Below are 1,108,760 nucleotides of genomic sequence, written 5' to 3'. Positions count from 1 at the left end.
AGAGCATACTCCATCCTTCAGAATATGAGGTCAGTGTCACGACAATAATTACACTGCATCATTCGATTGGTTCCTACTGTACAAAGTGCAATGTGCATAACGTAACTTATAATTTAAGAAAAAAGTATCACTCTGTTCTTTTGCAGTGTCTAGGCTTAGACAATCACTGTACTCTCTACAGAGACCGGCTTGTGACTCCATGACAACGATCATGCTGCTATGCCGTTAGCATTCCCTTCAATCTGCCTACAATGAACAAATATATGCAAGCGTAAAGAGCGGAACAGCATAGGAGGAGCTATGTACATGAGTAAAACAAGATGTTATCGTGTACTGCGAACTTTTTAATCTTAACGAGAGGGAACAGGATCATAAAATACTGGAAAACATCTCCTCTTTGAATTAAGATTTTCCTGCGATGGTGCAAAACAATACAGTGGCTTTCTTCACATGTGAATAGTCACTGGGTTACTTCTACATTTAGGGAAACGAAACACAATATATCAATTTTTCCGAAACTATGGCTAGAATGAAAATATGATTACAGAAGTCTAAAAATAAAACTTGGTTTACACAAGGAATACAGATATCATGTGGCACAAAAAGGAGCCTGTATTTACTATCTAGGAACAGTTCTGATGTTAGAATTGTAATGCATTACAAAGAATACTGCAAAGTCTTGAAACAAATAATCCAGAAATCTAAGCAGCTTTATTAGTGTCAGTGTCGCCCTAACCGCCGTCTGCTTCACGTCTGCTGTGCAGCGAGCTACCTTAATTTAAGTATTATCTGTATTTTTCTTACTTGTCACTTCTTCTTCTGCGTGTTTTTGCTTTTAGGAAGCTTTAATAGTAGTGCTATTAAGTGTTCCATAGATTTCGTGTTAGTTTTGAATACAGTCAGAGAGTCCCTTTAGTCAGCCATAGTGCTCGTAGTGCTAGTGTTTGTTTTCAATACCGTCCAGAGACAGGTAGTGCTATTTTCCTTGTTTCTACAAGAAGTGGTTAGCAATCACAGTTTAGTCAATAATCAACCGCCTTTAGTGAATTAGCAGTCTAGTTAAAAGCTGATTAACACTCTATAGTAAATTGATTTCTTAGGATGGCTAGGATGTGTGGCTGCTGTGTACGGACGCAGGAGGAGCTGGCCACTCTTCGCGAACAGCTGAGCGTGTTGATGGCCGCGGTCAGCCGTCTTCAGGCTGCTGCCTCAGAGTGTAGCGGCAGTGGGGAGTCTGGTGCGTCGCATGGTGCACCCCAGGTGTTAGATGCTTCACCCACTGTCCCTGCTGTCGAGACATCTTCGCGGGTACCGGGCGCGGTTGGGCCACCCTCTCCCCAAGGGGAGTGGCGGGTTCAGCGGCGTTCGCGGCGCACGAGGCGGAGGGTCAATGTGGAGGCTGGCCGTGTGGCATCGCCCGCTCTGCCTGTGAGTGGACATGTGGCTGCTCCTTCAGCAAGGTCCGAGCAGGCACACGGGGGGAGGGGTTTATTAGTTATTGGGAGCTCCAACGTTAGGCGGGTGATGGAGCCCCTTAGGGAAATAGCGGAAAGGTCGGGGAAGAAGGCCAGTGTTCACTCTGTCTGCTTGCCGGGGGGTCTCATCCGAGATGTGGAGGAGGCCCTACCGGCGGCGATAGAGAGCACTGGGTGCACCCGACTGCAAATTGTTTCTCATGTCGGCACCAATGACTCTTGCCGTCTGGGTTCAGAGGTCATCCTCAGTTCGTACAGGCGGTTGGCGGAGTTGGTGAAGGTGGAAAGCCTCGCTCGCGGGGTGGAATCAGAGCTAACTATTTGTAGTATCGTTCCGAGAACCGATCGCGGTCCTCTGGTTTGGAGCCGAGTGGAAGGCTTAAACCAGAGGCTCAGACGATTCTGCAGAGAGCTGGGGTGCAAATTTCTCGACCTCCGCTATCGGGTGGAGAAATGTAGGGCCCCCTGAATAGGTCAGGCGTGCACTACACGCCGGAAGCGGCTACGAGGGTAGCGGAGTACGTGTGGAGTGCACATGGGGTTTTTTTAGGTTAGAGAATTCCCTCCCTAGGCCCGACAAGACGCCTCCTGAGACGCGGCAAGGCAGGAGTAGGCAAAATGCAACAAGGAATAACAATATTAATGTGCTAATAGTAAACTGCAGAAGCGTCTATAGAAAGGTCCCAGAACAGCTCTCATTAATAAACGGTCACGACGCCCATATAGTACTAGGAACAGAAAGTTGGCTGAAACCAGACGTAAACAGTAATGAAATCCTAAACTCTGATTGGAATGTATACCGCAGAGATAGGCTGGACAGTGAAGGGGGAGGCGTGTTTATAGCGATAAGAAGTGCAATAGTATCGAAGGAAATTGACGGAGATTCGAATTGTGAAATGATTTGGGTGAAGGTCACGGTTAAAGCAGGCTCAGACATGGTAATTGGATGTCTCTATAGGCCCCCGGGCTCAGCAGCTGTTGTGGCTCAGCACCTGAAGAATAATTTGGAAAATATTTCGAGTAGATTTCCCCACCATGTTATAGTTCTGGGTGGAGATTTTAATTTGCCGGATATAGACTGGGAGACTCAAACGTTCATAACGGGTGGCAGGGACAAAGAATCCAGTGAAATATTTTTAAGTGCTTTATCTGAAAACTACCTTGAGCAGTTAAACAGAAAACCGACTCGTGGCGATAATATATTAGACCTTCTGGTGACAAACAGACCCGAACTATTTGAATCAGTTAATGCAGAACAGGGAATCAGCGATCATAAAACGGTTACTGCGTCGATGATTTCAGCCGTAAATAGAAATATTAAAAAAGGTAGGAAGATTTTTCTGTTTAGCAAAAGTGACAAAAAACAGATTACAGAGTACCTGACGGCTCAACACAAAAGTTTTATCTCAAGTGCAGATAGTGTTGAGGATCAGTGGACAAAGTTCAAAACCATGGTACAATATGCGTTAGATGAGTATGTGCCAAGCAAGATCGTAAGAGATGGAAAAGAGCCACAGTGGTACAACAACCGAGTTAGAAAACTGCTGCGGAAGCAAAGGGAACTTCACAGCAAACATAAACATAGCCAAAGCCTTGCAGACAAACAAAAATTACGCGAAGCGAAATGTAGTGTGAGGAGGGCTATGCGAGAGGCTTTCAATGAATTCGAAAGTAACGTTTTATGTACTGACTTGGCAGAAAATCCTAAGAAATTTTGGTCCTATGTCAAAGCGGTAGGTGGATCAAAACAAAATGTCCAGACACTCTGTGACCAAAATGGTACTGAAACAGAGGATGACAGACTAAAGGCCGAATTACTAAATGTCTTCTTCCAAAGCTGTTTCACAGAGGAAGACTGCACTGTGCTTCCTTCTCTAGATTGTCGCACAGTTGACAAAATGGTAGATATCGAAGTAGACGACAGAGGGATAGAGAAACAATTAAAATCGCTCAAAAGAGGAAAGGCCGCTGGTCCTGATGGGATACCAGTTCGATTTTACACAGAGTACGCGAAGGAACTTGCCCCCCTTCTTGCAGCGGTGTACCGTAGGTCTCTAGAAGAGCGAAGCGTTCCAAGGGATTGGAAAAGGGCACAGGTCATCCCCGTTCTCAAGAAGGGACGTCGAACAGATGTGCAGAACTATAGACCTATATCTCTAACGTCGATCAGTTGTAGAATTTTGGAACACGTATTATGTTCGAGTATAATGTCTTTTCTGGAGACTAGAAATCTACTCTGTAGGAATCAGCATGGGTTTCGAAAAAGACGGTCGTGTGAAACCCAGCTCGCGCTATTCGTCCACGAGACTCAGAGGGCCTTAGACACGGGTTCACAGGTAGATGCCGTGTTTCTTGACTTCCGCAAGGCGTTTGACACAGTTCCCCACAGTCGTTTAATGAACAAAGTAAGAGCATACGGACTATCAGATCAATTGTGTGATTGGATAGAGGAGTTCTTAGATAACAGAACGCAGCATGTCATTCTCAATGGAGAGAAGTCTTCCGAAGTAAGAGTGATTTCAGGTGTGCCGCAGGGGAGTGTCATAGGACCGTTGCTATTCACAATATACATAAATGACCTGGTGGATGACATCGGAAGTTCACTGAGGCTTTTTGCAGATGATGCTGTGGTGTATCGAGAGGTTGCAACAATGGAAAATTGTACTGAAATGCAGGAGGATCTGCAGCGAATTGACGCATGGTGCACGGAATGGCAATTGAATCTCAATGTAGAGAAGTGTAATGTGATGCGAATACATAGAAAGATAGGTCCCTTATCATTTAGCTACAAAATAGCAGGTCAGCAACTGGAAGCAGTTAATTCCATAAATTATCTGGGAGTACGCATTAGGAGTGATTTAAAATGGAATGATCATATAAAGTTGATCGTCGGTAAAGCAGATGCCAGACTGAGATTCATTGGAAGAATCCTAAGGAAATGCAATCCGACAACAAAGGAAGTAGGTTACAGTACGCTTGTTCGCCCAATGCTTGAATACTGCTCAGCAGTGTGGGATCCGCACCAGGTAGGGTTGATAGAAGAGATAGAGAAGATCCAACGGAGAGCAGCGCGCTTCGTTACAGGATCATTTAGTAATTGCGATAGCGTTACGGAGATGATAGATAAACTCCAGTGGAAGACTCTGCAGGAGAGACGCTCAGTAGCTCGGTACGGGCTTTTGTTAAAGTTTCGAGAACATACCTTCACCGAAGAGTCAAGCAGTATATTGCTCCCTCCTACGTATATCTCGCGAAGAGACCATGAGGATAAAATCAGAGAGATTAGAGCCCACACAGAAGCATACCGACAATCCTTCTTTCCACGTACAATACGAGACTGGAATAGAAGGGAGAACCGATAGAGGTACTCAGGGTACCCTCCGCCACACACCGTCAGGTGGCTTGCGGAGTACGGATGTAGATGTAGATGTAGATTATGAAAAAAAGATGGAAAAGTGGAAATAAGCATATGGCATCGTTGGCCAGGAGGCCCCATTGGGGAAGTTTGGCCACAAAATGCAAGTCTTATTTCAGACAACGCCACATTGGGCGATTTGCGCGCCGGTGATGAGAATAATACGATGACGAGGACAACACAATACCCAGTCCTTGAGCAGAGAAAATCTCCAAGCTGGCTGGGAATCTAACCCAAGCCCAATTATGGGAGGCAAGCACATTAACATTGAGCTAAGCAGGCAGACATGAGAAAAAGATAATTACATCAGAAAACAAAATAAAGCTATATGGAATATAGCGAAGTCAGAGACAGGAGGGGCCAAGACGGAAGAAAAACGAGACAATGGTAACAAATGCATGTAGTATTGCAAACCTCTTAAACAAATACTTTGTTTCTGTTACTGATAGCTTGGGGTTACCAGGATCAATAAAGAGTGCAATGGAGTATGTGAGACCAATCTTTACAAATACAGTAAAATGAAAATGACACTCATGTCTCCTACAGAAGTAGCATCCATCATGAAATCCTTAAAATAAAAGCGTTCTATTGGTTATGATAGCATATCAGTGAAGTTAATCAAAGATTACTCAGGCGAGCTGAGTTCTGTCTTAAGCTACTTGTGTAATCAATCTCTTATTAGCAGAATGTTGCCAGACTGGCTACAATATGCTTAAGTTAAGCCTCTTTCAAAGAAGGAGGATAAAGAGACACCATCAAACTATCAACCAACTTCACTTTCGCTGGATTCTTCAAAAATACTTGAAAAGGTTATGTTTAGAGTCACCTTAAGTATATGACTGCAACTAATTAATTGCCCATGTCCTTAAGGGTTCTGATATATAGAAGGCAATTTACATGGCCAAGCCTAACATCTGCATGTGTGGCAAGGTATGTCGTCACATGTTCAACATTCCTCGTCCATTTTTGGGGTATTATCTGACATTTGAGATCTTACATGTCTTATATTAAATTACTTTTCTCAGCATCATTGACATTACTTCAGGGGATTCTAAACATTAATAAGAATCACTCCATATAATGTTTACAGCATAAGACCTATGTTGTGGTGTGAAATGCATCACTGCACGTTTTACACAAACTGGAGTTGTAGGAAGTCTCAGTGCTGTGAAGGCAAACTATCACCAATGTAATAATGTGATCAGGAAAATATAAACAGAGTATGCTTTTACTGTGAGTTTAGGAATTTCTTGTAGGCTTTTTCTCTAGACCTCCAAAAAGTGCTGATCTGTTTATAAAGGTGAATATCTTTCCTGATTTGTTACTATAAAAAGGACATTTATATGTACCGTAGCACAATTCACACTTCCACAGGTACTGAAAACTTGCAAATGCACTTCCCTACCACTGATCGTGCTATCCATATCGCCCATTTAGTTCTGTTTGATTTAGTTATTTCCATGTTACATGAAACATAAATGCAGTCTCTCACTTCGATGTTCAACGAATTCCTTTTAATTAATTTGTTTATTCAACCATCTTTAAGCATTTGCATGCAGTCGATGTTATCATGAGTAATGTAAAAGAGGTTTTATAAATTATGATTGACATGTTAAGAAAAATACTTAAATACTCTTAGGTGATACACTTAATTAAAGTATACATAATAAAACAACATACATGATAAAACAATGTAGTTGTTATATAAAGATTTCTCCACATGGTTAATAGTTAAACATGGAACTAAACATTATTAAATTACTTACTAAGTTCCACATAATAAAATAATAGTGGACACTCACAAAAATTTCCTAATGTGGTTAATAGTAAAACATGAGCTGAATATTATTTAGTCACTTTCATATTTATTATATACATGAGACAAGATACCAGACAGGACAAATAATCATAGAAAGAATGTACAAACAAACAGTATAATGAGTTATTTAGTAGATAAGGTCTAATTCTGAAGAGTTTTCAGATATTTTAAGAGTGCAAAAAAGCTTTCTCCTTCAGCAGTTTTTGTGTCTTATTTCTAAAGGTACTAAGAGAGGCAGCATGTGCCTGCAAAGGTAATGTGATGAAAAGCTTTATTCCTATGTATTCATAACTGCCTTGTGCTTTTTTAAGTTGAGTGGTAGGTATATCTATGTTTAATGCTTGGTGGGTATTATGATTATAAATTGGACACCTAAGGTTGTAACTGGTAAGGTTTTCTGCTATGTACAAATGGTAGCTTCATATAAAAAGATATGATACTACCATTATCTGTAACTGTTTGAAATAAAGTCTACATGATATGTTATTTTGTTTAATTTCAGAGGTGCTCCTGTTGGCTTTCTCCTGCCAAATAAAATTTTCCTGGCCCTTCAAGTACTACACCATAGATGAATGCCACAACTTAAATGGCAATGAAAGGAGGTGTGACAGGAGTAAATCAGTAGTTTTTCTAAACCAAATCTCAATCTTTTTTCAGCAGTAGGATAGCTCATGAACACTTTCGAGATATGTAGTCCATGTAAGTCTCCAAAGTTAATTTTATATCCAGGTATATGCCAAGGAGTTCAGTAGAAGTCTACTCCACATCAACTCTGGATAAGCTGAAATCTTTTCATAGTCAACAGCTATCTCATTGACTTCAAATCACATACTGGATAATCTGAGGATATCTTTACATCGTTCTTTCTGTTTCCTTTGACAGGTAAAGTACATTCACAATGAAAAAAGGAATATGCTGAACATTTATATGACTGTCTTAAGTTACCTTTGTTTCATACACAGGTTTGTACACCAATGAGCGAAAACACTACGACCAATACCCAAGAGCCCACTGTGAGATTGAATGCTGTCTGGTGGTGATGTGGGCACATGGTGTGCAAAGGAATGTTTTTAAGTGGAACAGAGCCAAAGGGAATGACACTAATATTCATATGGGACGCAAATTGGGAAATATATCGATATATAAAAAACCTGAGAAAGACAGATTGTTAATGCCTGGTACCTAAGAACAAGCACATCAGTAATGGTGAAGTCCACATGCTGGTGTGATCATCAATTGAAAGTGGTGAAAGATTAGGAAACAACAAATATGTTGCAAGGTTTTGGACAGCCATTCCTACAGTGATGTAAGGCCGGTATTACACTATCAAATTTCTTTGTCCAATATCTTCATCAAAGATATTTGCTAAGGAACTTTGACAAATGTCGTCCAATATTTGATCAAATCTAGGGCGAGGCCGTATATTTGATCAGAGAAATCGCCTGTCCTCTGTTCACTGCAATGCAATATGTTACCACATGGAGCGCCAGCATCGCTGGAGCGTTCTGTCATCTTTTGTATTTGTAAACATGGCTGCTAAATATAGTTATTGTGTGGCGTCTACCACAAAATTAATTGAAATTTATGAGGCGGATGAGGCGCTTTACAATGTGAGGCACCCTGATTACAAAAACAGATTACGAAGATTGGAGAGCTATAAAAATATAGCAGAGATCATTAGCCATGACATACAGCCTGGATGTACGGCCGAGGACATAAAGAGGAAGATAAATGGCCTCCGCACTAGCTACTTGTACGAGAAAGCAAAAGTAAGTATTGACATATTCATTATATTTATTTATGCAAATAAAGTTTACATAACATACAAATGATTAGCATTAATTTGTTCACTGCAGCGACTTGAAGCATACAATAATTTTTATGTAACCTACAAGTAGTTTAAATTATTTTCATTGCTAATATTGCAGATGCATAAAAGCAAAAGTGGAGCCAGTGCACAGGCGGCGTACACACCACAAGTGTACTGGTTTCAAATGCTCAAATTTCTCGACCAAGCAACCGCGGCAGACGAGAGTGTGTGTAATCTAAGAGAGCACGGAAAGTGAGAGTGAACGTGCCACACCGACGTTTGAGGAAATATTTGAGGTATGTACATTTGTTTACATTTTACGTTACTAAATGTGATTGTCTTGCCAGGGCACTTTCCCAGCGCCATTGTAAAATGTCTTAAAGTATTCCCTAACTGCTCTCTCGTGTACTGAACGTCCAGAAGCAGCTTGGCAAGCTATTCCTTCCATTCGCTGTAGGTCCTCAGTGCTTTGTGTCTCAAGATAAGTGCAGTCTCCTACTATGGCAGACACTGTTTCCTGACGAGTGTACAAGTGTTTTCTTCTCTCAGTTAACAAGTTGTGCAATGTGCAGGCAGCCAGTGTTATAGTGGTAACTTTTTCAGGAGGCAGATTAATGGTAGTAAGAAAAATCCTGAAACAACTTGCAAGTATGCCAAAACAGCTATCCACTACTCTTCTCCCTCATGACAGTCGGTAATTGAAAACCTTTTCTTCTTTTGTGATCCCTTTTAAGGGGTATGGCTTCATAATGTTATAACTGAGAGGAAAAGCGTCATCTGCCAGTACTACCATTGGAGTTGTAATGTTTGTGTTCCCAAGCTTCCTGCTTTCAGGAATGTTGAGCATAGATCGGTCAATGAGACACTCATGTAATTTGCTTTTTGAAAACACTCCAGCATCACCAACACGCCCATTAGTTCCTACATCTACATACAAAAATTTGTAGGAAGCATCTACCATGGCAAATAAAATGATACTGTTGAAGGATTTATAATTGAAAAAGTGAGATCCACTAGCTTGTGGACATTTGATACGAATGTGCTTTCTGTCCATTGCTCTGTAGTGTTATAACAGTTCGACTTCTTCTCGAAATCATCTGCAATTTGTTCCCACTCTCCTCTGCTTGTGGGTACCTGTAAATAAATAAGATTTATGTATGTGCAAGGAAGTACGTAACTAATGGCTTTTATCTTTTATTTATAGCATGAGATGCAAGAGCCTGTCGCATGTAGCGAGGCACTGCCACAGCCCCAGCGTCAAGAGCGGCCTCCCACTAAAAGAAGGAAAGTCACGCCAGACGTGGCAACAAACGTCATGGACGAGGCCAGCAGAACACTTAAGGCTATGGCTGATGCTGCCAGAACCATGCCTGTCCATGAAGACCGCTACAGCACCCTTGGCGCCCACATCGCAGCAGAACTGCGTGAAATGGAGAAAGTGGGCGGCAGGGAATACACCACTGTCACTATGCATGGTCTGGAGCCGACATTAATGGACAGGTGGGATTTTCTGCATGCGACAGCCCGTGCACAACCGTCTGTGGGGCGGCGAAGAAGTTGTCGAATGAGTTGTTTGAATGTTCATTTCACGTAACAGACTATTGCCGATGCAACATATGTGGGACGGCGAAGAAGTCGTTGTTTAATGTTGAATGAAAGTTGAACATTGCCACCTTAAATCACGCGAGCCTGGCAACTAATTTGGTGGCCAGTCAGAAAGCGAAGGGAAACTTACTGACCTTAGTTCCCAGTCTGCACGGCCACATTCCTGTACAGCCCAGCTAAACGAAAAATATCCATAGTTCTTCACGAGATTAGGGCTGCTTCAATAAAATTTAAAGTTCCAAACAAGATTTTATTATCTTAAAGGCTCACACAAATTACTCGAAACTTCTGAAAATGCTAAAGACATTAAATATTGTTAATTCAGCCAATCGTTTAATAGTTCAGAGGCGACTTCTACAGCAAGTTCCTCCCGAATAGTTCATTACTCTAACTAACGGTGCTCCATTAATAGTTCAAAAAAAAAAGATTAATGCTCGCCTTAAAAGTGGAGTTAGTCACCACTTGCCACGCGGAATTATACTTCACACGGACGGCACAATAACAGTTTGTTACCGAAGTCTAAACGATCCAGGACGGTGTACAGTCCTCGCGATTTTCAATGTCCGTTTACATTGCTAAGTACGCGCATGTCACAGCCCGCTATGACGTCACCCGAGGCGAGGCGCGATCGGACGTTAAGCTCGCGTGGACTAGGCGTTGGTCTAATGCGGAGTGAGCTTACTACTGCCTCTGCCGCTCTTTTTATATAGCTCCGGCGCGTACCGCCAAGAGAGCATCTGTTCTTTCCGTTCCTATGCACATGCCTGCAGCCTCCAAATGATCGCTATCTCAGGCACATAATCTTAAATATCACATTTAATAATAGCTTTACAAACTTCTCAATTTTTGTATACAGACATCTGAGCAGTACAGAAGCACGTAGAAAATCTCAGCCCGCTAAAATTAAAACTTTACTCTCTAGAATTTTTACAATGGAACTAACGGTAGATTGTTACCTCTGAACCATAGCTTTATCAAGACTTGTATCAGCTGTTAATTATGCTACAAGACTAAAACTTGGTGTAGCTTTGTTAATTGTCCTATCTGATCATTGGTCTTAAAGAATTTGTTTTATCATTAAAATTTAAAGTACTTAATCTATAATGCTTATGTACATTTTACTCACAAAAGTAGTTTTTACTAAATTACTAAAAAACTAGAAGAGGTAACTGATTGTGGTATTTCCATTATTATTATTAGGGTGAACTGAAGCATCCTACCAATTTTCAATATTGTAGCTCTATTATTTCGCGCCTCTGATTTTTCCGAAAAACGCGGATTCTGGAGTCAATTTTAGTTTTATGGTTTTGGAAACCAGCACCACTCATTAATGACTTCTTACTGCACCGTCTCACCAAATTTTGGCTTCCTAGCGTCATTATTTAGCGCCTCCTATTTTTCTTTCAAAACGTGAATTTTACGTAAACTACTAATTTTATAACATTAAGATTTGTTACCTGAAACATTATTACATAGAACTATACTTTAACAAAGTTTTACACACAAATCTTAATTTTTACTTTTGTGTTAAATGTGGTGCAATACTATATGCAGGCGCGTTACGATGACGTGACGCTACTAGCAGTGAACTAGGGTAAGTCCCGTGCACTCGCTCGCCTCTGTATCTTATACATGATACAGCGCTTGCTTTGCTTCATCACCCCCTTTTTAATTTTCGTGAAAATCTATTTTTGAACAAAATTAAATTTCTAAAAGAACAAACAAGCGATGGATTACTTTAGTATACCTCTTTCAACTTAAGTTGCTTCTTCTTAGGAAATTCCTTATTACTACATACACAAAATAACCATACTCATATACACATAGAAAACCTAGTACAGAAGACATTCACAAATTATTTACATACATTTACATGGAAATATAAATTTTTCAATGGTTACAAAATAGTTATTTTTTTTTTCTTTAAAATCAGTCTCTTCCTGAAAAAGAAAATACACACGACTTTTATCACTGCAACGCACTCACATTTTTCTTTTACTATAATACTCGGCACTGTGGTGGGTGTCCTATTGTAACACTCATTTAATTTCACTGATTGACAAAATTGTGGGAGGAAATTGTATTCACTGTGGTTTGCGTCTCTACTTCCAATCTCCCTACCGCTTGTTGTCAGTCATTCATGCAGCCTGCATGTCCCTGAGAAACAGACAATACAGTCTAAGTTTCTGTTTTCAACTTATATCTAAGGTAGGACAAAGTACAGAAACCAGCCAAAACTTTTAATACTGCAACTCTGAGTTGGAGGGTGCGTAGTTATTTTGGAAAGTCCGCACTCATCACAGAACACGAATGTATGAGGCTTTCCCACTGTGTAAAGTTGTATAGGTGACGATCTGTGGCAAATCAGACGACAGAGTTCATTGTTGGTGCAGGCACAATCGTTTTAGTTCTACACTGTTGAGCACACACTGTTGATAAACACGGGGCTTCATAGCAGATGTCTCCCACATGCTTCCAGATTGACCAAACAACATAGTCAATTACAGTTGCAGTGGGCACAGGCTCATCTAGATTCGACTGTGGACCTCATCAGATGAATTAAGTTTCTTTTTACACTAGTCAATGTAGTGTTCAGATATGCAATCATCCAGGTGAACAGCTGTCGAAACATGTACTGTACCTTGGATGCAGGCTGCTGGGGATAGTATTAAGCTCTGTCGAACATTCATCTGGGCTACCATGGGATCTTTGTTAGTAATCCAAGACATGACAGCTGTAGACTATGTGAACATTATTACAAACCACCTGGATCTCTTTGTACTTCGTGTCTTCCCCGTCGATGGTGGTGCCAGGATACCTATGTGTGTCACGATGTCAGAACTCACATTCATGTTTTGATCACAAAACTCGCCTATTCAGAACCCAATGCAACACCCCTGGGACTCTGTCAGGGCCAGCTCCTTGCCTGCAAATTACTGACTATATTTTGTGCGAATTATGTGGCCTGTGCATAGGTATTTGGTGTACACATATCTGGAAACCTATGAACGGCTTGTCAAATCCACGCCACACAGAATCGCCACCATATGGCATTCAGAAGGTGAACCAAAAAAGCTGGACCAAGTAGATGGGCACCATATTCTGACTCATTATTGTGCTTATCTATGTACAATCCTATTTTCTGAAACACACACACCAATACATATGCAGAAATTCTTCTGTGATCTTAAATGAGCTACAAAGTGGATAATTTTCAATGTAGGATCGAAGAAACTTAATTATGTATTACATTCTTAGCATCTTCGGGTATGTGACTGAACATTTTTTTGCTTGTATAGTGTGAGACATTTCTCCTTCTAGTGCAGTATTTATGAGTATTAGTGTTCTTTTCTATCTGTGATTGATATGTAGCAACAGCTTTCATAAAGGAGAAAGTTTATTGTGAGGCTGTTGTGAGTACACTCAGTTATTTAAGCAGGTGTTTGTAAGAGGTTCTAGAGTAAACACTACACATCTACATCTACATCCATCTATACTTTGCATATCACTGTGAAGTGCTTAACAGAGTGTACTTACCATTGTACAAGTTTTTATGCTTCTTCCCATTATATTCACGTATGGAAACAGGCAAGAACGTTTAAATGCCTCTGTGCAGACTGTAATTACTTCAATCTTGTCCTCATGATACCTTTGGCAGTGATACAAAAGGGATTTTAGTGCATTCCCAGTCATCATTTGCAGCTCGTTTTTGAACCTTTATGAGAAGGATTTCTTAGGATAGTTTGCGTTCATCTTCAGATGTCTGCAAATTCAGTTTGATTAACATCTCCCATCAGTCACACAAACCTGTGATCGTTAGCGCTGCTCTTCTCTGTACATGTTCAGTATCCTTCTTGAAGGCAAATGTGACATGTGCTTCCTTCCAACTACGGGGCATGGTTTTTGTATGTGGTGTCCACAGTAGATTATGGTTAAAAGAGGGGCTAACTCAACCAAAAATTCAATATAGAACCTGAAAGGAATTAGATTAGGTCCTGAAGCTTTGTTAGTTTTAGCGTTTTCATCTTTTCTATACACCATTGATACTAATGTATATGTCACTCACCTTTAGAGTGGTGTGAACATTAAACTGGGGCAATACTCCTGGATTTCCATTTGTAAAGGGGTATTTCAAAACTGAGTTAATTGCTTCTACCTTTGCTTTGCTACCCTCTGTTTCAGTCCCTATCCCATCAATGAGTGGCCAGATACTTACTGTGGTACAACTGACAGACTTTACATGCAGCCAGAATGTGTTTTGATTTTGTGAGTGCTCTTTCTATATAGAATGCTTTGGTAATCACTGAAGGCTAATGTATTGCTCTCTTGGCAGCCAAACATCTTTCACACAGCAGTTCCCTATCTACATATGTAAGCTATGTTTTACACCTATAATTCAGTAACGCATGTTTCTTTACATGTTTCTTTTAGTGACTGCAACACACACTGTTCTACTAGGTCCACATCTACCAAGTTCATGACCAACTATTCTTTGAATCCTGAGGCACACATCTTCCATATGCTGATCTCCAGAACTAAATGTTTTGAGTTCCTTACTGAAATACGATATTACTGCCTCTTCATCCAGATTGCTGAAAATATAAGTCCTTCTACTTATTTTAGTTGCCCTCTGTACTTTGGTAACAATTGTTGCTGTTATTACCACATGAACACTGATACCAGTTTCTATGGGGACATCCTCAAAGATATCAGGTTTGTTTGTTACAATTAAATCAAACACACTTCAACCAATCTCCTCAAGGTAGTTCTCATAGAATGCATTTAGCATTGTTGCACAGGGCTTCTCGTCATGCAAAGTACTTACTAAAGTGTAACATTCCCAATTGATTTTTGTATCATTTAAGTCTTCTCCAATGATGACAGCATGACTGGGGAACTTACTACTGAACTTAGATTTTCTCTAAAGCTTTCATTTACTATTGGAGGTGACTGTATGGTCAATAGAAGGATCCGATACCGAGTCTTTCCCAGACAGTATAGCATGAATTTTCAAGTTCTATCTCTGGTGACTTGAGTTTTTGTCTACTGTGACAAACACACCATCTTCTTTTAGCATTAGCCTGTCTTTTCGATATACAGTTAAAATTTCCTCAAAAACTCACTGCTACCAATTTTGGGTTTCAAGAAGCTCTCTGCACTTAATATCATGTGAGCACCACAGCTTTTTAGGAACGTTACGAACACTGGTCTTTTGTTGCGAATGTTTTGGTAGTTAACCACCAGGATTTTAATTCCCTCGCCTTGTAGGTGGGCACTTCGTTGGGTCTCATCCTGACGGTTCCAGATCACTTACAGCTATCATTATTTGGATTGAATGGAAAGTAGTATAATCTAAAAACTCCTTGTATGCATTCCACACACATTCAGCTAACTGGGTAGCAGCCTCCGATGTGTAATGCACAGCTGACCCCAAAGATAACAACCTTATGGGAAGTCCAGGAAGTTGCAGCCTTGCTTGTAACAGAATATTCAAAATCTGTTGTTCAGTCCTTCCACTATGCTCAGAATCAGGGTATCATAGTCAGTTCTAGGGACAGTGCTGCAAATTGTAAGCTTCATTGAAACTCTGTTTGCAACGCTGAACTTCTCAACTTTCTCTGCCAGACATGAAGTATGGCTTCAGAACCCAGATGACAGGCATCTTATGTCCCAATGAATTCCACAGTCTGCAGTTGGTTGCATCATGTTCCCTCAATGGCTGCCAGAATAACCTTTTCAAAGTGGTGTATGAGGTCCCCATAAAAACAAATTTAAATGCACCTGGTGTTCCCTCCCTGCCATTTCTGCCTTTTCCCTAAAGGGTACCATTAGTCACCACATGACTTAACTGCTAAGAGCCATTAAATACCTAGCCCTTTTCAGTTACCTCGTCTTGACTCGAGACACAGCATTTTTCCCAAAATGAGAAATGAGTCTCAATGAGTTTCAGTGACAGACAACACCTCGAATAAGTTTAGTTAGAGGGATTGATGTAGAACACCCTGTCTTCTCTCTGGTGCCTGTCTCCCCTGTACAGGGTGCCTAAAGCCACTGACACACAACTCTCTGTCAGACTGCAAACTGATGAGAGCAAAAGATGCTGTACCTCCAGCAGCGGAGACATGATCCATAGGGGAGGATAGTTCACTGAAGAGCCAAGGAAAATGGTACACCTGTCTAATATCGTGTAGGGCCCCTGTCAGCACGCAGATGTACCCCAAGACGACGTGGCATGAACTCGGCTAATGTCTGAAGTAGTGCTGGAGGGAGTTGACATCATGAATCCTGCAGGGCTATCTATAAACCCGTAAGAGTGCGAAAGGGTGGAGATCTCTTCTAAACAGCACGTTGCAAGGCATCCCAGATATGCCCAATAATCTTCATGCCTGGGGAGTTCCGTTACAAGCAGAAGTGTTTAAACTCAGAAGAGTATTTCTGGTGCCACTCTGTAGCAGTTCTGGACGTGTGGGATGTCGCATTGTCATGCTGCAACTGCCGAAATCTGTCGGAATGCATAATGGACAGGAATGGATGCAGGTGATCAGACAGGATGCTTATGTACGTGTCACCTATCGGAGCTATATCTAGACATATCATGGGACCCACATAACTGCAACAGCAGATGGCCTAGACCATTACAGAGCCTCCACCAGCTTGATCAGTCCCCTGCTAACATGTAGTGTCCATGGATTCATAAGGTTGTCCCCATAGCTGTACACGTCCATCAAAAAAATGGCTCTGAGCACTATGGGACTCAACTGCTGTGGTCATTAGTCCCCTAGAACTTAGAACTACTTAAACCTAACTAACCTAAGGACATCACACACATCCATGCCCGAGGCAGGATTCGAACCTGCGACCGCAGCAGTCGCACGGTACACGTCCACCAACTCGATACAATTTGAAACAAGACTCTTCCAACCAGGCAACATGTTTCCAGTCATCAACAGTCCAATGTCAGTGTTGGAGGGTCTAGGCGAGGCGTGAAGCTTCCTGTCATGCAGTCATCAAGGGTACACGAGTGGGCCTTGAGCTCTGAAAGCCCATATGGATGATGTTTCGTTGAATGGTTCCCACACTGACACTTGTTGGTGGTCCAGCACTGAAATCTGCAGCAATTTGCGGAAGAGTTGCACTTCTGTCGCACTGAACGAGTCTCTTCGGTCGTCATTGGTCCCATTCTTAAAGTATGCTTTGTTGGCCTCAGTGATGTCGGAGATTTGATGTTTTACCGGATTCCTAGTATTCACGACACACTCGTGAAATGATTGTACAGGAAAATCCCCACTTCATCGCTGCCTCAGAGATACTGTGTCCCATCGCTTGTGCGCTAACTATAGCACCACGTTCACATTCACTTAAATGTTTATAACCTGCCATTGTAGCAGCAGCGACCAGTCTAACAACTGCATCAGACACTTGTTGTCTTATATAGGTGTTGCCAACTGCAGCTCCATATGATGCCTATTTACATATCTCTGTATTTGAATATACATGCCTGCACTAGTTCCTATAGCTCTTCAATGTAATTAAAGTAACTTTTGTATTTCTGGTACATGACTGTAAGGGCTCACCCAACACACCCATTTATAGCATCTTCCAATCATAGGGCAGTAGTGGGGGATATTTCCAGCTTTTTATGAACGTGAACTAAGTCATCCCATGTTCAAGAACAGCAGTCTCAGTGGGGCTCTATAGTGGCTGGCGTAATGTTTTACAGCACAGTAATCTAATAACTTTAAAATAAGCCTGTCATATGCTTTTCAATGTCTGGATCTGATCAGCTAAAAGTATTACTAAGTCCTTTTAAGAACATTTAGTAACATAGGAGGGCACTTCCACGCACAGAGACGGAGCAGTAGGGAAGCATGGAGTCGATGAGTTCAGCGCATGTTTGGTGGCAGAGAGTGGGCAAACAAAGTCCATGTTGTGGAACAGTCTTGCTAGGACAATAGTCAGGTTCATTTGATTTTCGTACATCGTATTATTTATGAGGGGAATGAAACTGATTTCGAGCAATCATCTACATGGCAGAAATTTTACTTCACATTTTGACGTTGTCAAATGCTCCACAGCAATTGTCTGTTTGACGTCAGAAGAAGACTTCCAGCAAAATTTTTCTCAAAATAACGTTTGTCGAAGGGCAAGATCGTCGAAAATTGTTTGCAGTAATTGCCATTTAGTTTGATTTGGACTGTATTATAAGCAAAAATGTTATACACAACAAAATTAACTTCGAACTCAAACCGAAATCATTATGTTTGCTTGACAACTGCTTCTTGTCCACATATTTTTTAACGTTTATAATGCATGTGTGTAGATGTGTTTGACTGTAGCTCAATGTAAATCATTGTGCATAAAAAAATTACTTATAACAAGGACTAATGCATAAGACTGTCATAAAAATTATCAGTATGTTATATTTTTCAGCATCAAAAGGTATTATGGGTCTAAGCTAACTCGTTAGACATTACAGTGAGAGACTGCATTTATGATCCACTGAACAAGAAAGCAATTAACCATCTTTTGTGAATAACTTGTCGGAATGCTGTCTGATAACGCCGAAATCCAACAATATCTCGACAGGTAACCCTCCGTTTCATTTTAAGGCAGTTTCCAATTCATTCCTTGAAAATGGCAGAGGTTTATTTGTCGGAATATTGGAGTTTTGACGAATTTATCCAGCTGCGTAAAAGAACATATAACGCAATGGGAAAAGCATAACTTCTCATTGGGCAATGTGTTGAACATTATAGTGTGAATACTTCACAGACTACAAATTCCTGATCAATAAACTCTTAGGAAGTTTTCATATACTATGTATGCATTTGATATTTTGACAAGCACGTTTTTAAACCATGAGTCTTTAAAACCAAGAAATATTATTACGTAACTTTGTTCCAACGTCTACATCGTAATACTATCATCACTTCTATCTGAGTCTATATCTGAACCATCTGACTGTAAACTGAGGATAACAGTTTCAAGACTGATATCCAACTTCACCTCCCTATCAAAGTCTTCTTTCTGAAACTTTTCAGCATGCCACACACAGTATGCCCTAGCTGAAGGGCGATGCAGAAGCGTTCCAAAGTTTGTTATTTTTCATCTTTTATTCCCCCCCCCTCCCAAATTAATTCTATAGGTTTAAACTGACAACGATATGTGCGTAAATACAAAAGCATGTTCAAAAAAGTCAAATTTCTACATTCTGTCACATGAATGGTTTGAAACATCGAGCCGCAGAAGTTCGCCCCGAGTTTGGCCTGTACTGTGCAGTATATTTTTCAGTAAGAGAATAATATCCTCTTTCCTAGTGTTTGTACTTTGCGTTTTATATGTAACAGCTGAATGATAATTGGAATAGTACATTACAATGACCGAATTCAAAGCTAGGTATGGCAATAATTGTTCAGTGAACCACTTCTTTAAACTGACATCGTTAATTTGCGAATGGTAGTCACTGCTATTTTCCTTACATCTAAATACAAATTTACTTGGGGTTGTTTGTGGGAAGAGACCAAACTGCGAGGTCATCGGTCTCTTCGGATCAGGGAAGGACGGGGAAGGAAGTCGACCATGCCCATTCAGAGGAACAATCCCGGCATTTACCTGGGGCGATTTAGGGAAATCACGGAAAACCTAAATCAGGATGACCGGATGCGGGATTGAACCGTCGTCCTCCCGAATGCGAGTCCACTGTGCTAACCACTGCGCCACCTCGCTCAGTGCCTACAAATTTGCTCTCAGTAATAAATCAAACGAAGAGCCAGCATGCAGAAGAATTACCCAAGAACCTTTTCGCATAGGAACTTTGCAAGGTATTTATGGAATGATTCTGATTGGCCCACATTTCATCAAGGTAGAACTACCTCCTTCACATACATCGTGCATCTTTATAAGGGCTGTGCTTCGTGATGCAACTGTGTCACTTCTTTCAATTACGAACTCTCTTCTTAACACATTTTTAAATCTTTTGCATTGACGAAGAGGGTACCTTTGAAGCCAATTTGTTCTTGAATAATTGTAACAAGATTTTGTGATATTGGCTATTCCCTGCTTATATACATTTCAAACAAGCAGCGCTTTAAAATATAGTTGTCAAAACCATTTGTGTTACAGGTTTCTCGCGGTTTCGATGCTTTCCTGGTGACACAAAAAAAAAATTCCTGATGTTTTTACAGCTCTGACGCTTTCTGTCACTATTCTCTGTATAGTTCGCCTACCGACATGTGCTTCTGCAGTTCGCTCTTGAGTTTTCAAAATGTCAGATTCACATTGGAAAAACTTATAAATGCGGTATTATACGCGCAAACGAAGAGGACACTGGGCCCGGTGGCTGATGGGAGGGATTGTAAAGGCATTTCCCATTTACAGTCGCTCCTATCAGCCACCGCACTGAGTGACCACTTTGTTTGCTCGACAATACATAACCATCCTCACCTGCTTGTGACTTGTCTACACCTATAACTACATCCTCTGCAATTCACAATTAAGTGCATGGGGGAGGGTTTATTGGACTAACTACCTTCTACCTTCAAGCTACATTCCTACTGTTCCACTAGCAACGCCAAATACAGATAAAATATCTTCTGCACAACCCAAAATTTTTCGGCGTTTAATGTCTTTTGGTAACTTGTACTGAACTTCTTATTCTGAATATAAAAGCTTTATTATAGAAACTATAGTTAATATGTAATGGGAGTGAAGTGGGTATTACACGACGGTCAGTCGCGAACGGTACTGGTCTACCATGACAGCCATCTAGCGGTAGAATGGGTTAAACTACGAAGAGTAGCAGACACATTATCCGCGCTCCAGGATAGGGAGCAGTTCTAAACTGCCGTCAATCCGCGCATGCGCACTAGGTAGCGACTATTCGCGCATGTGCAGAAGAGGGTACCGCAGTGCTTTCTGCTTGTTACGAGGCTTGGAACTTAAATAGTAGCAACTATTTATTCACAACCGATACAAAAGAGTTACATATTTGCTCCTGTTACTGTCCTTCAAAGTAGTCACCAGCGTTGAATAGAACCCATTGCCAGCGATGTGGAAGGCGTAGTCTACCGTTAGCAGAGCGTGCTCTGTTGATGGTGTGAATGAAGCGGTCTACTGCATGCCGAATCTCTGGAACAGTTCTGAAGCGAATGCCACGAAGTGGTTCCTTCATCTTCGGTATCAAATCAATTCAGTACTTCCCAGTCCCATCGACCAAACAGACAGCCACATCTTGCGCTGTATACGCCCGCGCATTGTCGTGCAAAATGATGGGTGCGTTGCGCAGAAAGTGTCGCCGCTTCTTTGGCAAAGCTGGTCGCAGGTGATGGTGACTTTGATTTGATTCTGAAGATGAAGGAACCACTTTGTGGTATTCGCTTCAGAACTGTTCCAGAGAATCGACAGGCAGTAGACCACTCCATTTGCACGGTATGTTGGCAATCGTTTCTTTCTGATTAATAAGCATTTAACGTTACACAGTGATTTTCGACTTACATCGTGAATGAATGAATGATCGTATGGCACTATTGGCCGGGAGGCCCCATGTGGGAAAGTTCGACCGCCGAATTGATAGTTCTTTTTAGTTGACGCCACTTCGGCGACTTAGCGCGTCAATGACGATGAAATTATGATGAAGAATACACAAGACCCGGTCATCACTAGGTAGAAAAAATCCCTTACCCCGCCGGAAACCGAACCCGGGACCTCATGCGCAGGAAGCGAGAACGCTACCGCAAGACCACGAGCTGCAGACGATTTGTATCGTAATGCCTTAGCTTACGAACGTTCATGTTTGATATGTTTGCATCTCTTGCTTTATTTCAGCATGCCAGAAAAAAAACTGGCAGTGATGGCGAGATAGTAGCACATTGAACACTGCATTCCATTGACCGAAATGGAAAAATAACACAAGTGCACCTTTAAGTATAGCTCCTTTAAAGTGTTGCAAGTTGCAGTGGATACACCCACAACAGTGTTTGAAACGGTGGGCTTGGCTATTCTGCGGCTAAAAGACACTCTTAAAAGAGTCCCCAGTTGATAGGAAACGTAATGTTACAACCAGCCTGCAACATAACGGGGTATGTACTGGTATTTTATCAGTGATCTGGGCTGGTATGGTCACAAAACATACGAAAATATCAATTAATTCATACTTTCGAGAAGGTGAGGTAGCCACCCTCATGAATTCCATTTTTCATCACAGACAGCAGCTTTTCGAAACAGGTCATGTCCATCCTCACTAAGTTCCGAAATTCTTGCGGATCTATGGGCCTCAGTTCTTTCATAAGCAATATACGTCCATGCCTTTATTCCTTCTATGTAGCCTGGGTCGAACTCAACAACGTCTGGCTTTTCGTTTTCGTCTTCGTTCTGCCCTAATCCGAAGATTTACTGTCAATGCCAGGACAATAGCTCCAAAAACAGTGGGTCCTCCATGTGCAAAATGTAAATTTAGATATACGTATACCTGTATAACCAAGTGTAGTAATATAAAACTAACTGTTAACTCTGTAACTCAGGATAGTAGTAACCTGCGTTATAGAATAACAATTACTTAACAGATAATGATAAAAAACAATGTCTTTTTAAATAGGAACTTTGAGCTCACATAAAAAATTTGAATGAATGACGTTCCAATATGTCATACAGCTTCCCTTTTATTTTGTGGGGTAGAACGAACGACTTTACATGAGATAAAATGGTCCTATTTGCGATTCGCGTGCTATTACCGTCTCCTGCACATGTGCGTCAGGTATACCCCACGTGGATGGTGTAATGGTCTACGTGAATCAGCCTGTAGTTACAGATATGCACACTTGGGCCTGGTGCATAGGTGTACAGTTTATGTACATCGTGTAATAGGGGTTTAACAGGGTATTTGTTTCTGACTGTATATAATTGATTGTAATTATAATGTAAATATAGTCGATTGCTGGGTAATAGCCAAGGAAACTTTGCCCTACATCAACATCCATAATCAACAAGCCACCTGACAGTGCGAGGTGGAGGGTACTTTGAGCACCTCTATCGGTTCTCCATTCTATTCCAGTCTCGTATTGTTCGTGGAAAGAAAGATTGACGGTATGCTTCTATATGGGCTCTAATCTTTGTGATTTTATCCTCATGGCCTCTTTGCGAGATATACGTAGGAGGGATCAATATACTGCTTGACTCCTTCGTGAAGGTATGTACTTCAACAAAAGCCCGTACCGAGCTACTGAGCGTGTCTCTTGCAGAGTCTTCAACTGGAGTTTATTTATCATCACTGTAACGCTTTCGTAATTACTAGATGATTCTGTAACGAAGCGCGCTGCTCTCTATTGGATCGTCTCTATTCTTTCGCTTGTGCCTTGTCCCACAGCTACGCAGGGTAAGCATGGTTAATTGGATTTGGCAACGTTGGATTAAGGGGTGGCCAGATGCCCTTCCTGCCGCCACCCCGTACCCCCAGGACGGAATCAGTGTACCCCAACTGTCTGCGACTAGTGTAACCATGGAATAATGCAAAAGTGTTCAGATGTCTGCGAGCCATGTAACTAAGGAGGGACGTGGGGACCAGCCGAGTATTCACCTAGGGGATGTGGAAAACCGCCTAAAAACCACATCCAGGCTGGCTGGCACACCGACCATCGTCGTTAATCCGCCGGGCGGATTCGATCCGGGGTCAGCGTGCCTACCTGAGTCCACGAAGTAGCGCATTACCGCTCTTGGCTAACGTGGCGGGTCTCTGTTGGATCGTCTCTGTCTCTCCTATCAACCCTATCTGGTACAGATCCCACACCAGTGAGCAGTATTCAAGCAGAGGGCAAACAAGTGTACTGTAACCAACTTCCTTTGTTTTCACATTGCATTTCCTTAGGCTTCTTCCAATGAATCTGTCTGGCATCTGCTTTACCAACGAGTAGTGTTATGTGGTCATTCCTTTTTAAATCACTCCTAATGCCTACTTCCAGATAATTTATGGAATTAACTGTTCCAGTTGCTGACCTGCTATATTGTAGCTAAATTATAAAGGATCTTTCTTTCTATGTATTTGCAGCACTTTTCATTTCTCTACATTGAGATTCAATTGCCATTCCCTGCACCATGCGTCAATTCGTTGCAGATCCTCCTGCATTTCAGTACAATTTTCCATTGTTACAACCTCTCGATATACCACAGCATCATCCACAAAAAGCCTCAGTGAACTTCTGATGTTGTTCACAAGGTCATTTATATATATATTGTGAATAACAATTGTCCTACGACACTCCCCTGCGCCACACCTGAAATCACTCTTACTTCGGAAGACTTCTCTCCATTTAGAATGACATGCTGCGTTCTGTTATCTAGGAACTATTCAATCCAATCACACAATTGGTCGGATAGTGCATATGCTCTTACTTTGTTCATTAAACAACTGTGGGGAACTGTATCAAACACGGCATCTACCTGGGAATCCATGTCTATGGCCCTTTGAGTCTCGTGGACGATTAGCGCAAGCTGGGTTTCACACGATCGTCTTTTTCGAAACCCATGCTCGCCCCTACAGAGTATATTTCGAGTCTCCAGAAAAGTCATTATACTCGAAAATAATATGTGTTCCAAAATTCTACAACTGATCGACGTTAAAGATATAGGTCTATAGTTCTGCACATCTGTTCGACGTCCCTTCTTGAAAACGGGGATGACATGTGCCCTTTTCCAATCTTTTGGAACGCTAAGCTCTTCTAGAGACCTACAATACACCGCTGCAAGAAGGGGGCAAGTTCCTTCGCGTACTCTATGTAAAATCGAACTGGTATCCCATCAGGTCTAGCGGCCATTCCTCTTTTGAGCGACTTTAATTATTTTTCTATCACACTGTTATCTATTTCGATATCAACCATTTTGTCATCTGTGCAACAATCTAGAGAAGGAACTACAGTGCAGTCTTCCTCTGTGAAACAGCTTTGGAAAAACACATTTAGTATTTCGGCCTTTAGTCTGTCATACTCAGTTTTAGTACCACTTTGGTCACAGAGTGTCTGGACATTTTGTTTTGATCCACCTACCGATTTGAAATAAGACTAAAATTTCTTAGGATTTTTTGCCAAGTCAGTACATAGAACTTTACTTTCGAATTCATTGAACGCCTCTCGCATAGCCCTCTTCACATTACATTTCGCTTCGTGGAATTTTTGTTTGTCTTCAAGGCTTTGGCTATGTTTATGTTTGCTTTAAAGTTCCCTTTGCTTCCGTAACACTTTTCTAACTCGGTTTTTATACCACCGCGGCTCTTTTCCATCTCTTACGATCTTGCTTGGCAAATACTCATATAATGCATATTGTACAATGGATTTGAACTTTGTCCACTGATCCTCAACACTATCTGTACTTGAGACAAAAGTTTTGTGTTGAGCCGTCAAGTACTCTGAAATCTGCTTTTTATCAATCCTTGGTTCTGGAGACAACTCAAGGTTCTCAACCAGCCACAGCAGCAGTAGCGGTAGGTTTGCATTATTGTTGGCTACATTCTTCGTCGTGCACATAGCTATAACGTTGCAAGACTGTAAAGTGACAGATATAGTATCGTAGAGGCATTACCCACTGACGTTTCATTCACAAAGTATGACTAACTTGAATAACGATCTGCGACAGTCAAAACTTATAGGACACCTCTGTTGTCATTGGCCTCAGACATAATTACAAGCAGGGTCTCTTCCCTCTCTATGTCATCACCGAGTGTCGTTAGAGTATGAGAACTGATTAACTATTTACTACCTCAGAAAGATATTTTCACTCTGCAGCGGAGTGCGCTGATATGAAACTTCCTGGCAGATTAAAACTGTGTGCTGGACTGAGACCTTTGCCTTTCGCGGGTAAGTGCTCTACCAATTGAGCCACCCAAGCACGACTCACGCACCATCCTCACAGCTTTACTTCTGCCAGTACCTCTTCTCCTACCTTCCAGACTTAACAGAAGCTCTCCTGCTTTACCACCTGTTCTGTTCGTTTGGTAATGACAAGTTTCAGTCTAATTTTTCTGCTGCACTAACTATGCCCTCTTGTATTTCATAAAAGGGTTATAATTAATTTACAGTATTGAGTATTCCTTAATTTACTTAAAGTGACGTAAAATTTTAATGGGAAAACTAATAACTAAAAATACGGCACAAATTAAGAGTGTGTAATTTCATTTACTCTGTATTTAGCATAGTGAGTGACTTCTGTTGGCTTGGTATGTATTTTATTGTTATTCTTTTAAAAGTAAAAATTAGTTGCTCATTTGCTTAAAGTAAATTCAATTCAATCTTTCAATAACCAAAAGTTTGCCTTTTTCTAAGTTTTGCATTATGTTTTACAGATTTTAGTGAAAGTCACTTATTACATAACAAAGTTTTAGTTGCATTTATTTAACCAATACCTTCATTTAACTTCACTTTCAAAATTTAGTATTTCAGAATAAGTAAGGGCAAAGTCAGTGCTTTCCAATTCATTTATATTTGCATAAACTGTTGTGTTGTCGAAAGGAATGACAACCCTCTGTTGCTACAACAGTGATTATGTGATTATAGTTCTTTGCATTTACCTTTATTAAGATTCTGGAGATTATTGCCCAGTGGGCTGACGACCATTTAATTATCCCCTTTTTAGTTAATCAGAATTTTTTTATTATCAGTATTTTTTGTATTAACTATTACATGGTACCCTTTCACCCCCTGTGTGGTTCATGAGCCATTGCACTGTATCCTCCAATTTAAAAATTATCATCAGTGTTTAGATTAGGTTTAGAATAGAGTCTTCCTCCAAAAGGGTCTCTTTTGCACTTTCCTCTTTCTGACCAGTATTATTTTCCTTCGGCAGCGATATCATCATTCACTTTAAAATTTCATTAGGCATACGCGATTATGGTCAGTTGCACCACAGTCCAGTAGACGGATTAGGAAGGGGGAGGTTATGCACTCTAGTATACAGGAAAAACGAACAATCTGTTTTCTCCCTTTTTATTATAATGATTATTCCTTTCTATGTATGTGGGCTCCAACAAAATACACTCCTGGAAATGGAAAAAAGAACACATTGACACCGGTGTGTCAGACCCACCATACTTGCTCCGGACACTGCGAGAGGGCTGTACAAGCAATGATCACACGCACGGCACAGCGGACACACCAGGAACCGCGGTGTTGACCTTCGAATGGCGCTAGCTGCGCAGCATTTGTGCACCGTCGCCGTCAGTGCCAGCCAGTTTGCCGTGGCATACGGAGCTCCATCGCAGTCTTTAACACTGGTAGCATGCCGCGACAGCGTGGACGTGAACCGTATGTGCAGTTGGCGGACTTTGAGCGAGGGCGTATAGTGGGCATGCGGGAGGACGGGTGGACGTACGGCCGAATTGCTCAACACGTGGGGCGTGAGGTCTCCACAATACATCGATGTTGTCGCCAGTGGTCGGCGGAAGGTGCACGTGCCCGTCGACCTGGGACCGGACCGCAGCGACGCACGGATGCACGCCAAGACCGTAGGACCCTACGCAGTGCCGTAGGGAACCGCACCGCCACTTCCCAGCAAATTAGGGACACTGTTGCTCCTGGGGTATCAGCGAGGACCATTCGCAACCGTCTCCATGAAGCTGGGCTACGGTCCCGCACACCGTTAGGCCGTCTTCCGCTCACGCCCCAACATCGTGCAGCCCACCTCCAGTGGTGTCGCGACAGGCGTGAATGGAGGGACGAATGGAGACGTGTCGTCTTCAGCGATGAGAGTCGCTTCTGCCTTGGTGCCAATGACGGTCGTATGCGTGTTTGGCGCCGTGCAGGTGAGCGCCACAATCAGGACTGCATACGACCGAGGAACACAGGGCCAACACCCGGCATCATGGTGTGGGCAGCGATCTCCTACTCTGGCCATACACCTCTGGTGATCGTCGAGGGGACACTGAATAGTGCACGGTACATCCAAACCGTCATCGAACCCATCGTTCTACCATTGCTAGACCGGCAAGGGAACTTGCTGTTCCAACAGGACAATGCACGTCCGCATGTATCCCGTGCCACCCAACGTGCTCTAGAAGGTGTAAGTCAACTACCCTGGCCAGCAAGATCTCCGGATCTGTCCCCCATTGAGCATGTTTGGGACTGGATGAAGCGTCGTCTCACGCGGTCTGCACGTCCAGCACGAACGCTGGTCCAACTGAGGCGCCAGGTGGAAATGGCATGGCAAGCCGTTCCACAGGACTACATCCAGCATCTCTACGATCGTCTCCATGGGAGAATAGCAGCCTGCATTGCTGCGAAAGGTGGATATACACTGTACTAGTGCCGACATTGTGCATGCTGTGTTGCCTGTGTCTATGTGCCTGTGGTTCTGTCAGTGTGATCATGTGATGTATCTGACCCCAGGAATGTGTCAATAAAGTTTCCCCTTCCTGGGACAATGAATTCACGGTGTTCTTATTTCAATTTCCAGGAGTGTATTTTCAATCTCTGGGTAGAAAGTTGGTCATTGAAATTTCATGAGAAGAGCTTGCTGCAAAGAGAAACTCCTTTGTTTTTTTCACTGCCACCGTACTTCACGCATCATATGCGTCGCCCTCTTTCCCCTATTCAGTGATAATAAAAAACGAGTTGCCCTTCTTTGGACTTTGCTATGTCCTTCGTCAATCCTATCTGATGTGGTCCCACAAAACACAGCAGTAATCCAGAAGAGGGCAGAGAAGTGTAGGGTAAGCAGTCTCCTTAGTATACCTGTTGCATTTTCGAAGTGTTCTGCCAATAAATCGCTGTCTTTGGTTTGATTTCCCCACAACATTATCTATGTGATCGCTCCGATTTAAGGCATTCATAATTGTAATCCCTAAGTATTTACTTGAATTTACAGCCTTTAGATTTGTGTGTTACACTGTGTAGCCTAAATTCGTTTTAGCACTCATGTGGATGACTTCAAACTTTTCATTATTTTCGCACATGCAGATAGGTTATCTAAATCGCTTTGCAATTTCTTCTGATCATCATATTATTTTATAAGACGGCAAATCACAGCACCATCGGCAAACAGTCTATTAGAGCTGCTCAGATTGTCTCCTAAATCGTTTATCCATATCAGGAACAGCAGAGGCCCTATAACACTTCCTTGGGGAACGCCAGATATTAATTCTGTTTTACTTGATGATGTTCTGACGGTTACGACGTACTGTGACCTTCGACACAGGAAATCGAGAATCCAGTCACACGACTGAGACGATACCCACAGGCACATTTTTTGATTAGAGAGTCGATTGTGGGGCACTTTATGATTGTTACCTCACATGACCTATTTATTGGGATATTGCACTAAAACATTTACAGATACACGTTAACAGCTATACTGCCACAAGAAAGTAATATCCATCGGCATATGAATAAATAATTCGGTCGCTCTGTGAATGAAACTGCACTGTCTCGAAGTACGGCAATAACGCAGCATGCAGGATAGAGATTCTCGCAGTCTAGTTTGTAACTCGCGGCTAGCCGCTCAGAGACAGAATGAATCTTATTGGCTGCTAGCAGCTAATGCAGGGGGATGCGCAGAATCGTCAAAAAATCTGGCAACCTCCCTAAATACTGCAAAATCTAAAAGCACCATGAGGCTCCTCTTTAAGCAACAGAAAAACCAGAAATGAAAGTCATTAATTCCCTGAACATTTTTTTAAAGTTGTAGTCTCTAAAAAACACAAAATAGCTTTAATTTACAATAAATGCAAGTAATATACACTCCAACTGAAAGTGAAAACTAAATATGACATAATATGTTAGTTATAAGATATGCTACAGTAACTAAATCACTAACCCCAATATACTATGAAATAGGTTATGCACAACACTCATAAGTTCCAAATACGTTCAGATATGTACTTTTATCCACATTGATGTGTACTGTAATTCAGGGTGAATGACTCTTTGAACAATAATTGTACATCACAAACCCTGATTTCCTGGGAAATAAGATGCACAACTTTTCTACCTTATGAAAATTCTCATTACTATACATTTACAAATGTCAGAAAACTCTCGAAAATACACTTTTTCCATAATTATAGAATGAAAGTATGAAACAATTGGGTTTCTTATTTCTGAAGGTCTCTACGTTCATGTTTTGATAAAATTAAAAAAAAAAGTTTTAATATTATACAGGGCACTTTCGTAATTGTTTCCATTGACCATGTGAGAGATACCACTATGAACAGTTATTTCTATTTATTATGTACTAAATATTGTCTATTTATTGACTGGAGCCAAACATTTCTGTTGGACATAGGGCTTTTCTGAAATAAGTGAGAAATAAAAATCTTTAAACCCTTACATGAACCAAACAAACTGTTTAACGAATGTTTAAGTAAATGTTAAAGAAAATGTTTAAAGAATTCACAATAACTGTTAGTGAAAACAAACTCTTTATCAATATTGGAAATCACAAATGACACACCTTCTGTGTCTGGTGCTCCTCGAATTCTAGGATGGGTTTTCCCTGCACTGTGTAAGCAGCTGACATCTTTGTATCTATCATTTTTTGCATTGATAGGAATGTAGTCACCTGAATAGGCTCAAACAGCTGGGAAGTTGGCATTGGATTGAGAAACTTCTGGTAGTTCTAATCTTAATGTATGGGTTTTTAAACCAGTGATCGTGCTGCAGGCTGTTACTGTCCCAAATGCCTGATTACTGAAGACAAAATAATGACATGTTGAAATGCTGAAAGTTACTTTCAAGTTCCTTCATGATGTAATTGTCTCTAGTGAATGATTAGTTCTCTTACATAGTCTAATACACCTCGACTTGAAGTTAAATATTTCATCTATTGAGACTACCTTTACAGGGTATTGTCATCTTGCACTTGATGATATGATCAGTTTAGTGTAATCCAGAACAGTATACGCTCTGTTAATTCTTCCCAGTGATCTCTTGATTGTGCCACAAGCTCTATGAGACTGTAAGAAAGAGTGTCCCCTGACAGGAAAGAATACCAAGATTTTATGAAATTTTTCAGCATCCACGAAAGCTTGACACACTCTTATTAAACAATTATTTTTGTTTTACACTGAGCAGTTATCACAAAAGAGATGAATTATATCCCTGAGAGTGTACTTGGCGAGGCAGTGATACAAGAAAGTGCACACACTGTTAGGGCCTTTGTGGGCGAAACTTTCGTGATAAAGGTAATGAAATGCCATATTGTCTTTCAAATTATGATTGCCAAAAATATTTACCATCAGCTGCCAGAGATAAAACAGCTCTTGAACAGGTACTCTTGGTAGATGAAGATTCTGCATGAAATCAAAGGTCAGACTCAAAATATGTTTGTTTTCATTCCACAGGATTTCACTTAATTCAGAGTAGTATAATCGGCTTCGATTGGATTGGATTGTGTGGGGGAGGAGACCAGACAATGAGGTAATCGGTCTCATCGGATTAGGGAAGGAGAGGGAAGGAAGCCAGACATGCCCTTTCAAAGGAACCATCCCGGCATTTGCCTGGAGTGATTTAGGGAAATCACAGAAAACCTAAACCAGGATGACCGGACGCGGGATGGAACCGTCGTCCTTCTGAATGCGAGTCTAGTGTGCTAGCCACTGCGCTACCTTGCTCGGTGAAAATTGCTTGGCTCTTCTCTTTTGCACCATTTAATCACAAACTATGTCCGTCAAGATGCTTCATTCAAACTTTTGTTTTTAATTTTCACGATTAATTTCTCACATTCACACACACATCTACCTGTGGTCTGCTGAAATGAAGGTGGAAATCGTGGTTAAATATTTTGTATCCCGCCTGGAAGGCGGCGCGTGGGTCTGCTCCTGAAAACTGAAAGGTTGGCCGAATGAAGGAAGTGAGTAGGAGCAGGAAAGGGTAATACACGTCGGTACTGCAAGAAAGTAAAAGTGGTTTACTGGTGCATGAATATATACAAAACATACATAACATTGTAAGTAAGTGCAAAGCCATAGACCCAAAATAAGTAGAGCAAAGTATATGAAGCGAAACTCAAGCGAAGTGTCCTGGCCGTCTGCTCTTGATCAAGTGGGCAGAATCTAAAGCGGAGCTCGTAGAGCTCTCCCACTCCGGCTAGAGTGCGCTGTCGTCGGAGTCTGTCATAGTGCCAGCCTAGCAGAGCGAACCTACATTGTGGCATTGTAGCTATCGGTACCACAAAATATTTGCTGATAAAAGTCGTATTTGATAAGAGAAACAGGATTCACTTCGTTCTATTCAAGACGACATTTAAGTAAAGGTTCGCTTCACCATCATAATTAGACTCTTCCATTGGAAATGATGATACATGCTGATAAGCTTTGGCAGTTTCAAGTGCTGATATTGAATTGCTGCCCTTTGACTATTCTCATTCATCTTTAGAGCTTTTTCAAGGTGGAAGTAGCTGTTTTATTCTTCTCGCCCTTTTTTCGCCAACTGCAAACATGCTTGGAAATGCTTGCCTGAAAATTTGGTTATGATGATATCTGAAAGAATTTGCCTTTGGTCTTCTTCCTTCCCTTGGTTCATGTCATTTTACTTTTTCTGCATGTATTAGACTCTGGAGGTAACGATCTTGTCCAACTTTAGTATTAAGATCCATTAACTCTTTCATGGATAAATTTCATTTTTTACAGATTTTTAAAATGTTAAGGTGATAACGTTTTCATTTCAGTCCCATTATTATATTTTCAGCACCAAAATATTTTTTAAGTTCTCCATTTTTTCACAGCAGGAAGTGGGACACATATGTCTCATGAACCATTGCGAGATACCTTTTCTGCTGACTGACTGATTTTGTAATTTTGTTTTAGCCATAAACTGGATTTTGTGGAGAATAAAATAAGTAAAAATTATACATGCATGTAATCTTTTTATTTGTGTAGAGCCAGTGCAAAAAATATTCGCTACATTTTAGTTTTTATGATACATGACCAATACTTACAAAACTTTACATTCCATGCAACTTGAAAAACATTGTGTGGCACAAAGTGGTACACCACAAGCAGTGCAAACAACTTTTGTTCTCAGAATGAGATTTTCACTCTGCAGCGAAGTGTGCGCTGATATGAAACTTCCTGGCAGATTCAAACTGTGTGCCGGACCGAGACTCGAACTCAGGACCTTTGCCTTTCGTGGGCAAGTGCTCTACCAACTGAGCTACCCAAGCACGACTCACGCCCTATCCCCACAGCGTTACTTCTGACAGTATCTCGTCTCCTACCCTCCAAACTTTACAGAAGCTCTCCTGCGAACCTTGAAGAACTATCACTCCTGCCTTTGCAGTGTGGTCCCGATTATTTCTCAGGTTCAGTACAGTCATGCCTAGATGGCAGTACCGTGCAGAGCTGGGTAACATATATCCCGACACTCGAACTGGCGCTCAAAGTTAGTGGGACATATATGACCCATCAACCACGAAAGTGTTAATAAGTGAGAATTGATAACTGGTCATCCTGACTAGTGGATTCAAAACACATAGAACTGGATGTATAGGTTGTTTGACAGATTTTGCTGTTGTTGGCCTATCTTGATGGCTAGTTTGCTCCAGACCCTTTAGTTTTGCAGATTTTATTATATTACACTCTTACTGCTGAGGGTGATGAACACCTTTCTCCTCCTTTGCTTATGGATAGGTTAGACATCACAATCAGATTCACTCATAGTGACAGAATATAAGATATGAGGACACAGTATCACATCCTCCTGCTTGCTCTACAACAATGACTTTGAAACTAACTATAGATGCATTATTTATACCGCTCTCCAGCCTTTTCTGTCAATCACAGCACCTCACTAAAGTAGTTGGAGCTATTGTTAAGAATTGTTGAGAGCAAAAGCGCCCTATGTCCTGGAAATGGGGTTCTTTTGAAATCAATAACAATTTCTCTGCTTTATATTTTGGCTAAACATAAAATTGTATAGTCCTTTCTTTGGAAAAAATTGATGTCATGATTTGATTCTATGCAATGTAGTGTATCAGTCATTTAAATTTTTTGTCCCAATTGGAGGGAGACAAAAACTTACTGTATATATTTGGAATTTGTTTAAACATTTTTTAGAAATCTCAGTATGTGCAAAGGTTCTGTTTTATTTAAAATGTTTGTTTGTTGTTATGTAAACTGCTGATCCTCACTTAGGGTTCTTAGTTATCCTGTGTGTAAAACGTAGTGTGGTTCCCCTCGGGAATGGAACTTAGTAGCATGCGCAAATTGTGGTTGGCCTAGGTAGAAAAGGTGGAACGAGAGTCAGTCGGGGATGAGCTACCAAACTATGCACTGCCCATGTAAAAGTTGTATATTGTGTTGGTTCTGAGAGAGGCTTACCCTGCCGCTTACCAATGCCTTGGATAGGTGGACAAATAGCTGGAACTATTCTGGAATTGGTATCTATCATCACCACCAAGAAGGGACAGAGTCCAGCAATTCTGCCTACAAATCCACCTACGAACATGCAGTTGTCACCACATTGCGCAATCACTGTAATGGAATACTATAATATAGTACAGTGAAGGATCAGATTATTGAATGTGTTAGTGTGCTCAAATATAAGGTAACTTATAATTGAATTTATGTACCTACCTTGATTTTTTTTCCCTATCACAACACCTCTCAGGTTCCTCTTCATTTGAACTATGATTACCGAGTGTCCTAGTTTGTGGAAGAAATGAAAGCCTTGAAGCCATATAGTTAATTAAATAATGTTGTTTGATCTTTGGTAAGAAGGGAGTATTCAGATTTACTGTGGATTTAGTGAAATTTTCTGAGGTAGTAAATGTAGTCTTGTGAAAGCCTCCCAGTGATGGAAACAGTCCAATTTAAAGTTTTTTTGGAGTTTCAAAGTCACCTATTTAATCCTTTACTTGAACATAGAAGACTGTAGTGATAAAGACAATTTGCTGTTTCTTTTAAAAATTAAAAGCTCTTAGAACTGAGGCTTATAAAGTTTTGCTTAGTTAATGATCATAGTGCTGCCTGTAGTAAATTTTAAAAGGTGAGTCAGTTTCGTGTAAATTTGTCAACATTGTGTCTCACTGCAGTAAAAGTTACCTGTTAGTGAATTCCATTTAACTTTCATTCTAAATAGAATAGTATTTAGTTGAGAGATATTTAACCAGTGAGCAGTTCATAATTTTGCAGTGAACTACATTTATAATTTTATGTCAAGGGCCGCTGGGCCTGATCACGTAGTAGTAGTAGTAGTAGTAGTAGTAGTAGTGCTGTATCCTCTAGACGCCATTGGACTTAGCGATCTCATACAGACAAAAGCTACGTGATTTCTTGCGCATGCAGCGGTCAGCGGCGGTCGATATAAAAATATCCGATTATAAAAATTCAAGATGCTAACATAATCAACATAAAAAGAGCTATCCTGAAGTCATATTATTTTCTCTTGGAACATCTTTCGCCACAGTTTTTTCCTTAGCAACAACTTGACTACTAAAAGCAAGCACACTTCAAATGCTATCTGCTATATCCATATACAATTTTACATCACTCTCAATAGTAACTCTGATAAGAAATTCATCTGCTTTAATGTAAATATTGGGCTTTTTCGAATGAATAAATTTTTATAAATTTTTGTAAGTATACTGTACTACAGGAATTTCTATTGTTTCTCCATCAGTATATAATTTATTATTTCTTGAAGTAATGTTTGGAGTTAAAAAGGTTGTATAATAACCAACCAGTGCAACATTTCTAAAGCTGTCTTGTATAGGTACAGTTAATGTTTTTTTGGAACTGATAACTTACCAATTAATTGAAACAACCATCCATTTACTACTGAAAAACTTATTAATAAATGAGCAAAACTGATTGGGAGCCAACAATAAGACTTCCAGAGAAGAAGTCGAAAAACAAACATGGTAAGCTTTAACCAAATTCTGTTCAATATGCAATAATTAGACTGGGTGGATGTGGAAAGACTACATTCATGATCGACAATTATATTCTAGCTCCTGGTTGGTTGAACTAGAATAAAATTAAACATCTGAATGTTTCCTCTAAATGTTTAGATCAGCCAAAATATCAAGAATTTGTAAAAGGTGAGAAAAAATGCAGATAAGCATAATGAGAAAATAGCTACCTTTGTCGAGAATAACGATGACATTGTTCCATTGGATCAGTGTCAAGACAATTCAGTTGTTGTCTTCGATGACTTCATTCTTGAGAACCAAGATATCGTTAGAGAATATTTTACTAGAGTTAGACACAAAGGAATATATTGTTTTTACTTAGCTCTAACACACTCAAAAATACCGAAACAGTTAGTCAGAGACAAGCTAAATGTTTTAAATATCTTTAGACAGGCTGATACAAATTTAAAAAACATTTATCACGAGTTTGTTGGTGGTGATTTAAAGTTGGATGGTTTTAAAGAATGGTGTAGTAAATGTTGGAATGACCAGTTCGAATTTTTCACAATAGTCATGACTAGAAAACTGAATGATGGCAACTTATGAAATAAAATACAACATTTCATAACAACATAAACGTAAACATTAAACATAAACATAAACATCAAATATGAATGTAAACGTCATACATAAACATAAACATTCAACATAAACGTTAGAAATGTTTAATTAATATTTTTCTTCCCTAATAAATGTTTGCAAAATACGATCCAGAGGTAAGTGAAAAAGAAAGAAAGCAGAAGTACTGAAAGAACAATTCAAGCTTTGGGAAAGCAAACAAGAACAGTATATGAAAAATATGAAAAGGAAGATCAACCTCAAAAAAACAAAGGTGTCACAGTCTGGCAGTCGTCAGGATGAAGCTAAAAAGATAAATGTTAGTGAATGAATGTTAATGTATATTAATCATAGTGAACATAAAGTTTTTGTATTGATATGTGTTGGAGCATTTAAATATGTTGGCAAATATCCAGTAAACCTTGAGGGAGATCAATTAACAACTGGTGAGAAGACATATGAAGGAACTGATGAATTAATGAGTCTTTTAACTGGAAAACAAATCACTATAGATGATATGAATGAAAAGTTCAATGGTGTAGATTTATCAAATTATGCAAATATATTATACAATTCTGGATCATTGTACTCTGATAGTACTCCAAATAAAATAAAATCGAGTAGAGGTCATAAATATAAATATCTGACAAAGCTAACTGTTGATGACTATTTCCCAAACTTAAGAGGATCAACTATAGATTCTTCAGAACTAAGTTCACCTGAAAAAAGAGGTAAAGGCTTAATAAAGAAGTATACAGAAAAACCAGTTGAAAGATGTTCAGCAATTAATCGATAGATTAGCAGCAATCCATGGTGAAGAACTAGTGGGGAATAAAAATTATCATAATGAAAAAGTTGGAATAATGCATATGCTCATGAACAAATTTAGCGACTTTACCATTAACAATCCAAAAGGAATCCCATACTTGACTAGAATTTTGAACAATCTTCCACACACATTCTGGACAAGCGAGAAATATGGGAAAGGCCTCTTAAACACTCTTTTCAACAAATTACCACTTGAAATGCAACTTCCAGGCTACTCGTACTGTGGTCCGGGACCTAAACTAGATGAGCGACCAGTGAGTGGTGATCCAGGAATTAATCTACAGGACGAGGTTTGTAAGAACAATGATATTGCTTATCGTGATAATAAAGATTTAGAATCTAGACACCAAGCTGATAAAGAACTTCAGTTAGCTGCAAAAGAAGGAATGCATGCAAGTGATGCTTCTTTTGGAGAACAAGGTCGCAGCAACAGCAGTTAGAGGAATAATGTGCGGAACACGAAAATAAGGAATGGGCTTAGATCTTGACAAAAATGGCTGGGGAATAATGTATGGCAAATTAAAACTAGGAATGGGCTTAGATCTTGATGAAAATGGTTGGCGATTATGAAAATCTATATATTTTTAATCTATGTAAATGAACAATTTTACTAATGATTATAGTTTGTTACCTAGTGGCAAGACTGAACCAAAATCAATTAAATTAAAACTCAATAATGAACAATTAAATGTGATTGAACCATTTTTTACCGAAGCACAAAACGCAAGAAAGAGAACACTGGAGGAAATTTAGTTGTTACATTAGCTATTCCTGTTGTGAAAAAGATTATTGAAAGAAAGAAGGTGCCAGATTAACAAAAGACGAAGGTGGATTTTTACCATTACTTTTAGCTGCATTACTATATCTAGCAACTATTGGTTGACTTGATGGTGGATCTGCAGGAATCGCAAATGCAGTAATAAACCATAAGAAAGCTGATAAAGGATTCAAAGAACAGAAGAGACATAATCAAGCAATAGAGAAGAACACTGGTGCTGCACGCAGTCCTAAGTGTGCTTCAGCTGGAGCTGGAGAAAAAAAATCCAAAAAGTGAATGATAAATATCCTAATGTATTAAGAAATTTCGGTAAAGAAAAACTTGCTAAATAACTGAAAATGAAACGCCTCTTGGTGTATACATGGCTGATGAATTACCGAGTCATCCAAGAGAATACGAATGTGGAATAGTTAATTTAGATACATCTCATCATGTTGGTACTTATTGGATTTTGTTTTTAATTCATTTGGTGGTCATATACGAAAACAACTAGTTAACTGTTTGGGAAAAAATGAATTATTCTACAATACTGACAGAATACAAAATTTCGATGAAGAAATATGTGGTCATTTGTGACTATTTGTTTTAAAACTGTTATGCGTGAATTATAAATTGAATGATATTTTGAATCTAATAAATGGAAATTTTTGGGAATAAAATCAACACTGATGAGGAGCCACCATATGATTTAAGCTCATTGGAATCGAAAATTAACAGAGAATTAGGGCCATAAATAGAGTATTTAATCAAACAATTCCATACAGAATTAGGGGGCATTTTTAAAATAAGTGAAACTTTTATTGATTTTAGAGGCACACGATTAGTATATATAAAAGATCTAGTAAATTATTATTATACTGACACTAAACAGTACTTAGAGAAGGAATATGTTACAAAACCCGAAAACATAAGCATTCTAACACATTTCTATAACTATGTCACCACTACACAGTTTAATGAAAAAATTAATCAGATTCATCAAGATAACTACAGAACTATAAAGAATTTCTTTACAAAAAAACGAAGTAGAAAAAGCTTTTCGGATTATTTCTCAAAATCAGATTTAGCCCCATTTTTGGATGATTTAAATAATCTTAAAGATAAAGTAGATGAGAAACAAATCATTGATTTTTCTTTTATGACTGGAAACGAACAAAACCTTCATAATTTCGAGTACAGTTTTATTTTTTAAAAAGTTATGGTTATTGGCCAAAATGTAAATAAAGAATTATCATTTAATGATTTCAGTATTTTGGCAAGTGTTTATTATAATCTTTATGAAATAACTCCTTCTGATCAGTCTATAATAGTAAATAACTCAAGTTTTCTGACTGTAACATTGAAAGATACTGTTAAAACTGTTCCAGTTGGTGTAAAGTTAATTATATCTGGTGAAATTATTGAAGCCCTATTAACTATTTATTCTATATAAATGGATTATCAAACTTCACATTTAGTCCTTAAGGACGACCACATTTATTGTTTGAAGTGTATAAAATTTACTGAGGCACATAATCCACACAGAGTAACAGCAAAAAATGGAAGACAAAAAATCGAAGGTCTTTGTACAATACGTAAAATTTAAAAAAGTAAATTTGTTAAAAAATTTGTTGGCTGTGAGGTCTCCATAACATTCGAGAAGAAATAATTAATGAATTATGTAAATTGATGAGAAATTTTTTTAAGAGAAGACAGGTTGTCTCACAGGTTTATGGCAAGCTGATGAAATACAGATGGATTCAGGTAATATGAAAGGAATTTAAAAAATAAATCGAGGACACAAATATTTATTGACGGTTATCGATGTATTATCAAAATTTGCTGAGCTGTTTCTGTTGAAGAAAAACATTCAAGAATGTGGCTGATGCTCTCAAAAAAATTTTCAGCGTTAGACAGTAAAAAAATGTACAGACAGCTAATGGCAAAGAATTCTACAACAAAGAATTTCAAGAATTGATGAAGAAATACAGCATTAACCATTATTCAATTATTTCATAATTAAAAGCATCTGTTGTTCAACACTTTAACAGAATATTTAAAGAGAAGATGTGGAAGAAATTTGCCATACAAGGAAATTACAAATGGATCGAACTAGTTTCAAAATTATTTGATGAATACAATAACACAAAACATTCAACTGTAAAACTGATTCCAATAGAAGTTAATGAAAAGGACTATAGGATAGGCGTCATTGTGCCCAACAATAAGGCTAAATTTAGAAAAGGAGATAAAGTGAGAAGCAGTAAATTTAAAGGACTTTTTGAAAATGGACGCACTGCTAACTGGTCAACAGAAATTTTTGAAATTCAATGTGTGATTCATTCTAATCCAATCATATATAAGTTGAAGGCTGTAGATGCTAAAGAAGTGAGAGGAAAGTTTTATAAGCAAAAACTGCAGATGACAAAATATCCAGATATGTATCTCGTTGAAAAAGTTTTTAGAAAGAAAGGAGACAAAGTTTAGGTTAAATGGTTATTTTTCGATAATTCAAGGGTAACCGCAGCCATGGTCTCCGAGCTGATAGTCCATGCGGCTGCAAACGTTATCGAACTGTTTGTGCAGATGGTTGTTGTCTTGCAAACGTCCACATCTGTTGACTCAGGTATCGAGACGTGGCTGCACGATCCGCTACAGCCATGCTAGTGATTCGAGGCCATTGGGATCCAGCAAGGCGTTCCATATTACCCTTCTGAACCCATCGATTCCAACAGTCATGTCAGCACGTTGTACGTGTCGCCACTGGCGCCAACTTGTGTGAATGCTCTGAAAAGTTAATCATTTGCATATCACAGCATCATAAATTGATTGAATTTGGATTTTAATCCAGTCTTAACAGTTCTTCACAATTAGGATGTCGATCTTCAATTCTATATAGCTGTTCCTGTTAATTTATCCTCTGTGTTCTAATCAAATAATAATCATATTTACATTCATCATCGAACTATTTTAAAAGACCGAATGTTGATCTTAAATTTTCGTTAACTGTTTGAGGAACAACATGAGGTAATAAACTATTTATTTATTCATTTCTTTAATGTAAAATTTCTAGAGTTCTAGCATGTACTTCATCTTAGTTTTTTGTATAATATTCCTTAATTTTATTCAGTTCTTCTGAGTGATTTATTTTACTTTCATAAAGCTGTTTTACATAGATCTTTATCTTATATTCACAATGTTTTCGAAAGACTGGTAAAGCTTCTTTATAAACCCAATCTTGAAAATCTGTCTTTCATTCATAAATTTCGTTGAATTTTGTATATACTTAGGTAGTGGTGAAATGGCATTACCAACATTCTGGTATGTTTTACAGTATATTTGTTTAAGACAGTCTTTAATTGCATCACTAGATCGAATATATCCAAACAGATCAGCAACTTCATTTGCATAAAACCATAGGTTATTGTTTTCATTAGTAATCATAAACACTTGCTTATTGTTGTATGTAAGTGTGATGTTGAATAGATCTACAATCGACGCCAATTATTTCAAATAATTTTTTATTAGTTTTTGCAAAGAATAAACAGCAGCTGAAAATTTATTATCTTTGAGAAATTGCACGTAAAGCATCTTGATTTGTTTGTTTCCAGGGTCAAAAATTTGTCCTCTGGAATATGGGACAAATTGTCATAAATAAAGCTAAGAATGTTGTTAGTGATCATATAAATAAAAATATCATTTATTTCATTATATGTTAAGGGCGTCTCGCAAATGCTTCTTATATATTTGTAAATAAGCTTACCATCTTCATTGACATTTTTTCGAATTGCTTGTTTTGTATCACTGTATTCTAAAATTTCAGCTACATCTTTTACTTTAAACCATGGATTATTCTTTTTGTCAATAATGATAAACAGTTGCTTATTGTTGTATATAAGCTTGTTGTTAAATAGACCTACAATCGACTCCATTTAAGGTTTTCAAAAAGTAGTTGAAAATGGGTGGTTGAAAGTAATGTGAAGTCATATTATTACCTCTATGACTGTATCAGGTCTCCATTCTCTGACTATAAAATCAGTTTACTTTACTTTCAGGTATTTATTATTTCTTTACAATTCTAATAAAAATTAATTGTAATCAATGGCAGCGATCATTAGCACATCTTCAGTTGTCGCTAGTTCAGAAACACCCATGTTGAATACATTTGAATATATTCAAGACAAGAATTATCGACAGGATTTGGGTTTTTGGTTTAGAGATATCTGGGTTCCTTTATTCACAGAGAAAAACGCATTGATTACAAATGATACTTCAAATTCTTTGTATGGAATTCCAGGGCGGAGAATATTCTCCCTCTGCAAATCTTAAACAAAACAATAGATTTTATGTTGATTTCCTTAAAAGTAATAAGACACCATTCACAGAAATACAACATGATGATCATCAAGTTTTAGAATATGAATTTATTCAAAATAAAATAAATACTTTAAGACCAAACAACCTTGTTCAAAAGAAATGGATTGTGTTAACAGTTGAAAATTTTAAGGCGTTTGTAATGTCGTTCGACACAAAACAATGCAAACAAGTAAGAAAATATTGTATAACTCTCAAAAGAATATTTCTTGATTATTTAAAATATACAAAAAATATGAAACTACTCAAGGTCAACAACTAGCCATTGAATTTGAACAACAAAAACAGCAACTACAACAAAAAGTTAGAGAAATACAGCCACATGTAGTCCCACCAATTGAAGTTATTAATTCGAGGTATATGTTTGTTCTTTTAAAGTTGTTTGATATGTGTGATTTTGAATACTATATTATTAGAATACAAAGAAGAAATTTACAAAGACAGTTACATGGAATTATAGACAGAGATCCAAACTGTGAAGGACTCTTAAGCCTTGAGTACAACCCTAACTTTATACGTCTGTATCAACGAATGAAGGAAATTTGAGGATTGCCTGTCATCTCAACTATTTCAATATTTTGAACAACTCCCTAACTTTATACATCTGTATTAACGAATGAAGGAAATTTGAGGATTGTCTGTCATCTCAACTATTTCAATATTTTGAACAACTACACGCAAGAAGAATTGATTAAAGATATAAAGACTCTTGGCACAGACACAGTCTGATGATGATTAAGAGTTAAATTGTAAATGAAAATAACTTTATGGATTTACAGTAATTATGTTATTTAACTCTATATACATTAAGATACTTCTGCTGTTGCTGTTTATGAAAACAGTAGCAGTAGCTGCAGCTGAAGCAGCCTTAGGCCTGCAGCCTGATGAAAAGAACAAAGCAGCTAAATATTTTATTGATTTTACTTGGTTAGATACTCGATCAACAACTGAAATAACCCAAGTGAGTCATGAATTATTAAGAGAAACGTTAATGTTATTTCAACTAACACACAATCTTGAGGTTACTGCTGAATTAAGTGTAGAAACATTACGTTTTATGAACAGCCTTAAATGTGGTGTAAAAGATTCATTAAATAGTTATACAACTAGGATGTACAAATGGAATAAAAAGAATAGAAAATGGAATTATAAAGGAGCAAATAAAAGTATTGCAATTAGCAGATGCAGCTTTTAGTTTATGGCAGAAATATAGCGGTATTCAGTTTATTCATGATATCAAAAATCCCAATATACTAATTAAAGGTAAAAGATAAATACATGTAAATGAACTTACTGGTCAACGATGTCCAAAGGACTTTGATGGAAAAGGAAATGTGTCAGCTCATGCTTTTTCTTTAAATAGGAATAATGATACAGTAGAAATACATAGATGAAAAATGGTACTTGGAAATTGAAAAAAATATAGCAAAATATCAAACAAATCTATTTGAAGTTCTGGTTCATGAAATCGGTCATGCATTAGATTTAGAGCTCACAGATGTTTTTGGATCAATTATGTATTCTTATTACAATAGATCACTTTTAGATTTATCTCAAGATGACATTGATGCTATTCATAGTATATATGGTAAAACATCGATAAAACTAACAATACCAAAGGCAACACCAACAACTGTCCCTTCTAAACCAAGGGAAACAGTTAAATCATTATGTGAAATTGGTAAGCACTGTCGTCCTGAAGGACTGAATATGAAGGATAATTCCTTATTATTTGTGATTGGGGATTTATACATTTTTTTATCAAAAGTGAGTGTGGATAAATGAAATAGGACAACTGATCACAAACTGGAAACATTCTTACCTCAAGATTTACTAAAAATAGAAGAAATATATCAAAGACCAAATGGGGAAATTGTAATATTTGTTCACTTTATGTTTTGTATGGTAAATTTGCACACATTTTAATTAAATTCAGGATATCCAAAGTCAATAACTACTATGGGATTACGTATTTTTTTTTTAAATTGAATAGTGTAGTGAACACTTATTCAGGTATAACATATTTTATTCTTTAACGAATTTTTCCAAGTAGAATCAGATGAATGCAATTTCACACACAATCACGGGGAACTACAACTAAAGAATGTCCAGGATTTTCCCCAAAAAATGAATTCTCTATTTAGATACATAACTGGTTTGTTGCATTTTTTCAAGGATGATACATTCTATGAATACAGTGAAGTTACAAAAAAAGTAGTTAGAACTGATTTATCTTTATTTGGTATTGACTGTCATAAGACATCTGAATTGGTTCCTAAAGTAATAAATATATTGAAAGACACAGTACAAAAATTAGAGAATTTAACTTCTTCACAAATCTATTAATTTTTTTCCTCTGTAAATGGAGAGTGTACAGCAAACATCGCAGCAATCTCCAGAAGGCATCAAATCTAAGTTTTCTAAATACTGCAATACTGAGAAGTCTATTGATAATTTTACTTTACAGAAATACACAAAAGATGGCTACAGAATACTGTGTAGACTATGCATAAATAAATATCATGTAAAATCACAATGAATGTCTAATTCCTTGCATATGTGGAAAAAGTGTGGCTAAATACTATTACAAAGTACATTTACGCCGGATTCAGAGTGAAGAACATTCGAAAGTATTATTATCGATCAATAACAAAGAAGCTATCTCTGAACAAGCATCCACATCTACAAAGAAATGTAAAGGTTGTCAAGAGATTAAAGATTTAAGTTGTTTTTATATAAATCCTTCACATAAAGATAAACACAATAATAAATGTTAGAGTGTACTTTAGAATATATGAAGAACAAGAAATTAGCGACAGCTAAAGCAGGTTTAGACTACATCGGCGTCTGAAACATCTCGAACTTAATCAATATTAAATAAGAATCCTTTCCATCGATTTGTGAATCGTATCCATCGACTTTTGAAAAACTAATGTTTGCAAATCTAATGAATTTTATTTCCTCTAAATAGAGTTGCCTAATGGAGAAATTCACAGTTGCTCAACTTTGTGAATGTTGCATGAGACATAACTGGAGTGGCTACAGCAAATTGAACAAGGCTGATCTAATTAGATTTGTTGTAGCACATCGTCGGTCGACACAACATATAAGACGTCCTTCATGACGCAATCTTCGAAACAAATTACCATATTCTGAAATTGGAGGCGATGACGAGATTTTCGAAACTAAGACAGATAAAACATTGAAACAAATATTTCCATTTTCTACCGGTGTCTTTGCCAAAACTAAAGAAGATAAACCATTGAAAAGAGTATTTCCATTTTCTACCGATGTGTTTGCGAAGCAGAAAACTAGAGCCAATGAAAAAGCGTAATCCCCCTTTTAAACTGATTTATTTGAGAAACAGAAAAACAGTTAGAGATTATTTAGTTGATAAAGCATTTGCAAACAGATTACAAACTACAGATTTTGAAAAGAGTATAAACTCTGTTGAACCTGATCATTTCTTGTCTGCAGAGGAGACGAAAATTCCGAAAATTGTGAAAGACAACCTGAGAGTACATCGTGGTTTGAAGATAAATTTCAATTTATTTTGTGAGTACAAACTGCAGACGGATGATAAAGTTCAGAAATTTGGACATCAAACACAAAAATATACCATTATGACAGAGAAGTATTTTATAAGAAATTAGAGCGTGGAAAAAGTGATATTTTAGTGAAAATATCTAATTTTCAAGCACAAGGATCAGGACGAACATTAAAGAGAATTATTGGTTTACAGCTAGCATTTAACAGATATGTTCTGCTGAGGGGGTCAACCTACGTTGAGTTACCAGCAGCTATAAACAGCAAAAACGCTTGCCTCAACGTAAAAAATAATGATCAAAAATGTTTCCTGTGGGTTATAAAATTTGCATTGTATCCTGTAGATAAATATGCTGGAACATTAACGAAATACAAAAATGTTGGTCTTGATCTTGATCAGCAACTTGAAAATATTGAGTTTCCTTTAGTGGTTGATAATATTCCAAAAATAGAGAGTAGAATTACTGTATCTGTCAATGTCTATTCCTTTGATGAACAATATCGAGTGCATCCATTAAAAATTATGAAAAGTAAGAGAGAGAAACATGTAAATCTCCTTTATTTCAAGAATGAAAATAATTTGCATTATTGTACCACAAAAATTTATCTCGACTTGTCTCGAGTCAAATCAATAAACATGAAGAAGAAAAATTTATTAGTGATCTGTGCTTGCTTCACTTAAACAGCAACAAGAGGTTGGATGATCAAAAATCAACTTGTTTGACTGAGAAGTCATTAGAAGGAGAAATGCCAAAGGAAGGATCATATGTACATTTTAAAAATTATCAGCACACACAGAAAGATCCATTTGTTATTTATGCTGATTTTGAAAGTTACCTTTAAAGATGGACAACTGTCAGCCAAATCCTGAAAGCTTGTATACGATGAAATATCAAAAACGGGAGCCAAGTGGATTCTGCTACTACATCAAATACATGAATGGACACTATAAATACCCTGTCGTGTACAGAGGGCATGAAGCAAGAGGTTGAAGAGATTGGACGAATTTATTCTCAAAGTGAAGAAATGAAACAATTAACTCCTGAAGAACAATCAAAACATGTCAGATCAAAAGTTTTTACACTGTGTAGACATCATTACTCACAGAAAAATAAGAAGGATCATCATCATGATTATCCAAATGGAAAATACATTACCTCATTGTGAAATAACTATAATTTGCAACGAAAACATCCTAGCTTTGAACCTATTTATTTACATAATTTATCTGGATATGATTCTCAACTCTTTGTGAAAGAACTTGGCTACAGTGAGCAGGAGATAGACCTAATTCCACATAATGAATATAGATACATCAGTTTTTGGAAGACTATAAAAAGTATGAAAATGAGATTTATTGAACCATTTAAATTTATAGCTTCATCAAATCTGAAAAAGAATCAAATGACAAACATTAGGAAATTTTTCTCAGCAGAGTTGTTCCAGCTAGTGATAAGCAAAGGTGTATATCCATATGATTACATAAATTCTTGGAAGACATTTGAAGGTAGACAGATACCAGAAAAAGAAGAATTTTACAATAAACTGAATGACTGTGATGTAAGTGTGGAAGTTTACGAACATGGAAAAACAGTTTGGGAAAAATTCAATATAAAAACTCGTGGTGAATATCATGATCTGTATCTCAAAACTGATGTCTTGTTATTGTCTGATGTGTTTGAAAACTTTATAAAATCTTGTATTAAAGCTTATAATTTGGATCCATCTTGGTATTTTAAAGCACCAGGTTTATCTTGGGATGCAAGGTTGAAAATGGCTAAACAACTGCTTAATTTACTTCATGATTATGATGTGATTTTGAAAAGGGTATACAAGGAGGAATATCACAATGTTGCAAGAGCTATATCAAGGCAAACAACAAGTATCTGAGCGATTTTGATGCTTACAAGACGTCAAACTACCTGACATATTTAGATGCAAACAATCTCTATGGTTGGGCTATGAGTCAATATCTGCCTTATGTTGGATTCGAGTGGGATGATCCAAGAAACTTTGGCTCTGCAAAAGTAGTGAGATGTCAAACACTTCTCAAGATCTTGAGTATCCGAATAAACTGTATGATTTATACAGAGATTTTCCACTTGCACCTGAAAATAAGATTGTACCTGGCATTAAAGAATCAAGTTGTTGACTACACTGACTGACAAACATAAATATGTGATCCACAATAGAAATTTCGAACAGTAGCTCTCTCTTGGGATGAAGCTTACAAAAATACACAGAGTTTTAAAATTTAAACAATCTGATTTGCTGAAGAAATATATAGACTTGAACACAGAGATGACGACCAACACTACCAACGACTTTGAGGAAGACTTCTATAAGCTAATGAACAACTCAGCCTTTGGCAAGACGATGGAAAACATAAGAAAGAGAGCAGAAATGAAATTGGTTTCAGATGGAGAGAAATGTTATAAAATTATATCAGAGCCAAAGTTTAAGGATAAAACTATATTTAACGAAAATCTTGCTGATTTTCATATGAATAAGACAAAAATCACGTTTAATAAGCCTTTCTATGTTGGAATGAGCATACTCGATCTGTCTAAAGAGCTGATGTATGATTTTCACTATAGGACAATAAACCCAAAGTATGGGGAAAATATGGAGCTGTGCTACCAAGAAACAGTCAGCTACATATACAATATTCAGACTAAAGACTTCTACGAAGACATAAAATCGATGCTTGATTGCTTTGATATGAGCGACTATTTAAAGGACAACATCTAAGGCATTCATCAAGCATACAAGAAAGTTGTAGGAAAAATGAAGGATGAGTGCAATGGAAGAATAATGGAGGAGTTCTGTGGCCTAAGGGCGAAGATGTACGCCTACAAGGTTGGCAACAAGGTGATGAAGAAATCAAAAGGAGTTAAGAATTGTGTAATCAAAAATAGAATCAATTTGGAACATTATAAAGAGTGCCTGTTCAACGATAGAGAACCGTACAGAAGGTTTAATATGACACAAAGTGAAAGACACGAAATCTACACAGTTGAAATAAACAAGAAGGCGCTGAGCCCACATCACAACAAAAGACATGTCCTGGAAATCGAGTAGATACATTACCATATGGACATTACAAGTTATTAAAAAATTTAATAAAAATTTTTCTATGTAAATGGAGACTCTAATCAAGAAGGTCAACAATGTAAGTGTCTCGAAAGACATTAAAAAATAAGTGAGCTAGAGATGTTTTATATAATGTTACTGGCTGTGAACATTTAAATACTAGATATGGAGAAAAAATTTCTATGGAGCTTAATAATGATTTTAAGATTATTTTACCAGACAGATTTTCTAAACTAATTACTGTTTGGGATTTCAATTATTTGAAAGAAGGTTAAATAAAACTGAAAAACAAGGGGAATGAAGAAACTTAAAAATAAAAATAATGAATTTCATGATATAGAATTCAGTATGTGAAACTTTTTCTTGAGTGTGCTCAATGGGCCGACTTACTACTTCTGTACGATTTATGACCATCGAGGCAGGCTTAAGGCCTGTCTATGGATGGGATTACATATGAGTTAGACCTGAAAGTGCATGAAATCAGAGCTTAAAATTTTTTCATGTTGCTTTTTATATTCTTTAAATGGACAGCACTAAGCCACAGTTTAGGCAGTATAATGAATTAATGAATGTGTTGAAAGGTGGCTTTCATTTGTGACGTTCATTTCGCAGATTATTCTGCGTGTTTGATGTAAATAAACCCATATAATGGTTAATTAGTCTTCTACATCTACATCCATACTCCACAAGCTACCTGATGGTGTGTGGCGTTCATTTCGCAGATTATTCTGCATGTTTGAAGTAAATAAACCCATGTAATGGTTAATTAGTCTTATTAGGTGGATTAGAAAGAAAGATACATGATGGTTAAACACATGTCTGAAATAATACGGGCTTTGGTAATGATAATATTTAGTTGCATGCTGTAGGTGTAAGCAAAGTAAATTTGCCAGTGGAGGTGAGGAGTGGACGAGCGCAGCTGGGGAGGCGAAGGCCCGCGGCGCCAGAAGAGCATTGTGCAGGGGCTGGGGGTCCCAGGGGATGGGGCCACTCACCGGCAGGGCCAGGTAAGAAAGAGAGGGGAAATGTCGAGCAGACAGAGAGCGTCTTGTGCCGTGAAAGCGGATGGTCGCAAAGTTCGGTAGTTCTGAGATAGGGACTTAGATTCTGAATACTGTGCTGTGTATGATTTAGAGTCTGCAGCTACAGTAGGACATCAGCGTCCACGGTAGGCATTGCATTGACTACTAGTATAATTGCAGTTGATTCCGCCTTATAGGCTGGCAGTCACCATTGAACGTAGTCAACCGGTGCACAGAGCTATTATACTGGTATTGCACATTAGTACAATACACACTGGACTGTACCTTAAAGGTTGTTGAGCCAGTCTTGAAAGCGTTGTACAACATTTAGAGGAAATATAGGGCTTGTGGTATTAGTAGTTTCTGAATAGTTTATTCTGGTCAAGATATTTGAGAGACTTATCTTTGAATTCAGCGATTTCGCAGCTGAAGTCGTCGCCCCATCTGTATCGACAGAGCCAGCACACTGGTAGACGGTATTGTAAAACTTGCAGCAGCGGCAGTAAAGTTCAGAAATAGCTGTTGGATCGTGTTATTGCCATCCCCTGAGCATCTGCACAGTTTTTCTTACGATTTGTTATTGGTTATTTGTCTTTTTGCATGTTGTTTGGTTTGTTTCTTGGTGGTGGTGTCTGAAGTACGTATTATTTCAGACACAAAAGAAATTATACGAACACAGTCAGATCGCATTTACCATTTGCTTATCCAGGGGCATAATTAAATCCAACTTCACATCAACTTAACATTAAGACCTGAGAGCCAATCTTACCAGTATAGTATATCTACGAACGAATTGTTTAATTTGTTTTCATTCATGATTTGTTCAATATGATCTAATTTCTATCGTGAGATAATTTACAATAAACACAAGTTATTTACAATATCGCTTTTGATTCAGTAGTTAGTGGTAGTTAGCCATCACTATCACCTTATTATATTTTATTCATGTTTAACAACAGTCACTACCCCAATATAATGGCCTCCAGTGTGATTAAAAAAATATTGATGAATTTCATAAAAGTAAATATCGAACTGGTGGGTATCGGTATATATGTAAAGACTGTGTTGTGAGATACCAAAAAATTAGAGTTACATGCAAATGTGGTTGCACTGTAAATAGACATTACCTCAAAAGACATTTAAAAACGACTACTCACAAAAATCTTATGGCTGCCCAAGGAGAAAGCAAATAATAGCGTTCACCAAGGGAAATGAGTCATTTACTCTCGTTCACTGTTATTTTCTGACATTCACCAAATTTATTTTCTTATGTTCACCAAGATGAGAAAGTAGTGAGTTAGACCTGAACAGAGGGGGAAAGTAGAAGGATTCTGTAGGTTCTGGCTAAGTTTTGGAGTAATAGCGAGCGAACAGAGTGAGTGAGCTAGTGAGCCAAAGGTGAGCCAGAACCTACAGAATCATTCTAGTGATGATATTTATTGCTGGAAAAAAATTACTACATCTGGAAAGACGACGTCGACTTTGATCCGATGATGGCATATGCCACCTGGGGGAATGTAAATGTACTGATAATGGTTTCAACATTGTCCACCAATAGATAGCAGAGAGGCATATCCATCAGAGTGCAACCTGTGTCTACCATTTAATAGAGAATGCTCACTAGCAGAAAGCTCAGTGTGATGCTAATGTGTGGAGCAAGCAGCTAACCAGGCCACGGAGATGCACTCATGCTTCCTACAGCCTACTGAGTAAGTTTTACATGGATCAAATCAAGGCCTTCCAAGTGGCGTGATGGTCCCTTCGGAGAACTCTCACACAATTTGGACATGCTGCGTCAGTTTTGCATTGTTGTACTCTAAGGGAACAGTGGCAGTTAACACAGCACAAATAAGAGGACTTGTGAGCCTGAAACTGTCAACACAAACTGTTGCCAACCTGTTATTATCAGTGGGACTACAGGCGAAGACACTTCTAGCACAGCTTCCACTCACACTGTAGCACCAATATGCCCAGCTCGACTGTTACTGTCAGAGTATAACTTGGAAGATGGAATGGCACGTTGTGGTTTTCAGCGTTGATAGCAGATTCTGCATGCATGCAAGTGATGGTCGTTTGGGCGTACAACATAGACCTGGTGAGTGATGTCTCGTAGAGTGCATTCATCCAAGCCACACTACCCCACCCTAGGCCTTATGGTGTGAGGTGTGATAAGCTACAACTCTTGTTCACATTTGGTGCTTTCGGAGGGGATGTTAACCAGGGCTTGATATGTCCAGAATCTTGTTAGATCCGCTCTTTAGCCATTCTTGCAACAGAAAGGTGATGTGTTCTTCCTATCTTCAACAGGATAACGCTTGCCTTTACACTTGCCGTAAAAATCAATGTGCTCCTCAAGATGTTCAGCAACTTGCCTGGCCGGCACCATCTCTGGAGTTGTTTCCAATCGAATGTGTATGGTACAGATGGGACGAGAAGTGACTCATGCATTCATTAGCCAACAACTCTTATGGATCTATATGAAAAAATCGATATGCCCATCTGTTTTATCGACTGGATGTCAGAGTCAGTGCTATAATTGCCACCCATGATGACTACACAGGGTACTAATATGGGTGCATCAGCATGGGTCAACACCTGGTACTTCAGAAACAGTTGTGCTATTGCTGTGTAAATGTAATCACTACATGTACTCCTTATGCATTTTTACAGCGACAAATATTGAGAGAATTATAAACCTCTAAAAGGGTGTACTAATTTTTTTCCGGAAGAGTATGTATGTATGTATGGACTGTTAAAGGAATTCCTGTATTTTGGTCGGTTAACAATCTCGATCAAATGTAGTGAACGAGGGATAACCTAGCAAATGTGTCGCACTTGTAGGCATGATGTCGGGTTATCCTGTTTTTGAAGTCACTTTGGAAACAGGAAGGACGGAAATACATTTAGTCAGTTTAGAGGAAATTCCCATTAAGTTGAGCAGGTCTATATGTTGCCCAATGTTCTAATATGACACTGAACCCTGTGCAAGGAAGCAGTGGACGCGATTTGTGACACCTGCAAACGCCCTGGTCACACGGCATGGAACTGCACCAAATATGTCTGAACTGCCAGGAAAAGTAAGTGGCAAAGTAAAATTTCACTGAATCGAGTGGGGTAGACACGACTAACACCGTTCGTTTTTCCTCTCTTTCTTTTCTCTCTCTTTTCCATTATAAAAGTTCAATTAGTGTTTGAAGTCATATTTTCCATCGACGAGAGATCATTTTTCCTTACTGCAAGCATGCAAGCTGCTCTAACGCTAAAGGTAAGGTATAAATCCATATGGGCAGCCATGGCATATTTGAATGAGTCAAACTGTGAAAAATACATTAACAGGAAACATTACGCAGTTGTGATTTTGTGATATTTCATATGGGGACTAAACGTTGGGAACTTGCCATCACAAGTTCTTAAGAGAGTGAGCTGGGTTATGGGCATGGAGTCAGTCGAGACAGATGGAGGAGGAGAATTGCGAAAGCCCCCATTACGACCAAAGGCGGCCGGAGTCGCGCATAAAATTGCGCCAGCGCTGGGAGGATCGATACACAAAGCCTGAGAGCAAAGAAGAGTGCTGCATGGCACATGGTGCAGCAACGAAAGCGAGCACATGCACAATATTCCATCCTACCAAGATGGTATGATATGATGCTGGAGGACAATATTTTAGCGGACACAACTCGGTTAGGAGAAGAGAATGGAGCATGTTCGATGGACATGACATGGGACGATGATTTGGTCGTTTCTCTAGGTGATGTTACTGTGGGATGAATAAGAAAAGGACACATGGGACGTTCGTTCCGGCTCTCAGATCAAGCCCTAACCACATGTCGAGTCGTCGAAGACAGGGAGTCAGTTGGTTCCCACCAGACATCACATATAAACACGTCATAGAACTAGACCTATTTTTTTGTTCGTGGGCTAAAATTTTTTAGGGTTTAGGTTCACTAGTTTTGCTAGTATATGTATATAATAATGACATATAGTTAATATTACATTCGTTTTTTGTGACTTATTGTTAGCTAAGTATTTTTCCTTTGTTGTTGTTTGCATGACCGACAGTAAAGACCATCCTCAGTATGATGCTGTTAATAACTTTCATGAACGACTGGAGATATGCATGGGATGATTATCACTCACAATAACCGAGTTAATGTTACATGGGAGCATTACAATCTTATCCAAATGTGGGGAATTCAGATTGGGTTTATTGTGTGCAGAATCTTGGGCGGCGTTGAGTTACTGGTGACGTCGGAGAGGAGTGTGCCCTTTCGACTGCACTGGTCCAGATGCCACAGCGCCATGCTGGCAGATTCCATGAAATCCTCATTGCAATCCTTCCAGTTGAGAGGAAGCTGAGAACACCTTTGAAAGAGAGTACCCTGACCACCGCTATTGCCACCTGGGCCCAACTTTCCTGGAACCCAGTGCAAGCGGCCGCATCCAACTTCCCTGTCCTGTGCACCTCTCCCACACAGAATGTCTACCAACTGATCTTCGAAAATGTAGCAAATAACGTAAAATCAATCACCGAATTTCATTCAAGCAAGAAATAATCAAAGGCCTTGATACCCAATCATCTTTCAATCATCATACCCTGAGATGGCAATTAAAAAAAGTAAATGAGAGAGAACAAGACAAAACTTTTTGGTGTTTCTCGCAACCGCCCACTAACAACCGATTTTTTCTTCCAGTGAATGACTCATTCAGGATTGGGCTAGTGTGTCAGGAGCACGGGGAAATATCTGTACAATCTAGTATGCGAATATGACATCAAACATTAGAGTAAAGCAAGGGTAAAGGTGGGCTTCTTTCAACGATGCCAAATTCTTATTTTCATTAAAATTAATACATCTCACGCAGCACAGAAAAAAACTTAGGGATACCCCACAGTCACCGAAGAGTTTCTAACAAAATTTGACGAAAGTTGATCACAAGGTTAATGGCCATGCTGGAAGTCGCTGTTAATTTCAGTACGACCTCTTTGTCTGTGCAAACTTCTCAATCACCATTTAAAACTATCAAAAATTTACCAACAGCTGACCAACACAACCACATTCACACTACTCCATAAAGAAAGGAATTCTAATACAATTGTTTTCTCAAGGAATTAATCACTGACTGTCACATAAACTGTTGTGGTTGGCAGGAGAGCCAACACCGTGTTACTAAAGGTGGCCAAAATGCACGCATTTTAGCTCACGCAGGCTGGCGTGAGGTCTGGAACATGACAAGGGAATTAGAATTGAGAAAAACGTAGCTGGTGAAATACTTAACTTTAATCCATTAATGGAGAACGTAGCTCTTTATGGTACATGATTCACAATATCAATAGTATGGATACTGGCGCCTTGCTAGGTCGTAGCAAATAACATAGCTGAAGGCTATGCTAACTATCGTCTTGGCAAATGAGAGCGTAGAAGTCGGTGAACCATCGCCAGAAACGTCGGCTGTACAACTGGGGCGAGTGCTAGGAAGTCTCTCTAGACGTGCCGTGTGGCGGCGCTCGGTCTGCAATCACTGATAGTGGCGACACACGGATCCGAGGTATACTACAGGACCGCGACCGATTTAAAGGCTACCACCTAGCAAGTGTGGTGTCTGGCGGTGACACCACATAAACTGTACCCCTGATCAAAAGAAAGATCACCCATAATAAGCAAAATTACAGATGGTCCACTCAGCAAACATTCATCCTTTGACACATGATAATTACAACGTTCCTACTGCACTCATATATACACAGAACACATGAAGAATTTTTGGATCTGTGGTATAGTGTAACATCTTTTGAAATCGTTATATAAAAAACACAAAACTGTGTAATACATTTCAAACAAGAACAAGTGAATAAATACCGAGTAGGAAAAACGAAAATGTGAATGTAGATTTAAATTGTGATCACTGTAGCAATGTGTCAGTAAATACACGTAAATTTGAGTAATAGTGGAAATATGGACAATAATCTTGATATAGTTTGTGACAGTAGTGTGATAATGAGTGTGCAGTAATGTACGATTAGACATAAGACCCAAAGAAAAATATTGTTCATAATGTATGTGGCTTATCAGAATGCCAGCATCAAAGGGAAATGATAAAATTTTGATTTGTGTTCTACCACCAAGATTGTTCTTATAATAGCAATACAGAAAAATATATGTCACATTGACAAATTATATAGGGAAATTTTCGAAACTGCAACACGAGAATTATGATGAAATGGTTTGCATTCTTTGAATTCAGTAAGAAACCAAACAGCTGACAGAGAAAAATTAGGCATGGTGCACTGTCTTCAAAAGTATACTGTGATAATTATGGTCATCTCTCAAAAACATAGCTACTTATGACACTTTCAATAGAGTTAAGGTTTTGGTGGGAACTGATTGATTTGATCTGACTGACACTAAGTGTGCAGAAATGTGCCTAACAGTGCAGATGGATTTCTAGAGCATCAAATACTAGCATGGAGTATCTCACAAATAGTAATTGCACAAAGGATACCTCAAGTAGACTGCACTGATAGAGAAGTATGTTGGTGTCAGTCTTTTCACGTGAGTACTGAAATGACCGAGCCATGGCATGGGTGTTTCCGAGATGTGTACCACAAGACATGGCACCAGGAGGAATCTGCTGTGGGCAGCATCCAGCAACTGTCCATCATGGCAGTTGTGTGCATGACTGGACCTGGTGGCTCTCATGACTGGAATTTGGAAGGTTGCACTAGGACAGTTTGACATGGACATCTTGTTTGGCAGCCATAGAAAGAAACAATGGGGGCCCATTCTGGTGTATAGGTGCCGCTTCTATGCTGCACCATACCACTGTTGCCACTGTCTCAGGACCCTTTGTCAAATGCCCAAAGGCAGTGAGATTGGACTCACTCAAGGATGAGCAAAGAGTAGGGTAGTTATTAATGGAGTGGTACAGCTGGTTTGTTGTTGCTAACCAGAGGCTATGGAAGCTGACCAGCTGATCGAACTGCTCCTTCTAAGAGAGGAGAAAAACAATGAAACTTGGAGCCCAGAATTGTTCAGTAAGGGGCTGCAGTGCAGTTGCAGTCTGGCCGTTTGCCTGAATACATTTACTTGAAAGGGTATGTACTAATGCACTTGTCTTTGCATACCGGTAGAGATGGATTCGCCACAGACAAAGAACATGAAATTACCGGAAAAGAGCATCTTGTGTCCATCGTTATCTGTCACCATTATGGGGCATCTCCAGGTTGCACCCCCGTAGAGGCGCCAGGCAGTCTGCCCAGTGTGTGCTTGTAGTTCATCTATCTACTGGATCGGGATACTCTTTCCCCATCGGCAGCCTCTGTCACGTGGGCAGGTAGACAGAAGACAGAGGTGGCTGCCCTGCTTATGATCCCTCACTGAGCCATGTGCCATTGAGCCTCACTGGAATCTGCAGTGGCCCTCTGGCCACTCAGATGGTCTGCTTCTCGTCCTTGACTGCCAGCCTGGTCACATTACCTGTTGACGGCGAGCTCAGAAATTGGTTTCTGCACACTCTGCTGCACCCATTAATTCACCACCTGCCCATTACTAATGCGAGACCTGTCGTACCCAAAGCGCTGATTGGCATAACAAGTACTGAATAAGATTACAACAAAAATCATTATTACAAAGACATGCAGGTGTACTTACAAAAGTTGTGACATGGTAGTGGATTAAAACAGTGATCCACGAAGTTTAGAATGAACTTCTTTCATTTCGACCAATGACCACCACCTAAAATTACTGGTTCGGTCAGCAGTGACCATCTTCAGATCTGCAGCAAAACACTGGAAATTAAATACAATTAGTAAACAGATTACATCTTAGAACAAGATAATACACTAACAAATAATTATTACTTTCATGGATGTGAAAGCATGTACTTAAAATATGACAGGGCATACCTGTTTTATAACATGTCCTTATATAATATAGCTATGGTGGCATCATCACAATAAATACACAAAATCTGCTTAGCATCATCACACATATTTAAAATATGATATAAACTAGACCACTGTCTGTATCGCTATTATTCATAACAAACTACAGTACAGTAACAACATTTGTTTATGCTGCTAACTAGTTGGAAGTTGCTTCTGAAAATCTACATAAATTTGTATTTATAAAACTGTGCAGTATGCAATAAATGAAAATGCCTACAGCGTGCTTGCCAAATGTATAAGTTATTACAAATATAAAGTGTAATAATTAAAAACACTATTAAACTTAAAATTGTTAGAAGGTGGGGTTCAGTGATAATATATGATTCTGAGACACTCTTATGGTCATCTTACATAGAAATAATAAAATGCATAAGAACAAGCTTATGGAGTTAATAAAATACCATAAAGTTGATAGAATGGCTGGGGAAAGAAACTAAAAAGGATGAAAACAAAAGACTGAAGTATGTAATCAGTGACATCTGTTGGCATAGCCATCAGAATGCAGCAAAAGTGAGAAGTCAGAGGAACGTAACTGCCAGAGGGCCTCAACTACCCTGTGACACTCATTCCAAGAAAAGTGTAATAAAATATTGCTCCAGTCTTTTTCCTATATAAATTTCAAGCACTTCTAATAAACCGAGAACACAGCCTTTTTGCTCTCTGTGGAGAATATATATACATTTTTCAACAGTCCATATAGAATGGCCCGTTTCTCCTAAGTACAATCCAAAGACAGTTTCGTTACTTGGGTGCTAGATATTACAGTAAAAGGGCGGCGAGTTTGATTGCTATAATACTTATTACAATTACTACACTTGATCATGTACACACCACAGCCATCAAATGTGTCATGTGCACTTCTCAAATTATGTTTTACTCTAAGTTGTAGGGTATTCTTAATTTGAAAACTACATCTTACTTTAGATTTTTCAAAACATATTTCTATTATCTATTGTGAACTGCGTTTACTGCATTATGTACAACTTTATAATTGATGAATATGTGTAAAATTACAATGACGACATCTAATGGTCTTACAGCACAAATACATGTTGTGTCTACTGAACTGCAGTTTATTACGAACAGTAGCTATAGAGACAGTATGACTATGTCAGAACTGTGGCCTAGTTTATACCATATTTTAAATATGTGTGATGATGTATATTTTGCGACTACCCCATCAAGACTATATTTATTAGGACAAGTTATAAAACACATATTCGTCATTGTATTTTAATTGCATGTTTTCACATCCACAAAAGTAATAATTCTTCGTTATGGCTTATTATGTTGTTCTAAGACGTGATCTGTTCACTAATTGTATTCCAGTTCCCATATTTTGCAGTAGATCTGATGGTGGTCATTGCTGACTGAAAACAGTAATTTAAGGACCAAATGTTTTGCGATCACTGGCTGAAATAAAAGAATTTCATTCTTCCATACATTTAATCATATTTTGGGTGAGATTCGTCAATGAACTGTAAATTACATAAAGGGGTGAAACTATGAAGTAACATTAAAGACAGGACCAAATATATCATTTTTCATTCAGACATGCAAGTGCATAATAGGTAGAATGGCAGGTCCTGGAGGGTTGTGTGTCTCCACAACATTTTCCTCAAATCAAGTGAATAGTTTTCATCATGCCATCAGGCGCTCTTTCATGATAACAAATTATTTATAAATTGTTGTTGTTGTGGTCTTCAGTCCTGAGACTGGTTTGATGCAGCTCTCCATGCTACACTATACTGTGCAAGTATCTTCATCTCCCAGTACCTACTGCAACCTACATCCTTCTGAATCTGCTTAGTGTATTCATCGCTTGGTGTCCCTCTACGACTTTTACACTCCAAACTGCCCTCCAATACTAAATTGGTGATCCCTTGACGCCTCAGAGCATGTCCTACCAACCGATCCCTTCTTCTCGTCAAGTTGTGCCACAAACTTCTCTTCTCCCCAATCCTATTCAATACTTCCTCATTAGTTATGCGATCTACCCATCTAATCTTCAGCATCCTTCTGTAGCACCACATTTCGAAAGCTTCTATTCTCTTCTTGTCCAAACTATTCATCGTCCACGTTTCACTTCCATACATGGCTACACTCCATACAAATACTTCCTGACACTTAAATCTATAATAGATCTAAACAAATTTCTCTTCTTCAGAAACACTTTCCTTGACATTGCCAGTCTACATTTTATATCCTCTCTACTTCGACCATCATCAGTTATTTTGCTCCCCAAATAGCAAAACTCCTTTACTACTTTAAGTGTCTCATATCCTAATCTAAAACCCTCAGCATCAACCGACTTAATTCGACTACATTCCATTATCCTCGATTTGCTTTTGTTGATGTTCATCTTATATCCTCCTTTCAAGACACTGTCCATTCCATTCAACTGCTCTTCCAAGTCCTTTGCTGTCTCAGCCAGAATTACAATGTCATCGGTGAACCTCAAAGTTTTTATTTCTTCTCCATGGACTTTAATACCTACTCCGAATTTTTCTTATGTGTCCTTCACTGCTTGCTCAATATACATATTGAATAACATCAGGGAGAGGCTGCAACCCTGTCTCACTCCCTTCCCAACCACTGCTTCCCTTTCATGCCCCTCAACTCTTATAACTGCCATTTGGTTTCTGCACAAATTGTAAATAGCCTTTCGTTCCCTGTATTTTACCCCTACCACCTTCAGAATCTGACAGAGAGTATTCTAGTCAACATTGTGAAAAGCTTTCTCTAAGTCTACAAATGCTAGAAACGTAGGTTTTCCTTTCCTTAGTCTAGCTTCCAAGATAAGTCGTAGGGGCAGTATTCCCTCACGTGTTCCAATATTTCTACGGAATCCAAACTGATTTCCCCAAGGTCGGCTTCTACTAGTTTTTTCCATTCGTCTGTAGAGAATTCGCGTTAGTATTTTGCAGCTGTGAATTATTAAATTGATAGTTCGGTAATTTTCACATCTGTCAACACCTACCTTCTTTGGGATTGGAATTACTATATTCTTCTTGAAGTCTGAGGGTATTTCGCCTGTCTCATACATCTTGCTCACCAGGTGGTAGAGTTTTGTCAGGACTGGCTTTCCTAAAGCCGTCAGTAGTTCCAATGGAATATTGTCTACTCTGGGGGCCTTGTTTCGACTCAAGTCTTTCAGTGCTCTGTCAAACTCTTCACGCAATATTGTATGTCCCATTTCAACTTCATCTACATCCATTTCCATAATATTGTCCCCAAGTACATCGCCCTTGTATAGACCCTCTATATACTCCTTCCACCTTTCTGCTTTCCCTTCTTTGCTTAGAACTGGGTTTCCATCTGAGCTCTTGATGTTCATGCAAGTGGTTCTCTTTTCTCCAAAGGTCTCTTTAATTTTCCTGTATGCAGTATCTATCTTACCCCTAGTGGGAGAAGCCTCTACATCCTTTCATTTGTCCTCTAGCCATCCCTGCTTAGCCATTTTGCACTTCCTGTCGATCTCATTTCTTAGACGTTTGTATTCGTTTTTGCCTGCTTCATTTACTGCATTTTAATATTTTCTCCTTTCATCAATTAAATTCAATATTTCTTCTGTTACCCAAGGATTTCTACTAGCCCTCGTCTTTTCACCTACTTGATCGTCTGCTGCCTTCACTACTTCATCTCTCAGAGCTACCCATTCTTCTTCTACTGTATTTCTTTCCCACATTCATGTCTATTGGTCCCTTAGGCTCTCCCTGAAACTCTGTACAACCTCTGGTTCTTTCAGTTTATCCAGGTCCCATCTCCTTAAATTCCCACCTTTTTGCAGTTTCTTCAGTTTTAATCTACAGGTCATAACCAAGAGATTGTGGTCAGAGTCCACATCTGCCCCTGGAAATGTCTTACAATTTAAAACCTGGTTTATAAATCTCTGTCTTACCATTATATAATCTATCCGATACCTTTTAGTACCTCCAGGGTTCTTACATGTATACAACCTTCTTTTACGATTCTTGAACCAAATGTTAGCTATGATTAAGTTGTGCTCTGTGCAAAATTCTACCAGGCGGCTTCCTCTTTCATTTCTTAGCCCCAATCCATATTCACCTACTACGTTTCCTTCTCTCCTTTTTCCTACTACCGAATTCCAGTCACCCATGACTATTAAATTTTCATCGCCCTTCACCATCTGAATAATTTCTTTGATATTATCATACATTTCTTCAATTTCTTCGTCATCGTCAGAGCTAGTTGGCTTATAAACTTGTACTGCTGTAGTAGGTGTGGGCTTCGTATCTATCTTGGCCACAATAATGCGTTCACTATGCTGATTGTAGTAGCTTACCTGCATTCCTATTTTCCTGTTCATTATTAAACCTACTCCTGCATTACCCCTATTTTGTGTTTATAACCCTGCAGTCACCTGGCCAGAAGCCTTGTTCCTCCTGCCACCGAACTTCACTAATTCCCACTATATCTAACTTTAACCTATCCATTTCCTTTTTTAAATTTTCTAACCTACTTGCCCGATTAAGGGATCTGACATTCCACGCTCCGATCCGTAGAACACCAGTTTTCTTTCTCCTGATAACGGCATCCTCTTGAGTAGTCCCCACCCGGAGATTCAAATGGGGGACTGTTTTCCCACCAGAATATTTTACCCAAGAGGACGCCACCATCATTTAATCATACAGTAAAGCTGCATGCTCTCGAGAAAAATTACGGCCGTATTTATACATAACAAGAATAAAAAGAATAAGAGCAGCCCCAATATCATCACAGCAAAACATCTGTATATTTATTCCCCGCTATGAAAACGCCATTTCATTAGGTACATTTCTTGGATTTCATAATTGTACAGCAAGCATGCTTTTAGTAAGACAGGATAAAAATTCGAAAGCTTTTATTCTCTTCTTGTCCAAACTATTTATCGTCCATGTTTCACTTCCATACATGGCTACACTCCATACAAATACTTTCGGAAACGACTTCCTGACACTTAAATCTATACTCAATGTTAAAAGATTTCTCTTCTTCAGAAACGCTTTCCTTGCCATTGCCAGTCTGCATTTTATATCCTCTCTACTTCGAACATCATCAGTTATTTTGCTCCCCAAATATCAAAACTCCTTTACTACTTAAGTGTCTCATTTCCTAATCTAATTCCCTCAGCATCACCCCACTTAATTCGACTACATGCCATTATCCTCGATTTGCTTTTGTTGATGTTCATCTTATATCCTCCTTTCAAGACACTGTCCATTCCATTCAACTGCTCTTCCAAGTCCTTTGCTGTCTCTGCCAGAATTACAATGTCATCGGCGAACCTCAAAGTTTTTATTTCTTCTCCATGGACTTTAATACCTACTCCGAATTTTTCTTATGTGTCCTTCACTGCTTGCTCAATATACATATTGAATAACATCAGGGAGAGGCTGCAACCCTGTCTCACTCCCTTCCCAACCACTGCTTCCCTTTCATGCCCCTCAACTCTTATAACTGCCATTTGGTTTCTGCACAAATTGTAAATAGCCTTTCGTTCCCTGTATTTTACTCCTGCCACCTTCAGAATCTGACAGAGAGTATTCTAGTCAACATTGTGAAAAGCTTTCTCTAAGTCTACAAATGCTAGAAACGTAGGTTTTCCTTTCCTTAGTCTAGCTTCCAAGATAAGTCGTAGGGGCAGTATTCCCTCACGTGTTCCAATATTTCTACTGAATCCAAACTGAGCTTCCCCAAGGTCGGCTTCTACTAGTTTTTTCCATTCGTCTGTAGAGAATTCGCGTTAGTATTTTGCAGCTGTGAATTATTAAATTGATAGTTCGGTAATTTTCACATCTGTCAACACCTACCTTCTTTGGGATTGGAATTACTATATTCTTCTTGAAGTCTGAGGGTATTTCGCCTGTTTCATAAATCTTGCTCACCAGGTGGTAGAGTTTTGTCAGGACTGGCTCTCCTAAAGCCGTCAGTAATTCCAATGGAATATTGTCTACTCTGGGGGCCTTGTTTCGACTCAAGTCTTTCAGTGCTCTGTCAAACTCTTCGCGCAATATTGTATGTCCCATTTCAACTTCTTCTACATCCATTTCCATAATATTGTCCCCAAGTACATCGCCCTTGTATAGACCCTCTATATACTCCTTCCACCTTTCTGCTTTCCCTTCTTTGCTTAGAACTGGGTTTCCATCTGAGCTCTTGATATTCATATAAGTGGCTCTCTTTTCTTCAAAGGTGTCTTTAATTTTCCTGTAGGCTGTACCTATCTTACCCCTAGTGAGATAAGCCTCTACATCCTTACATTTGTTCTCTAGCCATCACTGCTTAGCCATTTAGCACTTCCTGTCGATCTCATTTTTTAGACGTTTGTATTCGTTTTTGCCTGTTTCATTTACTGCATTTTCATATTTTCTCCTGTCATCAATTAAATTCAATATTTCTTCTGTTACCCAAGGATTTCTACTATCCCTCGTCTTTTTACCTACTTGATCCCAGAAGAAGAAGACTAGGACACTCCTACCCAATAATATAGGAGTGATAATTGCAGGTCCATCCAACTGCAGCAAGACAAATGTTCTCATATCATTCTCATATCAATGCTAACATAGCCAGATGGAGTCTGCTTTGAGTATGCATGTGTATTTGCAAAAACGCTGTTTTAGCCCAAATGTCAGTTGCTGCAGGAGATACTGCGTTGTATCAATGGTGTAACAAACACAACATTCAGCCTGAGCAGTCAGATCCCTTCGGCAGAAAAAGTAAAGCCAAACACCATGCTCATATTTGAGAATGTTGCTATGGGAAACCAGGATCGAATTCTACAGTGTGTCTGTTTTGGTCACCGTATGGGTGTCGAGGTATTTTATTTGAGTCAAACATATTCCACAATCCCAAAATAGTTGGTGCAGAAAGACACAAATCTCATTATATTTTTCAAACAAGAGAATCTGATTTGTAAATAAATAACTATTTCTCTTGCTCCACTTTATTTTATTCTCCCACACGCGTTTCGCTTTTTTTTCGCTTTAAGGTGTCATCATTGGGATTTATAATGATACAGTTATGATACACTTTTGTTTGGACATGTATTATTCATAAATTATAAAACAGTTCACTTTTAGCTTTATAATCAACGAATAATACATATGAAAACAAAAGTGTGTCATAACTCTATCAGATGATGCCTTAAAGTGAGAAAAGGCGAAACACATCTGGGAGAATAAAATACAGTGCAGCAAGAGAAGGCGGTTTTTACTTACAAAACATATATTTCAGTGCTTGCTGATGAGGATGGCCATGCAAACAAACTCGTTAAGACAATTTTAATTTGAAACATATTTACCAGGTGCATGCAGTACCTGACATGTCATTCAATGATTTTGTAAAGATATTTGCAGATTGCTGGAATCACACACAGTACAGGTTTCTCATTATTGGTAAATCAGGAAAATTGTGGTAGGTATAGAGGGAAATCCAGGAGTTTCTTTGTATATGGTTATGAAAACATGATGAGTACATTAGTTTACATCGCACCAGGGACAAGCTCGCACGTATGTCAGGCATTCAGCCCGAGAGGGTAATTAAACATAATTGCAAAATTTCAACCTCTCATATATAAAGTTACGACATAGAGATGCATGCCCAGACCCTCCTGACACTGATCAACTACTTAGATGCTACTGTTAAAGAACTGGAGATGGTTCTCCCAGATCACCCTTAGAAAGACAGTGGACGACTTAGCTGTAAAGGTTGATGGAACTGAAACGAATGTATACAACTTAACTATAAAGGTTGATGGACGGAATTTATATAAGGTGCCCATTTGAAAGTAGTCAGTTAGCATATAACAAAATGTCAACCAAGTGTAAGGTCATCATGGCATAAATGGCTGTTGAGAAGTTACAGCTGCTAAAGTTAGGACATCTGAATCGAGAGCAGGCATTGAAGGTATCCTTTAAACCAGTTACTGAAACTCTCGATGAACTCTCAACAAAATTAAACATTGACGACAGTGTTGCTGATTTCATTAACCATCACACTGATGCTAGGATAGACGAAACATTCAATGTCAGTTTGAAAAACCATACACAGTACTGATAGGTGATAGGGAATTTCAAAGGACAACTGGCCTTACGAACCTCATTTTCCTAAATGCCACAAAAACTGTAAATTATTCCCTTAAATTATTCACTCCAAGATCTGGAGATATATGGTGAAGTTCTGCAACTCGCTGGTGTATATAGGAATATGGGAAATCGGTGCAGTCCAAGATACAGAACCATTACAAAATCTATATTTGATGCTTGATACAGCAATATTTACGAGGTGCATTCAAGTTCTAAGGCCTCTGATTTTTTTTCTCAGGACTGGAAAGAGATAGAAACATGCGTATTATTTTAAAATGAGGCCGCGTTCATTGTCAATACGTCCCAGAGATGGCAGCACTGTACCGCAGATGGAATTTTACCGCCAGCGGCTAGAATGAGAACTGTTTTAAATACTTAAAATGGCGACGTTTTCTTTACTTGAACAGCATGCAATCATTCGTTTTCTGAATTTGCGTGGTGTGAAACCAATTGAAATTCATCGACAGTTGAAGGAGACATGTGGTGATGGAGTTACGGATGTGTCGAAAGTGCGTTGGTGGGTGCGACAGCTTAATGAAGGCAGAACATCGTGTGACAATAAACCGAAACAACCTCGGGCTCCCACAAGCCGGTCTGACGACATGATCGAGAAAGTGGAGAGAATTGTTTTGGGGGATCGCCGAATGACTGTTGAACAGATCGCCTCCAGAATTGGCATTTCTGTGGGTTCTGTGCACACAATCCTGCATGACGACCTGAAAATGCGAAAAGTGTCATCCAGGTGGGTGCCACGAATGCTGACGGACGACCACACGGCTGCTTGTGTGGCATGTTGCCAAGCAATGTTGACGCTCGTGTATATAGGAATATGGGAAATCGGTGCAGTCCAAGATACAGAACCATTACAAAATCTATATTTGATGCTTGATACAGCAATATTTACGAGGTGCATTCAAGTTCTAAGGCCTCTGATTTTTTTCTCAGGACTGGAAAGAGATAGAAACATGCGTATTATTTTAAAATGAGGCCGCGTTCATTGTCAATACGTCCCAGAGATGGCAGCACTGTACCGCAGATGGAATTTTACCGCCAGCGGCTAGAATGAGAACTGTTTTAAATACTTAAAATGGCGACGTTTTCTTTACTTGAACAGCGTGCAATCATTCGTTTTCTGAATTTGCGTGGTGTGAAACCAATTGAAATTCATCGACAGTTGAAGGAGACATGTGGTGATGGAGTTATGGATGTGTCGAAAGTGCGTTGTGGGTGCGACAGCTTAATGAAGGCAGAACATCGTGTGACAATAAACCGAAACTACCTCAGGCTCCCACAAGCCGGTCTGACGACATGATCGAGAAAGTGGAGAGAATTGTTTTGGGGGATCGCCGAATGACTGTTGAACAGATCGCCTCCAGAATTGGCATTTCTGTGGGTTCTGTGCACACAATCCTGCATGACGACCTGAAAATGCGAAAAGTGTCATCCAGGTGGGTGCCACGAATGCTGACGGACGACCACACGGCTGCTTGTGTGGCATGTTGCCAAGCAATGTTGACGCTCAACGACAGCACGAATGGGACTTTCTTTTCGTCGGTTGTGATAATGGATGAGACGTGAATGCCATTTTTCAATCCAGAAACAAAGCGCCAGTCAGCTCAATGGAAGCACACAGATTCACCGCCACCAAAAAATTTCGGGTAACCGCCAGTGCTGAAAAAATGATGGTGTCCATGTTCTGGGACAGCGAGGGCGTAATCCTTACCCATTGCGTTCCAAAGGGCACTAAGGTAACAGGTGCATCGTACGAAAATGTTTTGAAGAACAAATTCCTTCCTGCACTGCAACAAACACGTCCGGGAAGGGCTGCGCGTGTACTGTTTCACCAAGACAACGCACCCGCACATCGAGCTAACGTTACGCAACAGTTTCTTCGTGATAACAACTTTGAAGTGATTCCTCATGCTCCCTACCCACCTGACGTGGCTCCTAGTGACTTTTGGCTTTTTCCAACAATGAAAGACACTCTCCGTGGCCGCACATTCACCAGCCGTGCTGCTATTGCCTCAGCGATTTTCCAGTGGTCAAAACAGACTCCTAAAGAAGCCTGGAATCATGACGTCAGCGTTGTGAAAAATGTGTACGTCTGCAGGGCGATTACGTCGAGAAGTAACGCCAGTTTCATCGATTTCGGGTGAGCAGTTAATTAGAAAAAAATCGGAGGCCTTAGAACTTGAATGCACCTCGTATATTATTGAAATCCAGCATAAAAGAGTCAGCAATCAACCCCTACAGTGTATATATATATATACTGCGACGATTCCACTGAGCTAACAGACTGACTGTGACCGCAAATGCCATCAGCAGCTGCTGGCAGTACTGCTCATTCGAACGAGACTGTTTCAGTAATCTCTGAGCTTAGAGACAGATGTATAATCGAATATATATGTAGACAGTAGTTAGGGAATTGTGCAAGGCAGCATACAAAACATATCTTTACAGGTGTGTTACGATTAAAGCTTTGGGTGCCTTATGGCAGATTGATCTTACAGAAATGTGAGAACATTCACATAAGAATAGTGAATTCAAATATATTTCAACGGTCATTGATATGTAATCCAAATTTTCCTGGATATCACCTGTTGAAACAAAAATGGAGAGAGATGTTGCAGGGTGTGTGAGCATTTGTTTCAGATAGGGAGGAATCGATGCCCAGACAACTTCTACACCGATTAGAGTGGAGAGCTTTGTAACAGTTATTTCAAGACTATGATGCAGTAGTATGGAACACATCATGGCTCAACATTCACCCACCTGAAGGCGAGAGTCAAGAAATGTCTGAACATAACAGTCAGAGGTCAAATGTGGATGCATTTTGATCTTCACTGTTCATATAAATGGACGGATATCCTCCCAGAAATAGCTGAGCAGTTTAATCGAACCTAACATAGCACAATAAAAATGAGACCAATCAATGTTCATGATAACACATAGATACGGTATACTATCGTATTAAAATGCTGGATCCGCATAAACAGATATTTAATGTTGGTGATTTGATACATATCTCAAAATTCAAGACAGCATTTGAGAAGTCATCCCTCCCAAACTGGTCGAGTGAGATATTCTCAGTTTCCAAAGCGTAAAGAACAAATCGCAGAACTTAAATCTTAAAGGATAGCAGTGGCACTGAATTTTCAGGACGCTGTTACACAGAGGAACCGCAGAAAATTTCAGAACCAGGTGTGTTTCTCATAATTGTGTCATAAGAAGACGAGGGAATAGAGCACTAGTTAAATCGCTTGGTTTTTCTGCAACAGAACAGCTGGACTAACGTTGACGATTTGCTATATAATAGGGTGCACAGAACACAGTCAGCACAGTAGCATAACGTGCATGGTAGGAGACACATTATAGGAGATGGTGGTATTCTCAAGAAACTTCCAAGTTCAGTTGAACATTCTGGAGTGCAGCTACTGAAGACCTGGAACTAAGCGTCGATAACATTTGGCTTGAGGTGATAAGGGGATGAACCTGCTTTGTGTTTGGAACAAAACATTGCATACATAAAACATAAACATTTCGCAGGACGTCACACTGCAGAAACAATTTTAGATGACAAAGCCAAGATATTAAGTGCAGGAAAGGATATAATTATAGGGCAGCACGTTACAGCTTATGTAGTTGACAAAACCATCCACTGTAAAATGTAGTTGGGCTTGAGTGTGAATTTCACGCAAGTTATGAACGCCACATGTCGTACTCTGAAGAAGAAGAGAATGATGAAGAAAAAGAAGAGGCAGCCAGATCAGGGATATTTAAAAAAACTGTATCCTGACAGCGATGTATGCAGCTAAAGGTGCCCTGAAACATAAAGGATCGTTTAAAACACCGAGGGTTCTGCCTATATCCAAGACATGAGGCGGACTTATCCCCTTCCTCATTTCTATCCTTGCAGGTTTTACTGGCTGGTGGTTCTGCGGCTATTGCGAGAGCAGGCAAAAAAGTGCAGAACTCCCAGGAACAACTAGAGGATGTAAGAAGACATAACCGCATGATGGAAGCAGCAGCCTTATGGAAGCAGCAGCCTTATCGGACAGATTGCTTGCAAATACAGATCCGATCAAGTTTGTCAGGAAAAAATTAAGAATTCCAAGATTCTGTGGTGTGCTTATGTGGGATACGTTACTGAAGACTATGTGGAAATATGGAGAACATGGAATTTTGAATTTAGATGTTGCTGGGGGACCAGGAAACCACTGGATGGCGTACGTTTAAAGAAATATAAATAACGTCTACTACTTCGACTCATTTGGAGACCTGCAGGCACCACAACAGTTACAACGATACTTCACTGACAGAAAACGTGTGTTCTACAATTTCCATCGCTACCAAGATTTTAACACTTGCTTGTGTGGGCATCTGTGCGTCATTTTCCTCCTAACGTTAACGAAGAACGTTATATGTGGAGGTGCATTAAACATCCACTCATCAATTGAGGTTCAGATACAATGTCATATACTCTGGCTTTAAAAGAACGATCGCCAGTATGGCGCGTGAATTCTTTCCCACTGATTGGTTTAAGCAACAGGAAGGGGTGGTTGGCACTGACTAAGCTGGAAACATGCAGTAGATTCCGAATATCACAGAGGCCAATAATAAACTTCAGCTGGAAGTGAAGAATGGTGGATAAGAAATTCCGGAAACAGAAGCTGGTGCATACAATATTGACGATTTAAACGTCTTTTTAAAGTGGGATGCGAAAGGGATTGTGCTACTTGCAAACATCAACACACCAAATTCTGAAATAAAGACATGAATGCAGCGATTGACACTAACCAGAAAGGTTCAATAGGATGGCTACTGTTTTTCATAAAAAGACACATCCTGAAGAAGGATCCTAGTAGATTTTACAAATCCGACCACTCCGTGGACATACTTCTTGTCAGTACAATACATGTTGAGTGTGACATTGCAACGAACTCTTATCTCAACAATAGATTGATTTACACATTTTAAGAATTCTTCCTATCAGTGGCAACAGGGCATGACACTGTTGAGACCCCTACCAATCCTGTTTACCTCCAAGTAACAGCTCAGGCATTGGAGTATCTGGAGCTGTATATTGTGGACCAGGGTAGCCAACTCATCGACTTTCCGGGCGAGGAAATCATTGTGCAGCTTCATCTAAAGCGGAACCATCAGTCACCTCGAATTTTCAATGACCTGAACGTGACTGCGACCTTCAGCCAGTCAGGCCCTGCAGTGGACACACCCCAATTTCTCAGCAAGAACAAAGACTAGCGTTGGTGCGAGACCAGAAGCGGTAGTAACGACTTTCAACTAACCCAGACTCATAGTAGCTTCGCACTGCCCTTGTGTTGTCAACTAAGGCTGGATGGGTGTACAGTATGAAACCAGCATTCACAACACGCAGTATGGCACCTCATACACGTATGAAATGAGGGCTGCCTTGCCTTCAGATAGCTACTTTCAACTACTTTTCAAGGTCATCCAACCACCCATCTCCCATACACATATTTTTGTACAAAATCTTTATTGCTGTCTACAAATACATTTACACACGAGAACAACTCTCTCTCTTATACCCAGCATCTTCTACAAGACCAGTCACTTACAACAATGTCATTGTGTGTGTGTGTGTGTGTGTGTGTGTGTGTGTGTGTGTGTGTATGTGCGTGTGTTTTGTGTGTGTGTGTTTACACTGAACATGTGGACACTAAAAAAGATTTTGTACAAGAATGCGTTTTTCTTCAGATTCTCTCTACCACTCCAAAAACCAAAAAATCCTATTTACAATGATTTACGTGTATGGGAGGTTGGTAGTTGGATGAGCTTGAAAAGTGCTTGAAACTAGGTAACTGAAGGCAAAGTAACCCTCGTTTCCTACTTATATGATATTGCAAACTTGTATTGAAGCTCTACGTGTTATGTCTGCAAAGTTAGCACTGGGTGTTTTTATATTATTAACCCACAGGTCCATCTACAACAGTGTCTCTGTGTATTATTCATACACGAAAAGCCTGTGATATCATTTACATGTCTGAATGGTTATGAACGGGTATCCGTGGTATAATTTGTGGGTTGGTGTTATCGTGGAGCAAAACCACATCACGTTGCGATTATAGTCACTGTTCTTGGACTGAGTCTGCAGGACGTCTCAGCTGTTGACAATGAAATCAGTAGTCATGGTTGTACATCTACATCTAAATCTACATGGATGCTCTGCAAATTACATTTAAGAGCCTGACAGAGGGTTCATCGAACCACTTTCACAATTCTCCATTATTCCAATCTCGTATAGCACGGGGAAAGAACGAACACCTATATCTTTCCATAAAAGCTCTGATTTCCCTTACTTTATCATACTGATCTTTCCTCCCTATGTGACCTATCTGACAGGAAATCAAGAAACCCAGTCACACAACTGAGACGATATTGCAGAGGCAAGCAATTTCACTAAAAGTTGCTTTTGTAGTACAGTGTCAAAAGCCTTCTGCAAATCCAGAAATACGGAATCAATCTGAAATCCCTTGCCAATAGCACTCAACACTTAGTGCACGTAAAGAGCTAGTTGTGTTTCACAATCCGTGTTGACTGTGTGTCAGTAGACCATTTTCTTCGAGGTAACTCATAATGTTCAAACACAATATATGATCCAAAACCTTTCTGCATATCGACGTTAATGATATGGGCCTTTAGTTTAGTGGATTACACCTACTATCTTTCTTAAATGTTGGTTTGATCTGTGCAACTTTTCAGTTTTTGGGTACGGATCTTTTGTCGAGTGAACAGTTGTATATGATGGTTAAGTATGGAGCTATTGCACCAGCATACTCTGAAAGGAACCTAATTGGTATAAAGTCTGGACCAGAAGATTTGCTTTCTTTAAGTGATTTAAGTTGCTTCAATATTCCAAGGCTATCTACTTCTACGCTACTCTTGCTGACAGCTGTCCTTGATTCGAATTCTAGAATATTTAGTTCATCTTCTTTGGTAACGGAATTTCGGAAGGCTGAGTTTAGTAACTCTGCGTTGGCAGCACTGTCTTCGATAGTATCTCCTTGCTGTTGCGCAGAAAAGACATTGATTATGTCTTACCGCTAGCATACTTCACATACCACGAGAATCTCTTTCGATTTTCTGCCAGTTTCTAGACAAAATTTCACTGTGGAGGCTACTCGTATTATAAGAAACTCGCACTGAAGTCCACGCTAAATTTCGGGCTTCTGTAAAAGATCGCCAATCTTGGAGATTTTACGTCTGTTTAAATTTGGCATGGTTACATCTGATAGAAGGAATTCGTCCTACACCACACCTTCACTGTTCCACCAGATTCACACATTATGTGTAATAGGGAGAGCATCTAATGGTTTCTAAGCTTTGAATCGATCTGTTAAATAGGCTGCGATAGTTAAATTGATATGATTTTTATTTTTCCTAAGTAAAAGGACATTATCGATTTCCTACATGCTTACTGTCAAGAAATTTCAACAAGTTGTATATCAATGCCGTTTCCATTTACGTCAACAGTGCTTGATTCCTACAGGAATCTAGCGGCTACGTTAGTTCACTTCTGCCTAGAGGCAATAATTTACAGTTGAGAACAACAGCGTCAATGAAAAATTTTTATGTCGCTCCTGGCTCTATTTTATAAATCTTTTACTGATATCAATAACCTTAACCATTAGAGACATATCAAAGTTACTTTCATGTAGGTTGAACATTCGATGTCGTGGATCGTGTTCCTGGCTTAGTAATGTACCAAATGTCTTTGAGATATGTATAAATCTCTCTGTTCCTCAACATCTGTCCTGCGTTCCGCTCAAGTGATGTCTCCTGATTCTTTGTACCCTGTATTTTATATCGCGTCCACACCGCATTGCTTAGTGCTCTTGCAGTTATGAGAACCGATCACTGCATGAGAGATTCGTGGTAAATGTGATATTTTTATGAACAAGAATCTGTGATGGAGTTTGCTAACACTCAGAGAAAAATTCGTGGCGAAATTCAGTACACAGCTGATGTTCACTATATATATATATATATATATATATATATATATATATATATATGTGTGTGTGTGTGTGTGTGTGTGTGTGTGTGTGTGTGTGTGTGTGTGTGTGTGTGTGTGTGTGTGTGTGTGTGTGTGTGGTAGAGAGAGAGAAATTCATAGCGCAAATTTCATTTTACAGTTTTACAACTCCACTATCGATAGCCCCAAATCACCATCGCCAACACCACAGATGGACAAGTTACCAAGATGGTATTTACCATCCAGTGAGGGGGAGAGTAATCATGGTGTTGAATTAATATGTGAAATAATTAAAATAGATTAAATAAATATGGTTTTATTTTTTCATGAAAAAAAGATGTTTCTGTGTCACCCTCTCTCTCTCTTATACCCAGCATCATCTTTATGTGAGAGGAACTGAAGACGTGTGGAAAAAGATGCTAATCCTGAAACGTAAAAACTTAGATATAAGTGTTGCAATCAGGTGCTGGGTATGGGAAATATCAAAATTGACACTGGTCTCACCTCTAAATATCACTGTCAATTTCGATAGTTTCCACTCCCAGCAACAGATGGCAACACTTATCTCAAATTTTTTTCATTTCACAATTAGCACGTTTTTTTCTCACGTCTTTAATTCTGGAGTAGTTTCTCGACCATCCAAAGACGTGCTGGAGTTCCATTTACCGGGTGCCCTGGAACAAAGCTGTTGTCACCAGCTCTAACGATATCTTGTTCTGAAGAGTCTGCAGGCGCATAGCTCTCATGGTATCTTTGTTCCACACATAAGCAGTTTCTGTGAACTGGACACACTTCATCACTGTCAAACAATCCTCCACATCAAAGCAAAACCACTGTCTCTTTGTTACCAGCAGCAACAAGCTACAACAGGGAAGTAGACCAGAGAAACCAGCATGAGGGTTAGAGGAAGGGAGAGGGAGGAAGATGGGATGTTGCTTGTCCCATCGCCCTCTGCCAGTCGAATTGTGAACTTAAATAGTTGGTCCTCTGACACCTAGGTGAACACTTGCAGCTGCCTCCACTGTTCCTAACGTAAATTTTTATTACAGTGATTTTTCGGAATTTTTGCGATGTTTTGGTCGATTTCAGTTATTTGCAATTTTGTAATGATCAGGAAGTAGGGGGAGCTTGTTTTTAACAGTTTGGAGGGTTGGTGATGGTTTCTCACGGCAGTTTAGAATGCTGATTGTATTAGATCTTCCTGCTGCATTTTCCATTATTTGTGGCACCGTGACATGTGTGTTTCGAGCACAAAGATCATTTGCGAGTTGAATTTTAAGATCCGAAATTTTAGAGCTTTTGGTAATGGATGAGGCTTCCGAAGGCTGAACTGTGAACTAATTCTCTGTGAGCCCTCTGGGATACTGGAATAGGATGAAGTCGCCAGAGACAATCGTTTAGAGAATTGTTGTTGTTGTTGTCTTCAGTCCTGAGACTGGTTTGATGCAGCTCTCCATGCTACTCTATCCTGTGCAAGCTGCTTCATCTCCCAGTACCTACTGCAACCTACATCCTTCTGAATCTGCTTAGTGTACTCATCTCTCGGTCTCCCTCTACGATTTTTACCCTCCACCCTGCCCTCCAATGCTAAATTTGTGATCCCTTGATGCCTCAAAACATGTCCTACCAACCGATCCCTTCTTCTAGTCAAGTTGTGCCACAAACTTCTCTTCTCCCCAATCCTATTCAATACCTCCTCATTAGTTACGTGATCTATCCACCTTATCTTCAGTATTCTTCTGTAGCACCACATTTCGAAACCTTCTATTCTCTTCTTGTCCAAACTAGTTATCGTCCATGTTTCACTTCCATACATGGCTACACTCCAAACAAATACTTTCAGAAACGACTTCCTGATACATAGATCTATATTCGATGTTAACAAATTTCTCTTCTTCAGAAACGCTTTCCTTGCCATTGCCAGTCTACATTTTATATCCTCTCTACTTCGACCATCATCAGTTATTTTACTTCCTAAATAGCAAAACTCCTTTACTACTTTAAGTGTCTCATTTCCTAATCTAATTCCCTCAGCATCATCCGATTTAATTGGACTACATTCCATTATCCTCGTTTTGCTTTTGTTGATGTTCATCTTATATCCTCCTTTCAAGACACTGTCCATTCCGTTCAACTACTCTTCCAAGTCCTTTGCCGTCTCTGACAGAATTACAATTACATCGGCGAACCTCAAAGTTTTTACTTCGTCTCCATGAATTTTAATACCTACTCCAAATTTTTCTTTTGTTTCCTTTACTGCTTGCTCAATATACAGATTGAATAACATCGGGGAGAGGCTACAACCCTGTCTCACTCCTTTCCCAACCACTGCTTCCCTTTCATGCCCCTCGACTCTTATTACTGCCATCTGGTTTCTGTACAAATTATAAATAGCCTTTCGCTCCCTGTAGTTTACCGCTACCACCTTTAGAATTTGAAAAAGAGTATTCCTGTCAACATTGTCAAAAGCTTTCTCTAAGTCTACAAATGCTAGAAACGTAGGTTTGCCTTTTCTTAATCTTTCTTCTAAAATAAGTCGTAAGGTCAGTATTGCCTCACGTGTTCCAACATTTCGACGGAATCCAAACTGATCCTCCCTGAGGTCTGCATCTACCAGTTTTTCCATTCGTCTGTAAGGAATTCGCGTTAGTATTTTGCAGCCGTGGCTTATTAAACTGATAGTTCGGTAATTTCCACATCTGTCAGCACCTGCTTTCTTTGGGATTGGAATTATTATATTCTTCTTGAAGTCTGAGGGTATTTCGCCTGTCTCATACATCTTGCTCACCAGCTGGTAGAGTTTTGTCATGACTGGCTCTCCCAAGGCCGTCAGTAGTTCTAATGGAATGTTGTCTACTCCGGGGGCCTTGTTTCGACTCATGTCTTTCAGTGCTCTGTCAAACTCTTCACGCAGTATCGTATCTCCCATTTCGTCTTCATCTACATTCTCTTCTATTTCCATAATATTGTCCTCAAGTACATCGCCCTTGTATAAACCTTCTATATACTCCTTCCACCTTTCTGCCTTCCCTTCTTTGCTTAGAACTGGGCTGCCATCTGAGCTCTTGATATTCATACACGTGGTTCTCTTCTCTCCAAAGGTCTCTTTAATTTTCCTGTAGGCAGTATCTATCTTACCCCTAGTGAGATAAGCTTCTACAACCTTACATTTGTCCTCTAGCCATCCCTGTTTAGCCATTTTGCACTTCCTGTCGATCTCATTTTTGAGACGTTTGTATTCCTTTTTGCCTGCTTCATTTACTGCATTTTTATATTTTCTCCTTTCATCAATTAAATTCAATATTTCTTCTGTTACCCAAGGATTTCTAGCAGCCCTCGTCTTTGTACCTACTTTATCCTCTGCTGCCTTCACTACTACATCCCTCAGAGCTACCCATTCTTCTTCTACTGTATTTCTTTCCCCTATTCCAGTCAATTGTTCCCTTATGCTCTCTCTGAAACTCTGTACAACCTCTGGTTCTTTCAGTTTATCCAGGTCCCATCTCCTTAAATTCCCACCTTTTTGCAGTTTCTTCAGTTTTAATCTACAGGTCATAACCAATAGATTGTGGTCAGAGTCCACATCTGCCCCTGGAAATGTCTTACAGCTTAAAACCTGGTTCCTAAATCTCTGTCTTACCATTATATAATCTATCTGATACCTTTTAGTATCTCCAGGGTTCTTCCACGTATACAACCTTCTTTCATGATTCTTAAACCAAGTGTTAGCTATGATTAAGTTGTGCTCTGTGCAAAATTCTACTAGGCGGCTTCCTCTTCCATTTCTTAGCCCCAATCCATATTCACCTACTATGTTTCCTTCTCTCCCTTTTCCTACACTCGAATTCCAGTCACCCATTACTATTAAATTTTCGTCTCCCTTCACTATCTGAATAATTTCTTTTATTTCATCGTACATTTCTTCAATTTCTTCATCATCTGCAGAGCTAGTTGGCATATAAACTTGTACTACTGTAGTAGGTGTGGGCTTCGTATCTATCTTGGCCACAATAATGCGTTCACTATGCTGTTTGTAGTAGCTTACCCGCATTCCTATTTTCCTATTCATTATTAAACCTACTCCTGCATTACCCCTATTTGATTTTGTGTTTATAACCCTGTAGTCACCTGACCAGAAGTCTTGTTCCTCCTGCCACCGAACTTCACTAATTCCCACTATACCTAACTTTAACCTATCCATTTCCCTTTTTAAATTTTCTAACCTACCTGCTCGATTAAGGGATCTGACATTCCACGCTCCGATCCGTAGAACGCCAGTTTTCTTTCTCCTGATAACGACATCCTCCTGAGTAGTCCCCGCCCGGAGATCCGAATGGGGGACTATTTTACCTCCAGAATATTTTACCCAAGAGGATGCCATCATCATTTAATCATACAGTAAAGCTGCATGTCCTCGGGAAAAATTACGGCTGTAGTTTCCCCTTGCTTTCAGCTGTTCGCAGTACCAGCACAGCAAGGCCGTTTTGGTTAATGTTGCAAGGCCAGATCAGTCAATCATCCAGACTGTTGCCCCTGCAACTACTGAAAAGGCTGCTGCCCCTCTTCAGGAACCACACGTTTGTCTGGCCTCTCAACAGATACCCCTCTGTTGTGATTGCACCTACGGTACGGCCATCTGTATCGCTGAGGCACGCAAGCCTCCCCACCAACGGCAAGGTCCATGGTTCATGGGGGGAGGTTTAGAGAATTAGGGCTGTAGAAAAGTTGATGGAATAAGTGGGTGGTAGTATTGGAGCAAGGGTGCTTCTGGCCCACACTACCAGCAGCAGAGGGCGCTCTTATCTGTGACGTAATCCAAGATGGTGGAGGGAAATGGCGGGAAACAGTGTATTAGCCACAAAATCTAGAGGCCAACTGACCTAGTACACAGTACTCCACCAAAGGGGCCTGTCGTCTGTTCCATGACATAATCCTAGATGGCGGTCTGGGATGGGGAAAATGGCGGGAAAAGGACTGTCTGTTCTGGACATGAGTCTTTATTTTGCAGGCAGTGTCTCCACCATGAGATCTGGAGTACAACTGACCCAGTACACAGTACTGCCACCAGAGGGTGTTGTGACATAATCCAAGATGGTGGTCTGGAGGGGGAAAATGGCGCGAAAATGGGTCAGCATGCGCTAGGCTGCTGGAGAGAGTAAGGACGGAGTGTTCTTTATTTATTTTGGAACAAATTATTTAGGGATGGAGTATATTTATCACACTGATACAAAACACATGCTTGGGGCCACAATACAGTCTGCAGACCTGTAAACTTCTCTTAAATGGCTCTGATCACTATGGGACTCAACTGCTGTGGTCATCAGTCCACTAGAACTTAGAACTACTTAAACCTAACTAACCTAAGGACATCACACACATCCATGCCCGAGGCAGGATTCGAACCTTCGACCGTAGCAGTCGCGCAGTTCCAGACTGCGCGCCTAGTACCGCGAGACCACCGAGGCCGGCTTACTCTTAAATAACGCTCTGTAGATACACAAACAACTCCTAACTTACTGAAATAATTTCAGTACATTCCTGTTCCTAAATAAAGCAGCACAGTGATGTATAGACACGCTCAGTACTCGTAAACTGTCCAAATAACACATAGCACAGCCTACAGACCCATTCATAAAATAATACAACAGACATGCGCAGACACCACCCACTGTCCACCGTCCATTGGACTGCACATGCTCTGAGAAGTCGGGATGCACCAACAGCCCCAAGAAGTGATGTGGCCATCAGCTGTCAAACCACACACAGGTACCCGTTTGGGTCCCACACGCATGAGGTGGCGGCATCCCTTTCATACTCAACACCTGAGAAATTCCTCTCGTAACACGTGTTCACGTAGGCGCCATTGATGATGCGATCAGACGGGAGCGAAAGCCTATATACAAAGTGCAGACGCTCCAAGGTGGTCCGCATGCGCATGTTCACCGCTGCTTGTGTGAACCCTTCCTCTACCTGCAGTCCGACGAGGAGATTATTGCCGAACGACACTGCATAAATCTGTTCCAGAATAGCAGAAGCTGCTTTCCCCCAAGTGATTGTAATGGACTATGTGTCACATGTGGCTGACACATCGCCACACGTAGCTACATACCATCGCAAGAGCATCTAGCAACTTTCTCAATGTTATACTGGAAGCCACTTTGCTATCTAAAATAATAACCAAGTCGAACTCTAGTAAATTGTATAGTGTCCTAGAAATACTTAACGTGCGCTTTTGTAGGAGTTTTCGTCATGTCTCAGCTTGTATGCGCGGAAATTCTTTCCCTAACAGAACCTGTTTACGAAAATAGCGCAGAATAACACAAATCCACTCTTCCCAGTGGTCCTAACGTGATACCCATCCTGCTACGCAAACATTCTCACCGCTATGTAGAGACTCCTATATCCCAGCACGAAGGATGTCTTGTGAATGAATCAAGCATTATGATTAGCCCTTATCGAAATTGCCCTCCAAATTACTGTTGCCGTCCGTATCGAAGCACCATCCACCTTTTCTTTCTTTCTCCAGACAGGACTTTCAGCAGTAAAATTATTTTCCACAGATTGCTAAATTGCATTGACAGTTAAACCTGTAAAGTTGTCTACAGATCATCAAATACATACCAGACTCACAAGAATATTGGAAGCCAGGGACATATTTATCAGTGTAACTACAATTAAATATTACTATTGTTGCTAAAGTCTGACACCGATCGATGTACAGGTAATGTCTCCTCTTGACGGCTGTGCTTCTGGAACGAATCTCAGTATCTATAGTACACATAATGTTCCGCATAAAAAATCAATCTCATACCCTCGTGGTTATTCATGTGCTGAATCTATATATCCATCACGATAGAATCTTCCCTAGTCTGATGGCTGCCGCGCACGTAAACACATACTGATGCTCATCGTAAAACTGTGTCACCTGCATAACGCGATGCCGGCCATCGTCCGCCGTTTGCCGTGAGACTGGCGCATCGCGCACTGAAACACACTAAATCACAATTTCGCACCATATTACCTAAATATAACCCCTTGTCCTCTACAATTCCTTCCTCGTACGAAAAGAATTCGGCCCTGAATTCAACCAAAAAGTCAAAACAACTACAGTTCACTTCACAAACACTACAAAATGCGATTGATTCACTATTGAACTGTGTTCATTCACTTCTATCCTCAGTCTAATCTTTGTTCCTAAAGATTTCTCAGTGTCCTGCTGCAGTGCCTCATAGCTGTTCAGTGATTTTGTCTGGGCCCTTAGGTTAAAGGTTGGAAGGGGTGGGATTTGGGCTACCTTCCTCTTGAGCCGATAGTACACTAATCCTACGACAAAGATAAAAATACAGGTGGCACTGGTTGATGATCCAATAACTAGTAAGCATTGCTTATGCTCATTACGGTACTCATGCATTCGTTGAAGAAGATAATCCATAGTTATATGTCCATCCTGAGCTGCTAGCATCCGGTCCAAAGAGGCGAGCAAAGTCAGGTCTAATGTGCTATTCAAAAGAGTGAGATTTTCTTTCGTGACGAATTGCACCAGTTGGTCGTGTACATAGAGCAATGTGTGTGTTATGTTCATGATTGTAGCTCCAGCAATCACGGCTGGTAAACGGAAAGTTGGCCCTGAAATGTCACACTGTGTGCCGTTAATTAACAGTCCCTGCCCCTGCAATTCTATTCTTTGCGTACCCCCTTGCTTACCCTGCTCGTAACAAACGCAAATAATGACTGTGTTTTCCATTACTGAAAATACCCAATGTGGACCCACTTGCTGAAAGAACTGCACCGTGCCTGCTATAATTTCCTTAGGGCACTCCGCAACTGGTTCTTGAGATCGGAATAGAGAATACTCACAAGATGTGTAACACTTTCGCGGGGCAGATGGTAACTAGACTTGTTCGACAACGCAGCAAGTCTTGTACAGTGAGGAACGCATGAGCTTGTCTGTTACGTGCCACTAACAGTATTTCCCACACAGTTAATTGTACGAATTTCTGCAAAATTTCTCACTTCACTGGATACCTATGCAAGGCATAACATTCAAATTTACAATCCTTACATGTTAATGGTAATATGATATGAATTTTCAGCAGGGTACCCGTCCGCTTACTGGTAACAGTGGCCATTTTTTAGTACAGAAATAAGTGTTCGCTGTTAATGTCGTCAGTAGCTCCAGGGATGCGGGCAATTCCGATTGAACTTTCAGTAATCCTCCCCAAAGTTGTTCCGAAGGTAACAGTACCGGTGTTAGGTGCCCGCACATTGTGTGCAACAAAGCCTCCTGTAGTTCTGTGGCTTCTATGCGTGCTTCCGTAATACTATCAGCAAGAAAACGGAGCAGCTTAGCGACTATCAGCTGTGAATAGATGTTATCCAACTGGTACTTGATTATACCCAAGTCGTGATTGGTTGTGTCGGCTGTGGCCTTAATGTGGGACATCAAGGTCGCGGCCTAAGCTAGCAATTGGCGCGTATTATTAACTACATCTTTCTCCAAACCCGCTAATTGGGTTGTGTGAAGATCTAGCATTCCCTGGTTGCTATTAACATTATCCTGTACCTGCTGTGGCGTTTGATTAATACTTTTAATATCTTCCGCGTCAGCGGTCCCAAAAACAGTTTTTAGGATACGGCCACCGTCGTCCAACCATCCTCTTTTCCTACTGACGTGCGGGATTAACCCTACAGTTTGCCGCAACTGAGCTTGTAAGCGTGCAAAAGCTGATCATAGTAGCTGATATTCCCCCTGTGTGTCATTAAACCTTGACTGATTAGCCACCACAGAATGAAGTTCATTAAATGTATCCTCTGATTTACATATTTCGTCTTCAACCGTCCAAATATTACAGTCCACCCTTAAGGTCCATTGATGTCCAGACATAATTACGTCCGCTTGTCGCGAGAACAAAACACCACTTGATATAGGTCGTACCTTCAAGGCTTCAGCTAAGTTGCAACAGCAAAACAGAATAACTATGCTGAGAGATAGTGCACACCTTCCCTCTTCCCTCTTCAGCGCAACCCATGACGCTGGAACTGCTGTTCTTACCAGAACATCACGCCTCCTGAGAAACAAAAGAAAAACAACTCACATTAGCTCTTCCTTTTACATGTGGCCTAAGAGCATAATAGCATATCTGATTGCGTCCACAATTAACTTGGTTCTCTTGTTCATCTACTCCTTTCTTATTCTTTTTCTTAGATTCATCTTTCTCTCCACTAGAAGTTACTGCAGACAATGAAGGAAGTTCCTCAAAATTCCCCTTGAAAGGCCTAGTTCGGCTCACATGCACAATAGTAGGGCGAGTTGGAAGCTGTAATTTGACTTTCACTGGCGATCTCATCTTGATCACCTGGAAAGGACCTTGATAACAGGATACAAATTTTTTCGTTTTACCTTTTGGCCTATACGAATTAGTCACCATCACCCATGGTCCTACATGATATTTGGGTAAAGCCGCCTTTCTATTGTGAACTTTATCCTGTCTCTCTAACGTTTAGTGTTCATTTTCTTCACCTGCCACCAGATTGTTTTCAACTTCGTGGATAAATCCTTAACAGCCGAAATATCTGTTCCAGGTGGAGTCGTGAGCAATTGAAATGGAGATGGCATCTTTCGACCGATCAGTACTTCATACGGAGACAAACATGTACTTTCATGCACTTTTGAGTTTTACGCTGCGGTTACAAATGGCAATAGGGTATCCCAATTGTTGTGTTGCGAATTTAAATAAAACTTAACATCTTAGCTATTGTATGATGCACTCTCTCCGTCCGACCATTAGCCTGCGGGTGTAACATGCTCGTTCTCAATTTCTTTACATGCAACAACTTACACAACTGTTTCATCAAATCGGACATAAAGTTTGACCATTGATCTGTAATTATAGTTTCAGGTGTTCCGAATTTCAATATCCATTGATGTACCATGGCGTGAGCCTCTGTTTTGGCTTGCTGGTCCGGAATAGCTGTCATAGACACATAGCACAAAAAATGGTCTATTATTGTTAAAACATAGCGATTACCCGCTGGTGTTTGCACAAACGGTCCTAAAACATCTACGCCAAGTAATTGGAGAGGTCTATCCGCATCTGGTAGTCGTTGCAACACAATTTTCTGATGACTCAGTTCTGCCCATTGAGCATACGGAATCCAATTCCTTATGTACTGATCGACATCTTGCCTATGCCTTGACCACCAATAACTCTGTGCTACCCTCCTTTCTGTTGCTCTTCGACCGGAATGACCAGAAAACATTGAATCATATGCTTGCCTTAAAATTTCGCTTCGCAATTTTTCTTGTACGACTATGCGTGAAACGTTCCTAGTTTTACGGTACAATATCCCGTCTTCCACGACTAACTGGCACTGCAAGGTAAACCGTTGTCAGTCTGTGTTGGCGGTTTGTGCCTCCACCCATTCGATCTCAATTATTCCTGTGCATTCCATGGCGCATGCTTTACGACTCAGACCATCTGCGTTTCCGTGGGATTTACCCGGTCAATGAATCACTTCAAAATCGTACTCACTAAGACTCAAAGTCCACTTAGTTAATCTACTCGTTGGGTCTTTAAGCTCTAACAACCACTTAAGTGCTGCATGGTCAGTAATCACTTTGAAACGTCGTCCATACAAAGAACGACAGAAAAAGGTTATTCCGAAAATTAATGCCAATAACTCCTTCTCGGTTGTTGAGTAATTTTTTTCTGCATTTTTTAGCTGTCTGGAAGTATATGCTATCGGGTGTTCCTGCCCATCTATTTCCTGAGATAATACAATGCCCTAAGCAAAATTGCTAGATTCACAAGATAATATAAACTAAAATCTGGAAAAGCCAAAACCGGACTAGATGTTAACAAATTTTTTAACATTCGCATTCTGCTGATCAGTGAAATTTTGCTCCCTTATTCAACAACTGCGTGAGGGGCCTTGCAATTTCCACAAATTTTGGAATATACCTCCTGTAAAAATAACTGCAACTCTTTTACTTTTGTAGGTGTCGGAAAATTAATTACCACCTCCACAAGTTTTGGATCCCTGCGGACACACTCCTGTCCTATAATATGACCTAAATAACGGACTTCTTGCAACAAAAAATGACATTTTTCCATATGAAGAGTTAACTGTGCTACTTTCAGATGATCGAAAACTTCGCGCAAACGGCACACATGTCCTTGCACGTCCTTTGAGAAAACAATTACGTCGTCCAAATATACCATACACTGATTAGGTTTCAGCTCTCATAACACGCTATCTAGTAACCGATGGAAGGTTACCAGAGCATTTTTGAGTCCGAAAAGCATTCGCTGATACTGAAAATGACCTGTAGGTGTTGAAAAAGCTGTCTTCGGTCGGTCTTCCGGGGTGACCTCCAACTGGTGGTACCAGCTTCGAAGATCCAAGGTCGTGAAGCACCGACACTGATCCAAATTATCCAGAGTCTCAGTGATATTAGGCATTGGGTATGCATCTGATACTGTTTTTTGATTCAGGATACGATAGCCGCAACAAAAACGATATTCCTGCCCCATCAGGTGATTTTTTACCCACTATTACGACAGGAGCAGACCAGGGACTACTACTGGTTTCTATTATCCCATCCCTAAGCTGCTGATTTATAAATTCTTCCATAACAGGCTGTAAACTTTTTGAAACACTATATGGACGTTTATACACCAGTGCTCCATTCCCAGTGGGGATGTAATGCTGAACTAACAGTGTGGCGGGCAGTGGACCATGAGAATTAAATAACTCTTTATGGAATTTCTTTTAACTGCTGTAATACTAGTAGACATAGGTGTAGCAGACATACACACACATATACAAACATTTAACTCATCTTCCCTGTGAACTTCATCTTCCAATAAATACCTGACAATATCATCAAAGAATGGTTTAATGTACCTTCTCCATAAGCTGAGTCCTCTGTATTGCATAGTGCAGACCACATAGGTTCATGACACATACACACTTTAAAGGAAATGTTAACTTCATTGTATCACCCCCAAAGATCCCATTCCATATCAATGAAATGCACCTTTGTTTCTTGCTGGACGTCCTCTATTTCCACTACGTCTTCGAAGTATATGTCAGATGCTAAACCAACATTAACATATCTCGAAACGTTTGTGGTCAGCTGACAAGTAGTGCTGAACAACATCACTCTGTAACAACATAACTGAGGTTTAATGAGTGGTGCAGGAGTTGAATATAGCAGAAAGTCAAGCTCTGTAAACAATTCCGTGTCCTGCTCTGATGTATAAGGTGCTGCATCAGAGATCTTGTCTGTATGAAACGGTTCTCCATGTTGACTTGATTTCCATTCCAGCATGTTGGTAGCTACATTAGGAAGCTTGACTGTGTGCTGACTTGATTTCTGCTGCTGATTTTACTGCTGCTGCTGCTCAAATGTACTTGATTTCTACTGCAATATGCTGGGAACTTCATCAGGGAGTGTATCTGCTTGTTGGTTTGATATATGCCGCTGCTGCTCATCTGTATCAGGTACCACATTGTCTACATCAAGAAGCTCTTGAACTTAGGGAGAAATAAAAGAAAATTATGAAAAAACACATACACACACACATAACAAATAATAATGATTGAGAGAGAGGGATGGTTTAATACTTAAAATACAGTGAGTTTCTCCTGACTGGTAGATCTCTGATGACACTCGATAATAATGATGACGTTTAATCTTTCATTGTGGAGTACAGAGCACAAGTGGTGTGTTTGCTTGATGGCTACCGTGCCTGTGCAGGGAGTAAATGGTGAGGATAGCTGAGCTCAGTTGCACAGGAATTGGAACAACTATTTTGGGCTGCATTCATATCCCCATGTTAGTCATCTTGGATTCTGACATCATTGAAGAATTCATCATTCGTCATCTTAGATTCTAAACTTAGAACCATGCAGGTTAGTCCCTGTAGGGAGACATAAGAGAAATAATGTTATCCTGCACAGTGGTTTACTGTGTTGGAATTTTAGATGTGAATAACATACTATAAATTCATAGCATAGACTTCATTCTTGGTGGTTAAGCCTGGACGCTGAAGGTGAGTAATGGATAGAAATCAGCTGCAAATAACAGATCTCCAATGCACAACTTAAAACATTATTTATGTGAGGAATCACTTAAAAATGCAATGACAGCTCAGACATTAGATCACACATGTTTATAGGAAGGATGGTTGGAGTTTAATGTTTTGTCTACCTCTATATCAAATTTCCATCACCTCAACGCATGTCCATGGTGAAATTGGTGTTAGTTGAAAAGATCTGCTGCCATCCATCAAAAGAGTGTATTGGTCGCTGTGTCACAGCTGGTTGAGAATCCTACAGTTAACCGCAAACCTATTGCAATTTGAATTCGCCATGGGGACTTCTGTTGGAATCTACTAAACCGGCTACTACTACTACCACTACATCTGCTACTACTACTACTACTGTTGCTTCTGCAGATGCTAATATGGTCCTATATCAAATGAGCCAAAGCAACCCACACATCTACAGAACTATTATATCTCATTTTCCTGTACAAGTACCATTATAGTTCGTAACAAATGAGAGATGTGTGTTGTGTATACTGTTAAGACTTGAATGCTGCTTCTGCTAAGGCTGAAACCTTATAAAGACGACGACATATATTCTGCAAGCCTGCATACAATATGTTGTGCAGAATACCTTGTATCACTGCTAGTCTAACGCTTTTGCTGTTTCACCTGGATATGGAGCAATGGAAGTTCGGATATGTGTTTCTGTCAAGTAACATGAAGTGTTCAGTTGTGATGAGCGTGTGCGGCTTGTACTCTGGGATGTATATCGCTACAGAGAGACTCAGTCTCTGTTGGACATATCTTAAACTCTTCGACTGTGTTGTCAAGTATAGCACGGGTGACTGTTTTTAGTGTTGAAATGTTGTGGATAAGAAGGGAACAGACTATTACTCCCTTAAGACTTCGCTGTTTAGTCACGCACCTTTGCCGTCGCTGACGACTACTTTATAGGAATTATGAGAACATATCATAATTTCTGAATCGTAATCGGACGAGAATTTCGTAAAAAGTAGATATTAGCCTATACACCTCCAGAATCTTACAGATGTCTCATATCAAACAGAATGAACGTTGTATTTGGTGTCCAAGGTAACAATTTCACCCTCTTAAAGTTTGAGACCATAGTGTATGGAACTTGCTAGCTGGAGTATGTTTAATGGCTGTTGGATAAAGTTCAGTCACCATCAGCATATTCGCATTGTGTGTGTTCTGCTCTCCCACATTGAGTGCATACGTATGATTCTCAAGAAAGACGGAAAATTGTCTACTGTTTCAAAAATTGCACTGCTCATCATATATATGTATGAAACGGTCAGCTTCTTATTTGTAATGGTTGAGGCCTGTGCTAGAAATGTGAATAATTTAATGTGATAATGCAATGGATAGTAATACCATTCGTCAGACTTCTGATACTTCTAAGTTACAGCAGAAATGTAAAATCTATTCTGTGAAGTATCATCAAGTTGTTGCACACAACCAAAAATCTACTCGCTAGTCGGCTATTCAGTTCTGGTAAAAGATGTTATGCACTTTCTAGGGACAGAGTAACAACATGTATTCCATCTCTTTCAATCTGTCAAGAGCTTCTCCAATCCATGTAATATAGAATAGCGACACCGTATGGGGTGTGAAAAGAGGTGATCCGACAAGGCAAAATTCAGTGTTGTCGGTACAATATTATTTTTAAAATCATAATTCGCACACCTGTAGAGTGAGTTTACACTTATTTAAGTGCAAAATTCGTTGATTTCAGCACTATATCCGCTATTCTAGGTGTAATATCCGTTTCAAAAGCATCTGGATCGGAAAGTTTACACTACTGTACGTACAAATTTTCAGTGATTTCCGTACATTAGTCGAAGCTTTCAAAATTGTTTTGTGTCGGTACAATACTCGTTGTAGCAAGAATAAAACCGCAGCCAGGGAGTGAGTTTACACTCACATAAGAGAAAATTAAATAGATTTCGGTACGATATTCGCTATTTTCACCATAAAAATGACGAAAAAATTCAGTGGTCAGCTGTACACATGTCAGTTGTCTCCATTTTTACAGACATCTGCATTACACACAGTAGCGAATACTGCATGCCTCAAACACTCAAGACCCTGAAATAGATGCACTGTGACGGTACTGTTGATACTGAGATGGGAATGCAAAGCATTGAGACACTCGCTGTGGTAGTCTGCAGCTCGCAACGGTCGTGGAGCAAAACTGGGCATAGTACAGCTCTTAAGTGGAATATAATGTAGCATTCTGTGCCAGCAGGAGACCGGTAAACATCAGTCTGCATTCTGAACTCTTTGACATGGAACAGGCTGCTGCAGACCTATCTCCTGCAGGAGAACGCGACGCTCTGCGGCATTCGGAAGACAGAGTATGTCAACAGTTTGATGAGGGGGATGTTGTGACACAAAGCGCGGTGTGGCCTTTCCTAACGCTGCCTGACACATTGATTGACTGACGAAAAGCTCAGCGGTTGCGATGACATGGGTCTAAATAAAGATGGAATTCTTACTGTCCTATTTTGTCATATACCCACCAGAATCGCAAGAAATGGTAAGTAACAGATACAGATAGTATGAGTGACTGAGGAAAGATAAAATACCAAGACTTTCCCATCCACATACTGGCACTGTCTCCAGAGTTGTCTAATGGAGCTGTCTGCAACACTGTGACTGTGGATCTGTCATGATGTGTCCACAGTCTGCTTGCATCGAATGCTCTTAGGTAGTTCGGTTTTTGAATCTCTGAGTGTTAATCTAATTTACTAGACACAGTTCTTGCGCTTTCGTCAGGGTCTACAGTAGAGTTCCGTAGCTCGAATCGATAGTCGTTTGTTCGTTTGTTTCGAAAGTCGTTGACCACTTGTTGCCATTAGTCAGCAAGTCAGGCAGCAGCAACCGGCTGAGATGAAAGCAGCCACAGGGAAGTAATTGATTTTGTGACTTTTACAAGTTCCTACTCAGGAACGAATTGTATAATTTCATCTGTATGCGTTGATAGTTTAGTTTCTTGAATTTCTTTGGGTTAATCTAATGGGTAATAGATACATTTCACGCGTTTTCGTTTCCAATGAAAGGTAAACCGATTTTGTGATATATCACAAGCTCCAAATCAGGAGCGAATTATTCAGACTCACCTGAGTGCTCTGGTAGTATGGTTTCTGAATCTCTGCATATTAATCAAATGGTTCAAATGGCTCTGAGCACTATGGGACCTAACTTCTGAGGTCATCAGTCCCCTAGAACTTAGAACTACTTAAACCTAACTAACCTAAAGACAGCACACACATCCATGGCCGAGGCAGGATTCGAACCTGCGACCGTAGCGGTCGCGCAGTTCCAGACTGTAGCACCTAGAACCGCTCGGCCACTCAGGCCGGCCTGCGTATTAATCTAATTTATTAGAGACAGTTCTTGAGTTTTCATCAGACTCTGTGCAGCATTTGTCGATAGACCATTTTTCTGAGTAGTGAAGTTTTCCTTGGTCTTAAATATGGATAGGGACTGTGACTGTTGTGTATGGATGCGAGACGAGTTCGTGACACTTCGCTCCCTGCTCCAGGCTGTGATGACTTCAGTTACACAGCCTGAAGCTGCAGTGAATGGGCGTCAGAGTTATGGGCTGGCTATGGGGATCCAATTGGCGTCCAGCACGTCCCAGGCCTTCGATCTCTCCTCACCAGTGGCCAGATCAGTTTCTGATGCACTGAGGTTCACCCCTCAGGTCGCCTCAGGGCGTGGCAGGTGGTGAAGGACTTCCTAGGGGGGCTGCACGTAAGGGACCCCTGGTTACTCTGATAAACACATTCCAGGTGCCGTCTATGGCTGACACTGTCTTTCAGCCAGATGCAGTCGCCTGTCCTGTTTCAGAGGAAATCTCTCAGCCTACAAGACCTTGGCAACCACAGAGGGCGGAATTATTGGTAGTTCGGTGCTCCAATGTTAGGTGGTCATGGGACCCCTTGGGATATGGCTGCCAAGAAGGGGAAGAAAGCCAATGTACACTCTGTTTTCATACTGGGTGGAGTCATTCCAGACATGGAATGGGTCATTCTGGATGCCATGAACAGCACAGAGCGCAGCCAACTGCAGGTGGTGGCTAACGTCAGTACTAATGATGTGTGTCGCATCAGATCAGAAGAGTTTGTCTCTGGTTTTGAGCAGCTAACAGGAGTGGTAAAGGCTACCAGTCTTGCCTGTGAGATGGAAGCAGGGCTCACCATTTGCGGCATAGTCGACAGGACCAATTGCGAACATCTGGTACAGAGACAAGTGGAGGGTCTGGATTAGAGGCTCAGACTGTTCCGAAACTGTGTATACTGCACATTCCTAACTAACCTAAGGACATCACACACATCCATGCCCAAAGCAGGATTCGAACCTGTGACCGTAGCGGTCGCCCGGCTCCAGACTGAAGCGCCTAGAACCGCTTGGCCACACCGGCCGGCAACTGAAGTCGTGTCAGGAAGTCGTTTCTGAAGTATTTGTGTGGAGTGTAGCCATGTACGGAAGTGAAACATGGACGATAAATAGTTTAGACAAGAAGAGAATAGAAGCTTTCGAAATGTGGAGCTACAGAAGAATGCTGAAGATTAGATGGGTAGACAACATAACTAATGAGGAGGTATTGAATAGAATTGGAGAGAAGAGGAATTTGTGGCACAACTTGACTAGAAGAAAGGAATGGTTGGTAGGACATGTGCTGGGGCATCAAGGGATCACCAATTTAGTATTGGAAGACAGCATGGAGGGTAAAAATAGTTGATGGAGACCAAGAGATGAATACACTAAGCAGATTCAGAAGGATGTAGGTTGCAGTAGGTACTGGGAGATGAAGAAGCTTGCACAGGTTAGAGTAGCATGGAGAGCTGCATCAAACCAGTCTCTGGACTGAAGACCACAACAACAACAACAACAACTACTACAAAAGATTATTGAATAGGACAGTACTGATAGGGAGTATGCTAGCAATCCCTTATTCATGTCAAAATGAGAGAAATATCTAACCAAAAAAGAGATTATGTATGCAACAATTTTCTTCAAGATTATAGTTCTCATGTTTACCATCGGCCAGCTGCTCTTCTTTTCTCTATTAAAGGATTGTAAGCAGCTACAATCTTATCTCGATAACTGGAATACTTGATCTTCACTTTCCACAAGCATGTGTGACTCCTATATATGTAGATAATTGAGGCATCTAGTTCATGCTGAATGAATTCCCAAACGGCTGAGGCTTATAAACTATTTTGGATTTTACTATGTATACAAGAAGGACGAACAAACAGCTGACTCATACACATTTTGGCTGCCAGTCATGAGGTGATCTCTTATCCACATGCTTCGATTTATCTGTGAAGATTTAATTTGCACTCACATATTTGAGCAGTTTTGCTCAAATCTCCAAATTTAACTTCGAGGTTTGTGCATATCTCACATCTGTCAGATTTCCTGGCTACACACTACTTTCTGTCTGTGTAGTAGTGATGTGCCTGGGCATTTGCACAAGCAGTTCGTTGCATGTGGACAACACACATGACCAATGGATGGCAGAGGTCTGCCAAAATATCATGGACTCCATCTGGAGATCAAGTGGGAGACGTTAGTTTCACTATAAGCTTACTGGGAAGTGATGTCAAAGTGAAGTTCACTTGTGCAGCAAATTTGTCGACTGCTAATGAGTTTCATGGTCACATCGATTTTTATGGAAGAGAAGTGGGTGGGTAAACCCCCAGAAATAATCAGATATTCGAAAAAAATATTGAATGTTTATGACAAGCAAGCATATAATTTAAGCTGTTCTCTTCGGTTACTGCCTAACCACCCCCCAGAAATCGCGACATGTTCGGAACAGCCAAATATTTGGGACAAACAAAAACACAAATGTCATTGCTGCACATTACAATGACAGAAATTTAATTTTTCGTTTTTTAATCAGAGTGGGGCCACAAAGTGAACAAACTTACTGTTAGAGAAAGTGCTCTTATATTCAACTAACATCAAATTCTACATTACATACTTTATCACATGTAAGGTTTCACAGACGGTGTCTTCATTAATTAAAACTTCTGGGCTGAATTGCCATGGTCCATATATAAAACTGCTTCTCCTTCCTGACTTTTCGTTGCCTACTGCGGGCAACATCTTCTGAGGTGAGTGTTTCATTACCTCTACTGGTTATTCTTGCTATAAATTGTGTGCCCGCATCTTTTGGTGGTGCGGTAGCGTTCTCGCTTCCCGCGCCCGAGATCCTGTGTTCGATTCCCGGCGGGGTCAGGGATTTTCTCTGCCTCGTGATGGCTAGGTGTTATGTGTTGTCCTTGGGTTAGTTAGGTTTAAGTAGTTCTAAGTTCTAGGGGACTGATAACCATAGACATTAAGTCCCATAGTGCTCAGAGCCATTTGAACCTTTTCTTTTTTTATAAATTGTGTAAGGAAGAGTTAGAGTATGTGATATGATGAGGGACTTGTGTATAAACATATATCACATTTGTCCTAAACATTTAAATTAAAATGTGCACTTAATGTTAGAGTACATCATTCTCTTTGTCTGGTTGTTTCACAAATAACTCAAAATCATTAGATGAAACCTATTATATCATGACTATTACTATGAACTTTCCATCAGTACTACAAGTTTCAAAATTCTAATCATTGCGAAATTGGAGGATGAAATGTAATTGTTATATTTGTATTACTTCTTAATCTTCTTCAAATGCACTTCTCAGAGTGGTATGTGGCTCCTGAATAAGTATAAATTCTAAAGTAAAGTTCGTATTCAGCGTCATCAAAGTGAAACGAATCAACGTGGTCAAAGTGAAACGAAACAAAACTACATAACTGTGCTTGATAAGTAGTCATACAAGTCGCAAGCAGGCAGCCCTAGTGCCACACATCACATGCAACTCATCAGATTTCATGAGAATCCAAAAGATCAGTGATCGGTAGCTGCTATCTGAGATTTTCCCAAACACATTGGACCTCAGGAGAAATAAATGTTACTCGAAGGTAACTGTGAAGTAACATCAAAATGACATGATTTCCGTAAAAATCGATGCAACTAGGACACTTGGTAACAGTTGGCAAATGAAGAATTTTGTTAAAAACCGTATTGAATTTCGTTGTTGTATTATAAGTTGTATGTTATGGCCCTATGACTTTTCAATGGATTGGCACATTGGATATTTATCAAAACATGTCACTCTTGGTACAGTTAGTTATAGTTAAATGTGAGTTAAAGATGCATTGGTGGTAAAAGTCTATGGCAGTCTATGGCAAATGATTACACTGACAAAGCAGTTAATTATTCTGGATAACGACAATGGTGTTGTCAAAGTTAATTTAGATCTTTCTAAGTTTTCAGTGTGGTTAGCCATGAACTCCTTTTAGGTAAATTGAGGATAAAAGGAACACAAAACAAGTGTGTTCAATCATGTTTGCAAAATAGCCTACAGGCTGTGGAACTCACATCAGCTCATGCTGGTCATAAAATCAGGTTATAATATGATGCAAGGAATGTGTTAGGCTGACTTCTGTTTCATTTTTATACACTCCTGGAAATTGAAATAAGAACACCGTGAATTCATTGTCCCAGGAAGGGGAAACTTTATTGACACATTCCTGGGGTCAGATACATCGCATGATCACACTGACAGAACCACAGGCACATAGACACAGGCAACAGAGCATGCACAATGTCGGCACTAGTACAGTGTATATCCACCTTTCGCAGCATTGCAGGCTGCTATTCTCCCATGGAGACGATCAAAGAGATGCTGGGTGTACTCCTGTGGAACGGCTTGCCATGCCATTTCCACCTGGCGCCTCAGTTGGACCGGCGTTCGTGCTGGACGTGCAGACCGCGTGAGACGACGCTTCATCCAATCCCAAACATGCTCAATGGGGGACAGATCCGGATATCTTGCTGGCCAGGGTAGTTGACTTACACCTTCTAGAGCACGTTGGGTGGCACGGGATACATGCGGACGTGCATTGTCCTGTTGGAACAACAAGTTCCGTTGCCGGTCTGGGAATGGTAGAACGATGGGTTCGATGACGGTTTGGATGTACCGTGCACTATTCAGTGTCCCCTCGACGATCACCAGAGGTGTACGGCCAGTGTAGGACATCGCTCCCCATAACATGATGCCAGGTGTTGGCCCTGTGTGCCTCGGTCGTATGCAGTCCTGATTGTGGCGCTCACCTGCACGGCGCCAAACACGCATACGACCATCATGGGCACCAAGGCAGAAGCGACTCTCATCGCTGAAGACGACACGTCTCCATTCGTCCCTCCATTCACGCCTGTTGCGACACCACTGGAGGCGGGCTGCACGATGTTGGGGCGTGAGCGGAAGACGGCCTAACGGTGTGCGGGACCGTAGCCCAGCTTCATGGAGACGGTTGCGAATGGTCCTCGCCGATACCCCAGGAGCAACAGTGTCCCTAATTTGCTGGGAAGTGGCAGTGCGGTCCCCTACGGCACTGCATAGGATCCTACGGTCTTGGCGTGCATCCGTGCGTCTCTGCGGTCCGGTCCCAGGTCGACGGGCACGTGCACCTTCCGCCGACCACTGGCGACAACATCGATGTACTATGGAGACCTCACGCCCCACGTGTTGAGCAATTCGGCGGTACGTCCACCCGACCTCCCGCATGCCCACTATACGCCCTCGCTCAAAGTCCGTCAACTGCACATACGGTTAACGTCCACGCTGTCGCAGCATGCTACCAGTGTTAAAGACTGCGATGGAGCTCCGTATGCCACGGCAAACTGGCTGACACTGACGGCGGCGGTGCACAAATGCTGCGCAGCTAGCGCCATTCGACGGCAAACATCGCGGTTCCTGGTGTGTCCGCTGTGCCGTGCGTGTGATCATTGCTTGTACAGCCCTCTCGCAGTGTCCGGAGCAAGTATGGTGGGTCTGACACACCGGTGTCAATGTGTTCTTTTTTCCATTTCCAGGAGTGTATAAAAGATGAACACACATCAGACACCACTGTCAGATCATGTTTCTGCGCCCATTACATCAGCACTATAACTTAAAATCTATACAGACGTATTGTAAGCACCTGCAAAAGAGCTGTGCACAAGCCTGGAATTTGGAGTTGGAATTGTAAAGCCTGTATTACACGATGATCCTTAGAGAACTCCACAAACAAGTGACGAATAGCAGCGATCCATCGCAAGCAGTATCGCTACGAACAGTCGTTCTGTTCGAGTAAGCCGCACGTGAGAGATCTGCCAAGCTGTTTCAACCAATATCAAGAGCGCTAATGTGTTGAGAAGATTTGCTATGGGAACTAAACTGAGTGATGTTTGGGCATCTCTGTCCACTACAGCTGATAAAGTCATTAAATTCTTGCAATCATGTATCGGTGCCAACAACCTGGTCCTAAATGTGAAGAAAACAACCTGTATAATACTTGGGAAAATGAGTCGAAACTTAAATCACTTTTTGGTGCTTGATGGAAATGAGAAAGGATATGATGCACAAAACTTTTTGGAATATACGTTAACTGGGACTTACATTGGAAAGACCACATTGCTAATCTCTCCTAGAAACTCAATAATGCATGTTTTGCTCTGAAAATTATTTTTAAGGTTTGCTCCCCAGATGGTGCTAGAATGGCTTACTTTGGTTACTTCCAGTCCCTTGTATCTTACGGAATAGTTTTCTTTGGCAAAATTAATAGCTGATTAAATGAAGTTTTTACATTACAGAAAAGGGCTATTCGAATATTGTCACAAAGTTTGGCTAGGACTCATTGCAGAGCCTCTATTTAAAAAGCAGTGTTTGCTTATTGTTCCCTTCTTGTTCACGTACACATATGTGTTTATGACAAGAGCTGGACTTCGTGACCAGCTAACCAACTCCAATTATCACTGGTATAATACGTGCAACTGTAGATCCTTCCATATAGAACAACTTAGAACAACCTGCACTCAAAGGCATGAGACCCACTGTGGTGCCATTCTTTTTAGTGCATTGCAAACATACATATAGAGGCTGGAATCGGAAACGGCCTTTAGAGCACAGTTAAAATCGCTTATGATTGAGAAGTGTTTCTATAATGTAAAAGAATTTGTTGGCTTAAAGGATTACAAGGTTCTCACTCATTTTTTTCTGAACTGATGTACCATCAGTTCTCTGTTTGTCTCTGCAAAGAATTTTCCTGCATTTGACTTTCTATTTCAGATGCAGTGCAACACACCTCTGCTGTGAAAGGATCTGTTGCTAATCTATTGGTGATGCTTATGGTGTCAACTGGTTCTCGTGTGTTGATGCGTTATACCGTTTAGCAGTGCTATATAATGTGCTATTGGGTTTAATTTTCTGAGAGGTGTTTTAAACCAAAGTTTTGGGTTTATCTACATCACTGGTTTTTTATGCATTTTGTACTATATAATTTGTTCATATATTGACATTTTTCTCATTAGTGTTTTTATTTTCAAAACTCCTTTTTCATTTATTTACTTACTGTGCATGTTGCACTCACAATGTAGATGCTGTATTTTACGATTCCTGTTTCAATCCTTCACCGAGCGAGATGGCTACTCCAGTCCTAATGTCCTGGAGTCACATTCAGGAGGATTGGAGTTTATTCCCCACTCGACTATCCTGACACGAGTTTTCCATGGTTCTCCCTTATCGCTAAAGTGAATGCTGGGACAGTTCCTTTTATTAGCTCAAAGCCGATTTCATGACCTATCTTCACCTTATCCTATTGTGTTTTGTTAATGTTTTATATGTGTATATTGTTTGTGTATGTTTCTGATATGTCTGATACTGTTGCACCAAAATGGTCTATGGACGAATAAATACATAAGTTCTCGAGAAAGGCGTTTCATAACATGGTTAATACATTATATTCCCCTCATATACCACTTATTTTTTGCAAGTATTCTTGGGGATACGGAGATCAACTGCCACTGCTGTTAATAACAGCAATTTATTTCACACAGTAAATCTTCTCGACATAGTAGCGCTCTTAATATTCGTTGAAACTGTTTGACAGATCTCTCATGTGCGGCGTGCTCGGAAAGAACGACTGTTTGCAGCGATATTGCTTCGATGAATCGCTGCTATTCTTAGCTCGTTTGTGGGGTTCTCTAAGGAGCATCGTGTAATACGGCCCTTAAACTTCCATCTCCTACTTTCGGGTCTGCATACATCTCACAGCTGCGCAAAATTCGGTTGCAGATGCTTACAATTTATCTGTGCAAATTTTAGGCTCTCCCGCAGATGTAATGGACGTAGATAGAGCGTGATGTATTAAATGGCCTTTATAGTTGCATACTATCCAGAAACTGTGAGCTCACTCTTTGAGCATTTATTGAACTCATGAGTTATTAGAGTCCTGATAGATTACCCAAGATTTGTATATCCAGTTATTCGTTGTTTGCCCAGATACGTTTATCCTCAAATCAACTATCGATACAGTTTTGTAGTTCCCCTCCGTTGTGGTTGTTTATAAATTCCTATTACTTGTCATTAATGCATGTTTTCTTGTTGGTTAGCTGGAAATGAAAGATTTAAGAGTCTGCATGTGTTTTAATTTTTCGTTGATAGTATTCCTTGGCGCAATTAATCAGCTTGGCAACACTGCATATACTGAACATGGGGAGTGAAGCGTTGGAGTAATGTCGGATATGTGTTGTCGTTAGATTCTGTTGTGTTCCTGACACTAGGGCCAGTTCGTTTTATTCTCCTTGGTGATATTTTTACGACATGGGAAGATCGAGAACACGAAGCAAATCACCGAAAAGGCGGCACAAAAGTAAACACTCTCGGAAAAGATCGAAGTCTCGTGACAGAAGCTCTCACAGCAAACACAGTGAAAAGACAAGGGAAAGGAGCAACAAATCAAGGTAACTTGTATTCTAGGCGTGTGTACTGTGCGATTACTAGAGAAATGCCAGAGACCTTTATATTATTTATCGTTGATTTTACTGATATGTTATAAATACAAAAGTTCTCCACGTTGTTGAAAACCGATGGCTGGACGAACAGCCATTCGCAATGTACAGTAACGCTCGTCTCACTAGCAGATTAAAATTTTGCCATTGTGCTGCGACATTAAAAAGAAGAATAGTTAATCACCGTTTTGTTTATGTAGAACTGACCAATACGCTTTTGAATCATCTCTCAGTTAAAAGGAAATGTAAACAAACTGTCTAATACGTGGACAGCACAAACGAATTTGGAGCAGTAACCCGTGCCGACTTTATTGCCGCGTATGAATTAATCTTCATACGAATTAGCAAGAGTATTGATAAGTCTTTATTTATTTATTCGCCCTTTGACTATTCGGTGCATCAGTGCAAGTCATGTTGGATACGTAACAGAAATAATATGTAAACATACGTACAGTAGTGCAGGAACTTTTATTGGTCTTATCAAATGTTTGACCATCACTTTAGCAACTTGAGAAATCAGGATGACCGGACAGGGTACCCTCGTCTTGAATGGGAGTCCACATTAACACTGCCATAGCCAACATGCTCAGTAAATGATTTGGACAGAAAACTCCACATACGTAGTCTACAAGGATCTTGCATCATGTGCAAGTAGTGGATTAGATGTACTTTTCATTCCAATGTATCCATAGTGAGGAGATCCCTAGAGTGTAGAAAATGTCAGAAAAAAAACAAGAATACACAGTAAATATTTACAATTAAGAGCAGATATGCTACTTTATCTTCCACAGATCCCAACTGAAATGTCCTTCATGGATGTGCAGTGCAATAAGTAAACAGTCTTGATCATATTTTTATTTAAAAGACAGTAAAGTCAGTAATACAACAAGAATACGAAATTTTGTTGTGTGCATCTGAAAATTACAAACATGCAAACACCTGTGAACACTACCTTTTTTATTGCAACTGGTTCCCTGTTTTGAGGAGAGATGTTGCACTGCATCTGAAGCAGGAAACCAACAACAGAAATAGTCTTGTGCAAAGACATACATAGGTAGTACACCTGATAATGGATTAAAAAATAGTGAACCAAGTTAAAAGAGGGTCTCGTAGTTCTGCAATTTAACATATTCTGTATATATATTGTTGAAACTCTTCTCCACAAAAACTGTTTTTAACTCTGCTCTAAATGCTGTATCCTTCTCCTGTGTATTATACAGATTGACACCAAGTGGCTCAAATGTCTGAGTGAGCTCTTGTAGAGCTGTGTCACACGATTCAGATAGCTCTTTTGTGTAATATAAAAATTTCATTTAATTGATTATTAGTTTCAGCCAAAAAAAAAAGCTTCATATTCTACAAGGGACAGGAAGTAAGCAGAGTAAGCCACTCTAGAATCTTCTGAAGCGCATACCTTTGTAATGATTCTCAGAGCAAAGCATGCCGAAGTGAAGTCTTTTGGAGAGTAGTTGTATGCTTTTTCAGTTTCTCGATCAACATGAGTAAGTAAAAGTTTTGTACACCAAAGTATTTCTTATTTATTTCTCCCTAGTACCAGATAGAGATATTGGTCTTGATTCATTTTTCCAAATTTAATGTAATTTTTTTTTTCCTCGTTAAGGAACAGTTTGTTGACTTAGAGCCATGAATTTGTGGACTTCAGGAATGATTAGTTGTTGTAGACAATGTGTCCTTAACATAGCTCACTATTAAAGAAAAATGTAATCTTATCTGCAATATCTGAGCACTGTATGTTTTTTATCTGACTTAGGATAGAAGGGGCCTAACGCACTGCCCTGTGACACACTTGCTTCAACTTTGCATCAGATTCTAATCTGATTTTGTGACTAGAATGAGCTCATTGGAGTTCCACAATCTGTGATGTATTTTGCAAATAAGCTACTTGCTTTCCATCTGTTTTAACCCCATTATTCCCAACTTATGTAAAAGAATTTCATGACTAATAGTACTGAAAGCTTGAAAAGGTTTAAATTAGCTTCTATGACACTGTTGTTTCCTAGGTTTCTTATTATATCATCTATGTAATCTGGTATTGCCGTTTTTTTGCTTCTAGCTGTTCGGAAGCATGTTGATTGCTAGTCAGGATCTTCTGCTCATTTAAGTACTTGTTGTCTTGTTTCACCAGTCTCAAATACTTTGGAGAATCTGATATGAGTGATATGGGTCAACAATTTTCAACTTTGTTTATTACCACTTATGAAGGAAGGTATCACGTTAAAAAAATTTTGTCAATGGGGTAACACTGTCCCAATGAATGATAAGATAGCGCCATGAGCCAAAGGTATTGTAGCTTCTGAATCAGCCTTTATAAGGTAACTGGTTATGTAATTTTGCAGGTTCCCCCCCTCCCCCATATATTGTTAGCAGCATTTGGAAGTGCGATTTCCTGCTCTTCATGTCCTTTCCCTATTTCACTTTTCACATTTACCCATGCGGATTTATATTTATTGCCAAACAGTTGTTATGATACTGTAACTTCTAAGCAGTTTTGTCTTAGCAATTACATGTCAATATATATTCTTATAAGTAATTACATATTTTATAAATTGGGGATCTTTCTATTTGAGAAAAGAGACCAATAAAAGTTTATTGGAGAATCCCCAGTTAACTGTATCTGTGGTGGTGCAAAAGTATTGATTATTTTAAAGAAGTCCCGTAAATATTTTAGTATCTCCAGGAATTGTCCCCACCAAAGAGAACAACTTTGACTTCTGGTTGTATTGTATCCATAAGCTTGGGGTGTAAAAAAGAGAAGTTGCAACTCCTTTTAATAATGTTATTTCTCACAGAACTCTGCTTTAATTTATAAATGGAAACATTTTTATGGCAAAGTCTTTGAGGTGTATGAGGTTTATAAAATTTGTAGTCCTGCCTCATTTGGGGATTCGTGAAAGCAATAGACACACAAGGTCCATAAGTTATACAACTTCTTTCCTTTCATTTATTGCTATTACTACTTGAAACATTTATACTTTTCTCTGTGGATATCATCTGAACCTTATTGTTTTTCAGAGCATGTGATAAGAGGACAAGGAAAAATTTTATTGGGTATTTCAATCTCATACAGTAGGTATCAATTTGCACCTTATTACCTATTTCAGTTGGTAATTTTCTTCGCAGTTGTTGTAAGTGAAGAAAGTTTTCATGAAACAAGAGGGTATTGAACTGAAGTTTGACATATTTTAGGTGTTACTTGCAGCCTTTGTTATCACTTCACTAACTCACAACCAGTCATCTTCCAGCTTAACCTTGAGCTTGGCCTATGAAACAGATCAGTATGCCTCAACAACTAAAATTTTGTATTCTCACTCAATGATTATGTTAAGTCACAGTCAAATGGTCACCTTTCAACCTAATATGGACTTAAGCTATGCTACAGATCAATCTGTCTGGCTATGGGTTGGATCAGTCTGTCCCAAAACCTACATTAAAAAAATAATATAATGTAAAACAAAAAGTTTTTGATATTTTCCTCTCTTTCTGTTTGTACACACATGACACATTGTCCAGACAGCAAAGGAAAATTAGGGGAATATATTCGTTTAGTCACAAAGTTTTGTGCAGTGGTAGGAGGATGGGATGCTGTGAACAATATAATAAAAATCCCCACTCATGATGTGTGAGCATGGGGAGGGATGGGTGTGGAGGTGTTTAAAGGTCAGTTTTTGGAGTTTTTATTGGACAACTCAAAAACTGCTGAATGTTTACCAGTAAAAAAATAATTAAGCTACATTATACTTCCTACAAAAAATGTCATCCTTTTTACTCTCTACAACTAATATTTTCCTTGTTGCTGGATATAGAAAAATCATGACTTACTAAAATGGTGTTTTAATTGTTTAAAATCAGTGTTTACTGTTAAATGAAGTGGGTTAAGAATAAATACCACATGCCTGTACAACATCTAAGCGCAGTAGCACTACATTAAGGGAAAAATTGTGTTCTGGTTGTGTAACAGGCAGGAGAACGAAGGCTATAAGCACAAGGGAAGGTACATTGACAGCTTGTGGTCATGCAGTTCCCTCCTGTATAGATCTGCTAACTGAAGAGCGAGCAGACGATTTCCCACACTTTTTACCCCGCCTAATGTCAAGAACCAACTACAGGCAATACCACAGAGTTACACCAACCCTTAGGAGTGTACCTTATAAATTTCTGGCAGACATAGCCGAGCATTTAGTTTTCACAGAGAGCTTTGAAACTGACTCATGTTTACTTAGTGGAGCTACTTTCAGTTTAGTTAATCAGTTGGTAAATATGGCACCTAGCTGCTGACTGTTGTTGACAACGTATTGTAAAACCATGTAATTGTGTTGTTGTCACTTGGTGAATTAACAAATGGCCAGAAAGTTAATGCACTTATCTCGCCATTAATTATGTTACTGGTAGACTGCATAAATTTCTTCCATTCAGGAACTGTTCGCAGTTGTAGAGTGGGCTGCACTGAGTGAAGCCATGTAACACACATCCACAGTATATCTTCCAAAGTGGTTGTGACTGTTGGATGGAGCAGGACTGATCATGTTCAAGTGCAGAGATATAGTTTACTGTACAGTTATGCATTTCTTGAATTCTGTTCCGTAATACCTAGGTGATAAAATTCTGTTGCAGAGGGAGACCATTTAAACTTCTTTCCCTCTTTAGATCTTGGGAGAGCCCCGGCTTGATACCCCTCATCCTGTGAAAAGTATTCCAGCCAGTGATAGTGGAGACAGTGAATTTAATATTGTCAAATCCATATTGGCAATATCACATTTTGGATAGATTTTTCAGTTTGGTAGGTAGTTGACAGGCCGTCTGGTGAACTTTTTTTACTTAATAGCTCACTACATTTGCCAGTAAGTACTCATTTCATAGTTAAAAATAACTCCACTGTATTAATGCACACTCAATGAAGTTATTTTGTCTGCTCAAATAAGAGAATTGGACAGTATATTCTGTGGAGATATAGTCTGTCCACAAAATGAAGAGGGAGTGGCACTCGTGGTGAGGGAAAGTGCCTCTCCTGAAAGAGCTCCACCACCCCTCACCCAGACGGAATACATTACCTAGGTGGACGCCCGAAATTGCCTTGGCCAGTAGAGATTAGAGGCGGGTCTCCAACGCCATGAGCGTCCATCAATGGAACACCTCATTACCTTTTAATGGCTCCGAACCCATGTCCACTACCTCATAAAACAACTGAAAGAAGAATGCTGATGGATGTGTGTTGCTACCATTGGACCTTCTACCCCTATGTCACTGATTTTTGTAGTGGCTGTCAATGATTTTGCTGCACCTTAGGGGTTTACAGTGTCACCCTCCCTAGAAGCTGATGGCTTCTGCATCTACTATTGCTCCTTAACTGTGGGAGTTGCTGAACTCTGACTGCAGGGTGCCATGCAAAATGTGAAGTCTTGGGCTCTCACCCATGGCTTCCAGGTTTGTTTCCTCCAAGATATATGTTGTACACTTCTGTCACTATCGTACTGTCCACCCAAACCAGAATTGGAGGGTGGCTTAGCATTGCGGATGCTGGACCCAATACACCATTGTGGGATCCAACTTGCGAGAGATGCCGTTTGAACCAGTCCTATGAACAGCCTACTCGTGGAGGGTGGTGTCTTACCCTTACAATTTAGGAGCCAGTAACTGCTACTAACTATACAAAACACTTTCGCTGTTCATCTTAGCATGTGAACTATGGTGTCCTTTTTCCTGCTACGGAGATCTACTTTCCACAACAGGCGAAGGGCTGGAATGACAATTGCCGTTCACGTGCTGAGTCTCCTCCCCCCCCCCCCTCCCCCTCCCCCAAGTCACACCATATTAGCGAAAAATCGTGTGTACCCCATTCTTGGATCTGCATAGATCTCTCCTTTGGATCAAAAGACTCAGTAGAACCTATGGTGTTTTCCCCACCTATTTCTGGACAGCTTTGACACATTTCTGGTCTCAGGCGTGCTATACACTGACAGCGCTATGATTGGTGGATGAACCAGTTTTGTGTACAAGATGCAGTGAACTACGCTCCCTGTTGAATGGATGCAAGCCAATTTTGTTCTTGGACTGTCGAGTCGTTCTTATTCGGCAGTGACTCCTCAATTAGTCTTCAGTCTGATTTGTTGTACTTATTCAGGATCTCCTTCATGATCTCCACCATGCTGGATGGTCTGTAGTTAATTGTATTGACTCTTGGTCACCTTGGGATCCCAGGGAATGAACATGATAACTGAAAATTCCTGGCAGATTAAAACTGTATGCCCGACCGAGACTCGAACTCGGGACCATTGCCTTTCGCGGGCAAGTGCTCTACCATCTGAGCTAACGAAGCACGACTCACGCCCGGTACTCACAGCTTTACTTCTACCAGTATCTCGTCTCCTACCTTCCAAACTTTACAAGATACTGGCAGAAGTAGAGCTGTGAGTATCGGGCGTGAGTCTTGCTTCGGTAGCTCAGTTGGTCAGAGCACTTGCCCACGAAAGGCAATGGTCCCGAGTTCGAGTGTTGGTTGGGCACACAGTTGTAATCTGCCAGGAAGTTTCATATCAGCGCACTCTCCGCTGCAGAGTGAAAATCTCATTCTGGAAACATGATAACTGGTTGGCCAAGTTGGCTACTTGGGTCCAAACTTTGGAAATGGGGTACTGGAACCGGACCTTTACTTGGCTGTACACCAACAATTGTTGGAGCCCTGGGATGCAGATGGGAGTGTCCTGGTTTCTCCAAGTAAACTGTGAATCATAAAAGAGCACAGTACCCTGTGACAGACTTCACTTCATGCTTCTAGCAGGGAATCTGCTGTCCTCTGTCGGCTTTGCATTGGCCACACTGGCTGATCCATGCCCACATCATCCAACATGGGGATCCATCCCACTGTCAATGTGGTGCCCGTCTCAAGATGACCTATACCCTTCGGGACTGCCGTAATTTGGCCACCTTTCTGTGAAACCTTAAACTTGCAGACATGCTCTTCTACTGCTAGCAGATACCGCTGTAGCATTTGATTTGGTTTTATGTTTTATCTGTGAAAGTGGTTTTTACTTCTCTCCATGATGTAGGGCACCTTAGCCTCATTGGCCGCTTGAGGGATTGTAGAGGTGATCCGTCATCTGCTCTGACTCAAGGGTCCCATTGGCTACCCTTGCAAGGTGGTCTGGTCTGGCTCCTGCCCTTTCCACCTTTTTAATTCAGTTTATTCGTTTACATCTGTCATTGGTTGACAGACTCACTGTTATTATCTTCTTTCCAGAGATTTTATCTTTTCCATTTAGCTAGTTTCTTGTGGCAACATAGGGTGTAGAAGCACTGGTCGGATGCAAAGGGTGTGTTTCCGGCTGCATAACATGTCTCGGGGGCCTCCAGTAGCTTTTGGAGTGGGACAGCTCTCCCGTCATCACCCTTTCACCCCCTCTCACTTCTGTTAGCTCATGTCGCATGGTTTTCTTGATTCTCATATACAATCGAGTCCATTGGGATTTGTCTTTTGTCCTCTGGGGACTGTTCCTGGCTTGACTTATAGGATTAAGGAACAGATGAACTCATAGTTTGGGCCTTTTAACCCCATCAATCCATCCGTTATTCCATGGAAGTTTGCTGTACACAATGACTAAGAATCAATGTCCCCCCTAGCAGTGTAGACTAGTGTGCAGAGATTAGCATAGATTCCATCCTATGCATTTTTTGCTTTAATATTATTAATTATTAATACCTGTATTCCGTGCAGCATTAACACACGTGATGGAATATAAATACCTCCAGGACATGTCTGCTCATGGCACCACCAACATAATGCATGCTGCAGAGGGTTGACATAACTTCCTGAAACAAGTTGTAGTAGCCTCTTGTGACATAGTTTTGTAGATAGAGTTGGAAACCACCTGCTTGCTCTTCAGTTTGCAGACTTATGAAATAGGAAATTACATGACCACAATGCTGCATCCTACCTTACCTAATGCTTGTACGCCTACCTTCCACATCTGGTCCCTCCACCATGTCACATCTCCTAGAACACAAGTTATCCCTAATCCACTGAGATGTGGTACACACTTTTAATGTTTGTTCGTAACCCACTTCATTTAACCTTAAACACTAATTCTACACCATTAAAAACTATTTTTACTAATGTGGGGACATTTCCATCCACTGCAACAAGGAAAGTGGCAAAGAAAAAGAGAATAGGGCGTTTTTTGTTAGAAATATAACAGAATTTGCTTATGTAATGGAAAACAGTTTTGAATAATTCGAGAAAAACATTAAAAAGTGACCTTTAAATGACGAATCCCACCCTCAAGTCAGTGGTGGAGATTTTTGTTGTTGTTCATAACATTCCCTCCTTCCACTGTACAAAAATTTTGTGGCTACATGAATATTTTTCCGTATTTGACCATTTGTGGTGATTTGACTGGACTAACAAAATAGTTTCATTGCTAGTCAATGCCAGTGTCTGGTATTGGTAGATTCAGTTGACATCATTGTAGTTAAATACTTGTAGGATATTTTATCTAAGATTTTCCATTAGCTTATACAGCTATTGTTAACATTTATTTGCTCAGAATTCTTTTTTTGTGGTAGTGTTATAGCGTTAACTTTTCTTTCAGGTTTCCAGGGTAATATGTTGTTATGTAACATACAAAAGACACACTTTCTTTTTTGAGCATAACAAGTTTGCTCATCTTCTTAATTCCATGACATTTTAAATTGTTTCAAAGTGGTCTGTGTGCCTGTCAGCTGCTTTCACACTTCTACAGTTCTACCAATAAAGAATTCCTCTTATGCAGGAATCATCTTTCCCATCGTTCAAGTAGTGATCAAGTAAACGTCAGCAAATGCTAGTGCACCTCATGACCACCATACACCCACAAGTGTGGGGAAAAGCAATGAACTACAGTGGAATTGCCCCCACTGCTCTTTCAGTGTCTTAGTCTGTTACACTAATCAGTAACACCGTACTCACATTTTATGTCACTATTACAAAGCTGAGGCATCACATAGAAAGATATTAGGTACCATCCGAAAAAAAAATATATATATATATCAGAAAAGTTACATTTTGTAATAATTAGCTATTTTTATTTGTGCTTGCCGTTAAGTTTCATATCCTGTGTAAAAACTGTTTATGTTGGGCACAGTTTTTTATACTCCTAGGAAACAGTATCGGTTTTCAAAGTTTGATGGATGTAGGAGAACTTTATGTTAATGATCATGTGGGAAAACCACAGAATGTCAAAAAGATTGAAGATACTTTAGGAACCCCAGCAACAAAACCTGTTCGTTTCATCAAGATTCTCATTTAGAGTGAAAAACATTGAATGCAGATGGACATCACCTTGAACAACATTCGAAAAATCCTCATTGAGTCTTAAAAAAATGCAAGGGTGTACATGCTTTTATTATTGCTGTTATAATGATTCATTTAATATGTTGTTGTTGTGGTCTTCTTTCCAAAGACTAGTTCGATGCAGCTCTCCATGCTACTCTGACCTGTGTGAGTCTCTTCATCTCCGAATAACTACTGGAACCTACATCCTTCTGATTCTGCTTACTGTATACATGTCTTGGTCTCCCTCTATGATTTTTACGTGCCACACTTTCCTCAAGTACTAAATTGGTTATTCCTTGATGTCTCAGAATGTGTCCTATCAGCTGACTACTTCTTTTGATCAAGTTGTGCCTCAAATTTCTTGTCTCCCCAATTATATTCAGTACTTCATATCCTCTATACTGCAGCAATCATCAGTCATTTTGCTGCCAAAATAGCAAAACTCATCTACTTCTTTAAGTGTCTCATTTCCTAATCTGTGTTCCTTAGCATCACCCAGTTTAATTAGGCTGCATTCCATTATCCATGTTTCCCATTTGTTGACATTCATTTTATATCCTCCTTTCAAAACACTGTCCGTTTCGTTCAACTGCTCTTCCAAGTACTTTACTGTCTGACAGAATTACAATGTTATCGGCAAACCTCTACGTTTTTATGTCTTCTCCATGGATTTTAATTCCTACTCCAAATTTTTCTTTGGTTTTCTATATTGCTTGCTTGATGTACATATTGAATAACAGGAGGGATAGGCTACATTCTGAACCACTGTTTTCCTTTCATATCCCCTGACTCTTATTACAGCCATCTGGTTTCTGTTCAAGTTGTAGGTAGCCTTCCGCTCCCTGTATTTTACCTCTGCTGTACCAGTATTTCAAAGAGAGTATTCAAGTCAATATTGTCAAAAGCTTTCTCTAAAGTCTACAACAAATGCTGTAAGGGTAGGTTTGCCTGTCCTTAACCCAACTTCTAAGATACATTGTAGGGTCAGTATTGCCTCATGTGTTCATGCATTTCTCTGTAATCCAAAGTGATCTTCTCCGATGTAGGCTTCTACCAGTTTTTCCATTCTTCTGTTAAGAATTTGTGTTAGTCTCTTGCAACTATAACCACTATGACTTACTAATTTTACACCTGTCAGCAGCTGCTTTCTTTGAAATTGGAAGTACCACATTCTGCTTGAAGCCTGAGGGTATTTCTCCTGTCTCATACATCTTACATACAAGGAGGAAATGTTTTGTCATGGCTAGCTCTCCCAGCACTATTGCACTTACTGTAAATTTCATTTTTTTATATGTTTGTATTCCCTTTCGCCTACTTCATTTGCTACATTTTTAAATTTCTGCCTTTCATCAGTTTAATATATGAAAATTAAAACTGAGTCCGACCATTTTTCTGTAACTTTTCTTAGCACAATTGTTCAAATTGAGCTACAGTTATAGGCTTGGGAGTGGAAGTAAAAGAACAAGGTAGTGTGCATATGTAATTGTTTTCTGTCTGTTTAATCACCCCCTGTACTCAATTTGGTACTGAATTTCAAAGAATTATGAGAAGATTTTATGTGCATCATGCAGAATGGCATTATGGGGTTTCTGGGTTCCTGAGAGAGAGAGAGAGAGAGAGAGAGAGAATATATCGTGAAATAGATTTGCTGTTATTTCCCAGAAGGCTTCAGGCAACGATTCTAAGCAAAAACCCCATTCTCTGCATAGTTATTAATTTTGTTTTTCTCTGTAATTTGTGTTATGCATCACATTGCATATTTCCTAAAGATAGAAGCACATTATCTTCATTGATCATAATTAAGCACCAATTTTATGTTTTCATTAACTTATCTTTCATGATGATTACTGTATAAGAGGGGGAAAATTTTGGCTTCATAGGCCTACACAATGCAGTTACAATGTGAAAAAGTAATAACATCAAATAGTTCTCAGTGAAAGCAGTTAATCAGGGTTTGAACCATTGTGTGTAATGTATTAAAATTATATAATTAGAATGTACTGGCAATAAAGAGTCTTCGTCAAGTCAAAACCCTCAAGAGAATGTGTAAATCACACTTTTAAGTCAAACAAGACATCACCTCCCTGCAAATCATCTGAGAGCTAGTCTAAAAAGACACTACTTTGAAGATACAGTATCAGATCTAATTGCATCTACATCCACATGATTACTTAACAGTTCAAACTTAAGTGCTGGGCAGAGGATTCTTAGTACACCTCTCAGAATATTTCTCTAGCTTTTCAATCTTGAATAGCAAGTGGTAACAATGAACACCTAAGTTTTTCCAGGCAAACTCTGATTTCTCATATTCTATCTTGGTGGTAATTTATTGCTGTGTAGGTGGGAGTCAGCAAAATGTTTAGCATTTGAAGGAAAACTTGGTAATTCAAATTACATGGGAAATAAAGAGCATACCAAGTGCAGTGACTAACTCTTTAAGCTGTTAACTGAGTGACCAATCTTTTTCTGCCAAGCAGTGATCATTGGCTGAACTCGAGAGGTTTAAATTATAATGTTACTGCACACTACCATACATTGTGTTCACGTGCACATTTCAACACTTAGTTGGCTTCTACACTGTTTTTTTCTTCTTCCCTGTAGAGTAAATAGGCTGAAATATGGAGAGTTCTGGCAGATTGTAAATTGATCAAGTTACCTTCCATTACGGATGTGGGTGCACTCAGTGACTGTGATGTGATTTATAAATTACAGAGCGCAGCATTCGGTCATCTTCTTTTTCTTTCTTTAATTTTTTTTTTCAGGTTTTATTTGGCACATTCATATTACTCAAAGAACTGTGACTGTTGCCCGAACAACAGGGAACTGACATGCGTTGAGACTAGAAAATAGTGCATTGACAATGGTTGGATTTGCCAAATAAAACCTGCATATAGGACGACTGATTGCTGTGCTCTGTAATTTATAAAAGAATGTAAATTATTTAGGGGTGAAGGTAACAACTCACTGAATAGTAGAAACATTAAAGTATCAACATGATTGTCAAAATGCACAAGACTGAAACCCCCCCTTCCCCTGCAGGTCCAGGGGTTAGGATAGGCCTATAGTATTCCTGCCTGTTGTAAGAAGCAACTAAAAGGAGTCTCACATTTTTCAGCCTTTATGTGATGGTCCCCTGTAGGGTTTGACCTCCATACTTCCAAATTTTTCCGAAGAGCAAACCAATTGGGGAAGGGTGTCTTACATGGTGCATCATGTCAGTCATGCATTGAGATCTTTAACCTGCTTTCTCGTCGCATTGCAGTCCCGCTCACTCTCCGTCTCTTGGGCAAGGATACATTCCTGGGTGCAGTTTCCGCCATCCACTATGCTGTGTTGCTTTCTGTGCCGACAACGACCATAGACTTCTTTGCACCTGATACCAGCATGGTAACCAGTCTGTTGTGGTGGGGTCGCCATGCACCCTGTTGGTTGTAGCCCCCCTGACAACACAGGGACCACTCTGCTGATGCCTGCATCATTAACTCCCCACGTATGCTAAGAAGTAGATGCCTGTATCCCTTAGGCATCGGGACTCCCGGCAATGGCCATCCTACCAGGTGGCCCTTGCTGCAGCTGGTTGGCGCCCATGGGGAATGCCCTTGGTTAGAGTGGGTGGCATCAGGGCGGATGACATGCAGTGAAGTGCGGCACATCTCTTGCTGGTGGCCAGCCGCCAGCAGTCTCTAAGCATTCCAGGGCTCAATTTAATGCAAGCACGTATGACCCCAAATAGTTTCCCTCTCTGGCCACACCATGAGTGGAACGAAAGGCTAAGAATGGCAGCGAAGCTTATTTGCCCCACTACCTAGTATGTATGAGAGTTGATGGGGAATCCTATATGTCCATGATGCCTCAGGTCTTTGTGGAGCATTTAGAGGATAAGTTTTGGGAGGTGGAGGGCTTGTCCAAAATGCTCTCTGGGTCAGTTTTTATCAAAACAGCATCCTCTGCCCAGTCACGGGCATTACTCGCTTGTGACAAGTTGTGGGATGTTTCATCACGCCCCATAAGAGTTTAAATATGGTACAGGGTATTATATTCCACAGGGACCTTCTTTTGCAGTCTGATAACGAACTCCGAGCCAGTCTAGAGCGGTTTCGTCCAGTTTGTCCACTGGGATCCATAGATAATCAGGTTGCCACCGATGTCTTCATCTTGGCCTTTGAGGGTGACACATTACCTGGTAAGGTAATGTGATGTTCTACTGCTGTGATGTCAAGCCCTATAATCCCTCCCCTGATGCGATGCATTAAGTGCTAGAAGTTTGCCATATGTCTTCCCACTCTACTTCCAGCCTTACATGTCAAGATTGCAGACGCCCATCACATCCCAATACTCCATGTGCTGCGCCTCCCATCTGTGTCAACTGTGGAGAACATCGTTCACCTTGCTCACCAGACTGCAGGATTTTACAGAAAGAGTGGAAAATCATGGAATATAAGACCCTGGACCGACTGACCTACACTGAGGCTAAGAGGAAATATGAATGTCTCCATCTTGTGCAAATGACTTCCTCTTATGCCACTGCTACGACAACAGTTTCCTATCAGTTCAGCGAATTCGTCGGCTCCCCTAGCTACAAGACTACACCTGCCCCCTTGACCATGGGGGCCACTACCCTTCCTGTTGCTCCTGCAAGACCCCCCCCCCCCCCCCCCTGCTCCACACTCACCCACCTACCCATCAGGGATGTCCGTCCCCATTTCTAAGCTGGAAGGGGTCCCTTGGGTTCCTCCCTTCCCAGGTTTCCACTAGTGGGAAGGATGATGCCCACCAGTGGTGTAAGTAACCACAAGCAGCTGGTTGTGGGGCTTCACAATCCTCCTCAGTCCCAGAGACTGAAGCAGTTAAGCCCTTCCAGCCAGTGAAACCCAAGGAGCAGCGAGAAAAGTCCAAGAATAAGGCCTCTAAGACCAAGGAACTTGTGGTGGTGCCCACACCACCGCAACCTACAAGCTCTGCGTCTGAGGGTGGGGTGGAGATTCTGGTGTCCACTGAAGACCTAGATCTCGCCGGACCCTTGGACACCATGGATGTCGATTGAATGGGTACTCAATCGGTGGCGCAGACAATGTCATCCTCCAGTGGAATTGCAGCGGTTTTTTCCACAACCTTGCTGAGCTCCGACAACTTCTCAGCCTTCACCCTATATTCTGCATTGCTCTCCAGGAAACTTGGTTTCCGATGATGCGAACCCCCACCCTCTGTGGCTGTTGGGGTTATTATAAGAATCGGGCAGTTCATGAGGGGGTATCTGGTGGAGTCTTTGTCTACATCCTTAACTCTCTTTACAGCGAGTGTGTCAGTCTTCAGACACGTTTAGAGGCTGTCGCTCAAACGCCTCTTGATGAACTGCCAGTGACACCTCCCTCGACTTTTCAACTGTATCTGGGTTGAGGGGAAGTTCCCCTCTCAATGGCGGGAAAGCATTATCATCCCAGTAATGAAGCTGGTAAGAACCCCCTGGAGATGGACAGCTAATGCCCCATTAGCCTCACCAATGTTCTGTGCAAGTTGTTCGAATGCATGGTGAGTCCATAAGGGCCGCACTGCCACCAATAATCTTGTCTGCCTCGAATCTGCCATCCGCACAGCATTTGCCCGCTGTCAGCGTCTGGTTGCCATCTTTTTTGACATGCGGAAGGCATACAATACAATGTGGCGACGTCACATCCTCACCATACTTCATGGGTGGTGTCTTATGGACCTGCTCCCACTTTTTATTCAAAATATTCTCTTGCTTCGTTCCTCCAGTGTGCAAATGGGTTTCTCCTGAGTCCAGGAGAATGGGGTCCAGCAAGGCTCTGTCTTGAGTGTCTGCCTCTTTTTAGTTGCTATCAACGGGCTAGCTGCAGCTGTGGGAATGTTCATATCAGCTTCTTTGTATGCTTATGAGTTTTGCCTGTACTATAGCTCCACTGGCATTGCGGTTGCTGAAAGGCAGCTACAGGGCGCTATCCGCAGTGCTCGGTCTTGGGCTGTCATGCACGGCTTCCAGTTCTCGGCTCCCAAGACTTGTCATGCATTTCTGCCAGTGTCACATTGTTTACCCTGAGCCATGGCTTTATCTTGACGGCGAACCTCTTGTCGTGGTGGAGACGCATTGGTTGTTGGGCTTGCTTTTTGATGCCTGGTTGTCCTGGCTCCCTCATATTCGGCAGCATAAACAGATGTTTTGGCGGCATCTTAATGTTCTTCGTTGCTGGAGTCAAACCAGCTGGGGTGCCAATCGGTTTACCCTTCTAATAGTGTATCAGGAGTTGATTCAGTGCCTTCTCGATTATGGGAGTCTGGCTTATGGTTTGGCATTGCCTTCCGCGTTGCAGTTGCTTGACTCTATGCTTCACTGTGGGATCCGACTCACCACCGGAGCTTGCCGCACATGCCCTGTAAACAGCCTACTTCTGAAGGCTGGTGTCGCTCCATTGCAGATCTGGTGCCAGTGACTATTGGCCCCTTATGCTGCATGTGTTTGTAGCTTGCCCGGGCATCCAAATTACTGTCTCCTGTTCCCCAACTCGGTCATCTATCTTCCAGAACGGCGGCCCTGGTCAGGGTGTATGATCCTGGTTCGTGTCCAGGCTCTTCTCTCTGGGCTAGAGTTTTTCCCTCTCCCACCTCTTTTTCTGGGCCCATATACATATACCCCGTGGTGTGTGCCCTGGCCATGCCTTCGGCTGGATTTGGCACAGGGCCCAAAGGACTCAATCCCTCCTGAGGCCCTCTGCTGCCACTTTCTTTCCATCCTTGCCGTGTTTCATGGCTCTGACATGGTCTGTATTAACAGTTCGATGGTTGCTGGTAGAGTTGGTTATGCTCTTACTCTTTGGGATCATTCTGAACAACGCTCATTGCTGGCTGGCTGCAGTGTTTTCACTGCTGAGCTGGTCGACATCTCTCGCGCCCTAGATTATATCTGCTACTGGTCAGGTGAGTCCTTCATTATCTGTAGAAACTCCCAGGGCGATTTACGAGCTATTGACCAGTGTTTTCCTCGCCTATGCAGGAGTCCGTCCGTACTCTTGCTCATTGCGGCCACTCCGTGGTTTTTATGTGGACCCTGGGTCATGTTGGCATCCCGGGTAATGAATGTGTTGACACGCTGGCCTAACAGGCTGTAGGTGCACCGGCTATGGAGACTGGCCTTTCGGAATGTGATCTCCATTCAGTTTTGTGGCAGAAGGTTGTTGGTACCTGGGGTGATGAATAGTGCACCTTGTCTTCACCCAACAAACTTCGGATTGTCAAGGAGACTCCGGTGTGTGGCACTCCTCCTTGCAGGCCTCTCGGAAGGACTCTGTTGTACTCTGCCGACTGCGCATTGGCCACACCTGGATGACGCATGGTAATTTATTGCGCTGCAAGGACCCACCTCTCTGTCACTGTAATTCAGCATTGACAGTAGTCCACATTTTGTTGGACTGTCCGTTTTTAACTCCGCTCAGGCAGACGTTTGCACTGCCTGATACACTCCCTGCACTTTTATCGTATGACTCTGCCATGGCAGGCTTAGTTTTGAGTTTTATTCGTGCAGGGGGCTTTTATCGCTCGATCTGAGTGTTTCTCTCTTTTTTTTTTGTGTTGAGACTGGCCTTTGGCCTACGGTTTTAGTTTGGGCATTTTAGTGTGTCTCTTGGCGGTTGGCTTTTCCTTTTTTTGTTTCCATGGTCAGCCAATCACTGTAACACTCAGTGTGTTTTTAATTCCTATTTACTGGTCATTGTCTATGTCTTTCTTGTTCTGCGTCATCCCTTGTCATCACCGTTGCTTGTTTTTGTTCCTTGTGGGAGTTTCATTGTCATGGAAAAAGCGACCAATGGCCTTTGTAGTCTGGTCCCTTCAACCAACCAACCCCCCCCCCCCCCCTCCTCTCCTCTCCTTCTCCTATATGGCTTACGTTGTGTTGGCTGAATGCTGTTCTGCAGGCAGACTGGGTGAGGGGGTACATTGGGTTGAGTAGATGAGGGGAGATGTGAGGCAGGAGGATGAGTTTGGGAAGGGTGGCTGATGGCTTGGAGAGGCAGCAGGTATATGGGGTGGGAATGTTGGAGGGTGAAGCAGTAGATGCATGAGTAGAAACATGACACACACATGATAATGATTTGGAGGATGGGGTTGGGAGGGCCTAACAAAACAGAGGACGTGGAGACATTGAGGGTCGGGGAGAAGCAAAGTTGGGGGTCCTGTGGCAGGGTGGAGGTGGCTCTGAGACCGGAGGTTAGCAGAGACTGAGGTCAAGAGTTTTACAGGAATTAAAGACGTGTTGCACCCACACCCTCTTTCATACAGACTCCCATTCTCTCCTGGGAACCCGCTCCCCGGCGTCTCTCAGGCCAGAAGACTGTTACCACCACGTGGCCACGATGCGCACCATCTGTGGTCCCCAAGGTTGTCTGCTCTCTTACTGTTCCCGATCTTGCAGACGCCTCTGTGTCCTGCCCTCCTCCATCTCAGAAAGAGAAGAAAAAGAAATATAAATCCCAAGACAGGGTGTCCCCGGTGGTGCCAACTCCCTTCTTGCAACCTGAATCAGACATCTTATTTATGGTTGTCACCCCATTCTTGTCGGTGACAACTACTGACAAAGTGACGTGACGTTGTTCTCAGCGCCTTCATGCCTACCTTGGACTGACGTCACGCAATCATCCAGTGTAACTGCAACGGCTACTATCGTCACCTATCAGAAATGCAATGTCTTGTCTCTTCTTATTCTGTGTTCTGTCTTGTTCTTCAAGAAACACATTTCTGTGACAACCACTCCCCCACTTTATGTGGTTATTGGGCATTCTGTTAGAACCGTGCTTGCTCTGGGATAGCATCTTGTGGGGTCTGCACTTTGATTCGCTTCGATGTCTTGGTGACTCGATCCCCCTACGTCCCCCTACATACCACCTTGGAAGTGATAGCGGTTAGAGTGCAAACGACTGCAGCAATCGCCATTTGCAATGTCTACCTCCCTCCAGGTAGACCACTTGCTTATACACTATCTACCTTAATGCAGCACCTCTTGCCCCCATTTCTCCTCCTTGGGAATTTCGATGCCCACCATACACTGTGGGGGTGTGTCACATCAACGGGTCGGGTATCCTAATTGAGCAACTTATCACAGACTTTGATTTGTGTCTCCTCAATGATGGTTCCCCTACCCACTTCAGTGCCACTCATGGCTCCTTCTCTGCTATCGATCTTGCGATCTCGTCCCCTGCCCTCGTTGTTTTCCTACATTGCTCATCCCATGATGATCTTTGTGACATTGACCACTTCCCAGTGACACTATCATTACCCTGCTGCCGCCTGGCAGACAGGCCCCCACGTTGGGCATTTGGCCGGGCCAATTGGCCTTTATACATGTCTGCTGTTCGCTTTGACACCTCTCTCTCAAATTCCATTGATGTTGTCGTGTAAGGCATCTCTGCTGCTCTTCTTGATGCTTCTGCCACTGCTGTCCCCCTATCCATAGGGCTCCCTCGTCATCGGCTGGTAGCGTGGGGGAGCAAGGATGTCTCATTCGCTATCCAGGACCGCCAACGGGCGCTGCAGTGATTTAAGTGACGCTGCTCACAGACCATCCTCCTCACTTTCAAGCATCTTCATGCTAAGGCTCGTTACATTATCAAGCGGAATAAGAAGGAATGCTGGGAGCACTGTTTTTCCTCTCTGGAGACATATACCTCTTTATGACAGGTTTGGTCGAAGGTCCGTTGCGTTCTGGGCTGCCAGAAACAGTCAACTGTCCAGGGTCAGAACATTCAAGGAGCTTTGTGCACTGATCCATTGGTCCTTGCAGAACACTTTGTGACACACTTTGTGATGGCATAGTCGGCCGCTTCTTACCCTCCTGTCTTTCTCCAGCAGAAATGTAGAGTTGAACAAGCCCCCCTCCATTTCATCCCACACCATGTTGAGCCCTAAAATGCTCCTTTCACTGAATGGGCATTGGTGCGGGCCCTTGTCTCTTCAAGAGACACAGCCACAGGGCCAGACTCCAGTCACAATCAGATGATTCAACACTTGGACATTCCCCAGAGGCAACATCTCCTCAGGGTCTTCAGTCACATCTGGCTCATGGGTGCTTTTTTGTCACAATGGTGAGACAGTATAGTTATCCCCATCCTTAAGCCCAGGAAAATCCCAATGTGTCTCAACAGCTACCACCCGATTAGCCTTGCAAAAGTGCTTCGTAAACTGCTTGAAAGGGTGGTCCTTCCTATTTTTATCTGCGAGTTTTTATTTTACTGGCTCTTCCGGATTCGAATTGGCACTTCACTCAGCACCCCTCATATTCAGGAGAAAGGTATCCCACAGGGCTCTGTGCTAAGTGTCACACACTTCCTCATTGCCATAAATGGGCTTGTGACCTCTGTTGGGCCTCTGGTTACCCCAGCATTGTACATTGACGATTTTTGCATCTGGTGCAGCTCCCACTCGATGGCATCTGGTGAGCACCAGCTCCAAGGTGCCATCCGACGGGCATCTACGTGTCTTCCAGATTTCCTCCTCCAAAATGCGGGTTATGCATTTTTTTGGCGACCCACAGTACACCCTGATCCAGAACTTTACTTAGGCTACCAGCTCCTTGATGTTGTAACCCAGTCCTGTTTCTTGGGCCTTATTTCTGATAACCAGTTGACATGGCTGCCCCACATTCGCCACCTAAAGCTACGTGCATGTGGAAGCTTAATACTCTCCACCTCCTGGCCCACACATCATGGGGTGCAGACCATTCCATTCTTCTCCATCTTTACCATGCTCTGGTTTTGTCCACCTCGATTATGTTAGTCAGGTTTATGGCTCAGCAGGTCCTTCCACTTTGAAACTCATTGACCCAGTCCATCATTGTGGGGTGACTTTCGCACTGGTCCTATTGATAGTCTCCTCACAGAAGCAAGGATTTCCCCCCCTTACACATCCGACAGAGCCAACTCCTTGTTTCTTGTGCAGTATCCATTCGCCAATTCCTTGACCATCCTGTATACTCTGTGCTCTTCACCAATGAGGGATGTTTCCCTCCTAACACCTGCCCACGGGTGGGGTTGCTGGTTGGCATGTGTCTCACTACCCTCTGCCAGGGTCCTAAGGTCTCTGTTGCTCCTATGGTGTACCGGTGTCTTGTATGTGCCATCCTTGCAGTTCCAGTGTGCCACTGTCTTTTATACTGATGGTTCTAAGACTACTGATAAGGTTGGAAACGTTTTCACGTCTCCTACCACCTTCGAGCACCATTTGTTGCCAGGATCATGTTGTGTATTTACAGCAGAGCTTCTATCCATGTACAGGGTCCTCCTTTTTGTTTCTCAGGCCTCCCTCCATAGTGTTTTAATTTGTTCCGACTCCATGAGCAGCCTTCAGGCTATTGGTCGATGCTACTCTCGTCACCCCTTGGTCCCTGCCATCCATGACCTTCTCTCTGCCCTTGAGCAGGCCGCCTGTTCAGTCATCTTCCTCTAGGTCCCGAGTCAATGTGGGAATCCCAGGGAATTAATTGGCTGACTGTTTGGCTAGAGAAGCAGATACATACCCCCTTTTCCTTTCATGATTCCAGCTGTGGATATGTGGATCTATGTCAGGTCTCTCATTGCCCAACAATGGAATGCAATCTGGAGCGCTACTGCTCATAGTAATAAACTCCACACAACGAAGGAGTCTACTGCAGTTTGCAGCACTTCTTTCCGCTCCTCTCGGAAAGAGTCCACTGTTTTATGTTGTTTACACATTGGCCATACCCGGCTCACCCATTGTTTCCTCCTACGTAAAGACGTGCTCCCGCAATGTGCTTGTGGTGCCAGACTGACGATATCACCAATATTGCTGGCATGTCCCCTTCTTTCGACCCTTCGTGCTAAGTATAATCTTCCTGCTTCCTTAAATTTATTATTAGCGGACGATCCACGGGTGGTTGACATGGTCCTCGGTTTCCTCCGTGAAAGTGGTTTTTATTACCAGATAAAGGTTCTCCTTTAGTCTTGGGGCAGGGGCAGGTTGGTTGTGATTGGGACTCCTTTCACAATCTTCACGATCTGTGACCCCATGACCACTCCCCCCCCCCCCTTTTTTTCCAGTATTTAGATTTGGTCTCACCTTTTATGCTTACACTGTGTGTGTGTAATGTTCATTCTTTTATAATTTGACTCCTCTGACTGAATCTTCATTTTCAGCAGACACTCTATCTTATGTAACCCCCTTCGGAATCGCGGGACTGACAACCTCGCCATTTGGTCCCATACTCTCTCAATTAGTCAATCAATCAATCGGCAATGAGTGGTTTGTTGTACAAGCAGTGACCACAGTTTGCACCTGTAAGTCTTTTGGCATTACAAGATGACCTAACAAGTGATCACAAACATTGACAGAGTGACTGTTTTGACAGAGAACCTTATTTGATTGGAGCTTCAGCTGTAGCAACACACACACACACACACACACACACACACACACACACACACACACACACACACACACACACACACACTGTTTATAGAAATTCTGTATCCAATCTCTTCTAAAGTTTGATTCATCTAAGCATAGTATCAAGGGTTTAAAGGTTTGAATTTGTTCTACATTGCTGTAAGAGCCCTGGATATATGCTGTTCTTTGAGAAGAGCGAGGAGTTGACAGACTTCGTACCTACAGCGAAAACTTGCAGGGTCAAATGCTTACTGCTGACTTTTGTCAACAACACTGTGAAGAATTGGTGATTGTCAGCCATCCACAGTCATGTGTTTGAAGGAAAAATGTGTCCACTTAAACACTTACAGATGCATTGAAGTGTTTTCATCCTGACATTGTGTTGTGGATATTTTTCATAATACAGATGATGATTATTGAATTTTTGTAGTGTAGGTTATAAATTAATTTCATTGCAGCAGGATTATTATTGGAGTAGACCTACATGATTACCAGCATACGTTTTGAAAAAATGACATTTTGTCCATGGTGAAAAATGATTTAAATGTTTTATACAATTTTTGTATAATACTTACACATCTGTTCCAATACGGACCATTTAGTCAGTGCAGCATCCAATGTAATACAGCCTTACAGTCAGTGCCCATTTAGAGGGTGCAGCAGAAAGAGTGGCCTATTTTAAACATTTCATTTGACCTTGAAGATATACAGCTGTACATTATTAGTGTGCACTGTTATAAAGAGCACTTCACACCTCTTTATTAGGCATGTCACTTTTTATAAATTATGTCCTTTAGGCATCCACCATTGTTGTTGGTGCAATTTTCAGAATGAACATACGAATTTTCCATAACCTTCCGAAGAGTGTCACTTTTTGTGGCCTTTATTTTTGCATGAATATTATTTTTTAAAGTCTTCGGTAGTTGTTGGCGTTTTAGCATGCCCTTTGGTTTTCAGAAATTCCCACAGAAAAGAAGGCGGGGGAGGTGAGGAAATGAATTGAATTTATGTCATTAAAGAAAGAAACGAGATGCTCTAGAAACATTCTGTGTAAGGCCGTCATGGATATTGTGGCTGTGAGTGTGGTTGCACTGTCCTGTTGGAACCAGGATAACTGTGTATGGATGTTCTTAAGAGGCATAGCCTGAATTACAGACTGTTGCTAGATAACAAATATCAATCTGATGTTACTATGGCAGTGCCACCTGCATCATTCTCAAAAAAGCACAGATCAGTAACACACTGCATAGACATTCCACACCAACAAGTAACTTCTGCACTATAAAATGGTCTTTCATGCATTTGAGGATTGGTTGCCATCCTGTAGCTTAAGTGTTTTTTTTGTTTTTTTTTTTCATGTAGCTTGATAAATGAAAATGCACCATGTTGGACATAATGAAATTCTTTAGAAAATACGGTGTAGTGCTGATTATCTCCAGAAGCTTTGTACAGAACTTGTGATGTGCTTGCTGATCTCAAGGCAATAACTGTTTCACCACTTGAAGCTTGTAGGGATGGAAATATATATGCAGATGCAACACCTGTCACACACTTGTGTCCAAGACCATGAGCACTTGCAATGATAAATGGACTGGTTGCAATGGACGTTGCTGAAACTCAGCTGTTATTGTTGGCCAGGATCTGGACCATGCATGGCCTACCAAGTGGTGACTTATTTGTTGGAGGTACTGTTGCTATTAACTGCTGAACCCATTTCATAATCGACTTCTGGGATTGAAACTGAAGATGACGACCAATGTCAAAATATTGCCAAAACAAACTGTGTCATATTGACACAGTCACCAAATTTGAAACACGTTTCAACTGTGAACACAAGATGTTCATTTAACCAATGATTCATGCTGATTGCCAATACTGTGAAGTGCAGTGTGCACTGGTACTAATATCAGCTCTCTAGGAAGGCATGTTCATCAATGGTGCACAACTTAAAATGCATCATTGTATCTACTGCACCCTGTACATGTGTACTCTACTGACAAAAAGGAAAGGGTGGGTACTGTAGCAGGCAGAGGCCTAATATGTGAATTGCAGAAAAGTGGCTATACAGTGTGTGTGTGGCAGTGGGTACTTCTACCAATGTTAGCCCCTTTTTGCTACAATACCTTTGCATATGAAGTAAGGAGAAAAATACGTGTCTCCATGCCTCTATCTGCATTCTTCAGCTGTGTCCACACCAGGGCAGAGAGGCACAAAATGAGCAGTGTTTGAAGGTGTTCAGAAATGTTCCAGTGTGCACTGCATGCATCAGTAAAGATTGAAAACAAGAAATACTGTCTAAATAGAGTGCTTATGAACAAACCATTTACTTTGCTGGTACCAACACTGCACAAAATTTGTTCATTGTAGCACAAAGTGGCACAGTTTGGCATTCACAACAGACGAGTGACGCTGTGTTGCCCTCTCGCCTAAGTTTTGCAGAGCACAGGTGGTGGGGCCAGTGTGGGAGCAGCTTTATACCTCATGGTCCCTAAGCAAGATGTACAATGGGGGCAGAAGAAGTAGTGCACAGTCTTCCTCAGACACAGATTCTTTAAATTTATCCATCAGTATAACAAGAACAATGTTTCCTTGCTTCAAAAGATTTGCACTGAGCATGATGGCACACTAGAATTGCATTCGGGAGGATTATGGTTCACATCCCCATCCAGCCATCCAGATGTGATTTCCCTAAATCGCTTAAGGCATGTGCCAGGATGATCCCTTTCGAATGGGCAGCATGATTTCCTTTTTCATCTTTGTGCAGTCTGAGCTTGTAGTCTATCTCTAATTACCTCATTATCAATGGGACACTAAATTCTTATCTTCCTTCATTCTTCCAGAGATTCCCATTTCAGTTATACTTTCATGTGAGATATAATGACCTCTTACAATGTCCCAATGCGGGTTCGGGGGTTAGAATAGGCCCGCGGTATTCCTGCCTGTCGTAAGAGGCGACTAAAAGGAGTCTCAAACTTTTCGGCCTTATGTTGGGTTTGACCTCCATCTCTCAAAATTTTCCGAAGAGTGAGCCGATTGGGGAAGGACGCCTTACTTGGTGCATTGTGTCCATCTTGAAATCAGACCTTTTGCCAGCTTATACACTGTTGAACTGCAGTCCTGTCCACTCTCCATCTCTTGGGCATGACTCTTTTTCTGCGTGCAGATAACACCTTGCACTGTGCAGCGCCTCTTTCTGCACCGACGGCGACCATGGACCACATGTTACCTAACATCCAGCACGGTAGCCAGTCCGTTGTGGTGGGGCCGCCATGTACCCTGTTGGTTGTAGCTCCCTGACAACACAGGGATCGCTCTACTGATGCCTGCGCCGTTGACTCCCCACATATGCCAAGGAGTAGATGCCTATCCTCCTGGGGTATCGGGACTCCCGGCAACGGTCATCCTGCCAGGTGGCTCTTGCCGTGGCTGGGTGGCGCCCGTGGGGAGGGCCCTTGGTCAGAGTAGGTGGCATCAGGGCGGATGACCCGCAATGAAGCGTGGTACATCGTCTCTCGCTGGTGGCCAGCCGCCAGCAGTCTCTAAGCATTCTCGGGCTCAGTTTAACGCTCAGAAGTACGATCCGAAAACGTTCCCCTGCCTGGCCACACCGTGGGAGGAACGTAAGTCTCAGGATGGCAGTAGCAGTTATTCGCCCTGCTTCTTAGTTTGTACGAGGGTTGATGGGGAGTCTCTACTCTCCACAAAGCCTCAGTTCTTCGTCGAGCATTTAGAGGACAAGTTTGGGGAGGTGGAGGGCTTGTCAAAAATGCGCTCTGAATCAGTCCTGATACAAACAGCATCCTCTGCCCAGTCACGATGGTTACTCGCATGTGACAAGTTGGGGGATGTTGCCGTTACGATCACACCCCATAAGAGTTCATATATGGTCCAGGGAGCTATTTACCATAGGGATCGTCTTTTGCAGTCTGATGTAGAGCTGCGCGCTAATTTAGAGCGCCGCGGTGTACATTTCGTCCGGCGCGTTCATCGGGGTTCGAAGGAAAATCAGATTGCTACCGGTGCCTTCATCTTGGCCTTCGAAGGGGATACATTACCGGAAAAAGTCAAGGTGATGGTCTACCGATGTGACGTTAAGCCCTATATCCCTCCCCCGATGCGGTGCTTTAAGTGCTGGAAGTTCAGCCATATGTCTTCTCGCTGCACTTCCAGCCTCACATGTCGAGATTGCGGACACCATCACATCCCAATACTCCATGTGCCCCGCCTCCCATCTGTGTCAACTGCGGGGAGCACCATTCACCTTGCTCGCCAGACTGCTGAATTTTCCAGAAAGAGCGTAAAATCATGGAATACAAGACTCTGGACTGACTAACCTATACTGAGGCCAAGAGGAAATACGACCGACTCCATCCTGTGAGAATGACATCTTTCTACGCTGCTGCTACAACACCTGTGCTAGCCCCCGTTTCTCCAATTGTGGCCGGATCGACGAATAGTACAACTCCTCCTGCCCCCTCGTCAGTGGGGGGCTCTACCCACCGGGTTGCTCCTGCGCCACCTACCTCAGGAGCAACACCATCCCACCCATCGGGGATGTCCGTCCCCACTTCTAAGCCGGAGAAGTGTCCAACTTCTTCGACTTCACGCTTGCAAGGGGTCCCTTGGGTCCCTCCCTTCCCAGGTTTCCGCCAGCGAGAAGCCTGACGACCGTCAATGGCGTAAGTGCCCGCAATCAGCTGGTCGTAGGGTTTCACGATTCTCCTCCATCCCGGAGACTGAATCGGTGAAGCCCTCCGAGCCGGTGCGACCCAAGGAACGGCGTGAGAAACCCAAGAAGAGCTCTCAGCCCAAGGAACTCACGTTGGCAGCCATCCCACCGCAACCTTCCAGCTCTGCGTCTGAGGATGCGGTGGAGATTCTTGCGTCCGCTGAGGACCTCCATCTCGCTGGTCCATCAGACGCCATGGAAAGCACTATCACAGGTGCTAAATCGGAGGCAGCAGGTGACCCAGCGGCGTAATCTCCCTTCCCAGTCCTGTCAAGCCTTTCTGAGCTATGGACAACACCATCCTCCAGTGGAACTGCAGCGGTTTCTTCCACCATGTAGCTGAGCTCCGCCAACTTATCAGCCTTCACCTTTCCTCTGCATTGCTCTGCAGGAAACTTGGTTTCTGGCAATGCGAACCCCCGCCCTCCGTGGCTATCGGGGTTAATATAAGAACCGGGCAGCTTCTGAAAGGGTGTCTGGTGGCGTCTGCATCTATGTCCTGAACTCTCTTCACAGCGAGTCTGTACCTTTCCACACACCTTTAGAGGCTGTCGCTGTTTGGGTGTGGACGCCACAGGCTGTTACCGTCTGCAGTCTTTACCTTCCACCGGATGGTGATGTCGTGCAGCATGTCCTGGCTGCTCTGATAGCTCAATTGCCTCCACCTTTCCTGTTACTGGGCGACTTTAACGCCCATAACCAAATGTGGGGTGGGTCAGTGGCAACAGGTCGACGCGCCATCGTTGAGCATTTATTGGCGCAGCTCGATCTCTCGATCTTAAATGATGGTGCCTTCACACACTTCAGTGTGGCGCATGGCACATACTCCGCCATTGACCTTTCCATCTGTAGCCCTAGCCTCTTACCGTCTGTCCAATGGAGAATGCATGACGACCTGTGTGGTAGTGACCACTTTCCGATCTTTCTGTCATTGCCACAGCTTCAATCTTCTGGGCGCCCTAGCAGATGGGCTATGAATCGGGCTGACTGGGACTTGTTCTCCTCCACTGCTGCTATTGAGCCTCTCTCTAACGATGCCATTGATGCAGTGGTTCAAACGGTCACCACCGGCATCGTTACTGACGCCGAATCTGCCATTGCCCATTCTTCTGGGTCCCTTCGGCGGCGGACTGTGCCTTGGTGGTCGCCTGAGATCGCTGAAGCGATTAAAGCTCACCGGCGGGCGCTTCAGTGTCACAAGCGACATCCCTCAATCGACCACCTTATCGCCTTCAAACGGCTGCGTGCGCGAGCCCGCTGCATTATCCGCCAATGCAAGCAGGAGTGCTGGGAGCGGTATGTGTCCACCATTGGCCTCCATGTCACTCCATCGCAGGTCTGGGCCAAGATTCGCCGCCTCTATGGCTATCGGACCCCTGTCAGTGTCCCTGCGCTCTCACTGAATGGAGCAGTTTGTACTGACTCCGACGTCATTGCAAACCGCTTGGCAGAGCACTTTGCTATGAATTCCGCTTCTGCCAACTATCCCTTGGGCTTCCGCTCCATTAAGGAGCGGATAGAACGTCGGAGTCTTTCTTTTCGCACTCACCATCCTGAATTGTACAATGTTCCATTCAGTGAGTGGGAATTTCGAAGTGCCCTCGCCGCTTGTCCTAATACCGCTCCTGGGCCAGATAGCATCCACTCTCAGATGCTGAAACACCTTTCAGTGGACTGCCAGCGATGCCTCCTCGATCTTTACAACCACATTTGGGTCGAGGGTGAGTTTCCGTCGCAATGGTGGGAAAGTCTCGTTGTCCCCATTCTGAAACTAGGAAAGAACCCTTTGGTGGTGGACAGCTACCGTCCCATTAGCCTCGCCAACGTTCTTTGCAAGTTGCTTGAACGGATGGTGAGCCGGCACTTGAATTGGGTACTGGAGTCGAGGCCTTCTGGCGCCGTCTCAGGGTGGGTTCCGTAAAGGCCGCTCCGCCACCGACAATCTGGTGAGCCTGGAGTCGGCCATCCGTACTGCCTTTGCCCGCCGTCAGCATGTGGTTGCTGTCTTTTTCGACATGCGGAAGGCGTATGATACGACATGGCGTCATCACATCCTTTCTACGCTTCATGGATGGGGTCTTCGGGGCCCTCTGCCGATCTATATCCGCAATTTTCTGTCGTATCGTACCTTCCGCGTGCACGTCGCGGCCTCATATAGTTCCTCCCAAGTCCAGGAGAACAGTGTGCCACAGGGTTCTGTTCTCAGTGTGTGTCTGTTTTTAATAGTTATTAACGGGCTTGCTGTGGCCGTCGGAAATACTGTCTCTGCTTCCCTGTATGCTGACGACTTCTGGCTTTACTACAGCTCTATTGGCATTGCAGCTGCTGAACGTCAGCTACAGGGCGCAAGGCGCAGTCTTGGGCTGTAGCGCATGGTTTTCAGTTTTCCGCAGCCAAGACCTGCATTATGCATTTCTGCTGGTGACGCACTGTTCACCCGGAGCCGCGGTTTTATTTTGACGGCGAGCTTCTTAAAGTGGTGGAGTCTCACAAGTTTTTGGGGATGGTTTTTGATGCCCGGTTGACTTGGCTGCCTCATATTCGGCAGCTTAAACAGGCGTGTTGGCGGCATCTAAATGCTATGCGATGCCTGAGCCACACCAGGTGGGGCGCCGACCAATCTACTCTCCTACGGCTTTACCAGGCGTTAATCCAGTCCCGTCGGGACTACGGGAGTCTGGCTTATGGCTCAGCATCCCCATCTGCGTTGCGGGTGCTGGACCCAATCCTCCACAGCGGGATACGCCTTGCCACTGGTGCCTTCCGAACCAGCCCTGTGGACAGCATACTTGTGGAGGCAGGTGTCCCTCCACTGCGGTTATGACGCCAACAATTACTGGCTGCTTATGCTGCCCATGTTTTTAGCTTGCCCGGGCATCTAAATTATCGTGTCCTCTTCCCGCAGTCAGTCGTTCATCTGCCAGAACGTCGGCCCCGGTTGGGTTGTCTGATCGCCGTACATGTCAAACAGCTTCTTTCCTGTCTTGGGTGTTTCCCTGTTCCACCTCCTTTCCGGGCCCCTCCGCATACACCCCCGTGGTGTGTGCCTCACCCTTGCCGTCGGCTCGACTTGGCACAGGGCCCGAAGGACTCAGTCCCTCCGGAGGCCTTCCGATGCCGCTTTTATTCCATCCTGGCCACGTATCAGGGCTCTGGCGTTGTCTACACCGATGGTTCGATGGTTGCTGGTCTAGTCGGTTATGCACTAACTCTAGGGGACCATTCTGAACAACATTCGTTGCCGGCTGGCTGCAGTGTTTACACTGCTGAGCTGGTCACCATCTTTCGTGCCCTAGAGTATATCCGCTTCTGCTCAGGTGAGTCCTTCGTTATCTGTAGCGATTCCCTGAGCGGTTTACGAGCTCTCGACCAGTGTTTCTTTCGTTCTTGTCTGGTGATGGCTATCAAGGAGTCCCTGCATACTCTCGCCCGTAGCGGCAGGTCTGTGGTCTTTGTTTGGACCCCAGGCCATGTTGGTATACCCAGCAATGAAACTGTTGACCGCCTGGCGAAAGAGGCCACCAGTGCGCCATCTATGGAGATTGGCCTCGTGGCGGCCGATTTGCAGGCAGTCTTACACCGCAAAGTTCTCTCGTTTTGGGATGCTGAATGGTGCGGTCTGACCACCCCTAACAAACTCCGTGCCGTCAAGGACACGACGACTGTGTGGCGCTCATCCATGCAAGCCAACCGCAGGGACTCAGTCGTCCTTTGTCGGCTCCGCATTGGCCACACCCGACTTACGCACAGTTATTTACTGTGTCGTGAGGATCCCCCTCTTTGTCATTGTGGGGCGTCCTTGACGGTGGTCCATATTCTGTAGGAGTGCGCCCTTTTAACCATGCTCAGGCAGACTTTTGCAATGCCTGACGCGCTCTCTGCTCTTTTATCAGATGACTCTGCCATGGTTTTATTCGGGCAGGGGGTTTTTATCCTTTAATCTGAGTGTTTTGTGTTGATTCTGGCTTTTAGCCTCTGATTTTAAACTGAGTTTTTAAAGTGTTCTTGGTGGTTGGCTTTTCCTCTTTTTCTCTACGGTCGGCCAACCACCGTCACACTGTGTGTTTTAATTTGTTTTTGTCTGGTCTCTGTCAGAGTATTTCATGTCCTAACCTAACCTAACCTAACCTTAGTTCGTTTTTTATTCTCTTCGGGTGGTTTTAGTTTTTATGGAACAAGGGACCGATGACCATAGTGCGCTACTAACTCTATATGATAAATGGTTTGTGTATCGAAAATAGTGAAACTTGTATTTCACTTCCCTGGAGCACACATGATAGTATATTCATTTTGGTGATAGTATATTCATTTTGGTGATAGTATATTCATTTTGGTGATAGTATATTCATTTTCCTGATAGTATATTCATTTTCCTGATAGTATATTCATTTTCCTGATAGTATATTCATTTTCTGTTGAGTGTTTGTTATCCAGGCTATCTCACTGTTGGCTGAATCAACTTGATCATGTACCAGAACAACTCCATACAAAAGTAGAGCACATATAACAATAAACCTTGAGCTTTTAAGATGAAATTGAAACCTGAAATTGACAGTAGCCACAATTCACTGACTCATAATATGAAAATTAAGCCTTTTCAGCCCCCTTATTTTTATAATCTTTTCTTATTATTCCTTGTGTTAGGAATCCAATCCATAAGTATTTGCTGTTGTTTTCAATAAACCCTTTGCAGTAAATATACAGGTATTAGGTAATGGAAGTGGACTTGATTTTTCTGGGAAAAGAATTAAATCTTCATGTTTTGTAGGGATGTGGTAGTTCTTGATTGGAATAGCTAGGATTATGGTCTTGTTCATGCAAATAAATAATCAGTAGTCAGACTTCTCTGAATTGTCTTCTTCGTCGTCTCCTTCTTCTTCTTCTTCTTCTTCTTCTTCTTCCCCCCCCCCCCCCCCCCCCCCCCTCCTCTCCAGTGTGTTACTTGTGAAGACTTTGGTCCCAATTTACTTGTTTCTTAATCTTGTATTCCTTCCTTCAGCTCCGTCTGTGCTTTCTTTTTATCCATTCTCAGAAGTTCTGCTCTTGTTTTACCTCATTCTAGTACATGGTCAGATTGTTTCCTCTTATTTTCACAACTTTGCCTCAAATAGGACCACCTCTGTATAGTTTCCATTGTCCTTTCTGCTTCAGAACAACTGTTGCCATAATAATCAATATTTATTAATTCTGCTTGCTTTTGGTTTTTGAAAATAGCTTGAACGGTGTTTAAATATTGAGCATGTATGTAGGTACATCATGTTCCGCCGTGGACCAAGTTAATGTAATCGCTGTTTTTTTTAAGTGTGGTTTATTGTTTTTTCTTGTACATTTTTCTGCCTTTCTTCAACTGAGTTCTGGATATCAAATCTTTAAAAGTCTCTGTGCTGTTGACATTAAAGTCCCCACACACGTACTTTCATGCAACTCAGTGCTTGGCTTACTTGTTGACTTTTCAGTATTGTGGGGACACATATATTGTTACCTTAATTCATCTGATGGAGGGTGTAACTGTTGTTACACTTCTTGACTTTTTTTAAATGGCATTATATAGACTTTCTGAGTTCTGTGTATTATACTGTACTTCATAATGCTAATGGCTCATTCTTTGCAATTTATTTTGAAGGAAAAGGTCACATTCTGGATCATCAAGCTGTAGTTCTGATGCTTCAGACGACGTACCAAGAACTGGTGGACACTCTAGGAAAAGAAGTTACCATGATCGGAAAATGGATGAAGTTGAAAGACTGGCGGAGATGGAAAGACAGAGGTGAACATATAATTCTAGCTCTACACAATAATTTATTTGTAATGCATTTTGTACTAAATGTATATTTACATGGATTTTTTTGCACTGTCTTAGCCATTATTTGCTTGCAGCTAAAAAAATAGTGATTTTGCTGGTATTTTTACTACAACCAGCTGTTCCTGACTTAACAGTTAGTTGTTTGAGTTGCTACTCAAAATTGGTCGTGGACAGTTGGCAACTAACGAAGGAAGTCAGAGAATTTTCTCAACTGGCGGCTTGTCGTGTCACACTGTTGCAGGGCACCCACAAGAGGCATGGATTTTGGGATTACATTAGGATATTTGTAGGAGGCTCATAGAACTCAAGGGTCTGAATAACACTTTATTGCATTGCAACAAAATTACTATACTGAAGGCTATTTTTAAGCATAAAAAAACAAAGGATTTGATTGTTGCCACAGTAGGATTCAGTGCTGGAGACAGAGGGGTTCAGGGCTAACGCAGCACCAATCATTGGCAGCAACATTAAGTACAAACATTTGAGCAACATTCCAAGTGAGAAACAGACTTGCCCAAGGCAGGCGTCAAATGATGCGGAGTTGGGGTCAAAACGTTCTGACTTAGGACTTGTCTGAATATGAAAATCTGGGGTTTTTATTGGATTGTGGTCTGTTTCTCCCTATGTGTAGTTGGCCTGCTAATCAACTGGCACTCCACAGGCATCAGCCCATCTGATCTGTGGATCTTTACTTCCATAGTGCCCCTGGCCAACCATGTTCAGGTCCTTTTCTTAACTCCTAGTCTGTAGATAGGGATGCTCCTGGCCTTTACACCAACTTTAAACTAATGAACTCATTTGGTGGCAGCCAAAAGCTAAACTTCACTGCACTTTGCTCCTTCCTAAGAAAGGAGATTTCTCCCTCAGGAATGGGGACTGCTGTTCCAGCAATTTTATTTGTGTCCCATCTCACTCTACACTGTGTGAATCCACTGACACTCTTGTTCTTAGGAATTAGGATCATGCTTGCTGAATATGCTCAGACATTTCTGTTTGCGACTAACATCAGCTGTGGCACATTACGACTGTATCTAGACAGTGTATGGAGTTACCAGTTAATTCTCTGAACAGGAACAACTGCCCTGAATGTCAGCCGTTCACAGGCTCTCCTTGTTAGTGCTTACCTCTTGTGTCCTAAACACTACCACATATGTCCACCACCTGCCTTATGTCTCAGGGTTCCAGTATTATAGTGCTCTAGCTGGCTTCCAGCAACATCAAGCTTAGCAATCGATAACTTAATAAGTCGTCAAGACTTGACACCTACCCCATTATATACATCGTTTGATTATCACTTTTGTTTTGTTTACATTTTGCACTTTGGTCCATTTTTCACTTTTAGATAAACATCAAAATTTATTATTTTTGAGTTTTGCAGTGTCTTGTGTTATCTTTGAACCCTGTGTAGAGCTGGCATTGGTAACAAGGGTATGTCCTCAATCTGTTAAAAAGTAATGCAGGTCTCATCACCTGATTGAGCAAATATACTTTTTACTACAAATGCTTTCCATCTCTAACCCTTTGCATGTGTTCACTATGGTCTTCCTCACACACACTCTTCTACATCTATCATCGCCCAAGCCTTACCAGTTAACTTAAAACAGCCCCTCCAATATTTTCAGTGTTTAAACAAACAACATAAAACACATTGGTGAGTGTAACTACTCCAGGGAACAGACAAATAATGATGTCAAGACATTTTTGAGAAACTATGTTGCTCTTGGAAAGCTGTTTCCTCCTTTGTCTCTGCTATTTTATGACCTGCTACTTTAAGGTACTTTTAAGGTATGTCCAGCTTTAGTTAAGAAATGTTCCTCGTTTCTGTGTTTATTATACAGTAATCAGTGTTCGTGTTTATAGCTGACATTAAGAACACCTCATAGGTCGCAATAGTTCTTATTATTTGTTTGAACTATATGAAAACCTGTGTTCCATATCCTTTACATTTGCATAAAATGTCATATGCTTGTACCTTCGACCAATGCATGCGTCCACTTGTTGTCATCACACAAAATTGTCTAGCCTCCATCTTTTGTAGCAACAAACAACTACTGGTCCTGACTTTGTGGGATTGTCATTTAGTTTTGCAACCTTCGTAATACTATCCTAGGTTATTTCTGTTACTAGTTGTAGCATCCCAGCTTCATACATTTCATGATCATACATGGACTTTTGCTTACAAATTTTCTGAATATGATCTAACTCTTTACACAACAATTTTTTGTTGCACAGTTTTGCGTAGTGCAGCTTTGATTTGTCAGGTAACAAATAATCTTTCTCTATATGTGCATGAATAAATTTTGATCTCCTTCAGTCTCAGAAAGTAGGGATAACATTCTGTATAAATTAAAACACCATTTGCCTCTAAGGAGCATTCAATACATAGCTCAGTTGTGCGACTGGATTCGTGATTTCCTGTCAGGAAGGTCGCAGTTCGTAGTAATAGACGGCAAATCATCGAGTAAAACTGAAGTGATATCAGGTGTTCCCCAGGGAAGTGTCCTGGGACCTCTACTGTTCCTGATCTATATAAATGACCTGGGTGACAATCTGATGATGCTGTAATTTACCGTCTAGTAAGGTCATCCGAAGACCAGTATCAGTTGCAAAGCGATTTAGAAAAGATTGCTGTATGGTGTGTCAGGTGGCAGTTGACGCTAAATAACGAAAAGTGTGAGATGATCCACATGAGTTCCAAAAGAAATCCGTTAGAATTCGATTACTCGATAAATAGTACAATTCTCAAGGCTGTCAATTCAACTAAGTACCTGGGTGTTAAAATTACGAACAACTTCGGTTGGAAGGACCACATAGATAATATTGTCGGGAAGGCGAGCCAAAGGTTGCGTTTCATTGGCAGGACACTTAGAAGATGCAACAAGTCCACTAAAAAGACAGCTTACACTGCACTCGTTCGTCCTGTGTTAGAATATTGCTGCGTGGTGTGGGATCCTTACCAGGTGGGATTGACGGAGGACATCGAAAGGGTGCAAAAAAGGGCAGCTCGTTTTGTATTATCACGTTATAGGGGAGAGAGTGTGGCAGATATGATACACGAGTTGGGATGGAAGTCATTACAGCATAGACGTTTTTCGTCGCGGCGAGACCTTTTTACGAAATTTCTGTCGCCAACTTTCTCTTCCGAATGCGAAAATATTTTGTTGAGCCCAACCTACATAGGTAGGAATGACCATCAAAATAAAATCAGAGCTCGAACAGAAAGGTTTAGGTGTTCGTTTTTCCCGCTCGCTGTTCGGGAGTGGAATAGTAGAGAGATAGTATGATTGTGGTTCGATGAACCCTCTGCCAAGCACTTAAATGTGAATTGCAGAGTAGTCATGTAGATGTAGATGTAGCTTACAGCTTCCGCTCCTTGCAATGCTTTCGTCATATAATAGAACTTGATCACTTATTTTAAATTCTTTTGGATTCTGATTTCTATCGCAGTATTCCGTATTCTGCTGTTTTTTATGATCCCCGACACATTGATGCATCTGTCTCATTTCTCTTTTGATTTGGTTAAATAATCAACATAAGTATCAGCTGTAGGCTTTCTTTGCAATTCACGCAGAATGTTACATTCTCTGCTGAAGTACAATTCGTGATAAATAATTTGTTGCATTATGAGGTGTGGTATTACACACAAATACTTCATATTAGAGCCATTAGTCCAATTTGATTGTGCCTAATTGATACAGCATCTCACTAATTCCATTATAGTTCAGTGTGCTCTCTCTAATGCTCTCTTTGACAGGGGATGGTAACAAGAAGTCTGTTGTATCAGTCTTTAATAATTTACACACTCTTTTTACTGTATTGCTAAAAAAAATTAATGCCATTGTCACTAAGTAGTACCAAAACCTAAATCTCAATTTCCACCAGGACACGAACCACTGAATCTCTGTCCTGTTTCTGTATTGGTTCTTCTACAGTGAACTTTGTTAGTGTGTCTTAGAGTGTTACTATATACTTACTATTTCTATTGGTTATTGTCAGTGGACCTACAGTACCAATATCCCACTTGTCAAACACCCCATCTGTGCACCCACCTGTGGTTGCATCATGGAATTGCTTCAAAATTTGCACTTTTTCTGGCTATTATTTCCTGCTATTCGTCTTCCATGGTTATTGGCTTTTCCATACTTTTACTTGCCTCAGTTTTCAGTTTTGATATCAGATGACTGTGCTTCCTTATTCTGAACATTGCATGAGACTCTAGATTGGTTTTGCGATTGTTTGTATAACACTACTCTAATTTCAGTCTGAACTTCATAAAATGTGAGGATGGAGCTCTAATTTTTCCAGCCCATTGTAGTCGCTTATAATCTACACTCTCTCTCTCTCTCTCTCTCTCTCTCTCTCTCTCTCCACTGTGCTATAATTTCTCTCTGCATTGTTCTAGATGTGTGAGCAACTGAAAGGTTTTTACACACATCTCCTCAGCTGAGAACAGCACCAGTCACTTCCTGGCTAGTGTAAGTTATTGTTATAAACTTTTTAGCAAAATCTGAGTACTGTGTTACTAGTGGGATTGAATAGCTTCTTTTCTAGCAGTTGGAATGTGGCAGCCCATTCATATTTAACACCTTTGTTGAGCAACGTATGTAGTGGTTTTGCCATTTTACTAATGTCTCTAAGAAAGCGTCTGTAGCACACATCTGACCCGAGAAAATTCTTTCATTGTGTTTGACTGGGGCATTCTGCTACTGCCTTTACCTTGTTTGAATCGGACTTCAGCCTGTTTTCAGTTACGTTCTAGATATGTTAATTCTTACCCTAGAAATTCACACTTATTCACCGGCATCTTCAAATTGTCTGTCTCACTCTTCTAGAGAACCTTGATTAATGGAAAATTGCTGGGCTTGTTGAAGGTACAGTTACATTGCCTTATAACATATGATTTATCTGCTTCTTTCTGTCTTCTGGTATTGTGTATGGATGAGAGCCAGTTACTCGAGCTTCTCCTTCGGGCGTCTATTTTATTTGATGCTGAACTGTATCTGTATACATCATTGCATCTCGTGTCAGATGAAATATATCATTGTATGCAGAAAATACTCTCCCATGCCCTGATTTTCTGTGGCATTTAAATGGTCTAACCATGAATTCTCTTGTAGCAGAATGATTCTTGATTCCTGCCTCCCCCAACTCAACTCAATACATTTTCTACGCTACACATAGTCTGCTTTGCACTTTTGCTAAATTGCAGAACTTCTTCCTCTTTAACACTATGAGACACTCAGTAGAAGTTGCCTCCTCTTGTGCATTTAACATACTAATTAAACAAGCTCTCTGAGACTGCAGGTGTGTGTGTGTGTGTGTGTGTGTGTGTGTGTGTGTGTGTGTGTGTGTGTGTGTGTGTGTGTGTGTGTGACTACTGCTGACAAAGGCCTTAATGGCCGAAAGCTATGATTGTGTGAATATTTTTATTGTGCCTATCGCGGATCAGCATCTCCGCTATATGGTGATTGTTACACTCCGTCCTGGATTTTCCATTGTTTTATTTAATGAAGGAAGAATTTCTTCATACTTTCACCAGTGCCTCTAGTAAGTACATGCCTCCGTGAAACTCCTGTTCCTCAACAGTGCCTTACCTTAGGCTAGTACCTGCAGCCTTTATCCTCAAAATTCTCTCCATATGAGGACCCAACTTTATTGTAGCCACCTAACCTGCCTTATTCTTGTAGCTTCCTTTCCTCATTGGTGATATGTCTGCTTTCTGGTACCTTGTTCAGTTCACCATTTCTTCAGCTTACTTTTGTTTCCTGGCTTCTCTGAGAGACTTAGAGAATTATGAATACTTACTGCAGTCACACATTGCAGTTCCAAAATCTGTTTGTGCATTTCTAAGCCATTGTGTACTTGAGCTTTGTTTTTCTGTCTCTGTGTGCAATTTAACGGGCTTGCCCCCTATCCACAGGGTTCCCTTTGTGTAATCAGTTACTACACCATGTTTTGTAAAGAAGCCTCTACAGCTTAGGGGATATCCAGTTCCCCTCCTAATAGATGAAATTTACATTCCACTCTTTAATTCCTGATCTATTCTAACACCCAAACCTCCAGATGTCAGACACCCAGATCGGTACCAAACCTTGTACATTGGTAGAGTATCAACCAAAACTGATTTAGTTCATATTATGTGCTGTAGTCCAGCAGAATGGGCATAAACATTAATTAAAAGTAACACCAGAACTGCGTAGAACATTAAAAGCATAACTGTGAGTCTGTAGCACTTTTTGCTTCTGTGGGGAAGTTGGTAGAGTGTTAAAACCTCGTACCATGGATCCTGGGTTCAAACCCTGACAAGGAAATATTTTTTTACTGTATTGTGTTTGAAAGTGTTATATGGGACGTGTTTATAACAATGAAAAGGGCTATTTGGGTTTTAAAGCAATGTTCTCTTGGCACTCTGCTTTCGCTTCGTTTCCTTGAAAGTAGTAACCCAATAGAGCACATTTGTAGTTTCACAGCATATACAATCAGAACATAAAAACAAAGGCAAAATTGCATCACATGTACAGAAGTAGTAGTAGTAGTAGTAGTAGTAGTAGTAGTAGTAGTAGTAGTAATAAATATTAAAAAAAATAATAAGATCAATAGTAAGTACTTTACATTCAACTGACAAAGCGAAAGCAGACTACAGAAAGAACATTGCTACGAACTCCAAAAAGTCTTTTTACATATCAGTAAACTCTACACATCCACATGAGAAATGCTTAATGATAACTTACCTCATTTTGCCATGATAATTGTTGTAACGAGATTATTTTTCTTTGGTAGACAACATTGCTGGTACTCCCTCAAATTAAACTCCATGGCCTCAGTGTGATTTTTTCATTCCCCTTGCACATGTAATTGTCTGTATGCACTCATCACAAAGTCTCTGAATGAATACTGCTGTACTTAATTTTACTAGTAGCGACAAAGATCCCACCAGTTCTAAAGCTGGCATTGCATGATGGACAGCCCCATAAAATTGGTGTTGAAGCCTTCGCTTCTCCCTTTGATTGCCCATAGGGAAAAGTCTTGCATCAAAGACTAATATGTGTTTACATGCATAATTTTTTAACAAAATATTTCTTACTACTTCCTAAATTGAAGATAATTCATGCATGAGGAATTTACTTCGTGCATTACCCTGCGTGTGGGTTTTTACAAATTTTAACAGTATTCGCTGGTCCACGTCACCACCTACTTCAAAAGCTATGTCCATATTATTTATAAATTCATGTAATGCAGACTTTGTAGCATCGGAAGTGTAAGGAATGGCTTTAGGGACATTGCTAAAACTAATGTTAGCTACTTCTTTACCCTCTGCAACTGCAGTGTTGGTTATGGTCATGGCATACTTTTTTGCTGACAACCTGTACATAGTTGAGTCGAGATTACGTCACCACAAGTCCACCTCACTACATGCCTGTAGTACCATTTGATACGGGACTGCACAGCTCCCATTGTGTCCTCAGTTGTGTTGTTTTTTGCTGGGTTGCATGCTTAGCGGCTTCTCATTGCCCACAGCCTACCTGGCTGCCACTGAGACACACCTTGCGTCCTCTGGCTCTGAACTGTGCTGCCCCTGTCATGTTGCCATTGAGTCATTGCCCTGACAGTTCTTTTTGGACAGAAACTGCTGCTCAGGCTTGTTGTCACTCGGCTGTTACTCACAACGCATTTTTGTTCAATCCTGAAGACAGCCAGGGCGGCTACAAAGTCTGCATTACATGAATTTATAAATAATATGGACATAGCTTTTGAAGTAGATGATCTGTCATCTAGCATCAGGCCGTGGACCTCTGCTTCTTTCTTCAGCTTTTCTTGCTCTGTCTGTTCTCACTGGAGTAAAAGTGCCGCTTATAAGAAATGTCAAAGCTGCCAGTCCAGCCATGACATCAGGCTGAGTATGTACGAAATACCTGTCTAATCTCAAAATCAGAAATAAACCTCACATCGGGCACCAGGAATTGTTTATTCATGTGGTGTCCTGGCATAGGACACAGGGAGCGTATGAGAACTTAATTTTGGTTCCAAGCAGTTAGGGGCAAATGCAGTAAGACAAACTCCCAGTGATGTCAGGCAGTTGGTTGGACAATGCCAAATACTATAACAGGATGCCTGCAAGAGATAAGGAATCAGTAAGAGTACTTGCAGGAGAGTCGAGGGACTCAATAACACTCAATTGTATTCAGACTAAATTACTGGACTGAGAGCTGTTTCTAAACATCAGAAAAATCAAAGGATTATACTGGTGGCACAACAGAAGTCAGTGTCTGAATCCGAGGGTTTAGAGGTAACAGAAGTAGCAATCACTAGCAACATCATTAAGTACAAAAATTTGAGCAGCATTTATCTGAGGCTGACATCTAGTAATAGGAAGTTGGCATCTGTATGGAGCTGGCATCCAAAAGTACTGACCGAATATGAAAATCAGGGATTTTTATAGGATTGTGGCAGTATACTGTTTCTTTCTATCCGTAGTCTCTGCAAATCCACTGGTACTTTTTAGGCATCAGCCAATCTGACGTGGCTCTGTCCCTCCACACTGCATCTGGCCAACCTCATTAAGGATCCAGGGTAATTATAAAGGATGGAAAAATCAAAATTTTTATGTCTTTATTAAAGTCTACAGTCTTTCCTGATTACATTGATATATTCATTATAGGGTTTCAAATGAAAAATGACCTATATATACCAAATTTTAAAGTTACTGTCATTTATGCCGCCCTTTATTTCTGTTACAGAAACCAGTATTATTTCGAAAAGAGCTGTGAGCTTTCTGTTTCCAGTTATTACACGTATGATACATTGTATCTACTGGTAACAGTGGAGGTTTCTAGTGTTTGTAAATGATTATCTTTGCTAGTATTTATTTTTGTTTTGCTGAAGCTGTTTGTTTACGTGTTACTGAATGTTTTTTGCCCAAGTGCTACATATATCTGTGGAAGTACATATCCTTTAGTGTGGAATAAATACGAACTATGCCATACATAAAGAAATTCAGTAAAAGGAATTTCTGTGATAACCAGTTCACAAACAAAGTAAACCATACTGTTGAAAGTAACCTATGTATCAGTTCTTCAGGGAAAAAACTCCAATATGGCCCACCTCCTGGTGATTCAAATTTTTGTGTTAACTCTTTGACGTCTGCGCATCTGGTACAAATTTATTCGCTTGGTGCCGGCAGCACTAATTTGGAGTACTCGACATATCGCCTGCCGTTCATGATATCATCACGAGATTATAAATTGTAATGCTTTACTTATCTCATTGTTAGTTCTCATAAGTTCTCAACCCTGCTTCCCTACTTTCATGAAAGTTCGAAGATATACATAGGTAAATAAATGCAAAATTTGTTAGTTTCATAAATTTGTTTATTTGCCTTGTCTTTGGTACTTAGAATTTCTCTTTCATATGATATGCAGCAAAAGAGTCTCAAAGATGTAACACATCTCCTCAAGACTTGCACATTAAGTTTGTTGTTCTTTTTTCGTTTTTGGAACATACATGGCAGTTTCTTCATTTTTGTTTATTCATTTCGGAAATACATGGGTCTTGGTGTTGCTTTATGTGATCGGAAAATCGGTCAACCGGATCATGATGAGACGTGCATGATGTAGTGGCAACCTCCAAGTTTTGCTCCGTATCGTCTCTTTAGACTGCCACGATGAAAGGGCACGAGTACTTATAAAAACAAAAAACTTTTTGACATGTATAACTTATGCTACCTAAACAAATCAGCAAAAGATATGGAAGTGCCCTGTCGCCGGTCATTGCATAATGAGCGATACTATGCCCATGCACCACTGTGGTGTTGCCGGCCATTGACCGTTATTTTGCACATGACGCCACTGCATTGTCAACGGACGGTGTAGTGTTAACAGTGAAACTGTTTGTAGTGGATTTGTTGTTGTTGTTGTTGTTGATGTGGGCATCTTCTTTGACAAAGGAAGTGGCGAAATGTGAACAATGTGATGCTGTAGGCTGTCTGGAAATAACTGAACAACAAAGTAGCATGAAGGGTTTAGTGTCAAAATTGGTTGTTCTGTGTGGATCCTGAAATAAATCTACCGCGAAAATGACTTTGAACATTGTGCATAATTCATATGATGTTAATTTGAAGTTAGTGTATGCAGTGTGTGCAATAGGAAAAGGAAAAAAGGCTGCTGAAACGTTTCATGGTTTGATGGTCCTTCCTCCTCCTCCCAGCAGGAGCTGCCTTGACAGTTGTGTCTAAAGCATCTATGAAACGTGCAGTAGAAGAAACTAGTACTGCCACACCTGCCATGGTAACACTGAAGAACATATTGAGCATAAGTGTTCTAAGAATTATGATGGTTACAGTGGAGGTATGGAGTGTGATGGAACTCTACAAATATTTCAGAAGTCGGTGCCTGTTTATAATGTTAGATATATGAAGTACCTAGGCGATGGGGACTCTAAAGCTTTCAGTACAATTAAGAGTTCAATGTTTATGGTGATACCTTGGTAACAAAACTGAAGTGTTGTGGACATGTGCAAAAGAGGATGGGTGCTAGATTGAGGAAGCTATGAAGAGAAATGGAAGGAAAATTGCTATCTGATGGAAAAATCTCTGTCTGGCTGGGGCAGATTGACAGAAACTGAAACAGACCTCCTTCAGAGTTAAAATGGACTGGCTATTAGACGAACTGCACCTCTGAATGATGTTACAGCAATGAGAAAATCTGTATGGGCCACCTATGTTCATAAGTTGTCCACAGATGACCACCCTGTTCATGGAATTTGCCCTAAAGCAGCAGATTTTTGGTGTGGTTACCAAAAAGCAAAGGAGAGTGGTGAAATATAACGTCATAAGTATTTTCTTCCTGAGCCTGTTATGAATGAAATAAAACCAATTTTTAGAGACCCGAGTGACCCTTTTTTGCTTAGTAACTGTCTTCATGGGGACACTCAGAGTGCAAATCAAAGTTTTAACCATTGTATATGGGAAAGATTACCCAAGAATGTTTTTGTAGGACTAAATACATTAAAAGTTGGTGTACTAGATGCAGTGATATGTTTCAGTGATGGAGTGATAGGAAGGTTGGAAGCCCTGAGAAATTTAGGCATAAAATGTGGCTCTAATATGGAAGATCAATTGCTTGTGTGTGACAGACAACGGGTGCATGAAGCTGAAAGATTCACTCATCAAGTTACCAAAGAAGCAAGAAGTGCTAAAAGGAATGCCAAGAGGAAGCTTGAAGATGAAGAAATGCTGCAGCGTGAAGAGTATGGTACAGGAATATTCTGAGGCACAGTTTAATTCCTGCAAGTTGTATTTTTCAGAATTCAGGTACAAATATTTCCTATAGTTTATAAAGCATTGCTCTGATTTTTTCTGTAACTTGCAATAATCCATACTTACGTAGTAGACCTAAGCTTTATTCCATAATCAACTAAATTATAGAAAAAATAACATTTTTATAAGGAAAAAATTTATAAAAATTAAATTGTAAGATGTGATATTTTTTTATCCTTGTAATATACATAGTAGGTGGAATTAAATAGTTCTAGTACCTCAGCCATCATTTCATGCATATCTGGTAAAAATTTGGTCTCCTTTAAATGTACAACATTGGATGAAATGGTACCTCAATTTTAGGAAGCATTTTGGCAATAAAATGCATCAATTTCTTTATAATTTTTTAATAACCCTAAGCAGGTTCAAAAATATTCAAAATACTTCTAATTTGTTTAGAAAGTGTGCTGCATTACCTAATATCAACAAAAAAATCTGTAAAACATGTAGCCTACATTATAAACAGTGCCTGAAAGAAATAGGTGTTGATTTTTACATAATATTGAGTTGGAAAAGTATCCTGTATCCTTAAGGTCCTTCCCCTTCCTGTTCTCTGTCTTCTCTTGTAAGTAGGGATGTCCCTGGTCTTCACACTAAAAAATTCCATGTTTGGTAGCAAAAGCGTTGCCAGAAGCTAAACATCTATGCCCTTCTTGGTATGGCTAGCACCTACAATGTTTTATCTCACTTCACTCCTCTGTAAGAGAGGAGACATCTCCATAGGGAGTGGGGACTGCTGTTCCAACAATTTTACCCCTTTTCCACTTCACTCTACAGTGTGCAAATCCATTGATGTTGCTGTTCCCAGGAACAAGGATCATGCTTGCTGCATATACTGAGACATGCTTTTTTGCAACTAACACCTACTGTGGCAGCTTACAATAGCGTCTACACAGTGTATGGAGTTACCAGTTAATTCTCTGACTTGAAATTTGTACGCCGGAACAACTGCCCTGAGCGTCTGAAATTCACAAGCTCCTCCCATTACTGTTTATCTCGTGTAACCTAAATGTTGCCATCTACGCTTGCCTTATGTCTCTCGTTTCCAGACTTGGAGTGCTCTAGCGGGCTTCCAACAGCCTCAAGCTTAACAATGGATAACTTGATAAGTCATCAATACATGAACACACACACACACACACACACACAAACCTGTTCTTCATTCAGTTTTCAATCAATTTGTTTTTTGCGTACTGTGCTCTTCGGCAATAGTACATCTGATGTTTTTATTAATCTTTGAATTTATCTTCATCTTCTAGCTAATGTAAGTGAAGCAAAATGCATTTGTATAGTAATAAGTTAAAACAACTACAGTCTTAGCTCAGGCACTGGCAGTATCCATTCTATTCTGCTATGCAGGTATTAGATCTTTCCAGTTGCACGAGGCACTGTGGGAAGGTGTGTCACCGTAGTTCACAGCCAGTTTAGTGCTCCACTCCTCTCTGTATCCAGCTATAATCACTTCTGAAAGTGGGATCCAATGACCGTCCTTCAATTTTATTAATCTCTGCACTCGGAAAGTGACTTGTGCCTTGAAGTCTGGAATGGATTTTAAAAATCTGTGTGTGAAATTGAATCACTGACTGCTGGATTGTGAGCTGTGAAGCAGGTGTCGTGTAGAGGCAGACAGTTTGGCTTTCACCTTACAGGCTGCTGCTCCTGTCTTGATTGTTGGAAGTGCAGTGCCAGCCAGGTAAAATTTTGTTACTCCCCAATTGTATAAATTTTAAGCAGAGATAGCCAATTAGTTGTCTATGACTTCCGTTGAGGGCATATTGAATTTTTGTGGGACATGTTGATTAATACTATGATAGACAAGTATATTCCCCGGGACAACCTCAGGGTTAGAGCAACGATTTCATTTTGCATGACACTTTGTACTGCTTAACTTCTGTAATATATTGTTTTACCATTGACTTTAAACTTAATGTTGGAACAAAGTTGTTGAGAAGTTAGAGCTTGTTCTGGAGTTGCTTGCTGGCAATTGAGTATAGGATAATGCACCATTGTTCTGTTCATTAGACTAACTCTTCCTTTTTGCTTATCTGTTGTAAAGGTGAAAATCTCAGATCTTCAGTTTCAGCTGCTTTTCTATGTACTATCGATTCAAGATTTCTGATGACTGAGGAAGTTCTTGTTCCACTTCCACAAATGTGCTCTCTTTGGCAACTATTACTCCAGTGTCAGCTTAGATATGTACCTAGTAGCATCATTGAGCATGTGCTGGTCATTTCAGTAAAGAGTGAGCACTGCGTAATGGTGAACTACATGTATTCTTTAATTTAATCACACATTTTTATGCCCATAAACTCAGTGTAGTACCTATTATTTTGGAGAAGATTTCTGATAACGCGTGGAAGCTTCACCAGCAATTTGTGGTGAGTGGTTAATGCTATTCTAATCTCTTTCTATCTCAGTATAATTTAGAATGTTGATCTGAGATGTGGTTTCCTTCTCAAGATATGGAAGTGATGGTGTGAGAAAAGAGTCAGCAATACACGTGTTGTTTTAATGGTAGCGTGTCTTAAGATTTTGTTTGGATAGAAAAAACAGTGAAATTGGTTGATAGTTTTTAGAATATTCAGTTTCTCTGTATGCAATAAATTATTTGATGTTATTAGTAACATATGTGTGTCAGTTCATTCTGCTGAGAACTTGTAGTAGAAGGAGTTGGCCTCAAATCGTTTATGCTCCCTGTAAACTGAACTTCATTAGTAGTTAAGCTTTTTTATTCTTTGTTACTGGCAAGTTATTGAAGATGTATGTTCATGAATAATGGATACCCTTCTGGATCGAAGTAAGTGACTATAATCTTTGTGAAGATTATTCTCATTTCTAGTATTTGCTCAATCAACTGCACTATTGGTTTTAAAAAAGAGAGGTGTATTTTAATTATTTTTATTTTTTATTTTGAGCTTTTCCTCATTACAGAGGTTTATCTCCAACATAATAATTTACTTGGAAATTACAATATAAACAATAACCGTTCTTAAACTATATTCTCAAAATATTTCTCCAGGTGTCTCGATCTTGTGTGTCTTCTTCCTCTGCACCCATTCTCCCCATTTTGGATCCAGGTGGTCATAGGGCGTCCTCTTCTTCTTCTCCCCTCCGGTTCCCACTCCAGTATCAATTTTGGTATTCTGGTTTTCTCCATCCGTTGTACATGCCCGTGCCACTGTAATTTCTTCCTATCCGTTACGTCATATATTCTTTCTTTTATTTCCATTCTCCTTATTACTTCGGCGTTCCTTATCTTTTCTATCCTGGAGATTCTTGCCGATCTTCTCCAAAAGTCCATCTCTAGAGCTTGTAATTTTTTAATGTGCTTCATGTTAATTGTCCAGGTCTGCGTTCCGTACAGAACCACACTCTCTTATATGGATTTGTATATTAATTTTTTAATTCTGCTCATTACATTCCTGCTCCATAAGACTGAGTTAAGCATCCCAATGACCCTCCTTTCGCTACTAATTCTTTTATTGATTTCTGATTCTGATTTTCCCTCGATTTCTAAAATGGACCCCAAATAACAGAAAGTGTTTATCTTTTTGATTTTCCTTCCTTCAATGTATAGCTCATCTGAATCATTAGTCAAGTATTCTGTTTTTTGGTAATTAATCTTCAAACCCCAAGTTTTGTATGCTATTGCTAGTTGATTGCACATATAGTTAGCATCCTCCCCATCTTGTGCTACGACTACTTGATCATCAGCAAATAATAAATGGTGTAGGTAAACTCCATCTCTTATTTCTAATCCCATACTATTACATTTACGAGACCATGTTCTATATCTATATAGATTTTATATCTATATCTATATAGATTTTAAATAATGATGGTGACATGGGACAGCCCTGTAAAAGGCCTTTGCTTGTTCTAAATTTCTGTGAAAGTTTATTACCAACTTTCACTTGCCAAATGTTATCTTAATACATCTGTTGTATTGTTTTAATCAAGGATCAAGGAAGGGTTTGTTTGCCATACGTAGTGCTTTCCAAAGTAATTTTCTTGGAACAGTATCATATGCTTTTTCTAGATCTATGAAAATTAATCCTATATTTTTTGATTTTTCCCTGTTTCTCCTAAATCTGTCGTAATGTGAAAGTATGGTCTACACATGATCTCCCAGCCGTGAATTCACATTGTTCTTCTTGGGTTCTAAAATCTTTTTCCAGTTTGTTTTTAATTACTTTTGCAAAAATTCTCATTAATGTGTTTGTAACACAAATTCCTCGATAGTTTGAACAAATTTTGCGATCCCCTTTCTTAAATATTGTGTAAATGTAACCTAGCTTCATCTCGTTGGGTATTGACTCTCCATGTATCATTTTGTTGAAGAGCTGTTTATCAGTTTCACAATTTTGTCACCACCATATTTCAGACACTCCAGATTGATATTGACTGGTCCCGGTGATACCATTCTTTCCTGTTCTCAACGCCTGAAGTACTTCACTTTCTAAAATCTGGATCTCATCATCTTCATGGCCTTTAACTTCCACTGTTCCTTTTTCTAGATATTCTTCTCTGTCCTCATTTAATAATTTTTGGAAATACTCTTCCCATTCCTTTTGTGTTATCAGTTGGAGATTAGTTTTGCTTTTTGTATCCTGTCGAAGCCCTTTCAGTACTGACCATGTATCCTGTCGAAGCCCTTTCAGTACTGACCATGCTTCTTTTGCTCTCCCAAATCCTAATTTGCTATTCACCTTGGCACATGCTCTTTCCCATGCTTCATTTTTTGCCATCCTTATTTTTTTCATCACTTCATTCTTATTTTCTTTGTATATTGATCTTGTTTCTTCTGATTTATCATTCAACCACTGAACGAACGCATTTCGTTTTTCTCTAACGAGGACCTCTAGTTCCTCTGACCACCACTCTGCTGCACGGTCGTGGTTGCTATCTTATTTACCCAACACCTCTGTTGCTATGATTTTCACATTAGCTTTTAAATAGTCATATATTTCCTCTGTACTTCCTTCAAATGATTCAACCAGTTTCCTTTCCATCCTGGCCGCGAAGAGCGTTTTGATACTTTCGTCTTGTAGGCTGTCAATATTAAAAGGCAAATTTTCATGTTTCTCAGTCTGGTCCATTTTATTTATGTTACTTGTACCACTCCTTGCATTCTTCCATGGCTAGAAAGACTTCATTTTAACTAGATAGTGGTCTGATCCACACTGGTCTCCTCTATAAGATCTGACGTCTACTGCTTTGAAACTACTTGTTTGCCTAATGATAATATAATCTATTATAGAACAAAGTTCTTTGGTGCTTTTTTGCCAAGTATATTTATGAATGTCCTTATGTTTGAAAAATGTGTTGGTAATTTTCAGATCAAATTGACTCAGAAAACTTTAGATGGGGTGATTAGTTACCCCAAAAAATAATCTCATGTGGCCTTATGGAAAGAAAGTAAACATAGTATGCTAGCTTTTTATTTTTATATTGCGAGCTGACGTCCCAAAGATTTTCGGGCTCAAATGCGGTTCCCCTTCATCGAAATGTGTTGGCTCAGACTCGTCGAGGGGTTGAACCCCACATCGCATTACATGCTCTTAATTAGACACTTGTGACTTTTGGTTAAATTGTCTGGATGATCGCAAGTTTGCGAAAAACAAAGTTAAGATAACATATAATAACCATAATAATAATAATAATAAATAATAATAATAATAATAATAATAATATCGGGAACTAGATGACGTAGGACACACAGTTGCGATATGGTTAGAGTAATGGTTATTCAGAAAACAAACAAATAGTGAAAGTGGTCGTATTTAGAGTGACTGTTACACAAAAGCGCATATCCATTTGACACAGTTCGATCATTCACAGTCTCATCACAAAACACAAGTCCGATACTCACCTCATCATTTACACACCGGGCGTGCGGCTGCTCACCACTCAGAGACTGTCTCACGATGCCACACAAAGTGAAATTTTCTAAGTCGTTTCACTTCCTAGGTACCTAAAGACTGACTGTCCGCTTTCATGTCTCAATCCGAACTGTCCCTCTCTGGTTGGTGTCTAGACCAGAACTGTCCACTTAGGTGCCCCCCCCCCCCTGAACTGCCTCTCTCTGCCTGTCCTTGGCCGTGTTTTCCCGCATGCCGAATATCCTCGCTCAACTGACTAGGGCAGTTCTTTCCTGAAGCCATCCATCTGATTGGCTACAGTTTATTCTACATTATGTTACATTTTAACATATTTAAATAATCAAAGCTTGACTGCTTTCACATCCTAAATAAAGTAACAATAATATCCATTACATAATAAAAGTTAAATTCGTTTTCATAAAACCAATACAATTTCCTCCTTGACTTTGAATGTCACGGCCAGTAGCCTTGCACCATTGTGCTTTCTAATAAATAAGTAAATAAATAAAGAGCAAAAATAACTATTATGCAATAAACTTTACAACAAATATTCTATTACCCAATGATTCAATAAGGTATTGTGCTGTCATTGTTCACTGTGTTTTGTGTGGAGGAAATGATGATCTGATGCTTAACTGAAAATATGGATTATTTTAATGTACTATATCTTTTAAACAAATAAAGTTACAATAGTACTTAAAACATTTGTCATTTTAATGATGCGCTTCTATATGAAATGTTAATCGTTACGATCGACCAAGGCCTTCAGATTTTAGCCTTCAGATCTTTGTTACAAAACTTGTTAATTTCACTTTAACAGTAAATCCTTAACTATTATAGATATGAACAATATTCAAGTTTTGTTGGGATTACCATGAAAATTTATGAAAGATTGTTGATTAAATTTACTGTGGCTTCATTCCCTGAATTAAATAGTGTTCATAAATGTACTGTGACGTAGGTTCTTGTCTGTCTCACTTGCACACTACAGCGTTTAGGCCTCATTCAACACAATAGACGGTTTCCCCATCTTGCGGTGAATCTGTGCTCTTTGTAGCACACGCTCCTGGGTGACAGTGTTCGCTTCAAATTCCTGAAGGCTAACTCTTTTGGCCGTATACTTAAATAAGAGCAAAATGCTTGTTAATTCACATCACCACCTTATGCCTGACAACATTCACATTGCAAATAGGTATTTCTTTATGTGCTTGTCGTATGCTCGTATGAATTTATTATCCAGCCGTAATCCCAAGAACTGAACACTGTCAACTTCTTTTAGCTGCTTGTTGTCATATTTGAGGTGTATACTGGCAGGAAACCTCTTAAGTTCTAAACTGCAAACAATGTGTGCTTTTTTGTGATACAGAATTGGCTAGGAACCATTTATTAATATCCATGAAAATTTCATGAATCAATCATTCTAAGACTATACTTCATTTGATATTTATCGCAATGTTTATATCATCTTCAAACAAAACAACAATGGTGTCTGGTAATTTCACAGATGAAAGGTGGTTGATATACATAAGAAAAAGTAAAAGCTGTTGGATGGAACCTTGTGGAACACAACATGTAATTGGTTCCCAGTTGGATGACACCTGATAGCTTATATTGAGTCTCTTTCCTATTGACACCCATTGTATCCAGTCAGAGACAAAGGAGTTAAACAGTTTTGAAGCCTTTCTTGCTGCACTGTAATATCCTCCTCCTCCTCCTCCTCCTTCTTCTCCTCCTCCTCCTCCTCCTCCTCCTCCTCCTGCCCTTGTCCTGCACCTACAGTGGGTTGGTATGGTTAGTTATGGATTTGGCATGGTTAATTTAACGGGGGGCCGGGTGTCCTCCTTGTCGCCACCCCATTACCTCCCCCACCCCTTCCCCCTGGGAAAGGTCATGTAAATACCAATTGTCTGCATTTAGTTTAATTTTTGTGAAAGTCTGCAAAAGTGTTCTAAATGTTTGCAAATTGTGTATCTGAGGTGGGACTTGGATACCAGCCCATTATTTACCTAGTCTGATGTGGGGAAATTGTGTGAAAACCACATCCAGGCTGGCAGGTGCACCAGTTCTCACTGTTAATCCACAGAGCAGTTTCTTTTCCGGAGCTGGTGGATTTTCCGTCCTGGAAGCAGTGCTTAAATGTGCACATCTATTTATTTAAAAGGATATTGTTTCGTATGTAGTCAGTTGCCTTTGACAGGTCACAAAATGTACCAGTAGCCAGTAATTAGTTGTTTGTACTTAATTCATTATTTTCTTGTTGTATGTATAGACACCCTTCCCAGTACCAGAACACTTTAGAAATCTGAACTGTTGCTATTAACAAGAATGACAACATTGCTAAGTTTTTAAGTCTGTTTTGAAAGTTAATTAGAACAATGCACGTGCACACACACACACACACACACACACACACACACACACACACACACACACACACACACACACACACACACACCTGCATGATATCGTTGTCTTGACCAACTGTATTGTCCTGGCGCTTAACGTAATCCAGCCGGTGAGTTCTTGTGGCTCACGAACTCAACAGCTCTGATGCCCGTGTGCCACATTTCTGTCCTTTTGAAGGAAGGGGAGACTATGGAGGCACTTATTATACTTCATATTGTATGTTCATAAAATTTCATGTTTGGTGCTCCACATGAAGTAATGATAGTGGTGCTACTATTCATTGTTTACTTTATTCACTGGCACCCGAGTTTTGGTAGTTGAATTTCAGTTAACATAAAGTCGGTTATTTTTGTAATGTGGTGAAGGAGCACTTATTTAAGAGACATGTTGGTTAATTATTGTGCTATCAAAGAAGTTACTTGTATTTCAGTCAAAAAAGTAACTGTAAGACAGCAGTTTACGTGACTCTCGGTCATTAAATTAACTGAAAGTAGCTTACTAGAGAGAGATGCAGTAATTTGGCAGTGACTGTTAGAAAAGGTTACATTAAAAACAGAAAGAAAAATAATTTGTTTTTCAAATTATAGAAATATAGTTTTACAAATTCAGAAAATTTTCTGAATTGAATTGTAATACTATGAAGTCAGAATATCAAGTAGGCAAGTTATGGATGGTATTGAAGTTATAATGTGCTTAATGATGCTATAACTTTGGAAGAATCACTTGATGCATTAAAGAGAGCCAAAGAGAAGGCATTCAGAATAATGCAGATATTCATTGTGATGTACTAAATAGTCTTGGTGCCTCAAGAAATGTTTCTATAACTCATTTGTGCTTGAAGCAATTCGTCGTCTGATACTCAAATCTGTTTTAGGTCAATTGCATTGTGTACATACATATCTGTTCATTATATTATCAGAATTGTCCCCATAAAAATACAAAGTCCCCTCAGCAGTCATTATACTGTGTGATCAATCATTCATGCAGCCGCTTTTGTGGCGTGCGGCTGGGCGATGTGGCTGCCTGTTGTGCAGGATGATAGGTGGTCTGCAGTAAGCACTGTACGGTTTTTTGAGTAAGCTTTATGTAACATATGAGACAAACACTTAAAAGAAATGCAAATGATTGACATTTATTAAGCAATGATGTGCTGGAACTGCTGCCCTTTGTTGTTCCAGCATTTCTGACAGCTGCTTAGAAAATTGCTTATTACACTCTGCAGTTCCCTCTGCGAAATGGCAACAATTTCTTGATGAATGTTAGTTTTAAGTTCCTTTTATTGCAAGCCCATCCACACTCCACCTCCATGCCCTCTGCCCCACCTTTCTAGAGATAAAAATTGCAAGAGGTTAAATCAAAAGAACAAGGAGGCCATTTGTGGCTCTATCATGAAATACGTCATGAATTTCCTGCAATGAGAAGAGGGCTGTATTATCTCTTTTAATCGGTCCAAAAAAGGCTGCAGAATGTTTTCCACATATCTCTTGCTGTTAATTGTTTCCTGGAAAAAAAATAATGGGCCTATTACCTCTCACCACATATTGCACTGCACTCCTATGTTTTGATCATGCAGTGGTGCCTTATGTATTACATTAGGCTTTTCATAACTCCCGTAGTGGTTGTTTCGTGAATCAACATATCCACTTAGGTGGAACTGTGATTTGTCTGAGGAAAAAGTTAGGTGAGGGTCAGTTCCTCTGTCGAACCCTATTCAAAATCCATTCACAAAACCAAAAACTTTTTACAGGATCATCAAATTTAAGTTCTTACACTGTAGTTATTTTATAGGGCGGTAACTTCAGTAAGTTTGTATCCATTTGAACAGAGCCATAGAAATTTCTCATTTTTTGAGGAAGACATCAAACTGATTTTCTAGCATACCTTTCCAGAGCACACCCATTATTATCGAGAGTTTCTTCTGAAAGTACTGCGTGCGGTTGTCTGTTTCACCTTCCATTTCAAGAAATTTATTGATCAATTATGAATTGTATTCTGATTAGGTTCTTGAACATCAGGAGATTCCTTTTGAGACAATACCCTTTACAGCATGTGCTGTTTCTGCACACTCTTATTGAATTGCACATGAATACTCTGTGACAAATAGAGTACTTGTATTTCACTTTAAACACTTTCACTCAGTACAGTGTATTCCACTGTCTAACAAACATGTGTTACCTCTGTAACAATTCTACACAACCAAAGACCTCACAGCAGAGGGGAAATTACTCCTCGTCAGCATTGCTGCCGGCTCGCTGCCAGTGGAACAGAAAAGTGCTCGCCAGACAGTTGTGTTAAGGACTGATCACTATGTACTATACAGTTCAGTATTTGTATAAAACATCCACATTGTGAACCCAAGATGACATTCAGGACAATTTAGATAATCTGTTGTCTGCCTCAGGCATACACCAGCACTGAGTCAACTTTTGGTTGAGTCCCTATTTGTCCACATTATTCTCTCAACATCCGATCTAATGCCCCTTAAAACCTTCTGAGATATTTTCAGGCTGTTGGCCATAAAACTTCTTTGTTCCCATAAAGCTGTGCTAAATAAGCTGAGTATCTGGCAGGCCAGTAGAACACATAAACTTCTTGTGAATTCCAGCCATTATAGGACAGGTTGTTGGCCATCTAACAAGTGATGAGCTTAGAAAATTGAATAAATTCATATGCAGACCATTTCATTATGTAAGAAACTGTCAGCAAGGGGTGTGTGTGTGTGTGTGTGTGTGTGTGTGTGTGTGTGTGTGTGTGTGTGTGTGTGTGTGTGTCAGAACAAATATTTCATGTTATTTTTCAGAAATTTATAGATTTCTATTTTGTAGGAGACAAAGGGAGCTAGAACAAAAGATGGTGGAGGAAGAAACTGCAAAACGAATTGAAGAGCAAGTGAAGAAGAGGGTTGAGGAGGAATTGGAAAAACGAAAAGAGGAAATTGAGGCAGAAGTACTCAGGAGAGTTGAGGAAGCTAAGAAAATAATGGAAAAGCAAATGATGGAAGAAATGGAAAGACGGCGAGAACTACAGTTGGAAGAGGAAAGGAGGAGAGAGGTAAGGTGGAGAGCATGTGCCGGAGTGGGCCGTACTGGGTGGGAAAGAAAATTTTGTGGGAGGGCATAAGGACAGATTAATGGGAACATTTGAAAGAGCTGAGTGATGCACTTGTTTGCATATAATATCTCTGCAGTCCCATTAATCTGCTCAGAAGTACAGTTGAAAATATTTCTTTTATTTAAACTGCTTCACTGTTCCAGTTTGTGATTGAAGAAGTGGTACGATGACAAGATTTTTCTGCTCTTGTTTCTCAGTATAATATGGACAAAGTTCCAGTGCCACAGACATGCAATTAAAAAAAAAAAAGAAAGAGACTGAAAAAGTATTTACACTTTTTGTGTTTTTCTTTTTGTAGTTTGCTTATATTTGGATATTTGAACTTCACTGAATTAAATATGAAATGGATTAAAAACATATAGTGTGCTTTTATTTTGAGACAACAGGCCTCATTGTATTGTCAATTTCCATTACTTGTTAAAAGCTTCAGCGTAGCAGTAATTGATCAGTTGCATGTAGAAATAGTTTGTTTTTATATGAGAATTGTTACTAATTTGGACAGAATTTAAGTTCTTATCCTTGTAAGTTCTCATCTTTTTTGTTTAACGTAAATGAACCATTATTTTTACCTCTGTAAAAAAAATAGGTCCTGTATGATTTTATATCCGTTGAAAAAAATCTTCTAACTTCCTTATCTTTAAACCCATTTGTAAACTATAGATTTCTTTCAATATTTTTCCCATAGTCTTGTCACTATACATGTAATTTACTGGGGAATCTAACAAACATTTTTCCGGGGGTCCAGAGACTGATTGTCAGTCCCTAAGTAAGGTTCATCATCTGTAAAAAGAAGACTGCATCATTAGTACTAAAGAATGAATTTGAGGCTGAGTTTACAGTTTGCAGAGGAAGAAGGCTTGGGCTGCGCCGCTACAAGGTATTATCTACCATTTTTTCATATTTATATGCCAATTTCTACATTTGTTTTACCAAGAGCATATGCAAGGTTGCCACTTGATACATATCTGATAAATTCATTCAGTATTTCTATTAGCTTGGTAAGTAACTAGACCAGTATGATGCACATGAAATTATCTTTGTTGATATTTTCTGCATCTGTTAATGAAATTAGTGTGTGGAAAGTGGCAGCCAAAAAATCTTTTTTGTGGCTTGTATAGTTATAGCATCTTGTAAAATTAAACTGAATGTATAATTAATTATGTTACATATAGTTCTTAATCATGGATTATATTTGTTTCACATTGTGCTCGTCATGGAATTGCTCCAACTTTTCAAAATTACAATAAAATTATTTACATTTTGAAACTCCATCATTCTGTTGAACATGTGTTCCATATCTGGATTGAATGAGGAGTTAGATTGTGCTTCTTGGTAAAATAATTGGAAATAAGTTCACAGCAGCTTAACATAAGTAATTAACATGCAGAGTAAAGTAATATATTTTTATTTGCAGTAATTTTTATCAGTTTTCATATAAATCGGTTCTAATTCTGTAAGGAAAGAGCACATATTATCTTGTCTGCACATTTGCCAAGTCACAAAGAGGCATATAAACTTCCAAAACTGTTTTTAAATGCTTGTAGTTGTGTGTGTGTTTGTGCACATTAAGTATAAACCAATGAGGACTCAATTCCTTGGAAATTACATTTCCTGATAAATATGTTTTCTAATTGAACCATTGACAATGTGTTAAAATACAACTCCAAACGAAACATGAATTATAAAAATGAACACAATAGGCAATCAGGAAAGCACATGGAATAAGCAAGAAATAAAGTAAAAAGAATCTCAAATTGTGGATTTAAAGAGTGAGTCAGAGGCAAATTCTTGCTATATATTAGCAAATACCCATCTGAGTAGTTCTCAGAAATGGATGCTTTAATAATGTGATTCAGTGGTTGAAAAAGTTATTGTAGTGGAAAACATGTTTTAAGATGAGTCAGCACACACCACTTACATTTGTAAGTAAGAAACTGACAGTGCCAACCAGGAAAATTAGTTGTTGTATGAATACAGAAATAACATCAGTGCTTCTACAGTTGAGATTGTGCAAAGTTAAAGAAAATCTATGGGAGGATATAGATAGTGAAATGCCATTTGACACACACTAGTGTATGAACAATGAAATGAGAAGAATGCAAAATGTGTAGTTGTACCTGTTTCGTGCATGGACGGGAAATGAACAGCTCTTCATTTGAGTTTAAGAAATGGCACAGCATCAGAAAGATTTACTTTTGAATTAATGCAGTGGTACATAAAGGTAACTTCAGTTGAGAGAAATGAGGCAGAATTGCTGTGCAGTACTTACCTTCAAGAGGTGAAATTTTTAGTTCTGTTGGAGGGACCCCCCCCCCCCCCCCCCACACACACAGTAAAAGTGATGACATTACCTTTCAGAGCTTTTAGTACTTTTCCTACAGTGTGGAGAAGGTGAAAAAGGAAAGTTGTTCACTCAGACCTCAGGACGGGAGGAACCTGCTTGTAGTGAGAACAAGGGTAAACCAAAGGAGAAGACAACCATTATCTCTACAGATATGAGTGATCTGCCTTTCCTTTTTAGCCTTCCCCACTCTGTCCTCCGCCCCTCCCTGACGAAGGAACTAATAGTTCCAAAAGGTAGGGTAATGTCATAATTTTTACGTGTTTTTTTTCTGCAGTTCTAAATGTTTCATGTGGTCAGCTATTCTGTCTTTTAATAATTAAAAGCTATACATATTATTGGTATGGCAATGCCCATGTACCATTTAAAATCAAAACTGTCTCAGATTTGTTTCTGTATGCAAAATAATGTATAGCCAAGATTGATGAAGAAAAATTTAAGTTTTGATGATACTAGTTTGCTGTCTCTCTCTTTCCTTAGATATATCATCCAGACTGTGCTTCTTCCATTAATGCAAGGAAAGAAAGTATTTGTTATCAAAGATACAACATTTCTTACAATGTAAAGAAATACTTAGTATGGAGGTCCTCCTTAAGGAGTTTATCTAGAGAACTTAAGTTAATTAAACAGTGGAAAATCCAGGATGGAATGTAACAAAATTAGGGAAAGGGTAATAGCTACTCACCATATAGCAGAGATGCTGAATCGCAGATATGCACAATCAGCCAGTAAGGCCTTTGTTCAAAATAGACCCCCCCCCCCCCCCCACACACACACACACACACACACACACACACACACACACAGTCTCTCTCTCTCTCTCTCTCTCTCTCTCTCTCTCTGTGTGTGTGTGTGTGTGTGTGTGTGTGTGTGTGTTTGTGTGTGTGTGTGTGTGTGTTTATTTTTGACAAAGGTCTTCTTGGCCAAAAGCTCACTTTCTGACAGTCTTTTTGTTGTGCATATCTGGAACTCAGCATCCTTGCTATATGGTGAGTAGCAACTATCCTTTTCATAACTAAGTTAACTGAAGTATAATTTCAGAAATTGCTGTTCACCTATTGCAAAAATGTAACAGACAAGTCCAAATACTTGTAGGGTTAATGTTTGCAGCTGTTTCTTGTCAAAGCATTATTTGTTTGGTGGGTTGGTGAAGGATAAGTGATCTGAAATATCAGAAAAACTAACTACAGGATGTCCAGCAAAGGAGTCCCTGATTTCAAAATTAAATATCACAAAAACTAAGATCGTTAGATAATTGCAACAAAAGATAAGTTTATGGTGAAAACTGTAAGTATATTATACAGAAGCTTTGAAATAGTTCAAAAACTTGCTAACACATTCTGCTGTATTCGGTGCAGCTTGTACAGAATCAGCATGCATATTTGAACTTGTTCTCTGCAAGCAGTCTTTGCAGTCATGTCTCAATCTTTTCGAAATTTTCACCCCTCATGGAAAGGAGATCTACATCTACATCCATACTCCGCAAGCCACCTGACGGTGTGTGGCGGAGGGTACCCTGAGTACCTCTATCGGTTCTCCCTTCTATTCCAGTCTCGTATTGTACGTGGAAAGAAGGATTGTCGGTATGCTTCTGTGTGGGCTCTAATCTCTCTGATTTTATCCTCATGGTGTCTTCGCGAGATATACGTAGAAGGGAGCAATATACTGCTTGATTCTTCGGTGAAGGTATGTTCACGAAACTTTAACAAAAGCCCGTACCGAGCTACTGAGCGTCTCTCCTGCAGAGTCTTCCACTGGAGTTTATCTATCATCTCCGTAACGCTTTCGCAATTACTAAATGATCCTGTAACGAATTGCGCTGCTCTCCATTGGATCTTCTCTATCTCTTCTATCAACCCTACCTGGTGCGGATCCCACACTGCTGAGCAGTATTCAAGCATTGGGCGAACAAGCGTACTGTAACCTACTTCCTTTGTTGTCGGATTGCATTTCCTTAGGATTCTTCCAATGAATCTCAGTCTGGCATCTGCTTTACCGACGATCAACTTTATATGATCATTCCATTTTAAATCGCTCCTAATGCGTACGCCCAGATAATTTATGGAATTAACTGCTTCCAGTTGCTGACCTGCTATTTTGTAGCTAAATGTTAAGGGACCTATCTTTCTATGTATTCGCATCACATTACACTTGTCTACATTGAGATTCAATTGCCATTCTGTGCACCATGCGTCAATTCGCTGCAGATCCTCCTGCATTTCAGTACAATTTTCCATTGTTGCAACCTCTCGATACACCACAGCATCATCTGCAAAAAGCCTCAGTAAACTTCCGATGTCATCCACCAGGTCATTTATGTATATTGTGAATAGCAACGGTCCTATGACACTCCCCTGCGGCACACCTGAAATCACTCTTACTTCGGAAGACTTCTCTCCATTGAGAATGACATGCTGCGTTCTGTTATCTAGGAACTTCTCAATCCAATCACACAATTGATCTGATAGTCCGTATGCTCTTACTTTGTTCATTAAACGACTGTGGGGAACTGTGTCAAACGCCTTGTGGAAGTCAAGAAACACGGCATCTACCTGTGAACCCGTGTCTAAGGCCCTCTGAGTCTCGTGGACGAATAGCGCGAGCTGGGTTTCACACGACCGTCTTTTTCGAAACCCATGCTGATTCCTACAGAGTAGATTTCTAGTCTCCAGAAAAGACATTATACTCGAACATAATACGTGTTCCAAAATTCTACAACTGATCGACGTTAGAGATATAGGTCTATAGTTCTGCCCATCTGTTCGACGTCCCTTCTTGAAAACGGGAATGACCTGTGCCCTTTTCCAATCCTTTGGAATGCTTCGCTCTTCTAGAGACCTAGGGTACACCGCTGCAAGAAGGGGGGCAAGTTCCTTTGTGTACTCTGTGTAAAATCGAACTGGTATCCCATCAGGACCAGCGACCTTTCCTCTTTTGAGCGATTTTAATTGTTTCTCTATCCCTCTGTCGTCTACTTCGATATCTACCATTTTGTCAACTGTGCGGCAATCTAGAGAAGGAACTACAGTGCAGTCTTCCTCTGTGAAACAGCTTTGGAAGAAGACATTTAGTAATTCGGCCTTTAGTCTGTCATCCTCTGTTTCAGTACCATTTTGGTCACAGAGTTTCTGGACATTTTGTTTTGATCCACCTACCGCTTTGACATAGGACGAAAATTTCTTAGGATTTTCTGCCAAGTCAGTACATAAAACTTTACTTTCGAATTCATTGAAAGCCTCTCGCATAGCCCTCCTCACACTGCATTTCGCTTCGCGTAATTTTTGTTTGTCTGCAAGGCTTTGGCTATGTTTATGTTTGCTGTGAAGTTCCCTTTGCTTCCGCAGCAGTTTTCTAACTCGGTTGTTGTACCACGGTGGCTCTTTCCCATCTCTTACGATCTTGCTTGGCACATACTCATCTAACATATATTGTACCATGGTTTTGAACTTTGTCCAATGATCCTCAACACTATCTGCACTGGAGAAAAACTTTTGTGTTGAGCCATCAGGTACTCTGTAATCTGTTTTTTGTCACTTTTGCTAAACAGAAAAATCTTCCTACCTTTTTTAATATTTCTATTTATGGCTGAAATCATCGATTCAGTAACCGCTTTATGATCGCTGATTCCCTGTTCTGCATTAACTGATTCAAATAGTTCGGGTCTGTTTGTCACCAGAAGGTCTAATATGTTATCGCCACGAGTCGGTTTTCTGTTTAACTGCCCAAGGTAGTTTTCAGATAAAGCACTTAAAAATATTTCACTGGATTCTTTGTCCCTGCCACCCGTTATGAACGTTTGAGTCTCCCAATCTATATCCGGCAAATTAAAATCTCCACCCAGAACTATAACATGGTGGGGAAATCTACTCGAAATATTTTCCAAATTATTCTTCAGGTGCTGAGCCACAACAGCTGCTGAGCCCGGGGGCCTATAGAGACATCCAATTACCATGTCTGAGCCTGCTTTAACTGTGACCTTCACCCAAATCATTTCACAATTCGAATCTCCGTCAATTTCCTTCGATACTATTGCACTTCTTATCGCTATAAACACGCCTCCCCCTTCACTGTCCAGCCTATCTCTGCGGTATACATTTCAATCCGAGTTTAGGATTTCATTACTGTTTACGTCTGGTTTCAGCCAACTTTCTGTTCCTAGTACTATATGGGCATTGTGACCATTTATTAATGAGAGCAGTTCTGGGACCTTTCTATAGACGCTCCTGCAGTTTACTATTAGCACATTAATATTGTTATTCCTTGTTGCATTTTGCCTACTCCTGCCTTGCCGCGTCTCAGGAGGCGTCTTTTCGGGCCTAGGGAGGGAATTCTCTAACCTAAAAAAAACCCATGTGCACTCCACACGTACTCCGCTACCCTCGTAGCCGCTTCCGGCGTGTAGTGCACGCCTGACCTATTCAGGGGGACCCTACATTTCTCCACCCGATAGCGGAGGTCAAGAAATTTGCACCCCAGCTCTCTGCAGAATCGTCTGAGCCTCTGGTTTAAGCCTTCCACTCGGCTCCAAACCAGAGGACCGCGATCGGTTCTGGGAACGATACTACAAATAGTTAGCTCTGATTCCACCCCGTGAGCGAGGCTTTCCGCCTTCACCAACTCCGCCAACCGCCTGTACGAACTGAGGATGACCTCTGAACCCAGATGGCAGGAGTCATTGGTGCCGACATGAGAAACAATTTGCAGTCGGGTGCACCCAGTGCTCTCTATCGCCGCCGGTAGGGCCTCCTCCACATCTCGGATGAGACTCCCTGGCAAGCAGACAGAGTGAACACCGGCCTTCTTCCCCGACCTTTCCGCTATTTCCCTACGGGGCTCCATCACCCGCCTAACGTTGGAGCTCCCAATAACTAATAAACCCCTCCCCCCGTGTGCCTGCTCGGACCTTGCTGAAGGAGCGGCCACATGTCCACTCACAGGCAGAGCGGGCGATGCCACACGGCCAGCCTCCACATTGACCCTCCGCCTCGTGCGCCGCGAACGCCGCTTAACCCGCCACTCCCCTTGGGGAGAGGGTGGCCCAACCGCGCCCGGTACCCGCGAAGATGTCTCGACAGCAGAGACAGTGGGTGAAGCATGTAACACCTGGGGTGTACCTTGCGGTGCACCAGACTCCCCACTGCCGCTACACTCAGAGGCAGCAGCCTGAAGATAGCTGACACAAACGAATAATGTCATTTGCCATCACAACCTGTAGTGTTTCAATGGAAATGGATTCAGATGCCATACAGATCATTCATTAAAGCTCATCCAGCATGGTGGGATGTCTTTCCATGTGCTCCACAAAAAGCTGTCACAAGGAGTCAGGTTGAGTAAGTACAGAGGCCAGTCCATCCCTACACCAGTAAATTTGCAAAAACCCAACCCAGTGACTTTATTCCTGAATTAATCATCAAACAAGTGAAACACGTGTTACAAGCAATGTGGTCTGGCTATATCTTGCATGAATCCTTCAGTGTTTACTGTTTCGCAACAAATTGTTCCAAAATTGCAACATAACATTCACTAGTGATCATTTCTCACGTGGAAAAAAGGGCAAGAGTGCCTCTGCTGTATACTGTAATCAGGCAGGAACTTCGGGAGAATACAGTGGTTTTGCTTCACACAAATGAAGATTTTGAGAACCCTAAAATCGCCAGTTTTGTTTGTTCACTACTCCGTAGAGGTGAAAGCATGCTTTATCTGTGAACAAGATGCAGACAACATGACACCCTTAATTATCAATCATTGTGAGAATCTGGTTCGCAGAGCCAGCCCTCTGTCTGACAGCTCATGCAGGTATGGTGTGGTGGTTTTGGAATTTGAATGGAAACTTGTAAGCGCTGTCTTGGTATTTTCTGCTGCAATTCATTGGGTGGATTTTCCTGAATAATTCCAGTGCCAGAAAAACAAACATGTTCAATGGAATACATCCAGCTCTTCTTTTGGTACGCTAATGTCTTTTCATGTTCCAAAGGTGGGACAGAGCACTCTGAGTTGTGATGCCCTATTTACAGGCATACACATTGCAATGACAGTGCCATCTGTTTGTAGATTTTCAAAATATTTCGAAACTTCTGTATAAAATTTTTACAGCTTTCACAGTAAACATAACATTTGCTGCAATCTTAGGTTTTGAGACATTCAAGTTTGAAATCAGCCAACTCCTTCACTGAACATCATGTACAAAGGACACAACACACTACTATTTAAGGGGAAGCAGTAACGCCTACCTTCAGTTTACACCTGATATACCATTAAGCTGTAAAAAGACTGACTGATGAGTATAAAGTTAAGATAAAATTCCAAACTAGGGAACAAACTCTTAAAGCGATGTGCCGTTCACATACATTTTGTATATTGGTGTAGCCGAAGATAACTGCAGTTTTCTATTTGAAGGGGGAAGGTCTTGGACGCAGTTAATTGATTTGGTTCATATTTGGCTGGTCACTTATGCAAAACTTCAAATGAAAGACTCTACATTATTTTGACTTAGTTCCCTCCCACCTCGCGTCTTTGGGAAAATCACCCCTAAAGTTTGTGATGCATATTCGACTAAAAAAATGACAGGGTCAATAGACAGTTGAAAATTGAGCATTATTTACCACCTTATGTGGCTCCGCAAATGCGAACAGTGACGACAAGGTAGGCAATTAAATTTCTCAAACAACTTGGATTAGTAAATAGTTAAACTTTTGATCCTGGTTCCTTTACAATGGCTCTTTCCCTCGCTCTGTCGTGTGTCCTCACTTCCCTTCAAACACTTTCAGTTATGGTACTTGTCATACAAATATTCGAAGCAAATATGCCTGCAGTGGCAAGGACATCCAATGAATGCAATCTTCGCACAACTACATCACTCCTTCTGAAAATTTGGTGAAAAACAGACATTCTTTATTGGGAATTAAAATTAATACATACCACACATACACTGTGTGACCAAAAGTATCTGGACATCCCCAAAACATAAGTTTTTCATATTAGGTGCATTGTGGTGCCACCTACGGTCAGGTACTCGATATCGGTGACCTCAGTAGTCATTAGACATCATGAGATATTAGAATGGGGCACCCCATGGAACTCGCGGGCTTCGAACATGGTCAAGTGATTGGGTGTCACTTGAGCTGTACACCTGTACACCAGATTTACATGCCCCTAAAGATCCCTAGGTCCACTGTTTCCGATGTGATATTGAAGTGGTAACATGAAGGGATATGTACAGCACAAAAGCGTACAAGCCAACCTCGTCTGTTGACTGACAGACTGTAGACAGTTAAAGAGGGTTGTAATGTGTAATAGGCAGACATCTATCCTGACCATCACACAGGGATTCCAGACTGCATCAGGATCCATTGCAAGTACTATGAAGTTAGGCGGGAGGTGAGAAAACTTGGATTTCACCATCAAGTGGCTGCTCACAAGCCACACATCACGCCTGTAAATGCCAAACGATGCCTCACTTGGTGTAAGGAGTGTAAACATTGGACGATTGAACAGTGGAAAAACATTGTGTGGAATGGCGAATCAAGGTACACAATGTGGCGATCCGATGGCAGGGTGTGGGTATAACCAATGCCCGATGAGCATCATACGCCAGCGTGTGTAGTGCCAACAGTAAAATTCAGAGGCGATGGTGTTATGGTGTGGTTGTGTTTTTCATGAAGGGGCTTGGAGCCCTTGTTGTTTTGCATGGCACTATCACAGCACAGGTATACATTGATGTTTTAAGCACCTTCTTGCTTCCCATTGTTGAAGAGCAATTCGGAGATGGCGTTTACATCTTTCAACACAATTGAGCGCCTGTTCATAATGCATGGGCTGTGGCAGAGTGGTTACACGACAATAACATCCCTGTAATGCACTGGCCTGCATAGAGTTCTGAACTGAATCGTGTAGAACATCTTTGGGATGTTTTGGAATGCCAACTTCGTGCTAGGCCTCACCGACCGACATCGATACCTCTCCTCAGTGCAGCACTCGGTGAAGATTAGGTTGTCATTCCCTGAAAACCTTCCAGCACCTGATTGAATGTATGCCTGCGAGAGTGGAAACTGTCATCAAGGCTAAGGGTGTGCCAACACCATATTGAATTCCAGCATTACTGATGATGAACTTGTAAGTCATTTTCGGACAGTTTTTCTGTATACTTTTGATCACATAGTTAATGATAAATTTGCCTGAAAAATCAGTGCTGAAAATTGATTGTGAAATAGGCTTTGAATCAGTATTGTGTCCACAAGGTTCTGCAATTCCCACTGGGTTTTTAGAAACACATTGCAATTTTAAAACCTCCAAATAAAGTTTTGCACCGTGTCTTTCTGTAAACTAGCATTGCATGGTCGGCCCTCTGTGGCTTCTCATGGTGAATTCGTAGCAGTATTACTAGGAATTATTTTGATGCAACGAGGCTTAAAATTTTAAATACTGTGATTTGTAAAGTTGTCTGAGAAATGTATTTGCCTGCTTTGTTATTGATTAACTTATTACTAACCCTTCTATTCTTACAAATTTCGACATGGAAAAAAAATCGGATTAAAAAAGAAAGAAAAAAGAAAACTGCAGCATGCATTTGAAAATCTTGGTCACTATACCAGCATCCTTTCATTGGACAGTGCTTATGTTATGGGTATGTGAGCAACAGTTTGTAATTGTTTTTTCTTCAGTTTCTGGAAATATATGCTTTTGCAGGCCCCATGTATGATGATGAAAAATTCTCAGTTTTCAGTTGTCTGTTGATGTCAGATTAGAGTCCATCATGTGTCTTAAACTTCAGGCATGCTTTTCTCTAAACTACATGGATATTGAGCCAAAATATCTTGGATTCTTTTATTTTAGGGTGTACACAGGCAAACTTGCTAATTTGAGCTGAATTGGTGGGCTGTGTTTGAAATCTTCCTCATGAGAGGGATCTAACATACAGTTTCAGTACACACTTCTAAAACCACCTTCAATGTCTGAGAGGATACCAAGAAAGGAAATGGAAAAAAAAAATACCATTATGAAATTAGAAAATAGTTTACTATTGTAGTGTTTTCCCACACGTGAAATAACTTGGATGTACGTAGTGTACAAACTGCAGCATGCATAGGTTATTATGTGTGCATTAGACACACATTATCACTTTTTATTAGGTGTTTCAGTGTCTGCCTCACACTTATGTATTGGTTTCTGTGTACATCAGTCCAGTGAGGGTTACTCAAGTGTTACAAAATAGTTGCAAGTGAAATAATGTCTGACATTTGTGACATGTTGTTTGCTGTGGCATAAACAGAGGGTTGAAGGCAGCAAAGGCAACTGGAAACTTTTATCATCATGTGTGGGATGAATACTATGTGACAAATTACGTTTGAAAAGGATTTCATTGTTTCAAGAAAGAGAATGGTTTCTCACATTCATAAAGTTTTGATAATTGACATATGTGGTGAATTGCAATCATTTAACCTTTGTGTGACATTTGCATTCAATAAGCAAGATTCAGAAGTGGTGCTTAAGAATATTTGCATACTGTCATTGCAAACAATGAAAATCAAAGTGGTAAGTGTATTTTTGCGAATGTCACACGCTGAGCATTCCTACACAACATTGTTACTGATGACAATTGTGATGTCTTTATGTAAACTTGTTGAGAAGAAATTGTAGGTTGAGCTGTGACTAAAGACATCTCCTTGAGTAAATGGCATTGCGTTCAGATAATATTGTGCATCTGGACGTAAAAACAGGGTGTCGTGCACTATGAACTGCTCCCAAGGGTTGTGCCATTACAGCTGGCATTCGCTGCCAACAGTTGAGATGCTCTTCAGTTGTAATGTAAGAAAAAGATAAACAAAACTGTCTCAAGTGTTACCACTGCTCACACAGTATCACCTGCTTGCACTCTGCTGATTTTTATACTAAAAGCTGTCTATGAGTTTGTTTGGGAAGTCATCCATCATGCATGCTTCTGATATTGCACCCTCAGATTTTGATCTTTCCCATTCATTATTGAACAATGATCAGAATTTTTTTCCAATGAAAGTACAGTTCATACCTAGCTTAACATCTTTAACTCCAAACCAGTAGATTTCTACAGATGTGGAATCTGTAAACTACCAGAACATTGTCAGACTGTCTTAGATAATGTGAGAGAATATATTGTTTATGATTAATTTCTGTCTTCTGTTTACTATTAAGTTTAATAAACTAATGCATTAAAACTATTAAAATATACACTTAACTAATACAAATTAACTACAACTTACCACAGTATCCTCTGACAGAAGTCTCTTTTTAATAAAATGTGAAGTATTCTCAAATAAGTTACATATTGCTCTGTTTAGATTACGGAATAGTCTTTTTGTATGTACTGCCCTGTGTCATACTCATCTAGTATGCAAATAAGGTATTCAGAACAGATGCATAAAGCCAGTTAATAAATTATTCAGTGTGACAATTTCATAAATAAAATTGATTTGTTTACAAAAATCAACAATTATGTTGGTGGAAGAAGAAAAGGCCATTGCCAAGTGAGCGATGTTATAAGCTTGTGCCCTTATACTGTGTGGCTGCTGAAAGTGGAATTAAAAATTATGATGGAGAGATTTTCTTAAACCTTCCTTATTGATTTTCAGTTTGGTTGCTTGTAGCACTGTCACAGAAAAGATGAAATATTTGCTTCCATCAAGATTGAAGTGAAGAGACAGGGTGACATAGATAACATATGGCTAGTGAACAACTGATTCATTCATCTGCCCTTTATTGGCCTAGTGGTGCCTGCAATGGATAAACTGCAGAGTGAAAGATGAGATTAGTTACATTGTTTGCACATTGAATGACATTCTCTGCTCTTGAACTCAAAACCATAGTTTGCTAACCTGACCTCACACCTTAAGGGGGTGGGGGGTAGGACATTGAAACTTCAAAAAATTCAGTTTTTCAAAAATGTAGCACACATTTTCCTTGAATAGTTTGACGTATAAAACATATATTTGAAACATTATAAGGCATGTTATTTGATCTTAAGTGTACCAAGATACAGCACCACACCCCTTTGCACAGCTTTCTTATGGTATAAGTAATTGTATTTCAATCTGAATAATTCAAATGTTTATATTTGTGCCGGAGATTGTCATACATGAAGCAAAGGACTCTTGATATCAATACTTTCTCTGCTGCTATCTTGCTTTGATTGCTGGTTTTGTTTGTTGTCTGTTTTGAAAGGCTTTCAGTGTGGTGTTGCAAATTTTGAAACAATTTTAATTTGGCTGTGTTGTTTGGTGTTCGATTGTGGCATATTATCATACAAGATGCCTAGAATTTGTTGCTTCAACCGTAAACATCACCAACAGGGTGACAGATACACAGTAAAGGGTGTTACAACAAATGTTACACCAGTGGCTCAAGACTGCAACTTCTCTGAGTCGGTAAACAAATCGCCGCAGAGTGCTTCAAGAAGGAAACTTGTTTTTGTTGCTAATGAAAATGGAGGCTGTGGATCTGAAGTTTCGTGTAATGTTATTGTTGATGTTAACGTTCTGTCACAGTTGGGTACTGAACAGTGTTATGTGCAAGCATTGCTTTGGTATACAGTATGTTTCTGTGGTCGAAAATGAGCTTGCCAGGATAGGCCTTGCTACGAACTTATCTGTGATAAGCAGCAAATGTATTGTTTGTGCATCTTGCTTGACATCTAAAATCGTAAGCAAAGATTATGATGTGAATTTGAGGGTAGCGTATTGCACGCGCTCTATCGGTAGGGTACAGAAGGCAGCACAAGGAACACTTTGTGCAGTGATGAATATTCCACCTCCTCCAGCAGAATTTGAGAGATATTATGGCTTATTGCGATATTATGGCTTATTGCTTGGGTCTGTAAAATAAGTTGCAGAATCGTCAATGAAAAATGCTGCGGAAGAATCTATTATCAAAACTGATGGTGACATGGACAGTGGCCACTTTTGATGGTACCTGGCAAAAAAAAAAGACACACTTCTTTGAATGGTGTTGTTACAACAACATCTGTTGACTCTGGCGAAGTACTGGATGTTGAAGTGAAGTGTTGAGCAAATTTTGTCTAAGTTGTGTGAAAGGGATTCCAAATCATGAATGTAATATGAACTATAAAGGCTCAGGTGGAGGTATGGAAGTGCAGGGAGTTGTCAGCTTGTTTACCAGATCTGTTGTCTCTTATGGCCTGCGATATGTGAAGTACCTTGATGGTGATAGTAAAGCTTTCCTTGAGGTTCAGAAATGTGCTCCATATGGAGCTGAGACTACTGTGCAGAAGTTAGAATGTGTGGTATATGTACAGAAAAGACTGGGCACTAGACCTAGAAGGCTGAGACAAAATTTGTCAGGAAAAAAATTATCTGATGGGAAGGGAATAAAAGTGAGACGGCAAGTGACAGATGCAGAATTTGACAAGCTGCCGATGTATTATGGCTTGTCAGAAAGAAGGAGCATGGGGGACTTGAAATATATGAAGTAAGCAGATTGGGCCTTACATTTTCACAAAATATCCACAGGCAATAACCCTATCCACAACTTGCACCCAAAAGGAAGTGAATCATGGTGTGACTACCAGAGATCTGTTGCTGGTGGTCAAGAATATCATCACAGGAATTCTCTACCGACTGCTGTAATGGAAGCCATCAAACCTATATTCAGGGCCCTTGCAAATGAAAACTGATTCAGAAAATGTTTTCATGGTGGTACCCAAAACCCAAATGAAAGTTTTAACCACAGTGTGTGGGAAAGATTGCCAAAACCATTTTTGTGGGAAGAAATGCACTTGTTATTGGTGTTTATGAGGCAGATTCATGTTTTAATGATGGCGTGCAAAGCAGGAAATATGTTTTAGAGAAAATGATAATTAAGTCTGGAGTGAACTGTATCAAAGCTTTGTCTGCAATAGACAGAGAGCATGTAGTGAAAGTAGATAAATCATTTTTGGATGTGATAAAATAAAGAAGAGTACATCATAGGAATGTGAAAAGGAAGAAAAATGATTTAGAAAATGAAAAAGAACCTGTTTATAGTGCAGGACAGTTATAAAAGAATACCACATACAAGCAGAAACTTTAGCAGCCATTTTCCACGAAACACAAACCTTTGTACTTAGGTACATGTTACATCCAAAATAAATAACCTATTACTTTCAGACTTGGTATACTTATTAAACACAAACTTCTTAATGAAAAACTCTAGAATTTTCCAAATCCTTTAAAGACTGGTAAAACTGAGATAATTAACAATAAAATTTGAGTTGTTCTACACATCAAGTTTAAAATGTAACAGCTCATTCATATTTTCCTAAATTAAAAAAATTCTAGGGTTTCATTCACCTGTAAGTATGGTTTGTATGCTGTGCCAAATTCATTGAAGAGTGTCTCTTACTTACAAAGAAAAATGTTCCTATAGCAACAAATGCAGCCAACAGTAAGTGTGAAAATGATGAAATTTCACACGAAAAAATAGTGTTTAAACTGTCACTGCTATGCATGTGAATCCTGAATCCTTCCTGGTCATGCTGACAAAGTTTTATAAATTTATTTGCAAAAGTATAGACAGTGGAAATTAAAATTTCATGTGGTGCCCCTCCTGCTCCAAGTCAGCCTGTTTGGCATCCTACACCCCCCTTCCCCTCCCCCTCCCCCCCTTAAGTGAAGGTGACTCAGACTATTCAGCAGAAATAACAAGTAAACACCAAGTAAATTTAGCAGAATAATTCTATACCATCCATGAAGTAACTCGATGGACATAGAGTTGTGAAACATATTCTGCACTGTAGCCAAGTTTCAGGTATACTACCAGCAGGAAGACTACATTTCCACAGCTGATGTGTTTCTTGAATGTGCTCAAAAGTGATCTAGTGTGTTTTATTCTAGTGTGTTTTATTCTCATTTCTCTAAGTTGAGGGACTAAAGCATAGTTAGTAATAATACTCAAAATCACACATTGAAAGTTAAATGTGATAAATCACTAACTGTTAAAATTATTTTTATGTCTAAGCATATTGAAAACTGCAAAGCTTATTCACCTGATGAAATTCACCGTTTTAGAGCATGATTATATTGTAAACATTACGGCTAGGCAGGATGTCTTTTGATTAGTATAGATTTAAAATGATTTTGCTTAGAAACATTGTCATTAATATTCTGTCCTCAAAACAGAGATACACAAATGAAAAGTCAACACTACACCATTGATTGCAAAACATGAACCAACCTCAGAGAAATTTCATAAGCTATGAATAACATAAATTTCCTAATCAAGAAAGCCTACTGTGCGAGGAAACCATAATTTATTTCCTGATGATGGTTACATACAAATGCTGCCTCTGGGCTACCATAAAATTCACACGAGAGTTGTCTGGATGTAATGTGATGGCACAGGAGGACTGATTGTTCTGAAATTTGCAGACAATATCCGGACGGTATTGATTTATGACACCAAACTACCACTACATGGATTATACTTGTGGCATTCTAGGCCTTAGCAGGGATTATGCTTTTGGCATTCTAGTCCTTGACAGTTGCATCTTAGAGATCCACCTTTCTGAGCCCAGAAATGCAGGAGCTGTAGAACCACATTCTTTCTGCCAGTAGTATAACTGAAACTAGGAAACAATGCAGAATAAGGATTGGCAACTCTGTGATCATCAAGTTGCATTGCTGGATGGCACAGATTTTTCTTACTAAATTCATTTCTGTTGAGTGATCTGAGTGATTTTCATTTAAAGTTTGATGTCAGGTTGTCAAATTATGATTTTGAGCTCAGGAAGGCCATTCCATGTAGAAACAGCAACTAAGCTTTTCTTTCACATTGTGATTTTTCTGTCATAGCCACAACTGGTGCAATAAGGAAAAGATGATTGCTGCAGTTGTTCTTTAGCTTTGAGGTAAAGGTGTTGCACTGCAAAGTGAAGCCACATTGACTATCTGTTCCAGTTTCGATTGAGGTCAGCATCTTACCTACAAAGCTGCAAGTAAGCAGATCAAAAATCAGTAAAGAAATAATAGAAAACCTTCTCCATCACAAGCCTTCTTGCCACTTTCAGTACCTCAACATCTAAGTGTGAAAAACATATGAATACTAGGTAATGCCTTTTTGTGCTTCGATCAGTATAATTGTTGGTTTTTGTGAATACACAATTTTATTTATGAACTTTTCACTGAATAATTTATTAACTGGTTTTTTTGTGTGTCTGCTCCTGCTGTCACATTTCCGTACTACTTCAGTATGACACAAGACACCACATAAACAAAGACCATTTCATAGTACAAAATGTGCAATATCCAATTAATTCATGTCAGTTAGTCACACTTGTGTAACAAGTAATTCACATTTTACTGAAACAAATTTGTCATAAAACTGTTGTGGTAAGTTGTAATTCATTTGTATTACTACAGTGCATATTTTAATAATGTTTTGCCATTAGTTTACTGAACACAACAATAAACATAAGTGATATATTAATCATCAACAATATATTCTGTCATATTATCTAAAACAATATAACTATGCTCAGGTAGTTTATCAATCCCACACCTGTAGAAATTTATTGTTTTGTAGTTAAATATGTCATCAAGCCAGGTATGGAGTGTATTTTATACACCGCAATTGAAAAGCATCTCAGTTGTTGACAACAAATGTCAGCTGCAATGGACGCATTCCTGGGGAGCAATATAAATATATAACACATGCAAAATATTGTTTGTTCACATTGCCCTTTGCTCAAGGTAATGTCTATAGTTAGGGCTCAGTTATTAATTACTTCTTAAGAAGTTAACGTAAAGGAATCATAACTCGTCACCAGTAACAGTATTGTATATGATTGCTCAATGAACGAACTGATGACGTTCAAGCAAGAATGCAGTAACAGCTACTGCATTTGTTGTTCTTGCTTTGAATTGGAGAATGAAATAATCCCACTCCCAAACTTTACTTATTGAAAACAAATGTTTTACAAAGGTAAAATGGTCCCGGTTCATCAGCTGTGTCAATTATCGAACAAATCTCAAAACAAGAAAAATCCTTTTTTGATGTGATTTGTCTGATAGCACTTATCCCATACACAGTAACAAATGTTTTTTGCTGCCTTCACCTCTCTGTGTAATCCAAAAGAGAATACTGCCGCAAATACTAGCCCTTACTCCACTTTCAGTTCTATTTTATAACACTTGAACAAGATTGAAATGTGCAAAAACCAGTAAGTAATCACAGGACAAATACTAGAACACCAAATAAAAAAAATATTTAATAAATACACTCATGGTAACCCATGCATGTTGTGTGAATGTTCTTTACTCACTAGATGTATCAAAATCATTTTGCACAGAAAATCAGACTACAATAATAAAAAATTTTATGCTCACCAATGTAATAGCAGAAACATGTTATGATCAGTGGTTGGACACCGACTGCCAGGTGGCTCGTGGTTGGTATTAGGTGGTCACTGTATGGCAAGGAAATTCTCCAGTGTAAACCGTCCTGATCTTTTGCAGAAATGTTTATGGAAGGTTTTAGAAAGTGAAGCTCATTATATTTGGATTTACACCAGACATACTTTTAACAATCACCCTAAATGAGTTTTTAAAAAATAAAGGAAGGATGCACTTGAATTTACGACTATACTTCTACATTATGCAGTGTTATCACTAGACCACAAGCATATACAGCACCACAACACCTTAAACTGAAGACAGCACTTCCTCCCAAGATTTTCACATGCTATGGTGTTTACAGATTGTGCAGGTGGCCAGACTTAAAATTCTGAGGGTCGGTCAGTCAGTTTTATTGGTTTGTTACATTAATGACTTAAACTAGGGTGTGTTTATGCTACCACCTTGCTGCTCACATTCCACCAGCATGGTGTGGCAGTGATAAAACAATCTCACTGAGTGTTACTGGAACGTTTAACCTGCACCATCATTGTTCACAGTGCTGCTAGTCATGATCCTCACCAAGCTAATGTATCAACCTGGATTAGGTTTGGAACAGTGACCATCACCATCTGTCTTGAAACTTGAGCTGTGATTGGCTGCTTTGAGGTCACTCTGGCAGTGCCACATTTGACTGTTCCTCATTTCAGTTTTTTGTACAACATGTATCTATTTCTGCTTCTACATCTCCATCTACAGTCATTACAAATTACCATGAAATGAATGACTTAGGAAGTTTCTCATTGTACCAGTTGTTAAGGTTCCCTCCTGCTTAGTTTGCATATTCAGTGCTAGAAAAATGATTTCTTAAATGTGTCCGTGCAAGCTGAAGTATAATCCTAGATTCATCACTTTTATTTCAGCCATTTTTCTGTTCCACCTAATTTATCATTTTCTTTCCTTCCTTCTTTTTTTCTTTCTTCACCCTTCCCCCAATTAGAATATCAGCACAAAAACCTGCAATTTGCAGATATAGTACATGGAGTAGGTGCAAATAAAAACTGACAAAACATTACCTCAGCATGGGTAGGTCTATGGATCGCTCTTCAACAGGAATTACGTTAATAGTTTCGGGTCAAGCCATCAGTTCTTAAGCTGTTCTGGTACTTAATGTAAAGAAGACTTGTTAAGTTGCAGACAGGCATAATTAAGACATTTACACAAAGCTTTCGGCCACAGCCTTCATGAGCAAACCCCTCTCTTGTGTGTCTTTTAATTGTGCCTCTCTGCAACTTATGTCCCTTCTTTATGGTAAGTAGCAATATGTCTTTTTCTACATTTTTTATATTCCTGCCCAGAGTTACTAAAAAAAACTAAAAAACTTATGTGATATTTGTAACTGTCCCAAAACAGTTCTGAATAAATTTTAAGCTGTTGTTAGAGCTGGTGATAGTATTTACAGTGTGAACAGTCTACTACTTCTTCTTCCTCATTGTCAGTAACTACATTTTTGGTGTTAACAAACTTGTATTAGTGTCATCAGATGATGCATAGAATGCAAGTTTTTGTTTCATACCTGCAAATAATCCACTCAACTAGTGATGCAAACATCTACAGGGTAAAAAGTATCTAGCGAGTTGTGTGGTGGTGTGCCAGCAGTGAGGCAGCAACATAAATGAAACAGGACTCCCAGCGAGATGTGATGTGTGAGCAGCGAGGTATCAGTTACGCGGGTGCAGCATAAACACACCTGTAGTCTTTGAGGCAACCAGCTGGCAGCCGTATATTACGTCAAAGACTGTACATTTGGCTTACTTCAGGATGATTGATTGATATTTTGTATCTGGTCCCCTTCATCAAACTGCTTAGTCAGCTTTTGTTCCAATATTGTATCATTTTTTGTCATGACTTTGAGTTTTCTTTGTAATAGGCAGTTTTCACAGTAGTTGCACATGTAACTCAATGGTAAATAGGGAAGCCTACATTTTTTAAATATTTGCTTAATCTTAAATTATATGTGGCAAATGACAGGATGTTTCCTTTGAACTGGCCGCATGGCCACATGGCCAATCTTCCAACCTTCACTTGCCTGTAATTTGTCTTCTGCTACATACCTACCAGCCTAATTGATGGCATTTTAAACCAAAACTTACTTACTTCCACTTCTGTACCTTAGATTACATGCAATTAATAGCTGTTTTGAGGATAAATCTCATCTGGAACATACAACATCGTACATGCAGTGTACCATCGGTTGAGGTTCCACGGAGTTAAAAAACACTTAAACTTACCAATGTGAACTACCCTGATCACACACACTAATAAACCTTCAAATAAACCTTCAAACATGATCTACAAAATAATATTTTGATGTTTGTTACACCATTTGAGTCTTGATGTAATACCCCCTAGTAAATAATTTTCAGGCTCTTATAGGATAAATAACTATCATAAATTTTCTGCTTCATGTAGTTCATTTGAATCTGTTGTAGAGCAGCTCTTCTTCAGTTTCCTTGCTTCTCTTCCTCCATGTTGTGATATGTTCCAGCTGTTGGCTTTCGAGTGATTCATCAGCCGTACCATGTAGCTTTATAGCAATTGCATCTTTCCGCTCCCTTTGCACTCTTATTTGACATTCTGGAGGATTGTCCCACAGCTCATAAAATTTCATACCTTGCTACACCTTTTTCCCTCACTCTGTAAAGTTAATGCAATGCCCACATCGTAATATATGGTTTGAGTGATGTTTTTTCACTTTCTGAACTTTTTATTTATTTTTTTATTTTGTGCTTTGCTGTTGTGTTATCCTTAAAGAATTATTTCTCCATCTCCTTTATGTCAAATGTATGTTGTGACTTGGATGTCTTAAGTAAGACAATTGCTATTTCATCTTTACTCCTGTATAAATAACTCTTTGTCACTTTACTGTGAAATTTTAACTGACAGAGAAAAATCATCCACATGACACAACAATATTTCTTCACAGGATACGTCATTAAGAACTTACGTTCAAATTTGTTACATGCTGGTTCATTCTCAAAGCGTTGTTACCTGTTGGCAGTGCAAAGTTCAGAAGAGACTGAAACACCTGTCTTCTCTCCTACTGAATTAGCCGATTTGATTCTGGATATCTAGGCTATATGGAGAACAGTTTTATCATGTTTTTGAAACTCTTGTGACTTGATTAAGATTTTTTGTATGGAATGCCAAGCCACACGCAGTAAGAATCTCCATATTTTCTCCTTAAAAATGTAACTCATTTTTTGAGAACTGTCTGTAGTATTCTTACTGATACGAGATAGTTTCCCCTATGATTGCTGTTTGCATTTGGAGAGGCATGGTATGAATACTGGCATATTTCTTACTTATGTTAGCTGTTTTATATAAGAAATGTAGATAAGTTTCACTTAAGACAATGATTGATTTAGTAAATCTTTTTAATTTACAATGTGATGAAGTGTTAAGATTAACTACTAGTTTTGAAATTATTTCTTGCATTCATAGACTTTTACCATATTTAATTTCCTCCATGGTACATCTTGATATGTTGGGTGGTTGTCTATTTAGTTTGCAGTTAGCTGCTCGAGTTAGAAAGTAAAATGTGTGTTGGTTTTACTACTATAAATGGTTGCTACTGTGTTGCACCCACATATCACTCACAACAAATTGCCAAGAAAAACTTGCCACTCAAAGTTTTGAATTTTGTTGTGTATCTCAGGGGAAAAGGTTTACAGAACCTGTAGGTTGAGCATAAACTCTTATATACAGCACTAAATTTGAACACAAGTACTGTGATTCGCTTATACAAAATATTTAAAATACTGATGTTGCCAATTCATCCTTAAACATCACATAGTGTCTGTGTGATACCATTACTACTGTAAAATTAAATAGCCTGAAGAGGGGAACAGCAAAAAACTTGAAGCTTTGTATATTTTAGGGTAAGATAACTTTCATTCATATTAGTTTTTGATTTTGGTAACTTAGTCTCACTATGGCTGATCAGTACTTATTGGAAGTTTTTTCATTTGGATCTAAAATATAGTTATTTGATTGGTTGCTTTGCCACATACCATATTGGATTTTTGGTTTACCAGGAGAATGTTATTTTTGGTTCCCCAGTTTACAATTTTCTGATAAAATCTTCTGTACAACAGTAGGTGCCATGCCACAACTTTTAAGAAGGAGCTAATACAATTGAAAATGCCTGGAGATACCTTTCTTCCATTTAATTTGCTGGTGTTTCATCCAGCACTGTGTAAGCAAAAAATAATTTAATCGTGTGAATATTAAAGAATCATTTACCTAAATGATATGAACATTACATTTAATGGGATATGAACATCACATTTAATGGGTTATAATTAGTAAATTGTGGAGTGGGATGGGGTAATGTACATAGGTAAAAGATGATATCATAGAGGTTTTTAATCTTTTTGTATAATCAATTCAGTGAATATTCTTGATTAAATCTTTGCAAAAATATGCAGTGTGCAGGCAGCAAATGATTTAATCGTGTGTATAGTACAGAATCATTTACCTGATTGATATGATGCTTGGTAGCATTTGCTCAAAGATTCGCAGTGCCACAGTATTTCATCACATAGTATTAATGTAACTACTCTTTCTTTTAGTTATCAGTTTGCATGTTTGCTCATATATAACCATCCAATATTGACATGAAAAATTACTTTGTAGGCTGAAGAAAGAAGGAAGCGTGAAGAGTTAGAACAGATTATGGCAGAAAATAATCGTAAAATTGAGGAAGCCCAGAAGAAACTGGTAAGATGTAACACTTATTGTCTATTTAAATGTTAGCAATTATTCTGGCAAAGTTCTGTGCTAATAATGTTTTGAGTCCATCAGTAGCACAAATACATTTATTTGTAATTTTGGTACTGGTTATCACTAACTAATGCCAAATTTAGTGATTTCAACAATGTTATAGTTGTTCCCCACACTGGGTTATATTTTATTAAAAATGTGTACTTTATTCCCAGTTATATAACAAAAAATATTGGTGCGTAGGTAACACAGTTTACTCTGATTATAACTGTTACAAGGGGATGCACTGTAAATCGTACTGACTGGGGTTTGCTGTACACTTAGATTTTCAGAAGTGGCTCTTTTCTGAATTTATGCCACTCTTCAGCTCCATGAGAAGAGTCAAGTTATTTAACAAAGCAGCTGTATTAGCTATAATGAACTACTATTTGTGAAGTATGTTCCTCAGAACTGATTTCACAAAATGTGCAAAATATGTGTATATAGTGAACTGGTGCAGATGAAGGAAACTGAATCAGGAAAGATGGTAGTGATAAAATTTGGGTTAGGTACCCAAGCAAACATATTCTATTGGAACAATTTTTAATGTTGTTGTTGGTAACTATGGGCATACTTTTTTGACAAACGAGACTGTAGTACTCTAATTGGTTGGTTTTGTAATAATACTGACACACATTTATGTGATGTGTCTGTTCTTGCATTCCAGAATGTGCCAGATGCTCTGGATTGGCCTACCATTTTGATTATCAGACAAACCTTTGGTTCTCTCATTTGCCAACTGTATATTCCCACATTGTCCTGTCAATTCACTGGGCAAAATGATGTGGCCTGTGTAAAATGTGCATGCTTCCTGTTGAATGCATTACACAGTGAATGAGATTCTATGTAGATAGTGTCATCTGCTGGAATCCAGACTGTGTTAAAGACAATTCAGGAAGTGGTTATATTTTATATCCAGTTCATTTTTTTATATATACTTTGGATATTGTAAATGAAAAATTGATTAAGATTTTAACTAAGCTAAAAACAACGTGTGGACCGAGCCATCAGTATCATATGGCATACTAGATGAAGTTACCAGCAAACATTGCATGCTGTAAGTACACCATAAATGATATTGCATTCAACTCAAATCTGCCATTGGCAGTGCTATCAGTTATCAAATGGAAAAATAACAGAATAGTGGCCAACAAAGTGACGTGAGTAAATTTCCTTTTCAACAATAATTTTAATAAAAATGTCCATTTTGTCTATAAATTGCACCTCATTGACTGCAAAAAAAGAGAAAATATGCCTTGGTGATAGCAGTAGATCCTACTTTATTTGCTACAAGGCAAATTCTTCCATGTCTTCTGCCTCTAGGATGGAGTCCTAGACTACCATCTTTGAAATACCCACTCAGTTTTCACGTGGTAACATTAAATCACACCTGCAATGCAGGATTTTAAAGCACCAACTAATTAAAATCATACCAGACTGCTTTGTGATATCATCTTGTTACTTTAAACAAGGAAGGAATTAGTGAGACCATTATGGTACCACTTTCCTAGAGAGGCTTGCAAACCAGAACATACAACTGTCAGTAGTAATTATCACCTCACCAGGATCAGCAGTGTTTGTGTCTGAGAAGCAGGTATTGTGGATGGACTGGCCAAGATGGTTTAATTGAACATCATTTACTATGACATTTTATTATTACAATTATTGTAAATTAATATAACTACACCGAACATTAAAGTGTAGTACAATTCTTGTGTTAACAGTGGCAAGTATGGAAGAGTTAAAAAATCAGGCAATAGTTTTAATTTAAACAGTAAAACAAATTCATACAAGGACCAGGAATTAGATAACTGTTTCCTGTTGATCAAAACTACCTTTACCTTCAAGACAAGGCCATAGATCAAAGTGAAAATATAAAATCGGGTGCCCGCCGAGCATCGAAACAAAATTACAGTAGTTACAGCAGTTGATACTCAAGCAAAAGTATAAGAAAGCAATAAAAGTTGATTACATAACTTAATATGGCCGCACTTAACAGTGCATCCACCTATGCAACGGACCTGCCACAGTGGGACAACAAACAGTCCAACTAGGACACCCACACAAACCCCTATCCAAAACAGCCACAAACCAAATTACAGTTGAACTCTCTAAAATACACAAATCACCAGTTAGTATCTATGTGGATGATAATAGGTATGAATCACTGCACAGATGAACGCATAACCAAGTGACACATCATAACCTGCATATACATAAGGTTAGCCAGCAAGAATGTATAGATCTCCACAAATAAGGAGAAAATTATTTTGAACTGCTGTGCTTGTAAGTAAATGATAACTTTCTTACACTTACTTTAAAACTATCAGTGAGAATAACAATAAATATGCACAAGTAACTTTCGACAGTAAAGAATAATTTAAAGGTCCTTGGAATAAGTGAGGAAAAATAACTATACAGCTCAGTGATTAAAACAAATTTCTGATCACAGTTCAACTAAAAATAGACTAGCCTATAATATAAAATATTTCCCCTAAATAAGCTAGGGTAGAGACCATGGTTTGATAACCATAACAACTTAAACTCAAACCATACAGAAGTGATTTAGCTTAATTGCTAATTGATTTCAGTCAGTCAGAACTGCAAAAGGCGGACATGGGCAGCAATGCAATGCCAATGTGCTGTTGTGGCTGGAAATGCTCAGCCAATATTCAGACTTACAGCTTTACTTCCATGAATGATAAGAGCAGAACACTTCGGATTGTGTTAGCAGTCACTGCTGAGTTGTGCAGAAATGTCTGCCCTCTAGCATAAGGCAGCCAACTAATACCACACAGCTGCAACTCGGTCCAGAAAGCCAGCAAGCTTCCACATGCATCACTTAACGGCCATCAACACAGTGTACCCCCCTGCGGGTCCGGGGTAAGAATAGGCCCGAGGTATTCCTGCCTGTCGTAAGAGGCGACTAAAAGGAGTTTCAACTGTTTCGGCCTTCCATGTGATGGTCCTCCTTGGGGTTTGACCTCCATTTTTAAAAATTCTACAGAAGTACGGGCCTTTTGGAGAAGGACGCCTTACGTGATGTGTCACTGGTCCTCAGTGCACTGAGACCTTGGCACTCAGCATTGTAACGGCGTTGTAACCGCATCCACTATTCCTCAAATTGGGCCTAAACGCCTGATGGGTTGCACAAGTTACGCCCATAGTGCGTCCCCATCTGCACCTACGATCATGATGGACTTTCCATGGCACCCGAAATCCAGCACGGTAGCCAGCCCGTTGTGGTGGGGTCGTTGTGTACCCTCCAGGTTGTAGCCCCCTGACAACACAGGGATCGTACTGCCGATACCTGAGCTGCACCCTCCCCACGTCGGCCAAGGAGTAGATGCCCGTCTCCTTTGGGCATCAGGACTACCAGCAACGGTCATCCTGCCAGGTGGCCCTTGCTGAGGCTGGGTGGCACCTGTGGGGAGAGCCCCTGGTCGGAGTGGGTGGTATCGGGGCGGACGTTTCGCAGATGAAATGTCAACATGTATCAGGTCGATCTGCGGCTTTTTAAAAAGAAAAGTACTGTCTCTGATTCTGGTTCTCCTGCCCTTTCCCCCTTGGCCACTCCATGGGAGGAAGGACAGGCCCGCCAGCTTGGGGTGAAGTACTTCCCCCGCTATTTAATCTGTTCTCGGACCAATGGGGGGATGTTTGCCACTTCCAAGCCAAAGTTCTTTGTCCAGCACGTCGAGGACATCTTCGGGGAAATCGAGGCTCTCAGTAAAATGCGTTCGGGGTCCGTTCTTATAAAGACCACCACAGCCACACAGTCGGCGGCGCTCCAGGCGTGTGACCAACTAGGGGACATCCCAGTGTCCATTAACCCCCTGCGTCCTATTCAGTGCCAGATGCGGGACATTTTTCTTCGGGACCTCCTGCTGCAATCTGATGAGGAGCTTAGGGTCAACCTGGAGCGCCGAGGTGTGCATTTTGTCCAGCGAGTCCAGTGCGGCCCCAAAGACCGTCACATCGACAACCAGGGCCTTTATCCTCGCCTTCGAGGGGGATGTTCTCCCGGAGAAGGTAAAGGTGATGTGCTACCGGTGCAATGTGCAACCTTACGTCCCGCCTCCTATGCGCTGCTTTCGGTGTTCGCGCTTCGGGCACATGTCGTCACGGTGTGAAGCTGAGCCCCTTTGTGGCGATTGTGGACGTCCTCTTTGTGAGGAACATACATGCACCCCACCACCTCAGTGCGTCAATTGTCCTGGCCTCCACTCGCCTAGATCTTTAAACTGCCCCGCGTAGCAGGAGGAGGAGAAGATTCAAGAATTAAAAACTTTGGACCGTCTCTCTTATTCTGAGGCCAGGAAGAAGTATGACCACCTCCATCCCGTGACATTGACAACTTTGTTTGCCTCAGTCGTGTCCACTCCTTCCACAGTATCCTCACTCCTATCCTGTCCCCCCTCCACCTCCTCACCCCATCCGGGGTCTATACCTCTGTCTCCCAAATCCCTCCCTTCCAAATCCTTTTCCCTCGCGGGCCCTGCCCCAGGGGCCACCCTTCTCCTCCTCCTCCCCATCCGCCGCCTGAGAAGCGATCCTCTTTTCAGGTGTCCATCGGGGAAACGTTCCGGACCCCGGCTTCTGAAGTCCGGCGTTCCAAAACAGACCCCGCGCGTGAGGACCTCCTTCGGGTCCAGCCCACCATCTCCGTGCCTCATCGTACTTCCGAGAAGTAGTTTTTATCCCCCTCTCCACCCCTGCGCGTTTCGTCTGATGCTCCATCCGTGAGTCACTGCTCCCGGCCGTCCTCAATTTCGGCGGGACGCACTGCTGCCAGGCGCTCAGCTGGCCTGTCGTCGGCGAATGATACTGCCCCTCCTACGCAACCCAGGAATGCGGCTGCGACGACTCGATGGAACAGGATCCACCTCCCGCCGGTTGTAGCGTTGTTCCCTCGAAACCTGGCCCTCCGCGGCCGTCGAGGTGACCAGCTCTTCACCCGTTTCATTCCCCCTTTTTTCTGACTAGCGATGGCTTTGTTACATTGGAACATAAGAGGTATTCAATCTAATCGGGAGGAATTACAACTGCTCCTCCGCCTGTACTGTCCACTCGTCCTTGGTCTCCAGGGAACCAAGTTGCACCCAATATGTCGGAGTGGTCTGACCTCACCCCTGTGGACGGTATTCCAGCTCATGGTGGGGTCATGTTGCTCGTTCGGGACGATGTCTATTACCATCCCATCCCATTGATCACTCCACTCCAAGCAATAGCTGTCCGTATTATTCTTTCTGCCTTTACTTTTCTGTTTGTACTGTCTACACTCCATAGTCATCCGCAGTTAGTCGGGCTGACATGATGCACCTGATTATTCAGCTTCCTCCATCATTTTTATTATTTGGTGACTTCAATGCCCATCATCCCCTTTGGGGCTCTCCTGCATCCTGTCAGAGAGGCTCCCTCTTGGTGGATGTCTTCAACCATCTCTATCTTGTCTGCCTCAATACTGGCGCCCCGACTTTCCTCTCGGACTCTACTCATACCTACTCCCACTTGGACCTCTCAATCTGTTCTACCACTCTTGCCTGTCGCTTCGAGTGGTATGTCCTTTCTGACACCTATTCAAGCGATCATTTCCCCTGTGTCGTTTGTCTCCTGCACCACACCCCATCCCCACGTCCTTCGAGCTGGAACATACCGAAAGCTGACTCGAGACTTTACTCCTCCCTGGCGACCTTTCCGGACCACGATTTTCTCAGTTGTGACAGTCAGGTCGAATACCTCACGGCTGTTATCATCAATGCTGCCGAACGTTCCATTCCTCGTACTACCTCTTCTTCACGTCTCGTTTCCATCCCCTGGTGGAATGAGGCTTGTAGAGACGCTATCCGTGCTCGACGACGTGCTTTACGCACCTTCGCCGCCATCGTTCGTTGGCGAATTGTATTGGATACAAACGACTCTGAGCGCAATGCCGTAGAGTCATCAAAGACAGCAACAAAAGCTTGTTGGGCCTCTTTCACCAGCGCCCCATTTCTCTTACAAGCTGTGTCTGTAAGGTGATGGAGCGCATGGTTAATGCTCGGTTAGTTTGGATTCTTGAATCTCGACGGCTACTTACAAATGTTCAATGCGGCTTTCGGCGCCGCCGCTCCGCTGTTGACCACCTTGTGACCTTGTCGACATTCATCATGACCAACTTTTTGCGAAAGTGCCAAACGGTAGCCGTGTTCTTAGATTTGGAGAAGGCTTGTGATACCTGTTGGAGAGGAGGTATGCTCCCCACTATGCACAGGTGGGGTCTACGCGGTCGCCTGCCCCTTTTTATTGATTCCTTTTTAACAGATCGAAAGTTTAGGGTACGTGTGGGTTCCGTATTGTCCTATGTCTACCTGCAGGAGAACGGAGTGCCTCAGGGCTCCGTCTTGAGCATAGCCCTTTTTGCCATAGCGATCAATCCAATTATGGATTGCATTCCACCTAATGTCTCAGGCTCTCTTTTTGTCGATGACTTCGCGATCTACTGCATTGCCCAGAGAACATGCCTCCTGGAGTGCTGCCTTCAGCGTTGTCTTGACAGCCTATACTCATGGAGTGTGGCTAATGGCTTCCGGTTCTCTGAAGAGAAGACAGTTTGCATCAACTTTTGGCGATATAAAGCGTTCCTTCCGCCATCCTTACATCTCGGTCCTGTTGTTCTCCCATTTGTGGAAACAACTAAGTTTCTAGGGCTCACACTGGACAGGAAACTTTGTTGGTCTCCGCACGTCTCTTATTTGGCTGCTCGTTGTACACGTTCCCTTAATGTCCTCAGAGTTGTTAGTGGTTCATCTTAGGGAGCGGATTGCACTGTCCTGCTTCGCTTGTATCGGTCCATAGTCCGATCAAAGCTGGATTATGGGAGCCTCGTCTGCTCGGCCATCCCTCTTACGCCGTCTCAACTCCATACACCATCGGGGGTTACGTCTTGCGACCGGAGCATTCTACACTAGTCCCGTCAAGAGTCTTTATGCTGAAGCTGCCGAATTACCATTGACCTACCGGCGCAGCGTACTGCTTTGTCGGTATGCCTGCCGGCTGTTGTCAATGCCCGACCACCCCCTCAGTCTGGGTTGTACGTGTCTGCCCTGCTGCCCCCTGGAGTCCGCTTTCGTCACCTGCTTTGACAATTGGATTTTGCCCTTCCTACCACCTTCAGAGAGGGTGAGAGCCCGACACCGCCTTGGCTCCAGGCTCCGGTTCATATTCATCTCGACCTCAGCTCACTCCCGAAGGAGGGTACTCCGGCTGCAGTGTATTGCTCACGGTTTGTCGAACTTCGTGCTCGACTCACCAGTCACACCTTTATTTACACTGATGGCTCCAAAACGGACGATGGTGTCGGCTGTGCCTTTGTCTTCGGGGCCGTCACCTTTAAATACCGGCTCCTCGACCAGTGTTCTAGCTTTACGGTTTAGCTTTTTGCTCTCCATCAGGCCGTTCAGTATGCCCGCCGCCACCGCCATTCATCGTATGTACTCTGCTCTGATTCACTCAGTGCTCTTCAGAGCCTTGGAGCTCCATATCCGGCCCATCCCTTGGTGCAACGGATCCAGCAGTCCCTCCATTCTTTTGCTGATGATGGCTCTCCTGTCAGCTTTCTGTGGGTTGCCGGCCATGTAGGAGTGTCTGGGAATGAGGCTGCTGATGCTGCAGCCAAGGCTGCAGTCCTCCTGCCTAGGCCAGCCTCCCATTGTGTCCCGTCATCTGACATTAGTGGGGTTGTTTGTAAGAGGCTTGTGTCATTGTGGTGGGATACTTGGTCATCACTTCAAGGAAACAAGCTCCGGGCTGTAAAACCGTTTCAAGCTGCTTGGACAACCTCCTCCCGACCATCTCGGCGAAAATAGGTCCTTCTGACCAGGTTGCGGATTGGGAGGTGCCGGCTTAGCCACCGCTACCTGCTCTCCGGTGACCCAGCCCCGCAGTGCCCTTGTGGTCATGCATTGACAGTGTGCCATGTTTTATTGTCGTGTCCCCGTTTTAGTCAATCTCGTGTTGCCCTGTCTCTGCCATCTACTTTACAGGATATTTTAGCTGATGATGCTCGAGCAGCTGCTCGTGTTCTTCATTTTATTACTTTGACTGGCTTGTCCAAAGACATCTAACTCTTTCACTTATATTATCTGCATCTTTGTAAGAACTTTCTGGTGTGTCGTCGTCGTCGTCCCCCCCCCCCCCCCCCCCCCCCCCCTTTTGAGTTTTGCTACTATGCTACTAGATTCTCTGTGCTCTTACAATTGTGACTGGGCGCTAATGATCTCAGTAAGGGGGGGGGGGGGCAGTGTAATCTTTACATGTTCACTTTCACAAACATGCTCACTGCCCACCGTCCAAGTGCTTGCTGCTCACTCCTTCCTTCACTGATTTCAAAACCAAAATCAGCCAAGTAGGCAAGATAGTGAAGATAGGACAACACCCAAGTAGGCAAGATAGTGAAGATAGGACAACACTAAAGAAATCAAAATAAGAATTGATTGTAACATGCATGCCCCATCAGTTCAATTAGTTTCTGTTATCTTTGCTTCAAGTATTTTGTTTGTTGTAATAGTAGTAGTAGTAGTAGTAGTAGTAGTAGTAGTAGTAGTAGTAGTAGTAGTAGTAGTAGTACATAGGCAAATCACAATACCTGCTAGTTTTGAATTTTTTATAAGTGTGCATGTAGTCTCACAGTCAAGAACTCTCTGTATGAAAGCTTCAAGTGAGGAATGACATTCGAAATTATAACAATGAAAAATAATCAATTTTGACAATATAATGTAATTGGATAGATTAAAAAATATACTCATTAAATGGCAGCAGGAGACTATTCATATAAAAAAAGGTATTACGTCTGCAAGCCTTCAAAGCCAGTAGCTCCTCCTTCCGGCACAAGGGTTGAAGGTGAAGGAAGAGAGGTGAAGGAAACGAACTGGAGAGGTTTAGGACAAGGGGTAGATCTCAGGTAAGTCACCTAGAACCTGTGGTCAGGGGAGACTTAATAGTCAGAACGAACAAGAGGCTTAGAATAGAAGTGGAACTGAAATTACCTCTGGTTGTACTACACAAGAAGATTCGGCATAGCCCCTGATGAAAGCAACTGAATTGATAGGTATCAAAATACATTGACCAATTCTGTTTTCCAGCCTCTAGAAGCTTAAGCTAGGGGACTGATGTAAATGTTCCTTTGTTGTAGGGAGGTAGGTAATATGGCAGAGATCGATTTTGTTGTACATAGCATGTATGTATCTAATAGAGACCATTTAATTCCCCACAATTCATGTGGTGCCAGGCCATAACTTATGAGCCACTGATACATCATTGTATTATGCACGTGTGTGCTCTTTAATTTGCAAACATGTTCTTGTGCACTTTCTGTTTTGAAATGGGGCTTTGTCAGATGATGTACAATACCAGTACCTGAAAATTGGTTAATTTTTTGATATTTATGTGCAGAAAATAACCTATCCCCACTAAAATCATTGGGATACAAATTGCTATGAAATAAATTTAGTATGTAATTTTGCATTTTAAGGCAGAATTTGCCTTCATTGCAAAAAGTTTCAGATCTCTTCCAATGGCGTAGATGGAAGCCAGCCATTGTTGTTCCCATAGTTACCACTGAGGTTTTTGTAATTTTCTTCCTCGAAAGTAAAGTAATTGCTATAAACAAGAAGTGTTAATTGAGAGTGCAAAGGGTATAGATTTAAAGTTATCTAGAAGCCTTAGTGCCCTGAATAAAGGATGATAGTTTGTGGACATTGGGTTCTAAGTCTCATCTAAGATCTTTTGTTTTTATTATTTTATTGGCATCTGAGTCTGCTGCAGCTAGCATTACTACATTGATAAGTAATAATGCCATCATACAAATAAATAAAAACTTGTATGAAATATTGTGTGAAATCGTTCACATTTTACTAGTACTGCCATATTAAAGGTGGGCATCAAAGTTGACTAAAAACATGTATGAGGTTCTGAGTATCTTGCACTCCGCCAATAAAGGCCATATTAGTTTAACTAGCAAGGAACGGCGAAGGTTTTTCGCATAAACAGTTGCTGATCTTTATTCCACAGTTCCCTAGTGAAAGCTCTGGGTCTTCATAGGAACTTGGTAACAGGGATTCTGCAATGACTAATTTCTCCATCATGAGAGGCCTCCTCATGTACCATTTAAATTCTCTTAGTTTCTTACTGTACCTTCATCCAGCTGGGACTGAGCTCCAGTTGATGATTGTTTAATAATGTTAGCAATTCTTCCATACTGTCTGCAACAGGAAGATTATTTCTTCGTATTTATAAATGCTTTCATAGTGAGCTGTTCTGTTACTTGATGGTAAGCATAAGGATGGCTGTCAGATATGTTATTAGAATAGTGATGTGCAGGAGAAGTATAAATTTTCCTCTGCTTCTGGTAATAGGATTCTTGTTAGCTTAGTAAGGTATCTATAATTGTGGGCCAGGCTGCCTTTGGTTGGGAAATAGTTTGCTGGACTACTGCAGATGTTTCAGGTCATAAAAACTGAGTCCTTTGTGAGACCTCATCTCAACCCTCTAAGGCCTACTTGATATAATTTCGTGTTGTTACGATAAGTAATCTGCCAGTGTGCTTGTACTAGCTGATTTAGAAAGTTGGCTGGAAATATGGTGCAGCCTCTGTGTTTTTTTCATTAAGAAAGGTAAGTGTGTACTGAAAAATGGAAAATCTGTGTGGAATAACAGCAATATTAAAAGGATGGATTGCTTCTCACCACAAAGAGGATGTGTTGAAAAATTGACATGCACATTGAAAAAGACTGCTGGATTTATTTAGCTATCAGACTAAATCCTATAGGCTATAGAAGACGTGTGGGGAAGGATAGTGCATATTATAGTGGGCCGCTAGGTACAGCATCAGGAGGCTGTGCTAAAGGGGATGAACAATGAAATAGAGAAATGGAAAGAACTGTGCAGGTGCAGTGACAGGCTAGAAGGTGTGTTTAGTGCTAGAGTGGGAGCAGGCAGGTAGAGGACAGAGACTAGCAAAGGTTGATGCCAGGGGGTTTATGGGAAAGAGGGATACTTTGCAGGAAGGGGCATCAGAAAAGCTGATGTTGGTGGGAAGGATCCAGATGACACAGACTTTGAAGCAGTCATGAGCAGCAGGCTCAGCAACTGGCTGTTTCAGCTCTTTTGGCCACTGTTTGACGTTGGCTGTTCATGTGGACAGACAGCTTTTTAGTGACCATGCCTGCATATGATGCGGCCAAGTGGCTGCAGCTAAGTTGGTGGACCATATGGCTACTTTCCCATGTGGCCCTGCCTTTGATGGTGTAAGATATACCTGTGACAGGATTAGAGGAGATGCTACTGGGAAGATGTATGGGACAGGTCTTGCATCTAGGTCTGTTGTAGGGATAATGGCAGTATTATGAAAAAGATAGATTGCGTCCCCCAGGCTGTGGCTAAGCCATGTCTCCGCAGTATCCTTTCTTTCAGGAGTGCTAATTCTGCAAGGTGTGCAGGAGAGCTTCTGTAAAGTTTGGAAGGCAGGAGACGAGATACTGGCAGAAGTAAATCTGTGAGTACCGGGCGTGAGTCGTGCTTCGGTAGCTCAGATGGGAGAGCACTTGCGCGCGAAAGGCAAAGGTCCCGAGTTCGAGTCTCGGTCGGGCACACAGTTTTAATCTTCCAGGAAGTTTCATATCAGTGCACACTCTGCTGCAGAGTGAAAATCTCATTCAGGATAGGTTATGCTTGTAACTGGTCTGGAGTATGTGGTGGTGGGAAGATATATGGGTCAGGTCATGCATCTCACTCTATTACATGGGTATGAGCCATGAGGCAAGTGGTTTGTTAGCAGGGGTTGTGTAGGGATGGACGAGGATACTGTGTAGGTTCAGTGGGTGGCAAAATAGCATTGTAGTAGGTGTGGGAAGGACAGTGGGTAGGACATTTCTCATTTCAGGCCACTACAAGAGGTAGTCGAAACCCTGGCAGAGAGTGTGATTCAGTTGCTCCAGTCCTTTGTGGTACTGAATTCTTCTCTGTGGCCCATGGAGGGACTCTAGGAGATTGAGGGTAAGTGGAGAGATAAGGCATGGGAGATCTGTTTCTATACAAAGTTGGGAGAGTAATTACAGGCTGTGAAGACCTCAGTGAGACCTTTGGTAGAACGTATTGTGGGGATATGAGACGGGGAACTGGGTTGGGAACAGGGGTGGAATAATGATGAATGAGGATATAGCATAGGTTGGGTGAATAGTGGAATATATCTGTGGGAAGGGCGGAAGGGTATTTATCATTTCAGGGTATGACAAGAGGTAGTAGAAACTCTAGCAGAGAACATATTTTGTTGCCTTAGTTGTGGGCGTTACCGAGTCACGAGGGGTGAAGTAGGTGGCAGCTGTTAAAGTGGACGTATCATTGTCAGGTGGTAGGTTTGATGTGGTCGGGGGTACTAGTAAATCCATCCTTGAGCTGGAGGTCATCATAGAGAAAGGTGGCCCACTGAGTCCATACAAATCCTTGGCTATCCTTATTACACAACTGTTGCTGACCCTTGCCACCTGGTGTATATTCTTACAGTAGACCTAGATACAATGCTTGTCCCATACATCTGCCCACTACCACCTACTCCATTCTTGTCAGACTTTTTGTGCCCCCATCAAAGACAGGTCCACCTGTGATAGCAGCCATGTGATCAACCAACTTAGCCTTCTGCGTGAGCATGACCACTAACAAGCTGTCTGTCTGCACGAGTGGTCACTGCCAAATTGTGGCCAAGACAGCTGGAGCATTCCAGCCAACACTACATGCTTGACTTCAAAGGTTGTTTCACAATGTGTTCCATGTGCATCTTTCCCACCAGCATAAGTTTTTCTGATTTGTGCGTATGGGAGCTTTCCCTACAATGTACCCTTAATTCTCATAACCCCCATCACCTCAACTTCTGCTATTGCTTTTTCTCCACCTGCCCATCCCATTCTCTGCTCTCACTCCAGCCTTCTGTGCTGCCACTGCACCTGCACAGTCCTTTCCCCTTCTCTACTTCCCTCTTCTCCTATTGTTCTCTCCACAGCCTCCTGATGCTGCACCTGTTATCCTTCCCTCGTATGTCTGCATGCTTCCCCTGACAGCCTTGGCATCTTTTTCAGCCCCTGTGCTGCTAGCCCTCCCCTCCCCTCCCCTCCCCCTTCTCCTGTCTTACGCGTCTTCTGTACTCCCAGCAATGTTCGCTGGTTGCTTCAGACAGAGTCAGGCATTAAAGCCCAGAGATGGCCTTGGCTGTGTGGGTGTTTTTTGTCTACATCTGATAAATATGTAGCAGTCTTCTTTCAGTGTGACTGTCTGCCACTTAATGCATACTTTTTGTGGTGAGTAGCAATCTATCGTTTTCATGTTTGTTGCGTTAATCGCTTAGGTGAACATTTGCAAGGTATCATTTGCGCTGACTCAGAAGTTGGATAGTGGTAATCAGTGATAACAAGAATATCATTTGTCCTGTATCCTTTTCCAAAACATAGCATGCTCCTGAGAGTTGTGATGTTCATACCAGTGCTCCTTATTGTGCAAATATACTTTGTAGTGTGTTTAGAATGTAGCTTAGCAATGTTATGGACAACTGTGAATACTGCCTAGTGATTGCCTCCTTCCCCACATACTCTCATTATTTTCTCCCCTTGAGCAGCCTCTTAATGTTTACCTTCACCTAATTATGGTTAATCCTGGGCCACATCGTGTCCACTATAGTGGAGAGCCGTTAATGGTCACATCTTTGGTGTTTTCAGTCAATCCTGAGACCGTAAATGCACACTGTCCATTGCAGCGAGCACTTCTTACTGGTGTCCCATGTGTATGCGTGTCGTTGCTATACATTTATCATGTATTCACTCTATGGAGCTGTGATCTTGTGTTTGAGGTGTCAATATCATGTGGAATGAGTCAGTTTATAGGCTGTGTAAACATAATTTGTGTATGTGCCTACAAAGGGGATAATTACAGAATACTAAATAGCATTGTGGCTTAAATGTAATAAAAATGAACATATTAGTCTGTGTCATTAGTCATGTGAAACACAGAGTTAACAACAAAGTAAACATTGCTTTCTTGTATGTTACACAAACAGCCAGTTATTAATTAAATGTTTGTCCTTGGAATAAAAGCTGTAATGAAGAAATGATGTAATTAGCCTTCAAATTTGTTTTGCAACATATCAGGTATTTTATCATATTAGGCAAATGATCAGATACTTTTTTCGTTTTTATTTACTGTAAATTATATTCTTGTTCTTGCCTATGATTTAACAATCACCTACAGCATGTTTTTGGAAGTTCTTTGCATTTTAAACCTGTCTTGTAAGTGCTGTTACTTTTTATACATTCCCTGTAGCCTCCCTCCGAATTTCCGAATCAGTATCCTTTCGGCCATCACTTGTGGGTATATACATGTTCTTCTTTATCATTGTGGAAGATTCCCATCCCCTCCCCCTCTCCCTCTCCCTCTCCCTTCTTTCCCAACAATGAAGGACCCAGGTCTTTTAACAAAATTGTGTGCGTGTGTGCGCCCACCCATCCGCGCTCCTGCGTGCAAATGTTGTTAGTGTTCGTTATAGATTTCAGATAGTATCTAAGAATTACTGTGAACAAATTAATGGTTCACATAGGAGCTTCCTTTAGATGGCAAAGCTTACCTTATAAAAGACCATTGTCTAACAAAATATGTTTGTGTATGTTAAATATATTTTGTAAAACTTTAACTCACAGGCAGAAGAGCGCTTGGCTATGGTTGAGGAACAGAGAAAGATGGAAGAGGAACGCCAAAGGCTGAGAAAAGAGCAAGAAAAACGAATCAAGGAAGAGCAGAAGAAAATTTTGGGAAAGAACAATTCACGACCCAAGTTGTCCTTTACATTGAAGCCAGCTGTATCGTGAACAGGTCCAACAAGTCCATCGTGTTTGCGTGTGTGTAATCATATTTCAAAAGAAATGTGTGTTTGCATGATCGAGGATTTCATTTTTCACTCCATGTGGGTGCTTAATGAGAACAGGAGTTGACTCAGGACTTAAATGTTCAGTTTTCAGGTAATAATGAGATATTCTTATTTTACCCTGTACTTGAAGTTTTTCAGTCTGTTTTACCCGGCGATATAATTTAAACATCAAGCTGTAAAAATTTAAAAGAAAATATATTTGCTGTGGCATTAGTGATGTTGAATCGGGAGTGGAAACTATTCATCTATGATAAAGGGCATGAATGCAAGCCCCTGAAAGACACAAAATGACAAAAGTTGCTGCCTGGAAATTTTGTACAGTTCTTGTCTGATATGCATATGACAATTTTAGATTTTTTTACAGCATTGCGGTATAGTCTTTTGTAATCTTGAAAGGGTAATGTCTGTACAGTAACAAGATATTGTGTAGCTTTCAGATTGTTATTCAGTATAACCAAACTAGTAATGCCTTTCAGTTCCACTGTGTGTTTTCATTTACTATTTCCATGAAAATTCATAAATTTTTCAGCTCTTGAGATTATCTTCTGTAGCAAATACTGATTTTTGCTATAACTATTACTGATTTTTTTTTTTCATTTTATGGGAATGTATCTAAAGGATACCATATTGAAATAATTGTAACATGATAAAAAAATTAACAGAATTGGGCAGATTCACACTTGACACCTCTCTCTCTCTCTCTCTCTCTCTCCCCCCCCCCCCCCCCCCTCTACTATGTTGTCATACAGTTTATATGATTCTGTTGTAAGAATGACGTGCCGTTTTATCATTAAGATTTCAGGTGAAGTGTTGGTTATTGATCTTAGGGTTTGGGTGTTTTTTCGGCTTATTTACTCATGGCACTTTCAGTAATTATATTACCGCAGGATGAATATTGGTAAAGATTGTTTTTTAGTGTGGAGAACCATACTGCCACATCACCTCTGCAGTTATCTTTCAATGAGCTATCCTTCACATATTGCCTGTACAGTTGTGTGTTTCCGTGAGTCATCCTTCAAGCAGGAGTTACCTTTTTGAAGCACGTCTGAGGGCTTTTGAAATTGTTAACAATTTAGCCATTGACGGACTTTCATGTTATGAGGTTCCCAGCCTTCAATGTGGGGCTTGTATTGAATTCACGTGAGCGCATATTTGCTCAACATTTGAGATGGTATTAATTATGTCCTGCCTTAGTTAAAAGGTGTAATTAATAATTTTGCATTACTGTGGTGATATTTATCACTTCTAAAGAGTGCTATTGCCTCTTGTTGTGCAGGTCAGTAGCAAAGCAGAAAACTGCTTAATTTTCAATTTTTTCTAACCTGGGTATTTTGTTGTCAAAGATGTGGTTGATTTACTAGTGATTATTGCTACATTACTATTTGCACACGACACATTTGTCCCCCTTCATTTTATGTAGCGAAATATTTGAAACTGGCTCCATTTTTGTTACTGCATTAGGGTTATTTTATAATTAACTGAGAAATATTCAGAGGAATGTTTCTAGAACCATCCACATACTCAGATTAAGACTGGGTATTTATTTGTACTACTAGGTAAAACCTCTTCAAAAGTTCTTGAAATATGTGGTCCAAGAAGTTGGTCTATAGTAAAATATTTGTTTTTGTCTTAATTATCCATTCTTATTTTTGCTTTTTAATATTTGAATCTTTCTTGGTTAAAAGAAAGGGACAAGATAAAATGCCAACTGTGCTTTGCCAAATCTTGTCTGTCTTTGGCAATAGTATGCCTACAGACTTCACCTCCATCCTTTGCTTTTCCTTTCCTTCAGTCCCCCCCCCCCCCCCTTTCCCTCTCCCCTGGTGACCCCTTGCTCTCTCCTAATCAAGTTTCAGAATGGTGTGCATTTTTCAGAGATAAGAGTTAATTTCTAAATGTTGTAGTTACTCATTTTGTACTGTTTCCGTCTCTGAAACATAGTAATATGTCACATTTTGATAAGTTTTCTTTGAATCTTAAGTTCAACATTATCAAGTGCAACAGTTAAAAACAAAATCAAACGTGTCGTAAATTCCCTCTTACTCAGCACAGGCAAATTGAAAACATTGCCCTATCAATGCTCATTCCATCTTTCCATCAACAGACTGCCTTCCTCAGCTGATGACATTTCTGTAATATGACAGATGTTAATTTATTTTGTTTTCGTCATGTTGACTATCCGAATATTTCTTTCATCAGTAGTTCTTTGTAATATTGTTATTTTGCTCAATGACTGCCTTGTGTGGAACATTCTATTTACTTTTTGTGAAATAATATATAATATCGTTCTGTTTTGTGGAATTGAAGACAGCTTTGAAATGATGAAGACAGGAGAAATACAGTTGTCCCTGTAATTAATCATTAATGTAAAAATTGTGAGGAAGGTATGCCTGTGATATTTTTCGTAAATGACCTATCAAGGAAAAAAGGGGAAATGTGAAAATGTAGTTATTTATAGTGTAGCTTGTGTTAAAAAAATGTGAAGATGAGATTTTTCTGATATGTTCAGCACATTAATAAAAAAGAATGAGACGTGCAAACTGGCATAATGCTTCAGTTATTTTCAGTGAAGTACACATTAAGTTCCCATTATTGCAGTATAAGAATGGAATTTTATATTTAAGTGTAATTCGCTATTTAATGAGAGGTGAAGAACATAAGAAAGGGTGGAAACACTTTTTGGAAAGGTTTCCTTGTGGCATTCAGAAGCTCCCAGTTAGTAAATACAGACACATTAAATATCAAGCTTATTACAGTTACATTCATACCACTTATTACTAGCATGTTCCCATGCCTTCTTACATAGAAACAAAGCAGCTCGAATTTGGATTTTAATAGGTGCCTTACATTTCAAGAAATGCTGCTTCTCTCTCTCTCTCTCTCTCTCTCTCTCTCTCTCTCTCTCTCTCTCTCTCTCACACACACACACACACACACACACACACACACACACACACACACACACACACACACACAGAGAGAGAGAGAGAGAGAGAGAGAGAGAGAGAGAGAGAGAGAGAACACTCAGAAGTAAAAGTAGATATTGCAGGATTCTCTGTAATGTAATGTTTAATTGATATAGGCACCAAAAGGTGTGTGCGTGTGTGTGTGTGCGTGCGTGCGTGCGTGCGTGTGTGTGTGTGTGTGTGTGTGTGTGTGTGTGTGTGTGTGTGTGTGGGCGCGCGCGCGTGTTCGTTCGTGTTCTAAAAAGTGCTGATCACATAGATTTTAGATTTCCAAAAGGACAAACAAGAGACATTGAGAAGTCATTTAGGTAATACTGGCAAATAATTTCATCAAAAACTTTAAAGTTGATGGATAATTAAGTTTGAAAGAGGTATATTTTAGGAAACCACCATATACTTGTTCTTATGTTAGGAGCTGTGCTGCTTTACTACTTTTTTCAGCATCTGTGTTAGCCTGTTGCCACACTGCATAGCTTGTGTACTGGGAGCATTATTCATCAATATTGTGTTAGCTAAGGGACTCGGTAGATTAGCTATTGGTTCATATCATTGAATCTGCCTAGTGTTTCTTCAGACTGGAAGTACAGTTATCTGTGAATGGTCTCCACTTTCATACAGATCTAGCAGTTCACAGCTAGAGTAATGAGCAATATGTTTAATTATGTTTTCATATGTGCTTGTTGAGAATTGTGCTATTGTCATTGTCACTGTTGCAAAGCTAGCGTATCTTTTTCTATGTGAGTACTGATCAGCAATATTTATATAATCCATTTAAAATATATTGTGTTTTGTATTATTGTAAATAAATGAAATAAAATCTTTAGTCTTTTACACTCTGTACAAAGAAATGTCTTAATGTCATAGTAGTAAGAAACAGCAAACTTAGTTTGAAAGTGGATATTCCAAGAATGGTCAGTTGAAGATTTTATTTTGTTTTATTTTTTTCAGTGTTCCTGTTTCTGAACTAGTTATTGTAAATATGTCTGAGGGGTAGTCTTGTGCCAAGGTTCAGGTTTAGATATTTTCAGGCCACATTTATTCTAATTGTGTAATGTTGAAACTAATAGCACAGAATTGGATTTTTGTTTTTATGTTGTGCTTCACCAGTACCATTCTTTCTTTGTAGAAATCATCCATTGAGTTTTTTTTTTTTTTTTGTATATATCTGAGTATTTTGTCCACATTTGTGTTTTTTTATTAATAATATGGGATGGCTGTTTTTTTGGTTAGTCCTCTCTGCATATCTTTCTTTTGATAAAAGTTATTGGTGACACTGTAAACCAGATTTGCTTAAAATTTTCCAGGATTGTGCGCTTGAGATTGTCAGTATTGTTTTTAGAAATCTCATGGAAAGATTTAAACTGTAAGTGCTTGTGTGGAATCATATGACATAGTTTCAGAATTCGTGTAAGTTGTGCATTTTTGTTGCTCAATAAATGATAACAGTGTTATTGAAGATTGATGTTCCTTTGGCTGTCATTCATGTAAATGTCAGAGTAGTGAATTGGCAAGATAAATTGTGAAGAATCTAAAGCTCACAATGACCTCCATTCAGGAAACTAAAATAATTATGGCAATTTTTAATGTTGGAAGATAACATTCAATCTTATATCCAGACCCTGCACAGATAATACTATAGACACATTATCTTCTGTTACAGGAAGTTAACTGCATTGATGGCTGTATAAGAGGGATTCTTGGCTCTATTCTTTGAGTATTATTATGCCAATTATAGCTATTAATAGTATAACAAGTATAGTAATGTGTTTGGTATCATTTTAATTATTTGTTGGTAAATTTCCAGTTGTTTCTCCACTTCGTTGTACAACAGTGATAAATTGATCAAAAATGTGAATTATTTCAGCCTCCGGCTAGGCTAGTGTAAATTTTCTTAATTATTTTAGGTTTACTGAAATTTTAGAGACCTAGTGCACAATGGTGTTTTCTTTTTTCGTGATATTTATCATATTTATCTTCTAATTCTTGGAGAACCTTCCATGCTGAGTATGCCCCAGTAAAAAGACAGTTTCCCAATTTTTGGGATGCTCTTCTTGAAGTACTTAGCTCACTCGCCCTATAACTCCTGCAAACTAGTGCGAAGGTAGACTGTTTACTGTCTACTTACACTAGATGGTGGTGGTGTTTTCCATATGTGGCATATAGCAGCAGCATGTGATTTGACTTGTGAGGAAAGTGGTGGACATGTAATTAGACAATCATGGGCAACAGTGGACAGTGTGGCTTCTCTAGAGGGCTGGAACAGCTGCTTCAGACCTTCACAAGAGGTTAGTCGCCGTATGTAGGAAACAGCACCAAGCCACAAACTCGTGGTTTTTTTTTTTTTCGGAGCTCAGAGATGGCAGGGTCTATGCTGAAAAAAGTAAATACACTGGGTATTCAGCAACTGCACGCAAACCAAACAATGTCCAGCATGTCAATGACTTGCTAATGGGGCACAGGTCAATTAAGTTTGATGAACTAAAGAAAGCAACAGATCTATCAATGAGAACCCTCCACACTATCATACATCAGGATTTGAAGATGAAGATGGTGTGTGCACAATGGTTGCCCCATTCCCTCACCATTGTGCCAAACAGAAGTGTGTGGAGATATCCTAACAGTTTGTGCAACAGTATAGTGCAAATGCAGTGGAGTCCTTCGAGTATTTGGTCACCATTGAATCAGATTTCTCCCATGGGTCTCCAGAAGAGAAGTGGAAGCATACTGGGAGCCCTTGTCCCAAGTAGTCACGGAACGAATGTTTGAACAGAATCAAATGTCGACTGTATTTTTCATAGAACTAGGGTTTGCTGTGCTGGCGCAGTCTCCATATTTGTGGGATCTGGCTCCTAGCGACTGTGCCCTATTTGATGCAATGAAAGAGGTCGTGGGGGGTAAGTAGTTCAGCAACAATGATGAACTTCATGCAGCTGTACACCCTTGGCACCAGGATACCCCCCCACCCTCCCCCCAAAAGAATGGTGTGCTATGTAAATACGGACGCTGCCAGAGTTGAGATATGTGAAGTGTAAGACAGCTTAATGGTGTCACATTGGCATCAAATTAGACTGCAGTTCTGTGCCACCATGGATGTCACACCACGGAAAGGTCGTCGTCCACTTCTTACTCACATTTCGCCCCCTTCTATTGACACTTTTGTTATGGATATAAGCAATGCCCTGGACTGAAATCCCATGGTTTTCTTATGGGCGGCTGAGGAAGGCAATGAAGAGACACACATTCAGAATTGATACAGAAGACTTCAGGGTACGGAATAAAGGACCTCAATGAAACCACAGCTTTCCTTGGAGCATTGATTCCCACACATTTCACAGTCGAAAATGGCATTTGACAATGTGATGAGGAACAGGAAGGCTTTCTTGACAACCATTGACGCTGCTGACACCTTCCAGACGATTCAAGTAAGGACATAATGAGCAACATCATTTAACGTGATCACATCCCTCTGGAGTACAGTGTAGTCGCAGCTTTACTCTAGTATACAGGGTAGAACCAGTGGGGACCATTCGAAATCAATCAGTGAAAGTTGAACATGATCCAAAGCAGCAATGGGTGGATCTATTTTTTCAGCCCTACTTCTTTCGCACCCTTGTGTGGCATAATCGAGGGAGAGGGATGTACATTGGCACAACAGTAAATAAAACAGCAAGGGGCCCCTCTAAGACCACATAGGATGGCAACATGCTCAGTTCCACCCAAACACCTTTGTTGACCACTTTAAAAATGTACCTGTTCAGAGGCAGTGTGTGACAAGGCCCTTGGCGCATGTAAGCAGACTGTGCTGCTGTGCAAGGCCCTGCTAGTAAGAATGCACAATCGGAGGGGTGTCATGGTGTAGTCTACGTGCAGTTACCTTGGATATCATCATGTTTTTCTCTGTACAAGTACATTTTTAAAGCGCTCAACAAAGATGTGAAGGTGACACTGAGGACATTGCTGAACTGGGAGATCTTGGGAGGAACCTTTCACTGTTTTATTCACACATGTATCAACGTCATACCCCCCCTCAAATAGTGTGGCATGTCCACAATGGCATTGGACAGAATTGTGGTGAAATTTGGTACCAATGTGACCTCATTAACGCACTTTACACTCTGCATAAAAGAAGACTTTTATCCATTGTGGATGTGGAACACTGCGACTGTGGTGTGAAAAGGTTTTCAGAAATTACTGCAACCAGTCGCCTTTTATGTAGATGTATTTTATTTAACCATGACCGGTTTCGAGCTGCCTAGCAACTCATCATCAGATGGTATATACATTTAGTGCTTTTTTGTACCCATTGTGTGGGTGGTTGAGTATCTGTGGCTAGACAGAAACAAGAACAAATAATCGCTGCATGTGGTACAGTAACACGAAATATTTACAGCATAATTTATGTTTAACGTATAAGAGCAAATAATCACTACATGTGGTACAGTTACACGAAATATTTACAGTTTAATTTACGTTTTGAGGTGTTACTTACAGATAAATCTTTCTGCAGGTATATATATCTCTTTTAGGACGTATTTTTGAAACCATTGTGTCTTGTTTTTCACAATTTCACAAGTTAAAACTTTCACTAGATGTATATTACTTTTATGAGGCACTGTTGGAAACATATATCTTGTTTTTCGTAAACATCGCTGAACACACTTAGCCACAGATACGAATACAGGATTTACACATTATAAACAAGCCAAAGATTGCAATATAACTACAGTATCAAAGATTTCAAGTTGACCAGAGGCATTATTAGTCATCACACACACTGACAAGAGATTTGTCTTTATTACATAGAAAATAAATGTAAATTAGCTTAAACTAGTAAAATGTTTATTTATAAATTAACTGTGCAATTTTAACAGGTATATAAAACTAGATTTTTTACATTATATTTCAGTTACATTTAAGATTATTGGTATTCAGAGTATTATGACAGCTAATTTCTTGCTCCTTCCATTGGCTGATCTTGGCATATGATGTCTGGGATGAGAGGTTGATGGTTAACTTGAAATAATAAGTAATGCTGGTACTTGAAAGGGTGTGGAAAAGGAGTTGGCGGTGGGGGGGTGGGGGGTGTATAGGAAAAAGGAGAGGGGGGGGTTGAGAGGGTGATGTGGAGAGAGAAGAGAGCTGAAGGGGGGGGGGCAGAAGTGGTACAAGCTTTTATGTGTGTGTGGGGGGGGGGGGCATTTTGTTTCTGAATGACTGTTTAGTTTTTTAAGTTCAAAGAATCCTTAAAATTCTGAAAGAAGGAGTTATTCGCCAATTCTGTCTGCTCATTTAAAATGGTATGTGGGGAATTATGTTTGTGGGTAAAAATCTCTAATTGTTCGAGAAGATCCATCTTGAATCCCTTGTCTACAGTGTGTAGGATTTGAAGGTTAGTTTTAATGTCTGTTATGGAATGTTTATTATCTGCTAGATGGGTAGCAAAAGTGGATCTATTTAAGTTGTTTAGGCGAAGTGCATCAGTGTGCTCTTTGTATCGGATCTCAAAATTTCTACCTGTTTGCCCTATGTAGTAGCAGGAGCAGCTGTCACATCTTAATTTATATATACCAGATTTTTGGTAGGGTGTGCTGGCTCTTTTGGTGTTGTGGACTATTTTGTTCTGTATTTTGTTGTTAGTGTGAAAACTTATTTTGACATTATGTGGTTTGAATAGCTTAGCAAGTTTGTATGAGATATTGCCGAGAAACGGCATACAAACGAATTTGGTTTCTTCTGCTACTGAGGTCTGGCTTGCTGGTTTTGCTTTGTTAGATATAATGTTTTTATCTAATTTTTCAATCATGCTTGGGTCATAAGCATTGTTTGATGCTATTGTTTTTAATACATTGATTTCATTAATTTTTGCAGTAGGATCAGCTTGAATCTTGTTGATACGGTTAAGTGCTGATTTGAAAAAAGCTAGTTTATGCTGATTTGGGTGGCATGATGTATTGTTTATTATGACATCTGAAGTGGTGGGTTTCCTATATATCTGAAATTTATGTTTGTTGTTGTGATGTGTTATGTTTAGGTTAAGAAAATAGATACCTTTTTGGGTTTGGTGTTCTACTGTGAACTGTATTTTGGGGTGAACATTATTAAGTTTACCAGCTAAGGCCTCAATTTCAGTGGCTGTCCCATCATATAACAACAGGGTGTCATCAACATATCGTTTATAATAAATGATTTTGTCTGTTTCTATTGGGTTTGCTTTAAAGAATTTAATTTCGAGATCATTAATGTAGATGTCAGCAAGAAGGCCAGCTAGACTACTGCCCATTGCTAGACCATCATGTTGAATATATATTTTGTTGTTGAAGGTGAAGTAATTGTGGGACAGCTCTAATTCAAGTAAATCCATCAGCTCACAGATTTCCATGTCACTTAACTTTTTATGTTGTAATAAGTTATTTTTTATTATTCGAAGTGTGTCTATTATAGGTATGTTTGTGTACAGGTTGACAATATCAAGGGATGCAAAGTTAGCTGCATTGGGAATGGAAATTTCTCTGATACTGTCAATCAAATCATAGGTGTTTTTTATGGAATAATTGGTTGGGAATGTATAATATTTCTTGAGTATTTCATGCAGTTTTTTAGTCACTTTGTACCCTGGGCTATTTATGGAATTCACAATCGGGCGTATCGGGTGTCCATCTTTATGAATTTTAGGTTGTGATCTAAGCTTTGGTGCTGTAGGGTTCATTATAACACATTGTTTGGCTTCAATGGATGTCAGCAGAAAGTTACAATTTTTTAACATGTCTTTTATTTTAGCTTGGTATTTGGGAGTGGGGTCAGATTTCAACTCAGTTATGTTGTTATTCTTGAAAAATTCTAGGGTTTTCTTAATGTAATCAGACTCGTACATTATCACGGCTGTGCTGCCTTTGTCAGATTTAACAACAAGGGCACTACTGTTTGTTAGCTTTTTGTTAATTTGTTTCAGTGTTGCAGATTCATCATGTTTATTACTATGGAGCCTTTGTGCATCTATGGTTTTCTTTATTATTTTGTTTGCATCATGGGCTAGAGCATTTTGATCATTCTGATCTAGTTTTGATGCTATACATGCTATTTTGGTGTTAGTTATTAGGTCTTTAACACTGTTGTAATCAAGTTTTGTGGCAATATTATGTTTAAGTCCCTTATTTAACAAATTTAATTCTGTGCTATTGAAATTAATGCTTGTTGTGTTAACTACTCTCTCAAAGAATTTATGTTGCACGGGAGGGCATTCATTTGGTGGAATGGGGGATTTTTTGGCAATCAGGAGTGAGAGCTTTTCTTTTTGTTTATGTGCAATTTTCAACATCTCTTTATCCACATTTAGTTGGGTTAGATCTAAGAAATTCGTGATTTGGCTTAGTTTTCACACTAACAACAAAATACAGAACAAAATAGTCCACAACACCAAAAGAGCCAGCACACCCTACCAAAAATCTGGTATATATAAATTAAGATGTGACAGCTGCTCCTGCTACTACATAGGGCAAACAGGTAGAAATTTTGAGATCCGATACAAAGAGCACACTGATGCACTTCGCCTAAACAACTTAAATAGATCCACTTTTGCTACCCATCTAGCAGATAATAAACATTCCATAACAGACATTAAAACTAACCTTCAAATCCTACACACTGTAGACAAGGGATTCAAGATGGATCTTCTCGAACAATTAGAGATTTTTACCCACAAACATAATTCCCCACATACCATTTTAAATGAGCAGACAGAATTGGCGAATAACTCCTTCTTTCAGAATTTTAAGGATTCTTTGAACTTAAAAAACTAAACAGTCATTCAGAAACAAAATGCCCCCCCCCCCCACACACACACACATAAAAGCTTGTACCACTTCTGCCCCCCCCCCCCTTCAGCTCTCTTCTCTCTCCACATCACCCTCTCAACCCCCCCCCCCTCTCCTTTTTCCTATACACCCCCCACCCCCCCACCGCCAACTCCTTTTCCACACCCTTTCAAGTACCAGCATTACTTATTATTTCAAGTTAACCATCAACCTCTCATCCCAGACATCATATGCCAAGATCAGCCAATGGAAGGAGCAAGAAATTAGCTGTCATAATACTCTGAATACCAATAATCTTAAATGTAACTGAAATATAATGTAAAAAATCTAGTTTTATATACCTGTTAAAATTGCACAGTTAATTTATAAATAAACATTTTACTAGTTTAAGCTAATTTACATTTATTTTCTATGTAATAAAGACAAATCTCTTGTCAGTGTGTGTGATGACTAATAATGCCTCTGGTCAACTTGAAATCTTTGATACTGTAGTTATATTGCAATCTTTGGCTTGTTTATAATGTGTAAATCCTGTATTCGTATCTGTGGCTAAGTGTGTTCAGCGATGTTTACGAAAAACAAGATATATGTTTCCAACAGTGCCTCATAAAAGTAATATACATCTAGTGAAAGTTTTAACTTGTGAAATTGTGAAAAACAAGACACAATGGTTTCAAAAATACGTCCTAAAAGAGATATATATACCTGCAGAAAGATTTATCTGTAACACCTCAAAACGTAAATTAAACTGTAAATATTTCGTGTAACTGTACCACATGTAGTGATTATTTGCTCTTATACGTTAAACATAAATTATGCTGTAAATATTTCGTGTTACTGTACCACATGCAGTGATTATTTGTTCTTGTTTCTGTCTAGCCACAGATACTCAACCACCCACACAATGGGTACAAAAAAGCACTAAATGTATATACCATCTGATGATGAGTTGCTAGGCAGCTCGAAACCGGTCATGGTTAAATAAAATACATCTACATAAAAGGCGACTGGTTGCAGTAATTTCTGAAAACCTCTGCATAAAAATCTGAGCTCTGGCCTCCCACCCCCCACCCCTCCTCACATGTGTCAACGCCTTGTAAAAGCCTTGCCTAGCCCAAGGATGATGTCGCAAGACACCTTGCTTCTGAATCATTACAGAAAAGGTTATAGGCACCTTTGAGCCAAATTTCAAGCTTCTCTGTTGCAGTGGGAAGGTAGTCATGGTGCTCCAAAAAAGTTACCCTGTAATTGTGCTGCACAGTGTAGTTGCATCTGATTTAGGCAAGTGCTTGCTTGGCTCTCAATCTCAGCCTCAGAAAAGCAGTCAAAATATGTAAACGCAGAGGACAGAGTTTACCCAATCCATAAATAGATTGTACACATGATTTTACTTCTGTCAAGTTAACAGATTTCTGTGGCAACAGAAAGGGTATCTATCCACAGGTAATTGATAAGTCATGATATAGTGTATCTTGCCACATACAGATAAATATTACATATCGAGGGAAAAAAGTGTGCGGAATTGTGAGATTCTAAAAGATTTTGTGTATTTCTGAGCAACTTTCTTGTAGTAGTTAGTATGTAGAAAAATATTTTTTCAGCTGAGTTCTGGTTTGATTCTTCATCTCTAGAACACCCGTTACATCCTTTGGAGGGGACACTAACAGCTTACTGGGCATCACCGAGGTCTTTCTTGAGGTTTGTTCACACCTGAGTGGCTTGGGCCTAGTCTGCATGCACCTGTTTTTGCCCCAGCCACAAGTAGAGGCATGGATGTAGGTGATTGCCTCTTACTCAACATGTACACACAAGTGATCCCATTCACACCAGATATCTGGCCGGGAGGCCCAACTGCTTGAAGATTTTTGCAGTGTAAAAAATGCTAGAAGGTGTTTTAGACCAGAACCACGTCAGTTTTTGAACTTATGTTTTCATCAAAAGCTTTACTTTCCTTGTGAAGAATTATAATGACTACTTTTAATTTTGTGCAATTTATTAGTTGCATAATGTTTCTAATCGATTCGTAATTTGTATTGGTCATTGTGCTATTACAGTATTTGTCACATACATGCACTTGACTTAGGAATCTTGTATTGAAGTGAGATAGTGTGTTGCGTACTGTTCGCTAAGTTTTAAACAATACACTACTTTGAGTGAAATATAGCTGAAAATACAAACGAGTTTTGAAATGGTGGTGAAACTGATATCTTTATTGTTTCATACGTAAAGGAGAGCTATTGAATGGCACCATTGCTTCCAGCTGATGGAGGCCGCATGGGTGTAACATATTGTCAATGATTGCAGGATAGAAAAATGAATTACTGGTGATCAGTTCAGGCCCAATATCAGACCCTCATGTGATTTTAATCATCCCTGTAATAAAAACTCCAAATATCAGGTCTGTTCCAAAATTCTGGAACTTCATCCACAAAATTTTTCTACATGTACGTTTTACTTATTGTGTTTGATCTCCTTCGAAATACTCTCTTCCACAATTCATACACCACTCCCAATGCCATTTCCGCAACCAGAAGCAGCATTCTTGGAGAGGTTTACTTGTGTATTCTACGGTGGCCTCTTCAATTGGCAGCCCCTCCAAAGCATCTTCAATTGGTGGCAGTGTGCAATAGTGCACTCCATCAGCAAGTATAGACGCCGGCACACTGTTCAGACTGTGCGCGCACACACACAGATAGCACCTATCTCACTTGACTCTGTACAAAGAGGCACTTCTCATTTGTGTGCTGTTTTTACAAAATCCATCTAAACCATATACGGTTTTCAGTATTTTGTTCACGGGGCTATCCTCCTTGCTCTGAAGAGCCTAATGGTGTAAGATGGCCTTGCACATGGAAATGTTATGAACCATCACAAAATATACCAAGAGAGTAATGAAAAATGTGGATTTCTGAAATTTCATATCTTCCAGTTGTAGATCTATCATAAAGAAACGATTATCTGTTTATTTCAAGCATAATTTTTCTTCTGTAGATTGGACCCCAAAACAGTGAAGACCAGAAAAATGTGTTGGATGCATAAATATTTGAAAATATTAGAGAAAGCTTTTGACAATGTTGACTGGAATACTCTCTTCCAAATTCTGAAGGTGGCAGGGGTAAAATACAGGGAGCGATAGGCTATTTACAATTTGTACAGAAACCAGATGGCAGTTATAAGAGTCAAAGGGCATGAAAGGGAGGCAGTGGTTGGGAAGGGAGTGAGACAGGGTTGAAGCCTATCCCCGGTGTTATTCAATCTGTATATTGAGCAAGCAGTGAAGGAAACAAAAGAAAAATTCAGAGTAGGTATTAAAATCCATGGAGAAGAAATAAAAACTTCAAGGTTCGCCGATGACAATGTAATTCTGTCAGAGACAGCAACGGACTTGGAAGAGCAGTTGAATGGAATGGACAGTGTCTTGAAAGGAGGGTATAAGATGAACATCAACAAAAGGATAATGGAATGTAGTCGAATTAAGTTGGGTGATGCTGATGGAATTAGATTAGGAAATGAGACACTGAAAGTTGTAAAGGAGTTTTGCTATTTGGTGAACAAAATAACTGATAATGGTCGAAGTAGGGAGGATATAAAATGTAGACTGGCAATGGCAAGGAAAGCGTTTCTAAAGAAGAGAAATTTGTTAACATCAAGTATAGATTTAAGTGTGAGAATGTGGTTTCTGAAAGTATTTGTATGGAGTGTAGGCATGTATGGAAATGAAACATGGACGACAAATACTTTGGACAAGAAGAGAATAGAAGCTTTCGAAATGGGGTGCTACAGAAGGATGCTGAAGATTAGATGGGTAGATCACATAACTAATGAGGAGGTTTTGAATACAGGATAGAATAGCATGGAGAGCTGTATCAAACCAGTCTCAGGACTGAAGACAACAACAACAACTGTTTTAATGTTTTCTGCCCTTTACTCTGGTGGCACAGCATCTCAACATTCAGCATCACTATCAACTCCATGTTCTTACTGTTAACCCCTCCTTTGAGGATGTCGTCTGTTCTTCACAGGAGTCTAGCTCCTTGAATGAAGATGTAGTCGTCGAATACCGTAACAAATGGGCCCCTTTCTTCCTATTGATCAGAAAGGTGAGACTGAAACCAACTGTCCATCGACTTTCCCAAGGGACTAAACCACCAGTGATGTTTGGGTAGTTAATGATCCCAGAGTTCCCAAGATGTAGGCTGGTTAACACACAGTCTTCTATGATCATAAACTCTGTACATGTTTCTGTGGGTGCCATGAGGAGTGCCATTGTAATTGTCTCTGTCTCAGAGTTGTTGGAACCGCAGGATAACACAAACTTGTGAAGGAAAATAAATCTCAATCTCGAGGTGTCGTGTGATGAGAGGATGGATTACTGTTTCAGTACGACAGTTGTTACTTGGTGACCTCTGGGAAACTCTTCTGTTTTATGAGGCTTTCACTGGTGTGTGAGGCTGTGGGTGGACTGCATAGCTCCCGGTGTATTCATTGGAAACTTATATGGAACCTCAAGAAAACAAATCTGTAAACAGTGTGGATGGGTTCTTAGAAATCAACAACAATACACACAATGAAGAGCACTTGACAGAATAGTACTCCTGGAATTACATTAGGAAAATCAAAGCTTTATAATTGTAATAGGGCACAATTCAGTGTCAGAATAAGTAGATAAGGATTGCGACAGAGAGATTGCTTTTAAGAAATTTAGTGGAATATAACTGGAACTGAAAAGTTCTCTAATGACTTCATCCTTAGTTGAAACTGCTCTATCTTGCCATGTGACCTCTCTTTTGTGCACTAAGAACTCCTGGTAGTTTAAAAGTGTGTGCTTGACTGGCACTAGAACCAGGAACCTTTACCTTTTTGGGACATATGCTCTACTGACTGAATTATCCAAGCAAGACAAAAGAGGTTCTCAGTTTTGAGTCCTGTTCAAGCACACAGTTTTTCTGCCAGCAAGTTTCAGATCAATGCATACTCCACTGGTGAAATTGATTCTGGAGACTAAGAATTATGGCCACTTCCCCATATCAGCAGAAAAATTAAAATACTCTTCAATTTCAGACATCATAGTCGTGGACACCACTGAACTGCAAATGAAGTAGGTAATGGAAGGTATGACAGATAAAATACAGCTAAGAAGCCTATGGAACATGGTAATCTTGTTCAGTGCCACACTTTTGCATATATTGCTCAAGTAATCACCCTGTTTGGACTGAGAATTGCTGTGTGTTTCTAGAAGAAAAGAAAATTAAAGTTATCAAAAGAAGTTTGTATTCTTGTCATTATCTTTAATCCAAAGATCAGTTTCATATAGCTCTCCTCACTGGTCTAATCTGTGCAAGTTTCTTCATGACAGCTGCACCCTACTTCCATTTCAACCTGCTTCTGGTAATCAAAACTTGATCTCCCTCTACAATTTTTATCCTTCATATTTCCTTCCCTTACCAATCTGACGGTTCCTTGATTCCACAGAATGTGTCCTGTCAGCTGGATCCCTTCTTTTAGTCGAGTTATGCCATAAATTTCTTTTTTCTCTAGTTTGATTCAGTACCTTTGTCATTTATTCAATTTACCCACCTAGTCCTCAGCATTTTTGTGAGCCATAACATTTCAGACAGTTCTGATTTCTTCTTAACTTTTATTGTTTATTTTACACGTTTCACTTTCATGTAAATCTACACTTCATATAAATGCTTTCAGAAAAGTCTTTCTGACACTTAAATTTTTATCTTTTTCTGACACTTTTCATTGTTTTGCCAGTCTGCATTTTATACCTTCTCTAGTTCGGTCATTGTCAGTTACCTTGCTGCCCAAATATCAAAACAACTTATTCCTTTCAGAACCACATTTCTTAATTAAATACTATCAGCATCATAATACTTAATTTTACTATACTTTTTTATTACAGAATTTGGCCAATTATAGACTGCTTAGAACCTAAGATAGAGGTACAATCTCTCTTTCTCTTTTTATCTTCCCAGAACATCTTTGTATGTTGGCTAATGGCCTGCCTCTTTTAATGTGACATCACACTCCTAGGTTGTGAATTTCATTGTTGGACAGGAAGTTTTGCAGTATTGATCAGTAGCCTGAAACATTCCCTGTCCTGTAAGGCGTATTCGGTGACGTTAACTTTTCTCTAGTCCTTAAAAGTCTCTTTCAGCCATCCCGTGGTGTTTTCTAATTTGGAAATGAGGTTAAAATTTTTCTTGTTAGCTGATTGTCATTCATTCTGCACATATATCGTAAAAACGAAACTTCCTGGCAGATTAAAACTGTGTGCCGGACTGAGAATCTTAACTCGGGACCTTTGCCTTAAGGCGCGCTTACTTTAGGGGGGAAAAAAGGACAGGTGTACACTCGCGCAAGTACACACACACACACACACACACACACACACACACACACACTGTGTGTGTGTGTGTGTGTGTGTGTGTGTGTGTGTGTGTGTGTGTGTACACCTGTCCTTTTTTCCCCCCTAAAGTAAGTCTTTCCGCTCCCGGGATTGGAATGACTCCTTACCCTCTCCCTTAAAACCCACATCCTTTCGTCTTTCCCTCTCCTTCCCTCTTTCCTGATGAAGCAACCGTTGGTTGCGAAAGCTTGAATTTTGTGTGTGTGTGTGTGTGTGTGTGTGTGTGTGTGTGTGTGTGTGTGTGTGTGTGTGTGTATAACATGCCTACGCTTTTGTTTGGTAAGTTACATCATCTTTGGGAAAGCGCCGGCAGACAGACACATGAACAAAACACACAAACACACACACAGAATTACGAGCTTTCGCAACTGGCAGTTGCTTCGTCAGGAAAGAGGGAAGGAGAGGGAAAAATGAAAGGATGTGGGTTTTAAGGGAGAGGGTAAGGAGTCATTCCAATCCCGGGAGCGGAAAGACTTCCCTTGGGGAAAAAAAGGACAGGTGTACACTTGCGCACACACACACACACACACACACACACACACACACACACACATATCCACCCGCACATACACAGACACAAGCAGACATATTAAAAGGCAAAGAGTTAAGGGCAGAGATGTCAGTCGAGGCGGAAGTACAGAGGCAAAGAAGTTGTTGAAAGACAGGTGAGGTATGAGCGGCGGCAACTTGAAATTAGCGGAGGTTGAGGCCTGGCGGATATCGAGAAGAGAGGATATACTGAAGGGCGAGTTCCCATCTCCGGAGTTCGGATAGGTTGGTGTTGGTGGGAAGTATCCAGATAACTCGGACGGTGTAACACTGTGCCAAGATGTGCTGGCCGTGCATCAAGGCATGTTTAGCCACAGGGTGATCCTCATTACCAACAAACACTGTCTGCCTGTGTCCATTCATGCGAATGGACAGTTTGTTGCTGGTCACTCCCACATAGAAAGCATCACAGTGCAGGCAGGTCAGTTGGTAAATCACGTGGGTGCTTTCACATGTGGCTCTCCCTTTGATCGTGTACACCTTCCGGGTTACAGGACTGGAGTAGGTGGTGGTGGGAGGGTGCATAGGACAGGTTTTACACCGGGGGCGGTTGCAAGGGTAGGAGCCAGAGGGTAGGGGAGGTGGTTTGGGGATTTCATAGGGATGAACCAAGAGGTTACGAAGGTTAGGTGGACGGCGGAAAGACACTCTTGGTGGAGTGGGGAGGATTTCATGAAGGATGGATCTCATTTCGGGGCAGGATTTTAGGAAGTCGTATCCCTGCTGGAGAGCCACATTCAAGGTCTGATCCAGTCCCGGGAAGTATTCTGTTACAAGTGGGGCACTTTTGGGGTTCTTCTGTGAGAGGTTCTGGGTTTGAGGGGATGAGGAAGTGGCTCTGGTTATCTGCTTCTGTACCAGGTCGGGAGGGTAGTTGCGGGATGCGAAAGCTGTTTTCAGGTTGTTGGTGTAATGGTCGAGGGATTCAGGACTGGAGCAGATTCGTTTGCCACGAAGGCCTAGGCTGTAGGGAAGGGACCGTTTGATATGGAATGGGTGGCAGCTGTCATAATGGAGGTACTGTTGCTTGTTGGTGGGTTTGATGTGGACGGATGTGTGCAGCTGGCCATTGGACAGATGGAGGTCAACATCTAGGAAAGTGGCATGGGATTTGGAGTAGGACCAGGTGAATCTGATGGAACCAAAGGAGTTGAGGTTGGAGAGGAAATTCTGGAGTTGTTCTTCACTGTGAGTCCAGATCATGAAGATGTCATCAATAAATCTGTACCAAACTTTGGGTTGGCAGGCTTGGGTAACCAAGAAGGCTTCCTCTAAGCGACCCATAAATAGGTTGGCATACGAGGGGGCCATCCTGGTACCCATGGCTGTTCCCTTTAATTGTTGGTATGTCTGGCCTTCAAAAGTGAAGAAGTTGTGGGTCAGGATGAAGCTGGCTAAGGTGACGAGGAAAGAGGTTTTAGGTAGGGTGGCAGGTGATCGGCGTGAAAGGAAGTGCTCCATTGCAGCGAGGCCCTGGACGTGCGGGATATTTGTGTATAGGGAAGTGGCATCAATGGTTACCAGGATGGTTTCTGGGGGTAACAGACTGGGTACGGATTCCAGGCGTTCGAGAAAGTGATTGGTGTCTTTGATGAAGGATGGGAGACTGCATGTAATGGGTTGAAGGTGTTGATCTACGTAGGCAGAGATACGTTCTGTGGGGGCTTGGTAACCAGCTACAATGGGGCGGCCAGGATGTTTGGGTTTGTGAATTTTAGGAAGTAGGTAGAAGGTAGGAGTGCGAGGTGACGGTGGGGTGAGGAGTTTGATGGAGTCAGGTGAAAGGTTTTGTAGGGGGCCTAAGGTTCTGAGGATTCCTTGAAGCTCCGCCTGGACATCAGGAATGGGATTACTTCGGCAAACTTTGTATGTAGAGTTGTCTGAAAGCTGACGCAGTCCCTCAGCCACATACTCTCGACGATCAAGTACCACAGTCGTGGAACCCTTGTCAGCCGGAAGAATGATGATGGATCGGTCAGCTTTCAGATCACGGATAGCCTGGGATTCGGCTGTGGTGATGTTGGGAGTAGGATTAAGGTTTTTCAAGAAAGATTGAGAGGCAAGGCTGGAAGTGAGAAATTCCTGGAAGGTTTGGAGAGGGTGATTTTGAGGAAGAGGAGGTGGGTCCCGCTGTGATGGAGGACGGAACTGTTGCAGGCAGGGTTCAATTTGGATAGTGTCTTGGGGAGTTGGATCATTAGGAGTGGGATCAGGATTGTTTTTCTTCGTGGTAAAGTGATATTTCCAGCAGAGACTACGAGTGTAGGACAGTAAATCCTTGACAAGGGCAGTTTGGTTGAACCTGGGAGTGGGGCTGAAGGTGAGGCCTTTGGATAGGACAGAGGTTTCGGATTGGGAGAGGGGTTTGGAGGAAAGGTTAACTACTGAATTGGGGTGTTGTGGTTCCAGATTGTGTTGACTAGAATTTTGAGGTGTTGGGGGGAGTGGAGCTGGAAGTGGGAGATTGAGTAGATGGGAGAGACTGGGTCTGTGTGCAATGAGAGGAGGTTGAGGTTTGTTGGAAAGGTTGTGGAGGGTGAGTGAGTTGCCTTTCCGGAGGTGGGAAACCAGGAGATTGGATAGTTTTTTGAGGTGGAGGGTGGCATGTTGTTCTAATTTGCAGTTGGCCTGTAGGAGGATGCTATGTACAGCCGGTGTGGATGTGGGAGAGGAAAGATTGAGGACTTTGATTTGGGGTGTGTTCATTGGCCGAGTCGATGTATAGCTGAAGGATTAGGCGGGTGAGGGCTATGGATTGTGCTGTTTGGAACTGGTATAAGGACTGATGGAAAGAAGGATTGCAGCCAGAGATGGGAACTTTAAGTGTGAGGCCTTTGGGAGTAATGCCAAATGTCAGACAAGCCTGAGTAAATAAAATATGGGAGCGTAATCTGGCTAGGGTGAAGGCATGTTTGCGGAGGGAATGTAAATAAAATTTAATGGGGTCGTTGTAGGGATGTTGTGAGGTTGACATGGTATTGGTAGGTGGAAAGGGTAATATGAGGTTAAAGTGAAAGTAAAGAGAGATTTATATAGGGAGAGATAAAGGTGTGAAAAAAGTCGAAAAAGTGTTGGTTTGAGATGAGCTATGTTGATCATGTGCTGAACTTAGGTTGGTGAACAACAATGGGTGCAAAGGTTGGGTAGTTATGTTGTCTCCAGATCACGTTAAAGGGTGGGGAAATTCAAGAAAATTTCGAGAAAAAAGTTTTTTCGAAAAAAGTTTCGAAAAAATAATTTGCGAAAAAAATTTTCGAATAAAATCTCGAAGAATATGTGTGTAAATGTATTCAAAGGACTGGTTATGTACTGGCAGGTTATGATAATGAGGCTAACAATTGTTTGATGAAGAAATAATAACGTGTAAACCTGTGGGAAGCTGCTAAAAAATGATCGGTTTTGTGGGAAAAACGGGAATGGAAATAAAACGAAAGTTGTTGGAAAAAAAAAAAACTGAGATGGTTGTGTAATGGGTGAAAGGAACTGAAGCTGTGAAATAGTATTCACGAGTTTACACGAAATGTTTGTAAACTTGGAACAATGGATTTTATAGCAGCGGTTATGTTGAAAGCGTTGAAAATTTTAGGTTATGGTTTGGAAGTAAATTACGTATTATTGAGTATAATTAGGCAGGATAAAATGTATGGTAGATTACGGAAAAATGGAAGATGAATACAAACTGGAACTTCTTGTACAAACGAAAAGAGAAAGTAAGACGATAGAGAAGATTTCGAAATGCAACAGAGACAATAACAAACGTAATTGTTGGGTTCAAATTAATGACGATGTAAATAAAACAGAAAGAGACTTCCACATGGGAAAAATATATTAAAAACAAAGATTCCAAGACTTACCAAGCGGGAAAGCGCCGGCAGACAGACACATGAACAAAACACACAAACACACACACAGAATTACGAGCTTTCGCAACTGGCAGTTGCTTCGTCAGGAAAGAGGGAAGGAGAGGGAAAAATGAAAGGATGTGGGTTTTAAGGGAGAGGGTAAGGAGTCATTCCAATCCCGGGAGCGGAAAGACTTCCCTTGGGGAAAAAAAGGACAGGTGTACACTTGCACACACACACACACACACACACACACACACACACACACACACACACACACACACACACACACACATATCCACCCGCACATACACAGACACAAGCAGACATATTAAAAGGCAAAGAGTTAAGGGCAGAGATGTCAGTCGAGGCGGAAGTACAGAGGCAAAGAAGTTGTTGAAAGACAGGTGAGGTATGAGCGGCGGCAACTTGAAATTAGCGGAGGTTGAGGCCTGGCGGATATCGAGAAGAGAGGATATACTGAAGGGCGAGTTCCCACTCGATATCCGCCAGGCCTCAACCTCCGCTAATTTCAAGTTGCCGCCGCTCATACCTCACCTGTCTTTCAACAACTTCTTTGCCTCTGTACTTCCGCCTAGACTGACATCTCTGCCCTTAACTCTTTGCCTTTTAATATGTCTGCTTGTGTCTGTGTATGTGCGGGTGGATATGTGTGTGTGTGTGTGTGTGTGTGTGCGCAAGTGTACACCTGTCCTTTTTTTCCCCAAGGGAAGTCTTTCCGCTCCCGGGATTGGAATGACTCCTTACCCTCTCCCTTAAAACCCACATCCTTTCATTTTTCCCTCTCCTTCCCTCTTTCCTGACGAAGCAACTGCCAGTTGCGAAAGCTCGTAATTCTGTGTGTGTTTTGTTCATGTGTCTGTCTGCCGGCGCTTTCCCGCTTGGTAAGTCTTGGAATCTTTGTTTTTAATATATATATATATATATATATATATTTTGTGAACCGTGCTTTGTACTCACCAGTTGATTGTGAAGGTGGGTTTTCCTTTCGAGGCAGTCTGAAAATTTGTTCCTCACAGTTTAGAATATTTTTGAAGTATTTTGCTAGTAAATCACAGTTGTCTTTGTCATTGGTAATCAGTTTGCCTATTGAATCTTTGAAGTGTAGACTCATCGGCTTCTAACTTGTTATTTCTTCTTTGGAAACTTTGTAGAAGTCCCTCCTGTTGTTCTGTCTGAATTTGTATCTGTTTCCTCTAAATTGTTTTTTGTCATTTCCGTTTCAAATTATTTTTTGTCATTTCCGTTTCAAAGTATTTTTGATAACTGTTTTCTGATCTCAGTGAATGTGTTCCAGCTTCTTTCCTTTTTACAGGAGTTCCTTTTTTTCCAAACACTTAGTCTATGCTCTATTGCTTTGTCACGTATCTAATTCATCCTCAGGCATTTTCCATCTTCTGCGTTGTTGATCTAGTTTTTTTACTACTTTTTCTGTCATTGCTTCTCTGATCTCATCTTTCTTGTGTGAAGCTTTTTAAAGAATTCATTCCTCTTCTCTCACAAATTTTATGTCAACTGTATGGACTTTATTAATTTTGGACTGTGGTCTTTTATGTTGAAATTTGGCTTTTATATCTGTTAAAAAGTGGTCTGAATCTTTGACTAGTACTCTTCGGACCCCTACATTTATGATTCCTCTATGATTTTGTTTGGTTATTGCTACAGGATGCACATTTAGGCTCATGTCAAGTGTATCAGGAGAACACCAGGTCTTCTTTCTCCATGGTAATTTCCTGAAAAAGGCTAACATCAGTTTTAAGTCAAATTGTCTGCAGAAGCTGATGAGCCTTTCTCTATTCTTATTAAAGTGTTTGTGTGCAGGAAAATTTCCTGCTATTACCTTGTGTTTCTCTTCTCTGCCGATCTGTGTGTTAAAGTCTCCTTACGAGTAGTTGTACGTGGTGCTTTGGTATTTTTGATGTCTCATTTTCTAGTGTCTCTCAAAATGGTTAGACTTTTTCTGGATTTATTTTTCAGTTGTCATTCTTTGGTAGGTGCATATGCATCTATGATGGTATAAGAGAAGTGGTATTCACTCCAGTGGGAAAGCAAAATTCGTTATGGGTACTGTTAGATTACGATTGACCACGACAGCTATTCCAAGCATAGTGACTTCCTGTTTATTGTTTGTGGCCAGATTTTCTTTATAGATCCTGTAACCCTCTGATTCAAATGTTTTCTCAATGCCGTATCTGCTTTCCTGAAGTGCTAATATGAGTATATTGTGTCTGTTTAATGTATCTGTCAATTGTTTAAGTTTCCCAGTCTTTTGCAAAGTGTTGTTCAGTGTGCCTAGCAGTAGGGGAACAGACACCTTTCGTAGCTGACCACTTTGGTAACAGACTACAGATTTTTGCAGTTGCCACCAATATTTAGAGAGATGCTGACCATGTAGCCACTTGTTGCAAGTCAGATGCAATGTGGATGTTTGTTCTCCTTGGTGGGTTGCCTCTTCCACTAGATATGCCGCTCTGAGGTCCTTCCTCTCCGCCTTTGCTAACATTGAGGTGTCACTGTCGGGAGAAAATGACTCATCCACCTTCTTTGCCGTTGAGATTTAATATCTTCGTTCGCCTCAGAAGTTGTTGATCTTCTTCATCTCAGCTCCCACATTGCTGACAAATTGGCTTCCTCTCTCCTCTTACTGAGCGACCAGCTATCAGAAATAGACTGTCCTGCATTGGTCATCTGGATCATTTAGTACTGTGCCCCCGCCAAGTCAAGGCTTAGGTCTTGGAGGGTTTACTATACTTTATTACCATTGTTTTACTTTTGTTGATATTTGTATTGTAACTTCTTTCCAAGAGGCTATCTATTCCATTCAGCTGCTCTTCCAAGCCTTCACAGAATATTATTTTCATCAGCAAATCTCAGAGTTTTTATTTTATCTCCATAACTTTAGTTCCATTCCCAAACTTCTATCATTTTCGTAATTGCTTGCTCAAGGTACGTGTGGAATAAATAACATAGAGTAGAGGCTACAAACCACTATCAATCCCTTCTCAATTACTGCACTTATCAATTACTGCACTTACCTTTTATGTGCCCCTCAACTTTTCTGTGGTCTTGCTTTTGTACAAGTTGTAAATAACCTTTCCCTCCCAGTAATGCTTTATCCATGTCACTTTCAGAATTTCAAAGAGTGTATTCCAGTCATCATTCTCATGCACCTAGACCAAAAACCTCCTGTTCCTTTGTAAAAGTCAGTGCTGAAATACAGGTAATAGATATTAACAAAACATATCTAATTGCAGGTATTGTTCTGTGTGCTTTCATACTATTTTCCAACAGGAATTGCAGAGAGAACCACCAATCACAAAACTAAATACAATAGTGCTGTCCTTTGTGAACAGCCTGCAATACAGTTAAAATCAAAATCCTTAGAAACACGCGTGAAGCTCTCAGGTAGTAAATCAGGAATAATGAGCATTCCTCTCTGTCGAACAGATGTCACTAAAAGGAAAGAAGGATAAGAAAATCATTCATGATCAATGGCTCCAGTACTGCAATGAGTGGTGAATGTTCATTATGCAAAGGACATAAACTTTTTAATACAAACCATGGGTTTGGCATAGTGTGGGGCTCATGGGCCTCAATGATATGGATAGTCATATCATAGGGGTAGCCACATCAGAGAGGTAAGTGTGGAGAGGTGAGACTTAACATACATGTCCTGAATAGAAGCAACACCCTTTCCAGTAGTGGCAGGGGCAATAGTCTTAGTGATTGACTGATCGGGCATTGTAACATTAGGCAACATTGCTTTGCTATGTAGGTACTAAGAGTGGGTGAAAGTAGCCTTTTCATTTCCCAAGGACATGCAGCTCCAGTACTGCTTAATGATGATGACATCCTCTTGGGTAAAATTTTTCAGGAAATAGTACTTAAGTTGGTCCTCTATTCAGGTACTACTTATGAGGATGATGTAACAGGAAAAAACTGGTCTGGCATACTATGGCTTGGAATTCAAAATTTTGGAGCCCTTACTCAAATAAATAAGTTAAGGAATTTGAATGCTAAATATATACGAAATTAGTGTAGTGTGATGTTAGGAAGAACAGGACTTCCAGGTAGGTGAGAGCAGTGTATCACAAAAGCAAATATGAGTAACGCAGGAGGAGGTCTAATAATGAATGAGAACACTAAGAACAAAGTAGCGGAAGCATTGTTGTATGCGAAATGGACACAAAGCCAAGGTGAATCTGACTGTGCATCATTTACGACGGCGGCCGAGTTTAGGTCCGTTCTGCACATCTGACATCACAAAACACAATCAGCCAATGAACAGAGAACGACGTTGCCAGAGCTTAACTGCAGTGCAGAGCATGGACGAGTGTCTTCAGTTTTAGAAACATTCAGTCAGTAAATAAAGTACTTGAACAAAAGCAATGTCTTGATAGCAGACTTTCTTTTATAGAAAGTTTGGAAAAAGCATTCTTTATACCAGTTGCTTCATATTCTATTAATTAATTAAACCAAACAAGCAATAAGCCTCCTAATTCAGGCAATAGCAAAGAAAGGTGTTTGTATCATTCTCACTAACTGTTTTTTCGCAATAAAGAACAGCGGTAATTGTTTCTTTCCCATTCTACTTCGACGAAACATGAGTAATTCATAGTCATACCAACAGTGTTTGTCGGTATTTTGGGTGCTATTTTAAAGTCCTTCGGAATGTCTATTGAATGACGGGCTGCGGTAGCGTAATGGTTAGTGTTTGGCTGCTAAACGAAACGTTCTGAGGTCAAACCCTGTTCGGTGCTTAATATCTTCTTTATTTAAAAACAATACCTGTCATATTTCATGAATTTTATTCCTTTGAATTTGAATGTAAATCTCGCGAAGAGACGATGAGGATAAAATCAGAGAGATTAGAGTCCACACAGGGGCATTCCGACAATCTTTCTTTCAACGAATAATACGTGACTGGAATAGAAGGGAGATCCGATAGAGGTACTCAAAGTACCCTCCGCCACACACCGTCAGGTGGCTTGCAGAGTTTGGATGTAGATGTAAATGCATAGAGACTGGAGAATTATACAGCTCACATCAGCACTCAAAAAGGAAATACAGGTAATGCAGTGAATTACAGACCCATATCCTTGACTGTGACTGCTGTGCAAAGAGGAATGTGGCGACAGGAGACCTTCTCAGTTCCTTCGCCACTTACAGAGCCTAGCACAGTCTGACACAGTACCGGACTCAATGTTTCCCACCACCTTGGTGTGAAGCCTCCTCACTCAGGTGCAGGTAGTAATAGCAGCATAGACAGAGCCCCACCACTGCCACCCAACGAAAGCCTTCAGTGCCTGTGAGAACCAGGATCGTAATCACACCAGTGAAGTGTGCATTCAGTGTGATGGAAATAGAGTTCTGTGGCCATTTAATCACCCCCAGTGGATTGACGCCAATCCCAGAGAAAGCACAAGCAATTCCAAACATGCCGCATCAATAGACCCACAAAGAATTATGCCTTTACCTCAGCATGTTGAACTTTATCGCCACCGTCTGCCTAACAGTGCTGCCATGGGAGAATCTATGACCAAGCCACTACACAGTCCCAACTCAAGGAAAACCACCTGTTAACTGGCTGGACGCACTGGAGCAGAGCTCCATGTAATCAAAACAACCTTGCAAAAGCAACGCTGCTGCTGCACCAAGCACACAATGTGGACTTAGCCATAATGGTGGACAGCAGCCGGGCTGCCATCAGTGCAGCACTAAGACAGCATGTTGGTGGGAGATGGCAGTCACTCAGTTTTTTCTCAAAGGAGCTACCTGACTTGCAATGTGCTTGGAGTGCATATGACCAGGAGTTGCTTACAGTATACGGAGCTTAGTAGTTCAAGGGGACTTTGAACCTACCTAGTATAGACTCGGATGTCCAGGAATTCATTGCGGGGGGTACAGACAGACAGTCATGTGAAATACTTTTGAACAGTTTTTCTGAAAACTGTCTTGAGCTACTAGCTTGGCAGCCCAAACACAATACAAATATCTTAGATCTTGTAGCTACAAATAGGCCGTGCCTTATCGATGGAGTCGGTATAGAATTGGGGATTAGCAATCATCATGTCATAGGAATTGTGGTTACGAAAGTTAATAAATAAATCAGTCGCGAAGGCTAGGAGAATGTTTGTGTCAGTGCAAATAAGTGAAGTGACATCACTTAATTTCAGTAAAATGGATATAGAGAAATTATGGGCAAAGTTAAGCAGATTGTAAATTGTGATCTGCCTAGTAACTGGATCAGGGATGTGAAAGACTCACAATGGTTTAATAACAAAATTCGTATGATGCTGAGGAAGCAGAGGCTGCTGCACTCATGGTTCAAAAGAGCGCACAAATAACAAGCAAAGGTGGGTAGAGCTTCGTGTGTGTGTTAAGACTTATGTGTGAAGCATACAACTACCACCATCATACCTCCACAAAAGATCTGAAAGAAAACCTGAGAAAATTCTGGTCACACGTTAATTGCTACATGGGTCTAAAGCTCTATTGTATCCGTTGTTGATGACTCCGGAGTGGCAGTTAAAGGTTACAAAATGAAAGCCGAAGTTTTAAATAGCATGTTCAAGAAGTTATTCACCCAGGAGAATCATACAAAATTACCATCATTTGACCATCGGTTGGACTCCTGTATGGACGACATACTAATAAGCATCCCTGACAGAGAGAAACAGCTGAAAGATTTGAAAGCAAATAATCATCTAGTCCAGTAGGAATACCAATTTGGTTTTACAAAGAGTACTCTATGGCATTGGCCCATTACCTAGCTTCCATTTATTGTGAAACTCTCGACCAGCACAAAGTTCCAAGCAACTGGAAACAAGCGCAGGTGCCTACTGCATGTAAAAAGGATAAAAGAACAGACCCACTAAATTACAGATGTATATCCTTAACTTCGGTTTGCTGCAGAATACTTGAACATATTCTCAGATCGAGCATAATAAACTTCTTTGAGATTGAAAAGCTTAGGTTCACGAATCAGCATGGTTCTAGAAAGCAACACTCGTGCAAAACTCAGCTTGCCCTTTTCTCACATGATATGCTATGAACTACGGATGAAGGGCAATGGGCTGATTTCATATTTCTAGATCTAAGGAAAGCATTTGACACAGTGTTGCATTGCAGGCTGTTAACAAAGGTGTGAGTGTACGGAATAAGTTCACAGATATGTTAGTGGCTCGAAGACTTCTTAAGTAATAGAACCCAGTACATTGTCCTCGACAGCGAGTGTTCATCGAAGACAAGGGTATCATCAGTAGTGACCCAGTAGTGATTTGGTGGACAGTAGGCAACAATCTATGGTTGTTTGTTGATGACTGTGTGGTGCACAGTAGGTTATCGAAGTTGAATGACTGTAGGAAGATACAAGAAGGCTTGGACAAAATTTGGAACAATGGAAGTGAATGCAGATGGGTAGGAAGAAGAAACCCCAAACATTCAGGTACAGTATTAGTAGTGCCCTGCTTGACACAATTAAGTCGTTTAAATACCTGTATGTAACATTGCAAATCAAAATGGAATTTAAAGAGCATAAGAGAACTGTGGTACGGTAGGTAAATGCTAAACTATGGCATATTGGGAGAATTTTAGGAAAGAGTGGTTCACAAGTTAAGGTGTCCGCATATAGGGTGCTGGTGCGACTTATTCTTGTGTGTTGCTCAAATTTTTCGGCTCCATGCCGGGTCGGATTGAAGGAAGAGATCGAAGCAATACAGATGATGGCTGCTACACTATGTGATCAAAAGTATCCAGACACCTCCAAAACATGTTTTTCATATTAGGTGAGTAGTGGGACTAAGTATGTGACACGCCACACTGTATTGTTGCCAAATTTATTCAAGATGGCGGCGATGACGTCATCCAAGATGGCGGATGTAGACTTGGCAACAGTGCATGACGACATCCAATATGGCGGCCTTTGGTGAGAAAATAGGCCAATTGCGCAATGTCCACTAACCTAACCTCAATAAAAAATAGCGTGATTTTGAATTTGGGTGGGAAAATAGCCTAATTGGGCTATATCCACTAACCTTAGCCACCAGAAGAAAAAATGGCGGGAAGTTTGAATCCAATAGGATAATGCATGCAAAAACCGTACTTGTCTTTATTATTATTGATTATCGTTTATTAACATTCATTATCATTTATTATGATTATTGACCTGCCTCCACTAGAAAATTCTATCCTAATTCAAATTACAATACGATAATGGCTGCAACGCCCCCATGAACCATGGACCTTGCCGTTGGTGGGGAGGCTTGCGTGCCTCAGTGATACAGATAGCCGTACCATAGGTGCAACCACAATGGAGGGGTATCTGTTGGGAGGCCAGAGAAACGTGTGGTTCCTGAAGAGGGGCAGCAGCCTTTTCGGTAATTGCAAGGGCAACAGTCTGGATTATTGACTGATCTGGCCTTGTAACAATAACCAAAATAGCGTTGCTGTGCTGGTACTGCGTACGGCTGAAAGCAAGGGGAAACTACGGTTGTAATTTTTGCCGGGGGCATGCAGCTTTACCGTATGGTTAAATGATGGCGTCCTCTTGGGTAAAATATTCCGGAGGTAAAATAGTCCCCCATTCGGATCTCTGGGCGGGGACTACTCAGGAGGACGTCGTCGTCAGGAGAAAGAAAACTGGAGTTCTACGGATCGAAGTGTGGAATGTCAGATCCCTTAATCGGGCAGGTAGGTTAGAAAATTTAAAAAGGGAAATGGATAGGTTAAAGTTAGATATAGTGGGAATTAGTGAAGTTCAGTGGCAGGAGGAACAAGACTTCTGGTCAGGTGACTACAGGGTTATAAACACAAAATCAAATAGGGCTAATGCAGGAGTAAGTTTAATAATGAATAAAAAAATAAAAGTTCGGGTAAGCTACTACAAACAACATATTGAAGGCATTATTGTGGCCAAGATAGACACGAAGCCCATGCCTACAACAGTAGTACAAGTTTATATGCCAACTAGCACTGCAGATGGCAAAGAAATTGAAGAAATGTATGATGAAATAAAAGAAATATATTCAGATAGTGAAGGGAGACGAAAATTTAATAGTCATGGGAGACTGGAATTTGAGTGTAGGAAAAGGGAGAGAAGGAAACGTAGTAGGTGGATATGGATTGGGGCTAAGAAATGAGAGGAAGCCGCCTGGTAGAATTTTGCACAGAGTACAACATAATCATATCCAACACTTGGTTTAAGAATCATGAAAGAAGGTTGTATACATGGAAGAACCCTGGAGATACTAAAAGGTGTCAGATTATGTAATAGTAAGACAGAGATTTAGGAACCAGGTTTTAAGTTGTAAGACATTTCCAGGGGCAGATGTGGACTCTGACCACAATCTATTGGTTACGACCTGTAGATTAAAACTGAAGAAACTGCAAAAAGGTGGAAATTTAAGGAGATGGGACCTGGATAAACTGAATGAACGAGAGGTTGTACAGAGTTTCAGGGATGGGGGAAAGAAGTACAGTAGAAGAAGAATGGGTAGCTTTGAGGGATGAAGTAGTGAAGGCAGCAGAGGATCAAGTAGGTAAAAAGAAGAGGACTAGTAGAAATCCTTGGGTAACAGAAGAAATATTGAATTTAATTCCTGAAAGGAGAAAATATAAAAATGCAGTAAATGAAGCAGGCAAAAATAATACAAACGTCTCAAAAATGAGATCGACAAGAAGTGCAAAATGGCTAAGCAGGGATGGATAGAGGACAAATGTAAGAATGTAGAGGCTTATCTCACTAGGGGTAAGATAGATACTGCCTACAGGAAAATTAAAGAGACTTTTGGAGAAAAGAGAACCACTTGTGTGAACATAAAGAGCTCAAATGGAAACCCAGTTCTAAGCAAAGAAGGGAAAGCAGAAAGGTGGAAGGAGTATATAGAGGGTCTATACAAGGGCGATGTACTTGAGGACAATATTATGGAACTGGAAGAGGAAATGGGAGATACGATACTGTGTGAAGAGTTTGACAGAGTACTGAAAGGCCTGGCAGAGCCAGTCCTGACAAAACTCTACCATCTGGTGAGCAAGATGTATGAGACAGTCGAAATACCCTCAGACTTCAAGAAAAATATAATAATTCCAATCCCAAAGAAAGCAGGTGTTGACAGATGTGAAAATTACCGAACCATCGGTTTAATAAGCCACAGCTGCTAAATACTAACGCAAATTCTTTATAGACGAATGGAAAAACTAGTAGAAGCCGACCTCGGGGAAGATCAGTTTGGATTCTGTAGAAATACAGGAACACTTGAGGCAATACTGACCTTACGACTTGTCTTAGAAGAAAGATTAAGGAAAGGCAAACCTACGTTTCTAGCATTTATAGACGTAGAAAAAGCTTTTGACAATGTTGACTGGAATACTCTCTTTCAAATTCTGAAGGTGGCAGGGGTAAAATACAGGGAGCGAAAGGATATTTACAATTTGTACAGAAACCAGATGGCAGTTATTAGAGTTGAGGGGCATGAAAGGGAAGCAGTGGTGGGGAAAGGAGTGAGACAGGGTTGTAGTCTCTCCCCGATGTTATTCAATCTGTATCTTGAGCAAGCAGTAAAGGAAACAAAAGAAAAATTCGGAGTAGGTATTAAAATCCACAGAGAAGAAATAAAAACTTAGAGGTTCGCCGATGACATTGTAATTCTGTCAGAGACAGCAAAGGACCTGGAAGAGCAGCTGAACGGAATGGACATGGTCTTGAAAGGAGGGTATAAGATGAACACCAACAAAAGCAAAAGGGGAATGATGGAATGTTGTCGAATTAAATCGGGTGATGCTGAGGGAATTAGATTAGGAAATGAGACACTTAAAGTAGTAAAGGAGTTTTGCTATTTGGGGAGCAAAATAACTGATGATGGTGAAGTAGAGAGGATATAAAATGTAGACTGGCAATGGCAAGAAGAGCATTTCTGAAGAAGAGAAATTTGTTAACATCGAGTTTAGATTTAAGTGTCAGGAAGTCATTTCTGAAAGTGTTTGTATGGAGTGTAGCCATGTATGGAAGTGAAACATGGACGATAAATAGTTTGGACAAGAAGAGAATAGAAGCTTTCGAAATGTGGTGCTATAGAAGAATGCTGAAGAATAGATGGTTAGATCACATAACTAAAGAGGAGGTATTGAATAGGATTGAGGAGAAGAGAAGTTTGTGGCACAACTTGACCAGAAGAAGGGATCGGTTGGTAGGACATGTTCTGAGGCATCAAGGGATTATCAATTTAGAATTATAGGGCAGTGTGGAGGGTAAAAATCGTAGAGGGAGACCAAGAGATGAAAACACTAAGCAGATTCAGAAGGATGTAGGTTGCAGTAGGTACTGGGAAAGGAAGAAGCTTGCACAGGATAGAGTAGCATGGAGAGCTGCATCAAACCAGTCTCAGGACTGAATACCACCACCACAACAACAACAACAACAACAACAACAACAACAATGGCTGCAAAACCTTACTTTTGTTTATTTTTGTTATTATTATAAATTATCATTTATTATTTTTTTATTTTATTATTATAGGTCTACCTCCTCTAGAAAATTGCGCCAAATTAAATTCCAACACGATAATATCTCGAAAACTGTACTTCTATTTATTATTATCATTTATCATTTATTCAAGAACTCCATTTTTCTCTGCAAGAAAGCCATTTTCCTTACATCCATAACAATAACCTATCACAAGTTCAAATCCCAACACCATAATTGATCACACGTACGAGCTTTCTCCATCACTTATTTTTTTCACTGGTAGCCTATTATAATCACGTCAGATAATAAACTGCACTTATAGTAACGTAACTTACGTCCTTTGATTTTGCAGGGGGGAATGGAATGAAGACTATTTCAAGCAGTACGTTCATCACTTGTTCTCCAACACAGTCAGCACACACATCTTTGATTTCACAGTGCTGTCACCACGAGGTCCGCGCTCCAACTGAATTAGTTCAAATCCTCTCCAACCCCTGGCCAGCGCGTGGAGACCAAGCCGACGCCTGTCACGTGAGGCGGCTGGCCACTCGCACTGGGGGCGAGCCCGGCGATCGCGCCCACGTTGTAAACATGTTTTCGCTGGAACTTGCCGAGTTCGACGTCACAGCGGTCCCTTGTCCACTCACCACGTGTATTCCTCGCCTCTGCACGTTTCCCGCCAAAATTGTTTGCCTCCGAGCTGAATCACACAACGGTCGGCTGTTCCCTGCCACTCTTCTGGCGCCAAAGTTGTTTTCTGGGTCACGTTCAAACCTGTCAATGCCGACCGCTCACCGTCCACCACGTGTCCCCGTGCGAGCGAGAACGCAGTTCTACACCTTTGGCGGCGAAGTTTGCTCGACAGTGGAATCTGCCATGACTATATAACAGCACGTTTGGTCCGTACAAGAACGCTCGCTAATTAACCCGCTCTCGTGCCCGCGTAATAAATGTACAATCGCTGCACCACCGCCCCGCTTACGTCATACACCCTCCATACACGCGACGGACATAGTGTTCTGTAGATACCTAAGTACTTAATTCCTTTTCGATTTTAATCATATTAAATAACTCAATTTTCTGTTTCATATACATATGCAAAGGTGTTCAACTACTTTTCGATGACCAGACAGCCACATCTTCCTAGGAACCAGTGCCGAGTTTTAATACTGGCAGTAAAGAAAGGACACTTGTACCAGCCTCCTAGGAACCAGCACCAAGGTTGAAATCTGTCAGTATACAAAGATCACTTGCACTCCCGCCACCAGCCTAAGAAAATTGTTGCAAACGGAGCACATCACCACTAAACTAAGCCACCAGCATGCAACCTCTTCCTACATGTTTTGGTAAAAGGACTCACCCTGCACTAGGCCCACGGATGGAGGAACCAATTTACTTTATATAAGAATGGAGTGTATGTTTCACACTGACATGTTCCACACCATACAGACCTGCAAAACACTACTACCTAATTCATTTATAATGCTCCAGACACACGATTGCTAATTGTAAACAGTTAAAAGTAACTCATAGCACAGCCTACAAACACGCGAACCGCTCGTAAATAATGCAATCCATTTACGTCCAAATAGCCAAACAACCGCTAATTTTCCGCAGTAATTTCAGTGCATAGGCTTATGGAAAGAGGAACGAGTGTGCTTTATTTATTTGCGACATATCTTTTTCAAACTTTTGCTTCTCATACGTTTCGATATGTAAGGCTGACACAAGGCAGTTTCTGAACTCCAGTAGTGCACTACACGTGGCAACACAACCACACCCACCAAGATATTCATTCCAATCCAGGCCTCCAACTCCTCTACAGATAAATTTGTCCAGTTATTTGTTGACTCACAGTCTGACCAGATTGCAGTTTTTGCGCAAAAACCACTCAGACGTACTGTGCTGCTCGGGGAAGTAAGGATGGGCTGCACTCTATTTATTTGGAGCCCTTTTATTTAGTCGTGGAGTATATTTGTCACAAAACACTCACACTGATCCGACTGTGGTCATCTGACACAGGCCACAAACACGTAAACAACGCTTAATTTCACCATACAATAGCAAACAGCTCTTAAATAATGCAGTACACAATATCAGCAGACGAGCTCTGTACTCTTAAACTCTCCAAATAATGCACCGCACAGTGCACAGACATGGTCGCAAAATAGTGCAACAGACGCGCCCAAACACCCTCAGCTGCCAAAACGACCGAAAGTCTCTGTATGAAAATGAGAACGAACTTGCTTATCTTCTGGTTCGCAGGGGGGAGGGGCATTTGTACATGGAGTCAAGTATGCGGCAACAAGAGGACTGCAGGTAAACGATGACATCGATTCGAGCTGAATAAGGAAGACAGTCAATTTTTTTTTTCTCGTTGAGTTCGTATTATAGTGTATGTCTACTGAGATAGCAGTGATATACGCGAGTTGATTACTGTATTTGATGCTTTTCATTAGGAGAGAGAATAATTCACGTCTAAACTTACATCTGTGTTAAATGATAACAGAGTGTGTATGCGATGATCGATTGAGACAGAGCTGCAACTAGATACGATTCAAACGTTGACTCATTTATTCTAGAGAAAAACAAGTTGCTGAAGGTAGAACTTTTTTCCCAGTATTCTATTTGGACGCTTTAGTCACGTGATATAGCCATCGTTCTAGTCGTATGAGGCTACGTGTTCGGTATGTGGTTAAAAGCACTGTCTACTTGCGATCGTTAACGGTGAACCCAACGGTCATCAGAGGACTTTCATCTCATGTGTGATGAGAGTTGACACATTCGTCTAAACACACAGTGATTTACGTAGTCCCCACCCTGTCGCATGCTTAGTGTAAAATCGAGACTTCAGCCTCATAAATAAATTAGCTGTGGGTATTTGTGAGGGGCTGTTATCATTGTGTACACACTTACCTGGCACCCGGGTGTTTACAGAGTTGGTGACAGGATGATTTGTAATTTTCACACGTTGGACGCTCCTGTTATGCGTATCTGTTTGCTTGTAGGATGTACCAGCTGCTAATAACTATATTTTTATATAGCTCTGATGGAGTAACAGTATTATTTCTGACTCATGATCTGCTGTGATCATTGGCCACTAGACGTGTCCGCAGGGCAATATTGGGCTCATTTCGTAGAAAGGAAAAGTTTTACGATTGGGGTAGAGATAGCACAGCGTAGGGTGACCAGGGAGAAGGATGTATGTCTGACAGGACGGAAAAGTAAGCGATCTATGTTTATTGCCAGTTTTTAATTGCTGAACGTTCTAGTCTTAGGAATGTGTGTTTATGTTCTCTCCCTCCCTCCCTCCTACCGGAACCTTTGCTGCATCGGTCATGGACTCTACAACAATACTTTACACATGATAGATTGGATGATTTACTTAGAAATCTATCCAACTACGTTGTGTATAAATATCGGTCCATACTTGTTCTTCGTAAGTGTATGCTATTAAATTAAGGCACTTTGAGATCTATTACTATAGGTCGATATGGTGTGCTAAGCTCCAAGACTTGGTTACCTTTCGAGAAATGTGGTGCACTTGGAGGGGTTAGGAACAGGAAAGCTCTATTCAGTCAAGAGAGGTGGAATGTAGCTGTATTTGTCTGCTCGGTTGAGGAATAATTGGGCAGCGATGTTGCAGGGTAGATTGGTTAATGCCGAGATGAGGATGGTCTTTTAACGTAAGAGGACTAGATAGCCCTGTGACCGCCATACGCATAGATTGATCAAGTGCTATGGGTGAGGTCTCAGAAATATGTGTAGTGTTGTCTGGTATAATTTGATAGTCTTTATGTGTTCGAGAATTAAGTGTGAATGGACATGCTGAGCAGTCATCTATGAATGTTCGCAATGATACTTGCAAAGTAGAGGAAGTGTGGTTTAGCTATGATACTGAAATTAAGAAAACAAGCTGTCACATGATTGCCCAGTGTTGGAATTACTGTAAAATTTTTCGCGATATCAGCTGTGATAGATAATATTACAGTAGATCGTTGGTGTCTTACCCATCGCATCTGTGCGTTGGGTACGACATAATGATTGACTGACAATGCTTGCTTGAGCTGGGGGACAAATTTTGGTTGATGGACCGCAACTTTTGGGGTTGCTACCATCGAAAATGGTGATTCCGTACTTGTGTGCAAAAATGACCAATCACTAGAAATGGAATGCAGAGTTATAAAATATTCGGTCACTGCGACATTGAGTTTAAATGTAGAGGTGGTCAATCACTTTCGAGGGAAGTCGCTACAACGCCAGCAGGCTCTTCTAGTTTCCATGTGTTGTGGCCGTCCTTTATTTAAAATCATTCAATGTTATGCTATTGACTGTAAGAATGTGATTTACAAGGTGCAAGGTATAATTGCCTGTGAGAGGCCGTGCATCAGTCTGTGTTGATATGTTTAGAATCAGACAATGACTTCAAAGTCGCGGCAGAAAGACGAAATGCTCGGCAGTGTGCAAAAGCGGGTTAGGAAACACTGCTTGAACAAGGGCCAGAGGCAGCTTCTCATTCGCTTAGAGTATGGGTGATCAAACTTTAAAGGGGTCTCTGCAACGTGTGTCTATTTAATATGATCTTGTTCATATAGGCATCTGTAGTTTGAGGTGTCGGACTTGGCGAGCTGTTAGAGTGCGACCGTCCAAGAATTCCTGAGTTATTCGGGGGAGTATTGTGAATTCCGTTTGTCCGCACTGGAGATGGATCACATTGGTGCCTTCGTGACTTTTTCACTGTTTGATGATAGAGGATAAAAATGATAGGATGTTGAGGATCTGTTGTACTTGTTCCTAGTTTGAGGCGTACAATATTGCGCGCATTTCCGGTGAATGGTCAAAACAAGGTCCTGTTGTAGTAACTGAGATCGTTCTGTTTATAGACAGGTTGTAGAAGGTAATAGATATGTCTTTCTCCGACTTAAATTGCAGAGATCAGATGGGGGAAGATAAATGCACACTCATTTATGCTTAGAAAGGGATAATGCTTTTTTTATTATTGAGTTTTGGCAGGAGTGAATATGGTTTAATATATGCGAATGGAAATTGTCAGCAAACGGTGAACGACGTCGGGTTCGCTGGCTGGGGGAAGACACTGTTTACATGTCCTGTTGGAGATGCAAGGGGGGGGGGGGGGGGGGGGGGGAGATAGAGATCTGCGCTATTCAGGAATCCATTTGTGTACTGTATGTCGTTAGACAATAGCTCGAGAGCAGGTATAAGGAGAGCCCTGGGTCTGAGTTGATGGCTGTTTAAATGGACAGCTATGTGGCTTTGACATGCCGCCGCCGGCGCTCAGACACTCGCTTTGTAAGGCGCTACGGGATTAGTTTGAGCATTTACTACTTGTTTCGGTGGTTATTGGATTAAGAACTGTAATATTGAAGGTCATGTCCTCAGAGGGGCCGTTGTGTAATTAAGTGTGTTTACGTATTTGAAGATATGGCTCGCGAATGGTGATGTTAAGTTGATGGCGGAGGTTAGCTACCACTGTAAAAAAAAAAAAAAAAATAATAATAATAATAATAATAATAAATATAGCTGTCTGCTGCTGAAAGAAAGAAAGAAAGGGGTGACCTTGCCCCCAGACCTGATGGACGAGTTATTAGATAAGAGCAAGTGATAGTTGAATGATGCTGTGTGTTCGGATATAGGAGTCTCTAAACGGCAGGGCAAGATTTTTTTTTTATGTGGGAATTTACGCAATCTATAGATAGCGATATTCGACCGCTGGTGACAACAGTTATGAGCGAAAAAACAGGTACAAATCGAGCGCGGGCAGAATGTTGCGGCAATGGTAATACTATTTAATTCAAGGTGGAGGTGGTAAATATGGACTAGGCTTTCAATATTGTCGTATGTGCTTGATGCTCTGTATAAAAGTTCGACTCTTTAATTGCGTTTTGTATTTCTGGGTGTGTGTAAAATTAATTTTACTGTTGAAAGTGCGAGAAAGATGAGATGATTGGTGTTTAGATAGAGGCTAGGTTTGTAATTCGAAAAGAGGGGATGAGAATGGTAAATTGATTGATAGGCATGGTTTGTGGGTGATATATGAGTGTCAAGATAGGATTGAGGACGTTTGCGTATGTTGAATGTGGGACGGGCGGGAGGTTAGATGTGGTGGGAGCTGTAAATTAGATCTTATTTTTTTAAAAAATGTTGTAAAGTAAGAATAATATTGAGAAGGTTTTAGATGGCTGGTCACGCGACGAGGCGAGAGCAGGGAAGTGTAGTTATGCTTAGTTAAAGGGCCGTGTAATGTCGTGTGAGGAGCAATGCACAGTGTGCTACACGGCCATCTGAGGTGAAAACATGTGCTGCTATGATGTGTCTAGCGTATGGAGGATCTGCTTTGATAATTATGCTACGTTGATATAAAGTTGACTTTCACCCGCGTTCGGTGGTAGCGGCTCGGGGTTGTGATGGATTGTGGTCCTGGATGGAAGTATGTGTGTGCTTTGACCGCTGATGAGCACGTTGACGGCACCAACTCACGCTTGCGGAAGCCGAGCAGGGGCTGTGTGAGGTCTGAAATCAGGCGGATGGGTGACTTCACGATCCTGTGGGCAGAGTGCGGACGTCTACTGAGTTATTTTGCGAGCGGATCTGCAGGTTCTGCTATGCGTTATATACATATGTGTGAGGAATTATTTAGTAGCAGTTTGCTTTAGTGTGTACTGAAATTATGATTGGGTGCGTGTCTGTGGGTTGTGCAACATGGCCCAGGGCACATCTGGGAACGGTGTTTTGTGACAGCGCGATCGATACACTGTATGATTAAATAAGTTGTTCGAAAAAAATAGAGTGTCCTCAGTGATTACACGTGCCTGCAGCGCAGATCAGAGTGATTGATTTTCCGTCACCATCTCGGTTCCATGCAAATAGTAAATGTTTTCCCGGCCGCGTTAATCGATTGTGTCAACGAGCTATTCTGACGATAAACGTGAAGGCAGGTCCAGACCTGAGACGTCGGCGGTATACATGAGAAGGACACTGCAGCTTTCACATGTATCGGCTGTCACGAGCGCTCGGAAGCTGAACTTGGCTGGAAACTCTGGAACCCCCTTTCCCGCCGACCGCACACGCGAGCGCGCGCGCGACGTACCTTGGAGCGTAATGTAAGGTGCATAGGCGATATCAGTTTCTCCTGTGTTGGGTGCGAATGCGAGGTGTTGAGGTCATGTTTGGGGGAGGCCGAGCAGAGACTTTCGGTCGGTTTGGCAGCTGAGGGTGTTTGGGCGCGTCTGTTGCACTATTTTGCGACCATGTCTGTGCACTGTGCGGTGCATTATTTGGAGAGTTTAAGAGTACAGAGCTCGTCTGCTGATATTGTGTACTGCATTATTTAAGAGCTGTTTGCTATTGTGTGGTGAAATTAGGCGTTGTTTACGTGTTTGTGGCCTGTGTCAGATGACCACAGTCGGATCAGTGTGAGTGTTTTGTGACAAATATACTCCACGACTAAATAAAAGGGCTCCAAATAAATAGAGTGCAGCCCATCCTTACTTCCCCGAGCAGCACAGTACGTCTGAGTGGTTTTTGCGCAAAAACTGCAATCTGGTCAGACTGTGAGTCAACAAATAACTGGACAAGTTTATCTGTAGAGGAGTTGGAGGCCTGGATTGGAATGAATATCTTGGTGGGTGTGGTTGTGTTGCCACGTGTAGTGCACTACTGGAGTTCAGAAACTGCCTTGTGTCAGCCTTACATATCGAAACGTATGAGAAGCAAAAGTTTGAAAAAGATATGTCGCAAATAAATAAAGCACACTCGTTCCTCTTTCCATAAGCCTATGCACTGAAATTACTGCGGAAAATTAGCGGTTGTTTGGCTATTTGGACGTAAATGGATTGCATTATTTACGAGCGGTTCGCGTGTTTGTAGGCTGTGCTATGAGTTACTTTTAACTGTTTACAATTAGCAATCGTGTGTCTGGAGCATTATAAATGAATTAGGTAGTAGTGTTTTGCAGGTCTGTATGGTGTGGAACATGTCAGTGTGAAACATACACTCCATTCTTATATAAAGTAAATTGGTTCCTCCATCCGTGGGCCTAGTGCAGGGTGAGTCCTTTTACCAAAACATGTAGGAAGAGGTTGCATGCTGGTGGCTTAGTTTAGTGGTGATGTGCTCCGTTTGCAACAATTTTCTTAGGCTGGTGGCGGGAGTGCAAGTGATCTTTGTATACTGACAGATTTCAACCTTGGTGCTGGTTCCTAGGAGGCTGGTACAAGTGTCCTTTCTTTACTGCCAGTATTAAAACTCGGCACTGGTTCCTAGGAAGATGTGGCTGTCTGGTCATCGAAAAGTAGTTGAACACCTTTGCATATGTATATGAAACAGAAAATTGAGTTATTTAATATGATTAAAATCGAAATGGAATTAAGTACTTAGGTATCTACAGAACACTATGTCCGTCGCGTGTATGGAGGGTGTATGACGTAAGCGGGGCGGTGGTGCAGCGATTGTACATTTATTACGCGGGCACGAGAGCGGGTTAATTAGCGAGCGTTCTTGTGCGGACCAAACGTGCTGTTATGTAGTCATGGCAGATTCCACTGTCGAGCAAACTTCGCCGCCAAAGGTGTAGAACTGCGTTCTCGCTCGCACGGGGACACGTGGTGGACGGTGAGCGGTCGGCATTGACAGGTTTGAACGTGACCCAGAAAACAACTTTGGCGCCAGAAGTGTGGCAGGGAACAGCCGACCGTTGTGTGATTCAGCTCGGAGGCAAACAATTTTGGAGGGAAACGTGCAGAGGCGAGGAATACACGTGGTGAGTGGACAAGGGACCGCTGTGACGTCGAACTCGGCAAGTTCCAGCGAAAACATGTTTACAATGTGGGAGCGATCGTTGGGCTCGCCCCCAGTGCGAGTGGCCAGCCGCCTCACGTGACAGGCGTCGGCTTGGTCTCCACGCGCTGGCCAGGGGTTGGAGAGGATTTGAACTAATTCAGTTGGAGCGCGGACCTCGTGGTGACAGCACTGTGAAATCAAAGATGTGTGTGCTGACTGTGTTGGAGAACAAGTGATGAACGTACTGCTTGAAATAGTCTTCATTCCATTTCCCCCTGCAAAATCAAAGGACGTGAGTTACGTTACTATAAGTGCAGTTTATTATCTGACGTGATTATAATAGGCTACCAGTGAAAAAAATAAGTGATGGAGAAAGCTCGCACGTGTGATCAATTATGGTGTTGGGATTTGAACTTGTGATAGATTATTGTTATGGATGTAAGGAAAATGGCTTTCTTGCAGAGAAAAATGGAGTTCTTGAATAAATAATAAATGGTAAATGGTAATAATAAATAGAAGTACAGTTTTCGAGATATTATCGTGTTGGAATTTAATTTGGCGCAATTTTGTAGTATAGGTATGGTGGTGGTGGTGGTGGTGGTGGTGGTGGTGATATGGATGATGATGATGATGATGGTGATATGGATGATGATGATGATGATGATGGTGATATGGATGATGATGATGGTGATATGGATGATGATGAATGAACTAAATGAGAAATAATGATTATGAATGTTAATAAACGATAATGAATAATAATAATAATAATAATAAACAAAAGTATGGTTTTGCAGCCATTGTCGTGTTGTAAATTGAATTTGGATCGAATGTTCTAGCGTAGGCAATTCAATAATAATAAATCATAATGAATGTTAATAAATTATAATGAATGTTAATAAATGATAATCAATAATAATAAAGACAAGTACGGTTTTTACGTGCATTATCCTGTTGGAATTCAAACTTCCCGCCATTTTTTCTTCTGGTGTCTAAGGTTAGTGGACATAGCCCAATTGGGCTATTTTCCGCCAAAATTCAAAATTGGCGCTATTTTTTATTGAGGTTAGGTTAGTGGACATAGCACAATTGGCCTATTTTCCCGCCAAAGGCCGCCATATTGGATGATGTCATGCATTGTTGCCAAGTCTACATGCCGCCATCTAGGATGAAGTCATTGCCGCCATCTTGAATAAATTTTGCAACAATGCAGTGTGACCTGGCACAAACTTAGTCCCACTACTTAGGTGCATTGCACTGCCACCTACTGCCAGGTACTCCATATCAGCGACCTCAGTAGTCATTAGACATTTTGAGAGAGAAGAATGGGGCATTTTGCAGAACACATGAACTTCAAACGTGGTCAGGTGATTGGGTGCCATTTGCGTCATATGTCTGTACACGAGATTTCCACACTCCTAAACATCATTAGGTCCACTGTTTCCGATGTAATAGTGAAGTGAGAACATGAAGGGACATGTACAGTACAAAAGTGTACAGTCCGACCCCGTCCGTTGACTGTTAGGGACCACCAACAGCTGAAGAGGGTCGAAATGTGTAATAGGCAGACATCTATCTAGACCATCACACAGGAATTCCAAACTGCATCCGGATCCACTGCAAGTAGTATGAGAGTTAGGCGGGAGGTGAGAAAACTTGGGGATTTCAACATCGAGTGGTTGCTCACAAACCACACATTGCGCCTGTAAATTCCAAACGATGCCTCACTTGGTGTAAGGAACATAAACATTGGATGATAGAACAGTGGAAAAACGTTGTGTGGGGTGACGAATCGCGGTACACAATGTGGTGGTCCGATGGCACGGTGTGAGTATGGTGAATGCCTGGTGAACGTGATCTGCCAGTGTTTGTGTAGTGCCAACAGTAAAATTCGGAGGTGGTGGTGTTATACTATGGTCGTGTTTTTCATGGAGGGGGCTTGCACTCTTTGTTGTTTTGCATGACACTATCACAGCACAGGCTTACACCGATGTTTTAAGCATCTTCTTGCTTTCTACTGCTGAAGTGCAATTTGGGGATGCTGATTGCATCTTTCAACACAATTGAACACATGTTCTTAATGCACGGCCTGTGGCAAGTGGTTATACGACAATTAACATCCCTGTAATGGACTGGTCTGCACAGAGTCCTGACCTGAATCCTATAGAATACCTTTGGGATGTTTTGGAATGCCGACTTCATGCCAGGCCCCACTGTCTGACTCGATTCCTCTTCTGAGTGCAGCACTCTGTGAAGAATGGGCTGCCATTCCCCAAGAAACTTTCCAGCACCTGACTGAACGTATGCCTGCGAGAGTAGAAGCTGTCATCAAGGCTAAGGGTGTGCCAACATCGTATTGAATTCCAGCTTTAACGGTGGATGGCGCCATGATCTTGTAAGTCATTTTCGGTCAGGTATCTGGATACTTTTGATCACATAGTGTATATTTGTGACCTGTAGGTTTGAACAACATGTGTTATGGAGATACTTTTGGAAACCAAATGGGAATCCCTGGAGCGAAGTAGACATTCTTTTCGAGGAATAGTATTGAGAAAATTTACAGAACTATTATTTGAAGCAGACGGCCGAACAGTTCTAATGCCGCCAACATACTTTGCATGTAAGGACCACGATGATAAGATATGAGATGTTAGGGCTTATACAGAGACATATAGACAGTTGTTTTTCCTTGCTCTATTTGCGAGTGCAACAAGGGAGGGAATGACTAGTAGTTGTACATGGTTCCCTCCACCTCACGCCATACAGTGGCTTGCAGAGTGTCTTTTTCGATGTAGATATAGGTGAAATACATCCACCCATCGGTATAACCCTGATAATTTGTCATTTTCATCGATCATAAACCGGTAACTCGGGTGTTTTGAAATAATCACTTCAAATGTTCACTGCGCCAACTCCAGCAATTACAATATGTATCACTATTTACGGCAGACATCCGCCATATTTCTTGGATGGACAATGTAGTCACTGATTGCATATCTCATGCATGTGCTCTTACCTCGCCCACTGTGAACTTTGATGACATCGCCCAAGTGCAGGAGAGTGATGGAGAACGGCACAATTTCCGTCACAGCACCTACAGTGGCCTGCAACTGAAGTTAGTGCCTGTCCCCAGCTCTACATGGATGATTTGGTGGGACATTTCCATCGGCAAACATTGATCGTTCCTTCCGGAGAAATTCTGGCACAGTGCCTTCGACAGAGTCCATCATGCACCAACACCATGGCGATGCTTATGGCTGCATGTTTCGTCTCTTTGGGGCTTTAGAAGGACTACCGTGAATGGGTACTCAGTTGCACTGCGTGCCAGCAATGCCAAAGTTGGGAGGCACACCCATGCACACATGGACACCTTTCCCAATGTTACACTGATTTGCACATGTTCACGTTGGCCTAGTTGGCTGGCTCCCTCTCTCCCACGGGAAGCAGTATCTACCAGCTATGGTGGACCACTTCACTCATTGGCTAAGACCATCACTACTGCCTTTGTCGACACCTGGGTGACATAATTCAGAAGCTCCAGGCAAGTGACAACAGAATGCAGCTGACAGTTTGACTGCGCATTGTTCACACACGTCACCAGACTGTGTGGCATCCGATTACATGGAACCTCAAGCTAACATCCAGTATCGAACGGCATGGTCGAACAGCTCCATAGGACTCTGAAACCCCTCTCACATGCCATGACACCATATGAATGGAGGCTCACCCACAGGTGCTGCCGGGCATGTGAGTAATGTCAAAGGAGGAGAGCGACGTGTCACCTGCCGACCTCATTCACGGGCAATCTCTCGCACTCCCAGGTGATGCCATGGCCCCCACGCTGGCAGAATGTCCGTACACTCACATGGCAAGCCTCCAAACACATGCACTGGGTAATTATTAATGCATGCCGAATTGTAGTGATGCACACACCTCAGGTTGTGTACCGATGCAGTACAGCCATCTCTCTGGCCATCGTGTGCCCGATCACCTGCAGAGAGAAAATGCTTGACATAGAGTGCAACAGGAAGCCACTTAGAGTCTCAATGGACCACATCTTGCTTGCTTCAGCAGCTATCCACTTCTCTGACCTGGCAGAAGATCTGACAACAGACGAACATTCCCTCCAGCAGCAGTGAGACAGAGCCTGCACCTGTAGACGCTGGCAATGCACAACTGCAACCAGCTGCCATCATGCCACCACGTGCACCACCCACCACCTTGCTCAGGTAGCTAGCACTGCCACCTGGACCCTACCCACCACAGGTGCATGAGTCACCCCCACAACAGCTGCCATTGGACTACAACACGTGCATTGACTGTAACATCTGCTTCAAATGCCTGTGCTGCACCATCGAAATGCCACATCATGCATAGCAGTGAGCATGTGCCCCAGCCTCCATATGTCATTAGAATCTGGTGTCCTCCCCATCTCTAGTTAGCTGTGCCTGCAGTTGGTATCTCTGGTTGAGCTCCATACGACACTTCCTGTGTCAACAGCTGCTTGCCCATCGTAGCTCCTGGACTTGCATTGAAGTCCCTGTGCCTCTGTCGCATCAGGTGTTGATGCTGGATCAGAATTCTTGTCGATTTTCGTACTGGTGTTACTGCTGAACTCCGGACATCGCCCACCATGCTGCCCAAATTGTCCGTCAGGGCTCCGAAAGCCACATTAAAGATGCGGCAACACCGTACTTGTGCAAGTTTATACGTAGTGTGCAATCTTCATATATCTCCTGTCTCGGCATTGAGGCCAGATCGTGAGCCACGCCATTCTTGGTGAACCTTGGATTTGTCAGTCTGAACAATTAAAATAGCGAACTTCTGCTATCACCACTAGTGAACAAGCCGGCCGCTGTGGCTGAGTGGTTCTAGGTGCTTCAGTCCGGAACCGCACTACTGCTACGGTTGCAGGTTCGAATCCTGTCTCGGGCATGGATGTGTGTGATGTCCTTAGGTTAGATAGGTTTAAGTAGTTCTAAGTCTAGAGGACTGATGATCTCAGATGTGAAGTCCCATAGTGCATCGAGCCATTTGAGCTAGTGAACACCCTGAGCCACTATTAAGGTATCAGTGCATCAGCCTTTGAGACAGTTTTCTGAATGATTCACTGCCGCGTGCCTATGTCACACACTGCTGCGAACAGTTCGTAGTCAGCACAAGCCGCCGCTGTTGTCACTACGTGACCGTACGAGGACATGCCAGTGCACGCTCGCCAGCCCCGCGTGGTGACGTCATGCACTGCTGCCCTTCCTCAGCTGACCGGCCTGCCCCCATCATGCTTACACTGACGTCACCAAGCAGTTTGCGAACTCTTAAACACACATATGCCACAGATTCGCCGACCCACGCGCGCAGATGTACCGTTACACAAAATTTTGGCATCGGTGCAGTGCACGCCGGCTCATAAAGACAAAGCAGCCATTTCGAGCTGGACAACGCAACGCAACGCGACACACGCTTCTCATCTTTCTCGCCGCAGACTACGTGGTCGAGTTAACGCGGCTCCCCACAAACGCGTACGCGACGTTTTTCTCATTCGTCCGTTTCGCGATATCTTTCATGTGTCCACGAAAGACTCGGCGCTCCCTTGGGTCGCACCAGAAATCGACCATTCGGAGTAGCGACCTTTGTTTTCCGCGGTTTACAAGGTCGCGCAACATGCTTATCACCGGAGTGTGTACCGCAAGGATTGGTGATCGAGCCATACCACGAGTGCAACGCGCCAGCAGGGACATTAAAAATAAGAGTTTTTTTGTGACTTGTAACGAGTTATGGCAAAATAAATATGTCATTGACAAAACAACTCTCGTCAATTCCCGTCACCAAGCCTCTTCCTTGGATGTAATGTTTAAAGCTTTCCCGGCGTACTGATTGTTCCATAAAAACACGGGAGAACTGCCGGATATCAGTAACTTCCTGCCACGATATTTCGACGCAGACTCTTCTGGCCATCTTCAGGTGAGTGCCACTGTAGTAGTACTGGCGAGTACGCGCTGAGTTCCGCTATTTAAAGCCTTCTGAGGTGACATTGCGCATGCGCTGCTCAGCGTGTTCGTTCATAACGGCTCCGTGCGCTGTGAAAGCCTGGCGTATCGGTGTCAGGTCGATTTCCATCTTTATGCAGATAACTACGTTGACTACGAAGTTTCTCTATGGAATCCTGTTATAGAGCTCAGCGCGCACTCGCCAGTACTACTACAGTGGCACTCACCTGAAGATGGCCAGAATGCTCTGCGCCGAAATATCGTGGCAAGAAGTCACTGTGTTTTTATGGAACTCTTCCTTGGACGTAGTGCATGGATGCAGCATAAAGCCGGTGCACTATTTGTCTAGGAGCTTAAGCGGCGATAACACATGTCTACGATTCTGTGTTGTAGCCCCTCTGTTGTTCTTAATCCTTGTAAACGATTTAGGAGACAATACGGGCAGCCTTATTAAACTGTTTGCCATATGATGCTGTCATTTACCATCTGGTAAAGTCATCAGATCATCAAAACGAGTTGCAGAATGACCTACATCAGACGCGATATCTGCGTGATGTGAAAACTGGTTGTTGACTAAGAATAAGGAAAAGTGAGGCCATCCACATGAGTACCAAAAGAAATCAGTTAAATTGCGGTTACTTGATAAATCGCACAAATCTTAAAATTACAACGAACTTAAATTGGAACTAGCACATAGATAATGTTGTGGGGAACACTGAGCTTTTTTACTAGAATACCACTTAGAAGATGCAAGAAGTCTATTATTAAAGAGACTGCCTACAACACTCTGTCCTCTGCTCGAGTATTGTCGTGCGGTACGGGATCCTTACCAGATAGGATTGAACGTAGAACATCGAAAAAAATATAAAGAAGTTCAGCTCGTTTTGTACTATCCCAAAATAGGGGGAGGGGGGAGGAGGGAGAGAGTGCCACTGATATGATAATTGTGGTGCCAATCATTAAAACAAACCCGGTTTTTTGTTGCGGTGAGATTTTTTCACGAAATTTTGGTCACCAACTTTCTGCTCTGAATACGAAAATAATTGATTGTTGCCGAAACACATAGGGAGAAATGATCATCGTAATAAAATACGAGAAGTAAGAGCTCGTGCGGAGAGATTTTAAGTGTTCAGTTTTCCCGCGCCCTGTTAGAAAGTGGAACGGTAGGGATATAGTCTGAAGCTGGTTCGAAAAACCCTCTGCTAGGCTCATAAGTGTGAATTGCAGATAAGTGATGTAGAAGGAGGCAGTGGGACTGAGCGGACAGAACCATAAGAAGATCGGTGTCCTCCCCGACGATAACAACTTAGTGCTGAGCAACGTCAGCAACAGTAGCTACAATATTACAAGCATCGATGTCATCGGCGGCTAGCTTTTTGAACTCCTCGTGTCCATGCTGTGCAGTCAGTAAGAAAAGGAGGCCCCGTTTATTTTATTAGTTCAAGATAAACTAATCTCTTGCCGTGGTTACTGATAATTCATTGAATGTAACCGTTTGCGTAGTTCCGTTGTGTCTGTGTGCAGCCGCTCAGCTTGCTCCTATCACGTGACACATCAGGATATCCGTAAAGCACAATCGTGACCTTTCTACCATACCAACGCTTGATGTAATCCACATACTGTGTAATTGTGGAAGAAAATAGTTCTTTTGCCTCGCATGTCGCTCTTCGCAGCAGATATCCTCCATCTACAACGAACACTGCTTGTTCTAAGTCAATTGGGTCTTTAAAAGGCATCAACATCTTGTAAAACACAGCTTTTTGTGTTTTCCACATACCTACGTCGTTAAAAATAGACGGGAAATATGGCGCCAGCTAGTATTCAAACTAGTGGTGAAGCTTTTCATTTGACTTCTTGTAGAACGGGAGGAAAAAACAAAAATCGTCGATAGGAATGACCTTCTCGTGCACTGTGATCTTAGATGTCGTACAGTTTGAGATAGGATTCGATTTCTTTTTTGAAATTCCACACTGTCAAAGCTACTGCCAATAATCTTTGAAACACGCAAATTGCCTAGTTCATCAGCTTTGTGGCAATTGATCTTTGTGTCTCTACCACAGTGCTAACGGACATTACACGCTCATGAACAGGAAAGGAATTGTGTGACAAAAACCAGTCGTGTAGCTTTCTGGCATCTGCTTCATCTATTCTTGCGATTCTGGCGTCCACATGTTGCTGAGTAGCTGCAAATGCAGCTCCACAAAACTGCTCGACTTGGTCAGTGATGTCCACTGCTGTAAGCATCGAAGCACTCCTGCCCAGAATGATATCTGCTAATCCTCTTCCATTTGTTAAGCCACCACTTCCCTACATTGTATGCATTTTATTGTTGAGTTGCCATGCCAGACCAAATTGCTGCCTATAAGTGTTCTTATCTTCGGATTGTGAACAACATCTTGCAAGTTCAAAAATCTCGTAATCTTGTCGAATAAGTTTCGTTTCCAGTTCAGTCATGTCTTATGAGTATAAATGACATGATTTTGCACAAAGGCATGGACACAGGGAAGGATATCCTTAATCAATTGCAAATGAAGTTGCCAGTCTCCACTTCTCTCAGCTCCCACAAATGTCTTTGCAATAGTTACAGTTTTGAAGCACTGCACCCACAGTCAGGCTGTATCTCTATTATTAGCAACTTCAACTTTTTGATAAAATCTTATGGTCACTCCTATAAACAAAGATGCATCCACATTCATACTGTAAGTGTCCCAGTCATTGAGAACAGGTTTCAGTGTTGAACGCTCTTCCTTTGTTTGACTGATCTTAGATAAAATGTTGTGGGCCTAACTCACGTACTATGTGAATGTGACTGTGTACATAATACTAAATAAATCCTGCAACACGTCTCCATCTATAACATATCCTATTACTCCCATGAAAGACATTAATAAGTAATAACCTCCAATGCAGGCAATGTTACAGCCCAGTTCAGTCATAGGATCAGAGGAAGCAAGAATGTCGTGAACCCTTATATAAAGTGGTATGTCAAATATGACGAAGCAGCTCTTCATATTATGTAACTTACATTTCTGTGCTGCAGACAAAAGTGCAATAAACACAGTATAATACATATGAGGAAGGATGCGAAATCATGAATGGCACACACAGCGTACGTGAAGTCGAGTAATCTCCATGCGAGTATGCTGCTTTCATAAATCCCTTCCAACTTGGAATGTTGGCCACTGTTTTCCATTTGCCATCCATAGCAACTCATCAATTGATAATTGCACTTACGTTGGTAGGTACTTGCTATTGAGGCCAAATATCAGTATTTTCCACATTCATCGGACTTTTCTTTGCAATTAAACTAGAGACATAGCTCAAAATTTTCCTAAGGCACTTGCAGTAGGAACTTTTGCTAATTTTGCGGTCGGCACCCTTGCACAAACTGCCGACTTTAGTGTAGCACATAAGGGCGGGCTGTTCGAGAGCTTGCTGTATACCCTTTTCAGCCACTGGGTTTTACATTTTATTTTTAATTCACATTTCTTTATATAATGCATTTCAGTGCACATTTCATGTTTATTATACATTTCAAACTTCCATGTTGGTATTCCAATTTCCATCATTCATTGTGGAACTTGTATATTAGTAATTTCCTCTCTTTATAATTTTGCATAGTACAATACTGGCAGAAGTGAAGCTGTGAGGGCGGGGCGTGAGTCGTGCTTCGGTAGCTCAGATGGTAGAGCACTGGCCCGCGAACGTCAAAGGTCCCGAGTTAGAGTCTCGGTCCGGCACACAGTTTTAATCTGCCAGGAAGTTTCATACCAGTGCACACTCCGCTGCAGAGTGAAAATCTCATTCTGGATACAATAGTATTACTTAAGAGCGATAGGAGTGTTGTGGGTTCACGTGACTTCTGGTGGAGGTAGTTCAGTTATAGGGTCATATTTACTATCAACAATTTGTTTCTAAATAGCTCATTGAGAGGGTCGTGTGTGTGTGTGTGTGTGTGTGTGTGTGTGTGTGTGTGTGTGTGTGTGTGTGTGTGTGTGTTGGTTGTCTGTTCTCTCGTCTAAGTGAGGGTGGATTGTGGCTGTGAGTGGTTCTAGGACTGGGGCTAGTTTTGGGTATGTATTTGCGGTGTTTAGGGCTGTTGTGTTGGAAGGGCTAATGTATTTGAATTTCCGGTTTCGTCGGGTTCTATGGTTGGTCTTCAGTGTCAGGCCTTTTCCGCGCTCCGAACCTATAGCGTTTCTTCCAGCAATAGTATCAACATTTACATCCACGTTGGCCAACAAGAAACGGATAGAAGGATTGGCTGGCGAGATTTCTACTGCTTTTTGCGTACTAGGTACTTCAAACTATCTGATACCGTTTTTGGAACTGCAGAATCCACAAGCTGCTAGCACAGCTGCAAGATACCTTGATTCATACACTCCTGGAAATTGAAATAAGAACACCGTGAATTCATTGTCCCAGGAAGGGGAAACTTTATTGACACATTCCTGGGGTCAGATGCATCACATGATCACACTGACAAAACCACAGGCAAATAGACACAGGCAACAGAGCATGCACAATGTCGGCACTAGTACAGTGTATATCCATCTTTCGCAGCAATGCAGGCTGCTATTCTACCATGGAGACGATCGTAGAGATGCTGGATGTAGTCCTGTGGAACGGCTTGCCATGTCATTTCCACCTGGCGCCTCAGTTGGACCAGCGTTCGTGCTGGACGTGCAGACCGCGTGAGACGACGCTGCATCCAGTCCCAAACATGCTCAATGGGGGACAGATCCGGAGATCTTGCTGGCCAGGGTAGTTGACTTACACCTTCTAGAGCACGTTGGGTGGCACGAGATACATGCGGACGTGCATTGTCCTGTTGGAACAACAAGTTCCCTTGCCGGTCTAGGAATGGTAGAACGATGGGTTCGATGACGGTTTGGATGTACCGTGCACTATTCAGTGTCCCCTCGACGATCACCAGAGGTGTACGGCCAGTGTAGGACATCGCTCCTCACACCATGATGCCGGGTGTTGGCCCTGTGTGCCTCGGTCGTATGCAGTCCTGATTGTGGCGCTCACCTGCGCGGCGCCAAACACGCATACGACCATCATTGGCACCAAGGCAGAAGCGACTCTCATCGCTGAAGACGACACGTCTCCATTCGTCCCTCCATTCACGCCTGTCGCGACACCACTGGAGGCGGGCTGCACGATGTTGGGGCGTGAGCGGAAGACGGCCTAACGGTGTGCGGGACCGTAGCCCAGCTTCATGGAGACGGTTGCGAATGGTCCTCGCCGATACCCCAGGAGCAACAGCGTCCCTAATTTGCTGGGAAGTGGCGGTGCGGTCCCCTACGGCACTGCGTAGGATTCTACGGTCTTGGCGTGCATCCGTGCGTCGCTGCGGTCCGGTCCCAAGTCGACGGGCACGTGCACCTTCCGCCGACCACTGGCGACAACATCGATGTACTGTGGAGACCTCACGCCCCACGTGTTGAGCAATTCGGCGGTACGTCCACCCGGCCTCCCGCATGCCCACTATACGCCCTCGCTCAAAGTCCTTCAACTGCACATACGGTTCACGTCCACGCTGTCGCGGCATGCTACCAGTGTTAAAGACTGCGATGGAGCTCCGTATGCCACGGCAAACTGGCTGACACTGACGGCGGCGGTGCACAAATGCTGCGCAACTAGCGCCATTCGACGGCTAACACCGCGGTTCCTGGTGTGTCCGCTGTGCCGTGCGTGTGATCATTGCTTGTACAGCCCTCTCGCAGTGTCCGGAGCAAGTATGGTGGGTCTGACACACCGGTGTCAATGTGTTCTTTTTTCCATTTCCAGGAGTGTATAATTTTATATACAATTTCCTCAGACCTAACTGTATATTAGAAACGAAGGATCTCGGCCTTGCAGCTGAAATAACTACATGTGCAAGGCAGCTGATTTTCGTCTTGAGCTTTGAGTGGTCTCCTTTCTTTTTTTCTTTTGACGATTGATCCTTGCAAGAAGTAGTTTCAATGATTCTGGATCGTCACTTCAACTTTATCCAAGAGCGTGACTGAAAGGATGAGGGGGAGGGGGGAGGTATGTCTCCACATCATTAACTCTTGATCCGATGTTGTTAAGACTTCGGCTGTTGCAGTTTCAACAATTCGGATGCTTTCTTCTTTTTGATCTTCCTTTGTAGCTTCGTACCACAAGTGTGATGTGATGGAATAGTCTATATTTTGAAAGCATACCATGGTTTTTCTTGTGCTGATTTATTTTTCCAACGTCTGTTCACAACTCCTTTCGAATAGCAGTTTCTGTACTGTTTCGATCTTTGGAACATATCCATTATAACTCTTCAGTATGTCTTTGAGTACGAACTGCCATTCATCTTCGTTTGCTTCCAAATGCTCAAAAATGAAATTCACCTGGGCTTAAATCTCATCATCTTTTGGTTGCCCAACAGAACTATGAACTGCATCAGATTTGAATAAGCTCTTCGTACAATTATCAAGGTACCTACCTTCACCTACCAGCAACAGGATCTCCAATGCGTCAGACTCAGAGTTGCCCAGGCACAATTTCCATTAACAATTTTTAAAAAGTCCTTGTCGCAAAGTCATGGTCAACATTTCTTTTTGAAATCTGTTTCTTCGTTTCTTTTTTCATGTAATCCTGTGATACGTCTTCACCACAAAATAAACTGTTTGTTTTAAAGTCAAATTTTTGAGTTGATGATCGATAAATGTAGGGCTCATTTTTCATTGCACCCATTGTAGCATATCTTTCCTTCGAAAAATATTTCCTGCACTTTCTATGAACGGTAACAGCCATACAGTTCGCCAAACCAACATGTTTACCATCCTTTCTCATCTTACTCGTCTCTGTAAACGTTCATGTTCTTTCTCCTTCACTGTGCCGACATATACCCCGTCCACATTACTTTCACCACAAATGAAACACTCAGTCATTGAAATGAGTTCCACTGACGAACACAAATAAAGGGGTGGTTTGAGAAATTTAAGAGAGCAGGCATCCACAGCATTGTGAGGCACGGCGAAGCAGCAAGCTCCGACACAAAGACAGCAGAGAACTTCATCAGCAACTTCAAGATGTTCGTAGATTCTGAAGGTTGTCTGCCGCAACAGGTTTTTTTTAATTGTGACGAGATTGGTCTATTCTGGAAGAAGATGCCAAAGCGTACCTTTATAACAGCAGGGGAGAAGGATTGCTTGGTCACAAGCCAATGAAAGACCATCTGACACTGCTATTCCGTGCCAATCCAAGTGGTGATTTGAAAATTAAACCGCTCATTTTTACCATTCAGAAACTCCACGAGCCTTCAAATAGTGTAAAGTCCAGAAGAGCAGGTTATGTAATGTGGAGGTCTAACAACACGGCTTGGGTGACACGTGGTCTTTTTTTGTGATTGGATCAATGAAGCGGTTGGTCCTTTGGTGAAAAAATATTTACATGAGAGAAATCTGCCACTCCATGTCTTGTCTTGTCTTGTATTCCACCAAACCCACCGCCGCCCCACAACGAACCCAGGGTTATTGTGGGGTTCGGCCCCCAATGAACCCCCTGGGAACGTCTCATTCCAGACGAGTGTAGCCCCAAATGTTATGGACAGTGCTCCTGCCCATTCTCCAGGCATACAAGACCACCTCCTCGAAGAATTTCAATTCATGGAGATCCAATATCTGCTTCCCAACACCACTCTGTTACTCCACCCTAGGGGCCAGCAGATTATTTCTGACTTTAAGAAGCTCTACCGTAAATCACTCTTCGAGCATTTGCTTTCGGTTGACTGAAGCTATCAATCATACTCTCAGAGAGTTTTGAAAATATCACTTAAATATTGTTGCCTTCGTCAAGATGATCGAAAAGGCGTGGGAAGGGCTTACCAATAGAAACCTCACTTCTGCGTGGAAGCAGCTTTGGTTGAGTGTGTTGTGGAATGTGCCTCTGAGGCATCTGAGTCAGTATCTGTGGAGTGTGTAGTCGACGAGATTGTATCTTTGGCCAAACAAAGGAACTAGAAGTGGATAACAATTATATTGACGAGCTTGTGGAAATCACAGCCAAGAAATGACCACCAAAGAGTTTATAGAGTTGCAGTGTGTTTCATACCAGGAACTGTGTAGAGGAGTTCTGGCACGATAAGGGAGATGCTGAAAGCATGGGAGACGGTTGCGTCTTACAATGAAAATCAGCACCCCAATAAAGCAGTTGATACGTGCGTTACAAATTTAATTGACGATAATGTGTGTCGCATTTTCGTCAAGTGCTGAAGCGTCGGCAGAAGGAAATGACAACAGATAGCTTCCCCCTAAAAAAGCATTAGTTACGTATCGTGAATAATGAAGTGCGTAATACTGTATGTATAATTTCCTTTGAATGAATGCCATGTATAAGATAAAACTTTTAGTACTTTATCTGCATGGAACTCATTATCGTATTTTACATTAATATATATATAGGATAAATTGTTTCGTTTAACGAGTGTTTTGCTCTGCGGGTAAGATTATGCGACGTTCACTGTATATGTTTCCGTCAATGATGGGGCAACAAGGTGCAGAGAATTAAATAAGTAATCGGAGAAGCGTGGCCACTGGAAGAAATCACTCAACTGAAAATTAAAAAAAGTTGTTTGTTAACCACGAGATGTACAGATAAATGGATAATGTCGACATTTACTTACCAGCTACGGTAGGTTTTTTGTCACTTCCTTTTACTTTTTGAAGTCACAACTTGATGCTCCGCAACTTTCCTCGTATACAATTTTGCATCAAACTGGCTGAAAGTTTTAAAGCGACGAAAAGTGTGTTTTTCGAAAAGTGTTAAAAAATTACCGTCTTTGTAGTAACGTTCCTACAGGGAAACATAAGCAAATAGCAGTTATGGTACTCAATAGATGCAGAATACTCATTTTTGGTAATCTTGGCTGTCTGGATTAAACGCTTAGTTTCGGAGGATTTTGAGAAAGTAAGTCTGAAATTATGGTGATTTTCTTTTCACCACAGCTGGAACTCCACTCAGAAATCGGGGCAAACGCAGATTATTTATACCGGAGGCCTACTTGAATGGTTTATACAATTTGCACAATTCCGTAATTTTTTTTGGAAAGCAGTCCCCTTTTTACAACTAATCGTATTGTAAGATTGCAGAAGCATACACAACTAGAGGAAAGATCTACATAAATACTGCCTGCAGAACAATTCTTTGGAGGAAGAAAACAGCTGTATGAACATTAAGAGCTCAAAAGTCAAGCAGTACTAAGCAAAGAAGGAAAAGTTGGAAGGAATATACAGAGCGTCTATGTGAGGCAAACACACTTACGGACAGTGTTATAGAAACAGAAGAAGATTTAGGTGAATATGTAATAGGAGATACGATATTGTGAGAAGAATTTGAAAGAGCTCTGAAAGACCTAAGTGGAAGCAAGACAAGGGACGACATTCATTCAAAATTATTCAGATGTTTAGTAGACCAGACATCCAGAGTGAAATATATGCGAGGTAGCGGAAATACCTTCAGACCTGAGGAAGAATGTAATAATTCCTGTTCCAAAGAAAGTAAGTGCTGACAAGCGTGAATTATACCGAACGATCAGCTCAATAAGTCATGATCGGAAAATGTTCAAAAAAATTACTTACAGGAGAGTGGAGAAACTAGGAGAAACTGACGTTGGCGAAGATTAGTTTTGGTTTTGGAGAAAAGTAGGACCACACGAGGCAATACTGACCCTATGACTTATCTTAGAAGATAGATTAAAAGATATCCAAACGTACCCTTACGCCATTCGTAGATTTAGAGAAAGCTTTTGATAATGTCGACTAGGATACTCTCTTTGGTATTATGAACGAACCAGGGATAAAATACAGCGAACAAAATGTTGTTTGCAACTTGCTCAGGAACCATTCTGCAGTTATAAGAGTCAAAGAACATAAAAGGAAACAGTGCTTGAGAAAGGAGTGAGACAGTGTTGTTGCCTGTCGCCGATGTTATGCAGTCTCTACACTGAGCAAGCAGTAAAGGAATCCAAGGACAAATTTAGAAATGGGAATAAGCTCAGGAAAGAGAAAAATACAGGTATGTCGATGACATTGTAATTTTGTCAGACACAGCAAATAAATCAGAACAGTAGTTGAATGGCATGGATTATTTCTTGAAAAGAGGTAATAAGATATCAACAAAAGAAAAACAAGGGCAACGGAGAGTTAAAAGTAACAGATGACTATTGTTATTTGGGCACCAATATAAATTGTGATAGCCAAAATAGAGAGGCTATAAAATATAGAGTGGCAGTAGTCATTACAGTGTCCCTCAAAAAAAGAGATATTTGACACTGAATATAAATTCAAGCATTACGAAGTCTTCTCTGAAATTATCTGTAGCGCCAATACCCAGCTTAGTAGTGAGAGAGCCGCAGTGAAGCACTGCATCAGTAGCTGTGGTCTAATAGCTGCCAGTGTGGCGACAAATGGGTCAGAACATCATACACATTAGGGGATTGCGGGAGAGAGCCAGCTACACTCAGAGGAATAGTGTACCACACAGCAGTAAAGTTCGTAGCAGGTGGGTCAATGTCATCACACCATGGCAAGTTTCGTGTTATGGGTGACATGACAAGCGGCCATGTTTTAGCGAAACAAATGCGCGTCCGACAATATAAATATGTCTGGACTTTGAGGTAAAGTCCAGCACCACCACCACGAAGCCAAGGGCCACGCTGGGTAGCGTGACAACTGGGCATCACCAGCATCAGCCATGGGTTCGAGACCGGGCTGCATCTGCCGCCATCAGCATTAAGTTCCTTATGGGACTCGATGCCACAATCCTGTCAGCCTGCTATCCATGACTGTTGCTGCCAGCACTAAGTTCCTATTTGGGCTCAGTTCCTCAGTGCCAGCTGCTTTCCGGTTCCTGCCAGAGGGCAGCAAGTTGAAACCCTTACTCAATCATTTCTATGCGCCGCCACACTAAATGTATGCGGGGCCAAGAGGCTGCCAGGACTCCATGTCACTGAGGGAAGTAGGACGGACGCCACCGACATTATGGCCATGAGGCCATGAGTCTGTGATGGGTCTTTGCGTACGCTGGGTGCCTACACAGCATCCAGGGTGGGAGCTGCTGCTAATACGCCACCCCTGGCCAGGAACAAACGAGTGAGGTGTTTTGCCTCGCTGAGCCATGACACATCATTTACTGCATTTAAATAAAGACATTTGTACTGTCAACAGTGACAGGCGTACGAGCCTGTCACCACCAATCATCACTCCCCTGGGCACAACTACACTCTTCAGAGTGGCCGTCACATCCGTACACTCTTCAGAGTTGAGTCAGTGATGCCGATGTCGCCACAATCAGCAGTGGACAGTGTTCCCCCAAATCCCCCAGCCCCCCCCCCCCCCCCAATTCCCGGCAACTAATATCTGAGAAACAGCTGACAGTATCGTTGTTTAGGGTGAGTGAAACCATTTTTGTTGTTGTGTGGTAACATTCACGGGGTCAAACCCTAGGGGACATGATTGTGGCAAGGGTGAGCTTTGTAAAACCTAAGGAACCAGTAGATTTGTAGCAGTTTAGGGCTAATGCTAGAGGTGAATGGTTGGTGCCCGCGCATTGTACACAATGTAAATTGCTTGGGCATTCTATCCCTCATGCTGATCAGTTAGAGTGATCTGATTTAAATGTACACACATGGAAAAAATGTTTTGTATCACCTTGATTCTGAGAGTTCTCGAACCTGTACAGAAAATTGGAATAAAGATCAACGTAAACATCATTTCCGCCATTTTTATTGCCCATGAAAACCACACATTGCATGTTTTACCACTATACAGTGAGACCTTCAGAGGTGGTGGTCCTGATTGCTGTACACACCGGTACCTCTAATACCCAGTAGCACATTCCTGCATTGATGCATGCCATGTGTCGTGGTATACTATTCACAAGTTCATCAAGGCACTGTTGGTCCAGATTGTCCCACTCGTCAATGCCGATTTGGCGTAGGTCCTCAGAGTGGTTGTTGGGTCACGTAGTCCATAAACAGCCCTTTTCAATCCGTCCCGCGCATGTTCGGTAGGGTTCGTGTCTGGAGAACAAGCTGGCCATTCTAGTCGAGCAATGTCGTTATCCTGAAGGAAGTCATTCACAAGATGTGCACGATTGTCGCCCAGGAAGACGAATGCCTCGACAATATGCTGCTGATATAATTGCACTATCGGTCAGAAGATGGCATTCACGTATTTCTACAGCCAGTATGGCGCCTTTGCATTCGCTGGACAGTGTGTCTAAGGCGTTCAGCCTGACTGGGTTGCCTCCAAACATATGCGACACTCATCGCTGAAGAGAACGTGATGCCAGTCCTGAGCGGTCCATTTGGCAAATTGTTGGGCCTATCTGTACCGCGCTGCATGGTGTCATGGTTGCAAAGATGGACCTCGCCATGGATGTCGGGAGTGAATTTGCACATCATGCAGCCTACTGCACACAGTTTGAGTCGTAACACGACGTCCTATGGCTCCACGAAAAGCATTATTCAACATGGTGGCTTTGCTGTCAGGGTTCCTCCGAGCCATAATCCATAGGTAGCAGTCATCCAATGCAGAAGTAGCCCATGGGAGGCCTGAGCAAGGCATATCATCGACAGTTCCGGTCTCTCTCTATCTCCTCCATGTCCGAACAACATCGCTTTGGTTCACTCAGAGACACCTGGACACTTCCCCTTGTTGAGAGCCCTTCCTGGCACAAAGTAACAATGTGAACACTCTCTAACTGCGATAATGACCGTCTAGGCATGGATGAACAACAGAAAACAAGAGCTGTATACCTCCTTCCTGGTGGAATGAGTGGAATTGATCGGCTGTCGGACCCCCTACGTCTAATAGGCGCTGCTCATGCATGGTTGTTTACATCTTTGGGTGGGTTTAGTGACATCTCTGAACAGTTAAAGGGACTGTGTCTGTGATAAAATATCCACAGTCAACGTCTGTGTTCAGGAGTTATGGGAACTGGGGCGATGCAAAACTTTTTTTGATGTGTGTATTATCATGTAACACGTTCAGTCATGGTCTTGGGTGTGTTTTAGGTCAGGAGGTTGATGGTTAGGAATGTCCTGTTGCTTTTGCATCGAGACTGTTGAATGGAGCAGAAAGTAATTACTCTGCAATGGAGAGAGAAATGCTTACCTTTGTATATGGAGTAACATACTTTCGCTGTTACCTCTGTGGTAGAAAGTTCAAGGTAGTGACGGCCCATTACCGCTTATAAGTGGTTACTAGGTTTGAAGGACCTATACAATAGACTGATGAGGTGAGCATTAAAAGTTGGTAAATTTGAGTACAAAGTAATCCACAAACCAGAGAGAAAACATGAAATACAGATGGGTTGAGCAGGAATATAGTGGTAATAAAACCACTAGGTCACGACCTTGAGGAATGTAAAGAACATGGCAACCAGCAATGGTTCAGTGTGCATGACAGATTGTGTATAGAGACTAAGTTAGGATCAGGGATATGCCAGCAGTATTGAAGGAGGAAGTACCATGTGAAATGCGTGATCATGTCTTGTTGGGCCATGGAGGATGCAGGGCAACGAATCGAAGAGTGGCAGGAGAATACTGGTGGAAAGAAAGGAAAAATGATGTTGATCTATGTGTTATAAATTGTGTGGAATGTGTGCAGCATGTGGATTTGAATCGAGAGCAGGTGCTGTTGCAGAGGTTCCCACAGCGATGGAACCATTTAATTTCATAGAGGGCAGGGGCATGTGTTAGGACCATTCATCCATAATAGAACACTTTTTTCATTACATGGAGGTGGTGTCGATACTGTTTCAATAGGCAGTCACAGTCACACAAGCCAGGTGAACAGGTGGATTCTGAAGTTTGGGCTGCCGGGGATAATAATTATCTACCAGGGGACAAACTTCATGTCAGACCTGATGAAAGAATTGTGTCCGTTATTAAGACCACAAAAAGAGAGAGAGAGAGAGAGAGAGAGAGAGAGAGAGAGAGAGAGAGAGAGAGAGAGAGAGAGAGAGAGAGAGAGAGTGTCCACTTAATTCTCAGCCCAACAGAAGGACTGAACGAGTTCATCGGACAATTGGGGAGATGCTTGGTTATTATGCGAACGTATACCATTCAGACTGGGAAACATATTTATCCTTCATAGTGAGCGCATATAAGAACACAAAAGCACACTATTCGAAGTGGTGTATGGGAAAAACACGGTTAGACAGAAAGGAGGCAGGGACAGTGAGGCAGTCTGAGAATTTGCAAGGAAAGTGAGAGAAATATGGAGGAAGGGCCAACGAGTGAATACTAAGGCGCTGAAGAGGCAAGACGATGCACTGAAGCGAGTGGGAATGTTGCCACAACACAAAGCAGGACAATGGGTGAAGTTGTGGAGTCCATATGCTCCAAAGAGGAAAACAAATAAGTTTGTATCATGACACCAGGGCCCACTCCAAGTGACTGAGACTACTTCACCAGTCAATGTAAAGCTACAGTTTCTAACCAGGTCAGCAGCTACGCATGCTGGGTGTCTACTGCCATTCAAGGATGTCCCAGAAACGATTCCACAGGAGATTGAAATGAAAGTGAGGAAGGAGCCAGAGGAGACGAAACGAGATGGTGAACAACAGGAGAGGTAGGTCCAGATACCTCATACTTGATAGGCTTTGTGGCAAAGAAAATAATCGATATGTATCGTGATTTTAGATATTTTTATCTTTTGTTTAGTACAGGCTGTTTATGTTTTAGGTAAGGTTGTATGTTTTGTTCTGGTAGGATTTATCTGTAGGGTATTTGGATGTGCCGTTGTAGACAGCGGGCTTCTGGGATGGGGGAAAGAGGTTAATGATCCTTATCCTCAGGTTCCCGTATGGAGAAAGGGCAAGAGATGAAGAGTGCTAGTTTTGATAGTGCTGTACCTCTTTCACAGAGGCGGAGTGGGGGCGCTGCAAAAACACCACCTGGACAGAGGATTTCTATTTTCCAGCCAACAAGATGGAGCGTTATCCAGTCACAGATAGTCATTGAGTTTACTGTTTAATGACTGAGAATTACGGAACGAGATATGGAAGCTTGAAGATGTACATTCACGGGAGTAACAGTGGATAGTAATGGTGTACTTAGAGAGGTCGATCAGAGCACATGCACGATTAAAAGATCGGATGCATGAGGTAATCAGAGTAGTGCAAACAGTCAGCGCAGCACACGTATGCAGGGGGGTAAAAAGGGAATGGATAGATGTGGGAGGTAGAATTCTGAATACCATGTTAGGGATAACAGACACAGCTACGTGAGCAAACTGTATGAAACAGCAGGAGCTGTTCATCAGGCACTTCACAGGCAAAAGGAGAGACGGGCAGCCAGAACTTGCCATTCTACTGCCGAAGTGGAACAATGGATGTGATGGCGGATAATGCACGGTTGTATGTATCCGTTAGGATACTGGTAGCCAGCGAGCATGTGTTACTCAGAAATTACATGGTGCACACGTATCCAGTGAAGTTAGTGCCAGCTGGAGGGTTTATGCATGTGAGAGAAGAAGGGTTGTTACTAGTGGCTGAAGGTGGGGACCGACACTTGGTAGTGACCAAGGGTGAGCTTCAGCAGTGCCAGAGTGAGAAGGTCACCATATGTTCACTGCATGAGATTGCAGTAGTTGGAAATACATTTATTATGAAATTGTTCAGAAGTAGAGCAGAGGGACTTCCGTGTCGGAAAGAGGTGACCAAACGAAAGCTGAATTTTCGTAGAGCATGTTTACATGTGATAAACTCAGCATATGACATCGTAGTTGTGGTACCTAGATGCCATGAGCAAGAATAACTCATGGGAACAAAGTATTTAGAGTTGAAAGATAGTGGGTTGTTGATCAGTGGATTAAGCGTGATCTCACAAGACCTATATTCCGTTTACCAGATACTAAGATGGAAGTTACTATGCTGAATGTAACAAAGGCACAGTTGTATTCGTCAGACAAAACCTCTGGAGAGGTTGCCCAGATAGAACCTCAACTTGCTTAACATCTGGGAACACAGCCTAGACCATTCATTGAGTCAGATGATAGCTGTTCAGAAGGAGCGAATGACAGTGGAACATTTTTGCACCATGTAAGAGAATGTCAGGATGCTAGACGTCAAGTAACTGTGACGTTGAGTGTCGCAATTCCTAGCTCCAAGTGACTTTGATTTTGCTTGATTTAGCCTTTATATATTTGAGATGACAAGCTTTTCAGAGACTGATACAGGGACGATAAGATTTCCTGTAGTTTCGATTCCCCAAGCAAGCGATGGAGAGTGGATTTTTAGCTTCGGGATTAATACAGTACTTGTGTACTAAGTACTTAGAAATAACCAGTCTAGTGCTAACTGTATTTGTTTATGGAAGAAATCTTAGCAAGAAACCTGGTCGAAGTAAGACTTGAGGGGTGTGGTCTTCTACATAGAGGAGGACAGTGCAACGTCTCTCCGCAGTTTTTAGCCGATATAATGAGGGATAGTGAGAAAACAGCCATCAAGCATTGCATTAACATCCGCAGGCTGGTAGCCATTAGGGTGGCGACGTAAGAAGGTTGCGAGACAAGGCTAGCCGCTCTTAGCAAAAAGCTGCACCACACAGCGGTAATGATCGCAGCAGGTGGGTCAATGTCACCATACCAGTGCAAGTCTCTTGTTATGGGCGACTGACTAGGGGCCAGGTTTAAGCGAAACAAATGCGGCTCAGGGTGACGTAAATATGTCTGAATTTTGAGGCCGAAGGTCGCCAGAGTCCAGTAGCAGCATCATCATGAAGCCAAGAGCCATGCTGGGAAGAGAGGTAACTGGTCATCACCATAATGAGCTATGTGTTTGAGACGGGACTGTACCAGTCGCCACCAGCAATAACTTCCTCATAGGCCCTTGTGCCACAGCCCTGCCAAACTGCCCTCTACGCTGGCTGCCACCAACACTGAGTTCTTAGTGGAACTTAGTGCCTCTGCACCATCTGCCGTCCGATTCCTGCCAGAGGACTGCAAGTCGAAGCCGGCACAATCCATCTCCACTTGCTGCCAGGGTTCCATGCCACCGAGGGAAGTAAGACGCCGCTGATGTCATAGCTATGGCCTCCAGAGATCACCGGCTGCCATGGACCTTCTTTCAGCATCGCAGGGCATTACGTAGCATCGATTGTGGAAGCCACTACCTACATGGCATTGCTGGCTAGGGATAACAGAGTTCTCCCCCCCCCCCCCCCCCCCCCCCCCCGAGCGCAAGTGCACCCTACAGTGTAGTCTTAAACGTCAGTGAAATGTGGTCAGTGAACAGTATAAACAAGAAGAGAAGCTTTTAAAATGTGCATTACGAAGAGTGCTGAAGTACTGTGGAGAAATGAAATTTGTTATGACACAGCCTGATTAACCCTTTGAGTACCAGTGGTATCTGTCTGAAAACACTATTTTTTTTCTCGTGAAGTCACCAATGTTATTGCAAGACAGAAAAATTTAGTGGTATTCTGAGATACTTCAACGAATGTAGTGAGTTGCTGCATTTTCTTACAACGTTCAAAGCATCAGTCAGCACGCAGACTGTGCTACATGATTGTAGGAGATGGTGACATGTGGATTTTTTAATAGTTTTTCTACTGAGTAAATCACTGAAGTCAAATTTGAGTATATCTAAAGTTGCTGTAACGTAAATCTGAGCTCGTATTCCTGTTTTAGGAGTGCTTTCGAGGTGAAACCATTGGGGCTGTATGTACTTTTGTTATAGATTTATTAAATTTTAGGTCCATTTTTGCTTGTAATTTAGGACCATGTGAGCTCACGGAAGTTTTGAGATGTGGGATTGTGTGTAGGAAAAAAGGCAAAAATGCTTTCAAAGACACTGAGGTGAAAAAGTCAGGGGGTAGCGATACATACAATATACAGTTGGAGGTAGTATCACTTAATGAAGGGATAAAAAGACGGTGCATTTGCGGAGCTGTCATTTTTACTCAGTGATTCATCTGAGAAGTTTTCCGACGTGATTAGGCCGCACGATGGAAATTAACTGACTTTGCACGTGGAATGGTAGTTGTCGCCAGATGCAAGGGACATTGCATTTCGGAAATCGTCAGGGAATTCAATAGTCCGTGATCCAGTGCCAAGAGTGTACCGAGAAATACCAAGTTTTGGACATTACCTCTCACCATGGAAAACGCAGAGGCCGACAGCCTTCACTTAACGACTGAAAGCAGCAGCGTTTGCGTAGAGTTGTCAGTGCTAACAGACAAGCAACACTGCTTGAAATAACCGCTGAAATCCACGTGGCACGCACGATGAACGTATCCGTTAAGACAGTGCGGCGAAATTGGGGGTTTATGGGCTTTGGCAGCAGAAGACTGACGCGAATGTCTTTTGCAAACAGCACGACTTCGCTTGCAGCGCCTCTTCTGCGCTCCTGACCATAGACGACTGGAAAACCGTGACGTGGTCAGATGAGTCCCAAATTAAGTAGGTAAGAGCTGGTGGGAGGGTTCGAGTGTGCCACAGACTCCACGAAGTTGTCAACAAGGCGCTGTGCAACGTGATGGTGGCTCCATAATGGTGCGGGCTGTGTTTACAGGGAATGGCTGGCTCCTCTGGTCCAACTGACTGGAAATGGTTATGTCTGCCCACTTGGAGACCATCTGCAGCCATTCATGGACTTCATTTTTATGGATGACAGTGTGCCTTGTCCCTTGGCCATTGTTCACAGTTGGTCTGAAGAGCATTCTGGACAATTCGAGCGAATAATCTGGCCACCCAGATTGCCCAACATGAGCCCCATCGAACATTTATGGAACATAATCGAGCAGTCACTTAGCGCACAAAACACTGCACCAGCAACACTTTCGCAATTATGGACGGCTATAGATGCAGCATGGCTCAACATATCGGCAGGGGGCTTCCTACGACTTGTTACGTCCATGCCACGTCGAATGCTGATCTAATCTGGGTAAAAGGAGGTCCGACATGATATCGGGTAGTATGCCATGACTTTCTCACTTCAGTGTACCTCTCAAATTATGACAGGTGGTAGTGGTGGTTGAAAACTGTATGTCGCTGTAGTTCCAGAGTGACCCCACCCCCTTAAAACAATTAATTGTTTACTTTTTTCTAATTTTTCTTGTATTCGTTGCTTACTATGATGATAAAGGTTAATGTCCGAAAAAATTTAAATTTATTTTTAAGTTAGTGGAATACAAAGGTAAAAGAAGGGATCGTCTGATAAGACACAATCTGAGACGTCAAGGAATCGTCATTTTGGCAGTGGAGGGAATGTGGAGTCCCTAATAATCCGTTTTTTTTAGTTCTTGTTCTAGTAAAAACTTTCCTTAATTTCAGAAGAATTTACATGCTAGGGAACCATAACGCGGCTGTTTGCATGGATATATTCCGGGTATTACAAAAAAGTATGGCCAAACTTTCAGGAAACATTCCTCACACACAAATAAAGAAAAGATGTTATGTGGACATGTGTCCGGAAACGCTTAATTTCCATGTTAGAAAAATTTACTATTAAAAATAGTCTTGATCACGATTTATTTATCAAGGTGACCGGTTGTTTCGACCACTACTGTGGTCATCTTCAGACCATTGAGTAGGAACCTCTTTCTGTTGGAGAATCAACAGAAAGAGGTTCCTACTCAATGGTCTGAAGATGACCACAGTAGTGGTCGAAACCGGTCACCTTGATAAGTGATCAAGACTGTTTTTAAAAGTAAATACACTCCTGGAAATGGAAAAAAGAACACATTGATACCGGTGTGTCAGACCCACCATACTTGCCCCGGACACTGCGAGAGGGCTGTACAAGCAATGATCACACGCACGGCACAGCGGACACACCAGGAACCGCGATGTTGGCCGTCGAATGGCGCTAGCTGCGCAGCATTTGTGCACCGCCACCGTCAGTGTCAGCCAGTTTGCCGTGGCATACGGAGCTCCATCGCAGTCTTTAACACTGGTAGCATGCCGCGACAGCGTGGACGTTAACCGTATGTGCAGTTGACGGACTTTGAGCGAGGGCGTATAGTGCGCATGCGGGAGGCCGGGTGGACAACCGCCGAATTGCTCAACACGTTGGGCGTGAGGTCTCCACAGTACATCGATGTTGTCGCCAGTGGTCAGGGGAAGGTGCACGTGCCCGTCGACCTGGGACCGGACCTCAGCGACGCACGGATGCACGCCAAGACCGTAGGATCCTACGCAGTGCCGTAGGGGACCGCACCGCCACTTCCCAGCAAATTAGGGACACTGTTGCTCCTGGGGTATCGGCGAGGACCATTCGCAACCGTCTCCATGAAGCTGGGCTACTGTCCCGCACACCGTTAGGCCGTCTTCCGCTCACGCCCCAACATTGTGCAGCCTGCCTCCAGTGGTGTCGCAACAGGCGTGAATGGAGGGACGAATGGAGACGTGTCGTCTTCAGCGATGAGAGTCGCTCCTGCCTTGGTGCCAAAGACGGTCGTATGCGTGTTTGGCGCCGTGCAGGTGAGCGCCACAATCAGGACTGCATACGACCGAGGCACACAGGGCCAACACCTGGCATCATGGTGTGGGGAGCGATCTCCTACACTGGCCGTACACCTCTGGTGATCGTCGAGGGGAAACTGAATAGTGCACGGTACACCCAAACTGTCATCGAACCCATCGTTCTACCATTCCTAGACCGGCAAGGGAACTTGCTATTCCAACAGGACAATGCACGTCCGCATGTATCCTGTGCCACCCAACGTGCTCTAGAAGGTGTAAGTCAACTACCCTGCCCAGCAAGATCTCCGGATCTGTCCCCCATTGAGCATGTTTGGGACTGGATGAAGCGTCGTCTCACGCGGTCTCCACGTTCAGCACGAACGCTGGTCCAACTGAGGCGCCAGGTGGAAATGGCATGGCAAGCCGTTCCACAGGACTACATCCAGCATCTCTACGATCGTCTCCATGGGAGAATAGCAGCCTGCATTGCTGCGAAAGGTGGATATACACTGTACTAGTGCCGACATTGTGCATGCTCTGTTGCCTGTGTCTATGTGCCTGTGGTTCTGTCAGTGTGATCATCTGATGTATCTGACCCCAGGAATGTGTCAATAAAGTTTCCCCTTCCTGGGACAATGAATTCACGTTGTTCTTATTTCAGTTTCCAGGAGTGTATTTGTAAGACATTTATCACTGACTTTCCTCTGTTGTTGTTGTCGTCTTCAGTCCTGAGACTGGTTTGATGCAGCTCTCCATGCTACTCTATCTGTGCAAGCTTCTTCATTTCCCAGTACCTACTGCAACCTACATCCTTCTGAATCTGCTTAGTGTATTCATCTCTTGGTCTCACTCTACGATTTTTACCCTCCACGCTGCCCTCCAATGCTAAATTTGTGATCCCTTGATGCCTCAGAACATGTCCTACCAACTGATCCCTTCTTCTGGTCAAGTTGTGCCACAAACTTCTCTTCTCCCCAATCCTATTCAATACCTCCTCATTAGTTACATGATCTATCCACCTTATCTTCAGCATTCTTCTGTAGCACCACATTTCGAAAGCTTCTATTCTATTCTCTTCTTGTTCAAACTAGTTATCGTCCATGTTTCACTTCCATACATGGCTACACTTCAAACAAATACTTTCAGAAACGACTTCCTGATACATAAATCTATACTCGATGTTAACAAATTTCTCTTCCTCAGAAACGCTTTTCTTGCCATTGCCAGTCTACATTTTATATCTTCTCTACTTCGACCATCATTAGTTATTTTACTTCCTAAATAGCAAAACTCCTTTACTACTTTAAGTGTCTCATTTCCTAATCTAATTCTCTCAGCATCACCCGACTTAATTCGACTAAATTCCATTATCCTCTTTTTGCTTTTGTTGATGTTCATCTTATATCCTCCTTTCAAGACACTGTCCATTCCGTTCAACTGCTGCTCCAAGTCCTTTGCCGTCTCTGACAGAATTACAATGTCATCGCCGAACCTCAAAATTTTATTCTTCTGCTCCATGAATTTTAATACCTACTCCGAATTTTTCTTTTGTTTCCTTTACAGCTTGCTCAATATATAGATTGAATAACATCGGGGAGAGGCTACAACCCCTCCTCACTCCCTTCCCAACCACTGCTTCCCTTTCATTCCCCTCGACTCTTGTAACTGCCATCTGGTTTCTGTACAAATTGTAAATAGCCTTTCGCTCCCTATATTTTGCCCATGCCACCTTCAGAATTTGAAAGAGAGTATTCTAGTCAACATTGTCAAAAGCTTTCTCTAAGTCTACAAATGCTAGAAACGTAGGTTTGCCATTTCTTAATCTTTCTTCTAATGTAAGTCGTAAGGTCAGTGTTCCAACATTTCTACGGAATCCAAACTGATCCTCCCCGAGGTCCGCATCTACAAGTTTTTTCATTCGTCTGTAAAGAATTCGCGTTAGTATTTTGCAGCTGTGACTTATTAAACTGATAGTTCGGTAATTTTCACATCTGTCAGCTCCTGCTTTCTTTGGGATTGGAATTATTATATTCTTCTTGAAGTCTGAGGGTATTTCGCCTGTCTCATACATCTTCCTCACCAGCTGGTAGAGTTTTGTCATGACTGGATATCCCAAGGCCGTCAGTAGTTCTAATGGAATGTTGTCTACTCCGGGGGCCTTGTTTCGACTCAGGTCTTTCAGTGCTCTGTCAAACTCTTCACGCAGTATCTTATCTCCCATTTTGTCTTCACCTACATCCTCTTCCATTTCCATAATATTGTCCTCAAGTACATCGCCCTTGTATAAACCTTCTATGTACTCCTTCCACCTTTCTGCTTTCCCTTCTTTGCTTAGAACTGGGTTTCCATCTGAGCTCTTGATATTCATACACGTGGTTCTCTTCTCTCCAAAGGTCTCTTTAATTTTCCTGTAGGCAGTATCTATCTTACCCCTAGTGAGATAAGCTTCTACATCCTTACATTTGTCCTCTAGCCATCCCTGCTTAGCCATTTTGCACTTCCTGTCGATCTCATTTTTGAGACGTTTGTATTCCTTTTTGCCTGCTTCATTTACTGCATTTTTATATTTTCTCCTTTCATCAATTAAATTCAATATTTCTTCTGTTACCCAAGGATTTCTAGCAGCCCTCGTCTTTTTACCTACTTTATCCTCTGCTGCCTTCACTACTTCATCCCTCAGAGCTACCCACTCTTCTTCTACTGTGTTTCTTTCCCCCATTCATGTCAATTGTTCCTTTATGCTCTCCTTGAAACTCTGTACAACCTCTGGTTGTTTCAGCTTATCCAGATCCCATGTCCTTAAATTCCCACCTTTTTGCAGTTTCTTCAGGTTTAATCTACATTTCATAACCAATAGATTGTGGCCAGAGTCCACATCTGCCCCTGGAAATGTCTTACAGTTTAAAACCTGGTTCCTAAATCTCTGTCTTACCATTATATAATCTTTCTGATACCTTCTAGTATCTCCAGGATTCTTCCATGTATACATCCTTCTTTTATGATTCTTGAACCAAGTGTTAGCTATGATTAAGTTATGCTCTGTGCAAAATTCTACCAGACGGCTTCCTCTGTCACTTCTCTCCCCCAGTCCATATTCACCCACTCCCACGACTATTAAATTTTCGTCTCCCTTCACTACCTGAATAATTTCTTTTATCTCATCATACATTTCATCAATTTCTTCATAATCTGCAGAGCTAGTTGGCATATAAACTTGTACTACTGTAGTAAGCATGGGCTTTGTGCCTGTCTTGGCCACGATAATGCGTTCACTATGCCGTTTGTAGTAGCTTACCCGCACTCCTATTTTTTATTCATTATTAAACCTACTCCTGCATTACCCCTATTTGATTTTGTATTTATAACCCTGTATTCACCTGACCAAAAGTCTTGTTCCTCCTGCCACTGAACTTCACTAATTCCCACTATATCTAACTTTAACCTATCCATTTCCCTTTTTTAATTTTCTAACCTACCTGCCCGATTAAGGGATCTGACATTCCACACTCCGATCCGTAGAACTCCAGTTTTCTTTCTCCTGACAACGACGTCCTCCTGAGTAGTCCCCGCCCAGAGATCCGAATGGGGGACTATTTTACCTCCGGAATATTTTACCCAAGAGGACGCCATCATTTTTTAACCATTCAGTAAAGCTTCATGCCCTCACGAAATATTACGGCTGTAGTTTCCCCTTGCTTTCAGCCGTTCGCAGTACCAGCACAGCAAGGCCGTTTTGGTTAATGTTGCAAGGCCAGATCAGTCAATCATCCAGACTGTTGCCCCTGCAACTACTGAAAAGGCTGCTGCCCCTCTTCAGGAACCACATGTTTGGCTGGCCTCTCAACAAATACCCCTCCGTTGTGGTTGCACCTACGGTACGGCCATCTGTATCGCTGAGGCACGCAAGCCTCCTCACCAACGGCAAGGTCCATGGTTCATGGGGAGGGAATTTCCCCTAATGTATTCAAAAGTTATTCCATGTTAAGGCTCATTTTAGTTTCATCCACCTACGCTCAATGGAGCAAGTTATCATGATTTCATACGGGATACTCTACCTGTGCTGCTAGAAAATGTGCCTTTACAAGTACTTCACAACTTGTGGTTCATGCACGATGGAGCTCCTACACATTTCAGTCGATGTGTTCGTATGCTTCTCAACAACAGTTTCGGTGACCGATGGATTGGTAGAGGTGGACCAATTCCATGGCCTCCATGCTCTCCTGACCTCAACCCTCTTGACTTTCATTTATGGGGGCATTTGAAAGCTCTTGTCTACGTAAGCCCGGTACCAAATGTAGAGACTCTTCGTGCTCATATTGTGGACGGCTGTGATACAATACGCCATTTTCCAGGGCTGCATCAGCGCATCAGGGATTCCATGCGACGGAGGGTGGATGCATGTATCCTCGCTAACGGAGGACATTTTGAACATTTCCTGTAACAAAGTGTTTGAAGTGACGCTGGTACGTTCTGTTGGTGTGTATTTCCATTCCATGATTAATGTGATTTGAAGAAAAGTAATAAATTGAGCTCTAAAATGGAAAGTAAGAGGTCTGGACACGTGTCCACGTAACATATTTTCTTTCTTTGTGTGTGAGGAATGTTTCCTGAAAGTTTGTCCGTACCTTTTTGTAATACCCTGTTTATAATAAATGCTCATGGTGATTAAACTGCTGACATCAATAGCGAGCTAACAGTTATAATTACTGAAGGTTTTATTTCATCATATTCCTTACGACACGTAAGTACCACATATGAACGTAAACGTCCCTACAATGCACTTTTGGAAAACGTTACGTCCGTCCGTGCGTCATTTCTACTCCAGAAGGTGATCGGTACGTGGGGTAGGCGTTGAGAGCAGTGTACAACAGCTTCTCATTCTCGTCGCCTCATGGCATCAAATACTCTCTCTCTTTCTTTCTGCTTGTCATGGGCAGTGCAGTAGCAGCCTCAAACCATTGTTGCGTAGCCTATTATGATTAGGCGTTATTGTCAGTCGTACCTCTTTCTGTTCACCTGCAGAAAGAGCGAGACGTATTTCCGATTCACTGATTTTCTTACGAGACCAGCTGGTGAGTACACATTCTCGTATTTTCACCGTCAGCATTAAACAAGGCATTTTACGAACCATTTTAAGATGGCTGTTTTAATGGTTTTAGAATGAGGTAACGTGGAACTGAGAACTGTATTGTTGAATCAAAGAAACTGCAGACTTATTTCGTAAGTGAAAAGATGACAATGGAACAATGTAATACTGCTTCAAGTGAATTGGCCTTAGTGTATCATGCAGTGAAACACCGCCAGAGTTTAGACTGCGGAAATAAGCTCGTTTCACCCGTTTTCGAAGATTCTGCGATGGCTTCAAAGATTTCTTGTGGATGAACAAAAGCGAAAATGTCGGTGAAAAATGTGCTGGCTCCTGAAAGTGTGAATAACTCTTTAGACACTTTAAGTAGCACAAAAAATTAATTTTGTTTTTATTGGCAACAGATGCATCAAATCAGGGCAACAGAAAGATATTTCGTGTTTGCTTTCGCTATTCTGATCAAGGAGCATACAAAAAACGTCCGAGTTTCATTGAAAATGCCGATGAAACGTCTTCTGTCGTGACTGATTTGCTACTGCGAAGTTTAGGTATCGACAAGGTTTCTTCATACAGTGCTGATAATGCAAGCGTTAATTTTGCCATGAATAAATGTTTTTCAGTTACTTCTCAATAAGAATAAAAATATTATAAAGCGAATAATGCTCTAATCATATACTCCTAAATGCAATTAAAAATGAGACTGGTAAGTTAGATATCGATTTGGAAAGCATAGTTCTAAAAATTTTTAATCATTTCGCGGTTTCTGCAAAAAGAACAGAGGAACTGAAATATTTTTTCCAGTTCGTGGAAGTAGAATGGACAGAGACACTGATACACGTTCCGACAAGATGGCTTTCTTTGTCTTCAGCTGTAAACAGGATTCTTCTGATCAGGGATGTCATCAAGAGCTATTTCCAAAGTACTGATGAGCGTCCAGAATTTTTTAAGTTAGTGTTTCTGAATGAAAAGCCTGGGCAAGATATCTTGCCCAAAACGTACCTCCATCTTGTGAGTAATGTTGCAGATCTGTTGAATGCACTTCACAAAACATTAGAAAGTTGTGATTGGAGTGTCTAGGAGAGCTTGAAACAAATGCATCTTCTACCTGATGAGCTTAAGCGGAGGCATAAGGATGGTTTAATGGCTGGAAGGCAATGGAGCTGTTGGATGGCTTATCTCCTTACTTACGAAAAAAAGGTTTCAGCATGTTTCCATGGCTTCCACTGTTTTTTACTTTACTATCTGAAGATAGAGATATAATCATCAATATGCAAGTTTAACTTGTTTTTTCTTGGAGAATGAAGTTGAATTTAAAGTCTTTGTAACTGTAGTGGAAATTCTGAACCTCGCAGATCTCGTTTGTATAGCTGGCTTGCATGAAGACTTCTCTGAATTCAAGACAAATTTGCTTGGAAGTATAAACAAGGACAGTAGTGATGTACCGAAGTGGTTACGTTTGTTTTCAGCTGTACCAGAAGGTGAAGTGCCAAATATGGGATTCTTGTTCAGTATATCAGTATCTAACTGTTACAAATATCTTCAGTCCTGTCTGCTTCAACAAATTACCTGAAAATGCCTACACAGTGCTAGCAAATAAATTTAAAACTAGTCTTTGAAGGTGGATGAAAAGTAAAGTAATTTACTATGCTCAAGAGATCCTTCGGTGTGTGACGAATGACCCACTTTCCTTATGAGAATAAACAATAAATTAACTGCAAACTATACATATGTCACACTGTGCAACTATTTTATTACTGTTTATGTACTTACTGTTAATTATCTGTTTGATTGTTTATTAGTTATTCACTGAACTATGTAGTTCATTTATCTTGTAAGTGATCTGTTAGGAAACTTTTTGTTGTTACTAATATCTGCATAAATATGTGTTGAATCCATCTTGAATTATTATATTATAGTTAATGACATTTGTCAAAGTTATTATTATTATTATTATTATTATTATTATTTCTTTCCTTTCTCAGACGTTATGTCTGGTTAAAAATTGAAAGTAACGCCGACCTTGATCACACGTGACTTCCTTTTAACTGTACGGTATATGTTACATAGCATTTAGGAACTTTCGGGTAATTGAACATGTATCAATAATTACAGATTTCTGTAGTTGTATATATACGTTTGGATGCACCTGTATTGCGTTGATGTACTGGTGGATATTGTGTGATATGACTTCTGTAGTTGATAGTATAAATGGTATGATGTCAGTTTTATCCTGATGCCACATGTCTTTGACTTCCTCAGCCAGTTGGAGTATTTTTCAATTTTTTTCTCCTGTTTTCTTCCCTATATTTGTTGCATTGGGTATGGATATTTCGATTAGTTGTGTTAATTTCTTCTTTTTATTGGTGAGTATGATGTCAGGTTTGTTGTGTGGTGTTGTTTTATCTGCTATAATGGTTCTGTTCCAGTATAATTTGTATTCATCATTCTCCAGTACTTTTTTTTGCATACCTGTATGTGGGAACGTGTTGTTTTATTAGTTTATGTTGTATGGCAAGTTGTTGATGTATTATTTTTGCTACATTGTCATGTCTTCTGGGGTATTCAGTATTTGCTAGTATTGTACATCCGCTTGTGATGTGATCTACTGTTTCTATTTGTTGTTTGAAAAGTCTGCATTTATCTGTTGTGGTGTTGGGATCTTTAATAATATGCTTGCTGTAATATCTGGTGTTTATTGTTTGATCCTGTAATGCAATCATGAATCCTTCCGTCTCACTGTATATATTGCCTTTCTTAGCCATGTGTTGGATGCGTCTTGATCGATGTATGGTTGTGTTAGATGATACGGGTGCTTGTCATGTAGTGTTTTCTTTTTCCAATTTACTTTCTTTGTATCTCTTGATATTATGTGATCTAAAGGGTTGTAGAAGTGGTTATGAAACTGCAGTGGTGTAGCCGATGTATTTATATGAGTGATTGCTTTGTGTATTTTGCTAGATTCTGCTCGTTCTATAAAGAATTTTCTTAAATTGTCTACCTGTCCATAATGTAGGTTTTTTATGTCGATAAATCCCCTTCCTCCTTTCTTTTTGCTTCATGTGAATCTTTCTGTTGCTGAATGTATGTGATGTATTCTATATTTGTGGCATTGTGATCATGTAAGTGTATTGAGTGCTTCTAGGTCTGTGTTACTCCACTTCACTACTCCAAATGAGTAGGTCAATATTGGTATAGCATTGGTATTTATAGCTTTTGTCTTGTTTCTTGATATCAATTCTGTTTTCAGCATTTTTGTTAGTCATTGTCTGTATTTTTCTTTTAGTTCTTCTTTAATATTTGTATTATCTATTCGTATTTTTTGTCTGTATCCTAGATATTTATAGGCATCTGTTTTTTCCATTGCTTCTATGCAGTCACTGTGGTTATCCAATATGTAATCTTCTTGTTTAGTGTGTTTTCCCTTAACTATGCTATTTTTCTTACATTTGTCTGTTCCAAAAGCCATATATATATCATTGCTGAATACTTCTGTTATCTTTAGTAATTTGTTGAGTTGTTGATTTGTTGCTGCCAGTAGTTTTAGATCATCCATGTGTATCAAATGTGTGATTTTGTGTTGGTATGTTCTAGTAATATTGTATCCATAATTTGTATTATTTAGCATGTTGGCTAGTGGGTTCAGAACAAGGCAGAACCAGAAAGGACTCAATGAGTCTCCTTGGTATATCCCACGTGTAATCTGTATTGGCTGTGTTGTGATATTATTTGAATTTGTTTGGATATTAAGTGTGGTTTTCCAATTTTTCATTAGTACGTTTAGGAACTGTATCAATTTAGGATCTACTTTGTATATTTCCAATACCTGTAGTAACCATGAGTGGGGTACGCTATCAAAAGCTTTTTAGTTATCAATGTATGTGTAGTGTAGCGACCATTGTTTAGTTTTAGCTTGATATGTCACCTCTGCATCTATTATCAGTTGCTCTTTACATCCTTGTGCTCCTTTGCAACAGCCTTTTTGTTCTTCATTTATAATTTTGTTCTGTGTTGTATGTGTCATTAATTTCTGTGTAATGACTGAAGTTAATGTTTTGTATATCGTTGGTAGGCATGTTATGGGGCGATATTTTGCTAGGTTTGCTGTGTCTGCTTGATCTTTAGGTTTCAGATAAGTTATTCCATGTGTAAGTGTGTCAGGGAATGTGTCTGGGTCTGCAATGTAACTGTTAAATAATTTAGTTAGATGTGAATGTGTTGAGGTGAACTTCTTTAGCCAGAAATTTGCTATGTTATCTTTTCCAGGGGCTTTCCAATTGTGCGTAGAATTAATTGCTCAGGTGACTTCATGTTGCAAAATTGTCACTTCGAGCATTTGTGGTATCATCTTGTATGTGTCTGTTTCTGCTTGTATCCACCGTGCATGTTTGTTATGTTGTACCGGGTTTGACCATATGTTGCTCCAGAAGTGTTCCATGTCTGTTATGTTTGGTGGATTGTCTATTTTAATGTTTGTGTTATCTATTGTCTGGTAAAATCTCTTTTGGTTTGTGTTGAATCTTTGGTTTTGTTTATTTTTATTTTCACTTTTTGGTATCTTCTAAGTCGTTTGGCCAATGGTTGTAATTTCTGCTTCTTTTCATCTAATTGCTCTATCGCTTCTTGTTGTGAGACTTTCCCTAACCGTTTTCGTTTTTTGTCTGATATTTCATTTCTTATAGATTGTGTTAGCTGTCCGATGTCTTTTCTCAGTTTTTCTATTCTGATCTGTAGCATGTGTTGCCATGCTGGTTTTGTAGGTTTCTTCTGTGTATTGGTTTGTTCTGATCTCTGCCTAGTGTGTATATTTAGTGTATTGAGTGCTCCTATATAAACCAGTAGTTGTAACTCTTCCATAGTTGTATTTCCATTTACTTTTTTGTGTATGATTGTGTTGATAGTTGTGGGTTATTTGGTGGTCTATGCAAGAATGGTCTAATGTCTGTATTTGTGTCTTTGTATTCTATATATATTAGCTGAAATTTTTCTTCTATATCTAACATGTGTGTCACTTCATGTTCTATTTGTGCTTGTTCTGGTGGCCATATTAAGATTTCGTTTTCCTCTGATTGTTTAATCGATGCGTGGTGTTCTTTGTTTGTTTGTCTGGGATGTTTGAGTCCATTACTGTATTTTCTTCTTCTTCTGATTGTACATTATTTTGTCCCAGTATTTCATCTACATCTAGATGACTACTCTGCAATTCACATTTAAGTGCTTGGCAGAGGGTTCATCGAACCACAATCATACTATCTCTCTACCATTCCATTCCCGAACACCGCGCGGGAAAAACGAACACCTAAACCTTTCTGTTCGAGCTCTGATTTCTCTTATTTTATTTTGATGATCATTCCTACCTATGTAGGCTGGGCTTAACAAAATATTTTCGCATTCGGAAGAGAAAGTTGGTGACTGAAATTTCGTAAATAGATCCCGCCGCGACGAAAAACGTCTTTGCTTTAATGACTTCCATCCCAATTTGTATCATATCTGCCACACTCTCTCCCCTATTACGTGATAATACAAAGCGAGCTGCCCTTTTTTGCACCCTTTCGATGTCCTCCATCAATCCCACCTGGTAAGGATCCCACACCGCGCAACAATATTCTAACAGAGGACGAGCGATTGTAGTGTAAGCTGTCTCTTTAGTGGACTTGTTGCATCTTCTAAGCGTCCTGCCAATGAAACGCAACCTTTGGCTCGCCTTCCCCACAATAGTATCTATGTGGTCTTTCCAACTGAAGTTGTTCGTAATTTTTACACCCAGGTACTTAGTTGAATTGACAGCCTTGAGAATTGTACTATTTATCGAGTAATCGAATTCCAACGGATTTCTTTTGGAACTCATGTGGATCACCTCACACTTTTCATTATTTAGCGTCAACTGCCACCTGCCACACCATACAGCAATCTTTTCTAAATCGCTTTGCAACTGATACTGGTCTTCGGATGACCTTACTAGAAGGTAAATTCCAACATCATGTGCGAACAACCTAAGAGAACTGCTCAAATTGTCACCCAGGTCATTTATATAGATCAGGAATAGCAGAGGTTCCAGAACGCTTCCCTGGGGAACACCTGATATCACTTCAGTTTTACTCGATGATTTGCCGTCTATGACTACCAACTGCGACCTTCCTGACAGGAAATCATGAACCCAGTCGCACAACTGAGACGATACCCCATAGGCCCCCAGCTTGATTAGAAGTCGCTTGTGAGGAATGGTGTCAAAAGCTTTCCGGAAATCTAGAAATACGGAATCAACTTGAAATCCCCTGCCGATAGCAGCCATTACTTCATATGAATAAAGAGCTAGCTGCGTTGTACAAGAACGATGTTTTCTGAAACCATGCTGATTACGTATCAACAGATCGTTTCCTTCGAGGTGAGTCATAATGTTTGAATACAGTATATGTTCCAAAACCCTACTGCAAACCGACGTCAATGATATAAGTCTGTAGTTCGATGGATTACTCCTACTACCCTTCTTAAACACTGGTGCGACCGGCGCAATTTTCTAATCTGTAGGTACAGATCTATCAGTGTGCGAGTGGTTGTATATGATTGATAAGTAGGGAGCTATTGTATCAGCGTAATCTGAAAGGAACCTAATCGGTATACAATCTGGACCTGAAGACTTGCCCGTATCAAGCGATTTTAGTTGCTTCGCAACCTCTAAGGTATCTACTTCTAAGAAACTCATGCTAGCAGATGTTCGTGTTTCAAATTCTGGAATATTCCATTCGTCTTCCCTGGTGAAGGAATTTCGGAAAACTGCGTTCAGTAACTCCGCTTTAGCGGCACAGTCGTCGGTAACAGTACCATCGGCACTGCGCAGTGAAGGTATTGACTGCGTCTTGCCGCTTGTGTACTTTACATACGACCAGAATTTCTTCGGATTTTCTACCAAATTTCGAGACAGTGTTTCGTTGTTGAACCTATTAAAGGCATCTCGCATTGAAGTCCGTGCCAAATTTCGCGCGTCTGTAAATTTTAGCCAATCTTCGGGATTTCGCGTTCTTCTGAACTTCGCATGCTTTTTCCGTAGCCTCTGCAAATGCGTTCGGACCTGTTTTGTGTACCACGGGGGATCCGTTCCATCTCTTACCAATTTATGAGGTATGAATTTCTCAATTGCTGTTGCTACTATATCTTTGAATTTTTGCCACATCTCGTCTACATTTGCATAGTCAGTTCGGAAGGAATGGAGATTGTCTCTCAGGGAGGCACTAGTGACACTTTATCCGCTTTTATAAATAAAATTATTTTGCGTTTGTTTCTGGTGGATTTGGAAGAAACGGTATTGAGCCTAGCTACAACGACCTTGTGATCACTAATCCCTGTATGAGTCATGATGCTCTCTATTAGCTCTGGATTGTTAGTGGCCAAGAGGTCAAGTGTGTTTTCGCAACCATTTACAATTCGCGTGGGTTCGTGGACTAACTGCTCGAAATAATTTTCGGAGAAAGCATTTAGGACAATCTCGGAAGATATTTTCTGCCTACCACCGGTTTTGAACAAGTAATTTTGCCAACATATCACGGATGGTAGAAGTCCCCACCAACTATAACCGTAGAGTGGGATATTTATTTCTTAAGAGACTCAAATTTTCTCTCAATTGTTCAGCAACAATATCATCGGAGTCTGGGGGTCGGTAGAAGGAGCCAATTATTAACTTAGTTCGGCTGTTAAGTATAACCTCCACCCGCGCACGGAGTATCCACTTCGACTTCACTACAAGATAAACCACCACTGACAGACACAAACACTCCACCACCATCTTTCCTCAACACCGTCTGCGACTTCGTAAAAATTTCTGCAGAACTTATTTCAGGCTTTAGCCAGCTTTCTGTACCTATAACCATTTCAGCTTCTGTGCTTTCTATTAGCGCTTGAAGCTCAGGGACTTTCCCAGCACAACTACAACAATTTACAACTACAATTCCGACTGTTCCTCGATTCAAGCACCTCCTGTATTTGTCGTGCACCCTTTGAGATTACAGCCTGCCCCGTACTTTCCCGAGGCCTTCTAACCTAAAAAACCGCCCAGTTGTGTTGGTTCTTAAGTTTGTTGCTTGGTAATAACAGAACATGAGGCGTCGGTTAACTTCATCTGACCATCTCATCCTCTGTTTTTGTTTTCCTTCTAGAGTGGTTGCAGGAAGCATATCCTGCAAAACACCACTATTTGGATTTAAATCATTTTCCATGTGTCTAACAATGTCGTTACCATTGTGGATGGGCATAGATAGAGTTCACGCGTCGTCCCTGACCATGACAGCGCCTGTCCGAGGCTTCTTTAGTTCTGTCCTGAACCAACTAATCACACTAAAAGGGGTGTTAGCCCTATCAGTGGTTTGTTCTTTTCGTCGCCTTTTGCGACTGGCAGAACATACCAGAGGCCTATTCTTTTCCCGGGCCTCCACGGGGTTTGTTATTATTATTATTATTTCTTTCCTTTCTCAGACATTATGTCTGGTTATTATTATTACTATTATTATTATTGCGTTTGGAATGAGACAAGAAATAGATGTAGTACAGAACTAACTGAGGCAGAGCTCCAAATTATGATGAATGTTAAACTGTCATGTAAAGAATTTTTGAATATCTAGAACAAGAGCTTGTACTATTAAAAGATGCGAAAACATCTACAAAATTCCAGTAAAAGTTATATGAATTTCTATAAATCTTTTTCATATTTGTTAATAAATATCATTATTATAATACGTGGAGACATTTAGTATGTACTCAGCTTTACCTCTCAAAAAATTTACGAAATTGGATAACGCTGCGGTTTTTTTCCTCCAAAAACGGAGTAGCTCCGAAAACGCTCCGTTGTTCACCTAAAAAAAATCTGGAAACCTTAATACAACGAGAGTTGCTATTGGCCAGTTGGGGGCTGCATATGAACTGTTATGCCCCAGTACAGTATCCCCAGAGGACACTGAAAATTCGTCCACGTTTTACCTTAGCAACTTCTGGAAGTGGAACCATGGGTGTCATTGATCGGTAGGCCCCCAGATAGGGGGAAATGCTGAGTGAGTCGTTACAGCAGACACAGAAACAGCTGCAACATGATGAATGACCGAGCACCCAAGTCTGCAAACGAAGCATAAAGACATCTTCAAAGCCGAGAGAAACCATCATACTAGTGACAAAGCAGAGTGCCGAGAGGAGGCCTAGGTACAGTGCAACAATAAGTAGTCAGGTGCCAAACCAGCAGAGAGGAGCCTCTGAAAGGTAAAGTTGCGAAACTCTGAAGTCACTAAGACAGATAACAGCAAGGGAGAGCGGACACGTGGTGTCACTGCCATTCCCACCAATGCAGAGTGCACAGAAAGTGTCAACATTAATATCCCTACTTTCTAACAAATGTTGGATTGCTGAGTGTGGATTGCCGTACTACCCAGTGCGTAGTCTCACCCCTTATGCCAGCTGTAGCTATCCAGTGAGAACGGGGTGGGGGGGGGGGGGTTGTTAGGTACAGAGGTCGACCTCCATTAACCCTACCTATCTTCGATTGTCTTTGGAGCCACGAGTCTGGCTGGAAAGACGCTGCTTATGCTGGCTGCACAGCCAACTTTCGAGGCAACACGATGGGGAGCAGAGTCCACCATCATCCTGCAGACCTGCTGAACGCTTGACCTGCATGACCAGAAGGCTGCCCGTCATCCGCCATTGAATGGGAGGCTGCCGGCTTCTGTCTCCTAAACAGGGGCTTAGAGCTGACCCCCCTGCGAGTCAGTGAGCACTGCAGGTTGACCTGGGGTCATGATTCCTGAATGCAAAACTTCTACATCGTTGAGAGTAGTTTGGAGATCGAAATATAGAGCTGGAGGCCGCCAGTGTTCATGGGTCGATGGCTGCCTCGTGACACAGCTACCGCCATCTGATACTCATTGCGCCTCTCCTACTGATGAGGCCATCGCTCTGGCAGTCCAGCTGTGGTGCAGTGTTTTGGAAGACAATCCAGTATTGCTACTTAATAAATGTGTTATTGTCAGTCATGTTTTTTGGTGCTCTCGAACTTAGCTAGATCCTCATCACTGCATCCCGTCCAGATCTCTCCTGACGACTGTCGGAGTCTAGGACCGGACTCCTATAGACCTATTAGCGGCGTGCGTTTTCCATTACAGTTGCTGGATCTCGGAATCGTAGTTGGATTGCTACATGCTTTTAATTATTGACGTTGATGTAGTGAGAAGTTTAATCCTCTCTCATGGGTCGAAGTGAGACTGGAGACTTTTATTTCGTATGATAGTGTACCAGAGCAAAGAATTAATCTAGGTCAGCCAATAAATGTTTACAATTAAATCTGCAGAGCACTATGCCGCATAATTTGTCTCGTTTGTTGCAAATCGCCTAGAGTACCTGGATTGAAGACACAAGTGGGACTTAACATGACGCCAAAGAAGCTCTGAGGCACAAAGGAAAGAGATTTTTCAAACTTTCTATTCTTGTATCTCCCATTTCCCGAACTTATGAATAAGGAGACAACTGAGGACCTTATTTTCCTTGGAGATCTCACAGCATATCATATCCAGTGGGGCTATACATGCACTTGTCCCAGAGTTATGTTAATGGAGAGATTCCTCTTGTCAAATGAAATGAAATGAAATGATCTTATGACATCACTGGGTAGGGACCGTATCTTGGGATGTTCGGCCACCTGCTGCGAGTCTTTTCTATTTGACTTGCGAATCGATGATGGTGATGATGAGATGAAATGATGAGAACAACTCAGACCCTGAGTGAAGAAAATCTCTAACCCACCTGGGAATCGTACCCAGGACCCTGTGGTCTAGAACAGCTATGGTAACAACTTCTTCCTTGTCGAATGATTTCTGTCTTCTCAAAACAGGGAAATTGAGACATTTATGCATTGCAAATGGCTCCTCCTCATCTGTTGACCTGACGTTTATCACTCTTGGGCTCACTGAAATTGTCCATTGAAAAATTGCGGAGGACTCAAGCAATTTCATTCCCATTTGGATCCACCTGTTTCACAGTGCCAGCCAGAAACATTAACGAAATCTATGTGTATTTGAGCATAAGTCCACCACCTAGGACAGGGTAGAACATACTATTAGCGTCATCTACAGGGCACTGAAACTTTCGTTACAGTCATCTGCTGATTACCTTATTGCGTTTCATATTGCTCAAGCAAAAATGCAGCATATTATCAGAGAACTAACAGTGGTCATGGCAAGAATTCTTAAATCTTTCTATCACCTTCACTGTCGCTTCTGTTGGTACTTTTCAACACTGAACAATCTAATAATACTAGTGGATGCAGTCATGCAAGAGGTCTGTTGCTCAGGTAGCACTTATGATTTTTTTTTCAGTCAAAGGGCCTTTGAGATCATGTGGTGATACAGTTTCATGCAACAGACGTATGAATGGGACTTTTGCAGTTTCCTGCCCATTATGGTGCGCTCTTTCTTTTCAGGGAGTTTTTATATTCGTAGTTGCAAGGTGCACTCTCAGTTTGACATATCCAGAAGCATTGTGCCCCACAGGGGACTGTCTTAAGCCTTAACCTTTTTGCAGTAACTGTTAACTATTCTGTTTTTATGGACGATTTTTCAGTCTTTTGCTCGTCTTCTAGACTCGAGGTGACTACTCGACAACTGTGCTAACATTAAGAAGGCTTGAATTATGGTCTTAAAAGACAGCCTTCAACTGTTCTGAAAAAATTTTGTGGCAATCTTAATCGTCTGTTTCATGTTTTTAATCAACCCAAACTGCGACTGGGAACACTATTCATAGTTTGAAGGCATGAGTAATGTCCCTGGACGTCATCTTCTATGAGAACCCCATCTGGTTGCTACACCTGAAGCACCGCAGGTAAGAGTTCTAAAGTTTGCAAACATCTTTAAGAGCCATAGTGTCCGGTACTAGGGAACAGACCATCCTCATCTTCTTCATGCAGTCTCCTCAGTGACTCGCTGTCATTATGGCTCGTCTTGTTTTTGACTTTGCGGATCTAAAAAGTTGTAGGGAGGTGCACCAGAATGCCCTCTCTCAGACTCTGCAGCCACGATGTTCGTCTTATTCCTGCTGATCTTTTCCCTACAAATTTTCCTTCCATTATCAGTCTTACAGTATTATATCTATCTCGCTCTTACTATATGGTAAGAGTATTCTAGTTTTCTGGTTTTGATTGTGTTTCCAATTCCTTATGCTTATTGATTAGCCTTAGAACGTCTTCATTGGTAATTCTTTGTGCCTAGAATATTTTAACATTCGTCGATAGAGCCACAGTTCGTATGCCTCGATCTTCCTGACTGTAGCCTTATTAATTGTCATTGGCTCTAGTCCATAAGAGAGTACTGGAACTGCATAACATTTAATCATTAAGAGTGTTAATTGCTAGTTTAAATTATGATTGGTAAAAAACGATCCCATCTTAATGAAGCTAGCCCTAGCTTGTTCAATTCTGCTATTGATTTCATGGATCTGATCTAAGTTTGTCACTGATCTGAGTAGTGAGATACACTGGTGACCAAAATTAAAGTAACAAACGGAAATTTTGCAAGGTTGCGTTTATTTTGATACAAAAGTTAGTTAAGTAGAAACAATGCAAAAAGCACAGATCATAAACAACTGTACCTTGCATAACAATAAACAAATATGTTCTTCATTTTCTCCAACTTAACGGATTTGGACACACATTCGGGCAGCTGATTAATGTGCTCAGGATGGGGTGTGATTACCTCTGGCAGCAATACAGGCCTGACAACGAGGGGTCAAGTTGTCAGTGACGTCATGGTCTCATATTGAGGCAATAACGCCCATTCTTCCTGCCGAGCTGCTCGTAAATCTCGGAGAGCGGTTGGTGCGACCTGTCTCCCGAGTGCAAACCAGACATGCTCTAGGGGATTCAAATCGGGAGAGCAAGCAGGCCACGCCATGCATGCAGTATCTTCCGTTTCCGAGAAATCATCAACCACTCATGCTCTATGAGGTGGAGCGTTATCGTCAACAATATGAGGTCTGGGCCCACGCCACTTAGCAACAGCCGCACATGAGATTCAAAGATCTCGTTGCGACGTCTGCTAGCAGTTGTACCTTGCCGATTCACCCGTACGATTTCATGAAGAGGTATTCGAGTAGTCAACGTAATCCCTGCCCACACCTCATAGATAGTCTCCTTCCACAATATTTCGATTTCGTAAACGTGTTCCACGTTCCCTCCAGATGCGAATGCGTCGAGAATCACTCTCCAGACCAAATCGCGACTCATCTGTAAAAAGGACTTGGCCCACTGTTCGACCTCTAGGTGGTATGTTGACGACTCCACTATAGAAGTTCCCTTCTGCGGAGACGCATCAGAGGTAGATATACAGGTGCCCAACAATAAAGGCTTCTCTGCCAAAGTCTTATGTACGCAACCTTTGCCTCGATACAACACGTATACTGGGAAGTCAGATGCCAGTTGCCGTGCTGCTAAGGCAGTGCCGTCGTGCCCTTAGGCCAAATAACGCCCTTCCCCTTTAAATATCACAGGTGCTCGGTCCTGGCCTGGTGTACACGATACCGTTTCGGTCTCTATAAATTGTCGCCACATTAGAGAAATGACAGAACGATTCACACTAAGTCTTCAGGCCACATCAGTATCCTGCTTCCATTCTTCTTTTGACCCTTTGCTGGCAGGTGTCTTCCTTGTGCCGTACTGCAACGTCTGTGACTGTATAGACAGCGACTGTGGATGTGGGACTACTCAGGAAACACTATCCAGTTTGATAGGTGCCCTGATGCCATAGTTGACGTGGTTGTCCATTGAGCAGAATGCCACCTTCCATGCAGAACTTCTGTTGACATTTTGTATGATTATACTGTGAATTAGACACAACACAGGGAAGTAGCGGTTTGTTGCTTTAATTTTGGACAGCAGTGTATTTATATATTTTGATACTCTTTCAACGGATATGATGTTAATATTAATACCTGGCGGGATCTTTGGAGTTTTGCTAATAATCATGTATTTGGTTTTGAGAAAATTCATTTTGGGGCCAGAATTGTTACCAACTGAACTGATTTCTACAAGCAGTTTCTGTAGCTGTGTTACATTTTTCTGCCATTAGTGGAATGTCGTCAGCACAGCATATGTTATTAATCACTTTTCCATTGGCTGTTAAACCTATTTCTGTGTTTGATATAGTTTGCCTGAAGACTGCATCCGAGTAACAGATAAACAGGAGCGGGGAAAGAACACAGGCTTGTCTTACTCCTCGTATTACCTTCATGTATTCTTGTGTTTCTCCATCCCAGATGATAACAGCAGTCTGTTGCCAGTATAAGTTTTAAATTATTCTAATATTTTGCCAGTCGATCTCATTTTCTTCCAACAGGTTCATGTACGCCCCCACGTCTTAATTTCTTGTTGTTCTGTCCTCGCGCTCGCAGCAGATAAGTACATTTAATATTCCGGGTTAGAAATGTGCCTTGTCATCAGGTTAGAGGATAAGCACCAGTCGATTGTGGTTATCGATGATGGCGATCAAACCGTAAAGTCACAAACTTGCTTATTTATTAACGTGAAGCACTCAATAACACAAACTTCCACATTCTAATATTTGGCATAAAGGCACCATAAATATTGTGGCCTCTGCCATTCATTTTTTAACGCAGGTGATACACTTAACAAGCGCACTGGTGCGCATATATCTTTGTGAATGATTTTCAGGAAAACTTTTGAAGTATACGGCAATAAGCTTGTTGTTTATGTTTGGAGTATTCTTTAGCATTAACTTTTTTGGTGTTATTAAAAAAGTAGATTTTAGCTATTCTGCTGGAATGCTTCAGCAAAACACATGTGTATAAATCGCAGAAGAGCGGCAAGACCATTTGGGATTACAGGAAGCGAGAAACTTGCAGAGCTCGAGATGCCAGACCTGAATGATTTAATGCGGGAACTCGGGGTTGCAGCAAGTGTAGTCCCTGATTAGTAGTGAGACCCAATCTGTTGTAAAATCTGACGACGTACAAGAAATCTTGTAAACCATATTTTATTTTTAAATAAACCTTTAACGAATATTTAGACGACCACCAAAATTTTACAGTTCTTCACACTAATGAGTCTAACAGAGCCATATTGGTGACTATTCACTCTCGTAGTGCCTTTACGATTCTATTCTAGATGGATTTACATTATCTGAGGCAGAGCTTGTGCGCGATTCTAAAGACAATGGAGCAGATGAGATGCAATTGACAGAATAATTGTCTGATCTGTTTTGGATTCGTTAGTGTCCTACAGACCTTTCTGTAAATGTACCAGCAAACTGAGTGGCACGAAATACACAAGGCAGACTTCACATACTGTAGTGACGAGGGAAAAAGTTGACACTGTAAAGCGTACCGGTCCATTTACATTCTGAAAAGATATACAGTATTTCTTTTCCTTCGGACGGTTTTGCTTATAATGTTTCTTTTGAGCAAATATGGTCGTTATATATTTTCATAAAATCATTTCGTTTTCACAGGAAATATTGAATTGGGCGCAAAAGCTTACTGTTCGTATTGTAATTTATAGTCGGCTTACACACAGATTACGTAATGTGACCTGGGATGCCAGCCAGCGATCTCCAGAAGATATATATATATATATATATATATATATATATATATATATATATATATATATATATATATATATATATGTGTGTGTGTGTGTGTGTGTGTGTGTGTGTGTGTGTGTACACCTGTATTACATACATATTGTATTGTAACTGTATTACGTGCGACATATATTATATGCTAAATTACAAATATATAAACACTTTCAATTTTTTTTGTAATAAATGCTTCTCATTCACGACGGAGCTCGAGGTCGGCAAAAGAACCAGCGAGATCTTCTGGAGATCGCTGGTTGGCACCACAGGTCACATCACGTAATCTGAACTGGACTGTCACGTAAGCTGTGACGCGAGCCGGTTCGGCATCTTTGTCCTCTACAACGAAGATTCTGCCGTCGACGTGTTGCATCGTTGTCGGACTCTACATAACACAGAAAATACAAACACATTTATGAAACACACATTGTATTAACATAAATAAACTCCTTTGAATTCACATTAAATAAATCTCATTTACAGCTAGTAAACTATTACAGTGTCATCTCACCTGTATTCGCTTAGCCGGGAAGTATAATATTGTGAAACTGCATTGTCTTGTCACACTACACTATCCCCATTGGGTGTTACGTTATGTCCAGCGAAGATCATAAATTTATCATACGTAGGGCTGCTCCCGGCGGGGTCAGGGATTTTCTCTGCCTCGTGATGGCTGGGTGTTGTGTGATGTCCTTAGGTTAGTTAGGTTTAAGTAGTTCTAAGTTCTAGGGGACTGATGACCATAGATGTTAAGTCCCATAGTGCTCAGAGCCATTTTGAACGTGGGGCTGCACTAATAATACTGGAGAATATGAGTTGATGGAGACAAAGGCGTAGTCGTCATCAGTGGACCAGAACGTGGCGGAAATAACATGTCGAGAAAGCTAAATTTGGAAGAAAGTGCTGCTATTCGCAACTTCAGTAGGAACTCACAGTTCGATTTAGAAATTCTAACGAATATGATAGAACTATTTCTTTCAGAGCAAGGTACAAATTTCAGATAAGCAATTCCTGTGAAGCAAAAACTTGCTGTTACTCCCCATTTTTTGGCAACACGAGATTCTTTTCGATGTCTTGCATGCTTATTCCACATTTCAAAGCCAGCGTTATATCTTAAATAGATGTTGCAGTTTGTGAAGCATTAGTTGAAGTGTTGTCTCAAGGCAATTCAATTATGTAAATAGCATTGACGGATTTGTTTGATTGTAAAGAAGTACTTATAATACAATAATGTACGGTATGTTCCATACTGCTTTGCTGGAAAAAGATTAAGTACACTTGCAAAGACGACGTCAGTTGTTGTTGTTGTTGTTCTGGTCTTCAGTCCTGAGACTGGTTTGATGCAGCTCTCCATGCTACTCTATCCTGTGCAAGCTTCTTCATCTCCCAGTACCTACTGCAACCTACATCCTTCTGAATCTGCTTAGTGTACTCATCTCTCGGTCTCCCTCTACGATTTTTACCCTCCACACTGCCCTCCAATGCTAAATTTGTGATCCCTTGATGCCTCAAAACATGTCCTACCAACCGATCCCTTCTTCTAGTCAAGTTGTGCCACAAACTTCTCTTCTCCCCAATCCTATTCAATACCTCCTCATTAGTTACGTGATCTATCCACCTTATCTTCAGTATTCTTTTGTAGCACCACATTTCGAAAGCTTCTATTCTCTTCTTGTCCAAACTAGTTATCGTCCATGTTTCACTTCCATACATGGCTACACTCCAAACAAATATTTTCAGAAATGACTTCCTGACACTTAAATCTATATTCGATGTTAACAAATTTCTCTTCTTCAGAAACGCTTTCCTTGCCATTGCCAGTCTACATTTTATATCCTCTCTACTTCGACCATCATCAGTTATTTTACTTCCTAAATAGCAAAACTCCTTTACTACTTTAAGTGTCTCATTTCCTAATCTAATTCCTTCAGCATCACCCGATTTAATTGGACTACATTCCATTATCCTCGTTTTGCTTTTGTTGATGTTCATCTTATATCCTCCTTTCAAGACACTGTCCATTCCATTCAACTGCTCTTCCAAGTCCTTTGCCGTCTCTGACAGAATTACAATGTCATCGGCGAACCTCAAAGTTTTTACTTCGTCTCCATGAATTTTAATACCTACTCCAAATTTTTCTTTTGTTTCCTTTACTGCTTGCTCAATATACAGATTGAATAACATCGGGGAGAGGCTACAACCCTGTCTCACTCCTTTCCCAACCACTGCTTCCCTTTCATGCCCCTCGACTCTTATGACTGCCATCTGGTTTCTGTACAAATTGTAAATAGCCTTTCGCTCCCTGTATTTTACCCCTGCCACCTTTAGAATTTGAAAAAGAGTATTCCAGTCAACATTGTCAAAAGCTTTCTCTAAGTCTACAAATGCTAGAAACGTAGGTTTCCCTTTTCTTAATCTTTCTTCTAAGATAAGTCGTAAGGTCAGTATTGCCTCACGTGTTCCAACATTTCGACGGAATCCAAACTGATCCTCCCCGAGGTCTGCATCTACCAGTTTTTCCATTCGTCTGTAAAGAATTCGCGTTAGTATTTTGCAGCTGTGACTTATTAAACTTATTGTTCGGTAATTTTCACATCTGTCAGCACCTGCTTTCTTTGGGATTGGAATTATTATATTCTTCTTGAAGTCTGAGGGTATTTCGCCTGTCTCATACATCTTGCTCACCAGCTGGTAGAGTTTTGTCATGACTGGCTCTCCCAAGGCCGTCAGTAGTTCTAATGGAATGTTGTCTACTCCGGGGGCCTTGTTTCGACTCAGTATCGATCGGATAATAGCGTATGCCACCTGTGGGATAATAGGCGAACTGCTAATGGTTTAAACGTCATCCACCAACAGATAGCGCAGTGGCGTAGCTACCAGTGCGCCATCTGTGCCTAGCCTTTAATGGGAAATGCACAGAGGGAGAAGGCTCTCTGTAATGCAAACGTGTGGAGCAAGCAAGCAAGCAACCATGCCACGAAAACGCACTCATTCTTCCTATAGCCAACTGAGCGTGTGTGAAAGAGGTCAAATTGTGGCCTTTCGAGTGGTGGTATGGTCCTTTCGGAGAATTGCCACACATGTTGGATGTGCTTTGTCAGTTGAGCAACGATGCTGGTTGCAATGGTCACGTGAACATACCCAGACCTGTAGAAGAGGTTCTGGATGTCCACGTAACACAGACCCCCGCCGAGATCGTCGTATTGTAATGGCAGCTGTGGCAGATCGTACAGCACCACAGCTCAGATTAGAGGGCTCGTGAGCCCAGACACGTCAACACGAGCTGTTGCGAACCAGTTATTAACAATGGAACTAAGGGCACGCACACCTCTTGTCGACACAAGTAATTGTTGTTTACATGTACAATGCAGGCCTGGTGAGCGCTGTCTCACGGAGTGCATTTATCCAAAACACACTGGTCCCACCTGGGGCCTTATGATTTGGGGTGCGATAAGCTACAACTCTCGTTCACCTTTGGTTTGGTGTGATGCTAAACAGTGCTCGGTATGTGCAGAATGTCGTTAGACTCGTTGTTTTGCTGTTTTTGCAACAGGAAAGTGATGTGTTGTTCCAACGAGATAATGTCACACACACACACACACACACACACACACACACACACACACACACTCTGCATGTGAAACTCAACGTGCTCTGCAAGATGGGGCAGCAACTTACCTGGCCAGCCCAGCCACCAGACTTGTCTCCAATTGGTCACATGTTGCTACACGGGGTAGCCGCGCGGTCTGGGGTGCCTTGTCACAGTCCTTGCGGCTCCCTTCGTCAGAGGTTCGAGACCTCCCTCGGGCATGGGTGTGTGTGTTGTCCATAGCGTAAGTTAGTTTAAGTTAGATTAAGTAGTGTGTAGGCTTAGGGGCTGAGGACCTCAGCAGTTTGGTCTCATAAGACCCTACCACAAATTTCCAAGCACATGATAGGACGAGGAGTGACTCGTGTGACCCATCAACCAATAACTCTTACAGGACTACATGAACAGGTGGAGCAGGTATGGAATAACGTATCTCACGACAGAATTCGCCATCTGTATAATCGACTGGATGCCAGAGTCAACAACTGCATTGCCACCCATGGAGGCTACACCATGGGTTGATACCTGGTACCTCAGAATCACTTGTGCTATTGATCTGTAAATGTAATCAGTGTACTTCAAATGCAACAACAAATCTTGAGTGAATTGGGTTTCTCTAAAAGGGTGTACTAATAAACAAATAGTCTTCATCATTAACACCTACCAAATCTTCTGCAGTACTCTTACAATCGATATTAACAAACTGATATACACACATTCACTGACGATTCTTCCGTTATCTTGCAATAATTCCTGTTCGTCTCAGAGAGAAAATGATACAGTTAGTCTGTACTCTTTTAGCAAAGACCTCAGTTTGTTTTCTGTGTCACTTTTGGCGACAAACACTCCAGCGATTTGCAGTTTGCACTTCGAAGTATGCAGAGGCTCTCTCCTGTCTCATAGCGTCATAAATTCAAATTCTGCTGTCATCAGTTCCACTATCAGGCAACACAATAACAGGGTGATCGAAAAGTCGCACACACCAGCTTCAAGAAGAGAAATAAACTACGTGAAACAATGTCTTCGTATACAATACTGTTAATTGTCATTCCAAAAGAAAATAAAAAGTATTCGATGACGCGATACTATACACCTCATTCCAGTTTTCTGAGAGGGCAAAGTGTTTTCATGAAAGACATGTGGATTTTCGGATGTCCAAATTTTGCATTTTGGGTATTCACATATATACTATGGTAAAACCACACCTTATTTGCGAAGAACATCCGGTTAAGTGCTGCAATCCTATGGAAATCAAGAAATAACCGAAAACGTGTAGAAAAGGCTAGATGGTTACCTTTATCTGGTGCCTTCAATTGCTGCACGCGACGAACAGGATACGCACGAAATTTCAGCTTCTACATCGCTTTCTGTGCTCTGCCGTACGAAATCTGAGGTTGGACAGACAGTTTTCGCAAAACCTTCTGAAGGCGAACGTACTATCTCATTCCTGACCTCCGCCGGTATCGCTTTCGTCAAAATGGACGGTCTCCTGATTCTCTTCTTGTCTACAACCGATCTGCAATCCCGGAAACTGGCGATTAATCTCCTTATTGTTCAATCGTTCGGCACTGCCGTACTGGGATATTTGCCTCGAAATGCATCAAGACATACATACGAACAACTGTCAAAATACTGATGAAAAAGAAAAAGTCGTTGCTCTCGGGAAAACGACTTGTTTACAACGAAAGTGCAGGGTGAAGAGATAATGCCGCACTTGGTGGGCGGCATGCGATTTCTCATCCCAGTTCAAGACAAAAGCTTAACTAGCAAACACAGACTGGGTGAATTTTGAAAAAAAACATTTATGAAAAGAAGGAGCTCGCATCACTGTCATATCTTACAGTGCATCAGAATGTGCAGAGAAATATTTGTCATTCCACACAACTGTATCAACCGTTGTAGCTCACTGAGTAGACTGTGGGACATCAAACCCACGTCCACATGGGGGTTCGAATCCTCACCAGATTCCTTTTATTTTTTAGACTTTCGTTCTCTAGTTCTCGTCGTTTAAATCAGAGAGATTAGAGCCCACACAGAGGCATACTGACAATCCTTCATTCCGCGAACAATACGAGACTGGAATAGAAGGAAGAACCGATAGAGGTATTCAAGGTACCCTCCGCTACACACCGTCAGGTGGCTTGCGGAGTATGGATGTATATGTAGATGCAGATGTAGATGTAAATATAGATTTAAATGTAGGACATCATTTTGTCACATTACAATAGCATGTCAGATGACAATAGTCTGTCAGCTCCATTAAACTGTGTCTACTAACCATGCAGTTGCCCGGTCCTGTTAAATTAATGCCGGGCGCCTTCCCTACGGAGTACACAAACGATAAATAAGTCGATATGGTTTTGATGCTGGGCGCTGTCGATGACCAAGCTGCTGCTTGTGCATGTGATGTGCGGTACTTTCAAAGGTTCCACCCTGGTAGGAATGTTTTTCGTCGCCTAGAGAAAGACCTTTGGAAAATGGGAAGTCTTCTTCCACAAATAATGGACAGAGGTCGTCTAAGGACTAGACGTACTCCACAAACAGTGAACGTGATTCTTGAAACCATTCACCAATCTCCTCCGCACAGTACTCATGATACAGCAAGGCAGTTTCAGGTATCTCAAAGAGTGGACGAAAAACCGCACCCAATCACTGCACCAGCGGCCAGAAGACCGCATTTGGAGAGTACAGTTCTGTTAATGGTGGAAGACAACGAACGTTTTACAAATAACATTACACGGACTGTCGAATCTAGCTTAACACGTGAAGGTGTTTTTAACCTGCACAACAGCCATTATTGGTCAGAACACAACCCACATGTTACCTCTGAATATGGCTTTCAGGTACACTTTGGCATACACCGGTGGGCTTGAATCGTGGGAGGAGTGCTTTTGGACCCTTACCTATTGCCAGACAAATTGTGTCACACGTTAGTTTGCCTGACACATTAGAAAACATTCGACGCCCACTGCGGTTTCAGCATGATGGAGCACCGCCACACTTTCAAATGCATCTGCATATCTATTTAAAGGAAGCATTCCCAGGGAAATGGATTGATAGTGTATTTCCAATGTTCTGACCTCTCTTTTCCCCATACCTTGATCCAGTAAATGTTTTTGTGGGGACACTTGAAGGAACAAGTTTGACCAGCAGGGTAGCCGAGAGCGCTAATGCACTGCTTCATGGACACCAGTAGGCACGCCGGCCCAGATCGAATCCGCCCAGTGGTTTAACAATGTAGGCCGGTATGCCGGCCAGCCTAGATGTTGTTTTTAGGCTGTTTTCCACATCCCGCTACGTGAATACCGGGCTGGTCCCCACGTTCCGCTTCAGTTACATGACTCACAGACATTTGAACACGTTCGCACTAATTCATGGATTACACTCGACGCAGGCAGCTGGGCTACATTACTTGCGTCCTGGGGGTTCGGGGTGGCGGCAGGAAGGGCATCCGGCCACCCTCTGCAACCAACACTGCCAAATTCTTAATGACACGGCGCGTGACGAGGCCAAAGAAAGAAAGAAAGAAACTTAAAGAAACAAGTTTATAATACTCCATCCATGCATGTGCCCAGCCTAATAGCTTGTGTGCATGCTGCTTCAGCAATGGTGGATGCAGGTGTGTTGTGTAGGGTCCAGAAAAGTATGATGCAATGATTGAGGAAGTGTTTGTCAATGCAAGGTGGTCGCTTTGAACATCTTCTGTAAATTGAATGTTCAAAATGGTTCAAATGGCTCTGAGCACTATGGGACTTAACAGCTGAGGTCATCGCTCCCCTAGAACTTAGAACTAGTTAAACCGAACTAACCTAAGGACATGACACACATCCATGACCAAGGCAGGAGTCGAACCTGCGACCGTAGCGGTCGTGCGGTTCCAGACTGAAGCGCCTACAACCGCTTGGCCACACCGGCCGGCAATTGAACGTTACTCATAAGTGTATGTACTGTCTCTGTGAAGATAAACCTAGACATCAAATATACTGACAGGAATCATTGTATAATGTGCTATCTAGTGTAGCCTATCTACTGTTTTTTTCATACCTCATTGCATAGAGACGATTCTGCTGTATCCACTATTATTTTATATCGGCCTACAGGTAACAATAACAGAAAGAAATATACACAATACCGCGCTGTGGAGGTATAAATTGGATACAATTTGATGTTCTAAACGAAAAAAAAGTTTGGCGTGAACGCGACTCTAACACTGACGAGTGAGCATATGCCACTGCTTTGTTTCACTGAGCTAATGAAACAGCTCTGCACAGCGCAGAATTTATGTATCTGTCCTTGGGCAAACTGCACTGAGTTATAGCGTTGCCAGAGCCTCGTTTTCTTAAACTGATTTTCTATTAAACCTATCGATGGGACTGGGTTTTTCTAGATATACTTTTGTCTTGAATTACGATGAGGAATCACAAGCCAACCAATAAGTGTGTCATTTTTTCTTCATTCTGTATTGGCGTCTTCGTTTGTTGTCAATAATACTTGTAGTGCTATCTTGCAGTGGCTCACCGAAGGAATGCAATCTAATTCCTGTTCACAGGCACATTTATTTTCATGTGCGCGACTTTTCATTAACACTGCACTGTACTCTGCCACACGAATATGTCGGAACATAAACATACGCTAGCGCTAAACCATGACATTTATTGTTACGGACTGTATAATTTGGCAGTCGGCCTCGTTTAAAAACAGACGAGAACGTCGATCATCAAAGGGGAGAGGTAGAGGTGTGGTGCCCACCCTCCTTCTCCCACGGCTGGTAGCCTATACGAATGTAATTCTGCGAAAGCAAAACTGCCACGAGGTGACGCAAGGGATCGCCGATCTCCTCTCGTGTTGTGAGAGCTGTACTGGAACCCCATAGTGGACCACAGTTTTGTCCTTACTAATTTGAATATAAGAAAACCATGACTAGTGCAGAACTCAAACCAAAGTGGAGTACATAAAGCATGTGGTAGAGGCTACCACGCAGTAGCTTGTTCAGATTAGCAGTGCCGTAAGTGTAGTAGTTGAGGCCCGACCTCTATCGGTATCTTAGGCAACCATAGTTCAACCCTCCTCCCTCATCCACACTTGATATTATCACATTAAAGTGTCTGCATAGCTCCCTCAGTAAGACAATGTATCCTTTGATCTGTACCGACTCAGTCGACGATAGCAGTTTTTTTTCCCAACATGTTGCAGACATCGATAGTCCAGCAACAACTGCAAACATTGTTGCCAAACATGTTTCTAACTGAGTGTAAATGCAGCTAAGAACATCTGAGTCAAGAAAACAACTGAATCAGCTTGCACCGAGCAAAGTTTCACTTGTGGTCATGAAATGGAATATGTAGATACCGGCATCATAGTACAATCAACGAATTTCTGGGACAATGTAGTAGTAGAAGGTTCTCAGCAACATCTGTTAAAAATGCCGCTGACCAAATGTCGCAGGTGCCTTTATTATGGGCACATATATAAGTTCCGTGATTCAGATAAGATAATATATGGGCATTGTGGGGAAATACACCATGAAAGACGTATTGTCCCATGAAAATCAGTCCAGCAGTTGGTGTACCACGCAAGAAATTGGGGAAAAGATACAAGGAAAAAGGGAGAGATTGTCTTATAATGCTATTTAAAAGACAAATTGGCCCTGCACTTGCTCAGCGAAAGACAGATTTTGTATGCCACCATGGAGACTGGTAAGTCATCTGAGACGACATCACCTTATGTCAACAGAGAGCAGATGCTGGGCGTTGACACCAAAAATGATAAACATTGTACTATTCCAGAAGTGTAAAACACCAATTGACGCACAACAGTTGTACATAAGCTATGCGGACAGGCTCTGGGTCTGTAGACTAGAGGAGTTTCTTACTCTAAACACAGCTCTGAGACATCTAGTGCACGTGGCACATCTCAATGGAAATTTAATTATCTTATAGTTCCCAAATTTGTAGACAAATTTCAGCTAAAAGCAGTTCACCAACCAACTTGTGCAGTCAAACTCACTGAATTAATTAAAAAGCTTCCAAAAGAAGAGAGGAATTTCGTTTAGAACCATTTTACAAACAATTCGTAGGAAAACATGGACATATGGCAGGTGATCATACAAAATCATGGCAACATTGTTACTTTCATACCCATCACCCACCACACAAGCATTACGAACAGCACAGATGAATACAGCGCAACATGAGTTGTGGAAGCTGTTATAAGAACAGAAATTCGATGTAATCTGTTTGTAAGAGCTGCACTCAGTGCAAGGAGGAATCCTTAATATGCCTACAACAGCGCAAGTCATAACGGAAAGAAAATTCCCAGTGAAAATGAAATGTCGTGTGGCCTTGTTCTGGTGATATGCGTATCCCTCTAACACATCGTCTCAGCAAGTTTCTGAAGAAACAGACTCACGAAAAGAAACAATTCGAGGGAGCAGAGCGTTATTCTTGAAATCATTCTCATGGAAAATGAAATATACTTTTCAACGGTGCAAGGGATGACTCTGACCTTATTACCCATGAAGCCGAAATCACAAGTGTTGAACGAGAAAATGGGTATGATACCAATTCAGATTGTTGATAAACGGGTATTTGGTGTGGTAGTTGGTAGTTTAAGTTGCATACATTGTGAGGCGCACTGCAGAACTTCATTATTGGATGACAGTAGTCTCTACACGGAGTTTCAGCTTCTCTGTCCAATGACAGCCCACAAATATGACAATCAACTGCCTACTTACACAAGGCATCATTTTCCTGTGACTCAGTCACTTGGACATTGTTGTTATAAATCACATCAACTTCCCATGCAAGTTTTTCAGCTGAGTGAGCAAACATCTCACAGGATTTCCCCTAACATATGATTCGAACTTGTTACGACTGCCGTCATACGAGCATACAACGCGATATGCTGCCATATATGGCATGTGCCACTCTGTGAAGATAGTATGAGAGGCAGAGGATTCACTTTCATAACATGTTACAGGAGCTAGAAGGCATTCAAAGTCGGCATAAATGATGAAAGGACTTCACTCTTGCTGGTGGGCGTTCTTAACTCATAAGAACTTTTTATACTCAGTAGACATTTCCACTCATACCACTTCGTGGTTTGAGGTGCCTTTCAAGATACTCATTTGTGGTAAAACGGTTGAGATGGCGATAACAAAAATGTCTTGTGCAATGTTTTCTACTCATTTGGGAGGAAAATAGTTGGTACATGCTTTTGACAGTGTTGCTGCTGGCTCTCGGAGATTAGCAAGAAATCCACATGTTTTGGCTGCTCAGTGACTAATTTTGAAAAGTAGAGGGTGCAGACTACTTTATGCTTTACTAATTTGTTCTGAATAGTGTGCTCATGGTCATCTTCCGACTTACTGTCACCTACATTCAGGATGTATACATGAACTGAATAGTCCAGATTCTGCTTATTGAATTTTGGTAGGTCCTGCAGTTTAATAGGGAATGAGATTCCTTGGAAATTGTAACGCCTGCAGACATCAGATATTTCTTATTTACTTGTACTCTCAGGTTGACCAGTATAATTTCTACAGCTAGCCAGAAGCGACCATGAAAAACAGTATAGTCGTCTCTTCAAGAATCTGGACATGATCTTTTTAGACGCAGTATCCCTCATAAGACTGATGTAGCTTGACCTCCCCCCACCCCACCCTCATTGAAATGATCAAAGATGTGCGAGTATATACTGAGTTTTAGTAGATGGCTGAGTGCTTTGCCAGACCCTCTTTCCTGCGTTTTGGGAAAATGACCCAGTATGACGCTGTTGGTAAAAGTTATGAACAACCCTGAGATTGACTTGCCCCCGACATCACATCGCCAGACCCTCAAATTTGGATGATTCTCTTTTCACCACCAGTATTACTGCCTCTTTTTTTTGGGGGGGGGGGGGGGCGTGCGTCAGTTTGCAGTACAGAACTGCTTTGCAATTAACGATGGGATGCTGCAGGTCATTACGTCTCTGACGACTTCCCTTTCGAGAACTACTTGACAAGCATTAAGGAAAGTAGGAAATCTCAGTAACCCACATTCGAGTCATCGATGCAGATAAGTGAGATGCTGCCCCCAAATGTGCCAGCAACCACAGAGTAGTCCAGTGTGGTCACAGGACTTACATGGTGATCCATAACAGCATGGGTGGGGTGCTGCTGCTGATAGACCCAAAGTGATTCATAGTGATTTCCAATCGTGATGATGTTCATGAGATGGTCCAGGGCACGGAGAGCATGGCCTATACCGTTACAAACAGGCTGGAGTCGTGGTGCTGTGCCCTGATGATGGACTGGCCTTGGGCGTCAATGGCATGGGCTGCATTGGAGATGGTTAATCAGGCTGCTGCATATCTGACCAATTACAGTTATCGAATACATGGAAATCCTTCATTACATTGCCCCCTCCTGTCTGCATGCAGCCCCAGAATAATGAATTGAGGCGTTTCTAGTTGATAAGATGCCTTAATTGACCAGTTATGTGTTCAAGTCGTTGGCAGAAATGGATACTCATATAGTTCCCATGAACAGAAACTTAATGGCAGCTGAACTCCAGAACTTAGCACACATAAAAGTTTCAAATAAGCCACATCTGATACGGTTGTATGTGGTGCTTTCCACATTAATTTATCCAAAATAATTTTATTTTCTGTTGCTTGTGATTTGTGAATGAACACATTATTATGCGTAACACTTCGAAAAAGAATCGGTCCCTGCTTGGCTTTCACGACAATTCACTATTATGAGGGTTTCCCAGAAAGTAATTTTTTTTCTTCAACAATTCTTTATTGAACATAATGAAAATTACACACACGAAAGATTTGTGTTTTATCCACACACACTATTTTTCCACGTAATCTCCATCCCGTTCTCTGGCCTTCCTCCAGTGCGAAACAAGAGCACGTATGCCCTGCCGGTACCAATCCTTGTCCTGCTGACAGAGGCAGTGCTTCACTGTGTGAGCCACCTCCTCATTGTCCTCAAAATGTCTTCCACGAATGGCGTCCTTTAATGGCCCAAACAAGTAGAAGTCCGAGGGCCAGGTCATGTGTGTCACGTGTGACAGTCGTGGATGATCTCCTCGACCGCTGCAAACCGTGGACTTCCGCCGAACCGACTTCTAACGACCTCACCCTCCGTGCCCAGCGACTAACTGTACTTCTGTCGACAGCAGATGCTCCTTAGGCTTTCCACAAGCGTTTGTGAACATTCCCCACAGTTCCTTTCTCTACAGTGAGAAATTCAATAAAAGCATGTTGCTTTTAACGTACATCACCTACAGATGCCATTTTGAAACTGTCCTGCAGCTATCTTTCGGAAGTGACGGAAACTTGGCGCGCTCACTCAGGAGACTTCAGATAACATATATGTAACTTTTTCCATTTGTATCATTGTTTTCGGCTGAGAAAAAAAGTGCGGTGCATTACTTTCTGGGCAGCCCTCGTATCTTCAAAGAACTTCATAAGCATTTTGTGAGAAATCCATATACTAAAGGCCGGCCGCGGTGGTCTCGCGGTTCTAGGCGCGCATGCCTCGGGCATGGATGTGTGTGATGTCCTTAGGTTAGTTAGGTTTAAGTAGTTCTAAGTTCTAGGGGACTAATGACCTCAGCAGTTGAGTCCCATAATGCTCAGAGCCATTTGAACCATATACTAAAGTGATTACTTATTTGATCTGTCAATGAACCATCCTGTGTTCTGCAGAATATTCGGGTTCGAGTTTGATGCAGATACGGTAGTTTCGAGTGTTGATATGATTCCAATGTTCCTTGTGTGGTCGACTTCAACAGCATTAAGTTCGTGTCATATTTCTTGAAACAGAAAGGCGAACGCGTAGAGCGTAAGTCGTGAAGTCCCTGCTGCAGTGCCTCTATCATTCTTCATAAATGTGCCTTCCAAGTACAGGAAACTGGTGCTCGTAATTATTAAATCATCTTGATGTCGAATCAGAATTCTTATCTCATCCTTATTACTGAAAATCGCTAAAGCAAAATGTTTATAGTAGGTATATTCCTAATGAGTAATTCGTTCATCATATTGGAGTGAAGTGTTATTTAGAGTGGCATCATTGTGAGATTTCAGTCTTATCGACTTAAGGAAGTGTAATTATACCATGCTATCGTCCTTTCCTTCCACTGCAGAGTGGCTTACTGATTGGGGTGTGGACTGGTTTTATACTTTATGCCCATAGTGCTGCTCCAAATGAATACGTAGCACGAGTATCTGTCCTCAAAAATCAACCAGATTCCCGTCCTAGTCAACAATGTTCCACTAGAGATGGTCCAATGTCTGAACAGTTAGTGGGAGATATTTTGGACTTGTGGACACCTCATCAAGTTTGAATTCTGGTCAAACTGTAGGGAAGAACCCATAGATGGTGTGTGTTAATCGACCATTGATGCCTGAATTTGTTGCAATATATTACTCACAAGGGGCATTCTAATGGGTAGAATATCGACTGGTTGATCCGACTCGTAAAGTTTCTCATTGTTATTAGCTTAAAACTAGACTCCTCAAGAAACTGAGTATTTATCCTATTGAGTCTTCCTTTGCCGTTTTTATCTCTGTTGTAGATGTATTAACATTTACGCGTAAGTCAAACTTTTGCAGATCTTTTTATGACTGCATTTAGATCGTCGATGTCGTATGAGCAAGGAGGAATCTCCACAACTTTTCCACCTTCTAAATGAAGTTTATTTTTCGCCTCCGTGATGTTTGCAATAGTGTTATAAGTTTCCAGACAGATCAATTCAATATTCCAATCACCCTTGCTTAGATCCATTGGGTGGAAGTAATTTGCACTTGATACAGACGAGTGTTTAAAGTTAGGTCATCGGTCCCTAGACTTACACACTAGTGAAACTAACTTAACGCTAAGGACAACACTCACACCCATGCCCGAGGGAGGGCTCGAACCTCCGGCGGGAGGGGCCGCACGTATACTGCTTATTTTTACACATTTATCAGGAGAAACATTTGACAAAAATTGCCACAGAGGTATGAATCGAAATCTTGGTAGCATTGAAAATTGTAGAACAGAAGGTTGTTGGCGAAGTAGCAGCGCAGTTCTCCCGTCGGGCGTAGATTTCCCTCCGAGTCAAAGTAGAGTGTGTTATTCTATTCTCTTTTAACATACGCAACCCAAAGCGTTACAGATCCTGTGACGTCTAAATTTATGTCCGGATCTTCATCGGCAAGGTATTCCACACAAACAAACCACAAAATCTTGGGAATTTGATTTGTTGAAGAATTTAAGTAGATCACAGTATTGGTAATTGGTCTTTCCAGTAGTATAGTTAGGGGACTCATTTTTAATAAACAGACGAAGTCCTTTCTTGTATGGATTTAAATATAGTCGTTTAGCGATAGCGACGGCGTCATTCATCCTGTTATGCCTTTTAGACTGCTGGTGGGCATTTTGTGCGTTCTTCATTGCCCAGACCATGGCAGCAGCTTCTACCATCAAAGACCCATGTGCTGGTAGCCCCGCTAATGCTGGAATTAGAAATGAGATAATTCCACCAGATGTCTTAAGTACTAGCAAGGCTCTAGGTGTTTAAAACACAACTTTTTCTTACTCCTTCCTACTCCTTCCTACTCCTTCTTCTTCTTCTTCAAGACGTCTTTTGCTGCTACCACCGTTGACTGGATACAGTTTTTTAAACACGCCCAAAGATTTCTTCATCTGTAGTGAACGAGCTGCATTCATAATTTGCTCGAGATGTATTCCAGCACCCGATTTAAATTCTGATACACATTGCTTTATCAACTGTGAATGCCACAATACTTTGTCCCACCCATACGTCCGTTCTTCGATGTATTTGCTTGGTCTCATGAGCTTTCTTCGCTCTTCAACATGACATTCTGTCAAATCTTTGTTTGCAGCATATACTAAATCATGTCACATGCAGGCTTCGTCAACTACATTAATCCCCTTATCACCATGGGCCTCATGCTTTTTCAGTTTCGTTAAAGGTCCTCAGGAACCGTATCTGTGAATATGAAGTTCAACTGGGAGTTTGTCGAGAATACCACCACAACTTCTGCACCCTGTTATATAGCAAATCACGAGCTTTCACACAACTGTTTTGTGATGCTGGAAAGCCAGATTATTTCAGTAAAGCACTACTCATACGACGCCTTATGACACACTCTGCAAGAAACACGCCCACTTTAGAACTTTTCTGTAATTCGTCTGTTTAAAAACTCCCCACAATTTCTTCACCATTGCTGTCCTTTAAGATGTAAGTTCTCGGGTTTGTCTTCTGTACTTTGGGCACTGCAAATATCTCCGTTTAGCATTTAGGGAAATACGCTTCAAATCACTTACGCTGAACTTCCGCTTGCGTAGATCCATCATCTTAATACAATTTTATACTGTATTTTGATGTTCACTGTTACGTATATCGATGGGTCTCATCTTAATTGTACGATATTCAGCTCGATTACACTCCCCACTAACTTGTAGAAGAATGTCTAGAGGTGTACATGAACCACGAAGATTAAATTGCATTCACATACGGGTTTTAACGGTCCTGTTCCAATGCTCCACAATACTGACTTCCATGTGGAAGAATATTTAGTAGTGATCTCCACATCTTTTCATTGCCAACTTGAAATACTCGTTGTAAAATTCACCTCTGTGGTTGGTTTGCGTGTTGTCTGGACACCGAGCCATTTCAGTCCGCAGCAGGTGTTTAGACCTTCACAGGAAGGCCCCAGGTGAATTTGAAATGTGTATCTATAATCATTAAAATATATTTGAACCCCTTATTCGATTGTGAATATTCTCTCCTATCCACGCGATTGGCCTGACATAAACCATTCAAACAACACATTATGACTTTGCTGTGTGGAAATGTTTTACAAGCAGGCCTGTGGAGCTCACCGACCACCGTCTCCATTATGATTCGATAACATTTCTCTCTCAAAACTCCGAAATGATTGATATATCGTTCGTGTGAGGTGTATTTCCCGCTTGACTGATGCGATCAGTAGTCATAGTCGGTCTATGATTTTGTTAGTATCATCATAGTGTATACCGTTCAACCGAATCAGCAGTTCACGCCTTTCTATTAGAAGCACTGATAGCATTAGACAACAAAAAACTTACCATGGGCATATTTTTAGATTTTTCAAAGGCATTTGACACCATAAATCATGACAAATTGCTACAAAAGCTAGAAAATCTTGGCATTAGGGGAACAGCTAACAACTGGCTCAGCTCTTATCTTAAGAACAGGGAACAATATGTGGAAATGGATCAGAAAAGGGATAATGTCATTAGGAAATATAATTCCAAGCTACTGACTATTAAATATGGAGTGCCACAAGGATCAGTAATGGGTCCTGTTCTGTTCTTACTCTATGTAAATGACCTAAACATAAGCAATGACAACAGAAAAATATTTCAATTTGCTGATGATACGAGTGTTCTAATTACAGGGAACTCAGAATAAACTCTTGTAAAAAACATAGGAGAAGCCACTGGCAGGCTAACATGTTACTTTGATGACAATGACTTAATAATAAACACTGGAAAAACTGTAGCTATGGATATACACACAGCACAAACAAAAAATCTGATATCACTCAATCTAGAGCTATATGGACAGACAATTGCCAAAACAGCCTGTACCAAATTTCTTGGACTTCATCTACAAGACAACTTGAAATGGAAAGCACATATTGAGCAAACGAACAAAAAATTAAGTACTTCTTGTTTTGTGTTACACACATTAAAAACTCTACCAGCTACAACACTCTTCAGTGTGTATATTATGCAGTTGTACACTCTTAGCTCCGGTATAGGATTATGTTCTGGGGAAATTCTGGAGATGCCATCAAAACATTCAAAATTTAAAAAAAATCTAATAGTAGTGGAAGCGATAGATAATCGCAAATCATGTAGACCATTGTCTCAAGAGAGGATGATCCTGCCACTTCCTTGCATAAATATACTTGAAAATGTTGTTGTTGTGGTCTTCAGTCCTGAGACTGGTTTGTTGCAGCTGTCCATGCTACTCTATCCTGTGCAAGCTTCTTCATCTTCCAGTACCTACTGCAACCTACATCCTTCTGAATCTGCTTAGTGTATTCATCTCTTCGTCTCCCTCTACGATTTTTACCCTCCACGCTGCCCTCCAATACTAAATTGGTGATCCCTTGATGCCTCAGAACATGTCCTACCAACCGATCCCTTCTTCTGGTCAAGTAGTGCCACAAACTTCTCTTCTCCCCAATCCTATTCAATATTTCCTCATTAGTTATGTGAACTACCCATTTAATCTTCAGCATTCTTCTGTAGCACCACATTTCGAAATCTTCTATTCTCTTCTTGTCCAAACTATTTATCGTCCATGTTTCACTTCCATACATGGCTACACTCCACACAAACACTTTCAGAAATGTCTTCCTGACATTTAAATCTATACTCGATGTTAACAAATTTCTCTTCTTCAGAAACGCTTTCCTTGCCATTGCCAGTCTACATTTTATATCCTCTCTAAAATATAATGTAATTAAAGCAAAACTTACATACAAAATCACACAATACACAGGTATGATACAAGACAAAAATTGGATGTACGTGTTCAAAGCGCCAACAAAAAGTCATTTCAAAACGGTCTTATCCATCTTAGTATCAAACTATACAATGCCTTACCAGAAACCATTAAACACATACAAAACATTGGCAACTTCAAGTCTAAATTGAAGTTGTACTTGGTTGATCACTGCTTTTACACAGAAAATGAATACCTAGAAAATCAAATTTTTCTATGTTAACCCAATGTAGTCTCACTCGGAAGAGCATTTGTATTTTATCTCTCTGTATATATCATAACAACATTTAAGTATTCATCATTAATTGATACATAAATGTTTGTTATTGTGTACAAAGGTATATTAAATGTAAAACTGTTAATATTAACATAAAAATCCAAATATCTCTTGCACATTGTGCAGCTGTAGATGAAAATGGATCAATAAATCAGTACACTCCAGAGGCAGTGTGTTCACCTTTTTATGCTGAACACCTTGGTCATCGCAGTGTTCACTACTTAAAAATGGTTTAATAATGTTAAAGTATTTCCTAGTCTGAGCTTTTTGATTGTGCTTCTGGAGTGTTGTCTCACCTGTCCACATTAGTCACACATGATACTTTAGCATATGAGCTCTTCTCTTTCAGCAAATACTTCCAAGCGTTCGAAATTTTTAGGAACATTAGCTCCATAAAACCAAGTGCCCGCGCAAACTCTCTGTCTCCAATGTGTTCAGTGTCCTTTGTTTAAGTGTGTAGGTAGCTTTCCCAGCTTATATGCCTGATCTCGACTGATCCCATATGTCGTATCTAATTCGGAAGCACTATGACAGTTGATGGAATCTTTTCCTTCTCTTCTGCCGTCCTCCACTACCACCGTGTGTGAGAGCTGTTTAATACTTAACTATTACGGCTCTAAATATTTCAGAAAGATATTGTTTGTATCCACCTGTCCCAGTTTTAAGAGTCATAGTTTCCGACGAATAGCGTTGATCTTTGGATTTGTCACTTCAACATATGACTGCATTCCATTGGTCATTCTGAAATTTCTTTCTTAGCTGCTGCCTTGATAATCTACCCAATTCCGTCAACCTTGTGTTGATTGCTTGCCTACTACACTGTATTCTATGATTGAGCTGAGTTTCATCTTTCACATCTGTTGCCTTGAATTGCTATCCAATTCCACTAATTTTGTATTGATTGTCTCGGTTTTTCTGTCGACGTATAAACTTATGTTTAGCTTGTGCTTCACCAAGTCAAAATGGGCATACTGCATACATGTGAATCTTGTCCACAGCTTACTGTGTAATGACACAGTTACGTTTTCGTACACTGCCTTTTATGCAGAATCTCATGGAAGTTTCGACTGTAAACACATACAAACTGCAAGGAATATGAACAGACTTATATACGATCGCAGTTTTCTGCCTATATCTAGCACACTTGGCTTATATATTTCTGCTTCCAAGCCGACACAACATGAATCATACATTGAGTGACAGTTTCATCCAATGGTCCGGAGTCTGGCATGCAGATTTCAACAGTTTACTCCACAATGTCTCACAGAATCGATAGTCGCACGACTGCATCCTTAGTCAACAGTTTGCAACATACTTCACAGAATAGATTCTGTTCATTACATTCTTAAACTATGTTCCTGCTGTGATGTGTACATTCTGTGCTCTTAAATATTTTAGTTGTTCCAGGGAAGTCTTATGCTGTGATGGTATGATCCCCCAGCATTACTGGCAGTGAATGTACACTGCTGCAGAACAAAATAGAAATATGCATTGACATATCACATAGTCAAAACCATTCATCCGTGAATAATATCAATTTAGCAGCACAAAATCGTGGATTTTAAAGTACAATCACTGGACAGACCTCCTGATCTGACATCAACCGACAGCGACGCATTTACACCCTGTGTTGCTTAAACTGTAGCTAATGTTAAACACCATAGTAATCACGTCATGTGGCTACTGCTTGTTCACCTCACCTACAATGCACCTCAACGTCTTAGCTCACTGCTGACTCACTCACGGCTGGATGACTGTTAATCGATCGCTTTTTTTTAATAAATTATTTGCTGTAGTGTATGCAAGTTTTTTTTTAAGAAAAATCGCCTTATAAAAGACGAATACTGTGGCCTCTACTGTCAGTTCATCGTCAGAATTAACATGGCTATGATCATTTGTGGAGCAACTGTTTTCCTCGTTAATATAGGTGGGGCAGTGAGTGTGTACTCCAGGTGCGGTCCCCAGAACTAGTAGAACAAAGTTGGTGTCACTCCACTTTACATGTTACCAAATTTATTCAAGATGGTGGATCGAAGATGGCGGCAGTAGATATGCCAACATCGCAATGACGTCATGGCGGGAAGTTCAAATTTCGGCGGGAAAATAGGTCAATTGGGCTATCTCCACTAACCTAATCCCCTCCCTTCTCCCATAAAATGGCGGGAAGTTCAAATTTTGGTAGAAAAAAGGTCTCTTTGGTTACCTCTACTAACCTAAGAAAATGGCGGGAAAAACGGTCACTTGGGAAGTTCAAATTCCAACAGGATAATGCATCACATCACGGCTATCTCTACTAACCCAAGAAAAACGCGGGAAGATAGGTCACTTGGGTTACCTGCACTAACCTAAGTCACCCCACTGCCACCTCCTCTTAGGAACTGGCACCAAGTCTGAACTTTGGCGGTAAGCAAAGGTCAATTCAAGTATCTCTACTAAACTAAGAAAATGGCGCGAAAGAAAGGTTGCCTCCATTAATCTAAGTCATCCAACCACCACCTCTTCCTCGGAATTGGTGGGGGAAGCACTCAGCCTGTGCTGGCATGCTGGACAGGATGGACATAAGTCTTTATTTTGCAAGCTATCTTTATTTAAACAATTTGAGGTAGTAGCTCCATCTCGTGTGTTCATCTGCTGATGAAAGGTCTCCATCTGCCTGTCCAGCAATCGAACTCCTCTAGAGCTATTCCTGTAACAGGACGAGACATAATTTTATTTATTTTAAATGTCGAGTTACACAGAAAGTTCCCACGTAAGTGTTATTGTTGGTTATCCACAGATGGACGCTGTTACGTCTAGTGTTGCTGCTGCTGTAGTAGAGAGTTGTTTTCAGCCCCCTGCTCTGCCTCCAGCTCAGTTTGAATTTGCATCAAGTGAGCTAGAGGAACAAATTAAAAGACGTACGAAATAATAAAATTTTGAATCGCTACTATACAAGAACAATTACAATGAAAATTATACTCATATGGAAATTGTGGCTGTGAATCGAACACAGGACGCTGGAATTCGAGAGTCTGCCACGGTCCAGCGCCCTCCTGTCTCTCCTCACACTCCAAGACAAAATCCTGGAGTTGTACTATAAGAAGAAGACGGATTAATAAGGCGAATTTAACATACACAAACAAAAATTTACACTCAAAATAGAAATTATTTACTCACTTGATAATCGTGTCTCCAGAACTCTAAGCCTCTTGCCGCTACACTCTGAAGCGTTGCTGCAGCTACCTATCTTCATCTTGCAGAGAGAAAAGAATAATTACACACACAGAGACGAGGAATGCACAACAAGGCGGACAGCAGCGGATTGAGGACAAAGGAGGTTAGTTGTGGGTTTATATATAGACTGAGGCGACAAATGAGAGAGCTTCATTTGAATGTCCAGCCAATGAGAAGCTTTTATAGAATGTCACTATTTCTGGAAGGCCTTGATGCGACCATCGTCTCTCTCGCTCTCTCTCCAAGTAACAAGATTGCTTTTATGATTAACTGCGTTTTCGCAAGCGTGTACATACATGAAGAAGGCTTTTAGCGGTAAGAAGTTTACCGTTTCTGAGACGTATGTTGAAAGCAGGATATTACGATTTCCGGGAAGGGTAACACGTGATGCCTCTTTAGGACCGTCAGGAATAATGTAATCGGTGTTATTTTGGGCTATTTTCGTTAACAGGTCCTGCTAGTACAGGAATTTCCATTTAGACGTCACGAAAGTTGCAACAAATGCGAGGGTTAACTATTTCTGGGAAAGTTTACCAATTCCTAGAAGGGTCTGATAAATAATGGACAGGCCGTCCTATTAGGATCGCGAGGGAGAAGGCAGTCGATGTTATTCTGGGAAGCACTGGAACACATTTCTATAGCATGACCTGTGATGTCAGTATCCACAGGTAGAGAGGTTTCACGCCAGCAACGGTAAACACACGTGCGCGGCTCAAAGTGTGACTTGCCTCTTATTTACATAGCCATAAGACATCAGTATAACATTACGAACCTTTTAGATGGAGAGTCGCTACCTGAACATTTCGTGGCGATGCGTCAGCCACATTAAACACGTGAGCAGCTAGACGCATTTGGCATGTCCCATTAGCATCGCTAGGAACAATGCACCCTGTGCTATTCTGAGAAGCATTGGAACACATTTCTATAGTGTGACTTGTATCATCAGTATCCACAGATAGAGATGTTTCATTCCAGCAACGGTAAACATGTGTGTGCAGCCCAGAGGGTGACTTGCCTCTTATTTATGTAGACATGTGACAGCAGTATAACACTCGAAGATCTCTAACTGTAGACGCGACTTTCATCTGCCACCGGCAGCGGCCTGAGAGCAAATAGCTCTCACCCCTATATTCATCTGTCTGGTGGTGGAACAGTTCATTATATGTCGTGGTTGAAGATAGTTCAAGAGGTTTTTTTACGTGCAATTAGTGTATGTGCAGTGCATTATTTTCGACTGTTTAAGCTTGTGAGCGTGTTTGCACAGCATTACACATGCATGATTTCGGTGATCTACGAGTAGTTTGCACATATGTTAAGTTGTGTACTCCATTATTTCGGTAATTTACGAGTTGTTTGCGCCTCTGCACATCAGTGTACTGCACTATTTACGAGTAGTTCGCAGATCTGTAGACTATTTACTGCGAACTCAACGACATCAGTGAGTCATGTGCTGCTCGCGTTGATGCCGTTCATATCTTGGCATCTTGTAATGGTGATAGTGGCATATCGTTTTCTTAGTGTGTCCACTGGCACCACTATGTTTGCTCGCCTTGTCTGTCCGTGAGTGGCAGCAGCAGCGTTTATCTATAGCATTTACTGTGGTACCATCTTTTCCAGTATTTCCAGGTCGTCGTGTGTCGAACTAGAGAGTTGGGACGCAGCAGCAGTGAGGCCCAGACAGCCAGTACCCGCCCGACCGCTGGCGACACACATGCACTGTCCCACGGTGGATGTGGTCGCGAGAGTGCACGACCACATCAAGGACCAGATTCAGCGGGTTTCAGTTGAATGGACTGTGATGTCTGAGTAGTGCAACTTTCACTTATGTATGTGCGTCTGCTCGTCGAAGTGACCTCATAAAAATAAGTTATCAGTTGACGATTTATACTGGGATCTTTCCCGTGCCTAACTTCAGTGGGGACGAGCGTTGGTTGGTCGTTCGGTTGATCGTCGCGGCGGACGACGTGCATTTGGTCTTACGACCGCTTCTGGCTTCTCTGTGTTTGTGCCGACTTATAATTCGTCCTCCTTGTTTCACAGTGATTAGTTTGAGTATTGTGAGTTATTGGTGAAATTGCTTTCCAGGATCTGGATGATGTGGTGATTTAGGATGAGCAGTTATTTTAATGCTGTCTGCGTACTGGATTTTGAGAGGGGATGCGAACAGACATTAGTTCGGTTGGGGTGCAGGAGCGAGCAGGTCCATGCAGCGCGAGGACAAGCTGGGGCCGTTGGCAGTGTGCTGCCACTGCTGGATCGAGGAGGGGTAGCTGCGAGAACGACGACTTCGTTGCACACCGAACCCTGGACGTTTAAACTGAGTGAAGAGTTAACTGCTAATGTAACCTTGACTATTCTGAGATCTCACCTTTGGTCCACAGGTTGTTGCTCCCAGAGCTGCTGAGCCTGGCAGCAACGAGTAAAATGTTTCGAGGCAGTGAAGTATTGCAGCCGTCTTTCTCTAATTGTCATTCATCATTCAATTTAGTATTATTCTTATTATGAAAGTGCAACCTGCGGTATTTTATGCCTCGTGGCCGCTAACGCCCCAGTTACCTGCCCTGGAAGTTAGCGTACTTTTCTGGCAGTGTACCTTTCCTCGTTGTGTTGATGCTGTCCAACACGGCATGTAGTTTGATAGCCTCTTGTATTGTACTGTGCATATTTTTGAGAGGTCTACCTTGGTTCTAGTGTTCCTTCGGCCTTGGGTATTTTCTGAAGATGTAGTCCTGTCTGTCTCTTCGCCCTTGCCTAAAAATATTCCATCATTGTACTAGTGATCGGACGTTAGGCGGATTGGTAAGTCGGTCGGTCGGCTCTTAAGCTGCCCCTAGTTTGAGTTGCCATCCTGTTACGTGAGTACGACTCTTTGTTGCCTGTCTCACCTTACCTTATGTTAGAGTTACCTCCCCAGGCTGACCTTTGGAACACTTACTGAGAAACGCTTGTCCTGATTCCTTAGATTGTGATGTTTGTCTTAAGGATATTTGTAATTTTCTTATTATTGTTGGTGTGGCCTTCAGCCGAGTAATAATCTCACTTCTTTCATGATGAGGCCTTCACCCATGTTACAGTAAGTTTTTTTAAGCAAACTTGATTTAAAAGCAAAAAGTATTTGTTGAAATGTGCGCTATTTGAAATTGTTCTTCTGACTTCTAATTTAGGCCTTAAGTCATTTGTTGTTTGAGGTTATTGTTGGTGGCCTTCAGCCACAAAATTGTGGAATTTTTTTTAGTGGTAAGGCCTTCAGCTATCATGCAGTCAATTGTGTTTTTTAAAGAGATTGTTTTAAAATTTTAATTTCTTTAAATAAAGTTTACATATTTGTCATGCAACCGAGAGTAACTGATTATAGCCCCAACCACAATCGTAACCTTATCCTGCCCTATCCTCAGAATCCAGCTCTCAATCAGAGTGAATGTTTTGCATCAGTGTAATAAATATACTATGTCAAGTCCGTCTCTAAATAAATTGTTCAGAAATAAATAAAGTACATTCTTTCCTCTCTCCAGCAGCCCAGAATAGGCTGAGTCCTTTCCGCGCCATTTTTGTCCTCCTGACCGCCATCTTGGGTTATGTCACAGGGGGATGACGGCGCTTTCTGGTGGCAGTACTGTGTACTAGGTCAGTTGGACTCTGGACCTTGTGGTGAACACACTGGATGGAGGTACTGCCTCAAATTCTTCAAATAAAGACTGCCTGCAAAATAAAGACTTATATCCATCCTATCCAGCACAAGCTGAGTCCTTTTTCCACCAATTGGTCGGATGACTTAGATTAGTGGAGGTAGCACAAGTGAGCTATTTTACCATCATTTTCTTAGGTTAGTGGAGGTAGCTGAGGTGTGTCACAATGAACTGCTGGAATTTGAACTTCCTGGCGTTTTCTGGGGGAGGGGTGAGAGGGTATGGGATTAGAGTAGTGGAGATAACCCAGTTGACCTAGTTACCCGCCAAAATTTGAACTTCCCGTCATGATGTCATTGCGACATTGCCATATCTATCGCCGCCATCTTGGATCCACCATCATGAATAAATCTGGCAACAATGGAGAGTGGGGGGACATCTTTGTTGCTCCACTACTGCTGTAGACTATTGTTACCTATACAGTTCATACCTTCACTAAGTGATTTCTACATCTACATTCTACATTTATACTCTGCAAGGCACTCAACGGTGTGGCGGAGGGCACTTTACATGCCACTGTCATTACCTCCGTTTTCTGTTCCAGTCGCGTATGGTTCGCGGGAAGAACGACTGCCGAAAAGCTTCCGTGCGCGCTCAAATCTATCTAATTTTACATTAGCGATCTTCTCGGAAGGTATAAGTAGGGAGAAGCAATATATTCGATACCTCATCCAGAGGCGCCTCTCTTGCAGAGTCAGCCACTTGAGTTTGCTAAACATCTCCGTAACGCTATCACGGTTACCAAATAACCCCGTGACGAAGCGCGCCGTTCTTCTTTGGATATTCTCTATCTCCTCTGTCAACCCGACCTGGTACGGATCCCACACTGATGAGCAATACTCAAGTATAGGTCGAACGAGTGTTTTGTAAGCCACATCCTTTGTTGATGGACTACATTTTCTAAGGACTCTCCCAATGAATCTCAACCTGGTACCCACCTTACCAACAATTAATTTTATATGATCATTTCACTTCAAATCGTTCTGTACGCATACTCCCAGATATTTTACAGGAGTAACTGCTACCAGTGTTTGTTCCGCTATCATATAATCATACAATAAAGGATCATTCTTTCTATGTATTCGCAGGACATTACATTTGTCTATGTTAAGGGTCAGTTGCCACTCCCTGCACCAAGTGCCTATCCACTGCAGATCTGCAGATATTTCACACAGATTAAAGCTACTGCCTCAAATGCTTAAAAACAATGTAATTGTCGCTATAAACATTACGATGTGAATGCATGATGTCAGATTAATGGGCTTCCTTCCACAAACTGTGATTGTGTTAGTTGTGATAAGGAAAATAATAAATGAATTTTTTTCCTGCTTGGTGTATTTAAAATAGATGTGTGTATGTGTGTGTGTGTGTGTGTGTGTGTGTGTGTGTGTGTGTGTGTGTGTGTGTGTGTGTGTACAGACATGGCAGTTTGGTAAATACATAAGGCTGTAGTGATTAAGCCACACCTTTTCATTAGCTTTTATTTCATACATCAATTAAATGTTTGAGTCTCAGTTGGATACTGAGATATGAGCCTTCATGGGTGAGTGGAGGCCGCTTGTTGGGCTCCCAGTGAGCCACGAGCCTTTGGCTAACTATCAACATGTCTGTATCAGACAGTCATTCACAAATGTTCAGCACTGGCAGCTACAGCACTGGGGGCAGCATCGGAGATAGGTATCAGGGTCAGCACCAACAGTAGTGGTTGTCGTGGCTGTGTAGCATGAGCACTCTGGTTCTTGCAAAGAAGCTATATATTTTTTATAGGTACTTGGACCGGACTTGGGGCGAATGAGAGGGTTTGTGTGTAAAATAAGCAACTAAGTACGAAACACATTGAGATTCAATGCTTTTTTTCGTACAGTGTGTACCTTCTGGGTCAAATTTAAAATCCACAAAATATTATATTGTGATAGAAAACCAATAGTTGCAAATGCATATGTGTGTAATGGACATACAGAGCATAAGAACAATGTAGCTCATAGCAACTGTTAAGAGCAACAACCAGTAGTCTCAATGCATGTATTGCAATGGTGCATGCATTTCTGCTGTGCTCTTACTAAGATCTTAGGTGTCTGTTGTTCACTGGAACAGGCAGTGAGTGATAAACAGTGTACACCTGGACCACCAAACAGACATATTGTACACAATTTATCTCATAGCATGTGCATTATGCGTCGACAGTATGCATCACATCAGTGCATTAACTGGTGCTGCATGTACATCACTAACCTGGTGTCAGTTGTCCATTGCATCAGACAGCTTGTGATGGGTCCATGGTGATGTGTGTTTGTGTGTGCAGTGTATGACGTGCAGTCAAATCCTGGATGTTACTCGTCATGAGGGTTGGCAGACAAGCATTTAATGTACAGAATGGTAGGATGTAGTGCCCGTCGAGCAGCACGAATGTGCAAACAACATTTTCCCAACAGACATAATCTTAACTGGAAGCAGTCTATGTCCCTGGATACAAGAGATAGGCTCGTTCACAGCACAGAGAGCCAGCCAAGGTTCGCACCAAAGACATGTCTGAACACTTCACTTTGAGGGGATGTGTTGGACCATGAAGCTGACCAACCATCAATAAGCACCTGTCGTCTTGCCCACGAAATGCACACTTTGTAGAGAGCACTGGTGGAACAGGTGTTACACCTCTATCATAAAGAACATGTGCAACCACTGCGACCAACGGATTTTGAGCCTGGCTTATACTTATGTCAAGGGTTATCCCCCACAGTGGTGTAGTGCACGAACTTCGTACAATCTGTATCGTTCACAGATGAGGCCTAATTTACCTATGATGGTGTTTCCAACATCTTCAACAGCCATTCCTGGAGTGAGGACAATTCCCACACCATCCACATAGGTGGCTTCCAGCAACGATTCTGTGTCAGCGTATGGGCGAGAATGGTCCAAGATCACCCCACAGGACCTTATTTGCTGCCTCCCCATTTCACTGGTCCACGTTACCTGGCGTTCCCGCAAGATGTGCTGTCACATTTCTTGGAGATTGTACTGTCTATGAAAGGATGTGGATTCAACATGATGGTGTACCAGTCCACTTCAGTGGTAATGTCCAAGTCCACGAGCAGCAGAACAGTATGTCGACTGTGTGAAGAAAGCAATTTTTGGAGATTTACCATGACCGAGAATTTGTAATCAAAAAAATGTTTAAAGAAAAACTGCATGAAGTAAATTAATATTGAGTAAACCCCACAAACCCGTTATACTTCAAAAACACAAATCTATATGAGAAGTTTACAAATACTGTTAAAATCCTGATAATAAAATCCTTTGATGGTGGAAAACAGTAAAACACTCTGAAGCTAATTTGACAAATAAAGACACAGTATACTATAATTTTGCTTACCAGTGACAGGTAAACCCAGATAAATTTGCATCTAAACCTGAATGAATAGTAATATGACATTATGTGGCATGTAAACAAAGATCGCGTACTTTGACAACTGACAGATTCAAAGTTCCCTCCAATACACTAACTTGAACCAATGGCGGATAAGCTACTGCTTTGTAATTGGTCAGTGTAAATAACTTCAATGGCAGATGCCTCAACTTACACGTTTGGTCACATTGCGCAGTGCAACACATGAATTGTCCTGTCTAAATTACTGTATGTACACATCGAAGCACACCCTTCCAAAAGACACATACAACGCATGCAACGACTAGTACAAATACACTGAAAAGGAAAAACAAATAAATGATGGCAATAACTACTGTTAGTGGTAGGGTCAACAATCACTTCTTTTATTTACAGAGAGAAACATGAAGTAGTAGTCTATATATTATCTACATCTACATGACTACTCTGCAATTCACATTTAACTGCTTGGCAGAGGGTTCATCGAACCACAATCATACTATCTCTCTACTATTCCACTCCCGAACAACGAGCGGGAAAAACGAACACCTAAACCTTTCTGTTCGAGCTCTGATTTCTCTTATTTTATTTTGATGATCATTCCTACCTATGTAGGTTGGGCTCAACAAAATATTTTCGCATTCGGAAGAGAAAGTTGGTGACTGAAATTTCGTAAAAGGTCTCGCCGCGACGAAAAACGTCTATGCTGTAATGACTTCCATCCCAACTCGTGTATCATATCTGCCACACTCTCTCCCCTACAACGTGCTAATACAAAACGAGCTGCCCTTTTTTGCACCCTTTCGATGTCCTCCATCAATCCCACCTAGTAAGGATCCCACACCACGCAGCAATATTCTAACAGAGGACGAACGAGCGTAATGTAAGCTGTCTCTTTAGTGGACTTGTTGCATCTTCTAAGTGTCCTTCCAATGAAACGCAACCTTTGGCTCGCCTTCCTGACAATATTATCTATGTGGTCCTTCCAACTGAAGTTGTTCGTAATTTTAACACCCAGGTACTTAGTTGAATTGACAGCCTTAAGAATTGTACTATTTATGGAGTAATCGAATTCTAACGGATTTCTTTTGGAACTCATGTGGATCATCTCACACTTTTCGTTATTTAGCGTCAACTGCCACCTGCCACATCATACAGCAATCTTTTCTAAATCGCTTTGCAACTGATACTGGTCTTCGGATGATTATGAAGCAAAAAAAAAAAAAAAGTTTACGATTGAGTTTCTCGAAGAGAAGAATGGTTTTGCCTTATTTGTTCTTGGTCGGTGCAATGTGGCGATGGCCGTTGTAGCACTTTGAAATTGCTGTTGTGAATCGTATAAGTTCATCCAGTCGTGTCTTTGGCATTAAAATATCCTCTTTCCTTATATTCTGTTTGGGTTGGCGGTGGTAATAAGTTGCGCAGCATCCATTTGTTGTAGGCTGGAACAAAATATTTGCTTATGCAGCACCTGAAGGTCGTAATAGTTGAACTGCATCGTGCACGCACGGTAGTTTGGCACAGACCACATCAAGTCTTTAAATTAACACTCCATTTGCTATATTTTGCCAATTGCGAAGCTAAACAGTCTGTCTGTTTTTAATTTTCGTGGTTCACAATAACACTGTACCCGCGAAAATACACTCCTGGAAATGGAAAAAAGAACACATTGACACCGGTGTGTCAGACCCACCATACTTGCTCCGGACACTGCGAGAGGGCTGTACAAGCAATGATCACACGCACGACACAGCGCACACACCAGGAACCGCGGTGTTGGCGTCGAATGGCGCTAGCTGCGCAGCATTTGTGCACCGCCGCCGTCAGTGTCAGCCAGTTTGCCGTGGCATAGGGAGCTCCATCGCAGTCTTTAACACTGGTAGCATGCCGCGACAGCGTGGACGTGAACCGTATGTGCACGGACTTTGAGCGAGGGCGTATAGTGGGCATGCGGGAGGCCGGGTGGACGTACCGCCGAATTGCTCAACACGTGGGGCGTGAGGTCTCCACAGTACACCGATGTTGTCGCCAGTGGTCGGCGGAAGGTGCACGTGTCCGTCGACCTGGGACCGGACCGCAGCGACGCACGGATGCACGCCAAGACAGTAGGATCCTACGCAGTGCCGTAGGGGACCGCACGGCCACTTCCCAGCAAATTAGGGACACTTGCTCCTGGGGTATCGGCGAGGACCATTCGCAACCGTCTCCATGAAGCTGGGCTACGGTCCCGCACACCGTTAGGCCGTCTTCCGCTCACGCCCCAACATCGTGCTGCCCGCCTCCAGTGGTGTCGCGACAGGCGTGAATGGAGGGACGAATGGAGACGTGTCGTCTTCAGCGATGAGAGTCGCTTCTGCCTTGGTGCCAATGATGGTCGTATGCGTGTTTGGCGCCGTGTAGGTGAGCGCCACAATCAGGACTGCATACGACCGAGGTACACAGGGCCAACACCCGGCATCATGGTGTGGGGAGCGATCTCCTATACTGGCCGTACACCTCTGGTGATCGTCGAGGGGACACTGAATAGTGCACGGTACATCAAAACCGTCATCGAACCCATCGTTCTACCATTCCTAGACCGGCAAGGGAACTTGCTGTTCTAACAGGACAATGCACGTCCGCATGTATCCCGTGCCACCCAACGTGCTCTAGAAGGTGTAAGTCAACTACTCTGGCCAGCAAGATCTCCGGATCTGTCCCCCATTGAGCATGTTCGGGACTGGATGAAGCGTCGTCTCACGCGGTCTGCACGTCCAGCACGAACGCTGGTCCAACTGAGGCGCCAGGTGGAAATGGCATGGCAAGCCGTTCCACAGGACTACATCCAGCATCTCTACGATCGTCTCCATGGGAGAATAGCAGCCTGCATTGCTGGGAAAGGTGGATATACACTGTACTAGTGCCGACATTGTGCATACTCTGTTGCCTGTGTCTATGTGCCTGTGGTTCTGTCAGTGTGATCATGTGATGTATCTGACCCCAGGAATGTGTCAATAAAGTTTCCCCTTCCTGGAACAATGAATTCACGGTGTTCTTATTTCAATTTCCAGGAGTGTAGTCACTTGTGTAGCAACACAGTTCACGGTATGATAACTTCAAATCTACTGAGCCGATTGGCATGATTCTTTGTTTCCGACGAAGCTAACTGAATTGTCTAGGAGTTGTACCACTTTTATTCCGATCCATGAACTATAAATATTTTTACTTGACCGACGAAGTCGAAAAATCGATGAAATAAACCCAATTTTTTCAAAAGGCCGCCATTTTGTTTCCTATGGTCCAAATAACTTAAGCGAGGTACAACTCCTAACTAATCTTATATACTTCCCTAAAGCCAGCTCAATTTTTATTTCAGACGAGCCAGCTGACCTGTAATATACCGCGCGTGGAGGTCTACATCGAAATTTTGTTTCGTTCCAACGACACTTCTGCCTTTTCTCTTCGACATTTCCGGTCGAAAAAATTCCAGTTTGTAGAGGAAATATCAATAAACATCTTGACCAAATTTGACACTGATATCTGTAACACATCCCGAGAAAACAATTCTGAAAGAACATGCGAAAATATTTTGTTGAGCCCAACCTACATAGGTAGGAATGATCATGAAAATAAACTAAGAGAAATCAGAGCTCGAACAGAAAGGTTTAGGTGTTCGTTTTTCTCGCTCGCTGTTCGGGAGTGGAATAGTAGATAGTATGTTTGTGGTTCGATGAACCCTCTGCCAAGCACTTAAATGTGAATTGCAGAGTAGTCATGTAGATGTAGATGCTTTTTCGGACCAAAGATAGTAAACCTCCCCTTAAGTATACACCTACCATAATTCCGTCACAATGTGCACACGTTCGAATTCATTTAGCTCCGATATAATGTACTCACAACTGCAGCGAACATAGTTTTGGCCACGACATTACAGAGGTGCCCTTCGTGGTCAAATACAAAGCGCAACCTGCAGGCTTGGCTAACATTTGCTTTTATGATCAAGCATACAGTTCTCGTCGTGTTTCTTTATTTTTGTCCAACCCCAATATTTGTACTAAGGTGTTGACAGTATAGTTCAATAAACTACAGCCAAATAAAAAGTAACCCGTTTCTAATGTATATACTTTCATCATCAGAAATATCTTTACCCAAGAATCTTCATTGCTTGAAAAACATACAATGTTTACATTACTGTAAGGACTTTGCGTGAATGGACCTTCGTAAATGCTTTCTATGCAATAGAAATTTTTGTGTTGCAGATAGTTCTGATGATAAATACATGTACACATATTTCTTTATTGTATCACTCCTTCGTTGCAAGAGGGCGAGGGTGGACTGGCAGCAGAACGGTACTCCACTCTTCAGCCAAAAGAGTTTAAATGACACAAAGATGGAATACATGTTTTTAATAGGATGCAATATATACAACCTTCTTCTAAAACACATTAAAAGACGCTATTCAGCCATGATGCTTAAAATAATATGTAAGAAATCGTTGTTTGACATTTAAAAACAGGGATAATAAGTTGTGAGTAAGTTAAAACAAGGACTGCAGTCGGTTACATTTGACTAACACGTGATGGGAAGGACCTATATTTAGGAGTAATGGGGTGAGGGAAGATGGATTGATACTTTGGAATTAGTTTATGGAGATACTTGGTTGAGATAGATATCAGATTGATGGGATGGATAGTAGTGTGGTAAGTAGGAAAAGACATAAATTGGGGTAAGATAGGTAAGATGGGGACCAGGCCACGGTCGAGGGAATGAGGCAAAAGAGGAAGGATGGGGTGGGAGTCCTAAAATTCGAAAGGGGTAGAGACAAGCTGGTCAGATTATAACCCTACCACTACTATAGTAATTTAGTATGCTTTTACCTAAACAACAAAAAAACCTGTCTCTATGTCGCCACGTATAAGCGTCTTACTAAATTTAGTTTATAGGAGGATAGTCCTGTTAATAGGAAAAGCTAATCAATAGGGTTATCCTTTCTACATGATTTGACAGAGTGTTGTGTCTAATGGATAAGTAAATCAGACTGTTCAATTGTTTTCCTAAGATCTTACCCAGCGGTTAGAAAGTAACGCAGTATGAATAGTATTATATTGAATCTAGAGCAACTTAGTTCCAAGTTCATTTAGTGGTTTAAAACACATACTAACGTTCGCGAGCCTATCCAGGAAATGAAACAGTGAAGTATAGGAAAAGCAGAAGTATGATATTTGCCTACTTTCTTGTTACTGTTTAAGTAGCTGTTTCAAATAGATATTACTCCACGTAAACTATGTTGGTGCAGACACTGGAATTTCTATTTTACCTCTACACGTTTCTACATTACGTTTTTAAAAGAGAAAAAGACCAGCAGATAACTTCAAGGAAGCTAAAAAAAGCCCTTTCTATAAGCCCTTTCGATAACCTACCAACTTAAATACTAAAATACTTAGATAATAAAGTACACACTTTTTATACTGAACACTTCACTTCAAGAAAACCTCTTTCTTACTGGAATTTACTTTCAAAAGTTATGTCTTTCATTATTTACACAAAAACAATTTAAATAGTGCCTCTTTATATTAAGTTGGTACTTCATAAGTCTATAAAACACGATACTCAGATTAATCAAACACCAGGAAGGAACCCTATATAGGTGCATGATTAGGATGAGATAACAGGGTGAACCAGTTTCTTTAAAGTTCAAGAATGATTATTCATTAATAAAACACAATTTAAATTAATGGTTCGCGCTGTACAAAAGTAGAATACAAAATAATCTTATCTGGTGGCTGTAAGCTTACGTGTGGCGGGCAATTATAGTGGCTACACTACCCACAGTACGGCCTGCAAATATCTTGCTGCATGTGCTCAATTTCTCTTCTTGGCGTCGTTCAATTTTACATACAGTAGCCCATCAACTCACAGATATGCCGTAAGCTGTTTGCAATCTTCATCCGAGGCATTTTTGTGCAAATTTCCAGGCAAAGCTTCTCCTGCTCCACAAGGGTGTTGCATCAACCACTGCTACCTACAGGCTGTGTGACACTTCCAGCGCTTGCTCTAGGTAGCGCACCAATTCGCCCTTGCCACTTTTTCCACTACCCAGAGCTACTTTCGTGTCAAAGACCATTTCTTACAATTGTCAAATTTACATCGACATGAAAAGTTTATACAAACAAATATTTTTAAATGCAAAATGTCATCAGAAAATTATTTAGACAATTATTTAACGAAATAAACAATTTACGTAGTATTTTACATACATTACTCAGATACAATGCAAAAAAACTTCAACCTCCAGTATAGGATACTTTACATATACAGAAAATACAGTACCAATATGCGAAAATTTTAAAGCAAAAAATTATATAAAATATAGATGAACCATTAACAAAAGAGTTATAAGATCTGATAGGAGGGATTTTGTGATAGTGGGGGACTTCATTGTCAGGTAGTCCGTTATCCCTAGATTACTAAACCTTTGTAAAATTTACGATTGCAGTGTGGTATAGAGTAGGATATTTTAGGCTTAATTTGGTATGTTACGTACCGTTGGAGATCTAGCAATGATAATTAACTAATGGATAACCTATAAATTACAAATTCCTTTGAATAAAATGTGGAGTAGTACACTTTACGATGGTTAATTACAATGCAACATTTCCCCTCCTTCAGTGTTCTAGGGCTGAAAATTGGCCAGGTGCGAGAATGACTCGCGTACTGAGTGTTCTGTACAAACTTAATTACGTATACAGACAATTTATCCGTAATCGAGGATACTGACGATTTGTGCTTGTTATTGACATTGATACTGGCAAGATACCGGTCCCAGGATTTCCAAACTTTCGAGAATGTTTTAATATAACAATTAACGAAAGACTTTTTTCGTGTGAGCTAATTACAAATTAACAATTTCGGACTTTTTCCTTCATTTGTATTGTCAAACTTTGCTACTCGCAAAATTTATTATTCGAAGCAAGCGGGTGCCGCAGTGGATACACCGGTTCCCGTCAGATCACAAAAGTTAAGCACTGTCGGGCGTGGCCGGCACTTGGATGGGTGACCATCCGGGCCGCCATTCGCTGTTGCCATTTTTCGGAGTGCACTCAGCCTCGTGATGCCAATTGAGGAGCTACTCGACCGAATAGTAGCGGCTCCGGTCAAAGAAAACCATCGTAACGACCGGGAGAGCGGTGTGCTGACCCCACGCCCCTCCTATCCGCAAGCTTATCTGAGGATGACACGGCGGTCGGATGGTCCCGATAGGCCACTTGTGACCTGAAGACGGAGTGCTATATAAGTAAGCGGGAATTACCCTATATGAAGGTTTTGATGAGCGAGTTTTCCAGTATCAAAATATGACACAAATGGCCGTATCTTTTGATTGCATCGACTTAGCAACAAGGAACCATGGACCTTAGTATGTTACATAGATATGAAGTTGATATGCTCAGCCGTTCCAGAGAAAAAACCTCAGGACAGACGGACAGGCAAACAGACAGAAGGTAAAAAATGAAAAGAAATATTTTTCGTGTTGTATAATTACAAATTAAGCATTTTCGGATTTTTTCCCCTTGCTTTCGCTGTGAAACTTTGCTTCTTGCCAAATTTCGCAACGCAAGGTCAACGGGAAGTATCCTATAGATTGTGATGAGTGAGTTTTCGGGTATCAAAACATGGGACATAAATTGCCCTATCTTTTGAGTGCATCGACTTACAAGCAAGGGATGACAGACCTTGAGACAGAAAGACAGACAGACGGAAGAACGGACAACAAAGTGATCCTATAAGGGTTCCGTTTTTACAGATAGAGGCACAGAACCCTAAAGGTGATTTGGGAGAGGATTCTGAGAACGTGTAAGGGTAGAGTGGGTGGGATATGTTGACACAGGCGCCGCAGCACATCAGGATTGATAATTAGGTTGGAAACAATAAGGTTTCTGGAGACTAGTTTACGGAAAGTAATGGATATACGGAGGTGTTCACTCTGAGCAAGAAAATGAGGAAAGGATATGAGTTGGTAAAGGATACATGCAAGGGAGGATAAGCGGATTCGGAAAGCAAGGCAAATCATGTGGCGTGAATGCACGTATCTTCCAAAAGCGTTAAATAAGTCCTTTTGCATTATGTACATCTACATCTACATTTATACTCCGCAAGCCACCCAGCGGTGTGTGGCGGAGGGCACTTTACGTGCCACTGTCATTGCCTCCCTTTCCTGTGCCAGTCGCGTATGGTTCGCGGGAAAAACGACTGCCGAAAAGCTTCCGTGCGCGCTCAAATCTATCTAATTTTACATTCTTGATCTCCTTGGGAGGTATAAGTAAGGGGAAGCAATATATTCGATACCTCATCCAGAAATGCACCCTCTCGAAACCTGGACAGCAAGATACACCGCGACGCAGAGCGCCTCTCTTGCAGAGTGTGCCACTTGAGTTTGCTAAACATCTCCGTAGCGCTATCACGCTTACCAAATAACCCTGTGACGAAACGCGCCGTTCTTCTTTGGATCTTTTCTATCTCCTCTGTCAACCCGACCTGGTACGGATCCCACAGTGATGAGCAATACTCAAGTATAGGTCGAACGAGTGTTTTGTAAGCCACTTCCTTTGCTGATGGACTACATTTTCTAAGGACTCTCTCAATTAATCTCAACCTGGCACCCGCCTTGCCAACAATTAATTTTATATGATCATTCCATTTCAAATCGTTCCGTACGTATACTCCCAGATATTTTACAGAAGTAGCTGCTGCCAGTGTTTGTTCCGTTATCATATAATCATACAATAAAGGATCCTTCTTTCTATGTACTCGCAATACATTACATTTGTCTATGTTTAGGGTCAGTTGCCACTCCCTGCACCAAGTGCCTATCCGCTGCAGATCTTCCTGCATTTCGCTGCAGTTTTATAATGCTGCAATTTTTCTGTATACTACAGCATCATCCGCGAAAATCCTCATGGAACTTCCGACGCTATCTACTAGGTCATTTATATATATTGTGAAAGGCAATGGTCTCATAACACTCCCCTGTGGCACGCCAGAGGTTACTTTAACGTCTGTAGACGTCTCTCCATTGAGAACAACATACTGTGTTCTGTTTTCGCTAAAAACTCTTCAGTCCAGCCACACAGCTGGTCTGATATTCCGTAGGCTCTTACTTTGTTTAATAGGCGACAGTGCGGAACTGTATCGAACGCCTTCCGGAAGTCAAGGAAAATGGCATCTACCTGGGAGCCTGATGTAATATTTTCTGGGTCTCACGAACAAGTAAAGCGAGTTGGGCCTCACACGATCGCTGTTTTCGGAATCCATGTTGATTCCTACAGAGTAGATTCTGAGTTTCCAGAAATGACGTGATACGCGAGCAGAAAACATGTTCTAAAGTACTACAGCAGATCGATGTCAGAGATATAGGCCTATAGTTTTGCGCATCTGCTCGACGACCCTTCTTGAAAACTGGGACTACCTGTGCTCTTTTCCAATCATTTGGAACTTTCCGTTCCTCTAGAGGTTTGCGGTACACGGCTGTTAGAAGGGGAGCAAGTTCTTTCGCGTACTCTGTGTAGAATTCAATTGGTATCCCGTCAGGTCCAGTGGATGTATGGTTAAGTTTGCTGCTACCATCAGAGTTTCATAAAGCGTATTAATCCTGAAGGTAGCAGGGGTAAAATAAAGAGAGTAAGTGGCTATTTGCAACTTGTACAGAAACCAGATGGCAGTTATAAGAGTCGCGGGGTATGTAAGGAAAGCAGTGGTTGAGAAGGGAGGAAGACAAGGTTGTAGCCTGTCCCCGTGTTATTCAGCCAGTACACTGAGCAAGTGGTAAGGACAACCAAATAAAAATTTGGAGTGGGAGTTAAAATCCAGGGAGGAGAAATAAAAACCTTGAGGTTTGCCCACGACTTTGTAATCCTGTCACAGATAGCAAAGGGCCTGGAAGAGCAGCTGAACTGAATGGACAGTGTCTTGAAAGGAGGATATAAGATGAATATCAACAAAAGCAAAATGAGGATAATGGAATGTAATCTAAATAGGTGATGCTGAGGGAATTAGAGTAGGAAACCAGACACTTAAAGCAGTAGCTGGGTTTTGCTATTTGGCAGCAAAATAACAAGATGGACGAAGTATAGTATATAAAATGTAGACTGGCAATGGCAAGAAAAGAATTTCTGAAGAAGAGAAACTTGTTAACATCAAATATAGACTTGAGTGTTTGGCAGTCGTTTCTGAAGGTATCTGTATGGAGTGTAGCCATGTGAAACAGGCATGATAAACAGTTTAGACAAGAAGAGAATAGAAGCTTTTGAAATTTGATGCTACATAAGGATTGGATCAGATCTTCAGATTAGATGGGTAGATCACGTAACTAATAAGGAGGTACTGAATAGGATTGAGGACACAAGAAATTTGCGGCGTAACTTGACTAAAAGATGGGATCGGTTGATAGGACACATTCTGAGACATCAAGAGTTCACCAGTTTAGTATTGAAGGGAAGTGTGCGAGGAAAAATTGTAGAGGGAGACCAAGAGATGAATATAGTAAGCACATTCAGAAGGATGTAGATTGCAGTAGTTATTCAGAGATGAAGAGGCTCGAGCAGGATAGAATAGCATGGCGAGATGCATCAAACCACTCTTCGGATTGAAGACCACAACAACAAGCTATCATTTGAACTTTCAAATAGAAACATCATTTAACGTAAATATACATGGGGGCGCAGATATAAGTAGCCCATATAAGTATACAGAAAATGCAGCCAAATTACAGGAACAAAGAGCTGAAATGGATTTATCATTTATTTACAGTGAAAAATACATTTGTAGAAGATGTTAAAAGTGACACCTTGCACAATCAATACACAGCTGTGCTCGTCTAAGCATGTTCAGATACATCCAGCGTATTTCCCGGATATCGTTGGCGGGAGCTTCACGGCTGATGTTGTCTTTCAGTTCCTGTATTGTCTATGGATCTTTTCATAGACCTTGCTCTTCAAGTGTCTCCACAAAAATTATATCTTCATCTACATCCATACTCCGCAATCCACCTGACGATGTGTGGCGCAGGGTACCTTGAGTATCTCTATCGGTTCTCCCTTCTATTCCAGTCTTGTATAGTTCGTGGAAAGAAGGATTGTCGGTATGCCACTGTGTGGGCTCTAATCTCTCTGATTTTATCCTCATGGTCTCTTCGCGAGATATGCGTAGGAGGGAGCAATATACTGATTGACTCCTCGGTGAAGGTATGTTCTCGAAACTTCAACAAAAGCCCGTACCGAGCTACTGAGCGTCTCTCCTGCAGAGTCTTCCACTGGAGTTTATCTATCATCTCCGTAATGCTTTCGCGATTACTAAATGATACTGTAACGAAGCGCGTTGCTCTCCGTTGGATCTTGCCTTTCTCTTCTATCAAACCTATCTGGCACGGATCCCACACTGCTGAGCAGTAGTCAAGCAGTGGTCTAACAAGTGTACTGTACCCTACTTCCTTTGTTTTCGGACTGCATTTCCTTAGGATTCTTCCAACGAATCTCAGTCTGGCATCTGCTTTACCGACGATCAACTTTATATGATCATTCCATTTTAAATCACTTCTACTGCGTATTCCCAGATAATTTATGGAATTAACTGCTTCCAGTTGCTGACCAGCTATATTGTAGCTAAATGATAAGGGATCTTTCTTTCATGCGTATTCGCAGCACATTACACTTGTCTACATTGAGATTCAGTTGCCATTCCCTGCACCATGCGTCAATTTGCTGCAGATCCTCCTGCATTTCAGTATAATTTTCCACAAGGTCATTTATGAAATATTGTGGATAGCAACGGTCCTACTACACTCCCCTGCGGCACACCTGAAATCACTCTTACTTCGGAAGACCTCTCTCCATTGAGAATGACATGCTCCATTCAGTTATCTAGGAACTCTTCAATCCAATCACACAATTGGTCTGAAAGTCCATATGCTCTTACTTTGTTCATTAAACGACTGTGGAGAAAACTATCGAACGCCTTGCGGAAGTCAAGAAACACGGCATCTACCTGGGAACACGTGTAACATATGTTGTTAGATGCGACGAACTCGGTGCTCATAAATGTGTGCTGACGGTTCGTTCCTCAGTGAAGACATCATGGACTCGTTTCAGAGATACCTCAGACGTGTGGTAAGTTGCTCCACCTAGCTGTAAGAAACAGTATTGCTTTTCACATTCAATGAGATGAACACACAATGTATCAAAAATTTCCATATATGCAATCGTGTTAAGGGTTGTCACAGAAAATATAGGCCCAATGATACGCGTTCCCGTTACACCGCACCAATCGCCGATTTTTTGCATCACAGAGTGGTTGCTGACACACAATGTTAGGGTTCTCTGTTGCACAGCACCTCGTGTTCTGTGAATTCACATGAACAGAAAACGAAACCATGCTTCATCACTCATAATGTAATGGAAAAGGTCAAAAAATCCATCGTTGATATTATTCAGAAGCCACGAGCAGTAATCTACACGTTTCTGACTGTCATCTTCTCCTAATTGCTACAGAACTGCCACACGATATGGCTTCAAGTTAAGAGCTTTCAGTATAACCTGGCAAATACTCTTACTTACACGCACCTGTTGGGCCAATTTATGTGCAGACTTCTTTGGGCTCTGAATTATTTTTCTGCGCATGTCTGCAGTAACTTCTAATGTGCGAACTCAAGGATTTTTTTTTTTTTCATTTTATATTTTGACCCGAGCCGTAGATGTGCCAGTTTTTAAACAGATTCTGTATCGCTCTCTTTTCTGATAGTCCTCTATCCGAATACTTGAACCGTGCGAGGTGGCGCAGCAGTTAGCACACTGTGAGAGGTGCCGGGGCTAGCAGTGTATTTATCACTAAATTCTTCTGGAATCTTCATATGGGAATGATGCTCTAAGCCCCCCCCCCCTTTTCTGTTGCACATGGATTAAGAAGAAACGCGAACTGACTGTAATCGACCCTGCAAGTGGAGTAGACGAAAGTTTGGCACCTGCAGTAATTTAATTTGATAGAAATTAATTAGATAAAGGAAAGTTTCATTAACGTAGTGAGAAATGAAAGGGTTGCTCTACCAATTAAGAAATGAAAGTTCTGTCCAAAATAACAATTTGATTTATTATGACTAAACTCAAAATAGTAAACAAACACATGAAACATTTACAATACATCAAATTGGATACTCAAATAAATGCTGTGAAGGTGAGGTCGTCCATGAACTAGATTGTAACATTTATGATCAAGTGGTATGTGGAGCCGATTCCTTGCAACTCAAATCTTAAGAGAAGCACCCAGCCAACCCAACATTAATTCCTGCTACAGTAGTGAGAACTCAGGCAATGAACATCCAAGACAGAATCACGTAAGAAAAGACGGGAAAGGCGCGCTCTGCTGAGCTTTGATTATCACAGAGAAAATTCCCTAATCTGCCGGTGCTGCGGACATACATTACCAAGCTGTCTTCTTAACTGCAAGGACACGATCTGGCGTACCGGAAGCGATGGCTGGTTGCTTCGACGTCCCGTCGTGGTGATGATAATGTCGCGAGTATAGCCCGAAACAATTTATCCTGCTCTGGTTGTTCCAGACTAAAGATTTCCTATCAATACCAATGCGCCTCTGAGGGAGACGAAGAAGGCTCGCCACACAATTACTGACAGTACAGTGATTGATTTTTAACAAGTAAAGTCACACAGTAACTCCGATACAGCCAACTTTAACCAAAACTGCTCAAGACGGACAACATAGGCCGCTTGTACGCAGGACGCTCAATTGCCAACTGTGCTCAGAAAGTTACGTTGAAGTCGAAACCTCAGCAACTTTGTCAAAGAGTTACAATTAAAAATGAAACTATATTAGACAGCCAACGGAAGGCAGGCTGTCCAGAGCAGCGAGAGCTCAGTCTTGAAACCTACCCCGACCGAAAGGCGAGAGCCGACTACCTCAAGAGCACCCGTACAAACCGAACACCGAACATTTCCGCCCCCACGACAGTGGCCGTGGTTAAACGTGCCAATCAGCAACTCGAAAACCGGCGGAAAATTCCACTCTATTGCCGAAGCACTACCATTCCACCAATGGAGATTCTTGGCGGCAATTTCTGCGCCGATTTTGCTACGTCACGGAGCTATGCCCTGAGCAAGCCAATCACAGTTACGATTTTGCAGAAAACGCGGGAATTTGCCCGCCATGACTGCCTGGGAACACAACTCATTCCCACGCCTCGCTGGTAGCCCGCCAGAAAGTGTTTTCACGAAGTTTCTGGGAAGTAACGGAATCTGTAGCCCAGCCGCTCCTTCAGGCCCGTGTGGACGTGTCGCTCCCACTCTTATGACAATGTCGGCGTCTGGAAAGCATCCACTCGACTCCCTCACACCCGTTGGCTTAACCCTTTCAAGCTCAGCAGAACCCGCCTGTCACCGGACCACGCGGGTGATGAGAGAAGCTGTGTGGGAAGTCCGCGTGTGAAGGAATAGCAACTTTTCACCGCATGCAATTAGAGAGAAAAATCGAATTACTCAGAGTACGATAGAAATATGAGAGGGGGCTCAAGCCACCTCCCAACTGGACTCGCATTTTGGAAGACGACGGTTCAAACCTTCGTCCAGCCATCCTGGTTTAGGTTTTTACAGGATGCACCTAAGTCGCTTCAGTCGAATGCTGGGATGGTTCCTTTGACAGGGCATTGCCGACTTCTTTTCCGTCCTTCCCTAATCCGATGGGACCAATGACCTCGCTGTTTGGTCCCCTCTCCCAAATCAATCAACCAACCAACATGATACTGGGCCTCTAAAATTTCGCGAGTTTCCTCAATCTAACCCGTTTTCAGACATGCGTCCAAAATTTCAGTTCGTTCTGCTGTACCTGCACAGGTGAAACATTGCACTTGACAGTTTGCATTGTTATGTCAAGTTAGGTCGGCTATTCTGCAATAGCGATGTTGCAACAGCAGCCTCTATACACGATGCAGACTATACGGATTTCCGTTCCATCTCATAAATATAAGCAACTTAGTAATGACAATTCGTTTTTGAGTTGTTGCCACAACGACAGCAAATAAACAACAACATAGTACTGTAGACACAAGTGTAGCAAAGCACACGCTTTCGATAACGGAGCGAAGAAAAATAGGAAATAAGTATCTGATGATGACTGATAACTAGAAAACAGTATGGAGCATGGTTTACTAAATAATAATCGAAGTAGTAACTTCTCGCTCTAGGTTTTCTTCTGACAGTAATGCAATTAATAACTAATATTCGTAGCTTTTTACTCGCCAATTTAAGGCGACATAGGCGCAATTCCATCCAGCTCTCCATCTTCACTGTTATCGGAATCAGCGCCGAAACCATCTCCATCGTCGTCATCATCGAGACAAATCATTAGCTGTTCATGGTCACTAATAATACACTACTGGCCATTAAAATTGCTACACCAAGAAGAAATGCAGAAGATAAACTGGTGTTCATTGGACAAATATATTATACTGGAACTGACATGCGATTCCATTTTCACGCAGTTTGGGTGCATAGATCCTGAGAAATCAGTACCCAGAACAACCACCTCTGGCCGTAATAGCGGCCTTGATACGCCTGGGCATTGAGTGAAACAGAGCTTGGATGGCGTGTACAGGTACAGATACCCATGCAGCATCAACCCGATGCCACAGTTCATCAAGACTAGTGACTGGCGTATTGTGGCGAGCCAGTTGCTCGGCCACCATTCACCAGACATTTTCAGTTGGTGAGAGATATGGAGAATGTGCTGGCCATGGCAGCAGTAGAACATTTTCTGTATCCAGATAGGCCCTTACAGGACCTGCAACATGCGGTCGTGCATTGTCGTGCTGAAATGTAGGGTTTCGCAGGGATCGAATGAAGGGTAAAGCCACGGGTTGTAACACATCTGAAATGTAACGTCCACTGTTCAAAGTGCCGTCAATGCGAACCAAAGGTGACCGAGACGTGTAACCAATGGCACTCCATACCATCACGCCAGGTGATATGCCAGTATGGCGATGACGAATACGCGCTTCCAATGTGCGTTCATCGCGATTTCGCCAAACACGGATGCGACCATCATGATGCTGTAAACATAACCTGGATTCATCTGAAAAATTGACGTATTGCCATTCGTGCACCCAGGTTGCTCATGGAGTACACCATCGCAGGTGCTCCTGTCTGTGATGCAGCGTCAAGGGTAACCGCAGCCATGGTCTCCAAGCTGATAGTCCATGCTGCTGCAAACGTCGTCGAGCTGTTCGTGCAGATGGTTGTTGTCTTGTAAACGTCCCCATCTGTTGACTCAGGGATCGAGACGTGGCTGCACGATCCATTACAGCCATGCGGATAAGATGCCTCTCATCTCGACTGCTAGTGATAGGTGGCCGTTGGGATCCAGCACGGCGTTCCGTATTACGCTCCGGAACCCACTGATTCCATATTCTGCCAACAGTCATCGGATCTCGACCAACGCGACGAGCAATGTCGCGATACGATAAACCGCAATCGCGGTAGACTACAATGCGACCTTTACCAAAGTCGGAAACGTGATGGTACGCATTTCTCCTCCTTACACGAGGCATCACATCAACGTTCCACTAGGCAACGCCGGTCAACTGCTGTTTGTGTATGAGAAATCGGTCCTCATGTCAGGACGTTATAGGTGTCGCCATCGGCGCCAACCTTGTGTGAATGCTCTGAAAAGCTTATCATTTCCAGAATGAGGTTTTCACTCTGCAGCGAAGTGTGCGCTGATATGAAACTTCCTGGCATTCTGGAAACATCCCCCAGGCTGTGGCAAAGCCATTTCTCCGCAATATCCTTCCTTTCAGGAGTGCTACTTCTGCAAGTTTCGCAGGAGAGCTTCTGTTAAGTTTGGAAGTTAGGAGATGAGGTACTGGCAGAAGTAAAGCTGTGAGGACGGAGCGTGAGTCGTGCTTGGGTAGCTCATTTGGTAGAGCACTTGCCCGCGAAAGGCAAAGGTCCCGAGTTCGAGTCTAGGTCCGGCCCACAGTTTTTAATCTGCTAGGAAGTTTCAGCTTATCATTTGCAAATCACAGCATCTTCTTCCTGTCGGTTAAATTTCGCGTCTGTAGCACGGGATCTTCGTAGTGTAGCAGTTTTAAAGGCCAGTAATGTAGAAAGTCATTTTGCAGACTGCAGAGAGAAACTTCTAATTTCACCAATGAAATAAACTGAAATGCTTGCAGAAGAATGATAAAAATCGATTACTGCATGCAACGGTGCATTGTTGTAGCTGTTTATTTCGGTGGTTGAAATACCGCATTCGTATTCAAAGGAGAGGCGGGTTACTGCCTAATGCGCCACCCTGTACATTAATTTGCAGAGGAATGTTGTAGTAGAATGTACTGAGGAGAGTACGAATAGCGCTTTATTTCGCCGGTGACCCGGTTGCTGCGCCCCTGGAAGTGACGGCGTCAGGCACGCGAGCACGTGTGCGCCAAGTGTCAGCCGGCGAGCGAGTTGGCGCGTCGGCCGCGGGCGGCGCTGGTGTGGCGCGGCGCGGCTCGGCGGCGCTCGCCTCGGCGCGGCTTGGCACACGGCCGTCAGCCCGCCCGCCGCCGCCACCGCCGCCGAAACTCGATCTCGCCCCGCCGCCCCGGGAGGCGTCTATTTTCACCGCGCGCCCCGCTCGCCTATTAATAGACATGGCTGATCTCATTCTCGAGCCAATTTGGAACTGGCTGTCGCAGCTATGGGGCAGTATGGCCGACCTCGCGGACAGAATCGACGACCTGATCTGTAGCTTCGAAGGCGGCGGCGATACGACCATGGATACGGTGGCGATGCTCATGTTCGGCTGGATGATCTTCGGCCTGTGCGTGCTGGCCATCGGCAGGTACGTGTACGGCCGCTTCCTGAGCGCGCCGGCCGGCGCCGCGGCCGATAAGCCGGCGGCCGCCGTCTCCGCCGCAGCTTCCGCCGTCGCCGCGAGCGACGAAGCCAAGGAAGCGCACCCCAAGCCGGTGGTGGTGCCGCCGCGCGCCGCCGCCGTGCCGCCCACGCCGCCCGTCCGCAAGAGGCTGTCCACCAAGAAGGGCTCTGGAGCCGCGACCGCCGGCCCGCTGCGGCCCTCCGTCGCCCCGCCGCCCATCGCCACCGGGCCCGACAGTGAGTGTGTGCAGTGGGTGAACGACATCTTCTACTGGCTCTACACCGACCTCGTCATCGTCAACGAAATCCTCAACGTCTGGATCCACTCGCTCAACGAGTTCTGTAAGAAGTCCGTCGCCGAGGTGAGTCGGCCTACCGCCTTCCGCTCAAGGTTGTCCCAGCGGCTCGCGTCAGCTGAGCGGCTTTGCAATGTTCATGTGTAGCCGGGGGGTGTTCCATATGTCTGTAGCTGGGAGCGTTCAGTGTGCGTTTTTTCTCGTGTGTGTGTGTGTACTTGTCCGTGTACGTGCACGCCTCTTGCGTGCGTAGCACGCGTGCGTTTGTGTGTGTGTGTGTGTGTGTGTGTGTGTGTGTGTGTGTGTGTGTACGAGCACGCCTCTTGCGTGCGTAGCAAGCGTGCGTGTGTGTGTGTGTGTGTACAGTAAATATCACCTATACCCTCTACTAATATGTAGAGGGGAAGCGTTGTTAGCAAAGATCTCGAAAAGTACTTGGCCGATTTACATCAAATTCTCACACTATCCTCAGACATCTGGACGGACATAAGCTATATATTTTTGTAAACAACAGTGTACAGGTTTCTGTCAAAACCGACTGCGAAATAGAAAATGTTGTGGTGTGCTGTGTAAATGAACGATTGCAGTTTCTGACAGTTTTTACTCAATAGAAGGGCATTTAAAGCATGAGACAAATTGTTTTCCCCGTGTGTATGTTGTATCTCCGTGTACATAAATATAAACAAATATTGGATACACAACAATGTGCTGTTATGCTTTCTTCCTCGCAGTCGCTTTTAATAGCTATCCTGTATATTGAGAAAGTCGTATTTATGGTTGACTGACTTATGTTTTTGAGTACTACAAACTCATACGAATCGTCCGGGTACCTAGCTGATTAAGACTATGCGAAATAATGTTGTTGAAGCTACTGTTCTCACATATTCGGCAGCTGGTCGGAGCTCGCTCATACCCATTATAGCACGGAACCCCACCGACATACGTATTCACTTTAAGCGAATCAAAGTTAGTCATTCACGTACGTTGTAATTTATTTACGATTAGTGTGTTTATTGCATAGTCAACTGTATGTTGGCCTTATATGACGAACTCGTAGTTCGAAAAAGCAGTTTATACTCTTACCACACAGTATGCAAAAAAGTAAATGTTGTCTATTCTGAAGTTTCGTAATTGCTTGCAAATGCTTTTAAAAAACTAAAACAATAAAACCCAAAAACGAAAATAAAGAAGTCTTTTTTATTCATATTTTGTATGATTTATTATAATTTCGAGTTCCACATCTTCAAAATGGGCGAAGTCTCAATGGGAGCTACAATTTTCGTCCTGACACAGTTCCAAGGGATACCAGGTTCGCTAATATGTGATAGAACATTACCTCTAAGTTCTGCGTGACTAAATGTAGACGGTGTAGGGTCTCTGGAATTGAGGAGAAGGTGACTTTCTCAGCGAGTGGGTCACTGTCGTTTCCTTTCTATTTTGTTGTAGTCATAACATCAGTTCTCCTGAATGAAGGCTACAGGAATTAAACTTCATTGGATGTCAGATCCACCTGTTTTGCAAACCACCCACATGCAAAGTCGGGTTTTATATACAACCAACTTCTTGTTTATATAAGCCCATATCAGGCAGACCTGAAATCCAACAGTTTTGACTGCAAACATGGCTACTAAAAGTGCTTCAAAACCAAATGAGGATTTAACCCCCTAAATACTGTTGAGAATAGTACGAAGCATCCTCAAATAGGACAGAAGCAGGTATATTACAGTAGTGGATACACATTTTATCTGATATTTAGTGGGAACCCACTTCCATTGCTCTAAAAGCTGAATGTTTTGTGTTAATACACATGAATTGTATTTCATCAACACTGTCTGACGAACTGCATTCTACAGTAGTTTACTTCTTAACTGAAATTGTTTCCATACTCAGTTTGAGCCAACTGGTCGGTGTTTCTGTGTGTCTAGAAAGGTATCAGCCTTGTCCATATAAACGTTATTATAATTTCGGTTTTTATCGACACTGTAGTGATAATGACTAAACATCTGCCATGAGAAGCGTGATCCAGATGAAACGAAGCAAATGTGACAACGCAAAATACACAACTGGCCGCTATGGTATTTACAATCGCTATTGCTTCTTCCGCTTCGGACTGTACGATCACCTCCTCTTAAAGTTGGGGGGGGGGGGGGGGGGGGACGGAAGTAAATTATACCACAGCCGATACATTTCCCATATGACGTACATTTAACCTCGAACTGAACAATCAAATGGCTCAGTGATGATAGCTGTGTTTTAAATGGCGAGTAAACAAATACTCAAGGGCTGAATGATGTGGCCTGCCTTTCATTCAGCTTTGTCTACTCATGAACGGTTGTGTAGTTCTTATTACGTGATATGTAAACAAACGTCTCATCAGTGATGCAGGACATAATACGTTCCATAGGGGGCGCACGTACGAAAGAAATCAGTATTCGTGCCCGCATGTGCCAAAGTGAACCAATTAGGAGTATGATTAAAGAACAACTGAGTTCAGAGAGCCGACGTTCTTGCCGTGTGGGGATAGATTGTGAACCTTAAGGGTAACGACGTTCTGGAATGATCTGGGGCCTAATATGTCCAGGCCGTATTTTCTCTTTACTCTTCCGTTATTTCTACAGAAGGAATAGTTCAGTCCACGAAAGATGCTTATTTTCATAGTATTTACTTTGCCCGAGCACAAAATAACTCTGCCTGTTTCCTTCCACCCTTTCCCCAAATTTCCCCGAGAAAAAGACAGGTGCAGTGAAGCCGCTACCGTTAGGCGTATGCTGCTCTTGGTCTGTATCTGTATCTGTCCCCCGCCAGCCACCTTACGGTGTCCAGTGGGGGATGAATAATACTGTTATTTTCTGTTCACTTATGTACACAGTGCTGCAAAGGGTTGTGGGCACAAGTACACTGAAAATAATAGAACCAGTGTCGAGCCAGGTATTCAGTAAAATGCTGTCTCACCAACGAACGGTGATCAGATTGCTGAAGACTAGCGCATTTATTCACCTTTATAAGATAAGTAGTACATCAATCATGAAACAGAATACTTCCAGGCCCAACAGAGTCGGGCAGTTATTCTTAAGAAAGGCTCATTGCTGGCTGGTTGAATACTTAGTGTCGGCAGCCTACGTCGCGTGCCGATGTTGATAACAACTCGCTTGTTGAACGATGAGAACGGAATACGACGAATCATGAGTCGGCTGTCGATGGCCAGTCAGAATGCTTGTTCATAATATCATATGGTACGTAAAGAAACTTAGCTGGTATTTTATTCTGTTACGTAAACCGTAACCACATTGTCGGAATTTTCGACAAACTCGGAAATAAGGCATACAAGAAGGTTATTTGCAATGACGAATGTATATCTCTAGCTACGCTAAACATCTATGTATAATGGCAATCGTATTTTCGTGTCGAGATTCGTTGGCTTCACCAACTCACAATCAGATTGTCGCACCCTAATCTAGCCCTAAGGATTCGCAACAGGTCAGTCTGTCAGTACATGTAGCAGTTTTTTTTTTTTTTTTTCAGTCAATAAGGAAACACGAAAATCAGTAATTCAGGAGCTCTCCAAAACGAAAACTAATATAATCAATTCGCATCTTCTGCCAAAAGAAATCATTTGATTCAGCGATCCTCACTGGCTACTGTATACTACCACCCTACTGGCTAAGATCAATCTAAACTGATTGCGAACAACGCCAGAGCAGCCAAAACCGTAGATTTTGTCAAGTTAATTGAGCATGCTTTCAATAAACTTTACATATGAATATCCGTATATCGAATCACCATAGGCAAGTGGGTCTTCTATAAAAATATCCCGTACATTTTCCCGCTGTACGTTCCGTCATCGAGCTCGCAGAAAAATTTACGCAGAATTTAGCATGTCACTGTCCACGTTTCTACTACTTTTGATCGCTTTAGTACTTGTTATGTTAACTTTACTCAAATGGTATCTAACACGAGGGTTGGAACTTTAATAGTGGCAACTATTTATTTACAGCTCGTACAAATTAGATAAGTGTTTCAAAGTTTTACTGACCTTCAGAGTAGTCACAAGCATTGTGTATAACTCGTTGCCAGTGATGTAGAAGTCGTAGGATACTCTTAGCAGTGCCAGTTGTGTTGACAGTTAGAGCGGCGCGGTCTATTGCCCGACGAATTTGTAGCAGTTATGAAGCGAATGGCGTGAAGTGTTTCCTTCAGAAACCGAGTTGAACTCACGAGAGCTTAAGTCAGGGGTGTAGGTGGTATAGCACTTAGCAGTCCCTTCGGTCAAACAAATGAGCAACAGCTTGCACTGTACGTGCTTGAGGATTGTCATGCAAAATGATGGCCAGGTCCTGCAGAGCCATCACTTTTGTCTCTAAGCTGGTCGTAGGTTGTGTTCCAAAAACGAACAGTTTAGAGACAGAAGTGATGACACTTTCTGCAGGACCTGACCATCATTTTGTAGGACAATGCTCAAGCATGTACAAAGCAAACTGTTACAGATTTGTTTGACTGATGGAGCTGCTAAGTGCTGTACCACCTGCTGAACTCTCCTGACTTAAGCCTTCGTGAGTTCAACTCGGTTTCTAAACTGAAGGAAACGCTTCACGGCATTCGCTTCAGAACTGCTACAAATCCGTGGGGCAATAGACCGCGCCGATCGAACTGTCAACACAACTGCCACTGCTAAGAGTATCCTAGATCAATGACCTTTCTAACCAACCTTAGCGATTACGAAGTTATTAATGTTATTTTAGTTGACTGATTTTCTTATTATTAGGAGTCAGTTACGCAACATTTTGCGAACGATTACGCTTTCGCCGTTTGAATGTTATTTTATTTCCATCATGATACACTATTGCAGTTTCGGCTTTATAGCCTTTGTCAGTTGACTCATTTTTGTCCTTTCAAAATTGGTTGCATTGTCACTAACATCCTACTACTTATTTAAATATACAAGGACACCTAGTCATGTTAGTGTCACTTTTATGGTATATTAGAATATGAAACGAATGTACTATTTGGGTTGCAACAGTTTTTGGTCCTGGTGACAAACAGTTGACAATGTACATGATACTTTCACTTGGTACTCTAATGTACCAAATTTGCCACATTGGGGTGAGTGTCCGTATAATGTCAAATAAGGAATATGATGACATCTTGGATATTCGGGAACCCAGCCGGATGTTCGCGTCATTCTCGCACGCTGTTGAAATAACGTGCGAGAACGACGCGAACATCCGGCTGGATTCCCGAATATCCAAGATGTCAACAGATCGCCGGGAAAGCATGAAGAATTACAAGGAATATGATGTTTTTGCCATTTACTATGACATGCAGTGTAACTAATTTCGAAAAGACATATCCACAAGAACATAAAATATGACAGATGGTGAAAGAATTCAAAAATGGTTCAAATGGCTCTGAGCACTATGGGTCTTAACTGCTGATGTCATCAGCCCCTAGAACTTAGAACTACTTAAACCTTAGGAACCTAAGGACATCACACACATCCATGCCCGAGGTAGGATTCGAACCTGCGACCCTAGCGTTCGCGCGGTTCCAGAATGTAGCATCTAGAACCGCTCGGCCACACCAGCCGGCGGTGAAAGGATTACCATTTAGACAGTTCGTTTGATTGTTTGCTACAAATTGTAAGTATAAACATGTAAGTGTAGGCTTCCGCGGCCGTTGTCACTGTCAGCAAAATTCTTCTGGTCTGTTGACCGCATTGTCAATTTATAAAATTGTCCGACGTTTCGGCCACTATTGCAAGTGGCCGAAATTTCGGACAATATTATATATTGACAATGCGGTCAACGAACCAGAAGAATTTTTTTGCCGTGTTTAAACATGTTCCCATCTTCAGGTACTAAACATGAAACTTAATGCAACTGGATAACTCGTAGAAGTGTATCTCCTCCGTATGCACAAAACAGTCTACTCAAATATAACATGTTAAGGTATCTAAGCTCTAGGAGTAATAAATGTCATAGGATGGCCAGATGTTGCTGTGCAGCAAACAGAGCAATGTGAATTTCAGTGTGCCTCGCTGGATGCGGGAGGACCATAAAATCAGCGCTGTCCTTACTATTTGCGTGATAGCTGACAGTCACTGACACACATCTGGGGCGAAGACACATCTTTACTTACTGCGCTAGGACGGTTTATGGCTGTTATATTATCAGGAAATGCGTTCAGTTTATTACCTTATAAAAATTTCACGGCTTTGGAAGTGATTTTTAGTATCAAATATGCGACATAACTCTATAGATTCAAGGTGGACTTTGGCATGCACTCCAGGTCCTTTGACAGCTGGATGACGAATATTGGTTGTTTGCACCACATAAAGGAATGATATTAGCGTAAGTTTATAGACGAGTTTGTCACAGGAACAGTGATCTTGCCTGAACGCAAGAAATTTCGTCTGTGATAAGAAAATTATTAAGTGACTCTCCCAGAAATATTTTTTGCTTCTGGCTAAATGACTTCCTGCCAAATAATAATAGCTAATTCACGCGAAGTAGTGGGGGGACGGAATTTTAAGGATTTCTCGTCCACCTTTTATCAGGTAGACTGCAGAGAGATTTTCTGGGGAGCTATTCTGCCGTCAATAGTTGCACGATAGTCCGCAGAGAGCAACGTACTTTGGCGGCCACGGTTCCGAGAAAGCTGCGACCTTCCCCTCCCGCATTCCTGCCTAACGTCCTTTGTGGAGCTTTGCTTTTGTTCCTCTCAGCTGCGGCTGCTTGAATGGATCTGCGACATACTAGAGGATCACCTGCCCCGGGAATTTGTCGGAAAACTCCACACGCGAGTAGGCGCTATACTGCGAAGGCTAGAGAATAAGGCCCAACTTTTGATAATGGTATTTACTCATAATTATTTCATGACTGATAAAAGCGAGGGGGAACTATTGTATATTGAGACTGATATTTGTGAATGTCCGTTTTTAACTCTATAGTAGAACGTAAAACCATCAATTAAGTTAACTCTAAAAGTCAAACTATTTACTGCATATGAAATTATGGTTGCAGGGATCTTTGCAAGTCTCAGACATTTATGATGTATATACGCAGACTGAAGCGGCGAATGAAAATTCGTACCGAGGCCGAAATTAGAATATGGCGGGAACCAAGTGAGGTGAGGCGTGAATGGGAATTTGGATTGAGGAGAGATCGTGCTGGGGTAGGCAGAGGTAGTGCGCAGAGGCACTATGCCAGGGTGGCGTAGTGGGTGTCGCATGTGATAATGAGCCCAAGACCCGGGTTCGAATCCCATCCTTGGTACCAATTTTCGTTTGTCACTTCAGTCTGCATATGTACATCATTTGCTGCATACTTCACGATGTTTAGCTTTCGTCTGTCTAATAAAACGTTCATTGGGAATATGTAAGTCTGCGGCCACAGACAAGGTTTATTTGAAAACCATTATGCTTTTCTAAACAACGTGAGGCTGAACATACTATGTCCTTGTCTTCCTCCAACCTGACCATAGACTAAGCCTAAAATTTATAACGTGACCTATTGTCTTATTGTGAAACACGAGTCACTATACAATTTGGCAGTTTTCACAAACACAAACACTGACTTGGGAGAAAGTCACATTTACAGAAAATTTCAGAACTTTACGGTGCGGAACTGAGGAAAAAAAGGCATAAAGAATACCATAAATAAGCCAGGAGGACTAGTCTCGCAACGTAAGCAGATAGAAGACGAGGTAGTGGCGGAAGTAAAGCTGTGAGGGCAGGTCTTGAGCTGGGTTGCCGGGTGTTCGGTCTTTTGCCGAACTGTTCGGTATTCCAGCCCCGTGTTCGATGCTGAATTATGGGGGGTTCGGTATGTTTAGAGTTCCATTCATTTTTAGAATTCCAGTCATATAACGAATTTATTTATTGATTTACAAAATTATCAAAAGGTTTATGGTGGCTTAATGAAGCAATGACTATGTGGAAATAATCTTCAGTCACAGGAATAATTTATGGTCTGATGGTGTGAACAAATTGAGTGTCGATATGGTAAAGGCAGAATTATGCATTCGTTGTAAATTGAAGTTTGCAACATGGCATTACTTTTACCAAAAAAATTAAAGGAATGAAATATTTGTTGAAAGCTGTAACAAGCAATAATAAATAATTTTGTAGTGTTTACTAAGCGTTTTATTGTGTTCACTCTCAGCTCAACAGATCCTTTCGTCAACCAACGGTCGGTAAATTTGTCGGTTTACTCTGGCAACCCCAGTCGTGAGTCGGGTCTGGAGAGCTTTATAAAATGTATGTATATGTGGTTCAGTCGCTAGAGCATTTATCCACGAAAGGCAAATGTTGCAGGTTAGGGCATGGTCCAGCACACTTTTTCAATTCTCCAGGCATTTTCAGTATAAATGTGCATAACAAACCGAAACTCATCTTCGCAAATGAAGCATGTCTTGAAGGTGGAAGAATCTGCCCGTCAAGGATGATGGAGCACGAGACATATGTCAGTATCGTGGAGTAAATCCCCAATATCTTCTGTGTCTCGTTGTGAAGCGAAGAAATGTGACAGTTGATAGACCACTGGGACGGTTGTCTTAGCTCTGCACCCTCCGTGACGCTGTTCTACAGAAACATGCACTTCCTCGCACCCTGTTTTAAGCTCTGTCATTCTTTTGTTCTAAACAACATTACGTTGCATCAATTAATCAGTCATGCAATAACGACGTTCCATCGGTCGATAAGAGAAAGATAAGAACACACCGTGCGATTTGTACTATTCTCAACGTTTATTCACAATACGTTTGAGTGAGATAGAACAACAAACGACCTGGACACTATTTATACCTTTGGTAGTCTCCTACGTAAGTGACACATAAGTTGAATCCGTAGTTCAAATTACACGTGGAAGTGCTGGTTTCCCTAATCACAGGCAGTGTGTGGCTTTTCTGTCGTCGTGGGATGATAAGGGGATACCACGTTTTGCCTACAGAAGTAGTGTGGTGTTCTGACAAACCTTTCAGTTTCTGACAACTTCGCTATGGCTGAAAATATGTATGCATGGGTGAATGGAAATGGCTATTGTAGCGATGCTTATGCCTGGCACGAAAATAACCCTCGATGAAATGAAGAAAGAACACCCACAGAAAAATATAATCAATAATTTGAAAATTTTTTCACTTCGAGAACAAAGCAAGATTTCTATGTCTGTAAATATTTAAAAAAAATTAAAGTTGAGTTCGGTAGAGAAATACGAAACTAAAATGTTCATGGCAAATAACTTGATTTATGTCTGCGGACGTAAATTTATTTTTCGCCATCTTTACATGTGAGGTGTTAGAATGTGATAAAATAATGGAAGAAATCGCAAAGTTTCCATATCGTTTTGCACGACACCAACAAGTATGGTTTTTCTTCCTTTCTGGGCTCTCTAGTATCTAGTTACTTTAAACCAGGAAGCTGATATACTCTTTAGCTCCATCTGGCCTAGATGCTAACACATTAAACGTGAATCATCCAGCGCCTACGGATAGGCAGATAAGCATCTGGTAAACCATTTGCTCCTTTGAAGCCGAGCCAAAGACAGCCACACTTCACATCATGCAGTTTAATTTTCTGTGAGAGAAGAACTCTTTTTCCGGTAGCAGTCATTAACGAGGAAAACACAGCTTTCAGTAAAGTTGCTCAAGTTGACGAGTAATTGCTCCTAACGACCGAGTGAAACGTTTCTAACTGCGTCGTTCAGAATCCACATGATCACAACAAATTGCACGAAAACCCTCATGTCTACGATGACACGCAGTGGGCGTAATGTAGACACAAATAACTTTATTTTACACCCTTCCAGAAGGATTACAACTTCCATACCGTTAAATTATGAAAAGAGTTGACACTCCATTGCTCCACGAACACACAATTACTTTTGATTTCACATAGGGAAGTATTCGTGTTTGCGCTTAAATCCGGTGACGGGAATGGCGAAAATAAAGCATGGTGGCGTAAATTGGGACTGTCAAACTGCAAGGCACCTAAATGCTTTAACTGTAAATATTTCCTCGTAACCATACAGTAAGTATGTTGTTGAGGAATGGGAGTGCGATACGTTCCAGAGATCAAGTTCACGGATCGAGGTAAGCGGACGCTTTGATAGGAAACTAAAATGTCGTTGACCGAGTTTTCAGCTAGACTGGCAGTTTAAACATAAAATCTTGGCACTAGATTCAGAGCGGTACTATTTCGATTCGCGGCCTTCAACTGCAAACAGACAGGTCCGGACACCAGTAACAACCAGTACATACAGAACAAATCGTAGCCGGCCGGTGTGACCGAGCGGTTCTAGGCGCTTTAGACTGGAACCGCGCGACCGCTACGGTCGCAGGTTAGAATCCTGCCTCGGGCATGGATGTGTGTGACGTCCTTAGGTTAGTTAGGTTTAAGTAGTTCTAAGTTCTAGGGGACTGGTGACCTCCGATGTTAAGTCCCATAGTGCTAAGAGCCATTTGAACCATTTTTTGAAGAACAAATCGTATCCATTGTTTGCTTTCAACGGAAAGCGTGATACCTCACTGATTATTTTGCTATGTATAATCGAAAAGAATAATTACCACAGTAGTTTTCTGTTTTTCCCATCCCAACAAATTTCTCCAGCAACAATGCCGTATTCATTAAGCCAAGACAGAAATGTTATTTATCCGGAGACACTTGGTAACGGCTGCAAAACGACTGTGATGACAACTTAACGTCCATGAATTAAGCAATATCGTAGTCTAACAAAAATTACAATTTACTGTACTGTACACTTTTTCTACATCAGATATAGTGAAGGCAGGACGTAAATTAAATTTGTGCCCCAATTAAGAATCATGACCTCATGTCGTGAACCGAACGAGACTACGTAGCTTCAGTCCTAACATTCGAGAGGTGTTTAGAATGGCATTCATTTTTCGATTTCTCACGAGTTGGCCGTGTATCATGTCGGAATTTCCCAAAAGTCACAGTAGCTATTCTCACGCAGTCTCAAACGAGTGCACATAACTTGAGGTCAGTTTTTTGAAGATCTGTCTCCACATTTCCATTCCAGTCAACTGTTTTTATTCCCTTCAAGTCATAAACGCTGAGGCTGCCCTAGCCCTCCTGGAGTTACCAATCCGACTTACATGCACCTAGAGGCGGTCTCTCACTTATGCATTGTAACCATGAGTTTGATTTGGAGAGTATTTTATTTCATGCATATCCCGTTTTAGACTATGCTTGAAATTTGTTGTGCAACATCTAAGTTTTCGTTACGCTTCTGTAAGAAAACATTTTTCGGACAAAATATATAGATACTGATTTAATGATAAGTTATGTTAGTTGATTTTGATGTCTGTATTGGTCTGAAAAATAATCTTCATTATTCTGTTAGGATTAATGTCTTGGTAGCCATTTGATTGGATCAGATTTTGTTTGCCCTTAACTCACGTATTTTTGGTTCAAGTTTTATCATAGGTTTTCATTGCTAAAAATACAGTAAAAGAATAAATGTAGAAAGACTATAGTCATTTACTACTTTTTTCACACGTCTCTCTTTAGTTTCCCGAACTGATAAATGTATTTTTTACGTCACAGACACATTTATGAAACACGAACATAAAATTACGGACTGTTACTCTTTCTTAAATCTTTTATTATATATTTCTGTCTCAGGTCATGCAAATAATGAAATTACCGTTTCAGCTTATTACCAGGTCGTCTTCAGATGATCTGTTGAAAGGGGAGAGAGAGAGAGAGAGAGAGAGAGAGAGAGAGAGAGAGAGAGAGAGAGAGAGAGACGTAGGATACTGTGATACTAAACTACAAATCGAACCAACTTCTACGTAAAGTTGAAGATGGAACAGGCAGATGCATCAGCGCTAGTGGGAAGACAACGAAACAAGTAATTTTCATATAAAACTAAACTTACAACCGAGTAATTTCTGTATAAAACTAAACGTATTTGAATACGTTACACAGTCAAGCGAAGAGGCCAAGAGCTGACTTCAGTGGAAGCCTCTCTGCTCTCAGACTAGGCACTCGGAGTAGTGATGAACGAAAACATGGCCGCAATTGAAGAGCTCGCGAAATAAAACAGGCGTATTAGCATAAACGACACAGCCACTGTTCTGAATATTAGTGACGGTTCACACAATGTTGTACATGAAGTGCTGCGATTCAGTAGTGTCCAAAATATGGTTGACTGCTGAGTTGGGCGATTGTCTCGCTGATGCCTCTAAGTAACACTTGCGTAGTTTTCAGGTCGAAGATAAAGGATATCTAGACAGATCTGATACAGGGGATGATCCTGTGTGCTCAGTCATTAGCCTGTAACGAGAATATCGGCTAACAAATGGTGCCTTGACACAAATTTCTGCAGGAAAAGTCGAGCTCACGCTCTTTTAGGGTGTTAAAAGGGGTGATTTTAGAGGACTGCAAGGAAAGTGACAGTAACCAGTAACTCATACTCAAATTTGCTACGGAATCATCTTCGCCCTACAATCAGGAGTAAAAGAATTACGAAATATTACAAAATTCGCGTTACCTCTGGCCATAGCTAGAGACTACATAATGACGCAGATTAATCTAAGGCGGGTAATATGAGTCCTTGCAGATACAGACAAGATCCGCTCGTCACTAACGAATAATGTAAAATTAATTACGGCCATTTTAAAAGCCCACTCGTTCTTAGTTTCTGGTAGAACACAGTCGTCCTGATACAAAGCTATTTGTATGCTATGCAGTATTAAAAAATCAGTGTTAAAATATAATGTCGTGTACCACATGGAATTCCACCCAGCTCAGAAATTGTCAATTTTGGAAGTGACGGTTTTAGCGAGACTTCAGACTAGTTACAGAGACATAATGTGTGGTGTATTAGACCTTATCTGGAACGGCAGTTACATGAGGCGAAAATTCAATGTTTATTTTAAATACGGCAAACGATAAACATGACACCTTATCTATTACTTCAGAAATTATCTTTTATTGCAAAAAATTCAAAATAATTAATTTTCCGTTCTGCCGTGCGCCACTAGATAGAGCAGGCGACCATAATATTATTTCTTTCGTTTATAGTGCGTATACCATGTTCTATAACTTCTGACTTTACAATGCTCATACCCCGTATTGCCCGTTCAGCGGTTGCTACAACACGGGATATGACATTTGAGTGTCTCGAACACTGACCCCTAATAACGTTCATAAGTTTGGACGGCTCAAAGAGCGCTGGGAGGTAAGCGTTTCAGAAGTCATGAAAAGTTAAAAGCCGCGGTGCGCTGGTGGCTGCATTCAGAACCAAGAGTCCCTCTCACGATGTATACATGCACTACCGAAGCTGTGAAATGCGTGCCTTGAACGTCATGGGCATTACGTGGATAAATGAAGTACACTCTAAGGCCAAAATAAAATTTCGCACCTCAACGGAATTATCCGAATGGGACGGAAATTGGTAGATGTGATGTACATGTACAGATAAAGAAATGATTACAATTTTACAAAACTTGGATGATTTTCTGAAGAGAAAGAGCTTCACAAACTGAGCAAGTTTATAACGCGTTGGTCACCTATGGCCCTTATGCAAGCAGTTATTTGGCTTCGCAATGGTTGGAAGAGTTGCTGAATGTCCTCCTCAGGGATATAGAGCCATATTCTGTCTAATTGGCCCGTTGGATTGTCAAAATCCTGAGGTGGTTGGAGAGCTCTGGCCATACTGCTCCAAACGTTCTCAATTGGGGAGAGACCCGGCGACGTTGTTGGTTAAGCCAGGGTTCGACAAGCACGAGGATAAGCAGTAGAAACTCTCACCGTGTGCTGGCGGGCGTTATCTTGCGGAAATGTTAGCCCAGAATGGCTTACCATGAAGGGCAACAAAACAGGGCATACAATATCGTCGACGTACCGCTGTTCACTGTGGTTGCTCGGCTGGCAATCAAAGGGACCCTATTATCAAAAGAAATAGCACCCCCCATAATCGCTCCTAGTTGTCGGGTCGTATGGCGGACTACGGTCAGGTTGGTATCCCACCACTGTTCGCGGCGTCTCCAGAGACACCTTCTGTGATCATTGGGCCTAATTCGAAGCGGGACTCACCACGAAAGACAGTTCTATTACGGTGAACGAGATTCCAGGCCGAAGACGTGTCTGGAGACGCCCCGTAGAGTGGTGAGGTACAATCCTGTCTGTCGCCCGACATACCACCCGACAACCAGCAGTGATGGTCTGGTGTACCATTTCCTTTGATAGCAGGGTTCCTTAGGTTGTTCTCTGCGACACCCACACAGCACAGCCTTACGTCCTGTTTTCAAATGGTTCAAATGGCTCTGAGCACTATGGGACTTAACATCTGAGGTCATCAGTCCCCTAGAACTTAGAACTACTTAAACCTAACTAACCTAAGGACATCACGCACATCCATGCGGGAGGCAGGATTCGAACCTGCGACCGTAGCACTCGCGCGGTTCCTGACTGAAGCGCCTAGAACCGCTCGGCCACTGCGGCCGGCCGTCCTGTTTTGTTGCATTTCCTGACAAGCCATCCTGGCCTTACACTTCAGCAAGATAATGTTCGCCCGCGCACGGTGAGAGTTTCTACAGTTTATCTTCGTGCTTGTCAAACCCTTTCCCTTCCTTGACCAGTAAGGTCGCCGGATCTCTCCACAGTTGAGAACGTTTGGAGCATTATAGGCAGGGCTCTCCAACCACCTCAGGATTTTGACAATCCAACGCGCCAGTTAGACAGAATTAAGCACGATATCCCTCGAAGAACATCCAACAACTCTGAAACTTCGTGGCAGATTAAAACTGTGTGCCGGATCGAGACTCGAACTCGGGACCTTTGCCTTTCGCGGGCAAGTGCTCTGCCATCTGAGCTACCCAAGCACGACTCACGCCTCGTCCTCACAGCTTTACTTCCACCAGTACCTCGCCTCCTACCTTCCAAACTTTACAGAAGCTCTCCTGCGAACCTTGCAGAACTAGCTCTCCTGAAAGCTGTGAGGACGGGGGCGTGAGGCGTGCTTGGGTAGCTCAGCTGGTAGAGCACTTACCCGCGAAAGGCAAAGGTCCCGAGTTCGACTCTCGGTCCGGCACACAGTTTTAATCTGCCAGGAAGTTTCATATCAGCGCACACTCCGCTGCAGAGTGAAACTCTCATTCTGGATCCAACAACTCTGTCAATCTATACCAAACCGAAGAACGGTTTGCATAAGGGTCAGAGATGGAACAACGCGTTCTTGATTTGCTCAGTTTGTGAAACTCTTTCTCTCGAAGAAATCACCCAATTTTTCTGAAATCATAATCATTTGTTTGTCTGCACATGTACATCGCAGATAGAGATTTACGTCCCATTCAGATAATTTCTTCCTGGTATGTCTTTTTTATTTAGTGTATCTGCAGTTTTTTCATAAGCAACCTCGTATAGTGGAAAAAAGGCATTTAATGCGTTGCGTCGATTTTATTAGCCCTGTTTGACGCTTGTAAGACGAGAGGCGAATGCGGCTCCTTGTCCCCCGCGCAGGTGCAGCTGCCGTGACTGTGGCGTGGTGCAAGAAACGCCTCCCCTCCCTGGCTGTGTGCAGCGCTCGGCTGACTGCTCGCCTTGAAACAGCACCACGACGCAAAGTTCCTGTGCCGGGTCGCCCGGCGTGGCCGTTCGCAGCGGCGATTAGTCAGTCCCCTCTCCGGAAGAAAGCCAGCACCGCGGCTTCTCAGTACGTCGCACTGATACACACCTGCTGCGCTGCAGATACGGCACGGTAGGCGAGCTATCTCTAACGGAATATTTCTTTGCGGAGTTGTCTTCCGTAGTCAGTCCCTACAGCTGCGTACATACTCTGCAAGCGACTGTGCGTTGCGTGACGGAAGGTACTTCGTGCCAGTAGTAGTGATGTCCGTCCTGACCAGTTCTCCTGTGCAGCAGGAGGGAAGAGAGGTTACCCGGGTAGTGATGAACAGTCACCTCGAAAAATCAAGCTGCAACCATGTCACTGATTCCGCGGCCTCTCCCTCCGGAGGTTCAAGTCCTCCCTCGACCATGTGTGTGTGTGTGTGTGTGTGTGTGTGTGTGTGTGTGTGTGTGTGTGTGTGTGTGTTGTTCTTAGCATAAGTTAAAGTAGTCTGTAAGTCTAGGGATCTATGACCTCAGCAGTTTGGTCCCTTAGGAATTCGCACACACACATGAAAGTCGTCTTTCTGGGGCTTACGTCTTCAGTATCGTGCGGTTAGTTTCACAAATATATATGACTGAATATGTACTGTTTGATTTAACCTCTTGCAGGTTACTTACTGTACTGCTTTAGCAGGAATTGACGACGACATTCTGAAATTTATTTTGCGGAGAAATCTAAAGTATAATTTCAGATCAAGCGGACTTTGTACGATTGTACTGTAGAAGTGTGTGAATAGTACATAGAAACGTATGCACCACCTACAGCATAACTATTCGAGATAATTCTGTACTAGAGAGCCTTTCCGCATACAGTTGAATTATCACAATTACACGGCCACGTAGTAATTGTACAATGGTACACACCAATACACACAACTAGCAACTTCATACTAACAACAGTAAGGGCAATACAATGCTTACGAATTACGTTTGGGTTCTTAAATTCAACTTTCTACAAATCTTAATTTATTTATTTTTTCTGAAAAGCCAAACAGGTTTCGATATCGATATTAATGTCTCGTCTTCCGTTAGCCTCAATTTCTCTCTGTAGAGAAAAAAGAGAAAAAAAAACTTTCCTTTGCATAAAGTTTTTGCAGAAAATTTAGATCCACAAACAGGAAGTGACACGTAGACGCCCAAACATCTTTGGGTAACGTTTTGCAGTAGGCGTAGTTAAAAGAAAAAAATTCGAGATCATGAAACTTAATGGTTTTACTCCTTCCTGCGTCATATTTTCCCCAATAATAGATTACTTGGGGGAGACTAAGTCTGCGTATTGTTTGTTTGGAAAGTGTGAGGGCAGTAAAATGAAAACTGAACACCTGCCACAACGGAACCCTGTAATGGGTCCGTTCAAAGGTAATCACTACACGATTTAAGATATTTATACCATTGGGAGACGTGACGATAAATTACTGTTACGTAGAACAATGTCCGCCGCTGACGGATCCACAATCGCACTCACCCTTGCACTTCCTCGTCCAGCTGAAACCGACGTCCACGCAGGTCTTTCTTCAGGTCACCAAAGATATGAAAATTACGCGGTGAAAGATCCGGGCGCTGCGGAGGTTTTTGCAGTGTTTCCCAACCTAATCGCCGGAGCGAAGCCTTCGTCCAATGGGCAGTGTGGACCGCTACGGTCGCAGGTTCGAATCCTGCCTCGGTCGTGGATGTTTGTGATGTCCTTAGGTTAGTTAGGTTTAAGTTGTTCTAAGCACTGGGGGACTGATGACCTCAGAAGTTAAGTCCCATAGTGCTCAGAGCCATTTGAACCCTACGAAGGCACTTTGCAGAAACTGCGACGCACCGTAAAGTCAAAACCCCCACGAATAGTGTCGGACGAAGCATTCCGTCCTCATACTGCCAATCGGATGATTCAGCGATTTCGCTGTAAAATAGTGCAAGGTCCTCAATACGGCCAGAATCTTTCACCGTGTGATTTTCACATTTTTTGCGATCTGAAGAAAGACCTGCGTAGACGTCGGTTTCGGCCGAACGAGGAAGTGTAAGGGTTGGTGTAGCTGTGGATGTGGATCCGTCAACAGTCTACTGCATCCAATGGAACAGTAATAGACGGTCTCGTCTTCCGATGGGATGAACGTCTTAAGGGGGGTAGGACGTCAAACGGGTCGACTTGGAGCAGGAGAGGCATCACAGGACATTTTAATTTGCAGTATCTATACTTTCACAAATAAATTCATAAGACTTTGTCAGCATCACCAGGAAGGATTCAGGATTCACACTCATTTCAGTGGAAGTTCGAAAACATAACAAAATATTTTCTTTTTACATGTGAAATTTCATCATTTTTTTTACTTACTTATGGCTGCCTTTGTTGCTGTGGGTACACTTTTCTTCATGAGTTAGAGATTCTTCGATGAATTTTGCACAGCATACATACCATACTTACAGGTGTATGAAACACGAGTAATGGTAACTGTCTATCCTACTCAGTTCTCAGATGGAGGGAGAGGAAAACTACATGTTTTGGTGCCCGCCTTGCTCGCTCTTATCTTACTGCCGCGGCCCACGTACGCGATATACTGTCGAGACAACACTTGTCTCAGCCTTCCTCGAATTTCTGTTTAAATTTACACAACAACCTTTAGCGAGAACGTCGCTTAGATTCTTATTGAACTGCCTTGAGCACTTCCACTGCAGCTGTGCTGTGCATTTGTCTTGAACCCTGAATGCGTTCGTTGTCTAAGACATTCTTCCTGGTAAGAACTGGAAACGAGGACTTTAAGAAAACTGTCCAATAGGTAACTATTTTATTTTTTCGTCGTCAACAAACTACGAGGGTAATCCCAAAAGTAAGGTTCAAATGGCTCTGAGCACTATGGGACTTAACTGCTTTGGTCATCAGTCCCCTAGAACTTAGAACTACTTAAACCTAACTAACATGCTCGAGGCAGGATTCGAACTTGCGACCGTAGTGGCCGCGCGGTTCCAGACTGTACCGCCTAGAACCGCTCGGCCACTCAGGCCGGCCCAAAAGTAAGGCCTCCTATTTTTTTTATAGGTACATAGACCTGTATATTACATCAGTTTACAGCGTGAACATTTAGCTATTTTTCGACATAATCACCATTTCTGTCGATGCAATTTTTGTAGACGCTGTGGCAGATTTTATATGCCCATGTCATACCAGCTCGCCGCCATGCTGCGAAGAAGGATGCCGCCACTGGCGCGGTCACAGGTGTAAAGTGGTATGCCCAGGTTTCATCACCCGTGACAATTGCGTTCAGAAAGTTGTCCTGTTCGGCTGCAAGGCAGTGAAGAAATGCGCGGGAAGCATCAACTCGTTGCCGAATGTGGTCCTCATTCAGCATGCGTGGCACCCATCTTGCACACACCTTCCGGTAGTTCAATATTTCCGTTAAAATTCTGTGAGAGGTGCTTTGGGAAACCCCAGGCGCCAACGTGCAGGGATCATCCAGGGTGATCAGCCGATCCTCACGCATGCTTTGCTCAACCTTCAACACGGTCTCCTCAGAAATTGGCTGTATCCCGCTCCTTTCTTCGTCGTGAATTTCGGTCCGACCAGCTGCAAACTCTCTACTCCACTTACGAACATTTTTGACATCCATGCACGACTCAACATACACTTCCGTCAATTGGCGATGGAACTCAGTCGACGCAGTGCCCTTTGCGTTCAAAAACCGAATAACTGTGCGCAATTCGCACTTGGCGGTAACATCGAACGGGAACTCCATTCTCAACGGCTGCCAAGAAAAGACTGAGCTCCTCAGCGCGGCCTGCCCGTGTTAACACACAGCGCGTGAAGCACTCTTCATAACAGAGTGACCAACTGCCACACAAACAGAGTTCTGTATTTATAAAAAGATAGGAGACCTTACTTTTGGGATTACCCTCGTAGCTTCACTTCTCTGTAGCTAATGAATCAGCATTTATGCAATTTTAAGTTTTTCAGCGTTCCCGTTAGATCCGTATCTTTGTCCCTGCAGATTTTTCGTGCTTTTTTTTTTTTACCATCATTTCTGTGGAATCTTAACAAAGGACGCGTTGGATGATAGACGTTGCAATTGATAAATTCATCATTCATTATATAAAAAGGATTAATATCAAAGAACATAAGACGGTCATATCCGCTACGCACACAACAGACGGACAGTAACTGATAACAGTACAGTAGCAGAAGCTATGTCGCCTGCACGCTCCACATTCCAAACAGTTTGAGGCGAAAGTGGCCGTCCTTCGGTTGCGGCTGCGGTCAGTCCCACGTGACCCAGGTCAAGTGGATGTCTCAACTACTTGACGTGCATCGTGCCTCCCTCCACACCACATTTCATACTTCACAGCAGCGTTGCGAAAACGCAAGACGTCATAATCTCCCAGTACGATTTGACGGAGATTTTTTTTTTCTAGTTCAAATGGTTGAAATGGCTCTGGGCACTATGGCACTTACCATCTGTAGTCATCAGTCCCCTAGAACTTAGAACTACTTAAACCTAAGGACATCACACAACACCCAGTCATTACGAGGCAGAGAAAATCCCTGACCCCGCCGGGAATCGAACCCGGGAACCCGGGCGTGGGAAGCGAGAACGCTACCGCACGACCACGGGCTGAGGACGTTTTTTTCTAGTTCTCTGGAATAAAGTGTTAATACTGCCATCAGTTTCTGTGGTGGATATTACGACACACATAACAAGGGAATGTCGCAAGCGGTATATTTGGCGTATACTGTTTCTTTCGACGCCTTAATAAACTCCACTGTTATCGTGGTTTCGTTAGAATACACTACATGAAGTAATATAAGCTAAAAACGTGCATTTAATTGCTATACTTTGAATACACGATGGAGAAAGATATATACGCTACTGGCCATTAAAATTGCTACACCAAGCAGAAATGCAGATGATGAACGGGTATTCATTGGAGAAATGTATTAGAACTGACATTTGATTACATTCTCACGCAATTTTGGTGCATAGATCCTGAGAAATCAGTACCCAGGACAACCACCTCTAGCCGTAATAACGTCCTTGATACTTCAACCGGTTCAAATGGCTCTGAGCAGTATGGGACTTAACATCTGTGGTCATCAGTCCCCTAGAACTTAGAACTACTTAAACCTAACTAACCTAAGGACATCACACACATCCATGCCCGAGGCAGGATTCCAACCTGCGACCGTAGCAGACTCAAGCGCCTAGAACCGCACGGCCACACCGGCCGGCGCCTTGATACTCCCGGGCATTGAGTCAAGGAGAGCTTGGATGGCGTGTACAGGTACAGCTGCCCATGCAGCTTCAACACGATACCACATTTCTAGAAGAGTAGTGCCTGGCATATTCTGATGAGCCAGTTGCTCGGCCATCATTGACCAGACGTTATCAGTTGGTGAGAGATCTGGAGAATGTGCTGGCCATGGCAGCAGTCGCTTATTTTCTGCGTCCAGAAAGGCCCGTACAGGACCTACAACATGCGGTCGTGCATTTCCTGCTGAAATGTAGGGTTTCGCCGGGATCGAATGAATGGTAAAGCCACGGGTCGTAACACATCTGAAATGTAACGTCCACTGTTCAAAGTGCCGTCAATGCGAACAAGAGGTGACAGAGACGTTTAACCAATGGCGCCCCATACCATCACGCCGTGTGATACGCCAGTATGGTGAAGACGACTACACGCTTCCAATTTGCGTTCACTGCGATGTCGCCAAATACGGATGCGACCATCATGATGCTGTAAACACAACGTGGACTTATCCGAAAAAAATGACGTTTTGTCATTCGTGCACCCAGGTTCGTCGTTGAGTACACCAACGCAGGCGCTCCAGTCTGTGACGCAGCGTCAAGGGTAACCAGAGCCATGGTCTCCGAGATGATAGTCCATGCTGCTGCAAAAGTCGTCGAACTGTTCGTGCATATGGTTCTTGTCTTGCAAACGTCCCCATCTGTTGACTCAGGGATCGAGAAGTGGCTGCACGATTCGTAACAGCCATGCGGATAAGATGCCTGTCATCTCGACTGCTAGTGATACGAGGCCGTTTGGATCCAGCACGGCGTTCCGTATTACCATCGTGAACCCACCGATTGCATATTCTGCTAACAGTCACTGGATCTCGGCCGACGCGAGCAGCAATGTCGCGATACGATAAATAGCAATCACGATAGGCTACAATCCGACCTTTATCAGAGTCGAAAATGTGATTGTACGCATTTCTCCTCCTTACGCGAGGAATCACAACAACGTTTCATCAAGCAACGCCGGTCAATTGCTGTTTGCGTGTCAGAAATCGGTGGGAAACTTTCCTCTTGTCAGCACGTTGTAGGTGTCGCCACTGGCAGCAACCTTGTGTGAATGCTCTGAAAAGCTAATCATTTACATATCACAGCATCTTCTTCCTGTAGGTGAAATTTTGCGTCTGTAGTACGTCATCTTCGTGGCGTAGCAATTTTAATGCCCAGTAGTGTAAATGTCTGCTTAACATGTATCAGAGGCGGGATGTGGGTCCCAGCCCGGTATTCTCCTAGTCGGATGTGGGAAACCGCCTAAAAACCACACTTAGGCTGGCCGGCACACCGGCCGTCGTCGTCAGTCTGCCGGGCGGCTTCTAACCGGGGCTGACGAGCTGCCCGTCCCGGAAGGGGATGCTTTAACACGCACAGCTACCCGTGTGGAGCCACAGAATGGAGGCGCAACAAACGGATGACTGTACGCTCTGACTGATTTGTGACGGATCGTGCGGACTGACGAAACGGTTGGCTGGCCGCTGCAGTGCGGTTTCGAGCCGTCGCCACCGCGCAGAGGTCGCGGTCGGCAGCTGTGTCCGGCCGGCGGTTCGACGACCGCAGCTGCGGTGCTGGGGTGCGGGGGCGGGCCAGGTGGCGGCTGCTGTGCCAGAGGCCCGGCACGCCGCCGGGCTGGTTCTGCCCTTTAGAGGTTCCGTCCGTCCTAGTTACACTGTAAGAGCAGTAGGAGAAAATTTAGTTACCGTTCCAGCACCTGTTCTTCTTCTCCGTCTTTTAAAAGGTTAAGCCTTGTCTCTGCAGTCACATGTTCCTCTCAACAGTCCTCTTCATGTCCTTGTTTGAAGAACTTCCTATCTTATTGATATGGCGACGGCCTTGTCACAGTGGATACACCGGTTCTTGTGAGATCACCAAAGTTAAGCGCTGTCGGGAGAGGCCGGCGCATGGATGGATGACCATCCAGGCCGCGATCTGCTGTTGCCATTTTTCGGGGTGCAGTCAGCCTCGTGATGCCAATTGAGGAGCTACTCGACCGAATAGTAGCGGCTCCGTTCAAAGAAACCGTCTTAACGACCGGGAGAGGGGTGTGCTCACCACACGTCCCTCCTATCCGCATCCTCATTGAGGATGACACGGCGGTCGGATGGTTCCGATGTGCCACTTGTGGCCTGAAGACGGAGTGCTACCTTATTGATGATATTTTTTTAAAAAAATTGGACGTTCTCGGTTGTCCCTTCGTTTTCCTCACTACGACCTTGCCTTCGAAAATGATTTGCACTAACTAAGTATCCAACGAGTTTAGTTTTGCATTTGGTTATAACGTCCAGTAGCACTTTCTTTTCTCCTATTTCCTGTAAATCCATGTTTGTTTTTGTATCAGTGCGGCTAGTTTTTGTATTTGCCACTCCAGAACCACCTTTTCGCCGTTTCGAGGCGAGCTTTCTCCAGCTTTGCTAATGTCCGCCGGTCGCTGTGGCCGAGCGGTTGTGGGCGCTTCAGTCTGGAAACGCCCTGCTGCTAAGATCGCAAGTTCGAATCCTGCCTCGGGCATGGATGTGTGTGATGTCCTTAGGTTAGTTAGGTTTATGTAGTTCTAAGTCTAGGGGACTGATGACCTTAGATGTTAAGTCCCGTAGTGCATACAGCCATTTGATTTTTTTGGTAAAGTCCAGATTCCACATCCACACGTCAGGACATTCCACACAAAGGTCTTTACAAGTATTTTCTCGGCGTGGAAGCTGATGTGCAAATTCAATACAAGTTTCTTCTTATTTTAGAAGCCGCTCTTGACCAGTGTTAGTCCCCTCTTGATTTCCTTGAGGAATATATCGTTTTTCTCCACAATACCAACAAGTTAGTGAAATTCGGTAGCTTCCTCGAGTTGTCCGCTGTCTACCTTAATGTCAGTCTAACGAGTCTAACCTCCACCTCCTCTCTTGTCTACAACCGTGACTTCTGTTCTCTTGGTACTTATTGTTAGATCTAAGGCGTTAAGTATTTTATTTAGTTATTTCTACGAGTTTTCCGCTATTGCAGTGCCATCGGAAAATTTGATGCAGTAAATGTGAACTAATTCGAAGCAAGAAATATACAAATCCAACTAAGGAAAGACAACACATTTAAAATCTTAATAGAAACGACCTGTTGGAAGACTGCATGAGAAGTCACTCCTACAAAAAAGTTTATTACATAAAGTGCCAACTTTGTCAGAAAGGGTCAAATAAGTTACCCAGGAGAGCGATTGTTTATATGCCCTCCAAACATCTCTTATCTTAAGAGTCCTATGTGTGGTGCAAGCACAATAGTCTTTCTTCAACCACAGGTTCTCTATATTTACCGAACAGGATAAATACATCGTTTTTCTTTCACTTTACGTACAGGATATACCAAGCTGTTGTGATCCTAGCAGCGCGAATTATTTAGATGCGTACTGTCACGTCTTTTTAATGACTCCAAACACTCTAACACTACCGTAGAATGGGTCGCACTTGCACCTTACATGCAGATGCATTGCATTTTCCCAGAACTCCTCTTTCGTATGTAAACACTTTCGTAATATCGTTTTTACGTGAACTACAGGTTTCATACCGATTTTTAGTGTTATCCTGAATATTTATTAAGATGATTGATACTATCCATGTAATCAGATACTATCAGTCTCTTTCTGTTCATGATAGGTACTATCTCACATTTGTCCACGGTTCCATGCGGAAGGCAGGTAGTAACTGTTACTGCCTGCCATCCGCGTGGAACACGCCTTTCTCACCACTGACTACTAGTGTTAGACACATACGGTTGTAAGTAGGCCGTTTAGGTTTTTTATATAGGTAACGCGACGTAGCGCTCTGAAAATCACTGGCTATGCTGTGTGCAGTCTGTGGCTAGTTTGCATTGTTGTCCGCCATTGTAATGTTGGGCAGCTGGATGTTAACAGCGCGTAGCGTTTCGCAGTTGGAGGTGAGCCGCCAGCAGTGGTGGATGTGGGGAGAGAGATGGCGGAGTTTTGAAATTTGTCTGGATGTCATGAACTGCTACATACATTATGACTTTTGAACACTATTGAGGTAAATACATTGTTTGTTCTCTATCAAAATCTTTAATTTCCTAACTATGCCTATCAGTAGTTAGTGCCTTCAGTAGTTTGAATCTTTTATTTAGCTGGCAGTAGTGACGCTCGCTGTATTGCAGTAGTTCGAGTAACGAAGATTTTTGTGAGGTAAGTGATTTGTGAAAGGTATAGGTTAATGTCAGTCAGGGCCATTCGTTTGTAGGGATTTTTGAAAGTCAGATTGCGTTGCGCTAAAAATATTGTTTGTTAGTTTAAGCACAGTTATGTATAATTTTTCCAAGGGGACGTTTCACGGTTGCTGTCAACAAGTATGGGCCTGAAGGTGATGTTGTAACAACATCGAAACTAGTCGCCAATAAAACCAACACCTTCATACAGCTGGTGGAATTTCGTCATTTTTAACTTATATCTGTGAATAACTGTACTGAAGATTTCGCCTGAGTGAGTTGGTAAAGTGTGAGGTGGGCGTACCAAAAGGTCTAGCTTTCAGACACCACTGATTACAGTTTTCCCAACTGTTTACACGTGGAGAATCCTTTCACATGCCAGGAAAATGTTCTCCCATGTAACAGTTTCACCTGTAAACAGTTAAAAAAAATTGTCATCAGCAAGGTTTGAACGGAGAACCTTTGATACGATGACCTCACGCTCTACCAGCTCACGCATGCCAGCTCTACCAACACAGTTTCTCACATATACGCTTTTCCTGTGCTCCGTAGTTCTGGTGTTACATTTAATTACGGTTTATGCATTTTCTACCGGACGACAGCACATAGCACGAACTAAATATGTGTTTTCGTTTATACTTTATTGACAGAACGTTTGGTACCGATCTGAATGTCTGACATCTGGAGGTTTGGGTGTAAGTGACTTCGAACGTGGACTACATATCGGATGTCACACAAGTAACAAATCCATCAGGATCATTTCAACTCTTGTAAAGCTGCCCAAGTCGACTGTTGGTGATCTGAATGTGAAATGTAAACGTGACTGAACAATCACAGCTAAACCAAGACCGGGTGGATCTCATGCACTTACGGACAGAACCCTAGAGCACTGCGAAGGGTGGTTGTAAAAAATCACATGAAATCACGGGAGAGGAACCACTCGTGCGTTCCAAAGTGGTACCAGCGGTCCGGCTAGAACAATGATAGTGAGAAGGGAGTTAAAAACAGACGGTGACAACGATCGAGGAGCTCTTCATAAGCCGCAGATTTCTATAGTCATTAGTAAGCGACGGTAGTAGTGGTCCAAACAGCGATGCCACTGGATAGTGGATGACTGGAAAGGAGTGACCCGGAGTGATGAATTACCTTGTACCCGATGGTAACCCGAAGGAAGGGTTTGGGTTTGGCGAATTCCTGGAGAATGTTACCTGCAAGTATAGTACCAACAGTGAAATACGAGCATGTTTGTCGTGTTTGAGGAATGTTTTTGTCAAGATCTTTGGTTCAAATGGATCTGAGCACAATGGGACTTAACTTCTGAGGTCATGAGTCCCCTAGAACTTAGAACTAGTTAAAGCTAACTAACCTAAGGACATCACACGCATCCATGCCTGAGGCAGGATTCGAACCTGCGACCGTAGCGGTCGCGCGGTTCCAGACTGTAGCGCCTAGAACCACTCGGCCACCTCGGCCGGCTGTCAAGATCTTTGTTACACGCAACAGTTTCATAGCACTTGCTGAATGCTGGCAAAGTTTCGCTATCACTGTATAAATGAATAAAGATTGTGTAAAAGTGTGCGAAGTTATATGTACCAACTGGCCATTAAAATGGAAGCAGAGAGATGGACAAAAAACGGTTCAAATGGCTCTGAGCACTATGGGACTTAACATTTATGGTCATCAGTCCCCTAGAACTTAGAACTACTTAAACCTAACTAACCTAAGGACATCACACACATCCATGCCCGAGGCAGGATTCGAACCTGCGACCGTAGCAGTCGCGCGGTTCCGGACTGACGCGCCTAGAACCGCATGACACAGATGGATACTGACGGAAAAAAGCCGCCCATACTGTTGCAAGCAAGCACCCACAGCATTATGCTAGAAATAGTGATGTAACTTCCGCAAAACCATCTGGAGGTGAACCTGAAAAGGTACGAAAGCCGGTTCATGGAAAAATAAATAATTGTTCAAAAATGTGAATGGTTTCAGTTTTATGTATTTACAGTGAGTTAACAGTCAAGGGTTCTAAACTATCCATAATGGATAAGCTTAACACTGATAATTATATTTTGTTTATTAATAATAAATGGGTCAAATGGCTCTAAGCACTATGGGACTTAACATCTGAGGTCCGCAGTTCCCTAGACTTAGAGCTACTTAAACGTAACTAACCTAAGGACAGCAGGATTCGAACCTGCGACCGTAGCAGCAGCGTGGTTTCGGACTGAAGCGCCTAGAACCGCTCGGTCACAGCGGCCGGCTAGTAATAAATACATAAATAAGGTTTTAGATTTTTTAATTGCATTGACTGAAAGACCTAAGGTTAACACTAATTAAAAAAAGGATAGTGTCCTTTTGTCAGCTTCAGAAAGGTGACATTACTAACGGTTGGAGTAATAATAGCAGTACTAGAAGATATAAATCGGCAGAGAGTATCGCGAAGGACTCGTAACGCCAGAACACACGTGAAAAGCGCGCCGCACGGAGCTGATAGCGAGCGCGCCCGTGCATGTGCGGGCTGGCTGTGTTGCAACACAGGAGGCGGTGTGCGGCAGAACAGCCGGGCCGTTGTGTGGCTGGCCGGCCTGGCGCGAGCCCAGCGCCCTCCCTGCTCCAACAGCGGACAGCATTGTGCGCCGCACAGCGCCCGCTGTCCACTCTCCCAGCTCTGCGATCCCTGAGGCTCCGCCTCTACGCGTGAGAACTTCGCCACTGTGGAGAGCTCAGGCTGAGAATTTTGGGATAAGTCACCACTGGACAATAGGTCCATCTCATTCAGTAAAGCCCGTCTCACACGGAGCAAGATTGGCTCTAAGTTTCCTTGCTGGCTCGCGCGACGGCTACCTTGCGGGCTCCGTCGTCTGCTAGCGGGCTACCTTGCTGGGAACCTTGTAAGATTTCCAGGATAGGTCCGGTGCTATTTTTCTTGTAAGGTTCCCTGTGTTGGCCAATCATGAGGCATTTCGTTTGTGACATCAGACGCGGAAAGCCTGGGAGGGAAGTCTTTGTTGATAGTCGCTTTTCTGCTGTTGTAAGATGCGGTAGGAAGTTCTTATAATTATTAAATAATGGCACCGCAGTGGTCCAAGGAAGCGATTGAAGCATTGATATGTACTTATGGGGAAGAACAGTGTCTGTACGTCGTGAAAAGCGCAAAGTATTACAATAAACACTTGCGTGCAGAAGCACTCGAAAGAGTTGCAAGTGCCGTGTGTCTTGTTCAACCATATACGACGAGCACGGAGTGCTGTAGCAAAATGCACAACTTACGTACTCCATTTAAAGTGGAGCACGCCGCAATTGCCTGACGCATCACCGTGTCTTTCTTCTGAATCAGAGGCGCAACCATACAAAGCAGTTCTTCAAATACCAATACATCCATTCGTATAAAATTTGCAAAGGATGTACGATCTTCTATCCTATAAAATAAAGTCGTATATAACAGTCATTACTTGTATATTTATAAAGTCAAACAGTAATGAAATGTTGATACTTTTCAAACAAAAGTAGGTGTTATGCGAACTAACCTCAACTATTTATGAAGCATGGAGAGCACACCTTTTCCAGCGTTTCTCCTCACAATCCAGTTTTTCGTCCATTCTTTCTTCTTGTCACATTAGCATGCATTTCTGCATCGTTTAACACCAAAACAGCTAATAACGCCAGTTTGCTCTGAACATCTGTACCTGAAGCAGCCATCTTCGTTCGATACAACATGCAGCCGATCACAAGTAGCTGCCGATCTTGCACCGTGGGAGAGCTTCAGCATGGACGATAGCCGGCTCCTTTCCCTGCAAGCAGGCAAGCATGCACGCCATCTCGCAAACTTGCGGCGAACCTCTCTCCGTGTGAGACGGGCTTAAGGGGAGTTCGGTGAGCAGTACGTCTGATGCGAGTGTTTGTAAACTGCCTAATACACCGGGTGATCAAAAAGTCAGTGTAAATTTGAAAACTGAATAAACCAAGGAATAATGTAGATAGAGAGGTACAAATTGGTACACATGCTTGGAATGACATAGGGTTTTATTAGAACCAAAAAAAGGAAAAAAAAACACAAAAGTTCAAAAAATGTCCGACAGATGGCGCTTCATCTGATCAGAATAGCAATAATTAGCATAACAAAGTAAGACAAAGCAAAGATGATGTTCTTTACAGGAAATGCTCAATATGTCCATCATTCCTCAACAATAGCTGTAGTCGAGGAATAATGTTGTGAACAGCACTGTAAAGCATGTCCGAAGTTGTGGTGGGGCATTGACTTCGGATGGTGTCTTTCAGCATCCCTAGAGATGTCGGTCGATCACGATACACTTGCGACTTCAGGTAACCCCAAAGCCAATAATCGCACGGACAGAGGTCTGGGGACCTGCGAGGCCAACCATGACGAAGGTGGCGACTGAGCACACGATCATCGACAAACGACGCGCGCAAGAGATCTTTCACGCGTCTAACAATATGAGGTGTTTTTTTTTTTGTTCTAATAAAACCTCATGTCATTCCAAGCATGTGTGTCAATTTTTACCTCTCAATCTACATTATTCCGTGGTTTATTAAGTTTTCAAATTTATACTGACTTTTTGATCACCCAGTATTTCATAATAATCATCTGCCTCCCACATCGATGACGGTGGCACTACCTCGAAAAAAAGCATACAATCATCTGCAATGTTTCCACGGTGGAGTTTTTCCACTGGTTGACGAAGATGGAGCATCTGTGGTTACCGACACTTCTAGATATGCATTTTACGCGTGGTGCAGTATGATGCCGAGAATGTCAAACGAATGTACAGGGAAAAGTTAGGCGTTATCCTAACTGAAAGAAGTATATCGTGCGTACTACTTTTCAGTATGTATGATTACCAGAGATGAGAATTACCCGAAATAAATTTATTTGAAATGGAAATACTAAATGCAAGAAACCTACTATTTTGCACTTGAGATACTTCTTTTACAAAAAGCAAATTATTTTTTTTTGAATACTTGTGTTGTTGTTATTGTAGTCCTCTTCACTCCAAAGAATGGACTGATGCAAGCCTCCATCCTACTCTATAATGTGCAAGCCTCTTCATCTCCGAATAACTACTACAACCTACATGTTTCTGAATCTGCTTTCTATATATTCATCTCTTCACCTCCCTCTAAGATTTTTGCCCCCTAAACTTCCCCCCATTACTAAATTTGTGGTCCTTTGATGTCTCAGAATGTGTCCTTTCAACCCATCATTTCTTGCCTTGTGCCACAAATTTCTTTTCTCCCCGGTTCTGTTCTCCTCCTCATTATTTACGTGATCTACCCATCTAATCTTCAGCATTCTTCTGTACCTCCAAATTTCAAAAGCTTAATCTATATTCCATGTTAACAGATTTCTTTTCTTCAGGAACGTTTTTCGTTCCTTTCCCAATCTACTTTTGGCTCTGAGCACTATGCGACTTTCCTTGCCCGAGGCAGGATTCGAACCTGAGACCGTAGCGGTCGCGCGGTTCCAGACCTTAGCGCCTAGAACCGCTCGGCCACATCGGCTGGCAAATCTACTATTCTCTCTGCTTCGGCTATCATCAGTTATTTCGCTGTCCAAATAGCAAAATTCATCTACTAATCTAAGTGTCTCGTATCCTAATCTGAGTCTCTCATTATCGCCTCATTCAGTTCGACTACATTCCTTTATCCTTGTTTTGCTGTTTTCTATGTTCATCTTATAGCCTCCTTTCAAGCCACTGTCCATTTCCGTTCAACTGCTCTTCCAAGTCCTTTGCTGTGTCTAACAGAATTAGTGTCATTGGGAAACCTCAAATTTTCTATTTCTGGTCCTTGAACTTTAATTCCTTCTACAATTTTTCTTTGCTTTCCTTTACTTTACTGCTTGCTCAATGTACAGTTTGAATAACATTGGAGATAGGCTACATCCCAGTCTCACTCCCTTCTCAACCACCAATATGTAAACTATGTATACATTGTGTATTTGTAAAATTCTAAATGCTTCTCTCGATTTTTTTTCATTTCATATTTCGTAGTTTTCATTTATTTACTGTACCGTCTATTTAGACAAAAATAGTGCTACGACGGATACAGATGGCACAATAAGTGCCGGAGGTATACCTGCCAAATTAATGCAACCATGACCCTCATTATGAAAAGCCAGTAAGACTTGAGCAAACTTTATACTATTATTATCTGTTCAGTGTAAAACGTACCGAAATCATCTGACAATGCCTAGTGATCTCAAAGGAAGTGAAGGAAGGAGCATCGTCGTCAATATCGCATTTTTATGTGATTACGAGTTTACTCACAGGCAACACTAAGACTCTTCAATCATTGCGATATTGACAGTTGTGTCTTTGTAAGCAGCGTCTACATCTACGGATTTCTCGGAAAACTGCTTTTTCTTTTCATTAGTAAGGTTAGTGTCGATAGCTTTTATCGGCCATTGATAATTTTAATAATGTTCTCGTGCTAACGATGTTTACCCAACACTACATTATAAGCGCAGACAACAATATGCCGGTGCTACCATGTCACCTATATCAGTTGTAGAAAATGAAATCCTTTAAGGCTCTTATTGAACATACACAGCAGTTATCTGTTCCACTAAAAGTTATATGCTAGAAAACATATAACAAAAAATTTGCACAGAATGTGTAGAGAATACGTAAAGTGCTTTGAAAAAGGTTAATTTTTTTATGCACCACTCCTGATATTCGGTCATCGTCCAAGAGAAGCTATCTGGATATAACGGCTCATTGGACTGACCGTGAAACATTTGAGCAAAAAATTTTAGTTGTCTCTTGCAGGAGGTTTAAGGGCACACACACACACACACACACACACACACACACACACACACACACACACACTTACGATCAAGTAATTGAACAATCGTGGAAAATCATTCTGAATTTGAGTTAAGGTGATAAAAATTGTAAAAACTATTAACAACAACAGATCAAATATGGTCAAAGCTTTTAAAATATATGGAAACGATTCGAATACAGGAACAAGTGAAAGAGATTCGGCTAATTCACAATACTCAATTTGCCCATCATGATGATGATTTGTAAAGCCTAAGAAAACTTCCGGATATATCTGATGACTTTTGAAGAGCTGCAAAGCTGCAACTGCCTAATCATGAGAGCTGCGCGCAAGTTGTCCTAAAGCATCTGAACCATGTTTAGAACCAACTGAAAACCCCCCTACTTACCCATGTCTAACACGATAGGATTCATACTATAATTCTATTCAATATCTACTCACAATCAAGGCCACTCTAAATGAAACTTCAAGGAAACTCGAATTAGCAGTTCTCAAAGGAATGAAACTATCTTAATGAATACGTAAGTTGTTCAGGACTTATTGTTAACGGCATCAGTAGTTTAGAATTGGACGGAAATACCAACTGTTGATGTCTTCTGCCGGAACTAATGATCGTATGAAGAAGTCTAAACACATTGCAAATGGATAACTCTACGTACTGTGGTGTGCTTATAGAAGTTATTAAATAAAGTCTTAATCGGCATTTCGAGACATTCCATAAATTAGGGAAACAAATAGCAAAGGATGGCATATTAGAATCCATATCTTATCCTTTTTCCAAAATGAAACGGGGTACCGAAGGCTAGCAGAGAATAGCTTATAGAATTGTTTATTTCAGAAGCGCGGAAGGTGAAGCAAGAAGAAGAAGAAGATGGGAAGATTCTCATAAAAAAGGTTGAGTACTATTATATATTTTTTTAGGACTTTGATTATTCTGTAGCCAGTGATAGTGCTCAGACTACAAAAGGTCTGGAAACGGGACACTATTGAAAAGGTAATGATAACAGTTTAGATTCCTTGAACAAATATCAGATGGTTCTGAGCACTATGGGACTTACTTCTGAGGTCATCAGTCCCCTAGAACTTAGAACTACTTAAACCTGACTAACCTAAGGACGTCATACACACACCCATGCCCGAGGCAGGATTCGAATCCGCGACCGTAGCGAACGAATATCCAACCGTAAAGAAACTGTTCCTTAAATATAATACTTGTTTAGCAAGTTCTGCTTCTGTTGAAAGACAAATTTTCCTTTGGTGGAATGACAATGAGGCCACATAGATGGAGCAAGAAAGATGAAAGATTTGAACGATCGTTGGTGTTAAAATCAGCGAAATAAATGACGTATAAAATGTTCACCAATTACAGGTGTTTTATTTGATTAAAGATATTTTGAAGACACGTATTTTGTATTTAAATATTTTTATTTAAAACCATTTTGCACTTACTTTTGAAATAGAAAAAATAAACAAGTATATACATTTTGAATTCAAATAGTTTTTTGAATTCTTGTGAAACGGATATCCATGCAGCATATGCATGCAATAGAATGGGTGGGATCAAGATTTTGTGCTTATGGACGACAGTGGGGAGGTGTGTCGGCAAGTTTGACCACTTATTAGTTTAAGTTTGTTGTGGGTTTATCTGTGGTTGTCAGTTCGACATATACGGAAGCTGCGTGCACCATCTCGCGACCTCATTAAAAAACGAGATTGATTTAGGTTTGATTACTCCCTAAATACATTCCGGCAGCATAACAGCTGCTAGAAGAACAAATTTTACATCTTTCTATTGCAACACTTACACGGAAACAGTCGTATTATGGTGCTTTTATCTGTATTTAGTAACTTCAGTGGCATCAGATTTTAGGAACAATTGTTCCTGTAAAGAATTGAGCATTCTTGGTTTTTTTTTCTAAACTCTCGCCAGCATCATTGTTGTGTCTCAGACTTCTAGGACAACGTGGCTCGAGGCTATACACCCTTAGCTGTAATTAGCAGTGATGTTGCCGGAACGTTGACTACTAAATTCACGGAGTTCCGTCACTAATGGCTGCTGCGACATCGCTGACTGACTGCTGGGTTGGTTAGTGCCCAGACAATTAAATTGCTTTTAATTGTGAGGCGGAGTCGCAGCGTTGGCTCGCCGTCTACCGTCTGTCAGAGTAATTATCTCGGGCTTTGCTAGCCTCCTTCGGTCGTCTTAATCCATTCCCTCCGCGCCAAGCTCTTCGCACTGGCAGCCAAGAAAGCATTCTGCCGCGTTCTCACTGTGACTGAGAAAAAAAAGTCCCATGTGTGGCTCCTTTTGGAGCACGCTCTGTACGTAATGTCTGGCGACCTCTGTTGTATTTACAGGTTGAAAAGTATTTAAACCGACAAACTCTGGGAGGTTGTAGGGGACATCAAAACAAATATTTTTCCCTAATGTCATTTTTTGCTATGAGGAGTATTAAAACCGGTAGAGGAAGATTTCTCTGGCGGCAAATTAATTAAACCAACAACCACTTTGCCATTTTTCTGTAACCAAGAGGTAACACATTAACACAACCCAATTTAAATTACAGTAGATTTTCAAAAATGCCTTCATTGGCACGTAAACAAAGGTTACACCGCCGAATCATGTTCTGTCTGACACTGGCAAATACCCCAAGATTAACCTGAAGTGTTCCCGCTGCTGGTACTATCCGGCCAACCAGGTTCTCTTCTGATGCAACAGGAGTTGCGTAAACACGGTTGCGCGTTTCTCCCCACGCAAAAAAGTCCAGAGGGGACATATCTGGGGATCGAGCAGGCCTGGTACAAATGGCTCTGAGCACTATGGGACTTAACATCTATGGTCATCAGTCCCCTAGAACTTAGAACTACTTAAACCTAACTAACCTAAGGACAACACACAACACCCAGCCATCACGAGGCAGAGAAAATACCTGACCCCGCCGGGAATCGAACCCGGGACAAGCCTGGTACAAGACCACCTGCCACTCCACGTTTCTGAGGACCGTCGGCCCAGGAATCGACGCACACGATGACTGAAATGTGCCGGCGCCCCGTCATGCTGGAACAACATGCGTTGTCTTCCAGGGAGCAGGACGTCTTTGAGCAATTCTGGCAATGCTCTGGCGAGAAAATTGTAATAGTGCCTGCCATTTAATGGCCTAGGTTGCAGATACGGCCCAATTAAACAGTCCCCAACAACACCGACCCACACATTAACGAAGAACAGCATTTGATGAGCACTAGTAACTGTGGCGTGTGGGTTATCCTCACTCCAAACATGCGAATTGTGCATGTTGAAGACTCCATCTCGCCCGAACGTTGCTTCATCGATAAACAACACAGAGGAAGTAAATGTAGGATGCATTTCACACTGTTCCAGGTTCCACTGCGAAAACTGTGCTCTGGGTGGATAATCAACTGGTTACAGGTTGTGGACACGCTGTAAGTGAAATGGACGTAACAATTTCTCTCGAATGACTGTTCCTCTGATTCGTCCCATGTCACGTGCAATTCAACGAGTGTTGATTGAAGGATACCGCTCTACATGCAGCAAGACTGCTTCCTTAAATTGCAGCGTTCTTACCGTGCGACGGCGTCCCTGTCCAGGTAATCTGCTAAATGAGCCGGTCTCACGCAGACGTTTGTACACAGCAGCAAAGGTCGTATGATGCGGGATACGTCGATTAGGATATTGTTGTTGATAAAACCGCTGCGCAGTTCGTTCATTGTGTTGCGCTACGTAGTACGCGCCAACCATTCAGTGTACTCACTCCAGGTCTATCGCTCCATTAGTAAACAGAGGCAATGCACTACTACACTGGTGGACAGCAGTTGCCTACAACTGAAGAGCGTAATACGCTCTCTAACAATTGATGTTCGTAATACGGTCTCTGACAACTGAAGAGCGTAATACGTCCTCCACTCGCTTAAATAATCATCACAGGAAAAATTGACATTAGGGGAAAATATTTGTTTTGATGTCCCCTACAACCTCCCAGAGTTTGTCGGTTTAAATACTTTCCACCCTGTATATCGTTACAGTATTACGGAATTTCGGTGACAGAAGTCGCTTGCTCTATCTCTAGTGCAACATTTTGACACTCATTTACAAGAAGTAAGAACATACCAGGGTATAAGATATACCGTCCAGGTTGTCATGCAACTGTATAATTCGACTCCTAAATCTCCGCGAAATAAGGCTGAATTCTGTCCGCCAGGTCCTAGTATGAAATATGAAGAAACTGTTTTTTACTCTCGTAATAACCGACAACTGCTGCTGAAAGAGAACAGGTGGCAACAGTGAGCACAAAGTGGACCGAAAGGAGTTTTGACAGACCAACTGGCGGCCTTACGACCTCTAGGTTCGTGGCTGGCACTTTGCCCAGACCAGCTGGCACCACTATTGCTTCCATCACGGAAGTTCGCACCGGTTCCACAGAAACAACCAATCTACAAAAGTCGAGTGTAGCACTGAAGTGTTAATTAGAAATATATTAAATTACTTTCGATAGATTTCTGCCGACCTTGTTGAGCAGTTAGGGATATTAAGAACAGCACAGCACTTTTACTTTTCTACATCTACATGGCTACTCTACAAATCACATTTAAGTGCCTGGCAGAGGGTTCATCGAACCACCTTCACAATTCTCTATTATTCCAATCTCTTATAGCGCGCGGGAAGAAAGAAACCCCTATATCTTTCCGTACGAGCCTGATTTCCCTTATTTTATCTTGGTGATCGTTCCTCCCAATATAAGTCGGTGTCAACAAAATATTTTCGCATTCGGAGGAGAAAGTTGGTGATCGGAATTTCGTGAGAAGATTCTGTCGCAACGAGAACGCCTTTCTTTTAAAGATGTCCATCCCAAATGCTATATCATTTCCGTGACACTCTCTCCCATATTTCGCGATAATACAAAACGTGCTGCCTTTCTTTAAACTTTTTCGATGTACTCAGTCAGTCCTATCTGGTAAGGATCCCACACCGCGCAACAGTATCCTAAAAGTGGACTGACAAGCGTAGTGTAGGTCGTCTCCTTAGTAGGTCTGTTACATTTTCTAAGTGTCCTGCCAATAAAACGCAGTCTTTGGTTAGCCTTACCCACAACATTTTCTGTGTGTTCCTGCCAATTTAAACTGTTCGTAATTGTAATACCTAGGTATTTAGTTGAATTTACGGCTTTTAGGTTAGACTGATTTATCGGGTAACCGAAGTTTAACGCGTTCCTTTTAGCACTCATGTGGATGAGGTCACACTTTTAGTTATTTAGGGTCAACTGCCACTTTTCGCACCGTTCCGATATTTCTTGTAAATCGTTTTGCAGTTTGTTTTGATCTTCTGATGACTTTATTAGTCGATAAACGACAGCGTCATCTGCAAACAACCGAAGACGGCTGCTCAGATTGTCTCCCAAATCTTTTATACAGATAAGGAACAGCAAAGGGCTTATAACACTACATAGGGGAACGCCAGAAATCACTTCCGTTTTTCTCGATGATTTTCCGTCAATTACAACGAACTGTGACCTCTCTGACAGGAAATCACAGATCAGTCTTTCGATGCAATTGACTGTAAATAGCAGTACGATTCGACGATGTAGCAGAAATCGTAAGTAACTGTAAAATGATTAAACAGTGTAGCACAATTTACCTCCGCTACTCTGCATTAAATACAGTGACTACTGAAGATGTCCTTAGCCGAAAGATTAGAAATACAAAGTACACGCACTGTACTACGACTCTGCCTTTAACACCGAAAACAGTTGCCTTATACAGCTGGACAAATTTGCACCAGATAAACATCGTATTTCCAACATTTACACTGCCCATAATCTCATCCTCTCGCATTTCTATGGGCAAAGAAAACAACGGAGATTATTATAAACCGACACAACAGCCTCCACTTAGACAGTCCCTGGAATCTCGTCGTTTCATACCTTTGCTCTCGCACGAATTGTTTTCCAAGTCTTCTACTGCCGGCCTCCAATTTGAACGATGAACCACCTGGATCATCAATGTGAATCTGCGACATCTCGAGCGGCTATATGTATCTTTATCTTCGGCGGTTGCAACGCCTTAACACGCGCTTGGTTCTCCTGTGCAGCACATTGATCTGAAGCGTACGGAATATCAGACCACCTTTGTGACCGGATTGAAGAATTCCTAGAAAAGAGAACAACACCTGCCATTTTTAACGGAGAGAAATTTTGTGACGTAAAAGTAAATTCAGGCGTATCGCTAGGGATTGTTATACGATCGTTTTATTGACAAGTACAGGAGGACCTGTAAAAGATCGCCCCTTGTTGTAGGGAATGACAGTTGGCCCTCAACATAAAGCACGAGTAACCTATTGCACACAGATGAACGAAAAGGCGCCTTATTATTTGATTACACGATTGCTCGACGATCAGTGGAAGCAGTCATACCCATTAAAAACCTGGGAGTGAGCATACGGAGTGATTTAAAGTGGAATGACGACAAAAATTCTTCCAATCCATCTGCGGCATGAATCAACAAACCAGTGTTCAATAGTATTAGTTGAAAACAGTCTTGGCTGCAATTTTAGTTTTTTTATTTATCAACTACGCGTTTCACCATATGTAGGCATCTTCAGGCAGATCTTAAATTTGGTATTTCTTAGGACGATCCTTTAGACAGTGTAGCTAAAGAACATCGTGGAGTACATCAGGACAACATCGCCTTCGTTAAACTTAGTAAATAGTTTCTAGATGGGCATGAGTGACTCCAAGACCTGCATAACGCGTACACGTTCACAGGAGCAAATAACAGAACAAGATGGGGCTTAAGGAGTCAGCTACCTCCATTCAACAGACGGTAAACCTATTCATGGTCTGTGCCCTCTAGAAAGCGATTCACGGGGCTGATGCAACATAGCACAAAAAAATGGCTAGATCTATTCACAAACCTTTTGCCACAGTGGTGGTCTTCAAAGATTTGTCACATGTGAGAGTAGAAGAAATGTCTTCATGGACGCACCCAGAATCCTAATAACTCCATCAAAAGCATAATCTGGGCCATAATTCCCAAGACAGTGTTTGTGTCAATTAGTACACTGCACTTTGATGTCTTTGATGCAGTGGCAACTTTCCATGAATGACGTGTTGCTAGATGTGAAGTACTGAAAAGACCTTTACAAACTGTTGGCCGTTTCAGAGCGAAATAAATGTTACATTTAGATTAAGAAAGACTTGGGGCATCAGGAAGAGGTGTTAGAGACCTTTAAAGAAGGGCAAGACGGAGCAGATGAGCAAAAAATGGTTCAAATGGCTCTGAAGACTATGGGACTTAACATCTGAGATCATCAGTCCGCTAGAACTTAGAACTAGTTAAACCTAACTAACCTAAGGACATCACACACACACACCCATGCCCGCGGTTCCAGACTGAAGCGCCTAGAACCGCTCTGCCACACAGGCCGGCAACAGACGAGCCTACAGTCTGGAACCGTGCGACCGCTACGGTCGCACATTCGAAACCTGCCTCGGGCATGGATGTGTGTGCTGTCATTAGGTTAGTTAGGTTTAAGTAGTTTTAAGGTCTAGGGGACTGATGACCTCAGATGTTAAGTCCCATAGTGCTCAGAGCCATTTGAACCATTTTGAACAGACGAGCAGGAAAAAGGTTCAAATGGCTCTGAGCACTATGGGACTCAACTTCTGGGGTCATCAGTCCCCTAGAACTACTTAAACCTAACTAACCTAACGACATCACACACATCCATGCCCGAGGCAGGATTCGAACCTGCGACCGTAGCGGTCCCGCGGTTCCAGACTGTAGCGCCTAGAACCGCACGGCCACTCCGGCCGGCGCAGGAAAAAGGAAATTGCAAGATGAGATGGAAGGGGACCCAGGTAATCCATCATACAGTGATAGGATGCAAGCACAACTTACTGACTGTTTCCCCGTAACTTTTATTTTTTAAGAATAAAGTTTACTTTTCTAAATTTCTGCTTCCAGAATTTGTTCAAAATTACATGGTATACTCACTGGAGTATTGGGCATATTTTAACAAAGAGGTTTTATTTCTTTTTATGTCCACTTTTTACAAATTCAATGACCTTAAAACTAATCACTATTCTAGAAATGCTTCTGTTAGTGTTTAGGTATGTGTAACCTACAAGTCCTGTTTTTTCAAATTTTTATTTTCATTAGTTTCTGACAAAAGCTACCTTTTATATGGTTAAATTTTACATTGCTTAGGATAGGAGTTTTTCAACCTTAAAATGTAAAATGTATCTCTGTGTAAACTGACATCTGTGAAGCACGTCTAACAAAATCCACGACATAGGTTTATATCTCGGTTCTGGAGTCTGACGACTGGGAGCTTCTCATCCGAAATATCTGAAGAGGAAGTAACGATGTGCCAGATGCACGCTCGAAAAATGCTAGAATATTCTGTCTGCTGGGAGAAACGGAGTAACGTGTGATGACTTCATTCGTTGCATTAGGATGCAAACTGGAGGCGGGCGTCCGGACGTAAGCAGCAGCTGGAAGGCGCGTCGGATGGCGTGCTTTCCAGCCCCGCCGGGTGGGAGGGGTAGACTCAGTCGACACCTACATGTGGTGTGGTGTGGTGTGGTGTGGTGTGGTGTGCTGCGCTGCGCAGGCGGAAGCGGCGACGCTGGCCGCATGCGGAAGTCTGCCGCAGCTGCGTACGTGTCCTGGCCCTCCGGCGCGCCTCGTACTCACTTACCTAAAGCCGTCGGCACACGGACCGTGCATCCGAACGTTGAGCGTTGAGCGTGCCGAGTTTCTGACGCCATAGCGTGGAACAGCACGTTCGGGAGTCTTTCCGAACGTGCAGAGCAATATCTGGCATGTCAGATATTCTGAGCGTTGACCAATGAGATGGCACAACGCCACCTACGTCACACGCACGCCGTCTCCCTCCAGTACAGAGCTGTGAGGCGCCATATTGGCGTTCATTTCAAGCTTATACGCATACAGGGTGTTACAAAAAGGTACGGCAAAACTTCCAGGAAACATTCCTCACACACAAAGAAAGAAAATATTTTATGTGGACATGTGTCGGGAAACGCTTACTTTCCATGTCAGAGCTCATTTTAGTTTCGTCAGTATGCATATGCCGTTTCTGAGCACCAGCAAATTGAGAAACACTGGAGAACCCGTTCTTAACTGTGTGAATCATTCCAATAAAATAATGAGAAACATCATATTCGTGGCAAAAGAATTATTGTAACTTGCGTATTATGAGAGTAGGCTATTTGAAGGCAGCCACACACTGAAGATCCACCCAAAACGGATTGTTCTTGGTACAATTTGTTATAATTAAATTTCAATTAGTAACATAGCCACGATTAAGTTTTCCAGCAGGGTAAGATAATATGATTAGTTTCTAAGCGTCTGATGTTCGTTTGGCGTAGTGAGCAGAGTCACTGTCCCTTAATAAAATCATTGTTGGGGCGCTGGTTCGCGCCTTGACATTGTCAGTTTTTTCCTAACATTGGTGTTTTTATTAGGTACTGATGCTTTATTATTGGTATAATGTAAGTATTTACTACAATATTTGATGTTATGTAAATATAAGTTGACCTCTTTTTGAAGGGTGACTTTGATCAATTGACTTAATTTAAAGGACAGCTTTTGCTATTTGTATAAAGATGTTTTGCTCCTTTCTCTTTTACGCTTCGTATTTCACATGTTGCAAAGATTCTGCTACTGGGCAGGAACAGTGATCAAGTAAGACTGACCTTGGGGTTTTACTAAAATGTGGGAATGATGAAATAATGATTATCTTATGCGGAGAAGTATTCCAAATTTGTACCGCCCTGTTTGTAATGGAACTTTTATGAGCCTGTGCTTATTGATTGGACATAGTACTTTCCTTTTCGTGGGCGATGGAGGAAATGTGCGTTTTAATAGAGATAACGTTGGAATCTTACGCTCGCCCATTGAGTAAACAGTGTGATTTACGAACTAGGAACATCCCTCAACTGCCGCTGGAGTGTGTTGCGATCGCGTATACTACGTTGGGTTCAAATGACTCTGAGCACTATGGGACTTAACTTCTGTGGTCATAAATCCCCTAGAATATAGAACTACTTAAACCTAACTAACCTAAGGACATCACACACATCCATGCCCGAGGCAGGATTCGAACCTGCGACCGTAGCAGTCGCGCAGCTCCGGACTGAGCGCCTTAACCGCGAAACCACCGCGGCCGGCATACTACGTTGGGGCCCACGTACCGTATGCACAGGTCGCATCGTTCCTGAGCGTTCAGCAGCACATTGAACTTGGCTCGCTCAACGTTAACGTTCGACAGCACGGTCCGTGTGCCGACGGCTTAAAGCCTCCCTCGCAGAGAATGCGAAAGTGAACGTGGATGTGGAACTGGGTGGGTCGCGGCCCGTGAGAAATACGGGCCCCACAAAGAACTTGTGACGTCACACTTGTCGGCTTGTCCACCACACACACATCGTGGACGCTCGGCTCCGTGCAGGGTCCAGGGGAAATCAATATGTAACTGAAAAGGTGCCCACTAAAGGTCTTACCTTCGTCGTGTGCTGGCGAAAGCTTACATGCATTTAAACGCGGTCAAGAATTGTTAAACTCCTCTGCAGACTGCTGCTGGAACTCATAAGACCTGCAGTGTTATGTGGCGTGACATACGCGCCACGGCCTGTCTTTCCCGTGGGCCGTTGAGACCTCACTACGTAGAATTTCACGTTGCAGAGCATTGCCAACTCAGATTTTTGTAGACTGGCCAATGAGATGCAAGACTGCTTTCTACGTCACCCCATATGGGCTACCTCTTTCGCAGCTGAAGCTCATTTATGGTGGTCTTTATCTTATGTGTGCTATGAATTATACTGTTTCAGATCATCAGCACATTGAAGATCACTTGTAAACGCCTTATTTGTTGTCCGATTTGTTGTAATAAATTGACAGAAACGATACATTGTTGTTAAATGTGTTTAGTGCTTACCGAATTATACTTTGCGTGCTGTTTAAGGTGTCCACCTCTGTAGCGGCGGGTCGCCGGCACGGTACCTCAGCGTGTTCGGTCAGAGGGTTAGGTGCCCTGAGTAATAAAAAAAACTGAGTTATTCGGTCAATGATGAACTTGAACAAGCATCATGGGACGTCCGCCCCGAACAAATAGAATTAACGAAAACGAACAAAATGAGATTACAAAAAGAAAAGAAAAATGGTTAGCGCAGTTGACTCCCATCTGGAGGAATCCAGGTTCGATTTCGGTACTGCCAGGAATTTTTCCTCGGGGGGGGGGGGGGGGAGGAGGAATGGAACGGATACCTCGCGATGCCAATTGACAATGACCGGGCTGCTAACCCTAACCCCCTCATTACCACATGCAATGACGCCACTGCCAGAGGATGACAAGGCGATCGGTAGTTACCGATGGGCCGGCCAGCGCCTGTGGTCGAAGTTATATGCTCACATATCTGAAGGCCCAGGGACATTAAAGATTCGCCGAGCGGTGTAAGGCGCTGCAGTCATGGACTGTGCGGCTGGTCCCGGCGGAGGTTCGAGTCCTCCATCGGGCATGGATGTGTGTGTCTGTCCTTAGGATAATTTAGGTTAAGTAGCGTGTAAGCTTAAGGACTGATGACCTTAGCAGTTAAGTCCCATAAGATTTCACACACATTTGAACTTTTTTTATTTTTTTATTTTTTATTTCTTACATTAAAGATTCATCAAAAACACACGCTGTCTTTGATACGATTTGTTATTCTTAGACGTCAGCTTCTGACACATTGGCGGTTAAAGGCGTCATGACATTGCAAGATAAAAGACAGACACAAATACCATCCATCAATTGTAGTGTATTGGATAGCGCTGTCAGTTGAAAGGTTGATCGTTCCCAGCTTGCTTTCTGCAAATTTAGGGTTTTTGTTACAAAATTATGTCTCTTCAGTTTCTAGTGCAGCGGCCACAACTCGTGCGAGCAGATATTCCTTCGTCTCTATGAGAGTCTCTTAAATTGAACTTTGCGTATGAGCCCACAAGTAGTAGTCTATAGGAGTTAAATAAGGCGATCGCGGCGGCCAAACGGTTGGAGACTACCTCAGTCTACCCATGTGTCAGAAGCTGACGTCTAATAATAACAAATCGTATCAAAGACAGCGTGTTTTTGGTGAATCTTTAATGTCAAATAAATGTTCAAATTTGTGTGATATCTTAAGAGACTTAACTGCTAAGGTCATCAGTCCCTAAGCTTACACACTACTTCATCTAAATTACAGACACACACACACACCCATGCCCGAGGGAGGACTCGAACCTCCGCCGGGATCAGCCGCACAGTCCATCACTGCAGCGCCTTAGACCACTCGACTAATCCTGGGCGGCTTCAAATTTCTATTTCCAGTTTACCCATATTTCACTATATCGTCTGTTCAGGTGTCTCCGAACCACACATGAGAATTGAGGTGATGCACCATCGTGGTGAAAGGCAGATGGTAAGTGACATCAGGTGACTGTCTCACGTGTACACGTCGTCCTGTCTACCCTCTCGCGTACCAGGACAAGGAACTCTGCGACTTTCCTTCTTTTCCCCAGATGTCGTCTCGTTGCAAATCTGAATTGAAACTGTCGTAGAACGGAGATGGTACTCCTAGAAGTTTGTAAAGGGAATTTCCGAACACCCTGTATGTTGTAGTCACTTCCACGGAGAGTGGAGAGTACTCTCCGTTTAGGTGTGAGTGTGTGTGTGTGTGTGTGTGTGTGTGTGTGTGTGTGTGTATGTGTGTGTGTGTGTGTGTGTTGCGGGCTTTCAAATAACTACGCACCCTCTGACTCAGAGTTGCAATATTAAAAGTTTCGGCTGGTTTCGTTGTCTAGGGGCTGGGATACGTAGTTGCCGCATTACAGGCCAAATACTGCTGAGTCTACAGTATACAATATGAATAGACACATGAATCGAATGGTCGAAGGTTTCTATCACTCGGAAATTGCGAATTTTGAATGTAATACAGACATTTTTAAATGAAAGATTGCAATTAAATAAAATCTACAGGTCCTATCTTAACGACTTTTAAATGAGTACAATAGTAGAAGTACTTTTGAGAATGCGATATATTTCTGCCAAATACTTATTGGTGTCTACGGTCCAGCAATTAAATAAAATGTAAGTTGAATAACAGGGAAACAATAGATTCCTACGGCACGTTATTAGTTATGAACGACAACATAGCTCGTGAGTTATTCACTTCTAAACATACACTGCGTCTTCACTGTAGAAGCCACCGAAATCTCACAAGTGCACAAGTCGGCACTCTGAACTATATCCACCTGCCGCGACCACGCGCAAACCGCTCCACTCATAAAGTCCTTCCCGCGACTGTGCGTCCGTCGCGTCCAGCACTTCCCGTGGCCCGTCAGGTACCCCCAGAACTCTCCACCCGAACTCGATTCCATCCAGTCTTCCCATTCACGAGCGCTGTGTTTGGCTAGAGCGCACGCGCCGTGTCTTCATGCCAATGTACCCACACAAACATAATGAAACACTTTCGAAATACTGGATTTACATTTAATTAAATAACTTTAAAATACATATATTCCTACGGCTGGACCATAAACACGCCCTAACACAAATTAAATAAACATATGTCAAAGGAATAGAACAAAAGGTAGGCCAGTAGCCTAATGTCTCTGTGCCTTCTAAAACACAATAAATATTTAACCGATCTCTTCATGAAGAGTATATATCGAATCTAAACAAAGACAGACGAATAAATATATTTACAAGCATGCTGCTACCGTTTTTTCTTGTAACTGTGGAGTACTTATGGCCTGACGCGATCGATAGTAATCGGCCACTTTGGCCTCCAATAACTCACGTACTATTCAAGTTACATGCCTGTAAATCATACCAATTTAGATTTACACTAATAGCTTTCTATATACACGTAGATCGACGAAATAGAATGAACCGTTTAGATTTTGGAAATTCGTTGCTATGTGTTACTTGTATAATTCGCCGTCAGACACTAAACTTTATACTAATGAAGATATTGAAAATCTGTTTACACCATCAGAACCGTCGTTCAAACAATAGTAATGTACATGTTTTATCTGGGTATTATTAACTTCTATACGAACTGTGAAATGTCTGCCATGATGGTTTCACAAAGACCGCCATCTTTGGCATTCTCGGCGTACAAGTCTCTTTCATTGACACAGCGTCACCCTGGAATTCCCAGCCACGCGGCTGGACCATGCGCTGGGGCTACCCCTCTCGTCCGCCTAACGTTCGCCACCACGTGTTCGCTGTTGGGCCCCGACTGACCGAGAGGCCCCTGCGGCAACGCCAACTTAAGAATATTTTCAGGGTGCCACAATTCACCCGTTACCTCACGGTGCGTGTGTGTTTGTGTGTGTGTGTGTGTTTGTGTGTGTGTGTGTGTGTGTGTGTGTGTGTGTGCGCGTGCGCGCGGGGGGGGGGGGGGGGGGGGTGTTTGTGTATGTGTATTCGACTTTGTGAACTGCAGGATGGCTGTTTACATCACTAGCTGATACCTCGCAACTCAGTATACCGTATAGTGCAAACTCAACAACATGGCTATCATGTAGACAAGAGAGCAGATGTGCATTTGATACAGTGAAAGAGGAGAGGTTTTCGTACAAAATTGAAACTAACAATTACAACACTGAAATTTGCCGAGCTGGGCACTTTCCATGGTGTTTGAAAACTTAAACTTCGTTAGACCAGACTTAATGATTCCAAAAGAATACCAAAGCAATTTTGTTTAAAATATGTGTAACAATTCTTTTTTCAATTAATCGACGTGTTCACAGCTCCGCGAGTTTGCCTACTCATCCTCGACGACCACAGACATAACTAAAGTAGCTGTTTTACGCGCATTCATTTCCGTAAACAAACTTTGTTTTGTGCACCCGCTATAATCCAACAACTGCTTTTGGAGGGCGCTGTGGTCGGAAATTACGTTTAAATAACTGGAACATTATTGACAGTCGAAAGAAATAGTTTGGTTTTCTTTGCCAATTGAAGGTCGATATTTTGTCTTTAATATACGTGTTACGATGTTTCAAACACTTCGATATTTAGGATATATCGATTATCATCGAACATCCCTAACTGGAATCTCCTTTCTGTGGGCCCGAGCTAGAGCTGCGCTCTACCAAAATAACGGTTCGGTAGTTTTGGTACACTACGTAAGTAGCGCAGTAAATGGTAGGATTACCGGTATTGGTACCATTGGTAGGGAAAGAAACATAAATGAATATCTAAAAGATAAACTGGAACCCAACGTCTTCTGTTTGTTTTGCACACAATGAGAACCGCACATCCTTCAGTGTTAGTCTATTGTGTATTTTACATCATTACAGAATGGGTAAAATGGCTCTAAGCACTATGGGACTTAACATCTTAGGTCATCAGTCCCCTAGATTTAGAACTACTGAAACCTAACTAACCTAAGGACATCACACACATTCACACATGACACACATTCACACATCACACACATTCGAACCTTCGACCGTAACAGCAGCGCGGTTCCAGACTGGAGTGCTTAGAACCACTCGGCCACAGTGGCCGGCCATTACAGAATACAAATGGCATTTTATAAGTAATAAAAATAGATGATCGTGTAAGTTACGCGGTTTTATGTAACCAAAACAACTATTTCTGATGCAAGTACAGTTTACATGTACATATATGTCGTTGTTTTGTACTCTTTAGAACGTTCTTTGTCATGATCAAAGGCAAGAGTTTCCTGCTATTATGAATAAATGCGAAAGTTGTTTATGAATAGCATAAACATGTTCTATGTAAGTTTGTCGAAGTATTGAAGCGATGTTTGGTATATTGTTGTTTTGTAATTTCCTTTTGTTTTACCCTTCTGTCGAAGAAATTGCCTTTTCTAGCACTACAAGACAAATCTGTATTGTTTCCCTTATTTTTACTACAACATCTCTCTGTTTGACATAACAAATCAACAATTTTCGAATAAAACCTGCCGGCCGGAGTGGCCGAGCGGTTCTAGGCGCTACAAGCTGGAGCCGCACGACAGCTACGGTCGCAGGTTCGAATCCTGCCTCGGGCATGGATGTGTGTGATGTCCTTATGTTAGGTTTAAATAGTTCTAAGTTCTAGGAGACTGATGACCTCAGGAGTTAAGTCCCATAGTGCTCACAGCCATTTGAACATTTTGAATAAAACCTGAATTGAACACCGACCATTTCAATTTTGCTATAAATACGTTTTTATTTTTAAGTAACAGACACGAGGATCACTATTTAGAATAAAAATGTTCCGCATGCTATCCAGCCCTTCAGATATCCTCACTCAGTTTCTAGACAATTTACCACTTCTGAATTTTAAAGGATTCTCTAGTAAGACACTAATCGCGTATATTAAGAAAGCTATCGATATGAGGTAACGCCCGACTGGTATGCAACACACCGAACGTACAGGTAACGCTGGTACGACCTTAACTGCGCAAACAAAACTAAACTCCGTCCGAGCAGGCCATGACGCCAAACGGAACTGTTCAAATGTGTGTTAAATTTTATGGGACTTAACTGTTAAGGTCATCAGTCCCTAAGCTTACACAGTACTTAACGTAAATTATCCTAAGGACAAACACACACACCCATGCCCGAGGGAGGACTCGAACCTCCGCCGGGCCCAACTGCACAGTCCATGACTGCAGCGCCTTAGATTGCTGGGTCCCAACGGTACTGACCGACCGCCGTGTCATCCTCAACCTACAGGCGTCAATGGATGCGGATAAGGAGGGGCATGTGGTCAGCACACACTTCTCCCGACCGTATGGTAGTTTACGAGAGCGGAGCCGCTACTCCTCAATCCAGAAGCTCCTTAGTTTGCCTCGCAAGATGTGAGTGCACTCCGCTTGCCAACAGCGCTCGGCAGACCAGATGGTCGCCCATCCAAGTGCTAGCCCAGCCCGACAGCGCTGAGCTTCGCTGATCTGACGGCAACAGGTGTTACCACTGCGTCAAGGCCATTGGTTAACTGACCAAAGCTACCGTAGCATGTCATTCTCAATGGAGAGAAGTCTTCCGAAGTAAGAGTGATTTCAGGTATGCCGCAGGGGAGTGTCGTAGGACCGTTGCTATTGACAATATACATAAATGACCTTGTGGATGACATCGGAAGTTCACTGATGCTTTTTGCGGATGATGATGTGGTATATCGAGAGGTTGTAACAATGGAAAATTGTACTGAAATGCAGGAGGATCTGCAACGAATTGACGCATGGTGCAGGGAATGGCAATTGAATCTCAATGTAGACAAGTGTAATGTGCTGCGAATACATAGAAAGATAGATTCCTTGTCATTTAGCTAGAATATAGCAGATCAGCAACTGGAAGCAGTTAATTCCATAAATTATCTGGGAGTACGCATTAGGAGTGATTTAAAATGGAATGATCATATACAATTAATCGTCGGTAAAGCAGATGCCAGACTGAGATTGATTGGAAGAATCGTAAATAAATGCAGTCCGTAAACAAAGGAAGTAGGTTACAGTACGCTTGTTCGCCCAATGCTTGAATACTGCTCAGCAGTGTGGGATCCGTACCAGATAGCGTTGATAAAAGAGATAGAGAAGATCCAACGGAGAGCAGCGCGCTTCGTTATAGGCTCATTTAGTAATCGCGAAAGCGTTACGGAGATGATAGACAGACTCCAGTGGAAGACGCTGCAAGAGAGACGCTCTGTAGCTCGGTACGAGCTTGTGTTGAAGTTTCGAGAACATACCTTCACCGAGGAGTCAAGCAGCATATTGCTCCCTCCTACGCATATCTCGCGAAGAGACCATGAGGATAAAATCAGAGAGATTAGAGCCCCCACAGAGGCATACCGACAATCCTTCTTTCCACGAACAATACGAGACTGGAATAGAAGGGATAACCAATAGAGGTACTCAAGGTACCCTCCGCCACACACCGTCATATGGCTTGCGGAGTGTGGATGTAGATGTAGCACTCCAGTTCCAGCTCATTTTGGATTGTTTTACAATGCGAAGGTCGACCAACTAGAAGAGGAGGTGAGTGTTACTGGATCTACAGTGAAAGGATGGTACACTATCCTCCAAAATAAGATATCGCTACTCGTGTTGCGCATGCACCCAGGGCACTTTCGTCTCGTGCATCTTTCCCTTTTGACAGCGAACGGCTCGCACCCCTACCTCGGACTGCTGACGTTGCGCGAGCCAGTGTGGCTGCTCGGAGGAGACCTGGTGTTGTTCGCCGCCTCCGCCTGCAGCCGGTTGCGCAACAGCTGCGGGCCGCGTCCGCGGTGCCCTTCCGCACGTGAGCGCTAATTCTGCCGCCTGCCGCCTGCTGCCTGCCCTGGCTGGCCCAGGCCCGCGCTGTCGCAACGCCAGCGTCCCGGCGCGCTGCATTTGACGTTAGTGACAGGTGCCGCCGACTCGGGGGTGCACGCGGGACGCTAGCAACACCGACTCAAAGGAAGGCCTCGGCGCTTGTTCGTGACGTCACGTCAGCTAGGAACGGCGAGCGCCAGGTCTGTTGCAGGCATACTCACAATCGTGGTGTCTCTCTGACACAGGAAAATGTGAAACTATTGGCGGTAGTCGACCAACACACATTGATCTGAGAGATTTCTGCAATCAATTAATTGTGCAATTCATTACACTTCTTAACAAATAGTGTACTCCTGACATTAAATTTCCACCTGTTTTAAGGATTGACATACAAAAACAACTTCATGGTCCAGCAGCAACAGAATTCGTGCTTCTTTACCTTATTTGTAAATCTGAGGAAGTTGCGTTTGTACTGGGCTGCTTTTACAAGAAACTATGAACATATTGGTGCTCTTCTGTAGGTATCTTGGTTGACTATGGGGTGAGAAGCACTGAATGTTAATGAAATATCTTGCGATTGTACACATTGAGGGAGAGGGTGGGGGGGGGGGGGGCATAAGAAGAGGCAAAAGAGAGATACTTGCCTTATCAAATCAATTTTTTTTTCTTATTAAGTTTCTCCTTTCGGTTGCAAAAGGGGAATATTTATCTTTTCTAATGTTCATGTGTAAAAAATTTTAAGTTCAGCAGTATTTTCGATGTATGAAGTTATTTTGTTTTCTTTTTAGAATTCCTTTCGTTGAAAACGACTGTAATCTAATGACTGGCAACAGTTGGACATTTACACATGTAAATTAGTTCACATTTTCAGTGACGATGTCAAACGAAAATAAATAAATAAAAGAAACGAGTTAATTGTAAGGGGGTTGGGATAAGTTTCGATAACAAAATGGATCAAGTAAATATAGTTACTTGAATGTAAAATTTCCGCAGCTTGCAATGGGGCGAAGCATCTTCTCATATTGATCTACGTTTGTTTCGACAGGATTCAGTAATACAGAACTATCATCTTCATTTGTAGCTTCACGATAGGAAGAAAATGTTTCATCTAAATAAAACTGCAGAATCCAAAACAGTACCAAACGTTTTGTCCAAAAAATAAAAGATTTATAGTCATAATCTCGCCCAGGCGTTTCTGCCTGCAACAGACGTGGCGTTCTCTGTGTCTAGCTGACGTGACGTCACCAACAAGCGCCGAGCCCTTCCTTTGAGTCGGTGTTGACCCTAGAGCGGCCAGAGCCGAACTGCCACGCTAAACGTGTAATTTTTTCGTACGCCTTGTTGCTAACCCACGATAGTTCTTATTTCACTAGCCTACACAAACTGTCTGAATGCAATAATATACCAGGGTCATTCAATAATAGTTGTTGTTGTGGTCTTCAATCCAGAGACTGGTTTGATGCAGCTCTCCATGCTACTCTATCCTGTGCAAGCTTCTTCATCTCCCAGTACCTACTGCAACCTACATCCTTCTGAATCTGTTTAGTGTATACATCTCTTGATCTCCCTCTACGATTTTTACCCACCACGCTGCGCCCTCCAATACCAAATTTGTGATCCCTTGCTGCCTCAGAACATGTCCTACCAACCGGTCCCTTCTTCTTGTCAAGTTGTGCCACAAACTCCTCTTCTCCCCCAATTCTATTCAATACCTCCTCATTAGTTATGTGATCTACCCATCTAATCTTCAGCATCCTTCTGTAACACCACATTTCGAAAGCTTCTATTCTCTTCTTGTCTGCCGACCGGAGTGGCCGAGCGGTTCTAGGCGCTTCAGTCTGGAATCTCGTGACCGCTACGGTGGCAGGTTCGAATCCTGCCCCGGGCATGGATGTGTGTGATGTCCTTAGGTTAGTTAGGCTGAAGCAGTTCTAAGTTCTAAGGGACTGATGACCTCAGATGTTAAGGCCCATAGTGCTCAGAGCCATTTGAACCATTTTTCTTCTTGTCTAAACTATTTATCGTCCACGTTTCACTTCCATACATAGCTATACTCCATACAAATACTTTCAGAAACGACTTCCTGACACTTAAATCTATACTCAATGTTAACAAATTTCTTTCCTTCAGAAACGCATTCCTTGCCATTGCCAGTCTACATTTTATATCCTCTCTACTTCGACCATCAGTTATTTTGCTCCCCAAATAGCAAAACTCCTTTACTATTTCAAGTGTCTCATTCCCTAATCTAATTCCCTCAGCATCAACCGATTTAAATCGACTACATTCCATTATTCTCGTTTTGCTTTTGTTGATGTTCATCTTATATCCTCCCTTCAAAACATTGTCCATTCCATTCAACTGCTCTTCCAAGTCCTTTGCTGTCTCTGACAGAATTACAATGTCATCGGCGAACCTCAATGTTTTTATTTCTTTTCCGTGGGTTTTAATACCTACTCCGAACTTTTCTTTTGTTACCTTTACCGCTTGCTCAATATACAGATTGAATAGCATTGGGGAGAGACTACAACCCTGTCTCACTCCGTTCCCAACCACTGCTTCCCTTTCATGTCCCTCGATTCTTATAAGTGCCACCAGGTTTCTGTACAAATTGTAAATAGCCTTTCGCTCCCTGTATTTTAACCCTGCCACCTTTAGAATTTGAAAAAGAGTTTCCCAGCCAACATTGTCATAAGCTTTCTCTAAGTCTGCAAATGCTAGAAACGTAGGTTTGCCTTTCCTTAATCTATTTTCTAAGATATGTCGTAGGGCCAGTATCGCTTCACGTGTTCCAACATTTCTGTGGAATCCAAACTGATTTTCCCCGAGGTCAGCTTCTACTAGTTTTTCCATCCGCCTGTAAAGAATTCGTGTTAGTATTTCGCAGCCATGGCTTATTAAACTGATAGTTCGGTAATTTTGACATCTGTCAACATCTGCTTTCTTTGGGACTTCAATTATTATATTCTTCTTGAATATTCAGTAATTAAAGAGAAAATTGGTCTGGGGAAAAGCTGTTAGTATGGTAAGTTTGACACTTTCATGGCTTTTAGTTGGCATCACTGGGATGAGCCCTCGTCAGCTGATGTATCAATATTCTTTTGTTTATAACCTCAAAAATATATTTCAAGACGGCGAGTCCGCTTAAAACGTTCACATTAGTCGAACAACGTTCTGTTATTCATTCTTTACTTGTTGAAGACGGAAAACCAATAAATATATATTGTAGAATGTCTAAAGTTTATGGTGAAGGTTGTATGAATCGTGCAAATTTTTACAAGTGTGTAGACCAGTTCAAAAATGGTCGCGACTCAGTGACTGACGAACACCGTTCTGGCCGACCAGTTGCAGATTCAAGTCCCTCAATTGAAAGTCGAATTGACGACATTATTCGTGCCTACCGTAGTGTGACTGTGGAAATAATAGTTGATAAGGTTCAAGCTAGTGCTGGTGCATAACACCGTGTGTAACAAGCTGAAGTACCACAAAACGTGTGCAAGATGGGTCCCAAAGAAGTTGACGCTGCGAAGCAAGGAAACAAGGTTGAGAGTGTGCACAGAGCTAAAGGAACGTTATGAAAGAGAAAGTGAGCACTTCCTCAACAAAATTTGAACTTACGATGAAACTTGGGTTCATTATTCTGAGCCAAACTCAAAAAGACAAAGCATGGAGTGGAAGCACATCAACTCACCTGTCAAGAAGCAATTGAAAAGCCTAGCGTCAGCAGAAAATGTCATGTTGACGATATTTTGGGATGCTGAAGGTCCAGTTTTTTGTGATTATCTCGAAGTGAAGCGCACAATGAACAGCTAATACTACTCATATTTGATTTTAAGCAAGGCGAAGCCTGCCATGAAAGAGAGACGTCATGGATCTCAGAGGAGAGGTGCTATTCTCCAGCAAGACAACGCACGTCCTCATATTGCCCAACTAAACCGTGAAACTATCTACAAAACGGGCTGGGAAGTACTGTCTCATTCCCCTTACAGTCCTGATTTAGCAACTTGTGATTTCCATTTGTTTGGAGCACAGAAAGAGGCATTACGTGGGAAGAAGTTCTTGGACAACGAGGATGTTTATGGGAAATTGGTTCAAACACCAAGATAAAGAGCTCTTTGTAGCCAGAATAAAAAAGCTTGTAGCACATTGGAACAAGTGCATAAATGTTTATGGGGATTGTGTCGAAAAGAAGAAACAGTATTGTTTTGTAAAAATAAACACTTTTTTCTCCAGACCAATTTGTCTCTTTAATTATTGAATGACCCTCGTATTTTTTTTTTCTTGTATATAGCGGTAAATAAGGAAATGTTGAATAATATCCAGATGGCATAGATATTTTCCTCTTTGTGTGCTATCATTTCCATAAATCTCGTTTTGACATGTTTAATTGTTTCTGAGGTACGCTGGATGTTACGAATAGTATCGTTAGAGTTGCAAAACTGTCATAGGCTACCGTAGACTATCGTAAGTAAGCGTCGTTTACTGCAGTTTTCCAAGTAGCTTTGTTTAAGATCGTACCCGCATTACCCATACAATAGGTGTGTTGCATACCTATCGGGTGTAGCCTCATAACGAGCGCTCTCATAACGTATGCGATCAGTGTCTTATTACACATCCAGAAGCGGTGAACTGTGTAGAAACTGAGTGAAGCTATCTAAAGGGTCTGGTTACGTCTGGAACATTCTTGTTCTACGTATTTATCCTCCTGTCTGTTACTTAAAAGTACGCAGGATTTACAACAAAATTGAAACTGACAATATTTAATTTAGGTTTTATTCGAAAGTCGTTGATTTTTTAAACAACCTGACACAGAGGGATGTTATAGTAAGAATAAAGACAGCATTGCAGATTTATCATGTAGTGCTAGAAAACGCAAATTTCTCAACAAAAAGATAAAATAAAATAAAAACGCGAAACTAAACATCTCTTAAATTCTTTAGCGAACATGTTTGTTATTTATAAACAACTCCCGCATTTATTAGTAATCGCAGGAAACTCTAGCCTTTGATCACGATAAAGAAGGTTGGATTGAGTGGAAAATAGCAACACTCATTCGTGCAAATAAACTGTACTGTCATTACTTAAAACCATAGAAGTTAAACAGTAATTCTTATTACTAATAAATTAAATTTATATTCTGTAAGGATATAAAACACACAGTTTACTACATCATTTCTGTAGTGTACCAAAACCACCAAACTATAGTTTAGGTAGAGCACAACACTAGTTATACCTGCATTGTTTTCAAGTAGAGACAGATGTGAGTGCGCTGTATAGATTCCATTTTTTTTAATTATTTTTTTCCGAAATTGGAGATGTAGGTCTCCCGAGTTTCAAGAAAAATTCATATTTTAACTACATGATGAACGAGGTAACTTGCACCAAACATAAACTCACAGAGACTCATGTTTTTCATTGCAAACTTTTCGAATTTCGTACAGTGGCTTTCTTAATTTTGAAATATCACAATAACTATGGCCATTAACAAAATGATTGGAAGTTTGCTGCTGCTAAACTTTTGGGGGTATGAGGCCGTGGTTCATGAAACTCTTCTGTTCCTAATGTTTTGTCCAGAACCGCTCTGGACATCTTCAGAGGCGTTGCTCCATCTTTGAGTCTTGCCGACTGATGCGTCGGACTCTGTGAGAGTGACATATACACAGTAGGAAAAGGGGCGTGGCCGGAGTTACACGTGGTAAGCGGACATGATCTTTGTCAAAATTAAAATTTAACTATCGGTTGTCGTCTTGTCAAAGGTAAATAGCAGTTTAGCGATTCTGCGCAGCTAATGTCCATACGTCGCTAAGTTTCAAGGTCTCTCCTCTCCCATTAAAATTATCCCTAAGTTTATATATTTGGATGGCTTGTCTATAAACAGTGGATAATAGTTCGTCGTCGTAGATGAAATTTTTTTTCAGAAAACTTCACTTCCTGACTTGCTAGCTGAAGAGCATGTTCTGCTACAGCCGATTTGTCTATTTTCTCTATCGGCAAAGACTTTTGTGTTTCTTTATCCGTGTATTCACGCTTCTCTTGGTCGTTCCAATACAAACTTTACCACACGCACACTAGAATTCATATACGCCACATGCTGACAGAGGAGGGCGTTTACCCTTCACAAATCGGAGTGCTTGACCTATTTTCTATGTTGGTCTAGGAACCGGTCTAATGACATGTTTCTGTAAAATCTTTCCAATCTGATCTGACACTGTTTTAATGAAAGAGAGAGAAACTGTATTCTTCCATCATTGTTTTTCATGCTTGTCCTTCGGCTTTCCATTATTTGGTCGTAGAATTCTGTTTACTTCCTTCGCCGAGTAGCCATTTTTATCGAAAGCCTGCTTTAGATGTTTTTTTATTTCGGCGTCCAGGAACAGAAGTCTTCCATGAACCACGACCTTATACCCCGAAAAGCTTACCAGCAGCAATGTCATCCGGTTGTGAAAGCCTTCATTCTATCAGTGATTGGAAGTTTATCAGAAAACTGATAAATGAGGCTGTAAGATTTGAAATAATCAGATTTTTGTACCATATAGGCTCTTTAAAATCGTGTGCGAAAGAACTAAGAGCAGCTAGCGTGCACGCACTGACGTCCCTGTAGTATAGAGAGACCGCCACATACCACGCCGAAGCGGGCAAATAATGTTTTGTTCATTCCGGCAGCTAGGTAGGAGGCGCCTGTCCGCCGATGTCTGTACTGCCACTGCGTGCTGTCCCATTAACTACCACGTGGGTATACTTCACTGCCTCACATTGGCCTCCAGTACGCAGGTAACTTGCTTCCCTTGTGTGCGCACTCTTTACAAAGCTACACAGCCAACCTGACCGTCACTGCTGTCTGCTCTATTCAGCCGTCAATAAAATCCCTTTATGTACTATACTTCACATTGTGCAAGTAGGTATCTGACTCACAGTTAGACAGAATCTACTTGGGAACTAGGTCTGATTTATGTGACGCTGAATATTACTACAACCTACAACAGATATACCGATACGTCTTCTAATAGTTTTGATCACGGCACTGCTTTACTGGGCATGGACCTGTTGGAAGTGGCAGCCGTTTCCTTCTTCCTAGTCTGAATTTACCTTCCGCAGCCAGATATAGTGGGCTTTGCTCTTTAGTGTATAGTCCGAACCACAGCGCAGCTCGGCATATTTCACAACGATAAAGATGCGATATAATACTGCTTTCTTGTGATGGTATGACGTGCTATCAATTTTTGCGTTAGTCATATAAGCCGTCCAGTCACAACGCGCACCAAAATATGACGTTCCAGCACATTTGGGTGATGGTAGCCTGTTCTTCGTTCTCTTCTGATTAGGTACGGCCCAGAATAAAATCATTTTACCGGATCACGATTGATCTGAGAAATCAAGATTACTGTAGTAGGTACAAAACACTGTATTCAACACAGCATTGCAATCTGGCCCAGCGGCGTGTGGACTCATTGGAATGTATGTATCACTTGGCCCTCCAAACACACAGTTAGAATAATGCGAAATGGTTTTGGGAGAAATAGCGATACTTGGGTATACCAATGTTCACGATTTGCGGTCCAGTTGTTTATCGTCATTTGGAATCGCACGCTGATGACCTCAATGTTGAGCGCCCAACAAACCAACATCATAATTATCATCATTTGGAATATCTATCAATCTTCTCTGTCTGCTGTTCGGCTTCGAGAATGCAAACGAACAACTCTACTTCTAATAACAAAACTTCATTCAGTCACGGAATAACTTATCGCCTCTCCCACCGGACTTGCGAAGATAATGACACTCGTACTTTGGCCCAACTACGGAGGGCCTACGTAAATAATGCAACATATATTTTCTGAAAGCAGGTTGATTTCTTTCAGCATTCCTATACGCCATATTATTCCCCACAATTTTGGCTGTTTTTCAACACAATACGACGGTTTAAAGCCACGTTATTGGGCGGGCGCCGGCCGTTGTGGTCGAGCGGTACTAGGCGCTTCAGTCTGGAACCGCGCGACCGCTACGGTCGCAGGTTCGAATCCTGCGACGGGCTTGGATGTGTGTGATGTCCTTAGGTTAGTTAGGTTTAAGTAGTTCTAAGTTGTAGGGGACTGATGACCTCAGATGTTAAGTCCCATAGTGCTGAGAGCCATTTGAACCATTGGGCGGGCCTGTATGCCTACATGGTACCACTCTACTGGTCGGCGCCAGAGACGCCGTCTTGCTGCATCAGTAACCTTCCCATCATCCACGTTCTGCATCCCAAAGACTGCATCCGTCATTGAACCAAACAGATGAACTCGGAGACGGGTTGTAGGGTGGACGAGTATGAACACTGCAATGACGTTTTGTGAGCTTCTCTCGAGTGCACAGGTTTGTGTGAGTCCTTCCATTGTCCTGGACAAGGAGAAGTTCGTTTCCATTTTTGTGGCGACAAACACGCTGAAGTCTATTCTTCAGTTTCCTGAAAGTAGGACAGTACGCTTTAGAGTTGATCGTTACACCATAAGGGAGGAGATCAAACAGAGTAACCCCTTGAGAGTTCCAGCAGACCGTCGCCCTGACTTCTCCGGCTGAGTGTGCGGCTTTGAACGTTTTCTTAGAGGGAGAGATGGTGTGGCGCCACTTCATGGCTCGACGTTTTGTTTCCGGTTCGAAGTGATGAACCCATTTTTCATCGCCTGTGATGATAATCGACAAAGAAATGTCACGATCAGCCTCGTAACCCGCAAGCAATCCCTCACAGATGGTCCTACGTTACTCTTTAGAGTCTTCTGGTAGGCGGTGAGGAACCGAGCGTGCACACACCTTAGAGTACCACAACTGATGGATCAGTGTTTCAGTACTACCAACAGAGACGTCTAGTAGAGCAGCGAGGCGTCTGATAGTGATCCGTCGATCACCTCGAACGAGAGTGTCCGCACAGCCCAACACTGCTGTCGGTCGGTCGGTCGGTCGGTCGGTCGGTCGGTCGGTCGGTCGGTCGGTCGGTCGGTCGGCACGAGGGAGATCGGACGCGTTTGGGCGACCTCGTTGCTATGATGACAGACGCCTCGCCCATCGACTCACCGTGCTTTTCTTCACTTCCAGGTCACCACAGACATTCTGTAAGAGCCTACGAATATCTGCGATGTGCTTTCCATGAAAAGGAATTCAGTGACAGTTCCCTGCTTGGAACGCACCTCTGTTACAGACTATTTTCGAAGCCACCTATCGGAACTTCATGACTATAGCGGCTGAAGCGGGAATATTCCACGATGTCCGACATCAAATTCTGCATTTTTTGAAACGAAATAGACCAAGACTTATTAAACACCCTTCTGGTGTGCCTTCAAGAGGATTTATCGCTTCTCAAAGCGATACCATATGGCATCTCATCTTGCTGTCCACCTATCCGAGCCGTCCTTCGGCGCGTTGACTGACGGAAGCGACCGCGGAGTTTGCCATTTATGAAATGATGAATAAATCAAGACCCTAAGCTGTCGACAGGCGTTGGTATAAATCAACGGAGACGTTGAAAATGTGTGCCCCGACCGGGACTCTAACCCGGGATCTCCTGTTTACATGGCAGACGCTCTATCCATCTGAGCCCACCGACGGCACAGAGGATATTACGACGCCCCCCCTCCCCGTGAGACCCACATTCCCAACTTAATGTCCACACACTACATTCGTAGTTCCCCTGCCCATTACACTCATTACTCGCAGCAGACAATCTTACCGAGTCCCGTAAGAGTTCGGGCAATGCGACGCTTAAAGTCCTGCGGATTCTTCCTGAACACTTCACATGATTTCGTTTTTGGTCAAGCGTGAGCAATCACGGAACCCATCATGCGAATAGCTTTCTCATGTCCAAATGTTTCTGCAAAATATTATGTAACCATTCATCCGAGATTCCCACAGCACTAGCAGTCTCATGCACCTTAACTCTTCTGTCATCCATCATCATATCACGGATTTTATCAATGATTTCTAGAGTCGTAACCTCCACAGGGCGTCCAGAACGTTCAGCATCACTTGTGCCCATATGGCAATCGAAAGTGCAGAGTCACCGTAATGTTTATCAAGGTTCTATTTAGTCTCCTGAGTCGTTTTGCCTTTCATAAAGTAATGTTTAAATACCACACGAAATTCTTTTTGTTCATTTTTTGACAATCACTCGACTTCCTTGATTCACACGAATGCCAAACACACAGAAATAGACCAATATGGCTGAAACTTGGTTTGCGTTCTTTCCACAGAGTAAAGATGTCTGGAGTGAGCATTCACATGCCAGAACAGATTTTTGTGTGGTCAACATATATTGACGGCCTGGTCACGTGTTCTCGGGACGTCTTGTGTTTGCCCTTATAGCGCCCTGTATATTTAGAATGTCACTACATCCCTAGTGCAGACGGATTCTTTTCGTACATGTCGTGGATTGTTTATATATGTTGCACAGACATTTTAACAGTATCCGTTTGATACCGGGAATAAACCAGCTACGTAACTTTTAATGACAAGTGATATTGCATTCTGCTTCTTTGCGATAGGTGTCACAGTTCAGATGGACTCGATTTTTGGTAGCTTTCGGTATGATACGGCACTTAATGGTAGTACAGAGCCTGACGTACATTTTTGCACTGACAGTCTTAGAAAAAAAACTTGACAGTACGCTAGTACTTTTGCAAGTGTCCGAAAAACACCGCATTTGTCACACATTAGCGATTATATCCCTGCTAATTTGTTCTTTTTTCCTGCTATTTGTGCGTATTTATTTTCCCGTTTATGCGACCTAAGGCACAATTTTTCTTACTGGTGACACTTTGAAGTATTTATTTAACGCATTTTAGTTACTTGCTCCCAGTTTATTAAATAAATAGTAGACAGAGTGATCTATATACTTAATCGACAAGTCACTGATAATTGCATGGAGTATAGTATTTGCTGAAACAACTAATCATTTCTTTTTCTGTTCCACTAGCAAATTTACGAGAGGAAGCGATTGTTTGTAAGCTTTTGTACGAGCTGTAATATCTATTATATGATCATAAAATCGTAGAAAATAGGTCTACAGAATCAAGCCTTAATTATAATGCGTCTCGAAATTTTTAACATATACAGTTTCTCTTACTAATATGATGACTATAATTAGAGCTACATGATATGAACCTATGAAAAGTTACTATCCCTCCTTTCACATATTTTTCTTTGCATCCATAGCAACAACAGTAAGTCACCATAGCTATTACACTATCAACAAACAGTAAAACACAACAAAAACTCTTGATATTATAAACTTCAAACACTCGGGAAAGCACACACGCATAGCGAGGTCGCGAGAACACGTGACAATCCTGGTTTAATGTTGACATTTTGTGCAGAACGCAATGCTCACTTCAGAGATATTTACTCTATGGTTCTTTCCAAAGATGCTACTAACTAAACATGACCTCGATATGCGCCGGTGGTGCCATCTCTCGAACTATGCACGGACTTTTCAAACGCCCCTCGTATAACTTCACGCTAAAATGAAGACAGCTGTGGAAATCTCGTAGCGACAGTGAGTCAGTCTGTGACCCCCGTTGTCACCGCGGACGCCCTCTGCCCTATGGCACGGCAAGCTCAGCCGTGGCTCGGCTCGGTTCGACGCGACGCCGTAAACTGGTGAGCCATTAGCCGCGTCGCGAGCCCCACTTCCGCACGCTATTGCTCGTTCCGGAGCTGACGTAACCGCAAGCGCGGTAGAAGGCCAGCGATAAAGAAACCCACCGCGCAGTGCTCGGACCTGAATGCCACTATCCTACGTCGTGCAGGACACATTGCTGGGCATTAAAACTGGAAAACCGGGAAGGATAATCCGTTAACGAAATTACACAGTGTAGCAGGAAGAATACACGATTAAACCTGTGTGCGATTTGGTATACACGGCAAGAATTTTATATGCAGAGCCACCATCTCTGGCAACAACAACGGCTCTAAACCGGCAGAGCAGTAATTCGAACTAAGTTTGGGTGAGATACAGACTGAGGTGAACATAGGATTCCTTCAAATATCGTGTCGGTCCTCCTTTCGCCCGGCATAGCGCAACATCAAGACTTAACAAGTCATTGGAAGTGCCCTGCAGAAATACTGTGCCATACTGCCTACATAACCGTCGACACCTGCGAAAGTGTTGCTGGTGATGGATTTTGTGCACGAATTGACCTCTCGCTTACGTCCCATACATGCCCGATGTTATTCATATCGTGTGGTGTGGGTGGCCAAATTATTATTATTGTTGTTGTTGTTGTGGTCTTCAGTCCTGCAACTGGTTTGATGCAGCTCTCCATGCTACTCTATCCTGTGCAAGCTTCTTCATCTCCCAGTACCTACTGCAACCTACATCCTTCTGAATCTGCGTAGTGTATTCGTCTCTCGGTCTCCCTCTGCGATTTTTATCCTCCACGCTGCCCTCCAATACCAATTTGGTGATCCCTTGATGCCTCAGAAAATGTCCTACCAGCCAACCCCTTCTTCTAGTCAAGATGTGCCACAAACTCCTCTTCTCCCCAATGCTATTCAATAACTCCTCATTAGTTATGTGACCTACCCATCTAATTTTCAGAATTCTTCTGTAGCACCACATTTTGAAACCCTCTATTCTCTTCTTGTCCAAACTATTTATCGTCCACGTTTCACTTCCATACATGGCTACACTCCATACAAATACTTTCCGAAACGACTTCCTCACACTTAAATCTATACTCGATGTTAACAAATTTCTCTTCTTCAGAAACGCTTTCCTTGCCATTGCCAGTCTACATTTTATATCCTCTCTACTTCGACCATCATCAGTTATTTTACTCCCCAAATAGCAAAACTCCTTTACTACTTTAAGTGTCGCATTTCCTAATCTAATTCCCTCAGCATCACCCGACTTAATTCGACTGCATTCCATTATCCTAGTTTTGCTTTTGTTGACGTTCATCTTATATCCTCCTTTCAAGACACTGTACATTCCGTTCAACTGCTGTTCCAAGTCCTTTGCTGTCTCTGACAGAATTACAATGTCATCGGCGAACCTCAAAGTTTTTGTGATTCTTCAGTTTCTCCTGGTGTATTTGTTGCTCGAACAGTCCACGGATATACTGCCGGTTCATTGTGTCCAACGGGCACAATATTTCGGCGATCGCCATCGTCAGGTGCGCTGACGAACTGAGCTCCTGAGAGCGGGTGGCCGATTTAAATCCCCTCCCCACGCGGGCCGCTCTCTTCGCAGTCCGCGCCCTCGTATGTGGCCGCGAAGACGTGGGCATCGAAATCTGTCGTAGCGTCGTGCTTGCTACTTCTGCCCTGGTCGCCAGTCCGTACTTCTTGCTGAGAGTCTTCTTAATTACCTGGCTTGGGACCCGGCACTGAATGTAATTAAGAAACCTCTCAGCAAGAACTACGGACTGGCAGCAATCACATCGACATCCCTTCAAATGGAGTGGTTGGTGTATAGAGGTTAATGGTAGTCAGCGCAAGATGTGTTGCGAGCTTAGCCATCTTTCTGTGAACCGCCTGCTAATGGTCCTTGCGGTGGTCGAAGAACCAGTTGGAAGTCGGATCGAAGAGCTGATGATCCGGATTTCTGAATGCCTCTCTGACGAATGCTCTGTCCTCATGTTGTACCGTATCTCTAGATCGACCGCTTACTTCTTGACTCTGTGTTCGGCCATGGTTCACCTATTCCCGCCAACATTGTCGAACAGTGGTTTCACTCCTGTTCAAGTGTCGAGCCATTCGCCGATTACTGTAATCGACTTCTACGAGCCCAGCTACACTTACTCTCTCAAATGCTGACATCTGCGTATGTTGTTCACGCTCCTGTCTACGAGGAACAGTTTCTGTCCAACTGAGTGCACGGAATGAAATTCGCAGAGACTTTATGCCTTGGTATGGACATATCCCCTGTTTACAATCCATCCCAGCTGCGCGGTGAAATTGCGCTGCGGTGTCACACATTAATCCATCGGCCGTCAAAGTTTACTACTTTACATTTTCCGTCGACACCAGTATGAATATAAATTTGTGACCTGCACTACTGGCCATTAAAATTGAAACACCACGAAGATGACTTGCTACAGACGCGAAATATAACCGACAGGAAGAAGATGCTGTGATATGCAAATGAGTAGCTTTTCAGAGCATTCACACAAGGTTGCGCCGGTGGCGACACCTACAACGTGCTGACATCAGGAAAGTTTCCAACCGATTTTTCATACACAAACAGCAGTTGACCGGCGTTGCCCGCTGAAACGTTGGTTGTGATGCCTCGTGTAAGGAGGAGAAGTGCGTACCATCACGTTTCCGACTCCGTTGCTCGGATTGTAGCCTATCGCGATTGCGGTTTATCGTATCATGACATTTCTGCTCGCGTTGGTCGAAATCCAATGACTCTTACCGGGCTATTGAATCGGTTCAGGCGGGTAATACGGGACGCCGAACCGGATCCTAACGGCCTCGTACCACTAGCAGTCGAGATGACAGGTATCTTATCCGCATGGCTGTAACGGATCGTGCAGCCACGTCTCGATCCCTGAGACAACAGATGGGGACGTTTGCAAGACAACAACCATCTGCACGAACAGTTCGACGAAGTTTGCGGCAGCATGGACTATCAGCTCGGAGACCATGGCTGCAGTTACCCTTGACGCTGCATCACAGACAGGAGCGCCAGCGATGGTGCACTGAACGACGAACATGGGTGCACGAATGGGAAAACGTCATTTTTTCTGATGAATCTAGGTTCTGTTTACAGCATCATGATGGTGGCACCCGTGTTTGTCGACATCGCGGTGAACGCACAGTGGAAGCGTGTATTCGTCATCTCCATACTGGCGTATCACTCAGCGTAATGGTATGGGGTGCCATTGGTTACACGTGTCGGTCACCTCTTGTTCGCATTGACGGCACTTTGAACAGTGGACGTTACATTTCAGATGTGTTACGACCCGTGGCTCTACCCTTCACTCGATCCCTGCGAAAGCTTGCATTTCAGCAGGATAATGCACGACCGCATGTTGCAAGTCCTGTGCGGGCCTTTCTGGGTACAGAAAATGTTCGACTGCTGCCCTGGCCAGCACATTCTCCAGATCTCTCACCAATTGAAAACGTCTGGTCAATGGTGGCCGAGCAACTGGCTCGTCCCAATAGGCCAGTCACTACTCTTGATGAACTGCGGTATCGTGTTGAAGCGGCATGGGCAGCTGTACCTGTACACGCCATCCAAGCTCTGACTTAATGCCCAGGCGTATCAAGGTCGTTATTACGGCCAGAGGTGGATGTTCTAGGTAGTGATTTCTCAGGGTCTATGCACTCAAATTGCGTGAAAATGTAATCACATGTCAATTCTAGTATAATATATTTGTCCAATGAATACGCGTTTATCGTCTGCATTTCTTTTTGGTGTAGCAATTTTAATGGCCAGTAGCGTACTTCCAAAACTCCATCACGGTGTGTCGTTTTTTTATTTTTTAGAGTGTATTTTATCCCATTTGTCTTTTCTTTCTAGTAGTGCACTTACCCAACTTTTCCCTTTAATCGATGAGGGCGTCTTGTCCGTAGACTGCAGTGCTTTGAAAGCAGAACCTTCTCGTGAACAAACGACAGTCGCACTCCCAGAGTGGGAGGTTCTTCCGCGAGTGGGCAGTCGTCAGTCGGCAGTCAGCTGCAGTGCCATTACCTGGCCAGAATGCAGCAAATTGCCGTAATTGAGGGCACTGCGAGCAGCTTTTCAGCTACGGCTTAGTGAGCCCTCTTGCATACTGCTAAAAGAATTAAGGTGGATTGTGCGACGGCAGAGGAGCTGCGGTAATCAAAGGGGTCGTCCCGTCCTACGAGAGAGATTCACGAATGCTCATGCGATGTTCTACGGGCAGCGCTGTAAAACTCAGCACGACCGTGAAGCATTAAAACGCAGAGGCGCTCAGCGCTTCAATAGCCGAAGTACTGTGAAAGCGTGGCTGGGGCCAGCAGAAGTACTGTCCGCTGCCGAGAACAATATGCTCGACATGAATGGCAACATTCTGTCAAGCGTACATTGCGATGCACTCCACAGAAGAAAATGACGAGCCCTTTTAAAACATTTTCGTGGATGAAATTAATTCAAAATTGTAACTTTGACTGCTTAGTGAGATTCCAGCGCTGTAAATACAGAGGGGCACCAAAAATGTATCCACTGTTTAAAAGTCCATAACTTGCAAACTAACTGACGGAGTTGTCTCATTTTTGGTGAAAGTGTAGTTCAAAGTCCAACTTAAAGATATCACTGTAGGTTTTCGAAATGGTCGCCATTAACATCCACACACAAACGATGCCGCCGAACTGCGCTCAGTTGGATATTTGCACATGAATGTACGATGGATTCTCGAAGTTCATCCAATGTGCGTGGCTTTTGCCGATAAACGACGTCCATTAGTGCTCCCCACAGTTAAAAGTCCAGAGGAGTTAGGTCTGGGAAACGTGGTGGATACTCCACAGCACCTCTACGGCCTATCCATCTTCCTGGTAGATTTTCGTCGAGATACGCCCTAACACGGTTTTGGTAGTGGGCTGGGGCACCATCTTGTTGAAAGTAAATTCTTCCGTCTCCATACAAGTCACCGATGACAGGTAAAATGGACGTCGGAAGCTTCTGAAGGTACACCTCACCGGTAACTGTGCCGTCAAAGAAGAATGGCCCAATCTAGCCCCGGTAAGATAACCCACACCACACATTTACTCCTGGCAAGTTCACGACTTTGTCTACATGGACGTTTGGAGATTCGGCGGCCCAGTAGATGCAATTGTTGCGATTTACTGTACCATTGAGTTTGAACTGTGCCTCATCAGACCACACAATCATCTCTGCAAACTATTCATCGTTGCGCACCATGTTAGTAAACCACTCGCAGTACTCCATTCTACGATCTGGGTCGTCCTCGTTCATTGCGTGTAGCAATCGTGAGATGTAGCACTTCCACTTTGCTGTCTTCAAAATACGCTGAACACTTGAGAGACTCACTCCAGTTTCACGGGCACACTGTCTCAGAAACTTCTGTGGTGAGCGAGTGAATTGCTGTAACACCCGACGGGAGTTAGCTGGACTTGTTACTGTTACAGGTCATCCAGATCGTTGTTTGTGTACATCTTTAACACAGCCTTCGGCTGCAAATTTGTCTCGAATGCGACGAATCGTCTAACGTGTCGGTGGCTCTGTTTGATACTCATTTCGCCATTGCCGTTGAACCTCATTAATGTTTTCGAACTTAGAATACCACTCCAAAACTGACTTCCTTTCATAGAATGTAAGCCTTGCGCCAGCCATGTTTACTTGAGTAACTAGGTGCAACTAAGAACAAAACACTGACTATCTGGCGACTGTCATCTGACAAAACAAAACAACGCAATACAACGCTTGTGTGGCGATTGCAGGAACTACAAACTGTTACACTACCAAAGATCAGACAACTCCGTCAGTTAGTTCGCCAGTTGTGGACTTTTAAACAGTGGATAAAATTTTTGGGCCCCTCTGTATATTAAACAGTCTCATCTTTTCAGTATAGTGATACTTCCGGAATAATGTCGGTCAAATTTGTTTGTTTATGATACCAGTAAGTCGTGTATAAATAGATAGTAATATTGATGCTGTGTCTGCATCTACAGGAATACCTTTTATGTCAAGATAAACGTTTTGCTTTATACTGTTAAAAACACCGCCAGTTGTAACGATTCCGCAGCCATACAATGGGGATGTGATGTCGACAAGCAGGTTTCACTAGAATTTTCCTACCCGTTGCTGCTGGTACTGTAGATGAGAAATAAAACTAGAGACCGTGCACGACGTACAACGAAACGCATCAAGTTGACAATGAAGTTAGTTGGTAAATCAAAAGGAAACTACTGTCATCTGCTGCACACCTCACCGCTCGCAGGAATTCTCCTGTACAGTGTTTTCAACCAACACGTCGTGAGCTTCGTTTCCCTGATAATTATTGTGGATTGACGTAATCGGAATACGGTACACTTACCTTAAGCCTGAACATATTTAGATCATTTCTATTTATCCTGTCGGGTTGAGAACTCTTTGGCTGTGATTGTATCATTGTGTAAAACACATTTTTATGAGTAGTTGAGCATAGAAACATACTGCTCTACATAAACCCTTAAAACGACTCAACTGGAGTCAACCATAATCATGACTGTATTAGTAGCCACAATGAATACAAGATATACAATGCAAACGATATATCCACACATTGCCCTCGTCTGTCAATATACCACAACATGATTTTTTTATATTTTACACTAATTAATACCGTGAGGCTAGAGCCTCCCGTCAGGTAGACCGTTCGCCTGGTGCAAGTCTTTCGAGTTGACGCCAATTCGGCGACTTGTGTGTCGATGGTGATGAAATGATAAGGACAACACAACACCCAGTCTCTGACTGAAGCGGGTGCTAAGTGCTATACGACCTACCACACTTCCCTGACTTAAGCCCTCGTGAGTTCAACTCGATTTCTAAACTGAAGGAAACACTTCACGGCATTCGCTTCAGAACTGCTACAAATTCGTTGGTCAATAGACCGCGCCGCTCCAAATTTCAGCACAACTGGTACTGCTAAGAGTATTCTATGAGTTCCACATCGCTGGAAACGGATTATACACAATGCTGGAGACTACTTTGAAGGTCAGTAAAACTTTGAAACGCGTATCTATTTTGTGCGAGCTGTAAATAAGTATTTGCCACTGTTAAAATTCCAACCCTCGTATTTAGGGTTTCTCCTTTCTTTTAGTGTATGCTTTTAGTATTTACCCAATGACGACGGCACAGCTAAGGCAGCCTGTAAAATTTTACCCAGTATCTCCACATCTCCGGAAAAGTGCAGGAAAATAGCCTTTGGTAAGTGGACGCTACACTGTTGTAAGTAGGCTGTTTAGGTTTTTATATTGGTAACGCCACGTAGCGCTCTGTATGAAAATCACTGGCTGTGCTGTGTGCAGTCTGTGGCTGGTTGGTATTGTTGTTAATAGTCACTATTGTAGTGTTGGGCAGTTGGATGTGAACAGCGCGTAGCGTTGGGTAGTTGGAGGTGAGCTGCCAGCAGTGGTGGACGTGGGGAGAGAGATGGCGGAGTTTTGAGAGCGGATGATCTGGACGGGTGTCCATCAGAGACAGTAAATTTGTAAGACTGGATGTCATGAACTGATATATATTATGACTTTTGAACATTATTAAGGTAAATACATTGTTTGTTCTTTATCAAAATCTTTCATTTGCTAACTATGCCAATCAGTAGTTAGTGCCTTCAGTAGTTAGAATCTTTTATTTAGCTGGCAGTATTGGCCCTCGCTGAATTGCAGCAGTTTGAGTAACGAAGATTTTTGTGAGGTAAGTGATTCATGGAAGATATAGGTTATTGTTAGTCAGGGCCATTCTTTTGTAGGGATTATTAAAAGTCAGATTGCGTTGCGCTAAAAATATTGTGTGTCAGTTTAAGCACAGTCATTTATAATTTTTCTAAGGGGACGTTTCACTGTCTTGGGACAGCGCTCAGCCATCCAGAACCCCAGTGCAATCCGGAAGAACAGGCCAGCAGACGGATCCAAACGTCGTGTATGGAAGAAGTTGGAAGAGGAATACGACGCGGCCTAGCAACTCAGAAGATTTTACCGGCAAATCGTACAGACGATAGTAAAGTAGTACGCCGATCGTAATGTGAGAGATTTTATGTTTGTTACGCCACCAACAGAATGGTCGAAAATGATGTAGGTAGCAGAGCATAGTGCTTCTCGCGCTGGAATCCCCAGATGTTTGCAGATGGCTGTGCAAACACGGGAACAGGCGGGCCCGCGGCCCATGCTGTACAGCTCGTTAGCGGGCCAACCCACACCCCGCTCTGCCTGCCTGCCTGCCTGCGCTATACATACTTTCAGGCGCCACTTACTGCTGAGAGTCGGCACTTGGCTGTACTGCGACCACGGGAGGCGAACGCTGTCTCGCGAGGGAGGAGGATCGAAGACGAATACGAGCTGGATGGAACTTGATTTTGCTTAATAGCTCCTCTCCAGTAAGGTCGTCAGACATTGCCAACAACGAACACGACGATCCTCGCCGGCTAGCGGCCTACGTACCTAAAGAGCTTTTTACAAGGTGCATCTGAAAAGTTCGGTGTATGGTCAGAAAATAAAGGAAAAATACCTTTACTCGTATTCAAAGTAATCACCACTTAGAGAATAAGTTCTTCAAAGGAAAACATAAACTTGTTCAAAAAATTGTGTATTACAAGAGATATGTAGATGACACACTACTATTATTTGATGGCACTAAAGATGAACTTGAAGAATTCCTCACAGCATTCAACTCACTCTACAATAAAATAAAGTTCACAATAGAACATGAAACAAATCAATTCATAAATTTCTTAGACCTCACAATTGTGAATGAACAACAAGAACATAACTTGTACATTTACCGAAAACCAACCTACACTGACATCACAATACATGACTCTTCATACCACCCTAACACACATAAGTATGCTGCATTTAGATCAATGTTGAACAGGGCACATACATTACCTTTAAAACCCAAAGCACTAACATAAGAAATAAATACTATCAAAACAATTGCAGTAAATAATGGTTACTCTGTAAAATCAATTGATAAACTATCTAGAAAAATTCAGACCAACATCACTCAAAAAAAACACTGAAAAGAAAACTACCGACACAAAACAAATCTTCACAAGCATTCCATACTTAGAAACAGTATCACAAAAAATAGCAAACTTCTTAATGTATATATATATATAATCTCCATAAACAGCAAACTTGGATACCACTTACCTGACACAGTGAACACAAACAAGCCAATAACACAACACAGTGGAATATATAAATTACAACGTAACAGTTGCCCTGCATTTTACATAGAAAAAACTGGAAGAACCTTCCACACACGGTGTAAAGAACACACCGACGCCTTTCGACGAAACCATTTTAAAAAATCTACAATAGCTAACCACATGCATATTAATAAACACAGACTTGACGACATCCACAACAGCCTAACTGTACTTCACACAGAACCCAACAATAAAAAACTTTATCTACTAGAACAGTTAGAAATAAGGCTATACAAAGAAAAATATTCCGAAAACTTGTTGAATGAACAAACAGAGTTTAACAGCCACAGTTTTTTTCTAGACATTTAAAAGTTTATTTTTTCCTGAGGAATCAAATCTATAATAGTACAAACAGCTGACAACCTACAACATGGTGCCAAATAATTATTTTAATAATACCTGTGTACTAGTAATACTATATCATATCTTCTGTGAAACAAGAAAATCGATTATATTTATAAATAGAACATCTGTATGAACGAGAATCTTTGGCATGATTACGTTCTGCTACTACAATGTGCGAAAAAGTGTGTGACTATGTATATATCCCAGTATGTATTGCAAAATTAAAGATGTGTATTGTGTATACCAACTGCACAACAGAAAGTACTTCTTGTAGAATCACTCGGAGCATCGTGGTCACACGTTGTTAGATACCCCCTTGATTACCGGAGCTGAGACTTGATGCTGCCAACACGATCCGGAGATGAAGCGACAGTCAATGAAATGGCATTCATCGGCTGCTCCGCTTCCCTCGGGCGCAATTTCACGATTGATCAAGGCCTTGCTGTCGATAAGGACGATCAACATCATCTTAACCGTAGCTTTCGCCAGCCCACTTTTTTTACATGCTATTTTCTGTCGCTTCGTCGGCGGATTGTTTTGGTAGCGTCAGATGTCATCTCTAATGATGCGGATATCCAGCAACGCGTGGCAGCAATGCTTCGAGCGATTCCACAGGAAATGTTTGCTGACAGTTTTCAGCAGCTTTCCAACCGATGTTAGATGTGTGTTGTAGCTGATGGTGACTACTTTAAAGACTATTAAAGGTATTTGGTTTTTAACTTTTGTTTCCTTTAGTTTTCTAAGACCATTCAGCGACCTTTTCGGATAGCTCTGAGCACTATGGGACTTAAACATCTGAGGTCATCAGTCCCCTAGAACTTAGAACTACTTAAACCTAACTACCTAAGGACATCCGTGCCTCCCCAGGTTCGATTCCCGGCGGGGTCAGGGATTTTCTCTGCCTCGTATGACTGGGTGTTGTGTGATGTCCTTAGGTTAGTTAGGTTTAAGTAGTTCTAAGTTCTAGGGGACTGATGACCATAGATGTTAAGTCTCATAGTACTCGGAGCCATTTGACCGTTTTTGAACACATCCGTGCCCGAGGCAGGATTCGAACCTGCGACCGTAGCGGTCGCGCGGTTCTAGACTGAAGCACCTAGAACCGCTCGGTCACAACGGCCGGCGAACTTATCAGACGCACCGCCTGTTCACTTATTCGAATCGGAAATTCATTGCGCTCTAAAAATTAACAAAAAAATTAATATCGGCGAAATAACAACAGTTAAAGAAGCTGTATCGAATCTCATGAAAGCTAATAATCTCTTCCGCTTTCCAAAAAATGTCGGCTGACAGTCTATACACTCGCAATGCAACTTCCCTTTACAAAAATTGTTCTTCCTTGAGGAAATTGAAGCTCTTACCCAGATAAATTCAAGATATGTAGGAAACGGATATATACATGTTGCACAGTACAAGTAACTCCAGACTAGCGTAATTACGTAGAGAGGCAGTACTGCATTTGCAGCTATGTGTAACCCTGTCACAGATGGTGTCTTACGACAGCTACCAAATATTTTCATAGAATTTTTTCGTTGTGATTTCGAACTTATAGCTCCATGCGCTATATTATTTGTTTTTGGCGATATTAATCTGTGAGTCGAGCTTTGGTGACCTCATAAGATGAAATCACCACCTACTGAACTGACAACAGACTTAAAGACGCACGACAGCATTGAGGACGTCATCTCTATAGACCTGTACAGTCTCGGTTTCGTGAGGAAAGAAGTGGAAGTTTGTCCGCCTAAGCCACACACAGCGGCCCTTCCGGAGGCATCCCCTCACTGATGTTTGGTGAACGATAGTGCGTCCTGGCCGCTCGCCAAGTCAACACGTCTGCTCTCCCTGCCAGCTAAACCAGCAGAGTTTCGTAAAGTGGAAAGTACTTCGTTGAGCTGTAGTCTCTTGCAACATGGTGACGTGGTCACAGCAAAAGATGCATCTTCACGTGAGCAGTACACATGTGGCTGGTCACTACGTATGTACTTCATTAGGTTGGCTGTAATTAGTACTTAAAAGGAACCTTATCGTTTGATTCCACTAACTACGTTGTTTGTAATTTCGGTTCAGTAGCATGAGGGTAAGGGTTGCCCCTAGAATTCAAAAACGGAAATCTAGGGAAGAAAATGAAAGCCATCCTCCACCTTCACAAAATGTTACTTCTACATCACAAATTCATTCATACAACTGAATGTGTTATTGTTTCACAGATCGCAATTTACGTGACGGATCAGAACCCCCGCGTGATGCAGACAGAGGAGATAGTGGTTTTGGTACAGTACATAAATTACATAGTAAATGGTAGAATTACCTGTAGTATTGGTAGAATTGACAGAGAAAGAAGCATAAATGAATGTGGAAGAGAGGAAATGAGAGACGACGACTTTTCGTTGTTTTTTTGTTAGTTTGGATTTTTGTTTTGCATATTATTTGAACAGCAGATCATTCATTTCATAAGTACTAAAAATTAGTTGATCGCATAATTTCTTAGCTTTTATGCAAACAAAGCAATTACTTCTGATGCAAATATAGTTTACATGCAGAAACATTTACAAATATATATAATTATTGTCGTTATTTTGTTCTCAGTGGAACGTTCTTGATCATGATCAAAGGCAAAAGTTTTCTTTTATAATGAATAATGCGAAACTTGTTTATAAACTACAGAAACTTATTTACAAAAGGTCAACGAAGTGTTGAAGCGACGTTTGATACAGTTTTGTTTTGCAGTTTGTTTTATTTTGCCTTTTCGTTGAGAAAATTGCGTTTTCTAGCGCTGTATGATAAATCTGTATTTTTTCTTCATTTTTACTACAACATGCCTCTGTTTCATGTTACAAATCGATTATTTCTGTATAAAACCTGATTTGAACATTGTCAGTATCAGTGTTGCTCTAAATAATGTTCATTCTTGAGTAACATATTGGAGGATAACTATATAGAACAAAAATATTCTGTCAGTTGCCCGGCCCTTTGTACATAATCACTCAGTTTCTAGGCGGTTCACTGCTTCCGAATTTTAGGGGAATGTAGCAAGACACTGACCGCAAACATAAAGAAAGCGATCATCATGAGGTGACGATCGACAAGTTTGGAACACATCCAACGTACAGGTATCGTGGTTACGGCCTTAACTGACCAATGATACTTGGAAAACTACCGTAGTCTGCGCTAGCCTACGGTAGTCTACAACACTAAGAGGAAATAAGGAATGAGATCAGCCGTTTCTTGCTATGTGCACATCTGCACCAACTCAGTCGTCTCCTGTTTCTGAGGGAAGGCAGCAGGCGTAGCAAACACAACGTTTTCTTCCTCATTTCATTTTCGGGGGAAATTTTGATTCCGCGTGTTTTACTGTTATGAAATAACTGGAATCGAAGAGCCATTTGTTAAACGAAACTCATTCGTTTCGCTTTATAAGTGGTGGCTTCAATAATTTTACAGTTCATCAAAATACCGCATTAACTGTACTGTTCTTGGTGTAACACCCTCTCCTGGAGTAGCTTTGCGTGCTCCTTGTGCTGTCTATTTTTCAAGAGCAATAGCAAAATGCATTTATTGTGTGATAAATTTTTTCATTAATGAATAAAATTATGACTACAAAAAACTGAATTTGTGATATTTGTGTTTTCCTTGTCAGTGCGTTTGTCGAGGCGTGCTTCTGTGCCCCTGCAACCAAAACATTAGAATTTCGATTTGAACAATCGTTAAAAATATTGTAAATATGAGATTGTTGTTGCAGTACAGGCATCGAGTGCATGTAATAACGCACTTCGCAGCACCTCAGGAATTGGTCGTCTGGGTCAGGCGCCGAAATATCTTGCATGAAATGGAATCAACAATTCGGCTGAAATAACACCAAAAAGCACACAATCAATTACTCGTGTGGTTTCACAAAAAATAAAATTCTTGTATGGTACTTCTACTAGACTCTGTCGCCTTGGGCCAGCCTCGGTGGCCGAGCGGTTCTAGGCGCTTCAGTCCGGAACCGCGCGACTGCTACGGTCGCAGGTTCGAACCCTGCCTCGGGCACGGATGTGTGTGATGTCCTCCTAAGTTCTAGGGGACTGATGACCTACGATGTTAAGTCCCATAGGGCTCAGAGCCATCTGAACCCTTTTTTTTTCGCCTTGGTGTACTTTGATCTCAATTTTTCTAAGTCAAACGTGAAAACGGTCAACCCATTCAATCGTGACGCAGAGCCAGAAGACATAAATATTAAAAGGATTCAAGGAGGACAAACAAATATCAGAAATTAATAGCATTAAGATTGAAAACTGTTTTAATAAAACCATTTAACAGGTTTGACGTGAATGACGCATCCATTAAAACATATCTTCACATGATCGTGAAAATGATTTCGTCAGAGCACTACGCCTCGTTGACAGACAGAAATTTATAAATGATTCAGCAGAGAGGCGTCAAGTTCATAGGGGGCTAAAAAGAACTAGAATGGAATTCATTTATCAGCTTCCGCCATTAGCGTAGTGGAACTATTTACGGAAAAAGAGAACCAGAAGCAATATGCGCTTCAGTTTGTGTCTGAGTATCGCCACGAGTTTCTAGGGCGCAAAGAAGACTTTATGAAAGAACAAGGATTTTTCAAACAAATTTTCGCGCCGTATTGACCTGACGAATGTTGCAAATTTTAGTGTTGCAGATTCTATTCATAAATTTTACACAGTGTAATTAACTAGCGGAGAACCCGGCGTCGCCCAGGTATTTATTTATAGCTGTCCGTCCACGCCCGTACCACGCAGCGTCCGGCCTTGTACATAATGTTTATGACGTCACATCTCCTGAACTCTGATACAATATTGTAGATAAATTCTGGTGCGTATGTGGATACTGTCTCCGAAATTTATTGCGGACAGAGTAGCAAAGAAGTAAAACAAATGAACATATTGCATGTTGCGGCAGTTCTTCACGCATCTTATTGTTAATGACGTCATTCCTCCTGAACTATGTTGCGTACCATGATATAATTCTGCACTTACATTCAGTGGTATATGTGCATATTGTCTGTAAAACGTGTTGCGAAAACAGTCGCCGTCCGGGGTGGCCAAGCGGTTCTAGGCGCTACGGCCTAGAACCGCGCGACCGCTACGGTCGCAGGTTCGAATCCTGCCTCGGGCATCGACCTGTGTGATGTCCTTAGGTTAGTTAGGATTAAGCAGTTCTAAGTTCTAGGGGAATGATGACCTCAGAAGTTAAGTCCCATTGTGCTCAGAGCCATTTGAACCATTTTTGAAAACAGTCAGTAGGAAATAAGTAATAAACTATTTCACGCCTCATGCGGTACTTTTATTGCACGAACAGCGGAAGAGTAATAAGTGATAAACAGATTTCCTCTCATCATTTGGCAGTGGTTGTCAGTGAGAGAAAAATTAATAAAAATGGTCCAAATGGCTCTGAGCACTATGGGACTTAACATCTATGGTCATCAGTCCCCTAAAACTTAGAACTACTTAAACCTAACTAACCTAAGGACAGCACACAACACCCAGTCATCACGAGGCAGAGAAAATCCTTGACCCCGCCGGGAATCGAACCCGGAAACCCGGGCGCGGAAAGCGAGAACGCTACCGCACGACCACGAGCTGCGGACAAAATTAATAAAGATTTTAAAATACGTGTGAAGTTTGTTTCAGGTCACTAAGTGCTGTCAACTTCAAAAATAAGAGACGTCCTAATGCCATATTTGTGAAGCCGCTTCTGTACTGTTTCCTACAATAACCTACTGTGGTTGTTAAAGGAAATTCAGAGAAGAACTGGGATGGAACGCATTCCTATTCCTGTTTAATGTGCGTTACATGAAGTTCCGGCCAGTAGCGCGCGTCATATCCCTTTATCGTTGTTGGCTGATTCCGTTAGTATAAACTCCGCTGGTTTTTATAGCAGTCTCCTTCGTTGTTCGATAAAAAGACAATAAAGGATGACAGTTTCTCTTGGCTAGTGGCGCACTGTCGTAAACTGTGTATGACATCGCCGTTGTGAATAATACTGCAGCGGACGCTCTAGCGGCCTTAAATGCATTTGTTTCAGTTAACGACACTCGTCCAATCTGTCCTCCTTGAAAGTAGAGAAAACTTGCACTTTGTCTTACTTATGACCAACTTAGAAGCTAATGCGCAGTATACCACCTCATTTTTGCAGACTCGCTTCCCTCACTGCAATAACATTCGAGGCGCACGCTGATCAATGTTGCCCACCACAAAAAGAAAAAAAAAAATCTGCGTTACAGAATATAAGTCCTTCCTTTACTTTTGAAACCTGTTTATGGATTTTCTATTTACTCAAAGAATTGCGGTGCCGCACAGCTTTGTCCATTCGCTTGAGTTTTTTAGGTTTAAGTAGTACTAAGTTCTAGGGGACTGATGACGTCAGATGTTAAGTCCCATAGAGCTCAGAGCCATTTGAACCATTTAAAGTAGCGAGTTATATGTATAAATCAGGTGGGAACAACACAGTTACCCAAACAATATGAAATAAGTCCCCCTTAATCTGGACGAACATAACATGAGTTCTAGAGCTAAGAGACAACCGCACAGACAGATCGGTCAAGACAAAAGAATGTTGTGTACCATATGTTTCGGTGACGTTTTATCATCCTGCGCGGTTTGTCTTTACTCAGTGTAGTCTTCTAACAGATTTACCCAGCGCTGCGATAGGAACTTTCTTGTATCACTCGATCTGATTTATAGTTTTCAACATTGGCTACGAGTTGATGGTGAGAATTCCACATTATTCTTCTCGTAAATTTAAAATAGTTCAGCTCCTAGAGTCTAAGTAAACTGAAGTGTTTACTTCTGATGTCACAGTACAATGATAGCTAGCTCCAGTTAGCTCACAACAAGCATTTTTACCTTGATTTCCGAAGAGCAAGAGCATCGCCTACGATGAACGTCAATGGTGCGGGTACTGTCTGCGAAATATTCACAGTAGAAGTTACGAACACGTGTTAAATAACATTCCTGAAATCACTGCTAAGATTTGAGATTCCTCCTTTACCGTTACCGTTTATCAGGCACTGGTGCGGCATGGGAATCCAGTATAATTAAGCTCTTTATTAGTAACTCAAAGCTGGAAGACCTTTTCCTGTTATTCAACAAGAGTATCACTTTTGAAAATCATTATAGTGTGTAAAATACCAAATTCTGCTGCTGTTCTAACTGCGCATACATATTTTATCGTCCATGGTTGTGGATTAAATTTCTTGTAAAAATATACCAACCATCGACTGTTGTATATGGGTTTATTTACGCTAGGAAGCATTTCACCGATACTGGCATGTAACATTTGTGCCTTCATCATAATTACGTTTTTGCGAACTGGAAATGGAACGTTGCTGCTGGCTTTTATGCAATAAGCTGTAGCTCCTCGTTTCGCCTGTGTACACTGAAATAACAAAAGCCATCTTAATATCGTGTCGAACCTGCTTTTGCCCGGCGTAGATCATCATCTCGATTTGGAATGGACTCAACAAACCGTTGGAAGTCTCCCTGCAGAAATCCTGAGTCACGAGACTTCTACAGCTATCTGCTGTGGACGAACCGGTTTCTCTATTATGCCCGGTAAATGTTCAAAAATGGTTCAAATGGCTCTGAGCACTATGGGACTTAACATCTGAGGTCATCAGTCCCCTAGAACTTGGAATTGCTTAAACCTAACTAACCTAAGGATATCACACACATCCATGCCCGTGGCAGGATGCGAACTTGCAGACTGAAGCACCTAGAACCGCTCGGTCACTCCGGCCGGCTGGTAGATGTTCGATAGCGTTCATGTCAGGAGATTTGGGCTACCAAATCATTCGTTCGAAGTGTGCAAAACGTCTTCAACCCAATAGTGAACAATCGTGGCCTGGTGACATGACATCGTTGTTTGCGAACATAGATTCCAAGAGCGGCTGCAAATGATCTCCAAGAAGCCTAACATAGCCATTTACAGTAATTGATGAGTTCAATTGGACCAGAGGACCCAGTCCATTCTATGTAAATACACTCCACATCATTATGGAGCCGCCACTGCTTGCACAGTGTGTTGTTGACAACTTCGGTCCATTGTTACGTCGGGTCTGCACAACACACGCACCCTACCATCGACTCTTACCAACTGAAATCGGGACTCATCTGACCAGGCCACGGTTTTCCAGCCGTCTAGGGTCCAACCGATGGTCACGAACCCAGGGGAGGCGTTACAGGCGATGTGCTGTTAACAAAGGCACTCACGCCGGTCGTCTGCTGCTATAGCCCATTAACACCACATTTCTCCACGCTGCCCTAACGGATACGTTCGTCGTACCTCCCACATTGAGTTCTGTGGTTATTTCATGCAGTGTTGCTTGTCTGTTAGCACTGACAACTCCATACAGAAGTCGCTGATCTCTGTCGTTACGTCAAGGCCGTCGGCTACAGTTCATAGTGAGAGGTAATGCCTGAAATATGGTATTTCCGGCACAGTCATGGCACTGTGGGTCTCGGGATATTGAATACCCTAACGATTTCCTAACCAGAATGTCCCACATGTTTAGTTATAACCACTATTTCGAGTTAAAAATCTGTTAATTCAAGGTGTGCGGCCATAATCGCGTAGTAAACCTTATGAATAACCTGGGTACAAATGACAACTCTGCCAATGCACTGGCCTTTTATACCTTTTGTACTAACGCCATCCGTAAATGTGCATATCGCTATTCCATGACTTTTTGTGACCTCATTGTGTGTACATATCTCTCTCTCTCTGTCTCTCGCGTGCGCGACGCTGGACTTTTGTGCCATTTCATGCATATAAATGTGAAACAAGGAACTACTAGTTACAGAATAAAAGGCAAACTCAGTGTTCAAATTGCAGTCGACAGAAATGTTGCACTGATGAACGTATAAACGCCTTATACCTACTGAAGGTTGGTGAAAAGACGATGCGTGTCTTGGGATAATTGAAGGTATGTGAATAGTCTTTCCATTTTTATGTACGGACCCCAGCCACTGCAAAATTTCTTGAAGAAAGTCTTTTGCTGCGTAAGTAGTTTTATTTTGAAATAAACATTTTACACGTTATTTAGCTATTAGCTGATTTCCTCCATCTCACCATCCTCCCGTCCCACCGTTGGGCATTGTGAAGCTACACCACAGTGCAAAACTGTTATGCTTATGTTATAGTCCACATATGAATGTGTGAACTATAATAAGACTTCCGCACAACCATAATTTTTTTAATAGGCATTAGCACAGCTATCCCAGATGTGAAGCTGAAATATAAAACGGAGGAAGCTCAACCATTACGCGAGTTATGTCAGCATACATAACTCTGTCATTGAACATACATAAAGGCTGAACTTTTTCCGGTTTCCGGTTTACGTTTAGACTTCACATTTGAGATAGCAGTGGCTGTACCTGTCAAAAAATAGTATGGTTGTGGAACTCTCGTGAGGGTTGCCAACACATGTTGCATTTTCCCCTCAATGATGTGCAGAATATAACATGATGTGAAACTTCCTGGCAGATTAAAACTGTGTGCTCTACCAAGAGCACTTGCCCGCGAAAGGCAATGGTCTCGAGTTCGAGTCTCTGTCGGGCACACAGTTTTAATCTGCCAGGAACTTTCAAATCAGCGCACACTCCGCTGCATATTGGAAATTCTAATTCTGGAGAATATAACATGCCGTAAGGATAACAAATTTGTATTGTAATGTAGCGTAGCAATGCCCAAGAAAGCGAAATTAAGTACTGGTAAATAATAGAACAGAGTGTATATTTCAAAATAAAACAACGGTATACACAGGAAAATTACGTCATCCAAGACATGTAAAAAGTGGCTGGTTGTTGGCTATTTTGTCCTAGCAGTGACCAAATGAAGAGTGGAAACGCCAGACGTGGAAAAAGCCAGATTCGACATATATTAAGAGAATAAAAAAACGATGCATATCTGTTGGTACATGATTGATTTTTATCCAAAAAATGTCAAGGTATTTAGATACCACACAATTACGCTGCTCACCGCATCACCACAAGAAACAGACAAACGCGGATATATATACTTTCTTTATAAAGTCCTAAGTGCCATACCAGGAAACTGAGAGGTTGTAAGTGCCTGTGATAGAATTTTTTCATGCTCATTCTTGCATAGACGAAAACAGCAACCATCCACAGTTGATAACGCTACTTAGTACACACATAGCGCCTATACAGGTTTCGAACCGACAGGTCTGTCTTCAGATGGCTGTTCACGTTTCTGTTACGCTTGGTGTTGTATCCGTTAGTGGTTAGCTGTTTTTTCCCCAAGTAGTAATGTAGACAACAAACAATGTTATGCAAACGTGAATAGGCGTCTGCAGATGAGCCTGTCGGTTCGAAACCGGTAAAGCCGCTATTTGTGTAAATGTGTAACATTATTAACAGAAGATGGTTGCTGTTTCTTCTTTGCAAGAATCAACTTGAATTTTGTGCAAAGCCACGCTCTCAAAAAAGTCTGTTTTCGGCCAAATAGTAAGAAGAGTTTTTTGATCCACGTGTTATTAATACTGAGACACTATGTTTTATTTGTGATAATACACATACAGAATTATACTGAGGTGACAAAAGTCGTGGGATAGCAATATGCACAGATATAGATGGCGGTAGTACCGCGTACACAAGGTAAAAATGAGCAGTACACTGGCGTAGCTGACACTTGTGCTCAGGTAATTCACACGAAAAGGTTTACGACGCGATTATGGCTGCGCGACGGTAATTAACAGACTCTGAACGCGTAATGGTAGTTGGAGCTAGACGCATGGGACGTTCCGTTTCGGAAATCATCACGGAAATCAATATCCCGAGATCCACAGCGTCAAGAGTGTGCCTCTTAGCACAAACAACGCAGTGGTTACTTAACGACCGAGAGCAGCGGCGTTTGCGCAGTCGACAGTGCTAATAGACAAGCAACACTGCGTGAAACAACCGCAGAAATCAACGTGGGACGTGCGACCAATGTATCCGTGAGTATAGCGCGGCGAAATGTGGTGTTAATGGGCCACGGGAGCAGAAGACTGATGCGAGTGCCTTTGCTAATAGCGCGGCATAGCCTGCAGCGCCTCGACTGGGTATCGGTTAAAAAGCAGACGACTGGGAAACCGTGACCTGGTCAGATGAGTCACGATTTCACTTGGTAGTGTTAGAGTGTGGCACGGACCTCACGAAACCATGGACCCAAGCTGTCAACAAGGCACTGTGCAAACTGGTGGTGTGAAGTGTGTTTACATGGAATGGAATGGACTGGACTGGGTCCTCTGGTCCAACTGAATGTCTTAGAGACCATTTGCCGCCGTTCATGGACATCATGTTGGCAAACAAAGATGGAATTTTTATAGATGACAGTGCGCCATATCAATGGGCCACAATTGATCGCGATTGGTTTGAGGAACATTCTGGGCAATTCGAGCGAATTATTTAGCCACCCATATCGTCCGACATGTATCCGATCGAACATTTATGGGACATATTCGAGAGGTCAGTCCGTGTACAAAATCCTGCACAGGCAACACTTTCGCAATGATGAACGACTGTAGAGGTAGCATAAGTCAATATTTCTGCAGGGGACTTCAAACGACTTGTTGAGTCGATGCCACGTTGAGTTGTTGCATTAAGCCGGACAAAAGGAGGTCCGACACGATATTGTGACGTACCCCATGAGTTTTGTCACTTCAGTGTAGGTTTTTAAGTAGCAGAACTGTAGCCAACAAGAACCACTTCTCATATCTTTTAAATTTTGCGACTTCAGAGGAGTACAGCTTGACAACACAAAGATCTCAGGCCACCTACTCATGCATATTCGAAAGACTTTATCCATGGTTTGCCACCTGGATCAAGTTTCTCCCTCTCCATTTCTACTCTACAAAAGTTGGTATTTTATGAGGTCATGCATAAATCGTCATTTTCACAAATGCCTTCTACGCTGCTGGCTGAAATGTTAAGATAGTTTACGCCTTCATACTTGCGGAAGTCTGTGCTGCACGTTTCCGAGTAACACATTTGTGACTACTATGACGGCTCATCGGCTGGCGGGCGTGCAGCTGGCGACGTGTCCTGGTGGATAAGCCGCACCGGCGGTCGCGGCTGTGACACGCCCACGCGCCTGGGTGTCGGGTGCAGATGCGAACCGCGGGGGCGGTGCGTAGGTGGCAGGCTCCACCTCGAGACAAGGGTGCCTCCCTGGGGGCATCTGCCCACTTAGGCCTGCATTGCTGCATCAACTATACGCCGATCACATGATCGTTTATCTTCCAACAGAGACGTGCGAAAGACACTGGGAAGACGTCAATGCAGTCCTTTTTGATGGGGAGGGGGGGGGGGGGGAGGGGGGAGGAATCCTGTTTTATTGACCATCGCATAAGTATGACTTCTCAAGTCTGCTCGAAGAGGCAGAGTCTGGGGACATACTGTGAGACTTTCAGAAAAACATCATTCACACAATCCCGAAAACAGTAAGATCATCTAAGTGCTGGAACTATATCTCACAATCAGCTTAACGGCACATGCCTCCATGTGTGCGGTAGAATAGATAAGAAAGGTCTATTAGATGTTAAGTAATAGAACCCACTATGTTGTCCCGACTCTTCTTGGAATATATGCTGTCGGAATTTCAACAGTAAATCTCCCCATGATGCTCAAAGCCTCTCTTGTATCTTTTGGTACTGCAGACTGCTTAGCAAATACGTAACGCCCTCGTGCCTAGTAAACGATTCCGTGATGAAACACGACGCTCTTCATTGGATCTCTACCTATTGTATTAAACGAACCTGATAACGGTCTAAACACTGACGAGAAATAAAGAATCTGCTGAACAAAAATATTGTTAAGTCACTTCTTTCGTGGATGAATGATATTTCTTTAAGATTCTGCCAATTAATCTCCGCATTGCCTTCTCCTAACATCAGTTTGTGTGGTGATCCCACTTCACGGCGCTCCTGATAGTTTTAGGTATTTTCCGGTGGTTACAGTTCCCGGCAACTTATCGTCAAGAGTGTTATCGAACAGCAGTAGGTCTGTTCACTTAATTATGCACAATACGTTTATTTATGTTGAGTATCAACTGACGTTCGTGCACCGATCGTCGATCCTCTGAAAGTCATATTGCAATTTGCTACGGCGTTCTAGAGTTTCAGCTTTCCCATCGACATCTGTAACATCCACGAATGGTCTCTGAGTCTGCTACACTATTCACCAGATCGTTAATATAAATTGCAAATAGTAACGTCTGAATAATTGGGTGAAAAATTGTGAAGAGCATTATTCTTCTTGGCGGCCTAATATTCGATAGTATGAAATCAGGTCTACAGGAAATGTGCATCAATGTGGGATCATATAAACAGCAACCTACACTGAGGGAACAAAAGTCGTGAGGTAGCAATATGGACACGTACAGATAGCGGTAGTATCGCATGCACGAGGTATAAAAGACCAGTGCATTTTCGGAGTTGTCATTTGTACTTAGGTGATTCATGAAAAATGATTTTCGACATGACTGTGGCTGCAAGACGGGAATGAACACTCCATGAATGTCGGTAGGAGTTGGAACGAGACACATGGAATATTCCATTCGGTAACAGTCAGGGAATTCAGTATCGCAAGATCCACTGTGTCAACAGCATGTAGAGAAGGCCAAATTTCAGGCATTATCTCTCACCACGGACAACGCAATGGCCGACAGCCTTCATTTAACGACCGAGAGCAGTGGCGTTTGCATAGTCGTCAAAAAAGTTAGTTTTCGGCCAAATAGTAAGAAGAGTTTTTTGATCCACGTGTTATTAATACTGAGACACTATGTTTTATTTGTGATAATACACACACAGGATTATACTGAGGTGACAAAAGTCGTGGGATAGCAATATGCACAGATACAGATGGCGGTAGTACCGCGTACACAAGGTAAAAATGAGCAGTACACTGGCGTAGCTGACACTTGTTCTCAGGTAATTCACATGAAAAGGTTTCCGACGCGATTATGGCTGCGCGACGGGAATTAACAGACTCTGAACGCGTAATGGTAGTTGGAGCTAGACGCATGGGACGTTCCGTTTCGGAAACCATCACGGAAATCAATATCCCGAGATCCACAGCGTCAAGAGTGTGCCTCTTAGCACAAACAACGCAGTGGCGACAGCCTTTACCTAACGACCGAGAGCAGCGGCGTTTGCGCAGTCGACAGTGCTAATAGACAAGCAACACTGGGTGAAACAACCGCAGAAATCAACGTGGGACGTGCGACAAGCAACCATGGCACGAAACATCGCTGAAATCACTGTGGGATGTACGACAAATGTATCAGTTAGGACAGTGCTGCGAAATGCGGTGTTAATGGGCTGCAGCAACAGAGAACTGATGCGAGTGCCTTAGCTAACAGCACGACATCGTCGGCAGGGCTTTTCCTGGGGTCGTAACCATATCTGTTAGACCGTAGAAAACAGTGACCTGGTCAGATGAGTCCCGATTTCATTTGATAGGTTTAGAGTGTGGCGCAGCCGGCCGTTGTGGCCGAGCGGTTCTAGGTGCTACAGTCTGGAACCGCGCGACCATGCCTCGGGCATGGATGTGTGTGATGTTTTTAGGTTAGTTAGGTTTAAGTAGTTCTAAGTCCTAGGGGACTGATGACCGCAGATGTTAAGTCCCATAGTGCTCAGAGCCATATTTAGAGTGTGGCGCAGACCCCACGAAGTCAAGGACCCAAGTTGTCAACTGGGCACTGTGCAAGCTGATGATGGCACCATAATGGTGTGGGCTATATTAACATGGAATGTACTGGATCCTCTGGCCCAAGCTAACCGATCGTTGACTGTAAATAGTAAATGGTTATGTTCGCCAACTTGGAGACTATTTCCAGCCAGTCATAGACTTCATGTTGTCAAACAACGTTGAAATTTTTATAGATGACAATGCACCAAGTCACCAGGCCACAATTGTCGCAATTGGTTTGAAGAACATTATGGACAATCTGAGCAAATGGCTTGGTCGCCCAGATCGCCCGACATGAATCCCGTTGAGCTTAATCGAGAGGTCAGATCGTGCACAGAATCCTGCACCAATAACACTTCCGTGATTACGGACAGCTATGGAGGTAGCGTGGCTTAATTTTTCAACAGGAGACTCGAACGACTTCTTGAGTCATGCCACGTCGATTTGCTGCACTATGCCGACACAAGGAGGTTCGACACGATACGAAAAGGTAACGCATGACTTTTGTCACCTCGGTGTATAGAACAGCACAGGAAACGAGCGCTTGGCAATGTTCATAAATGGGCTCGTTTTGAGAGTGGTTTCGAGAACAGTCTTCGCAACAGCAGTGTTAACGGGCGGCGGTGCTAGCGGAACGGCTGTGAGAGTCACAGAAGCGAGACCTGTCAGACCACAGTGGCAAGAAAACCACGTGGGAGAAGAGGAGAGCCGAGGCGAGGTGTGGTGTCGGCTCCGCTACAGCGATTAGCAGAACCGTTAACCGTCAGACTGCGCCCACGCCGCGTCGCGCTCCAGGGCGCCCACCTTACAGCCGCTCTTCTAGAGCACTGCTGCACACCGTCAACAAGCCTGTCTCTGTCACTTGTCAGGCCATTTACCAAATCTACAGGCGGTCCGATCAAAAACAGCTCAGCTGGATGCAACGCACCATTTTCATTCTGACTGTGGTGAGGATCGAGTAACTTCGAGCGTGTATCAGTGGAACAGGCTACTATAAGGCTGAATGTGGGGATTACACCTACACACACACAGACACACACACACACACACACTTCACAACAAAACGTATCAATTTTCCGATCCATCTCTCCTCTCACACTGAACACAATCGGATACTCTACACTTTCTGCAAAATTGACACAAACTAGGCTATTGTTTCATCCCTCTTATACTCTGTACCGCCTACACCAACACATCCTTCCAACTCACACACTCCCCACATTCAATTCCAACGAAACTTTTACAACCTCCCACTACGTAAACCTGAAATTCTCCTGGAAACATATCTATCTTCCCAGATTTAATTAAATACACCTGTCCTCTCCATTTCAGCACATCCCACTCTCATCCTTTCCTTCTAAAACCTCGGTTCTGGGTCCTCTTCCTCCTGTTTTCCAACCCACATAATTCCAAAATAATCTCCCGCTAGAAGCTTCATCATCTGCTATGTCCTTCTACCTCAAATCAATAAATCAAATTTTTCATCATCCCTACAGTCTAACAGTATCATGTTCTGCCCCACCATCAGTACCAAAATGGCCAATCACCAGGCGAAAAGATTACTTTTATTTATTTTAGCGTAAAAACCAGATTTTATCCTTTAAGACATTTAAAAGAAATCAAACGTTTTAACTTACAATCTATTTGTAATTTAACACTTTTCCATAATGAAGTAACGAATAACATCGTGTCAGACTTCCTTTGCCCAACGTACTCCAGCAACTCGAAGTAGCATGGACTCAATAAGTCGTTGGCAGTCCCATGCAGAAAGGTGTTGACTCATGGTGCCTCTATGCCTCTACAGCCGTCCATAATTGCGTAAGTGTTGGCGGTGCAGGATACTGTGCACGAACTGACCTCTCGATTATGTCCCACAAATATTCAATGGGGCTCATGTCGGGCGATCTCGGTGGCCAGATGAATCTCTCGAATTGTCCAGAATGTTCTTCACACCAATCGCTGATAATTGCAAACATAACCAAAAAAATGGTTCAAATGGCTCTGAGCACTATGGAACTTAACATCTTAGGCCATCATTCCCATATAACTTAGAACTACTTAAACCTAACTAACCTAAGGATATCACACACAACCATGCCCGAGGCAGGATTCGAACCTGCGACCGTAGCGGTCGAGCGGTTCCAGACTGAAGCGCCTACAACCGCTAGGCCACCGCGGCCGGCTCAAACATAATCATTTCCAGTCAATGATCAGTTCAGTTGGAGCAGATGGGCCAGTCAAACCATGTAAACACAGCTCAGTCCCCGGCCGGAGTGAGCGAGTGTTCTAGGCGCTTCAGTCTGGAACCGCGCGACCGCTACGGTCGCAGATACGAGTCCTGCCTAGGGCATACATGCGTGTGATGTCCTTAGGTTAGTTAGGTTTAAGTAGTTCTAAGTTATAGGGGACTGATGACCTCAGAAGTTAAGTCCCCTAATGCTCAGAGCCATTTGAACCATTTTTAAGAAGTTCATAACAACACTTTCTAATGTCAGTCACCGTAAATAAAGGCATACTTAGCATGTCAAAAGTGAAGTTAAGTTATTGCGGATGTTTGGTCCTTGACAATAAAACTGAACAAACTTGGGAAAGTACACAGAGCGGTTCTCGTGGCTCTCACGTGTTTGTCAAAACTAGACATATTCATCATTAGGGAGTGTCCGTGATCCTTATTATGCAAAGCTGTCCAACTGTCTCTAGTTCACTTCTCTTTATTTTCAAATAACCGGTTTCGGGCCACGTGTTCTTCTTCATATTATTCCTTGCAGCTATGTAGTAACCTGTCGATACGGAACTGTTTAATTATGAAAGGAACTTCCAGTTCCGTACTGACACATTACTCCGCAACGTCAACAAACTATCTGAAAATCGGCAACTGGCCCGAAACTGGTTATTTGAAAATAAGAAGAAGAGATCTGCAGATTAAAATCGGACAATTTTGCACTCATATGTGGTAGTAGGTTAAAGAAAATCTCATCTGGCGCTAGCTGCTATGGCTCCTTAATGGACTATTGACTTCACACAAATTTGTTACTTACTTCGTTGTATTATTAAAGCAAACTACATTCACAGGAAAAATAATGTTATTTGCAAGTAAATTGACTATCTTCCTATTTTTATTATAATTTGTAAAACGGTATCGACTACATGCACTAAAGCTTCGAAATTTAGTAAACAGTTTCTTTGAGAAAAAATGTACCACAAATAAAGAAATGAAATTTGGCGATAAAATACCCCACTGATGTAGATGGGCTGTTGGTGACCAAAGGGTAGGGGATTCTGGCGATCAATATCCGAAGATGGTGATAGGATCGATCACTGAAACATACTAATCTTTGGGCACCAACAGCCTATGTATATCCGTAGATGATTTTGTTATCAAATTCTCTGTAAGAACCTGAAAACTCACATAAAATTTGTTGTTTTTGCTCATATGCCTAAATCGTTTCAGCTATGCTATTGGCAGTGAGAGAAGCGAGGACTAATTATAAATACTAGCGTCGCCGATAAATTCTCCGAAATCGTGTTTTCTGTTGCACTGAGGCATGATACTTTTACGAGTCCGGCGCCCTAAACACGGCCTCTGCCGTAACGGAGGAAGTGAGCTGTCGGCGCCCCCAATAGCGCTGTGGAATGGCGTCACCGCATTGTCTGTCCGACCTTTTGTCCCGAACGGGACGCTCGGAAACAAGCGCGTTTCGAAATTCTTTTGTCGCTTTTGTCAGTGCCAATTAGCTCAAATAGAACTCGTAATGCAATAGCCGCACAACGAATTTGTGGATCCGTTATTCTTTGATAGTCAATGAGTATGGAGCTGGGGTTGCATTATTCGGGTAGGCTTACTGTACTGTATCTGGTTTTTAGAAAATGTAGCGTGGATATTATAAAATAGCTCCATATGTGTTAGGAAGTATGTGAAAACTTCAAAAATGGCTCTGAACACTATGGGACTCAACTTCTGAGGTCATCAGTCCCCTAGAACTTAGAACTACTTAAACTTAACTAACATAAAGACATCACACACATCCATGCCCGAGGCAGGATTCGAACCTGCGGCCGTAGCAGTCGCGCGGTTCCCGGACTGAAGCGCTTAGAACCGCTCGACAGTGGGTCAGAGACCATAGGGAAGTCTTATGTATTCTTATCTTACAGGGAAAGTCCGCCTGGTTAAAGGGGAAGAAAAAAACTATTAAACATGAAACAACATAACTGATTGTGGTTTAAGACTTACCTATGCCGCGCTTCAGACAAAATCGTAAAATTATGTTGGCATTTTGGCGTCAGAGTGCAAAACAGTTACGATTATTAGCTGATGTAATGATACTGCGTGTAAAAAAAAAATTCTTTCGAAAAGTACGAATAGCGATCCTGCTTTGATTCTGAACAGTGGAGGCTACTCCGGTCTCTCTCTCTCTCTCTCTCTCTCTCTCTCTCTCTCTCTTTCGTAACGTTTATCCTGTCTCAATTTGAAAACTGTTCTCTTTTTTAAGCCTGTCGTCGGCCCTCGACCGTGTCGCAACCGTCCTGAATTAACATGAGGCAAGGAAATGGTGCGCGTTTCGTCTGTGAATCGTGTGAATATTGTTCCGTCGGCTATCTTATTTTAACTATTTTCTGAGGCGATATGGGGACCATCCCACCATTTCACTAAGCGAGATGAAAAAGCACTTTAAAATCACACTCTGGAAAAGGATGATAACAGAGAGAAGGCCGGAATACTGAATTCGGACTTCCGAAATTGCTTCACCACGGAAGATAGTAACACGGTCCAACCTTTCAATCATTGTACGAACGCCGAAACAACAAATATTGAGAGAAGCGATTGCGGAACAGAGAAACAGCTATAATCGCTTAGTAGTGAAAAGGCATCAAAATAAGATGAGCCAACTATAAAAGACGCACGTAGTTACATGTCTGTACCATGGACGTGAATTCATTGTAGAAGTGTGGAACATATTTTATGTTTTAGAATTAAGAAGTTTTTGGAGAACGAAAATCTCCTTTATAGAAATCAACATGGATTCCGCAAACAATCTTGTGAAACACAGTTCCCTCCATTTCTCCATGAGGTCCACAGCGCTGTAGACTACGGCGCTTAGGTTGATGCCGCGTTCCTCGAGTTCAGGAAGGCTTTTGACACCGTCTCGCACTGCCATTTAGTGCAAAAAATACGAGTTCACCAAGTATCGGAGTACGACAAGGAAGACGGATCGGAACATTACTGTTTGGTTCAAATGGCTCTAAGCACTATGGGACTTAACATCTGAGGTCATGAGTAGCCTAGACTTAGAACTACTTAAACCTAACTAACCTAAGGACATCGCACACATCCATGCCCGAGGCAGGATTCGAACCTGCGACCGTAGCAGTAGCGCAATTCCTGACTCAAGCGCCTAGAACCGCTCGGCCACGGCGGCCGGCATTACTGTTTGTAATGCATATAAATGATCTAGTAGAAAGCGTCAGAAGCTCTTTAAGACTCTTCGCGGATGGTACGGTTGTCTATGAGAAAGCAGCAACCCCAGAAAACAGTATCGATTTGCAGAATGACGTGCAGAGGATTGACAAATGGTGCAGTTTCTGGGCCGGCCGCTGTGGTCGAGCGGTTCTAGGCGCTTCAGTCCGGAACCACGCGACTGTTACGGTCGCAAGTTCGAATTCTGCCTCGGGCATTGATGTGTGAGATCTTCTTAGGTTAGTTAGGTTTAAGTAGTTCTAAGTCTAGGGGACTGATGATCTCAGACCTTAAGTCCCTTAGTGCTTAGAGCCATTTGAACTTTTTTGCTGTTTCTGGCAGTCGAACGTAAATAAATGTAGCTTACTGCCGGCACACAGGAAAAGAAATCCACTACTGTACAACTACACTACCGATGACAAATTGCTGGAACCAATATCCATCGTAAAATATCTAGGAGTAACTATCCAGAGCGACCTTAACTGGAATCACCACATAAAACAAATAAGGTAAGCAGACGCAAGGCTTAGATTCATAGAAAGAATCCATGAAGGAAGTGTCTTACAAGGCGGTTGTTGGATCTATTTTTGAGTGTTGCTCATCAATATAGGACTCTTACTAGCAGGCCTGATAGGAGAGGAACGATCCAACGAAGAGCGGCGCGTTTCGTAACAACATCGTTCAGTCCCTAGAGCATTACCGAGATGCTCAGCAAACTCCAGTGGCAGACTCTAAAAGAGAAGCGTTGTGAATCACAGAGAGGTTTACTATTGAAATGTCGAGGGAGCACTTTCCGGGAAGAGCCGGGCAACAAATTATTTCCTCCATATTCATTTCGTGAAGTGACCACGACAAGAAAAGCACCATTCGCGAATGGGACAGGGAAGGGTAGATCATTTAGTGGTACATTTGCATCTACATTCATACTCCGAAACCCATCGTGTGGTGCGCGGCAGAGGGTATCCTGTACCACTACTAATCAGTTCCTTTCCTGTTCCACTCGGAGACAGGGTGGGGGATTAATTGTGGTATGTATGCCTACGTACGAGCAGTAGCCTTTCTGATCTTATCTTCATTGTCCTTGCGCGACATGTATCTTGGGGGCAGTAGAATCGTTCTGCAGTCATTCACCAACAGCGGTAACGTAAACCTGCATAATATGCAGTATTGGGCATCGGAAAATCCACGATGGCTACGACAAGTTGAACATCAGCGACCTTGGCGGGTTAATGTATGGCGCGGTATTATGGGAGGAAGGATAATTGGCCCCCATTTTATCGATGGCAATCTAAATGGGGCAATGGATGCTGATTTCTTACGTAATGTTCTACCGATGTTATTACAACATGTTTCACTGCATGACAGAATGGCCATGTACTTCCAACATGATGGATGTCCGGCACATAGCTCGTGTGCGGTTGAAGCGGTATTAAATAGTATATTTCATGACAATGGTCGTCGAAGCACCATACCACGGCCCGCACGTTCACGGGATTGACGTCCCCTGATTTCTTTCTGTGGGGAAAGTTGAAGGATATTTGCTATCGTGATCCACCGACAACGCCTGACAACATGCGTCAGCGCATTGTCAATGCATGTGCGAGCATTACGGAAGGCGAACTACTCGCTGTTGAGAGGAATGTCCTTACACGTATTGCCAAATGCATTGAGGTTGACGGACATCATTTTGAGCATTATTGCATTAATGTGGTATTTACAGGTAATCGCGCTGTAACAGCATGCGTTCTCAGAAATGATAAGTTCACAAAGGTACATGTGGGATCCGTACCAGATCGGGTTGACGGAGGGAATAGTGAAGATCCAAAGAAGAAAAAAAATGGCTCTGAGCACTATGGCACGTAACATCTATGGCCATCAGTCCCCTAGAACTTAGAATACTTAAACTTAACCAACCTAAGGACATCACACAACACCCAGTCATCCAAAGAAGAGCGGCGCGTTTCGTCACAGGGTTATTTGGTAACCGTGATAGCGTTACGGAGATGTTTAGCAAACTCAAGTGGCAGACCCTGCAAGAGAGGCGCTCTGCATCGCGGTGTAGCTTGCTCTCCAGGTTTCGAGAGGGTGCGTTTCTGGACGAAGTATCGAATATATTGTTTCCCCTTACTTATACCTCCCGAGGAGATCACGAATGTAAAATTAGAGAGATTCGAGCGCGCACGGAGGCTTTCAGACAGTCGTTCTTCCCGCGACTGGGACAGAAAAGGGAGGTAATGACAGTGGCACGTAAAGTGCCCTCCACTACACACTATTGGGTGGCTTGCGGAGTATAAATGTAAATGTAGATGTATCACATTGAATCAACCGAAATAAAATGTGCAAACGTACCTACGTTCTGTAGTTTAATTTAAAAAACCTACCTGTTACCAACTGTTCGTCTAAAATTGTGAGCCATATGTTTGTGACTATTACAGCACCATCTATCACAAAGCGAAGAAAGTGGTCCAAGTAAAACATTCATATTTCTTTATGTACTATGCGAATATGTAATAAAAAATGGGGGTTCCTATGTGAAAAAAACGCAGTTGATATCCGTTTGACCCATGGCAGCGTCATATAGCGGGCCAACCATAGCGGCATCTGGTTCCCCCCTTCAAGCTAGACAACTTTTATTCTTTGTAGTTTTTTCGTTTGACGCTTATTTTGTGAGATATTTGGCCCGGTCACGATCAATGGACAGCCCTGTATACTGCCCCCTTCCGAATTAGGGTTTCCTTCTCTCCTATTGTATTCCAGCGTCTTTCAGCTTCACTTCCGCTATGCCTATTTGCCATCAATTTGCGTTGTAAGCGTTTGGCTTAACGCTGATCTCAGATGACTGCGTTATTTGTACACTTAAGACATCCCACGTACTTTCTGCGAAGCCGAGCAGTCAGCGGCCGGCACGAAAGCCGCAGTGCGGCAATTGCGAAGTGGTTGGAAATAGCCGGTGGTAAGAAGGGGTAAAGGGCAGGCGGGCGGGGCAGGTCGGAGGGCGTGGCCAGCGGCGACAAGTGCTCGCGTGACGCCGCTATCGCCTGGAACGGCCCTCTTTTTAACGCTGGAATTCTCTCCAGAGCAAAGCAGTGAACGTGAGCCAAACTTCCTTTGCGTAACCAACTATGAAGCTCTCAACACGTATTTCATATAGTGGCGGAAGAGAGCGGAAGACATAGAGTAGATGACCTGCTCGTACAGCGTAACGCGCAGAGTGCTAGCATGCGAGACAGAGAGGCGAGCCACATCCGGATCGAATCAGTGTAGTGGATTAACGGTCGCTGACATCTTCATCTAACTGCATAGAAATATGGTACGGATGCACTCGATGTTGATGCAGCATTCTCAACGCCGACGTCCCGATTGTCGCGCACTTTGTCTGCTACTGATGTGCGGATTAGCCGCGACAGCAGCTAAAAATCTACTTAGGCATCATCATTTGTTGCAGGTCTTGGTTGACGTTTCACATGTGGCTGAACACTGTTTCCTTAAATGACGTAACGATCCGGCGAACGGTCCGCACACTTGGATGATGTCGTCCAGGATACCGAGCAGCATACATAGCGCACGCCCGTTTGGGCATTTTGATCACAATAGCCACACATCAACACGATACCGATCTTTTCTGGAATTGGTAAACGGACCATTTTAACACGGGTAATGTATCACGAAGCAAATACCGTCCGCACTGGCGGAATGTCACGTGATACGACGTACTTATACGTCTCTGACTATTACAGCGCCATCTGCGACAAAAAAAAATCCCCCCCCATCCCCCCCCCCCCCCCCCTGCAAATCGCACACTGGTTCTAGGGGACTGATGACCTCAGAAGTTAAATCCCATAGTGCTCAGCCATTTCAACAGTTTGAACATTACGGAAGGCGATCTGCTCACTGTTGAGAGGAATGTCGCTACACGTACTGCCAAATGCATTGAGGTTGACCGATATCATTTTGAGCATTTATTGCATTAATGTGGTATTTACAGGTAATCACGCTGTAACAGCATGCGTTCTCAGAAATGATAAGTTCACAAAGGTACATGTATCACATTGGAACAACCAAAATAAAATGTTGAAACGTACCTACGTTCTGTATTTTAATTTAAAAAACCTACCTGTTACCAACTGTTCGCCTAAAACTGCGAGCCATATGTTTGTGACTATTACAGCGCCATCAATAACAAAGCGAAAAAAGTGGTCCAACCAAAACACTGAAATCCTGTGGGTCACCCTCGTATGCCCTGAGTGGGCATTCCTGCACGATGTGTTTGACCGTCTGTCTCTCAGCGCCACAATCGCAAGCGGCCGAATGAAGTTTACCCCACCTGTGTAAGGAGTCGGCGCATCTCCCACAGCTGGTTCTGATGCGAATAAAGAGTTGACCAAACTTTGCGAGGGAAATAAATTCCTTTTGGTTTACTAAAGATGCATGGCATACTGTGGCAGTTTACTGCTGTTCTGCTCTCCCATTCCTCTTTCCATCGGTCATTAATTTTGAAGTTGGTTTGGTGTAGAGCCTGTGCGGGCTTTGTCTAGACCGAAGTCGGTTTCCTTTGATGTCGTGAGTATCTTCGTGGATTTGTAATTGAGGGTTGGTCTTGATTGTTTTGCACCCTGGGTAACGCTAAATTAACTAACACAACTGGCGGCAGACCGAACGAAGAATTCCTGCCCCATATCACAGTAAAACACTGATATTTCTTTACGTACTACACGAATATGTAATAAAAATGGGAGTTTGTATTTAAAAAAACGCAGTTGGTATCCGTTTGACCTATGGCAGCGCCATCTAGCGGGCCAATTATAGCGCCATCTGGTTTCCACCTTCAAGTTAGACAAGTTTCGTTCTTTGTAGTTTTTTGGTTTGACGCTTATTTCGTGAGATATTTAGCCCGGTCACGATCAGTGGACCACCCTGTACAGAAGAATAGAAAGAAAACTGAGAATGTGTTAGTTCCATCAGGATTGATGATCACGAAGTGTATTACGTTAAGGAGATCAGCTATGTAGGCAGCAAAATAGCCCACGAAGGCCGGACAGGGGCCCCTGCTTGTCGCCGGAAGCTGCCCCGGCTCGCGGCATCGCTCGCATTGCGCCGCTGGCCACACACAATGGCCGTGCGTGCCCGGCCAGCGCTGCTGATCCACGCGACGGCGCTGCCCGCTCGCGCATAGCGGCGGACTCGCGGCTGCCGGCGTCCGGCTGGCGAAAGCTGCCAGCCGCGGCCGCTGCCAATAGCCGAGCATTACCTCATGCTGCCGTCACCGTGGTGACGTCACCTGCCGACACTCACCGCCGCACCTTGCGTCACCACCCGGCCATACGCGTTCGACCTTTCCGGAAGGTTTGCTCAGTCTGGACGCGGTCACCGGGCGCTTGTATCACGGCTGGATTTAAAGCGCCGCGCACGCAGCTCGTGAACGGAGGTGTTTTGCAAGAATTGGGCTCGTATGCAACTTTCCCATCGAGACCACATCCGATTCGTAGCTAACGACGGGTCTCGTATCTACTCGGCACACTTCGTTGGTAGTCGTCAAAATGTATTACTGGAATACAGACTGCATTTGACGATGACGATGGATATAACCAAAGATTCCGTTCCATGTAGACAATGTAACTCAGCTGCACACCAAAGGAATCTACATCCATACTCCGAAAGCCACGTGACGGTGTGTAGCGGAAGGTACCTTCAGTACCTCTATCGGTTCTCCGTTCTATTCCAGTCTCGTATTGTTCGTGGAAAGAAGGATTGTCGGTATGCCTCTGTGTGGGCTCTGTTCTCTCTCATTTTATCCTCATGGTCTCTTCGCGAGATATGCTTAGAAGGGAGCAATATAGTGCTTGACTCCTCGGTGAAGGTATGTTCTCGAAACTTCAACAAAAGCCCGTACCGAGCCACTGAGCGTCTCTCGTGCAGAGTCTTCCACTGGAGTTTATCTATCATCTTCGTAATGCTTTCGCGATTACTAAATGATACTGTAACGAAGCGCGCTGCTCTCCGTTGGATATTCTCTATCTCTTCTATCAACCCTATCTGGTACGGATCCCACACTGCTGGGCAGTATTCAAGCATTGGAAGAACAAGCTACTGTAACCTACTTCCTTTGTTTTCGGACTGCATTTCCTTAGGTTTCCTCCAATGAATGTAAGTCTGGCATCTGCTTTACCGACGATCAACTTTATATGATCATTCCATTTTAAATCACTCCTAATGCGTACTCCCAGGTAATTTATGGAATTAACTGCTTCCAGTTGCTGACCTGCTATTTTGTAGCTAAATGGTAAGAGATCTATCTTTCTATGTATTCGCAGTTCATTACACTTTTATACATTAAGATTCAATTGCCATTCGCTGCACCATGCGTCAATTCGCTGCAGATCCTCCTGCATTTCAGTACAGTTTTCCAATGTTACAACCTCTCGATATACCACAGCATCATCCGCAAAAAGCCTCAGTGAAATCCGATTTTATCCACAAGGTCATTTATGTATATTGTGAATAGTAACGGTCCTACGACACTCCCCTGCGGCACACCTGAAATCACTCTTACTTCGGAAGACTTTGCTCCATTGAGAATGACATGCTGCGTTCTGTTATCTAGGAACTCTTCAATCCAATCACACAATTGGTCTGATACTCCGTATGCTCTTACTTTGTTCATTAAACGACTGTGAGGAACTGTATCGAACGCCTTGCGGAAGTCAAGCAACACGGCATCTACCTGGGAACCCGTGTCTGTGGCCCTCTGAGCCTCGTGGACGAATAGCGCGAGCTGGGTTTCACACGACCGTCTATTTCGAAACCCATGCTGATTCCTACAGAGTAGATTTCTAGTCACCAGAAAAGTCATTATACTCTAACATAATACGTGTTCCAAAATTCTACAACTGGTCGACGTTAGAGATATAGGTCTATAGTTCTGCACATCTGTTCGACGTCCCTTCTTGAAAACGGGGATGGCCTGTGCTCTTTTCCAATCCTTTGGAACGCTACGCTCTTCTAGACACCTGCGGTACACCGCTGCAAGAAGTGGGGCAAGTTCCTTCGCGTACTCTGTGTAAAATCGAACTGGTATCCCGTCAGGTCCAGCGGCCTTTCCTCTTTTGAGTGATTTTAATTGTTTCTCTATCCCTCTGTCGTCTATTTCGATATCTACCATTTTGTCATCTGTGCGACAGTCTAGAGAAGGAATTACAGTACAGTCTTCTTCCTCTGTGAAATGAAAACTTGTTGCCGGATTTGGCCTATAGAAATTTGTAACTACGAGGGTCACTCTAACAGAAATGCACACTATTTGTGTAAAAATACAGTTTTCATTCTGCATGTGTGAAAGTTTTACAGTGTGTAGATATACCCTTCCCGCTTGTTTTCAAACTTAGTTCAACCTGTTCCCGTGAGTGGCGCCGTCACAGCATGTCTTCAAGATGACTGCTACATTAGACGTTCGTCAGAAGCAACGTGCTGTCGTCGAATTCCTGTGCTGTGAAAACGAGGCAGTGGGAAACATCCACAAGAGGTTGAAAAAGGTGTATGGAGATGCTGCTGTCGATCGCAGTACAGTTGGGCGGTGGGCAAGCAGCTTACGTGATGAAAGCGGGCACGACAATATTGAAGATTGTCCTCGCAGCAGCAGGCCTCGTACTGCACACACTCCAGACAATGTGCAGAGACTTAACGAATTGGTGACTGCTGACAGACACATCACAGTGAACGAATTGTCATCCTACGCTGGGATAGGGGAAGGAAGAGTTTGCAGAATACTGAAAGTTTTGGCGTTAAAAGAGGTTTCTGCCAGGTGGGTTCCCAGGATGTTGACAGTGGCTCGCAAAGAAACAAGAAAAACGGTACGCAGCGAACTTTTGGAATAGTACGAGAATGGTGGAGATGAATTTCTTGGAAGAATTGTGAAAGGTGATGAAACATGGCTCCATCATTTTTCACCAGAGACGAAGAGGCAATTCACCTAAGAAAAAAAATTCAAAACCACACCTTCTGCTGGAAAAGTTATGGCTACTGTGTTTTCGATTTCGAAGGACTCTTGCTTGTGGACGTCATGCCAAGTGGAACCACCATAAATTCTGATGCATATGTGACGGCACTGAAGAAACTTCAAGCTCGACTGAGTCGTGTTCGACCACATCGGCAAAAGCAGGATGTTTTGCTGCTGCATGACAATGCACAGCCACATGTCAGTCAAAAAACCATGGAAGCGATCACAAAACTCGGATGGACAACACTGAAAAACACCCGCCTTACAGTCCTGACCAGGCTCCATGTGACTATCATCTCTTTGGGAAACTGGAAGGCTCTCTTCATGGAACAAGGTTTGAAGATGATGACTCCCTTGTGCACGCTGCCAAACAGTGGCTCCAACAGGTTGGTCCAGAATTCAACCGTGCGCGTATGCAGGTGCTGATTCCAAGATGGCGTAAAGCAATTGAGGGATGGAAATTATGTGGAGAAATGAAAATATCGTTAGTAAAGGATGTATCTACACACTCTTAAACTTTCAAACATATAGAATAAATAGTGGATTTAAAAAAATAGTGTGCATATCTTTTGGAGTGACCCTCATTCTAGAATTTTGCGTACACGAAGTTCGTGTCTTTGTCCCACGCTCTTCGGTATTTTAAACAAGCGGTTACTACTGTTATGCTACAATTCCTTCATATTATTGTCCAGCTTCTTGAGTTCTACGTGTTATTTTCTTGACTACTCGGCTGTTAAGAGGAGACAGCAACGAAAAGCTGTAGCCTCAGCACCCTTCAAAGTCTGTGCGCTGTACACTGCCCATTCCTCAGTGCAGCGGGTCCAGGAAAACTGTCACTTGCTCAATCTTGGTGGAGCCACTGTGATGTTTCTGTACGTTCCTGGTCATGTCGGTCTGCCAGGAAACGACGCTGCTGCCAAGGCAGCGCCGGATGGGGATGAAATGATGATAACGACAACACAACACGCAGTCGCTGAGCGGAGAAAATCTCCGACCCAGCTGGGAATCGAACCCGGGCCCGTAGGACGGCAATCCAACACGCTGACCACTCAGCTATCGGGGCAGACTGTTCCCTCCATTGATCTCTGGGTTGCCGTCTGTCGGGATTGGTGTTACTACTGCATCGCCATTGGTCCTCCCTTCATGGCAATAAGCTCCGGATTATTAAATCCTCTCCCAGCGGCTTGGATGACCCCCTCTCGCCCCTACCGCCGCGAGGAGGTCATTTTAACTAGGTTGCGTATTGGCCACTGCTTTTTTAGCCATATTCATTTGTTAAGTGGCGCTTCCCCAACACTTTGTACTCATTGAACCCAAGTTTTAACTGTCCACCACGTTCTGACGGAATGGCCATTTTTTAACCGTTTACGTTCCCGCTTGGGTTTGCCGTCCGAGTTACTGGCCATTTTAGGAAAAGACGCGCGGGCGGTCGACCGCGTTTTACTTTTTATCCGTCGTAGCAATATGGCGAAGGCCACTTAACTTTTAGTTCTGAACCTCCGTTGCTGTATGGTGTCTTTTGTAGCCCTTTATCCACGTCCCTGTTTTTAGCAGTCTCCTCTTACATCAATTGGGATTGATGTATAGTCGTTTTTTTTTTAACTTCTCTCTGTCTTCCCGTTCTATAGATCTGACTTGGGCGCGTATGATCCCAGTTGTTTTTGCGCCCTAAAAAAACAAACAAACAAGCAAACAGACAGAAAAGCTGTACTCTAAAATTGGCAACAGTACATTTGTTTCTCAAATACCAACTTCGGGCCACTGTATCACAGAAGGGATGTGCTGAACAACTTTGGACGTCTTTTGAAAAAAGGAGCGTTAACGAGCGAATTAATGTAAAGTTATACAGCACTATAATAAAAAGCATTTGTAGTTGATCTTATTGGTTTTCACAGCGTGATTGATTATATGAACTGGTCAGAAGGTTACGAAATAAGAAAGAAGGGAATAGATAAACTAATGTCCACAGGACGAAATGCTGTGGGCTCTAGACTATATGAGAAGTAAATAAATCAGAAAAGTTATAAGGTAACATCTTAGAAACTATTGTGAAGAAGGGATTACTGTTGTATGGGTATTTGCAAATGGTTCAAATGACTCTGAGCACTATGGGACTTAACATCTGAGGTCATCAGTCCCCTAGAACGTAGAACTACTTAAACCTAACTAACCTAAGGACATCACACAATCCATGCCCGAGGCAGGATTCGAATCTGCAACCGCAGCGGTCGCGCGGTTCCAGAGTGAATCGCCTAGAGCCGCTCGGCCACACCGGCCGGCGATTTAGGATCTTATTAGGCCTAGCCCAATACCACGCTGAACTTAACCATTACACTACCTAATACTTCCACAAAAATACTTTTCCTACCCTGTTAGTTCTGTTACCACTAGTCAAGTAATGTGACTGCTGGGAAACGTAGTAGCAGCTCAGTTTAAGGCAGAGGTTCATCTTCAGCTGTGAGCAGTAAATCCCTGTCTATGGACTATCAGTAGGTGTGGGATATTTCGTCTGTGCTGTCACTTTATTGTTGCGTGCCTCTGTAGTATCTAGTATATCCTTCTCCCCCGTAAACAACTCGCTCGAATCAACATAGACACAACTATATTGAGTACAATACCACACTATTTGACCCTTCGTTGTGCCCTTGTGCAAAGACTATTACATGTTTAAAGAAAATCACACGTTTTAATCCTATTTGTAATTTATTGGAAGATATGCTTCATTTTTTGCCCATTCGAAGAATTCATACCCATCAGTATACGTAGATCACTTCCAAACTTTGATGCCTCTCAGCGGCCAAATCATGTATTCATGGCAGTGGTTCCGCCTAGAAAACGAATCAGTTTTCCGTCCTTTCTACTAGAACTAAACACTAAAAGTATTCGGCGTTGTTTTGATGCAGCTGCCTATCATGGATACTCCTCAAACCGTCTAATTCATCGAAATAAGGTTCCTGATAAACTGTGTTGAATAGAGATGAAAGCATTTTTTTGTTTGTTTAATATTCTTAGCTTTTGAACCCACCGTAGTACTGTCGCAACCATAATTTTTGCTCTCCTTTTATTTAATGATGTGCTTTCTGAACGCTCGTGAGAAGAATAGAAAGATAATATGATACGATTTACACATTAAGTGTTCGTCAATATAGTTTCGAAGTCTATTGATGTACCACAATTTCACGCATGTTTTCATGTAAAAGTACAATAACGTGGCTGAAGACATGCTTGCTGGCAGGTTTCGTCCTCACAGTTAACATACTTGAAGGTTTATTTTTACGAAAAGTCTGAGTGCCAACATCGACATGCATCACTGTAGTTTATTACTCAAGAACTATGGAACGCCGTTGTAAAGCAGAGAGACTCATTTTAAAAGAACTGCAGTTAATTAATTTTCTCAGTAAATTAAGGATACCGCATTTCGTTATCTTGAACCATTTATCAAATGTTGTATGTGTCGACTTACGTAGGACACTGTGTAGTGTAATAAATTCCCATGTTATGTTTATGTCTTCATCTAATCACAAACGTAGTGCTTTCTTTCGTTTGTTTTTCAACTAGTCTTATTCATGGAAAGTACAATATGTGATTAGGATGCGTCGTTTTCCTGTAATATTTAAACAAACTCGGAGTTCCGACACTTCTGCTAAAACATTTTACTGGGGTCTCCTGATTTCCGTAACCGTCGGATCACTGTCGAAATGTAACGTCACGGTCACAAATGAAAAGGTGTTCGCCTGTACTTTTTTCTGAAGAAGTAGAAATACTGAATAAAATTTCGCAGGCTGCCTTTGGTAGCCTGGTTGATGAGATCTTTGCCGCTCTCTGTGACAGACTCTGGGAACAGCGGACACCATCCGCGAGGAGTAAGAGATACCGCACTCCAGAAGGCTGCCTGTTGCTGGCGGTATCGGCGATGACGTCACTGACCGACTTTCGCCTGCCCGCCGCGGTATACGCAGGCAGCCGGTGTGCGCTGAATGAAGCCCGATTTGCTGCCGTACGGGGCTTCGCAGTTACATAAAAACGTGTGTGCCCTTGTGCTACCTTCTGTGCAACAAGACCATGTTTTATCCCTGCTGCAATATACTCGTTATGGTTCCATCATAGCAATTACTCCAAATGAAATGGCGACGATCTGGGGTAACACGTCAAACAGTGGGAAAGTTTTCGGCATGCAAAGAGGTTAATAAGACTCATTTGTAGTGTAGATTCAAGAAACATCATGTAGAAACCTGTTCAAGGAACTTTATATTTAATCCCTGCTTCTCAGTATATTTATTCCTTAATGAAATTTGTTGCAAGTAACAAGTCTCTATTTCCAATCAATAGCTCAGTACATAGTATCAATACTAGAAATAAGAATAATCTACATAAAGAACTAAAATTACTTACCTTGGTTGAAAAAGGGGTTCAATATTCAGGAACACACATTTTCAATAAATTGCCAGCAACCATTAAAAACTTGGTTTCAGATAAAATACAGTTTAGACAGAGTCTGAAAGACTTTTTGATAGACAATTCCTTACTCTATAGATGAATGTCTTAACAAGGACTGTTAGACTATCATGAAAATATATGTTAGATTTGGTTTTGACAGCACTTGGATCAACAGTCAAGATTAGGTATTTTGTGTATGATAAATTTATTAACAGTGCCTAATTATGTTTCATTCTGAGAGTGTATTAATTCTGGAAATATTAGCAGCTCCAGTTTATTGTAATGTATTCACCTATTTAGAGAATCTCCTGAAAAATGATCCGGGTAGTTATATTGAAATGTTTTATATTTTTTGTCTTATACTTTCTGACTTGTTCCACACCCACGATAATCAACTCAACTCATTCTAGGGTCTATGGAACGAAAACAGAACCTAATCTACCTGCTCTTAACCATTTCTATGAATATTGCACTTACACACATTTTAACATTCGGTTCCAGTAGCCTATCGAGCCCCAGTAGGAATTACTCTGTTGTTCAATTATGGATCATTTCTCAAATGTTTCCACCGATCTCACTTGCAGGATTTGTACTGGTGATCTGACGACGTGATAGGTGGCTAGTGTGAACCGTAGTATTTCGCGCGTGTAGACTGTGTAAAAACCCTTGACTGAATAATAGCTAATTTTCATGTATAACATGTCACGTCAGTCTAATGAGCGTTGTGCTTACTCTTAACATGTACTAATAACAAATTCAATAATAATGTTTTTGCATCGATGCAGTCTTGGCTTTTAACGTTCTAGAAACCCATAAAATACTCTGAAATAGTTGCATCCAATACAGGCCAAAGGCAGAGAGAAAAGTTGAACACATGAAATGAAGACTGCGTGCCTCTGCTGTAGGGAAAGAAATGAATCTGTAAACGAAGCATACTGTCTGTAGTTCCAGATTCTCCGCACTACGGCCTTGTTCCTGTGTGATATCTGTGCAGTGGTACCGATGATAGTGCCACTAAAGCGGAGTTACTAAATACAGTTACCCGAAATTCCTTCACGAAAGAAGACGAAGTAAATATTCCAGGATTCGAAACCAGAACAGCCGTTAGCATGAGTGACATAAAAATAGATATCTTAGGTGTTGCGAAACAACTCAAATCACTTAAGAAAGGCAAGTCTTCCGGTCCAGATGGTATATCAATCAGGTTCCTTTCAGAGTACGCAGACACAATAGCGCCTTTCTTAGGAATCATATACAACCGCTCATTTGACGAAAGGTCTGTTCCTAAAGACTGGAAAGCAGCACAGGTCACACCAATAGTCAAGAAAGGAAACAGGAGTAACCCACTGAATTACAGACCCATATCACTGACCTCAATTTGCAGTAGGAGTTTGGAGCGTACACTGTACTCGAACGTCATGAATCACCTTGAAGAAGGAAATATCGTTCTAGCTCTTTATTCCCATGAAGTAATGAGTGCTGTGGACAAGGGATCTCAGATCGATTCCATATTCCTAGATTTCCATATATTCGTCACAAGCGACTATTAATCAAATTGCGTACATATGGAGTATCGTCTCAGTTGTGTGACTGGATTCGTGATTTCCTCTCAGAGAGGTCACAGTTCGTAGTGATCTACAGTAAATCATCGAGTAGAAAAGAAGTGAAATCTGGCGTTCCGTAAGATAGTGTCATAGGCCCTCTGCTCTTGTTGATTTACATAAATGATCTAGGTGATAATCTGAGCAGCCCCCTTAGGTTGTTTGCAGATTACGCTGTAATGTACTGTCTAGTAAAATCATCAGCCGATCAATTCCAATTACAAAATGATCTAGAGAGAATTTCTGTATGCTGCGAAAAGTGGCAATTGGCACTAAACAAAGAAAAGTGCGAGGTTATCCACATGGGTACAAAAAGAAATACGATAAATTTTGGGTGTACGATAAATCGCACAAGTCTAAGGGCTGTCAATTAATACCTAGGAATTACAATTACGAGCAACTTAAATTGTAAAGAGCACATAGACAATGTTGTGGGGAAGGCGAAACAAAGACTGCGCTTTGTTGGCAGAACACTTAGAAGATGCGACAAACCCTCTAAAGAGACAGGCTACATTAGACTTGCCCGTCCTCTACTGGAATATTGATGCGTGTTATGGGATCCTTACCGGGTGGTATTGACGGAAGACATCGAGGGGGTGCAAAGAAGGGCGGCTCGTTTCGTGTTATCGCGCAATATGGGTGAGAGTGTCACTGATATGATTCGCGAGTTGGGGTGGAAACAAAGGCAGTTCTGTTTTGCGGCGAGATCTGTTTACGAAATTTCATCATCAACTTTCTCTTCCGAATGAGAAAATATTTTCTTGACATTAACCTACGTAGGGAGAAATGATTATAATAAAATAAGAGAAATCAGAGCTCGAATGGAAGGATTTAGGTGTTCCTTTTTCCGACGCGCCATTCGAGAATGGAATGGTAGAGACGAAGTATGAACCCTCTGCCAGGCACTTACATGTGAGTTGCAGATAACCATTTAGATGTAGATGTAGATGGTAGCTGAAGCACTTCAGCTAACGCAGTTAACACCATGAATAACGGGAACAGATCGTTTAACTTACGCTCCAGAAATTCACAACAATTTAAAGTGAAAAAAAGCACGTTGTCCTGCACGTCGAGACACGGGTATCCTCAAGAGTGCCCCAGGAAAGAGTGATAGACCCGCCCCTGTCCCCCATACACACAAACGATCTGACAGGCAGACAGGGCGAGCAGCAGCCTGTGACTGCTTGCTGTTGTGGCTGTGGTGAACAGGAAGGAGTCGTCGTTGGGCGACTGTTAGAGGCTCCACGAGGACTTTGACAGAATTGCTAATTGGTGTGATGAACGGCAGTTTGCACTAAACGTAGAAGAATTTATGCCAATACAGATGAGTAGGAAAAACAATTCTGCAAAGTTCGAATACAGTAGTGGTGTGGTGCTTGACACAGTCGTGTAAATGAAATATCTGGGCCTAACATTGCGAAGCGACATGAAATGGAATGGGCACCTAAGACCGGTTGTAGAGAAGGCGAATATTCGACAAGGTTTATGGGGAACATTCTGGGAAAATGTAGCTCATCTATAAAAGAGATCGTGTACGGAAGAGTTATGCGACCCATTCTTGAGTACTGCCAGCGTGTTTTTAATCTCCGCCGGTCCAGATTAAATGAAGACAACGAAGCAATTCAGAGGCAGGCTGCTAGATTTGTTACCGGTAGGTTTGAGTGTCATGGAAATTCTCAGTGAAGCTCTGGAATAATTCTTTTCTAGAAGCGCTATTGTAATAGATATTGCATAAAAGCTTCGACACGTGGCGGTCATATTCTGCTCCTATACTAAAATTTTCGTGTTGACCACAAGTATTTGTTTCATTTATCTCGTCTGTACGCTTTTAGACATTACTCCATTTTCAAAACAACAACTTAAGTGCATTAAACATAAATGGAAACTTAAGAGCACTTACGCTTAACGGTTTAAGTGGGACACGATACTTCGTGTCAACAGGATTTTGTTCCTTTCGAAATAGCATAATGGTGAAACGCGTAATGATGAAAGAAATAAAATACACTGTTCAAAAGAATTAGCGAGACCTGATTTCAGGTGGTTGCCATATTCCATTGAGCAATCATTAAGTACCGTGTATGTTACCAAATTATACACGCAACGAAATCAGAGTGTAATAATATTCATCCAGTTATACTGAGTGCTTTTCATTGGACTTCCAGAGCTGCAGTAACGAATATGCCCACCTCGAGCGTTTGTCAGTGCCTGAAACCTACGTAATTTGCGTGTGTGCGTGTGTGCGTGTGTGCGTGTGTGCGTGTGTGCGTGTGTGCGTGTGTGCGCGTGTGCGTGTGCGTGTATTCCTAAGGGCCAAACTGCTGATGTCATCGGTCCCTACACTTAAACATTACTTAAACTAACTTATGCTAAGAACAACACACACAGCCTTGCCCGAGGGAGACTCGAACCTCTGGCGGGAGGCTATGTGACTTGCTCCGTATGGTGGAACAGAACGCCACAAACATATGTGGCAAGCACGTGCCACACGATGGGAACTCACCACCCACCATTCACTTACTTCAATGTTTAGGCTTTGCAAGCCGTCCCTGCTGATTCTAGCCACATAGGCTATGGCATTAGGAGTAATGCAGGGTCACCACCGTGTGTAGCGGGCACCACATAGTCCAACAGGATCTGTTCGATGTAGCCGGCCGCAGTGGTCGAGCGGTTCTAGGCGCTTCAGTATGGAACCGCGCGACCGCTACGGTCGCAGGTTCGAATCCTGCCTCGGGCATAGATGTGTGTGATGTCCTTAGGTTTAAGTAGTTCTAAGTTCTAGGGGACTGATGACTTCAGATGTTAAGTCCCATACTGCTCAGAGCTATTTGAACCATTCTTTTGTTCGATGTACTGCCTGGCGGTAAGGCAACTATGGACAACGACAAGATGCATATGATTTTATCCGTTTTGGTTGGAGAACACAGTAGCTGTTTTCGAAAATTACACTGTGGGTACTGCAATCAGCCACTTGTGGTTGGTTGCAGTACTTCCTACGGTGTAAGATCGGTATGGCTGTCAACAATGGAGCTTCCCATCATCTCAGAAACTTGGAAATCAGTCGATTTCCTGGATAACATTTGACAAATACTCCTCATCACGGGTCTCCGCACACGAACACGGCCATCATCTTGCGTCAGAAGCATCTGACTCATGTATCAACAACACGTTTCGCCAGTGACGAAGTTGGTACTGGACGTGGGAACGGCGGAGCTGAAAACGAGATGCAAGATGGTGTCGTGTCAAGTGGGTTAGTAGAAAAGGACTTCTGGATTGTAAGGTCCTTCCTCGCAACCTGTTCATTACACTCTGATTGGACACAGTGGCTACAGTGGCCCTTCTGGAACCTTCTTGCAATGCTCTGGAGGTATCTGTGCGACGCCTCAACACAGAGATAGCCAGATATCGATTTCACGTGGGATTGTATTGTGTCTATGACCTTGTCCAATTCGTCTTGTATACCGATCTGTCTCACTGCAGCGTGGCCACGTCTTAAGGATGACACATGGACAGGCATTGGTGTTTGCAGCAAAACGACATAAAGTCCATCCTTTGTGGATCACAGAGACCGCCCTTGCAACTTGCACTGCATTATGACGTCGCATTGCATGTGCTTGGTCGAACGCAACGTCCACAAATGCCGTCTGTGTACCTCTAGAGAACACTGGGACACCGGTACTCACTTACTTCTGAGGTTCTGCATAGATGGCGAATGATTTTAATTGTTGCCTACATTGAAAGCGAAGATCTCAAGCCATGGAACAATACTAGAGGTACCACCTGTATTATAATATTTAACATACCGAACGTTGATACACGCCTCCTCTTAATTCTTTTGAATAGTAAATACTTCCGCTCAAGATAAGAGTTTTATTGTGACCATTAACAGTGGTACAAGGTACCCTCCGCCATGCACACTATGGCAGCTGGGGGGGAGGGGGAGTGTGTAGGAGGTTGCTTCTGTGTTGGCAGCGCTGTATAGCGCTTTGCATTGGATCTCTGACTGCGCTTTCTTTGTAAGAGACTCTGTGGCTGGTCGGACTCGTTGTTGGAAGTTAATCGCCAGTAGTTTTGCACAGCTGGAAGCTCGTCGCCAGCAGTGATGGAAGTACTGTTGGGCAGGAGGTGAACAGCCAGCAGTGATGGATGTTAGACGTGAGAAGTTGGCATTGATGGAAGGTATAGGTCTGAAGTGTTAGCGTAGGCTAACGATCTGTACATGTTCGACTTGGAGATTGAAAATTATTAAAGATTACAATTTATATTCGTGTTTGAATTGTATGTCACATGATTAAGGTAAAAAATACAAATGGCTCTGAACACTATGGGATTTAACTTATAAGCTCATCAGTCCCCTAGAACTTAGAACTACTTAAACCTAACTAACCTAAGGACATCATACACATCCATGCCCGAGGCAGGATTCGAGCCTGCGACCGTAGCAGTCGCGCGGTTCCAGACTGTAGCGCCTAGAACCGCTCGGCCACCTCGGTCATCAAAAAATACATTATTTGGTTTACAACAAAATCTTTCCTTTGCTAACCACATGCCTATTAGTAGTTAGTGGCTTTAGTAGTTAGAATCTTTTATTTAGCTGGCAGTACTGACGCTCGCTGTATTCAAGTGGTTCAAATGGCTCGGAGCACTATGGGACTTAACGTCTGAGGTCATCAGTCCCCTAGAACTTAGAACTACTTAAACCTAACTAGCCTAAGGACATCACACACATCCATGCCCGAGGCAGGATTCGAACCTGCGACCGTAGTGGTCGCGCGGTCTCGCTGTATTGCAGTAGTTACCGTAATGAAGATTTTTGGGAGATAAGTGCTTAATGAAATGTATAGGTTATTGTTAAGATTTCTTTTTAGTCAGGGCCATTCTTTTGAATTAATTTGGTAGCAGTCAGATCGCGTTACCGTTGTATATTGAGAGTAATTAATGAATACGAAAAGTTTGAGTTCTGTTTGCCAGGGCAAATTCGGTAGGTCGTGTTGTAAGGATAGACTAGCAAAGTGAAACTTGCATTCAATTTCACTCAGCAGTTTAAGCAAATATTTTATAAATAAGTTTTGTGTGTTATGATATGGATGTAGACGTAATGTTTCAGAATGGGTCTGTCTTGAACAAAGAGTGGGGGAAATATGTACATATTATGTGATCATAAGTGTAACAGAATTTGGTTACAATGTGTTCGAACGGGTAGGAAAAGTCATATATAGTGGCCAGTCTGGTCTTGGAACGTTTGCATAAGAGTAAGTATGTGTTAAAGGGCAGTGAGTCGAGACGTGTCAGCAGCGATGAGTAATCGCCTTCGTGGCACCCGCAATGTTTACAGGCTGCTCTACGGATACACACGGGCAGTGAGCTGCTGTAAACACGGACCTACCGCCTCTTTCAGCTGACCCCGCCGGACGTGTTGGCGGCTACAGAAGGCACTACTTACTGGAAACACACTGTGAACACCGCGCGGAAATCGCCCGCACTCCCCCTCTCTCACTCTCAGTAAATAGACAGGTAGAAAATGCACTCTCTCGACTCCGGAGCCACTTGCTTTTTTAAGTAACGTTTTTACATCCTCTTCTTATCGTCGACGGGACGTTAAACCATAACGCTCCTTCATCGGTCCTTTTTTTTATACATTTCATTTTCTGAATAATAGTGTTTCTATTAGGCAGGCATCTTTAATTAATGCGTTTCTCTGGAAGAAAGACTGGGAAATTTAATAATAATGTACGTAGGGGCAGATGTTGAGTGTGAGTATTCCCAATTGCCGCTCTAAAGAACTTACTTATCAACAAAAATCGTCATTGATATGCGGAGACAGTAAGAGCTTCAACATGTTTGCATGAAGAGTTCTCTGTAGCAAAAACGTTAATAAGAATCAGTATGGAAACATACCTAGTCATTAAATTATCGAATAGTGGTAAATTCGCTATGCGAACTTTTTAAATTCAATTGTGCAGCTTTCAACATCAGTAGTATTGGAAGATTTCTGACAAGTGGACGTTAATAAATAACGATATTTTAGCGCTTGACGTAATAGAATTTACATAATAATACTATAGGACTTAGCTTCTGAGGTCATCAGTCCCCTAGAACTTAGAACTACTTAAACCTAACTAACCTAAGGACATCACACACATCCATGCCCGAGGCAGGACGACCGTAGCGGTCGCGCGGTTCCAGACTGTAGCGCCTAGAACTGCTCGGCCACTCTGGTAGGCATTTTAAAATCTACTAGGTTAACAGCTTTCCCATTTCAGTATGCATATTTTTATTATGATCTTTGGTATTTTCGCGTCCTTGAGGTACACCAGATGCGACAGTCGGTTTTAAAATAAAATGATGAGACGAAATAGCTTAAAAGTGTGTTGGTCCACTTTTAATCTTCAATACATTTGCGATTAAATGTGGCATGGGGTGAACAACTCCTTTTTCCGGAAGTATGTTACACCAGATGTCTGCGCTCAGGTGACACAACTGCCGTAAAATTACTGATCGATAACGACCCATATGTGTTTCATCATGTTCATACCAGGCATATTAGGTGACGAAGACATCACAGTCACTTCACTATCAAACTACTGTGGCGCGATTCTGGCCATGTCTCACGTACAGTTATCCTGTGGAAGATGCCATTGCCGTCTCGGAAGACATCAGGTTTGAAGGACTGCAGTGATCCGTATAATGTTCATATAATCGATAGGTGTGATGTTGCCTTGCCTTCCATTGCTATGAAAGGACCCAGGAGAATGTCCATCACAGCGTAGTACTGCCCGCACCACCTTGTGACTGTGATGCGGTGCATGTTTTGAGTAGCTGTTCATCTGGCAGACAGAGTATCCAGATACCATCATTGGCCTGGCGTATAAACAAACGTGATGCATCCGACTAGGTACATATTTCCATTGATCCACGGTCCAATCTCGACGATCGCGTACCGAATGCAATTCGAATTGATGACGGCGTTGGGTTAACATGGGAACATGTAGAGGTCGTCTGCTGCGTAACTCCAACAATGTGTGCTCAGAAACATATGTGGTTACACAAGTATTTTACTCTGTCAGATCTGCCACGATCGCTGCCTATTCTGTTTCACAGTGCGGACAAGTTTCCTCGTTCTGTGATGTGGCGTGGACGTCCAGTACTTTGTCGGCTACTCGTTGTTTTCGCTGTCTTTCGCCATTTTCCATAGATGCTCATGACAGTAGCACGCGAACAGGGCCATAAAAATCTGTCCTTTGTCAAAGTCGCTTACTGACAGTGAATTTCCCTTCTCGTCTCTGCTCCGCTTACATACTTTCATAATACGTCACGTGACCGTAACGTCCACCAGGTGTCATCTGATGTCGCGGTTGGGAGTGGTCGTGATGCTTTGTCTCAACAGTGTATCTCGCCATTCAGAAAGACGAAGCGAGTTCTACCAACTGCGCCATGGGCGCGTATACAAACAGTGATCCAATACTGTCAAATGTTTTTTATTCCAGTCTTTGATCACAATGTGAATTCTTTAGCCGATGACCGATTTCAGTCCGTAATGACCATCCTCATATCTTATCGCTTTAGGATACGGTGTAAAAAAGATCTGAGGATGGTCAATACGGACTGAAACCGGTCATTGTCTAAAGAATTCATGTTGTGATCAAAGACTGGAACAAAAAACATTTGAACCGAGTGCTGCTTGCTACAGACTCTTCGCTGTCGTATATGGAATTACACTCTGTAAGCAAGTACAGGGTGATTCAAAAAGGAAGAACAGATTTCAGTTGTTTATTACAGACGAACTGTGAAAGGTAGAAACACACCGCGCGCGTCACTGGACAGAGAAAGGTTCAGATTTTTATGTTCACTCAGATAATATACCATAAGCCCAACATGAGTACCACGCAGTGCTCGAGAAACATCGAAACGGTAGTGTATTTCATTCCACACAAGAATCAACAGGTCCCTGTTTATTGAATCGACAGCTTCAACAATTCGATTTCTCAGATCTTGAAGAGTGCAATAGGTGGGATGAAGACTGTCTTTTATGAGTCCCTCAGAAAAAAAAAAATCGCAAGGTGTGAGATCTATCCACCTGGGAGGCCAAAATCTGTGAGCAAGATCTTGTCTTCGACCTCTTTCAACTCACGTTGTGGGTTGGTGTTGTTAAGGTAACGCCGTAAAAAAAATGGCTCTGAGCACTATGGGACTTAACGTCTGAGGTCATCAGTCCCCTAGAACTTAGAACTACTTGAACCTAACTAACCTTAGGACAGCACACACACCCATTGCGAGGCAGGTTTCGAACCTGCGACCGTAGCGGTCGCACGGTTCCAGATTGAATCGCCTAGATCCGCTCGGTGACTCCGGCCAACCAACCTTCGCAACTCAAGGTGAAAGTGAGGCAGGCCACCGTCTTCCGTAAAAAGGAAATCATTGGAATCTTCTTGAAGTTGAGGAAATAGCCAATTTCGCAGCATGTCCAGTATGACATTCCTGTTGCATTGTCCCCCGCAAAGAAAGAAATGTCCATAAGCTTTGTGAACAGAAATAGCACAAAACACTATCAGTTTCGGTGAGTCTCTTTCACGTTCGATGACGACGTCTGTATTTTATGACCTCCAAATTCTTACACTATGGGGGTTTAATTTACCCGATAGATGGAATGTCGATTCTTCGAAAAGATGAGTGGTTCGCAAAAGAGTCTCTTGCGATATCGTGGAGAACTGAAATGCAAAATTCGTACATTCTGTTATGGTCGCCAGTACACAATCCGTGCAGTAACTGAAACTTGTAAGGCTTCGTACGCAGAAATCGTTTCAAAACGAGACAGATTGTTGTTTCAGGAAGTTGAAGTTCCTGGCTTCGTCATCTTGGGGACTTTCGAGGGCTCCGTGTGAACGTATCTCCGATACGCACGGCATTACCATCAAACGTGTGTGTCCGACCAGTAGTCTTCCATTTGCATATTCAAACAACTTCCAAGAATTTTTTATGTCAGTCATATATACACTACTGGCCATTAAAATTGGTACACCAATTCATTGGACAAATATATTGTACTAGAACTGACATGTGATTACATTTCCACGCAATTTGGGTGCATAGACCCTGAGAAATCAATAGCCAGAACAACCACCTCTGGCCGTAATAATGGCCTTGATACGGCTGGGCATTGAGTCAAACAGAGCTTGGATGGAGCGTACAGGTACAGCTGTCCATGCAGCTTCAACACGATACCACAGTTCGTCAAGAATAGTGACTGGCGTATTGTGACGAGCCAGTTGCTCGGCCACCATTCTCCAGACGTTTTCAATTGGTGAGAGATCTGGAGAATGTGCTGGCCAGGGCAGCAGTCGAACATTTTCTGTATCCAGAAAGGCCGTTACAGGACCTGCAACATGCGGTAGTGCAATATCCTGCTGAAATGTAGGATTTCGCAGTGATCGAAGGAAGGGTAGAGCGACGGGTCGTAACACATCTGAAATGTAACGTCCACTGTTCAAAGTGCCGTCAATGCGAACAAGAGGTGACCGAGACGTGTAACCAATTGCACCCCATACCATCACGCCGGGTGATACGCCAGTATGGCGATGAAGATTACACGCGATGTCGCCAAACACGGATGCGACCATGATGATGCTGTAAACAGAACCTGGATTCAGTCGAAAAAATGACGGTTTGCCATTCGTGCATCCAGGTTCGTCGTTGAGTACACCATCGCAGGCGCTCGTGTCTTTGATGCAGCGTCAAGGGTAACCGCAGCCATGGTCTCCGAGCTGATAGTCCATGCTGCCGCAAACGTCGCCGAACTGTTCGTGCAGATGGTTGTCGTCTTGCAAACGTCCCCATCTGTCGTCTCAGGGATCGAGACGTGGCTGCACGATCCATTACAGCCATGCTGAAAAGATGCCTGTCATCTCGACTGCTAGTGGTACGGGGCCGTTGGGATCCAGCTCGGCGTTCCGTATTACCCGCCTGAACCGATTCCATATCCCGCTATGAGTCATTGGATTTCGACCAACGCGAGCAGAAATGTCATGATACGATAAACCGCAATCGCGATAGGCTACAATCCGACCATTATCAAAGTCGGAAACGTGATGGTACGCATTTCTCCTCCTTACACGAGGCATCACAACCAACGTTTCAGCAGGCAACGGCGGTTAACTGCTGTTTTGTATGAGAAATCGGTTGGAAACTTTCCTCATGTCAGCACGTTGTAGGTGTCACCACCGGCGCCAACCTAGAGTGAAGGCTCTGAAAAGCTAATCATTTGAATATTACAGCTTCTTCTTCCTGTCGGTTAAATTTCGCGTCTCTAGCACGTCATCTTCGTGGTGTAGCAATTTTAATGGTCAGTAGTGTATGTTTGTGCCGAGGCGATTTCTTGCTGAATCGATGGCAAAATGCGCGTTGCACTTTGGTAATGAACTGACTTTGACCAAATTTCAACCCCGAAAAGGTCTCTGTTGTGGCTTAGTCGCCATTTTGCTACGAACAAACAACAACGCAGCTGTGTCAAAACCTTTTTGTATCCAGTGAGATGCGCAATGTGCTTCAACCGTTTATAATTTATCTGTAATAAAGAAATGAGAGCTGTTGTTTCTTTTTGAATCACGGCCGTATTTTATTCACTGCACGAACCTCTATCAGAGACTTTTAGGAAGTCGACCACAACGCCACGTTCATAGCATACGGGAAGTTGCAGATAGCGGGGAGGCTGTTGGTGGACGATGTACCGGTGACAGACAGAGCGGCACGGTTTCCAGGAGAAAGCGCGAGGAGCACTGGCAGTGTGTGTGTTTTTGCGAAGCGTGTGCCGTGCTGGCAGGGCTTCTGCTGGAGGTGACGGCGGAGGCGGCAGCGGCAACCGTCGGGTTTCGCGCCGCACGCTGGGATTAGTGAAGGTGAGGTGCTTTGCTTTCTCTCGCGCGGCACGTAGCGGCAGCAGGGATCGCACACCGCATCGGCCAGCGCCCATGCGGGCAGGTTCCGGTTGCGTCACATCGCGTCCTTCCTGCCGCTCTCCTTGGCACAGAAACTGCAAGGTCTCCTCCCGTTCCGCAATGGAACCAACGACCGCTTACATCACACCGTCACGCACGAATACAGAGGGTTCATTACGTGTTAAAGTTCCTATTTTGCCATGTCGGTCAATGTATGGGCTAAGACAGACACGTGATGTTAATGCTCACAGAGAGCGCGCAGCCTATCGCGACTGCTAAATAAGGCAGGGAGTAGTAGACATATAACTCTACTGGTCAACATGAAGACTGCCTGTAACGGATATTAAATTGGCCGTAAGTGTACTACATGCGTGAATATGCAATATTAGCATTTCAGTGCACCCGCACAAGGGCGGTCGCAGTAACGTCATCTTCATTCTGTGTATAGGGTGATTCAGCTGCCCCTACCGATGTCGTTTTATGCAGCCCGCAATATTATATGTCACTCAAAAACCACGGGCGTGATTTTCACATCCTCTCGCCCTCTATGCATAAACTATTAATCCTACAGGGAAAAAATGGAGAAGACATTTTGGGATATGTTTTCACTAGAGGCCACGGTCGTCGGGTACAAAAGTGACTTTCAAACGCACCTGCAATCCCCATCAGTCAGAATTTCTACTACGATGTTCGTGCCCTCCTACCACTATGCAAAAATTTCCGACTACACGAACCTTTTTTGGTCTCTCTTGATTGTGCTGTTACTCAACCAGCATAGCCGGCTATTTCGTTAACATTATTAATTTAAATGTTCCCGTGAAGATAATGAAAGAAAAACGACTTCCACAAATGTTACGCTAAAACTAATTACGTTGACGTTTCGATTTTAAAAAATGTTTAAATGTGTGTGAAATCTTATGGGACTTAACTGCTAAGGTCATCAGTCCCCAAGCTTACACACTACTTAAACTAAATTATCGTAAGGACAAACACAGACACCCATGCCCGAGGGAGGACTCGAACCTCCGCCGGGACCAGCCACACAGTCCATGACTGCAGCACCTAGACCGCTCGGCTAATCCCGCGCGGCAATTCGATTCAAACTTAACCCTTAAAAGCACAGTAGTTTCATAGTGAGAACGCCTGACGAAGACAACGGCATAATTGTTTAGCTTATGCTGTTAAAATTTACAAAAATATTACGTAAAATTTAAACAAACGTCAATTTTACAATTTGCAAGTACTCCACTAAGCCGGTGGCGTGATAAGGCCAACCAGTGAAGACCTAAAGGTGGAATGTGTGAAATAATTCGTACAGTGGAAAATTTTTGTGCAATGCTAGAAGGGAGTGCCATGGACAACATAGTACAACTGCTGATCGGTGAAGGCTGAATATGGAAGTTGGGGTGCGTTTGAAGGTCACTTTTGTACGTTTTTCTTGAAAACTACGGCTCTTAGGGGAAACGTATCCCAGTATAAAATTTAAATACATTAAATTTTCTACAGATAGGTCCTGTTCATTTTTTCCTTAGGACTAATAATTTGTGCATAATGAGCGGGAGAATATAAAAATTTTGAGCATGGTTTTTGAAGGCCAGATATAACATTGCGGGCTGCATCGATGGGGGTACTGGAATCGCTCTGTATAGGAAAATTACGTAGCCCATCTCTCACAGGGGAAGTGCGTGATCTCGAAAGCTCAGAACTGCACGAAAATGTGTTTAAAATATAAATCGCTCATCTCGAAAACAATGGTATGAGCCATTCGCATGCACAACTCTTCGTCTTACCGCAAGAAATGAGTGAATTATCACTTATTCAAGGTCTAACAGAGAAAGTTAGGCAACACAAAAAAGCAAAATGTCGATGTAACAGGACCAGAAGCACACCGAAGATAACAAAATATTGGCAGCCATCTGGTGCGTACTTCTTTACAGAATATAAGATCTACGTGAGAAGTTTGTTGATTTTGTAAGACTACAATTTGAAAAGCCACAGCAACATATCATCATCAGAATTCACTCCGTGTTATACAGTCAACTTTCTGCATCGAAGTGCAAGCCTAGTTAGAATATTATTGACAAAAGAAGCATTATGACGGTGACATAGCAATACCATCGTTTGCTAATGTAATGAGTGTTGCGTTTGATTTGGACTGCTCGATTGTAGAATTGATATTGACTGTGAAAAAATGGTTGAAATGGCTCTGAGCACTATGGGACGTAACATCTGAGGTCATCAGTCCCCTAGAATTTAGAACTACTTAAACCCAGATAGCCTAAGGAAATCACACACATTTATGACCGAGGCAGGACTCGTATCTGCGACCGTAGCGGTCGCGCGGTTCCAGTCTGAAGCGCCTAGAACCGCTTGGCCACACCGGCCGGCGATTGTGAAAAAGTGGCTTTAGTGATATGAGCATATTGTTCTGTTCTACTTTGCTTTGGTCTGTTCGTTGAACTACAACAGTTCGTTGAACTACAACACTTGCACTCTGATTACTGAACAGTTACGTAACACTACCAGGTCATTATAAAATTTTGTTGTTGAGATAGCATTATTATTTTAAGCACAGGGAAACATATTAATAAGTCACGACATTAAAATTGTGTGTTTTTGGTCTTATTTTGTTCCTTGGCGTTACAAATGTTCTCTCTTACACTGTGATCATTCAAATGTCTCTCGATGTAAGAGGCGCAGTTTCGCGGCCAATATCTCACACCACTGTTTTTGGGATGAGCGCTTTATATTCTAAGCACATTTTCCTACGGTTCTGAGCGTTCGAGTCATGTATGTTCCTTGTCAGTCAGATTTCGCATTAAGATATTGGTTATTGGTATGAAGACCATGTGCCGCCAGCGGTTAAGGAGACGGAAACGACTATCAGAATGTGTCGGAATTAGCGGCAGGATAGTGGTCTATTGAATAGTTTATGGTTCAGCGATATTTATGCTCGGATATCACGACTGCCACGCGAATATTGGTTCAGGGGAGGCATGCTTAACTTCATGCGTGATCTCAAAGGTTCCACGCGGCTAGAGTCTGGAAGGATCAACATACTGATCGGTAGGCACTGCTGGATAGTACAGCTACATCACTACATCACATACTTTGAGCCAGAAAATGGGATTGTTTGCAGCGAGACAGGTACGATTGCATCTGGAGCACAACGATTAGTCTGACCATGTTTGCGGCTTCCCTTGACGCAACAGCAGAGAGGCGCGCCAACACCGCTGCATCCAACAATGGCATCGGATTCAAGATTGGCACCACACCGTCTTTTCAGATGCGTTCCGATTCTGCGTATAGCATCACTATGGACGTACCCATGTGTGGAGGTTGCAAGAAAAATGAACGTTGACGGATCATCGGCTTATGGACCCATCGCTTGTCCAATGTTATGGAGCGCCATTGGGTGCATGACACGATCACCTCTGGTTCGTGTACAGAGTAATTTTGACAGCAGCCGTATATTTCTGATGTGCTAATTCCGGTGGCTATGACGTATCTCCAAGGTCTCCGTGACGTAGTTTCTCAATAAGGTAAAACAAGACAGCGTGCTACCCGTGCTGTTCTGGTCTAGCTACTGGCCCTGCTTTTGGTATTTCGTGCAGATCAATAGTCAACAAAAGCTATTCGACACCCGACTAATAAAAATTTTCTATATTGTGAATGAACGCAGTAAATTTTATAGAGAACTGGTACATAAATGTAAAAAAAATATATATAGATTTGTTCGAGAATGTTCTTAAAACTCTTATTTTCCCAAGACACTAAAAGATGCAAGCTTCACCAAGTCATCCGAAGGTACAAGCGGTATGTCAGGAGAACTGTCTTTCCATGCCAAAGTCAGATTCATTAAAGGATACTGCGGGCCATTTTTCATCCTAGTGTTAAGACTTGTGAGCATCTCAAATGGATTATTGATAACAGTTGTGATAAGTGAGTAATTGAACTGTGAGGCTGTTATTATCATTAATAGATGCTTAAAGAGAGACCTGAAAGATGTATGTTTGTTAACTCCATCCCTATCTCTAATTACCCTACTCTCTTTTGGTTAATGAATACTTTTGGCTAGGAGAGGAACTGCCCCAGAATATTATCGTACAAGACGTCAGTGAATGAAAATACGCAAAATGTGTTTACTTACTGACATGTGTACTCCAAAGTTGATAATTGTTTCATGGCAAAAGTAGCTGAATCCAAACCCTATGATTTTCCAATTTAATTTTTCGTCAGTACGCACACCTACGAACTTCGACCTTTCTAGTCTGTTCGTTATTTCATGTTGGTATGCTAGGCTAATGGGATGTGACAATTTTGTTTGTACAGAAGGAATTGAAATGTGCTTTTTCGAGGTTTATAGGTGGCCCATCTATATTACTTAGTATATCCCGGGACCCGGAAATTTTTTTCGCTGACAGCTCCAACAAAACGATGAAAGGAAGAAAGTTCATTGCCTACTATACTTCGCTGTTCAAGCAGTGAAACTTCGGCACTAAATATAACGTTTTAGTTTATTAGTTCTTTACTAACGAATCTGTTCGCAACACGGTTTGCAGAGAGTATCCACATACACCACCGAACGTACCTTCAAAAATTGTATCATTGTGCAATACTGATTTAGGAGATATAACGTCACAAACAATGAATGCATGAAAAACTTGCTTTTGCTTAGAACTGAGCGCACATTACTCAGACTATTTTCATCTGTTTCTTAATGAGAGACTTTAGCGACTGCCAACAAACTTGAAGGATAATTTTAAACCTTTTCTAAACTTTTTATCGCTTACATGTTTAACGCCAAATAATTAATTTACAAAGTAATCAGACGTCTGAAGCTCTTTTATACGCGGGAGTTCGATTACTGAAAGAATCACGGTTCATGGGTTTGCACTAAACCACTACAAACATCATTTATTATATTCTATGTTGCTGCTTCTTCGCTCGGCTTCACAACACTGCCTATAGCATCTGCAGACAGGACTGTTTCTGCTTCCTGATTTTAATAAAATGACACATCGCAAAGATAACGCAACAAAAGTAACGAACCACTAAGCGAATACTTTTGTACCCCCGCTGTAACTTCTCGCCATGCAGACTACGTAGGGTTCGTCTTTGTATTACTGTAGAATCTGAGGGTAAATTTCTGCATTCTGTTTCCTCAAATATAAACTAAACCAGACATGGGCTGAACTACGTGTCCCATAAAAACTTAACTTTTCGAATTGCATATTATAATTTAGGTACACAATCAAATGTCTTCGATAAGTCACAGAGGATCACAAATGGTGAAGTTTTGTCGCTTAAAGCCTGTACTATGGGCGTAGTAAAAGTACGAGTAGTTGACTCAGCACAGCTCATCCCGATGTCAAAGAAAGGCTCCCTGGTAGCGGATAACATACAAAATAGCATTTAACGGTCGCAACTGCACTATTTTCGCTGTACCCCGAGTTGTTTGGTAGCGAGGTTAGTTACCAACATTTGATGTTCAAAAAATGACGTTCGCTGTAATTCTTTTGTTTAGAAATCTTTTTCCCTCTAGAAAGTAGTAGACTAGAAGTGAGCTGCACAAACAAAGGATATATTCGCTACAAAAATACTGCCTTGCTGTTGTATAGAGCGATAAACGCGCGGTTTCAGCTTAGCGAGAAAGAGGCTTTAGATAGTCGGCCATGTGTGAAACGATTCGAGCGGGTGTGCTGATGAGGGATGAATGGAGCTGAGGGGGGAGTGGAAGGGGGAGGAGCAATGAAACGGATATTACGAGCTGTCCTGGAAACGTCAGTACGTCGTGACGTGCTGTGGGCTGAGTCAGGGGGGAAAGGGGAGAGGGGCGCTCCGGTGGCCGGCGCAAGTAACAAAACCACAGGCCCTCAGCAGTTCATCGCCACGTCGAAAGTTGCTGTTTCTGCAGCTTAACTTTCGCTCTCTGTGCGATAAGACGCGGATCTGAATATTAAATAAAATATTTTAGACTCGGACGACATACTTCTTGATCATATATGACTCTCCAATCATGTGCGCTTACGTAACAGTGTCGGACGGAACCTCGAATCCACATTTCGCATGCCTTCGAGATGTGTGTTCCGAAACTTAATTAATTTTCCATAGCGCAGATCACTATACAAGGTGTTCTATTTATCTTGACTGCCCTAAATAACTTTTTGTCCAGAAAAGGAATTTTAAAAAGTCTCAAACAAATGTTGTTTAGCTTCCAGGGGAACATTAATAAGCATGACTACCATTCTTGCAACTTCTCCCGTTGCAAAAATACGAACAGTAGTGAGTTTTTTTTTCAATAGCATCCCATACTTTTGTACATAATTTATGGTTCAAATGGCTCTGAGCACTATGGGACTCAACTGCTGTGGTCATTAGTCCCCTAGAACTTAGAACTACTTAAACCTAACTAACCTAAGGACATCACACACATCCATGCCCGAGGCAGGATTCGAACCTGCGACCGTAGCAGTCGCACGGTTCCGGACTGCGCGCCTAGAACCGCGAGACCACCGCGGCCGGCGTACATAATTGATTGTGATACAGTAAAACAGGTGTTTAAAAGATAAAAATTAATAAAACTCCAATAGTACATTGTAGCCGTATTTATTTAAATCGGTTAGAGGTCCACGCAATCTGTTTCGCAACTTTTAAGTTCTTCCTACTGGTATACGTAATGCTATGTCATATGGCGTACAGAGTTATTACAGAATACTACAAGGTATCAGTTTGTAACGAAGCAAGTTATTACGAGATGAAATTCGTTGCAGTAAGACACGCAGCCGTTTTGTACGGTGGCTGCAGGATGGCTACGTTTTCTTTCGCTTTGCTCACAGCGCATCTGACGCTGCCTGCCGTGATAACTGCATAGAGTAACATTCAGTCGGTACGAAAATTCATACCCTCAACGGATCTAAATAATCCATATTAGTTATTATTTGATTTTGTTCAAATTTGGTACACAGCATTTTGTTATTAATGGAATGATGCTGTCAACATTTCAGATTTTTATTTATTATAGTTCCGGAGATAATGAAAATTACTTGAAAGTCTTAAAACCGACTCTTATGTTTTAAAACCCAGTTAGGAACAAGAACAAGTTGACTTTCGTTATGATATGAAGCTATTACAAAGTTATTAGTGCATAAAATCAATTAATTAGAATATTATTTTCAAAACTTTACTTACTTTATATTAAGTAATACAAAAATCGCTCAGAATTATTATTTGCTTACAATTTTGCTGTATGAGTGCATGAGAATGATTGAGAGATTGTAGGTGGGACATACGTTAAAACTTAATATGTCATTTTATGTAAAACCTTGTACAAACGAACCTTGGGAAAGTTATGGTGCAACCACGATTCAGATGACATATTTCGGGGTGAGCTTGCTTTTGTATAAAAGAGGGCAGAATGAAAGTTAGAGGCGGAATAAGTTTATTTATTAATTTTGAGAATAATTCGTACTTCGTTTATTTTGGTTAAACAATATACTAGAAATTGAAGTTTTAATTACGTCAATTACTATCAGATTATTGATTGGATAAGGCAAGTTTTACCGCGAGAATGATCTGGAAGAAACATTCTGATTGATCGTTTAGATCAACAGCCAATCAGAATTAAGCTGTTCCCCCACGAATATAAGCGGAATGGGCTGTGAGTAGAATAGTTCGAGAGAGTCACTTGCTTACCAGCCCACGCATAACACCATGTTAGATAACTCCGTAAAAATAGTCTGTAAGATGAAGAACTAGTGAGTTCAGTTTGGTTAAAACGTGTCGTGACTGAAGCTAGTGGAGTTTGGTGTTTATAAATTAAATAGTTGGAGATTTATGTGCGTGTGAACTTTCTGGTCGTAGTAACAATTCCACGTGGCATATTTCGTGCGCTGTATGGAATAATTTGGCGAGCACTTCTTACTAAGAAGACCACTGTGAAACGACCGAATGTTTAACTCGCGAAGAGCGTTAGATCGTGAAAATTAGTCGGGTCCGACTTGCAAAAATTCTGGCTGCTTTCCGAGTGAAAATATGATGTATAGACAGTGAATTTTGAAGGATTAAGTTTGCCATATTAAATACGGACTTGATAGCCATTTCATGTGTTTCCATATGAATAAAAAGCAGATTCAATCCAATTTTAAATGCTTTCTGCAAGTAGACTGCATCCTCCGAACGCCCAGTTTTTTAAATATGAATTTTCAGGAACTGACGTGGCCTCTGTGTGGTAGGTGCTAGGTAGTGGTTTCATCACCGCTGCTTTACACTGTCTAGCACTTATCTGCTACTACAGAGTGAAGGGACGTCGGAAAGAAGGAATATCGAGGTAGGTGGACTTTCGATAGCCCATCTTCTTTTCTCTAACTTCTCCTTCCTTCTGCTTCTTCATTTCGTTGTTGTATTTATAACGACTTCCTGACAAAATAGTTGCAGTATTTACTCTTTGAATTTCCATCAGTTGTACCATTTGAAGCCTACTTTGCTTCAGCAGCTGACAGGTCCCTGAAAATCCCGTCATATATCAATATCCATGGAGCTACGAAATTGCTGCAGACCGTCCGCTGTGGAAACTGTTAGCTGCTCTAGATGTGGGTGGCCCCGTAACCTCTGGTCCGCTCTCTTGTTGTCGAATGGAACTCGCCGCGTCTCTGCAGGCGCTTTCACTCTGCTCTCATTGCTGCCCAGAAGATTTGACTATCGCAATACATGACCGGTTCTAGACGTCGATTCCAATAAGCAGGTTCGGGCTGTCATCTTGTCTTGTACGAACGGCAAATTTCTGTTGCTGGCAGTTACTTTCATATTCCAATAACTGTTTGATGATGGATCGTAATGATCTGGAACGAGTCATTTTACATTTAAATAACAAATTAATTTGTAAGTTTGGTTACATGGTGACCAATTTTAAGTTTTTGTATGTTATTTTTGTAATATGTGCGTACTGATCACCTTAACACATTACAACAATAGAGCCGGCCGCTGTGACCGAGCGGTTGTAGGCGCTTCAGTCCGGAACCGCGCTACTGCTACGGTCGCAGGATCGAATCCTGCCTCGGGCATTGATGTGTGTGATGTCCTTAGGTTAGTTAGGTTTAAGTAGTTCTAAGTCTAGGGGACTGATGACCTCAGATGTTCAGTCCCATAGTCCTTAGAGCCATTTCAACCATTTTTGCAACAATAGAAGTTCTTCTGCGGAATGTAAAGAGTTCTCATCCATATTGGATGATGAAAACAGGTCGCTAAATGAATGCCTGTAAGTTTCCACTAAACCTACTGCAATACTTTTCTTCACTAGCATATCAATAATGCTCATCTTCTGATTTAACTACTGTACTTCGAAATTGCAAGTATAAAAAGTTTAATTATAAAAATAACTGGTCAATATACAGGATTTTTATAAATGAATATCGGGGTTTTAACGCTTTGTAATGTTTATTACATTAAACTTACAGTTATAAATGATATGTCAAATGAAAGAGCAACTCAAACAGTATTACCAAAAAGCTTATAAATGTTCCATGTGAGCACCATTTGTCACACGGCACACACTAAATCTATAGCCCAAGCGCTGGGTAGGGAGCAAGGGGCCCAATGACAGGGCTTGCTTTGCATGGCCTCCACGTTCGCCCGACCTAACGCCATGCGATTCTTTCCTCTGGGGCTTCATCAAGGATCGTGTGTACGTGCCTCCGCTACCAGCAGACCTCACTGAATTAAGAAACCGGATTGAAGCAGCTGTTGCTACAATCACTGAAGACACACTTATCAACGTTTGGGAAGAACTCGGCTATAGACTTGTTGTGTGCCGTCTGACAATAGGTGCTCACATTGAACACTTATAATGTTCTTGGTAAAACTGTTTGAGTTGCTCTTTCATTTGACATACCATATATAACTGTAAGTTTAATGTAATAAATATTATAAAGCATTAAAACCCAGATATTCATTTATAAACGCCCTGCACTTGTCCATCTTGATATATGTATATACACTCCTGGAAATTGAAATAAGAACACCGTGAATTCATTGTCCCAGGAAGGGGAAACTTTATTGACACATTCCTGGGGTCAGATACATCACATGATCACACTGACAGAACCACAGGCCCATAGACACAGGCAACAGAGCATGCACAATGTCGGCACTAGTACAGTGTATATCCACCTTTCGCAGCAATGCAGGCTGATATTCTCCCATGGAGACGATCGTAGAGATGCTGGATTTGGTCCTGTGGAACGGCTTGCCATGCCATTTCCACCTGGCTCCTCAGTTGGACCAGCGTTCGTGCTGGACGTGCAGACCGCGTGAGACGACGCTTCATCCAGTCCCAAACATGCTCAATAGGGGACAGATCCGGATATCTTGCTGGCCAGGGTAGTTGACTTACACCTTCTAGAGCACGTTGGGTGGCACGGGATACATGCGGACGTGCATTGTCCTGTTGGAACAGCAAGTTCCCTTGCCGGTCTAGGAATGGTAGAACGATGGGTTCGATGACGGTTTGGATGTACCGTGCACTATTCAGTTTCCCCTCGACGATCACCAGAGGTGTACGGCCAGTGTAGGAGATCGCTCCCCACACCATGATGCCGGGTGTTGGCCCTGTGTGCCTCGGTCGTATGAAGTCCTGATTGTGGCGCTCACCTGCACGGCGCCAAACACGCATACGACCATCATTGGCACCAAGGCAGAAGCGGCTCTCATCGCTGAAGACGACACGTCTCCATTCGTCCCTCCATTCACGCCTGTCGCGACACCACTGGTGGCGGGCAGCACGATGTTGGGGCGTGAGCGGAAGACGGCCTAACGGTGTGCGGGACCGTAGCCCAGCTTCATGGAGACGGTTGCGAATGGTCCTCGCCGATACCCCAGGAGCAACAGTGTCCCTAATTTGCTGGGAAGTGGCGGTGCGGTCCCCTACGGCACTGCGTAGGATCCTACGGTCTTGGCGTGCATCCGTGCGTCGCTGCGGTCCGGTCCCAGGTCGACGGGCACGTGCACCTTCCGCCGACCACTGGCGACAACATCGATGTACTGTGGAGACCTCACGCCCCACGTGTTGAGCAATTCGGCGGTACGTCCACCCGGCCTCCCGCATGCCCACTATACGCCCTCGCTCAAAGTCCGTCAACTGCACATACGGTTCACGTCCACGCTGTCACGGCATGCTACCAGTGTTAAAGACTGCGATGGAGCTCCGTATGCCACGGCAAACTGGCTGACACTGACGGCGGCGGTGCACAAATGCTGCGCAGCTAGCGCCATTCGACGGCCAACACCGCGGTTCCTGGTGTGTCCGCTGTGCCGTGCGTGTGATCATTGCTTGTACAGCCCTCTCGCAGTGTCCGGAGCAAGTATGGTGGGTCTGACACACCGATGTCAATGTGTTCTTTTTTCCATTTCCAGGAGTGTATCTTAACACATTTCAACCACAGCCATCATCAGAATCTGTCAAATAAAAACAAAAGAAATGAGATGTAATATTTCTACGATAAATGTAATATTACATTGTATAGAAAAAAAACGTAGACATATCACATCTAAAACCTCGATACAATCTGTCTCGTCAATTCATCTGTAACTTGCACGGTGACTAGTGCTGTTCAGTGAGGCAGTCTATCATACATAACAATCTATGGCCATTAGATGGCGTTACATGCAATTGGACTTGCCAAGTAAAATTCAGATTAACGCCAAAAAAAAAAGCATACAGACATTTCAAAAAATAATCTGTCATTTAACGCCATCTAACGCCCACAGATATGTAAGGAGTGTTGCCTCACTAAACAGTACTATTCGTAGTACATCTGTAGAGGTGACTCGACGAGATACGGTGTATCGAGGTTTTAGATGTGATATATCTTCTTCTCCTATGCAGTTTAATATTGTATTTCCGGTATAAATATCAGTTCTCATTTGTTCTGTTCATCCAACAGATTTTGGTGACGGCTGTGGCAGAAACGCCTTAAGGTGTATATTTTAAAAGAATAAATAGCTGAAAGTTATATTGACCAATGATAATTGTCACAGACTCGTGCAATAATTTTATATCATTTATAGAAAAACATAACTGTTAGAGGGAGGGACGAAGATATATATATATATATATATATATATATAAGAGAGAGAGAGAGAGGGGGGGGGGGAGGGGGGAGGAAGCTGCATTTGAACTCATCAGCAAGATCACTTGCTGCCACTGATCTTACTCTCAAAAATGGTTCAAATGGCTCTGAGCACTATGGGACTTAACTTCTGAGGTCATCAGTCCCCTAGAACTTAGAACTAATTAAACCTAACTAACCTAAGGACATCACACACATCCATGCCCGAGGCAGAATTCGAACCTGCGACCGTAGCGGTCGCGCGGTTCCAGACTGAAGCGCCTAGAACCGCTCGGCCACACGAGCCGGTTGATCTTACTCTCATCAGCCATTGTAGCTACTGGTGATTGGCTTCGTGGAACACTCATAATTCACTGACCACTTTCCAACCTGTTGTCCACATGCGTATGTAGCAGCATCTGAACGTAAAGTAGCAAAATGTGTACCTGGAGCCGGCCGCGGTAGTCTAGCGGTTCAGGCGCTCTGTTCGGAACCGCGCGACTGCTACGGCCGCAGGTTCGAATCCTGCCTCGGGCATGGATGTGTGTGATGTCCTTAGGTTAGTTATGTTTAAATAGTTCTAAGTTCTAGGGGACTGATGACCTCAGAAGTTAAGTCCCATAGTGCTCAGAGCCATTCGAACCATTTTTGAAAATCTGAAATCTTAACAGCATCATTCCATTAATAACAAAATGCTGTGTACCAAATTTGAACAAAATCGAATAATAACTAATATGGATTATTTGGATCCGTTGAGGGTATGAATTTTCGTACCGATTGAATGTTACTCTATGCAGTTACCACGGCAAGCAGCGTGAGATGCGCTGTGAGCAAAGCGAAAGAAAACGTAGCCATCCTGCAGCCACCGTACAAAACGGCTGCGTGTCTTACTGCAACGAATTCCATCTCGTAATAACTGGAAAATGCTGCAAAGCCTCCGTATGAGATCAGGTCTCTCTAATTTTATCTTCATGGTCTTTTCACGAGACATAAACGGGAGTAAGCAATATGTTCGCTCCAGAAAATTTAACAATAAACACCTTCCACATGATCACAAAGCCCCTGGCCGGCCGTTGTGGCCGAGCGGTTGTAGGCGCTTCAGTCCGTAACCGCACCGGTGCTACGGTCCCAGGTTCGAATCCTGCCTCGGGCGTGTGTGTGCTGTCCTTAGGTTAGTTAGGTTTTAGTAGTTCTAAGTCTAGGGGACTGATGACCTCAGATATTAAGTCCCATGGTGCTTAGAGCCATTTGAAACATTTTTTAACATCCACTTCTCTTTGAGGAACTGAATTAAGCTTTAGGCAGTACAATTATTAGGTAACAACTGGAAAAGAAACATAACCGAACGTCCATTTATCACTTAAGCACAGTTGTTTGTATTAACGCTACAACATTATGTGTTTATTCCAATACAGAAAGGAACCCAGCATAGTGTACGCACAGAACAGCGCTGATACACTACAACAGCGAAGGGAGAGTGTGTAGGTTTGGCACACACGCAGGCGGCTGCAGAAGCTATGTTAGCTGCTCCAGATGTGGGTGGCCCCGTGACCTCTTGGTTGGCTATCTTGTGAGTGGAACTCGACCGCCGACTCTACTGGCTCTTCTACTCTGCTCTCTCTCCTGGCCGACTGATATTATTGTCACAATTAATGCACAATATTAAATATTGTAACCAATGACCAGCTTCTAGTCTTGAAAGAGCGGTATATTTATTTGCTGAGTCTCGGGTACGGCTGTTAATAAAAACACACCATTCTTTTAAATAGAGGCTGACGTGTCCTCGCGTTCACTGACGCCGACACACTTAGTGACATAGTCGTAAACTGTGACGACAAAAACTCCGCGTTTATTAAGCGATGGCCAAGGGGCGACAGAAAAAGTTTTATGTTAGCCCTTTCATTTGTCGTTTTTGTAAGGTCTTTAAAGATGAATAATTAAACCGTACTGTATAAAAAGAAGCGCTTAGTCTTCGTCCTGCACGAAAATAATTCTGACTTTGAAACTTCCTGCCAGATTAAAACTGTGTGCTGGACCGAGACTCGAACTCAGGACGAGGCGTGATTCGTGGTTGGGACGCTCAGTTGGTAGAACATTTACCCGCGAAAGGCAACGGTTCTGAGTTCGAGTCTCGGTCCGGCAAACAGTTTTAATGTGCCAGGAAGTTTCATATCCGCGCATACTCCGCTGCAGGGTGAAAATCTCATACTGGGAATCCTGACTTTGGCGTACAGTGACTGAGTGAAAAATGCAAAACATTAACAGGGAAATTTGAATTTCGAGCGTTACAGGTAGCAGGTCATGCTACTGTCACAGTTTTGTCCGAGTTGTTAGTGTGCAGCTTCGAAGAGTTGTTATTTAACTCAACAAATATGAAGCAGGCACCGCTTAAAACACAGAAGCAGATTATTCAGAACAATATGGACAGAGGGATCCGCCTAGATATCAACGGATATCCACAGTTATAATTACTTTGTTGTTAAAAGTTAAGAGACGGTATTAATTTTAAGGATTTTGTCTATTTATATTACATACAATGCCTGAAGTTATCATTACCTATTTGGGGCAAAGTGCCACTTCGTTGGTTGAAGTGCCCAGTGTCTTAGAGAGGGAAAATGATCTCTTGTCGATGTTTGACAGTGATGGCGACATGCTCTCCTACTTGCTTTTTTGCACGTTGCACGTCATCCTATCTCTGTCCTACCATAGCTGTGTTATGGTCTGAGTCTGTCTTGTATCCTTTGCAATAAAAGCCACCGCGCCTTTTTCGATGCCACTTCATTGTTTGGAATCTTCGCTCCATATTATGAATCCTGTTCGCCGGTATGAAATCAGCGAATCTCGCAACATTTCTCTTAACATATGTAAAGTTATAGGGTATAGACAGAAACCTCTTACGATAGTGAGTACTGTAGCAGATTAATATGTTTTCAAGTTGTGGTTAATTTACGTACATTTGACAAGACGCAATGTGTGACAACTGGTAAAGACTTCATTTGACTGCCCAGCACTGCGGAAATTTAGAGCACAAGAAATCATAATATCGGCCAGAAAAAACTGTATTTCAAGAATGCCAGATTCTATGTTGTATTTAAATGTGGTCATAACTGGTATTTGGGTTGTTATTCAAGTGAACGTAAATTACGAAATCCGGCTTCAGCTACTAATATTAATAAAATTTCTACGGAAGAAGTCGTCGTCTTCGTCTTCTTCTTCTTCTTCTTCTTCACTTCAAGTAACAGGCAAATAGCCTGTGTCGTCTTCGCAAAAGCCACGTTTTCTTTGTCTTCCTGTATCCCTCTTTCCTTTAGGTCTCTAGCCTGTTACATGGCTGACTGTCGTTTCTGCCCCCATTCTTCCAATATGCGACTTCCATTTTAGTAGTCCGTATTCTATTTTAATTAGTGCGAATTATATTTAAATCTTTTCTTATTTTAGAACTATGTATTTGATCTCTATTTGATCTCTCAGAGTACATCTTTTACTTTCCTTAAAAATTTCATTTTAGCTGACTGTGTTCTTCTTTGGTCTTTCTTAGTTGTTTTCCAGGTCTCACTTTCCCATGTCAGGATAGGTGTTTCATTACTTAATAGAATTTCGTCTATAATTTGCAACTTGTTTAACTTAGTGGAGACGTCATTGTCATATTCATAACTTAATCATCCTAATAGCTGAAAATGAGACTGATTTTCCATGTAGCATTAACCTAGAATGTTCTCAGTACTTTCCCTTAGAAGCCAAAACTGTGATTTACTTTTGACTTTTTCGAATTACAATGTAGAGCTAATTATAAATCACCTTCTGTCTTTGGTAATACTATTTGGCCTGCAGTAGAGAGTAAAATATTTAAATGTGTGTTTCTAGGAATTAATTTTAGTCCTTGGTCAACTTCTTGTTTCCATTGTATGACAGTGTCGTCAGTGATTGAGAGACTGTACGAAATATGAGTCTCCAGATTATGCTGCCGTCTCATTTATCTGCCGCACTGTTGTAGTATTCTCTATGCATCATAGTCCTTTTCTAAAATCGTTTTGTTCCTCCACTAAGAGGGCGTCAGTTATTCTTTTCAGTCTTTTATAAATTAATCGTGAATATAAGTTACAACCGTCTTCAACAGACTTCTTCCCGTGTAATTTTCACAAGCATTTTCAGGCTGCTCCTCTTTTAGGAGTTATATACTTCTGCCATCCTGCAAGAGTCTGGAATCATCTTCCATTTCCAACATTCATTTAATAACTGCGACAACTCGGTTCTAACATTAATATTCCACATTTGATAAGCACTGCTTTAATATTATCGGGTCCTGTTGCTTCTCTATTCTTCATCTGCTTTAATGCTTTGGAACAAGTCTTAACCTTACAACTTTTTGACACTGTAGTCTTTTCAGCAGAAGCTTTATGAAAAGTCTTTACGGTACGACCAAAGCCAAGTTCCTGGCGACGTTGCTCAACCACTGTGCAGGGATCAGATTCAGGCTACCAATCCTCCACTAATAGCAATCTACAGGGCGAGCACAAAGTCTTGCCCTGATTATAACAATTGATTACAGAATAACCGTTTGACTTAATAATTTACATTTGATGCCGTCACATAGGTTAGTGTTACTATTTTTTCATTTTTTTAAAGACCACTTACGTTAGTAAACCTCAACATGTGCTCCCTTGGTAGCTCGGAGAATGTCGAGGCGGTGTTCCAGTTCCCGCCTGGTGTTTCGTAACATGTGTGCTGTCAAAGTACCCACAGCAGCTTGTATCCTAGCCTTCAGTTCTGCGACGTCAGCAACTGGTGTGACGAAGACTCTGTCCTTGATATAGCCCCAGAAAAAGAAGTCAAAGGGCTTAATGACTGGAGAGCGGGGTGGCCAGGGCGTTGGACAGTTCCTTCCAATCCACACATTCGCAAATGTTTCATCGAGGAAATCACGCTCTTTCAAAGCCCATTGGGGGGGGGGGGAATTCTCCATCTTGCTGATATTCTTCTAACTGTGGGGCTTTGCCGTGGATTGGAAGGAACTGTCCAACTCCCTGGCCACCCCACTCTCCAGACATTACGCCCCTTGACTTCTTTTGGAATACCGCCTCGACATTCTCCAAGCTGCCAAGGGAGCACACGTTGAGGTTTACTAACGTAAGTGGCCTTAAAAAAACTAGTAATACTAACCTATGTAACGACATCAATAGTAAATTATTACGTCAAACGGTTATTCTGTAATAAATTGTTATAATCAAATTGTTCAAATGGCTCTAAGCACTATGGAACGTAACATCTGGGGTCATCAGTCTTCGAACTACTTAAACCTAACTAAACTAAGGACACCACACACATCCATGCTCGAGGCAGGATTCGAACCCGTGATCATGGCAGCAGCACGGTTCCGGACTAAAGCGCCTAGAACCGCTCGCCCACAGCGACCGGCTCACACAACTAGCCCTGGATGATGTGAGCAGCGTGACCGGCTGTTATAATCAGGGCAGGACTTGGTGCTCACCCTGTATTTCATGCTTGCTCTGCTTTTGAAAGGAATACAGCCATTGTGATAAGGAACTGCTAGAGGAGACATGGGCAGCGACGATCATACATGCCATTACGTGGTGTTACAATAAAAGGTCGGTCGGAGCAGCAAAGTCTATAAGAAATCCAGTTACCGGTAAAGAGAGAGCAGCGATGGTAAGCTGCTGATGACGCAGCGCCACAAGTGGTGATGCGCAGAACTGAGAAGCCATCTACACCTACGACATAGTAGCTCTGGTGTTGCCACCAGGGCCTGATTCACACAGCCTGCACGGAACGGAGGTCTACCTTTGTTTCCTCATTCTGGAGCCCTTCTCGGTATCTACCAGTCATGACGGACAGTTCCAAACTGAGCGTACACCTCACCCGGCAGGCGTGTCACGCCATTAAGAGCTACCTACAACCAAGGGCAGGCATGTCGGATCCGACCCTTACTATCTTTTGATTGGGGCGTAATGCGAGGTGATATCCAGAAGTTCCCGAAATACGATTTTAGCGTGCAGATGGTCACGGGTAAAGTGAAATACCGCTATGTGTCTTCTGCGTGCATTGTTGTTGAATCGGTGTGGCAAGTGACTACGAGGTGTGAGAACTGTCGAGTTGTTGGTGAACATGTTCCACTGTCGTGTTTAGGGGGTTTGCGATTATGCGATGTTTGATCTAAAAGAGCAGCGTGTGAGTGTTACGTTTTAAACGTGGAAAAACCACTGCAGGAACGCTTTTGGCTGTATACAGACCTACGATTGGTATAAGCGTTCATCGACTGATGACGACGACCGTTCCGTTTAGCCGACAACAACCGTCGCACCAGAAAAAATTCGGAAAGTGAGCGATCTGATTTTGCAAGATCGCAGACACACCATCCAAGACCTCCGACACTTTTGGAATATGATATGGCATATTTAAAGATATTCTGTCAAAATAACTGAATGTGATAAGGGCGAAGTTTGTGCCACGGCGGCTTCAAGATGATAAGCAGCGACATTGCGTGGAAATTGCAGGGGATTTAAACAGCTGTTTTAGAAGTTACAGACTTTTTTTTATAAAACTAATTTGGCGACAAGTAGAATTTGGGGAATAAAAAAAAATTAACTACCTTCTTTAAGAAAAATCTTTTCTCTCTCTCTGGAAAAGTACGAAAGCAGTTTTCCGAGTACGAATTACAGTAAAATAACTCCAACAAAAGAAAAAAAATAGCGGCAGCAGTGATAATTTGTTTGTTAAAGTACAAAAGAATTCCTAAAATTATTGTTCATCCTTTATTTTACAAAAATTATGTAGAATTTCTTACTAATGCATTATGTTATAAAAAGTGAAATAACAGATTATTTTCATTGAATATGAATTGGTTTCATGTAATACTTCTCATCTTTGAGTCAGAACCACGAATTAGGAAACGTTGCCTACACGTTATTTGCTGCGATCTTCATCCTGAATTCGTAAGTTAGGTATTTAGTTAAATATTCGATACAGTTCTTTATCGAAATGATGTGAAACTTGTCGGTTTACAGGATGTGTATGCATGATTAGTTTCGGTGGATGGCTACGTGCTGACCATTTACAAGTTCCTAAACGGCACAGTGGCCGAAATTTGGTAATAATGAACATACTATTTTTCACGCTTATTCAAATAACAGCACTTAAAAAATTGTTTCTTTTTACAGGCTATCATTTCTTAGATTAGAAAATCCGTCTGTGGAATAGAACCTCAGAAGAATCCATTTTAGGTTAGATTTAAAACTTTCTTTACTACTGTCAAATATTTTTTTGTTGCTAGGCAAAGGGTAAAAATTTTTTGTTGATGTATATTGAACTACTGTCTCAGCCATTTACTCTTTTATAACGAGTAATAGAAGTAGTTTTTTTTTCTTCTACTGTTGTAGGTATGCTCATCAATGTCTGACATAACGAATGGTTCATATTCTTTATGCACTTGGTCTTGAAACAAGTGAACTGATAGTGACGCGCAGTAACTTTAGTGCGAAGAAATAGTGCTGGCGTTTGCAGAATTCGTTAAACTGGCGAGACGGGGTCTGCAAAAGTTACTGTCGCCCTTTAAAATAGCTCCTGAATCGACACGCTCTCTGCCTCTACATTAGCAACTGAGTCACACCGTGCTCACTGTTGCTGATTATTATAGACGGTTTGGTGCCCTGCATTACACGTACAGCCCCACACCTGTTGTTCCCTTCTTGCAAAAATATTCCTTCTGAACCGGGAGAGCCGACAGGCAGCAGACAGAAAGCAGACGTCGTTGGTAATTAGAATTTGGATAGTTCTTTGTTTATACAAGCAGCGTCCGAAAGGTAAGATTTTTGTTTTTTACTGGAAATTTAAATTAGCCTAACACTCGTAAAAGTCACATCGTTCGATTATACAGAAAATTTATCGTTTTTTGGAGCCATTGTTTTCGCAAACAAAGTTCTGTAATTGGTAGAGTCCGCTCTTCTGCTCCAGTTACAAAGCTTTAAATTTGCCGTCTCTCTCTCTCTCTCTCTCTCTCTCTCTCTCTGTGTGTCTGTGTGTGTGTGTGTGTGTGTGTGTGTGTGTGTGTGTGTGTGTGTGTGTTTCTCTATGCAAAATGTCAGGTCAGCAATGCGCCCGGTATCTGGGACGACTAGCTGCGCTAAATAAATTTGATTATGGCTGTGCGCACACGGCGCGGAATATTGGCAAAAGCTATAACTCATTTTGACAACACGCAATACCCAGCACTGATTTTCTAGTTACATATTCTGTGGTACACGAAACAATTCTCTTTACAGCAGGACGTAAATTTCTAATCAGTTAACCCTTTAACGAACTCATATTGTTCCTAGTACTAGCACATAGTAGTCAATTGTGTGTATACACTGAGATGGCAGAAGTCACGGTACAGCCATATGCACATATACAGATGGCGGTAATGTCGCGTACTCGAAGTGTCAAAGGGCACTGCATTCACGAAGTTGTTATTTCTACGCAGGTGATTCATATCAAAGGGTTTCCGACGTTATTGCGGCCGCACGACGGGATTTAACAGACTTTGAATGCGGAATGGTAGTTTGTCCTAGACATTCCATTTCGGAAAGCGTTAGGGAAATCAATATTGCGAGATCCACAGTGTCAAGAGAGCGCCGAGAAAAGCCATTTCACGCATTACCTCTCACCACCGACAGCACAGTGGCCGACGGTCTTCACTTAACGACCGAGAGAAGCGGCATGTCAATTTCAGTGCAAAAAGACAAACAGCGCTGCACGAAATCAAACTGGGACATACGAAGAACGTATCCATTAGGACAGTGCGTCGAAAGTTGGCGTTAATGGCAATGGCAGCAGATGACCAATTCGAGTGTCTTTGCTAACAGCACGACATCACCCTCTCAGTGCCTCTCCTGTCTCGTGACCGTATCGGTTGGACACTAGAAGCACTGGAAAAGCGAGGCCTGGTCAGATGAGACCCGATTTCAGTGGGTAAGAGCTGATGGTAGGATTCGCGTGTGACGCAGACCCCCACGAAGCACGGAACCAGGTTGTCAATAAGGCACTGTACAGACTGGTGGTGGGTCTGTAATGATGTGGGCTGTGTTAACATGGAATGTACTGGATCCTCTGATCCAAATGAACCGATTATTGACTGGAAATGGTTATGTTCGGCTGCTTGAAGACCATTTGCAGCCATTCATGGACTTCATGTTCCCAAATAACGATGTCACGTCACCAGGTCACAATTGTTCATTAATTGATGGGGGGAGGGGAGGGGGGGGAAGAACATTCTTGACAATTCGAGGAAATGATTTGGCCACCCAGATCGTTCGGCATGAATTCCGTCGAACATTTATGGGATAGTGTGGAGAGGTTAGCTCGTGCACAAAATCCTGTACCGGCAACATATTCGTAATTATGGACAGCTATAATGGCAGCATGGCTCAATATTTGTGCAGGGGATCTCCAACGACTTCTTGTTGAGTCTCTGCCACTTCGACTTGTCTATTCCACTTCGATTCTTCGATTTGCTGCACTACGCCTGGTGGAGGTGGTCCGACATGATATTATGAGGTATCTCATGACATTTGTCGCCTCTCTCTCTCTCTCTCTCACTCTCTCTCTCTCTCTCTCTCTCTCTCTATATATATATATATATATATATATATATATATATATATATATATATATATATATACGAAATTTAATACGTTACAACTTACGATGGCCAATGAAATGAATTTCCTAAATTTTAAATTAGTAAAGTGGTAGCTCTGACATGTCGACATTCGATAGAGAAATTGTCTTATTACCATGAACGTCGCATTGTACACAAATTTCGTTATGAGAGTAGACTCTAGCAGTAAGCAACTTAGTCCAGTATTGTTAGTACCCACTAATTCATTGAGAAGCGGCAGCTCACTTACCGGAAATTTTACGGGGCTGCAGCTGGTCGTGGGATCTAAGGGGCGTGTTCTGTCTCGACACTTACCGTAGCACTTATTCAGGACACAGGGACAGCTCAGATTTATGAAATGCACAGTAACACTAACACGTACCGACTACTGCCACTTCATCTGGCTAACTTTCACGAAGACTGTAGCTTAGACAAAGAATGTCAATGCTTGGCTTGCGCTATTACTAAAGAGGTAGTGAAGTAATTAATATTTAACACAGGCACTAACACGCAAGCCTTCACTAATTCCATAGAAATTAAAATTTCCGTAAACTGCTTTGAAAAGTCTTAATGGCTGCTCTATCGAATGTGCTACCTGATCTGAGCGGTTTTACATTGCGAATAAAGTCTACTAAATTTTTCCTTTTGTGGTTTCAGAGTCTATAATGACTTTATTTACGGAGCAAACCCGGGCCGATATTCGCCGAAAATGGTATGGAAATGACGAAAACTTAAGAACCCCGGACGGAATTTTTAACGATTGTTCTGTTGGTTGAAACCTTCTTTGACCGGCAAATGGCGCATTTTTTTTCTTTCTCTGAAACTGAGGAATGATAATGTTAAAAGATCCATAATTAATACGAGTTTTTTCCTTGCTTTGTTTTCCTGTATCATTCACGAGTTCCCACCATGCGAGGTAGCGCAAATGTTGGCATATTCGCCCGTACCGGTGAGTGACAGCGGTTAAAATACACATTACTCTCTCCCGACTTAATAACTTCTTACATCTCATTTTTTACTGCGCTAGTGCAATCTAATTAGGTCTTCCATAAAGGACATTTTCGTCGTACATAAACGTATATTATGGATTTACATATAACGTAGTTTTCGTTTATTATTTCCAGCTAATACCTGTACGGCTTTTGAAATTTGGATGGTGGATTTCTATCCAAACCTATCTTTGCACACGAGACGTAATGTTTTTTTAATGTCATCGATGTATATGGAACACCTACTTACCTACACGTGCCGACATTGATACCTTTCGTGAGGTGATTGCTTACCCCTCACTTTCAGGTGTTTTTCTTTTGTGAACATTTAAGTTGAAGACCAGTGTCTTGATAAGGAATTTTGGCTAAGAAAATAGATGGACATCCACAGAAAACGGTCAGGCGCTTGCAAAGAACGCGTAGTGTTCCATTACCTGGAGATAAGCTTCTTGGTTGAGTGGATAAATGAGAAGCAGGTTCAGTTTGTCTCAGTGTAGGAGCGATGTAATCCTCTTACTGTGCAGTAAGCAATAGTAGGTAGGGCTGTCGCTGCAGGTCTCGCGTTAGAGCTCTTTCCTTAACACCCTTTCACAACCACCTGCTACTGCTTTGAGGAGGCCCAAGCGTTAAGTTTCTTTGGCAGCTGAGAGAAGAGCATAGCCTTTGTAAACTTATGGGGAAATGCTTATTAAATTGTTTGCGTCTTTCTACTATGTAAAATGAAGACAGTATGAGTAAATTCATCACAAAATACATAATTTTTATACACTACTGGCCATTAAAATTGCGACACCAAGAAGAAATGCAGATGAAAAACAGGTATTCATTTGACAAACATATTATGCTATAACTGACGTGTAACTACATTTTTCACGCAATTTGAGTGCACAGATCCTGATAAATTAGTACCCAGAACAACCACCTCCGACCGTAATAACGGCCTTGATACGCCTGGGCATTGAGTCAAACAGAGCTTGGATGGCGTGTACAGGTACAGCTGCCCATGCAACTTCAACACGATACCACAGTTCATCAAGAGTAGTGACTGGCGTATTGTGACGAGCCAGTTGCTCTGCCACCAATGACCAGACATTTTAAATTGGTGAGAGATCTGGAGAATGTGCTGGACAGGGCAGCAGTCTAACATTTTCTGTATGCTAAAAGACCCGTACAGGATCTGCAACATGCGGTAGTGCATTATCCTGCTAAAATGTAGGGTTTCGCAGTGATCGAATGAAGGGTAGAACGACGGGTCGTAACACATCTGAAATGTAACGTCCACTGTTCAAAGTGCCGTCAATGCGCACAAGAGGTGACAGAGACGTGTAACCAATTGCACCCCATACCACCGCGCCGGGTGATACGCCAGTATGGCGATGAAGATTATACGCGATGTCGCCAGACACGGATGCGACCATGATGATGCTGTAAACAGAACCTGGATTCAGTCGAAAAAATGACGGTTTGCCATTCGTGCATCCAGGTTGGTCGTTGAGTACACCATCGCAGGCGCTCCTGTCTGTAATGCAGCGTCAAGGGTAACAGCAGCCATGGTCTCTGAGTTGATAGTCCATGCTGCTGCAAACGTCGTCGAACTGTTCGTGCAGATGGTTGTTGTCTTGCAAACGTCCCCACCTGTTGACTCACGGATCGAGACGTGGCTGCACGATCCGTTACAGTCATGCGTATAAGATGCCTGTCATCTCTACTGCTGGTGATACGAGGCCGTTGGGATCCAGCACGGCGTTCCGTATTATCCTCCTGAACCCACCGTTTCAATATTCTCTCGACCAACGAGAGCAGCAAGGTCGCGATACGATAAACCGCAATCGTGATAGGCTACAATCCGACCTTTGTCAGAGCCGGAAACGTGATGGTACGCAATTCTCCTCCTTAGACGAGGCATCACAACAACGTTTCACCAGGCAACGCCGGTCAACTGCTGTTTTTGTATGAGAAATCGGTGGGAAATTTTCCTCATGTCAGCACGTGTCACCACCGGCACCAACCTTGTGTGAACGCTCTGGAAAGCTAATCATTTGTATATCACGAAATCTTCTTCCTGTCGGTTAAACTTCGCGTCATCTTCGTGGTGTAGCAATTTTAATGGCCATTAGTATATTACTTTATCCATTACATTACATATGTTTGCAGCGGTATCGGTTACTCTTGGAACACTACGAAAGGAAATAGTTCAAAATGGTTCAAATGGCTCTGAGCACTATGGGAATTAACATCTGTGGTCATCAGTCCCCTAGAACTTAGAACTACTTAAACCTAACTAACCTAAGGACATCACACACATCCATGCCCGAGGCAGGATTCGAACCTGCGACCGTTGCGGTCGCGCGGTTCCAGACTGTAGCGCCTAGAACTGCTTGGCCACTCCGGCCGGCTCGCCCTTACGTTACGAATTGTTTTGAGTAAACGCTAATTGGCACTGTTGTGACTGAAGACTAAATTGTAGTTGTACGAACATTCTGCAACATTTCTGTACCAGTGGTGGTCACGACTGCCGAATGCCGAGCTGGCAACTCGCATAATGACTGATTGCTTCCTTTCACAGATTCAACAGCTTTGTCATGGCTTGAAAAGAACATGTTATGTTATGTAGTACAATATCGGTGGAGTGAGGTTTCGCATGGGAGTTGTCTAGGTATGGGGTTATTTTATAAAAGCATTTAACAATATAATTTTTTCCAAATCAAACTACATGGTTCCAGAGGCCTTCCAAGTGTAAACATCCGTGGTGCATCTGTGCAGACTGAAGCGACGGCTGAAAATTCGTACCAAGGCCAAGATTATATGGGTTTCAAATCCCGCCGACATCGAGACCATTTGACAACCAGGATTCGAACCCGGATCTCCTAGGTTGATGCGCTAACCACTAAGCCACCTTGTTGGCACAGTGGCTTTGCACAACTGCACAAACTATTCTAGCACGCCTCCCTCCTCACTCGAAATTGCCATTCACGCCTGGGTGCTGTAATCATATGAAACTCTATGGTGGCAGAGAACTTTTCAAGTTTTACGGTTCCAGAGACCTTTTGAAGACTCAAACATCTGTGATGTACATATGCAGACTAAAGCGATGAATGGAAATTTGTCAGCCGCGCGGTTCTAGGCGCTACAGTCTGGAACCGAGTGACCGCTCCTGTCGCAGGTTCGAATCCTGCCTCGGGCATGGATGTGTGTGATGTCCTTAGTTTAGTTAGGTTTAAGTAGTTCTAAGTTCTAGGGGACTAATTACCTCAGATGTTGAGTCCCATAGTGCTCAGAGCCATTTGAACAATTTTTTTCATCTCCCAGTACCTGCTGCAGCCTAAATCCTTCTGAATATGCTTCGTGTATTCATCACTTGGTCTCCTTCTACGATTTTTACCCTCCACGCTGCCCTCCAGTACCAAATTGGTGATCCCTTGATGCCTCAGAACGTGTCCTATCAACCAATCCCTTCTTCTCGTCAAATTGTGCCACAAACTCCTCTTCTCCCCAATTCTATTCAATACCTCCTCATTAGTTATATGATCTACCCATCTAATCTTCAGCATTCTTCTGTAGCACCACGTTTCGAAAGCTTCTATTGTCTTCTTGTCTAAGCTGACACTTAAATCTATGCTCGATGTTAACAAATTTCTCTCCTTCAGAAACGCTTTCCTTGCCATTGCCAGTCCACATTTTATGTCCTCTCTACTACGACCATAATCAGCTATTTTGCTCCCGAAATAGCAAAACTCCTTTACTACTTTAAGTGTCTCATTTCCTCATCTAATTCCCTCAGCATCACCCGATTTCATTCGACTACATTCCATTATCCTCGTTTTGCTTTTGTTGATGTTCATCTTATATCCTCCTTTCAAGACACTGTCCATTCCGTTCAACTGCTCTTCCAAGTCCTTTGCTGTCTCTGACAGAATTACAATGTCATCGGCGAACCTCATACTTTTTATTTCTTCTCCGTGGATTTTAATACCTACTCCTAATTTTTCTTTTGTTTCCTTTACTGCTTGCTCAATATACAGATTGAATAACATCGGGGAGAGGCTATAACTCTGTCTCACTCCCTTCCCAACCACTGCTTCCCTTTCATGCCCCTCGACTCTCATAACTGCCATCTGGTTTCAGTACAAATTGTAAATAGCCTTTCGCTCCCTGTATTTTACCCCTGCCACCTTCAGAATTTGAAAGAGAGTATTCCAGTCAAAAGCTTTCTCTAAGTCTACAAATGCGAGAAACGTAGGTTTGTCTTTCTTTAATCTAGCTTTTAAGGTAAGTCGTAGGGTCAGTATTGCCTCACGTGTTCCAACATTTCTATGGAATCCAAACTGATGTTCCCAGAGGTCGGCTTCTATCAGTTTTTCTAGAACTTAGACCTACTTAAACCTAATTAACCTAAGGATATCACACACATCCATGCCCGAGACAGGATTCGAACCTGCAACTGCAGCGGTCGCGCGTTTCCAGATGGAAGCGCCTAGAACCGCTCGGCCACAGCGGCCGGCTGTATGGTGAAGAGTTTGGACGCGAATGGCCTTCCACCCTACTTTGTATCAAGGCTAAATGCACTATTAGGTAAAGGAAATTAAAAGTCCCAAGAATCGCGGACTTCAAGATGGAGCTGTAGTTAGTCTTGATTAAAGATGAAGTGGGAAGCAGGAACTGATCTCATTATGGGAATTACCTCGAGATTGGCCTAATAATATAGGAAAAAACCTAGATCACGGTCGCAGGGCTGTGGCCTGAATAGTGCTCCTCTGAATACACGGATTCCCAGCAGCCCTACGAGCCGCTTGCTTCAAGGCACGCTCGCGGGACTGCCGTCGCTGCCGCCCCCGTGCCGCTATGCGGCAGGCAGGTGGAGGCGGTCGGGCAGCGGTGGCTGTTTGTGCCGGGCGGCCGGAGCGGGCCAGCCCGCCGTATCGACCGCCCACGCACTGTACAGCACAGCACAGCACAGCACAGCGCCGCAGCGCACACCAGCGCTCTGGCTCTGGGTCAGACCCCGCCGCCGCCTCTGCCGCTGCCTGCCTACGCCTCCCTCCCACACACCACACCACACCACACCACACCACACCTCAGCGCCGAGCCTCGTTTTGTAACGTAGCACTTCCGGTTAAAAGGCTGGAATACCGAGATTCTAAAACTCTAAACTCCGTCCGAACAGGCCTCGGAAGACTCAACGGCACCGACCAACCATCATGCCATCCTCATACAATGGGCGTCACTGGAGGCAGCTATGGCCGGTATTACACTATCAAATGACTTTGTCAAAGATTTGGTCAAAGACGTGATCAAATATTTGTCAAATATATTTGACAAAGATCTTTGATGTGACGCTAAAAAGCGGTATTACCACAGTCTAACATAATAGTCGCGACCAACGACCTATATAAACAACATAGACTGGCTATGGCACCGCCATCTTTGAAGAAACTTGAAAACTGAGCCGCCATGTCTTGTAACGGCAAGGTGCAGCCTAAACATCGTCTGCTAATACTGAATGTTGTTATTGTTTACCACGGTTGGCGTAAAAAAAGCCAATCTACGCTGACAATCTGATTTCTCTACTGTAAAACATATAGTGATGAAGGCTAAAAGAAATGAAACACACTTCTGACATCGATTAATTGAAAAGTTTGTTTCGAAATGTTGCAGTTCATTTCGCTGCAATGCCATATAGATTAGGTCAAAAACAATTTTAAATAGTTCAGTAGGTCCAAAAACGATCAATTGACAGCTGCGGACCTTTCATTGTCCCTTAAACAATATAGGCCTAAGTTTGTATATATTTGCCGAATATGTTTCCCTCTTTCTTCCATTGGCCTGGTTTTTGCACAAATGGTGTAACCTACAATTAAAATACTATTTTAACAGCATCCTGACTAGAAAAGAGTAATGTGACTCTTCTCCAAATTCAGCTGGTACCATTAGATGGTCAAAATCTACATCTACATCTACATGACTACTCTGCAATTCACATTTAAGTGCTTGGCAGAGGGTTCATCGAATCACAATCATACTATCTCTTTACCATTCCACTCCCGAACAGCGCGGGGCAAACACGAACACCTAAACCTTACTGTTCGAGCTCTGATTTCTCGTATTTTATTTTGATGATCATTCCTACCTATGTAGGTTGGGCTCAACAAAATATTTTCGTATTCGGAAGAGAAAGTTGGTGACTGAAATTTCGTAAATAGATCTCACCGCGACGAAAAACGTCTTTGCTTTAATGACTTCTATCCCAACTCGTGTATCATATCTGCCACACTCTCTCCCCTATTACATGATAATACAAAACTAGCTGCCCTTTTTTGCTCCCTTTCGATGTCCTCCGTCAGTCCCACCTGGTAAGGATCCCACACCGCGCAGCAATATTCTAACAGAGGATGAACGAGTGTATTGTAAGCTGTCTCTTTAGTGGACTTGTTGCATCTTCTAAGTGTACTGCCATTGAAACGCAACCTTTGGCTCGCTTTCCCCACAATATTATCTATGTGGTCTTTACAACTGAAGTTGTTCGTAATTTTAACACCCAGGTACTTAGTTAAATTGACAGCCTTGAGAATTATACTATTTATCGAGTAATCGAATTCCAAAGGGTTTCCTTTGGAACTCATGTGGATTGCCTCACACTATTCGTTATTTAACGTCAACTGCCACCTGCCACACCATACAGCAATCTTTTCTAAATCGCTTTGCAACTGATACTGGTCTTCGGATGACCTTACTAGACGGTAAATTACAGCATCATCTGCGAACAGTCTAAGAGAACTGCTCAGATTGTCACCCAGGTCATTTATATAGATCAGGAACAGTAGAGGTCCCAGGACGCTTCCCTGGGGAACACCTGATATCACTTCAGTTTTACTCGATGATTTGCCGTCTATTACTACGAACTGCGACCTTCCTGACAGGAAATCGAGTAAATAAATTCCGCATGTCGCCCAACATTCTGAACAATTCCACACACAACTACAGAAGGAAGTTCTTTTTCCATATTAAGGTTTGACAGTCACTGAGAACCCTTTCTGCCATTGTTAACAATTTGAATACACCCTTTGGAGCAGTATAAAAACTATTTTTGATGCATTTTATTGGAATGAAACCTGTTTTCCATCAGTTTCCTCCAATTTACGGAGGTATTGCTGCAGTAAATTAAGTTTCACACTTGCTGTTAAACCATTAAGGAAACAATAGCCAACAGGAATTTTCCAACTCCTATTAATTCCAGTGACCATAAACACTAGTGCCTCTTTTGCTATTTGGCTATCATCAGTTTCCTCACATCCTTGCCCTAAGTCAACATAACCGCAGACCTTATTACCATCCCATATTAAGTCGTTTTTAAGAGCCACCTCATCGAACATAAGTGCAACTAAAATAGGTCCTGAACTACGTTGAAGCTCATCCGCTAATTTTTTTAAGCTTTCTTCTGTAAATCCAGGACTGCCATTTACTGTAGTTGCACCTGCGGAGTGTTTTAGGATGGGGTAATTTAACAAACTTCCTCAAATAATTATAAGCTTTGGATGAGTAAAAATTGAGCGTAAAGGCAAACTGTGTTATTTCTTTAGTACACTCCTGGAAATGGAAAAAAGAACACATTGACACCGGTGTGTCAGACGCACCATACTTGCTCCGGACACTGCGAAAGGGCTGTACAAGCAATGATCACACGCACGGCACACCGGACACACAAGGAACCGCGGTGTTGGTCGTCGAATGGCGCTAGCTGCGCAGCATTTGTGCACCGCCGCCGTCAGTGTCAGCCAGTTTGCCGTGGCATACGGAGCTCCATCGCAGTCTTTAACACTGGTAGCATGCCGCGACAGCGTGGACGTGAACCGTATGTGCAGTTGACGGACTTTGAGCGAGGGCGTATAGTGAGCATGCGGGAGGCCGGGTGGACGTACCGCCGAATTGCTCAACACGTGGGGCGTGAGGTCTCCACAGTACATCGATGTTGCGCCAGTGGTCGGCGGAAGGTGCACGTGCCCGTCGACCTGGGACCGGACCGCAGCGACGCACGGATGCACGCCAAGACCGTAGGATCCTACGCAGTGCCGTAGGGGACCGCACCGCCACTTCCCAGCAAATTAGGAACACTGTTGCTCCTGGGGTATCGGCGAGGACCATTCGCAACAGTCTCCATGAAGCTGGGCTACGGTCCCGCACACCGTTAGGCCGTCTTCCGCTCACGCCCCAACATCGTGCAGCCCGCCTCCAGTGGTGTCGCGACAGGCGTGAATGGAGGGACGAATGGAGACGTGTCGTCTTCAGCGATGAGAGTCGCTTCTGCCTTGGTGCCAATGATGGTCATATGCGTGTTTGGCGCCGTGCAGGTGAGCGCCACAATCAGGACTGCATACGACCGAGGCACACAGGGCCAACACCCGGCATCATGGTGTGGGGAGCGATCTCCTACACTGGCCGTACACCTCTGGTGATCGTCGAGGGGACACTGAATAGTGCACGGTACATCCAAACCGTCATCGAACCCATCGTTCTACCATTCCTAGACCGGCAAGGGAAATTGCTGTTCCAACAGGACAATGCACGTCCGCATGTATCCCGTGCCACCCAACGTGCTCTGGAAGGTGTAAGTCAACTACCCTGACCAGCAAGATCTCCGGATCTGTCCCCCATTGAGCATGTTTGGGACTGGATGAAGCGTCGTCTCACGCGGTCTGCACGTCCAGCACGAACGCTGGTCCAACTGAGGCGCCAGGTGGAAATGGCATGGCAAGCCGTTCCACAGGACTACATCCAGCATCTCTACGATCGTCTCCATGGGAGAATAGCAGCCTGCATTGCTGCGAAAGGTGGATATACACTGTACTAGTGCCGACATTGTGCATGCTCTGTTGCCTGTGTCTATGTGCCTGTGGTTCTGTCAGTGTGATCATGTGATGTATCTGACCCCAGGAATGTGTCAATAAAGTTTCCCCTTCCTGGGACAATGAATTCACGGTGTTCTTATTTCAATTTCCAGGAGTGTATATTCAGGAATTCAACATTTGTTTTGCATTGCAAAAAGCGCTTCAGAATATCACTATTTTTGTCACATCCTATCACTTCAGAAGCACAGTCTTGAAGTCTCTTATTTAGGCCTACAACCACTGTTTTATATGTCACAATTTGTTTCTTCTTTCTTGAAACACGTTGTCTTGCATGTTTCGCTTGCTTCCTCAGCTTCTCGGTCCTTTTCTGTAGTGCCTCATGATTCTGTTTAAATTTTTTGGGACTAGGCAAACAATAAGAATGATATGTATGATCATTCTGATTCACTCTTTCACCTACAAAAATCAAGTGTTATCATTAAGCTTTATTTTTCTTTAAACATACATTGCTTAATAGTAAAATTCACACATAACTCATATAGAAAATAAATAACAGGAAAATTATTTTACCTGGTTCATTTGATAAGGAAGCTGATTCTTCACTGACAAGTCGTTTCCTTGGTTGTCTCTATACCATAGTTGTTTTCTACAGATGGTCAGGAAACGTAAATATTGTCGGTACTGCGTTTGCCAGAAGTCGCCTTTTCTCGTTTGTAGTATACATGTATCTCTCTCGAAAGTGAAATGAGCATATGTAGCTATATTCAGTTGGCTGCCACTTATCTCGCCTCATATTGGCTACCCACCGACTTAACAGCTCTTTCTTTTTCAGAGGAAATCTAAAAATAAAGAGACCTGTATACAGTAGCTTATTTACATTTTGTAGACAGCTTAAAGACGAAAATGACACACAAGTCGCTAAGTAAAAAACGCATTTAGATACTCACCTGAAATATGATATTCCAGTTGTTTTATCACTTCTATTAGCGCAATTGTACGCTGCACATACACTAGGCATGATTCGTGATCGGTCAATAAGACTATTAAAACAAATTACAACCGGAAAACAGTGCTTTTCTAACGCCAGTACTATATACCAAATGTAAATATACTGACATGTAGACGTTTCCAAAAAAGGTGCCCGGTGTTGCTTTTTGCTGCCCCTGGGAGCGCTGTTACCTCACAGGTGGCCACTCTATGTAGTTCATATACCTCCTTGGTCGCAACACTTCGCCTCGATTTTGTTTCCTACCGCGCCAGCAGCAATCCAAGCGGCAAGTAACTTAAACTGAGAGATCGGCGCGATTGTGAAAGCGAATGGTGGTTGTTTATTTTGATTTCTACCATGGTTTTTACTAGCGAGAGCGTTTGTAGCGCAATAAATTGCAGCAACAACAGGAAGAAGACACCACAGCTGTCTTTTTTTAGGTTTCCTAAGGATCCTGAGAGGTATATACCATTATGTTACTAAACTGTATCGTCAGGATTCACTTGCAAACTACATGTGTATTAATGATTAATGTTTCGTTTTAGGAGCAGAAAATGGCTAGTTAATAGCAGACGAGAAGACCTTATGAAAAAAGACCCAGTTTAAATGTATAATAATATTAGGTTTTGTTCGCTTCATTTCGAACAAAACCAGTTCATGCACGCAGGTAATAATAAACTCGTGTGGAATGCAGTACCCACACTGTTTGACATCCCAAATAAACCACCTCAATTGACGATGAAGAGGAAACTACCACAAAGATTCGACAATCCATCTAAAGCTGTAAAACAGTCCTATGACACAGAGGCAGCCAGTTCAGCTGTCCATCTATCAGTGCCAGATTCGTGTGAATCGTCAACACAGACCTGCTTTGACGATGAAGTGGCCAGATTAAGTGCTGTTATTCGTGTCTTACAAAATAGTAATGTTTGGTACGTATTTCATTCACTTCTGTTATCAGTAACTTAATTATCCTTGCCTCCTTTGTGTGATGACATTATTTTGTTAGCACCTTGTTCACTGACAGATTGTTTGCAAACTATTCAAATATTTGTTTTTGCGTGACATGTAATACAATCAGCTCATTATAATGTTTTCATGTTTCACCCATTATTGGCAGTTGCTTGTCCCACTTAGAATAATATAAAGATGAAGGTCGTACTTGAGGCAACAGGCGACAGTCACAAACACAGTAGGCCTACAGAACGATAAATGAGCTGGCGATCGCGTTTGCAAGAAGAGGTACATGTCTGTGCTTCTTACGCGTGAATCAGTGTATTTATATTCTTCTGATATCAACGAGGTAAGCTGCAATTCTATCCAACCTAACAAGAGTTTCTTCACGAATGTGTTGTAGCTTGCCACTCGATTCATGGTTTTTGTCCATACTTGCGCTTATTTCAGAATCATTTTTAGAAACATATATGCCTTCTGATACTACACAAACCCTTAGAGGCAAGAAAATAACTCAAATATTGCGTAAATTACGTAGGAAATGGATGCTAAACAAACATGCTTACGATGCGTCTGATGTTCACCTTACTCGCCGCTTGGAGCGCTAGTGTCGCTCCATCTGTCACACGATAACAACTTTTACAGCAGTGAGTGTCGCGACTGTTATGTTGGACTGTGGTATTACACTGTCATCACATTTTTCGTCAAAGTTCAAGATGGCTGACAACAACAACTTGTAATTAACCGCAGCAGTTGGATGTACGACAATTGCACTGTGTGCACACGCGGAAGAGAAGCGGGGGAAAAAAAAGGAAACGTACCTGGGTAAAGCCGTGGGGTTTATGACGACACGATAAAAGCATTCAACAAAACTTGTTACGTGAGCGTGTTCTGGAGGACGTCAAGTCGTACATAAATTACTTAAGAATGGATGAGCATACATTTCAGTATTTCCCCAGTGAAGTTTATCCTCACATCACAAAGCACAATACTCACCTGAGAACTGCTATACCTGCAGAAGACAGGCTAACTGTAACACTCCGATTCCTTGGTACAGGAGAGGGTTAGGTTAGGTTAGGTTAGGTCTCCAATCTTCTTATCTATTTTTGTATTCGGGGTGCCTCACGTTGTAAAGCACCTCATCAGCTTCATACATCTCTATTAATTTTGTAGTTGTCGGTACATACCAATTGTATTTACAGGCAGTGTTAATAAAAACACTACAGACGACAGAACGCTCCACGTGGTAACATGCCACATAGCAGTGAACAGAAGACAAGCGACTTCTTTGATCAAATCTACTGCGAGGCCCTAGATTTGATCAAATATTTGACGACATTTGACAAAGCTCCCTATTACACCATCGAATTTCTTTGACAAGGATATTGGACAAAGAAACTTGATAGTGTAATGCCGGCTTATGGAGGGGCATGTGGTCAGCACACCGCTCTCCCGGCCACTCTCAATTTCTGTGGCCGGAACCGTTACTTCTTAGTCAAGTAGCTCCTCAGCATGGCTGAACACAAGACCGTTAGTCAGTTAATCGTTAATTAACAAAGTTAAGTTTCGGGTAACGGATTAACTTTTAAGTTGTTTTTTAAAAAAAGTTTACGGGCTCTTTAACTTCTGTTACCCGCGAGTCCGTTATTCGTGAGTTTCATACTTGATATTTATGACAAAAATGACATCTTGCTACCCGCGGAAATAATTTTCTGACAAGTTAGGGACATTTAGGTGTATGGCTAAGCCGCGATGCGCGCTGTTGATGCAAACACTCGAGTGCGAGAGAGAACAGCAAGGTGTTGCCTGTTTATTGTTGTTTCTATACGGAGTTCGTGTTAGGACTACTTTGTTAGTGGACTGACAGTGGAAACTAAATCATGGAATCGGGTTCTAACTCTACAACTGGTGAAAATCTGAGGCCGCATTTAAGCGACTACGTTAATTTTGCATCTAGATCAGGAGAACAAATATGTTTCTATTGTACTGTGCTTGCCTGAAAAATGACCAATTAGGGCTCACACTTTGAGCCTCAACAATTTGAATAAAACACATAATGAGCCACAAGGAAGACAGGGTCCGATCGAGGACAGCGATAAAGAAAAATCAATCCTAGGCGTTCAGATATCGACAGCTCAGCAAGTAGCAGTAATCCGATTAAAAGAATATCGTATAAAGCACTGGAGGGCCTTCTGACATTGCAGCAATTGGCAGCAGTGGACACTGCGTAATAAACTTTCTTGTTACGAAAATGAGTCCTAACATGTCGCCGAATCGAAGCCGTTTGAGGAACTGATAAAAAAAAAAACTTTAAACACCTGTATGCTCGAGTGCTGCACTCGAACGACTTTTTTCTGCGGGGAAAAATGATTTTGCCTCCTAAATGAGCCTCGCTCTCGGACAAAAACTTCTAGCATGTTGATGTTCATGAAGTTTGTCAGATACTATCTGATTCTCCTATACTTTGATGCTGCCGTGATTTAACATTGATAATTAAATAATTATAAAACTATATGATTAAACTCTTTATTTTATTTGTCTTCGATGTCCTACCTAAACTTCCCCAACCAAAATATTTTTATTTTAGCAACGGTAATACGATTGGTTCACTTGCTGTTTTCACTATAGCTACAACATGACGTTAACGACTAATGATCTTCTGATCAATCTCTTGTAAAGGAAAGCTTTAACGTTTAACGAAGTTAACTCTTTTAGTAACGGATTAACAATTAAGAAAATTAACTTTTTCATTAACGTTGTCCTCTGTGGTCCTAAATTGGCCTCAGAATGGCTGAGTGCACCATGCTCGCCAACAGCACTCAGTAGAGCTTGACTGTCACGCATCCATATGCTAGACAAGCCCGATTATCTGATGGAAACCGATGTTACCACTGCGACAAGGCCGTTGGCTTTCGAATTCTGGTTGAGAGTAATGAAAGCAAATGTGAGAATAGTTATTAGATCTGGAATAAAGAAACACAGAAATGGGGAAGGCACTATAAAAACAGTGAAAGACTTTGTTGTCCACGGAAATTTTTTTTTAATGATTCGCACTGAACTGAGGCTGAAGTTACGATAAGAGGACAGTCATAAAGTTTGATTGTCATCTCGAAAAATCATAAAGTTTCGTAAGGTTTTGCTTGTTTGCATGTACATGTCTGCAGACCTTTGTAAAAATTGAAATCCTCCGCACCACAGTCCCGTTGCTTGTCACTAAAGCAGCCAAGAAACAAAATGGCGCAACCAACTGATACAGTGAGGAATCGTGAGGCAATTAGTTTTCTTCGTTTGCAGGGGAACAACGTTGCAAAAATCCACGCTGAGATGTTGGGGCTGTACGGCAAGAATGTTTCGTCACACGACACAGTGTTTAAAGGCTATAGACGCTTCCAATGTAGTCAAACAAATCTGTATGACAAGAAGAAAGCGACAGACCTCTCTTTGCGAGGAACCTGGAATCACAAGAGGAGTCGTTGGTACTCGGAGACTGGCATATAACAATTCATTTCTTCCTTTTTCTTTTTCCTGGCCTTTATCCCGTGTCGTCACGGATCAGCATGTTAATTTTTGCAGTTTGCAATGTTAGTGGTAGAGGGTGGAAGTTCTTCCTGTCGCCACCCTGTCTCCCTCTACTGTTACACAATGTGAAAGTGTCGGCACACGTGTCCTCATCGTTAATCGTCCGGGCGGCTTTGATCTGGGGTCGGCTTTCCTTCCCGGCAGGTCCGTATCAAAGTTGATCGGATAGTGGAAAAAGTGGAAATCAGTCATGGATCAGTTTTCAGCGTCTTACATGACCTTTTTAACACGACAAAGGAGTCCGCTCGCTGAGTTCCAAGACTGCTCACACCCATTCGAAACGCTCTCCGAATCGAGGCAGCAGCGGAAACGTTGCAGATGTGTCAGGCCAATACAGATGACACCTCTCGCCACCTAGTTACCCTGGACGAGAGTTCGGAGTATCTTTGTAATCCCGAGACTTATGAGCAATACAAGTAGTGGAAACACGTGGATTCATCACCACAGAAAAAGGCGAACACCCAACCATCACAGGGCAAAGTGGAACTGCGTGGGACTGCAGTGAAGTGATGCTAACAGATTTTGCTCCTAAGGGGCAAACCATCACAGGAGCATACATCCGAAATCTGACGACGAGACTGTCATGATGGAGCCTCGCGATGTTTTTGTTCCACGGCAGCGCCCTTACTGATTTTGCGCTGTACTTGGTCACAAATGCTGTTTCTTTCGTCTATCAAATTTTACAACACCCCTGTATTTTCCTCACATCGCAAGCATGGCTCTGAGCACTATGGGACTTGTGAGGTCATCAGTCCCCTAGAACTTAGAACTACTTAAACCTAACTAACCTAAGGACATCACACACATCCATGCCCGAGGCAGGATTCGAACCTGCTACCGTAGCGGTCGCGCGGTTCCAGACTGTAGCGCCTAGAACCGCTAGGCCACTCCGGCCGGCTCGCAAGCATTCACCTCTTCCTCTTTGAAATTAGAATTATATTAATACCTTGAGCTGCTGACGGGCGGTGATATATATCAACGGGGACAGGTGAAAATGTGTGCCCCGACCAAGACTCGAAACCGGGATCTCCTGCTTCCAAGGCAGACGATCTCTCCATCTGAGCCACTGAGAGCACAGAGGATAGTGCGACTGCAGGGACTATCTCGCGCACGCCTCCCGCGAGACTTACATTTTCACCTGTCCCCGTTGATATATATCAATGCCCGTCACCAGCTGAAGGTATTAATATAATTCTAATTTCGTTCTAGACGGCTGCAAGTCATCAATGATGTCTGTCTTTAGGACATGTCCGAAGGAACAGAGACCATATACGTATATCTTCCTGTTTGCTAGGGTGAAGAAATCATTGCGCGGCAGGCCTTTCCAGAATGACGACGCGGTGAATTTCGATGTGGAATGTTTCGTGAATAACCAAAATGCAGACCATCAGCACCAACGTTACTGGCCACAGATTCATTTTCTTTTTTCTTCGAGCTGATGATTAAAACTTCGGCTACTACTCGTACAGTACATCAGGACCAAATTGTTACGCAGAGCAGAAATGTCGACTTTTGACCAAAAAAAAAGAAGGAACTTCCAGAAAATTTACTTACACACTTAAAGGTTTTAAGGAGAGTGTTGCAGTTTTTGTGAACGAGCACGTGCTCCACAAGAAGAGGCCTTGTGCCAAACCGTGAAGCCACTAGCTGGCTGAAGCAAGTTTTCAGTAAAAATGGCAGATCAGGTGAAGTTTAACGGAAGCTAATAAATTGCATTTATTTCCCTGGAAATATGGTGTTTTGTGTGATTCGTTGACTTTGAACGGTTATCCCGTCTTGCCTTTGTGGACATCATCCACGTAAATTGTTAACGATCAGCTGGAGAAGATATACGAACCGTTAGCGGTGGAAGAGTCCACTAGTCGGGTCTCGGAATCTTGCTGTATGCAGATAGAAACCTACAGGGCATTAATTATGGATGTTAGAATAGTGACACATTTAAAAATCTCTCGCTGTTCAAACCGAGGCTTTCGACCCATTCCAGCGTGGTTTTTAATAGTGTAGCAAATTGACCTGTGCCTGTCAACAAACGTCTCCCAGTTGATCTTCGGAGCTGTCAGTCGCTGTATTAGTGTCGTGCACCAAGAGCATATTAGATTGCGGCCGCCGACCACGAGCAGGACTCCACGAGACCACTGATGGTCCGAGAACTTTGCAGCATTTCAGATGAATAATCTACGATGAATACCTGTAGCACAAATACGTACTACCCTGTTGTATGTAGTACTAAGATTACACAACCAATTGGAAGATTGAGTTTTCGTTGCAGAAATGCGTGTGTGAGGTGTGAAAAGTAGTGTTTCCTCCGCTTCACTACCGTTCAAATGGTTCAAATGGCTCTAAGCACTATAGGACTTAACAAATACTTCAAATGGCTCTGAGCACTAAGGGACTTAACTTCTGAGGTCATCAGTCCCTTAGAACTACTTAAACCTAACTAAGCTAAGGACATCACACACATCCATGCCCAAGGCAGGATTCGAACCTGCGACCGTAGCTTTCGCGTGGTTCCAAACTGCAGCGCCTAGAACCGCTCGGCCACCCCGGCCGGCACACAGACTCTGGTCATCAATAATATATTCTCCTTCACTGTTTACCTCTGCCATCGCTGGGGTAACTTTTCGAATTCGCGACTGTAGAAGTCACGAGGCAGTCGTCGAACCATGTCCGGAGAGCGTTTTCTTGCGGAAAGGAAGTTCCTTGAAGGTTGTTCGATAGAGCGCCGAAAAGGTGAAAATCTGAGGGCGCAAGTTCAAGTGAATGCGGCTGGCGCGGAATGACTTCCCAACCGAATTTCTGCATAGGGTTTTTGTGTCAGTCTAGCGCCGGCCGCGGTGGTCTCGCGGTTCTAGGCGCGCAGTCCGGAACCGTGCGACTGCTACGGTCGCAGGTTCGAATCCTGCCTCGGGCATGGATGTGTGTGATGTCCTTAGGTTAGTTAGGTTTAAGTAGTTCTAAGTTCTAGGAGACTGGTGACCACAGCTGTTAAGTCCCATAGTGCTCAGAGCCATTTGAACTTACGGGCGGACGATGTCGTGGAGTAGCATGACTTCACGCGGTCTTCCTCGTCGTTGATCTTGGACTGCGTCTGCGAGACATCTCGTTGACAATGGATGTCAGTAGTGATGGTTACACCTCGAGAAGCAATTCAGTACACCACACCGCTGCTGTTCCACCAGATGTGCTCTGGTTTTTGTACGGGGAGTTACTGCTTTGTTTGGGCTCAGTCACTCCTTTTTTCTTAGGCTCGTATAAAGACACCATTTTATATCACCAGTAACGATACAGAGTAGGAATGGTAGCTGTTGTTCACGAGCCAATTGTTGATGATCAAGCAGAGATACACATATAGTCACTCGCTGATTTTTGTGATTTTGGCTTAGAGCATGCGGTACCCACACACCCGGTTTTTGAACCTTCCCCGTTGGACGCAAATGTGGCACGGTGGTGGAATGATCGCAGTTCATCACATCTGCCAATTCTGGAGCATACTGGCGTGGATCATTGTGTTTTCCTGAACGTGGGGAATCACTAATGTCAAAACGATCCTCCTTAAAACGAGAAATCATTTTCTTGTCGTACTCTGCCCAATTGCATTATCCCAATACAGGGCGCAAACGTTTCTGGCTGCCTCCTCTGCTGTCACCTCTCTGAGGAACTCACAGAAGATGTCCATTTTCTGACGTCCACAGTTCGCCTATCTTTCTTTTCTTTTGCTTGTGCCGGTTTTTCCCACAGATACGCAGCCGCGCGGGATTAGTCGAGGGGTCTTGGGCGCTGCAGTCATGGACTGGGCGACTGATCCCGGCGGAGGTTCGAGTCCTCCCTCGGGCATGGGTGTGTGTGTTTGGCCTTAGGATAATTTAGGTTAAGTAGTGTGTAAGCTTAGGGACGGATGACCTTAGCAGTTAGGATACACAGGGTCGGCGTGGTTGATCGGATGTGGCAACGTTAGTTGAAGGGGTGGCCGGATGCCCTTCCTGCCGCCACCCCGTACTCCCTGGGAAGGAATTAGTGTACCCTAACTGTCTGCGACTAGTGTAATCCATGGAATAGTGCGAAGGTGGTCAGATGTCTGCGAGTCGTGTATCTGAGGCGGGACGTGGGGACCAGCCCGGTATTTGCCTAGGGGGATGAGGAAAACCGCCTAAAAACCACATCCAGGCTGGCCGGCACACTGGCCCTCGTCGGTAATCCGCCGGGCGGATTCGATCCGGGGCCGGCACGCCTACCCGAGTCCAGGAAGCAGCGCGTTAGTACGCTCGGCTAACCTGGCAGGTCACAGTTCGCCTATCTCTAGATGACAAAATCCTAACGTCAGAACTCAAACAGCGACGGTGAACTAAATAATAAAATATGACGATCAATAAATGAATCCATGGCAGTCTGAATACCAACACGCATGACAAAAACGCTTCGAAGTTATACACCATCCTATTTCAGGTGAATTGCAGAGCGCCTAATTCGGGACAGCCGGACAAGGATTTGAAACGTGCTTCTTTCGAGTAAGAACTCAGCACTTTAATTCTGCGGGCCGGCGGCAGATCACACCCTCCCACGCCACACGTGACGCACGGCCGTTGCTGAGCGGCAAGTGTCGGCTGTCTGCGGCAGCCGGCGCGGGTGTGAAGCGTATTGATTGACGCTGTCACCGCCAGCCGCTCAGCCGCCGGCTCACAGCACTTGGCGCAGTGGACCCTACTCTATCGCAGCGGCACTGGGCAACGCATCTCCATCGAGCTAGGGCGGCTACGTTTGCGCAGATGCCATTGAGCCCCTTTGTTAACGGCATGCACCATCACATCTTAACGCCATTATCCAACGGAAGAGGCGACTGTACGAACTGTCTCTCACCGATGTGATTCATATTGACAGGGAGTGTAGATTACAACTGGGACCTCAATATGTGTAAACAGAAAGACACAGCACACAACAGTTTTTCAAAAAATTAAGTCTGAAAGTTATAGGTGTATTTTTTTCTGTACGCTTTGCAGGGCCGTTAACGTTCAAGGCGTCCGCAGCCGAGCGAGTAAGCACGAGGTGTGTGGATCGAATCTTGCTGCCAGTAGCTTTTTTTCATCTTCACGTAATTGTAACAACAGATTTACTATGACCGTGAATAGTATAAGTAGTATCAGTATTTAATTATTCAAGAAAAAGGAGGAAAAGATTTTTGTCATGAGGAGATTTGAGATGGAAGAAAGAATATACGGGGACAAATTGTTTTAAATAGCTCTGAGCACTATGGAACTTAACATCTGAGATCATCAGTCCCCTAGAACGTAGAACTACTTAAACCTAACTAACTTAAGGACGTCATACACATCCATGCCCGAGGCAGGATTCGAACTTACGACCGTAGCGGTCGCGTGGTTCCAGACTGAGGAAAAACCAGCCAAAGTTTCAAATTTCACTTTTTTTATTAACTCGATGATTAGTTTGGACCGGGACGCATTTTCAAATCGTAACATAATCAATAATGATATTTCCGAAAATACAAAAACCATGTTAAAAACGAGCAAACGAACACTTACAGCGCATACAGTTTTATGTATGCGCTGTAACTGTTCGTCACCTGTATGCGCTGTAACTGTTCGTTTGCACATTTCTGACATAGTTCTTACATTTTCGAAAATAGCGTAATAGACTATGTTACAGCGATCTGAAAATGGATCCTGGCCCGAAACTAGTCAGAGAGTGAAAATAAAAAAATTGCGATTTGCAACTTTTCCTGATTTTCCGTTGTACTGATTTACGGAAGTTGCTGACCTACAATTATTCCAGCTTGCTTATTTATGCTAATGTTGCATTTACATTTGTGACAATTATAATGTGTAACTTGCAACACTGGACGATTCAGGAGGCTAATGACTGTAGAAACACGTAAAGCAATAATTATCGCGACATACGGCATATTTAATGAACGCGCGAATTTTTGCATGTCCGCGATTTTTGTCAATCGTGTCCTTAAAAAAAAAAAAATAGGGCTTGCTTTACATTCATAAACGGTTCTCGGTCGTCGCACAATTTTACTGCGTACCACGAATATCGAAGCATAGCGTTGAACATTGTTGCAAATAACTCACAAAAAAGTAGTACCGGCAGGGAGATTCGATCAAGAGACCTCGCGATTATGAAACCAAAGGTTTACACGCTCGTCTGCGAACTCGTTGCATATGAGCGACCATTCAAAGTATATGAGCACGCTTAAAATTTTCTAGCTCAATTTTCTCGAAAACGGCTGAGAGTTGCGTCTTCTTATTTGTCGATGCTCAAGTCCTAGGTGTGCTTTACACGCCCTATCAGTACGAACCAATTCGGCGAGGGACAGTTCGTACGGTCCTCTTGTGAGCTTGAGCTTGTCTGTCATACTGCGAGTTTTTACAACACAGTGAAAAAAAATTCTGCGGCACAAATCATTCTATTGTTTTCAAAATTTTTGTGTTTAAAATTTATGCATTCCAACAAATTCCTGTCAGAGCGTCAACGTCCATTGCTGGCGGTGGGCCGCGAGCTCGACTTTTGTCTACCACCAACAGTGGAGGGTGAAGCTTTGACAACGCCAACCACTCGTGCTGGCGAAACGTCAGAAAAATCATCAGACTTCGGCCTAACAACCCGAGACACAAGCCAACAGCCAATTTGTCAACAAGTGGCCAAGAAAACCTTAACAATATTATATCCGTTGTACTGTTTTCTCTCCCGAATAACCATTTGTTTGGCGTGACAGTTGTTGTAGTAGTGATTAAGAAGAATGTGATATTTTCTGTTGAGTCCCTTGATTTAATCAATGCCATATTCTAAACAAATGATGTACAATTCAGCATTAACCGTTCTTCGATAATCTAAAACAATGGTCGTGATGTGTCCATTGTGGTGAAAGCAATAAACGATTATTTTCTTTAAAGTGCTTTACAAACTCACGACTTTTTTTTTATTTCGGTTAATCTTCGGACACGCAGTCGATTGCTCCTTAGCTTCCGGCACCTACGAGTACATCAAACGTTCGTCTGCTTTAAATTGAGCGGAATCCATTGGGATGGATCGTTTCAAGGCTAGATGTTCATGTAAAAGTGAATGTACTGAAATCTTCGATATGTCGAACAGTGCCGCAGTCTGACAATAACTCCACAGCGATCCTCGCGCAGTATCACGTTCCTTTGATCAATAATCGATTTCGATCAATCGACTTAAATTCATTGTTTATGGAAGCACTAACGCGTCGAAATGCTGCAAATGAATGGTAAACAGACATTTCTTAAGGTGATCGATTACCGAATGTTGAACGAATCGATTCGGGTCAAACTTCCATTTTTGATCGTGCAAACGCTCGCTGTAAATAACGTTCTCGGCCAATTTTTGAGATGAAAAGTTTTAAAAAAGTTGCAGCGCCACTTCTACTTGTCCTTTCTTTGTAAAATCATAAAAGGCGCTCCTCCCACTGACGGACAGAAATTAATAGGATAACTGCCAAAGTCACTTGACATAAAAGTTTTATGGGTATCGTAGTGCGCCGTATTGCAAAAAAACTATCTCTGGATTTCTTGTTACCGTAGCGAGTCATATGGTAAAAAACTATCACTGGTGGCCGAATTCTTCTTTTACAATATGACGTGGTACCAAAAGCAGAACATTTTTACGTCAAGTTAGAAGCGAGTTACATCCTTCCTCGTCTCAAGGCAGCGTCAAAATATGTTGAGGGTTACCATCCGTTTGTGGCTGCTGCCAGCAGATTAGTGATATGGGCCCCACGCAGAATAGTTTATGGAGTGTTGAGAATGACTGGTAAGTCAAAACCAGTTAAGTCACTAAAATATTTTATGCAAGTGTATGACCGCGGAATACATCGTCGAGTTAGACCTTCGTGACCAACGATCTATATTGCAGTGAGGCCATAAACACGTTATTGACCACCACTACTTACTTTAATTGACGAGGAGGAAAAGATAAACGTAACCAATTACTTAACATCTCCTCTTTAACGAAGCATTACGCGTTGCATATCAGCGGACTGTAAATTGTAACTTTTTACTTTCGTTTCGGAAAATTTGCAGGCACTTCTACATTACCCTCTCTCCGCCGGAGGTTCAAGTCCTCCCTCGGGCATGGGTGTGTGTGTGTCTGTGTTGTTCTTAGCATAAGTTACTTTAAATTAGTTTAAGTAGTGTGTAAGTTTAGGGACCGATAACCTAAGCAGTTTGATACCTTAGAAATCCGCATCCAACTTCTGTATTACTGTTTACATCCATGTCTTCTACGTGTACTCTTTAATCCACATTGAAGATGTTACTATTTGGCATATTCACGATACTTCACAAACTATTAATTCATCCCGCATTGATAATATGGTGCTCCACGATGTGAAATGAATGTTGCAAAATCTATAAGAACACATGTAAAGTGGGATTCTCGCTATTATGATTTGACTATCTCACGAAATTTCGAAATATTAAATTGGAAAAGAAACACGGTTACTTTCGAAACTCACCTCAGTGTCATGTCAGTAAGTTGAATTAACCCCCCTGCAAATGGCGCAAGCTCTCGGAACTGGTCACGGGTGTCATTAAAAATTGTATGATAGCCCCACAGATAGCTACTACGTCTGCAGCTATTTCGTGTTACGTCAGATGCCTGCTAATTTCTGTCCAGATTCTCCTAGGCAGTACACATTTACCATTTTGCTCGTGCTTACAGCTTGAACTTTAGTCACTTGAACTATCCCGATAAGATACTCTAAGGAAGGAAGAATACTGTTTAATGTCCTATCAACATCGAGGTCATTAGAGATGGATCACAAGCTCTGAATGTTTCAAGAATGGGGAAGGAAATCGGCCGTGCCCTTTCACAGGAACCATCTCGGTATTTGCCTGGAAATCACGGAAAACCTAAATCTGGATGGCCGGACGTGGATTTGAACCGTCGTCCTCCCGAATGCGATTCATGCTAACCACTGTCCCACCTCGCTCAGTTATAAATTGTTGAGTATGTTCGGAGGTGATGGCAGAACGATCACTTAATTTTTCCAGTGAAACTGAACAGAGGCGCACAAAAAACTTCCTCGAACAGTGAACAGTGCTTGAAAATATATTGAACTCTGCTGTAAAAAGGAGCTAATGTATTTTTTGCTTTAGGATTGATATGTTACTCACTTGTTTCGTAAGTTTTATCTATTTTTCAATACATGATACTACAGCCGTGAGAATGTAGCTAATTGCTAACTGATTTTCTTTTATAAAATATCTATCTGGCATTGAGAGTATGAGTTGCGAATACAGAAAAACCTCAAGGAGGGGGCGCTAAAGATAGCTTCAGCTATCTTTACTTTCACCGTAATAAAAAAAAATCAAGTCACATGCAGAGTTTAAGAAAGTTTTATTTAAACTGATATACACATATACAAGACAATGCCATCTTATGATATAAAAAGAGTCACAGTTGTGGTTCTCTTCCGTAAATAATGAATTCTGTGCTCCTATTCTTCCTGGCAAATTGGTTAATTAAATCGTCAATAGAACCATCAATGTCAGGGTGAGTTTCAACAGAGCTAAGCCATTAAGCACTTGCTACAACTAGGACTTTTTACTTAGTTGTTATTCAGTCTTAATATTTCTGCTCCTGAATGTAAACGAGCTTCCTATTCGGCGAATAGTCCGTATTTATAACGCAACGTATCGAAGGTTCTCTGTACAAGAAAACAGTAGAATATTCGCGACTTTTCTCGAACAAATGCCAGTCAGAATAACGTATCGAGATGACTAGCATGGCCGCGACTTTTCTCGTAGGTATGTGTTGGCTACCTATGTGCCAGACAGAAACGTATAATATACGTAGACACTTACGCGCGTGCTACATAGGAAAGTACAACTACTCGATAACTCGATTCAGTCGAGTCGACTGACGAAAGAAAAGAAAGAATAGCGCGCGAGCTGGCTGGCAGGGGCGGCGCCGGAAGCAATGTGGGCGGCGCAAGGGGGCGGCGCCTCCCCCCCCCCCCATTTATATCCACCAGTGGTTAGAATATACTGTATGTGCAATCAACAACAAAATGTCTGTGTAACGATCTAGTGAACTGGATTGGCCCGCTTATACTCTATCGGAAACAAAAAAGTATCTGGACAACTTTGTTATGCGGAAATGAGCACTAGATGCCAGGACAGGACGACTCGCCAGTATAAAAGGAGGTAGTTAAGTACTGGGTTGTCAGAAGAGAAGCAGGAAGAGTAGGATGAGTCAGCGAGGAGAGCTCAGTGACATCGAACGTGGACTAGTCACTGGTCGGCCGCTGTGACAGAGCGGTTCTAGGCCCTTCAGTCCGGAACCGCGCTGCTGCTGCGGCCGCAGCAAATCCTGCCTCGGTCATGGACATGTGTGATGTCCTTAGGTTAGTTAGGTTCTAAGTTCTAGGGGACTGATGACCTCAGATGTTAAGTCCCATAGTGCTCAGTCATTGGATGTCACTTGAGTAACAGATCAGGGACGTTTCAGTCGTTCTAAAGCTGCCAAAATGGAGTGTTGACATGATTGCGAAGCGTAAAATCAAGAGCAGGCAGACCTCACGTACTGACAGACAGAGACCATTGAACATTGCAGAGAGTAGTTGTAAAAAATCGCATAAATTAAGCGGAAGGAATCACCTAAAGTGTTACCAGCTGGCTGGATACTACATTGACTGTGGACATGGAGTTTTAAAAAAATGGGGTTGCAGAGGTTCGAGCAGCTGCTTATAAGCCATACAGCTCTTTAGTCAGTGCTAAGTGACGCTTGACGTGGTGTAAAAAGCGAGGGGTTGGAGTGGTGAATCACGCTATATCCTGTAGGAATCCTATTGAAGCAGTTGGTTTGGCGTATGCCTGGAGAATGTTACCTGCCATCACGTGTAGTGACAACAGTGAAGTATGGAGGAGGTGGTGCCAGGGTATAGCGTGTTTTTCGTGGTTGGGGAGGCTCCGCTTCTTGCGCTTAAGAATACGCTGCATCCGGAAGGGTATGGACACACGTCACAGCATTGTGTATTTTCATATGTTGAGTAACACCTCAAAGGAGGTGATTATACCAGCATGACAGTTCTTCCCGTCATAAAGCAGGAAACAGTTTGGCACAATAACATTCCTGAAATGGACTATTCTCACCAAAGTCCTGTCCTGCGTCCAATGGAACACCTATGGGTTGATTTAGTGAGTTGGAAGATAGCCTTCGCACCAGGCCCAAGCGTCCAGCATCATTGCCTTCTTAGGCTTTGGTTCTTGAGGAAGAACAGGCTGCTATTCCTTCACAGACTTCTAGACACCTCACTAAAAGTGCCCCCAGCCGTCATAAAGGCGAAGGATGGATTGTAATTCGCCTTCTCCTCGTTTTTTAATATTTCTAATTATTTCCTCGGACGGCGCAGTAATTTGGAAAGTGGGTTTAATTATAAAGTCGCTTAATTCCCGCCGTGAAGCAGCGCTGCGACAATACCAGTATGCACAAGTGGAAGTTATGCCACAGAACATTAATAAAATGTAAGTAATATTTAACACCAGACTGGCTGCAGCAACGACAAAAGGTGCTTTCATTCGCGAGCGAGTGGGCTGTCTAATGACTGTTGCATTTGGGGATGATGGTAAGAAATTGTAAAAGTTGCTCACATATGACGAATATACGGGAGAGGTAGACGCACGTATTTGTTTTAAGATTTACCTTTCCTTGCGGCCTGGGTGCAAAGAATATCGGTTTTGGTGGAAATATAATCAGATGAAAATTATAACAAAAGGAATCGGACTTCATTAGAAAAAGAGAAATGATGAAAATTGCAGATAACAGTGTCGCGGCAAATGACCAAATTAAAAAAATTAAAATGGCGGCCACAAAGGAAGAAAATGGCATGTGCACCTACCTCAGTTTTTGTACTGCGCCGTCGTGAAAACCGCCGCTGCTATATGTATCCATCTCGTGTAAATAATACCAGTATTGGTCCAGTAAAAAGTGTAAGTAGGCTGTTTAGTTGTTTTTTATTGATAACGCCGCCGCCACGTAGCGCTCCGTATAAAAATCACTGGCTGTGCCGTGTGCAGTCTGTGGCTGGTTTGCATTGTTGTCTGCCATTGTAGTGTTGGGCAGCGGCAGCTGGATACTAACAGCGTGTAGCGTTGCGCAGTTGGAGGTGAGCCGCCAGCAGTGGTGGACGTGGGGAGAGAGATGGCGGAGTTTTGAAATTTGTAAGAATTGGTGTCATGAACTGATATATATATTATGACTATAAAGGTAAATACATTGTTTGTTCTCTATTAAAATCTTTCATTTGCTAACTGTGCCTATCAGTAGTTAGTGACTTCCGTAGTTTGAATCTTTTAGTTAGCTGGCAGTAGTGGCGCTCGCTGTATTGCAGTAGCTTGAGTAACGAAGATTTTTGTGAGGTAAGTGACTTGTGAAACATATAGGTTAATGTTAGTCAGGGCCATTCTCTTGTAGGGATTATTGAAAGTCAAATTGCGTTGCGCTAAAAACTATTGTGTGCCAGTTTAAGCACAGTCTTGTATAAATTTTTCTAAGGGGACGTTTCAAAAGTTTTATTAGACTTCCATAAATAATGATAAAAAATGTTCAAATGTGTGTGAAATCTTATGAGACTTAATTGCTAAGGTCATCAGTCCCTAAGCTTACACACTACTGAAAGTAAATAATCCTATGGGCAAACACACACACACACCCACGCTCAAGGCAGGACTCGAACCTCCACCGGGACCAGCCGTACAGTCCATGACTGTAGCGCTTAGACCGCTCGGAAATAATGATACACGCGGAGATTCAGTGCTCTTACTTATCCTTGACTGGCCGATCGGTATCTGGCAAATATTTTACATTTTTGTTTATGAAGATATATTGGAAAAGTATCTCCCCAAGGTACAACCCAGATTAATGTCCACTAATAGATGTATAAAGCCATTCATCATACGTATGATAAGTTCCGAAGACATGGTTTTTGGCGTTGATATTCGACATGTTTAATGGCAATACCTTGCGAATCAACATTTTTAAACTTCCTGTGTTCATTTAATGCCAATGTTCTCTCTCGTATTCTAACATGAAAGAGGTTACTTTCGGAAGCGTGTTTACCTCATTCTTCCGCACGACAAGAAAGCTATTAGTGATATGGCCTTTCAATGTACGAAGAGATCCTTTAAGGGCCAATATACATACTTTTTGGTCATTTCAATGCGACGCCAACAGTATCATCTAAGCCCGTTTGGAACATAGAACAAGCTTTTGTAAAAGTGTTTGCATACACATACACTTCAGTCAGTGATTTCAGCTAGTCCTGAACGGTATTTTAAGGAACACACATTTCCGAAACATTGGGAAGCCAGCAACATCAACGACAGAAAACGATTATTTATTTGTTCCGAGAACAGGTGGTGGTGACTCGTACTCCTTGAGCAGTATAGGTAGTGGTGTGCGCGCGCACATTGTCATGCATCATTTCCAGAGGTCAAGTTTTCTTTTCTTTCCTGAGTAGCACTTCTGTCTCCAAAGTGTTTTACACAACATGGGAGATAAAACTGATTTCCGATCCAAAGTTCAGCAAAAGCATACACTCAAAATACAATTGTCATGACTTGTGTGTTTTTATTTTTTTATGTTTTTGTTTTCGAGAACTTGGACGACGCCATCGCATCGATCTCTGTCTACATTCCACACTGATATACCGGTCAGGATGCGACGATACCCTATGTCACCGGTATTAAACTCACGGTGCTACTGCTTGTCTCTCAGCTTTTTAGCCCACTGTCGTTTAAGATGAAATAGTTACTGTAAGAAGATAGCTGACTTTTATTTTTAGTTCCTGTTGTCCGTTCTCCCAGAAATAAAGGGAATGTAGTTCCCCCCACGAACCATGGACCTTGCCGTTGGTGGGGAGGCTTGCGTGCCTCAGCGATACAGATGGCCGTACCGTAGGTGCAACCACAACGGAGGGGTATCTGTTGAGAGGCCAGACAAACGTGTGGTTCCTGAAGAGGGGCAGCAGCCTTTTCAGTAGTTGCAGGGGCAATAGTCTGGATGATTGACTGATCTGGCCTTGCAACTTTAACCAAAACGGCCTTGCTGTGCTGGTACTGCGAACGGCTGAAAGCAAGGGGAAACTACAGCCGTAATTTTTCCCGAGGACATGCAGCTTTACTGTATGATTAAATGATGATGGCATCCTCTTGGGTAAAATATTCCGGAGGTAAAATAGTCCCCCATTCGGATCTCCGGGCGGGGACTACTCAGGAGGATGTCGTTATCAGGAGAAAGAAAACTGGCGTTCTACGGATCGGAGCGTGGAATGTCAGATCCCTTAATCGGGCAGGTAGGTTAGAAAATTTAAAAAGGGAAATGGATAGGTTAAAGTTAGATATAGTGGGAATTAGTGAAGTTCGGTGGCAGGAGGAACAAGACTTCTGGTCAGGTGGCTACAGGGTTATAAACACAAAATCAAATAGGGGTAATGCAGGAGTAGGTTTAATAATGAATAGGAAAATAGGAATGCGGGTAAGCTACTACAAACAGCATAGTGAACGCATTATTGTGGCCAAGATAGATAAGAAGCCCACACCTACTACAGTAGTACAAGTTTATATGCCAACTAGCTCTGCAGATGATGAAGAAATTGAAGAAATGTGCGATGAAATAAAAGAAATTATTCAGATAGTGAAGGGAGACGAAAATTTAATAGTAATGGGTGACTGGAATTCGAGTGTAGGAAAAGGGAGAGAAGGAAACATAGTAGGTGAATATGGATTGGGGCTAAGAAATGAAAGAGGAAGCCGCCTAGTAGAATTTTGCACAGAGCACAACTTGATCATAGCTAACACTTGGTTTAAGAATCATGAAAGAAGGTTGTATACCTGGAAGAACCCTGGAGATACTAAAAGGTATCAGATAGATTATATAATGGTAAGACAGAGATTTAGGAACCAGGTTTTAAATTGTAAGACATTTCCAGGGGCAGATGTGGACTCTGACCACAATCTATTGGTTATGACCTGTAGATTAAAACTGAAGAAACTGCAAAAATGTGGGAAATTAAGGAGATAGGACCTGGATAAACTGAAAGAACCAGAGGTTGTACAGAGTTTCAGGGAGAGCATAAGGGAACAATTGACAGGAATAGGGGAAAGAAATACAGTAGAAGAAGAATGGGTAGCTCTGAGGGATGTAGTAGTGAAGGCAGCAGAGGATAAAGTAGGTACAAAGACGAGGGCTGCTAGAAATCCTTGGGTAACAGAAGAAATATTGAATTTAATTGATGAAAGGAGAAAATATAAAAATGCAGTAAATGAAGCAGGCAAAAAGGAATACAAACGTCTCAAAAATGAGATCGACAGGAAGTGCAAAATGGCTAAACAGGGATGGCTAGAGGACAAATGTAAGGATGTAGAAGCTTATCTCACTAGGGGTAAGATAGATACTGCCTACAGGAAAATTAGAGAGACCTTTGGAGAAAAGAGAACCACGTGTATGAATATCAAGAGCTCAGATGGCAGACCAGTTCTAAGCAAAGAAGGGAAGGCAGAAAGGTGGAAGGAGTATATAGAAGGTTTATACAAGGGCGATGTACTTGAGGACAATATTATGGAAATGGAAGAGGATGTAGATGAAGACGAAATGGGAGATACGATACTGCGTGAAGAGTTTGACAGAGCACTGAAAGACCTGAGTCGAAACAAGGCCCCCGGAGTAGACAACATTCCATTAGAACTACTGACGGCCTTGGGACAACCAGTCCTGACAAAACTCTACCAGCTGGTGAGCAAGATGTATGAGGCAGGGCGAAATACCCTCAGAATTCAAGAAGAATATAATAATTCCAATCCCAAAGAAAGCAGGTGCTGACAGATGTGAAAATTACCGAACTATCAGTTTAATAAGCCACGGCTGCAAAATACTAACTCGAATTCTTTACAGACGAATGGAAAAACTAGTAGAAGCCGACCTCGGGGAAGATCAGTTCGGATTCCGTAGAAACACTGGAACACGTGAAGCAATACTGACCTTACGACTTATCTTAGAAGAAAGATTAAGAAAAGGCAAACCTACGTTTCTAGCATTTGTAGACTTAGAGAAAGCTTTTGACAATGTTGACTGGAATACTCTTTTTCAAATTCTAAAGGTGGCAGGGGTAAAATACAGGGAGCGAAAGGCTATTTATAATTTGTACAGAAACCAGATGGCAGTAATAAGAGTCGAGGGGCATGAAAGGGAAGCAGTGGTTGGGAAAGGAGTGAGACAGGGTTGTAGCCTCTCCCCGATGTTATTCAATCTGTATATTGAGCAAGCAGTAAAGGAAACAAAAGAAAAATTTGGAGTAGGTATTAAAATTCATGGAGACGAAGTAAAAACTTTGAGGTTCGCCGATGACATTGTAATTCTGTCAGAGACGGCAAAGGACTTGGAAGAGCAGTTGAACGGAATGGACAATGTCTTGAAAGGAGGATATAAGATGAACATTAACAAAAGCAAAACGAGGATAATGGAATGTAGTCAAATTAAATCGGGTGATGGTGAGGGAATTAGATTAGGAAATGAGACACTTAAAGTAGTAAAGGAGTTTTGCTATTTAGGAAGTAAAATAACTGATGATGGTCGAAGTAGAGAGGATATAAAATGTAGACTGGCAATGGCAAGGAAAGCGTTTCTGAAGAAGAGAAATTTGTTAACATCGAATATAGATTTATGCATCAGGAAGTCGTTTCTGAAAGTATTTGTTTGGAGTGTAGCCATGTATGGAAGTGAAACATGGACGATAACTAGTTTGGACAAGAAGAGAATAGAAGCTTTCGAAATGTGGTGCTACAGAAGAATACTGAAGATAAGGTGGATAGACCACGTAACTAATGAGGAGGTATTGAATAGGATTGGGGAGAAGAGAAGTTTGTGGCACAACTTGACTAGAAGAAGGGATCGGTTGGTAGGACATGTTTTGAGGCATCAAGGGATCACAAATTTAGCATTGGAGGGTAAAAATCGTAGAGGGAGACCGAGAGATGAGTACACTAAGCAGATTCAGAAGGATGTAGGTTGCAGTAGGTACTGGGAGATGAAGCAGCTTGCACAGGATAGAGTATCATGGAGAGCTGCATCAAACCAGTCTCAGGACTGAAGACAAAACAACAGTTCCAGTCCTGTTCACAACTAATGTTACAGGTAGGTTTCGATTAGTTATCATGGGAATGCGTAACATATAAAACTCTTTGGCACACTCTCTGTTGACTAGAACATGGATGAGAAGAACCGTTCTACAATGGGCCACATCTCTAACTCCCCACACCGATGACTGCTAGGGAATGAACAGTTACTATAAAGACATGGGGACGATCTGAACCGAGGCAGCCGACAGTTCAGGTTCTAACAAAAGTTTTTCTTGAATGTAATTTCAGCGGCGGCACTGGCAGTCACAGTCATACTTCCATCTCATTACAATGTGGCTGCATGAATACAATCTTTACAACGAACAGTGAGTTCATATCGTCCGCATTTCCTAGACCGGCAACAAATAAATCAAGTTTTTAAAAAAGTCTGGATTCTCCGCACAGAGGAACCGTGCACGCCGATATTACTGCCGCCGTCAGTAACATTGCCAGTACAGTCGACAGTTATACGAGGGTGAGTCAAATGAAAACTTAAATTTGTAATAACAAATCGAAATTTCGCGCCGTTGTGCTCTAAGTTGGTGAGCGTGCTACAAACAGCGTGCAGAATGCCCTGTAGGTGGCAGCATAGTGCAGATGCACACATACCGTCGCAGTATCCGTATAAAGATGGCCGCCCCACTTGTGAGTTGCACCAGGGAAGAACAGCGTTCTGTTATTCGGTTTTTGCGTAGTGAAGGTGTGAAACCTATTGAAATTCATCGACGAATGAAGGTTCAGTACGGTGATGCATGTTTGTCACAGCAGCGAGTCTACAAATGGAGTAGGAAGTTCGCAAATGGTGTGACTTCAGTTGATGATGCTCCTCGTCCAGGTCAGGCACAATGAGCTGTGACTCCACAGAACACTGCAACAGTTGAAGCCATAGTGAAGGAAAACCACAGAGTGACACTGAATGACATTGCAGCATGTTTACAGCTTAGTCATGGGTCAGCACACCACATTGTGCATGATGTGCTCCAGTTTCACAAAGTGTCTGCAAGTTGGGTGCCACGGCAGCTGACTCCTGAAATGAGAGAATAACGTGTTGATGCTTGTGAAGAACATCTTCGGCGCTTTGAACGAGAAGGTGAAGGCTTCCTTGCAAGAATCGTTACTGGGGACGAAACCTGGGTTCACTTCCACCAACCGGAAACGAGAAGAGCGAGCAAGGAACGGCGCCATTCTTCAGCACCAAAGAAGTTTCGAATAGAACCATCAGCAGGGAAAGTTATGCTGACTCTCTTTTGGGACGAAAAAGGCGTCATTTTGGAGCATTACATGCCTAGAGGGACCACTGTCACCAGTGTATCATACACAGATTTAAAAAATCATCTACGGCCTGCAATCAGATCAAAGCGACGTGGATTGCTGTCAGCAGGTGCCCTTTTGCAACATGACAATGCAAGGCCCCACACTGCCCGTACAACAGTTGCAACAATCACAGAGCTGCATTTTGAGTGTCTTCCTCATCTACTATACACACCAGACCTCGCCCCAAGTGATTTCCATATGTTTGGACCACTCAAAGACGCAATGGGAGGAAAGACGTTCTGTTCTGATGAAGAGGTACGCCACGCGGAGCATGAGAGGTTGCGCGGACTACCAAAATAATTTTTTTCTAAAGGTATTTATGCACTTTGTAAGCGCTGGTGGAGATTATGTTGAACAGTGATACAGCTTTCTGACACTTTTGCAGAATAAATATTATTTACAAAAATATCTAAGGTTTTCATTTGACTCACCCTCGTATTATTTGATACGGTACGTCCCGAGTGTCTGCCCACAAAGTAGCCGAACTCGGTGACCTCGCCATGTTATTCGCTCTCGCCTGTAGGCTGGACCGGCCGCAGAGTGCCGTATGCCTCGCTCGCACGTGGCCGGGCTATCCTGCCTGGGTCACCGTGGAAACAGACGGGTCACGCGGCCCCCGGCCCACGTGCCACCGGCACTCAAAATACACACTCCGGTCCACCGCCAGCGCGCCGTCTGCCTCGGCGATGCACAGTTACCACAAGGCTTTCGTTCCACGTGCCTTAACTCAGGAGCAAAATTTGTGTCGTCCAAGTCTTCACCGGACGAAAACTCAGACTTCCATCAATATATGATTGACATCACTATGTTTGAAAGCGATAATTCCCGGGGAAAAATTCTTCAGAGGACCGAGAGGTTGTAATAGAATGAATTTTACTTTCTCGTCCTACTCAGAACAGAATATGCCAAAAGAATTTTTTTCATTGCACAAGAAATTAATAGACACATACGAAACATAACTAAGATCTTCACACATTTATATAATTTTCTAGACGTATGTTGCAAGGTATTTGGACTTATAGGAAAAAATCAAATAGAACTACCTCGGTGATAGCAGCGTTGCACGAAGAATAGTGACACCCTTGAGTCATGTAGAACTGTTCTAGGAATAAGTGCAACGAGCTTTATGAAAACGTACCGCACCATAAATAAAGTCTGAGGGGCTATATGAGGAAGCTGCGAGGGTCGAAGGAATTAATTCATTAAAAGTATGGCAAGTCTGTACGGTACACAGAGCGTTCTGCATGCAACAAGCAAACCGTAATATAATGTTTCCAATTTTACGTGGTCACACCTGACACCTGATAAATATGCAGTATCTCCAAGTAAGGTTGCCAGTAAGAGAAGTAAAATGTATAGTTTATACCTGCAATTTATCCATCAAGACACAAAGGAACTTACGCTTATTTAAATACAAGTTTGAATGATGAATTTGTAAGAGCATTGGAAAGCTTAAAATAGAGCTAGTATAGTTGCATAATACCTGTAAACGCTTTGTGAAGCATTTGGCAGAAAATCGCTGGTAAATGCGTCAAATTTATGGTTGACAATTCCAGTATAACTCAGTTTCACCTAAATTGCCAAGTTAACGTAACATGCAGGGGTGCAGCTCAGCCTTACAATTATTCCCTCTCAATCTTTATAAAGCGAAGCTGTATTCCTCGTTTCGTGTGGTACCTCACACTGTTACGAAAAGTACCTCGTTCTATTTAAGTTGCTTTAACATGTCCATAGGTAAAAATAGAAAGTGTTAATCTTAAGTTGAAATGTTGTGCACCTGGCTTACGTCGCTTATCGAAGACGTTGCTTCGATTACACTGAAGAGGTGCGGTAATTAAGACACCCTATTTACATGTGGTCTTGCTGATTCTGGTTTTGGTTCCGGATCGAATCCGCCCGGCGGATTAACGACGAGGGCCGGTGTGCCGGCCAGCCTGGATGTGGTTTTTAGGCGGTTTTCCACATCCCGCTAGGTGAATATCGGTCTGGTCCCCACGTTCCGCCTCAGTTGCGCGACTCGCAGATATCTGAACCCTTTCGCACTATTCCATGAATTACACTAGTTGCAGACAGCAGGGGTACACTAATTCCGTCCTGGGGTGTACGGGGTGGCGGCAGGAAGGGCATCCGGCCACCCCTTTCCACTGACTTTGCCAAATCCGTTCCTAACAATGCCGACCCTGCCCCAGCGCGGGACGTGTCACCATTGAAAGAAAGAAAGAAAGCGCTGATTCTGGTTTTCTCGATTGCGATAGAACACATGAAGCGAATGCTCTTTTTCCGTTAATAATTCTACCATCTCTATGATTTATGTATATTCAGTTCATCCTTCGGCTCATTCAGTAAAAATTACTGTATAATTTTAGATGCCTCCTGTCCATCCTTGTCCAAATGAACTAATGTTCCATTTCTAATGACCTCGCTATCAACAGAATGTGATACTAGTACCCGTTCTTTTTAACTTTAATTCTGAAGGCTCTACGCCCAGCGCATATTCAGTGTATCGGAAATACTCCTCAATGCTCTCCTTAATAAGATTACAAACACGTGCTGTGGGACATTCTCGGTCATAATGACGTTGCTAAAGGGAAAGAGGATTTTAAAATTTTGTTGAAATCATGAAATAGTTTTATGTTCGTACACTGAATATTTTGTCGGCCGTCCGGTAAACAATAAAGTACCATTTAATAAGATTCTTTTCTAAATCCAGATACACAGAACCAATGCCGGCCTGAGTGGCCGAGCGGTTCTAGGCGCTACAATCTGGAACCGCGCGACCGCTACGGTGGCAAGTTCGAATCCTGCCTCGGGCATGGATGTGTGTGATGTCCTTAGGTTAGTTAGGTTTAAGTAGTTCTGACCTCAGAAGCTAAGTCCGATAGTGCTCAGAGCCATTTGAACCATTTTGAACAGAACCAACGTAATTCATATATAGTTTTCGACAAATCATTGAAAAATGTCGGCTAGTATTGACACAACTGCAAACGTTTCTGACGTATCTGCAGCCGCAGATAAGGTTTAAGAAGATGTGAGTCGTTCTTAAATGCGTACTTTGACAAATAAACGCCATTGTTTACGCAGTTGGGCTGCGATGCTGTCAGCGCTATACTTCGCACACTGGACTATGGAGTCACCGACAGCGGTTGCTTCGCTTCAGCACGCGCTACATAACGCTGGCCTAGTGGGCAGCATACAGTCATCTGCTACGGGTTAAGGCCAGGCAATTAGTGCAGAACTATTGCACGCTATCTCTTTCAGAGAGAACGAATGTTTGGACTGGAGTTACGTCACTCGCACCCTGATAAATGCGTCGTGGGTCACTTCCACAAGGAGGAGCTTTGAGTCGCTGATGTCAGCACTCCCTCCCTATTGGGTACACTGGTAGCTGCGACTGAGTCAGCAGCGCTACGGGAGCAGGCGTAAAGGTTACGACAAGCGCTGCCGTGACGTGATCTGCCCCGCTCACCGCCACAACCGGAAATCTGTGTAATACAGCCTAAGCACCGTCGAAGTGCAAATCGAACGGTGAAAGTGTACCTCTCATTAAGTAATGGATAACAAATGCACAGGATTGAACAAAAATATGAAAACACCGCGGGAAATTCGTGTTTGTACATAAATGCAGATGGTAGCCAAGCCTGCAGGTTGCGTCGTTGTATTTGAAGATGAAGGTCACTTGTGTAATATCCTCAATACGTTGCAAGTGTTCTGCGTAGTTGTGAGTGCATTATACAAGCGAATTCGAATGTGGGCAAATTGTTCGTGCCCGTATGATGGGTGCTTCCATAGCCAAGGAAGCCGAAGTTTATGGTGTTTAATGTGACACCGTATCGAAGATTTTTAGAGCATACAGAGAAGATAATGGAATGTAGTCGAATTACATCAGGCGATGCTGAGGGAATTAGATTAGGAAATAAGACACTTAAAGTAGCAGATGAGTTTTGGTATTTGGGGAGCAAAATAACTGATTATGGTCAAAGTAGAGAGGATATAAAATGTAGACTGGCAATGGCAAGGAAAGCGTTTCTGAAGAAGAGAAATTTGTTAACATCGAGTATAAATTTAAGTGTCAGGAAGTCATTTCTGAAAGTATTTGTATGGAGTGTAGCCACGTATGGAAGCGAAACATGGACAATAAATAGTTTAGACAAGAAGAGAATAGAAGCTTATGAAATATGGTGCTACAGAAGAGTGCTGAAGATTAGATGGATAGATCACGTAACTAATCAGGCGGTACTGGATAGAATTGGGGAGAAGAGGAATTTGTGGCGAAACTTGACTAGAAGACGGGATCGGTTGGTAGAACACGTTCTGAGGCATCAAGGGATCACCAATTCAGTATTGGAGGGAAGCGTGGAGGGTAAAAATCGTAGAGGGAGACCAAGAGGTGAATACACTAAGCTGATTCAGAAGAATGTAGGTTACAGTAGTTGTTCGGAGATGAAGAGGCTTGCACAGGGTAGTGTAGCATGGAGAGCTGGACTGAAGACAACAGCCGGCCTCTGTGGCCGAGCGGTTCTAGGCGCTTCAGTCCGGAACCACGCTGCTGCTACAGTCGCAGGTTCGAATCCTGCCTCGGGCAGGGATGTGTGTGATGTCCTTAGGTTTAAGTAGTTCTAAGTCTAGGGGACTGATGACCTCAGATGTTAAGTCCCATAGTGCTTAGAGCCATTTGAAGACAACAACAACAACACCAACACCAACAACAACAACGCAGGGAAAGCAGAAAAAAAATCATCCGCTATGTCCCAACGTGTAAGAAAGTGTGTGTTGAGTGATCGTGACGGACCGTCGTCAGGAGGGTTGTGACGAAAAGTAAGAGGTCGACAGCTGCAAAACTCACTGTAGAACTGAATGTGTCACTAGCGAATCCTTTTAGCACCAAAACACCCGGAAGAGAGCAGGGAGAGCGAGAATTCCAAAACTACTCATCACTTATGCAAATGCCCGTAGCAGGGAAAAATGTTGCCGACGCCATAAAGCCTGAAGTACGAAGCAATGGAAGGAAGTCATTTGGTCGGGTGTGTCTTGTTTCCAACTTCTGGCCGAGTTTACGTTCCACAGTGAAACATGGCGGAGTTTGGGTGATCATTTGGGCAGCCATGTCGTTGTATTCCACAAGTCCCATAGCTACTTTGCAAGGTCGTGCCACTACCAATGGTTCTGTAACCAATTTGCCTTATGAGGTCCATGACTACAGAGCCCCTGGTCACGTAGCTCACATCATCCAGGACTAGTTGTGTGAGCACAAGGATAGAATGTCCCATGTCCCCTGGCCACCACCTTCACCAAGTGTCAATGTTATTCAGCCTTTGTGGTCTACTTTGGAGAGAAAGGTGCGTGATCGCTATCCACCCCTATAATCGTTACCCGAACTTGACATTTTGCAGGAATAATTGTAGAAGATTCCGTTAAAAACTATACAGAATCTGTATTTATCCAACCCGAGGGGCCGGTCGTAGTGGCCATGCGGTTCTAGGCGCTACAGCCTGGAACCGAGCGACCGCTACGGTCGCAGGTTCGAATTCTGCCTCGGGCATTGGTGTGTGTCGTGTCCTTAGGTTAGTTAGGTTTAATTAGTTCTAAGTTCTAGGCGACTGATGACCTCAGATGTTAAGTCGATAGTGCTAAGAGCCATTTGAACCATTTTATCCCGAGTCGACTGTAAGCTGTTTTTGAATGTCAGCGCCTTTCCTTCACCGCATTAGGCATGTTAGTGTGTGTTTCCATATTTTTGTGCAATCCTTGTAATACAATTAAGGCTTTTTTTCTTAAAAGACATCATAGTCGCCGTTGACTGTATAAAATATTTATTATTACGATTGCAATTTCGGCCTTATGGCCATTTTCAAGTAACACTGCAAAAGCTACATTCTGTCAGAATATAAAACTATCTGACATGCGTACATGTCGTCGTCAAAATGCAGCCTTTTGACTATGTGTGTCCCACAAAATCCGACTCTCGCAGTCAAAAGGTAATAACATTTGCTTTCCGGCCAAATGTTCTTTTAACCTAGGGTACAGGTGATAGTCACTGGGCGCCAAGTCAGGACAATTGAGTGGGTGGGTGATTATGTTCCACTGAAACTGTTGCAGGTGAGCAACGGTTTGCCGAGCGATGTGTGGGCGAGCGTTGTCATGGAGAATGTGTACGCCCTTGCTCAACATTCCTCTTCTCCGGTTCTGAATTGCCTGTTTGAGTTTCTTCAGAATCTCACAGTACCTGTCAGCGTTAGTTGTGGTCCCAGCGATTCAGCTCCGACGACCTTACTTTTGGGAATACTCTCGTACATCTTTGCAGCGGAATGCACTTGCAAATTCTTTTAAACTTTTTGTGTTAAAAGTAATATATTTATAGGTCATAAAGTAGCACTCACTCCCGACTTGATGTGTGCAACAATGTTTAAAACTTTACCTCCATCCCAAAGGGCCCATTAATCATCTCCTATACCCACGAGTAAAAGTAAGACTGTATGGCATGACTGGCTGGAAGACCCCAAGGGCAGGTTCAGACCCCTAATTCAAAAGGTTTTTTTTGTATCTTCGTGCACAATCGCACCTTTTCTTCGCAAAGTGAGAGATTTGCGTGTTGAGTGTATCTAATACGTATAGATGTGTGTGTGTGTAGTGTGGTTTTGTGTGTTGCGTTGTGTTATGATGTTGTTGTTGATGATAGAAGGAATAGGGTTAAACCTAGTCCCAGTACATAGCCTACTTCTCTCAAATAGCACCAAAGGGGCCGCCGAGCTTAACCTCTACATCCAGTGGGTGGGCCATCAACAGTGTCATATGCCCTCACTTCATGAGATACTGCGGAGAGGTTTGGAATGGAATCCATGACACTGGAGCGTATACTGGAGAGCACCGCCCCTCCTTCCATGATTGATGCCAGTCGATGCCCCAACGTAATGAGCTCCACGCCGCTCTGTGGAACTGTTTCAACATTCAGGTCTTTCAGCCAGTCAACTCAGGGGCATAATGCACCCATCTTCACTTGTGCTGCCAGAACCAGGACGCTTCAGAAGGGAGTCTGGAAAATACGTGCAAGTATTTACCAAAACACTTGGCGCTATTCCTTATGCCAGCATCGTAGACAACGACCACAACCTATATAAAAGGACTACAGGAAGAATAGCCCATCATCTCCAGGCTGGACAAAGCTCCTTTCCCAGATGTCAGAAGTCAGCTCTGGCGTCCACAACAACCAAGACGAATGTGTCCACAGGACCGGCCACGACTGATACGTTATAGTTTAAATACCTATGTACGATACTACACTGATAAGTGTACTAGTATACAGAGGGTATTATCATGATTCACAAGTTATATTGATCCCACAGCACGTGTGTCTTTTCGAATAATTCCTACCACTCACGTCCAGTTTAGACTATTTCTGTGTTCGGCAAACGTATTATCTCAGCGAGAATAACTAAAACAAGCTAGCACCAGTGCAGAAAAAAGAAGCTGAAAACGTTTAGGTGACAAGAGTTTGTTTGGCGTAACATGTGCCTCAGAAACTACACTACTGGCCATTAAAGTTGCTACACCAAGAAGAAATGCAGATGATAAACGGGTATTCATTGGATAAATATATTATACTAGAACTAACATGTGATTACATTTTGACGCAATTTGGGTGCATAGATCCTGAGAAATCAGTACCCAGAACAACCACCTCTGCCTGTAAATAACGGCGTTGATACACCTGGGCATTGAGTCAAACAGAGGTTGGATGGCGTGCACAGACACAGCTGCCCATACAGCTTCAACACGATACCACAGTTCATCAAGAGTAGTGACTGGCGTATTGTTACGAGCCACTTGCTCGGCCACTATTGACCAGACGTTTTCAGTTGGTGAGAGATCTGGAGAATGTGCTGGCCAGGGCAGCAGTCGAACATTTTCCGTATCCAGAAAGGTCCGTACAGGACCTGCAACATGCGGTCGTGCATTGTCCTGCTGAAATGTAGGGTTTTGCAGGGATCGAATGAAAGGTAGAGCCACAGGTTGTAACACATCTGAAATGTAACGCGACCAATGCGAGCAGCAATGTAGCGATACGATAAACCGCAATCACGATAGGCTACAATCCGACCTTTATCAAAGTCGGAAACGTGATGGTACGCATTTCTCTTCTATACACGAGGCATCACAACAACCTTTCACCAGGCAACGCAGGTCAACTGCTGTTTGTGTATGAGAAATCGGTTGGAAACTTTCCTCACGTCAGCACGTTGTGAAACGTCCCCTTAGAAAAATTTATACACGACTGTGCTTAAACTGACACACAATAGTTTTTAGCGCAACGCAATCTGACTTTCAATAATCCCTACAAGAGAATGGCCCTGACTAACATTAACCTATATGTTTCACAAATCACTTACCTCACAAAAATCTTCGTTACTCGAACTACTGCAATACAGCGACCACACTACGGAAGGCACTAACTACTGTAGGTATAGTTAGCAAATGAAAGATTTTAATAGAGAACAAACAATGTATTTACCTTAGTAGTCATAATATATATATATCACTTCATGACACCAATTCTTACAAATTTCAAAACTCCGCCATCTCTCTCCCCACGTCCACCACTGCTGGCGGCTCACCTCCAACTGCGCAACGCTACGCGCTGTTAGCATCCAGCTGCCGCTGCTCAACACTACAATGGAAGACAACAATGCCAACCTGCCACTGACTGCACACAGCACAGCCAGTGATTTTTCATACAGAGCGCTACGTGGCGGCGGCGTTACCAATAAAAAAACCTAAACAGCCTACTTACAGTTGTAGGTGTCGCCACCGGCGCCAACCTTGTGTGAATGCTCTGAAAAGCTAATCCTTTGCTTATCACATCATATTCTTCCTGTCGGTTAAATTTCGCGTCTGAAGCACGTCATCTTTGTGGAGTGGCAATTTTAATGGCCATTAGTGTAAATAAGACAGCTGTGTGGAATATAACAATCTGATATCACTCTTCATGAATCAAGCAGAAAGGTGTAAGCCACCAACTTAATGAATGAATACGTACACCACTACTACTGTGATTGACTTAAGTCGCCGTATTGACTTGAGCCATATCGCAAGAAATGAGAAGCGAGTGGTTTCGACTCTCGGAAAATGAAAACATATTTTCTTCCCATCACCGAAGTATGACAACGTGGCTGATTGTCAACGCTATGTGCGCAGTTCGTAATGAGTTTTGTCAAGTTGGAGCGTTCCTGGTTGAGGTTCTCGCGGTAGAAAGAACCTGCTGCTAGGATGACCCAGGCGCAAGCAGGGCCAAGGTCTGCAGTTTCGCAACGCGCCAGTGTTGTCTCGCCCCTCACCACCCACCACGCCGACGAATTACTGACGTGTGGCTTCTACGACTGGTTTTTAAGCCGCCGCCCTTGACACACACACACACACACACACACACACACACACACACACACACACTACTTGTGGCGCAAGCTCTTCTACAGTCTCCGCGGCGTGTGTACTTGGTCAAGGAGGACAACGCCTGCATGCTGTTGCCCCAGCGCCCCCTGCAGTTGTGCTTCGGCAGTTTCCGTTCTCACGTCATGCCTCCCGCCCACCATGTTGTAAACAGAACTTAGTATGGCGCACGCTTGCTTCCAAAAGGAATTATTTTTGTGCGCACGACGATTTCGCTCGCTTCTTCGCTATTTCTAGGCAGCACTTCTTAGAGCCACAGAACATCCAAGCACAGTTTTTCTAAACGTCGACTCTGTACTCTTCAAAATCGAACTAATTGTTACTTTTGCCAAACAGCGTATCGGCTACCATTGAGCAGTAACCAAGCGTTGGTTATCCAGGGCTATGGCATCAGATGTGTCGTGTTTCTACAGAATGAGGTTATCAGTTTTTTCTCACAGCTCCAGTTCCTTTCTACATAAGTAGGTGTCTTTCATCAGGGAAGCACCAAACAAGTTGCTGTATTTGCGTAACGAGCCATGGTTACACCTATAAACGTGAAGCCAGTAAACTGTGAACTTACAACGTTCAAATGTGGTACACAAATCTAGTTTCCAGAAACGGACTGCGCATTGCGGCGTCTGTTTGGTCCTCTTATCACTCCAGTATCGATTCTGGAAATGCCGTTCTACCTCCCGGATTTCCTCTTCCTCAATCAATATTTGCTTCTAAGTAAACTGTCAACAGTTTTTGATACTTGCTTGTGTTAACGGTTCCTGCTTGATATTAGCCATTTGAAGCGGAGTGAAGGAAAACGAATATTTCACTGAGAAGCAAGTTATTAATTTCCTATATTTAATCGAAGAAAAACACATTTTGCTCATTTTTAGATACAGAGAAATATATAAATGATGATATATTTTCAGTGTTACCGTAGAAAAATTGAAATGGTAGCAACAACCGTATATCCTGCATAGCAGACTAATTTATGAACCGCTCTCTCTTTTAGCGGCAAGATCTTCCGTATACAATCAATGGTAAACGACAAAACATTCTCCAGTGAAGAGCTCATAAATATGAATGTCTTTACCCATTCGGAACTTTCCTAGCCAATCTAAGTCTCCAGAACATTGGAGTAAAATGGTATTTCACAGGCGATGATTTACCACTTCTTTCCCACTTCGGGTGGGATTTAGGCTTGTTAATAAAACAGTTTCTAACGCATGAATTGTTATGAACATGATTTTTATCTTCTCTTCTTCTTCCTCAAGAGTGCACTAGCATCCATAAGGAAACTGTAATTTCCTTTTATTAAAAGTATTACGCAACAACTGATAACGTTATTTCACCGCGCAGACGAGATCGGGCAGTTGAGTTACTGTCGCTTATCGTGAAAAACAACTGAAGCTCGACGAACCGGAATTCGAGTGGATAGTAATATTGATTCTAGCTTAACACGTAAAGCGACAGCTAAAGCTGATCCCTGAATTCGGCTTTCGTCTTCCTCAAGTTTCCCTGTGTGAAAGTGGTGATTATGTTGCAGTTCCATTTGTACGGCTTCCTGAGGGAACGTCTATCTGTGAGACCTAAATATTCGTTCGTAATGGTTTGTGCTGCAGTTGATCTAATACGCGTCTGCGATGTCCTCGCGTGTTGTACGTGGTTCATCTGCAAAACGTTTATCCCAGCGTCTTTTTTCGTACAGTTATGCTACTGCACAATCGCAGGTCGTCTTAGAGACAAACCTTCCTCCTCGAAACATATTGAAAGTTTCCACCCCCCCCCCCCCCACCCCTCATGTAAAAGGGCACTGAATACCTGCCGAACAACAGAGGGCCTTTTCTACTTTGAATCATTCTGTAGAGAACATAAGAAGTTGCGTTACGAGAAATCTAGCCGAGGATGCAGAAGTACCTCTTTCTCATTTCTGCGCATTGTTGTTAGCGGAGCGCTTCCAAGTTCTTTTATGGTCTCATTTGGAATAGTAATGAACGATAGTTCGGTCCTACAGTATCTTTGTGAGAAGCTCTTCTTCCATAATGCTTGAAAATATGTGGCGTTGTCCTGATATTATAGTTTATCAGACACCGTTAGTCCACGATGCGTAGCATGACCATCATTTTCTTATCGTTAATGCGTTATTGATGGTGGTCGGAGGCATGGAGATAGTCACCTTGCCGTTGGTTATTAGCGTACGCGATTCAGAGTGCGATTGCAGAAGCAGGCTGTAAGACAGCGGTTTGAATTGTGGCGCAGTTTGTTTCTTATTTGCTCGTCTTTTCTTTGGCTGACTTTCCTTCATTATACAGCCACCACGATCATTGAGATGTTGGACTTTCTCTTGCAGAAGCACGGTTGTCAGTCGCATTTGTTGTTTAATTATATGCAGCCAGTTTCAAGTTTCACGCTAGCGTGAAGTACGAGTACAGTGCCGGAGCAAAAGATGTTTGCGAGACGCGTTGGTAAAATCTGAGTCTCGTAGGATAAACGAGGGTTATAATGAAGCTGGAGCTCACTTATTGTATCAGATCTGGCATGATTATGATGTTCGTTTATCTAACGAGAGGATGAAACCGACTGTGTGTAAGCAATAAGGGTTTATAACTGCAGAGGTGATCCGATATTCAAATATTCTCTGCATGAAAACGCGGCAGTGGCGTCACGAAATGAGAAACAAGAATGTTTTCTACAGTTAATCTTTACTGATCGTGAATTCCGGAATCATTATGTATCTGGTTTTCCTCGATACACTCAGCATACCCAAAATCTTACACAGTGTTCTTCCAATCAAGCGCGCTCCAAAAATGTGTTTGATCTGAAAGTTGAGACCGGTTCCCGATTAATCTCGCCAACATCTAATCAACTGCACGTACGTATACAGGAAGCATTACAGTTTAATAAATGTAGCAACCAACCAAAGTTGACAATACTGTTTATTGCGTTTCCGGTTTCGAACTGACAGTTATATCTGCTGACGACAGTGCACGTTAAAAATTGCATTGGTCTTATGCCATACATACTATGTTGCTGTTCGTTCCTGCGAAAGTTCTACATCTACGTACTTAATCCGCAAGCCGCCACAAGGAGCATGTCAGAGGGTACCTTGCACAAACATCAGTCATTTCCTTTCATGTTTCACTCGTAAGTAGAGCGAGCCCCGATTTCTCTAATGCTATTTTCGTGTGCTAACGCGAAATGTACGTTGGAGACAACAGAATCGATCTACAGTCAACAGCAAATGCCGGTTCTCTAAATTTTCTCAGTGGTTTTTCTAGTAAAGCGTCTTCCCTCCATTTGAGTTCACGAAGCATTTCCGTAATACTCGCGTGTTGATCGAACGTACCGATAATGTAGCAGCACACCGCTGAAATGCCTCGATATCTTCCTTCAAAAAATGGTTCAAATGGCTCTGAGCACTATGGGACTTAACATCTATGGTCATCAGTCCCCTAGAACTTAGAACTACTTAAACCTAACTAACCTAAGGACATCACACAACACCCAGTCATCACGAGGCAGAGAAAATCCCTGACCCCGCCGGGAATCTAACCCGGGAACCCGGGCGAGGGAAGCGAGAACGCTACCGCACGATCACGAGCTGCGGACGTATCTTCCTTTAAACCGACCTAGTGAGAATACCAAACTCCCGAGTAGTATTTTGAATTGTCTCTCACTAGAGTTCTACACGTGGTCTCCTTTACAGATAAACCACACTTCGCTAAAATTCGTCACCTAAACCGAAGTCGACCATTCATCTTTTTAGCTACCGACCTTACATGCTGGTTTCATTTCACATCGCATTACAAAGTTACGCCTAGATATTTTACCGACGTCACGTGTCATCAGCATATAATACTGAACCCGAGGACTGCAGGACGTTTTTTTATTCTTCAGCATTATCTTATAGTTTTCTACATTTAGAACAAGCCAAACAGAAACACTGTCTGTGTCCTCTTGCAGTCATTGATCGACGACAACATCCCGTACACTACAGCATCATCAGCAAGCAACTGCGTATTGCTGCCCTCTCTGTCCGCCAAATTCTTTATGTATACAGAAAGTAACAGCGGTCCTATCACACTTCTCTGTGGCACTGCTGATGTTACTCTTGTCTCTGATGAACACTTGCCGTCTAAGACAACGTACTGGGTTCCATTACTTCTTCGAGCCACTCATATATCTGAGAACCTATTCCGTATGCTTGGGCCTTCCTTAGCAGTCTGCAGTGGTGCACTGTCACAACGGTTTTCTTGAAATCTAGGAATATGGAATTTGCTCTTCGTTCATGATTTGCAGGATATCGCATGAGAAAATGGCAAGTTGAGTTTCGCAAAAGCGAAACATCCAAATCGGTGCTGATTTGTGACCAGAAGCTATTCTTACTCAGGGAAATTTATTATATTCGAACTTAGCATATGGTCAAGTATTCTGCAGCAAAGCGACTTTGATACTGCTCTGTACTTTTGTACTTTTACTAGTCTGTTATTTTACTCTTCTTATGTAGAAGACCCACGCGCGTTTTTTCTTTATTTTATTTATTTATTTATTTTTCAGCTGCTCGCGATAAATACAAGCTAAGTAAGGGGCCCCTGAGGAAGAAAATACTCCGCAAAACAGATTTTGAATTCCATCCGGACCTGGCGACTCATTTGTTTTCCACTTTTTCAGTTGCTACTCAATAACAGGGCTGTCTATTCCCATATATTCCATATGGGACGACCGAACATTTCGCGCCTGTGCGAGTCATCTGAATGAATGATTTTTTTTAAACGGGAAATTTAAATCTTCAGCTTTCTTTTCGTTGTTTTCTTTAGCCCCATCAGACGGGTCGATGAGTACATATTATCTTGAATTGCGGACAACCGCAGCCAAAGGTCCACATTTTTATATGAAGCAATAAGACGCTTCTAGCGAGTTTTAATTTTATCGGGGACTTGAAGGACGGGGAGAGGCTTCAAGAAAGTGTTAAATAATGTTGTAGACATAATTATATCACCCGAGGATTCGCTTAAACTGGCGTGAAACCGATCGTAGTTCTAATAAACTTTCTACTGCCACAGAGAGGTTTATTGGCTTCATATAAAAATGTTCGATGAGTGACTGAATAGAAGCTTTTGATCCGCTTACTGATTTTATGTAGAATTATAATTTTCTCAGGTTATCTTTCGCTAAAGTATGACGATGAAAGTTGTTCTCTTCACACATCTATCTTATTATACATGTCGAATTTCTACTAACTTTTTCCTGTTGCCAATTGCACAGTTCCTTTTTGAACCGAGAGTGCAACAGTCTGTTTCCTCACCATTTCCTTGATTTTTGCATTAAACCACGGTGGGCCTTTTCCATCCTTAAATCCACTTAGTCAGCACATACTTTTTCCAGAGCATGTTTCACAGTTAGTTTAAAGTTCGCCAATAATTCCTCTGCATTCTCATACTGGAACTAAACTACGCTCATTCCTTGGCATGGTGGTGCCCTACATCAAAACCGATGGAAAAAGGCCTATTTTACGTTGTTTTAGTTCACTGTTAGTTCCAATTACAGTAATATATTCCTCTTATATTGTTTTTGGTGCAGGGCACTACAGAGAATATTTGCTGCAACAAAAATAACCAACGTCGAATGTACAGGTTATCTTCTCAGATCGAAACCAGTAAAGGTGATAGTCGTTTCTAATAAGTATTTCTGTTAAGAGTGGCACATTGCTTCTTTTACTTTTTTGTAATACTTTTTATAAGAATTAAACTACGTCTTTTACACTGGCTGAGTCTCAGTGTGTCATTTTTCAGCAAAACCAAGGAAAAAAATTGTCTAGTTTACTGCAGGCTAACTTCCACGATGTCAGTAACAAACCTCTGTCGCACGAATGACGTTTCAGAATCGCTCTCAGACTAAGTTCCGGAACAAAGGCGTTGGCATCGTTTTGCTCGCAGAGTGAGCAACAGACATATCCTGATGGCTGACGGCTGCCAGCTGCAGATTGTCTGACCTACTCGCCTGTTTTGTATCTTCTGTTTATCAACGCTTCTGGCAGCTTCTTGAAGTGGAAGGTGGTTGTCTTATGGGAGCAGACATTATTTACAATGCCGACCCGTGGCTGATGCTATAACACGTGGAAGCCTTTCAGTACTATTTTCGACGCTGATTCTGAAATTTTGTTTACACCTCTCGAACCCAAATGAAACTGACGTTTCGCTGGAATAATAAGAAGCGTGACCAGATCGTCGGAGTATATTTTTTATAAACTTGATACTAGGAAAACCTCTTCTTGGAAACTTTGGGTGCTTAGTTTAGGCTAGTTGTTTCATCACAAGTGAATTTGCCCATCGGCAGTCGACAGCTCCGATTTCTGTAGAGCATATGACGCAAATTTTAGGTGAGAAATTAGAATTGTACTAAAGTGTTCATCATCCAAATAACGCCATGTTCTGGCAGCAAAATGATCTTTTCGTAATGAATGTACATAGTCGGAAAAAAATTAAATTTTTACGGTGCTCACCACCATGACAGACTTAGAAGTAGATGTCTTTGGTGTAGCGAAGCAGTTTAAAGCACTTAATAAAGTAAGACCTCCTGTTCAGATTGTGTAATTCAGATTCATTTCAGACAATGCTGATAAAAAAATTCTGAAATTAGCAGTCATATACAAGCGGTCACTCGTCGAAAGATCCGTACCTGAAGACTGGAAAGTTGCACAATTCACGCCAGACCCGCATCATAACGTCGATTTGCAGTAGCATCTTGGAACATACACTGTGGTCGAAGAAAATCATTTATTAACAAATGGTCAGTGCGGATTCAGAAAATGTTTTTGTTAAACACAATTAACTCTTTATTCTTACGAAGTAGTGAGTGCTATCGACAGGCACTGTCAAACTGATTTCATATGTTTGTATTTCCAGAAGGCTTCTGACACCCTCCCCCACAAGCGACTTCCAGTCAAACTGCGTTCCTACGGAGCATCGCCTCAGCAGTGCGACTGAATTCGCCAGTTCCTGTCAGAAAGGTCACAGTTAGTAGTAACTGACGGAAAGTCATAGAGTAAAACAAAAATAATATCTGGCGTTCCGTAAGGAAGTGTTACAGACCCTCTGTTGTTCCTGATCCACATAAACTAAACAGCAGACAATCTGAGCAGCCCTTTCAGATTGTTTGCAGCGCGGGATTAACCGAGGTCAGAGGCGCTGCAGTCGTGGGCTGTGAGGCTGGTCCCGGCGGAGGTTGCAGTCCTCCCTCGGGCATGGGGGTATGTGTGTGTGTGTGATTGTCCTTAGGATAATTTAGGTTAAGTAGTGTGTAAGCTTAGGGACTGATGACCTTAGCAGCTAAGTCCCATAAGATTTCACACACATTTTGAACATTTTTTCAGATTGTTTACAGATGAGGCAGTCATTCACCGTATTGTAAAGTAATCAGATGATAAAAATCAATTTCAAAATGGTTTAGGCAATATATCCGTATGATGCGAAAAGTGACAATTGACTCTAAAAAGTGAAAAGTGTGAAGTCATGCACATGAATACTAAGAGGAACCTGCTGAATTCCGGTTACAGATAAATCACACAAACCTAAAGGCTGTAAATTCAACTTAATACTTAGGTACTACAAGTACGAATAACCTAAACGATGAAGCAGATAATGTTGCCGGAAAAGGAAACCAAGGACTGCTATGTATTGGAAGTACATTTAGAAAGGGCAACAGGTCTACTGAAGAGGTTCCTTACACCACGCTTGTTCGCCTTCTTCTGGAGTATTGCTGTGCAATGTGGAATTCACATCAGATGGGACTGACGGAGGACATCGAAACAGTTCAGAGGAGAACAGCTCGTTTTGAATTACCGCGAAATAGGTGAGAGAGAGCCACGGACATAAGAGAATAGGAGTGGCAATCATTTAAACAAAGCCGTTTTTCTTTGCAGCAGGATCTTTTCGTGAATTTCAGTCACCAGCTTTCTCCTCCGATTGCGAAAATATTTTCTTGGCGCCCACCTACATAGCGAGAAATGGTCATCATTAGAAATCAGAGCTCGTGCGGAATGTTTTAAGTGCTCGTTTTTCCCGCGCGCCGTTCTAGAGTGGAACCGTAGAGAAATACGTTGAAGGTGGTTCAATGAACCCTCTCTCGGGCTCTTAATCATGCATTGCAGCCTCATCAGTAGATCCAGCTGCAGATGTAGATCATAAGAAGTCAGTAGCAGTAATTAAGTAGCGGTTCTGATACATATTTTGCAAACAGCTTAGTAATGTGTTCTGTTAGGCAGCAGAAGACCTTCTACTATATCTCTTTTCATATTTCATATTAGTCTGAACCCTGTTACGAGCATGTAGTGTGTAATTTTCCACATGACGTATGTCTTAAGGGTTCCATTTTTGTGGGAACCTTAACTGTAGTAATGAGGTGTTTATCACTCGACCGTTACACTTTATAAATGCTTTCGATAAATTGTTAATGGCTCCTGAGTCTATGTAACAATTAATTATGAATGCACTGAGGGCTTGGTGTGTAGTGGCGACCTCGCTCGTCGGATTGTCTTATGCTGCAATTCATTTGCTCAGCGACTTTCATAAATAGGGGGACTTTTAGCCAGTATCAACAGTGTTTACCGCTCGTTGGATGACTGCATCCTATTGCTGCCGAAAGCAGTTTTCGATTACATAGATCTTTAGATGCCAATGTTATTTGTAAACTGTTTTGCAAACAAGGGACAACAATGGCGCACAGATATCTGATTCATATGGTGAGGCTCAGAAACTATTATCAGCCACCCAAGCTATCTTCGAGAAGTTCTTCCAAAGAACTTCATGTAGCATCCACAAATTCTATGGAACGACGTTTTCTCTGCATGCGTATGTCACAAACAGTAACGTAAATAAAAGTTGACAAAGTTTAAAAAATTTAATACAAGCTTTTAATAATAAAGATTCGCCGGCCGCGGTGGTCTAGCGGTTCTAGGCGCTCAGTACGGAACCGCGCGACTGCTGCGGTCGCAGGTTCGAATCCTGCCTCGGGCATGGATGTGTGTGATGTTCTTAGGTTAGTTAGGTTTAAGTAGTTCTAAGTTCTAGGGGACTGATGACCACAGATGTTAAGTCCCATAGTGCTCAGAACCATTTGAACCATTTTGAATAAAGATTCAAGTAAATAAGTTTAAGTGACGACTAGTTTCACCTGACAACACATCCATCACCACATCTGGAATGCTAACAGAAAACTGCACTAAGGAAGAGTACTAGAAGCGATTACACAAACCTTAATAGCGTAAGCAAAAGGCCAGTTACATACGGATTATAAAACATCTGTGGTGTCTGCGTGTAAAATGAGATTAAGATACAACTTCTGCGTCACGGTGAACATACTTGTAAGAGCAAGATTTCAACGAACTAATGGCATATAGCGCGGAGATAAAATATTAGGTTTACAAGATGTGACGTAGTCACGGAAAAGATTCAAGTGATCCAGGAGAATTTTTGCTTTTTTATAATTCCAGTCGTGGATGGCAATGTTTATTTGTAATCAGGTAATTAATTTCGGTCGGTAATGACCATTTTCAGACATGAGTAGAAACGTGTTGCGTTATACATATCACGCCATTACGTGCAAATGGTGCAATCAAAATCATTAAACCGCGTCTCTCTAGGTGTGCAGTATGTACGCTTCAGTGGTGCTCTTTACATACTACAATTTTTTTCGATGGAGCCAAACTGGCTAATGATTTTGACTACACCACTATATGTAATGGCGTGATATGAATAATGCAACACGTTTTTACTCAGTCTGAAGGATGTCATTACTGACCGAAATTAATTACCTGATTCCAAATAAACATGGTGACCCAAGACTGGAATTATAATTTAATGAATAAAATATTAGATATTCAAGACCCAAGAAGTAAACAGAGGCAGCAGAGCAAAATAGAACACAAACTGCAATAAAAATGCAATAAACCAAGCACAAATGTACAGTGTACAAACCCATCTTACATGTCCGCATTCACATGCAATACTTGCATACAGTACAGTTACACCAGTAACTTGTCACCTAAATATTGTTGCGTACAGTACTGCTGTCCGCAGCTCGTGGTCTCGCGGTAGCGTTCTCGCTTCCCGAGCACGGGGTCCCGGGTTCGATTCCCGGCGGGGTCAGGGATTTTTCACCTGCCTCGTGATGACTGGGTGTTTGTGTCGTCTTCATCATCATCATCAATCATCCCCATTACGGTCGGAGGAAGGCAATGGCAAACCACCTCCACTAGGACCTTGCCTAGTATGGCGGCGCGGGTCTCCCGCGTCGCTCCCCTACGCTCGGTAAACGGAGTATGGGACTCATCATCATCATCATCATCATCACAGTACTGCTAGTTGGTCTATTGGGCCGCGTACTTGTAGTATTAAAAATCCCACCTACAATACTCTTGCAGTAAATGAGCCAATTTACAGTCTCGAAATAAAATAAATGTTCGTTTCTCGATATTTCTGAAACAGAAAAAGATTAATTCGGCCGTTGCACTACATACAGTGCACTCTGTGTCCACACGTGGAAGTCGCAATTCTAGTAGCGGCTTGGAGAAATACAGTTGACCACGCGCCGCAAGTTCATCCGCTGAACTGGCATCTCCATATCACAGTCGTGTCCTCTGTCGGGAATCTCTGTCATTATAATTAATGAAATGAGTAAGCGTAGAATTGAAATTTTTCCTCACCAGCAATAGACAAATAATTACTTAGACAGCGTTGGCGTAATTCTTTAACCGCTTCCTTCTTATAATCTCTTCCTCAGTTTTACGTACAATTTAGTTCAGGAATCAATATCTTTCCATCCAGAACTCGATTCATATTTATATCCATCCGAAACAAAACCAGTCTTACACTGGTATGTCGAGAATTAACTATAGAATAATGACAACGTATAAATATCCCCTGGAGAGCCTATAAAATGTTTATCATATCTCTGCTCAGCAAGTAACTTCACACCAGTACTTAACTACTATGAATGTTCTTTTTATATGAATCTTTATAACAGAGCTTGGTCACAACAGGGGTAGATAATAAAGCGGATAATATAACATGGGTTTGTGCTTAGTTTATCGCATTTTTGTTGCAGTTTGTATTCTATTTTGCATTGACGTCTCTCTTTCTTAGGTCTTGAATCTCTAATATTTCATCTGCACTGTACCGGGTGATCAAAAAGTCTGTATAAATTTGAAAGCTGAATAAATTCGGAATAATGTAGATAGAGTGGTACAAATTGACACACATGCTTGGAATGACAATACAAAAGTTTAAAAAATGTCCGACAGATGGCGCTTCATCTGATCAGAATAGCAATAATTAGCATAACAAAGTAAGACGAAGCAAAGGAGGTTCTTGACAGGAAATGCTCAATATGTCCACCATCATTCCTCAACAATAGCTGTTGTCGAGGAATAATGTTGTGAACAGCACTGTGTAGCATGTGCGGAGTTATGGTGAGGCATTGGCGTCGGATGTTGTCTTTCAGCATCCCTAAGAGATGTCGGTCGATCACGATATACTTGCGACTTCAGGTAACCCCAAAGCCAAAAATTGCACGGACTGAAATCTGGTGACCAGGGAGGCCAAGCATGACGAAAGTGGCGGCTGAGCACACGATCATCACCAAACGACGCGCGCAAGTGATCTTTCAGGCGTCTAGCAATATGGGGTGAAGCGCCATCTTGCATACACATCGTACGTTCCAGCAGGTGTTTCTGATTCTCTCTCTCATTACAGCTCCTTTTATACACGATTGTCATGCGCAGTCACTGACGTTTTGCTGTCCAGCGCCATCTGTCGGACATTATGTGAACTTTTTTTTTTTTTTTTTTGTTCTAATAAAACCCCATGTCATTCCAAGCATGTGTCAATTTTTACCTCTCGATCTACATTATTCCGTGGTTTATTAAGTTTTCAAATTTATACTGACTTTTTGATCAGTCGGTATATGCCACTACTCTGTGGAAATCGGCTCCCACATGAGCGTCCATTCTGATGCGGATGTTGCGTCTTAGCCTCATTTTACAAGCGGACATTACACTTGTTTATATGATGAGTCTGTAATTCACTTTTTGTTCCGTTCTGACACTCTTCTGTAGTGCAATTTTCTCCTACTTTTCCGCATCTGCAACGGCTGTATAATAAGCTAAAAATAGTCCTCACCGAATGTTATTTACGTGCAATCTTCACTATTAAATGGTATCATTAAAAAGATTTTTAACTTTATGTTAGACATGGAGGTCGCTTGTCTCCATCCTGGCCATGTCGGAAATTAACAAAACTAAAACTGCAGAATGGAGAGTTTTCCTGATATTCGTTTCCTGTGGATGCACTCGATATAGGACTACCAATGCAAGTACGAGAGGTGTTCAATAAGCAATGCAACACATTTTTTATCTGAAATCAGGTTAGTTTTAGTAAGAATTCCGGCACACTATATTATTCCCCGCTCTTTTAGCTACAAGACCCTATTTTATCCATATAATCCACGTTCAGTGTGAAGGCTTTATGTCACCTTACTGGCAGGGCCTGTATGCCCACGTGGTACCATTCCACTGGTCGACGTGAGAGCCAGCGTCTTGCTGCATCAACAACATGCCTACCGTCCACGTACTGCTTCCCATTGAGTGTATCCTTCATTGGGCCAAACAGATGGAGGTCGGAAGGTGCGAGATCCCGGCTGTAGGGCGGATGAAGATGAACAGTCCACCGACGTTTTATGAGCTTCTCTCAGGTACGCAGACTCGTGTGAAGCATTGTGTTGTCATGGAGCAGGAGAACTTCATTTCCATTTTTGAGGTGACGAACACGCTGAAGTCGTTTCGCCACTTCCCTGAGGGTAGTGCTGTGCACTTCAGTGTTGATCGTTGCACCATGGGGGAGGACATCAAACAGAATAACCCCTTTAGAATCCCAGAAGACCGTCGCCTTGACTTTACTGGCTAAGGATGCGGCTTTGAACTTTTTCTTCGGAGAAGAGATAGTATAGTGCCACGCCATGGATTGCCGTTTTGTTTAGGATTCTAAGTGATGAACCCATGTTTCATCGCCTGTGACGATGTTCGACAAAAAAAGTCACCAAAATTGAGCAAAAATGGACCTTCGTTGCTCTTTAAGGCCTTCATTAGGCGGCGAGGAATCCAGCGGGCGTCCCGGAGTACCCCATCTGGTAGGCGAGTGTCAGCACTATCAACAGAGATGTCCAGTTGAGCAGCGAGGTGTTTAATTGCGATCCCTCAGTCAACTCGAATAAGTTTGCACTTTCCAACAATGCAGGACTCACAGATGTGTGAGGCCGGTCGGCACGCGGACAGGTTTGCACGACCTTATTGCGATGATGACAGATGCTTCGTCCAACGACTCATCGTGCTTTTCTTCACTGCCAGGTCCCCGTAGATATTCTGCAAGCGCCTATGAATATCTGCGATGCTCTGGTGTTGCGTCAAAAGAAACTCAATGACAGTTTTCTGCTTGGAATGCATCTTCTTTACAGGCGCAATCCTGAACGCTATGTACAGCGCCGCCAACTGTTGGGACTTCATGAAACTATAGGGGATGAAGCGGGAATATTTCACGACTTTCCACAAAAAAAATCCGCATTTTTTTAACCGAAAGTGACAGAGAAAAAAATTGTTGCATTACTTACTGAACGCCCCTCGTATTATCGTTTTTATTGTGGTCATTCGTCGTTGAGACTGGTTTGATGCAGCTCTCCATGCTAATTTCTTCTGCACAAGTCTCATCATCACTGCTCAACTATTTCAACCTACACCCCAGTTGAAACTAACTAATGTATTCAAACTTAGTGTCCCTCTACGATTGCCGCAGCTGTATGGTCTGAGGCGTCTTGCTACAGTTCACACTTCACACGACTCCCCCCCTCCCCCCGTCGGAGGCGGAGGTTCGATTCCGTCCTCGGGCATGCTTGTGTGTGTAGTCCTTATCTTAAGTTAGATTAAGTAGTGTGTATGCCTAGGGACCGATGTGGCGCAGTGGCTAGCACACTGGACTCGCATTCGGGAGGACGACGGTTTAATCCCGCGTCCGCCCATCCTGATTTAGGTTTTCCGTGATTTCCCTAAATCGCTCCAGGGAAATGCCGGGATGGTTCCTTTGAAAGGACACGGCCAATTTCCTTCCCCGTCCTTCCCTAGTCCGATGAGACCGATGACCTCGCTGTTTGGTCTCCTTCCCAAACAACCCAACCCTAGGGACCGACGACCTCAGCAGTTTGGTCCCATAGGAAATTACCACAGATTTTTTATCTCTACGATGTTTATCCCCATCCCCCGCCCCGTCCCTCCCGCCCATCACAACCCCCCACCCCCCCGTTTCGTCACACTTACGTCCATTTCCAAAATGGCTATTCCTTGGGACCTCAGAATGCGTTCTAACAGCTATCCCTTCTTTTAGTCGAGTTGTTCCACAAACGTTTTCCAGTTCGATTCACTTCCTATCCGATTCATATGTTATCCATTTTACCCATCTAATTTTCAGCATTCTTCTGCAGCACCACATTTCAAATTTTTCTATTCTCTTCTTGTCTGAACTATTTGCCGTCCACATTTCTTTTCCATACAAGGATATACTCGAAATACTTCCAGATAAAAGCTGCCTAGCATCGAAGTGCGTTTTAGAACATCATATTTGTAAAGACGTATTCAGAGAACCTCTTTGTTCTTTGTCTGTCTTCGTGAAACAGGTTTAAGTAAGCATTGCATTATACGGAGTTCACGCTTTCCTTTTTGACTGAGCACGTGAATAGCTTCCAGTCCTTCCCTCCGAAGCACAGAGTGGAGCAGTGTTTCCAGAAATAAACTGCACTTGGTCGTTCGCGGCAAAGATTAGAAACAGCCACACAGGAAGAAGAAGACGCCAAAACAATCACCGTTTTTGAAACAGCAATGCTATTCTGAGAGTTTCTCGTACTCGTATATCATTATTGCGGACCATTGTGGCCGAGCGGTTCTAGGCGCTTCAGTCGGGAACCGCGCGACCGCTACGGTCGGAGGTTCGAATCCTGCCTCGGGTTTGGATGTGTGTGATGTCCTAAGGTTAGTTAGGTTTAAGTAGTTCTAAGTTCTAGGGGACTGATGACCTCAGTTGTTAAGTACCATAGTGCTCAGAGCCATTTGATCCATTTTATATTATTATTTTCCGTCTGTCAATCTGAACGACGTCAACAAAAATAAACGATTCCGGTTTTCATTAACCTTTCCTGAGAAGTAAAGCTGTCAGTGAATCAGCGGATTTGTGGCTGATTACGCTCCTGCTAGTAGTGAGCAGTCTGTCACTCAAACTGAATTCCGTCTGTCGATTGTTCGTTTACAGAGTCGCTCTCATATAAAGAACTGCGTAGATTCCCGGAAATCTCCGCTGCCCCTACTCGGTAATACCATCTTGTTTCCAAGACCTTACTGGCATCCAAGACCTGCGTATAAAAAGATGCCAATGAAGATCTGTTATTACACGCCGGATTTGTTTTTCTTGCTGGTCTAAGTTCCATGAGAGGGGCAGTTGTGGGTTGTGCAATATCTTCTCAAAGCTAGCGCCTCCATAAAAGTCTCTATGATGTCAGCGTGCATAGTAGTGGAAGTAGCGATGACATCAGCATCCACACGCTGTGTAACGTAATAAATGGCCGGCACGTTGCACCGACTGTTGCTCAAGGTGGGTTCCTAAGTCACCTGTGTTCCGAGGATACTTAAAGCATTATCCAGACGAGCACCTTAGGGCTGCGTGAAGAACGCGAATAATTGTAGTTCCTGCGATTCCTAGTATATTTCTTTCTAACTTAGTAGCCCTTCCATTTCGAGCTTCTGACGAGTACGAATTGCAATAGTTTCTTCTAACCTGACAGAGAACATACAGTTTTGAAACTTTTTAGCAGATTAAAACTGTGTGCCGAACCGGGACTGGAACCGAGAAGAATTTCTTTCGCGGGGAATGCTTTTATCGACTGAGCTACCCAGCCACGATTCACATTCCAACCACACAGCTTTACTTCCGTGATTACCTCTCTTGAACATTGCGGGATCGAATCCCTAAGTGTTAAATAGTTGTAATCTGCCACGAGGTTTCGAATCAAAGCACACTCGACTGGAGAGTAGAAGACTAGAACCTCTAGTTTATAAGTTCATAGGTTTCGACGTCCATTGTCAGTTTCAAACAAAATTCTAGGGGTCTGATGACCTTAGAAGTTAAGTACCATAGTGCTCAGAGCCATTTGAACCATTACCGAGTAAACTTTTCCTAAGTCTCTTTATTATTAATGAACAAAGTACTTTCTAACTTGTCACTGAGCAGCTTGTTACCATGTATTGCGTCAGACATGAAAATTTCAAGCTCTTTTAACAATGCTTCGTGTCTTCAGTGTTTAAAGCCCGAAAGTTAGCTGTCGAGAGGTCTTCTTGGAACAAATACTATTATTTGAACATTCTATTCGCCAAGAGAACTCAAGATTCACAAATATTTGAATACTAAAACTGATAACGGCCTTTGACTCCTGCTCATAGGGCTATACACTGAACCAGCTGAAATGTAACTCACGTAGTGGATTTTGAATAATAGTCTCTAATAACGACACGGCAGGTTATGGAATCGTTGACATCGCAAGCGTGGAGGACTGTCTAGACCCGGGGAAGGCGAGAACTATAGACTCATTCCAATGAGAGGCTACTCGGTCGATCGAACGATTAACGAAGCTTTAGTGCACAACTTCTTATATCTCTTTTTTCCGGAGGTAAATTCTCTCTGCTCCTAGAATTACTTCTTACTCTCAGACTCAATTATCAAAGCTAGCAATATGGTAGTTACTAGCGGAGGTTTCTAAAATTACGTTATTATTTTTGTATTATTTCCGTATCCAGGCCAGTACAGTTATTTGCAAATTCACATCTAGAATATAAATACAAGACTTTCAACATTTCAAATTGATTTTGAGGCCTGAAATTCGACAGTCATGATTGCTGACACTTTTGCGGAAACCAGGTTCTCCAGCGTGCGGGCTTCAGGCAACTTCGGGCAGACCAAGTGGTGTTCAGCGTCTTGAAGTTCTCCACATTCGCAGGTAGCATCTCCAGTAATGTAACCCCACCGCTTCAAGTTTTGTTCGCACCGCGTTACTAACTTCGTAGTCTGTTCAGAGTGTTCGACGTCTGGTAGGATAGTTGGAAACCAGCAGCGGGCTCTTCCGCTAATGAGTCTAAAAGTACATTAAGGAAGTGAATCGACTGACTGGTAAACAAATTTCCATTTCAACAAAATCGCGAGTAGAAAATATGTGCCGGATTAAGTACTGTGTGAGTTCGATATGTGCAGAATTCTGTTGCCCGTAATTAACAGTGCATGTTACGTGCGCAGAAACATAATGAAATGGAAGCACTGTTGAAGTCAAAATTCATCACGAAACCTAATGCACGTGACTCCAGAAATACACCGTGAATTCGGTGCAGACATTTACGTACCATCTCTTCAGAATTATAGCTACTTAATATTCAGGGTTATTGCTTTAGACTCTATTCTTCCGCAGATGCATACTCCCAATCGAATGCAGAGTGATATGCGGACGAACTGTAGAAATCGGCTAACCGTCCGTTATGGTTTCTCGTTTGTCGGTATGGTTCGAAGATGGCGTATTACCTGCCTCTTCACGCGTTTCCATGCTTGTAGCTTCTCGAATTTCACAAACCGAGGCAACATTATCACCAAGTCGTTTGAAAGAACATGGCTTGCGAATCCGTTATTTGGATAGTTTTTAGTGTACGTTGTTCACAAGTATGGTATTAAAATTACTTTACGTGGCTATTTCATTAAGTTAATTATTTTTGCCTGCTGCAAATTTTCTTAAGAAAGTTTTGTTCAGTTTCTTTGCAAAAACTCTCCTTCACTTTCCATGATTAAAGTTATTTTTTCGTCTTAATAGTAAAACCGCAGTCACGGACAAGAGTCAGCGTCAGCAATTAGTGGCGCCGATTTTGTCGAGCAATCAAATTACATACTTTTCTCTCAACAGTTGTATGAGTTTGATTTCCGGTAACACGATATTCACTAAATTTTTGTCAGTTTGACACTGCTTAACAAGAAGTTCTCATTCGTGCAGTACTCTTCAAAACTATAAATGTCGGCTTTATTTCTACATAGGAACTCAGAGATTGCGGCCTCTTATTGAGAATACACGACATGCCTAAATTTTTCTTGTCTAGGGATGCTCAGTTACAAAGCTGTTTTATATTTCTTAAAGTGGGGAGCGAGAGATGGCGGTGACCCGGTGATTGTGAGGTTCGCTCACTGCATTGCAGCAGCAACCGTTGACTGAACATGATGCAATACCAGAAGTTAATCGCGCTCCGTTGCATCTAGCTGTGCAGCTGCTGTTTTGGAATTACTTCACATGCAGTACTGAATGCTGAAACTATATTTTGACTTGCAACTGATAGAGCGTCAGACGATCAGGATCTATTACTTCCAAGTGAAGAATTTTTATTTTGCTTTAAAATTCCTTTCTGGAGATGACGTGGTCCCTGTTGGTCACTGTTCTTGAGCGTCATTAAAATTGTAAAAGTAGTGTGCTATGGATGTCTTGCTATACTTGTATTAATGCAACCCCCCTGCTTACCCACTGCCTGGTCACAAAAAAAGTGGTGTGAAGACTGGATTTACACATTATTCATTTATATTTACTCTAGTGTACGTGTTTTGCTCATAATACTAAACTTAGTTTTTAAATCATGGTTTATTACTTACAATTTTCACTGCAGAGAACAATAGCATAACTTTGTCTATCCATAGTTTTTAATTCAGGAAGTCTTTATTCTCCTATTCACCGTGTTGGTCTTGTTGGTCCTTAACCGTAATTCCGTAGTAAGTATGCTTTGTATTCTGTTAAGCAGTCTTGCTTACATCCAGCTATGTCGTCGCTGAACAGTTGTAACACTTTGCACTTTAGTCCATTTTCCTAAATTTCCTGTCGCTGCTTCTTCGATGTACAATTCAACAAAATTACTGGAATAGTACAACCCTGCCGTTCACTCTTCTTAACAGAAACTTGTCTTTTTCAACAGGAAATTCTCTTTCTTTACCAACCACTTTTCTTTCTCCTCATTTTTGGTTTTGCAGCTGTAGGTTATTCGTCTGCCTCTGAACTTTAACTACGATCATCAGAGGATTGTGAACACTCATGTACAGAACTTTGACCTGTCAAAGACTCTGTCAAGTTTCATAAATGCTGAGAAGGTATCCTTATTTCTCTTGAACCCACTTTTCGTTAGTAAGCGCAATGTCCGTATTGCTTCACTGGTGCCTTTTTCTTTTCTGAAACAAAATTGATCTTCGTCCGGTATGTCTACAGTTTTTCTGTTCTTTTGCAATGTATTCTAGTCAGCAGTATACAAGCTCCATTTATCAGTCTAATCGCCCATCAGTTTCCACACTCATACTCACGAGCCTTTTTTTGTAATGTGATGATCAAGCATTTCTCGAAAGACATGGCAGAATAAAGTAGTGCACTATTATAAGCTTAATAATAAAGTTATAAATACGCTGTTGTTTGCAGATGATCAAACAATCTTAACTAACTCCGAAGATAAATTACAGACAGCAATTTGGTCCTTGCACAAGGTAGCAAGTGATTATAACATGACAACCAAAATAATGTAATTCCACGCTAAGGAGCATTTAAAAGCAAAAATAATGATGATAAACTGCTAGAACAAATAAATACATCAAGAAAGCTGATCAAACATACTCTCACTAACACAGTGTCAAAAATAAAATTTATGAGTGAGATATCAGAACCCTTTAGAACCAGAACGGGCGTAAGACAAGGAGATGGACTGTCCCCACTCCTTTTCAACTCCGCCTTGAAAAAGGTCATTCGAGAGTGGAGGAAGTTGTTAGTCCAAGAAGAAACAAATGAAGAGCGGTTCAGACTGGATCCTAAGAAAAAAAAAAAGAGGTGTACATTGACTGCTTGGCCTTTGCGGATGACCTGGACAGTTTTGCTAACAACATACAGTCAGTAGTCGACAAGATCAATAGGCTGTCAGAAATTACTGAAAAAGTTGGACTCCAGATCTCTATTCAAAACACCAAATATATGACGAACACCTGTGATGGACCTGAATGGATGATCACCAATCTGGGAAAAATCGGACGAGTTAAGAATTTCAGGTATCTCGGTGAAGTCATCCAGGAGAATGGATTAGAAGAAGAAGAAGCAATTAATGCCAGGACGAGGAAGTTAGACCAAGCATGCCAACTAACAAAGAATACCTACAACAAAAAGTCTATGAGTATAGCGGCCAAGTTCCGACATTATTATACAGTTTAAAAACCTGAATGCTTATATGCGTCCGAAACTTTGACCATGAATAGACAAGGCCAAGCTGAGCGACTGGAAAAGCGAGAGGAAAATCCTATGTAAATCCTAGGTAGGTTGATGGGCAATGGCGAATGAGAGAAAATGTCGAAAGAGGAACAGAACCTGACACAGCATCCATTAAGGAGAGACGATTGTTATTTTACGGTCATCTCATGAGGATGGACGGTGACCGACTAACTAAAAGAATATGGAGTTTCATACAGTCTAAGAAAACAAGGCGAAGATGGTTCGAAGAATGTGAAAAGGATCTTAGGCAGACTGGTATCTCAGAGAGAGAAATTCCTGGCAGGAAAAAATTTAGAAGATTGGTGAAAAACTACAAAGGTTTTAAAGTGGAATCAACGTCCAAAAGACAATGAGGACCATTATCCTAAAAGCGTAAACAAGCACTTCTTGGTGGGCTCAGAAGATACTGGCAGGAAGTCAAAGCTGGAACAAGAACAAGACCTAGACATTAAAATGAAATTGGTTGTTACCACGCAGTCCATAGAGGCTCAACTCGATAATAAAAAATAAAAAAAACTTTTAAATATCTGGAATGTGAGATCTCGTATACCACACACAATGATCAAGAATACAAACTGCAAAAATTCAAACTGCTGGTAGGTACTATAAATCGCACTCACCTCCAAAATGTTAGAAAAGAGGCAGTACTATAATTTTATTATGTGACAGCACTACCAGTTCTAATGTACGTGTCAGAGTCTTGGAGTCTAACCGGCAGTCAAAGGAGGAAGATTGAAACAGCAGAGAAGAGATTCTTAAGACCCCTAGATGGCTACAAACTCACAGATCGGAAAAAATCGTACAGTAAGGAATAAACTGGGTATCAGAAGCATACTTCAGAAAATAGAGGGCTACAGAAAGTAATGGCACGAAAACATTCAAAGGATACCAGAAGAATGTGCAAATATATACCTCAGGGGAAAGGATATGTTGGGCCTCCTAAGAAGAGATGGAAAGTTCAGCTGCATTCTACTGTACTTGAAACTGGAAAAGGCAAGGATGGGCGACAGCAGAAGTGGATATGATGACGCTAACAGTAAGCCACAAGTTTCATAGATTTTTTGACATCTGCTAAAATACGCTACTTCCTACACCACCACCACCACCACCACCACCAGATTTCAGTAACTCTGAAGGTATATCACTGACTTCGTCTGACTTGTTTGGGTTCAGCTCATACAGTACTCTATCTTACCTCTCCCAGAGCTAATTCCTCCTGAGTTTTCGAGTCTTCTCCTCTCCCTTATACGGGCCATCCGAGCGAGGTGCCGCAGTGGTGAAGCACTGGACTTGCATTCTGGAGCACAGCGATTCAAACTCCGTCCGATAATACAGATTTAAGTTTACCGTGTTTCATATGAAGTTCTTAAAGTAAATGCGGGGACGGTTCCTTTGAAATAATGTGGATACTTTCCTTCCCTAAGCCGAGCTTATACTTCGCCTCTACTGACCTAGTCACCGACAAGTCATTAAACTCCATTCTTCCGTCCTTCGTAAGGGCGCACGATATACTGCTGTCATTTCTACGCACTGTCTTATGCGTTTGTGAGAGGTTTTCTTTTTGCACTTTGTTTGTTTACACCTCTGAATCTTCTTGCAGGCAGTGTGGATTTTTCGTATAATCGTGTCTCTTTCAAAATCCTTAAATTTTACCTCTCTCTAGAAACAGGTTGAAACCGAACTCCAGTGTCTAAATTTCAGAGCTTGTTCAATGTGTATTTTCAGAATATTTTGTTAAAAGGGTCTGCTCGTCTCCGGTGGTTTATTACGGTTTAATTGCATTGCATTGCATTTTTACCACTATTTTATCTTTTTCTCTGTATTGCACTACAAATATGTGCACAACAGTGCAAAAGGGCTGCGTCTGTTTGGAAACAAACTTGATCCACTCTCAGCGGTCGACATCAACAATGCCCACTTTACTCTTCTCCCTGTAGCGTGACTCAGTTCTGCTCATTTGTGTTTGGGGTTTAATTGTACGGTAGTGTTAGCAATATATTAAGAGTGAAACACAATAGTGCGGATAGGTTTACTAATTAACAGTTGGCCCATACACAATTCATGTATGGCTTCACTGAATGCGATGAGAGAACGTCACGACGACTCCATAGTGTACATAACAATATTTCTTGCATCTCTGCGAAGGCGACTATGGGAACTGGATCCTTATGTATTAGAATTATTGCATATTACAGGTCTTTTTCACTGTTGTAGAGGTATGTTCGTAGTAACAGCGTGTAGTGACAAACAGAATAAATCATGTTTTTAAAGAGCCACAGATGAGCACAGGTACCTTACACGAAATTACTCAGAAGATATCCCTGAAATACTCTGAAATTTTGAGGGTTAAGTTTGTGTTCGCATTGTATAATCGTTTCTGTGTATTGCTAAACACTACCTGATCAGAAGTATCAGAACATCTCGACATGCTGCATATTTTATCACTAGACCTCACAGGAAGCGAAACCGCCAGTAAGGTTGTCAGTAGAGGATCACTAACAGCAGAATCGGTGGTTCAGGAGAGCTCAGTACCTTCGAACGTGGACTAGTCACAGGACGTCACCTAAGTACTAAGTCCATCAGGGACATTTCAGCCCTTCTAAAGCTGCCCAACTGACGGTTGGTCATGTGACTGTAAAATGGAAACGCTAAGGAACAACCACAGCTAAACCAAAACCAGACAGACCTCACGTGCTGACGGACCGTCGAGCATTGCGGAAGGTGGGTGTGTAGAGCCACATGAAATCAGCGAAGTGAAGGAATTACTCGCAGTTTCCAAACAGCTACCAGCAGTCCAGCTAGCACTATGACAGTGTAGGGAATAAAAATGAATGGCCTACAATGATCGTCACATTTCTGTTGCCAATGCTACCCGACGCTACTGGACAGTGTATGGTTCAAACGGCTCTGAGCACTATAGGACTCAACTGCTGTGGTCATTAGTCCCCTAGAACTTAGAACTACTTAAACCTAACTAACTTAAGACATCACACACATCCATGCCCGAGGCAGGATTCGAACCTGCGACCGTAGCAGTCTCACGGTTCCGGACTGCGCGCCTAGAACCGCGAGACCACCGCGGCCGGCGACAGTGTATGACTGGAAACGAGTGATTTGCTGACGAATAAGGCTATACGCTGTGGCAATCAAATGGTTTGCATTCGACGAATGCCTGAAGAACGCTGCTTGCCATAATATTTTGTCCAACAGTGAAGTGTGGAGGCAGTGCTACAGTATGGGGCTGTATTTCGTGATTAGGGACTAGGCTCCTCTTTGCACTTAAAAACACTAAATGCGGAAGGATACGTACACATTTCACAGCACTGCACACTGCTTACTGTAGAGGAACCGTTCGGAGACGATGATAGATTGTGACATCATGACAATTTTCCCTCTCATAAACCTGTATGAGTGAGGCAATAACATTCCTGAAATCGACTGCCTTGCCTTGAGTCACGACCTGAGCTCAATGGAACACCTATGGGATGAGATAGAACGTCTCTGCGTCCAACATCACTACTACATTACTGGCCATTAAAATTTCTACACCAAGAAGAAATTCAGATGATAAACGGGTATTCATTGGACAAATATATTATACTAGAACTGACATGTGATGACATTTTCACGCAATTTGGGTGCAACGATCCTGAGAAATCAGTACGCAGAACAACCATCTCTGGCCGTAATAACGGCCTTGATAGGTCTGCGCATTGAGTCAAACAGAGCTTGGATGGCGTGTACAGGCTACAGCTGCCCATGCAGCTTCAACATGATACCACAGTTCACCAAGAGTAGTGACTGGCGTATTGTGACGAGCCAGTTACTCGGCCACCATTGACCAGACGTTTTCAGTTGGTGAGATATCTGGAGAATGTGCTGGCCAGGGCAGCAGTCGAACATTTTCTGTATCCAGAAAGTCCCGTACAGGACATGCAACATGCGGTCGTGCATTATCCTGCTGAAATGTAGGGTTTTACAGGGATCGAATGAAGGGTAAAGCCACATCTGAAATGTAACGTCCACTGTTCAAAGTGCCGTCAATGCGACCAGAGGTGACAGAGACGTGTAACCAATGGCACCCCATACCATCACGCTGTGTGATACGGCAGTATGGCGATGACGAATACACGCTTCCAATGTGCGTTCACCGCGATGTTGCCAAACACGTATGCGATCATCATGATGCTGCAAACAGAATCTGGATTCATCCGGAAAAATGACGTTTTTCCATTCGTGCACCCAGGTTCGTTGTTGAGTAAACCATCGCAGGCGCTCCTAACTGTGATGCAGCGTCAAGGGTAACCGCAGCCATGGTCTCCGAGCTGATAGTCCATGCTGCTGCAAACGTCGTCGAACTGTTCGTGCAGATGGTTGTTGTCTTGCAAACGTCCCCATCTGTTGACTTAGGGATCGAGACGTGGCTGCACGATCCGTTACAGCCATGCGGATAAGATGCTTGTAATGTCGACTGCTAGCGATACGAGGCCGTTGGGATCCAGCACGGCGTTCCGTATTACCCTCCTGAAGCTACCGATTCCATATTCTGCTAACAGTCATTGGATCTCGACCAACGCGAGTAGCAATGTCGCGATACGATAAACCGCAATAGCGATATGCTACAATCCGACCTTTGTCAAAGTCGGAAACCTGATGGTACGCATTTCTCCTCCTTATACGAGGCATCACAACAACGTTTCACCAGGCAACGCCGGTACTGCTGTTTGTGTATGAGAAATCGGTTGGTCGGTTTCCTCATGTCAGCACGTTGTAGGTATCGCCACCGGCGCCAACCTTGTGTGAATGCTCTGAAAAGCTAATCATTTGCATATCACATCATCTTCTTCCTGTCGGTTCAATTTCGCGTCTGTAGCTCGTCATCTTTGTGGTGTAGCAAATTTTAATGGCCGGTAGTGTATTTGTGTTTTCGGATTTTGGGAAGGAATGGACTGTGATTTCTTCTCACAGACTTTGACACCTCACTGAAAGTGTATCCAGCAGAGTTCAAGCCATCGTAAAGGCGATGGGTGGATACACCACATATTAATGTCGACTAATAGGTGGCTAGATACTTTTGATCATACGGTGCAGTTGACAACATTTGGATGAAGTTTCACAAGTCTCTGTTATTATCTTCGCGGTATTGCAGTTTTCGCAAGCAGTAGCCCGGAACTAGTGGGGCAGCGAGGTAGAGGATGTGGCGGACCATCACGGAACTGTGGATGTTGTCAGCGTGTGTGCAGGCAACTGCAGCGGTGACCTCCGCAGTCGGCTGCGCTTCTTGCTCGACTCGGTTGGCCGCCACTAGGGCGTGCCTCCCGTGCCAGCCAGAGCGGAACCCGACCCGCGTTCTCTCCGTCACGACGTCCTCATCGCCTGCCATTTGTGCTAACAGAGAAAGCCGAGCACCGGACTTTTACTCTCCAACTTTCTCAATGTTATAAAACTTTATCCTTTGACAAGAAGCTTCGCGTAGAAGTAAAATTACGTGCAGGTGGTAAATGTTACCGTTTCTAGGATGTAGTCTGGCTTAAATTAGTTGACAACTGACTTTTAAGGTCCAAAGTTTAGACGATGTCGCGACAATAACAGGCTTCAGGCAACCACCACATACAGGGTGATCGAAAAGTCAGTATAAATTTGAAAACTGAATAAATCACGGAATAATGTAGATAGAGAGGTATAAATTGACACACATGCTTGAAATGACATGGGGTTTTAATAGAACTAAAAAAAATACAAAAGTTCAAAAAATGTCCGACAGATGGCGCTTCATCTGATCAGAATAGCAATAATTATCAGAACAAAGTAAGACAAAGCAAATATGATGTTCTTTACAGGAAATGCTCAATATGTCCACCACCATTCCTCAACAATAGCTGTAGTCAAGGTATAATGTTGTGAACAGATCTGTAAAGCATGTCCGGAGTTATGGTGAGGCATTGGCGTCGGATGTTGTCTTTCAGCATCCCTAGAGATGTCGGTCGATCACGATACACTTGCGACTTCAGGTAACCCCAAAGCCAATAATCGCACGGACTGAGGTCTGGGGTCCTGGGAGGCCAAGCATGAGGAAAGTGGAGGCTGAGCACATGATGATCACCAAACGACGCACGCAAGAGATCTTTCACGCGTCTATCAATATGGGGTGGTTCTAATAAAACCCCATGTCATTGCAAGCATGTGTGTCAATTTTTACCTCTCTATCTACATTATTCCGTGGTTTATTAAGTTTTCAAATTTATACTGACTTTTTGATCACCCGGTATATCCTTTCTCCTCGACGATAGGAAAATGGCTTTGAAGCCTCTGTATCCTACAAAAAAAGTCACGTAAAAAACTCTGGAATTCACAGGGCGTGGTTTAAATCCCTATTGTGTCTATACGTATTTCAAAAATCTGTTCTTAATTTTTTTTAGAGTCGGAACTACGCTTTTCTTGAAATAAGAGAATTTTTCGCGTCCAGGAAAGTTGTCTACTTGAGTGCCAAAGTGACGATTATTTCTGTGTGTAAAGAAACAGAATTACCTACACGTAAGACGCATTTACCATGTACTATGTAATTCGCCATATGAGAGGAAAAAGTATCTGCAAACAAGGGCTGAATTTCAAAAACCATAAAAAATTTAATTTAAGTAACAAACCGTTATTTGCCGCACGTAGAATCGTAGTAGATGCCTGAGACCATAAGGAACAGAAAGAAATTAAAAAGCTGCCTTGTATTTAGTGAAATTTATATTACGGTTTTCCCCGTGAGAATCTACACAAAAAAGTGGTCTCTGAGCACTATGGGACTTAGCATCTGAGGTCACCAGTCCCCTAGAACTTAGAACTACTTAGATCTAACTAACCTAAGGACATCACACACATCCATGCCCGAGGCAGGATTCGAACCTGCGACGTAGCAGTCGCGTGGTTCCGGACTGCGCGCCTTAACCGCGAGACAACCGCGGCCGGCTAGTGACATAAAGAAATGAAATACTGGCTTCTAAAACGTTTGTTTACTTATTGTAAGATTATTCTCAAAGCTCCTCCAGACTAAAACTAGTAACATAAAGAAATGAAATACTGGCTTCTAGTTTTAAGCAGCTGCTTGAAGGCAGCTTAATAACTGTGGAATCTGTTGTATGATAACTACTGAGTAACATAAAATAGAATTTTTTAGTTCTTATTCGATTACGTTCACACCCAACGAAGTGCCGCAGTGGTAACACATTTGGCTAGTATTCGGGGAGGCGAACGTTCAAATCTCTGTTCGACACACCAGTTTTCAACGATTTTCCTAAATTGCTTATGATAAATACAGTTATGGTTTCTATCCTCCACCATTCCAGGCTTGTGCGTCGTTTCATATAACGTCGTCGTCAGGAGGGTGCTACACACAAATCTTTCTTTGATTTCGTGCATGAGCGGCAGGTATGCCAGACTTGGTTCAGTTTATTGTTTCGCCTTTTAACGTTGCGTCGTAGAATGTCACTAAAATTCTGCGGTAATTGGGCGAAGTAGTTTCCCTACAGGACACACAGTCGAATGTTGGTGGAGTGAGTTAAATGTCGTAGCGAAACCAGACTTCGCAGGCGTCAGGCAATGGTGTTCATTTCCGGCATTCTGACAACAACGATTTGTGTACAAAGTTGGCGTTAAACAGGTCTTCGCTTGTGCTACCGAAACCGGAGACAAAAAAACAGTAACTTGTTAATTCTCCTCATCCTTTGTAGACAACGAAATACTAGCCCGACCATTTTTCTGTTAATTTATTCAGTGTGATGATTTAGTTACAGAATTTTGTTACATTTTGCAGATGAAACTGCTAAAACAGTGTCAGTGGTGTGATGGTGGAGCATCATCAAACAACGTTCTTCCATTGTCACTCTGTTGCATACGATCGCTTGGCCATCGATATTATTTTTGCATCAAACACCTCCATATTAAATACCCTGTTTCTGCAGAAAGTTCACATTTTTTGCTTTCATCTACCTCTTTTTATGCTCTAGCTGAATTTTTTCGCAGCATTTCGCACGCTGGTCTTTCGAGAAAAAAGTTCCTGCACCGCCCCACCTCGTCCGCAGCTCGTGGTCCAGTGGCTAGCGTTGCTGCCTCTGGATCAAGGGGTCCCGGGTTCGATTCCCAGCCGGATTCGGGGTTTTCTCTGCCCGGGGACAGGGTGTTTGTGTTGTCCTCATCACATCCACATCATTCGCAACAGTAGCTAGATTGTATTGTGAACAAATTGGACTCTGTAAAAATTAGGGATTTGTAGGGGCGCTAATGACCGCGCAGTTGTGCGCTCACAAACCGAACATCATCATCTTCACCGCCCCACCTCAAGCAGTACCAACAAGACAAGAAAGCAGCCACAGTTCGCATGTTTTGGGCTTAAATCAGCTTCTCGGGTACTGGCAGCAGCTGAGAGTTTTAATTTGGTGACCAGAAATCGCACAAGCTCTGCTACCTGCAGCTGATACGGTCCGTTTCCTGCAAGCAGCACTCGTACCCCCGTCACAGCAGAGGGAAAGTATCAGTGTGAGAGTAGTGAACAGCTGTCTGGCGGAGGTGAGTGACCTGCAGACCGCTTCAGATTGCTAAATGTCAGAGGCAGCTTCGCTGGGCGGCGGCCAGACTCCGGCATATGCCGTGAGCCACTGCTGAGCCACTGCTGAGTCGCTGCCAAAGGCCCCGGGCGATCCTCGGGCGCCTCCTGTGGTTGCCAGCCTCGCACTCCGGCGTCCGCGCAGCTGAATCGAAGCTGACACCGCCTCTTGTTCCGAGAAGAGGCAGCTAGCGGACGCCGCAGCCACTTCACTATAGTGGGGAAGGGCGGCGATTTTCTGGGTACTGTAATTGTTCTTCGACAAAGCCAAATTTCAATTGCGGAATTCAGACCGATTGTTGGTGTTGGTGGTGGTGGTGGTGGTGGTCTTCAGTCCAGAGACTGGTCTGATGCAGCTCTCCATGCTACTCTATCCTGAGCAAGCTTCTTCATCTCCCAGTACCTACTGCAGCCTACATCCTTCCGAATCTGTTTAGTGTGTTCATCTCTTGGTCTCCCTCTACGATTTTTACCCTTCACGCTTCCCTCAAATACTAAACTGGTGATCCCTTGATGCCCCAGAACGTCTCCTACCAACCGATCCCTTCTTCTAGTCAAGTTGTGCCACAAACTCCTCTTCTCCCTAATTCTTTTCAATACCTCCTCATTAGTTATGTAATCTACCCATCTAATCTTCAGCACTCTTCCGTAGCACCACATTTCGAAAACTTCTATTCTCTTCTTGTCTAAACTATTTATCGTCCACGTTTTACTTCCATACATGGCTACACTGCATACAAATACTTTCAGAAACGACTTCCTGACACTTCACTTGAATCTATACTCGATGTTAACAAATTTCTCTTCTTCAGAAACGCTTTCCTTGCCATTGCCAGTCTACATTTTATATCCTCTCTACTTCGACCATCATCAGTTATTTTGCTCCCCAAATAACAAAACTCCTTTACTACTTTAAGTGTCTCATTTCCTAATCTAATTCCCTCAGCATCACCCGACTTAATTCGACTACATTCCATTATCCTCGTTTTGCTTTTGTTGATGTTCATGTTATATCCTCTTTTCAAGACACTATCCATTCCGTTAAAGTGCTCTTCAAAGTCCTTTGCTGTCTCTGACAGAATTACAATGTCATCGGCGAACCTCATACTTTTTATTTCTTCTCCGTGGATTTTAATACCTACTCCGAATTTTTGTTTTGTTTCCTTTACTGCTTGCTCAATATACAGATTGAAAAACATCGGGGAGAGGCTATAACTCTGTCTCACTCCCTTCCCAACCACTGCTTCCCTTTCATGCCCCTCGACTCTCATAACTGCCATCTGGTTTCAGTACAAATTGTAAATAGCCTTTCACTTCTTGTATTTTACCCCTGCCACCTTCAGAATTTGAAAGAGAGTATTCCAGTCAACATTGTCAAAAGCTTTCTCTAAGTCTACAAATGCTAGAAACGTAGGTTTGCCTTTCCTTAATCTATTTTCTGAGATAAGTCGTAGGGTCAGTATTGCCTCTCGTGTTCCAACATTTCTGCGGAACCCAAACTGATCTTCCCCGAGGTCGGCTTCTACCTATTCATTAACAGAAGAGGGAAAAACATTTGATGCACGGACATACAATGAAAATGTTGGAAAATTGCGCTTAATGTCACGGGGCGTATTTGCGATTAATAAGCGACGATTGCAATAAAGAGGCATGAAATTAAGAATACTGGGAAACTGCATCATGTCTGTGAACGACAGTGTTTACTATGCACTAGTGAAGCTTACACTGGAATGTTGATAATGTGATATTCATCAGCTTGAACACAGGCAGTCTACAGACAACTGTAGTTGTGAAAGCTCACACACGTGTCTGGCAGCTCAGAAAATGTAGTAGACATCACAAAAAGAACAAAGCTCAACCAACAAACACTCAAAAATGATAAATACTTCGAAAACTTTAAGAAAAGATTTCCAGGAGGAGAATCTGTTATTACTGTACGTGTCCCTATGTATATCTCTCGTATGGTCGGTGAAGATCAAATTAGAGTAACAGCTGCACTCAGACGTGTAAACATCAATTGTTCTCGGCTCCTTCCGTGAGCTGAACGTGAAGAACGGAAATGGAAAGTACTGCACCGTGAAGTACCAGTCCGATATTTATCTCTAATCTCTGTGTGGTATTAAATGATCAAATTTTCTTTCGATTCGGAACTGATGTTCATCATCAACATTAGTACCATAAAATGGGTGAATAGAAACAGTTTTCAACTTCAAAAGATAAAGATTTATAATTTTGAAAAGAAACATGAAAATCAAATTTGTGTGTGATTATAGATCTTGTTCTTAACTTCATAATTCAAATTAGATTTGGGACCTAGCTCACACTTTTAGGACATAAAAAATACAAAACTTGGAGTTTCTATTCACACTGCAGAGAGGAGTGGAGAGGGACAGCACTGTTAATCTCATTATTCGTTGTATTTATCGGTCTTCGGGGTGAACAGGGACAGGTCAAAACGTGTCTTGGTTCTAGGAGAATTACGAGACAAAATTTATCTAGTCTAAAAATCGTTTAATTCAGTACAAGAACTTAAAATGTTGCAAGAGTTGTGGTTTTTAATTCTATTGTCCAAAAATACACTGTTATACCCCTAGTTACTTTACTGTAACATTAAATCTATTAACCTGATTTGTTTGTTAATACGTTAAGTCATTGGCATCATGTTTAAAAATGATGTCTTTGAATTTGCAAGGTGTATCCCCGTCAATAAAAAGAACTTTCGAATATTTCCTTGACTAAAGAAATGACTCCTCGTCTGTTAAAATAAACGTGTTTAGTAGGCTCTTTTTTATCAGCGTAACCTTTCCTTCTAAGCAACAAACTTTACATGCATCATGCATTTAATCTAAATCACAGCTCACTTTTTCCTTAGTCTTTAAACACGTCATAATCTTTCGGATGAGAACAGTTACAGGTGATTTATCATTTTCGTCAAATTATTGTTCTCAGAAAAGACTGACGATTAGTGTTTCTACACACACCCCAAGTGGAGAAAACACAACTCTACATTTTCAATTAGCCGAAATACAAGTCAGGATAAAGTGTTCTTTAAAATTGAACGATTGGTTAATGAAACAGAATTGCAAAATTGCTTACCATATACTTAAATTAAAACAGTTTAGATTGGTACTTACAGACAACGTTCAAAGTAAGCAAATTTTAAACCACATCCGATGTTTGTCCTAGAGTGAACCGAACATCAACTGACAGCGTCGCCAACTTTGAAATTCACAGTTTCCCTGTTAGACGGGGGCTCTACCATCCTAGACAAACAACTATTTGAATGATATTTCCATTTGTCTTCCGAAATCGCAGCATAGAACTTTCCTGGAAGTTTCGTTCTGTTCATCCCTTTGTTGCTATTCACGCCATTTTACGGTATGAGACACGGTCACGAACTCACTCGTTTTGGGTTGTGGCATGGAAGAAATAGCCTCTGACTGTCGTCTTGAGGAATTTGTCTCTATGTATGAAACTCAAGTACCAGTTCATGTAGATTGCTGGCTGGAGGCCCATCGCATCACATAAATGCTCTGTGGGAAACACATAAAGGTGCTGGGTGAGTAACTCAAAGATACGTTCAATCCTCAAGACATTTGTTCTGCATTATCCTGCTGGAATATGCCACTTGTTACCCTGGTCTTAAAGGGTATGACAATAGGGTTTACCACTCTTGCCCGGAAGATGGTGATAAATTTGACATGCACGTCCTCTAGGCACGCTGGAAATGTTGTAGTAACGTTATACACAGCGAATAGTCATCGTGTACACACACCATTCTTTATCTGTGGGAGTGGCTTTTTCCTGTAGTGAAAATTCGTTCGCATAAGCATGAAATTTTAGTCAACATATCTCATAAGAATGGAAATACATCAGTGTCAGTGTGGTAGCGTTCGGTCAAGATGTTAAAGTTCTCATTTCCGTCAGTGTACGAGGTGTATGAGAGAAGTAATGACTGACAATGTTGCGAGCGATCTGGCAACTCTGTGTTGTACTGATTGTGTAGACCATTGTGTACATCCCTTCTCAGTCGGAGTTCCAGCTTCGTACAGCAATCACGTGATGTTTGAGAGTGCCATCAGTGAAGTTGTGTTTTCGTTGTGTGCTAGGAAAATGAAAAAGCGGAATTTAGAGCAACGTTAAGCCGTCGAGTTTTGTGTTAAACTTGGGGAATTAGAGAAAAGTTGAAACAGGTCTGGGGGAACATTCCTTACCAACAGCACAAGCTTTTTGTTGGCGCAAATCATTTTTGGAAGTCCGAGAACACGTTGAAGATGAACCTCTCTCAGGGAGACGTTCAACTTCAAAAACGGAAGAAAACGTTGACGTGTGCGTGCTCTTGTGAGATCGATCGACGTTTAACAATAAGGAAGATGGGTGACCTGTTAAACACTTTCACAGTACATCAAATTTCGAGCGACGTTTTGCACATGCTAAAGGTTTGTGCCAAAATGGAACAGAAAAACATCACAACTGAGCGGAAGAGCAATCGAACAAATAAGTGCGCTGATCTTCTTGAGAGGATTGCCAATGATCATGAATGGTTCAGTCGTGTGAGCACAGGTGATGATTTTTGAGTACGATTTTGTCAAAAAGTAGCAAAGTGAAGAATGGCGCACTGAGACCTCCTGGTCCGAAAAAGCTCGACTGAGCAATTAAAAATTCAAAACAATGCGGTTTTTCGACAGTAGAAGTATCACACATAAAGAATTTGTTCCTCGATATTGTCAACCAAGTGTTTTAGAGAGTGTTATGGGACAACTGCTTTTCATAATATACATAAATGACCTAGCAGATAGTGTCGGAAGTTCCACGCGGCTTTTCGCGGATGATACTGTAGTATGCAGAGAAGTTTCAGCATTAGAAAATTTGCAGCAAAAATGAAGAAAATCTGCAGTGGATTGGCACTTGGTGCAGGGAGTGGCAGCTGACACTTTACACAAACAAATGTAATGTATTGCGAATACATAGAAAGAAGGATCCTTTAATGTATGATTATATGATAGCAGAACAAATACTGGTAGCAGTTACTCCTGTAAAAAATCTGGGAGTATGCGTACAGAACGATATGAAGTGGAATGATCATATAAAATTAATTGTTGGTGAGGCGGGTGCCAGGTTGAGATTCATTGGGAGAGTCCTTAGAAAATGTAGTCCATCAACAAAGGAGGTGGCTTACAAAACACTCGTTCGACCTATACTTGAGTATTGCTCATCAGTGTGGAATCCGTACCAGGTCGGGTTGACGAAGGAGATAGAGAAGATCCAAAGAAGAGCGGCGCGTTTCGTCACAGGGTTATATGGTAAGCGTGATAGTGTTACGGAGATGTTCAGCAAACTCAAGTGGCAGACTCTGCAAGAGAGGCGCTCTGCATCGCGGTGTAGCTTGCTGTCCAGGTTTAGAGAGGGTGCATTTCTGGATTAGGTATCGAATATATTGCTTCCCCCTACTTATAAATCCCGAGGAGATCAAGAATGTAAAATTAGATAGATTTGAGCGCGCACGGAAGCTTTTCGGCAGTCGTTCTTCCCGCGAACCATACGCGACTGGCACAGGAAAGGAAGGTAATGACAGTGGCACGTAAGGTGCCCTCCGCCACACACCGTTGTGTGGCTTGTGGAGTGTAAATGTTAGAGGCCCTACCAGATGAAGCCATTTAGAAAAAAAACGGAGCTGGAAAATCATTAGTTTAATTACTTTAATAATTTAATTACAAGTTTGCAAATTTCTTTAAGTAGCCAGATAAATAGCACTCCATGTCGTGCATGGAGCAACTTGATTAATTCAGGATTGGAAATAGAGTACGTGGTTAAGATCAACACCACAGAATTTATCTTCCAAATAGATTATTTATTGTATCTAAGTATTTGGTTGGGTATCCTAACTACACATAACTGGTGCCTGACTAGATATATTTAAGCAAGAATTCCGTGAGAATGTAACAGAGCACAATTTAACTACAGCAAGAAGAAACACGGAAAACGGGGATGGGAGACAATGATACTATCATCTCCTTTGCATTCATACCATAAAAATATTTCAGTGAGATACACATTACGATTCTACGCATGCACTATTCTGGACGGAGGTTTAACCAATGCTCGAGTTTGTGCGATAATTATTCAACATACTAACTGCGTCTGCTGCTTGCAAACGGCCGAACTAGAGCAAGTGATGCATTCCGAATCAAACTGTTGTGCTGCTTTGTAGAAAGCTCTCGAAAGAACAGATATTTTTGCAGAAATTATAGCTCATTAAACAAGCAAACTGCCGGCCGGTGTGGCCGTGCGGTTGTAGGCTCATAACTCTGGAACCGCGTGGCCGCTACGGTCGCAGGTTCGAATCCTGCCTCGGGCATGGATGTGTGTGATGTCCTTAGGTTAGTTAGGTTTAAGTAGTTCTAAGTTCTAGGGGACTGATGACCTCAGATGTTAAGTCCCATAGTGCTCAGAGCCATTTTTTTAACGAAGTCCTAACTCAACCTGTTTCCTATCACCTGAAACCCCTATTAAGAGCTACGATCGGTACTCACTAAGCGCTCACCGAAGAGTGCTGCTTTCTCTTTCGAGATTACCTAGCTCCTGTGCAGCGGAAGCTACCAGAGGGGTAGCCCGCCGTCACGAAACTCAAACCCAAAAACAGCCTTCGACAAAGATGGGTAAACCTCTCTGTTCAGGTATTGGAAACCTAAGTTGGTCATCCTGTGCTCTCCTTAGAACGAGAAGCAACATGGTCTGCTCCCAGAAGGCGATGAGCAACTCAGCGTTTCCCACGAAACAAAACCGAAACCCCACATTAAAACACACATATAATATTCAATAGGCCTTATTTGAGTGCTCAGTCTGTCTGGAAGAGTTCATGTATCGATCTACGTACAATCAGGTAATTCAGCGAATAAGTTGTGCCGATTTCGTCAAGCGTCTTATGAAACGACTTCACAGAGTTTCAAGGGGACAGTATTGTTGTTTGTTAAAAAGTGGAAACTTTCGTATGTAAAAATCGGTGTCAATACTTTTCTCACAAACCTCGTATATGCATAGTCAAAAATATCATCTGCCATACGCTGCACAGTAAATGTCAGAGAGTAGATGTAGACGTTGGAGAAAGAGACGAGAAAAATGCAAATCAAATTCACTGGACATCGTCCTCCCTGTTACTTAAGCAGACGCTGCAGTCGCTTCTCTCCGAAGGGAGCGCATGCCGTCAGTGGCGGCCACTCACTGCCGCCAGCGGCGGCGCTGTGGGGGACTCCGTCACGGTCAGGGGCGCGGACAGGGGCGCTGCCCACGCGTGGCGCAACTATTCGCGGGAGTGCCAGCGCCAGCGACAGCTGAAATAGCCGGAACGGCGTTTGTCACTCGCGCCCTGGCGCCAATTGGCCGCTGCGCTCTCAGGGGAAAACCGTTCCGCCGAGTTCGGCGGCAGGAGACAGCTCTGCCTTAAAGATTTCGGTTCCGCAACGTTTCCACCAATGCGTTCCGATGTTCACCAGAGCACGAAGCGTGCTTCGTTAGATATTTCTCACTGTTTACATATAACACAACTTCCGGAAGACGAAAACCGAATGCCGGAAACCGATTTTCACTGACGAACTTACACGATAAGGCCTTAATCGGTGCCGGCAGGGTTGGCCGAACGGTGCTAGGCGCTACCGTCTGGAACCGCGCGACCGCTACGGTCGCAGGTTCGAATCCTGCCTCGGGCATGGATGTCTGTGATATCCTTAGGTTAGTTAGGTTTAATTAGTTCTATGTTCTAGGGGACTGATGACCTTAGAAGTAAAGTCCCATAGTGCCCAGAGCGATTTGAACCTAAGCTTACACACTACTTAACCTAAATTATCCTAAGGACACACACACACACACACACACACACACACACACACACACACACACACACACCATGCCCGAGGGAGGACTCGAACCTCCGCCGGGATCAGCCGCGCAGTCCATGACTGCAGCGCCTAAGACCGCTCGGCTAATCCCGCGCGGCCGCAGTACAAAGCTGCATCGATCCATGTCACAACATATGTTCAAAGTGGCCCCCGTCGGACGCACTGCACATGTTCACACGTCGCATCACGGATTGTCGCACTCTTTTGCACGTTCTGGCCTCTCTCCTAATAGCGTCACAGGCGGCGTGAACACGATGTTGAAAGGTCTGCACATCAGGAACTGGATCAGCATACATCTCTGATGCCTCCAGAGATAAAAATCCAAGAAGTTTAAGTCTGATGATCTAGAAAGCCGTGCTACAGGGTCTCCGCGTTCTATACAATGTCAAGGGAAGATGATTTTGAGGTGTCGGAGAACTGTAATGCGGAAGTGAAGTGGTGCTCCGTCATGCAGAAACCACATAACCTGTCGTAACGCCAAAGGAAGCCCAGGCAGAGTATTTCGCGGGAAGTCCAGGTAAGTTCCTCCGTAGAGGCGTTCGCGAGACGTAACAGGTCCCTAGTACACTACGGGCCATTAAAATTGCTACACCAAGAAAAAATGCAGATGATAAACGGGTATTCATTGGACAAATATATTATACTAAAACTGACATGTGATTACATTTTCAAGCAGTTCGGGTGCATAGATCCTGAGAAATCAGTACCCACAACAACCACCTCTGGCCGTAATAACGGCCTTGATACGCCTGGGCATTGAGTCGAACAGAGCTTGGATGGCGTGTGCAGATACAGCTGCCCATGCAGCTTCAACACGATACCACAGTTCAACAACAGTTCATATTGTGACGAGCCACAGTTGCTCGGCCACAATTGACCAGACATTTTCAGTTGGTGAGAGATATGGAGAATGTGCTGGCCAGGGCAGCAGTCGAACATTTTCTGTATCCAGAAAGGCCCGCACAGGACCTGCAACATGTTGTCGTGGATTATCCTGCTGAAATGTAGGGTTTCGCAGGGATCCAATGGAGGTTAGAGCCACGTGTCGTAACACATCTGAAATGTAACGTCCACTGTTCAAAGTGCCGTCAACGCAAACAAGAGGTGACCGAGACATGTAAACAATGGCACCCCATCCAATCACACCAGGTGATAACGCCAGTATGGCGATGACGAATACACGCTTCCAATGTGCGTTCACCGACTCCATATTCCGCTAACAGTCATTGGATCTCGACCAACGTGAGCAGCAATGTCGTGATACGATAAACCGCAATCGCGATTGGCTACAATCCGACCTTCATCAAAGTCGGAAACGTGATGGTACGCATTTCTCCTTCTTACACGAGGCATCATAACAACGTTTCACCAGGCAACGTCGGTCAACTGCTGTTTGTGTATGAGAAATCGGTTGGAAACTTTCCTCATGTCAGCACGTTGTAGGTGTCGCCATCAGCGCCAACCTTGTGTGAATGCTCTGAAAAGGTAATCATTTGCATATCACTTTCTTCCTGTCGGTTAAATTTCGCGTCGTTAGCACGTCATATTCGCGGAGTAGTATTTTTAATGGCCAGTAGTGTATATTGTCGCTAAGAATCCCTGCCTACACGCTAATGCTGAACCGATGCTGATGTGAAACTTCAACCGTTCGCAGAGGATTATCTGTAGCCCACAGATAACGATTATGTGGATTGGTGGTGCCAGTTCTGGTAAAGCTTGGTTCGCCATAATTTTTATGGTCCGGAGCAAAAACCGTCGACAAAATCCTTTCCGTAGAGGGACGTGCGCTGCTGATAACCCTTGCCCTCGTTGGAGGTGATGGGGATAGTGGTGTTTGTCATGCAGGATACACACAATTGTACTTTTGCTTATGTCAAATTGGTGGGCTACTTGCCTGGACCTTGTGCTAATGTGCGTCCCAATATACCGTAGAACCCGGTGCTCCATATCTAGTGTACGCATAAACCGCTTCCTACCTGCATGTTAGTCTGTCAGAAAGAACCCATAGTCACACAAACACCCAAGAAGGGCTTCAAATGTTATGTGACGTGATGTGTTTGGTTTCTGTTTTGGTTTGTCGTTGCCATCTGCTTGGCCGTACACAAACACCATCTCGGCTTGTTCCCGACATGAATACCGGACCATTCTGCTGCTTAAACCACGCTGCGTCAATCACACAGCCTTCAATATACGAGGAACGCTTGGCAGGCGGTCAGAGGAACTTTCATTTGTCAGCGTCATCTAATGTGGCAGCTATGCATTCCCGGACACCTTTTCATAGGACCTCTTTTCCTCAATATCCAGTCAGGAATCCGTCCGTGCGGTTTATCGCTTTTATTTACGTTCACCCTGTATGTATCCAATTTTGGTCTTATTAATTTTCCTATCGTCAGTCGTTTAAGATGAAGAGCCTCTGGAATTCAGTTGTTCCGATTCTGATTTACTCATCAAAATCTCTTCAATTAAATATAGGAAGTGGCTAACTTTTTGCTCAGTCTAGTATATCTACTTCTTCTTCGCTGGACAAAATGTTATTCTGTTCAGACTAAGACATTAAAAAAAAAAAAAAAAAACAGAGACCTGACAATCCAAACACATTTTAAACACGATTGAGCGTTTACATGGGAGCGAATATTGATTGTGGAAGAGGATATTCAGAAGGATGATAGATTTCCGAAGTTCATATTGCAGTGTTTACATTGCCAATCAGAACCGGTACTGCAGTTACGAAAACCGAATGTGGGAGACTCTTGTTAGCGTAATATGTGCATCTAAAATAATATTTGTGGAATCACTTCATACACTGTCCATGCGAGTTTTCTATTTGTTAAAGGCACATACTGTAGAAGTTCAGGAAGAGTTCATACGTACGTTTACCTCGTGTAATTTTTTTTTCGTATCGCTTCGAACCATTGGTGTTCATATCGAAGTAACATACTGTGTTAAAATTGTATTTAACATTTAAACTGACAACATTATCTTCCAAAGTAAATCCAGATTGAAATAACTATTGCTACTTTGGCGTTTACTGAAATATGACATTATGTAACATTCAAAATGGCACCGTAAACAACACGAAGAATCATTTTGTGCCCGTTACTTACTGCACTCAACTTGTTACGGTAGAAGGCTATTTCATCGACCACTCGTCATGTCAAAGTTGCTGTTGGCGACCGCCGTCTTACAGTCTCAGGCCTTCATATCAGCCAGGAACAACTCTCGTGTATTAAACATAGGGTTCCCAAAGAGCATAAATGAAATGAATAATTAATATTATGTAATTAAGTTTCTTTTGACGATACCTATCGTATGTACTGTTGAAAAAATTACTGAAATCAAGACGGTGTCATCTGAAGCAAATGAAAAGGTAAACTTTTCTCTGCTCCATTTTATTTCTTCGAAATAGTGGCACTGCCTCTTATCTGATGTCAGCCTGGATCTTAAGTTTATTCTTATGTCAACCTGCTTAAACCACTTTTGTTTTAGATAGATAGTTCCACTTATCTAGTTGTTACCCAGCTCGTATCGAAGAAATTGGCACCACACTCCACAAAAGCCGCCATTTATTTCCTGTTTCTACCTTCAAGTATAGTTTACATACAGTTCTTTCGCCAGTGCAAAACTTTAATCACAGTCTAACTTGTTTTTGTTCTCTGTGAGATAGCAACAAGCTCAATTGTAAAACGGGAAATTCAACTATAAGATTTTTGGCTTGCGCGACTGTTTTCACGTAAAGTTGACAGGGTTTTCTTATTGTTTTATTCTTATTAAGAGACTGATCCAAGGATTTCGTTAAAATTCTAAAATGTTCAAGGAGGTAAGATATGCATCTGTCAGTTGCCGTTTTAGATAAAACAATGACAAAATACTCCGTCGTCATTCAAAAGGACATATCTAAAAGAATTAACTACTTTAACTGCAAGAAAGTTCTCAAAACGAAAGTAGGGAAGAGAACCAGTAAATAATTTTATCTGTAAGTCTTCCTCGATGTCAGCATAGTTTCATTCTCGATATTTGTAAATGATACAACAGGCATCCATATGAAATATGCAGAAAACTCATCGCAAGCAACAGAAAGATAAAGCATTTATTGCGCCAACAAAGACGACAGTTCTCGAAACCGCTAGCCTACTCCTTGCATATCTCGTCATAGGGTGATGTTGTTACCATTTCTTTGCCAGCGTTTGGTGTAGAAAATTAGCTTGTCTCCGGCTACTACATATTTTATTCTGGAGGAGATTTATCCTTCAACTTATCGTCCCCTCTCCTGTGTGATGGCGTGCTGGTGCTCATAACTCGATAAATGTTGCGTTACACAGCAGCAACATACCGATGAAATCTGTCAGATGCCCCGCATGGAACCTGGTCACAGGGGACATCTGAAGTAGATCTTATGTTCGTGTGAAATTACCGTTCATGAGGAAGTGAAAGAATTGGTAATTTCCAGCACTAACAGTCGTCGACAGTTATTCCTCTTCCCACTCTTTATGCCCATAAGAAATTAAAGAATAAATTGCCCACAACGTAGGGAAATTAGCCGTAATAAAATAGCTGTGTCGGCATTTTAGCGTGCATTGCCCTTTAACTTGATACTATGCGTCACATCGGGAAGGAGGCAGAGATAGATAGATAGAGAGAGAGAGAGAGAGAGAGAGAGAGAGAGAGAGAGAGAGAGAGAGAGAGAGCGAGAGCGTAAGAGAAACTGCCATCATTGGAGGAACTTTTTGATGTTCTAAAGAATTTCCTGGTTCAAAACGACACAAGAAGGAAACAAGTCGAAAGGCCACGTGCTCGGAGCAGCGCGCTTGGAGAAAGTGGCTCTTGCAAGTCGTTCGCTGAATACGGATGGCAGTCAGTCCAAACACGGCTTAGCAAATAGCCCTCGCTGCTGCATGACGTAACGTGATGCGCCATTTTAGGCGCAGTGCTCCATGTCGTATGACGTTAATCAGCACTCATAAGAGCCGCTCAGTAGAGACTCTTATGGGTTGGACACGTGCCCGTCCAGATGCTTGCACCACGAGAAAAAAAATAAAAATTCTCGTCTTGACGAATATTTCAGAGTATTTACTTATTAATTTATGGCATATAGTGTCATCTGAAGATGGTTTCTCTGGTTTTGGCGATGCCGTGAAGCTGCAAAGGTCTCTTCGACCACATAAATACACGAGTGAACGTGTGATACGGCCAGCATCGTGTTCGTCAAGTCTTTATAAACAGTGTAAGCTCGTTTCTTCTTGTGTTTGCATATAGCGTATCTATGTCGTGAATGGTGATGTAGCCGCCATTTGACGATGCGGTAGTTTAAACAGTAATTATAGACAAATACGAAATATACAGGGTGTCCCATGTAAAACCGGTATGCCTCACCTACCAGTTAGTCATCTCTATTCGAATTGCTAGTGAAGTGGCAACGGCCGGGCTGAGTGGCCGAGCGGTTCTAGGCGCTACAGTCTGGAGCCGCGCGACCGCTACGGTCGCAGGTTCGAATGCTGCCTCGGGCGTGGATGTGTGTGATGTTCTTAGGTTAGTTAGGTTTAAGTAGTTCTAAGTTCTAGGGGACTGATGACCTCAGCAGTTGAGTCTCATAGTGCTCAGAGCCGTTTGAACCATTTTTTTGAAGTGGCAACACTGTCCCTGCATTTTATTGGAAAGTTGAGTGCAGCTGTGTATCCCTGCGTCAGTTGTCAGAAGCTCGTACTTTTGTTGCAGAAAGGGTCACTTTGCATTTAAGCAGCGAACCGATATTGTGGATTGTTACATTACGACAGCCTCCACCAACGAATGTAAAGAAATGTTTCAAAAAAGTAACATGGAAAGAAATTCCCCAAGATAGATACTATTCAAGATATGTACAAGAAATGGAGGTCTGTAGGATCCGTTCAGAATGTGCACACCAATAGGCGACAGACACTGAGAACCCCGGAAATTATAGAGAGAATTCCAATAGACATTACGAGAAGCCCTACAAGTCGTTAAGGAGGTTATCGCAGCAGATTGGTGTATCTCGTACATCATGTACTAGAAGATATGGAATTAAAAGCCTATCGTGTGAGTGTGATGCAAAGTTGTAATCAGAGGATCAGGAGAAAAAAAAAAAAGAGTTCATTATTGTAACTGGCTGTTAGCATCAATTTCTAATGGCTACTTGGACCCCTTGCTTTATTACATGTTAGATGAGGCCTGGATTCATTCGTCGGATGTACTGGTCACAGGACAAACCACGTATGCTGCATGAAGAACGCCTCCTCTCAGAGAAGAAAGATGTTTGGTGTGCGCTGTCCGGCATAAACATTATTGGTTCAAATGGCTCTGAGCACTATGGGAATTAACATCTGAGGTCATCAGTCCCCGAGAACTTAGAACTACTTAAACCTAACTAACCTAAGGACATCACACACATCCATGTCCGAGGCAGGATTCGAACCTGCGACCGTAGCAGTCGCGTGGTTCCGGACTGAAGCGCCTAGAACTGCTCGGCCGCCGCGGCCGGCTAAGCATTATTGGCATCAATTACACCGCAAACAGTGCCAGATACCTAGAGAATTGTGGTCTTTCTATGCGCAATTAACAGCTGCAGAGAAACTGTACGCTGTATTGCAACAGGTTGGAGCAACTGCTCACACATCCAACCAATGTATGGCCCACGTCATCAACGTGTTGCTCTGGCCCCCAAGGTCCCCAGACTTAACACCGTGTGATTTTTATTTATGGGGCACACTAGAAAGCAAAGTGTATGATGCCAGTCCTCGCACAATAGACGATCTTAAGCGGAACATTAACAGAGAAATTAACATCACGTCTGCAGAAATACAACGAGTTGCTGGTAACGTCATCACACAAAGTCAGCGATGCCGTTACTATCACCTATTATTTTTTAATCAGTTCATAGTTATTCGAATCTTTGGCCTGAGGCGTACCGTTTTTATGTGTGACACACTGTATCTCTGCCCCTCTGGGATTGTTTTGACCATCGCAATCTTCACCCACGTTTAAACTTCGCAAGTAACGAAGGTAGTTATAGTGGTTGCATCACTAGAACCGAAGTTTTCACAAACTTCTTAACACATATGGAGCCTTTTTTCATTTTGTTTATAATTAATTTCGTTCTAAGCTCGTAATCTTTACCGAAATGTATACAAAATAGTTTTACTTTGTATTGGCTCTTCGCATCTATGATTATCGATTTTAAAAACAATAGCAGTCGTTTTTTCATCATATACTAACTTATGTAGTTCATCGTTTGCATAACATTTTGAAATTAATGTGCCTGAAAGGGACTACTGACAAATGCATTTCGAAAGGTGCCATACACACCGGCTCTTTATTGCATGTTTCCAAGCATTTTTCGTAGATGCTAAAATCTTCGATTTTTTATTTGTCGACAAAGCTCCATGGGAAGCGTACACACTACCTCAGTGAATTTGTGAGTAAGGTAACCTTTTTGGGAAAGCTCATTCATCGATTTGATACTGTCATCCTACAACGATGTGTCTTCCCGGTTCACTGATCACTCAAGGATCTGTAATAAAAAACTAAACTTAATTCGTTTTACAATTCCACATGAGAGAGAAATTCCGAATCAGAGTGATCAGGTCGATGAGCAACCGTTTGTAGAAGGAGTAATGGCAATATACCTTATCTTAATATTTGCAACAAACGCTAAAGCATTGTCCGTGAAGGGATCGTGGTTCACGGGAAGTGAGTATTCCATTTTTTGTGTTTTAGTTTTCATTTTGATCACTATCGACGTGGGCGGAGAGCAACGACGCCATTAGTTTCCTGTGCTGTAAGTTAGTTTTACGTAAGACCTTAGATACCTCCTATTTTGTGTGACCCTCATTATGCTTATGTTTTACCGAAGCAATAACTGGAAACCACTATTCTGCTCTCTCCCCCCTCCCCCCTCCCTCCCTCCCTCCCTCCCTTCCTCTCCCTCGAGACAACACTTACGAGGAGGCCACTCTCTTACCCGTTACGTAACCTTGTCTCCCCCATACCGCAGTCTTATTTATCGTTATATTCTCCGCAGCTTGGCCGACAGTGGCCGTGAATGTGTTCTGTATCAGCGTGTTAGTTAAAATTTGGCAAACTGCTTGTTGGGATGCGAATTACGGGAAACGTCCCGTTTTATCATAGAGTAGGCCTCTAAAATTTACCGTATTTATAGTTACCGTCTAGGAAATCCACCATAAGCTTCCCTTTCATATTAAATATATTTTCATTCTGGCAATGATTTTACAGCATCTCTCTTAGAAATGTGAATCCGGAAATGTTGTCGTAAAACTCACTAAATAAAATTTATTCTTATTGCCAGTCTGGTAAGTGAGATCTCGCTGCTATTCTCGGTAGTGCTGCAAGAAATTTTAAATTCGTTATTTTTGTAGTATTAACTTGCCCAAACAATAACAGGTCTACTAATTTCGTTCTCGATATGGCGTGAACAAGTATAGCATCTCTTTTATCGTCTCCAATTTAGAAAAGTAATCTGTTTCCGTTGACTTTCACAGTGCCGTGCGTTAATTATCCGTATGCCTGAGATGGAAGTGACAGAAGATATAATCTCGCCGTATCCAATATCACCTGTTTCTTTACTGCAAACTGTCAGATATTTGAATTATTGTTGTGACTGATTCACTCTGTTTGGTACCTCTCAGTTCCTCTATTTTTTATAATCTGTTGCGCTTTTGCGGTTGTAAAATTGTCAAATACTGATCACTTTTTAATTTCCTTTCATTGCAGGTAAATACCATTTGGCTTTGTGGAGTAATTTGATATCCGGTTATTATTTCCATTTCCGTGAGTACACAAATAATCTATGTTTAATTACATCACAATTTAAGTACTTGTTTTAATGGATATTACTGTTCTAGATGATAAATTGTGTGTCGAGTAGAGCATAAAGAGCATTCGGAAACAAATCGCCTTAAAGCAAGAGCTGAGGCACTCTCTTTTGTGACATCTCCAATTTCATGATTATCTTTCATAAAATATTTCATGCATTGAGAACTACTTTCCGTCCGTACATCGTCTATTAGGTGCTAAATGTTTTGTTTCGATATGTATTCTCCAGCTTCAGTGTTACACTGGACTCAGCTTTGTGCGCTGCTGTTTACTACGTTTGCTTTTATGTCAGTGGTTTGGAGAAAGGGAGTTACGTTCTATTCACGTATGCAAAAACAATTTTAAGATTTTTATATGCGCCATAGGAAAATTCTTTTAAAGATGTAATTTCGTTTCATACTCACTGTTTCGCCACTTGAAAAAGCAACATGTAGGAAAATTGAAATTTGTCACAGCTAAAAATAAGTTGATAACATTTCTGTATATTGATGTGCTGGGTGAAAAATTCTAACATAGATACTGTTTTTGTGATTCATGGCGCGATTATGGCGACAGACGAAACAGTTTTGTCTTGCAAAACACCATCTTTTTCATTAGTGAAATATAAGTTTTGGAAGTAAAAGAGACCATGTTCAATTGGGTATGACTTGTTTTTATTTAATAAGTCGTTACCTCTTAGGTAATTAAAATCTGTTTTATAGACTTGTAAAACGAGGTTTGTTTCTATTGTGCGTTGAACACTCGATAATTTAAGGTTAATTTGTTAACGTGAAGACGATGTTCTGGTACATTAGCCAGGCATCCCGAGCCGCACTGTTTTTGCTAGAGTTCTCTTTCTTATGCATTCAGTTACCTGTTTGCATTTAGAAACTTAGTTGTATTGCTGTCTGTAATCTTACCCTCCCGCACATCATTATTAAAATTCTCTGTCTCTCTTGAAAGCTTCAAGAGGCGTAAGATACACAAAAGGAAAACTTTTTACTTATCTTCATTTTCACTTCTTGTTGTTGGCTGCAGTTATTGTGTCTAGGGGTACTTTCTTGCAGCTGAAATATTGATTTAACGTTGTGGGTTCCTTTTGACTAAATAAATGATGAAGTATTATCTGTTGCTATGATTTTCTTTTGTTTTATCCCATTCTTCTATAACACATTGACTTCACAATCTACTTTTCCATAAAACCATCAATTACATTGTTGTTGACAAGATTAGTAAATACGTGCGTTTCCATCAGAGGCACGCCCACTACTCCCTACATTCTGCGGTACTCACAATATTCAGTTTATAAAACAGCATCACCAAGTTAGAAATGAATCTAGAAATAAATTGGATAATTAGCGTTAGATTGTGCCATTAATAATTTGAATTTTAAGTATGCCAGATATTTCGTAATTTCAAATATTTTTAGAAGAAGAGTAATATTAACCACACATTCTAATTAGTACGTAACGATTGCAAAAAATTATTTTTTTTAAACTTTAGCCTGAAACATAACACATCGTATACAAAATCATATGAAATACATTCAGTTAAACAGCAGATATAATGTTCACCTATGAAAGGATCAATAGTATACATGGTATCGGTAATTTCTATAAAGAAAAAGGCACTGCTAGAGGAGGGTGTCTATTACAGATCTCACCTAGCGTTTTATCAGAAAAACAGCGATTTGTGCTGAAGACATAGAACAGAATGCATCGCATTATGGCTATGCAGCGCTTAAGTTCTTCCGTGTTTTTGCACGGAAATCCCTGAAAACAGGATATATTTTTAGCTACATCCTGGCACTGAAGGCAACGTAAAATAAATGGTCAGTAATATCTTCTACTGCATTATGATAGTTCAGCTTTTCAGAGATCAAATGTGTAAATGAACACTGAGTGCATACCAGAACTATGGGGGTGACTTCATTTATGGACTTGCTTTCCGTATGTGTTTTGCACAGTGTGAAACCGAGCGAGGTGGCGCAGTTGTTAGCACACTGGACTCGCATTCGGGAGAACGACGGTTTAAACCCGCGTCCGGCCATCTGGATTTAGGTTTTCCGTGACATCCCTAAATCGCTTCAGGCAAATTCCGGGATGGTTCCTTTTAATGGACACTGCCGACATCGTTCCCCATCCTTCCCTAATCCGATGGGACTGCTGTTTGGTCCTTTCCCCCAGATCAACCAACCTGTGGCTATGAAACTTTCTGGCAGATTAACACTGTGTGCCGGACCGAGACTCGAACTCGAAACTTTTGCCTTTCGCGGGTAAGTGCTCTACCAACTGAGCGACCCAAGCACGACTCACGCCCGGTACTCACAGCTTTACTTCTGCCAGTACCTCGTCTCCTACCTTCCAAACTTTACAGAAGCTCTCCTGCGAACCTTGCAGAACTAACACTCCGGAAAGAAAGGATATTGCGGAGACATGGCTTAGCCACAGTCTGGGGGATGTTTCCAGAATGAGATTTTCACTCTGCAGCGGAGTGTGCGCTGATATGAAACTTCCTGGCAGATTAAAACTGTGTTTGGCTAAGCCGTGTCTCCGCAATATCCTTTCTTTCAGGATTGCTAGTTCCGCTTGGTTCACAGGAGAGCTTCTGTAAAGTTTGGAAGGTAGGAGACGAAGTACTGGCAGAAGTAAAGCTCTGAAGACGAGGCGTGAGTCGTGCTTGGATAGCTCAGTTGGTAGAGCACTTGCCCGCGAAAGGCAAAGGTCCCGAGTTCGAGTCTCGGTCGGGCACACAGTTTTAATCTGCCAGGAAGTTTCACATCAGCGCACACTCCGCTGCAGAGTGAAAATCTCATTCTGGAAACGTGTGGCTATTTGTTTCACGAGATGGCGTCAGATGACGTGACTGATCGAAAGTATGATAGCAATGATTTAAATTGACTGTCAGTTTGCCTTGTTCCCCTAATGTTAAACCTCACCTGCGGTTCTGCTGTTGTCCCAACTGCGGCCGGCATCAGAATCCGTCAAGTATAACTGTGGCTTCAGTATTCAGTTGATAATTTTAGAGACAACAGGGGAAAAAAGACTAAGGAAAAACAGACAGATCTGGTAAAATGTTGCACATATTGTCTCAGAAGAACACATTAAATGAGAGCTAGTCTGCTAAAGTGAAGATTAAGCTAAGAAACTGACGAGAACTACTCTTCCTCTAGGTCAAGACACAATAACAATTAAACAGGAAGCAAATTACAAACATTGAGATGAATGACCTAACCCCCCCCCCCCCCCCCCTCCCTCCCGAATTGAGAGAGAGCGCCGAGGGATACTTGAAATAATAGGGACGGTTCAGATTGCAGTTCCGGAAACACGATACAGTCACCGCAACTGCTGTTCGGCGCATGCGCTATTGCTTCGCGTCGCAATTATTACAAATTAGCGCGCGGAAACTGATTACTGGCAGTGCTGTGGCGACCCGCACGGTCGATGGCCGGTCTCGGTGTGACGGACATTCACTTCTCTGCATAACGGCGGCAACTCACTCACTGATCATGGTCACGAACCTGCTCCTACCAAGAACAGTCTTCCACTGGGGCGTCGATGGCGTCTCTCGTCACTTTAGTACACTAAGACCCTACGACAGTGTATACCTTCGTTGGGAAGTAGAGGAGCCCCGTGAGCAACAGCAACAGGTGCGACTCTTACGAATTTGTTTCAGCCTGCGAAGGCACTGCCTGCGGCCCAACCATTGGGAGACCTACAAAAGCGGGTTTTCTGCGAAAACAGGGCGCGAGATGTGTCCCTCCGCCGCTCGTGTACAAGGAGTGAAATTCATTCTGACGGCTACCTTGGCCCTCCGTAGATAAGCCCTATTGTGCAAATTCTACATTAATTAAACCAGGCATCACAAAATTATAATCTCTTAGAAAGTTCTGTGGTTATGCAAGTCTACGGAGGTCCCTAACTGCCGAGGAAAATTCATTTGGTATGACTTAATTGGCATTTAATTACATAGACTTTTTAACTACTGGGCCAATTAGCCCATGGCCTATATTAATAGACTCATAATTTACAGACTAATCTGATCTGTAATCAAAAGTATCAATTAAAATTTATTTGGGCACTATCCCAATACTACAGTCCTATCAAACTCAACGATCACCCTGGTAATGCTCTTCTGTATAGTGATATGGTACGGGTTTTCGAACTGTAGGGAGTGCCGTGAAAAACTCTTATTGTATCGTCAGTTGTAAACTTAATTTATGCTTTTTAGAAACTTTTAGCACCAGTATCCGCGTACAAAAACAGGCGTTCCCTAATTTCATTGTATTGAAAGAAGGAGGATATAAGATGAACATCAACAAAAGCAAAACGAGGATAATGGAATGTAGTCCAATTAAATCGGGTGATGCTGAGGGAATTAGATTAGGAAATGAGACACTTAAAGTAGTAAAGGAGTTTTGCTATTTAGGAAGTAAAATAACTGATGATGGTCGAAGTAGAGAGGATATAAAATGTAGACTGGCAATGGCAAGGAAAGCGTTTCTGAAGAAGAGAAATTTGTTAACATCGAATATAGATTTAAGTGTCAGGAAGTCATTTCTGAAAATATTTGTTTGGAGTGTAGCCATGTATGGAAGTGAAACATGGACGATAACTAGTTTGGACAAGAAGAGAATAGAAGCTTTCGAAATGTGGTGCTACAGAATAATACTGAAGATAAGGTGGATTGATCACGTAACTAATGAGGAGGTATTGAATAGGATTGGGGAGAAGAGAAGTTTGTGGCACAACTTGACTAGAAGAAGGGATCGGTTGGTAGGACATGTTTTGAGGCATCAAGGGATCACAAATTTAGCATTGGAGGGCAGTGTAGAGGGTAAAAATCGTAGAGGGAGACCGAGAGATGAGTACACTAAGCAGATTCAGAAGGATGTAGGTTGCAGTAGGTACTGGGAGATGAAGAAGCTTGCACAGGATAGAGTAGCATGGAGAGCTGCATCAAACCAGTCTCAGGACTGAAGACCACAACAACAACAACAACAACAACAACAGTATATTCCAGAGCATGTCAACTTGAATAAATTTTCGTAAGCTAATTGTTGTTCATGACCTATTTTGTAGTAAATCGGCGTTTGTGGATTTAGTTATGTAGCACATATTATAAGTAACATATAGTGTTAAATTAACTTTTCCTTTCAGTAAGGATGTATGTTGTCAGTATTTATGGTAAATTAACACAGTTTCGAGAATTTTTTTTATTTTTTTTTGGAACTATAACCTCAAAAAAAGTTTCAGAAATTTTGTAACTTTTATCCAAGGTTTTTCTGTTGACTTAATAGCTAATGTTTTATGTATAAATGCTTTAGTTTTAAAGGGAATTAATAATACCTTTAGCTTAACAGATCTAGAAATTAAAAGAGAATCATTAGGCTTATTTTAAAGATATTTGTTTACTTTTGAGTAAAGTATTGGATAAACCACAATGTAGACCAACTGCTAATGCACGGGGTGCGTTGACTGGCGTTTGTAAGCTGCTGGAAATCGTCCTGACTACTGTCAAACGATTGGAATATGTTGGGTGAGTTCGTGAGAGTCGTGTACGAGATACCAAAGATACCTAAAGTACAATACTCTCTTGCGGACCCTATCCGCTCTATAGGAAGGACGGGATCCATCACTACGTGTCCACATTACTGCGAGTGGTGTGTCAGTGGTAGGATAGGCGGCCTACTCGTCGCCATAACCAACAAGTTACAGGTTCTGTCTTCACCTATTGGGAGACCTGCTGTATCCTATGTCAAGAGTATGCAAAAGTAAAAAGGTAGGGTGTGTTAATCTCCAGAAGTTAAGACGTGCGATGAAAAATGGCATCCTTACGGATATGGCAGCAAGGCATGGGAAAGAACACCAGGTGCACTCTGAGTGTTGTCTGGGGGAACTCACCCAATGTTGAAGGTATTCTCGCAGTCATTGAGTAACGGGACGCAAGCAACTGCAGATTGTGATGCACGTTGGAAGAAACTATATGACTGTCGTTTGCGATACGAGGCCATACTTGGATCATTCCAGTGAGCTTATAGAGAAGGTTGAGAAGACAAGCCTTGCTCGCGGGTTTTCAGCGGAACTCAAGATTAACAGCTTTGTCCCCAGAACGGATCGTGGTACCCTGGTTCTGTGTGGAGTGGAAGGATTGAACCACAGACTTACACTCTGTGGCAGCTAAGGGCAGAGAACTGAAATCCTAAGTGTTCACTTGCTGAACCCCACATCAGAGGCTGCTGCCTAGGTTGCTGACTGTGAGCGCGGTACAAAGAAGGTGGTTCTTAGATCCAGTCCAGATGGCGATACCTGTAGGGGCAACCGGAAGTGTCGGTATAAGATACAAAGAAGTGATCCTACAGGCGAGAGTATTCAAATCCGGGTGTATAACTACTGAAACATTCAGAACTAAGTGCCAGAGTTCGAAGCATTCTTAAAAAGCTGTGAAGCTCACATAATGAGATATATGGGGAAAATTTAACTGTATATCGAAAGGATACACTAATGGTAAATGGAGGTGGTGGATTTGTTGCAATAGACAAGATACTGAAATCCGCCGAGACAGAAATTCAAACTGAATGCGAGACTGCGGGGGCAAAAATATATAATCAGGTCCTTATATCGACAACAAGGCTTACTTTCATGTGTTACCGAAAACTTAAGAGAAAGGCTAGTATGTACGCTCCCAGTCAGTCGTCATTGCAGGAGACTTCAATCAGTTGGTAAAATTACAGTTTTATAAGTGGTGGGCGTGTCAAAAAATACCAAGAAACATTACTAAACGCATTTTTCGGAAGCTGTCTACTACAGATCGTTTGTAATCCCACTTATGATGGTTCATATTGCTCTGAGCACTATGGGACTTAACATCTGAGGTCATCAGTCCTCTAGACTTAGAACTAATTAAACCTAACTAACCTAAGAACATCACACACATCCATGCCCGAGGCAGGATTCGAACCTGCGACCGTAGCAGCAGCGCGGTTCCGGATTGAAGCGCCTAGAACCGCTCGGCCACAGCGGCCGGCTCATGATGGTAATGTAATGGGTCTAATAACAGCAAACAGACATGGCCTCTTTCAGGATGTCCACGTAGAAACTGGTATTAACGACCATGAAGTAGTTGTAGTAACAATGATTACCTAAGTACAAAGGGCAAGTAAAACAAGTGGAAGGAGTTATTTGTTCAGAGAACTGGATAAAGAGACAGTAGCGTCGTAACTCAATCAGGATAGCTCTGGAGATAAGCACATAGAAGATCAGTGTCTCAGGTTTAGAAGAATAGTTGACCATCCATTTGCTATATACCTACCTAGTAGAGAGACTCAGGATGGGAGACTCCCTCCATGGTACACAGTCACTGTAAAAAACTTCTAAGGAAACAGGCGACTAAATAACAGTTGTAAAACAAAGCTTAGAGCTGTAGATAGGGAGATGCTGAATGAAAAGCGTTTGGCTTTCAACAGACCATTCCGTGAATCTTACACCACCACAGCAGAATATTATCGAAGGATTTTTCACAAAACACAAAGAAATTTTGGTCATGTGTAAAGGCTATTAGTGGTACCAGAGTTACAAAATTAGTGTCCAAGTATCACGAACAGAAACTGACTGTAGCAAAGCAAAAGCAGAAACACTGAACGTCGTTTTAAATGTTCCATTGTAAGTGAAAATCCAGAGTTATTGTTCTAATTTAATTCTCACACCAGTACAAGTGTTACATACACACACATATTGGTGCCAGTGGTGTAGAGAAATAGTTGAAATGGTTAAAACTGAACAAACCTCCAATTCCCGATGGAATCCTATCGGATTCTATGCCGAATTTGCGGCGGAGTTAGCCCCTCCTCTAACTAAAATCTACCGTATACCGCTCGGACAAAAAACTGGGCCAATAGTTGGAAAACAACAGTCTACAGGACGGGTAGCAGAAGCGATTCGCAAAACTGCCGTCCATTATCCTTGATAACGACTTTTTTTAGAATCTTAGAACATATTCTGAGCCTAAACTTAACAAGGCATCAGAGTGAGCTCCACCATGTCAACCAACATGGGTTCCGAAAACATCAGTCATGTTAGGCTCAACTCACACTGATCTCTCGTTATTTCCTGAAAACCATACATCACAGCAATCGGGTAGATGCAGTATATCTCGATTTTTCGAATAATCGTTTGTCTCACTACCACATCTACACTTAGTGCCGTAATGTCGTTTGGGATATCAAGCGAAATTTGTAATTGTACTGGGGATTTTTGCATAGTTAGGGCACAGCAAGTTGTCTTGGACGGAGAGTCATCGACAGATGTAGTTGTAACTTCGGGTGTTCTCCAGGAAAGTGGTCTGCACCCTTGGTATTCATGTTGTGTATTAATGTCATTGCATACAGTGTTGATAGTCCCGTCTTTTTGCAGATGAAGAAGGTATCTATAATGAAGTACTGTCTGCCTAAAGCTGCACAAATATTGACTCGGAACTTGATAAGATTTCAAAGTGGTACAATGGTCGGCGACTTTTTTAAACGTTCAGAAATTAAAACTGTGCACTGCATAAAACGAAGAAACGTAATATTCTATGACTACAGCATCGAGGAAGCCACAGTAGAAATAGGTCAACACCTACAAATACCTGAGTGTAACACTTTGTAGGACATGAAGCGTAACTATCACATATGTTCCGTCGTGGGCAAAGCAGGTACCAGCTTTGGGTTTATTGGTAGAATACTAGGGAAATTCAATCAGTCTATAAAGAAGATTGCTTGCAAATCAATCGTTCCACCTAGCCTAGAATATTGCTCAAGTTGTGGGACACGTACTAGAATGGACTGACAGGGAGTGCTGAACGTACGCAGCACGAATAGTCACGGGTTTATTTGATCTGTGAGAGAGTGTTACAGAGATTATGACAGAGAAACTGAACTGATCGACCCTTGAATATAGACGCAAATTATCCCAAGGACTGATGCTTACAAAGTTTAACGAACTAGCTTCGAATCAAAATTAAATAAAGTAGTAGGGGGTAGGGAGGGGGTGGGGGAGTATGCGCAGCAACAGTAGGCGGTGTACCATACGATTCACCCTTAGAGTAGAAATATCTATGGAGTGAGCAGTCGGATGCACAGAACGAGAATTCTGTCCGTAACAGCTCCTGCAGTTCAAGTCACGTGATTTCGGAACGGAGCATTTCAGCCCGTATGTTGAATGTTACTACTTCAATGGGACTGATAGATCACCTTCAGAAGCACCGTGAAATTTTATGTACTTGTTTTACAGACATCTTAAAAATTTGATTCCTGGAACTGAAGTTAGCTTAAGGATGTGAGGTGCAAGAGCATTGTGCTTATTCGCCACAGTCTCATAGCTCAGATTCCACTGTATTTACTTTTTTTTCGGTTACAGGAAGGTGTGACATCCAGCACCTGTAGATTTATCGAGCACTTCTCTCGTAAGCATATGGTCAAATAATCGCAGAAATTATCTGTACAGTATATGACTTTATAATACCGTGTCTCGATATTTTGCAACATATAAAATGCCTAATACCAATATAAAATTTACAATTGTATATCTGTTGTACATACCTATGGAAAGTAACTGATCCTACTTTCACATACTTATCTTTACATCCGTAGCAACAACAAGCTAGTACCGTAGCTGGTACTAATACTCAAACGTGCCGAAAAATGTATAAAACAAGGTGAATACGTACAATATTCAAGTTGGGCTATCATCGCAAAATTCAGACAATCAGCATGTCCCAAAACCACGTGACTAGCCCGGTTTCATGCTGAGAACATGCACAGTAGACCGTGATCAATCCTTAGATATACGAGGCGTGTTTTTTTAAAGTAAGTACCGTTTTGAAATTAAAAAAAGACATGCTAAGATATCTCAATAATTTTATTTTTACATGGAAGCCTGTACCTTAATCTACTTTTCTACATAATTTCTGTCAATATTGAGGCACTTGTCATAACGTTGTACCAGTTTTTGAATACCCTCCTCATAGAAGTCTGCCGCCTGACTTGTTAACCACTGCATCCCCAATTTTTTGACTTCGTCATCGTCTTGAAGACGCTGACCGGCCAGGTGTTTCTTCAAGTGCAGGAACAGATGGTAGTCACTGGGCGCAAGATCGGGGCTGTGCGGAGGATGATCGAGAGTTTCCCATCGAAAAGATGTGATGAGATCTTTGGCCTGATTCACCACATGCGGACGGGCATTGTCTTGCAGCAAAACGGTGCCCTAGCTCAACTTCCATGGACCGTTGCTTTGATTCTGGTGTGACGTAGGTCACCCATGTTTAATCGCCCGTAACAATTTGGCTTAAGAAATCATCACCTTCATTGTGGTACCGCTCAAAGAAAGTCAATGCACTGTCTAAACCTTTGGTTTTGTGCACATCTGTCAACATTTTCGGTACCCAACGTGCGCACAATTTTCCGTAATACAAGTGCTAGGTCACAATGCCATACAAAACACTACGAGAAACATTAGGAAAGTCATCCCGCAGGGAGGAAATCGTAAAGCGTCTGTTTTCTCTCACCGTATTGTCCACTTCCTGCACCAAACTTTCATCAACGACCGAAGGACGCCCACTCCGTTGTTCATCATGCACATTTGTACGGCCATCTTTAAATGCTCTCACCCACTTTCTTACCATTCCGGCACTCACAATGTTTTCTGCGTAAACTGCTCAGATCTCACGATGAATATCGATCGCTTTTAGGCTTTTAGCACTAAGAAATCTTATAACAGCCCGTACTTCGCAGTCGGCGGGACTCGCGATTATCGGAGGCATCTTAAACACTCAGTACAGAACGTAATGGCGTCAGTGCGTAGATTAAGGTACAGGCTTTCATGTAAAAATAAAATCATTGTGATATCTTAGCACGTCTTTTTTTAATTTAAAAACGGTACTTTCTTAAAAAAAAAACACGCCTCGTATATATACTCTGTCGGTGTACCAGTCAATAGCGTTATTCTGGAGAGTCTGTCCGTAGTGTGTGCCATTCGAAGCACGCGTAGAGTATTTAGCGTTGAATATCCTTTTCATTTACGTATTTGAGGGTGAGTTCATTATGGGTGGCGTAAAGGAAACCCGGCATGAAATTCTCAGAATATATTAATTTTTCTACGGAGAGTTAGGATTAGAATCAATCGCGCAATGTGGAGCGTAGGACAGAACAGTGAACACACTGTCGACGCCGCGTGACACATACAAAATGACATTACAGAATAGGAGGAAATCGATGTTGCAATGAGGGTAATACGAATAACCAGCCCCAGGCTTCTTTTTTTTCTGGAAACAATCCCGTTTCTAGGGACACCAAAGTTTCACCAGTTAACTTTGTCCACTCGTTTAATGAAACGCATTGCTTGTCTGTCGACCATTACGGGCGTTGTCGCTTGATACGATTATTCGGAGTGTTTGGGGGACGGCGCTTATTGGGCAGATTCGTGCGCGTGTACCGAATTAGCCGGTGTTTACGCAGCGGTGGTTGAGCGCCCGAACCGCCACGCGTCGTTTCCCAGCGTAAACAATGGCGGGAGAGCGGCTGCCTTTGTGCAGCCAGTCACACGCGCCCTCCCAAACACCAGCGGACCTCTTCCGGTCGCTACATGCAAGCCTGGGCCGCTGGCCTCATTTCCCTCCTGCTAACACAAACACTACCATTTCCTGCTGTGAAGCTCGCAAGCTCCTACGCTTTCACTTCTGGGAAGCATGAAAACTCTCACATATGTCCCCAGATGCAGTATTCTCACACATGACACACTAGATCCTTTCATTCTACAGTACTTCGTTTCTTCCCCACATAGCCGAGGATCATGAATCTAGCAACAGAATAATTCACAGTATATCTACAATACATATAGAGCGAAGTTTCTTGCTGTTCCCTTATATATATGTGTGTGTGTGTGTGTGATCACTAAATTGTTTAAATATCGCGGGCTTTATACATCTGATTTTCAAAGTTGTTTTTTTTTTCATGTTGTTGCTACACATGTTCCTTATGTATGTTTGCACTGTCAATTATTCTGAATATTTAATTTATTGTCGACAGTAGAAAAGGTTATGTGGTTTTCGAGTGCTCGGCGAAATTTTACTTTCGAAAAAGATTGATCAAAAAACTTGCATTAAAATTTGCTTGAAAACGAAATGAAGTGCAGCACCGCAATTGATATATCGACTATGGCTTTTCACGAATGTACCTCGACTAAAACAAAAATTTTCGAGTGGTACTCACGTTTCAAAAAGTTAGTTGAGAAGACGTTGAAGACAACAGAGAGGTTGCTGATAATGTAGGCGTATCCTCTGGCTCGTACCAAGCAATTTTTTCAACTTTTTTTTGGGAACATACGCACATACGTGTAGTAGCAAAGTCTGTTCCTAAATTGTTGAATTTCGACAACAAACGACGTCGGGTAGACGTTGCTGAATGAAGTCGACAACGATCCAAAACTTCTAAACAAGGTTAAACCACGTGACGAAACTTGGGTATACGGGTATGACGTCGAAATCAAGGCGCAATCATCCCAATGGAAACCGCCTGAAGAGCCGAAACCGAAAAAATCTTAGACAAGTTCGATCAGATCTGACGATTCTTCTCTTTTCCTAAATTACAATGAGATAGTGCATAAGAGTTAGGGTCGTACGCTCAATAAGGAATATTACCTGTAGATTATGCTTCGTTTTCGTGAAGCAATCTGAAGAAAACTACCAGGACTATGGCAAAACCACTTGAGGAAATTGCATCACGATAATGCTGCCGCTCACACCTCAATGCCTGTTCATGATTTTTTGGCAAAAAACAAAAACCCGTTTGGTTGCCCTAGCCACCGTATAAGACGGGTTTGCCCCCGTGCAACCTCTTTCTATTCCCGAGACTAAAGAGAACCATGTAAGAACGTCGTTTTGCCGCCATTAATGAGATAAAAACAGAATCTGTGAAGTAGTTGACATCACAACGAACAGTACGTTCTAGAATTGCTTCCAGCATTGGAAAAACGGCAGGTACAAGTGTGTTATATCCGAGGGGGATTACCTTCAAGGGGACAACGTGGACGTTAATGAATAGCCTCGATATTGGTCTCAATTCAGGCTGTGCAGCAGCTGAAGTCTGTCATTGGTGATTAGATCCTTGGTTGAGTCTGTCTTTTCATTTCCACTGCCATTAACTGTTGTGTTATATTTTTGTTTCTGCTCTAGTTTCTGCTGTATATATCATACCAGGACGCGCCATTATTTTACATGTTTCTATTTTCTCCTCAGTCATCAAAAATTTGTTTCTCCATAGGGCATTTTGCAAGCATCCGGGTACTCTTACTGTCTCTTCACAGCTGGTGATAATACTCCCTAGACAATTAAGGCCATCACTTGTTCAATTGACATACCATCTACTTCTAATTAACTTCGTACAGGTGTTTTTGATATTACCATACTCTTATATTTTTAAATGAAATTTCCATGTTATATTGTGTAGCTGTTTTAGCAAAATGGGGAAGTAACTTTTGTAAATTATCCTCATTATTTGCTGTCAGTACAGAATCATCAGCATAACGTATATTATTCACGACTTTATCTCACGTTTTATAGCCAGGGGGCTTAATGAGTCTTCTTGCCTAATTACTGTATCCAGTATAATTTCACCTGTGAATCCTTCGTGTGTTTTAACTGTCGTTTTATTACCTGCATACTGTATATTTTCTGTTATCTTCACTAAATCGATTGGTGCTCTCTTGTCGATTAAGGTTAAAACTGTATGTTTTTCTTCTAATCCTGTCAAGGGATTTTGACAAGTCAACTAAACAGAGGTAGGCTGAGTTATTAAATCTATGAACTGCTCCATAATCGCCGCGTGGGGTTAGCCCAGCGGTCTAAGGTGCAGCAGTCATGGACTGTGCAGCCGGTTCCGGCGGAGGTTCGAGTCCTCCCTCGGGCATGGGTGAGTGTATTTGTAGGATAATTTAGGTTAAGCAGTGTGTAAGCTTAGGGACTGATGACCTTAGCAGTTACGCCCTATAAGATTTCATACACATATTTTTGCTCCATTATCTGTCTTAAAACGAAAATAACGTATATTGTGCTCTTGTTTGCAGTTTGCAGTTCTTCTGCTATTTCTGTAACTTACTGCATTCTGTCTCTAATTACTGATGTAACGGTTTTAAGGGGTATCAAGTAGTGTAATCCCGCGGTAATTGTCTGATAGTTGTTTATCTCCTTTTTTATACATTGGAATTCTAAAACTTCCTTTCTAGTCTCTTGATATCTTACTTTCCTTTATGAAACTGTTAAATAAAGTATGATGCTGTTCATATAATACTTGTTCCATATTTTATTAGTTCATTACATATCCCATCGGGAGGACGACGGCTCAATCCCGCGTCCGGCCATCCTGATTTAGGTTTTCTGTGATTTCCCCAAATCGCTCCATTCACATTTCGAGATGGTTCCTTTGAAAGGGCACGGCCGACTTCCTTCCTCGTCCTTCCCTAATCCGATGAGACCGATAACCTCGCTGTCTGGTCTCCTCATCCACAACAATCCAACATATCCCATCTGGCCCTGGAGATTTTCAGTTTTTAGGTCTGGCAATGGCAATGGCAAGGAAAGCGTTTCTGAAGAAGAGAAATTTGTTAACATCGAATATAGATTTATGTATCAGGAAGTCGTTTCTGAAAGTATTTGTTTGGAGTGTAGCCATGTATGGAAGTGAAACATGGACGATAACTAGTTTGGACAAGAAGAGAATAGAAGCTTTCGAAATGTGGTGCTACAGAAGAATACTGAAGATAAGGTGGATAGATCACGTAACTAATGAGGAGGTATTGCATAGGATTGGGGAGAAGAGAAGTTTGTGGCACAACTTGACTAGAAGAAGGGATCGGTTGGTAGGACATGTTTTGAGGCATCAAGGGATCACCAATTAAGTATTGGAGGGCAGCGTGGAGGGTAAAAATCGTAGAGGGAGACCGAGAGATGAGTACACTAAGCAGATTCAGAAGGATGTAGGTTGCAGTAGGTACTGGGAGATGAAGCAGCTTGCACAGGATAGAGTAGCATGGAGAGCTGCATCAAACCAGTCTCAGGACTGAAGACAACAACAACAGGTCTTTTTACTGCACCGCATATTTCTTCCATAGTGAAGACGTGCAGCTTAATGTTCCATTATGGCAAATAACCTTTTGGGAGATGCCCAACTCCAGATGCTCACTGCATGAAGTTCCCTTCACAATGTTCGATCGAAATCTGGCTGAGATGGACTTACATTCTTTCACGTCCACCCATCTTACTTCGCTGACTGTGCACATGCACCACTTCACAGCTATGACTTAAAAAGCGATCGCAGTTCGTATGACCGACTGGTAACAGATCTACACCATCTACAGAGCTCCAAAGCAAACAGTGTGCTGTAAAAAAATTCTGTTTCTTGCAGCCAAGGTTGTCTTATTAACATCCCAGCATCCTGCGTGTTGGAGCAGACAGCTGACGCCACACAAAAGTATTGATCAGTCATTGCGACGAAGGCAAGTTTCCATTAGGAGGTGTGCACATGGGACTGCAGTTTGATGACCTACTGCTTTTAGCTGACATGGAACCAGGGGGCGGGGGGAGAATGCTGTACAAAACTAACTTTCGGAAATTTGTGATAAGTTCCTATGGGACCAAACCGTTGAGGTCATCGGTCCCTAGGCTTACACACTACTTAATCTAACTTAAAATAGCTTATTCTAAGCACAACACACACACCCATGCCCGAGAGAGGACTCAAACCTCCGACGGTGGAGCCACGCGCACCGTAGCAAGGCACCTCAAACCTCGCGACTACCTCGCGCGGCACTAATAAATTTAATACCATTTACGCTGCGGTGACAAAAATCATGGGATACCTCCTAATATCGCGTCGGGCGTCCTTTTGCCCAGCATAATTCAGCATCTCGACGTGGCATGGACTCAACACGTCTTTGGAAGTCCCCTGCAGAAATACTGAATCATCCTGCTTCTACCGCCGCCCACAAATGCGGAAGTGTTTCCGGTGCAGGATGTTGTGCTCGAAATGACCTCTCGATTATGTTCCATAAAAGTTCGATGGGATTCATGTCGAGAGATGTGGTGGCCTAATCATGCACTCGAAATGTCCAGTATGTGCTTCAAACAAGTCGCCAACAATTGTGACCCGGTGACGTGGCCTATTGTCATCCATAAAAAATCCATCGCTGTTTGGGAATATGACGTCGACGAATGGACGCTTATGGTTTCAAAGTAGCCGAACATTGAGAGGACCCAGTCCATTCCATGTAAACACAGCCCACACCATTGCCGGGTGAAGTGGCCGAGCGGTTCTAGGCGCTTTAGTCTGGAACCGAGCGACCGCTACGGTGGCAGGTTCGAATCCTGCCTCGCGCATGGATGTGTGTGATGTCCGTAGGTTAGTTAGGTTTAAGTAGTTCTAAGTTCTAGGGGACTGATGACCTCAGAAGTTAAGTCCCATAGTGCTCAGAGCCATTTGAACCATACCATTATGAAGCCAGCACAATGTTGAACAGTGCCAGACATATTGATTTCCGCGGTTAATGGTTCAAATGGCTCTGAGCACTATGGGACTTAACACCTGAGGCCATCAGTCCCCTAGAACTCAGAACTACTTAAACCTAACTAACCTAAGGACATCACACACATCCATGCCCGAGGCAGGATTCGAACCTGCGACCGTAGCGGTCGCGCAGTTCCAGACTGAGGCGCCTATAACCGCTCGGTCACTGCTACCCGCTTTTCCGCAGTTATTCCACGCAGTTTTGCTCGTCTGTTAGCAATGACAACTCTACGCAAACGCCGTTGCTCTTGGCAGTGGCCGTCGGCTATGAATGGTCGTCGGCCACTGTATTGTCCGTTGTCAGAGGTAATACCTCAAATTTAGTATTCTCGACACACTCTTGACATTGTGGATCTCGAAACATTGAATTCGCTAACGATTTCCGAATCGGAATATCCCATACGTCTAGCTCCGGTTGCCATCCCGAGTTCAAAGTGTGTTAATTCCCGTGGTGCGCCCACAATCAGGTCGAAAATCCTTTCACATGGACCACCAAAGTATAAATGACAGCTCCGCCAACGCACTGCGCGATTATACTCTGTGTACGCGATACTATCGCCATCTATATGTGCGCAAATCGCTATCGCAATCCCTTCTGTCACCTTAGTGTATTAATTGAACAAGATATCAAAGAAGAATTTACAAAACGGTAGTCTTCAGTAGCCTCATTAGGAAGTACTTATTAAAACAATCCAACGATCACTGTTGTACAATAAGAAAACATATTGACATGCGAAACACTTCCAACTAGTTGTGAATAGAGCCCCAGGAAGTAACCTGCGCTGCCAGTGTGTGAGTCGGGATGCGCGGCTTGCCGGCAGCGTTGTGGTTTTGTCTTGGTGTGAGACTGTGAGGAACCCAGACTGATTAGTTATTAGAAAAGTTGTCTATTGATTATTGTGTATAAAGAGTATTATTGTAACGCACAGGATGTTCCACAATTCCTATTACAGGCTTCTAGGGGTTGTAGAGGGGTCTTAGATAATGTTTTGATAAGAAACCCTTGTTCGAAAACGTACCGTTTGGATATAAAACAAGTTTTATGATCGGATCAGTTCCAAATCACTCGCTTCAAGGTGAGCACACAGTCTGAGAAGATGGCGCTGTCGTCAGTCACCGTTGTAATCGTGACATCACCTACGATTTTCACTGGACTACGAAGATGGCTGCGAGAAACTGGTACATTTGCAGCCAGGAGGGTTGACTCTGGTGGGCTCCATGGACGCGCCTCACACTCAACTCTGAAGAGGACGTCCTCCAGCACGTAGAGGAGTACCTGACAACGAGTACTCGAAATACTGCCCATGCCATGGGCTCCTGTAGGCCACACAGATCAAATGTCATTGCCTCTGTTGTGTTCGGACCGTAAGTGGGAGCTTCAAACTTACTTCACATCCAAACGGTGCGTTTCCTAACGTGGTTCAAAATGGCTCTGAGCACTATGGGACTTAACAATCGGAGGTCATCAGTCCCTTACAACTTTTTAAACCTAACTAACCTAGGGACATCACACACATCCATGCCCGAGGCAGAATTCGAACCTGCGATAGTAGCAGTCGCGCGGTTCCGGACTGAAGCGCCTAGAACCGCTCGTCGTGACGTGGGTTCATTGACAAAACTTTATAAATTAAGTCCCCTCTACAACCTCTGAGGATTAATAGGAATTGTGAAACATGCTGTATGTGAATTATCTTGCTTGTTAATTGTAGATCGTTGTTTGTCGTAGAGAACTTACAACTTTGTGACTGCGGTTTTGCTATTTTCACCAACGCTAAAGTCGTGAGTAAAATGACTGGCATCCCTTGTTAAACTTCGACTAAGTCACTATTAAGTCCGCGTAAGTGTGAGTCATACATGGTAGCAATCCATTTCTGACAACAGTACCTGATAAAGAACAGACGCCTACCCTATACTGTACGGGGATGAATTGCTGCTAGTGAAAAGATCAAATAGTACAACTTTCAGAACACTGCGATCATTCCGACGTGAGAAGGTCCAATTGTGAACCCACAGGGACTGCATTCACAGTAGAAATGAGGTCAATACCGTGGACAGAGGTGACATTTATAGGGACAGGGTTTTCGTTAAACCGCCGTGGCTCTCTTAAAGGGATGTCTATAATAATTTATGCTTTTTATTGCATTTTTAGTCCTAATTTGATGTACTGGTGCATTCTGATTCTCGGCTGTAGGTTGGTATTTGAAACGAGCGCGTATCTATCATCTAAAGTGTAGGGATCTGAGTAGGAGTAAGAAATGATTACACAGTCACAAAACAGTCTACGTAAGAAAAACAGTTGTGAAGAACAAATATTGTTCCAAAAAGCGCTTAATTGCCTTACTTGTCATATACTTGTCATCAGTAAATTTCTATGAGGAATGAATATTGTTCCAAACAATGTCGAATTGTTTTACGTATCAAACACTTGATATCAATAAATTACTGTCACGAGCCAATCAACAGACATAACCAATCCATCGTGTAGGCTGATACACAAATTAAAGAACCAAATGTTGTATTCCAGTTATTTATTCAAAGTAAGATTTAATTATTTAATTTTAAGGTGCCGCCGAGGCCTAAAAAAGAATCCAATACAATGAAATTTATCTGTTGACTGGAGTAACACGCCTTTAGATTAGAAGTCTTTTTTGTACACCAGATCAGACGATTCTACATCCATTGCCATAAGATTAAAAAAAAAATTAAAACGAACTGGCGCGAAGGATTTGTTTCATTTGTGTTTTTGAAGTTTCCGTTTTGGGTCTTGTGTGTTACATTTAACGTTTTGCTGAAATATAGCCCTGAGCGTAAATCTTCGTGACTGGCGATGACATCTTTTTATTGATATTTCTTATTTTCATTTAGCCTCTTTACTTTGTTGTCGCGCAATCTAAACAAATATTATTTCGTGGTTTGATTGATATTTAGTGTGGTTTGTTGTTGTGCAAAGTGAAGTGTTGTTGCAATAATTATGATCTACTATACTAAGAATATACTTCCGGTGCCTATGAAATGAAGTGCGCAATCAGAACTTCAGTTGCTATGTTCTATCCAGAGTGGCATGTCGAGACAGTTCTGGACGGAGGAAGGGCAGTGGAACATCAAGCATTGTGCGCTAACAATAAAGACAGGGTAGCGAACAAGTAAATTTGTTTGTTCATGTGGAAAGTGAATAATGAATAGGGGTAATGAATGTGATTGAAGTCAAGTCTAACATCATAAAATTACTAAATCGTAAACAGTCACCGTAACTATTGGTATGGGCCGAACAGCATAAGCACAGAAAACGTTAACAACGGAAAGAAGTGATAAGTTTGGTTTTTGATTAACATCTATAATTTACACTATTACGTGGTCCGCGTTAAAGTCGTGTAGAAATAAACGGCGAGGACTTCAGAGAGCCTCCTGACGAATGTTGACAAATGTAATGTGGAAATGTTCTCCTAATCCCCGTCCGTCCGGTCTACATAATTAGCGTAAATCGTTTCACTGCAAATGTTTACAGTCCTCAACCAAACTGTTTTTCATCACCCGCCTTCAGAAGTGGCTGGAACGTGCACTACACGAACAGAAATTATTTTTTTGGGACTTTGAAGAGAAAAGTTATTAGTTCGTTGGAAACATTACTATCGCTTTTGTGTTTTCCGTATCAGGGCATTACTAGCATAGTTTCTACCGCTGTTCGATGTGTTATTCTTGTAGGTACACTTTTGACTTCCCAAATTTCAGGAATGTTTGCGTTTCTTGTTCGTATTATATACACTGAAACGCCAAAGAAATTGGTATAGGCATGCATATTCAAGTACAGAGATACGTAAACAGGCAGAATATGGCGCTGCGGTCGACAACGCCTATATAAGATAAGAAGTGTCTGTCGCAATTGTTAGATCAGTTACTGCAGCTACAATGGCAGGCTGTCAAGATTTAAGTGAGTCTGAAAGTGGTGTTATAGTCGGCGCACGATCGATGGGACACAGCACCTCCGAGATAGCGATGAAGTGGGGATTTTCTCGTACGACCATTTCATGAGTGTACCGTGAATATCAGGAATCAAGTAAAACATCAAACCTCCGACATCGCTGCGGCGGTAAAAAAGATCCTGCAAGAACGGGAACAAGGCGGCTGAATAGAATCGTTCAATGCGACTGAAGTGCAACCCTGCGAACCATTCAACGAAACATCATCATATATATGCGCTTTCGAAGCCGAAGGCCCATTCGTGTGTATTTGATGACTGCACGACACCAAGCTTTAGCCTTGCCTGGGCTAGTCAACCGCTACATGGCCTGTTGGTGACTTGACACATATATCGGACGAGCTCGTTTCAAATTGTATCGAGTGGATGGACGTGTACGGGTATGGAGACAACCTCATGAATTCATGGACTCTGCATGTCAGGCTCTGTGGAGGCTCTGTAATGGCGTAGGGCGTGAGCAGTTGGAGTGATATGGATCTATGATACATCTAGATACAACTTGGTTCAAATGGAACTTAGAACTACTGAAACTTAACTAACCTAAGGACATCACACAATACCCAGTCATCATGAGGCAGAGAAAATCCCTGACCCCGCCGGGAATCGAACCCGGGAACCCGGGCGCGGGAAGCGAGAACGCTACCGCACGAGCTGCGGACTAGATACAACTGACAGGTGACACTTACGTAAGCATCCTGTCTGATCATCTGCGTCGATTCATGTCCACTGTGCATTCCGACGGACTTAGGCAATCCCAGCAGGATAACGCGATACCCCAAACGTCCAGATTTGCTACAGTGTGTCTCCAGGAACACTCTTCTGAGTTCAAACACTTCCGCTGGCCACCAAACTCTCCAGACATGAACACTGTTGAGCATATCTGGGATGCCTTGCAACGTGCTGCTCAGAAGAGATCTCCACCCCCTCGTATTCTTACGGGTTTATGGACAGCCCTGCAGGATTCATGGTGTAAGTTCCCTCCAGCACTACTTCGGAGATTATTCGAGTCCATTCTACTTCATGTTGCGGCGCTTCTGCGTGCTCGCGGGAGCTCTACACGATATTAGGCAGGCGTACCAGTTTTTTTGGCTCTTCGGTGTATATATTCCATCTGGAATTAAACCAGTTGAAAACTGCCGCCGTGAGTTCCTCGTCATCTTCAAACCGTTGTCCACGAAGCCATTCGTTCAATTGTAAGAAGAGGCAAGTAATCACTGGGTGTGAGATCGTAACCGAAGGACTGCGCCGGCCGCGGTGGTCTCGCGGTTCTAGGCGCGCAGTCGGGAACCGTGCGACTGCTACGGTCGCAGGTTCGAATCCTGCCTCGGGCATGGATGTGTGTGATGTCCTTAGGTTAGTTAGGTTTAAGTAGTTCTAAGTTCTAGGGGACTAATGATCACAGCAGTTGAGTCCCATAGTGCTCAGAGCCATTTGAACCATTTGAACCGAAGGACTGAGGGTGGCCGGCCAAAGAGTTCTCAATAGGAGTGCCGTATCGTACCGTTGGTACTGGCAACAGAGACTTAACAGTCCGCATCTCAGTTTGGTAGACAGTGTGTGTCAACTGTAACTGACGATACAAATCAGCCAACAGAACGCCCTTTTCGTTCTAACCATTGTTTTTCCACTCAAGTAAGGAGAGTGCTTGAATTCCGTCGGCTTTGCAGTGACTTATTTGGATTCTGCATTGGTGTAGGACGTACATATGTCGTCTTCAATAATAATGTGGGTAAACAGATCATCTGCATCTTGTTGATAACAGCCAAAAGACGATCGTCCGTTTCAGATTCTTTAGTATTTGTGGCGGTCAGCCTGGACAGGCGGACATCCAACAACTGTGTCAGTGCCAAGCCAAATAACTGGTTGTATAAGGGCCAGAGGCGGACACACGAGATAGTGATTTGTTCAATTAACGAAGCTCTTTCTCTTGAATAAATCACCCAGTTTTTTCTGAAACTGAAATTATTTGTTAGTCTGTACATCATCTGAACTACTACTGCGCCCATTGGAGGCGACGGAATAATAATCTTTGGCGCAGTCTCTGGCATTGTGACTCAGTGTAGCCACATTTCAGGTTGTATCACATTTTGAGATGATCTTCGGCCAGTCGTCCTTTTAATACAGTCATTCCATTGCATTCTGTTCTGTTGTCGAAGATTTCACGTTACAAGGTCTATTCAGTCATTCCTAAAGTCGTCATTCTTAATTCTGTCTAATTTACTACGTATGCTTTTACAGCGCTGAGAAATCTAATTTCTGCTGCTTGAATTCTATTACTGTTGTTTTGTTGTTTATGTGTGCTCCATGTCTTACTTCCATACAGAAAAAGTAGGAACAGCCATCGTCTTATAAAATGTCGGTCTTCTCTCTTTCCGTGTTTTATTACTTTACTTTTGCCTGTGTTACGCCGGTGCCTGAAGGTAGTGATTTTTTTCGTCAAAAGAATGCTGAGGAACAGGTGTTCGCTAGTAAAGAGACTACGTAAGGCATGAGCGTGGCGCAGAACACTTTTTTGAGGAATTCGGTGCGTACCCACTGGAGACGTACGGCGGAAGTCCCGAGCGCGACATGCGGCGCCCGCATCTGCAGCCCCGCTGGCCCGCTACGGCGCCGCGCCGGACTCATTGATCCGCCTCTGTAGCTCCGAATCTGCCTCCCCCACTCGCGCCCTCATTTTACGTGTTCGGCTCTGCTCCTCCCTTCGCTTCTCCCCTCTACGCAACAAGTGAACGCACTTCTCTTTTGAATTTGAGAGCGCCGTTCCTATACAGCACCGTTCGGGGAAACTGCCGCTGCAGAAGTGAAAAAGAACTATTATGCAAGTCCAACATTTGTCGATGTAGGACCAGCAACTCTTTTATTTCACGAGGAGTTTACTACAGAACTGTCACAATTGCAGCACATATACATTTGGCGACTAGTTTCCCACATGTTGAGGCTGCACTGAAAATTACCTGATCTTAGTGGCAACCACCTAAAATTAGCAGTACATGCATTACACAGTGACGGTGGACAGTTGTCACAATATACATATCCTCTCAATATAAGTCAGATAATTTGCAGCATTTTCTGTTAGCATGTTGGAGTAAGAGGTCAATACAAATGATCGGTTTCATATCACAATTCTTAAACGCCTGTATGCACTTGTATCCCTTTGCTCCAAGAACTTTCCAAATTAAGAAGAATGTTATTGCGTTTTCTTTACAGTGTTTTATTATTGCTTGGCGGAATTCAGAGGTTCTATTCAGAGCTATGAAAAACATTGATGTACTCTTACATGAGCACCATGTCTTTTGTGCATACAGTATAGAAACAAAATAAGAACGAATACTGTTTAATGCTTTATCCCATTATTGCAAATATTTCGCACGAATTGAGTCACTTCTGCATTCCCATGATGCGCTAACAGATGCCGTTACTTCAGTATTTTACGAAGTCGGGACAAAATTGGGTCTTGTCGGGATAAGAAGGTTCGTAACAGTTACGGTACCGATATATTGGCGCGATTGGCAACCCTAGTTACAAGAGACCAGTGTTGTTCGGTGATTCGCTACAGAGTAACTGCATTTCGCTTTATTACTTACCCCATTTGTCTCTCTGTTTGTCCATTACACCGAAAACATCTGCACAACAGTGCTAATTTCGTATTATTAATTCCTCAGATCTTCGTGTGTTGTCACGTCAGCACGTAGTTGCGACTGCTTTCCTCACGGAATTAATGCTTTAATTTGAGAATGGTACGTACAGCACGCAGCTCATGATAATGCCAGCTGCGAGGGTGAGGGGAAGAAACACTCCTTCCTCTCGCTCCGTCGTCCCCCATGGCTGCCAATGGTCTGTTACTTGCCTTACTAGTAGACTTCATTTCTTGCTGTTTTCCGCCGAGCGCTGTTTACGGTCTCCTTTTCTTAGGTGCAGCCCCAGCGTAAAACATGGAAGCAGACATTACCTTCCAATAATTGTAAGCAACAAACGAACGAGAAAAACGTACCATTGGGGAGGTTTTAACTTAATAAAACGAACCGTGCATCGCGACGAAAATGCGCTTTTCAGTAGGTGCGCACATAGTACCAGAAGTGATAACTGTTTATACAGCAGCTGCTGATATCATGTAAATTCAAATGAAGAATGTTATTGACATTATTCCGGAAGTACAGTGGGTGGACAAAAAGTTTGGAAACACCACAAACAGAACACATTACCATGCCTAATACGGTGTAGGAGAACGGTTACCATTCAAAATAGCTTCAATCGCGTCGGAATGAGTAATTATATGCCCTGTATGATTTTCAGTGGAGTCTTACACCATTCTTCCTGCAAAACAGCGGCAAGGTCAGGTAACGATTATGTAGATGGACAGCAGTCACGCATCCATTTCTCCAAAGTAGATCGCAAAGCTTAATAACTGAGATCTGGCGGCAGTGGTGGCCATGGGAGATGTGATAATTCGTTCTCGATGCGAGTTGTGTAATCAGTCTGGCAGCGCGCGACCGCTACGGTCGCAGATTCGAGTCCTGCCTCCGGCATGGATGTGTGTGATGTCTTTAGGTTAGTTATGTTTAAGTAGTTCTATGTTCTAGGGGACTGATGACCTCAGATGTTACGTCCCATAGTGCTCAGAGCCATTTGACCATTTTTCGAGCTATATAAACCGGGGCCCTGTCATCTTGGAACATAGCACCACCATTGGGAAACAAGCAATGTACGATGGGATGGACCTGATCAGCTAAAATTGTCATATAATCGTTGCCAGTAATCCGACATTGCGGAATATCCATTGTGCCCATGGAATGTCACGATATGGCAGCCCAAATCATCAGCGAACCCACACCATGTTTCACTCTTGGGACGTATGCTCGGCCACTAGTTGGAAACAAAAAACATCCGACCGAACGACTTTTTCCACTGCTCCAAATTGCAGGTTTTATAGCTTCGGCAACACGTTTTCCTGCTGTGGGAGTTTGCTCCACTGATGAGTAGTTTTAGAATTCTGGCTCGCCCTCGAATTCACTCCTCATGGGGCCTCCTTCAAGTTGTTTTGGTGCTCACAGGGTACGCGAGTGCGACATTCATTTCTGCTGTGTCGTCGTCTTATTTTTTACGTAAGTTAAAGATGGAGGGGAAGTGAAAGTAAAAGAACGGGAAGGAGCTAATGATATTAGTTGCATCGGAATTTTATACAGACTCAGCGGCGAGGAATGAAATGTGTATCGGACCAGGATTCGAACCCGGGATCTCGTGCTTACTTGGCAGGTGTGTTAACCACTGCGCCACTCGGACACAGTGTTAATTGCAAATGCGAAGATAACATTGGCACGGTCCTCGGCCGACTCCCACTCCCACCGAGAGCCAACATTTATCCGCAGTCCCTGTCTGTGCCCGTGCTCGCTAATTTCAGATGCCTGCTGAAAGTAGAACGTAAATGTGCATCGGCATTGACGGTTTTGTATTCATAGCTCATCGAGCCTATCAATTATACAATTGCGTGGTGGGTGTTTTTTCGGACGCTTCCGAAAGAACAAACTGCACGCATCCATATAAACTCTAATTTTTTCATACAATCCTCTTCAATGACCGTTTATCACTATCTCTCAGCGCACACTTTCGCCCATGTTCTGACTTAGCGGATGATGATCTTCTGCTTCCCCCGTATGCGGCATAAATATTCGATACGGTGCCTCTGCAAACACCAAACGCTTAGGCTACGTTGGTTACGGAAGCTCCCACCATAAGAGCACCAGCAACCTATCCACGTTCGAATTCACAAAGCTCCGACATAATGCACTCACAACTACTCAGGACTCTATTATGACCACGACTGACGCTTGCAATGTATTCAACACATAGCGCAGCTGCTATTCGTAGTGCAATAAAACAGCGCAACCTGGAGGCTTGGCTAGGATCTTCATTTATGTTGTAGCGTACATTCCTCACGACGATTCCATGTTTTCCTCCAACCCCTGTTTGGGTACACCAAAAAGGTGAGTCGGTTTAATATACCACACCGAATTAGAGTGACAATGGCCACGTAACTGCATCTATGAAAATGTTTTTAACACAGTGGTGTCGTGCTCGAAATAGCGGTCAACGGCCGGCGACACCACAGTGGTGTCGTGTGCACACTATCACTCAGTGGCCGGCGACACTACAGTGGTGTCGTGAGAATAGTATCGCACAGTGGCCGGTGACAGCACTTTAGTATCTCTTTCATTCTGTTGGAGTTTTGTTTAGGTAACAATAAGTTACACACGTCAACAAGGTTTTTGTTTTTATAAGTACTTGTGCACTTTCATCATGGCAGACGAAGGAGACGATACGATTATTTATGATGAGTGCGCGGTCGTCTTGTCGGACGTTCCGGACGACTTGGCCGGTTGGGAAGAAGACATTGGATATCAAAAAAATCAAAGTGCAGCAGAATCGTCGGAAGATAGTGAAATACCCCCAAGAAGAATTCAGCGAACGTTATGGTTGCCAACTGATTCGGATGAATCAGACGAAGAAGACAGACTATAATTTATTGAGGACCAAAAATAAATTTGAAGGATCTCCGGGTCCTCACGTATTTGCGAAAGATACAGAGCGTCGTGGATATCTTAGAATTGTATATTGGGAACGATCCACTTGAATAGAAGGAAACTGGATAAAATGAATGCCAGATTTGTCGAGGTTACGGGACCCGAACGTAGAAAATGGTTTGGGCTTGCTATCCTTATGGGGATTGTAAAAAAAGCAAGGATCGATGATTACTAGTCAACGAATCCGTTAATAGACACACTGATAATTCGTAAAACGATGTCCTGCAACCGATTCAGACAAGTATTATCATTCTTACATTTTTCCGACAACAACAATGTATCGGATAATGCCGACCGGTTTTTCAAAGTGCAATTCGTAATTGATTGTTTTTCCAAAAAGAAACGTTTAATCTTAAAACATATCAATTGATGAAGGAATGATACTGTGGCGTGGACAGTTAAAGTTTAAAGTTTACAATCCGTCGGAAATTACGAAATATGGCTTACTCCTTCGGAAGCTGTGTGACTCGAATACGGGATACATTTCCTCATTCAAGATACGAGGCGTGTTTTTAAGTAAGAACTGCTTTGAAATTAAAAAATGACGCGCTAAGATATCTCAATAATTTTATTTTTACATGAAAGCCTGTACCTTAATCTTCACACTGACGCCATTACAGTCTGATTGTCCGCAGTGGTAGCGCGCGGTAGCGTTCTCGCTTCCCGCTCCCGGGTTCGTTCCCGGCGGGGTCAGGGATTTTCTCTGCCTCGTGATGACTGGGTGTTCTGTGATGTCCTTAGGTTAGTTAGGTTTAAGTAGTTCTAAGTTCTAGGGGACTGATGACTATATATGTTAAGTCCTATAGTGCTCATAGCCATTTGAACCTACAGTCTGATTCTTCCTTGTTTACGTTGTGTACTGAGGGTTTAAGATGCCTCCGATAATCGTGAGTCTCGCCTACTAACAAGTAGGGGCTGTTATAAGATTTCTTAATGCTGAAGGTCTAAAGCGATCGATATTAATCGTGAGATCTGTGCAGTTTACGGAGGAAACATTATGAGTGATGGAATGATAAGAAAGTGGTCGAGAGCATTTAAAGATGGCCGCACAAATGTGCATGATGAACAACGGAGTGGGCGTCCTTCGGTCGTTAATGAAAGTTTGGTGCAGGAAGTGGACAATAAGGTGAGAGAAAACAGACGCTTTACGATTTCCTCCCTACGGGATGACTTTCCTAATGTTACTCGTAGTGTTTTGTATGGGATTGTAACCGAGCACTTGAATTACCGAAAATTGTGCGCACGTTGGGTTCCGAAAATGTTGACGGATGTGCACAAAACCAAACGTTTAGACAGTGCATTGACTTTCTTTGAGCGGTACCACAACGACGGTGATGATTTCTTACGCCAAATTGTTACGGGCGATTAAACATGGGTGACCTACGTCACACCAGGATCAAAGCAACGGTCCATGGAAGTTGAGCTAGGGCACCGTGTTGCTGCAAGACTATGCCCGTCCGCATGTGGCGAATCAGGCCAAAGATCTCATCACATCTTTTCGATGGGAAACTCCAGATCATCCTCCGTACAGCCCCGATCTTGCTCCCAGTGACTACCATCTGTTCTTGCACTAGAAGAAACACCTGGGCGGTCAGCGTCGTCAAGACGATGACGAAGTCAAAACAATGGTGATACAGTGGTTAACAAGTCAGGCGGCAGACTTATATGAGGAGGGTATTCAAAAACTGGTACAACGCTATGACTAGTGCCTCAATATTGACGCAAATTATGTAGAAAAGTAGATTAAGGTGCAGGCTTTCATGTAAAAATAAAATTATTGAGATATCTTAGCACGTCTTTTTTTAATTTCAAAACGGTACTTACTTGAAAAACACGCCTCGTATATTCCTGTGCTGGACAACTTTTAGCAGAAAAATGATGGAACTATTCACACCTTCTTATGGAAAGTGGCATCACCTCAACATGGATAATTATTATAACAGTGTAGAACTTGCAGAGAAGTTATTTAAAGAGAAAATTCGAGTTTGTGGAACGATACGGCAAAATAGAGGATTTCCGGAAAAATTGAAATGCGCGAAAGTCAATGCGACTTCTAATCAAGCTGCGGAGCTATGGGGTATCGTCTCAGTTGTGCGACTGGATTCGTGATTTCCTGTCAGGAAGGTCGCAGTTCGTAGTAATAGACGGCAAATCATCGAGTAAAACTGAAGTGATATCAGGTGTTCCCCAGGGAAGCGTCCTGGGACCTCTACTGTTCCTGATCTATATAAATGACCTGGGTGACAATCTGAGCAGTTCTCTTAGACTGTTCGCAGATGATGCTGTAATTTACCGTCTAGTAAGGTCATCCGAAGACCATTATCAGCTGCAAAGCGATTTAGAAAAGATTGCTGTATGGTGTGTCAGGTGGCAGTTGACGCTAAATAACGAAAAGTGTGAGATGATCCACATGAGTTCCAAAAGAAATCCGTTGGAAATCGATTACTCGATAAATAGCACAATTCTCGAGGCTGTCAATTCAACTAAGTACCTGGGTGTTAAAATTACGAACAACTTCAGTTGGAAGGACCACATAGATAATATTGTCGGGAAGGCGAGCCAAAGGTTGCGTTTCATTGGCAGGACACTTAGAAGATGCAACAAGTCCACTAAAGAGACAGCTTACACTACACTCGTTCGTCCTCTGTTAGAATATTGCTGCGCGGTGTGGGATCCTTACCAGGTGGGATTGACGGAGGACATCGAGAGGGTGCAAAGAAGGGCAGCTCGTTTTGTATTATCGCGTTATAGAGGAGAGAGTGTGGCAGATATGATACACGAGTTGGGATGGAAGTCATTACAGCATAGACGTTTTTCGTCGCGGCGAGACCTTTTTACGAAATTTCAGTCACCAACTTTCTCTTCCGAATGCGAAAATATTTTGTTGAGCCCAACCTACATAGGTAGGAATGATCATCAAAATAAAATAAGAGAAATCAGAGCTCGAACAGAAAGGTTTAGGTGTTCGTTTTTCCCGCTCGCTGTTCGGGAGTGGAATAGTAGAGAGATAGTATGATTGTGGTTCGATGAACCCTCTGCCAAGCACTTAAATGTGAATTGCAGAGTAGTCATGTAGATGTAGATGTAGATGTAGATGCTTCAATACTGCTGAGCAGTGTGAGATCCGTACCAGATAGGGTTGATGAAGAGATAGAGAAGATCCAACGGAGATCAGCGCGCTTCGCTACAGGATCATTTAGTAATCGCGAAAGCGTTATGGAGATGGTAGATAAACTCCAGTTGAAGGACTCCACAGGAGAGACGCTCAGTAGCTCGGTACATGCTTTTGTTGAAGTTTCGAGAACATACCTTCACCGAAGACTCAAGCAGTATATTGCTCCCTCCTACGAATATCTCGCGAAAAGACCATGAGGATAAAATCAGAGAGATTAGAACCCACACAGAAGCATACCGACAGCCCTTCTTTCCACGAACAATACGAGACTGGAATAGAAGGGAGAACCGATAGAGGTACTCAAGGTACCCTCCGCCACACACCGTCTAGTGGCTTGCGGAGTATGGATGTAGAAGCTTGTCATCAACGGAAAGGTGACAAGCGGCCGGCGACAAGCCAAGTAATCCGAATTAGCGCTGGCGGCGCCAAGCGAATAAATTTGTACGAGGCGTGCGGACGGCAAAGTGTTAGTATGGCTCGTAGTATTTTGCACGCCAGAATATACACCTGACCATCTGCCGCGTTCCTGACGTGCGAATTCTTCTCATACTCTGTGAACAACCAGCGCAACCCCACGGGCTAGGTGCATCTGTATCAAAGACAGCACTGGCGCACAAAGGCGGAGCGCAGTCTGTCGGCGCCGCGGAGTTGACGCAACTGGCCGAGCGTCGCTTCCGGCAGCGGCGCGATAATGGCCGGCGGCTCGTGTGACCGGAGCGCCAGCTGCAAAGGCAAGAGAAAGTGGACGCGCGGCTGCCTGGCCTTTACCGCCTCGCAGTCGCCTCCCTCTCGTAAGGCCTTTCATAGCGCGCGCCTGTCCCGCTTATGGCTGTGCGCTAACAGCAGGCGCTGCTCGTTCGCGTCTGCATCTTGCATTCCACTGGCTACGGACAGTTTTAAAGTGGGACGACCAGACTAGTGGCAAACGTCAAACTGAGATTCATCGACAGGAAGTTGTAATGTCTCTCTTCAGTGCTGTTCATTACAATGACTTTCCCTCAGACCAGACGTTAGTCGTTATTTTGAAGTGAACTACATCCAAGGACACATCCACATTTGAAAATATGAAGTCTTACTTAGCTGGTTACCTTGATGAAGGCTTCGTTGTCTTCTTCAGAGGCATGATAACGTCCGCAAGTGCCTCTTCTAATACGGAGAACATTAACTGACGAAAATATTGTGAAAATCGGGTAAGTCTCGAACCACTAAATGAAGTAAAATACCTGAACTTTTAAAACGTTTTTGCTAAGCAACATTTCGAATATTGTGACAGCATAATGTTAACAAACAAAACAAAATTACATTTGCTTTCTGCAGCCTCGCAAACGACCATTTCCCGACAAGCCTGTCCTTAACAAAGAACAGCAGAGATACTATACAAAGCAAGCAGTTTACATCTTTGTTAGAGACAATCGCTGGTGCACATTTAGCAAAACTGATAGAACTGATTTTACAAAATTGCATTTAAAAACTTTGACATTGTTTTAAATATATGAAATATAAATAGTTAAGCTTGAAATAATAATTTTCTTACGAACATGTATTTATATGAATTTTTCATTTAAACGAATATACCGATACCCGCTGGTAACGTATCTTTGGCCTGATTACGTTACATAGACTACCCACGAAACAGATACCTTGCAACACCCTCGTTCGAGAGATACTTTAACACTGTTCGTCAGCCTGGGAGTCTTGCCACATAGGGTTGTTGCGGTAAAAGGAGAAAAATGAAAACGAGCAACACGTTTCGTGCCAAATTCGTTTCGTAAACGCGAAAACGTCTCGGAGATGCTCTTGCAACTTCAGTGACAGACACCGCAAGAGAGATATGGACCATCACTTAGTAATTTACAGTTACAAAATATCCGACTGCGTACCTTTCTACCTGGCGAAAAGGTCACGAAGATACAGTTGGAGACATTCGAAGTTACGCAGAGGCTTGCCTAATAAGCACATATCAAGGGGATGGCGTAACTCGTGTTAACTATACAATGAAGTACGAAAGTGGTTTTGAGAATTCACAAGTTGCTCGGTATACAATGACAACTAATCAATATACATTACATGTTCTCACCTTTTTTTCCAAATTAATACTGCACTGATACGTCTGTGTCTTTATTGATGCAGGATGCGTTTTTGGTTTGTCAGATTTTTTTTTCGACGGGTTGGAGGACGGCGGCAGCTGCCTTACAGAATAAGATGGCTCGTGGACTACAGACTTAGATGTGTAGATGTAGATATTCGCTCAAAGTTACACATCGTCAGTTGCCTGTTTGACAGTGGGACAAGACGAGGGACGGGATTCGAGAAAGAGAGGTCACGAATTCATATCCAGATCGAGCCTTTCCGCTAAGATTTGATTTTTCATTAGTTACTGGGTCACTTTCAGCACACGTCGAGCCTGTTTCTGCTCCCTGCTGAAGGAGATTGCTGCATCGTATGCAACGATCTTATATCTACATCCACCTACGTCCATACTCAGGAAAAAACTGTGAAATGCCCATTGTATCACACGTTAGTGGATGTTCCCTTGCCATTCGCCTTTGGAACGGGGGGAAGGGTGAAGGACTGTTACGTTCCCGCCTGGTGAAAAAGGTGTAATCTTCAGTAGGACAATTACTCATTCTTGGAGGACGAAATAAAGTTTAAAATAGTCTCATTCTCCTATGAGCGAAAGAATGTACCACAAAAAGTTATTTTCGCACTCAAATAATCTATCGTGAAAATTACAGAAAGCATCCACGGGGAAGAGGAAATGTTCACAATGAAAACAATGATACAGCCCTCCACATATAGATTCGATGAAATCTAAAGAAAAGGAAAAAAAAATGCGAGGCTTTACTGCTTAAGAGAGGAAAAGTAAAAACATGTTCCCTAAATTACCCAGCTGCCAGTAAATATCGAGGAGCGAGTTGGATTGCTATCGTCGACATGAATGTGGGTTTGAACATCTCATCAGCCTGTATCTTCAAAGTGCTGTCTTCCGCCAGCGCGTAGCGTCAATGTGCTCCAATCCCAGCAAGAAAGACTACAATTATTCCATTGCCACGTTCTTCCTGTAAAATACAATCACACTACATCAAAAATTGTTTTGCAGGAAATGTCCTAGGAAGTGATGGCTATGGTAATGGAGGATGTGGATGAGGGTGAGAGGTTAGTGGTGGTGGTGGTGGTGGTGGTGGTGGTGGTGGTGGTGGTGGTGGTGGTGAGACCGTTGAGGCAATCGTCCCACCGAAGCACCAGGCTGTAGATACCTGTTTGGTTAAATACCGTGTCTTGCAGCGTGAAGAAGACCATAACTGCCTGCTGCACATCCTCTTCGGACAGGAATCGTCCAACATCCAACCCTCATTTTAGGAGATCGAAGGCATGGTAACTGCATGAGGATGGATCATAACTGTAGGGTGAGTAATCGTGTGTCTACCGATTGAGTTGATCCGTAACGAATGAGACCAGCATCTTGGGTCGAGTCGCGACAAGCAAGGGACTTGGCGCACCATTCCACAACGGTAGTTTTCGAGAGACAGCCTGCTACATACTCGTTCTTCATTCTCCAATGGATATCTACCGGTGTTTGTACTTCGGCAGTCAAGAAAAGAATAACAGCATGTTGGTCATGTTTGGGTGCATTTGGTAATAACGTCTCCACATTTTCCGCACTCACGTCGGAAAGAAAAAGATACCACACCGGTCACCTGCCTACGTATCAGTGACTACACAGGGTGTTCGGAAATTCCCTTTACAAACTTCTAAGACAGGTAGAAGGGAGTAAGTGGGTGGTATTTTGAATCGGAACCGATGTCGGGTAACGTACGGTTTACGTGTAGAACCATTTGAAAACATGTCGGTAATGCCACCACTTTTTCAAGTAATTGATTAGGCATGACCCCGTACACCACTTGTCTCCTTGGAACACCACAGACACGTCTGCTGATAGTGAAGGTGCCCCTTCTCGAAGCAGTTGGGTAATTCTGGCTAAAAGGACATTCAGTGGAGTCGGACGTTGTGGAGAATGATCTTGATGACGGCACTGAGCAGCTCTTCCATTACCGTGAGCGTCATTGCAGCGTATTCTGTAAACGTGTATTCAGCCATGTTACTATAATGCTCAAGTGAATGAGGCTCGAATCAGGTCACAGAGGTAGGATAGACGTCAAATGACATTAGCCGATCCGATGCCACGGGTTCCTTTTCAAATTATTACGTACTCACTCCCCTCTACAAGTCTTGCATCATACAATACCTAAATCACTCTGACACATTACAACATTAGGAATCCAGTAATTGTGTTAACATAGCGATCTCGGCAAATAAATTGGTTCTCACACGAAGACTATTGTACAGAATTTTATTCACTGACGAATCATGTCCGGTTATAATAGCTATAAAATAACTGAAAAAAATGTGCTGCATTACGGTATTCAAATGTAAAAGTTTTTTGCACGCTAGAATGGTTGTGCTGATGGAAAAGACAACATAGCCCGATGACTTTGTAGCTGTTATAAATGAAAATGGCTCTGAGCACTATGCGACTTAACTTCAGAGGTCATCAGTCGCCTAGAACTTAGAACTAATTAAACCTAACTAACCTAAGGACATCACACACATCCGTGCCCGAGGCAGGATTCGAACCTGCGACCGTAGCGGTCGCTCGGTTCCAGACTGTAGCGCCTAGAACCGCACGGCCACTCCAACCGGATGTAATAAATAAACCAACACTTTAATGCACGGTGAATTTTTGTATTCAGATGTACTGTTATCTTAGCAGGCATTATTGATGAAAGATACACAGACAGCAGCATTTCTGCAACCGAGAGCATTCTTATTGACCCTGTTGGCCTGTACTTTATAAACTTTGCCTGGAAGAGAAAATGCTAGGAAGGAAGGCTGATGTACAGGTAAACTTCATCAGGTTACCTTCCATTCAGAAGGCTGTTGCACGCAGCGACTATTATATTGACTTGTAAATAATAGATTTCAGCTATCAGTCGTCCTTTTGAAATTTTATTGGCGGATCTGGATTTCAGCTAGAAACTAGCCATTCTCAATGCACTATCATTTTTGAGCAATGCATGTAATGCTTGTTGTTCGGGCTTCATCCACAGTTCATTAAATGATAGTGCACTGAGATCGGCTAGTTTCTAGCTGAAATCTAGACATGCCAAAAAAATTTTAGAAGGACTACTGAAAGCTGTTTCTTCTGCAACTGTTTGATGTAATGACTTGTATTATACTCCTATCTGGAAGCTTATGCATCACTGTGTAGTAGAGCGCCTACAATTTTATACAAACTGTGGTAGACGGTGTCGTAGCAGATTTACAGGAAACCCTCCAGAGACAGCCGTTGCATTTATTGTGAGAACTGTCTGTAGGAGACGACGGGTCAGTTGAAGAACGAACACCTCGAATCACGCTCTAGAGGTTGACAGATCCCGATACGACAACGGAAGGCTGGACGTTATTATACAACACGATAGCAACAGCCTCTTCCACACAGCGTGAGGCGACTTGCACAAGTTAGATGTACACGCATTTGGGTGCCCCCAATGTAGGGTGAGACGCATGAAGTGTAGCACCCCTTTAATGTTATGAGCAATTCAGGCTTTCCAAGCGAGGTTTCCGGCAAGTAATAGCACACAAAGTTTTCTTATATGTTTAATACTCTTAACTCGTGTACCAATCGAGATATTCAAGCAGCTACGCGCTACGGTATTCTTTTTTTAATGACGTTCGACAGCTGTTAAAAAATGAAAACAATGTACTAATGCTCGTTAATGTAGCCGTTGAAAGTTTTAGAAAAAAATAAAAAGGAATGTGCTAAACATGAAAGACGAGCGCCCGGAATCGGTTATTGCGAAGTACATACCCTGTACCTCCAAACGGTGCTCTGATGTCGGGCTGCATCGTTGACTGCAGCAAGAAGATAGACCTACACTACTGAGGTAAAACGCATTTCCTCTTGGCCTTATTTTAAACGATGTAGATACATGGTCAGCTACTAGTATGAGAGGGGGGAAGAAGGTTAGCTACATATGTATGTATGAGAGAGAGAGAGAGAGAGAGAGAGAGAGAGAGAGAGAGAGAGAGAGAGAGAGAGAGAGAGAGAGTAGAAAACATGATCAGGATGTAGTGCTTGTTTCCTGAAAGACATTGATTGTTAGCCAAGATAGTAAGAATGAACGTTGTTTGGCATATTTCGAAGGAAAAGTTCCTGTTGCAACATTCTCAGCAGCAATTAAGCATTGCTCTGTGCATAAAGTAACATCTAATATTAGCCATTCCATTATAAAGGAACAATGTGCACGGTGACGCAGTGGTTTTATTTGATTACACGCTTGGTAGTCAGGTGGAAACTTCGCAGTTAAAACCAATTAGGCAACGAGCTTGTCTGGTGTCTTAACTGTAACTCTTTCGCAGAGGTGATGGTTACGACTGCGTGCGTTAGTGTCCTGTTCGTGTTGTTGGCGTTAAGAGAAGGAAGAGTGTAAAAAGCTGGTGCTGGGACTAACCTACATCTCTCGAAAATCAGCAAACGAGTTGTTAAAATTATCGTCCTCACCGCAAGGACTCATTGAAGTTTACTTATGCCAGTTTAAAACAATTTGAGAGGCTCGGTGGAAGACTGTATGGTGAAGCTGCATTGTTCCTGCAATATTACGTGTCCTGATGATAACATTTTTAAATCTTCTTCTTCTTTTACTTGTGTCTGATGTAATAGTGAAGTGGAAACTCAAGGGACACGTACAGCTCAAAAGCGTACAAGCCGACCTCGTCTGTTGACTGACAGAGACCACCGACAGTTGAAGAGGGTCGTAATGTGTAATAGGCAGTCGTCTATCCAGACCATCACACTGGAATTCCAAACTGTATCAGCATCCACTGCAAGTACTATAACTGTTAGGCGGGAGGTGAGAAAACTTGGATTTCATGGTTGAGCGGTTGCTCATAAGCCACCCATCACGCCGGTAAAAGCCAAACGACGCCTAACGAGCGTAAACATTGGACGACTGAACAGTGGAAAAAACGTTGTGTGGAGTGACGGTACACAATGTGGTGATCCGATGGCCGGGTGTGGGTATGGCGAATGCCCGGTGAACGTCATCTGCCAGCGTGTGTAGTGCCTACAGTAAAATTAAGAGGCGGTGGTGTTATGGTGTGGTCGTGTTTTTCATGGAGGGAGCTTGTACCCCTTGTTGTTTTACGCGGCACTATCACAGCATAGGCCTACACTGACGTTTTAAGCACCTCCTTGCTTCCCACTGTTGAAGATCTATTCGGGGATGGCAATTCCATCTTTCAACACGATCGAGCTCCTGTTCATAATGCACGACCTGTGGCGGAGTGGTTACACGACAATAACATCCCTGTAATGGACTGGCCTGCACCGAGTCCCGACCTGAAACCTGAAGGACACCTTTGGGATGTTTTGGAACGCTGACTTCGTTCCAGGCCTCACCGACCGACATCGATACTTCTCCTCAGGGCACCAATCCGTGAAGAATGGGTTGCCATTCCCCAAGAAGCCTTCCAGCACCTGATTAAACGTATGCCTGTGACAGTGAAAGTTGTCTTCAAGGCTAAGGGTGGGCCAACACCATACTGAATTCCAGCATTATGGTGTCCTGTTATCTTCAGTGATGAGAGTGGGCTCTGTCTGTATGCGAGTAATGGACATACACGAGTATGGAGCAGATTTGGTGAGTTACCTATTCTGCAGGGCATTCGCTCACGACACACAGGTCGCATGGTGTGGCTTCATAGTGTGGGGGCCATCAGTTAAAACTTGTGGTCATATTTGGGTAAAGCACTAACCAGTGCCCGCTACACTGCACAGGCTGTTATCTCCGCGCTACTGCCTATTCTTCGACAGGAAAATGTCGTGCTTTTTCAGCAGGACACTGCACATACGCATACGGCTGCTGCAACTCAACGTGTTTGTGTTGGCGTGCAACGACTGCCGTGGCCAACAAGGTCACAATGTCTCTCACCAGTTGTGCACGCATGGGACATGATGAAGTGGGAACTTACTCGTTCCCCAGGGGCCTGCAAGAACTATTGCCGAATTGTAACAACAGATGGAAGATCTGGGACAATCTGTCGCAGGATGCGAGAGCACACACCTTCGTTGCCGCCAGAGGGGTGCACTGTGTGTTGATGAGACTGTTTGGGCATCCTCCACAATGACATGTGTTTCATTTGATTTGTATTTGTCATCATTCTCTTATACAATGAAGAATTGTCATTTATCTCAATTGTCAATGAAATGACCTTGTCCTTACTAGTGTTGCATTTTTTCCGGCAACGTATTTTAAAAGAAAAGATTTATATTTTTCGATTAAAACGAACAGAAAGTGTTACATATACGTAATTCAGGCAATGTTTTATAGCAACAACGTTTGTTTGTATTAGTGTCTCTCGTCCAAGCATCAAATAGTGTACCGATCTTGAGGAAAAGGAGGGGAGGTGTACAAAAGAGACACGAGGTCAATAGTCTCACGGGTGCACACACTAAACTTGTGACTGACATCATCCCGCAATGACGGAACAGAGGTTTGGGTAATTATTTCGTTCTAATACAGACTGCAAATACAAGTTTTGCAAGTCACCTTCTGAAAGTGCTGTGGAAATTACTGCCCTTCACGAAACGCCAAGTCACTCGCGTGACTTACGAACGACTGCTACTTTCGCTGAGTAATCGCAATGTCGTAATTTAATATCCAGTTAGCAGCAGCCTCGTCTCACTTTGCGAGGAGAACTACGGACACCTCACCACTCTGAACGAGGCGGCGCAGCGGTCAGACTCTGGACTCGCATTCAAGATGACAGCGGTTCAATCTCCGTTCGGGCACCCAGATTTAGCTTTCCACGTGATTTCCTTGCATCTCTTAGTGCGAATCCCGGGATGATTCCTCTGAAAGTACACAGCTGGTTTCGTTCATCAACCAGAGCGTGAGCTCTAATGACCTCGACATCGACGGGACATTAAGCCTTAATCATGCTTCCTTCAGGCACCCTTTTTGCTGCCAAGGATACCTGCTCGCTTTTTCTTTATTGTCGAAGCAACGCACGGGGTCCAATCTTACAGACTTGCTCTGTTCGGAAAGAAGAAAGAATGCTTCTACATCTACATCCATACTCCGCAAGCCACCTGACGGTGTGTGGCGGAGGGTACCCTGAGTACCTCTATTGGTTCTCCCTTCTATTCCAGTTTCGTATTGTACGTGGAAAGAAGGATTGTCGGTATGCTTCTGTGTGGGCTCTAATCTCTTTGATTTTATCCTCATGGTCTCTTCCTTGTAGTTCAAGAATCTGAGCTACAGACTAAAACAGTCTGGCGTCAGAAACATAGGCCTTCGGTTCTGTGCGTCTGTGCAACGACCCTTCTTGAAGACCAGAATGGCTTGTGTTTTTAGGAACGCTTCGCTCCTCCAGGGACGTACAGTACACTACTGCTATAAGAAGAACATTTTCTTTCGAATATTCTGTGTAGACTCGAACTGGTAACTGAGGACTGAGGATAAAGGGATATCATCCGACAACAGAAACAATGTAAAACTAATCCGCAAAATGATGGATGGCTGATTGCTTTGTTAGAGGACCCTGCGATGGCAGAATAAACGTAGAGATAGAGATAGGACCGGGACTGAGACAGACAGACAGAGAGAGGGAGAGAGAGAGAGAGATTGAGGGAGAGAAGGGGAGGGGGGGGGGTGACGAAGAAGAACTAGTCGGCGAAAATGCGTAACTCATCAATAATATCCGTGTTAAAGCGTGTTGCCTGAAACTCCAGAAAACGTGTACCTCTGGATGGTAAATTTTTATTTGTGGCATTGTAGCACGTACCCGCTAAACGAAGCGAAGCAGTTTTCACGGAGCCAGTAAAGAGCTGCTAGCACATGTGAAATTCTCCACTTGTTTACATATAGGTGGCAAACATACGGCGGCTCCACCTAAATTTACCTCTGAATGTGAATCAGCAAACAAGTCGCATGGATGTGGACGAGAAAAGTGTTTCTGTGGTAGTGCGTTTAGTCGAATGCACAGTTAAAAGGGCGATACTGCTGTCTTATATGTTATTCAAAGTACATGCTCGCTAGATACGATAGATTTTTTTCGCTCTGGAGATGAAACACGGTGTGCAGCACCGAATGACCGTAAATTTCTAAAGAAGGGTTTTAATGCAATTTTTTTTTAAATTGGCGTAACGTAAAATTTCTTTCTACCATTATGCGGTTTACTACTCTATCTGAAGCCACAAAGATTCGAGAAGTGTTTAAAATTGAATAAAGTACTTAAGACAAGAATGCTGCCTGAATTTTTCAGTGGACGACTGACGTGCTGACAGACCGTGCTAAATAATGACTTGTCTCGTCTGTCTGGGTCAGTAAGAGGTATTATCGAAAGTACCTTGTTTCTATGTTTGTCATACTTTTCAGCAAATAAGACAGCAAAAGATGTTATCTAACACCAAAAGTGGAAATGCAGAAAATTCTTAAAAATGGCTGTTACCAGAAATCATATCTCTCGGTTTCTAAACGATAAAAACAATTACAGGGCAAAAGGATTTATATCCTTTTCTAATATTATGAAAAAAAATGTAGTTCAGATCATCGCGATCTGCTGCTAACTCAACAGAAAGATAGGAATCAGAGGATATTGCTCTAAAACGAACTCTCTTTGCGTGAAAAAAGAACTTGGATGTAATCTACATCTCCTTGCACACGCCATGACCCATTGTATAGTGCTTCGCGGAGGGTACATCGTATCAGTATTATCGATTTCTGTCCAGCTCTATTCGCGTATTGAGCGAAGGAAATGTGATTACCTAAGTGCCTTTGTTGGGGTACTAATCTCTCTTATGTACTCGTAATTCGCATGACCCTTAAACGTCCGCGAGGTACTCGTTTATGCAAGCAGAACGATCGCACTGTCTTCCTCGAATACAATTTCTTTAAATTAACCCAATATGGCTTCGCGAGAACTTCGTTGCCTTCTACAAACATCTACATTTACATCTATATCCATACTCTACAAACCACTGTGAAGTGCATAGCAGAGGATACTACATATTTTACCGGCTATTAGAGTTTCTTCCCGTTCTATTCACGTATGGAGCGTGGGAAGAATGATTGTTTAAATGCCTTTATGCTGGCTGTAATTAATCCAATCTAGTCCTCACGATCACTACGGGAAAGATACGTAGGGGGTCGTAGTATATGCCTCGCGTCACCATTTAAAGCCTGTTCTTGAAACTTTTCTACAAATGGCTGCCAGTTCAGCTTCTTCAGCATCTCTTTGACACACTCTCCGACGGGTGGAACAAACCTGTGACTATTCGCGTTGCCCTTCTCCTTATGCGTTCAATGTCCATTGTTAGTCCTATTTGGTACGAGTCCCCGACTCTTTAGCAATATTCTAGGATGGGTCGCACGAGTGATATGTAAGCAGTCTCCTTTGTAAACTGATTGCATTTCACACGTATCAAACCAATAAAACGAAGTCTGTTATCTGCTTTACCTGCTGCGTCTATTTGTTCTCTCCATTTTATGTCCTTACAAACCGTTACACCCAGGTATTTATATGGAAAAAACATGTTTTATTGTGCTTATGTACTGTACATAGTGTTTGTCTTTGTTTTATATATATGAGGGTCATTCAATAATTAAAGAGACAAATTGGTCTGGAGAAAAAAGCGTTTATTTTTACAAAACAATTATTTTTCTTCTTTACAATATAATCCCCTTGAAAATTTATACACTTGTTCCAACGGGCTACAAGCTTTTTTATTCCAGTTGCAAATAACTCTTTATCTTGATGTTTGAACCAATTTCCCACAAACTTTTTCACGTCCTCGTTGTCCTGGAACCTCTTCCCACGTAATGCATTTAGTGCACCAAACAAATGGAAATCACTAGGTGCTAACCAGGACTGTAAGGGAGATGAGGCTCCGCCCATTTTGTCGATGGCTTCACGGGTTAGTTGAGCCATATGAGGACGTGCGTTGTATTGCTGGAGAATCACCTCTCCTCTGAGATCCACGACGTCTCTCTCTCATGGCTGGCTTCACCTTGTTTAAAAGCAAATCCGAGTAGTATTGGCTGTTCATTGTACGCTGCTCTTCGAGATAATGATAAAAAAACTGGACCTACAGCATCCCAAAACACTGTGAACATGACCTTTCCTGCTGGTGCTTGGGTTTTGAATTTTTTCTTGACAAGTGTGTCGGTGGACTTCCACTCCATGCTTTGCCTTTTGATTCTGGCTCCTAATAGTGAACCCAAGTTTGATCAAAAGTTAAAATTCTGTTTACGAAGTGCCCACCTTCTCTTTCATAACATTTCTCAACCTTGTTTCCTTCTGTAGCTGCCTCAACTCCTTTTCTTGGGACCCATCTTGCACAAGTTTTGCGGTACTTGAGCTTGTTGCAGATCATATTATGAACTGTACCAGTACTAACTAGAACCTTATCAACTATCATTTCCACAATCACATGGCGGTCGGCACGAATAATGTCATCAATTCGACTTTCAAGTGAGGGAGTTGAAACTGCAACTGGTCGACCAGAACGGTGTTCGTCAGTCACTGAGTCGCAACTATTTTTGAACTGCTCTACCCACTTGTAAAAATTTACACGATTCACACAACATTCACCATATACTTTTGGCATTCTACAGCATAAATTCACTGGTTTCTCGCCTTCAGCAAGTAAAACACGAATAACAGAACGTTGTTCAACTAATGTGGATGTTTCAAGCGGACTCGTCATCTTGAAATGTATTTTGAGGTTATAAACAAAACAATGTCGATACATCAGCTGATCAGGGCCCATTACAGTGATGTCAACTTAAAGCCATAAAAGTACCAAACTTGTCCTACTAACAGCTTTTTCCCGAGACCAGTATGTCTCTTTAATTATTGAATGACACTCATATAATTTTTATGTGTATAGTCCATTCAATAGAACACCGTATTAGATATTATTGTAAAAAAATGTCTCTTCTCGATTTTTGAATTAATTTCATTCAGTAACAAAGACGTATTTCATTACGTCCATACACTCTCACAGTATCACTAACTTAATATCTGTACCACTGTAACATCTCAGATAGTATTGTTTATGTTGCTCATGTGAAAGTGAGCCACGCTTTGTAAATGTTTTATCATGTGTGCAGCCATTGAACAGAGAGTGGTGTGGTGTGGTATGGTGTAAAGAGTTTTCCAGTGAACTGAACAGTATTCACATGGTGCATCTCCACGAAAGTGTTAATATTAAAATTCATAACAAGAACACAAGGCGAATTCGTCACTCAGAATCATACAGCACGTAAAGTTTTCACCACATTATCGTTTTACAACTTCAAAACCTTTCCACGAATGCTTCGATAAAGGTGAAAAGAACTAAATCTCTCGCAAATTTTATCAAATTTTGAGCAAAAAATTTTCTGTCCTACCGCAGGAAACAGACCACTAATACAAAACAAGGATCCAGCAAGAAAGAAAAAAATCTGTAACAACCATCTAAATATGGATCTGTAAGAAATCCGAAACCGATAATATTTTGATTTAAATAAAGCTTTTTAAACCACACTTGTGGCTGATTGGTGTTTAAATTATAAACCTTAAAATACTACTACTGGAATATCGATGCAAAGGTTCAACACAGAAGGAAAATGAAAATTTTGTCATTTTCTGGAAAATTTATGACTTCAGTACTTTGGAATGAGATTTTTTGTGAAGAGTTGCTAAGAAGAACGGAAATAAGGGCATGTAGTGTGCATCTTCTTACGTCCCTCGACAACGCTGTTTTTAAATTTGCTTGTGAAGAATGAATTAGTCTTGTGAAGAGCTAAAGAGAACTATCAATTAAATACTAGTAAGGAATAAGATCTCAGAATCCATCAAAAGTGCGTTGTTTCCCTTTTACAATATGTTCAACTTGACACTTCGCATTCACCTTCAAATGAGTAAAAATAACGCGCTTCGCACGTTTAGCCGCGTGTATAAATTATGAGAAGGCAGCGAGTGAAATCCCGTTGCCTTTCAGCTCCGTAACTGTCCGGACACCCGCATGCTTCGCACAAACGTTGGCTTCCCGCCACCTGCCATTATCCGACTTCCAGCAAAATGGAACAGCGCGTAGTTACCGCAAGCGAGACTACGTAGCCGGCAGTTGTTTCACGATGAAATCGTGTTAAATCATTTTCCAGCTCACACTTTTAGTCCAATAGTCTCAATTTTTACTCTCTTTGACCGTAATCACGTCGGCTTCCATGGTGCAAAGGACGTGTCACTCACGCAAATGAAATTAACAACTTTTCTCTTTAACTTACTCAACTTTGCCGCTAGGTTCGTGCCATTAACCTTTTCTACTCAACAAATAATGTAATAAGCTCAAGAGCATGAGATGAAACTCGATTACACAAGAGTAAATCTGCACGGCGGTAGATCAGGAAGTAAGGACGCATTTCGCTTTTTTTACTGACGCAGATCTCTCATGATGGAGTTTTTTTTCATATATTTGCTGCATTTCTTACTAAACTTGTACCGTGTGTAAACGAGCTTATGTGCCATGGAGTAAATGAAAACAGAGCTTGTTTGCGAAGCCAGTCGAGAGACTATCTTGCTTCTGTAATGAAAGCTCTACTGGATTATTCCCGCCAGATTTCCGTCACTAACGACCATGACGTCTATAGGTCGTTAAACGCTAATCTTCCTTCCTTCCCGTCAGATTTCGAGCTAGGCTCCCATGAATTTGAATGTGATATTTATATTCTGTATCGAGTGTTTGTTAACTCCTGACTTATTTGGGTGATTAGGAGAAAAACCTTTGGTAGAATCGTCTATTTGATGAGGTCCCAATGAATTTATGAGCTCGCTGTGCACTACCTAATCATCACCTGTAAGAGTTCGTGTGACGGCACGTAGCACACTTTTGGCTTGCCCTAAAGTGGTACCCGATTCGCGTGTATGCATACATTTTGGATCGCACACCTACGAACTCCATAATCTGTGACCCATTAGGCTCGTCTTTCATCAGTTACATACCTTATTGTTGGGTTATCGGTTTTATGTCTTTAAGTGTCTCAGATGCATCAGGATAGTACATTATCACCTCCTGTGAATTGCAGTTCTTCACCCAGTAAGTGCAGCCGCCTGTGTCCATACAACGCAACATTTGGCTTTCAATGTGAGCTTTTGCAAACATTTCTTCTTTTATTAGCTCTTGCTAATTTATCACTAGATCTTGTAAGCATGACGTGGGCTGCGCTGGTTAAGGTTTCTTTGAAGCACTCATGGGGACACAAGCTCTATGGACTTCCGTCCCCAAGATATTGCTGCAGAAAACTGTATCTCTGGATCTTGGGCAGTGTGTTCTGAGATGCCAAGTGTTTAAGTTGTATCTGGCCGTATAACGTGTATAAATAAATATTGTGTATGTGAATCGGTGACGTTGATAATCATTACACGTCATGAACATCGTGTTCGTTATCCAAGTCCAACATACTCAACCTATCGGAGAGCTTGTTCATCTATAGTGATCAGAAGGATGCCATATTCCCCTAAGAGATATTAAACTGCTGACACACACACACACACACACACACACACACACACACACACACACACACATTGTGTGCCCGTATTCTGCGTCTGTTATGGCATCGTCTGTTAGTTTCGTGGAGAATTCAGATATATTGAGTATCACAGTTTCATAGAGTCTCTCCACCGAATCCATATATTTGTGACGGAAGATCCCTTTGCTTCGTTACCCAAATGCGGTTGGCCTTTCTGTGAACTGCGGATTATTTCAGGGCGAGTTACTCTGTATTGGTACCAGTTGTGTCATTGTGACTTTAAATCAGCATTACACTATATTAATCTATAATTGGTGCCACTATCTTGCAGCTCTTTCTGAACGTCAAAAATATCCTACACGAACCGCTCACCAAAAATGTTTTACCTTTTTCTTCTTTTTTCGCAGAAAGCCGCCCGGAATTATGTCGCTATCACGTATCTCATCTCTTTGTGTTAATAGAAATTAGTAATACAATGAATAATACTTTTAACAGACTTTACGAAAACACGTAATGGTAAACAGATCTTCTCCTTCTTTCTTGTGCAGAAGGAGTTTTACAGGTAAGGTACAGTTGGGGTAAAATCAGGTAGAAGCCATGGAGTAAAACCGGAACTACCCAAAATTACCCTGTGACTTCGTTACATATAAGTTATATGTGCGATGGAAGAAATATATGCCCCTAATAGTAGGCTACTTGTGCGTAGACGTTTTAATAATTAGAATTTCATCTACATCTGCATGGATACGGTGCAAATCACATGTAAGTGCCTGGCGGAGGGTTCATCGAGCCACCTTCACAATTCTCTATTATTCCAATCTCGCATAGCGCGCGGAAAGAACACCTATATCTTTCCGTACGAGCTCTGATTTCCCTTATTTTATCGTGTTGATTGTTTCTCCCTATGTAGGTCGGTGTCAACAAAATATTTTCGCATTCGGAGGAGAAAGTTGGTGATTGGAATTTCGTCAGAAGATTCCATCGCAACGAAAAACGCCTTTCTTTTAATGATGTCCAGCCCAAATCCTGTATCATTTCTATGACACTCTCCCATATTTCGCGATACTACAGAACCTGCTGCTCTTCTAATAACTACATATAGAATTTACAATTATTTTGCGACAATTTTCAGATTGTTTTTGGCATTAATAATGTGACTATAATTATCCCTTATTGAAAGATGTATTTTCATTTGAGGTGGGATTATTAAGCGCATTTTAGGGTCAGGAAATTAATATATGTCTCAACAGCCATTCGTACGGAGCGGTAGCGTTCTTGCTTCCCACGCCCGGGTTCCTGGGTTCGATTCCCGGCGGGGTCAGGGATTTTCTCTGCCTCGTGATGACTGGGTGTTGTGTGATGTCCTTAGGTTACGTACGTTTAAGTAGTTTTAAGTTCTAGGGGACTAATGACCATAGGTGTTAAGTCCCATAGTGCTCAGAGCCAACAGCCATTCGGAAAGTGTGACAACCCAGTACCAAATAGTTCAGTTGTTCGTACTTAATTATAGAACAGCAACAATGCAAATTTACCTATGTGGGCTTAAAAAGGCAAGTATTTTTCCGCTTAACGCATTTGGTGAAGAGGAATTCGAGCCATCAGATGCGACAGAAAGAATAATTCCCCATTCCCAGAACACAACAGAGTCTGTTACTGCTTCTTCTCCACATTCTGGTCCGTCGACTGATGTGCAAACATAGTTTTCATTCATTGTATCAGCGGAGAGTGTAAAGCCAATTCCTCATTAGTCAAGTTCATCATCAAACAGGCGAGGAGGAAAGTGGGCCATGATCAGAATCCCCTTACACAAATTAACTCAATACAACAAAAGCATGTTCCCGGCGCGTTAAAAAACTATTGATGGGCTTAGGGTCTAGACCATAAAAAAAGACTCAGTAGAGTCTGACGACGTGTGAGGCAAACGGCTCTTTTGAATATGAGAGTGAATCACCTTGTCTTGTTTGCAAATAAGCAACAACAAAATCAGATGATTGGGTGAAGTATTTAAAGAGTGAGGATTGTACAGGGTAGGCTGAAGATTACTTGCATGGGTCTCGGTTTTCCCCCTAATGCCTCAGACGGAAAATGCAACAGTGCCCTTTTTGCCCCAAAGAGTATCTGCTTTTACCCGAAGGAAAGCGGTGTAACCATACATTGCACAGTGTAGAGTTATATTAACAATAATTTAAAACATCAAAAGTAAGTCTTCATAGTTCTTTTATGTTGTTCATGTCATGTTTATCTTTCACTAATTTGAAGTTCCATCAATGAAAATTGTCATATTTATCTAGCTTTTTCCTCAGCTATCCGATTACACCACAAATTCCCATTTCGTACTGAGCGTAAATCACCAGGAGTCGATCAAGATTCCATTACCGCAGCACCGTATTTTCGCCATCTGTCCCTGTCTTAGGCTATTTCCTTCCATTCACCTTCAATATCTAGGCTCCTCAAATCAGCTTTCACATTGTCCTCCCATCTGCGCCTCGGTCTCCCCACAGGACGGTTTCTCTCTAAGTGCCCTTGCAGTACTCTGCGCGCTGCCCCTCATCCATTCGGGCAACGAGACCCGCCCATCGCAGTCTACTGATTATGTCCGGGCTTGAATAGAGTTCGCGAACCTCTTCGTTATGCAGTTTTTGCCACTCTCCGCTAATGTCATCCCTTTTTGCTCCGAAAATTTTCCTCAAAATTTTGTTTTCAAATACTCGAAATGGCTTTTCATTTTGCACAGTGAGAGACCAAGTCTCACACCCATACAGAATATCTGGTAGAATAGTAGATCCCAAAGAAAGCAGGTGTTGACAGATGTGAAAATTACCGAACAATCAGTTTAATAAGCCACAGCTGCAAAATATTAACACGAATTCTTTACAGACGAATGGAAAAACTAGTAGAAGCCGACCTCGGGGAAGATCAGTTTGGATTCCGTAGAAACACTGGAACACGTGAGGCAATACTGACCTAACGACTTATCTTAGAAGAAAGATTAAGGAAAGGCAAACCTACGTTTCTAGCATTTGTAGACTTAGAGAAAGCTTTTGACAATGTTGACTGGAATACTCTCTTTCAAATTCTAAAGGTGGCAGGGGTAAAATACAGGGAGCGAAAGGCTATTTACAATTTGTACAGAAACCAGATACGGAAGCAGTGGTTGGGAAGGGAGTGAGACAGGGTTGTAACCTCTCCCCGATGTTATTCAATCTGTATATTGAACAAGCAGTAAAGGAAACAAGAGAAAAATTCGGAGTAGGTATTAAAATCCATGGAGAAGAAATAAAAACTGTGAGGTTCGCCGATGACATTGTAATTCTGTCAGAGACAGCAAAGGACTTGGGAGAGCAGTTGAACGGAATGGACCGTGCCCTGAAAGGAGGATATAAGATGAACATTAACAAAAGCAAACCGAGAATAATGGAATGTAGTCGAATCAAGTCGGGTGATGCTGAGGGATTTAGATTAGGAAATGAGACACTGAAGTAGTAAAGGAGTTTTGCTATTTGGGGAGCAAAATAACTGATGATGGTCGAAGTAGAGAGGATATAAAATGTAGACTGGCAATGGGAAGGAAAGCGTTTCTGAAGAAGAGAAATTTGTTAACATCGAGTATAGACTTAAGTGTCAGGAAGTCATTTCTGAAAGTATTTGTATGGAGTGTAGCCATTTATGGAAGTGAAACATGGACGATAAATAGTTTGGACAAGAAGAGAATAGAAGCTTTCGAAATGTGGTACTACAGAAGAATGCTGAAGATTAGATGGGTAGATCACATAACTAATGAGGAGGTATTGAATAGGATTGGGGAGAAGAGGAGCTTGTGGCACAACTTGACCAGAAGAAGGGTTGGTAGGACATGTTCTGAGGCATCAAGGGATCACCAATTTAGCATTGGAGGACAGTGTGGAGGGTAAAAATCGTAGAGGGAGACCAAGAGATGAATACACTAAGCAGATTCAGAAGGATGTAGGTTGCAGTAGGTACTGGGAGATGAAGAAGCTTGCACAGGATAGAGTAGCATGGAGAGCTGCATCAAACCAGTCTCAGGACTGAAGACCACAACAACAACAACAGTAGATTATTGTATTATGTATGATTATTTTATCTGTGGCTGTCCCAGTTTTAAAATGATCTGTAACGGTGAAGAGATGTTCGAAAATGGTCACAGATTAAAGAAATGCCGTCTCACAAGTCATTGCTTGCTGCATTCTAATACGCCTAGGAACTGAATATCTTTACCTCAAACAGAAAAAGGCACATTCCATGATATTCTGTAAGCGGGTTCAAAGATGTAAACACTGTCCAGCTAGTCTGTGGGAGTGCTATTGTGGAGCACTTTTTTAGAGAAGTTTTTATCGACGGAAAGGAGGACGTGTTTACCACGCGAAGGGGAGCCAATAAGTGGCAAGCTCTTCCGCTCTGCTCAGACCAGGGGGTGGAAAGGAGGGGGGGGGGGGGGGGACTTTATCTGAGAGAGACTGGCGCGACTGTAAACAAGACAATGCGTCGGCGGCTGGCGGCCAATCGATAGGTAGGAGGCTGTGCAGGAGTTGGAGGGAGGGGCAGGGGAAGGGGAGGGGGGACCAGAGCGGAGCAGGCAGGCGCCACTGCGGGATCCGAGCCGAATAGAACCGCCGCAGCGCGTGTGTCGCACCCCGCCGCGCCAAACACGATTTCTCTGGCGCCAGGAAAGTGAGTTACTGGTCTGCAGTCCGGAGCCCTCGTCTCGGCTGTCCGTCATAAACTCGCTCGCGCAACGTGGAGAACTGCTGAGAGTATGTAACATGGCCCACCCAAGTATGATGCTAGTCCTGCTTGCTTTAGTAGTCGCCTCACCCAGCTTCTTGCTGTAGGGATAGTGTTTTTCCCCTAATCCTCCGAAATGTGTGGATTTTGAGGGCAAGTAATTCACCAGTACGGTTCTTAATGTCCCGCCAGGACGCACACGTTACATCTACATTTACGTGATTACTCTGCAGTTCACAATAAAGTGCCTCGCAGAGGGTTCATTGAACCATCTTCAAGCTATAGCTCTACCGTTCCACTCTCGAACAGTGTGCGGGGAACACTTAAATCTTTCTGTGTGAGCTCTCGTTTCTCTTATTTTATTATGAGGATCGTATCTATCTATAGAGATGAGCGCCAACAAAATATTTTCACACTCTGAGGAGAAAGTTCGTAATTGAATTTTTTTGTCATCGGTTTTCTGACTGGTTTGATGGGGCCTGCCATCTCAGAATAGTACTTACAACTTACGCCCTCAATTATTTTCTGGATATATTCCAATCTCTGTCTTCCATTACAGTTTTTACCCTCTAGTTCAAAATGGTTCAAATGGCTCTGAGCACTATGAGACTTAACATCTGAGGTCATCAGTCCCCTAGAACTCAGAACTACTTAAACCTAAATAACCTAAGAACATCACACACATCCATGCCCGAGGCAGGATTCGAACCTGCGACCAGAGCGGTCGCGCGGTCCCAGACTGAAGCGCCTAGAACCGCTCGGCCACACCGGCCGGCTTAACCTCTAATACGATCGAAGTTATTCTCCGATGTCTTAACAGATGTCCCCTCACCCAGTGCCTTCTTCCTGTTTTCCATATATTCCTTTCCTCGCCGAGTCGATTCTGCGGAGAACCTCCTCATTCCTTACCTTATCAGTCCACCTAATTTTCAACATTTTCTGCAACACCACGTCTCAAATGATTCAACTCTCTTCTGTTCCGGTTGTCGCACATCCGTGTTTCACTTCCATATGATTCTGTGCTCCAAACGTACATTCTCAGCACATTCGTGACCAAAAGAAATCTACTAGTATCAAATATAGGGTTTAATTTGAGTAAGAAATTTCTGAGAATGTACGTTTGGAACACAGAATCATATGGAAGTGAAACACGGACTGTACGAAAACCGGAATAGAAGAGAGTTGAATCATTTGAGACGTGGTGTTGCCTTCTAAACTGAAGGAGACACTTCATGACATTCGCTCTAGAACTGCTACATATTTGTCGGGCCATAGACCGCGCCCCTCGAACTGTCAACACAACTGGCACTGCTAAGAGTATCCTACGACTTCCACATCGCTGACAATGGGTTATACACAATGCTGGTGACTACTTTGAAGGTCACTAAAACTTTGAATCATGTATCTATTTTGTACGAGATGTAAATAAATAGTTGCCACTAGCAAAGTTCCAACCCTCGTATGTCGTTTTTGCTCCGTCCGTCATGGGTTATTTTGCTGCCTAGGTAGCAGAATTCCTTAACTTCATCTACTTCGTGATCACCAAATCTGATGTTAACTCTCTCGATTCTCATTACTTTTGTCTTTCTTCGATTTACTCTCAATCCATATTCTGTACTCATTAGACTGTTCATTCCATTCAACATATCCTGTAATTCTGCTTCACTTTCACTGCTTTCGCAATGTCATTAACGACTCTTACCTTTAATATCCTTTTACTTTCTATTTTAATTTCAGTCTTAAATCTTTCTTTTATTTCTGTCATTGCTTGTTCGATGTATAGATTGAATGAAAAACGCTTTTGCTTCAACGATTGCAACCCCAATTCACATATCAAATCGGTGGCACTCGTTCTCCTATTTCGCGATAATGCAAAACGAGCTGCCTTTCTTTGTACTTTTTCGATGACGTCCCTCAGTTCTGACTGTAAGCAGGAACAGGAATGGCAAACGACAATACCTACGTTCTACTCCCGATTCTGATTCTCCGAAAAACGTGGGTGTTAAATAATTTCGTGCAGCTGTTTGGATTTCGCGAAATTCAAGAGCCGATCGACAGCCCTCGTGGACTTGAGTTTCCAAATTACTTCGTGCAGCGCGGAGGACAGAGAGCAACCAAAGTACTTTCATCGACATGTGCCAGGAATTATGCCTAGCCACTTTCCTGCTTTTCTCGACGAGTGCAGCGGATTAGTGAGTGTTTACCAGTTCGGTAAAGAGAGAGAGAGAGAGAGAGAGAGAGAGAGAGAGAGAGAGAGAGAGAGAGAGAGGAAAGGCCAGAGTGTTGAGACGTTTGCCAGTTGGAGGTGGTGTGGGATCAAAGTGACGGACTTGTCTATGTTTAGTTCATGTCCATTTCTGATGTTGCTGTCACAATGTGACGCTATTGTCACCTATCATCATGCGATCTTATTAATGCCAAATTCTGTCGTATATATTGAAGCGGTATTCCACAGACGCATTTGTAAGCAATCCGCTAGAAATATTTCCACGTCGCTGTATGCTCGCCAGATATATGTCCCGTTTAATGCCAACTGTCACCCTGCGTTGTTTGATAAGTCTTTCCCAGGTAAATGTATTCTAAACGTATATTGTACATATATATGTTTTTCTTTTAATTTTACTTACCCTTCAACCTTGTATTGTATTTGTAGTTACTTTTTACATTTGCCAACTTTTTTTTTTCAAGTTGTAACATTTTCAGATCAATTATTGTGTATTTGAAATTGTTTGTAGATTATTCTTGTAACATTATTATAAGTCTGTACAAAAATGAGGAAGTGCAGAGTTGCTTGTGTCGTTAAAATCTGAGTGCACTTTGATTTTGTGCACCAAGCATAGGGGACTTCTAAAAGAATGACATTTTCGGCAAATCTGGGTGTACCGTTATAACGTACATTAAAAATGATAGAACTTTTCTGAGAAGTATATTTCTGTATCTGTTACCGTTTTAACGGAATTCATTCAGAAATATTTAGCTCAGTTTTTGTTTCACGAGGGTGTTTCACTCCCTTAACGGCCGTGTGGGCACGTATAAAAAAATGTCTCTTACTTTGCTCTTCACTGAAGAACATTCATAGCTAATCAAAACTGAAGTGTATCCCTTGGGTAGGTTTATTTGTGAGAATACAGCCCTTCGCACGCCACGGTGGTTGGTGTGTCGCTGGAAGCGTCTCCGTAGCTTTCTTTGTCAGCAGAAAGACAGTTGCTGAATCTCATTCGGTATGCGGAGAAACGTTGATAGATTGATTAATTTTATACTGAATACTGAACATTATCTGGATTCAAGAACATGAAGCAAAGATTCCATTAGCTGGATTGTCCTAGAACAGTCTTCATGTCGCTTTGTGTCAGCTTTCGGCACAAATCCCGGACGCAGTAGATCCTTTCAGCACTCTGAGTACTGTCAGCTCCCCAAGCAACGCCGGTATAGTTTTTCTAGTTGAGTTATGGCCGTCGTTGTCCACACGAGAAGTCTAAACTCGCAGAGCGCGACTGTCTGTGATCTTGCCCCCACACTCGGACACTGCCGCCGAGCTGACTCGAGGCGCTGACCTATTACTCGCAAATGCGCTCTGAGAGCGATAAACTCTCACGTGTATACCTGTTTAGTGTACCTACGTGTATACTCAAAGCGTGGCGCAAGATCTCAGATAGTCAGATTGCGAGTTTAGAGCTCTTGTACAGAAGGCAACCTTCATCTTCCGAGAGCTGCTCGCAGTAGCTCTCAGACAAGAAAATCTATACCGACATTGTCTATAGAACTGAGAGTACCCGTTGAGTAACGAGCGGAAGTATTGCGCCAAGGATTTATGCCGTATTTCACAGTTCTTCGCTGCCACAACTTTGTAATATACACTCCTGGAAATGGAAAAAAGAACACATTGACACCGGTGTGTCAGACCCACCATACTTGCTCCGGACACTGCGAGAGGGCTGTACAAGCAATGATCACACGCACGGCACAGCGGACACACCAGGAACCGCGGTGTTGGCCGTCGAATGGCGCTAGCTGCGCAGCATTTGTGCACCACCGCCGTCAGTGTCAGCCAGTTTGCCGTGGCATACGGAGCTCCATCGCAGTCTTTAACACTGGTACCATGCCGCGACAGCGTGGACTTGAACCGTATGTGCAGTTGACGGACTTTGAGCGAGGGCGTATAGTGGACATGCGGGAGGCCGGGTGGACGTACCGCCGAATTGCTCAACACGTGGGGCGTGAGGTCTCCACAGTACATCGATATTGTCGCCAGTGGTCGGCGGAAGGTGCACGTGACCGTCGACCTGGGACCGGACCGCAGCGACGCACGGATGCACGCCAAGACCGTAGGATCCTACGCAGTGCCGTAGGGGACCGCACCGCCACTTCCCAGCAAATTAGGGACACTGTTGCTCCTGGGGTATCGGCGAGGACCATTCGCAACCGTCTCCATGAAGCTGGGCTACGGCCCCGCACACCGTTAGGCCGTCTTCCGCTCACGCCCCAACATCGTGCAGCCCGCCTCCAGTGGTGTTGCGACAGGCGTGAATGGAGGGACGAATGGAGACGTGTCGTCTTCAGCGATGAGAGTCGCTTCTGCCATGGTGCCAATGATGGTCGTATGCGTGTTTGGCGCCGTGCAGGTGAGCGCCACAATCAGGACTGCATACGACCGAGGCACACAGGGCCAACACCCGGCATCATGGTGTGGGGAGCGATCTCCTACACTGGCGGAACACCTCTGGTGATCGTCGAGGGGACACTGAATAGTGCACGGTACATCCAAACCGTCATCGAACCCATCGTTCTACCATTCCTAGACCGGCAAGGGACCTTGCTGTTCCAACAGGACAATGCACGTCCGCATGTATCCCGTGCCACCCAACGTGCTCTAGAAGGTTTAAGTCAACTACTCTGGCCAGCAAGATCTCCGGATCTGTCCCCCATTAAGCGTCGTCTCACGCGGTCTGCACGTCCAGCACGAACGCTGGTCCAACTGAAGCGCCAGGTGGAAATGGCATGGCAAGCCGTTCCACAGAACTACATCCAGCATCTCTACGATCGTCTCCATGGGAGAATAGCAGCCTGCATTGCTGCGAAAGGTTGATATACACTGTACTAGTGCCAACATTGTGCATGCTCTGTTGCCTGTGTCTATGTGCCTGTGGTTCTGTCAGTGTGATCATGTGATGTATCTGACCCCAGGAATGTGTCAATAAAGTTTCCCCTTCCTGGGACAATGAATTCACGGTGTTCTTATTTCAATTTCCAGGAGTGTATTTTGTCATACTCATTCACACATTCGTACAAAATTACTCATGAAACTGCGCGTCTTGAGCCATAATTTGAGGAAAGTGTCTTGTTTCTGAGCAAAGAAGTCGCTCTTTCACCTCCTACACGAATAGCACAAGCTTCTAAAGTTCGAAACTTAAACAACGCATCACAGCAAAGAACTTATAAAAATATCCGCTTTTTAAACATGTGCCGGCACTGTCGAAACAGTTGACACTACTGCCGCAAGGATACACACAGTGAAGTGAATGTCGGCTATGTATCAGCAAAAATTGAAGAACATAGCTCGCAGGAATGGACTCAAGACGAAGTTGTGCATTTAATTAGTTTGCAAGAGGAAAGGCCAGAGATATGGACTACAGGAACCGAGATAAGAAACAAAGTTAGCTGATATGGCTAGGGTTTTTAACATCTCCACAGACGAAAGTTACCAGAATATCCACAATGGCCGCGTGGGGTAGCCGCGCGGTATGAGGCGTCTTGTCACGGTCGGCACGGCTCCCTCCTTCGGAGGTTCGAGTGTCTCTCGGGCCAGGGTATGTGTATTTTCCTTAGCGTAAGCTAGTTTAAGTTAGATTAAGTAGCGCGTAAGCTTAGGGACCGTTGACCTCAGCAGTTTGGTCCCATAAGAGGAGGAGGAGGAGATTAGAGTTTAACGTCCCGTCGACAACGAGGTCATTAGAGACGGAGCGCAAGCTCGGGTGAGGGAAGGGCGGGGATGGAAATCGGCCGTGCCCTTTCAAAGGAACCATCCCGGCATTTGCCTGAAACGATTTAGGGAAATCACGGAAAACCTAAATCAGGATGGCCGGAGACGGGATTGAACCGCCGTCCTCCCGAATGCGAGTCCAGTGTGCCTACCACTGCGCCACCTCGCTCGGTGGTCCCATAAGACCTTACCACAAATTTCCACTTTTTATCCACAATGAAGGAAATATGCAAAGTAGTTTTATAACATAGACTAATTAAAGGTAGAAGAACAAGCGATGTGCTGTTGTGTTTGAAAGTAATCGTTTTGGAACTCGGAAAATTACCACTTCAAAAGGTTCAAATGGCTCTGAGCACCATGGGACTTAACATCTATGGTCATCAGTCCCCTAGAACTTAAAACTATTTAAACTTAACTAACCTAAGGACATCACACACATCCATACCCTAGGCGGGATTCGAACCTGCTACCGCACGACCACGAGCTGCGGATATTACCACTTCAAGTAATACAGCTGTATGTATAATATTTTATGAGGTGGTGTTCATTGATTGCCTTTATATATTGCATAATGAAGAACAGACCTTCAGGAATTTACGAGTGATTCTTTAAGTCAATACAAGTAAAAACATTCAAATAAATGCATCTAAAGAAACGCTTCATTTATCAGATAACCGCCCTATTTGGTTTTGAACGAATGTAGGATCAAGATGAAGTCCGGTGTAACGTTATTTCATCGTAATTGTTACTGTAGCCTTTATTAAAGAGAAAAACCGCACCTCATGCTGGAAATCTTAGCATCACCATTAGTCTGTCTTCGTTTAACACTAATGGATTCACACATGATATTGTCTCGCTTGGTAATTTTGGGTCCAATTATAAGGAACGTGTCTTCCGTCTCCGTCGCTGTCATTCTCGTAAAATTTCGACATTGTTGTGGATCTTCCATCACAAGTCCAACAGTGAGATTCTTGCATACGCTCTAAAATCATCGGCCACTTAATCCACTCTTATCCAACACATAAACAGACGTTTTGATTTTTTTCTTTGCCACTAAAAGTGTTAAAAGATGCAGATGCAGATGCAGCCCAACGCCCTTCCATCTCAACCTCTTCCTTCACGTGCAGAACTAAGACTGAAAAGTCTGGCGGAGAGTGATCTATTATCTCTCACAGACACTATCACCTGCTGTGTGTAAACGCTTCCATCTGCCCTCGCAAGACTCTGACACTTACAGTAAAGTAGTCGCAAGTAACTATCAGGCAGTAACTATCAGTGAATATTCGCCCCTAAAATATTTGAGAGCAGAAACACTCTCGTGTGTATGGCAGTCCTTTGGATGGTGACATGTCAGTCTTCCTGGCTTTCCCCAGAATTATGTGTACAATCTGCTTCCATCGCACCAGCAGCTTCACACGTCTGAGCAAGTCCTGTTTCGTTTACATTAATACTAGTCGCCTGCGTTATTACCGAAAGCTCTCACAAAGCGATATGAAGGCTGTTCTAGGACACACTATCCACTGGTATCTTTGCTTCATGTTTTTGATTCCCTCATTGTACAATATAGATAATGTTCAGTATAAAATTAGTGAATCTATCAAAGTTTCTCTTGAAACTATTCACGGATACACTCTGCAGTGCTTATTACATTGAGTACGTTAACATGATTTAACATCACGGTGAATTAACATACATTTGATAAACGAACGGTAAAAACTAACATTTAATGATATGTAAGGTGAACGAGTTGCGACACGACTTCATTTGACATCACAGTGTCGAGGAAATATCTGTCTCATTATTTACAACAGAATGTTGCAATTAAAGGACTGTAGCCCGCATCTCGTGGTCGTGCGGTAGCGTTCTCGCTTCCCACGCCCGGGTTCCCGGGTTCGATTCCCGGAGGGGTCAGGGATTTTTTCTGCCTCGTGATGGCTGGGTGTTGTGTGCTGTCCTTAGGTTAGTTAGGTTTAAGTAGTTCTAAGTTCTAGGGGACTGATGACCATAGATGTTAAGTCCCATAGTGCTCAGAGCCATTTTTTTGAAAGGACTGTATCAAGATAATGTCAGCCTATGTAGTATTAAAATATGATCTTGATAGACTTCAACGTTCTTAGGTTACGGAATATGAAAATAAGATGTCGTTCTGCAGGCGAAAATTCAGGCCAAGGTCAGAGCTCCATGTGCAGTTTATTTTCTATAATTTTCTCATCGTGGTCATTTCGCAAGACCTATGTAGGAGATAATTATACTTTGGCCGACTCTTCACGGAATTTTGGCGTCTGTCTGTCAACATCTGCCACTGGAATTTGGTGAGCATAAAAAACTGCACTCTCAGTACTCTTCATTGAATCTTTTCTGTTTCTGCAAACAACTCTGTAGGTGGGGCAACCACAGCTATGAGTATTGGTTCAAATGGCTCTGAGCACTATGGGACTTAAATTATGAGGTCATCCGCCCCCAAGAACTTATAACTACTTAAACCTAACTAACCTAAGGACATCACGCACATCCATGGGCGAGGCAGGATTCGAACTTGCGACCGTAGTGGTCGCGCGGTTCCAGATTGTAGCGCCTATAACCGCTCGGCCACCCCGGCCAACTATGAGTACTCATCATGGGCATTAGCAACCGTTTGGGCTGGTTTTAGTCCGTTATTACTGGATCACTATCGGTTTCATAGCACTAAATCCACATCTTCCGGTGAACATCGCTTCTCCGATCTATACGGAACAGCGTACAGGGGACGCTGCCTCGTACGCGGTTCCTTATAGTTCGGAGAAGCTATGTTCACCGGAAGATGTGGATTTAGTGCCACGAAACTGGTAGTGATCCAGTAATAAAGAGCTGAATACAGCTCAAGCGGTTGTTAATACCCTAGATGACTTATCTATTTCTTGTATTAATCCATCCTGCTAAAAGTCACTATCTGATAAACACTCTCATGAAACGGTCGAATAAGTGTCTTGCTAACCACTTCTTCTGTGGATGGATCTCATACTTCATCTGCATTTCCTGTAGTTTGCTTTATGTGATCACCCCACTTTTGATCGCTCTAGACAGTTACTCGTAGATATTTACTAATTCTGGTGGTCGCCAGTAGTGTAATCAAACCGTACTGGATCTCTCCTCTTAGTTCGGGATTAACTACCAGTTCCTTAAAGGGTCGTCGATCCTCTGCAGGTCATCCTTCATTTGCTGCAGTTTCATTGCGTTGCAACTTCGTTGTAGGTAATACACTGCTGGAAATTGAAATAAGAACACCGTGAATTCATTGTCCCAGGAAGGGGAAACTTTATTGACACATTCCTGGGGTCAGATACATCACATGATCACACTGACAGAACCACAGGCACATAGACACAGGCAACAGAGCATGCACAATGTCGACACTAGTACAGTGTATATCCACCTTTCGCAGCAATGCAGGCTGCTATTCTCCCATGGAGACGATCGTAGAGATGCTGGATGTAGTCCTGTGGAACGGCTTGCCATGCCATTTCCACCTGGCGCCTCAGTTGGACCAGCTTTCGTGCTGGACGTGCAGAGCGCGTGAGACGACGCTTCATCCAGTCCCAAACATGCTCAGTGGGGGACAGATCCGGAGATCTTGCTGGCCAGGGTAGTTGACTTACTCCTTCTAGAGCACGTTGGGTGGCACGCGATACATGCGGACGTGCATTGTCCTGTTGGAACAGCAAGTTCCCTTGCCAGTCTAGGAATGGTAGAACGATGGGTTCGATGACGGTTTGGATGTACCGTGCACTATTCAGTGTCCCCTCGACGATCACCAGAGGTGTACGGCCAGTGTAGGAGATCGCTCCCCACACCATGATGTCGGGTGTTGGCCCTGTGTGCCTCGGTCGTATGCAGTCCTGATTGTGGCGCTCACCTGCACGGCGCCAAACACGCATACGACCATCATTGGCACCAAGGCAGAAGCGACTCTCATCGCTGAAGACGATACGTCTCCATTCGTCCCTCCATTCACGCCTGTCGCGACACCACTGGAGGCGGGCTGCACGATGTTGGGGCGTGAGCCTAGCTTCATGGAGACGGTTGCGAATGGTCCTCGCCGATACCCCAGGAGCAACAGTGTCCCTAATTTGCTGGGATGTGGCGGTGCGGTCCCCTACGGCACTGCGTAGGATCCTACAGTCTTGGCGTGCATCCATGCGTCGCTGCGGTCCGGTCCCAGGTCGACGGGCACGTGCACCTTCCGCCGACCACTGGCGACAACATCGATGTACTGTGGAGACCTCACGCCCCACGTGTTGAGCAATTCGGCGGTACATCCACCCGGCCTCCCGCATGCCCACTATACGTCCTCGCTCAAAGTCCGTCAACTGCACATACGGTTCACGTCCACACTGTCGCGGCATGCTACCAGTGTTAAAGACTGCGATGGAGCTCCGTATGCCACGGTAAACTGGCTGACACTGATGGCGGTGGTGCACAAATGCTGCGCAGCTAGTGTGCGTGTGATCATTGCTTGTACAGCCCTCTCGCAGTGTCCGGAGCAAGTATGGTGGGTCTGACACACCGGTGTCAATGTGTTCTTTTTTCCATTTCCAGGAGTGTAGTTTGGTGCGTTAGAGTTCTGTTTTATCATTTTTAAGATGACAGTATACATCTCTTCTAAAATAATGTTAAATAAAGTACCATACTGACACTCGTCTAATAAAGCCTTCGTCCTTTGCAGTTAATTGGAATTAAGTATTTGTGTGGATCATAATTATGTTCATCAATTCATGAGCTTATGAAAGCAACTAGTTAGCAGCAGGATAAAATTTAATACTGCGCGGCAGTATTCGAGTACAGGCGTAGTAATTAAACAAGTTTCACGTGTGTAATTACCCAACTTCCTCTGGGATCTAATGTAGTTGCATGTGGCCAGTGCCCAGGCGGGTGAGTTCCCCATTCCAGATGGGGAGCTGTCTGCGGTTCTGTTAGTTTGCTCTTTTCTTTTACTGCTACTGATAGTGCAAAAAACTATATTTTTCTACTATTTTGAGTTTACTTTGTTGTTAGCTCTATGGCTGAGTTATCTAATGAGTAACACTGCATTTTGTAGAGAGTTATGGTGCATTTTCTTCAAACGATGTTAATTAATCCCCCAAGGTATAAGCATAGTTACTTACAAATAAGTACAATCTAGAAATAATCATATTTCCCATGGGTACACCATCCATACACGTCGAAAGAAAGAAATGATTGTGAAGGAATTGTCACGGGTAACAAATAAACGTGTCAAAGCTAACATTGTCGAAAATGTTATATTGTCTCTGTATTTTCCACTTTCCCTCTCTGTCAGTCGTCCAGCAAAGTGAAGTACACGCATCAAAAACCTTTTTGCATCACCCCGGTTCCCAGAACTCGTGAAGATAGGCATTGACTGTGGATATTGTATCACAGGCACAGTCCATTTGACTGTTCAGTGATGTCACTAAATCCGTCAAAAGATGTAACAACCACGCATGTGCAGCTCCTATTAGTCGGACGGGGTCCGACAGCCGATCAGTTCCAGTCATTCCACCAGGAAGGAGGTGTTGTCTGTAGTTCAACCTCGCCTAGACAGTCAATACCGCGGTTCGATCGCGTCCACATTGTTACTTTGTGCCAGGAAGGGCTCTCAACACGGGAAGTGCCCAGGAGTCTCGGAGTGAACCAAAGCGATGTAGTTCAGACATGGAGGAGATACAGACAGACAGAAACTTTCGATGACATGCCTCGCTCAGGCCGCCCAAGGGCTATTACTGCAGTGGATGACGGCTACATACGGATTATAGCTCGGACGAACCCTGACAGCAGCGCCACCATGTTGAAGAATACTTTTCCTGCAGCCACAGGACGTCGTGTTACGACTCAAATTGTGCGCAGTAGGCTGCATGATGCGCAACTTCACTCCCGACGTCCATGGCGAGGTCCATTTTTGCAACCACGACACCATGCAGCGCGGTACAGATGAGCCCAACAACATGCCGAATGGACCGCTCAGGATTGGTATTACGTTCTCTTTACCGATGACTGTCGCATAAGCCATCAACCAGACAATCGTCGGAGACGTGTTTGGAGGCAACCCGGTCAGGCTGAACGCTTTAGACACACTGTCCAGCGAGTGCAGCAAGGTGGAGGTTCCCTGCTGTTTTGGGGTGGCATTATGGGAGGCTGACGTAAGCCGCTGGTGTTCATGGGAGGCGCCGTAGCGGCTGAATAATACGTGAATGCCATCCTCCGATCGATAGTGCAACCATTTCGGTAGCATACTGGCTAGGTATCCCTCTTCATGGAAGACAATTTGCACCCCCATTTTGCACATTTTTTGATTGACTTGATGACATCGCTCGACTAGAGTGGCCAGCATGTTTACCAGACGTGAACCCTATCGAACATGCCTGGGATAGATTGAAATGGGCTGTTTATGGACGACGTGACCCACAAACCACTATGAGGGATCTACGCTGAATCGACGTTGAGGAGTGGGACAATCTGGACCAAAATGTTGACAGTATGCCACGACGGATACAGGCGTGCATCAATGCAAGAGTATGTGATACTGTGTATTAGAGGTACCGGTGTGTACAGAAGCCTGGACCACCACCTCTGAAGGTCTCGCTGTATGGCCCTACAACATGCAATGTCTGGTTTTCATTAGCAACAAAAAGGGCGGAAATGATGTTTATGTTGATCTCTATTCCAATTTTCTGTACAGGTTTGGAAACTCTCGGAACCCAGGTGATGCAAAGCTTTTTTTGATGGGTGTATTATTTCCAAATCACTTGCTGGCACACGAGTAAAGTTTTTAAACGACATACTTCTTGGCTGTTTTGTTTCTTCAACCACATTCACACGCGCATTAAGGCGCAAAACGTATTCATGAACCCAACCCTCAGCGCTCAGTTTCTAAAATTTTAGTTGCCGGAACGCATCTCTTCAACCATACAACGGTTGTCCCTTGGAAGAAAACCTGGTATAGTGTACATTCACATCGTACCTCACTCCACACACCTGCTCGCGACATCACATTCGTTGCTGGTTCCGGCGCAGCGGCTAATTACATTTACGTTGCTATTTAATACGTATGTACTGTTTTAAATCTGTGGTACCGATTTTTTCCACCGAGTTAAAAACAAATCTCTGGGAGGTGCCACGATGTCTGTCCAGTGCTTTTTGGACAAAAGGAGCTTCTTTCTTCGATGTCTTCTTTCTAAATTACCGAATGTTGCTTCTACAAAGCGGAGTTCTTGACCACTGGGACCGGGTACACGCTTCTTTCTACTTGTACATGGAACTACACATGCACACACGATTTGAAAAGCGCTACGGTTGCAGGTTCGAGTCCTGCCTCGGGCATGGATGTGTGTGCTGTCCTTAGGTTAGTTACGTTTAAGTAGTTCTAAGTTGTAGGGGACTGATGACCTCAGAAGTTAAGTCCAATAGTACTCAGAGCCATTTGAACCATTTGCACGATTTGAAAAATTGCCATGTCTCTTTTTGCATGAGATGCAGCGCAAGGAACAGAGGTGTGAGTGCACCTTAAGGAAGATAATGGTTCCTAATGGTGAGCACTTGGACATAGGTGTCCTGACGAGACGCAGCAAGACTACAGTTTAACTAGACGTCTACAGAGAAATAGCGCAGCCACGAACTTCAGTCATCAAATGCGGCTGTGTAGAAAATAAAATCCAGGAGCAGGGATTTACGGCGACGCGTCGGGATAAAAGTTTTTCACGTCCCCTAGTACAGTGCGGGTGGAGGAACGGTGGCAGCGAGCCGAAGCAGGAAGCAGCACAAAAATACGCACGCCTGCGCTGGCGCTGCCACTGGAGGGCTTAATTTACGGGGTCGGCGTTACGAGCGCGGCTTTTCTACTCGCTCTGGCGCCGCAGTCACGCCGCAGCGCACAATTCTCCCTCGTGCGTCTGCAGTCGCTGCCCGGACACAGGCGGCAAATTTCTTATTCTTTTTATGCATAAAACGTCCAAGTGAATGCATTTGTGGAATTCAAATTAAATCTGTGGAGCAAAGTTATGAAAAGGGCGCCGTATTGTACTCTCTTGGGAATAGAGAAAATTCTAGTGGCTGGGGAGGAATTACGAAGGAAGTGCCACAGCGTTCAATTTTGGACCTACTCTTATTTCTTTTACTTTTGAATGATCTACCATTTAAGATTTATCAAGCGGAATTGCTGCTTTTTGGAGACGATTCTAATCAGTATTACATTATGAAAGTAAGTATACGATGTCCGTGCGGCTAAAGCTCTGAAACGAGTTATATGGTGTGGTAGCCCTGTATCTCCCACCCATGAGGAGGGTTCTCGCTTGTCCCTGAAGGGCTTGCTTTTGAAGATATAAAGGCTGGGAAGTTTCGCCCTCTAAAAATTTCTGGAACATCCAGAACATTCGATAGTATCCGAAAACATCCAGAAAATTCGAGAGTATTAGAGCGCGTTCCACAATATTCCAGTATATTCCGTGATGTCCCACAATGGTGCGGGGTGTTCTGGAATGTTCGGAAATGGTCTAGAACATTCTAGAAGGTTCCAAAATGTTCAGGAACATCCCAGATAATTGTGGAACACACTCGAATGTAGTGCAACGTTCTGGAACATGGTGAACCATTCGAAGCCTTTTTGGTATGTTCTGGAATTCGCCATTGGCGGTTCTACACATTGGTAGGGGTAGTGCAGTGAGTAAATATAAACAGACAGTGAAGTATGAGTAGTCAGAGTGATACAGTGTCTGAAAGGAAATCGAAGAAAAGTGTGTAAAGTGTACATGGTGTATTTGTTAAAAAAATGTTGATCTGATTTATATTTTAGACAATGCCCAAACGTGCGAGTCCTGAAGCAAAGCAGCTGTTGGGTCTCCTTCAAAGAGAGTATGGGTGATGACATACTGTACGAAATCCAATAAGCTCATTCTGAACAGACCGTCAAATTGAACAACGAGATCTTCAATGAAACACTCATTCGCCTACAAGATAAATGTTTAGCAAAAAACAACCAGAGCTTAGTACAACTTGGGATACGAGCACCACGAAAAGATGCCATCAGTGTGCTGAACTTCGAAATTACAAAGGAAAAAAAGCTACATCACCAACGAATTGCTTCAATACCTTGCTCACAACAAACCACTCCTCAATGGCAATCAACACGAAACCTACAACGTTATCATCGACCGGATCGACAACACTGGCGGAGTTATTTACTTGGACGCAGCAGGCGACACCTGGATAACGTTTCTAATAAGTCTATTGCTGGCTGGAATACGTGCTAGACAGCGCATTGCACTTGCACTAGCATTATCCGCCATTGCAGCCACACTTAAGAAAGGGGGACGAACTGCCCATTACGCCCTACAACTACCGCTGAATATAGCCGAAGAACAATTCCCGGAATGTAAAATCTCAAGAGCATTTGGACGGGGTGAACTTCTAAAGCAAGTCTTGTGGGACGAATGCATAATGACTCATAAAAAAAGCACTCAAAGCCAAGGACAGAACATTACAAGACTTGCTAGGAAACTTGGATGAACTCTATTCATATTCTCAGAAGAGTTAGCCCCATGTCAACACCAGCAGACGAGACCAATCACATGTCTGACCACACATAAAATAGTGCGACTAACGAAAAATATGAGGTTTGAACTATATAAAGACGAAACAACAGCACATCTTGCTCAATAACTTTTACAAATAGGCAAAGGACCTGCCCTACTTACCAGACGACCGACATGACTAAACCCCAGCCACTACGGCACTGAAAATGAACCCACAGATCAGATTTATCCAAAAAATGTTCACAACTAGCCTATACCTGTGCGAACTGGCTATTTGAAAGTGCAATTTTGGCAACTAAAAATAATTTAATCGTCGATTTCAACTTTAATATTCCACTTAAAATTCCCGGTGAAGAGAGAATATATAAATCGGTCGACACGATGATAAACGTTGAAGAAAGTGTGAACTTCCCTACAGAATTTCTAAACGCTCTGAAAGTACCATGAATGCCATTACACTGAGTTCGACTTAAAATTGCATCTCCGAACACACTACTGACAAATCTCAACTCACCAAAACGATGTAATGGAACATTTATGGCCCTCAAACAGCTATCGAATAACATCACCGATGCCGAACTTAAGACTGGAAAGTGTAAAGGACACACACTATTTATCCCCACAATACCACCGATCTTTACTGAACTGCCATTCCGCAAGGACAAACTTTAAAATGTTGCGGCCTCAACCTCAAAGACTCCTGCTCCTCTCACTGTCAACTACACGTAGCTTGCTCTGGAGTAGGAAATTCGAAAAAATTGTATGCCCTGGGTAACAAAATGTTGTTTATAAAGAAGTATTGTAAATAGTTAGAATATGTTCTCAGTACAACTTTTTTATTTCTTATACTTTGAAGTTCATCGTTCTATTCCAACTACAACACAATCTCATATCAACTCCTGAGCGGAGTTGGGTACCCCAGCTAGTGTTACTGTAAACCCCATTAGTGAGAACTCAGCAGAAGAGATTGTTAAGGACAAAGCTTATCTATTACGGATGTTTAATAACCCGTGACTGTTTATTCAATATAAATACAGAAAACTGCAAACACTCATATTTTTTAAATATTTATTACCTTAGCCGATTTTCGAACCTTTTCAGGCTCACCTTCAGATGGCGCACGCGAGGTTACATGACTGTTTCAAAGCGTGCTCTGTGGCAAGAAGATGGAACATGCTTTAATGGACAGACATACGTTAACAGGCTGGCAATATCGTATAAAGTATCATTGGTGTCACTGAAGCCAGTAGCTTAGAATAGCAATATGACGGTGATTGCAAAGGTCGTATAAACAACTGTTTTATTTACTGGTAAAACATTCGCCAAAAATGGTAATAAACTAGTACAACTATGTTACCTTGAGAGTTTTGACATAATGTAATTTTTCGTATAGCAGATGGAAGGTACAAAGAAAGGAACATTTCTTAATGTAAACACAACTACAAAGATCTTATACATTTTTGCTTTTGCACTGTATGTAAGCCTAAATAATTACATTACAGTTTGTCTTATCCGAAATTGCGGACGAATTTAAATAGTTTATATATATCCGAAGAGTTTAATAATATAGTATTAACAGACGAAACATAACGATTCAATTTTAACCAGTTTTGATCAACTTCGGCTTTTCTTCGAATAGTATACTCGTTATGAAAGTGCTCTTATAAGTAGTTCGTTCTATTTATCGTTGATAATAAGTGTCTTTATTCATTTGAGTTTTATAATAAGTGTCTTTATTCATTTGAGTGTTCTTGCAAAAACTGCAATCTGCTTTAAACGTGTATATATTGTAAGTAGGCTGTTTAGGTTTTTATGTTGGTAACGCCACGTAGCGTTCTGTATGAAAATCGCTGACAGTGCTGTGTGCAGTCTGTGGCTGGATAGCATTGTTGGAGGATTCGCTATTGTAGTGTTGGGCAGTTGGATGTGAACAGCGCGTAGCGTTGCGCAGTTGGAGGTGAGCCGCCAGCAGTAGTGGATGTGGGAAGAGAGATGGCAGAATTTTAAGAGCGGACGATCTGGACGTGTGTCCGCCAGAAAGAGTAAATTTGTAATACTGGATATCATGAACTAATAAATATATAATGACTTTTGAACATTATTAAGGTAAATACATTGTTTGTTCTGTATCAAAATCTTTCATTTGCTAACTATGCCTATCAGTAGTTAGTGCTTTCAGTAGTTTGAATCTTTTATTTAGCTGGCAGTAGTGGCGCTCGCTGTATTGCAGTAGTTCGAGTAACGAAGATTTTTGTGAGGTAAGAGATTCATGAAAGGTATAGGTTATTGTTAGTCAGGGCCATTCTTTTGTGGGGATTATTGAAAGTCAGATTGCGTTGCGCTAAAAAAATTGTGTGTGAGTTTAGTGTTGACCAGAATAAGTAGAGAGAGTAATGTCTGAGTACGTTCAGTTTTGCTCAGCTGGTTGAAAATCAAATAACGTAGAGGTTTATCAGCACAGTAATTCATTAATTTTTCAAAGGGGATGTTTCAATATGTAACCTGATGCTCTTCTCGTAGCACCATTCTACATTGCATGTATTCTCTCAGCTAGTACACAAATATTTGCTCAACTGCAGAAATACTTCAAACCCCCTCCTAAAGCTTAAAACGCCATTTCGTTGTAGAAAACCTTATTAGTACCACACACACGTACTGATTTTGCAATCTTATCTCACCAAACGTCAGGATTCAGTAAACGTTACATCTTTGCCAGTCTAGTAATGTATGTCTGTGCTTTCATGTATCACTGTGAGTACCGTTTATATGGCGATGTGGGTCCAAAAATGAATTTTGTACTTACTGTGACAGTATGGGCAGATCTGTTGTTAATATCCATCTTTCAGCTTCCATTGTGATTCACAGTTGGTAACACTTCACTCACTTTTCACAGGATATGCATTTATTCACCGATAGTTACGAAAATCCAGCATCCAACATGTACTGTACAACTGCTGCTTATTACAAAGATATTCATATAAGGTATAACCAAGTTTGCTCAGAGATGTTACTTGTTTTTGTTTTCCCTGTGTAGACTGTATTACATGCAAACAAAACCAAATAATATCTCTGAGCACAGTATGTTATACCTTCGTCTGACGATCTATGTAGCAAGCAGCAGTTGTATAGCATATGCTGGATGTTGGCAAAGTTTCGTAGCTATCGGTAAATAAATACATAACCTATGAAAAGTGATTGATATGTTACCAACTGTCATTAACAATGGAAGCTGATAGATGGTCATAAACAACAAAGTCGCCCATATTGTCGCAGTAAGCACGGAATTAATCTTTGTATCCAAATCGGCACATAAATTTTACTCGTAACGATACATTAAAGCATATTCCTTCTTCTTGCCACATAGCCAGCACTCAGCATTATGCTTTGAAAATCGTGTAACCTGTGCACCATCGAAAATCGGCTTATGGAATAAATATTACAAAAAGTGACTGGTTGCAGTTTTCTATATTTATATTAAATTGCTGATGATGCTTTTCAAGGAATTATTAAATAGTTGAAATTTCCTGGCTGATTCCAACTGTATGCCAGAGTAGGACTCTGCGACCTTTGCCTTTCGCGAGCAAGTGTTCTACCAGCTGAGCTACCCAGGCACGACACATGACCCGTCCTCACAGCTTTATTTCCTCAGATACCCCATCTCCTACCTTCCAAATTTCCCAGCAGCTCTCCTGCATAACTTGCAGGACTAGCACTCATGGAAGAAAATATATTGCGGAAACGCAGCTTACAAGAAACCCCTTGAGTACAAACTCGCAAAAGGCCAGTGATGTTTACAGCATTCGATGCCTCACATATTGTCTTCCATGCAATCACAGCGTTGGCTGCTAATGGCAACAGGGGGCGGGATGGGAGATATCCAATGGTGAGCACAGTATGATGCTACGGAGCGTAGTTGAACCGCTTAGTCGACGAGTAACTCACAACAGTGATGCAGTGCTAGTGGTCTTGTTACAAAGCAAAGCAACGACAACGATAAACAAAGCAAACATTGCATTCGCAGAGTGAGAAAGAAGTGATTGGTGAAATATTAGCGTTTCTGCAAGATGAGTCAGTGGAATATGTGGTGTCGTATGCCCTCAACTGTGAGGACAATGTACATAAGTACGATCATGACAATACGTTCTACACAAGTGGAAGTGATAATGAAGTAGGTGTAGAGCATGTAGTTTATCGTACTGTCGACAGGGAGTCACAAATTCCACCTGCAGTAAAACTTAGTAAGGGACAATCGTTGTCCAAGGAGCGGGTACTCAGCATAATTATGTACATGAAAGATTATCAGCAACACAGTAAAAAAAAATTGCGAACAGATTTCGAACAAGCCCGAAGAAAGATGAACGTGTAGTGAATAAGAAAAACTACGGAGGACAAGGCGCACTTGTTAAAGAAAAACTGGTGTTTGCGCGTTTCAAGGATGCTCCATACAATTTACAGGATATGCACGATAGTGACCTGCTACGTGATGCACATCAGTTTGCGTGCGATGTCGATTACAGTGATTTCAAGCGAAGCAATGAATGGTTGTGTAACTTCAAACAGTTCAACAAATTGGAAGACGTAACACAACGAAATTTCAAACAAAGCGTCAACTTGACGATGCACAGCAAAGTGCGATATCGGCCCAAAAATTTGTAGATGATACAAAATGACTTATCCCACAGTTCTGTAAGCAATTCGTTTTCAACTCCGACCAAACGGGGTTTGAAGAGGAAATACATATGTAAAGAACCCTGGAAATTAGAGATACCAAGAGAGTTGTATAAATGTCTACTAAAATCAATGGCTTAACGGCATTCGTACACTATTATGCCAACTGGATTGTTAATTGGTTAGAAAGTTATTTATTGTGCTGCGAGAAGTTGGAAGTGCTCTACCTCCTACGATTCTGTCTCGTGTGCGTCATCTTGCAAGGGCAGTAGGGAATATTTACGTCTCAGCAAGCAAGAGTGGGAAAATGGACGTAAGAGAACTACAGCTATAGTATGAGCACTGCTTTTGGCCACTACCTGGTCAAAACAACATGCCTTTGCTTGATTCCTGGCATGCGTGTAAAAGTTGCCTATAAAACATATTATCGCAATATCTGCAGATACGCCTTAAAGGATAGCCAGTTTCACGATAAGCTCCACGACAGCGTTTCGGGTTCGGTTGCTTGCCGTCACATTCCATCAGTTCTCATCACCCTTTTACACCAATATGATTCTGTATGCATTCCTTGACAGTGGATACCCAGCTGCACATCCTGCATGGTTTGTAACTCCCAAGGAGTTCACCTTGAATCTTGATGGTACGAACCTTTGTGATCACTGCGGCCCGCCATTTTGCACTCGATGTTCATGGCGCAAGTTACTGGTTTGTTTTGAACCTTTCTCGTATGTCGATTACATCCATTTTGTGAACTGTAATACAAACATCCCATTTATGGTTGATTTCTGCATCTCGCAGTCACTTATTTTCTGTTGCCCTACTGATGCACATGGTGAGACATTAGAAGCTAATGTTTTTCCTGTCATAATTGTTAACACAACACTTTCAAATGAGCCTTACTAAAGATTGGATCTGCGACCTCGCACTGAAGGGGTTGCTTGTTAGCCGTAGTCGGGGATATAGTTTCCAACTGTGAGGATGGATCACGAATCGTGCTTGCCTTACTGAGTTGGTAGAGGTAAGGTAAAGGTCCTAGGTTCGAGTCTTGTTCTGGTACACAGTTTTAATCTACCAGGAAGTTTCATATCAGCACACGCTCCGCTGCAGAGTGAAAAGCTAAATGGTTCCCTCAAAATGACTCTCCCATAATTTTGATAAAACGCACTATATTCAGTTCTGCAAAACAAATAGTCATACCATCAGCTGATGTAGCACATGAACAGGACTCAGTAAAAAGGGTAGAATGCTCCAAATTTTTGGATGTACGTCTTGATGAGAATTTGAACCGGAGGAAATATTTTACTGAAATGCTCAAACAAAAAATTTCAATTATTTTTATGCTTCGAATAATTGATAGTCTTGAAATTTTGAACTTTTCTTATGGAATAATTTTCTGGGGTAACTCATAACCCAGAAAAAAAGTATTGATTGCACAACAGCGAACAATAAGAATATTATTTGGCGTGTACCCGTTGTCATCTTGTAGGTACTTTTTCAAGGAGTTTGTCATTTTAATCGTATCTTTACAAAGTATACATTGACTAATGAATTCGACAGAAATAATCCAGCACATTTGAGAAGATTAGTGATGTTCATACCTATAACACTGGAAGAAAAAGGATCTTTACCGTCCATTATTAAAGCTGTCTGTTCAATGTGGAGTTCAATATTCACCAACAAAAATTATTGATTATGTGCGCAGTAATATAAAATATCTAATAGGTAGCAAAGCGAGTTTTAAATCAAACCTCAAATAATTTCTTTTATTCCACAAAATAATTTTTATTTAAAAACTGCCACCATTTTTTTTTTTTTTGTATTTTAAATAACAAATATTTCACTTAAAATCTTCAGTGTACAACTATCCATTTCGTCTTCAACTACAACCACCCGTTTTAATGATTAAAAAATATTTACATATTTCATCATTTTAAATTATATTTTAAAATTTATGTATATTTTATGAATGTTGTCGTTTGAATAGCGGGAATGTACCGCTGCCAACTCTCTCAGGCGAGGGAATGGAAACAAAACTGTTCGTAACGAGCAGTGTCCCGAACGGAAAACTGGTGAAGATGATATTCCTGATCGAGCAAATGTGTATAGAAATCGAAACTTTTTAAAAAGTTGCAGAAACTTGTAGATTTCTTCCATAGTTTGTGCAATTACAGGTTACTGTTCCCCCGAAATGTCGTTAGTTTTCTGAAGCCTTGACAAAAATACCTCTTTGTGGTAGAGGTAAAAGTACAAATAATTCGTAGATTATGAGAAACCCGCAGACTTCATATGTGCATTTGTCATACTTCAATCATGGCCTGAAGGAAAGAAACTTTTGCCAGTAAACTAACTGCCCGAGATGCATTTTTTTCAAACCACGCCCGGAACTCGTGTTTGAGATAACGAGTGACGTAGAGACAGGCGTCTGCTGATTCGTCCTTTGACGTCTGACGCACTCAGGATGATTAATATCTTTTTTTAAAAAATTATCGACGTGTCGCGTCCCCCCTCGAGAATTCCGCTGCTCATTGTTCGACTGGTAACACTTCCCCGCCATTCTTTAAGACTTGTCTTCTTGGCTCTGACTCACTGGCTTTGTCAGCTTCGTTATTAGTGATTCTATACGGACGTTCGCGTGTGAAAATTACGTCTAACAAGTTAGCGCTTTACATTTCGTATTGGTCACCTGTCCCCAAAAATTCTGTTTCGCTCGAAGGGAAACGGCTGTTAATTCTCTGCCATCTGTCAGAGCTTCTGTACATTTGAACATAGTAGGTGGTTACACAGGATGAACATATGTGGTGCCTGTCGCTCTGTTTGAGCTCTCCCTCAGTGGCATCGTCTCGTGCGTTTACTGTGTGGCTAATAGCGAAAGAAGGAAGTAAGTTCAGGGGTGATAAAATGGTTAGCAGCTGGAGAACTCGCATTCGTGAGGGGCGGGACTCAAGTTCCCGACTGGCCATTGTGATTTACGTTTCCCTAAATCGACTGAGACGAATGTCAGAATCGTTCCTCAGGCAGAAACACAATCAATTTCCTTCCTCGTCCTTGCCCTGTGAAAGTTTGAGATCAGTCCCTTAATGACCTAATTTCCGTCGCACGTGCATTTCTAAACTTAGCCGGCCTCTGTGGACGAGCGGTTCTAGGCGCTTCAGTCCGAAACTGTGCTGCTACTACGGTCGCAGGTTCGAATCCTGCCTCGGATATGGATGTGTGATGTCCTTAGGTTAGTTAGGTTTAAGTAGTTCTAAGTCTAGGGAACTGATGACCTCAGATGTTGAGTCCCATAGTGCTTAGAGCCATTTGAACCGAAGTATGGATCTTAAGGACCTTAACAAAGTGCGAGTGAAGAAATCGAAAAAAAAGGAGATTAAGATGGGACGAGTATGTTAAGAGGATGCGTGGGCAGAGGCTCCCCAAAATTATGGAAGAATTAAGGATGGATGGAAAAAGACCTAGAGGGCGCCCAAGAACACGGTGGAAAACGGGAGTGAGAATGTGGAAAGGAGAGGTGTGACCTGGCAGCAAGTGGAGGAGGAAAAGTGGTGGGAGGACCGAGCCAAATGGAGAGAACTCGTCAGCACTCAGACCGGGCAGTAGCTGGGGCGGGATCCGGATATAGGTAGATAGATGGCAAAAATGTATCCAGGCCGGTATGCTTTGAAGGTGAATGAAGGCAATATGTTTGTGTCTGCTGTCATTATCGTTTTATGATACCGTCTAGAGAGATTTTTAAACGAACGTTGTACGAACATAGAGAAGAAGATATTGTCACAGAGCAGAAAGAAGATGATCATAGCGGTTTATCAGTCGCAAAGCATGATTGTGTCCTTATAAAATCACGTGAAGCACCCGCAGTCAGCGTCGGGTTGCAGAAACTCATTTGACACAACATTTACAGGTATGAGAGAGACAAAGCGAAACCACTTCCTCTGACATCTCGAGAAAGACAAAGGGGTACGGTTTGTTTCTAGATATTAGATGCAAATTTCGTAGCATTGCTCGAAGGTGTAAAGCTGGGTTTCAGAAACAATGCGTCAGATAGGGGTAGTAGATCAAAACTAAATCAGAAGCTTCTTCGCCGGCTGCAAAGAACATGATTAGGGCTGCGTCTTGAATACAGTGAAGTTTCCCCAATAACTTCCACGAGACGGTCCTGTCTGTTTTTGTACAAAATTTGCTGTCTCCTGAAGAAAATTATCACCACGACGGACGATCTCGTGTTTATTAGTCGGCACTCGGAACGTATGTGTTGTGTTTAAGAGCGACCGTTTGTTACACAAAGTGCCAAACAAACGCTCGATTAACGAAATACCTCCATACAGTCCGGTTATTGTAGCTTCAACTGTCAACAGTGCCACAGATACATTTCATTGAATTCATTCATTAGTGAAGCCATTGTGATGTGGAATTTGCACGTTTAGAACATGAGTGCGCATCGACAAAGGGCGAAGGGTGGTCACTTTGGGAAATTGCGCGTATGAGGACTGGGCAGAACTGCCGGCTTCAGCGGATGTGATTTATTGTGGTCGCGCTAATGCACCCTGCAGGACGAGGCGCGATTAATTTCAGCGTGTGTGTGTGTGTGTGTGTGTGTGTGTGTGTGTGTGTGTGTGTGTGTGTGTGTGTGTCCTCGCGCGTGCGTGCGTGCGTGCGTGCGTTTGTGTATATCTGTCCTGATATGCTCTCACGCTACGGTACGACACGGCAGACTGCTTTCGTCTGCGTAATTAACGCAGTGAGATGGATGCGATGGCAGCAGGCTTACATCAAGGCAGAAAGCTAAAAACGTCGTTAAAAATGTGAGAGCTGCCGCAGAAGCATTGCTTTCGCTTTCACTATAGTCATACTAAGCGTAGTTTGGGTTCTTAAGCGGTAGAAGTACAGATTCAGCCATACTAGAATTCACATAAGTGGCACTTGACTACTTGACCACGATCAGTGAGTCGCAGGCATACTCTTACATTTTCTAAGGCTTTTGACACTATTGATAATAATATTCCACATAATAAGATACAATCATTAGTAATAAGAGCTGTAGCTAAAGACTGATTCGGGTCATACCTGACAGTGCATGAACAGTAGCACAAACCTCAAATGAGGCTAAACCTTTGGTGAAACACGTATCATATCGCAAATTATTAATGTAGGAGTTCCACAGGGTAGCATGTAAGGACCATTTCTGTTTCTGATACATAGCAATGACTTTGCCAACAGTGTTAATTATGGAGAAAAAGACTCTTTCTTGATGACAGTAATATTATAGTCATTGAGAAAACTAGAGAACCCCTTGCAGAGAAAGCAAAAGAAACCTCAAGGAAAAGAACAATGGGTCAATACACAATAAAGTTACACTGTTGGCCATTAAAATTGCTACACCAAGAAGAAATGCAGATGATAAACCAGTATTCATTGAACAAATATATTATACTAGAACTGACATGCGATTACATTTGGGTGCATAGATCCTGAGAAATCAGTACCCAGAACATCCACCTCTGGCCGTAATAACGGCCTTGATACGTCTGGGCATTGAGTCAAACAGAGCTTGGATGGCGTGTACAGGTAGCTTCACCACAATATCACAGTTCATCAGGAGTAGTGACTGGCGTATTGTGACGAGCCAGTTACTCGGCCACCATTGACCAGACGATTTCAATTGGTGAGAGATGTGGAGAACATGTTCTGTATCCAGAAAGGCCTGTACAGGATCTGCAACATGCGGTCGTGCAGTATCCTAGTGAAATTTAGGGTTTCGCAGTGATCGAATGAAGGGTAGAGCCACGGGTCGTAACACATCTAAAATGTAACGTCCACTATTCAAAGTGCCGTCAGTGCGAACAATAGGTGACAGAGACGTGTAACCAATGGCACCCCATACCATCACGCAGGGTGATACGCCAGTATGCCGATGACGAATACACGCTTCCAATGTGCGTTCACCGCGATGTCGACAAACACGGATGCGACCATCATGATGGTGTAAACAGAACCTGGATTCATCCGAAAAAATGTCATTTCGCCATTCGTGCACCCAGGTTCGTCGTTGAGTACACTATCGCAGGCGCTCCTTTCTGTGATGCAGCGCCAAGGGTTACCGCAGCCATGGTCTCCGAGCTGACAGTCCACGCTGCTACAAACGTCGTCGAACTGTTGGTGGAGATAGTTGTTGTCTTGCAAACGTCCCCTTCTGTTGACTCAGGGATCGAGACGTGGCTGCACGATCCGTTACAGCCATGCGGATAAGATGCCTGTCATCTCAACTCTAGTGATACGAGGCCGTTGGGATCAAGCACGGCGTTCAGTATTACCCTCCCGAACCCACCGATTCCATATCCTGCTAACAGTCATTGGATCTCGACCAACGCGAGCAGCAATGTCGCCTTACGATAAACCGCAATCGCGATAGGCTACAATGCGACCTTTATCAAACTCGGAAACGTGATGGTACGCATTTCTCCTCCTTATACGAGGCATCACAACAATGTTTCACCAGGCAACGCCGGTCAGCTGCTGTTTGTGTATGAGAAATCGGTTGGAAACTTTCCTCATGTCAGCACGTTGTAGGTAACGCCACCGGCGCCAACCTTGTGTGAATGCTCTGAAAAGCTAATCATTTGCATTTCACAGCATCTTCTTCCTGTCTGTTAAATTTCGCGTCTGTAGCACGTCATCTTCGTGGTGTAGCAATTTTAATGCTAGTAGTGTACATTGAACAAAGATACAAAGGAAAAAAGACTTTATCTTCCAGTGGAGATTGATTTAAATCAGGGGTAAAGTTGAAAATTTGTGCCAGACCAGGATTCGAACCCGTATCTTCCGCTTGCTAGGCAGTTATGCTGACCACTACGCATCCGGTCGTTTTGGCCGAGCGGTTCTAGGCACTTCAGTCCGGAACCACGCTGCTGCTACGGTCGCAGATACGAATCCTGCCTCGGGCATGGAAGTGTGTGAAGTTCTTAGGTTAGTTAGGTTAGTTCTAAGTCTAGGGGACCGATGACCTCACAAGTTAAATCCCATAGTGCTTAAAGGCATTTGAACCATTTTTTGACCACTACACCATCTGGGCACGATGGTCACCTCAACCACGTGGACTACTCTAGTACGCCTCCAGTCAGACCCAAAGTCACAGCTTTTACCACATACTAATACCAAATACTGTCCTTGCTCATTAACTTCAATACTCGCGGCATCCCGCCGATTCCCGTAAGATTGTGCGCATCTGCACTGAGGCGATCATTGGTCATCACCCTAATTATACAAATGGTGTAAGTTGAGGATTTGGGTCTGACGGGAGGCACGCTATGGTAGTCTGTGCGGTTGGTGACTACTTTGCACGAATAGTTGGTGGTCAGCGCAACTGCCTATTAACCAGGAAGCCTGGGTTCGAATCCCAGTCTGGCACAAATTTTCAACTTGCCCCATTGATTAAAATCAAATCTCACTGACAGCTAATGTCTTTAATCCCCATGTGTCTTGACTCATAGCGGCTGCAGGATAAAAAATGGTGCCTGTTCTTTCGGACATTCCAAAAGAACATACACTACATACATTGAACATACAGTACATACATGCCATGAAATTAGGATTGAGATGGGAAAATGACAATGTTAAATTAAACGTAGATGTTAACTGTGTACACTGTATCACAAATGGAAAATTTTTAGAATCGAATATAGATTTTCGGTTGAAACGGAGTGAACGCACAAAGACACAAACAGAATATCATTGGCAAGTTACACGCTTGACTCTTGTCATCAGTGTGTAACTGCCAGTATCTTTTAGCTTCATACTATTAAAATGTACATTATATTTTTAGCTATGGAATTATTTTCTAGGAAACAAATGCACAAAATATGAACACAGAACCACAGAAAAGGCCATAAGAATAATAACCGAAATTAGTAATTGAGATAATTGTAAAGATTTGTTCAAAACATTGGGACTTTAACACCATGTGAGTATTTATCAGTCTGTTGCGCACATCAAAAATATCCCTGAGAATTACTGAGGAAACAGCTCTGTGTGTGGTTATGGAACGAGACCCAGACTGAAATTACATTTACCAAGGAAGCATAAATATAAAATGCAAAACAGAATGAAGCCCCCAGAAAATTAAAATTGAGTGCCGGACCAAGTCTCAAAGCCGAGATCGTTGCCTTTCTGGGGCAAGTGGTCTACCAACTGATCTTCCCAAGCACGACTCATAACCTTTCTCACAGCTTTCATATCAGCGCAGAGTGAGGAGTTCATTCTGGGAACATCCCCCAGACTGTGGCTAAGCCATATCTCCGCAATATCCTTTCCTCCAGGGTGCTAATTCTGCAAGTTTCGCAGGAGAACTTCTGTGGAGTTTACAAGGTAGAAGATGAAGTATTAGTTATCAGTCGTGCTTGGGTGGCTCAGTCGATACAGCACTTGCCCCCGAAAGGCAAAGGTTCCGGATTCGGATTGCAGTCCGCAAACAATGCTGCAGAGTGAAAAATTCATTCTTGAAACAGAATTTCTACCCGGGTATAAAACTGTACAACTTATCGTCAAAGAAGATTATAGACATTGCTGCAGATGGAATTAAAAAGTACCTCTTAAACAATACTTCATCCTCTACAATGATCGGTTACTCTGGATAACACATAGTAGGGCTTGGTAAAAAATTCAACACAGGTAAAATTTAAAGATGGGAGTGGTATTTTAGACATTTGAAATATAATCTGGTGTTAGACAAGGGAATGGACTATCACGGTTACTGTTTAATGTGTTTTAGAAAAAATTGTAAGAATCAGGAATTTTGAGCTCAAAAATTACAAAACTGAACCAATAATTTTGCGAAGGAAATCAAATGGAACTTAGATAAAATGTCTGGCTTTTGCAGAGGATTTTACAATACTATCAGAAAATCTGACAAACAATTATCCAAACAAAAATTCTGGAAAGAGCAGCGTATAGAACTGGTTTCGGAATTTCACGTGAAACACAAAAACCGCCACAAATATCAAATTAACCAAAATACTCCTACATATTCACACAAATAGGTAAAATATAGTTAATATATATATACAGTATCTTGGACAAACCATACCGGAGAATGGACTACAAAAGTTAGCAATAGATGTCAGGGTTAATAACAAGGAAACAGCATGTTGTAAGACAAAACATATCTAAAAGGAGAAATGCGTACCGAGCAAAACAGATCTAAAACACTGTGCCCCAGTGCTAAGACTAGAATATTTATATGCATGTTATATAAGAAGTATAATGCCTGCACTACGACCTACAGAATATTGGAAAATAAGAAGTAACGAGGAGAGCTAAGAAAACATACAGAAATTATCGGAAGTAATGGCAAAGCAATGTAGAATCTTCTTTGGAGACCTACACCAAATGAATGAGAATAGCTTGGCAAAACAAACAATCCTGTATTTATCTGAAAAGAAATAGACAATAGCATGGATAAAGAGAGTAAGGATAGAAGTAGAAAGGAACAACATCAAATAATCGGAAATAATACAAAGAAATGTTTTTAAGAATACAATACTGAATTTAGAAGGCTCTCAAGGTATATAAGAAATCGTAGACAACATGGGAAGAAGATGGAGTACTGGAAAAATAGGAAACAACAAGGAAAACAAGTTAACGTTGTTACGCGATCCTAATTGATGATGATGATAAAAATAGTAATAATGTTAATAATCATTTGTCATGCCTCAGCCCACTTCTGCGCTCTTATGTCTTTTATTTTCTGGAACACCTTACTCCAAAGCTATGCAGTGGATAATATATAGGTAACGTCTTTCAGGGGTCGACAGCTCACTCACAATTGAGGGTGCTGATTCAATTTCTCAGGTAAGGAATGGAATCAATGGTCTTAATATCAACTGATAGTGTGTGTCGTATTACGTTAAGAAGCAATGTGTGTATAGTGCTGCGTACTGTGTGCGGGGGTCGTTATTGAGGAATGTATGAACAGTTCAGCACTACATTTTTATGTTATTAAATAACTTTTCTGAAAACAGTACTGTGCACCAGTAATAAAGCAAATGAGATAGCACTGTTTTAAACAAAGTGGCCTTGTATTCCGAAGGACAGAGGCTCCAAGCTCCATGCGGCATCCTTATTTAGATTTTCCGTCGTTTCCTTAAATTATTTCAAGCCGGAGTGGTTTCCTCTGCAAGGCCACAGCTGTTATTTTCCTGTCAAACTATTCCTGCAAGTCTGTGATTGCCTGTGTGTATACAGCGGGTGTTTCTCCTAAGAGTCGTCTGGCGCATTTCCTCTGGTATTTCAGCAGATATTTGCGGTTTCGTTTTTGCAATGTGTAGCTGGAGTCAGCCCAGACAAATAATGCTCGTCACCTCTTTAGTGTGACGATCTACGTTGGTGGAACGCGTCGTTTGTTTGCCGTTACGTACAAAATGATTTTTACACCGGAATTTAATGTGCTAATTCATCTACATCTACGTTTATACTCCGCAAGCCACCCAAAGGTGTGTGGCGGAGGGTACTTTACGTGCCACTTTCATTACCTCCCTTTCCTGTTCCATTAGCGTATGGTTCGCGGGAAGAACGACTGACGGAAAGTCTCTGTGCGCGCTCGAATCTCTCTAATTTTACATTCGTGATCTCCTCGGGAGGTATAAGTAGGGGGAAGCAATATATTCGATATCTCATCCAGAAACGCACCCTCTCGAAACCTGGACAGCAAGCTACACCGCGATGCACAGCGCCTCTCTTGCAGAGTCTGCCACTTGAGTTTGCTAAACATCTCCGTAACGCTATCACGCTTACCAAATAACACTGCGACGAAACGCGCCGCTCTTATTTGGATCTTCTTTATCTCCTCCGCCAACCCGATCTGGTACGGATCCCACACTGATGAGCAATACTCAAGTATAGGTCGAACGAGTGTTTTGTAAGCCACCTCCTTTGTTGATGGACTACATTTTCTAAGGACTCTCCCAATGAATCTCAACCTGGTACCCGCCTTACCAACAATTAATTTTATATGATCATTCCACTTCAAATCGCTCCGAATGCATACTCCCAGATATTTTACAGAAGTAACTGCTACAAGAGTTTGCTCCACTAGCATATAATTATACAATAAATGATCCTTCTTTTTATGTATTCGCAATGCATTACATTTGTCTACGTTAAGGGTCAGTTGCCACTCGCTGCACCAAGTGCCTATCCGCTGCAGATTTTCCTGCATTTCACTGCCATTTTCTAATGCTGCAACTTCTCTGTGTACTACAGCATCATCCGCGAAAAGCCGCATGGAATTTCCGACACTATCTACTAGGTCATTTATATATATTGTGAAAAGCAATGGTCCCATAACACTCCCCTGTGGCACGCCAGAGGTTACTTTAACGTCTGTAGACGTCTCCCAATTGAGAACAGCTTGCTGTGTTCTGTTTGCTAAAAACTCTTCAATCCAGCCACACAGCTGGTCTGATATTCCGTAGGCTCTTACTTTGTTTATCAGGCGACAGTGCGGAACTGTATCGAACGCCTTCCGGAAGTCAAGGAAAATGGCATCTACCTGGGAGCCCGTATCTAGTATTTTCTGGGTCTCATGAACAAATAAAGCGAGTTGGGGCTCACAGGATCGCAGTTACCGGAATCCATGTTGATTCCTACAGAGTAGATTCTGGGTTTCCAGAAATGACATGATACGCGAGCAAAAAACAAGTTCTAAAATTCTACAACAGATCGATGTCAGAGATATAGGCCTATAGTTTTGCGCGTCTGCTCGACGACTCTTCTTGAAAACTGGAACTACCTGTGCTCTTTTCAAATCATTTGGAAACTTCCGTTCCTCTAGAGACTTGTGATACACGGCTGTTAGAAGAGGGGCAAGTTCTTTCGCGTACTCTGTGTAGAATCGAATTGGTATCCCGTCAGGTCCAGTGGACTTTCCTCTGTTGAGTGATTTCAGTTGCTTTTCTATTCCTTGGACACTTATTTCGGAGTCAGCCATTTTTTTAGATACAGTTGTCTAAAAATTAGTCCAGTGCGATGTTCGTTTTATTGATATCGACCGCCATACAGCAACGCTGTTCAGTCGCTGCTGAATTACTGGTTCTGCTCAAAAATGGTTCAAATGGCTCTGAGCGCTATGGGACTTAACTTCTGAGGTCATCAGTCCCCTCGAACTCAGAACTACTTAAACCTAACTAACCTAAGGACATCACACACATCCATGACCGAGGCAGGATTCGAACCTGCGACCGTAGCGGTCGCGCGGTTCCAGACCGTAGCGCCTAGAACCGCTCGGCCACCCCGGGCGGCACTGGTTCTGCCCCTGTTATACAAGTCGATAAAACAAATGTCGCACTAGATAAGTCTGGGACCACTGTATCGAATGAGAACGTAAACTTTCGCTCTCCGTCGATCCTGGGTGTCACATGAAAGGTATGATGAGCACCGTTTGTTTGGGCTGACTGCAACAAGACACTGCAAAAATTAAGTTGCTAATATCTGCCGAAACACCAGAGAAGGTGCACCTGACGACTCTTAGGAGAAACATTGTGTATATGCAATTTACTTTTTTAGTTCTTAAATTGTAATATTATGTCATGTTCTATATCCTCCTAAAAGTGATACAAGGATGAACGTAAGTACACTACTACAGCTATTACTACTTCCGCTATTGCATTATTTTGTTGTTCAATTAAATTAGCTGCACAGAGGAGATTTTTGGGGAATAGGACAGATACTGGCTGGTAAACGCGTCAATGGCTCCGTCGTGAGTTGCAAAAGGCTGCTGCAAGTCTAAGTTCGGATTTATACTACACTAGTTTCTAACTATACGGCTGTTAAGCAAATATGGGATTGGTCCCCAGTCTCCATTTCAGTAAAAATGCGAAACACAAGCATTTAAAATAAGATAACACACGGAACAGAGTTTTCAGTATTCACAGTTAAAGAGCACACACGCCTCCCTCTCTTTAGGTTCACTGAGGCGATGGGAAGGACGTACGAGCGCACACTTCAAATAGTAAATGAGCAAGTAAAATAAATCCGTCAAATCCTGAAAACAGCGGTCTTTGCACTATATGCTATACGCTAAGAGCGATAGCGAGAGAGTGAACGAAAGAGTGTGAAAGAGAGCGACAGAGGGAGAAAGAGAGGGAGAAACTGAGAAAAAGAGCGAGATAGTTGGGACCCGTTCGGAGTAACGGCTAAAGGTATAGTATTGTCGCGTTTAACATTTCTAATACATATTCTTGATGCAGTGTAATTTCATTGCGAAAATGTCTAATCTTGAGATAGCTCTTCATACTACTATACTAAAAATAACCAACAACTTTTTAACAAATTATGATAGAAAATTATATAAAGCCAACGAGCCCATATTTAACATAAGATATTTGTCAGAAATTGTCTGTCTTAAACTTGTTAGAAGTTTCGTGTACTTTTCTGTTTTCATAAACTCCTGGCAATCGATTTTATACATTGTTCTTATTCTCTCATGCGCTGTATCAGTGCTTTGAGTCAAAAGGTTTTCGCTCACAACTCTATCAAAAGATATCCGTTTTTATTGAAAAAAAAGATACTTGCTAGTTTGTGTTCCATAAGTATCGATGCTCTACACATGTATTACGAAACATCGATGATTTTCTTAGAATTCCATTGGAAGGACAAAATGTAGCTTTTTTCACTGGCCGACACCCAAGTAATTAGATGTTTACACACGGTAATAATTAGCCAAAGGTTTATCAAGTGACCCATAAGCAGCAGGAGGAACTCTGCTCCATCTAGTCTGTTAAGCCGGAAACTAGTTAACTAGGCAGGGTGTTCATGTATATTCGATAAATTCATTACACGCTAGTACTTGCAGGTTAATTAACACCTTGACGAAGCGAAGTTAGAATCTGAACTATGGCGAGCTCGGATAGCTCATTTGGTAGGGAGTTACCATCTATTTCAAGTATATTTAGTCTCTTACGAGGAGAACACGGCATTTGCCATAATCGGAATTGCAAGAAACTTCGCTCAATGGAAAATAGGTCACAATAAGCTAACACATGTCTTGGTTTATCCGTAGATACTCGACCGTTTCTGAGACAATAACGACAAAATTTTCGAAATACTTTGTGCTTCTTAGCGAATAAATAGTTAAACCAAAACGGTGGCACAGTAGTTAAAGTCGCAACTTCTCGCTTTTTCCCGTGTCTGTTGAAGATTACTGCTCGAATGTTGTCCAATGTACGCTGAAATGTGGTTTCGTTTTTTATGTTGTTCACCAAGATATAATAATTATTAAATAAACGCACGGCCATTTTATTGTATTGTTGTTTATTTAATTACGACCCAGATTTTGGCCTTTTATGGCATTTTACACTAGATCGCGTGTTGGCATTAACATATATTGAAGGACATCAAGCTCAAAATTAGCCATGAATTAAGAAAAATATTCGCTCCTTACGAAATGCCAGATGTAAAGTCTTCATTTTACATCATGATTTTACATCTGACATTTTATAATTTTACATCTGACATTTCATGGGGAGCGAATATTTTTCTTAATTGATGGCCAAATCATGATGTAAAGTGATGAAATGCCAGATGTATAATCATGATGTAAAATGAAGACTTTATTTGTCTCATTTCGTAGGGATCGAGTGTTCTTAATTTATGGCCAAGTTTGAGCTTGATGTCCTGCGATATATGTTAATGACATAAACACAATTACTTTAAAATGGCATAAAGGGCCGAAACCTGGGTCGTAATTAAATAAACAATAATACAGTAAAATGGTGGTGTGTTCATTTAAAAGAGTGAAATGAAGTTGTTCTTCTTGGTCCATTAATTGAACGTCTGGTGAATGAATGTAAAAAAGAGAAAGTTATCTGAAATTGTTTCTGGTGAAATTCCTGTAGTGTATCTTCATTAATAATCAACTGCGAGGGCCATTTTTCGTAAAAGTGATCCATTATGTATGATTTGTCACGAAATTATTGCCAACGTGTGAAATCTTCAGCAATGTTAACGACGTTTCTTACCTGTGAGAGATTCATAGGAAAATTCGGAAGTTATATGTTTGGAATATTTATATGATCGATATTATCCACGGGGAAAGCAGCAAAACTTCCTGAACAATTAATATAATTTAAAAGTATTGTAATCCCTGAAAGTACCATAAACACACACATCCATCTAAATAAAATTGTAAATGTTCATGTGATCAAAACCATACATCTCGTAAGGTTCTTCACCGATTGGTTTGAAGTTTTTAGACAATGTTGCATTCAAATGCGCACTTTTTATATACCTTTTTTGTAATATACGTCGTAATATAAATAAATATATTAGATATAAAGGGGAAACAAACAAAAATTTGAACACATGTACGCTATTTATTTATAAACGTTGTTAGCAAACAGTAAAGCTGTATCTATGGCTCATAGGCATGTGATTAGAATAGTACTACCGAACCTGAATTTGCAATAACAATAAACAAAACTCAAGGTGAGAGAGGGGAGGGGGGAATAGGAGATGGACAGGGAGTGGGAGGAAACAGACATAGAAAACGGAAGAGAGTAGATGGTCAGAGAGAGAGGAGATGAGGTGATAAATAGAGAGGGGGGGCAAGCGTAGATGGAGAAATAGGGGAGGAGGAGAAGACGGATAGAGAGAGAGGGGGGAGGAGGAGGTGATGGGGAAAGAGGAAGAGATGGACAGAGACAGGAGGAAGGAGAAGAACAGAAAGTGTATCCAATTCCTACCCATATCAGAAACGTATGCTTCCTGTTTTCTTTCTTTTCCATTTCACCAGACTGAGTCACAGAAACGGGTGGCCGATAACAGCTAATTATCTAATAACTGTACGACATTGCGAAACCCAGTTGCAATTTTATAATTAATGTAACGCCCATATATCCCCAACTTGATAAGGCACATTCGTTTACTAACATTATACGGACATTGGTAGATAAATGAAAACAGGTAAATAAACAAAAGCAATAATCGGGTTTCGAACAAGGGGCGCAAAGATGAGATACCACGATGTTAGCCACTGAGCCATCACTTCGGCTGAAATTATCGCGCGCTAAAAAGCATCTGAATTACGTCGTAAACTTTGATCTTCGAGTACCTCTGAATAAGCAAAGACACACATATTTTGACTCCTCTTCCTGTGCACCGTGTTTACACTGCGAAACACTGTAAGTTGCGCAGTGGAAGGAATTTGTTTTACGTAGTTAGTTAAGGTTTCATCCCTTTCTATTAACGAAATGAGAAAAGAAAAGGTATTTGTTTCCCTTTATGATTTGTTATTAATCTACCGTCACGGTCCCTAAAGTGAAGCTATGTGTTGGCAACTAAAGAACTTTCATAGATTCCTCCTTAAAAGCCAGTTTTTGATAAGGTCTCGTCGATCTTTGCGAGTTACTAGATTTTTTTCTTTCTAGGTGTTCCTGTTTAGATTTTTCAGTATTACTGTGAATCTGTCGCGTGTCAGATGCGACTGTAATAAATCGGGTTGGCCATGTTTGTATAAGCTCAATGTTCGTTCCCCTTTAGTCTCAATCGCTACGAATCCCACAGACTAAGACTTTGCTAGGTCTCCGTGGTCTCGGCATGGCAAAGCTATTTTAAATCTACCGTTACCGTGTATAAACTCTAATGTAGAATCATTCTAGCGACCATACGGACCGCAAAAGAGGAATCTCACTAACATAAATGACTTTCACAATGTGCAGATTGTTATGGCGCGGCACCAGGGAATGAGCATTCGGAAGCGACGCAGCTGGTGGGTTGTTCCCCTGGTACTGTAGTGAGCATGTGTGGAAGTGCTTGAACTCTGAGCACTCGAGCAGGTGACAAGATGTTGGGCGTCGAAGCCTCATTGGTACTGTGTGCACGGGATCTTCGAGATTAGACCGAGGATCAGTGTAAACCTGTCGCTTGGTCAGATGAATCACGTTTCTTGTCACACCAGCTCGATGGTCTGTTGCAATGTCTTGTACATTTGGTTTTGCATATTTGACGCTTTTTCATTGTTGTAAAGCTAATTTCGCGCCCAAGTTATAAGTATCCGCAACTTCCTGATGGAATGACCGTTTTTTAACCTTTCATGTTTCACCCTTGGGTCTGCCTTCTGAGTTAGCACTGGAAAGAGAAACTGAGTTTTAGCAAATGACGCGCGGGCTGTTGACCGCGTTTTACTTTTTATCCGTCAAAGCAATATTGCGAAAGCCATTTAATTTTTAGTTTTGGACTTACGTTTCTGTATGGTGTCTTTTGTAGCCCTGTTTTTAGCGGTCTTCTCTTACGTCAATTGGGATTTACGTATAGTCGTTTTTTAACTCCTCTCTGTCTTCGTGTTCTATAGTTTTGACTTGGACGCATATGACCCCAGTTGTTTTTGCGCCCTAACACAAAAGGAACAAATAAACAAACAGAGATGAAGGTAACTGTGGCAACAGAGGCAATAAATCATAATTACAGTATTGGTCTGTAATGGGCACAAGACGACTTGCACCAAAATACTCAGGACTCAACAAGTCGCTCAAAACGTAACAAAACTGACAAATGTAACAGTAATTTCAGGAGTACCCCAACGAACCATTGCTGTTTACAGTATATGTAAATGATCATGTGGGTAATGTGAGGAGCTCCTTGAGGCTCTTCGTGGGCGACGCAGTTATGTGAAGAAGATACCAACGCCGGAACACTAGCAAATTGCAGGATGGCCTGGACGTTAGTGCTGGGAATGGCTGTTGACCCTGAACGTAAAAAAAGTTGTGCATTCCGTGTAAACAGGCAGTCACCACTGGAAAGAGAAGCTACGTAAGATACCTAGAAGTAACGGGATTTATCTAAAGTGCAATGGCCACATGAACCAAGTTGTACGAAACGAAATACCAGCCTCAGATCCATTTCGAGAATCGTAAGCAGCCGCAAAATAAGTGGGTTTTTGAATATCACTCATCAACCTGGAACCGTTAACAGGGTGACTTAATAGAAGACGGGGTAATTTCAAAAGAATGATTGCCTATCGAAGTGTGTGTGTGTGTGTGTGTGTGTGTGTGTGTGTGTGTGTGTGGGTGGGAGGGGGGGGTGTCCAAACGATACATATCAAAACTGCGATCGTAAATCGATCATGCGAACCTGATGGCGGGCGTTAAGAGTATGTTTACGGTGGTCGCTACAGCTACGCCAAAAGAAGAGCGTTAAAAAAATACTTTTAATTTCAAAGGAGACGACTTAACTTACTCGTCGTTGGTGTTGGAATCATGTGAAAATCCATGACGGTGGTCTGTATGGACAATTTGGAAGAGTCGAACCATGTATTCTTTCTTAAACTCGTTCGTTTTCCGCACTGCCCACAATGAAATTGTAAACGGTATTTCACCTTCGAAACTGTTCTTACGAAGCTTTACACACTCGCACCGCCACAGTCTACACAGTCCCTACTTTCCTCGTCCAGTAGTGCTCCATATTTGAGACAAAAATTCGAACAATTTTCTACGCTGGATAAACATGGAATTAGATTTTTCCATGTGAGAGAATCCGCCGAAGAGAGGTGTTGTGCGTCACAAAGAGATTTTTAATACCGAAATATAGAGAGCGTGGATTCCGGAATTGGGTTTAACGTCCCGTCTACATCGGGGTCATTAGAGACGGAGCACAAGCTCGGATTGTGTAAAGGATGGGGACTCATCCTCGCAGTTTACTTCCTCCAGTACTTCTTCTCCTACGTTGCAGACTTCACAGAAGCTCTCCTACGAGACTTGCAGAATTAGCACTCCTGGAAGAAAAGATATTGCGGAGACATGGCTTTGCCACAGCCTGGGGGATGTTTCCAGAATTCTGGAAACAACCCCCAGGCTGTGGCAAAGCCACGCCTCCGCAATATCCTTTCTTCCAGGAGTGCTAGTTGTGCAAGTTTCACAGGAGAGCTCCGAAGCTCGCAAATGAAGTTCGGAAGGTAGGAGACGAGGTACTGGCGGAAGTAAAGCTGTGAGGTCGGGGCGTGAGTCGTGCTTGGGTAGCTCAGTTGTTAGAGCACTTGCCCGCGAAAGGCAAAATCCCGAGTTCGAGTCGCGGTCCGGCACACAGTTTTAATCTGCCAGGAAGTTTCAACGCATACTTACTTGCACTTTCATCTCACGAAATGATCGCAATGAGAAAATCACAGAAATTCGAGGTAATACCAACATTTACCGACAGTCATTTTTCCCACGCGTATTTCACGAAAGTAAAGGAAAAAGGGGAAGGGTTTTTACTAGAATTACCCTCACACCATAAAATGTGCTACCGATTACAAGTACAGATGTAGAAAATGTCCCGGAACGTGTTCCGGAATTTTGTTCGTGGAATTCGGGTTCGCCCTGTAGAAGGCAAACAGGCGTGAGAGAGCCTGGACTGTGTAGGTGGACTGCGGAAAGGATTTAGAGTGGGTGATGAGAGGCGTCCCAGAGCAGGGAGGCTGCCATCGATCCGGCGCGAGCTTTGCTAGGGCGGCACGAGTGTTGTGCCGGTGGCGCACGCACAGCCACGCAGACTTCTGGTTGAGGCTGCCTCCCAAGGGAGCCGTGACTGGGCCGAGGGCCCTGGCGAGGCCGAGATCACGCCACGCCGCACGCACGCTGGCGCTAAACCACGAGTCGCACGTGCAGGCGGCCACCCCTCATTCACTTGTTGCTAGCCGCTCCGTAAGTAGGCCACGATTCACGCCAACACGCGGCTTTCCCAAGCAGACTATCGTCTGTCCACACTTTTCGTAGACATAGCCTAGAGGAGGCGACGCTACAGACGCAATCTCGCTAAGAGTTGAGGGACCATTTTACAAACTCTTTAAACATATTCTCTCATATAGTTTGTGCAGTTGGTGCCCCATAACCAGTAATAATTGAAAAAGAGTCGTGTTTCAGAACCTTTAAAAGCTGCTGTTAAATACACTCCTGGAAATTGAAATAAGAACACCGTGAATTCATTGTCCCAGGAAGGGGAAACTTTATTGACACATTCCTGGGGTCAGATACATAACATGATCACACTGACAGAACCACAGGCACATACACACAGGCAACAGAGCATGCACAATATCGGCACTAGTACAGTGTATATCCACCTTTCGCAGCAATGCAGGCTGCTATTCTCCCATGGAGACGATCGTAGAGATGCTGGATGTAGTCCTGTGGAACGGCTTGCCATGCCATTTCCACCTGGCGCTTTAGTTGGACCAGCGTTCGTGCTGGACGTGCAGACCGCGTGAGACGACGCTTCATCCAGTCCCAAACATGCTCAATGGGGGACAGATCCGGAGATCTTGCTGGCCAAGGTAGTTGACTTACACCTTCTAGAGCACGTTGGGTGGCACGGGATACATGCGGACGTGCATTGTCCTGTTGGAACAGCAAGTTCCCTTGCCGGTCTAGGAATGGTAGAACGATGGGTTCGATGACGGTTTGGATGTACCGTGCACTATTCAGTGTCCCCTCGACGATCACCAGAGGTGTACGGCCAGTGTAGGAGATCGCTGCCCACACCATGATGCCGGGTGTTGGCCCTGTGTGCCTCGGTCGTATGCAGTCCTGATTGTGGCGCTCACCTGCACGGCGCCAAACACGCATACGACCATCATTGGCACCAAGGCAGAAGCGACTCTCATCGCTGAAGACGACACGTCTCCATTCGTCCCTCCATTCACGCCTGTCGCGACACCACTGGAGGCAGGCTGCACGATGTTGGGGCGTGAGCGGAAGACGGCCTAACGGTGTGCGGGACCGTACCCCAGACGGTTGCGAATGGTCCTCGCCGATACCCCAGGAGCAACAGTGTCCCTAATTTGCTGGGAAGTGGCGGTGCGGTTCCCTACGGCACTGCGTAGGATCCTACGGTCTTGGCGTGCATCCGTGCGTCACTGCGGTCCGGTCCCAGGTAGACGGGCACGTGCACCTTCCGCCGACCACTGGCGACAACATCGATGTACTGTGGAGACCTCACGCCCCACGTGTTGAGCAATTCGGCGGTACGTCCACCCGGCCTCCCGCATGCCCACTATACGCCCTCGCTCAAAGTCCGTCAACTGCACATACGGTTCACGTCCACGCTGTCGCGGCATGCTACCAGTGTTAAAGACTGCGATGGAGCTCCGTATGCCACGGCAAACTGGCTCACACTGACGGCGGCGGTGCACAAATGCTGCGCAGCTAGCGCCATTCGACGGCCAACACCGCGGTTCCTGGTGTGTCCGCTGTGCCGTGCGTGTGATCATTGGTTGTACAGCCCTCTCGCAGTGTCCGGAGCAAGTATGGTGGGTCTGACACACCGGTGTCAATGTGTTCTTTTTTCCATTTCCAGGAGTGTAGTTTGTGCAATTGGTGCCCCATAACCAGTAATAATTTGAAAAAGAGTCGTGTTTCAGAACCTTTAAATGCCGCTGTTAAATAAATCTTCGTTAACTATCGGTCTCTTTCGTCATCAGGTAACATAACGTTATTTAGAGCCACCTGTATGGCAATGGTTTTACTGTGGCCTGCATTAAAATAAATGCATCACTGCCGTCCACAATAAAATGAATCATATTATCAACTCTAAAAAGGTTTTAAACATTTAAATGATCTTCGTACACCGTTGTAATCGGGTCCCAGTCAGCCTTCCAACCACCCTAAGGAACCATGGATGCAGGAAAAAGTATAGAGCACAGACGTATATAGGGAGATTATTGAGGAAGTCAAGCCACATCAAGGACTCTAGTGCTGAGAAAAAAGCAGCCCCTAAATCTCTGCACAATCTGCTACATCCAACGCAGTCCAGTTACCCTTACCCCTTCCCCTTCAAAGTGATTTCCAGCTCTGACAATGCACTGTGCATATGAAACCTATTATAAAGTATCATTTCCTGGATGTCTGCTCGTCCTTTTAGCTGTTATGGATGCTAGGACCAGTTTCCAGTAGCCGGTGAAAGTGGCCTTTCGATTATGATGGGTTGGGATGATACACTGGTCTTTCCCTAATCCTCCAAAATGCATTGTGGTACGGCTTGGCTACGCTGATTTCATGGAAGAGTAATTTTCCCTTGACAGCCTGTATTTCCGAGCACCAGGTGAAATAAACTTCCGAGGATCCTAGCAGGAAGTGGCACCTTCTACAGCAGTTTCCCCTCTCGAAGCATTAAACGGCCAATGGAAAGCCCTAAATTCCATTCCTGAGCCTGACTGACTGAAAGCGCTAAAATACACTGAGACAAAGAAAAGTGGGGCACTCAGAAGCCGAGGAAAAAACCGAACGAAACTTGACGAGGTAAGATAGTATGTGATGTTATTTCAGTGACTACAAAACCGAGTCAAATTTACAAAGAACATGTCAGTATGAGCCAGCTTCTCAATATGACGTTGCATCCCCTTGGCCTGGATATATGCACTGATACCGTTGTGAAAGGGTGTCACATGAAAGGTATGATGAGCACCGTTTGTTTGGGCTGACTGCAACAAGACACTGCAAAAATTAAGTTGCTAATATCTGCCGAAACACCAGAGAAGGTGCACCTGACGACTCTTAGGAGAAACATTGTGTATATGCAATTTACTTTTTTAGTTCTTAAATTGTAATATTATGTCATGTTCTATATCCTCCTAAAAGTGATACAAGGATGAACGTAAGTACACTACTACAGCTATTACTACTTCCGCTATTGCATTATTTTGTTGTTCAATTAAATTAGCTGCACAGAGGAGATTTTTGGGGAATAGGACAGATACTGGCTGGTAAACGCGTCAATGGCTCCGTCGTGAGTTGCAAAAGGCTGCTGCAAGTCTAAGTTCGGATTTATACTACACTAGTTTCTAACTATACGGCTGTTAAGCAAATATGGGATTGGTCCCCAGTCTCCATTTCAGTAAAAATGCGAAACACAAGCATTTAAAATAAGATAACACACGGAACAGAGTTTTCAGTATTCACAGTTAAAGAGCACACACGCCTCCCTCTCTTTAGGTTCACTGAGGCGATGGGAAGGACGTACGAGCGCACACTTCAAATAGTAAATGAGCAAGTAAAATAAATCCGTCAAATCCTGAAAACAGCGGTCTTTGCACTATATGCTATACGCTAAGAGCGATAGCGAGAGAGTGAACGAAAGAGTGTGAAAGAGAGCGACAGAGGGAGAAAGAGAGGGAGAAACTGAGAAAAAGAGCGAGATAGTTGGGACCCGTTCGGAGTAACGGCTAAAGGTATAGTATTGTCGCGTTTAACATTTCTAATACATATTCTTGATGCAGTGTAATTTCATTGCGAAAATGTCTAATCTTGAGATAGCTCTTCATACTCCTATACTAAAAATAACCAACAACTTTTTAACAAATTATGATAGAAAATTATATAAAGCCAACGAGCCCATATTTAACATAAGATATTTGTCAGAAATTGTCTGTCTTAAACTTGTTAGAAGTTTCGTGTACTTTTCTGTTTTCATAAACTCCTGGCAATCGATTTTATACATTGTTCTTATTCTCTCATGCGCTGTATCAGTGCTTTGAGTCAAAAGGTTTTCGCTCACAACTCTATCAAAAGATATCCGTTTTTATTGAAAAAAAAGATACTTGCTAGTTTGTGTTCCATAAGTATCGATGCTCTACACATGTATTACGAAACATCGATGATTTTCTTAGAATTCCATTGGAAGGACAAAATGTAGCTTTTTTCACTGGTCGACACCCAAGTAATTAGATGTTTACACACGGTAATAATTAGCCAAAGGTTTATCAAGTGACCCATAAGCAGCAGGAGGAACTCTGCTCCATCTAGTCTGTTAAGCCGGAAACTAGTTAACTAGGCAGGGTGTTCATGTATATTCGATAAATTCATTACACGCTAGTACTTGCAGGTTAATTAACACCTTGACGAAGCGAAGTTAGAATCTGAACTATGGCGAGCTCGGATAGCTCATTTGGTAGGGAGTTACCATCTATTTCAAGTATATTTAGTCTCTTACGAGGAGAACACGGCATTTGCCATAATCGGAATTGCAAGAAACTTCGCTCAATGGAAAATAGGTCACAATAAGCTAACACATGTCTTGGTTTATCCGTAGATACTCGACCGTTTCTGAGACAATAACGACAAAATTTTCGAAATACTTTGTGCTTCTTAGCGAATAAATAGTTAAACCAAAACGGTGGCACAGTAGTTAAAGTCGCAACTTCTCGCTTTTTCCCGTGTCTGTTGAAGATTACTGCTCGAATGTTGTCCAATGTACGCTGAAATGTGGTTTCGTTTTTTATGTTGTTCACCAAGATATAATAATTATTAAATAAACGCACGGCCATTTTATTGTATTGTTGTTTATTTAATTACGACCCAGATTTTGGCCTTTTATGGCATTTTCATGTGATTGACTCTATGGCATTAACATATATTGAAGGACATCAAGCTCAAAATTAGCCATGAATTAAGAAAAATATTCGCTCCTTACGAAATGCCAGATGTAAAGTCTTCATTTTACATCATGATTTTACATCTGACATTTTATAATTTTACATCTGACATTTCATGGGGAGCGAATATTTTTCTTAATTGATGGCCAAATCATGATGTAAAGTGATGAAATGCCAGATGTATAATCATGATGTAAAATGAAGACTTTATTTGTCTCATTTCGTAGGGATCGAGTGTTCTTAATTTATGGCCAAGTTTGAGCTTGATGTCCTGCGATATATGTTAATGACATAAACACAATTACTTTAAAATGGCATAAAGGGCCTAAACCTGGGTCGTAATTAAATAAACAATAATACAGTAAAATGGTGGTGTGTTCATTTAAAAGAGTGAAATGAAGTTGTTCTTCTTGGTCCATTAATTGAACGTCTGGTGAATGAATGTAAAAAAGAGAAAGTTATCTGAAATTGTTTCTGGTGAAATTCCTGTAGTGTATCTTCATTAATAATCAACTGCGAGGGCCATTTTTCGTAAAAGTGATCCATTATGTATGATTTGTCACGAAATTATTGCCAACGTGTGAAATCTTCAGCAATGTTAACGACGTTTCTTACCTGTGAGAGATTCATAGGAAAATTCGGAAGTTATATGTTTGGAATATTTATATGATCGATATTATCCACGGGAAAGCAGCAAAACTTCCTGAACAATTAATATAATTTAAAAGTATTGTAATCCCTGAAAGTACCATAAACACACACATCCATCTAAATAAAATTGTAAATGTTCATGTGATCAAAACCATACATCTCGTAAGGTTCTTCACCGATTGGTTTGAAGTTTTTAGACAATGTTGCATTCAAATGCGCACTTTTTATATACCTTTTTTGTAATATACGTCGTAATATAAATAAATATATTAGATATAAAGGGGAAACAAACAAAAATTTGAACACATGTACGCTATTTATTTATAAACGTTGTTAGCAAACAGTAAAGCTGTATCTATGGCTCATAGGCATGTGATTAGAATAGTACTACCGAACCTGAATTTGCAATAACAATAAACAAAACTCAAGGTGAGAGAGGGGAGGGGGGAATAGGAGATGGACAGGGAGTGGGAGGAAACAGACATAGAAAACGGAAGAGAGTAGATGGTCAGAGAGAGAGGAGATGAGGTGATAAATAGAGAGGGGGGGCAAGCGTAGATGGAGAAATAGGGGAGGAGGAGAAGACGGATAGAGAGAGAGGGGGGAGGAGGAGGTGATGGGGAAAGAGGAAGAGATGGACAGAGACAGGAGGAAGGAGAAGAACAGAAAGTGTATCCAATTCCTACCCATATCAGAAACGTATGCTTCCTGTTTTCTTTCTTTTCCATTTCACCAGACTGAGTCACAGAAACGGGTGGCCGATAACAGCTAATTATCTAATAACTGTACGACATTGCGAAACCCAGTTGCAATTTTATAATTAATGTAACGCCCATATATCCCCAACTTGATAAGGCACATTCGTTTACTAACATTATACGGACATTGGTAGATAAATGAAAACAGGTAAATAAACAAAAGCAATAATCGGGTTTCGAACAAGGGGCGCAAAGATGAGATACCACGATGTTAGCCACTGAGCCATCACTTCGGCTGAAATTATCGCGCGCTAAAAAGCATCTGAATTACGTCGTAAACTTTGATCTTCGAGTACCTCTGAATAAGCAAAGACACACATATTTTGACTCCTCTTCCTGTGCACCGTGTTTACACTGCGAAACACTGTAAGTTGCGCAGTGGAAGGAATTTGTTTTACGTAGTTAGTTAAGGTTTCATCCCTTTCTATTAACGAAATGAGAAAAGAAAAGGTATTTGTTTCCCTTTATGATTTGTTATTAATCTACCGTCACGGTCCCTAAAGTGAAGCTATGTGTTGGCAACTAAAGAACTTTCATAGATTCCTCCTTAAAAGCCAGTTTTTGATAAGGTCTCGTCGATCTTTGCGAGTTACTAGATTTTTTTCTTTCTAGGTGTTCCTGTTTAGATTTTTCAGTATTACTGTGAATCTGTCGCGTGTCAGATGCGACTGTAATAAATCGGGTTGGCCATGTTTGTATAAGCTCAATGTTCGTTCCCCTTTAGTCTCAATCGCTACGAATCCCACAGACTAAGACTTTGCTAGGTCTCCGTGGTCTCGGCATGGCAAAGCTATTTTAAATCTACCGTTACCGTGTATAAACTCTAATGTAGAATCATTCTAGCGACCATACGGACCGCAAAAGAGGAATCTCACTAACATAAATGACTTTCACAATGTGCAGATTGTTATGGCGCGGCACCAGGGAATGAGCATTCGGAAGCGACGCAGCTGGTGGGTTGTTCCCCTGGTACTGTAGTGAGCATGTGTGGAAGTGCTTGAACTCTGAGCACTCGAGCAGGTGACAAGATGTTGGGCGTCGAAGCCTCATTGGTACTGTGTGCACGGGATCTTCGAGATTAGACCGAGGATCAGTGTAAACCTGTCGCTTGGTCAGATGAATCACGTTTCTTGTCACACCAGCTCGATGGTCTGTTGCAATGTCTTGTACATTTGGTTTTGCATATTTGACGCTTTTTCATTGTTGTAAAGCTAATTTCGCGCCCAAGTTATAAGTATCCGCAACTTCCTGATGGAATGACCGTTTTTTAACCTTTCATGTTTCACCCTTGGGTCTGCCTTCTGAGTTAGCACTGGAAAGAGAAACTGAGTTTTAGCAAATGACGCGCGGGCTGTTGACCGCGTTTTACTTTTTATCCGTCAAAGCAATATTGCGAAAGCCATTTAATTTTTAGTTTTGGACTTACGTTTCTGTATGGTGTCTTTTGTAGCCCTGTTTTTAGCGGTCTTCTCTTACGTCAATTGGGATTTACGTATAGTCGTTTTTTAACTCCTCTCTGTCTTCGTGTTCTATAGTTTTGACTTGGACGCATATGACCCCAGTTGTTTTTGCGCCCTAACACAAAAGGAACAAATAAACAAACAGAGATGAAGGTAACTGTGGCAACAGAGGCAATAAATCATAATTACAGTATTGGTCTGTAATGGGCACAAGACGACTTGCACCAAAATACTCAGGACTCAACAAGTCGCTCAAAACGTAACAAAACTGACAAATGTAACAGTAATTTCAGGAGTACCCCAACGAACCATTGCTGTTTACAGTATATGTAAATGATCATGTGGGTAATGTGAGGAGCTCCTTGAGGCTCTTCGTGGGCGACGCAGTTATGTGAAGAAGATACCAACGCCGGAACACTAGCAAATTGCAGGATGGCCTGGACGTTAGTGCTGGGAATGGCTGTTGACCCTGAACGTAAAAAAAGTTGTGCATTCCGTGTAAACAGGCAGTCACCACTGGAAAGAGAAGCTACGTAAGATACCTAGAAGTAACGGGATTTATCTAAAGTGCAATGGCCACATGAACCAAGTTGTACGAAACGAAATACCAGCCTCAGATCCATTTCGAGAATCGTAAGCAGCCGCAAAATAAGTGGGTTTTTGAATATCACTCATCAACCTGGAACCGTTAACAGGGTGACTTAATAGAAGACGGGGTAATTTCAAAAGAATGATTGCCTATCGAAGTGTGTGTGTGTGTGTGTGTGTGTGTGTGTGTGTGTGTGTGTGTGGGTGGGAGGGGGGGGGTGTCCAAACGATACATATCAAAACTGCGATCGTAAATCGATCATGCGAACCTGATGGCGGGCGTTAAGAGTATGTTTACGGTGGTCGCTACAGCTACGCCAAAAGAAGAGCGTTAAAAAAATACTTTTAATTTCAAAGGAGACGACTTAACTTACTCGTCGTTGGTGTTGGAATCATGTGAAAATCCATGACGGTGGTCTGTATGGACAATTTGGAAGAGTCGAACCATGTATTCTTTCTTAAACTCGTTCGTTTTCCGCACTGCCCACAATGAAATTGTAAACGGTATTTCACCTTCGAAACTGTTCTTACGAAGCTTTACACACTCGCACCGCCACAGTCTACACAGTCCCTACTTTCCTCGTCCAGTAGTGCTCCATATTTGAGACAAAAATTCGAACAATTTTCTACGCTGGATAAACATGGAATTAGATTTTTCCATGTGAGAGAATCCGCCGAAGAGAGGTGTTGTGCGTCACAAAGAGATTTTTAATACCGAAATATAGAGAGCGTGGATTCCGGAATTGGGTTTAACGTCCCGTCTACATCGGGGTCATTAGAGACGGAGCACAAGCTCGGATTGTGTAAAGGATGGGGACTCATCCTCGCAGTTTACTTCCTCCAGTACTTCTTCTCCTACGTTGCAGACTTCACAGAAGCTCTCCTACGAGACTTGCAGAATTAGCACTCCTGGAAGAAAAGATATTGCGGAGACATGGCTTTGCCACAGCCTGGGGGATGTTTCCAGAATTCTGGAAACAACCCCCAGGCTGTGGCAAAGCCACGCCTCCGCAATATCCTTTCTTCCAGGAGTGCTAGTTGTGCAAGTTTCACAGGAGAGCTCCGAAGCTCGCAAATGAAGTTCGGAAGGTAGGAGACGAGGTACTGGCGGAAGTAAAGCTGTGAGGTCGGGGCGTGAGTCGTGCTTGGGTAGCTCAGTTGTTAGAGCACTTGCCCGCGAAAGGCAAAATCCCGAGTTCGAGTCGCGGTCCGGCACACAGTTTTAATCTGCCAGGAAGTTTCAACGCATACTTACTTGCACTTTCATCTCACGAAATGATCGCAATGAGAAAATCACAGAAATTCGAGGTAATACCAACATTTACCGACAGTCATTTTTCCCACGCGTATTTCACGAAAGTAAAGGAAAAAGGGGAAGGGTTTTTACTAGAATTACCCTCACACCATAAAATGTGCTACCGATTACAAGTACAGATGTAGAAAATGTCCCGGAACGTGTTCCGGAATTTTGTTCGTGGAATTCGGGTTCGCCCTGTAGAAGGCAAACAGGCGTGAGAGAGCCTGGACTGTGTAGGTGGACTGCGGAAAGGATTTAGAGTGGGTGATGAGAGGCGTCCCAGAGCAGGGAGGCTGCCATCGATCCGGCGCGAGCTTTGCTAGGGCGGCACGAGTGTTGTGCCGGTGGCGCACGCACAGCCACGCAGACTTCTGGTTGAGGCTGCCTCCCAAGGGAGCCGTGACTGGGCCGAGGGCCCTGGCGAGGCCGAGATCACGCCACGCCGCACGCACGCTGGCGCTAAACCACGAGTCGCACGTGCAGGCGGCCACCCCTCATTCACTTGTTGCTAGCCGCTCCGTAAGTAGGCCACGATTCACGCCAACACGCGGCTTTCCCAAGCAGACTATCGTCTGTCCACACTTTTCGTAGACATAGCCTAGAGGAGGCGACGCTACAGACGCAATCTCGCTAAGAGTTGAGGGACCATTTTACAAACTCTTTAAACATATTCTCTCATATAGTTTGTGCAGTTGGTGCCCCATAACCAGTAATAATTGAAAAAGAGTCGTGTTTCAGAACCTTTAAAAGCTGCTGTTAAATACACTCCTGGAAATTGAAATAAGAACACCGTGAATTCATTGTCCCAGGAAGGGGAAACTTTATTGACACATTCCTGGGGTCAGATACATAACATGATCACACTGACAGAACCACAGGCACATACACACAGGCAACAGAGCATGCACAATATCGGCACTAGTACAGTGTATATCCACCTTTCGCAGCAATGCAGGCTGCTATTCTCCCATGGAGACGATCGTAGAGATGCTGGATGTAGTCCTGTGGAACGGCTTGCCATGCCATTTCCACCTGGCGCTTTAGTTGGACCAGCGTTCGTGCTGGACGTGCAGACCGCGTGAGACGACGCTTCATCCAGTCCCAAACATGCTCAATGGGGGACAGATCCGGAGATCTTGCTGGCCAAGGTAGTTGACTTACACCTTCTAGAGCACGTTGGGTGGCACGGGATACATGCGGACGTGCATTGTCCTGTTGGAACAGCAAGTTCCCTTGCCGGTCTAGGAATGGTAGAACGATGGGTTCGATGACGGTTTGGATGTACCGTGCACTATTCAGTGTCCCCTCGACGATCACCAGAGGTGTACGGCCAGTGTAGGAGATCGCTGCCCACACCATGATGCCGGGTGTTGGCCCTGTGTGCCTCGGTCGTATGCAGTCCTGATTGTGGCGCTCACCTGCACGGCGCCAAACACGCATACGACCATCATTGGCACCAAGGCAGAAGCGACTCTCATCGCTGAAGACGACACGTCTCCATTCGTCCCTCCATTCACGCCTGTCGCGACACCACTGGAGGCAGGCTGCACGATGTTGGGGCGTGAGCGGAAGACGGCCTAACGGTGTGCGGGACCGTACCCCAGACGGTTGCGAATGGTCCTCGCCGATACCCCAGGAGCAACAGTGTCCCTAATTTGCTGGGAAGTGGCGGTGCGGTTCCCTACGGCACTGCGTAGGATCCTACGGTCTTGGCGTGCATCCGTGCGTCACTGCGGTCCGGTCCCAGGTAGACGGGCACGTGCACCTTCCGCCGACCACTGGCGACAACATCGATGTACTGTGGAGACCTCACGCCCCACGTGTTGAGCAATTCGGCGGTACGTCCACCCGGCCTCCCGCATGCCCACTATACGCCCTCGCTCAAAGTCCGTCAACTGCACATACGGTTCACGTCCACGCTGTCGCGGCATGCTACCAGTGTTAAAGACTGCGATGGAGCTCCGTATGCCACGGCAAACTGGCTCACACTGACGGCGGCGGTGCACAAATGCTGCGCAGCTAGCGCCATTCGACGGCCAACACCGCGGTTCCTGGTGTGTCCGCTGTGCCGTGCGTGTGATCATTGGTTGTACAGCCCTCTCGCAGTGTCCGGAGCAAGTATGGTGGGTCTGACACACCGGTGTCAATGTGTTCTTTTTTCCATTTCCAGGAGTGTAGTTTGTGCAATTGGTGCCCCATAACCAGTAATAATTTGAAAAAGAGTCGTGTTTCAGAACCTTTAAATGCCGCTGTTAAATAAATCTTCGTTAACTATCGGTCTCTTTCGTCATCAGGTAACATAACGTTATTTAGAGCCACCTGTATGGCAATGGTTTTACTGTGGCCTGCATTAAAATAAATGCATCACTGCCGTCCACAATAAAATGAATCATATTATCAACTCTAAAAAGGTTTTAAACATTTAAATGATCTTCGTACACCGTTGTAATCGGGTCCCAGTCAGCCTTCCAACCACCCTAAGGAACCATGGATGCAGGAAAAAGTATAGAGCACAGACGTATATAGGGAGATTATTGAGGAAGTCAAGCCACATCAAGGACTCTAGTGCTGAGAAAAAAGCAGCCCCTAAATCTCTGCACAATCTGCTACATCCAACGCAGTCCAGTTACCCTTACCCCTTCCCCTTCAAAGTGATTTCCAGCTCTGACAATGCACTGTGCATATGAAACCTATTATAAAGTATCATTTCCTGGATGTCTGCTCGTCCTTTTAGCTGTTATGGATGCTAGGACCAGTTTCCAGTAGCCGGTGAAAGTGGCCTTTCGATTATGATGGGTTGGGATGATACACTGGTCTTTCCCTAATCCTCCAAAATGCATTGTGGTACGGCTTGGCTACGCTGATTTCATGGAAGAGTAATTTTCCCTTGACAGCCTGTATTTCCGAGCACCAGGTGAAATAAACTTCCGAGGATCCTAGCAGGAAGTGGCACCTTCTACAGCAGTTTCCCCTCTCGAAGCATTAAACGGCCAATGGAAAGCCCTAAATTCCATTCCTGAGCCTGACTGACTGAAAGCGCTAAAATACACTGAGACAAAGAAAAGTGGGGCACTCAGAAGCCGAGGAAAAAACCGAACGAAACTTGACGAGGTAAGATAGTATGTGATGTTATTTCAGTGACTACAAAACCGAGTCAAATTTACAAAGAACATGTCAGTATGAGCCAGCTTCTCAATATGACGTTGCATCCCCTTGGCCTGGATATATGCACTGATACCGTTGTGAAAGGTGCTGTAAACCATCGTACCCTCTCCTGATGCAAACTGGCTCGCAGCTGTTCAACTAGTCTTCGTATCTTCGACATTCGCATTGGGACAGGGTTGGCTTCCAAGCTGGTCCCACAATGTTCTATCGTAGAATGAGCTTTGGATCTTGCTGGCAACAAGAGATCCTCAACGTCGCACAGAAAGTTAATAGAGACACATGCCAAATGTGGACGAGCAATGCGAAGTTGAAAAATTGCATCACGGTCCTGTCATATGCGAGGTAACAAATGACGACACAGGATGACCGTGATGTACTGCTGCACTATCAGAGTTCCCTCAACCATTACAAAACATGACTTGAAGCCGTATCCGATGGATCCCCACACCATGACTTCAGGAGTAATACCGTTGTGCCTCTCCATAACGTTGGATGAATGAGATCCCTTCCCACTTGTTGGCAGAGCGGTTCTAGGTGCTACAGTCTGGAATCGCCCGACCGCTACAGTCGCAGGTTCGAATCCTGCCTAGGGCATGGATGTGTGTGATGTGGTTAGGTTAGTTAGGTTTAAGTAGTTCTAAGTTCTAGGAGACTTCGACGTCAGAATTTAAGTCCCATAGTGCTCAGAGCCATTTGAACCCACTTGTTGTCATACCCGCCGACGATGGTTATCCTGGATAGAGCAGAACCGCGATTCATATCTGAACACAATGCAACGCCATTTATCAGCAGTGCGTGCTCCACGGTCACTGCACCACTCCAGATGCAAACGTTGCGAAGTGCCTGCTGCACAGTAGGGCGATTCTCCGTTGTGGTTGTCAGACGTGGTTGACTGGAACCTTGACGAATATGCCTGCTCTCACGCTCAAAAATGGCTCTGAGCTCTACGCGACTTAACTTCTAAGGTCAGCAGTCGCCTAGAACTTAGAACTAATTAAACCTAACTAACCTAAGGACATCACACACATCCATGCCCGAGGTAGGATTCGAACCTGGCTCCAGACTGTAGCGCCTAGAATCGCACGGCCACTCCGGCCGGCTGCTCTCGCGTTCCCACGCAGCCCAACATCGTGCAACTGTCGCATCCAAATACCCTAAAAATCTGGCAATTGGTCGATACACCAGCCAGCCAAACGGAGACTCACATTGAGGCTCGTTTCAAACTCTGTCACGTGCTGATAAGATGTCCCACACGAGTACCATGCATCTCTCTATCATTCAACGTCTGACATTGTTCGTACCCTTGTATAGTTTACCAGTCCTGGTTACAATAGCAAACACGAACAACACTAATGCTCCCTGGTTGCCTACTACCTGCCCCAGAGGATTGTAACTGTAATCATTTTCGTACCAGCTGACGGTGTGTGCGTGGGCGACGTTACTTTAACATCGGACGATGTCCTCAGAGTGTTTCCGATTTTCTGGCATTGTATTTTCGTAGAGTGCTGCTGTTGCTCGGGAAATCGCGGAGTTGACTGCCAGCCCTTTGTGGAGTTGACGTGGCAATTCGTAGGCACGATGGCGCGCAGCAGTTCTTTTAAGGTATGTAGCTCATGTCAGGAGTTGGCGATTCTTCTTCAGGTAGGGAAAGACTACAAGTATAGTGAGTGTCCTCCCATGCAAGGGCGTGGAGTACTGTTGAGACCTTTTCCGGTTCTTCTAGACGACTGTTGGCTTTTAGTGAGCATGTAAGTATTTCACCGATAGAGGTATCTTACATCGGAGGGTGGAGCCATTATATAGCTGGAGGCAGTGTTCAATGAGGTTTGATTGAAGCAGATAAGTACCATTTATATCCGTGTAAATTTGAGTGTGGTATTTTTGCGGACTCTTGCCTCATTGCCTTTGAAGTGTATTTTTGTTTTGTTGTTATTGTTGAGGTTATCGACAGCAGTTGCTAGGAGTCAGTTGGAGGCGGTGTATGTACTGTTAGCGGAGTAGATACTCCAGTTTAGTGGTCGGGTCTCGGAACCTTCCTGACAGAAGTTAACTGGCCACAAGGCATACGGTGAAACATATCCCGATCGCGCCGAGTCCTCAGAATCTATCTTTGCAAATATTTAAAAAAAAATTCAAGAAATTGGAAGTGTGAAGAGTAAAATGCGCTGATCAGAGAAATGAAGCTGTAATGGGCAGTCAAATGAGAACGAGGCAGACGGAAAAAAGTAAATAAACTGTTTACTGTTTCAAAGGTAATATTCATAACTGTTAATTGTGTTGTATTGTACTGGATTTTACGGAAATGGTGACCTAGAAATGACGGAGAGGCTTCGTCCCCACCGTAGCCCTCAGTGGTACACAACCCCACAACAGGCTACAGCAGTCCACTCATCCCACACCGAACCCAGGGTTATTGTGCGGTTCGGCATCCAGTAGACCACCCCGGGAACGTCTCAACCAGGCGAGTGTAGCCTCACTGCTTGCTTGGTAGAGTAATTATGGTGAACGCGTACGAGGAGAAAGTGTTTGCGCAGCAATAACCGACATAGTGTAACTGGGGCGGAATAAGGGAACCGGCCCGCATTCGCCGAGGCACACAGAAAACCGCATTAAAAACCACCCAAAGATTGGCCGGCACACCTGACCTCGACATTACTCCGCCGTGCGGATTCGTGCCGGGGACCAGCGCGCCTTCCCGCCCGGAAAGCAGTGCGTTCGACCGCACGGCTAACCTAGCGAGCCAACTGTTAATAAATTTATCCCACTGTGAGACAAGACGGCCAAATCCTTTATCGAACCATGATTGTGGCAAAGTGTGCACGTTTTCGTCCGAAGCAAATCGACAGCCAGGAATGTCATACTTCAGGACTCCAAAGATACGGAGATAGCATGGAGAGAACGGAGCTATATCGACGATGTGTAAGGACTTCCAAGCGAGATCTTTGCAGCGTACTCAAAACAACCTTGTCAACACGTAGGCCGGCCCACTAGCCCTGAAGAAAGACACTCCTGGCCGTCGATTTTCCTTCGAACGAAGTGTGTACGACAGCGTACAATCACTATTCCGTAGGCAACTGCAAATATGTTTCCATTAAGAAATGACTGTCTTGTCTCACAGTGATAAATGTGTTAACAACTATGGTGATTCTTTTGAAATAATGAACTGTTTACTTACTTCCATCTGTCTCATTTTCATTTGACAGCCCTTTATGTTATCTAACGGGGAAACCAACTAGAAAGCAACTTCACGTTCAAACGTCTCTTTTGTCCGTGCTTCATGGCTTCCGTGGCGTCGCACAAAATCACACCCGTTGCAGCGGCCACAATCCATTCATACTCCGCGATGTACGGCGCGAGACAAATGACTCAATTTGGGCGTGCAGTGTCACGGCAGTACTCAGTCGCGTCTCAGCTGCTCCGCAGATGTAATCGGAAACGTTTATTGGCGGACCCGGATCAATGCTCTGAACTTATAAGATCAGAGTAAATTAGGGTTACCAGCATCAATTTAACTTTCCGGGCTTGGTTACACTTCTCACAAGTTCAAAATCAATAATAAAAACCCTGTACCTAGCCGCACACAATTAACATCTTTGATTACATTTGGTACGACAGGGAGCACTTTGTGAGACCTCTTCCCCTGACTAGGGGGGGGGGGGGGGGGGGAAGGGGGGACAACGCAGCAGTGGACGTTGAATTACTGAAGGATCTTTCCGGTGCCACTTATAAAAGTGTATAGTACCACTTAAAAAATGAAAGTCGAAGTCAAAATTCGGCAGAAATTAGAGTTGAAAATTATGTGCATCAGCCAGAAAATTCCCCACATTGTTTGTTAAAACTTAAAGAAATCCTCACCTTAATATATTCACCCGTTCTGGATATATTGAGAGTGGCCAGTTCCAGCTGCCTCTTCCTGTATGTCCATTACAGCTCAGAAATGCACTGTGATGTTTAAAAGGATCAGACTCTTTACTGTAAAGTTAACAAATTCCATAGATTATGCTAGTTATGCAGGTGCATCTACAAATGCTTATATTGTTTAATAATTGACATTATGCGATATGGCTCTCCAGAGCTAGCCAATATGACTCAATTACGGCCGATTAATGCTAGCAAAACTAATCGTTGATTAAAGGGTAGTAAAAATGAAAGTTCGAGGTTCCCATGTCTTTCTCTTACCAAGAAACAGTGGAACACCATCCACACAAAATATTTAGGAACATCAAATAGTTCTGGCAGGTGAGTGGTTAGAAGCAAATCCTACGGCATAGGCAACACTCAATGCACCCAAAGACGGTTGGATGCCGTACAGAGATTAGCAGGCGTATAGGCTGCAACGGAGGATGTAGCAAGCATAATGGCAATTACTTTAGTAAGTCGTTTCACATGTATGGTAAGCATTTACCATATAAAGGATACATTATTCCACTCTATATAAATCGATGATAGGAATATTGTTTCCATTCCTGTGAAAAAGAACTTTTTACTGGCACGAGCAATACAGACTGATGGCCGTCTTAGTTGTGTACTTCTTAACGGAGAAAATTTTCGTGATGTCCTTGCTTATCCTCAAACGAATATAGTTCACTCAGTTATCGACGAATACAGAACACTCATTTGTGGATGGCTTTTTTCCGTCATACTGTTACCGTTTGTCTCTGCTACTCATTATCGCGTCTTCGTCAATGGCTTCTAGAATTTACCGGTATTCTACCCTTTCCTAACATGAATTACTTGTAGAAAAAACAGCCACCAGCCACGCTATTGTCATCCATCATTAATTTCCATAATACATACAGATCTTCATCAACACAACGTTCTGATCGATTGAATTCGATAACAACGTTGCATTGTCCATAAATGTATTACGCCAGTGGGGTCACAGGATATGTGATGTTATTTCAGTGATTCAAAATCAAATTTACGAAGAACTTGGCAGTATGGGCCGATGTAGTACGATGTTGCACACTCTCTAACCTTGACGCATGCACCGATTCGGTTGAGATGGATGTCATCAAGCCCTAGTATCCTCTGCTGAGAGTAGATTCTGGAACAGAGTTGACTTCCGAGTTGGTCCCACACATGTTCTATCAGCGGCAAGTTTTGGACCCCCACATCTCATGGATACACGTGCCATGTGTGGGCGAGTGTTGTCCTGTTGAAAAATCGCATCACGATCACGATACTGTCACATGCGAGAAAATACATGAGGACGCAGGACTCCTGCAACTTATCATTGTTCCGTCAGAGTTCCCTCAGCCACTACCAGACGCGCCTGAACTAATACCTGATGGCTTCCAATACCATGACGTTAGGATTAACACAGTTGCACTTCACCAAAACATTGTAGGAATGGGACTTCTTCCCCCGTCGTCGACATAATCTCCGATTATGCCTATCCGGGATAGTGTAAAACAGCGATTCCACACTGAAAACGTTGCGACGCATGTTTCCCGGTCACGGCACCGCTCCAAACGCAACCGTTTGTGGTGTGGTGTTAACGGCAGCCAAGGTATGGGACGGTAATTCCCTAGTCCCACTGCTGCTGGTCGCCGAACAATACAGGACGTTGCAGGGAGTTCACCACTTGTTCTCGGATAGCAGGCGCAGATAAGACGGGTTTACGTTGTGCTCGGTGCACAATACGGCGTTCCTCCCTAGTACTCGTCAAACGTAGTCAACGAAATTACCTGTCATCACGTACCCAAGCAGTACTACGGTACACCGAGTCACTGTCACGCCCAAATGCACTAGAAATCTCGATATTGAACGATTCGACCAGCCAGCCAATTGCAGACCAACAGTGTGGCCGCTCTTCACTCCATATCACGTACTGATTACGCTGTCTCATACGAGTTCCCTGCATCTCCGTGTCCTTCACAGTGATCACTCAACATATGACGCAGTTCATGCCCTCTGTGTACCCCACCAGGTCCGGTAACAAAACAAAAACGAGCTGCTCTAATACACATCGTGGCCGTTACATCTGTCCCAAACAATTACAATTCTTGATCATCTACAAACTCGCCGCTGGTATGTAAGTGTAGACCGGCACCCGACCGTGCCATCTGGGTGCTTCTCTACTTTTGTCAGGCAATGTATGTTGCCTGGCTCTTTTCGAAAGCACGCTCTAGGAATTGCAACAGTAAATCTCTGTCACTGAGCGTCGTCTTTCGGAATGAATTAAGTATCCTTGCGATGAATCTCAGTCTGGCATCTCCTTTTTGTATGATTAGTGTTATGCACTTTATGTTACTCCTCGGAATATTACAGTTTTTTTCTGTGGTCAATGTTTAATCAAATCGCACTGGATCTTTTCGTTTATTTGTGCGCAGTGCCTCACATTTATTGAAGTTCAGAGTGAACGTCATTTCATGCACCTATCATGGATCCTCCGCAGATCCATCTACATTTTGTTACATTCTGGCAGTGCTATGTTCCTGCGGACAGCAGCTTCGTCCGTGAATCGCCTCGCGGAGTATGCGATGCTATCCATTATACTGTATCATTTGTATATATTGCTATTTGTAACGGCCCCATTACACTCCCTCGAGGTACTCCTGAAGTCTTACACCTAACAGTTTCGCGCCATTGAGAACCTGTCGCGTTTTGTCTGCAAGGGATTCCCGGATCCACTCCAAAACCTAGTGAGCTTCTATTTCATTATCTACACTGCAGTGCAGAACTGTATCGAATGCCTTCAAAAAGTCAGGAACACGACGTCTCTCTCTGAGGACGAAGGCAGCTAGCTGAATTACACAAGATCTCTCTTTGCAGACACTGTGTTAATTTTTTTTAGAACAGATTTTCGTTATCCAAAAAGGTCAAAAGGCGTGAGCATAAAGCGTATTCCATAGCATTACAACAGATTGTCGTCTTCTGTGTTGTTGTTGTTATTGTTGTCTTCACTCCAAAGACTGGTTTGATGCAGCTCTCCATGATATTGTATTCTGCGCAAACCTCTTCATTTTTGCATTAACCTAGATCTGCTTACTCAGATTTCTGTAATCAAGCTTTCGTTTCCCTTTGCAATTTTTATCCCCACATTTCTCTCCATTACCAAACTGACAATTCTTTCTTACCTCAGAACGCTTTCTGTCAACCGTTCCTTTCTTTAATCAAGCTGTTCCATAATACTGTTCCACTCCGACACGAAACAATAGCTTTTCATTGGTTATCCTATCTACCAATCTTATCTTCTTCTGTAACACTACATTTCACTTCCGTATAAAACTACATTCCGGACGCCGGCCAGAGTGGCCGTGCGGTTCTAGGCGCTACAGTCTGGAACCGCGTGACCGCTACGGTCGCAGGTTCGAATCCTGCCTCGGGCATGAACGTGTGTGCTGTCCTTAGGCTAGTTAGGTTTAAGTAGTTCTAAGTTCTAGGGGACTGATGACCTCAGATGTTAAGTCCCATAGTGCTCAGGGCCATTTTTTTACATTCCGGACAAATACTTTCAGAATTGTCTTGCTAACAAATAAATTAATAGTGGATGGTAAAATATTTCTCTCACTCAGCAACGCTTATCTGACAATCTTCATTTTAAATCTTCTCTGCCTTGGCCAGCCTCAGTTTTTTTTCCTCCCTAAATAACAAAACTTTCCTAATTTACGTTTGTTGTAGTGGCCATTTTCGCAGCAGCTGTATATAAATTGTAGTTTTTTCAAAGAAAAAGGTCTTTTGTATGCTGCAAATAAAATTGAATAAATTAAAATATAAATTTTATGTGCAGCATGAAAAAGGCATTTACTTTGAAAAAACTGTAATTTCCTAATTTAATTCCTTCAGAAATCCGACTACATTCTATGACCGTTATTTTATTTTGTTGATATTCATCTTATAACCTCTTTTCAAGGCATTATACAATGTTGATATTCATCTTATAACCTTTTTTTCAAGGCATTATACAGGGTGTTTCAAAAAGAGTGGCCTGATTTCAAAACTCCATATTCGTTGTTAGAAACATACTACAAACATGGAATGGATTGAAAAATACTTTCACAATCTTAGTGCCCTAGCTACGCTTTTACAAATGCTCTGTTTGTCCACCAGCAGCAGCACGAACAACATCTAGACGATAGCCGAATTCATCATAAAAATTACACAAAGTATCTGCTGTTATTCTGTTCTTCACTTCTTCTATGTCACAAAGTAAAGGGGAGATGCACACTTTCATTCACACAAGAATAATCACATGAGGTCATGTTTGGCACTCTTGGAAACCATGCATGCAGGGCAGTGTCTCGCGGTCGCCGTGAGCTCTAGCCAGCAATCAGGCAGAGGTTCACTGAGAAACTGACGTACGCTGTTGTGCCAGCGTGGTGGTGTACACATAGAGCATTCGTAATAGCGTAGCTAAAGCTTTAAGATTTTGTGAGTATTTTGCAATTCATCCCACGTTTGTAGCACTTTTTTTTATCAATAAATATGGACTTTCGAAATCAGTTCAAATGGTTCTAAGCACTATGGGACTTAACAATCTGAGGTCATCAGTCCCCTAGAATTAGAACTACTTAAACCCAACTAACCTAAGGACATCACACACATCCATGCCCGAGGCAGGATTCGAACCTGCGACCGTAGCAGCACCGCGGTTCCCCGCTGAAGCGCCTAGAACCGCTCGATCACAGCGGCCGGCCAGAAGCTCTCAGATGAAGTTTGGAGTGTGGGAGACGAGGTACTGGCGGAAGTAAAGCTTTGAGGACGGGGCGTTAGTCGTGCTTGGGTAGCTCAGTTGGTAGAGCACTTGCCCGTGAAAGGCAAAAAATTTTCAAATGTGTGTGAAATGTTATGGGAATTAACTGCTAAGGTCATCAGTCCCTAAGCTTACACACTACTTAACCTAAGTCCGCCCCGGTAGCTGAGTGGTCAGCGCGACAGACTGTCAAAGGGCCCGGGTTCGATTCCCGGCTGGGTCGGAGATTTTCTCCACTCAGGGACTGGGTGTTGTGTTGTCCTAATCATCATCATTTCATCTCCATCGACTCGCAAGTCGCCGAAGTGGCGTCCAATCCAAAGACTTGCACCAGGCGAACGGTCTACCCGACGGGAGGCCCTCGTCACACGACATTTCATTTCATACTTAACCTAAATTATCCTAAGAACACACACCCATGCCCGAAGGAGGACTCGAACCTCCGCCGGAACTAGCCGCAAAGTCCATGACTGCAGCGCCCTAGACGGCACGGCTAATCCCGCGCGGCCCCACGAAAGGCGTTGATGATTGTATCCCACTGAGTTACCAAATTGACAGGATGTACAAATGGCTCTAAGCACTATGAGACTTAACATCTGAGGTTATCAGTCCTCTAGACTTAGAACTACTGAAACCTAAATAACCTCAGGACATCACACACATTCCAACCTGGGACCGTAGCAGCAGCGCGGTTCCGCATTGAAGCACAGCTCCGCCACAGCGGCTGGCCTCGAAATCAGTTCATTCTTTTTGAAACACCCTGTACGTTCTGTTCAGCTGATCTTCCAAGTCCTTCAGCGCCTGTGAGATGTCATCTGCACATCTAAACTTGCATTCCTTTTCCAAGTTTCTCAGGGGCGGGGGGCATAGGCTACAACCCTACCTGAGTCCCTTCTCAGCTACTGCCTCCTCTTCATGGCCTCTCACTCTGAGAATTGCAGTCAGGTTTCTGTAAGTCAAGGGTTTACGTGTCTTTCCGACGAGTCTCTTTGGAGCGGATTTCCGACTGTAGCCTGTGCGCCTGCAGGGCCTCCACCTCATGATTCGGTGCCGGGCTGCGCAGCTGTGCCCCAGTTCCGCGAGACCCCATTGCCGCGGCTTAACCTCTGGTCCCTGAATGTGTGAACGTGAACATGAACGGCCGCCGCCGTTCTCGCAGCAGCAGAAGAGTATCGATTCGCCAGCCAGAGGCGTCCCACACTTCCCTCCCACCGCCGGGTCTCGTTCTGTCCCCACGGCGTGATTAACTGCTTATTAGGCACAGGCGGCTGCAAAGCGGGAGGTCTGGCGGGTTTGGCAACGAGGAGCAGTTTCCTCCTCCAGGACTTCTCATTCCGTACAAAATTCTCGCGCATTTCTAGCAATTACTTTATTAAACTGCAAATTTAGAGTAGCAAAGCCCAGCGGGAAGGTACTGTGTATAGGTACTGTAGGTGGAAAGGTGCCTAACGTTTTCACCTCAAATTACTTTTGACCTTCTATGACATCTGTAATCTGTTTTCACCTAGACTAAATATGCCTAGGGGCCCACTAAACAGGGACTGTGGTATGTTTGCTGTCAGAAAAGCAAACCTCCATGAGACAATTTAAATTACACTACTGGCTGTTAAATTTCCTACACCACGAAGATGATGTGCTACAGACGCCAAATGTAACCGACAGAAAGAAGATGCTGTGAAATGCAAATGATTAGCTTTTCAGAGCATTCACACAAGGTTGGCACCGGTGGCGATACCTACAACGTGCTGACGTGAGGAAAGTTTCCAACCGATTTCTCACACACAAACAGCAGTTGACCGGCATTGCCTGGTGAAACGTTGTTGTGATGCCTCTTGTAAGGAGGATAAATGGGTACCATCACGTTTCCGACTTTGATAAAGGTCGGATTGTAGCCTATCGCGATTGCCGTTTATCGTATCGCGACGTTGCTGCTCGCGTTGGTCGAGATCCAATGACTGTTAGCAGAATATGGAATCGGTGGGTTCAGGAGGGTAACACGGAACGCCGTGCTCGATTCCAACGGCCTCGTATCACTAGCAGTAGAGATGACAGGCATCTTATCCGCATGTCTGTAACGGATCGTGCAGCCACGTCTCCATCCTTGAGTCAACAGATGGGGACGTTTGCAAGACAACAACCATCTGCACGAACAGTTCGACGACGTTTGCAGCAGCATGGACTATCAGCTCGGAGACCATGGCTGCGGTTACCCTTTACGCTGCATCACAGACATGAGCGCCTGCGATGGTGTACTCAACGACAAACCTGGGTGGACGAATGGCAAAACGTCATTTTTTCGGATGAATCCAGGTTCTGTTTACAGCATCATGATGGTCGCATCCGTGTTTGGCCACATCGCGGTGAACGCACATTGGAAGCGTGTATTCGTCATCGCCACACTGGCGTATCACCCTGCGTGATGGTATGGGGTGCCATTGGTTACACATCTCGGTCACCTCTTGTTAGCACTGACAGCACTTTGAACAGTGGACGTTACATTTCAGATGTATTACGACCCGTGGCTCTATCCTTCATTCGATCCCTGCGAAACCGTACATTTCAGCAGGCTAATGCACGACAGCATGTTGCAGGTCCTGTACGGGCCTTTCTGGATACACGAAATGTTCGACTGCTGCCCAGGCCAGCACATTCTTCAGATCTCTCACCAATTGAAAACGTCTGGTCAATGGTGACCGAGCAACTGTCTCGTCACAATACGCCAGTCACTACTCTTGATGAACTGTGGAATCGTGTTGAAGCTACATGGGCAGCTGCACCAGTACACGCCATCCAAGCTCTGTTTGACTCAGTGCTCAGAGGTATCAAGGCCGTTATTACGGGCAGAGGTGGTTGTGCTGGGTACTGATTTCTCAGGATCTTTGCACCCAAATTGCGTGAAAATGTAATCACACGTCAGTTGTAGTATAATATATTTGTCCAGTGAATACCGGTTCATCATCTACATTTCTTCTTGGTGTAGCAATTTTAATGGCCAGTAGTGTACATCATTTTACAGATCTGACAATAAATAGAGCGCATACAGGGATTTTTGTGCCGTGGTTACAGCCGTCCACTGGCCCAACACCCTAAGGTTCTCGCCACTCTCCAAAGAAAGTTGCGCCGACGAGGTAACACGTTCGTGGTTGTACCCTGCTCTCCACGGAAACTTGCGTCGTCGAGAGAAGAATTATTTTTTCTGTTGTGTTGCCCGTAGGAGTAGTTAACTGAAGTTCATTGGTACTACTGTCTACTTGCATCAGGTTTGTTATGAGCAATACTACAATTCATTTACATAATCGAATCTTTAGTAGAGCATAAATCATTTTCAGGAGTACAATGTGATCAACTAATGAAGAACTGGTAGACATCTTCTTAATTTGTGGCGAAAGTCCCAAAAACGCATAAACGGAGTAGAAATGAATGCAGGAAGGTTCCCAGGCAGACACAGTCCAGCTCGTACCACATTTGTTAACACCGTCGTTTTTGCTGGAACACTTGCAAATAACGGAAAATTAGTAAAACAATAATATGAGAACTGTGAATCTGCCTTGATGTAAAATTAGTAAGTTGAACGTGCCGGGGGACTATCTCATCAAAAATAACATTTCTCTTAAAACAAAAATTTTATCTTCCCAGATGTTGTAATTGCCTGTTCACAGCTTCCACATTTATAAATAACGTCACTGACAATCCGAATTCCTTAGAAAATAAAAAAATTAGAAAAGATGACTTTGTTACATTTGTAATTCGTAATAATTACTAAATGCTTTGAACATGGCTGTGACCAGCAACCGTAATTAATTACAATGACACAAATTTCCAGCCAACCAGTTGCAAATAGAATTTAAAATTCTTTAACTAGTTTTCAACGCCAACGAGAAGCGCCTTCTTCAGAAGAAGCTGTTACCTTACCTAACAATATCACAGGAAGGTACATTAGGTAGGTTGCTATTAATGTACCTGTCTGTGAAATTGTTAGGTAAGGTAACAGTTTCTTCTGAAGAAGGCGCTCCTCGTTGGCGTTGAAAACTAGTTAAAGAATTTTAAATTCTATATGCAACTGGTTGGGTAGAAATTTGTGACACTGTAATTTCTAAATGCTTCAGCACTTAAACCGAATAAAAACATTAAACTTTTAAAAGCCAATAAAAACATTAAAGCGTTAAAATTATTTCAAAATTCACTAAAAGACAGCTAGTCTAAACGCAGCTTAACAATATTCGATTTATTAATGAAGCAAAATAGCGCACTGTTGTCGTGCCTTTTAAGCACCGTGAATTTCCAGATTACTCTTTTGACAATGTCTGGTCTTTGGAAGAAACGTAACTGTCGTACCATAAAATAAGGTTAACTCAACTATCTTTAAATTCATTATAAAATAGAATTATCCTAGAAACTGTTACATTGTTCGAGACGACTTACTCGTTCTAAAAGTGAGCAGATGATGATAACAAAATAATTAGAACACCACTTAAAGTGATAAGATAATAGCAAAATAATTAAAAGAGCAACTCTTGCCTGCGACGGCACATGAAGAGCACAGTAGCGCACTGTCCTTCCAAGCACTGCGCAAACACGCTGCCCACAGAAACCTAGATCATAGTCATTTCAGTACAGCTAATTGCAAACAGCTGCCGTTACACGAACGAAAATCAGTTAATTGAGCAACCGTCAAAAACTTGTGTAAGTCTAGATCAGTCACAAGTTTTAGTAGGGCATGTACCGTGATACTGACATCAGCGACAGACGTGGCGAAAGCAGTTGCCCGCATCAAAATGCTCACACCTCGATACCATACGCCCACGTAATAACAACAGAAGGAGAACTGACCGAATCGCCGTATCGTTTGTCAGCCCGGCTTCGGAAACAAACCGCAAACGCCTCCTTGATGCACGGCGCTGACGCTGTGGATAGCTCGGCCGTAAGCTTGTTGACGTCGGCGAAACTAATAGCACAGTTCACAACTGTCTTCATCGTACATACGCCGTATCCACGGTTACTGTTTACCGAGCTATCGCCACACACTCGTCCATGTCACAGTCGCCTACCATCCGGCTTCGCACGTGTGCTTTACACTCCTTGGCGATAGGCGGAGGCAAGCAAACCAGAGACAGCACCAGGCAGCGTGATCTGATCGATGCGAGTAATCGAGCCGTCGAGAGTCACGATTCATTTGCATCATGAATATGCATTCGAAGGCAGTTTGCTACCAACGAACAAATGTGCAATAATTCCGCATTCAGTTCTCTTCAGATACAAAGAGAGGTTGGTATCACCTGAAGAAGCGTTCTACGTGTTCTTCACAGATATACACTACTCAGCCAGAACATTATTACCACCGAACTACTATCGATACAAAACGTCCAAGCGACAGCAGCGTCACCTGGCGAGGAATGACTGCTAGTCAGACACGCGCACGGTGCATGTACACATCAGGAAAAGTTTCGCATCACCTCGGTTCCGAGAGTTCCGGAACCTGTACAGGAAATTGGAATAGAGATCAACATAAATATCATTTCCGCCCTTTTTATTGCTCTTGAAAACCACACATTGCATGTTGTACCACCATACAGAGAGACCTTCAGAGGTGGTGGTCCAGATTGCTGTAGACACCGGAATCTCTAACACCCAGTAGCGCCTCCTCTTCCATTGATGCATGCCTGTAATTGTCGTGGAATACTATCCACAAGTTCATCAAGGCACTATTGATCCAGATTGTCCCACTCATTAATGGCAATTTGGCCTAGATTCCTCAGAGTGGCTGGTTGGTCACCTCATCCATAAACATCCCTTTTCAATCTATCCTTGCCATGTTCGATAGGGTTATGTCTGGAAAACATGATGGCCACTCTAGTCGAGCGATGTCGTTATCCTGAAGGGAGCCATTCACTAGATGTGTACGATGGAGGCGCGAATTGTCATCCATGAAGACGAATGCCTCGCCAGTATGCTACCGCTATGGTTGCACTGTCGGTAGGAGGATGGCATTCAGGTATCGTACCGGCGTACTTCGGCCCCACATATGCCACCCGGAAACATCAAGGAACCTCCATCATGCTGCATACGCTGGACACTCTGTCTAAGGCGTTGAACCTGACCTGGTTGCCTCCGAACACGTCTCCGACGATTGTCTGGTTGAAGGCATGTGCAACACTCATTGGTGAAGAGTACGTGATGCCAATTCTGAGCGGTCCAGTCGGCATGTTGCTGGGCTCATCCGTACCGAGCTTCATGGTGTCGTGGTTGCAAAGATGAATCTTGCCATGGACGTCGAGAGTGAAGTTGCGCATCATACAGCCTATTGCGCACAGTTTGAGTCGTAACACGACGTCCTGTGGCTGCACGAAAAGCATTATTCAACATGGTGACGTTGCTGTCAGGGTTCCTCCGAGCCATAATCCGCAGCCCTTGGGCAGCCTGAGTGAGACATGTCATTGCCAGTTCCTGTCTCTCTCTGTATCTCCTCCATGTTCGAGCAACATAGCTTTGGTTCACTTCGAGACGCCTGGACACTTCCCTTTTTGAGAAAACTTCCTAGCAAAAAATAATAATGCGGTCGCGAGTGACTCGCGATATTGACATCCAGGCAATGTTGGAGTACAGACAACACGAGACGTGTATCTCCTTCCTGGTGGAATGACTGGAGCTGATCGGCTGTCGGAGCCCCTCCGTCTAATAGGCGCTGCTCATGCATGGTTGTTTACATTTTTGGACAGGTTTAGTGACATCTCTGAACAGTCTAAGGGCTGTGTCTGTGATACAATATCAACTGTCAACGTGTATTTTCCAGAGTTCTGGGAACCGGGGAGTGCAAAACTTTTTTTGATGTGCGTTGTATAATTGAGCGTGCTGTCTATCTGAGTTTGACCGATGGCAGATTGTGATGGCCCAGAGGCTTAGCATGAAAGGTTCGGAAATTGCACGACTTACTGGGCAAACAGTGCACCGAACACTCGTAGTGATGGGTCTCCGTGGCCGACAATCCATGCATGCGCCAACGGCAACAGTAACTGAAGTTGGCAGGTGACCATCGTGGTGTTGGCGCAGTGGCAGAGCGTTGCATGGTCTGATGAATCTCGATACCTTCTTCATCACGCCGATGGGAGGGCGCGAATCCGACGTTTTCCAGAGGAACAGCTCCTTGACATCTCTATTGCAGGGAGGAGACAAGCTGGCGGCGGCTCCATTACGCTCAGGGGAACATTCACTTGGGCATCCACGGGTCCAGTGGAGCTCGTCCAAGACACGGAGCTCGTCCAGTGCTCCATGATCGCCAGGGAGTATCGCTCACTGGTTGCAGATTACGTACACGGCTTCATGACGATCATGTTTCCGGACGGCAATGGCGTTTTTCAGTAAGATAATGCATCATGTCACAAGGCCAGCGGTGTGACGGAGTGGTCCGAGAACACAGTGGCAAGTTCCAATTGATGTGCTCTCCCCCCCCCCCCCCCCCCTCAACTCGCCAGATCTAAACCTGATCGAGCAATCTAGGGTGTGATTGAAAGCGGCATCAGAGCTCATCGCCCTCTCTCTGGAATTTAGGGAAATTACGTTGCCGCTGTTATCCGTGCCAAAGGTGGACACACCCGCTATTATGTTGGTGGTCATAACGTTTCGGCTGATCAGTGTAAATACCACCGTTCCATATCTGTCTACGTAAAGAGCTATATGAAAGGTACTTTCAACATCATTTTGAATACTTTCAGTGGATTGTACAGCAAGAAAATAATTTTTGGAGAAAGTATTTTCTATTCATGTGGCCACATTCACAAATCGCGGAATGTAAATTTGTGAAATTTGCTCTACTTGTCTAAGCAAAACTCATATTGACTTCTTCAGGCGTTCAACTACCGACAATGGCCTAAGAATGCGTGAAGTGCCATAATAGGACGTGATCGGTTCTTATTTTTCAGATGGCACGTTGAACGGGGAAAAATGTACACATTTTTGATAAATAATTTGTTATCAGAAAATGTATCACTGAGAACACCTCAAATGACGTCGTTGCAACATGATAGATGTCCAGCACATAATTCTTCAGATGCACTAAACCGCTTTTTCAAAGTGGTGGGCGGAAGGAGATAGTCCTGTTCAAAGGTATCCGGCACGATCGCCTATTCGGACGCCCTCAGACTTTTTCATCTGGGGTCATGCAACCCCTGTGGTCTGCAAGGAGGTTCCAACGACTGTGAGGGATATGAGGAAGCTAATTATTATTGTGTGCAAATGACACAGCATATCTAAAACAAACGGAACAAATAATATGAGTTTATACATGTATATCTATACTCTGCAAATCTTCTTTCGGTGCGTGGCGGAGGCTACATTATGTACCACTGTCCCTTACCCCTTACCCCTTTCCCTGCTCCAGCTGAGTATGGTTCGCGGAAAGAACGACTGCTGATAAGCCCCCGTGTGGACTTCGTCTCGAATCTCTATAATTTTATCTTCATGGACTTTTCGCGAAATATACATAAGAGGAAGCACAATATTGCTCGACTCTTCCAGGAACGCACGCTCTCAATTTTAACAGTAGGCGATACCATGATGCAGAACTCCTTTCTTGTAGAGTATGCCACTGTGGTTGACTGAGCATCTCAGTGACGCTTTCGCCCTTTCTAAATGAACCTGTAACGAAACGTGAGCTCTTCTCTGTTTCCTCTATCAGTACTATCTGGTACGCATCCCAGACTGACGAGCAATATTCCAATATTGGCTGAACGAGTGTTTTGTAAGCTGATTCCTTTGTTGATTTACTACATTTCCTGCGGATTCGTGCAATGAATCTGTCAGGCATCAGCCTTCCCCGTGGTTAATTTTATGTTATCCTATCACTTCAAATCGCTCTATATGCATACCCCTAGATGTTTTATGGAAGTAACTGCTCCCTGTGATTGTTGTGCAATCGTGTAGACCTACAATAAAGACGCTTTCTGTCTACTTATGTGCAATAAGCTACATTTGTTTATGCTGAAGGTCAGTTACCACTCCCTGTACCAACCGTCGGTCCTCTGCAGGTCTTTTAGCATTTCACTTCAACTATCTAGCGTCGTGATTTCTCTGTACACAACAGCATCATCCGCGAAAAGCCTCATGGATCTTCAGAGTTATCTGCTAGGTCATTTACACACGTATTGTGGAAATTAATGGTCCTAGAACATTCCCTTATGGGACGCCTGAAGTTGCTTTTACGTTTGAAGACTTCTGACCCTTGAAAATGGCATGCTGTGTTCTGTTTGCTACAAATCCTTCAACCCAATCAAACAGTTGGTCTCATATCTTTTACGCTCGTATTTTGTTCATTATGAGGCATGTGGAACTGTATCGTACGCCTTCTGGAAGTCATGGAACACGGCATCTACCTTTGCGCCTGTATCTACTGCTTTATGGGTTCCGTCGACGAACAGACTGAGCTCGGTTCCACACGATCGCCAGTAAAAATATTTCTCTACAAGCATCAAGTGCTCTTGCAAACATCAGGTTTCTTATCTGGCCATTTGCTAAACGCTGTGGTAGGTAAAAAAAGTTAATTGTCTCATCCTAATGCGGACTGAATGACTTGTAGCGACGTATCATTTTCTTTCTAATGAAACATTTTTAGCCATTTGTAAAGTCTGACGCACAAGCATTTCATTGCGTCTTAACGCGGCGCCACAAGTTTGCTTGAAGCGTGGCTTAAATTTCCTGTTGGCGGACCATTCAATGGCCCCAACAACAGTGCAAAAATCTCTGTACTTAATACATTTTTAATAGATGATTTCTTGTTAAATCTATAAAAGAGTTATATCACTGATTTTAATTTTAAAAACCAACAGCCCCAGTTGCATAGTTTACCTAGGTTTCAGTCGGGATAATCAAAATCTAGGTAAACAATGCAACTGAGGCTGTTGGTTTTTAAAATTAAAATTAATATTTACACAGTTGCTGACAGGGCCGCGAAATGTTGAAAATATTATATCACTGAATTTGTCTGATCGTGATCTGCTATTCTGTTCGTCTAGGTCAAAGCTGATTAAGTCTTTAACTGGTCACCCTGTATAACCTAGATTTGTTTTGTTGTCACGTTTCCTTGATGCGGCGGAAGAATGGGCGCCATATTGGAGTCAAGGTGAATGCGAACATTTCCCAATATCTTCCTTGTCGCTTTCTCGTACAGTCCTTATCAAGGTGCAGAAGAGGACCCGTCCAGTCATATGGCGTGCAGATTCCCGGGCCAGTCCATAGATACCACAAACATGGCTGCAGTGTGCCCTGCCCGACGTCCATACCCAATACCCTGAACGACGGCCACTCCCCTTGCTGCCCACTCTGAAGACAACAATACCTTACCATTTCTATGTGGACAAAGAAGACTCGCTAAAGCTTGCTGAGTCAACTTTTTATTTCACCAGGCCTATTTTAAAAAACTCTGAAGAGCACAGTCATCCTTTACTGTAGATGTGTTCAGGTGCGTCAGGAAGAGAGGAAAATAGTGAGAAATTTCAAAGTCGAAAATACGTTAGGAAGAGAGAAAACAGTGTGAAATTTCACAGTCGAAAATATGTCCTCTCCAGCAACTGGGATTTCCTCAAACTGTATGGGGTACAACAAAGCTCAACATGCAGTCATTGACTTACAAATCCAGTGGTCTGTTCGGCAGTGCTGCTGGGTAGTGTGTCAAACTGGACAGACAAGGTTATTAAAAGGTTCTCTATTTCCTCTATTCAGATTATTCTACAACAGTGTATTGAGCATCAGGTTTACACTGACGTGGCAAAACATTACAACCACTAGCTACTGCGACTTTGCAGCGACTTTGGTCAAGGACACACGCTATACCCGACGGCCGGCAACGAGTATTTCGAAAACAGCGAAGATGGTCGGCTGTTCGCGTACTACTGTTTGAGCACATGTGGAAAATGGTTCAAGGACAGTAGAACAACGAGTAAAGCCGTCGGCACACGGAACGCGCTGTCGAACGTCAACATTGAGCGTGCCGAGTTCAACGTGCTTCTGAACGCTCAGGAACGATGCGACTTGTGCACACGGTACGTGGACCCCCACGTGGCATACACGATCGCAACGCACTCCAGCGGCAGTTTGAGGGATGTTTCTAGTTCGTAAATCACGCTGTTTACTCAACGGGCGCGCGTAAAATTCCCACGTTAGCTCTATTAAAACGCCCGTTTCCTCCATTGTCCATATCCTAGTCTCGTTGTTCTGTATATAATATATACAAAAACTTAGATATCGATGTACATGTTTTAAGACAAAAAGTAAAGTACCATGTCTAATCAATAAGGACACAGGCTTATAGAAGTTCCATTACAAGCAGTGTAACACAAATTTGGAGTAGTTCTCCACATAAGATAAACACTATTTTATCTTTCCCACATTTTGGTAAAACCCTAAGATCATTCTTACTTGATCACTGTTCCTCCCCAGTAGCAGAATCTTTACAAGACGTGAATTACGAAACCCAAAAGAAAAAGGAACAAAATATCTTTATACAAGTAGCGCAATCTGTCCTGTGGATTAAGCCAATCGAACAAACTCACTCCTCAAAAAAGAAGGTGATCTTATATTTACGTAACATCAAATATGTAGTATATACTTACATTAAGGTAATCATAAAGCATCAGAACCTATTAAATACGCGAATGCTAGGGGAAAAAAATTTAAACTTCGCGGGACATGAGTCATCATAACCCGACACAATAGGCGAGGAAGGGAATATGTGGGAAACACATTTAGTAACTTGGGAATATGTGGGAAACACATTTAGTAACTTCTGTGCCACTAGAGTGAGACGTGCACGTCAAAAACTGGGAGCCAGTCCAATGTGGCCGAGTGGTTCTAGGCGCTTCAGTCCGGAACCGCGCCGCTGCTACGGTCGCAGGTTCGAATCCTGCCTCGGGCATGCATGTGTGTGATGTCCTTAGGTTAGTTAGGTTTAAGTAGTTCTAGGTCTAGGGGGCTGATGACCTCAGATATTGAGTCCCATAGTGCTTAGAGCCATTTTTTGAAAAACTGGGGGCAGGAATACGGAGATCGGAAGATACCCAACAACCAGTCGAGGTAGCTTCGTGTAACTGCTACTCTGAAATGAAGGGGTTGGCACAGGAGAGGAATTCGTGGCGGGCCGCATCAAAGATTAATAGGGGAAATAAATTAACTTCTCTTTCATTCCGACACTCCTGGTACATACAACATTCCAATGTATTAATTTAAAAAAATAGTAGCTTAGAACATGAAGGATGTTGTTCGCGTGCGTGGGTAGATATTTTGCTCGGGATTTCTGACTAGGAACTCGCACGATAAACCCTGTAAATGACGAAATATTTTATCCAGCATAACAATGAAATACACGGTAGTCTGAAATATTAATTAATAAAACTGCCCAATTTATTGTGGATTTCTAAGTTCACTATAAGTTATGGGGTGGTAAATATTCATACCAATAAATCAATGAGTACAAATTCTGTGATCAAAAAGTTTGAAAAGGCTGCAGCATATTAACAATGTCAGCTTCTACTAGTAAAAAAATGCCCTCAGGAGGGAGATATTTTCCAAAGGACTGGGTCTCTCAACCAACTTTAGATCATGCATATTAATCCAGATTTTCAGTCACTACAGCAGCAGAGTCAGTTTCACGACTGTCATGAAATACTTCTTAAGGCACTGCCAAACAGAATACCCTATGTGCTGTATTTGAAATAGACGTTTCACCCACTCGTCCACTGGACAATGTGTTGCCCAGACTACCATCAGTTACTGTAGAAGACTTCAAAACTAGAGAAATAGTAACTACATCATCTGCACCTGACTCCCTCCCCTTCAAATTCTGAATCTTCTGCGTGCTCTTTTGTAACCTCTTGCCACCAGTTCCTCACACGATCAGCCAGAACCTCTGCCATGGAACCATAAAATGATTCTTATAGATCTAAAATAAATATTCACGAATTTCAATACGATCCCCGTGACCATATAAACCAATCAAACATGAGTGAATACTATGCCTATTGCATTCAAATATCTGCTTAAACTGTTTTCGTCGTGTTGCATATTTTCAGTAATCATCTTACATGTGCAATGTTAGCGGAAATTACGTATATTGTCTTAGCGGCTACCTTTTTATAGGTTATTTGTGAAACTATTATCTGCAATGGTCATTCTTCATTAGAAGCAGTATTTAACAGCATATAATCAGTAAAACTGGATATAAAAAGGAACATAATGCACGCCACTCTATTTTTTACATGGTCGGCGCCGAATAAAACTACTGTAAATAAGTTTACAAACGACTCCAGTGTTTATTTTATACTTTATAATTTAGGAAATATGAATGCGAATTGAACTTACCATCGGTTACACCAGAAGGTGTCAGAAGAGTAGATTAATGTGTGACAAAGGGTAGCTGAACACACAACTAGCTGTAAAGACGGTTGCCTCAAAGGCCATCGGTAAATATTCATACCTCTACTCGTTTGTCTGAGTATATGCCAAGTGTGTCGACTTGGAAAAATAAAAATGATGTTCATACTTATTATAGAGGCTGTTGTGAATGTATCAATACCAATACAATCGATTATATGTAGTAAATAAACTAATAAACAGCATTTTAGATAGTGATATATACTCCAAGGAATTGCACGTTTTGGCGGCCGATGGATGAATTTGTGACGCTACAGCGCAATTTAACCGCGCATCTTGCAAGGGCTGTAAACAAGGAGTTTCAAATGGTTTAAATGGCTCTGAGCACTATGGGACTTAACTTCTGAGGTCATTAGTCCCCTAGAACTTAGAACTACTTAAATCTAACTAAACTATGGACATCACACACACCCATGCTCGAAGCAGGATTCGAACCTGCGACTGTAGCGGTCACGCGGTTCCAGACTGTAGCGCCTAGAACCGCTCGGCCACCCCGGCCGGCAAAAACAGGAGGTTTGTCGATACGGGGACATGTCTTTGCGAATTTCATTACGTGAACTCAGTTGGGTAGTAACTATTCCTCGCAAGCAGGCGCGTGAATAGTATACGCAGAAGTCTGCATTTCAGAGAGGACACGTCTTTGAGCTGAAATAAGCCAGTTGGAGTAATCGGCGAGGCGCTCGACATCTGAACAGAAGCAATGCCACTATTCGACGATTTTGGCAGGACTGGATGAACCATGGCCGAACACAGCGTCAGGAAAGAGGTGGTCTACCTAGAGAGAGGACAGAAAGTGAGCACCGAGCAATCGTCAGAGAGTCACTCAGAGCCCAGGATTCACATTATCATCGATCCGACGTGCAACTGGTGCGTCAGTGAGCGCAAGGCGGCTCTCAGAAAGGGAGACGAAGTCCCGGCACCACTTGCGCCGACTTCTGTTAACCATTTGCAGTGGCATCTGACACATTAGGCCTGGGATGTCATTGACTGGAGTAGGATTCATCTGACACATTAGGCCTGGGATGTCATTGACTGGAGTAGAATTATCTTTTTTTTTTTTTTTGAAGACTCACTCTACGAATTGAGCCCCGATTACGAGCGAAGACGTGCCTGGAACATTACGGACAGCGGTGGGGTCCCAACCTATCTGTCACCCGCCATACAGCACAGGAGTGATAGCTAGGGGTGCCACTTCATTTCATAGCAGGACACCTTTGGTTGCATCTGCTGCTTGCCTTCGTGCTTGCCAAACAGTAGCTTGGGCCTCAAGATCGCCGGATCTCTCCCCAGTTGAGAACGTTTGGAGCATTACCGACAGGGGCCTCCAACCAGCTCGAGAGTTTGAAGATTTAACGCGCCGGTGGGACAGAATTTGGCACGATATCCCCATATCCCTCAGCAGGATGTCCAACAAATCTATCAATCAACGCCAAGCCGAATCGAATAACTGCTTGCGTAAGAGGCAGACCAACGTGTTATTGACATGCTCAATTTGTGAAGTTCCTTCTCTTGAAAAAATCACCGCTTTGTGTCCCAGTCGGATAATTTCTTTATGGTGCGGTTTTTTTATATGTTTTTACCAGTTGTACAGAAACCAGATGGCAGTTATAAGAGTCGAGGGACATGAAAGGGAAGCAATCGTTGGGAAGGGAGTGAGACAGGTTTGTAGTCTCTCCCCGATGTTATTCAATCTGTATATTGAGCAAGCAATAAAGGAAACAAAAGAAAAATTCGGAATAGGAATTAAAATCCACAGAGAAGAAATAAAAACTTTGAGGTTCGCCGATGACATTGTAATTCTGTCAGAGACACCAAAGGACCTGGAAGAGCAGCCGAACGGAATGGACATGGTCTTGAAAGGAGGATATAAGATGAACACCAACAAAAGCAAAACGAGAATGATGGAATGTAGTCGAATTAAATCGGGTGATGCTGCGGGAATTAGATTAGGAAAAGAGACGCGTAAAGTAGTAAATGAGTATTGCTATTTGGGGAGCAAAATAACTGATGATGGTCGAAGTAGAGAGGATATAAAATGTAGACTGGCAATGGCAAGGAAAGCATTTCTGAAGAAGAGAAATTTGGTAACATCGAGTATAGATTTAAGTGTCAGGAAGTCGTTTCTGAAAGTACTTGTATGGAGCGTAGCCATGTATGGAAGTGAAGCATGGACGATAAATAGTTTGGACAAGAAGAGAATAGAAGCTTTCGAAATGTGGTGCTACAGAAGAATGCTGAAGATTAGATGGGTAGATCACATAACTGATGGGGAGGTATTGAATAGAATTGGAGAGAAGAGAAATTTGTGGCACAACTTGACTAGAAGAAGGGATCGGTTGGTAGGGCATATTCTGAGGCATCGCAGAGGGAGACCGAGAGATGACTACACTAAGCAGATTCAGAAGGATGTAGGGTGCAGTAGGTACTGGGAGATGAAGAAGCTTGCACAGGATACAGTAGCATGGAGAGCTGCATCAAACCAGTCTCTGGACTGAAGACCACAACAACAACAACAACCAGTGTCGCTTACAGGGTTAAGGCAATACATAGAACTGTAACTTATTTGAAGCTCAAGGAGACCCAGAAATAAACCTCGAATATGGCAGAACGTCCAGCGAGTGACGAGCCATCAAAGTTTGCCCGAACCTCCATATTTCAAAAACGTTAAAATGATTAAAGAAAAACCTTATTAGATGCTGAGCTCCGCCGAGCGCCAGTGTGGCCATGTGGTGAACGGGCGGCCTGCCTTTGTGTTTCAGCACGGCGTGGGCGTGGAGTTCGTGCGCATCCTGCCCGAGACGCACGCGCCGACGCTGGCCAACGTCTTCTGCGAGTGCGACTCCAAGGACGACGTGGTGAGTAGTTCGCTCTGGCCGCGGTGTCTGCCGCTGCCGCTCCGTGTGACTCACGCCACATTACGGTAGCCGCCGGTGGCCAACTTAAATGTAGCGCGGCTGCAGCTGTTCTCATTATTCCTTGGACCCAAACTGTCCTCCGGCCCTTGATTAACCCTCTCTCACAATGTAATCAAAAATTCATTATTTGGATTTGCAGTCCCTTTTGTTTACCGTGTTTGCACTTAAAATTGTTGGATGTAAGGTCCGCCAGTTATGCAAAACACCGTTTTTTCCCAAGTTCCCAAACAAGTTTCAGCACTTCTGTGCCATCATCAGTGGGCTTCTGTTTTATTTAATGTGTAATGTGAACGTTTTTACTAAATGATTACAAAATTATGGAAATATTTAGTTCAAACAACAGTTCGTTTCTTTTTGTTTGGTTGCAGATGACAAACTACCTGTAGTAAATAATACACAAGTGGTCCTGAAAAACCATGCAAACCGAGTGTAAAAATATTAACAAAAAGAAACGAATTGATGCTTGAACTAAATATTTCCATAATTTTGTAATTGTTATTGTTGTGGTTTTCAGTCCAGACACTGGTTTGATGCAGCTCTCCATGCTACTCTATCCTGTGCAAGCTTATTCATCTCCCAGTACCTACTGCAACCTACATCCTTCTGAATCTGTTTTGTGTATTCATCCCTTGGTCTCCCTCTACGATTTTTACCCTCCACGCTGTCCACGTATACTACATTGGTGATCCCTTGATGCCTCAGAATATGCCTTACCAACCGATCCCTTCTTATAGTCAAGCTCTGCCACAAATTTCTCTTCTCTCCAATTCTATTCAGTACCTCCTCATTAGTTATGTGATCTACCCATCTAATCTTCAGAATTCTTCTGTAGCACCACATTTCGAAAGCTTCTATTCTCTTCTTGTGTAAACTATTTATCGTCCACGATTCTCTTCCATACATGGCTTCACTCCATACAAATACTTTCAGAAACGAGTTCCTGACACTTAAATCTATACTCGGTGTTCACAAAATTTTCTTCTTCAGAAACGCTTTCCTTGACATTGCCAGTCTACATTTTATATCCTCTCTACTTCGACCATCATCAGTTATTTTGCTCCGTAAATAGCAAAACTCATTTACTACTTTAAGCTACGGTCGCAGGTTCGAATCCTGCCTCGGGCATGGATGTGTGTAGTTTAGTTAGGTTCAAGTAGTTCTAATTTCTAGGAGACTGATGATCTCAGATGTTAAGTCCCATAATGCTCAGAGCCATTTTGAACTACTTTAAGCATGTAACTCTTCAGGCTTCTCCGGCGAGATCTTGACATGTGGAACAATCGGGTCTACTGCCGGATGTTTGTATCGCTCTGGCACAATATTTCGGCCACGTAACTCGTTGACTTCTTCAGGTGCTACCTGAGACTGCCGTGTTGGAGGATCTTGTCCAGTATACTGGAGTATAGTGATGAAGGCAACGAGTTACGTGGCCGAAATATTGTGCCAGAGCGACACAAACATCCGTCAGTAGACCCGATTATTCTACTGTAAGCATCTCATTTCCTAATCTAATTCCCGAAGCATCACCCGATTTAATTCGACTACATTCCATTATCCTCGCTTTGATTTTGTAAAGATGTTCGCATTAGAGATTAAATAAAACGTTAGTCCACTGATGATGGCACAGAGGTGCTGAAACATGTTCGGGAACTTAGAAAAAACGGTGTTTTGCATGATTTTCGGACCTTACATAATCAAAAATGTTTTTTTTATTGCTGCGTTGACAAAATGATTGCAGTAGATTCCGACGACAAACACAGAAACCTCTCGAAAAGACTTTTGTACCACCTTCATTCCTGGCATAGCTTTTTTTGTGAAATGATAACATTTTCAGCCTTGTAGTGTAATTACAGACAGCTACAGAATTAAAGCATCACTTTTTCGGTACCCCGTAATTCCCACCCAGTGCGACGTTTAGGTTTGAAATTTGGCTCGAAGACGTGTACAACCTTCTATCTGTAATGATGCCCTGCGACGTCGCCCTCGTTCTCGACGACGCTTCGAACATCAAGGTGTCGACACACGCAAAAAGAAAAAAAAAAAGGCCAGAGCTCACAAGTTCATTTGTGACGGGTAAGGTGAATTAACGATGTCACATTGGCACCAAACTTCACCATGATTCTGCTCAATGCCACCGTAGACGCGTCACACGATTGGAAGTTTATCACTCCTCACCAACATTTCACCCCTTCTTTTTACGCCCCTGCGATGGAAGCCAGAACCGCGACGCCCAGCGTTGGAATCGCACGGTTTCTTTTTATGAATGGTCGAGGAAAACATTCCACACACATTGTTGCTTATAATCGGCATGAAAATGCCGCAGGGGTCGGCACAAAGGGCGTCAATGAAACCACCCCTTGACTCCCACAAATTTCGCGGTCGAAAACGACAGTTAGCAGTGTGTTGAACAACAACCTCTGACACTGCTAACACCCTCGGGTGTTTCAATCCTTCTCTAAGGAGATTGAGGGGCAGCGTTCCTATCGAACGTGGAAATTTGGAAATTTGTGGTAAGTTCCTGTGGGTCCAAACTTCTGAGGTAATCGGTCACTAGGCTTACACACTACTTAATCTAATTTAAACTAACTTGCGCTAGGGATAATACACACCCCCATGCGCGAGGCAGGACTCGAATCTCCGATGGGAGTAGCCGCGTGAACCGTGTGGCAAGGCACCCAAGATCACGCGGCTACCGTGCGCAGCCTATCGAACGTGATGGCATCCATTTGGAGCGCAGTGCGACTGCAACTTTTGCTCTCGTGTACCAGATGGAAACAGTAGGGACCATTCAAAACCATTCGACGCCATTTGAACCTGATTCGAAGCAGCAAAGGGTGTTTTTGCTTTGTCAGCGCTCTTATTTTGTATCCTCCTGTGGGGTGATCACAGGAGGGGATGGGAGGAGAGGAGAGGAGAGGAGAGGAGAGGAGAGGAGAGGAGAGGAGAGGAGAGGAGAGGAGAGGAGAGGAGAGGAGAGGAGAGGAGAGGAGAGGAGAGGAGAGGAGAGGAGAGGAGAGGAGAGGAGAGGAGAGGAGAGGAGAGGAGAGGAGAGGAGAGGAGAGGAGAGGAGAGGAGAGGAGAGGAGAGGAGAGGAGGAGAGGAGAGGAGAGGAGAGGAGAGGAGAGGAGAGGAGAGGAGAGGAGAGGAGAGGAGAGGAGAGGAGAGGAGAGGAGAGGAGAGGAGAGGAGAGGAGAGGAGAGGAGAGGAGAGGAGAGGAGAGGAGAGGAGAGGAGAGGAGAGGAGAGGAGAGGAGAGGAGAGGAGAGGAGAGGAGAGGAGAGGAGAGGAGAGGAGAGGAGAGGAGAGGAGAGGAGAGGAGAGGAGAGGAGAGGAGAGGAGAGGAGAGGAGAGGAGAGGAGAGGAGAGGAGAGGAGAGGAGAGGAGAGGAGAGGAGAGGAGAGGAGAGGAGAGGAGAGGAGAGGAGAGGAGAGGAGAGGAGAGGAGAGGAGAGGAGAGGAGAGGAGAGGAGAGGAGAGGAGAGGAGAGGAGAGGAGAGGAGAGGAGAGGAGAGGAGAGGAGAGGAGAGGAGAGGAGAGGAGAGGAGAGGAGAGGAGAGGAGAGGAGAGGAGAGGAGAGGAGAGGAGAGGAGAGGAGAGGAGAGGAGAGGAGAGGAGAGGAGAGGAGAGGAGAGGAGAGGAGAGGAGAGGAGAGGAGAGGAGAGGAGAGGAGAGGAGAGGAGAGGAGAGGAGAGGAGAGGAGAGGAGAGGAGAGGAGAGGAGAGGAGAGGAGAGGAGAGGAGAGGAGAGGAGAGGAGAGGAGAGGAGAGGAGAGGAGAGGAGAGGAGAGGAGAGGAGAGGAGAGGAGAGGAGAGGAGAGGAGAGGAGAGGAGAGGAGAGGAGAGGAGAGGAGAGGAGAGGAGAGGAGAGGAGAGGAGAGGAGAGGAGAGGAGAGGAGAGGAGAGGAGAGGAGAGGAGAGGAGAGGAGAGGAGAGGAGAGGAGAGGAGAGGAGAGGAGAGGAGAGGAGAGGAGAGGAGAGGAGAGGAGAGGAGAGGAGAGGAGAGGAGAGGAGAGGAGAGATGCGACACTGACACGTGAATGAATAAAACAACAAAACCTCCCTCTCAGATCGCCTCAGTTTGGCAAAGCCCTCAGTGGCACCCACTCATCTTTATTGAAAATCTCGAAAGTGTACCTGTACAGACAGAACACGTGACGAAGTCCTAGGCGCTTGCAGGCTGGCAACCCCTTCAACACTTTCCAATTGCAGATGGCCTACTGTCAGCGGCGAAAGAGCAGCAGTGTAGCCTGGGACTTCGTCACGGTTTCTGTGTGTACAGGTACATTTTTAAGGTGCTCAAAAATGGCAGGTGGGTGGTACTGAGGGTTTTGCCGAACCCTCGCCCCTCCCCGTGATCACCCCACAAGAAGACGCGAGATACGTGCGCTGAAAAAGCGCAAGGACCCTTTGCTGCCTCGTATCAGGTTCAACGTTCGTCGAATGGTGCTGAACGATCCTTAGTGGTCCCAACCTGTACACGAGGGTAAAAACTACAGACGCGCTGTGCTCCAAAAGGGGTGTGATCACATTCGATAGGAACGCAGCCCCACAACGTCGCTGAAGAAAGATTGAAAGGTCCGAGGGTATCAGCAGTGTCAAACGATGTGGAGAACGTCTACCTGCTGCTCATCGCGCTATGTGTGAGAAGGGACTGTGGTATCGATAGCAACGATGCCACGGCGTAGGTGCAAGTTCATAAGTTGGCACTACGAGACACCGACGACAACGCCCTCTAGCCGGCGCTGTGGAGTTCTACGAGCGTCGCTCCGGTTTCAGCCCATTTGATTCCGAGGAGACGACCCAACAACATTGTTTCTATTTCTCAGTGGGCGGACCACTACTTGTACGCAAAGTTAAGTAAAGGTGATTTTACTTCACACTGCAGCGCCGAGAGTTCTACCTCACCTGCTCCTCCTAGCTTCCTACCTTCGGCCTACATTTCAGTTTTCAGGAGCAGACCCATGCGAAGCCTTCCAGGCGGAATACAAAAGGGGCGGTTTCATTGACGCCCTTTTTACCACCGCCTGCAGACTTTTCGTGCCAGTTTTGAGCGGCGGCGAGTCTGGAACGTTTTCCTCGGTCACTCATTAGAAAATAGAGTGATTTCAACGCTGTGTGTCGCTGTTCTAACCTCCGTCGCAGCGGTGCCAAAGAAGGTTTGAAATGTAGGGAAAAGGGGGTGCGATGATCTTCCGATCGTGTGAGACGGCCACGATGCATCGGGCAGAACTGCAGGCAAGTTTGAAGCCTGTGTGACATCATTATCCATTCTTACACCTCATATGAACTTCTGAGCTGTGGCCTCTTTTTTGCGTATATCGACATCTTGCTGTTTGGAGCGACATCGAGCACGAGAGAGAAGTTGCTGGGGTCCACGTTTTTGCGGGATTACAGACGAAGATTGTACGGACCTTTGAGCCAAATTTCAAATTTAAGTATCGTAATGGGTGAGAATTACGGGCACTTTGTGCCGCAGTGTACTGCGGTATTTGTTGTTGTTGTTGTTGTTGTTGTTGTTGTGGTGGTCTTCAGTCCCGAGACTGGTTTGAAGCAGCTGTCCATGCTACTCTATCCTGTGCAAGCTTCTTCATCTCCCAGTACCTACCGCAACCTACATCCTTCTGAATCTGCTTAGTGTATTCATCTCTTGGTCTCCCTCTACGATTTTTACCCTCTACGCTGCCCTCCAGTACTAAATTGGTGATTCCTTGATGCCTGAACACATGTTCTACCAACCGATCCCTTATTCTAGTCAAGTTGTGCCACAAACTTCTCTTCTCCCCAATTCTGTTCAATACTTCCTCATAAGTTATGTGATCTATCCATCTAAGCTTCTGCAGTCTTCTGTAGCACCACATTTCGAAAGCTTCTATTCTCTTTTTGTCCAACTATTTATCGTCCATGTTTCACTTCCATACATGGCTACACTCCATACAAATACTTTCAGAAATGACTTCCTGACACTTAAATCTATACTAGATGTTAACAAATTTCTCTTCTTCCGAAACGCTATCCTTGCCATTTCCAGTCTACATTTTACACTCCTGGAAATGGAAAAAAGAACACATTGACACCGGTGTGTCAGACCCACCATACTTGCTCCGGACACTGCGAGAGGGCTGTACAAGCAATGATCACACGCACGGCACAGCGGACACACCAGGACCCGCGGTGTTGGCCGTCGAATGGCGCTAGCTGCGCAGCATTTGTGCACCGCCGCCGTCAGTGTCAGCCAGTTTGCCGTGGCATACGGAGCTCCATCGCAGTCTTTAACACTGGTAGCATGCCGCGACAGCGTGGACGTGAACCGTATGTGCAGTTGACGGACTATGAGCGAGGGCGTATAGTGGGCATGCGGGAGGCCGGATGGACGTACCGCCGAATTGCTCAACACGTGGGGCGTGAGGTCTCCACAGTACATCGATGTTGTCGCCAGTGGTCGGCGGAAGGTGCACGTGCCCGTCGACCTGGGACCGGACCGCAGCAACGCACGGATGCACGCCAAGACCGTAGGATCCTACGCAGTGCCGTAGGGGACCGCACCGCCACTTCCCAGCAAATTAGGGACACTGTTGCTCCTGGGGTATCGGCGAGGACCATTCGCAACCGTCTCCGTGAAGCTGGGCTACGGTCCAGCACACCGTTAGGCCGTCTTCCGCTCACGCCCCAACATCGTGCAGCCCGCCTCCAGTGGTGTCGCCACAGGCGTGAATGGAGGGACGAATGGAGACGTGTCGTCTTCAGCGATGAGAGTCGCTTCTGCCTTGGTGCCAATGATGGTCGTATGCGTGTTTGGCGCCGTGCAGGTGAGCGCCACAATCAGGACTGCATACGACCGAGGCACACAGGGCCAACACCCGGCATCATGGTGTGGGGTGCGATCTCCTACACTGGCCGTACACCTCTGGTGATCGTCGAGGGGACACTGAATAGTGCATGGTACATCCAAACCGTCATCGAACCCATCGTTCTACCATTCCTAGACCGGCAAGGGAACTTGCTGTTCCAACAGGACAATGCACCTCCGCATGTATCCCGTGCCACCCAACGTGCTCTAGAAGGTGTAAGTCAACTACCCTGGCCAGCAAGATCTCCGGATCTGTCCCCCATTGAGCATGTTTGGGACTGGATGAAGCGTCGTCTCACGCAGTCTGCACGTCCAGCACGAACGCTGGTCCAACTGAGGCGCCAGGTGGAAATGGCATGGCAAGCCGTTCCACAGGACTACATCCAGCATCTCTACGATCGTCTCTATGGGAGAATAGCAGCCTGCATTGCTGCGAAAGGTGGATATACACTGTACTAGTGCCGACATTGTGCATGCTCTGTTGCCTGTGTCTATGTGCCTGTGGTTCTGTCTGTGTAATCATGTGATGTATCTGACCCCAGGAATGTGTCAATAAAGTTTCCCCTTCCTGGGACAATGACTTCACGGTGTTCTTATTTCAATTTCCAGGAGTGTATATCCTCTCTACTTCGACCATCATCAGTTATTTTGCTCCCCAAATAGCAAAACTCCTTTACTACTTTAAGTGTCTCATTTCCTAATCTAATTCCCTCAGCATCACCCGACTTAATTCGACTATAATCCATTATCCCCGTTTTGCTTTTGTTGATGTTCATCTCCTCTCAAGACACTGTCCATTCCGTTCAACTACTCTTCCAAGTCCTTTGCTGTTTCTGACAGAATTACAATGTCATCGGCGAACCTCATAGTTTTTATTTCTTCTCCATGGATTTTAATACCTACTCCGAACTTTTCTTTTGTTTCCTTCACTGCTTGCTCAATATACTGATTGAATAACATTGGGGAGAGACTACAACCCTGTCTCACTCCCTTCCCAACCACTGCCTCCCTTTCGTGCCCCTCGACTCTTACAACTGCCATCTGGTTTCTGTACAAATTGTAAATAGCCTTTCGCTCCCTGTATTTTACCCCTGCCACCTTTAGAATTTGAAAGAGAGTATTCCAGTCAACATTGTCAAAAGCTTTCTCTAAGTCTACAAATGCTAGAAACGTAGGTTTGCCCTTCCTTAATCTTTCTTCTAAGATAAGGCGTAAGGTCAGTATTGCCTCAGGTGTTTCAGTATTTCTACGGAATCCAAACTGATGTTCCCCTAGGTCGGAGGTCGGCTTCTACTAGTTTTTCCATTCGTCTGTAAAGAATTCGTGTTAGTATTTTGCAGCTGTGACTTATTAAACTGATAGTTCGGTAATTTTCACATCTGTCAACACCGACTTTCTTTTTTTCTTGAAGTCTGAGGGTATTTCGCCTGTCTCATACATCTTGCTCACCAGACGGTAGAGTTTTGTCAGGACTGGCTCTCCCAAGGCCGTCAGTAGTTCCAATGGAATGTTGTCTACTCCGGGGGCGTTATTTCGACTCCGGTCATTCAGTGCTCTGTCAAATTCTTCACGCATAATCGTATCTCCCATTTCATCTTCATCTACATCCTCTTCCATTTCCATAATATTGTCCTCAAGTACATCGCCCTTGTATAGACCCTCTATATACTCCTTCCACCTTTCTGCTTTCCCTTCTTTGCTTAGAACTGGGTTTCCATCTAAGCTCTTGATGTTCATACAAGTGGTTCTCTTTTCTCCAAAGGTCTCTTTAATTTTCCTGTAGGCAGTATCTATCTTACCCCTAGTGAGATAAGCCTCTACATCCTTACATTTGTCCTCTAGCGATCCCTGCTTAGCCATTTTGCACTACCTGTCGATCTCATTTTTGAGACGTTTGTATTCCTTTTTGCCTGCTTCATTTACTGCATTTTTATATTTTCTCCTTTCATCAATTAAATTCAATATTTCTTCTGTTACCCAAGGATTTCTAGCAGCCCTCGTCTTTGTACCTACTGTATCCTCTGCTGCCTTCACTACTACATCCCTCAGAGCTACCCATTCTTCTTCTATTGTATTTATTTCCACCATTCCTGTCAATTGTTCCCTTATGCTCTCCCTGAAACTCTGTACAACCTCTGGTTTAGTCAGTTTATCCAGGTCCCATCTCCTTAAATCTCCACCTTTTTGCAGTTTCTTCAGTTTTAATCTACATGTCATAACCAATAGATTGTGGTCAGAGTCTACATCAGCCCCTGTAAATGTCTTACAATTTAAAACCTGGTTCCTAAATCTCTGTCTTACCATTATATAATCTATCTGAAACCTGTCAGTATCTCCAGGCTTCTTCCATGTATACAACCTGCTTTTATGATTCTTAAAGCAAGTGTTAGCTATGATTAAGTTGTTCTCTGTGCAAAATTCTACCAGGCGGCTTCCTCTTTCATTTCTTAGCCCCAATCCATATTCACCTACTACGTTTCCTTGTCTCCCTTTTCCTACACTCAAATTCCAGTCTCCCATGACTATTAAATTTTCATCTCCCTTCACTATCTGATTAATTTCTTTTATTTCATCATACATTTCTTCAATTTCTTCGTCATCTGCAGAGCTAGTTGGCATATAAACTTGTACTACTGTAGTAGATGTGGGCTTCGTATCTATCTTGGCCACAATAATGCGTTCACTATGCTGTTTGTAGTAGCTTACCCGCATTCCTATTTTCCTATTCATTATTAAACCTACTCCTGCACAACCCCTATTTGATTTTGTGTTTATAACCCTGTAGTCACCTGACCAGAAGTCTTGTTCCTCCTGCCACCGAACTTCACTAATTCAGACTATGTCTAACATTAACCTATCCATTTCCCTTTTTTAAATTTTCTAACCTACTGCCCGATTAAGGGATCTTACATTCCACGCTCCGATCCGTAGAACGCCAGTTTTCTTTCTCCTGATAACGACGTCCTCTTGAGTAGTCCCCGCCCGGAGATCCGAATGGGGGACTATTTTACCTCCGGAATATTTTACCCAAGAGGACCCATCATTATTTAATCATACGGTAGAGCTGCATGCCCTCGGGAAAAATTACGGCAGTAGTTTCCCCTTGCTTTCAGCCGTTCGCAGTACCATAACAGCAAGGCCATTTTGGTTAGTGTTACAAGGCCTGATCAGTCAATCATCCAGACTGTTGCCCCTGCAACTACTGAAAAGGCTGCTGCCCGTCTTCAGGAACCACACGTTTGTCTGGCCTCTCAACAGATACCCCTCCGTTGTGGTTGTACCTACGGTACGGCTATCTGTATCGCTGAGGCACGCAAGCCTCACCACCAACGGCAAGGTCCATGGTTCATTGGGGGGGGGGGGGGGGGGGTAGATATGCTAATGCATTAATGCGGAGCCGTATGCTGGAAAAATGAGTTCCAATATTGGCCACCAGTTGCAGATTTGGCGCTGTACAGCATCTCGTCGACGTTTCCGGTTCTCGTACCGAAAAAAAATTCTGTAAGCGGCAGTTAGTAATAAAATTGACTTTATGCTTTTATCACTTCGTTGTCCAACCAGCGACATTCTGTGCAGACGTCATTTGTCTCTCATTTTTGATGTCTCTACCTGAACGGCTTTGACAGCCGGTAGTTTGCTCAAAGAGGGTTGGTTCGTTGATTCGGAGGAGGGGAACAAACAGCGAGGTCATCAATACCATCGGATTAGGGAACGGAGTCGGCCGTGCCCTTTCGAAGGAATCATCCTGGCGTTTGCCTGAAGCGGTTTCGGGGAATCACAGAAAACCTAAATCAGGGTAACCAGACGCGAGTTCGAGCCGTCGTGCGCTAACCACGAGTGACAGCGATTGATCGCTTATGGACTGCCGCTACCTGTCGGTTTGACGAGCGCAGACCAGTGGCCGGAATTACGATCCACGTCACGTCAAGGGCGCCAGGAGAAGGCCGTTCACACAAAGGCGGCTCCACTCTCACTGCTGCCGCACGCCATTGTTAATTGAGAGTACGCTCTGGAAAAAGCTGCATCCGTCACACGCACACTACATCACTGTCCCTTGATCGCTCTGCGGCGCACTTCACACAGCTGCAAGGCTGATGTCGCCAGGAGTTTACTTCCCACGCAGTTTTTGTATCCAGGCACAGAAGCTCAAAGACATAGACATAGACAGATAGCCCGACAGACGGATAAAGAGAAAGAAAGAAAGAACGGAAGGAAGGTCCACGTACTGAGAACCACCACTGGTCCTTTACTTCGCTTTCATATATCGCGAATCTCTCGCCCAGCGCAAAGTCCCAAGCGACTGGAAAAAAGCGCAGGTGACTCCTGTATGTAAGAAGCGTAAAAGAACAGACCAGCAAAATTACTTATCAATATCCTTAACATCGGTTTGCTGTAGAATTCATGAGCATATCCCCAGGCCAGCCGGTGAGGCCGTGCGGTTCTAGGCGCTTGAGTCAGGAACCGCGTGACCGCTACGGTCGCAGGTTCGAATCCTGCCTCGGGTATGTATGTGTGTGATGTCTTAGGTTAGTTAGGTTTAAGTAGTTCTAAGCGTAGGGGACTGATGACCACAGATGTTAAGTCCCATAGTGGTCAGAGCCATCTGAACCATATTCCCAGTTTGAATACAATAAATTTTCTTGAGACGGAAATGTTTTTGTCCACGAAACAGCACGGTTTTGTGCGAAACTCAGCTTGCGCTTTTCTCACATAATAGCTGAGTACCATAGATGTGGGGCAACAGACAGATTCCATATTTCTAAATTTTCGAAAAGTATTTGACACCGCGTGCCACTGCAGAATGTTAACGAAGGTACTAGCATACTGAATAGGTTCCGACGTGTGTGTATGGCTCGAAGACTTCTTGAGTAACAGAACACAGTACTTTGTCCTCGAAGGCGAGTGTTCATCAGAGACTAGGGTAACGTCAGGAGTGCCCCTGGGAAGCATGAGAGGTTCGCCGCTATTTTCTACGTACATGAATGATCTCGCGGGCACGGAGTGCAGCAATCAGCGACTATTTGCTGTGGTGTACGGTAAGTGTCGCTGTTGAGTGAATGTAGGAGTATAGAAGATGATGATTCAAATGGCTCTGGGCACTATGGGACTTAACATCTATGGTCATCAGTCCCCTAGAACTTAGAACTACTTAAACCTAACTAACCTAAGGACATCACCCAACACCCAGTCATCACGAGGCAGAGAAAATCCCTGACCCCGCCGGGAATCGAACCCGGGAACCCGAGCGTGGGAATATACAAGATGATTTAGACAAAAAATTTTGTTGGTGTAATTAATAGCAGCTAAGGATTGTAGTAGAGAAGACGAATGATCGACTTCGCTTTATTGGGAGAACTGTAAAAAAGCGTCGTTTATTTGCAAAGGAGACTGCATATAGGTTACTAGTGTGACCCGTTGTTGAGTGCTTTTCGAGTGTTTGGGATCCGCACCAGGTCGGATTGAAGGAAGACATCGGAGCAATTCAGAGGCGCGCTGCTAGATTCGTTACCAGTAGGTTCGAATAACAGGCAAGTATTACGGAGATGCTTCGGGAATTCAGATGGGAATCTGGAGGGAAGAAGGAGTTCCTTTCGAGGAACACTATCGAGGAAATTTAGAGAACCGGCATTTGAACCTGACTGCAGAACGATTCTATTGCCGCCATGGTACATTTCACGTAACCACCACTAAGATAAGAGAAATTTGGGCTCGGACGGAGGCATGTAGATAGTTGTTTTTCCCTCGCTATATTCGCGAGTGGACAGGGAAGGGAATGACTGATAGTGGTAAGGGGCACCCCCAGCCATACACCGTACGGTAGCTTGTGGAATATATATGTAGATGAAGGTGTAGAACTTAAAGGTCATTGTAAATGGTGCGCAAGCTTGGGTGTGGAAGCAAACTGGCAGTGCCCAAACAACATAACAGGGTTGGCTTCAAATGAAATCACCGGCAGTCTATACCAGAATTGTCAGGTAAGGATCTGAACGCTGTTGTTCCTGAATATGAGCCCAATGTTTTAACAATGTGTTGAAGGGCGGCAACTTTGTAGACAGAGAAGAAGGATTTATATGCTCTCTTCCCCTTCCTGGCCTTATACCGTATCCTCGTGGGATTGGCAGTTTGGATTTGGCAGTGGTAGAGGTAAAATATTGGAGTAAAGGCTAATGAAAGTGTCGAAACAATTGCTGTAAAATATTCATACAAAAAAGACCTAGTTCACCGATCTTCCATCTGTTAATGAGAGCAAAAACTTACGATATTACACTTATGAAGTTTTGGAAATGATACAGACTGCACTGCAAGCCTTTAGCAGAATTCTCAATCGCTATACAATTTAGGAAATATGAAATGGTTTAAGATGTGTGGCAAGGAGAACTCTGATGAAACAAGCTTCATTACACAAGTAAACAACTGCACCCAAGTACAAAGTGCTACACAGTTACAGGAGATACGTAAAGTATATTCACATCAATCTTCCGCCTTTAGTCCAGACATGTGCGTACATTTTTACGCTGAATACACGGCAGAAATTGTTTAGCTTACACATCCAAACACGAGCTCTATCGTTCTCATAACAACCGTAAAATAACCACATAAATGACAACGGCTGAAAGTGCGGCTTGGCACCGCAGGGGGATAGGGAGGGATGTGGGGGTGGGGAGGCACTACATAAGCGTGCCACATCCTCTCAACATATTACCTCTCTCTTTGGTTAGCAAGCTGCCTTTACTGGTAGCATAGGCAGGAAGGCAGGAAAGCTTGCGAGTTGCTGGACAAATGCTTAAGATCAGTCCCAGCACGATTAATAGTACCCTGATCGCCATGAAACGAGCTACACCTGGACGGACAATGCGTAGTGCGGTCGTTTTTGGCACGCAGGTAGATGGTTCCACACATACGAAATGATTACAGTTTCAACTCCGAAGGACCAGTTCTCGTTGTGGTACACGGACACAAAACATACGCGTTAGCGTGGCATCGGGGCTCCATGGTCGTGAGTACAAGCGCCCAGGCGTTGTACAGGTCTCGGATGTAGTCCTGTTATGCTCTATCCCATACTGCTTGCAACGGAGTGCGCAGTTCCTGCAGACTGAAGGACGGAGGTAAAGTCCCCATGACACATTCCAAGGCATCGCAAACATTCTCAATCGGGAAGAGATCGGGCGATGCGGCTGACCGAGTAGTGTGTCCACAGCTGCATGAAAGCTCAGGACGTTGTCCCGTTGAAACAGGGAATGGGCATGGGTGTTGACGAGCGACAGAAGCACTGGTTGTAGAACCTTCTCCAAGTAGCCTGCGGCTGTTATGGAGCGTATTAGGAGCAGTAACTGTGAACGGCCACCGTAGGATATATTGTTCCACACACCATGACTCCAGCCTGAAAGGACGTGTGATGGGAGACCACAAATCGTTCCTTTCTTTCGGTCTCTGCTGCACCTCCAGACAGAGACATGGTGGTCGTTGCCTCCAGGGCAGAGGCGAGACCAAATGTATCTGTGCTCATCCTCGTCCATTCGACGAATTTGTGTGATAATCTTCGTAACTGATATAAATCACGAAGTTCCCCATGAAGATTCCTTCCTTTTTAAATTTCCTGCCTAGCGCTCTTTTATCGCTTTGTTTTCTAAGTAAAGCTAATTTTGTTGCCTTACTGTCAACCTACACTATTCTACGGCTTGTGGGTGCCGTTTTGTAAAAACAGCTAGTCGGCTGTATTAACCGTCTTGGTAGCGGAAATTCGTTGCTCGCACGCAGGACACCCGAACATACCGCCCGATGTTGCCGCTTGTAGCTGGTGTGTCGCGTACCCAGTTGTCGGTCGCTTTTGTTTCTTTATGTGGGACGCTGCCTAAAGACGACCCGGTGCCAGTCTACACGGCCCCATGTCCGTCGTTTCCGTGACAAGGCAAGTCTGGCGAGATGCTGCTGGGGGGGGGGGGGGGGGGGGGGGGGAGTGGCAGGCGTCATAACTGCAGGCGTGCGCCGAGCCCTGCATTGCAGCCGCTTCCCACCTATACTAGCACTTATAGGGTATTGACAGCCCGCGGAATGTTCTCTATTGTTGCCACTGGATCTCTTCACCCGTGCCACACAATCAGTCGGTCCTCCCTCCATGTGGTGCATCTCGTACATGTCCATACCCTACGTGTAGTGCATGCTTGGCTTCAAATACCGGTACCAAAAACGGGAAATGGTGGTGTCCTTAGGACTGGTGTGGCAGAAGGATCACCCAGCCTCCCGCAGCTTTAGGATGCGGCCGCTCTCGAACTCTTCTAGCTGGGCAAGCCGGGAACATGTCGCCAAGGCATATTGGACGCTCAGGTCATGCTCCAGTGACGCTACCCGCTGTCGTACTGGCCGACATGGCTGTTCGGGGCCCTCTTTCTTCAAGCGGGGTGGAAACGTCACGGAACCAGCCACGTTTCCCGAGTATATGACCGACCGTGCAAAAGTAATCATTGACATCGTGTGCAACATACCCCCTGGTTTGCAGTGGATCGGTTGGGTGCTTATATGTGCAGCTCTTTTTACGACGATCAGTGCCTTTAGGATTATTTGCATGTGGGACCTGAGTTTTTACTGGCTTATACAATGTTTAAATAACTTAAGGGAATGCAGCCAGGTGATGTCGACATCTGCCAATATATTGACACGAGCACACCCTGCCACTTTCAAGGCATAACTGCAGCAGGTAAGCGCTGTCCAAAACTCTCGGTTTTCTGAGAAACAGGAAAGATCACACACACACACACACACACACACACACACACACACACACACACATACACAAAGCGCCATCGCAAACCAAAGATGACCGACGTCAGAAGTTAGCGATAGTGAGATTAATAATCAACGGGTGAGGTGGCATAAACTCTGTCCCTCTGTTTTTTGACAAAGGAGAGAGCAGGATTCCATGCAAAATTTAAACAAAAAACCATCATATCTACTTATAAGGTTAATTGCCAATTTAATTTCAACGGCTTTCTTAACAACACTATACCAATAGCTTGACGTATATGCAAGAATCTCCGTACTGTTATATTCCATAAGGTGACCTGACCGGTGCCAAGACAACGTTCTGCTACGACGGATTTGCTCGGCTCTTGTAGGCGTGTGTGCCGCTTATGCTCACTACGCCGGTCCTCCACAGTCCTGATAATCGCCAATACATGACACTCCACAACTGCAAGCAATATAGTAAAGAGCCAGCTTACGCTGCCTAAGGTCATCCTTTACGGAACCAAAAACCACCCTGATCTTAGATGGCCGGTCGGAAGACACACTTCACATCATATTTCCGCAAAATACGACGAATCATTTATAGCATAATGCCCTGCTCCTCTCTTTAGCCCTATAGTAGGTCGGTGTGAGTACCACGGACGATTTCTAACGTCTATTGGAGGGAATGCGTTTGAATGACTCTGACATTCTAGTAAGTTCTGGTCTCCCTCTTCACACGTGTTCCTGTTTGATTCGTAGTTGTTGATTGAAATTAGGCTTGGTGCTGAACCTATTTCGACATGTGTTGACGTCCAGTTGATTTTTGTTGAATGACTAATACTACTAGCAAACATTTGACGTTGCGATGGGAAGCCCGTTGTCGCCTGTTATTGCCAATTGTCCTCTGCAAGACTATGGATAACGGGTGTAATGCGCATAAGCGTCACATACGCGTAGAACAGCCGACCAAATCCACCACAGCAGAACATTGTCTCGGTACCGGTCATCCTACGGAATATAGCAATGCGGAGATTGGCATGCACTTCCAGCTGTAGGGATAGTGTTATTAAGGAAACTGTTGCAATTAAATTGGCGAGTAATCTTATGGCGGTTTTTGTTTAAATTCTGCGTGGAATCCCGCACTCTCCCTTGTCAAAAAACAGACGAACAGAGTTTACGCTACCTCACCTATTAATTATTTATTTCGCTATCGACAACTTCTGACACCGTTCATCTTTGGTTTCGATGCCGCTAGAGTTTTTGCAGCATGCATGAGTGTGTGTTATATTTGCGAAGTTTCTCAGGAAACCAAGGTTTTATATTCCATGACACGCATGGCATGCAGTTAGGCCTTGAAAATGGCAGGGTGTGATCGTGTCGAAACATCGGCGTTGTCGACGATGTCAGCCGGCAACTCTCCCGTAAGTTATTTGAAGATTATTACACTAATAGCCATTAAAATTGTTACACCACGAAGATGCTGTGCTACAGACGATAAATTTAGCCGACAGAAAGAAGATTCTGTGATATGCAAATGATTAGCTTAGCATTTCAGAGCATTCACACAAGGTTGGCGCAGTTGGCGACACCTACAACGTGCTGACATGAGGAAAGTTTCCAACCGATTTCTCATACACAAACAGCAGTTGACCGGCATTGCCTGGTGAAACGTTGTTTTGATGCCTCGTGTAAGGAGGAGAAATGCGTACAATCACGTTTCAGACTTTGATAAAGGTTGGATTGTAGCCTGTCGCGTTCGCGGTTTGTCGTATCGCGACATTACTGCTCGCGTTGGTCGAGATCCAATGACTGTTAGCAGCATGTGGAATCGGTATGTTCAGGAGGGTAATACGGAACGCCGTGCTGGATTCCAACGGCCTCGTATCACTAGCAGTCGAGATGACAGGCATCTTATCCGCATGGCTGTAACGGATCGTGCAGCCACGTCTCGATCCCTGAGTCAACAGATGAGGACGTTTGCAAGACAACAACCATCTGCACCAACAGTTCGACGACGTTTGTAGCAGCGTGGACTGTCAGCTCGGAGACAATGGCTGCGGTTACCCTTGACGCCGCATCACAGACAGGAGGGCCTGCGATAGTGTACTCAACGACGAACCTGGGTGCACGAATGGCAAAACGTCATTTTTTCGGACGAATCCAGGTTCTGTTTAGAGCATCATGATGGTCGCATCCGTGTTTGGCGACATCGCGGTGAACGCACATTGGAAGCGTGTGTTCGTCATCGCCATACTGGCGTATCACTCGGCGTGATGGAATGGGGTGCCATCGGTTACACGTCTCTGTCACCTCTGGTCGCATTGACGGCAGTTTGAACAGTGAACGTTACATTTCAAATGTATTACGACCCGTGGCTCTACCCTTCATTCGATCCCTGCGAAACCCTACATTTCTGCAGGGTAATGGACGACCGCATGTTGCAAGTCCTGTACGGGCCTTTCTGGATACAGAAAATGTTCGACTGCTGCCCTGGCCAGCACATTCTCCAGATCTCTCACGAATTGAAAACTTCTGGTCAATGGTGGCCGAGAAACTGGATAGTCACAATACACCAGTCACTACTCTTGATGAACTGTGGTATCGTGTCGAAGCAGCATGGGCAGCTTTAACTGTACGCGCCATCCAAGCTCTGTTTGACTCAATGCCCAGGTGTATCAAGGCCGTTTGTCATCTGCGTTTCTTCTTGGTGTAGCAATTTTAATGACCAGTAGTGTAGCATCATTATGGCTGCATTGGAAGTTGAAAACTCGCTTCTGTCCAAGCTACGCTGTTAAAAGAAATGTCAAGTCGAATATGGCGCAGCGGGGTAGGAGTCGGACGAGGGAAGATGAGCTCCGGCAGCTGGTACGTGAGTGTCTGGCTCTTCCGCTGGGTGAGGAGCGTCAGCCGGCAGAATGCGGTCTGGCAGAGGACGGCCGCTTGGCTACAGAAATAGGCGTCCGCAGCGGACAGCGGCGAGCAACTGGCTGGTGGCTGGTGGCCGCTGCTGCAGGCGGCGGCGCCGGCACGCCTCGCCCCCGAAATAGCCGGCGCCTGGCACCGCCTGCCCTCCCGGGACGCAGCCGCTGCTCTCACGTGCGCCCCCGCCCCCTGCAGCCCGACTCCCCAGAGCGGCCGCCCCCGCAGCTTTCGGCCGCTCCGACGTGTGATCGAAAAGTAATGACCCTCTCCAGGTGCCGCTGTCCGAGTCGACGTTGCCCCGTTACCTCCTTTCAGCCACAACCAAACGGAAAACTCACAAAACTCAATTCTTTTAACACGTCCGCTGCCTTCGTTTTAAGGTTATCCTAAAATACACTACTGGCCTATTAAAATTGCTACACCAAGAAGAAATGCATATGATAAACGGGTATTCATTGGACAAATGTATTATAATAGAACTGACTTGTTATTACATTTTCCCGCAATTTGGGTGCATATCCTGAAAAATCAGTACCCAGAACAACCATCTATGGCCGTTATAACGGCCTTGATACGTCTGGGCATTGAGTCAAACAGAGCTTGGATGGCGTGTACATGTACAGCTGCCCATGCAGCTTCAACACGATACCACAGTTCATCAGGAATAGTGACTGGCGTACTGTGACGAGCCACAGTTGCTCGGCCACCATTGACCAGACATTTTCAGTTGGTGAGAGATCTGGAGAATGTGCTTGACAGGGCAGCAGTCGAAAATTTTCTGTATCCAGAAAGGCCCGTACAGGACCTGCAACATGCGGTCATTTATTATCCTGCTGAAATGTAGGGTTTCGCAGGGATCGAATGAAGGGTAGAGCCACGGGTTGTAACACATCTGAAATGTAACATCCACCGTTCAAAGCGCTGTCAATGCGAACAAGAGGTGACAGACGTGCAACCAATGGCACACCATTCCATCACGCTGGGTGATACGCCAGTATGGCGATGACGAATACACGCTTCCAATGTGCGTTCACAGCGATGTTGCCAAACACGGATGCGACCATCATGATGCTCTAAACAGAACCTGGATTCATCCGAAAAAAATGACGTTTTCCATTCGTGCACCCAGGTTCGTCGTTGAGTACACCATCGCAGGCGCTCCAGTCTGTGATGCAGCGTCAAGGGTAACCGCAGCCATGGTCTCCGAGCTGATAGTCCATGCTGCTGCAAACGCCGTCGAACTGTTGGTGCAGATGGTTGTTGTCTTGCAAACGTCCCCATCTGTTGACTCAGGGTTCGAGACGTGGCTGCACGATCCGTTACAGCCATGCGGATAAGATGCCTGTCATCTCGACTGCTAGTGATACGAGGCCGTTGGGATCCAGCACGGCGTTCCGTATTACCCGCCTGAATCGATTCCATATCCCGCTAAGAGTCATTGGATTTCAACCAACGCGAGCAGAAATGTCATGATACGATAAACCGCAATCGCGATTGGCTACAATCCGACCTTTATCAAAGTCGGAAAAGTGATTGTACGGATTTCTCCTCCTTACACGAGGCATCACAACAACGTTTCACCAGGCAACGCCGGTCAACTGCTGCTTGTCTATGAGAAATCGGTTGGAAACTTTCCTCATGTCAGCACGTCGTAGGTGTCGCCACCGGCGCCAACCTTGTGTGAATGCTCTGAAAAGCTAATCATTTGCATATCACAGCATCTTCTTCCTGTCAGTTAAATCTCGCGTCTATAGCACGTCATATTCGTCGTGTAGCAATTTTAATGGCGCGTAGTGTAAGTACAGTCCACCAAAAAAATCTTGATGTCCGTTGGAGTGAAAGCACACAGCAACGAATACCTGGTGGTATACGGAAGTTTCCAAATATGAATAATCAGTTTAGCGCATGCTACTTCGCTGACGTAGACTGTATGGTCTCCACAGATTTTTTTTTCCTTTAATTAAATTTTTATGTTGTTCAAAAACTGCAACATCTTCTAAACTTTTCACGCTGATTAAGCCTGTAGGAGCACGGTCTTTTCCGAATGTACTTCTGACCAAATAGCGATTCTCGTAGCTGGAGTCGGAGGTCTTTGTTAGTCCTGCCTTTTGAGTTCTGTTGGTGATATTTCCATAAACTTTCATCCCCTGACGCACATTTCTTTTGAAGTCATATACCAGTTATCACAGATTCAGGTTGTAAAATGTGTTGTTATAACGAAGACACAAAGGAATTAAAGACATTAGCTGCCTGTGCACATTCATTTATATCAAAGGGGAACGTTCAAAACTTGTGCCGTACCGGAACCCGAACCCGGGTCTCCTGCTTACCAGGCAGGTATGCTGACCACTATGCCATCCGGACACAGTCCATAGAGGTCACCACAACCGCACACTCTACCCTAGCACACCTCCTGTCAGACTCAAATTCTTAACTTATACCACACACTGCTGATGTAGGGCCTCTGCACTTCAGCCTCATTACTCGCAGCATCTTGCTGATTCACTTAAGAGTTTGAGCTGAGTTTGTGTCTGTACTAAGGAGATCATTGGCCGTCATCTCCTTAAATGTATATGCGGTGTCTGTTCAAATGGATCTGAGCACTATGCGACTCAACTTCTGATGTCATCAGTCGCCTAGAACTTAGAACTACTTAAACCTAACTAACGTAAGGACATCACACACATCCATGCCCGAGGCAGGATTCGAACCTGCGACCGTAGCGGTCTCTCGGTTCCAAACTGTAGCGCCTAGAATCGCACGGCCATTCCGGTCGGTGTGGTGTCTGTTCTTTCGGACATGTTCAAAAGAACAGACGCCACATATTTAATACAACGAAATATTTGCATAAAAATTTTCATCATCTACGTCATCCCCTTAGTGGTTGCATTTGCAAAGAACACTGAAAAAATTTTATATATATATATTTTTTTATAACTGAGAAGAAAATACCACTTTCCATAAATTGAGCTTTAAAATGCTTTTGTAGTACTTCAATAATTATTTGTTTCCAAAAGAAATTTTCACCTACATTTTACCCCCATGCCAACGGCCTTGCCGCAGTGGCAACACCGGTTCCCGTCAGATCACCGAAGTTAAGGGCTGTCGGGCTGGGTTAGCTCTTGGGTGAGTGACCATCCGGTCTGCCAAGCATTGTTGGCAAGCGAGGAGCTCTCAGCCCTTGTGAGGCAAATTGAGGAGTTACTTGATTGGGAGGTAGCGGCTCCGGTCTCGGAAACTGACATACGGCCAGGAGAGCGGTGTGCTGACCACATGCCCCTCCACATCCGCATCCAGTGACGCCTGTGGGCTGAGGATGACACGGCGGCCGGTCAGTACCGTAGAGCCTTCATACCTGTTCGGGCGGCGTTTAGTTTAGTTTTTTATTTTACCCACATAGTGCCTGAATTTCCAAAAATGTTGAAATACGTATTTTTTTAATTTCTTACCGAGAAGCCAAAGACAAATTTACGTAGTACTAACTTGTAGCCTCTCCCCGATGTTATTCAATCTGTATATTGAGCAAGCAGTAAAGGAAACAAAAGAAAAATTTGGAGTAGGTATTAAAATTCATGGAGACGAAGTAAAAACTTTGAGGTTCGCCGATGACATTGTAATTCTGTCAGAGACGGCAAAGGACTTGGAAGTGCAGTTGAACGGAATGGACAGTGTCTTGAAAGGAGGATATAAGATGAACATTAACAAAAGCAAAACGAGGATAATGGAATGTAGTCAAATTAAATCGGGTGATGCTGAGGGAATTAGATTAGGAAATGAGACACTTAAAGTAGTAAAGGAGTTTTGCTATTTAGGAAGTAAAATAACTGATGATGGTCGAAGTAGAGAGGATATAAAATGTAGACTGGCAATGGCAAGGAAAGCGTTTCTGAAGAAGAGAAATTTGTTAACATCGAATATAGATTTATGTATCAGGAAGTCGTTTCTGAAAGTATTTGTTTGGAGTGTAGCCATGCATGGAAGTGAAACATGGACGATAACTAGTTTGGACAAGAAGAGAATAGAAGCTTTCGAAATGTGGAGCTACAGAAGAATACTGAAGATAAGGTGGATAGAGCACGTAACTAATGAGGAGGTATTGAATAGGATTGGGGAGAAGAGAAGTTTGTGGCACAACTTGACTAGAAGAAGGGATCGGTTGGTAGGACATGTTTTGAGGCATCAAGGGATCACAAATTTAGCATTGGAGGGCAGCGTGGAGGGTAAAAATCGTAGAGGGAGACCGAGAGATGAGTACACTAAGCAGATTCAGAACGATGTAGGTTGCAGTAGGTACTGGGAGATGAAGCAGCTTGCACAGGATAGAGTAGCATGGAGAACTGCATCAAACCAGTCACAGGACTGAAGACAACAACAACAACAACAACTTCGAAATTTCATTAATAGCGACGTATTTTCAAAAAAAACTTTTCATCCCCTATTTCACAGGCTTACGGGTGAAATTTCGAGAAATCCCATCTTAAACGATGCCTGCCCTGTAAGGGCAACACTCTTTCCAATTCTTGGCTGTTTAGCATGAGCGATGATGAGTGTGTCAGTCAATTAGTAAGGACATTTGCTGTTATATACAGAGATTATCAGTAGGTGACTCCCCATATTCTCGTCCTCAATCGGTGTGCGGCAAGTGGCTGCGAGCTCAGTGGTATTACCGTGACACTGTGATTTTGTGACGGCTCTCGTGAAAAACAAGCTTGTCTACATAAAGTGTTGTTTTAAATTTGTTTGCCGGCCGTTGTGGCTGAGCGGTTCTAGGCTCTTCCGTCTGGAATCGCGCGACCGCTACGGTCGGAGGTTCGAATCCTGCCTCGGGCATGGATGTGTGTGATGTCCTTAGGTTAGTTAGGTTTAAGTAGTTCTAAGTTCTAGGGGACTGATGACCTCAGATGTTAAGTCCCATAGTGCTTAGAGACATTTGAACCATTTTCTTTAAATTTAGGAAACCCGCTGCAGAAACGCACCAAATGTTGAAGTAAGCTTTTGGAGAAACGTTGTAGGTCAGATACAGACTTAATACAGGTATTTCTGCAAAGTCGTAGGCGGACAATGCAAGACCTCTGCAACACCTTGGAAATAGTTCATGACACGTGTGAAAGAATTATGTCAGAATACTTGAAATTGAGAAATATTATGGAGAAGATTGTGTCTCTGCTGCTGCAAGACGATCACGAGCGGGTAAACAGTTTCAAGACAGTTCAGACTTTCTCTCAATGGTTGTCACTCGTGACGAAAGTTGTGTTTGGGGCTATAACAGTGAAACTAAGTAGTACCCGTAGTACTGAAAGGGTTCTTCACCTTGGCCAATAAAAGCTCGACATGTCAAGATTAACATTAAGTCCCCCTTTTTTTTCGACGGAATTGTTTATATTCTATCGCCATGCTGTAAGACGTTTGAGGGAGGACTTGACGAGAAGACGTCCAAGGAAGTGGTGCGTCGTACACACGACTGAGTATTCAGTCATAACAACGCACGACCCTATATGGGCTACAGTGTCTTGGGATGTTTCACGAAAAACAAGATTACACGGTTCCCCCATTTACCGTACTCACCAGATTTGGCTCCGTGCGATTACTCCATCTTCCCCATGATCAACATAAAGTGGTAGGGTTGGAGATTTGATACAGTGGCGGGCATTAAAGCAGAATCGCAGTGGATATTTAACACCCTAACAAAGAAAGACTTCCAGTACGTCTTTCAAAAGTAGCAGAAACGTTGGGATCTATGTATTCACTCTCAAGCGATTCGCTTTCAAGGCGATAGTGCAGAAGGTAAGACAATTTTAATTCATATATTCCGGGAATTTTTATTTACCATTGCGTAAAATGAGATCCGAAGGGCAGTTATACCATAATGAAATTCAGACTCTCGAATTTGTCACGCGTAAAAATATAGGACCCATTGGAAGAATGGACTGCAACACAAAACATAAAAGAACTGTAATACAGATCTGTGATAGTTGATTTCAGTTGTCATCAATAATGGTACTAACAATAGTAAGTTTCCCTCCGAATAGTGCAGAGAGTAGAGTCAATCCAAGTGTGAATCGAAACATTATTTTTTAACGTCAAAAGCGTTTTAAGTACACTGCCTGACAGAAAAAGCTGCAAAACATGTTAGGATATCGATGTAAATCCATACACGCATGCACCATTGGCAGGTGGGCAAATGATTAGACTTGTAATTCTCTGTGGTAGGTAGAACAGCCACCAGAGAGCATTAATGTTTTTCTTGTTTAGTGTTGTTATCGGTCCCGGGAGGATATATAAAGGATGTGAACAGCGTCACATATTGAATGATCACAGTGAAGGACACGAGATGCAGTGTACTTGTGAGAGACAGCAGTATCAGCAGCCGAAAGTGTGTAAAAGGGCATCTTCAAACTTACTGTACATCCAAACGGTACATTTCTGGACACGTGTTCATTGTCAGACTTTATCTATTACGTCACTTCTCCAACCCCCTAGACGCCTATAACACGAAATGTTAATCAGCCAAGTAATGGTATGGAAAGTGATGTCTCTTGGAACTGACAAGCTGCACATTGTTGAAGGTACAATTGCGCAGGCCAGTACAATAGAAATCTGCAAGACTAGCTGTTGGCACAAATCAGTGAGTCTTTCCCGAATTGTGATGGAATTTTTGCACATGATAGTGCACTACGCTGTAAAGTATAAAGCATAGAGTGTGTCGAGATTCTTAAAAGCTTTGCCATGACTCTGAAACAGTAGTGACATGAACCCCATAGAAAACTTAGGGGCAATAGAAGAGAGAAGAAAGTGAAGAAATTTGCAGTTACAAAAACGGAAGGAATGAAAGAAAGATTAGTTGATAGCCTACATGGAATAACGACGTCCCAGTACAAAGACTTTGTGAGAAAGTAGTAAGGGTATTAATATGTTAGTAAAGAATAAAGTAATACACATTAATTATTTCAAGTTCATCCCTGTTATATCTTACTGTAAATATTTTTAAAGCAACTGGAGTCTAACACTTTTGACACATCTGTAGTAGGAGCAGTGGAATAGGCAGCGTAGTTGTCGTGACATTCTCTAGTGTCATTGCTCCACGTGAAGGATTTGTGACATACCAGACTCACCGGCGCCACTATGATACTTCCGACGGCCGCGCCTCGTACAGGGGGCAGTGATGTGACAAATCATTGGTTTTAACCATAGAGTAAATATCTCTGGAGTGAGTATTTACATGCGCAGAACAGACTATGTGTTGACAACATACATTGTCGGCCTGGTCACGTGTTCTCGGGATGTCGTGTGTTTGTCCGTATAGCGTCCTGTATATTTCTAATGTCACTACATCCCTATTACAGACGTATTCTTTTCGTACGTGTCGTGGATTATCTATATATGTTGCGCAAACATTTTAACAATATCCATTTGATACCGGGAATAAACCAGCTACGTAACTTTTAAGTGCAAGTGATATTGCATTCTGCTTCTTTGCGACAGGTGTCACAGTTCAGATGCACTCGATTTTTGGTAGTTTTCGGTGTGATACGACACTTTATAGTATTACAGAGCCTGACGTACATTTTTGCAGTGATAGTCTTGCAAAACGAGTTGGCAGTACGCTAGTACTTTTGCAAGTGTCCGAAAAACAAAATTTTCCACACATTAGCGATTATATCCCTGCTAATTCGTCCTTTCTTTCTGTTATTTCTACATACTTATTTTCTCGTTTTTTCGACCTAAAGCACAATTTTTCTTACTGGTGACACTTTGAAGTGTTTATTTAACGCATTTTAAGTACTTGCTCCTAGTTTATGAAATAAATAGTAGACTGAGTAAGAAGGGGGAGAAAAGGCGACTGAAGAATAAATGTACTGTAAAGCAAATACAGTTGGTCATGTAACAGTAAACCCATATAACATCATTATGGGAAGTGAAAAGTGACACAAATGAAAGAGTTTGAGGACATATTTTACGTTTCTTAATCAAATGGTGAAGAAAATAAATTGAAGGCAAAATACACTAAAGAAGATGAATGTGTACTTGATTATCTACACTATTGTGCTTTTTATTTGATTTGTGCAGAAAATGTATTTAAGCTGAATGCAGAAATTGGTAGTAGGTGCTGTGGAAAATTAAAAATAGTTGGTATAGCATCTACCTTCAGCCACACACGTCCAAGTTTTTCTCTGTCTAGACATTCCTCTTCAAAGTGTTTTGAACATACTTCTGAATATTTTGTGTGGACAAAATTACTCCTCCTTATTTTCTGGAGCCACACCTTTACTCGTTGTTCATCCTTCGGGAAACTAAAATATAAATCATATATAATCATTCTCCATGTCCTAGACACTCTTAACATAGTCTCCTAGGTTTGGACGCACATATTATACGAAGACAATTACATACTCCCACTCTATTGAATTTATCTGTGCCCCGTCTTTCAAATCTATATACATAATCGACAAGTCACTGATAAATGCATGGAGGATAGTATTTGCTGAAACAACTAAGCATTCCTTTTCCACTAGCAAATTTACGAGAGGAAGTGATTGTTTGTAAGCTTTTGTACAAGCCGTAAGATCTATTATATAGTCATAAAATCGTAGAAAAATAGGTCTACAGAATCAAGCCTTAATTGTAATGCATCTCGAAATTTTTAAACATAATACCCATGAAAATTTACTATTTCTCCTTTCACTTTTTTTTTTTTTTTTTTTTTGCTTCCGTAGCAACAACAGTAATTCACCTTAGCTATTACACTATCAACGAACGGTGAAAACACAACAAAAACCCTCTATATTATAAACTTAAAACTCTGCGGAAAGCACACACGCACAGCGAAGTCCCGGAAACACGTGACAATCCTGGTTTAATGTTGACAACTTAAACGTCCCCTTAGAAAATTTATACACGACTGTGCTTAAACTGACACACAATATTTTTAACGCAACGCAATCTGACTTTCAATAATCCCTACAAAAGAATGGCCCTGACTAACATTAACCTATACCTTTCACAAATCACTTACCTCACCAAAAATCTTCGTTATTCAAGCTACTGCAATACAGCGAGCGCCACTACTGCCAGCTAACTAAAAGATTCAAACTATGGAAGTCACTAACTACTGATGGGCACAGTTAGCAAATGAAAGATTTTAATAGAGAACAAACAATGTATTTACCTTTATAGTCATAATATATACATCAGTTCATGACACCAATCCTTACAAATTTCAAAACTCCGCCATCTCTCTCCCCACGTCCACCACCGCTGGCGGCTCACCACCAACTGCGCAACGCTACGCGCTGTAAGCATCCAGCTGCCGCTGCCCAACACTACATTGGCAGACAACAATGCAAACTAGCCACAGACTGCGCACAGCACAGCCAGTGATTTTTCATACAGAGCGCTATGTGGCGTTACCAATAAGAAAACCTAAACTGCCTACTTACACAACATGCGCACAACGCATTGCTCACTCCAGAGATATTTACTCAATGGTTTCAATAACCTATGGGCCAGCCATAGATGCTTATATTTCGTTTCCTGCCAAACTGCAACATGGCTGCAAGGAAATGTCACTAGAACACGAAAAGAAAATACTTTTGGATTCCGCTCCCAAATCAACCTATTACATCACATGTTAACATAAAATTCAAAACGAAAAATCAGTCCGCAATTCTTTGTCACGTACAGACCGATGGAAATTTGTTTGCCAAACTACAACGAGGCGGACGATGCAAAGCGCATGAATCTGCAGACACGCTGCAGTTCTATACTCAGAGACCTGGCTTCTACATCCAGGTTGTTTAGAGGTCACTGGTAACAACCGAATGAAACTATTCTCTTTCCTTGGTCTCTGCGGTCACGTCACGTGTATGAATGCTTTTCACTCAGTGTGAGACAACTGACTGACACAAGTCTCTGACGGTTACGTCTGTTATCTGAATGTTTTCATGCGCACTCGAGTTTGAGTTATCCACTTACACACTTTTTCAGCCTTTTCAGTTATACGTGAACTATGATTAGGGTTGCCAGCTTTTTATAGAGACAAATATCGTATATAATTTCAAAGAGATGTGAATAAAACGAATAATTGTAAAAATATTACTTTGTTGGGAAATATGTTATTTTACATGTTTCAATGTAGAAACTCTCGGGAAAAAGTTTACTAGGTACTGTACGAGCTTTGAACTCCAACAGATGTGCTGAGAGCCACTTCATATGAGCAGAAGGATACTATTTATATTAAGATTGTTAATATTTGCTGCCATTTTCTCTCAGTTGCTAACTTCATTTACGTTTTATGATAAAGATAATAAAAATTACATATTTCGCAATTGAATTATATCTGTGTAACAAACATGTTCCGCCGATTAATGTTAGGCATCTTCACTGGTCTATAACATAAGTGGAAATGCCGTGTGGCTTGGGCCTCCCGTCGGGTAGACTGTTAGCCTGGTGCAAGTCTTTCGATTTGACGCCACTTCGGCGACTTGCATGTCGATGGGGATGAAATGATGATGATAAGGACAACACAACACCTAGTCCCTGATCGGAGAAAATCTCCGACCCCGCCGGGAATCTAAACCGGACCGTTAGGTTTGACATTCTGTCGCGCTGACCAATAAGCTACCAGGGGCGAACAGGTCTGTAACATATAAAAAGATTATTTAACTATAGGTATCTCGATATGAGATTTGTGAAAATCTCATAACAAAATATCTGTTATTAATCGCTTTTTTTTCACGATCTTCGAAAATACACGCTGTTAACTGGGACTTGTAGAGGGGAGTGAGTACATAGTATTTCGAATACGAACCAATAGTGGGAAAAGCACCGCTTCAAAGTATGTTTGATAGGAAGGTATGCAAGAGGGTAGTCATGGTGAGCGGTGGTTACGTCGGATCGGCTGATGTCATTTGACGTCTGTCCTACCTCTCTGACCTGGTTCGAGCCTCATTCATGCGCCTATTAGTGTTATAGACCAACATGGCCGCAGAATACACCGACATGATCCTTCTAAATGGCAAAGCTCACGGTAATGGAAGATCTGCTCGTCCCCTTTATCAAGATAGTTCTCCACAACGTCCGACTCCATCGCATACTCTTTTCGCTACAGTTACGCAACGGCTTCGAGGAAGGTTACATTCATCATCAGCAGGGGTGACTGTGGTGCTCCAAGGAGACGCATCACACCCGAATTGGAAGAGGCCGAACTGCATCACGTTGAAGAGAACCCGTCAACGAGTACATGAGCAATTTCTGTGGCTATTTTAAAACAAGTGCTGTATTGTGTCTCGCCGAATCAACTACTTGGAGAAGTAGGTGCATTACCAACATGTTTTCAAGCGATTGTAGCACGGAAAAGATACGTTTCCTGACGTGGGTTCTAATTCAACGTATTACCACAGTCTAATATATACAGTCGTGACACACTGCTGCGAAAGTTGTTACCATTTGACAGTTCAAGTGACGTTAGCGCCCCTAGTGGCTAGAAAGCTCGCCTTCCTCTGACGGCAGATGCGACATAAAAATAATGATTGTTTTTAATTCGTTTTGAACGTAATTTACAAAATAGTTAGTATATTTTTGTGTCACAAGTGCTAGGAGAATAGCGAGAGACATAAATGGTCGTGAAATATAAGTAATGAATGATGTGACATAAGCTGCAACATATTCTTGAAGAAATAATTAAGAAGTAACATACGATCGCACTTATTCCACTGAAAGTAAGAGAATACACACTGTATATCCCACATATGAAGTATATAGGTGCTGTTCCTTGTGTAAAAATGAAGCGACACATCACTTTTCATTACGTTCTGCTTTGAAGGAAGCCTGCTTCCGAAAATACAATTTCCATCTTATTCTTTGTGGTATCGGGTGATCTCAATAAAAAGCATGATTGTTTTAAAACTTTATTATATCCCATTGATACTTTTAACGAAAATAAAATTAAATGAATCAGTCAGTCCTAACACTTTAGCAACCCAAATCAGCCAGCTTCATCACTTTTTTATTTCTTCTCCTTTCTGCTCCTATAGACTGGCTTGATTCCTGAATTTAATAATGTAAAAGAGCCTCACTTTCACAAACAGTCTTACTAACAGCAGCTTAATTTCAGCACAGCACCCAGATGGAAAATTGGGGATGTCCATCAACATGTTCACAAAGAAAGCACCACAATTACTTATGTGAGCATGTTCATCAAAATTAGAAGTCATCTTAGTATCACAATGTGTTAAAAATTCTTTGACATCTTCTGTACAAATAAATAGGCTTCCACAGTTGCCTTCATAACTTTTAAAATAACCATAAACTTTGTCATTTGCATCTAAGTCTTGGCTTTATTCTTACGATGGGCACTTTCCATGTCACATAGTAGTTTCGTACGAAGTCTAATGATTTGCACATTTTTACATTTCACACGAGTCTCCAACACACGAATAATTTCACGTAATCTAAGCATTTCATCTACAACAGATGTCTGTGTTGCAGAGTCCGTTGTTAGTGATTTTATATGTGTCTCTCGTGTAGGAACACTTGTGGAATCTGTTTCTTCTGTGTCAGGAGACAGTTTTATAGTTTTTGCAGTAACACTCTCACGTTTGTATGGTAATTTTCGCTTCATCGTCACTAGTTGCGGCTTATTCGGTACATCAAATAATGGAGGAACTGCATTCCATACCAGTGTCTTTTTTTCCGCGCTCATGAACTTGTTCGACTCGAAATGTAACGCACAAAACTTCACGTTATTGTACAAATAAATGACATCTTTTTGCAGCAGGTCCTGTCTTCTACTATTTATTACCATTTCTTAGTACTAAAAAAAGAAAAACAAATTCAGTAATTCAAAACAATTTAGAAAGAAACGGTAAATAAAGAGCGCTCTAATGTGATGTTTCATATCTCTCGGGGTCCTTACGAAACCTGATGAGTGACACATGTAGTGTCTTCTTCCTATTATTACTGCAATTGATTGTACTGCATACGCTGCCTTTCGTAAAAACCATGTTAAAAATGAATATAAACGAAACTGTTTACATTTACTAAATACCGTATTCAGCAGCGTAGCTTCTCCACCGCTTGGGGCGCTGTTGTCGCGGTGTATAACAAAATGTAACGAGAGTGTCGCGACTGTATATATTAGACTGTGGTATTACTTACTTACTCCCCTCGACAAGTCCTAGAAGTCTGTAAGGGAGTTTTCCGAACACCCTGTATATGATAGACCAGGCCTGTTCTCCGACCCACTCGTGCTAGCTGGCATGCGCTCACACCACGGCAGTGTGTAACCGGCCGGCTGACCATGAGTAATGGCGGGGATTGGGGTGGGAAACGGAGAGGAGGGGAAGAGGAAGCGGAACACGGAAGCTCGGCATGAGAAATTAATGACAACGAATCTGTTCTACGACCGCTGATGTTATTTATACACAGAAGTATCGCTTCGCTGTGGTTAACTAATACCTTTCGTGGCAAATTGATTTCCTAAGACTGTTGCATTGATGAGAAGTGACAATGGAATGAAAGTTACATTTCTTTAATTTGGCGAGTTGATGAACATGGAGCAGCTACGTACGAAACATATTTCTTAGGACTGTTGCAGCATTATGATGAATTTTCGGACGAAATTTAAATTGGCACCAACTGGTACTTTGACTATTTTGTTCACACGTTAGAACTAAAAACCCTGAACGTTAACGAATCTATTTATTTTGCTTTTCACTAAAGCATCAATGTCTGGTACCATTTTCCTAGCAGTACTAATTCGAAGATAACCTGTCTGTGGCTGACCTTCTGTGGGTAGAATTCATTCTCTTCGTCGCGGAAAAAAGTTGCTGGCAAGAGTGTGTAGGAATGTAGATCTAAACATCGAAATAGTCTTAGCTATAAACTCATTAAGTCGTAGAAATGTAAGTAGGATGTTTAGGTTTTTATATTGGTAACGCCAAGTAGCGCTCTGTATGAAAATCACTGGCTGTGCTGTGTGCAGTCTGTGTCTGGTTTGCATTGTTGAAAACTTCTATATTGTAGTGGGCAGTTAGATGTTAACAGCGCGTAGCATTGGAGGTGAGCCGCCAGCAGTGGTGGATGTGGAGAGAGAGATGGCGGAGTTTTGAGAGCGGATGATCTGGACGTGTGTCCATCAGAGACAGTAAATTTGTAAGACTGGATGCCATGAACTGAAATATATTATGACTTTTGAACACTGTTAAGGTAAATACATTGTTCTTTATCAGAACCTTACATTTGCTGACTATGCCTATCAGTAGTTAGTGCCTTCAGTAGTTTGAATCTTTTATTTAGCTGGCAGTATTGGCGCTCGCTGTATTGCAGTAGTTTGAGTAACGTAGATTTTTGTGAGGTAAGTGATTCATGAAAAGTATAGGTTATTGTCAGTCAGGGCCATTCTTTTGTAGGGATTATTAAAAAGTCGGATTGCGCTGCGCTAAAAATATTGTGTGTCAGTTTAAGCACAGTCATTTTTCTAAGGGGACGTTTCAATATGACGAATATTTTCGTACGAATCTACAAGACGTATATTATTATGAAATTTATCTTGCAACTGCAAAGTTGCAACTGTAGCTAGCCAGCCTGCATTGACGTCTTGTATACTGATTTTTGTGGTCTGGTTTTCCCTTTTAAGTTCGTAATACGGATAAAGTGCTGCTTTTTATCGATATACAGAGAGCTGCTCTCCACTTTAAGCACACGCCATTAGCTACGAGTATATAACCTACGCTTGCTTGTAAGACTAAGGCGAACGTAAGACTAGGTCCTCTGCACTTCCCCTGCCCTGTATAATGGCATCTGACCCACGCATTTTACCGCATGCATTCACAACCCAGGCAGCGAGCGAGCGAGAGCGCTCGTGCTCGGCTAGCTATCTCCTGTACATGCCTTTTGAGGACTACGGAAGATGCCGAACACGAATTGGTGAAACTTCTCTGGTACACGGAAATAAATTTTTATTATTTTTATGATAAAACATAACGTATATTAACCCTTCCACATTCTCCCTTCTCCTCCTCATCCGGTAATCTGCGTTTCTGCCGCCCCGAACGGAGCGTAACCAGTCTCCTTGTCGACAGACGAACGCAGGAGGCTTCAGCCAGCGAACGATGGGCGCCAGATATTCGCTGTTTCTGCTACACTGGGCTTAACTGTGAAATTGAAGTACCAATATGTTAATGACAGTAGAACATCTTAATGCCCATGAAACACAAACACTACATCTGCTGTAATAGTTCTGGCTTTACAGCCATCATATTCAGCTACAAGATAGAAGAGATAGAGAAGATCCAACGGAGAGCAACGCGCTTCGTTACAGGATCATTTAGTAATCGCGAGAGCGTTACGGAGATGATAGGTAAATTCCAGTGGAACACTCCAGGACAGATGCTCAGTAGCTCGGTACGGTCTTTTGTTGAAGTTTCGAGAACATATCTTCACCGAGGAGTCAAGCTGTATGTTGCTCCCTCCTACATATGTCTCGCGAAGAGACCGTGAGGATAAAATCAGAGAGATTAGAGCCCACACAGAGGCATACCGACAATCCTTCTTTCCGCGAACAATACGAGACTGGAATAGGAGGGAGAATCGATAGGTACTCAAGGTACCCTCCGCCACACACCGTCAGATGGCTTGCGGAGTATGGATGTAGATGTAGATACAAGTAGCTCTTCTTAGAACATTTGAGAAGCAGAAGTGAGAAAATGACGTAATATGGTGTGAGGTAACGGTGGCAAATGGTTTAGTCGGAACATGTATCATGAGAAAGACCGTCCTTCTACGCGATTGGCTACTGTGCTCGAAAGTACCGCGTCAAAATATAAACTTCTGTTGTTAATAAAGAGAGAAACTGAAGTCAGTATACTTGTGTTTCGTGTGAAAGCAAGTCTCAGTAGCAGGCTGTCATCCCATTATTTCAAAAGTTTTAATTATTAGCAGAATAAAAAACAAATGGTAAACGAAAAGGCCGACGAAGCACTTCGTAAATGAGTCGCGCCTAACTTGGCCGGCGGGCGAGGTGATTCGGCTGTCAGATCAGAGTTCGATCGGCAGTTAAGGAGGACAGACACGTTGCCTGCCGCAGTCGGTACCGGCTAAGAACTTAATTAGCAATCTCTCGTTTTTGGACATGTTTGATAGTAATTACGCAAACACGCAGTTCATTATTCAGTTCATTTTCTGTGAAAGTATGAAGAATGGAAATCATATGTGATTTATATAGTGGACTTTAATTGTGCGGTTTCTCGTACTCTGCTAATAAAAAGTGACTGGCATCCCGTTTAAATAAATCAGTTCAAAATTTAATTGTGTATACAATATCAGTTCTTCGCTAGCAATTTATCACAGCCTCGAGGTAAGGGATTCACGGCTTACGTGCTGTTTTCTGAGCAAAGGACAGCTACAGAAGACTACAGAATGGTAAACGTTATTCAGAACTTCTGCATTCCACCCAGAGCGGTAGAAGCAGCTCGGCACCTCGCATGTACTGCAGCCTTCTTCTTATCTATAAATAACAGGCAATGTCATGACTGACTGACCGACTCGTCATTGCCCAGTCCAGACCGCTAAGGATCGAAACTCCATATTCGTAGTCGGCCTCTCTGGTCGACGCCGGCACGGTAGATCAGGTGTTCGTTCAGAGGGCTGCTCACCCTCTGTAATAATAAAACTGAGTAAAGGAATCAACGGTCAACTTGAACGGATGTCTAATGACGTCCGCCTAGACCAAACGCAACGAGCAATACCGAACAAAATGAAAAAAAAGCAGTTCTAGGCGCTTCAGTCCGGAACCGCGCTGCTGCTACGGTCGCAGATTCGAATCCTGCCTCGGGCATGGATGTGTGTGATGTCCTTAGGTTAGTAAGTTTAAGTAATGCTAAGTCTAGGGGACTGATGACCTCAGATGTTAAGTCACATATTGCTTAGACCCATTTGAACCGTTTTTGATCGTATACTGTAGACGTCGTTTAAGAAGGGGTTTTTTGAAATTCAAGGGATTTTTTGAATTTCCATCCCGAATGGGGTGAAATAGGGGATGAATCTTTTCTATTGAAAAATATGGCTATTAATGCAGTGTTGAAGCCAGACCTACAAAAATTGGTATTTGATTTCTCGGTCAGAAATAGAGAAGTACATGTTTCAGCATTTTTGGATATTTAACCCTATGGGGATGAAATAATGGGTGAAAGCTTTTTTTAAAAAATATATCATTATTAAAGAACTACTAAACTATTTTTAAAGCTACATCTATGAAAATTCGTTATTTGACTTGTCGGTTACACATAAAAAATACGTGTTTGTGTTTTTGGAAAGCGAACCCCTAAGAAGTGAAAGAGAGGATTATACTTTTTTAATGTAAATATTCTATTATAAAGTTAAATCTATGAAAATTTAAATTCGGTTTCTCAGAAATAAAAGAAAATACGTGTTTCAGTATTTTCGGAAATTCAACCGCTAAGGGGGTAAAATAGTGGGTTAAAGGTTTTTTTTTTAAGAAATAATTGCTAAAGAGTACCGAAGGATTTTTAAGGCTACATCTATGAAAACTGGTATTTGACTTATCGCATAGAAATTTTAAAAAAAAGGTGCTGCAGTGTTTCTGGAAATTCAACACATAAGGGAGTGCTATAAGCGATGGAAAATTTTTAAGAAAATATTTCTTTACATTAAAAAAAAATTAAAGCTAAATTTATTAAAATTGGTTCTTCTTTTCCCGGTTAGAAAGAAAGAAATATTTGTTAGGGGATGAAAGTTGTTATGAGAATATCTCCACAAGAACGCAAAAGGCATGATTAACAAAATCTTTGGAGTCCAGCTACCAGAATCGCTTTTTAGTCAGAAGCACATTCGGCAAAGACCATTCTTATACGGCCTTCATTAGCGTGAAAAGCTTAGAAGTTATTGCAATTAGTGAAGAACATAAAAATTCGATTAAATAAAAGCAAAAAAAAAGGCTCTGCAGGTCATACAGTCTATGCGAACGAAGCAGCGGGAGCGAAGCTAGTCTTAGTAAAAAGGAGATCAGTGACATGTCATCTGTGGTAGCACAGAGGAGGTATGAAGGAAGGAAGTTTTCGAGGGAAAGGATTTATCATACACACACACATACCTATCGCTATCTCTCCCTCTCTCTCACACACTCACTCACTCTCTCTCGCCGTACTGCTACTTCTTAAATATTGTAAAATGTAGTCGCAGGTTCGAATCCTGCCTCGGGTATGGATGTGTGTGTTGTCCTTAGGTTGGTTTGGTTTAAGTAGTTCTAAGTTCTAGGGGACTGATGACCTCAGATGTTAAGTCCCATAGTGCTCATAGCCATTTGAACCATTTTTTTTTTTTTTTTTTTTTTTTTTTTTGTAAAATGTGAACAGGTTTGTTCGCTCGGCGCACGAGTATGATTTGTAGGTATGCAGACAATAACGTAATTATTCTGCACAATATATTTACATTCCACACAAATAAACGTTTAAGGTCTAGATTCAAATGGTTTTTAATTAATAAACATCACAACTTCTCGGTTAAGCTGAGTACGAACAGTTTCTAAAATTGGGTCATATTCCTCTCTCATTCACGTTCCCCCGTAGGATTATTACGCTCAACGTTATAGCCCCAACGATACATCAGCTTAATTAGTTACGTGTAATTGCATCTGGAGCATCTTAATCCACAGCAGTCCGTTAAGCAGTTTTAAATGATGAAAAGAAAAAATAGTCTACTCAGTACATAATTAAATGAACCCTCTTGAGGTATGTGTACCGCGGCTGATACTACTGTTTAAGTTCAACTAATGAAGTGCTACAGACTGGCATCACTCAAAAGAATGAATGGATGGACCAGTCAACTAAAACATTAAAGAGTAGTTTCACTTGGAAGAACGAATGAATACGTGGTTCAACCGATCTGAAAAGAAAAAAAACGAATAATAATTGAGTCAATAAGCAAAACCAACACGGGCTATGTCGGCTGTTTTCATGAACAGTCTGCAGATAGCGATTGCTCTCCATATGGGCAGGCAGTCACAATCAAGCGACTACACAATGTCTAGAGACAGACGTTAGAAAGAAGTTACTCTAAGCAGAACACCGCAGTGTTGTAAGTGTAACTAAGAAAGTATGAAACCCACGTGAGAGCAGCTAGAGCCGTTTGAAATATTGCTCTTGAAAAGAAAGTCGAAAGCTAGGCGGACATGTAGCAGGTAGAATAGATTATGAATAAATGCTATGGAAACCCTTAACAAAGGCAGTGGCATGCTAGTAAGACGTATTCTAAGGTGTCCAAGAAAACTCTCCAATGAAGGCAGAAGAGGAGGAGGAGGAGGAGGAGGAGAAAACAGAGAACTGTTGGCGTAAAATTAAACGAAACTTATAGAAAAAGGCAAAACGTCAGGCAGTGAACGATTGAAAAAAGCAGTGTGTCAAGTCCTAGAGAAGGTTGCTAACCGCTGCTATCGTAAGACCTGTTTTGAATTGAATTGTCCAGTTTTTACCATCATTGATTGTGATGAGTGCTTGAATAGTCGCGTGTTACTTGAGTTTACGTTGTTGAGGTTAAAAAGGGGCGGAAAGGATGAAATCCAGCACCTGCACGTCCCCTAGTCTTCCCGATTTGCACCCAAAGAGCCATCCAAAGGTCAGAGCGTCTGCAACAGGGCGTAATATGATTCTGGCCCACGGTTATTAAACCTTCCTATCAGGTAACAGATAACCGCGTGCCAGTCGGACTAACAAGGATCGATTACAAGCTACTTCCAGATGTGTAACGGGTTAGTACATGGCCGTCATTGAGTAGGGGACATTACGGACCTTTGTATTTATTATCAAATCGAAATGTTAATGTTTAACAAACATTAGAACATAAATTTTATCAAAAATAACATTTCCATTTTTAATTACTGGTCATATGAAAATAAATATGTATTAACAAAATTTATTGTGTCATGTGTGAATTGGCTTACTGCTAAAAGAAAAAAGTATTATATACATAAACAGTTTTGTCGAATACGTAGAAATAAAACTATTTTTTGTTGCATTTTATGCTTGGCATTTTTATGCCAAACTTATTTTGATTGAAAATACTCACTTTTTTAAAAAAAATTAAAGTAGTAGCAATCCTGCCAATGCTTCGTAGTTGCTAAATATGTATGGGAATTGCATGTACATCCTAAATTCCTTGCGCCCCCCCTCTGTCTGTCCATCTTTTCATCCCTCCCTATCCCCCCGTGTATCTCCTCCGCCCCACCATCTCTCTGTGCATAACTTCCTCCCCCTCTATCTGTCCATCGCCTCTTCACCTCTCTCTGTCTCAGAATATTCAGTAGAATATCATCTAAAAATCTGAAGTAAGTCGGTCAAGAACTTTTCGAGATTTTCGGTCACAACGTTTCCCCTTTATACGTAGACTGGAACTTAAATAGTGACAACACTACTGTGGAGACACTATGTAATGGAATCTACACTCCTGGAAATTGAAATAAGAACACCGCGAATTCATTGTCCCAGGAAGGGGAAACTTTATTGACACATTCCTGGGGTCAGATACATCACATGATCACACTGACAGAACCACAGGCACATAGACACAGGCAACAGAGCATGCACAATGTCGGCACTAGTACAGTGTACATCCAGCTTTCGCAGCAATGCAAGCTGCTATTCTCCCATGGAGACGATCGTAGAGATGCTGGATGTAGTCCTGTGGAACGGCTTGCCATGCCATTTCCACCTGGCGCCTCAGTTGGACCAGCGTTCGTGCTGGACGAGCAGACCGCGTGAGACGACGCTTCATCCAGTCCCAAACATGCTCAATGGGGGACAGATCCGGAGATCTTGCTGGCCAGGGTAGTTGACTTACACCTTCTAGAGCACGTTGGGTGGCACGAGATACATGCGGACGTGCATTGTCCTGTTGGAACAGCAAGTTCCCTTGCCGGTCTAGGAATGGTAGAACGATGGGTTCGATGACGGTTTGGATGTACCGTGCACTATTCAGTGTCCTCTCGACGATCACCAGAGGTGTACGGCCAGTGTAGGAGATCGCTCCCCACACCATGATGCCGGGTGTTGGCCCTGTGTGCCTCGGTTGTATGCAGTCCTGATTGTGGCGCTCACCTGCACGGCGCCAAACACGCATACGACCATCATTGGCACCAAGGCAGAAGCGACTCTCATCGCTGAAGACGACACGTCTCCATTCGTCCCTCCATTCACACCTGTCGCGACACCACTGGAGGCGGGCTGCACGATGTTGGGGCGTGAGCGGAAGACGGCCTAACGGTGTGCGGGACCGTAGCCCAGCTTCATGGAGACGGTTGCGAATGGTCCTCGCCGATACCCCAGGAGCAACAGTGTCCCTAATTTGCTGGGATGTGGCGGTGCGGTCTCCTACGGCACTGCGTAGGATCCTACGGTCTTGGCGTGCATCCGTGCGTCGCTGCGGTCCGGTCCCTGGTCGACGGGCACGTGCACCTTCCGCCGACCACTGGCGACAACATCGATGTACTGTGGAGACCTCACGCCCCACGTGTTGAGCAATTCGGCAGTACGTCCACCCGGCCTCCCGCATGCCCACTATACGCCCTCGCTCAAAGTCCGTCAACTGCACATACGGTTCACGTCCACACTGTCGCGGCATGCTACCAGTGTTAAAGACTGCGATGGAGCTCCGTATGCCACGGCAGTACGTCCACCCGGCCTCCCGCATGCCCACTATACGCCCTCGCTCAAAGTCCGTCAACTGCACATACGGTTCACGTCCACACTGTCGCGGCATGCTACCAGTGTTAAAGACTGCGATGGAGCTCCGTATGCCACGGCAAACTGGCTGACACTGACGGCGGCGGTGCACAAATGGTGCGCAGCTAGCGCCATTCGACAGCCAACACCGCGGTTCCTGGTGTGTCCGCTGTGCCGTGCGTGTGGTCATTGCTTGTACAGCCCTCTCGCAGTGTCCGGAGCAAGTATGGTGGGTCTGACACACCGGTGTCAATGTGTTCTTTTTTCCATTTCCAGGAGTGTACTATTGCCGCTGATAGCACCCGTTGTTGATATATGTACCTTACCTCCAAGCAAATGGACTCGCCCGTCCTAGATCACCAGCGTGCGCACAATCGAGGGAAACAGTCACTTGTGAGCGAACGGTCTAGCGTAACGGTGTCACTATGTTTTCGAAACACGATCAAATGAGTTGGATCAAGATTGAATGTGCCAGAAGTCGTAGAGCACGACAGTGTCATCAAGGTCTTTAAGAGGCGTGCAGGGAATCGGCATTGCCGTACAGAACAGTGGCACGTTGGGTAAAAACCTGCAAGGTCGGCAAACTGTGGCATACGTGTATTGGGCAGGTCGTCCTAGCGTCTCTGAAGAAGTAGTGCAGGCTGTTGCCGCGTTAGTGGACAGTGACCGACGCCATACGATTCGCGAACTCGCCCACGAAACCGGATTAGCGCATACGACTGTGCTTCGCGTCCTGAAGGAGCGCCTGGGCATGCGAATAATTGCGTCACGATTGGTTTTGCATGAGTTGACGGAAATGCAGAAATGGATGCGTTACGACGCTGCTCAGACGCACTTGGAGCGCTATGAGCACGAAGGAGAGGCTTTCTTACGCCACATCGATTGGCGTCATTATGGGTCGCCGCGAAAGGCGAAAGTGCGTCAGAGCCCCAGTATGGTCAAAGTTATGGTAATTCTCGTGTACGACTGTGATGATGTTATCCTAACGCATTACGTTCCTTTACCGCAGACCATCAATGCACAATTTTGCTGTTCGTTTGTGGAGCATCACCTGCAACCGGCTTTGCGAAACAAGCGGAGACACTTTCTGCGCAACCCACCCATCGTTTTGCACGACAATGAGAGGGCGCATACAGCGCAAGCTGTGGCTGCTCTGTTCGGTCGATGGGACTGGAAAGTACTGTACTATCCACCACACTCCCCGGAATTAAGTTCTTGTGGCTTTGATTTGATTCCGAAGATGAAGAAACCACTTCGTGGCATTCGCTTCAGAACTGTTCCAGAGGTTCGACAGGCAGTAGACCGCTCCATTCGCCCCATCAACAGAACAGGCTCTGCTAACTGTATACTACACCTTCCACATCGCTGGCAACGGGTTCTGCACAAAGCTAGTGACTATTTTGAAGGATAGTAACAGGTCCAAACATGTAACTCTTTTGTATAGGTTGTGCATAAATAGTTGTCACTATTTAAGCTCCAACCCTCGTATATTAGGTATGTATTTATATATTATATACATAACTGTCATTTTTTGTTATGAAAGCAAGTGATAACACAGCTGTCAAACCCAATGCAAAACTTTTTTTCTTTCTTTTTCGTGCCAAAAATACCATTACCATACACAATTACGAACATACAAAAATCGATCAAATCGTTCGAGCCATTCTCAAGTGTCGAACTTTCACAATTATTTTAATTTTCGTCTTTTCCAGTGGATTTTCCAAAAATTTTCTTTCATGCAGAACTTGTCCTGACAGTAACGAGAACAAAAAAATTAAAAAAAACCAGATCGGTCAAGCTGTTCTCAGGTGATGATCTTTCATACATGGGGCAACTGATTTTTATTTATACAGATGTTATTTTTGTTAAAATTTATTTTATATTTTTATATAATTTTTATATTTTATATTTTATATTTTTATATTTTATATTTTTATATTTTATATAATTTTTATATTAACATTTTCATTTGATAATAAATATAAAATTTAAATAAAAAAGTGAATTGTCCCTTTCGACCCTGCCTGAACTTACACAGTATCCCTTGGGACGACGGCTGGCATGAACTTCTTGATGCAATAATTTACCAACAGCCTTATGTATTGTAGAAATTTTTTATTTTATGAACTTCTATGTGCTACCAGTTTCGGCATTAAATTGATGCCATCTTCAGGCCCCACTGGTCATAGTCGTAAAATTTCTATACACGGAAGAAGCCATGTAACTGGATCCGTGAATCAACCGTCCTGCAACAGCTCTTGGTGGCCAGGCTATTTCCACTAAGAGAGAGGCTGTATCGCTGGGTATGTCACGTCGTTCACGTCTTCGCATCTTATGTGACGATCTCAAATCTTACCCGTACATAATAATGATTGTCCAATGGCTAAGTGAAACAGATCTTATGGAGCACAGAGAAATTTGTGGCATAATGGACGCTATTCTCACGGAAGATCCAGATGCCCCAGTATCAAAGAGTGATGACGCCCGTTTTCATCTGGATGGTTATGCTAATGTACAGAACTGCTGGTTCTGAACGTCGGAGAGCTCAAATGAACAACGCCAAAAACGGCTCTACAGGTCAAAAGTAACAGTGTGGTGCGGTATCTCCAAGAAGGGGATCCTTGGACCTTACTTTTTGAAGAGGGAGGAACTGCAGTTACCGTGACTTGAGCACGCTACGTCGAAATGTTACACAACTTTCTGAGTCCACAGCTTGATAGGTGTCAAGTGAGCATGAGAGAAATGTGGTTCCGACGGGACGGTGCTCCAGCTCACATGGCGAAAGCATCCATGGAAATGGTTCGACAGATGTTTCCAGGTCATGTCATTTCACGATAGGGTAATGTTCCTTGACCCCCAAACTAGTCCGATCTATTGACCTGTGACTTCTATTTATTGGGATACTTGAAATCAAGGGTGTACGTAAACAAGCCCCACACAATCAATGGAGAGAAGTCTTCCGAAGTAATAGTGATTTCAGGTGTGCCGCAGCGGAGTGTCGTAGGACCGTTGCTATTCACAATATACATAAATGACCTTGTGGATAACATTGGAAGTTCACTGAGGCTATTTGCGGATGACGCTGTAGTATATCGAGAGGTTGTAACACTGGAAAATTGTACTGAAATGGAGGAGGATCTGCGACGAATTGACGCATGGTGCAGGGAATGGCAATTGAATCTCAATGTAGACAAGTGTAATGTGCTGCGAATACATAGAAAGAAAGATCCTTTATCATTTAGCTACAGTATAGCAGGTGAGCAACTGGAAGCAGTTAATTCCATAAATTATCTGGGAGTAGGCATTAAGAGATTTGAAATGGAATGACCACATAAAGTTGATCATCGGTAAAGCAGATGCCAGACTGAGATTCATTGGAAGAATCCTAAGGAAATGCAACCCGAAAACAAAGGAAGTAGGTTACAGTACGCTTGTTCGCCCACTGCTTGAATATTGCTCACCAGTGTGGGATCCGTACCAGATAGGGTTGATAGAAGAGATAGAGAAGATCCAACGGAGAGCAGCGCGCGTCGTTACAGGATGATTTAGTAATCGCGAAAGCGTTACGGAGATGATAGGTAAATTCCAGTGGAACACTCCAGGACAGATGCTCAGTAGCTCGGTACGGTCTTTTGTTGAAGTTTCGAGAACATATCTTCACCGAGGAGTCAAGCTGTATGTTGCTCCCTCCTACGTGTATCTCGCGAAGAGACCATGAGGATAAAATCAGAGAGGCATACCGACAATCTTTCTTCCCACGAACCAGACTGCAATAGAAGGGAGAACCGATAGATGCACTCAAAGTACCCTCCGCCACACACCGTCAGGTGGCTTGCGGAGTGTGGATGTGGATGTAGATGTAGATGAAGATGACCTCAAGATTTCCATTCATCAAGAAATTGAAGTTGTGCCGAATGAAATGTTCAAGAGAGCCGTGCGTAACTTTCAGATGAGGATCCAATTTTGTGTCCAGCAAGAAGGATGTCATCTCATGTTATTTTCCGAACCTAATTAAAGTATACAGATTTGAAAAACGCAATGAAAGTAATATTAGTGAATGCAAGATTTTTTAAATAATAAAGTCAGGTTCCTGTTATTCAGTAGTGAAAAACATGCGTTTCCTCTGCTCCACTCTGTACACGCCACTTCACTGCCGTGATTTACGTCGGCAGTGGAGAGTCACGTGACCACCGGGTACTAGATCTGCAATGCGCTCCTAAAGCGATCAGTGCGCGTTTTTAACTGGATGACTAATATTTTGTTCGGTGAGTTTAGTACCACGTGGACTCGGCAAGCAGGTGGAAGAGTGGTCAAGTCTCTCCTGTGTGTCTCGTGGAACTGAAGCTCGGGCATGAAGTGCATCGCATGCCGGAGAGCGTTGGGCCCCGAGGAGTATCCGCCGCTGGATGGTTATGCTAATGTACAGAACTGCTGGTTCTGAACGTCGGAGAACTCAAATGAACCACACCAAAAACGGCTCTACAGGTCAAAAGTAACAGTGTGGCGCGGTATCTCCAAGAAGGGGATTCTTGGACCTTACTTTTTGAAGAGGGAGGAACTGCAGTTTCCGTGACTTGAGCACGCTACGTCGAAATGTTACACAACTTTCTGAGTCCAGAGCTTGATGGATGTCAAGTGAGCATGAGAGAAATGTGGTTCCGGCGGGACGGTGCCCCAGCTCACATGGCGAGAGCATCCATGGAAATGGTTCGACAGACGTTCCCAGGACATGTCATTTCACCATAGGGTAATGTTCCTTGATCCCCAAACTCGTCCGATCTATCGAACTGTGTCTTCTCTTTGTTGGGATACTTGAAATCAAGAGTGTACGTGAACAAGCCCCACACAATCGATGACCTCAAGATTTCCATTCATCAGGAAATTGAAGCTATGCCGAATGAAATGTTGGAGAGAGCCGTGCGTAACTTTCAGATGACGATCCAATTTCGTGTCCAGCAAGAAGGATGTCATCTCAACGACTTTATTTTCCGAACCTAAATAAGGTATATAGATTTCAAAAACGCATAAAAAGTACTATTAGTGAATGCAAGATTTAAAAAAAGTCAGATTTCGGTTGTTCAGTAGTGAAAAAACATGCGTTTCCTCTGATCCACTCTGTACACGCCACTTCACTGCCGTGACTTACGTCGGCAGTGGAGGGTCACGTGACCACCGGGTACCAGATCTACATCTACATCTACATCTACATGATTACTCTGCAATTCACATTTAAGTGCTTGGCAGAGGGTTCATCGAACCAACATCATACTATCTCTCTACCATTCCATTCCCGAACACTGCGCGGGAAAATCGAACCCCTCAACCTTTCTGTTCGAGTTCTGATTTCTCTTATATTATTTTGATGATCATTCCTACCTATGTAGGTTGGGCTCAACAAAATATTTTCGCATTTGGAAGAGAAAGTTGGTGACTAAAATTTCGTAAATAGATCTCGCCGCGACGAAAAACATCTTTGCTTTAATGACTTCCATCCCAACACGCGTATCATATCTGCCACACTCTCTCCCCTATTACGTGATAATACAAAACGAGCTGCCCTATTTTGCACCCTTCCGATGTCCTCTGTCAATCCCACCTGGCAAGGATCCCACACCGCGCAGCAATATTCTAACAGAGGACGAACGAGTGTAGTGTAAGCTGTCTCTTTAGTGGATTTGTTGCATCTTCTAAGTGTCCTGCCAATGAAACGCAACCTTTGGCTCGCCTTCCCCACAATATTATCTATGTGGTCTTTCCAACTGAAGTTGATCGTAATTTTAACACCCAGGTACTTAGTTGAATTGACAGTATCGAGAATTGTACTATTTATCGAGTAATCGAATTCCAACGGATTTCTTTTGGAACTCAAGATCACCTCACACTTTTCGTTATTTAGCGTCAACTGCTACCTGCCACACCACACAGCAATCTTTCTAAATCGCTTTACAACTGATACTGGTCTTCGGATGACCTTACTAGACGGTAAATTACAGCATCATCTGCGAACAACCTAAGCGAACTGCTTAGATTGTCACCCAGGTCATTTATATAGATCAGGAACAGCAGAGGTCCCAGGACGCTTCCCTGGGGAACACCTGATATCGCCTCAGTTTTACTCGATGATTTGCCGTCTATTACTACGATCTGCGACCTTCCTGACAGGAAATCACGAATCGAGTTGCACAACTGAGACGATACCTCGTATGCCCGCAGCTTGATTAGAAGCTCTGCACTAGCTACAGAGCTCCTAAGCGATCAGTGCGCTCTTTTAATTGCATGACTAACATTTTGTTCGGTGAGCTTAGTACCACCCGAACTCGGCAAGCGGGTGGAAGAGTGGTCAAGTCTCTCCTGTGTGTCACGTGGAACTGAAGCTCGGGCATGCCGGAGAGCGTCGAGCCCCGAGGAGTGCTGGCTACTAGGCGGCGCTTTTACGAGCTGCGCTGCAGAGCAATTTGTGCTGGCGGGGGCGGCAGGGGTAGCGCAGGGAGCCGCAGTGTCCGGGGTGAACGGCCCGGCCGGCCGGCGCCGCCCCCGCTGCCGCACAGTGGCGCATTGCCACCCGCTGGCGCACGCCGGCTGGCGCACGCCCAAGGACGCTCCGCGCCAAGCCGAGCGGCAGTCGTGGTAAACACAGTCGAGAAAGTGATGCTAAACAGCTAGCATCTAATGTTCTTCGCCGGCCATGGTCAACCTTCGGTGAGCCGCGGGCCTCATTCACATACTAGGACTGATAAAAAGGACGAGAATTTTTGTTTTCCTTATCCATCTTTCATCATCATCATTTAAGACTGATTATGCCTTTCAGCGATCAGTCTGGAGCATAGTCCCCCTTATAAAATTCCTCCACGATCCCCTATTCAGTGCTAACTGATGTTAAGCCTATTACTTCAAAATCATTCTTAACCGAATCCAGGTACCTTCTCCTTGGTCTGCCCCGACTCCTCCTACCCTCTACTACTGAACCCATGAGTCTCTTGGGTAATCTTTCATCTCCTATGCACACGCATGACCCCACCATCTAAGCCTGTTCACACTGACTGCTATAGAGTTCATTCCCAGTTTTTCTTTGATTTCCTCATTGTGGACACCCTCCTGCCATTGTTCCCATCTATTAGTACCTGCAATCATCGTAGCTACTTTCATATCCGTAACCTCAACCTTATTGATAAGGTAACCTGAATCCACCCAGCTTTCGCTCCCATACAGCAAAGTTGGTCGAAAGATTGAACGGTGCACAGATAACTTAGTCTTGGTACTGACTTCCTTCTTGCAGAAGAGAGTAGATCGTAGCTGAGCGCTCACTGCATTAGCTTTACTATACCTCGCTTCCGCCGGCCGGAGTGGCCGTGCGGTTCTAGGCGCTACAGTCTGGAACAGAGCGACCGCTACGGTCGCAGGTTCGAATCCTGCCTCGGGCATGGATGTGTGTGATATCCTTAGGTTAGTTAGGTTTAATTAGTTCTAAGTTCTAGGCGACTGATGACCTCAGAACTAAAGTCGCATAGTGCTCTGAACCATTTGAACCATTTTCAACCTCGCTTCCAGTTCTTTCACTATGTTGCCATCCTGTGAGAATATACATCCTAAGTACTTGAAACCGTCCACCTGTTCTAACTTTGTTCCTCCTATTTGGCACTCAATCCGTTTATATCTCTTTCCCACTGATATTACTTTCGTTTTGGAGATGCTAATCTTCACACCGTGGTCCTTACATTTCTGATCTAGCTCTGAAATAGTACTTTGCAAACTTTCAATCGAATCTGCCATTACAACTAAGTCATACGCATATGCGAGACTGCTTATTTTGTGTTCACATATCTTAATTTCACCCAGCCAGTCTATTGTTTTCAACATATGATCCATAAATAATATGAACAACAGTGGAGACAGGTTGCAGCCTCGTCTTACCCTTAAACAACCTTTGTTTATTCCACCTCTGGAACTCACTTTTGGTTACGGTTATCATCTCCATCAGCGATTCTGTTTTTATCTCATCAATGGTGGTGGCAGTCTAGGCAGTAGAACGCAGTCGCAGTGGGGCATGTCCGGCGAAAACGGTGGCTGAGGCGATATAACTGTAGTTGGTTTTTTTTTTCTGCCGAAAAATCACGAACAAGCATTGAGGTGTGAACGGGAGCATTGTCATAATGTACACGACTGGCCATTAAAATTGCTACACCAAGAAGAAATGCAGATTATAAACGGGTATTCATTGGACAAATATATTAAACTAGAACTGACATATGATTACATTTTCATGCAATCTGGGTGCATAGATCCTGAGAAATCGGAACCCAAAACAACCATCTGTGGCCGTAATAACGGCCTTGATACGCCTGGGCATTGAGTCAAACAGATCTTGGATGGCGTGTACATTTACAGCTACCCATGCAGCTTCAACACGATACCACAGTTCATCAATAGTAGTGACTGGCATATTGCGACGAGCCAGTTGCTCGGCCAACGTTGACTAGACGTTTTCAATTGGTGAGAGACCTGGAGAATGTGCTTGCCAGGGCAGCAGTCGAACATTTTCTGTATCCAGAAAGGCCCGTACAGGACCTGTAACATGTGGTCGTGCAATATCCTGCTGAAATGTAGGGTTTTGCAGGGATGGGATGAAGGGTAGAGCCACGTGTCGTAACACATCTGAAATGTAACGTCCACTGTTCAGAGAGCTGTCAATGCGAACAAGAGGTGACAGAGACGTGTAACCAGTGGCACCCCATACCATCGCGCCGGGTGATAGGCCAGTATGGCGATGACGAATACACGCTTCGAATGGGCGTTCACCGCGATGTCGCCATACACGGATGCGACCATCATGATGCTCTAAACAGAACCTGGATTCATCCGAAAAAATGACGTTTTGCCATTCGTCCACCCAGGTTTGTCGTTGAGTACACCATCGCAGGCGCTCCTGTCTGTGATGCAGCGTCAAGGGTAACCGCAGCCATGGTCTCCGAGCTGATAGTCCATGCTGCTGCAAACGTCGGCGAACTGTTAGTGCAGATGGTTGTTGTGTTGCAAACGTCCCCATCTGTTGACTCAGGGATCGAGACGTGACTGCACGGTCCGTTACAGCCATGCGGATAAGATGCCTGTCATCTCGTCTGCTAGTGATACGAGGCCGTTGGGATCCGGCACGGCGTCCCGTATTACCCTCCTGAATCCAACAATTCCATATTCTGCTAACAGTCATTGGATCTCGACCAACGCGAGCGGCAATGTTGCGATACTATCAACCGCAACCGCAATCGCGATAGACTACAATCCGACCTTTATCAAAGTCGGAAACGCGATGGTACGCATTTCTCCTCGTTGTACGAGGCATCACAACAACGTTTCACCAGGCAACGCCGGTCAACTGCTGTTTGTGTATGAGAAATCGGTTGGAAACTTTCCTCATGTCAGCACGTTGTAGGTGTCGCCACCGGCGCCAATCTTGTGTGAATGCCTGAAAAGCTAATCATTTGCATATCATAGCATCCTCTCCTTGTCGGTTAAATTTCGCTTCTGTAGCACGTGATCTTCGTGGTGTAGCAATTTTAATGGCCAGTAGTGTACTTTTCTCACGTATATGTTGCGAAGTGACCACAACGAGTAAATTCCAGAATTTAGAGTTAATACAAAGGTTAACCTGCAGTCATTCGTCGCATGTGCCATTAGCTAACGGAACAAGGGCGAGGGGATCAGTTAGTGACACCAGAAGTACCCTCCTCCACACATCATCAGGCGGCCTGCGGAGTACTGATGCAGACGTAGATGTGTCTCCCCCCCTCCCCCCCATATCCCTTACTTACTTATCTCTCCCTCCCTTCTCTCTCCCCCTCTCTCAATATCTCCTTCCTCTCTTTATCAGTTTTTAGTAGAAGAAGTAGTGGAATGATTGCACCAAGAAGAAAACTATCCCATTAACAGGAGTACTGAAGCCTGGGCAGCTACACGTTTCTCGGTTTTCTTGCCGCGTCAGATTTGTTTGGTTACCCCGGCTTTCAACGACTTCCCCTGTCGTCGTCACAAAGTTTTTACTGTGTTCGGCTTTCACATGTAGCTGGCCGAATTGTGTCATGGAGATGGTACCAAGTCACAGAACTTCTGGGAAATGTCATAGATGAAAGGGAGACTTTCATGGAGGTAAAAATACATGGAAGTGTAATAAGTGGAAATGGCGTTACAATCTTAACGCTGTATGTTGCTTTTAGACCAGCGCCGCCACGTTAGACACCCCAGAACATTTGCAGACTACTGTCTACGATTCCTTCATGTTCCTAATTTCTTCCGTGTGCAAGAAACAGAGAACGTACAGAGCTTTCGTGTAGAACTCAGCGTCAGGAAGGCATTTTCAGAGATTTCTCTGGTCTTAAATGCGTATCTGATCCAGTAATAAGAGGCATTTCGCCTCTTTAGTTTAACTTCCTTCTTGTTATACGTTCTGAATAATCGAGAAGTATGTGATGTGAAAAGCCTCGTTTTGTAATCCACCATTTTCCATAATACGGACCAATAAAACTGGTGTTCAGTCTGTGTCCTCTTACCGAAGATGATGAGAACCTATTTTGCTATGTTCCATCAATTTCCAATATTTCCTTCTCGCAGCGTTCACTCAGGGAGCTTTTCGACTAAGACTGATGGGAAATCTAAAGTCAAATGACAGAAGCAAAACCACTGTAGTAAAAGTAAACAGCAAAACCTAAATACACTTATATAACAGAAAATATCGCTTGAACGAGTCCAGTCACAAATGAAAAGTGATCCTTTACACTGTAATTGGAGTGATTAGTATACCCGTAACTGACGCAAGTTGGCATATTTTACCAAAAAACTTCCACCAGAAGCTTAAGTTTGGCGCATGATGGACGTCGGCTTCAAGTTTGTGACGTCGTGACAGCACCCCTTATTATATTTCCATGTAAAAGTAGATGAAAAATGGAATGGAGTAGGAATATCTATGAACTGAGAATTCTGATGTGCAGAACAAAATTTTTGACAATAGACAGTGGTTCGAAAAGTCACATGGTTGTGGTGCGGCATTAGGTTTGTTCGTAAGTGCTCTGCAGGTTTTGAATTTCATTTAATTGCTAGTGCAGATACACTATGTGATGAAAAGTATCCCGACACCTGGGTGGAAATATCTTAAAAGTTCGTGGAGCCCTCCGTCGGTAATGCTGGAGAGTGTTGGCTCACCCTTAGCCTTGATGACAGGCATACCGTCGCAGGCATACGTTCAGTCAGGTGCTGGAAGGTTTCTTGGGGAATGGCAGCCCATTCTTCAAGGAGCGCTGCACTGAGAAGAGGTATCGATGTCGGTCGGTGAAGCCTGGCAAGAAGTCGGCGTTCCAGTACATCCCAAAGGCAGCTTCTATAGGATTAAGGTCAGGACTCTGTGCAGGTCAGTACATTTCAGGGATGTTTTTGTCGTGTAACCACTCCGCCACAGGCAGTGCATTATGAACAGGTGCCCGATCGTGTTGAAGGATGCAATCGCCAGCCTCGAATTGCTCTTCAACATTGGGAAGCAAGAAGGTGCTTTAAACATCATTATGTACCGTGATAAGTCACTCAACATAACGTTTTTCCACTATTCAATCCTCCAATGTTTACGCTCCTTACACCAAGCGAGGGGTCGTTTGGCATTTACTGGCGTGATGTGTGGCTTATGAGCAGTCGCTCGGCCATGAAATCCAAGTTTTCTCACCTCCCGTCTAACTGTCATAGTACTCACAGTGAAAATCCTGATGCAGTTTGGAATGCCTGTGTGATGGTCTGGATAGATGTCTGTCTATTACACATTACGACCCTCTTCAACTGTCGGCGATCTCTGTCAATCAACAGACGAGGTCGGCATGTATGTGTCCTTTCACGTTTACCTTTCACTATCATACCAGAAACAGTGGACGTAGGGTTATTTAGGAGAGTGGAAATCTCGCGTACAGAAGTAGGGCACAAGTGGCACCCAATCACCTGACCACGTTCGAAGTCCGTGACTTCCACGGAGCGCCCCATTCTGCTCTCTCGCGATGTCTAATGGCCACTGAGGTCGCTGATATGGAGTTCCTGGAAGAAGGTGGCAGCAAAGTGCACCTAATATGAAAAAGTATTTTTTTGGGGGTGTCCGGATACTTTTGATCACATAGTGTAATTACCGTTCCAAATTTACCGTCCATTCTATACCTGTGATACATTGGCATCTGAATAATTAGCATTCTATATTTGGAATAAACTTGGCTTAAAGCTTTGAAGTGCTTTTCACCTGTTTGAGAGAAGAATCGCAGCTCGTATGTCGCTGACCTTTAATTAAAGAAACGTAGTCATTGCTATTTTTCTAGATTTTGTACTGCACTTAACCATACTGCACGGTATCTCTTTTAAATAACTAGGCTGTGCAATTTTCGAAATGGCTTCCTAATACGTCAAAATGAATGTCTCAGAAAAACACCGAATTTGTGACTATCACGTGCATCAAATTAGTGATTCATCATATCTTGAAATATTGTGAGGGATGAAATTCTTCCGTTTTTAATTAGGATATTTTTAATCGTTGTTGACCCTTAAGAAATCTTAGTTATTCATCGCGCATACTGATTCTCTGTTCAGTTGGAGTTTTTACTGTTTCGATAGATCCATGATTTTAAAAGCTGATTTAAATTGCACTGTCATTCCCAGCTTGGTTATTCACTTCGATCCCTGAAGATCATGTCCAATTTTTCAAAAAGAATGAAAACAGAAAAAGTCAGAATTAATGATCTGTCTCTTTCCACTGAGCTATGGGGACACATACCGATTGATATTTATTACACCTGATCTATCATTTATAGCAATTCTTGCAGCTTTATTTTGATATCTCTTTTTTTACAAGCATTATTTTTTGTTGACATAATAATACTCATGGTCTAGACTCCATAAATAATTATGTAAATCAAATTACTAGAGCACCATTCAGAGGAGAGTGCTCCACAGCAGGTTACCCAAAATGTGTTACACGGGAACTGAATAAGTGCTCCACTGAAAACAGTTCATGACACGACGTTTTCTTTCTTTTTTCTCGACATTTTGACGATGCAATTTCATTTTATTATGATTTATGTGTTATAAGTTATTATTTGAAATTGAAATAATCACTGAATAAAACAAGTATTTCACAGTTTTTTTATAATTTTAAACAACATGTTTCTCAGAGTACCAGGATTCTCAGTGTGTTCCGTCAGAGGAAGTTTGGGTACCCCTCCTCTGCAGTTCTCTTTCACACAGCAATCAGTGTTCGGGATAATCAACTTTAAAAATAGCAGAATTGTTTGTAGCTCATGGCAAGCTGTTTTCTACTTTGGCATACCATCATAGTATACCTTGGCTTGGTTGAACGCATTCTGAAAGTTAGCAATTTCAGTGGAAAACTTTGACGCTATCCTTGTTAATATGGGAACCGTCGAATCAGTTAGGAAACTACTCTCTCTCTCTCTCTCTCTCTCTCTCTCTCTCTCTCTCTCACACACACACAACCATTTATTGTGATATAGAAGGCTCTCTCATTTAACCACTAACGCAATCTAGCTTTCACGCTGTGAATAATTAATTACACGTAGCTATATTGCAGCAACTGCTTGCTTCCCACAGTGAGAAACACTACTTGTAATCTTCACAAACAATTAAATTTAAGAGGAAACCAGTTCGCATGTTTCCGCCTTCCACGGCTGTGTTTTGCAAGGCTGCAGTGACTCGTATTTTCCTGCGCTAGTTCCCACGCCGTTTCCGCGAGGGACTTTGAGAGCAGGTGAAAAGCGAAATAGCGGGGCCTGTGCAGACAAAAGATTAGCAAAAACCGTCCTCTGCCGCACAAACTCGTGGTAAGTCGTTTTTGGATGATTCTTCCAAACAGTAGTATCTGTAGGTGGCGGGTATTTAATAAAAACGGAGGAGGATGAAGTGTGGCAACCTAATTTAAAAGTCGGTAAGGACAGAAAACGGCCATGACGATGCAAATTCGTGACAACATGCTCTGGATCACCGAACGCACTTTTGAGTCAGCCAACACTTTCAGCTGAGAACATAATGGGAATAACGCATAGATGATGGTACGAACAGTTCTCACTAATAAGGATCATATATAGCTACGAGCTACAGTAATGAAGAAATGTTATTTTGGGACCTCGCTTTTATGAAAATCTTTGTGGAATCCTACAATGTATGGTCAGGATGGTGGACTGGATGGGATGGGGTGGTCATGATAATGGAAACTGAAAATACTTTTTTACGACGGAAAAACAGCGATTATTTGCAAGCTTATTGAATGGTGTAACAACGTTTAAAAATGTAAACCATAATATATGAATCAAAGCTCAAGAGAAGGGAATACACCATATTTTCAAAGATATATGAACTTCCAGCCTATGCTGGTTACTGGATCAGGCAGTTTCTCTGTTCATTTCCATCTCCTTTGTACTCCCCACCCAGTGTGATACTTCCACTTCCGGTTTGTTTTCCATGTCGTTCCAAATCTAGAATAAGTTGAGTGTTCATAACACTTTTCTTTAAATTTCTTTGATTTTTAAAGGTTTAAATGTAATTATCGAACGATATGGCAACTACGTTAAACAGCATTTCCCTCTGTAGCTGTCTGGGCATGTCAGTTTAAACATGAGGATGCCAAGGACGTATCACCTCCAGTGAGAGCCATTTTGGTGCTTAAACCAACTGTTGAGTTCAGAGCAGTTTTATCTTACTGAATGTGAGACTGCTACAACTTTTTTTTCTTTTTAATTTTGATTTTGAGCTGAAACGCAGAGGAAGCATACAAATATGCGGGACCTTACTGGTGAATACGCATAAATCGATGATATGATGTAAAACTCTTGGGCATCGAACATATAAGTGATATAAATCCTATTAACATGCCGTGCTTGTCCCTATAAATCTACAGCGCGAAAGTGGCTGGTTATAGAAATGGATTATCTCCAATGAGAAGTCGCCTTGTACCCGACTAACCGGTATTCCTGAAAACTACGGTTTCATACGGAATTTTTCCGGAAAGTAGCGTCTCTAAGTCCGTGAAAAATAATTTATTAAATAGAACGGTACAATGCAGCAAAACTCTTCTCCTGAACCCTTTTTTTTTCACTGAGATTTCCAAGCGCTATAGGCATACTGACCTGGAAGACCTGAGTGGGGAATGTGTCTTAGGAGAAACGTGACAACAGCAGATTTCGAGGCTGGGTACCAAAGTAAAGTCTGCCGGAGACTACAGGGGAACTGGATCAGAGTTGCAAAAAAAAAAAAAAAAAAAAAAAAAAAACAGATAATCACTAACCAAGAAAGCGTTTATCAGACGAATACTCATTCTACGGTCTGTGCCCAAATGTTCACACGTCGGAGTCCCAATGTCTTCACCTTTCGACGTTGGAGGGCGTCTAGAGTGCTTTCGTTGTCGACGTCATCCTGGCCTTCCGAAACCGCCATGTGCCACCGGAAACAGCTGCCATTTTGACAAACATTCACTCCCAAATTCCTGCTCAACCACTGGAAATGTTTCATGAGCGGACTTTCCCCGTTCCTCTCAGAATTTGCTGCGTCGCGCCTGGAGCGACCAGACCACCAAACGGAGGTTCACATAAAGACACGTACGTAATCTCGGAGAAAACTGGGGTTAGTCGCGTTTGGAAGCTAATACCCGCCCCCCCCCCCCCCCCCCCACACACACACACACCAAGCCTCGATGGATAGACCTTACTCCAACCAATAGAAGCGTCAGAACAGAATTGGTGACGTTATTTAGACAAGCACTGTACATAGTTAGGCTGTTGTAAAGCGTTTCAAACGTTCAACAAATGCAAAGCCCTTCTTACTTCTTTTTTGAGAAGCAGAATATGATACTATTTTTGAAATTATTTGGTATCATATTATGTATATCATTTCTAAATTTGTAGCCGGCCGCGGTGGCCTTGCGGTTCTAGGCGCTCAGTCCGGAACCGCGCGACTGCTACGGTCGCAGGTTCGAATCCTGCCTCGGGCATGGATGTGTGTGATGTCCTTAGGTTAGTTAGGTTTAAGTAGTTCTGAGTTCTAGGGGACTGATGACCACAGATGTTAAGTCCCATAGTGTTCGGAGCCATTTGAACCATTTTTTTCTAAATTTGTATCATGATGATAGAGAACGAATCAGATTAGATCCTACTTAAAAATGAATTCTTTGTAAAGGAAGTTGTATTTCGGCCATTTAAGGATTAGTAAAAACAATAAAGAAAGAATTTTTGACAAAACTGAAATAACTTAATTTTGAAGAATCATCAGTTGTGAATAGTTTGAGAATTTCGAAGTGATATGTGAATGGCACCCATTAGTTGTATATGGCAAACTAGTTTCTTTCTCGGTGGTAATCTGACATAAAAGTTGCATATTGCAAGTAATCTTAAACTGTTTTGAATGAAGTAAGTAAATAAGTGAAAGAAATTGGCTACATGTGAGATAAAATTACCCTAATCAGCGGTGAACATCCCTGAGTATAATTATTTCACAGTCGCTGAGCGCAACGATTCCTAATGGAATCCAACGTGATGAAAATAAAACTGTTTAATTTGAATGAATTTTTCATTTCAGAACAATCTCTCAATTTAGTTCCTAACAAGTATAAGATGCAGTGCACAGATTACTGTACGCATACAGTTAAATTAAACACGCACATGTGTATCTGGCATAATGAACCCTTTCACTCGCCCGATTACCACAAAACTTGAGTGAACGTTATTATACTAACATATATAGTGGGATTAACAATCCGCACAGGCAAGCGTATCAGTTCAGCTTCGTAATAAGTAACGAACTCCATAAAAGAAATTTCATTTCTTCACCGGTTTCGCACACTTAGTGCCCATCTTCAGAAGGTTATACCTGTCTCATTATCTGCGAGTGTTAACAATAAGAGGCATACAGCAAATTGCCCTGGTCATGTGGTTCATAGTATTTGTAAAACAATAGTATGAAGAAGCGAAACAACATGCTCGTTTCTTGTTTCGCTTCTTTGTACTATTTTTGTACAAATACTGTGAACCACAAGACCAGGGCATTTTGTTGTATGCTTCCTAATCCTGACACTCGCAAATAAAGCGACAGGTATAACCTTCTGAAGAAGGGTGATAAGTGCCCGAAAACGGTAAAGTGATTAAATTTCTTTATTTCAACGGGTTGCTTATTATTTCGTTAGATACAACTACAGTTGCTGAGGATGGACAAAATACTAAATTAAGCATCAATTTGAAGGAAGCCGGAACTTGTAATAGGTACTGTATGGCAGCAAATGTACTCACATCCATTGGACGTGAAATCTCAAAACTAGTTCGCCATTTGCCTCTATTCTCCTTGCGACTGAAAATTCAATGGAACTCTCTGGTTTCTATAAGCTTCCAGCGGCTTTGTGTCTCCAATTCGCGATACATTTCCTCCTATTAGCAGCCAGTGTCGAAAACTAGCAAAATGTGAATATGAAAAGCAGTCGCATGTATTTAAACATTAACTACCTGACAGCAAAACCCGGACAACCGTTCTCTCTCAAAAATATTGTAAGTAGCAGATGCTTCTAATAAAGTATCTCCATTTTCTATTTCTTTTGCCTTCCCGTTTCGGCTACGGGTTCGGCATTTTTATATAGGTTGAAGCTATGTTAGTGATAGCTGGTGGTAGGATGCCACATAAAGTGGTAGCATTCGGATACTTGGTGATTAATAAACAGTTTTTCAACAGTTTTGACTTTTATTTTATGAGAAATGTAGTTAGCTTCCTCCATCCCTTCCCCTTCCACAAAACTAATGAATTCCCCTAGCTCAGATCCTGGGAAAACTCAAGCCCGATAACAGGTACAAAAATGTGCTATTGAAGTAGCCATCGATCTCAGCACATGCATCCAGACTGCAATTTTCTTTCTACGTAAGATGATGCACTCCCTATAACATACAAAAAAGTCATAGAAGGGAGATATGCTGTAAGGATCAAAATGGGAGCAACTGTAGCGAAACGATCAAGCTTTGAGAAAATGATCAGGCTTGTAGTAAATGGAACGCCTGTCGAGGAGACCTATGCCTACATATTATTACTTTATAAGCACATGAAATTAGAGCTACATAAATATCAAGAAATTTAGGTGTCCATTAAACGGTGCAGAGTGAAATTTGCGCCCAGAAAAGGTCGAAGAAAGGTCTGCTAATTCCCTTGTACGAACTCCACAACTTGCCTGCCAGGTAGAAGAGCGAAGGGCTCTTACGTGGTGTTTTGCATTATAATATCTGCTGATCCTCCAACAAGAACTTAAAGACTGAATATCCAATGAAAGGGCAATGTTCTAGAAACGGGACATGGAATGTCAGAAGGTTGAAACGTGGTATGGAAGCTAGAGAATCTGAAAAGGAAATCCTAAGGTTCAGTCTAGATACAGTGGGGCTCAGTGAAGTGAAATGGAAAGAAGACAAGGATTTCTCGGCAGAAGAGTAAGGGGTAATATCAAAAGCAGCAGAAAATACTATAACAGCAGCAGGATTTGTTATGAATAGGAAGGTATGGCAGAGGGGGAGTTATTGTGAACAATTCAGTGATATGGTTGTTTTCATCAGAATCGTAGCAAACTGGCACTGACAGCAATAGTTCAGGTATACATGCCGACAGTAGAAGGAAACGGGCGGCGCCAGTGCATTTTGTTAGTGCGCATTACCTACATCTGGGGCAGGTATGCACTCAGGTTTGCCCATGAGTGTATAGCTCGCACTAACAAAATGCACTGACTCAGCCCTTGTTCTACTGCCGACATCAGAAGCTGGAGATACAGAGACAGAATATTGTAAGGGAAGAAATAAAAGAAAGCGATAGGAGAATGTGGGCTTGGCAGTAGGGATGAGACAGAGGAGAAAGACTATAGAGTTCTGCAACAAATTTCAGGAAATAATAGCGAATTCACTGTTCAAGAATCACAAGAGAAGGGGGTGTACTTGGATAAGTCTAGGAGATCGGGAAGATTTCAGTTAGATTACATCATGGTCAACCAGAGATTCCGAAATCAGATAATGGATTTAAGGCAAGCCCAGGAACAGATACAGACTCAAATCACAACTTAGTAATGATGAAGAGTAGGCTAAGTTTAAGAGACTAGTCAGGGAAAATCAGTGTACAAAGAAGGGGGATATGGAAGTACTTAGGAATGAGGAGATACCATTGGCGTTATCTGAGGATATAGATACTGCAATCTCTAAAAAGGACAGGCACAGAAGATGCTAAGAAAAACATGGGTTAAACGAAGATGACCGCAAAGAAACCTTGGTTAATAAAAGAAATATTTCAGATGATAAACAAAAGAAGGAAAAATAAAAAAAAGTTCAGGGAAATTCAGAAATACAGGTCACTTAGTAATGAAGTAAATAGGAAATGTAGGGAACCTAAAGCGAAAGAAATTGAAAAAGAAATCATTGCCGGAAAGATTGATTCAGCATATAGAAAAGTCAAAACTACCTATGGTGAAGTTAAAAGCGAAGCGTGGTAAGAGTGCAATGGGTATTCCACTGTTAAATGCAGAGTAGAGAGCAGATAGATGGAAAGAGTACATTGAAAGCCTCTATGCGGGGGAGGACTTATCTGATGATAAGGGGAGGACAGGATCACAAATGGCTCTGAGCACTATGCGACTTAACTTCTGAGGTCATCAGTATTCCATAGCAGCATCTACCGAACCTGACAACCCCATCTTTTCGGTAACAGTTATAAAAAACAGTTATTAAAAAGTTCTGCAACACTACACACATCTGTCACCAATGTATCATTTACTCTTAATGCTATTTGTTCCTCTTCATGTCTGGTTCTACCGGTCTCCTCCTCCACTATGTCCCATATTGTCTTTATTTTGTTATCTGATATGACTACATTTTCCTTGTAATATATTTGCTTTGACATTCGTATTACAGTCTTTAATATTTTGCAGTATTTCTTGTAATGTGCTATAGCATCAACATCGGAACTGTTTCGGATTGACAGATACAGTTTTCTTTTTGTTTTACAAGATACTCCTGTTCCTCGAGTAATCCATGGATTTTTTGTAGACTTAACTCTAACCTTGTTAAGTTTTTGGGGAAAACAGTGTTCGAATAAGGTGAGCACTTTATTAGCAAATGTGTTATATTTTTCATTCATACCAAGAGCACTGTAAATATCAGTTCAGTGAATGTCTCTGAGGAGTGTCCTAAAATAATCAATTTTTGGCTTATTGATTACCCTCCTGAACTCAGATTTAACAGATTTTATATCCTGTTCAGTATTAACATTTAACAGAAGGAACTGCATGTCATGGTCTGAGAGGCCATTGACTATTGGTTTTGTAATACAATTTTGTTCATTGGACTTTTCTATGAAGATATTATCAATGGCTGTTTGTGAGCAAGTGGCTACCCTAGCGGGGAACTTTACAGTCGATCCCTGCAAAACCCTACATTTCAGCAGGATAATGCACGATCGCATGTTGCAGGTCCTGTACGGGCCTTTCTAGATACAGAAAATGTTCCGCTGCTGCCCTGGCCAGCACATTCTCCAGATCTCTCACCAATTGAAAACGTCTGGTCAATGGAGGCCGAGCAACTGGCTCGTCACAATACGCCAGTCACTACTCTTGATGAACTGTGGTATCGTGTCGAAGCTGTATGGGCAGCTGTACCTGTACACGCCATCCAAGCTCTGTTTGACTCAACGTCCAGACGTATCAAGGCCGTTATTACGGCCAGATGTGGTTATTTTGGGTACTGATTTCTCAGTATCTATGCAGCCAAATTGCGTGAAAATGTAATCACATGTCAGTTCTAGTATGACATATTTGTCTAATGAATACCCGTTTATCATCTGCATTTCTTCTTGGTGTAGCAATTTTAATGGCCAGTAGTGTACATCTCAATCTCCTTCACCCTCACTCTCTCTGTCCATCTTCCCCTCCTTCCCCTATCTCTCTGCCTCATCTCCTCCCCCTCTCTCACTCACTCTCTTCTTCTCCCTCCCTTTCTCTATGTCAATTTTCCCACCCACTCTGTCGATCTCCTTCCCCTTCTTTCTGATCTTGACTCTTCTTTATTATTATTGCAAATGAAACCTTGATGGTAATTTTAAGTCTGTCAAAATGAATACGTGAAACTGTTGGAATAATTGGTTATGGAATATGAGAGCGACCTCTCCAGTTGTTGGGTCTGTGAAGATAGTGTCTTCAGTGACAGTATTTCGCATAGTTTTAATCTGCAAGCGTGTGGTTACAAACTTTCTGGAAATTCACATTATGTAATAGTATTGTAGTCAAATACTCATAAGACATAAATACAACATTTTTATAATTAAAACAGACAGCGAGGAAGAATGCAAAACAGCACATTGTTGCGTATATCATTTTTGTTTAAAGTTACGCTTATGCAACTTGCGTAATAGAGTTAAGGGATCACTTTTTGGAAACCCTCCTAACTATCTCCTATTGCGACGTATAAGTTTGAAATTTGGCTAAAAGGTGCCTACGACCGCCTTCTGCAATGATACAAAGGCGTGGCGCCCGGCAAAAACCAATCTCGTTGTTTTTAACGAAATCAGAAAGAGCTAGACCTACCATATTATATCACTCTGGCTTGAATAAAAAATGTGCTATCTGTTAAAATGTGTGGAAAGAATGAAATTTTAAAAATTATATTATTTTTTATTTGATAATGAAACTTTGTAATTCTCTAATGTACACATTACATCACTTTGCATCGGAAGACGTGAGTCAGAAATTAAAAAAAAATCATATTAATTTATATTGACGTGCTAATCATTAGACTGTTTAATTGCGTAAGTTGTACAATGAGGTGACAGAAGCCATGGGATACCTCCTAATATCGTGTCGGACCTCCTCCTTCCCAGTGTAGTGCAATAACTCGATGTGGCATGCACTTAACAAGTCGTTGGATGTCCCCTGTAGAAACATTGAGTCATGCTGCCTGCACAGCCGTCCATAACTGCGAAAGTGCTGCCGGTGCAGGATTTTGTGCACAAAGTGACATCTCGGTTATGTCCCATAAGCGTTCGATGGGATTTATGTCGGGCGATCTGCAAGCCCAGATCAGTCGCTGAAATTGTCCAAATGTTCTTCAAACCATTTGCAAACAGGTGTGGCTCGTTGATATGTGTTGGAACATGAGGTCCATGGATGGGTGCAAAAGATCTCTAAGTAGCCGAACATAACCATTTCCAGTCAGTGATTGGTTCAGTTGAACTAGAGAACCCAGGCCACTCCACATAAACACAGCCCACACCATTTGTAGCCAACATCAGCTTGCACAGTGCCTTGTTAAAAAAAAAGTGGTTCAAATGGCTGTGAGCACTATGGGACTTAACATCTGAGGTCATCAGTCCCCTAGAACTTAGGACTAATTAAACCTAACTAATCTAAGGACATCACACACATCCATGACCGATGCAGGATTCGAACCACAGAGTAAATATATCTGGAGTGAGCATTGCGTTCTGCGCATGTTGTCTACATTAAACCAGGATTGTCACGTGTTTTCGGGACTTCGCCGTGCGTGTGTGCTTTCCGCAGCCTTTGAAGTTTATAATATCAAGAGTTTTTGTTGTGTTTCACCGTTTGTTGATAGTAAAATAGCGATGGTGAATTACTGTTGTTGCTACAGATGCAAAGAAAAATATGTGAAAGGAGGGTTAGTAACTTTTCTTGGGTACGTACCATGTAGCTCTAATTATAGTAATCATATTAGTAAGAGACACTGTACACGTTTAAAAATTTCGAGACTTAAGGCTTGATTCTGTAGACCTATTTTTCTACGATTTTATGACTATATAATAGATATTACGGCTCGTACAAAAGCTTACAAACAATCGCTCCCTCTCGTAAATTTGCTAGTGGAACAGGAAAGGGAATGGTTAGTTGTTTCAGCAAATACTCTCCTCCATGCATTTATCAGTGACTTGTCGATTATGTATATAGGTTACTCAGTCTACTATTTATTTAATAAACTGGGAGCAAGTCCGTAAAATGCGTTAAATAAGTACTTCAAAGTGTCACCAGTAAGAAAAATTGTGCTTTAGGTCTCAAAGACGAGAAAATAAATACGCAGAAATAGCAGAAAAAAAGGACAAATTAGCAGGGACATAATAGCTAATGTGTTGCAAATTCGGTGTTTTTCGGACACTTGGAGAAGTACTAGCGTACTGTCAAGTCGTTTTGCAAGACTATCACTGAAAAAATCTACGTCAGACTCTGTAATACTATAAAGTGCCGTATCATACCGAAAACTACCAAAAATCGAGTGCATCCGAACTGTGACACCTATCGCAAAGAAGCAGAATGCAATATCACTTGCCCTTAAAAGTCACGTAGCTGGTTTATTCCCGGTATCAAATGGATACTGCAAAAATGTCAGCGCAACATATACAAGTAATCCACGACACGTACGAAAAGAATCCGTCTGTACTAGGGATGTAGCGGCATTCCAAATATACAGGGCGCTATACGGACAAACACGCGACGTCCCGAAAACACGTGACCAGGCCGGCAATGTATGTTGACAACACAAAATCTGTTCTGCGCATGTGAATGCTCACTCCAGAGATATTTACTCTGTGATTCGAACCTGCGACCGTAGCGGTTGCGCGGTTCCAGACTGAAGCGCCTAGAGCCGCTCCGCCACAGCGGCCGGCTTGCCTTGTTGACAACTTCGGTCCATGGCTTCGTGAAGTCTGCGCCGCACTCGAAACATACTATCAGCTCTTACCAACTAAAATTGGGACTCCTCAGATCACGCCACAGTTTTCCAGTCGCCTAGGGTCCGACCTATATGATTACGAGACCAGGAGACGCGCTGTAAGCGACGTCGTGCTATCAGCAAACGCACTCGCCTCGGTCGTCTGCTGCCATAGCCCATTAACGTCGAATTTCGCGGCAGTGTCCTAACGGATACGTTCGATGTACGTCCCACATTGATTTCTGCGATTATTTCACGCAGTGTTTCTTGTCTATTAGCCACTGTTGCCCGCCGTTAAGGGTGGTGAAAGGTAATGCCTGAAATCTGATATTCTCGGCATACCCTTGAAGCTATGGATCTCGGAATATCGAATTCCCTAATGATTTTCGAAATGGAATGTCCCATGCGCCTAGTTCTAACTGCCATTCCGTGTTCAAAGGATGTTAATTCCCGTCCTGCGGTCATAATCACGTCGGAAACCTTTTCACATGAATCACCTGAGTGCAAATGACAGCTCCGCCAATGCACAGCCCTTTTATACTACACCATCTATACTGTGCATATCGCTGTCCAATGACTTTTTTCAGCTCAGTTTTTGGTACATGAGAAAAAAATTCGCTGCTAGCTAGTTAAATTTTAAAGAATTGGCCATGGAAGTAGTTGAAAATTGGTAAACACAATAAAAATGAAAAGGAAACACAGATTGTCGGGCTGGCCAGTGTGACCGAGCAGTTCTAGGCGCTTCAGTCTGGGACCGCGCGACCGCTACGGTCGCAGGTTCGAATCCTGCCTCGGGCATGGATGTGTGTGATGTCGTTAGGTTAGTTAGGTTTAAGTAGTTCTAAGTTCTAGGGGACTGATGACCTCAGATGTTAAGTCCCATAGTGCTCAGAGCCGTTTGAACAGTTTGTCTGTGATACGAAAGAGGAATATTCTATTGGTTTGGTGCATAAGTTCGCAGAGTTTTTCCATAAGTTTAATAAACGCAACAGATACACATAGCAGAGACTTACGTCATCAATAATGTATTCTCCTTCACTATTTACAACCGTTTGCCAACGCTAGGGCAACATTTCCACTCAGCGACTGTAGAGAACACGTAGTTCTGAGGCAAAGAACTCGTTGAACCAGGTTCGGAGTCCATTTTTATCCAGAACAGAAGTTCCTTGAAGGTTGCTGGATAAAGAGCGGAAAAGATGAAAATCTGAGGACACAAGATCAGGTGAATAAGGTGGGTGAGGAATGACTTCTAACCCAACTCCTGTATAACTTCTTTTTCAGTTGAGCAGAAAACGGGGGTGGGGCTTATCGTGGAATAGCATCACTTCACGCAGTCTTCCTGATCGTTATTCTACTTTTGTATCTGAAAACCTTCTCAATTGTTGACAATTAATACCAGCAGTGATGGTTATACCTCGAAGAAGCAATTCATAGTGCAGCACACCGGCACTATTCCACCAGATGCATTACATTATCTTTCGTGGACAAGCGCAGGTCTTTGTGCTTTGTTTGGGCTCAGCCATTCTTTCTTTTCCTCACATTAGCATAAAGACACCATTTCTCGTCGCGAGTAACGACACAGGATAGGAACGGTCGGTGTTGCTCACGAGCGAATTGATGACGAGCAAGCAGAGACGCACATATGACCCACTCGCTGATTTTTGTGATCTTGGATTAGAACGTGCGGTACCCGTACACCCCTTTTTTTTGAACCTTCCCCATTCCACGCAATTGTCGCACGACGGTGGAAGATCACAATCCATCACATTTGCCGTTTCTCGAGAACACTGACGTGGATCATTGTGGATTAATGCGTTTCAGTGATCTTCATCAAACCCCGAAGGTCTTCCTGAATGTTTGGAATCACGAAAGTCAAAATGATCGTCCTTAAAACGAGAAAACTGTTTTCTTGCCGTGCTCTGCCAGTGGCGTACACGCCGCTATTGTTTCTGGTTGCCTCAGCTATTGTCACCCCTCTGTTGAACTCCAACAGAAGAATATGGCGGAAATGTTCCATTTCTCAACATGGTAGTCCATCTTCTAGCGTCCACAGCTCCACTCACTATCTTCAAATGAGAATATAGATTTGTCTTCAATATGGACTTCAGTATGGGTTTCCACACACCGTATACTGATACTTGCGTAACGTGTGATAGGCTGCAGAATTTGATAGTTCGTGGAGACTGAAAACTGTTCAGACACTGACTCTTTAAAAGGAATTACATTTGCGTGTGGATAGACGGCTAGGATACAAAAGACAGACCAAAAGAATGTTCAGAATATGGCAGTTGGCAAATTGCTCCCTACGCCTGTGCTTCCTTGCAGCGGCCATTTTTTGTGCTACTGAGCATTCCAGTTTCTGTTCGACGTCACTTTATTTTTATCTAGAAAAGTTCGACTGTTTTCAAGTCATAGAATCTCATCTGTTAGTTAAATAATGGAACTCGTACCAAAAGAAAAAAAGTTGTGTTCTGAACTAGCTCTTGTATTTGACTTGTTCTATTCCGGAAGCAATGGCATCGACAGAAACTTTGATATCAATTGTTTTTACTTGGCGTCCTATATACCTTTGAAGGGCGAATGTTATCGTAGTCCAAATTACTTACGTACAGACCCTTTGATAAGTCGGTAGTCCTTTTACTTTAGACGGGCCGGGCCGTAGGCTTCCATAAACCAACCATACATCACTGTTACAAGATTCACTAGACGGAAGGACAATTGCCATGCAACTCTTTCTTTCATTTTTTTCCACTCGTGTTTAGTTGAGCTAATATTTTTTTACTTAGGCATTGTTGTTGTTGGAAGTGTGTGTATTTCTTTCCATTTCTGCAAGGCACGACTTGTTTGAAGTACTCAAATGTTTATAATCTTACGTTAACCTCTCATAAATGTAGTAGGAATATTCTGTCGTTATTGAAACAGAATTTTCGAATCCTTGTTAGTTACTTGCACGTCCCATGGATCATTTTGCACGATAAACAATCATGATGTGGGACGAGTTATTTTACATTCATATTGCAGATTAATTTGTACATTTATTTGTATTCTAAACATCACCATATTATTATTATTATTTCCCGAAATGAGAACAAGATATACAGATTGAGTTAGCAATTCCTACCCACCACCTTTACCTTGCTGTCAGTTGACATTATATACCAATGGGTAAGTGATCAAAAATTTTTGTTGCAGCGTTGTGCACCCCTTTCTGTGCTAAAGTCCACCGTAAAATTGACTAATGAATGTCATTTTGTCTTCTAGTAATGTAATTATGTACCTCATTGTACCTTTTGAACTGTAGTGGACAGACGGATTGGTGTTTTACAAAACTGTTGAGGTTTTCGTGGCCACTTATTGATGTATTCTGTCTGTTGGAATCTGCCACGGGATCTTGGAGCATCGGGCGTTTTAACAATTTGACACTAAACAAACATCGGCCGAATATCCCGAAACAGAAGCCAGTTGGATTGCTGTTTGTTTATGTGCGCTGATCACCGTCTTTCTCTTGAACCTGGTATGCCCCGCAAAAAACAATAACATAAGTTTTTTCGACGATATCAAGGATCTGATGTTTGCTACAGTTCTAGTACCGTACTGCAAATTCTAGCCTTGTCGAACATTAGTGATTCGAAGTATAACAGTGAAAGTGGAGTGACAAATAAAAACAATGAGATGCCACATGTTGCACTATCAAGCCATGATAAGCTGCAGAGGAGAAATAAGGATTAATCAATTGTCATTGGAATGGGTTTCAATTGCTGTGGGAATGGTTGCCATAATAAACAACATACAGAACTCAAAGTTAGAGTACCAATATTATTTTGCAATTTTTTAAATGAAACACACAAATCAACTAGTGTTTCAGACAAATCTGCATACACAGACAGGCAAATCTTTCATTCCTTTCAACTAACATAAAATAAGTATTGTTATTGAAGTACATCCTTATGTGGGACCAGATATCGAGAATGCCGGGGCTCAGATCTAGACCTGGGTGAAAGTTATATTTCGAACATAAGGCCAGTAAAAACGTGTAGCTGGTTGCTCAGTAATGTGTACTTAACAGGAATTCTGTAGCTACTGACAGAAACTGTCAGGGACATGACAAACAGTATACATTTCATATGTTGGTAGTTCAGAACATAAGCTTTCAGTTGTTGGACTGAATGGCAGATGGTCCTTCAAGCAATACATGAGAGACAAACGTATAAAGAGAGGGTATGAGTGTGAATGTTATGCGACAAAATTGTCATGTAACTTTGAATCAAATATTCGTACTGGAAAAGTTTCACATACACCAGTTAAAATTGTTTCAAAATTAAAGCAGGGATCTTTATGGAAACAATCCATATTTTTATGGACATCCTTTTGCTTCATTGGTTTGTTCAAGAGTCTGCGACCCAGTGGTTTTTAGGTTGTGGAACGATAAATCCCAGAAGAAGAAATATACCTAAACTCATAGAAGAAAGGGATCTTCAGAGCTTATTGAAGCAATGATGGTTTAGCTATCTATAGATGGAAGGATAACAGGCCATTCAGCAAGATTTTCACGTCATACCCCATCAGAGGTGTCTATAGTAACCCACAAAATGAAAGAGGGAACAATAATCCATATCACTTGTGCTCTTGTATTGAATGATTGTAATTCTAGCATAAACTTTATGGATAATTTTGATAAATTGAAGTCAAACAGAAAAAAAAAGAAATCATGCATAAGACTTTTTTCTCACTTTTTTCCAGTTTGTAGACCGCTGTGTCACAAACGTGTTCGTTATGTACAGGGAACTTCAAACGGAGCAGTTCACCAATAAAGACTTTTATCAATAGCTATACAAAGTTTGTTAGTTCCAAAACTAGTTTGTGGTTGCTTCTTCAGCCTTTGTATGCACAAATAATTTATCGGTACAAGTCAAGACACACACAAGCCATACACAGACAAAGGCATTCATAATATAAGCAGTAAACATTAGCACATTCAGTGTGAGTCCAGGCTGTTAGGATGTTCACTCAAAGTACTTTTGTATCTGGGAGCATGCAAGGACTGTTTCAAAAGCTACCACTAAAATTAATTTAAAACAAAAAGAAGTTATGTGTCTTGAATCTCCAGTTATCAAACTTGTGCTGTTATACCACAGGGCTGTGGTAACCATATTTATTGTAAAATTTTTGTTGTTTGGATGAATGTTTACAAATCTATTTTAAACATACCAGTATGTTCAAATAATAAAACTAATGTGTTATAATTGACTAGAATAAAAAATTAGTGATTTATTATTCATATCCCAACAGAGTAAATTTTGGAAGATTTTGTCTGCCCCCTGGAGCTACGGAATCAGCAAGACAAAAATCATCAAAACCTATGCTTTTTGGACAAGCTAACCAGGAGAATTACAGACTAAATTACAGATTTACGTTTTTGACAATATTATGAAACATATAGATTGCTACTCACCATATAGAAGAGATGTTGAGTCACAGACAGGTACAACAAAAAGACCGCTCAGCTAAACATGTGAGCTTTTGCCCAAAAGGCCTTCTTCTATAGTAGAAAACATACATATTCATGCAAGCACAACTCACAGACACACAACAATTGTCTCTGGCCTCTGAGGCCAGAGACAGTAGTCATGTGTGCGTATGTTGTACTTGCATGAATTTATCTGTGTTGTCTACTTTAGAAGGAGAATTTTGGTTGAATGCTCATGTTTTTAGCAGTCTCTTTGTTATGCCCGTCTGCAGCTCAACATTTGCTCACTATGGTAGGTAGCAATCTGTCCTTTCCATAATATTGTCATTACTCCATCCTGGTTTTTCCATTGTTTGATTAACATTTTTAGATTTCCTCGATCCTTGGTTTGTTTATTGACTTAAAACAAGATCCAGTCCAGTTTTATTTTGTAACAGAGAGTTGGCAAAACACAGTTTGAGGCTTTGTTGAAGTTTTGTCCTGTTTCATGTGCACTTCGCGTGCAATTCTTCATTTTATTTCTGTGTTGGTCTTCAGTGTTCAGCAATTGAAGGGGTAAGTGGAATAAAGTGCTGACACACCTGAGCATATTTTCAGTTGTTAAAACTGCAAGTGCAATAAGACAAAATAATTTATATAGTGTACAGTGCTTCCTAGCAGAACTTGTGTGATGACTTGTTATCAGTATATGATGCAGTATAATATACAACAGATAAAGTGATCTGACTAATTGCTACTAAATGGAGAGTTCGCACTTTCTTCCATTGACCTTTTCAGTTCATTAGTGAGGAAGACATGAGTTGTTTGATATAATTGTTGAAGGAATAAAAAATTTATGTAGCAGAGATATGTGAAATAACATATTGGAAGTAGGTAACACATTATGTTGTTGTACCTATAATGTAACTTGTTGCATAGAAGGTGTTTTTGGTTATCTGCTTGAAACATCCAAAGTGACTGGAATTTTTAAGAAAGATAGTAAATCAAATCCTGCTCACTAAGACCAATTTCACTTATTCCAGTCTTTGAAAGCACCATGTATCACAATGTATGAGTGTAAGATGTTAAGTACCTCATAGTTGGTTACAGCAGATAAACATTTTATCAGCATTCAAAGATTGTGCTTACAGATCTGAGCCAAATCTTCAATTGTGTTGAAGATTCTGCTTTTCTGTTTAATCTATAGTATGGAAACTGTTTGAAGCTATTCAAATCTTATGTTTATGAAAGAAAGCGGTATGTATTCTGGAGGTCAACTACATGAATTGCCACAAACATCAAACTAGGACCTCTTTTATACTTTATAGAAGTAATGACTTGTCAGAAAATTATTCAACTTTTCTCTCTATAAACCATGTATTGGAGGACTGACCAAAAATATGAACAATATGTGATGCAAGCTATGAAACACTGCCATTGTAGGCAAACTAAATGAAAAGTTTTGGGAATAGAAGTTGACAACAGACTAACATGGAACTCTAAAATGTTGTGCATGTAACAGTTCAGTTATCAAGAGAAATAATATGTGTTAAAGAAACTGATGTCCTCTATCAATCTTTAATATGTAAATGCAGCATAATTTTCATTTTTTAAATAAATCTCTGTGAAGGAATGGGTTAGCTACAGAGAAAAGATATCCTTGAAATTTAGAAGGACACAAAAAACAGAAATGACAAGGGTAGGTAATAGTATACCCTGGAAGCCTATATTCGTTAAATATAAGGTCTTAACAGTGAGCACTGTACAAAGTTTTGACAGTGTTAATTACATACTGGCTCAACTACGTAACATGGTGGTGCTAGTAGTAGCAGTATGGTGTTCTGATTTTCAGCAGGTCTTGTCATGGATTAAGCCTCTTCCACTTTTGTATGTCCATAGCCAGTCTTTTCATTTCTGAATATTTGTCTCCTTTGATATTGCCCAGCATTTGATATCTTCTTTCTCCTCTTCCCCTTTTTCCCCTCCACCATTCCTTCTATTCGTTCCTTCAATAAACAGTCCCTCCTCAAACAACGTCCAATCCAGTGCTGTTTCCTCTTTCTTATGACTTTCAGCATGTTTCTTTCTTCTCCAACTCTTCTTAATACTTTATACCTTACATGTTATTCCCATTTCAAGTTTTCCATTCATCTCTTTATCCACACCTCTAGTGCCTCCAATCTTCTTTCCTCTATGTCCAGGTCTCCGCACCATACAGTGCAATGCTCCAGATGTAACATTTGACAAGTCTTTTCCTCAGATCTTTGTTTAGTAGTCCACAAAGTAATTCCTGTTTCCTCTTGAATCCTTCATTTGTCATTGCAATTCTTTTCCTAATTTCTGTTGAGCAATATGTATCATCCATCATACACTTCCCAAGTGACTGAAGTTATTCACTTGCTCCATTTCCTCTCCCCCTATTTTCATACAGCATTTTCTCCCCTTTCCTCCAATTACCATGCTTTTCATTTTCTTCTTGTTAATCTTCACTCCATAGTCTTCTAATTTTGTGTTTAGATCATCTACCATTTGTTCCATCTCTTGCATTCTCTGCCATCACAACCATGTTGTCTGCAAATGTTATACACTCCACTCTCCAACCCCCTTTACAAACTCCTCTCCTCCCATCAAAACTTTCATTAATAATTTCCTCCAGATAGATATTGAATCAGTGTTGGTGAAAAACAACAACCTTGTCGTACACCTCTTCCCAGTTCAATTTCTCCACACCTCCTACTCTTACCCTTGCTCTCTGGTTCAAATATAAATTTCTGATTAGCCATCTATTCCTCTAGAGAACTCGTATGTTTTCTTAGGATTTCCATCAGTTTGTCCTATCTGCCACAGTCAAAAGCCTTTTCAAGATTAATGAAAACAACATACACCTTCCTTTTCTTCTCCATGTACCTCTCCCCTATCACTCTCAGTAGCCCAGTGGCTTCTCTAGTTCCCACCGCTCACCTGAAACCAAATTGTTCATCTCCTATTACACAATTCAGTTTTCCATATAGCCTTCTGTTGATCGTTCTCAGCAAGACTTTGGCTGCATGCGATATCAGGCTCACTGTTCTATGTTCCTCACACTTTTTGCTGTTCTTTTTCTTTTCTGTAGGTATTAAGATACTTTCTGTAAAGTTCCTTGTCAGTTTTCCTGTCGTGTATATTTGATTACACATTTCAATCCACTCCCTTTTCCCCTCTTTCTCCAATGAGTTTAACAGTTCCACAGGAATCTCATCAATTCCCATTGTCTTTCCATTTTCATAGATGGTTAAATCTCACTAGTTTGTATTGCATTTCCTTTGTCATCATCTGCAACTTTATATTCTTCTTCTACCCCAAGCTCTTCTTCACTTGGTTGGATGTCTGCAGCTTATAGCCATTCTATATATTCTTCCCATTTTCTCATTATTTCTTGGGATGCACTCACCATTTTACCATCTGCTGCCTCTACTTCCATTGTTCTTTCTCTTTTCCCTGAATGTCAAATCCAATGCTTCTTTGTACATCAAATCATATTTTCCTTCTTTCTCTAATTTCTCTGTCTTGTCTCACTTTTCAGTCAGCCATTTCTCCTTTGCTTTCTTCGTCTTCCTTCTTAATTCATTATTTAACATCCTATAGTTGCACTTCCCTCCTTCTGTGTTTCTATTTTCCATTTCCTGCGGTCATCCATAATTGCTACAAATCAAAGATGTGAATATAATATTAGTACATGTATGAATCTAGTCTTACCATTAAACAGATTAGCTAAAGCTAACAACAGCCATGGTTATACAGCAGATGAAGTGTTTAATTTTTTTTTCTAAATACACAGAAGAATGCCAGTCAAATTGATTAGGAGTAAGCTGCACAGTTTTTTGTTAAGCCTATTTTATTCATTAGCAGAATTATTAGGAGAACAACTTTGTAAAAAAAGAGTCTGTATGTAAAATGTTGTATTAAGCAGTAAGTTAAAAACAATGTTTTCAAAGTGTATACCATGTACTTATGCCAAACAGTTAACACAGAGTCTGAATAACAATGTTTAGCAGAGCACATGGACATTTCATGATATCGTAAGCAAATTAATTGAAAATTCCTGTAGGCTCCTGAAGTATTCTCCATATAGTGCTGATAATTTCAGAAGTGCCTTCAACAATTCATCATAATCTTGAGAGACAGTTGAAATTTTTGTTCTTTGAGTCAAAATCCCATTGGTTGTAAATTTTGAGGAAATGATTTAACATTGGAAATGCCTTGCCTCTAGCAGAACTGATGTCTGTGGTAGTAGATTTCCTTGCAGTATAGTAGGCTTCCCTTCTTGTGTCTAACAAAATAAACTTGAGGATCACTTTGTTTGCCATATCCTCGTATTTTGACTGTAATTAACTTGCCAAGAGCATTTACAGCTGCTTGTAGTATGACTTCTAACCTGATCTCTTTTAATTATGACAAATTTACAAATAAAATTATATTTAGTACAACTCACTTTTGCAGTAAATTGGTTGTCCTGAATGCGTTTCGATATCTTGGGAAGCAAAAAAGAGATTGAGGATTAGAACTTTTCCTTTACATTAAGTCTGTAAATTTATAATTGAGTTCCTCACTTAATTTTTCATCAGTGCCTATTACCAATTCTTCATACAGTCACACAGTTTGTCTTGAAAGTATTATGTTTTCTGCTTTATGAAAGAGATCTTTGGATTCATAATGTTTTTATGTATAACTGTGAATCACAAGTCACAGGAATTTTATTTGCTGCTTCCATATTTAATCAATACTTCTTTATTTATTTTCGAGTTTTGTGGATCCTTGATGCAAATGTATCACTAGGATGTAGAACATGTCAGGTTATTACAGTAATAGCCACATGTAGATGATCATGAGGCAACCAATTTAACATAAAAAAGCAGATACATGAAAAAGGACATCTCCATGTCAAATAATTACACACAAAAATTCAGATAACAACACAGATAATACTACAGTAATGACATAGATGATTGCATAAATAATAGTGCAGTAATGACATAGATGATTACATAAACAAATTTAAAGTAATTCATCTAAAAAATATTCTGCCAACAAGTGATATGCTAATCCAAGTTGTCAGTTCTATTAGAATTGCATGAAATTAAACACAAATTGAAGAAGTATTACACATTATTAAAGAATTCCTGTAAAAAATAGAAAGAATTATCTAAAAGATAAAGTTTTAGCTCTGTTTTGAATTTAGTAAGATCCCCAATGACTGATTTGATGTGGACAGGAAGTTTATTGAACACTTTTATACTTGAATAATTAACTCCTTTCTGTACCATGCTGAGATTTTTTAAAATCATTGTGAAGATCACGTTTTCTTCTTGTATTGCGATCATGGTACACACTATTCATTTTGTAAATTGCATAATTTTTGTTCACGAAGCACATTAGTGACAAGATGTATTGACAAGGCATGGCGAGTATCCCCAGCTATTTAAATAAATTTCTGCAAGAAGATCTAGGATGCACTCTGCTCATAATCCTGATAACTCTCTTCTGTGCAACAAAGAGTTTATTTGCTTGTGGTTGATTTCCCCAGAATATGAAACCACATGTCATAAGTGAATGGAAATAACTAACATATACAGTTTTGATTGATTCCATGTCACAAACAGATGCAATTGAGTGAATGTCAAATGCTGCTGAATTCATTCTTTTACATAGGTCATTGATGTGCACAGACTACTTTACTTTATCAGTATGTAAACCCAGAAACTTGGAAGATACAACTTTCACTATTTCTTTGTCTCCACATTTTATTTCAACATTTTCCAATTTTTTGTTTAGTGTTTGAAACTGAATGAAATGAGTTTTATTAACATTGAGGGACAAGCCATTTGCAGTGAACCAATCTAGAACTTCTTGGAATGTAGGGATCACAGTGTTCTCTAGACTGCGGCTTGGTACCTTGTCAATCATAATGGTTATGTCATCTGCAAATAGGGTGAAGTGTGCTTCTTGGGCCACACACCATGGGAGGTCATTTACAAAGATTAAGAAAAGTAAGGGACCAAGCACCCAGCCCTGCGGCACTCCACATTTTAATGTACCCCAATCGGAGCTGGCAGGCACCTTTGCACAATTGTTTAATACTACCTTCTCATTTCTGTCATCTAGATACGACTCAAGCCACTTCCCTACCTTATCTTTTAAGCCATAATGCTCAGCCTTTCTTAGTAGAATCTTGTGATCTACACAGTCAAATGCTTTTGACAGATCACAAAAGATTCCAACAGGTGACATTTTCCTGTTTATTGATTCAAGGAGTTGGTTGACAAATGAGAAAATGGCTTTTTCAGTTGAAACACTCTTTTGGAATCCAAACTGATTTTTATTAAGGATGTTATATTTATTAAGGTGAGCCATCATTCTATTGTACATAAGTTTCTCAAGGATTTTTGGAAGACTTGTTAACAATGAAATTGGACAGTAGTTAGAAGCCTCGGCTTTATCACCCTTTTTGAGGATTGTTTTAACAACTGCAAATTTTAGTCTATTAGGGACAGTACCTTGATTTAGAGATGCATTAAATATGTGACACAGAACTTTAAGAATATATTTGTGGCAATGTTTCAGTACTTTTGATAGATATATTGTCCATACCAGTGGAATTTTTGTTTTCCATTTGGCATATCACCTTCTCAATCTCATCTGCTGTGATGTAGGGTACATACATCAGGCTAATTTTTCTCTACAATGCTTTTTTAGAAGGTTCATGGCTTCATCCATAGACCCTTTACATCCAACTTGATCTGCTGCTGTCAGAAAATGATTGTTGAAGATATTGGCAACTATTTTCCCTTCATCTACCATGCTTCAATTGTGACACACTTGGATACTGTCTGTATCCTCTGAAACTTCTAAGATTAAATCATCACAATACAAAATGCCCAGCTGGTATCCACAACAGAATACAACTTTTACAGGTCTGTACAACCCAATCCCACCAAATTAGTGATCAAAGATCCACTAAGCTGTACGAAGATACTACTTCACAACTACACCAGTAGATACAAATAAGCTTATCTTTTTGTGTTTTTAATTACAATTTAGTTTTTTGATGCTGTTGTTGTTGTGGTCTTCAGTCCTGAGACTGGTTTGATGCAGCTCTCCATGCTACTGTATCCTATGCAAGCCTCTTCATCTCCCAGTACCCACTGCAACCTACATCCTTCTGAATCTGCTTAGTGTAGTCATCTCTTGGTCTCCCTCTACGGTTTTTACCCTCCACGCTGCCCTCCAATACTAAATTGGTGATCCCTTGATGCCTCGGAACATTCCCTACCAACCGATCCCTTCTTCTGGTCAAGTTGTGCCACAAATTTCTCTTCTCCCCAATCCTATTCAATACTTCCTCATTAGTTATGTGATCTACCCATCTAATCTTGAGCTTTCTTCTGTAGCACCACATTTCGAAAGCTACTATTCTCTTCTATTTCAACCTATTTATCGTCCATGTTTCACTTCCATACATGGCTACACTCCATACAAAAACTTTCAGAAACGACTTCCTGACACTTAAACCTATTCTCGATGTTAATAAATTTCTCTTCTTCAGAAAGGCTTTCCTTGCCATTGCCAGTCTACATTTTATATCCTCTCTACTTCGACCATCATCAGTTATTTTGCTCCCCAAATAGCAAAACTCCTTTACTACTTTAAGTGTCTGATTTTCTAATCTAATTCCCTCAGCATCACCCGACTTAATTCGACTACATTCCATTATCCTCATTTTGCTTTTGTTGATGTTCATCTTATATCCTCCTTTCAAGACACTATCCATTCCGTTCAACTGCTCTTCCAAGTCCTTTGCCGTCTCTGACAGAATTACGATGTCATCGGCGAACCTCACAGTTTTTACTTCTTCTCCATGGATTTTAATACCTACTCCGAATTTTTCTCTTGTTTCCTTTACTGCTTGCTCAATATACAGATTGAATAACATCGGGGAGAGTCTACAACCCTGTCTCACTCCCTTCCCAACCACTGCTTCCCTTTCATGTCCCTCAACTCTTATAACTGCCATCTGGTTTCTGTGCAAATTGTAAATAGCCGTTCGCTCCCTGTATTTTACCCCTGCCACCGTCAGAATTTGAAAGAGAATATTCCAGTCAACATTATCAAAAGCTTTCTCTAAGTCTACAAATGCTAGAAATGTAGGTTTGCCTTTCCTTAATCTAGCTTCTAAGATAAGTCGTAGAGTCAGTATTGCCTCGTGTTCCAACATTTCTACGGAATCCAAACTGATCTTCCCCGAGGTCAGCTTCTAATGCTATATTCCAAAATTCAATACTGATGCTGAGAACAATTATGAAAAATAATAATTAATATCACTGACTTTTAAAAATATTAAATATCTTTGACAAATTTTTAATATTACAATATTTCTTTGAAAATAACGTTTTATGTATATTTTTCACATTTGTACACAAACAATACTTTAACACCTGTACGGATGCAACTGAAAATCATGTAATACTAGTGCGCAAAAAATGTTTCTGGTTTGGATAGTGAATTTATTTTATGTATCATGTTGTAGCCAGAAAAAAAAAGTCTGTCAGTGTTATAGACTGAATAAAAATGTTTATAGTTGAAAATATTGTACCAGAAATTTCTGGCCATTTTACATGACTGCATGCTTAATATTCATCTTTCACAGTTAACTGGATCATGAATAAAGTTAGTCCAAGCAGATTTTAGTTTGTCTTTTACATGTTGTAAAATATAGACAAGCATTGGAAATTTGGAAGTGATTTAAATATTAGTTTACTAATTAAAAGAAGTACAAGTCATCAGAGTAGAATTGTTCTGTACTTATGGCACTTAACAATACATATTTTGTATTACAGATGAAACAGAGCATATTAGTTAGACTAATGTAGCCCAGAAGCAGAAGAGGTCAAATGTGCTTCACTGGCATGAAGTTCTTGAGGCTGCACTGGATGGGCAATCAAAGAAGGAATACATGTGTTGTGTTCTTTGGGCCTTAACAAAATTCATGCGTTTGATGATACTGTGTATCACAATTTTAAAAGAATTCCTTTTGATCTTGTTGCTCCTGTATGTAGTCTTTCAAAGGATTTCCAGACTTCCCAGTTTTTATGAGGGGTCAGGGACTAGTTCTTCTAATGGTTTCATCTACTGGTGGTCTTTTGAAGCTAAGGCCTGAGTTTGTTGTTCATAGTCCTCTGTTGCTCTGAGGAAGTTACTTCTGTATTTTGGGTAGCCTATGATTTTCCATGTAGAGGCTATTGTTCAGATGTGGAGGGCTTCCATTTCCATTTGCTCTTTGTAGGCAATTGCCTCCTATCGAATTTTCAATGGAACCATTTCAGCCAGTTGCTGGATCTTATCTGGAACGGTAGATTTCAGATAGCTACTCACCAGTTCACATATTTCATTGAGTGTAACATCAATGGATTTGTACCAGATGGGAGAGACATATTTGCCAGTAGAATAGCAAGATGTCAGTGCTGTTGATATTCATATCGGGTCTCCAGCCGGCACATAATGTCATCTCGACACAACAGTTTGGTGGTTAACATGGTTGTCATCTTCAGGTGAGTAAGCTGTCTCACTAACTTGCTGGAAATGAAATCAAACTGCAGCAGCAGCTTCTTTATACACTGCCAGTAGTTTCACCGCACATGCACGAATGTAACCACACTCTAACTCAAAGATACAGGGCACCGGTGGTGAAAACGCGTGGAAATGATAAATCAATATCAACTACTGACTCCTTTTGGTGACTGAATCAGAGACCATTGCTTTTTAATGCCAAACAAAACCGGGTTCCAACTCTTACTTAAAGGACACTCCTTATCCCCGTTTATAATATTGTCAGGTAGCTGGATTTCAATAGCTTCTTTCACTACAGAGATCCAATAATGTGACACAAGGGCAACCACTTATGTCTTATCATATAACATTTGATGTCCTTCAGTAAGACAATGTCCTGCAACCACAGATTTTTCTGGCTGAAATAAATGCATCTGGCACTGGTGCTCCACATATCGATACTGGACTGTCTGAATCATTTGTCCAATATAGGCTTTCCTGCAGTGGCAGGGAATTCTGCAGACACAGGGCTTCCTCAAACCAAAATCAACCAAGCTTCACTGTAGTCTTTACTGGTGGATTGAATAGACTTTTAATATCAAACCTCTTTAGAATTTGTCCTATTTTTGAAGATATTCTTCCCGCAAAAGTTAGGAATGCCACCGATTTGCTTGTGCTTGCCGCAGAAGGTAGGAACATCACTGATTTGCTTGTATCCTCTTTTGGTTTCCACGTAGGTAGAGCACCATGGATCCGATTGTTGGTATAATAATTCTGCTTGAACACTGCTTTTAGATGATCCAGTTCTTGTGTCAAATTGTCTGCATCTGAGATGGTATAAGCTCTTTTTACCAAAGTATGTAGGACCCCTTTGCATTGGTATGATGGATGAAAATATTGGCCCATATGCATGGGCTTACGATAAATACTGTGTCCTCATTTCCCATCATCCCTCCTATAGACCAAAACATCTAAAAATGGGAGTTTTCCAGTTTTTGAACTTCAATCATGAACTTAATATTGGGATGCAGGCAATTAAAATGATCTAGGAAACGTTCCAGAGCATCCCTCTCATGTGGCCATACCATATACATATCTTCGACGTATCTTCAAAAACAAGTTAGATTTAAGAACACTGTCTTCAGTGCCATGTCCTCAAAATCTTCCATACACAAACTGGCAACTATGAGGGGTAATGGGCTTCCCACAGCCACTCCATCACTCTGTTCAAATTATTTGTCATTAAATAAAAGATATGTCAACATCAATGCATAGTGACCAAGATTAGCTGTTCCATTGTCCAATTTTTCAGTAGTGAACTGCAAAGAATTTTCAAGAGTACCTCTGGTAAAAAGTGACCCAACATCAAAACTAATGAGCAAATCCTTGGGACTGAAACATTGAGACTTAAAGCGATGAATAAAAACCAGAGAATTGGAAATATGATGTTTGCATTTTCCAACATGGGGACTGAGATTGGATGCTAAATACTCGGCCAAGTTGAAAGTATGAATGATATTACTCCACACCCATATTTGCCATCACATCATCTCACATAATCCGTAAAATCACTAAGTTCTCTATACTGTCATTCTGTATTTGTACACCAGATAGGTTACATAATAAATAAGTAAAATACAGTTGTTGCCAAAATATTGTGCTACACTAATGCATGACATTTTTAAAAATTTTCCTGCTTCGCAATTCACAGTTGAAACAGTTATTTTGTCTTTCATTACAGACTGTGACATGCGACTGCGAGGCTACTCCAGCATTTCAGCTTAAGGCGTTCCGACAAAAGGGAGAAAAAGTAGAAGTCTCCCATTACAGAGTGAATGTGAATCGGTTTCGAGCCAGACTAAATGTAGTGTGTATTACAGAAAAGTTACTGGCAGATGTTAAGTGTGACGGCTGGCCAGATGTGAGTATGAGATATATAAAAAAGTTTTCTGTATTTAACAGTACAGTGCATTTTATGTTTAATTATGTACATTGTTTTTCATCTTATTTCTGTATGTTGTGTCAAACTTATAAAATGTCAATAAATGTGCTGTTGTTTACGAAAACTACAACATCTCAAAAAGTTATTTAGAGCAAAACAGCCACAGGATATGTACCAGATACCTATATCTTCTTGACTGTCACAGTTTGTAATGGCGAAAGGTGGTGAATTCTTAACTACCCAAGTTCAGGTGTAAACAGTGCCTCACTGTGAGAGGAAAAGACATTGGCAAAAACATGTAAGAATAGTGAGAGGGACTATTTCTAACAGAAGAAGTCTTTGAATGCAGCATAATTTATTCCATCACTGTTGATTGCTTTACATATGATGTCAGCTACCAACACAGTCATGCAGATGTGAATTACCAGCAACCAAACATCACACATACATTTGAATGGAACAAAATCTATCTGTTTCATAGCTGAGAATGGATACATTTACCTCTAATATAGTGGAGGCCCACACTAAGCATTACCAGATGGATTTACTAGGTTGGATGTTGTGTTACAATCAAGATACTATGAATTAAGCTACTTTAAACTTCAGAACTTATAGAAACTGAATGTAAAACTGTGGCTTCGTGTAAGTTATCATGCCACCCTCTTGATAAAAGTGTAACAAATCTGCCACACAATTGAAATCTCAATGTTAATCTCTAAACCTACAACAGTGCCTAATATTCCTGAGGAACTTAAAGATATGGTATTAACTGTTCTGTGTTTACAAAGCAATTTCATTCTGTTTTCTTTCCATTCCAACTTGAGCATGAAACTATAATGCATGAATTGAGCAAGCAACTTAAGTAAATAACAACAGATGTTATCCTCAATTAAATAATTACCTGATTACTGCTGCTTACCAGACGAGTTACATAACTAGCTTTGAGATTGAAAAGTGTCACACATGTTGCCTCACGTTCAGACTCATTATTTCCAAAAGTCATTTGACCTTGAATATAGCAAAGTCAAGTCAACTTCATCTTTAGATACCACCCATTTGTTTTGAGCCATGACTTAGTAGTGTTGTAGTAGGTAATATCATTCAGCAGACAGAGATCAAACATCATCTTGGTTTTCATAGTAACAAGAGAAAACAGTGATTAAAATTTACATGAACTTAGACTTTCTTTTGAGTACATTTTCTTTTCGAATTTAAAAGTCTTGCCTGGCATGCTGCTTGCTTTGATAAACTGAGCCTCAGTTTGTGCATTACAGTGATGTTAGCCTATGGATCCTTTTGTTTTCTTTCAATACAGCATTTTGTTGATTGCCACAATTTTTGGTTACGTGTACTGGTATTGTTTTTTGTACGCTGGCTTTTTGTGTTGGTATCAGTGTTTGAAGTTGAGCTATTTAGCTCAGAGCTACAGTTAGTTGAAGCTAATTTAGTGTTTTTTGCATCTTTGAAATCAACCATTGTATCATGTTTCTCTGCTTGTGACTTTTTTATATTTTGCTACTAAGGAAGGTCTGGAGGCACTCCCAACTATGGCCCCATCAAAATCTGGTCATCAGAGAGTGGCCTAAAAAAAGGAGAGTGATGAGTGCACAGCTGGAGGTGGCATCCTGAGTTGCATGTGAGAAGGAAATAAGGTCTCCAGAAAGGGAATGGGAAAAAATGAAGATAGGGAAGCAGTGGGAAGTCTTGTAGTGTTGATGCAGGGAATTTCCTGGAGCATGATTGGGGACTGAGGCAGCTGGTTACCTATCTGAGTGGGTTTTGCTGATGGGTCACTGTCCTATCACCAGTATCCAGAAACTCTGCACCCACACCCAGGTTCCCTGCGTGAAACACAGACAGTGGAGTGGGTGGAGCCAGCAGTAGGAGACACAGCAGCATGCGTGACTGGCAACCATGGAATAACTCTGCTGGACATTTCTCCACAGTTGGTGTTGCCCTGTACAAACTCAGAAAAAGGATTAAAGCACCACCGGTAGGGGAATCATTGACATGTTTCCTCATTGGACTGGGGGTGAAAAAGTGGTGACGTGCTGTGTTGGAATGCCATTCTGCCACCACAAAGTGACAAAAAGCTGCACCCAGAATTGCAGCCTGTTATATGATACAATTGTATGGGGAAAGCCTTATGTGGTGAAAATTCTGGTGAGCCCCTTAATAGTGGCCTTTGTGCAGGTGTAATGTCAGATAACAGTATAGGGAAATTCATACCAAGTATCAATGACTATCAACTAGGTGGTATCCAGAAAGTGACAAACAAAATTGAAATGAACTTTCTCCCAAGGCAGTGAAGGCACCGGCCTAGGCGAGAAGATGCTACTTGCTGTGTTTCGTATTTATGACAATCCTGAATGAAGTGCTCAATCTGCCTGTCAGTGCTGGACCAGTAGATATAGCACCTGGATAGCATCTTGGTACATTGTCCATGGTGCAGGAGACACAGGATATGCGACCACAAAATCTGGTGATGGGAAAATGGCCTATGGCTTGCTGGGCCTTGTCTTCGAAATGGAAACAAAGGACATCGTCTCGATCAAATCTTAGATCAGGGACCATTCGAATGAGCAACAGGGCATCAGCGTTTGTGTGCTGAGCAGTGTTTTGGAAATTGTTCAACTGATCAGTTTAGCAGCTGGGCTGAAGAGCGATATCTAAGGCTTATGATCAGCAATTAAGTAGAACACGGCTCCATGAGGAAAAATGTGGAATTTTTTAATGCAAAAATGTTCACAAGTGCCTCCTTTTCAATCTGAGAATACTTCTTCTAGGCAGCAGTAACGTTTTTGAAGCATAAGCGATCGGCTCTTTAGAGCTGTTAGTGTTATGGTGCACTAATAATGTGCCCAACTCCCATTCAGACAAATTTGCAGCCAGATTAGCAACATCCATTCACAATTCTTTGTCAAGAAAAAGAAACACTTTTCTTTGAATATTGTTCAGTAGGTGGGTAATCACTACAGCACCAGGAATAAATTTACATAAAGAAGTAATATCTCAAGGAAATATTGCAGCCCTTTCAAGTTTGTGGGACAGGGAGGGGGATGGGGGTGCTGTGATCACTTCCATAATTATGCTTCTTTATAGGGTTGAAGTCCCAGTGACAACAGTACCATCTAAATCATTAATGCATCCTGGAATATTTTTAGGCAATTGTTTGAGGTACCATTGAAAAAAGTCCAGGACATTGCCTTTGCAAAAAACCAAATCCTTCAATTTATAAAGCTCATGCAGCATATTGACAGCTAATACCTTTTGTGATTTATCATCAAGAGCAGCTGCAAATAAGCTTCAGCCAGGTTAGTTTTTTGAAAAATACTGCCCACCCAAGATTGTGGTGGATAGTTTTTCTGGCTTTGGAGTGGGATAAATGTATCTATTTCAGACCCTGAGTTTACAGTGACTTAAAATCACCACATAACCAAAGTTTAGCTGAGAGTTTCCTCACAATCGCCAATGGCATTGCCTACTCTCTCACAGAGATTGTACAATTACATCAAGGTTTGTCAATCTGTCCAGATCATCTCTTACGGTGTCATGCAACACTAAAGGTGCAGGCCATGCATGAAAGAAATGAGAGAGCATCAATTTATGTAGTATAATGTGCAGTGTGTACTGTGATGTATTTTGCTTTGATATGACCTCTGGAAAAAATGTCAGGGCACTCATTACAAATTTCTTCTAGTCCCTCAAAAGGCTGGAGACAAGGTTCGCTTAAGCATCGATGGCTGACCCACAAACCGAAAAGGCATCTAAGCCATAAAGATTTTCCATGTTTGTGCTATGTACCACAGGGAAGGTAAGATGCCATAGAATATTTTGTAAATTACTTCAGTGGTAAATTGATCATTATGTGCTGCTTGTTGTAAGTCACTAGGCAGCAAATAGTTGGTTCTAGTGACAGTGCATGGAGCAGGAGGTAAGTAGGAAAGTTCAACAAGGAAGTTGTTACTTTGGTGCCTACATATAGTTGAATGTCTCTGCTGCACACTGCAAGTGTAATGAACAATTTATTTGGCATCACTGTGTGTTTTGAAAGTCTATGTTTATTATGTTAATATCCATATGTTCCCGCCAAGGTGAGTTATGGAATGAAGTGGTTCATCATATGGAATTGAGTTGTCTGTATCCTTTTCATTGTGCCGATCTGTGTGGTCAGTCATCCCAAGATTGATTGCGAAAAACCTCCGGGCATGATGGGAGTGTGCATCTGTCAAGAGACAGAGAATTTCATCCCTTATTTGTGAGGCTGAGACATAGCATGTTGATTTTTACTTTCGGTGACTGCTACTTCTTCCTTGTTGGCCAAACTGTATGCATTGCCCAGGTTGGAAGCAATGGCTGCCACATCTGCCCAAGGTTTTGAATGGTACCTGGGTGCCCAAGGACTTTGAATGATTGAGCCAATTTCAACACCAACTCCAAAGTGGGGCCTTTGAATTACAAAGCTTTTTGGTGTATTTACTTGTCCAGGGCCACGTGAATAATAGTGTCCCAAATCATAGCCTCCGCTTAAAGTTTCTTAGCACTGGAAGTAATGAAATGGCTCTTTTTACTGAGCCCTTGTAGTTCAGCCAGCCAAGTGCGGTGTGATTATTTGGGCTGTTTGTGACATTGATAGAATTCCAGGTGACAGTATAACATGGCAATGCCCGTGAAAATAGGCACTTAAGAGAGCACACATTTCACACATGTCATCACAATCGAGTAGAGGCTGTTCAGTGAGAAGGCTGAAAATACAAAGCAACCAGTTTGTTTGGACAGAATACAAGAAAGAAAAGAATGATTTAACAGTTGCAGGTACTTTACCTTAAAAATGACAAAATGCTACCTGAATTGGTTCTTGTCCATGTCTCAATCTTCAGCCATATCATGGTATGAAACAGTAGTAGATGTGTAACTGTCTGATTTGAAAGCAGTTTGACCAAGAGGTTCTCCTGCCACTGTCCTTCCAACTGCTGCTATGAGATATGTTGAGAACCTCCTTGGGCAAACCTGGCAGTAGTTGATGCTGTCATGGGTCCATGTTCACATAGCATAGCAAACCTGGCAGTAGCTGATGCTGTCATGGGTCCATGTTCACGCATCATAGCATGAGTTTTGACCACTATTGTTGCCACTTACATTAAGGCACATCAGTCAAATGATGTAGTTTACTGTCCAAGTTCTTTACAAATGTCACAAGTGTAGTACACAGTATAAAAAAAGTAGGCCACTAGAATAATTCAGTGTAACAGCAAATTGTTTCATATGTTGTGAATGCTAAGTGCACAGTTCAGTGAGCAAAGACAAAAAGGCCTGAGCGGCTTGCGGCAGGCACATAAATAGAGAGCTGTTGTGAAGCCTGGTGCAAGGGGAACACAGGGCGTTTTTTTTTTTTTTTTGGGGGGGGGGGGGGGGGGTGAGGCAGATTTGCAGTGCTGCCTCTGTGGCTGCTGAGCCCCACAGTAGTTGGAGGGGGAGGGAGATGGGGAGGAGGCGGAATAAGCAGGCAAGTCGTAACTGTGCAGCGGCAGTAGCATCGATGTTCGCCAAAGTGGGTTGTAGCCCAGTGGGCTTCCACAAAAGGAAATTTAGTTTTCTACATGACATATGAGTCATGAGACTCGTCCAATAGCTATTATCTTTCACTTTCTGTGAACAGTATTGGCTTTTGTATTTAAGACTGTGGTTGTACCATGTAATTTGAATACACTGTTTGATTTTTGTAGCTTCTTCTTATATGTAGCTGAAAAATTTTACCAATATATCTTTGTGATCTGTACCACCTTTGCTGAAAATAATTAATTAAATTGGTGAAACTCACATTTGAATGTTCATGGACAAGCTCTTCTTACAATTAACGTATGCGTGATACATTGCACGGAAACCTCTTGAAAATCATTTTATTTCAGTGTGATCTTTATATGGTTGCCGCAGCTGCTAAATACATGTTTAATTTTGTGTCACTTCTTTTTACAGATAAAGGTAGCTCTTGCACAAGTTGGCAGCATAAAGAGCAATCTTGATGAACAACAACTGCAGGATGTGATCTCTGAGATTGTTGTAACTGCATTACGCAGCACTATGGTGAACCTGAATCTAAGTGTGTATCCCACTTGCCCAAGATTTGTGAGGCAGACAGCTGAGGTTGGACCCATACTGCCTGTCCACTATGACAGTCTTGTTAGTAACACAAAGTCTTTAATTTAGAGTAAAATAAATGCATTTAGTTATGTGTATAGCTCACTTTTTTGCAAAAATGTAGAGTCATTGATATTACGCATGTGAATTTGTTTTTTGTAAGTAATGATTGCTAATATTTGTCTACTATCCTCACCCCATCATTAAAATTTGATCTGTACAGGTCACAATAACTGAGATCATTTGTTATGATGGTTCTTTTCCTGTTCAGTATCAATGCTGGTTAGTGTTCTTTACTCTGTCCTTTTTGGCCCAATTAAAATTTTCCATGAAAGAGAATAATTTCCCCAAAAATTATTATTCCAAGGAGCATAAACAAATAGAAATAATTGAAACAGAAGATGTGCATATCAGTGATGCAGGCATCTTCATGAAATTGTTTACTTTTCAAGATCTTGCTTATTTTGGGCAGATCTTTCATTAATATTCTTCTGTAAGCATATAAATAAAATATATTAGGTTATTGCACTTGTGGGGAATGTTGCTTTGTTTTATAAATGGGAATTTACTGCAGACCATTAGACTCAGGCTTTAATGAGAACTTTAAACTACTTTGTGATTTATGTCAGTGGATCAAAATGATTAGCCTGTTGCTCATTAATCATAGTGGCACCATAATGGAAGATGATGAAGCAATAAATCAAAAGCTGAATAATAAATTCTCCCTTTCAGAATTGTATCCCTGACAAAGAAGGCACTGCAATTTCTTCCTACAGTCGTTGCAAAAGACTAAAAGTGACAGATGTAGAGGTGACAGATGATGCCAGAATCAAAACAGAACTGAAGTTACTCAGTACATGAAAGGCCACTGGATGTGGAAGGAAATCTGTTAGTCTGTATTGATGAGGCAAAAGAATTGGCCCATCTTCTGGCAGAAATTTGTCTGTCTGAATATTTATTGAGCAACAGCGTCCTAGATAACTGGAGAAGGGTGTAGACATTCCCAAATTTAGCTATGCAACTGGACACAGTAATGTAGGTCTATTTCAGTGATATAACTGTATTGTAGAACTACAGAAAATTTGTTGTATTTGATAACAATTCTGAGGCGTCATGAATTGTTTTATCTGTTGGAACTAGGATCAGTTTTCCAGCAATGCCTGGACTTGCACAGAGGAGGGTCTTGGCCATTATATGAGGGAGGGTATACTAACAGCCGTTGCATTAACAGTGTGTGGCCAGCTTCACATTTTAGTTCACATCAGTATCGATTTCACATGTTGCTTGAGTGCAATGGCTGCCCTCAGGTCCATTATGCAGCTGACATCAGGTTCAATATTGTTTTGAGTTCATCATTTCTGAAGAAGCTCTGAAATCAGTCACAGTGATCGCATATCTATAATTGCCCCTCCTGCATGGTTTAATGTGGGGCATTTACATAAATGGAACATGGAGAAATGAAATAATTCAGTGTATAATATAGAGATATCGTCACACCGTGTACTGGTTGTTGCCACAACAGTAGTATGTAGGATATGCAGGTCATATGAAATTAGTAGTTTTTGATAACAGATGCCCAATGCCTGCACACTTCATTTCTGAGTTTGTGTGGACACTGTACTTTCATGTGCTACTATGTGAAGGGTGTGCTGTGCATACTGTAGATTCAGGAAAAATTGCCACCAGCAGACTCAGCATTATTGTCAATATGTATTGATAACAGAGGTTACTGAGAGCAGCTAGTGATTGTAGCAGTGAACAGATGGGCCACAGTGTAGCAAATCACATGTCTCTCAGTGTATTCTGTTAAGGGTGTTCTGTGCATACTTTTGATTTAGGAAAAACTGCCACCAATAGTATCAGCAGTCATTGGCAATATGTATTGATAATTGTGATTACTGTTAGCAGCTGGTGATGGTAGCAGTGAACAGATGGGCCACAGTGCTGCAAATCACATATCTGTTAGTGTTAGAATGAAGAATTGTGGTACATGGGAACAGCAGGTTATGAGTGCCTCAAAAGAACACATGATGTGATATGTCCCATTTGTCATGTGGATACCATTCAGGCATGTGGTAAAAGCACTGTTGTGTAAGGGACCTAACTCCCATTGTTTCATCAGTGAACAATAGAGGAGCCTACTGACTGATCATGTGCATCCAATTTTTTTGCACACTGGACACATATTTGGGAGGATAATGATTCAGATCCATTCCAACTACTCATATTCAAGTTCTCCATAATTTACCTTAATCACTTAAGGCAAATGCTGCGACAGTTCCTTTGAAAGGTCACTGTCAATTTCATTGCTCATCTTTAACCAATCCGAACTTGTGTCCCATCTCTAGAGACATTGTTGTTAACAGGAAATTAAACCTTAATCTTCCTTTCTTCATTTGTTTGTCTACAGCAATATGTAGGCCTCTTGTACCTTAATCAAGAAAACTGCTTCTGAATTGTCAGAATAGTGTGAGGAAAACCCAGTGAACAGAACATCACTTGTGTATTGTCTCCCTCTCCTTTCACATCACATGTCTTTAGTCTTTTTGTGCAACGGTTGAGCCTCATGGTTCATGTTGCTTCCTGACTGTCTTTGGTGTCCTGTTTAGTCTGTGCCAAATTGTGTCACTGCCATTGTCAGGGTGAGAAGGGATGCTACATGCTACTGGGCAGTTGTCTCTAACTCATTTGTTAATGAGTGTACACTTGTGAAGAAAGCATACTCAGTTAAAGTATCCTAAGATTCTCTGCAATTATAGAGCCGTTTGTGAGTTGAGACCCTTACCAAGTAGGGTTAATAAATTGGGTAGAGGAGCTGGTTTTTCTGTTTTGTACTAGTGTTACAACCACTCAACAAACTCCAGCGGGAGGGCTAAAGAAAGCTTTCGTGCCTTATAGAAAAACATACCATTAAAATTCCCAGAGTGTATATTCCAAGATTCTTCTGTCCACAGTCTACATTGAGATGTAGGTGAACATCTACATCTATGCTCTGTGAATGACTATGAAGCATATACTTTTTGTTGCACCACAATGTCTTCCTGTTCCATTCATGAGTGGGAAGAATGATGAGTTATACATCTCTATACAAGCTGTTATTAACCTAAAGGCTTCTGTGGGATCAGTATATAGGGGCTGAAGAATATTCACACCTTCTGGTTTCATGTGCATTGTTACTGAAAAGTTGTGTCGCTATCTTAATGCATTTGCATTGAAGTTAAGAAGCTGGGGAACACAAATATCATCGCAATGAACTTTTAAAATGTTGCAACAGGTTTAGGTTAGCAGTAAACTTGATCATCACAGGTATATTTGAATAGCTGATTGCAAAAACCTCCTAAGTCCACTTTTGGTGAAAACTGAGTTAAAGGCAAAAATGCATACTCTGCATGTAGCTCCACCAGAATGTTCATGAAAACAGCCAAAGTCATCGTTTGTTACTGTTCAAACAGAGGTAGGAAGTTTGATGTGAGTGCAGAAATGTCCAAAGTCCAGGACTTCGTTTATTTTTCTTCTCAACTGTTGGTACTACCATATAGTGCGGTTCAACTGAACAATTTTAGTATTCTTGTCAAAATGGATGAAGTGGCATATACCAGCAGTTATGAGAAGAAAAGGGTGAAATATTCTTCTGGATATCAAAGAAATATTATGAAGAAAGCTAAAATTCATGGAGAGGAACACGTGAATTATAGAGGCAAAGCAATTCCGAAAAAGGTGACAGAAGAAGACTGCACTACTGAAGAAGCTGTTTTAGTGTTATTGCGGAAGACAACAGAACTCAAGCTTTAGCACATTTTCTGAATATGGAAAGCAAGAAGTGAGAAAGGGTGCAGGCGTGAAAATCTTTTACCTACTGTGTCCTCGTTGGAGACAAACAATTTGAGTTATGTAGAAAAGATTTTCTAAGTATTTATGCAAAATTTATTAAAATAATTCGTAAACTGCAGTGGGCAGACATTGAAAGACGGAAGAGGAAAATGTAAGAGTGTTAATGCTATATTGTCAGAGAAAATTGTCAAAACTGCAGATCATATCAGATCATTTCCTGTTAAGGATCATTTCCCATAGTGGTAGCCACACTATGCACTACTTTGACTGTGAACTATCTGTGAAAAAAATGCACCAACTTTTTATAGCCAAACATCCTAACTTGCCAGTGAAATATGAGTACAGTAATAAGATTTTTTGTGAAAACTTTTCACTTGCTTTCGGAAGACCTAAAGTAGACACTTGCTGCACCTGTGAAGAGTTGACATTGAAGATTAACTCAAAAACATTCAATGAGGTAGCAAAACAAGCAGCACTAGCAGAGAAGATTGTCCACATCTGAAAATCTAAGAAGGTTTATGATGCTCTGCAAGATGGGAAAAGACAGTTGGAGACTAATCCTAGAACTACTGCTTTATGTTTAGGCTACATGCAGAATGTTCAACTTCCTCATGTCCTGGTGAAAGAGCTGTTCTACTTGTGCCATTCGACTGTTGCAATATTTTGTATACATAATCTACATACAAGATCATCTGTTTTTTCTCTCTATCATGAAAGGAATGTGAAGAAAGGACCCACTGAACTTTGTACTTTTCTATTAAGCTACATCAATGACTATATGGTTCAAGATGTGAAAAACTTATTTCTGTTTTCTGATAACTACCCAGAACAGAACAATCACATCATAATGATCAAAATGCATTTAGCTCTTGTGGAGTTAGACCAATTTGAACAGACTGAACATTTTTACCCTATCTGTTGTCATTCATTTCTGCCACAAGATAGGGTATTTAGGGTAATAAAGAGAGCTCTCAAGAAAGTAGAGAGAATGTACACAATCCATGAATTGATGGAGCTTATAGTAACTGCAAAGTGTAATTTAATCATGGATTTGTGAATGGAGATGAAATAACAGACTTCGAGAAGTGGTGGCCATCAATTTATAAGACTTGCTTGTCTATTGAAATACTGAAATGAGATATTCCAAGGGCAGACAAGGTACCTCTAAATATTTCAAAGTTTCATCATTTCCATTATAAATCATCAATACCAGGAATTGTGGAAGCAATGGAATTCATTAATGGGCTTCGTGCCAATAACTTCTCCTTGAAATTTGACCGAAGATAGAAACCACAGTTGCTACATGAAAAGTGTTACAAGGATATGAAAGTACCTGTTGGGGTGAAGAAAATTGAATACATTAAACAATGTGTACAATTTGTTCCTGACAGTGAAAGTGTGTCATCCTTCTAGAATGAAATATTAACTTGCCCTACAGCAAATATGCAAAAAACATTGACTGGACTTCTAAACTGTAAACATTAAATACTATTTTGTTTTGTTACTTGTTTTTCCTTTTGTAAACAGTGTTAATCAGTGAAAGCATTCAAATAAGTCATATTACAGCTTTGCAAGAAACATAAGATCAGGGTACTGTATTCTAAATAAAAATAGTTAATTGCGTTAAAAAATTGTATTTTTTGAAATTTATTATGTCAAATGCATTGATTGCAAAAACAACCTGAATCCAGAGCATAAAAAGTTCTTTGCAATGCAAATGGGTTAGCATGTATGTGTGAGATGTTTACAATAAACCTGTTGAGTGCTGCTTAATCTTTGGCTTAAGTTTCACCTTATTCTAATAATTTATGTAATACTCATATTGTTTTTCTCACTTTCCTTAAAAGTAGGGTTTTGTGACTTAAGTTGCTTTAGCAATCAGCAATTCATTTATATGCTCATACAATTTGAATATACATTGTGTAGTGCTATTTTATTAGTTTATATTGTGATTAATGAAGGTGATATATTTCAGATGGCTTCACAGTATCCTTCCAATTTAACAAAGACTGCAGCAGAGAAAAGGCTTCTTATCAAAATTATCAAAGCCACAGGCTTAGGAGCAAAACAAGGTAATAAATAGTGATCTATTCTGCACATAAATAATTAGTTCTGAGGCTGTTTAAAAGCTCATTCACTTAATTTAAATAAAGTATCAATGTGACTTAATATTCAAAACAGCATGACTTTTAAAGTAATATAAAAAAGATGATTTCATTTTTGCTGAGTCATGCAGTTAGTTTTGTGCACACTTGAATGTGCAAGATATATTGGAACATGAAATAAGAAAACTAATCAGTTATGGGAAATTACATTGTATGTTTCACTGTCAATGGGGCTTTATGTGTGGCTTGTTGTCTTGTGCAAGCCTCTTTACTGGATGCCATTTGGGAGACTTGTATGTCTGACTTGTCATTTGTGTACTTGTATAGTCAGTGACTGTGATAAGCATAGTGTCATATTTCTGTTGCTCAAGGTGGTAGGAAAGCACATAGCCTACTCCCCTCAAATAGCACCAAATCGGGCTGCTGAGTTTAATGCCCCCATCCAGCAAATCACCATCAGTCGTGTCTCATCCCTTCATTTCACGAGATACAAAAAAGAACTTTGCAATTTAACCCAGATAATGTGCACAAACTCTAGTGATCAGAACGAGTGCCCAAGATAGTATCACAGTTAAACTGAATGCCTTTAGTGTGACTGATAATTCATGCATCACAAGCATTTTTAATGATCGCTTTGTAAATGTAGCAGCAGAAGTAGGATTGAGGGAGCAAGGGGATATGTAGAAAATGTTACTACTCAGGGACTTAATAACTTGCAGGTACACCAAAACCCTTAATTGACGTTAAAGGGATTAAAAAATTTTCAAAAACAAAAGCTCACTTGGATTTGACATTTCAAACAGAGAGTGGACACCAGATCCACAGATACTGGAATAGTGTAATGAGGGAGTCGATCGAGATTCGATTAATGGAGAACCTATCAATCAGGACATGGGCTATCAGCTGAATAAAATGTGGGATACTGCTTTGGATCTACTAAAAACACAATAAATGCACAATGCATTATCACAGATGCCTCGAGCACAGTGCCAGACAGAGTAGATTGACAACAGAATGTCCCAGGACAGTGCAAATGGGACTGGACTGCAAACAGAATGTGACTAATAAGCTTGGACCAAAAACAGAACACTCAAGGACAGTGTCAGCAGGGACAGATGGCATTCAAAAAGTGTCAAGTGGCATGAGCATCTGAGGGCAGTGCCTGGGGAGCAAACCACAGGTTGAACAAGAGGGCAGTGTTAGGAATTATGGACACATTCACCCACGATTGGTCTAAGGTAGCACCTGGCTGATGATGGTGACCAATCACATCACTGAAATGTCATTCAAGGAAGATGACAATATCTGGCAGTACATCTGACAATTTAAGAATGTCAACAGACATTAGTGAAGCATCCAGATGAAATGGTTGGGTGTCAGTGTAATTTCATATATGTACACAAAATTACTGAGTCATTAAATGATTCAGAGTCACAATCCGCTGTGACAAGTAAGACAGCCACCAGAGTGTGTCAGTGGTGTTTTTACTTTTGGTATTTTTGCCAGGTTTGGTGTGGTATAGAAAAGTGTGAACTGCTTCAGATGTTGAGTGACCACCATGAAGGACAGGAAAGTGTTGTGTACTCATTATGACAGCATTATCAGCAAGTGAGAGAGTTTGAAAGGGGCTGTATTGTGAGTCTCCATTTGGCAAGCTGGTTAAATTGTGCAGCATTCAGATTTGTTGGGAATATGGTTGTGACAGTGGCCCAATGTTGCATGAGAATGTGAGGGCAAACATATTCCGCAAGGTTCCGATTGACCACCTCTGACCACCACAAGGGAAGATCACCATGTTATGCACAAGCACATTGTCATCCCTTCACATCTGTACTTGCCATCTGAGAACAAGTAAGGACTCTCTTCAACATTCTGTGACATCCCACACTACTGATCAGAAACTAGGAGCAGATGGTTTAAGGAAATGCTGTCCCATGCGTAGGCAACCCTTCAACACAACATATGCAGCTGCATTTGGAGCGGTGCTGTGACCACGAAATGTGGAATACTTATGAATGGTGTCACATTGGGTTCAGTGACGAATGCAGCTCTGCAGGAGAGGGCCCATTCTTCCAGTGTTTTGGAGAGGCACAACGGTGTTACTCCTGCCCTCTACTACTACTACTACTACTACTACTACTACTCCTACCCTCATGATGTGGGGACCCATCATGTATATCTTCAAGTCACTGTTGGTAGTGACTGAGGGAACTCTGATGGCACAGTAGTGTGTTACAGACATCCTGCATTCTTATGTGTTAACTCTTATGGGCCAGTGACATCGTACCATTTTTCAACAGGACAATGCTTGAGAACAGAGTCTTTCAAGACAGTGTTGCTGTGTAAAATATTCTTGGACATCTATCCATGTCAATTCAGGCTAAAACCTCAAGCTTCCAATATGTTATGACAACCACCTACTTCCTGTATTGTGGTAAATTTTATGAAATGACAGATGGAATGGTTGTGGGTTCTCCATTGTCTCCAGTGGTGAACAACTCTTTTATGGGACATTTTGAGGAACATGCATTGAATTTGGCTCTGCTTTATCCAACTTCATTTTATCATCACATTGATGACACTTTTACAGTCTGGCCACACAGCATAAAAACTCTTGAGCACTTCCTTGAACACATGGATAGTATACACCAAAACACACAATCAATTGTTGAGACAGAGCGAAATGGAAGGCTGCCATTTTTAGATGTTTTGTCACAACAAAAGTTGGATGGACCTCTCAATCATTCAGCGTACCGCAAACCGATGAACACTGACTTATATAAAAATTCCCAGAATTTTCATTATCCATTCCAGAAGAACACAGTTTTAAATACAATAGTAGACAGAGCAAAAACTGTTTCCAGAATTAATCATCAAAATATGTGTTTCAAAAGAACCGCAGAATATGTTAAACATTCATGTGATGAACCATCAGTTGTATTCCTTCCTTTCTGTGGTGCTGTATGATCTGATCTCCTAAGAAGATAAAGGACATACTACACTCTGTTAAGGACACTCTTGGCCTCAGAATCCCTGGGATTTATAACATTCTTTGTGAGTGTGGGAGCAGCTGCATTGGTCAGTCAATCTGCACCATTTCCAACTGCTGTGCAGAACGTCAACAGCACATTAAAAATTGAGAACTGGAGAAATCTGCAACTGCGGAGCACTGATTTACAAACATACTCAAAATACTGTTTACAAAATGAAACTTTTGTCACAGGCTCCTTCGTTCTTTGATTAAAGAGGCTGTAGAAATAAGAATATGCAAGATGATCTTCAACTGTGACATTGGGTATAGTTGTAGTGGTGTGTGGAAGAAATCTCTTGATGCAGAGAAAAGGCAGAGATATTCATTGCAGTGTTTATGCCACCACTATCACAGATGTCAACACCACGAGCAGTTTGGGCACTCAGTTGATCCTGACAAAGACAATGCAGATAATCCTTGAAATCTCAAGGTTTTACCCGGAACTGACACAATGAGAAGTCTGAAAATGATTTATATAGAACATTGACATTGTTTGTCCACAGATGGCATTTGTCTCTATAACTGTGAGCATGATATTGAGGTGCTCATGTGCCCAGCAAGAACCCCAGAACTGCCCCCAATTGAATGTATATGGGACCAGTTTGCTTGTCAACTCTGTCCCAGTGCCAGTATCCATGATATCAAGGACAAATTACAACCATTGTGGGCCAGTTTGCCCTAGGAGATGATAAATTGCCCTTAAGATATCTTTACCAGCTGCATCAATGCATGCATCCAGGAATGAGGGGGTGCAATGTCATACTGATAAATGGGCTTATACTGTCACGTTCTTTGTAAATTTGACTCGATGTTGTACAGTAATCTCTGAAATAACATCACACACACACACACACACACACACACACACACACACACACACACTCAACCTGTGAAGTTTCATTTCTTTTCCTCCTCCCCTTCTGGATGCTTCACTTTTTAGTTAAAGGATTGCAAAACGTGACACTGATTAATTCTCAAGAGAGAGAAAACTTTAGTGACTGGGAAAAGCAAGAATGGAGTCACAGAAGATTCAATTTTTCCTCTACTCCTGTTCCTTACATATGTGAATGATTTTCAGTGACATACAGCAACAGAGCTGATACATTTTGCAACATGCATAAATGTTTATAATTAATGCAGTGTAAGAGACTGAACAGAAAAATTGTTGGTAATATCTGTAAAAGCATTAATAAGTGGTTACCTGCAAATGGACTCCCTTGGAAGAAACCATACACATTATGTTCAGTTCTGTACAAAGGATATCATAACATCAAAAATGAATTTAGCACATGAACAGGAGTCAACGAATAGGTTAGAATGCTTCATACTTTTGAGTGTGCGTACTGCTGGAAATTTGAGCTGGATGGAACATGATTTTGACTTCTCAAACAATGAAGTTCAACACCTTTTTCTCTTTGTATAATTCCTAGTTTAGGAAAGAAACTAGTCAACATATTAACATATTTTACATATTACCTTTCTTTAGTCTCTTTTTGGATAATTTTGTGGGGTTAATCATCGATTAGGAGGAAAATATTCAATGCACAAAAGTGAGCAGTGAGAGTAATATGTGGTGCTCCCTCACAATCATCTTGTAGTCAACACTTCTAGGAGTTAACCATTCTGACTTCTCTTTCACAGTATGTATATCTGATAATGAGATTTAAATAAAATAGAAAGAAACTTCCACATGGGAAAAATATATTAAAAACAAAGATTCCAAGACTTACCAAGCGGGAAAGCGCCGGCAGACAGGCACATGAACAAAACACACAAACACACACACAGAATTACGAGCTTTCGCAACTGGCAGTTGCTTCGTCAGGAAAGAGGGAAGGAGAGGGAAAAATGAAAGGATGTGGGTTTTAAGGCAGAGGGTAAGGAGTCATTCCAATCCCGGGAGCGGAAAGACTTCCCTTAGAGGAAAAAAAAGGACAGGTGTACACTCGCACAAACACACACACATATCCATCTGCACATACACAGACACAAGCAGACATATTTCATGTGCCTGTCTGCCGGCGCTTTCCCGCTTGGTAAGTCTTGGAATCTTTGTTTTTGATAATGAGATTTGTCATCTGTAATTCATAAGAATTTCAGAATAATAGTAATTTATGCAGCTACAATACTAGAATAAAAAAGACCAGTTTTACTCATTACTTAAACAGTAAACAGTTAGTGGCTCTAGAAAAGAGTTCAAAACACAGCCATAAAATTCTGTGATTATTTGCTGAACTACATAAAATGTCTTACAGGTAGCAAAGAAAATTGAAGTCTTATTTGATGTCATTTCTTGTGGTGGTCAACTCCTTCTATTACATTGATGAATATTTAATTAAACACTTGTAATGTTTACACAATGGTAGAACAATATGTTGTTGCATCTGTGTTTCACTTGTAAGTACTGATAAAGATTAACTTTAATGTTTACTGAGTTCAAAAACACTGTACTATCTAGTGTTCGGTAAATGCCTACCATGCAACCATACACAGAAACAAATCATGTATACATAGCTTGTAAATGGACTCATTTCACATCATTTTGATAGAAATCTTGCAGATGGTCTGTGGGACATGAAGTCACTCTCCAACTAAAAGCAAATTTATGTTACAACCTATTACCGTATTGCTAGCCAAATTCCAGTGATTTTTTTGGTACCACTAGAACCCCCCAGTCCAGATAGCTTCAAATGAAGCACTACTGGTACCACACAAGTAGGTGTTACTGACAGTGGGTGAGGAGGTGTGTGTGTGTGTAATGGAAAATCCAGGATTAACTAATGACAATATCATGAAAAGGATAGGCCGTTACTCACCATGTAGTGCAGATGTTGAGTTGCAGACAGGCTCAGCAGAAGACAGCTAAACAAGTAAGCTTTCAGCCAAAAGGCCTTCTTCTGAAGAAGACAAAACACACACATGCACACGCACACGCACACAACCACAGAGCCCTGAGGCTGGGGCAGGGATGGGGAGGGACAGCACGGCAGGGGTGGGGGACGATAAAGTGCTGCTTGTGGGAGTATGCAGTATATAGGGATGTGGTAGGGTAAGGACAGGGCAGCTAGTTGCAGACAAGAGTAGGTAGAGGGTGAATGGGGAGGGAGTGGAAAAGGAGAGAAGTAAAAAGTTTGTGGTTGCCTTGGTGGAACAGAAGGCTATGTAATGTTGGAGTGTGTACAGGGAATGGGATAGTTGGGTGAAGGATAGTGTCTAACAAAAGTTGTGGCTAGGGGTTACAAGAATGTAGGATATATTGCAGGGAGAGTTCCCACCTGTGCAATTAAAAAAACTGGTATTGATAGGAATGATCCAGATGGCGCAGTTGGGATTACACAGCCTTCTGCTCCAGCAACACACCCACAATGTTTTTACTTCTCTGCCTTTTCCACTCTCCTCTCCTTGCTCACCCGGTCCCCACTGCCCTCTGTCTAGTCTTCCATCTGCATCTTGTGAGGCAAATTGAGGAGCTATTTAACTTGGAAGTATTGACACTGACCTTATAAACTGATGACAAATGGGAGGACAGTGTGCTGACCACAGGTCACACGTTTTTCGCATCCAGTGATGCCCATAGGCTGAAGATGATTTGGTAATTGGTCAGCATCACTGGGCCTTCCAAGCCCAGTTTGGACAGAGTTTAGTCTATATAAAAGTCTGATTTTGAGATAAGCTTAAACATGTTTGAATAAAGACATACTTTTTTTCCTCTCTTTCAGGATGCACAGAACCATATTGTGTTGTTGAAATGGATGATCCTCCTCAGAAGAATCAAACTTCTATCAAGAAAGACACAAACAGTCCAGTTTGGGATGAGCATTTCCTATTGTAAGTTTATTCCTATTAGTCATTTATTTCCACTGTGGTAGTTTGAGTCTATGGACTTTGCTAATAATTATAACAATGCTGATCGTTCAAACACCCAACCAACTGTATAAACAAACTATGCTTAGCGTACACCCATTTGGGTTTATTTGGCTTAGCTTGTGTAGCCCTGTCCCCATTTGTCTGTGGGAAAGTTTTTTGTTTCTAGATGTGACGGAGATTCCCCTAGCAGACACATCCCTTAGGCCTACACTATGCATGTATTCAAAACTCAACTGATAATTCTTTCAGAAATCAACATAGAATGTGTTCAAAAATGTCCAAAAACCAACAAGGATGCATTTCAAAACCATATGAATAATCGATATTCCTTCAAAAATATGAATTTTAGCGCCCCTTGAAATTGCCACCAGGGGCAGGTACATACCCCCCCCCCCCCCCCCCCCCCCCCTGCGTGCACTCCCTCCCTCCTCTCCCAATCTGTGCCTGACGTTGCAAATAAGAATTAGCCAGTACATACAAAAGTAATATAAAAAGCTTTAAAAGCTTACAAAAAGAAAAAAAAATCAACATTAGAAATATTCCAATTATGAACATTGAAAGAAATAAAACTTATACAAAACATTTAATTTTTTTAAACACAAAAGAAATAAATTACATGTTTAGGCGATATAAATTCATTGGTCAGTCACAGGATAACACTCTAAAAAGAACCATTTTCAACAAAATTCATCTGGACTTCCATTGTCTCATTGTGGAAGTACAAAAGTAAATTGTACAAAATGTGACAGAGGGGGTTGGGAGGTGTGGAGGAGGAGTGTTAGTTAACAGGATAACATCCTGAAAGGTAACCACTGATTCATCGCAGATGTTATACAGATAAACGATCCAGTCATATTAATGTGATCACCACCTATGTTTGATCTCAACATGCAGTAAATACTCGCAGACAGCAAGTGGCAGCATTAGCAGGTATATAAAGTGTATCTGGGGGATGCCGAAAACAGTGCAGTCGTTGTTGTAATATGGAAATAGAGTGATTTATCTCATATCTAAAATGGCATGATCATTGACTTTTGGGCCAAGGGTGGAAGCTTTTCCTATGTTGCTAAGTTTGTAAACTATTTGAGTGTCCTCATGCTTAAAGTGTACCATGCATGGCAAAATGGTGCTACCCACAACTGGTGCCAAGCCAACTGTGGTGCATCATGAGCCATAGACAACAGGAGTGAATGACGGTTGCAGAGATGTGTATGAACAGATAGATGGGGAGCTGTTGAGTGACTGACCATCCAGATGAACCAAGGGCCATTCTGTAACGATTTTAGGAGTGGTGGTACTGGGGTCAAGATGTGTTTGTAACAGTTTGATCATAATTGAGAATTTCCAGCTCCAGCAGGTATCCTGACACCAATATTGAGACAGCGTTTTATTGAAAGCTAGGAGTAGGCACATGTTTCTCTGTTGGAGGATGGCACTGGAGCATGTGAGGACGGCAGTCAGTCAGTTAACGGAACACTTTATTGAGGAATACAAACAGACATGGTTCAGAACATCAGAAACAGACAGACTGCAGGTGATGGTTGTGAAATAAAGAAGTGGAACGCAGGAAGAGAGGTTGGCTATGTGTAGCTAGTGACTTGGAGGAAAGCAGTAGGTGTCCAGGCTTGGAGTGGGAGAGAGAGGAGAGACAGGTTCACGGGCGTGGCATGCAGCTCCTGGGTACCAGAGCCAATGAAGTGCAATACGTGAAGATGACATGGAGACATGGATAGGGGTGCATGTGGAAGGACAGAGGAAGGGGAAACTGTTAGGTAGAGGGTGTCGGTACACTGGGCTAGTGGAGACTGAGTTCTGAATGATTCCAAAAGTGAAGGATGTGTTTCAAGGATAACTCCCATCTGTATAGTTCAGATAAACTGGTGCCAGAGGGAAGGACCTAGACGGTGTGGGCTGTGAAGCAGCCCTTGAATTTGAACATGGAACTGAGCAGGTCTGAGTCTTCCACAGGGATATGACACCTATGGCAAGAGTTTGGGAGAGGGAGTGGCATGGGGATGGATGAGGATGTTCTGTGGGTTGGATGGGTGATGGAAAACCACTTTAAGAGAGATGAGAAGCATCTTGTAAGGGATGTCCCTCATTTCTAGGCATGATGATCGAGAACGAAAGTCCTGGCAAAGGGTGTGGTTCAGTTGCTGCAGTCCTTGGTGCTATTGAGTGAAGAATGCATGAAAGGAGGCACTCCTTTGGGGTGGTGCCTGGCTCTGAAGGTCTCTGTGAGACCTTTAACGTATTAGGCAAGGGAATTCTCATCACTGCAGACGCAGATAAAGTGCCAAGGGTGGCAAGGCTTATGATCATGTCACCCACTCCAAATCCAATCCTTCATGTCATCTTCTTCATGTGTCACACCTCACTAGCTCCATTACCTGTGTGCCACATGCCTAACCCAGGTACCTGCCACCCCTACCTCCTACATTCTTAGCCTGCTGCACACCTGCTGCTACTAGCTACCCATCACCAACCTACCCTCCTACTTCCTGCCTCTTCCCCTTCTACCCACCCCATGAGACACTAACCCCACCCCAGTCCACCTGCCAAACTTTAACCGTGGTATTGTTTGTCCAACAGCACATTGTACGTGTACAGGTGTTGAGTGAGTGCATGCATGCATGTTTCAGTGAGCGGCCTCCTTTACTCCTAAATTATTTACATGCTGATTTAAGTTTAGGTAGTGTGAACAATGTTTTCCTGATTTTCAAAATGCATTAAGTAGTAATCTTGTTCTTCAAATCTATCAAAAAGTATAGCTGATAATTACTGTATTATGACTTTAAAGTTTTGTCCTTGGAGAAAATAGTGGAAGAAAATGTTGGTCAACAGACAATACTCTGTGCAGGAACCTGAAACATATATTTTTGTTAGTCAGGTAGCTCCGAGACAGACATCATCCAAATGCTTAGTAATGTGTTCGGTCTTGTTTATGGACTGTCAGCTGCTACATGTGTTAGCTTTATGGTGATTGATTACCTTTACTCCTTAAATTATTTTTATGCTTGAAATAACTTGAGGTGTTATTTTTAAATCTTGATGAGGCATGTCCTGCGGTGCAACATCATAGAGAAACAGTTTACCAACAGTAGAACAAATTGGTGTATCACATCAGTTAAAAAACTGCTACTGTGTCAGTTGTTACATATCTATCTCATTTGCACAAATCAATCAATGGAAAACTCAGGATGCAATAATAACAATGTTATGAAAAGGATAGATTGCTACACACCATATAGAGGATATGAGGAGTCGCCAACAGGCATGACAAAAAGACTGCTAAACATGTGAGCTTTCAGCCAAAAGGCGTTCTTCTAAAGATAACAATACACATGACCATTGTCTTTGGCCACAGAAGCCGGACTGCCAGTCTTGGTGGTTAGAGACAGTGGTCATGTGTGTGTGTGCGCGCGCGCACACACACACACACACACAAAATAATAAATTTGTAATAAATCACATTTCTCACAACCTGCTCATTCTCTATTTGCCACTATTGGTTTGTAGCTTTGAAATTATTGCAAACCAATACATTTACTGCAAAGATTTTCAAGCACCCTCAATGAAATTGTTGGATAAAAGAAGAAAAAAATCGAAAATGAAGACTTGTTACAGATATTTGTCTCCAAAGTTATCAGTTAAAACTAAACCCCTGATATAATACCTGTATATGGGCAGTAATATGGTTTGTAAATAAACTTTAATATCTCAGAAATTTTGAACTTGTTCTCTGTTTAAAAATGTACATTTCCCTTTCTTATCAATTTTACAGTGACCTCAGCCCAAATACAGCAGAACTGTTGTTTGAAATCTATGACAGAGTGAACAAGGGTAAAAAATTTCTTGGTTTGGGAATTGTGGGAATGGAAGAGCTTCTCATTAATCCCAGCCAAAGACAAGTTATAACCCTGCAGTCTCGTCCTTACGAGAAGGATGAAGTATCTGGAACATTGACAGTTGAGGTAACTTGATGTAAACAATCTAATTTGTCTCTCATATGCAATTTAGTGGCATATAAATTGATCTGTTGTAGCTGTATGTAAATTGAGTTTTAGAGCATGTCATTGGGGAAAAAACTGTAAAACAATAGAAAAAGTAGTACTACCATTCTCTTCTTGATACTTTTTTACAGAGATAAATGTAGATATATGTATAAGAAAGTCTAAGAGTATGATTATCTGTTTATATTGTACTAATAAATGGTATTTCATTGGGTGAATTTATATATATAGAAGTTTTAAGCCAAAATCTGCCAATGAACAAAGAAACAGGTTATCAAATAAACCTATAATCAAATATATGTACAAGAATCTTATTATTTGCTTGTACCTCATTCTGTTGTCACTTTTTAATTTGTTAGACACAAATCTGATGTGTACAAAGCAAGCAAGGCTAAAAAGAGCAGATGCTTTTCAAACTTCCTGGCAGATTAAAACTGTGTGCCCGACCGAGACTCGAACTCGGGACCTTTGCCTTTCTCGGGCAAGTGCTCTACCAACTGAGCTACCGAAGCACGACTCACGCCCGGTACTCACCGCTTTACTTCTGCCAGTACCTCGTCTCCTACCTTCCAAACCTTACAGAAGCTCTCCTGCGAACCTTGCAGATCTAGCACTCCTGAAAGAAAGGATATTGCAGAGACATGGCTTAGCCACAGCCTGGGGGATGTTTCCAGAATGAGATTTTCACTCTGCAGCGGAGTGTGCGCTGATATGAAACTTCCTGGCAGATTAAAACTGTGTGCCCGACCGAGACTCGAACTAGGGACCTTTGCCTTTCACGGGCAAGTGCTCTACCAACTGAGCTACCGAAGCACGACTCACGCCCGGTACTCACAGCTTTACTTCTGCCAGTACCTGCTGTGAGTACCGGGCGTGAGTCATGCTTCGGTAGCTCAGTTGGTAGAGCACTTGCCCGCAAAAGGCAAAGGTCTCGAGTTCGAGTCTCGGTCGGGCACACAGTTTTAATCTGCCAGGAAGTTTCATATCAGTGCACACTCCGCTGCAGAGTGAAAATCTCATTCTGGAAACATCCCCCAGGCTGTGGCTAAGCCATGTCTCCGCAATATCCTTTCTTTCCGGAGTGTTAGTTCTGCAAGGTTCGCAGGAGAGCTTCTGTAAAGTTTGGAAGGTAGGAGACGAGGTACTGGCAGAAGTAAAGCTGTGAGTACCGGGCATGAGTCGTGCTTGGGTAGCTCAGTTGGTAGAGCACTTACCCGTGAAAGGCAACGGTCCCGAGTTCGAGTCTCGGTCGGGCACACAGTTTTAATCTGCCAGGAAGTTTCATATCAGCGCACACTCTGCTGCAGAGTGAAAATCTCATTCTGAAGATGCTTTTCGACTTCGTCTGTGTGTGTCTTGCTTATTTATTAGCAAAAGCTTCAAATTTATATAAGAATATAAATATTTTTCTTAAAATCCTAAGAAAACAGCCTAAAAACAGAAGAAAACAGGAACATGTTTGAATATGTTGTGGCGGATGAAAATTTATGGCACAAGGGGATAAATTCACATAACTGGGCTGATGTCATTTCATCTTACTGATCTCATCTTTATCCATCCATTCATTTCATTTCAGTGAATTTAATTTTTAGGATATTATTCTACATAACCATAATGGAGAGCTGTGATCATAGTATTCAGACTTGCAGGTAAATTTTGAGAGAAATTGTGGTAAAATAACTTTTTAACTCACATCTGAATTCTTGAGGATCTTCAGCTTCATGCCTTACATTTAAGAAGAATGCTGCTCAGTTACAAAGAAAAGGAGGAGAGCCTGTGAAAATAGGTTTTATCTCATGTATTGTACAGATATGTTTCACAGTTCATGAGAAGTCATTCTTCAATTAAATTTACGGCTAACAATATTTGCCAGGACATTGGAGTGTAAGAATGCAATCACATCTTTGGTTTACGAATCCTGCACAATTTTTATTTCAATATTTTTTGGATAATTAGTTTATTCATTTTCGCAGTGATATCCCAGATAATCTGATAAGGTTATAGGGAGGGAAAGTACATATACAAAATATTTTTATATTCGATCAATACAATAAAGTATTTTAAATAACTTATTAGCAGATTGATTCTGTTCTTGTTTGTTCACAAAGATGATGTCAAGAAATTTTACATACAGGGATGTACCTAGTTTGAGAGCATTGATAACTGCCTGTGGAGCCTACTTAGTGACTGTGCTTTTAAGCTGCATAATATTGGTTTTACACAACAATGGTATGAGTAGAGTTAAACACCCACTATATAGTAATAGAGGCATTGAAGAGACAATAAAGATGTAATCAGTAACTGGTACATGTTAGCTCAGCTCATTAAACCTGCATTGTTCTTTGGAACAACACACGCATTGTGTGTGTGTGTGTGTGTGTGTGTGTGTGTGTGTGTGTGTGTGTGTGTGTGTGTTGTGTGTGATATTACCTAAGTTTAAAAAAAAAAAAAAAAAAAAAAGGAAACAGGAAAGGTAGTCATTCACCTATAGCTGATCACTGAGTGGCACGAAGACCTTTTGAGTGAATTACCACATTTTTTCAATAAAAAAAACATGATACAACTGTATGAACTATTGATTAAACTTACAAACACCATATTTTTTCTACCATATCTACATCTATACTCTGCAGACCTCTGTGTCGGGTGGAGTGGTGAAGGGATGGGATCAGTGTGGCTGGCTTTTCTGTACACACTGTTCACCATAGTGCTGTCCATTTTTCCAGTTAACTAAGAAGTTGAAAAGGGAAGAGTGTCATTGTCTTCTACCTTCACAGTGAATTTGATATCAGGCAACTCCTGAAGATTTTCACTCCCCGCACTGATTTGTATCTCCATGCTGCCAGCTGCCAACATCCAATACAGTGTGAGGATGTGCTACTTACACTGCCCCATGCAGTATTGAATGAAGAAAGCCTGCCGAGGAAGCTCAACAGCCCTGAGAACATATTCAAGAAGAATGGATATGGCAGGAGATAAATCTAAAATTCTTTTGCGTAGAAGGATAGAACATGACAAGGAGGATAAGACAATGACATCAGAAGTATGCACCGAGCCTGTGCAGCCTGGTTGAGATGGTAGCCCTGACAGCTGGGGGAGCCTCAAATTGTGCTGTCCAGTCAGCCAGTGGAGCTTCACAGAGGCCCGCTGAGCTGTGTGGTGCCCCAACAGAGCCTGAGTCTGCCTGGGCAAATGTGTGGCTTGGCTGTTCGTCAAGTCATGCTCTGACCAGGTTGCACGCTGTTGTGGGTGCAGAGTAAAATCTCTCTGGCCCATTTGCAAGCAGATTTTTACTTTGCATATTATTTACTGATGCAGTATTTCACCTCCAGTCTTACACTAAATTAATGAATGACTGTAACATCAGGAATAGGATGATTCTTTAAATCGCCTCTATTTCTTGTAGTTGGTAAATGAATGTATTGTGATGTGCATGTTAAAAAGAGTCCATACCTTATGATACTGTGAAAATAGTCAATTTTATTAAAGGTTGTGCTACTAATTATCAAACTTTTTCTATACAGTAAGAGGAATTGGGAAAAAAAATTATTGACGCAAATCAAAGTTAGGTGATTATCTTGTGGCACAACTGTTCTCATACTGTATGAAACTAATCTTTCTCTCACCAACTGCACCTTTCCCCAAGTCAACTCTAGCTTCAAACTGTGCTTATTTGGTGCAAATTTACCTAAAAATCAACAGTTAAAATTTATTATTTCAAGTACAAAACAAAAACTTTGCACTGTGCAAGATATGTTGAATCATTCACTAGAAAGCTTACAGTTTGAGATATCTGTTTAAATTCTAATTAATTGAGTGCTTCGATACCCTATCATTATTTCCTAGTAGAAATTTATTTTTCTGCAGAAGAAAATGTCAAGAACATAATTAATGATCATTTAAAAGGACGTGAAAAAACTTTCAAATACTATTTCCCTGCTCTGTCTAGTAATAACAGTTGGATTCACAATCTCTTGGAAGAGAGAATAATTTTGGAATCCACGTGAATAGTATTTTTAAAATGAGTAGTTACTGGAAATTTTCAGTAACTTGAAGGTACAGAGACCATGTAAATCTTAGTCATTGATGAATTCATGGCTCAGCTTAGAGGCGGAATTCCCAATGTTATCAAATAAAGTAGTAACAACTTTATTACCTGTCTTGTCCACACATTTATGTGAAAAGGATTTTCCTTCTCATGCTTTATATAAAAAATAAATATGGAAACAAACTTCTCACTGACAGTATTGTGAAACTGCATTTCACTTCTGTGCTTCGTGACTTCAAAGTTGTGTGCCATGAATTACAAGAAAGAATTTAGCCATCTCATTTTTTAATGAGACCTTGTGGGTTAACAGAAAAAGGTGGTCACAAGTCGACAAAGTTTAGGAACCACTGCTGTTAGGTAACTGAAAAAATGTCTACCTGACATCAAATTTGCATGATGGAGTCACTAAATTATCTGTTGGGTGCAAATATATTTGTTAAAACTAAAAGCTAAATTAATGAAGGAACACTAACTGCAGTCAAGACAGACATATGCAGTTTATTGAAAATTTTCTTACTCCAAGTAAATAAAGAAATATTCTTCTCACAACACTATAATGACCTGGATGAATTTATTCCTGAAACAAGCAATTAAGATGTTAGAGATTTATGGTAACAAAAATAGGATGCTATGGAAAAATTTCTGAGACATACAGTTGTGTCGCAGTACAACCTAAGCAGATCTTTCACATTTTTCGTAAATATCCCATTCTGTGTATTAGTAATGACATGCCCAGCTCTACTAAATACTCTCTCACTAGAGGCAGGTGTACATAAAACTTCTCGTGCCACTTGTGACAGTGTGGGATAACCTGTTGCCCATGATTTCCACCACTCCAAATGTGACTGTCCTTCATCTGATTTTCCCTTGAACATACACATGGAAACTTCCGACAATTTTCTCCTCATTTGCCCATGATGCAAAGACATTCCTTGCATGTTTTGAATGCACTGATGCAGCGGCTTTGTCCTCTGTATGACATTCTACAAATGATATCAATATGCCTGCATGAAGGATAAATGTAGTGTATAGCTGCAGTTGCCACTTCCTCTCTCTGTTATCAGAAGTTGCTTCATATGATGCAGTACTAGAAATAATGCAAGCAAATACACTGGCTTTATTTCAATTTTTCATTAAAAAGATCCTGGGTGTTTTTCTTCAGCAGTGTTATTTCTTGCAAATGATTGACAATATTGAGGCACACCATCTTATTTAAATACAATCTCTTACCCAATTCTGGGTATCAAAAAATGTATAACCAAAAATTGAATTTTATTTATTTATGTATGCATCATTTTACATAAATGGGAGTGCTTACCTCGCTGTCCACCACAGTCTCCACACAGTGTCCCTGTAGCTGGTATACCTGTGGCACAAGCAGCTGCAGTGTCGGGCCATTATCAGTTTCCATAGCCTTGGGTAGCCTCTTGAAATACTTTGGAAAACTGAACTGTCAACTACCTAGTAATGTAGATGCTAGTTCTCAGACAAGTGTATTTTCCCGAAGTCATCTAAAGCTTTAGAAATTTGTTCATGTTGCATAAAAATGGATTGAAGCATAACACACAAAGTATTCCAGTGACTATCAATGTGCTGCTTTATGGTAAACTGCAGCCATGAATCTTTTACATGGCCACTCATTTTTAAATAAGTTAAGATATTTTCTATTGTTTCCAGTGACATGTAAACATTAGGCCAATATTCTGCAACCGTTTACCCTCAAGGATGTAGCACAGAACAGAGCTAAGGGAGTGGATGTTGCATGGAAGGTGACACTAGTTCTCAAGTGTCTTTTTCATGTTTGTCTCTTGATCAGTAACAAACATAATGTTAGACAGATGGCTTGTAAATATCCCTAATTTGCTCATATTTGCTTCAGTTTCCTCCCATATATGTGTAGCACTTTTCTCCGTATCATACAGGAACTCTGCAACAAACAGGACCCTATTTTTGTAACTCTTGTGAGATTGAATGTGTAGTAAGAGGCAAAGTAGACGCGTCTGTCCACATGTCAGTTACGCATGCACATACATCACCCAGAGCCACACAATATTCATTTGTAACTTGTTTTACGTGTTGAAAAACTGCTGATGGGTGAAGAAGCACATCCTATGCTCTTGCAAAGGTTTACTGTGCTCCTGTTTCTATCAGGGCCTGTGCAAGATCTTGAAAATCTTCTCCTGTAGCTGCACTGAGTAGCTGCAGATATCTTGCACATAATCTTACACACTTTCAAGGACAGTGGTCTTTGTTGATGCCAGAAGGTTGCTACTACTACTGGTATTACTATAGGAGAAGCTTTGCAGATATTAAAATGTCAATCTGGATACTGGTACTGCCATCAGAGAAAGCTAATAATGTACATCAGCCACCACAGTCTACAAAATCCACAGATTTATTTTCATGATCTACAACCTGTGTAAATTATTGACATACCATGCTACCTCCTGATTTCTTCAGGTGATTGCAGGTTCCCTCCGTCGATTTCAGGGAAACATCTTTTTCCTCTTCCTCACATTTTCTAATCCTTTGATATTGGGAGGATTTTTGTTTGATATTGGGAGGATTTTTGCTCTTCGATATGTATTTTGGACATAATTATGTACAACAACCCAAAAGCACTGTGAAGAACACAAAACAATTATGAATTGCTTATGACCTGAACACATCGGTGTTTATTGCTGAAATGTCTGTTGACTCTCAGGCTTGGCCAGGTACTCATACAAGCTGTGGACCTCAACTGCATGTTGTGTTCCCATAATAGTTGAGCTTGACTAACTGCAGTGCAGGCAAGGATATAGAGCAATTGGCCACAGGAAAAACAGAGCAATTGGCCACAGGTGAGCTCAGTTGGGTAAATGGCGTGCAATACACAGCTCTGTATAGCTTATCTACCGTATATTGGCAGAGTGTCAAACAAAATTGTTAGAATCATCGCTTGTCCTAACATTAAATACATTTTCTGTCCATCTCCAACTGTCTGTACTCTATTATGTATGGTGAAAGACAACTTGGGGCTCTATGAACTGGGTGTTTACGATATTCTATGTAAATGCCATAAAGCATAATCTGGTAGATCATGTGGACAGTCAAAAAAAAAGATGCAACCAACTAGAAGACATACAAAACTTAAGAAACCAACCAAATCTGCAGTTGCAGAACATTGCACGGTTACAAAGGACTCAATTAAGTATGAAGAAATGGAAGTGTTGAGACAGACCTCATTGTTTTGGGACTATGTTCTGAAGGAGGCACTGAAATATGAGACGCTGGGGAGTGATCAACAGAGACACTGGCTCCACACTAAGCAAAGCTTGGGACCCAGCACTCAGCCAACTAAAATCACAGCATCGGCCGAGAGCCACTTCCATGCCTGATGGGGTCTACAGAGGGTCCGAGGTTCAAGCCCACTCTTCAGCAATTCTGTCCCTCCACCACTCCAACAACATGGCATGTGACTGGATATTGGAGGAATGGATGTGGAATGATCACAGTACAAAGGAGGCAGGATGTAGCAAAAACCTCATTCTGTGGGCATCACCTGAAGATAATTGCAAGGCACACTGTTGAAATATCATGGTACAAAGACAACTGCACCTTTCTGGACATTCGAGAACAGTGCAAACAGTTGGTTCACTGGGAAGCTTGTTGTTGTTGTTGTTATCTTCAGCACAAAGACTGGTTTCATGCAGCTCTCCATACTGCTCTATCCTGTGCAAGCCTCTTCATCTCCAAATAACTACTGCAACCTACATCCTTCTGAATCAGCTTACTGTATTCATCTCTTGGTCTCCCTCTACAATTTTTACCCTCCATGCTTCCCTCCAGTACTAAATTGGTGATCCCTTGATGCTTCAGAACATGTCCTACCAACCTATCCTTTCTTCTAGTCAAGTTGTGTTACAAATTCCTCTTCTCCCCAATTCTGTTCAGTACCTCCTTATTAGTTTCATGATCTACCCATCTAATCTTCAGCATTCTTCTGTAGCACCACATTTTGAAAGCTTCTATTCTATTCTTGTCTACACTGCCTATTGTCCATGTAGACTTCCTGACACACAAATCTATACTCGATGTTAACAAATTTCTCTTCTTCAGAAATGCTTTCCTTGCCATAGCCAGTCTACATTTTATATCCTCTCTACTTAGACCATCATCAGTTATTTTGCTCCCCAAATAGGAAAACCCATTTACTACTTGTCTCATTTCCTAATCTAATACTCTCAGCATCACCAGATTTAATTTTACTACATTGCGTTATCTTCATTTTGCTTTTGTTGATGTGCATCTTACATTCTCCTTTCAAGACACTGTCTATTCCGTTCAACTGCTCTTCCAGGTCCTTTGCTGTCTCTTACAGAATTACAATGTTGTTGACAAGCTTCAAAGTTTTTATTTCTTCTCCATGGACTTTAACTCCTATACCAAATTTTTCCTTTGTTTCCTTTACTGCTTGCTCAATATAGAGATCGAATAACATTGGGGATAGGCTACATTCCTGCCTCACTCTGTTCTCAATCATTGCTTCCGTTTCATGCCCCTCAACTCTTATAACTGCCATCTGATTTCTGTACAAATTGTAAATAGCCTTTCTCTCACTGTATTTTACACCTGCCATCTTTAGAATTTGAAAGAGAGTATTTCAGTCAACATTGTCAAAAGCTTTTTACAAGTCTACAAATGCTATAAACTTAGGTTTGCCTTTCCTTAACCTAGCTTCTAAGATAAGTTGAAGGGTCAGTATTGCCTCAAGTGTTCCAACGTGTATGCAGAATCCAAACTGATCTTCCCCAAGGTCAGCTTCTACTAGATTTTTCATTTGTTTGTAAAGAATTCATGTTAGTATTTCAGAACTGTGACTTATTAAACTGATAGTTCAGTAACTTTCCACTCCTGTCAACACCTGCTTTCTCTGGGATTGGAATTATTATATTCTTCTTGAAGTCTTGCCTGTCTCATAAATCTTGCTAACCAAATGGAAGAGTTTTGTCATGGCTGGCTCTCCCAAGGCTATAAGTAGTTCTAGGCGAATGTTGTCTACTTCTGAGGCCTTGTTTTGAGTTAAATCTTTCAGTGCTTTGTCAAATTCTTCACTCAATATCATACATCCCATTTCATCTTCATCTGTGTTCTCTTCCATTTCCATAATATTGTCTGCTAGTACATTGCCCTTGTACAGATATCTATGTACTCCATCCATCTTTCTGCTTTCCCTTCTTAGCTTAGGACTGGTTTTCCATCTGAGCTCTAGTTATTCGTGCAAGTGGATTCTCTTTTCTCCAAAGGTCTCTTTAATTTTCATGAATGCAATATCTATCTTACCCCTAGTGAGATAAGCCTCTACATCCTTACATTTGTCCTCTAGCCATCCCTGCTTAGCCATTTTGCTCTTCCTGTCGATCTCATTTTTGAGACATTTGTATTCCTTTTCGCCTGCTTCATTTACTGCATTTTTATACTTTCTTCTTTCATCAATTAAATTCAATGTCTGTTCTGTTACCCAAAGATTTCTACTGACCCTGGTCTTTTTACCTACTTGATCCTCTGCTGGTTTCACTATTTCATCTCCCAAAGCTACCCCATTCTTCTTCTACTGTATTTCTTTCCCCCATTCTTGTCATTTGTTCCCTACTACTCTCTCTGAAACTCTCTACAACATCTGGTTCTTTCCATTTATCTCCTTAAATTTCTTCCTTTTTGCAGTTTCTTCAGTTTTAATCTACAGTTCATAACCAATAAATTGTGGTCAGAGTCCACATCTGCCCCTGGAAATGTCTTACAATTTAAAACTTGTTTGCTAAATCTCTGTCTTACCATTATATAATCTATCTGAAACCTTCCAGTGTCTCCATGCCTCCTCCCCAAATACAACTTTCTTTCATGATTCTTAAACCAAGTATTATCTATAACTAACTTATGCTCCATGCAAAAGTCTACCAGGTGGCTTACTCTTTCATTCCTTACCCCCAGTCCATATTCACCTACTGCTTTCCCTTCTCTTCTTTTTCCTTCAATTGAATTCCAGTCCTCCATGACTGTTAAGTTTTTGCCTCCCTTAACTGTCTGAATAACTTCTTTTATCGCACCATACATTTCTTCAATCTCTTCATCATCTGCGGAGCTAGCTGGCATATAAACTTGTACTATTGTGGTAGGTGTGGGCTTCATGTCTATCTTAGCTACAATAATGCCTTCACTATGCTGTTCATAGCAGCTTATCCACGGTCCTATTTGTTTATTTATTGTTAAACCTACTCATGCATTACCGTTATTTGATTTTGTATTTATAACTGTGTATTCACATGACCAGAAGTCTTGTTCCTCCTGCCACCGAACTTCACTAATTCCCACTATATCTAACTTTAAGTTATCCATTTCCCTTTTTAAATTTTCTAACCTAGCTGCCCGATTAAGGGAACTGACATTCCACACTCCGATCCGTAGAACGCCAGTTTTCTTTCTCTTGATAACGACATCCTCTTGAGTAGTCCCCGCACAGAGATCTGAATGGGGGACTATTTTACCTCTGGAATATTTTATCCAAGACAACACCTTCATCATTTAACCATAGAGTAAAGCTGCATGCCCATGGGAAAAATTATGGCTGTAGTTTCTCCTTGCTTTCAGCTGTTCACAGTACCAGCACAGCAAGGCCATTTTGGTTGTTACAAGGCCAGATCCGTGAATCATCCAGACTGCTGCCCCTGCAACTACTTAAAATGCTGCTGCCCCTCTTCAGGAACCACATGCTTGTCTTGCCTCTCAACAGATACCCCTCCATTGTGTTGTGGTTGCACCTATGGTATAGCTATTTGTGTGGCTGAGGCACAAAAGCCTCCTCACCAACATCAAGGTCCATGGTTTATGGGGGGCACAAGATCATCTATTATAAAAGTGAATTTCAAAAATTGGAAAGTCCAGGTTGAAATATCAGCAACTATGGTAATGATAGACTGCTCCTCACCATAAAGACAACATATTGAGTTGCAGGCAGGCAGGCAGAACGAAATGACTGTTACACATTAAGCTTTTTCTCAGATCCTTCATCATAAAAGAAAAACACACATGCATTCACACAAGCAAGCATGCCTCACACACAAATGACCACTATCTCTGCATGCTCAGGCCAGACTGAAACTGGAAAGTGTTCAACGGTAGCAACACTCTATAGTGGAGTGGAGAAGGGGAGAGATGGTGGGGTACAAATGGCAGACAGGGCTATGTAGTGCAGCATCAGGAGACTGGAGGAACAAAAACAGAGTGGAAAGAAGAGGAACAGGGAAGAGGAAAAGACTGGCAGGTGCATTGGCAGAGAGTAGTGCACAGTAAGATTGGGGTCATGAGTTGGAAAGAGGTGATAGGACAGAGAGGGTGGAATGTAATGGGTAAAGTGTGTGGGGACAGCAGATTACTGTCAGTTGAAGCTGGGAAGGCGGAGGTGTTGTACTCCTGGATTACTCATTAAACACTGGTTCTTGAAACTTAGTTGGTATGCTTCACGTGATAATTCACATGTGTGTTCAAGGATTTGCCAGTTCAGGTTTTTTCAGCATTTCCATGATGCTCTAATGCAAAACAAACAAATATGTGACTGTTTGTACTAACCTTCTGTGTAAACATTCATTATCCTGTATTAGTCCTAATTGGTAGAGTCCCGCACACTCAAAGAATATTCTAGGAGAGATCACACTACTTTGGTGTTAGAAATAGCCTTCGTAGATGAACTATGTTTTCCCAGTGTTCTACCAGTGATCCAAAGTGTGGCACTTTTTTTTTTTTTTTTACCAATGATTGAACCTATATAATCATTCTATATCGTACTCCCACAAATTGTTACACTCCTGTATTTGAGTGACTTGTCTGATACCAATTGGGACTCATCACTGTTGTAGTCATAGGTTGCCATATTTTTGCATTTTGAGAAGTGTAATTTTTTTTTCGTTTCTGAACATTTGCAGCAAGTTTGTACCACATTGAAATATTGTCAATCTCATGCTGGATTTATGTTCCACAATTCTTATAATAGGCTTCTAGGGGTTGCAGAGGGGACTTAGTATGTAAAGTTTTGACAAGGAACCCATGTCTGGAAATGTACCATTCAGGTGTAAAATAAATCTGAAGATAGAATAATTTCCATATTTCCCATTTTGCAGTTCACACAGTGGAGACAGTGAACTCTTACCTGTGTGTTCTACAGGAGCCCATAGTATGGCAGTGTACCAAATACTTGTTGTCAGGTGTTCTTCTACATGGTGAAAGACATATTCTTTGAAACTGAGTGTGTGGCACATCTATGGAGCACCACAATCAACCCTTCTAGTTGTGATTGTCCCAGTTTCTTGCAGCCACTGTTGTAAATGGCTGAGAATTACTTGTGATCTCATGTTTACAATAGGGAATGATGATGGTGCTCTCTTCTCAGTTTATGTACATACCATGTACATTCATTGAAAATTTGAGGTGTGTAATACCAAAAGATAGAAAAGCATTCCTTTACATTGAAACATTTTCATTTTGAGAAATGAGTGTTGAAAGTTTCTGCCATTGTCAGTACTTATCACAGACAAAATACCATACAGAGATGTGTGCCCTTGTTTCATTCGGGTCCCATCCACAGACACACTGATGTCTATTATGATTTCAGGGCCATCTTCATCTCCAATTCCTTATTAATAATTACTTCTTTGACAGCTCTTTATGGTGATACATTAAGCTGTGCTAGTGATGCGTTTTTAAATATGATTGTTCAAACTGTGTAGTCTTGGAAATGATGGAGGCATGTTCATAATACCAAACAATGCATAACATTTCTTTCTGTATACAAATCTCAAAGTGATAAAAAATTCTACAGGAACACTCTTGGATGTCTGCTTGGAACAAATATGGTAAAATCTTCTTTTTACACTTCTCAGCAGACTGCCCCTAAAGTGTAAAATGCAGGAAAGTGTAAAATACAGGAAAGCATAGGAAACACAATAAGATGTAGATATTGTGCCTGTTGTTCTGTGTGTACAAAGACTGACAACTTTAGTGTTACAACCAATATTGTGTTACATGTTTCATTTACCATAGCATTATAATGATAATCAAAAATAAGTCTCACATTAAAACATGAATATCTTTTTAACACGGTTCCACAAAAGACTTTTTCTTCCTTGTTTGATTTACACCATTGAACATGACCAGAATGAAGAAGAAAACACACATTTATGTGTTTAGCACTCAGCCACTGTGTTTCTGATAATCATAAAGATAGTGGCTGAGTGCTGACACATACAAACACATGCGCAGGTTTCCCTCATCATTCTGAATTGTGTCCAATGGTGTAAATAAAACACGGAAACAGAAGTCTTTCATGAAGCCACATTAAAAAGATATTTATGTTCTAATGTGAGACTTATTATTGATAATCATTATAAAATTGTGGTATATAGAACTTGGATCACAATATTGGTTAAAACACTTAAGTTGGCAATCTTCATGAAGAGAGAACAGTAGGCACGAAATCTACAGTTGTGGCTGACAAGGGATCACTTGGTTCAGGGACATCTTGGGTGAGAAAGAGGTCAGAAATTGTCATCATGTTCTGGGGCATCTTGGAGAGGAATGTTTACATCTGACAGGTCATACCAACCTAAGATTGTGCACCTAGTATGGATTATCGTATTTCACATGGAAGTAACTATGATTAATGAAAACCCATTAGAGAGACAGCCACCTTCAAAAGCGGTGTGTAATACAACCCACTGAGCAGAAGGAAGGTTGCTACTAGAGTCACAATCATCATTAAGGCAGTGACTCAGCATACTTTCCCACCCTTCCAAGCTCTGCGAACCTGTAACACAGATGGCAGTGACCGAACTCACTGACAATGAAAATCTTGCTTACCATGCTAACACTATGCTAGATGATCAATCACTATACTTATAGTCAGCATTTCTGATTTGTTCTGAGGCTAACTTTGAACAAGAGTACAATACACTTTTTGCAGAAATCTGTTTGAAAATCAAAGTTAAATGTCATGATAATGTCAAAGAAAACTTCAAATGTGGGAAATGTTGTAACACATAATTATCAATGATGGGCGAGCATTGTATTAAGAGAACAGGACTTCTGTTCGACTCAATAAAAATGAACTTCAAAAGCAGGAAAATGCAAGATGCGGGAACGTAAGAATGGGGTTTTACAGTATAACCATAGTGTTCGTAGACGATGTCGAAGACACCTGCTATTTCCTACACACACTAAATGTCTGTACTTTTATTCTGTTTACACAAAGCATAAGAAAGATGATCTAAGTCCACAAGTATCTACATCATTGTTTGAAATTGTTTGCCACCATTGATATTGGCTGCCAGTATTTTCAAATCGCTTCCTATCTTCTATGACGATGATAGCAGAGTTTCATTCAGACACTGAACTTATTTCTGTCATTGCTTTCAGTATACTTATTCCCATCAGATTTGTGCTTTATATTTTTGCTTTATTAAAGCCTTTTTAATGTGAACATAACTAACAAATATCATTTGCAACTGCAAGAATGCTTGGGTAACAACTGTCCAAGTCACATTACTGAATCCCAGTCAAAGTGGAGTGCAAAAAATGGAAATTAAAATATTCATCAACATCTTGGTATGAAATCAGAGAAGCAATGATAGAAAAGGTGAAAGAACTAGAACAACAATGAAGAAGAAGCAAACATAAGTGTTGGAATAAGATATGTGATGAAGCGATAGTGCGTTGACTAACAGCTTGGAAAAAATGGAACTCTGACAAAATGGAGAGAGGCTGGAACACATTCATTGAGATCAGAAAACATGTATCAAAAATTATTTAAAAATGGAAATGTAAATATAAGAAAAAGCAATTTGAGAACATAGATACAGTTTTCAGACAGAACAACACTAGGGATTTCTATAAAGTTTTCAAAGAAGAAATAAGAGGCTACAAGCCAATGAGCCTATACTTCAAAGATTCAAAGGCAAACTGATTACCAACAACAAAGACAACAACGAGTTACTAGCAAAATACCTAAAAAATCTTCTAAACTGCAAGGAACCAATATGATGACTAATTTTCAGACAGCCTCAAAAGAAAAAGCCACATGCAGAACCACCATCACTATATCAAATTGAACAATACATTGGCCAGCTGAAAAACAACAATGTGCAACATGAAAAAGGGATATTAGCTGAGGTGTGGAGGAAAGTGGGCAGCTGAAACTATTCAAGGGTATTAAAGATTGCTGGAAGACAGGAAGAATACCATATAACCAGAAACAAGCCATAATCCATCTGCTACTCAAGAAGGGTAACAGGACAGACACAAATAATTACTGATACATATCTCTGCTTCCAATCACCTACAGAATTATATCCAAAGCTCTACTGAGTAAAATAAAAGATCATGCAGAAGACACATTTGGTGAGTACCAAGCAGGGTTCAGAGAAATAGATCATGCCCAGAGCAAATTTTTAACTTGAAAGCTATCCTCAGGATCAGAACAATGTGGAACCTTAACACAGTTGTTACATTCATTGATTTAAAAAAAGCCTATGATTATGTAGACCGACAGACAAGCAAACAGAGAGCCAGTATTCCTAGCACTGGAAGAAACGGGTGTCAAAAAAACCACCAGACAGGCAGTTGAACAGACACTCAAAGACACAACTTCGAAAGTTAAATTTCTAGGAGAGGTTTCTGTATCCTTCAGAATTAGCAAAGATGTTTGGCAGGGCAGTGAGCTCTCACTGATTCTTATCAATCTGGTCTTAGACATGGTCATGATAGAGGGGGATGAAAAAACTACAAGAGAAAAACATTGAAGGAATCCATATAGGACAAGGAAGAGGAAGATCTGAGGTGATACATCTCACTTTTGTTGACAATATTGCAGTAATTTCTAAGAACAAACCAATAAAAAGAAAGTGATATAAGCACTTCACAGAACTGCAGTTAAAATTGGGCTACAAATATCGTCTGAGAAAATAGACTACATTCAACATAAACACAACAAAAAAAAGTACATACAAACACACATAGGAACATCAAAAGAGCTGATAAGTGTAAGTATTTGGGAGACTGCATACAATCAAATTGGTTACATCACATCACAAGTAAAGGAAGATCAAAGAAAAAGGAATCTCACACAAGCTGATATAATAAAAGTTCAGTATCATTCCAGGCAAAAATTAAACAGCACACAACAGTAATTAAACTGGAAGCTCTTTATGGATCTGCATGCCCAACACTGAATGGAAGGGTAAACAAGAAGAACTGGAAAAGAAAGATAGAAGGAAAGGAAAATACTCAGAAAAATGTTAATACCACAAAAGAACAAAGATAGCAACTGGATGAAGAGGAGAAATTAAGATCTACACAGAAACATAGGAACAGTCACAGTCACAATAAGAGGAGATTAAAGTTTTATGGCCATATGTACAGAATGAATGACAATAGGCTAATGAAGAAAATTTTCTATTTCATTTTCAAATTAAAAAACACCTGGAAGAGACAAGAAAGGACTTGAGAAAACTTAATGTCACAGAAGACACCTTACAGGACAGGGAATGTTTCAGGCTAATGATCAGTACTGCAAAATTCCCTGTCTAATAACAAAATTCACAACCTAGGTGGGCGATGTCAAACAAACAGAAGCTGGCCATCGGCAAATACATGAAGAAGCTCTGAGAAGATAAGAAGAAGAAAATTGTCCTTTTGTCTTAGGTTCTGAAAGGTCTACAATTGGCCAAATTCATTAAGGAACAAAAAGTAGTCTTTTGCGTACAGAAGTCTTTGCATAAAGCTGAAATCAAAGATAAAACTTACTGCTTTTGTAGTTCCACAGACTGTAAACAAAGTCATTGGTGTCCAGCAAAAGTGTATGTGACACACAACTTGCAGACTCTCAGATTTTATTAGTCTTAACTCGTTTCTAATATTATTTGAGATGTAAAACTATCAGAGAATATTCTATAGATACTAAGGGTAGCAGTTTTCAAAATGTGATTTTTTGGCCATTTTCACTTATGTCCCCCCACCCCAAGATCTACCACTAAAAGAAGTGTAACAAGGAAAACAATTAATTTTTGACAAAATAATTTAATTGGAGAGATAAAAAATCTACTCACCAAGTGGCAGCAGAACACAAATGGAAAAGGAGGTTATAATTAGGCACGCTTTCAGGGCCAGTAGCTCCATGTCAAATGTTCTGTCCTATCCAGCCTTGGCATTCAAGGCAAACATATTTGTTCGTATGTAGAATCTTTACAGCAATACACCACTATTCTCACCTCAGTCTTCATTGGACATAGTAATCTCACCATCCTAGTACAAAAGCAGATTTCCTGAACCATCCCATCCAATCCTGGTACTGCTCATCCCTCCAAACAACAACTTCGGAGCACACCACTGATCACTCGGTCTGGAATGTGTTAATCAGCTACTTTGAAAAGACCATCACTTCGTAAAATCATCTGAGAGTTTGCCCACCACACCTAGTATAGCTTTTTGTCACCCTTCCAATCTCCGCAATATTCTTGTCAGACCATATGCTCCTTCTGCACCCATCTCCCTACCGTATGGCTCCTACCCCTGTGACTTTCTCCACTGCAAGACTTGGCCTATCCGTCCTTCTACTTACCACCTATACCAGCCCTGTAACTGGCAAAACATATACTATAAAGGGAGAGCTACCTGTGAAACAACACTTCATATACCAACTGTTACATATACACTGTTTGGCCTTTTACATCGGCATGACTACCACCAAATTATTGGGATGAATGGGTATAGGCAGAGGATGTATACTGGCAAAATACAATATCCTGTTACAGAGCATGCTCTACAACATGTCAGTCATGACTTTGGTGCCTGTTTTACCATACACATCATCTGGATTCTTCCCTCAGACGTCAGTTTCTCAGAACTCCACAGGTGGGAACTAGCATTACAACATGTCCTTGCGTTTTGCTGTCCATCTGACCTTAATTTATGTTACTTTCTCCCATCTCAGCATTTCTTCACAGTAACTACTCTTTTCTTCACTCCATTATAGTTTTCTAATGTATTTCTATTTTTCACTGCCCCCTCCGACCTCTGTTACATACTATGTACATAGCCTTTCACTCCTATGACCCATGCATGATGTTTAATCAGTAATCTCCAATGCAGTCCCCATCAATCAGTCTTTCCTTCCCATCCCATCAGGTAAGTCTCCCATGACCCACAGTTATGAGTGTCTTTCTTGAAATCTCCCCTTTTCCTAGATCTCTCCAGTCCTTTTCCTTAACCCTCTTCCTTCCTCTTCAACCTTTCTGCCTGAAGAAGGAGCCACTGGCACCAAAAGCTTGCCAAACTATAACCTTCTTTTATGCACATGTTCTGCCATTGCTTGGTGAGTAGATTTTTTTATCTATACAATTAAATTATTTTACTAAAGGAATTGTGTAATATTGGACCCAAGGATATCACACCAGCACTCGTAAATAGCCCCTTCACTATACGGAGAGAGTTTTATCAAAATATTGACGGATTTTTGTTATAACATACCATTCTCTTCACAAACCAATTGCTTACTAAGAACAAACATCGTTGTTACTGGTGTTCTGTTTAACAGGTAGTGAGTAGAGCAATTAAGAGCATTCAAATAAATAAATTGTGTTTAACTTGTCTTTGCATATATTATTTCATATTTTTGGAGACTTTGTTCAGTTCTTCATGTGTTCTTGAACTCTTTCAGTTCTTGTTCATTGAAGGACCTGATATTCCACTTTTGGGCGACAAACCATACAAGTTGAAAGAAACACTGAGAACTGTTTCACCATCAGGTGGTGTAATAACAACAACAAAAACAGTTTTCTCAAGACCAGATACACAAGGTATGTAGAATTTACATTAGTAATTTTATTAACGTTTGGCTGGTTCTGTCCCTAGTTTTAATCAAGTGGAATTTTAATTAGCTCTGACTCTAATCTTGATAAAGTAGTACAGAAAATGGAAACTGATCAAAGATGGAAGGTTTGGTTGAGTGATATGTAGCTGAGAAGTGGCAGTGTAGTGGCTGGGCCAGATAGGTAAGAGAGAGGCATCGAGATGTCAAAGGGGCTGGAACAAGCCATCCAGAGATCCAACGGGCTGGAACAAGCCAAGCAAGGAGTTGGGCAGGTATTTAGTGTGCCAGTAAGCGGAAGCCACCTAGGTTTCCCTGCAGGGGGACAAATAGTAAAACTGAGCCACCACATGACTGTGTCAAAAACTAAAGCTAATATATTCACTGTAAACAGTAAAGCTACAGAAAATCTGATTACAGCATTGAAACTGCAATAAAGATAAGAGTTCAGTAAAATTAGTGCCAAATTTATGTAACAAATAGAATTAAAGTTATTGATGTTCATGTGTAAAATTGTTTATAACAAAAACAACAAATAAAACAGATATGTTTTGTATGAATATGATACACTATTTTTCTAGTTATTGAAATCAGCTACAATATCAGCATATTAGACATACCAACAAACCAGCAATTTGTTATAAATAAAATACTGAATTGTTATTATTGAGTTCCAAAATGAAGAGTTCTGTGAAGCTACACAGGTAAGTTAGTCTATGCATGAATTATTTGTACTACTGTTTTTAATTGTTTATGTTTATTTTACAAGTAATTTGGGAATTAGTTGGTGTAAGGAAGTTATTTGAACAATATAGTGTGAAATTAGCAAGAGAGAATAAAGTAGCACATTTGACTAGCAATTGCCATTCCATTTATATAAATTGTGAAATGTAACTTAAAGTTGATTGTTTGGTGATATTTACCTGTAATGAAATTATATTCAAGTGCAGTTGTTCAAAGATATAATGTATATAATTGGAATACTTATTGTCTTTTGGTCAGTGTTCTTGGTGAGGTAACGTGTTAAGATCTTGTGCAGCCTATGAGCTGTGTGTGTTAAGTAGTAGCTTAGTGTGGGGTTAATTTGGACGTAGTCATTTCATTGCAACTTAGTTGTGTGCTAATATGGACTTAAGATGCTGAACTTTGTTTTTGATGAATTAGTTATTGAGAGAGACTTGAATGAATTGTTAAATGTGGGGAATTTTTCCAGTAAAACAATCTGGAGCACTTCATAATGTCATTGGTACAAGTTAAACATTACCTTTGTACACTCTGTTTGCACTGATAGCACTGCTATTTCAAATCTTATTTCTTTCAGTGTGTGTAATATTATCCTGTATAAGGCCACCATTCAATAGGACTTGCTTCTCAGGCTAAATAAAATTGAGGGTCAGTCTTAGTATTGGTGTATGGCTACATATTTGTTCTGAAGGACTATTCGTATTTCATCTTGTTTAATGTTTCACATTTATTGCTTATTTGCAATTTATTCCTTGGCTGTTTATTAGACTGGGCTTTCATGATTTAAAAGAATTTCACTAGGGTGCAATGCAACAGTGCAAAACCAGGCACTGAGGTCAGGAGTCAAGCCATTAACTCAATATATGGTTATGTGCTCATCCTCTTGTAGTTAGGTAGCAAGGAACTGATTTCATCAGATGATTAACTTCAGTTCATTTATTTGTTAACATAAACAGCGTAATGTGTTATAAATTCTAACATTTATTTCAGAGTATCTTCAGTCTTAAAGAATACACGTAGCAGACAGCATTTTAGAATAGTATTTCATCATAATACCTGAAGTTTCCATCTTTTTTGCAGAGAACTTAACAAATGGTGGTGAAGCTGTCACTGATTCAGCTCTCAAAGAGCTGGAAATGAGAAATCGTACTGGTCCCACTCAGACAAGCAAAAGCACTTTAATAATACACAGTGTGCAGAGAGTAAGTAAGAAGCCAATGCTCACATATATACAAGAAAATTTGAAAATTGGTTTGATATGATTCAATTGCTAATCATCATATCTCTCTGAACCAAGTTTATAACAACAATATGGGAAGCATAGAGTGCACTTCACCACATACAGCAAGTGAGTAGAAAACACACACATATTCACACAAGAACAACTCACACACATGGCCACTGTCTCTGGCCACTAAGGCTGGGCAGATAGGCCGTAGCACCCAGAGACAGAGTGAGTTGCTCTTTTATGAATGTGTGAGTTTTTTACTTCTGAAGGAGAACATTGTCCAATAGCTGAAATATTTCTAGCATTCTTTTTCATTGTGTCGGTTTATGACTCAACACCTCCCCTATGTGGTAAGTAGCAATCTGGCATTTCCATGTTTTTGTTATTCTATCCCAGACTTTCCATTGTTTGGAACAACTTTATTTTACACACACCCATTTTCACACAGTCAGAATCTTTGATTGTTTGTTAAAACTATACATAAGCAAAATATTTGTAACCAGTCACTAAATTTTAGTATTAATTAATTTTGATACATTCAGGCACTTTTACTCCAACATCGGTGACAATTTTGATTGTTAGAGCAATGCTACTGAACAAGAAACCAAAACTGTCACTTGATGATGCTGCATAGCTTCTTAAATGATTTATGATTAATAAGTATAAAAATTTAGTGACTAGTTATGAAGTATTTGCTAATTTATCCAATAACATTATTTATTATTGCACGAATTTAATTTATTTTGTTAGGTAGTTCTTAATATGGTTTGCTTCTTATTGCACCTACTCTTTTTGGAGTTATTCAAAGACAAATATCTGACACCTGATGTATTGCAAACCATGCATATTATTAATATGGTTCCAAATGCTGAGGTAATTTTTTTATGATTTCTCATTGGGTGCAGTACATGTCCTAATTGGTTTTTATTCATTGTTTTAGGAATGTGTACATTTGTTTTTGATTGAATTATGTGTTACTTTTATTAATTATTACGTTGTTTTATAGGCCCTGCTCATATAGCTTAATGTGCAGCACGCTAACTTGTGAGACAGAGATATGAGCCAGACTCAGACTGAATCCACATAATTGATTAATGACCTCTGATATGTTAAACTAGCCAGCTTGAGTGAGGTTTGTAGGAAGTGTCCAAACTTGTGTAGGCAAATGCTAAGCTGGCCAGTTAAGACACACCAGAAGTTAAAATTTGTTAACTCGCAGAACGAAGTTTATGCCCTTCACAGACAGGTAGCACACATCCTCTCTCTCTTAGGCTAACTGACAACTGTAGCAAGAGTAATGGTATTTAGCCACTACGTTATAAAATAAATCTGCTAAATCATGAAAACAGTTGACCCTGTATGACAGGATACATGTTAGGATAGAGAGGGAGAGAGAAAGAGATAGAGAGAGAGAGAGAGAGAGAGAGAGAGAGAGAGAGAGAGAGAGAGAGAGTGAGAGAGAGAGAGAGAGAGAGATGCTTTTGTTTTATATGTGCTCAGAAAAATAGTAAAATTAAAATGCCAAAGTTTTTCCTCATTACTCAGTCTGATTCCATAAGTAGTTTCCCCATTCTCTTGTTCAAATAGTTGTATAGTGTAAAGGGTCCATCATACAGAAGTTGTTTGTGGGCAGATAGTAGACGTTGACTGTTATGAATAAAACAGGGCCTAATTGTGCAGGTATTCTTGAAAATTTCCCATCTAACATCATTATTTGAATTAATGCTTAAGAATCTTTTGACCATTGCTTCCTACAACTTTGTTTCATCTATAGCTTCTCTCTTCTCTAATGTGGAGTACCATGGACACATTCAGTTCATTTTCTATAAGTTATCTTGTTGTAGTGTGTACTTTTCACTCAAACTATTCCAGTTCAGAGTTGTTACTTAACATACTCAGTCAGCAGAAATAAAGAGCTGAACCCAAGACTTCTGTGTGTAATGCTCTTGGCAAGTAAACTGCCCAGGCTTGGCTCATAATCTTTCACCACTGCAATAGCACCAGCACCTTTCTCCTACTTCTCAACTATACAGGTCTTGTACATACCTTGGTAGATTGGCACTTATGTGAAGGGTATCTTCTATTAAACGATTTAGCCACAAGATTTATTTCAAGAATATCCCTGTTGTTGTCAGCTTCCTCAAGAAGAGTTCCTGTTGAGTTTTAAAGTTGAGAGAGGCACTACCAGAATGAAAGCTGTTATGGTAGCTTGCAAGTTTTTCTTGGATAGCTCATTTATTAAGTGCATCATACACATAAGGCAAAGGTACTAGTCCAACACATGATTTTAATCTGCTAAGAAATTCCAGAGAAACACATACTCTGCTGTCATCTAATGACTGTATAATTATCCTGATTGTTGCTTTTTCTGTTAATTTTCACTTTCTATTGCCATTCTAAGTTGTACATAGAACATCGTTCTTATTCAGACAGAGAAAAAAATCTATGCTACATGAATATTTCTAAGATTTTTGAGAATCTATGTATTTGAGAGACAAGCTTGTAGTTGTTAAAATCCTTGTCAGTTTTTGTGTATGTTAGTACAAACTTGCTTATTTTCAGTCTTTTCGGAAATATTCTTGCATGAAAGAACTATTACTATGCTCATCAATGATGTAAGTGCTTCATCAGTGACATGCTATATTAGACTGTTTTGAATTTCATCAGCACCAGAGTGTTCCTTGCCTTTAACTTCTGTACCTTTTTTTACAGGTCCTATTTTGAAGTTACATTCAGAACACTGAGATGCATAGTTTTAGTGGTAGCTTATAGGACAGTTTACTTGCAGAATGCTACTTTTCTATTAAATTTTCTAGCATGCCTACTTGGTAATATTTGAAAATACCTGCAATGTACCATCTGTAATTACTGTTTTTTATAATTCTCATTGACATGGCTTCTATTTGATCCTTTACAAAATTATCACTTGTTTCACAACTGATAACATTCTCAGCTGCTTTCAGCTTTCTTCATTAAGGGCATTTATTAGTTTCCTGCAATTATTTTCCCACTGCTTGTGTCAGTATCTCAGTTATTCAATTTATTTTTCTATTGTGTTCTCATAATTTTTTGTAATCTATTGCTTTTCCCCACTGACTAGTTTTGATTTTGAGGCTAAGCAACATAAAAATAAGTTAACATACTGAGAAACAGATCATATTTGTCATCTGTATTCTGGGCATAAAATGTTTTAGGCAAAGGCTTTCGATTTATTTTTAGTTTAGCTAGCTAATGATCTTTATTTCTTTCTTCATCTGACCCTACACATTTCTAGAACTCTGCTTCTGCTGACAAAGAGCAGTTCTTCATGGTGATAAAACACTTGAGTTAAAATAACCAACATTTGCACCAGTATCTATCAATATTCCGACATTGGTAATGGTATTGCTAAGTGATAGTCTAAATTAGTATTCTTCTAGATATGCACCTTATGCCTCTCTCTTATCTTATAGCAGAATTTCTTCAAGTTATTGTTTTAGTTTCAGTTCTTTCCTAGTGTTGAATATTTAGTTTGACACACTCCACTCTTTCCTGTCACATTGCCTTATGATAAATTTTCTAACTTTCCAGAAGGTGCTAATCCTCAACTTGGTTGTCTGTATGAACAAAAACTCTTAATCTTGTTGCTTCCATTGCACTGAAAATTGGTGGCATCAGCTGTGAAATTTTTTGTTATGGATAACAAAGGCTATTCTGTTACCACCTTTCTACTCAGCTGTATTTATTGATTTAATTTATTTGCAATTCATACTGAAGCAATTACAGCTTGATCTTCAAGAATGTCACACTGTTAACAGTGTGATATACCGTTAGATGTACATTCTGTTAATGTACCCCAGCATTTTCTAGTTTTCTGACTATAACACCACCCTTAAGCTATCACCTGTTCAAACAGAGGTGCTAATTAATTAGTTAAAAACAGACAGTGGTTCTTATCAAGTGTGAAGATCACAGATTGTGATAACATTGACAGTGAAAAAGAAGGTTACTCATTTATCATTTGAGGAAATGAACTCTCTCATTTTTTATATTAAATGTAATGATTTGTTTGTCTTATGATTATAAATGGATAAGACAGTTGACAGAAGATGCAATGACATGGGTTCGTATTTGAAAACTTAAGATTATGACAGATTTTATGTTTACACCATGTTAAAATATTCATGATTAATACATTGTGCTCTCTATAAGGAGAACAATGGAGAAATTGAAGAATGCTTGTGTTAAGAGAGGAGTGACCTGGCACAAGGAAATGGAACTATTAGTTAATGTGGTAGAAGCAAAGACTGGTGTTTAGCCTCTGGATAAACAATGGCAGGATTAGCAATATCAAGTTAACTATAGCTCTCACATAAGGATATGTCACCCTTTCATCCTGGACTCATTCATTATCCTTCATTCAGATCCTAACTCCTCTCACACAGCCCTAAATGTACAAAAAGAAATACAATTACGGGTTACTGTGTGCTTGGTATTTTGTTTGTTACACAACTCATTAAAATCATTATTTTTGAAGATATGAAATAGTTCAGAAGCCATATCCAGGTAACTCTGAACCCTTGTTTTGTTAAATCAGCCATTTGTATATTTATGTTACTTTCAGAATGTTCTCCAAAAATCAAACCATTGCTCTTTTGGGTTTGGTTCACATCCCACTTCAGCATTAAATTCGCTTGATCAGTGTGTTTGTACTCCTGTATTCACCTTTTATATGAGAATACCTTCTTGGTAGTGCTGCATGTGGAGAAAGTTCCTTTACATCTTATGAAAGCAGTAAACTTTTTGGCTTCAATATCCATGTCCTTAACATTCTTCATTAATTATGTGATAGTAATAATGTTTTATCCCTGTTTGCTTTCATACTTGCTGTGTTGTGTTATTATGAAGAGTGATGCAATGAAACCTGCTTGTTGATTGATAGTTGATATTCTCTACTAATTGTGTGTTGTTTTCTTGTTGCTCCTTTGGGCATATTCAGGAGCCACAACACAGGCAGCTGGTGAAGGTAAGATGATTCAGATTCCCTTACTTTGTAGAAAAATGCTGTATTTAAAACTTGCAAATTTCTAATGAAACTTTTGATTGTAATTAGCTTTTGTATTTAATTTAAAAAGGTGTTTGAGTATTAACTCCTGAAGTCAAACCCATTGTGAAAATTTTGGGTGGCAACTGTTATGAGATAAAAAAATGAAAAGTGATTTCCTTTAAAACATTAGAATATCATTTCTTATAGTATTGTGAGGCAATTCATAGAGCTACCAGTTCTTTTGAATGACACCTCTTTGATATATTTAGCTTACTTATGGAGGGTATAAAATTTAAAATTCACAGATAATGGAACAAGTTTATAAAATCACAATAATAATTTGGTCATAGCAAAAATGCTAAAAAAGTAGAGGATCAGTGAAGAAACTGGAGGAGTAATATACAGGCATATGCTCGAAAAGAAATAAAATTGATGTGCTAACTGAATCAGGGCATGATGATGATAACCTCAAATAACAATAAGGAAAGATAGAGGGTAATGTATTTGCAAAGATGGAAAAAAAGAAATTAAGCAAAAAGACTGAAAAAAAATTAAGACAGAAGAAGAATGCTTCTCATCAAACACAGACTCTGAAATCAATAACTAGTTTATTTTATATTAACACAAGTTTAACAGACACACAGAAGATTACTGTTATTGGAGTTTAATTTTTAAAGTCTATAGTTTTGTAACCGTGAGCAAAAGTGAAAGGAATTGTTCACAAATCAGAGGAGTTCACATTAAATTATTTAACTGGATAGATAAAAAATCTACTCACCAAGTGGCGGCAGAACACACACATGAAAAACTGTCGGGATTGGCAAGCTTTTGGAGCCAGTGGCTCCTTCAGACAGAAGAGTTGAAGGGGAATGAAGAAGGGTGAAGGAAAAGGACTGGAGAGGTCTAGGAAAAGGGGTAGGTTTCGGGAAAGTCACCCAGAACCGTGGGTCAGGGGAGACTTACCTATGGTATGAGAAGGAAAGACTGATTGTTGGGGACTGCATCAGATGAGATTTGAAAACCTGAGAGCTTAAAGGTGGAAGATAGGGTAATATGCAAGATAGAGATTACTACTAAAACACCGTGCACGAGTTAATAAGAGTGAAAATCTAAGTGCATTGTACGTAACAGAGGTGGGACAGGGGAGGAGGGGGGGGGGGGGGGGGGGGGAGGGGGCGGGAGACACTGAAAAATAGATGGGAAAGACAATGAAAGATGTAGAAAACTAAAACATAATGAGTCAAAGAGCAGTTACAGTGAAGAAAAGCTGAGACGGAAGAAATTAACATAAATTAAGGCTAGGTGGGTGGCGAGAACCAAGGACACATTGTAGTGCTTGTTCCCACCTGCTGAGCTCTGAGAAACTGGTGTCTGAGGGAAGAATACAGATGGCATGTGTAGTGAAACAGGCACCAGGTGTCATGTTGTAGAGCTTACTCTGCAACAGGATATTGTGAGTTGCCAGTATACACCCTCTGCCTATGCCCATTCATCCTAATTGATAATTGTTACATATAATATACTTAGCTTTTCACACCTATTAACTCATGCACCATGTTTTAGTAGTAATCTTTGTCTTGGATATTACCCCGTCTTCCACCTTTAAGCTATGAGGTTTTCAAATTTTGTCCAATGTGGTCCCCAACAATCAGTCTTTCCTTCTCATCCAATAGGTAAGTCTTCCCTGACCCACAGTTCTGGGTGACTTTCCCGAAGCCTACCCCTTTTCCTAGACCACTCCAGTCCTTTTCCTTCACCCTTTTTTGTTCCCCTTCAACCCTTCTGTCTGAAGAAGGAGCCACTGGTTCCGAAAGCTTGCCAATCACAACATTCTCTTACGTGTGTGTTCTGCCACCACTTCGTGTGTAGATTTTTTATCCATCCAATAAAATAACATGACGTATATTGTTGGAAAGGATGCGGTACTGTGTGGCTCTGTTGTTTGATGACATTGTTCCATTTTAAACTGGTTCTAAGGCTAGTTGACAAAAAAATACAAGGACAAGGACAAAACATCATTGGCTAGGGTTGTCAAATTAAATTTGAGTGGGAGATAAAATATAAGTCATTTTGACAATTAGTATCCCCCTTGGGCAGAGGGTTCTTAGTTACTGTGCACTGTCATGGTGATACAATGTAGTTAGTAGAGCTTATTTAACATTTGAGGCAGTTAAAATTGCCTTGCGTACCTGTTATGTCTCTAGCTGTTACAGTTTTGCCATTAGGTGAGTAAAAACTCTTCCCATATTGTTTGAACAAGATAAATGATCAATGATATAAAATCTTAAATACCATAGAAATTGAAATATGTACTGGAAATGTATTTGTTGCCACAGGTGTATGTGCATCTAACTGAATGAGTCCATTGATATAACTTCTACAAGCAATATGGTAAAATAATAAATAGAGAACATCAGTTTCAGATTATAAATGAAGATAATCTAAGAAACAAAAAAAAATAATAAAGATATATTTCTCCCATCAGTGATATCCTCATAGTTAAATTTTTCAAGTTCTGCTCAAGATCAATTGCATGATTGTGAACAGAAAGATAAAATTATAAAAAGTGCAGCTAATTACTGTGACAAACCTACTCATATACTGATTTAATGTATTTGGATAGGTTAAAAAGTCTACTCATCAAGCAACAGTGGGAGAAAACACATATAAAGGTTAAAGAAATGTGCAAGCTTTCAGAGCCAGTGGCTCCTCCTTCTGGCAGAAGGGCGAAGGGGGAGGAAGATGGATGGAGGTAAAGGACTAGCAACATTTAGGAAATGGGTAGAGTTCAGAAATGTCATCCAAAACTTTTCCAAGCTCTCCCTGTTTAAAATTTTCCCAGTGAATTGAATGTTGAAACAAATTTCAGGCTTGTAGATGGATGTCACTAAATTCATTGCATGATGTTTCAGCTGGGAACTTCCCAGTCATCTTCAGATGAGCCATCAGTTGTGCAGTGCATTCAGAGAGGGCCAGCTTCAATCCTGAAATTTGTCTGAACACATTCCCAGTTTCCTTTCCTTTTCCTTCATCCCTCTTCTTTTCCTGTCTATCCTTCTGCTCTGAAAGCTTGCACATTTCTTTAAGTCTTATATGTGTTTTCTCCTGCTACCACTTGGTGAGTAGTTTTTTTTATCCATCCAGTTATATTATATTTTCAAAAACTGATTATTTTTGCCAACAGATGTTATTTATGAGGGAACTTTTATAGGGAATTTGCTTCATATAGAAAGGGATGTACATAAAATGCATCAGATAAAGGGTATTTTTATTGTGTTGCCTTACCCCATTTATTTTTTATTTTTTTATTTGCAAAAATCAAATTCCAATTTATTAAAAAGAACTGCCTTTCTTTAAAACATTTTGATCATCCTGTTTTGTAATACCTATTTTTGCATCTAAATGTGTTTTAATATTAAAGCCCCCATGTAAATATTGATGCTTCAGTGACAAGAGTAGCTTATGCTGTAAGTGAATATGTAGTGTGTTGAATTGGCTGTAAATATAGTTACATTTATACAAGCTTAAGTTTTGTGTGTTTTGTAATTATTTTTGTCACATGATTTTTTAATTTTTTGTATGAGCATTTGTATCTCTTAACCTGGCAGAAGAATCCATTAATGTTTCTGTAACAAATAATTCAACCCATATATAGTTCCTCATGTTGTTTTTTTGTCCCTGCATCCAGGTTGAACAGACTGACACTGGCAGATGGCATGAAGTTGCAGATGAGGTAGATTGCCACTATTTATACCATTTACCAACTGCTAACATAGTACTAACAACCTTTCCCATAACCAGCTTTACAATCCTGAGTCAATAAAAGCTGTAAGTATGGATCCCACCTTTAAGAAACATTGTAATATTAGTAACTGCTTTAATTTAAAGCCCACATTTATGCTCATCTTGTTCTCACGTTCTGAAGCTGCCAATAATGCCAGACAGTTTAAAGTTATCTAGTTATTCAACAGCTCAGTAGGCAGCAACATTGAAAAGATTAATGGTTATGTTGTCAATTGTACAATTCCACAAGTACTCAAGTTGTGACATAAATTTGAGTATATTGTTGTGTTACACAAGTCTTATGTGTCACAGCGATTTCTGTGCTACTGGAAAACACTTGGTAGTATAAAATCCAGTGAGTGAATAAAGATAAGCCCAAACCATGTAGCAAATGTGTTGAGCTCTAGATTGCCAAATAAGCAAGAACTGGAATACAGTAGCTCAGTTCATGAACCTGGATTCTTCTTCAGAGCTGACAGCCTCTGCACCCCCCCCCCCCCCCCCCCCCCCTCTTGCTCCCTATTCCCCTCCTTCTTTTTGTCCTGAACTGCAGAATAAATTCTGAAAGCAGATTTATGTGCGTATCAACCACTAAATGCCTCCAATATATGGTGAGTAGCCATCTTTATTCTCTCGATTTATCACATTCTGACAGTATTATGAAAAGGATAGTTGCTACTCACCATATAGTGGAGATGCTGAGTTGCAGATAGGCACAACAAAAGACTGTCATAAAATAAGCTTTCGACCAGCAAGGTCTTTGTCAACACACACACACACACACACACACACACACACACACACACACACACACACACACAGTGTCAGTCTCTTGTGCATATCTGCGTCTCAGCATCTCTGCTGTATGGTGAGTAGCAACTATTCTTTTCATAATATTGTTACATTCCATCCTGGATTTTCCATTGTTAGATTATCACATTCTGAGATGTACATCACATTAATCGTAATTCTTGGACCTCTCTGTGCAAATAGTAGGCTGTTAAATAATAATGCAAACCAAAGTCTTTTGGACAAGAGGTGGAGAGAAATTGGACAAATCAGTTTGAAGGTTGTGGTGAATTTAAAAATAATTCTACATATTTATCATTGGTAATTCCTCTCTTTGAGGTTTAATGGTAAATTTCATGTTCGTTATCTTTAAAGAGGAAAATGTCATGAGATTAATAGTCAGCATCTCCTGGAATGTGATGCAGCAACAACTAAACCAGCAAATGAATAGTTAGAGGCCAAAGATGAGGACGAGAGTGTTTCAAATATTATTTTGTGATAATGATCTATCTTATGAAGAGTGTGATAAAAAAATCAAAATTTCAAACCACTCTTGGGAGAAAAACAAATATTTTCCAGAAAAGCAGACCTTGTGCAGATTGGGAGCAAGGGATACTATCAGCAGCTGAAACATGTCCTGTTAAGTAACTGATTTTATTCTCAGAATACTGTCTACTGGTCTGCTCTTGAACAAAATTATGCAGATCTTCTAATATTAGGGCCATTCATTAATTTATCTCTGACTAGCTATTAAAAATAGATAAATTTTTATATACAATCTGTACTTACATGTTGATGTCACTTTTACACATACTCACCACCCTAATTCCAGAATTAATCATACCATCAACCAGGTTTCTTTTCCCTTCATCAAAGAATGAGGCTGTGTGGTGCTTCAGCCCATTACTGACAACATCCTTGAGCTTATTGTCTGTTGCAAAATGCTGAGTAGGCAGCCTGGTCTTACCTTGGGGAAGAGATGAAATTCGGTTGGTGTCAAGTTTGGACTGTACGGAGAATGTTGAAAAATCATCCAGCCAAAAAGTCTTGTATGTTTATTTCATTCCATTCACAGTATGGGGTCGTGCTTTGTCATCAAGGAGATCAATCTCTCAGTAATCATTACATATTGTTCATTTTGGATTGACCTTAGGTGTTTCAAAAGTTTCTCATACTTTGCGTTCAAGAAATCTGTTGTCAAACTCCTTTGTGACCCCAAACCATGTAACCCTCATTTAGTGGTTTGATGATATTTGTCTGAATGTTTTGGCTTATTGAGAGAATGAGTGTACATGAACAATTTGGATTATTCCTTAGTTTCAGAGGTCATGTTCTACACAAATGTCATGATTCTGTTTGGGGATCCCTCCCCGTCTTCATGATAAGACCAACTCCATTCTTTCAGTTTTGTAAACATTGGGTAGATATTTTGTCACTCACCTTGGAAAAAGCTTATAATAATCTAACCTCTCTGTGACTATCTTGAAAAAGCTATTCTTGAAACCTGAGGCACATCTTCAGGAAGTTCAGAAATTGTGAACGCATGTCCCACATGCACAATTTTCTCAATATCTTGTGCAGGTTCATCAATTACATCTGAATGTCTTTCTCAGCCACTTCCATCATGGACATCAGTGCAACCAACCTTGAATTTTTTTTACCACAACCTCACAAAACCATCACTCATAACCCTATACTCATACACATGACACAATAGATGATGAATCTTGGTGGCATTGCCTCCTCTGCTTGCAGAAAATGAATGATAGAATGTACCTAATGAGTGGTGGGAGAGACAGTCAGTTGCACTTTAAAGCAGTGTGTTTTTAATTTCCACCAAAATAAATGAATATTATTACAAACTTGTATTCAATTAAGTCTGTGAAAACATTACGATTCACCTGTCAACATTTCTTTTTGAATGTGGAGATTTGGGCTATATTTGTGAAGCAGTATTACATCAGGACAGAAGAGTGATTAACTAAACTTGTCTCAGACAACCATGGCCAACTAATTGTGTGTATTTATGGAGAGTTTTTTGGTATTTTGCTTTATATGTGAACTCCTTCTATAATGACCTCATTTCTGAGACATTGAATTTTAATGTTTCTTCTTCCATTTCTTATTTTTTATAACAGTAGCTCTTTACTGGTGCCATGGCATAAATTTCCAGGCATGGTTGGCAATCAGCATGTTAGAACTGGTTCCATGTATCTATTAGATCTTAAACTGAATTAGAAAACAGATAAGTAAGTGTAGTAACACGGTTCACGTTTTCCGTCGCACTTCACATAGCATAGATCAGGAACTGTCTCCTAGGCTTGCTTGATGTGAACTGACTGGGCACAGCCCATGCTGCCTGAGTTGTTGTTCCGCCGGCAGAGGTTGCGGACGAATTCTTGTGTGCCCTCTGGTGGACGGGACTCTACTTGCGGCAACTACCATCCGTGAAGCGCCATGCCGATCTGCGCCTCCCACGATCTTTCTGGTGGCTACTGCACTCCTCCTCTTTTGGGGGGGTGAAGCCACTGTCATCCACTGCATCGGAAGGTGGAGCGTCGTGCAGGAGTGATGACCTTCATGTCCATCGGAAGGCTCGAGTCGAGGGGATCTGCCAAACCTCGAGCCGGAACCTTCGAATACAGCTGGAAGTGACCCAAACGATGAGGTCCCCATCATCCCACCACCGGAGCCTGGGGCAGAACGGGAGACAAGCCATCGCACTCCGGATCCTGGTCCACCTTGGGTGGGCAAGACCCAGTGGCGGGGACGATGGGGAAGCGGCAACAACAGGTGAACCAGCCTCCTGAGAAACTGGGCCTGCGAGGGGGGCCGGCGCTCACTGGTGCCTCCCTAATGATGGCAATGCCGGTGCTGGAGCTACTGGAGGCTCCCAAGGCTGAGAACCATCACAGTGTGGCGGAGTCACAGGGGGGTAGCGTCCCCTGAGAAACCAACACGGGTGCCGGCAATGGGGTAGCTGGTGCCCGAGGGGTTGGAGGATGGGTGCCCAAACGTGGACGTGGCCGATTTTGGTGACGACGTACCTCCCGGTCCCCCGCCTGCAAGGTATAGAGCCGGCAGCATTGCAGCATAGGACCACCACCAGTATCTAACGTGGATTGTGACCAAACCCACGTGCCCAGACCGACATATCCAGTGGAAAGCCGGCTATTCTGTTTTGTGAAGACTGGCGAGGACCAGGGCAGAGGAGTTGCTGCAGAGTCCTAGGTGGGCACCCGTAGAGGAGCTCTGCGGGGCTGCGTTCTTCCATTGGTGTGGTCCAGTATGCCATCAGGAAAAATGTCAACGCCTCCTCTGCAGGAAATTCGTGCACTTTCATCTGCATCTTAAATGTGTGCACCATGCGCTCGGCTTCCCCATTTGATTGTGGATGAAACGGGGGAGAGAAAACGTGCCGAATACCGAAGCGCCTACAAAAATCCTGGAAGGTCTACGAAATAAACTGTGGTCCATTGTCCGAGACCAGGGTGACTGGCAAACCTTCCACAGAAAAGATTTTTGCTAGTGCCTGGATCGCAACTTCTGAAGTAGTTGATGAGCAGCAAACCACATATGGGAATCGGGAATAAGCATCAATGACAATAAGCCGAAAGCCATTGAGAAACGGGCCCACAAAATTGATGTGAACACATTCCCATGCCTGGGTTTCAGGCAGCCATGAAGAGAACGCTGACCTGGGAGATGCCTGTTGGCTCGCACACTGGGAACAGAAGGCCACCAAGTGCTCAATTTCTCTGTCAATACCGGTCCAGTACACATGTCTGCGAGCCAAGGTTTTAGTATGGGAAACACCCCAGTGCCCCTCATGTAATAACGTGAGGACTTCCCTTCGCAAACTTGCAGGAACAACCACGTGAGGAGCTGTATCATCGGTAGCCAGAAGTAGAACGCCTTCCAAGACGGAGAGGCGGTCTTGTAGAACAAAATAATTACAAAAAGGGTCCGAGGCCCGACCTGGAGGTCGGGATGACCATCCCCGCTGAATGAGGCGAACTACTTGCCGGAGAACCGGGTCAGCTGCTGTTTCCCTGGCGACTCTAGAACTAGTGATCGGGAAGTCATCAACCGCTTGTCGGGACGCCACATCCAAATGAAAACACACAACCTCCTCTCTATTGAACTTAGGATCCGGGGAAAGAGTGTCTGTGTTGGCATGCTGTCCAGTAGGGTGAAATTGAATGTCATAATGGTACTTAGAGAAGAACAAGGCCCAGCGCTGTAATCTGTGGGCCGCCCTATCCGGAATCTGAGAGGCGGGCCCAAATAACGATATTAACGGCTTATGGTCAGTGATTAACTGAAACTTCGTGCCAAAGAAGAAAGGATGAAACTTGGTAACAGCGTAGACAATGGCCAAAGCCTCTTTTTCCACTTGGGAGTAATGGACCTGCACGGGACTCAGAGCTTTAGATTAAAACACCAGTGGCTGCTTGGAACTATCTGCGTTGCAATGGGCCAGGACTGCCCCCACCCCATACTGTGAAGCATCTGTAGCGAGGACCAACGGCTTATAGGGGTCAAAAGTACCCAAACAAGGCGCTGACATGAGGAGGCCCTTCAACGAGGTGAACACTCGCTCACATGCAGGCGACCAATCAAAAGGAACACCCTTGTGCAGAAGGCAGTACAGGGGGCGGGCTATGGTGGAAGTCCTGGGAATGAACCGGTGGTAATAGGCAATCTTGCCTAAAAAAGCTGGTAACTCCTTCAGCGAAGCGGGCCGCGGAAGGTTGACAATACCTTGGACTAAACTTCCTAGCGGCTGGGCGCCGTGCCAAGAGATGGTGTAGCCCACATTCTCAATGGATGGTTGGAAGGAGTTTGACGTATGCAGGTTGCAACGCAAGCCCACGGACCTCAATTTGAGAAAGAGGGTGCGATGGTTGTGCAAGTGTTCCTTCGTGCTACGGCCTGTGACAATTATGTCGTCCAGGTAATTAATAAAATGAGGGATTGACGACGTGACGTGCTCAAGATAATGCTGGAATATCACCGGGGCACTGGATATTCCGAAGGCCAACTGCTGCTATTGGTAAAGGCCAAACAGGGCGTTTACGATCGCCAGCCGTTTGGAATCCTCATCAAGTGGTATCTAATGATAAGCCTCCAAAAGATCGATTTTGAAAAATATTGACCTCCCGCCATGGCGGAGAACAATTCATTAGCACAAGGCTAAGGATAGGTGTCCACCACCAATTAGGAATTAATGGTGGCCTTGAAATTGCCACAAAGACGTAATTTATGTGACAGTTTCCTGGCAATAACTCACTAGAAGAAATGGGAAGAACGACCCCGAGGGCTGTCAGCCAGTCTAGCTCTTCTTTTATCCGAGGGCGGAGAGCCAAGGGGATCTACCTCGCGCATAGAAAATGGTAAGTGAGCTTCAAAGTCTGAAACACGCCCCAGGCCCTCCTCAAAGATATCTGGAAAGTCAGAGATCAAAGATTCCAATGATTGATAGGGAACGTCTTTGGAGACCAGCTATATGGTGTCAGCGATAGAAAAACCAAAAGCTTGAAAGGCATCCAAGCCAAAAAGGTTAGCGGAGCTCACATCACTGACAACAGTAAAAGTAATAGGCCGAGTGACCGATTTGTAAGTCACATCGGTAGTGAATTGACCCAGTAGGTGAATGAACTGTTTGCCATAACCGCGTAGACACCAGTAAACTGGCACCAACGGGGGTGACCCCAGCTCGGAGTAAGTTTGTGCATTCAACAAAGAAACCGCCGCGCTCATATCTACTTACAGTTGTAATCGGCGCAACCGAACTGACACCTCGATAAAGAGTGTCTGGAGCCTGGCCCGATGAAACTTCCTGAATGTCAACATCCATGTCCTCTGCACCTGCTTCCTTCGATTCTTGTGAGGCTGAGCAGCAAACTTTAGCAATGTGTCCTTTTTTTATTACATTTGCAACAAACGGCCCAACGCTGGGGGCACTCTGACCGATCATGATGTATGCAGCACGACGCACAGGATGGTAACAGGAGCTGGCGGCCGGAACTCTGTTTAAGCACCATGGAGGAGTGGCCGTAACAGCCAGATTGTACCACTCACACATCATCCACCCCGGACGCAGTGACGCGGCCGTACTGCCCTGAACCGCCGCGACATCACACCATGCTTCCAACTGTTGACCTGCAGCATGAGAGACTTCATACGATTGAGCAATGGACAGGACTTCCTCAAGGGAAGGGTCTTTTAACTGCAGGGCCTGTTGCCAGACCTCCCTATCAGGGGTCGAACGAACAATGACGTCGCGCACCATAACGTGGGCATACGACTCTCGCGACTGCTCCATGACAAAATTACACTTGCGACTAAGACCGTGCAGGGTAGCAGCCCACGCCCGGTAAGAATGATGGGGCTGCTTCTTGTAGTGATAGAACTCCACCCTGCCACAACATGCATGCGGCTGCGATAATATACAGACAGCAATTAACGCAATGCATCAAAAGAAAAGGACGAGGGTTCCTGCAACGGCGCTAGCTGCCGCAAAACTTGATACAGCAAGGGAGATATCCAAGACAAGAAAAGAGCACGACATACTTCCGCATCGGCAACATGGAATGCCTGGAAATGCTGCCGAAGGCGATGTTCATATGTGTCCCAATCCTCCACCATCTCATCATACGGGGGAAAGGGAGGAGGGAACGGCGCTGGAGCAGACTGCGTGGAGAGCAATACCGGAAGCACTTGTTTCATGGTTGCCATGAGCTCCGTCTGCTGCTCAACCAAAACCCGCACTAAATCCTCCATGCTGTGGATAAGCTGCGAAACCAGAACACGATGCAACACGCAACAGAATGACCCTACTCATCGCCAATTGTGTAGTAACACGGTTCACGTTTTCTGTCACACTTCACATAGCGTAGATCGGGAACTGTCTCCTAGGCATGCCCGATGTGAACTGACCGGTCACGGCCCATGCTGCCTGCATTGTTGTTGTTGTTGTTGTTCCGCCTGCCAAGGTCACAGATGAATTCTTGCGTGCCCTCTGGTGACGCGCCGTGCCAATGTGCACCTTTTGCGATCTTTCTGGTGGCTACTGCAGTAAGTGTGTTATCTCTGGTGATTGGTCTATTGAATGTAATTTAAAGGCCATAATAGAAGCACATGAACACACTACTAGAGATCTGCTGCTAGTATAGTTTCCAGTGAAAATACAGTACTAAAAAGTTTCTGAAGTTCAGATTTTTGCACTTTGATTGAGTTAGTAGTTAGTTTTGTGTTCTGTTGATCATTTGCACATAAATCATAATGATGTGGAATGGATCATTTTACATTCACATCACAGATTAATTTGTAAATATTGCTACAATATGAAAATTTATAAGTTTTTTACTTCTTAGTACTGTTATTAAATATACAGATGTGAGTCAGTAATTCCTACCTGCCACCTTTCACACATTGCAATAATAGAAATTCTTGTATGAAAAAGAAGGAATTGCCAAGGAGAAACTTTTTCAGTCGATTTTCAAATTTTACTTTTTTGTCTGACAGACATTTTATATCACTGAGTAAATATCAAAAATTTTCATTCATTATTATGCACTCCTTTTTGTGCTGAACACAGTCTTAATGTGGACTAATGAATGTCATGTTTTCTTCTGGTATTGTATTTTAGTACATCATAGTTCAATTTGAGCCACAGTGATTATTTACAACAAACTTCATGAAGGAATACATATACTGTGAAGCAGTAGTCAGAATGCCAAGCTCCTTAAACAGTTGCCTACAGAATGATCGTGGATTAGCCCCAAGTATTATTCTTACAGCACGTTTTTGAGTGTTGAAAACTTACTTTCTTAAATATGAGCTACCCCAGAACATTATTCCATGTGACAATATTGATTGAAAATATGCAAAAATACATCAGCCTACTGATATGTCTCAATAGTTGCAAAGAGTGCAAATGTGGTTGAAGTAAGTTGTTTTCGGAGTTCCAAAATATGTTTTTTCTAATTTAAATTATCATTGGTATGCACATCTAAGAATCTCAAATTTCTACACCATTTATTACACCATTTATTATCTATTATTTATTATTTATTATTTATTGACCATATGTTACACTTTTCATTGGTGTATACCTCTAGATGTGCGGAACTGAATATGAAGTGTCTTCTTAAAATTGATAGTGGGACCAAATAAGTCAGTGACACTTTTAAGAACATTGTTTACTCCTTCTTCTGTTGCTGGGTGTATGCTTGAACTGATTATGATACTAATGTTACCCACAAAAAGAACTAATTCTGCTTGTTGTATATTAGATGGAAGATCATTTGCATATGTGAGGAACAATGGCGGACCTGAGATTGAGCCTTGAGAAATCCCTTATGTGATCTGCCCAGTCAGAGGTATCTCCCCTTATCACATTCGTTGAATTACTAATTACAACTTTCTGCTTTCTTTTGGTTAGACATGATGTTATCCATTGGTTGGCTATACCATCTATTGCATAGAACCTCAGACTATCTTGGAGGATATTGTGATTCACACAGTCAAGTGCCTTAGATAGGTCACATAAAATGCCAACTGGCGCTAATTTGATATTTAATGCTTGTAAAATTTGGTGAGTAGAGCGAAAATGGCATTCTCAATAGAGCAACTCATATTAAATTCAACATGTGATTGTTGTTGCTCAGATGGTGTGCTGTTCTAGAATACATCCCCTTGTCAAAAATTTTGGAAAATAATGAGAGCAGTGAAACAGGTTGGTAGTTAGCAACATCAGTCCTACCACCTTTCATATAGAGGGGCGTAACAGTGGCACATTTCGATCTCTCTGGAAAAATGCCTTGTGTAAGTGATGCATTACATATTTGACATAGACAGGGCTTAACATATGGGCACAAATGTTTAGTACTCCATTGGAAACACCATCAAATCCATGTGAGATTTTATTTTTGAGGGAGTATATAATCTTCCATATTTCAGAAAGAGAAATTTGTTATACATTCATTTGGTTGAATTTTATGAGAGTTGCTTTTTGACATACTGTTTTGATTTTTCTCTTCAACTGTTTGTCCATACATTTTCTACTGTACTTAAGAAATGATTATTAAATATATTTGCTTAAATATATTTTTAGTCCTCCCATTTAATTGAAAAGTGATGTTATCTTGTTATTTGGTCATTTGTCCTGTCTCTCATTTCACTGCATTCCATACAGCCTTAAGTCTGTTGCTAGGATTACTTGTTTCTGACATAATGTGCATTTTCCTTGATTTTTTAATAACTTTTCGTAGTAATTATGAGCATTTTTTTGTATTGTGCAACAACACAGGGACCTTTACTTTTACTTGCCAATAGATAAACTCCATTTTCCTTTCACAAAGTACTTTAATCCCTCTAGTGACCCTTGGTTTTTTACATGTTTGTTTTATGCCCTTTTTGATTAGCTTATGAGGAAAGCTGTTCTCAACTAATGTTGAAATTGTTGTGGATTAGATCAAATTGTATGTTAACATTTGGTTCATTACAATTTTCACCACAGGTCATCTCTTGTAAACTATTCTAAAAAACAGTTTTATGTATACTGTAAGGCACATTACATTACATTAATACTCATTCCATAGATCATGAGTACAACATTTTGTAATGATGTGGAATGTGTCAGTTTAACATAAGTTTTCTTTACACAATATAATTAATTTTTTTTTTTTTTCAGTTAATACTTCATATCTAAAAACGCATGATTGGAGAGAGTGTTTATTAGTGGGTAAACAGTAATTTCCTTCTTCAGTGAAAACATTATCATGTAGCATCTTAATGTCTTAATTACTGAGATTAAATTATAGGCTGCAAGTAAGGTTTACAGATCATTTTTCCTGTCATAAACCCTTAGAAAATCTCCATTAAAATCACCACAGACTATTAACTGCTTGCTGCTGTCTGACCATAAAGAATCCAAAATTCTCATAAAGAGAATTATTACAGTTAAAAGTGAATGATTTTCCAGTATTAGTTCACTAGCACACAATTGCAAGTGCCGATCACTATAAAATCTACTAGTCTTGATGTTTTGAACCTCTGTTTGTTCTGCCTTAATATATGTAACAATTCCTCCTATTCCCATGTTAGTTCCAAAAGAGTAAGATGCTAGAGTATAATCCTTTATATTTAACTTCTCTAACCCTGTGGTTATGTGGTGCTCATATAGGCACAGGATATCTATCTTTTCTGAGCTCTCTAAATTTTCTAAACCGACAATAAGGTCTTCCAGCTTATTATTTAAATCTGTGCATTCTTGTGCCTTTTGTGTTCCTCTTTTGTAGTTTTAACTTCCTTCATAATAGGGTGTTCGAATGCTGATTCTAACTTCAAAAAGGTACCTCTGACATAAGTAATCACTTTCTTTGTATGATGATGGCCTCTGAGCATTTTCTGCAGGAACCTCAGCCAACCTATCTTTCCCTCTCATGTTCAAGTGTAGGCCATATCTAGTATACCCCATCTCCCAAATGTAGCAACAAAACCATTGTGTATATTTCTATCTCAGTCCCATTTATAACATATTTCTTTCATACTACATTACCTTTAGGAATTATCTGGATCCAGAAGATGTACCTGAGTATAAAAAGCTGAGGGTCTGTATGAAAGCTTTCTTTGAAATGTGTGATACTGGCATCTCATATTTATATACAGGTAAAATAAAAGTCTTTGTACTGTTGGAATACAGCAATAGTGGCAAATCACTTATCAGTGATGTCATAAATATGGTAGTTCCTTATGCCTGGTCTGAATGATAAAAGATAAACAGTTTCATTAATCTCGTCATTAAAAAACAAAAAGTCAGGCTGCAGTTTATTGGCAGGATTCTGCAGAAGGTACAGCTTCTTTACAGAAGAGGCAATTTATGTAACATGCTTAAATATCAACTCTAAAAGAGGTACTTCACATAATATACTGAAATCTCAACCTTATCTGGTGTTTTGTGAATCCAGTATAACTGAAAAAAATAGAAAAAGTCTGAAGGTTTTTCCTTTTCATGATGAGACTATTTGGTCAGCATGAGAATGTTACAGATGACCAATAAATTTCCTTGAATGCAAGATTACAGGAAAGATTACAGCAGATTAGAAGCAAATGCTACAACCTTTCCTCTTGATGTACAAATTATATAAGGTCACACTCATAAAATCAAGAGTGTTAGCACATTTACAAAGGTAAAAGTACACAGGCAATTGTTTTACACCCAAGAGTAGAAGGAGAATTGAAGAAAATTACACTTGTGCAAGGTACTATCTTCTGGTGATATGAGGGAACTTCAAAACATAAGTTACACATGTTGTCCCATGCTAAGGTCAGTGCACAAGTGTGGTGCATTGTCAGAAGAGAGAGTGCATGTTCTGGATTTGCTGTAGACGTAGTTCTGCTGTGGTATGGTTAACAGGTGCACCCCAGGGTGTGAGTGAAATGGTGCAGCAACTATAAATGTACTTGAAAGCTGAAGTATGTAGGACAGTATGATTCTTATGGGCAAACATATAAATTACACACATTCACATTGAAATTCTGTCAATTTGTGGACCAAATGCAGAGTCACATACAGCTGTAGTGAAATGCTGCCAACAATTTGACCAAGGTTGCAGAGACATGGCTATTGCTCATTGGGAAGGAAGGCCAACATTGACTACAGATTACAATGTCCAGGCAATTGAAGAAATGATACACAGCTAGCACATATTTTCCAACAACTAGGATGTCTCATCTCGAATGGTTTCATCACCAAGGAGCAGATTCCTATCATTTAGGAAATGAACGATTGGTACAGTATTCTGACAGTTGTTTGCAGAGACTTGGTGACTGTGTTGGAAAATAGTGTAATATATCTGTTACACTTTGAAATGTAGTGCAGCATTCAATAAAATGTGTAACTTACTTTTTGAAGTCCCTCTACAGTGGCTTGCAGAGAGTGGCCTCGGCAGCTGGAGACAGTGGTCATCCATGTGTGAGCTGCATTGGCATGAATGTGTGTGTGTGTGTGTGTGTGTGTGTGTGTGTGTTGTCTACTTCAGAAGAAGGCCTTCTGGCTGAAAGCTTACATGTTTTTTAGTAGCCTGTGTGTCATGCCCACCAGCAACTCAACATCTCTACTACACGGTGAGTAGCAATCTGTCCTTTTCACAATATTGTCATTATTCCATTCTGGATTTTCCATTGTTAAAGTTTAAGTAATAGAAGTTTCAGATTATGGTACAATGAATTCTACCTTTTCCATTAGAAAATAGTGAGACAGGGTAAACAAGGCACTCAATTACAGAGTGCAAGTTCGTTCATTTGTCGGTCATTTGAGCTCCTGCTGTATCACACAGCAAATACAGATGAGGAGAAAAGCTGCTCTTATATGCCACCCTGACTTCCGTTATTGCATCCTTAGACATACTGGTGTCAAGCTGACTAAGAAGTGTTGTACTGTACATTAGTAACTCATACTGTAGAATACAGAGTAGTTATCTGTGCATGTATTACATGCAGTTTTAATCATTGCAGCTACTCTAATCACTCATATCGACGACAGTCTTCTTGGAATGCACATGTAATATTGCTATACTGAAATGGCATATTAAGTAATAACACAGAGCCGCTGTTGTTGAAATTATTGTTTCAAGTGTACTTACTGACCTTCAAAAATATTGATGAAGATAGGGACTACTTTTTGTAGTCAAGTCAGAGGACATTATGGGACCTGCCCCAGTATCTGACATGTACCTAACTGGCAGATATAAGTGGCTACATGAGGCTTTTAAAAAAAAAAAAAAAAAAAAAAAAAAAAAAAAAAAAAAAAAAAAAAAAAAGCTCTTGTAAAAAGTAAAAGGTATCTAGAAAATTGTAGTAACCAATTTGCTGCAAGTTTTAAACAAAAGATTTTTCTAAAAATCCAGAAAAATTAAATATTTTGTACAAAATTGACAGTGTCACACGTACTATCGATTTTTAGCCAGATAAAAATGTGTGTATTAATGTTTCCAGAAACATGTTACCTTTATGACAACCGATAATTTTTCACATAGGCTTAGTTGCATTTCAAACAAGCACATGTACTGTGTAACATGTTCTTATTCTTCAAGGACCAATCCAACGATATGCCATGTGAAACAATAGTCTCTCCAGGTGTTAGATTGTACCCAACACTAGTGGGCATGGGGAAGAGATAAAAATTATTGGGAGACCATTTTACCACTGTTTCACAGAAATGCTAGGGAACTCTTGTTTCAGCACTGTTTTGCTAGGTTTGCATGTGCCTGGATTTCAGGTGAGTGCAGAAATGCACCTGTACTGACAGAAATGATATAATTTCCCAGCAAAATTATAGGGTGAGATGGAAGGGTAACAAGTCCACTGTATTGCCTCCTATCTCCCCCCTCCCACCCTCCCACCCCCCCACCCCCCCACAACCCCCTTACACACACTCTCTCTCTCTCTCTCTCTCTCTCTCTCTCTCTCTCTCTCTCTCTCTCTGTGTGTGTGTGTGTGTGTGTGTGTGTGTGTGTGTGTGTGTGTGTGTGTGTGTGTGTGTGTGATAAATATTTTTGCAATGTGGTGGTGTGGATGTTGTGTTTGTGTTGTCAAGGGCATTTTGAAAGTGAAAGTGAAAAGAAGGGAGCAGCTCCAAGGAGACTGGCGAGCTTAACATCCCCACACCCTCATCTGACTGATGGATTAGCAGTCTCATTTGCCATTGTTCCATGAATCTTTGGAGAGATTTGAAATTTAACTGAAAACATTGACACAGTCTTAACCAAAGACTTCACACTCACTGTCTTCCTCTTGCCAAACCTTTATTTCACTACCAGATATCAGCCCAGCTATCTTAGCTGAGCATCACCAAACTAGAAAAAGTTAGTGATCCAAGTACCAAGGCATGTTGATGTTTTAATAGAATTTTTAACACAGTTCTAATTGAACTTACCTTGCAACATATGAGCTCTGCTGATGTATTTCTGATAACTTGATGAACAAAGGAAAGCTAATGATGGAAAAAGTCATGTATGGATTATGATCCATAACACATCCTATAGTTTTACTTTATGTTGGTTTCAGTACATAGGTAAAAACAATTTATATTTAAACATATTAGGATCTGAAATTCATAGTAACATATTCACTGATGATTTTAAAATTGAAAATAATAAGGAGAACTAACAGGGAACAGCATGGTTGATAAATGGTGTGTGCTCGGGGAGGGGGGGTGTAAGTTCTACCTAAGAAAAAAGTAATGTAGGTGGTATGATCTTTTTACGGAACATACTATGAAACATGTCCAAAAGTAAGTACCATTTTGGAAAAATATGTAAAAACTTTTTTCTAAAAAATAATTTTAATGGCCAAGAGCATTTTTTAAAATATTTTTCTACATAGTTGCCACCATTGTTCAGACATTTTTCATAGTGGGAAACCAATTTTTCTATGCACTCTTCATGAAAAGGTGCCACTAGTGAAGACAGCCACTGCTGAACAGCATTTTTTTGCACTGTCACCACAGTCATAGTGCCTGCCTCAAAAATCACTCTTCAAGTTCAAGAACAAGTCAGAAGGTGCAAAATTGGGGTTGTAATGCAGGTGGTAGAACTTCCCCCAACTGAATTGTTCAGTAAAGTTTTGAGTGACACCTGCAGAATGAGAATGTGCATTATCATGAAGCAACACAGGGCCTCAACTGAGCATTCCACGCCTTTTGTTTTGATTCTCTACAAGTTGATAATAAATTTCAGCTCCTTAACATTCTTTGTGTTGAATAACAGTATAACAGGATGCACATCACAGTTGACAGGCTCAGAGATTGTCTTAAATATTTTAAACAATTCGTAACAAATGTAGACACAACACAATTAGGCTGTAATGACTTCATTTGAAGGATGATGAACCAGAGAGATGAGTGCAAATGTGCAGAACTGCAGTGCTTTGGTGGTGGTACAACGAAATGATATTTACTTTCTGGATACACTGTGTAGTCTGATAATTTAATTTCTGTGGCAAAATTCAACAGCTGTGCTCTGTCTAGCGATTTCATTTGAACAGAACATAGAAGTGGAGGTAGGGGAGGAACCATCTACTGTTCACAAAACTATATTTCATAACATAACTGAAAGTAAAAATTACAGTTGAAATATCAGCAGTGAAGCTAGTTGTGAACAAAGTGGTTCTGATTGTTACAGGGCTGTACAGATTTTATAGTGCTGCAGTTGATAGTTTCTTACAAAATATGGAGAAAAAAAGATTAATAATATATGTAGGAAACATAAAGATAAAGGAATAATTTTTACTGGTGTTTCTATTATAGACGCCTTGAAATACACTAAAGATTATGAACACTTTAATTATATGCTGCTTAACTGTATCTTGTTAGATGGAGTTGGTGGGTCAGTTAGACCAACCAAAGCAGCTCTAGCTGTATGTTTCATAGCTACACCATTCTTGATGTAACTTTGTTGTATCTTGAGAAAGAGTGCTCTTGGTAAAGTCTGTATTTGTCATAGTAGTGAAATACAGTCAGAAGATATGAAATAAAGAATAAATAGAAGCCTGGATTACAGTGGGGCTTCTGTATACTAAGAAATTTGCAATAGCTTGTGTATTATTTGTGTGCTAATACTCTAACATAAAGATTAAACAGTGCTTAGGAAAGGCAGCCACTCACTTGCAGATGACTGTAGAAAAGATATTTGTTTTCATAACTTTGTAAACAGTATTAATTTATGAACATAACAATAAATGAATCATTATAGATCATTCTTTTCTTTCTAAGGTTAGATTTTGTTGCATCTTATAAATGTGTCTAACAATTTAAAGTAATTTTTGTATGTACTTTCCATCTTCAGAAGGCCAGTTGTTGCGTCAAGGAAACACAACATTCTTCTTGTTGATGTATACACAATAAATGTTAATATATGTTAGTCATAAGCTTTGTGCCATCTTTCAATGTTTCTTTCAAATGAACAGTATTTCTTCCACGAATTTTTCATTTTAAAGCATAAACTAATTTTCTGAACTGCAAATGAGAACATTTTTTATTCAAAGTATGAACAAAGTAGAAATGAAATATGAGGTCTTATTTTCAATTTCCTATGTAGGAGAGCAACTTGGGATTCCACAGTATCACTGTGGATAATGCTTATCAAATATCGATCCTTGTCATAGTTTTTACTTCTCTCTTTCTTTTTATTCTTCACCTTACTACAAGGTTTGATATCACTTTGGTATCATATTTGTGACTGAAACTTGCCTTTTATCTTATACAACAGGTCTGATGAGAGGCTATGGTACCAAAAAGCATAATAATATGAAGAACAGAAGAAAAGCAAAATTTGTGATCAAGCCCTAATATTTGATAAGTGCTAAGAAAACAGTCATTGATATCCAAAAGTATTTCTTGTTTTCAATGGTAACAATGTGGAGAAGATTCTAACAAAAGTGTGTTTTCCTCTTGACATCACCTGTTGGTTAAACCAACAAAAATTAAAGTGCACTCACTATTACTGAATTCTTTTCAGTAATAAAATTAAAATAATTTTATGTATATAATTCATGTTTGCACCATCAGCTGCTGTGTATGCATTTAGTATTCGAATGTTCGCTTTTAAACTCCTGTGTCATATATTTACATACATGTCATGCACTACACATGTTAATTAATTTCTAATGGAATGAGGTGGTTTAAACCATTTTAAACCCTCATCCTTGATGATGGCCCAAGACCAAAACCAGTAGAATTCGGTTAAAAATAAATAAATAAATAAAATAAACTGACAGTTCAAATATGCATTTTATACATTACTTAATGGCTGTTGGTAGTCACCTTCAAAAAATGTTTAAAATAAGTTTAACTGATGAAACTGTTAAATTATGAAAAGAGAGGATGGTTGGCCAGTAATAAGCTCCAGGAGGTGAAATTTCAAATACTGCCAATGCAGATACTCAAAAGTAGTGGGGAAAAGCTTTCCAAACTTTCAAAAGTTTTATATTTCTTCATTAGAGAGGAAGTAGGGGTTCAAGGGAAAAAGAGGGGCAAAGCACTCAGACCCCACATTGGGAGGGATCCAAATGTTGTAATAACATAATTTTTTTAATGTTCCATGTGGCCACAGTTGTCCATAGGGTAGAAAACCAAACTCTTACCTGGATTCAATCCCAGGTGGGGCAGTGATATTTTCTCATTCCAGCACGGCACCAAGTCCACTCAGCCTGCCATAAGTTAACAAATGAATACCAGTTTTCTTTCCCAAGGGTAAAAGGCAGCTGGGACCATGGGCCTGCCACCCTCCCCCTCCTAGTGCTATGGAAAAAAGGGCTGTACTCTATCTACACGCTAGGACAGTAGCCCGGTCATGGGCTGTATTCCACGTACTTTACTTTACCCATTTTATTAAGTGTTCCATAAGTTAATAGTATTTGGGTATAACTTAAGTGGGGCAATTGTCTCAGAAAGAAACATCTTTGACGTACTGATTACCTAAATTTAGACTACATATTCAGATGTCAATATGGAGGGCCTTTTCTTCTTTAGTGTAATTAACATACATTTCATTACTTTGCAGCAAGGCACAAAGGAAACAGCTGCACTACCACCCTCGGGGCAGGATGGCATGCAGACAACCACACCAACATCTACCCTCACAGATGGTACTAATATTCTTTATTTGGATAAAATTGTGAAATAAAATACTTGAGCATATGAAAAAAAAGTAGAAATATCTTGTACTGTAGCAGCCATTTATCACCCCATCAATAGGAAATCAGTAGGAGAAGTAAAACAGATGATAGTGTATAAAATATTAAAGTAATGACTTAACTAGCATTAGTTTTTATCTGATTTATCAGTATTTATTTATTAATTTTGCCTGCTCTTCTTGTAGTAAACAGTGCGCCAGAATGTGCAACATACTGGATATGTGTTTCATTTTCTGTCCATACCTCTGTCTGTTGGTCATTATCTATGTCATCCTGCCTGCTTGTAAATGTATGTCTGCCTGTGAGTGTTCATTGAATTCCACACAAACCTACAAATCCTGCACCACTTGATGTTTCTTTACATCTTTGAGCTACAATGTGCTATGTAAATTTTGCTTCATTTGCAGATGTACATTATTGACATGGAAGAAAGAAAAACTTCAAAAGTGCAAAATATGATTTCAGTATAACAGTTACTTTTCTGTTTATGATGGTTGTACATGACACTTTTGTGGGGGAGAAATCATGCATTGACCGACACTTTCTGAATCTAAAATAGTCACAAACAAAGAGATGCAAAATACTGTGGATCTGAAGCTACAGTCATTTGGTCATTTTCATTTATTACAGAGAATAAATAAATTCATCTGATAGGTGCTGTTCTTGAAATCATCCTAGATTAAAACTAATGTGATAAATGTCAGGACAAAAATATGTTAATGAAAAAAAGTGTTCTATATGATATAAAAAAAGAGATGTTATTTGACTTCACAAATAGAACTGAAGCAATGTGACAAGAATGACTACACAGACAAACAGATCACAGATCAGTTGGTTTGAACAAGAAAACTGTGTAATGTGTGGAAGATAGAACCTCTGTCACAGCATTTATCTGAGATTTCTGTCAATGACTTATATAATTGAGACAAAATGCCATTATAGTTCTGAAGTGATAAATATTTACAAGTACTTCAGTCTATATTTTATACACTGCAGCAGGTGTTCTATAACTCAGCATCTGGAAAGGGAGGAGCTTATATAACCATTAAATATGCTGGCAAATTAAGTTCACATGCATAAAACGCACAGTCAGAAGGTTGTGCATGTACTGGAACTCAGTTTTGGTTTTTACTACAACTGGAACTTAGAGCTGTATCACCCTTATTCCACCCTTCTAGTTAAGGAAACACAGGTTGCAAAAGTGGCATCCAATTGAAAGGCTTGCACCTGGTCACTGAACAACACAAAATTAATCAATTACCACTCTAATTGAAAATGAACTGCATTAAATTATAATAATTTTGCTTGAAAGAAGTTAGAGTGATAGGAAATGAAACATATCACCTCTGTACTGAAAATATGGTAACATCAAATGGATATGTGTGTACACAAAAGATTGTGATTCATGAAGTACATTGATAGTTGTTACTGCAGTTCCCATTGAGACCCTATGAAATGTGGGCATGTAAAGTAAAAGAATGTGAAGGCTGTTTTACAATATAAATCATACCAAAACATATAGTGAAGAAATTATTAGTGCTACATTACTGACATTGCACATCACCAAAATTATTGTACAGAAAGAAAGTTTATTTTATAAAAAAGTTTGACAAAGTGAACATGACAAAGTTGGACTACAAATTTAGGTTTTTCTGTTATTTGTTGGAAATATAAGAAATTTGCTGGTGCCGAAAGGCTGTACCTCTTTAATTACTGGCAGTTAGGATGCACATATTACCACATTAAGGAAAATAACAGTTAGAAGCAAAGAACTGGTCATAAATTCATATAAAATGGATTCTATTTAGATTCTCATATGCAGAAGAATACTTGCAGATTTCTCTTCCTAATAGTAAAAAAAGTAAATTACTTTGAATATCTGTAGCACGGAACAGAGATTACATAAAAAATAGATGCAAGTAAAAAAAAATAGAAAACTTAATTCAGAAGAACCAGGTTGCTTGAGAAACAAAAGGAAGGAACAAATGTAAAAGCTTGCAGGAATTCAAAATGAAAGAGAAAAATACAGATATTTCCAAAACTGTAAGTGTGGAAGAAGAATGAAATAATAATAAATTTGGTCATGTCCACTGCATGCATTCCATTCTAAATTTTTAACAAGATTCTGACCAGTTAATCTGCAGTTTCGGTACTTTTTGTCTTTATATTTGTCCTGAGTAAAAAAAAAAAAAAAAATTATCTTCTTCTGAAATGATAGGCTCTTCATTAAACATACAGGAAAATCACTCTCTCTCTCTAAAATCTAACAGCCTTATGAGAAGGATAGACTGCTACTCACTGTAAAGATGATGCATTGAGTTGCAGTCAGGTATGATGAAGAAACTGTTATATATGTTTTCAGCCAAAAACGTCTTAAGAAAAGAAAAAGATTCTGGCTGGAAATAGTGCTTGTGTGTGTGTGTGTGTGTATGTGTGTGTGTGTGTGTGTGTGTGTGTGTGTGTGTGTGTGTGTGTAAGGCTTTGGCCAGAAGTTGTATACAACAGTTTTACCATCATGCCTGTCTGCAACTCGGTGTGTCATCTTTACAATGAATAGCAATCTATCCTTTTCATAATATTGTTGACATTCCAACCTGGCATTTCCTTTGTTCAACTCTCTAAAATTTTAAATTTTATAATCATTTTATCCTGTAGGATAATTTTATTATTTAGTCTGCTGTCAGCTGACAGATTCATTATTTGTGGTTGTTCCTTTCATCTCATTGTAGCACATCTCAGTACGCTCATGAAGTTTTACTTTAATTTTACACAATGGCAAGAATTATGATAAATTGAATTTATAGCTCGTAACACAGAAGGAAAGGAAGGAAAATGTAGTTAAGGCTGTTAAAAGCTTTATTTTTGTGTTGTTCATTAATTATATTGTTTCCATAGGTAGCTAAATGTGCTATTTATTCTGAGAGGAAAACTAATAATGAAAGCAGATGCATTTTTCTGGACTCTCTATAAGCTTAATATTTAATTTTCACATCCAATAAATGCCACCAAAGTCTTCAACTATTCAGTATATTAATCACATATACTTTATGACACAGTAAATCCATTCTGGAGCTATACAAATACGTTTTGGACAAAATATAAGGAATAAGTAATGTTAGATTTCATTCTTTACATATTTAACATCGTATTTCTCTAGTAACCCTTATTTGTCTAATGCATGAATACCATTTGAAATCTATGAGTATTTGAATTTTTCTAAAATCAAACTTACTTTGTAGTATAAACTTTTTTCTTGGCTGTTCAGTGAATTATTCCATATGAGTCATTACCAGACCCTTATCTGTAATTACCATTACCACTGTTACCAAGCAAACAGGTCTCTCAAACTCACAGGAGAGAATACTATTTATTTATTTCTTGCAGTATTTCACCAAAAAATATATAAATGAATGGAGAGTTGGAAGGAAACACCATTGCCTAGAATTTTGACATTGTATTTTATTTCACATTATACAGATAATTTTAAGGACAACAAAAGAAGCAGCATGTATCTGTGAAAAAGTACTCCATTCAAAGATTGATTAGCAAGAGCTAATCACATGCAACCCTTTTACAGATAGGGGTAGGAGTAGAAGAAAAAAGAGAGATTTCTTTGGAACTATCAAGAGGCGCTTGGGTCGCTCAAAAACACGATCTAAGTCAGTGGATCCAGGTGAACGAGATGATTCACTGAATCGTGATGCATCAATAAATCGATCTATATCAGCAGATAGGGCTCGAGATCCATCTGCTCACTCAACTGGTAATTTACTTTCTCTTTATATAACATTTTAATAAGAGCTGTCGAAGCATGAAGGGCACATATCTCGGTGAGTTGCTATAATAGTTTATTAATTTGTGCTTAACCATGTTGATTGCATCATTGAATGAAATTTTTACACACTAATGTGTTGTGATTAACAATAATATGGACAAATTAGTCCTACATTTTGTACACTAGAGGCTCAAGAATCCAAAGGGTGCAATTTTTTCATGTTCTTTCATATCTTCTTTTATTTCTTTAGTAGACTGTTATTTAAGCTGAATATTTTATCTGCTTCCACCATAGGCTTGGTGCATTTATAGATGTAGACACTAGAGATTCTCTCAACTGAAAATCATATTCAGTTGAAGATATTTGCAGTGAATAATCTTAACTGTTTTCTCAGTTAATGGCGAATCTTCAGACTTGGACAGATAGGAAATCATAGAAGTGTATTTTGAGGAAAGATTGGTCATGACTTGTCTCATTTCTTCATCACTCATTCTTTCATTTTTGCATCAGACTAGACGATATTAGTGTCTAATTTCATATTTCCTTAGTTGAATAAGAAAATTTTGGACACAGAGTAAAGGAAAGGAGAACACTGGGGAAACAAAGTAAGAAGATGAGGAAAGCGTAAAATGGGGACCGAGACATTGGAAGGGTAAGGGAAACAAGGAAGGCACCTAAGAATAAAAATGAACCACAGTAAAGAGCACTTGCTGTAGAAATCTCACTTTTGGGAGAACTAATTTATGTCTTTAAGGCTATGGGATAGTTCAACAATGGCACTTAAGAATTTCGAGGGCTCATATCATCATCTTTTTCCCATGACACTCATTCTTGTTTTCAGCACTGTTATTCATGCTTTGCCTCCTTTCTGTCTTCATGTCATTTTGGATTTGCTTGGATGTGACTGTTCCATCTACTCTGCTACAGATTAACTCTTTCCATCCCAGTCGTAATACACCTATGTTGGCCAGGATGAAGATGAGGATGTTGTTCAGTCTTCTTCAAAAAGTCATGACATATTGCCTTTTCTCCTGTATCATTTCCTTATTTTATATTCAAGATACTGTGACACTTTAATGTTTCAAGATTCATACCTGTAGTGCTGTAAAATTATTAATTTTGGTCAATGTGACTTCATTTTGAGCTTCTGCATAGGGGGAAGGAGTAATAAATGGCTGAATGAAGTAGTGGTTTGTAGTGCAGTTTAAGTTTAGTTATGGCAGTGGCAGCAAAGTGAGTGGCAGTGGCAGAAAAATGAGTGGTTTTATTTGTCAAATACTGTTACAATTTTTTTTTTTTTTTTTTTTTTACTTTCTCAGGAAGTATATCTAATAAAGTGGCATCTTATAGACATATAAGAAATTCTTCATGTTCAAGGCATTGATAAGTATTTCTTCATGTGAGTCCCCAAAACTATCACCAGTATTTCATTAAATCATGGTTTTATTCCTTCTTTAGAGCAAATTCATGATGGAAACTCAAATTATTCTTAGCTCTCTGTTTGAAAATAATATACACATGATTCTCATTGAGAAGATAACACCCAAAAGCCCACATGTACTCTGCCTAAACGTGTCCCAACAGTGCTGGACAATGATCACATGATTCCAGTTTCAATTAAACGTGAGTAATCACTGCAGCACCTATTAACCAATAGTTTCCTCTTACCCAAATATTCATGCAGGACACTAAATAACCATTTAGTAGAGTTACTTAAACATCTTTGTGGACTCTTTACCTCGGTTACCATGTAACATACTGTCATTGATTTTGTGACCTCTATTTGTTGCTCTTATTGGATGTGTGGAATACTTGGTCAAATGTAGACTGTTTTGTGCCAGTGGAATCTAATGAATCATTTGTGAACTATAGCATTGTCCCTCTATACCTTTTCCAGAATTTTTACATATCTTTGGTGATTTTTCCATACTATTAGCATTTCCTTTCACTGTTTGTAATTCATTTTTCTCTATTTCCGCAAAGGAACACAATTATTTGCTTTTGTATGCTTTGAGATAGAATGGAACATGGTTGAAATATAGCCTCATATTAATGTTGCTCATTTATCATATGCCACATGTGACACACAATTACTGAAACACTGTCCTAGCATACAACATGTGAGCATTTGGCTCTTAATTGCATTCCACTTCTCACAAATTTGTGCTTGTATACAGCTGAATCATAACAATATGCACTTAATTTTTTCTCATTTTGAGAACTATCACGTGCTACAAGCATTGTTTAAGGCTAAATCCACCTGAATTTTCATGTTCACTAAAGCATCCAAGCATATTTTTGAACAGTGCTCACAAAAATCTTGAAACAAGCTTTCCTTGCACATGTTTGCATGAACTAGCAATATCATAATAGAAATTTTAAGAATTCAGTACAAAATTTTCATACAATAAAAACAGTATTGTCAAAGACATGGGGATGTGGATGAAAACAGCATTAAATGGTGTCTATTATAAAATATTCACAATCTAAATTATATATAAAACTCTGGTATATATTACTGTTATTCGAATGTATTTGTTTATAAGTATGTCTGAAGTTGAACCAACAGGTCGTTTCAACTTTTCAGAGCAAAGCAAGATGCAGTGTTCATGCCTCTGCAGTCATTTAAATTTATGTTTTAAACTGATTTCATCATGAGTATTTAATGGCAAATTTTATGTTTATTTCAAGTTCCATAAGTGAACAGATTCCCGGATACAGACTAAATCAGTTTTCACAAATTGTTGTTTAGTACATTAGTACATAAAAATTATCGCAGTTCAATGTGGAAGATACTATATATTAGTTCACTAGGAATATACAAAAACATAAATTTGAATTTAGAAAGGTATACATGTAAATAATACTGATGTGGCACGTAGTCTGATGGATCCTCAGACAGATGTTGCAAAGATTAACACCATATTGATAGCTAGATGGTTAGGAACATTTTCAGATGGATGGGATTGAAACATCCGATGTGTTTCACATTCGTAAGCTATTTCTTAAGGGCATCATTGCAAGTAGGACACATTTGAAAAGCAGCTGTATGGTATTGTATTGTACTTATTTGTCCTGTTGCCTACAAAAGCATCTTTTGCATAAGACATTGGACAAGTCAAGTTACAAGTACACTTCTGAAAGTGATTTATAGGCATACTTATTTAAGGTTACAATAAAACATTTTATATATTAACTATTAATAAAATACATTCTATGAATATAAATGTTCTTCAATGGAGTAAAAGCACTGATGCTGTAAATAAGACTTTAGAGATTGTCCAGGCATTTTGACCTCAGTAATAGCTTTTATGTTTTCAGCAAATTTGTTATAAAGTTTAACTCTAATTTTGAAAGTACCTTTTTTTAAAGTGATCATATGTATCACCGTTTTCTTGCAGTCTGCAGTCATAATCTATTACATTTATTTTAAAAATATATAAAGTATTCCATAATGTATACACATGGTAATGGAGGAATACCAGATATCTTAAACAGAGGTTAGCGAAACTCTCTAGGTTTGCATCCAAACTAGATTCTAATGGCCCTTTTTTGTAGTTTGAAATTGCTATTCGCTACTTTAGAGTTTCCCCAAAAGGTGACTCCATATTTGAGGCAAGAATGGAAGCTGGCATGATATGCATTAAATTACAGTACTGTTTTCTCACTGCAGCACGATTTTAGTGAGCAAAGAAGGTAACATACATTGCTCAGTTCTGCATTGAGATATTCAGTATGCTTATTCCATTTTACACTGCTTTGCAACCAAAGTCCTAGGAATTTTGTTTCAGTACTGTTACTAACTAATTAGTCATTGATAGAGGCCAATGGGTTACATGTGTCATTGTATAGTTTTTCATATAACAAACTTTGAAACTTTTCTAGCAGTTCTTCAAAACAAAATTGATTCACAGTATAAATTTTTAAACGAGAATTTATTTCATTAAACAGGCAAACCTGTTTACTCAGTGACACAGGATTAAATGTTTCAGTTAACAACTTACCAAAATTTCCTTTTTCAATTATAGCTGCTTTTTACCAATGTAAGTAGTGTAAAGATAAAATGCGAGGCTTGTAATATTATTTAATGTATATTCCTTAATATACAATGTCAAATTATGCAAGCAGTAGTTATTTAATGCACCATATGTAGTTCCTTGATGAGGATGTTTTTGAATGATTATAATGCATGCCCTCAAAGAGATGTATTACCTGTTTGTTATAGGTTGTAGTATTGTGTTCCAGTACTTGTCTATGTTTCTGTTGCATGCAGTATTTCTGTAATGTTATCTGAGCTACAGCTTGTAAGCATGAAGACCTTCAAATGATAGGTGGAGCTGAGACTAAGCTCAGCTAATAAAGGTGGAAATACTAGTTTTAAGAATGGGTTCAAGAGCTCGGTGAGGGTTTGTGTTTGGTGAAGTAGGCAAGGAGGAAACAGGAGACATGGAATGCGAGGGAGGGAGAGAGGGTTGAGGAAGCATTGCTGGCAGCTGAAAGGCAGAGGCAGCAGGTGCACAGTATAGGAATGTGGGAGGCAGCAGCAGCAGCAGCAGGGATGTGGGATATGCATGTGGGAAGCAGAAGCAGCGGGGACACAGGATAGGAATCTGGACTGGGATGGCATAGATTGTGAAACAACTATTGAAATCAAGCATTTTGTGTTCAAAAACATTTTCTGCCTCTGGGTAGTCAACCCTGCTCTTGCCCACAGTTTGAAAGTGGCCACTCATTCAGATGGACGGCTAGCCAGTGGTCATCATAAAATGCAGGTGTTGTTAATGGTTAGCTGACTTGATATGGACACTGGTTTGGATGGAGCCATCAGAGAGGTGGAGGTCAATGTCCAGGTGGGGGCCACATTGGGCCGAGGAGGACCAGGTGAAGCAGATCGAAGAGAAGGTATTGAGGCTGTGGAGGAATGTTGGTAGGATGTTTTGACCCTGAATCCATATCATTGTGATATCATCAATGAACGTGAACCAGGCAAGAGGTTTCAAATTTTAGATGGCTAAATAGATTTCCTCTAGATGACCCATAAACAGGTTGACATAGGATGGCACCATTAAACTCCATGTTTCATTCAGGTGTTCATTGGTATATTCAGGATCTGGACTGCGGACGCAGACACCCTATCTTGATTCCTCTCTCATCCATTTCACTTCCTCAGTACAATATGTTCACTACTTGGACATTGACCTCCACTTCTCTGATGGCCCCATCCAAACTTCTGTCTCTATCAAGCCCACTAACCACGAACAGTACCATCCCTTCCACTCTAAAAGTCACTCTTTTATAGTCTGGTACATGCAGCAATGAAAATTCCCCTTGCCAAATGTGCTAATGCTCTCACAAAGGCCTTTTCTGGCAGGCACTATCCCCCAAACTCAGTCCACAGACAGTTTTATTATGCCATATCCACCAACACCTCTAATCTAATGACAATTCCAAAGAACCAGCTTTAAAGTAGCACTCTCCTCATTATTCATTATCAGCCCATATTGGATAAACTGAACCAGAGCCTTTGCCAAGGCTTATCATCATGCCCAGGAATGAGCAATATCCTACCCAAAATCATTCCCACCCCTCCCAATATGGTAACCTGCTGTCCACCCAATCTTTGCAATATCCTAGTCCATCCTTATACCACACCCTCCTCCATCCTGTTGCCACTTGGCTCATACATCTCTGGAAGACTCAGATGCAAGACCTGTGAGATAGGACACAGTCTGATACATCGAGGTCACCCAGCATACCCTACTCTAGTCCCAATATAAGATTATTATAGCCTGTCAGAGGCAGGACCATGTGTAAAAGCAATTATGTCACATGCCAGCTCTGCTGTAATTTCTGCACAACATTTTACACCTGTATTAATGGCCACTGTCAAACTGTGGCCATGAGCAAAATTGATCACCCAGTGGCAGAATATGCTACTGAGCACAACATGCTCATGCCATCTGGAACCCATCCCCCCTCCCCCACCCCCCACCCCCGCAGCTTCTGTGAATTACGTTGATAGGAGTTCTCCGTGTACTACATCCTTCAATCCTGTAATCCTCCTGTAGCTTCTGTCCCACACCCACCCTGTCCAGGACCCCAACTTCACTCACCCTGCACCCACACCTTCTTCCATCTTCCCTTCCTCTGTCCTATCTCAGTCTCGCAGTCCACTGCTCCATGTCATCATGCACTGCACTCAAATCCCCCCTGCCTGCAGCCAGAACGATTTCACTGGTGCTGTTGCTGCAGCCGTATCTGTGCATCTGCTGCCTCTGCCTTTTAGCCATCAGATACCTTTCCGTAAACCACCATAACCCCACCCCTGCTTTCTTCACCCCATAATTCACTAAAATACAAAATCAGTTGACAGAACACAATCTGATACATCAAAGACTTGTCAATTTGGTAATGGGTGGAAGAGGGAGGGGGGGGGGGGGGGGGCAGGAAGGAGAATCACAGGGTGAAACCACAGTTTGACTACAGTGAGCAAGTTAAAATGGACGTAGGTTGCAATAACTATGCAAAGATAAAGAGTCTTCCAAGATAAGGACATCAAACAAACCTTCAGATTGAAGATCTCAACAACAGCTCTCGGTATGACAGATAATACTTGGTGATATGACATGAGTCAAAATAGTCATTAGAGATTTGTGTATGATGAACTGCTTCTGTGCACTGTATTAATAATGAAATATCATAAAATTAAAAAGTGACAGAATTGATTATGTTTAGGAGGCAAACTATAAGTTCTGCCAATGTACAGATATAAAAGTAGAAAATAAAAACTGTCCTAGCTTTTGGACCTGTTAGTTCCTTCCTCAGAGGGCATAGCCTTGGAAGAAGGAATGAGCAGGGACCCAGACCCCAGGTTGAAAAGGACCCACCTGTTGTGAGGATAAGTATTTGTCTTTACAAAAGTAAAAACGAGATATTGTTTTCCAAGCAATTCGTGTCTGCCAAAGCTTTGTTCACCCTACTTGAATTCCAGTTCGAGTAATGGTCCTTGTATGGCCTTTCTTCGAGACCATCACGTGAAACCAATATAATCTGTTATCAGCCTCTTCTTCCGTAGTCAACTGACTCTTCGCATTCACCTTACTTAGCTTCTCATGAATTAACCTTGTGTAGTCTCATACAAACAGCATGGAGGATGTTTTCCCATGCATCCTATTTGATTCCATGCCACAGCATTTAGAGGACCTAATTGTGGAGCTCTAATATAATCCTGACTTCTTAAAGTTAGAATTCCTGTTCAGTTATGTAATTGTAATTATTGGTGTACTGATGCATACCTAATCTGTCATGTAAATTTCATATCAGTCACTTGAACCCAACCAACATGCTGTAGCACTTTTCACAGTTGTTAATTTAGTCAGTTGTCACTTCCAAACTTTTTGAGGGGGAGTAAGTCAGGCTCTTAGGCTGAGAGAAAAATTGTTTGCAGGTGCAAATTTCTTGTGTAAGGCATTTCACATTCTGTTGTTTCACAGATAATCAGTAGCTTACACTTTCTTGATGCAAGAGGCAATTTATAGATTAATATGAATTATTTTAAATACTAATCCATTTGTCTATATCTTCATCAGATGAATTTGTGTGAAACAGAGCTCATAATAAAAAAGAAAATCTCACCTAAGTGTGACATATACATAAAAGTGGGCCTGTGAAGATTTTCATATCATTGGCTGGAAATAAATTTTAAAAAATCCAGCAGTGTGTCCATTAAAATAGTTTGCATGTGTAAAAACAACCAATTATACTTATTGTTATTAATTTCTGCTCAGAAGTTGTAGTTTTTCTTAATTTCTGTGTTCTAAATTATTAACCCACAAGTACTATGTAGCATTTTTAATGAAATAGTCAAAGAGCTAACTCCCACTTTGTGAAGTATGGTTTAGTATTGCATTGTTAATTAAAATTACAATATCTGAGATACAAACATGTTTGGTTTGCATTTGACTAATTTGAGTGATAACTAATTGAAGTTTTGTTTCTTTTTTTCTTTGCGGAACGTGATGTCTCATCCTATGCAACAAATAAACTGGTAAGCAACAGTAATATATAAATATTTTTTCCTGTAATATTTAACTTTACAGAGCAACTGAGAGCAGTGTTCATTGTTATTGCAATATAATTTACTAATCACTAATGTTGAAATTGTGGTTATAAAATTTGTGATTTGTGTAAAACACACACACACACACACTACATTATTTTCCAAGAACGTCATTTTTTGTTTCATCCAGGCTATAAACGAAGTTTTTGAAGCTTTACTACACTCCAAATGTTGAAGAGCAAGGCATTTCTTGATTGCGGAAGTGACAGTCACTGTTCATGAGCTCAGATCTATTAAGATGATCATCTAAAAGTTTTGTTATTCTTTCCTGGACTTTCCATTGTTTGATTAAGCCAAAGCTATTTCTTAAATGAACTGTGTGAATGGCAATGTGCTTGATGTCCATTATCATGAACAAGACAATTTGATTTGTTTCCCTCAACAATGTGTCTGAGTGGTGCGACAGCCATACTTCCTGTGAAGATAATGTTAATTTGAACTTTCATGGTGAATCTGAATGTCCCTACAATAATGGTTGTTGTTTAGATTCCACATCATCAAAAAATATTTTTTAAAGATTGGATACTTTATCATAGCTTATGATGTAAGGAAAATTGTCTCTCCATTCCCCTAGTATTGGTCCAAAAAGGGCTGTGCAGATTGCATTTCATCAGATTTGTGACCTTCTATCAATATTTCTCTTGCACAAGACTTCCAATAATTTAGGTTTTCAGTATCATTTCGGTGTAGTGCTGTTTGTAGCACATCTATTCCTAAATGTATACTATGCAAGCCACTTTATGGCATATGGCAGGGGTACTCTGTGAACCATCTATGATTTCCCTCCTATGCAAATAATGAGTGTTGCCTATGAAAATATCACATCATGTTCATTAATTATGGAGAGACTGTCTTATAGCACCTATTCATTCACAAACCCAAAGAAGTCCTCTGCTGATTTGTTAGAGTACTCATCCATTTCCTAATAATGCATATTTGTATATAACTACTAAATATGCCGAACCACCATCAACATGACAGTTAACAAATTTCATCTGAATTTTTATTGAGGAATGAAAACACTGATCACTATAATACACAAGTACCATAATTCTTTATTCACCTACTTTAATCTGATAACACACAATGAGATAGTCACTATGGTAGTAAGAACTGTGTATACCTGGGCACTACTGTCTGCATATGCTACTGCACATAAGAAGATTGACGAACATGCATGGTTATATTTTCTTTGGAATGTGCCCTTACTACTGGCACTCAACTCATTAATTGTAATTTTCATTGAAATGTTACAAAAAATGAAATATCTCTGGAAAATAATAATATTTTTTACATTTAATTTCGCCTATCTTGTGATGAATACAACTGCTGAACATTGAAAATCTTAAGTCAGCACCTCCACTACAATCCCCCCTTCCTCCTCCCCCATCTCCCATGTTGCCCTCCTTCTTCACTCCTTCTCCCTCTTTGTCTCCCTTTCTCCTTCCCTTTTCTCCCCCCTTTTGTCCCTTTTCTCCACACTTTGGTTCCTCTTCTCCCCTCCCCCTCATCCCTCTTCTCCACCCTCATCCCTCTACTCCTCCCTCATCACTCTAATCCACTCCCCTTGTCCCACTTCTCCCCCACTCTTCCCTCTCCCCACCATCCCTCTTCTCCCCCCCGGTCCCCCCCCCGTCCCTCTTCCCCCCCCCCTTGTCCCTCTCCCTCCCCTTCTCTCTCTTCTCTCCCACCTTGCCCTCCATCTTCCAGCCTTGTCTTCCTGCCTTGTGCCTCTTCCTCCTGCTTTGTCACTCTTGTTCCTGCCTCTCCAATTCTCCCCCCCCCCCCCCCCTGTATCTCTTTTCCCTTTTATCCTCCTCCTTTCCTCCCAAATCTTTTTTCTTTCCCTCCAAATCTCTTCTTTCCCCTATCTCTCCTTTCTCTCTCTCCCCAAAATTGCTGTCTTGGTCCCACCTGTTCCCTCCCCCATCCCTTTCTTTTTACTTCTCTCTCTTTTTTCCCCATTCTTTCTCTTCCCCCCCCTTCTCCCCCCTCTTATGCCTTTTCTCTCTTTCCCTTCATCTTCCCCTCCCTCCTCCTCCTCCTTCTCCTTCTCCAACCTCTGCCTCTTCTTCCCCCTCCTGCCTTTTCTTTTCCATTCTTCCTCTCTTTCCTCTTCCTCCCTCTTTTCCCCATTCTCCCACTTTTCCCTCTTCTCTCACTTTTCCCCTACTCCCTCTTCTTCTTGTTCTTCTCACCTCCATGTGTGTATGTTCTTGACATCCAGATTTAGGTTTTCCATATTTCCTCCAAATTGTTTTAAGTGGATGCTGGGATGCTTCCTTTGAAAGGGCACCACTGATTTCCTTCCCAAATTTTAACACATGATCAGTCGCTAATGGCCTGGTCATTAATAGAACCATAACATCTAATCTTCCTTTCTTTTCTCTCTCTTCCCCTTCCCTCCTCTCCCTCCCCTCCCCACCTCCTCTCCCACCCTCCTGTCTCTCTGTCTCTTTCCTGTCTTTGATTTTCTCCTGTTGCCATAGAATTATGGTGGAGCAATAATTCCAAGAATCTGCAGTCCATAAACATTTATAAATACATTTATATGTTGGATAAATCACATAAAGGGAATCTGTGCATCTGTAAATAAAGTTGAAATTCATTGTGAAGTATAAAACTGTTAACATTTCTGTCTCCTAATGTCTGTATTATGTTATTAGGATATCTATCAGTGCCTGGACTGAGGGGTATCGATGGAAATTCTACAAGGTCAAGCCTAAGTGAAGCTTCTGGTGTTAGTGGTGCATCAACACGAACATACGTCAATGAAGCTTCAACGCTTGTGCTTGAAACTATTGAGAATGGAGTGAAAAAGTGCGTAGACAATCATATAACATTTTTCACAGCTGTTAATATTAACACCTTATTCCCATTAAGTTTCAGTGAGCAGTTATTGTAATTTCTCACAAGTGATGACTTACAGGCAGATGAGACATTTGACTCCAATTCTGTTTCCCAGCGCTCATTACCATCCGTACTAGTTTACATATTCCAAAATGCATGTTTCCACCTTTGCATTCTTTTATTTCATAATAGTTAATGGACAGTAGTACATATCATTCTTTTTGCAGATGATATTACTGTGTCAGATGAAAATGAGGAGCTACAGTTTTAATTTTACTAATACAAATCTTGTAGTACAAGCTTTATGGAAAACAGAAAGCTATGGAGCTGAGAAGAAAGGTTTTAAGCACGGAAAGCTCAGTCGATAAGAGCAGTATCCAAAAAGGCAACAGTATGGATGGAAGTCTTGGTCTGACACCCTGAAGTTAAAGAGAGCTAGTGTCTACTTGTATCTTGGGAGGAAGATTAACACAAGCCACCTCTTTCAAATACATCTCCATCTTAATCGTCAAGCCACAGTGCAATTTGTTGTAGAGAATGCATAGGCACCAGTATCATTTCTCCCCATCCTATTCCATACATGGATGTAATGTAGAAACAAAGATTGATAGTATGCTTTGTATAATCCTGATTCCCTATAACTTTGATATTGTGGCTCTTACACAAAATATATGTTGGAGGAAGTGATATGTTTGACTCATTTTGGAATGTGAAGTTTTGGATTTTTATAAGTAAGCTTCTCTGTAATGCATATATTTCTTGTAAAGTCTCCCCACTGCAGTTCAGTGAGCACTTTTTTGACATTTTTGTGCTGAATAATAATCCTGTAGAGATTGCAGAGCTCTTCTTTCAGAATTTTCTGTCTGTGCCCTCATTGAACAAGAATAGGTCAAATAAGGCTTTTGTGTGCAATCACTTCTTTGCATAAATTACACTTCCTTAGCTTTCATCCAATAGATCTGAATCTGGTATCTGCCTTCATCACAGCTAGATTTATGTGGACATCACAGCTAAAATCACTCTAGACAGGAACTCCTAAATACTTGAAGGTTGTGACTGATTCGAGTGGTTAATTGACAATGACATAGCTTAACAGTCTTAGATCTCATTATGTCTTTTTGTGCACTCCATTACAATTATATATGCTGAAGTTCAGCATTTTGTAACAAGGTTATAATGATGTTATCTTCCTGTACATAGACACATTGTCTGTAAACAGCCTCATAGGGCTATAGAATTTGCCTGAAATGTTGTTTATTGACATGAAGAACAGCAAGGTCATATCAAACTTCCTTGAGGTATGCCAAATGCTATCTTTGTTTCTGACAGTGCCTCTTCATAGGAATGACCTACTGAGTTGCCTTCACTAGGAAGTTTTCAAAATAACTATATTTGTACTTGAAACTATTGTTAATTATATAATTGAGAAGATGCAGAATTACGTGGACAGTATTTCATTTAGTATCTGAATGGAAAATCTTTTTAAAAGTGAATAAAAAGACCGGAGAAAAGAAATGCAGAAGAAGATGAATTGGTAGCTATGAGGTATAAAGCAGTGAAAGCAGCAGATGATCCAATAGGCAAAGAATCCAGCCCCAGTATAAATCCTTGGATAATTCATAAGGTATTGAATTTATTCAACAAAAAGAGAAAATATAAAAATCATATAACCAGACAAAAAGAAATAAAAATATTTTAAAATGTGACAGACAAAATGTGCAAAATGACCAAGCAGTTATGGCTAGATGACAAATGCAAAGATGTAAAAGCAAGCTTGACTATGGGAAAGAGATTATGCTGCTTGTAGGAAAGTTAATGAGACGTTTGGAGACAAAAGATGCAGCTGCACAAATATCAAGAGCTCAGCTGGGAAATGAACATGAAGACAGTGTAATGGAAATGAAAAGGAAGTGAAACAAAATGAGATGGGAGGTATGACACAGTGAGAAGAATTGGACATAGTGCTGCAATATCTAATGTGAAATAAGTCCCCTCTGCTAGAAAACATTACCTCAGAAGTATTGAGATTCTTGGGAGAGTCAACTATGACAGTACTATTCTATTTGGCAGGGGAGGTATATGGGATTGGTGAAATGTCCTCATATTTCAAGAAATACCATTTCTAAGAAAGGCAAGTGCTGACAGGGTTGAATATTACTGAACTATCAGTTCAATAAGTCATGCTTGCAAAGTACTAATATCAATTATCTGCAAAAAAAATGGGAAAACTGTTGGGAACAGACTGCGAGGAAGATTAGTTCATGTTCCAGAGAAACGTAGAAACACATGAGGCAATACTATTTAGCCAAAGCTTTTGACAATGCTGACTGGACTTCACACTTTGAAATGCTGAAAGTATTAGGAATGAACAACAGGGATTGCGAATTACAAGTTGTACAGAAACTTTTTGTTTGGCCTCCCAGGAAGTCTTTTGCCACCTGCCATGCCCTGAGGCAGTGTCCCATTTGACCATGGGTGAGGCGTCAACCTTAATGCAAGCAGTAACTGGACTGGCCACAGATGTGGACTGATCAGCAGACTCGTGGGTCATGCTGGGTGTCCAATGGAACCCTACAGCTGGTTCACAACGATGACACCCACCTACTGCAGCCTCAAGCTGTGTAACTAAAGCCAACACAGCCTGGAGCTGAGGGTGAAGTGTCAGCAAATGAGCTCACATCCACATACAGCAATCCCTAGCCATACTAAAGACTGTGGAAAACTACACTGCACAGATGAGCAAAGGACTATCGACGTGCTGTGTACCTTTGGTTGTGCACAGCTCACAGCAGTGGCAATGCAACACACTGGAAATGGTGGCAGTTCCAAATGAATACACTTTTAGTGTTATTTACAGGCCACGGGGAGCATGTTATGACCCTCAGTACACGGTGCAACATCCGCCTGTTGGCCACATCAGAGTCATGTGCTAGGGGTAGTTATCACATGGGGCAGGGATACCTCATTGAATTTATGGTCATCTCACCATGGATAAGTATGTGCACATCATGAAACATACTACGGTACCGAGTGAGAGGATGCACTATACCACTGGAGCGATGCAATTCCAACAGGACCACTCATTTGTTCACGTGGGTCGAATCATTCTGCATTGATTTTCACAACAGGCTGGTGTTGACCTAATCCATTGGCTTTTTTGAGCACTGTACTTGAAACAGATTGAAAATTTGTGGGCCAGAAATGAACACCACATGAGCTTACACTGGCCAGACCCATGCATAGAAGATCATTTGCGAGACCTAGAGATGGATGCTGTGATGATTACCTGACATCATCAACTGCATTGGAGGCAAGCTCAGAATCTAAATGTGATTGTTCTTCACAATACATATAAAAATACACAAAGATTACTAGTTTCAGCGAAATTAAATCACCATCTTCAGATAATTTGTATTGAAAAAATTTGTTTCAGGGTCAGTCCATTTTGTTGACTGTTCTCAGTAATTGGACACAAGTTATAGACATGACATTTGATAGCACTACCTCTCATCATGCAATAAGACGACAGCTGTGTGAACAGGGCACAATAGTTATAAATAAAATACATAAAATGGGTATAAAATGTTTTCATGATGTGCCCTTGTTGACATCTGATAGGAAAATGTATTATATGTCAGCAAGGGTACAACATGAAAACACTTTATACACATATTACGTATTTTCTTTGTAACTATTGTGCAATGTTTACACAGCTATTTTCTTATAGTATGGCAAGAGAAGATATTGTGGAATGTTACCTCTGTAGTTTGTTTCTAACTAATATGAACAGTCAATGAAATGTATTGGCCCTGAAGAAAAGAACGTCGATCTCTTGTAGAATTTTGGAACACATATTTTGTTCAAGTATAATGTCTTTTCTGGAGACTAGAAATCTACTCTGTAGGAATCAGCATGGGTTTCAAAAAAGACGGTCGAATGAAAACCCAGCTCACACTATTCGTCCACGAGACTCAGAGGGCCATAGACACGGGTTCACAGGTAGATGCCGTGTTTCTTGACTTCCACAAGGCGTTTGACACAGTTCCCCACAGTCGTTTAATGAACAAAGTAAGAGCATATGGACTATCAGACCAATTGTGTGATTGGATTGAGGAGTTCCTAGAAAATAGAATGCAGCATGTCATTCTCAATGGAGAAGAGAAGTCTTTCGAAGTAAGAGTGATTTCAGGTGTGCCGCAGGGGAGTGTCATAGGACCGTTGCTATTCACAATATACATAAATGACCAGGTGGATGACATCGGAAGTTCACTAAGGCTTTTTGCAGATGATGCTGTGGTGTATCGAGAGGTTGCAACAATGGAAAATTGTACTGAAATGCAGGAGGATCTGCAGCGAATTGACACATGGTGCACGGAATGGCAATTGAATCTCAATGTAGACAAGTGTAATGTGCTGCGAATACATAGAAAGATAGATCCCTTATCATTTAGCTACAAAATAGCAGGTCAGCAACTGGAAGCAGTTAATTCCATAAATTATCTGGGAGTACGCATTAGGAGTGATTTAAAATGCAAGGATCATATAAAGTTGATTGTCGGTAAAGCAGTTGCCAGACTGAGATTCATTGGAAGAATCCTAAGGAAATGCAATCCGAAAACAAAGGAAGTAGGTTACAGTATGCTTGTTCGCCCACTGCTTGAATACTGCTCAGCAGTGTGGGATCCGCACCAGATAGCGTTGATAGAAGAGATAGAGAAGATCCAACAGAGAGCAGCGCGCTTCGTTACAGGATCATTTAGTAATTGCGAAAGCGTTATCGAGATGATAGATAAACTCCAGTGGAAGACTCTGCAGGAGAGACGCTCAGAAACTCGGTACGGGCTTTTGTTAAAGTTTCGAGAACATACCTTCACCGAAGAGTCAAGCAGTATATTGCTCCATCCTACGTATATCTCGCGAAGAGACCATGAGGATAAAATCAGAGAGATTAGAGCCCACACAGAAGCATACTGACAATCCTTCTTTCCACGAACAATACAAGACTGGAATAGAAGGGAGTACCGATAGAGGTACCCTCCACCACACACTGTCAGGTGGCTTGCGGAGTATGGATGTAGATGTAGAAAGAAAAAAAAAAATCTGTACAAATGATCTGCAGATGGCAATTTAATTTCACTAAAACTAGCAATCATTGTGTATTTTTATGTGATATGGGTGAATAAACTTCTATAACAAGAAGAACAACCACCTCCTTTACAGCATTGAATGTATTGGATAGGTTTCATCAGGGATGAGACATATTTCCAGAGGCTGATCACCTCCATGCCTCATTGAATGAGGCAGTTAATTGATGCCAATGGTGGGTGGACCTCATACTAGCCTCATGCTTGAGATGAAACTTTCCTCATCTCACATTACTCCACATTATATTACAACATTTGATATCACTGTATGTTTGTTAATTGTAAGTCTATGTGAAATCATTGTTCTTCAAATTTTATTTATTGAACTCATGTTATTTAATACTTAACACATGCAAATTTGAAAAAAACCACATTCAAGTCAATTTGAATCGAAATATAAATGCTGTACTAATATGAGACAGTCAGAGAAAACACTTACTATTGACTTTAATGACAACAGATAAACCCTAAAATAATAATATTCTCTCCTTAACACCTCTGGAACATTTTCTGTCGCTGTTGTGCAAAAGAAGTGCAGTCAGGACATACAAAAGCTCTCTTTCAAGTTAGAACAAGTATAGCACCTCATGCACTGTGCCCCTTTTTTTCTCTGTTAGTCTTTGGAGAAACAACTACTGCATTCAGTGTCTTCTTCTTTAGACTGTGCATCTGAATTTTTTCATCAATTAAATCTGTATCAGACTCATTTTTGATTCTGTCTCCTTTGATTCCGTATCAGCTTTCTTCTCTTTGAATTGTTTCAGATGTTCCCTCTGTGGAGACAATGTTAGCTACTTAACAGATTCAGGATATGCTGATTTTACTTGACTGGTGGCTCTTGATGTGGCTTGCCGATTTTGGGAGCTGGCCAGATACCATTATTTACTCCATTGTTTGCATATTGTATGTCTAACTCCTGATGTATTTTAGATTATGGAATCTTGATGTATTTCAATGTCATTCTGTCCAAATATATGCTAGTTACATGAGAAGAGTTCCATTTCCCAGAAGCCATTTATAGCATTGTCTATTGTTACTGCTCTCAAGTAGGTCTCACCAAATAACCTTATACAAAAATTAGGTTACCACTTACCTGGGTTATTGGCCCATGAGGTTTCTATATCTTGGGCATAATGCATTTTAAATGGTCCCCTGGATTCCACACAAGGGCAGAATTTTATGTGAGGAAGGGGGTGATAAACAGATGATGTACACGTCGCTTTCTTTTGCTTTGTCTATCACACAAGTATTAGTACAGCAGGATCATCACTAGATGGCTTCACAAAGTTCAGAAAATTGTCAAAGCACTTAGTAAACACATGAATCTGAATCAAACTATTAGGATGACAAGCTGAAGTTATCCAATATGAGATAGCTTGTCTTAATATGTGATACTGTTGCATATTAAGATATCCATGGTATCACATATTAGAAATAAGCAGTCTTGCACTACATATCTAACCTCATAGTTACACTGCTTGGTTTGAAGGACAATTCATTATAGAAAATGAAAAAGCATTTGAGAAGAATATAATCATATGAATATTGTTGCAACAGCTATTCAACTTCAGATATTACATCTCTAAGGTATATGAAGTAGAGCGTCAGTTATCTGCAATAATTAGGGGACATGGGTGTTCGGATATCCGGTTTATTTGCATAATCGAAAGTATACTTTTATTTACCAATAAAATAAAACAATAATGTGAATCCCTTTTATTATTACAAAGGCAAGTACAGTTTAAATGAATGTAATACGGCCTGTAAAAAAAAAAATTATGTAATACACACGCATTTTACATATATAGTATGTAGGTATAGAATTAACACTTAAAAGAAATCCTTAATTTTTTTTTCTGTCTAAAGAAGCCTATACACTTACAAGCAGCCAAACCAGATACTTCTTTCAGTATAAATATTTGAATCTTGCATGATTTGGTGCTGTGGATCTGCATCATTGACACTCAACCATTCTCGAATGTCATCTTCATCACATTATGGCAACTGACTTCGTTTTGCTTATAAGGTTGGCTTGATAAGTCTGGTAAAAAAGCAAGGAAAAGATGTTTGTTTAGTAAACAACTCATCTTCCTTCCTGATAATAGAGTGACATGTACTTGGTCCACTTATCCTCTAGCTTTTTTATACCATCGGTAAGATAGGTTCTGTCAAACTCTGTGAAATATGCATTGACTGCAACTGTTACTTCCTCATGTCATGAAAATTTCTACCCATCAAGCCAAAGTTTCAAGTTAGAAAACAGGAAAAACTCAATTGAGGCTAAGTCTAGTGAATAGAGTGGATGAGGAACCAATTCAACGTCCAATTCATGCACTTTCACCATTGTTAGCACTGATGTGGAGGTGGTGCAAAATCCTGATGAAAGAGCACTTTTATGCTTGCCAACTTTGGTCTTCTTTCAGCCAACACAAGTCTCTAACAATCCAATAGTGAAAAGTAATAGAGTACAGTTATGGTTCTGTCTTTTTCCAAATAATCAAGGATTATTCCTTGGAAATCCCAAGAAAACAATGGCCAGCACCCTAACAACTGACAAAATGATCTTTGCCTTCCTTGGTACACTTTTCCCAGCCTGTGCCCATTGTCTTGTTTGCCGTTTTGACATAGGTGTGTAATTATGGATCTTGGTTTCATCAAGAGTCACAAATCAGCACAAAAAGTATTGCGGAATGCAATTAAACATCTGTGAACATTTTGTTGAAATGTTGTACCAGATGCGCATTTGGTCAGCTGTGAGCAGTTGTGGTACCCAACTTACACACAGTTTCTTCATGCCAATTCTCTGTGCAGACTGCTGTGTGCTCATCTAGTGGAGAAGACTACAGTCTCAGCAATCCCATTCATTTTTATTTGGCAGCCTCGCATTACCATGCTAAGAATTTTGTAAATTGTTTCCTTTGTGGTGACCTCAATTGGATGGCCAGTCTACACTTCATGTTTGGTGCTTGTTTGACCACATTTAAATTCATCAAGCCAAAAGTAAATGATTTTCAAATATGGTGCAGAGTTCTCTTGAACTTCATCCAGTTCTGTTTTTATTAGTGTGGCAGTCTAACCCTTCAAATGAAAATGTTTAACAATAGCACAAAACTTGGTTTTTCTCCATATTCAAAGACAGTTGACATAACTAATGTAGATTGCTGTCAGAAATTAACTGTACGCTGTACATTGTTAAAATTCTTAATGTATAAAGTATATGCATACAACTTTTGGAATAATAAAGCTTTCCAACCAGAATGGACCAAAAAATATTTAACTCTTTCATGTAAATTTATGAGACTTGGATTTATCATTCTATCTGCCATTTTCAGTTATAATTTGAGAACTTGCTGCCATAATAAAATTTTATTCCAAGATTTTTAAAAATTATGTTCCTTTACACCATCCCATGCTGCTCTGATTATGTAGAATGCTTCTTTCAAATCAATATTCTTATAATTTCGTAACTGACTTTCTTCTCCTTCCTCTTCTTTTTCTAACAATAACTTACATAACAGTTCTTTTTTGTAATATTGTTTGAAAGTCTCAATAACGCCCTTGGTCCATGGAGGTTATATTAGTTGTAAGAAACCTCACTTTCATGAACTCATTCTTTTCTTTTAAGATATCACATGATAGACGAGTTGGTGCTCTGTCAAGGACCAATAATGTTTTCTTGCTTTGGCCATTTTTTAACTGATAAGCTTTTACAGTTCATACAAAAACTTCCATAAACCATTCCATGAAAATTGTACTATCTCTCCAGGTGATCTTTTTTTTTTACTGCAAACAATAGGCATCACTGACATTTGACTGTGTTTGAAGCAACCTAGTTTCTTACTTTTACCAGTGATGGGCATAGAAAATCAGTGGCTACCAATAGCATTACGACAAACTAAATCAGTAACATAGAAACATGATCCTTTGTTATTTTAGGACCAGATTCTACTAACTCATGAAATGAAGCAAGAGTTATTCTTGGTAAAGCAGTTTTGTCAACATTGTAAACATTTTAGAGAGCATAATCTTCATAATGTAGACTGGCAATGCCAAGGAAAGCGTTTCTGAAGAAGAGAAATTTATTATCATCGAGTATAGATTCAAGTGTCAGGAAGTCATTTCTGAAAGTATTTGTATGGAGTGTAGCCATGTATGGAAGTGAAACGTGGATGATAAATAGTTTGGACAAGAAGAGAATAGAAGCTTTCAAAAAGTGGTGCTACAGAAGAATGCTGAAGATTAAATGGGTAGATCACATAACTAATGAGGAAGTATTGAATAGGATTGGGGAGAAGAGAAGTTTGTGGCACAACTTGACCAGAAGAAGGGATCGGTTGGTAGGACATGTTCTGAGGCATCAAGGGATCACCAATTTAGTATTGGAGGGCAGCGTGGAGGGTAAAAATCATATAGGGAGACCAAGAGATGAATACACTAAGCAGATTCAGAAGGATGTAGGTTGCAGTAGGTACTGGGAGATGAAGAAGCTTGCACAGGATAGAGTAGCATGGAGAGCTGCATCAAACCAGTCTCAGGACTGAAGACCATAACAACAACAACAACAACAACAACAACAATCTTCTTCTTTTAATTTTACTGTCTCTGGAAGAATCAGCAGACAATTTTTCTCCTTGTGTTTGAAGCTCATGAATTCTGTATCTTGAATTTAAGCATTTTATCCAGCCCGTTCTTGCTTTAAAATTTGACAGCTCTTCAAGATTTTCATTAAACTGAATTGCCTTGTCACGTAGAATGGGACCAGAGATAGATTCTTATTGTGATTTTTACAGGCAACTTGTGAACAACATCACCTACATCCATGTTCATGGTGGGCTTCATAGTTTTACAAATTATTGATCCATCAGTAGAATCGGGCTTGGATATAATATGTATGACGATCTTTTTTTGTTTGTAATCTCTGTTATTGTTGATTTACCATCCATGTACTAATTATATAAATTGGTAGCACATTCCCCTTCCCCTAACATTTTGTTAATCTAATATTTATCTCTCATAGAAAGGACAACATGTTTACATCTAGGCATTTTAAAAAATGGCTCTGAGCACTATGGGACTTAATTTCTGAGGTCATCAGTCCCCTAAAACTTAGAACAACTTAAACCTAACTAACCTAAGGACATCACACACATCTATGCCCGAGGCATGGTTCAAACCTGCGACCGTAGCGGTCGCGCAGTTCCAGATTGTAGCACCTAAAATCGCTCAGCCACTCTGGCCGGCTAGGCATTTTATACCACGCATTTACTTTATATGTCAAAGCTGACACAAGTGATTGTAACAGATTGCAAATGGTTACTATTGTCAGCAACTTGGCATTGGTTTGGGGGGCAAGTAGTACTGACTAATAAGCCAAAGCATAGTGCATTGTGACATCTGGCATCTGTAGTTTCACACACGCAGAGCACCAAGATTATTGATTCTATTTTTGTTGAAATTTAGAGAGAAACAAACTGTAATTTCAATTGGAAAACCATGTTCTTCCATCAATTGGAAGGTCATAGAAATTTGTACTTGCTTATCTTTTTCAGATCATTAGATATGTCCAAACTGATTTTAGTAAATATTGTCTGACAGAATTTAAATGTCTTATTTAGATCCATTATGCTGAATAGTTGAACTTATTTTTCCCAGCACATTTGTAATTTTTCTGTGAGCCAAAATTTATGAGCTCATTGCTAAACATTTTTTTTTCTTAATCAGTTTCATCTTAATGATTTTTTCGGCTGCATCTGCTTTACCTTCTTTGTCCTACTTCTATGATTGGTTTTATGCAAACAGGCAGAACTTTCTCTTTGGCACCTTAATTTTGACCTGATTGTTTTTACTTTGAGAGTGATAGTGAATATTAGTCTTCCCAAATAAAAGGACAAAAGGAGTGCTGCTGAACTTGATTCTTGCATTTGAGTGCATAATTTGGGGAGGGGGAAACATATCCTTAAGAGTTTCTGCCATACTAAAGAATGCATTTAAAGTACAAGCTTCATAAAAGATAAAGTTTTGTTATAAGTGTGTGTGATCTAGACTCACTTGCTCCTTAAAAAATATTCTCATTCCTACGAGGAGTGTTAAATAATTTGTGCAGCACATTTTTTTCTCAGCTAGTTTTGGTTGAAAATACGTGGAATTTCTTGTGAGGCATTATGGAATATTCCCTTTTCAGATCCTATAGTTTCATGAAGTTCCAGTAGGTGGTGGTGCAATGTGCAGCCTTCAGAATGTCATCTGTAATAGAGCTGCATTCCAAGCAGAGAGCTGTCATCGAGTTTCTTTTGGTGGAAAACCAGAGCATCACAGATATTCATATGCATTTGCAAAATGTCTACAGAGACAATGTCTGCAGAGTGAACAAAAGCAAGATGAGTTGTTTGGCAAGGTGCCTATCATCATCGCAACAAGGTCATGCAAACCTGTTCAGTCTTCTGTGTTCCAGCCGGCCACACACAGCTGTGACTCCTGCAATATTGGAACGTGTGGACACACTCATTTAAGGTCATTGACAGATCACAATCAAACACCTCACTGCACAACTGGATGTCTGAATTAGTAGTGCTGACTCACTCATCCAACAGTTGGATTACTCAAAAGTATGTGTGTGTGCTGGGTTTCTGACTGACCAATAGAAGACAATAAAGAGCAATAAAGGATCCTGTGTGTGCGATTGCTGGTTTGCTACAAGGCTGATCATGACAATTTTTGTCGAACATCATCACAGGTGATGAAACGTGCTCACATTACTTTGAACTGGAAACAAAATGGCAATTCATGGACTGGCAGCACATCACCTCTCCTTCACATAAAAAGTTCAAAACATATCCTTTAGCTGGTAACATAATAGTGATAGTCTTCTGGGACTCTGAAGGGTTATTCTGTTTGATGTCCTCCAACATGGTGGAGTGACCAACTCTGAAGTGTATTGTGCTACCCTCAGGAAACTGAAGAAATGTTCATTGCCACAAAACTGCAAATGAACTTCTCCGTATTCATGACAGTGGAAGGCCCCACCCAAATCTGCAAACCTGGGACAAGGTCACAAAACTTCATTAGATTGTTCTTCTTCATCTACCCTACATCCCAGATCGCTCACCTTCTGACTTCCATCTGTTTGTCCCACTGAAGGATGCACTCCATGGGAAGCAGTATATGGATGATGGGGAAATTATTGATGCAGCAAGACATTGGCTCTGATGTCTGCCAATAGAATGGTACCATGCAGGCATATGTGCCCTCCCAGTAAGGTGGTGTAAAGTTTGAATTGAATGGAGATTATGTTGAAAAATAGGGTTTTGTAGCTAAAAGAGAGGAATAATATGGTGTAATGGAATTATGAATAAAACCAGCCTGCTTTCAGAAAAAAAATGTGTTGCAATATTTATTGAAAACACACTGCATAAAATAAATGTCAAAATATCTTGGATGAATTTTGTTTAACATTTTATGGGTTTTGTGATACTGTTTTTGTTAGCTTGTACTACAGTAGTTCTCTTAAAGACAGCAGATAATATGCACCAGTGTTGCACTCATCAAGACAAGAGAGATTATCACAGAAAGGACATTGGCACCTACCACAATGGAGAAATAAAAATATTGGCCAAATGGTGGAACTGAACTCTGGTTCAGCAAGTGACAACCAGGCACTTAGACCATAAACAAGTAGCATGGCAATCCTTCAGATCACATCTAGCGCTGGCAGTCACATCACAACATATTTCACAATCACTGTTGGCATCCTATACTCCTGTGGATAATGTTTAATTGGTATTAATTACCAACATTTTGTATAGTGCATCTTGTTGGTACAACAGTATGTTGCCACTATAACTCAACATGGGCGTTAATGTGGTGAACGTGTTGGCATGATTTATGACATGGCTGTACATACCAAGAATACTCGATGTGGGATTAAGCATTTTCCATGTTAACAGTTTTGTTTTGTTGACTGTACATCCTGTAGGTCAGATATAATCAGTACGAGCTATGGTGACTCATAGCTGTGAATCTTGGATCTATTTTTAAATTACAGAAGCAAGCTCTGAGAAGATTCTCATTCAAAAAGAACACTGTGGGCTTTTTCTCGAAGATTTTAAATTTATCTCCTTAGTATGGCTAAGGATAATAAATGTTATTTGTTTCCCAGTGCAGCATTCAGAGTCCCTAAATAACAATGTCAATCACAGCTCCTGTCACACTAGAAACAAGTCACTTGCAGATCTTACCATACAGTAAAAATTATATGGAAACAGTTTAAAGTGCATGGGAATCAAAATATGCAGTCATCTTTCAGTAATTCTCAAATCAGTCAGATTAACAATAGAAGGGAAATTTAAAGAGAAATAGGTTTTATTATATCATTATGTCTACTCTGCTAAAAAAATGTCTAGAATCAAAATTGTACTGTTTCAAATGAGTTTTGTTTGCCAGTGTATAACTTCCATATAATTATTAAAGGTATGCTTTGTGTACTGTTTATACAAACTATGTTGGCACTCAGTGTGGTGGGTGACATGAGAGCAATCGTAAAGGAATTTCCCCATTTATGGTAATTTTCATCAACTAGTGTTCCAAGTGTCAACTTAGTTTGCACAAACAGTAATCTAAATGATTGTATTTTTACAATTTTCAGTTGGTAATTTCATGTGTGTTCGTTTTCTGAATAGTTTCTCTACTCTTGATATTTGTTTTAATTTTGTGACAACTGATGTAGCTCATAAAAACTGACTGACAAATAAAGAATCAGTCAATTAGTTTGCTAACCTCTCTTTTTACTCTAACCTAAATTATTCTAGGCCGACACACCAAGTTATTTGTTGGTTATGACTGATTTTTTTTATTATTTTGCAGCAACTACAGAGCAATATTGGATATTTTTGCACCATTACATACATGGCATTGCATTGGCCATGTTGAGTGGTGATTTGCCAGTTTTTGTTCCAAGTGCTGACCATCTGCATGTATTCCAGCATTTCAAAGCATATTTCTAAGGATCCCCTTTATATAGCAGAATTGTCTGTAGAATAGCCTCAGAGAGCTACTGACATTATCTGCAAAATGATTTTATTAAGATCTTTATCCACTGCACTGAGCCTTGCTCGCTAAAAACTTTTTAAACTAATTACATGACTGACCTGATATTCCGCAGTAATATATTTTGTTTAGTAGACAGTAATGCTGTAATTGCGCCATGCTGTCTTGGTCTTCTGTAGTGAATGGATTACCTGTGTTTCATTCAGCCAGTACATGCAGTATCCTGGGTTTCATTCAAGCAATACTGTTGGTCTTTGTAGAGAAGTTATTTTCAGTTTCCAAGGAAGCATTAGACATAAGTACAACATATATTCAGTAATTCTACAACAGAAAGAAACTTCCACATGGGAAAAATATATTAAAAACAAAGATTCCAAGACTTACCAAGCGGGAAAGCGCCGGCAGACAGGCACATGAACAAAACACACAAACACACACACAGAATTACGAGCTTTCGCAACTGGCAGTTGCTTCGTCAGGAAAGAGGGAAGGAGAGGGAAAAATGAAAGGATGTGGGTTTTAAGGGAGAGGGTAAGGAGTCATTCCAATCCCGGGAGCGGAAAGACTTCCCTTAGGGGAAAAAAAGGACAGGTGTACACTCGCACACACACACACATATCCATCCGCACATACACAGACACAAGCAGACATCATGGAAGATGAATACAAAGTGGAACTTCTTGTACAAACGAAAAGAGAAAGTAAGACGATAGAGAAGATTTCGAAATGCAACAGAGACAATAACAAACGTAATTGTTGGGTTCAAATTAATGATGATGTAAATAAAACAGAAAGAAACTTCCACATGGGAAAAATATATTAAAAACAAAGATTCCAAGACTTACCAAGCGGGAAAGCGCCGGCAGACAGGCACATGAACAAAACACACACACAGAATTACGAGCTTTCGCAACTGGCAGTTGCTTCGTCAGGAAAGAGGGAAGGAGAGGGAAAAATGAAAGGATGTGGGTTTTAAGGGAGAGGGTAAGGAGTCATTCCAATCCTGGGAGCGGAAAGACTTACCTTAGGGGAAAAAAAGGACAGGTGTACACTCGCACACACACACACATATCCATCCGCACATACACAGACACAAGCAGGTCTGCTTGTGTCTGTGTATGTGCGGATGGATATGTGTGTGTGTGTGCGAGTGTACACCTGTCCTTTTTTTCCCCTAAGGTAAGCAGACCTGCTTGTGTCTGTGTATGTGCGGATGGATATGTGTGTGTGTGTGCGAGTGTACACCTGTCCTTTTTTTCCCCTAAGGGAAGTCTTTCCGCTCCCAGGATTGGAATGACTCCTTACCCTCTCCCTTAAAACCCACATCCTTTCATTTTTCCCTCTCCTTCCCTCTTTCCTGACGAAGCAACTGCCAGTTGCGAAAGCTCGTAATTCTGTGTGTGTGTTTGTGTGTTTTGTTCATGTGCCTGTCTGCCGGCGCTTTCCCGCTTGGTAAGTCTTGTAATCTTTGTTTTTAATATATGTAATTCTACAACAGATAGATATCAGTGATATCTGTTTGTAATTTCATTTTTATTATAACAATATTGAGTGGCCTGTGCATTTTCCACTTGCATTGATTGCAGTATTGAGCATTGCTCCCTTGAAGGAGGAAAGGCATAGTTACTGCCTTATTTTAGAGTGAAAAATTAAGGTGACTTGAGGGATGGTTGCTAACTAAGAAAGGTGCAATGTTAGCCGTATAACAAGAGTATTCATCGATTGAATTTACAGATGAACAGAAGAGGATTTTTGCTAGCGTGAATTGTCTCCCAGGTCACTTTAATTTGAAAAGTTATTGTTCCTCATTTCACATATTTCAGTTTGTGATAAACATTCACCATTGTTGTCACTAATAAATGAATGTGTAAAAACAGGCAAATACTTGCAATATTAAAGTTTCAAGAGTCTTACAGCAAAATGTAAACAAACAGAATTGTACTTAAGTTGTGATAATTCTGGTTCAATGTTGGCAATGTTCATTATGCTACGCTCACTTCATGGATATTCCTACTCTACGGTGCCAGTGTATTGCATTTTGTTGATTTAATATTGTAGTCATACCCTTTACATGGAGAGACAATAAGTGAGGAAAAGCTATACAAAGCTTTTGCTAACTTATTATCTCTCCATGTAAAAGATATGACTGCTATCTTAAGTCAACAAAACTCAATACTCAGTTACACTCTATTGCCTTCTGGCATTATTGAATAGAGAACCAGTATGAAACAAAGTGCTATGATGAAAAAAATTTGCATTTCCTATATTGCATGTTCCACCCTTTATTGACACATGAGGCACACAACTTATGTAAGAGGAAAAAGTATTTCTTAACACACTTAAAGAATCAATCTACAGATTAATAACAATTCTGTAAGATAAAACTTAAGGATTCTAGAAAGTGAATAGATGCTCCTAAATTGGAAATACAAAGAATATTTATTGTAATACTCTGATTTCAGACATTACCTTGTACCACTGTCCATGGCTCAGAAAAGTAAATGGAGGAAGAAAGGAACTAAACTTCACATTTTCAATGATCACACATTCATAGCAAAGCATTTACAAGGGTAAGTAAAAGTTTTTATTATTATTATGTGTTTGAGTACTGTTCTGTGTTACCATTCATTTGTCAATAACTTTTCCCACCTTAAAATCAGTAAAATAGATTTTATTGCTATAAATTTAGGAAGAAAGGAATTAATTGCATTAATAGTCTTGCATTTGTCAAGGAACATCAAAAATTATGTAGGACAAATTACATTTTCAGTATTCTTCCACGAAAAAATTATGAAATTGTAGCATGTGAAAAAATTGACCAAAATAAATTAAATAATTTCTTCAAACTGTGATCCACAACATGCACAAAGTTATTAAGGGTGGTCATCCCTTCTTTATTCATTGTAGTGATTAGACAGAAGTCTATAGGTGTGATGCAGACAGCTGCCTTTTTTTTTACACACAGACACACACACACACACACACACACACACACACATTTAAATATGCACAAAAAGTCCAAATATCATGGATATAAATATAAGATCCTTCTGTATATGGCACATTTAAATAGTGCCAATTTCCCTTTGTGTCAGTGATTAAATATACAGGTGCTCTGTTTACTGCTAAATCAACTTCGGACCAAGAATCCAAACGGAGATGGGGGGGTTTTGCCAAATAACAACATTATTTTTCTGTGAATTTGTTTTTCAACATTAGATTGATCTGCATTGTACATGCAGGTTTCACTATAATTGGAGGTATTATTTTGTGCATATGAAATCAGACTTTTCCAATACTTTATTCTGTACAAATTTGTTTTTCTTTCTAAACCCAGTATCAAACAATGGAATGAATATCAACAATAAATGTAAAAGATAGATTGCTACTCACCATAAAGATGACGCTTTGAGTTTCAGAGAGGCACAATGAAAAGAGATGAGAACTCAGAATTACAAAATATGCAGTATCTTTTGTCACACACTATTCACAACATATAAATCCCAATCATAGAGGGCAATAATGCTAACACCATGTGACTTTAGCTTTTCTTTTTATAAAGTTGAACAAAAATGTATGTGCATAATGTTGCTGTTATTTGAAAGGACTTGTACATCATTTCGAATCTTTTTTAGTTATGTAAATTTTCCAGTTATGTAATTCACATTCACGACAGTCAAAACAAAATTTCCTTGGATTATTACTCACATGTAAGTATTTTACCAAGGTTGTTCAACCAATACATCATTGTTTTGCATATTTTCTTGTCTGTGGCACTGAAGTCTTAGAAACTCTTGATCTCTTGATTCTACACACACCTATTTGAACTATTTAAAAGTTCATATACAAATTGTCATTATAATTCTCCACAACAGATAATCTTCAGAAGTGTGTTTTTTTGTATTGGTTGGTTGGTTGGTTGGTTGGTTTAAAGATGGGGGAAGGGACCAACCTGCTAGGTCATCGGTCCCTGTATTAGTTCTTTAGCTAAATCTGCTGTAGTTATTCACAGGTAGCAGCAAAACATATACAAATACCTGCACTGGATTTGCAGAATGTTTTTGAAGTTAAAACTTATGTGAGAATGATGTGATTCAAAAATTTACCTACAATCAAAAGAAAGATCCAGAAAACGATTGTTCTATTCCATTTTAACACAGAATTGGAGCAGTGTTTTTCTTCAGTGTATGTTGTGCTGGCAGTCTGCAACACTTCCATGACCATTCACCACACTACATTTGTTGAAACAACAGTATGTGAGTAACATGCGGAGGAGCCAGTTTATTCATTTGTGTGGGCTCTGCTAAGAAATAGTGTTGTTTTGTGATTTTTTTTTCTCAGCTAACTTCTAGTGTGAATCAGCAGTTACAAAATACGAATGGTTTTCACATTATGCTGAACTAAAAATGACTAAGAAAATTACAAAGCAATTTTCAGTATTGCACACCAAACCATTCCCATGTAAGTAGTAGTAGTAGTAGTAGTAGTAGTAGTTTTATTCATCCGTAGATCTCTTTTTACAAGGATATAGGACATGTCAAAGTATTTACAAGCTTAGATCAATTTACAATAAGCTAATTCGTATACACATATATTTACAGACTTCTAGTTAGAGACAATCATTAGATTTTACTCCTGGTATACAATAATTTATTTACAAATAACTCATTAAATAATGTAATGCCACACTATTCACTCATATTTCACTATCAGTCACTGCACACACTATACACACATTGTTTCATAACACTTCACTCACTACACACACACACACACACACACACACACACACACACACACACACACACACACACAGGTGATCCTTGGGCCATTTTCTGTACTGCAAGTTCCCATTTGCTATCCTGAAAAACTGAGTCAGCATCCCTTCATAATGAGTGAGATGTTGAGCTCAGAAAGAGGAAGAGGTGTTAGTATTGTGCTATGCATAGCTTGAGGGGAGAGTGTCTCTAGAAAGGAAAAAAGAAGAAAAATAATAAAGTGAAGGTGTTATGTGGAATATTGGATGTTTTATAATCATCATTATTATTATTATTTGTTTGTATAACATTTTTTTATCAAACCCCTACTCTGCTTTATCTAAGTAATCTTTCAATGTATAAAATGTATTGCATAACAGGTACTTTTTAGCTGCCTTCCTAAATAAGTGTATTTTTGAAATTTCTTTAATCTCTTTTGGTAATTTATTGTACAGTTTTATTCCTTGGTAGAAAATGCTGTTTTGAGTTTTATGTTTATTTTTTCTTGGTAAATGTAAGTTGAGTCTATCTCTTGTTGCATGGTCATGGACAGAGCTGTTTGTGCAGTAATTGCCAATGTTACTTTTGAATAGTACAACTGACTGGTAAATGTGTTCACATGGAGCAGTTAAAATTCCCAAGTCTGTATATCATATTGATAAAAACTACCACTCACTATACTGCCATATTCTACTCATGTGTACTCAGGCTAAATTTAACACTATATAATTAACAGTAAAGCTACTAGTATGCAAAAAGGTATTACTACTTCAAGCACATTAAATAGCAGCTGATTATCTCCTACTGCCTGTTGAGTATTTACATGACAGATTTGGTATTTGTTGAAAAATCTCTATAAATGAATGTTGTACTTAAGCTTATTTTTACTACTAGCAGAGCAAAAGACCCACTTCACTTGGTCTTTATTTTCATTTGTTTTCTGAGAACATTCCAGATCATTCAAGAACATTGCAAAAAATGAACATTCAAAAAATCGTAACACTGTTATTATTTGATGTCGAAAATACTCTTAAATCCACTTAAATATTGAACAGTAGCCTGGCTCGGAAGAAAGTACTCAGTCCCTCACTTATTCATTTCTTTGTAAAACACCAAGAACACTCCAAAGTGTTTGAGAACATAAAGAAAATTCTGAAACTTTCTACAACATTCTAAAGCAAGTGCTACGGAGATTCTATACATTTTTGGAACCTTATCAAACCTTCTGAAAGATTCTGTGTCATTCTGGAACATTCCACAACATTCTGAAATGCTCTAGAATGAACATTGTGGCTAGTCTTGGCCACTTCGGCATCTGATTCCCAGTTTCTACACCAACTTCCCCTCTTTTATCACCCATATCTTTAAATTCTTCTTCTACAGTTACAAACTGAAATCTTCATGTGTGGGGGTAAAGGGCTACCATACCAAGTAATTCCTGTGGCGGTGCACAAATGGATTGCAGAGATACAGAGCCACACGTGAACAAACCACGCTGACATTTATTATATATACATTGACTTCTGACAATTACCATGTGGTTACAATTAAAGTGCAGCTACTCATGACTCAACACTGTGAGGTGTAATAATTGTATGGCACCAAAACTTGGTATTTATGCTAATGCATTAATGTGGAAGCGATGTGTGCTGGGGGAAAAAAATTGTTCCAGTTTTGGCCACCAGGTGGAAATATGATGCTGTACAGCATCTTGTCAATACCTCCATTGCTCAGTTGTGTAAGTGGCAGTTAATAATAAAATCAACATTGTGTGTTTCTCACTTGTTTGACCCTTCCCACTCATGGCCCATTCCTAATCCATTATATCGGGTGATCAAAAGGTCAGTATAAATTTGAAAACTGAATAAATCACGAAATAATGTAGATAGAGAGGTACGAATTGACACACATGCTTGGAATAACATGGGGTTTTATTAGACCAAAAAAATACAAACGTTCAAAAAATGTCCAACAGATGGCACTTCATCTGATCAGAATAGCAATAATTAGCATAACAAAGTAAGACAAAGCAAAGATGATGTTCTTTACAGGAAATGCTCAATATTTCAACCATCATTCCTCAACATTTGGTGTAGTCGAGGAATAATGTCGTGTACAGCACTGTAAAGCATGTCCGGAGTTATTGTGAGGCATTGGCATCAGATGTTGTCTTTTAGCATCCCTAGAGATGTCGATCGATCACGATACACTTGCGATTTCAGGTAACCCCAAAGTCTATAATCACACGGACTGAGGTCTGGGGACCTGGGAGACCAAGCATGATGAAAGTGGAGGCTGAGCACATGTTCATCACCAAATTACGTGAGCAAGAGATCTTTCACGTGTCTAGCAATACTTTTTTTTTCCTAATAAAACCCCATGTCATTCCAAGCATGTATGTCAATTTTTACCTCTCTATTTACATTATTCCATGGTTTATTAAGTTTTCAAATTTATACAGACTTTTTGATCACCCGCTATATGGAAACATTTGTGCGTTAGACTATCTGACAAGTTTCACTGTCATACATTACCGTATGCCACACTGGACCTCTGTATGAGTAGCTACACTTTAAGTATAATCATCCAGTACCATTAAAGCTCCAGAAGATTAAGCCATAAGATATTAAGAAATGAATCTATACTAGCCTCTTTGTCTATAGATGAAAGCAGTGAGTTACTTTTAACAACAAGCTCTCTGAACTTGAACAGCTAATCAGTGTGTTGATTCTGTTTTAGTCTGTTACATGTATGGACATTAAGGAAATTTACACATTTAATGTAGTAGACAGTAAATATATTTTTGCATGCTGTGTAAGCTATTCTTAATAGTTTTAATTTTGTGAGGTTTCTCATTTGCTCCTATGTTGTCTTTCAAATGAATGCCATTTTCTATTATGTATTTTTAGTGGCACTGTCTGTGAAGTATGCAAGAAGACTATTGCACGAAGACTAGGGAAGCAAGGTTATGAATGCAGAGACTGCCAGCTGAAGTGTCATAAGCACTGTCACGTGAAGGTGGATACCAACTGCACAAGTTCGACAATTCAGAATATTGAACTGTAAGTATATAATTTTAGAAATCTCAGCACAATACTAGAACTTTTTCCATATTTGTGCTAAGGAAATAGAATTGGCAAAAATATTTATTGAAACGTCACATATGTAATAGGACAGAAAAGTATTAAATATGTAACTATCTCATTAACTGGGATTAACTACCAGTATCTAAGTGATGACTGTACTGACAACACTGCTCCCACTCCCTCTTGTCAAAATTTTGATGAACAGAGTCCAGTAACACACAGTGTCTTTACTCTTAAGAGGATATATTCAAATATATCATTGTGAGGATTTGAGGAGGAGGAGGTGATGGTAAATATTCTACCATGTAAATGTAATTTTCTCATTCCAAGAATGTCGTTCTTTAGAAAAACCATTTATTGTGCTTACTACATTTTATCACTACTATTGCTTCATGTTTTGTCACTAATTGGTATGATTTTTGTACTCCCTATGTTGCATTGTTTGTACTTTTTATTCTTTTAACAAGCAAAAATTTGCTCTCTCAAAGGACACAGAAGGAAGAAGGGAAGGGGATGTGTATGTAACAAGAAAGCAAAATCCCACCTATTATTTGTTTAATTGTTTTACCTTTCTTTGTTTGCCATTTTCCGCAGTTTCATTTTGTTCCATAACATTTAGGAATGATTGCTAAAGGGAGCTTATGAATCAATATTAGCTATGCATTCAGTGCTTATGACATAATTATTAAGGTGCTTCATACAAACATTTAGGCACATATAACCTTTCCACCTCTCTGTCACAGTTCATAAATACCACTGTCAACAATTTACACTAAAAAATTAATACAAAAAATGTTAAACTTTAGGTTTCAAAATCATTTAAGATGGGTGAAAAGAATCAACTTCTGCTTGTCAAGAATGGAGAAATCAAAGAATATCCAACCATAGTTTTATTATTTGTTGTTGTTTATAGGTGGATGATTTTTTTTATCTTTAATTGTGTCCTTACACTGTGTCAAGTACCATAAAAATAAATAAACTCAATAGTTGTGGGCAAGCTGTTTATTACAAACATATTTTTATATTTAACTGAAAAGCAAAAACAGTTAAGCTCCTGTGCAATCTTGTGTAAAATAAGATGCAGGGATGTTCTGAGCAATGGAGAAACAAAAACAGACATGTGTGGACTTAAATGGGCCCTACTTTTGTGGCAGCTACCGTTAATTGAACACAGTTGATGAAATGTCTTTATTCATAGCTATTATTTTCTCAGCAACTGTAGTATATATTTTAGAATCATCAGTTGCGTAACTATTTTTATTTCTCTTTCTTGTTTCAACAGATTAATCTGAAGATGTGGGATTAATCTGTTGAACCAGTAAATTGAAATTAAAACTAACTGTACGGCTGATGACTTCCACCACGGTCAGGGAGTTTGCTTTTGTTTATTTGTGTGTGTGTGTGTGTGTGTGTTGTGCGCGCTATTGCTGGAAAAAAAACTTGGTGCTTGAAAACTAGCATGAATACTATTTTCTATTATGTGTTATTGTGTTCCACTCATTGAGTGAGTGGTTGACTGTCCCTTACTTTACATATTGCCCCATCAACAAATTTCCATAGTTAAAAACTAACAATTACAAGACACAAATATTACCAGAATCCACATGTGCATCACAAGCACTGATTTTAGAATCAATACAAGAAACTGAAGAACTCAGGGAAATGGAAAGGAAGAATGTGAAGGATATATTAGGAAACAGAACCAAGACAGAAACATTCAGTAAACCTTTGATTATCATGTGACTAATATTTGACTGTCAGGCCACTTCAAATACGCGTGGGTGACATCCATCATCATCTGGTGGGCAAAATAGTTTTGGAAATATGTCCTCTTTGGGGCGTTTGTTTATACATCTGAAACTTGTTGCAATGTTGAAAGAACGAAGTGTATGTGCATTTCACACTTCTTTCAACCTTATAACAGGAAATATGTGCAGTTGATGTGGCATTGTAACGTGACAGTGTATTTACATAGCCATGTTGGAAATATGTGACTGATATTGTGTGGCATGTATTATCTAATAGTTTTCAAAATTTTATTCTGATTCAACATATCGCATCCCGAATAATGCAGATGCTCTCTTGCCAACACTACGTTGAGTACAAACTCCAACTTTCAGCTTGTTTCACATGTTAAAATACCTACAAGACGGCTGTTGAAAAGTTGACTGAAGTATATGTTTGTAAGATCTGAAAAGCTGATCGTGAAAAGGATGTGTCTTCTAATGATTCTGTTGCTGATCGAAGACCTTGCAGTTCACAAAAGGAAGGAAATTCTCAGATGGAAAAAGTACCTGTTCTACTTCAGTAAACAAACAGATAAAGAGGAAGAATTGGTAAACCACACAGAATTGCAAGTTGAAGAAGACTCCCATGAAAATGAAAATGTGGAATGGATGGCATACGGAGGACATCACAGCTCAGTTTCTTTCACCGGCAAATCCGGCTTTCAGAAACATCTTTAAAATAACAGTTCACCATTTGAGACCTTTTCTCACTTTGTGAACAATGAACTTTTAGATCAAATTGTACTGAAACCTAACAGATGTGTGGAACAAGTTACTCATAGTAGTAGGATTTCGCACCCCAGCAGTGTCAGGAAATGGATCCCAACATGGTGAATACGACATTTATTGAAATGTTGCAGTAGTGTCTCAACATGGTCACTCACTAGGAATTTATACCTTTCCTTTCAATTTAGTTTGTTAACAATGTTGGAAAAGACAGATTGCTACTTACCATTAAGAACACACATCAGGTTGCAGACAGGCACAATTGAAAGACACTCAAATAAAACTTTTGATGGCCACAGTCAACACACACACCCACCCACACACACACGCACACGCACACGCACACAAAAGCAAGCACAACTCTCTCTCTCTCTCTCTCTCTCTCTCTCTCTCTCTCTCTCTCTCTCTCTCTTTCTCTCTCTCATACACACACACACAAGTGCCAACTCCAGCACCTCAAGCCAGAATGCAACATCACATAGGATGCAAGCAGCCATCTGGAGGGGTGGCGAAGAGGAAGGAATAGTAGTGTATGTGTGGAGAGAGAGATGTTGCTGTCTGGTGGAGTGTACCAGGGTTTAGACTGCCAACAGGTGCAGCATCAGGAGGTTGGTTGTGGGTAGGGAGGGGGGAGCAAAAAGGAGAGGAGTGGAGAAAGATGGGCAGATGTGATGGCAGAGGGCTGCAAATAAATTGGGTGGGAAATGAGGATGGGGAGGAGATGATAGGACAAAGGGGGTTTAAACTGTTGGGTGGAGGGTGTGGGGTCAGTATGTTACCACAGGCTGAGGCCAGGATAATTATGGAAGTGGAGAATGTGTTGTAAGGATAACTCCCATCTGCCTAGTTCAGAAAAAGTGGTGGTGGAGGGAAGGATCCAGATGGTGCCGTTAGTGAAGCAGCTATTGAAATCAAGTGTGTTATGTTCAGCTGCACGTTGAACCATAGGGCAGTCTACCAAGAGTAGCTGATGTTGCTTAGCACTTTAAGCCACTGAAACTTGACACACAGTTCATTTGAGTGCTGAATGACCACTATCTTAATATGCACATAACGACAGGCCAACCACTATCCAAAAAATCTTATCAAAAATTAAACTTTTGGTTATAAATTCTAGCCAGGTGTGATAGATAAATAATGCAGTTAGCAAGCCATCACTTCACTTCAAGCATTAGGCCTTTTTTTTTGTACCCAGTCTTCCTTGACTTCTTCTCCCAACTGGCTTAAATCTTCTTATCTGGAAAAGTAGTCTTTCTCCTCTCATTCTTTTGAGATGTTTGTTCACTTTGTCCTATCTTCTTGTATTTTATTGAGGAGATTAAATACATCCAGTTCTTGACTAATTTCCAAATTTTGATGTTCCCAAACTTTGCTAATTTCTTCTCTGTGTCTTCATGATACTCATATGTGATGCTGCAGCCTAATCGTCAAATAAATGTATTTCCTTTCATAGGTCATCTTCATTTTTCACTAGCAATATGGCATTGTCTGCAGTTAGGAAATTTTACCTCTTAGAGATACTCAGAAATATAGGGTGGTTATAAGTAAACTTTCACAACTTTGAGCAAAACAATTTGCCATATGGGTACCTGCACTGCAGGCACTGATACTAGTGTGATGAAGTAGGGCTGGAATTCAAGCATCATTGTGTGTTACAGTTGTAGACAGTCAACCTGGATCTCAACAATGTAAGCAGGACTTCACTCATAAAGTTGTTTTATCAAAACAACAGCAGTGGTGCTGCAGCTCTCCGTGAGTATAGACAAATTAAAGGAAGATAGAAAAAGATACCTCTTTCCATACTGAGGTTGAAAAACGTGATTCGGATGTTAAAATTAACTTGTGATTTAGGAATGGCTCGTGGGAGAGGATGGCCAATTTTGCCACAAACTGCTGAAGAAGTTACTGTTGATATAGCTGAGAATGCCGGAAGCAATGTGTGGTCTTCAAGCAATGCATAGGCTGTGTCATTTCAGCTGAAAATTCCGTGGTCCTTCTTTTGAAAAAGTACTGTGAACAGTTGTGAAATGAAATGGTATCCAGGCTGTCGTGTATGTAGGTTATTGGCACATTGAGCAACATTTGTAACCTGGAATGTAAACATGGCGTGCAATTAACAAATGTTACCATCTCATGTAGAAGTTGAAATTTCTTTTTTTTCAATGGTTTATTCATTATTTCTTTTTTGCATGTCCTTACAAATATTTCCACTAAGTTTCATTGTCCTACAATCACTTGTATTTCATGGGGCACTCTCAAGTAGCAAAACTTTAATTATAAACACACTGTATTTTGAAGTTGATCAAATGTGAAAACAATCTTTGTTGTTGAAAGAATGTTTTGTAGAATCAACTGTAATCACTATGTAGTGAATGTCCTACGATCACTTGTATTTCATGGGGGCACTCTCAAGTAGCAAAAGTTTAATTATAACCACCCTGTATTCTGAAGTTGATCAAATGCGAGAAAAATCTTTGTTGTTGGAAGAATGTTTTATAGGATCAACTGTAATTACTACGTAGTGAAAAACTTAATTCTGCAGTGCTTCAAAGAAATTTCTACAAAATTGTTAACAATAGGAAAATGTTTAAAAGAAGCAAAATGAAATAGGCACAACTCCCAGAAGTACACCTGCTTTATGGGCGAAACAACACATTTGTTCATGGCATAGTGGGTTGCATCTAAAAGCCTTAAGATATCCTGATAGAAATAACTGGTAAAAGATTTTTATCTTTTATTTTTTTAGTCGGCATCTGAAATATAATGTCGGCACTATGAGTTAGTTCATATGTCATCAGACCTTACTTTTTATGTCTTTGTTACAGAATGATTTCTAATTTTCACCACTGGTATGTCTATTAGGCATCAAGAAACCTTGATTACCACCAACTACAATGTTTAGTAGTTTGTCCTTGTCCTTCCTGGCACATTGTCAGTCAAAGTACAAGCTGTCTCCTTTGATTAGGTTATGTAGTTTGTGTTGCTGTAATTTTATTTAGGATTTCACTTTCCACTAATAGAATGTTAACATATGTGAATAACAAGACATGCAAACATTTCTTCAACATACACTCCTGGAAATGGAAAAAAGAACACATTGACACTGGTGTGTCAGACCCACCATACTTGCTCCGGACACTGTGAGAGGGCTGTACAAGCAGTGATCACACGCACGGCACAGCGGACACACCAGGAACCGCGGTGTTGGCCGTCAAATGGCACTAGCTGCGCAGCATTTGTGCACCGCCACCGACAGTGTCAGCCAGTTTGCCGTGGCATACGGAGCTCCATCGCAGTCTTTAACACTGGTAGCATGCCGCGACAGCGTGGACGTGAACCGTATGTGCAGTTGACGGACTTTGAGCGAGGGCGTATAGTGGGCATGCAGGAGACCGGGTGGATGTACCGCCGAATTGCTCAACACGTGGGGCGTCAGGTCTCCACAGTACATCGATGTTGTTGCCAGTGGTCGGCGGAAGGTGCACGTGCCCGTCGACCTGGGACCGGACTGCAGCGACGCACGGATGCACGCCAAGACCGTAGGATCCTAAGCAGTGCCGTAGGGGACCGCACCGCCACATCCCAGCAAATTAGAGACACTGTTGCTCCTGGGGTATCGGCGAGGACCATTCGCAACCGTCTCCATGAAGCTGGGCTACTATCCCGCACACCGTTAGGCCGTCTTCCGCTCACGCCACAACATTGTGTAGCCCGCCTCCAGTGGTGTCGCGACAGGCGTGAATGGAGGGACGAATGGAGATGTGTCGTCTTCAGCAATGAGAGTTGCTTCTGCCTTGGTGCCAATGATGGTCGTATGCGTGTTTGGTGCCGTGCAGGTGAGCGCCACAATCAGGAGTGCATACGACCGAGGCACACAGGGCCAACACCCGGCATCATGGTGTGGGGAGCGATCTCCTACACTGGCCGTACACCTCTGGTGATCGTCGGGAGGACACTGAATAGTGCACGGTGCATCCAAACCTTCATCGAACCCATCATTATACCATTCCTAGACCGGCAAGGGAACTTGCTGTTCCAACAGGACAATGCGCGTCCGCATGTATCCCGTGCCACCCAACGTGCTCTAGAAGGTGTAAGTCAACTACCCTGGCCAGCAAGATCTCCGGATCTGTCCCCCATTGAGCATGTTTGGGACTGGATGAAGCGTCGCCTCACGCGGTCTGCACGTCCAGCACGAACGCTGGTCCAACTGAGGCGCCAGGTGGAAATGGCATGGCAAGCCGTTCCACAGGACTACATCCAGCATCTCTACGATCGTCTCCATGGCAGAATAGCAGCCTGCATTGCTGCGAAAGGTGGATATACACTGTACTAGTGCCGACATTGTGCATGCTCTGTTGCCTGTGTCTATGTGCCTGTGGTTCTGTCAGTGTGATCATCTGATGTATCTGACCCCAGGAATGTGTCAATAAAGTTTCCCCTTCCTGGGACAATGAATTCACGGTGTTCTTATTTCAATTTCCAGGAGTGTATTTAACCTACCTACTTTGCTGTCATTTTGAGGTGTGAAATAAAATAGTCACCTGAGCTCAGCAACCAGTTGTAGTGTGTTTAGTAGTACTGAAAAGACCATTGAAAGTTGTTGTAAATGTGACAATTTAACTTACATTATCAGGCAAAGTATTTTTATACTTTTTAGTTTCTGCTAATCTGGATATCATGTCTACAATGCCTTCTGCTTCTACATGTCAAAGACTCTTCTTAGCATACTTGTCCTCTAATTAATTTATTTTTAGTATTTCAATTCTCTTTTATGACAATTTGTAACTTAAATTGGTTCGGTAGTTTGTAACTGTAAATTAGTTTATAATGCCACATTTTAAACAGAAGGATAATTTTGTTGTTTAAGTCAGACATGTTATCAACAATAAATTAGCAAGTGAAACTCTTTAATTTCTTTGCTGTACTTCTGAATGAGCTTATTTACATTCATTATTATAAAATCAAAGCTTATATATTTATGAATTGTCATTTATGATTAATATTTTGCAATGATTGTAATATTAATCATTCTTTTCTTTTACTGGTCCCTACTGCCTGTCTTGAGTGAATAGGTAAGAGAGATACCATATGTTGTGGCTTGCTGAAGTTTTAAAATTATGATTTTTTTTTCTTCAAATAGTAGTTTTCCAGTAAATAATGTTTGTCTTTTTTAAGCTATTAAAGTGTTAAGCATGTTGTGTTACAATTAATTTATTTTGTCTGCTGTCCAACACCCAACCAATTTTCTCCCTGTTCACATAACCTCGAGTGTACTGGTAATGCAATTAGATAACAATATAAAAGGTTATGTGGTATTTCGTAACCCAATGTAGTGTAGTGTAGTGTAATGTAGTGTGAAATATTGCAAGTTAATATGTCTCCCTATATGTATAACACAAATGATGAAAGGTATAAATACAGAATACATTTCGATAGGTAAAAGTGTAATTTTTTTCATATTTTCATACATGGAAAGAAATGTTGTTTTGTACCTTTCATCGGGAAATAGAGAATGAGCAAGAAAATACTATTAAGAGCAGCAAAAATTCCAATGTTGAGAAGAAAGTAAGTACCTACATATGTGTTCATTAGATACAATCTGTAAATAAATCCCAATAAATTGTGGAGATTGGATATTTCTGGTGAAGCCAGATACACTACACAAAAAAAGAAACTCCATCTCTTAACATCTAGTGATATCCAAAAACAGAAACTCGACCCCTCATGACACCTACAGGTCAATTCTGCATTGTATATGTGTGTACAGATACTTTTAACCAGATAATGTAAAAACAACAGTTTTTCAAAGTGGCGTTCCCTATATTCCATGAAAGGAGATGTAAGAAAAAGTTCTGTTGTACCCATGGGAACAACCCTTATATACAAACAGTGCTATAGGTAGCACGAACTTTTCAAAGATCCTCTTTAGTCTTTCCTAATGTTTCAATAAAAGACATTTCTGATAACCCCATGAAAAGAAAACAAGTGATGTCAGGTAAGGTGAATGAAATGGCCATAAAATAGGACCTTATCTCCCTTACTACACTTCAAAAACATATGATGCAGGTGTTCATTTGTAAGATGTGCAAAGTGAGTTGAGGTTTTGTCATGTTCAAACAATATGTGCACAAAGATCAAATGGCACATGTTCCACAATGTGGGGGGTTGCTTTCTCAAAAACACAACATACTAAGATGTAGTTGTACAAACTATACTCTGCAAGCTATCTTAAAATTGCAGAATGTAATTTTTCTATCACTGTCACCCTTGCTACCCCCCCCCCCTCCCCCCACCCCCCTCCTTTTCCCACTATAGTAGCAAATGATCTGGAGGAAAAGTGAAAAGTGATTGTTGGTGAGCCTCTTTGTGGACTCATATTTCTCTAATTTTATGTTCATGATCTTTTCGTAAGCTATACATAGAAGAAAGCAATATAATGGTTGACACTTCTTAGGAATGTACCCTCACAGAATCTGAACACACTGTGGTGCACAAAGCCCTTCTTGCAGTGTTTGTCATTGGAGTTGGCTGAGTGTCTCAGTGATGCTTTTTTACTTCTAAATGAACTTGTAGTGAAATGGGATGTGATTCTTCAGATCATCTCTCTTTTCTTTATCTAACATGGATCCCAATATTCAAGTACCAGTCCAAGTAAGGTTTATGTTAACTACCTCCTTTGTGGATGGACTATGTTTCCCTTGGATTCTTCCAATTAATCTCAGCTTGGTTTGTGCCTTACCTGCAACTAATTCTGTAGTCATTCTACTTTAAATCACTCTGTACACATAACTCCCAGATATTTAATGGATGTGATTACTTCCACTTCTTGTTATGCAGGCAGGTTATCATACAATGATGGGCCTTTCTGCTTAGCTATGCACAAAATATTACATTTGTTCATGTTCAGAGCCAGCTGCCAATCCATGCACCATGTGCCAATCCATGCACCATGTGTTGATCCTCTGCAGATCTACGTGTTTTCAGTATAATTTTCTAGTATTGCCACTTCTCTGTATGCAACAGCACCACCTGCGAAAAAGCTCGTGTAACTTAATGATGTTATCCACAATTTCATTTATTGTATTGTGAAAAATAATAGTCCCTATAACAGGCACTTGGGGTATACTGGAATACTTGTATGTCTGAAGATTTGTATCTGTTAAGAATGGAATGCTACATTATGTTTTCTAGCTACTCTTTCAGTCCAATCACACAGCTGATTTGGTTTTCCATGTGTTCATATTTTCTTAAGTGCTGATTTTTTTTTTTTTTTTAAAAAAGTGTGGAGTAAGCAGATACGATCCCAGTAACCAGTCATTGCTTGTGTGTGCCCAAATTTTCACTGTTTCAATTTGCTTGTCCATACATAAAAATCATATCTGCTAATTCCATAACCTGCTACAATGCTACTTGACTAGGACTGATTTAACTATACACTCCAATTTGGTGCAGTCACAGATCTTTACCAGGACTGCTTCGTTTCAAAGTAAATGTCATGCTGTCGGGAGTGCATTTGTCGACTTTGATTCACTATTTATGGTTAACCACAGCACAGTTGATAATAAGGGTATTTTTACAGAAGAATTGATACAGTTAACTGCTAATTCTGTATCAGCATTTCTTGAAACCAAAATGAATGCTAGTTATTTCAAAAATGATGTTACCCCTTAAAGTGGGTGTTTTAAAACCAATTATAACTATAAAAATGTGCTAAAGCATTCTGGATAGATATATATGTTAATGACAGTCAGTCTCTTCAACTTGATAGAGAGCAGATGGAAGCATGCTTATGATTCACTCTGCTTATTTTCTGATTACTTTTATATATACATAAATTTTCTGAAGTTTGCTGGTATACCACCAATGTCCTCATATCACTGTGCCATAAGAGATTCATAAAGACCAAATTATGACATCTTTAGACTCTCATTAATCACCACATCTGTTAGTTTCCACAATAAGTAGCACACACACAAGTGAACTATTGTCTTCCAGACTTTTCCAATTTGTTCCCTCCAGTTTAATTTAGGATAGTTTTTAATTATTCCCAGAATTTTCCCTGATTTGCCTTATGCAGTTCTGTGGTGTGTGTCAAGCAATGTTGTGTTGTCTGCATAATGTACTATGGAATTAGCTTCTACATCTACATTACAGTTCACAGTAAAGTGTTTGGTAGAGAGTTGACAGTACCACTTTCAGACAATTTATTCACCATCACATTCTTGAATACCACATGGGAAACAGAACACCTAAGTCTTTCAGTGGGAGTTCTGATTTTGTTATAGACTTTCCTTCCTATATAGGTGGGTGCCAACAAAATATTTTCACATTCAGAGGAAAAGTTGGTGATGGAAATTTCTTGAAAAACACCTTTGTTGTAGTGGTTGCCACCCCAACTAGCTTCTCACATCCATGACATTCTCTCCCCTATTTTGTGGTATATACAAAATAAGGTGTCTTTCTTTGAACTTTTTTGATGTCCTCCATCAATCCCATCTGGTAAGGCTCCCACATCACAAAGCTACAATCCAGAAGAGGACTAATGGTAGTCTCTATAGTAGATTTTCTAAGTGCTCTGCCAATAAAGAGCAATCTTTGGTCTGCCTTAACTCCCTTTTTCCGTATGATAGTTTCGTTTAGTACATAATTGTATCCCTAGATATTTAGTTGAATTGACAGTCTTTAAATTCGTGTCATTTATCGTGTTACAGAAATTTCACGGATTTCTTTTAGTATTCACATGGATAGCCTCACACTTTTTATTATTTACTCAATTGCCACTTTTTGCACCATACAAATATCTTTTCTAAATCATTTTGAATTTGGTTTTGAAACTTTGACGACTTTACTAGGCAGTAAACGGTAGCATCATCTGTAGAGACAATAAAAAGGGATGCTCAAAGTGTCTCTTAAATAGTTTTTATTTATATTAGGGACAGCAGAGGACTATAACATTTCCATATGGAATGCCAAATATTACTTCCATTTCACTCTAGGACTTTCTGGTAGTCACTGCAAACTATGACCTTTCTGACAGGAAATCACGAATCTAGTCACACAACTGCAATACCCCACACGCATATAATTCCATTAGAAGACACTTGTAAGGAACAGTGTCAAAAGCCTTCTGGAAATCTGGAATCAGAATTAATTTTTCACTCTATAGCAGATTGTACACTGATATGAAACTTCCTGGCATATTGAAACTGTGTGCCGAACTGATACTTGAACTTGGGACCTTCGCTTTTTGCGGGTAAGTGCTCTATCAATTGAGCTACCCATGCTATGACTCATGGCCTGTCCTCAATGGCTTACTTCCACCAGTACCTCATCTCTTACATTCTAAATTTTACTTAAGTTCTCCTGCAAAACATACAGGACTAACATTCCTAGAAGAAGGGCTTTTAGGGAGAAATGGCTTAGTCATAGCTTAGGGATGTTTCCAGAATGAATTTTTCAGTCAGAAGCAGAGTGTGTGCTGATATGAAACTTCCTGGCAGACTAAAACTGTGTGTCAGATTGAGACTCTTACTCAGGAACTTTGCCTTTCATGGGTAAGTGCTCAACAGGCTTTGACTAAGCCATTTCTCTGCAGTATGTTTTCTTCCAGAAATGCTAGTCTCATAGGTTTTGCAGGAGAACTTCCATGAAGTTTAGAAGATAGCAGTGAGGATGGGTCATGCGTCTAAAATGGAGCTGCCTGATCACAAAGAAATCAGCATGGCATGGTATGTGTATAATATGGACTGCTGATAATTAAAGTAATTGTAGACTTCACGAAAGTTGAAAGTGTATGCCAAAATTTTGGTGGCCACAATAACTAAGTGAACCACAAGAATTTGGTAAAAAAAGAGCCTCCACCAGCTGAGATGCAGTTATGTCAAGAAATTGATTGATCTGAAAAATATAGAACTTTTCATTAATTAGAAATGAAATGTTGTTACCAAAAATATTCATGAAATTTGCGTAACTTGTTGACTTTCATTCTTGCAGTGTTGCTTCACTGCAAATAATCCTGAGCTCTACTTCTTCGCTGCTGTACAAAACTCATCATGTAATGAACAAAATATATTTCAGGTACAGATTTTCCACAAAATTGCTTTATTGACATGAAAGATGTTTGGTAGTGGAAAAATATGTTAACAAAGTTCTACATGTTGTGCTATGGTAACAAACTGCCCTCCTTCTGTGCGCAAACCACTGGTATTTATATGATTTACAAAAGCCATTGATAATCAGACTTTACAAATTTTAAGATACAACAATTAAAAGTGTGTAACAAAATTAATTTACATACGTGGAAAAATAATGAAAATAATGCTTTACAATTTTGTGTTGATGCAGACATAATTTTGTAGAGAATTCCAAGTAATTTACAAGTTTCCAGAAAATCACAATACATATTGCATTTTAGTTAATTAGAGTCAAAAGAAAGAATGAAAAGTGCTCCTACCATCTGTATGAATTCCAAAAAATACCTTTATCAAAAAATAACTAGCCAATTTGCCAAAAATAAATTTGTAAGCTTCAAAATACAGTTTGTGCTCATTGGCATAGCACATTTAGATTAATTAATTAGTAATTATTGAAAACAAAATATTCCTAGCACGTTCAAAAGCTCATTACTGAGTGCAGAATACAGTAGCAAATTCAGATTTTAAGTAAGTTGCTTCAAACAGACTACTTACTGGTATAGGTACATTGTATAATTGTACATTAAACAATTAATTGTGGATGAAATAAATGTAGTCTCCCAGGAGGTGGCAAAGGGTGCCCGAGGGGCTGTTTTATTACAAGTCATGCATGGGTAGCCCAGTTGATAGAGCACTTGCCTGCAAAAGGCAAATGTCCCAAGTTTGATTCTCAGTCCCGCACACAGTTTTAATCTGTCAGTAAGTTTCAATGTGGAATTGATTTGAGGTACCCACTTCATTTTGTGTGAATAAAGAGCCAGTTGTATTTCACAAAAATAATATTTTCTGAATCTGTGATGACTACATGTCAACTGATCATTTTTTGAAATATTTCATAATGTTCTTACACAGTATATGTTCCAAAGCCCTCTGCACTGATTTCAGTGATATGGATCTATAATTCACTGGATTACATCTGTTTTCTTTCCCATGTATTAGAGTGATCTTTGTAAGTTTCCAGTCCTTGGGCACAGATCTTTCATAGAGTGAGTGCTTTTATACGATTACTAAATATGGAACCATTTTATCAGCATACTGTTTGGACCAGAAGCATTGCCTTTATTGAGTGACTTAAGTTGCTTCATTATACTGAGTGTATGTACTCCTAAATTATTCATGTTAGTTTGTGAAGGAATTTTGGAAAACCGTACTGAGTAACTCTGAATTAGTGGCCCTGTCATCAGTAGCATTACTTTTGCTATCGCAAGATGTAGATATTCACTACTTCTTGCTGCTGGTGTACTTTACAAACAACCAGAACCTCTTTAGATTTTCTGTCATATTTTGAGATAGAGTGGAAACTATCTCACAATGAAGTCCAGTCTAAATTTTACAAATGATAGAGATTTTGCACTCTTTTAAATCTGGCATGCTTTACTTGTTTGTTCTATAACATCACCCTAACCTGTTTTGTGTACCATCAGGGAACTTTTCTGTCACTTACTAATTTTTATAGTGTGAAAATCTGAATTCCCAAGAACACTATTTCTCTGAATTTAAACCAAATAATTGTATATATGGGATTGTAAATCATTAATTAAACTAAACTCTGCCCAGGCAGGCCATGAAAGCCCAATGGTACCAACCTGCTGCCAATAGGCATCACTGCATGCGGATATGGAGGGGCATGTGGTCAGCACACTGCTCTCCCACCCGTATGTCAGTTTACGAGTCAGGAGCCACTACTTCTGTCAAGTAGCTCCTCAGTTTGGCTCACAAGGGCTGAGTGCACCCTGTTTGCCAACAGCACTCAGCAGACTGGATAGACACCCATCCAAGTGCTAGCCCAGCCCAACAGCGATTAACTTCAGTGATCTGACAGGAACCTGTGGTAAGGCCGTTGGCAAACCATTAATTGCAGCAATGAAAAAAAAGTGAACCTAGAGTCAAATCCTACAGCAAATGGTCCAAATTTCCTTTATTCAGCGTCTATTGTAACTGAGATGAATTGTCTTCTGTTTTTAAATAGGACTTGATTGCAGATAGAGATAGGTTGATATTGTGGTCTTCAGTTTGAAGACTGGATTGGTGCAGTTCTCCACACCAGTCATCCTGTACCAGCCTCTTCATCTCTAACCACTATGAACTACATCCATTTTGTATTCAAGCCTTAATCTCCCTTTGCTATTTTTAACCACCTCTGCACACACAAGCATGCATGCAGGCGCGCAAGGACAATGACATGCGCGTGCGCACACACACACTGATGCCTCAGGTTGTGTCCTATCAACTACTTCCTTATTTTGGTCAAGGTATGCCATAAAGGTTTTTGCATTTTGACTCAGTACCACCATTCATTATTCAATCTACCCATATAATCTTCAGCATTCTTCTGTAGCATCGTGTTTCAAAAGCTTCCATTCTCTTCTTTTCCGAACCAGTTATCATCCACATCTTACTTCTCTTCAAGACTACACTCCAGACAAATACCTTCAGAAAAGGCGTCTCGAAACTTAAAAGTTACATTGTGTGTTCATAAATTCCTCTTTTTCAGAAATTCCTAAAAAGATCCTCATCTTCAGAGATGCTTTTCTTGCTGTTGCTAGTCTGCATTTTGTGTCCTCTATTTTGATCACTAGCAGTTCTTTTGCTGCCAAATTACCAAAAGTCAACTACTACTTTTAGTGTCTCATTTTTAATCTAATTCCTTCAACACTGCATAATTTAATTTTACTATATTCCATATTTGTTGATATTCATTCTCATTTTCAAGATGCTATCTGTTCTGTTCAAGCAGTCTTCCAAGTCCTTTGCTGGGTCTGAACTTAAATTCCGTTTCCATATTTCTCCTTAGTTTCCTTTACTGCTTGTTCACTGTACAGACTGAATAACACGGGGGATAGGCTGCAATGCTATCTCACTCCCTTGTCAATACAGCTTCTCTTTCATGTCCTTCAATTCTTACATACTTTCTATGTAAGTTGTAAATAATTTTTCACTCCCTATATTTTATCCCTGCTACCTTTAAAATTCAAAGAATACAGTCAAGCCAACATAGTCATAAGCTTTCACTAAATTTACAAAAGGCTGTGAACACAGAATTCTCTTTCTTCAACCTATCTTCTAAGATAAGACATAGGGTCAGTGTTTTCTCGCATGTTCCTACATTACTCTGGAACCCAAACTGGGAAGAAATTTAAAAAGGGGGGGGGGGGGGGGCGGTGGATGGTCGGAAGTGAAAAAGGAGGAGAGTGGGGGAGGAGAGGAAAAGGAGGAGAGCAGAAAAGGAGAGAAGTGGAAAATGAGGGAAGCAGGGAAGAGTAAAGGATGAACAGGTATGTTGGCAGAGGATGGCACACAAAGACAATGAGGGAATGTGAGAGGGGAGGAGGTGACAGGACAAGAGGGCAGACACTGTTGGAGGTAGGGTGTGGGATGTTTAGGATACAGCAGGTTGAGGCCAGGATAATTTTGGGGGCGGAGAATGTATTGTAAGGATAATTCCAACCTGTGCAATTCTGAAAAGAATCCAGATGGCCTAGGTTTTGAAGCAGCCATTGAAATCGAGCATTTTTCACAGCTTGTTGTGCCACAGGACTGTCTACTTTGCTTTCTGCCACTATTTGGTGGTGACCGTTCATCCTGGTGGACAGCTGGTTAGTAGTCATACTAATATAAATATCTGTGTAATGGTTGCAGAAACCTGGTACACAACATGGCTACTTTCACAGGCACAGCCATTCATGGGATAAGATAAGCCTGTGCTGGGTGGTTGGATTGGATAGGTCTTGCATCTAACTCTTCCACAGGGATATCATTCCTGTGGCAAGGGGTTGAGATTGGAAGTGGCATCAGAATTGACTAGGATGCTGTGAGGATTGTGTGGGCAACAGAACACCACTTTAGCAGGTGTGCGAAAAATCTTGGGTACAGGATGTCCCTCATTTCAGGGCATGTTGAGAGATAATCAGAACCTCAACAAAGGATGTGGTTCAGCTGTTCCAGTCCGGGGCGATATTGGGTGACAAAGGGAGCACTCTTTTGTAGCCGGCTCTTATGAGTGGTGGGAGGATTGGGGTTGTGTGGGGAAATGGCACAGGAAATCTGTTTGCTGACTAGTTCTGAGGGGTATTACCTGTCTGTGAAGGCCTTGGTGAGACCTACAGTATACTGGTAAAGGGACTTTCTGTTGACAGGTAGTGAGGCTGTATGGGAGGGACTTTTTGACGCGGAAAGGATGGCAGCCACAAAATGTTGGTACTGTTGGTGGATTTAATGTGAAGAGAGGTGTGAATGGAGCCATGAGAGAGAAGGAGATCAACATCTAGGAAGGTGCCACATTGGGTGAGGGGCATCCAGGGGTGTTGGGTTTGTGAATTTCAGGAAGCACATAGAAGGCGGTAGCACAGCATGCTATGAGGATGAGTAGGGAAATGGATTCAGGAGAGGGGTTCTGGGAAGGGCCTAGGGCCTTAAGCAGGGACTGGAGGTTATGTGGGACTTTTGGATGGAACAGTACTCTTCAGACAGTACTCTTCTCTCCCCATACCCATACCCTGCTATCCCTTCCCCTTTCCTGCCCCATTCCAGATTTTCTGTTCACATGACTCTCATATTCCAGTCAGAGCTGCTGGTGATGCCAGCCAAGTGCACTTGAGGTGTGCTTGCTTGTGTGAACATGTTAATGTTTTATTTGCTGAGGAAGGCTTTGGGCTATAGCTGCATGTGTCTTTTTGTTGTGCCTGTCTGCAACTCAACAGGTCATCTTTACAGCAAGAAGCTATCTATCCTATTAAGGAAGTTTCCATTGTTTGAAGAACTACATTTCAATGCTTCCCAACATTTCAATACTTTCTTTAAAATGTGCCTCTAATTAATTTTGATTCAAAGGCTCTTCATAAATATGCCAGCACACTCATAACACACAAGTGTTAACTCTTTTCTTTCTAAACAGGTTTGTCAACCTGTCTCAAAGCTTGACATACCATCCATTAGATATCTGAAAACCCATGCCTTTGTAATGTAATCATGTCTTGGTTGGCATATCAAGACAGGATTATCTACCTAGTTCTTTAATCATGCCCTACAAAGCAGTTGCTCTGATTAGGGTCCTAGGTCAATTACTGAAAACTTTCCATATTCCCACATTTTTCATAAATCTTAACTGTAAACAATTCCTTCTCCACTATCATTTACAGACTTGTTTCTCTAGATGTGTGACTTATTATCGCATTTGCTTCATTTGAATGTTGTGTATCTTTTCCACTGCCTTCATTTTATTTCATTTCTTACGGTAACCAGAAAAGGAAACTACCCTAGACATGTTCTCTCTACTGTTGTCTGCATCTTTTATTACATTTTGTATCTTCTTTATGGAGAAAGCAAGATGATCACATATAATAGAAATCAGATAACAAGCTTTCATATAATTGTCCCTCATGGAAAAGAAGGCAAAAATACCAACAGAGAAGGAGTACAAATGGAGTTGTATTTGGAACATTGCTATGTAAAATGTTTTCACCTGCCTTGAACTAAGTGAGGTGGGCACTGTACTAACATTCAAGAGGAAAGGGCTCAAATCCCCATCCAGATGTAGGTTTTCAATAGTTTCAATAAGCTGTTTAAGGCAAAATGCCAGAATGCTTCCTTTAATCTACGTCCACCCATACTCTGTAAACCACTGTGAAGTGCATGGCAGAGGTAAGGAAAGGGCTAATTACCTTTCCTCCTATTGCTTCATCTGATCTTGTGCTGCATCTGCAATGGGATTATTGATTGTTCCTTAACTTGCCTTGAAGTTTCATTTGAGCAGCAGACACTTGTGAAATCAACTTTTTCACGTTGTAACTTTATTGTTCTTCACACACAAACACAGTCTCTCTCTCTCTCTCTCTCTCTCTCTCTCTCTCTCTTTCTGCAAGCTAGTGTTCGATACTCTCTCCTTTTCATATGAACCACACTTTCCAAAAATTCTTCCAGTAAATCAGAGTCAACAATTTGCCTTCTCTACTATAATCCTTAAATGCTTGTTCCATTTTATATTGCTTTGCAATGTTTCACCTAGATATTTAATTAGTGTAACTGTGTCAAGCAACACATTACCAATACGGTATTAGAGTATTAAAGGATTGTTTTTCCTACTCGTCTGCATTAACTTACTTAGATCTAGCTGCCATTCATCACATCAACTAGAAAGTGTGTCTAAGTAATCTTGTATCCTCCTGAGTCATTCAACAACAATGTCTTCCCGTACATCACAAAATCATAATCAAACAGCTGCAGATTGCCACTTATCCTGTCCATCAGATAATTTTGTGCCCAGGGGCACTCCTGATGAAAACCTTTCTCCATGACGAACACTCACCAACGAGGATGGTGTACTGGATCCTGTTACTTAAGAAGTCAACAAGCCACTCACATATCAGGGAACCTAATCATTATACTCATAGCTTCGTTAACAGTAGTCAGTGGGCCACTGTGTCAAATACTTTTTGGAAATCTGGGGATATGGAATCTGCCTGTTGCCCTTTATTCATGGTTGCAGGATGTCATGTTAGAAAAGGGAAAGCTGATTTTCACATGAATGATGCTTTTTAAAACTGTGTTTGTTTGTGGACAGAAGCTCCTCCCTACAGAAAGTTATTACATTCCAAACAAAAATATGTTCAAGAACTGTGCGTCAAACCAAGTTAAGAATAATGGCCGGTAATTTTGTGGGTCCATCCTTTTATCGTTTTTATATAGAGGAGTCATCTACACTTTGTTCCAATCGCTTGGAACTTTGAGATGAGTGAGAGATTCATGATAAATATGAGCTAAGTAAAGGGCCAGTACCATGTAAGACTTTCTGTAAAACTTATTTGAGACTCCATCCAGACCTGGTGACTTACTTGTTTTCAACTCTTTCAGTGGCAGAATAAAATTTAGCACATGAGTGCAGTACACATCATATATCAGGGTATAAGAAAGAGAATTGGGCATACACAGTTGAATACCCAAGCTCATACATCTGACAGAGGACCGTTCTGATATTGACAAAGACAGCATAAACAAAGTTATGGACAACATTTTGGATTAACTGTTTTCTTTTCAAGAATTCATTTTAGTTCATATAATTTCACTGCATGTGCAATATGAACTGTGACACTGTATCCTTTTTCATGCATCAGTCAATTTTTGTTCTGTTCCCCCTTGTACTCATAATACAATATAGATAAAGGCAAATTATACACCATGAGTTGTAAAAATCTAGCCAGTTCAATGTCACAGTTCATGAATCAGTTGATTCTGTACTTGAAAGAAATGTTCATGGAAGCCATGTACCTTTAACTATCTTACCAATTCTTGCAGTATTGTGTAGTGTTTAACATCTCTCATTCTTTTCTTAATGTAGAATTGCTGCATGGTTTTCATTTATGTGTAGTAGTTTTAAATCTTCCATTCTGAACTGAACGATTAAAGTTGTCTGCTTTATGAACTACCAAATTAACAAGAATAGTCTTTACAGATATTATAATACAGTGTTAGAAGAAATTGCAATACCAAATGTAATGTAGAGTAATGAAATTTCTGGAATACCATGTTAACAGAATCTTCCATTGGTTCTTGGTAGAACAACACTATGATAAATGAAAAGCACTAGTTTGCTTTTGTTCTGTGTGATCGAGCAGGCCAAGGCAACATGCTGATACTCTCTAAAGGGTGTTGGGATATAACAGCGATATGTGGCTGAGTGTTATCCTATTGGAAACTGCTGCTTTTCATTTATTATTTCTGCAATACAGTTGTCTAGGTAACATATTTAAAGAATAACATTCCAAGATCGTAAGTCAGTGTAAGTGTGAGATAAGCCATTGCAAATGTGAAATGCTCGTACATTAATAACCAATGTAACCACCAGATTGCTGAATTGTGAGCTTGCAGACATACATGCATTGTGTTGTTCAGGTACCGCATGTAAGTTTATGGGATTGAGTTCCATGCCTGTTGCACTTGGTCAGTCAATACACGTACAGTTAATGGTAATTGTGGATAACACTGGAGCTGTCATTTGATGGTGTCCATATGTGCTCAATTGGAGACAGATATGGTGATCGAGCAGGCCAAGGCAACATGCTGATAGTCTGTAAAGGGTGTTGGGATACAACAGTGATATGTGGATGAATGTTATCCTGTTGGAAAATGCCCCATGGAGTGCTGTTTATGAATGGCAGCACAGGTTGAATCACCAGATTGGCATACAAATTTGCAGTCAGGGTGTGGGGAATAACCACAGAGTGCTCTGTCTGTCTTACAAAATCACACCCCAGATCATAACTCGTCATGTAGGTACAGTTTGTCCTGAAATCAACATAATTTAGATACCAGTTCTCAAATTAGTAACAGGTTTTCAGCAGACCATGCGAGAGGCGTCTCAACAGTAAATATTCAGCTGACATTTTATTAGTTTTTTTCAACACTTTCATTTCTATATGTCTACCAACTCAATACTCCTGTACTTTGTTTGCTTATCATTAATGAATTAATGTCGGTTGATATGAATAGACAAATCATTGGAACAATTTAATGTCGACCTTTGATCGTAATACTAAATTTCATTGCAGTGCATACCTTTCGAGCCCCTACATGGATAGGCGGGTCTTCCAACTGAAGAATGGCTGGAGCTGAAGATAGAGGAACCTACGCTGCCGTCATTGTGTCATGTGCTGGAGTATTATAAACAACCAGTACATCTTGATAAATGACTCACTTTTGCACAGCATTCGTTTATTAAGAGAAGAACAGTATCGTCTTATAATTATTTTTCCAGCATCTGATAGTGACAAGTACATGGTGCTATTCATAGCTGCATAAAGACTCTATTTTGTTATGTGAATAATAACATGAAAATGTGCTGGCTTGAATGAAATATTGCTTGTACTGCCTGGCATGCTATTTTGCCCTTAAATATTCACTGAAAGGACTTGATAACAGTTTTACTGTATTTTAATAAATTGTACACAAAAATGAGAAGAAAATATTGTATTACTTCAGAAAATTAATGCTTGAGAAGACAGGGAGTAGGTTATATAACATTGCTTTTGTACACACAAACTTCTATAATGTAACACAACTAAAGTAATTAAGATATTCAAATACTCTTTGTACCTTTTTTGTTTTGATACTTCAAGTTTATTTGACATAGAAAGCAGAATTTTTGTTAAAGTGTACCTTTCTATAGTTTTGGTCATTAACACATTTAGCAAGAAACTGCAGGCAACTGAGAGGTATCCAAAATGTGGGGTTCCTACTCTTATGAACAATGTAATTATTTTAAACCAGTTTTGGGAGTGCTTTTCAAATGTTGTTGTAAACACTTATTTTTATGTACTTACTAACATCTATTCGAAATGCAGTATTTGAAACTGCAAACTGCTGAACTGATGTGTTTGTTCACCACCACCCCACCACCATCTTCATTTTATACATAAATGAGAATGTAACAATTTGTTCACTCTTTGTTTGTGTTTGTACTCATTTGCATCCTCAGCATCACATTAAGTAATTTAAATGTTTTATTCATCTTCACACAGATTTTTAATTTTATTTCATTGTAGCAATGCAGCATTGTAAATATTACTTATTTAAATTTAATTGACGAGGAACTCCATTAAATTCAAATTCTTTAAACAGCAAAGATAACTGCAGCATATATTGCCCACTCAGAGACATGAAATAAATGTTTGTTGCTTTTAAATGCACAATTTATTTTACCTGCATGTATAAATTGGAACTGTAAACAGTAAGGTATTAAATAATATATATGCAGTTATCTGTGAATATCTTGTTTGTAGTGTGGTTCATTTTTCTCAAACAGTGACCACTAAGCCTTTTAAATGATATGCAGGCATTTAGGCTTCTTCTGACTCTCGCTGTCCATTTTGAGATAAGTTTTCTTCTTCATTCCAGTGAAACTGAAATGTCCTGTAGTTTCTATTTGTGTTCACATTCCTAAAATAAAACTCTGTTTAAGATCTGTTATACTTAAATCACTACCATTAAACATTTCTCTCTTAAAGAACAAATGCATCTCTGAAAAATGTGTTTGAGGTACTACATTCATTTTTAATTACACCAAGTTATTTGTAAAACTAAGAAGCTATTATAATTTAATTGTATAGATAAAAAATTTACTCACCAAGCAGCAGTAGAAAACACACATAAAAATTTGTTGTAATAAGGCAAGCTCTCGGAGCCACTGGCTCCTCCTTCAGGCAGTGGAGTTTGAAGGGGAAGGACGAAGGGTGAAAGAAAAAGACTGGTTGAGTCCTTCCTTCTCATCATGTGCACTAAATTTCGTCTGATCTGCAGTCCTGGGTGACTTCCTGAACTATACCTCTTTTTTCAAGTCATCTCCAGTCCTTCTCCTTCTCACTCTTCCTTCCACTTCAACCCACTGCCTGAAGAAGGAGCCCCTGGCTCCAAAAGCTTGCCTTATAACTGTCTTTTATGTGTGTGCTATGCTGCCACTTGATGAGTAGATTTTTTTATTTATCCAATTAAATTATTATGTCAAAATTGATTGTTTTCATTGTTATAAAAAACCATTATGTACTTCTGTTTGCTTCACTTTGCTGGAAATGACTTAATGTGATAACCATAAAGCAATTATTTCAAACTGTATTTTGGAAGTTTTTCAATTCTAATGGACATAGACTACATACACTGATTATTGGAACGTTTACCAGTGCTTGCCTCTTTGGTGTTGGCAGTAATATATTTATATGATTTGTAAGGGACCATGGTACCGTAAATAAGGTATTTGCTGAAACCATGGACTTTCCTGCCACTGACCAGTTAAAATGCTTATGGTGGCTTTGAAATTTTAATTTTCCTGTATTTGTGAAATAGTATGTATCATAAATTGTTATAAATGCAAGTGTTGCTTTATGTATGATTCTATTGAGTTTCCATCAGTTATTTTGATGGAAATATATTTTAATGTGTACAGATTTATTAATGCAATACAATTTTAATATTAAACTGTTTGCTAAAAACTTATGTTTTTCATTTCTTGTATTAAAATACATTCAGTTTATTATTTCCTTCCTTTTTTGGTTTTATCTCCATCAGAGCAGGGAGCATTTGGGATCCTACATTCCAGGAAAGTAAAAAAAATATATAATTTCGTTTAATGTAACCCATTTTTAATTATTTTTGTGCTGTGATATCCTAGTTCTCAGTTAGTTTAGTGCTTTCTGTGATCCAAATGGGAACTAGGTTTGTGTGTCTCCATAACTTTCTGAGGACCTCTAGATGTTCAACCTCTCCACAGTTCCATACACATGGTTTCAGGTCCAATCAAAGGTGGAATTGCCAAAACTTCCCTTTAGTTGCAGTAACAGGATCTCCTGCATAAAGAATTCTAGTTTCAGAATACAATAGCTGATTGTTAGTTTAATTATGTACTAGGATAGCTAGTATGCTGCTCTGGCAGAGAGGGCTTTTCTGTACGGTACATTACCTTGAATTGCTCTATAAAGCTGCAAACTTCATTGTAAGCAGATTCAGTTAATAATTACTTATAATCACATACATTGTCATTATCAGTGTCCAACAAGACTTATACAAACCACTACTACCTGCTTTAAAAAAAGAATCAAGCTCAGTAAGTTAATTTGCAGATCTGTCCACAAGTTGACTTCGGACACTGAAGTCTTTCTGTTCTGTAAAAGATAACTTTTATAGACAGAACTTAATATTTAATTTCACAGCAAACTTGACACAAACAAATGAAATAATTATCGCATAATATACCAGAAAGCAGGTATTTATACTGTATGCTAAAACAGGCAACACATGAAAAGAAAATTTATTACAGTCCAAGTCCAAGGAAGATTCTTGTGGCAATGGATGCAGATAAAATCCATAAAGCAAACTAGTCATAATTTTTTTTAAAAAAATGCAAATTTTATTCTAAAAGGCAAATTGAGATCATTGTGAAACACTGGCATAGATAAACACAGAGTTGTGTGTGTCTAAATTTTTATCAAACACAACCACTAGCTCAGGCAGTACAATGCCACAAACCTAATGCTAGGCAGCTGCAGTGTCCCAGCTGGATGTTGCAGCAATTACTCAGATCAGTTATTTAGTTTACATGTCTAGGCAAGGTGACTAAATTATCTCCTCCCCCCCCCCCCCCCCCTTGAACTGGCTTAAAGGGCCAGAAATTTTCAGTCTGATGTGGGGAAGTTGGCGTCACTGTGTGGTGTATGTAGCGTGCCGGTAATGGGCCATCCCATGAAGGGAAGAGGCAGTGGTGATGCTGGCATATGCACTGTCTTTGCTCACGAGAGCCTATCAGGAGTCCCTGAAAGGCAGTTGCTGTCCTGGGGATCATGACGGTTCTTAGAATAGTTTGGTGAGAGTAGGCAGCACTTTGCCCAGATGGCACAAGTGCAGCCGATTCTGATGTTGCTGCAGTGTGGTGTTGTTCTCCTCTCACTCTGTTGGAGCACTCTCATTCTGTTGGGGCATCCAATCAGTAAATCAAGGAGCATCCAACCATGGTGGCAATGAAGCAGCTCAGCCACACTGCAACCATGGGTAGGAATAGCTCCATATGTAGTTAGAAAATTATGTAAAGCTCTTTCAGAAGTGTCCTTACACAATTTTTTTATAAGCATTGGGAGTTTTAAAAGTGTGCACAGATCTCTCCAAACTGCCACTTGATTTGGCTTGAAATGGTGGAATGATTAGATGTTTGATGCCAACGTGTGTCTAGAAGTCTTTAGACACTGTTTCCACAACTTGTGGTCCATTATGAGTCTTTAGAATATATCCTGAATGGGGAAGATCTTACATAAAGTCATAAAAATGGCTTTCATGATGGTATGCTCTTGCTTGACCACATATGAGAAATGGGGATATGGATTAATCACAACTACCTCAAATAGGTCCAGCAACAGCAGTGTGGAGATGTTCTCAACATTGATGAGGGTTCCAGCCACAAGGAAGTGTTTGTGGAGATAGTGGTTGATGTGTACATGCAACTCAGTGCTTTGCTAAGAATAGAAATCTTGCCTTTTACATTGCTGTGCCCTACAACACGATGCGAAAATTTTCCAAGGTTTGATTGAAGTGACAGTCTATTTGGAGGTACACATTTTCTTGCCTACAGTTCTCTGGATCATGTCACTTGGCAATATACATAACATTTATGCAGTTGAACATTGTGTAGGTGGTAATAAATGAAAGGTTGGGAACTGACAAATACGAACCCCAGCACAAGGGCCAGAGTATAATGAGGAAACTTGGATTTTGGCCTAAAATAGAAAAGTAAAATTTTTTGGTTAGTAAATAGGTGAAATTTGTTGCTGTATTAAATATTTGGCATTTATGTACACCAGAAACAATGTCTAGAACCTCCTTTTCGATTTGAAAATATTGATATTGTGTTGATGACAAAATTTTTTATGCTTCTTGGCCTCTTTGAACCACTTGGAAATTTTTATGTGATAAGACTTGCACCAATTCCATACAAAGAGGTAAAAATTAAGATGATAACACAGTTTTAAGGTATAGAAATTTGGAAACTAATGTTCTGAATTACACACTGAAACATTAGCTATCTCATTTGCCGGCAACAGATTTTAAGAAAAATTACAGAGAAAGTTTATAGAATGGCACTCAACTTCGTTAATTTATTTCACAGTAACAAACACAAAAAGTACAGTGGTCACTTGAGGTGTCACCTCATATGTACGTAATTCTATTTCCAAAAAAAACATAAAATCATTGATTATCAAGCAAAATTATTTTTGTCAGAAACTTCTAATCATAACATTGTGTAGCTTCTCACTATGGAGTCTCATTTCACAGCGATTATCAAGGGGAGGATTGATTGAAATATGTTAATTTATCTAAAAAAAGAAAACATTCATCATGTCCTGCAAAGCTGAGATAATTAAGAGTTTTTCATATTAAAAATGGACGTTTGTCTAATGCTTTCTCTCCCATTTCCCGTTTTGAGCAGATAAACATGATCATTGGATGCAACAGACAAGCCACTTCTATTTTTTTCTGTTCAAGATACCAGTACTAGAAACTTTAGAACATTGTGAAATTTGTGATTCTTAAGTTTATCCCGGCGTATTTGATAATCAAATTAGAGAGGCCATCGAAATTCGCACCAATGGCGACCTCATAAACCGTGACTGTGGCTATAATCTTAGCAAGGCTTGGGAACCAGCGATTGAGTTAATCAACAGTAAATCGAGCAAACGTACAGTTGTGACGACCACGGCGGTCAGGGCTATTACACCGACGTCATCTCAGACGCCGTCGCAATCTGTTCCACCGCGTGACCGTGGCGCGGGGCGCGGATGGCGGAAGGAGTGCAACGCGGGCGGAGGGTACTTAAATCGGTCGCCGCCGCGACCGAAGCCAGTTTCCCCTGTGCAGCCATAGCGCATGGATTTCCGTACCGGCACGTTCACAGGAGCTCAGTCCGTCAGTTCACCTGATGATGGCGACATGTATGATTGCTGAAATATTGTGCCCATTGGACACTGTAGACCGGCAGTACACCCGTGGATATTTTGATTATCAAATACGCCGGGAGAAACTTAAGAATCACATCATACACCTTTACAGGGAGGAGATGTACCGCAGCATGAAGAAATTTGAAAAGTTGAGCCACCGTAGATGTCGTTTGCTATGTACTCTTGCCTTTCTAAAGACATGTCGTTCCGAGAATGTTGTTCCAAATTTTGCTAAGGTTATGCATCACATCGATTCTGCAGCCGCTAAGAGAATCAAGAAACGAGCCAGCCTCGCATTGGTACGTCAGAGAGTGCAATTCACCCGCCGGAGCCTTAAGTTTATCTCACAGGAATCATTCAAACTACATTTGCAACTGGTTAGTAATTTCACTTCTTTTTCATGTGACTGGATTGATGGTGTCACCTGGATTGCAGCTGATTCCGCCCATAAGAAGGCAACGGGACGTCAAACAGCTAAGTTCTCACGTCTCCTTGACAAACCATCTCTGTAGGTTCCGTGCAAGACTGCCATCAATATGAGTGGCATGGTGTTGAGTGATGATGCAGTCTCGGTTTTGCAGAAATGTGTCAACTTCGCTCCCACCCCCAAGTTCAGTCCGGTCGCAGAAATTGCTAGTGCTGTTGAACAGGTTGCAGCTCGACTTCCGCCTGAATCAGCTCAGGAAATACGTCATGAAACTTGCGTTGACGTGCGTTGACGAAATCCAAGCCAATGAAGTCAAATATCACCAGTAAAGACAGAGTGGCCGTTCGTGATCTGAGGGAGCGCTCTGAAAGTGTTGTCTCACCAGCTGACAAAGTCAATGCTACAGTTGTTGTCTCCCATAAGGACTACACTGATAATATGCAGAGCCTGCTAAATGACGATTCCTAATGGAAGATCAACTTTGGCCCTACAAAGAAGGTGGAGAACAAGACGAGGTCGCTCCTCAAGGACGCAGATTTACCAGAGGGTGACGCTAAGAAATTGTTACCACAAGGTCCGGTACCGCCTAGACTATATGGGCTCCCAAAGGTTTACAAAGAGGGGGTACCATTAAGCCACATTGTCAGCAACATCAGGGCACCTACATATTTGTTGGCCAAATACCTGATGGGAATATTAAGTCCTTATGCGGGTAAATGCCCCCATCACATCCGTAATTCCGTGGATTTTGTTAAACGCCTTGATAGTTTCAGTTTGGATGACTCAGATATCATGGTGAGTTTTGACGTTGTTTCCTTGTTTACGAGGGTTCCCCTGCGAGAGTCACTAGAATTGATTAGTCAGAAGTTTGACGAGAAGACCACTGAACTTTTTAGGCATGTCTTGACTTTCACGTATTTTCTTTTTAATGGAGAATATTACGAACAAACGGAGGGAGTCGCCATGGGTAGCCCACTCTCACCGGTGGTAGCGAATTTGTACATGGAGAACTTCGAGGAGGAAGCCCTGTCGTCATCCGAATGGAAACCTACTTGCTTTTTCCGTTACGTGGACGACACGTTCGTCATCTGGCCACATGGTATGGATAAACTCCTTGACTTCCTTACACATCTAAACTCCATACACCCCAACATCAAATTCACTATGGAGACTGAAACGGATGGTAAATTACCTTTCCTTGACGTCTTGGTCAAGAGAAGGGCTGACGCACACTGATCTGTATTTGCACGCAGACAGCTGCCACCACCCTTCATAGAGGAATGGGGTACTTAAAACTCTAGTACATAGGGCGCGCACTATCTCTGACGCAGAGAGTCTATCCCAGGAATTGGAGCATCTGAGAACTGTATTTGGAAAAAAATGGGTACTCGGAGTGGCAGATTCAAAACGCTATCCGCCCAACCACTACAGCACAACCAGTGGAGATGGATGAAATCACGAGGGAGGAGGTAGGCACTGCTTTTATTCCATATACAGGCGCACTCTTGGGGAAAATCGCCCGCATTTTGAAGAAACACCGGGTCGGAACTGTGTTTTGTGTCCTCAGAATAAAACTCGTTTACTGATGGGGAGCGCTAAAGATGATCTCGGTCTGAGGAAGGCCGGCGTGTACCAGATTCCGTGTCAATGAGGCAAGTCGTATATTGGTCAGACGATGCGTACGGTCGAGGATCGATGCCGTGAACACCAGAAGCACACTCGACTGACGTATCGGAGCAAGTCGGCGGTCGCTGAACATTGTTTGTCGGAAAATCACGCTATGGAGTATGAACGCACGATGATTCTGGTACAGACGTCGAGATACTGGGACAGCGTTGTTTAGAGAGGCCATCGAAATTCGCACCAATGACGACCTCATAAACCGTGACTGTGGCTATAATCTTAGCAAGGCTTGGGAACCAGCGATTGGGTTAATCAAGAGTAAATCGAGGAAACGTATAGTTGTGACGACCACGGCGGACAGAGCTATCAAACCGACGTCATCTCAGACGCCGTCGCAATCTGTTCCACCGTGTGACCGTGGCGCGGGGCACGGGCGGCGGAGGGAGTGCGCCGCGGGCGGAGGGTATTTAAATCGGTCGCCACCGCGACGGAGGTAGTTCCCCCTGAGCAGCCATAGCGTATGGATTTCCGTACTGCCACGTCCACAGGAGCTCAGTACCTCAGTTCACCTGATGATGGCGACATGTATGATAGCCGAAATATTGCGCCCGTTGGACACTGAAGACCGGCGGTACACCTGTGGATATTTTGATTGTGAAATTTGCCAAAAGTGGCACTTCAGTTTTTTGTTCACTTTCCCAGCCAAATACAAAGCGAAAGAAACTGGATGAGTTATGTAATTATATTCGTTATTTATTACAATGGCTGAGCATTTAGCACTAGTAGCTGCACCAATCTGAATGTGCATTAAAAATCCTTTGAAAGTAGCTTCACACTGCTGTGTTGATTTCTGCTCTTCCACGACTTGTCACAGCATTGAAAAACATTTCCAGCAGGTCTTCACTCAGTTTATATGCCAGTACGAAAGTCCCTCGTGGTGCAGATTTGCCTCTGACAGCGTCGTACACAACTAAAGACGAATACATACGGCTAATTTGTTGAGTGAACCAGTGAAGTTCCCTTAGGAGATTCTTTTAACGTAAATAGGCAATCTTTTCTTGCTTTACATACCAGCATCACTATATTGTGGCAAAAACCGTAAGATATAAACGCTTATTTTGCTTAAAATCAAACATAATGGATTTAAATGGATGTCAGTTCTTATAAAAGTGTAACAATATATTTCACACGTTTTGTTGAGGGGTCGTCAGAATAGTAATGCTGCTGCTGTTGTCTTTTATGGCTGTGGAACCAGCGGACTAAAAAACTTATAGTGCGACAAAAACTAGTATTCACTGAAGAACTGTAATTCTGTTGCTTGTAAGAACGGCTTGGCTATATGTTAAAACGATAACCATCGCATTAATATCATGAATTTCGGAGAAATTGGGGTAACCATGATACGAAATCTGTCACACCAATAAGGAAAATTGTTTAGCTCTTAAAATCAATTCTTAATTTCAGCTATAAATGAGAAAAAAACCATAACTGTCAACTCCACACTACAGTCTACACAGCTCGCAATAACAGAAAGTCAGTGTCCTGCCTCGAATCATCTGACTTAGGCGATGGTTTCAGTCGGGGTCAAGCAGATAACTCACTGACTCCAATATCAGTGTCTTGACGTCACGAACAGTCTATATTAACAATAGTGACGTCTACTGAAATGGATGTCACCACAATCTTGATGACATCGCAGGTAAAGCGGATGAGTGTAATTTCAACTTTCGGATTTGCTGGTAGTTCCAAATTAAAAGGAGATGATAACATAACAGTCATGTGGGACTTGAATGCGGTTGTAGGGGAAAGAGAAGACGAAAGAGTTACAGGAGAATATGGGTTTAGCGATATCAATGTGAGGGATGGAAGATTAATTGAGTTTTGAGACAAATTTCACTTACTAATGGCGAATACTTTCTTCAAGAATCATAAGAAGAGGAGGTTTACTTGGAAAAGGCCCAGAGATATGGGAAGATTCCAACTGGATCATGGTTAGACAGATTCTGAAATCAGATACTAGATTGCAAGGTATACACAGGAGCAGATGCACACTCAGCTCACAATTTAGTAATGATGAATAGTAAATTGAAATTTAAGAGAATCGTCTAGAAGAACCAGTGTGGAAGGAAATGGGATGCTTAATTACTGAGGAATGATGAGATGCATTAGAAGTTGCTTCAAGCTGTGGATAGCGCAGTAAGAAATACCACAGTAGGCATTTCAGTTGAAGAGGAGTGGACATCTCTAAAAAGGGCATTCGCAGATGTTTGACATAAAAACATAGGTACAAGGAAGGTGACCACGAACAGTCTTGGGTAACAGAAGAAATGTGTCAAATGCTTCACGGAAGTAGGAAGTACAAAAGCGTTCAGGGAAAGACCGGAATACAGTGATATAAATCCCTTTCGAATTAAGTAGATTGGAATTGCAGGGAGTTTAGTTTTAGTTTAGTTCAGTTTTAGTTATGTTACGTTTTGTAGATCATTTTCCCGATTATTTTATCGACATGATGTGGAACAAGTTATACATACACACACACACACACACACACACACACACACACACACACACATATATATATATATATATATATATATATATATATATATATATATAAGATATTCTTACCAAATATTTTCAGCTGCTTTTTCTGGAATGGGTTTTCATGTAACACTCGTGTCCTTTGCAAGAAGTACTGCTGCTTGTTAATTGGGAGGACATTCACCTGAATAAGGGAAAGCTGAGGGCCTAAAATTGAACCCTGTGGGACTCTCTTTGTGATAAATCCCCATTCACTAGAATTTACCACCCTCCCAACATTATTTTATTTGTGTTATTCAGCACAACGTTTTGCATTCTGCACATTAAGCATGATTCATACGAGCTGTGTGTATAGCCTTCAATTCCATAAAACCTGAGTTTTTCTAAGAGTGTGACATGATCTACACAGTCAAAAAATGCCTTGGAAAGATCACAAAAAATACCAACTGGCGATAATTTGTTATTTAGGGCTTGTACTATTTGATGTGTAAATGTGTAGATAGCATTCCTTCCAGAATCTGAACTGTGACATGCTGAGTAAATTATTTTCACTTAAATGTGAGACTACTCTTGAATACATAACTTTTCCGGATATTTTAGAAAACGAAATCAGCAATGAGATTAGTCTATAATTATTTAAGTCACTCTTGTCCTCTTTCTTCTGAAGATGTTTGACAATTGCGTATTTCAATCTGTCTGGAAAAATTCCCTGTGCCAGTGAAGCATGACATATATCGCTAAGGACTCCACCTATTTTTGATGCTACATTCAGAAAGTGATTGTTAAAAATACTTGCAACTTGTGAATCATCACTCACAACACCATCATTTAGATTTATTGCTATGGTATGCAGTGCACTGTCGGGCTGCACCATCTCCCGTTTGACAATATTCCATATAGTTTTAATCTTACTATCCGCAATATAGTAAAATAGTCCCCCATTCGGATCTCCGGGCGGGGACTACTCAAGAGGATGTCGTTATCATGAGAAAGAAAACTGGCGTTCTATGGAGTCGTAGTGTGGAATGTAAGATCCCTAAATCGGGCAGGTAGGTTAGAAAATTTAAAAAGGGAAATGGATAGATTGAAGTTAGATATAGTGGGAATTAGTGAAGTTCGGTGGCAGGAAGAACAAGACTTTTGGTCAGGTGAATTCAGGGTTATAAATACAAAATCAAATAGGGGTAACGCAGGAGTAGGTTTAAAAATGAATAAAAAATAGGAGTGCGGGTAAGCTACTACCAACAAGATAGTGATCGCATTATTGTGGCCACGATAGACATGAAGCCCATGCCTACTACAGTAGTACAAGTTTATATGCCAACTAGTTCTGCAGATGATGAAGAAACTGATGAAATGTATGATGAGATAAAAGAAATTATTCAGGTAGTGAAGGGAGATGAAAATTTAATAGACATGGGTGACTGGAATTCGAGAGTAGGAAAATGGAGAGAAGGAAACATAGTGGGTGAATATGGATTGGGCGAGAGAAATGAAAGAGGAAGCCGTCTGGTAGAATTTTGCACAGAGCATAACTTAATCATAGCTAACACTTCGTTCAAGAATCATAAAAGAAGGTTGTATACGTGGAAGAATCCCGGAGATACTAGAAGGTATCAGATAGATTATGTAATGGTAAGGCAGAGATTTAGGAACCAGGTTTTAAATTGTAAGACATTTCCAGGGGCAGATGTGGACTCTGGCCACAATCTATTGGTTATGACCTGTAGATTAAAACTAAAGAAACTGCGAAAAGGTGGGAATTTAAGGAGATGGGACGTGGATAAACTAAAAGAACCAGAGGTTGTACAGACTTTCAGGGAGAGCATAAAGGAGCAATTGACAGGAATGGGGGAAAGAAATACAGTAGAAGAAGAATGGAAAGCTTTGAGGGATGAAATAGTGAAGGCAGCAGAGGATCAAGTAGGTTAAAAGACGAGGGCTAGTTGAAATCCTTGGGTAACAGAAGAAATATTGAATTTAATTGATGAAAAGAGAAAATATAAAAACGCAGTAAATGAAGCAGGCACAAGGAAATACAAACGTCTCAAAAATGAGATCGACAAGAAGTGCAAAATGGCTAAGCAGGGATGGCTAGAGGACAAATGTAAGGATGTAGAGGCTTATCTCACTAGGGGTAAGATAGATACTGCCTACAGGAAAATTAAAGAGACCTTTGGAGAAAAGAGAGCCACTTGTATGAACATCAAGAGCTCAGATGGAAACCCAGTTCTAAGCAAAGAAGGGAAAGCAGAAAGGTGGAAGGAGTATATAGAGGGTCTATACAAGGACGATGTACTTGATGACAATATTATGAAAATGGAAGAGGATGTAGATGAAGATGAAATGGGAGATACAATACTGTGTGAAGAGTTTGACAGAGCACTGAAAGACCTGTATCGAAACAAGGCCCCGGGAGTAGACAGCATTCTATTGGAACTACTGACGGCCTTGGGAGAGCCAGTCATGACAAAACTCTACCATCTTGTGAGCAAGATGTATGAGACAGGCTAAATTCCCTCAGACTTCAAGAAGAATATAATAATTCCAATCCCAAAGAAAGCAGGTGTAGACAGATGTGAAAATTACCTAACTATCAGTTTAATAAAATACTAACTCGAATTCCTTACAGATGAATGGAAAAACTAGTAGAAGCCGACCTCGGCGAAGATCAGTTTGGATTCCGCAGAAACTTTGGAACACGTGAGGCAATACTGACCATTCGCCTTATCTTAGAAAATAGATTAAGGAAAGGCAAACCTACATTTCTAGCATTTGTAGACTTAGTGAAAGCTTTTGACAATGTTGACTGGAATACCCTCTTTCAAATTCTAAAGGAGGCAGGGGTAAAATACAGGAGGCGAAAGGCTATTTACAATTTGTACAGAAACCAGATGGCAATTATAAGAGTCGAGGGGCACGAAAGGGAAGCAGTGGTTGGGAAGGGAGTGAGACAGGGTTATAGTCTCTCCCCAATGATATTCAGTCTGTATATTGAGAAAGCAGTTAAGGAAACAAAAGAAAAATTTGGAGTAGGTATTAAAATCCATGGAAAAGAAATAAAAACTTTCAGGTTCGCCGATGACATTGTAATTCTGTCAGAGACAGCAAAGGACTTGGAAGAGCAGTTTAATGGAATTAGATTAGGAAATGAGACACTTAAAGTAGTAAAGGAGTTTTGCTATTTGGGAGGCAAAATAACTGATGATGGTCGAAGTAGAGAGGATATAAAATGTAGAATGGCTATGGCAAGGAATGCGTTTCTGAAGAAGAGAAATTTGTTAACATCGAGTATAGATTTAACGGTCAGGAAGTGGTTTCTGAAAGTATTTGTATGGAGTTAGCCATGTATGGAAGTGAAACATGGACGATAAATAGTTTGAACAAGAAGAGAATAGAAGATTTCAAAATGTGGTGATACAGATGAATGCTGAAGATTAGATGGGTAGATCACATCACTAATTAGGAGGTATTGAATAGAATTGGGGAGAAGAGGAGTTTGTGGCACAACTTGACAAGAAGAAGGGACCGGTTAGTAGGAGATGTTCTGAGGCATCAAGGGATCACAAATTTAGTGTTGGAGGGCAGAGTGGAGGGTAAATCTCGTAGAGCAAGACCAAGAGATGAATGCAGTAAACAGATTCAGAAGGATGTAGGTTGCAGTAAGTACTAGGAGATGAAGAAGCTTGCACGGGATAGAGTAGCATGGAGAGCTGCATCAAACCAGTCTCAGGACTGAAGACAAGAACAACAACAACATCCGCATCCTGACTTATTCTGGCCTGTCCATATATTTCCCTCTTCCTCTTACACAATATCTTAATTTCCTTAGTAACACATGGCTTACTTGACTTTGTAATGGCTTTTTTGGATATTGTTTCAGGAACGCAACTCTCAAGTATTGAGGCAAATTGAAGGTGGAATAAATTGAATTTGGCATCAGCATCATTCCACATCTTCTAGGCTGCACTTAAATCTCTGTATCCTGTTCACATTAATAAGTGTCCGTGCAATGCATGAATGTGCCTGAATCCTGTAAGGTGATTTATGTGTTATTTCCATTAAAACTAAGGAGGAATTACTGCAGGAAATGTGCAAATAAATCAAAAAAGACATGATCATTAGAGGAACTGATTCAGCATATAGAAAAGTTAAAATAATGGTGGCCTATTAAGAGTGCAAAGGGAATCTCACTATTGAACACAGGGGATGAGTTGACCTGAAGTGCAGCTTTGTGTCTGTTGGATTTCATGTGAGTTACTATCTCCATACATTAGTAGTAAGTTGGCAAGTTGGGTGCACTAAGGGATTATTTAATGATCAAACCCACCCACCTGCAAAAATAAAATCCAAAAAATTTAATCAATATAAATTTACTCAAATAATGAACTCCAGATTGTGACATTCGTTATCATTATTTTTAATTTTCTTCATTCCTGTATATTTTAGCTTAATATTACTGTCTGCAACGTATTGAAAGTCCAAGTTAGTAATTATTTTATTAAACCACTCTGGCAAAATAATTTCAAATTTATTATTAAGCTCCGTAGAAATTTTCTCTCCATATCTAGCTCTTATATATTCGCAGCCTGTAATGTAATAGGATTCATTTACTTTGTAATTATGTAATAGGCGTATTTAAACTGTTTTAGCATGTAATTATCTGAACTGTTTCTTATTTAAATTGTTTTGTTAATTAAATTGCATTGTGTATTATTGAGAAAGAGCGGGAAACCGCGCATAGATACATTTTGAGAAAGAGCGGGAAACAGCGCGCAGTAATACATCTGTAATGGTAGCAGGGATTGTCTGCACCAAAAACCATTGTTGGCGGCGAGACCGCACTTTTGTAGCATTGAGCGTTGGAAGCGAGCAGTTGCGAGTAAGATGTGAGACGAGGCAGTCGTAGCTAGCGAGACATGAGAGGAGGTCGCTGTAAGCGAGGTATGAATTAACACTTTGAAAGAAGCGGTGTGCTCGCCAGCCACTCGCTATATGTAGCGCAATGCTAGTTTTTAAGAATTTTTGTAAAGAACTATGCCCCTTGTAATTGTTTGTCAAGATCGTTCTCAGAATACAGTTATGTAATTTTGATGGAAAATTAGGTATGTAGCGCAACGCTACTTTTTAAGAATTTTTGTAAAGAACTATACCCCTTGTAATTGTTTGTCAAGATCGTTCTCAGAATATAGTTAACTTCTACCAGATTAAATGCATTAAGAATTTTCTATCCCAAAATCATTCACGTAAATGCTTTACGGAATTTATTGTTATCTTAAAAGAAAAGTCTAAACTGAGCTTCAGCTTTTATCAAATCTAAATTAACTTCAACTTAAAGAATTCCAGTCACAAAGTATTATGAAACTCCACCAGCAGCTTATAATTATGTTAAAGAGAAGTAAGTATATTCATTCCACAGTTTGCTGTAGCAGTCAGATGGCGATCCAGTATAAATAATTAAAGGTAAGAATCAGTCTTAATAATTTCAGGTAACGACTGAGGGCCACGGCGACAACACATTTTATGTTTCGTCGTAATAATCAGCAGGTAGTCTTGACAGAGCAGCAGTTAAAAGATTTTAAGAGACGCAGCGTTCAGTCAGCAAGCAAACGTTCATCCAATATTAGACGGGAAGGTTTCACTTGGCGATATCCATTCAGTACGACATTTTAGTGAATCTACTGTGGATATGAATATACTGACTTTGATAATAGTGTGAATAAGTTACTGTTAAGTGGCGCAACGCATATACTAAAGTGTATAACTTTTATTCACAGGTCATCGGCAATTCTGTTTGCTTTATTGATTCGGCGTTGAAAAGTGTTTGTTCAGTGTTGAATCCGCTTTGAACAGTGATATATTTTGTTGCGTGTGATGATTATAGGCAATGTCCCGCAGAATAATTACTCGTTCTCAAACTGATAAAACTTTTTGTTGCGTGTGATGATTATAGACAATGTCCCGCAGAATAATTACTCGTTCTCAAACTGATAAAACTGTACAAAATACTGACGAGAGATTCTTTTCTGGAATAGGCAGTAATAATACGTGTGAAAACCCTGATTCTGAAACGTTAGGTGAACAGACATTTAATAACTGTAACAATATGGAAGCGTTTAACGAACAAGTAACTTCAGAAATGCCCACAGACAATGAAACGGTAGTGCAAAATAATTTGGCATTAAATGCAACAGACGGTACACAGTCACAAATTCCGCATAGTAGACATAACAGTTTCAGTAACGAAACCACTACAATGCAGTCAGACAGAGAGACTCCATTAAGCACTGATTTAGATTCAAACGGTACACAGCTACACAACCTGCGTAGCAGATCCAACAGTTCTCATGACCAAAATTCCGAAATTACGGAAAACGTGACGCAGTCACAATCATCTGAGGATGTTCAAATGAACTCAGATCTACAGCCTTTAACAACGAATACAAATACACACAGAAGTCAATCCGAAACGGATCCAATAATGGCATTTTTGCTACAAATGAGACAAGACATGAATCAAAACTTTATAAGAGGGTCACAAGAATTAGAAAAAAGTTCACAAGATCTAAAAAACGAAATTAAGGCAGAACACGCACACACAGATCAGAAATTAGACAACATGTACCAAAATCTAAAACACGAAATCAAAGTAGAAATTCAAACAGTCGCTGAAAAATGTTCACAATCAACACAAGAATTACGCGACAAAATTCAAGAAATATCCGATAACCAAGCAACATTTGCAGTTAGTATACGGGAAACAATGACAGAAAACTTTGCTAAACAAAACGCTCAGATTGATGAACGTTTTAACAATCACACAGAAAACTGTTTGATACGTCACCGTAAACTGGTGCGATCGCAGGATAAAGAACGAAAAGAATTACTACAAACAATCACTAAACAGCGTCAGGACGACAAAAATAAAGTGTTTGCCCAGGGCAAAACATATGTAGACAATCACATACAGTCGATCTCGGAAGAAATCGAAACGGTCAAAGAAACAAATAATCAAATACAAGACAGGCTTACAGAAATCCAAACACAGACAATCGATGTGAAAACTTCTACAGACACTGAAATCCAGAATGTTAAAGATAAATTAACAGAGGACGTTCAGACACTAACTGACAAAATAGAACACATAGAAATTAACCATGACACAGAAAATTTAAAGGCAGATTTTAAGAAAGTCACCAAAAGCAACCGTAAATTACGAAACGAACTGACAGAAAAGATCAATGAACTCACTACAAGAATAGATCTTTTAGATACTAACAATGACGAGAGATCAGACGACACTGCACCAGTCCCAGTGCAACAGAACTCTAATAGTAATAACACGCCATTGACAAATATACAACAAACTATCACAGATCTAAAATCGCGTAATGATTTATTGCATCAGCAAATAAATTCTCTACAGCAAGAGATAGCGGACGCACAAGAAACCGCCGCACATAATCATTTTCAACAGAACACACACCGTTACGAAATGCCTCAGATCCATAATACATATAATGTTGGTAGACTTCAGAGAGTAAGAGATTTTACCCAGGAAGAAAGACACCCGAATCCATATTCAAGACAATACGACAACACTTACACACACAGACATGACAGTTTTGATCACAAACATTTTCTTTCAGTTAGAAAGTTTAAAACATTTAAAAACGACAGGGCGCAAATACATCCGTTGGATTTTATCCAACAGTTCAGGGGAGCACTTCCACCATCATGGCCAGTACAACATAAGTTAGAATTTATTGTCAGTTTTCTTGAAGGAGAACCAGCACGACGAATGCGACCAATTGCTAGACAATGTTTTTCCGTAGAAGCATTTGAGGAAGCATTTTTATCAGCATATTGGTCTGACACTACACAAAACAGCATCAAAGATCGGCTACTTAGTTTGCCAAACTTTGAAAATTCTACCTTTCCAACAATCACACAATTTTTCGAGTACATGGTGGAACACAACCAGTACCTCAACGAGCCATACAGTCAATCGGCATTAATACAGCTTTGCATTTCAAAACTGCCCAGAGCTTTGAAAGTGTCATTACTGACAGGGCAACAAAAGGACAATGTATCCGCTTTTAGAGACATCTTACAACTATTAGAAGCACACCAGGCAGACTACGCATTTGTTAACAAAAATTTTTCACGACAGAACGGAAAACAAACAAACTCAGCTACTTTTGAACAAACACGATTTGGTAATAACAATCCGAGTAAACGCTTTCGCAGCGAAAATGACAACGAAAACAGGAGTAATGAAAAACATTATACTGACACGGTAAATTTATATTCAGGACAGCAACAGAATCCGAGACTTAACACGCAACCGAATAGGTCAAATTTCCATATGAATCATCGCTCAGATAATGCGACCGGGGAAGGCCATTACGCGGGTCGACCGCAAAATGAACAAAAACAAACGTTTCTATGGGGTGCAGGTGGGCTGCCGTACAGTCACAGTTATAACGACAGGAGAAAAGAAAACGAACACAGACCGCCGAGGACGTTCCACAATGACAATTTTAACGGAAACTACAACAGGGCCCAACAGCTGCGTTACCGTATGAATGTACCAGACACCAGATTTCATCCACCAGACACTGCTAATAATCAAAACGGCAGAACTGTACAGTTGATAGAACACATACCAAACTCCCAAGCTGAAAATCACATATCGGAAGAATTATGACTAGAGGAAACCTGCAATGAATCTCTTAATGTCGATACTATGACATCACACAGAGAAAACATAACGACCGAAAATGCCATTACATTTGACGACGTGAGAGACACATTGTTACAGGAAAAACCAATCCTACAGAAAACAATATATCACCCAATAATAGAGATAAATTTACAGTCGCACAATATTTTAGCGATAATTGATTCAGGTTCACCTATGTGCGTAATTAACGAAGACACATTTAACAGATGCAATAGCAATAATGATTACCCAGTATTTCCTTTAAACAGAACGAAGGTCAAGGGAGCTTTTGCAGGAAAAGGCATTGAAGTTAAAAGACAGACACAATTAACATTTGTTTTTGCAGGGGAAACGTTCCACAGTGATTGTTGGATAGTTCCGAATTTAACAACAGACATGATATTAGGAATAAATTTTCTTGTTCAGTACGATGCGAAGATTGACTTCAAATCGTCATACCTCACACTACAAAAGGAAAACAGGGAAGTGATCGTAAGATTTCAAAACACAGTATCCTCCGAAGAACAAAATATGCACAGGATCGAGATTATTACTGATTCTCAAGATAACGATTGTTATATCGCTCTATACACGAACACACTTAATAATGACTTGGTAGAGGAACAGGAGTACAATATGTTCGAGACAATTACACGCAAGGTAGACAATAGTGTAGCAAAATGCGACGCAGAACGCACAGAACTTGAAAATATTCTGGTACAACACAAAGCAGTTTTTGCCAATGTTCCAGGAACAATGACAGGATTTATGTACGAATTTCAGGTGAAACCACACGAGACTTTCAAAGCAAAGCATTATCCAATCCCACACATACACACAGAAGCAGTTAAGAAAGAATTACGAGCAATGATCGATCAAGGAATAATAGAACCAGCAGCCAGCCAATATATAAATCCACTACACATTGTTGAAAAGAAGGATGGATCACTACGTTTAGTTTTAGATTCACGTCAAGTTAATAAAATAATCATTACAGAAACCGACCGACCACAGACGTTAGAAGAGTTACTGCAAAAATTTCATGGCACCTCCATTTATACTACACTCGACCTCAAATCAGGGTTTTGGCAAATCCAACTACACCCAAATTGCCGAAAATATACGGAATTCCTTTGCTTTGGGGAATGCTATCAATTTTGTAAACTTCCGTTTGGACTAACGATTTCGTCTGCCGCCTTTATACGAGGCATGAATACTATTCTACCACAAGATCTGAAAAACAAAATTACTACATATGTCGATGACATTTTAATTGCAGCAGAAAACTGGGAACAACACAATCATACTCTTCAACAATTACTGAATACATTCGAGCAGAATGGTATAACTATAAACTTGCGTAAATCTGAATTTGGTAAAGCGTCAATAAAATTTCTAGGGCACATTATCTCACAAACAGGTATCGCACCAGACCCTGACAAATTGCAAGCACTGAAAGACATCGACGTGCCAACAAACAAAAAGGAACTTCGGAGCTTTTTAGGTCTTATCAATTATTTTAGAAAATTTATCCACTACAAAGCATTAGACACGCCCTTGCTATACCAGCTTACAAGTAAAAACACACTTTGGTCATGGAATGAAGACGTTGAAGCTGAATTCGAGAACTTGAAAGAAGCATTATTAAAAGCACCTTTGTTATCACACCCTGACCCAACACAAAACTTTTCCATTGCAACAGATAGTTCAACCACAGCACTAGGAGTACATATTTTCCAAGAAATAAAGGAAGAAGATAAGACAGTCGTGAAACACATTGCTTTTGCAAGCAGGATACTTTCTCCAGCAGAGCGCAATTATTCTGTAACAGAATTAGAGACACTATGTGTAATTTACGCTTTTAAGCGATTCCGTCATTTTCTATATGGCCGACATACAACAATATATACCGATCACCGAGCAATCCAGTTTTTATTGTCAGCAAAACTTACGCACGATAGATTAAGCCGCTGGAAATTATACTTACAAGAGTTTGATTTTACCATTATACACATTCCAGGCACGCAGAATACTGTTGCCGACGCATTGTCGAGGTCCATTCACAATAAACGCATGGAGAAAGAAAATACCTTTTGCTACAACAACCATAGTATTATGTATATTAAACAAGTAGCTTTCGAAAACTTTATATCAGCAGCATTACAGGATATAGAGAGAGAACAGCAGAAAGATGAAACACTGAAAGAGATTGTAACGCTTTGGAAAGACAGAAGTAACGCTAAAGTCAGACTTCATTACACTGTACATCAAAATATACTCTTTATTCGATCATACCGAGACGGTAATAATTGGCTTTTATGCATTCCGGAAGGGATCGTAAATAAACTGATATGGTATACACATCTAAGTTATGGACACTACGGAGCGAGGAAATGCTTTCTGATTCTGCGACAAAATTGCCACTTTAATAACATGGAAAAACACATAAGAAAAGTAATAGCATCATGCAAGATATGTCAAAAAGCTAAATCATCAACAGTGTCACACATTCCACCATTGTATCCCATCATACCGGTTAAGTTAAGACACATGGCAGCAGTGGATCTTTTCGGTCCAATCCCCAGAACAAATAATGGTTATAGCTATATTTTTGTAACTGTAGAACTAACATCCAAATTTGTAACATTTTCTCCACTAAGGAAAGCAACAGCAAGAACAGTATCAAGAGCGTTTGTAAGAGATTTTCTATCAGTAGTAGGACGTGTACAGAAGGTTATTTCGGATAACGGTCCGCAGTTTAGGTAAGACGTATGGAAGAAAATGTTAGAAAGTAAGAACATAAAAACTATTTACATATCAAGATATCACAGTTCTTCCAACCCATCAGAAAGAATAATGAAAGAGATCGGGAAGTTATGCAGAATTTATTGTCATAAAAGACATACAACATGGGATAAATATATTTTACAGTTTCAAGAAGTGATAAATGCAATACCCAATGAATCTACGATGCTATCACCAACCATAATACTGACAAATAAAGACCCACCGAACAAAATTACCGAACTAATTACTTTTCCTAAGACGCGTAGGCTTCGACATTGTGAAATAATAGACACAGCATTAGCAAACACTAAAAGAGCTGCAGATCGGCGGAAGAAACAACAGAAGCAGGTAAGTCGACTACAGAAGTACGAGATTGGCGACAAAGTACTGATTCGCACTCATTTTCTTTCCAACAAAGGTAAGCACAGATGCCGTAAATTCGAACTTCTGTATGCAGGCCCTTACAGAGTTCGTAATATTCCACACGCTAATGTAGTGCATGTGGAAACGCTACGTAAGAAGAAATCATTAGGGAATCATCATGTATCCAACGTGAAACATTTCTTGACTTAAATTTTTGCATTTCAGCTGACGAAAAGACGGCGTGACACGTAAGTATGCAACAATGGTAGTTTCAGCGCGCTTCAGTAACAAACAAAGCCGCGACACGCAGCGGGCCGCTAATATTTCACCGTACCTTAAAGAACACAGCAGTACTTAATGATGCTACGCCAGCCAAGACAAATAAAAACACGAGAAACATTTCCTAACTTAAAGAGAACATGCAGACAACGACACGACGTATTAATTTGTGCACTGAGAGCTCATAAATGAAAGAAATTTTTTTTATAACGTGACATAATTACTTAAGAAAATGTCGATTTTTGCAATAGCTAAACTGATAATATAGATCGTTCATTAATCAATTATTTTAGTGGTAACATTAACATGTACTCTTTATTCCAGAATGCAGCATTGTTGTCACACGTCATCAAAATGAAACGTAGTTTTAGTTAGAATAAGGATGTGAATCTTTAGGTCACGCAGATAGCTGACGCTAATTGTCATTACAGAAATTTTATAGGTCATGCCGGGAGCTGACGTGATTTTGCAGCAGTTAATATTATGATAAAGTGTTTTATAGGTCATGCCAGGAGCGGACGAGAAGTACCAGAAGATGTTTATTGAAGTCATGCCGTGCACTGACGATAATTAATACTGAATGTTTTATAATAAGTCATGCCGTGTGCTGACGTTAATTAATGCTGAATGTTTATAACAGGTTATGCAGAGAGTTGACACAGATGCAGAAGAAGAATGTGTATGTTATGTTAGTATATAAGAAATGTATAATGTTAAGAAATAATTTTGCTAGCATGTGACACATTGCAACACTATGGATGGGGACCACACATTACAATGTCTAACCAGAATAATGTTTACCTTAATTTTCAGCTGCAAAAGAATACTTTAAATAATTTTATGACAGTAATTTTATTGTATATTATGACCTGACATTTGACGACTCATAACTGACAACTACACCCCTGAATGGAAGATAAAATTTTAGGACAGTAAGTCAAGAAATGCATTGTCAACAAAATTTATAATTAATGATGTAAGAAACTAAGATATGTAAATACAGAATAAGTAATAATGTACTTGTCTATAACAAATCTGTATACTATCAAATACTGAATAAGTAGGAACTTTTATGTCTTTTATATATGGGAATAATTTTCTGGAAGAATTCTTAAATTAAAACTACATATTGTTACAAATTACGACACAACATATTTTGTCATAGGGAAAATTATTTGGTAGTCAAATTATGGTACCAACAATGTCCGTGAACCCATTGCCAAAACAATTTTACCCGTACCTTAATTCCTGTGCATCCCCATGGTTATTGAGCACAGAATCAGTGAATTGTGAAACACGTGACTTCAACCAATGATGTTCTCGACGAGGTGTTTGCATACCTAGATGCACACCACAGCCCGATGTATGTCAATTGGTGCCTGCATACCTAGATACACACCACAGTATGATGTACGACAATAGGTGTTTGCATACCAAGATGCACACCACCAACCTTAATGGACCATTGGAGATGGAACTTAATCCTGATGTGGCTGCGGCAACTCAGGCTATTCGACGACATACTTAGTGTTTGGGTACACTAAAACTATGGAGCAAGGCGATGATGGAACCACATGGCGAAACCTGGTGTTGTGCTATGTGAGGGAAAGGAACAGACTTTTGAGTGCATTCACAGACAGTTGCCAGTGCTTTGACCATGCTATCCAATTCCTTTTGTACCTTCCTTAATTGTGGTACTAAGAGATGCCAATTTGAATTAAATGTTTCATAATGTAAACTTTCAATTGCTTCATATGATCTGTATATTGATTTTCACATTCACTCTTATTCTTGTTGTTAAATTTAAGGGAACCAAATTTTACTTGATGTACAATTCCTACTAAAACCCTTTCTATTTACATATTCTCTTTATTAGAGATAGACAAATCATTTCGTATGACAGCATTTGTGTATACGCTTTGTTCAAACTATTTTCTATAATCAAATTTTATACTTATGTTGAGTCCATATGACTCAACAACGTAGTAAAATTTTAAGAAAGCCGAGTAGCGGCATATGTAATTATGTATTAGGCGTATTTAAACTGTTTTAGCATGTAATTATCTGAACTGTTTATTATTTAAATTGTTTTGTTAATTAAATTGCATTGTGTATTATTGAGAAAGAGCGGGAAACCGCGCATAGATACATTTTGAGAAAGAGCGGGAAACAGCGCGCAGTAATACATCTGTAATGGTAGCAGGGATTGTCTGCACCAAAAACCATTGTTGGCGGCGAGACCGCACTTTTGTAGCATTGAGCGTTGGAAGCGAGCAGTTGCGAGTAAGATGTGAGACGAGGCAGTCGTAGCTAGCGAGACATGAGAGGAGGTCGCTGTAAGCGAGGTATGAATTAACACTTTGAAAGAAGCAGTGTGCTCGCCAGCCACTCGCTATATGTAGCGCAATGCTAGTTTTTAAGAACTTTTGTAAAGAACTATGCCCCTTGTAATTGTTTGTCAAGATCGTTCTCAGAATATAGTTATGTAATTTTGATGGAAAATTAGGTATGTAGCGCAACGCTACTTTTTAAGAATTTTTGTAAAGAACTATACCCCTTGTAATTGTTTGTCAAGATCGTTCTCAGAATATAGTTATGTAATTTTGATGGAAAATTAGGTATGTAGCGCAACGCTACTTTTTAAGAATTTTTGTAAAGAACTATACCCCTTGTAATTGTTTGTCAAGATCGTTCTCAGAATATAGTTAACTTCTACCAGATTAAATGCATTAAGAATTTTCTATCCCAAAATCATTCACGTAAATGCTTTACGGAATTTATTGTTATCTTAAAAGAAAAGTCTAAACTGAGCTTCAGCTTTTATCAAATCTAAATTAACTTCAACTTAAAGAATTCCAGTCACAAAGTATTATGAAACTCCACCAGCAGCTTATAATTATGTTAAAGAGAAGTAAGTATATTCATTCCACAGTTTGCTGTAGCAGTCAGATGGCGATCCAGTATAAATAATTAAAGGTAAGAATCAGTCTTAATAATTTCAGGTAACGACTGAGGGCCACGGCGACAACACATTTTATGTTTCGTCGTAATAATCAGCAGGTAGTCTTGACAGAGCAGCAGTTAAAAGATTTTAAGAGACGCAGCGTTCAGTCAGCAAGCAAACGTTCATCCAATATTAGACGGGAAGGTTTCAACTTCTAGGTCACTAATCTTTTTAAACAAATTAGAACTGCTTTCATTATCAAGCTTTTTCAGTAGATTATCCATTTATATGAAATGTTCACTCAAAATTGTTTGCTGTGCAGCACATGTAAAATTTTTCTTGCCATACATCACTATGTACACAATTATATCTTTAGAAATTTTATCATTAAAGTGACAACTAATTTCATTGTATATTTCTGTGTAACTAACACATATTTATAACAAAAAATGATAGATTTACAAAAAATGTGAAGGAATTTATATTGACATCATCACTCAATTGAGTAACTCTCTTGAAATCGAGGAAAGCATCATATAATCAGATAATTATTTGATGGATCAAGGTTCCATAATTATTGAGGAAAAACTTCATTTCTTCCATTTTTCAGATAGATCTTTTGTAATTTAACATGATCGAATAAAGACTAAGCAATTAGTTCATTATTTTTTGATTAGTTTGGAAAACAACGATAATGAAGTAAGCCATATCAAATTTTGAAGAATTATAAAAATTAGTAATACCATGTTCAAAATTTCTTTTTCCTTCTAATCCAGCTGTTTCAACTGTTTATGACTCAAAGAAAGGTACTGGAATTTTTGACCTTTTTAGTCTTTCTTCTTCTATCTCTTGTGACTATTATGGTTCATATTTCACGACAGGAACACGAGTTTCCATAGAGTCTACTATAGCTTTACCTTTTTTTATAAGTGTATCTTTTATTTAAATTCCAGCATCGTTTTTATCAACCTATCTACGAATAGTATCTCGAGCACATGAGCTACAAGTAAAAATTATGGTTAAATCTCTTTCCCACATCACTCCTTTATAACCTCTGAAAAATCCACCAAACAAATCTAGTGGAAAAAAATACTTCATTTTTCTTACTTTTTATCGTACTATTACTAAGAATATGACCTCCCATGCTTAACTCACTAGCTGTAGTTGAAGTCATGTGCATAGGGATGAATGAAGATATGAATGGATGTTCCGCTCTAGACAAAATATTGTTTCCTTTCTTTATAGTGATGACTTCGAACAACTGTGTCACCTAGTTATCAATTAATTTTTTATTGGATTTTCCATCATATGATGGCATATCAGTACCATCAGCTCCAATAAAACTAATACACATGTCTGAATATGATTAGGATGAATCCAACCATCCCCAATTGTCTTGTCATTCTCTGGGAATCAGTAAAACTGAAAACACACTACTTTGTTCACGATTTAATAAAGACAAAATTTATCAAGAAACTTCCAAAAATACTGTTACATAAGCACCATTAAAGTCAATCAAATTATCATTCTCATCAGTTACAGTAATTTCTAAATCTTAAATAGGTTCAAAAATTACAATATGTACAGGATAATGTCATTCAAAAATTTATGGTCCATCAAATTAGGCTTGATTGAAGAAATAATATTAGTTCCTCTATGAAAATGGTCCATATATTTAACGAAAATTCCATCAAAATTTACCTTAATTAATTCAAATGAAATAATTTTAGGAATGTTTTTAGCAACAGTTTTTTACTAGCTACAATATTTTGATTACTAAATCCTAGTAAACTCGCATTATTATCTTCTTATATATATATTGGATTTTTGGATGAATGAATTTTTCTAAATTATTTAAACTATATTGACCTACAGGAATTTCTATTATATCTCCATCACCATTCATTATTTTTTGATGTAATATTTGGAGTTAAAAAGTTAAATAAAATCCAACCAGTGCAACATTACTAGAGGTGTCTCATATAGGAGCAGATGACTTATCACTTAACTGAAATAATCTACCCACTTACTACTAAAAATTGTATTAAATAAACGACAGACTGGGAACCAAAAATAAGTATCCCACAAAAGAAATCCAAATATATGATAAACGTTTACTAAATTCAATTCGATGTGCAATCATAGGTCCAAGTGGTTGAATAAAAACAACATTATTGATTAACAATTGAATTCTAGCTCCAGGAAGCTTCAATTGGAATAAAATTAATCATTTTTATGTTTATTCATAAAGTTTATATCAACCAAAATATCAAGCAGTTATAAAAAGATGTGAAAAAATTGAAGATAAATATTACGAAAAAATTATTGCTTTTATTGTAACTGATGATGACATTATTCTATAAGAACAATATCTAGATAAATCAGATATTTGGTGACTTTATTGTTGAAAATCAGGATATAGTTAGAGAATATTTTACTAGAGGAAGATATAAAGGAACAGATTGTTTTTATTTTGAACATAGCTCTCCAAAAAATTTTGCAGACAGATGACAGTACAGAATTTTATAATAAATATTTTCAGGAATTGATGAAAAAATTTAATATTAATCAGTATTCGATTTTTAGTGTATTAAAAGAATCTGTTGCTGAACGATTTAATAGAACACTGAAAGAAAAAAATGTGGAAGAGATTTAGTCTTCAAGGAACTTAAGTATACATAGGTTGACATAGTTTTGAGATTAGTTGATGAATATAACAACACAAAACCAATAGAAGTTAATGAAAAAAATTATAAACCCACTAGTTTTGTGTATAATGAAAAAGGGAAATTTAAAAAAGTAGATAGTCAGAATCAGTAAACTTAAAGACAATTTAGAAAAAGGATATACTGCAAACTGGTGGACAGACATATTTGAAACTGAAGATATTATTCATTCTAATCCAATCACAAACAAATTGAAAGATATTGAAGGAAAGATTTTGAATGGTAATTGCAGAAAACCAAATATCTACTTTTATATCACATTGAAAAAAATTTGAAAAAGATAGGAGATAAAACACAAATTAAATAGTTACGTTTTGATAATTCACATAATAGTTTGATAAATTAATGTTTTTATAAAAGGTAGTAAAAATTTTTTCTGTATAAATATCTACGCTATAAAAGAAAAGACTTGCACTTTACTTTTTTCTAACTATATGTAATCCAGATGACTACAAAGAAGATATAGTCTCTAAATTCATAAATCACTTAACTGATGAAATTGTTAATTATTTAGCAAGTATTAATGGAAATTTGTATGGTTTATGTATACTATAAGAAATGGATTATAAAAACGTATATTCAACAGTTGATTTTCCAATCACTGACTTTTTTTAAGTTGAATTTTGGTAGAGGTTGGTGAATAGTCAGGTTTAAAACTGGTGAAGAAGATTCATTATATCATTAAACAGTTCTTCTCGTACATTATTATCCATAGTAGCGAAATAATTTCAGTGAAAAATAATTCTTGAAGTTTCTTTCATTTCATGATATGTCTGTTGTTGTGGTCTTCAGTCCTGAGACTGGTTTGATGCAGCTCTCCATGTTCCTCTATCCTGTGAAAGCTTCTTCATCTCCCAGTACCTACTGCAACCTACATCCTTCTGAATCTGTTTAGTGTATTAATGTCTTGGTCTCCCTCTACGATTTTTACCCTCCAGCACTAAATTGGTGATCTCTTGATGCCTCAGAATATGCCCTACCAACCGATCCCTTCTTCTAGTCAAGTTGTGCCACAAACTTCTCTTCTCCCCAATCCTATTCAATACCTCCTCATTAGTTATGTGATCTACCCATCTAATCTTCAGCATTCTTGTGTAGCACCACATTTCGATAGCTTCTATTCTCTTCATGTCCCAACTAGTTATTGACCATATTTCACTACCATACATGGCTATGCTCCATACAGATACTTTCAGAAACGAGTTCCTGTCACTTAAATCAATACTCAATGTTAACAAATTTCTCTTCTTCAGAAACGCTTTCCTTGCCATTGCCAGTCTACATTTTATGTCCTCTCTACTTCGACCATCATCAGTTATTTTGCTCCCCAAATAGGAAAACTGAGAGAAGCTGCATAAATATTCAGTCAGAGCTTGATAAGATTTCAATATGATGTAGAAATTGGCAACTTGCTCTGAATGTTCAGAAAAGTAAAATTCTGGACTTCACAAAAAGGCAAAACGTAGTATCCTACCACTGTAATATCAATGAGTCACTGTTAGAATTGGCTAACTCACACAAATATCTGAGTGTAACACTTTGTAAGAATACGAAATGGAATGATTACACAGGTTCAGTCGTGGTTAAAGCAGGTGGTATCCTTTGGTTTATTGGTAGAATACTGGGAAAGCGCAGTCAGTCTACAAAAGAGAGTGCTTACAAATTACTCGTGCGACCCATCCTAGGATATTGTTCAAGTGTGTGGAACCCGCATGAGATAGGACTTGCAAGGGATATTGAATGTATGCGGAGAAGGGCAGTAGGTATGGTCTACTGTTTCTTTAATCCATCAGGAAATGTCACATAGATGCCAAAGGAACTGAAATTGGAGACTCTTGAAGACAGGTGTAAACTATGCTGAGGAAGTCTGTTATCAAAGTTTCAAGAATCAGCTTTAAATGATTACTCTAGGGCAGGGCTTCCCAACCCTTTCAGCAGGTGGGCCCCTTCTTCAGTCGAAAATCCATGGTGGACCCCTAGTCAGTCAAGAGCACAGTAACTTTAATCTTCAGTGTGAAACCCATAGAAACTCAAAGCTTCTTAATGCAAGTGCCATGTTCCCAATGACACCCCCCTCCTGAAGTATGAATAGTCTTTGGTTTATAGATGAATGAGAGCAACTTGAAACTAACGATCCAATTTGAATTCCCACTGTATCCAGACACTTACTAGTGTATTTACTCCCTTTGTTCAACACACTATAGCCTGATTAAAATTACTTGGTAAGTGACATTTCACAAGTTGGAGCTGCCGTCCTCCAAGATCAATCAACGTGACGTCCAAACTGTTTGCTGTTGACAAGCTGCCGCTTGTGGTCTGTTCACTTCCACTGTTTGGCTACTATTATGTAAGTAGAATGCATATTTCGTAAGAGTCATGTGTGTGTGTGTGTGTGTGTGTGTGTGTGTGTGTGTGTGTGTGTGTGTCTGTGGTTTTTCGTGAAATCCGAAGAAAAATGTTCAAATGTATGTAAAGTTTATGGGACTAAACTGCTTAGGTCATCAGTCCCTAGTTCTACACACTATTAACCTAAGTTTAACTTCTGCTAAGGACAACACACACACTCACACACACACACACACACACACACACACACACACACACACACGCACCCAATGTAGGACTCGAACCTCCGGCGGGAGCGGCTGTGCAATCCACGACGACATGGCGCCTTAGACTGCGCGGCCATTCCACGCGGCTGTAAAGAAAAGAGGCAGACCCATAATTTGGGATACAAACGCATCACGAAAGAAAATAGGACAAGAAATTGCCTTTAAAGGACTATTATGACATCTGTTGTGCAATGTGTGAGAATACATTCACCCAGTTTACATGCGTTTCCAAAACCGCATTTCGTAAGCCGATGTCCCAGTTCCGCCTTTGGTTGGTCAGGTAAACACTTCAAAATCGATTCTGGAAATCTGTTTTTATAAAGTCGTTTCCCAGTTACACAGTCGATATTCGTGCCCATGTAAACAGCTAGGAAAGTCTAGTTATTTTTACGTCTTTGCGTATCTACTGAATGGCAGCTGTCAGTCCATGGCCTGCAGCTAGCAGGCGCGTTGCAACAGTGTACTGTCAGTTGGTAGCTGGCAACTGGCAGGCGGCGTGGCAACAGTTTAGCCACAGCTGACAATTTCAACTACTACTTGGACACTATATTGTGGCAGTCAGCCTCGAATGTAAACAAACTAGGAAAACAAACAAAAAGGCTCTCTTATTTCTATATAAGAAGACAAACATTTCACAGAACGTAAGAGTTTTTTTTTTCTCAATGGAAACAATTCTGGCAGAGGAGGTGTATCTTTTACAAGGTGGCATGTGAAAAGTCCTCATTTGTTTACGCTAGCAGCCAGTTGCCACAATATAGTGCCAGAGCAATAGCAAGTAATTGTATTTGAAGTATAGGGAAGCCATATTTTTAATCGAGAGGATGGAATATATTAAAAAGAAAAGAAATTAGACTTTTGAGATCATTTTAATTTTCGTAACAAAAATATCAATGCCAACAGAATTCAATTAATAATTATTTTGTAAATGATAGAAGACAGAAACAAAATACCTACAGAGTTGTAGTTCAGGTATGTTCACTTAGCATCTACGAAGAAAAATGCTTTCTTATTTATTATAGATGAGTCTGTAGGAATCATAATATAATCCTAATGTGATGGTTGACAGTGCTATTGCTGACACAGTTTTGAAAAGTTGGGTTCAGTTCTTGACATCTGGAGTCAGATGTCTGGTTTCGCATCTATAAAGCTTCGGTACTTAGTGTTGTGGGCAGCATAGATCGAGAATCCACATTCACACATGTATGTTGTGGCAAACAGAAGAAGTACACGTTTTGCCTTTTCAACAAGGGGGTAGTAGTAACTGTCAATGTCAAAACTTGATTTCAAGGTATGGTCTGTGGCAATTTCTATCAACAACTCATATTCATTTGATGACAGAAGTTTCGGCTTTTGGGTACAGTGAATGGGTTGACCACCCATTCGTATATCTGCAGCTTCTCATCTTCAGCTGTTGGGAAATAATGCTCCAAGCTTCGGAGATGTTCCAGGATTTGATGAAATAATTTCTCCCCAAGCGCCAATGTTTTGTATTTCAAAAATTGCTTGAGAAGAGGAAAACACTCAACCTCCTCCTCCTAGACACTCTCTGCCCAAAAATTGATTTTCCCCTTGAATGCTCTAGATTTGTCTAAAGCAGTGACCTTTGTTTCACTTTGCCCTTGGAGTGAAATATTCATTTCGTTCATTTAGGAGAAAATATCTGACAAATAGGCAAGTATAAACTGCCAATTTTCATCATTAACAAGGTCTGTTAATTTGGTGTTATGTTCCAAAAGGAAAGCTAAGACTTCCAATCCCAATTCGTACAAACCAGAGAGAGCCACCTCACTTCTGTGTGGAGAAGCAGGGAACGATGGAGGCTGCCCATATCTTCACACAGTATTGTGAAAAGTCTTGACTTCAACAGCCTTGATTTTATGTAGTTAATGATTTGAATGGATTCGTCTAAAACTTTCTTGAACGAAACAGGCATTTGTTTCGTAGCTAAAGCGTATCTGTAGAGAGCACAATGACTACTCTGCAATTCTTGGCGTTTTCATTTATTTTCGTTATTACGCCGACTGCAGGACCCATCATAGCTTTTGCACCATCTGTATAGACATCTATGCAATTAGACCATGAAACTTCGTTAGTCCTTAAAAAATCATCCAATAGACGAAATATTTCAGCAACTAATGTGTTGGCAGGTAGTGGTCTGTACGATAAGAGATCCTCCTCAAAACAACCAGAATATTCATAACGGACAAAAGCCAATAAAATCACTAATCCTGCAACGTCATTGGATTCATCTACCTGCAGAGAAAATTAATTGTGTTGGATGCGAGAAACAAGAGTGTCTTTCACATATTTCACATGTCAACAAAGCGTCTCTTGACAGTACTGTTTGATAATGGCACCGAAGATACAAGCTTTACTGTCTTTTCGTCTTGCATGCAAGAAACAATAGCATTAACACACGGATTTATAAGATTTTCTGCAATGGTATGAGCTTTTTTTGCCACTCGATAACTAACCAAGAATTTTAATAAATTTTCATTAATTGTTTTTGCATGAGTATTCATGCAATGCTGAGAAGCAGCTAGTGCAGGAATCTCCTTTTGAAGAAATTGTTGTCTTTAACCTGGAAATCCGAATGAGTACCTTAAAAATGACGCCACAGTTTAACTGGAACCATTGAACTGTTCGGAAGGACTTGCACACAAATTACACACTGAGTTTTACCCTTCTTTGTCTCCATAAAGCCCATTTCTAAATAACTTTCGTTGTACTTACGCTTCTTGATTATTCCACTTCCACAGGATATTGCAACCAATGGAGTACTTCCAGCGTTTTCACATAATAAATCCGGCTGTGGAGCTTCTTGTGACTGTACTTCCTTTGGTCGTCCTCCCTCCTTATTCATTTCAACTGAAAACTCCCCTTGATGTGAAGGCGTTGGAGGAACTGCACCCTTCTTCAATGATCCTGACTTCAGCCACCGATGAATGTTAGAAGTAATAAAATGGTCAAAATTCGACTTGTGAAATACGTAGTGCACTGACAAAGCAAATTTAACATTAAATGATGCCTGGGGCCGCATACGTGACAGCGAGCACTGTGATTGGTCGACAAAGCTCGCTCCGTGCATGCGTAAAACGTTTCAGCGCATCTAATGCCGTGAGCCGGCGCACAAACGACCGCCGTATTGTTGCGAAACAGTCGATCAGAGAAGCCGCATTCTCCGGCGCTAAACTGTGTATGCGTTCTCACTTAGGAATCACAAAGGCTGCTTGAGAATACGACGTGAATAACAGTACACATGTTTTTTTCACACGAAAAAGAAAAATAGTGATGAATTTGATTTTAATATTTTTATCCAATAATTTTACTCTTTATTATACACGACTTGGTGAAAGTTGGCCGCGGACCTCCTAGAAAGAGACCACACGTTCTGAAGCCCTGCTCTAGGGATATACTACAACCCCTTATTTATTGCTCTCATAGGGATCTTGAGGGTAAGTTTAGAATAATTACTGCACTTACAGAGGGATTCAAACAATCATTCTTCCAGCACTCCATACGTGAATGGAACAGGAAGAAACCCAAATAACTGGTACAATGGGATGTACCTTCTGCCATGTACCTCAGGTACCTTGCATATAATAGATGTATATGTAGACATTCAGTAAAACATGTGAAGCTATTTACACTCTGCTGAAGGAAAATTTTATGAAGGCAAATAAAATCCCTAAGTGGTTTAATATATATGAATGTATACCTCCATGGTACTATATATTTTCTGACAAGTTATAGATAATATGTTTGCAATTTTAGATGTGTTTGAAACTTACTGTATTCTTAGAAATTATAGGTTTAACCATTGAGCTATAGTTTAGTTTATTTCTCAGTCAGGATTTTCAATTAGTTGCCTGAAGTTCACTGACAATCTGTTACAGACTTTTGAACTACAATAGAAAATTTCGTTCTGAGTTCTAGACAGGGTTTAATTGTCTACTTAGAAAATTTTACTTCTAGCATTATGATAGTAAATTCTATAGCTCACCTTTAATTCACAGTTGATGTGAACTGCATATCACTGTAGGAACTAAAACAAGTGTAAGAATCATTATGCCCTTGAAGGTATTGCTACAAGGTATTCCATTATGAGCTTAACTCCATGTTATGACTGCACTTTTCTTTAGAATAAATAGAGCCCATTTTTTTGTCACACATTCATATATTGTTATAACATATGAGAGTACTGTATAAAAGGATGTTAGCAATCCCTTTTGCTGGTTATCATAATGGGAAAGATTTCTAAATGTAAAACAATCAGAACTAAAACTTTTGGTTAATTATCCAAATGTTATTGCTGTTTCAGTTTGATGAAATCATTTCTGCCAGTAGCATCTAAAAGAGGAATTGGCTAAAGCTCTGCATTAACATCTGCACTCATTCTCCTCAGTTATTACTTGTATTGTTTTCGTCTTGTAGATACTTGGACAGAGTTGCAAAAGACAATTGATAGTTACCATTATTTTCGAGATAAACCTTAAACTGTGTTTCACGTCATCTATCTTCATTATAATCACTCCGAAAGGAGTAGCTGTCAAAATATAACAAACTTGCCTTATACTGGGATCAGCAAAATGATCAGACTGTTTTCACCACCACACTATTGAGCAAGTAGGTGGTGGTGGGGGGGGGGGGGGGGGGGATAGGCGCGATTCAGAGCCTACATGTGGACATTTTTAGCAGCCATGAAGCAGTGGTCGGTTGAGCATCACGTGTTTGTTGTAAAGGCATTTTTTTTTAAAGTGGCGATTCTTGTGTTGGTGTGCAGTGGCAGTTCCATACGGGTTTTAATTTAGTTTTGTAACGAGGAAAAGTTCTGACATGCAACACAATTATGCTGTGGGTGAGTAACTTCAGAGCTACCGGTTCATAGTTGAAATGGAAGTCGACAGGCTGTCCAAGGTCAGCCTGGACGCCAGAGAATATCGATAGAGTAAGAGAAGCTGTGGAAGCCAGTCCTTGGCGGCCAACCCATAAACAATCTGCTGCTTTGCATATGTCTGACCGCTCGGTAAGACGTTTTTTGCGGTTTGATCCGCATTTCCATAAAAAAATGGCTATTGTTCAGCAGTTACAGTCCAATGATTATGCAATGCGAAAATCATTTTCAGAGCAAATGATTGATTTGATGACAGATTAAAAAAATTTCATGTTGAACAATGACGCGCATTTCCATCTGAATGGTTATGTAAACAAACAGAACTTTCGTTATTGGTCAGCTACAAATCCTGTAGAGCTGTATGAACGTCCTCTGCATAGTCACTGTGTGGTGTGACAAAAATTCGTGTCATTGCGCCATGCTTCTTTGAAGAGGGTGGCCAAACTGTTACTGTCAATTCGCAATATTATCTGTTGATCTCACAAAACTTCCTGATCCCTGAACTTAAGAGAAAACAGTTAGTGCACAGTAGAATGTGGTTCTAGCAGGATCAGGCAACTGCCCATAGAGCCAATAAGTTAATGGACTTTTCAAAAGCAAGTTTCGTGGCCGATTAATCTCAGGGATATTGCATGCGCCCTCTGATCTAAGCGTTTGTGATTTTTTCTTGTGGGGTTCCTTGAAATCAAGCATCTACACAAACAAGCCCCACACATTGGGCAAACTTAAGGTGGCCATAACTCAAGAAATCGCTAACCTGTCTCCTGCAACGTTAGGGAAGGTGTTTTACAATTTTAGTGCAAGACTGAAAGAGTGCTTAATCACAGAATGGCACCATTTCAAGGATGTCATCTTCAAATATTAAACTGATGAAATCGATTGTTCCAATGTTATTTTCTTTAATTTCCATCAACACCATTCTGTAATAACCATTAAAACATTTTTATCACTCTTAACATTTGTCTTATTTATACTTTAAAACTGTCAGTTCTTTTTGCCACTCACTGTACATTTCGTCGTCCCTGGCTTCAAATCGAATAGATTTCGTTCCTTTGCTTAGGTCTGTGTGGTAAACAGTCCGCAACGAATTTATTATTTTTCCTACCGTTTCCCTGTTTGCCATTGGATTAACCACTCATAATTTCACTATTAAAGAATTATAAGCAGCTGCCATCTTATCTCGATCGCTGCATTTCTTGCTCTGAATTTTCCACAAATATGTGAGACTCGTATGCATTACAGTAAGTTCAACAATGAATCCTATAAGACACTAAAGTGTATCAACCTTTTAAAATTCACTGTGCACACATTGAAGAGAAACACTAAACTGACCAGGAACTAACTCAGCCATGATTCATGCGCCTTATTTACAGTGATCTTCTATTCCATGCTAGAATTTTTCTGTGCTGATGTGAGTAATTTTGCTCAAACCTCCAACTCCAACTTCCAGGTTTGCACACTTCAAATATCTGCACAAATCATCTGTTCATATGCAACCATCTGTCTGCACAGAGGTGTGCCCCATAAGGAACCGCCTTATGACAATGTGCATACACTGCACTAACAAGAAACATACCATTATTAATGTTCATGCTGCCATCAACATTGCTAACAGAAAGGATCCACTGACTGTGGAGAAATTCTGGACTGATCTTCAGATAGTAATGGCTAAAATTCCAAAGCAGGACATCAAAATCTCATTGGATGATTTAAATGCTCAGATAGGCAAAGAAAAACAATACTGGAAAACAGTAGGAAAAATCCTGCCCAAAAATTTACCAACAAAAACGGAAAAAGGCTTATCGAACTATGCCAATAAAACAACCTTAAAATCATGTCAACACCACTGTGGAAGAATCCCTAAAAAACAAAAGGCCTGGAGATCCCAAATAAAAGAGCTTGGTGAATATCAAATTGATAATGTTGACATCTCCTATCGTCTAGAGAAGGAAATTCATGACATACAAGGCTGTAGACGTGTGAACATAGATTCACAACACTATTAAACATGGACAAAAATGAAATTTACCATAAAGAGAGTCCACCGTAAGAAAGTGCACCAGCACAAATTTGACACCAGAAGAATCAAAGAAACAAAGCTTGGAGAAGAACTGGAAAAAGTCAAGGCAGATACTTGCGAAAAATTTCACAGTAAAATAAATCCAGAAGGCTAAAGATTAGTCCCCCTGAAGAAAAAACACTTAACATCCATGGTGGGATACAGAGTGTGATAAAGCTTTAGAAAAACGAAAAAATGCGGTTCGTTAACTACAACACAAATAAAACACCGAAAAATCTTGAATACTTTAATGAAATTAGAAACAAGTGGCGAAAAACATTAGGCAGACAAAAAAAACCTGAATAATCAACAGAACTTAATCGAAGATAACTTATCAACTACAATACAAGAGATTTTTAGAGAACTTTTGCAGAAAAAATTTGTGGATACAGCCCACAAAATTTATGTTTCAAGAAATCTGATTGAAAACTTGCACTCACTAACCAGGAAAACTGTAAGGAACTGGAACATTATTTTTCAACACTCCTTTATTGTCCAGAACCACCTTCGAGATTACCTAAAGAAAGACCTACTAACAGCAACCAAACAGGATGAAACCCTTAAAGAATGTGCAGAGAAAGTTGATCTGCAACAATCTTTCCTAAAGTCTGAGTTCATCGCCACAAAAACTGACATCCAAAACTTGACTACCAATTACGGTCATATCAATGAAGCTCCATATTTAAAATACTTAGGTGAACCCTTGAACCTATGGGACGAGGGTAAATAGCACAAAATATTCGCCTCCAAAAACTAAAGAAAGCCTATGCACCCTGAATCATCCCCACCAGTACAAGAAGAAATTCACGAACACATTATTAAATTAAAAAACAATAGAACATCTGGCGAAGATGGGGTTATTGCTGAGCTACTGAAAACTCTAGGGTCAAATTCTCTCAGAGAGCTAACCCACATCACTGCACACATTTGGGAGACAGAAAAATTACCCCAGGAATGGAAATGTGCGCTTATTCATCCGTTACACAAAAAAGGAGACATTGATGAATACCAAATACCAGGGTGGCTTTCACCCCAGTAGATCCTGCACAGAACAAATTTCAATTTAAAGACGATGCTAAATTCAGAGCAGTAAGGAGCAGCCCAATAATTTGCACATTCGTTGACTCAGTTGCCCGACAAGCATTTTTTGATATCCTTGAAGAACAAGGGTTAAATCCAAAAACCCTCAACCTCATCAAACAAACATCTATAATATTACCTCCAAGGTGCAATTTATGGGTGAAATTTCTGAGTGCTTCCTGATCAAAACTGGCATCCAACAAGATGATGGTGTGTCTCCTCACCTATTCAGCTTTGTGCTGGACAAGGTCATCCGCTAATGGGAAAAGGAATTGAAGAATAAAAACTGCTGGAAACCTATAGAAATGGGCCAACTTAAGGATAACATAAGAATTTCATGTTTCGCTTTTGCTGGCGACTTAGGCTTACTAATGGATGATGAGATAACAGCAACCGAACAGGATGAAACCCTTAAAGAATGTGCAGAGAAAGTTGATCTGCACTTTCTTTCCTAAAGTCTGAGTTCATCGCCACAAAAACCGACATCCAAAACTTGACTACCAATTACTGTCATACCAATGAAGTTCGATATTTCAAATACTTAGGTGAAGCCCTTGAACCTATGGGACGAGGAGCTCAAAACAGTCGCCTCGAAAAACTAAAGAAAGCCTATGCAAGAACCTACAAGGTATACAATAAAAATGCTTGTCCAAGAACACTAAAATTAGGCACTATAATACAGTATTAAAATCTGAAGTCCTGTATGCCATTGAAACCCCGACAGTCAACATAAAAGGTGACCTAGAAAACGTATTAAAGGAAGAACGAAAAATCATCAGAAAGGTAGTAGGGCCAAAGAAAACAGAAGAGGGCATGACTACAATCTCATCAATCAACTGAGAAATTGACAGTGCACATGCAACAGACATTCGAAAAAGGCGATTAAAATTTTATGTGCTCATCTCTAGGCTCCTTAAAACAAGACTTACTTCACAAAATTCTTAAATATATAGAAGGACTTAAAACTGTACCCTGGGTATGAGAGGTCAAAAAGGACCTACAAAAAGCTCAGTAAAATTATTCAGATATTTGGCCAGGAAGGTATTTAAGCAAAACATTGACAGACGGGAAGTTAAGTGAGAGAACGAAACTCTGAAGAAAGCAGGAACAAAATGGACAGACAAAAGGAAGAGAGCCCATGCAGAAAAAATGAGAACAGTGTGGAAAAAAGGAAAAAGAATCAAGAAGCTTTGCGTGATCCAACAGGATCTAATCGCACATAATAATAATAATTTATCTCATTCCTCCGCTTGGCAAGTCATAGTAAAGCATATTTCTTTCACAATATTCTACAGGAATGCTTAACAATCCTAGTGCTGTGTTATCTTCATGAAGGAGCAACACAGAGTACTCTACTTATTACAAGTGTTGTGAACAGTTGGAAAAATGTACATTATGCAAGCATTTTACCATCTACTAATAAAACACAAATGGTTATATCCTGAGTGTGGAGGAGGCGAAAGGTTACCTTTATTTTATATTGTTAAATGTTTTTACATTTGCGATCAATTGATGTGTAGCTTGATTCTTCAGTCATTCTTCTGTGACACAGCATACATTTTTGGCTCCTACACTACTGTTATCATTACTTTTACATCTACAGTAATGAGTGTTCATACATGCTCTGCTACTATTCATATAGTTCGTCTTTACAGACTCTCATACGTCCACACGCAATTGTACTCATTATCAGAAGCGTTCTTGTAGTTCCTACCACTGTGTTTCTACATACCTTTATTATACCCTCCTCTACTAATTGAGATGTGGACCTGCATCATTCCCCTAAAATTTTGCCACTAGACAGAATAATTAAATGGTTCACTACTCTTAAATTAGGCAGCGTACCATTCATGCCAGAGCACAATATTTGCTGAGTAGCTTAGAATGCATTATTTCCCACTCATGTGAAATTTTATTCTCGTGCCCTATACAGATCACAATTACCAAAATTAAACTTATCCTAATGAAGCTCATACTTATGAGAATGAGTTCATGTATTAACTCTCATGATGGCAGGGTAGCTTGCACAGCTCGTGGGCATGTAGGGTTGGCATATCTAGCAGGGACCTCGTCGGGACACTCTGAGATGGGGTATAGAAACGAAATGAAATTTTTTATATAATTACTTTTTATTTAGAACACAATTACATGGAACTTGTTGTGGCAGAAATAGTTGATACACAATGTTTTCGGAAGGTTTTGTCTTTTTCAGTAAGTCTTTTCTCACTTTTATGTATTTATTAAACACCATGCAAGTCAGCTTGTAGTTAAACCGGCCCACATAATTTTAGTAGTTGGCATTTGTATTGAGGATTGTCGGTTTCCGTAAGAAAGTAAATCCACCATTCTTTCATGGATTGTTTAGACTTCCATTCTTCCAAGTCACACTTACTTTCTAAAGAGCTCTTCAGAGACGTATATTCCTGAATACATTTGTCACCTGAAATCCTACAGCATTTTTAGTCATGTATATAATATTGTTTTCAATTCTCACCCAATCTGGAGTTTCAGATAGCCAATGAATCTCGTTACACTGTGTTTGCGTAACTAAAGGCTAATATTTATTGTGCCTTCACTTCAATTACTTGTTGGTGATACGTCCATTTGCAGATATTGATTGTGGTTAAATTTTGTAAAAAAGAAAGTTATATATCCTGTATCTCCCTTTTTATGTAATTTTTTCCTCTCTTGATATGTAAGCAGAACGGAAAATAAAATTCATTGTTCTCTGAACAAACAAATATTTTACAATTATTTAAACACATAAAACTGTGTTACAGGTACAGTCCCTCTGAGGTCTCCAGTGAAATATTTTTACTATTATGTGTACTGAGTAAGAAACGGCTTTCACACAGGAAAGTTAATATTATTGGAAAATAATTTTTTTTCACAGTTGTCTTTGAATTGGGATTTAACACTCTTTGCTGTATTTTCACACATAGCACAGTCAGAATAATAATTGACATCCAATAAAGGTTACCTTTCCGAAGTTTTCCTTGTCCTTGAAGGTGGTAGATTACGTCATTCCTCAGAATGACCGTAAGCCATGTACAATTCCAAAGGAAGACGATTCTGAGCCTTCTCCCTTTCTGTCACTAATTAATATCTTGAACTGCTTTTCAAATAACTGAAGTATTTCAAACTTTCTTGAAGTATATTAACCTTCCTGTACATCTTTGTACAACATAATTAGAGGTTGTCAATAAAAATTTGTTAACATCATCAGTCCTCATACAATTTGTCGTTAAAAACACTGTTTCATTTTTCCTATACAAAATTTGCATCACGACGTTGATTCCATTTTTCCATAAAAATGGATGTATTTTTTACTAACTGTAAATCTAACTCTTATAGCTAATCATTCTTACGATGATGCTAGAAAGAACTGTACCTTTTGTAACATGAAGAGAACTTAGTTTGGTGATACAGTGTTGGAGCCACAACACCCAGAACCTTTATGCTGTTAAGTGTGAATATTCTATAGATTTACAATATTACAATGCGTTTGCCCTGTTATGTAGCTCCATCTATGGTGTTAGGGAAACGTCAGGTGCCTATACAACATTTAAAGGCATGTGAGGAAAACGTCAGATGGCTACACAGCATGTAAAAAGCCACATGTCCTGCAGTCCACTTCTGATAATTTCACTTTAAGTTAGGGACCCATGGTCTGTAAGATGGTGTTATATTATTGCCAAGTTAACGTTGAGTGTTCTGCTGTGTTCAGTGTTGCTATCAAACACATCTGCCCCCTGCGGGTCCGGAGGTTAGAATAGGCTCGAAGTATTCCTGCCTGTCATGAGAGGCGACTAATCAGTGTCTCAAATGTTTTGGCCTTTCTGTGATGGTCCCCTATAGGATTTGACATCAATTCTTCAAAATTCTTCCAAAGAGCAAGCCTATTGATGATGATGCATCGTGTTCCCCATGGGCTGTGACCTTGAGGGTTATTTATCGCCGTGAATCTGCAATTGCGCTCATTCTCCAGCTGTTGGGTGTGTTTCCTTCATCCACTATGTGGTGTCGTTTTCTGCGCCAGCGTTGATAATGGGCTTGTTTGTACCTGATATCCTGCAGGGCATACAGTCTTTTGTGGTGGAGTCTTGGTTGCAGCCCCCTGACTAAACAGGGGACACTCTGCTGATGCCTGTGCCATTAACTTGCGATGTATGCCAAGAAGTAGATGCCTGTCTATCTGGGGCATCTGGTAGCCTTTGCTGAGGCTGCATGGTGCCTATGGGGAGGGCCCTTGGTCAGAGTGGGTGGTATCATGGCAGATGACCTGCAATGGAGCGGACTACGTCACCTCTTGCTGGTGGTCAAATACTAGCAGTCTCTGAGCGTTCAGTGTCTCAGTTTAATGCAAGGAAGTATGATTCCAACTCGTTCCCCTCTCTGGCCACACCATGGGAGAAATGGTAGGCTAAAGGCAGGAACAACCCTTATTTCGTCCAGTACCTAGTATGTACGAGAGCTGGCGGGGAATCTTTCCCAGCAACCAGGCCTCAATTTTTTGTGGGGCATTTAGAGAACATGTTTGAAGAGGTAGAGGGAGTGTCCAAAATGCGACCTGCATCAGTCTTGATAAAAACAGCATCGTCTGCCCAGTCATGGGCACTGCTCGCCTGTGACAAGCTGGGAGATGTTTCTGTTTCCATCTCGCCCCACAGGAGCATAATTATGGTCCAGGGTATTACATTCCACAGGGACCTCCTTTCGCAGTCCGACGACGACTTGTGCAGCATTTCGTCCAGCATGTCCATATGGTCCAAAGCACAATCAGGCTGCCACCAGTGCCTTCATCTTGGCCTTTGAGGATGACATATTACCCAAGAAGGTTAAGGTGATGGTATACCAATGCAATGAAGTCATATATCCCTCCCCTGATGCAGAAGTGCTGTAAGTTCTGGCATGTGTCTTCCCACTGTACTTCCAGCGTCACATGTCGAGATTGTGGACGTCCATCACATCCCAGTGCTCCATGTTCCCCGCCTCCCATCTGTGTAAACTGTAGAGAGCACCATTCCCCTTGCTTGACGGATTGCAGGATTCTCCAGAAAGAAAGGAAGGTAATGGAATACAAGACAATGGATCGATTGACCTATACAGAAGCCAAGAGGAAATTTGAAAGGCTACAGCCTGAGTGCTTGACATCGTCTTATTCCGCAGCTACAACAACAGTTACAATCCCATCAGTTCCATCATTTATAGTTGGCCTCAGAGTCGCAAGACTACACCTGCCCTCTTGATGGTGGGGGAGCTCTCCTATCCCTGTTGCTCCTGCAACACCTTCTTAAAGAGCGATGCATCTCCACTCCTCTGCCAGTGAAGCATCAGCCTTCTTCAGCTCCTCTCGCTACTAAGGGGCCCCTTGGGTCACTCCCTTCCATGATTCCTACCAGTAGGAAAGAGGACACCTAACAGTGGCTGAAGCCAGTGGCTGAAGAACAAACAGGCTGCTGGTTGTAGGCTTTCATGATTCTCCTCAGACTTCGAGACTGAATGAGTGAAACCCTTCCAGCCAGAGAAACCCAAGAAGCAGAGAGAGAGACATGTAGAAAGAAATAGACATACAAGGAAAAAAAATAGCAGTGCTCCCCCCCCCCCCCCCCCCCCCGCCACAAATACGCCGCCTACAAGCTCCGCATCTGAGGACGAGGTGGAGATTCTAATGTCTCCCTAGGACCTAGATTAGATCTCGCTGGTCGTCACATCCAATGGATATCAATTGCACAGGTACTCTACCAGACACAGCAGCTGACCTTGAGGCGTAAACTGCCTCCTTGGTCCCTTCATGCCTTCGCAGCCAGTGGAATTGCGGCAATTTTTTCCATCACCTGGCTGAGATATAACAGCTGTTAATCATTACACTTGCTTTCTGCATTGCCTTGAGGAAATGTGGTTCCCAGCAATGTGGACCCCTGTCCTTCGCAGCTATATGGGACATTACAAAAACTGTAGCGAATATAATAGTGTGTCAGGTGTAGTATGTGTCTATGTCTTGAACTCGGTATGTAGAGAGCTTGTGTCCCTTCAAGCTCCTCTCGAAGCTGTGGCTGTCAAGATAAGAACAACGCTGAAAATACTGTCTGCAATGTATATCTTCTTCCATATGGTGAAGTACCCCTGAATATATTGGCTGCACTGATTGACTCCGCAAATCTTTCCTATTTTTGGGAGATTTTAACACCCATAACCTCTTGTGGAGTTGCACCATGCTTACTGGCTGAGCTAGAGATGTCGAGAATTTCCTGTTCAACTCGACTTCTGCCCCTTTAATTCTGGGGGTTCCAAACATTTCAATGTGGCTCATAGTACTTTATTGGCCATTAATTTATCACTTTGCAGCCCAGAACTTCTCCCATCTGTCGACTGGAGAGCCTACAACCACCTGTGTGGTAGTGAGCGTTTCACCATCTTCCTGCACTCCCCCAGCGTCATTCTCCCAGATGTCTACCCAAATTGGCTTTAAACAAGGCACTGGGAAGCTTTCACCTCTACCATCACTGTTGAAGCTCCCCCAAATTGGACTAGTAGGGCAAAGAGAGCATGGCACCACATTGTATTGTTTTGTTGCCAAATTTATTCAAGATAGCGCATTCAAGACAGTGGCCATAGATGTGGCAATGTCACAGTGATATCATGACATGAAGATCAGATTGTAGTGGTAAAATAGGTCAATTGGACTACCTCCATTAACCTACCCCCCCCCCCCCCAAAAGAAATTGTTGGTAAAACAACTCATTCTGTGCTGAGCTGCTGGATAGGATGGACGTAAGACTTTATTTTGTATGCAATGCTCCCCTCCCCTCACCATCTCGAATCTGGTGGGAAAATGACTCAGTCACTGCTGGGGTGCAGCACAGGATGTATGTAAGTCTATATTTTGCATGCATTGTTTACTTAAACAATTTGAATTATCATAGACAGTACCTCTATCAAGTGTTCGTCATGAGGTTCAGAGACCAGTTGACCTTGTTCACAACGCAGCCACCAGAGGGCGTTGTCGTCCCTCTCCCCTCCCGTGACATTATTGAAGATGGTGGCCTGGGGAAAAATGGCGGGAAAAGAGCTCAGTCTGTGTATGGCTCCTGGACTGGGAGGACAGATGTAATTCTGTTCTGTTTCAATGGACGAGATGTCTGTGCTGGAAAAAGAGGAGTATATTAACACCTGAGGATTACATCGAAAGCACTGATATTTGGTGAAGAAGAATACGTTTCATGAAATAATGAATAAGAGCTGAGTTACGCTTCGCAACTCATACTGACAAATGTGTGTGCTGTAAATGTAGATCATTCGGTCAAAGTCTAGTCAGTCACTTTTCCAAAGCGCAAGAGGCAAGATATTCACCCACTTTGGTGTGAGGTCTCTTCCAAAGGGCCCAGAGATTCGTGCAGACAACACATTGGAGCTTACACCATGTCACATGGTAATTGTTAAGCATTTCCTGTCGCGTTGGAAATACCCGCAGCTTTCCTTCCTCCATCCTGGCCTCGTGGATACCATTTGTCATTGAATGCAACTGCTTCAGGAGTTATTACATCTGGTGTTGCAGAATATTTTCACACATATTAAGTTGAAAACGTCACATGAACTAAATGTACCACTGCACAAAGATAGAGAGAGATAGCCTTGCAGATGACGTGAGAATATTTAAACAATTACGCATTCTATTCCAAGGAATAACAACAAGGCCACAATGGAATACTGACTCTAAAAATATCACGGCGCACTTGTGAAACCGACCCTGAGACACTTCGAGCGCTTTTGTGGGAAATACACTTGTCTTTGAGCTATTGCTGCTTCAGGAGTTACTAAATCCAGTGGAGTATGTCTCTAAACGCACTACCGAGCGAGGTGGCGCACTGGTTAGCACACTGGACTCGCATTCGGGAGGACGACGGTTCAATCCCGCCTCCGGCCATCCTGATTTAGGTTTTCAGTGATTTCCCTAAATCGTTTCAGGCAATTGCAGGGATGGTTCCTTTGATAGGGCACGGCCGATTTCCTTCCCAATCCTTCCCTAACCCGAGCTTGCGCTCCGTCTCTAATGACCTCGTTGTCGACGGGACGTTAAACACTAACCACCACCACCACCATCTAAACGCACTTTCAAAAGTATCGCTGCAAAGTAGTTTGCCTCAATTTTGTTTTCGCGATGTATACCGCCACACTTGAACGATGACTCTGAAAAAGGATTTCTCCAGATGCTCGTGTAGCGATGCAAGGAGTACCAAATTTGTCATATAAGCCCATAAATTACTCAACTGATAGTAGTTTTTAGTACAGGTATTTCGTTGATTCCAAGCAAGTATCAATTCTGACGTCATTGTCCAGACATGAGTTAACAGTAATCTGAATTCGTTTTAGTAGACTAATAGTTTCTTTCGTGGGACAAAATTTTATTGATTATGAAATACAAGTTCTTGAACTTTATTTAGAATAGGAAATGTTTAATTAGTAATTGCATTCCTTAATTTATCTGTTTAATATAAAGGTTTTTGTATACATGTAAAAAGTGTGAATATATGTGTGGCTTTTACTCTTAGATGAGTTGCTACTTAAAGTGTGCGTGTACAGTTCGCTGATCTGTGCAGTGAATTTCATAATGTCATTTGGAGTCGAATAGACACAAATTCAGTTTCATTTAGACTTTACGTGATGTAGACACATCACGTTATTATAAAGAGTCATTTAACCCATCAGGGAAAATTGAAACCTGTGCGCTTGATTTGAAACACGTTACATGCTAGCTCATGACAGAGCTTTCAATTAAAACTCCTATAATAATTGCAAACATGCTTGGACTTAATGCACAAAGTTTGAAATTACTTTTAAAGACAAATACTGATTTTTGATAAAAACGAATCGAAAATACATTCTAAAAAACGAGGTTCTGTTTTAATTAGGACACATATCACCTTGTTGATAACGTTGCTCAGCAACACTGTAATGCAAATCAATTCATTCATTAGAACGATTTGCGACATAATAAGTCCCATTACACATACAAACTGTTACGCAGAATTTGCTGATTGAATGAGAGTATAAGAGTGTTCTTTTCCAGTAATGCCAATAAACAAAAAAAAAATAAGTTAAATTACCAATTGTTGTGTATCTTCATTGATATTGTATTTCACTGACAAACACTATTCTTATTGATCAATGAAAATTAATTGCAAGTAGATTTTGAATACTCACCAACACTGCCAACCAGCAGTTCACATCACAACCAGTAATAAATACCAATATAAATGAACGGGCCTTATTTCATTAAAACAGAGCATTCAGTTTCCAGTTATAGAATAAACTGAACCAGTTGGAATTATTAAAATATTGAGGAAGTGTAATAAGGTTAATCTGAACACTTCTATCATACATTATTATTTCATATTAATTGGACAGATCATTAGTCAGAAACGAATTCATCCACAACAGATTGTCCCCCACCACTACTAAACTTTTGTCGTGACTCTTGACAAGAGATCTCAAGAAGCCGGGATCAAGAAACAAGAATAGAAGAGACATTGGTATACGAGCATGTCGAGGAGGTTAGTACATGGGAAAGAGTTTTGATGTAATAGCAAATGGTTAAGAAGAAGAATAAACGGATGTTTTTATGCATGATTGAGCTCCAGGCGGACTGAGTTTGAATCATTTTACGTAAATCAACTGTGCTATTAATTCAAAACTATTGTTCTAGTGTCTGGGGTCAGTAGCAAGAAGGTAGTGGTAAGAGAGAACGTAAATACATCAACTCCCAAGGCTACATGGTTATGCACTTAAAACAGGCTATAAAGTGAGAGTGGTGCGGTTTCCTACTTATTAGTCGTGTGGAATGCAACACTAATAATATCCCAACGTAGAAATATATTTCCAACGCATGAAATACATTCTCTTTGGAGGTTTCTCTACGACAAACTTGGTGACAAACTGTAAAATGAAAAAACTGCTTCCTTAAAACATCGATTCTTTGTGATACATGCACAATATGACTTTGCACAGGTGTATAGCACCCGCTGTTCACATCCTGATCACGTTTCAGGAATTATACTACGCTCGCATCACTCCTATAGAATGATCGTTAGTAACGAAGAACGTCTCTTACTAGGAAACTGACAACGTATATCAGCGGTGTTTGGCATGTGAAATTACATGTCATTCCGTCATTAGCTCCGTAAACATGACATCTGTCAAACAGTGCCCCACAAACAACTGTCGCTAACATAGAATCACCGTAGTTATGAAATTGAAGACTTGATTTTATACACACGATACGGCAGGGGAATGGTGTACGTCGCATAAATCTTCGTTCGTTTAGAGGAAAGTGCCGAAACAGGATGGCCATGTTTCATCATCATCACACATGAGACGGACATCCTGCGACGACGGAGACGTTCGCTGTTAACGATCACGAGTAGACAGTGCTCTAAGTCACGCACAGAACATGCAGTCATATACAAGTCGAAGGCAGATTACGCCACACAACTGATGCACTGCGAAAAAACAACGGAAAAAAATGATAAAATGACCTGCAACAACATCTTCCTCTCATACCTCCATGCCTCGTTACAGCTTTGTCTCAACTGATCACTCCATCCACTTTCTGTCATCCTTCAACGTAGGTGCAAATAAGTTTGGAGGCAGATGGTTCTCTTTTATCCAGGAAAGCATCAAAGACAACAGTCAACTCGTGTGGTATACCTGTCACCTCAAGAGGAATACAGTAGAATCATAAGATACAGCAATGGTTTGGTAACTGACATCACAAGGTTGTGATTGGCAGAGAGTACAGAGAACCACATTGTAAATACTGTTTGTTAGGGTTTAAAACACATAATCAGCCCTGCACAGGGTCAAACATGCCATCCATTCAATAGTTGTATATTGCTGTCACCCCAGCTTGTAATACAACACTCTTTAGCTAAGGACACATGGCATCCCACAGTCTGCTGGCCTGCAACATGCATGTTTTGCCGGGCCAAGCGATACTGGTCAGGATGCGTGCGTGCTCAGGCGAGCTGTAATCCTAGGCATGCTTCATGTCTTACGGGAAATACCTCAGCCTTCCTTCTTTGACGCCATGTGAAGCTGGCAGCAGACCTGAAGCCACTCTGCCTTCCTCACTAAACCATCCAAGATACACAGACATACAGACACTGCCACATACAAGAATTGTCCGCACCATGTAGAAGACATGCATGTACTCCCACATTTCAGTACTTGAACGGAGTTGCAGTGCATTTGCACTATTTTCTGTGGGTCTGTATGACAGGCAACTGAGTGCATCAATACACATATATTTAATGGGAGTCAGCACATATGTTCGATGCCAGGACATAGACGGTCCTTGTTTTCGATATACATATCGAGATCACTGCCAGACTGAGTTAGCACAACGTTTGTAGTTCATAGTTTTTTTATTCTCTGTTGGGTGGTACATTATAGAGAGAATGTTTGGGTGACAGATGTGGATGCACCCTGAGGGACGCATGTCTCCTTCGGACTGCAGCACCTATATGCTGTTTGTAGATACACTGCAATGCAGTAGCAAAATCATCGTCCTTCTCCCACTTCCTGTAACTGCTTGTACAGTTTTTTCTACTATCCCGTGTTGCAGGAGCAGGCATCGAACACAGTTGGAGAAGCTACGACAACATGTTCCCATTTCCACCAAGTGGTCAAAACACAGTCCTGTCGCATTCACTCAGCTCATTCTGTTCCTGGGCGGGTTGCAGAACGTGGTAGATATAGCGCTCTCGGACTTCTGCTCAGTTCCGATTTAAATTGGAATAATCACATGCACAAAGTTGAAAAGGATGACGCTGGAGAGACAAAGGAACACTTATAAGATGCATAGGGACTGTCTAGGACAACATTGGAACTTTACTGTACAGATAGGTTCGGAAAGGGTGAATCGTTTCGAGATATGAGTGTGTCACGAATATGACTCACTAGTGGTTGTTAATAATTAAAAGATATTTCCATAGGATCGAATGCAGGTATATTGTTGAATGAAAAGATATGATTCCAAATCGCAGACAGCATTTCTACTGGAAAATATAACACTATAGATCTCATTTCGTATGACTCAATCTAACATTGTATTTTTTTTAAAAGTGATTTGTCAAATAGCACACCAGCCACTGATTATGATCATCTCAATCAGCCATTGTTTATAACCCAGTGGAAACTTTGACATGGCATCAAGATAGAATGTGTTACGAATACTGGAGAGATATTTAACGGTAGCATGGGGTACTTGCAAATATCGGCTTCATACCACATTCCTTAGTCGAATCACTTTCTAAATTAGGTGATTTTATTATGAGCTTACACCACTGGCGACGTGTACCAGCACTGTCGGTCTGTTAATGCACACCTCAGTGGTCACCATCTATATTCAGTGTCATGGTATTTGTGTGGAAAACCACTTCATTAGGGGGTATCGCCGTACCTCCATTTATAAGGCTCATATAAATTTAAACATGGATATCGTCAGCAATACTTGTGTGTGCCTGTAGAATCAAGAGCGCTTGTGACAGTAAATAGCTGTTAAAATCGTGTTTATAACATCTGGTGGCTTGTAAGACGATTATGTCTCTCTTTCTGAGACACAATGGGGGTACCCGCAAGAAAAACTTATGAGACATATCTACCCATCGCTGATTTTCGCTCAGTATTGGTAGGAATCGCCAGCATTCAGTTATTGACGAAATATTATACTAGTCGTAGGGGACGTGTGATAGATTTGCTGTGATTAGCAGGCTTATAAAGTATGGGTGTGTTCCAACATGTGCAAATAAATTGGCTTTGGACTGTTATAAGGGAAGGTATGGAGTTGACGTTGAAAACTGAAATAGCCATAAGGGGAATGAAAGTTTTTATGTGGATAATTATGTCCAGTCATAAGAATGATACAGATATTTTGTATTTCCAGAGCCACAGCCACCAGGAAGAGGTATTTCTGATAATTAGTTCGTTGTCGAATGTCGTCAGATTGAAGTCATAGTCATAAAATATATTTGTAAGTACAGTGATAAAATATACGTGGCTGGTTTCCTAGAATGTTTCGGCCTGGTTTGCGACGGTTGCGGGCTTTCAAAATTAACTCTGTACCCTCCAACTCAGAGTTGAAATATTAAAAGTTTTGGCTGGTTTCGTTGTCTAGGGGCTGGGATACTTAGTTGCCGCATTACAGGACAAATACTACTGAGTCTACAGTGTACGATATGAATACACATATGAATCGAAAGGTCTAAGGTTCCTATCACTTGGCAATTGCGAATTAATACAGAAATTTATAAACGAAAGAATGCAATTAAATAAAATCTGCAGGTACTATCTTAGCGACTTTGAATGATGAGTACGATAGTAGAAGTACTTTTCAGAATGCGGTATATTTCTGCAAAACACTTATTGGTGTCGATGGTCCAGCAATTAAGTAAAATATAAGTTGAATAACAGGGAAACAATAGATTCCTACAGCACGTAATTAGTTATAAACAACAACACAGCTCGCGAGATATTCACTTCAAATCGCTCACTACGTCTTCACTGTAGAAGCCACGGAAATCTCACAAGTGCACAAGTCGGAACTATGAAATGTTTCTATCGCTCGTGACCACGCGCAAACTGCCCCTCTCCAAGTCTTTCCAGCCACTGTGCGTCCGTCGTGTCGTCCAGCGCCTCCCGTGTGTTCTGTCCCGTACCGTCCGGAACTGCCTCCTCCTCCGAACTACCACATGTCCTCTCTGGAAACTCGCTTCCATCCAGCCTCCCCATTCACGAGCGCTGTGATTGGCTGGACCGCTCGCGCCATGTATTCAATCCAACGCACAGTCACGTAATGAAACATATTCGAAATGCTGGATTCACATTTAAATACTTGAGGTTAAATAAATATTCCTATTGCTGGACCATAAACACGCTCTACCACACATTATTAAATACATAAACAATTGAATAAACATATATCAAAAGAAAAGAAGCAAAAGGTAGGCCAGGAGCCTAATGTCTCTGTGCTTTCTAAAACACAGTAAATAATTGATCAGTTTCTTCATGAATAGCATATATCGGCTACTAACAAAGACATAGATGAATCAATATATGCATGCTGCTACCGTTTTTTAGTGTAACTGTGGAGTACTTATGGCCCGCAGCTATCGATAGTAATCGTCCACTTTGACCTCCAATAACTCATGTACTATTTAAGTTACATGCCTGTAATTCACACTAAAACCTTTCTAAAGACATGTAGATAGACGAAGTCGGATGAACCGTTTAATTTTAGAAATTCGTTGCTGGGTGTTACTTGTACAATTTATCGTCAGATACTTAACTTTGAACTAATAAATATATTGAAAATCTGATTACACCATTAGAATCGTCGTGCAAATAATGGCAATGTAAATGTTTCTTTTTGAGGTATTATGATTCATCTGGTTACTATTAATTTCTATACAAACTGTTAAATGTCTGTCATTAAGGTTTCACAAAGTCCGCCATCTTTGGCACTCCCAGCATAGACATCTCCTTCATCGACACGAAGCACCGCCCTCGTCACAGCGGAATTCCCAGCCACGCTCACTACCCGTTTGCCACCACATGTTTGCTGCCGGGCCCCGACTTTGACGAGCGTCCTCTGCGGCCGCCCCAAACCCGAACATATAACATTTCCAGGGCGCCACAACCCGCCCGTTACCTCACACGGTGGCCTGTCGCGGGAACAGTTGATGTTTCCGGCTTATGGCAGGGGCCGTCCAAATGGGGTACAGGGATGTAGCTGACCTAACCATGTCACCCTCTAGACGACTGAACAGCGAACTAATATTCAGTATATGTTGGGCAGCCTTCGTGATCGCGTGTTCTCCGTGGAAATTTGAGAAGATTGAATATGGACATGTGTTTGCGTTGGACCATTATTCCTTCCCATGTACAAAGGGCGTTCAAAAGTTTTGCACAGTTGTCTCTAATTTTTTTAAATTTTTTGGAGGAGGAGAATGAAACCGTTTGTGAACATACTGGGAACATTTGGCTATAATTTGGTGTATAAAATTACCTTCTTTTATTTACAGGTGACCCATAATGCACCGTGAAGTAGATGTCAGGTTGCGACAACAGTCAGTGATGCAGTTCCTCTTCAAGACCGGCGATGACTCTACAACATCGATTCAACAGTTCGGAGAGTGACTGCTGTCTGTGAAGGGCAGCCGGCCGGTGAGGCCATGCGGTTGTAGGTGCTTCAGTCTGGAACCGTGTGACCACTATGGTCGCAGGTTCGAATACTGCCTCAGGCATGGATGTGTGTGATGTCCTTACGTTAGTTGTGTTTAAGTATTTGATGACCACAGATGTTAAGTCCCATAGTGCTCAGAGCCATTTGAACCATTTGTGGAGGGCACTCTGGTAGTGTATCAGGGAAATGTGTGAGGATGCAGTTAACTCGTGACTGTTGACTATGCTGGATGACCAAGTGACCTTATGGTAAATATCTAGTGCTGCTTGTGCTTATGCTGTCTGTCTTCATGGTATATCTACGAGTGACTGGTAGTAGATATCTATATGCAGGATGCAGAAGTGATGATTTTGTATGGTGCACACCTTGAATTGTAGTTACTACATCGATATGATGTGTGGTGACAGCCCGATTGGAGATCGGTTTCACACTGAAAAACTTATACTTCACTCGACAGTAGCAGAGCAGTGTAATTGATGAAGTGTCTTTCGATATTTCATAATCTGTAGACCACTTCTGTCAGGTTTAGCTGTCAGTGCAATATGGCTGCTGTATTTTTTTTTTGGCCTGTACAAAATGGTTTCGTAGCTGAAAGTTTCGTCAGCAGAAAATGTCGGATGGTGCTTCAACACCGGCAGCAGCAGTTTGTCAGGTAAATTCAGTAAGAGCGAAACAGAATGCTCCATTCACAAGACATCCTTTGTGTGGGGCATAGGACCCCCTAAGGACCGGTTCGAACAAGACAGGGGCTGGGTATCCACAGAAAGTTCTGTGAAGCCTGAGAGTAGCATAATGTCTTCTTTGTTCGAGTGTTCATAAACACTTCCAAGCACACCACCCTCCTCTGGTGAGATGCTGTTCCTCATCCACCATTGTGGCTTTCGAGAATCTCCAGACCAGCAGCTGTAGGACACCGAAAATTCACTGAAAATTCCAGGCATTTTTCTTGTCTATAGGAGAGGGCTTCGAATTCTGTTTATGTTCATTAATTTTATTAAAATACCAGTGGTCATAGGTGTCAGAGGAATGCCTTTTTTAGGATAGGGAAGCGGGAAAGAAAACGAGTTTTAAGAGAGATTGGCAGACACACTCAGTTTGAGAAAACAGATGAACAGGAGTCAGATTTTAGCACACAGATTTCATTTACACAATGTTTACCAGAAAGTAATCAGAAACTGCTAGTACATCTTCGCTAAAGCAGTTATAATCCCATTACTATGCAGTATCAGTTATCTTTATTACACCAGAACATTCCGGGATTCAGAAATAAAATTGATGAACTACTCATTTATATTGATGAAATGAATTCATCTAACCAAATTTACATAATCTGCCTCACGAACTTCAAGTGACCACTGGCATAGATATGTTAGACCTTTCAGGATTTAAGCTAACTTCCTACTTCTGCAGAGTAGATATGGATGGAGGAGGAGTTTCACATTTACTAAAAACTGACATAAATTCAAGAACATTGACATTAATAAATTCTGTTTAGGCCAGCATCTAGAAGCATGTGCAACAGAAGTAGAGTTCCATAACATATCCTATATAATAGTAACTATTTACCGAGCACCTGCAGGAAATTATAATCCATTCATAAATCATCTAGAAGCTCTTTTGGTTTTTTTGATTGCTGGTGACTTTAATACAGATTTTCTAATGCAATCTTCCAGTAAACATTTACTGCATTTAGTAATGTTGTCTTTAAATTTAACTCACAATGTAAACTTTCCAACTAGAATCACTAAATCCTCAAGGACAGCCATTCATAACATTTTATAGACAAATCAAAGGAACAAAATCATGTCATAAAACCTGTAATAAATGGACAATCAGATCATGACATGCAGCTCCTTGTTTTAGATGTAAATTCTGAGCAGATTATCAAGACTGCTAAGAATGAGTACAGGAGAGTAGTCAGTCAACCAAAAATTGAGTGTTTTAGAAAACTGCTCAAAGATATGAACTGGAAAGATGTTTATAGTGCCCATGACATGAATGAAAAATATAATACATTCATGAACAATGTCAGTACCATGTTTGAAAACTGTTTTCCTCTAAAAGTTACTCAAATTAAACAGAAGTCTGTACTAAAACCATGGATTACGCAAGGAATAAAGATTTCCTGTAAGACAAAAAGGAAAATGTATCTGTCGACCAAAAAAGCTCCAATCCAAGGAATACTGTAAAATATGAAGAAAAAGTAATTCAGACATCTAAACAAATGCACTACGAGAAGAAGATAGCAATGTCAGGGAACAAAATAAAAACAATATGGGATATAGTGAAAGAGGAGACTGGTAGAACCAGAAAGGAACAGGAGCAAATAGCATTAAGTGTAGATGACACATTAGTAACCGGTGGGCATAGTGTGTCAAGTCTATTTAACAAGTACTTTATATCTATTACTGATAGAATGGGATTGTCAGGATCAGTAAAAAATGCCCTTGAATATCTGAAACTAGCCTTTAAAAATAGCTTCAGCTACATGAATATGTCACTCACTTCACAAAAAGAAATAACTTCATAATAAAATCTTTGAAAACAAAGCATTCTAGTGGTTACGATGAAATATCAACAAAGTTAATTAAGGCATGTTCTTGTGAGTTTAGTACAATTCTAAGTTACTTGTGTAACCAGTCAATTATAACTGGGACATTTCCTGACTGGCTAAAATATGCAGATGTTAAGCCTCTATTCAAGAAAGGGGATAAAGAGATACCATCAAACTGCAGACTGATTTCACTTTTGCCAGCATTCTCAAAAATTTTAGAAAAAGTAATGCACAGGCAGCTTCTCAACCATCTGACCACAAATAACATATTATCAAGAACACAGTTTGGATTTCTGAAGGGTTCTGTTATCGATAAGGCTTTTTACACCTACAGTGAAAATGTACTTAATTTATTAAATAACAAATTACAAGCAGCAGGTATTTTCTGTGGTTTGTCAAAGGCGTTTGATTGTGTGAACCACAACATCATTTTAATGAATTAGAATTCTATGGTGTCACGGGCAGTGCTGCAAAATGGTTCAAGTCATACCTAGCTAACAGGAAACAAAGGGTGTCACAACAAGGGACTAGTGAATTAAGTCATCAGTCATCATCAGAATGGGAAGAAATTATATGTGGTGTCCCACGAGGATCCATCTTAGGGCCTTTGCTTTTTCTTGTGTACATTAATGATCTCTCATCAATTACACTGCCAGAAGCAGAGTTCGTTTTGTTTGCAGATGACACAAGTATTGCAATAAATAGTATGTCGAGTGTAGTTCTAGAAAGATCTGCTAATGATATTTTCATGGATATTAATAAATGGTTTAAAGCCAACTCATTGACATTAAACTTTGAAACGACTCACTACATGAAATTCAGAACCTGTAAGAGGTTTCCACCCAGCATATGCATAAAGTATGAAGAAGAGCAGCTAGAAGAGGTTGACAGTCTTAAGTTTGTGGGATTACAACGTGATAATAAATTCAGTTGGGAGGAGCACACCACAGAGCTGCAGAAACGCCTTAAGAAATCTGTATTTGCAATTCGAGTGTTAGCAGACATAGGCGACATAGCAATGAAAAAGCTTGCATACTTGCCTACTTTCATTCCATAATATTATATGGTATAATATTTTGGGGTTACTCCTCAAGTCAAATAAAAGTTTTCAGAGTCCAAAAGCGTGTAATACGTATTATTTGTGGAGTAAATTCACGGACGTCATGTAGAAACCTCTTCAAAGAACTGGGTATACTAACCACTACCTCTCAGTATATTTACTCCTTAATGAAATTTGTCCTAAATAATATATTTCTTTTTCCAACAAACAGCTCAGTTCATACAGGGTGTTTCAAAAATGACCGGTATATTTGAAACGGCAATACAAACTAAACGAGCAGCAATAGAAATACACCGTTTGTTGCAATATGCTTGGGACAACAGTACATTTTCACGCAGACAAACTTTCGAAATTACAGTAGTTACAATTGTCAACAACAGATGGCGCTGCGGTCTGGGAAACTCTATAGTACGATATTTTCCTCATATCCACCATGCGTAGCAATAATATGGCGTAGTCTCTGAATGAAATTACCCGAAACCTTTGACAACATGTCTGGCGGAATGGCTTCACATGCAGATGAGATGTACTGCTTCAGCTGCTCAATTGTTTCTGGATTCTGGCGGTACACCTGGTCTTTCAAGTGTCCCCACAGAAAGAAGTCACAGGGGTTCATGTCTGGCGAATAGGGAGGCCAATCCACGCCGCCTACTGTATGTTTCGGATAGCCCAAAGCAACCACATGATCATCGAAATATTCATTCAGGAAATTAAAGACGTCGGCCGTGCGATGTGGCCGGGCACCATCTTGCATAAACCACGAGGTGTTCGCAGTGTCATCTAAGGCAGTTTCTACCGCCACAAATTCACGAAGAATGTCCAGATAGCGTGATGCAGTAATCGTTTCGGATCTGAAAAATGGGCCATTGATTCCTTTGGAAGAAATGGCGGCCCAGACCAGTACTTTTTGAGGATGCAGGGACGATGGGACTGCAACATGGGGCTTTTCGGTTCCCCATATGCGCCAGTTCTGTTTATTGACGAAGCCGTCCAGGTAAAAATAAGCTTCGTCAGTAAATCAAATGCTGCCCACATGCATATCGCCGTCATCAATCCTGTACACTATATCGTCAGCGAATGTCTCTCGTGCAGCAATGGTAGCGGCGCTGAGGGGTTGCCGCGTTTGAATTTTGTATGGATAGAGGTGTAAAATCTGGCGCATGAGACGATACGTGGACGTTGGCGTCATTTGGACCGCAGCTGCAACACGGCGAACGGAAACCCGAGGCTGCTGTTGGATCACCTGTTGCACTAGCTGCGCGTTGCCCTCTGTGGTTGCCATACGCGGTCGCCCTACCTTTCCAGCACATTCATCCGTCACGTTACCAGCACGTTGAAATTTTTCAAACAGATCCTTTATTGTATCGCTTTTCGGTCCTTTGGTTACATTAAACCTCTGTTGAAAACTTCGTCTTGTTGACTGCATTGTCTTCTATATCTTTCACATCACTTGCAGCGCCATCTGTTGTTGAAAATTGTAACTACTGTAATTTCGAAGGTTTGTCTGCCTGAAAATGTAATGTCGTTCCAAGCATATTGCAACAAATGGTGTATTTCTATCGCTGCTCGTTTAGTTTTTATTGCCGTTTCAAATATACCAGTCATTTTTGAAACACCCTGTACATACAATACCAGGAACAAAAATAATCTGCACAAAGACTTAAAAGCACTTACTTTAGTTCAAAAAGGGGTCCACTACTCAGGACCACTCATCTTCAATAATGTGCCAGCAAACATAAAAATTTAGTTACAAATAAAGATCAATTTAAAAGGAGCCTGAAAGACTTACTAGTGGCCAACTCCTTCTACTCCATTGATGAATTTTTTAATAGAAACTAATTATGTATTGTATATATTCATACTATTAGTATTGTTATTTCAGCTATAAAAAAAAAGTTGACATGTTCCACATCCACGAGGATCTCTTCAGCATGGATCTATGGAACGAAAAACTAATCTAATCTAATCTAATTGCTCTGATTTTCCCATTTGTGCTTAGACTGTGATTCGAGAACTGAGGAAAGATTAATGCCTGTGACTCCAACAGCAGCAAGTATAAACTAAGCCAACTCACCATTTGAGAAAAGTGATGAACACCATAGCAGCTGTAGGACTTCTTTCGCTCTCTCTGGCAGCGCCTTCAAGCAAGCAGCTAAAACTCGAAAAGTGGTGAGCGTCCTGTTTAGAGCTATAGAGATATATATTTCGAAGTCCAAATATCATCGTGTTGGTGTGTAAAACCATATATTGTAAATGATATCGGTTTCGGGATTTGTTTCCCACAAATCTTGTTAAGTGTTACATGGACGTTTAACAAGTGCGCAGACATCTTTTTCAGGGTCATCCTTCAAGTGTGGCGGTATACGTTGCAAACACAGAATACTGTGCATCGTTTTTGGCGACTAATCTATCCAGGTACGTCTCAAGACCAGCCAACACAACTGTACACCTCTCCCATAGCTCCTAGACTTCATACAAGCTCTCATGGGTACTTTATTACATTACTCCTGGAATAAAAGACACTGCAGAGCAATAGTTCATGCACTTATTAGAGGCAAACTAGTGTGCAGCGATACTTTTGAAAGTGCGTTTAGAGACATACGCCACTGGATTTAGTAACTCCTGAAGCAGCATGAGCTCAAAGACAAATGTATTTCCCACAAATCACCCAAAGTGTCACAGGGTCGGTTTCACAAGCGTGCCATGATATTTTTAGAGTCTATGTTCGAGTGTGGCAGTGTCGCTATTCCTTGGAGTAGAACGCGTAATTGTTTAAATATTCTCACGTCATCTGCAAGGCTATCTCTCTCTATCTTTGTGCAGTGGTACATTTAGTTCCTTTGAAGTCTTCAACTTAATGTACGAGAAAATATTCCGCAACACCAGATGCAATAACTCCTGAAGCAGTTTCGTACAACGACAGATGGTATCGGTGAGCCCAGGATGGGGTGGAGGAAAGCTGCGGTTATTTCCAATGCGACAGGAAGTGCTTAGTAGCTACCACGTTTACATGGCGTAAGCTCCGACGTGTTGCTTGCCCGAGTCTCTGGGCCCTCTGGAAGAGACCCTGCACTAGAGTGGGTGAACGTCTTGCCTCTATGGAAAACTGGCTGACTGGATGTTTATTGAATGATGTACATTTACAGCGCACGCATTTGTCAGTATGAGTTGCGAAGCGTAACTTAGACCATATTCATTATTTCATGAAATGTATTCGTCTTCACCAAATGTCAATGCGATTGACACAGTCCTCAGATGCTAATAAATTCCTCCTTCTCCAGTACAGACATCTCATACATTGAACAAAGTACACAATTATGTCTGTCTTCCCAGTCCAGCAACTAGATAGACTGAACCCTTTTCCCACCATTTTCCCCCAGACTGCTGTCTTGGATTACATCACGGGCGGGGGGAGGGACGACAGCACCCTGTGGTGGCTGGTTTGTAAACTAAGTCAACTGGTCTCTGGACATCATGAAGAACACTTGATGAAGGTACTGCCTATGACAATTCAAATTGTTTAAATAAACAATACATACAAAATATAGTCTTACATCCATCCTGTGCAGCATCCCAGCACAGACTGAGTCCTTCCCCGCTAATTTCCAGATGGGGAAGGGGAGGGAAGCAATGTACACAAAATTAAGACATATATTTCCTATCCAGCAACTCAGATCAAACTGAATCTTTTTCCCGCCAATTTACAGATGGAGGAGGGGAGGGGGTTTTGTTAGTGGAGGTAGCCCAACTGACCTACTTTCACGCCAAAATTTTAACCTCCCACCAGGGAACAGGAAAGTGGGATGTGGGAAGTGGTAGGGAGAAGAGGGTAGGTGGAAGGGAGAGAGAGGGGATGGGCAAGGGTAGAGGAAATATGGTTACAGTGGTTGCTGGCCCAGAACTGTCACAGCCCTACTACCATGCGTTACCTAAAAAACAAATAATTTTCTTAGTGAAATATCATTTTGTGCTTCTCTTCAGTAAGGACTCTTAATTTTTTCCCATCAGATGCATTGCGCATTGTCGATTGCTGTTCGACAGATGGATGAACAGAATATGAGATGCTGTCAGTAAATGATATGGGGGTGCATAGTGAGCCAATTTGTCAGCGCCTATCATCTGCTCAAGCTGGTGCTTCCCGCAGCATTGAGTGCTTCCCTCTAAAACCAATGAAGAGGAATCATATCGTAGGGACATAGCATTGTTGCATATGCAGTGGTATCTTTTCTTTATCAGTAAAAGCCAAGTATTTCTAGCTTGTATTATCATCTTGCAGCTGTTGCGGAAAACTGACAATATTCTACTCAACGTTTGAAATCACTAAGTTCTACTCAACGTTTGAAATCACTAAGTTCGTGTACCTCACGTTATGACATCTGAAAAATGTTTCGGTGCAAGATGCGAATGCACGACAATCAGTAGCTCCAAAGTTAGTGTACAAACACTCATGAATAAAACAAAACTGAAATTTAGGATACCAAAGCATAAATTGAAATGCTCATCTGTTTTCAAATGGGTGTCCCCAGGAATTGTGCCCAAGTTTAATTTTCGCACAAATGAAAATGTGAGAGATTAATATCAATGGTAGTGATAAATAGCTGAAATCAATAAAACTGAACAAGACTTGGCGACTAGCTGGAATCCATATAATATTTTATACAGAATTTACAGCTGATACAGCGTGTCATTTCGCGTATCGACTAGTCATCTCTAGAGATCACTGTAATCGACAAAGTGAAACACTGTGGTATATCGACCACATGTATTTCTTGTGTCACAATTCAAAATAAATACCATAATAGGTTTAGTGCGGTGTGCTGTCATGTGTCAATTTATATAATTTAATCTTTTAACCGCGCGAGCGCATTTTAGCTGTGATATCGGCAGTATTTTGTGATATATTTGTAATGCAATTTTGTAGTTCTTGTATAGAACCTTTAAAAATTCATTCCATACAGAATGGTATGGCACAAGTTTATCTCTTCGTTAATGTTCATGCATGACTGTCAGCAGTAACAGTAGAAGCAAATGTGTTATGCGTTGCACTCAAAAATATTCATGGCATTCTGTTTTTGTTGACAGACGTCGTGGGAATCTGTTTACATCCAACACTGTTTTATTATTAGTGTTGTTATACGCGCCAGCGTAACATACAATTTCTCGAATATTAATCTTCCCGACGAGCACATTCCATATTATTTTAGTTCTTTTAATGATATTGCCGAAAAGTGTAGAACTTCGGAACAATGCCCGTATAAGGTAAGGAAATGCAACACAACTCCAAACACAAGGTTGCATGTTAAAGTACTGTGACTGGTTCAGTACATTATAGATTACTAGAATTATTTAATACGTTTTCATTACATAAATTTCTCTGGGACTTTAATCTCACTGCCTTTCCTTTAACGCCCATCTTTTTCTGTGTTTGTGGTGGCAGGTATTTTTAATAACAGAAACACTGTTAGCAAACCTCCCAACATCTTATCTCATTCAGCATGCCTCCACTCTCTTCCTTTATGTACTAAGGTATTAGGTATGTTTGTAATTTTAATCTAGACTTGTACTGGACTCTGTGTACCAAGTGATGTTGGATGGTACGGTGATTAAGTTATGAAGCTCTTATTCAGGAGAAGCAGGAATCAAATCATTGCCTAAGCATCTGGATTTAGATTTTCTATTGTTGCTGTAAATCGATTCAAGCGAATTGTGATGATTCCTTAAGCAAGGCAGCAATCAATATTGTATCAAGCTTGTGTCCAACTCAGATTTGTGCTCTGTGTCTAATTATCCCAGTTCTGATTGGACTGAAAACACTAATATTTCTTCTACCTTGAACTATTTGCCTGCTCAAAGCCGTTACATGTTGTCCCTTGTTGCTGCGATGTTTGTTGAGCACATTTGGAGTATGTTTTATTTATTGTTTTACACATTCACTGGTGTTCTAAGCCAATGCAGCACATTGGTATAGAGTGCTAAGGATGTCTTAAACTTGGGACTGTTTCGTGTGTCTTGGAATCTTGACCTTGCTCTTCATAATCATGACATCATGTTACTTGCATGAGCCCTTTGGATGGTTCAAAATTGTGTGTTTTAAGCAGCTGAAATGGAACAGGGTTTGGTCTGGTGAGCCTTGTGTCAATTGTGCTGTAGACTGGTCTGTTAAAAATAACTACTTGTGGCCCAAGGTGTCCAAGATACTTACGGAAGCAGTAAGCATCACATGTGTCTCTTCTGCCTGTCTACGTATTGTGCCTTTGCTTGGGTTGACACTTACTTCTTCTGCATCTTCTAGGGTCATTAAAATATAGACAGAAAAACTTCTAATAGTTCGGATTATTAGCTAGCTGTAACACCCTACTGCCTTCTAAGAAAATTATCGAGACATGTCCTCTTGATCAAATCTTGTAAGAGAAAGACGTATTTAGTATAGGACATACATTAACAAGTCAAGAAAACAATTAGTGTGAAGCACTGAATCTCCAATGTTTCCTGGAATGTTGACGAAATATAGGTTCTGTAATTTAATGTAATGAAGCAGATGCCTTATACTGAGATGATGTTGAGTGACTACAGGCTCAAATTTCAACAGCAATCTCATACTAGCACAGAAAGTAAAATTAAATAAATATGTGTACTATCCAAATTGTGATAGATGACACAGGTCATCAGTGTCCCAAAAGAGACTTGCAGAACCATAGAGCATGCTGAATATTGGCTGATGTGAAGAAAATTTGTATGGTGCCATATGTTGCTTTCAAGTTGAAGCTGGTTGAGGGAGGACTAGGATTAATCAACTTCCTGCTGAAATACACCACATTACCGATTCACAGAGACATGAAAACTTCAAAAAAATTTTCACACAGCCTTACAGCTGCACTTTTCTACAAGTACCTGCTACACTTACTAGTAGCTCCTGCCAGTCCCTTTCAAACTTTCTTCTTTTGTAACACGTAACTGCCATTTAAGGAGACATGATCCAAAATAAATTTATAAACTTACTTACTTTGAACACAATATAATGGAGCAGTTAGATAAGCAGTGTCACTTGTTGAACAATGATCCCCAAAAAGAAGAGGTAAATGATTGTCAGTAAGGGGGATGTTATCCCTTCTGATAACTATTTCCCCTCTTCTTTCAGTAGAACTGAAGAGGGTTGCTCAGTAATTCAAACAGGTTATGTACTTTTTTATTTTAATATTGTGATCAAGACAAATATATGGTGAACTTTCATTTGTCTCCATTACTATATAAAAAAAAGTCCACATACTGGTAGATTACCAAGATCCACATCGGAGAATGGCAGTTAGAGGACAACTACTGAAAAACGAAATGGAAACCAGACTCCCTCAGCACCAATAACAGGCACAGTGGCTTAACACTTCTGCTCACTACCTGTCAGCAAGAATAATGCCACCTGAAAGTAATCAACTGAGCCATAACTGCTAATGGTAACCTTAAGGTCATCAACCCTCTGAATTCCCTCCAGCTTGAAGTTTGTAGAGAAACTGACATCTGGGAGCATTGTACCACAAGCTTTGCTTTTATAGCTCATGGGAACTCAGCAGACTGGCTGCAGATTTCTGGACCTTCATTATTAAATTGGGAATTATAGGGCTCCCCTTTATAGGTCAGGGGTGCACTACACAAAGCAAACAGCTGCTTGGCTAGCAGAGTACTTCTGGAGTGGGTTTCTTAGGCTAGGGAGTAGTTTGAGGTACTCTGATGAACATTCACCAGTTGATACACAGATAGCAAAATCAGACCAAAATTTTATCAGTAAACTGTCATAGTAATTGCAACAAAGTTTCCAAATCTACTGCCTTCCAGAAAAATTCTCATGCTCAAACAATTCTAGGGATTGAGAGGTGGCTGAAATCTGAAGTAGAAAGCTCTGAGATATTTACAGGCCACTTGATTCCAATGTGTCAGTTCTATGGTAATCCAAATAAGTGCAGAATTAGCCAGATCCTGCAAGACTCATTCAAGGCAACTTGAACCTACTGAGCATAGACTGGGACATTATGTATTCAATCAGGGGGTACAGAGAGTCAGTCTTGCAAGACTTTTGAACACATTTTCCAAAAACTATCTTGACCATCTAGTTTGGCAACCCACACACATTGGAAATATCGTAGACCTTGAAGCTGCAAAAAGGATGGACATTACTGCTGGCATCAATATATAGACAGGGGCTAGTGATCATGATGTCATCATAGAGACTATGGTTACGAAAGTTAATAAATAAGTTGAGAAGGCTAGGAGAGGGCTTCTGTTAGAAAGAGAAAATAAGCAGTAACAAGAACATAGAAGAATTATGGTCAAAGTTTATATAGATTGTAAATCATGCCCTAGACAAGTATGCCCAGGTTAGTGGATTAAGGAGAGAAAAAAACAATGAAATTCGGAAAATGATGAGTCAAATGGTGCTGCACTCTTGGTTCAAAAGAGAATAATGCACAAATAATGACAGGCTATGGTCGTTAGAGATTTATGTGTCTGAATGGATCTACATGAGCAGCATAAGCATCTACCACTCCCATACCTTAGCAAAAGATCTGGTTGAGAATCTGAGAAAATTTTGCCTCTATGTAAAAGCACTAAATGGGTCTATGGCTTCCGTGGTGTCATTTGTTGACCTGTTGGTGTGGCAGTAGAAGATTGCAAAATGAAAGCCAAGTTTTAAATTTCACATTATGGCATTGGCCTCTTACTTAGCTTGCATTTTTTGTGAATCTCTTACCCAGTGCAAAGTTCCAAGAGACTGGAAAAAAGCCCAGGTGATTTCTGTCTATAAGAACAGTAACAGAACGTACCCACAAACAACTGCAGAATTCTAGAACATATTGTGAGTTCGTATATAATACATTTCCTAGAGACTGAAAAGCTCATGCCCACAAATCAGCATGGTTTTAGGAAACGTTCCTCATGCAAAAACCCACTCACCCTTTTCTCATGTGACATACAGTGAACTGTGGATGAAGGCCAACAGGGAGATTCCACAAAAAGCATTTAACACTGTAGACTATTAATAAAGGTACAAGGACGTGAAATAGGTTCCCAGATAGGTTAGTGGCTCGAAGCCATTTTAAATAATAGAACCCACTCGATGGATTATTCATCAGTAGCAAGGGTATCATGGGAGTGCCCCAATGAAGTGTGATAGGACCACTATTAACAGAAATGATCTGGCAGACAGGGTAGGCAGCAATGTGTGGTTGTTTAGTGATGAAGCCGTGGTGTATAAGAAGGCATCGAAGGTGAGTGACTGTAGGAGGATACAAGATGACTTTGCCAAAATTTTAAGTTGATGTGATGAAGGGCAGCTAGCTCTAAATGTAGGAAAAAAAATGTATATAAGTAGGAAAAACAAACCCACAATGTTCGAGTGAGCATCAGTATTGTGCTGCTTGACACAGGCGCTTTGTTTAAATATCTGCGCATAATGTTGCAAAGTGATATGAGAGGAAATGAGCACGTCAGGATTGTGGTAGGGAAGGCGAATGGTTAACTTCAGTTTATTGTTAGGGTTTTAGGAAAGGGTGTTTATCTGTAAAGGAGAACACATGTAGGACGCTAGAGCAACTTGTTTTTGAGTGCTGTGAGAGTGTTTGGGACCAGCACCATGTCAGATTAAAGGAAGACATCTAAGTAATACAGAGAAGGGCTTTTGTGAGTGGAATGGGAAATGAAATGACTAGTAGTGGTACAGGGTAGCCTCCACCACTTCCAGGTGGTTTGCAGAGTGTGTGTGTAGATGTAGAAGGAAAATTCTCAGAATAATGAACCAAACATCTCTTAATAGCTTCACTGTTACTACCATCAGGACCCCTAACTTTTAACTTAAAAATGAACAGTCGAGATTGCAATAATATTTGTTTATTAACCAATTATGGCTTATGTACAAGTTATCTTCAGAATATTTGGCCCCCTATGGCTGGTGCTGGTGGCTCTTTGGACTTCTCGTGATACTGCGATCATACGGATGTCTGAGAAATCTGACGAGCCACCACCACCAGCCAAAGGGGACCAAATATTCTGAAGATGACTTGTACATAAGCCAAAACTGGTTAATAAGCAAATATTATTCCGATCCAAACTGTTCATTTTAACTTAAATATAGCATTAGGTCACTGCTTTCCAAAGACTATATTGTCAAAATTTATTCCTTAACTTTCAGCCATTTCCAGACAGCAACAGCTTGACCATAGGGTCACTCGCACTACACAGTAATGTTCAGTCTACAGCAAACATATGCAACCCTATTGGGACAAGCCTAGTTGACATAAAGACACCAAAATATCACCACACATTTCAAAATTTTCTGAAAGTTGACACAGAAAATGTTTTGTTTACAAAACAGTTAAAGATAATCCAAGGATACCAAAACTCAGGCAAACCATGAAACCATTTTCAGATGACTGAAGTTTGTGAAAGAGACATAACCAGCAATGTTGCAGATTGATGCCCCGAAAAAATACTTTCACTTTCAACGAAAAAACAGAGAATATGTTATGCCAGATTCCAATTATTCATGTTAATGTTATGTAATATGTAAATTGTTGTATTAACAAATAAAGCTATATATTAAATAAAAATGTGTATATTCGCTCACAAGATCCTCGAAACATTCAATTGAAATAGCAGACTTGCATTGTCTGCAGGCGAAGCATCCTGGTACAATCACCAAAGCATGTCTTGCTATTGCTGAAAGTCTTTCTTTGAGTAGTAGATTAAGCACTAAATGACTGATAGTTCAGATTTGAACTGGAGGTTTTTTCAATACATTTACTGCTGCCAAATAAAATGCCAAGGCAGTATGCCATTTTTCTCCACATTTACTTTCTACAAAAATGCTTTTACCCATCAGAATGGCAGCATCTTGATCCTGTGATTGAAAAAAAAAAAAAGAGTGGTACACCAACAGCTCAATGCCTACATCATCTCTGATTATCCATGATTATTTACCCACATAATGTTTCCTCAAGTGAGCAAAACTTGTGGAAGTCATGGAAATGAATCTGGACTGTATGGGTAAAATTAAATAGCTGTCAAGTGAAATTCCTGGAGATTATTGCTTTTCAAGTTTGCTTTTTGCAGATTCACCAAACATGCAAAGAAAGCAGATTGCTCTGAATTAATTACTGGTCTCACATAATGTGGTAGTACCACAGTGATCAACAGCTTGCAGCATTATAATCATTCATTACCTCACCCCCATCCTCTCCCTCTCTTGGGTTATGATGTATAGTGATAGACCCATGCCTTATTGCTGTTTACAGTTTGTCATGCTAATAAAAGTGCCTTTCCTTGTCCACAAATTGACTCAGTTGCTGTTAATGTCCAAAAGAATAATTTTCTGTTCCTCACTTAGAAGATATGCATCTTGTTGACAGATTGCAGTAAACCAGATTTTTTCATTAAAATAGTGTAAAACTTCCAACACTAAAGGTTAAAGTTACCAGACTATTTTAAGAACTGTTGGACACGAAGTTGTAAAATATAAGAACCATGCTATCTGTTTATGTCAAATGTTGAAAGCTAAAATTAGACATTACATTAATTGATGCATTGAGTACCTTATAGATGGTCCAGTCTCATTAATGGGACCACGACCTCTGTTCCACATTAACATGCACTAATCGCTCACAGATAGTATTACTAGGAGTCTAGGGCATATAAAGTGTCCTGGGGGGAGGGGGGGGGGGGGGGACACGGGAAACAGTGTCCTCATTGTCATAATGCAGAAACAGAGCAATTTATTTGATGTCCAAATGTGCATGACCATTGGTGTTTGGGCAAGGGAGGAAGCATTTCTGAAATGGCTAAGTGTGTAAACTGTTCACTCGCTACCATAGTTAAAGTATATCATGTATGGTAAAATGGCACAATCCAAAACCGGTGCCAAGTGCACCACGGGCTATAGATGACAAGGGTGGATGATGGCTGCAGAGATGTGTATGGGTGACCTGATGAGCTACTGACCACCCATATGAACCAAGGGGCTATCAACAGTGTCTCCTCAAAGACCATTCAGCAAATGCTGCTGCATATGGGCCTCTGTAGCAGGTGCACAGTCCAGGCACCTATTCTGACTGCTTTTCACTGGCAATGGAGGTTGGAATTGCGTGCCAATACCACAACTGGGTATCTACTGAGTGGTGACTGGTGGTCTCTCCAAATAAATCATATTTTATCCTCCACTGGACAGAAGCCTATTGACGTGTACAGCATGAAACGTCTGAAAGCAAACAGCCTTCAACAATTGTGAGAAGGCTCCAGGCCAGAGGAGAGGGTGTTATGGTCTGGGAGAATGTTTTTATGACATTCCCTGGGTTAACTCATCATTCTGGAAGGCCCAATGGATCAACACCGGTATGCATCTATCCTTGGGGACCATTTCCACCCTTACATGCAGTTTTTTTTCCCTTGGTGTGATGGCACCTACCAGCAACACAATGCAGCATGTAACACAGCTCGCAGTGCATGCGCATGGTTCAAAGAGTAGTACTCCACAGGCCACCAAATTCTCTGGATTTAAATCCATTTGAGAGTCTATTAGACCACCTCCATTGGGCTGTTCAAGCAGTGGATCCTCAATTGAGAAACCTAGCACAACAGGCCACGGAACTGGAACTGGCAAGGCTCCACATCCCTGTCTACCAGAAACTCATTGACACACTTTCTGCACTCCTCACAGTGGACCTCACTGCAAGAGGGAGTTATTCACGCTTTTGACAAATGGTCACAATAATGTGACTAGACAGTGTATAAGGTGCTGCTGAATTATAGTACAGGTACTAGTCAGAAACAATGTGTTCGATCCTTTGTGGGTAGAAAAGAGGACTAGTATAGTGATGAACCTTACAATACCTGGAAACTGCTGGAAAATAAACTCAAATTCACAATTTAAAGGATAACATGGAGTAAAATTAGCAGTATAGAAAGGGCATAACTTGCATCTCCTCACTGCTAGTACCAATACCAAATCCAACTAGTTGTTGTGGTGGTGATATACTGTCAAAGGTTTCTGTGGTGGTTTTCACTTTATGATTTTCATTCAGTAATGGAATTTACTAACAAAGATGTGTTTGATTTATGTATAGTACCCAGCAGTGCTGGTTTTCTGCAAGAAAGTTAAGTGGTACTCTGTAGTGACCTGTTGCCATTGTCTAATGTTTACAAATTATTGCTGGAACAAATTATAACACACTTTTAACACACACCGTAAAGTAAGCAAATGATTCAGATTTATATATAATAACATTTGCGTGGCTCTTAACATTTACACGTTGAAATATTTCAATAATATTGTATGTTAGAATTCTGGCCATCTTTAAAAAATACTTTGAGAGTATCTGTTATGACACCTAAAAGTAATTCCAACATACAATTTACAAATGCACCAGATATAGACAAAATCTAATATCATTACCTGTTTCTGCTAATAATGTCATTGATGGATGATTTTTCTGCCTGTTAATATAAATAAAATGTAGCTACTTCCCCCTCTGAGGATTCAAAAAGTTAAAGGTGACGCATTCCCAAGTGTACCCCTGGAAACTCAGCACTGGTACTCAGAAAATGTTGCCAGAGTCACCTACAAGCAACATTGGTTTATGGAGAGAGATATAGATCATCCACACTGGTCACACCAAGGTTTCAACAAGTGGAGGTGCAGATTCGTTCTAGTAGCCAGGTGCAGCTGACCACCAAAATAACAAACAAATCAGATGATGTGTTAGAAATGATAGAAGATCACTGCTATGAACTATATACTGCTACAAACCTTGAGTGGCATCTTTTTATAGAGAGAATAGTAAACAGAACTGTTTGGATAGTGCTACATGTTACCTGTTCATGGTGCATTTATTGCATTAATTCTTCTATGAATATGTGACAAAAGGGCACCGAGAACAGTCAGTACAACAAATCCACCACGAAAAAATTCTTGGCTGCATGATAGTTGTTATGTCCCTATCACATATATGTTCATTGGGCATTAAGGGAAGATACCCAGACAAGAATCATTTTTGCATCCTAAACAACATTACAGTGCTCTGATGAAGCCTTTTTCGTACCTAATGGCAAGGAAAATAATCACAATGCTCACTACTGGTCAAAAGAAAACCCTCTTTGTTAACCTCAGCATTCCTGGAGAATAAACACTCGGTGTAGACTCATCAACAATATAGCTATAGCTGATTTATGTTTGATAAACAAATGCTGAATGGTACTCTTGAATTTTTCAAACATGGTTGACAGCATTGTTAGATATCCCACTAGCATTTTGGTTATTTATGTGATTGCAGCAAGGTAGATGTGCAGCACATTTTCACTTGGTGGCTAAGCATGGAATCTTAAATCTGACTTTTCCCAGTCAATTGGTAGAGGAGGGCCAATGACTTGTCCACCATCGTCCTCATATTTAACTCGCATTAGCTTTTTCTTTTTTTTCCACTCGTACATATCAAAGACATTACGTATCAACAGTGTCCTAAAATGTAATAACATCTGAAAAATTGAATTCATGCCATATGCTTGTTGCTTCCATATGCAGCAGTACTTTGAAGTGTGCACAGTAGTGGGCATGAAGTGGTATACCTTACTCAGGCTTACGTTTGCCTTCCTGAGGGTACCTACTTCATGAAGAGCTCTGTCACCCAGATGCTGTTCATAATATTGCTTACCTAGAACATCTTCTTACAGTTGCCTTTTATATACTTGTAGCCAGTCTAGATATGATAAGTCATCAGATAACGAGATAGTAAGTAATAGGTTACATAATATAACTTCATTTGCTCTGGGGCTAGACATTGTTGTCGGGCCCCTTCTTCTCTTGAGTCTACAGCATCCCCTAAGCACGACTGCAAAGCGTAAACAACTTCTCCTTTGCAAGGTAAAGACACCTGCTCATCGTCAGGTCTTGTGGATGTCCTGTGCTCACATTCTGTCCTGCAGAAAATTCACAGACAATGGATTGTTCTTAATATACAACTAGTTAAAATTATCTTTCTGCATGACATCTTTCATCAGTATAGCAGGAAGAACTGGGACATGCTGCCATGTTAAATAACAACATGGACCACTACAGTTAAGTGTGCTTAAAATAAGGAGGAATGCATTTTAAATGTCTACGGCCACAACTCGAAACATAAAAATGTGCGACTTCTGATGATTTACTGGAAGTGTTAAAATTCTAAATAAAGTTAAAAGTGTAAGAAAGTGGTTTTCCTTCAGTGCAGTTTTAAAAGCACAAACATTATCTTACAAAACTGATTTTAGTTTTCATAAGCACTGTTAAATTGTCAGCTGCAAGAAGAGTTTTCTGAGAGAGATTTCTTTCGGGGCTGGATGGATTAAAATGTAGGGTATTTATGTCAGGAACAAGCTGAGATGGTGTTTGTGTATGGTCAGGGAGATGGAAATAGAAGAGAGGCAGTATGGCTATATCAAAACAAGTACAGGTGTACACACAGTCCACAGGCTCCCTACATTTTCCTCTGGCTGAAAGGACCCATTATCACACAAATGCCAAAAAGGACTTGAAATGTTGTGTGATGTGGCTAGTGTCTGTGAGGGTATTCGTCCTGGTATAGCCGTGCTGCCTCTTGACAGTTTCCATATGTTTCGGCATACACCATCACCACCTTGGCTTGTTCCTGGCATCAATACTGAATCGTTCTGCTGTTTACAGTAGTATCAATCACATAGCACATGGTCAGAGGAACTTTCATTTGTCAGTGGCATCTACTGCGGCAACAATATATTTTTCGACAGGGGTTCATAGAACCTTTTTTCCTCAATTTCCAGTCAGGAATCTGTCCCTGCAGTTTGTCACTTTTATTAATGTCCCCCCTGTATAGTAGTGGTGCTAATTGTGATGTCACTGGTGCTCAGTCCGCTATATAGGCAGTGTTTTTTATCCCATCTCTACCTCCCGTGTTATAAATTTTTGGTGGCCAGGTCCCATGTCATGTTTAGCTGCAAACTTCTGTCTTTATTGCGAATGTATCAGATGATTTGATACTAATTTAAAAAGTTACAAAGACAAAAAAGTGGTTTCTATCTTAGTGCTGTGTGGAATGTAGCCACTGGGTGGCAATGACCTGCACACTGCTGGTGTTACCAACCAGTACTGTGGTTATGTAAAAATGGCAGCAACTACAAGGCAGTTTGTTACCACTTGTCATAAGAAGCACTTGATGCAGCTGGAAGCCCAAACAGATTTTATCTTACACCTAATTACATTGCCCAGGCAGTGGCTAAATACTTCACTTATTCTGCTTACAATCAAAACCAGAATCCAATTTTCTACCACCACAGAGAGGGGCAGCTGGAATATGTATTCTGAAAAGGTGTGCAGTTGTGACTACTTTATGAGTGAGCTTGGTTCCACCTTGCCTGAGGCCAGGAAAATACACTAAGGAGACAACTATATCTAGAAAAGCACACTTTAGCAGCCAAAAAAGAAAGTTGAATTGTTTTCTGTATACAATGCCCTGTCTTTTTCCCTGAAAGAGGAATGCAACACTTCATTTTAAAATTTGAATGAGATTTCTGACCTTTTGATGAGAAGCTATATTAAGTATTTTCAAATTCAGTAGCCACCAGTCATGGGGAACAGACTAAATGCATCTGCTACATTTCTAAAAGACTTTGATGAGGTGCCCGCTTGATTGTGATTGCATGGTCTACAACACTGTCAAACTACCACTTGTCACAATCATGATGCTGTTCACTGTGAGAAGATTAGGCTATCCACAAAGTCATATAAGATTAGCTTGACCCCGTACCTCTTTGCCGAGGCTGATGTACCATTGCTTGCCATCCAACAACAGCACAGTTCCTCATGGCTGTAGTCTGTTGTTGACAGAGCAGTTGTGATTATTCCATACTACTGTTTGCTGTGCCCTAAAGTGGAGCAAAATTATATAAAGTAAAGCTATAAGGGCATTAATCATTTATTAAGTGTATTTCGTAACAGTTGATACAGACCATGTTAATATTCTCACTTGTCATTAGCCAGTTTTTTTAGATTTACTGTGCTTAGGAATAACAATATACCGGACTACATTTCTTAAATTCCATGGTTTATAACATTCTAGCTGTGTACTGCAGCAATGTCACAGTTCATATAAATGGGTCTGAATGGTTGAACTCCCACAGTGATATTCCCCAAGAGTATCAGGATTGACACGAGACATTTACAGGTTAAGATCCAGAATTGCTTGTAACCTTGAGGGCACTGGTGAGAAGTTTGTCACAAAATTGCTCATAATTATGCTTAAAATTCACTAATACTCTCCATGCTAATCAGCACATTTACTTTCCAAAGAACAGAACCTAAGCAATGCCTGATTCTCTTCTCCTCGTACAGAGGCAGAGAAAAATAAGTTATTTTACATAGCACCAGGGCACTTAAGAAATCAGGGTACAGAAGCTACAGAGAGAAGCCATTAATTTTCCTGCATAGCAAATACTGCAGTATACTTGTCGTCCACATCTGTCACCTCACTGGTGATCTAAGGGCTCATGATTGAAGTAGGATGAGGACAACAAGTAATTTATTCTGCATGAAACACACGACACTGGTATAATGTTTTACAATATTTATTATTTTACAAACCAGTTTTCAGCTATTGTGTTATCATCAGATGTTATGTAAAATTATTGAACTGAGACAAAATATGATTCATTAAATAATGAACTACATAACAAATTACAACAATTATTCTGAGAAGGAAATGAAGTGAACAATAAACTCTGGTGACATTTTCCTAGGAAGTAGCTGAACAAAATAATCTTATGTTTAACAGATCCAATATTAAAAGTAGGTTAAGATGTATTAATTGAGATTAGACAGAAGAAATTGTGTATGTGAGTAGGGGGGGGGGGGGGGTAATTTACAACATGGTCTAGATGGGATGATGAGTAATATCAACCATTAGAAGTGCTGAGTAAGAGAACTGTGTCTCATCATTCAGTAATGAGTTGGGGAAATTGATATGTTCATTGATTTCCATTATCTTACGGTAGTTCATCTAGTTCCCCTGTAAACTACAGAAAACTATCACTACAGACATTGGAGTACCTGCAGATCCCACCCATCCCCATGAGTGAGGACAACTTTCAAAAGTGAATTAAATACAAACAAACAAACAGCTTCAAAGAATGGCAAAAACCCTGGCTTGGTGGACTCTAAAATGCATAAAAAGAGAGAGAGAGAGAGAGAGAGAGAGAGAGAGAGAGAGAGAGAGAGAACAAGTCTCCTCACTTCTTCAGCCAGTTCTCATCTCACTGCCCAAAGACCTCAATAAATGATGCATGTTTCTATATTTAGGGAAAAAATTCACTGATTGTGGCCAGAAAGCTTAAATCCAGGAATTTTAAAATATAATTTTATGTAGGTAACTCTATTGGCCACTTTTTACCCAGCGGTAAAGACAGCACCCCCAGCTTTGGAAATGAGTGGAATATACAAAATTATTCATAATTGTGGAAAATTCTATAAGTGTGACAGGGGAATATGCACCCGCTTTAAGGAACACAATAGAAATTGGAAACTTAGAATAGGAGAGACTACTTTTGCAAGCCAGACTATAGATACAAGATGCAACATTAAGTCCTACATCACATCCATAAATAAAGATAAACTGCCCTGAAATAATGGAAATTAATAAACTATGTCAATTTCTCCAAGTTTAGTCCTGAACAATCAGACACAGCTCTATTACTCGCCATTTCTAATGGCAGATACTATTGATAATCCCATCCACACCATGTCGTAACTTATCATTCCTACTCACATGGCCCGTCCCCCCCCCCCCCCCCCCCCCCTCTCTCTCTTTGTACAATTTATTATACTGGTGTTTCTAAAAGAATATACATATTTCAAATGCATATATTTATTAAACCGTAATACATACAACTATGAAACTTGGGACACAGATTTAAGAATCTCTCAAGTTTAGATTAAATATGTTCAGTATTTCTCCACCAGGGACATGAACAATATCACATTGATACTCGAATTCGTCCAAAACTCGGATAAGCATGTTCATCGTCACAGGAGTTATGGCAATATGTATCTGGTTCTTCATCTCTTCTGTGGCAGTGTTGGTGCATAAATGTTGTCCTTAATGAAACCTCGCAGGAGGAAGTCACAGGGCTTCAAATCTGTTGAAAGTGGTAGCCAGCTAAGAAGTGGTAAGTCGCCGGCTGTTTGAAGAGCAATCCAACGGCTCATTCAGATACTCACACACTTGGGTAGTCAAGTGTGAGTCACTGTCTTGCTGTAGCAGCACCACCATTTAGGATACGGAAAGTTAGTTTTGTGTAATATTCTAATCACAAGTTACAGACAGGTGCGGGCCGGATTGCAGTGAGATACACATAAAGTTGCAAAGTAGAATAGAGGCCACAGAGCCTAGTGTGTTGTGAGTACATGACATGAAGCGCGGCCTGTGTGGCAAAATGGAGGCACACAGCTGCGTATAAATAGGTGCGGGTTTCTAATGAGATTCGTTCAAGTGTGGCAGCTCTCCTGGACGGCGGGGCGTGTCACACCACCAGCTACACGCAGCAGCAGATGGGGCGCCAGCGTTCCAATCCACATTGGTTCAAGAGGCCGACACTGGGTCCATAGCCAGCCAGTGGCAGGCCACTCCACGGCTCACTGCCGTTGGGAGTCGTCCTGGCTTCCAACACATGCCAGAGGCATTCCGAGGCGAGTGCCACAGATTCGGACTCCGGATCGTGGGCGCTTGTTGTACGGGCCATTGGATACCACCTGCGAATGTTCTGTCCTTTCGGAAATTCAATTTGGTACCTCAGTGTAAAAGGTCTTTGCACTGTAACCGCAGAATTACAAAAAAATTATTTCTTCTGCGAAGTAGCCATTTTGCAATATGTGACAGAGACCAGAAATTAGAAGACAACAGACATCTAGCAACAATAAATATAAACTAGACGATGTATTTGTTCCTCCAATAATCAAGTCGTTTCACACTGATCAGCGGTTTTGACAAACTAATACTTTGTAATACGTATGTTCTTTTTGAAACACCCTGTATTTTCATTTGCCCTGTTAAAAATTTTTCCTTTATATAATCGCAGCTGTGTTACTTACCTGCTTATTCTCAGTTGTATATCTTACCTGCTTGTAATACTGGACCATTAAAGAAAGATAAGATTGTTTTGTTCTGCTCCTCCCTTGGAAAATTTCATCAAACTTTATTGTTCAATCTGTTATCTTTTCACAACACTTGTTGTAATTTATTATGTAATTCATTATTTAATAAGTCACATAGTTTGTCTTGTAATTCATTATTTAATAAGTCACATAGTTTGTCAAGTTCAATAATTGAAGGGTCGGAGAGATATAGTCATAAGCCACATCGAACTAGTTTTGAGATACAGCGAGTTTAAAGTTCCACGGAGGTCTGAAAATGTTTAATACAAAATAGAAACCTTATTTATACTGCAAACACTTGCTTAATACTTGCTAAGCATGTTGTTAAATAGTCAACTCTCTGCATGCTATAAAATATTAATTTTAGAATGATTCTAATTAAGATATAGTCAATGGTGGCTTATGACTATATCTCTCAGAAAAACTGTTTTAAACATAAAGTATAAACTTGTAAGGATTTATTTTAACTACTCTTACACAGCAAGCAGAATATATAATTTTTACACAGTAATATATACATATCAGGTATCTGAGATGTATAAATTACTTTTTCATTGATACAGTTACATCAAGGAAGTTCCTCTATCTCATCATTGTACACGTTATTTCCAGTACATGACCGAAAGAAATCTTTATTTGCCCCACGTATCTATGACATAAGAGACAATACACCATCAATTTTTTTCTGGTTAATTGGTAGTGGCTTTCTGTACTTTCTTGGCAGCTGATATGGATCTGGTTCAACTAGCCTTCCTTTCTTTTTGACACGAATAACCACTAAAAAAGCTCCTATGTCTGAATAAGAGTGCTTTACACTTAGCTTGAAGGGATCTTCAGACTCAAACTTAAATTGAATAGCTTCAATGAAATGATGGGGATCTCCAGACGTGGATTCTGTATGTTTTGAGATCAATGTCTTCAGGCTTTCCAAACATCTGAAGTCTTCTCTTTCCACTTTAGTTACAATGAAATGTTTTGGACTCACAGATTTTATTACTTCTGCCCATTCATCTGGAGTGTACACTATTGGACGTCTGTTTTTTGCATGCCGTTCAATGCGACCAAAATCACGTTCCCAAGGTAGCATGGTGTGACCTACCACAGGGAAGTAATGCTGGACAGAATCAAATCTTTTGGTAGCAACAAGGGACCTTTCCAAAGCAATAATAGTCCAATTCTTTGCCTGACCCTTGCAGTTGTCTATGATTACGTGGAGCTTTTGTGTCTGAGGATTAATTATCTCCAAGTACTTCAACAAGCAGCTCCCAACCTCATCTGAACCCCATCCTCCATCTTCCTCGCTCCACAGAAACATATAACACTTATTTGATCCACAGCCATGGATACCATAGTTGTATGTCCATATTTTCCTCTTGTAAAATGCTGGGCCAACTATTAGTTTAGGTGTGGCAAACTTTTCCTGCATGTCCATTGCTATCACATGATGCTCTTCCGAATTTTCTTTAGTCAGAGTAGTTAAAGACACAATCATATTTTGTCCTCTGTCAGCCTTTTTGAGATGCAGTTCATATTGTTGTTTTCTTTCTGTGACTTCTTCTGCACATAATTCTGGGTTATTTATTGTAATTAGAAATCCATCACATTTTGAACAGGTGTCACATTTTGGTAGTTTGAAGCCTATGTTAAATTCAGATACGAAAATTTCTCTGAATTTACTTTCAGATACTGCAGGAACCTGCTTTTCCTTGCAGTATTCTGAGTATTTATCTCAAAATAAAGGAAGCAATTGTGAGATCATAATCCAAATACACTTTATTGGGGTTCTGTTTCCTACTGTATTGACTGTTATATTTCGGTATGGCGTTGAGAAATTCTCTAACGCTTGGTACAGCTTCATCTTGAAATTTATGTGGATAGTTTCCATGTTTTCCTGAAAGAAAGAAAAAAAAAAGATGAGCTTATATCCTCTTCCTAATAGAAATATTTGTATAGTACTCAGTTTGAGTACATCCCTAACTTAGAGCACAGCATCTTATTTTGACACTGCCAATCCCTGCTTCATTTGATGTTGCAAATTTCTCTCTCTTCGTGCATGTATCTGTAAGCCATGAACCCTTAAGAAAGCTTCCTTGCAGATCATGACTTGTATTCTGCATACCCTCACATTAAAAGAAAATGTAACATCCCTGGATGATATTTTCTTGGTAGTCTTTTTTGGAAAGCTTTGAAAGAAATTATGAGAAATATAACAAAATGAAATAAATATACAAAATATTAAACCATTTGTATTTAAATAGTGAACAAACCTCCGCTTTTTCGGTTCTGTTTTCATACAGCTCATCAGGTAAGTATTCTGGGCATTAAAGTTTCTTATGTCCCAAAATGAATGAAAAGTGTTTTCTTCCTCCCCAAGCAGTTTTGTGAAGCATTTATTTAAAGAAGTACAGGGACTTCCTATAGTAACAGCCTGAACAGTCTTGTGGGTTTTTAAAGACTTATACTGCTGACCAGCATTTCGTCGACATTTTGCTTTATTTTTCTTCCACTGATCAATATTTCACTTTCTTTTTTGTGAAGGCTTTGGTTTTTCGGGCGATTCTTCATTTATTCTACTTATTTCAAGCTATAATATGAAGAGCAAAATAGTCTAAGAATTTGCGTGAGATATAGTCATAAGCCACACAAAACATTAAATTTCGCTAATAATGAGAAAATATTTTTTATACAGCTTTTGCCTTTGAAACTACATTATTGCACCATTAAGCAGTAATATAAATGCGTCCATTGAGTTTCATCATTAACACACAGGATGGCTGTCAAATGCGTTGGCAATGTTGAGAGAAACAAAGCCACAGGAAATTAATCACCAGAAATAAACCGTTTTATATACTTACCGAAACATCATCTGAGCTGGAACTGCTGGTCGATGGATGCCAAGATTCATCACTGTCAGGATCCAAATGGTAAAGCTCTTCACTTCCACTACTGTCTGTGTCAAATATGTGTTGAAGATCCGAAGACACTTCAAACGTTCCTGACCCACCTGCCATTTTGCCGTGGCTTGTGACTATGTACCTTCTGAAACTACCACTAGATAGCACAGCATAGAACTGCACTCCGCCATAGCCTGCCACCTGTTGCAGTAACACGGAACTTTTTCAACACATTGTGAAGAAGACATTGTTAAGAATGCCGCAACATGAAAAACTCAATTTCGTGGAAGTTGTGGCTTATTACTATATCTCTCCGAGCCCCACAATTACATAACATTTTCACTGAAATAATACCTATTTTGTTTTAGTCTGAAATCAAACATTTTAGAATTGTCATCTTTGGAAACAAACCGAGATACTATGTAATGCACTAGTTTAAAATCTTTCGTCCTACAAAATTTCACAGCCACACATGCTGTAGGGTCATACCATGTCAAAGGGACTGAGTGTCCCCACTCAGCCATCTCCAAATCTAATGATATTTGGTGTGAAGATTCAATATCGTCTTTGATGGTTATATTCCAAATTTCAGTTCAGTATCTTCAGTAGTTTTATCTTTAGGAGTCTTTATGGAGAGGCTACTTATCTTCACATCATATATGAAAGTACAAGCGTGCCAAGTTTGCTAGGCTTTTTTGAAAGTCCTAGCACACATTTGGTCATTTGCTTTAACATTTATAGACAACTTTTCACGCTGAAACATGCCGTGGCAAAAATTTGGAATTTAGCATGCAAGCCATTAAAGTGGCTAAAAAATTTGTTGTACTATTCTGAGAGCCAAGGTTTGACAGACCACTGCTACTTTTCTTATGAACCAATCACACCAAAACTTCAGAGGGTTATTCCTACCTATGATGTCTATATATGGAACAAATGTAATTAACATTGGATGCCTAGAAGAGAAGATATGCATCTGCAGAGTTGGGAAAAATTGTCTACTTGCAATTTTTTTTTTTTTTTTTTTTTTTTTTTTGGGGGGGGGGGGGGGGGGGGCAGGGGAGGGGGTTGTGTTGCAGTATCTCAACTGGGTCTTCTTTCTCTTGGCACAGCTGGAAACAGCATGATTTAAGCTTTCAAAGCTATTTTGTTTAATTTCTGGGTCTTCCATTGATGAGTATGAATATCTATTCAAAAGTAGGGAGAATGGATTATTAATACATAACACAAAAAATTAATACAATTTGAAATTGTAAATCAAAAAATGTATGATTGTAATATCTTTTAATAGTATAAGATATGCCTGTAGTTTAGTGAATGTAACTATGCTAATAAGTGTTTTTACATTATCTTACAGTAAAGAATATAAATATAATATAAATGTGATCTTCAGTCCTGAGACTGGTTTGATGCAGCTCTCCATGCTAGTCTATCCTGTGCAAGCTTCTTCATCTCCAAGTACCTACTGCAACCTACATCCTTCTGAATCTGCTTAGTGTATTCATCTCTTGGTCTCCCTCTACGATTTTTACTCTCTACGCTGCCCTCCAATGCTAAATTTGTGATCCCTTCTTCTCTTCTCCCCAATCCTATTTACTGCTTCCTCATTTATTATGTGATCTACCCTTCTAATCTTCAGCATTCCTCTGTAGCACCACATTTCGAATGCTTCTATTCTCTTCTTGTCCAAACTATTTATTGTCCATGTTTCACTTCCATACATGGCTACACTCCATACAAATACTTTCAGAAATGAATTCCTGACACTTAAATCTATACTCGATGTTAACAAATTTCTCTTCTTCAAAAACACTTTCTTTGCCATTGCTAGTCTACATTTTATATCCTACCACCATCAGTTATTTTGCTCCCCAAATAGCAAAACTCCTTTATTACTTTAAGTGTCTCATTTCCTAATCTAATTCCCTCAGCATCACCCGACTTAATTCGACTATATTCCATTATCCTCGTTTTGCTTTTGTTGATGTTCATCTTATATCCTCCTTTCAAGACATTGTCCATTCCATTCAACTGTTCTTCCAAGTCCTTTGCTGTCTCTGACAGAATTACAATGTCATCGGCGAACCTTAGAGTTTTTATTTCTTCTCCATGGATTTTAATACCTACTTCGAATTTTTCTTTTGTTTCCTTTACTGCTTGCTCAATAGACATATTGATTGAATAACATTAGGGAGAGGCTACAACCCTGTCTTACTCCCTTCCCAATCACTGCTTCCCATTCATGTCCCTCGACTTTTTATAACTGCCATCTGGTTTCTGTACAAATTGTAGATAGCCTTTCGCTCCCTGTATTTTACCCCTGCCACCTTTAGAATTTGATAGAGAGTATTCCAGTCAACAATGTCAAAAGCTTTCTCTAAGTCTACAAATGCTAGAAACGTAGGTTTGCCTCTCCTTAATCTTTCTTCTAAGATAAGTCGTAAGGTCAGTATTGCCTCACGTGTTCCAGTATTTCTACGGAATCCAAACTGAGCTTCCCCGAGGTCAGCTTCTACTAGTTTTTCCATTCGTCTGTAAAGAATTCGTGTTAGTATTTTGCAGCTGTGGCTTATTAAACTGATTGTTTGGTAATTTTCACATCTGTCAACACCTGCTGTCTTTGGGATTGGAATTATTATATTCTTCTTGAAGTCTGAGGGTATTTCGCCTGTTTCATACATCTTGCTCACCAGATGGTAGAGTTTTGTCAGGACTGGCTCTCCCAAGGCCGTCAGTAGTTCCAATAGAATGTTGTCTATTCCAGGGGCCTTGTTTCGACTCAGGTCTTTCAGTGCTCTGTCAAACTATTCACCCAGTATCGTATCTTCCATTTCATCTACATCCTCTTCCATTTCCGTAATATTGTCCTCAAGTACATCAGCCTTGTATAGACCCTCTATATACTCCTTCCACCTTTCTGCTTTCCCTTCTTTGCTTAGAACTGGGTTTTCATCTGAGCTCTTGATGTTCATACAAGTGGTTCCCTTATCTCCAAAGGTCTCTTTAATTTTCCTGTAGGCAGTTTCTATCTTACCCCTAGTGAGGTAAGCCTCTACATCCTTGCATTTGTCCTCTAGCCATCCCTGCTTAGCCATTTTGCACTTCCTGTCGATCTCATTTTTGAGACGTTGGTATTCCATTTTGCCTGCTTCATTTACTGCATTTTTATATTGTCTCCTTTCATCAATTACATTCAATATTTCTTCTGTTACCCAAGGATTTCTACTAGCCCTCGTCTTTTTACCTACTTGATCCTCTGCTGCCTTCACTACTTCATCTCTCAAAGCTACCCATTCTTCTTCTACTGTATTTCTTTCCCCCATTCCTGTCAATTGTTCCCTTATGCTCTCCCTGAAACTCTGTACAACCTCTGGTTCTTTCAGTTTATCCAGGTCCCATCTCCCCAAATTCCCACCTTTTTGCAGTTTCTTCAGTTTTAATCTACAGTTCATATCAATAGATTGTGGTCAGAGTCCACATCTGCCCCTGGAAGTTCACAGTACCAGCACAGCAAGGCCATTTTGTTTATTGTTGCAAGGTCAGATCAGTTAATCATCCAGACTGTTGCCCTTGCAACTACTGAAAAGGCTGCTGCCCCTCTTCATGCTCTTAAGATCATGAAATCTTGATGATCATAATGGAATGCTGTGTTTGTGATGTTCACTGCTTTATTTCTTCGTTGATTGTCCTTAGTTTCGACGAACTGCATTGTAATACTGACTGAAAAAGTAGGGGGTAGAAGTGCAGTACTGACTACTGTAAATGATGTAGCCAAAATGTGCACAGTTGCAGTTCACAGTTCTTTGCTTTCATTGTTCACAACTCCCAATAATACACAGTTTTATGGCCAGTGCACTATTGTTTAACTTTCTATAAGCTCCATTAATAGTTTAATGGTTTACTGTTGAACATCTACGAGCAGTAAAAAACTAACCACACAGTTCTTACTGCATAATATGAACAGACACTATCATCGTCTTAGCACATGGCCTATTACATTTATTTCACAGTTAACTGAATGCATTGTTGTTCTAACCAATACGGGTTCCTCGCCTGAAAGTCGGCTGTGGACTAACTGTCTCAGGACAAAAAAATCACCCTTATATATCAGCGCAACAATAGGCACTGAAACTAGACGTTGTTTGATGTATAATTTACAGAAATTACAATTAAAACTTAACTCATTAAATTAACTGGATACGTTGAAAAATTCTATCTTTTTAACAGTTTCTTCTACTACAAGGGTTGAGCTGTATTATTTGTTGAAATCATGAAATTTACAAATATAGGTATGCAAGCAATCCTTTTGACAAAACTGGAAATTACTTTAGAATTAATTAAGAGCTGGCTTTGCTAACATGTTTTTGAATAGAACCAAATAAATACTTAAAGAATGCCAGCATTTCATCTTCCAAATGTTTATAATTAGTACAGAATTTATATTTGTTTATAAGTCAACAACAGAATTTAAGTTACAAAATAATTGCCGATTTCACCCTATAACAAGGAACAGTCAAAATGAATTAGAAAAACAATCACACATATAAAACTAAGCACAAAATTAGATCAGGTGTTATATTCTTTAAAACTGAGGGCCAACCTTTTTTCTTTTATGAAAATGCAGATAATACTCATGTGTGTTAATGGTAATTAGTTAGAAATAAAAAAAAGTGAATTTTTAAGGAGGCAGGTGGCAAAACAAGAGGGGAAGTAAAAATATCCCAGCTGGCTTCATCACATGCTGTTTAGAATGATTTAACCCTGCAATACATGTTGGTACATAGACGCATTGTCACTGTTTCCACCGATATTATAAAGCAGCAATAGTTTTTTTAGGCTCTATCCTCGCAGCAGTGATACATTGCTGAATCACCACTTTCAATTGTTGCCTTCATTACTGGCAATTTTCACTGTCAATCAGTCTTCTGTGTGGTGTTGTGTTGACATTGTGCTATCTTTGTGCTGAGTACCGAGTGTCTGAATAATCAATAATCATTGTTGTAGCTGAAGGTAAGAACTAGAACAATGTTTTCATGGCCCAATTTGTAGTTTTATACACAAATGAAACTGAATCTCCTATGCTTTAAAACCAGGATATCCATGCGCTTTCAAAATTGCTTGTTATAGGTTAATAAATTATTGTATAAAATGAACAAAGAGGCCAAGAAACCCCTTCACCCAGCTACTTCAGTGGATCAGATTGTCAAAAGTTATCACTATTCTATTATGACAAAAGTCAACTACAATCAGTTAAGGAAATGTCACCAATGGACAAGGAGCTTCTATGACGTAGGTCTGGGCTTGATTTTACTGAAGATGCCCAAATTTGTTCATAACATAATGTCTTGTTAATGACAAAATTTCAATTTCTGCAGACGACTTGTTGCAACCCATATGGTAAAGAAAAACACATAACCAAGAAGGCTTTAACAGCAGTAATCATTTTAATGTCTGATAGGTTCAAGTTAAACTGTCTAATGAAATTTTTGAACATGATCAGAAAATTTGTTAGAGAAGAAATAGAAATCATCCATCCAGGATAAGCAATAATCACCATCCACTGAAGACATGGATGTTGTTGTTGTTGCTTGCTTTCCTGCTAATACTTCATTATCATCACTTGGAGAGTCACCATTAGCACAAAGTTCTGAAAAGGCTGCATTACTCAGGAAATTTCCACAGCTAATGGTGTGAGCTAAGTTGATATTGCTCAAATACAAATGGAAGAGAGCAAAAAATTTAAAGATATGGAAATCTTAATCGAAGAACTTAAGATTACGCTTCAGACTTCAAGAAATTGCTGTATAGTTCAAATGTTGACCCTGGCCCCAAATAGCTGGACTAGAGAAAAAACGGCTAAAGAATTTGCTGTTTCAACTAAAATGGAGATGAAGTTTAGGAAACTAAAGATGGAATATGCAATTTAGGCAACACCTGCTAACCGAAATGGGAGAAGGTTCAATGATGAAGTAAAACAAATTGTCCTCAGTTTTTTTAGGAGATGATGAGTTTTCTTGTTTATGCCTAGGCTAAAAGGATTGTGTTGCAGTAAGAATAAATGGGAAAAATATTCACAAGCAGAAACATCTGCTGCTTTGAAACCTGAAAGAAATGTTCATTGCTTATTGTACGCGATATGGAAATCAACTGAGCTGCTCAAAATTTTGTGAGCTCAGGACGAGATGGTGTACGATAGTTGGTGCTACTGGATCACATTCAATATTTGTATGTGCAGTTCATCAAAATGTCGAATTAAAGTTGCCTTCAGGTACACCCATCCAATATGACTACAAGGTCTTAAAAAAAACTGTATGCAGTCTGGAATCAAAACATTGTATGCTGTTGTGAGAAATGTCAAGGAAAAATACAACTTGAGGCTTTTCTTGCAGACACTTTTAAAGACTATATCCTCAAGAAACAATGCAATACCAACAATGGGTCCATACTGTCAAAACACATTGGAGACATGTCACAGGACTGTTTAAGATTTTATGGAGGCATTGTTTTTGAAAACTACCAGCTTAAGGAGCCATCACTTTGTGACAAAACACCTTAAGCAGCCAAAAAGAAATCTTGCAAATTACATTGATGGATTTTGCCGAGAATTATTCATTTGTTGTTCAAGATGCTGTGCAAGGATTTCATTGGGGGAATAGTTAGGCTACATTACATCTATTTGTTGTCTATTTTGGTGGCAAAGAATGTCAGAGTATTAGCATTTGTATGATCAGTGACGGTGTGATGTCCGGAATTAAAAAAAAAAAAAAAGGAGGGTGGTAATTTTTTGTTTTTGTTTTGTTGAAAGGAAAGAAAGAAAAAAGGGTGAATAAAGGTGAAGGGAAGTGGTTCTATTTTTACTGGAATGAACTTATTGATGGACATCACAAAAATTTATTTTACCTATATTTTTTTTTTTACTCATCGAAGAAGACAACACAACACATATAAAAGAAATCATCACACTATTATTATCTACAGAATGATCGTTTCACAAGACACTTTCTAGCTCGACTGACTCTTAAGACTGAACAAGACTCGACTGACCCTACTCTCTCTCTGGACCACAGCCTCTTCACGTCCCTCTGGACCAGAGATTAGCACGCCGATTATTTAATTAATCGTACAGCCGCTGGGCGCGCGCTTGGCGCGTCATTTAAATGGGGTTAAACGCACACCGCGAGAGGCGTGGGCTAGCGGTGTCTTACAGGTATCGCCACAACGGTCTCCATCATGATACCATTGCTACCCATGACTTCCAAATAAAGTTAATAGCATATTTAAAGACATAGGTTGAAAACATTAAGAACATTTATTTCTTTAGTACAGCTTCAGTTGCTCAGTATAAGAATTTCAAAAATTTCATCAATTTATATCTGCCTGAAAAAGGATTTTGGCACCACTGCCAAATGGAATATTTTGGAACAATCCCAGGTCAATTGCCTTATGATATTAGGGGACAGCCTGTGCTAGTCTGCAGAGGCCCTTAGATAACCAACACTGCCTCCATATGATTTGTTCAAATTCTGTAATGACAATATTGCAAGCATAAAATTTTTATGTACCGAAATAATATTTTGGAAAAAATCCAGCCTGATAAAGAAACAAGGTTTGCCATGGATCATAGAGTATCTGGAATAAGAGAAAAACATCAGTTTAAGCCTATTAACTGTAATCAGCTCAGAGTAATTAGAGTGTCCAATTAAGCTACAGCATTCACAGTCAATGCCTCCAAAGCAGATGAAGGAACTCCAGCAGCAGCAAGTTTACAACCAGCACAGTATGTTGCATGTATGTAGGTATGTATGTATGACAATTTTTGATGGGTTGGAAAAGTGTGTGAAGTTTCACATGAACAACAAGATGTCCTCATCAGCTTTATGCTCCCACATGGTTCCTTCCACAGGCCAACTGCTAAAGACACCTGCTGGATTCTTGAGCAACATTTTTTCATGGCTTTATAAGCACCATCATCATCATCATCATCATCATCATCATGAAGATGATACCCTTGTCACCAGGAAGACAATACAGTTTTCCTCAATCTGTCCTTGACAAAATTGTAGAACTATTTAACCAAAAATGGAACTGACTCTTTAGTGTTTTTGTTTGGCAAATTTGCTGTATTGTGTATTATACTTGTTTTATGGCAAATGTTCAATTAATGTTTGAAACTTATTTATATGCTCAAAAAAATTAATTGAGGGACTTAATGAACAAAACATTTCACTTTTCAATCGTCTCAAAGAGCGAAAACAGTAACTCCTGAAATGTATTCTTACCCATCAATATGCTAGATCCAGAAGTTAAATGATATAGTTTTGAAAGCTTAAAGCACGCTGTTGCAAGCTGTGGCAACAAAATAGGAATTGAACAACATACAGTTGAGACAACACCCCCCCCCCCCCCCTCCAAAAAAAAAAAAACCTAAAATTTGCAGGTAGAAAATTTTGGCGAACTCTGCAGATGCCTATCTTTTCTTCCAAGCATCAGACATTAATTAAATTACATCCATATATGAACATCATAGGTAGGAATAACCCTCTGAAGTTTTGGTGTGATTGGTTCATTTGAAAAGTAGCAGTTGTCAAAATCCCAAATTTTTGCCTTGGTGTGATTCAAGATAAAAAGTTGTCTATGTATGTTACACCAAATGAACAAATATGTATTAGAACTTTTAAAAAAAGCCTAGCAAACTTGGCACATCTGCGCCTTCGTATGTGATGTGAAAGTGAGTGTCTCTCTTTAACAGTCCCTAAAAATTTGATCTGAAAAAAACTGAATTGAAATTTGGAATGTAACCATCAAAGATCATATAGAATCTTCACACCAAATTTCATTAGAGTGGGGATCCCTGGTCCCCTTTACGTGGAATGACCCTGTATTTATTTTTATCTCTGATGATAACATAACAGCTGAAAACCGGTTTGTAAAATAATAAATATAATAGAATATTATACCAGTGCCATGTGTGTGTCATTCATAATGTTCTACCAAGAACTGACAGAACAGTCAGTCAATATAAGTTTTTTTTTAAACACTATTCTAATCATTACAGCCAAATCATGCAATCTTAATTTCCCTCTGAACTGTGGAATAGGCCTTAATAGATGGAGTCTGTCTATCAGCCTCATTGTGGAGGTTGAGGAACGACAAGTGGTAGTTAGTGATGACATATATTGCAAAATACTTACAAAAGTCAGTCAGATTTTTGTGATATATGAGCTATTTCTGTGGCACCCAATATGAGCATCGTGGACAGTTGTAACTACAGGGAAACCGCATCTGGCATATGTAATTTTGACTAAAATAATGTTGGAGCAAGAGCAAGTCTTCAGGACAATTATTGAGAAGATGCAGGACATTTTTTGGCTTGTTGAAATATCCTGTGTTCCCAATTCCAGAAGCTTACATTCTGAAATGAACACTGTGATTTTAAGTGAACATTTAGTAATTAATATTATCTGGGAGTACCACCTTCATTGCACTGTCATTTTCATAAACTAATAAATAATAATAAAACAATATGTTTAAATATGGCATATACAACTAAGCAGTTATTTTAAAGTTTTTTTATGATGAGATAGTTTTGGTTTCATTCTTTCACAACAAACATAAAACTTGTATCTATGGTTTGTTAAGGTTCATTTTAATTTCATGGTTGATATCTGAATTTTATTTCCTGCCAGACTTACACCGTATCAGGTATAGCTCCTTCTGCTTTTGTGTAGTTTTTTGTTCTGATCTTAGCAAATTGTTGCACTTCTCTTCTTTAAGGAAGGGACATCTGCAAAAAACTGGGATATAAAAAAAGGGACAAAATGGCATTCTAGACAAACAGAAAATATTTTGCACACGACTGCATCTTCTACTAAAATTTATATCTATATTTATACCTATAAAAAGGCATAGACTTTAACAAGAAACTCCAAAGCATGTTTGCAACAGCACTCCTTTATCATGTGACAATTCATCGTTTTTCCAAGAACTGTTTATAATTCAAAATACTGATAGAATGATTTCTAGCAAATAAACACTAATGTATACATCAAAAATCTGTAGACCATTTAGCGTCACTATGAATTGTTAATAGCAGGTTGTAGAACTCCTAACATGTGAGGTCTTGGTAATGAGTCTTTGCTATTACAATTGCTTCAGTAGTTTCAGTGGTAAAATAGGTTTCCCTCGTCAGTCCAAATGCAATTCACAACTGAAAATATCCTTTCCACAACAAAATTTGTGCCTGGTGTACCAGAGCAAAACTCACTAGCATCTCTTGTATTTTTACAGTCTCACAGAATATATCACACCATCCCTCCTATGTTTCCAAATTAGTTTTTCCCCAGTCCTCAAGTTTCTTGGATACAATATTGTTCACGCATCCTATCTCACCAAACAATACATCATCTCTCTCTGAAATGTTGCTTTGTATTTTGAGTAAGTGAAAAACCGTCCTTTTCCAAGTTAATTAAAATTGAAGAAATAACTGAAGTTTGAAACTTACTGAATGTCCTGTTACCGTTTTTTTTTCCCTCCCCCCCCCCCCCCCCTCTCTCTCTCTCTCTCTCTCTCTCTCTCTCTCTCTCTCTCTCTCTCTCTCTCTCTCTCTCTCTCTCACTCTCACTCTCACTCTCACTGTTTGTTCCTGCCCTCTTGAACCCACCAAAGTTGGTATTACAATTATATGCACAAAATACGACGATATCGTCAACTAAACTTTCCGATTTTAAAATATCCAGAATATAGCTAGCTAATAATTTTGCAGTTTCTCCGCCACTGTTCTGACGACAAATTACTCTACACTGAACACCTTTGGTAGGAATGAAATACCTATCAAAAATCGGCACTAGCTTTGAGCTTTTGTTAAATGATGTATCAACCGCTACTTAGGTATTCACTGAAGTTCATGCATTGCGTGCGGCGATAAAACGTCACTAAAACCGACTCCCATTTTATAGTTTTTTAGAATATGTGAATTTCATCTCATCTTATGATGAGAAGAGTCGTGCAATCCATCGAATGCAAAGAATGATTGTGTTTTGTGGTATCAACGCAGATCTTTCGCAGAGATTCGTTTATCTTCCTCGGTAGTTTACTCGTACTTACAAAGAAAGTTATGCTGCTAAAAGTTCTCCCACAAACTGCCGACAGGCGCTTCTTTTTCTTTGTTGTTGTTGTTGTCTTCAGTCCTGAGACTGGTTTGATGCAGCTCTCCATGCTACTCTATCCTGTGCAAGCTGCTTCATCTCCCAGTACCTACTGCAACCTACATCCTTCTGAATCTGCTTAGTGTACTCATCTCTCGGTCTCCCTCTACGATTTTTACCCTCCACGCTGCCCTCCAATGCTAAATTTGTGATCCCTTGATGCCTCAAAACATGTCCTACCAACCGATCCCTTCTTCTAGTCAAGTTGTGCCACAAACTTCTCTTCTCCCCAATCCTATTCAATACCTCCTGATTAGTTACGTGATCTATCCACCTTATCTTCAGTATTCTTCTGTAGCACCACATTTCGAAAGCTTCTATTCTCTTCTTGTCCAAACTAGTTATCGTCCATGTTTCACTTCCATACATGGCTACACTCCAAACAAATACTTTCAGAAACGACTTCCTGATACATAAATCTATATTCGATGTTAACAAATTTCTCTTCTTCAGAAACGCCTTCCTTGCCATTGCCAGTCTACATTTTATATCCTCTCTACTTCGACCATCATCAGTTATTTTACTTCCTAAATAGCAAAACTCCTTTACTACTTTAAGTGTCTCATTTCCTAATCTAATTCCCTCAGCATCACCCGATTTAATTTGACTACATTCCATTATCCTCGTTTTGCTTTTGTTAATGTTCATCTTATATCCTCCTTTCAAGACACTGTCCATTCCGTTCAACTGCTCTTCCAAGTCCTTTGCCGTCTCTGACAGAATTACAATGTCATCGGCGAACCTCAAAGTTTTTACTTCGTCTCCATGAATTTTAATACCTACTCCAAATTTTTCTTTTGTTTCCTTTACTGCTTGCTCAATATACAGATTGAATAACATCGGGGAGAGGCTACAACCCTGTCTCACTCCTTTCCCAATCACTGCTTCCCTTTCATGCCCCTCGACTCTTATTACTGCCATCTGGTTTCTGTACAAATTATAAATAGCCTTTCGCTCCCTGTATTTTACCCCTGCCACCTTTAGAATTTGAAAAAGAGTATTCCAGTCAACATTGTCAAAAGCTTTCTCTAAGTCTACAAATGCTAGAAACGTAGGTTTGCCTTTTCTTAATCTTTCTTCTAAGATAAGTCGTAAGGTCAGTATTGCCTCACGTGTTCCAACATTTCGACGGAATCCAAACTGATCTTCCCCGAGGTCTGCATCTACCAGTTTTTCCATTCGTCTGTAAAGAATTCGCGTTAGTATTTTGCAGCCGTGGCTTATTAAACTGATAGTTCGGTAATTTTCACATCTGTCAACACCTGCTTTCTTTGGGATTGGAATTATTATATTCTTCTTGAAGTCTGAGGGTATTTCACCTGTCTCATACATCTTGCTCACCAGCTGGTAGAGTTTTGTCATGACTGGCTCTCCCAAGGCCGTCAGTAGTTCTAATGGAATGTTGTCTACTCCGGGGGCCTTGTTTCGACTCAGGTCTTTCAGTGCTCTGTCAAACTCTTCACGCAGTATCGTATCTCCCATTTCGTCTTCATCTACATCCTCTTCTATTTCCATAATATTGTCCTCAAGTACATCGCCCTTGTATAAACCTTCTATATACTCCTTCCACCTTTCTGCCTTCCCTTCTTTGCTTAGAACTGGGCTGCCATCTGAGCTCTTGATATTCATACACGTGGTTCTCTTCTCTCCGAAGGTCTCTTTAATTTTCCTGTAGGCAGTATCTACTTTACCCCTAGTGAGATAAGCTTCTACATCCTTACATTTGTCCTCGAGCCATCCCTGTTTATCCATTTTGCACTTCCTGTCGATCTCATTTTTGAGACGTTTGTATTCCTTTTTGCCTGCTTCATTTACTGCATTTTTATATTTTCTCCGTTCATCAATTAAATTCAATATTTCTTCTGTTACCCAAGGATTTCTAGCAGCCCTCGTCTTTGTACCTACTTTATCCTCTGCTGCCTTCACTACTACATCCCTCAGAGCTACCCATTCTTCTTCTACTGTATTTCTTTCCCCTATTCCTGTCAATTGTTCCCTTATGCTCTCCCTGAAACTCTGTACAACCCCTGGTTCTTTCAGTTTATCCAGGTCCCATCTCCTTAATTTCCCACATTTTTGCAGTTTCTTCAGTTTTAATCTACAGGTCATAACCAATAGATTGTGGTCAGAGTCCACATCTGCTCCTGGAAATGTCTTACAACTTAAAACCTGGTTCCTAAATCTCTGTCTTACCATTATATAATCTATCTGATACCTTTTAGTATCTCCAGGGTTCTTCCACGTATACAACCTTCTTTCATGATTCTTAAACCAAGTGTTAGCTATGATTAAGTTGTGCTCTGTGCAAAATTCTACTAGGCGGCTTCCTCTTTCATTTCTTAGCCCCAATCCATATTCACCTACTATGTTTCCTTCTCTCCCTTTTCCTACACTCGAATTCCAGTCACCCATTACTATTAAATTTTCGTCTCCCTTCACTGTCTGAATAATTTCTTTTATTTCATCGTACATTTTTTCAATTTCTTCATCATCTGCAGAGCTAGTTGGCATATAAACTTGTACTACTGTAGTAGGTGTGGGCTTCGTATCTATCTTGGCCACAATAATGCGTTCACTATGCTGTTTGTAGTAGCTTACCCGCATTCCTATTTTCCTATTCATTATTAAACCTACTCCTGCATTACCCCTATTTGATTTTGTGTTTATAACTCTGTAGTCACCTGACCAGAAGTCTTGTTCCTCCTGCCACCGAACTTCACTAATTCCCACTATATCTAACTTTAACCTATCCATTTCCCTTTTTAAATTTTCTAACCTACCTGCCCGATTAAGGGATCTGACATTCCACGCTCCGATCCGTAGAACGCCAGTTTTCTTTCTCCTGATAACGACATCCTCCTGAGTAGTCCCCGCCCGGAGATCCGAATGGGGGACTATTTTACCTCCGGAATATTTTACCCAAGAGGATGCCATCATCATTTAATCATACAGTAAAGCTGCATGTCCTCGGGAAAAATTACGGCTGTAGTTTCCCCTTGCTTTCAGCCGTTCGCAGTACCAGCACAGCAAGGCCGTTTTGGTTAATGTTGCAAGGCCAGATCAGTCAATCATCCAGACTGTTGCCCCTGCAACTACTGAAAAGGCTGCTGCCCCTCTTCAGGAACCACACGTTTGTCTGGCCTCTCAACAGATACCCCTTCGTTGTATCGCTGAGGCACGCAAGCCTCCCCACCAACGGCAAGGTCCATGGTTCATGGGGGGAGGTCTTTTTCTTTATGTGCTCTATTATATCGACACAGCGTCCATGTTCAATGGAATAATACTGAACGACACAAACGTACTTTCTACCTTCCCACTCGTTGTTTCGTTCAAGAAAGGGAACACTAGTTAGTTCCACACACACCAAGCAACACACGACGCAGCGCACTAAAGCAAGCTTGCCGAACCGAGGTTTGAAACTTCCGCTTCTCATTGTTGTCAGTAACAAAATACATCGTGTAGGTTGCATCTACTGCAAATTTATATCATGTAACAGTAAATAGCTAATTTGTAACTGCAAATACAATTGAACATTGATAGTCCTGTAGCTTTCTTTAATGAAAACTTTTTACATCCATCCGTTATTTCTACAGTAGTAAATAATCAATACCAATCGCGAAGCTCACGCGAAAGTCACTGGCACTGAGCGTGATGCCGGAAAATCTTCTGTTCACGCCTGTTTTCATACCGTGATCAGAATATGCTTCTTCATTCCATTTTTGCGTTCAAGACAAAGCATGATTTAAGAAAATATTACAAAACCGTGTCCAAGACACTAAACTGACGCAAAAATAAATAAAAACACAAAAAGAAGCAGGTCTTACGGGACCGAACTGCTGAGTCATCAATCCCTAAGCTTAAGCACTACTTACCTACTACTGACTTGTACACACAAACACACACACACACACACACACACACACACACACACACACACATACAGAAGTCCGAGGGAGGACTGAACCTCCGACAGGGCGAGCCGCGCGGACCTTGTGTCGGTCGACACCGTAGACCGCGTGGCGAAACAAAAAGAGGTAAGGTTACTACTGGTTACGAAAAATCGGGACATTTGTCGCCCTGTTGGATATTTCGTTGGCCAACGGAACACAGAACGAAACAAAAGACATTAAACTTTGAACTGTCATGACTATATTATGAACATTGTCATAGATTTGCGGTTCTATGATTCCTACATTTTTACTTATTCATTATGCTGCTTAAATACAAACCTCATTTCTCATTGAAGGTTGTCCTCAACAAACTTATTGTCTTCAACAAACTGATCAAACATTTGAGTAAATAATCCCTAAGGCGTTCATATTATTTTCATTTCTGTACCCTTGTGCACTGTACCTTCACCTTTGAAGGGATGTTATTTGTTCTGTGTTCTCAATATTTTTTCTTAGCTCCTGTTAAAGAAACAAAATAAACATACTTCTTAAACCATAGTATTCTACAGTATCTGTTTCTTATGCTGCTAGCCACTTTAAGATGCAATAAACTTGTAACTGTATCTGTATCTTACCCATTTGGCTCTTAGATATTTTAATATTATTTTTCAATTTAATGTAGATTTCTGTGTTCCAAGACATCTTAAATTTGATTTACATGCTAACTGATTTCATTATGAAGACACACAACCAGAAACAAACTTTAAGAGGAAACAAATGAGACACTTCATAAGATTGAACTTTTTATATGCTGTTCCATTTGCTCTTGCAGGAGTATCTAGATGTAAAGGCTTGTTGGGGATATGAGCAAGGCTGCAAGCTACAGGAGTCATACTCAATGCCTCTGTGTCCTGGTGATCACCGGGGATGGGTGAAGTCAAAGCAGGACCAGCTCCAAACTTTTTATACCCAGGGTGATTTTGGATATGTTCGTCAACAGCTTGAAGAGATGATGGTGATGTGTGAGCCATTATTTAAGGTTTGTGGTAAGCTGTTATGTGTCAGCAACAACTAAAAATCCATTTAATAACCGTAACTTAAAACTGTTAAACTGTACTGCATCCTAATAACTCAGCACAATATTTTGTACTAATACTCAGTCTCAATGAAAAGGTGAAGGAAAGAATGAAATCCTGCAAAGTACATCATTTAACCACCATTTAAAAATGTATGCTTAATAGACTTCATAAAATTAGCACACGTTTCCAACCATTACATATCAAGCTGATAGGTTTGCCCCCACCTCACCCCCCCCCCTCCCCTGTCCTCACAAACAATGGACCTTTCAGGGTGGGGTAGCTCGGTTGCCTCAGTTATATGGACATCGATAATGTTCAGGCACCCGTACTGGAGGAGCTGTGGTTTCACCTTTTCAGTAGTGCAGAGCAACAATCTGGATGATTGACAAATCTGGTCTTGTAACATAAAGCCAACATGGCCTTGTTATGTCTGTACTGTGAATCAGTCGGAAGTGAGGTAAAATAGAGCCATTGTATTTTCCAAAGACATGCAGCTCTGCTGTATGGTATAATGATGATGGCATCCTCTTCGATAAAACACTCTGAAGGCGAAATACTTCTTACAAAATTTCGAGAACCAGTATTGAATGAAGAATCTAGAACTTTCCTTCAGCCGCATATGTATTGACCCTGTGAGACCTGTGATGATAAAATTTGATGAATTTCAGCACACACAGAGACATTTAAGCAGTCATTCCTGCACCACATATGCAATAATGGGAAGAAAACCTAACATGTGGTACCATGCTAAGTATCCAACCATGCACTTCACAGTAGTATGCAGAGTATATATGTAGATGTAAGGCAGTACTCTGTTCAGATCGCAGGGCAGAGACTGCTCAGGAGGAAAAACGAATCCGGCATTCTGCAGGTCGGAGTAGAGAATTTTAGCTCCTTTATCAGTTAATTAGGTTAGTGAACTTGAAATGTAGTTTGCTTGAAGTTATCAGGGATAGTCATAAAGTTTTAATTATGACCTCAAGAAAATAAAGTTCCATAATTAATTTTTCTTTGTTTTGTAGTTACACATCTGCAGTCTTGCTACACATTGAAATTCCACTGCCACAATACCGTAGCACACGGCTAGAGGATCCGTAGCAAAGTGATGTAGTCCATTGATAAAGTCGAAATGGACTGTGCCGTTTTTATTTTTATTTTTACTAGTTATGTGGTGGACATTTATCTGCAAAAAAGAAAAAAATACAAATTTTACTTCTTTGAGGTGACAATTCAAACTTTTATAATTACCATTTATGTATGTAGTGGACCTTAGTGAAATATGCTGGCAGGAATAAGGGGGTTTATAATCAGGTGAATAAAGGGTTACCAACACAAAATGAAACACTGGTAATGTGGGAGTTGGCCTAATAATGAAAAAGAAAATAAGGATGCTGGCAAACAATTTTGAGCAGCATAGTGAATGCATTATCATAGCCAAGACTCACCAAAGTAGTACAGGTAAGCCTACTAGATGTCCTGATGAAGAGACTCAAAACATGTGTGATGGAAAAAGAAATTGTTCATTTCATTAATGGAGAACTGAAATTTAACAGTAGGAAGAGGAAGACAATGGATAAAAGGAAAGGAATAAAAGTGAAAGCTGGCTAGTATAATTTTGTAAAGTGCATAATTTAATAATTGCAAATACTTAGTTTAAGACTCTTGAAAGAAGATTGTATACTTGGGACATACTTGGAGACACTGGAAGATTTCACATAGATTATATAATAATCAAACAGCGATTTAGAAATTACATTTTAAACCAGAAACATTTAAAGTATCAGATATGAACTCTGACTGTAAATATTATTTTTGAACTGCAGATTATAACTGAAGAAAAGTAGGTAAGGAGATGGGACCTGGATAACTTGGAAGGACGTGTTGTTGAGAGATTCTGTGGAACATTAGATGACAACTAACTGAAACAGGAGAAAGGAATACAATAGATGGTGAATTGGTAGCTTTGAGAGATGAAATAGTGAAGGCAGCAGAGGTCCATACACAGCAAGATAAGATCTAGTACAAATTCATGCCTTACTATAATATAATATATTTATCTGAGTGAAGGAGAAAATATAAAAATGTAGCAAATAAAGAAGGCAAAATGGAATACAGAAATTTGAAAATGAGATAGACAGTAAGTGCAGAATAGTAAGCAATGAATGGCTAGGGAAGAAATGTGAAGCTGTAGAAGCATGCAAGACTGTGGGCAATATAGATGCTACCTACAGGAAAATTAAAGAAAATTGGGGAGAAAAGCGGAACCAGATGTATGCCTGTCAAGAGTTCAGGTGGTAAGTCGGTACTAATCAAAGAAGGTAAGGCAGAAAGGTTGAAGGATTACATAGAAGGGTTGTGCAAAGGAAACAAACTTGAAGATAATATTACAAAAAATGAAGAACAGCTAAATGAAGGTGAGAGATGTGACACTGCAAGAAGAATTTGACACAGCACTGAAAGACCTAAGTGAAAACAAGGCACCATGAGTAGAGAAAAATTCCTCAGAATTACTGTATGATTGAGATCAACATTCAAGACTATTTCACCTGGATGAGGTATATGTGACATATGAAGTACCCCCAGACTTCAAGAAGAATGTAATAATCCCATTTCCAAATAAGGCAGGTGGTGACAGGTGTGAATATCACCAAACCATCAGTTTAATAAGTCATGGTTCCAAAATAATAACCCAAAATATTTGCAGGAGAATGAAAACTCTGGTGGAAGCTGGCCTTGAGGAAAATCAGTTTAGGTGAGGAAATGTAAGACACATGAGCCAGTGTTGACAATATGTCTTATTTTAGAAGATGGAAGAAAAGCAAACCTGTTTCTGTACCATTTGTATGTCACTTGACAATATGGACTGGAATGCATTCTTTGCTGTTCGAATAATGTTTCTGTCAGAGACAGCAAAGGATGTGAAAGATCAGCTGGAAGGAGTGGATAGTGTCATTAAGAGAGATTATAAGAGGAGCATCAACAAAAGTAAATTGAGGATAATGGTATGTAACTGAATTAAAATCAATTGACACTGAGGAAATTATATTAGCAAGTAGTAGATGAATTTTACTATTTGGAGAGAAAAATAGTCAACAGCGGCTGAAGTAGAGGTGAAGTGAAATACAGACTGACAGTATCTGGAAATGTGTTTCTGAAAAAGATCAATATTTTAACATATAACATACAAGTAAGCTATAGGAAGTCCTTTCTATACAACTTGACTAAAACATGGGATCAGTTAACAGGACTCTCCATGAAGCATCTAATTATTGTCAGTTTGGCAATGAAGGGAAGTGGGAGGGGGGGAGGGAAGTAAAAATTGTAGAGGGGGACCAAGACCTGACCATAGTAAGAAAGTTCAAGTGGTTGTAGATTGCAGTGGCTATGCAGAGATAAAGTGGGTTTCGTAAGGGCCGCTCTGCCACCGATAATCTGGTCTGCCTGGAATCTCCAATCCGTAGGGCCTTTACCCACCGTCAGCATCTGTTTTCTGTCTTTTTTGACATGCGGAAGGCGTATGATACAATATGGTGACATCACATCCTCACCTCGCTTCATGGGTGGGGTTTTCGTGGCCTGCACCCTATTTTCATATGAAATTTTCTGTTGCTTCGTTCCTTCCATGTACAAGTTGTGGCCTCCCATAGTTCCTCCCAAGTTCAGGAGGATGGGGTCCCACAAGGATCTGTCTTGAGTGTCTGCCTCTTTTTAGTTGCAAATTAATGGGCTCACTGCAGCGGTGGGAACGTCCGTCTCAGCTTCCTCGTGTACTGATGACTTCTGCCTATACTATAGCTCCACTGATATTGCTGCTGCCTCTCTGCAGATGCAGGGCACTATCTGCAAGGCACAGTCTTGGGCTGTAGCGCATGGCTTCCCGTTTTTGGCTGCTCTGCAAGGCACAGTCTTGGGCTGCAGCGCTTGGCTTCCAGTTTTCTGCTGTCAAGACCTGCATTATGCATTTCTGCCGGCATCACACTGCTCACCCTGTGCCACAGCTTTATCTTGATGGCGAACCTCTAGCTGTGGTGGAAACACATCGGTTTTTGGGATTGGTTTTTGATACCCAGTTAACTTGGCTCCCTCATATTCAGCAGCTTAAACAAACATGCTGGCGGCATCTTGACACTCTTCATTGCTTGAGTCACACAGGCTGCCCAGGCGTTAATTCAGTCCCATCTAGATTTTGGTAGCCTGGATTTTGGTTCAGTATCACCTTCCACATTACGGTTGCTTGACCCCATCCTTCACAGCAGGATCCGACTCACCACTAGAGCTTTCTGCACAAGCCCTGTCAACAGCATACTTGTGGAGGCTGGTGTCTGTCCATTGCGGATCTGGCGCCACCAACTACTGGCTGCTTATGCTGCACGTTTGTAGCTTGCTCGGGCATCACAATTACCATCTCCTGTTCCCTCACTCGGTTGTCCATCTTCCGTAACGGCGGCCCCAGTCAAGGTGTATGATCGCGGTTTGTGTCAGAGCTCTTCTCTCTGGGCTTGAGGTTTTCCCTCTTCCACCTCTTTTCCGAGCCCCTCTGCATATGCCCCCATGGTGTGTGCCCCGCCCGTGCCTTTGGCTCGATTTGGCATAGGGCCCGAAGGACTCAGTCTCTCCTGACGCCCTTCGCCGTTGCTTTCTTTCAATCCTTGCCATGTTTCAAGGCTCTGACGTGGTCTATACCAATGGTTCCATGGTTGCTGGTCATGTCGGTTATGCTCTTATTATAGGTGATCATTATGAGCAACGCTCATTACTGGCTGGCTGCAGTGTCTTCACTGCAGAGCTGGTCGCCATCTCTCGTGCCCTAGAGCATATCCGCTCCTGCTCAGGTGAGTCCTTCGTTATCTGTAGTGACTCCCTGGGTGGTTTATGAGCTATCGACCAGTGGTTTCCTCGCTCTTGTCTAGTGCTGGCTATCCAGAAGTCCATCCATATTCTTGCTCGTTGCGGCCACTTCGTCTTTTTCTGTGGACCTCGGGTCATGTCGGCATCCTGGGTAATGAACATGTTGACACACTGGTGAAAAAGGGCTGTCGATGCACTGGCCTTGGAGTCTGGCCTTTTGGAGTGTGATGTCTGGTCAGTTTTGCGCCAGAAGGTACTTGGTGCCTGGGGTGATGAATGACGCATCCTGCCTTCACCCAATGAACTTCGAATCATCAAGGAGACTACAGGTGTGTGGCGCTCCTCCTTGCGAGCCTCCCGCAAGGACTTAGTTGTTCTCTGCCGGCTATGCATTGGCCACACCTGGCTGATGCATGGTCGTCTCTTGCGCCATGAGGCCCCACGTCTTTTTCTGTGGACCTCGGGTCATGTCGGCATCCTGGGTAATGAACATGTTGACACACTGGTGAAAAAGGGCTGTCGATGCACTGGCCTTGGAGTCTGGCCTTTTGGAGTGTGATGTCTGGTCAGTTTTGCGGCAGAAGGTACTTGGTGCCTGGGGTGATGAATGACGCATCCTGCCTTCACCCAATGAACTTCGAATCATCAAGGAGACTACAGGTGTGTGGCGCTCCTCCTTGCGAGCCTCCCGCAAGGACTTAGTTGTTCTCTGCCGGCTATGCATTGGCCACACCTGGCTGATGCATGGTCGTCTCTTGCGCCATGAGGCCCCACCTCTCTGTCGCTGTGGATCAGTGTTGACAGTAGTCCACATCTTGTAGGCCTGTCCGTTTTTCCCTATGCTCAGGCAGACGTTTGCGCTGCCTGATATGCTCCCTGCACTTTTATCGAATGATGCCACAATGGCACACTTAGCTTTGAGTTTTATTCATGCAGGGGGCTTTTATAACTCAATTTAAGGGTTTGTGTCCTTTTTAAGTTGAGTCTGGCCTTTGGCCTCCAGTTTTAGATTGTGGTTTTTAGTGTGTTTTCTTGGTGGTTGGCTTTTCCTTTTTTGTTTTCATGGTCAGCCAACCACACTCACACTATGTGTGCTTTTAATTCCTTTTATCTTGTCTTTGTCTGTGTCTTTCTGGTTCTGTGTCGCCCCTTGTCATGTCAATTGCGTGTTTTTTGTAGGATTTTATGGCCGTGGAACAAGGGACCAATGGCCTTTGTAGTCTGGTCTCTTCAACCCCCACAAACCAACCAACCAGAGATAAAGAGGTTTTGCACATGATAGACTAGCATGTAGCATCAAACCAGCCTTCACAAATAAATATAACTAGAGCTGAGTAAGAGGAGTCTCATCATCACAGTTTTTAATACAAAAACATGTACACAGTTACGTGACATAAACATATGTTCAGAAATACTTCACAGTACAATACCAATATTACAATAAGGATAGTTGCTACTCACCAGTAAGGGAGATGCTGAGGTGCAGATGAGCACAACAAAAAGACTGTTGGAAGCTGAACTTTTGACCAACAAGGCCTTTGTCGAAAACAAAAAACACACACACACACACACACACACACACACACACACACACACACACACACACACCCGCGCGCGCGCAAATGAGAAACATACACACATGACCACACACAGTTTCTGGCTGCTGAAGCCAGACTGCGAGGAGCAGTGTATGATGGGAGAGGACTGTGGATGTAATGAGGTGGCTTGGGCAGGGAGGGGGAGGGATAGCAGAGTAAGGGTTGGAGGCTGGTAAAGCATTGCTTGTGGGAGCATACATGGATGAGGTGGAGAGAGGGTAGGGTGGCTAGGTGCAATCAGGAGGTTAGACAGGGGTCAGGGGAGGGTGGATGGTTGGGGAGGGGGGGGCGGGAGGTAGTAGAAAAGAAGAAAAGTAAAAAGACTGAAGGTGCATTGGTGGAATAGAGGGATGTGTAGGCTGAAAAAGGAACAGGGAAGGGGCTAGATAGGTAAGGACAATGACTGATGAAGGTTGAGGTCAGGAGGGTTACAAGAACATAGGATATGTTGCAGGAAGAGTTTCCACCTGAATGGTTCAGAAAAGGTGGTGTTGGTAGGGAGAATCCAGATAGCACAGGCTGTGAAGCAGTCATTGAAATGGAGAACATTGCACTTGGCACGGGGACAGCAGCAGAGTGGTCCAGCTGTTTCTTGGCTGTAATTTGCTGATAGCCATTCTTACAGACAGGTAACTGGTTGGTTGTTATGCCCACGTAGTGTGAAGCACAATGGTTGCAGTTTAACTTGTAAATGACATGACTTGTTTCACAGGTAGCCCTGTCTTTGATGGGGTAGGTGATGTTTGTGACCAGACTGGTGTAGGTGGTGGTGGGAGGATCTGTGGGACACATTTTGCATCTACGTCTATTACTGGTATATGAGCCAAAAGGCAAGGGGTTGGGAGCAGGGATTGTGTAGGGATGGATGAGGATGTTGTGTAGGTTCAGTGGGCTGTGGAATATCACTGTGAGAGGAGTGGGAAGGATAGAGGGTAGAACATTTCTCAGTTTGGGGCATCACAGGAAGTAGTCGAAACCCTGATGGAGAACGTAATTCAGTTTCTCCAGTCCTGGGTGGTACTGAGTCGTGAGAGGAGTGCTCCTCTGTGGCCGGACAGTGGGACTTTGGGAGGTGGCAGGTGGCGTATATACTACATGGCACTCAGCACCAAAATTCATGTTTTTCTGTCATAGCCTTTGTTTGTGTTTGTAGCAGAGTCGTTGGGGAGGGGGGGAGAGGAATGGACTGTCTACAATGTTTCCATGCTCTGATTTCTCTTATATTCTTTTTTGTGATCCCAGTGCACAATATATGATGAGGCAGCAGAATTGTTGCACATTGTTCCTCAAGTACTGTCTCTCAAAATTGATCCAACAATGCTTCGGCCAGACAATGTTGCAATTTTCAAAACAATTCTCTTAAAGTTCCCTGAGCATCTTTGTTATCCTTCTTTATGTCAATATTGTGAAAAGGATAGATTGCTATTCACCATATAGTGGAGATGTTGAGTTGGAGACAGAAATTACAAAAACACTATTAAACACATGAGCTTGCAGCCAGAAAGCCTTCTTCTGAAATTGCGCGCTCACACACACACACACACACACACACACACACACACACACACACACACACATTCATGCAAACGCAGCTCACACGCACATGAGCTCTCTCTGTGCCTCCCAAGGTCAGACTGCATGCAACTGCGCATGATGGGAGAAGCAGTCTGAGTGATGGGTGTAATAAGGAGGCTGGGGTGGGTAGTGGGGGGGGGGGGGGGGGGGGGCTCTGTATGGGTGGGGAATGGTAGTGCTTTTTGTGGAGCAAGCAGGGATGAGGTGGAGAGAGGGTAGGGCAGCTAGATGCAATCTGTACGTTACACAGAGAATGGGAGGTGGGGTGGGGGGTGGGGTAGGGGTGGAAAAGGAGAGAAATAAAAGATTATGGGTGGGTGCACTTGTGTGTAATGTCAGAGAGGGAATAGGGAAGGGGATAGTTGGGTGAAGGGCAATGACTAGCAAAGGTTGAGGCTGGGAGGGCTACATGAATGTAAGGTATATTGCAGGGAGAGTTCCAACTTGCGCAATTCAGAGAAGCTAGTGGTGGTAGGAAGCATTCAGATAGCACAGGCTGTGAAGTAGCCATTAAAATGAGGCAAGGCATCAGAAGCAGGGGTGGAGTAGGGGCGGACAAGGATATTGTGCTGATTTGGTGGGCAGTGGAACACCATTGTGGGAGGGGTAAAGCAGATAGTGGATAGCACATTCCTCACTTCAGGGCACACGAGAGGTAGTTGAAACTGTGGTGGGAAACGTGATTCACTTGTTCCAGTCCTGGGTGATACTGAGTCACGAGGGGAATGCTCGTCTGTGGCCAGATGGTGGGACCTGGCGAGGTGGTTGGCAACTGGAAATATAAGGCATGAGAGATCTGTTATTGTACAAGGTTGTGGAGAAATTACAGTCAATGAAGGCCTCAGAAAGACATTTTGTATATTTTGACTGCTCGTCACTACAGACGCAATGGTCACGGTTGGCTAGGCTGTATGGAAGGGTCTTCTTGGTATGGAACAGGTGGCGGCTGTTGAAGTGGAGGTATTGCTGGTGGTTGGCATATTTGATATGGGCAGAGATAACTGTTTTAGCCATATTTGAGGTGGAGGTCAACATCGGGGGAGGTGTTGTTGGGCTGAGGAGGTGCAGGTGAAGGGAATGTGGAGCAGGTGTTGAGGTTCTGGAGGAATGTGGGTAGAGTGTCCTCACCCTCAATCCAAATCACAAAGCTGTCATCAATGACTCTGAACCAGATGAGGAGTTTGGGATTCTGGATGGTTAGGAAGGGGTTCTCTAGAAGACCCATGAATAGATTTGCCTAGGATGGCATCATGCAGGTGCCCATTGCCATATTGCAGATTTGTTTGTAGGTGATGCGTTCAGAGTGGCAGTAATTGTGGGTGAGGTTATACAGGGTGGCACACAAAATGTGTTACCATTTTGTTTTTGAATATAAACTTTATTGTCAATACAATCTGAAAGGAACACATACTACAATGAAGAGCCATCCATGGAGATTTGTTCTAACTCAGCACATGCTCAATATGTCCACCATTTCGTTTCCTAGATTCCTTCAAACGAACACGGAAGTTAGTGATTACCCTACAGCACATGTCTTCCGTAATTTCACTGCAAGCTTGAAGAATAAGTTTTCTGAGCCCCATTAAATCACGTGGATGTTTTGGGAAATTTTTTTTCCTTTAGGTACCCCCAAAGAAAAAAGTCACATGGATTGAGGTCTGGACTATTGGGGGGGCCAGTTTTGTGTGTCATTGAAGTGACCTGGAAACCTGAGTGAAATGATCCGCATGTCGAAATGCTCGTGTAAAAACTCCCACACAGTGTTTGCAGTATGTGCCCTTGCTCCATCTTGCATAAACTACTGCGTGTTGAAGGGCAGGGCAGTAGCAAGAAGCTGTGGAATGAAGCTATTGCAAAGCATGCTCAAATAATGCTCGCTGTTCACAGTTTCTTCAAAGAAAGAGGGTCCAATAAATCCATGACTGGAAATTGCTGCCCACGCTGTAATCCTTGGAGCATAATGTTGTCATTCATGAAGCACTTGTGGGTTTGCAGTGGCCCAAATCATACATTTTGTTTGTTAACCACACCATCTAAATGAAAATGCGCCTCGGCTGAAAACCAAACGTTGTTGAGAGTTTCTTCCCTATCCTTCGCCCAATGAGCACACAGTAGTCTCTCCTGCTTGTGTTCTTCAGTGAGCGTCTGTGCACAGGTTATCTTGTATGGGTACATATGGAGGTCACTTTTAAGAATGTGGTGAATGGAGCGTCTGGATATTCCCAGTTGCACTGCTGCCTTTCTACACGATTTCCTGGGTCTTCTCTGTACAGAAACTCATACCGCTTCAATATTCTCCAGTGAACAAACAGGCTTAGGCCGAGGTCGCTTCACTTCCGATACTGTTCCTTCCTGTACAAATTTATCGTACAACCTGTGGATGGTCTTCTTGCAAGGGACCCATTGTGTGTTAAACTGTTGCCGAAAACGCCTCTGAGTCACAACAAGGTCTTTCGTTTCATGGAAAAGTAACTCAACAGCCGATCATTGGTGTGTCGTCAGTCTTCCATTGTCAGTCATTGTTGCGTAATAGTCTCCTAGCGGCAGTATCGTGAATTACACGTCATTTCATAAGTCATTATTTTTCCAAGCTCTGCTAGTATTGCTGTAGAGATCCCAGTGGGATATCTAATGTGCGTCATAAATTATGAAAGAAACAATTGATAACACATTCCGTGCGCCACCCTGTAGTTGGTCATGGTACCAGGAAGGAGGTTGTAGGTTTTGTATATGTTGGGCATTGAGAAAGGTAGTGCTCATTAGTGGCTAGGCCATGGGAATTTGATACATTAATGTAAACAGCTTTGGTATCAACAGTGACGAGTAGAGCACCATGTGGTAGAGACACAAACTGTTGGGAGTTGGTGAAGGAAATGGTGATCTCTTTTATATAGGAGGGTAGGTCATGGGTAATAGGCTGACATGTCGGTCTTTGAGAACAGAGGTTGTCTCAGTGGGGGCAGAGTAACTGGCCACAATGGGGTGTCCTGGATGGTTGGGTTTGTGAACTTTAGGAAGCTTGTAGAAGGGAGGCAGGAGTGCATGCAGGGAGTGGTAAGGCTAGAGAGAGAGAGAGAGAGAGAGAGAGAGAGAGAGAGAGAGAGAGAGGGGGGGGGGGGGCTGGGATGGGTCTAAGGCCTAAGGATTTGAGGAGAGGCTGGAGATCATGCTGGATATCTGGAATCCAGCAGGATTGTTGGTGGACAGATTTGACAGCTGGTGAAGTCCTACTGCCAGATAATCCTTTCTGTTCAAAACAACAACAGTGGAGCCTTTGTCAGCAGGTTGGATAATAAGGTGGGGGTCAGATTTTAGGTAGTGGAGTTTGGTTATTTCTTCTGATGTAAGGTCAGCTCGCATGTTGAGGGATTTAGGGAATGATAGCAAGTCAAGGTTTGAGGTTAAGAAATTCTGGAAGTTTTTGAGGGTGAGGTTAATGTAATAGGTCTGCAAGGTAGGGTTTGTCAGCTATTGAGGGTATGTGGGAAAGGTTTGGAGGCTGTTGAAGACATGGTGGATAGAGGTAGCCCAAGGCAGGAGTGGGAAGAGAACAGGTTGAGAGTTTTTTGAGGTGGTGTTGTGCACACTGTGTTAGTTCTTGGAGGATAAGAGTTTTAGTGTGTGAGATGGGATCCAGGAATTTGGGATTACACACCTGGAGAATTTCACAGGTGGAGGAGAGATACTGCAAGGATGTTTGTGCCTGATTGGCATGGTTTTGCAGGACTGTGTTGGTGAGTTAAGGACTGGCAGTATGTGAACAGATGGAGGTCATTGTGGAAAGTGAGATTGCAGCAGTAGATAGGTAATTTGATAGTAAGGACATAAGGGGATTCCAAGAGCCAAGCAACAATGTAGGAACAGTATGTTGGGCTGGCTTCTGACTAGGGATAAGGAAACTTTTCTGTATTGGCATAGATGGATGGAGCAAGGCCATGGTGAAAGATAAAAATACGTAAATAATATAGAAATATGTGCAAAAAGTTCCCAAAAATACGCAAAAAGTCATGGGACAAATCATAAGAAGAGCAGAGCGGATGAACTACAGGGAAATAGGATGAAACCTGAGGGAATAGGCTAATAGGGAAAGGCAAAAACGAACTGAAATCGATGTGCTAACACAGTGAGATCAAAGACAAAAATAAATAAAAAGATTGTAATGTGGCTTGTGTTCAGTGGGTGTATATGTATGAGGAAGTGGGACAGCAGATGTGTCTAGACCAGATGAGATTAGTGTAAATTGGAATAAGAAAGGGGAAAGAATGGGTTGTGGGGAGGGGTTGGTACCTTGAAGTACAAGTTCATGTAGCGCAGGAAGGTACAAAAAATAACACGTGATCAGTTTTAAGGTCTAGGATGAATGATAATGGCAGGAGTAATGTGGGACATGAAATGCTGTACCAACAGTGAGTGTCGTCTTGTAGCCATGTGTTGTGCATGGACTAGAATGATGATACAGTGTGGCTTGTAACTAAGAGTATGCATTGCAGTTTGGAAGGCAAAATGAACAACAAGAAAAGAAAAGAAAGAACAGGACAGATGCTGAGTACAGTAGCATTAGAAAATAGTGACTAGGAGACATAATTGAATGCTCCTCGAAGCAAATGTTACTTTACTGTGGGTATCTTCATTTGTCTTCATTTTCAATACATTTAAGAGACTTTTTTTTGTGTTTGTCTGTGCCTCAACCCCCCTGCTATATTTGATTGTACTCTTTTCTTGTGAATTATAGTGACCTTTTATGGTCGTTGCTCTGTCTGCTATAATCCCTATTTCTTAAAAGAAAGAAAAACCTCTAAATGCTGAATCAGTAGTCTACAACTAGTATCTTTTATATGCTTTATTTTGCAAGTTCATGGAAGAACCTTTTCAACAAATCCAAGTCTCCTCATTCAATTTCCTGACTACTGATTTCCTATGTTATGTTACCTCTGAGTGTTACCCATAACTATCACATGTGATGATTATAAAATTGTGCCAGCACCAATATTCAAACTTAAATTTCCCACTTTTTATGAGCATTCATGATGTTCCCTTGTAAATGCCAAAACATTAAAATGCACATGTTCACTTGTAACAAGAATGGTAATATTCTAAAAGAACTGTAGAAGAGAGCCTGGCTGCTTTTACTTAACTCTTCTATGTTGTAGATTATCCCTTTCAGAACATGCAATGAATAGCCTTTGGATTTGTAACCTCAGGTGCCACTGTTTCCCTATGCAGGATCTCTACGTGGCTGCTAGGACATTAACCAAGGATTTTTTAAAATTTTAGTGTTAGTAGACATACTGTCCATTGCAAGGCCAGCTTCTCATTTCAGTTTTGTTTTGTGGATCATTATAAGCGAGTGTAATTTAATTGCGATAACATTGGTTTTATGAACTCTCAGCCAGGGTCCGAGACATGTCTTGTGTGCCTTGATTTTATTTAATCAGAAGGCAAAACAACAGTGGACTAGCACACTGTTGCCTGCTCTGAAAGCAAGTTTACTGTGCAGTATCTCTGCCTATTAGGATTTCTGTGCATTAGACAATATCCCAGTGTCCACAAAACCAACATCACCAGAGTTATAAATACCAACCATGTATGGTGTAACTGAACAGTTGTAAACAATTCCTGTTTTTCCTTCAAATGGGAAGTTTCCTAAATATAATTTGAATCAAAACTGCACAACGATCTTTGGTACAGTACACACCAACTAGAAATGTAAGCTAGCAGACACCCTACTTTCTACTTTTCTAAAGTGGAATAACATTGTTCCACAAATTTTAAAACATTCAATATTATGGTGAATAGTGTGTAATTTTTTCTTGTTTTTGTCTCTCAAAAATAAAAAAGTGAAGCTTAAATTCATAGATTGACTGTCCTTTGTGAGATAATGATAGTGATTGCATGTATCTTACAAGAAAAGATGAAATAATTCTTTAAAAAATGATAAGATGTCTCATTTTGAATGGCCCCTAGTATTGTGTTACAGGAGTATCCCTTCCACCACCAAACAAATTCACTTGACATGGCAGCAGTCCATTTCCTTGTTTACCTTTATTCCATCAATGAAATATCCTGGTATAAGTACTGGCCATGTACATACTAACTTAAGCACAGTTTGACAGGAATATATCCACATTTTATTCCAAAATTTATTTTGTTCGTGATTCATTTCATTGCAATTATTCATATGGACATATGAGATCACCCACAAGTTTTTTGAAATTTTTTTGTTTGAAGTTTCCACAAAAAATTATTTGAAAATTTTTTAAGGAATTTCAGTGCTGTTTTCTCCTTGTCATTTACCAAAAATTCAGCTGAATGTCTTTAAAAAGTTTGCTAATATGTAAACCAATAAGCTCATCTACTTTCCCTTTTTTTTTCAGAACTGAGCCTGGCAACATTGATATAAGTATGTGAATACAGAGCTATTTACACCTAAAGGTTTTCAGAATTCTTCCTCAGTCTGAATTTCCAATGCAGTGCTGGAAGAAAACTCTGATTGGCTCTATCAATGCTTCATATACAATATTTATCATTCCAGGAATTAATTATTGTATCTTCACCCAGTTTTTCTGTAAATAGTGTCTCCATAGTACAACTATCTCACTTCCCTGTGAAACAATAATACTTGGCATTGCCAAATTGCGGTCCTAATAATATGGCAATAATTTTAACTTCTCCATAAATTTTCAACGGGTTTTTCACATAATCTACAACAATCCTGAGCACACCACGCAACATGATGTTCTTCATATCAGTGACTGCTTCACAGCCGGTGCAATCTGGATCTTTTCCAGCAACACCAGCTTTTCTGAATTGCACAGGTGGAACTCTCCATGCAATATATCCTAAAATTCTGTCACCCTCCTGGCCTCAACCTTCGTTAGTCATTGTCCTTACCCATCAATGCCCTTCCCTGTTTCCTGTCCAGCACTAGACGGCCCTCTATTCCACCAACACACCTTCAGTCTTTGTACTTCTCCCCTTCCCCACTCACCCTCTCCCCAACTTCCATGTAACCTCCTGACTGCACCTAGCTGCCCTACCCTCTCTCCATCTCGTCCATGTATGGTTCCACAAGCAACACTTTACCATTCCCTAACCACTACCCTGCTATCCCTCCCCCTCTCTGCCCCAACCTCCTCCTTACCCCCACAACTGGTTGCCTTTCCCTTATGCACTGCTGCTTGCTGTCTGCTTTGTGTGTGTGTGTGTGTGTGTGTGTGTGTGTGTGTGTGTGTGCGCGCGTGCGTGTGTTTTGTCTATTTTTGATGAAGGCCTTGTTGGCCAAAAGCTCACTCTCTAACAGTAATTTTTGTTATTCCTGTCTGCGACTCAGCATCTCCGCTATATGGTGAGTAGCAACTACCCTTTTCATAATATTGTTACATTCCATCCAGGATTTTTCATTGGTAGACTATCAAGATGTTTCTCTTATTTGGGTATATTCCTTTTGTATTGGTAGTATGTTCTATAGATGAAGAATGAAATTTGTTACCATTGTGTGAAAGTACCACTTTGAGACTTTCTTTGAAGTGTCCATTAATAGTTGCGTTGTTCAGGATGGCATATGACATTCACTGCATTCATCGAACCGTGTGTGTCTTCAAAGTTTGTCGTGAGGTTACCTGCAGTTTTAAAGGACTGCTCCAGTTCTTTAGTCATATTACCAAATGGACACTTTCAAATAATTGTATAAATAGTTCCACTGTTTTAAATGAGATACCAGTAGTTTTGCCCTTTTTTCTAAAGAAATATCTAGATCTCTGAAGAGATCACTGAACTCCACTTGTGCCATATTGTGAATCAAGGAGGATGTGCTTAGAAAGCAGTATGCCTCTGTCAACTAGATGGTGTTTTCATCTTCAGTTGAGGAATCTTTCAAGCCCACAGATAGACTGTCTGGAAATTTAGGAGCAGTATGTTCTTTGTCATGAGCTGCAGGGTGAATTGCACAGCATAATAATATATGCCCTGCAATGCTCCTTCATGAAGACTCCTTTGTTTATGGGGCAAATAAGAATCAATATTACAATTGGCAGACTCCATCCAAACCATCAGAAGTCCATATGGCATCCTTCTCCATTCGTTCACTTATTGAGTGTAAATGAACACAAGGTGCTTATTTTTATCCTGGTCCTCTATTTTAAAATCAGAATACAATAATTACTCCTTTTTTATAGGAGATGTAACTGAACTCCTCTCAAAGCAAATATTATACTTCACTGCAAGTATATCAGTTATCTTCATTTTTAAGACATTCAAGGGACAATATTGTGTTGGTGTATTAATAGTAGGTTGCCAGTTGGGAGCATAAAACAACACAATTCTCATGGTTGTACTCAGAGAATCATCAAAATGTAACCAGTTTATTATAACAGTTATTAAGAAATAAAGTCCCTTCTATGGTCAAAATGTGACTGATTACTTTGTGAAAACATACAGAGCATGTACCTCATCATGTGGTGATGTCATACTGTGAGAATTGAGACATACCCAAATAGTATTTCCAAGTACCAGTATGTGGGGCTCAATGTTTGGTAATACAGGTATGGCTGCAAATCAGAAACTTGAACGAATACACAAATTTTAGCACCAGTTTCAATTTCAGAGCGACATAATTAACAAAGTTTATCTTATTTCATTTTTACAACATTTTGCATGTCAAACTGTGTAATCATTAAAAGATGTTTAATGAAATTATTCCTAACTTTAAAAGTATTACATGTATACCCGTATTATTTTTCCATCTGTTTGCAGGAGGATTCATCCTTGGAATGCTCAAAACACTTGAGATTTTGTAGAGGCCGTAACTTGATGATCAACTTGACTGATTTAGCATCTCGTTCTGAACCATTACGATACAAAATGGATGTCCTGAAGCCTGGTCAAATTGGTGGATATTGCAGGTAGATTTTGACAAAGCTACACTTGAAAATACTCCATTTTAGTACACCAACAGTGCATATAATTCCCTCTCTCCCTCCTTTCCAGTAAACCAACAGTGCATATAAATACCTCCCTCCCCCTCCCCTCTCTCTCTCTCTCTCTCTTTTTTCTCCCCCTCCCCCCTCCCCCCCTCCCCCCCTCCCCCCCTCCCCCCCTCCCCCCCTCCCCCCCAAAAAAACCCTCTTCTGAGAAACTTGTAATTTTTTTCAGTAGGTATTCATTGTCCAGTAATTCTTACCCATGTGTCTTATTTTTTGTTTTTGTCTATTGCTTTAATCATAACAGTTTGATTGCACTGCTGTGTTTAGTTAGTGACATATCTTTACTAATTTTTCATTTACTTTGTTTTGTACTGACATCAATTTTGATTTTGGAAGTTCAGTATTCCTCCAAAAGGGCTTGCAGCTACAAATAGCTGAGTGCATGTAAAGTGATCAGTTTGACTAAAACAGTATCCATCACATTTCAGTGATATCCATTGTGTTCTGTAGCCTTTTGAAGGGTAAATTAGAAAGAAAGGGGTACACAATTAATATAGTTACAACTGAAACATCTACTTGCAAAACAAAGTACTGCAATTTTTTACAAAGCCATGGGTATTGAAGGAAGTGCATGTAGTGTCTCCCATCAAAATATCAAAAGTCTGTAAATATAAAGAATGAATTTTTCACATCATTTACAGGAAAATGAAAGGATAGATGGAATAGCAGCAGGCTTATTGTGCATATCAGAACATATCACAGAAATTAATGAAACTAAATAGATTTATCTTTAAGAGGAAATGAGAGTGGCAGTAAATGCAAAAGTGGAGTTAAGTCCCAGAACCTTCAGGTTAATGAACATTGTATCAAACAGATGTTTGAAAGCTGTGCCCCAACTGTGGATCAGAAGCAAACGAGTGCATAACACTGACTGGCCACCAACAGGAAATATCTTATGCATCTAAAAACAATTTTAATAAGATTATGCAAATTTAAATGGAGAATCATTATTTGTGAAGAGTTTAATGTTGATTTTCATTCAGGAAATATTGATTGAGGACACACAGTGTTGTTGATGTCTCAGCTTTGGATTATTCGCTATAGTAAAGTTTCCAACAATGATTGAAGCACATAATACAGGAGGCATTGACAATTTGTTTATGAAGCTAGTTTGACAATAACTGAGATCATGAGAGCTCCATGGTTGTATTATAAGATGTGTTATAAAAACAGCTACCAACCTCTAATTTAAAGATGTTTTTGTTTAACATCTTTTATTGCTCCTTGCTACTAATGGTTTTGAACTTTGGTTCATCATCATATGACTGTATTACAGAATGAACTGCTAAACCAAAAGTTGGTTGTTTTGTAAGTCATGGTGTCAGTGAACATGTCTTGATAGCTTTGAAGGACTGCATTTTCATGATTTTCCCTCAAACATGCAGTAGTATCACATTAAATATATCCCCATGTTATAAACACAGTCACAAAAACACAGATTAATTTGTGAGTCACCATTAGCATGTTTACAATGAACAGTGTGATATCACATATGCTTCTCATGTTCTACAGTGCGATAAAGTGTTTGTGATATCAGATTGTTCATTGTAAAATTGCTAATGGTGACTCACCCTTTACTTTGTGTTTTTATGATTGTATTTATAATAGTGGGACATGTTTACCATGATACTAATGCATGTTATAAGGAAAATAATAAAAACACAAGCCTTCAAAGCTGTCAAGACACATTCACTGGCACTATGGTATAAAAAAACACCACCTTCTGATCAGCAGTTCATCCTGTAATGCAGCCATCTGATAATCAACAAAAGTTCTAAACCAGTAACAGCAAGGAAAAGTAAAATGTGTTACACAAAAAATCTTTAAATTAGTGGTTGGCAGCTGTTTTTATAATAACATAATTTGCTTTTAGACCCAACAACCTGTGGAGGAGTCTGAAGTGTAAAATTAATAGGCAGTAGTTTATCTAACCACAGTAGGGTAGTGTTAACAATATAATATACTGATTGGTTTGGTTCAGATCATAAAAAAGTGTTATATTACAGATACATAAACAATAACTTGATCAAAGGATTTATAGGCAAATTGCAGGAAGAATGCCGAGGAGAAATTTGTGAAGCAGATAGTGTAGATAGAAAATTTAACTGTTCCTCAAACATATTCACTGAGCACTTTCAGTATTGTCTTTCCATGAAACAAAGTTAAAATCGAGCAGAAGTAAGAGTAAGGGATGTGTAACTCCTAGAATTACGGTATTTTGTGCTAAGAAGAGAGAGCTCTATCTAATTCAAAGGGAAAGTTGTACAGCCAAAAGTTGGAATTCAGTTACCATCTGTTTTGTATAATCCTCCAGTCTACTGCCAAGAAACCAAAGCTCATGCACTACACTAAATAAAAAAATAATAAAAGTAAAACACTCCAAGAAAAGTAATAACAAGAAACAAACAAAAATTTTGACAGAAATGAAACGGAGCCCTCACAATATAGCTATGGCGCAAATGGTGACACTTTCAAATCATTGGCCATCAAATTCAGTGATTACTTCCTTATACTGACAGAAAACATTGCACCCAATAATAAACAACCAAACTCAGAGGCATTAGATTTACACGTGCAGATACTGCATGCATCGTATACAGACTTTAGTTTCAAAAATTCAGCCCCTAATGAGATTACAAAATTCATCGGGTCACTAAAATTTTGTAATTCTACTGGCTGTAGTGGTGTTTCCAGTAGAACATAAAAATCTTATGCTGACTTGATAGCATTATCTGTAAGCTACCATTGTAATAAATCAATAACTCAAACTATATTTTGTGACAGAATGAAATATGTCATACTAACATCCATCTATAAAATAGAAGATAAACAAAGCACCTCTAGCTGGAGACATATTTCTATTCTTCCAATTCTTTCAAAATGAATTAAGGAAGTGGACTGTGATAGATTACTGATTCATTTAATTCAGCAGAACTCAACTGTCTCATAGTTAGGATTTAAAAGAATACACCACAAAGAAAGCAGTACAGGACTTCACAAATGAAGTCCTGGCAAAGATGAAGAAATATTATCCTGTTCCTGTATCTTGCGACTTTGTTACCTCTGATTGGTGTATCACAAAACTCCTCATAGCAGACTAACATGTAATGGCATCAGTGACAACACTCTTTCATGGATGGAGTCATACGTTCATAAAATAAAACAGAGTATCTCTTTGATAGACTGTGCCACAGAAACGACAGAATATAACATGTTAGGTTCCCTGAGGTTCAGTACTGGACCCACTCTTTGTTTTTAATAAAGCCGTTCATAAATGACCTTGCAGTGATTTTAAAGGTTGGTTTAAAAACTGTAATATATGCTGATGACAAGAGCATTCTGATCAATGGTCCAAAATCAACCTCATCACACATAGTTCAGGTGATGGCTGAATGGGTTTACAGCTTCCAGTTTAAGTATTAATCCCACAAAGATTATGCTATGTGGTTTCAAACAAGCAAAAATGATCTGCTAACATCAGATACAGACATTGGTGTTTGTAAACAATAAAAATCGATTTTAGCTGAAATGTGATGTGGTTAATCCCAATACAAGGTACAAAAATATTTTTATGTAGACTTTGCTCCTTGTTCAAGGTGAAAATAAGTACTTTGCTACAAAGATGTTTAAGAAATTCCTATCCAATATAAAATAAGGACAAATTTGTTTCTGTGGCCATCCTCTGCGGCAAGCATAGAAATACTTGTTTTCTAAATAAAACTGCCTTTTCGTACTTTCACTTAATTTATTTATCCCTGACGTGTTTCGTCTTTTTCTTGTTTTATGGCATCATCAGTGGGATGATTTGCTGATCTGGCGTTACCTCTCGTCTGATCTGGAGGTCGCACTACCGCTTTATTACTGACATATAAGCACAACTTTGTGTTCTGACCTTCTTCACTCAGTTCACTATGTTTCTCCTTCTTTTTTGTGGTGTACTAAATGGAGTTGCAATATTTACATTGTGAAGAGCAGTGTCGGACGAAATAGTTATATCGAGTGGCAAAAGAAGAATTGAAAATGTTTGTTAGCTACATGGCAAGTAGCAATGTTTGTTGCAAAGCTTCATGATATGAAGTGAAAAAAATGAAATGAGCATACGGCATTGTGGGCCGGGAGTCCCCCATTCGGAGAAATTTGGCCGCTGAGGGCAAGTACTTATTGCATTCAGTGGCACACTGGGTGACTTGCGCGTTGGAGATAGTGATGAAATGATGATGATGATGATGACACAACACCCAGTGCCTGAGTGGAGAACATATCAGCCGGGAATCGAACCCGAGCCCCGTGGCGTGGCAATCTGTCGCACTGACCACTTAGCTAACGGGGGCAGACATGACATGTAGTAATGTACTATAAACAGGACTCAGTATTTGCAGATGTCGGTAAGGAGATAAACAACAGCTGTTTAGTACAACTCAGAAAGTAGCAGCGGTTTCAGAGTGACAGTTTGTTTCCAACATACGTGATTAAATTTAATTGGAGTGAGTGTGAATAGCATTTAGCATTAAAATTGTAGTGTATTGTTAATACAGTGCACAAATTAAGGTCCCAAGAGTTACCTATCTTTTGTTGATGTACATCCTGTCTCATTTCACATCTCTGAATGAATGCATGCAAACTGGGGCTCTAGAACAGTAATTGATCTCATTCCGCGTGGGAAAAATATATCTAAAAACAAAGATGATGTAACTTACCAAACGAAAGCGCTGGTATGTTGATATACACAAATACAGACACAAACACACACACAAAATTCAAGCTTTTTCTTGTTTTCGGTTGCTTCATCAAGAAAGAGGGAAGGAGAGGGAAAGACGAAAGGGTGTGGGTTTTAAGGGAGAGGGTAAGGAGTCATTCCAATTCCAGTAGCGGAAAGACTTACCTTACTGGGAAAAAGGATAGGTATACACTCGCACACACACATATCCATCCGCACATATACAGACACAAGCAGACATTTTTATGGAATGACTCCTTACCCTCTCCCTTAAAACCCACATCCTTTCGTCTTTCCCTCTCCTTCCCTCTTTCCTGATGAAGCAACTGTGGGTTGTGAAAGCTTGAACTTTGTGTGTGTGTTTGTGTTTGTTTGTGTGTCTATCAACATACCAGTGCCTTCGTTTGGTAAGTTACGAACTTTGGGCATTCATGATTGACCACAATTTGGTATAAGTGTGGAACGTTGTGCATCCCAGATAGCAAGTATCTTGACTTTTCCATGTGTATAATGAAGAAGATACAAACTTGTATAAAAAAATCCTTAACTGTATTTATGCTACTGGTCTACAACATTTTGTATATAGCTTTGACTGTTATTTGGCCTTTAAAGCAATAAGGTGATTACTATATAACTGATCAATGTTTAGTTGCTTCCATTGGCAGTGAGCCATTATATCAGCATGAATTAATGATACAGAAGCTTCAGTGTTTATTCAGAATCCGTGGCAACATTATAGGTATTTGGTGACATCATCAGTTTCAGTGCGGTGCTGATATGGCTGGTTGTCCTTGAGCATTGGTGCCAGCTGTGATTGCTGAAATATTTTGTTCAGGATTTTTTTGTTTACACTATACTTTATGAGCTGTTACAATGATAACTACCATCACTACTGCTGAAATTTGTATCTATATGACATATTTGCATCTTTATGTATGGTGGTGAAGAGGAATCTACAGATGGTGACATAGTCTTGCCATCATTTGATTTTAGGAAGGACATTGTCTGGGATGCCAAGCCTAAGAAAAACTTGGATTATTTTTGTGCAGCTTATGATTCATTGTCAAACGCACTTACATTGCTGATGAAATTTTGACTGACTGAGCTAAGTGAAGAGTGTCACATAACTAAGATCAGACTTTCTAATAAGAGAGCTAGGTCAAATGGTGTGGTTGGGAAGGAGACACACAATCACATCCTGAATTAAAGATCTGGTATAAAATGTAACACATTCTGAGCACAGAAATTGCACTGTTGACTAAGACCATGTAGGTCTGGCAACCAGGATTTATACGGGAGTCACTGGATCACTTTCTTCTCATACTCATTGAAGCTCAGTCTAGCTTCAACTACACACATTTGCATCTTGAAATGAGTGGAAAATAAAATAACAAAGACATCACTTAAAAAGCCATGAGTGGTCATAATTTGCAAACCAACTTGTAAATATGAATACTAGAAGACAATAACAGACTGAACTTGAATATAAAAAATGTTGCTAGTCTCGCAACAGTGCAGAAATTGCTTTTCATATATATTCCAGGTTTCCTTTGGATTATCAAATGCTGGAAATTTAGGTGTTGAGAATGCTGCTATAGATACCAGTGATGTTGATGCAGTTAGCAGAGCATTGTTCTACTCTCCCATGAAATTGTAAATATTTTTAATGAATATTCTTCTTCCATAGGGGAAGCCATAAATGACAAACATAAAAACACGCACTACAGTTTTAAAGGAAATACATGTGACCATAGTATATACCTAGCCCCCACAAATTGTGCAGAAATAATGGGCATCGTTAGCTCTCTAAAACCTTCTAATTCAGCTGGGCATGATGGCTTAAATATTAATGTTTTAAAAGCCTGTAGCCAAAATGTCTCTGTACCTCTGTCTGTAGCAGTCAACAATATAAAAGAATCAGGCACCTCTCCAGACAGACTAAAAATAGCACAGGTAACACCCATTTTAATAAAGGTGACAACAACAAAGTAGAAAAATTCAGACCAGCCTCAATCCTTCCTGTATTTTCCAAAATAGTTGAGAAAGTTATATATAGCAGGATTATAGCAGGATTATAAACTTTCTTAACAAACACAGCCTGATGTTTGAAAATCAAAAAGGATTCCTAAAAGGTAAATCAACTAGCACTGTGGCTGCTCAACTAATTGAAGAGGTGTTAGGGGGTATCGAAAGCAAGGAACATGTGGCAGGTGTATACCTAGACCTGGAAAAAGCCTTTGATAGTGTGAATGTTGACATCCTATTAGGAAAGCTATGGAACATGGGCATTAGAGGTGCTGCTTATGACCTAATAAAGTGTTATATAAGCAATAGAAAACAGTTTGTTCTACTTAAAACGGAAAATAGTGTCTACAAATCAGAGATCACTTGCGTAAAATATGGCGTGCGCCAGGGCTCGGTGTTGGGCCCCCTTCTGTTCTTGATCTATGTAAATGATATTAAATACTGTACTATAAATTCCAAAATTGTTCTGTATGCCGATGACACGTCCATTATGTGTAAAAAGGAATCATGTAATGAACTAGAGGCTGAGTGTAATAATGTGACAAAAGAAATTGTTCAATTATACGTTGGCAACAAATTGGTAAAGAAAGAGTCTAGTGTAAAATTCCTTGGCGTAACAATCCAAAGCAACCTGAAATGGGAAATACATATTGACTCCCTAGCACCTAAGTTGTCAAAAATATATTTGCAATCAGTACTATTAGCAAGTTCTGTAGAGACACTGTAGTCCTAAAGACTGCATACCATGCTCTTTTCTCCTCTCATTTGAACTACGGTATTGAAATTTGGGGGGCAGCAACCAAAGCTAATCTAGATAAGCTACTCATTCTTCAAAAAAGGGGTGTGAGAATAATCTGTGGAGCAAAATATAGGGAATCTTGTCACAACTTGTTTCCAAAAACAGAGGTGTTAACTGTTATAAACACATACATTCTAAAAGCCACATTGCTTGTGAAAAGACTGCACCCAAACACTTATTCAGATTTCCACCAGTACAATACTAGAAATAAAGAAAGATTTTACATTGGCAGCCACAGAACAGCACCTTACGAAAAGGGGCCTCAGTATGCAGGTATAAAATTAGCACTGCCTAGTGCAGTCATGGCTCTTCCTACAATTAAACTGGAACATAAGCTTAAGAAATTTTTAGCAAAACACCCTTTCCACACATTAGAAGAGTGCCATACTTATATGAAGAACAGCAAATGCTTTGAGAAATTGTGTGAATAGAAATCAGTAAACACCTTATTGTAATTTTGTTGTAAATTGATGACGTATTCAGAAGAATGTGTCATGTGTATTGTACAAATAACTTTAATCATTACTGTTTCTTTGTTCATGTGCAGTGTACCATTCGATGTTGAATAAAGCTATTATTATTATTATTATTATTATTATTATTATTATTGTTATTACTTCTTCAGCCAGTCACTGAAGTATGTCAAACTGTCTCTGAATTTGCTGTATAAATCCCCCAACAATGTCTGGAATGATTACAGGTGGTGGACAGAAATGTGGAAACACCACAAACATGACACATTACCAGGTCTAATATGGTGTAGGGAAACTTGGTGTTCTAAAAAGCTACCAGTAGTCACAATGGATAAATACAGTCCTATATAGTTTTTGAGGGAATATTATAGTATCATTCTTTGTGCAAATTGGTGATAAGTTCAGGTAATGATGATGGAGGTGGACAGTGATCATGCATCCTTCTCTCCAAAATAGATGACAAAGGGTCAATAATATTGAGCTCTGGTGACTATGGTGGACAGGGAAGATTTGACTGATTGTGGTGGCCAGGGAAAATGTGACAGTTCACCCTCACACTTACAAAACTAGTCCTGGGTGACACGAGCTGTGTGAACAGGATCCCTATTATCTTGAAACACAGCGTCACCACTGGGGAACAAACATTGTACCATGAGATAGATATGATCAGCCAAAATGGTCACATAATCCTTGGCAGTAATGCGACCTTGAAGAATAACCATGAGGTTCAAGGGATACGATGATATAGCCATCCTAGTCATCACAGAATCCCTGCTATGGATTTAAACTTGGCCAGAAGTTAGATAAAGTGTGGAACAAGACACATCTGATGTTCCATTGCTCTATAGTGCAGGTTTTATGGTTTCAGCATCTCGTTTTCCTGTTACAGGCATTTGCTTCACTGATTAGTGGATTTGGAATTCCAACTTGCCCTGCAATTGCCAGCTTATGGAGCTCCTTTCATGTTGTTTAGGTGCTGTCAGGATTTGTGAGTGCAACATTCAGTTATGCACTCACTTTTGCAGCTATCAACCTCTTATTTTTCATCATACTCTTCTTCAGTGACCGTCTGTCATGATTATTCAATACACACTTTCATCCACATTGTGACTTAGAAGGTGGTGCTGTGCTACTATCTTCCGTTTGATGCCTCTTGACACACCTAACACTAAAGGTACTTTGGTTGCAGAAGCTCTGACCGTATGAGCCCCAACAATGTGCTTACCTTTGAATTCAGTTAGCACTAACATAACGCACCCAAAACTACACACTGTTCTGACCATGACTGGCAGTTGCACACATTGAAAACATTGCACAAGTGCTGTTCATGATCCCATACAGCATCACAGCCTGCAGGCTTCGCTTGCATCTTCATCTATGTTCAAGCATGTATATTTCACAGTGGTTCTATATTTCTGTCCAACATTTGAAGCTCTATGCCTGTCCGTTGGCTCCATATGTTCATCTGTATTCAATTCATCAACTGACTGAAGGTGCAAAAATTGACAGATTGAGCTCCAGAGCACCTCTGTACTTAAAAAATTTTGGAAGCAACTTGCCAGCAATTTTAACATCATTGAAGCATGACAAAAACTATGGGACCATCCTCATATTGCAGAAAACCCATGAGCTTTGGCGTGCACTGGAAAATATGGAACAACTCCAACAGAATATGGCGTATGTGAGGTCCCTTTCTAGTAATGGGGAAAGACAGCTTCACAGGAAAGTTGTTACTGTGCCAGTAGACAAACCATCTATGACATTATAGCAGATTGCCACTCTGTGATCCATTTCTTCACTCTGAACTAATATGCAATGGAATATATAAAAAAATTGAAAGTTTGTTTGTGACTCTTTTGATTTATTTCCTTTTGATTTTTGCAAGAGCTTTTACACTTGTTTTCCATTTTTTTAAAGAAGGTGTTATTTGTATATGATGAATACGATCATATATGATTTGGTATCCTGTACACTAAATAAATGTATCAATAAAAAAAATCAATTTTTTGGAGATGCTGAGTCACAGATAGTCACAACAAAAAGACTGTCAGAAAGTGAGGTTTTGGCCAACAACTCTGTCATCAAAAGTAGACAACACACACACACACACTCGCACTCACACGCAAATGTAACTCACACATATATGACCACAGTCTCTGGCAGTCTGGTTTTAGCTGCCAGAGACTGTGGTGTGTGTGTGTGTGTGTGTGTGTGTGTGTGTGTGTGTGTGTGTGTGTTTTATCTATTTTCAAATAAGGTGTTGCTGGCTGAAAGCTCACTTTCTGGCAGTCTTCTTGTTGTGCCTATCTCCAACTCAGCATCTCTGCTATACAGTGAGTAGCAACTATTCTTTTCATAATGTTGTTGTATTCCACCCTGGATTTTCCATTGTTTTATTTAAACAATTTTTTGAAAATATAATAGGATAGGTAAAATATCTACTTATGAAATAGCAGCAGGAGAAAATACACATAAAAGTTATGGAGATATCCAAGCTTTTAGAGCCAGTGGCTCCTTCTTTTGGCAGATGGGTTGAACGGGAAATAAGAGAGGTGACGGAAACAGAGGGATGAGATTTAGGGGTTACTTACCAGATGGGATGAGAAGGAAAGACTGTCTGACCATTTTGACCAAAAGATCATCATCACTCAAAAATGTCTATCATAGTATGTCATCCAAAAAGTGAATCCCCCAGTCAGCATCTGCTTGCTGTGCAACTTTCCCTTCTTGTACTGCTTCTCTAGTCTAATGACCATGAATTGTCAGCTTTATATAGTGGTTAACAATGGCTTAATTCTAATAAAAATGTGTGTTTCAACTTTCACCATTATGATGTTGTTTTCAGTTAACTTATTCATGGATAACAGGTGTTGCTTTCAGTTTCCAAAATCTGGGCCTAGCATTTCACCAAACATTAACACTGTTACAATACATAAGACATCTCAAAACAAGTGCCTACAAGCCAGTCAATGTCTATTAAGCGCCTCAGTTGCTAATCACAATGGGGAGACTAAGCAATTTGTGACCTTGGCTGTGTTATGAATGCTCAGTATCACAAAACTATGAGTGTGTTATATTCACTGTGAGGAATGAGTTTGGTAACAGGAGTTTTTTTGGACAGCCTAATTTCCACTCTTGTATAGAGGCTGATGAGGCATCACTTTCAATCAGGTTACCATTTCCTTATCGTGGGTCAAGGGTGCAACAACCAGTTGTATCCCAGATATCAGCCTTCCATATTTTGTAGTAGTGAGTCAAGCATATAGAGCCAGTTGCATCTCAGTCACTAGCCTTCAGTTGCTCGGACCGATCAAAGAGGTGGAGTGGTCAGCACACTGGACTCACCTTTGGGCGCATGATGGTTCTCATCCCTATCTGACCTTCCAGACTTAGGTTTACTGTGATTTCCACAAATCACGCAAGGCAAATGCTAGTATGGTTCCTTTCAAAGAACACAGTCAGTTCCTTCCCCTATTCTTGCTAATATGAGCTTGTGCACCATATCCAAAGACCTTGTTGTCAATGGGATGGTAAACTACAATCTTTCTTCCTTTTTCTTCCATTCCAATGGAGGTAAGTGTAATGGCATTTTATGACTTGTCCATAAGCAACAGGGCCATTAGGGATTTGTACAACCTGCAACTGCGTGGTATTAGGTGCAGATAAAATGACTGTTCTTAAATGATGATGACACTAGTGCCTTCGTTGTTGAGAAGGCCCAAGCTGTTGTTAGAATTGCAAGAGTACATGGAGTAAAACACCTCAGAGTATGGTAGATTAAAGTTGTGTGTTAGACGTGAACCTGATAACATTATATTTAGCGAGCAATCGCTCTACTGACTGAGCTCTCCAGGCAGAACTTAAATCTGCCCTCACAGGTTTACTCCATAGGCAAGATATAATTAAGAAGGCTGTAATATTCTCCTAGATTATTGTTTGGTTATTTAAACAACAGTCATTCTCTATGCTCTATACACAAATGGAAGAACAAGAAAGCCAAATGTATAGTTCAGTGGGAAGTATCTTTTACCCTGCACTTCACAGCGAGTTGCATCATGTGGATGTATATGTATAGGGTGAACCCTTACTCCACCGTCAAAATTTAAATGGTTTTCAGGAATATTTTCTGAGTATTTTGATCTCCAACGGCTTGTTACAGAGCATATACATTTTAAACAATGGAAATTACAAGATGAAATGTAACAATATTATGAAAGAACAGTTGCTATTCACGATATAGCGGAGATGCTGAGTCGGAGATAGGCCTCAGTGAGTTTGACCTCAAGTAGCCAGAGCCATAGGTCATGTGTGTGTGTGTGTGACCTGCATTTGCACACGTATGTGTGTATGTTGTTTATTTTCGATGAAGGCCTTGCTGGCTGAAAGCTCACTTGCTGACAGTCTTTTGTTGTACCTATCTGTGACTCAGCATCTCTGCCAACTGCTGAGTAGCAACTGCTGGTTTGATGCAGCTCTCCATGCTACTCTATCCTGTGCAAGCTTCTTCATCTCCAAGTAGCTACTGCAACCTACAGCCTTCTGAATCTGCTTAGTGTATTCATCTCTTGGTCTCCCTCTACAATTTTTACCCTCCACGCTGCTCTCCAATACTAAATTGGTGATCCCTTGATGCCTCAGAACATGTCCTGCCAACTGATCCCTTCTTCTAGTCAAGTTGTGCCACAAATTCCTCTTCTCCCCAATTTTATTCAATTCTTCTGTAGCACCTCATTTTGAAAGCTCCTATTCTCTTCTTGTCCAAACTATTTATCGTCCTTATTTCAGTTCCATATACGGCTGCACTCCGTACAAATACTTTCTGAAAACACTTTCTGTCACTTAAATCTATACTCGATGTTAACAAATTTCTCTTCTCATAAACACTTTCCTTGCCATTGGTAGTTTACATTAGTTTACATTTTATATCCTCTCTGCTTTGACCACCATCAGTTATTTTACTCCCCAAATAGCAAAACTCACCTATTACTTTAAGTGTCTCATTTCCTAATCTAATTCCCTCAGCATCACCTGTTTTAATTCGACTACATTCCATTATCCTCATTTTGATTTTGTTGATGTTCATCTTATATCCTCGTTTCAAGACACTGTCCATTCTATTTAGCTGATCTTCCAAGGCCTTTGCTGTCTATGACAGAATTACAATGTCATAGGCAAACCTCAAAGTTTTTATTTCTTCTCCATGGATTTTAATGCCTACTCCGAACTTTTCTTTTGTTTCCTTTACTGCTTGCTCAATATACAGATTGAATAGCATCAGGGAGAGGCCACAACCCTGTCTCACTCCCTTCCCAACCACTGCTTCCCTTTCATGTCCCTCGACTCTTATAACTGCCATCTGGTTTCTGTACAAATTGTAAATAGCTTTTCGCTCCCTGTATTTTACCCCTGCCACCTTCAGAATTTGTAAGAGAGTATTCCAATCAACATTGTCAAAAGCTTTCTCTAAGTTTACAAATGCTAGAAACGTAGGTTTGCCTTTCCTGAATCTATCTTCTAAGCCAAGTCATAGGGTCAGTATTGCCTCGTGTTCCAACAGAATCCAAACTGATCTTGCCCATTGTTGGCTTCTACCAGTTTTTTCATTCATCTGTAAAGAATCCTTTTCATAATATTAATAAACACATTTTGTTTGAAATCTTACCACAGCTAAACACATTTTTTCGAAGTCTTACCACAGTGTAGTTTTGTATTTGTACTGTGCTGAAAATATCTGAACAACAGTGCAAATGTCCTCAATGCACATTGTGTGTTATCTTTGCAAACTGATTTGTTCTATTATTGTTAACAATGGTAATTGTCACTTCTGCTTGTATTCAGCACTGCTGGGGTTTGTTTGTGTGGCAGTGGCAGTCTTGGGTTAATAATTATACAAAGCAATGTCACTAGGTTTGTATGCAGTAGAAGAGCTGCATGATTGCAGCTTTTCCCTCAGTGAAAGCAACCGCATCACAGTATTGTTGTGGATTCTTGTGTTACTCTGTTTTGGTTATTGTATATTGCAGACTTTTCACTATTGTCAAGATATTTTCACAGAATCAGAGACCATTCGGAAATAAACTGAACAAATCATAATTACATTTTTTAATGTATTAATCCTTCAGAGACTATGGGTCCTGTTACCAAAATACTCAGAAAATATTCCTGAAAAATACCAAAAATTGCGTTAGTGGAGTTCAGATTCACCCTGTGATGCCTAGATGCATGTAATATTGTAGGCAGTTGGAGCAAAAGAGACAACATTACATTCATAAATTCATCATCTACTCAAATTCTCAGTGTGTGTTCACATGTGTTCAGCATATCTCTGTTCCTTACAAAAACAGGGGAAGAACATGTCATTTTCCTGTTTTCGGGGTATACAGGAATTCAGGGAAATGATTTAGCTGATTTTTCTCTAAAGATGCCTCTAACGGAAACTGAGTGACATGATTTGCAGTCCCTTTGTATCCCCCTGCTCTGTTATAGGGCCATTGGTCCTGCTGGAATGTAAATGAGCCATGTTAATAGGCACGGGGCTCCACTGCCTGTTGCTGGATTCGAATATGCGTCCTTTTCTGGGGTGAGGAAGAGGATGTGTCCATAGATGGCTCCTGATGACAGAACAACAACATTTACTGATCAGCTGCAATATATTAGTTGTGGGCCCTCTGGGCAAGATTTTCTTCTGCTCGTAATATTCCCAGTGATGACAAAGATGGCCAGCAGACACTCATAAGCATCCTGCTGTGGTGACTGTAGCTGATTAGATTAGATTAGATTACATTAATACTTGTTCCATAGATCATGAATACGACACTTCGTAATGATGTGGAACGTGTCAGGTTAATGAAAGATGTCTGTACAAGATATTACATTACACAAAATATTGCATGACACTAATGCTTAAGTTAGTTTTTTTCCCTCCCTTAATTTCTAAAAATTCAGCCAATGAGTAGCAGGAGTTGTCATCTAGAAATTCTTTTAATTTATTTTTAAATGTTGGTTGACTATCTGTCAGGCTATTGATGCTGTTTGGCAGGTGACCAAAGACTTTTGTGGCAGCATAATTTACCCCCTTCTGTGCCAAAGTCAGATTTAACCCTGCATATCGAAGATCATCCTTTCTCCTGGTGTTATAGCTATGCACACTGCTATTACTTTTGAACTGGGCTGGATTATTAACAACAAATTTCATAAGTGAATATATATACTGTGAGGTTACTGTGAGGATCCCTAGATCCTTAAAGAGATGTCTGCAAGATGACCGTGGGTGGGCTCCAGCAATTATTCTGATTACACGTTTTTGAGCAATAAATACTTTTCTACTCAACGATGAATTACCCCAGAATATGATACCATATGAAAGCAGTGAATGAAAGTAGGCATAGTAAGCTAATTTACTGAGATTCTTATCACCAAAATTTGCAATAACCCTAATAGCATACGTAGCCGAACTCAGACGTTTCAGTAGACCATCAATGTGTTGCTTCCAGTTTAACCTCTCATCAATGGACACACCTAAAAATTTTGAAAATTCTACCTTAGCTACAGACTTCTGTTCAAAGTCTATATTTATTACTGGAGTTGTGCCATTTACTGTACGGAACTATATACTGTGTTTTATCAAAATTTAAAGAGAGTCCGTTTGCTGAGAACCACTTAATAATTTTGTGAAAAACATCATTTGCAATTACATCACTTAGTTCTTGGTTTTTGGATGTTATTACTATACTTGTATCATCAGCAAAAAGAACTAACTGTGCATCCTCATCAATATGGAATGGTAAGTCATTAATGTATATCAGAAACAGTAAAGGACCTAAGACCGAACCCTGTGGGACCCCGTGCTTGATAGCCCCCCAGTTTGAGGAATCAGCTGTTGTATTAACATTACATGAACCACTTATTTCAACTTTCTGCATTCTTCCAGTTAAGTATGAATTAAACCATTTGAGCACTGCCCCCCTCAAACCATAATGATTTAGCTTATCTAAAAGAATTCCATGATTTACACAGTCAAAGGCCTTTGAGAGATCACAAAAAATACCAATGGGTGATGTCCGGTTATTCAGAGCATTTAATATTTGATCAGTGAAAGCGTATATAGCATTTTCTTTTGAAAAGCCTTTCTGAAAACCAAACTGACATTTTGTTAGTACTTTATTTTTACATATATGGGAGGCTACTCTTGAATACATTACTTTCTCAAAAATTTTTGATAGAGCTGTTCAGAAGAGAGATTGGGCGATAGTTGTTGACATCCGACGTATCCCCCTTTTTATGCAATGGTTTTACAATGGCATATTTCAGTCTATCGGGGAAAACACCCTGCTCCAAAGAGGTATTACATACGTGGCTGAGAATCCTACTTATCTGTGGGGAACAAGCTTTAAGTATCTTGCTGGAAATGCCATCAATTGCGTAAGAGCTTTTACTTTTCAGTGAGTTTATTATTTTACTGATTTCAGAGGGAGAGGTTCATGGAAATACAGTTGTTTCAAACTGCACAGGTATGGCCTCTTCTATTAGAAGCCTTGCCTCTTCTAGTGAAGATCTAGATCTACTTTCTCCACAACATTTAAAAAATGATTATTGAAAATATTTCCAATTTCAGATTGTTTGTTAGTACACTTGTCATTCAGTTTTATGGCACTAAAGTCTTCCTGTGCTCTTGGTTGCCCTGTTTCCCCTTCAGTAATATTCCAAATTGCTTTAATTTTATTATCAGAGTTACTGATCACAGACATGATACACATGCTTCCGGAATTTTTAATAACTTTTCTTAGTACCGCACAATAGTTTCTATAATATTGAACAATTTCGGGGTCAGTACTCCCTCTTGCTGTTAGATACAGTTCTCTTTTATGGTTGCAAGATATTCTTATTCCTTTAGTTAGCCAAGGTTTTTTATATGTTTTCTTGGAATTATGTTTCACTGTTTTCTTGGGAAAACAATTTTCAAATACCCTTAAAAATGTATCATGAAATAAGTTATATTTCAAGTTTGCATCGGGTTCCATATACACATACACTTCATCCCAGTCTAGCTCCTTTAGTCTTTCCCTAAAGTTTGCAATATTTATATTGTTAATTGAACGCACTGCTTTGAAATTCTGATTTGATATACTGCATGGAGCTATGCCATGTACTGCAACCAGCTGTGCACCATGATCTGAAAGACCATTCTCAACAGGATAAGCATTTATGTCCTTAAACTTATCTTGGTCTATAAAAAAGTTATCTATCAATGTCCTGCTATTCTTTGTTATCCGAGTAGGAAAATCAATGACGGAGCTCAAATTGAAAGAACTGAGTAATACTACAAGGTAATTCTTCCTATCACACTCTTTCAGGGAATCAACATTGAAATCCCCACAAATGATAATTTGCTTCCCTCTGTCTGACAGATAGCACAACAAAGCATCCAAGTTTTCTAGAAATAGCTGGAAATTCCCTGAGGGGGACCTATACACTGTTACAATTACGAAAGTGCCGTCATTTAGTTTTAGTTCAGTGGCACATGCTTCCATATGTTGCTCTACACAATTTTTTTTAGTTTCTAAATGTTTTGGGCTGTGGAAGCTTTTGACATATATGGCAACTCCTCCTCTCATCATATTATCTCTACTTACATGTGCAGCTAATTTGTACCCATTGATGCTAACCTTTTGCATATCAGTGACAATGTGATGCTCAGACAGGCATAATACGTCTATTACATTCTCATTTATATATCTTCTAAACAAAGCAGAAGCTCATCAGTTTTATTCTTCAATCCCCCAATATTTTGATGAAATATACTAACATTTTTCATTTTACTTTTGTGAGTATCTTGAACTTTTTTAACATCTTTAGTACTTGCCTGGCTGAGATTCCCACTGGACACTGATCTTACACTAGAAAAGTTACCACCATGAGATGTAGTTCCTCCCCCTTTAAATTTCCTACTATCAGCCCAGCCAGTTTACCCTTCCCCTTCTTGTTGAGGTGTAGGCCATGTCTAGTATAATCCCACCTACAGAGTGAATCAACAGGAACCACACCAATGTGTGACCCCGCATCAGATCCAAGTAGCCGTTCCAACTCCAAATTAACTCTCCTGACAGAAGAGCTCAAATGAGGACGGTCGTGGCGCTCCAGAACCGACACAAACCCAACACTGGTATGACTCGATGCCGATGCAATATTTGCCAGGTCACACTCTATGCTGTACCCCGGATCTCTGTCAATACTGTTGCCCGGCCCACCCACAATAACCACGGTATCTTCCTTAGTAAAGCCTCTACGTAGTGAACCTAAATCCTCTGTAACCTGCCCCAGTCCAGCACTAGGTTTGAAAAAACTTGTGACCTGGTATTCTGACCCTAATTCATCCTGCAAAAGTTGGCCCACACCCCTAGCATGCGAACTACCTACCAACAAGACTTTCTTTCTCTTTGCACACTTCCCTACCTTCTTATTCAATTTGCTGCTGAAAGCTTGTTGAGCCCTGTCTACATCTACTTCTGTGGGAGGCTCATCAGTTTCTGACTGAGGCAACAGGTCAAACCTATTTTGTACATTAATAACAAAGCTGTCAGAAGAATTTCTTGGCCTGTTCCTTATGCCTGTTGCCACTTCCCACCCCTGTTTACCCTTCTCCCCCCTTAACCTGCACAGTTCTCGTCTAGCCTCATCTAACTCAGCCTGAAGGGCAGCAATTTTCCCCTCCTGTTCCACAATCTTTCTATCTCTACTGCATAGCCTACAGAACCACTGATGAGTCTCACTCATTTTCCCAATTCCCATGCGACTACAATCTCCCCAATGAAAAATCTGCTGCAATCTGCTGCCTTGGCCACAGCCCTCTGACTTTGTTGGGTCATACTGTGATGGCTGAGACCAAACGCCACAGGCCTCTTTTGTAATTGTGGCCGGGGGGGAGCAGTGGTGAGTCAAGTCAGTGGCCTTTCTCAGCAACCGTCCTCAGCTGCGGCTCTCTGGTGTCGGCGGGCCCCAGTCACGGCATTTGTGGAGGCGGCATCCCTAAATGATGGTGGCAGTGCATTACCACAATGCACACTCCAAGCGATGACTCCCAAGACAGGCGGCTGCCTGTTGTCAGTGGCAGTGTCACTCTGGTGCCTCCTCGGCAACAACCTGCGTTACAACGAAACTGTCATGAGGACTATGATGGCAGTGATGACTCTGAACTGGTGGCGGCGCTGAGAGACACAGGCTGTGCATCACCCCAATACCTCATGACAGATGATGATGCTGAGCTGGCTGCCAGTCCTTAAATATGGCTTTCTGCCACTGATGCCTGCGATTTTTCATCCCCAGGAGGTCTGTGGAATATTATGGTTTTGCTCAGCTGGCATAACTGACCTGATTACTGCCCACGATGTTGACATTTTTAACTTGGCACTCTGTCGACCCGCTTATGTCACGGTATCATACCACTGAACTGCTCACCAGAATGTAACGCACATATGACTTATGGCTCCCAGTATTCCTTCACATTTTAACGAACTTCACTACTGTAAAACTTCTACCTTTAACTAACTTAATCACTGTGATCATTTGACACTCTACACTGCCCCCTTCTACAGAAAGAATGCCTCCCCATATCCTGTCTCTACATCTATTTACATTCGACTCTCTTTACATGGTTTTGAACTCTCTACCAATACTGGGCTTGTACCGTATTTACGTAGTTCACTGCCTTCGAAATTATATATTGTGGCTTGTCACTACTAATTAAACCATAGTTCTCCCTCTTATACACACTATTCCTTATGATTCTTGAGCATACTTGGTCTTTGCCTTCATGACTGTTTATTCGTTACACTGCCTTGGGGAAGGGGGGGGGGGGGAGTGCCATTCTGATTGGTTTGAATGGCTGAAGGTTGGAATTTAGGCAACTCTTCTCTTAAACAATAAATATACAACTCTGATCACAACAAGGAATACACCAGTGGCAGAGGCTGATGAACCAATGACTACCAATTGCTGCTGCTGCTGCTTCTGTAGCTTTTTCACAATTTTTTAAGACTTGTTCCATGGTAATACAACCATGTTCGATGGCAATCATCTGATCCAGAGAGGTGAGCAGGTCCTCGTCACTGCTATCACTAAGAAATGAAATGTGTTCTGGGGGCAAAGCTGAGGCAGATAGGTCAGGTAAGTTGCTTTATCATAGCTGGTAAGTGGAAAGTTGATTCAGATATGTCACATTGAGTTCCATTGAGTATTAATCCTTGACACTGCAGAACATTTGTGTATCATCTAAGTTGCCCCACTTGTAACATGTACAAATAATGACTATTGGCCCTGCCACCAAGGATAATCAGCACTGTCCTACGCACTGGAAATATTCCCCCTCCTCGGACAAAACTACCTTAGGGCATTTCATGACCTCTTTTTGGAACAAAACAATGTGAACTTGCAAGACTGCAGCACTGTATGCACTAACTTCAAAGGGCAGATGGTAACTGGTCCGGTGCGACAGCATAATAGCTCCTGTGCAGACATTAACTCTTGATTTCTGGTGCCACTAGTAAGATTTCCTGTACGTTTTTAGCTGGACATACTTCTGCAAAGAATCCTGTACTACTGGTTATGCATGTACAGCATAGCACTCCAAATAGCAGTATCTACAAGTTAGTGGTTTTTGTTTGCTAACTTCTGAGTAAGCCCTCTCTGCTGGCTTGTAACGGTAGCCAAGCAATACTACTCCCTTGTCAGTTTAATACCCCCAAAGGTTCTGCTCCAACAGTTTGAATTTCTTTCAAACACATCACCAATCATTCTGCTGGTAGTAGAACTGATGTAAGGTGCCGGCACATAGCAACTCTGCAGTTTCAATATGAGCATCTGTCAAGCTGTCAGCAAGATTGCATAGTAATGTGGCAATCATTAACTGTGCATTGATGTTGTTCAAGCAATCACGAATAAAACACAAGTCCCAATTGGTGGTTTCAGCAGGTGACATAATATGTGACATTAAAGTAGCGGCCAAGTCACAAAGCTGTCAAGTGTTGTTCAGCACATCACTTTCCAAATTGGTGAGCTGGGCTGTGTGCAAATTCACTGCCTCTTGGTTGCTTTCCACTTCCAGACTTCCTGTAATGCCTTATTACAGGAGCCAGCTATGACGTTCACATTGGCTGTATCAAACACTGTCTTTAGGATCCTATCATCTGTGTCCAACCATCCTCTTTTTCTGTGTAATCCACAGGATCTGCTCCATAATCTGACACAGTTGCACCTACAACTTTGCAGACTCTGATCGTAACAGATGATACTTTCCTTGTACACTGTTACACCCTGACTGATTACTCATCATGTTGTGCAGTTTCCCAAACATTTCTTCTAGTCTCCAAATCTTATTCCTGAGAGTTAAAATGTTGCAATTTACCCTTGATGTCCAGAGTGATCTGACATAATCGTATCTGCCAGCTTGGAAAACATGACACTTCCTGACACTGAATGTACCTTCACTGCTTCAGCTACACACCCATAGTACAATAGGCATAACACAATAAGACTCCATGCTACATTCGTACTCCATGGACTGAATGATCTGCTACTGGATGCTGCTCCCATCCTCTCCCATCCTCTTCCATCCCAGGGCAGGAATGTGGGTCCTGTGGGGAAAGAAAATTCTAGTGTCAGTCCTACATCCCAGCTCTAAGTGTTAGCATATACTGATGATTCACCATATTATTCTGTTTCCCTCACTTACTTTTTCTCCTCCTCTTCTGTCATTTCTCTCCACCCATCTGAGGAAACTAGGGCAACATAAGGCGAATTGTCCATACCCCTTGTAAATAGCCAAATTTGGCTTATGTGGACTATGAAAGGGTGGATGGGAAGTTGCAGTTTAATGTTAACCAATAATGTTATCTCTATTACGTGGTGAGGGCCATTGTACTGTAACACGAACTTCTTTGTATTCCCATTTGTCATATAAGGATTCATTAACATAATTCAGAGTGCCACATGGTACTTAGGTAATACTGCTTTCACATCGTGCAACGTTTCCTTTTTCTCTAAAGCCTTCGTATTCATCTTTTGTAGTTGTCTCCAGATAAGTTTCACTCTCCTAGTGAAATCCTTCACTGATGAAATGTCTCCTCATGGTGTGGCTTTGCAAAACTCAAAGGGCGATGGCATCTCACACCCAAAAATTACTTCATGTGGGGATAACCCTGTGTTCTGGTGAACTTTTGAGTTGTATGCAGCAATGATGTAGGCCAATACGAAGGGTTTATCAATTTCCAGTAACCTCTGTAGTGTAATTTTCTGATGGTCAAGTTCTGCTCTTTGAGCACACAACCCTAATTTTTTATGTGATGGTCCACGTCCTGCCTAACATCACCCACCAATAAATCTTTGCTACCCTTCCTTCCATTGCTCTTCAACCTGAATGTCCCGCTAAAATTAAATCATGCACTTACCTCAACACTTCATCATCCAAGCTTTGTTGTCCGATTCAATACTCTATCCTCTGTGCAGAACTGCTGCTCTTTAGCAAACCACTGACAGTCTGGTTAGCACTTTGTGCTGCTCTCCATTCACTTATGTCAATGACTGTGCATTCCATAGCATGTGACCTTCCGTGGCAGATATGCGACCTCATAATCAAATCACCTACCGTAGACATAACAACAAAAGTACCCAATTCCAAAAATCACTGCAAGCATTTCCTTCTCTGTAGTGGAATAATTTTGTCCAGCATTGCTGAGCTGCTGTGAAGTGTACGCAGTTGGGTGTTTGTGTCCATCTACTTCCTGACTCCTGACTCCTTAATGCTGACTAGTCGACAGACCCTCCTGGCATTGTGCAATTTGCTGTAAAGTCACAGTCTACTTCGTCCTCATTTAACACTTCTAAATTTGCAACCGGGGTACTGCTAATCAAGGGAAGAACTGCTGCATCCACTTGGAAGTTAACTTCCCCCACCCAAAATATCAACACTTCAGCACCGAGTGAATTTACACACACTCCACCTGCGCCACTCAATGTCCATTATGGTGCGTTTAATCTATTTCCCAGATACTTGTATACTTCCAACTGATACCTGAGAACTTGTACCCAACAAAATTTTAGATAATTTATCCCCCACATAGCTGGTCAGAAAAAAGTCTGACACTGCTTTATTACATGTGCCAACTTTTACGGGTAACATGGCATGGTGAACACCCCTTCCCTGCACTGTTTAACTGCGACCTGTAAAATCTACCCTGTGGCTGAAACTTCCGTTGTTGCTGATTTCTGTTGCTACATTGCTCATCCGAGTGACCAAATTTCTTACAATACCTGCAATATTGCTATCTGCAGTCCCTTTGTATATGACCATTGCATCAACACTGAAAACAGTTTATACTTGTATAAACACTGTCCTATGTTCACATGACCTAGCCAGTGACTCAGTTTCTATCATGACAATGCTGTATCCATTGCTTCACTCAGGTACTTACGAAATTGCAAACAAATCTTTCTTGACATTTCTGGTTGTAACCCCCTCAAAAATGCATCAAGAGCCATCTGCTTTGCTTCTTATAAAATTAAAAAGTTAACCCTATCATCATCCGTGAGCTCATAGGTACCTACAGTGATTTAATGAATATGGTCAGTGAAACTTTCAGAAGATTCATCCTGCTTACGGAAAACCCCACTAAGTTGTCCTCAACAATATCTTGCCATGTTCTTCTTCCAGTATCTCTCTATTAACCCTTCCTGAAAACCCTCAAATGTTTTACTCTCCTTCAAATTCTCATTACCATAACATGTGCTCTAGCAACTCCTGCTACCTTAAATCTAGCAAAATATCATAAATGCACCTTAATCCATGTCCCTCATTTGGCGACTGTAGCCAAACTGTCAAAAAAGATAAAAATGTCATCACTGTTTTTCCCTGAAAATGGGATAATCAATCCTACAGGAGTGTCATTCAGGGTGGGTGGGTTGCGATGTGACTGTTCCCTCCCCACGGCTCTGAGCTTATTTTCCTCTATCTGTAATTTATCTACTTGATCCCAAAGTTGCTCAATAACTTCACCAGCTGAAAGTTCCTTTGCTAGGGCTACAATTTAATCAAGACAAAAGTATACCCAAAGAATACAAAAAATGATCCAGACAAAAGACAGGAAAAGGGACAAACCAACAGGCTCAAAACCAAAATAACTGAAATTGGCACATAACTTCCTTTGCTGCGTGGCACACCATAGTTGTAGGTGCACCATACTGCTGACTATTTAACTCCATGAGAGCCGTCTGCACAATGCCTCAGCATTCTTTCTGACACCAGTGTAAACAGGCTGTGTTAACAGGCATGGGGCTCCACTGCCCATCACCAGATTCAAATGTGGGTTCTCTGCTGCACTTGAGGAAGAGAATGGTGGGGGGGTGTCCACGGATGGCTCCTTATGACAGAATAACAACATTTATTGATCAACTGAAATACTGAAATACATTGGCTGTGGCCCCTCTGGGTGAGGTTTGCTTCCACTTGTAATAGTGTCAGCAGTGACAAAGGTGGCCAGAAGATGCTCACCCGCACCCCTGCTGCACTGACTATAGGTGCACTGGTGTAACTGGAATTTGGTGCTTACGTAGTGCTGGAATTGGACCAGAGAAAGGGATAGGTGAGTGATGGACAATGACTTCTTTGTCTTGGAGGTTGTACCACTGTTGTCACCAAGGAAGTGGTGTGCATCTGCTGCTAACTGTCGATAAGTATTGGTGTGGACTGTGATGGAATTTGTGGCTACACTTGGTTCCTATGGCTCACAAGTCTGAAAACCTAGCACACTCTGATATCCTGACACTTGCCCAAAGGTGTGAGTCTAGACTTGGGAGCTCATGTGATAGTAAGGTTTGTGTTCTGGCTTATTACATCAGATGCAATAGGTTGACAAACGTATGGAGTTTCACCTGTGCATAATTTTGGCTGCATGCAGTGACAGGAGTGGATCTATAGGTGCAAGGCCTCATACAAGTCAGCAAGGGAAGTGGTTGCAGTTATGTCATTGCCACTGTCTGTCTGTCTATTTTTATCATTGTTGTCATTACAGTAATTATAATCGCTGCTGCTGTTCCAATGCTTGCTTCTACAGTATGAAAAATTTTGGATCCATAATAATGAAAACTGTACATTGAGAACATACCTCGTAGCCAGTGTTTCTATTAGTCACGATAAAAATACATATCTCTGGTGACTTTCCTAGAGCAGCAAAGCTGCAAAAATCACAAGCTGAAGTAGTGAAACCATGGTAGCACGAGAAGCCAGAGGTGGAGGCATTTAAGTTAGCAAGAAGGGTGCCAAAGTATGTTGGTAGAACAAGCAAAAATAGAAATAAGCCAAATTTGTTGTGAGCCAAGCCCATAGTACCAATAGACAGGCAGCAAGTGACATGCTGGTGAGCCATGCATTACTTTGAAGTCAGTTACCAGTGATCATACATTTCTTGCTTTGGTCTTGCTAGACAGTGTGCCCAGTGTACCCCCCACTGGCACCTCATGTGGGTGTGATCTAAAGGCACCAAACTAAACATATCTCAAGTCTCTGCCTCTGAGTTAATGTTGACTTCATAAGATGAAGTTCTGAGATCGTGTATAGGCATTCACTTCAACCTGCTACCTTCCCAACTCATTTCTGTATCACACATACCTCATATCCATTCACTATGAATGACTATCCTAAACACATCTTTTGTCTATGTTTGTAGCTCATATGTGAGCCATTGTGGTAGAAGCTCTTATGTAGTGTGTATGCATTGCAGAGGCACTTACTTGAGCCTTTCTGTGATGAAGATGCTTGTAATTATGTTAAATGTAATGCTATAGACAAATGGCCCTCAACTGCAGGCTCGACAATTTCTAAATATGTTCATTGCGTCTGAATGTATTTTTGAACTACTTTTGTATAATACGTAAACAATGGTGGAACAGTAGCATTAATGATATTGTTTTTAACCATACTGAATTGTTTCATTTGATAGAACCATTCTGAAACTATTGTATGTCCTCAGGTTACATAATGAGAGGCTGCAAGCTGAATGTGATCATATAAGTCCTTTGCAGTCATGGGGTCCTGAAATTCGCTACTTCACTGAATTGCCCAGGAGACCAATCACTGATGATGACTGTGATGTAGTAATTGAAAAACCTACTTTCATTATGAAAATTGATGCCAGTAAGTGCTTGTTTGTTGTGTTCAGTGAATTATATGGTTTGTCAACATGTGAAGATGAAACAGTGCTGATATGAGAATTATATCTGTCTTTTGTCTTTTGTCTGACTTTTGTAAATAATTTATGAGTAAAGAAGACAACTCACTGAATAAGAGCATTGAGTCATCTACAGGCACACAAAAAAGAATGAAAACTGCTCTAGGAACTGCAGTGCCAAGAATGTTTGTTCAGCTGGCACAGTTTTTAATGATTTGTCCAAAATCTAGGGAGGTTTCCATTCTTTTTTGTGTGCCTATTGATGGTTCAACACTTTTACTGTGTGGTGAGTTGTCTCCTTTACTTCTAAATTATTTCCATATCAGATTTAGATTTTTTTCATGTGTTAAGTTCCTTGGTTTATGAGGCTTCAAATTAAAACACCTGTAGATTGTAACATCACAATGGTGAAGTGACTACCAAAAAACTAATACTAAAATACATCAAAGACAAATTCAAGGACTACTTAAAATACATTAGAGAACAAAAAAGAGCAGCCTCCAGTTTTAAAATGTTGTTTTCTTTTATGCTATTATGTGATGACAGTAGAGGTTTGTGGTGTGAAGATTTATTTTATGTCTTGTGCTGTGGGTATGAGTATGGGTATTCAATTTTTTGTTGAGTTTAGGCATGTCACTTTCAACATACATAAAAATTTGCAATTTGTAGACACTGCCAAGATTTAAAAGGAGATTAATTTTGAAAGAGAGATGTACATATGACTGATGGTATGCACTGCTTGTTTCTCTCCTGGCTCTGAGCTAAGCGAAGGCAATGTCTCAGCTAGGTGGAGATTTTACCCAGAATACAATACAGTTTGCATTATAATGTGAAACACAACATTTAGAGTGCAGTCTTTGGGTATATGGCGTGATATGAATGAACTGATTAGTTTTTAGTCAAACAAACAATGGAAAGTCCAGGATGGAATGTAACAGTATTATGTGAAGGAAAGTTACTACTCACCATATAGTGGAGATGCTGAGTTGCAGATAGGCAAAAAAATAAGACTCTCACAATTAAAGCTTCCGGCCATTAAGGTTGATGAAGGTAGCACCTCATCCCAGTTGCTCTGCTCAACATTGATGAACATTGATAGCATGTTGGCCAATATCTTATTAAGGTGTTCAGTAAGCCCGTTAGTTTGCGGATGGAAGGCAGTCTTCAAGTGATGAGTATGTTGCACCAACGGTTTATCTCTGTCACAAGATTTGATTGAAAAACTTTCCCTCAGTCCGTAATTAACGACCTTGGGGAACTGTGTTGTAATACAATTTCTTCTACGATGAATTTGGCTATCTCGAATGCTTTGGCTCTTTTCATGGCTTTTGTAATGGCATAGCGTGTCAAATAATCAGTGCAAACAACAATCCATTTATTGCCACTAGCAGACATTGGAAATTGTCCAAGGAGGTCAATCCCAATAAGCTGGAAAGGCATTTCGGCTGGTGGAATTGGTATGAGTCAGCCAGGTGATTTCTGAGGAACTGTCTTTCTCCACTGGCACTCTCGACAGTGTGACACATAGTGATGGACACTCCTAAATAAACCCGGCCAGAAAAATCTCTTGCAGATCCTATCGTATGTCTTAATAAATCCTAAATGTGTGGCCTCAGGTGTTTCATGGAAGTTCTGTACAACATATGAGTGCATGTGTTTAGGAATCAATGGTAGCCACCTCTTTTCAAACAGGTTAAAGTTTTTCTTGCAAAGTAATCCATTAACTACCTTAAATTGTCCTTTCACATCCTCTGACTGATTTAAGGCAAGCATAATTTGAGATATCTTGGCATCCTTCTTTTGCTCAGCAGAGAGATTCTGGAGTGCAGTGAGACAGTCACTATCTTCATCAAAGTCTTGCAGAGGGTTTCTCGAGAGACAGTCGGCATCTTGGTGTTTTCTTCCAGTTTTGAACACTATGGTAATGTCGTACTCCTGAAGACATAGTGCCCACCTGGCGATTTGTCCTGTTGGATCCTTACGACCTGTCAACCAACAAAGTGAATGATGGTCTGTAAGCACCGTGAATGGCATTCCATAGAGATACTGTCGAAATTTGCACATGGTCCAGATCACAGCGTGACATTCTCTTTGTGTAGCTGAGTAGTTTCTCTCGCCTTTTGTAAGCATCCTAGAAGCATAGGCTATAACCTTCTCTTTTTATCCAAAATCTGCACCAGAACAGTGCCGATCCCATACCCACTGGCATCTGTAGGTGCTCTCTCATCATACAGACCAAGTACAGCGTCAGTCGTCAGAGCTTTTCGCAGCACATCGCGAGAATCATGTTGAGCATTACCTCAGATAAATTTAGCAATGACTTTTAACAACTCTTGGAGTGGCCTGGCTTTCATACAAAAGTCTTTGATAAAACAATGGTAATAAGAACATAATCCGAGGAAGATTCTTCATCTCTAATATTTTTAGGAATAGGAAATGGGTCTGGCCGCATGCCTTCATTTGACACAAGGTGTCCAAGTATTTTGATTTCTTTTGCTTCAAAGAGACACTTTATTGGATTAAGTTTCAGTCCAACTTGTTGGAGACACTTAAGAATGGCCCTCAGTCTCTGAGAACACTATAATATCATCTTAATAAGAAAGACACATCGTCCACCTCAGTGACTTAGAAGATTATCCATCATCTGTTCAAAAGTTGCTGGTGCATTACACAAACCAAATGGCATTATCTTAAACTCATACAGGCCCTCAGGTGCGATGAATGTAGTTTTCTCATGATCAGCCTCATCTACTTTGATTTGCCAGTATCCCGAGTACACGTCCATGGTTGAGAAAAACTTAGCCCCCTTCAGACTCTCTAGAGCATCATCAATTTATGAAAGAGGGTAAACTCCCTTTTTAGTTATCTTATTTAGCTTCCTGTAATCAACAAATAAGTACCAACCACCATCTTTCTTCCTGATGAGAGCCACTGGTGATGACCATGCGCTCTTCAAAAGCTGAATGATGCCATTGCAAAGGCTGAATGATGTTATTCTTCATCATTTTCTCTACTTCAGTGCAAATTATTCGATGTTCTGTTGCTGACACATGGTATGCTGTCTGGCTTATTGTTTGATGGTTTTCAGTGCTAATCTGGTGCTTCACTGTCGATTTGTCTAATTCGCTCTACACCTGTGGATTGAAGCATTCAGAGTACTCTTGAAGAGTGGCAAGTAGCTGTTGTTCCTTAGTGAGATCTGGTGAGAATAAAGCTAGAAGATCTTGTCCCGTAGTGGTAGCGCTGATTTCACCCACAGACTCTGCATGGGAGGTTTCTATGATGCTCAGCTGTTCTGCAATTAACACATGCGTCTTGGAAGGATCTGCGGTTTTTGGCAGCATTTAACTGTCCACAATTCACCGAATCTGTTCTTAAGTGAGACAACAGAGGCTGGGATGACCAAGTTATTCTTCAGTGGTATGCTTCTCTTACATTCCGCTACAAGATCCATGGGTTGATGCATGGTTTGACACATGACAGTTACCTTTCTTACTGCAGAAATGATCACTTCATCCAGCACACACAATCTACACACACTCGAATGTGCATCTTCCAGTCCACAGAAACTCATCTCGTCTAGCATAATCTGCAAGCAACCATAATCTGTAATTGCCTGAGAAGCTTTCAAAAAGTCCCACCTGAGAATGACATCATGACTGCACTCTTGTAAGATGACGAATTCTAAGGGCTGTGTATGGCCACTTATACCCACACGAATGACACATCTTCTTGTAGGTTTTACGTATTTCCCATTAGCCACCTTCAGCAGAGATGTTTTGTTGTTGACGAGTATGGTATTCTGCAACTGGTGATGGCACTTCTCCGAAATGACTGAATATGGTGCTCCAGAGTCCACAAGAGCTTGGGCTGGTTGGCCATCCAAGAGGATATCGATGTAGTTTCCTATTATTTTTGTAGTGATCGACAGTGGAGGATTTTTCTCTTTAGCAGACTCACCGCCAAGGAAAGTCGCACCCTATAGTTTTCCAAGTTGCAGTGGCTAGGTGATTGGCTGGAGCTTATAAATGGTGAAGGAGACCTTGATCGGCGTGTTGGGGTGCATCCTCTCCAGTGGCTAGCTTGCGGTGATGGTGATCTATGTCGCCCTGCACCCACATGTTCTTGTTCATCTTCATTGTCCCGGAGTTGGCGTCGGCTAAGATCAGTGTGCTGCCTTCTGGTGTGGGCATCATCAAATATCCGCCACCTTTCTCGACAATAGTGCACCACATGTCCGGCCATCCACGGTTGAAACATACTGGTTGGTTATCCTGGGCCCTCCAGACGTCATTCTTCCTTGGTGCCGAAGCTAGTTCCTCATGCGGCATTGTAGGAACATAACTTCACCTGGGACTCGAATTTTTTGCTGTTTTAAAGGGAAATGAAGGACAAGATATTGGATTACATGTCTGTTCCACTATCTTCCTTATGACCTCTTGAAGAGTTTTTGTTTTTTCCTTGCTGTGCAATCCAAGTGCCTTCTGAACTTCCTCTCTCACTATCTGACAAAGAACACTGTGAAATCAGTTTCTTCCTCCATCACAGACACTGATGCAATGTTTGTAAGCTGTTCAAACTTCTTGCGTGTAATTTTTTTCCATGCATTGTCTCGATATACTGGGACCATTTTATGAATTCATCTTCTGTTGAAACCTCTTTCAGGAGTAGGGCTTGGTAGATGTCCTCAGCAACACCCTTCATGAGATGTGCAACCTTATCTTCTTCATTCTAGGATCCACTATTTTACATAGCTCCAAGATGTCTTGAACGTAGGATGCTGTCGTTTCTCCTGGACAATGTGCCCTACACTTTAATTTATCTTCAGTCTTGCACTTCTGTCATTGTATGTTGCTGAAATACTTGCGCAGTTCCACCTGGAATACTTCCCACCTAGCGAATTTCTCCTTGTTGTTCTCATACCATTGCTTGGCAGTGGCTTCCTAGTAGAAAAATACATTAGCCAAACACATGGTGTCATTCCATTTGTTAAATTTGGCTATACACTCATATACCTTCAGCCACTCGTTTGGATCTTGGCCATCATCACCAGAGAACCCGGAAGGATGTCTCATGTGGTGGCACACAGTTACTGTCATTGTAATGTCCTCTTCTTCTTCTGTCTCCGAAAGACTGTGATCTGTTGAATATGGCTTAAACTTGGGTTTCTCGTCACATAAACGACGGCTCTGTCGTGGCCTGATAAGAGCCACTGTGTCGTCGATAATATGCGGTACCACAAGTTCCAATATTTGACGCCTCCACCAGAATAATGTCACGTAGAAGAAGATGTAAGTAGATGAATGAGGAACATTAACTTCACTTAATGAAGGTTTATTCAGCACTTGCACATAAAAGAGCACGGAGCGAACTGCCTCCAGCATAACACATACAGTATATATACAGCTACAGAACATTCCAGTACAGTGATTCTTGCCATTTGTGGATACTTCTAGAATGTACTCGAACCGAATATAGAAATTAAAATTTTGCATTTCCGGTGAGTTTTGAACTCACGACCCTCCATGCAACAGTCTAGTATCATAACCAGTCCACTATGGTGACTGTGCTACTCCGCTTCTTCTGTGACAATATTGTTGATGGATTCATTTGATGACACCTGTTCTTTTGGACATGTCTGAAAGAACAGATACCTTGCATTCATATAATTGATTCGTCTAAGTGGGCAATAAATCCACAACCCTTAGTGCAGATGCACAATATCATTCGACCTCATGCAGGAATTTAAAATTAGCGAGCATGGAGGACATGGATGTGCAGTGGTTAACGCAACTGCCTAGTAAGCAGGAGACCCCGGGTTCAAATCCCAGCCCGGCACAAACTTTCACTCGTTGCTGTCGATTCCACATAAAGTCCTGGTGCAGCTGATATCATCATTTCCTTCCCTTTCCTGTCTCCCCCCTCCACCTTCAATTTATATAACATTCTACTTTTATTTCTCAGGATAACATTTTGACCATTATTAGTCTAGTGTGTTTAAACTGATTTTTGTTATTAGGGGTTGCCCTTTTGAAAAACCAATTATCACTAGATTTACTCACTTTTTGTGGTTTGGCATTATAAGCCATTGACATATGTACATTTCCATGCATTCTTTCAAAACTTTAGACTTTTTTCCGACTTAAGTGATATGAAGTAATGAGATTCATGTAATTTTCTTATGTTATGTATGTTGTATACTTAATTGGTATGTATATTACTAATGGTGTTGTTTTGTTGCAGCAGTCAACATGTACCATCATTTCTGTGATTTTTTCAACTTGTATGCATCATTGCACATAAATTCTTCTCATCCAAGTGCTTTTTCTACTGATGTCCATATACTCATATGGGAAAGCTTTACATATCAGTCAAGTTTTAAAAGTGTGTGGGAAGCATTCACATCAAATCCTCTCTGGGATCTGAAAACATTTCGTGGTGAAAAAGTATGCTTCAGGAATGTAGTATTTCCACTTCTTCCAAGGATGATATTTGGATTATTCTACAATACACCAATTGTGAGTTCAAATCATATAGTGAAAGACTGTATCATTAGTAAATAGAATATTTTTGTTTCATCTTTCATAACATAATTTCCCCTTGTGTGTGTGTGTGTGTGTGTGTGTGTGTGTGTGTGTGTGTGACAGAGAGAGAGAGAGAGAGAGAGAGAGAGAGAGACAGACTCACAATCAATGTAATTTTTCATGGTTTTTCATGTGGTCAAAGCAAGGAAAAACAACTGAATGAAGGAAACTTCTAGATAATCTCTAGAGCGACGAGAAGTATCAGTGAATACTGACAAAAGAAAGAATGGAGTGGAACGACAACATTGATAATGAATTTTGTGATTGAGACCAAAAAATATAAAATATCAAAGACAATACCTAAATTGCTTTTTTTAGTTTGCTTATTAACAATTCCATTTAAATATATGAATTTTTCTGTTATTTGGTAAAAAAATTGTATTTAATAATGTTGGAAATAAAAAGTGATCATTTTATTCACTGGAGAGTTTTGAGGCATGTTGTATTCTTGTAAGTTTTCTGTGGTGGTGTAAATATTATTGACCAGTTTGTCAAGCCATGTCATATTGCTGGAGATTCATTTAAATAGTGCCTTAATTTTGGTACAAAAGTAAATTGACCAATCTGTATGATGTCGTATTTTAGAAAATACAATAATGGTAATTCCTTGGTAGAATATAGATAATGGAGGGAGTAGATATAACAACTCACCATATAGCTGAATCACTGAGTGGTCGGCAGGCATATAAAAAAACAAAAAACATTGCTAACTTTTGTACACACACACACACACACACACACACACACACACACAAGCACACACATTCTCTCTCTTTCTCTCTGCATGGGCTTACTGACAATGATAGGTCAGTGTAGCTGGCCGATATTTTCACACATGTGCGTGCCTGTGTGTGTGTGTGTGTGTGTGTGTGTGTGTGTGTGTGTGTGTGTGTGTGAGAGAGAGAGAGAGAGAGAGAGAGAGAGAGAGAGAGAGAGGGGCTGTGCAGACACGTGTTGATATTTTTTTTATCTTTATTTCTTCCATTGTTTGTGTTAGAAAAATTTAGAGAAATAATTAGAACTAAATTTGAGTCTTCCATACTATCTTGTCTGTTCAAAATATTTTGAGACTGGCTTAATTTTAAAAAAAAGAGGGAGAGAGAGAAATTAATATGGTAATTTTAATGCTTAAGATGTTGTACATAGTCTCCCTCCACTTGATTGCAATGAACAAAATGTAGATGCAGCCATGTGAAACTGCCAGAAAAGTTCTTCTTTGGGATGTTGTTCAACTTGCACATCAGATTGGCATGAATGTTGATTGTTTAACACTACAGGCGAATTTCTGCACTTTCTCATTTTGTGAGAGGTTCGTATCGATTACACCAAGCCTTGTTACCCATGATGCTATTTTCCAGAAAATAATTGTCTAAGTTATGCATTCAAATCAAGTGGTGGCAGGGAACCACACGTCACCACCAAGGTGTGTGGGACAGACTTTTTTCTTCTTCAAAACATTCTGGAGAATGTCTTGAACACTTGAATTAGAGATGTTGCTCCATTGAGATTTGTGACAATAACGTTGACACACTACTGGTACAAGTCCATTATTTTACACTGCCTGATCACAGTTGACTGGTCAAATGCACAGCCATTGTTTACAATTGCTAGTTCAAGCTGCTCCCATAGTTATTGCACTGATATCGCTTATTCACCAAGAGTGAAACCAGTCTTGGAACTTTTTGGATGATCAGTGCATAGTAGTGGACTAAATATACATAAGGTGGCTCCTCCTAACCTGGGCTCTGACTCATTTTCATTTACCTTTTCTCCACCCAAACTCTCCTTACTAATTTTTCCCCTTTCTTTAGAATGGGCCTGTGTTTCTCGAAAATTATTTGTTGTGGTCAGGCATTGATCCCATTCTAGTGAAGGACTCAGCCATTCATGGGTCAGGATTAGCTTCTGCTTCCCCACAGGCTCAGGATTGCAGAGTTGGTGGTGGCTGAACCACATGGCAGACAATTAATGAAACCTCTCTGAATACAACAGCAGGCAGGAGTTTACTGCTCCTCGATGATGTTGGCAATGGCCAGTGTGCTGAGAGTTGGGATCAGCAAGTGCCATCTCAGGATCCAGAGCAGCCTGCACCACCGGCAATGGGCAGTGTGTCAGTTGGACTCTGTGTAAGTTGTGGTTGCCAAGTAGCATACCGGGACAGATGGAATACAAACAATAACATCCAGCACTAGTTGAAGATGTATGCCCACTGGGTAGAGGTCAGCAACAATGAAAGCCTTCAGGAACTGATGTATAGTTATAGACAGACTCGGCCACCCACAGCCTGGGCTCGAACATGCGTTCCACTAGAGAGGTGGCCACCAGCTGGAGATAGCCACCCAACAGAAGACCCAGCAGTGTAAAGAATCCAAGTTGTCTGCATATAGGCTCTAGCTCAGGTGGCTGCCTGCTGCTGCAGCAGATGAATATCTTGGGTAGATGAGTGAATACTTCATTGGGTTTTGCATTAGTCTCCATCTTGAAGTCAGCAGCTGATGGAGATGGTGATGGATGGCATCTGTACACACCTGGATACAGTCATGTACGGAGTATGTTGACAAGCATCTGAGAACAACTGACCACATATGGCAATGAAGGTCTGAATTGGGGGGGGGGGGGGGGGGGGGTTGGTTTATGAGAGACTGCTGGCCAATACTTCTCCAACAGCAGCACCCCCCAGTCTGGAAGAGAGACAGCGGGTTGCCATGCAAGGCTGTCATTGGTCTGTGATGACTTCATTCTTGGTTAGTCAGCTCCTGAAGGAGCCTAGCTGGGGCTGTTGTATTGCTTGGCTTCACCCTTTAGAGGCATTGTCTAGTATGCACCTACGCCTCCCTGGTGTATGCCCCGTCCATCCATCTGGACTTGGCACGGGGACCCAAGGACTCGGTTCTGCCTGTGGCCCTCTGTCGCTGTTTTTGTGCGCTCCTCGCCTCATTTTCAGGCTGTGAGACTCTCTACACTGATGGTTCCCTGGTTGATGGTCGTACTGCCTACGCTTTTGCTCATGCAATGTTGAACAGCGCTCCTTGCCGGCGGGCTGCAGTATTTTTACTGCAGAGCTGGTGGCCATATTGCGCGCTCTTGAGCATATGCGTTTCTGCTCAGGTACGTCCATCGTCATCTGCAGTGACTCCCTGAGCAGCCTCCAGGCTATCGACCGCTGCTATACCTCTTCTCTGGTATCATTTATTCAGGAGTCTGTTTCTGCCATTACCCGCTCTGGTCGTTTGGTGGTCTTTGTTTGGACGCCAGGTCACGTTGGCATGCCGGGGAACGAACGTGTCGACAGGCTGGCCAAAGGGGCGATCGACGCCCCAGCTTTAAAAGATCGGCATCCTGGCTCGTGTTCTGCAGTTGGTGTTGCACCGTAAGGTGCTTGGGATGTGGAATGATGAGTGGCGTGGCCTGACATTCCCGAATAAGCTGCGGGCTGTTAAGGAGACGACCGATGTGTGGTGGTCCTCCCTGCGGGCTTCTCGCAGGGACTCTGTCATCCTTTGTCAGCTCCGCATCGGCCATACCTACCTGACGCACGGCCATGTTTTGTGTCAGGAGGATCCTCCCCCCCTGTGTCGGTGCGTGTCCCGGCTGACGGTCGCCCACATTTTGTTGAAGTGTCCCTGACTGCGCACCCTCCGGCAGTCTTTTAATCTCCCGGGCACCTTGCCTTTGGTTTTATGCGACGATGCCTCCATGACTGATGACATTTTAAATTTTGTCCCTGGTAGTCCTTTTTATGGTTACATTTAGGGAGGTCCTACACCTTTCCCTTTCTGTGTCTCTTGTCCTCGAGTCTCTCAAAATTGGTTGCAGATTTTGGTGTGTAGTGGGATGGTTGACTCTTTTCCCTTTTTTTTTGTTCTCGTGGTCAGTCAACTCAGTCAACCAGTCTCCGGCCATCTTCGTTTCTTCTATTTCTTTCTGTCTGTAGTGTTCGTTGCCGCATTTGTGTTCTTTCAGTGCCTGGGGGGAAGTCTCCTTCCCCTTGGGGTTTTACCAGCTCCACAAATTTTTGTCTCGCCTGTTTTTGGAATGGGGGACTGATGACCTTAGCTGTTTAGTCCCCCCTTAAACATCCCAACAACCACCACCACCATTGTCTAGTAGCTTCTTCCAATTCTTCAGCTTCCTAAATAAGCAAACTTGCATTCTGAAGACACCTTCTTATGAAACATTGTTGGGACTTCAGGCAGATGTTCACTTCCCTCTGTATGATGCTGTTTTGCATAGCATCACAAGAACAGTTCATTGCATCTGATGGAGTCATGGTGCAACAGTACTTTTTCCTTGAAGAAATCTGGGCTCCTGATTTGGACCAATGTGCATTTTTGGACACAAAAATTTATGCTGTACAATTTGGTATAAAAGTACAAAGTTTTTCTCATCTTCATACTCTTAATTTTAGTGTAATCCACATGACTAAGTAGCTGTTTCTTAATACTAAACATTATTGGCTAGGGTTAGCCCAGTCCGTGGGCAAAGGATGCACCGGAAACTCAACAATTTTCCTCTTAAAATAGACATAGATTACACAAAGCTAGGTCAAAGCCACAGCAGTACTGGAAACTGAAACACTTATGGCCATAATCCTATTGCGCTGCTCACTATGGTACTGCTGAACGTGCTGAAACATTTTTTCGACAGTAATACAACTTTTCTGTGTGGCTTCAGTTCATCCAGCAAATGGAGAAGGTTTTAGAGTGTTCATATTGGAAACATGTTTAACAGCTTATCCAGCCAATACAATAAGGGCTGTGTGATATTACTTGAAGTTTTTCGGTGGTAGTAGCTGGGAGACAGAAAATAGCCCCACTATGCCACAGGTTGCACCATTAATTAATATCCCACTACCTTACAATTACACCCTTGTCATTCCCTTGGGTCAACCTTGTTTGTAACAATTTATAATCACTATCTCCATTTGCCTGCTTAGCTGACTGGTAACGTGCTTGCCTACCATGCAGCGGGCCTAGGTTCAATTCCCAGCCGGGTTGGAGATTTTCTCCACTCGTGGACTGGGTGTTATGTTGTTCTCATCATCATTTCATCATCATTACGGGCATGTGAGTCGCCCAATGTGGCATTGACTGAAATAAGACTCACACTCGGCCGCCAAACTACCCCGGATGGGGCCTCGCAGCCAGCAATACCATATGATCATTTCATTTTTTACCACTATCTTTGTATTAAGCAGAGAGTAAATCCAATGCATTCTGATTGTTTGGTAGTTTATGTAAAAACAATTGTGTTTCACATACTTGTGTGCCAGTCTGGATCATCTTTATTGGCATATGGTAATTCTTTGCCTTTGGCATAGTTGGCATCAGTATGTAGCTTCCTTTCGCCTTGGAGATTAACAATACTTCTTGATTCTTCACCTGTGGGTATTTTTTCATAGCATCCCATATTACTGGATGGGGGTGGATTGTAAAAGCTCGTAATATGCATCAACAGTGGCTACTGGGACTCAAGCAAATATATAAAGTCTGGCCCTGTCAGTGTTAATTTCAGTTGTTGACATGTGATAAAGCAAATTGTAAGTGAGAACCCTGCATGGGTTTCCAGTACTGCACCCTCCACAGGCCAGCTAGGAACTACCTTGAAAGTAGCGGTGTAGGACTCAATTGTCCATGTACGGCATGATGTACCACTTCCTGCAATGCTTGCCATTTCCACTCTTGCATCCCCTATGCAACCTGCTAGTGACCTGAATTTTCACATCTAGTAAATTGAGTCAGTTTTGTGTTGTGTCTAAATCTTGGCTGACTGTGCCCATGTTTGTCTTCATAGATCCTGTTAGCTTAATACTTAACTCCCATGCCATCTGAGTATTGTTCAATGTGCCTTGCTGTAGATTTGTCAATTGTCTTGTATGTCACTCCACAGTTGCTGTGTTGCTGTCCACTATCTCTTGCACTTGTCCAGAAGTGCTATTTAATTCCCTGGTATCATCAGTATCTGTTGTTCTGAATACTGTCTTCAGTAATTTTCCACTTACATCTGGCTTTCTCATCTTTTGACACAGCAACAGATGTAGTACTAAATATGTCACTTGGTGCGACTGTTTCAGGACTGCCCATATGAGAGCTGCAATCCTTGGTACTCCCCTTGGATCTCCTCTAATATTCTTTTCTCTGTGGCTTCAAGATGAAATGTGGTGAATGTCTCCTCAAGCCTCCATACTTACTCCTCACTCCCCACTGTGTAAATTAGCCTCAGTGCCCATTGGTGCCTGGAGAACAGCACCCCTGCTACAAGTTGTTGATTGTGTAGTGTGTCCACTACTGCTCCTCCAAACCACTGTGCTGCCATCAGAATAATTGCAAACATCATTGTTGTCAGTGCCACACAGGAGAAAGGAATCTGCTTCACTTTCCTTCCCCCTTCCTCGAGGGTGGGTTCATTGCCACACAGTGCACCCCAGTACCATAGCATACCCTTATTTGAATTACCCACTATAACATCTAGCAATCCTATCACAAAAATCACAACAAAAAAATAGAATGAACCACCCTATAATAACACATTGTAATGACTCCATTAAACTAGGAAAATGGTGTAGCCATGTGCAGGGTTCCATACAAAAGGTGCAGTCTTGGGCTCTGACCCATAGCTTCTTGGTTTCAGCCACCAAGTCTTGCATCTTGCACTGCTGTCACCATTGTCCATCCACAATTGGAATTCAACCTTGCTCAATGTGTTGGAGTCGTATCACTTTCTCAGACTGGTCTTCAGTTCATGGTTGATGTGACTTTCCCATCTTCACCAACTTAAGCGAACATACTTAATACCATTCGTCGCCTCAGTAACACCAGTGGCAGTGAAATCTGCTCTACACTTTTGCAGCTTTACAAAGCCCTGTCCTGTCCCATCTTGATTTGGGAGCATAGCATATGGCTCAGCAGCATTGCAAATGTTGGACCCATGGACCATTGTGGTATCCAACTTGCTGACATGTGTCGTTTGAACCATCCTTGTGAATGGCCTACTCTCACAGTCTGGGATCCCTCCACTGCAGATCAGATGCCAACAACTGCTGCTCAGCTGTGTAGTACACATTCAGTTCACCTCTGAGTATCCAAACCACTGTGTTATTTTTCCTAGTAGGGAGATCCAGCTCCCACTACAACAATCCAGGCCTAAAGTCTCGACTGCAGTTTGCAAAACTTGCCTGTACTATGAACTGTAACCTGTTGCCTGTTGTCAGGGAGCAATCAAGAATGCCATCATGGTGTGTATCCCTTCCTTGGGTCTGTCTCCCTCTATCCTTTTGACCAAAAGAATCTGGAAAATTCAGAAATGGTAGAAACTGATGGCTTAAGGGTCAACGAATGAATCAGTTTTGTCCATACACATGCACGTTGAGGTGAACAACTTTCCTTGTCAGATGGATAGTGTGTGTTCACTGCTGGATTGGTAGCCATCGCTCAAGTCCTCAGTCACATTCATTCTTGCACCTGCGAGTAATGCTTAATCCCTGAGTAGTCTTCAGACTATCAACCAGGGCTACCCTCAACACCCCCAGGTTGTGACTATCCAGAATCTCGTTTCTGATCTCCATCAAGCTGGATGGTCAGTCATTTTAATCTGGACCCGAGGTCACTTTGGTATACCAGAGATGAACATGCTGACTGTTGGCCACATTGCCTACTGGAGGCTGACTTTGGAGGTGGGGTACTAGAAGTGGACCTTCTGTTGACTCTAAGCCATCAGTTGTTGGGGGCTTTGAGTACTACTTGATGTGGCATGGTTTCTCTAATCAAAATGTGAGCAGTAAAGGGGACCATGGCAGTTACCCACAAGTGTCAGTTTAAGTGGATGCAAACTGTCATCCTATCATTTCAAATAGCTTAGATGCCTCTGGATACCTTCAAAATGGTAGTTGTTTATAGCTAAAAGTGGACTCTTTTCAATACTTCTTCCTTCAGTACTGCAGGTACCCAGATGTGTGACCTGAACTTGTTGCCCTACATAGTAGCCAATTATGCATAACGAACTGTGGTTGTGTTTTGAACAGCTGGTTTGTGCCTTCTGCTACTTTGCAGATCTCTGGCCAAGCACATTTACGACCCCGGTTTTCCTGGTCTAGTATCTTCAACAAATATGTTCATAGTCTAGCAGTGTCAGCAAACCCTTTGATGAATTTCCTATAATAATTGCATAACCTAACATGGAAGTAACTTCCATAAATTATTTCTGTGGAGAAAACACAATTGGGTGTACCCTGGAAAGATAGAACTACTGTCAGTCCTTTTACCACTGGGAAACTGGAGAAAAATGGCAATACCCTAAAGATGCCAGCAGTTGCTTCTTAGTTCTATGGTGGTGTGAAATCACCAAATGCACATATCAATCTTGTAGTGATTTTCATGACATTGTGGCTAATTATGTGGCCTAAATAACTTCCTTCTGCCAATGCAGAGTGACACTTTTCAATACTTAATGTTAAGTGTGATTATTGCAACCTCTTAAGCACTTCTTCCAGCCACTGCATGTGCGTCTTCAGATCCTTGTAAAAAACAACATCATTTAAGTAGACGATACACTGATGTAGTTTTAATCCCTTCAACACTCAGTCTAATATTCTCTCAAATGTGACCGGTGCATTCTTATGTCAAAAGGCATCCACTGTTACTGGTAATGCTCCCATGGGACAGTAAACGCAGTCTTTAGTCAGTCCTCAGGCACTACTTTTAATTAGTGGTAACGTCTTTTCAGAACTATTGGGCTTTGGCCCAGCTTTTACAATGTTTCCATGATATTCAACACCAGATATGCATCCGTCACAGTTCTGGCATTTAAATAAAAGAATCACAAGAGACCCTGTATTTCCTTGACCCATCCAATGAGTTTTTGAGCATGATGATAACAGATGATCCCCACTCTTTTCATTTCCTCCATTATTGTTTGCAAGTCCTGGAGGTATTCTATACAGTTTCTTATAGACAGGAGGATTGTTCTTTTTCAGGATCTTTTATTGTGTCACAGTGTCTACAAACTTTTATGAATAACAGTTTTTGATGTTGCCGAGCAGCTGTCGTACAATATTTGTTAAAGGAACAGACCACCATTCGACTGTTTTATTGTTCATGGAAGTAAAACTCAGGTTTCAACCTTTTATGCCATTTTCAAGAATATGCTAAAAGCAAAAATTGCATACAGTAAAACCACATGAAATTTCAAAAGATGTAAAATGTCTTAAACAATGAATGTAAATAGGTATACAATTACGAAATACGTACTTACATTTTATGTCTTTAACATATATTGCAGGATGCTTAACATGTCGCCAAGCTCAAAGTTGGCCATAAATTAAGTAAAATATTGGCTAACCATGAAATGCCAGGTGTAAAATTATCATCTTGTAACAGATCAATAAATAATCATGGGAGCACATCATATTCAGTAAAAACAGGCTTCCACTGCAGGCATATTGCAGCTGTTATATACTTTTAATTCATGAATTGTGTTGCATGCCCCCCTCCCCACCCCCCTCCACCCCCCGTCACCTCTTCACTCCATGCCTTTCCTACTCACCATCCTCCTACTCCTCACTATTGTACGTATGTCCACAACCCAAATATGCAACAAGTTTGGTATAAATAGCATCTAAGTCAAGTCACGCTTAATTGAATATGCTGGAAATTCCATCATTTCCTTGTGCTTAGTCAATATCCTTGTAATAAATTCGATTTGTATCTATTGTGATTCAGTTAGTTTGTACATTAATCTTCTTATGATTTGTAATACCAAAGTGGCTTTCATTAAGTGCTTTTCCTACTAAGGGGCAACTACTCTACAAGTGTAATGCAGTCTTACATTTCCATAAGCATAGTACAATTACTATATGTTTTCCTACTTTTGCTCTGTTTCATAAATATTGCACTGTGACTGTAGTCTCATGTTTCCTATCCACCATGGACCCCCACCCACACCAATCTTTTGAAATTTCATGTGGTCTTACTGTATGCAATTTTTACTTTTAGCAAATACTTGAAAATGGCACAAAAGGCTGAAACCTGGGTTTTACTCAAATAAACAATAAAACAGTCAAATGGCAGTGTGTTCCTTAAAAAACTCTTTCCCTTTAAAATGCTGTACCTTAACAACATTGTAGGAAAAGACAGATTGCTACTTACTGTAAAGAAGACATGTCAAATTGAAGCAGGCACAATTTAAAGACACTTAATTATGCATGTGTGCAACTTGATGTGTTTCCTTTATGGTAAGTAGCAATCTGTGCTTTCCTACATTTTTGAAATTTATACCTGGAGTTTCCTGTTTTAAATGCTGTACTTTTTCACATAATGCAGATGAAGCGATGGTTTGCTAATGGCAGAGGTCCACACTTGACCTCTCTAAATCATCCTCATCTAGGACATCTGAACTGACTATCAACAACCCCTTTGGTAGAACCACTTTGTCAATGCCAAAATTATTCATAATGTATACCTCCATTCACATCCTACATGTGTGCCACACTGCTATGTACAAAACAATGTGACATATCTGAACAGTCATTGCATCCCAATGGGTCTATAACACACAAAATATCACTCGGTAGAGACATACTTGTTTACTCAGAGTAGTTTCCCTGTACCTTTCAGCACTTTATCATGTGAACTGAATCTTAATTTCTGTGTATGCATTTTAATCATTTCCACCTTCATGGTATGAGAACCTTGTGCCAGTGTATCTTTTGCCGCAGCCTCCCCCCGTCAAAACGAAGTTCTATCGAATTTGACAGTGTACTGCAGAAGATCAGTTTTTGCGTGACGCTCATTCAAGAAATTCAACCTGAGGACTGTGCAGTACTCCTTGCTGACTTGATGCGACACTCAAAAATTTCTTGCTTCAGTACAAAAATTGACTAGTGTTGCCACTTCACTGTCACCTACTCCAATTAATCTATAATGTGGGAAATTTCAGCCTCTTATTACGTAAGGGGTCCAGACTCACTACCGACAAATGAGCTCCCGTGTCCACTAAAAATGCTATATACACCTCCTCAAGCAGTGCACCAACTTTAATGGCAGCAGCAGGGCTGCTCTGTGTGATGATCAGTGCTGATGGAAGCCTTTAGGGAGCAGTGTGCAGCAACAGAGGAACAGGGCTGCCCCCAGCCCAGGCTTGAAGATGTGTCCCACTAGAGAGGTGGTAGCCAGCAGGAGGTAGTCACCCAGTGGGAGACCCAGTGGCATGAAGAAGTCAAGTTGTCTGCATACTGTCCACAACTCAGGTGGTTGCCTGCTACTACTGCAGATGAAGACCTTGCTTAGTAACTGTATACTTCATCTGGTGCTGCAGTAGTCTCCACCTCAAAGTCACAGAGGCAGCGGGCTCTATACAGTCACATATAGGCTCTATACGATCATGTACAGGAAATGTTGGTGAGTATTTGAGAACATCTGAGTGCTTCTCAGGTGAGGATCTGATTTTGTGTGCGGGGGGGGATTAGTGTTTACGTGTGTCTGCTGGCAAGTATTTCTCCAAAAACAACGCCCCCAACCCCGAAGAGACAACAGGCCATAGCAGCTAAGTGTCACCACTGGGCAGCAATGACTTCATCTGTTCTGCTCTTCTTGTTTAGTTTGTTCCTGAAGAAGCCTAGCCAGAGCAGTCGTATGTGCCCAGCTTCCCCTGTCAGAGGCATTGGCTAGAAGCTTCTTCCACTTTGTCAGCTTCCTGGATAAATGCTCTTGCATTCTGAAGACACCATCTTGTGAAACAGTGTTGGGGCTTCAGGCTGTATGATGTTACTCTGTTGAGCATCACACGAGCAATTCATTCCACCTGACGGAGCCATGATGCAACATATTACTCATAAAATGTGCATGTTAAAATGTAATTTTTTTGTGAATGTTTGTTTATTCCCTTAAAATGGTTACTTTAAAAATTTCCAGATTTGGGGCTGTGAAAAAAGTGGTTTGTTCCATGCATTTTCTAAGCATATCCTACATCGGTTACATATTCCACAGTATAAAAGAAACGATTCCAAAATCCATGTTACATTGCTGTCAAGAGACACAGCATATAGAAGAATATTAAATGAGGATGAACTCATTTACCATTTAAAACTGAATCCAGAATACGAAGTTAAGAAGGTAAGTACATTGTCTTCTAGAACTGCTTCTAAATGTTGGAATAAAGTTCTTTGTGCTGTAGTGTAAAACAAAACAACAGTATTTGCTTAGTAGCCCAGAACTCCTTTTTGATTTTCGAAACCACACTGCAGCTCACAATTACTAATAGGTTAATTGCTATGATTAATTTAGTGAAGATTTTGTTGCTTAATCATTTAAAAAGTTATTTGGTGCATGTAAATACAGATGATTCAAATGTGATAAATAAAAGCAAATTTATATCTGTCAATAAATTTGTAAAGTTCTTGTTTTATGATTTGTGGATGTGTAAATTCAGTGGAGAGTGATGAAAAGCTTCCATTTCTTGATATTTTTCATGTACAAACAGAATGACGACACTCTGAGTCATATCATTCACTGCAGACTTACTCATACTGACCAGGATTTGCATGTGATTAGCTATCACACATCATACAATGCACTGGCATTCTTAGGATGCTGGTCTGAAGCACTCATACCTTACGCGATGTAGGAAGCTTGAATACTTAAAGACTGTATTTAAATGGAACAGATATTGAAGTACAGCACGATTAATCTACATTAGTTGCTTTCTTACCATATATTGGGACATATCTGCTAAAATAGGAATAATTTTAAGAAATTTTGATATCGAGGCTGTGTTTCAGGTTTCAGCCAAGATTAACCCCTTTTTGGGTTCTGTTAAAGTAGATTTGGAGTTAAAGGAGCCCAGTGTTTTTAAGATTCTATGCCTTTGTGGTAAAGCATATATTGGTCAAACTATTTGTTCTATTGAAGAGGACAGGTGTGTGTCACTGCCACACAAGATCATCACAACCACTTGAAAAAACCATGGTGCAGAATATTGCTTAGCAAAGAGACACACAGTGAAACATAATGAAACACAGATACTGCCGCTTATCATTACTGGGATTGTGTGCTGAAAAAATTCACTGATATTAGGCTGGCTGATAATCTTATTGACAAGGGCAAGGACAGTCCTCTGAGAAAATTGTGGAACTCTGCACTGACCTGCTTCAAAACTTGACTTTCTTAATCAGAAAAAGATTTTGGCAATTAGTTACAGCAATGATACCTTGTATCTGTTTGCCTTCACCACTGGCATTGCTGCTAGTATCTTTTGCATTAGGGGCAGCACTCATGGCACTCGACTCGTGTGCTGAGTACTCTCTATTGGCCTATATAGGGGAGTCAAATGGTATATGATACTTTATTTGATACATAACAGTTGACTGCAGAGTGCTAATGTATCCTTTTAGATAGATTAGAGGTATTTTGTACAGTTTGTGCTATGTCTGCAGTACTTGATAACTTTCATTAAGTTTATATATTTAATATTACTGCTTTTTCTTTTTTTATCTTGCTTTCTGTACTCATTAATGCTGCAATTGATGTGCTTGTTGTAAAGAATTTAAGCAAAAAATAACGTTTTCTTCTCATTTCTTTTAGGTTGTGTACAATAGGCAAATGGATTTTAAAAAACAGTTGGAGCACACTCATAATAGTGATATATTTATTGGTATACATGGAGCTGGCCTAACACATTTACTCTTTCTCCCTGACTGGGCAGTTGTTTTTGAGCTGTAAGTACAATTAATGCAACATACACAATTGTTTGGTAATTTTGGAGAGAAAAATGTGATATTGCCTGTATTACAACACTGGCACTATCAGTGGCATTTTTTGTTTCACAAGCAGACCCATGGACTACTGTGCCCTGTCCAATTTGCTTCATACTAACAGGTCAGCTCTCAGACACCAGTTTCTTAAGCAGTATGATGCATTTCTCCAAAGGACTTGAAAAAAATGTCCTTGAAGATCATTTGATTTCTGAACATTGTTATGTGTAAAACATCTGTTGCTTATTAACAAATTCATTGCTAGCAGCTCAGTGCATAGCATAATAGGATTGTAACAGTGAATTCACTGGTTCAAATCTCGTACTTTTTTACATTCTGTGTTTTATTGACTAATATAAATGTTAATTAACAAATAAATAATAAGTTTTTAAAACAAAAGTAACCTTTTTCTTTTTAATTACTATTCATGCAAAAATGTGACTATTCACAATAAATTAAAATTTGGAAGAAAAATGCAAAACATCAAATGGAAAATCAAATACTTTTTTATTTCCAGAGACTGGAGAGTATTATTGATTTGTATAATTTTTTCGTTTAACAAAAAGGTATTTGTCATGTAAGTATAAAGTTCTAATTAATTTTCATACAACCAGTAACTGAAAATACAAAGATTTTTTTATTAAAATTATGATGCCACATGTGTTAAATAACAGTTTCATTTGTTCATAAATATGGAATTTAAAAAATGTACTCCACTGGTGACATTTGATGCAGCAACTTCATGATTAGAATCTGATTAAACTGTATGCTGAACTACTGTTGAATTTGTTAAGCAGCAACAAATGTTTTATACTTAAGAGTGCTTGGAAATATTTTAATTTTTAAAGGCAATTCTTTTTTGAGTTGTGTTATCCTGCTTTTATCTTGCAACTGATGGTAGCACAGATGCTAAAGATGTGAAACTATGTCCAGTTGTGGTTACTTTGATGTTAAACAGGGGAAGACGTGCACCACAATACTATTATTGCTGAAAGCAAATTTAAATACTGGCGAAGAAACTTTTAATCCCTTGAGTGCCGAACTGCTAAGAAAAGGAATTCCCTGGAAAAATTTCAGTTCATTTGCTTGTGATAAAGCAAATACAGTGGTGGGACATATAAAAGGAGTGTGTGCTTTTTTGAAGAAAGTTCAACCACACTTAGGAATTAAATCTTGTTCCTGCCACCTGCTTCATTTAGCTGCACAAAAAGGTGCAAATAGCCTACAATGTTTTGATGCTGAAGAATTTGTAATGGAAATTTTCTGCTTTTTCCTGAAGACTTAAAGAAAGATAGTCTACTTTTAAACTGTGTCTAAATATACATGGCACCAAATGCCATAAAGTACTGAAGTGTGTTTGTACTTGACGGCTCTCTCAGCTCCAATCCATAGAAAGAATAATTCAACAGTGGAAACCTCTTGCAAAATTTTTCAGTGAGGAAGCTTTAAAAAAATATAAACAAGTCACACTTATCTAGAGTGCACCCTATTCTAAATGATCCAGTAACTAAGCTACACCTTCTTTTCTTGCATAATACCCTTTCATTATTTACAAAAGCAAATTTATTCCTCCGGAAAGACGAGCCAGTAATTCATAGACCTCACACCATCCTAAATAACTTACTTGCAGATTTGAATATGAGATTTATCATTCCTTCTTCAGTATCTACTTCTGGTAGTTTGCTGGAAAAAAATAAATTTCGCAAAGAGGTGAAGATATTGTTAAGAGTGTAGACACTAGAAGCTAAATTCATCATGCCAAGCTTGAAAAATCTGCAGTTACAAAATTTTACAAAGATGACAGAAGATTTTTCATCAACTTGTGTAGTTACATCAAAGAAAAATTTTCACTATATGATGATCCTATGTTACACACCAATACAAAGAGACCGCGTCACCAAGTGATTGAATTGGCTGATGATGATAATAATGATGATGGTGATGATACATTCAAGTGTATAAAGTAACCTAGAAGTAATTCCCATAATTATCAGTGTGAGTAAATTAGCACTAGGCATAATTTATTGCTAGCATAGTTTACAGAAGTAGCTGAAGTGGCTGTTTCTGCCTCTTAACATATAACTTGTTCCACATCTTTGAAGCTGTTTTTCCTGATGGTATTTATGAAACATGGCATGTGAAAGGACAATTGAATGAATGAGAGGAAGGTTATGGGGAAAGGAAGCGAAATTATGTAAGATCAGTCTTGTGTATTTTACTGAAAATAGTATGAAAAATAGATGACATAAATGCAATGGCCAGACAACAAACTGTTCTGTGGGACTAAGGCCTCCATTACATACACTCCTGTGATCCGTTGTTGTTGTTGTTGATGTTGTCTTCAGTCCTGAGACTGGTTTGAATCAGCTCGCCATGCTACTCTATCCTGTGCAAGCTTCTTCATCTCCCAGTACTTACTGCAACATACATCCTTCTGAATCTGCTTAGTGTATTCATCTCTTGGTATCCCTCTATGATTTTTACCCTCCACGCCGCCCTCCAATGCTAAATTTGTGATCCCTGTGATCTAGTTGACTTTATTAGTGCAACATTCCTTATGTATTGTATGAGAAAATTTTAGGCAGTTTTTATATTATTTACAACTTTATTTGTTCTATAATTAGTCTCATGAAAACCATGTAGACACCACAAAACATGGGCCATTATGCTTATTAGTGTTGGAAAGTAAATTTAGGGTAAGGAAGGCATCTTATTGCTTGACACTCAGTGTGTATCAGTAGTTGTCTTGTAGCTATTCTTTTTAAAATCTACTAAGTCTTTTGAAAAAAAGACAGTGAGAGCAGAAGAACATACCCATATTGTATATTCACTGTCCCACAGGATGTTTCTTATCATACTGTCAAACTATAAATATCTTATTGAAAAAATCTCAGGAAGCATAAAAACCTCTAAACTAAACATTTGAATCTGTGCTCTTTTACCAGTGTGTCAGGAAGAAGAAAAATATTAGTAATATATTGTGAATAGCAGAACACTATAATTGATCATTTTATATTTCAAGTGAAATTTAAAATGTTAATGCTATTCAGCATTACCAACACAGCAGAGAGTGTTTTCAGCTGTACACTTAGTTAATGTTATAAAGTCAAGAATGCTTCATTCTAATAACAGCTTCTTGCATATTTATTTATTTACATAATTCTTCAAATATGATCTCTTGTTCTAGATACAACTGTGAGGATGAAAGCTGTTACTTGGATCTTGCCAGACTGAGGGGAGTCAAGTACATCACATGGCAAGACAAGACAAAACTCCATCAACAAGATGAGGTAATTGCCTCTAGTGTAAACTGTAATACATTCTTTTCATTTTGCTGTGCAAATAAGCTTCTTGAAGTTGGACTCCAGAGCAAACTATCTCTTTACCACACAGAATTATAGAAACTGTGACTAACCCTCAGTGAAACAGGCAGTGTACCCGGCAATGAGTAGAAGTACTTTAATAGTCAGTCTGAAAAATGTAAATGTAGGAATTAATAGTATAGACAACTTCCAGTATTTAGGAAGCTTTGTTTCTTTGGGCAGAACAATAAATCAGGAAAATTGGCAAGAAAATAAAAATAGCTTCCAAGTTATATCACTCTTTATCCTTATTATGGGATCTGCAATTTATATTATGTCACAGTAGGACATTATCTAGAGAATAAGTAGACAATGTGCTGTTTGATGTTTTATTTTTATATTGAAGCTTATTTCACCTTTATTGCCTTCATCATTACATGTCCTGACATTGTAGATGGACATACGTCAACTTAGAGTAAAATATTACTGCTCTCTATAGTCGTTAGATGTGATATTTTTACAGTAATGTTTTAAAGTTGTTTGGTGATTTGATGTTGCATGCATTTTATAATTTTATAATACATTTTTCGTTATTTTGATTTTTGTAGAAATTGAAGTTTGACAGCTAACTGCTTACTCATTGGATATATTTAAAATGTTACTGAAAAAATAGTACACCCACAACTACGGACAGCAGTAATAGTTTATTGACATTTGGCATATGTTCATCTAAAATGGCAGGACATGTACTGATGAAAAAGGCCAAAATAAACTTATATATAAAAATAAAATATCAAGCAGCATACTGTCTACTTATGCTGTGCATTATAACACTCTGTTCATAAAATACTGTAGAAAAGAACTTCTCCAATAACTTCAAACCTCTACAAATAAATATCTTGCTGCAACAATGATTGGATTGTTCAGTAGCCATTTCCAAGCAAATAAATTATAGTTAACCTACTCATGCCTCTATAATCAGGGGAGAGAGAGAGAGAGAGAGAGAGAGAGAGAGAGAGAGAGAGGGAGAGAGAGAGATTTGAAATGGAAAGGACAGATACAATAAAGTTAAAGACATTATATTGGAAGTTGCATATGAATACAGTTTTGAGAATATTTTGAAGAAACTGTAAGAACAAAACAATTTTGTGGAAGGCCTCACCATGTTTTCATGTAAATTTAAATTTGATTGTCATTTTCTTGTTATTCGCATCTAGCATTTTATATTTAATTCCATTCTGGATCCTATATATTAAGAATTCATTTATGGAATATATTGATCTACATGTGATCAGAATTGACTGAATACAGTGTTCAATAGGTATTTGGATATGTTACAAGTATCTTGTGGCAGTTAAAGGGAAGAGGTATGGAATTATAATTTTGTTCATAAAATGTTTGTACTTTTTGTAAATGGGAGTGGCCAGTGCTCTTTCCTAACCACATAGTCCCATACTCTGCACAATGGATGAATATACGTTAAGGAGAGCATTAACTCTGCAGTTCACAAGTACACATAAGGTCCTCCCACTATGTCAAATTGTAGAACGTGCTTTGCTTTTCTATGTTCGGTGTCCTTATTTCAGTGTCACCCATTTGCATGTAAATAGCAAAAAGGGCAATTGGGGTACAATTAAGTATAACTGTGTGAACAACTATTTAAACATTGTGCTTAAGATTAACATTTTGCGTTAGTTATTTTCTGTTTCAGCACCAAAGTGGTAAATGAGTAACATAGGGAAACTTTTGGCTTTCTGTAGTGTTAGAATTTTTGGAAAGATCTCTTGTTGTTGACTTTTTAATCATGAGTGCAACAGTTCTCTTTCTCTGCATTTTATGAATGCTATTATTAAACTAAATTAGGTGCTATGGGCCATACGTATAAAGTCGGCTAAACTTGGTGGTGGTGTTGGGGTCTACAATCTGAAAACTGGTTTGATACTGCTCTCCTTGTTAGTCTACCCACCCTGTGCAAGCCTTTTTATTTCTGCATAACTACTACAACCTACATCCATTTGAATCTGCTTAATGCCTTGGTCTCCCCCCTCCCCCCCCCCCTCCCCCACCTTCCCCCTGACATCATTAAAAATTGATGATTCCTAAATGCCTCAGTGTTTCCTATCCATTGATTCCTTATTTAATTTAGTTTGCTATATAGTTCTTATTTCTCCATTTCATATCAGTTTCTCGTTATTAGCTACTCGATATACTAATCTGAACTTGAGCATTCTTCCATAGCACTACATTTCGAAAACTTCTGTTCTCTTCCCATCTGAACTATCATTAACACTTCACTTCCATATAAGACTACACTCCAAAAAAGTTTCCTAACATGTAAATTTATGTTTGATACTAACAAATTTCTCATTTTTTAGAAAAGTTTTTCTTACTATTTACAATCTGCATATTATATCCCCCCCCCCCATTTCAGCCATAATCAGTTATTTTGCTGCTCAAATGACAAATGGCATCTATTACATTTAATGTCTCATTATCTAATTTAATTCTCTCAGCATTTACTCTATTTAACTGATCTACATTCCTTCTCTTTATTTTACTTTCGCTGATGTTCATCTTATAACCTCATTTTCAAGACATTATCCAGGGATTCAGTTGCTTTTCCAAGTCATTTGCCTTCTGTGACAGAATTATAATGCCATAAGAAAACATTCCAAAAGTACTAACTTAGTCTCTTTTTCTTGTTAGCACAAGTTCGTCATCTCAAAACTGAAAAGTTTTTGGGTGTTGAACAAGGTTAATAATGGATTATTTTTAGTTTCACTAGTTCACACATCTGTTAAATTTAGATTCACTTTCTGAATGATGACTAGCTTCTTAACTGTTCTGTTTATATATAAGTGGCATGAAAAAAGAAATGAGTTGGAGGTATAATTACAGAAACCAGTACCTGTATTTTAGAAGTATTGATCCTCACTCTTGAGACACTTGTCCCACTGTGACACAAGGTGGTGAAAGGCTGTCTCATAAAATTCACGGGACTGCAATGTTAACCAGTTCCACATGTACAGCTGGACGTCGTTGTCCACATGAGTGCAGGAAAGGTTATTCTGATGTTGTTCTTTGACCGAGATCGCCCCCTTCTGATTCACTTCCTGCAGCACAGGACAGCAGTGAATGCCCAGCATTACTCGAAAACCTTGACCACCCTTCGCCAAGCGATCAAATCAAAATGACCAGGCAATCTCACCCGTGGGGTCATTCTGCTCCACAACAATGAAAAGCCTCATATGGCCAATACAGTCGCAGCACTACTGCAGAAATTCAAATGGGAGGTTCTCAGCCACCCTCCATACAGTCTGGACCTCTCTCCCTGTGATTATGCCATTTTTGATCCACCCTAAAAGGGCTCTGAGGGGCAAACGATTCACCTCAGACGACAATGTTCAGCTGTATGTGCGCAACTGGTTAACATCGCAGGCCCGGGAATTTTATGAGACAACCATTCACCACCTTGTGTCACAGAGGGCAAGTGTCTCGACAGCCAGGGTAACCACTTCTAACATACAGGTACTGGTTTCTGTAATTATGCCTCCAGCTCGTTTCTTTTTGAATGCCCCTTATATCACAAAAATTAGTCTATCTCATACAATCAGTAACAGTTCAATAGCAACGTGTGTCACAGACCTCACCCTTTCACTAATCACAATCCACAAAAACATCAGGTAAGGCAGTTCTCTACTAAAGTCACTGGAGACTTTTAACACAGCACAGGTCAATAACACATCTATAAAGTGCAATTTAATAAATACTGTTTTTGTTCATTTCCACCAAAGAAGTTTATAAAGATAAATGACTACTATCATTCAGTAATCAAGTGACGTGGAAATGTAAGCACAACTGACTCCAAGTACAGACTGAAAAATTTCCGAGGGAGGAGAAGTATCTATGAGCAGGTGGAAGGGTAGTTAATGATTTCAATAAATGCAAATCAAGTTATAAAACTGAAAGGTAAGAATTTACTATTGCAGATGAGCTGTATACAGTAATTTGATTTACTTTATATAGGGTTAGTTAACAAAGTAAAAAGGATGACTGAACTATTTAGTATGCATCTGTTGCAAATTTCGTATTCACAAGTGCAATTGCTGTATTTGAAATTATGTTAATTTATACAAAGTCTTAATTAATGACTTAATTGAATATTGGAACCTGTCATTTGATAGGAAAATAAGCCAACAAAAGTGTGATGGGGCTTTTGAGAATTAAACAAGAATGACTCGAATGGCAAAATACGTTTGGTATGCCCAAACTTCAGTTACACGTATCTGTTAAGTCAGTCAGTTTTTGAAAATACAAGGATAGTTACTGGAAGGAATGGATTCAGGACTTTCTACTGATTGTGTCAATCTTCTCAAGGTGAATGATTAATTCATTCAAATATAACCCTTACAGACTGTTAGAATAATTTCAATTACTGAATAATTTGAATGGACATGGTTTTAAACAATCACTATAATCAAAAGATTTAAAATTAGTACTAACATAATAAATTAATGAGGAATGTTTCAATTACAGTATTTTGACCATTTCAGTATACACACAGTATGTTTAGTCAGACAAAGTTGAAATATAAAATGAAAAAATGTATTTATAGGTAGGAGTACAACAGCAGCAGATGGAAAGGTTCCAATTCACTATGTTTTTATTTCCTCCCCCGGAACTTTCATTCCTTTTCCAAGTTTCATCATTGTTTCCTTTACTGCTTGCTCAGTGTGCATATTGACTAATTATGAGGATAGACTACAACCCTGTCTCTCCCATTCTCAACTTCTACTTCCCTTTCATGTCATTCGACTCATAAACTGCAGTCTAGTTCCTGTATTTTACCCCTGATTCCTTCAGGGACATTGTTTTATGCTTTGCAGATTTGCATTTTTCATCTAGCCAACCTTTGCTAGCGGTTTTGCACTTTCTGTTAGTCTCATTTTTCACACATCTGTATTCCATTTTGCCTGCTTCATATAGTGTGCTTTTATATTTTCTTCTGTAACCTATTAAGTTCAATATCACTTATGTTATCTGAGAATTTCTACTGTGCCTTGTCTTTTTATGTACTAGTCCAGATGGGTGGGAAGTTGGCAAAACTATGTCTGAGCAGTGATAGTACTATGGCAACAGCAGACAGTATGCATGTGACATTGTGTGTGCATGCCGGAGAAACTAAGTTCCAAGGCATGAAGTATCAACTTTAAAAAAATATAATCTCACTTCAATTCCTAGTTAGATGAGGAATAATGGTTTCATATGGAACTCATTCCTGTTTTTCCTTTTTGAGCAATATGACTTGAACCATTTCTCAGAATTTCCAATAACACCCTAATACCTAATTTACGCAAAAGGAGTCGACATTTACACAGTGAAGTGTTTAGCACAGTGCAGAATATACAGGTAGCCAGTAAATATTGATACAGTAATAAGCAAGACAGATATTACTGACAAAACATCATGCAAGACTTAATAAGAGCTGAAAGCCATATGCATTATACGTGATCAACGTATGTGGTAGGGGAGGGAGATGGGGCTGAGACAGGCCAGAAACTAAATACAGAAAACTAAAAAGAAGTGAAGAAAGGAATAGTTACTGAAAAGAAATGCTGAGACCAGAGAAATTAACGTAAATTAAGGCCAGCTGGGTGGTGAGAACCAAAGTAATGTTATAGCACCATTTCTCACCTGAGGAGTTCTGAGAGACTGGCGTGAGGGAGAATCCAGATGGCACCTGTGGTGAAACAGGCACCAAGGTCAGGACTATCATGTTGCATAGCTTTCTCTGCAACAGGATATTCTCTGTTGCCAGTTTACTTACACCTTCTGTCTATGTCCATTCATGCAATCTGATAACTTGGTGCCAGACACACCAAAGTAGAATTCGAATGGTGTTTAAATAACAGCTGGTACATAACATGTCATTTCATTGGTAGTTCTCCCTTTGATAGCACATGTTTTGCTAGTTACACAGCTGGTATAGGTGGTGGTACAAGGGCACATAGGGCAAGGCTTACAGTGTGTTCAGTCACAAGGATAGGAGCCATACGGTAGGGAAATAGGTAAAGAGGGATCATAGGGTCTGGCAAGGATATTGCAGAGATATTTTAGGTGGGGGGGGGGGGGGGTAGGCGAGGGAGGGTAGGGGGGGGGGGGGGGTGACGATGAAAAATTATACTAGGTATGGTGGGTGCAAAATGTCAGACAAAACGTACTTCAGTTCAGGACATGGTTTTAGGAAGTCATACCCTTTTTGAAGTAGCTGATTACACCTATCAAGAGCAAGATAGTATAGAGTGATAAGGTGTACATCTGAGTTGTTTTATGGAGGGATCAGCAGTATGAGTACTGGATGTCATAGCCTTGAAAATCCACTTTTGAACTAGGCTGGTGGAGTAATTATGACCAGTGAAGGCTGGGTGAGAATGGTCAAGTATCACTGTAAAGAGTCTGCATTTAAACAGATATGTTTGCCTCGAATGCCAAGGTTGTATGAGGGGGAACATTTGGCATGGAAAGGATGGCAACTGTTAAGATATACGTACTGTTCCTTTTTAGTATGTAAAATTTGAACCGAAGCATGTAGCTGACCCTCAGTGAGGGATGAGATCAACATCAATCAAAGTAGCATGGGATTCAGAATATGACCATGTGAAATTTAATTAGGATAATGTATTCAGAAATTCTAAAAAAGTTTAACAAGTCAGCCTTACCATGAGTCCATGCGGCAAAGGTATCATCAATATGTCTAAGCCAAACTAGGGGCTGAAGGATAATGGATCCAGGTAAGTCCCCTCCAAGTGATCTATGACGTAGTTGGCATAGGAGGAGCCATCCTGATTCTGTGGCCTGATCAGTTTGTATGTTTTCCCCTCAAAGGTAAATTATTTACTCATAAGTAGAAGTTGATTAAGTGGAGCAGGAAGGACATCATAGCTTTGGAATTGGAGGAGTACTGGTTGAGGTAATGTTCAGCAGCAGATAGACCATGTAAAAGGGGAATAGGGCAAGCAATAGTTGTGATTGGAATGGGACACACAGATGTCAGATGATGAATAAATGGTTGATGCCTTTAGTGCAGGAGGGGAGTCTTTGTACTTACACTGAGGTGGCAAAAGACACTGGATAGAGTTACACACACATACAGATGATGGTAGAGTCATGAACACAAGGTACAAAAGGACAGAGCATTGGTGGAGCTGACATTTGTACTTAGGTGATTCATTTGAAAAGGTTTCTGATGTGATTATAGCTGCATGACGGGAACTAACGAACTTTGAGCACAGAATGGTAGTTGGAAGTAGACACATGTGGCATCCAATTTTAGAAAATGTTAGAGAATACAATACTCAGAGCTCCACAGTGTCAAGAATGTGCTGAGAATACCAAATTTCAGGCATTACCTTTCACCATTGACAACGCAGAGGCTGACAGCCTTCACATAACGACCAAGAGCAGCAGCGTTTGCGTGTGATTTGTCAGTGCTAACAGACAGGCAACAATTCATGAATCAACCGCATGGGAAAATTTGGCGTTATTGGCTTATTGCAGAAGATGGTGAGTGCCTTCGCTAATAGCACGACATTGACTGCAGCATGTTTCCTGGGCTTGTGACCATATCAGTTGAACACTAGATGACTGGAAAACTGTGATGTTGTCAGACAAGTCATGATTTCAGTTGGTAAGCTTGATGGTAGGGTTTAAGTGTGGTGCATACCAACCCCACAAATCCATGGCACTATTTAAGCTGATGGTGACTTCATAATGGTGTGAGATGTGTTTACATGGAATAGACTGAGTCCTCTGGTCCAGCTGAACTCATCATTGACTAGAAATGATTATGTTTGGCTACTTGGAAACTATTTGCAGCTATTGATGGACTTCACATCCCCAAACAATGATGGAATTTTTATGGATGACAATGCGCCATGTCACCAGACGACAATTGTTTGCAATTGGTTTGAAGAACTTTCTGGATGATTTGAGTGAACGATTTGGCCACCCAGATTGCCCAACATGAATCCAACTGAACATTTATGGGACATAATGGAGAGGTCAGTTCATGTACAAAATCCTACACTGCAACACTTCCGCAATTACGGATAGCTATAATGGCAGCATGGGTCAGTATTTCTGCAAGGGACTTCCAATGGCTTTTTGAGTCCATGTCATGTCAAGTTGCTGCACTACTCTGGGCAAAAGGAGGTCTGGCACAATATTAGGAGGTAAGGAGGTACTCTGTGGCTTTTATCTTCTCAGTGTAGGTTGCAGATGTTGATCAAATAAGACAGATATATTTTCAGTGGATGCTTTGAAGCCAGCAACAATGGGATGACCAGGATGATTGGACTTGTGGATCTGGAAAGAAGGTAAAAGGTGTGAATGCATGGTTTGGGTGGGGTAAGAAGTTCTATGAATTGATGGGTGTTAGTCCTTGTAAAGGGACTGAGGTTTGTATGAGGGACTGTAGGTCAGTTTGTTTCACAGGGTTCGGATCTAGATGGCAGATGCTGCATATAGAGGTGTCAGAAAGCTGGAATAGACCCTCACTTATGTACTCCTGTTGGTCAAGTACCAGAGTGGTATATCCATTGTCCATTAGCAGGATAAGAGAGACAGGTTAGTGTCATTTTGTAGGGATCTTTGTTAGACAATACAAAAAGCCTCTAATATTTTACAGTAGTGTTGACTTATGATTTTAGAAGAGAGTCTGTGCTGAGACGTTGTGGATGTCTCATGTGACTTCAAATCATAAATTCAACTCTACACTGTGTTCCAAAGAACTATGTTGATTTTTATAGTGAACACATCAGATTGTGATGGGTCTGTAATTATGTATTATCATTTTGAGATCATCATAGTTATAGGTGAAGACTTTAATCTAGCATCCTTTGACTGGGAAAATTACAAGTTAATCACAGGGGGCAGAAGCAAAGATTCTTGTGAAGTTATTCTAGGAGTGCTCTCAACATACACACTTGAGCAGTTGGTTAGAAAACCAACTCGAGATGGGAACATATTAGATATCTTGGTGACAAACAGACCTGATCTTTTTGAGAAAGTTAATCTAGAAGAAGGTATTAGCGACCATAATGTCTGTTGTGGCTTCTGTGTCAGTGGAAGTTGAAAAAGGAGAGAGAGAGAGAGAGAGAGAGAGAGAGAGAGAGAGAGAGAGAGAGAAACAGCATGGAGTTTTCTTGTTTGGGAAAGCAAATAAAAGTGTCATTAATAAATATCTTTGTAGTCAGGTCCAAGCCTTCAGTGCGGGACACAAAGATATTGAGCATCTTTGGTCAGAATTTAAAGGTATTGTTCACCACGTCCTAGAGAAGTATGTGCCTAGCAAAAGTATAGGGGAGGGAAAGGATCCACCTTGGTACAACAAACATATTAGGAAGTGTCTGAGAAATTAGAGAACTTTGCACAGTCGTCTTAAACGTAGTCACTGCCCCGCTGACAAACAGAAATTATGCAAAATGAAAGCAGCTGTCAGAAGGACAATGAGAGACTCTTTTAACGAATTTCAGAGCAATATTTTATCTGCAGATTCTAAAAATAACCCCAATAAATTTTTGTCATACGTAAAATCTATGAACGCTACAAATAATTCAATACCTTCTCTTGCTGACAGTACAGGTAATGTAACTGATGATGATAAACAGAAGGCCAAAATTTTAAACTTAGCTTTCAAAAACTGCAGCACCCTTTCAATTATCGAACAAACAAAAGGATGGCTGACACAGTGTTTAGTGTATCTGGGATTGTAAAACAGTTAAGATCCTTTGATGCCAGAAAGGCATCTGTCCCAGATGGTATCCCCTTAAGATTTTATGTTGACTATGCTACAAGTAGCACCATTCTTATCTGTCATCTATCAGAGATCATTGGAACGGTGGAAAGTTCCACAGGACTGGAAGAAGGCCCAGGTCATAGCAATCTATAAAAAGGGTAGAAAATCGGATGCACATAATTACCAGCCAATTTCACTGACATCCATTTGTTGTAGAATCATGGAACATATTTTGTGTTCAGACATAATGATCTTTCTAGGCTCTGAGAAGCTCATCTGCAGAAACCAGCACGGTTTTGCGAGACACAGCTGGCCCTCTTTGTGCATGATGTACAACAGGCTCTAGATACCGGCTCCCAAGATGATGCCATATTTCTTGACTTTCAAAAGGCATTTGACTCGGTTCCACATTGTTGCTTGCTACAAAAAGTGCGTGCTTTTGGTCTATCCAATGACATATGAGGTTGGATAGAAAGTTTTCTAACAGACAGTGAGCAGTATGTCGTCCCGAACGGGGTAACTTTAGGAGAAACAAGGGTAACTTCAGGTGTGCCCCAGGGCAGCGTAATAGGTCCTCTGCTTTTTACAATTTACATAAATGATCTGGTTGATGGTATTGACAGTGGCCTTAGACTGTTTGCCAATGATGCTGTAGTCTACAGGAAAGTAGTATCACACGAAAGTTGTGAACAAATCAATGAGGATTTACAGAAAATAAATGTGTGGTGTAATGACTGTCAGTTATCTCTCAATATTAGTAGGTGTAATCAGTTATCTCTCAATATTAGTAGGTGTAATCTACTGCATATAACAAGGCGAAAATTCCCATTAATGTATGAGAACAAAATAAATGATCAGTCCTTGGGAGCGGTAACATCAGTCAAGTGTCTGGGTGTGACTATTCGAAATGATCTCAAATGGACTTATCAGATTACACAAGTAACGGGTAAGGCAAGCTCTAGATTGCGGTTTATTGTTAGAATCCTGAAGCGATGCAGTCCTTCAACAAAGTAAATAGCCTACAATACATTGGTTCGTCCAGTCTTGGAATATTGTTCGTCTGTGTGGGACCCTTACCAGTTGGGTCTGATTCGGGAGATTGAGAAGGTCCAAAGAAGAGGGGCAAGATTCGTGACTGGTACATTTAGCCATCGCGAGAGCGTTGCAAATCTCATAGAAAGTTTCAAGTGGGACACACTTGCAGATAGACGACACGCTAAACAGAAGGGGCTGCTCTCTAAATTCCGAAATCCAATCTTCACCGAGGATGTAGAGCATATATTATGACCACCAACTTTCAAATCGCGTAATGATCATCATTCAAAGATAAGGGAAATAAGAGCTCGTACTGATGCTCTCAGGCACTCGTTTTTACTTCGCGCGATCCGCGAGTGGAACGGGGGGGGGGGGGGGGATATGACTTTGGTGCGAATTGTGCCCTCCGCCACACACCGCTTGGTGGCTAGTGGAGTATATATGTCGACGTAGATGTAGATGATGAGCAAGGATCATCAAACAGCTGCAACAATTGGAATGTTAGTAAGCTTATATTGTTGGTGTTGGTTTCTTGTAAAATTTTGGAATATGTTTTATGCATACATATTATGGCATTTATGGAGACTGAGACTGTAGGAATCAACATATATTCTGTATACAATAGTGATGTGAAACCCAGCTCACTCTTTTCATCCAGGAGACCCAAAAGACAGTAGACACTGGTGCCAAGGTTGATGCTGTGTTCTTTGACTTCCAGAAGTCATTTGACACAGTTCCACACAGTCACTTCAAGAGTAAAAAAAAGCATGTAGACTATCAGACCAGTTTTACAACTGACAGTAATAGAGAGAGAGAGCTTTAGACTTTAGTGTAACTTTGGGTGTACCCAAAGGGAATGTAGAGAACCATTGCTTTTCACAGTAGATATAAACTGCCTAGCAGATGGCATCAGAAGTTCCATGTGGATTTTTGCAGGTGGATTTTACAGCATAGTTTTTGACCTGATGGAACTTAAAATAGCTCCTCCTGTGTTGATCCTCCTCAACCACCACTACCACCAATACTACTACTTCTGCCTTTACTAAGCCATGATTGCTAGGATTAGCAACATTGTTACTTACTGATAATGTAAGAGTAATGCTTACTGCTAACAGCTTACTTTGCTCAGGTGGCAAGTCTTCAATGTTACATCCTAGACTGATGACAGTATGCTGACCTCCCAATGCTCTTAGATGATGCAGTGTTACACCACATTGGTGATGATCCAGCCTGTTTAATGTGACCTTAGATCTTTCTAAGCATTGCACTGCACTGCACTCACTGCCAGTGCAAGTGGTACTGATATTGGAACCCTCACTTTGAACACAAATAGACAGTCTTAATCCATTATTACAGAAAGTTTATTACATCATGAACCAAACAATAACAATTCTTGAGATGAATAATATAAGCAATAGTTCCTGATATAAATTCTGTAAGTCCAAGCACTGCTACTTTGTTATGCATGCATATTGAAATTATAATGTTAAGCAAAATTCCACTTTAAGTCTTGCAGTGGTGGAAACCACATGCTCTTCAGTCATTGTACTATACAACACAAGTCTAAATCAGCCCTGTTAAATAGCAACTGACACTGAGTTCTCCACTGGGTGGCCTTATCTTCACATGATCAGCCTGCATTATATTGGTTTTTGTGCTGCATGCACTCCTGCTGCATGGTCATGATGTTATGCATATTGATATGTCATCTGTTTCTTCCATTTGAATGTCTGGTGGGGTTACTAAAATTGTTCCACTTCATAATACTGTATGAACTTTCAACAAGCAGACTGTTCATCTGATAATTACATAGGTAAACAATCAAGCCAGTGTACAAGTTCCAGAATGTGGAAAATACAATCTCGTGCTTAAAATAAGCAGCACATGGAATTGACAGTTAGTGACAATTCATTGCTATGCAATGGGAGAGAGTAGGTAAACCATACTGTCTGAAATCCCCCCCCAGTGTCCAAAATAATCCCAGTTGATGAAAAGCATAAGTAATTAAAAATGTAGAAGTAATGTTCACTTGCTAATTTTTTGTTAATATAAATTTAATGCACATTTAGTGGTAGGATATCTCTACTTTTATTATTATATGAATTGTGTTACTGACATTTTAATTTTATTTTTGTAGATCCTCTTAAAATGTGCTCCAAAGAAATAATAAATTTATCACTTTCACCAAGAATGGGAACTGGGCTACTTCTCTACTAAGGTGAAAGAAAACTGGTTTTGCCTAATATGCAATACATCTGTGCAATACTGAAAAAAGGAAATTTAAAGTGACATTTTAACACAATTCATAGTGTATATCAGACTGACTTTCCACATAGCAGATAAATAAGAAAGAGTAAACTGTAAGCATTGAACTTGCAATTAACAGGCCAAGGAAACATGTTGTCTAGGACTACTGAGCAAAGTAAGGCTGCAATGAAAACTTCTTTCCGAGTTAATTACAGAACTGCACAAAAGTGCAAACCTTTTTCTGATGGAAAATATATCAAGGAAATTTCCAAAGAAGTCGCAGATTCACTATTTGTGAATTTCAAAAATAAAAAAGGAATTAAGAAAGCTATTCATGGATTACAGTTGTCTCGAAAGCTGTGATGCCCCATATCAAAACGATGAGTGGAAACATAAAAAAATGACTACAAAGATATATTGTCTGCTGTGTTGCTTTTTCGCTACAACTTGACTAGCCAACAGATATCACTGATACCACACAATTACTTATTTTTTTGTGTGGTCTTTGAAGATGTGTCAACGAAAGAAGAACTGCTAAGTATGATTTCCTTAAAAGGAAAAACTCGTGGTCTTGATATAGTCATGGAAATTAAAGTATATATTAGTGAGATTAAGCTACCTTTGTACAAACTCGAATCAGTGACAACTGATGGGGCTGCTGCAGTGACTGGTATTCATTATGATTTCATTGCTCTTTATCACAAAGACAAAGATTTTTCAGACTTCGTTAGCTACCACTGCATAATTCAGCAACAAGTAGGCCAGTAAGGGACTAAACACAAAACATGTAATGGGTATTTGTTTCAGGACTGTAAATTTCATGAAAGGAAAATCTCCCCAAAGGCAGCTCTTTAAGCAACTGTTAGATGAGAAGGAACCATATTTGGCATTGCACACTGGTGTGAGGTGGCCAAGTCAAAACAAGTTTTTGCAAAGATTTCAAGATCTCTTGGATGACATAACAACATTTCTTGAAGAGAAAGGTGATCATTATCAGCAGCTGCATGATTTAGACTGGTAATTTGATTTAGCATTCTTAGCAAATTTTTCCAGAAAACTGAGCACATTAAATCTGGAATTATAAGGCAAGAATAAAACAGTAGCATACATGATAAGTTCTATTGCATCATTCCATAGTCAGAAGCGCCTATGATAGTTGTCTCTGAGAAGAAAAAATTTCAACAATTTGTAAACATCAAGGATCATATGGAAAAACATCCTACCTACAGCTTCATTCCTGACAAGTACACAGCAGAAATTAAGGCAATTGTATCAGACTTTGAAATTTGAAAAGTATGGCATTTGTGTTTTGGTTCAGCATATTTATGTAAATCAGCATTTTCCTGCTTCAAAGAAACAAAAAATAAACACTGTTCTCGCTTGACAAATGCTCATACATTGGATTCTTTAAGGTTGGCAATTTCCAACTACAAAACTGACTTTGTTAATCTAGTGGAAGATGCTGAGACACAGAGCTCACAGTAATATGAATAATTAGTTAGGAAGAATAATTTTCAGTTTCATGTTTTCCCTCTCAATAAAATAAAAACTGCTGCATAACTGTATACTGTTTCATTTAAAATTTCAAGGTGTATGTACTTGGTTTTGTCAGTAAACACTACATCATGGGTATAATCAAGTTGGCCACCACTGCTCTACAGACATACAAAAATTATGTACAACATGTAGTTCACTTGTTGTTGTTGTTGTTGTTGTGGTCTTCAGTCCTGAGACTGGTTTAATGCAGCTCTCCATGCTACTCTATCCTGTGCAAGCTTCTTCATCTCCCAATATGTACTGCAGCCTACATCCTTCTGAATCTGTTTAGTGTATTCATCTCTTGGTCTCCCTCTACGTTTTTTTCCCTCCATGCTGCCCTCCAATACTAAATTGGTGATCCCTTGATGCCTCAGAAAATGTCATACCAACCGATCCCTTCTTCTTGTCAGGTTGTGCCACAAACTTCTCTTCTCCCCAATTCTATTCCATACTTCCTCATTAGTTACGTGATCTACCCATCCAATCTTCAGCATTCTTCTGGAGCACCACATTTCAAAGGCTTCTATTCTCTTCTTGTCCAAACTATTTATCGTCCATGTTTCACTTCCATACATGGCTACACTCCAAACAAATACTTTCAGAAATGACTTCCTGACATTTAAATCTATACTCGATGTTAACAAATTTCTCTTCTTCAGAAACGTTTTCCTTGCCATTGACAGTCTACATTTTATATCCTCTCTACTTTGACCATCATCAGTTATTTTGCTCCTCAAGTAGCAAAACTCCTTTACTACTTTAAGTGTCTCATTTTCTAATCTAATTCCCTCAGCATTGCCCGACTTAATTCGACTACATTCCATTATCCTCATTTTGCTATTGTTGATGTTCTCTTATATCCTCCTTTCAAGACACTGTCCATTTCGTTTAGCTGCTCTTCCAGGTCCTTTGGTGTCTCTGACAGAATTAAAATGGCATCGGCGAACCTCTAAAGTTTTTATTTCTTCTCCATGGATTTTAATTCCTACTCTGAATTTTTCTTTTGTTTCCTTTACTGCTTGTTCAGTATAGAGATTGAATAACATCGGGGATAGGCTACAACCCTGTCTCACTCTCTTCCCAACCACTGCTTAACTTTCATGTCCCTCAACTCTTATAACTGCCATCTGGCTTCTGTACAAATTGTAAATAGCTTTTCGCTCCCTGTATTTTACCCCTACCACCTTCAGAATTTGAAAGAGATTATTCCAGTCAACATTGTCAAAAGCTTTCTCCAAGTCTACAAATGCTAGAAACGTAGGTTTGCCTTTTCTTAATCTAGCTTCTAAGATAAGTCATATGGTCAGTATTGCCTCACGTGTTCCCATATTTCTACGGAATCCAAACTGATCTTCGCCGAGGTCGGCTTCTATCAGTTTTTCCATTCGTCTGTACAGAATTCGCGTTAGTATTTTGCAGCCATGACTTATTAAACTGATAGTTCGGTAATTTTCACATCTGTCAACGCCTGCTTTCTTTGGGATTGGAATTATTATATTCTTCTTGAAGTCTGAGGGTATTTTGCCTGTCTCATACATTTTGCGCACCAGTTGGTAGAGTTTTGTCAGGACTGGCTCTCACAAGGCTATCAGTAGTTCTAATGGAATGTTGTCTACTCCTGGGGCCTTGTTTCGACTTAGGTCTTTCAGTGCTCTATCAAATTCTTCACGCAGTATCATATCTCCCATTTCATCTTCATCTACATCCTCTTCTATTTCCATAATATTGTCCTCAAGAACATCGGCCTTGTATAGTTCCTCTATATACTCCTTCTACCTTTCTGCTTTCCCTTCTTTGCTTAGAACTGCCTTTCCATCTGAGCCCTTGATATTCATACAAGTGGTTCTCTTTAGTCCAAAGGTCTCTTTAATTTTCCTGTAGGCAGTATCTATCTTACCCCTAGTGAGATAAGCCTCTACATTCTTCCATTTGTCCTCTAGCCATGCCTGCTTAGCCATTTTGCACTTCCTGTCGATCTAATTTTTGAGACGTTTGTATTCCTTTTTGCCTGCTTCACTTACTGCATTTTTATTATTTCTCCTTTCATCAATTAAATTCTGTTTTTTTTTTTTTTTTTTTTTTTCTGACACCCAAGGATTCCTACTAGCCCTCGTCTTTTTACTTACTTGATCCTCTGCTGCCTTCACCACTTGATCCCTCAAGCTACCCATTCTTCTTCTACTGTATTTCTTTACCCCATTCTTGTCAATTGTTACTTTATGCTTTTCCTGAAACTCTGTACAACCTCTGGTTCTTTCAGTTTATCCAGGTCCCATCTCCTCAGATTACCACCTTTTTGCAGTTTCTTCAGTTTTAATCTACAGTTCATAACTAATAGATTGTGGTCAGAGTCCACATCTGCCCCTGGAAATGTCTTACAATTTAAAACCTGGTTCCTAAATCTCTGTCTTACCATTATATAATCTATTTGAAACCTGTCAGTATCTCCAGGCTTCTTCCACGTATACAACCTCCTTTTATGATTCTTGAACCAAGTGTTAGCTATAATTAAGTTGTGCTCTGTGCAAAATTCTACCAGGCGGCTTCCTCTTTCATTTCTTACCCCCAATCCATATTCACCTACTACGTTTCCTTCTCTTCCTTTTCTTACTATTGAATTCCAATCACCCATGACTATTAAATTTTCGTCTCTCTTCACTATCTGAATAATTTCTTTTATCTCATCATACACTCCTGGAAATGGAAAAAAGAACACATTGACACCGGTGTGTCAGACACACCATATTTGCTCCGGACACTGCGAGAGGGCTGTACAAGCAATGATCACACGCACGACACAGCGGACACACCAGGAACCGCGGTGTTGGCCGTCGAATGGTGCTAGCTGCGCAGCATTTGTGCACCGCTGTCGTCAGTGTCAGCCAGTTTGCCGTGGCATACGGAGCTCCATCGCAGTCTTTAACAGTGGTAGCATGCTGCAACAGCGTGGACGTGCACCGTATGTGCAGTTGATGGACTTTGAGCGAGGGCGTATAGTGGGCATGCGGGAGGCCGGGTGGACGTGCCTCTGAATTGCTCAACACGTGGGGCAGTACATCGATGTTGTCGCCAGTGGTCGGCGGAAGGTGCAAGTGCCCGTCGACCTGGGACCGGACCGCAGCGACGCACGGATGCACGCCAAGACCGGAGGATCCTACGCAGTGCCGTAGGGGACCGCACCGCCACTTCCCAGCAAATTAGGGACACTGTTGCTCCTGGGGTATCGGCGAGGACCATTCGCAACCGTCTCCATGAAGCTGGGCTACAGTCCTGCACACCGTTAGGCCGTCTTCCGCTCACGCCCCAACATCGTGCAGCCCGCCTCCAGTGGTGTCGCGACAGGCGTGAATGGAGGGACGAATGGAGACGTGTCGTCTTCAGCGATGAGAGTCGCTTCTGCCTTGGTGCCAATGATGGTCGTATGCGTGTTTGGCGCCGTGCAGGTGAGCGCCACAATCAGGACTGCATACGACCGAGGCACACAGGGCCAACACCCGGCATCATGGTGTGGGGAGTGATCTCCTACACTGGCCGTACACCTCAGGTGATCGTCGAGGTGACACTGAATAGTGCATGGTACATCCAAACCATCATCGAACCCATCGTTCTACCATTCCTAGACCGGCAAGGGAACTTGCTGTTCCAACAGGACAATGCACGTCCGCATGTATCCCGTACCACCCAACGTGCTCTAGAAGGTGTAAGTCAACTACCCTGGCCAGCAAGATCTCCGGATCTGTCCCCCGTTGAGCATGTTTGGGACTGGATGAAGCGTCGTCTCACGCGGTCTGCACGTCCAGCACGAACGCTGGTCCAACTGAGGTGCCAGGTGGAAATGGCATGGCAAGCCGTTCCACAGGACTACATCCAGCATCTCTACGATCGTCTCCAAGGGAGAATAGCAGCCTGCATTGGTGCGAAAGGTGGATATACACTGTACTAGTGCCGACATTGTGCATGCTCTGTTGCCTGCGTCTATGTGCCTGTGGTTCTGTCAGTGTGATCATGTGATGTATCTGACCCCAGGAATGTGTCAATAAAGTTTCCCCTTCCTGGGACAATGAATTCATGGTGTTCTTATTTCAATTTCCAGGAGTGTACATTTCTTCATTTTCTTCGTCATCTGCAGAGCTAGTTGGCATATAGACTTGTACTACTGTTGTAGGCATGGGCTTCGTGTCTATTTTGGCCACAATAATGCGTTCACTATGCTGTTTGTAGTAGCTTACCCGCACTCCTATTTTTTTATTCATTATTAAACCTACTCCTGTATTACCCCTATTTGATTTTGTATTTATAACCCTGTATTCACCTGACCAAAAGCCTTGTTCCTCCTGCCACCAAACTTCGCTAATTCCCACTATATCCAACTTTAACCTATCCATTTCCCTTTTTAAATTTTCTAATCTACCTGCCCGATAAGGGATCTGACATTCCACGCTACTTGTTTGATCCATTTCATAGTCCCTTACTTGTCTAAGTGTATCACAATTGTGTGAAAGAGCTTGTGTTACAACCTTGTATTTTGCACAGATGGCGAGCTCTTGGTAGCTAAAGTCTGTGCAGTTGTAGACCCTATTATGCCATTTCTGCATACAGTTGGAGTACTGCATGTACAGATCATGATCATTGAGGAAGCGAACTGAGCAGTACATGAGTTACTTTCAGCTGTTCCCTTCATGCCTAAGTAAAAGGCACTGGGGGGAAAACCCATTTTAGTGTTAAAGAAGTTTGTACGAACTCCATGTCCATATCAGTGACTGTGAAGACTTCACAACAGGTGTCCTGGTGTTCAAGTTACCAGCTCTTCCTTTTTAATTATCCCCATATTATTTTTCTTTTGTCCCAAAGGGAGGAACTAATAACCCTGAATGCTGGAATGATTTTGTATACTTTTGTATATGTGTCTATTGACAGTTCTAGAAGTTTTGGCTCCTCAAAGTAAGTACTGCACAGCAATTCTGCTTTCATAATTTTATAGTATTTACAGACTTTGCCAAAGCTTTTGATAAAGTTAAAAAAGAAAGTTCTTCTCAACAGGGAGACATATTGGTTATCCCAGCAAATTAAATAGATATAACAAAAAAGTGTGTTTAATATCAACTCTGCTTCTTTTATATCTACCTAACGCAAAATAGGAGGCTAAGTAGATAAGGGTTTCCAAATACATAAGAATATCTGCCTTTGTACACAGAGAATTTCAAGACCTCTATTGTTAGTTCTGTAAATAGTTCTACTGGTGTAACTGAACATAGGCAATGTAGATGTATAGTTTTTTCAGTGACTGTAAAATTTTACCATGAGTGAGAAGTAAGGGTTCTGTCATAGGTTTGTGAGTAGTGGGTTATGGTGTGGGATTTGTTCAAAGTATTTTGATTGAGGGGAATGCAGGGGGAAGCCAGTGGGAATTCTAGTGAGATCCTCTCCTGGGAATGCAGAATCTATAGTAGAAATACGTTGATAGAGGAGCAGGAGCATAAGATGTGTGCCCTTCAGGTGCAGTTACAACATGCAAAGGAGGAATGAGATAGGTTGACGAGGGTGAAGGGTGATGGGGAATGGGAACTGGCAGTTGGCAAGAAAGCTAGGAGTAGGAGGTATTCAGATAATCACGCTTTGCGTATATGCAATACATTTGACCAACTGTCAGAGTTGAGTGGAGAGGAGCCTCGTGTAGCTGTAGGTGTAGGAAACATGCAGCAGTCCTAAGCATTTAGGAGGCCTAGGTCAGTTGCAAAGTCTAACAGAAAGAAGAAGGTTCTGCTGCTAGGTAGTTCGCACAGTAGAGGTGTGGGCCAGCAGTTGCAGGAAGTGTTAGGGAGTGAGTACCAGGTCACCAGCATTGTGGAGCCTAGTGCAGGGTTGGCCCAGGTGACTGACAGCATAGGGGAGTTATGAAGGAATTTGACAAAGGAGGATGAGGTAGTGATAGTGGGTAGAGCAGGGAACTGTCTTGATAATGATGGGAAAATGATGTATGTGGTGACCTGGTAAAGATAGCTACTCAAACTGATGGCACTAATGTGCATTTCATGCAACTGTTTCAGCATCATGCTCATCCTCATCATAATGTGGCTGTTAGGTGTGTTAACATGGGGCTGCAGAGGGCACTGATGGCAGAGGGTATGGGTCACATTTCAGTGGTACTATTTGGGTAGATCAGGTATCACTACACATGGCCTGCACCTCAACAGGTATGAGAAGGGGAGGCTCGAAAAGCTTATAGGTGCCAGTGTAGTGGGTGGTGGTGGGGTTACTCATGTAAAAATTCCTGTAGTAGTTGGTGGTAGAGGTGCACCTTTCTTAGGTTGAAGTCAGCTGATATGTATACGTACATAAAGGAAGTCCCTCTTAACTAAGGGCTCACCTTCACAGGACATCATGTTTCCAAGTAGAGAAGGAATTAGCATATTTCATCAGAATATAAGAGATATTGGAGATAACGTTAGTGAACTGCTTATAGATGTTGACTCAAATTATTGGTATATCGGATCACCACTTAAACAATTTGACAATTCAGAGGCTTACCAGCATACAGATTAGCTAGCTGTTTTACAAGGAGTTCGTTGCGGGGTGGGGGAGCTGAACAGATATTTGAATGTTGTGGAAGGGCAGTTGAATTTAGTGAAACTAAACTTCTAATTGTTGTAGTTTATAGGTTCCCTAACTCTGAACAGTAGTACAGCCATAGCCTTTTTTTTTTTTTTTTTTTTTTTTTTTTTTTTTTTTTTTTTTTTTTTTTTCATTACTAGATGGGCATTCTGTTGGTAAAAGAGTAAATGACCTTTCAGACCATGATGCACAAGTTTTAACACTAAAAGGCTTTTGTACTCAAACAAATGTCACATATAATTACAAACTATGTAGGAAAGTTAATCCAACAGCAATTGAGGGTTTACTAAACCTTGTCAAGGAACAAGAGTGACAGGATGTTTATAGTGCCAATAACATTGATGATAAATATAATGCTTTCCTTTATACATTTCTCATGCTCTTTGAGAGTTGCTTTCCATTAAAACATTCTAAATGGGGTACTAGCAGTAATGGGGAGCCCGGGTGGCTGACTAGTTGGATAAGGTTATCGTGTAGAATGAAGTGGGAATTATATCAAAATGTTGCAAGTACTCACAATTGAGCTACAGTAGCCCATTACAAACAGTATTGTAAGGTGCTTAAAAATGTTATTAGGAAGGCAAAGAATATGTGGTGTGCAAATAGAATAGCTAATTCACAGGATAAAAGTAAAACCATACGGTCAGTTGTGAAGGAAGTGTCTGGTAAGCAGCAGAAGGTTGACAATATAAAGTCAGCTCATAGTAAAAATATTTCTGTTACTGATAAATCAGATATATGTACAGTATTTAACAATAATTTTCTGAGCTTTGCTGGTGAACTAAATAAAACTTTAGTTTCTTGGCAAATGCCTTTCCGAGATTGATGTCTGAAATACTCCTCTGTGATACAGACAAGAGGGAGATTGAGTCAATAATTAAATCACTGATGACTAAGGACTCTCATGGTTATGATGGAGTGTCTAGCAGAATATTAAAGTACTGTGCTGCACGTGTTAGCCCTGTATTTAGCCATATTTGTAATTTTTCCTTTAGGAATAGTCAATTTACTGAGCGATTAAAGTACTCAGTAGTAAAGCCACTTTATAAAAAGGGAGAAAGTAATAATGCAATTGATTTTAGACCTATTTCTATGCCATCAGTGTTTGCAAAAGCTATTGAAAAGGCTATGTATGTAAGGATAATTGATCATTTTATATCACACGATTTGCTATCAAATGTACAGTTCGTTCGGCTTTAGAAGTCATTTAATAACTGAAAGTGCTATATTCTCTTTTCTCAGTGAGATACTGGATGGGTTAAACAAAAGGTCTCGAACACTTGGCAATTTTTTTTTTTACAAAGGTGTTTGATTGTGTTGATCACAAAATATTGTTCCAGAAGCTAGACCATTACAGAATACGGGGAGTAGCTCACAATGGGTTCACCTCTTACTTTAGCACAGACAGCAGAAGGTCATTATTCACAGTGTTGAGAATGGCTGTGATGTGGGGTATTGTCAAGTGGAGGGTGCCCCAGGGATCAGTGTTGGGGCCACTCCTGTTCCTTATTTATATAAATGATATACTCTCTAGTATTATGGGTAACTCTAAAATATTTCTGTTTGCTGATGACACTAGCTTGGTAGTAAAGGATGTTGTGTGCAACATTGGCTTGGTTTCAAATAGTGCAGTACATGACCTCAGTTCATGGCTTGTAGAAAATAAACCAACACTAAATCACGGTAAGACTCAGTTTTTACAGTTTCTAACACACAATTCCAAAAAACCTGATGTTTTAATTTCACATATGGGCATATGATTAGTGAAACTGAACAGTTCAAATTTCTAGGTGTTCAGATAGATAGTAAGCTGTCATGGAAAGCCCACATTCAGGATCTTGTTCAAAGACTTAATACTGCCATTTTTACTATTCAAGCGGTATCAGAAGTGGGTGATCTTTCAACACGAAAATTACTCTACTTTGCTTATTTTCATTCGTTATTGTCGTATGGTATTATATTTTGGGGTAACTCTTTTCATTTTAAAAGGATATTTTTGGCTCAGAAACGGGCGGTTCAGGCAATAAGTGGTGAAGTTCACGAACCTCTTGTTGATCTCTGTTTATGAGTCTGGGTATTTTGACATTGGCCTCTCAATACATACATTCCTTATTGTCATTTCTTGTTACCAATATTAGTTTATTCCCAGGAATAACCAGCTTTCACTCGGTTAATACTCAGCAGAAATCAAACCTGCATTTGGATCGGACTTCCTTAACTCTTGTGCAAAAAGGTGTGCAATATACTGCTGCACTCATTTTCAATAAGCTGTCACTCTGATTCAAAAATCTTAGCAGCAATCTGTGCGTTTCCAAATTGGAACTGAAGAGTTTCCCCATGGGTCACTCCTATTCTGTCAAGGATTTCCTTGAAAAATTAAACTGATTTTTATTGTATTGCTGATAGCATTTACTTAAACTTATGGATTTACTTTTTTAAGGTTCATGAATGTTTATTTTTATCTGTTATTACGTTTATGTTGTAATTTCATGTAATGACACCCTCCATGACCTTGGAGATTTGCTCCTCAGTTTGGTCCTACTGAACTTGACGAGTAAATAAAATTTCTTCAGTGAGCCATCATGGTGCATCAGGGTCCACAAAGGGCTGCAGGTCACTTGTAAATGAATCCAAGATTCCAGCTTTCAATGCTGTAGCAGAGAGCCATAGATTAGACTTAAACTGTTAATTTAGCAACTGTTCTTTTTCAGTGTTCGCTGCTATGGGAGCAGGCTGGGGCACAGCATAGGGGTCAGACAATATCCAATATAGCTAATTGCAACAGCTGTATTCTCTGGGCACAAAGACCCTTCTTGAAAGTTTTAGTAAAGTGTGGACTGTTACAGTTAATCATTGTCCTCGCCTGAGACCAGGGCAGTTCATACAGATCTTTGAATTAAATCCCACTGTTTATGGTTCTGGATGAAAATTTTATTTGAAGATATTAATATTCATCCTTCATGAGGAAACAAGGCTGGCCAAAAGCATTTAAGAAACAAATCTGCAACTGGTTCTTAGTGAATCTTGTGAGGATTTCAGCTTGTAGGCATTACATGCTACTTTATATGCAGCCTGTGCCAAGTAACACACATCTTATGGTATTGACAACATCACATGGACTACAAAATATTGTTCTTCTGGAATGGTATCATGTTGCTATTGACTGGACACAAAGTAATTGAAATGATAAACCATTTTTATGACTTAGAGCTGAAAGCCAGTGAGGGGATTGTGGTGGAGCAGTTGAGAGGCTACTGTGGGACAGGAGCTTCAGTTGTCACAGTGCTGTGTAGTCAGTACAATAAGTGTGCTTAAAAGACTCAATTATGCAGAAAATCCACAAAAATTATGTGGCTGCTGATAAAAAGTAATAAAATAAGATCTGTAACACTAATGTCTAGGCCTAATCATTCTTCACTTCCCCCACCCCAGGGGGCTCACGAGTCTTTGGTGAGTTCATGGCTACCTCAGAGAGCCCTGTCCTTTGTTACACCTCTTTCCTTCCATGCTGCAGGTCTATCCCTCTGCCATTCTTTTTCCCTTCTCTTGGGGAACATGTCTCATGAAACATGATCCTGCAGCCTCTGCACCCTGCAGCCGTGAGTCTTCAAAGGCTTGCACTTGGCAGTTGCCAAGGTGACTGTCCTATATTTGTTCCCTCCTCCCAGTTACCCATCATGACCCTTCTCCAATGGAACATTCATGGCATTAGATTCAGCAAGGAAGAATTATAGCTGCTTTTGGAATCACAGCGTCTGGTTGTTATCTGAAACCAGGAAATGAAATTGCATCCTAGTGACCAGTTTGACCGCTCGCATTTCCTTCTGGTCTGCTTTGACCTTCCCTCCAAGGATGGTATTCCATATCATTGGTGAGTCATGCTGCTCGTTTGGGATGACATCCATGGCCAAACTATCCTACTAAAGATCTGGCTGGAAGCTGTTACAGTGCACATTTTCCTTCCCCACTTCACCTTTTCTGCCTGTAACATCTACATCCCTCCATCATTTGCTGTCAGCAGGAGAGATTTTCTCCAACTTATTGGTCAACTCTCTCATCCCTTTTTGCCAATTAGTGACTTTAATGAACACCATTTGGTTGACCGCAGTCATCTCAAACTCATCTGCCTTAACACCGGAGAACCTACATTCATTTCAGACTCCAAGTGCGCCTATTTCCATTTGGACATCTCATTTGCACTTCCCAGCTTGGCCAGTATATTGAGTGTGAGTGGTCCAATCTCTCTGACATATACTCGAGCAACCATTTCCTGTGCATTATCTACTGCTGACTCCTACCCCACCTATGTGTAAACTCAGTTGGCAGTGTTCTACAACTGACTGGAGGATTTACTCCTCCCTGGCGACCTTCAATGAACAGCATTCCCCCTGTTGTGATGACTAGGTACAGTAACGAATGAACATTATCCTTACTACTGCAAAATGTTCAATACCTTGCACTTCGTCTTTACCACACTGTGTCCCTGTCTTCTGGTGGTCTGAGGCATGCTATGACACAATTCACACATAGAGTTGTACCCTCTGTGTTTTTAAGTGTTATCCTACAATGGAGAACTATAGTTGTTACAAAAAGTTGAGTGCACAATGTTGGTGCTTTCTTTGGGATAGCAAAAATGCTAGCCGGATACATGTACTAGCTTTTTTAACAGTTTCACTCCCTCTTCCATTGTGAGGCACAACCTCCATCAGCTCTCTGGGATCAAAGTGCATTCTCCTATTTCCCGTCTGACAATAGTAGATGATAGCATTTTGGACCCTATTGCTATCTCCAACACCTTAGGGCGCTGTTTTGCGGATATTTTGAGCTCTGCCCATTATCACCCTACCTTCCTCCATCGAAAACGAGTGCAGGAGGCTTGGGTGATACACTTCTCCTCTCAGATTCATGAAAGCTACATGCCAGCTTTACTGTGAGGGTGCTAGACCATGCTCTCACTTCATCCCAGTGTCCTGCCCTAGAACCAGATGTTGTTCACATTCAGATGTTGCAGCACTTTTATCTTGTGGGTAAGCAGTTTCCTCTACATATGTACAATCACATTTGGGCAGATGGCATGTTTTCCAGACCCTGGCATGAAGCTACTGTCATACCCATACCTACGCCCAGTAAGGACAAACACCTTCCTCCTAGCTACCATCCCATTTCTCTCACAAGCTATGTTTGCATGGTGTTAGAATGTATGATTCATGGCGAGCTCATGTGGTGGCTCAAGTCTTGCAGTCTGCTGACCACTGCGCAATGTGGATTTTGAGCACGCCATTCTGCAATTGACCATCTCATCACTTTGTTAACCCATGCTGAAATACCAGACTATGGCTATGTTTTTTTATTTGGAGAAAGTCTATGCCGTCTCCTGGGAGGACTGGTATCCTCTATACTCTATACACATGGGGCTTCCGAGGCTGCCTGCCCCATTTCCTTCAAGAATTTTTAAAAGACAGAGTTTTCAAGGTATGTATGGATTTGGCCTCATCAGACACCTTTATCCAGGAGAACGGGGTGCCTCAAGGCTCCGTCCTGAGCGTCGTCCTCTTTGTCGCAATGATTAACCCTATCATGGGATATTTCCCACCAGGCATCTCTAGCTCCCTTTTTGTTGATGACTTTGTGATCAGTTGCAATTCTACATGGACATGAACTTGTCTCCATGAGCAGCATCTTCAGTGATGTCTCAATCATCTTTGCTTGTGAAGCATCAAAAATGGCTTTCGCTAGTCCACAGACAAAACCATTTGTATGAATTTCTGGCAGTGCAATGGGTTTCTTCCACCATCTGTATATCTTGGGAATGATGCTCTTCCATTTGCTGAAACTACAAAATTCCCAGGGCTCACTTTTGATGTAAATGTTGTGTGACTATGGCCTCCCATCGGGTAGACCATTCGTCGGGTGTAAGTCTTTCGATTTGACGCCTCTTCGGTGACTTGCGGATCAATGGGGATGAAATGATGATGATTAGGACAACACAACACCCAGTCCCTGAGTGGAGAAAATCTCCAACACAGCCGGGAATCAAAATCAGGCCCTTAGTATTGACATTCTGTCGCGCTGACCACTCAGCTACTGGCAGCAGACTCACTCTTGATAGAAAACTCTCTTGGTCCTCCCACATCTTACCTGGCCACACACTTTACATGGTCCCAAAGTGGTATTTCTGGGGAATGGACTGATCCCTTGTCTGTTCAAAACTAGAGTGTTTCGTTTATTCATCTGTACATCTTATGCCATCTTAATACCATCATGAATTACATCGAGTAAAACTGAAGTGATATCAGGTGTTCCCCAGGGAAGTGTGCTGGGACCTCTGCTGTTCCTGATCTATATAAATAACCTGGGTGACAATCTGAGCAGTTCTCTTAGGTTGTTCGCAGATGATGCTGTAATAATTTACCATCTAGTAAGGTCATCTGAAGACCAGTATCAGTCGCAAAGCGATTTAGAAAAGATTGCTGTATGGTATGGCAGGTGGCAGTTGACCCTAAATAACGAAAAGTGTGAGGTGATCCACATGAGTTCCAAAAGAAATCCGTTGGAATTCGATTACTCAATAAATAGTACAATTCTCAAGGCTGTCAATTCAACTAAGTACCTGGGTGTTAAAATTACGATCAACTTCAGTTGGAAAGACCACATAGATAATATTTGGGGAAGGCGAGCCAAAGGTTGCGTTTCATTGGCAGGACACTTAGAAGATGCAACAAGCCCACTAAAGAGACAGCTTACACTACACTCGTTCGTCCTCTGTTAGAATATTGCTGCGCGGTGTGGGATCTTTAACAGGTGGGATTGATGGAGGACATCGAAAGGGTGCAAAAAAGGGCAGCTCAATTTGTATTATCACGTAATAGGGGAGAGAGTGTGGCAGATATGATACGCAAATTGGGATGGAAGTCATTAAAGCAAAGATGTTTTTCATCGCGGCGAGATCTTTTTACGAAATTTCAGTCACCAACTTTCTCTTCCAAATGCGAAAATATTTTGTTGAGACCAACCTACATAGGTAGGAATGATCATCAAAATAAAATAAGAGAAATCAGAGCTCGAACAGAAAGATTTAGGTGTTCGTTTTTTCCCGTGCGCTGTTAGGGAGTGGAATGGTAGAGAGATAGTATGATTGTGGTTCGACGAACCCTCTGCCAAGCACTTAAATGTGAATTGCAGAGTAGTCATGTAGATGTGGCCACTGGCACCTTTTATTCTAGCCTGTTTGAGAGTTTTTATGCAGAAGCTGCTGAACTACCACTGTCCTACTGGTGAGATGTTCTCCTCAGCGGATAAGCATGCTATTTTACTGCCATGCATGGCCACCCACCTTATGCCTCGTTTTTTGATGATTCCCTTGACCGCCAGTATCAGGTGTGCCCTATTTCTCTGTTACTTCCCGGAGTTCACTTTTGGTTACTGCTGTGGAAACTTAACTTCCAATTACCTGCCATGGTTCCGATGGGTGTGAACCCTTCACTACCTTGTCTTCATGCAGCGGCGCATGTTCATCTTGGAAATTATTCGCTTCCCAAGGATTTGATCTATTACTGTAAGTTTCTCGACCTCTGCATGCAACTTAGCGATAGCACCTTCATGTACACCATTGGCCTAAGACTGACAGTTGTGTCGAGTGTGCCTTTGTCAATGGCACCGACCATTTCCAGTATTGGGCTCCAGAACACTGCTCAATATTTACAGCATAGCTCTCCAACCTGCCACCTTCAGAATTTGAAAGAGAGGTGGCAGGGGTAAAATACAGGGAGAGAAAGGCTATTTATAATTTGTACAGAAACCAGATGGTGGTTATAAGAGTCAAGGGGCATGAAAGGGAAGCAGTGGTTGGGAAGGGAGTGAGACAGGGTTGTAGCCTATCCCCGATGTTATTCATTCTCTATACTGAACAAGCAGTAAAGGAAACAAAAGAAAAATTCAGAGTAGGAATTAAAATCCATGGAGAAGAAATAAAAACTTTAGAGGTTCGCCGATGGCATTTTAATTCTGTCAGAGACACCAAAGGACCTGGAAGAGCAGCTGAACGAAATGGACAGTGTCTTGAAAGGAGGATATAAGATGAACATCAACAAAAGCAAAACGAGGATAATGGAATGTAGTCGAATTAAGTCGGGCGATGCTGAGGGAATTAGATTAGGAAATGAGACACTTAAAGTAGTAAAGGAGTTTTGCTACTTGGGGAGCAAAATAACTGATGATGGTCAAAGTAGAGAGGATATAAAATGTAGACTGGCAATGGCAAGGAAAGCGTTTCTGAAGAAGAGACATTTGTTAACATTGACTATAGATTTAAGTGATAGGAAGTCGTTTCTGAAAGTATTTGTTTGGAGTGTAGCCATGTATGGAAGTGAAATGTGAACGATAAATACACTCCTGGAAATGGAAAAAAGAACACATTGACACCGGTGTGTCAGACCCACCATACTTGCTCCGGACACTGCGAAAGGGCTGTACAAGCAATGATCACACGCACGGCACAGCGGACACACGAGGAACCGCGGTGTTGGCCGTCGAATGGCGCTAGCTGCGCAGCATTTGTGCACCGCCGCCGTCAGTGTCAGCGAGTTTGCCATGACATACGGAGCTCCATCGCAGTCTTTAACACTGGTAGCATGCTGCGACAGCGTGGACGTGAACCGTATGTGCATTTGACGGACTTTGAGCGAGGGCGTATAGTGGGCATGCGGCAGGCCGGGTGGACTTACTGCCGAATTGCTCAACACGTAGGGCATGAGGTCTCCACAGTACATCGATGTTGTCGCCAGTGGTCGGCGGAAGGTGCACGTGCCCGACGACCTGGGACCGGACCGCAGCGAAGCACGGATGCACGCCAAGACTGTAGGATCCTACGCAGTGCCGTAGGGGACCGCACCGCCACTTCCGAGCAAATTAGGGACACTGTTGCTCCTGGGGTATAGGCGAGGACCATTCACAACCGTCTCCATGAAGCTGGGCTACGGTCCCGCACACCGTTAGGCCGTCTTCCGCTCACGCCCCAACATCGTGCAGCCCGCATCCAGTGGTGTCGCGACAGGCGTGAATGGAGGGACGAATGGAGACATGTCGTCTTCAGCGATGAGAGTCGCTTCTGCCTTGGTGCCAATGATGGTCGTATGCATGTTTGGCGCCGTGCAGGTGAGCGCCACAATCAGGACTGCATACGACCTAGGCACACAGGGCCAACACCCGGCATCATGGTGTGGGGAGCGATCTCCTACACTGGCCGTACACCTCTGGTGATCGTCGAGGTGACACTGAATAGTGCATGGTACATCCAAACCGTCATCGAACCCATCGTTATACCATTCCTAGACCGGCAAGGGAACTTGCTGTTCCAACAGGACAATGCACGTCTGCATGTATCCCGTGCCACCCAACGTGCTCTAGAAGGTGTAAGTCAACTACCCTGGCCAGCAAGATCTCCGGATCTGTCCCCCATTGAGCATGTTTGGGACTGGATGAAGCGTCGTCTCACGCGGTCTGCACATCCAGCACGAACGCTGGTCCAACTGAGGCGCCAGGTGGAAATGGCATGGCAAGCCATTCCACAGGACTACATCCAGCATCTCTACGATCGTCTCCATGGGAGAATAGCAGCCTGCATTGCTGCGAAAGGTGGATATACACTGTACTAGTGCCGACATTGTGCATGCTCTGTTGCCTGTGTCTATGTGCCTGTGGTTCTGTCAGTGTGATCATGTGATGTATCTGACCCCAGGAATGTGTCAATAAAGTTTCCCCTTCCTGGGACAATGAATTCACGGTGTTCTTATTTCAATTTCCAGGAGTGTAGTCTAGACAAGAAGAGAATAGAAGCTTTCAAAATGTGGTGCTACAGAAGAATTCTGAAGGCTAGATGGGTAGATCACATAACTAATGAGGAGGTATTGAACAGAATTGGAGAGAAGAGAAATGTGTGTCACAACTTGACTAGGAGAAGGAACCTGTTGGTAGGGCATATTCTGAGGCATCAAGGGATCACCAATTTAGTATTGGAGGGCAGCGTGGAGGGTAAAAAATTAGAGGGAGACCAAGAGATGAATACACTGAACAGATTCAGAAGGGTGTAGGTTGCAGTAGGTACTAGGAGATTAAGAACCTTGCACAGGATAGAGTAGCATGGAGAGCTGCATCAAACCAGTCTCTGGACTGAAGACCACAACAACAGCTCTTCACCCTCTATTAGGCTACCTAGTACATCCAGCAATTCCGGCTTTTTAATTGTGTCATATGCTCTGATTCTTTCAGTGTCGTTCAGAGTCTTTGTGCACTGTACACAAGCCGTTCCTTAGTGCAACGAATCCAAGAAAGCTTCCACTTGCTCGCTGTTGAGGGAGCCACTGTGATGTTCAGGTGGGTTCCAGGTCACATTGGTCTGACAGGAAATAAGGCTACTGATGCTACTGCCAAAGCTGAAGTCCTCCTTCCTCAGTTTGCTAGCTCTTGCGTTCCTTCAGATGATCTTTGTGTTGCTGTCTGTCAGCAGATGGTGTCACTTTGGCATCACCACTGGTGTTCTCTTTTTGGGAACAATCTCTGGGAAATTAAACCTCTCCCAATAGCTTGACCAACGTTCTCTCAGCCCTCTCATCGTGAGGAGATCATTTTAACTAGGTTGCTTAATGGCACTGTGTTTTTAGCCATTGCCATTTGTTATGTGGTGATCCTCCACCACTTTGTGCTCATTGTCATCAACCTTTGACAGTTCGCCATTTCCTGACTGAATGCCCTTTTTTTAAACCACTTACATTGGACTGCGTGTTTTCCAGCTATTTTAGCAAACAATGTGTGGGATGTCAACCATGTTTTACTTTTTATCTGATGTAGCAACATGGCAAAGAACATTTAATCATTAGTTAGGGAGCTCCACTGTCTCTACGGCATATTCTGTGGATCTTTGTCCAAGAGGAAGTTCTTGTTTTTAGCTCTCTTTCCTTCCATTGATTGACTCACTTGCTTATGTGAAAGGAAGTGGTATCTGTGAGGCATCACAAAGAATGTTGGCAACGTCTTCTGGCAGTATTGTGTTGATTTTCAAGTTCCAGTATTGGTGCAACAAATTTTACTACATTGTGTTTTGTACTTGGGCAGGAGAGCAATATTAAAGTTTCCTGGTAGTCTCCCATGTATGCGACAAACAAGACAAGTTTCGTGTTTGAGCTACAACCCAAATTACTTGGAAGTAGATGTTAATATTGGATTAAATTACAATGAAATGAACACCCTTAGCTGCTTACAGGCGTTGACATACGTCAACGGGGACAGATGAAAATGTGTGCCCCGATGGGACTCGAACCCGGGATCTCCTGCTTACATGGCAGACGCTCTATCCATCTGAGCCACCGAGAACACAGAGGATAGCGCGACTGCAGGAGTTTATCTCTGGCACGCCTCCCGCGAAACCCACATTCTTAACCTAGTGCCCCTGCCCATTATACTCATTACTTGTGGCGCGTTGCCGATTCCCATAAGAGTTCGGGCACTGTTTGTGCATTCACACAAAAGAAGATGGTCAGGTGACCATGCAGCTCATTAAAATGAAATTACAATGAAATGAACACCCTCAGCTGCTTACAGGCATTGACATACGTCAACGGGGACAGATGAAAATGTGTGCCCCGACCGGGACTCGAACCTGGGATCTCTTGCTTACATGGCACATGCTCTATCCATCTGAGCCACCAAGAACACAGAGGATAGCGCCACTGCAGGGATTTGTCTCTGGCATGCCTCCCACGAAACCCACATTCTCAATCTAGTTCCCCTGCCCATTATACTCATTACATAAGCTCTACCTCCCCCTCACAGGACTGGCAGTCTACACTTGTGTTTCTTGAAAGCAAAATTGAGACATTGTCATAGGGACCACTGATGTGACGAAAGTCATACTTGAACACCATAATGGACCGGGTTTTCTCTCTTCTCTTATTTCAAAATGCGAAAAGGAGCAACATACAAATCAAAGCAAATTGGGGTGCATAATCTAAAACCGCCACATTATAGTGTGTGTGCATACTGTCATTATCAGATACATAATAAATATAAACACATATTCTTAAAACAATCAGTATTTCATTGCTACTCTTTTTGAAGATTTTTCAACTTATTAATAGTACTCATGTCAGTACTAAATTCACACACTGCATTTTAGCAGTTTGTTGTACTCTCCAATTAGTTTTGGTTCATTAAAATATTGATACAGTTATTATTTACATTTCCTATGACTCAAACAGTTTAGTTATAATGTAGAAGCTCTCTCTCCCTTCCTCCCTCCCTCCCAATAGAGTTTCAGTGCTTATAGCTTTTATAAAAATATGGAGAATATTTGTGAAGAGCAAATAATATAAAGATTTAGGATTTGCCAAAAAATATTAGTTGAATACTGTTCCATCTTTATAAATGTATCAATGACTTCTTGAAGCTGTCTCATAATATCATAGAAGCAGTTCTTTTTCCAACTAAGAGAAATTATTTTACTTATAATGATTCATAGTAGTGAATGCTTTGTCATTATTACTTCCAGGGTCACCATCCAGAAGGAGGAGCACATGCAAAATTTACCAATTATGGTTTTGACGTCACAGAGTTCCTTCGACTTGTAGAAATTGGTGCTAAACACGTAAAATATCATCAAGAATTTAAAAAGTTTCATTTGAAGGGCCATGATGAATTGTAGTCAGTAAGGGCTCAACTATTGTTAACTTGGAAAAACTTCACTTTTAGTTATAAATTTTCTGCAGAATGAATAGCGAATAGTAAAGTTAAAATACTGCATAACTCAGTGACACAGATTGTGGATTTTGGAAACTAACCTCTCATTTCACTTGCCACTGTACTGAATCTCAAACACATAAATCACCAATGCATACTATCAGAAAAACAATTTAATAATACTTTTGTAATGTCAAGAAACTGCATTTTTTGGTGTATCAATATCAGAAAAATTTCAGATCTGTCAAATGTCCAAAGTCATTCTGTGTACAACACAATTATTTACCAGCAATTTATTAAAACACACAGTGTACTATATGCACCACACAAACAGATTTTGTAAAAAAAGAAAGAATGATGAGAAAAATGAAAAATGAAAATGGGCAACTATCAGTTCTCAGGGATAATAATATTTGAAAACATATAATTGATGATTACACTAGTACTGATAAGTAATTATGTGTATCACTGACATTAGGAAATGTTGGGAGTTCTTATTCCATAAAAATGAAAGGATGAATCTTGGTCTGAACTTAATAGACACTGGATTCACATTAAAAATAGCAGCATGGCATTTAAAATGTTTTATCAAGAAGCATCGGAAACAAAGTGAGAGACATATAGAAAATAGAATCTTAATGTGAAAGAGAATAGTAGATGATTGAGCTTATGTGATTGCTGATGATGCCCCAATCACATTGTTTAAAAATAAGTCTACATTTTAACACTAAGAATGCAATCAGTACATCGGTATATGCATACAGGATCAAAGAATTGTAAAACATAATTACATCCAAATGCAGACAATGCAGTGAAAAAACTTTTGTATTATGGAACAGATTTCCCAACATAATAGTAACATTCTTGTTGCCTGAACACCATTGGTGTGTGTATGATTCCTGCCTTTAATGACGTGAAAAAATGTAAGTTGGGCTTCATACTGTTGCATGTTGTCTTTGTGTTGTTATGTGGAAATATATTGTTTTGAAACATTAGACATAAAACTGAAGGCTTTGAAAGAAATATACAGTATTCTGTTGGATTCTTGGATATCTTACAGTCACAGGAATTCTTACACGCAGAGGAATCAGTTTTACTTTTATGATGATGATGATGATGATGACATCATCATCATCATCATCATCATCAAAGGTAATCAGTATGAATCCTGCAAAAGTATTGGGGTGGGGGGGGGGGGGGGATGAGGGAGGAAGAGGTAACTGGCAGTGTCTCCTTATCACCAAGATTGCTGTGGTTGCAGTTGGCACTGAACATTTGCAGGTTTTTAAGTACCAAAGTTGATTGTAAATACTTAGAAATACATGTATGTGTGAATTGTGTGTCAGTGTATCACAAAATATAGAAACCTGTAAATGAATTTAAAGAAAATTTGCTTTGATTTCAGTGAAAGCATAATGACAGAAGTTTATCATATATTTATTCAGGATATAAAGGTCACAAATTGATTGTTTCTGCCAAAGTTGTATTACTGTTCATATGTGCACATTATTTGTGTACACTATGTAATTACATATTAGTAAATGTCATCCACTATTTTTAGAGGTACTTTTAAGAAACATAGTTCACCAAATATATTTTATATCTTAAAAGAGAAGGCCGATCTTGTCACCAGTACAGAAATGTTTTTGCTAGTTCACAGACTACTCAAAATTTTCTACAATGGTTTATATTATAGGTGATGGGCACTATGTGATATAGTACTTATTTGAGAGATTGTGCACCAGCTTGTTTACTAATTCTGACAAACTTACTGGGTAATGGCAGGTCATAAGTCACAATAATGGTCAGTTGGCTTTGGACTGCAGCTTGGTTATGAGGCTGTCGTTCGTTAGAGTACCATTAAAATAAGACAAGCTGTGTCCATGTCATTATATTCTGTAGGCTGTCTTTTATCAGCTTACTTTTGTAATTATCTATAAGAAAGTTTAACTTTATTTAAATGAATATTTTGTCAGAAATCAGTTATTGCCCTTTGAAACTGTCCATTTATGATGATACAGAAATGATTAAAAACTTGAAGTACATGGTGTTATTAAACATTTCTAGCCAGTGTTGTCATTATTGATGTCTTGTGCTGTGATAATCTTTTGTATGATATTTTGTAATGTATTGTGTAATAAAACAAGCTAATGTAATCTTTTAAGTGATTACTGTAATATGTGCGGGGTTTGTGTGTGTGTGTGTGTGTGTGCGCCTGTGTTAGGGAGGGAGGGGGGGGGGGGGGGGAGAGAGAGAGAGAGAGAGAGAGAGAGAGAGAGAGAGAGAGAGAGAGAGAGAGAGATTTGAGATTTGTTATGTGGTAGGCCTGGGACAAGAATGCTGATAGTAAGGAATATACATATGTGCAGCTTATACCATCATAGGAATAGGAGTATTTATGTGTGTGTGTGTGGGGGGGGGGGGGGGGGGGTGACAGTCAGGTCATAGTGAATACTATACCAGCTGCTTTTTCACATGCAGCTGTTACCCCACTAGTTTTAGAAATGCACAGTCTACTGGTCTTCAGAATGTGCATCGAATCAATATGAAATGCTTTGTTAAGGTACTAGCAACTATGCTGCCCCACATGTGTTCAGTATTTTGTGACATTGTAAACTCAACAGCAAAGTATTAAATTAGTACCTATTGACATCCAGATTATAATTATCACAAAAGCAAAAAGTATGGATATGCAATCTAAAGAGGAGGGGAAAAAATTGCTGCACTCATCTGACTTATGAATATTTTCCAAGTCAGTTTTAATGTGACCATCTGTATGTGGGGCTTAAATGTAATTATCTTACCATATAATAGCCACTTATTGAAAACAATTGGAACGTAAGTTGGCTAGTTTATCCAAAATGGCAAACATCATATACATGAGAGGGAGAGGCTGGGGGAGGGAGACCTGCATCTAGATGTACACAGTAATATATATACAAAGTAATGGGATAATGATATACAGTCATTTGGATCAACTAATAACACAATGTATGTAAGACAGATGTAACTAATGATTTAGCAAAGACTATTTAAAAGTATCTGACACTTGGAGTGCTGGGAAGAGATGTAGAAAGAGAATGTATCAGATGAAAATTGTGATAGTCTTAAATGAAAAAAATCTGTTAGTTAAAGTCCGAGAAGATAAATATTGTTTGTACTGTTCTTGGTTCTCCAGCTGGGTGCAGTCATATTCAAACCACGATATTTCAACAGTGTTTCTTGCCGTCATCTTCAGGTGATATCTGCAGACTGAGTGTCTCCGCTGAATCTCCTCCCCTTTATACTCTGATCGCTCCCCACCCCTTCCCCCCGGGTTCTGCCGCACGCAGAAGTCGCTTTGGGTCGGCGCTATGCTTTTAGTTGGCTGAGTGCTGGGTCCCAGGCTTTGCTGAGTTTGAACCCAGCGCCTCTGCTGATCAGCCCATCAGCTACACGTATTTCAATCACCTCCTTCAGAACACAACCACTGCACTCGGCTGGAGTCCCGAGAGCAATACAAACAGGTAATTCACTGGGAAAGCCTAAGATCACACATGACAAATATTGTTGATAGAAAAAGATCATTCTCTTATGAATTATGTATGTATTACGATGAAACTTTCACAACAAATGTTTATCTTCTTTTATCATCACACAACCATGTTGATATCATTACATTAACTATATTAAAAACAAAGATTCCAAGACTTACCAAGCGGGAAAGCGCCGGCAGACAGTCACATGAACAAAACACACAAACACACACACAGAATTACTAGCTTTCGCAACCGATGGTTGCTTCTTCAGGAAGGAGAGGGAAAGACGAAAGGATGTGGGTTTTAAGGGAGAGGGTAAGGAGTCATTCCAATCCCGGGAGCGGAAAGACTTCCCTTAGGGGAAAAAAAAGGACAGGTGTACACTCGCACACACACACACACACACACACACACACACACACACACACACACACACACACACACACACATCCATCCGCACATATGTATGTGCGGATGGATATGTGTGTGTGTGTGTGTGTGTGTGTGTGTGTGTGCGAGTGTACACATATGTATGTGCGGATGGATGTGTGTGTGTGTGTGTGTGTGTGTGTGTGTGTGTGTGTGTGTGTGTGTGTGTGTGTGTGCGAGTGTACACCTGTCCTTTTTTTTCCCCTAAGGGAAGTCTTTCCGCTCCCGGGATTGGAATGACTCCTTACCCTCTCCCTTAAAACCCACATCCTTTCGTCTTTCCCTCTCCTTCCTGAAGAAGCACCCATCGGTTGCGAAAGCTAGTAATTCTGTGTGTGTGTTTGTGTGTTTTGTTCATGTGCCTGTTGCCGGCGCTTTCCCGCTTGGTAAGTCTTGGAATCTTTGTTTTTAATATATTTTTCCCATGTGGAAGTTTCTTTCTATTTTATTTACATCATCATTACATTAACTGAATGATAGAAACACACCATTGACTGAATGAGATTTTCACTCTGCAACGGAGTGCAGGAGAGCTTCTGTAAAGTTTGGAAGGTAAGAGTTCAGGTACTGGCAGAAGTAAAGCTGTGAGGACGGGGCGTGAGGCGTACTTTGGTAGCTCAGATGGTAGAGCAGTTGCCTGCGAAAGGCAAGGTCTCAAGTTCGTGTCTCGGTCCGGCACACAGTTTTAATCTGCCAGGAATTTTCATACCATTGACTTTTTAGCTGACCCTTCTTTTTGTTGCACTGCCAGTACTCTGTTGTATTCCACAATGATATGATTTTGTGAGTTACTCATCCTTTTGAGATGTTTAAATAACAAAATGATAATGAGTTAGGGAATTACTGATGTGAGCAAGAAACAGTCACTTTAAAGAGAAATGGTCTCTCTCAAACCTAAGACAATGAATTAATTAAAATCCATGTCATCCAAATTAAATGATATCTATCTTAGTGTAAGACGAAAAGTCCAGCAGAGACCAGCTGAATACACGGACTTACACGGCTTGGGCAAGAACAGATTTCACTTAAGCAAAAAACCACGCAGAAAAATGAAACATTTACTTCATTCAAATATGAGTGTCCCCGGACATTACCAAGTATTTAGAAACTTGGTACAATCTTTTGTAGGTCTGGTAGCCACAGAAAACTCAGTCAGTGCCTTTTGACAAAATCGTCACATGTAGTGGTTTGTAACTGGAAGTTCTATCTTTTGAACATAATAATTAATAAACTGAAATGTAATGGTTTGTAATTGGAAGTTTTATCTCTTGTACATAATAAGTAATTAATAAAAACTTCTACCACCTCAGTAATTTGGTTGCTTACACTTTCTTTAATATGATTCAGCAGTAGTGGTTATTAAAATCATTACACATAATTATTGAGTATTCTAATTATGTATCAGAATATGTAACAAGGGACAATCAAAAAGTGAGGTCTCTTCTGTTTCTTTTGTTCCAAATTTGGATAACTCTGAGTTTGTGTTGCTCAGGCACCAGAAAGTGAAATTCACATCTTGTGGCCTGTGACCAAGTGGAAGTGAAATGCTGGATTCATAATTCACTAGATATATAAAAATAGATGTTTCAGGTAACCCACATATTATTAATTGAAAAGTGCACAATGTGCAAAGAGAAGTTACAAAGAGCCAGTTTTATAATTGAGATTTTCCTCATTTTGCAATTTTGAGTGTGGTATCTCTCTCAATGTTTCTTACGCAAATCACATACACAGTCTTCGTTTGGCTGGTGAAATCTCATTTTGGCAGTCTATGGTGAAATCCATGTGTGATTTAACGCATTACTACGTGTCCTAGCTTGTAGTTTGCTTGTTTCCATTCATCCGTCATCATGGCGTCTGTGGAGTAGAAATCAGGCCAGATGGCTCTGTACTTCTTGGTGGGGGTTTGACGTGCTTTCTCATAGAGCTTGGTATTTGGCAGCCAGTAATGCATTTTCATGTCATTGATGAAGTAGATTTCCTTGGTTAAGACATATGTTAACCTTGAGGGTGCTGACTTCCCGATGCCTAGAATCCTTTTCAGGTAGTGGGCTTTGACTTTTTCTATTGTTATAAGGTCGCTTAGGGTGAGTTTTTCCCATATGAAGCTGATCCCATCAGAAACAGTGCTGTATCCAATGATATTTGTTGAGTCTGTTGGATGTGGTAGATAGCTTTTATTGCTGCGGCAGCTCTTTCTTTGACATGGTTACTGAAGGATGACAAGGTGGTTTGCAGGGTGACTGCAAGATACTTTAACTTTGGCACTACCTCTGAAGGTTTATTGTGCAGGATCACTGTACACTCCTGGAAATTGAAATAAGAACACCGTGAATTCATTGTCCCAGGAAGGGGAAACTTTATTGACACATTCCTGGGGTCAGATACATCACATGATCACACTGACAGAACCACAGGTACATAGACACAGGCAACAGAGCATGCACAATGTCGGCACTAGTACAGTGTATATCCACCTTTCGCAGCAATGCAGGCTGCTATTCTCCCATGGAGACGATCGTAGAGATGCTGGATGTAGTCCTGTGGAACGGCTTGCCATGCCATTTCCACCTGGCGCCTCAGTTGGACCAGCGTTCGTGCTGGACGTGCAGACCGCGTCAGACGACGCTTCATCCAGTCCCAAACATGCTCAATGGGGACAGATCCGGAGATCTTGCTGGCCAGGGTAGTTGACTTACACCTTCTAGAGCACGTTGGGTGGCACGGGATACATGCGGACGTGCATTGTCCTGTTGGAACAGCAAGTTCCCTTGCCGGTCTAGGAATGGTAGAACGATGGGTTCGATGACGGTTTGGATGTACCATGCACTATTCAGTGTCACCTCGACGATCACCAGAGGTGTACGGCCAGTGTAGGAGATCGCTCCCCACACCATGATGCCGGGTGTTGGCCCTGTGTGCCTAGGTCGTATGCAGTCCTGATTGTGGCGCTCACCTGCACGGCGCCAAACACGCGTACGACCATCATTGGCACCAAGGCAGAAGCGACTCTCATCGCTGAAGACGACACGTCTCCATTCGTCCCTCCATTCATGCCTGTCGCGACACCACTGGAGGCGGGCTGCACGATGTTGGGGCGTGAGCGGAAGACGGCCTAACGGTGTGCGGGACCGTAGCCCAGCTTCATGGAGACGATTGCGAATGGTCCTCGCCGATACCCCAAGAGCAACAGTGTCCCTAATTTGCTGGGAAGTGGCGGTGCAGTCCTCTACGGCACTGCGTAGGATCCTACGGTCTTGGCGTGCATCCGTGCGTCGCTGCGGTCCGGTTCCAGGTCGACGGGCACGTGCACCTTCCGCCGACCACTGGTGACAACATCGATGTACTGTGGAGACCTCACGCCCCACGTGTTGAGCAATTCGGCGGTACATCCGCCAGGCCTCCCGCATGCCCACTATACGCCCTCGCTCAAAGTCCGTCAACTGCACATACGGTGCACGTCCACGCTGTTGCGGCATGCTACCTGTGTTAAAGACTGCGATGGAGCTCCGTATGCCACGGCAAACTGGCTGACACTGACGGCGGCGGTGCACAAATGCTGCGCAGCTAGCGCCATTCGACGGCCAACACCGCGGTTCCTGGTGTGTCCGCTGTGCCGTGCGTGTGATCATTGCTTGTACAGCCCTCTCGCAGTGTCCGGAGCAAGTATGGTGGGTCTGACACACCGGTGTCAATGTGTTCTTTTTTCCATTTCCAGGAGTGTATTTCTCAGAGTGTGCTTCCCTCCTTTCCTAAAAGTCATTTGTTTGGTTTTGTTGTGATTTATTTGCAATCAGTTTCTTTCTGTCCATGATGTGAGCCTGTGGAGGACCTCTTGGAGCTCTTCTGCATTTTCTTAGCTTATTGCCATGTTGTCTGCATATGGAATAAGTGATGCTGAGGTGTGTCTGTTTATGTCTTTGATGTCCGTGGTCATGATGTTGAATAACAATGGGCTAATTGGATCTCCTTGTAGAACTCTGTTTGTCTGGATTATGTTCATGGATATTGCTATGCTGTCTGTTATTTGGATGTTGTTGTATCTGTGGATACTAAGATAGTGATTGCCAACGGGTGTGTGGCTCCTATCGGATGGCTGAGTTTTTGGACTAGTGGCGCACTGCCGGTGAGGCCAAAGGCTTCGTGGTAGTCCACGAAGACTACTAAGTATTTCTTTCTGGGATGTCTGAGTGTATCTTGTGCTTGCTCCATTAGGTAACTTATGGCATGTAGCGTGCTATTTCCTTTTTGGAAGCCGAATTGATTCTCTGGTATTTGTGAGTCTATCATTTTTGTTAGTTTGTTTGTTAAGATTTTCATGACTATCTTGAAGAATGTATTTTCAAGTGCTATACAATGGTATGAGTCAGGATTGCATGGGTCTCCTTCCCCTTTGAACATCACCTTGATTAATGATGACCTCCATTGCTCTGGTATTTTCGTGCAGTCGATGCATTCTTTGAATAGTTCTACCCAGTAGTCCTGCATGACATGAAGTAATTCCTTTAGGTGTTCAATATACACCAAACAAAAAAAGTTTTGCATCATCCCGATTCCCAGAACTCCTAAAGATAGACAGATGTTGACTGCGGATACTGTATCACAGACACAGTGCCTTTGACTGTTCAGAGATGTTACTAATCCCGCCCAAAGATGTAAACAACCGTGCATGAGCAATGTCTATTAAATGGAGAGGATCTGACAGCCTGTCAGTCCCAGTCATTCCACCAGGAAGGAGGTACATGGCTTGTGTTGTCTGTAGTTCAACCATGCCCAGATCGTTAATACCACGGTTCGATTGCAGCCGCATTGTTACTTTGTACTAGGAAGGGCTCTCAACAAGAGAAGTTTCTAGGCATCTCAGAGTGAACCAAAGCGATGTTGTTTGGGCATGGAGGAGATACAGAGAGACAAGAACTATCAATGACATGCCTTGCTCAGGCCGCCCAAGGGCTACTACTGCAGCGGATGACAGCTGCCTATGAATTATGGCTTGGAGGAATCCTGACAGCAATGCCACCATGTTAAATAATGCAGCCATAGGACATCATGTTATGACTCAAAATAGGTCATTTGGGTGATTTGTATACTTTTCTCAATGTAGTGGTAGCAGGGTATTTTTTTCCATTCGTTATATAGCAGTCCTTATTAAACCATGGTTGCTATATTTTGTTTATTTATTTTGAATCTGGCAGGCTTGTACAGTTCTTGTGCATATTTTTACTGCTTTAGTTAATTCATGTTGTTGTATTAACTGTCTTGCTTTGTCTATTTCTTCGGTGTTGTGTCCAAGTTTCTCCGTATCTAAATTCCTAGATATTATTTTCTTTGGCGGTATGGGCGCTTGTTCTCTGCAAGTGATTTCTAAGGTTTTTTGAGGTTGGTAGATACTTCCTAATCGGAGCCATGGCCGAGTTCCATAGTTCATTTTTGTTGGTGACTTGATGTCTGTTCCTCTGTAGAGGACTAGGTCTATGGTACTGGTTCCATTGGAGCAATATAAGTTTTCATGTTGGGATCGTTAATGAGAGAGTATCCAGCTTCTTCTATTGTCTCCTTAATCAGTTCCGTTATTATGGTTGGTTTATCTACCCTAGCATTGATGTCCCCTGCGAGAATTACCTATCATCTGTTTTTGTTTGTGATAGCACTTCTGTAATTCTTTCCATTATGTCTTCTATTGATATGTGTGGTTGTGCATACATGCCGATGATTGGGAGTTGGTTAGTCTTTACAATTATTGTGTTTTATTATTTGTTTTATTGCTCCTATACTCAGTTTGAGAAAAACTGAGACCCCTCCTGCTGGTCTTCCTGGAGTCTGATGGCTGAATGAATGGACCCTGGAATATCCTTGTATGTTGTATTCCTCTGTTAGGAACTTTCTGTAGGTATGATGATTCTCCCCCTTCGGCGTAATGTGTCCTCCAAAAACGGAAACGTCTTACGACTATTCCTATTGGCCAGAACTCTGCTCGCTCTGTATCTTTGAGGAATTCGAATGGGAAACCTATTTTTAATGCCCCCCCCCCCCCCCCCCCCCCCCCGCCCAGTGTGTGTAGTTCTTCACATTGGGACATTGCCTTTAACTCCATTTCTCTCTAAATACTGTTTAATCTTCTCTGTTGTGGCATTTCCCTTCAAGTTGCCTAGATAAAACCAGGCCATTTTGGTTGCAGCTTGCAGGTTATCTTCGACTACCCTTGTTCCCCTGATGGATTGATTATTTCTGTTTCTAGTTACTGGTTTCCATTCTGGTTCTCTTTGGTAATTTAGTAATTTTCTTCCCCGTCTTCGGTGTTGTATGCCACCTCATTTTCTCTGTGTGTAGGCCTGTTCAGGATCCGGTTTATTTTATTCTCTATAATTGTACTTAGCTTATTAGTTATGAAGTCCATTATATATCCCATGTTTTCTTGCATATTTGGCAGCTCCTTGTTTCAACTGTTCACAATTTCGTTTCGTTGTGTGCATGATGTTTCCTGCTCTGAAATGTGCAAACTCTGCGTTCTGCCGACAGATGGCAGTAGCTGGCTGCTGCTTACAGTACATTGAGGGGACCAACAAATGGCGCCACTTGTCCTGAGGCATAGCTGCACTCCCCTTCCGAACGTGTCTTTTGTTTGGGGTTCTGTAACCTCACTTCCAGGATCGTTGCTTTCCTTACTCTTATCTTTCTCTAGATTTGTTATTGTATCAAAGCAGTTTCTTATATTGCTTACCGCTTTTACTCTCTCCTCCTCCTCCTTTTTGTTCTTTAGGTAACCGCCTGCTTCCGCGACACTAACTATTGTTTCGAGAGTGTTTTCAACCCGTGTTTTCACTTGGTCCATCATCTTATTATCTGTCCAGATAACCCACACAGGATGTTAGTGAAATCATGAGACACTTCTTAGTAGAAAAGTATCATACATTAGGCTGAAAAGTAAGTTATTTACTTTTGACCCTTAAATATTAGGGACACAGAGACCTTACTGGGCCAGGAAGCAGAAAAATTAAGAACAGTGTGACTCAAATTTGCCTGCCCTTGTCCATTGTTATGGCAGCAGGACAACCAAACTGTGAGATTTGTATACACACAAAAGCCTTAGCCATCATCTCAGGAACTGACTCGACCCATGTGTGACACGATTGACACCCAACAAAATGTAATTTAATCCACCAGAATCAGGCAGCAGACCAACCAAATTCAAGCGTATATGCTACAACCTGCCCATTGGAATGTCACAGTGGCTTAGCTCTGGGCTAGCATGCCTGCCTGTTTTGCAGTGTTGGCACACATTGCAGGCTCAAGTCTACATCTTACAGTGATGCTTCAATGCAGCCAAATTAAACAGTCTATTACGAGTTTGGTCGTAGAGCAGGTACCCAGGTGTGACAAGTTGTGGAGATTATCAAACATGAGTCTTCTCATTTGTGATACATCCAACGGTCAAATGTACCTTCATGATATATACCAGACTTGTCTGTCTGTTTTTGGTCCAAAGGCCAGTCAAAGTGTTCTGCAAAAGTTCTTTGATTAGTGTATCTTTATCTCCCGTGCCAATGCAATTTCACCTTAGTTAATGCACAATGAAAGGGCATCCATTCTCAAGAGGATCTATACCACAACATTGTTAGCCCCTTTAATGTGTTGCACTTCAGTTGTAAATTGACTTATGTAGTCCAAATGGCAAAAATATGGTGAGAGCACTCTTTCCCAGGTATAGCCTCTGCTAGCAGTCTGTGATGTGTGAAAACAGTGAAGGTCCCACCCTCCACTTCCATTTTGAAATGACTTATGCCTCATACACTGCTCACAGTTCTTGGTCAAATGCAGACCATTTGTGCTGTGACTTTGTAAGTTTCTGAGGAAAAAATTGTAGCAGTTGCTGGATACTACCAAATAGTTTTTGGAGCACTATGCCGATAACCATATCATTCGCTTCAATAGGGATGGATAAGGGAGCACCACTTACATGATGTACTATTCAGAGCCTTCTGGAGTGTGGTGTGGCTATGAGAATTTCCATAGTCCATGCCAGCATTTGCCTACCATGTTTATTTTTGCCTGCCTGTGACAGGAACTAGAAATGCCACAACCTGTAGTAGTGTTACCTTAAGCTGATTGTTCCCAAAAAGTGCCTTAATTCTTCGTAGGTTAGTGTCTGAGGTAGAGCTTAAAATCAATGTTGTCTTTTCTGTGACCCCAAGTTGGAAACTTGGGGTCATCAACCACGTGTTCTAGAAACGTGACTTCCTTCTGGTGTAGTTGGCAATTGTCCATATTAATCTCGACAATTCGATGATCAAGGGTGTGAAACATAGGGCAAAGGTGTTCCACATGCTCTACCAGAGAAGACAAAAAAATCAAAATGTCATCAAGGTATGAATCACAAAAAGGAAATGTCTTAAAATTATATCTATAAAATGTTGCCACATTTGCATGGCATTTGATTACATTGAAGACAGATGTCTCTGCCAAGATGTGAGAAAAATCCAGAATATTTGGAATGGGGTATCTGCCTTGTGCCATTCAAGCATTTAGTGAACTATAGTCTTCACATATTCTATGAGACACGCCTTCCTTCAGGACCATATGTACTGGTGAAGACCAAGCACTGCCTGATGGTCTCACAAATTCAGCATCGAGTAGCTCATCTGTAATACACTTTGCTACATGCAATTTGTTGCACCAGATGCCGAGCCTTACAATGAAATGGTGGCCCCGGCATTATAGTGATATGGCGCACTATCTCATAATTCACACCGTGTATGGCTGAATGTACACACAGCTTGATAGTGTCATTCATCACTTGTGTGGGGGTCAAATCTACATTTAAAATATCATGCACTGAACTAATCTCGGCATCCTGTTTTGTACCAGATACCCATGACGGCAGAGACGCCTTTTGGTGTAGGTGCTGAGTAGACCGTTGTCACTAAAGCTATTGTTGTAAGAGGACAATGTAGTCACGGACATTGCTCAAGTCCTTTCAAAAGACGAGAAGTTTCTTTTTCAGTTCTGCATTCACAGGACACAAATTCAGTGGTTCCTGTCTAGTATCCTATAATTTCTTTGTCATGCTGAAGAAATCTTATTCTAAAACTTTCTCAAGTCCCACATCCTCATTGCAAGAGTCCTGCTGCTGACAAAGAGGTAATGGGGCCAGAGGTAGCCCAGAGTAGCTGTAAACTGTCTCATTTCCAGGACCAGTGAAGTAATTCTGCAGCTACATAAGGTGTGAGATTGAGAAAAACTTAGGAAATTGGCCCCCAACATTGGTTCATTCACTCACCTCTGTGATAAAAAAATTGTTGGGTGCACTTTTTGCCAAGGCCAAAGTCTAAGGTTTGTTCTACAATTCCATAATATTTAACAGGAGTGTCATTTGCTGCTCATAATAGTTCCTCCAATGTGAGGGCCTGAAGTCACAGGTGAGGTGGTCACCACGGAGCCTCAGTCAATAAGAAAATAATGACCTCCACAATCATTGGAGTCAGCTGAGGGTGAGGATGATGTAGGCCAAAGGTCAATGAACCCTCATCGTGTACCATCAAGATTGCTCATGACTGCTTGGTGGCAGAGCAGTTGTCCCCCCTTCACGACCTTGGCTAGCAAGTGCTGAAAAACCTGTTCTCTGTAGTATCATGTTTTCTCACAATTAACACAAACTGAATTAGCAGTGGAATTTTAAGCATTCAAATTACCCACAATGTGCTTCATGGCATAATATCGTGTGAGACGGATTCTCGCAGTGCTCTCTAAAGTTGTGAGGGCATGTTGCTACCAATTTGTTCTTACAATATGACTGGTCAGAGTTGTTGTTCTGGTGTCATTGTCAGACATCGTAGAAGTGCTGTCTTCACTGCTTCAATTTTCCTTGTAGGTAGGGGTGTCTGTAGAATGTCACTGACGATGTGTGTCTGACTGGAGAGGTTGCACATCAGAGTTAAGGATTTCTGTGTGTCATTCATAGTACCATAAAAATGCAAAATGAATTCAACCACCTGAAATCAAATCTCTGGGTGAACTGGTTGAAAAGTAGGCAGTTTAATCACAGGATCCAGATGAAACATCACTTCACCAAAACCTTGTCCATGCGACACATGTAAAGTCTGACCAGGAATGGCAGTAGTAAACTTGCTGCATCAACACAATGCAGAAGGAAGCTGAAGGTACATGACACGGGGCTCAACCTGTTGATCACAACTTTGTGGCATGAAAGGATTCGTCTGTCATCTGAAACAACATAGTGTGGGAGAAACTATGCAATGCACTTCTGTGACCATAGTACAGATCACAGTAATACTCCGATGCTCTATAGCACCAACATCAACGAACTAATGTTAGCTGGGTGAAATTTCTTGATATACATATTGCTCCTGTGCATGGCCGCCATTAGCGACATTGTCTGTACATTGCATCATGACAACACTTATGTGTTTTAGTTCCATCTGATTATGATCAATAGACACAATAATATTTGGCAGAACACTAGTCGTTCACTATTCTGCACAAGTTATTGGAATAATGGATGTTCATGTAGTGTATCCATTGCGGATGGATACTTGAATGTCACACAGATCCAAAACCAACAAATGAACTGCTGCTGGAAACGGGATCTCCACTTTAGATAATCCATAGTAGGACTCGTGTGGGCTGAAGCACTAACTGGGATACCTTGTGAATACTGTTTTATTGCTATTAAGTGAAACAACACATGCATAAGCATCTGACCAGTGGCAGTCCAATACCAGATCTCTTGAACACTAAAGGCATAACAACCATCACTATTCTTTGTTCTCAGATTATATATTGTCTATATTGATACTATTTTGTCATTCAATTACAACTTGCTAGAATGAAGTTCCCATGAACGCATGGGCACATGGGTGAAATGGGCGTTATCATGTCTGTCTGTTCTCTCACTGCACAAGCAGCTCCTATGGATCCCCTTCACTGATTGGGAACTTATGCAATGTCTATTGTGATGAAAAGGTTACAGAAAAAGAAAATGCAGAAGTGACTGTCCGAAGTAAGTACCTAAATAAGAGGTACAAAAAATGCAAAGTAACAACGTTTTGTTTGCAAATTTCAGGAGGTAGTCACAGAGAGATTTTAAGATTTTCGTCTTGAGAAAGTGCAGCAACAAAACTGGCAATAATATTCTGATACCTAGTAACTGGTGATTTATATACCGGTTTGAACTGTTTATTTCGAATTTCAGTGTAAAGCATGTCAGTGATTATTCCTGAGACTGAGAAATACTTGAGGTAGGTTCTTAGTCATTATTTGAAGGTCAACTAACTTTCGATGTGTCATTTGTATTTGATGTTACCAGTGTACAAAAGTTCCTTACACAACTTTAATCATTAATGATTATATGTAGATTAATATCCTCAGACTCAACAAATTTGGGAATCTTCATATATCATTTTGCATCATCACTGTCTTTTATTTCTACTTCTAGCAGTTTGGTGAGTAGCTTTGCATACCCCCATTACGGCCCGAACAGCCTGTCATCTGTTAAAAAGCACAAAGATTCCCACCGAAGGCAGGAAGCAATGCACCTGAAGTTTTGCCTCAATTTCCAGGAAATTACACATGCACAAAAATGTGCATGAGTAAGTCCTCTGTTGGAAACTTATACACATGTGCAAAGCTGAACAGAAAAAAGGAATTATGTGGATGCACCTTTACTGATTTGTGGCAGAATGTAAATAATTTAGGAGTAAAGGAGCCAAATCACCAGATAATAGAAGAAATGAGTTGTTAACAAGCACACAAACAAAAAAACACACACAATGTGTGTGCACACACCAGCTGAACCCACAATGACTGTTATTTTCAAGTTGCAAGTTGATCTGGTGGAGGTTTGTGTTGGATGGGACGAGTAGAGGGAGAAAAGAGGCAGTGGCTGACACTTCTAGAGTGAGGCACTAGGAATGAGTGAGAGGAATGCAGGATGGAAATGCAGAAGGCATACAGGATAGGGATACAACACACAGGCACTGGAGCTGAAGAGTTTGTATGGCGCACAATGTAGATAATGTGGAGGAATGGATTGTGAGGGGGTGCATGACAGAGGAAAGACAGGCTGTTGGGTAGAGGCTGTGGATGAAGTGGGTTACAGGAGATTTAGCCCAGGAGGATTATGGGAGTGAAGGATGTGTTGAAAGGACAACTCCCATTTATATATTTCAGGAAAAACAGTGCTGGAGGGAAGGAGATACGTGGTATAGGTTGTGAAGCAGCCACTGAACTTGAGCAAGAGGTTGGCATAGGTGTTATATGCCAGTGGAAGACCCAGGTGCAAGACTTGCCCAATTCAACCACGCAGCATGTCCTACAATAGTTGTCCCACTGGCTTATCTTATCCCATGAGAGGCAGGGCCACTTGTGAAAGCAGCAACATCATACACAACTCTGCTGCAATGTCTGCACATCATTTTATGTGGGCTTGGCCACCAGAATGAATGGCCACACCAGCCCAGAAAAGATTAAAAAACATAGAAGAAAGATTAGAGTTTAACATCCCATTGACACCACAGTCATCCAAGATAAAGCACAAGCTATGATTAGGAATGGATGGGAAAGAAAGTCGATCATGCCCTTTTCATAGCAACCATCCCAGTATTCACCTAAGAGTGGTTTAGGGAAACACCTGAATCTGGATGGCTGGAGGGAGGATTTGAATCTGAATGCAAGTCCAGTGTGCCAACCACAGTGCCATTTTTCTCAATTAGAGCAGAGTTTACCACCCTGTGGCGGAACTTGCTGTTAGAACAACATGCTTCAACAACCAGTACTGTATCAATTCTT

The 1,108,760-nt window shown here is 41.4% G+C and overlaps 3 protein-coding genes and 2 non-coding genes across 7 annotated transcripts; 4 read left to right on the top strand and 1 right to left on the bottom strand.

The window, feature by feature from the left end:
• The first annotated feature begins 98,378 nt into the window (after positions 1–98,378).
• On the top strand, positions 98,379–197,065 carry LOC126335376 (UPF0430 protein CG31712). Its single transcript, XM_049998591.1, has 5 exons — positions 98,379–99,156; positions 131,287–131,430; positions 153,894–154,119; positions 177,574–177,657; positions 192,417–197,065. The coding sequence occupies exons 1-5, from the start codon at positions 99,017–99,019 to the stop codon at positions 192,582–192,584; spliced, it is 762 nt and encodes a 253-aa protein (XP_049854548.1). The 5' UTR covers positions 98,379–99,016; the 3' UTR covers positions 192,585–197,065.
• A 130,752-nt stretch (positions 197,066–327,817) lies between these two features.
• LOC126335373 (phospholipid transfer protein C2CD2L) lies at positions 327,818–896,531 on the top strand. The gene is made up of 17 exons (XM_049998583.1): positions 327,818–328,587; positions 683,796–683,891; positions 764,677–764,856; positions 770,854–771,057; positions 776,822–776,918; positions 783,702–783,810; positions 787,634–787,823; positions 806,651–806,789; positions 808,625–808,746; positions 813,751–813,777; positions 817,487–817,531; positions 835,941–836,025; positions 839,651–839,836; positions 850,634–850,787; positions 867,466–867,573; positions 872,670–872,822; positions 894,099–896,531. The coding sequence occupies exons 1-17, from the start codon at positions 328,000–328,002 to the stop codon at positions 894,160–894,162; spliced, it is 2,547 nt and encodes an 848-aa protein (XP_049854540.1). The 5' UTR covers positions 327,818–327,999; the 3' UTR covers positions 894,163–896,531.
• Trnas-cga (transfer RNA serine (anticodon CGA)) lies at positions 558,447–558,519 on the top strand. Its single transcript has one exon. It is a non-coding gene; the product is annotated as a tRNA-Ser (tRNA).
• Positions 788,301–788,375, bottom strand: Trnas-aga (transfer RNA serine (anticodon AGA)). Its single transcript has one exon. It is a non-coding gene; the product is annotated as a tRNA-Ser (tRNA).
• A 60,123-nt stretch (positions 896,532–956,654) lies between the features above and the next one.
• LOC126335372 (EGF domain-specific O-linked N-acetylglucosamine transferase) lies at positions 956,655–1,094,173 on the top strand. 3 transcript variants are annotated; one of them, XM_049998581.1, is made up of 10 exons: positions 956,655–956,897; positions 957,018–957,194; positions 990,944–991,150; positions 1,007,963–1,008,111; positions 1,034,224–1,034,387; positions 1,040,668–1,040,939; positions 1,052,912–1,053,112; positions 1,054,580–1,054,713; positions 1,057,937–1,058,039; positions 1,091,822–1,094,173. In XM_049998581.1, exons 1-10 carry the CDS (start codon positions 956,895–956,897, stop codon positions 1,091,972–1,091,974), a joined length of 1,563 nt encoding a protein of 520 aa, XP_049854538.1. In that variant the 5' UTR covers positions 956,655–956,894; the 3' UTR covers positions 1,091,975–1,094,173. The 3 variants fall into 3 exon arrangements, with proteins under 3 accessions (XP_049854538.1, XP_049854537.1, XP_049854539.1); XM_049998580.1 differs by having other exon boundaries at positions 1,040,665–1,040,939; XM_049998582.1 differs by lacking the exons at positions 956,655–956,897; positions 957,018–957,194; positions 990,944–991,150 and adding an exon at positions 997,222–997,304 and having other exon boundaries at positions 1,040,665–1,040,939.
• The last annotated feature ends 14,587 nt before the right edge of the window (positions 1,094,174–1,108,760 follow it).

Source organism: Schistocerca gregaria, chromosome 2, assembly GCF_023897955.1.
Source record: "Schistocerca gregaria isolate iqSchGreg1 chromosome 2, iqSchGreg1.2, whole genome shotgun sequence".
Classification (NCBI taxonomy): domain Eukaryota; kingdom Metazoa; phylum Arthropoda; class Insecta; order Orthoptera; family Acrididae; genus Schistocerca; species Schistocerca gregaria.
This window is presented reverse-complemented; position numbering and strand designations above follow the sequence as displayed.

Bases quoted from the DNA above. Each gene is read 5' to 3' on its own strand.
- LOC126335376 (XM_049998591.1), top strand. From the start codon at position 99,017: ATGGGAAGATCGAGAACACGAAGCAAATCACCGAAAAGGCGGCACAAA. The intron at 99,157-131,286 runs GTAACTTGTATT...TTTATTTTGAAG, and splicing joins GAAAGGAGCAACAAATCAAG to GAAAAGGTCACATTCTGGAT. The intron at 131,431-153,893 runs GTGAACATATAA...TCTATTTTGTAG, and splicing joins GCGGAGATGGAAAGACAGAG to GAGACAAAGGGAGCTAGAAC.
- LOC126335373 (XM_049998583.1), top strand. From the start codon at position 328,000: ATGGCTGATCTCATTCTCGAGCCAATTTGGAACTGGCTGTCGCAGCTA. The intron at 787,824-806,650 runs GTAACTTGATGT...GAACTCTTTCAG, and splicing joins CTGGAACATTGACAGTTGAG to TTCTTGTTCATTGAAGGACC. The intron at 839,837-850,633 runs GTAATTTACTTT...TTATGTTATTAG, and splicing joins TCCATCTGCTCACTCAACTG to GATATCTATCAGTGCCTGGA.
- LOC126335372 (XM_049998580.1), top strand. The intron at 991,151-1,007,962 runs GTTTGTGGTAAG...ATCTGTTTGCAG, and splicing joins TGTGTGAGCCATTATTTAAG to GAGGATTCATCCTTGGAATG. The intron at 1,034,388-1,040,664 runs GTAAGTGCTTGT...GTTTTGTTGCAG, and splicing joins CATTATGAAAATTGATGCCA to CAGTCAACATGTACCATCAT.